The 1,136,152-nt window shown below is 44.1% G+C and overlaps 57 protein-coding genes, 9 long non-coding RNA genes and 6 pseudogenes across 150 annotated transcripts; 49 read left to right on the forward strand and 23 right to left on the reverse strand.

The window, feature by feature from the left end:
- Positions 1-8,737: 8,737 nt before the first annotated feature.
- LOC148115732 (uncharacterized) lies at positions 8,738-9,668 on the forward strand. The gene is made up of 3 exons (XR_015731728.1): positions 8,738-8,796; positions 9,086-9,134; positions 9,606-9,668. It is a non-coding gene; the product is annotated as an uncharacterized LOC148115732 (long non-coding RNA).
- A 7,078-nt stretch (positions 9,669-16,746) lies between these two features.
- LOC148115733 (uncharacterized) lies at positions 16,747-19,356 on the reverse strand. Its single transcript, XR_015731727.1, has 2 exons — positions 18,603-19,356; positions 16,747-17,540 (listed from the first exon to the last, which is right to left on the reverse strand). It is a non-coding gene; the product is annotated as an uncharacterized LOC148115733 (long non-coding RNA).
- A 1,206-nt stretch (positions 19,357-20,562) lies between these two features.
- On the reverse strand, positions 20,563-31,986 carry LOC148115734 (uncharacterized). Of its 2 annotated transcripts, XM_087884120.1 has the most exons (6): positions 31,685-31,986; positions 22,953-23,015; positions 22,593-22,655; positions 22,360-22,422; positions 21,994-22,048; positions 20,563-21,695 (listed from the first exon to the last, which is right to left on the reverse strand). In XM_087884120.1, exons 1-6 carry the CDS (start codon positions 31,704-31,706, stop codon positions 21,629-21,631), a joined length of 333 nt encoding a protein of 110 aa, XP_087740246.1. In that variant the 5' UTR covers positions 31,707-31,986; the 3' UTR covers positions 20,563-21,628. The 2 variants fall into 2 exon arrangements, with proteins under 2 accessions (XP_087740246.1, XP_087740245.1); XM_087884119.1 differs by lacking the exon at positions 31,685-31,986 and having other exon boundaries at positions 22,953-23,594.
- On the forward strand, positions 24,521-43,265 carry LOC148115735 (uncharacterized). Its single transcript, XR_015731719.1, has 4 exons — positions 24,521-24,605; positions 38,772-38,834; positions 41,077-41,252; positions 42,451-43,265. It is a non-coding gene; the product is annotated as an uncharacterized LOC148115735 (long non-coding RNA).
- A 3,303-nt stretch (positions 43,266-46,568) lies between these two features.
- Positions 46,569-52,174, reverse strand: LOC117657499 (uncharacterized). 3 transcript variants are annotated; one of them, XM_087884123.1, is made up of 6 exons: positions 50,323-52,174; positions 49,353-49,415; positions 49,001-49,063; positions 48,830-48,885; positions 48,453-48,507; positions 46,569-48,121 (listed from the first exon to the last, which is right to left on the reverse strand). In XM_087884123.1, the coding sequence occupies exons 1-6, from the start codon at positions 50,349-50,351 to the stop codon at positions 48,055-48,057; spliced, it is 333 nt and encodes a 110-aa protein (XP_087740249.1). In that variant the 5' UTR covers positions 50,352-52,174; the 3' UTR covers positions 46,569-48,054. The 3 variants fall into 3 exon arrangements, with proteins under 3 accessions (XP_087740249.1, XP_087740247.1, XP_087740248.1); XM_087884121.1 differs by having other exon boundaries at positions 49,353-50,128; positions 50,323-50,363; XM_087884122.1 differs by lacking the exon at positions 50,323-52,174 and having other exon boundaries at positions 49,353-50,286.
- On the forward strand, positions 50,433-74,102 carry LOC132712319 (uncharacterized). The gene is made up of 3 exons (XM_060693352.2): positions 50,433-50,527; positions 69,995-72,579; positions 72,910-74,102. The coding sequence occupies exons 1-2, from the start codon at positions 50,433-50,435 to the stop codon at positions 71,088-71,090; spliced, it is 1,191 nt and encodes a 396-aa protein (XP_060549335.2). The 3' UTR covers positions 71,091-72,579; positions 72,910-74,102.
- A 17,854-nt stretch (positions 74,103-91,956) lies between these two features.
- Positions 91,957-160,004, forward strand: LOC148115736 (uncharacterized). Of its 4 annotated transcripts, none has more exons than XR_015731716.1 (7): positions 91,957-93,170; positions 147,935-147,997; positions 148,287-148,335; positions 148,884-148,945; positions 151,546-151,632; positions 155,824-155,897; positions 156,046-156,225. XR_015731716.1 is itself a non-coding variant. In XM_087884104.1 (7 exons), the coding sequence occupies exons 1-7, from the start codon at positions 148,211-148,213 to the stop codon at positions 159,860-159,862; spliced, it is 798 nt and encodes a 265-aa protein (XP_087740230.1). In that variant the 5' UTR covers positions 148,072-148,210; the 3' UTR covers positions 159,863-160,004. The 4 variants fall into 4 exon arrangements, 2 of the variants coding, with proteins under 2 accessions (XP_087740230.1, XP_087740231.1); XM_087884104.1 differs by lacking the exons at positions 91,957-93,170; positions 147,935-147,997 and adding exons at positions 157,178-157,264; positions 159,710-160,004 and having other exon boundaries at positions 148,072-148,335; positions 156,046-156,255; XM_087884105.1 differs by lacking the exons at positions 91,957-93,170; positions 147,935-147,997 and adding exons at positions 157,178-157,264; positions 157,697-158,728 and having other exon boundaries at positions 148,072-148,335; positions 156,046-156,255.
- A 31,394-nt stretch (positions 160,005-191,398) lies between these two features.
- On the forward strand, positions 191,399-196,508 carry LOC117660266 (uncharacterized). Its single transcript, XR_009621525.2, has 3 exons — positions 191,399-193,387; positions 196,012-196,074; positions 196,231-196,508. It is a non-coding gene; the product is annotated as an uncharacterized LOC117660266 (long non-coding RNA).
- A 17,318-nt stretch (positions 196,509-213,826) lies between these two features.
- On the forward strand, positions 213,827-214,615 carry LOC148115737 (uncharacterized). Its single transcript, XR_015731730.1, has 3 exons — positions 213,827-213,911; positions 214,055-214,117; positions 214,289-214,615. It is a non-coding gene; the product is annotated as an uncharacterized LOC148115737 (long non-coding RNA).
- A 327-nt stretch (positions 214,616-214,942) lies between these two features.
- LOC132710798 (uncharacterized) lies at positions 214,943-215,462 on the forward strand. The gene is made up of 3 exons (XR_015731729.1): positions 214,943-215,027; positions 215,169-215,231; positions 215,398-215,462. It is a non-coding gene; the product is annotated as an uncharacterized LOC132710798 (long non-coding RNA).
- An 870-nt stretch (positions 215,463-216,332) lies between these two features.
- LOC148115738 (uncharacterized) lies at positions 216,333-217,546 on the forward strand. Its single transcript, XR_015731731.1, has 3 exons — positions 216,333-216,396; positions 216,924-216,971; positions 217,303-217,546. It is a non-coding gene; the product is annotated as an uncharacterized LOC148115738 (long non-coding RNA).
- An 8,227-nt stretch (positions 217,547-225,773) lies between these two features.
- LOC148115739 (uncharacterized) lies at positions 225,774-234,984 on the reverse strand. Its single transcript, XR_015731723.1, has 3 exons — positions 232,456-234,984; positions 227,805-228,714; positions 225,774-227,095 (listed from the first exon to the last, which is right to left on the reverse strand). It is a non-coding gene; the product is annotated as an uncharacterized LOC148115739 (long non-coding RNA).
- Positions 234,985-271,879: 36,895 nt separating this feature from the next.
- LOC132710806 (uncharacterized) lies at positions 271,880-279,104 on the reverse strand. Its single transcript, XM_087884124.1, has 2 exons — positions 278,412-279,104; positions 271,880-277,665 (listed from the first exon to the last, which is right to left on the reverse strand). The coding sequence occupies exons 1-2, from the start codon at positions 278,775-278,777 to the stop codon at positions 277,531-277,533; spliced, it is 501 nt and encodes a 166-aa protein (XP_087740250.1). The 5' UTR covers positions 278,778-279,104; the 3' UTR covers positions 271,880-277,530.
- A 6,723-nt stretch (positions 279,105-285,827) lies between these two features.
- LOC117657147 (uncharacterized) lies at positions 285,828-302,501 on the reverse strand. Of its 5 annotated transcripts, XM_087884002.1 has the most exons (5): positions 301,622-302,501; positions 300,869-300,982; positions 298,148-298,274; positions 296,281-297,235; positions 285,828-286,899 (listed from the first exon to the last, which is right to left on the reverse strand). In XM_087884002.1, the coding sequence occupies exons 1-5, from the start codon at positions 302,126-302,128 to the stop codon at positions 285,969-285,971; spliced, it is 2,634 nt and encodes an 877-aa protein (XP_087740128.1). In that variant the 5' UTR covers positions 302,129-302,501; the 3' UTR covers positions 285,828-285,968. The 5 variants fall into 5 exon arrangements, with proteins under 5 accessions (XP_087740128.1, XP_087740127.1, XP_087740126.1 ...); XM_087884001.1 differs by lacking the exons at positions 296,281-297,235; positions 298,148-298,274; positions 300,869-300,982; positions 301,622-302,501 and adding exons at positions 287,696-287,822; positions 288,630-288,737; positions 289,232-289,904 and having other exon boundaries at positions 285,828-287,314; XM_087884000.1 differs by lacking the exons at positions 296,281-297,235; positions 298,148-298,274; positions 300,869-300,982; positions 301,622-302,501 and adding exons at positions 287,696-287,822; positions 288,630-288,737; positions 289,232-289,904 and having other exon boundaries at positions 285,828-287,317.
- A 137-nt stretch (positions 302,502-302,638) lies between these two features.
- LOC148115740 (zinc finger and SCAN domain-containing protein 9-like) lies at positions 302,639-305,574 on the reverse strand. The gene has a single exon (XM_087884130.1). It carries the CDS (start codon positions 305,243-305,245, stop codon positions 304,835-304,837), a length of 411 nt encoding a protein of 136 aa, XP_087740256.1. The 5' UTR covers positions 305,246-305,574; the 3' UTR covers positions 302,639-304,834.
- A 5,729-nt stretch (positions 305,575-311,303) lies between these two features.
- On the reverse strand, positions 311,304-356,634 carry LOC117656481 (uncharacterized). The gene is made up of 11 exons (XM_087885232.1): positions 356,085-356,634; positions 355,369-355,482; positions 328,191-328,317; positions 326,794-327,806; positions 325,114-325,242; positions 324,466-324,646; positions 316,084-316,187; positions 315,211-315,750; positions 314,348-314,461; positions 313,434-313,560; positions 311,304-313,058 (listed from the first exon to the last, which is right to left on the reverse strand). The coding sequence occupies exons 1-11, from the start codon at positions 356,424-356,426 to the stop codon at positions 311,746-311,748; spliced, it is 4,104 nt and encodes a 1,367-aa protein (XP_087741358.1). The 5' UTR covers positions 356,427-356,634; the 3' UTR covers positions 311,304-311,745.
- Positions 352,461-354,435, reverse strand: LOC148115741 (zinc finger protein 605-like). The gene is given in 2 exon segments (XM_087884092.1): positions 352,461-353,782; positions 354,172-354,435. Coding segments are annotated over 2 exon segments (1,125 nt in total). The 5' UTR covers positions 354,329-354,435; the 3' UTR covers positions 352,461-352,814.
- A 2,674-nt stretch (positions 356,635-359,308) lies between the features above and the next one.
- On the reverse strand, positions 359,309-366,981 carry LOC117658946 (neurotrophin receptor-interacting factor homolog). 2 transcript variants are annotated; one of them, XM_034407061.3, is made up of 4 exons: positions 366,359-366,981; positions 362,518-362,631; positions 361,015-361,141; positions 359,309-360,686 (listed from the first exon to the last, which is right to left on the reverse strand). In XM_034407061.3, exons 1-4 carry the CDS (start codon positions 366,653-366,655, stop codon positions 360,241-360,243), a joined length of 984 nt encoding a protein of 327 aa, XP_034262952.1. In that variant the 5' UTR covers positions 366,656-366,981; the 3' UTR covers positions 359,309-360,240. The 2 variants fall into 2 exon arrangements, with proteins under 2 accessions (XP_034262952.1, XP_034260536.1); XM_034404645.3 differs by lacking the exon at positions 362,518-362,631 and having other exon boundaries at positions 366,359-366,931.
- Positions 366,982-370,994: 4,013 nt separating this feature from the next.
- Positions 370,995-392,516, forward strand: LOC117657645 (uncharacterized). Its single transcript, XM_034405767.3, has 4 exons — positions 370,995-371,245; positions 374,202-374,310; positions 376,942-377,948; positions 390,637-392,516. The coding sequence occupies exons 1-4, from the start codon at positions 371,183-371,185 to the stop codon at positions 391,960-391,962; spliced, it is 2,505 nt and encodes an 834-aa protein (XP_034261658.2). The 5' UTR covers positions 370,995-371,182; the 3' UTR covers positions 391,963-392,516.
- An 11,862-nt stretch (positions 392,517-404,378) lies between these two features.
- Positions 404,379-468,870, forward strand: LOC117657716 (uncharacterized). Its single transcript, XM_087884133.1, has 4 exons — positions 404,379-404,456; positions 411,445-412,998; positions 420,893-424,242; positions 468,297-468,870. Exons 2-3 carry the CDS (start codon positions 411,920-411,922, stop codon positions 422,196-422,198), a joined length of 2,385 nt encoding a protein of 794 aa, XP_087740259.1. The 5' UTR covers positions 404,379-404,456; positions 411,445-411,919; the 3' UTR covers positions 422,199-424,242; positions 468,297-468,870.
- Positions 404,455-407,944, forward strand: LOC117660344 (uncharacterized). The gene has a single exon (XM_087883983.1). It carries the CDS (start codon positions 404,689-404,691, stop codon positions 407,113-407,115), a length of 2,427 nt encoding a protein of 808 aa, XP_087740109.1. The 5' UTR covers positions 404,455-404,688; the 3' UTR covers positions 407,116-407,944.
- On the forward strand, positions 426,067-435,343 carry LOC117659784 (uncharacterized). The gene is made up of 2 exons (XM_087884022.1): positions 426,067-426,303; positions 430,605-435,343. The coding sequence occupies exon 2, from the start codon at positions 430,915-430,917 to the stop codon at positions 432,832-432,834; it is 1,920 nt and encodes a 639-aa protein (XP_087740148.1). The 5' UTR covers positions 426,067-426,303; positions 430,605-430,914; the 3' UTR covers positions 432,835-435,343.
- Positions 438,056-445,942, forward strand: LOC117660032 (uncharacterized). 3 transcript variants are annotated; one of them, XM_087884099.1, is made up of 3 exons: positions 438,056-438,631; positions 439,380-439,522; positions 441,383-445,942. In XM_087884099.1, exon 3 carries the CDS (start codon positions 441,850-441,852, stop codon positions 442,891-442,893), a length of 1,044 nt encoding a protein of 347 aa, XP_087740225.1. In that variant the 5' UTR covers positions 438,056-438,631; positions 439,380-439,522; positions 441,383-441,849; the 3' UTR covers positions 442,894-445,942. The 3 variants fall into 3 exon arrangements, with proteins under 3 accessions (XP_087740225.1, XP_087740227.1, XP_087740226.1); XM_087884101.1 differs by having other exon boundaries at positions 438,448-438,631; positions 441,378-445,942; XM_087884100.1 differs by lacking the exon at positions 438,056-438,631 and adding an exon at positions 438,646-438,842.
- Positions 447,160-456,853, forward strand: LOC148115742 (uncharacterized). The gene is made up of 2 exons (XM_087884032.1): positions 447,160-447,272; positions 450,595-456,853. Exon 2 carries the CDS (start codon positions 450,905-450,907, stop codon positions 452,699-452,701), a length of 1,797 nt encoding a protein of 598 aa, XP_087740158.1. The 5' UTR covers positions 447,160-447,272; positions 450,595-450,904; the 3' UTR covers positions 452,702-456,853.
- Positions 459,912-468,870, forward strand: LOC132710799 (uncharacterized). Of its 3 annotated transcripts, none has more exons than XM_087884062.1 (3): positions 459,913-460,129; positions 460,580-460,722; positions 463,914-468,870. In XM_087884062.1, the coding sequence occupies exon 3, from the start codon at positions 464,394-464,396 to the stop codon at positions 465,765-465,767; it is 1,374 nt and encodes a 457-aa protein (XP_087740188.1). In that variant the 5' UTR covers positions 459,913-460,129; positions 460,580-460,722; positions 463,914-464,393; the 3' UTR covers positions 465,768-468,870. The 3 variants fall into 3 exon arrangements, with proteins under 3 accessions (XP_087740187.1, XP_087740188.1, XP_087740189.1); XM_087884063.1 differs by having other exon boundaries at positions 459,913-460,107; XM_087884061.1 differs by having other exon boundaries at positions 459,912-460,722.
- A 6,702-nt stretch (positions 468,871-475,572) lies between these two features.
- Positions 475,573-483,979, forward strand: LOC117658475 (uncharacterized). Its single transcript, XM_060688250.2, has 2 exons — positions 475,573-476,131; positions 480,958-483,979. The coding sequence occupies exon 2, from the start codon at positions 481,437-481,439 to the stop codon at positions 483,216-483,218; it is 1,782 nt and encodes a 593-aa protein (XP_060544233.2). The 5' UTR covers positions 475,573-476,131; positions 480,958-481,436; the 3' UTR covers positions 483,219-483,979.
- A 2,708-nt stretch (positions 483,980-486,687) lies between these two features.
- On the forward strand, positions 486,688-503,140 carry LOC148115743 (uncharacterized). Its single transcript, XM_087884131.1, has 5 exons — positions 486,688-486,810; positions 489,578-491,123; positions 494,466-494,486; positions 498,011-500,156; positions 502,955-503,140. The coding sequence occupies exons 2-4, from the start codon at positions 489,851-489,853 to the stop codon at positions 499,666-499,668; spliced, it is 2,952 nt and encodes a 983-aa protein (XP_087740257.1). The 5' UTR covers positions 486,688-486,810; positions 489,578-489,850; the 3' UTR covers positions 499,669-500,156; positions 502,955-503,140.
- Positions 501,929-513,836, forward strand: LOC117663184 (uncharacterized). 2 transcript variants are annotated; one of them, XM_087884086.1, is made up of 2 exons: positions 501,929-501,995; positions 510,865-513,836. In XM_087884086.1, the coding sequence occupies exon 2, from the start codon at positions 511,650-511,652 to the stop codon at positions 512,862-512,864; it is 1,215 nt and encodes a 404-aa protein (XP_087740212.1). In that variant the 5' UTR covers positions 501,929-501,995; positions 510,865-511,649; the 3' UTR covers positions 512,865-513,836. The 2 variants fall into 2 exon arrangements, with proteins under 2 accessions (XP_087740212.1, XP_034269020.3); XM_034413129.3 differs by lacking the exon at positions 501,929-501,995 and adding an exon at positions 509,630-509,770.
- Positions 503,292-506,668, forward strand: LOC117663207 (uncharacterized). Its single transcript, XM_087884065.1, has 2 exons — positions 503,292-503,774; positions 503,944-506,668. The coding sequence occupies exons 1-2, from the start codon at positions 503,504-503,506 to the stop codon at positions 505,299-505,301; spliced, it is 1,629 nt and encodes a 542-aa protein (XP_087740191.1). The 5' UTR covers positions 503,292-503,503; the 3' UTR covers positions 505,302-506,668.
- Positions 513,837-521,305: 7,469 nt separating the features above from the next.
- Positions 521,306-525,424, forward strand: LOC148115744 (uncharacterized). Of its 2 annotated transcripts, none has more exons than XM_087884044.1 (2): positions 521,306-521,518; positions 523,175-525,424. In XM_087884044.1, the coding sequence occupies exon 2, from the start codon at positions 523,466-523,468 to the stop codon at positions 525,032-525,034; it is 1,569 nt and encodes a 522-aa protein (XP_087740170.1). In that variant the 5' UTR covers positions 521,306-521,518; positions 523,175-523,465; the 3' UTR covers positions 525,035-525,424. The 2 variants fall into 2 exon arrangements, with proteins under 2 accessions (XP_087740170.1, XP_087740169.1); XM_087884043.1 differs by having other exon boundaries at positions 521,306-521,465.
- A 2,965-nt stretch (positions 525,425-528,389) lies between these two features.
- LOC132710823 (uncharacterized) lies at positions 528,390-532,380 on the forward strand (annotated as a pseudogene). The gene is made up of 2 exons (XR_015731709.1): positions 528,390-528,490; positions 529,222-532,380. The product of XR_015731709.1 is annotated as an uncharacterized LOC132710823 (transcript).
- Positions 532,381-534,392: 2,012 nt separating this feature from the next.
- On the forward strand, positions 534,393-541,584 carry LOC148115745 (uncharacterized; annotated as a pseudogene). Its single transcript, XR_015731714.1, has 2 exons — positions 534,393-534,662; positions 539,280-541,584. The product of XR_015731714.1 is annotated as an uncharacterized LOC148115745 (transcript).
- Positions 541,585-543,667: 2,083 nt separating this feature from the next.
- LOC117663187 (uncharacterized) lies at positions 543,668-565,863 on the forward strand. The gene is given in 5 exon segments (XM_087885233.1): positions 543,668-543,809; positions 544,489-545,981; positions 555,788-556,726; positions 556,728-556,975; positions 563,532-565,863. Coding segments are annotated over 4 exon segments (3,261 nt in total). The 5' UTR covers positions 543,668-543,809; positions 544,489-545,099; the 3' UTR covers positions 564,724-565,863.
- LOC148115746 (uncharacterized) lies at positions 551,843-644,457 on the forward strand. Of its 4 annotated transcripts, none has more exons than XM_087884050.1 (2): positions 551,843-551,871; positions 639,874-644,457. In XM_087884050.1, exon 2 carries the CDS (start codon positions 640,361-640,363, stop codon positions 641,918-641,920), a length of 1,560 nt encoding a protein of 519 aa, XP_087740176.1. In that variant the 5' UTR covers positions 551,843-551,871; positions 639,874-640,360; the 3' UTR covers positions 641,921-644,457. The 4 variants fall into 4 exon arrangements, with proteins under 4 accessions (XP_087740176.1, XP_087740175.1, XP_087740174.1 ...); XM_087884049.1 differs by having other exon boundaries at positions 551,846-551,871; positions 639,871-644,457; XM_087884048.1 differs by lacking the exon at positions 551,843-551,871 and adding an exon at positions 637,417-637,555.
- Positions 551,848-683,185, forward strand: LOC117663204 (uncharacterized). 2 transcript variants are annotated; one of them, XM_087884071.1, is made up of 2 exons: positions 551,848-551,871; positions 679,358-683,185. In XM_087884071.1, the coding sequence occupies exon 2, from the start codon at positions 680,221-680,223 to the stop codon at positions 681,526-681,528; it is 1,308 nt and encodes a 435-aa protein (XP_087740197.1). In that variant the 5' UTR covers positions 551,848-551,871; positions 679,358-680,220; the 3' UTR covers positions 681,529-683,185. The 2 variants fall into 2 exon arrangements, with proteins under 2 accessions (XP_087740197.1, XP_060544154.2); XM_060688171.2 differs by lacking the exon at positions 551,848-551,871 and adding an exon at positions 678,449-678,675.
- On the reverse strand, positions 579,726-593,887 carry LOC132708989 (uncharacterized; annotated as a pseudogene). The gene is made up of 3 exons (XR_015731722.1): positions 593,483-593,887; positions 588,124-590,215; positions 579,726-581,981 (listed from the first exon to the last, which is right to left on the reverse strand). The product of XR_015731722.1 is annotated as an uncharacterized LOC132708989 (transcript).
- On the reverse strand, positions 597,216-600,995 carry LOC132708961 (uncharacterized). Its single transcript, XM_087884129.1, has 3 exons — positions 600,753-600,995; positions 600,509-600,663; positions 597,216-599,543 (listed from the first exon to the last, which is right to left on the reverse strand). Exon 3 carries the CDS (start codon positions 598,943-598,945, stop codon positions 598,481-598,483), a length of 465 nt encoding a protein of 154 aa, XP_087740255.1. The 5' UTR covers positions 598,946-599,543; positions 600,509-600,663; positions 600,753-600,995; the 3' UTR covers positions 597,216-598,480.
- On the reverse strand, positions 602,741-610,718 carry LOC117663189 (uncharacterized). Of its 2 annotated transcripts, none has more exons than XM_060688216.2 (2): positions 609,652-610,718; positions 602,741-604,962 (listed from the first exon to the last, which is right to left on the reverse strand). In XM_060688216.2, exon 2 carries the CDS (start codon positions 604,094-604,096, stop codon positions 603,065-603,067), a length of 1,032 nt encoding a protein of 343 aa, XP_060544199.1. In that variant the 5' UTR covers positions 604,097-604,962; positions 609,652-610,718; the 3' UTR covers positions 602,741-603,064. The 2 variants fall into 2 exon arrangements, with proteins under 2 accessions (XP_060544199.1, XP_060544200.1); XM_060688217.2 differs by lacking the exon at positions 609,652-610,718 and adding an exon at positions 605,637-606,631.
- On the reverse strand, positions 611,939-615,919 carry LOC132710811 (uncharacterized; annotated as a pseudogene). Its single transcript, XR_015731710.1, has 2 exons — positions 615,818-615,919; positions 611,939-615,085 (listed from the first exon to the last, which is right to left on the reverse strand). The product of XR_015731710.1 is annotated as an uncharacterized LOC132710811 (transcript).
- On the reverse strand, positions 618,308-636,803 carry LOC117663208 (uncharacterized). 6 transcript variants are annotated; one of them, XM_060688105.2, is made up of 3 exons: positions 636,698-636,803; positions 625,390-625,634; positions 618,308-621,112 (listed from the first exon to the last, which is right to left on the reverse strand). In XM_060688105.2, exon 3 carries the CDS (start codon positions 620,819-620,821, stop codon positions 619,253-619,255), a length of 1,569 nt encoding a protein of 522 aa, XP_060544088.2. In that variant the 5' UTR covers positions 620,822-621,112; positions 625,390-625,634; positions 636,698-636,803; the 3' UTR covers positions 618,308-619,252. The 6 variants fall into 6 exon arrangements, with proteins under 6 accessions (XP_060544088.2, XP_087740167.1, XP_087740168.1 ...); XM_087884041.1 differs by having other exon boundaries at positions 625,390-625,787; positions 636,698-636,772; XM_087884042.1 differs by lacking the exon at positions 625,390-625,634 and having other exon boundaries at positions 636,698-636,788.
- On the reverse strand, positions 629,796-636,836 carry LOC148115747 (uncharacterized). 2 transcript variants are annotated; one of them, XM_087884046.1, is made up of 2 exons: positions 636,698-636,836; positions 629,796-634,379 (listed from the first exon to the last, which is right to left on the reverse strand). In XM_087884046.1, the coding sequence occupies exon 2, from the start codon at positions 633,890-633,892 to the stop codon at positions 632,333-632,335; it is 1,560 nt and encodes a 519-aa protein (XP_087740172.1). In that variant the 5' UTR covers positions 633,893-634,379; positions 636,698-636,836; the 3' UTR covers positions 629,796-632,332. The 2 variants fall into 2 exon arrangements, with proteins under 2 accessions (XP_087740172.1, XP_087740171.1); XM_087884045.1 differs by having other exon boundaries at positions 629,796-634,382; positions 636,698-636,814.
- On the forward strand, positions 637,454-650,219 carry LOC117663172 (uncharacterized). Of its 2 annotated transcripts, none has more exons than XM_087884091.1 (2): positions 637,454-637,555; positions 648,380-650,219. In XM_087884091.1, exon 2 carries the CDS (start codon positions 648,777-648,779, stop codon positions 649,899-649,901), a length of 1,125 nt encoding a protein of 374 aa, XP_087740217.1. In that variant the 5' UTR covers positions 637,454-637,555; positions 648,380-648,776; the 3' UTR covers positions 649,902-650,219. The 2 variants fall into 2 exon arrangements, with proteins under 2 accessions (XP_087740217.1, XP_060543987.2); XM_060688004.2 differs by having other exon boundaries at positions 637,481-637,555; positions 648,245-650,219.
- On the forward strand, positions 655,431-674,079 carry LOC117663203 (uncharacterized). The gene is made up of 4 exons (XM_087885234.1): positions 655,431-655,728; positions 656,407-658,713; positions 669,140-669,332; positions 670,462-674,079. Exons 2-4 carry the CDS (start codon positions 656,993-656,995, stop codon positions 672,622-672,624), a joined length of 4,077 nt encoding a protein of 1,358 aa, XP_087741360.1. The 5' UTR covers positions 655,431-655,728; positions 656,407-656,992; the 3' UTR covers positions 672,625-674,079.
- Positions 678,613-747,950, forward strand: LOC148115748 (uncharacterized). 2 transcript variants are annotated; one of them, XM_087884073.1, is made up of 2 exons: positions 678,613-678,675; positions 745,964-747,950. In XM_087884073.1, exon 2 carries the CDS (start codon positions 746,510-746,512, stop codon positions 747,779-747,781), a length of 1,272 nt encoding a protein of 423 aa, XP_087740199.1. In that variant the 5' UTR covers positions 678,613-678,675; positions 745,964-746,509; the 3' UTR covers positions 747,782-747,950. The 2 variants fall into 2 exon arrangements, with proteins under 2 accessions (XP_087740199.1, XP_087740198.1); XM_087884072.1 differs by lacking the exon at positions 678,613-678,675 and adding an exon at positions 745,196-745,402.
- LOC117663174 (uncharacterized) lies at positions 687,705-699,341 on the forward strand. The gene is made up of 6 exons (XM_087885235.1): positions 687,705-687,855; positions 689,858-690,048; positions 690,313-690,409; positions 690,491-690,584; positions 690,696-691,372; positions 695,677-699,341. Exons 1-6 carry the CDS (start codon positions 687,705-687,707, stop codon positions 697,320-697,322), a joined length of 2,856 nt encoding a protein of 951 aa, XP_087741361.1. The 3' UTR covers positions 697,323-699,341.
- On the forward strand, positions 702,607-706,470 carry LOC117663210 (uncharacterized). The gene is made up of 2 exons (XM_060688091.2): positions 702,607-702,712; positions 703,439-706,470. Exon 2 carries the CDS (start codon positions 703,918-703,920, stop codon positions 705,556-705,558), a length of 1,641 nt encoding a protein of 546 aa, XP_060544074.1. The 5' UTR covers positions 702,607-702,712; positions 703,439-703,917; the 3' UTR covers positions 705,559-706,470.
- LOC132710814 (uncharacterized) lies at positions 702,646-717,390 on the forward strand. Of its 8 annotated transcripts, XM_060688114.2 has the most exons (4): positions 702,646-702,712; positions 712,320-712,402; positions 713,931-713,989; positions 714,909-717,390. In XM_060688114.2, the coding sequence occupies exon 4, from the start codon at positions 715,653-715,655 to the stop codon at positions 717,150-717,152; it is 1,500 nt and encodes a 499-aa protein (XP_060544097.1). In that variant the 5' UTR covers positions 702,646-702,712; positions 712,320-712,402; positions 713,931-713,989; positions 714,909-715,652; the 3' UTR covers positions 717,153-717,390. The 8 variants fall into 8 exon arrangements, with proteins under 8 accessions (XP_060544097.1, XP_087740181.1, XP_087740182.1 ...); XM_087884055.1 differs by lacking the exon at positions 713,931-713,989; XM_060688110.2 differs by lacking the exons at positions 702,646-702,712; positions 713,931-713,989 and adding an exon at positions 704,278-704,296.
- On the forward strand, positions 712,945-725,492 carry LOC117663188 (uncharacterized). Of its 4 annotated transcripts, XM_087884087.1 has the most exons (3): positions 712,945-713,000; positions 720,557-720,639; positions 723,468-725,492. In XM_087884087.1, exon 3 carries the CDS (start codon positions 724,091-724,093, stop codon positions 725,252-725,254), a length of 1,164 nt encoding a protein of 387 aa, XP_087740213.1. In that variant the 5' UTR covers positions 712,945-713,000; positions 720,557-720,639; positions 723,468-724,090; the 3' UTR covers positions 725,255-725,492. The 4 variants fall into 4 exon arrangements, with proteins under 4 accessions (XP_087740213.1, XP_060544252.2, XP_087740214.1 ...); XM_060688269.2 differs by lacking the exons at positions 712,945-713,000; positions 720,557-720,639 and adding an exon at positions 721,568-722,605; XM_087884088.1 differs by lacking the exons at positions 712,945-713,000; positions 720,557-720,639 and adding an exon at positions 721,568-722,326.
- On the reverse strand, positions 728,291-730,438 carry LOC117663205 (uncharacterized). Its single transcript, XR_004590650.3, has 2 exons — positions 730,249-730,438; positions 728,291-728,520 (listed from the first exon to the last, which is right to left on the reverse strand). It is a non-coding gene; the product is annotated as an uncharacterized LOC117663205 (long non-coding RNA).
- On the forward strand, positions 731,598-735,457 carry LOC148115749 (uncharacterized). Its single transcript, XM_087883993.1, has 2 exons — positions 731,598-731,701; positions 732,424-735,457. The coding sequence occupies exon 2, from the start codon at positions 733,020-733,022 to the stop codon at positions 735,282-735,284; it is 2,265 nt and encodes a 754-aa protein (XP_087740119.1). The 5' UTR covers positions 731,598-731,701; positions 732,424-733,019; the 3' UTR covers positions 735,285-735,457.
- On the forward strand, positions 731,635-740,813 carry LOC117663195 (uncharacterized). 2 transcript variants are annotated; one of them, XM_087884117.1, is made up of 2 exons: positions 731,635-731,701; positions 739,550-740,813. In XM_087884117.1, the coding sequence occupies exon 2, from the start codon at positions 739,863-739,865 to the stop codon at positions 740,436-740,438; it is 576 nt and encodes a 191-aa protein (XP_087740243.1). In that variant the 5' UTR covers positions 731,635-731,701; positions 739,550-739,862; the 3' UTR covers positions 740,439-740,813. The 2 variants fall into 2 exon arrangements, with proteins under 2 accessions (XP_087740243.1, XP_087740242.1); XM_087884116.1 differs by lacking the exon at positions 731,635-731,701 and adding an exon at positions 736,550-739,090.
- Positions 731,644-850,571, forward strand: LOC148115750 (uncharacterized). Of its 5 annotated transcripts, none has more exons than XM_087884081.1 (2): positions 731,644-731,701; positions 847,864-850,571. In XM_087884081.1, exon 2 carries the CDS (start codon positions 848,485-848,487, stop codon positions 849,730-849,732), a length of 1,248 nt encoding a protein of 415 aa, XP_087740207.1. In that variant the 5' UTR covers positions 731,644-731,701; positions 847,864-848,484; the 3' UTR covers positions 849,733-850,571. The 5 variants fall into 5 exon arrangements, with proteins under 5 accessions (XP_087740207.1, XP_087740209.1, XP_087740206.1 ...); XM_087884083.1 differs by lacking the exon at positions 731,644-731,701 and adding an exon at positions 804,493-804,829; XM_087884080.1 differs by lacking the exon at positions 731,644-731,701 and adding an exon at positions 832,474-832,502.
- On the forward strand, positions 750,989-763,523 carry LOC148115751 (uncharacterized; annotated as a pseudogene). Its single transcript, XR_015731721.1, has 3 exons — positions 750,989-751,345; positions 752,013-753,842; positions 761,775-763,523. The product of XR_015731721.1 is annotated as an uncharacterized LOC148115751 (transcript).
- Positions 765,597-779,865, forward strand: LOC148115752 (uncharacterized). The gene is made up of 3 exons (XM_087884135.1): positions 765,597-765,667; positions 768,024-769,740; positions 778,304-779,865. Exons 2-3 carry the CDS (start codon positions 768,620-768,622, stop codon positions 779,412-779,414), a joined length of 2,232 nt encoding a protein of 743 aa, XP_087740261.1. The 5' UTR covers positions 765,597-765,667; positions 768,024-768,619; the 3' UTR covers positions 779,415-779,865.
- Positions 782,869-864,698, forward strand: LOC132708949 (uncharacterized). 4 transcript variants are annotated; one of them, XM_087884040.1, is made up of 2 exons: positions 782,869-782,898; positions 861,147-864,698. In XM_087884040.1, the coding sequence occupies exon 2, from the start codon at positions 861,569-861,571 to the stop codon at positions 863,228-863,230; it is 1,662 nt and encodes a 553-aa protein (XP_087740166.1). In that variant the 5' UTR covers positions 782,869-782,898; positions 861,147-861,568; the 3' UTR covers positions 863,231-864,698. The 4 variants fall into 4 exon arrangements, with proteins under 4 accessions (XP_087740166.1, XP_087740165.1, XP_087740164.1 ...); XM_087884039.1 differs by lacking the exon at positions 782,869-782,898 and adding an exon at positions 816,257-817,125; XM_087884038.1 differs by lacking the exon at positions 782,869-782,898 and adding an exon at positions 832,479-832,502.
- Positions 782,878-814,127, forward strand: LOC117663212 (uncharacterized). Of its 5 annotated transcripts, XM_087884074.1 has the most exons (3): positions 799,422-799,535; positions 799,700-799,754; positions 801,270-803,524. In XM_087884074.1, the coding sequence occupies exon 3, from the start codon at positions 801,777-801,779 to the stop codon at positions 803,025-803,027; it is 1,251 nt and encodes a 416-aa protein (XP_087740200.1). In that variant the 5' UTR covers positions 799,422-799,535; positions 799,700-799,754; positions 801,270-801,776; the 3' UTR covers positions 803,028-803,524. The 5 variants fall into 5 exon arrangements, with proteins under 5 accessions (XP_087740201.1, XP_087740202.1, XP_087740200.1 ...); XM_087884075.1 differs by lacking the exons at positions 799,422-799,535; positions 799,700-799,754 and adding an exon at positions 782,878-782,898; XM_087884076.1 differs by lacking the exons at positions 799,422-799,535; positions 799,700-799,754 and adding an exon at positions 799,378-799,399.
- LOC117663178 (uncharacterized) lies at positions 792,101-796,052 on the forward strand (annotated as a pseudogene). Its single transcript, XR_015731711.1, has 2 exons — positions 792,101-792,338; positions 793,456-796,052. The product of XR_015731711.1 is annotated as an uncharacterized LOC117663178 (transcript).
- Positions 832,305-836,393, forward strand: LOC117663213 (uncharacterized). Of its 2 annotated transcripts, none has more exons than XM_087884069.1 (2): positions 832,305-832,502; positions 833,235-836,393. In XM_087884069.1, exon 2 carries the CDS (start codon positions 834,072-834,074, stop codon positions 835,380-835,382), a length of 1,311 nt encoding a protein of 436 aa, XP_087740195.1. In that variant the 5' UTR covers positions 832,305-832,502; positions 833,235-834,071; the 3' UTR covers positions 835,383-836,393. The 2 variants fall into 2 exon arrangements, with proteins under 2 accessions (XP_087740195.1, XP_087740196.1); XM_087884070.1 differs by having other exon boundaries at positions 832,461-832,682.
- Positions 832,475-858,167, forward strand: LOC117663175 (uncharacterized). Of its 4 annotated transcripts, none has more exons than XM_087884036.1 (2): positions 832,475-832,502; positions 855,461-858,167. In XM_087884036.1, the coding sequence occupies exon 2, from the start codon at positions 856,088-856,090 to the stop codon at positions 857,753-857,755; it is 1,668 nt and encodes a 555-aa protein (XP_087740162.1). In that variant the 5' UTR covers positions 832,475-832,502; positions 855,461-856,087; the 3' UTR covers positions 857,756-858,167. The 4 variants fall into 4 exon arrangements, with proteins under 4 accessions (XP_087740162.1, XP_034269000.2, XP_034269001.2 ...); XM_034413109.3 differs by lacking the exon at positions 832,475-832,502 and adding an exon at positions 854,520-854,634; XM_034413110.3 differs by lacking the exon at positions 832,475-832,502 and adding an exon at positions 854,620-854,724.
- A 1,251-nt stretch (positions 864,699-865,949) lies between the features above and the next one.
- Positions 865,950-879,372, forward strand: LOC132708951 (uncharacterized). The gene is made up of 3 exons (XM_087885236.1): positions 865,950-866,316; positions 867,021-868,911; positions 877,884-879,372. The coding sequence occupies exons 2-3, from the start codon at positions 867,455-867,457 to the stop codon at positions 879,370-879,372; spliced, it is 2,946 nt and encodes a 981-aa protein (XP_087741362.1). The 5' UTR covers positions 865,950-866,316; positions 867,021-867,454.
- Positions 875,641-884,564, forward strand: LOC117663168 (uncharacterized). Of its 3 annotated transcripts, none has more exons than XM_087884057.1 (2): positions 875,641-875,709; positions 881,997-884,564. In XM_087884057.1, the coding sequence occupies exon 2, from the start codon at positions 882,435-882,437 to the stop codon at positions 883,920-883,922; it is 1,488 nt and encodes a 495-aa protein (XP_087740183.1). In that variant the 5' UTR covers positions 875,641-875,709; positions 881,997-882,434; the 3' UTR covers positions 883,923-884,564. The 3 variants fall into 3 exon arrangements, with proteins under 3 accessions (XP_087740183.1, XP_034268979.2, XP_034268980.2); XM_034413088.2 differs by lacking the exon at positions 875,641-875,709 and adding an exon at positions 880,982-881,165; XM_034413089.3 differs by lacking the exon at positions 875,641-875,709 and adding an exon at positions 881,077-881,255.
- A 9,561-nt stretch (positions 884,565-894,125) lies between these two features.
- Positions 894,126-902,411, forward strand: LOC132710819 (uncharacterized). Of its 2 annotated transcripts, none has more exons than XM_060688148.2 (2): positions 894,126-894,845; positions 895,455-902,411. In XM_060688148.2, the coding sequence occupies exon 2, from the start codon at positions 895,779-895,781 to the stop codon at positions 897,099-897,101; it is 1,323 nt and encodes a 440-aa protein (XP_060544131.2). In that variant the 5' UTR covers positions 894,126-894,845; positions 895,455-895,778; the 3' UTR covers positions 897,102-902,411. The 2 variants fall into 2 exon arrangements, with proteins under 2 accessions (XP_060544131.2, XP_060544138.2); XM_060688155.2 differs by having other exon boundaries at positions 894,817-895,121.
- On the forward strand, positions 894,784-922,294 carry LOC117663198 (uncharacterized). 3 transcript variants are annotated; one of them, XM_087884021.1, is made up of 3 exons: positions 904,285-904,482; positions 905,867-908,216; positions 920,302-922,294. In XM_087884021.1, the coding sequence occupies exons 2-3, from the start codon at positions 906,310-906,312 to the stop codon at positions 921,566-921,568; spliced, it is 3,174 nt and encodes a 1,057-aa protein (XP_087740147.1). In that variant the 5' UTR covers positions 904,285-904,482; positions 905,867-906,309; the 3' UTR covers positions 921,569-922,294. The 3 variants fall into 3 exon arrangements, with proteins under 3 accessions (XP_087740146.1, XP_087740147.1, XP_087740145.1); XM_087884020.1 differs by lacking the exons at positions 904,285-904,482; positions 920,302-922,294 and adding an exon at positions 894,784-894,845 and having other exon boundaries at positions 905,867-913,917; XM_087884019.1 differs by lacking the exons at positions 904,285-904,482; positions 920,302-922,294 and adding an exon at positions 904,725-904,797 and having other exon boundaries at positions 905,867-913,917.
- A 3,042-nt stretch (positions 922,295-925,336) lies between these two features.
- Positions 925,337-930,409, forward strand: LOC117663182 (uncharacterized). Its single transcript, XM_060688078.2, has 2 exons — positions 925,337-925,574; positions 926,598-930,409. The coding sequence occupies exon 2, from the start codon at positions 927,378-927,380 to the stop codon at positions 929,076-929,078; it is 1,701 nt and encodes a 566-aa protein (XP_060544061.2). The 5' UTR covers positions 925,337-925,574; positions 926,598-927,377; the 3' UTR covers positions 929,079-930,409.
- Positions 930,410-936,232: 5,823 nt separating this feature from the next.
- Positions 936,233-941,285, forward strand: LOC132708958 (uncharacterized). Its single transcript, XM_060688067.2, has 2 exons — positions 936,233-936,408; positions 938,448-941,285. Exon 2 carries the CDS (start codon positions 938,663-938,665, stop codon positions 940,385-940,387), a length of 1,725 nt encoding a protein of 574 aa, XP_060544050.2. The 5' UTR covers positions 936,233-936,408; positions 938,448-938,662; the 3' UTR covers positions 940,388-941,285.
- A 4,254-nt stretch (positions 941,286-945,539) lies between these two features.
- Positions 945,540-949,152, forward strand: LOC117663180 (uncharacterized). The gene is made up of 2 exons (XM_034413120.3): positions 945,540-945,713; positions 946,668-949,152. The coding sequence occupies exon 2, from the start codon at positions 947,302-947,304 to the stop codon at positions 948,772-948,774; it is 1,473 nt and encodes a 490-aa protein (XP_034269011.2). The 5' UTR covers positions 945,540-945,713; positions 946,668-947,301; the 3' UTR covers positions 948,775-949,152.
- A 52,801-nt stretch (positions 949,153-1,001,953) lies between these two features.
- Positions 1,001,954-1,017,603, reverse strand: LOC117663194 (uncharacterized). 3 transcript variants are annotated; one of them, XR_004590647.3, is made up of 5 exons: positions 1,017,289-1,017,603; positions 1,013,332-1,013,414; positions 1,011,763-1,012,143; positions 1,010,257-1,010,736; positions 1,001,954-1,003,860 (listed from the first exon to the last, which is right to left on the reverse strand). XR_004590647.3 is itself a non-coding variant. In XM_087884115.1 (4 exons), the coding sequence occupies exons 3-4, from the start codon at positions 1,012,081-1,012,083 to the stop codon at positions 1,010,308-1,010,310; spliced, it is 750 nt and encodes a 249-aa protein (XP_087740241.1). In that variant the 5' UTR covers positions 1,012,084-1,012,143; positions 1,013,332-1,013,414; positions 1,017,289-1,017,603; the 3' UTR covers positions 1,004,966-1,010,307. The 3 variants fall into 3 exon arrangements, 1 of the variants encoding a protein (XP_087740241.1); XM_087884115.1 differs by lacking the exon at positions 1,001,954-1,003,860 and having other exon boundaries at positions 1,004,966-1,010,736; XR_015731717.1 differs by lacking the exons at positions 1,013,332-1,013,414; positions 1,017,289-1,017,603 and having other exon boundaries at positions 1,011,763-1,012,217.
- An 826-nt stretch (positions 1,017,604-1,018,429) lies between these two features.
- Positions 1,018,430-1,026,861, reverse strand: LOC132710802 (uncharacterized). Of its 5 annotated transcripts, none has more exons than XR_015731712.1 (4): positions 1,026,292-1,026,861; positions 1,023,540-1,024,028; positions 1,020,717-1,021,685; positions 1,018,430-1,018,466 (listed from the first exon to the last, which is right to left on the reverse strand). XR_015731712.1 is itself a non-coding variant. In XM_087884094.1 (4 exons), exons 1-3 carry the CDS (start codon positions 1,026,811-1,026,813, stop codon positions 1,021,599-1,021,601), a joined length of 1,098 nt encoding a protein of 365 aa, XP_087740220.1. In that variant the 5' UTR covers positions 1,026,814-1,026,845; the 3' UTR covers positions 1,018,531-1,021,131; positions 1,021,560-1,021,598. The 5 variants fall into 5 exon arrangements, 3 of the variants coding, with proteins under 3 accessions (XP_087740220.1, XP_087740221.1, XP_087740219.1); XR_015731713.1 differs by lacking the exon at positions 1,018,430-1,018,466 and having other exon boundaries at positions 1,018,531-1,021,131; positions 1,021,560-1,021,685; positions 1,023,650-1,024,028; positions 1,026,292-1,026,845; XM_087884094.1 differs by lacking the exon at positions 1,018,430-1,018,466 and having other exon boundaries at positions 1,018,531-1,021,131; positions 1,021,560-1,021,685; positions 1,026,292-1,026,845.
- Positions 1,026,862-1,065,550: 38,689 nt separating this feature from the next.
- LOC117663170 (uncharacterized) lies at positions 1,065,551-1,085,855 on the reverse strand. 3 transcript variants are annotated; one of them, XM_034413092.3, is made up of 4 exons: positions 1,083,505-1,085,855; positions 1,071,756-1,072,501; positions 1,068,982-1,069,108; positions 1,065,551-1,066,787 (listed from the first exon to the last, which is right to left on the reverse strand). In XM_034413092.3, exons 2-4 carry the CDS (start codon positions 1,072,473-1,072,475, stop codon positions 1,065,688-1,065,690), a joined length of 1,947 nt encoding a protein of 648 aa, XP_034268983.2. In that variant the 5' UTR covers positions 1,072,476-1,072,501; positions 1,083,505-1,085,855; the 3' UTR covers positions 1,065,551-1,065,687. The 3 variants fall into 3 exon arrangements, with proteins under 3 accessions (XP_034268983.2, XP_060544037.2, XP_060544038.2); XM_060688054.2 differs by lacking the exon at positions 1,083,505-1,085,855 and adding an exon at positions 1,075,932-1,076,405; XM_060688055.2 differs by lacking the exon at positions 1,083,505-1,085,855 and adding an exon at positions 1,075,932-1,076,315 and having other exon boundaries at positions 1,068,994-1,069,108.
- On the reverse strand, positions 1,080,819-1,093,708 carry LOC117663191 (uncharacterized). Of its 4 annotated transcripts, none has more exons than XM_060688043.2 (5): positions 1,093,536-1,093,707; positions 1,092,523-1,092,664; positions 1,090,646-1,091,422; positions 1,089,590-1,089,719; positions 1,080,819-1,087,239 (listed from the first exon to the last, which is right to left on the reverse strand). In XM_060688043.2, the coding sequence occupies exons 3-5, from the start codon at positions 1,091,396-1,091,398 to the stop codon at positions 1,085,876-1,085,878; spliced, it is 2,247 nt and encodes a 748-aa protein (XP_060544026.2). In that variant the 5' UTR covers positions 1,091,399-1,091,422; positions 1,092,523-1,092,664; positions 1,093,536-1,093,707; the 3' UTR covers positions 1,080,819-1,085,875. The 4 variants fall into 4 exon arrangements, with proteins under 4 accessions (XP_060544026.2, XP_060544020.2, XP_087740121.1 ...); XM_060688037.2 differs by having other exon boundaries at positions 1,093,484-1,093,707; XM_087883995.1 differs by having other exon boundaries at positions 1,091,345-1,091,422; positions 1,093,484-1,093,704.
- Positions 1,093,709-1,102,881: 9,173 nt separating this feature from the next.
- LOC117663201 (uncharacterized) lies at positions 1,102,882-1,116,587 on the reverse strand. 4 transcript variants are annotated; one of them, XM_034413155.3, is made up of 4 exons: positions 1,116,429-1,116,587; positions 1,111,058-1,111,756; positions 1,107,846-1,107,975; positions 1,102,882-1,106,226 (listed from the first exon to the last, which is right to left on the reverse strand). In XM_034413155.3, the coding sequence occupies exons 1-4, from the start codon at positions 1,116,579-1,116,581 to the stop codon at positions 1,104,920-1,104,922; spliced, it is 2,289 nt and encodes a 762-aa protein (XP_034269046.3). In that variant the 5' UTR covers positions 1,116,582-1,116,587; the 3' UTR covers positions 1,102,882-1,104,919. The 4 variants fall into 4 exon arrangements, with proteins under 4 accessions (XP_034269046.3, XP_060544298.2, XP_060544301.2 ...); XM_060688315.2 differs by lacking the exon at positions 1,116,429-1,116,587 and adding an exon at positions 1,116,005-1,116,314; XM_060688318.2 differs by lacking the exon at positions 1,116,429-1,116,587 and adding an exon at positions 1,114,581-1,114,774.
- A 2,140-nt stretch (positions 1,116,588-1,118,727) lies between these two features.
- On the reverse strand, positions 1,118,728-1,131,716 carry LOC117663166 (uncharacterized). 4 transcript variants are annotated; one of them, XM_087884010.1, is made up of 6 exons: positions 1,131,558-1,131,715; positions 1,129,483-1,129,557; positions 1,128,070-1,128,981; positions 1,123,680-1,123,806; positions 1,121,580-1,122,755; positions 1,118,819-1,119,050 (listed from the first exon to the last, which is right to left on the reverse strand). In XM_087884010.1, exons 3-5 carry the CDS (start codon positions 1,128,817-1,128,819, stop codon positions 1,121,581-1,121,583), a joined length of 2,052 nt encoding a protein of 683 aa, XP_087740136.1. In that variant the 5' UTR covers positions 1,128,820-1,128,981; positions 1,129,483-1,129,557; positions 1,131,558-1,131,715; the 3' UTR covers positions 1,118,819-1,119,050; position 1,121,580. The 4 variants fall into 4 exon arrangements, with proteins under 4 accessions (XP_034268968.2, XP_087740136.1, XP_087740135.1 ...); XM_087884009.1 differs by lacking the exon at positions 1,129,483-1,129,557 and adding an exon at positions 1,130,359-1,130,499 and having other exon boundaries at positions 1,131,558-1,131,709; XM_034413077.3 differs by lacking the exon at positions 1,129,483-1,129,557 and having other exon boundaries at positions 1,118,728-1,119,050; positions 1,131,558-1,131,716.
- Between the last annotated feature and the right edge of the window lie 4,436 nt (positions 1,131,717-1,136,152).

Genomic DNA, 1,136,152 nt, shown 5'->3' on the forward strand with positions numbered 1-1,136,152 from the left:
TTTGAGACAGTTGTGTGCTGGGATTTTTGAGTAAAAAGAATAAAATCATATTTCCTGTATCAAAGGTTTCTGTGCTTTTGTCTCCTGGGTGTAGAATTGTAGGACGGGGTGGGGGGAAATTTCCTGGATGAAGAAACCATGTGGTTTTGCTGTCTTCTGGAGTCGGCTGTGGTTTACTGGACACGGAGTACAGGTAGTCCTCAACTTATGACCACAACTGAGCCCAGAATTTATGTTTCTAAGTGAGAAATTGGTTAAGTGAGTTTTGCCCCATTTTATGACTTTTCTTACCACATTCGTTAAGTGAATCACTGCACTTGTTCCATTGGTAACACGGTTGTTAAGTGAATCTGGCTTCCCTGTTGACTTTGCCTGTCAGAAGGTCGTAAATCACATGACCCCGGGATACCACAACCGTCATAAATATGAGTCTCTTCTCAAGCATCCGAATGTAAATCCTGTGACCGTGGGGATGCTGCAATGGTCTTTGGGGTCCAAGCTTCCTTTAGCCAGGATTTCCCCCCACACACCCCCGTCCACTGGAGGAGCCTGAAAAGTTTAGCCTTGCGACAAACTCTCTCCACTTGGAGTTCAGACTTGTGTGCGTGTGCCACAAAATAGTTCTCACCCCCTTCGATTCCACCTTCTTTGACTTTCCATTGTCCGCAGTGCTGAAAACTTGACTTCTCGGCTTTCCCACCCTCGTCCCTCCCCTCTTCCTCCGGTTCCCTCTCCAGAAAGAGCTCCTTCCCTCCACCTCCTCCCCTCGCTCGGCTCCACCCGCCACACTTTGCCCGCAGTTGATCCCACCTGTGACGGGGAAGAGAAGGGCGAGCGCGGAAGAAACCCCGTCTCTGCAGTTGTTATATTGGTAACACGGTTGTTAAGTGAATCCCAGCTCATTCGCTGCAATCACTTTCCAGTCGCGTAATTCAGCGGGAGGCTGCCGTAGGGAGACCCGTTTGGAGGGATCTGGGGGGGGCGTATCCCACCTAATTCGGCTGCGTTTTTTCCCTTTCCAAAACACCTCCAAGCAAGCAGGGCAGGGGGCACCGCAGCAGCTGAGCCCGTCCCCTCCCCACAGTAAGAAAGAGGCATTTGGGGAAATCAGGAGCTTTGCCACTGAGCCTGATGTCACCAGAGGCCTTCCCGGCATGGCTAGTATGTCTCCAACCAGCCAGCCAGGCCTGCCATCCCCGCCCCAGGCCTCCCCCCACCGCAGCCCTCCTCCTTCCTGAGACCATACAAAAGGTGGTTTTGTATGTTTCTGGAGTCGGCTGAGGTTTCCTGGACACGGAGTACAGGTAGTCCTCAACTTATGACAACAACGGAGCCCAAAATTTATGTTTCTCTTTTTTTTGAGTTTTTTTTTCACATGAACATATCTCAAATGTAGTTTTTTATCTGACATATTTTCTTTTACCTTTCATACTAATACAATCTTCATCCTAAACAATTTATGTATGTGCAACATAAATTCTTGACAACCATCCTTCTTCTCCCTCTCCTCTCTTTCCTTTCCCTCCCTTCTTCCATCTACTCTTCTACTTTCTTCTTTCCTCCTCCTCCTTCCTTTCCCCCACGCCTCTGTCTAGCTGCCTTCTCCTCTCCCAGCCGATGTCAATTAGGATCTAAGGACCATTGAAAGGAATTTCATTAGGCAACTTAGCCCAGAGTGAGGCTTGCCATGAGCCAGCGGGGGGGGGGGGTTTGTTGGCACGCTCCGTGTATTTAGTATTTGCTCAGATTTAGCTCCCGCGGCTTTCCCTGGTCTTGAAAAGGTTTCTGCCCTGAGTCACCGTTTCCTCACGACGGACGTGCCCAAGAAACGAGGAGAGAGATGTGCCTGGAAAGCGCCGCCGCAATGACCCAAAGCAGGAATGCGCCTCACGGTGTCACAAAAAGTGTGACATGATTCAGCCCCTCAGACTGAGGCGGCAAAGGGAAGGCGGGGCAGGTCGGCGTGAGAAACGTTTGTCCGCCTAGTTGGGCGCTTCGAGGCTGGGACTTCGGCGGAGAAGGAGCCATGCAGCGCGGTGAGGCTCAGATGGGGCGCAGGGGGCAGAGAAGGGGGGAGGAGGAGGGCAGCGGGAGCCTCGGGGGGCCAAAGACAGGTTGGGGGGGGGCTGCGATCTGCCTACCATCAGTCACAGAAGGGGGGGAGCGGCGCCTGAGCGGATCCTTTCATTGAGAGATTGTCCAGTTTTATGTTTTATGCACTTTCAGCTCTTTACGTGTAACTTATAGGTCGTGGCTGAGAGGCGGTGGAGCTAAATTCCACGCAAACAAATGAAGTGTATTTTTAACAGATCAACAGAGTTGGAAGGGACCCTAGAGGTCATCTAGTCCCCCCCACCCCCCGCGCCTAAGCAGGAGACCCTGCACCATTTCTGACAGGTGGGCGTCCCATCTTTTCTTGAAAGTCTCCAGTGGTGAAGCTCCCACAACCTCCGAAGGCAACTTCTGTTCCGTTGCTTGATTGTTCTCACTGTCAGAAAGGTCCCCCTTCCTTCCAGGTTGAAGCTCTCCTTGATCAGTTTCCATCCATTATTCCTTGTCTGGCCCTCAGGTGCTTTGGAAGATAGCTTGACCCCCTCCTCTCTGTGGCAGCCCCTCAAGTATTGGGACACAGCTATCATGTCTCCCCTGGTCCTTCTCTTCACTAGACCAGCCATGCAACCGTTCTTCTTCGTATGTTTTAGTCTCCAGTCCCCTAATCACTGTGGTTGCTCTCCTCTGCACTTTTTCCAGAGTCTCAACATCTTTTTTAACCCTCTGTTAATGCAATTTAGGATTGCACCGGCTTTTTTTTGCTGCCGCTGCTGACTCATATTTAGTTGGTTGTAAAAAACTCGTGCTGGCTGTTAGTTATTACTTTATTCGTTTCTAGGTGTTGGCAGATCTGTTTTTTTTTTATTATCTTTTCCAGGATCTTCCCAGATATTGAGGGCTGATTGGTCTGTAGTTATCTGGGTCTGTTTTTTTTTCCTTTTTTGAAGATGGGAACCATCAGCTTTTTTCCAGTCCTCTGGTAGTTCCCGGGCATTCCAGGACTTTTGAAAGATGGGTACAGTGGTTCTGAGATGACATCTGCCAGCTCCTCTAGAATTCTGGGATGTAATCCGTCAGGTTCTGGTGATTTGCATTCATCCAGGTCAGACAGGGGTTCTCTTACTCTTTTTTTTTTTTTGCTTATTTTAACTTTTATTTCCAGTCTGTTTTTTACAGTTATGTTTCTGGTAGGTTGGGCTATGGTTCCTTTTTGCATGAAGACCGATGCAAAGAATGAGCTGAGCAGCCCTGCTTTCTCTCTGTTGCTCGTTACTTCCTTGCCATCTTCTCTCTTTACTGGACCAACTGTTTCCTTGATTTTTTTTCTTGTTATTTGTATGTTGGAAGAAACTTTTTTTTCTTATCTTTGACTTTTGTGGCAAGTCTGTTCATTCTGAGCCTTTGCTTTCCTGACTTGGTCTTTGCAGATTCTGGCTATCTGCTGATCTTCTGCCTTAGTTATGTGTCCTCCTTTCCATTTTTTGTACTTGTCCTTTTTGTCTTTCAATTTGTCAGAGAGATCTTTGTGCAGCCATGCTGGTTTCTTCTTGGATTTCTTGTTTTTCTTTCTCAGCGATATTGTGGTGGTCTGGGCTTTTATGATCATATTTTTCAGAGTTTCTCAAGATTCTTGAGATGTTTTCCCCTTTAGGATATTCATCCGAGGAATTTTTGCCAAGTTCTCTCTGAGTTTATTAAAATCAGCTCCTTTAAAATCTAAGACTCTGGTATCATTGTGTTCTATTGCTTGTGTTTGCATTGAGTTGAATTCTAGTATGACATGGTCACTCTCACCCAAGATTCCTGCAGTTTCAATTCCCTCTATTACTTCTGTTTGTAAGTATTTATTTATAAGTATTACAATAAGTATTAAGTCCAGAATGGCTCTCCCTCTAGTTCCTTCCTCTACCTTTTGGACAACAAAGTTGTCAGCTAGGTTGGTTAGGAACCTATTTGATTTCTCATTGGTGCAGAATTAGTTTTCCAATGGTTATCAGGGTAATTGAAGTCCCCCTTCACTATTGTTTCCTACATATGTTTGTAAGTTGGTTGGCAAAAGGACATCTATTTTTTCTGCTTGATCGGGTGGCCTATAGTATTCACCTATGGCCATGTCATTCTTTTTGTCTTTTATGTTGACCCATATGCATTCTAGGAGGTTTTCATCTTTGCTTTCATGCAATTCTGTAGCAATATAGTGGTCCTTTACATACAGTGCAACTCCACCTCCTCTTTTAAGGGGTCTAGTTTTTTTAAAGAGTTTGTATCCTTCTATCAGAATGTCCCAGTCGTGGGTTTCGTCCCACCAACTTTCTGTTATTCCAACTATGTCGTATCTAACTTTGTGCATTAAGTTCACCCTGTTTGTTCCCCAGACTTTGTGCATTTTGTATATAGGCACTTGAGATCTTCATGCCTGACTCTGGGTATGCTTCCTATGTCTCCTATTTGGTGTTTGAGTTTGTCTTCCTTCCCATCCCTCCTTACTTCGTTGTTTGCCTTGCTTTCTAGGAGTCTTTGACTGGAATTACGTCCTGGAGATCCTAAAGACTGGTCACCCTCCCCTCTCAATTTTAACTTAAAGCCCTCCTGATAAGTTGAGCCAGTCGTTTTCCAAAGACATTCTTCCCTGTCTTTGTGAGGTGCAACCCATCCCTTGCCAAAAGCCCATCTTGGAGGTGGAACAGACCATGGTCCAGGAATCCAAAGTTTTTTGGGCGACACCAATTCTTTAGCCAGTGGTTCATTTCTAGAATTCTTTGTTCTCTTAGCAGATGTTGTCCTTTCATTGGCAGTACAGGTGAAAAAAACCACTTGTGCACCTAAGTCCTTGACTTTCTTGCCTAGCTGCTCATAATCACTCAATACTGTTGTCAAGTCCTTTTTTCTGTCATTGGTCCCTACATCAGTGGTGGGTTCCTCCCGGTTCGGTCCGGTTCTGCCAAGCCAGTAGCGGTGATGATATGACGTCACCGAACCGGTTCTCCCCCCCGCCCCCGCACCCCCCCACCCACGTTATTCTTACCTTTTATTTGGTCCCACCCCCAATCTATTGCTGCCTCCTGAGTCCCAGCTGATGACTAGAGGGAAAAAAACTGTTTAAACTCTTGCTGGGGGGCTTCAAAGGGCCGTCCTACAGCTGATCAGTGTTAAAAGCAAACAAATGAGTTGGGTCCTAAGTGCAAGGACCTTCCAGACTCTGGAATGACTCTGACCAGCTAGCCACGCCCACCTAGTCACATGACCTCCAAGCCACACCCACAAAATAAGCCACGCCCATAGAACCGGTAGTAAAAAAATTTAGAACCCACCCCTGCCCTACATGTAGTAGTAGAAAGGACTAGTAGTCTGTGGGTTTTATTATTTTGGTTAGTTTCTCAGCCACATCTTTGATATTAGCTCCAGAGAGACAACATACCTCGCTGGATTGACTGTCTGTCTACAGATGGCAGGTTCTGTTCCCTTGAGAATTGAATCTCCTATCACCAGCACTCGCCTTTTTTTCCCTAGGGAGGTTTGGAGTGTTTTTCTCTCTGTCACAGTATGCTTGGTGGTGCTACTTTTTAAGGGACATTTGATGGTGCTTCTTTTCTGTTTCTGCATGTCAGAATGGTCAAACAAGTGGCAACTCCAAATCTCAACCAACAAATGCTCTGTCTTACACATTGGCAAAAAAAATCAGAACACAAAATACAAGCTGGGCGGATAGGACCTCGTAGACGACACTCACTCTGTCAAGGACCTTGGGGTACTCATCTCTAATGATCTAAGTGCCAGAGCCCACTGCAACTACATTGCCAAAAAGGCATGAAGAGTTATTAACCTAATCTTGCATAGCTTCTTCTCTGCTAATATTGTACTACTAACTAGAGTATACAAAACATTTGCTAGACCAATTCTCGAATACAGCTCATCTGTCTGGAACCCGCACTGCATATCGGATATTAATACAACTGAGAGGGTCCAGAGATATTTCACGAGAAGAGTCCTCCACTCCTCTGTTCAGAGGAGGAACAGAATATCTTATGCCACCAGACTCAAACTTTTGGGCTTAGACAACTTAGAACTCAGACAACTTCGGTCTGACCTAAGTGTAGTACATAAAATTACCTGCTACAATGTCCTATCTGTCAATGACTACTTCAGCTTCAACCACAACAACACACAAGCACACAATAGGTACAAACTTAAGGTAAACCGCTCCAAACTCAGTTGCAGAAAATACAACTTCAGCAACAGAGTGGTCAATGCCTGGAATGCACTACCTGACTCTGTGGTTTCTTCCCCAAACCCCCAAAACTTCTAACCTTAGACTGTCTGCTGTTCACCTCACCCAGTGGTGAAATCTGAACCGGTTTACTACCAGTTTGTTGGCCGCACACGCACACTGTGTGCCAAACATGCATTGCATGCACAGTGCACACCAAACGCGAGCCAAAAGGAGGCTTGGGAAGGTACGTAGAAAGTGCAGGGGAGAGTGTGATCAGCTCTGCCATGCAATAATGGGAACCTTTTTAAAAATCTTTTAAAACCATTTTTTTACTACCAGTTCGGGTGAATAGGTAGTAAAAAAATGCTCAAAAAAAAAAAGGGTTCCGAGGACCATGTGGCACAGCTGTGATTGTTGGAGCCTTTTTTCTTACTTTTAAAAAGTATTTTATAACTACCTATTTGCCGGAATCGGTAATAAAAAAATGCCTAAAAAGTTTTTTTAAAAAAAGTTCCGATCATCAGCTGAGCGATGCGCGATCATCTGAACTTTTTTTTTTTTTTACTTTTTAAAGCGCTTTAAACTACCAGTTCTGGAGAACCGGTAGTAAAAAAATGCTTTAAAAAGTTTTTTTAAAAAAGTTCCGATGGTCGCGCGTTCCTGAGCTGATCATCGGAACTTTTTTGTTACATTTTTTACTACCGGTTCAGCGAACTGGAAGCATTTCACCCCTGACCTCACCCCATTCCTAAGAGGTCTGTAAGGGGCGTGCATAAGGGCACCAACCGTCCCTGTCCTAATGTCCCCTTTTATTTGTAAACGTCTCATGTATTCACAATCATGTTTATATATTTCATGTATTCACAATCATGTTTATATATTTCATGTATTCACAATCATGTTTATATATTTCATGTATTCACAATCATGTTCATACTTTTATCTGTAATCTTACATATGCTTAACAAATAAATAAAGCTGGGATCTCATTGGACGAGTCAGAATCTAGTGAAAGTTCCCAAAGGAAGTCGAGCTTAGAAACGAGAATGCAGTTCCAGCTGTGACCAGCAGAGGACCTTAAGACAACACCCTGATTTGGGGTCAACTGGATAATTCTCCCTCCGTTCCTTGTTGCAGGACCCAGGAGACTCGAGCTGTCCCTGCTTCTGTCTCTCCAACCAGGAGCCCCCGGATTAGGAGGTCAGTGGGACTCCTTGGGCCTTTCCCTGCCGCCTGCCTCCATCTTGGCTCCCTGGGCATTTGAAGTGGGGGATGGGAGGGAGGCCCTCCCTCTGAAGAAGGAGTTGGGGGAGAGGGGAGAGTTTGGATTATGGTTTCAGGGGGGTCCTCCCATCATTCCCACTTTTAGTCCAAAACCACCATCCTTTCTTTACTTGCTTTCAACTACTTTCTTTATCACACAGAAGTAAAAGGGAATCTCTTGAAAAATATTGAGACAACTTGATGTGTGTGTGTTTGTGTGACAGAGAGAGAGGGAGGGAGGGAGGGAGGGAGGCAGAGTATTCATTTCAAGTCAATTCTCAGTGGCTAACACACTGAGCCTGTCGATCAGCAATTAGGCGGTATCCCTAGTACAGGTCTCCTGCGTGAGTAGGGGTTGGACTAGATGACCTCCACGGTCCCTTCCAACTCTCTTACTGTTATTCCCCTTGCAGGTCAAAATGAAGCCCGGAGAGGATTGTACTTGAACATACAACTGGGCCTTTCTCTAGTCTCAGGTCAGCCTCTGCCATTCCTGTATCTGTGGTTTTCTTTGTTTCTTGTTGCATTAACATCCTTTGCCTTTTCTCCCAGGCATCTTTCCTGGGAAGCTGTCAATAGCAACCTTGTGAGAGAAACCAGCTGGAGACGGAAGGCCCCAAATTCTCCCAGGGGCCCTGGGTCATGTAGGGCTTGGACCCAGGTTGCCCCAATCCAAGCGCTCTCCTTCCTCCCTTGGCTCCCTCAAGGGCTTCCCAGAAGATCCTGCAAGAGAGCCTCCAATTCCCTCCACAAACTCTCTGCCTTTTCCACAAAATTTCACATTTCACATATTGACTGTTCACCTCCCCTTCATACAAAATATGCTGGTAAACAACAACAACAAATGAGTAAAAGACACTCTTGGCAATGAATGGCTTCCGGCTTCCAGGAAAACCTTTGGAGAAAAGGCTGCCCCTGAAAGGGAGGAGCTGCCCCCCCCCCCCCGTGAAGGTAGCTGAGCCCTGCCCTCCCCCACCAGGACCCATCCCGACCTGTCCGGCCGCAGAATCCTAGAGGAGGGTTTTCAGGCCCCCAAATCTGGTTTCCCCTGAGAGTCCCAATCCAGATCAAAGCTTCCTGGATAAAGACTTGTGCAGCCTCTACGTGAGAAAGCCAGAAGCCCAACAGGGTCAGATCTTTTGCCAGCCAGTGGGACCCCTTCAGAAGAGAGAGAAGTCTTTGAAGGGGCTTCTTTGTTGTTCTTCTAGATCAGGATGGATTCCGAAGTGCAGCCCATCTTCAAATCCAGGCTGGGAATCCTGGGATCAGAGGTGAGTGTGGGAGAGAAGTGGGAATCTTGCCCTGCAGAGGAATTGTTGGCAGCATGAATGTGGGGGGGGAGACTTAGTGGCAGCTCCTCCTCCTTGCATGGAAGCCCCCTTGGATCTTGGGATCAGGGGGAGCCACAGATCCGGAGGATTCAAAGAGAGCTCTGGGGAACTGCTGGGTCACGGGGAAAAATTCACAATCCCCATTGAGGGAAGACATTTTGTGTGGCAGCTTTGCTCAGACTCTGGGGGGTTCAGCTCTCTCAAGTGTCTCATGGCTGTTTCTTCACAGGTCCAGGGGGAGCTTTGCTTCCTTGGAACTTCCATTTTCTCTGGGAAAGGTAAGCAGATTTTGGGAGCTATTCCTAGGTTGGTTTGAGAATCAGTCAGGATTTACGTAAACCTCACTCCTTTCTCTAATACTTCAATGTGCGATTCTTTGAAAATCCCATTCCCCATTTTAACCAACTGTCTGGTCTGGACAGCTGAGGAATGAGGACTCCATTCACACTTCACTGCATGGGGGGAAAGGGTCTGCCCCAAATCCTAGTTTTGGGAATTCGCCCTCCCTGAATAGGACCCCAGCTCACCCCCCCTCCCCTAATTCTCAGTTTTTCATTCCTGGAAGACCCCATGCTGGTGTCTGCCAATTCATAGAGCATTTCGTGGGTAAAAAGCACAAAATTAAATATTCCAAGCACTGATGTTCCCTCCGATCAATTCCCATTATGAATTGGAAGGATATTCCCATATCCAGTATTTAAATCCAGTTTTTCTCAATGCCTCCAAGTGTCTCATATTTATCATTTCAGGTCAGGGCGGATCCAGAGACGCAGCATATTTTATTCTGCTCTTAGGCTGTTCAGCAATTGGTGGTAAGTTCCAGGAAGTGGCCCTTTCCAGCCTTGAGATACCTCTGTTTGAAGGGAAAGGGCAGAATTATCTCTCATTGTCCATCCATTCGTCCATAATAATTGGAATATTTTTAATTAATGAAGGGGATTGTAATAACTGGAATATTTTCAAATGCATTCTAACTAAATAAGAAAAGAAAATTGAAATGATATTGGATTATCAATGAATTAGATACAATTAACTGGTTTTTATAAAAATGTTGAAGTGTATTATTTGGAACAGTTGATAAAGAAAATTTTTTGGAGACTGGAATAAGAGATTCTAAAAAAATAATTAGGAATTGTACTATGTTGTATGAGTTTAAATGTAGGGGTACTGGAGTAAGATTGATATTTAATTGATTTTTCATTGAATATGTTTCATTAATGAAATTATGATAAATGGATTACTTTTAAAATAAGAGATAAGAATATAATATAATAGTAATAATGAATTATCTAAGTCAATATGAAATGACAAAATGTAGGGATATTTAAGACTTGAAAATAAGACCCAGAAATAAGACGTTTAATACATAAAATTGCAGTAGTTAGAACCTTTGGTTTAAGATATATAGTTAATTGGTTTCTACGAATACGCTGAGTTGTATTATTGGGAATAGTTGATAAAAGAATTATTGGTGATTAGAAGAAGAGAATTTAAGGAAATAATTGGGGATTGTACTATGTTATGTGAATCTAAATTTAGGGGTTCAAATTTTAAAGAGGGAAAAGAAAAATTGAGCTATAATAGGATGAGAAGTCAAGATGAAGGGCAATATTGGTTTCTTAAAATTAAAGAGAATAAATGTAAAGAGAAAAATTGAACATATAAAATTATGTTAAAGATGAACAAAAGTCTGTACAAACTTAAGACCAGGCCAATATTCTGTTCAGAAAAGATGTATGTTTGTTTGTGTGTTTTTTTTAAAAAAAAAACTTTACAAAAAAAGAAAACAGGCAGAAACCGGACAGATTTTCTTTTAATTTTGGGGACTGGCTGTATCCAGAAAAGTTATGAACAATATTTGCAGTTAAATCTCATCAAGGATGTTTTCCTGTTGGAGTTCAAGATGTGCCTCACGCTGCTTTCTCCTTTTCTTCCCTCCGAAGGAGAATTCCAGGAGGCCTCCAGGTATCTTCTGCCTTCCAAGGAAGATTCCCCAATTTTGCTGGTAAGTCCTTTCGACCCACAAAGATTGGCCCTCAGTTGATTCTCTTCCACAGGATTCCAGGATTTAGGGAGAATGAGATCAAGATTCCCAACAGCCACATATTTCTCTCTGCTCTTCCAGCTACTCATAAATGGCCTAGTTGGACAAATAGCCATGAGGACCGAGCGTTGAACAAATCCAAAGCATCTTTTGTAGTTTTCATGGGGAATTCATCCCAGGCCCAGCTCTATACATCACTCAGAACCTACCATATATGCCACAGAAGAGGACCTGGGGACATAAAAGGACACCACCTCCTCCTTCTAATTAAACCTCTCTCACATTGAATTCTAGGGAATCTCCCACGTCTGCATGGCCGGATCCAGCTGGTGGCTAACTAGGTTTCTTCAGGATCTCCTGGACCAACATTAGAAGAAAGGACAACATCTCTTTTATCAGCAGGGACTCTGCGAAAGGAAAGGCATATTAATACTTTCCTGTATGAAAAATTTCATATACTCAGGAAGTTTACCTTTTTACTCTGATGGGTTGATAACCCCCAAAATTAACCCCCCAGAGTTCTTCAGGGCTATTTGAATTTGCACTTTTATCATTCAAAGCACTTTAAGATGGAGTCCCCTTTTATTCTGCGATTGGAAATACTTTGCACCTGAAAATTGGGATTCTTTTGATAAGTCATTTTTGCTAGAAACTTATCTGATCTCATGGATTCCACCCATAGAAAATATGAATTGAATCATGTATTTATTTTTATACTGAGATTTCCTTTTAATTGAAATATGAATATTAAAGTATTTTGATAGAGATAAAAAGAGTAAGCATAAAATATCACAAATCCAGGTGAAAGCCATATTCAGTATAAAGCCATATATTTCTTGAATGGGAAGAATAAATAAATGGATTTGTATTTGCTTTTTTTTTTAATTGCAGGAAACTTGTAAAAAATAACAAAAAATAAATTTGGGGTTATTATGGGATATCAGAGCTCTTTCAAGGAACAATGTTCAGTAATTGTTCAATTAAAAACCTAAAAAAACCTGCATGACTGTTTTTGATATAGAAAATGTTTACCTGGAGATAAATCTGGGTGTAGAATTCGGGGATAGGATGTGGGGGGAGAGTCCTGGAGGAAGAAACCATGAGGTTTTGCAATCTTCTGGAATCGGCTGTGGTTTACTGGACACGGAGTAAAGGCAGTCCTCAACATGACCACAATTGAGCCCAAATTTATGTTTCTAAGTGAGAAATTTGTTAAGAGAGTTTTGCCCCATTTTATGACTTTTCTTGCCACATTTCTTAAGTGAATTGCTGCAGTGGTTAGATTGGTAACACGGTTGTTAAGTGAATCTGGCTTCCCCATTGACTTTGCTTGTCAGAAGGTCGTAAAAGGTGACCCTGGGATACCACAACAGTCATAAATATGAGTCTATTCTCAAGCATCTGAATGTAAATCCTGTGACCATGGGGATGCTGCAATGGTCATAAGCGTGGAAAATGGTCATAAGTCATTTCAGGGCCGTTATAACTTGGAACGGTCACTAACTGAGCTCTTGTGTGGGCTGAAGAGGGCTGGGGTCTTTGGGGCCCACAAACACCTGTCCACTGGAGGAGTTCTTCAGCCAGAGAGCGAAGAGCCTGAAAAGTTTAGCCTTGTGCTGGACAAACTCCCTCCGCCAAGAGCAGCAGTTTTGCTCTCCCAGAGGCTGGCTGGAAAAGGCCACTCTGGATACCCAGGCAGCCCTCAGGAACCAGTCGGGCGGCAAAGGCTTGAGGCCTTCCCTGCTGGCTTCCTGGCTTCGTCCTTGGCCTTCAGGGGAACCAGCAGGAAAGTTTGCCTCTCGCGATCCCATGGTTGTGGGGCGATTGGCAATAGGTGGTACGTGCGGATGGGTTGCCAAGCATCCCGATTGCAATCCTGTGTTCGTGAGGGGGCTGCACAGCCATCACTTTGAGGACCTGTTGTAAGTCTCTTCCTTCTGCACCATCATATTTTTGTTGGTCATTGAGTGGTCGTTAAGTGAGGACCATCTGTACATTCAATTGAATTATCTACTGTGCTGAAACTGAGAAAAGTCCCAAAGAGGCGCTTATATTCAGATTGTGATTTGACAATGCATTGTCCTGTATTGTGTTGCTTTCTGGGATGTTTGTGTTCACTACAGCCAAAAATTGCCAGGAGGGCGAAGGGCTTTACGTATTTGAGCTGGTGAGAACTTTGGGACGTCTTATTTCTGTAGGGAGCCTTCTATGTGTTCAATGTCTAACAGTTATAAAATGACTCTTTAATGAGATCATTATTTGTTATTACTGGGTCACCTTCTCGGTTTTTCTCCACCCTTTTCTTTTTCCTTTCCTTTCTCAGTTTACATGCCAGCCGTCTTCCTCGTTCGTTTCCAAATTCAAAATACCTCCGTTTCACATGGTTCACTTTAGTTTCTATTGCTCAAAGTCACGTGACCAAAATTGGGATGCTTGGCAATTGGGTTGCATTTATCACGGCTGCAGTGTCCCTGGGTCATGTGATCACATTTTGGGCCCTTCTGACAAGCAAAGTCAAGGGGGAAGCCAGATTTACTTAAGAACCACATTGTGACCTTAACAACTGGGGCAAGAAAGGTCGTAAAATGGGGTAAAACGTAACAACTGTCTCAGCAGCAGAAAGCTTGGGCTTGATTATGGTCATAAATCAAGGAGCTACCTGTGTGCCAACTAGATTCAATGCTGAGCAGCTTGAAATGTTTCAGAATGGACTGAATTTAGAATTGAGAGCCAGAATAAGGAGCATCTCAGTTATAGGCAGGATTCAGAAACAACCTTTGTTGTAAATTGTGATGGTGTCATCCCATTTTTCTGCACTGCCAACCTGAAGCCTTGAATCAGTGACCTTGTCTGACCCTCAGCATGACCACTCTAGGATTTGTTTGGGTTTTTTAAAGTGTATTTGGTTCAATAGCAAAAGCCACCACTTCCTTTTTATTGAGCTTCTGTTTTGTCTTGGAATTGGGGACTAGAGAGAAGTCATCTTGTTCTGCTCTGAAGGTCAAACCAGATTGCTCTTAATTACAGAAGATGCTAGCTCCCCCTGCTGGACAGATAAGGAATCTGCAGACGTTTATAGTAGTTTAAGAAGCTTCCATTGCTTCCAATGGACAAACGGTGAAAGCCTTGGATAGAAGCATGTGATTAGTTTCCCAAGTGTGGAATTACACTGAGACTGTGAGTAACATACAATAGGTAGCCTAGCCTGGGGAATACCATCCCACAGGAGATTACGTGTGTGATGAAGGTCAGCTGTACATCCTTTGGAATAACAGTAACACTATTGGCAATATGAAGTCTGCACAAATCTACCAATTTAGAGAAACTGCTGAACAATCTCAGATTCCAGAGACAAGACATTATATGAGTATGAAACTGGGATATTGCATCCAGTTTTGGTCACCACGATATAAAAAGGATGTGGAGAGTCCAGAAAAAGGGCAGAGAAGAGCAACCAAGATGATTAGGGGACTAGAAGAGGCAAAACTGTTTGAAGAACAGTTGCAGGAATTGGATATGTCTAGTCTGATGAAAAGAAGGACCAGGGGAGACAGGATAGCAGTGTTCCAATATCAAAGGGGTTGCCACAAAGAAGAGGAAGTCCAGCTATTCTCCAAAGTGCCAGAAGGCAGGACAAGAAGCAACGGATGGAAACGTATCAAGGAGAAAAGCAACCTAGAACTAAGGAGATCAATGGAGCGAATTGCCTTCAGAAGCTGTGGGTGTTCCATCGCTGGAAGTTTTTGAGCAGTTCTGAAAAGTTTTTGGACAGCCAAAAAGGTATCAGGTCTCCCACTTGAGCAGGGGGTTGGACTAGATGATCTCCAAGGTCCTTTCCAACTCTGTTATTCTGAATTTAGAGAAATTGTAGAAGGGCCATTTCAGCTGTAACAGAGAGCTTTAGCGATCCTGTGGCTCCCTCTGTTGGATCTAGATGGAACCCTGCAGCTTCGGTTCTGAGATCGACTTCCCTCCACTGTAAGGACTTCCTTCTGTGGACTGTACTCAGAGGATGGGCAAAAGGGGAAGATGGGCATTTGGGGTGCAGGAGGGGTTTATCATCAACTACTCTCGTGTTTTGATGAGAGAGGCATGATGGAGAGGGCCACGTCAAGGCTCTGATGGGTAACCTGCAGCCCTTTTTGTGTGTGGGGAGGCTGGACTGAACTCTGGTTACAAGATTTGCTCCATGTGCTGGATCTCAAATCACAAAGGCAACGCTGGCTGAGAGTTATGGGACCTCAATTTCAGGTGTATTTCAAAGACAGCCCAAGGTTTGGAAGGCAGGCACGGAAATGCAGGGAATCCTCATTTAGTGACCACAATTGGGATCAGCAACTGGGTTGTTAAATGAAGAGGTCGCCAAATAAAACTGCTGCTGTGCTTATCATCTTACTCCGCTGCATTACAGTCTTGCAAGGATCCGTCGGTCTAGTTACTTTCCCATTACAGCCCTAACTGCAAACGGTTGCTAAACAAGGCAGTTGCTAAATGAGGACCACTTGTAGTTCAGACAGGAATTTTCAATAGAGGGGAGACCCTAGAAACGCACAAGGCGTGGAAAGAGCTTCACTGGGAAAGGATAACTGAATTCTCAGGAAAGGATCCACTTTTGCAGGGGGTGGACTGAATAATAAATCAGTGGAAAGTCAGACTTGTCCTAGTGGGATCCACACAGGGAGAAATGAGAAAAGGCTTCCCTGGGAATAATAAACTCTCCTCTCAGAAAAAAAGGCACACGGGAAAACCACTTGCAGCCCTGGAATTGGGATCTCGGAAACACTTGGATTCCTCCGCTTCCTTCAGTGGCGCTGGCCGCAGCTTTCGCAGGCGCTGCAGAGGACGGCGGGGAAGTTCCGGGATCAGCTAAGAGCTGGAGCAGCCGCCGCGGCAAATCCCTGCCCCCCCCCCCCCACCGGGCCGGTCTCTCTGACAAATCAGCCTGGAGGAAGAGGAACGCTGCCAAGGAAGCTCTATAGTGCGAGGGCACTATAAGCTCCGAAATATTCGCATAGTCTTTCTTATCTCTGCCAAATAATTTGGAGCCAATGGGGAAGCTTCGATAATAGACCACCTCCTACCAACTACAGAGGATTCAGGGGTTTGATTGAGGGTTTGGCATCACTCAACGCTCAATCGGCAGAGGTTGACTTTGCAAGCTTTGACTTGGGCACAGAAAGAACCATGGAGCGTGGTAAGCCTGGAGAAGGAGGGCAGAGCGAGGCTCTGGGTGCCCAAATAGGTTAGAGGGGCTCCAATGTTCGGTGGGAGGGGGGAGGGCAGTCAGGGAAGGGGAGGGGAATCTTCGGAGGGGGAAGCATCCCCTGAGTGGATCCTTTTTATGGATATACTACACTTTTAGACAGTTTTAATAATACATCGCCCAGAGTCCCTCTGTAAATGGAGGGGTGGGCTATCTAACTTATATAAGGCAAATCAAGTAAATTTAAGGGGCGGGATCCACTGCGTCAAAAAACCCACCGGCGGGGTACAGTCCCACTGTGACTGAGGGGCGGCCTATCTAACTTCCACAAAGAATAAATTTACGGGGTCCCTACTATATCATATGTGGTGGACTTGTATGAAAGCAAAAGACTATTGGAAGAAAATACATATCTGGTTGGAAAAGATTATTAAACAAAGTATAGATTTGAAACGAAAAGTATTTCTGTTGGGCATAATGCCGGAGGCTTATGATAAAGGGACCACATATTTAGTTTTGCCTATATTGACAGCAGCAAGGGTTATATTTGCAAAATACCAGATGAGGATGAGGATGTAATTCGGAAAATCTTAGATTGTGCTGAGATGAACAGACTAACTTTAAAAATAAAAGAAGATATTACTTGATATGGAATACATTTTATGAGGGGTTAGAGATAAGAGATAGAAATTAGATGAAGGAAGATTATGGATATATAAATTAAATACAAAGATGGTTGATAATTATAAATATACTTGACAAAAGTATAAATAAGCTAATAGAAAAGGAAATTTAGCTAAAACTGTTTGGAATTATCATCATCATCATCATCATCATCATCAGTATATGTGTAAATACTTTTGATTGCTTTTCTTTTTTTGTTCTTCTTTTGTTAACTGGAATTCTCAGCGGCTTCGAGGCCGCCCTGCCGCTTGTTCCAGCTGGTTTAGGGCGGGGCGATTTTTAAAGTCTCGGCAGAGGAAGTTTAGTTACTTCCTTTGGCTTAGTGTCAACTTTTAGTTGCAAGGCTGACTCAGGCTTCCCTCCTTCCGAGGTGGGTAAAGTGAGGAGCCAGATTGTTGGGGGAAGAGGCTGACTCTGGCAACCGCTTAGCGAGGGCTGTGAAGCGGTATCGAAGTCGAAGTCCTGTTGCTATTGCTCCGTGGTCTCCCAGCCTCCTCGCTTCTCTCCTTTTCCTTCACTGCTCTCGCCACTTTCCCCGCAGTTGCTTCCAGAAGGGAAGGGGGAGCGCAGAAGAAAGTGCCCGCTTCTTAGCCGTCTGAGTTAGGGAACGAGGGGGCCGGGAGGGGAGGATCGCACCTTTCCCACCAGATACTCCCCGGTGCCGCGCTAGCCCAGGCGGCCACCAGTTGCAATAGCGACGATGCTGCCGAGCAAGGAAGCCTCGGTCTGCCCATTTCTGCCAATCAGCCCTTCCTGCACAGAGTGAGAAAAAGGGACCATTTGCTCCCAAATTTGTGAAGACCAGCTGTGACCAGCACAGGCCGGTGAGTAATTCTGCCTCTGTTCCTTGTTGCAGGAGCCAGGAGACTGGAGGTGTCCCTGCTTCTGTCTCTCCAACCAGGACCCCCCACCCCCACCCCGGATTCGGAGGTCAGTGTCCTGAGGCCTTTCCCTGCTGCCTGCCTGCCTCCCTCGGGGTTTGAAGCTGGAGGCGGGAGGAGGAAAACCTCCTGGGAGATGGCAAGGAAGCCCTCCTGCTGAAGAGGGAGCTGGGGGAGAAGGAAAAATTTGGATTATGGTTTAAAGGGCGGCTCCTCCAGTCATTCCCACATTTACTCCAAAACCACCATCCTTTCTTTCCTTGCTTTCAACTACTTTCTTTATCATGCAGAAGTAAAAGGGAACCTTTTGAAAAATGCCCCTTGATAACTCTGTGTGCATGTGTGAATGAGTGAGTGAGTGAGTGAGTGAGTGAGACAGACAGACAGAAAGAGGGAGGGAGAGGGAGCGAATGAATGAATGAATTCTTTTGAAGTCAATTCTCCCCTTGCAGGTCAAAATGAAGCCCAGAGAGGATGGTATTTGAACACACAACTGGGCCTCTCTCTAGTCTCAGGTCAGCCTCTGCCATTCCTGTATTTGTGGTTTTCTTGTTTCTTGTTGCCTTAATATCCTTTGCCTTTTCTCCCAGGCATCTTTCCTGGGAAGTTGTCAATAAGGAATTGGTTGCCACATTAAGGGGGGAGGGCTTCATGGCAGCTCCTTCTCCTTGCATAGAAGCCCCCTTGGATTTTGGGATTAATTAAAAGGAGGAAAGAGAGGAAGAGGCAGTGGTGGGATTCAGCCAGTTCGCACCACTTCGGGAGAACCGGTTGTTAACTTTCTGAGCAGTTTGGCAAACTGGCTGTTGGAAGAAATCATTAGGGCAGAGAACCGGTTGTTAAATTACTTGAATCCCACCACTGGGAAGAGGGCAAGGAAGGGTCCCCCCCCTCCGCGCACCCCGCTTTGCCTTCAGCCCTAATTCTTTCCTACCTGTGAGACTTCTGGGCCTTGGAGTCCAGAGGCTCCCGCTGCCCCTCTTTCTGCCCCGGGCGAGAGCAGCGGGAGCGGACGGCCCCCCATCCCGAGCGGCGCCGCATCCCCACCTGCAGACTCGCCGTTGTTCATGGCTCCTTCTCTTCTCCGCGCAACTCAGGACCCTCAGCGGCTTAAATTGGTGGCCGGAGCTCCGCCTCGGGCTGCGATTCCTTCGTCACGCCTCCTTCCTCTCTCACGGCTCCTCCTCCGGGACCGCCACCAAGGCTCCGCCGCCTCCAGCCCTTCGCCCAGGGCTGTCAAACCCCCCATGGGAAGCGGCGACTGAGTGGCCCCCGGGGCCTCTGCCGGCGCAAATGGAGCTTGGGAGGGGGGCGCTCGGGGGGGGGGCAGAGGGAGGGCGAGCAAAACCAAAGAAGAAAAAGGAGAGAGGTTTCTTTGCATCCAAGAAGGGCCAGGAAAGGAGAAAAGGGGAGGAGGAAAGGCAAATTAAAAGAAGGAAGGAGAGGAAGAGAGCAGGGCAGGGTTGCCCCCCCCCGCACCCGTCTTTGCCTTCCGCCCTCATTCCTTCCTACCTCTGAGCCTTCTGGGCCTTGGAGTCCATGGGGCGCAAAGGGGCCGGAGGGCCTCCACCCTCACTCCCCAAAGCGCCCGCAGCTCCGTTTCTCCTGGTCCCGCGCGGCGGATGAGGAAGTGCAAAAAGCCCCAGAAGGGAGCGGCATCTGCCCGCCGAGTTTCCTCTACGCGGCGGAGCCTTTGGCTTCTGCTTCTGCTTCTGCTCCTGCTCCGGGTGGGTTGCCCTCTGGGCAGCCCTGCCAGCCCGTCCACGGGAGCCCTGAAGCGGTGCGAGGAGAGAAGCGGGGGCGGCCCAGAACACCCGTTGCCTCTACTCCTAACTTACTCCATGGCTACCGCTCCTCCTCCTCCAACGCCCTCCGATTCCCGCCACCGCTGTGGCCCTGGGGGACAAGGCCAGGCTCTGGGTGCCCAAGAGGGGAGTGGAGCCGCCGCTTGAGTTCCCTTCTCCGTCCTCCGGCTCCGATACTGTGAACGGTGCAAGCGTAGAACGGGACCGCTGCATAGACCCCCTCCAGACACACACACGAGATTGGCGCTGCTATGATCTTTCTGGTAAATAAGCTCCGATTGCGACTCCCTCGCTGGTTGTTTTGCGTTGAGACGAGACTCTCCCTTGCATTGGGCCGTTCCGTCGTTTGGACTCTGAGCGGGAAGATCCGAGGCTTTTTCGGCTGCCAAGCGTCAAATGATGGATGAAAGCGACGTTTCCATTGCGGCTGTTCTTGTTCCTTCCCACCGACAATATAGACCAAATCTTCTTGACTGCAAGTTCCGCCTTTTTTTCTTTACAAACAGTCCCTGAGAAAAGGCGTCTTGGAAACAGGCGTTGGGATGCGGGCGATGGGACCTGGGAATGACGGGGGGGGGAGGGCGGGGAAGAGCCGCAGCCTCAGGGAAGAGATACCTTGGTCACCCCGAGAGGACTTTGGGGGGTGCAAGGAAAGCGTTTCCGAAAGAACTCCCTTGTTTCCCAGGGAGGAAAAGGTGAGAAAGATTCTGTATTGTCATCTTACAGTGAGAGATGGAGCTCCTATTCATTCTCCCGTTTGTTGTCTGGACCGCCTTGAAGGGCTCTCCAATGTCTCCTCCGATCAGGATTCCCAGACCAGGGATGGAGCCTGCCTAGCCTGAATCCAAGGGGGCTTCTGGACCCACCCACAGCCTTTGCCAAACACACACACACACACACACACACACACACACACACACGTATGTGTCCACACACACCTTATTCGGAGGACCCCAATTCTGTGATTATTTAGAAATGTTAGTTCCTGCTATTAAGGGTGAACTTAAGAAAGACAAATTAACACACACTTTCATGGACAGAACGTGGCTCAATGACTGCAGATTTTCTCCATCGGGATCTTTTATTTTTTTTTAATATTTAATTGAAGAACTGCTGAAAATTAGTTCCCCCAAAGAGTCTGCCCCATACAATCTGCCCCATGATAATCCTGAGTCTGTCATTTGATATTTTAAAAAGTTTCCTACAGTTACAAAGAAGCAGATACAAATTTCTTTATTATCATATTCTACAAATTTAATCAAATACGAATATGAATTTATTATATTTTGTAGTCAATGTTTTTCTTCGTATACTTCAACTGTCATACATTCATATTTGAAGTAAAAGGAAAACTCAAGTTGAAAATATACTCAATTAGAATTTCCTGCGGATGGAAGCCCTGAGCTCAGTTAAATTCTAAGCAACTCAACTGACTTAGAAAAAGAGTCCCATAGCAAAATCAAAGCCGAGGGGACTCCAGTTTTAAATGCTCTGGACTTTTACAGTGCAAATTCAGGCAGCCCTCCAGGTCAGGGTTGTCCCCAAGGTGCTTTTTTCAAGAGGCAACTGGACTTTTCTTGCTTTTCCTGGAAGACTTTTCTTGCTTCTCATCCAAGAGGTCCCCTCAGTAACATGGTTGTTCAGTGAATCTGCCTCCCGCATTTCCTTGGCACCTGGGAACCCCAGGGTGCCCCAACCTTCATAAATTTGAGTCCATTTTCAAGCATCTGAATTTTCATCAGGAGATCCTGAGGATCCTGCAACTTCTGTAAGTTGTAATTCCCTTTTTTCAGTGCCATTGAAACTTTGAATGGTCACTAAGGCTGTCATTGACTTAGTCCTTATTCAAGGACGACCTGTATATGAAGCTTCTCAGAGAGGAAAGTATGAAAGTGGCCAGCCTTTTGCTGAGTCTCTGCTGATAAAGACTCTTTGTTCTTTGTTCTGTGGAGTGTCCGGGAGAGTCCTGAAGAAACCTCCTCAGGCACCAGCTGGATCTGGGCATGCAGACCTGTGAGATTCTCCAGCACAAGCCAGAAGGACGGTGTGTGTGTGTGTGTGTGTGTGTGTGTGTGTGTGTGTGTGTGTGTAGACAGAGGGGTGGACGATGGTGGATCATTCTGCTGCAAACAGACATCAGGGCCACTTCCTGGAACTACCTTAACCGACAAGCGGTGAACAGTTCAAGAGCAGAATAAAATATGCTGCCTCTCTGGATCCACCTGAAAAAACAAATAGGAGACAAATATAAGACAAATTGGGGACATAAAGAACACTTTGGATTTAAATTGTCACCATCTCTTGATATGGGAATATCTTTAGAATTTGTTCAGAAGGAATATCGGCTCTTGGATTGGATCATTTTGTAAATTTTCCCTCTGAAATCTTATATCAGTTGGCACAGGGCAGCATTGGGTACTCCCAAACTCAAAATTGAGGAGGGGAGGATGCTGAGCTCTGGGTCCTAGACATGGGATACCCAGGGAATCCCAGCATTGACCAATTCTCAGATTTGCTTACCACTGCCTAAGAAAGAGAACACGGAAGTTCCAAGGAAGCAAAGCTCCCTCTTGACCTGTGAAGAAACAGACAGGAGACAGTTTTGACAGCTGAACCCCAAAGAGTTTCAGGAAATCTGCCCCACAAAGTACCTTTCAAGAGCCAATAAACTCCCAAGACTCACTGTACCCAGATCTCTTTGGGAATCCTCTGCATTGTTCCCTTGGCAATGGAAGATACTTTCCTTTTCCAGAGGATCCCAGGGGGCTTCTGTACAAGGAGAAGGAGCTGCCACCGAAAACCTCCCCCACACCCGCCTTTCACGCTGCAGGCAATTCCTCTGCAGGGGTGGCTGTCAGAGCAGGATCCCCGCTTCTTTTCTCTCACCTCCCACCGGAGGATTCTCAGGCTGGATCTGAAGACTGATAGCACACTTGAATCCATCCAGACCTGCAAGAGCAACAGAGGTCAAATTCAGACTCTTGGTCGCCATCAGGGCTCTTTGGGGAGGGAGGGTTTGGGACATTCGGTCCCCATCGAGTTTCCCTCTCAGGGTTCTTACTCAGGGCCTCCCAGGAAAGGTGGGTGCCCAGAGAAATGCAAGGAAGGCAGAGCCTCACCTGAGACTACAGAAAGGCCCAGTTGCGCCTTCAGACACAATCCTCTCTGGGCTTCGTTTGGACCTGCAAGGGGACAATTGACCAGAGATGAAAACACAGACAGATACAGACAGACACACAGACACACAAAATGAAGATGCCTCAACATTTGTCAAGAGCTTAACTTTGACCTCTTTATGCTAAAATAGGTGAAGGCAGGAAAAGAAAGGAAGGGGCTTTGAGGCCCCCTTTGCCGCCAAGGAGTCTCCCTCCCTCTCCCAGGCAGTTCTTCCCCTCCCACGTCCCCCTTCAGCCCCTGAGGGGGCCAAGAGAGCCAGAGGTGAAAGGCCCAAGGAGATTCCAGCCCCTCCACAAACTGACCTCTGAATCTGAGGGGCCATAGTTGTAGGGCCAGAGGGAGGGACACCTCCAGGCTCCTTCGTCCTGCAAAAAGGCAAGTAAGAGTCAGAGTTACATCATTGATCCCAGAGGAAGATTCATTCATAATCCCAGGGGTCCCGCAGGAAAGTTTATCTGAGGGCTGATCCTCCTCTCCCTTTCTTTCAAGGGGTCTCCGTCTCAGATGGGGGGAAGAGCTGAAGCGAGGAAGGTGTAAAGGAGGGGATCCAGATAGTTCCCACTGGCCTGCTACTTCCCGAGTTCCCATCAGTGGCCGAAGGGAGGTCTAGGATCCCACTTTCCCAGCTGGTTTTCTTGGATAGCAAGTCAGGCCATCGCTGGACTGTGTATGTGTTTGGAAGGGGGGGGATTGTGGGGGGAGAGTTTTCTATCGGATTGGAAAGGAAGGAAGGTACAAAAACGTATCGTTTTCGCTGGCAGAGGGAGGGCTAGCAAAAACAAAGAAAAAAGCAAAGAAAGAACAAAAAGGAGAAAGGTTTCTTGGCATTTGAGCATCCAAGAAGGGCCAGAAAAGGAGAAAAGGGGATGAGAAAAGAAAAATTAAAAGAAGGAAAGAGAGGAAGAGAGCAAGGAAGGGTTGCCCCCCCAGGCGCCCCCCTTTGCCTGCAGCCCTCATTCCTTCCTATTTCTGCGACTTCTGGGCCTTGGAGTCCATGGGGCGCAAAGGGGCCGGAGGGCCTCCACCCTGACTCAGTCCCGTTTCTCCTGGTCCAGAGGGGCAGAGGAGGAAGTGCAAACACGGAAAGTCCCGAAACAAAACTGCATCTTTCGCGCTGAGTTTCCTGTACGCGGCACAGCCTTTGCCTTCCGCTTCTGCTTTTGCTCCTGGACGGTCGCCCTCAGGGCAGCCCTGCCAGCTCGTCCACGGGAGCCCTGAAGCGGTGCGAGGAGACAAGCGGGACCGGCCCAGAATATACGGTAGGGCAATTCATCAGCTAGTCGAAGCAATGAGGATTTTGGGGAACTTCCCCTTATATCCCTCGCACTTTATATCCTTACTGTGTATTTGGTACAAGGATCGTCGCCTTCTACTGGTTGTGGGGGGTGGGTGGGTGGAGAGTTTTCTATCGGATTGGAAAGGAAGGAAGGTGCAAAAACGTATCGTTTTCGCTGGCAGAGGGAGGGCGAGCAAAAACAAAGAAAAAAGCAAAGAAAAAGCAAAAAGGAGAAATGTTTCTTTGCATCTGAGCATCCAAGAAGGGCCAGAAAAGGAGAAAAGGGGAGGAGGAAAGGCAAATTAAAAGAAGGAAAGAGAGGAAGAGAGCAAGGAAGGGTTGCCCCCCCCGCGCCCCCCCTTTGCCTGCAGCCCTCATTCCTTCCTACTTCTGCGACTTCTGGGCCTTGGAGTCCATGGGGCGCAAAGGGGCCGGAGGGCCTCCACCCTGACTCAGTTCCGTTTCTCCTCGTCCCGAGCGGCAGAGGAGGAAGTGCAAAAACGGGAAGTCCCGAAACAAAACTGCATCTGCGCGCTGAGTTTCCTCTACGCGGCGGAGCCTTTGCCTTCCGCTTCTGCTTTTGCTCCTGGACGGTCGCCCTCAGGGCAGCGCTGCCAGCCCGTCCACGGGAGCCCTGAAGCGGTGCGAGGAGACAAGCGGGACCGGCCCAGAATATACGGTAGGGGTAGGGCAATTCACCAGCTAGGGCTGCCGTTACCGTCCAGGATTTTCGCCGTCTAGTGGTTGGGGGGGGGGAGAGTTTTCAATCGGGTGGAAAGGAACGAAGGGTATCATTCCTGTTTATCCTTACCGTCCAGGATTTTCGCCGTCTAGTGGTTGGGCGGGGGGGGGGGGAGTTCTCGCCGTCTAGTGGTTGGGCGGGGGGGGGGGAGTTTTCAATCGGGTGGAAAGGAACGAAGGGTATCATTCCTGTTTATCCTTACCGTCCAGGATTTTCGCCGTCTAGTGGTTGGGCGGGGGGGGGGGAGAGTTATCTGTCGGGTGGAAAGGAACGAAGGGTATCATTCCTGTTTATCCTTACCGTCCAGGATTTTCGCCGTCTAGTGGTTGGGCGGGGGGGGGGGGAGAGTTTTCAATCGGGTGGAAAGGAACGAAGGGTATCATTCCTGTTTATCCTTACCGTCCAGGATTTTCGCCGTCTAGTGGTTGGGCGGGGGGGGGGGGGAGAGTTTTCAATCGGGTGGAAAGGAACGAAGGGTATCATTCCTGTTTATCCTTACCGTCCAGGATTTTCGCCGTCTAGTGGTTGGGCGGGGGGGGGGGGAGAGTTATCTGTCGGGTGGAAAGGAACGAAGGGTATCATTCCTGTTTATTGTTACCGTCCAGGATTTTCGCCCTCTAGTGGTTGGGCGGGGGGGGGAGAGTTATCTGTCGGGTGGAAAGGAACGAAGGGTATCATTCCTGTTTATTGTTACCGTCCAGGATTTTCGCCGTCTAGTGGTTGGGGGGGGGGAGAGTTTTCAATCGGGTGGAAAGGAACGAAGGGTATCATTCCTGTTTATCCTTACCGTCCAGGATTTTCGCCGTCTAGTGGTTGGGCGGGGGGGGGGGGAGTTCTCGCCGTCTAGTGGTTGGGCGGGGGGGGGGGAGTTTTCAATCGGGTGGAAAGGAACGAAGGGTATCATTCCTGTTTATCCTTACCGTCCAGGATTTTCGCCGTCTAGTGGTTGGGCGGGGGGGGGGGAGAGTTATCTGTCGGGTGGAAAGGAACGAAGGGTATCATTCCTGTTTATCCTTACCGTCCAGGATTTTCGCCGTCTAGTGGTTGGGCGGGGGGGGGGGGAGAGTTTTCAATCGGGTGGAAAGGAACGAAGGGTATCATTCCTGTTTATCCTTACCGTCCAGGATTTTCGCCGTCTAGTGGTTGGGCGGGGGGGGGGGGGAGAGTTTTCAATCGGGTGGAAAGGAACGAAGGGTATCATTCCTGTTTATCCTTACCGTCCAGGATTTTCGCCGTCTAGTGGTTGGGCGGGGGGGGGGGGAGAGTTATCTGTCGGGTGGAAAGGAACGAAGGGTATCATTCCTGTTTATTGTTACCGTCCAGGATTTTCGCCCTCTAGTGGTTGGGCGGGGGGGGGAGAGTTATCTGTCGGGTGGAAAGGAACGAAGGGTATCATTCCTGTTTATCCTTACCGTCCAGGATTTTCGCCGTCTAGTGGTTGGGCGGGGGGGAGAGTTTTCTGTCGGGTGGAAAGGAACGAAGGGTATCATTCCTGTTTATCCTTACCGTCCAGGATTTTCGCCGTCTAGTGGTTGGGCGGGGGGGGGGAGAGTTATCTGTCGGGTGGAAAGGAACGAAGGGTATCATTCCTGTTTATTGTTACCGTCCAGGATTTTCGCCGTCTAGTGGTTGGGCGGGGGGGGAGAGTTATCTGTCGGGTGGAAAGGAACGAAGGGTATCATTCCTGTTTATCCTTACCGTCCAGGATTTTCGCCGTCTAGTGGTTGGGCGGGGGGGGAGAGTTATCTGTCGGGTGGAAAGGAACGAAGGGTATCATTCCTGTTTATCCTTACCGTCCAGGATTTTCGCCGTCTAGTGGTTGGGCGGGGGGGGGGGAGAGTTTTCGCCGTCTAGTGGTTGGGCGGGGGGGGAGAGTTTTCTGTCGGGTGGAAAGGAACGAAGGGTATCATTCCTGTTTATCCTTACCGTCCAGGATTTTCGCCGTCTAGTGGTTGGGCGGGGGGGGGGGAGAGTTTTCGCCGTCTAGTGGTTGGGCAGGGGGGGGTAGAGTTTTCAATCGGGTGGAAAGGAACGAAGGGTATCATTCCTGTTTATCCTTACCGTCCAGGATTTTCGCCGTCTAGTGGTTGGGCGGGGGGGGGGGGAGAGTTTTCAATCGGGTGGAAAGGAACGAAGGGTATCATTCCTGTTTATCCTTACCGTCCAGGATTTTCGCCGTCTAGTGGTTGGGCGGGGGGGGGGGGAGAGTTTTCAATCGGGTGGAAAGGAACGAAGGGTATCATTCCTGTTTATCCTTACCGTCCAGGATTTTCGCCGTCTAGTGGTTGGGCGGGGGGGGGGGGAGAGTTTTCAATCGGGTGGAAAGGAACGAAGGGTATCATTCCTGTTTATCCTTACCGTCCAGGATTTTCGCCGTCTAGTGGTTGGGCGGGGGGGGGGAGAGTTTTCAATTGGGTGGTAAGGAACGAAGGGTATCATTCCTGTTTATCCTTACCGTCCAGGATTTTCGCCATCTAGTGGTTGGGCGGGGGGGGGGAGAGAGTTTTCTGTCGGGTGGAAAGGGGGGGGGAGAGTTTTCTGTCGGGTGGAAAGGAACAAAGGGTATCATTCCTGTTTATCCTTACCGTCCAGGATTTTCGCCGTCTAGTGGTTGGGCGGGGGGGGGAGAGTTTTCTGTCGGGTGGAAAGGAACGAAGGGTATCATTCCTGTTTATCCTTACCGTCCAGGATTTTCGCCGTCTAGTGGTTGGGCGGGGGGGGGGGGAGAGTTTTCTGTCGGGTGGAAAGGAACGAAGGGTATCATTCCTGTTTATCCTTACCGTCCAGGATTTTCGCCGTCTAGTGGTTGGGCGGGGGGGGGAGAGTTTTCGCCGTCTAGTGGTTGGGCGGGGGGGGAGAGTTTTCAATCGGGTGGAAAGGAACGAAGGGTATCATTCCTGTTTATCCTTACCGTCCAGGATTTTCGCCGTCTAGTGGTTGGGCAGGGGGGGGAGAGTTTTCGCCGTCTAGTGGTTGGGCGGGGGGGGGGACAGTTTTCTGTTGGGTGGAAAGGAACGAAGGGTATCATTCCTGTTTATCCTTACCGTCCAGGATTTTCGCCGTCTAGTGGTTGGGCGGGGGGGGGGAGAGTTTTCAATCGGGTGGAAAGGAACGAAGGGTATCATTCCTGTTTATCCTTACCGTCCAGGATTTTCGCCGTCTAGTGGTTGGGCGGGGGGGGGAGAGTTTTCAATCGGGTGGAAAGGAACGAAGGGTATCATTCCTGTTTATCCTTACCGTCCAGGATTTTCGCCGTCTAGTGGTTGAGCGGGGGGGGGGAGAGTTTTCAATCGGGTGGAAAGGAACGAAGGGTATCATTCCTGTTTATCCTTACCGTCCAGGATTTTCGCCGTCTAGTGGTTGGGCGGGGGGGGGGAGAGTTTTCAATCGGGTGGAAAGGAACGAAGGGTATCATTCCTGTTTATCCTTACCGTCCAGGATTTTCGCCGTCTAGTGGTTGAGCGGGGGGGGGGAGAGTTTTCAATCGGGTGGAAAGGAACGAAGGGTATCATTCCTGTTTATCCTTACCGTCCAGGATTTTCGCCGTCTAGTGGTTGGGCGGGGGGGGGGAGAGTTTTCTGTCGGGTGGAAAGGAACGAAGGGTATCATTCCTGTTTATCCTTACCGTCCAGGATTTTCGCCGTCTAGTGGTTGGGCGGGGGGGGGAGAGTTTTCAATCGGGTGGAAAGGAACGAAGGGTATCATTCCTGTTTATCCTTACCGTCCAGGATTTTCGCCGTCTAGTGGTTGGGCGGGGGGGGGGGAGAGTTTTCAATCGGGTGGAAAGGAACGAAGGGTATCATTCCTGTTTATCCTTACCGTCCAGGATTTTCGCCGTCTAGTGGTTGGGCGGGGGGGGGGAGAGTTTTCTGTCGGGTGGAAAGGAACGAAGGGTATCATTCCTGTTTATCCTTACCGTCCAGGATTTTCGCCATCTAGTGGTTGTGGGGAGGGGGGAGAGTTTTCTGTCGGGTGGAAAGGAACGAAGGGTATCATTCCTGTTTATCCTTACCGTCCAGGATTTTCGCCGTCTAGTGGTTGGGCGGGGGGGGGGGAGAGTTTTCAATCGGGTGGAAAGGAACGAAGGGTATCATTCCTGTTTATCCTTACCGTCCAGGATTTTCGCCGTCTAGTGGTTGGGCAGGGGGGGGAGAGTTTTCGCCGTCTAGTGGTTGGGCGGGGGGGGGAGAGTTTTCAATCGGGTGGAAAGGAACGAAGGGTATCATTCCTGTTTATCCTTACCGTCCAGGATTTTCGCCGTCTAGTGGTTGGGCGGGGGGGGGGAGAGTTTTCAATCGGGTGGAAAGGAACGAAGGGTATCATTCCTGTTTATCCTTACCGTCCAGGATTTTCGCCGTCTAGTGGTTGGGCGGGGGGGGGGGAGAGTTTTCAATCGGGTGGAAAGGAACGAAGGGTATCATTCCTGTTTATCCTTACCGTCCAGGATTTTCGCCGTCTAGTGGTTGGGCGGGGGGGGGAGAGTTTTCAATCGGGTGGAAAGGAACGAAGGGTATCATTCCTGTTTATCCTTACCGTCCAGGATTTTCGCCGTCTAGTGGTTGGGCGGGGGGGGGGAGAGTTTTCAATCGGGTGGAAAGGAACGAAGGGTATCATTCCTGTTTATCCTTACCGTCCAGGATTTTCGCCGTCTAGTGGTTGAGCGGGGGGGGGAGAGTTTTCAATCGGGTGGAAAGGAACGAAGGGTATCATTCCTGTTTATCCTTACCGTCCAGGATTTTCGCCGTCTAGTGGTTGGGCGGGGGGGGGAGAGTTTTCTGTCGGGTGGAAAGGAACGAAGGGTATCATTCCTGTTTATCCTTACCGTCCAGGATTTTCGCCGTCTAGTGGTTGGGCGGGGGGGGGGGAGAGTTTTCAATCGGGTGGAAAGGAACGAAGGGTATCATTCCTGTTTATCCTTACCGTCCAGGATTTTCGCCGTCTAGTGGTTGGGCGGGGGGGGGAGAGTTTTCTGTCGGGTGGAAAGGAACGAAGGGTATCATTCCTGTTTATCCTTACCGTCCAGGATTTTCGCCGTCTAGTGGTTGGGCGGGGGGGGGAGAGTTTTCAATCGGGTGGAAAGGAACGAAGGGTATCATTCCTGTTTATCGTTACCGTCCAGGATTTTCGCCGTCTAGTGGTTGGGCGGGGGGGGGAGAGTTTTCAATCGGGTGGAAAGGAACGAAGGGTATCATTCCTGTTTATCCTTACCGTCCAGGATTTTCGCCGTCTAGTGGTTGGGCGGGGGGGGGAGAGTTTTCTGTCGGGTGGAAAGGAACGAAGGGTATCATTCCTGTTTATCCTTACCGTCCAGGATTTTCGCCGTCTAGTGGTTGGGCGGGGGGGGGGGGAGAGTTTTCAATCGGGTGGAAAGGAACGAAGGGTATCATTCCTGTTTATCCTTACCGTCCAGGATTTTCGCCGTCTAGTGGTTGGGCGGGGGGGGGGGGGGAGAGTTTTCTGTCGGGTGGAAAGGAACGAAGGGTATCATTCCTGTTTATCCTTACCGTCCAGGATTTTCGCCGTCTAGTGGTTGTGGGGAGGGGGGAGAGTTTTCTGTCGGGTGGAAAGGAACGAAGGGTATCATTCCTGTTTATCCTTACCGTCCAGGATTTTCGCCGTCTAGTGGTTGGGCGGGGGGGGGAGAGTTTTCAATCGGGTGGAAAGGAACGAAGGGTATCATTCCTGTTTATCCTTACCGTCCAGGATTTTCGCCGTCTAGTGGTTGGGCGGGGGGGGGAGAGTTTTCTGTCGGGTGGAAAGGAACGAAGGGTATCATTCCTGTTTATCCTTACCGTCCAGGATTTTCGCCGTCTAGTGGTTGTGGGGAGGGGGGAGAGTTTTCTGTCGGGTGGAAAGGAACGAAGGGTATCATTCCTGTTTATCCTTACCGTCCAGGATTTTCGCCGTCTAGTGGTTGGGCAGGGGGGGGTAGAGTTTTCAATCGGGTGGAAAGGAACGAAGGGTATCATTCCTGTTTATCCTTACCGTCCAGGATTTTCGCCGTCTAGTGGTTGGGCGGGGGGGGGAGAGTTTTCTGTCGGGTGGAAAGGAACGAAGGGTATCATTCCTGTTTATCCTTACCGTCCAGGATTTTCGCCGTCTAGTGGTTGTGGGGAGGGGGGAGAGTTTTCTGTCGGGTGGAAAGGAACGAAGGGTATCATTCCTGTTTATCCTTACCGTCCAGGATTTTCGCCGTCTAGTGGTTGGGCAGGGGGGGGGGAGAGTTTTCAATCGGGTGGAAAGGAACGAAGGGTATCATTCCTGTTTATCCTTACCGTCCAGGATTTTCGCCGTCTAGTGGTTGGGCGGGGGGGGGAGAGTTTTCTGTCGGGTGGAAAGGAACGAAGGGTATCATTCCTGTTTATCCTTACCGTCCAGGATTTTCGCCGTCTAGTGGTTGTGGGGAGGGGGGAGAGTTATCTGTCGGGTGGAAAGGAACGAAGGGTATCATTCCTGTTTATCCTTACCGTCCAGGATTTTCGCCGTCTAGTGGTTGTGGGGAGGGGGGAGAGTTTTCTGTCGGGTGGAAAGGAACGAAGGGTATCATTCCTGTTTATCCTTACCGTCCAGGATTTTCGCCGTCTAGTGGTTGGGCGGGGGGGGGGGGAGAGTTTTCAATCGGGTGGAAAGGAACGAAGGGTATCATTCCTGTTTATCCTTACCGTCCAGGATTTTCGCCGTCTAGTGGTTGTGGGGAGGGGGGAGAGTTTTCTATCGGGTGGAAAGGAACGAAGGGTATCGTTCCCATTTATCGTTACCGTCCTGGATTTTCGCCGTCTAGTGCGGGGGGGAGAGTTTTCTATCGGGTTGGAAAGGAACGAAGGGTATCGTTCTCATTTATCGTTACCGTCCTGGATTTTCGCCGTCTAGTGGGGGGGGGAGAGTTTTCTATCGGGTTGGAAAGGAACGAAGATACAAAAATGTATCGTTCTTTTCGTGTGTATCACACGAAGAAACCCCGGGCGAGAGCGGCGGGAGTGGACAGCCCCCCATCCTGATCGGCGACGCATCCCTACCTGCAAACCCGCCGTTGTTCATGTCTCCTTCTCTTCTCCGCGCAACTCACGACCCTCAGCAGCTTAAATTGGTGGCCGGAGCTCCGCCTCGGGGCTGCGATTCCTTAGTCACACCTCCTTCCTCTCTCACGGCTCCTCCTCCGGGACCGCCACCAAGGCTCCATACCATTATTTCGTATATATCCTTACCATGTATTTCTCACATAGAACTTCGCCATCTAGTGGTTGTGGGGGTAATTTTTTCTCACGGTTTGGAAACTAAGGACGGTGATAAAACGTACCATTATTTCGTATATATCCTTACCGTGTATTTCTCACATGGAACTTCGCCATCTAGTGGTTGTGGGGGGAATATTTTCTCACAGTTTGGAAACTAAGGACGGTGAAAAAACGTACCATTATTTCGTATATATCCTTACCGTGCATTTCTCACATAGACCTTCGCCATCTAGTGGTTGTGGGGGTAATTTTTTCTCACGGTTTGGAAACTAAGGACGGTGATAAAACGTACCATTATTTCGTATATATCCTTACCCTGTATTTCTCACATAGAAGTTCGCCATCTAGTGGTTGTGGGGGGAATATTTTCTCACGGTTTGGAAACTAAGGACGGTGATAAAACGTACCATTATGTCGTATATATCCTTACCGTGTATTTCTCACAGACAACTTCGCCATCTAGTGGTTGTGGGGTGAATTTTTTCTCACGGTTTGGAAACTAAGGACGGTGATAAAACTTACCATTATTTTGTATATATCCTTACCGTGCATTTCTCACATAGACCTTCGCCATCTAGTGGTTGTGGGGGGAATTTTTTCTCACGGTTTGGAAACTAAGGACGGTGAAAAAACGTACCATTATTTCGTATATATCCTTACCGTGCATTTCTCACATAGACCTTCGCCATCTAGTGGTTGTGGGGGGAATTTTTTCTCACGGTTTGGAAACTAAGGACGGTGAAAAAACGTACCATTATTTCGTATATATCCTTACCGTGCATTTCTCACATAGACCTTCGCCAGCTAGTGGTTGTGGGGGTAATTTTTTCTCACGGTTTGGAAACTAAGGACGGTGATAAAACGTACCATTATTTCGTATATATCCTTACCGTGTATTTCTCACATGGAACTTCGCCATCTAGTGGTTGTGGGGGGAATATTTTCTCACAGTTTGGAAACTAAGGACGGTGAAAAAACGTACCATTATTTCGTATATATCCTTACCGTGCATTTCTCACATAGACCTTCGCCAGCTAGTGGTTGTGGGGGTAATTTTTTCTCACGGTTTGGAAACTAAGGACGGTGATAAAACGTACCATTATTTCGTATATATCCTTACCGTGCATTTCTCACATAGAACTTCGCCATCTAGTGGTTGTGGGGGGAATTTTTTCTCACGGTTTGGAAACTAAGGACGGTGAAAAAACGTACCATTATTTCGTATATATCCTTACCGTGCATTTCTCACATAGACCTTCGCCATCTAGTTAGTGGTTGTGGGGGTAATTTTTTCTCACGGTTTGGAAACTAAGGACGGTGATAAAACGTACCATTATTTCGTATATATCCTTACCGTGTATTTCTCACATAGAACTTCGCCATCTAGTGGTTGTGGGGGGAATTTTTTCTCACGGTTTGGAAACTAAGGACGGTGAAAAAACGTACCATTATTTCGTATATATCCTTACCGTGTATTTCTCACATAGAACTTCGCCATCTAGTGGTTGTGGGGGGAATTTTTTCTCACGGTTTGGAAACTAAGGACGGTGAAAAAACGTACCATTATTTCGTATATATCCTTACCGTGCATTTCTCACATAGACCTTCGCCATCTAGTTAGTGGTTGTGGGGGGAATTTTTTCTCACGGTTTGGAAACTAAGGACGGTGATAAAACGTACCATTATTTCGTATATATCCTTACCGTGTATTTCTCACATAGAACTTCGCCATCTAGTGGTTGTGGGGGGAATTTTTTCTCACGGTTTGGAAACTAAGGACGGTGAAAAAACGTACCATTATTTCGTATATATCCTTACCGTGTATTTCTCACATAGAACTTCGCCATCTAGTGGTTGTGGGGGGAATTTTTTCTCACGGTTTGGAAACTAAGGACGGTGAAAAAACGTACCATTATTTCGTATATATCCTTACCGTGTATTTCTCACATAGAACTTCGCCATCTAGTGGTTGTGGGGGGAATTTTTTCTCACGGTTTGGAAACTAAGGACGGTGAAAAAACGTACCATTATTTCGTATATATCCTTACCGTGTATTTCTCACATAGAACTTCGCCATCTAGTGGTTGTGGGGGGAATTTTTTCTCACGGTTTGGAAACTAAGGACGGTGAAAAAACGTACCATTATTTCGTATATATCCTTACCGTGCATTTCTCACATAGACCTTCGCCATCTAGTTAGTGGTTGTGGGGGGAATTTTTTCTCACGGTTTGGAAACTAAGGACGGTGATAAAACGTACCATTATTTCGTATATATCCTTACCGTGTATTTCTCACATAGAACTTCGCCATCTAGTGGTTGTGGGGGGAATTTTTTCTCACGGTTTGGAAACTAAGGACGGTGAAAAAACGTACCATTATTTCGTATATATCCTTACCGTGCATTTCTCACATAGACCTTCGCCAGCTAGTGGTTGTGGGGGTAATTTTTTCTCACGGTTTGGAAACTAAGGACGGTGATAAAACGTACCATTATTTCGTATATATCCTTACCGTGTATTTCTCACATAGAACTTCGCCATCTAGTGGTTGTGGGGGGAATTTTTTCTCACGGTTTGGAAACTAAGGACGGTGAAAAAACGTACCATTATTTCGTATATATCCTTACCGTGTATTTCTCACATAGAACTTCGCCATCTAGTGGTTGTGGGGGGAATTTTTTCTCACGGTTTGGAAACTAAGGACGGTGAAAAAACGTACCATTATTTCGTATATATCCTTACCGTGTATTTCTCACATAGAACTTCGCCATCTAGTGGTTGTGGGGGGAATTTTTTCTCACGGTTTGGAAACTAAGGACGGTGAAAAAACATACCATTATTTCGTATATATCCTTACCGTGCATTTCTCACATAGAACTTCGCCATCTAGTGGTTGTGGGGGGAATTTTTTCTCACGGTTTGGAAACTAAGGACGGTGAAAAAACGTACCATTATTTCGTATATATCCTTACCGTGTATTTCTCACATAGAACTTCGCCATCTAGTGGTTGTGGGGGGAATTTTTTCTCACGGTTTGGAAACTAAGGACGGTGAAAAAACGTACCATTATTTCGTATATATCCTTACCGTGTATTTCTCACATAGAACTTCGCCATCTAGTGGTTGTGGGGGGAATTTTTTCTCACGGTTTGGAAACTAAGGACGGTGAAAAAACATACCATTATTTCGTATATATCCTTACCGTGTATTTCTCACATAGAACTTCGCCATCTAGTGGTTGTGGGGGGAATATTTTCTCACAGTTTGGAAACTAAGGACGGTGAAAAAACATACCATTATTTCGTATATATCCTTACCGTGCATTTCTCACATAGAACTTCGCCATCTAGTGGTTGTGGGGGGAATTTTTTCTCACGGTTTGGAAACTAAGGACAGTGAAAAAACGTACCATTATTTCGTATATATCCTTACCGTGTATTTCTCACATGGAACTTCGCCATCTAGTGGTTGTTGGGGAGAAATTTTTCTCACGGTTTGGAAAGTAACTCCGGTGAAAAAAACGTACCATTATTTTCGCCAGTCTTTGGGTGCCGAAGACGCGCTCTGCCTGTGTCTTGCGAGTGGAGTGGAGCTGCCGCTTGAGTTCTCTTCTCCGTCCTCAGACTCCGATCATGTGAACGGTGCAAGCATAGAACGGGAAGTGGCCTAAGCAGCACATGCGATGCAGAGACACCCCACAGACACACACGAGACTGGCGCTGCTATGATCCTTCTGGTAAATAAGGCTCCGATTCCGACTCCGTCGCTGGTTGTTTTGTGTTGAGGCGATAGTGCCGCTCCAGACTCTCCCTTGCAAGGGGCCGTTCCCTCCTTTGGTCTCCCAGCGAGAAGATCCGAGGCTTTTCGGCTGCCAATCCTTTACTAATAGATGAAAGCGACGTTTCCATTGTGTCTGATGTTGTTCTTTCTCACTGACAATAGACCAAATCTTCTTGACTGCAAGTCTGGCGTGTTTCTCAGTCCCTGAGAAAAGGCGTGTAGGAAACAGGCGTTGGGATGCGGGCGATGGGACCTGGGAATGACGGGGGGGCAGGGCGGGGAAGAGCCGCAGCCTCAGGGAAGAGACATTAATTGCTGCTGTTAACAGTGAACTTAAGAAAGACAAATTAACACACACTTTCATGGACAGAACGTGGCTCAAATGACTGCAGATTTTCTCCATCGGGATCTTTTAATTTTTTTTTAATATTTAATTGAAGAACTGCTGAAAGTTTGTTTCCCCAAAGAGTCTGCCCCATACAATCTGCCCCATGATAATCCCGAGTCTGTGATTTGATATTTTAAAAAGTTCCCTACAGTTACAAAGAAGCAAATACAAATTTCTTTATTATCATATTCTACAAATTTAATCAAATATGAATATGAATTTATTATATTTTGTAGTCAATGTTTTTCTTCGGATGCTTCAACTGTCATACATTCATATTTGAAGTAAAAGGAAATCTCAAGATAAAAATATACTCAATTAGTATTTCCTGCGGATGGAAGCCCTGAGCTCAGTTAAATCCTAAGCAACTCAACTGACTTAGAAAAAGAATCCCATAGCAAAATCAAAGCCGAGGGGACTCCAGTTTTAAATGCTCTGGACTTTTACAGTGCAAATTCAGGCAGCCATCCAGGTGAGGGTTGTCCCCAAGGTGCTTTTTTCAAGAGGCAACTGGACTTTTATAGCTTTTCCTGGAAGACCTTTCACTTCTCACCGTTAACAGCAGCAACTAACGTTTCTAAATAATCACAGAATTGGGGTCCTCCGAATCAGGTGTGTGTGGTCAGATACGTGTGTGTCTGTGTGTGTGTGTGTTTCGCAAAGGCTGTCGGTGGGTCCAGAAGCCCCCTTGGATTCAGGCTAGGCAGGCTCCATCCCTGTTCTGGGAATCCTGATCCGAGGAGACATTGGAGAGCCCTTCAAGGCGGTCCAGACAACAAACGGGAGAATGAATAGGAGCTCCATCTCTCACTGTAAGATGACAATACAGAATCTTTCTCCCTCCTCACCTTTTCCTCTCTGGGAGACAAGGGAGTTCTTTCGGAAACGCTTTCCTTGCACCCCCCAAAGTCCTCTCGGGGTGACCAAGGTATCTCTTCCCTGAGGCTGCGGCTCTTCCCCGCCCCGCCCCCCCCCCGTCATTCCCAGGTCCCATCGCCCGCATCCCAACGCCTGTTTCCTAGACGCCTTTTCTCAGGGACTGTTTGTAAAGAAAAACAGGCCAGACTTGCAGTCAAGAAGATTTGGTCTATATTGTCGGTGGGAAGGAACAAGAACAGCCGCAATGGAAACGTCGCTTTCATCCATCATTTGACACTTGGCAGCCGAAAAGCCTCGGATCTTCTCGTTGGGAGTCCAAAGGAGGGATCGGCCCCTTGCAAGGGAGAGGCACGAGCTGCAGTATCGTCTCAACAGAAAACAACCAGCGACCGAGTCGCAATCGGAGCTTTATTTACGAGGAGGATCGTAGCAGCGCCAGTCTCGTGTGTGTGTCTGGAGGGGGTCTATGCAGCGCATGTGGTGCTTAGGCCACTTCCCCTTCTACGCTTGCACCGTTCACAGTGTCGGAGCCGGAGGACGGAGAAGAGAACTGAAGCGGCGGCTCCACTCCCCTCGGAAGACAGAGACCCGCAGAGCGCGTCTTGGGCACCCAGAGCCTGGCCTTGTCCCCCAGGGCCACAGCGGTGGCGGGAATCGGAGGGCGTTGGAGGAGGAGGAGCGGTAGCCATGGAGTAAGTTAGGAGTAGAGGCAACGGGTGTTCTGGGCCGCCCCCGCTTCTCTCCTCGCACCGCTTCAGGGCTCCCGTGGACGGGCTGGCAGGGCTGCCCAGAGGGCGACCCACCCGGAGCAGAAGCAGAAGCCAAAGGCTCCGCCGCGTAGAGGAAACTCGGCGCGCAGATGCCGCTCCCTTCTGGGGCTTTTTGCACTTCCTCATCCGCCGCGCGGGACAAGGAGAAACGGAGCTGCGGGCGCTTTGGGGAGTGAGGGTGGAGGCCCTCCGGCCCCTTTGCGCCCCATGGACTCCAAGGCCCAGAAGGCTCAGAGGTAGGAAGGAATGAGGGCGGAAGGCAAAGACGGGTGCGGGGGGGGGCAACCCTGCCCTGCTCTCTTCCTCTCTTTCCTTCTCTTAATTTTTCTTTCCTCCTCCCCTTTTCTCCTTTCCTGGCCCTTCTTGGCTGCTCAGATGCAAAGAAACCTTTCTCCTTTTTCTTCTTTCTTTGCTTTTTGCTTTGGTTTTGCTCGCCCTCCCTCTGCCCCCCCCGAGCGCCCCCCTCCCAAGCTCCATTTGCGCCGGCAGAGGCCCCGGGGGCCACTCAGTCGCCGCTTCCCATGGGGGCCCCGCGGGCCTTTGGTTTCACAGCCCTGGGCGAAGGGCTGGAGGCGGCGGAGCCTTGGTGGCGGTCCCGGAGGAGGAGCCGTGAGAGAGAAAGGAGGCGTGAGGCCACCAATTTAAGCCGCTGAGGGTCCTGAGTTGCGCGGAGAAGAGAAGAGATGAACAACGGCGAGTCTGCAGGTGGGGATGCGGCGCCGCTCGGGATGGGGGGCCGTCCGCTCCCGCCGCTCTCGCCCGGGGCAGAAAGAGGGGCAGCGGGAGCCTCCGGACAGGTCGGAGGGGCTCCGAGGGGCTCCTTTCCTCGATGCAGCCTCCTTTCCCTCCTCCCCAAGCATCAGATGTGGCCATCTGATGCTTGGACTATTGCAGTGGGCTCTCCTTGGGCCCACCCTTGAAGACTGTTCAGAAGCTAAACTGGTGCAGAATGCGGTGTTTGGAGTCCCTCGTGTAGCCCATGTTGCACTGCTGTTCAGTGAGTGCTGATGGCGACCAACTCTCTGAAGGGGCTTCTTTGTTGTTCTTCTAGATCAGGATGGATTCCGAAGTGCAGCCCATCTTCAAATCCAGGCTGGGAATCCTGGGATCAGAGGTGAGTGTGGGAGAGAAGTGGGAATCTTGCCCTGCAGAGGAATTGTTGGCAGCATGAATTGGGGTGGGGCAGTGGTGGGATTCAATTTTTTTAACAACCGGTTCTGTGGGCGTCGCTTAGTTGGGGGTGTGGCTATGTGGTCATGTGACTGGGTGGGCGTGGCTAGCCGGTCATGTGACCAGTGGGCGTGGCTATCTGCATAGGGACTACAGAGGGCTGAAAAAAATCATTTCTGACTGGTCCTCACACTTTTGACCGGTCCTCGCACTTATGACCATCCTCACATTTATGCCCGTTGCGGCATTCTTAACAACCGTGTCACTCATTTCACAACTGCTTCTCTTCACCATGGTGACAAGATAGGGCAAAAACGTAAAATGTGAGGACAGTCGTAAGTTCGAGGACTGGTCAAAAGTGTGAGGACCAGTCAAAAATAACTTTTTCAGCCCTCTGAGTAGTCCATATGCACAAAAGGATACAGCAATAGAGAGGGATGAAGGAAAGGAAGGGAAATTAGAGTAGGAGTGAGGGTAAGAGAGGGAGGAAGAGAGGAGGAGAAGGAGAAAGGAAGAGGAAGTAGGGAGGAGAAGAAGAGGGGGAGGAAGAGAAAGTAAGAAGGAAAGAAAAGAGAGGTGGTAGGTTTGAGGAGAAAGATTGCTGTACAATAAAAAAGATGAAAGGGAAGAAAGCCAACCCCAAACAAATATAAAGATATTAAGATAAAGAATGAATTGTTAAACTTTAAAGAATAAAAGAGAACAAATATGAATAAATAACAATAATTAGAAACACACATACAAACATACAATGTATTTTCTTTGAACAGAGTATTTGGCCGGTTCACAAATTTAAACAGTGTTTAGTCATTTCAATTAAATTTACAATTTCTATATTTCCTTTTTGCCATATTTATTCCTCATCTATTTTTGTAAAAAACCAATATTACCCTTCATCCTCATCTCTAATCTTAATCAAATTCAATTTTTCCCTTCTATTCTATATTATACCCCTTCCCATTGTCATCTATTTTTATATCCATCCTCACATTGGTTAATTATGTAATACAGTTGTTTAATACAAATTCAACATTTTAATATAAATCAATTAGTTATATAACTATCTTTTTCGTATATTAATCAATATGAACATGAATATTCCAATTATTTCCATGCAATCCAATTTCTTACAAATCAATTAATTATATTTACCAATAATAATAAACCAAATAATTTCCCCCATATATTCCTCCAAACCACAACTTAACCATTTCTGCTTTCAACACAATATGCAATTAATAGTATCTCAATTATTACAATTCCCTAGTTAAATAGAGCTTTTTTTCTTTTGTGTTTTAAAATCTTGAACTCTCCTCTTTTCCCCTAAATTTCCCATTGTTTGCACCTACCTCTTTTGGTGAGGAAAAAGAAAAAGAAATCTCTCTCTGCCTCATTTTGCCACCTTGCAACAACAGCAAAGCCAACAGCCTGCTTTACTTTCTGTTTCGTTTTTCAGCATAGCTAGGGGGAAAAAAATCAGCACTCTTTGCAAGCAAGCAGCAGAGCCCTGAGCAAAACAGCTGAGAGCAAATCAGCTGAGAGTCGGGAGCCGATCTAAGCAAGGGCTAATTAGCCTATGCTGAAGCTCCGCGGGCCAATAAAATTACAAAAAAACACCGAACCCTTTGTTAAATTGGTGGTTCGCCCACCCCTCGCCCACCACTATTTATTGGCAATAAATAGTGGTGCGGAGGGGAGGGGCGAACCACCAATTTAACAAAGGGTTCGGCCGAACCCTCTAGAACCGGCAGAATCCCACCACTGTGGGGGGGTTAACTTAGTGCCACCTCCTTCTCCTTTCATGGAAGCCCCCTTGGATCTTGGGATCAGGGGGAGCCACAGGTCCAGAGGATTCAAAGAGAGCTCTGGGGAACAGTTGGGTCCCGGGGGAAAATTCACAATCCCCATTGAGGGAGGATGTTTTGTGGGGCAGCTTTGCTCAAACTCTGGGGGGTTCAGCTCTCTCAAGTATCTCATGGCTATTTCTTCACAGGCCCAGGGGGAGCTTTGCTTCCTTGGAACTTCCATTTTCTCTGGAAAAGGTAAGCAGATTTTAGGAGATATTCCTGGGTTGGTTTGAGAATCAGTCAGGATTTAAGTAAACCTCACTCCTTTCTGTCGTAGTCAAAGTGCGATCCAGTATTTAAATCCAATTTTTCTCAAGTGTCTCATTTTTATCGTTTCAGGACAAGGCGGCTCCAGAGACACAGCATACCGTATTTTATTCTGCTCTTAGGCTGCTCAGCAATTGGAGTTCAAGATGTGACTCACGCTGCTTTCTCCTTTTGTTGCCTCTGAAGCAGAATTCCAGGAGGTCTCCAGGTATTTTCTGCCTTCCAAGGAAGATTCCCCAACTTTTCTGGTAAGTCCTTTGGACCCACAAAGATTGGGCCTCAGTTCATTCTCTTCCACAGGATTCCAGGATTTAGGGAGAATGAGATCAAGATTCCCAACAGCCTGAATTGGTTAAAGATTGTATGATTAAATGGGCACAGAGTTTTGCAGAACCAGTGATGTTGGAAACATGGGAGAAAATATGGGTTCAGAATGTTAAATTTACACAATCGCAGAATTTGAGGGAAAATTTTTATAAAATGTTTTACAGATGGCATTTAGATCCCAAGAAATTGTCATGTATGTACCCTAATGTTCAGCCAAAATGTTGGAGATGTGATTGTTTAGATGCTACATATTACCATGTTTGGTGGAATTGTAAGAAAGTTAAGGCTTTTTGGATAAAAATATGGTGGGTTATGCAGAATGTTTTGAAGAAAAAAATTCAATTTTCTCCACAATTGTTTTTATTGGGTATAGTAAAGGGTTTTACATTGGATGAAACTAAGTTGATATTGTATATGATAACAGCAGCGAGATTATTGATAGGTAAATACTGGAAAAATGAAGCTTTACCCACTATTGAAGAATGGACTTTGAAGATGGCCAGTTTTGCCGAGATGGCGAAGATTTCAGCATATTTAAAAGATTGCTCACAAGAGACTTATGAATGGGAATGGAAAAAATGGATAGATTATGTGCAGAACAAATATCAAATTAGGAAGTATCAAATAGCTTTTCATTGAAAGTATTATATAAAAATAGAAATGTATGAATTTTGTGAAGATAAAAAATTATAAGGGGGTTTGAGGGGTTCAAGTTTTATAAAAAGGGGATTTTGATGGGATTATACTCTGTGGAAGTCAGGGGGGGAGGATTAGGGGGGTTTGGGGGGGTTAGGGTGGGGAGTGTGGGGTGGGTTGGGGGGAAAAAAATGGGGTGAAAATGTAATTGTAAAACTTTTGCAATAAAAAAAAAAGATTCCCAACAGCCACATATTTCTCTCTGCTCTTCCAGCTACTCATAAATGGCCTAGTTGGACAAATAGCCGTGAAGACTGAGTGTTGAACAAATCCAAAGCATCTTTTGTAGCTTTCATGGGGAATTCATCCCAGGCCCAGGTCTATACCTCACTCAGAACCTACTATATATTGCAAAGAGCAGGACCTGGGACACAAAAGGACAGCACCTCCTTCTAATTAAACCTCTCCCACATTGAATTCTAGGGAATCTCACACTTCTGTGTGCCCAGATTCAGCTGGTGGCTAACTAGGTTTCTTCAGGATCTCCTGGACCAACATTAGAAGAAAGGACAACAGCTCCTGCTCTTTTATCGGCAGGGACTTTGCGAAAGGAAGGCCACATTAATACTTTTCTCTCTGAAAAACATCATATACTCAAGAAGTTCAGCTGCCTTTTCACTCTGATGGGTTTATACCCCCAAAATTTAACCCCCCCCCTGAGTTCTACAGGGCTATTCGAATTTGCACTCTTATCATTCAAAGCACTTTAAGCTGGAGTCCCCTTTTATTCTGCGATTGGAAATACTTTGCGTCTGAAAATTGGGGTTCTTTTTATACGTCATTTTTGCTGGAAATTTAACTGACCTCAGGGATTCCACCCATAGAAAATATGAATTGAATCACGTATTTATTTTTATACTCAGATTTCTTTTACTTGAAATATGAATATTAAAGTATTTTGATAGAGATAAAAAGAGTAAGCATAAAATATCACAAATCCAGGTGAAAACCATATTCACTATAAAGCCGGATATTTCTTGAATGGGAAGAATAAATAAATAAATTTGTAGTTGCTTTTTTTTAAGTATAGGAAACTTGTACAAAATAACAAAAAATAGATTTGGAATTAGGATGGGATATCAGAGCTCTTTCAAGGAACAAATTTTTAGTCATTGTTCCATTAAAACCTACAAAAACTGAATAACTGTTTTTGATATACAAAATACTTACCTGGAGATGTATTTGAGACCAGGTGTGAGTAAAAAAGAATAAAATCATACTTCTTGTACCAAAGTTTGCTCTGCTTTTGTCTCCTGGGTGTAGAATTTGGGGGAGTGTTGTGGATGAAGAAACCACATGGTTTTGCAATCTTCTGGAGTCAGCTGTGGTTTACTAGATATGGAGTACAGGTAGTCCTCAAGGCAGGTGGGGTCCTGGATCTCTCCCTGGAGGCCTCAGGAACATGCAGATCCCGTCCCTGGGAAAGTCCTTTTCCCACTTGCCTTTCAGGGACTTTCACCTTCTGGGATCAACCCTGATTTGGACCAGTTAACAGGGCAGCCTGCTATTTTGCTACAGGCATCTATTAATTGCATCAGCTTTGGATCAGCCTCAGAGCCTCAGCGTCTTCTCCTCAGCCCTCCCCTGTAAGAGAGCTCCTTCGCTGTGTAGGCTGATCCCATGGTTGTGGGGCGATTGGCAATAGGTAGTAAGTGCGGATGGCTTGCCAAGCATCCCGATTGCAATCCCGTGCACAGCCATCACTTTGAGGACCTGTTGTAAGTCTCTTCCTCGTATTTTTGTTGCTGAAGGAGTGGTCGTTAAGTGAGGACCACCTGTATATTCATCTGAATTATCTACTGTGCTGAAACTGAGAAACGTCCCAAAGAGGTGCTTATATTCAGATTGTGATTTGACAATGTATTGTCCTGTATAGTGTTGCTTTCTGGGATGTTTGTGCCCATTACAGCCAAAAATTGCCAGGAGGGAAAAGAGCTTTCCGTCTTTGAGCTGATGAGAGCTTTGAGACGTCTTATTTCTGTAGGGAGCCTTCTATGTGTTCAACGTCTAAAAGTTAGAAAAATGACTCTTTGATGAGATCATTATTTGTTATTGCTGGATCATCTTCTTGCTTTTTCTCCATCCTTTTCTTTTTCCTTTCCTTTCTCAGTTTACATGCCAGCCGCCTTCCTGGTTTATTTGCAAATTCAAAATGCCTCCCTTCCACATGGGTCAGTTTAGATTCTATTGCTCAGACTGTTAACAGAGAGAGTTGCTGGTGTAGCAATTTATCTTGTGGTAGAATTTTAGAATCCATTTGTGTTTTTTGCAATTCCATCTCTGTATTTCTAAAGTGATCCAAGAACTTTAGCATCTTTTCTTCAGTTTTCTTCTTTCTAAATAGTTGCATTGAATAAAATAATCCAATTTTTTTTCTTCCTCCAGGAGTTTACAAATACTAAATTGTCCATCATATTTAAAAATTCTTCTGTAATTTACCCTGCCGGGTTTAATCACCATCAAACAGTAGGTTTCTTTTCTAGATAACTAATGAGGAATATTCTGGCCTTTGGATCCCTCTGGTGGTCAAACAGGAAACTATTCCCAAAGTCAGTAATTTCAGACTTCCTGATTCCGACTTCATCCATTCCCCTCCTTGCCTTTGGGCAATCAGGGAGCCTCCTTAATTTAAAGTTATAAAGATTTAAAAAGCATCCTACGGGCCGGCCGTAAAAAAACTTCTTTAAAGCTGTTAGGGTAAGAGTACAAAGTTAAGTGGCAAAGAAGTAGAAGGCATGTTTAATTCTCCCTTATCAAAGTATTGAGAAATAGCTGACTCTTCCAGGGCCAATTTCCTTCTTGTTTGCCCTGCCCCCTGCTGGAGACTCACCCGATCTGCTTCTTTGCTCTGCTCCAAAGCTTTCCTGCAAGTCGCAGACTCCAGAGACGTCCATGGGGGCTGATTTTGAAGCTTTTCCCTTCCCCAGATGCATTTTCCCCCCCAGGCTTAGAAACTGGCTAAGCCTACTAGCCAGTGGAGAATCCGGTCTCCATCTTCTGGAGGTCCATTCAAACAGCCAGGAGGGAAACTACCTTGATTACTTTCCATCCCTTAATTCTTGTCCCCCTTCAGGTGCTTTGGAGAATAGGCTGTCCCCCTCTTCTTTATGGCAGCCCCTCAGCTATCATGTGGCTGCTAGTCCTTCTCTTTGTCAGACTAGACACAGCCAATTCCTGCAACCGTTTTAGTCCCCGGAACCTCTTGGTTGCTCTTCTCTGCACTCTTTCCAGAGTCTCAACGTCTTTGTTGCATTGGGGACCAAAACTGGATCCAGTATTCTAGACAGTGGTGGGATTCAGCCGGTTCGCACCACTTCGGGAGAACCGGTTGTTAACTTTCTGAGCAGTTTGGCAAAGTGGTTGTTGGAAGAAATCATTAGGGCAGAGAACCGGTTGGTAAATTACTTGAATCCCACCACTGATTCTAGGCGTGGTCTTTCTTGGTAAGACCAAGTAGTACAAAGAGTACAAAGCAGTACTAACACTACAGGCGATCTTGCAACTGTTGCTACAGCCCACTGGCTTTTTTGGCAGCTATAATGCACTGCTGGCTCCTATTTAAGTGATTGTCCACTAGGACTCCAAGCTCCTTTCACGGTTACTCCAGTTGAGCCAGGCACCACCTATTCTAGACCTGTGCATTGGTTTTTTTCTTGCCCGAGTGTAAAACTTGACTTTTCTCATCAAAGAATTGCATTTTGCTGCATAGGCCCCAGGGATCGACTCTGTCAAGATCCTTCTGAATCTTGAGTGGGTCTAAAGTGCTGGCTAAAGTGGTTGGTGTCCTTTGCAAATTTGATGAGTGCCTCTTCAATCCCCTCATCTCCGACACTCCTTCTGGGGTCTCTGCTGCTGCCAGGAGGCCGAGGGGCCCCAGGAGCTTTGCAGCTGCCTGCACCAGCTGTGCTCTCATCAGTGGCTGCGGCTGGAGCATCTGCTGTCCCTGCTGCCCTGGGGGTTGGGAAAAGATCAGGTGAGGAGGGGATCTCATCCTGGGAGCTGGGGGTGGAAGGATCAGGGATCTTGTAATGTGTGTGAGAAATCACATCAATCCAGAACATCTCTGGATCTCCTAATATTTGGAGAACTGATCTCATCTGGAGGCAAATGTTTCTGTTTGCCCTTGGGGAGAATTCCCTGGGAGGAAAGATAAATTCCATCCTGTTTCAATCTCCCTGAGGGATGTAAGAGGGTCCAGAGTTTGAGGGACCAGACAGGATTGCTTGTCCAACCTCCCTTTCCTCTAGTCCAGGGATGAATTAAGGGCATTTTTCCCTTTCAGCTGATATTATTCATGCTCTTCGTCCTCAGTGACAATAGAGCAAAACCTGATTTTACAGGCTTACATCTCTCTGTTTTTCTTTGCAAACAGTCTCTGAGAAAAGGCATCTAGGAAACGGGTGTTGGGATGGAGCTGTGGTACCTGGGAATTATCTTGGGAGGCAGGGAAGAGCTGCAGACTGGACAACCTTCAGGAAAATGGGGTGTGTGATGCATGGAAAGGTTCTGACCTGGATTCCTGAGACAATAAAAACACACGCTTAGTCCCACAAACCCTCTTTTTATTTCAACGGCTGTGAATTATGTCCATTCACAGCCCATAATGAGTCACAAATAGTTTGTTAAGCGTCCGACAGAAGCCTGCTACAGTCCTTCGGGATAAGGCTGATAAGCACCCACCTTCATCTCCCTTGACCCGCTGCCAAAGACCTAACTGGCAATAAGCGGTGCAAGGCCACACGGAGCACAGAGACAAAAACGGAGCTTCAAAATGTAAACCGACCAGAATGAACAACGTTGCTTCCTGCAAAGGCTCACGTGCCTTTGCTCCTCTTTTATGTCTGATGGGGCGGGCCAATCATCTCCAAGCCCTATTCACGAGTTGTCCATTTTTTCTTAACTGTTCTTGCCTTCTGGCAACTCTGCGCATGCGCGCACTGGGAACAGGCACTGCCTCGCTGATGTCAGAGTCTGGAAGCTCCGGAGGCAGCACATACCACCCAGATGGCCCTGGCCCCCTCTCTGCCTCAGATGCAGAGCCCTTGTCCGAGCCTTCCCCAGACTCCAGGATTGCCCCATGTTCCTCCCCAACCTCCTCACTGTCCGACTCTGCTACCAGGTCCACAGGCCGCCTGCGGATCACAACAGGAAAGTGCTTCAGAAAGAATTCTCTAGCTTCCCAGAGAGTAAAAGGAGAAGGCGCGACAAATACTTTCACAGTTGCAAGATTCTGTATTGTAACCTTACATTGAGAGATAGAGCTAGTACTAATTTTTATGTTTGTAGTCTGGACTACCTTGAAGGGCTGAGCAATGTCTCCTCCAATCAGGATTCCCAGACCAGGGATGTACAGACCTAGCCTGAATCCAAAGGGGCTTCTGTCCCCAACAACAGCCTTTCTCGAACACACACACACACACACACACACACACACACACACACAAATGTCTGTGTCCACATCTCATTTGTTGGACCCTAGTTTTGTGATCATTTAGAAATCTTAGTTGGAGCTGTTCCCAGTGAACGTAATAAGGACAAATACACCCACTTGTCACAAAAGGGCATCTTGTAATCCCAGGGTGCCACAACCGTCATAAATTCGAGTCCATTTTCAAGCATCTGAATTTTCATCAGGAGATCCTGAGGATCCTGCAACTGCTGTAAGTCGTAATTCCCTTTCTTCAGTGCCATTGAAACTTTGAATGGTCACTAAGGCAGTCATTGACTTAGTCCTTATTCAAGGACGACCTGTGTATGAAACTTCTCAGAGAGGAAAGTATGAAGGTGGCCGGCCTTTTGCTGAGTCTCTGCTGATAAAGACGTTGCTCTTTGTTCCTTGGAGTGTCCGGGAGAGTCCTGAAGAAACCTCCTCAGGCACCAGCTGGATCTGGGCATGCAGACCTGTGAGATTCTCCAGCACGAGCCAGAAGGACGGGGTGGATGCGTGGGTGGGTGGATAGATAGACGGAGGGGTGGGCGATGGTGGATCATTCTGCTGCAAACAGATATCAGGGCCACTTCCTGGAACTACCTTAACCACCAAGCGGTGAACAGTTCAAGAGCAGAATAAAATATGCTGCCTCTCTGGATCCACCTGAAAAAACAAATAGGAGACTAATATAAGACAAATTGGAGACATAAAGAACACATTGGATTAAAAATGTCCCCATCTCTTGATATGGGAATATCCTTAGAATTTGTTCAGAAGGAATATCAGCTCTTGGATTGGATCGTTTTGTAAATTTTCCCTCTGAAATCTCATTTCAGTTGGCACAGGGCAGCATTGGGTACTCCCGAACTCAAAATTGATTAGGAGAAGAGGATGCTGAGCTCTGGGTCCTAGAGATGGGATGCCCAGGGAATCCCAGCATTGACCAATTCTCACTGGAACCCACATATATCCCCCAAAACTCAGATTTCCTTACCATGGCCAGAGAAAGAGAACACGGAAGTTCCAAGGAAGCAAAGCTCCCTCTTGATCTGTGAAGGAACAGACAGGAGACAGTTTTGACAGCTGAACCCCAGAGAGTTTCAGCAAAGCTGCCCTACAAAGAACCTTTCTAGAGCCAATAGACTCCAAAGACTCGCTGTACCCGCTGTATCTCTTTGGGAATCCCCTGCATTGTTCCCTTGGCAATGGATGATACTTTCTGTCACCCCCTTTTCCCAGGATCCCAGGGGGCTTCTGTAAAAGGAGAAGGAGCTGCCACCGAGACCCTCCCCCACATCCGCCTTTCATGATGCAGGCAATTCCTCTGCAGGGCTGGCTGTCAGAGCAGGATCCCCGCTTCTTTCCTCTCACCTCCCACTGGAGGATTCTCAGTCTGGATCTGGTCCCACACTTGAATCCATCCGGACCTGAAAGAGCAACAGAGGTCAAATTCAAACTATTGGTCGCCATCGGGGCTCTTTTGGGGGGGGGGAGTTGAGACATTCGGTCCCCATCCAGTTTCCCTCCCAGGCAGAGCCTCACCTGAGACTAGAGAAAGGCCCAGTTCCACCTTCAGACACAATCCTCTCTGGGCTTTGTTTTGACCTGCAAGGGGACAATTGACCAGAGATGAAAACACAGACAGATACAGACAGACACACAGACTGAAGATGCCTCAACATTTGTCAAGAGCTTTTCTTTGACCTCTTTATGCTAAAATAGGTGAAGGCAGGTAAAGGAAGAAAAGGGCTTTGGGGCTCCCTTGGCAGCCAAGGAGTCTCCCTCCCTCTCCCAGGCGGTTCTTCCCCTCCCACGACCCCCTTCAGCCCCTGAGGGGGCCAAGAGAGGCAGAGGCGAAAGGCCCAAGGAGATTCCAGCCCCTCCACAAACTGACCTCTGAATCTGGGGGCCCCTGGTCGGAGGGCCGGAGGGAGGGACACCTCCAGGCTCCTTCGTCCTGCAAAAAGGCAGGTAAGTCAGAGTTACACCGGTGATCCCAGAGGAAGAGTCATCCAAAATCCCAGGGGTCCCGCAGGACACGTTTATCTGAGGGCTAATACTCCTCTCCCTTTCTTTCAAGGGTCTCCGTCTCAGATGGGGGGAAGAGCTGAAGCGAGGAAGGTGGAAAGGAGGGGATCCAGCCGGTTCCCACTGGCCCGCTTCTTCCCGAGATCCCATCAGTAGCCGAAGGGAGCTCTAGGATCGCGCCTCCCCAGTTGGTTTCCTTGGATGGCAAGACAGGCCATCGCTGGACTGTGTGTGTGTTTATGTTTGGAAGGCGGGGAAGTGTGGTGGCATTTTCCCGAATTTGGGGAAGTTGGAGGAGGAGGAGGGAGGAGGGGTTTAGGGGCTCCCTGCCCCACGGCTGGTGGCAGCTCCTTCCGCAGGTGGGTTTTGACGGAGTGGATCCCGCCGCTTACATTTCATTTTCTTCCTGGAATTTAGACACTCCGCATGGAGAGACTCTGGGCGGTGTATCATTTCAAGAGGAAAACCCAAAGCCGAGGAAAAGGAGGCTGCATGGAGGAAAGGAGCCCCTCGGAGCCCTCCGACCTGTCCAGAGGCTCCCGCTGCTCCTCTTTCTGCCCCGGGCGAGACTGCCTCTGCCAGCCAAAATGGAGCTTGGGAGGGGGGCGCTCGGGGGGGCGGTTTTCGCTGGCAGAGGGAGGGCTAGCAAAAAGAAACAAAAAAGCAAACAAAAATCAAAAAGGAGAAATGTTTCTTTGCATTTGAGCAGCCAAAAAGGGCCAGGAAAGGAGAAAAGGGGAGGAGGAAAGACAAATTAAGAGAAGGAAAGAGAGGAAGAGAGCAAGGAAGGGTTGCCCCCCCTCCCCGCTTTCCCTTCAGCCCTCATTCCTTCCTACCTCGGAGACTTCGGGGCCTTGGAGTCCATGGGGCGCAAAGGGGCCGGAGGGCCTCGAGCCTGACTTGCAAAAGCGCCCGCAGCTCCGTTTCTCCTGGTCCTCCGCGGCAGATGAGGAAGTGCAAAAACGGGAAGCCCCAAAACAGAACTGCTGAGTTTCCACTACGCGGCACAGCCTTTGGCTCCCGCTTCTGCTTCTGCTCCAGGTGGGTCGCCCTCTGGGCAGCCCTGCCAGCCCGTTCACGGGAGCCCTGAAGCGGTGCGAGGCGAGAAGCGAGGGCAGCCCAGAACACTCGTTGCCTCTACTCCTAACTTACTCCACGGCTACCGCTCCTCCTCCTCCAACGCCCTCCGATTCCCGCCACCGCTGTGGCCCTGGGGGACAAGGCCAGGCTCTGGGTGCCCAAGACGCGCTCGGCGGGTCTCTGTCTTCCGAGGGGAGTGGAGCCGCCGCTTCAGTTCTCTTCTCCGTCCTCCGACTCCGATACTGTGAAGGGCGCAAGCGTAGAACGGGAGCGCTGCATAGACCCCCTCCAGACACACACACGAGATTGGCGCTGCTAGGATCCGTTCTGGTCAATAAGGCTCCGATTGCGACTCGGTCGCTGGTTGTTTTGTGTTGAGAGGATACTGCCGCTCGTGACTCTCCCTTGCAAGAGGCCGTCCCCTCCTTTGGACTACTAGGGAGAGGATCCGAGGTTTTTCGGCTGCCAAGCCTCTAATGATGGATGAAAGCGACGTTTCCATTGGGGCTGATCTTTTTCGTTCTCACTGACAATAGACCAAAATCTTCTTGACTGCAAGACTCGCCTGTTTTTCTTTACAAACAGTCCCTGAGAAAAGGCGTCTAGGAAACAGGCGTTGGGATGCGGGCGATGGGACCTGGGAATGACCGGGGGGGGGGAGGGCGGGGAAGAGCCGCAGCCTCAGGGAAGAGATACCTTGGTCACCCCGAGAGGACTTTGTGGGGGGGGGGAGTGCAAGGAAAGCGTTTCCGAAAGAACTCCCTTGTTTCCCAGAGAGGAAGAGGTGAGGAGGGAGAAAGATTCTGTATTGTCATTTTACAGTGAGAGATGGAGCTCCTATTCATTCTCCCGTTTGTTGTCTGGACCACCTTGAAGGGCTCTCCAATGTCTCCTCCGATCAGGATTCCCAGACCAGGGATGGAGCCCACCTAGCCTGAATCCAAGGGGGCTTCTGTACCCAGCGACATCCTTTGCCAAACACACAGACACACATGTATCTGACCACACACACCTGATTCGGAGGACCCCAATTCTGTGATTATTTAGAAACGTTAGTTGTTGCTGTTAATGGTGAACTTAAGAAAGATAATTAACACACATTTTCATGGACAGAAGTAGCTCAATGACTACAGATTTTCTCCATCGGGATCTTTTTCTTTTTTTTTTAGTATTTCATTAAACAACTGCTGAAAATTTGTTCCCCCAAAGAGTCTGCCCCATACAATCTGCCCCATGATAATCCTGAGTATGTGATTTGATATTTTAAAAAGTTTCCTACAGTTACAAAGGAGTAAATACAAATTTATTCATTCATCATATTCTACAAATATAATCAAATACGAATATGAATTTATTATATTTTGTAGTCAATTTTTTCTTTGTATGTTTCAACTCTCATACATTCATATTTGAAGTAAAAGGAAATCTCAATATGAAAATATACTCAATTAGAATTTCCTGCGGATGGAAGCCCTGAGGTCAGTTAAATTCTCAGCAACTCAACTGACTTATAAAAAGAATCCCATTTTTCAGGTGAAAAGAATTTCCAATAGCAAAATCAAAGCCGAGGACACTCCAGTTTTAAATGCTCTGGACTTTTACTGTGCAAAATCATGGCTCATTTTGGGAGGCAATAAAAACCCATCGTTACCGTGAATTTCTGAAATGGATTTTCGCCGTCTGGTGGTTGTCGGGGGGAGAGTTTACTATCGGGTTGGGCAGGAACGGAAGTACAAAAACGCTTTTCGTGTATCGTTACCGTGAATTTCTGAAATGGATTTTCGCCGTCTGGTGGTTGTCGGGGGGAGAGTTTTCTATGGGGTTGGGCAGGAACGAAACTACAAAAACGCTTTTTGTGTATCGTTACCGTGAATTTCTGAAATGGATTTTCGCCGTCTGGTGGTTGTCGGGGGGAGAGTTTTCTATGGGGTTGGGCAGGAACGGAACTACAAAAACGCTTTTCGTGTACCGTTACCGTGAATTTCTGAAATGGATTTTCGCCGTCTGGTGGTTGTGGGGGGGGGGGAGAGTTTTCTATGGGGTTGGGCAGGAACGGAAGTACAAAAACGCTTTTTGTGTATCGTTACCGTGAATTTCTGAAATGGATTTTCGCCGTCTGGTGGTTGTCGGGGGGGGGGGGAGAGTTTTCTATGGGGTTGGGCAGGAACGGAACTACAAAAACGCTTTTTGTGTATCGTTACCGTGAATTTCTGAAATGGATTTTCGCCGTCTGGTGGTTGTTGGGGGAGAGTTTTCTATCGGGTTGGGCAGGAACGGAACTACAAAAACGCTTTTTGTGTATCGTTACCGTGAATTTCTGAAATGGATTTTCGCCGTCTGGTGGTTGTCGGGGGGAAAGTTTTCTATCGGGTTGGGCAGGAACGAAACTACAAAAACGCTTTTTGTGTATAGTTACCGTGAATTTATGAAATGGATTTTCGCCGTCTGGTGGTTGTCGGGGGGAGAGTTTTCTATCGGGTTGGGCAGGAACGGAACTACAAAAACGCTTTTTGTGTATCGTTACCGTGAATTTCTGAAATGGATTTTCGCCGTCTGGTGGTTGTCGGGGGGAGAGTTTTCTATCGGGTTGGGCAGGAACGGAACTACAAAAACGCTTTTCGTGTATCGTTACCGTGAATTTCTGAAATGGATTTTCGCCGTCTGGTGGTTGTCGGGGGGGAGAGTTTTCTATGGGGTTGGGCAGGAACGAAACTACAAAAACGCTTTTCGTGTATCGTTACCGTGAATTTATGAAATGGATTTTCGCCGTCTGGTGGTTGTCGGGGGGGAGAGTTTTCTATGGGGTTGGGCAGGAACGGAACTACAAAAACGCTTTTCGTGTATCGTTACCGTGAATTTCTGAAATGGATTTTCGCCGTCTGGTGGTTGTCGGGGGGGAGAGTTTTCTATGGGGTTGGGCAGGAACGAAACTACAAAAACGCTTTTCGTGTATCGTTACCGTGAATTTATGAAATGGATTTTCGCCGTCTGGTGGTTGTCGGGGGGGAGAGTTTTCTATGGGGTTGGGCAGGAACGGAACTACAAAAACGCTTTTCGTGTATCGTTACCGTGAATTTATGAAATGGATTTTCGCCGTCTGGTGGTTGTCGGGGGGGAGAGTTTTCTATCGGGTTGGGCAGGAACGGAAGTACAAAAACGCTTTTTGTGTATCGTTACCGTGAATTTATGAAATGGATTTTCGCCGTCTGGTGGTTGTCGGGGGGAGAGTTTTCTATCGGGTTGGGCAGGAACGGAAGTACAAAAACGCTTTTTGTGTATCGTTACCGTGAATTTATGAAATGGATTTTCGCCGTCTGGTGGTTGTCGGGGGGAGAGTTTTCTATCGGGTTGGGCAGGAACGGAAGTACAAAAACGCTTTTCGTGTATCGTTACCGTGAATTTATGAAATGGATTTTCGCCGTCTGGTGGTTGTCGGGGGGGAGAGTTTTCTATGGGGTTGGGCAGGAACGGAAGTACAAAAACGCTTTTTGTGTATCGTTACCGTGAATTTATGAAATGGATTTTCGCCGTCTGGTGGTTGTCGGGGGGAGAGTTTTCTATCGGGTTGGGCAGGAACGGAACTACAAAAACGCTTTTTGTGTATCGTTACCGTGAATTTCTGAAATGGATTTTTGCCGTCTGGTGGTTGTCGGGGGGAGAGTTTTCTATCGGGTTGGGCAGGAACGGAAGTACAAAAACGCTTTTTGTGTATCGTTACCGTGAATTTCTGAAATGGATTTTCGCCGTCTGGTGGTTGTCGGGGGGAGAGTTTTCTATCGGGTTGGACAGGAACGGAACTACAAAAACGCTTTTTGTGTATCGTTACCGTGAATTTCTGAAATGGATTTTCGCCGTCTGGTGGTTGTCGGGGGGGAGAGTTTTCTATGGGGTTGGGCAGGAACGGAACTACAAAAACGCTTTTTGTGTATAGTTACCGTGAATTTATGAAATGGATTTTCGCCGTCTGGTGGTTGTCGGGGGGAGAGTTTTCTATCGGGTTGGGCAGGAACGGAAGTACAAAAACGCTTTTTGTGTATCGTTACCGTGAATTTATGAAATGGATTTTCGCCGTCTGGTGGTTGTCGGGGGGAGAGTTTTCTATCGGGTTGGGCAGGAACGGAACTACAAAAACGCTTTTTGTGTATCGTTACCGTGAATTTCTGAAATGGATTTTTGCCGTCTGGTGGTTGTCGGGGGGAGAGTTTTCTATCGGGTTGGGCAGGAACGGAAGTACAAAAACGCTTTTTGTGTATCGTTACCGTGAATTTCTGAAATGGATTTTCGCCGTCTGGTGGTTGTCGGGGGGAGAGTTTTCTATCGGGTTGGACAGGAACGGAAGTACAAAAACGCTTTTTGTGTATCGTTACCGTGAATTTCTGAAATGGATTTTCGCCGTCTGGTGGTTGTCGGGGGGGGGAGAGTTTTCTATGGGGTTGGGCAGGAACGGAACTACAAAAACGCTTTTCGTGTATCGTTACCGTGAATTTCTGAAATGGATTTTCGCCGTCTGGTGGTTGTCGGGGGGAGAGTTTTCTATGGGGTTGGGCAGGAACGAAACTACAAAAACGCTTTTTGTGTATCGTTACCGTGAATTTCTGAAATGGATTTTCGCCGTCTGGTGGTTGTCGGGGGGGAGAGTTTTCTATGGGGTTGGGCAGGAACGGAACTACAAAAACGCTTTTCGTGTACCGTTACCGTGAATTTCTGAAATGGATTTTCGCCGTCTGGTGGTTGTCGGGGGGAGAGTTTTCTATCGGGTTGGGCAGGAACGGAACTACAAAAACGCTTTTTGTGTATCGTTACCGTGAATTTCTGAAATGGATTTTCGCCGTCTGGTGGTTGTCGGGGGGAGAGTTTTCTATCGGGTTGGGCAGGAACGGAACTACAAAAACGCTTTTTGTGTATCGTTACCGTGAATTTATGAAATGGATTTTCGCCGTCTGGTGGTTGTCGGGGGGGAGAGTTTTCTATGGGGTTGGGCAGGAACGGAACTACAAAAACGCTTTTCGTGTATCGTTACCGTGAATTTCTGAAATGGATTTTCGCCGTCTGGTGGTTGTCGGGGGGGAGAGTTTTCTATCGGGTTGGGCAGGAACGGAAGTACAAAAACGCTTTTTGTGTATCGTTACCGTGAATTTATGAAATGGATTTTCGCCGTCTGGTGGTTGTCGGGGGGAGAGTTTTCTATCGGGTTGGGCAGGAACGGAACTACAAAAACGCTTTTTGTGTATCGTTACCGTGAATTTCTGAAATGGATTTTTGCCGTCTGGTGGTTGTCGGGGGGGAGAGTTTTCTATCGGGTTGGGCAGGAACGGAAGTACAAAAACGCTTTTTGTGTATCGTTACCGTGAATTTCTGAAATGGATTTTCGCCGTCTGGTGGTTGTCGGGGGGAGAGTTTTCTATCGGGTTGGGCAGGAACGGAAGTACAAAAACGCTTTTCGTGTATCGTTACCGTGAATTTCTGAAATGGATTTTCGCCGTCTGGTGGTTGTCGGGGGGAGAGTTTTCTATGGGGTTGGGCAGGAACGAAACTACAAAAACGCTTTTTGTGTATCGTTACCGTGAATTTCTGAAATGGATTTTCGCCGTCTGGTGGTTGTCGGGGGGGAGAGTTTTCTATGGGGTTGGGCAGGAACGGAACTACAAAAACGCTTTTCGTGTACCGTTACCGTGAATTTCTGAAATGGATTTTCGCCGTCTGGTGGTTGTCGGGGGGAGAGTTTACTATCGGGTTGGGCAGGAACGGAACTACAAAAACGCTTTTCGTGTATCGTTACCGTGAATTTCTGAAATGGATTTTCGCCGTCTGGTGGTTGTCGGGGGGAGAGTTTTCTATCGGGTTGGGCAGGAACGGAAGTACAAAAACGCTTTTCGTGTATCGTTACCGTGAATTTCTGAAATGGATTTTCGCAGTCTGGTGGTTGTCGGGGGGGAGAGTTTTCTATGGGGTTGGGCAGGAACGAAACTACAAAAACGCTTTTTGTGTATCGTTACCGTGAATTTCTGAAATGGATTTTCGCCGTCTGGTGGTTGTCGGGGGGGAGAGTTTTCTATGGGGTTGGGCAGGAACGGAACTACAAAAACGCTTTTCGTGTACCGTTACCGTGAATTTCTGAAATGGATTTTCGCCGTCTGGTGGTTGTCGGGGGGGGGGGGGAGAGTTTTCTATGGGGTTGGGCAGGAACGGAAGTACAAAAACGCTTTTCGTGTATCCTTACCGTGAATTTCTGAAATGGATTTTCGCCGTCTGGTGGTTGTCGGGGGGAGAGTTTTCTATCGGGTTGGGCAGGAACGGAAGTACAAAAACGCTTTTCGTGTATCGTTACCGTGAATTTCTGAAATGGATTTTCGCCGTCTGGTGGTTGTCGGGGGGAGAGTTTTCTATGGGGTTGGGCAGGAACGAAACTACAAAAACGCTTTTTGTGTATCGTTACCGTGAATTTCTGAAATGGATTTTCGCCGTCTGGTGGTTGTCGGGGGGAGAGTTTTCTATGGGGTTGGGCAGGAACGGAACTACAAAAACGCTTTTCGTGTACCGTTACCGTGAATTTCTGAAATGGATTTTCGCCGTCTGGTGGTTGTCGGGGGGAGAGTTTTCTATGGGGTTGGGCAGGAACGGAAGTACAAAAACGCTTTTCGTGTATCCTTACCGTGAATTTCTGAAATGGATTTTCGCCGTCTGGTGGTTGTCGGGGGGAGAGTTTACTATCGGGTTGGGCAGGAACGGAACTACAAAAACGCTTTTCGTGTATCCTTACCGTGAATTTCTGAAATGGATTTTCGCCGTCTGGTGGTTGTCGGGGGGAGAGTTTTCTATCGGGTTGGGCAGGAACGGAAGTACAAAAACGCTTTTCGTGTATCGTTACCGTGAATTTCTGAAATGGATTTTCGCCGTCTGGTGGTTGTCGGGGGGAGAGTTTTCTATGGGGTTGGGCAGGAACGGAAGTACAAAAACGCTTTTCGTGTATCGTTACCGTGAATTTCTGAAATGGATTTTCGCCGTCTGGTGGTTGTCGGGGGGAGAGTTTTCTATGGGGTTGGGCAGGAACGAAACTACAAAAACGCTTTTTGTGTATCGTTACCGTGAATTTCTGAAATGGATTTTCGCCGTCTGGTGGTTGTCGGGGGGGGGGGGGAGAGTTTTCTATGGGGTTGGGCAGGAACGGAAGTACAAAAACGCTTTTCGTGTATCGTTACCGTGAATTTCTGAAATGGATTTTCGCCGTCTGGTGGTTGTCGGGGGGGGGGGGGAGAGTTTTCTATCGGGTTGGACAGGAACGGAAGTACAAAAACGCTTTTCGTGTATCGTTACCGTGAATTTCTGAAATGGATTTTCGCCGTCTGGTGGTTGTCGGGGGGAGAGTTTTCTATCGGGTTGGACAGGAACGGAAGTACAAAAACGCTTTTCGTGTATCGTTACCGTGAATTTCTGAAATGGATTTTCGCCGTCTGGTGGTTGTCGGGGGGAGAGTTTTCTATCGGGTTGGACAGGAACGGAACTACAAAAACGCTTTTCGTGTATCGTTACCGTGAATTTCTGAAAGGGATTTTCGCCGTCTGGTGGTTGTCGGGGGGAGAGTTTTCTATCGGGTTGGACAGGAACGGAAGTACAAAAACGCTTTTCGTGTATCGTTACCGTGAATTTCTGAAAGGGATTTTCGCCGTCTGGTGGTTGTCGGGGGGAGAGTTTTCTATCGGGTTGGACAGGAACGGAAGTACAAAAACGCTTTTTGTGTATCGTTACCGTGAATTTCTGAAAGGGATTTTCGCCGTCTGGTGGTTGTCGGGGGGAGAGTTTTCTATCGGGTTGGACAGGAACGGAAGTACAAAAACGCTTTTCGTGTATCGTTACCGTGAATTTCTGAAAGGGATTTTCGCCGTCTGGTGGTTGTCGGGGGGAGAGTTTTCTATGGGGTTGGGCAGGAACGGAAGTACAAAAACGCTTTTCGTGTATCGTTACCGTGAATTTCTGAAATGGATTTTCGCCGTCTGGTGGTTGTCGGGGGGAGAGTTTTCTATGGGGTTGGGCAGGAACGAAACTACAAAAACGCTTTTCGTGTACCGTTACCGTGAATTTCTGAAATGGATTTTCGCCGTCTGGTGGTTGTCGGGGGGAGAGTTTTCTATGGGGTTGGGCAGGAACGGAAGTACAAAAACGCTTTTCGTGTACCGTTACCGTGAATTTCTGAAAGGGATTTTCGCCGTCTGGTGGTTGTCGGGGGGAGAGTTTTCTATGGGGTTGGGCAGGAACGGAAGTACAAAAACGCTTTTCGTGTATCGTTACCGTGAATTTCTGAAATGGATTTTCGCCGTCTGGTGGTTGTCGGGGGGAGAGTTTTCTATGGGGTTGGGCAGGAACGAAACTACAAAAACGCTTTTCGTGTATCGTTACCGTGAATTTCTGAAATGGATTTTCGCCGTCTGGTGGTTGTCGGGGGGGGGGAGAGTTTTCTATGGGGTTGGGCAGGAACGGAAGTACAAAAACGCTTTTCGTGTATCGTTACCGTGAATTTCTGAAATGGATTTTCGCCGTCTGGTGGTTGTCGGGGGGAGAGTTTTCTATGGGGTTGGGCAGGAACGAAACTACAAAAACGCTTTTTGTGTATCGTTACCGTGAATTTCTGAAATGGATTTTCGCCGTCTGGTGGTTGTCGGGGGGAGAGTTTTCTATGGGGTTGGGCAGGAACGGAACTACAAAAACGCTTTTCGTGTACCGTTACCGTGAATTTCTGAAATGGATTTTCGCCGTCTGGTGGTTGTCGGGGGGGAGAGTTTTCTATGGGGTTGGGCAGGAACGAAACTACAAAAACGCTTTTTGTGTATCGTTACCGTGAATTTCTGAAATGGATTTTCGCCGTCTGGTGGTTGTCGGGGGGAGAGTTTTCTATGGGGTTGGGCAGGAACGGAAGTACAAAAACGCTTTTCGTGTATCGTTACCGTGAATTTCTGAAATGGATTTTCGCCGTCTGGTGGTTGTCGGGGGGAGAGTTTTCTATCGGGTTGGACAGGAACGGAAGTACAAAAACGCTTTTCGTGTATCGTTACCGTGAATTTCTGAAATGGATTTTCGCCGTCTGGTGGTTGTCGGGGGGAGAGTTTTCTATCGGGTTGGACAGGAACGGAACTACAAAAACGCTTTTCGTGTATCGTTACCGTGAATTTCTGAAAGGGATTTTCGCCGTCTGGTGGTTGTCGGGGGGAGAGTTTTCTATCGGGTTGGACAGGAACGGAACTACAAAAACGCTTTTCGTGTATCGTTACCGTGAATTTCTGAAATGGATTTTCGCCGTCTGGTGGTTGTCGGGGGGAGAGTTTTCTATCGGGTTGGACAGGAACGGAAGTACAAAAACGCTTTTCGTGTATCGTTACCGTGAATTTCTGAAATGGATTTTTGCCGTCTGGTGGTTGTCGGGGAGAGAGTTTTCTATCGGGTTGGACAGGAACGGAAGTACAAAAACGCTTTTCGTGTATCGTTACCGTGAATTTCTGAAATGGATTTTCGCCGTCTGGTGGTTGTCGGGGAGAGAGTTTTCTATCGGGTTGGACAGGAACGGAAGTACAAAAACGCTTTTCGTGTATCGTTACCGTGAATTTCTGAAATGGATTTTCGCCGTCTGGTGGTTGTCGGGGGGGGGGGGGAGAGTTTTCTATGGGGTTGGGCAGGAACGGAAGTACAAAAACGCTTTTCGTGTATCGTTACCGTGAATTTCTGAAATGGATTTTCGCCGTCTGGTGGTTGTCGGGGGGAGAGTTTTCTATGGGGTTGGGCAGGAACGAAACTACAAAAACGCTTTTTGTGTATCGTTACCGTGAATTTCTGAAATGGATTTTCGCCGTCTGGTGGTTGTCGGGGGGAGAGTTTTCTATGGGGTTGGGCAGGAACGGAACTACAAAAACGCTTTTCGTGTACCGTTACCGTGAATTTCTGAAATGGATTTTCGCCGTCTGGTGGTTGTCGGGGGGGGGGGGAAGAGTTTTCTATGGGGTTGGGCAGGAACGGAAGTACAAAAACGCTTTTCGTGTATCGTTACCGTGAATTTCTGAAATGGATTTTCGCCGTCTGGTGGTTGTCGGGGGGAGAGTTTTCTATCGGGTTGGACAGGAACGGAAGTACAAAAACGCTTTTCGTGTATCGTTACCGTGAATTTCTGAAATGGATTTTCGCCGTCTGGTGGTTGTCGGGGGGAGAGTTTTCTATCGGGTTGGACAGGAACGGAACTACAAAAACGCTTTTCGTGTATCGTTACCGTGAATTTCTGAAAGGGATTTTCGCCGTCTGGTGGTTGTCGGGGGGAGAGTTTTCTATCGGGTTGGACAGGAACGGAACTACAAAAACGCTTTTCGTGTATCGTTACCGTGAATTTCTGAAATGGATTTTCGCCGTCTGGTGGTTGTCGGGGGGAGAGTTTTCTATCGGGTTGGACAGGAACGGAAGTACAAAAACGCTTTTCGTGTATCGTTACCGTGAATTTCTGAAAGGGATTTTCGCCGTCTGGTGGTTGTCGGGGGGAGAGTTTTCTATCGGGTTGGACAGGAACGGAAGTACAAAAACGCTTTTCGTGTATCGTTACCGTGAATTTCTGAAAGGGATTTTCGCCGTCTGGTGGTTGTCGGGGGGGAGAGTTTTCTATCGGGTTGGACAGGAACGGAAGTACAAAAACGCTTTTTGTGTATCGTTACCGTGAATTTCTGAAAGGGATTTTCGCCGTCTGGTGGTTGTCGGGGGGAGAGTTTTCTATCGGGTTGGACAGGAACGGAAGTACAAAAACGCTTTTCGTGTATCGTTACCGTGAATTTCTGAAATGGATTTTCGCCGTCTGGTGGTTGTCGGGGGGAGAGTTTTCTATCGGGTTGGACAGGAACGGAACTACAAAAACGCTTTTCGTGTATCGTTACCGTGAATTTCTGAAAGGGATTTTCGCCGTCTGGTGGTTGTCGGGGGGAGAGTTTTCTATCGGGTTGGACAGGAACGGAACTACAAAAACGCTTTTCGTGTATCGTTACCGTGAATTTCTGAAATGGATTTTCGCCGTCTGGTGGTTGTCGGGGGGAGAGTTTTCTATCGGGTTGGACAGGAACGGAAGTACAAAAACGCTTTTCGTGTATCGTTACCGTGAATTTCTGAAAGGGATTTTCGCCGTCTGGTGGTTGTCGGGGGGAGAGTTTTCTATCGGGTTGGACAGGAACGGAAGTACAAAAACGCTTTTCGTGTATCGTTACCGTGAATTTCTGAAAGGGATTTTCGCCGTCTGGTGGTTGTCGGGGGGGAGAGTTTTCTATCGGGTTGGACAGGAACGGAAGTACAAAAACGCTTTTTGTGTATCGTTACCGTGAATTTCTGAAAGGGATTTTCGCCGTCTGGTGGTTGTCGGGGGGAGAGTTTTCTATCGGGTTGGACAGGAACGGAAGTACAAAAACGCTTTTTGTGTATCGTTACCGTGAATTTCTGAAATGGATTTTCGCCGTCTGGTGGTTGTCGGGGGGAGAGTTTTCTATGGGGTTGGGCAGGAACGGAACTACAAAAACGCTTTTCGTGTACCGTTACCGTGAATTTCTGAAATGGATTTTCGCCGTCTGGTGGTTGTCGGGGGGGAGAGTTTTCTATGGGGTTGGGCAGGAACGAAACTACAAAAACGCTTTTTGTGTATCGTTACCGTGAATTTCTGAAATGGATTTTCGCCGTCTGGTGGTTGTCGGGGGGAGAGTTTTCTATGGGGTTGGGCAGGAACGGAAGTACAAAAACGCTTTTCGTGTATCGTTACCGTGAATTTCTGAAATGGATTTTCGCCGTCTGGTGGTTGTCGGGGGGAGAGTTTTCTATCGGGTTGGACAGGAACGGAAGTACAAAAACGCTTTTCGTGTATCGTTACCGTGAATTTCTGAAATGGATTTTCGCCGTCTGGTGGTTGTCGGGGGGAGAGTTTTCTATCGGGTTGGACAGGAACGGAACTACAAAAACGCTTTTCGTGTATCGTTACCGTGAATTTCTGAAAGGGATTTTCGCCGTCTGGTGGTTGTCGGGGGGAGAGTTTTCTATCGGGTTGGACAGGAACGGAACTACAAAAACGCTTTTCGTGTATCGTTACCGTGAATTTCTGAAATGGATTTTCGCCGTCTGGTGGTTGTCGGGGGGAGAGTTTTCTATCGGGTTGGACAGGAACGGAAGTACAAAAACGCTTTTCGTGTATCGTTACCGTGAATTTCTGAAATGGATTTTTGCCGTCTGGTGGTTGTCGGGGAGAGAGTTTTCTATCGGGTTGGACAGGAACGGAAGTACAAAAACGCTTTTCGTGTATCGTTACCGTGAATTTCTGAAATGGATTTTCGCCGTCTGGTGGTTGTCGGGGAGAGAGTTTTCTATCGGGTTGGACAGGAACGGAAGTACAAAAACGCTTTTCGTGTATCGTTACCGTGAATTTCTGAAATGGATTTTCGCCGTCTGGTGGTTGTCGGGGGGGGGGGGGAGAGTTTTCTATGGGGTTGGGCAGGAACGGAAGTACAAAAACGCTTTTCGTGTATCGTTACCGTGAATTTCTGAAATGGATTTTCGCCGTCTGGTGGTTGTCGGGGGGAGAGTTTTCTATGGGGTTGGGCAGGAACGAAACTACAAAAACGCTTTTTGTGTATCGTTACCGTGAATTTCTGAAATGGATTTTCGCCGTCTGGTGGTTGTCGGGGGGAGAGTTTTCTATGGGGTTGGGCAGGAACGGAACTACAAAAACGCTTTTCGTGTACCGTTACCGTGAATTTCTGAAATGGATTTTCGCCGTCTGGTGGTTGTCGGGGGGGGGGGGAAGAGTTTTCTATGGGGTTGGGCAGGAACGGAAGTACAAAAACGCTTTTCGTGTATCGTTACCGTGAATTTCTGAAATGGATTTTCGCCGTCTGGTGGTTGTCGGGGGGAGAGTTTTCTATCGGGTTGGACAGGAACGGAAGTACAAAAACGCTTTTCGTGTATCGTTACCGTGAATTTCTGAAATGGATTTTCGCCGTCTGGTGGTTGTCGGGGGGAGAGTTTTCTATCGGGTTGGACAGGAACGGAACTACAAAAACGCTTTTCGTGTATCGTTACCGTGAATTTCTGAAAGGGATTTTCGCCGTCTGGTGGTTGTCGGGGGGAGAGTTTTCTATCGGGTTGGACAGGAACGGAACTACAAAAACGCTTTTCGTGTATCGTTACCGTGAATTTCTGAAATGGATTTTCGCCGTCTGGTGGTTGTCGGGGGGAGAGTTTTCTATCGGGTTGGACAGGAACGGAAGTACAAAAACGCTTTTCGTGTATCGTTACCGTGAATTTCTGAAAGGGATTTTCGCCGTCTGGTGGTTGTCGGGGGGAGAGTTTTCTATCGGGTTGGACAGGAACGGAAGTACAAAAACGCTTTTCGTGTATCGTTACCGTGAATTTCTGAAAGGGATTTTCGCCGTCTGGTGGTTGTCGGGGGGGAGAGTTTTCTATCGGGTTGGACAGGAACGGAAGTACAAAAACGCTTTTTGTGTATCGTTACCGTGAATTTCTGAAAGGGATTTTCGCCGTCTGGTGGTTGTCGGGGGGAGAGTTTTCTATCGGGTTGGACAGGAACGGAAGTACAAAAACGCTTTTCGTGTATCGTTACCGTGAATTTCTGAAATGGATTTTCGCCGTCTGGTGGTTGTCGGGGGGAGAGTTTTCTATCGGGTTGGACAGGAACGGAACTACAAAAACGCTTTTCGTGTATCGTTACCGTGAATTTCTGAAAGGGATTTTCGCCGTCTGGTGGTTGTCGGGGGGAGAGTTTTCTATCGGGTTGGACAGGAACGGAACTACAAAAACGCTTTTCGTGTATCGTTACCGTGAATTTCTGAAATGGATTTTCGCCGTCTGGTGGTTGTCGGGGGGAGAGTTTTCTATCGGGTTGGACAGGAACGGAAGTACAAAAACGCTTTTCGTGTATCGTTACCGTGAATTTCTGAAAGGGATTTTCGCCGTCTGGTGGTTGTCGGGGGGAGAGTTTTCTATCGGGTTGGACAGGAACGGAAGTACAAAAACGCTTTTCGTGTATCGTTACCGTGAATTTCTGAAAGGGATTTTCGCCGTCTGGTGGTTGTCGGGGGGGAGAGTTTTCTATCGGGTTGGACAGGAACGGAAGTACAAAAACGCTTTTTGTGTATCGTTACCGTGAATTTCTGAAAGGGATTTTCGCCGTCTGGTGGTTGTCGGGGGGAGAGTTTTCTATCGGGTTGGACAGGAACGGAAGTACAAAAACGCTTTTTGTGTATCGTTACCGTGAATTTCTGAAATGGATTTTCGCCGTCTGGTGGTTGTCGGGGGGAGAGTTTTCTATGGGGTTGGGCAGGAACGGAACTACAAAAACGCTTTTCGTGTACCGTTACCGTGAATTTCTGAAATGGATTTTCGCCGTCTGGTGGTTGTCGGGGGGGGGGGGGAAGAGTTTTCTATGGGGTTGGGCAGGAACGGAAGTACAAAAACGCTTTTCGTGTATCGTTACCGTGAATTTCTGAAATGGATTTTCGCCGTCTGGTGGTTGTCGGGGGGAGAGTTTTCTATCGGGTTGGACAGGAACGGAAGTACAAAAACGCTTTTCGTGTATCGTTACCGTGAATTTCTGAAATGGATTTTCGCCGTCTGGTGGTTGTCGGGGGGAGAGTTTTCTATCGGGTTGGACAGGAACGGAACTACAAAAACGCTTTTCGTGTATCGTTACCGTGAATTTCTGAAAGGGATTTTCGCCGTCTGGTGGTTGTCGGGGGGAGAGTTTTCTATCGGGTTGGACAGGAACGGAACTACAAAAACGCTTTTCGTGTATCGTTACCGTGAATTTCTGAAAGGGATTTTCGCCGTCTGGTGGTTGTCGGGGGGAGAGTTTTCTATCGGGTTGGACAGGAACGGAAGTACAAAAACGCTTTTCGTGTATCGTTACCGTGAATTTCTGAAAGGGATTTTCGCCGTCTGGTGGTTGTCGGGGGGAGAGTTTTCTATCGGGTTGGACAGGAACGGAAGTACAAAAACGCTTTTCGTGTATCGTTACCGTGAATTTCTGAAAGGGATTTTCGCCGTCTGGTGGTTGTCGGGGGGGAGAGTTTTCTATCGGGTTGGACAGGAACGGAAGTACAAAAACGCTTTTTGTGTATCGTTACCGTGAATTTCTGAAAGGGATTTTCGCCGTCTGGTGGTTGTCGGGGGGAGAGTTTTCTATCGGGTTGGACAGGAACGGAAGTACAAAAACGCTTTTCGTGTATCGTTACCGTGAATTTCTGAAAGGGATTTTCGCCGTCTGGTGGTTGTCGGGGGGAGAGTTTTCTATCGGGTTGGACAGGAACGGAAGTACAAAAACGCTTTTCGTGTATCGTTACCGTGAATTTCTGAAAGGGATTTTCGCCGTCTGGTGGTTGTCGGGGGGAGAGTTTTCTATCGGGTTGGACAGGAACGGAAGTACAAAAACGCTTTTCGTGTATCGTTACCGTGAATTTCTGAAAGGGATTTTCGCCGTCTGGTGGTTGTCGGGGGGAGAGTTTTCTATCGGGTTGGACAGGAACGGAAGTACAAAAACGCTTTTCGTGTATCGTTACCGTGAATTTCTGAAATGGATTTTCGCCGTCTGGTGGTTGTCGGGGGGAGAGTTTTCTATCGGGTTGGACAGGAACGGAAGTACAAAAACGCTTTTCGTGTATCGTTATCGTGAATTTCTGAAATGGATTTTCGCCGTCTGGTGGTTGTCGGGGGGAGAGTTTTCTATCGGGTTGGACAGGAACGGAAGTACAAAAACGCTTTTCGTGTATCGTTACCGTGAATTTCTGAAATGGATTTTCGCCGTCTGGTGGTTGTCGGGGGGAGAGTTTTCTATCGGGTTGGACAGGAACGGAAGTACAAAAACGCTTTTCGTGTATCGTTACCGTGAATTTCTGAAAGGGATTTTCGCCGTCTGGTGGTTGTCGGGGGGAGAGTTTTCTATCGGGTTGGACAGGAACGGAAGTACAAAAACGCTTTTCGTGTATCGTTACCGTGAATTTCTGAAATGGATTTTCGCCGTCTGGTGGTTGTCGGGGGGAGAGTTTTCTATCGGGTTGGACAGGAACGGAAGTACAAAAACGCTTTTCGTGTATCGTTACCGTGAATTTCTGAAATGGATTTTCGCCGTCTGGTGGTTGTCGGGGGGAGAGTTTTCTATCGGGTTGGACAGGAACGGAAGTACAAAAACGCTTTTTGTGTATCGTTACCGTGAATTTCTGAAAGGGATTTTCGCCGTCTGGTGGTTGTCGGGGGGAGAGTTTTCTATCGGGTTGGACAGGAACGGAAGTACAAAAACGCTTTTCGTGTATCGTTACCGTGAATTTCTGAAAGGGATTTTCGCCGTCTGGTGGTTGTCGGGGGGAGAGTTTTCTATCGGGTTGGACAGGAACGGAAGTACAAAAACGCTTTTCGTGTATCGTTACCGTGAATTTCTGAAATGGATTTTCGCCGTCTGGTGGTTGTCGGGGGGAGAGTTTTCTATCGGGTTGGACAGGAACGGAAGTACAAAAACGCTTTTTGTGTATCGTTACCGTGAATTTCTGAAAGGGATTTTCGCCGTCTGGTGGTTGTCGGGGGGAGAGTTTTCTATCGGGTTGGACAGGAACGGAAGTACAAAAACGCTTTTCGTGTATCGTTACCGTGAATTTCTGAAATGGATTTTCGCCGTCTGGTGGTTGTCGGGGGGAGAGTTTTCTATCGGGTTGGACAGGAACGGAAGTACAAAAACGCTTTTCGTGTATCGTTACCGTGAATTTCTGAAAGGGATTTTCGCCGTCTGGTGGTTGTCGGGGGGAGAGTTTTCTATCGGGTTGGACAGGAACAGAAGTACAAAAACGCTTTTCGTGTATCGTTACCGTGAATTTCTGAAAGGGATTTTCGCCGTCTGGTGGTTGTCGGGGGGAGAGTTTTCTATCGGGTTGGACAGGAACGGAAGTACAAAAACGCTTTTCGTGTATCGTTACCGTGAATTTCTGAAATGGATTTTCGCCGTCTGGTGGTTGTCGGGGGGAGAGTTTTCTATCGGGTTGGACAGGAACGGAAGTACAAAAACGCTTTTCGTGTATCGTTACCGTGAATTTCTGAAATGGATTTTCGCCGTCTGGTGGTTGTCGGGGGGAGAGTTTTCTATCGGGTTGGACAGGAACGGAAGTACAAAAACGCTTTTCGTGTATCGTTACCGTGAATTTCTGAAAGGGATTTTCGCCGTCTGGTGGTTGTCGGGGGGAGAGTTTTCTATCGGGTTGGACAGGAACGGAAGTACAAAAACGCTTTTTGTGTATCGTTACCGTGAATTTCTGAAATGGATTTTCGCCGTCTGGTGGTTGTCGGGGGGGGGGAGAGTTTTCTATCGGGTTGGACAGGAACGGAAGTACAAAAACGCTTTTCGTGTATCGTTACCGTGAATTTCTGAAATGGATTTTCGCCGTCTGGTGGTTGTCGGGGGGAGAGTTTTCTATCGGGTTGGACAGGAACGGAAGTACAAAAACGCTTTTCGTGTATCGTTTTCGTGAATTTCTGAAATGGACTTTCGCCGTCTGGTGGTTGTCGGGGAGAGAGTTTTCTATCGGGTTGGACAGGAACGGAAGTACAAAAACGCTTTTCGTGTATCGTTACCGTGAATTTCTGAAATGGATTTTCGCCGTCTGGTGGTTGTCGGGGAGAGAGTTTTCTATCGGGTTGGACAGGAACGGAAGTACAAAAACGCTTTTCGTGTATCGTTATCGTGAATTTCTGAAATGGATTTTCGCCGTCTGGTGGTTGTCGGGGGGAGAGTTTTCTATCGGGTTGGACAGGAACGGAAGTACAAAAACGCTTTTCGTGTATCGTTACCGTGAATTTCTGAAATGGATTTTCGCCGTCTGGTGGTTGTCGGGGAGAGAGTTTTCTATCGGGTTGGACAGGAACGGAAGTACAAAAACGCTTTTCGTGTATCGTTACCGTGAATTTCTGAAATGGATTTTCGCCGTCTGGTGGTTGTCGGGGGGAGAGTTTTCTATCGGGTTGGACAGGAACGGAAGTACAAAAACGCTTTTCGTGTATCGTTACCGTGAATTTCTGAAATGGATTTTCGCCGTCTGGTGGTTGTCGGGGGGAGAGTTTTCTATCGGGTTGGACAGGAACGGAAGTACAAAAACGCTTTTCGTGTATCGTTACCGTGAATTTCTGAAATGGATTTTCGCCGTCTGGTGGTTGTCGGGGGGAGAGTTTTCTATCGGGTTGGACAGGAACGGAAGTACAAAAACGCTTTTCGTGTATCGTTACCGTGAATTTCTGAAATGGATTTTCGCCGTCTGGTGGTTGTCGGGGGGAGAGTTTTCTATCGGGTTGGACAGGAACGGAAGTACAAAAACGCTTTTCGTGTATCGTTACCGTGAATTTCTGAAAGGGATTTTCGCCGTCTGGTGGTTGTCGGGGGGAGAGTTTTCTATCGGGTTGGACAGGAACGGAAGTACAAAAACGCTTTTCGTGTATCGTTACCGTGAATTTCTGAAATGGATTTTCGCCGTCTGGTGGTTGTCGGGGGGAGAGTTTTCTATCGGGTTGGACAGGAACGGAAGTACAAAAACGCTTTTTGTGTATCGTTACCGTGAATTTCTGAAAGGGATTTTCGCCGTCTGGTGGTTGTCGGGGGGAGAGTTTTCTATCGGGTTGGACAGGAACGGAAGTACAAAAACGCTTTTCGTGTATCGTTACCGTGAATTTCTGAAATGGATTTTCGCCGTCTGGTGGTTGTCGGGGGGAGAGTTTTCTATCGGGTTGGACAGGAACGGAAGTACAAAAACGCTTTTCGTGTATCGTTACCGTGAATTTCTGAAAGGGATTTTCGCCGTCTGGTGGTTGTCGGGGGGAGAGTTTTCTATCGGGTTGGACAGGAACAGAAGTACAAAAACGCTTTTCGTGTATCGTTACCGTGAATTTCTGAAAGGGATTTTCGCCGTCTGGTGGTTGTCGGGGGGAGAGTTTTCTATCGGGTTGGACAGGAACGGAAGTACAAAAACGCTTTTCGTGTATCGTTACCGTGAATTTCTGAAATGGATTTTCGCCGTCTGGTGGTTGTCGGGGGGAGAGTTTTCTATCGGGTTGGACAGGAACGGAAGTACAAAAACGCTTTTCGTGTATCGTTACCGTGAATTTCTGAAATGGATTTTCGCCGTCTGGTGGTTGTCGGGGGGAGAGTTTTCTATCGGGTTGGACAGGAACGGAAGTACAAAAACGCTTTTCGTGTATCGTTACCGTGAATTTCTGAAAGGGATTTTCGCCGTCTGGTGGTTGTCGGGGGGAGAGTTTTCTATCGGGTTGGACAGGAACGGAAGTACAAAAACGCTTTTTGTGTATCGTTACCGTGAATTTCTGAAATGGATTTTCGCCGTCTGGTGGTTGTCGGGGGGGGGGAGAGTTTTCTATCGGGTTGGACAGGAACGGAAGTACAAAAACGCTTTTCGTGTATCGTTACCGTGAATTTCTGAAATGGATTTTCGCCGTCTGGTGGTTGTCGGGGGGAGAGTTTTCTATCGGGTTGGACAGGAACGGAAGTACAAAAACGCTTTTCGTGTATCGTTTTCGTGAATTTCTGAAATGGACTTTCGCCGTCTGGTGGTTGTCGGGGAGAGAGTTTTCTATCGGGTTGGACAGGAACGGAAGTACAAAAACGCTTTTCGTGTATCGTTACCGTGAATTTCTGAAATGGATTTTCGCCGTCTGGTGGTTGTCGGGGAGAGAGTTTTCTATCGGGTTGGACAGGAACGGAAGTACAAAAACGCTTTTCGTGTATCGTTATCGTGAATTTCTGAAATGGATTTTCGCCGTCTGGTGGTTGTCGGGGGGAGAGTTTTCTATCGGGTTGGACAGGAACGGAAGTACAAAAACGCTTTTCGTGTATCGTTACCGTGAATTTCTGAAATGGATTTTCGCCGTCTGGTGGTTGTCGGGGAGAGAGTTTTCTATCGGGTTGGACAGGAACGGAAGTACAAAAACGCTTTTCGTGTATCGTTACCGTGAATTTCTGAAATGGATTTTCGCCGTCTGGTGGTTGTCGGGGGGAGAGTTTTCTATCGGGTTGGACAGGAACGGAAGTACAAAAACGCTTTTCGTGTATCGTTACCGTGAATTTCTGAAATGGATTTTCGCCGTCTGGTGGTTGTCGGGGGGAGAGTTTTCTATCGGGTTGGACAGGAACGGAAGTACAAAAACGCTTTTCGTGTATCGTTACCGTGAATTTCTGAAATGGATTTTCGCCGTCTGGTGGTTGTCGGGGGGAGAGTTTTCTATCGGGTTGGACAGGAACGGAAGTACAAAAACGCTTTTCGTGTATCGTTACCGTGAATTTCTGAAATGGATTTTCGCCGTCTGGTGGTTGTCGGGGGGAGAGTTTTCTATCGGGTTGGACAGGAACGGAAGTACAAAAACGCTTTTCGTGTATCGTTACCGTGAATTTCTGAAATGGACTTTCGCCGTCTGGTGGTTGTCGGGGGGGGGGGGAGTTTTCTATCGGGTTGGACAGGAAAGACGGTGAAAAAACGTATGGTTATTTTCGTGTGTATCACACGAAGACACATGAAACCCCGGGCGAGAGCGGCGGGAGTGGACCGCCCCTCCCCCCTCCCGAGCGGGGCCGCATCCCCAGCTGCAGACTCCCCGTTGTTCATGTCTTCTCTTCTCCGCGCAACTCACGACCCTCACCGGCTTAAATTGGTGGCCGGAGCTCCGCCTCGGGCTGCGATTCCTTCGTCACGCCTCCTTCCTCTCTCACGGCTCCTCCTCCGGGACAGCGACCAAGGCTCCGCCGACTCCAATCCTTCGCCCAGGGCTGTCAAACTGAAGACCCGCGGGGGCCCCCATGTGAAACGGCGAATGAGCGGCCCCCGAGGCCTCTGCCGGCGCAAATGGAGCTTGGGAGGGTGGCACTCGGAGAGGCCGTTTTCTCTGGCAGAGGGAGGGCGAGCAAAAACAAAGCAAAAAGCAAAGAAAAAGCAAAAAGGAGAAATATTTCTTTGCATTTGAGCATCCAAGAAGGGCCAGGAAAGGAGAAAAGGGGAGGAGGAAAGAAAAATTAAAAGAAGGAAAGAGAGGAAGAGAGCAAGGAAGAGTTGCCCCCCCACGCGCCCCCCTTTGCCTTCAGCCTCAGTCCTTCCTACTTCTGCGACTTCTGCGCCTTGGAGTCCATGGGGCGCAAAGGGGACGGTGGTCCCCCACCCTGACTTGCAAAAGCGCCCTCAGCTCCGTTTCTCCTGGTCCCGAGCGGCAGAGGAGGAAGGGAAAAAACGGGAAGTCCCAGAAGAGAAGGGCATCTACGCGGCACAGCCTTTGGCTTCAGCTTCTGCTTTTGCTCCGGGATGGTCGCCCTCTGGGCAGCTCTGCCAGCCCGTCCACGGGAGCCCTGAAGCGGTGCGAGGAGAGAAGCAGGAGCGGCCCAGAATATACTGTAGGGCAGTTCACCAGATAGGGCTGCCCAGACGGTAGTAATGAGGATTTTGGGAACTTCTGCTTATATCCCTCGCAATGTATATCCTTACCGTGTATGTCTCACATGGAACTTCGCCGTCTAGCGGTTGGGGGGGGAGGGTTTTCTATGGTGTGCAAAATAACGAACCAGACAAACGTACAGATATTTAAGAATATATCCTTGCCGTGTGTTTTTCACATCGGTCGTCGCCTCTAGTAGTTGCTCTCTTCCCGGCGTGCAGGAGATCTGCGGTTGGGCCACCGCATGGGATAACTGGCCAAATACCCCGGTTTCCTGGTCCGACGACAATCAATGGGCCACATATACGGGTATCATATATACGCTCTAATCATCCGTTAAGATCCCATCGTTACTTTGCAAAGAGATCTGGGTACAGGGAGTCTTGGGAGTCTATTGGCTCTTGAAAGGTTCTTTGTAGGGCAGCTTTGCTGGAACTCTCTGGGGTTCAGCTGTCAAAACTGTCTCCTGTCTGTTCCTTCACAGATCAAGAGGGAGCTTTGCTTCCTTGGAACTTCCGTGTTCTCTTTCTCTGGCCATGGTTAGCAAATCTGACTTTGGGGGATATATGTGGGTTCCAGTGAGAATTGGTCAATGCTGGGATTCCCTGGGTATCCCATCTCTAGGACCCAGAGCTCAGCATCCTCTCCTCCTCCTCAATTTTGAGTTTGGGAGTACCCAATGCTGCCCTGTGCCAACTGATATGAGATTTCAGAGGGAAAATTGACAAAACGATCCAATCCAAGAGCCGATATTCCTTCTGAACAAATTCTAAGGATATTCCCACATCAAGAGATGGGAACATTTTAAATCCAATGTGTTCTTTATGTCTCCAATTTGTCTTATGTTTGTCTCCTATTTGTTGTTTCAGGTGGATCCAGAGAGGCAGCATATTTTATTCTGCTCTTGAACTGCTCACCGCTTGGTGGTTAAGGTAGTTCCAGGAAGTGGCCCTCTCCAGCCTTGATGTCTGTTTGCAGCAGAATGATCCACCATCGCCCACCCCTCCGTCTCTCCACCCCGTCCTTCTGGCTTCTCACAGGTCTTCATGCCCAGATCCAGCTGGTGCCTGAGGAGGTTTCTTCAGGACTCTCCCGGACCCTCCACGGAACAAAGAGCAAAGAGTCTTTATCAGCAGAGACTCAGCAAAAGGCCGGCCACCTTCATACTTTCCTCTCTGAGCAGTTTCATATACAGGTCGTCCTTGAATAAGGACTAAGTCAATGACTGCCTTAGTGACCATTCAAAGTTTCAATGGCACTGAAAAAAGGGAATTACGACTTACAGCAGTTGCAGGGTCCTCGTGGTCTCCTGATGAAAATTCAGATGCTTGAAAATGGACTCAAATTTATGACGGTTGGGGCACCCTGTGGTTTCCAGGAGCCAAGGAAATGCGGGAGGCAGATTCACTGAACAACCATGTTACTGAGGGGACCTCTTGGATGAGAAGCAAGAAAAGCCCAGTTGCCTCTTGAAAAAGCACCTTTGGGACAACCCTCACCTGGAGGGCTGGGAGTCTCTGGAGACACTGAACCATGTTCCTATCCTGACAACGGCAGTGATTCACTTAACAACCGTGGCAAGAAAGAGTAAAACTCATTTAGCAACAAAATTTTGGGCTCAGTTTTGGTCATACGTGGAGGACTACTTGGACACAAGAAATTGACATGCATTTACTCCAATGGGTTTTTATAGCCTCCCAAAATGAGCCATGCAGCGATGCTCAGGGCTGCCTGATTTTGCACTGTAAAAGTCCAGAGCATTTATAACTGGAGTCCCCTCGGCTTTGATTTTGCTACTGGAAATTCTTTTCACCTGAAAAATGGGATTCTTTTTATAAGTCAGTTGAGTTGCTTAGGATTTAACTGAGCTCAGGGCTTCCATCCGCAGGAAATACTAATTGAGTATATTTTCATATTGAGATTTCCTTTTACTTCAAATATGAATGTATGACAATTGAAGTATACGAAGAAAGACATTGACTACAAAATATAATAAATTCATATTCATATTTGATTATACTTGTAGAATATGATGAATGAATAAATTTGTATTTACTCCTTTGTAACTGTAGGAAACTTGTTAGAATATCAAACGAGGGACTCAGGATTATCATGGGGCAGATTGTATGGGGCAGACTCTTTGGGGGAACAAATTTTCAGCAATAGTTCAATTAAATATTTTTAAAAAATTAATAGATCCCGATGGAGAAAATCTGCAGTCATTGAGCCACGTTCTGTCCATGAACATGTGTGTTAATTATCTTTCTTAAGTTCACCATTAACAGCAGCAACTAACGTTTCTAAATAATCACAGAACTGGGGTCCTCCGAATCAGGTGTGTGTGGTCAGATACATGTGTGTCTGTGTTTGGGAAAGGCTGTGGGTGGGTCCAGAAGCCCCCTTGGATTCAGGCTAGGCAGGCTCCATCCCTGGTCTGGGAATCCTGATCGGAGGAGACATTGGAGAGCCCTTCAAGGCGGTCCAGACAGCATCAGGAGAATGAATAGGAGCTCCATCTCTCACTGTAAGATGACAATACAGAATCTTGCAAGCATTTCTCCTTCCTCACCTTTTCCTATCTGGGAAACAAGGGAGTTCTTTTGGAAACTCTTTCCTTGCACTGCCCCCCCCCACAAAGTCCTCTCGGGGTGACCAAGGTATCTCTTCCCTGAGGCTGCGGATCTTCCCCGTCTGGGAATCCTGATCCGAGGAGACATTGGAGAGCCCTTCAAGGCGGTCCAGACAACAAACGGGAGAATGAATAGGAGCTCCATCTCTCACTGTAAGATGACAATACAGAATCTTTCTCCCTCCTCACCTCTTCCTCTCTGGGAAACAAGGGAGTTCCTTCGGAAACGCTTTCCTTGCACCCCCCCCCCAAAAGTCCTCTGGGGTGACCAAGGTATCTCTTCCCTGAGGCTGCGGCTCTTTCCCGCCTCCCATGGTCCCATCGCCTGCGCAGAGCGTGTCTTCAGCACCCAAAGACTGGTGTTGCCCCCCTTTTTCCCCAGGGCCACAGCGGTGGCGGGAATCGGCGAGCACATGCTGAGCCCGTAAACAACGCCAATGCCACTATTCTAATTTTCAAGGGCATTCGTCTCAGGTCCAGGGCTGTATCCCACTCACACCCTAATATGTATGCCAAAGAGGACATATGACACCTGGGACAAACAAGAAAGAAAGAAGAAAGAAGAAAAAGAAAGAAAGAAAGAAAGAAAGAAAGAAAGAAAGAAAGAAAGAAAGAAAGAAAGAAAGAAAGAAAGAAAGAAAGAAAGGTGTATTTGCTTCTTTATAACCGTTGGAAACTTGTTAAAATATCAAAGAAGGATTCTCATGGGGCAGATTATATCAGAGCTGATATATTATATTGCCAGTGAGAATGGAAAAATATCAGCTCTGTCTGTGTTTTTCTGTCATTTCAAGTCAATTCTCATCTTGCAGGTCAAAATGAACAAATCCAAAGCATCTTTTGTAGTTTTCATGGGGAGTTCATCCCAGGCCCAGCTCTATACATCACTCAGAACCTAACCTATATGCCAAAGAGGAGGACCTGGGACACAAAAGGACACCACCTAATTAAACCTCTCCCATATTGAATTCTAGGGAATCTCACACTTCGGTGTGCCCAGATTCAGCTGGTGGCTAACTAGGTTTCTTCAGGATCTCCTGGACCAACATTAGAAGAAAAGACAACAGCTCCTGCTCTTTTATCAGCAGGGACTCTGCGAAAGGAAGCCCACGTTAATACTTTCCTCTATGAAAAATATCATATACTCAAGAAGTTCAGCTGCCTTTTCATTCTGATGGGTTTATACCCCCAAAATTAACCCCCTCCCCCCGAGTTCTATAGGGCTATTTGAATTTGCACTCTTATCATTCAAAGCACTTTAAGCTGGAGTCCCCTTTTATTCTGCGATTGGAAATACTTTTTGTCTGAAAATTGGGGTTCTTTTTATACGTCATTTTTGCTAGAAATTTATCTGATCTCATGGATTCCACCCATAGAAAATATGAATTGAATCATGTATTTATTTTTATACTCAGATTTCTTTTACTTGAAATATGAATATTAAAGTATTTTGATAGAGATAAAAAGAGTAAGCATAAAATATCACAAATCCAGGTGAAAACCATATTCACTATAAAGCCGGATATTTCTTGAATGGGAAGAATAAATAAATGAATTTGTAGTTGCTTTTTTTAAAGTGTAGGAAACTTGTACAAAATAACAAAAAATAGATTCAGGATTAAGATGGGATATCAGAGCTCTTTCAAAGAACAAATATTCAGTCATTATTCCATTAAAAACCTAAATAAACCTTCATGACTGTTTTTGATATACAAAATACTTACCTGGAGATGTATTTGAGACCAGGTGTGAGTAAAAAAGAATAAAGTTATATTTCTTGTACCAAAGTTTGCCCTGCCTTGGTCTACTGGGTGTAGAATTGGGGGCTGGGGTTGGGGGAATGTCGTGGATGAAGAAACCACGTGGTTTTGCAATCTTCTGGAGTCGGCTGTGGTTTACCGGATACGGAGTACAGGTAGAACTCAAGGCAGGTGAGGTCCTGGATCTCTCCCTGGAGGCCTCAGGAACATGCAGATCCTGTCCCTGGGAAGGTCCTTTTCCCACTTGCCTTTCAGGGACTTTCACCTTCTGGGATCAACCCTGATTTGGACCAGTTAACAGGGCAGCCTGCTATTTTGTTACAGGTGTCTATTAATTGCATCAGCTTTGGATCAGCCTCAGAGCCTCAGGGTCTTCTCCTCAGCCCTCCCCTCTCCGGAGAGAAAAGGCTCAAGGTTTTGAGTCTCTCTCTAAAAGCCCAGATTCAGGGCCTTTAACTCTGTGTGTGTGTGTGTGTGAGAGAGAGAGAGAGAGAGAGAGAGCTCCTTCACTCTGCAGGCTGAAGAGGGCTGGGGTCTCTGGAGTCCAAGCTTCCTTCAGCCAGCCCAGACCACCATTTGCCCCCACAAACACTTGTCCACTGGAGGAGTTTTTCAGCCAGAGAGCGAAGAGCTGCCTGCCTGAAAAGTTGAGCCTTGTGTGGGACAAACTCTCTCTGCAAAGAGCAGCAGTTTTGCTCTCCCAGGGGCTGGCTGGAAAAGGCCACTCTGGATTTTGGGGTGGGCTTTTTCCAGGCAGCCCTCAGGAACCAGTCAGGCAGCAAAGGCTTGAGGCCTTCCCTGCTGGCTTCCTGGCTTCACCCTTGGCCTTCAGGGGAACCAGCAGGAAAGTTTGCCTCTTGTGATCCCATAGTTGTAGGGTGATTGGCAATAGGTGGTAAGTGCGGATGGGTTGCCAAGCATCCCGATTGCAATCCCGTGCACAGCCATCACTTTGTGGACTTGTTGTAATTCTCTTCCTCGTATTTTTGTTGCTGAAGGAGTGGTCGTTAAGCGAGGACCACCTGTATATTCATCTGAATTACTGTATGTACTGTGCTGAAACTGAGAAAAGTACCAAAGAGGCGCTTATATTCAGATTGTGATTTAACAATGCATTGTCCTGTATAGTGTTGCTTTCTGGGATGTTTGTGCCCATTACAGCCAAAAATTGCCAGGAGGGAACAGAGCTTTCCGTCTTTGAGCTGATGAGAGCTTTGGGGCGTCTTATTTCTGTAGGGAGCCTTCTATGTGTTCAACGTCTAAAAGTTATAAAAATGACTCTTTGATGAGATCATTATTTGTTATTACTGGGTCACCTTCTCGGTTTTTCTCCACCCTTTTCTTTTTCCTTTCCCTTCTCAGTTTACATGCCAGCCACCTTCCTGGTTTATTTGCAAATTCAAAATGCCTCCCTTCCACATGGGTCAGTTTAGTTTCTATTGCTCAGGTTGTTAACAGAGAGAGTTGCTGGTGTAGCAATTTATCTTGTGGTAGAATTTTAGACTCCATTTGTGTTTTTTGCAATTCCATCTCTGTATTTCTAAATTGATCCAAGAACTTTTGCATCTTTTCTTCCGTTTTCTTCTTTCTAAATAGTTGCATTGAATAAAATCATCCATTTTTTTTTCTTCCTCCAGGAGTTTACCAATACTAAATTGTCCATCATATTTAAAAATTCTTCTGTAATTTACCCTGCCGGGTTTAATCACCATCAAACAGTAGGTTTCTTTTCTAGATAACTAATGAGGAATATTCTGGTCTTTGGATCCCTCTGGTGGTCAAACAGGAAACTATTCCCAAAGTCAGTAATTTCAGACTTCCTGATTCCGACTTCATCCATTCCCCTCCTTGCCTTTGGGCAATCAGGGAGCCTCCTTAATTTAAAGTTATAAAGATTTAAAAAGCATCCTACGGGCCGGCCGTAAAAAAACTTCTTTAAAGCTGTTAAGGTAAGAGTACAAAGTTAAGTGGCAAAGAAGTAGAAGGCATGTTTAATTCTCCCTTATCAAAGTATTGAGAAATAGCTGACTCTTCCAGGGCCAATTTCCTTCTTGTTTGCCCTGCCCCCTGCTGGAGACTCACCTGATCTGCTTCTTTGCTCTGCTCCAAAGCTTTCCTGCAAGTCCCAGACTCCAGAGACGTCCATGGGGGCTGATTTTGAAGCTTTTCCCTTCCCCAGATGCATTTTTTTTTTCCCCAGGCTTAGAAACTGGCTAAGCCTACTAGCCAGTGGAGAATCCGGTCTCCATCTTCTGGAGGTCCATTCAAACAGCCAGGGGGGAAACTACCTTGATTAGTTTCCATCCCTTAATTCTTGTCCCCCTTCAGGTGCTTTGGAGAATAGGCTGTCCCCCTCTTCTTTATGGCAGCCCCTCAGCTATCATGTGGCTGCTAGTCCTTCTCTTTGTCAGACTAGACACAGCCAATTCCTGCAACCGTTTTAGTCCCCGGAACCTCTTGGTTGCTCTTCTCTGCACTCTTTCTAGAGTCTCAACGTCTTTGTTGCATTGGGGACCAAAACTGGATCCAGTATTCTAGGCAGTGGTGGGATTCAGCCGCTTCGCACCACTTCGGGAGAACCGGTTGTTAACTTTCTGAGCAGTTTGGCAAACTGGTTGTTGGAAGAAATCATTAGGGCAGAGAACCGGTTGTGAAATTACTTGAATCCCACCACCAGGGCTGGATTTAGATGAAAAGAGGCCCTAGATGAAAGGGCCACTTATGAGGCCCTTTCACCTATAGTGAAAGTGTAATTTTAATTTTGCTAACAATTTGAATGTAGGGAATGTAGGCCCCTCTTGATCTTGAGGCCCTAGGCTGAAGCCTAGTTAGCCTATAGGAAAATCCGGCCCTGCCCACCACTGATTCTAGGTGTGGTCTTTCTTGGTAAGACCAAGTAGTACAAAGGGTACAAAGCAGTACTAACACTACAGGTGATCTTGCAACTGTTGCTACAGCCCACTGGCTTTTTTGGCAGCTATAATCACCTTTGGAATCACCTCCCCCTGGGGCTCCGGTTGGCCCCCCGACCTTCGCACCTTCCGCCGCGAATTAAAGACGTGGTTGTTTACATCACCCAGCCTGGACTGAGAGGGTTTTTAGAGTTTGGGGGTTTTAATATAACTCATATGTGTACATTATGTATTTTATAATTTTAACTGATTGTTTTATTGTTGTGAGCTGCCCTGAGTCTTTGGAGATAGGGCGGCATATAAATTTTATTAATAAATAAATAAATAAATAAATATAATGCACTGCTGTCTCCTATTTAAGTGATTGTCCACTAGGACTCCAAGCCCCTTCAAGGTTACTCCAGTTGAGCCAGGCACCACCTATTCTAGACCTGTGCATTTGTTTTTTTCTTGCCCGAGTGTAAAACTTGACTTTTCTCATCAAAGAATTGCATTTTGCTGCATAGGCCCCAGGGATCGACTCTGTCAAGATCCTTCTGAATCTTGAGTGGGTCTAAAGTGCTGGCTAAAGTGGTTGGTGTCCTTTGCAAATTTGATGAGTGCCTCTTCAATCCCCTCATCTCCGACACTCCTTCTGGGGTCTCTGCTGCTGCCAGGAGGCCGAGGGGCCCCAGGAGCTTTGCAGCTGCCTGCACCAGCTGTGCTCTCATCAGTGGCTGCGGCTGGAGCATCTGCTGTCCCTGCTGCCCTGGGGGTTGGGAAAAGATCAGGTGAGGAGGGGATCTCATCCTGGGAGCTGGGGGTGGAAGGATCAGGGATCTTGTAATGTGTGTGAGAAATCACATCAATCCAGAACATCTCTGGATCTCCTAATATTTGGAGAACTGATCTCATCTGGAGGCAAATGTTTCTGTTTGCCCTTGGGGAGAATTCCCTGGGAGGAAAGATAAATTCCATCCTGTTTCAATCTCCCTGAGGGATGTAAGAGGGTCCAGAGTTTGAGGGACCAGACAGGATTGCTTGTCCAACCTCCCTTTCCTCTAGTCCAGGGATGAATTAAGGGCATTTTTCCCTTTCAGCTGATATTATTCATGCTCTTCGTCCTCAGTGACAATAGAGCAAAACCTGATTTTACAGGCTTACATCTCTCTGTTTTTCTTTGCAAACAGTCTCTGAGAAAAGGCATCTAGGAAACGGGTGTTGGGATGGAGCTGTGGTACCTGGGAATTATCTTGGGAGGCAGGGAAGAGCTGCAGACTGGACAACCTTCAGGAAAATGGGGTGTGTGATGCATGGAAAGGTTCTGACCTGGATTCCTGAGACAATAAAAACACACGCTTAGTCCCACAAACCCTCTTTTTATTTCAACGGCTGTGAATTATGTCCATTCACAGCCCATAATGAGTCACAAATAGTTTGTTAAGCATCCAACAGAAGCCTGCTACAGTCCTTCGGGATAAGGCTGATAAGCACCCACCTTCATCTCCCTTGACCCGCTGCCAAAGACCTAATTGGCAATTAGTGGTGCAAGGCCACATGGAGCACAAAGACAAAAACGGAGCTTCAAAATGTAAACCGACCAGAATGAACAACGTTGCTTCCTGCAAAGGCTCACGTGCCTTTGCTCCTCTTTTATGTCTGATGGGGCGGGCCAATCATCTCCAAGCCCTATTCACGAGTTGTCCATTTTTTCTTAACTGTTCTTGCCTTCTGGCAACTCTGTGCATGTGCGCACTGGGAACAGGCGCTGCCTCGCTGATGTCCGACTCTGGAGGCTCCGGAGGCAGCACATACCACCCAGATGGCCCTGGCCCCCTCTCTGCCTCCGATGCAGAGCCCTCGTCTGAGCCATTGCTGTTCGGAGTTAAATAAAGTGTTTCCAGTTACATTGTGTTGAGTCCTTCCTTCAATCGCCCATGATTTAACATTGGCGACAAAGGTGGGATCTGAAGGAACAGGACGGCACATCGATCTCCAAGCAATCATCAGCCACCCATCCGATCCACCGTATAACACCGGTCAGATCATCAGGTACCGTGATGTCTGCAATCACACCACCCGCTCCATTCAACCCAACCGGGGAAGATTGGGAAGCCTACATGGAGCTATATGTTCATGGAGGCAAACGATCTGTTGAGTTTGTCAGAGCAGAGGAAGAGGGCCCTTTTTCTCACCCATTGCAGCCCGGCAGTGTTTAAGATGGCAAAGGCACTCGCCGCCCCAGCCGACCTGAAGACAATGACCTGGACAACGCTGCAGGAGATACTCAAGGCACACTACGCACCACAGGCATCATCCCTGGTAAGAAGGCATGAGTTTTACCGGAGGGACCAAAGAGAGGGAGAGTCGATCAGTGCATTCGTGGCGACCTTGCAAGAAATAGCCGCCGCATGCGACTTCCTAAACTTGGAAGAGGCCATGAGGGACCGTCTAGTGCTGGGACTGAGAGACCTCACGTTACAGAGTAGGTTGCTGGCCCGGCCTCAAATCACATTCAAGGAGGCCTTGGAAGAAGCATCCGCAACCGAGGCATCCCAGAAATCGGTGGCGGCTATGAAGAAGATGAAAAGCGGACCGCCAGTAAAGGAGGAGGCGGCCGTGCACTACGAAAGGGCAGAATCGGATTCGGAGGACGAGGACGAGGAGGATGAAATCCATCACCTTCGGGCCGATCGTAAGGAGAGACAACAAGGGAAGAGAGAGGCCTGGTGCTCGGGATGCAAAGGAAACCACCCAAGAGCCGAATGCAGATTCCGGGATGCTATTTGCCAAAGATGCAAGAAGAAAGGGCACATAGCGAGGGTTTGCAGGGCATCCCAGCCAGCCTCCAGAAGGACCAGACACACACCCCCGTTCACCAACGAACAGCAGAAAGTCCCAGACCAGCAGGAAGAGACAACCGTTTGGGTGAGGACAAAGAAACGATGACCATCGGGCAGATCGCGGTGAGACCCATCAGACCATCGTGATCGGCCATGCCAGTGCAGGGAAAGTGAACAAGATGGTGGCGACAGTCTTGATCGAGGGGAGACCCTGCAAGATAGAGGTGGACTCAGGATCCAGCCTATCGATGGTGTCCTGGACGACGATCAAGAAGCTGCTGCCACACATCACAGCCCACAACCTCAAATGACAGCGCCTCACGCTCATCGACTACCAAGGGAACCGAATTCCTGTGGTAGGCATCGGCAAGTTCAATGTCACCTACAAGACATTCAAAGCCACGCTACCCCTCATGATAGTGGACAGAGACAGACCCAGCCTGCTGGGCATGGAGTGGTTCGAGTCACTGGGGCTAGCCATCACCGGCATCGATCACATCGGAAACAACGCCTGGGAGGAAGACCTGATGAGGGAGTTCACGGAAGTGTTTAACGGTGAGCTAGGCAAGTACAAAGGGTCCCCAATCACAGGTAGCCCCAAAAATAGATGAACAAATAGATAAGCTCTTCGCGCAGGGAGTCTTAGAGCCAATAGACCACACGAGATGGGAAACCCCCATCGTGACACCCATTAAGCCTGATGGGTCAGTACGCTTGTGCGGAGACTATAAAAGTACATTGAATAAGGCGCTCCAACAAAGCGCATACCCCGTGCCAATAGTACAACACCTCTTGCATTTCCTGGGGAGGGGAAGAATCTTCGCAAAGTTGGACCTAGCACAAGCATACCAACAGCTGCCCATAGATGAAGCCACCGCGGAAGCACAAACTATCGTTACGCACAGGGGGGCGTTTAAATGTAAGAGACTGCAATTCGGGGTGAGTGTAGCGCCCGGGCTATTCCAAAGTCTAATGGAACAGCTCCTGCAAGGAATTGATGGGGTCGTCCCTTACTTCGACGATGTCCTGATATCAGCAAGGGACACGACCCAACTGGAGCAGCGACTGAGGGAGGTGTTGACAAGGTTCCAGAAAGTGGGACTCAAAGTTAAAAGGGACAAGTGCCAGCTAGCGGAGACCCAGGTTGAGTTTCTGGGATACTTGATAGACGAGTTGGGGATTAGACCCACCCCGGGAAAGCTGAGAGCGATCAAAGAAGCACCCACCCCCAAAAATAAAACCGAACTGCAGGCATTTTTGGGGTTGCTTAACTTTTATAATATCTTCCTGTCGCAGAAAGTCACCACTGCTGAACCACTTCACCGGCTGCTGGACAGAAAGGCGGAATGGAGATGGGGGGAGCGAGAAAGGAAAGCGTTCGAAGACATAAAGAACCTCTTAACTTCGGACAGAATTTTGGTGCAATACAGCGGGACATTACCAATAAGACTAACATGCGATGCATCCCCTTTCGGCATCGGAGCTGTATTGAGCCATAAAATGCCAAATGGAACAGAAGCCCCCATCGCGTTCTTCTCCTGAACTCTGTCGAAACCCGAACGGAACTATAGCCAATTGGACAAAGAAGCGCTAGCCGCAGTAGCTGGAATAAAAAGGTTCCATGAGTATCTCTACGGTCGGAATTTCGAACTAATAACCGACCACAAGCCGCTGTTAGGCATTATAGCGGGGGACAAACCAACACCCCCGTTTTGTCTCCCAGAATGCTTAGATGGGTGGAATTCCTAGCGGCCTACAATTACACACTGCGCCATCACCCTGGGAAATCAATCGACCATGCAGACGGCCTCAGTAGGTGCCCACTTCCAGAAACGGAGGAGGATCCAATGCCAGCGATGACCACGCTGCTAATAGAGACAGATATATTGCCTGACCAACAAGTTAGGAGTAAGCTACAAGCTGAACCTAACAGAGACGATGGAGGAAGCCCGAATATCTGCAGCCGACATCGTAAGGGCCACCTCGAAGGACAAAATGTTGGCGCGAATTTTAAATTGGATTTGGAAGGGGTGGCCGGAAGAAAAGGACATAAGCCCAGAATTCCATACAGACGGAGGCAAAGTGAACTGTCAGGACTAAGGGGGTGCGTGCTGTGGGGAGATAGAGTCGTTGTTCCAAACACATTAAGACAACATACACTCAAATTACTCCACGAAGGGCACCCGGGGATCATGAGGATGAAAGCCCTCGCCAGGAGCTACGTGTGGTGGCCAGGAATGGATAAAGAAATTGAAACATGGGTGTCCTCCTGCGCGAACTGCCAAGAGTCTAGGGCAGCTCCGAACTCAGCCCCCATCCATGATTGGGAGAACCCGGGAACACCATGGGCCAGATTACATATCAACTTTGCAGGGCCATGCAAAGGGAACACGTTTGTCAGACCTCCGCTGCGGGTCGGCAGTCGAAGGAAAAGAAAACGCTACCAGCAGCTTCGAAATGCTTCAATGTTTATTCCCTCGAACAGCCCCATCATCGGCAAGTGAACACAGGCGAAACACATGCAAAGTCGGCGTTGGGAGCGGCTGCCTCCCAACGCCTTTTAAATCCTCGCGCCTGCCCGCCAACACCCTTCCGGGTACAGTCTCCTCAGTGCCTGCGTAGAAAGGCCCCTCTTGCGGCACGGCGCTGCGACGGACGGGCGGGGCATCGAGAACCTGGATAGCCTATTCCCGGCTGCTGGGTGACCGCCCGCCTAATGGAACAAACACCCCCCTCCACCGTGTGAGCTTCAGATCCGAACCGCCACCTCCCCCCATCTTCTCGGTGATGGAAGCTGAGCGCCAGGAGTCTCGGTCGGGAGGGATCACTGTCGCCGCTATAGCTGGCGGTGTCGAGAGGATCTCGACAACGTTCCTAGTCATCATGGACGCATATTCGAAGTGGCTCGAAGTAGTGCTCATGACGACGACCACGGCAGACGCAGTGATTAAAGTTTTGAGACGTTTATTCGCCACACACGGAATCCCCGATCTCATAGTTTCCGATAACGGGCCACCATTTACGTCAAACGTGTTTGAGATGTTCCTCACTGACCAAGGAATAAGGCACGCGTTATCCGCCCCGAAAAAAACATTGACGAACGGTCTTGCAGAACGGATGGTGAGATCTACGAAGGAGACACTGACGAGACTGGGCCCAGGGGACATTCAGGCCAAATTGGATAAACTATTGGCCATACAGCACATTACGCCAAGTGCCACAACCCACCGAAGCCCAACGGAATTACTAATGGGCTGTAAATTGAGATCCCCTCTGGACAGGCTGCACCCGCAGTACAGCACGGAGAAGCCAACCGACTCCACGAGCAGAATCCGAGAGTTCCAACCTGGGGACAGCATATACACAAAAAACCTGAGCGGAAACCCACTCTGGGTTCCAGCAACGATAACCCAGGTGACGGGACCCCTGTCCTACTGGGTCCAAACAACAGACGGCCAGCACTGGAAAAGGCACATAGACCAGATCAGGGGAAGATTGATGAGGGCCGAGAGTGAACCCCAACACAACAGCCAGGGGGAAGGAAAAGACAAACAAGTAGCAGCAGAGCAGGCCAGTCCACAAACGCCAGGACTGGGGACGCCAAACACCAGCCCAGAAGAAAACAACAGCAAGCACGTACCTGAGACCCCGGAGGAGGAGACGAGCGCCGAAGGGAACCAGAGAGGACAGCTGAGTGAAGCGGGAGAAGGAGGCGAATCCAGGCCGGAAACCGAGTTCGAGAGAGTTCTGGAGCCCACACAAAGAGAGCAGCGGACCTCAACCACTCACTCCAAAGACACCGGGACGACTGAACTGCGCAGGTCCAGTCGAGCCTCCAAGCGACCCACCTACTTACGCGACTACGTAGCCTAGGAGACACCGGACCGGTGGACACTGAACTAGGGGGGAGGAGTGTTGAATATCAAGTGACAGTTTAAATAAGCCAATCAGGAATTAGTCTTGAGAGCGGGAAATTTAGAGGCACGTCAGTGGCTGAAGCCGCGGACAGCTCCACACTATATAAAGGGCTGCCGGGACTAGAGTAGCCATTGCTGTTCGGAGTTAAATAAAGTGTTTCCAGTTACATTGTGTCGAGTCCTTCCTTCAATCGCCCACGATTTAACAAGTTGGTTATTCTAACCAACTACTGTTTGTTTGGTAAGAAGATATCTGTAACTTCGGACTGATTTAAGTGGCAAAGACTTGGATTTGTTTAAAGACTATGAGATTGTTTTTTCCACTATAAAATAAGCTTTTGATAAACCAGTTTGTATATCTCTTATTCATCACTCTCAGCAACGTTTCTCTGTGCACCTACTCTGCTGGTTGGTAACACAACAACAATATCTTTAATATTGGTTATGGGCCCAGAGCCAACCAGAACTAACTAGGATTGTTAAGAGCTACACTGAGAGTTAATGTGAATAGTACAAACTGTGTTTGTGATAAACAATCCAAGTGAAGATGGCACTTGAACAAGCAGCCATGATAACCTGGCTGGATGGAACAAACTATGTATCCTGGTCTACAAAATGTAATCTACTTTTGCATAGAGAAGGACTGTGGGATATAGTTAATAATCCACTGGATGTAACAGCATGGAATCCTGCTGATGAGGAAGATGCGAAGAAAATAGCCAAGTTTAACAGAGACAATGAACGAGCTCTTTGCATTACTGGACTAACACTGGACGACCAGCAGCTTGTCCATATTCATGGCAAAGAGTCTGCTGCTAGGTGTAGGACCCAGTTGAAGAGACTATATGTTCGTGATTCTGTGGGTGCTCATAAGCGAAGGTTGGAGACAGGACAGTAGTTTGCTAGAACAGCTGGGTCCAGAGAGGGCTTCTTGAGGAGGGGCCTCACCACCGCCTCTTTCAAGGCGGAAGGCAAGAAACCCTCACTCAGAGAAGCGTTTATAATCCTCTGGAGCCAGCCTCGTGTAACCTCTCGGGAAGCCAGTACCAACCAGGAGGGACACGGGTCCAATAAACATGTGGTCGCGTTCAACTTCCCCAGTAACCTGTCCACGTCTTCAGGGGTCACAGGGTCAAACTCATCCCAAATAATATCCTCAAGACCCGCCTCCATCACTCCGTCTGAACCTACCCAGTCAGAGTCCAAGCCTTCCAGAATTTGAGCGATTTTATTGTGCAGATATTGTGCAAAATCCTCAGCTCAACCATATAAGGGGTCTTCCCGTGCTCCCAGGTGGAGGAGGGAGCGAGTCACCCTAAACAAGGCGGCTGGGCGATTATCTGCCGATGCAATAATAAAATAGTAATAGGAAAAATAGTGATATTTTGCCGCTGCTATCGCCACTAAGTAGGTCTTAATATAGGACCTCACCAGTGTTCGGTCAGATTCGGAACGACTGGCTCTCCAACTACTCTCCAGGCGTCTTTTCCGGCGCTTCATTTCCCTCAGCTCCTCGGAAAACCAAGGAGCCAGGCAACTTCGACGCCGAGTCAGAGGCCGCAAAGGCACAACCCGATCCAAAGCACCAGCAGCCATCCTATCCCAGGTTGCCGCCAGGTCTTCAATCGAGTTGTGAGCTAGAATCTCAGGAAATGGCCCGAGCTCCATCTGGAATCTATCAGGATCCATCAAGCACCTGGGACGGAACCACTTAATCGGTTCCACCTCCCTGCAGTGGGGTGTAGCGAACAGAAAGTCAAGCCTAAGGAGAGAATAGTCTGACCATGACAAGGGTTCGATGACTATATCCCCTATATCTAGGCCATTCAACCACTGGTCAGATACAAAAACCAAGTCCAGAGTGTGTCCCCCCATGCGAGTAGGGCCATGAACTAACTAGTTCAGGTCCATGGCCATCATGGAAGCCAAGAACTCCCGAGCTACCTCAGACGTTTCACCGATGGATGGCAGGTTGAAATCTCCCATGACCAGAAGCCTAGGAGTCTCAACCACCACCCTGGCTATTACGTTGAGGAGCTCAGGCAGGGCTGCTGCTACGTGGCAGGGAGCCAGGTATGTAATCAGCAGGCCCATCTGTAACCCATGACCCCATTTCACGAGGAGGGACTCACATCCAGCTGTCTGAGGAACAGTGGCTTCCCTAGGATCAAGACTCTCCTTTATAATAACCGCCACCCCTCCACCCCTACCCTGTGCCCTTGGCTGATGGAATGCGCGGAAACCTGGTGGGCACATCTCTACGAGTGGGACCCCCCCCTTCATGGCCCAACCAGGTTTCTGTAATAGCCACCAGGTCCACTTTCCCCTCCTGAATTAGTTCACAAATGAGGGGGGCTTTGTTAGCTGCGGACCTGACGTTGCATAACATCAGCCTAAAGCTCGGGCCCTGAGATTCTGAGCAACCCAGGGAACGAGAAGAGCCTTGGGGGTCAGAGCGTGCCACCGCTTGAAGACAGTGGGTGCATACCCCCCTAACATGATGTGGCCCCCTGCTCCCACAATATCTGCCCCTCCCAACCACGACCTTGATGGAGGAACCCCTTTCCATACAAGTATTTAGCCCCTCCATTCCCAGCTCCGCACATCCTATGGTATAACTCTGTGCCGGATCTGGTCTCCTCTTTAAAAAATCCTCTTCTAACCCCTCCCTCTGTGGGTTGTCCCCCAAATCCACATGACCCACCCCACTCCCACTTACCCCCCTTTTAGAAATTTTTAAAATTTTGGATAGGAAATTAGATAAAAAGACCCTCAACCCCTTCTTTGCAACATGCCACCTCTCGGGATTCCAAAATCCGTCATCAAGGTAGGCCCTCGATAGTGTGGAGGGCCAGGTCTGCGAGAGGGGGGAGTCTCGCAGAGCAAGAAGCTCAGCCGCTGAGTACATCCAGTGACCAGGGGTGATCTTAGAATGGCCAAGAAGATGACATAAGTTCTGAGGTCCTGGAGAGAAGGAAGATGTAGATCAAGATGTTGGTAGAGTAAACTCTATTGTCCTTTCATAATAGTAGGAGTCTTATGTTATTTAAGAACACCAAGGAAATAATGTCCAAGGCCATCCTCTTAAAAAGGCTGGCTAGAGTATAACTGGCCATGGAATCTGATGTGCCAATCTTTCTGGTGGTGAATAGAGCAATGTACCGACTCCTGCAATATCTGTATCCTAGCTGTTAACTCTCCATCCGACTGAAAGAGTTGATGGAGTATAGAAGAATAAGAAGAATAAGAATAATTTTATTTCTATACCGCCCTTCTCCCGAAGGATTCGGGGCGGTGTACAGCCTATTAAAAGCACAAGACAAACATCAATTAAAATAATTTAAAATTATTAAATAATTCGGGCCGGTCTATAGGATCCTGTTGGTGGTGATGTTATGAGAAGATGAGATGGATTAGCAATGGAATACAAGGAAGATGTAATTTGCGGCGGGATAATCAGTTAGATGGTCAGTGATCGATGACTCTTCTAAGACCAGACCAGGGGTGTGTGTGTGATATGAGGCGGCTGGGATTACAATTCCATAATCGTCCACTCGCCGTTACAAGTTTTCAGGGTCGGGTTTTTTTTTATTCCCCCCCCCCAACTTTAACTAGTCTTTATATGGATCACAGGTCGTTATGGGAACCGCCCCTTCAAGTAAAACCAAGTATCCCATGACAGTCCGGGAGGTTCAGTGAAGGTAAATTTGTGGGAATGCAGTGGCCATAGTACATGTATAGACCAGTTTAGCTGGTTGGACACGTGTATGGAGCTTAGCACCGAAATAACCTGACTATGAAAAGTGGGTTCAATTGGATGATCTCTGAAGGGCCCTATTCGTTCTCTCTTTGTTCATAACATAGGCTGTGCCTGCATAGCAGAGACATCTCCTTGTAGAACATTCCTGAGGCTTGAGGTAATCTGATACCGGGAAGATGGGCCTCCTGGCTAGCAGCAAATATGATAACATGGCAGAGTTAAGTTTTGTTTTTACATTAGGTATCGCTTTCCTAGAATTCACGTGATTTACTGTAATATGGTAGGATGTGAAAGTTATGTCCAGATATGGAGAAAATCCTTTGTATCACGGATGTAATATGAGAATGTATAGCTGTAATCGTGCCTTCTGATACGCCCATACCCTTGCTTAATAAAAGCGAGGTCTGGAGTCAGCTCGAGGCTCTCTCATCCCGAGAAACACCTGTCCTTGTGCTTTCTCTAATCTGGACTACTCATGAGGAGCCCACCAGGATGAATGCAACAAAATTAAAGACAGATAGAAAGATCTAGCAGCATCTATCCAGGGCTGCCAAGGCTGCTACTGGATTTCAAAATGTTTCCCAATGGCCAGCACAGGACGCCTCCATCTCCACCACCGCTGCTGTTGCCCTGAGCGCCGCAATGGAGGCCATGGAGGCTCCAAATGTGCCAGGAGACCCCCAGCACCTTGAAAAGGACCCCCCCGCCACCGATGCAGTCCCCGCCATCGCCGCAGCACCGGCAGCAACCCAGCCACAGCCCACAGGAGAAAAGACAGCAGTCCGCCACAATCCGGGTGCCGCTGCTGCCCCGAATCTCGCCGCCGTTGGCCTCCTCACCTTCGTGACACAGGAGAAATACCGGTATAGAAAAAATGCCGGCCCCGTCCCAGCCATGGCACTGTGGAGAGTGGAAAAGCTCTCAGCTGACCGGCGGGAAGCTTAGACAGCCGGGTTGGGGGCGAGGACGATCCATCCAGCCCCCGAAGACCTTAGATGGCCCGAAATCACCCCCATCGGTATCGGGGCTCAGGGAAGCGGCGCCATCTTGGTCACGTGCATCGCGATTATTTTAAGAATTTTAAGAATTATTATGTTAAGAATGCCACAACGGGCATAAATGTGAGGATGGTCAAAAGTGTGAGGACCGGTCAGAAATCACTTTTTTCAGCCCTCTGGGTAGTCCCTATGTGCATAGGGACCACTCAGAGGGCTGAAAAAGTTATTTTTGACCGGTCCTCGTACTTTTGACCAGTCCTGGAACTTACGACTGTCCTCATATTTTATGTTTTGCCCCCTATCTTGTCACCCTGATGAAGAGAAGTAGTGGTGAAATGACTGACATGGTTTTTAAGAATGCCGCAATGGGCATAAATGTGAGGATGGTCATAAGTGTGAGGAGCGGTCAAAAGTGTGAGGACCGGTCAGAAATGACTTTTTTCAGCCCTCTGGGTAGTCCCTATGTGCGTATGGACTACTCAGAGGTCTGGAAAAGTGATTTTTGACTGGTTGTCACACTTTTGACCAGTCCTTGAACTTACGACTGTCCTCACATTTTACGTTTTGCGCTCTATCTTGTCACCCTGATGAAGAGAAGTAGTGGTGAAATGACTGACACGGTTGTTAAGAATGCCGCAACAGGCATAAATGTGAGGATGGTCATAAGTGTGAGGAGCAGTCAAAAGTGCGAGGACCGGTCAGAAATGACTTTTTTCAGCCCTCTGGGTAGGCCCTATGTGCATATGGACTACTCAGAGGGCTGAAAAAGTTATTTTTGACCGGTCCTCGCACTTTTGACCAGTCCTGGAACTTACGACTGTCCTCACATTTTATGTTTTGCCCCCTATCTTGTCACCCTGATGAAGAGAAGTACTGGTGAAATGACTGACATGGTTTTTAAGAATGCCGCAACGGGCATAAATGTGAGGATGGTCATAAGTGTGAGGAGCGGTCAGAAATGACTTTTTTCAGCCCTCTGGGTAGTCCCTATGTGCATATGGACTACTCAGAGGGCTGAAAAAGTTATTTTTGACCGGTCCTCGCACTTTTGACCAGTCCTTGAACTTACGACTGTCCTCACATTTTACGTTTTGCGCTCTATCTTGTCACCCTGATGAAGAGAAGTAGTGGTGAAATGACTGACACGGTTGTTAAGAATGCCGCAACCTCGAGGGATCCCACAGCTCCATTTTTTTCCCAAAGTTTCCTTCCAATTTCCTGGTTTTGACGGCTTTCGTTCTGCCTCGCAGAAGCACATCTGGGCGGGAGGATTAGGAGCGCACAGGAAATGCAAAAACGGGAAGCCCCAAACGGAACTGCTGAGTTTTCTCTACGTGGCGCAGCCTTTGGCTCCCGCTTCTGTTTCTGCTCCGGGTGGGTCGCCCTCTGGGCAGCCCTGCCAGCCCGTCCACGGGAGCCCTGAAGCGGTGCGAGGAGAGAAGCGGGGGCGGCCCAGAACACCCGTTGCCTCTACTCCTAACTTACTCCACGGCTACCGCTACTCCTCTTCCAACTCCGCCCCGGGCCTTTCTGCGTTTTTTCTGTGTGGGGCGGACCGGCCGGGCCGCTGCTGCCTTCGCTGCGTCCCAACGCCGACGGAGGAAAGTCTAGAAAGAGGCGCCCCGGGTGCAGCACACAGCCGAAAGACCGCCGCTCCCTCCCGCCACCCGCCCTTCCCCCTCCGACGGAAGGAGGCACAGACCCCAACCCCACGGCGCGCGGACCGGGCGCCGGACCGGGAGACCGGGGCATTTGGCGAGTTTTCCCGCGCGACGGCCCACCCGGAGATCTCCTGCACGCCGGGAAGAGAGCAGGCTGGCGTGGGAGACGGGGGGGGGGCTCTGTCCAGCCTCTCCCTGGGAAGGATGCGCCCAAGGATTCCCGCCATCGCTGTGGCCCTGGGGGAAAAGGGGGACAAGGCCAGGCTTTGGGTGCCCAAGAGGCGCTCTGCGTGTCTGTGTCTTCCGAGTGGCCTGGAGCCGTCGCTTGAGTTCTCTTCTCCGTCCTCCGGCTCCGACACTGTGAACGGTGCAAGCGTAGAAGGGGAAGCGGCCTCAGCGCCACATGCGCTGCTGAATAGACACCCTCCAGACACACACTCGAGACTGGCGCTGCTACGATTCGTTCTGGCAAATAAGGCTCCGATTGCGACTCCCTCGGTGGTTGTTTTGTGTTGAGAGGATACTGCCGCTCCTGACCCTCCCTTGCAAGGAGCCGATCCCTCCTTTGGACTCCCAGCGGGAAGATCCGAGGCTTTTCGGCTGCCAAGCCTCTAATGATGGATGGAAGCTCACCAGGCTCAAGGTTGACTCAGCCTTCCATCCTTTCTAAGGTAGGTAAAATGAGGACCCAGATTGTGGGGGCAATAAGCTGACTTTGTATAAATATACAAAAGTATGAAGGCTATTGCTTAACGCATTGTAAGCCGCCCTGAGTCTCCGGAGAAGGGCGGCATATAAATCAATTTTTTTTAAAAAAAGCGAGGTTTCCATTGGGGCTGATGTTGTTCCTTCTCACAGACAATATAATATACCAGCTCTGATATAATCTGCCCCATGAGACTCCTTCTTCGGGGCGTGGCCGGCATCCGGAGATAGGGTGTGGATTCTGGAGCTCCTAGCCGATTTTGGGGATCCCTAGGGATTATAGCTGTCTTGTGGAGACAGGGAAGAAAGAAGACGCTGGCTGGCATGGATAGGGAATGAGCAAGTTCCCTGAAGTGCCGGTTGGGGAAGGAAGGCAGCCATTAAGGAGCTGTCAGAAAGAGGGAATGTCAGATTAAATTAAATTAATTGAATGGAGTATTGTTCCAGGCATGTGATCAGCCAACTCACAGGTAAAGGCAAAAACTTTTAACAGCTTGAAATAAATCCCAGCGGAAATTGGTGGCTAATTAGCACTGGGGAACTTAAGCGGAGAGAGAGAAAAATGGAACTTTAAAATCAAACCTAAAGCCCTAAAAGGAATCTTCCACCTCGATTTATAATTGGATTTGGTTCTTGTGGATTATAAAATGGAGGTTTTGTTGGCAGAAGACTAGTGAATTGGAGAAAGACATTTGTTGGCGGAAAGAACATGAGAGAGAGACTGGGAGTGCATATTTGTGCAGCTGAAGCAAAGTTAAAGAGACAAAGTCTAAACTCTGCTGGCTCAAGTAAATATTTGAAGTGGACTTTTTTTTTTAAAAAAAGAGACATTATATGGACTTTGAAACCTGAAGTATAAGAACAAGCTTAAACTCCTAGCCTTTTAAAATTGAAAATATGGAGAATTGGGAGGATGAATATGAGACACTAAGGGAGATGTTTCAAAAAATAAGGGAGGCATTTAAGGGAAATAAAGAAGCAGAAGATTGGTTAGATGGCCAAAAAAAAAAAGAAAGAGAAAAGATGAATGAGAAGCAAGAGAAACAAGGAGGTAATATTGAAAAGGAAATAATTGAAAAAAGATAAAGATTATTACACTGAGTTCAACAGTGATAGAATAAAAATGGATAAGGCAAAATACATCTCAAATATGAAGAGAAGAGAAATAAATGGGGAAAGATTGAGAATGAAAAGCAATAGAGTTAAAATTAAAAGAAAAATGCTGAAAAGGAGAGATAAGATAAGGAAAAAGAAGGTAAAGAAATGGGAGAAATTTGTCAATAAAGAGAAGGATGCTAGTTGTAGAAATTGTATGTGAAAATGCTGTTAAATGAAAAATAGAACAATGTATCTACCAACCAAAAGAACACACACCTTTAAAAAACTTCAAAAATTAGATACAGACATTATCATTTTACAAGAAGTACATATTAAAAAACAACACAAACAATTATTAGAAAACAGAAAACTTGGATCACTATTTACCTCACTATCAGAACAAAAAAAAAGAGGCATTGCAATATACACTAAAAATCATATTCAGGCAAAACAAATTTACACAGACGGAGATGGTAGGATATTAATGGTCAATATTAAGACGGAGGCCCGAAACATGCTACTAGTATCAATATATGCCCCAAACGGGAACCAAAAAGAATACTTCAAAAAGCTACACGACAAAATTAAAGAATTAGACTACGAACACATATGTATAATAGGGGACTATAATGCAATTGTAGATATGGACTATGACTACCAAAGTAACAAAAAAAACAAATCTAAGAAAAAGACACTACCGGATACTTTCAAGGACATGACTCAAGAGTTACAACTGAAAGATGCCTGGAGAGAATTGAATAAAACCAAAAAACAGTATACATATTATTCAAATCCCCATCAGTCTTGGTCCAGACTAGACATGGCCTGGATGACGGCAGAACTAAGAGAAAGCATAAAAGAAATTGAAATCACACCGAACATATGGGCAGACCACAGTCCTATAACAATAGTCTGGAAAGGCCGGTCAAAAAGAGGAAGATGGATGATGGATAGAGAAATTATCAAAGATAAAGAATACATAGAGATGATAAAGAAAGAGATGGAGATATTTTTTCAAATAAACAAAAAGGAACATACATCATTACAAATTCTATGGGATGCCACAAAAGCATATATAAGAGGATTAACAATTTCATTCAAGGTGAAGAAAAACAGAGAGAAACAGCAAAGAAGGAATAACCTAATGACTGAGCTCGGAAAACAAGAAGTAGAATTACAGAACAGACCAGATGGGAAAGAGATTAAGGAAAAAATAAACCATATCAAACATGAAATAAACTTAATAACAACAACAGAAATAGCTAGAAAGATTAGAATGGCAAAGCAAAACCAATTTGAATTCGCTAATAAAACAGGACGTTGGTTGGCATATAAACTAAAGAAAGAAAAGGAGAAAAGACTAATACACCAACTACAAGACGAACAAGGGCAACTACAGCATATGAATGAGGCAAAAAAGCGAATTGTAAGAAATTTCTATCAGGAATTATATACGCAGGAAGAAATCCAATTGGAGAAAGTAAAAGAATATATAAACAAAGCCAATATCCAAGAAATAAAAGAAACTCAAAGAGAAATCTTGAACAGACCAATATCGATGTTAGAATTAATTGAAGCGAAGAAGAAGCAGAACAACAATAAAACACCAGGCCCAGATGGCATCCCGGCAGAATTCTACAAAATCGAGAATCAGCCAATGGATGACATTCTATTACAAGTCCTGAACGAAGCGATTTTAGAAGCTAAAATTCCCAAATCATGGGTAGAGACAATCATTACACTGATACCTAAAGAAGACTCAGACCTAACTCAAACCAAAAACTACAGACCCATATCACTTCTAAACGCAGACTATAAATTATTTACATCGATCATGGCTCAGAGAATGAAGAGAATAATTGTGAATTATATCCATCCAGACCAAAATGGTTTTATTCCAAATAGGCAAATCAACAAAAACACAAGAACAATAATTAATATACTGGAATACTATGAACAAAAATCAGATGAAAAGATGGCCTTACTCTTCCTCGACGCACAGAAAGCCTTCGACAACCTTAACTGGGGGTTCTTAACATTGCAACTAGAAAAAATGGGAGCTGGCGAGAAATTCCTTAATATGATTAAAACAATATACTCAGATCAAATTGCAAGAATATGGATAAATGGAGAGACAACAGACCAATTTAAAATATCCAAAGGAGTGAGACAAGGATGTCCCCTCTCTCCCATACTATATATACTAGCACTGGAGCCCCTATTGAACGAAATTAGGAATGATAATGAAATAAAAGGATTAAGAACAAAAAACCAGGAATATAAACTTCAAGCATTCGCGGATGACGTAGTATTTATATTAGAGCAACCGAAACAATCAGGACTGAATTTATTAAGGAAGCTAGAACAATATGGCGAAGTGGCAGGTTTGAAAATTAATAGACAAAAAACTAAATTACTAACCAAAAATTTGACAAAACCCCAGGAGGAAGAGCTGGAAGAGGCACTAGGAATACAAACAACAACTAAAATAAAATACTTAGGAATTTGGCTCACCAATAAAGTATCATCATTAAAAGAAGATAACTACATCAAATTGGTTAAACAGATACAGAAGGACTTAGAGGCATGGAGTAAATTAAAACTATCATTATTAGGCAAAATTGCGTCAATTAAAATGACTATTCTACCAAAAATGTTATATTTATTTAGAACAATACCGATAAATCCGGGGAAAACATATTTTAAAGACCTTGACAAAATGATATCCAAATATATATGGCAGGGGAAGAGAGCCAGGATTAAACTGAAACACTTGCAAGATACCAAAGAAAGAGGCGGCCTGGGATTACCAGATTGGCAAACCTATTACATTGCAACAGCCCTAACCTGGATTAAGGATTGGATGACACTCAAAGATAAACGAATATTAGCTCTAGAAGGATTCGATCTGTTCAAAGGTTGGCACGCATTCCTATGGGAGGAAAAGCCCAGACAGCATGAACACTTTAGGAGACACTACATTAGAGGAGCACTGGCAAAAATTTGGATTGAAATAAGAAGGAAACATTACGATAAAATTCCAAGATGGATATCAACCATGGAAGCACAAATCTACCCGAATACAATGGATATGAATAAAATGAAGACCTACGACGAATTGCTGAATACAGAGGGAGATATAAAAACAACAGAGGAACTGAGACAACAGGGCACGGACATTGATTGGTGGACGTATTTACAGATAAAATCAAGATATAAAAGTGATATGAAAAAATTTGGAATCCAAAAAGAAAGAAATGAATTAGACAAAATTATAATGCAATCAGATGACAAATTAATAACTAAAATATACAACTATTTGCTTAAATACAAACTGGAAGAAGAAGTGGTGAAGGAAAATATGATTATTTGGGCTAAAAATTTTGGATATAATATTAATCTAGAAAAATGGGAAAAAATGTGGAAAGTCAATACTAAACTGACAATGTCCGTGCCCTACAAGGAAAATACATACAAGATGTTTTACAGATGGCATCTCCCCCCTGCACGGCTGGCAAAGATGTTCCCCAACACCAATCAAAATTGCTGGAAATGTAAAACACAGAAGGGGACTTACTACCACATGTGGTGGTCATGTCCAAAAGTTAAAAAATTTTGGAAAACAATTCAAAGCCAATTAGAAGAAATCACCACCCAAAAAGTACCCCTTAGACCGGAAACATACTTATTAGGAATACTCACAAAAGATTATAAAAAAGAGATACAATACTTAATTATACACATCCTAACCGCTGCCAGAATCGCTTTTGCACAGATGTGGAAATTGGAAAATACGCCAACACAGGAAAAAGTAATACAAAAAACAATGGAATGTGCGGAAATGGATAAACTGACCAAAGAAATTCAGGGAAAAGAAGACTCAGACTATTATCTAATTTGGCAAAAATGGTACAACTGGTTAGAAAAAAAGGACACGAATTAAGGAAATACCATCCAACTATATCCAAATACAGAAACAAAATGAAATACCGTTATATAAATATTGATATATGATGAAGTATAATATGTACAGATATATTGATATACAATTACCGAAGTATCTCCACTTCAAAGCTCAAGTCTCAGGACTTGATTTCATTGTATAGTTAGTTTATGTATAGTTTGTTTAAATGTTTGTGTTTGTCTGTGTATGTTGGACTATAATAAAAATTTAAAAAAAAAAAAAAAAAAAAAAAAAAAAAAAAAAGAAAAATAGAACAATGTAATGTGAAAGAAAGAATATTGATAGAAGCACTAAAAGGAGAGAATAAATTATAATATAAGAATTAATTGAAATTAAGTTGGAAAATGGAAATTAAATGTAAAATCGAATGAAATTGAAATGCAAAAAATGATTTAAATAATATACGTAAGAAGTAATATATGTAAGAAGTAAAGTAGAAAAATATATTGTTAAAAGTTAAAAGTCTTGTTTGAGTAAAGATTTAAAAGAAAAAATGGAATAAGATGAAATATACTGCTGATAATTAAAAAGAAGAAGGGAAATTTCAAGAAATATACTTGATAAATGAAAGAAAGACCAGGGTTGCCTGGACTCCATAGTGGAAAATATAAAATTGAAAACGAATACAGTAACAGAGAGGGATGAAGGAAGGAGAAGAGAGATGGAAGAGAGAAGGAAGGAGAGAGAGGGAAGGAAGAGAAGGGAGGAAGGAAGGGAAGGGAAATTAGAGTAGGAGTGAGGGTAAGAGAGGGAGGAAGAGAGGAGGAGAAGGAGAAAGAAAGGGGAAGTAGGGAGGAGAAGAAGAGGAGGGGAAGAGAAAGTACGAAGGAAAGAAAAGAGAGGTGGTAGGTTTGAGGAGAAAAATTGCTGTACAATAAAAAAGATGAAAAATATAAAGATATTAAGATAAAGAATGAATTGTTTAAAGAATAAAAGAGAACAAATATGAATAAATAGCAATAATTAGAATTTAAGGGCAAATGAAGATGTTGTTTATGTAAGCAAGCATAGAAATATTGAGACAAGATAAAAAAAGTGGGGGGAGATTTTGGCAAAAACTGTAATTGAGTAAAATATATTTGAATTTGATTAATTGTATAAGATAAGATATGGCCAATGCTCTGTTCAAAACAGATGTGGGTAAATGTGTGTGGGGGAGCAATAAAACTTGTTTTACAAAAAAAAGATAATCCTTCTTCGATATTTTAACAAGTTTCCAGAAGCAAATACACGTTTGTTTGTTTGTTTGTTTGTTTGTGAGTCCCAGGTGTCATATGTCCTCTTTGGCATACATGTTAGGGTGTGAGTGGGGTACAGCCCTGGACCTGAGGCGAATTCCCTTAAAATTACAAAAGTGGCATCGGCCTTGGTGTTTACGGGCTTAGGATGCGCCGGCCGATTCCTGCCCCCGCTGTGGCCCTGGGGGACAAGGCCAGGCTTTGGGTGCCCAAGAGGCGCTCTGCGTGTCTGTGTCTTCCGAGGGGAGTGGAGCCGTCGCTTGAGTTCTCTTCTCCGTCCTCCGGCTCCGACATTGTGAACGGTGCAAGCGTAGAAGGGGAAGTGGCCTAAGCGCCACATGCGCTGCTGCATGGACCCCCTCCAGACACACACTCGAGACTGGCGCTGCTACGATCCTCCTCGTAAATAAAGCTCCGATTGCGACTCGGTCGCTGGTTGTTTTGTGTTGAGGCGAGAGTGCCGCTCCTCTCCCTTGCAAGGGGCCGTTCCCTCCTTTGGACTCCCAGCGAGAAGATCCGAGGCTTTTCGGCTGCCAATCCTTTACTAATAGATGAAAGCGACCTTTCCATTGCGGCTGATGTTGTTCCTTCTCACTGACAATAGACCAAATCTTCTTGACTGCAAGTCCCGCCTTTTTTTCTTTACAAACAGTCCCTGAGAAAAGGCGTCTAGGAAAAGGCGATGGGATGCGGGCGATGGGACCTGGGAATGACGGGGGGGGAGGGCGGGGAAGAGGCGCAGCCTCAGGGAAGAGATACCTTGCTCACCCCAGAGGACTTTGGGTGTGTGTGTGTGTGTGCAAGGAAAGCGTTTCCGAAGGAACTCCCTTGTTTCCCAGAGAGGAAAAGGTGAGGAGGGAGAAAGATTCTGTATTGTCATCTTACAGTGAGAGATGGAGCTCCTATTCATTCTCCTGATGCTGTCTGGACCGCCTTGAAGGGCTCTCCAATGTCTCCTCCGATCAGGATTCCCAGACCAGGGATGGGGCACGCCTAGCCTGAAGCCAAGGGGGCTTCTGGACCCACCGACAGCCTTTCCCAAACACAGACACACAGAGGCGTATATTTCCACACACATCTCATTCGGTGCACCCCCGTTCTGTGATTATTTACAGACCTTAGTTGATGCTGTTAACGGTGAACTTAAGAAAGACAAATTCACACACTTTTTCACGAAGAGAACGTGGCTCAATGACTGCAGATTTTCTCCATCGGGATCCTTTCATTTTTTCATATTTTATTGAACAAGTGCTGGAAATTGGGTTTTCCAAACAGCTCTGATACAATCTGCCCCATGATAATACTGAGTTCCTTCTTCGACATTTGAACCAGTTTCCTACAGTTAGAAAGAAGCAAATACACATTTATTTATTTATTTATTCTTCACGTTCTACAAATATAATTTGGTGCCTTTGACAGCGAAAAATGGCGCTTGGGAGGGTCCTGCGGGGGAGGGGGGTTGCGCTGACAGAGGCCTAGCAGAAACAAAGAAAACAGCAAACAAAAAACAGAAAGGATAAATTTAAAAAGGGGGAAGAGGGCAAGGAAGGGTTGCCCCCCCCGCGCCCCCCTTTGCCTTCAGCCCTAATTCCTTCTGGGCCTTGGAGTCCATGGGGCGCAAAGGGGCCGTAGGGCCTCCACCCTGACTTTCAAAAGCGCCCTCAGCTCCTTGTTTCTCCTTGTCCCACGCGGCAGATGAGGAAGTGCAAAAACGGGAAGCCCCAAAACGGAACTGCTGAGTTTTCTCTACGTGGCGCAGCCTTTGGCTCCCTCTTCTGCTTTTGCTCCGGGTGGGTCGCCCTCTGGGCAGCCCTGCCAGCCCGTCCACGGGAGCCCTGAAGCGGTGCGAGGAGAGAAGCGGGGGCGGCCCAGAACACCCGTTGCCTCTACTCCTAATTTACTCCACGGCTACCGCTACTCCTCTTCCAACTCCGCCCCGGGCCTTTCTGCGTTTTTTCTGTGTAGGGCGGACCGGCCGGGCCGCTGCTGCCTTCGCTGCGTCCCAACGCCGACGGAGGAAAGTCTAGAAAGAGGCGCCCCGGGTGCAGCACACAGCCGAAAGACCGCCGCTCCCTCCCGCCACCCGCCCTTCCCCCTCCGACGGAAGGAGGCGCAGACCCCAACCCCACGGCGCGCGGACCGGGCGCCGGACCGGGAGACCGGGGCATTTGGCGAGTTTCCCGGAAATCTCCTGCACGCCGGGAAGAGAGCAGGCTGGCGTGGGAGACGGGGGGGGGGCTCTGTCCAGCCTCTCCCTGGGAAGGATGCGCCCAAGGATTCCCGCCATCGCTGTGGCCCTGGGGGAAAAGGGGGACAAGGCCAGGCTTTGGGTGCCCAAGAGGCGCTCTGCGTGTCTGTGTCTTCCGAGGGGAGTGGAGCCGTCGCTTGAGTTCTCTTCTCCGTCCTCCGGCTCCGACCCTGTGAACGGTGCAAGCGTAGAAGGGGAAGTGGCCTAAGCGCCACATGCGCTGCTGCATAGACACCCTCCAGACACACACTCGAGACTGGCGCTGGTACGATTCGTTCTGGCAAATAAGGCTCCGATTGCGACTCCCTCGGTGGTTGTTTTGTGTTGAGAGGATACTGCCGCTCCTGACCCTCCCTTGCAAGGAGCCGATCCCTCCTTTGGACTCCCAGCGGGAAGATCCGAGGCTTTTCGGCTGCCAAGCGTCTACCGGTGTATGAAAGCGACCTTTCCATTGCGGCTGATGTTTTTCGTTCTCACTGACAATAGACCAAATCTTCTTGACTGCAAGTTCCGCCTGTTTTTCTTTACAAACAGTCCCTGAGAAAAGGCGTCTAGGAAACAGGCGTTGGGATGCGGGCGATGGGACCTGGGAATGACGGGGGGGGAGGGCGGGGAAGAGCCGCAGCCTCAGGGAAGAGATACCTTACTCACCCCGAGAGGACTTTGGGGGCTGCAAGGAAAGCGTTTCCGAAGGAACTCCCTTGTTTCCCATGGAGGAAAAGGTGAGGAGGGAGAAAGATTCTGTATTGTCATCTTACAGTGAGAGATGGAGCTCCTATTCATTCTCCTGATGCTGTCTGGACCGCCTTGAAGGGCTCTCCAATGTCTCCTCCGATCAGGATTCCCAGACCAGGGATGGAGCCTGCCTAGCCTGAAGCCAAGGGGGCTTTTGGACCCACCGAGAGCCTTTCCCAAACACAGACACACAGAGGCGTATATTTCCACACACATCTCATTCGGTGCACCCCCGTTCTGTGATTATTTACAGACCTTAGTTGATGCTGTTAACGGTGAACTTAAGAAAGACAAATTCACACACTTTTTCACGAAGAGAACGTGGCTCAATGACTGCAGATTTTCTCCATCGGGATCCTTTCATTTTTTCATATTTTATTGAACAAGTGCTGGAAATTGGGTTTTCCAAATAGCTCTGATACAATCTGTCCCATGATAATCTGGAATCCCTTCTTCGATATTTTAACAAGTTTAACTTTTTTAAAATAAGTTTATTTATTTAACAGTTATAAAGAAACATATACAAATTTATTCATTTATTCTTCACATTCTACAAAAGTATTGGATATGAATATGAATTTTTGATATTTTATCTTGCCACGGCTGTTAAGTGGATCACTGCCATTGTCATGTTAGGAACATGCTGAGTCTCTGCTGATAAAGACGTTGCTCTTTGTTCCGTGGAATGTCCGGCAGAGTCCTGAAGAAACCTAGTTAGCCACCAGCTGGATCTGGGCATGCAGACCTGTGAGATTCCCTGGAATTCAATGTGGGAGAGGCTTAATTAGAAGGGGAGGGCTTTCGCTGGAGGTCCCAGGAGTGATTTGTCCTCTTTCGTGTTGTGAGTGGGGGTGCAGCCCTGGACCAGAGACCAATTCCCCACGAAAGGTACAAAAGTGGCTTTGCAGTTGCTCAACACTAAGTCCTCACGGCTGTTCGGCTGTTCCTCCATCACCAGGCAATTGATGAAAGAGCGAGAGAAATAGGTGACCATTGGGGGACCTTGATTTCATTCTCCCTGAATCCTTCCATCATGGGAAGGGAAGCACCTGAGGGCCAGTCTTTGCGGTCAAAGGGACTTACCAGCAAAGTTGGGCCATCTTCTATGGAAGGCAAAAGATACCGGGAGGCCTCCTGGAATTCTCCTTCGGAGGCAGGAAAAGGAGAAAGCAGCGTGAGGCGCATCTTAAACTCCAAAGGGAAAACGATCACCATTCATTTAACAGCGAATATTATTCATATGTTTTTTGAATGCAGAGAAATGAGAAATCTGACTGGCTTCTGTGTGTTTTCATTGTGAACCGAGATGTTACCCGGCCTCGCCCAAGCTCAGCCAGCTGGTGGTGAGATCTATATCAAGGCTGAAAAGGCCACTTCCTGGAACTTACCACCAAGCGGTGAACAGCCGAAGAACATAATAAAATATGCTGCCTCTTTGGATCCATCTTGTCCTGAAACAATAAAGAGTTGGAGACACTCGGAGACATCGAGAAGAAACTGGATTTAAAATGCCCCCGTCTCTCGATGTGGGAATATCCTCCAAATCCATAACGGAAATGGATTGGAGGGAATATCAGGGCTTGGGATATGTCACTTTGTACTTTTTAAGTATGAAATCTTATATGAATCGGCACAAACAGCATTGGGTACTCCGTGACTGAGGACCGGGAGAAGATGCTGAGCTGTGGGTTCTATTGGGGGGGGGGGTTTCCTGGTGGTGGGGACTCCCAAGGCAGGATCTGGGAGGGAATCTGGGACAGATCCCTTTCCAACCCTAAGGTGAGGCACATGGGCTGCCTTTCCTCAACTCCTCCCTGGTTCCTCAGCTGCCCAGATCAGAGATGGGCAGTTCAGGATGGAGGTCTACACTTCCAAAGAGTCGCACATCGAGTAGACCCATTGAAAGGAGTCAGGTTTACCTGAAACCTTACTGATTCTCACGCCAACCCACCTACATCTCCCAAACTCAAATTTGCTTACCCTTGCCAGAGAACATGGGAATTCCGAGGAAGCAAAGATCCCCCTTGACCTGTGAAGAAAGAGCGGTGAGACAGCTGAGCTCCCCCCCCCCCCACGACTTTGAGCAACGCTGCCCCACAAAGCATCTTTCCTTGACAGCCAATATCCTGCAAAGACTCACTGTAACCAGATCTCTTTTGGAATCCCCTTGATCCTTCCCTTGGATGATAAAGCGCTTTTTCGGTATTTTCAGGCACTCTTGGCACCCCCTGATCCCAGGGGGCTTCTGCATAAGAAGAAGGAGCTGCTACCGAGACCCTTCCCCACGCACGCGGTTCAGGCTGCAGGCAATTTCTCTGCAGGGGTGGCTGTCAGAGGACGATCCCCGCTTCTCTTTCGCACTCACCTCCCACCCGATAAATCTCAGGCTGGATCTGAAGACAGGCCGCACACTGGAATCCACCGAGAGCTGGAAGCAGCAGAGGTCAATTTCAGACAGTTGGTCGCCATCGGGGCTCTTTGGGGGGGGATTTGGGCATTCGGTCCCCATCCAGTTTCCCTGTCGGGGTCCTTACTCAGGGCCTCCCAGGAACAGTGGGTGCCCGGAGAAATCCAAGGACGGCAGAGCCTCACCTGAGACTACGGAAAGGCCCAGTTGCACCTTCAGAGACAACCCTCTCGGGGCTTCGTTTGCACCTGCAAGGGGAGAATTGACCCGAGATGAAAACACACACAGATACAGACACCCGAACAGACGCACGCACACATCACGACGGTCCACGCCCCCCTTCAAACCCCGAGGGAGAGAGCCAAGGAGTCCTGGTCCTCCCCAAACTGACCTCTGAATCTGGCGGGCCCTAGTGGGAGAGCCAGAAGGAGGCTCGCCTCCAGTCCCCTGGGTCCTGCAACAAGGAACAGCGGAAGGATTATTAGACAATTGATCCCAGAGGAAGATTCATCCAAGATGCCAGTCTGGGTCCCTCCGCACAGGTTTAGCTGTGGGCCGATCCTCCTCTCCCTTTCAAAAGGATCGCGATCTCAGATGGGGGAAGAGCTGCAGCGAGGAAGGTGGAAAGGAGGGAATCCAGCTGGTTCCCACTAGCCGGCTTCTTCCAAGGCTAAAGCTTCAGTGGCCGGAGGGAGGTCCAGGATCACGCTTTCCCCAGCTGGATTTCTCGGAAGCCCCCTTAGGGCGGCTGGGCATGTCGTGGCATCGCTCGAGCGTGTGTGGGGGGAATGAGGTGGCATTTTCCCCTTTTTGAGGAAGATGGAGGAGCGGAGGGGGTGTTAGGCGCGCCAAGCACCAGGACTCCTGGCAGCTCCTTCCTCAGGTGGTTTTTGACAGAGTGGATCCCGCCGCTTTACACTTTATTTTTCTTCGTGGAATTTGGATACCCGGCACCCGAGTCACCGAGACACTCTGGGCCAGAGGTGAATGCTACCGGTTCGGACAAGATCGCCCGATCCGGTAGCGATGGAGGCGGGTGGAGAACCGGTAGCAGAAATCCCTGCCCCCCCCCATTGCCCAGCTGAGCTGCCCAATCATCAAAGGCTTTTTTTAAAAAAAAAATTTTAAAAGCATTTTTTCTACAACCTCTTTGGCCGAAAAAATGTTTTTAAAAGTTAAAAAAAAAAAGTTGGCCACTCCGACTCAGTCACATTATCCCCCACCAAGCCACGCCCACAGAACCGGTACTAACAAATTTTACATTTCACCACTGCTCTGGGCGATGTGTAGTTTAAAGAGGAAAACCGAAAGCCCTGTAAAACTGGGATGCATGGAGAAAAGGATCCCTTCGGGGCTCCTCCTCCCCTCTTCCTGAGTGCCCGCAGGCACGTCGGAGGCCCTCCGACCTGTTTTCGGAGCCCAGCGGCTCCCGCTGCCCCACCGCCCTTTCTGCCCCGGGCGAGAGCGGCGGGAGAGGACGGCCCTGCAATCCCGAGCGGCGCCTCCTTCCCTCCCCTCGCATCTCCGCTTCGGAACTCACCGTTCTGCATGTCGTCTTCTTCTCCGCGCGAATCCACAGCAAATGCTCAAGGATCTCGCAGCCACGACCCGCACCGGCTTATATAGGTGCCCGGAGGCTCCGCCCGACCCGGCTTGCGATTCGGTTCTCACGCCTCCTTCCTCTGTCTAACGGCTCCACCTCCGGTACTTCGATGAAGGCTCCTCCGACTCCAGCCCTTGGAGCAGGGCTGCCAAGCTCAAGGACCGCGGGGCAGCCATGGAACCGGCCAATGACTGGCCCGCGGTGCCTCTGCCAACGAAAATGGAGCTTGGGACGGTCCAGCTTGGGGGGGGGGGCGTTTTCGCTGGCAAAAAGCAAACGGAGAAATGTCGCTTCCTTAGAGCTCCCGCAGTAAGACCCGGACATTTTTTTTCGGCTGCCAAAAATAAACTTCGACAACAGCCTGGCTTAAAATCTGGAACTAATGGAACGTCCTGCTACTTTAATTTAACACACCTCAGAGTTTCCATCCACAGGAAATACTAATTGAATAATGTATTGAGATTTCCTTTTATCTAAAATATGAATGTATGACAGTTGAAATATACGAGGAAAAACTTTGACGAGAAAATATAATAAATTCATATTCATGTTTGATTATATTTGCAGAATATGATGAATAAAAAATTTTGTATTTGCTTCTTTGTAACAAGGAAACTTTAAAACATCAAATAACAGACTCAGGATTCTCATGGGGCAGATTGTATCAGAGCAGATTGTGATTTTAAGGGACGATTGGAGCGTATATATCATCCCCGTCTGTGCGCGCGACGGTGGCTCGGAGAGGGTGGGGGAGGGGGGAGTTTTTCCTCCCGTTTCAAAGTAACGTTGTGATTTTAAGGGACGATTGGAGCGTATATTTCATCCCCGTCTGTGCCCGTCTGTGCGCGCGACGGTGGCTCCGACAGGGTGGGGGAGGGGGGAGTTTTTCCTCCCGTTTCAAAGTAACGTTGTGATTTTAAGGGACGATTGGAGCGTATATTTCATCCCCGTCTGTGCCCGTCTGTGCGCGCGACGGTGGCTCGGAGAGGGTGGGGGAGGGGGGAGTTTTTCCTCCCGTTTCAAAGTAACGTTGTGATTTTAAGGGACGATTGGAGCGTATATTTCATCCCCGTCTGTGCCCGTCTGTGCGCGCGACGGTGGCTCGGACAGGGTGGGGGAGGGGGGAGTTTTTCCTCCCGTTTCAAAGTAACGTTGTGATTTTAAGGGACGATTGGAGCGTATATATCATCCCCGTCTGTGCCCGTCTGTGCGCGCGACGGTGGCTCGGACAGGGTGGGGGAGGGGGGAGTTTTTCCTCCCGTTTCAAAGTAACGTTGTGATTTTAAGGGACGATTGGAGCGTATATTTCATCCCCGTCTGTGCCCGTCTGTGCGCGCGACGGTGGCTCGGACAGGGTGGGGGAGGGGGGAGTTTTTCCTCCCGTTTCAAAGTAACGTTGTGATTTTAAGGGACGATTGGAGCGTATATATCATCCCCGTCTGTGCCCGTCTGTGCGCGCGACGGTGGCTCCGACAGGGTGGGGGAGGGGGGAGTTTTTCCTCCCGTTTCAAAGTAACGTTGTGATTTTAAGGGACGATTGGAGCGTATATATCATCCCCGTCTGTGCCCGTCTGTGCGCGCGACGGTGGCTCGGACAGGGTGGGGGAGGGGGGAGTTTTTCCTCCCGTTATAAAGTAACGTTGTGATTTTAAGGGACGATTGGAGCGTATATATCATCCCCGTCTGTGCCCGTCTGTGCGCGCGACGGTGGCTCGGAGAGGGTGGGGGAGGGGGGAGTTTTTCCTCCCGTTTCAAAGTAACGTTGTGATTTTAAGGGACGATTGGAGCGTATATATCATCCCCGTCTGTGCCCGTCTGTGCGCGCGACGGTGGCTCGGACAGGGTGGGGGAGGGGGGAGTTTTTCCTCCCGTTATAAAGTAACGTTGTGATTTTAAGGGACGATTGGAGCGTATATTTCATCCCCGTCTGTGCCCGTCTGTGCGCGCGACGGTGGCTCGGAGAGGGTGGGGGAGGGGGGAGTTTTTCCTCCCGTTTCAAAGTAACGTTGTGATTTTAAGGGACGATTGGAGCGTATATATCATCCCCGTCTGTGCCCGTCTGTGCGCGCGACGGTGGCTCGGACAGGGTGGGGGAGGGGGGAGTTTTTCCTCCCGTTTCAAAGTAACGTTGTGATTTTAAGGGACGATTGGAGCGTATATTTCATCCCCGTCTGTGCCCGTCTGTGCGCGCGACGGTGGCTCGGACAGGGTGGGGGAGGGGGGAGTTTTTCCTCCCGTTTCAAAGTAACGTTGTGATTTTAAGGGACGATTGGAGCGTATATATCATCCCCGTCTGTGCCCGTCTGTGCGCGCGACGGTGGCTCGGACAGGGTGGGGGAGGGGGGAGTTTTTCCTCCCGTTATAAAGTAACGTTGTGATTTTAAGGGACGATTGGAGCCTATATATCATCCCCGTCTGTGCCCGTCTGTGCGCGCGACGGTGGCTCCGACAGGGTGGGGGAGGGGGGAGTTTTTCCTCCCGTTATAAAGTAACGTTGTGATTTTAAGGGACGATTGGAGCGTATATATCATCCCCGTCTGTGCCCGTCTGTGCCCGCGACGGTGGCTCGGACAGGGAGGGGGAGGGGGGAGTTTTTCCTCCCGTTATAAAGTAACGTTGTGATTTTAAGGGACGATTGGAGCGTATATATCATCCCCGTCTGTGCCCGTCTGTGCGCGCGACGGTGGCTCGGACAGGGTGGGGGAGGGGGGAGTTTTTCCTCCCGTTTCAAAGTAACGTTGTGATTTTAAGGGACGATTGGAGCGTATATATCATCCCCGTCTGTGCCCGTCTGTGCGCGCGACGGTGGCTCGGAGAGGGTGGGGGAGGGGGGAGTTTTTCCTCCCGTTATAAAGTAACGTTGTGATTTTAAGGGACGATTGGAGCGTATATATCATCCCCGTCTGTGCCCGTCTGTGCGCGCGACGGTGGCTCGGACAGGGTGGGGGAGGGGGGAGTTTTTCCTCCCGTTTCAAAGTAACGTTGTGATTTTAAGGGACGATTGGAGCGTATATATCATTCCCGTCTGTGCCCGTCTGTGCGCGCGACGGTGGCTCGGACAGGGTGGGGGAGGGGGGAGTTTTTCCTCCCGTTATAAAGTAACGTTGTGATTTTAAGGGACGATTGGAGCGTATATATCATCCCCGTCTGTGCCCGTCTGTGCGCGCGACGGTGGCTCGGAGAGGGTGGGGGAGGGGGGAGTTTTTCCTCCCGTTATAAAGTAACGTTGTGATTTTAAGGGACGATTGGAGCCTATATATCATCCCCGTCTGTGCCCGTCTGTGCGCGCGACGGTGGCTCGGACAGGGTGGGGGAGGGGGGAGTTTTTCCTCCCGTTTCAAAGTAACGTTGTGATTTTAAGGGACGATTGGAGCGTATATATCATCCCCGTCTGTGCCCGTCTGTGCGCGCGACGGTGGCTCGGAGAGGGTGGGGGAGGGGGGAGTTTTTCCTCCCGTTATAAAGTAACGTTGTGATTTTAAGGGACGATTGGAGCGTATATATCATCCCCGTCTGTGCCCGTCTGTGCGCGCGACGGTGGCTCGGACAGGGTGGGGGAGGGGGGAGTTTTTCCTCCCGTTTCAAAGTAACGTTGTGATTTTAAGGGACGATTGGAGCGTATATATCATTCCCGTCTGTGCCCGTCTGTGCGCGCGACGGTGGCTCGGACAGGGTGGGGGAGGGGGGAGTTTTTCCTCCCGTTATAAAGTAACGTTGTGATTTTAAGGGACGATTGGAGCGTATATATCATCCCCGTCTGTGCCCGTCTGTGCGCGCGACGGTGGCTCGGAGAGGGTGGGGGAGGGGGGAGTTTTTCCTCCCGTTTCAAAGTAACGTTGTGATTTTAAGGGACGATTGGAGCGTATATATCATCCCCGTCTGTGCCCGTCTGTGCGCGCGACGGTGGCTCGGACAGGGTGGGGGAGGGGGGAGTTTTTCCTCCCGTTATAAAGTAACGTTGTGATTTTAAGGGACGATTAGAGCGTATATATCATCGCCGTCTGTGCCCGTCTGTGCGCGCGACGGTGGCTCGGACAGGGTGGGGGAGGGGGGAGTTTTTCCTCCCGTTTCAAAGTAACGTTGTGATTTTAAGGGACGATTGGAGCGTATATATCATCCCCGTCTGTGCCCGTCTGTGCGCGCGACGGTGGCTCGGAGAGGGTGGGGGAGGGGGGAGTTTTTCCTCCCGTTATAAAGTAACGTTGTGATTTTAAGGGACGATTGGAGCGTATATATCATCCCCGTCTGTGCCCGTCTGTGCGCGCGACGGTGGCTCGGACAGGGTGGGGGAGGGGGGAGTTTTTCCTCCCGTTTCAAAGTAACGTTGTGATTTTAAGGGACGATTGGAGCGTATATATCATCCCCGTCTGTGCCCGTCTGTGCGCGCGACGGTGGCTCGGAGAGGGTGGGGGAGGGGGGAGTTTTTCCTCCCGTTATAAAGTAACGTTGTGATTTTAAGGGACGATTGGAGCTTATATATCATCCCCGTCTGTGCCCGTCTGTGCGCGCGACGGTGGCTCGGACAGGGTGGGGGAGGGGGGAGTTTTTCCTCCCGTTTCAAAGTAACGTTGTGATTTTAAGGGACGATTGGAGCGTATATATCATTCCCGTCTGTGCCCGTCTGTGCGCGCGACGGTGGCTCGGACAGGGTGGGGGAGGGGGGAGTTTTTCCTCCCGTTATAAAGTAACGTTGTGATTTTAAGGGACGATTGGAGCGTATATATCATCCCCGTCTGTGCCCGTCTGTGCGCGCGACGGTGGCTCGGACAGGGTGGGGGAGGGGGGAGTTTTTCCTCCCGTTATAAAGTAACGTTGTGATTTTAAGGGACGATTGGAGCGTATATATCATCGCCGTCTGTGCCCGTCTGTGCGCGCGACGGTGGCTCGGACAGGGTGGGGGAGGGGGGAGTTTTTCCTCCCGTTATAAAGTAACGTTGTGATTTTAAGGGACGATTGGAGCGTATATATCATCCCCGTCTGTGCCCGTCTGTGCGCGCGACGGTGGCTCGGAGAGGGTGGGGGAGGGGGGAGTTTTTCCTCCCGTTATAAAGTAACGTTGTCATTTTAAGGGACGATTGGAGCGTATATATCATCCCCGTCTGTGCCCGTCTGTGCGCGCGACGGTGGCTCGGAGAGGGTGGGGGAGGGGGGAGTTTTTCCTCCCGTTTCAAAGTAACGTTGTGATTTTAAGGGACGATTGGAGCGTATATTTCATCCCCGTCTGTGCCCGTCTGTGCGCGCGACGGTGGCTCCGACAGGGTGGGGGAGGGGGGAGTTTTTCCTCCCGTTTCAAAGTAACGTTGTGATTTTAAGGGACGATTGGAGCGTATATTTCATCCCCGTCTGTGCCCGTCTGTGCGCGCGACGGTGGCTCCGACAGGGTGGGGGAGGGGGGAGTTTTTCCTCCCGTTTCAAAGTAACGTTGTCATTTTAAGGGACGATTGGAGCGTATATATCATCCCCGTCTGTGCCCGTCTGTGCGCGCGACGGTGGCTCGGAGAGGGTGGGGGAGGGGGGAGTTTTTCCTCCCGTTTCAAAGTAACGTTGTGATTTTAAGGGACGATTGGAGCGTATATATCATCGCCGTCTGTGCGCGCGACGGTGGCTCGGACAGGGTGGGGGAGGGGGGAGTTTTTCCTCCCGTTTCAAAGTAACGTTGTGATTTTAAGGGACGATTGGAGCGTATATTTCATCCCCGTCTGTGCCCGTCTGTGCGCGCGACGGTGGCTCCGACAGGGTGGGGGAGGGGGGAGTTTTTCCTCCCGTTTCAAAGTAACGTTGTGATTTTAAGGGACGATTGGAGCGTATATATCATCCCCGTCTGTGCCCGTCTGTGCGCGCGACGGTGGCTCGGAGAGGGTGGGGGAGGGGGGAGTTTTTCCTCCCGTTATAAAGTAACGTTGTCATTTTAAGGGACGATTGGAGCGTATATATCATCCCCGTCTGTGCCCGTCTGTGCGCGCGACGGTGGCTCGGAGAGGGTGGGGGAGGGGGGAGTTTTTCCTCCCGTTTCAAAGTAACGTTGTGATTTTAAGGGACGATTGGAGCGTATATTTCATCCCCGTCTGTGCCCGTCTGTGCGCGCGACGGTGGCTCCGACAGGGTGGGGGAGGGGGGAGTTTTTCCTCCCGTTTCAAAGTAACGTTGTGATTTTAAGGGACGATTGGAGCGTATATTTCATCCCCGTCTGTGCCCGTCTGTGCGCGCGACGGTGGCTCCGACAGGGTGGGGGAGGGGGGAGTTTTTCCTCCCGTTTCAAAGTAACGTTGTGATTTTAAGGGACGATTGGAGCGTATATATCATCCCCGTCTGTGCCCGTCTGTGCGCGCGACGGTGGCTCGGACAGGGTGGGGGAGGGGGGAGTTTTTCCTCCCGTTATAAAGTAACGTTGTGATTTTAAGGGACGATTGGAGCGTATATATCATCCCCGTCTGTGCCCGTCTGTGCGCGCGACGGTGGCTCGGACAGGGTGGGGGAGGGGGGAGTTTTTCCTCCCGTTATAAAGTAACGTTGTGATTTTAAGGGACGATTGGAGCCTATATATCATCGCCGTCTGTGCCCGTCTGTGCGCGCGACGGTGGCTCGGACAGGGTGGGGGAGGGGGGAGTTTTTCCTCCCGTTATAAAGTAACGTTGTGATTTTAAGGGACGATTGGAGCGTATATATCATCCCCGTCTGTGCCCGTCTGTGCGCGCGACGGTGGCTCGGAGAGGGTGGGGGAGGGGGGAGTTTTTCCTCCCGTTATAAAGTAACGTTGTCATTTTAAGGGACGATTGGAGCGTATATATCATCCCCGTCTGTGCCCGTCTGTGCGCGCGACGGTGGCTCGGAGAGGGTGGGGGAGGGGGGAGTTTTTCCTCCCGTTTCAAAGTAACGTTGTGATTTTAAGGGACGATTGGAGCGTATATATCATCGCCGTCTGTGCGCGCGACGGTGGCTCGGACAGGGTGGGGGAGGGGGGAGTTTTTCCTCCCGTTTCAAAGTAACGTTGTGATTTTAAGGGACGATTGGAGCGTATATATCATCCCCGTCTGTGCCCGTCTGTGCGCGCGACGGTGGCTCGGAGAGGGTGGGGGAGGGGGGAGTTTTTCCTCCCGTTATAAAGTAACGTTGTCATTTTAAGGGACGATTGGAGCGTATATATCATCCCCGTCTGTGCCCGTCTGTGCGCGCGACGGTGGCTCGGAGAGGGTGGGGGAGGGGGGAGTTTTTCCTCCCGTTTCAAAGTAACGTTGTGATTTTAAGGGACGATTGGAGCGTATATTTCATCCCCGTCTGTGCCCGTCTGTGCGCGCGACGGTGGCTCCGACAGGGTGGGGGAGGGGGGAGTTTTTCCTCCCGTTTCAAAGTAACGTTGTGATTTTAAGGGACGATTGGAGCGTATATATCATCCCCGTCTGTGCCCGTCTGTGCGCGCGACGGTGGCTCGGAGAGGGTGGGGGAGGGGGGAGTTTTTCCTCCCGTTATAAAGTAACGTTGTCATTTTAAGGGACGATTGGAGCGTATATATCATCCCCGTCTGTGCCCGTCTGTGCGCGCGACGGTGGCTCGGAGAGGGTGGGGGAGGGGGGAGTTTTTCCTCCCGTTTCAAAGTAACGTTGTGATTTTAAGGGACGATTGGAGCGTATATTTCATCCCCGTCTGTGCCCGTCTGTGCGCGCGACGGTGGCTCCGACAGGGTGGGGGAGGGGGGAGTTTTTCCTCCCGTTTCAAAGTAACGTTGTGATTTTAAGGGACGATTGGAGCGTATATTTCATCCCCGTCTGTGCCCGTCTGTGCGCGCGACGGTGGCTCGGAGAGGGTGGGGGAGGGGGGAGTTTTTCCTCCCGTTATAAAGTAACGTTGTGATTTTAAGGGACGATTGGAGCGTATATATCATCCCCGTCTGTGCCCGTCTGTGCGCGCGACGGTGGCTCGGACAGGGTGGGGGAGGGGGGAGTTTTTCCTCCCGTTATAAAGTAACGTTGTGATTTTAAGGGACGATTGGAGCGTATATATCATCCCCGTCTGTGCCCGTCTGTGCGCGCGACGGTGGCTCGGAGAGGGTGGGGGAGGGGGGAGTTTTTCCTCCCGTTATAAAGTAACGTTGTCATTTTAAGGGACGATTGGAGCGTATATATCATCCCCGTCTGTGCCCGTCTGTGCGCGCGACGGTGGCTCGGAGAGGGTGGGGGAGGGGGGAGTTTTTCCTCCCGTTTCAAAGTAACGTTGTGATTTTAAGGGACGATTGGAGCGTATATTTCATCCCCGTCTGTGCCCGTCTGTGCGCGCGACGGTGGCTCGGAGAGGGTGGGGGAGGGGGGAGTTTTTCCTCCCGTTATAAAGTAACGTTGTGATTTTAAGGGACGATTGGAGCGTATATATCATCCCCGTCTGTGCCCGTCTGTGCGCGCGACGGTGGCTCGGACAGGGTGGGGGAGGGGGGAGTTTTTCCTCCCGTTATAAAGTAACGTTGTGATTTTAAGGGACGATTGGAGCGTATATATCATCCCCGTCTGTGCCCGTCTGTGCGCGCGACGGTGGCTCGGAGAGGGTGGGGGAGGGGGGAGTTTTTCCTCCCGTTATAAAGTAACGTTGTCATTTTAAGGGACGATTGGAGCGTATATATCATCCCCGTCTGTGCCCGTCTGTGCGCGCGACGGTGGCTCGGAGAGGGTGGGGGAGGGGGGAGTTTTTCCTCCCGTTTCAAAGTAACGTTGTGATTTTAAGGGACGATTGGAGCGTATATATCATCGCCGTCTGTGCCCGTCTGTGCGCGCGACGGTGGCTCGGAGAGGGTGGGGGAGGGGGGAGTTTTTCCTCCCGTTTCAAAGTAACGTTGTGATTTTAAGGGACGATTGGAGCGTATATATCATCCCCGTCTGTGCCCGTCTGTGCGCGCGACGGTGGCTCGGACAGGGTGGGGGAGGGGGGAGTTTTTCCTCCCGTTTCAAAGTAACGTTGTGATTTTAAGGGACGATTGGAGCGTATATATCATCGCCGTCTGTGCCCGTCTGTGCGCGCGACGGTGGCTCGGAGAGGGTGGGGGAGGGGGGAGTTTTTCCTCCCGTTATAAAGTAACGTTGTGATTTTAAGGGACGATTGGAGCGTATATATCATCCCCGTCTGTGCCCGTCTGTGCGCGCGACGGTGGCTCGGACAGGGTGGGGGAGGGGGGAGTTTTTCCTCCCGTTTCAAAGTAACGTTGTGATTTTAAGGGACGATTGGAGCGTATATATCATCGCCGTCTGTGCCCGTCTGTGCGCGCGACGGTGGCTCGGACAGGGTGGGGGAGGGGGGAGTTTTTCCTCCCGTTATAAAGTAACGTTGTGATTTTAAGGGACGATTGGAGCGTATATATCATCGCCGTCTGTGCCCGTCTGTGCGCGCGACGGTGGCTCGGACAGGGTGGGGGAGGGGGGAGTTTTTCCTCCCGTTTCAAAGTAACGTTGTGATTTTAAGGGACGATTGGAGCGTATATATCATCCCCGTCTGTGCCCGTCTGTGCGCGCGACGGTGGCTCGGACAGGGTGGGGGAGGGGGGAGTTTTTCCTCCCGTTTCAAAGTAACGTTGTGATTTTAAGGGACGATTGGAGCGTATATATCATCGCCGTCTGTGCCCGTCTGTGCGCGCGACGGTGGCTCGGACAGGGTGGGGGAGGGGGGAGTTTTTCCTCCCGTTATAAAGTAACGTTGTGATTTTAAGGGACGATTGGAGCGTATATATCATCGCCGTCTGTGCCCGTCTGTGCGCGCGACGGTGGCTCGGACAGGGTGGGGGAGGGGGGAGTTTTTCCTCCCGTTTCAAAGTAACGTTGTGATTTTAAGGGACGATTGGAGCCTATATATCATCCCCGTCTGTGCCCGTCTGTGCGCGCGACGGTGGCTCGGACAGGGTGGGGGAGGGGGGAGTTTTTCCTCCCGTTTCAAAGTAACGTTGTGATTTTAAGGGACGATTGGAGCGTATATATCATCCCCGTCTGTGCCCGTCTGTGCGCGCGACGGTGGCTCGGACAGGGTGGGGGAGGGGGGAGTTTTTCCTCCCGTTTCAAAGTAACGTTGTGATTTTAAGGGACGATTGGAGCGTATATATCATTCCCGTCTGTGCCCGTCTGTGCGCGCGACGGTGGCTCGGACAGGGTGGGGGAGGGGGGAGTTTTTCCTCCCGTTATAAAGTAACGTTGTGATTTTAAGGGACGATTGGAGCGTATATATCATCCCCGTCTGTGCCCGTCTGTGCGCGCGACGGTGGCTCGGACAGGGTGGGGGAGGGGGGAGTTTTTCCTCCCGTTATAAAGTAACGTTGTGATTTTAAGGGACGATTGGAGCGTATATATCATCCCCGTCTGTGCCCGTCTGTGCGCGCGACGGTGGCTCGGACAGGGAGGGGGAGGGGGGAGTTTTTCCTCCCGTTATAAAGTAACGTTGTGATTTTAAGGGACGATTGGAGCGTATATATCATCCCCGTCTGTGCCCGTCTGTGCGCGCGACGGTGGCTCGGAGAGGGTGGGGGAGGGGGGAGTTTTTCCTTCCGTTATAAAGTAACGTTGTGATTTTAAGGGACGATTGGAGCGTATATATCATCCCCGTCTGTGCCCGTCTGTGCGCGCGACGGTGGCTCGGACAGGGAGGGGGAGGGGGGAGTTTTTCCTCCCGTTATAAAGTAACGTTGTGATTTTAAGGGACGATTGGAGCGTATATATCATCCCCGTCTGTGCCCGTCTGTGCGCGCGACGGTGGCTCGGACAGGGTGGGGGAGGGGGGAGTTTTTCCTCCCGTTATAAAGTAACGTTGTGATTTTAAGGGACGATTGGAGCGTATATATCATCCCCGTCTGTGCCCGTCTGTGCGCGCGACGGTGGCTCGGACAGGGAGGGGGAGGGGGGAGTTTTTCCTCCCGTTATAAAGTAACGTTGTGATTTTAAGGGACGATTGGAGCGTATATATCATCCCCGTCTGTGCCCGTCTGTGCGCGCGACGGTGGCTCGGACAGGGAGGGGGAGGGGGGAGTTTTTCCTCCCGTTATAAAGTAACGTTGTGATTTTAAGGGACGATTGGAGCGTATATATCATCCCCGTCTGTGCCCGTCTGTGCGCGCGACGGTGGCTCGGACAGGGTGGGGGAGGGGGGAGTTTTTCCTCCCGTTTCAAAGTAACGTTGTGATTTTAAGGGACGATTGGAGCGTATATATCATCCCCGTCTGTGCCCGTCTGTGCGCGCGACGGTGGCTCGGACAGGGAGGGGGAGGGGGCAGTTTTTCCTCCCGTTATAAAGTAACGTTGTGATTTTAAGGGACGATTGGAGCCTATATATCATCCCCGTCTGTGCGCGCGACGGTGGCTCGGACAGGGTGGGGGAGGGGGGAGTTTTTCCTCCCGTTATAAAGTAACGTTGTGATTTTAAGGGACGATTGGAGCGTATATATCATCCCCGTCTGTGCCCGTCTGTGCGCGCGACGGTGGCTCGGAGAGGGTGGGGGAGGGGGGAGTTTTTCCTCCCGTTTCAAAGTAACGTTGTGATTTTAAGGGACGATTGGAGCGTATATATCATCCCCGTCTGTGCCCGTCTGTGCGCGCGACGGTGGCTCGGACAGGGAGGGGGAGGGGGCAGTTTTTCCTCCCGTTATAAAGTAACGTTGTGATTTTAAGGGACGATTGGAGCCTATATATCATCCCCGTCTGTGCGCGCGACGGTGGCTCGGAGAGGGTGGGGGAGGGGGGAGTTTTTCCTCCCGTTATAAAGTAACGTTGTGATTTTAAGGGACGATTGGAGCGTATATATCATCCCCGTCTGTGCCCGTCTGTGCGCGCGACGGTGGCTCGGACAGGGTGGGGGAGGGGGGAGTTTTTCCTCCCGTTATAAAGTAACGTTGTGATTTTAAGGGACGATTGGAGCGTATATATCATCCCCGTCTGTGCCCGTCTGTGCGCGCGACGGTGGCTCGGAGAGCGTGGGGGAGGGGGGAGTTTTTCCTCCAGTTATAAAGTAACGTTGTGATTTTAAGGGACGATTGGAGCGTATATATCATCCCCGTCTGTGCCCGTCTGTGCGCGCGACGGTGGCTCGGACAGGGTGGGGGAGGGGGGAGTTTTTCCTCCCGTTATAAAGTAACGTTGTGATTTTAAGGGACGATTGGAGCGTATATATCATCCCCGTCTGTGCCCGTCTGTGCGCGCGACGGTGGCTCGGACAGGGTGGGGGAGGGGGGAGTTTTTCCTCCCGTTTCAAAGTAACGTTGTGATTTTAAGGGACGATTGGAGCGTATATATCATCCCCGTCTGTGCCCGTCTGTGCGCGCGACGGTGGCTCGGACAGGGTGGGGGAGGGGGGAGTTTTTCCTCCCGTTATAAAGTAACGTTGTGATTTTAAGGGACGATTGGAGCGTATATATCATCCCCGTCTGTGCCCGTCTGTGCGCGCGACGGTGGCTCGGACAGGGTGGGGGAGGGGGGAGTTTTTCCTCCCGTTTCAAAGTAACGTTGTGATTTTAAGGGACGATTGGAGCCTATATATCATCCCCGTCTGTGCCCGTCTGTGCGCGCGACGGTGGCTCGGACAGGGTGGGGGAGGGGGGAGTTTTTCCTCCCGTTTCAAAGTAACGTTGTGATTTTAAGGGACGATTGGAGCGTATATATCATCGCCGTCTGTGCCCGTCTGTGCGCGCGACGGTGGCTCGGACAGGGTGGGGGAGGGGGGAGTTTTTCCTCCCGTTATAAAGTAACGTTGTGATTTTAAGGGACGATTGGAGCGTATATATCATCCCCGTCTGTGCCCGTCTGTGCGCGCGACGGTGGCTCGGAGAGGGTGGGGGAGGGGGGAGTTTTTCCTCCCGTTATAAAGTAACGTTGTGATTTTAAGGGACGATTGGAGCGTATATATCATCCCCGTCTGTGCCCGTCTGTGCGCGCGACGGTGGCTCGGAGAGGGTGGGGGAGGGGGGAGTTTTTCCTCCGGTTTCAAAGTAACGTTGTGATTTTAAGGGACGATTGGAGCGTATATATCATCCCCGTCTGTGCGCGCGACGGTGGCTCGGACAGGGTGGGGGAGGGGGGAGTTTTTCCTCCCGTTTCAAAGTAACGTTGTGATTTTAAGGGACGATTGGAGCGTATATATCATCCCCGTCTGTGCCCGTCTGTGCGCGCGACGGTGGCTCGGAGAGGGTGGGGGAGGGGGGAGTTTTTCCTCCAGTTATAAAGTAACGTTGTGATTTTAAGGGACGATTGGAGCGTATATATCATCCCCGTCTGTGCCCGTCTGTGCGCGCGACGGTGGCTCGGACAGGGTGGGGGAGGGGGGAGTTTTTCCTCCCGTTATAAAGTAACGTTGTGATTTTAAGGGACGATTGGAGCGTATATATCATCCCCGTCTGTGCCCGTCTGTGCGCGCGACGGTGGCTCGGACAGGGTGGGGGAGGGGGGAGTTTTTCCTCCCGTTATAAAGTAACGTTGTGATTTTAAGGGACGATTGGAGCGTATATATCATCCCCGTCTGTGCCCGTCTGTGCGCGCGACGGTGGCTCGGACAGGGTGGGGGAGGGGGGAGTTTTTCCTCCCGTTTCAAAGTAACGTTGTGATTTTAAGGGACGATTGGAGCGTATATATCATCCCCGTCTGTGCCCGTCTGTGCGCGCGACGGTGGCTCGGACAGGGTGGGGGAGGGGGGAGTTTTTCCTCCCGTTATAAAGTAACGTTGTGATTTTAAGGGACGATTGGAGCGTATATATCATCCCCGTCTGTGCCCGTCTGTGCGCGCGACGGTGGCTCGGACAGGGTGGGGGAGGGGGGAGTTTTTCCTCCCGTTTCAAAGTAACGTTGTGATTTTAAGGGACGATTGGAGCGTATATATCATCCCCGTCTGTGCCCGTCTGTGCGCGCGACGGTGGCTCGGACAGGGTGGGGGAGGGGGGAGTTTTTCCTCCCGTTATAAAGTAACGTTGTGATTTTAAGGGACGATTAGAGCGTATATATCATCGCCGTCTGTGCCCGTCTGTGCGCGCGACGGTGGCTCGGACAGGGTGGGGGAGGGGGGAGTTTTTCCTCCCGTTATAAAGTAACGTTGTGATTTTAAGGGACGATTGGAGCGTATATATCATCCCCGTCTGTGCCCGTCTGTGCGCGCGACGGTGGCTCGGAGAGGGTGGGGGAGGGGGGAGTTTTTCCTCCCGTTATAAAGTAACGTTGTGATTTTAAGGGACGATTGGAGCGTATATATCATCCCGGTCTGTGCGCGCGACGGTGGCTCCGACAGGGTGGGGGAGGGGGGAGTTTTTCCTCCGGTTTCAAAGTAACGTTGTGATTTTAAGGGACGATTGGAGCGTATATATCATCCCCGTCTGTGCGCGCGACGGTGGCTCGGACAGGGTGGGGGAGGGGGGAGTTTTTCCTCCCGTTTCAAAGTAACGTTGTGATTTTAAGGGACGATTGGAGCGTATATATCATCCCCGTCTGTGCCCGTCTGTGCGCGCGACGGTGGCTCGGACAGGGAGGGGGAGGGGGGAGTTTTTCCTCCCGTTTCAAAGTAACGTTGTGATTTTAAGGGACGATTGGAGCGTATATATCATCCCCGTCTGTGCCCGTCTGTGCGCGCGACGGTGGCTCGGACAGGGAGGGGGAGGGGGGAGTTTTTCCTCCCGTTATAAAGTAACGTTGTGATTTTAAGGGACGATTGGAGCGTATATATCATCCCCGTCTGTGCCCGTCTGTGCGCGCGACGGTGGCTCGGACAGCGTGGGGGAGGGGGGAGTTTTTCCTCCCGTTTCAAAGTAACGTTGTGATTTTAAGGGACGATTGGAGCGTATATATCATATCGTCTGTGTGCGCAACGGTGGCTCGGAAACGGTGCGGGAGGGGAGAGGTTGTTCTCCGGTTTCAAAGTAACGTGGTGATTTTAAAGGACGATTGGATCTTATATATCATATCGTCTGTGTGCGCAACGGTGGCTCGGAAACGGTGCGGGAGGGGAGAGGTTGTTCTCCGGTTTCAAAGTAACGTGGTGATTTTAAAGGACGATTGGATCATATATATCATATCGTCTGTGTCCGCAACGGTGGCTCGGAAACGGTGCGGGAGGGGAGAGGTTGTTCTCCGGTTTCAAAGTAACATTGTGATTTTAAAGGACGATTGGATCGTATATATCATATCGTCTGTGTGCGCAACGGTGGCTCGGAAATGGTGCGGGAGGGGAGAGGTTGTTCTCCGGTTTGAAAGTAACATTGTGATTTTAAAGGACGATTGGATCATATATATCATATCGTCTGTGTGCGCAACGGTGGCTCGGAAACGGTGCGGGAGGGGAGAGGTTGTTCTCCGGTTTCAAAGTAACGTGGTGATTTTAAAGGACGATTGGATCGTATATATCATACCGGTCTGTGCGCGCGACGGTGGCTCGGACAGGGTGGGGGAGGGGGGAGTTTTTCCTCCCGTTTCAAAGTAACGTTGTGATTTTAAGGGACGATTGGAGCGTATATATCATCCCCGTCTGTGCCCGTCTGTGCGCGCGACGGTGGCTCGGACAGGGTGGGGGAGGGGGGAGTTTTTCCTCCCGTTATAAAGTAACGTTGTGATTTTAAGGGACGATTGGAGCGTATATATCATCCCCGTCTGTGCCCGTCTGTGCGCGCGACGGTGGCTCGGACAGGGTGGGGGAGGGGGGAGTTTTTCCTCCCGTTTCAAAGTAACGTTGTGATTTTAAGGGACGATTGGAGCCTATATATCATCCCCGTCTGTGCCCGTCTGTGCGCGCGACGGTGGCTCGGACAGGGTGGGGGAGGGGGGAGTTTTTCCTCCCGTTTCAAAGTAACGTTGTGATTTTAAGGGACGATTGGAGCGTATATATCATCGCCGTCTGTGCCCGTCTGTGCGCGCGGCGGTGGCTCGGACAGGGTGGGGGAGGGGGGAGTTTTTCCTCCCGTTATAAAGTAACGTTGTGATTTTAAGGGACGATTGGAGCGTATATATCATCCCCGTCTGTGCCCGTCTGTGCGCGCGACGGTGGCTCGGAGAGGGTGGGGGAGGGGGGAGTTTTTCCTCCCGTTATAAAGTAACGTTGTGATTTTAAGGGACGATTGGAGCGTATATATCATCCCCGTCTGTGCCCGTCTGTGCGCGCGACGGTGGCTCGGAGAGGGTGGGGGAGGGGGGAGTTTTTCCTCCGGTTTCAAAGTAACGTTGTGATTTTAAGGGACGATTGGAGCGTATATATCATCCCCGTCTGTGCGCGCGACGGTGGCTCGGACAGGGTGGGGGAGGGGGGAGTTTTTCCTCCCGTTTCAAAGTAACGTTGTGATTTTAAGGGACGATTGGAGCGTATATATCATCCCCGTCTGTGCCCGTCTGTGCGCGCGACGGTGGCTCGGAGAGGGTGGGGGAGGGGGGAGTTTTTCCTCCAGTTATAAAGTAACGTTGTGATTTTAAGGGACGATTGGAGCGTATATATCATCCCCGTCTGTGCCCGTCTGTGCGCGCGACGGTGGCTCGGACAGGGTGGGGGAGGGGGGAGTTTTTCCTCCCGTTATAAAGTAACGTTGTGATTTTAAGGGACGATTGGAGCGTATATATCATCCCCGTCTGTGCCCGTCTGTGCGCGCGACGGTGGCTCGGACAGGGTGGGGGAGGGGGGAGTTTTTCCTCCCGTTATAAAGTAACGTTGTGATTTTAAGGGACGATTGGAGCGTATATATCATCCCCGTCTGTGCCCGTCTGTGCGCGCGACGGTGGCTCGGACAGGGTGGGGGAGGGGGGAGTTTTTCCTCCCGTTTCAAAGTAACGTTGTGATTTTAAGGGACGATTGGAGCGTATATATCATCCCCGTCTGTGCCCGTCTGTGCGCGCGACGGTGGCTCGGAGAGGGTGGGGGAGGGGGGAGTTTTTCCTCCAGTTATAAAGTAACGTTGTGATTTTAAGGGACGATTGGAGCGTATATATCATCCCCGTCTGTGCCCGTCTGTGCGCGCGACGGTGGCTCGGACAGGGTGGGGGAGGGGGGAGTTTTTCCTCCCGTTATAAAGTAACGTTGTGATTTTAAGGGACGATTGGAGCGTATATATCATCCCCGTCTGTGCCCGTCTGTGCGCGCGACGGTGGCTCGGACAGGGTGGGGGAGGGGGGAGTTTTTCCTCCCGTTTCAAAGTAACGTTGTGATTTTAAGGGACGATTGGAGCGTATATATCATCCCCGTCTGTGCCCGTCTGTGCGCGCGACGGTGGCTCGGACAGGGTGGGGGAGGGGGGAGTTTTTCCTCCCGTTATAAAGTAACGTTGTGATTTTAAGGGACGATTGGAGCGTATATATCATCGCCGTCTGTGCCCGTCTGTGCGCGCGACGGTGGCTCGGACAGGGTGGGGGAGGGGGGAGTTTTTCCTCCCGTTATAAAGTAACGTTGTGATTTTAAGGGACGATTGGAGCGTATATATCATCCCCGTCTGTGCCCGTCTGTGCGCGCGACGGTGGCTCGGAGAGGGTGGGGGAGGGGGGAGTTTTTCCTCCCGTTATAAAGTAACGTTGTGATTTTAAGGGACGATTGGAGCGTATATATCATCCCGGTCTGTGCGCGCGACGGTGGCTCCGACAGGGTGGGGGAGGGGGGAGTTTTTCCTCCGGTTTCAAAGTAACGTTGTGATTTTAAGGGACGATTGGAGCGTATATATCATCCCCGTCTGTGCGCGCGACGGTGGCTCGGACAGGGTGGGGGAGGGGGGAGTTTTTCCTCCCGTTTCAAAGTAACGTTGTGATTTTAAGGGACGATTGGAGCGTATATATCATCCCCGTCTGTGCCCGTCTGTGCGCGCGACGGTGGCTCGGACAGGGAGGGGGAGGGGGGAGTTTTTCCTCCCGTTTCAAAGTAACGTTGTGATTTTAAGGGACGATTGGAGCGTATATATCATCCCCGTCTGTGCCCGTCTGTGCGCGCGACGGTGGCTCGGACAGGGAGGGGGAGGGGGGAGTTTTTCCTCCCGTTATAAAGTAACGTTGTGATTTTAAGGGACGATTGGAGCGTATATATCATCCCCGTCTGTGCCCGTCTGTGCGCGCGACGGTGGCTCGGACAGCGTGGGGGAGGGGGGAGTTTTTCCTCCCGTTTCAAAGTAACGTTGTGATTTTAAGGGACGATTGGAGCGTATATATCATATCGTCTGTGTGCGCAACGGTGGCTCGGAAACGGTGCGGGAGGGGAGAGGTTGTTCTCCGGTTTCAAAGTAACGTGGTGATTTTAAAGGACGATTGGATCTTATATATCATATCGTCTGTGTGCGCAACGGTGGCTCGGAAACGGTGCGGGAGGGGAGAGGTTGTTCTCCGGTTTCAAAGTAACGTGGTGATTTTAAAGGACGATTGGATCATATATATCATATCGTCTGTGTCCGCAACGGTGGCTCGGAAACGGTGCGGGAGGGGAGAGGTTGTTCTCCGGTTTCAAAGTAACATTGTGATTTTAAAGGACGATTGGATCGTATATATCATATCGTCTGTGTGCGCAACGGTGGCTCGGAAATGGTGCGGGAGGGGAGAGGTTGTTCTCCGGTTTGAAAGTAACATTGTGATTTTAAAGGACGATTGGATCATATATATCATATCGTCTGTGTGCGCAACGGTGGCTCGGAAACGGTGCGGGAGGGGAGAGGTTGTTCTCCGGTTTCAAAGTAACGTGGTGATTTTAAAGGACGATTGGATCGTATATATCATACCGGTCTGTGTGCGCAACGGTGGCTCGGAAACGGTGTGGGAGGAGAGAGGTTGTTCTCCGGTTTCAAAGTAACGTGGTGATTTTAAAGGACGATTGGATCATATATATCATATCGTCTGTGTGCGCAACGGTGGCTCGGAAACGGTGCGGGAGGGGAGAGGTTGTTCTCCGGTTTCAAAGTAACGTGGTGATTTTAAAGGACGATTGGATCGTATATATCATACCGGTCTGTGTGCGCAACGGTGGCTCGGAAACGGTGCGGGAGGGGAGAGGTTGTTCTCCGGTTTCAAAGTAACATTGTGATTTTAAAGGACGATTGGATCATATATATCATACCGGTCTGTGTGCTCGGAAACGGTGCGGGAGGGGAGAGGTTGTTCTCCGGTTTCAAAGTAACGTGGTGATTTTAAAGGACGATTGGATCATATATATCATATCGTCTGTGTGCGCAACGGTGGCTCGGAAACGGTGCGGGAGGGGAGAGGTTGTTCTCCGGTTTCAAAGTAACGTGGTGATTTTAAAGGACGATTGGATCGTATATATCATACCGGTCTGTGTGCGCAACGGTGGCTCGGAAACGGTGCGGGAGGGGAGAGGTTGTTCTCCGGTTTCAAAGTAACATTGTGATTTTAAAGGACGATTGGATCATATATATCATACCGGTCTGTGTGCTCGGAAACGGTGCGGGAGGGGAGAGGTTGTTCTCCGGTTTCAAAGTAACGTGGTGATTTTAAAGGACGATTGGATCGTATATATCAAACCGGTCTGTGTGCGCAACAGTGGCTCGGAAACGGTGCGGGAGGGGAGAGGTTGTTCTCCGGTTTCAAAGTAACGTGGTGATTTTAAAGGACGATTGGCTCGTATACATCATATCGTCTGTGTGCGCAACGGTGGCTCGGAAACGGTGCGGGAGGGGAGAGGTTGTTCTCCGGTTTCAAAGTAACGTGGTGATTTTATAGGACGATTGGATCGTATATATCATATCGTCTGTGTGCGCAACGGTGGCTCGGAAACGGTGCGGGAGGGGAGAGGTTGTTCTCCGGTTTCAAAGTAACGTGGTGATTTTAAAGGACGATTGGATCGTATATATCAAACCGGTCTGTGTGCGCAACAGTGGCTCGGAAACGGTGCGGGAGGGGAGAGGTTGTTCTCCGGTTTCAAAGTAACGTGGTGATTTTAAAGGACGATTGGATCGTATACATCATATCGTCTGTGTGCGCAACGGTGGCTCGGAAACGGTGCGGGAGGGGAGAGGTTGTTCTCCGGTTTCAAAGTAACGTGGTGATTTTATAGGACGATTGGATCATATATATCATATCGTCTGTGTGCGCAACGGTGGCTCGGAAACGGTGCGGGAGGGGAGAGGTTGTTCTCCGGTTTCAAAGTAACGTGGTGATTTTAAAGGACGATTGGATCGTATATATCATACCGGTCTGTGTGCTCGGAAACGGTGCGGGAGGGGAGAGGTTGTTCTCTGGTTTCAAAGTAACGTGGTGATTTTAAAGGACGATTGGATCATATATATCATATCGTCTGTGTGCGCAACGGTGGCTCGGAAACGGTGCGGGAGGGGAGAGGTTGTTCTCCGGTTTCAAAGTAACATTGTGATTTTAAAGGACGATTGGATCGTATATATCATATCGTCTGTGTGCGCAACGGTGGCTCGGAAACGGTGCGGGAGGGGAGAGGTTGTTCTCCGGTTTCAAAGTAACATTGTGATTTTAAAGGACGATTGGATCGTATACATCATATCGTCTGTGTGCGCAACGGTGGCTCGGAAACGGTGCGGGAGGGGAGAGGTGGTTCTCCGGTTTCAAAGTAACATTGTGATTTTAAAGGACGATTGGATCGTATATATCATATCGTCTGTGTGCGCAATGGTGGCTCGGAAACGGTGCGGGAGGGGAGAGGTTGTTCTCCGGTTTGAAAGTAACATTGTGATTTTAAAGGACGATTGGATCATATATATCATATCGTCTGTGTGCGCAACGGTGGCTCGGAAACGGTGCGGGAGGGGAGAGGTTGTTCTCCGGTTTCAAAGTAACGTGGTGATTTTAAAGGACGATTGGATCGTATATATCATATCGTCTGTGTGCGCAACGGTGGCTCGGAAACGGTGCGGGAGGGGAGAGGTTGTTCTCCGGTTTCAAAGTAACATTGTGATTTTAAAGGACGATTGGATCATATATATCATACCGGTCTGTGTGCTCGGAAACGGTGCGGGATGGGAGAGGTTGTTCTCCGGTTTCAAAGTAACGTGGTGATTTTAAAGGACGATTGGATCGTATATATCAAACCGGTCTGTGTGCGCAACAGTGGCTCGGAAACGGTGCGGGAGGGGAGAGGTTGTTCTCCGGTTTCAAAGTAACGTGGTGATTTTAAAGGACGATTGGATCGTATATATCATACGGGTCTGTGTGCTCGGAAACGGTGCGGGAGGGGAGAGGTTGTTCTCCGGTTTCAAAGTAACGTGGTGATTTTAAAGGACGATTGGATCGTATATATCATACGGGTCTGTGTGCTCGGAAACGGTGCGGGAGGGGAGAGGTTGTTCTCCGGTTTCAAAGTAACGTGGTGATTTTAAAGGACGATTGGATCGTATATATCAAACCGGTCTGTGTGAGCAACAGTGGCTCGGAAACGGTGCGGGAGGGGAGAGGTTGTTCTCCGGTTTCAAAGTAACGTGGTGATTTTAAAGGACGATTGGATCGTATACATCATATCGTCTGTGTGCGCAACGGTGGCTCGGAAACGGTGCGGGAGGGGAGAGGTTGTTCTCCGGTTTCAAAGTAACGTGGTGATTTTATAGGACGATTGGATCATATATATCATATCGTCTGTGTGCGCAACGGTGGCTCGGAAACGGTGCGGGAGGGGAGAGGTTGTTCTCCGGTTTCAAAGTAACGTGATGATTTTAAAGGACGATTGGATCGTATATATCATATCGTCTGTGTGCGCAACGGTGGCTCGGAAACGGTGCGGGAGGGGAGAGGTTGTTCTCCGGTTTCAAAGTAACGTGGTGATTTTAAAGGACGATTTGATCGTATATATCATACCGGTCTGTGTGCGCAACGGTGGCTCGGAAACGGTGCGGGAGGGGAGAGGTTGTTCTCCGGTTTCAAAGTAACGTGGTGATTTTAAAGGACGATTGGATCGTATATATCATATCGTCTGTGTGCGCAACGGTGGCTCGGAAACGGTGCGGGAGGGGAGAGGTTGTTCTCCGGTTTCAAAGTAACGTGGTGATTTTAAAGGACGATTGGATCATATATATCATACCGGTCTGTGTGCTCGGAAACGGTGCGGGAGGGGAGAGGTTGTTCTCCGGTTTCAAAGTAACGTGGTGATTTTAAAGGACGATTGGATCGTATATATCATATCGTCTGTGTGCGCAACGGTGGCTCGGAAACGGTGCGGGAGGGGAGAGGTTGTTCTCCGGTTTCAAAGTAACATTGTGATTTTAAAGGACGATTGGATCATATATATCATACCGGTCTGTGTGCTCGGAAACGGTGCGGGAGGGGAGAGGTTGTTCTCCGGTTTCAAAGTAACGTGGTGATTTTAAAGGACGATTGGATCGTATATATCAAACCGGTCTGTGTGCGCAACAGTGGCTCGGAAACGGTGCGGGAGGGGAGAGGTTGTTCTCCGGTTTCAAAGTAACGTGGTGATTTTAAAGGACGATTGGCTCGTATACATCATATCGTCTGTGTGCGCAACGGTGGCTCGGAAACGGTGCGGGAGGGGAGAGGTTGTTCTCCGGTTTCAAAGTAACGTGGTGATTTTATAGGACGATTGGATCATATATATCATATCGTCTGTGTGCGCAACGGTGGCTCGGAAACGGTGCGGGAGGGGAGAGGTTGTTCTCCGGTTTCAAAGTAACGTGGTGATTTTAAAGGACGATTGGATCGTATATATCAAACCGGTCTGTGTGCGCAACAGTGGCTCGGAAACGGTGCGGGAGGGGAGAGGTTGTTCTCCGGTTTCAAAGTAACGTGGTGATTTTAAAGGACGATTGGATCGTATACATCATATCGTCTGTGTGCGCAACGGTGGCTCGGAAACGGTGCGGGAGGGGAGAGGTTGTTCTCCGGTTTCAAAGTAACGTGGTGATTTTATAGGACGATTGGATCATATATATCATATCGTCTGTGTGCGCAACGGTGGCTCGGAAACGGTGCGGGAGGGGAGAGGTTGTTCTCCGGTTTCAAAGTAACGTGGTGATTTTAAAGGACGATTGGATCGTATATATCATACCGGTCTGTGTGCTCGGAAACGGTGCGGGAGGGGAGAGGTTGTTCTCCGGTTTCAAAGTAACGTGGTGATTTTAAAGGACGATTGGATCATATATATCATATCGTCTGTGTGCGCAACGGTGGCTCGGAAACGGTGCGGGAGGGGAGAGGTTGTTCTCCGGTTTCAAAGTAACGTGGTGATTTTAAAGGACGATTGGATCATATATATCATATCGTCTGTGTGCGCAACGGTGGCTCGGAAACGGTGCGGGAGGGGAGAGGTTGTTCTCCGGTTTCAAAGTAACGTGGTGATTTTAAAGGACGATTGGATCGTATATATCATATCGTCTGTGTGCGCAACGGTGGCTCGGAAACGGTGCGGGAGGGGAGAGGTTGTTCTCCGGTTTCAAAGTAACGTGGTGATTTTAAAGGACGATTGGATCATATATATCATATCGTCTGTGTGCGCAACGGTGGCTCGGAAACGGTGCGGGAGGGGAGAGGTTGTTCTCCGGTTTCAAAGTAACATTGTGATTTTAAAGGACGATTGGATCGTATATATCATATCGTCTGTGTGCGCAACGGTGGCTCGAAACGGTGCGGGAGGGGAGAGGTTGTTCTCCGGTTTCAAAGTAACATTGTGATTTTAAAGGACGATTGGATCATATATATCATATCGTCTGTGTGCGCAACGGTGGCTCGGAAACGGTGCGGGAGGGGAGAGGTTGTTCTCCGGTTTCAAAGTAACATTGTGATTTTAAAGGACGATTGGATCGTATATATCATATCGTCTGTGTGCGCAACGGTGGCTCGGAAACGGTGCGGGAGGGGAGAGGTTGTTCTCCGGTTTCAAAGTAACGTGGTGATTTTATAGGACGATTGGATCATATATATCATATCGTCTGTGTGCGCAACGGTGGCTCGGAAACGGTGCGGGAGGGGAGAGGTTGTTCTCCGGTTTCAAAGTAACATTGTGATTTTAAAGGACGATTGGATCGTATACATCATATCGTCTGTGTGCGCAACGGTGGCTCGGAAACGGTGCGGGAGGGGAGAGGTTGTTCTCCGGTTTCAAAGTAACGTGGTGATTTTATAGGACGATTGGATCATATATATCATATCGTCTGTGTGCGCAACGGTGGCTCGGAAACGGTGCGGGAGGGGAGAGGTTGTTCTCCGGTTTCAAAGTAACGTGGTGATTTTAAAGGACGATTGGATCGTATGCGGGAGGGGAGAGGTTGTTCTCCGGTTTCAAAGTAACGTGGTGATTTTAAAGGACGATTGGATCATATATATCATATCGTCTGTGTGCGCAACGGTGGCTCGGAAACGGTGCGGGAGGGGAGAGGTTGTTCTCCGGTTTCAAAGTAACGTGGTGATTTTAAAGGACGATTGGATCGTATATATCATACCGGTCTGTGTGCTCGGAAACGGTGCGGGAGGGGAGAGGTTGTTCTCCGGTTTCAAAGTAACGTGGTGATTTTAAAGGACGATTGGATCATATATATCATATCGTCTGTGTGCGCAACGGTGGCTCGGAAACGGTGCGGGAGGGGAGAGGTTGTTCTCCGGTTTCAAAGTAACATTGTGATTTTAAAGGACGATTGGATCGTATACATCATATCGTCTGTGTGCGCAACGGTGGCTCGGAAACGGTGCGGGAGGGGAGAGGTGGTTCTCCGGTTTCAAAGTAACATTGTGATTTTAAAGGACGATTGGATCGTATATATCATATCGTCTGTGTGCGCAATGGTGGCTCGGAAACGGTGCGGGAGGGGAGAGGTTGTTCTCCGGTTTGAAAGTAACATTGTGATTTTAAAGGACGATTGGATCATATATATCATATCGTCTGTGTGCGCAACGGTGGCTCGGAAACGGTGCGGGAGGGGAGAGGTTGTTCTCCGGTTTCAAAGTAACGTGGTGATTTTAAAGGACGATTGGATCGTATATATCATATCGTCTGTGTGCGCAACGGTGGCTCGGAAACGGTGCGGGAGGGGAGAGGTTGTTCTCCGGTTTCAAAGTAACATTGTGATTTTAAAGGACGATTGGATCATATATATCATACCGGTCTGTGTGCTCGGAAACGGTGCGGGATGGGAGAGGTTGTTCTCCGGTTTCAAAGTAACGTGGTGATTTTAAAGGACGATTGGATCGTATATATCAAACCGGTCTGTGTGCGCAACAGTGGCTCGGAAACGGTGCGGGAGGGGAGAGGTTGTTCTCCGGTTTCAAAGTAACGTGGTGATTTTAAAGGACGATTGGATCGTATATATCATACGGGTCTGTGTGCTCGGAAACGGTGCGGGAGGGGAGAGGTTGTTCTCCGGTTTCAAAGTAACGTGGTGATTTTAAAGGACGATTGGATCGTATATATCATACGGGTCTGTGTGCTCGGAAACGGTGCGGGAGGGGAGAGGTTGTTCTCCGGTTTCAAAGTAACGTGGTGATTTTAAAGGACGATTGGATCGTATATATCAAACCGGTCTTTGTGAGCAACAGTGGCTCGGAAACGGTGCGGGAGGGGAGAGGTTGTTCTCCGGTTTCAAAGTAACGTGGTGATTTTAAAGGACGATTGGATCGTATACATCATATCGTCTGTGTGCGCAACGGTGGCTCGGAAACGGTGCGGGAGGGGAGAGGTTGTTCTCCGGTTTCAAAGTAACGTGGTGATTTTATAGGACGATTGGATCATATATATCATATCGTCTGTGTGCGCAACGGTGGCTCGGAAACGGTGCGGGAGGGGAGAGGTTGTTCTCCGGTTTCAAAGTAACGTGATGATTTTAAAGGACGATTGGATCGTATATATCATATCGTCTGTGTGCGCAACGGTGGCTCGGAAACGGTGCGGGAGGGGAGAGGTTGTTCTCCGGTTTCAAAGTAACGTGGTGATTTTAAAGGACGATTGGATCGTATATATCATACCGGTCTGTGTGCGCAACGGTGGCTCGGAAACGGTGCGGGAGGGGAGAGGTTGTTCTCCGGTTTCAAAGTAACGTGGTGATTTTAAAGGACGATTGGATCGTATATATCATATCGTCTGTGTGCGCAACGGTGGCTCGGAAACGGTGCGGGAGGGGAGAGGTTGTTCTCCGGTTTCAAAGTAACGTGGTGATTTTAAAGGACGATTGGATCATATATATCATACCGGTCTGTGTGCTCGGAAACGGTGCGGGAGGGGAGAGGTTGTTCTCCGGTTTCAAAGTAACGTGGTGATTTTAAAGGACGATTGGATCGTATATATCATATCGTCTGTGTGCTCGGAAACGGTGCGGGAGGGGAGAGGTTGTTCTCCGGTTTCAAAGTAACGTGGTGATTTTAAAGGACGATTGGATCGTATATATCATATCGTCTGTGTGCGCAACGGTGGCTCGGAAACGGTGCGGGAGGGGAGAGGTTGTTCTCCGGTTTCAAAGTAACGTGGTGATTTTAAAGGACGATTGGATCGTATATATCATATCGTCTGTGTGCGCAACGGTGGCTCGGAAACGGTGCGGGAGGGGAGAGGTTGTTCTCCGGTTTCAAAGTAACATTGTGATTTTAAAGGACGATTGGATCATATATATCATACCGGTCTGTGTGCTCGGAAACGGTGCGGGAGGGGAGAGGTTGTTCTCCGGTTTCAAAGTAACGTGGTGATTTTAAAGGACGATTGGATCGTATATATCAAACCGGTCTGTGTGCGCAACAGTGGCTCGGAAACGGTGCGGGAGGGGAGAGGTTGTTCTCCGGTTTCAAAGTAACGTGGTGATTTTAAAGGACGATTGGCTCGTATACATCATATCGTCTGTGTGCGCAACGGTGGCTCGGAAACGGTGCGGGAGGGGAGAGGTTGTTCTCCGGTTTCAAAGTAACGTGGTGATTTTATAGGACGATTGGATCATATATATCATATCGTCTGTGTGCGCAACGGTGGCTCGGAAACGGTGCGGGAGGGGAGAGGTTGTTCTCCGGTTTCAAAGTAACGTGGTGATTTTAAAGGACGATTGGATCGTATATATCAAACCGGTCTGTGTGCGCAACAGTGGCTCGGAAACGGTGCGGGAGGGGAGAGGTTGTTCTCCGGTTTCAAAGTAACGTGGTGATTTTAAAGGACGATTGGATCGTATACATCATATCGTCTGTGTGCGCAACGGTGGCTCGGAAACGGTGCGGGAGGGGAGAGGTTGTTCTCCGGTTTCAAAGTAACGTGGTGATTTTATAGGACGATTGGATCATATATATCATATCGTCTGTGTGCGCAACGGTGGCTCGGAAACGGTGCGGGAGGGGAGAGGTTGTTCTCCGGTTTCAAAGTAACGTGGTGATTTTAAAGGACGATTGGATCGTATATATCATACCGGTCTGTGTGCTCGGAAACGGTGCGGGAGGGGAGAGGTTGTTCTCCGGTTTCAAAGTAACGTGGTGATTTTAAAGGACGATTGGATCATATATATCATATCGTCTGTGTGCGCAACGGTGGCTCGGAAACGGTGCGGGAGGGGAGAGGTTGTTCTCCGGTTTCAAAGTAACGTGGTGATTTTAAAGGACGATTGGATCATATATATCATATCGTCTGTGTGCGCAACGGTGGCTCGGAAACGGTGCGGGAGGGGAGAGGTTGTTCTCCGGTTTCAAAGTAACGTGGTGATTTTAAAGGACGATTGGATCGTATATATCATATCGTCTGTGTGCGCAACGGTGGCTCGGAAACGGTGCGGGAGGGGAGAGGTTGTTCTCCGGTTTCAAAGTAACGTGGTGATTTTAAAGGACGATTGGATCATATATATCATATCGTCTGTGTGCGCAACGGTGGCTCGGAAACGGTGCGGGAGGGGAGAGGTTGTTCTCCGGTTTCAAAGTAACATTGTGATTTTAAAGGACGATTGGATCGTATATATCATATCGTCTGTGTGCGCAACGGTGGCTCGAAACGGTGCGGGAGGGGAGAGGTTGTTCTCCGGTTTCAAAGTAACATTGTGATTTTAAAGGACGATTGGATCATATATATCATATCGTCTGTGTGCGCAACGGTGGCTCGGAAACGGTGCGGGAGGGGAGAGGTTGTTCTCCGGTTTCAAAGTAACGTGGTGATTTTATAGGACGATTGGATCATATATATCATATCGTCTGTGTGCGCAACGGTGGCTCGGAAACGGTGCGGGAGGGGAGAGGTTGTTCTCCGGTTTCAAAGTAACGTGGTGATTTTAAAGGACGATTGGATCGTATGCGGGAGGGGAGAGGTTGTTCTCCGGTTTCAAAGTAACGTGGTGATTTTAAAGGACGATTGGATCATATATATCATATCGTCTGTGTGCGCAACGGTGGCTCGGAAACGGTGCGGGAGGGGAGAGGTTGTTCTCCGGTTTCAAAGTAACGTGGTGATTTTAAAGGACGATTGGATCGTATATATCATACCGGTCTGTGTGCTCGGAAACGGTGCGGGAGGGGAGAGGTTGTTCTCCGGTTTCAAAGTAACGTGGTGATTTTAAAGGACGATTGGATCATATATATCATATCGTCTGTGTGCGCAACGGTGGCTCGGAAACGGTGCGGGAGGGGAGAGGTTGTTCTCCGGTTTCAAAGTAACATTGTGATTTTAAAGGACGATTGGATCGTATACATCATATCGTCTGTGTGCGCAACGGTGGCTCGGAAACGGTGCGGGAGGGGAGAGGTGGTTCTCCGGTTTCAAAGTAACATTGTGATTTTAAAGGACGATTGGATCGTATATATCATATCGTCTGTGTGCGCAATGGTGGCTCGGAAACGGTGCGGGAGGGGAGAGGTTGTTCTCCGGTTTGAAAGTAACATTGTGATTTTAAAGGACGATTGGATCATATATATCATATCGTCTGTGTGCGCAACGGTGGCTCGGAAACGGTGCGGGAGGGGAGAGGTTGTTCTCCGGTTTCAAAGTAACGTGGTGATTTTAAAGGACGATTGGATCGTATATATCATATCGTCTGTGTGCGCAACGGTGGCTCGGAAACGGTGCGGGAGGGGAGAGGTTGTTCTCCGGTTTCAAAGTAACATTGTGATTTTAAAGGACGATTGGATCATATATATCATACCGGTCTGTGTGCTCGGAAACGGTGCGGGATGGGAGAGGTTGTTCTCCGGTTTCAAAGTAACGTGGTGATTTTAAAGGACGATTGGATCGTATATATCAAACCGGTCTGTGTGCGCAACAGTGGCTCGGAAACGGTGCGGGAGGGGAGAGGTTGTTCTCCGGTTTCAAAGTAACGTGGTGATTTTAAAGGACGATTGGATCGTATATATCATACGGGTCTGTGTGCTCGGAAACGGTGCGGGAGGGGAGAGGTTGTTCTCCGGTTTCAAAGTAACGTGGTGATTTTAAAGGACGATTGGATCGTATATATCATACGGGTCTGTGTGCTCGGAAACGGTGCGGGAGGGGAGAGGTTGTTCTCCGGTTTCAAAGTAACGTGGTGATTTTAAAGGACGATTGGATCGTATATATCAAACCGGTCTGTGTGAGCAACAGTGGCTCGGAAACGGTGCGGGAGGGGAGAGGTTGTTCTCCGGTTTCAAAGTAACGTGGTGATTTTAAAGGACGATTGGATCGTATACATCATATCGTCTGTGTGCGCAACGGTGGCTCGGAAACGGTGCGGGAGGGGAGAGGTTGTTCTCCGGTTTCAAAGTAACGTGGTGATTTTATAGGACGATTGGATCATATATATCATATCGTCTGTGTGCGCAACGGTGGCTCGGAAACGGTGCGGGAGGGGAGAGGTTGTTCTCCGGTTTCAAAGTAACGTGATGATTTTAAAGGACGATTGGATCGTATATATCATATCGTCTGTGTGCGCAACGGTGGCTCGGAAACGGTGCGGGAGGGGAGAGGTTGTTCTCCGGTTTCAAAGTAACGTGGTGATTTTAAAGGACGATTGGATCGTATATATCATACCGGTCTGTGTGCGCAACGGTGGCTCGGAAACGGTGCGGGAGGGGAGAGGTTGTTCTCCGGTTTCAAAGTAACGTGGTGATTTTAAAGGACGATTGGATCGTATATATCATATCGTCTGTGTGCGCAACGGTGGCTCGGAAACGGTGCGGGAGGGGAGAGGTTGTTCTCCGGTTTCAAAGTAACGTGGTGATTTTAAAGGACGATTGGATCATATATATCATACCGGTCTGTGTGCTCGGAAACGGTGCGGGAGGGGAGAGGTTGTTCTCCGGTTTCAAAGTAACGTGGTGATTTTAAAGGACGATTGGATCGTATATATCATATCGTCTGTGTGCGCAACGGTGGCTCGGAAACGGTGCGGGAGGGGAGAGGTTGTTCTCCGGTTTCAAAGTAACATTGTGATTTTAAAGGACGATTGGATCATATATATCATACCGGTCTGTGTGCTCGGAAACGGTGCGGGAGGGGAGAGGTTGTTCTCCGGTTTCAAAGTAACGTGGTGATTTTAAAGGACGATTGGATCGTATATATCAAACCGGTCTGTGTGCGCAACAGTGGCTCGGAAACGGTGCGGGAGGGGAGAGGTTGTTCTCCGGTTTCAAAGTAACATTGTGATTTTAAAGGACGATTGGCTCGTATACATCATATCGTCTGTGTGCGCAACGGTGGCTCGGAAACGGTGCGGGAGGGGAGAGGTTGTTCTCCGGTTTCAAAGTAACGTGGTGATTTTATAGGACGATTGGATCATATATATCATATCGTCTGTGTGCGCAACGGTGGCTCGGAAACGGTGCGGGAGGGGAGAGGTTGTTCTCCGGTTTCAAAGTAACGTGGTGATTTTAAAGGACGATTGGATCGTATATATCAAACCGGTCTGTGTGCGCAACAGTGGCTCGGAAACGGTGCGGGAGGGGAGAGGTTGTTCTCCGGTTTCAAAGTAACGTGGTGATTTTAAAGGACGATTGGATCGTATACATCATATCGTCTGTGTGCGCAACGGTGGCTCGGAAACGGTGCGGGAGGGGAGAGGTTGTTCTCCGGTTTCAAAGTAACGTGGTGATTTTATAGGACGATTGGATCATATATATCATATCGTCTGTGTGCGCAACGGTGGCTCGGAAACGGTGCGGGAGGGGAGAGGTTGTTCTCCGGTTTCAAAGTAACGTGGTGATTTTAAAGGACGATTGGATCGTATATATCATACCGGTCTGTGTGCTCGGAAACGGTGCGGGAGGGGAGAGGTTGTTCTCCGGTTTCAAAGTAACGTGGTGATTTTAAAGGACGATTGGATCATATATATCATATCGTCTGTGTGCGCAACGGTGGCTCGGAAACGGTGCGGGAGGGGAGAGGTTGTTCTCCGGTTTCAAAGTAACGTGGTGATTTTAAAGGACGATTGGATCATATATATCATATCGTCTGTGTGCGCAACGGTGGCTCGGAAACGGTGCGGGAGGGGAGAGGTTGTTCTCCGGTTTCAAAGTAACGTGGTGATTTTAAAGGACGATTGGATCGTATATATCATATCGTCTGTGTGCGCAACGGTGGCTCGGAAACGGTGCGGGAGGGGAGAGGTTGTTCTCCGGTTTCAAAGTAACGTGGTGATTTTAAAGGACGATTGGATCATATATATCATATCGTCTGTGTGCGCAACGGTGGCTCGGAAACGGTGCGGGAGGGGAGAGGTTGTTCTCCGGTTTCAAAGTAACATTGTGATTTTAAAGGACGATTGGATCGTATATATCATATCGTCTGTGTGCGCAACGGTGGCTCGAAACGGTGCGGGAGGGGAGAGGTTGTTCTCCGGTTTCAAAGTAACATTGTGATTTTAAAGGACGATTGGATCATATATATCATATCGTCTGTGTGCGCAACGGTGGCTCGGAAACGGTGCGGGAGGGGAGAGGTTGTTCTCCGGTTTCAAAGTAACATTGTGATTTTAAAGGACGATTGGATCGTATATATCATATCGTCTGTGTGCGCAACGGTGGCTCGGAAACGGTGCGGGAGGGGAGAGGTTGTTCTCCGGTTTCAAAGTAACGTGGTGATTTTATAGGACGATTGGATCATATATATCATATCGTCTGTGTGCGCAACGGTGGCTCGGAAACGGTGCGGGAGGGGAGAGGTTGTTCTCCGGTTTCAAAGTAACATTGTGATTTTAAAGGACGATTGGATCGTATACATCATATCGTCTGTGTGCGCAACGGTGGCTCGGAAACGGTGCGGGAGGGGAGAGGTTGTTCTCCGGTTTCAAAGTAACGTGGTGATTTTATAGGACGATTGGATCATATATATCATATCGTCTGTGTGCGCAACGGTGGCTCGGAAACGGTGCGGGAGGGGAGAGGTTGTTCTCCGGTTTCAAAGTAACGTGGTGATTTTAAAGGACGATTGGATCGTATGCGGGAGGGGAGAGGTTGTTCTCCGGTTTCAAAGTAACGTGGTGATTTTAAAGGACGATTGGATCATATATATCATATCGTCTGTGTGCGCAACGGTGGCTCGGAAACGGTGCGGGAGGGGAGAGGTTGTTCTCCGGTTTCAAAGTAACGTGGTGATTTTAAAGGACGATTGGATCGTATATATCATACCGGTCTGTGTGCTCGGAAACGGTGCGGGAGGGGAGAGGTTGTTCTCCGGTTTCAAAGTAACGTGGTGATTTTAAAGGACGATTGGATCGTATACATCATATCGTCTGTGTGCGCAACGGTGGCTCGGAAACGGTGCGGGAGGGGAGAGGTGGTTCTCCGGTTTCAAAGTAACATTGTGATTTTAAAGGACGATTGGATCGTATATATCATATCGTCTGTGTGCGCAATGGTGGCTCGGAAACAGTGCGGGAGGGGAGAGGTTGTTCTCCGGTTTGAAAGTAACATTGTGATTTTAAAGGACGATTGGATCATATATATCATATCGTCTGTGTGCGCAACGGTGGCTCGGAAACGGTGCGGGAGGGGAGAGGTTGTTCTCCGGTTTCAAAGTAACGTGGTGATTTTAAAGGACGATTGGATCGTATATATCATATCGTCTGTGTGCGCAACGGTGGCTCGGAAACGGTGCGGGAGGGGAGAGGTTGTTCTCCGGTTTCAAAGTAACATAGTGATTTTAAAGGACGATTGGATCATATATATCATACCGGTCTGTGTGCTCGGAAACGGTGCGGGATGGGAGAGGTTGTTCTCCGGTTTCAAAGTAACGTGGTGATTTTAAAGGACGATTGGATCGTATATATCAAACCGGTCTGTGTGCGCAACAGTGGCTCGGAAACGGTGCGGGAGGGGAGAGGTTGTTCTCCGGTTTCAAAGTAACGTGGTGATTTTAAAGGACGATTGGATCGTATATATCATACGGGTCTGTGTGCTCGGAAACGGTGCGGGAGGGGAGAGGTTGTTCTCCGGTTTCAAAGTAACGTGGTGATTTTAAAGGACGATTGGATCGTATATATCAAACCGGTCTGTGTGAGCAACAGTGGCTCGGAAACGGTGCGGGAGGGGAGAGGTTGTTCTCCGGTTTCAAAGTAACGTGGTGATTTTAAACGACGATTGGATCGTATACATCATATCGTCTGTGTGCGCAACGGTGGCTCGGAAACGGTGCGGGAGGGGAGAGGTTGTTCTCCGGTTTCAAAGTAACGTGGTGATTTTATAGGACGATTGGATCATATATATCATATCGTCTGTGTGCGCAACGGTGGCTCGGAAACGGTGCGGGAGGGGAGAGGTTGTTCTCCGGTTTCAAAGTAACGTGATGATTTTAAAGGACGATTGGATCGTATATATCATATCGTCTGTGTGCGCAACGGTGGCTCGGAAACGGTGCGGGAGGGGAGAGGTTGTTCTCCGGTTTCAAAGTAACGTGGTGATTTTAAAGGACGATTGGATCGTATATATCATACCGGTCTGTGTGCGCAACGGTGGCTCGGAAACGGTGCGGGAGGGGAGAGGTTGTTCTCCGGTTTCAAAGTAACGTGGTGATTTTAAAGGACGATTGGATCGTATATATCATATCGTCTGTGTGCGCAACGGTGGCTCGGAAACGGTGCGGGAGGGGAGAGGTTGTTCACCGGTTTCAAAGTAACGTGGTGATTTTAAAGGACGATTGGATCATATATATCATACCGGTCTGTGTGCTCGGAAACGGTGCGGGAGGGGAGAGGTTGTTCTCCGGTTTCAAAGTAACGTGGTGATTTTAAAGGACGATTGGATCGTATATATCATATCGTCTGTGTGCGCAACGGTGGCTCGGAAACGGTGCGGGAGGGGAGAGGTTGTTCTCCGGTTTCAAAGTAACATTGTGATTTTAAAGGACGATTGGATCATATATATCATACCGGTCTGTGTGCTCGGAAACGGTGCGGGAGAGGAGAGGTTGTTCTCCGGTTTCAAAGTAACGTGGTGATTTTAAAGGACGATTGGATCGTATATATCAAACCGGTCTGTGTGCGCAACAGTGGCTCGGAAACGGTGCGGGAGGGGAGAGGTTGTTCTCCGGTTTCAAAGTAACGTGGTGATTTTAAAGGACGATTGGCTCGTATACATCATATCGTCTGTGTGCGCAACGGTGGCTCGGAAACGGTGCGGGAGGGGAGAGGTTGTTCTCCGGTTTCAAAGTAACGTGGTGATTTTATAGGACGATTGGATCATATATATCATATCGTCTGTGTGCGCAACGGTGGCTCGGAAACGGTGCGGGAGGGGAGAGGTTGTTCTCCGGTTTCAAAGTAACGTGGTGATTTTAAAGGACGATTGGATCGTATATATCAAACCGGTCTGTGTGCGCAACAGTGGCTCGGAAACGGTGCGGGAGGGGAGAGGTTGTTCTCCGGTTTCAAAGTAACGTGGTGATTTTAAAGGACGATTGGATCGTATACATCATATCGTCTGTGTGCGCAACGGTGGCTCGGAAACGGTGCGGGAGGGGAGAGGTTGTTCTCCGGTTTCAAAGTAACGTGGTGATTTTATAGGACGATTGGATCATATATATCATATCGTCTGTGTGCGCAACGGTGGCTCGGAAACGGTGCGGGAGGGGAGAGGTTGTTCTCCGGTTTCAAAGTAACGTGGTGATTTTAAAGGACGATTGGATCGTATATATCATACCGGTCTGTGTGCTCGGAAACGGTGCGGGAGGGGAGAGGTTGTTCTCCGGTTTCAAAGTAACGTGGTGATTTTAAAGGACGATTGGATCATATATATCATATCGTCTGTGTGCGCAACGGTGGCTCGGAAACGGTGCGGGAGGGGAGAGGTTGTTCTCCGGTTTCAAAGTAACGTGGTGATTTTAAAGGACGATTGGATCATATATATCATATCGTCTGTGTGCGCAACGGTGGCTCGGAAACGGTGCGGGAGGGGAGAGGTTGTTCTCCGGTTTCAAAGTAACGTGGTGATTTTAAAGGACGATTGGATCGTATATATCATATCGTCTGTGTGCGCAACGGTGGCTCGGAAACGGTGCGGGAGGGGAGAGGTTGTTCTCCGGTTTCAAAGTAACGTGGTGATTTTAAAGGACGATTGGATCATATATATCATATCGTCTGTGTGCGCAACGGTGGCTCGGAAACGGTGCGGGAGGGGAGAGGTTGTTCTCCGGTTTCAAAGTAACATTGTGATTTTAAAGGACGATTGGATCGTATATATCATATCGTCTGTGTGCGCAACGGTGGCTCGAAACGGTGCGGGAGGGGAGAGGTTGTTCTCCGGTTTCAAAGTAACATTGTGATTTTAAAGGACGATTGGATCATATATATCATATCGTCTGTGTGCGCAACGGTGGCTCGGAAACGGTGCGGGAGGGGAGAGGTTGTTCTCCGGTTTCAAAGTAACATTGTGATTTTAAAGGACGATTGGATCGTATATATCATATCGTCTGTGTGCGCAACGGTGGCTCGGAAACGGTGCGGGAGGGGAGAGGTTGTTCTCCGGTTTCAAAGTAACGTGGTGATTTTATAGGACGATTGGATCATATATATCATATCGTCTGTGTGCGCAACGGTGGCTCGGAAACGGTGCGGGAGGGGAGAGGTTGTTCTCCGGTTTCAAAGTAACATTGTGATTTTAAAGGACGATTGGATCGTATACATCATATCGTCTGTGTGCGCAACGGTGGCTCGGAAACGGTGCGGGAGGGGAGAGGTTGTTCTCCGGTTTCAAAGTAACGTGGTGATTTTATAGGACGATTGGATCATATATATCATATCGTCTGTGTGCGCAACGGTGGCTCGGAAACGGTGCGGGAGGGGAGAGGTTGTTCTCCGGTTTCAAAGTAACGTGGTGATTTTAAAGGACGATTGGATCGTATGCGGGAGGGGAGAGGTTGTTCTCCGGTTTCAAAGTAACGTGGTGATTTTAAAGGACGATTGGATCATATATATCATATCGTCTGTGTGCGCAACGGTGGCTCGGAAACGGTGCGGGAGGGGAGAGGTTGTTCTCCGGTTTCAAAGTAACGTGGTGATTTTAAAGGACGATTGGATCGTATATATCATATCGGTCTGTGTGCTCGGAAACGGTGCGGGAGGGGAGAGGTTGTTCTCCGGTTTCAAAGTAACGTGGTGATTTTAAAGGACGATTGGATCATATATATCATATCGTCTGTGTGCGCAACGGTGGCTCGGAAACGGTGCGGGAGGGGAGAGGTTGTTCTCCGGTTTCAAAGTAACATTGTGATTTTAAAGGACGATTGGATCATATATATCATATCGTCTGTGTGCGCAACGGTGGCTCGGAAACGGTGCGGGAGGGGAGAGGTTGTTCTCCGGTTTCAAAGTAACGTGGTGATTTTATAGGACGATTGGATCATATATATCATATCGTCTGTGTGCGCAACGGTGGCTCGGAAACGGTGCGGGAGGGGAGAGGTTGTTCTCCGGTTTCAAAGTAACGTGGTGATTTTAAAGGACGATTGGATCATATATATCATATCGTCTGTGTGCGCAACGGTGGCTCGGAAACGGTGCGGGAGGGGAGAGGTTGTTCTCCGGTTTCAAAGTAACGTGGTGATTTTAAAGGACGATTGGATCGTATACATCATATCGTCTGTGTGCGCAACGGTGGCTCGGAAACGGTGCGGGAGGGGAGAGGTTGTTCTCCGGTTTCAAAGTAACGTGGTGATTTTATAGGACGATTGGATCATATATATCATATCGTCTGTGTGCGCAACGGTGGCTCGGAAACGGTGCGGGAGGGGAGAGGTTGTTCTCCGGTTTCAAAGTAACGTGGTGATTTTAAAGGACGATTGGATCATATATATCATATCGTCTGTGTGCGCAACGGTGGCTCGGAAACGGTGCGGGAGGGGAGAGGTTGTTCTCCGGTTTCAAAGTAACGTGGTGATTTTAAAGGACGATTGGATCGTATACATCATATCGTCTGTGTGCGCAACGGTGGCTCGGAAACGGTGCGGGAGGGGAGAGGTTGTTCTCCGGTTTCAAAGTAACGTGGTGATTTTAAAGGACGATCTGCTGGTGTATATATCATTGCCGTCTATGTGCCCGAAGGCTCGGGGGAGAATTTTCTTACGCTTTTCAAAGTACGCGGCGTGATCTTAATTTGATTTGATCATATATAGCATTCCTGTCTGTGTGGTCGATTAATTGTCGTCCAAGGAGTTTGGCTGAACTCGCGAGAAAGTTTTTTCTAAAATGTGTATTCCTGAACCGAAAAGTGAAGAAGATAATGCTGCTGGAAAGGTCTCGGGGCTCAAAGCGTCCCACCGCAAAGGCAACAGGAGCCTGGCTGCTTCCCTTCCCCACCGTCTCTTTATTGAGAGGGGTGGCAGGTGGGGCAGGGGAGAAACAGAGGGTTCTCGCCCGCCCCACCTGCCACCCCCTAATTGCATCCTAAAGGGGGCGGGTGGCTAAGCAACGGGCAGGAGCCCTGTCATGGGGGGGGGACGTCTCGCTCCATGCGTCTCACTTCTCCCCCGCCCCACCTGCCAGAAACGAGTCTTTGTGAGACTCTTTCCATCACACCGCCCCCACTCTCCAAGGCTTGTGCTGTTACATGGAGGAACTGCAGCACAGCCGCGAAGTTCGACATACTGGCACAGCCGCCAGCAGCAGGACGCCAGCTGTGCAAGTATGATGAAGCTGGTGGCGGTGCTGCAGTTCGTGCATGTAACGGCAGAAGCCTTGCGGAAGGCATGAGGAAGCAGCGGAGAAGTCAGCGCAGCGGCCAAGGCTAAGAATGGGGGGGGGGAGGCGATGGCAGCAAAGGGACATCCAGTCCCACGCTTGCCGCCTCCTGCAGCCCCAGAAGAGTAAGACCCCCAATAATTAGGCCAAGCCCTTATTTGGGGGGTCAAAAGAAAATAAGACCATTTCTTATTTTCGGGGAAACACGGTACCATACCCATATGTGGCCGATTGATTGTCGTCCTCTAGGGGTGGGGTGGGGGGAGAGTTTTCTATCGTTTGCGAAGTAACGAGGTGATCTTAACGGATGATTTGATCGTATAGCATAGCCGAATATGTGGCCCATTTCAGTCAACAAAATTTGGTCTATTGTCAGCGAGAAGGAAGAACATCAGCCTCAATGGAAACGTCGCTTTCATCCATCATTCGACACTTGGGAGCCGAAAAGCCTCGGATCTTCGCGCTGGGCGTCCAAGGAGGGAACGGCCCCTTGCAGAGGAGAGGAGTGGCAGTAGCGTCCCAACACAACACGCCCAGCAAGGAGTCGGAGGAGCAGCCTTCTTTCCGGGAATTGATCCTAGCAGCTCCAATCCCGTGTGTGTCTGTGTGGTGTACGCAGCAGCAGGCACCGCTGTGTAGTGGCTGCTTATCCTACTTCCTCTTCTACGCTTACGCAGTCCACAGCATCAGAGCGGGAGAACAGTAGAGTATAAGCTCTACTGTTCCTTTTGTTCTCCGCTTTCTCTTTAAACAGAGATTTATCAAGGCTGAAATGGCCATTTCCTGGAACTTACCACCAATTGCTAAGCAGCCTAAGATCAGAATTAAATATGCTGCGGCTCTGGATCCACCTTGTCCTGACAACGATAAATATGAGATATTCGGAAGTATCGAAGAAAATTGGATTTAAAATTCACCCATCTCTGAATATGGGGATATCCTTCAAATTCATGACTGAAGTAGATTGGAAGGAATATCAGTACTTGGAATATTTAATGTTGTGCTTTTTATCCTTGAAATTAATACATCGGAACATTGGTTCCTCTGGAACGGAAAAACTGAGAATTAGGAGAGGATGATGAGCTGTGGGTCCTATTCAGGGGGACCTGGAGGGGGCATTCCCAAAAGAAGAATTTGGGGCAGACTCTCCCCCCCCACAGTGAGTCACTAATAATATTAATATTGGATATTAATCCCTAATAACTCATCCCTCATTCTTCAGCTATCCAGACCAGACATGTACAATTAGTTAAAATGGCGGTTTGGGTTTTCGTAGTATTGCACATTGAGTAGATCCACAGAATGGAGTAAGGTTTATCTGAATCCTGAACTGATTCTCACTCCAACCCAGAAATATCAAACTCAAATTTGCTTACCCTTGCCAGAGAAAATGGAAGTTCCCAGCAAGCAAAGATCCCCGTTAAATCTCTCCCCCCCCCCCCGTTTGAGCAAAGCTGCCCCACAAAGCTTTTCCTCAATGGAAATAACAACATTTGCTTGTTTGTGGAATATCTAGCATTCCTTTGGTATTTGGTATGAGCCACGGTGGCACAGTGGTTAGAGTGCACTACTGCAGGCTACTTCTGCTGACTGCCAGCTGACTGCAATTTGGCAGTTCAAGTTTCACCAGATTCAAGGTTGACTCAGCCTTCCATTCTTCTGGGGTGGGAAAAAGGAGGACCCAGATTGTTGGGGGGCAATAGGCTGACTCTGTAAACCGCTTAGAGAGGGTTGTAAAGCAGTGTGAAGCGGTATATAAGTCTAAGTGCTATTGCTATTTACTGGCTCCCTGGGTCCCAAGGGGCTTCTGGGATAGCCACAAAATACACACAACTCCCTCCTCACATCTTTAATGCTGCAAGCAATTCCTCTGCAGGGGTACATCTCAGAGAAAATCACCACCTCTCTCCTGCACTCACCTCTGATCCCAAGATTCTGAAGATGGGTTGCACCTTGGAATCCATCCTGAGCTACAAGAGCAACAAAGAAGCCACTTCAGACAGTTGATCAGCATCAACATTCATGGAACAGCTGTGTCACATGAACCACTTGAGGAGCCCCAAGAATCAGCTGTGCCACCACAGCATTCTGCACCAGTTGAAGCTTCCAAATAGCCTTCAAGGGTAGGCCCATGTAGAATGCATTGCAATAGTCAAAATGTGAGCTGACCAGGGCTTGAGTAACAAAATCTTCACTTGTTCTGCATGCACGTACAGGTTGGGTTCAAATAAAGACAGCAGAGAGAGAAAAGATTATACTAAGAATTTGTTCCCTTCTATTTTTTTTTATCCCATTCTGCCTTGTAACTCTGTGTTCTTGGCAGTGGGAGGGGGGCTCTTCTGAAGGGGCCTTACTGGCTGGTAAAAGATCTGACCCTGTTGGGCTTTCTCTCTTTCTCTGTGCGGGGGGGGAGGGGGGCTGCCCAGAGGTATAGATTTTAACTCGTTTGTACTTGAACATACAACTGGGCCTTTCTCTAGTCTCAGGTCAGCCTCTGCCATTCCCGTATTTGTGGTTTTCTTTGTTTCTCTCCTTGCATTAACATCCGTTGCCTTTTCTCCCAGGAATCTTTCCTGGGAAGTTGTCAATAACAACCTTGGGAGGGAAACCAGCTGGAGACGGAAGGCCCCAATTTCGCTCTCCTCCCTCCTTTTGACTCCCTCAATGGCTTCTCAGAAGATCCTGCAAGAGACCCTGAAATTCTCTCCCCAACTCCCTGCCTTTTACATATTGAATGTTCACCCCCCCCCATAGAAAATATGTCAGAAAACAACAACAACAACAAAAAAGCAGAAGACACTTGTGGCAATGAATGGCTTCTGGCTTCCTTAAACTCACTTTTTTTGAGGGATCTTCCAGGAAAACCTCTGGAGAGAAGATGGAGTTTGGATGCCCCTGAAAGGGGGGGCTGCCCCTCCCCTCGTGAAGATAGCTGAGCCCTGCCCTCCCCCACCAAGACCCATCCCGACCTGTCCGGCCGCAGAATCCCAGAGGAGGCTTTTCAGGCCCCCAAATCTGGTTTCCCCCGAGAGTCCCAATCCAGATCAAAGCTTCCGGGATAAAGACTTGTGCAGCCTCTACGTGAGAAAGCCATAAGCCCAACAGGGGCAGATCTTTTGCCAGCCGGTGGGACCCCTTCAGAAGAGACCCTCCCCCTGCCCAGAACACAGGGTTACAACTCAGAAAGGGGTGAAGATAAAAAGGCCACAAATTCTCAGTATATTCTCTGTACATTGACTTCATTTGAACACCTCCTGTGTATCTGGGGCTAAACAAACAGGCATAAAAAGTGAAAATGTGGGGTCATCTGATGCTTGGACTATTGCAGTGGACTGTCCCTGGACCCACCCTTGAAGACTATTCAGAAGCTACAACTGATGCAGGATGTGATGTTTGGAGTCCCTAATTTAGCCCATATTGCACAGCTGTTCCATGAGTGCTGATGGAGACCAACTCTCTGAAGGGGCTTCTTTGTTGTTCTTCTAGATCAGGATGGATTCCAAAGTGCAGCCCATCTTCAAATCCAGGCTGGGAATCCTGGGATCAGAGGTGAGTGTGGGAGAGAAGTGGGAATCTTGCCCTGCAGAGGAATTGTTGGCAGCATGAATTGGGGGGGGGTGAATTAGTGACAGCTCCTTCTCCTTGCATGGAAGCCCCCTTGGATCTTGGGATCAGGGGGAGCCACAGGTCCAGAGGATTCCAAGAGAGTTCTGGGGAACCACTGGGTCACAGGGGAAAATTCACTATCCCCATTGAGGGAAGATGTTTTGTGGGGCAGCTTTGCTCAGACTCTGGGGGGTTCAGCTCTCTCAAGTGTCTCATGACTGTTTCTTCACAGGTCCAGGGGCAGCTTTGCTTCCTTGGAACTTCCATTTTCTCTGGGAAAGGTAAGCAGATTTTGGGAGATATTCCTGGGTTGGTTTGAGAATCAGTCAAGATTAGTAAACCTCACTCCTTTCTGTCATAGTCAAAGTGCGATCCAGTATTTAAATCCAATTTTTCTCAATGCCTCCAAGTGTCTCATTTTTATTGTTTCAAGACAAGGCGGATCCAGAGAGGCAGCATATTTTATTCTGCTCTTTGGCTGCTCAGCAATTGGTGGTAAGTTCCAGGAAGTGGCCATTTCAGCCTTGATAAGTCTCTTTGGAGAGAAAGGGCAGAATTATCTCTCATTGTCCATCCATCCATCAACCTCATCCTTCTGGGTAGTTGTAGGGGCAACAGGAGGTCCCTGGGGTCAGCTTTATGGTCCTGAGTCCAGATTGTCCTTCACAATGAAAACAGGCAGAAGCCGGATACAGTTTTTTAATTTTGAGGACTGATTGTATCCAGAAAAGATATGAACAATATTTGCAGTTAAACCGCATCAAGGATGTTTTCCTGTTGGAGTTCAAGATGCGCCTCACGCTGCTTTCTCCTTTTCTTGCCTCCGAAGGAGAATTCCAGGAGGCCTCCAGGTATCTTCTGCCTTCCAAGGAAGATTCCCCAACTTTTCTGGTAAGTCCTTTCGACCCACAAAGATTGGCCCTCAGTTGATTCTCTTCCACAGGATTCCAAGATTTAAGGAGAATGAGATCAAGATTCCCAACAGCCACATATTTCTCTCTGCTCTTCCGGCTATTCATAAATGGCCTACTTGGACAAATAGCCATGAGGACTGAGTGTTGAACAAATCCAAAGCATCTTTTGTAGTTTTCATGGGGAATTCATCCCAGGCCCAGCTCTGTACATCACTCAGAACCTAACATACAGTATTTTTCAGAGTATAAGATGCACTGGTTGCATTGGAGTGATGGCCATATTTACAAATCAAAACTAGATTCAAAAAAGATAAGGAACAATTTGGCATAAACAGGAAACCATTGGAATTAGATAAATTAATATTAGGATCAGAAAGAAAAATGATTACAAATATATATAATTACCTATTAGGATACAAATTGGAAGAAGAAACAGTAAAGGAAATGATGATAAGTTGGGCTAGGAATTTCGGACATAACATAGAATTGGATAAATGGGAAAAATTGTGGGAGAAAAATTATAAATTGACCGTGGCAGTATCATACAAAAAAAACAGTTATAAAATGTTTTATAGGTGGCATTTAGCACCAGCAAGACTGGCAAAAATGTACCCCAAATTATCACCCAAATGTTGGAGATGTGGTCACAAACTAGGGACATACTACCACATGTGGTGGATGTGTCCTCAGGTGAGGAAATTTTGGTATAAAATTAAAAGGTGGTTGGAAGAGATTACACTCCAAAAGATAGATTTTAAACCAGAGATGTTCCTCCTAGGAATGTTTGATAGAAAAATGGAAAAAAGTCTCTATTATATTATATTGCATATTCTAATGGCGGCCAGAATTACTCTAGTGCATATATACTCTAGCGACCAATACACCATCGGAAGAAACAATAATAAATAAAATCCTCGAATGCACTGAAATGGATAAATTAACAACGGAGATCGAAGAAAGAGAAGACTCAGATTATTATAAAGTGTGGAATAGGTTTTAGACATGGTTGGAAAACAGAAATCAAATTAAGAAATAAGAATATAAAGTGAAATTTGATATTAACATACTGGATATAAATGTAAATAATGATCCTGCTAACAAAACAGTTAATTATGAATATTTAAAAATAAAGAGAAGGAGCGGGAGGATAAAAGCTAAGAGTAAAGAGAAAAGTTGATGCAGAAAGTTGTAAAATTGTATATATCTGTTGTTAGTATTGTATTTTAAAGTCTGATGTGCGTGTGTTTTTGTTTTTTGTATTTATTTATTTATTTATTTATTTATTTATTTATTTATTTATTTATTTATTTATTTATTTATTTATTTATTTATTTATTTATTTATTGGTTCGATTTATATGCCGCCCTTCTCCGGAGACTCAGTTTTTGTCTCTTGATTTCTTTTGCTATTGTGTATTTGGTTTTAAAATGTAAAATACTCAATAAAAAATATTTTTAATCTTTTTTAAAAAAAGATGCACTTTTTCCCCCTAAAAGAGGGTGGATTTTGGGTCCGTTTTATACTCCGAATGTAGCCCCACCCACCCACCGGCCCCCACCCTTTGGCCTCTGCCTCCCAGCAATTTACCTCCTTGCAGCAAGCAACAAACAGCAAAACAGCCCATTTCAGCTTCAGCACAGCCTGATTAGCACAAGCAGTTGATTCTGAGTTGGATCGGTCTCCCGACCCTCAGCTGTTTCAGGCTGCAGGGATTGCCATTGCCTATTGTCACGCAGGACTGCGCTGCTTGCTGCAAGCAGGCAAATTGCTGGGAGGCAGATTTTTTTTTTTCTTGTGCTGAAAATGAAATTAAAGCAGGCTGTTTGCTGCAATGAGGCAAACTGGGAGGCAGAGGCAGTTATTGTGAGTGTTTTATGAGTCTTATTTTCTTCTTTGTGTGTTGAATTCATCCTGGCGGGCTCCTCATGTATGGTCCAGATTAGAGAAGACACAAGGACAGGTGTTTCTCGGGATGAGAGAGCCGCAAACAAAAGGCTACAATCTCTTTTATTAGTTACCCAAATACAGCGTCATCAGAAGGCGTTATTATGGCTACACATCTCATATTACATACAAGAGATAGGAAAGCAATGGTAAAGATGCAAAGCAAAACCCAACTCTGGCTGCTTGGTACCAGATACTACCAGGCGAGAGGCCCATCTCTGTTATCTGATTCTCAGGAATGTGTTTACAAAGAGATAGGAGATGTGTCTGCTTTGCTTCTCAGGAATGTTTATACAAGGAGATATCTTTGCTTTTGCAGGCACAGCCTATGTTAAGAACAAAGAGAGAATGAATAGGGCCCTTCAGAGAGTATCCATATGAACCCGCTTTTCATAGTTTGATTATTTCGATGCTAAGCTCCATACAAGTGTCCAACCAGTTAAACTGGTCTATACATGTACTATGGCCACTGCATTCCCACATTTGTGTCCTTTTGTTGTAAAATATCTGTCTAGAATCAACAATTACCTGGAATTTAAAAAGCATTTCTCTAACTTAATGTTACAGGATCCATGGATCAGGCCCAATAACGGACATGAGTCAACCATTTAAATAAGTTTCTTTTATTTTCAGGTTCATCAATACATCACAAGCAGCATCTGGAGGTCTGGGGGCGATGGAGAGGGCGACTACCTTATATACCTGGGGGCGGAGACTCAGGTAAGGAGTGGTCTGTGGAGGAGGTTGGCCAAGCGTGCATTAGTGTTAACCCCCGCATTGCTGTGTCCCTAGTGAGCCCTGACATGGGTAAGGCATTTATGTGTGACAAATCCCCCTCTAAATGCCTGACCTGTGGTTGTGGGTCCGGTTGTTTATTTGATGCCCAAGGGCGAATATTAAGTTTGGATACCAGGTATGAGTGTTGTTTGCCTTGTAGTGGTTTTGTTAATATGTCTGCAGTCTGTTCTTCTGTGTCGCAATGCATGGCCTTTATGAATCCGATTTTGGAGAGCTGTCTCACATGTTTGTATTTTATGTCAATGTGCCTGGATCTCTGTCCCACCGCATTGGCCATGGAAATTTCTATGGCGGCCTTGTTGTCTTCGTAGATGGTTATGGGGTACGTTGGTTCGCACCAGATGCTGGCGAGCAGGTCGTCGAACCAGGTGAGATTGTTGGCAGCCTTGGATAGGCATATGTATTCCGCCTCAGTGGTTGATGTGGCTACCAAGTTTTGCTTACCTGTGTACCAATGCACTGGACTATTGTTCAGGTAGAATATGTACCCTGATGTGCTTTTCCGGCTCTTGGTGTCCCCGGCCCAGTCGGCATCAGCATAGCAGGAGAGGACGAGTTCTTTGGACGGTTCTGGTTCCAGAAATAGACATGCGTTGGCACTGTGCTTTAGGTACCTCAATACCCTTTTTACAGCATCCCAATGGTACATGGTGGGTTTGCCCACGTGCCTGAACAGTAGGTTAACTGATAGTGCGATATCTGGTCTAGTCCAGTTGGCGATGTACAAGAGAGAGCCTATGACTGACCTATATAGGGTGTTGTCTTTGAATTCGGGTGACTCGCCATGCATATTTTTTAGGAAGTCCGGCTGCATGGGCAACTCACACCCCTTGGCATCTGCCATGTTGCATTTGTGCAGTATTTCGTCTATCTTCTCCTTCTGGGACAGTTGAAAACCTTTGGGGGTTTTGCTGATTTGTACACCTAGGTATCTGTTTATTTTTCCTAGGTATTTTAAGGTGAAATGCTCACTCAGTTTGCTGGTGAAAGTGTTGCGATTCCCCTCGTGTTTACTGATGTAAAGTATGTCATCCACGTAGACTAGAATGTATTCTGGTGAATCTTCCTCTCTCCTGGTGAAGAAGCAGTTGTCGGCTATGGTTGCTGTAAATCCCATTGATTTCAAGACCTCGACCAAGCATTCATACCAGCGTTTGCCGGATTGTTTCAGTCCATATAGGCTCTTATTGAGTAGCCAGGTGTCCCCCCTGTTGGTCTCTTTGCTTTGTGGTGCTCTAACGTATATTTCTTTGTCCAGTTTGGCGTGCAAGTAGGCCGTCTGCACGTCGAATTGATGTACCTCTAGTCCTAGCACGGAAGTGATAACCAGGGCACTCTTAACACTCTCAGTTCTTACGGTTGGGGAGTAAGTGTCGGTGTAATCCTCTGGAAACCTTTGGGCAAACCCCTGCGCGACTAGCCTGGCCTTGTACAGATTTTGGCCACCTTCTAGGTTCTTGATTTTGAAAATCCACCTGGTTCCTATCGTGTTTTTGCCCTTTGGAACCTCAGCTGGGGTGTAAACCTCTAGCTCCCTCAGGCTATTCATTTCTTTGGCCATGGCCGATTCCCACTTCGACCTCTCCTTGTGTGGCAGTCTCAATACTTCTTCATAGGAGTTGGGTGTGATATGGTTTGTGTGTATATGCATTACATAATCATTTAACCTTTTGGGCAATTGGTTTCTGGTCGATCTGACTGGCCTATCTGTCGTTTGTTCGGTGTCATGTAAGTACCTGGCCTCCTTTTGTGTCAATGAGTCTACATTTATCTTGGGATGATTCCCTTTCCATTCCTCGACCTTGATGCCTTGGCGTTTGGGTTTGGGCTCTTTCCTTTCCTGCCTGCCTGTTGGTTCGAGTTTGTCTTGCACCTGCTCGTCTATTCTAGCCTCCTGCCTGGTGGATACCTCGTTGAGGTGTATTCTGGACCAGTTAGCTTGCTCATGGAACACTGCTGTCCTAGAGACCACAAATCTGTCATTACTGTCCACAAATCTGAACCCCTTGGTACCTGGCTCGTACCCCATAAATCTTAACCTCCTGGATACTTTGTCCCCCTTCCTGCACAGCTGTTTGGGTATGTGCACATCTGCAGTTACGCCGAATACTTGCAGATGTGCTATCTGTGGTTTTTTATTGTACATGAGTTCGTATGGTGTCTTATCTATTACACTGGACCAGGTTCTGTTTAGTGTGTAGTTTGAGTAAACTAAGGCCTCAGACCAAAAATGTTGACCAATTCCCGCGTCCTCTAATGCGCATCTGATCATGGTCTGCAGTGTGGAATTCCGTCGTTCTACGACACCGTTCTGGAAGGCCGAGAACGGAGACGACGTAAAGTGAAGCACGCCTTTGGATCTGAGCCAATGAGAGAAATCCTTTGACAAAAATTCGGACCCTCTATCTGTCATGATTTGTTTGATTTGGGTGTTGTTTTGAGTCTCTACCCTTTTGTAGAACTCTTTGAATTTTTGGAAAGCCTTGTCCTTTTGTCTTAATGTATAGACAAAGCCATACCGACTATAATCGTCTACTATGGTGAGGAAGTATCTTTTCTTGTACTTGATGGATGGCCTTAGGGGCCCCACCAGATCCATGTGAACTAAATTGAAAACTTGGTTAGTGGCTCGCGAGGACTTCTTAGGTCTGGGTTTGACCTTTAACTTAGAACATTTGCACACTGAGCACTCAAGGTAATTTTCACAACTCTTTATTTTGATGCCCTCAGTACAGTTGGTCATTTTTTGGACCACGGGGAAACTGGCGTGCCCTAATCTCCAGTGTAGTAGGTGAGCACAATCATCGTGCATGAGTCTGCCTATCGATGGTTTTCCCTGAGTGTGTTTGGTTGCATGTGTTTCCTGTGTTGTATTTTCCTCGTTCTCTGTCTCTCTCTCACTCGCATGTTCTCCCTCAGTTTCGTCTTGGTTAGTGTTTCCAGTGGGTTCTGAGCTGGTGTATATGCTGGGGGTGTTACTCTTATAGAATGTTAAGTAAAGTAGCCCTTGTCTGACTGTCACTCTCCCTACGTTCTCTCTACCCTTACTTACGTTGGCTTTCCCTTCTGCGAAAGTTACCTTAATCCCTGAGTCTTCGCTGAGCTTCAATGCGGCCAATATGTTGTGGGGTATCTCCGGGACCAGTAGTACCCCCTCTATCTTCCCTATACCTGGCAGTGTAACTACACCCCTCCCTGTTACCTTAACCTCACTTTGGTTTGTGACTTGATTGAAAAATTCTCCTCTGTGAATGAGGAGAGCAACTGTCGGTTACAGGTCGTGTGGTTGGAGGCCCCAGAGTCCAGAAGCCACGAGTTGGCCTCTCTATTCTGGCATGCTATGTGGGTATGCTCCCCTATCCCATATAGGGACCGTGTTCTGCTGTCGCGGGAACTATCTCTGTTCCCCCTCCTGTCTCTGGGATTGGGTGAATCCCTGCGCCTGTACCTCTCTTCAGAAGTGTGTCTCTCTGACTGTCTGAGTCTGTGTTCTGGTCTGCTTCTCTCTCTGTAGCTCTTGGGGCAGTCTCTCTTGAGGTGTCCCCTTGACCCACAGCTATAGCACTCTGTTGCGCCATGTTGTCTGTCTTGGAAGGCTACTTTCTTTACGTGTTTATGTTCCCTGGAGGAGTCACGGCGGCTCCTTTTCAAATTGTCTTCAGCTATCAATTTGTTAGACAGCTTCTCAATAGACAGGAGGCCTAGACTAACAGTATCTAAGTGTGTTAAGAAACTGTCCCATGAGTGGTCTAAAGAGTTAATTATTACACTCTTCATGATCTGATCTGATATGACCTCCCCCCTAAGGTGTAGTTCTGCCCTGATGGCATTCAGGGACACCAGATGCTCACTTATGGGGGTCCCTGGCTTAACTCTGGCAGAGAAGAAATCTTTGGAAATCTGAGTGGTGGTTGCCACACTTTCACTGTAAAATAACCCAAACATTTTTTGTATGATTTCCGACACGGTGAGATGGTGGCCAATGCTATGGTAAATGGTGGGAGATATGCTAGAAATCAAAAGGTAAAAGGCCCTATGATGCATACAGTCCAACTCTAAAGTCCATGGTCTCTCTGGGGGGTCATTAATAAAATGTGATATGTTTTCTTTTAGGAACACCACCTGAAGCTGTTGTGACCACTCTAGGATGTTGCCCCCATCCATTCTCAGCTTTGGAAAGTCACTTGGTAAGTTCCCAGCATTATTTGTAAAATTACTTACTGCAGGCTGCTGTCCATGGTTCTTTATGTGCCTATAACAGCAGTACGGCATGGGAACGCTTGCTGGCAGTTTAAAAATCCCTCTCTGCGATTTTTTTCTTTTTTCTTCCTCTAGACGAAACAGCGCATGCGCAAAGTCCATTTCAGCTCTGCCATCGTCGTGGAAGGACCTGTTCATCGCAGCTCCGGCGTAGAGGTCTCTATCGGTTGGGTAGGCCTCGGCTTCGGTCTTGGGGGTCCAGGGGTGCTCCGGATGGTGTCGTCTTGCAGCGGCCTCGTCGAAGCGAAGATCCTGATGGCTTTGGAGTCCCGGCGACGAATGCAGGTAGCTGCCCCAATCCCTGCGTTCTGGGGTTCGCGGCCTGGGTGATCGGGGGCGCGGCATCCTTGGGATGTGCAGGGGGGTTGTTGCACTGGTGTGGGTATCTATGACCCTCGGGTGGGCGTTCCGGTGCCCCTCTCCCCGCCTTCCCTTTCGCTTGTGCCCCTCCAGTTCCTCTTTCATGATTTTGAGGCCTGGGCCGAAGGCGGCGGCAAGGGTCTTCATGGCCTTGTCGACTTGCCGCTCAGTCAGAGTGTATCCGAGGTCCGGGTCGGACTCTGCCCCCTCACCCTGGTCGCTTTCCTCATCGCTTAGGGTCGGGCATTTTTCGCGCGCCGGCCATTTTGAATTTTGGCTTCCGATTGGTCGGAAGTTGGCCATCTTGTCCGACCACGTGGTCAAAGATGGCCGCCATTTCAAATTTTGAGTGGGGCTGTGGGGCTCGGTGACTGTTGTGGGGTCGTTTTGGGGCAATCCACTCACCGAGTCCAGTTCTTCGAGCTCCAGATCTAAGTCGTCCTCGCTCTTCGCCCCCTCGTGGTCCATTATGAAGCTTCACAGGTCTGCGAGGAGGTCCTTGTCATTGGCCTGCTCCTTTAGTAGCCGTAGGACATCACGTCGTAGGCTTTCTTCCTCCCGGCCATCAGAGTCTGCTATTCCTCCTTTCTTGATCTCCCCTCTTTCTTCCGTTGCAGTGGCTTTGGGGTCGATCGTGGTTTCTGCCTTCCCTGGCGATCCCGCTGGGTTGCCATCTCGTTGCTTCGGTGGCATTGCCATTTTGTAGACAGCGATGTGTCCTCGTTGTGTGTCCAGATGTTATTGGGCCATTAAACCATCCTCTGCTACCATTTTGTTACAGGATCCATGGATCAGGCCCAATAACGGACATGAGTCAACCATTTAAATAAGTTTCTTTTATTTTCAGGTTCATCAATACATCACAAGCAGCATCTGGAGGTCTGGGGGCGATGAAGAGGGCGACTACCTTATATACCTGGGGGCGGAGACTCAGGTAAGGAGTGGTCTGTGGAGGAGGTTGGCCAAGCGTGCATTAGTGTTAACCCCCGCATTGCTGTGTCCCTAGTGAGCCCTGACATGGGTAAGGCATTTATGTGTGACACTTAATTAAAATGTGACCTGAAGGAAAATAAAGAGAGGGGGGGAAGCTTTACATCTAACAGATTGCATGCTGAATAACTTACTGATTCTGATCACAATACCAATCTATGCAAAGAAAAAAACTTAAAACAGTTAAAATTTCATATTATTTCCGATATCCATGCACTAGTATATCTTGTTTCCTCCCTAAATTAAATTATAAATAAATAAAATAAAAAAGGTAGGTGCGTCTTATAGTCCGAAAATATATGACAAAGAGGAGGACCCGGGGACACAAAAGGACATCACCTCCTTCTAATTAAACCTCTCCCACATTGAATTCTAGGGAATCTCACACATCTGCGTGCCCAGATCCAGCTGCTGGCTAACTAGGTTTCTTCATTATCCACTGGACCAACATTAGAAGAAAGGCCAAGAGTTCCTGCTCTTCTATCAGCAGGGACTCTGCGAAAGGAAAGTTACATTAATAGTTTCCTCTATGAAAAATTTCATATCCTCAGGAAGTTCAGCTGCCTTTTCACTCTGATGGGTTTATACCCCCCAAGATTAACCCCCCAGAGTTCTTCAGGGCTATTTGAATTTGCACTCTTATCATTCAAAGCACTTTAAACTGGAGTCCCCTTTTATTCTGCGATTGGAAATACTTTGCATCTGAAAATTGGGGTTCTTTTTATAAATCATTTTTGCTGGAAACGTAACTGACCTCAGGGATTCCATCTATAGAAAATATGAATTGAATCATGTATTTATTTTTATACTGAGATTCCTTTTACTTGAAATATGAATATTAAAGTATTTTGATAGAGATAAAAAGAGTAAGCATAAAATATCACAAATCTAGGTGAAAGCCATATTCAGTATAAAGCCATATATTTCTTGAATGGGAAGAATAAATAAATGAATTTATATTTGCTTTTTTAAAAAAAACTATAGGAAACTTGTACGTAATAACAAAAAATAGATTTGGGATTAGGATGGGATATCACAGCTCTTTCAAGGAACAAATGTTCAGTAATTTTTTTTTTTTTAATTTGATTTATATGCCGCCCTTCTCCGGAGACTCAGGGCGGCTTACAGTGCGTTAAGCAATAGCCTTCATACTTTTGTATATTTATACAAAGTCAGTTTATTGCCCCCACAAACTGGGTCCTCATTTAACCTACCTTAGAAAGGATGGAAGGCTGAGTCAACCTTGAGCCTTGGAGAGATTCGAACCAGCAGTAATTGCAGGCAGCTGTGTTAATAACAGGGTGCTTTAAACCACTATAGTACCAAGGCTCTTTTAATTGTTCCATTAAAAAGCTATAAAAAACCTGCATGACTGGTTTTTTTTTTATTAAAAAGTTTTACAAAGAAAAATCCCCCCCAATATTCCCCCCACCCTTCTTCCCTTCCCACCACCCCCACCATCCTTCCCATCCTACCCTCCCCTCTAGACTTCCCAGAGCAAAATACAGGGTATTTCAATTAACAATCATAAGCTAAATTAACCTAACTATTCTTAAACTACCAAATCCCCCCCTGAAACCTTAACTCCACTATGGATAACATAATACTTCTAAAGTTTAACATTCATTCATAAGCTATTTGATATTTTCTTGTCTGATACTTATTTTGAATATAATCAATCCATCTTCTCCATTCCGATATATATCTTTCTTGTGTATAGTCCTTCAAATACGCTGAAATTTTCACCATTTCTGCTAAATTCGCTACTTTCAATGTCCATTCTTCAATAGTAGGCAAAGAGTCCTTCTTCCAGTATTGCGCTACCAATAGTGCAATACCATCAGCCTAGCTGCTGATATTAAGTTCAAAATCAGTTTAGTCTCTAATGCTGTACAATCCATAGTTATATCCAATAAAAACAATTGAGGAGTAAATTTCAACCTTTTTTTCAGGATGTTCTGCATCACCCACCAAATTTTTATCCAAAATGCCTTGATTTTCTTACAAGTCCACCATATGTGATAATAAGTTGCATCATCACATTCACATCTCCAACATTTAGCTTGCAAATTCGGGTACATACATGATAATTTTTTAGGCTCTAAGTGCCATCTATAAAACATTTTATAAAAATTTTCTCTCAGGTTTTGTGCTTGCGTAAATTTAACATTTCTAACCCAAATCTTTTCCCATGTTTCTAGCATCACTGGTTCCTGAAAGTTTTGTGCCCATTTTATCATACAATCCTTAACCAATTCCGTTTTTGAATCTATTTCCAGTAATGCGTTATACAACCTTTTAATATGCATTTGACTTTGATCTCTAATCTGTTTTACCAGGTTTTCCTCATTTTGCATAACACCAATTTTTTGATCTTCCCTCCATCTAGCTTGAAGCTGATCATACTGAAACCAAGTATAGATTATCCCTTCTTCTTTCAATACATTTAAAGATTTCAATAGCAGTTTACCCTTTCCATAAAAAGAAGTTCTTTATAAGTAATCACCTCCTATTTTTGTTCTATACTTATATTTTCTATTGATGTCTGGGGACTGTTTTTGATATACAAAATGTTTACTTGGAGATGTATTTGAGACAATTGTGTGCTGGGATTTTGGAGTGAAAAAGAATAAAATCACACTTCCTGTATCAAAGATTTCTGTGCTTTTGTCTCCTGGGTGTAGAATTGGGGGATGGGGTGGGGGGAGAGTCCTGGATGAAGAAACCATGTGGTTTTGCTTTTTTTTGGAGTCGGCTGTGGTTTACTGGACACGGAGTACAGGTAGTCCTCAACATATGACCACAATTGAGCCCAGAATTTATCTGAGAAATTTGTTAAGTGAGTTTTGCCCCATTTTATGACTTTTCTTGCCACATTTGTTAAGTGAATCACTGCACTTGTTACATTGGTAACACGGTTGTTAAGTGAATCAGGCTTCCTGGTTGACTTTGCCTGTCAGAAGATAGTAAAAGGTGATCACATGACCCTGGGATTCTGCAACCGTCATAAATATGAGTCATTTCTCAAGCATCCGAATATAAATCAGGTGACCATGGGGATGCTGCAATGGCCATAAGTGTGGAAAGTGGTCATAAGTCACATTTCAGTGCCGTTGTAACTTGGAACGGTCACTAACTGAACTCTTGTAAGTTGAGGATTACCTGCACAGTGGCCTGAAATCTGACTGGCAAGAGCTGGAGGCTCCTCCCAGCCGAAAACTGAGCTGAGGCAGATAGGTTTGAGGGCGAAAGAAGGTACTGAAACAAGAATAGAAATATTAAGATTTGATTTAAAAATATAGAAAAAGAATACTTTGGCAGAAATTGTAACTAAGTAAAATATATTTTAATATGACAAGTTGGATATGAAATGATATGATATGGTCAATACTCTGTTTCATAAAATATGTGGGTGTGTTTATTTTTATTCAGGGGAATAAAAAAATAAAATAAAACTTGATTTTAAAAAACCCAACCTTTTCTGTAATTTACCCTGCCCTTTCTTTTCTAGATAACTAATGAGGAATATTCTGGCCTTTGGATCCCTCTGGTGGTCAAACAGGAAACTATTCCCAAAGTCAGTAATTTCAGACTTCCTGATTCCGACTTCATCCATTCCCCTCCTTGCCTTTGGGCCATCAGGGAGCCTCCTTAATTTAAAGTTATAAAGATTTAAAAAGCATCCTACGGGCCGGCCGTAAAAAACTTCTTTAAAGCTGTTAAGGTAAGAGTACAAAGTTTAGTGGCAAAGAAGTAGAAGGCATGTTTCATTCTCCCTTATCAAAGTATTGAGAAATAGCTGACTCTTCCAGGGCCAATTTCCTTCTTGTTTGCCCTGCCCCCTGCTGGAGACTCACCTGATCTGCTTCTTTGCTCTGCTCCAAAGCTTTCCTGCAAGTCGCAGACTCCAGAGACGTCCATGGGGGCTGATTTTGAAGCTTTCCCCTTCCCCAGATGCATTTTTTTTTCAGGCTGAGAAACTGGCTAAGCCTACTAGCCAGTGGAGAATCCGGTCTCCATCTTCTGGAGGTCCATTCAAACAGCCAGGGGGGAAACTACCTTGATTAGTTTCCATCCCTTAATTCTTGTCCCCCTTCAGGTGCTTTGGAGAAGAGGCTGTCCCCCTCTTTTTTAGTTCAGCCCCTCAGCTATCATGTGGCTGCTAGTCCTTCTCTTTGTCAGACTAGACACAGCCAATTCCTGCAACCGTTTTAGTCCCCGGAACCTCTTGGTTGCTCTTCTCTGCACTCTTTCCAGAGTCTCAACGTCTTTGTTGCATTGGTGACCAAAACTGGATCCAGTATTCTAGGCAGTGGTGGGATTCAGCCGGTTCGCACCACTTCGGGAGAACCGGTTGTTAATTTTCTGAGCAGTTTGGCAAACTGGTTGTTGGAAGAAATCATTAGGGCAGAGAACCGGTTGTTAAATTACGTGAATCCCACCACTGATTCTAGGGGTGGTCTTTCTTGCTAAGACCAAGTAGTACAAAGGGTACAAAGCAGTACTAACACTACAGGCGATCTTGCAACTGTTGCTACAGCCCACTGGCTTTTTTGGCAGCTATAATGCACTGCTGGCTCCTATTTAAGAATTTTAACTGATTGTTTTATTGTTGTGAGCTGCCCTGAGTCTTTGGAGATAGGGCGGCATATAAATTTTATTAATAAATAAATAAATAAATAAATATAATGCACTGCTGTCTCCTATTTAAGTGATTGTCCACTAGGACTCCAAGCTCCTTTCACGGTTACTCCAGTTGAGCCAGGCACCACCTATTCTAGACCTGTGCGTTTGTTTTTTTCTTGCCCGAGTGTAAAACTTGACTTTTCTCATCAAAGAATTGCATTTTGCTGCATAGGCCCCAGGGATCGACTCTGTCAAGATCCTTCTGAATCTTGAGTGGGTCTAAAGTGCTGGCTAAAGTGGTTGGTGTCCTTTGCAAATTTGATGAGTGCCTCTTCAATCCCCTCATCTCCGACACTCCTTCTGGGATCTCTGCTGCTGCCAGGAGGCCGAGGGGCCCCAGGAGCTTTGCAGCTGCCTGCACCAGCTGTGCTCTCATCAGTGGCTGCGGCTGGAGCATCTGCTGTCCCTGCTGCCCCGGGGGTTGGGAAAAGATGAGGTGAGGAGGGGGTCTTATCCTGGGAGCTGGGGGTGGAAGGATCAGGGATCTTGTAATGTCTGTGAGAAATCACATCAATCCAGAACATGTCTGGATCTCCTAATACTTGGAGAACTGATCTCATCTGGAAGCAAATGTTTCTGTTTGCCCTTGGGGAGAATTCCCTGGGAGGAAAGATAAATTCCAGCCTGTTCAAATCTCCCACCTCCCTGAGGGATGTAAGAGGGTCCAGAGTTTAAGGGACCAGACAGGATTGCTTGTCCAACCTCCCTTTGCTCAAGTCCAGGGATGAATTAAGGGCGTTTTTCCCTTTCAGCTGATATTATTCATGCTCTTCGTCCTCAGTGACAATAGAGCAAAACCTGATTTTACAGGCTTACATCTCTCTGTTTTTCTTTGCAAACAGTCTCTGAGAAAAGGCATCTAGAAAACGGGTGTTGGGATGGAGCTGTGGTACCTGGGAATTATCTTGGGAGGCAGGGAAGAGCTGCAGACTGGACAACCTTCAGGAAAAAGGAGTGTGTGATGCATGGAAAGGTTCTGACCTGGATTCCTGAGACAATAAAAACACACGCTTAGTCCCACAAACCCTCTTTTTATTTCAACGGCTGTGAATTATGTCCATTCACAGCCCATAATGAGTCACAAATAGTTTGTTAAGCGTCCGACAGAAGTCTCACAGTCCTTCGGGATAAGGCTGATAAGCACCCACCTCGATCTCCCTTGACCCGCTGCCAAAGACCTAATTGGCAATAAGCGATGCAAGGCCACACGGAGCACAGAGACAAAAACGGAGCTTCAAAATGTAAACCGACCAGAATGAACAACGTTGCTTCCTGCAAAGGCTCACGTGCCTTTATTCCTCTTTTATGTCTGATGGGGCAGGCCAATCATCTCCAAGCCCTATTCACGAGTTGTCCATTTTTTCTTAACTGTTCTTGCCTTCTGGCAACTCTGCGCATGTGCGCACTGGGAACAGGCGCTGCCTCGCTGATGTCCAAGTCTGGAGGCTCTGGAGGCAGCACATACCACCCAGATGGCCCTGGCCCCCTCTCTGCCTCAGATGCAGAGCCCTCGTCCGAGCCTTCCCCAGACTCCAGGACTGCCCCATGTTCCTCCCCAACCTCCTCACTGTCCGACTCTGCTACCAGCTCCACAGGCCGCCTGCGGACCACAACAGGAGAGTGTTTCAGAAAGAATTCTCTAGCTTCCCAGAGAGTAAAAGGAGACGGTGTGACAAATACTTTCAGAGTTGCAAGATTCTGTATTGTAACCTTACATTGAGAGATTGAGCTAGTACTAATTTTTATGTTTGTTGTCTGGACTACCTTGAAGGGCTGACCAATGTCTCCTCCAATCAGGATTCCCAGACCAGGGATGTACAGACCTAGCCTGAATCCAAAGGGGCTTCTGTCCCCAACAACAGCCTTTCTCAAACACACACACACACACAAATGTCTGTGTCCACATCTCATTTGTTGGACCCTAGTTTTGTGATTATTTAGAAATCTTAGTTGGAGCTGTTCACAGTGAATGTAATAAGGACAAATACACCCACTTCTTTTTCTTGAACACAACATGGCTCACTGACTATAGATTTGCTCCATCAGAATCTTTCTCTTTTAATTTTTAAATTCTTAATTGAACAACTGCTGAAAATTTGTTCCTCCAAAGAGTTCTGATGCAAAAAGTCTCCTACAGTTACAAAGAAGGAAATACAAATTTATTTATTCATCATATTATACAAATATAATCAATATGAATATAAATATGAATTTATTATATTTTGTAGTCAAAGTTTTTCTTCGTATACTTCAGCTGTCATACATTCATATTTCAAGTAAAAGGAAATCTCAATATGAAAATATACAATATTCGATTAGTATTTCCTACGGATGGAAGCCCTGAGGTCACTTAAATTCTCAGCAACTCAACTGACTTATAAAAAGAATCCCATTTTTCAGGTGAAAAGTATTTCCAATAGCAAAATCAAAGCCAAGGGGACTCCAGTTTTAAATGCTCTGGACTTTTACAGTGCAAAATCAGGCAGCCCTGAGCATTTTGGGAGGCTATAAAAACCCATCGGAGTAAAAAGGCAGGTCAATTTCTTGTGTACAAATAGTCCTCCACATATGACCACAATTGAACCCAAAAATTTGTTGCTAAATGAGTTTTGCTCTTTCTTGCCACGGTTGTAAAGTGAATCACTATCGGTGTCCTGTTAGGAACATGGTTCAGTGTCTCCAGAGACTCCCAGCCATCCAGGTGAGGGTTGTCCCAAAGGTGCTTTTTCAAGAGGCACCTGGGCTTTTCTTGCTTCTCATCCAAGAGGTCCCCTCAGTAACACGGTTGTTCAGTGAATCTGGCTCCCGCATTTCCTTGGCTCCTGGTAACCCCAGGGTGCCCCAACCGTCATAAATTCGAGTCCATTTTCAAGCATCTGAATGTTCACCAGGAGACCACGAGGACCCTGCAACTGCTGTAAGTCGTAATTCCCTTTCTTCAGTGCCATTGAAACTTTGAATGGTCACTAAGGCAGCCGTTGACTTAGTCCTTATTCAAGGACGACCTGTATATGAAGAGAGGAAAGTATGAAGGTGGCCGGCCTTTTGCTGAGTCTCTGCTGATAAAGACTCTTTGCTCTTTGTTCCGTGGAGGGTCTGGGAGAGTCCTGAAGAAACCTCCTCAGGCACCAGCTGGATCTGGGCATGCAGGCCTGTGAGATTCTCCAGCAGGAGCCAGAAGGACGGGGTGGACGCGTGGGTGGGTGGATAGATAGACGGAGGGGTGGGCGATGGTGGATCATTCTGCTGCAAACAGACATCAGGGCCACTTCCTGGAACTACCGTAACCACCAAGCGGTGAACAGTTCAAGAGCAGAATAAAATATGCTGCCTCTCTGGATCCACCTGAAAAAAACAAATAGAAGACCAATGTAAGACAAATTGGAGACATAAAAAACACTTTGGATTTAAAAATGTTCCCATCTCTTGATGTGGGAATATCCTTAGAATTTGTTCAGAAGGAATATCGGCTCTTGGATTGGATCCTTTTGTAAATTTTCCCTCTGAAATCTTATATCAGTTGGCACAGGGCAGCATTGGGTTCTCCCGAACTCAACACTGAGGATGAGAAGAAGATGCTGAGCTCTGGGTCCTATTCAGGGGGCCCTGGAGGGGGAAGTCCTAGGGCCGTGATGGCGAACCTATGGCACAGGTGCCACAGGTGGCACACGGAGCCATATCAGTGGGCATATGAGCGTTGCCGTAGCTCAGCTCCAACATGCATGTGTGCGCCGGCCAGCTGATTTTTGGGCCTTTCGGTCCCACCGGAAGTTGGGAAATGGGCTGCTTCCTGCCTCCAGAGGGCCTCCCGGGGGGGGGAGGCCGTTTTCGCCCTCCTCAGGCTCCTAGAAAGCCTCTGGAGCCTGGGGAGGTTGAAAAACAGGCCTACCAGGCCCACCGGGCCATCACATGCTAAAAGCGGGGGGCAGGGGGGCATCCGCACACATGCGCAGTGGCGGGGCGCATTGTGTTATGGGTGTGGGCACACACGTGGGTGACTTCCCCGTGCTCCCCCTGCTTTTGGCACATGAGGGCAAAAAGGTTAGCCATCTCTGTCCTAGGGAATCCAAGCATTGAGTGAGGCAAATGGGCTGCCACTGATAAGCTTGCTCCTCATTCCTCAGCTGTCCAGATCAGAGATGGGCAGTTCAAGATGGAGGGTTACATTTCAAAAGAGTCACACATTAAGTAGATAGCAATAGCACTTAGACTGATATACGGATTCATTGTGCTTTTACAGCCCTCTCTAAGCGGTTTACAGAGTCAGCCTATTGGTCCCAACAATCTGGCTCCTCATTTTACCCACCTCAGAAGGATGGAAGGCTGAGTCAACCTTGAGCCTGTGAGAATTGAACTGCTGACAGTCAGCATAAGTAGCCTGCAGCACTGCCTTCTAAGCACTGTGCCACCGCAGTGGTTAGAAGGGAATCAGGTTTGAAATGTTTACCTGAATCCTGACTAATTCTCACTGGAACCCACATATATCCCCCAAACTCAAATTTGCTTACCATTGCCAGAGAAAGAGAAAATGGAAGTTCCAAGGAAGCAAAGATCCCTCTTGATCTGTGAAGAAACAGACATGGGACAGTTTTGACAGCTGAACCCCAAAGAGTTTCAGCAAAGCTGCCCCACAAAGTAGCTTTCAACAGTCAATATACTCCAAAGACTCTCCCTATATATTGATTGTTTACTAGTATGTTTTGATTGCTTATTTGCACCCTATGATTATCACTAAGTGTTCTACCTTATGATTCCTGAGGAATGTATCTCGTCTTTATGTATACTGAAAGCATATGCACCAAAGACAAATTCCTTATGCGTGCAATCACAATTGCCAATAAAGAATTCTATTCTATTCTACATCGATCCCTTGGCTATTAATTATCTAGTGCTCATTCCATATTTTCTGGCACCCCCTTTTCCCAGGATCCCAGGGGGCTTCTGCGCAAGGAGAAGGAGCTGCCACCAAGACCCTCCCCCACACCCGCCTTTCATGCTGCAGGCAATTCCTCTGCAGGGGTGGCAGGCAGAGCACGATCCCCTCTTCCCTCTCGCACTCAGGCAGAGCACGATCCCCTCTTCCCTCTCACACTCACCTCCGACCAGAGGATTCTCAGGCTGGATCTGTAGAGGGGTCCCAGACTGTAATCCATCCTGAGCTGCAAGAGCAACAGAGGTCAAATTCAGACTGTTGGTCGCCATCGGGGCTCTTTGGGGGAGGGGCGTGATTTGGGGCATTCGGTCCCCATCCAGTTTCCCTCCCAGGGTTCTTACTCAGGGCCTCCCAGGAACGGTGGGTGCCCAGAGAAACGCAAGGATGGCAGAGCCTCACCTGAGACTAGAGAAAGGTCCAGTTCCACCTTCAGACACAAACCTCTCTGGGCTTCCTTTGGACCTGCAAGGGGACAATTGACCAGAGATGAAAACAGAGACACACAGACACACAGACACACAGACTGAAGATGCCTCAACATTTGTCAAGAGCTTTTCTTTGACCTCTTCATGCTAAAATAGGTGAAGGCAGGTAAAGAAAGGAAGGGGCTTTGGGGCTAAATGTGGGAATGTGCTGGGGGAGCCCCCCCAAATTATAATCCCATCACTCTCCCTCCCCGAGCTCCCTTTGCAGCCAAGGAGTCTCCCTCCCTCTCCCAGGCGGTTCTTCCCCTCCCACGACCCCCTTCAGCCCCTGAGGGGCCCAAGAGAGCCAGAGGCGAAAGGCCCAAGGAGATTCCAGCCCCTCCACAAACTGACCTCTGAATCTGTGGGGCCCTGGTCGGAGGGCCAGAAGGAGGGACACCTCCAGGCTCCTTGGTCCTGCAACAAGGAAAGTAAGAGTAAGAGTTACACCTTTGATCCCAGAGGAAGATTTATCCAAAATCCCAGATGTGGTGGCATTTTCCGGAATTAGGGGAAGATGGAGGGTTTAGGTGCTCCCTGCCCCACGGCTGGTGGCAGCTCCTTCCGCAGGTGGGTTTTGACGGAGTGGATCCCGCCTCTTACATTTCATGTTCCTCGTGGAATTTAGATTCTCCGCACCGAGAGACTCTGGGCGGTGTATAATTTCAAGAGAAACAGCTACATCGGTCTCAAAGTACGAGACATCATCAGAAGGATCCAAAGCCGTATAAAAGGAGGCTGCATCGAGAAAAGGTCCCTCTCCATCTCCCTGACTGCCCGCAGGCCCCTCGGAGCCCCTCTGGCCTGTCTTGGGCGGCCAGAGGCTCCCGCTGCCCCCCTTTCCGCCCTGGGCGAGAGCAGCGGGAGAGGAGCGGCGTCCCCTCCCCTCTTCTGGATCCGCATCTCCCCGCCTCACTCACTGTTGTTCATGGCTCCTTCTCCACGGAACACAAGCCGCCGAATAGCCAGCAGACGCCCAGGTGTCTCTCATCCACGAGAGGTAGCGGCTTATATAGCCGAGGACGGGCACCGGCACATCGCTGACACATAACGCCTCAGGTTCCCAGGCTACGGCCGACGGTGCACCCCTGACACGTAATGCCTTAGGTTCCCGGGCGACGGGCGACGGTGCACCACGGCCAGGGAGCAGCTGAAAGAGCTGGCCTAGGCTCAAGCTCCACCTCAAGGGCGCTTCCGCATATGCCCCTCCCACCCCCCAAAAACCCATAGCCTCCTTCCCGGCTACCCCGCTCCGGACTGCTTACCCGACCCGGAAAAATTGGGGAACGTTTAGGATAGTCACGGGGGGGGAGGGGCGGGATGGGACCACAACCCCGTGAGCGGATTCTTTCCTTGAGTAGATTCTTTTCTTCATATACTGTATTCGGGTTTTTTATTTTGAAGATTTTATTACACCCCGCCCTCTGTGACTCAAAGGCGGGGCATCTAAATCCGTCAAAAAAAGTGAGATTAAGGAGGCGATTCGCTGCCAAGAGTGTCTTTTCCTTTTTTGTTGCTGTTGTTTAGCAGCACTATTTTCTATGACATTCAACATGTAAAATGTGAAATTTTGGAAGGTCCCTTCCAGCTCTAGTGATCTCTCGCTGGAGGCTTCAGGAACCTACAGATCCCTCACCTGGGAAGAGGGACACAAGGTCCTTTCCCCACTGGCCTTTCAGGGACCACTTTCTACCACCTGTATTTTGTGGGAGGCTGGGGACGCAGCTGCAAAGCCAGTGGGATCCCTGTCGGCTGTAAGGGGAGAGGGCCGATCAGGTGCCATGAATGATGGACATTGAAGGACAGGAGAGACCAGGCTCCCTACCAAGATCAAAGCAGTGCGAGCCAGGCTGTTCCCCAGGACTCTGTATGGGAGGGAAAGTGGGACTTGGAAGGAGAAGAGCCAACAAGGACTTTGGAGGCAGCACAAAAGCTTCCTGTGTCCTTTTCTTTGCAGGACATGCCAACCTCCACAGGATACTTGCCGCCTCATCTCGTGGGAGGCAGGCAGGCAGGGAGCATGTGCAGAGAGCAGGTGGAGACTCTCTTAGGCAGTAAATGTACAAAGAGAACATTTTAAATCCTTGTTATACTTCGGCTTCCTAGCTGAGCCTTTTTTATCCCCTCAAAGGAGCTGTCCTAAAGCTTCCTGGAATTCTCGCATGTCCAGCAGGAGCCCCGGATTAGATTTCCAGTCAACGTAAACGAGGCTCTCGCTGCTCAAAGATTTTGCCTCCATTCTGTACAGGTGGTCCTCAGCCTATGACCACAATTGAGCCTGAAATTGATGTTGCTAAGGGAAAAATTTGTTAAATGAGTTTTGCCCCGTTTTATGGCTTTTCTTGCCACATTTGTTAAGTGAATCACTGCAGTTGTTAAATTAATAACACGGTTGTTAAGTGAATCTGGTTTTCCCCTTGACTTTGCTTGTGTTGTGGCCCCTCAGCGGCCTGTGCAGCTAGTAGCTGATTCCGACAGCAGGGAGGCTGGTGTGGTGCTGCAATGAAAGGTGTTTTCAATGGAAGGATCTCTGTGGGCCTAGTCGCAGGAAGGGAAGACAGCGAGGGAAATCAAACCCCAACACATCTTTTCTAGGGAAAAAAAAGGCACCTACAGTATTTACTGTATTTTTCGGTGTATAAGATGCACCTTTTTACCCTCAAAAAGGGGGTGAAAATCTGGGTGCGTCTTATACGCCGAATGTAGCCCCGCCCACCCACCGGCCCCCACCCTTCGGCTATTTTCGGGCAGTTCCAGGCGGCGGGGATCTGGGTCGGGGCCGGCAGCTTCGGGGAACAAGGCGGGTGCCACGATTTGCGGCTGGTGCCCCTCTGGCCGCCCAGCGGCAGCTCAGGGCAGACAATGTTCCCGATGACGTCACTCCCCAGCAATGTGAGGAGCGGCCGCCGCGGCTGCCTAAACCCGCTCCGCGCCCAGGAGCCAAGCCGAGAGGAACGGGAGCTCCTAAAGTAAAAGGCCCCTCCTTTCCAGCCACCGCTGCCCGGATTCCCCCAATGCAATTCTCAGAGGCCTGCAATGTGCAGCGGGGGGAACTGGGAACCGTTTTGGATTCGGGGTGGGGATTGCAGCGCTTTTCTTCCCATTGCACATTGCAGAGCCCCGCAACAGTTCTGTGATTACTCAGAGACCTTAGTCGGTGCTGTTAAGGGTGAACTTAAGAAAGACAAATTCACACACTTTTTCACGAAGAGAACGTGGCTCAGTGACTGCAGATTTTCTCCATCGGGATCCGTTAATTTTTTCATATTTTATTGAACAAGTACCGGAAATTGGGTTTTCCAAACAGCTCTGATACAATCTGCCCCTTGATAGTACCGAGTCCCTTTTTCGATATTTGAACCAGTTTCCTACAGTTAGAAAGAAGCAAATACACATTTATTTATTTATTTATTTATTTATTTATTTATTCTTCACGTCCTACAAATATAATTTGGTGCCTCTGCCAGCGAAAAACGGCACTTGGGAGGGTCGTGCTGGGGGGGGGGGTTGCGATGGCAGAGGGAGGGCGAGCAAAACCAAAGCAAAAAGCAAAGAAAGAACAAAAAGGAGAAATGCTTCTTTGCATTTGAGCAGCCAAGAAGGGCCAGAAAAGGAGAAAAGGGGAGGAGGAAAGGCAAATTAAAAGAAGGAAAGAGAGGAAGGGAGCAAGGAAGGGTTGCCCCCCCCACCCGCTCCGCTTTGCCTTCAGCCCTCATTCTTTCCTAGCCCTGAGACTGCGGGGCCTTGGAGTCCATGGGGCACAAAGGGGCCGGAGGGCCTCCACCCGGACTCGCAAAAGCGCCCGCAGCTCCGTTTCTCCTTGTCCGGCGCGTCAGATGAGGAAGTGCAAACACGGAAAGCCCCAGAAGAGAACTGCTGAGTTTCCTCTACGCGGCACACCCTTCGGTCGACCTCTGGGCAGCCCTGCCAGCCAGTCCACGGGAGCCGTGAAGCGGTGCGAGGAGGGAAGCGGGGGCGGCCCAGAACACCCGTTGCCTCTACTTACTCCACGGCCACCGCTACTCCTCCTCCAACTCCGCCCGGGCCTTTCTGGGTTTTTTCTGTGGGGGGCGGACCGGCCGGGCCGCTGCTGCCTTCGCTGCTTCCCGACGCCGAGGGAGGAAAGTCTAGAACGAGGCGCCCCGGGTGCAGCACACAGCCGAAAGACCGCCGCTCCCTCCCGCCACCCGCCCTTCCCCCTCCGACGGAACAAGGCGCAGGCCCCAACCCTTCGGACCGGGAGACCGGGGCATTTGGCGAGTTATCCCACCCGGAGACCTTCTGCGCGCCGGTATAAGAGCAGGCTGGCGTGGGAGACGGGGGGGGCTCTGTCCAGCCTCTCCCTGGCAAGGATGCGCCCGCCGATTCCCGCCCCCGCTGTGGCCCTGGGGGACAAGGCCATCTTTGGGTGCCCAAGAGGCGCTCTGCGTGTCTGTGTCTTCCGAGGGGAGGGGACCCTTCGCTTCAGTTCTCCTCTCCGTCCTCCGGCTCCGATATACTGTGAACGGTGCAAGCGTAGAAGGGGAAGCGGCCTCAGCGCCACATGCGCTGCATAGACCCCCTCCAGACACACCCTCGAGACTGGCGCTGCTACGATCCTTCTGGTAAATAAGGCTCCGATTGCGACTCCCTCGCTGGTTGTTTTGCGTGGAGACGAGACTCTCCCTTGCATTGGGCCGCTCCGTCGTTTGGACTCCCAGCGAGAAGATCCGAGGCTCTTCGGCTGATGGATGAAAGCGACGTTTCCATTGCGGCTGATGTTTTCCGTTCTCACTGACAATATATCAGCCCCAGGATAATCCTCCTTCGAGGGGGAATGGATTTTTAAGGGTTTTTAATACTTAATATTGATTTTGTCTGTTTTTATTGTTGTGAGCGGCCCTGAGTCCTTTTCGGAGAGAGGGCGGCATATAAACTTGATGAACAAGAATAAGAATCCGGAAGCGGCGCAGCATGACTGGCTGGGAAAATGCCGGGCTCCGAGGAGCTTGGAAAAAACCAGCCAGAGGAACCGAGGTGGGGGGGGGAGGGGGGGCGTCTTCGGACCGAAACTGTCCTGTAGGGACAGTGAAGAAGGAGAGGCAGCTCAGTGTCTAAAGAGGGACAGGTAAGTCCCTTGGGTAGCCCGAGAAACTCTCCGGGGGTGGGGTGGGGGGCCATCAGGGTGAATCGCCGTGAAGCTGGAGCCTCTGGAGCAAGCCATGTGCAGGAGGGAAGACTAGGACAGAGTGTTGCTGTTGGGTGAGGGATTGGCCAACCCATAGACAATAACATGAAAATTCTAAATATTTGAAACGACTAAAATTACCCCGCGTGGAAATAGCGGCAAAAGAGCGGCAGGGGGAGATGGCGGATGGAGAGAGAAAGTGGGAATGACAAGCGCGCCATCGAAGAACCGGACGAAAGGATTCAAAGTGATTGATAAATGGAAATGGAAATTTGGAACTTGGATTTAATGTGGATTGGATTACAAACTGATTGGTAGTGTATACAGGTGACAGAAGAACTGGAAAAGTGGCTTTTTCTCTTTTTGGACCTGGTTAAAAACGGATGTGGATCACAAATAAAATGGGGATTTGTTAATTAGCTGAGTGGAACTGTGGATTAGAGAGAGAAATCTGCAGGAGAACGAACAACCCCGGCGGAGAAAAGCTTAGAAAGAGGCGCCCCGGGTGCAGCACACAGCCGAAAGACCGCCGCTCCCTCCCGCCACACGGCCTTGCCGGTGCCCCCCCCTCCTCCGACGGAAGAAGGACAGGCCGCAACCCCTCGGACCGAGAGACCGGGGCATTTGGCGAGTTATCGCGGGCGGCGGCCCACCCAGAGATCTTCTGCACCCCGGTAAGGCCGCCGTGGGAGACGGGGGCCCCTGCCCAGCCTCTCCCAGGCAAGTGTGCGCCCTCGGATTCCCGCCACCGCTGTGGCCCGGGGGGCAAAGGGGGGCAACGCCAGTCTTTGGGTACATTTGGCCCATGGACCGTCGCCTTCTAGTGGTCGCGGGGAGAAGGGTTTTCTAGGGTCTGCAAAGGAAGGAACCAGGCAAAGGTACCGTTAAGGTCCCGCGCGTCAGATGAGGAAGTGCAAACACGAGAAGGGCATCTGCGCGCTGACTTTCCTCTACGCGGCACCCCCTTTGGCTTCGGCGTCGGCTTCGGCTTTTGTTTCTGCTCCGGGTGGGTCGGCCTCTGGGCAGCCCTGCCAGCCCGTCCACGGGAGGGAAGAGGGAGCGGCCCAGAACACCCGTTGCCTCTACTCCTAACTTACTCCACGGCTACCGCTACTCCTCCTCCGACTCCGCCCGGGCCTTTCTGGGGTTTTTGGGTGTGGGGCGGAAAAACGACGCTCGCTCCCGCCACACGCCCTTGCCGGTGCCCCCCCTCCCACTCCGACGGAAGAAGGCACGGGCCGAAACCCCTCGGCGTCCGGACTGCCCGACGGACCGGGAGACCGGGGCATTTGGCGAGTAATCCCGCGCGACGGCCCATGTTGCGTTCATCCTAGCGGGCTCCTCGTGAGAGGTTCAGATTAGAGAAAGCACAAGGACAGGTGTTTCTCGGGAGGAGAGAGCCCAGAGCTGACTCCGTCACCCTCTTTTATTAAGCAAGGGTATTGGGAGTATCAGAAGGCATGATTACAGCTATACATTCTCATATTACATCCGTGATACAAAGGATTTTCTCCATATGTGGACATAACTTTCACATCCTACCATATTACAGTAAATCACGTGAATTCTAGGAAAGCGATACTTAAGGTGAAACAAAACTTAACTCTGGCTATGTTATCATATTTGCTGCCAGTTGCTGCCAGCCAAGGGGCCCATCCTCCCAGTATCAGTTTACCTCAAGCCTCAGGAATGTTCTACAAGGAGATGTCTCTGCCTTTGCAAATACAGTCTATGTTCTGAACAAAGAGAGAACGAATAGGGCCCTTCAGTGAGTATCCATATGAACCCGCTTTTTCTACTCAGATTATTTCGGTGCCAAGCTCCATATAGTGTCCAACCAGTTAGACTGGTCTATACATGTACTATGGCCACCTGATTGCCACAGGCCCACCCGGAGATCTTCTGCACGCCGGTACGAGAACAGGCTGGCGTGGGAGACGGGGGCCCCTGTCCAGCCTCCCCCTGCGGGGAGAAGGGTTTTCCATGGTTTGCAAAGTAACGAACCAGACAAACGTACAGATATTTAAACATATATCCTTACTGTGGGTCGTCGCCTCTAGTAGTTGCTCTCTTCCCGGTGTGCAGGAGATCTGCGGGTCGGCTGCCGCGGGGGATAACTGGCCAAATGCCCCGGTTTCCTGGTCCGACAACAATCAATGGGCCACATATACGGGTATCATATATACGCTCTAATCATCCGTTAAGATCCCATCGTTACTTTGCAAAGAGCTCTGGGTACAGGGAGTCTTTGGAGTCTATTGGCTCTTGAAAGGTTCTTTGTAGGGCAGCTTTGCTGAAACTCTTTGGGGTTCAGCTGTCAAAACTGTCCCATGTCTGTTTCTTCACAGATCAAGAGGGAGCTTTGCTTCCTTGGAACTTCCGTGTTCTCTTTCTTAGGCAGTGGTAAGCAAATCTGAGTTTGGGGGATATATGTGGGTTCCATATTTATTTATTTATTTATTTATTTATTTATTTATTTATTTATTTATTTATTTATTCCTTCTGAACAGCGCCGGAAAAGACGCCTGGAGAGCGGTTGGAGGGCCAGTCTCGCTGAATCTGATCGAACACTGGTAAGGTCGCATATTAAGACCTACCTAGTGGCGATAAAGACGGCAAAGTCTAACTACTTTTCCGCCTCTATTGCGTCATCAGGGAATCGTCCGGCCGCCCTGTTTAGGATGACCCGCGCCCTGCTCCATCTGGGAGTGCGGGAGGATCCCTTAGAAGGCAGGGCGGAGGATTTCGGACAATACCTGTATGACAAAATCGCTCAGATCCGGGGGGATTTGGACTCTGACTGGGTAGATCAGGGCAGGGTGACGAGGAACAGTCTTGAGAATGTTATCTGGGAGGAGTTTGATGCTGTGACTCCCGATGATGTGGACAGGATTTTGGGGAGACTTAGTGCGGCCACATGTTTACTGGACCCGTGTCCCTCCTGGTTGGTACTGGCTTCCCGGGAGGTTACACGAGGCTGGCTCCAGGGCGTCATTAATGCTTCGTTGAGTGAGGGTCACTTCCCCGCTGCCCTGAAAGAGGCGGTGGTGAGGCCTCTCCTCAAGAAGCCGTCCCTGGACCCAGCAATATTGGCTAACTATCGTCCTGTCTCCAACCTTCGCTTCATTGCGAAGGTTGTTGAGAGTGTGGTCGCGCAACAGTTTCCACAATTCCTGGAGGAAACATCCTATCTAGATCCGTTCCAGTCGGGTTTCAGGTCTGGGCACAGCACGGAAACGGCATTGGTCGCGTTGGCGGATGATCTCTGGAGGGCTCGGGACAGGGGTTACTCCTCTGTTCTGGTCCTATTAGATCTCTCAGCGGCTTTTGATACCATCGACCATGGTATCATGCTGCACCGGCTGGAAGAGTTGGGGGTGGGAGGCACCGTGTTGCGGTGGTTCTCCTCCTTTCTCTCCGACCGGTCGCAGTTTGTGTTGGCAGGGGGGCAGAGGTCGACCTCGAGGCCTCTCATTTGTGGAGTGCCGCAGGGATCGGTCCTCTCGCCCCTTCTGTTCAACATTTATGTGAAGCCGCTGGGCGAGATCATCCGTGGCTTTGGGGTGAGATACCACCAGTACGCTGATGACACCCAGCTGTACATTTCCACCCCAGGCCACCCCAACGATGCCCTTGAAGTGATGTCCCAGTGCCTGGAGGCTGTGCGGATCTGGATGGGGAGGAACAGGCTCAGGCTCAACCCTTCCAAGACTGAGTGGCTGTGGCTCCCGGCATCCCGATATAGTCAGTTGACTCCATCACTGACTATTGGGGGCGAGTCTTTGGCCCCCACTGAAAGGGCTCGCAATCTGGGAGTCCTCCTGGATAGGCAGCTGTCTTTGGAGGAACATCTGACGGCTGTTACCAGGGGGACCTTTTATCAGGTTCGCCTGATTCGCCAGTTGCGGCCCTTTCTTGATCGGGATTCCTTGTGCACAGTCACTCACGCCCTCGTCACCTCTCGCCTTGACTACTGCAACGCTCTCTACATGGGGCTCCCCTTGAAGAGCACCCGGAGGCTCCAGCTGGTCCAGAATGCAGCAGCGCGGGTAGTGATGGGAGCAACATGGCGCTCCCATGTAACACCGCTCCTGCGCGAGCTGCACTGGCTCCCGGTGGTCTTCCGGGTGCGCTTCAAGGTGTTGGTTATCACCTTTAAAGCGCTCCATGGCATAGGGCCTAGTTATCTCCGAGACCGCCTGCTGCTACCGACGACCTCCCACCGACCCGTGCGCTCCCACAGAGAGGGCCTCCTCAGGGTGCCATCAGCCAAACAATGTAGGCTGGTGGCCCCCAGGGGGAGGGCCTTCTCTGTGGGGGCTCCTACCCTCTGGAATCAGTTGCCCCCGGAGATAAGAAGAATCCAGGACCTCAATGCCTTCCGTCGTTCCCTGAAAACCCATCTTTTTCAACAAGCCGGGTTGGCCTAAGAAGAAATTTTTAAAATTTTAAAATTTTTAAATTCTTTTAATTAGTCTGTGATTCTTAACTTTCGGGCCAAAATTTATATATATTTTTAAATGTTTTAATATTTGTATCCTATGTTTTTTATCTTGGCTGTACACCGCCCTGAGTCCTCAGGGAGAAGGGCGGTATATAAATTGGAAATTAAATTAAATTAAATTAAATTAAAATTCTAAGGATATTCCCATATCAAGAGATGGGGACAATTTAAATCCAAAGTGTTCTTTATGTCTCCAATTTGTCTTATATTTGTCTCCTATTTGTTGTTTCAGGTGGATCCAGAGAGGCAGCATATTTTATTCTGCTCTTGGGCTTGGTGGTTAAGGTAGTTCCAGGAAGTGGCCCTCTCCAGCCTTGAGGTTTGTTTGCAGCAGAATGATCCACCATCGCCCACCCCTCCGTCTATCCACCCACCCGTCCACCCCGTCCTTCTGGCTTCTCACAGGTCTGCATGCCCAGATCCAGCTGGTGCCTAAGGAGGTTTCTTCAGGACTCTCCCAGACACTCCACAGAACAAAGAGCAAAGTCTTTATCAGCAGAGACTCAGCAAAAGGCCGGCCATCTTCATACTTTCCTCCCTGAGAAGTTTCATATACAGGTCGTCCTTGAATAAGGACTAAGTCAACGGCTGCCTTAGTGACCATTCAAAGTTTCAATGGCACTGAAAAAGGTGAATTATGACTTACAGCAGTTGCAGGATCCTCACGGTCTCCTGATGAAAATTCAGGTGCTTGAAAATGGACAAATATTTATGACATTTGGGGCACCCTGGGGTTACCAGGAGCCAAGGAAATGCGGGAGCGAGATTCACTGGACCACCATGTTACTGAGGGGACCTCTTGGATGAGAAGCAAGAAAAGTCCAGTTGCCTCTTGAAAAAAGCACCTTTGGGACAACCCTCACCTGGATGGCTGGGAATCTCTAGATGTCGGACCATCTGCCTAACTTGAGAACTGCAGTGATTCACTTTACAACTGTGGCAAAAAAGAGCAAAACTCATTTAGCCACAAAATGTTGGGCTCAGTTGTGGTCATACGTGGAGGACTACTTGGACACAAGAAATTGACCTGCCTTTTTATTCCGATGGGTTTTTATAGCCACCCAAAATGAGCCATGCAGCCATTCTCAGGGCTGCCTGATTTTGCACTGTAAAAGTCCAGAGCATTTATAACTGGAGTCCCCTTGGCTTTGATTTTGCTATTGGAAATTCTTTGCACCTGAAAAATGGGATTCTTTTTATAAGTCAGTTGAGTTGCTGAGAATTTAACTGACCTCAGGGCTTCCATCCGCAGGAAATACTCATTGAGTATATTTTCATATTGAGATTTCCTTTTACTTGAAATATGAATGTATGACAGTTGAAGTATACGAAGAAAAACATTGACTACAAAATATAATAAATTCATATTTATATTTATATTGATTATATTTGTATAATATGATGAATAAATAAATTTGTATTTCCTTCTTTGTAACTGTAGGAGACTTTTTGCATCAGAACTCTTTGGAGGAACAAATTTTCAGCAGTTGTTCAATTAAGAATTTAAAAATTAAAAGAGAAAGATTCTGATGGAGCAAATCTATAGTCAGTGAGCCATGTTGTGTTCAAGAAAAAGAAGTGGGTGTATTTGTCCTTATTACATTCACTGTGAACAGCTCCAACTAAGATTTCTAAATGATCACAAAACTAGGGTCCAACAAATGAGATGTGGACACAGACATTTGTGTGTGTGTGTGTGTGTGTGTGTGTGTGTGTGTGTGTGTGTGTGTTTGAGAAAGGCTGTTGTTGGGGACAGAAGCCCCTTTGGATTCAGGCTAGGTCTGTACATCCCTGGTCTGGGAATCCTGATTGGAGGAGACATTGGTCAGCCCTTCAAGGTAGTCCAGACTACAAACATAACAATTAGTACTAGCTCTATCTCTCAATGTAAGGTTACAATACAGAATCTTGCAACTCTGAAAGTATTTGTCACGCCTTCTCCTTTTACTCTCTGGGAAACTAGATAATTGTTTCTGAAACACTTTCCTGTTGAGGTCCGCAGGCAGCCTGTGGAGCTGGTAGCAAAGTCGGACAGTGAGGAGGTTGGGGAGGAACATGGGGCAGTCCTGGATTCTGGGGAAGGCTCAGACGAGGGCTCTGCATCGGAGGCAGAGAGGGGGCCAGGGCCATCTGGGTGGTATGTGCTGCCTCCGGAGCCTCCAGAGTCGGACATCAGCGAGGCAGCGCCTGTTCCCAGTGCGCGCATGCGCAGAGTTGCCAGAAGGCAAGAACAGTTAAGAAAAAATGGACAACTTGTGAATAGGGCTTGGAGATCCATCAGACATAAAAGAGGAGCAAAGGCACGTGAGCCTTTGCAGGAAGCAACGTTGTTCATTCTGGTCAGTTTACATTTTGAAGCTCCGTTTTTGTCTCTGTGCTCCGTGTGGCCTTGCACCACTAGTTGCCAGTTAGGTCTTTGGCAGCGGGTCAAGGGAGATGAAGGTGGGTGCTTATCAGCCTTATCCCGAAGGACTGTGGCAGGCTTCTGCCGGACGCTTAACAAACTATTTGTGACTCATTAACGGGCTGTGAATGGACATAATTCACAGCCGTTGAAATAAAAAGAGGGTTTGTGGGACTAAGCATGTGTTTTTATTGTCTCAAGAATCCAGGTCAGAACCTTTCCATGCATCACACACCCCTTTTTCCTGAAGGTTGTCCAGTCTGCAGCTCTTCCCTGCCTCCCAAGATAATTCCCGGGTACCACTGCTCCATCCCAACACCCGTTTCCTAGATGCCTTTTCTCAGAGACTGTTTGCAAAGAAAAACAGAGATGTAAGCCTGTAAAATCAGGTTTTGCTCTATTGTCACTGAGGACGAAGAGCATGAATAATATCAGCTGAAAGGGAAAAATGCCCTTAATTCATCCCTGGACTAGAGCAAAGGGAGGTTGGACAAGCAATCCTGTCTGGTCCCTTAAACTCTGGACCCTCTTAGATCCCTCAGGGAGGTGGGAGATTTGAACAGGGTGGAATTTATCTTTCCTCCCAGGGAATTCTCCCCAAGGGCAAACAGAAACATTTGCTTCCAGATGAGATCAGTTCTCCAAATATTAGGAGATCCAGACATGTTCTGGATTGATGTGATTTCTCACAGACATTACAAGATCCGTGATCCTTCCACCCCCAGCTCCCAGGATGAGACCCCCTCCTCACCTGATCTTTTCCCAACCCCCGGGGCAGCAGGGGCAGCAGATGCTCCAGCCGCAGCCACTGATGTCACAGCTGGTGCAGGCAGCTGCAAAGCTCCTGGGGAAGGGAAAAGCTTCAAAATAAGCCCCATGGACGCCTCTGGAGTCTGGGACTTGCAGGAAAGCTTTGGAGCAGAGCAAAGAAGCAGATCGGGTGAGTCTCCAGCAGGGGGCAGGGCAAACAAGAAGGAAATTGGCCCTGGAAGAGTCAGCTATTTCTAAATACTTTGATAAGGGAGAATTAAACATGCCTTCTACTTCTTTGCCACTTAACTTTGTACTCTTACCTTAACAGCTTTAAAGAAGTTTTTTACGGCCGGCCCGTAGGATGCTTTTTAAATCTTTATAACTTTAAATTAAGGAGGCTCCCTGATTGCCCAAAGGCAAGGAGGGGAATGGATGAAGTCGGAATCAGGAAGTCTGAAATTACTGACTTTGGGAATAGTTTCCTGTTTGACCACCAGAGGGATCCAAAGGCCAGAATATTCCTCATTAGTTATCTAGAAAAGAAACCTACTGTTTGATGGTGATTAAACCCTGCAGGGTAAATTACAGAAGAATTTTTAAATATGATGGACAATTTAGTATTGGTAAACTCCTGGAGGAAGAAAAATTGGATTATATTATTCAATGCAACTATTTAGAAAGAAGAAAACGGAAGAAAAGATGCAAAAGTTCTTGGATCAATTTAGAAATACAGAGATGGAATTGCAAAAAACACAAATGGATTCTAAAATTCTACCACAAGATAAATTGCTACATCAGCAACTCTCTCTGTTAACAGCCCGAGCAATAGAAACTAAAGTGAACCATGTGGAAGGGAGGCATTTTGAATTTGCAAATAAACCAGGAAGGCGGCTGGCATGTAAACTGAGAAAGGAAAGGAAAAAGAAAAGGATGGAGAAAAAGCAAGAAGATGATCCAGCAATAACAAATAATGATCTCATCAGAGTCTGTCGGAATGCGGTGGCCATAGTACATGTATAGACCAGTCTAACTGGTTGGACACTGTATGGAGCTTAGCACCGAAATAATCTGACTATGAAAAGCGGGTTCATATGGATACTCTCTGAAGGGCCCTATTTTGTTCTCTCTTTGTTTATAACATAGACTGTATTTGTAAAGATAGAGACATCTTCTTGTGCTACATTCCTGAGAAGTGAAGTGATCAGGAGATGGGCCTCTCGCCTGCTAGTAACTGGCACCAAATAACCAGAGTTAAGTTTTGTTTTACCTTTAGTATCGCTTTCCTAGAATTCACGTAATTTACTGTAATTGGTAAGAATGTGAAACTTATATGGATGCTTTTCTATTTCTTGTATGTAATATGAGATGTGTAGCCATAATAACGCCTTCTGATGACGCTGTATTTTGATAACTAATAAAAGAGGGTGACGGAGTCAGCTCTGGGCTCTCTCATCCCGAGAAACACCTGTCCTTGTGTCTTCTCTAATCTGGACCATACATGAGGAGCCCGCCAGGATGAATGCAACAAGAGTCATTTTTATAACTGTTAGACATTGAACACATAGAAGACTCCCTACAGAAATAAGACACCCCAAAGTTCTTATCAGCTCAAAGACGGAAAGCTCTGTTCCCTCCTGGCAATTTTTGGCTGTAATGGGCACAAACACCCCAGAAAGCAACACTATACAGGACAATACATTGTCAAATCACAATCTGAATATAAGCGCCTCTTTGGGACTTTTCTCAGTTTCAGCACAGTAGATAATTTCATCGAATGTACAGGTGGTCCTCACTTAACAACCACTCAATGACCAACAAAAATATGATGGTGCCGAAGGAAGAGACTTACAACAGGTCCCCAAAGTGATGGCTGTGCAGCCCCCTCACAAACACAGGATTGCAATCGGGATGCTTGGCAACCCAGCCGCACTTACCACCTATTGCCAATCGCCCCACAACCATGGGATCGCGAGAGGCAAACTTTCCTGCTGGTTCCCCTGAAGGCCAAGGATGAAGCCAGCAAGCCAGCAGGGAAGGCCTCAAGCCTTTGCCGCCCGACTGGTTCCTGAGGGCTGCCTGGGTATCCAGAGTGGCCTTTTCCAGCCAGCCTCTGGGAGAGCAAAACTGCTGCTCTTGGCGGAGGGAGTTTGTCCAGCACAAGGCTAAACTTTTCAGGCTCTTCGCTTTCTGGCTGAAGAACTCCTCCAGTGGACAGGGGTTTGTGGGGGGAAATCCTGGCTAAAGGAAGCTTGGACCCCAAAGACCCCAGCCCTCTTCAGCCTATACAAGAGCTCAGTTAGTGACCGTTCCAATTTACAACGGCACTGAAATGTGACTTATTATCATTTTCCACGCTTATGACCATTGCAGCATCCCCATGGTCACAGGATTTACATTCGGATGCTTGAGAAAAGACTCATTATTTATGACGGTTGTGGTATCCCAGGGTCATGTGATTTACGACCTTCTGACAGGCAAAGTCTACAGGTGGAACAAGTGCAGCGATTCACTTAACGAATGTGGCAAGAAAAGTCATAAAATGGGGCAAAACTCACTTAACAAATTTCTCACTTAGAAACATAAATTCTGGGCTCAATTGTGGTCATAAGTTGAGGACTACCTGTACTCCATGTCCAGTAAACCACAGCCGACTCCAAAAGAAAGCAAAACCACACGGTTTCTTCATCCAGGAAATTTCCCCCCACCCCATCCCCCAATTCTACACCCAGGAGACAAAAGCAATGCAAACTTTGATACAGGAAGTATGATTTTATTCTTTTTACTCAAAAATCCCAGCACACAACTGTCTCAAATACATCTCCAGATAAACATTTTGTATATCAAAAACAGTCATGCAGCTTTTTATAGCTTTTTAATGGAACAATTACTGAACATTTGTTCCTTGAAAGAGCTCTGATATCCCATTCTAATCCCAAATCTATTTTTTGTTATTACGTACAAGTTTCCTATTGTTTAAAAAAACAAGCAAGTACAAATTCATTTATTTATTCTTCCCATTCAAGAAATATCCAGCTTTATACTGAATATGGCTTTCACCTGGATTTGTGATATTTTATGCTTACTCTTTTTATCTCTATCAAAATACTTTAATATTCATATTTCAAGTAAAAGAAATCTCATCATAAAAATAAATACATGATTCAATTCATATTTTCTATAGATGGAATCCCTGAGGTCAGTTACGTTTCCAGCAAAAATGATTTATAAGAAGAACCCCAATTTTCAGATGCAAAGTATTTCCAATTGCAGAATAAAAGGGGACTCCAGCTTAAAGTGCTTTGAAGGATAAGAGTGCAAATTCAAATAGCCCTGAAGAACTCTGTGGGTGGGGAGTATAAACCCATCAGAGTGAAAAGGCAGCTGAACCTCCTGAGGATATGAAATTTTTCATAGAGGAAACTATTAACATGACTTTCCTTTCGCAGAATCCCTGCTGATAAAAGAGCAGGAACTCTTGGCCTTTCCTCTAATGTTGGTCCAGTTGATAATGAAGAAACCTAGTTAGCCAGCAGCTGGATCCGGGCACGCAGATGTGTGAGATTCCCTAGAATTCAATGTGGGAAAAGTTTAATTAGAAGGAGGTGATGTCCTTTTGTATTCCCAGGTCCTCCTCTTTGGCATATACAGTATTTCTCGGACTATAAGACGCACCTACCTTTTTTAGGGAGGAAACAAGATATAGGCGAGTGCATGGATATCGGTAATAATCTGAAATTTTACCAGTTTGGAACTGTTTTAAGTTTTTTTCTTTGCATAGATTGGTATTGTGATCAGAATCAGTAAGTTATTCAGCATGCAATCTGTTAGATGTAAAGCTTCCCCCCCCTCTTTATTTTCCTTCAGGTCACATTTTAATTAAGTTAGTAAATGCTTTTAAATTCCAGCTAATTGTTGATTCTAGACAGATATTTTACAACAAAAAGATACAAAGAAGAAAATAAGACTCATAAAATGCTCACAATAACTGCCTCTGCCTCCCAGTTTGCCTCGTGGCAGCAACCAGCCTGCTTTAGTTTCATTTTCGTTTACAGCACAAGAAAAAAAAATCTGCTCCCAGCAATTTGCCTGCTTGCAGCAAGCAGTGCAGGCCTGTGTGGCAATAGGCAATGGCAATCCCTGCAGCCTGAAACAGCTGAGGATTGGGAGACCGATCCAACTCATAATCAACTGCTTGTGCTAATCAGGCTGTGCTGAAGCTGAAATGGGCTGTTTTGCTGTTTATTGCTTGCTGCAAGGAGGTAAATTGCTGGGAGGCAGAGGCCAAAGGGTGGGGGCCAGCAGGTGGGTGGGGCTACATTCGGAGTATAAGACGCATCCAAATTTTCACCCTCTTTTAGGGGGGGAAAAGTGCATCCTTTTAAAAAAAAAATTTAAAATAATTTTTATTGAGTATTTTACATTTTAAAACCAAATACACAATAGCAAAAGAAGTCAAGAGACAAAACAAAAAACAAAAACACACGCACATCAGACGTTAAAATACAATACTAACAACAGATATATACAATTTTACAACTTTCTGCATCGACTTTTGTCTTTACTCTTAGCTTTTATCCTCCCGCTCCTTCTCTTGGCTGGACTATTGTAATGCTCTCTACATGGGGCTCCCCTTGAAGAGCACTCGGAGGCTCCAACTGGTCCAGAATGCGGCCGCGCGGGTGGTTATGGGCGCAACCCGTTGTGCCCATGTGACACCCCTCCTGCGCGAGCTGCACTGGCTCCCAGTGGTCTTCCGGGTGCGATTCAAGGTGTTGGTTACCACCTTTAAAGCGCTCCATGGCATAGGACCCGGGTACCTTCAAGACCGACTTCTGCCACCAATAGCCTCCCACCAGCCAGTTCGCTCCCACAGAGAGGGTCTCCTCAGGGTGCCATCGGCCAAGTTATGTCGGCTGGCGACACCCAGGGGGAGGGCCTTCTCTGTGGGAGCCCCAGCCCTGTGGAATGAACTGCCCCCGGAAATACTTAAGATCTCCGACCTCCGGTATTTCACTGCGCACTCAAGACCCTGTTCCGCCAGGCCGGGCTAGCAACATAACAATTTTAAATTGGGTGTTTTAAATTTTTGGGGTTTTAATTGAGCCAAATTTATTGAATAATTTTAAATTATTTTAATAGATGTTTGTCTTGTGTTTTTAAATAGGCTGTACACGGCCCTGAGTCCTTCAGGAGAAGGGCAGTATAGAAATAAAATTATTCTATTCTATTCTATTCTTTATTTTTAAATATTCATAATTAACTGTTTTGTTAGCAGGATCATTATTTACATTTATATCCAGTATGTTAATATCAAATTTCACTTTATATTCTTATTTCTTAACTTGATTTCTGTTTTCCAACCATGTCTAAAACCTATTCCACACTTTATAATAATCCGAGTCTTCTCTTTCTTCGATCTCCGTCGTTAATTTATCCATTTCAGTGCATTCGAGGATTTTCTTTATTATTGCTTCTTCCGATGGTGTATTGGTCGCTAGAGTATATATGCACTAGAGTAATTCCGGCCGCTGTTAGAATATGCAATATAATATAATAGAGACTTTTTTCCATTTTTCTATCAGTCATTCCTAGGAGGAACATCTCTGGTTTAAAATCTATCTTTTGGAGTGTAATCTCTTCCAACCACCTTTTAATTTTATACCAAAATTTCCTCACCTGAGGGCACATCCACCACATGTGGTAGTATGTCCCTAGTTTGTGACCGCATCTCCAACATTTGGGTGATAATTTGGGGTACATTTTTGCCAGTCTCGCTGGTGCTAAATGCCACCTATAAAACATTTTATAACTGTTTTTTTTGTATGATACTGCCACGGTCAATTTATAATTTTTCACCCACAATTTTTCCCATTTATCCAATTCTATGTTATGTCCGAAATTCCTAGCCCAATTTATCATCGTTTCATTTACTGTTTCTTCTTCCAATTTGTATCCTAATAGGTAATTATAGATTTTTTTACCCAATCCTAATATTAATTTATCTAATTCCAATGGTTTCCTGTTTATGCCAAATTGTTCCTTATGTTTTTTAAATCTAGTTTTGATTTGTAAATATGGCCACAACTCCAATGCAATCAGTGCATCTTATACTCTGAAAAATACTATGTGTTAGGTTCTGAGGGATGTATAGAACTGGGCCTGGGATGAATTCCCCATGAAAACTACAAAAGATGCTTTGGATTTGTTCAACACTCAGTCTTCATGGCTATTTGTCCAATTAGGCCATTTATGAGTAGCCGGAAGAGCAGAGAGAAATATGTGGCTGTTGGGAATCTTGATCTCATTCTCCCTAAATCCTGGAATCCTGTGGAAGAGAATCAACTGAGGCCCAATCTTTGTGGGTCAAAAGGACTTACCAGCAAAGTTGGGGAATCTTCCTTGGAGGGCAGAAGATACCTGGAGGCCTCCTGGAATTCTCCTTCGGAGGCAAGAAAAGGAGAAAGCAGCGTGAGGCACATCTTGAACTCCAACAGGAAAACATCCTTGATGCGGTTTAACTGCAAATATTGTTCATATCTTTTCTGGATACAATCAGTCCTCAAAATTAAAAAACTCTATCTGGCTTCTGCCTGTTTTCCTTGTGAAGGACAATCTGGACTCAGGCCCACAAAGCTGACCCCAGGGACCTCCTGTTGCCCCTACAACTACCCAGAAGGATGAGGTGGAGGGATGGATGGACAATGAGAGATAATTCTGCCCTTTCTCTCCAAAGAGACTTATCAAGGCTGAAATGGCCGCTTCCTGGAACTTACCACCAATTGCTGAGCAGACTAAGAGCAGAATAAAATATGCTGCCTCTCTGGATCCGCCTTGTCCTGAAACGATAAAAATGAGACACTTGGAGGCATTGAGAAAAATTGGATTTAAATACTGGATCGCACTTTGACTACTACAGAAAGGAGGTTTACTTAAATCCTGACTGATTCTCAAACCAACCCAGGAATATCTCCCAAAATTTCCTTACCTTTGCTAGAGAAAATGGAAGTTCCAAGGAAGCAAAGCTCCCCCTGGACCTGTGAAGAAACATCCAAGTGACAGCTGAACCCTCCAGAGTTTGAGCAAAGCTGCCCCACAAAACATCTTCCCTCAATGGGGATAGTGAATTTTTCCCTGGGACTCAACTGTTCCCCAGAGCTCTCTTGGAATCCTCTGGACCTGTGGCTCCCCCTGATCTCAAGATCCAAGGGGGTTTCCATGGAAGGAGAAGGAGCTCCCACAAAGCCCCCCCCCCATTCATGCTGCAAACAATTCCTCTGCAGGGCAAGATTCCCACTTCTCTCCCACACTCACCTCTGATCCCAGGATTCCCCCACAGGATTTGAAGATGGGCTGCACTTTGGAATCCATCTTGATCTAGAAGAACAACAAAGAAGCTCCTTCGGAGAGTTGGTCGCCATCAACACTCACTGAACAGCTGTGCAACATGGGCCACACGAGGGACTCCAAACACTGCATTCTGCACCTGTTTAGCTTCTGAATAGTCTTCAAGGGTGGGCCCAAGGAGAGCCCAGTGCAATAGTCCAAGCATCAGATGACCCCACATTTTCCCTTTTTATGCCTGTTTAGCCTCAAATACATAGGTGGTGTTCAAATGAAGTCAATATACAGAGAATATACTGAGAATTTGTGGCCTTTTTACTCTTCACCCCTTTCTGAGTTGTAACCCTGTGTTCTGGGCAGGGGGAGAGTCTCTTCTGAAGGGGTCCCACCGGCTGGCAAAAGATCTGACCCTGTTGGGCTTCTGGCTTTCTCAAGTAGAGGCTGCACAAGTCTTTATCCAGGAAGCTGTGATCTGGATTGGGACTCTCAGGGGAAACCAGATTTGGGGGCCTGAAAAGCCTCCTCTGGGATTCTGTGGCTGGAGGGGTTGGGATGGGTCCTGGTGGGGGAGGGCAGGGCTCAGCTACCTTCGCGGGGGGGGGGGGGCAGCTCCTCCCTTTCAGGGGCAGCCAAACTCCATCTTCTCTCCAAAGGTTTTCCTGGAAGATCCTCAAAAAAAGTGAGTTTAAGGAGGCCATTCATTGCCAAGAGTGTCTTCTGCTTTTTGTTGGTTGTTGTTGTTGTTTTCTGGCATATTTTCTATGAAGGGCAGGTGAACATTCAATATGTAAAATGTGAAATTTTGTGGAAAAGGCAGGAAGTTTGTGGAGGGAATTGGAGGCTCTCTTGCAGGATCTTCTGGGAAGCCCTTGAGGGAGCCAAGGGAGGAAGGAGAGCGCTTGGATTGGGGCCTTCAGTCTCCAGCTGGTTTCTCTCCCAAGGTTGTTATTGACAACTTCCCAGGAAAGATGCCTGGGAGAAAAGGCAAAGGATGTTAATGCAAGGAGAAGCAAAGAAAACCACCAATACAGGAATGGCAGAGGCTGAGCTGAGACTAGAGAAAGGCCCAGTTGTATCTTCAAGTACAAACCTCTCTGGGCTTCATTTTGACCTGCAAGGGGAGAATTGACTTGAAATGACAGAAAAACACACACACACCCTCCCACAAACACAAACATATCAAGTTGCCTCAATTCCCTTTTACTTCTGTGTGATAAAGAAAGCAGTTGAAAGCAAGTAAAGAAAGGATGTTCCTTTTGGATGGAATGGGACTTTTAGGCTCTGATTTTTCATTCTCCTCCTCCGGCGATTCCCCACCCCACTTATCTCCCCAGCTGGCACTTATCTCCTCCAGTCATTTTCTGTAGGGAATGGGCCACCGGACTCTTCTTCGACTCTTCGTCCCAGACCCTTAGACAGGGCCCATTCGCAGAAAGAGGGTTCCTCCTGGGTGTTCCGCCCTCTGTGACAATTAGCCCCCAACCAATTGGCTGGAGGGGGTGTCATAGAAATCCAGCCAAAGGAGAGAGGTGTAAAAGAATTTGCCAAAATGCCTGCCTTCCTTCCTTCCTTCCTCTCCCCCCCCCACCAATACAGGGAGGAAAGTTGTTTTACTCGGAAGTAAGTCTCACTAAATTCAATGCTAGGATTTAAATCCAGTGCAAGAAGAGAGGTGTAAAAGAATTTGCCAAAATGCCTTCCTTCCTTCCTTCCTTCCTTCCTTCCTTCCTTCCTTCCTTCCTTCCTTCCTTCCTTCCTTCTTTCCTTCCTTCCTTCCTTCCTCTCTCTCTCTCTCTCTCCCCCTCCCCAACCAATACAGGGACACTGTTACTGAGTGGGATTTTGACTGCCCCTGAAAGGGAGGAGCTGCCCCGTGAAGGTAGCTGAGCCCAGCCCTCCCCCACCAGGATCATCCCAACCAGCCTGACCACAGAATCCTAGAGGAGGCTTTTTAGAGCCCCAAATGGGGTTTCTCTTCAGAGTTACAATCTATACCCCTGTGCAGCCCCCCCCCCAAAGAGAAAGAGAGAAAGCCCAACAGGGTCAGATCTTTTACCAGCCAGTAAGGCCCCTTCAGAAGAGCCCCCCCTCCCACTGCCAAGAACACAGAGTTACAACGCAGAATGGGATAAAAAAATAGAAGGGAACAAATTCTTAGTATATTCCCATTGAGGGAAGATGCTTTGTGGGGCAGCTTTGCTCAAACAGGGGGGGGGGGAGGGATTTAACGGGGATCTTTGCTTGCTGGGAACTTCCATTTTCTCTGGCAAGGGTAAGCAAATTTGAGTTTGATATTTCTGGGTTGGAGTGAGAATCAGTTCAGGATTCAGATAAACCTTACTCCATTCTGTGGATCTACTCAATGTGCAATACTATGAAAACCCAAACCTCCATTTCAACTAACTGTACATGTCTGATCTGGACAGCTGAAGAATGAGGGATGAGTTATTAGGGATTCATATCCAATATTAATATTAGTTATTAGTGACTCACTGTGGGGGCGGGGAGAGTCTGCCCCAAATTCTTCTCTTGGGAATGCCCCCTCCAGGTCCTCCTGAATAGGACCCACAGCTCATCCTCCTCTCCTAATTCTCAGTTTTTCAGTTCCAGAGGAACCAATGTTCCAATGTATTAATTTCAAGGGTAAAAAGCACAACATTAAATATTCCAAGTACTGATATTCCTTCCAATCTACTTCAGTTATGAATTTGAAGGATATCCCCATATTCAGAGATGGGTGAATTTTAAATCCAATTTTCCTCAAAAATTCCGAATATCTCATATTTATCGTTGTCAGGACAAGGTGGATCCAGAGCCGCAGCATATTTTATTCTGATTTTAGGCTGTTCAGCAATTGGTGGTAAATTCCAGGAAATGGCTATTTCAGCCTTGATAAATCTCTGTTTGAAGAGAAAGCGGAGAATTATCTCTTATTGTCCATCCATCCATCCATCCACCTCATCCTTCTGAGCAGTTGTATTGGCAACAGGAGGTCCCTGGGGTCAGCCTTATGGGCCTGAGTCCAGATGCCAGACATATTTTTTTTTTAAATTTTGAGGACTGATTGTATCCAGAAAAGATATGAACAATATTTGTAGTCAAATTGCATCATGGATCTTTTCCCTTTGAAGTTCAAAATGTGCCTCATGCTGCTTTCTCCTTTTCTTGCATCTGAAGGAGAATTCCAAGAGGCCTCCAGATATCTTCTGCCTTTCAAGGAAGATTCCCCAAGTTTGCTGGTAAGTCCTTTTGACCCACAAAGATTGTCTCTCAGTTGATTCTCTTCCACAGGATTCCAGGATTTAGGAAGCATGATATCAAGATTCCCAACAGCCACATATTTCTCCTCTCATATTTGAGCTAATTATGACATTATATGCAATGCAAAATGGAGTGTGTATTGTTTCTAAAGTGCTTAGCATAAAATGGATGCCATTAGAAGAATGATAAGCCGTTTTTTAAAAAATACGTAACAGCACGAGCTAAATGTCAAACCACAGGCCTCACCAACATCGGTGCCGGCTGAAACTGCAAGCAGAGAACAAAAGGAACAGAAGAGTTTATGCAAAGTAGCAATTGGTTAAAACTGTGACGCATTAAGGGAAATGGGGCTGCAAGAGGGAGGAGGGAGGTAAATTGAGCGCTTCAACAGGATGCTGTGCTAAAAATAAAGTTTTTTCAGAGAAACAAGCGAAATGTTTTAAAGAGGAAAAGGCGAGGCCGGAAATGAGTCTGTGTAAGGAGGAAAAAAGCTGATTTATGCTTTGTTCTGGGTCCACTCTTGTTGCCCCAGGATTTGCAAGCGACGTTTCCATTTCGGCTGACGTTTTGCAAGCTGTTGCTTGTTCACCCGGAGCTCTCCCTGCTTCGGCAGGCCCGGTAAGAGAGCAGGCTGCCACGGGGGGGGGGGGGCTGGATGCGTGTGTCCCTGGCCAGCCTCTCCCTAGGAAGGATGCGCCCGCCGATTCCTGCCACTGCTGTCGCCCGGGGGGGAGAAGGGAGGCAACGCGAGTCTTTGGGCCCCGAAGACTCGCTCTGGGTGTGTTCGGAATGGAAACGGCCCAAGGGTAGACCCGTCGCTTGAGTTCTCCCCTCGGTCCTCCCGCTCTGATGCGTAAGCGTGGAAGAGGAAGTAGGCTAAGCAGCCACTACACAGCGGTGCCTGCTGCTGCCTACACCACACAGACACACCCGGGATTGGGGCTGCTAGGATCGATTCCCGGAAAGAAGGCTGCTCCTCCGACTCCTCGCTGGGCGTTTTGTGTTGGGACGCTACTGCCACTCCTCTCCTCTGCAAGGGGCCGTTCCCTCCTTTGGACGCCCAGCGCGAAGATCCGAGGCTTTTCGTCTCCCAAGTGTCGAATGATGGATGAAAGCGACGTTTCCACTGAGGCTGATGTTGTTCCTTCTCACTGACAAGAGACCAAATCTTGTTGACTGAAAGCCTGACGTCCTTACTTTGCAAACCGATAGAAAACCCTCCCAGCCCCACCCTAGAGGACGACGATCAATAGGCCGGATTGACGGGTAGGATAACGGTACATGAGATACCTTGGTCACCCCAGAGGACTTTTGGGGGGGGGGTGCAAGGAAAGCGTTTCCGAAAGAACTCCCTTGTTTCCCAGAGAGGAAAAGGTGAGGAGGGAGAAAGATTCTGTATTGTCATCTTACAGTGAGAGATGGAGCTCCTATTCATTCCCCCGTTTGTTGTCTGGACCGCCTTGAAGGGCTCTCCAATGTCTCCTCGGATGAGGATTCCCAGACCAGGGATGGGGCACGCCTAGCCTGAAGCCAAGGGGGCTTCTGTACCCACCGACATCCTTTGCCAAACACACAGACACACATGTATGTGTCCACACACACCTGATTCGGAGGACCCCAATTCTGTGATTATTTAGAAACGTTAATTGCTGCTGTTAACGGTGAATTTAAGAAAGACAAATTAACGCACTTTTTCATGGACACAACGAGGCTCAATGACTGCAGATTTTCTCCATTGGGATCTTTTAATTTTTTAAATATTTCATTGAACAACTGCGGAAAATTTGTTCCCTCAAAAGAGCTCTGATACACTCTGCCCCATGATAATCCTGAGTCTGTTAATTGATATTTTAAAAAGTTTCCTACAGTTACAAAGAAGCCGATACAAATTTATTTATTGGTCAGATTCTACAAATATAATCAAATACGAATATGAATTTACTATATTTTGTGGCCAATGTTTTTCCTCGTATGCTTCAACTGTCATACATTCATATTTCAAGTAAAAGGAAATCTCAGTGTAAAAATATACATTATTCGATTAGTATTTTCTAGGGATGGAAGGTCAGTTAGATTAAAGTAGCAGGACGTTCCATTGGTTCGAGATTTTAAGCAAGGCTGTTATCAAAGTTTATTCTTGGCAGCCGAAAAAAAAAGCTCGGGTCTTACTGCGGGAGATCAAAGGAAGCGACATTTCTCCGTTTGCTTTTGCTTTTATTTTCCTATCTCTCTGCCAGCGAAAAGCCGCCCCCCCCCCCGCACGACCGTCCCAAGCTCCATTTCGCTGGCAGGGGCACCGCGGGCCAGTCACTGGCCGTATCCATGGCTGCCCCGCGGTCCTTGAGTTTGACAGCCCTGGTCCAAAGGGTGGAGTCGGAGGAGCCTTCGTCGAGGTACCGGAGGTGGAGTCGTGACGACGGAATCGCAGCCGGTGGCGGGAGGAGCCTCCGGGCACCTATTTAAGCCGGTGCGGATCGTGGCTGCGAGACACTTGAGCGTTTGCTGTGGATTCGGAGGTTTCGGCCGCGCGGAGAAGAAGAAGACATGCAGAACGGTGAGTCGGCCGTCCTCTCCCGCCGCTCTGGCCCGGGGCAGAAGGGGCGGTGGGGCAGCGGGAGCCGCTGGGGCTCCGACGTGCCTGCGGGCACTCAGGGAGAGGGGAGGGGGCGCCTCGGAGCGGCCCCCCAAGGGATCCTTTTCTCCATGCATCCCAGTTTTACGCGGCTTTCGGTTTTCGGCAGGCCTGGGGCCGTTGATCACGCTCTTGTGATCTGGCGAGATCCGGCCATGAATGGCGCGGATGAGTTTTTAATGTTTTTTAAATTTTCAATGTCTTTTTATAATGATTTTTTAAAAATGTATTCTGAGCCGCCCTGAGTCTTCCTAGAGGGGCGGCATATAAATTGAATTAATTAAACTAAATGAATTAAATTTCCTCTTTAAATTACACACCGCCCAGAGTGTCTCGGTGATTCGGGTGCGGGGTATCCAAATTCCAGGAAGAAAAATAAAGCGTAAAGCGGCGGGATCCACTCCGTCAAAAACCACCTGCGGAAGGAGCTGCCAGGAGCGCCTAACACCCCCTCCGCTCCTCCATCTCCCTCAAATAGGGGAAAATGCCACCTCATTCCCCCCACACCCACTCCAGCGATGCCACGACATGCCCAGCTGGCCTAAGGGGGCTTCCGAGAAATCCAGCTGGGGAAAGCGTGATCCTGGACCTCCCTCCGGCCACTGAGGCTTTAGCCATGGAAGAACCAGCTGGATTCCCTCCTTTCCACCTTCCTCGCTGCAGCTCTTCCCCCATCTGAGATCGCCATCCCTTGAAAGGGAGAGGAGGATCGGCCCACAGCTAAACTTGTGCGGAGGGACCCAGACTGGCATCTTGGATGACCAGGGCCCCCCAGATTCGGAGGTCAAGTTTGGGGAGGACCAGGACTCCTTGGGTCCCTCCCTCGGGGTTTGAAGGGAGGCGTGGACCGTCGTGTCTGTATCTGTGTGTGTTTTCATCTCTAGTAAAAGGCGAAAGATTTATACGATCTGAAGAGAAACCAAAGTATGAAAAGTCACTGGGGACTTCAAAAAAAAAATGGGGTGGCCATACTGATGTCTAAAAGAACTGGATTTACTATGGAGAATACAAAAAAAGATGGGCATGATAGATTTATTATGATTAAAGGTCAAATTGAAAGTACAGCATATAGGTTGGTTAATGTTTATGCCCCAAATGTGAGACATAGATAATTTTTTTTAGAATTGTTTAAAGTAATAGAAGAATTTAAAGAAGGACATGTCATCTTAGGTGGAGATTTTAATATGGTTATGAATAATAGATTGGACAGGACCAATCCCACAAGTGCTGAAAGGAGGAATAATATCACCATTTTAAATAAATTAATAAAAGAAAAAGATTATTGTGGATGGATGGCATTTTCTTAAAGGTGGGGAGCCCGGTTTCACATACTATTCCCCAACTTATAAATCTTATTCTAGAATTGATTATGTTTTCGTTTCTAGGGATATGGCAACTAAGTTGAGTAGAATGGAAGTGGGAGTAATCTTGGAAAAGTTCCCAGGGAATTTGAAGAATAAAGTGAATAAAATTTTAAAAGAGAAAAATAAAATGAAACTAAAGGAATGGTTAGGAGGAATGAGGACGCCTGGGGAATTGGAAGAGGTTTTAGGAGGAAAACGGTTGTCTTGGTTAAATTACAGCCAAGTGGAACATTGGACTAAAAACTGGATAAGAGAAAATGGAGAGTGTAGAGAGTTAACGAGGTTCGAGGAATTAATTGAAAAAAATGAAACTGTAAAGGAAGAAAATAAAGAGATAAAAGGCTTAATGAGTGGAATTTATAAAATATTGTTGGAGGAAGAGGAGAGGGAAAATTTAGGAAAGATGGTATGGGAAACCGATTTGAAGATACAAATTGGGCAACAGAGTTGGGAAAGAATTTGGCAACAAAGAGTGTTGAGAAATATGTCAGTAAGAATAAAAGAGAATTATTATAAAATGGTATGGAGGTGGTACTTAACTCCGGTTAGATTAAGCAATATGAATCAGCGCTATTCAGATAACTGTTGGAGAGGTTGTGGGGGAAAAGGAACATATTTACATATGTGGTGGGATTGTAAATTTGTGTAAAAATTGTGGAAGATGGTGTTTAAGGAGATGGAAGAAATTGTAGGAATAAAGGTAGAAGAGGCACCAAAGGTAGCATTACTCTAATTGGAAGATATAAAGTGTAAAAAAAGAAACTAAAGAGTTGATAATAAATTTGTTGACCGCAGCAAGGTTAATGATTTCTAGGAACTGGAAGACACGAGGTGATTATTGTTTGGAAGAACGGGATAAGGAAGTATGGGATATTGCCATAAATGATAAACTGACATGTAATATTAAAGTAAAGAGGGGCACAATGAAAGTGAATGAATTCAATGGAATCTGGGAATAGTTCCTAATATATGTGTTTTCTGGAGGAAGGGGGACACCACCACCGGAAGAAGCTTTAAGATTTTGGAAGCAGGAATGATCCCCCGAGGGGTGGGGGAGCACGTGTTAATTGTTTGTATTGTGTATATTGGTATATATTATATATTATGATTCATGTATGAATAAAATTCTAAAAATAAAATTTAAAAAAATGTTTTCATCTCGGATCAATTGTCCCTTCGCAGGTGCAAAGGAAGCCCCGAGAGGGTTGTATCTGAAGGTGCAACTGGGCCTTTCTCTAGTCTCAGGTGAGGCTCTGCCATCCTTGCGTTTTGTCAGGGACCTGGGAGGTCCTCAGGAAGGACCCTGGGAGGGAAACTGGATGGGGAGCAAATGCCCCAGCACCGACACCCCGAGCCCCGATGGTGACCAACCGTCTGAATTGATCTCTGCTGCTTTTCCAGCTCAGGATGGATTCCAGTGTGAGGCCTGTCTTCAGATCCAGTCTGAGAATCCTGGGATCGGAGATGACTGTGGAAGAGAAGCGGGGATCGTCCTCTGACAGCCACCTCGGCAGAGGAATTGCCTGCAGCCTGAACCGCGTGTGTGGGGGAGGGTCTCGGTGGCAGCTCCTTCTTCTTATGCAGAAGCCCCCTGGGATCAGGGGGTGCCAAGAGTGCCTGAAAATACAGAAAAAGCGCTTTATCATCCAAGGGAACGATCAAGGGGATTCCAAAAGAGATCTGGTTACAGTGAGTCTTTGCAGGATATCGGCTGTCAAGGAAAGATGCTTTGTGGGGCAGCGTTGCTCAAAGTGGGGGGGGAGCTCAGCTGTCACAACTGTCTCACCGCTCCTTCTTCACAGGTCAAGGGGGATCTTTGCTTCCTCGGAATTCTCATGTTGTCTGGCAAGGGAAAGCAAATTTGAGTTTGGGAGATGTAGGCAGGCTGGCGTGAGAATCGGTCAGGTTTCAGGTAAACCTGACTCCTTCCAGTGGGTCTACTCGATATGCGACTCTTTGGAAGTGTAGACCTCCATCCTGAACTGTCCATCTCTGATCTGGGCAGCTGAGGAATGAGGGGGGAGTTGAGGAAAGGCAGCCCATGTGCCTCACCGTAGGGTTGGAAAGGGATCTGTCCCAGATTCCCTCCCAGATCCTGCCTTGGGAGTCCCCTCACCAGGAAACCCCCCCCCCCAATAGGACCCACAGCTCAGTGTCTTCTCCAGGTCCCCAGTCGCGGAATACCCAATGCTGTTTGTGCCGATTCATATAAGATTTCATACTTAAAAAGTACAAAATGACATACCACAAGCCCTGATATTCCCTCCAATCTGAGCTGGGGTGAGGGCGCACATGCCCACAGAGAGGGCTCTGAGAGGGGGGGACGGCTCACGAGCCCAAAGAGAGGGCTCTGAGAGGGCGGGACGGCGCACGTGCCCACAGAGAGGGCTCTGAGAGGGGGGGACGGCTCACGTGCCCACAGAGAGGGCTCTGAGAGGGGGTGTCGGCGCACGTGCCCACAGAGAGGGCTCTGAGAGGGGGTGTCGGCGCACGTGCCCACAGAGAGGGCTCTGAGAGGGGGGGACGGCTCACGTGCCCACAGAGAGGGCTCTGAGAGGGGGTGTCGGCGCACGTGCCCACAGAGAGGGCTCTGTGAGGGGGTGTCGGCGCACGTGCCCACAGAGAGGGCTCTGAGAGGGGGGGACGGCTCACGTGCCCACAGAGAGGGCTCTGAGGGGGGGGGACGGCTCACGTGCCCACAGAGAGGGCTCTGAGGGGGGGGTCGGCGCACGTGCCCACAGAGGGGGCTCTGAGGGGGGGCGGCGCATGTGCCCACAGAGAGGGCTCTGAGAGGGGGGGCGGCTCACGTGCCCACAGAGAGGGCTCTGAGAGGGGGGGCGGCGCACATGCCCACAGAGAGGGCTCTGAGAGGGGGGGCGGCTCACGTGCCCAAAGAGAGGGCTCTGAGAGGGCGGGACGGCGCACGTGCCCACAGAGAGGGCTCTGAGAGGGGGGGTCGGCGCACATGCCCACAGAGAGGGCTCTGAGAGGGGGGGACGGCTCACGTGCCCACAGAGAGGGCTCTGAGAGGGGGGGTCGGCGCACATGCCCACAGAGAGGGCTCTGAGAGGGGGGGACGGCTCACGTGCCCACAGAGAGGGCTCTGAGAGGGGGGGTCGGCGCACATGCCCACAGAGAGGGCTCTGAGAGGGCGGGACGGCGCACGTGCCCACAGAGAGGGCTCTGAGAGGGGGGGTCGGCGCACGTGCCCACAGAGAGGGCTCTGAGAGGGGGGGACGGCTCACGTGCCCAAAGAGAGGGCTCTGAGAGGGGGGGTCGGCTCACGTGCCCAAAGAGAGGGCTCTGAGAGGGGGGTCGGCGCACGTGCCCAAAGAGAGGGCTCTGAGAGGGGGGGTCAGCACACATGACCACAGAGAGGGCTCTGAGAGGGGGGGACGGCTCACGTGCCCACAGAGAGGGCTCTGAGAGGGGGGGTCGGCGCACGTGCCCACAGAGAGGGCTCTGAGAGGGGGGGTCGGCGCACGTGCCCAAAGAGAGGGCTCTGAGAGGGGGGGTCGGCGCACGTGCCCAAAGAGAGGGCTCTGAGAGGGGGGTCGGCGCACGTGCCCAAAGAGAGGGCTCTGAGAGGGGGGGTCGGCGCACGTGCCCAAAGAGAGGGCTCTGAGAGGGGGGGTCGGCGCACATGACCACAGAGAGGGCTCTGAGAGGGGGGGACGGCTCACGTGCCCAAAGAGAGGGCTCTGAGAGGGGGGGTCGGCGCACGTGCCCAAAGAGAGGGCTCTGAGAGGGGGGTCGGCGCACGTGCCCAAAGAGAGGGCTCTGAGAGGGGGGTCGGCGCACGTGCCCAAAGAGAGGGCTCTGAGAGGGGGGGTCGGCGCACATGACCACAGAGAGGGCTCTGAGAGGGGGGGACGGCTCACGTGCCCAAAGAGAGGGCTCTGAGAGGGGGGGTCGGCGCACATGACCACAGAGAGGGCTCTGAGAGGGGGGGACGGCGCACGTGCCCACAGAGAGGGCTCTGAGAGGGGGGGTCGGCACACATGACCACAGAGACGGCTCTGAGAGGGGGGGTCGGCGCACGTGCCCACAGAGAGGGCTCTGAGAGGGGGGGTCGGCGCACGTGCCCAAGGAGAGGGCTCTGAGAGGGGGGGTCGGCGCACGTGCCCAAAGAGAGGGCTCTGAGAGGGGGGTCGGCGCACGTGCCCAAAGAGAGGGCTCTGAGAGGGGGGGTCGGCGCACATGACCACAGAGAGGGCTCTGAGAGGGGGGGACGGCGCACGTGCCCACAGAGAGGGCTCTGAGAGGGAGGGACGGCTCACGTGCCCACAGAGGGCTCTGAGAGGGGGGGACGGCTCACGTGCCCACAGAGGGGGCTCTGAGGGGGGGGCGGCTCACGTGCCCACAGAGAGGGCTCTGAGAGGGGGGGGCGGCGCACGTGCCCACAGAGAGGGCTCTGTGAGGGGGGGTCGGCGCACGTGCCCACAGAGGGGGCTGTGAGGGGGGGGCGGCTCACGTGCCCACAGAGGGGGCTCTGAGAGGGGGGCAGCTCACGTGCCCACAGAGAGGGCTCTGAGAGGGGGGTCGGCGCACGTGCCCACAGAGAGGGCTCTGAGGGGGGGGCTGCGCACGTGCCCAAAGAGAGGGCTCTGAGAGGGGGGGTCGGCGCACGTGCCCACAGAGAGGGTTCTGAGAGGGGGGACGGCTGACGTGCCCACAGAGGGGGCTCTGAGGGAGGGGGGCTCACATGCCCACAGAGAGGGCTCTGAGGGGGGGGCAGCGCACGTGCCCAAAGAGAGGGCTCTGAGAGGGGGGCGGCTCACGTGCCCACAGAGAGGGCTCTGAGGGGGGGTGTCGGCGCACGTGCCCAAAGAGAGGGCTCTGAGAGGGGGGACGGCTCACGTGCCCACAGAGGGGGCTCTGAGGGAGGGGGGCTCACATGCCCACAGAGAGGGCTCTGAGGGGGGGGCAGCGCACGTGCCCAAAGAGAGGGCTCTGAGAGGGGGGGACGGCTCACGTGCCCAAAGAGAGGGCTCTGAGAGGGGGGTCGGCGCACGTGCCCAAAGAGAGGGCTCTGAGAGGGGGGGTCGGCGCACATGACCACAGAGAGGGCTCTGAGAGGGGGGGACGGCTCACGTGCCCACAGAGAGGGCTCTGAGAGGGGGGGTCGGCGCACGTGCCCACAGAGAGGGCTCTGAGAGGGGGGGTCGGCGCACGTGGCCAAAGAGAGGGCTCTGAGAGGGGGGGTCGGCGCACGTGCCCAAAGAGAGGGCTCTGAGAGGGGGGTCGGCGCACGTGCCCAAAGAGAGGGCTCTGAGAGGGGGGGTCGGCGCACATGACCACAGAGAGGGCTCTGAGAGGGGGGGACGGCTCACGTGCCCAAAGAGAGGGCTCTGAGAGGGGGGGTCGGCGCACATGACCACAGAGAGGGCTCTGAGAGGGGGGGACGGCGCACGTGCCCACAGAGAGGGCTCTGAGAGGGGGGGTCGGCGCACATGACCACAGAGAGGGCTCTGAGAGGGGGGGACGGCGCACGTGCCCAAAGAGAGGGCTCTGAGAGGGGGGGTCGGCGCACATGACCACAGAGAGGGCTCTGAGAGGGGGGGACGGCTCACGTGCCCACAGAGAGGGCTCTGAGAGGGGGGGTCAGCGCACGTGCCCACAGAGAGGGCTCTGAGAGGGGGGGTCGGCGCACGTGGCCAAAGAGAGGGCTCTGAGAGGGGGGGTCGGCGCACGTGCCCAAAGAGAGGGCTCTGAGAGGGGGGTCGGTGCACGTGCCCAAAGAGAGGGCTCTGAGAGGGGGGGTCGGCGCACATGACCACAGAGAGGGCTCTGAGAGGGGGGGGACAGCGCACGTGCCCACAGAGAGGGCTCTGAGAGGGAGGGACGGCTCACGTGCCCACAGAGGGCTCTGAGAGGGGGGGACGGCTCACGTGCCCACAGAGGGGGCTCTGAGGGGGGGGCGGCTCACGTGCCCACAGAGAGGGCTCTGAGAGGGGGGGGCGGCGCACGTGCCCACAGAGAGGGCTCTGTGAGGGGGGGTCGGCGCACGTGCCCACAGAGGGGGCTGTGAGGGGGGGCGGCTCACGTGCCCACAGAGGGGGCTCTGAGAGGGGGGCGGCTCACGTGCCCACAGAGAGGGCTCTGAGAGGGGGGTCGGCGCACGTGCCCACAGAGAGGGCTCTGAGGGGGGGGCTGCGCACGTGCCCAAAGAGAGGGCTCTGAGAGGGGGGGTCGGCGCACGTGCCCACAGAGAGGGTTCTGAGAGGGGGGACGGCTCACGTGCCCACAGAGGGGGCTCTGAGGGAGGGGGGCTCACATGCCCACAGAGAGGGCTCTGAGGGGGGGGCAGTGCACGTGCCCAAAGAGAGGGCTCTGAGAGGGGGGCGGCTCACGTGCCCACAGAGAGGGCTCTGAGAGGGGGTGTCGGCGCACGTGCCCACAGAGAGGGCTCTGTGAGAGGGGGTCGGTGCACGTGCCCACAGAGAGGGCTCTGAGGGGGGGCAGCGCACGTGCCCCAAGAGAGGGCTCTGAGAGGGGGGGACGGCTCACGTGCCCACAGAGAGGGCTCTGTGAGGGGGGGTCGGCGCACGTGCCCACAGAGAGGGCTCTGAGAGGGGGGGTCGGCGCACGTGCCCACAGAGAGGGCTCTGAGAGGGGGGGACGGCTCAAGTGCCCACAGAGAGGGCTCTGAGGGGGGGACGGCTCACGTGCCCACAGAGAGGGCTCTGAGTGGGGGGACGGCTCACGTGCCCACAGAGAGGGCTCTGAGAGGGGGGGCGGCGCACGTGCCCACAGAGAGGGCTCTGAGAGGGGGGGACGGCTCACGTGCCCACAGAGAGGGCTCTGAGAGGGGGGGACGGCTCACGTGCCCGCAGAGAGTACTCTGAGGGGGGGGCAGCTCACGTGCCCGCAGAGAGGGCTCTGAGGGGGGGCTGCTCACGTGCCCACAGAGAGGGCTCTGGGGGGGGGCGGCTCACGTGCCCACAGAGAGGGCTCTGAGAGGCGGGGACGGCTCACGTGCCCACAGAGAGGGCTCTGAGGGGGGGCGGCGCACGTGCCCAAAGAGAGGGCTCTGAGGGGGGGGCAGCTCACGTGCCCACAGAGAGGGCTCTGAGAGGGGGGGTCGGCGCACGTGCCCACAGAGAGGGCTCTGGGGGGGGCGGCTCACGTGCCCACAGAGACGGCTCTGAGTGGGGGTCGGCGCACGTGCCCACAGAGAGGGCTCTGAGAGGGGGGGTCGGCGCATGTGCCCACAGCAGCGAGTCCCCGAGTCGCCGTCGCCGAGCACATAGACGGGTATGGTTCATACAGCAGCAAGTCATCCTTTAACACCACTCTGGGTATTTTGAAAACCGTGAGAAAACTTTCCTCCGAGTCGGCGTCGCCGAGCACATAGACGGGTATTGTTCATACAGCAGTGAGTTGTCCTTTAACACCACTCTCGGTATTTGGAAAACCGTGAGAAAACTCTCCTCCGAGTCGCCGATCGCCGAGCACATAGACGGGTACTGTTCATACAGCAGTGACTCATCCTTTAACACCACTCTGGGTATTTTGAAAACCGTGAGAAAACTCTCCCCCGAGTCGCCGAGCACATAGACGGGTATTGTTCATACAGCAGTGAGTCATCCTTTAACACCACTCTGGGTATTTTGAAAACTGTGAGAAAACTCTCCTCCGAGTCGCCGATCGCCGAGCACATAGACGGGTACTGTTCATACAGCAGTGACTCATCCTTTAACACCACTCTGGGTATTTTGAAAACCGTGAGAAAACTCTCCCCCGAGTCGCCGAGCACATAGACGGGTATTGTTCATACAGCAGTGAGTCATCCTTTAACACCACTCTGGGTATTTTGAAAACCGTGAGGAAACTCTCCTCCGAGTCGCCGTCGCCGAGCACATAGACGGGTGTTGTTCATACAGCAGTGACTCATCCTTTAACACCACTCTGGGTATTTTGAAAACAGTGAGAAAACTCTCCCCCGAGTCGCCGTCGCTGAGCACATAGACGGGTATTGTTCATACAGCAGTGAGTCGTCCTTTAACACCACTCTGGGTATTTTGAAAACCGTGAGAAAACTCTCCACCGAGTCGCCGTCGCCGAGCACATAGATGGGTATTGTTCATACAGCAGTGACTCATCCTTTAACACCACTCTGGGTATTTTGAAAACCGTGAGAAAACTGTTCCCCGAGTCGCTGTCACCGAACCGAGCACATAGACGGGTATGGTTCATACAGCAGTAAAACCGTGGGAAAACTCTCCACCGAGTCGCCGTCGCCGAGCACATAGACGGGTATTGTTCATACAGCAGTGACTCATCCTTTAACACCATTCTGGGTATTTTGAAAACCGTGAGAAAACTGTTCCCCGAGTCGCTGTCACCGAACCGAGCACATAGACGGGTATGGTTCATACAGCAGTAAAACCGTGGGAAAACTCTCCACCGAGTCGCCGTCGCCGAGCACATAGACGGGTATTGTTCATACAGCAGTGACTCATCCTTTAACACCACTCTGGGTATTTTGAAAACCGTGAGAAAACTGTTCCCCGAGTCGCTTTCACCGAACCGAGCACATAGACGGGTATGGTTCATACAGCAGTAAAACCGTGGGAAAACTCTCCACCGAGTCGCCGTCGCCGAGCACATAGACGGGTATGGTTCATACAGCAGTGACTCATCCTTTAACACCATTCTGGGTATTTTGAAAACCGTGAGAAAACTCTCCTCCGAGTCGCGGTCGCCGAGCACATAGACGGGTATTGTTCATACAGCAGTGAGTTGTCCTTTAACACCACTCTCGGTATTTGGAAAACCGTGAGAAAACTCTCCCCCGAGTCTCCGTTGCCGAGCACATAGACGGGTATTGTTCATACAGCAGTGACTCATCCTTTAACACCACTCTGGGTATTTTGAAAACCGTGAGAAAACTCTCCCCCGAGTCGCCGAGCACATAGACGGGTATTGTTCATACAGCAGTGAGTCATCCTTTAACACCACTCTGGGTATTTTGAAAACCGTGAGAAAACTCTCCCCCGAGTCGCCGAGCACATAGACGGGTATTGTTCATACAGCAGTGAGTCATCCTTTAACACCACTCTGGGTATTTTGAAAACCGTGAGGAAACTCTCCTCCGAGTCGCCGTCGCCGAGCACATAGACGGGTATTGTTCATACAGCAGTGACTCATCCTTTAACACCACTCTGGGTATTTTGAAAACCGTGAGAAAACTCTCCCCCGAGTCGCCGAGCACATAGACGGGTATTGTTCATACAGCAGTGAGTCATCCTTTAACACCACTCTGGGTATTTTGAAAACCGTGAGGAAACTCTCCTCCGAGTCGCCGTCGCCGAGCACATAGACGGGTATTGTTCATACAGCAGTGACTCATCCTTTAACACCACTCTGGGTATTTTGAAAACCGTGAGAAAACTGTTCCCCGAGTCGCTGTCACCGAACCGAGCACATAGACGGGTATGGTTCATACAGCAGTAAAACCGTGGGAAAACTCTCCTCCGAGTCGCCGTCGCCGAGCACATAGACGGGTATTGTTCATACAGCAGTGACTCATCCTTTAACACCACTCTGGGTATTTTGAAAACCGTGAGAAAACTGTTCCCCGAGTCGCTGTCACCGAACCGAGCACATAGACGGGTATGGTTCATACAGCAGTAAAACCGTGGGAAAACTCTCCACCGAGTCGCCGTCGCCGAGCACATAGACGGGTATGGTTCATACAGCAGTGACTCATCCTTTAACACCATTCTGGGTATTTTGAAAACCGTGAGAAAACTGTTCCCCGAGTCGCTGTCACCGAACCGAGCACATAGACGGGTATGGTTCATACAGCAGTAAAACCGTGGGAAAACTCTCCACCGAGTCGCCGTCGCCGAGCACATAGACGGGTATTGTTCATTGAGCAGTGACTCATCCTTTAACACCACTCTGGGTATTTTGAAAACCGTGAGAAAACTGTTCCCCGAGTCGCTTTCACCGAACCGAGCACATAGACGGGTATGGTTCATACAGCAGTAAAACCGTGGGAAAACTCTCCACCGAGTCGCCGTCGCCGAGCACATAGACGGGTATGGTTCATACAGCAGTGACTCATCCTTTAACACCATTCTGGGTATTTTGAAAACCGTGAGAAAACTCTCCTCCGAGTCGCGGTCGCCGAGCACATAGACGGGTATTGTTCATACAGCAGTGAGTTGTCCTTTAATACCACTCTCGGTATTTGGAAAACCGTGAGAAAACTCTCCCCCGAGTCTCCGTTGCCGAGCACATAGACGGGTATTGTTCATACAGCAGTGACTCATCCTTTAACACCACTCTGGGTATTTTGAAAACCGTGAGCAAACTGTTCCCCGAGTCGCTGTCACCGAACCGAGCACATAGACGGGTATGGTTCATACAGCAGTAAAACCGTGGGAAAACTCTCCACCGAGTCGCCGATCGCCGAGCACATAGACGGGTATTGTTCATACAGCAGTGAGTCATCCTTTAACACCATTCTGGGTATTTTGAAAACAGTGAGAAAACTCTCCTCCGAGTCGCCGATCGCCGAGCACATAGACGGGTATTGTTCATACAGCAGTGAGTCATCCTTTAACACCACTCTGGGTATTTTGAAAACCGTGAGAAAACTCTCCTCCAAGTTGCCATCGTCGAGCACATAGATGGGTATTGTTCATACAGCAGTGAGTCATCCTTTAACACCACTCTGGGTATTTTGAAAACCGTGAGAAAACTCTCCTCCAAGTTGCCGATCACTGAGCACATAGATGGGTATTGTTCATACAGCAGTGAGTCATCCTTTAACACCACTCTGGGTATTTTGAAAACAGTGAGAAAACTCTCCTCCGAGTCGCCGATCACTGAGCACATAGACGGGTATTGTTCATACAGCAGGGAGTCGTCCTTTAACACCACTCTGGGTATTTTGAAAACCGTGAGAAAACTCTCCTCCAAGTTGCCGATCACTGAGCACATAGATGGGTATTGTTCATACAGCAGTGAGTCATCCTTTAACACCACTCTGGGTATTTTGAAAACCGTGAGAAAACTCTCCTCCAAGTCGCCAATCACTGAGCACATAGATGGGTATTGTTCATACAGCAGTGAGTCATCCTTTAACACCACTCTGGGTATTTTGAAAACAGTGAGAAAACTCTCCTCCGAGTCGCCGATCACTGGGCACATAGACGGGTATTGTTCATACAGCAGTGAGTCTTCCTTTAACACCACTCTGGGTATTTTGAAAACCGTGAGAAAACTCTCCCCCGAGTCGCCGTCGCCGAGCACATAGATGGGTATTGTTCATACAGCAGTGACTCATCCTTTAACACCACTCTGGGTATTTTGAAAACCGTGAGAAAACTGTTCCCCGAGTCGCTGTCACCGAACCGAGCACATAGACGGGTATGGTTCATACAGCAGCGAGTCATCCTTTAACACCATTCTGGGTATTTTGAAAACCGTGAGAAAACTCTCCTCCGAGTCGCCGATCGCCGAGCACATTGACGGGTATTGTTCATACAGCAGTGAGTCATCCTTAAACACCATTCTGGGTATTTTGAAAACAGTGAGAAAACTCTCCTCCGAGTCGCCGATCGCCGAGCACATAGACGGGTATTGTTCATACAGCAGTGAGTCATCCTTTAACACCACTCTGGGTATTTTGAAAACCATGAGAAAACTCTCCTCCAAGTTGCCATCGTCGAGCACATATATGGGTATTGTTCATACAGCAGTGAGTCATCCTTTAACACCACTCTGGGTATTTTGAAAACCGTGAGAAAACTCTCCTCCAAGTTGCCGATCACTGAGCACATAGACGGGTATTGTTCATACAGCAGTGAGTCATCCTTTAACACCACTCTGGGTATTTTGAAAACCGTGAGAAAACTCTCCTCCGAGTCGCCGATCGCCGAGCACATAGACGGGTATTGTTCATACAGCAGTGAGTCATCCTTTAACACCACTCTGGGTATTTTGAAAACAGTGAGAAAACTCTCCTCCGAGTCGCCGATCGCCGAGCACATAGACGGGTATTGTTCATACAGCAGTGAGTCATCCTTTAACACCACTCTGGGTATTTTGAAAACCGTGAGAAAACTCTCCTCCAAGTTGCCATCGTCGAGCACATAGATGGGTATTGTTCATACAGCAGTGAGTCATCCTTTAACACCACTCTGGGTATTTTGAAAACCGTGAGAAAACTCTCCTCCAAGTTGCCGATCACTGAGCACATAGACGGGTATTGTTCATACAGCAGTGAGTCATCCTTTAACACCACTCTGGGTATTTTGAAAACAGTGAGAAAACTCTCCTCCGAGTCGCCGATCACCGAGCACATAGACGGGTATTGTTCATACAGCAGTGAGTCATCCTTTAACACCATTCTGGGTATTTTGAAAACAGTGAGAAAACTCTCCTCCGAGTCGCCGATCGCCGAGCACATAGACGGGTATTGTTCATACAGCAGTGAGTCATCCTTTAACACCACTCTGGGTATTTTGAAAACCGTGAGAAAACTCTCCTCCAAGTTGCCATCGTCGAGCACATAGATGGGTATTGTTCATACAGCAGTAAGTCATCCTTTAACACCACTCTGGGTATTTTGAAAACCGTGAGAAAACTCTCCTCCAAGTTGCCGATCACTGAGCACATAGATGGGTATTGTTCATACAGCAGTGAGTCATCCTTTAACACCACTCTGGGTATTTTGAAAACAGTGAGAAAACTCTCCTCCGAGTCGCCGATCACTGAGCACATAGACGGGTATTGTTCATACAGCAGTGAGTCGTCCTTTAACACCACTCTGGGTATTTTGAAAACCGTGAGAAAACTCTCCTCCAAGTTGCCGATCACTGAGCACATAGATGGGTATTGTTCATACAGCAGTGAGTCATCCTTTAACACCACTCTGGGTATTTTGAAAACCGTGAGAAAACTCTCCTCCAAGTCGCCGATCACTGAGCACATAGATGGGTATTGTTCATACAGCAGTGAGTCATCCTTTAACACCACTCTGGGTATTTTGAAAACAGTGAGAAAACTCTCCTCCGAGTCGCCGATCACTGAGCACATAGACGGGTATTGTTCATACAGCAGTGAGTCATCCTTTAACACCACTCTGGGTATTTTGAAAACCGTGAGAAAACTCTCCCCCGAGTCGCCGATCACTGAGCACATAGATGGGTATTGTTCATACAGCAGTGAGTCATCCTTTAACACCACTCTGGGTATTTTGAAAACCGTGAGAAAACTTTCCCCCGAGTCGCCGTCGCCGAGCACATAGATGGGTATTGTTCATACAGCAGTGAGTCATCCTTTAACACCACTCTGGGTATTTTGAAAACCGTGAGAAAACTCTCCCCCGAGTCGCCGATCACTGAGCACATAGATGGGTATTGTTCATACAGCAGTGACTCATCCTTTAACACCACTCTGGGTATTTTGAAAACCGTGAGAAAACTGTTCCCCGAGTCGCTGTCACCGAACCGAGCACATAGACGGGTATGGTTCATACAGCAGCGAGTCATCCTTTAACACCATTCTGGGTATTTTGAAAACCGTGAGAAAACTCTCCTCCGAGTCGCCGATCGCTGAGCACATTGACGGGTATTGTTCATACAGCAGTGAGTCATCCTTAAACACCATTCTGGGTATTTTGAAAACCGTGAGAAAACTCTCCTCCGAGTCGCCGATCGCCGAGCACATAGACGGGTATTGTTCATACAGCAGTGAGTCATCCTTTAACACCACTCTGGGTATTTTGAAAACCGTGAGAAAACTCTCCTCCAAGTTGCCATCGTCGAGCACATAGACGGGTATTGTTCATACAGCAGTGAGTCATCCTTTAACACCATTCTGGGTATTTTGAAAACCGTGAGAAAACTCTCCTCCAAGTTGCCGATCACTGAGCACATAGACGGGTATTGTTCATAGAGCAGTGAGTCATCCTTTAACACCACTCTGGGTATTTTGAAAACCGTGAGAAAACTCTCCTCCAAGTTGCCGATCACTGAGCACATAGATGGGTATTGTTCATACAGCAGTGAGTCATCCTTTAACACCACTCTGAGTATTTTGAAAACAGTGAGAAAACTCTCCTCCGAGTTGCCGATCACTGAGCACATAGACGGGTATTGTTCATACAGCAGTGAGTCGTCCTTTAACACCATTCTGGTATTTTGAAAACAGTGAGAAAACTCTCCTCCGAGTCGCCGATCACTGAGCACATAGATGGGTATTGTTCATACAGCAGTGAGTCATCCTTTAACACCACTCTGGGTATTTTGAAAACCATGAGAAAACTCTCCTCCGAGTCGCCGATCGCCGAGCACATAGACGGGTATGGTTCATACAGCAGTGACTCATCCTTTAACATCATTCTGGGTATTTTGAAAACCGTGAGAAAACTCTCCTCCAAGTTGCCATCGTCGAGCACATAGATGGGTATTGTTCATACAGCAGTGAGTCATCCTTTAACACCACTCTGGGTATTTTGAAAACCATGAGAAAACTCTCCTCCAAGTCGCCGATCGCCGAGCACATAGATGCGTATGGTTCATTCAGCAGTGACTCATCCTTTAACACCATTCTGGGTATTTTGAAAACCGTGAGAAAACTCTCCTCCAAGTTGCCATCGTCGAGCACATAGACGGGTATTGTTCATACAGCAGTGAGTCGTCCTTTAACACCACTCTGGGTATTTTGAAAACCGTGAGAAAACTCTCCTCCAAGTTGCCATCGTCGAGCACATAGATGGGTATTGTTCATACAGCAGTGAGTCATCCTTTAACACCACTCTGGGTATTTTGAAAACCGTGAGAAAACTCTCCTCCAAGTTGCCGATCACTGAGCACATAGACGGGTATTGTTCATACAGCAGTGAGTCATCCTTTAACACCACTCTGGGTATTTTGAAAACCGTGAGAAAACTCTCCCCTGAGTCGCCGTTGCCGAGCACATAGACAGGTATTGTTCATACAGCAGTGAGTCATCCTTTAACACCACTCTGGGTATTTTGAAAACAGTGAGAAAACTCTCCTCCGAGTCGCCGATCACTGAGCACATAGACGGGTATTGTTCATACAGCAGTGAGTCATCCTTTAACACCACTCTGGGTATTTTGAAAACCGTGAGAAAACTCTCCCCTGAGTCGCCGTTGCCGAGCACATAGACAGGTATTGTTCATACAGCAGTGAGTCATCCTTTAACACCACTCTGGGTATTTTGAAAACAGTGAGAAAACTCTCCTCCGAGTCGCCGATCACTGAGCACATAGACGGGTATTGTTCATACAGCAGTGAGTCATCCTTTAACACCACTCTGGGTATTTTGAAAACCGTGAGAAAACTCTCCTCCGAGTCGCCGATCACTGAGCACATAGATGGGTATTGTTCATACAGCAGTGAGTCATCCTTTAACACCATTCTGGGTATTTTGAAAACCGTGAGAAAACTCTCCTCCAAGTTGCCGATCACTGAGCACATAGACGGGTATTGTTCATAGAGCAGTGAGTCATCCTTTAACACCACTCTGGGTATTTTGAAAACCTTGAGAAAACTCTCCTCCAAGTTGCTGATCACTGAGCACATAGACGGGTATTGTTCATACAGCAGTGAGTCATCCTTTAACACCACTCTGGGTATTTTGAAAACCGTGAGAAAACTCTCCTCCAAGTTGCCGATCACTGAGCACATAGATGGGTATTGTTCATACAGCAGTGAGTCATCCTTTAACACCACTCTGGGTATTTTGAAAACAGTGAGAAAACTCTCCTCCGAGTCGCCGATCACTGAGCACATAGGCGGATATTGTTCATACAGCATTGAGTCGTCCTTTAACACCACTCTGGGTATTTTGAAAACCGTGAGAAAACTCTCCTCCAAGTTGCCGATCACTGAGCACATAGATGGGTATTGTTCATAGAGCAGTGAGTCATCCTTTATCACCACTCTGGGTATTTTGAAAACCGTGAGAAAACTCTCCTCCAAGTCGCCGATCACTGAGCACATAGATGGGTATTGTTCATACAGCAGTGAGTCATCCTTTAACACCAATCTGGGTATTTTGAAAACAGTGAGAAAACTCTCCTCCGAGTCGCCGATCACTGAGCACATAGACGGGTATTGTTCATACAGCAGTGAGTCTTCCTTTAACACCACTCTGGGTATTTTGAAAACCGTGAGAAAACTCTCCCCCGAGTCGCCGTCGCCGAGCACATAGATGGGTATTGTTCATACAGCAGTGACTCATCCTTTAACACCACTCTGGGTATTTTGAAAACCGTGAGAAAACTGTTCCCCGAGTCGCTGTCACCGAACCGAGCACATAGACGGGTATGGTTCATACAGCAGCGAGTCATCCTTTAACACCATTCTGGGTATTTTGAAAACCGTGAGAAAACTCTCCTCCGAGTCGCCGATCGCCGAGCACATTGACGGGTATTGTTCATACAGCAGTGAGTCATCCTTAAACACCATTCTGGGTATTTTGAAAACCGTGAGAATACTCTCCTCCGAGTCGCCGATCGCCGAGCACATAGACGGGTATTGTTCATACAGCAGTGAGTCATCCTTTAACACCACTCTGGGTATTTTGAAAACCGTGAGAAAACTCTCCTCCAAGTTGCCATCGTCGAGCACATAGATGGGTATTGTTCATACAGCAGTGAGTCATCCTTTAACACCATTCTGGGTATTTTGAAAACCGTGAGAAAACTCTCCTCCAAGTTGCCGATCACTGAGCACATAGATGGGTATTGTTCATACAGCAGTGAGTCGTCCTTTAACACCACTCTGGGTATTTTGTAAACCGTGAGAAAACTCTCCTCCGAGTCGCCGATCACTGAGCACATAGACGGGTATTGTTCATACAGCAGTGAGTCGTCCTTAAACACCACTCTGGGTATTTTGAAAACCGTGAGAAAACTCTCCTCCGAGTCGCCGATCACTGAGCACATAGACGGGTATTGTTCATACAGCAGTGAGTCGTCCTTTAACACCATTCTGGGTATTTTGAAAACAGTGAGAAAACTCTCCTCCGAGTCGCCGAGTACCTGTGCACATAGACGGGTATGGTTCACACAGCAATGAGTCGCCCTTTAACACCACTCTGGGTATTTGAAAACCGTGAGAAAACTCTCCCCTGAGTCGCCGAGTACCTGTGCACATAGACGGGTATGGTTCACACAGCAATGAGTCGCCCTTTAACACCACTCTTGGTATTTTGAAAACCGTGATGATCATTGTATAGACTGATACACTGATCCTCATGAAAACCTTGAAAACCTTAAGAAAAATCTCCCCGCAGTGGGAGGCGGAGCCTCTGGACCCCTATTTAAGCAGGTGCGGATCGTGGCTACGAGACACTTGAGCTTTTGATGTGGATTCGGATATTTCGGTTGCTCGGATTAGAAGAAGACATGGAAAACGGTGAGTCGGCAGGCGGAGATGCGGCACGAGTTGAGGGAAGGAGGCGCTGGTCGGGATCGCAGGGAGAGGGGAGGGGCAGCTTCTGAGCGGCGCCTCCAAGGGATGCTTTTCTCGATGCATCCCAGTTTTACACGGCTTTTGGTTTTCCTCTTTAAATTGCACACCACCTAGAGCAGTGGTGCAATGTAAAATTTGTTAGTACCGGTTCTGTGGGCGTGGCTTGGTGGGGGATAATATGACTGAGTGGGCGTGGCCAAATTTTATTTTTTTAACTTTTAAAACCATTTTTTCGGCCAAAGAGGTTGTAGAAGAAATGCTTTTAAAATTTTTTTAAAAAGCCTCTGATGATTGTGAGGCACAGCTGGGCAATGGGGGGGGCAGGGATTTTTGCTACCGGTTCTCCACCCGCCTCCATTGCTATCGGATCCGGCGATCTGGTCCGAACCGGTAGCATTTCACCCTGGCCCAGAGTGTCTCGGGGATTTGGGTGCAGGGTATCCAAATTCCAGGAAGAAAAATAAAGTGTAAAGTGGCGGGATCCACTCAGTTGGGATTCAATTTTTTTTAACAACCGGTTCTGTGGGCGTGGCTTATTTGAGTGGGCATGGCTTGGAGGTCATGTGACTGGGGTGGGCGTGGCTAGCTGATCATGTGACCGGGTGGGTGTGGCTATGTGTATAGGGACTACTCAGAGAGCTGAAAAAAGTCATTTCTGACCGGTCCTCGCACTTTTGACTAGACCTCACACTTATGACTATTCTCACATTTATACCCGTTGCAGCATTCTTAACAACCATGTCACTCATTTCACAACTGCTTCTCTTCACCATGGTTACAAGATAGGGCAAAAAACATAAAATGTGAGGACAGTCGTAAGTGCAAGGACTGGTCAAAAGGGCGAGGACTGGTCAAAAATAACTTTTTCAGCCCTCTGAGTAGTCCATATCCAGATAGGGACTACCCAGAGGGCTTAAAAAAGTGATTTCTGACAGGTACTCGCGCTTTTGACCATTCCGCCCAGAGTCCTTGGAGAGTGGGCGGCATAGAAATATGACTAATAATAATAATAATAATAATAATAATAATAATAATAATAATAATAATAATAATAATAATAATACTTAACTACTTAAAAATCCCACCACTGGATCCACTCCGTCAAAAACCACCTGCGGAAGGAGCTGCCAGGAGCGCCTAACACCCTCTCCGCTCCTCCATCTTCCTCAAATAGGGGAAAATGCCACCGCATTCCCCCCCCCCCCCACACACACACACTCCAGCGATGCCACAACATCCCCAGCCGGCCTAAGGGGGCTTCCGAGAAATCCAGCTGGGGAAAGCGTGATCCTGGACCTCCCTCCGGCCACTGAAGCTTTAGCCTTGGAAGAAGCCGGCTAGTGGGAACCAGCTGGATTCCCTCATTTCCACCTTCCTCGCTGCAGCTCTTCCCCATCTGAGATCGCGATCCTTTTGAAAGGGAGAGGAGGATCGGCCCACAGCTAAATCTGTGCGGAGGGACCCAGACTGGCATCTTGGATGAATCTTCCTCTGGGATCAATTGTCTAATAATCCTTTCGCTGTTCCTTGTTGCAGGACCCAGGAGACTGGAGGCGAGCCTCCTTCTGGCTCTCCTTCTGACTCTCCCTCTCCTAGGGCCCCCCAGATTCGAAGGTCAGTTTGGGGAGGACCCGGACTCCTTGGCTCCCTCCCTCGGGGTTTGAAGGGGGGCGTGGACCGTCGTGATGTGTGCGTGCGTCTGTTCGGGTGTCTGTATCTGTGTGTGTTTTCATCTCGGGTCAATTGAACCCTTGCAGGTGCAAACGAAGCCCCGAGAGGGTTGGATCTGAAGGTGGAACTGGGCCTTTCCCTAATCTCAGGTGAGGCTCTGCCGTCCTTGCGTTTCTCCGGGCACCCACCGTTCCTGGGAGGCCCTGAGTTAGGACCCTGGGAGGGAAACTGGATGGGGATTGAATGCCCAAATCTCCCCCCCCCCAAAAAAGCCCCAATGGCGACCAACTGTCTGAAATTTATCTCTGCTGCTCTTCCAGCTCAGGGTGGATTCCAGTGTGAGGCCCGTTTTCAGATCCAGCCTGATATTCCTCCGGTTGGAGGTGAGTGCGAAAGAGAAGCGGGGGATCGTCCTCTGACAGCCACCCCTGCAGAGGAATTGCCTGCAGCATGAACGGGGTGTGTTGGGGAGGGTCTCGGTACAGAAGCCCCCTGGGATCAGGGGGTGCCGAGAGTGCCTGGAAATACAATGCCGACTGGCGGCCCCCAGGGGGAGAGCCTTCTCTGTGGGGGCACCTACTATCTGGAACGAGCTCCCCCCAGAGATACGGAGGATCCCGGATCTGCGCACCTTCCGCCGCGCTTTAAAGACCTTTCTATTTCACCAGGCGGGCCTGGCCTAATTTTCTCCCTTTTATAAAAGATGTTTAATTTTTAAATATCTGTTAGTATTTTATACATTCAATTTTAAATTGGTTTTAAAAGTTTGGGGTTTTAAATTTGTCAGGGCCAAAATTATTTAATTTGATTTTATCCTACTTTTAAATTTTGTATGTATGTGTTTTATTGTTTGGCTGTGCACCGCCCTGAGTCCTTCCGGAGTAGGGCGGTATAGAAATCAAATAAATCAAATAAATAAATAAAATATATCTTCCTCTGGGATCAATTGTCTAATAATCCTTCCGCTGTTCCTTGTTGCAGGACCCAGGAGACTGGAGGCGAGCCTCCTTCTGGCTCTCCTTCTGACTCTCCCTCTCCTAGGGCCCCCCAGATTCGAAGGTCAGTTTGGGGAGGACCAGGACTCCTTGGCTCCCTCCCTCGGGGTTTGAAGGGGGGCGTGGACCGTCGTGATGCATGCGTGCGTGTTTGGGTGTCTGTATCTGTGTGTGTTTTCATCTCGGGTCAATTGTCCCTTTGCAGGTGCAAACGAAGCCCCGAGAGGGTTGGATCTGAAGGTGCAACTGGGCCTTTCTCTAGTCTCAGGTGAGGCTCTGCCGTCCTTGCGTTTCTCCGGGCACCCACCGTTCCTGGGAGGCCCTGAGTTAGGACCCTGGGAGGGAAACTGAATGGGGATCGAATGCCCAAATTCCCCCGCAAAGAGCCCCAATGCCGACCAACTGTCTGAAATTGACCTCTGTTGCTCTTGCAGCTCCAGATGGATTCAAATGTGCGACCAGTCTTCAGTTCCAGACTGAGAATCCTCCGGTCGGAGGTGAGTGCGAAAGAGAAGCGGGGATCGTCCTTGACAGCCACCCCTGCAGAGGAATTGCCTGCAGCCTGAACCGCGTGTGTGGGGGAGGGTCTCGGTGGCAGCTCCTTCTTCTTATGCAGAAGCCCCCTGGCATCAGGGGGTGCCAAGAGTGCCTGAAAATACGGAAAGAGCGCTAGATCATCCAAGGGAACGACCAAGGGGATTCCAAAAGAGATCTGGTTACAGTGCGTCTTTGCAGGATATTGGCTGTCAAGGAAAGATGCTTTGCTCAAAGTCAGGGGGTGGGGAGCTCAGCTGTCACAACTGACTCACCACTCTTTCTTCACAGGTCAAGGGGGATCTTTGCTTCCTTGGAACTTCCACGTTCTCTGGCAAGGGTAAGCAAATTTGAGTTTGGGAGATGTAGGTGGGTTGGCGTGAGAATCGGTCAGGTTTCAGGTAAACCTGACTCCTTTCAATGGGTCTACTCGATGTGCGACTCTTTGGAAGTGTAGACCTCCATCCTGAACTGCCCATCTCTGATCTGGGCAGCTGAGGAACCAGGGAGGAGTTGAGGAAAGGCAGCCCATGTGCCTCACCATAGGGTTGGAAAGGGATCTGTCCCAGAGTCCCTCCCAGATCCTGCCTTGGGAGTCCCCACCACCAGGAAACCCCCCCCCCCAATAGAACCCACAGCTCAGCATCTTCTCCCGGTCCTCAGTCACGGAGTACCCGACTTAAAAAGTACAAAGTGACATATCCCAAGCCCTGATATTCCCTCCAATCCATTTCCGTTATGGATTTGGAGGATATTCCCACATCGAGAGACGGGGGCATTTTAAATCCAGTGTCTTTTCGATGTCTCCGAATGTCTCCAACTCTTTATTGTTTCAGGACAAGACAGATCCAGAGAGGCAGCATATTTTATTATGCTCTTCGGCTGTTCACCGCTTGGTGGTAAGTCCCAGGAAGTGGCCTTTTCAGCCTTGATATAGATCTCACCACCAGCTGGCTGAGCTGTGAGGATGGTGCCTGCGCCCATAGAGTGGGCTCTGCCATAGGTTCACCATTTCGGTTCACAATGAAAACACACAGAAGCCAGTCAAATTTCTCATTTTTCTGAATTAAAAGAGCCTTGGTAGTACAGTGGTTTAAAGCACCCTGTTATTAACACAGCTGCCTGCAATTACTGCAGGTTCGAATCTTACTAGGCTCAAGGTTGACTCAGCCTTCCATCCTTTCTAAGGTAGGTGAAATGAGGACCCAGTTTGTGGGGGCAATAAGCTGACTTTGTATAAATATACAAAAGGATGAAGGCTATTGCTTAACGCATTGTAAGCCGCCCTGAGTCTCCGGAGAAGGGCGGCATATAAATCAAATTATATATATATGAATAATATTCGCTGTTAAATGAATGGTGATCGTTTTCCCTTTGGAGTTTAAGATGCGCCTCACACTGCTTTCTCCTTTTCTTGCCTCCGAAGGAGAATTCCAGGAGGCCTCCAGGTATCTTTTGCCTTCCATAGAAGATGGTAAGTCCCTTTGACCGCAAAGACTGGCCCTCAGATGCTTCCCTTCCCTTCCCATAATGGAAGGATTCAAGGAGAATGAAATCAAGGTCCCCCAATGGTCACCTATTTCTCTCGCTCTTTCATCAATTGCCTGGTGATGGAGGAACAGCAGAACAGCCGTGAGGACCTAATGTTGAGCAACTGCAAAGCCACTTTTGTACCTTTCGTGGGGAGTTGGTCTCTGGTCCAGGGCTATATCCCCACTCACAACACGAAAGAGGACAAATGACTCCTGGGACCTCCAGCGAAAGCCCTCCCCTTCTAAGTAAGCCTCTCCCACATTGAATTCCAGGGAATTTCACAGATCTGCATGCCCAGATCCAGCTGGTGGCTAACTTGGTTTCTTCAGGACTCTGCCGGACACTCCAGACTATCAACGAATTCGATCATGTTCCGGACATAACAACGGCAGTGATTCACTTAACAGCCCTGAGGAGAAAAAATATTTATATATTTTTATATTTTTTAATATTTATATTAAGCTGGCCTGGCGTCATAAGAATCTGGATGGGGTATTTTAACTTTTGGGTTTTTAACTGTGGGACCAAAATATTTAATTTGTTTTTAAATTGTTTTTAAGTTTTGTATTTCATGTTTTTTTATTATGGCTCTACACCGCCCTGAGTCCTTCGTGAGAAGGGCGGTATAAAAAAATCAATCAATTAATCAATAAATAAATATTCAATACATTTGCAGTATAAATGAAAAAATTTGTATTTGCTTCTTTATAACTGTAGGAAACTTGTTAAAATATCGAAGTTTATTATGAGACAGATTATATCAGAGCTGTTTGGAAAACCAATTTCCAGCACTTGTTCAATGAAATATTAAAAAATTAAAAGATCCCATGGAGAAAATCTGCAGTCATTGAGCCACGTTCTGTCCATGAAAATGTGTGTTAATTTGTCTTAGTTCACCGTTAACAGCACCAACTAAGGTTTCTAAATGATCACAGAACTGGGGTCCAATGAGATGTGTGTGGACACATGCGTGTGTGTGTGTGTGTGTGTGTTTGGGAAAGGCTGTTGGTGGGTACAGAAGCCCCCTTGGATTCAGGCTAGGCAGGCTCCATCCCTGGTCTGGGAATCCTGATCGGAGGAGACATTGGAGAGCCCTTCAAGGCGGTCCAGACAACAAACGGGCGAATGAATAGGAGCTCCATCTCTCACTGTAAGGATCCCGTATACGGGACGGCAGTTCACCAGATAGGGTTGCCCAGGGGGTAGTAGTAGAAGCAACGAGAATTCTGGGGAACTGCTACTTCTATCCTCGCACCGCTTCACGGATCCCGTATCCCGGACGGCAGTTCACTAGATATGGATGCCCAGAGGGTGACGGAGCTGTAGTAGTAGAAGGAATGTGGAGGATGGCAGAATTTGAGGCACATCCCCCCCCCCCGCCCCTCTGGTGGGTAAAATGAACTTTCACTCGTAAACTCTTCCTTCATTCCAGAATTATCCAGATCGGAGATGTGGAGTTGGTTAAAAATTGGGGTGGGGTGGGGTGTTTGTTCAAAAGAATCCCAGGTTGCGCAGATCCACAGAAAGGAGTGAGGTTTACCTGATTCCTGATTGATTCTCGCTAAAAGCCCGAAATCTCCCCCAAACTCCAATTGCCTTACCATTGCCAGAGAAAATTGACCTTCCGAGCAAGCAAAGATTCCCCTCCCCCACTGATCCGTGAAGAAACAGGCGGGAGATGTTTGTGACAGCTGAAACTCTCCCCCGCACCCCCACCCCCCACCTCCGAGTTTGAGCAAAGCTGCTTCCACCAAGCATCGCGCGGTGTCAGACACTCGCACTGGGACGTCCAGAGGTGAGCCCAGCCCCACTGCCCGTGGCAGCTGCTTCTTTTTTGGACGGACCGGTCCAAAATCTACTGTATTTCCTTTGTGGAATTTAGCTACCATACTTAGTTAATCAGTCGCGGCGGGTCAGCGGGTGTTGTGCAATCTTTCAACTCTAAACCCGAATAAAAAAAGGACGCTACATCCATAAGGGACACATCAGGGGCCGCTCCCACCCAGCCACCCACCCCACCCCCCCGTTTCCGTGAGTGCCCCTCTAAAGTAGCAGGACGTTCCATTGGCTCGAGATTTCATAGACTCCGATTTTAAGCAAGGCTGTTGTAGAAGTTTATTCTTGGCAGCCGAAAAAAAAAGCCTAGGGTCTTACTTGGGAGTCCAAAGGAAGCGATATTTCCCCTTTTGCTTTTAATTTGTTTTGCTAGCCCTCTGCCAGCGAAAAGCCCCCCCCCCCACCCCCGCACGACCGTCCCAAGCTCCATTTCCGCTGGCAGAGGCACCGCGGGCCAGTCACTGGCCGTTTCCATGGCTGCCCCGCGGTCCTTGAGTTTGACAGCCCCGGTCCGAGGGCTGGAGTCGGAGGAGCCTTCGTGGCGGTCCCGGAAGACCCATCTGACTCAATCCACCCTCCAACAGTGGGTGTCAATCACTGTGGGCCAGATTGAGCATTGGAGAGCAAAGGCCTGCCGGATGACCGGTGATGGACCCACAAGGAAGAGAAGGGTAAAGGAACCCCTCCACTTACTGCATGTCCACCATTGAGCCTCGAATCTCCGCTGCAAGAGAGAGACAGCTGTTCAGTGAGCTTTCACCCACTTTACGGCTCATCTTGCCACTATTGTTAAGTGGATCGTTGTTTAAGTCAGTCAGACCATGGTTAAGCGAAGCTGGCTCCCCCAGTGACTTTGCTGGTCAGACGGTTGCAAAAAGGAGATCACGTTATGTGACCCCAGGACGACGGCAACTGACCGTCATAAATGCGAGTCAGTTGCTACGCATCCAACTGTAAATCACGTGACCATTGGGATACTGCAATGGCTATGAGCGTGAAAGATGGTCAACAGTGGCACTGCAACTTTGAACGGTCGCTATATGATACGGTCCTAAGTTGAGGACTACCTGTATTGTTTTCTAATTTGACTGCAATCTTTGACTTACCACCATCATGGCCAGCCGTCACCAATGTCTTATGTCCGTACCTCTGATGGCAGGTGGGGGGGGGGAATAGCAGCCCAACTGCAGGATCAGGTGCGGGATGGGGAGAGAGCAGAATATCAGTTTATTTTATTATTTTCTTCATCTGAAAAGGGGGATTGTTTTTTCTCCCCACCCCTCAATGTTCCCAATTCGTCTGTATATCTTTTTTTTTTAAATTTGATTTATATGCCGCCCTTCTCCGGAGACTCAGGGCGGCTTACAATGCGCTAAGCAATAGCCTTCATTCTTTTTGTATATTTTTACAAAGTCAGCTTATTGCCCCACAAACTGGGTCCTCAATTTACCTACCTTAGAAAGGATGGAAGGCTGAGTCAACCTTGAGCCTTGGCGGGATTCGAACCTGCAGTAATGGCAGGCAGCTGTTCTTAATAACAGGGTGCTTTAGACCACTGTACTACCAAGGCCCTTGATCTCAAGATATGCAAATCGAGGTGAATTTGGATACTCCGCACAGGAGTCACCGAGACACTCTGGGCGGTGTGTAGTTTAAAGAGGAAAACCGAATGCTGTGTAAAACTGGGGTGCATGGAGAAAAGCATCCCTTGGGGGGCCGCTCCGAGGCGCCCCCTCCCCTCTCCCCGAGCCCCTCCGACCTGTCTTCGGCCCCCAGCGGCTCCCGCTGCCCCACCGCCCTTTCTGCCCCGGCGAGAGCGGGGGGAGAGGACGGCCCTGCAATCCCGAGCGCCGCCTCCTGCCCTCCCCTCGCGCCGCATCTCCGCCTGCCGACGCACCCAGGGTCTCGCAGCCCCGATCCGCACCGGCTGAAATAGGTGCCCGGAGGCTCCGCTTATTCCGTCCTGACGCCTCCTTCCTCTGCCTAACGGCTCCACCTCCGGTACCGCGATGAAGGCTCCTCCGACTCCAGCCCTTGCACCAGGCCTGCCAAACTCAAGGTCCGCGGGGCAGCCATGGAAACTGTGTTGAACACAGATTACAAAATTTTTAGTACTATAATTGTGGAAAGGTTGAGATTAATATTAAATGGACCAAAATGGTTTTCTACCTACAAGGCAAATGAGGAACAATATAAGAAAGGTGTTAAATGTCTTAGAGTACTATGAAGCACATCCTGAAAAACAGGTGGCACTAATATTTTTAGACGCCCAGAAAGTACTGGATAATCTTAATTGGCAGTTTTTGTTCCAACAGATCAAAGATATGAGATTTGGAGGGAAGTTCGAGAAAACAATAAAGGCGATATAAACGACACAAAAAGTTCGAGTGATAATTAATGGGGATAACACAGAGAAATTTGAAATAAACAAAGGAGTAAGACAATGTCACCTCTGCTTTTCATCTTGACATTAGAAGTGCTGCTAACCCAAATTAGATACAATGGAGAGATAAAAGGATTTAAAAAAGAAGAATATAAGATACAGGCATTTCCAGATGACCTAGTGTTCTTCACAGAAGAGCTGCTAGAGACCGGAAACACCTTAATGAATGAAATAGAAAAATTTGGGACTGTGGCAGGACTGAAAATTAATAGAGAAAAGACTAAAATGTTAGTAAAAAATTTAACTGAATATATAATATAAAGGAAGTGTGTTATTACAATTGGTTTTGGACATAAAAATGATAGCTTTTTAAGAGTTATCGAGGTAAAAATGATAGCTTTTTAAGAGTTATCAAGGTATCAAAATGGCTAATTAAAAATTTGAGGGATACTTTGCTGAAGGGCTTGAAATTTATATTTTGAGAAATGACATAATGCCTTATTGATGTATTAAGAGATTTTTAAAATGTTTAATATAAGATTATAGTATTTTAAGAAGGTATATGAGATAAAATGTTTAAAGTTTTAAAATGTTTAATTTTATGAAGGATTAAAGAGGATAAATGTCTAATTTAGAACTTTATTAGGGAGCAATGTTGATTGAGGAAGAAGGACTGGAAAAAATATAGAAATGGTTAAGGTTTTGAAATGTATATTTTGAGAAATGAATTAAGAAGGTCTTATTGATGCATTAAGAGGTTTTTAAAATGTTTAATATAAGATTATATTATTTTAAAAGGTATAGGTGATAAAATGTTTAAAATTTTAAAATGTTTAATTAAGAATTTTTAATGCTGAATAGTTAGAAATTGATAATTGGTTTATGAAGGAATAAAGAGGATAAATGTTTAATTTAGAATCTTATTATGTTGAAAAAGAAAGGTGTTTGAGGGATGAAAATGAAATTTATCAGTGTTTGTTAATGCTTGTAATATTGTTAAAGTTATTGGATTACATACCAAGAAAAAGGTTTTTATATTCAGGAAGAAAGAATTTAACCCAATTGATTTTGAGAATTTACAAAAGGGAGGTTGATGAATTTGCAAAAGAGGAGTTAAAGAGTGTGAGGGAGTTTTAAACTTTGTAGTAGGTTAGTATATTTTAGCTTTTGCTTGTTAAATGTTATACCCTGTTTTTGCTCTGGGAAGTCGGGGGTGGGTGGGGAGGGGGGGAGGGTTGGGTTGGGATAAAATTGTTGAATAGATAATATCAAGATATGATAAATATTGGAGGAGTAAGAGGAAAAAAGAAGTATTCAGATGATACACTGATTGATTGATTATATATTGTATGTATGCTTGTTTATAAAATAAAAACTTTTCAATAAAAAAAATAATTGAAAAAGAAAAGAAAGAATTAGAAAATGATTTGGGATTGCAAATTGAGAAAAAAATATTAAATATTTAGGAATTTGGCTCACTCTAAGGTGTTTTTCAATAAAAGACGATAATTATAAAAAACTGATACAACAAATGGAAAAAGATTTAGAGGTTTGGGAAAAATTACAGTTATCACTACTAGGAAGGATAGCAGTGATTAAAATGAGCATATTGCCAAAATTATTATATCTTTTCCAGGCAGTCCCTATAAAATTGGAAAGGAGATTCTTTGAGGAATTAAATAAAACAATTAATAAATTTATTTGGCTGGGTATGAAAGCATGGATAAATATGAAAATGTTACAAGATAGTAGAAGCAGAGGTGGCTTTGGACTCCCAAAATGGGAACTTTATTATCAAGCTGCGGGGCTATTATGGATCAGAGACCAGATAAATTTAGACAATAAAAGGGTTTTAACGATTGAAGGACATGACCTACAGGCAGGTTGGCATGCCTTCCTATGGGATAAACATAATAAAGCACACTCATATTTCTACTGACATCAAATAAGAGAAGCATTGATATGGACATGGGGAACGGTTAAAAGGAAACATTATATGATAAAAAAAAGATGATAAGATATAAAGAACTATTAGATAGCCAGGGGAAGCTTAAATCAAATGAAGAATTAAAAGAACAGGGTATAATTATAGACTGCTGGCCATATCGACAGACACAGTCGAGATATAGAAAAGACATGGAAGAATATGGAATTCAAGGGGTACCACAACAATTGGATAGAATATTGACAGGCAAGGAAGAAAACTTTATAACAAAAGCATATAAATATCTATTAGAGGTAGAAATGGAAGAAGAAATAGTGAAAGGTCCAGTAATAGCATGGGCACAAGATTTAGGCTGTAATATAAATTTAGAGGAATGGGAAAAATTATGGAACAAAAACTGTAAATTAACATTGTCGACCACATATAAAGAAAATCAGTACAAAATGTTTTATAGGTGGCATTTAACACTGATGAGATTGGCTAAAATGTACACAAATATGAAATCGGACTGCTGGAAGTGTAAATATAAGGACGGAACATTTTATCACATGTGGTGGCAATGCCCCAAAGCAAAGAAATATTGGGAACAGATAAGGAGATGGTTACAGGAGATAACAGGAGACCAAATTGAATTTAAACCTGAATTATTATTAGGAATAATTAATCAAAAGATAAAGAAGCAACTCCAACATATCATTTTACATATAGTAACAGCAGCACGAATTGTTTATGCCCAATGTTGGAAAATATATCAGCCAATGAGAGGATTACACATAAGATATTAGAATGTGCCCAGATGTATAAACTCACCTTAGAAATAAAAGGCAAGAAAGAAACAGAATTTTATGAGGTTTGAGAACAAGTGGTATAAGTGGTTAGAACAGAGAAACAGAAATGTATAGAAATAAATGTAGATAACTGTAAGAGACACATGACTTAGTACTGTTACAAAACGCTTATTGTTATGTAAATTGGGAAAATGGAAAATATTTTTTTTTAAAAAGAAAGAAAACCCTTCCCCCCACCCCTAGAGGACGATGATCAATCGGCCGCTGTTTCTTGTCCCCCCCACCTCCCCAACTTGGCTTCAGCCCCAATTCTTTCCTACCTCTGAGAATTCTGAGGGTTGGAGTCCATGGGTCGCAAAGGGGCCGGAGGTCTTCCAATCTGACTTTCCAAAAGTGCCGGCAGCTCCGTTTCTCCTTGTCCCGCGCGGCAGGTCAGGAAGTGCACAACGGAAAGTGCCCCAAAAAGAACCGCATCTGCTCGCTGACGTTTCCTCTGCGCGGCAGAGCCTTTTGCAACTGCTTTTGCTCCAGGTTCGTCGCCCTCTGGGCAGCCCCACCTGGGGAACGGCCAGCCCGTCCAGGGGAGCCGTGAAGCGGTGCGAGGATGGAAGCGGAAGGGATCCAGAATCCCCGTTGCCTCTACTCCTTACTCCACGGCTACCGCTACTCCTCCTCCGACTCCAACCCCGGTCGAGCACCCCGGAGCTCTCCCTGCTTCTGCACGCCGGTAAGAGAGCAGGCTGCCATGGGGGACGGGGGTGTCCCTATCCAGCCTCTCCCTGGGAAGGATGCGCCCGCCGATTCCTGCCACTGCTGTCGCCCGGGGGGAGAAGGAATGCAACGCCAATCTTTGGGCGCCGAAGACTCGCTCTGTGTCCGTCCATCCGCCCGACCCCCGAGTGGCCCCGTCGCTTGAGTTCTCCTCTCGGTCCTCCCGCTCTGATACTGTGAACTGCGTAGGCGTAGAACAGGAAACGGCGTAAGTACTACTACTGCACCCACCCAACACAGACACACACGTGATTGGGGCTGCTACGATCGCTTCCCGGGAAGAAGGCTGCTCCTCTACGACTTTGAACTCCCAGCGGGAAGATCCGAGGCTTTTTCGGCTGCTAAGTGTCAAATGATGGATGAAAGCGACGTTTCCATTGGGGCTGATGTTGTTCCTTCCCTCTGACAATCGACCGAATCTTCTTGACTGAAAGTCTGGCGTGTTTCTCAGTCCCTGAGAAAAGGCGTCTAGGAAACAGGCGTTGGGATGCGGGCGATGGGACCTGGGAATGACCGAGGGGGGGGGGAGGGCGGGGAAGAGCCGCAGCCTCAGGAAAGAGATACCTTGCTCACCCCAGAGGACTTTGGGTGTGTGTGTGTGTGTGTGTGTGCAAGGAAAGCGTTTCCGAAAGAACTCCCTTGTTTCCCAGGGAGGAAAAGGTGAGGAGGGAGAAAGATTCTGTATTGTCATCTTACAGTGAGAGATGGAGCTTCTATTCATTCTCCCGTTTGTTGTCTGGACCGCCTTGAAGGGCTCTCCAATGTCTCCTCGGATCAGGCTTCCCAGACCAGGGATGGAGCCTGCCTAGCCTGAATCCAAGGGGGCTTCTGTACCCACCGACAGCCTTTCCCAAACACAGACACACACAGATACACATGTATGTGTCCACACACACCTGATTCGGAGGACCCCAATTCTGTGATTATTTAGAAAGGTTAGTTCCTGCTGTTAATGGTGAACTTAAGAAAGACAAATTAATGCACTTTTTCATGGACAGAACGTGGCTCAATGACTGCAGATTTTCTCCATTGGGATCTTTTATTTATTTTTTAATATTTAATTGAAGAACTGCTGAAAATTAGTTCCCCCAAAGAGCTCTCATACAATCTGCCTCATGATAATCCTGAGTCTGTTATTTGATATTTTAAAAAGTTTCCTACAGTTAGAAATATAAATTTATTCATCATATTCTACAAATATAATCAAATATGAATATGAATTTATTATATTTTGTAGTCAATGTTTTCCTTATTTCAAGTGAAAGGAAACCTCAATGTAAAAATACATTGAAAAATACATTATTCAATTAGTATTTCCTATGGATGGAAGCCCTCAGGTCAGTTAAATTCTCAGCAACTCAACTGACTTATAAAAAAAAAATACCATTTTTCAGGTGAAAAGTATTTCTAATAGCAAAATCAAAGCCAAGGGGACTCCAGTTTTAAATGCTCTGGACTTTTACAATGCAAAATCAGGCAGCCCTGAGCATCCCTGTATGGCTCATTTTGGGAGGGTATAAACACATTGGAGTAAAAAGGCATGTACATTTCCTGTGTAGAAGTAGTCCTCCACGTATGATCACAATTGAGCCCAAAAATTTAGTTGCTAAATGAGTTTTGCTTTCTTGCCACGGTTGTAAAGTGAATCACTATCGGTGTCATGTTAGGAACATGGTTCAGTGTCTACAAAGATTCCCAGCCATCCAGGTGAGGGTTGTCCCAAAGGTGCTTTTTTCAAGAGGCAACTGGGCTTTTCTTGCTTTTCCTGGAAGACGTTTCACTTCTCATCCAAGAGGTCCCCTCAGTAACACGGTTGTTCAGTGAATCTGGCTCCCGCATTTCCCTGGCTCCTGGTCGCCCCAGGGTGCCACAACCGTCATAAATTTGGGTCCATTTTCAAGCATCTGAATTTTCATTAGGAGACCGTGAGGATCCTGCAACTACTGTAAGTCGTAATTCCCTTTTTTCAGTGCCATTGAAATTTTGAATGGTCACTAAGGCAGTCATTGACTTAGTCTTTATTCAAGGACGACCTGTATATGAAGAGAGGAAAGTAGGAGCGTGGCCGGCCTTTTGCTGAGTCTCTTCTGATAAAGACGTTGCTCTTTGTTCCGTGGAGTGTCCGGGAGAGTCCTGAAGAAACCTCCTTAGGCACCAGCTGGATCTGGGCATGCAGACCTGTGAGAAGCCAGAAGGAGGGGGTGGACGGGTGGCTGGATAGTCGGAGGGGTGGGCGATGGTGGATCATTCTGCTGCAAACAGACCTCAAGGCTGGAGAGGGCCACTTCCTGGAACCACCAAGCCCAAGAGCAGAATAAAATATGCTGCCTCTCTGGATCCACCTGAAACAACAAATAGGAGACAAATATAAGACAAATTGGAGACATAAAGAACACTTTGGATTTAAAATGTTCCCATCTCTTGATATGGGAATATTCTTAGAATTTGTTCAGAAGGAATATCTGTTCTTGGATTGGATTGTTTTGTAAATTTTCCCTCTGAAATCTTATATCAGTTGGCACACGGCAGCATTGGGTACTCCTGAACTCAAAATTGAGAATGAGGAGAGGATGCTGAGCTCTGGGTCCTATTCAGGGGGTCCTGGAGGGGGGATTCCCAGGGAATCCAAGCATTGAATGAGGCAAATGGGCTGCCACTCATAAGCTTGCTCCTCATTCCTCAGCTGTCCAGATCAGAGATGGGCAGTTCAAGATGGAGGGTTACATATTAAGTAGATAGCAATAGCACTTAGACTTATATACTGCTTCATTGTGCTTTTACAGCCCTCTCTAAGCGGTTTACAGAGTCAGCCTATTGGCCCCAACAATCTGGCTCCTCATTTTACCTACCTCAGAAGGATGGAAGGCTGAGTCAACCTTGAGTCAGTGAGAATTGAACTGCTGACAGTCAGCATAAGTAGCCTGCAGCACTGCCTTCTAAGCACTCTGCCACCGCAGTGGTTAGAAGGGAATCAGGTTTGAAATGTTTACCTGAATCCTGACTAATTCTCACTGGAACCCACATATATCCCCCAAACTCAAATTTGCTTACCATGGCCAGAGAAAGAGAAAATGGAAGTTCCAAGGAAGCAAAGCTCCCTCTTGACCTGTGAAGAAACAGACATGAGACAGTTTTGACAGCTGAACCCCAAAGAGTGGATCATCTGATGACAAGTAAGCTCTGTCACCAAAAAAGGTCCTTCCATACTCTATACATTTATATGGTCTCTCTCTTGTATGCATCTTTTGGTGACAAGTAAGGTTTCTACTTTTAACAAAGCTCTTTCCACATTCCATGCATTTAAACAGATTATTCCGTGTGTGAATTCCCTTTCGTGAGAATTGAGATTTCCTTTCTGAGTAAAGCTCTTTCCAACTCCAAGCATTTGTACGGTTTATCCCCTGTATGGATCTCTTATGACAGTTCAGATATCCTTTCCGAGTAAAGCTCTTTCCACATTCCAGAGATTTATGTGGATCCACCAGTGTAGATCGTCTGGTGGAGATTAAGTTTACTCTTGCTACCAAAACTCTTTTCACACCTGAAGCACAGTTCATCTATCTGCTCCGACTGGAATCCCTGCCAGATTTTGCAGCGTTATGTGGTTTGTGTTTCTTACACAATTTCTTAGGTAAAGTAAGGGCAAAATCATTTTTGACATATTTTCCATACTGTCTAGACCTATACAGTTTTCCTTTAGTCTGGCTTCTGCCATATTAATGTAAATCAAATTGATTTTTCTCTTTTTTTCCATATTTTTCCTTTTCTTTCCTTCTGGGTCTTGCTGGGACAGGAAGCTAGTGATTCCAATAGGAAGAGAAGGGGATGACTCATTCTGAGTGGATCTCTCTTGCCTTTTTGTGTCCCCCTGATGCCCAAACATCACCTCTACTTAACATTTTCCTGTTTCGAGTGGTTTCAACCTAGTCTTCTTGTCATTCTTCCTTCAGCCCATCATCAACTTGAAAAAAAAAGAAAATAAATTTGGTTAGCATACAGAATGGTGAAGGACATATAGTCACCCCCACTCAAAAACATGCTAATCGACACAAAATCTTTGGGACACGATGAAGGCCTATGCAAGAGGTTTAATAATGGACTATACAAGGAAGAGGAACTTGAAGAAAAGGCAAACATACAAAATATTGGAAGATGATTATAAGAGATTTGAAAAAGAACTCCAGAAATGTCCACATAAAAAAGATGTTAAAGTGAAAATGGATACTATAAAGCATAAAATGGACTTACTGGAGAAAGAAGAATTAGCCCAAAAAATTAGAAGCACCAAGCAAAACTATTTTGAGAATGCGAACAAACCAGGAAGATGGTTAGCATATAAACTGAAAAAAGAAAGAAAATCAAGAAAAATAACACAATTAATTGATGATCAAGGGCTAAGTAAATTTGGAAATAAAGAGATGGGAAAGATAATACAGGAATATTATAGACAACTTTATGAGAGAGAAAAGATAGAGGAGGAAAATGTGACAAGATATCTACAAAAAGCAAACTTGCCTCGAATTCCCAAAGATATTGAGGAGATGTTAGAGGGAAATATAACGATGATGGAGTTAATAGAAGCAATTAAGAAACAAAAGAATGGAAAGGCACCAGGGCCAGATGGCTTGCCTGCAGAATATTATACGACATTACAAGAATCTTTAAGTCTCCCATTATAAGAAGTTATGAATGAAGTGATGATGAAGAAGAAAATACCCAAGTCATGGACTGAGGCATATATTACCCTGATCCATAAAGAAGATACTGACCCACAACAAATCAAAAACTATAGACCTATATCCCTGCTGAATTCAGATTACAAAATTTTTGCTTCAATATTGGCAGAAAGACTTAAAAGATATTTAAATAATTTCAAAGACTCAGATCAAAATGGATTTCTTCCAAAAAGACAGATTAGAGATAATATTAGAATAATTTTGGATACTTTGGAATACTAGAAGCTCATCCTGAAAAACAGATGGCTTTGATATTTTTAGACGCACAAAAAGCCTTTGATAACGTGAACTGGCGATTTATGTTGCTTCAAATGGAACAGATAGGCTTCAGCAGAAAATTTATACAGGCAATAGAAGCTATATATCACAAGCAAATGGCAAAAGTAATGATAAATGGAGAATTGACTGATTTAATCGAGATAGAAAAAGGTACTAGACAAGGATGTCTACTGTCCCCACTGTTGTTTATATTGACATTAGAAGTCTTAAATAGAAATATTAGGGAAGAAAAAGATATAAAAGGTATGGGAATTCGAAGAGAAGAATACAAATTGCAAGTATTTGCCGATGACTTGGTATTTATTATTGAAGAACCACTAACATCAATAAATGAATTGTTAGAGAATATTGGAGAATTTGGGAAAGTAGCTGGTTTGAAAATTAATAAAGATAAAACCAAGATTTTGACTAAAAATATGTTGACAAAGCAAAAAGATGGACTGATGGAGATGTCCAAGATGCAAGTTACAAATAAGGTCAAATATTTGGGGATATATTTGACAGCGAGATGCAGTACACTTAAAGAAAATAATTATAATAAACTTAAGCAACAAATAGGGACAGACTTGGTAAAATGGGGAAATTTGCAGCTTTCCTTGATTGGTAGGATATCAACTATTAAGATGAATATTATTTTTTTATTTTTTATTTGATTTATATGCCGCCCTTCTCTGGAGACTCAGGGCGGCTTACAATGCGTTAAGTAATAGCCTTCATACTTTTGTATATTTATACAAAGTCAGCTTATTGCCCCCACAAATTGGGTCCTCATTTTACCTACCTTAGAAAGGATGGAAGGCTGAGTCAACCTTGAGCCTGGTGAGATTCAAACTTACAGTAATTGCAGACAGCTGGTGTTAATCACAATGCTTTTTAGTCTGCTGAGCCACCAGGCCCTTGGTGCCTAGACTTTTATATTTATTTCAGACAATTCCAATTAAATTGGGGAAAGATTTCTTTGAAGACTTGAATAAAATGGTGTTGAAATATATTTGGCAGGGAAAGAAGGCGAGGATAAAATTAAAGTTGTTACAAGATGCTAGAATGAGGGGAGGCTTTGATTTACCTAATTGGGAACTTTACTACCAAGCAACAAGCCTGATGTGGATTAAAGAATGGATAACTTTGAGAAATATTAGATTATTGAATTTAGAAGGACATGATTTGTTGATGGGTGGCATGCTTTTTTATGATATAAAGGAACAAAAATACAGGGGTATTTTAGAAGACACTACATACGTGAGGCTCTGTTATTGAATTGGGAGATGATTAAAAAACAACATTATTTGAAAATTCCAGTCTGGGTATCTACAATTGAAGCATTTTCATATCCTGTAGTATTCAGAAGGGAACAAATTGTTAGATATAGTGAATTAATGAATGAAAAGGGTGAACTTAAAACAAAGCAAGAATTAGAAGAACAAGGATTTAAGATGGATTGGTTTTCTTATTGGCAAATATGTTCTAGATATGAAGATTTTAAACAAGAAGGTTTTTACAATGTCATGACTAATTTAGATAAGATTTTAATGGATTCTGATGACTGTGATTAAAAATTATATAGATACTTCTTAGAGGTAAAATTGGAAGAAGAGCAAGTTAAAGAGTCAATGATAGCATGGGGGAAAAACTTTGGTCATGGTATTGATTTAGAGAAATGGCACAAATTGTGGTCACAGAATTATAAAATGACAATGTCTACAGCATATAAGGAGAATTTGTATAAGATGTTTTACAGATGGCATCTACCCCTGACAAGGATAGCCAGAATGTTCAAGAACAAATCGGAGAAATGTTGGAAATGTCATCAGATTCCAGGATCATATTACCATATGTGGTGGACATGTGTAGAAGCTGAGAGATATTGGACTAAAATACACACGTGGTTGGAAAAAATGATAAAGAAACACATTGACTTTAAACCAGAGATATTTTTATTGGGGATTTTACCAGAAACATAATAGAGAATTGCAATATCTAATTGTGAATGTTTTAACAGTGGCTAGAATTGTATTTGCTAAAAATTGGAAAGGAGAGAAGTTATCTACTGATGATGAGGTTATTAAGAAAATTATGGAATGTGCTGACATTTGAAATTAGAGAACAGGAAGATAAACAATATTATTTGATATGGGATTTGTTTTACCAATGGATTGACAATAAATCATGGAGATGAATTATGAACTATGAGGTTGATATAAAGATAAAATATGTGAAGTTTTTTTATATATAAGAGACATAAGCTACTGTTATAAAATGGTATTTTAGAAATGGAATTATGCACAAGAGAATATTATCTGCTCGACACAGTCTGTAATTGTTGGAATGATGATGGTTTTATTTTTTGGTTTTTGTTTTAAAATAATTTTTTTTTCAAAAAAAACCCAAACATGCTAATCTGCATTCCAGATTTGGCACCACCCACACTCAGCTAGGATGTGATGATTGCTAACTGTTATTTAGTAGATTCTGATGGTATACAAATAATTTTTCAGCCAGGAAACATATTAAAGCTTAGGTGTTGATCGGTCAATCTGCCCAATCACTTCCATGAAGCTTTTAGACATTTCCCAAATCAATGGTATTTCTGCCACTGCCTTATAGAGATGCCACTAAGTACAAACTCCTTCCCTGTTCACCTCCCACTGAAAAAAATGAAGGGAACCCAGAGCAAAACCTAGCCTTACCCAGGGCAGCCATATCCGTGGAAAACTCCCGGATGACTTCCATGCACAAGGCCTTCTGGACAGAATCCAGCAGCATCCATTCCTCCTCCTGAAGTCCACAGCCACTTCCTCAAAGGGACCAGATCCCTAGAAAGAGAAAGAAAAATTTCTTCAGAAGGCAAACCAGGAAAGTCTTCTAAGTCTTCTCTCTGACTACAGAAAACAGGTTTGTGATGGACAGATGGACATTTTCTAGCAGGGCAGATTTATGTCTGCATGTCTACAGAATCCTTGGGGCTGAGAAGCTGTAGCTGCAGAAATCATAGCTTAGGTGCATCCAGGTTGTAGAATGATAACACAGCCATCATTGAAGAGCTTCCCACTGGGCCAGAATAACCTAACAAGGAAGTTTCAGGGAGCAGAATTCCCTAGGCTCATCTGCTTTGTTGACCAAGTTCCTGAGAAAACAGGACACATCCACTGGGAAATTCTTTCCTGAGCTATTTCAAATGTTGGCAATGAGCCTGGAAATCCCAAGTCACTTGACCAACACTTATTGTTGCAGCAACTTAGTATTGATTTAGGCGTTTGCCCTTCCTATAATACATTTTTAAGTGGATATGCAAGCATACATAAAGTATTTTTATTCATTTTATTTATACTTGTATCATGTTTAGAAACTACCAATATCCTTCATAGAATTCCTGTATGATTTTTTTTAATCTTGATTTTTTAATCCGATTCCTATTATTAGAAATCAAGGCTTTCATTTATAAACTAGTTTTCAACAGTCCTCAAAAATTTTTAATATATATTATTGTTGCAGCCACTTAGTGTTGACTTAGAGGTTTGTCCCTCATATTTTTAATCTTATTCCTGCTGTTTCAATTTTCTGGTTTCAATTCTATGTATTTTTCAGCACTCTTCTGAAAAGTATTAAATAATATTTTAAAAATGTAGAAATATTAAGATATTTCAACAAATAAATTACTTTTCGTAATACAAGGTTGTCAGCATCTCATTTGCATCTCCAGAACAATCTTGACTCAGCAAGACCTTTTTGGAGGACACCGTGTTCAAGTGCACAGACTTAACATTTGGTGTTAAAAGCAGCTCATGATTTGGAGCTGGAACTCTACTGCACTCAGAAGAAACGTACATTTGCTTTCTCTTACTATTGTGGTATTATAGGGCTTATATAAAGGAGGCTCTGTACTACAGGCAATTCACATAGTACAAATGCTTATTTTTATTTGGCTAGAAATTAGGTAACAGAACATCAAAATGTAAAGGGCCACATGTGGATAACATGGGGAGGATAAGGAGAAAGAGAAATATCAATTTAATAGCTGAGCAAACTGTTTCAAGGAACCGGTGGTCTGTAATTGCATTACTCCTTTTGTCTTTCTCTTATCTTTCTTCTTCGAATACTAGTGATGATGTGTACTTAATCTTCAATCTACTAGGTAGGAAGCCTAGTGATCACTGTAATGATACACAAAGTGTCCTTTCTTGATTGTCTCTGCAGAAACTTAGTTTCTTCTATTGTGTACATTATTTTGTACAGGACTATTCTATCTACAAGGGTTGCTCTACTTAGAACCAAAAAGCAGAAGACTTGAGGTAACTATTGCTTAAGTAGGAGAAGCTGTTCCTGGCACCCTTTAAAAAGACTCTGATGTGTCCTCCAAAAACAACTGCTGGACTCTACCATTTTGCAAAGTTTTTGGTAAGTTCTCCCCTTTGCAGGACTGAGTTCTATATTATAAGAGAGAGAGAGTTGGACTAGGAGTTCTGGCCGAGGGGCTTGGGAAGTTGAAACAGGCTTGAATTTATCCTTCATCCCAGGGAATTCTCTCCAAGAAGAAACAGAAGCATTTGCCTCCAGAAGAAATCCGTTCTCCAAATATTAAGAGATCCAGACACGTTCTTAATCTCTGTGAATTCTTGCAGACAGATGGATCCCTGAATCTGTCCTGTAAGAAAAGCAATAATAGCTAAATGTTGCTTTTGCAGGTATTATACATTTTTAGGGACCATTACTAAGAAATGAATTTTGGGCTGAGGGAATAAAATTGTTACAAGTAAATGATTAACATTGTGTTCCCATGGCAGGGCAAGGGTTAACACCATCCACCCCACCTAGCCCTTCCCTTGACCCCTCCTTACCTTGACTCCGCCTCCCAGGTATATAAATCTCTGTCCAGGAGTCCCGGGGCAATCCAGATGTTCACCTGCAAGAGATAAGTAATATGTAAATAAATGCTTTTGATTCAACCTTAACTTGTATTGGAATTATTGGGCTGGATCCTTGGAAACACTTAACAAAAATGCTGTTGAAATCTATTTTAGGGTGTGCCTACATTGCTAGCCACCCGCTCTTGCAAGAAGGTATTGTACAATAAACTGCTTGTTGCTTCACTTAATGACTCTGTGCAATTTCTGACTGGTGAGTCATATCTTCCCTCCCCAGGAGTTGCCAGGATGAGACCCTCCCCTCCCCACCTGCTGCCCCTTTGGCGGCTCTTCCCTCTGGGCTTGGCTGAGCAGGAAGCCTTCGGCCAGGGCCTGTCAGGAATAAATGCCTTGCCTCTGACCCAAGGCTAGAGGCAGGGGGGCTGGACAAGCCAGCCCCCAAGGTCCACCCTAACCCAATAACCCCTCCTTACCCTAGCCACGCCCAGGGGGTACTTAAGGGTCAGCCATGCGGTCCTGCTCCAGTTCCAGACTTGTACCTGCAATGATAAGATGCTTAATTAATAAACAATATCTGATTTAAAGAATACCTGCTTATGGAGTTATTGGGCACGATCCTTGAACACATTTAACAATATGGTAGCAGAGGATGGTTTGATAGCCCACCCTAATACTCCACAACATGCAAAGGACCACGACAGACAGGGTGAATACCAGAGCATTCACCAAGAAGATGGCAGAACGACCTGCCCAACCCGAAACCACGCAAGGAGAGGCACCAGAGACGAGCGGCCTACTCCACCACCCAAGCACCCCGGCTAGAAGCGACAAGGGGTGGAAGAAGCACGAGACCTCAAAAGAAGAAAAACACGACATAAAGATAAAACTTCTAGAGCTGATAGATTCGTCACAAAGCAACACCGACCTCATCGCGGAACTCCGAAGCCTGGTCAAAGGCTGCGAAGCAGCGAGTGAGGAAGATGAAGACGAATCCGACTACAGCGACGAAGATGCGGTAAGGGAGGACTTCCCCCACCAAAAACCCACCGAAAAGGCCGAAGGAGACTTCGCGCCCTTTTTACGGTGGCCATCTTGGGAGGCGGCGTCATCAAAAATGGCCGACCACCCACCAATGGATTCCCAAGATTTAAATCTCATGGCGGGAATCGGGGCCTACCCCAAAGTAGCCGACCAAAACCACTACAAAAAATACAAAAAACAAGAAAGCCCAAAGCCAAAACCTACAGGCTCGCCTACCGAGCCCGAAGTCAACCAAGCCATCGAACTAATCACCGCGGCCCTGGGGGATAAAATGAAACTACCGAACACGCACCCCGGTGCTAGGCCAAAACGCAAAGGGGACCCTAGCGCGAAGAGGGCTGACACTGGCACCCACCCTGGGGAACTGACCGCTTCCGCATGGACCCAGGGCCACCCAGAGCTCCCATGGAGCCTCCCCTTAAAAACGGGACACCGAAGGCGATGGGACTACTCACCGGACCGACGACTGGGACCAGATCCATGGCCCACGGGGCCATCCGCAGGCAGGGGACGTCCATCGGCGGGCAGGGGACTCGGCCCGACACCCGGAGGCGACACCCACACAAGGCCGGGCCACCCGGGACCATTCGCGGCCCCAACAAGATTTCCGACATCCACCGATGATCCTCACCGCTTCCCGAGGCTCCAGACGACGATCCGCGACGATCCCGAGCAAGTGAGGCCGACCAAGAAGGAACCGGAGGCCCATCCGGAAGGTTGGGGCCTTCACCCGGGAGCTGCAGGGACGAGCTCCTCACTCCACGGCGGCTGGGGAGAAATGAACCTCACGCATGCGCAATGCATCCCTGTAAGAGAAACGAAACAAGACATAGAGCTACACCGACGCAAGCACATAGAGACAAGTCAGTTCAGACTTGACACAGTCGTTCCTCTGCCTTATTGTGAGTATCCTTATGTGAGGAACCATGGACAGCGACATAATGTAAGTAATTTAACTTACAATTCAGGGACTTTGCCAAGTGACTTTCCAAAACTAAGACTAGATGGGGAGAATTTCCTGGACTGGAACCAGCAACTCCAGGTCACCCTGCTAAAGGAAGATCTATTATCCCTAGTCATAGACCCCCCAGAAAAACCCTGGACTTTTGAATTAGATTGCATCCACCATAAAGCATACTGCATTGTCATTGCCAGCATTACCCCCAGTATTTACCCCAGCATTAACCACCACTTGACTGCTCTGGAGGTAATACAAAGGATGCACAAACTATTCTACTGTCAAAGCGTAGCTAGCACCACCAGGTTATCCAGGGAATTCTATGCCACCAAACATAAAGCAGGGACCCCAATGAGCGAGCACCTATTGTCACTAAACACCAACAGAGCTCAGCTGACACAAAGGGGGGAGGTCATAAGTGAGAGGACCATGATAAGCATCATTGTAAATTCTTTAGACCCCAGTTGGGACACATTTATCACTCAGATAGACAACCTAGGGTCAGGGAAACTCTCACTGGAACTACTAACAAGTAAACTAATAGCTGAAGACAGTATCAGGAAAGACCGTTTACTAAGCCGCAGAGAGCAAAGGCCCAGCAGAAAGGCCGAGCCACAGGGCAAGAACTACAGTACCATAGAGTGCTACTTGTGCGGGTCAAGGAACCATTACAAAAGGGACTGTCCCAGAAACACAGGGGACAGGGACAGGTCACATAGAAGGGACAGACCAGAACAAAGGGCAAGGCACACTAGTGGACGCTCGCCAGAAGACAGACACAGGCGTAGGGATTCCCCTAGCCCAGGGACAGGAGAAACCACAGGGATAGTTCCAGGGAAAGCCAGACCGGATCACTGTATGGCATAGGAGATCAAGAGCGACACATAGGCCAGGACAGGGAGGAAAGCACATGGCTGTTGGACTCAGGGGCCACAAACCATACCACTTATGACCGTAACTTACTAACCTCATTCACAGATGAAAGTTTTATTATAAAAGTGGCTAACCAGAACAATGTGCAAGTAACAGGCAAAGGCAACGCATACGTGCCAGGGATAGGAGTAGTGCAAGGAGTACTATTAGTACCTAATATACCCTATAACATTCTTGCCACCCTAAAACTAAGCAAGAATAACAATGTTGAGGTGACATTCAAGGAAGGAAAGGCACAGGTAACTAGAGGGGGCAAAAGAATAGGGAAAGTAGTAATCAGTGGGGAACTGCCATTCTTCCAACCAGTCAGGGACAAGCAGCCAGAGGTAAACAATCACCAGAAGGTCAAACCCGACAACCCAGACCACACAAGTGGAGAAGTAGAGGGAGTTAGTCACGCACACACCACCGATGACACAAGTAAACAGGGGACTCCCAGGGGAGGAAAGCCAGCAATAGGTAAGCCAATGCATGACAACTGTGCCCACCTGCTACACAGAAGACTAGGACACATTAGTTTCCCTGTGGTGCAGAAAATGATGGAATGCTCTGAAGGTGTAAAAATAAAGGATTGTGAGAACTATCTCGAGTGTTCTATTTGTAAGAGCTCTAAATTAAAAACCAAACCTAGGCCCAAAAAGTCAGTACGCACAAGCAATTCTATATTCCAACTCATACATATGGATCTAGTGGGACCACTAAGACCCTCCATCAAATATAGGAAGAGGTACTTCCTGACCATAGTGGATGATTTCAGCCGCTACGGCTTCGTATACACGCTAAAACACAAGAGCGAAGTATTCCAAAAATTTAAGGAATTCTACGCAAGGGTGGAGACACAACATGACACCAAGATCAGGCAAATAATGACAGACCGGGGGTCTGAATTTTTATCAAGCGACTTCTCACAATGGCTAAAGACACGCGGGATAGTCCACTACACGACTTCTCCATTTTCCGCCTTTCAAAATGGCGTGGCAGAACGAAAAAACGGGACACTGCAGACCATGATGAAGTGCGCACTAGAGGATGCCGGCCTAGGGCAGCATTTCTGGTCAGAAGCACTCATTTATTCGAACTACACTTATGGTTATGGACCAGCGTACTAAACAAAACTCCATACGAGTTAATGTACCAAAGGAAACCACAGGTGTCACACTTACACATATTCGGGGTCACAGCAGATGTGCACATCCCCAAACAATTGAGACATAAGGGAGACAGGGTATCCAGAAGACTGAGGTTCATGGGGTATGAACCAGAGACGAAGGGATATAGGTTCATAGACAGCAATAACAACTTTGTGATATCACGAACAGCTGTCTTTCACGAAAACGCCAACTGGTCCAAGATACACCTCAACGAGGTGTCCCTTAGCAAGGACGGACCAGGGGATGACCAAAGGGGGATAAAGCACCAAACAGGAAAGGGTACAGGGCAGGAAAAGAGCAAACCCAAGAGACAGGAAATACCTGTGAAGGGGTGGAAAGAAAACCACCCACACATCAAAGTGGACTCACTCACAGAGAAAGAAGCTAGGTACATGCACGACACAGAGACACCCCCCGACAGGCCAATCAGGGCAAACAGGGGTAAAAAGCCAGAAAGGTTAGGAGACTATGTGTTATCCCTCCACACTAACCAACTAACCCCCAATACATACGAGGACGTACTGAAGTTACCAGATGAGGAAAGTGGGAACAAGCCATGGAGAGGGAAATGGACAGTCTGAGGGAACTAAACGTATACACTCCCTCCAAAGTCCCAACAGGGAAAATGGACGTTGGCCTTACCTGATACGTCCGTTCTCTCGTAGTAAGGAACGTCTGTCAGACTGGGGTATGGACTCCACTATGCAGCATATGACCGAGTCTGCGAATTTAAATAACTCCGCCCTCTCCTGGTTGAGCCCCAGTGTTTCGGCGAGGGCGCTGACGCAGACTGTAGTGTCTTCCTGGAAAATATAAAGAAGAGGTAAAAAGGACACCACCCACCCCACCAGGAACAGGGCACACCAGAAGGGTGGGGCTGACAGACGTTCCTTACTACGAGAGAACGGACGTATCAGGTAAGGCCAACGTCCATTCTCCTCAGTGTAAGGAACGTCTGTCAGACTGGGGACATACCAAAGCAGAATGTCCACTGGGAGGGAAGAAAAGGAGCCCTGTTACCTCATGCCGAGTGAACAGCCTGGAGGACTCTCCGCCCGAAGGCTGCATCAGCGGAAGCAAATGAATCCACCTGATAGTGGCGGATAAAGGGAGAGATGCTCGTCCAGGCGGCTGCTCTGCATACTTCCTCCAGCGTAGCTTGGGTAGCCCATGCGGCAGAGGTGGCCGCACTCCTGGTGGAGTGGGCAGTGATGCGGTGAGGAACAGGCAAAGACTGTCTTTGGTAGGCTGTAGAAATAGTAGCACGGATCCAACGCCCCAGCATAGGGGCCGATGCCTTGGTACCAATAGACGAGGGTTGGTAAGAGACAAATAAGGCTTCTGTCTTCCGAAAGGAGGCCGTACGTCTCAGGTATATCTTAAGGGCGCGACGTACGTCGAGCATATGCCAAGCTCGTTCCAAGTGGTGTTGAGGGGAAGGACAGAAGTTGGGTAAGACCAACTCCTGTGAGCGGTGAAAGGGAGAATTTATTTTAGGTATGAAGGAAGGGTCCAGCCGGAGGACGACCTTGTCGTGGTGGAAAATGCAGAGGTCCCTTCGAGACGAGAGAGCCGCCAGCTCCGAAATGCGGCGCGCTGACGTGATTGCGACCAAGAAGGAGACCTTGAAGGACAAGAAACGGAGCGAGACGTCTCGAAGAGGTTCGAAGGGGGAGGAAGTGAGAGCTGAGAGGACCTTGTTCAAGTCCCAAGTAGGGAATCGATGAACGGGAGGAGGTCTCAAATTTGTGGGTCCCCGCAGAAATTGTTGAAAGACGGGATGTCATGAGATCGAAGAGGACGAGCCGCAAGTCAAAACTGTAGAAATGGCGGCGGCCTGCCTCCTGAGGGTATTTGGAGATAGACCTGCGTCAAATCCTTCCAGGAGAAAGCATAAAACGTCCAGAATGGAGGCGGAAAGAGGGTGGATGTGAGAGCGCTGACACCAGGAGGCAAACGAGGCCCAGGTAGAGTTGTAGATCCTATTAGTTGATGGCCTGCGGGAGGCTAGGATGATGTCAATCACAGAGGTGGGAACCCCGGCCTCTGCTAAGAGGAACCGCTCAGCCTCCACGCGGTTAAGTGGAACCAAGTCGGATCTGGGTGTTGAAGAGACCCCTGGATTAGGACAATCTGGTCGTCCGGAATGGACCAAGGACAAGCGACAGATAGGGAGAGTAAGTCCGAGTACCAGTGTCTCCGGGGCCAGCGGGGCGCGAGGACAATGATCTCCGCCCGTTCTTGGAGAACCTTCCTGAGTACTCTGGAGATCAACGGGAAAGGAGGAAAGGCATATAAGAGGCCGGAAGGCCAAGAGCTGCGGAGAGCGTCCATGGCTTCTGCCCCAGAATCCCAGTACCTTGAGAAGTATCTCGGGACTTGGTGGTTGGTCTGCGAAGCGAAGAGGTCCACTTCGGGGGTTCCGAAGCACCTCGTGATCTCTGTGAAGAGACAAGGAGGGAGGCTCCACTCCGAGTTGTCCAGGCAACCTCTGCTCAGGGCGTCTGCTTGCGCATTCTCCTCCCCCGAAATGTGGTTTGCGCGGAGGGAGCGAAGGTGAGATTCCGCCCAGAGACCGAGAAGGAGAGCCTCATCCATGAGAGCCCGAGAATGAGTACCCCCTAGTCTATTAACGTGAGCCTTAGCTGTAACGTTGTCCGTAAGGACAAGGACATCACGAGATTCAATAAAGTCCCGAAAATGGAGCAAGGCCAGACGAATAGCTCTCAGTTCTAGGAGATTAATAGGAAGGAGCTGTTCAGATTGGGACCACTGACCTTGAGTGAGGCGATGCTCCAGGTGAGCCCCCCAGCCCTGGAGGCTTGCGTCCGTGGTGACTATCAGGCGTGTTGGTTCCCTGAAGAAGCAAGCTCCTGACAAGGCCGAGGACGTCCACCACCGGAGGGAAGAGATGACTGGAGGTGTTAGGTTTACTCTGAGGAGAGAAGCACTAGATTGATTCTGTTGGTGAGGGAGCAGGAACCATTGTAATTCCCTACTGTGGAGACGGCCCACGGCACTATGTCATATGCAGAGACCATCTTGCCCAAGAGACAAGATAGACTGAGTAGAGACGTGGATTGGTCAGCAATACAGCGTAGAGCGAGGGAACGTAGGCTGTCCTGGCGTTCCGATGAGAGGGAGACTGTACACGCTACCGAATTGATGACCGCCCCCAAATGTTGGATAGAGGTGGATGGGACTAGGTGACTTTTGGCCCAGTTTATAGAGAAACCGTGTGATTGGAGAATTTGGATGGAGGTATTCAAATCTTTTTGGGCTTCCTCGAAGGAGGAGGATTGAACCAGAATATCATCGAGGTAAAACTGGATTCTTATGGGGGAGGAGCGGATGTATGCCACCAGAGCAGCCATGATCTTAGAGAATACTCTGGGAGCAGAGGAAAGGCCGAAGGGGAGAGCAGAATATTGATAGTGACGTCCCCGGTAATGAAACCGAAGATATTTACGGAAATCCGGGTGTATGGGGACGTGGAGGTAAGCCTCCGTTAAGTCTATGGAAGACAGGAAGTCCCCTGGGCGGATGGTTTCTAAAATAGTATGGAGAGTGTGCATCTTAAACCTACGATACACTAGGTAACGGTTAAGGGCCTTCAAATCGAGAATGGCCCTCCACCCCCTGGAAGACTTGCGAACAATAAACAAACGAGAGTAAAACCCCAGGCCACGCTGGTCGGGCGGAACCCTTTGGATGGCCTTGATATCAATTAAATGGGAGATGGCCTGAGAAACGAGAGATCTCCTCGTCCTGTCCCTGGAGACAGGGCAAGAAATAAAACGGGGGGGGTAGGGAGGAGAACTCTAGAGAGAGACCCACCTGGACCGTGCGAATGACCCAAGAGTCAGATGTCGAAGAAGCCCATTGAGTGGCAAAAAGGGCCAACCGACCACCAATAGGCGTCTCCGAGACACCCTCACTTGGATCGTCGGAAAGATCTGCCCCGCCTCCTCGAAAGGGACGTTTCTGGAAGGACCTATTGCCCTGTCTAACCTGTGAGTCCTGGTGAGGCTGGGTTTGAAAGGAGCGTTGAAAACGAGGCTGGTAGGCGCCGGAGTCTTGAGCACGAAAGGACTGAGGACGGTTGTAGGGAGAGAAACGAGGATTGGAACGACGGGAAACAGATGGAAGGATCTTGCGGTGATCTCTGGTTTCCACTAGGAGAGGTTCCAGAGGGGGACCGAAGAGAGAAGAGGAGGAGTAGGGTGAAGACGCGAGTTGCCACTTGCTCTTGGCGTCCGCCTGCCATTGGCGGAGCCACAAAAGCCGACGCGAAGTTACCGTAGAGCCGATAGACTTGGCTGAGAACCGTGCAGAGTTCAATGTGGCGTCTGCGGAGTACTCTAGTGCGGCGACTATTTTGTTTAAATCCTGGTGCGTACGAGTGTCAGACGGTGGAAGCCTGTCCTGTAATTGTTTTAACCAGAGCAGAGAGGCTCGGTTAAAGAAGGAAGCAGCGGTAGCTGTTTTGACCGCCCACGCTGCTGATTGATGGGCCTTGATGAGGGTCTTCTCAGCCCGTCTGTCCTCGGGCCGAAGAGACTCCTCCGGGGAGCTAGGAAGCCGGGATGGAGAGGCCAAGGCTGCAATGGGGCCGTCCACTGGAGGAACCTGCAAAAGGTCAGAAAGAGCAGGAGCAGTCTGGTATAACTGTTTGTCCAGGCCATTAGGTGCCGGGGCTGAACCGGGCAAGGCCCATTGACGTTGAACAACGTCTGTGAAAAGTTTGGGTGCTGGGATGAGCTCCGGTTCAACGGTTGGTTCAGTAAACATGGATGAAGCCGGGTCGGCGGAATCCCAGTCTGGTTACCGCCAGGGCCTTGAACAATAGAGACCGAAACAATTGGGGCCTGAATAGGCCAACGAAGGCGGGCTGGTCCGGAGCTAGGCCCTCGTCGTCGGAGAGGGTTAGCTCCCTGGAATCTTCCTCATCTGACAGGGAACCCTGGACAGAGGGATCAGGAGAAGTCTGGAGGACTTCAGTGGCTCCCGAGTGGACTAGGCGAGATTGTGATCTAGCCATGGAGGCCGGAGAAGGGAAGAGGCCCTGTTGTAACCCCTGAGAGAGGCCCTGTTGGATGGCCCTGGCAATGATGGCTTCCAAGGCAGCATGGGGTTCTGGTTGAGAAAAACTGCCTGCGAGAGTCTGAGAAGTTCCTGATCCTGATGATGGGTCAGAGGGGCCTGGTTCCCTGTCCCCTAGCTGAGCAGGAGTAGGGGCATCCGGGGGCTCTGGGAGGGTTTGAAAAACCTGATCAGCCTCAGATGGAGTAGGTCCTCGAGATGAAGGGCGATCAGGGGAAAGCTCTCTATCAGAACGGTCCCTGGGCTGAATGGAAGGCCTGGATGGGAGGTTTGCTGACGAGCCAGGCAAAATGGAAGCGTGCTGTTGAGCCCTAAGAGCCACCTTCTCTAGGGCTCTGTGCCGACGAAGTTCCTCCCTGGTGGGTTTAATAGCCTGGCCTGAAGAGGATGCCGATCCCTTGGAGGGCGCTTTGCCTCTGCGCCCCTGCTTGCTGGTCCCCTCCCCCGGATCACTGGAGTGACGATGACGGGACCGGGAGGCTGAGGAGCGCTGATTGATGGCGTCTGCCATCTTAAAAAGGGGCCGATAAGTGCCTGACGGGGCGCTAGTAGAAATGAAATCGCCCACTTATCTGTAGCTGGAGCTCCTCCGATGCTAGGGCAGCCGGCGATTCAGAGGCCAGGTGGCTGGTGAAGAGCTGAAGGTTCCGTTGGCGCTGCTGAGGAGCCGCTAGCCGAGGGCTGTCAAGGCGGCTGGAAAATGGCGCCGATTGAAAAAGCCCGCCAAAAAGATCGCGCCGACCAAGCTGCTAGGCAAACGCCGTTACAATGCAGCCGAGCGTCTCCCGATGGTAAAGGGGAGACGGAGGGGGAGACTTAGAGCTCACACCCCTCAGGGGCTGTCGGCCCGCAGCCCCCAGCTGCTGCGGCGGCTGCCGGCGGTCTCGAGTAAGGACCCTTCGCGCCGCCGATAGTAGAAGAGTAAAAAAGAGAAAAAAAAAATGTCCAATTGAAAAAGTGCTGAGTATAAGATGAAAAGAGTGAAAATTCAGCGAAAATGCCAAAAAACAGACTGGATCCAGGAGACACGACTGTCCAGCATAGGACCGAGTCGAAACACTGGGGCTCAACCAGGAGAGGGCGGAGTTATTTAAATTCGCAGACTCGGTCATATGCTGCATAGTGGAGTCCATACCCCAGTCTGACAGACGTTCCTTACACTGAGGAGAACGGCCATAGGCACCAGGTGGGTCTACAAAATCAAAACACTAGAGGGAAACAAAGCACTCTACAAGGCTAGGCTGGTGGCACAGGGGTTCGCCCAAAAATACCCTGATGATTACACGGAAACGTACTCCCCCACAGTCAGGGCTGAAAGCGTAAAATGTGCGCTGGTTATTGCATCACTACTTGGGTTAGAAGTACATCAATTCGACGTGCAAACCGCTTATCTGCACGCCGAGCTCGATAAAGAGATATATGTGAGAGCGCCACCTAGCCAAAACACCAGGAAGGGAGAAACCTGGATCCTAAACCGGAGCCTGTATGGACTCAAACAGTCAGGGAAACGTTGGTACGAGTGCCTGTCCAAGACATTGAAGTCTATGGGATTCTCAGCCACCTCGGCCGACAACTGCTTCTTCACCAAGAAGTCAGACAGTTCCCTCGAGTATGTTTTAATATACGTGGACGATATATTGTATATCGGTGACAAGTCTAGCAAATGTAATGACTTCGCCAATGAGCTAGGAAAACATTTTACACTAAAGATACTGGGTAAGGTAGATAAATATTTGGGGGTACAAATCACAAGAACAGACAGAGGTTTCCAACTGTCACAGAAGGACAAGATTTTGGAACTTATACATAAGTGCAACATGACAAACGCCAAGGGGTGTGAAACGCCAATGCAACCGGACTTCTTGAAGGACATGTATAATGAGGCTGAGGCGTTCAAGGACAACACATTATAGAGATCCACCATAGGCTCCCTATTATACATTGCGAACTGGACCAGACCAGACATCGCACTGCCAGTCAACTTACTGTCACGACATGTAGGTAAGCCCACTGTGTACCACTGGGAAGCCATCAAGAGGGTACTGAGGTACCTAAAACAGAGTTCAGATACTTGCCTATCACTAGAACCCAAGAACACCACAACACCCACACTCACGTGCTATGCAGATGCTGACTGGGCTGGGGATGTGAAATGCAGAAAGAGTACTTCAGGTTACGTATTCTTTTTAAACAACAGCCCAGTACATTGGTACACAGGTAAGCAGGATCTGGTAGCCACATCAACAACAGAGGCCGAATATATTTGTTTGTCCAAGGCCGCCAACAACCTGGTCTGGTTTGATGACCTGCTATCAGACATATGGGCCGAACTGAACTATCCTATTATCATGCACGAGGACAATAAAGCCGCCATGGAAATATCTAAGGCTGAAGCAGTGGGTCAAAGATCGAGACATATCGATATAAAATACAAACACGTTAGACAGTTCGCAAGCATAGGGTTCATAAGAGTTGTACATTGTGATACAGAAGAACAAACAGCGGACATTCTAACCAAACCATTGCAAAATAAGCAGCACACGTACCTAACATCAAAATTAGGTGTCCTCCTGAAAAAGACACCTCAGGTATGCACCACACAAGGACACCTCGGCCAGGCATTTAGAGGGGGTTTTGTCAGGAATAAATGCCTTGCCTCTGACCCAGGGCTAGAGGCAGGGGGGCTGGACAAGCCAGCCCCCAAGGTCCACCCTAACCCAATAACCCCTCCTTACCTTAGCCACGCCCAGGGGGTACTTAAGGTTCAGCTATGCGGTCCTGCTCCAGTTCCAGACTTGTACCTGCAATGATAAGATGCTTAATTAATAAACAATATCTGATTTAAAGAATACCTGCTTATGGAGTTATTGGGCACGATCCTTGAACACATTTAACAGGGCCACCGCCTGGGAACAGCTCTCGGCCCCGCACTCCCTCACCCAGCTCGCCATCTCCGCGGGCAGCAGGGCCAGCAGCTGCTCCAGCACCACCAGGTCCAGCATCTCCGCTTTGCTGCTCCTTTCCAGCCGCAGCCACTGACGGCACAGCCGGTGCAGGTGGCTGCAAAGCTCCCGGGGCCCCTCGGCCTCCTGGCGGCAGCCATCGAGAGCGCGGAAGCGGCAGCTGTGGATCTCTGGGCTGAGGGCGCCCTCGGGGAGGCCTTTCGGGCGGCTCCTTTCCCCGGAGCCCCCTCCATTCCCCTCATGAAGGGCGGCAGGGACTTCGGCTGCCTCCGTATCCGGAGACTTCTGGGTCTCCATCGGCTTTCCTGCTCGAGGATAGACAAAAGAAGCCCAAGAAGAGTTACCCTCCCACCACCACCATGTCCCCTAATATCCCGGTTTCCAGGAGGGGCAGAAATGGGGCTCGGTTGACTCGGGGCTTCGGCGCCTGAGGAGAGCAACCGCCAATCGCTCCCGCCACAATTTCCCGCCCGCTCCCGAGTCCCTGTCTCCTCACCAAGGAGCCCCCGATGATAGACACGGGCTTGATAGACTGGACCTTCCATTTCCGGCCTGCAGAGGGAGCTTGGCGGCAACTCTTCGTAGCCAGAGCCAGAGCTGCAGCTGAAAAGCGCGCTGCACAAGCCGAGGCTGCATCTGCGATGCGTAGGAAGTGCGAAGAAGGTCGGGGAGCCTCCGCTGAAAGACGGGGACTCTGGTTCAGGACGGACGGACGGATGGTGGTGGGGGGGAGGCCTAAGCATCGGAAGGCGTCTGGTGGCATCTTTTCCTTTAAAAAAAAAAAAAAAGAGCTTCGTGGGTGCCGCTCCTTCGTCACACGCGTAGGGAGGCTAGATGATACAGGACTTAAATCGGGGAGGGGGGAAGGCAGGCTGGATTTGGGGCTACAAACGGAGGAAAGCCTCGCCCTCTTTCTCGCCTTTGAAGTTCGCAGGAGTGGCTGGATCCGTGGCTCCCTTAGGTCAGAAGGTTCTTCTCCCTATTCCCTTCCTGGACACCGGTCTTACAAACAGCGCATGTTCGCATATGAACTAGCCGAAACAACTTGAAAGCAGCAAAGAAGTTTATTCACGTATTTGCAAACACGGGTGCACAGAAAGTGGACACGGAACAAAGCATTCAGAAGCTTTTATCCCCTTACACAAGGTCATTTTCCCCTCCTGTTTTTGACACAGCATCCTGCTCAATTCTTCTAAAAGCCTCCCACCTTTGGTCAAAGAATTTTAACAAGTTCACCAACTCCTTCCTTGCTAGCATAAGCTCTGTTGTTATGTTTGCACTTCCTCTGCTTGTGGTTTCAGCTGGCATTCAGGCTATAGGCTTGTGGTTCTTAGCTGTTAGCTGCTATATGCAAGTAATTTTGAAACAGCTTATAATTGTTCCATTTGACATATCAAGCATTTACCTTTTTAGAAACAACACCAACTCCATTTTCTTATACAAAATAGTAATACATGATAATGATCATCTTTTAAATGAGCATTTTCCTTATATTGAACACCAGGCTTCCTTCCATTCATAATGTACGACTATCCTTGTTGCTGGTATCCTTAAGATTTATATTGACTGTTTCCTAATATGATTTGATTGCTTATTTGTTCCCTATGACTGTCATTAAGTGTTGTACCTCATGATTCCTGAGGAATGTATCTAATGCACCAAGACAAATTCCTTGTGTGTCCAATCACACTTGGCCAATAAAGAATTCTATTCTAGTCTAATGTTTTTCCGCCTCTCTTTTTGCTTTCTCTGCATAAAATATCCTCTTTATGCATAAGTTCCTGGAAGAAAGCTGTCCGGATTTGGGAAGGGTCTGGTGATCTAAAAATAAAGCTCTAATCCTGCTACTCTCCCAAAATCCCTAAGTATCTGTAATAGCTTTGGACCTGATTCTGATGGATCCTCCAGTAGGAAAACTAGTTCATCCGCATATGCCTGAACTTTCACCTCCTTGTGCCTAACCCTCATTCCTCTTATTTTTGTATTCCTCCTAACCTCCCTAAGCAATGTTTCTAGTGTTAGCACAAATAATAGCGGAGAGAGTGGACAACCCTGCCGTGTATCCCTACCAATCCAAATCTTCTCTGTTTCTTCCCCATTGATTAATACTTTTGCTATCTGTTCACAGTAGATTGCTTACACTGCTCCCATGAACCTCTCACTGAAATCCATATATTTCATTTGGGAAATCATGAAGTCCCAGCTCACTCTGTCGAACACCTTTTGGGCGTTGACAAAAATCAAAGATAACTGTTTATCCGGACAATTTTCATAATACTCTAAAATGTTCATCACCATTCTCATATTATCGTGTAGCTGTTGGTTGGGCAGGAATCCATTCTGATCTGGGTGAATAAGTCGATTAAGAAAACATCCAAGTCTCGCGCCTAGAACGAACGTTGTCTTACCTGAACGTTCCTTTTCGGAGTGCTGCGACCACTGTCCATAGCTGGGAGGTTCATTCAGTTCTTGTCACTAACTGAGTGAGAGCTGATCAAACTCTCCCTGCTGAGGCACGCCTCCAATCCCATCATGCTTCAGTCTATCACGAAGGCACAGCAAGGCAGAACCATGAAATCCAGCGTTGAAACAACGAGGAACAAGGAAATCCTCAGGATGAAACAAACAGTCTGCAAGAAGCAAAGGTTACCAGAACAAAGAACAGGGGAGGGAAATGGACAGTGGTCGCAGCACTCCGAAAAGGAACGTTCAGGTAAGACAACGTTCGTTTTCCAGAGTGCTGCTCCCACTGTCCATAGCTGGGACATACCCAAGCTGTAATAATTAGGGTGGGAGACTGGGAGCCCCCGTACCCTTGTCACAAACAACACTTTGCAGGACACGCCGGCCGAAGGATGCATCCGACGATGCGTAGGAGTCTATCCTATAGTGGCGAATAAATTGCGACACTGAGGACCACGTGGCAGCTCGGCAGATGTCCTCCACTGATGCCTGGGTTGCCCATGCAGCAGAAGTGGCCGTGCTGCGAGTAGAGTGTGGCAACACCCGACCAGGTAATGGTTTCGCCGCAAGTTCGTATGCCAAGGAAATACACGCTCGGAGCCACCTGCCAACCGTGGTCGCAGACACCTTTTGGCCCAAGGATGCTGGGTGGAAAGAAACCAACAGTGCTTCCGTTTTACGAAAGGTTGCAGTCCTGTGAATGTATATACGAAGGGCTCTCTTCACATCGAGTTTGTGCCAGCGTTTCTCAGTGGAATTACGCGGGGACGGACAAAAGTCCGGTAAGGTAAGTTCTTGCGCCCTGTGGAACAGGGAGTTCACCTTTGGGACGAATGTGGGATCAAGTCTCAGCACCACTATACTGTCCCTAAAGATGCAAAGGTCGTCCCGAGTTGATAAGGCCGAAAGCTCAGAAACCCGTCGAGCAGAGGTGATGGCTAGGAGGAATGCCACCTTCAGAGACAAGTGTTTCAAGGAAGTCAAAGCTAAAGGCTCAAAGGGGGGCGACGTCAGAGCTTGTAGGACAAGATGAAGGTCCCAGGTGGGGTACCGATGCACCTGAGGTGGACACAAGTTCGTAGCGCCGTGAAGGAAGCCCTTTATAAGCAGATGATGAGAGAGAGAGTCATAGGGCGGACACTTTAGGACGGTGGAAAGAGCCGCTGTCTGGCGACATAAGGTCGCAGGAGCCAGGCCTTTCTTAAGCCCCGCCTGCAGAAAGCCTAGGACTTCCTTCACATCGGCAGAGGTCGGGTCAACATGATTTGCAGCACCCCAGGTACAGAAGGCCTTCCAGGAAGCCTCATAAATGCGGCACGTGGAGGGACGTCTAGCCGCCTGTATCGTTTCCACGACATCGTCTGGCAGCTGCGCCTTTTTCAGGATGATGCGTTCAAACGCCAAGCGGCCAGGTGGAGCCATTGGGGCTCCGGATGACAAACGGCCCCTTGGCAAAGCGACAGTTGGTCCGGTGGAATTATCCAAGGCGGTTCCACGGAGAGAGCGACGAGGTCTGCATACCAGGCCCGCCGTGGCCAGTTGGGAGCCACTAGGATCAGATCCGCCTTCTCTAGCAGCAGCTTCCTGACGACCCGGTAAAGGAGAGGGATGGGAGGGAAGGCGTATAGAAGACCTTTTGGCCACCGACAGGTGAGAGCGTCGCGGTCCTCGGCCAATGGGTCCGGATACCGGGACACAAAGCGAGGCAGATGAGCATTCCTCCGAGAAGCAAACAGGTCGATTATCGGTGTCCCGAACCGACGACAGATCTCGCTGAATAGGCGCGGGTGGAGTTGCCACTCCGCCGGGTCGATTTGTTCCCGGCTGAGCCAGTCCGCTCGTACATTGTCCACTCCCGATATGTGGTCCGCCTTTATGGACAATAGGTGACGCTCTGCCCAGCTGAAGAGATGTTCCGCTTCGAACATCAGCGACCTGGACCTTGTGCCCCCTTCTTTGTTGATGTGTGCTTTGGCCGCTGTATTGTCCGTGAGGACCAGGACATGATGGTCCTTCACCAGACTTTGGAAGTGCTGGAGGGCCAGCCGTACCGCTCGTAGCTCGAGAAGGTTTATGCTGCAGAGGGATTCTGTAGGGGACCAAAGGCCCTGAGCCACCATGGTGCCGAGGTGCGCTCCCCAGCCCTTCAGGCTGGCGTCTGATGTTAAGGTGAGTCTCTCCATTTCCAGGAAGTTGCAGCCCTGGAACAGAGCTGGAGACGTCCACCAGGACAGGGACAAACAAACCTGTGGAGGGAGGAACACCTGGTGATTCGAGCATGATCGACCCGACCTCTGGAAGGGGAGGAGGAACCACTGCAGTGCCCGGGGGTGTCTGTGTGCCCACGGAACGATATTGTAGCAGGACACCATTTTCCCGAGCAGCTGCGCCAGCAGAATCAGAGGGACCTTCTCGAGTGAGCGGACTCGGAGAACTAGATCATAAATATTTTGAGCTCTGTCCGGAGAGAGGAAGACCTGCCCTCCGACCGAGTCTATGATCGCTCCCAGGTGAATCAGCCTCGAGGTCGGGACCAGATGGCTCTTCTCTAGGTTTATTGAAAATCCATGGCGGCGGAAGGTGTCCAGGACGAGGCTCCTGTCCCGTGCTGCTTGATCGAGGGATGATGACAGGATCAGGACATCGTCCAAGTAGCACATCACTCGCACTGGATAATGACGGAGTGTCGCAGCGACGACCGCCACCAGCTTCGTGAAAGTGCGAGGAGCTGAGGACAGGCCGAACGGCATCGCCCGATACTGGAAATGTCTTCCATCGTATTGGAATCTCAGAAACTGCCTGTGGTTGGGGTGTACCGGGACATGCAAGTAGGCCTCCCGGAGGTCCACTGATTGGAGTAGATCCCCTCGACGCACTCCCAGCAAAATTGAGCGAAGCGAGTGCATCTTGAACCTGCGGTACAAGACCGACAGGTTCAGCCATTTTAAGTTCAGGATGCCCCGCCAACCTCCCAAACTTTTGGGGACCAGAAAAAAGGTCGAATAAAACCCCGATCCCAGTTGGGAAGAAGGAACAGGCTCTATCGCCTTGATGCGAAGTAGATGGTCGATTTCCATCAACATTAGTGTGTGACGGGACGACGAGGCTGGGACTGGGCAGGGAACATAACGACTCGGCGGAGCCCCCACAAATTCGATGGAGAGACCGGAAGAAATTGTACGCAAAATCCAAAGGTCCTTTGTTGAACGGGCCCACTGATGATGAAAATGGCGGAGTCGTCCTCCGATGGAGCCCGTCAGAGGCGAGTCATTTTCCTCTGCGAGGTTGTCGGAAGTTAGACCCACGAAAGGGACGCTTAGACTGTTGTTGAAACCTGCCACGTTCCCGAAATGAGTCTCTTCCCTGAGGACGGTCGGACCCGGAGTAATAGGGTCTATGAAAGGATGATCCGCTGGCGCCAGAGAAGGAGCGAAAGGACTGGCACTGGTTATATGGGGTGTACCTCCTCTCTGCACGACGGAACGAAGTCAGGAGGACCTTACGCTTATCCCGATCCTCCACCAAGATCGGTTCCAACGCCGGTCCGAACAGATTAGGCGACTTGTAGGCGGCCGACGCTAAACGCCACTTGGACTTGAGGTCTGTTTTCCAGTGGCGGAGCCAGAATAAACGTCTGGAGGAGACCGTGGACACTAGGGCTCTGGAGGCGAACTTCACCGAATTCAAGGAAGCGTCCGCCGAATATTCAGTGGCTGCCACTATCTTATTTATGTCCTGATGTAACCTGGTCTCCTCCGGAGGCAAGCGTTGTTGGAGTTGCTTTAGCCAGATAAGAGTGGCTCTATTGAAGAAGGAGGTTGCGGTCGCAGTTTTGATTGCCCAGGCGACCGCCTGGTGAGAACGACGAAAGGCTAATTCGGCTTTGCGATCCTCAGATCTCAGGCCGTCTAAGGAGTCAGCCGAAATCACGGAGTTGGATGCCAAAGCAGCCACCGGTGGGTCTACAGTTGGAAGCGCCAAGAGGTCGTCAAGTTCTGGGGCTGCACAATACAGTTTCCTGTCTAGGGTGCTGGGAGATGTCAAAGATCCAGGCTGTCCCCATGGGGACTGCAGATCATCCAAGAATAGACGAGGGCACGGGATGACGTCCTTGTCTGGCTTAGCTGAATGGAATAAGGCATCGTGAGGGCCCGTGGAAGATGAGGCGGCCGACGAATCCATGGCCTGAGAGCCTAGATTGGTTGTCATACAAGCCTTGTGTAGCAAGGATTTAAACATGGAGGGGCGGAACAACCCCGTAAAGGCAGGTGTGTCCGGAATTAACCCTTCATCGTCGGAAAATTCGATGTCCTCAGGGCAATCATCTCCCTGATCCGAATCAGGCCGAGGGGCCGAGGACGGGTGTGTTGAGACCCGTGAGGACGTGGCTTGATGTTGTTGTTGGGCAGATTGCAGCACCGAAGAAGGCAAGGGAGGCTGAGCTGCCTGATTGAATCCTGCTGCTAAGAACGAGGAGAATGCCGACGAAAGGAAGGCTTGGAAATCCAGCGGGGGTGCCTGAACCACCCCTTCAGAGTCTCGAAGGCCAGCCGCCGTTGGGGTGAATGTGGCCTCCAGCCGGGCACGCCCAGGAATCTGCGGAGTAGGTAGGCCCCCAACGGACACATCTGGTAAGGATTGTGACACCCCTTTTGATAAGCGTAATTGTTGAGACGTCTGGGCCGAACGATGACAGTCGCGATCCGGAGAAGACGCCAGGGAGCCAGAGGATGAGGAAATGCCGGCCACTGATGCGGGGGCGGCCAGGTCAGGGGCACATGAATCAAGACCCACTTCTGCAACAGCCGCCCGACGGGCCTTGTCCCACTGCTTTTCCAAGGCGTTATGGCGGCGCTGGGCATCTCGGTCTAGGCCCTTAGTCAATTTTGACTTGTGGGATCTGTGGCTTGAAGACTCAGACCTCGATTTTGAGGATTTTTTAGCCCTCTTAGGTTGTCTGCGCTCAGGACTCTGCTCTGGCTCCATATCGGAGGACAATGCGGGGTCTGCCATGGCAACTGGAAAGCTATTAGGCTGAACAAAGCAACTGATGCACTCAGTATTTTTTTTTTGTTTGTTTTTTGAATTAAATCCTCGAATCCAGACCTTCGTAGCCCCAGGCAGATCAATTAAGCCAGGAAGGCTAACCAAATTAGGTCCAAGAGGTTTATAGCCGACACAGTTCGGGAGCGTCTAACAGGCCCAACAGCGAACGGTGTAAAAGGGCGTGCTTTCAATCAGGCCAAAATGGCGCCCGCGACTCAAAATGGCGCCCGCCGCGGTTTCGCGCCAAAGGCAGCCGACTTTTCCTTCAGACCTCGGGCAGGCTGGCGATGGAAGGGGTTGATGAAGTGCCGGGATTTACAGCGGAGAGCGCACCTGCAATGTGACGCTGCTCCGGACCCGGTCCAGCCACTTGACAGGCGAGGCGGCAAGCCTGCGCGCCTACAAAAGCCCCCAATGCGCGTAGAATCAGCTTAAACGTTGCGGGGAGCGCACAAGGAGGTGACACAGCCCCGAAGCCGCTGATGACCGGAGAGGAGCAGTGGCGGTAGCGGCAGTCCTGCACACGCAGACCACGCTCGCGGCTAATAATTGAAGCCGGATCCGCCCCGAAGAGTCGGAATCCGGCGGCTGCGAATCCACAAAGCGTGGGCAGCCCGGGCGAGCCAGACACGCCACACACTACAGCAGCAAAAAAACAGCAGACAAACACAATCCAGAAGCACGAAAGGAGGTAATCAAAAATAACCAAAAAAACCTAACGCGAAGGGGAAGAGCAGGGAGAGAGGAAGAAAGAATAATAAAGAGAAAATGGCAAAATATTCACCACAGCTCTCGATTCACTTCAGTTCTTGACAGTAACTGAGTGATAGACTGAAGCATGATGGGATTGGAGGTGTGCCTCAGCAGGGAGAGTTTGATCAGCTCTCACTCAGTTAGTGACAAGAACTGAATGAACCTCCCAGCTATGGACAGTGGGAGCAGCACTCTGGAAAAGTGCCGTAAATATTTTATAGTCCAAATTAAGCAATGAAATCGATCTGTAGTTTTCAATAAGTGTCAAATCAATGCCTTCCTTCGGTAGAATAGATATATAGGCCTCTGACCAAGATGCCGGTATTTGGGAATCTTTCATCACCCGGTTAAATAGTTCCACCATGTGCTTACCCAGCACCTCAAAACCCATCTTGTATACTTCTACAGGTAATCCATCCATCCCTGGTGTCTTCCCATTCGCTTGTTTCCCCATAATCAATTCTACCTCACCCTCAATAATTTCTGCGTTAAGCAATTGTTTCATGTCCTAGTGATTTTTGGCAAGTCTGTGCTCTCCAAATATGTCCAAATGTCTTGCTCCCCTTCTTCACCCCTTTTATAAAGCTGAGTAAAAAATTCTTGCACCACCCTTCTCTTACCTTCCATATTAACATGCAACCAACCTTCCACCCTGATCCTTTAACTCCTCTATTCTTCTATTTTCTCTCTCCTTTCTTAAACGATAGGCTAACCACCTCCCTGGCTTGTTGGCATTCTCAAAGTGATTTTGCTTTGCCCATTTTATTTTATTGGCTAGTTCTTCCTGATCCAACAGTCTAATTTGATGTTGACAGAAATTCCTCTCTTCTATCCAATTTCCAGTTTCCTGACCCCTTTGCATTGCCTCTTCAGCTTTTATTAATTAACGAGGAAAAAACGAAAATATTAATTAAGAACATGATGCAGCAGCAGAGATGCCAGTTGGAGGGACTCCTGGGGATGCAGATAACTAATAAAATAAAATACTTGGGAATTTGGTTGACACCAAGGTGTTCTTCGGTAAAAGAGGATAATTATGTTCCCCTTTATAATCAGACAGTCAGAGATTTGGAGTAGTGGAAAAATTTACAACTATCACTTATGGGAAGGATAGCTGCCATCAAAATGTACATCCTCCCCAAATGGTTGTTTTTGTTCCAAACTGCCCCAGTAAGTCTGGATAGGGAATTCTTCAACTCCTTGAACAGAGTTATTTCTAAATTTATTTGGCAAAGTAAAAAAAATCAAGGATTAAGTTTAGGATGATGCAGGAACCTAGACATAGAGGAGGATTTGGACTCCCAAATTGGGAGCTTTACCATCAGGCAGCCATTCTGATATGGGTGAAGGACTGGATCGCCCTGAAAAGGAGGCGGCTATTGGCGGCAGAAGGTCATGGCCTTCAACACGGTTGGCACCACTTTTTATGGCTAGGACAGTCAACCTGACTGAGGTATTTTCGGAATCATTATTTACATAAGACCCTAGGGCAGTGGTTCTCAACCTTCCTAATGCCGCGACCCTTTAATACAGTTCCTCATGTTGTGGTGACCCCCAACCAGGGGTGGGTTCTAAAATTTTTTACTACCGGTTCTGTGGGTGTGGCTTTGATGTCATGTGACTGGGTGGGCATGGCTAGCTGGTCATGTGACCGGGTGGCCATGATTATGTGTATAGGGACTACACAGAGGGCTGAAAAAAGTCATTTCTGACAGGTCCTCGCACTTTTGACTGGTCCTCACACTTATGACCATCCTCACATTTATGCCTGTGCAGCATTCTTAACAACCATGTCACTCATTTCACAATTGCTTCTCTTCACCATGGTGACAAGATAGGGAGAAAAACATAAAATGTGAGGACAGCCGTAAGTTCGAGGATTGGTCAAAAGTGCGAGGACCAGTCAAAAATAACTTTTTCAGCCCTCTGAGTAGTCCATATGCACAAAAGGACTACCCAGAGGGCTGAAAAAAGTGATTTCTGACAGGTCCTTGCACTTTTGACCGGTCCTCGTACTTATGACTGATCATCATTTATGCCCATTGTAGCATTCTTAACAACCATGTCACTCATTTCACAACTGCTTCTTTTCACCATGGTGACAAGATAGGGAGAAAACGTAAAATGTGAGGACAGTCGTAAGTTCGAGGACTGGTCAAAAGTGCGAGGACCAGGCAAAAATAACTTTTTCAGCCCTCTGAGTAGTCCATATGCACAAAAGGACTACCCAGAGGGCTGAAAAAAGTGATTTCTTACAGGTCCTCGCAAATCAAAGATTTCTGAGACCAATGGTGAATACTTAAATTTCAGTAGTCACCAATCCCAGTCTTAAAATGAGTTTAGAATTAGTGGGAGTCACTGATAACAATGAACTAACTAGCTACTGATAATGAGTCCAGTCCTGCCTTTCTTTTCCTTCTGTCCAAGTTTTGCAAGTACTTTTTCCAGGTATATGTTTTATTCCAAAGTATACAAACCATTATTGTTAGGGAAAAAAATAAGTCTTCCAAGCAATTTAAAGAGACACTGTCAGAATGACTCTGCTCTCAGCCACCCTTGTGGCTCCTTGAAAAACATCCCCCCCCCACATATGTAAATGAAAAGAATAAATTTAAAAATCCTAGCCTTTTAAAATTGAAAATATGGAGAATTGGGAGGATGAATTTGAGACACTAAGGGAGATGTTTCAAAAAGTAAGAGAGGCATTTAAGGGAATTAAAGAAGCAGAGAATTGGTTAGCTTGCAAAAAAAGAAAGAGAAAAGATGAATGAGAAGCAAGAGAAACAAGGAGATAATATTGAAAAGGAAATAATTGAAAAAAAAAGATAAAGATGATTACACTGGGTTCAATAGAAAAAATGGAATAAGATGAAATATATTGCTAATAATTAAAAAGATGAGGGGAAATTTTGAGAAATATACTTGATAAATGAAAGGAAGACTGGGGTTGCCTGGACTCCATAGTGGAAAATATAAAATTAAAAATGAATACAGCAATAGAGAGGGATGAAGGAAGGGGAAGAGAGATAGAAGAGGGAAGGAAGAGAAGGGAGGAAGGAAGGGAAGGGAAATTAGAGTAAGAGTAAGGGTAAGAGAGGGAGGAAGAGAAGAGGAGAAGGAGAAAGGAAGAGGAAGTAGGGAGGAGAAGAAGAGGGGGAGGAAGAGAAAGTAAGAAGGAAAGAAAAGAGAGAGGTGGTAGGTTTGAGGAGAAAGATTGCTGTACAATAAAAAAGATGAAAGGGAAGAAAGGCAACCCCAAACAAATATAAAGATATTAAGATAAAGAATGAATTGTTAAACTTTAAAGAATAAAAGAGAACAAATATGAATAAATAGCAATAATTAGAAACACACGTACAAACATACAATGTATTTTCTTTGAACAGAGTATTTGGCTGGTTCACAAATTTAAACAGTGTTTAGTCATTTCAATTAAATTTACAATTTCTATATTTCCTTTTTGCCATATTTATTCCTCATCTATTTTTTTAAAAAACCAATATTACCCTTCATCCTCATCTCTAATCTTAATCAAATTCAATTTTTCCCTTCTATTCTATATTATACCCCTTCCCATTGTCATCTATTTTTAAATCGATCCTCACATTGGTTAATTATGTAATATTACATAATTGTTGTAATTGTTTAATTACAGTTGTTTAATACAAGTTCAACATTTTAATATAAATCAATTAGTTATATAACTATCTTCTTTGTATATTAATCAATATGAACATGAATATTCCAATTATTTTCATGCAATCCAATTTCTTACAAATCAATTAATTATATTTACCAATAATAATAAACCAGGCCGCCGCCAGACGATCCCTTCGGATCGCCGCCCCGTTGCCTGTAAAGAGCCGCCTTTACAACTGAAAGGCGGCTCGAAAAAACTCCATTTCCATGTGGAAATGGAGATAGAGCCGGCGGGGGCAGGTAGAGCTCTCTGCATAGCCCCAAAAGTTTTTTTTTTACTTTTGGGGACGAAGCAGACGAAGCTCCCTATTTCCCCCGCCGCTGCTCCGGGCTTTGGGAGACCTCTGCCCATGCAGAGCTAGGCGACAAGAACAAGCCTACAAAAATTAACAGAACAATTAAAAAGGATATGAGCTGGACCTGTGACCCTGAATCGCAAGTATTTTATTCATTTTACAACAGCTATTGAAGAAGGAAAGGGAAAAGGAAAAAAAGAATTTTTAAAAATGGCGACTGCCGAGGCTTGAGAAGGGGCTGAAAGGGAGAGTCCTTCCGTTTCCCATTAAGATACAAAGTAGTGGAATAAATACTTCTGGCTACACTTAAGATAAAGCTCTATTTTTGTGTTTTTCTCTTCCTGAAGATCTGATATTGATCTTGGTTGGAAAGAAGTCCTTTTTTTCTTCTTTGCCTCTCTTTTTTTTTTTTTTTTTTAAAATAGTTTGTGTGGAAATATGGCATTAAAGCTTGCAAAGCCGGACAAACAAGCTGTGGGGGGGGGGATTCCCCCATTAATAAATTACGTGAACAAGTTTTAAAGCTCCAGTCTCAGAAAACTGATTTTAATATAATTGAATTTCTTTTGGAGGAGATTGTAAGAAGGGATGAGATTGCGAATCAGAACTTTGAAAAATTTAAGCAGGAAATTAAAGAATAAGTGCAATTAAAGTTTGATACTCTGGACCGAAAGATTATAAAAATGGCTAATGGCTTTTCAGAATTTATGATCAAGTTGGATGCAAATACTAACTTATTAGAGTCTAAAGTGGAAGAAATTGAGGACAATTTGGACAATAGAATACAAAAAATTGAAAATGATTTGACAAACACTCAAGACAATAGCTCAGAAGAAAAACCTAAAATGGAGGCTGATCAAAAGACTTGTAATGCAGAAAACATGCAACAACGGATTGAAAGAGAAGTTTTAATGATGCAATATAATTTTACTGAATATGCGATTAGACTGAGAGGATTGCAGGAAAATACCAGAGTTGATTTAAGGAAAATATCTTCTGAAATTCTGGCTGGGATCTTAAAGGTCCAACCTGAGAAAGTATTTTGTAGGATCGATAGAGTTTATAGAATAAACTCCTGGATTGCAAAGCAAAGGCAATTGCCTAGAGATGTGGTGATTTATTTTACAGATAAAGAAATTAGAAATAATATTGTGCAAAATTCCTTCAACTCTACTTTGCAATTGTTTGGAAGAAAGATTTGGATTTACAAAGAGCTCCCGCCCAAGATGTTATTGGAAAGGAAGAAATTTGGTTTTCTGGTGACTGAGCTAAAAAAAAGAAATATTTTATTCAGGTGGGATGCCCCAGTTGGTATAATATTGAGATATCAAGGAGAAAGATACCAACTAAATACTGTTGAAAAAGCGGAAGAATTTTATCAAAAAATTTTGAAAATGAACTTAACATCTTTAGGCACAATACAGGATAAGCAGAAGGAGTTGGAAATAAAGGGAAAACATCGAATTACAGAGGCTGTGGTGGACAAATTGCCTTTGGATTCTTTAGACACCTCAGCTGGATTATCTACAAATATGAGAGAAGTGGCATCGGACTCTAACGTGATGATTCAGCAAGTCACAGACAAGTATGGAGCAAAAAAGAAATATGAGACACAAAAACAAAACCAACAAGATCAAGTTATAAAGCAGAATGAAAACCGATCAGTTGATATACAACTTGTAGAAAGGAAACTAGGATGGAGATCAAACCCACAAAAAGAAAAGAAAAAAAGAAATAGGTCTCACAAAAATAAAAACTTCTAAATTAAGCAACAGTGAAGCCAGTTATTTTTTTAAAAAATGAATGAATATATGAAAAGATAGTTGAGGCGAAGTATTGGTTAATATTATCCTGAGGAGAGTGACAGACCTCTGCAATGCCGTAATTTTAGGATGTGAAAAGAGCCTTAAATTGTTGAATTGGAATTATCTATTTTGGGTTTCTTTTTTTTATTGATAAATATATTATATTCATCTTGAGCTATAAGGCAAGAGAGCTATGCTGGGGCATGCAGAAGATCTGGTTGTTACCCAATATGATGATGGGAATTAATAATCCTGATGAAAGCCACAATTACAACTATATGGAATATAATTATAATGTCACTCGGGTGGTTGTTTTTTTTCTTTTATATACATATGAGGATATTCATTACTGATGGGGGCAGATGATGACGGAGGATTTTGAACAAACTGTTGCACCAGGATGCTATGTTACCCTAATATGGATGATGGACTCAACAATCCAGTGGAAAGATATCAAAGAAGATATTATATGGATTATAAATTTAAAGTCATTGATTTTTTCTGTATAACGGAATATATTTTTTTTAGTAGGGCGGGCAGTGGCTTAAAGATATTAAGAAATGTTGTGCATGGCAATTTTGTAGGAAAGTGGGTGGAAATAGGTTAGTTTACTGATTGTTTAGTTTAAGAAAAGGGATGTTTAAGTGATATATTTAGGGGAGTGGAGAAAATGGATAGAGTTGAATAAATGTTAAATTAGGATTTATGGGGAAGGCTGCTTTGAAATGTTATATTAATATACACAAAAGATTAAATGTTAAAGTAGGATTTATTATATAGTTTTAAAGTGGAAGGTTGTTTTGAAATGTTGTAATAATATACAGATAAAAGTATGGGGGGAGGAGAAAAAGGGCAGATTATTGCTAAATTGGGAGTTATAATATTATGTTAAATTAGAAGTTTTCATACAATGTTATAGTTGAATGTTTTTTTGAAATGTATGGTAAAAGGGGGAAGTAATAATATTAATAATATTATTAGTAAGTAAGGGTCAGTATTTAGAGGAGGGAGTAAGGGGATGGTAAAATATTATATAATCTGTTATGAATTAGGTTTTTGTTGTGAAGAAGTCTCAGGGGGGGATGGGTGGTGAGGGGGGGTTAGGGAGGAGGGGGGGAGAAAATGGGGGAAAAATTTGTATTTGAAAACTTTTTCAATAAAAAAAAATAATAATAAACCAAATAATTTTCCCGATATTCTTCCAAACCACAACTTAACCATTTCTGCTTTCAACACAATATACAATTAATAGTATCTCAATTATTACAATTCCCTAGTTAAATAGAGCTTTTTTTCTTTTGTGTTTTAAAATCTTGAACTCTCCTCTTTTGCCCTAAATTTCCCATTGTTTGCACCTACCTTTTTTGGTGAGGAAAAAGAAAATAAATCTTCCTCTCCCTAATTTTCCAACTTAACAGCCAAAGCTTGCTTTACTTCCAGTTTCGTTTTCAGCTTGATTTGCATAAGGAGAAAAAAAAATCTGCTCCAGCAATTTAGCTCTTTGCAGCAAGCTGCAGAGCCCTGCGCAAAACAGCTGAGAGCAAATCAGCTGAGAGTCGGGCGGCAGATCTAATCAACGGGCTAATTAGCCTATGCTGAAGCTGAAAGGATTTGTTTTTTCTTGCTGTTTGCTTGCAAGGAGGTAACAGGCCAAAGGGTGGGGGCCACCCTCCTTGCCACTTAGCACCCCCGTCGCCCCCTTTTGCCTCTAGCGCCCCCCTGGCCTCTTACCGCCCCCTAAGGCATGGTACTGCCCACTTTGGGAACCACTGGCTTAACTACTTAAGTACTTAACAACCGGTTCTACCGAAGTAGAATCCCACCACTGGGTCTACCCATTTATTTTTGCAGACACCGGTCTACTCATTTGTTTTCTTTTAACACTGATCAGCTGTAGGGCAGCCATTTGAAGCCCCGCGGCAAGAGTTTAAACAGTTTTTTTTCCCTCTACCCATCAGCTGGGACTCAGGAGGCAGCAATAAATTGGGGGTGGGGCCAAATAAAAGTTAAGAATAATGCGGGGGGTGGGTGGGGCCCCAGAACCTGTTTTCCGATGGTCTTGGGCGACCCCTGGAAAGGGTCATTCGACCCCCAAAGGGGTCATGACCAATAGGTTGAGAACCACTGCCCTAGGGGATACCTGGGAAAGACTTAGGAGAAAGTTGTATCTGAAGATACCATGTTGGATTTCGACTCAGGAGGCCCTGGTATACCCAACATTATATAAAGGAGAGAAGGTTTTGACCTATGAAGACATTTTGGATATTCAGGGCAGACTGAAGACATGGGAACAACTGAGGTTGGAGGGGTGTAATATAGACTGGTGGGCCTACACCCAAATACACTCATGGTGGAAGAAAGATCAGGAGAGTGAAGGGATATATCATGGGAAACAAGAATTGGATAAAATATTATTAGGTAATGACAGGAAAGTTTTATCGAGATGCTATTCTTACCTATTATCATTGAAAGCGGGGGAGGAAGTCATTAAAGACTCCATGATTGCCTGGGGGCGAAATATGGGTTATTCATTGGATTTTCAAAAATGGGAGGAGATTTGGCTTAAAAATTTAAAATTAACTATGGCATCCTCTTATAAAGAGAATATTTATAAGATGGTTTATAAATGGCACCTACTTCCAGCAAGATTAGCTAAAATGTTCCCTGGGACATCCCCACAGTGCTGGAAATGTGGGCATAGCAATGGAACCTACTTTCACCAATGGTGGACATGTCCTCTGGCAGCTAAATATTGGATGAAAATACGACAATGGTTGCTTGAAATTACACACTGTAGAATGGAACTGAAACCGGAAACCTTTTTGTTGGGGGTTAGACCCAAAAATATTGGATTGACTAAATGGTATCTGATGCTGCACATAATCACTGCAGGGAGACTGGCATTCGCACAAGAATGGAAGAATGAGGACTTACCAACGGACTCAAAAATAATTTATAAAATCATGGAATGTGCGGAGTCCAACAGACTTACAAAACTGATCAAGGGTAAAAGAGACTCAGATTTTTATAGTAGCTGGAACATGTGGTATGATTGGATACAGAAACGATGGGAGAGAGACAAAGGATAATGTTGGATTATAAGTATAGATGATGGTATAATTATGGTAATCAATAAGTATTGGAAAGGTAAATTTGTATATAGGAATCTGTAAATAGTTTCTATTTTTACTTTCTGATTATTGGTGTATATATAAATGGATATTTTGGTGATGTTATACCATGATAGAAAAACTATTATACATTTGTTTTTGTTTTTTTTTTGAACTATAATAAAAAAAAAAAAAAAGCTCTATAAAAGTGATAAATATTGGAATACATGGCAGTGATACTGCAAGGATTTTTGTTCATTTGCTTAAATTGTGCTCTGTGCGAAATGGGGTTGAGGGGTACCCCGGACCGTGAACCAGCTCATGAGTAAACACACTGAGACTGAAATGATTCTGACAGAGGCGTCTTGTGTAAAAATATAATTTACTTTAAAACATTTAAAAAGCACTATGTCTTTAAGAAAACACATTAAAAACAAAGTCTTATCTGGGTATGTGAAACAAGGCTATCTCCCTAGATCCCTCTCCACAATACCAAAGCAGTTCACAAAAGAATAAAGCTAGCATGAAGGTAAGCAGCTTCGGCGTCGATACATCATCAAGGCCATCATAGTGGGAGCAGCACGAGCTTCACAGCTGAAAGTCACCTGAAGTAAAAACAGTTCAAAAAGCAAACATTGCTTGAAGCTTGTGGGAGGAAGAAGGTCCAGCAACAGCAGTCCCGATGATAGCTTGCGTGCTACAAAACAGCAAAAGGCAAGCATCCGTGGGAGTCTCTCTGTAGCAGCGTCTGGAGTCCTTATCTGCATTCTTCTCCCATCTGCGGCATTGCAACAAGCTTCCTGCAGGAGCTGTGCATTTAGGCCTAGGTCAGACTAGGCCCGGGTAGCAAGCAAAAGGTCCTTGCTTATATAGGGAGTCAACCTGCAATTAACTAGGGCGGGGAAGGCTTGCAGGTAATTGCCAACAGCAGATGGCTTGATTAAAACCATACTGTTTGTGAGTAGGCAGATGGCCACAGCAATCCTGGAAACACTCGTGACAATCCCCTTCTCTGCGGCTATTTGACTGGTTAACAAACATACATTCTACATTGGGTACATATATACATCAATGGTAAGTACATTCACATAGCCATCGACATTTTCCCCAGAAGATAGAGGTGTTGGTCACGGGGCAGCGGTTTGGTAAACACGTCCGCTACCTGTTCCTTGGTTTCACAATACACAGTCTTAATGAAACCTGTTTTCACCAATTGCCTCACATGTTTGTTTTGTATATCAATATGGCGCGATCTCTGGCCTACAGCATCGGCTTCCGATATGTTAATGGCAGCCATGTTATCCTCATAAACTTTTATAGGTTGCATGGGCTGCCTCCATAAGCTTACCAGAAGATCATCAAACCAAACTAGGTTATTGGAAGCTTTGGACAAACTCACATACTCAGCTTCCGCTGTGGAGGTTGCAATTAACTTCTGCTTCCCAGAGTACCAATACACGGGGCTACTATTTAGGTATACAATGTACCCCGAGGTACTTTTTCTAGATCTAACATCCCCTGCCCAATCGGCATCCGAAAAACAACTCAATCTTAATTCTCTAGTTGCTTCTGGTTCCAATAACAATGAATAGTTCACAGTACCTTTTAAATATCTCAGGAGTCGTTTGATTCCGCTCCAATGGTACTGTGTGGGATGTTCAGAATGTCTAGATAACACATTTACACTTAGACTGATGTCCGGTCTAGTCCAATTTGCAATGTACAACAACGACCCAATCACGGACTTGTAAAGGGTCTTATCCTCAAACTCCGTGCTCTCAGTGTACATATTCTTAAGGAAGTCTGTTGCCATAGGGGTATCACATGGCTTCGCCTCTACCATGCTACACTTTTTAAGCAATTCCTGAATCTTATCTTCCTGAGAGAGCCGAAACCCCTTCTCGGTTTTTACGAATTGCACCCCTAAAAATTTGCTAATGTGACCTAATGGTTTTAGGGCGAAACTCTTACTTAGGTCCTCAGAGAACTTCTTAAGCCTGTTCTCTGATCTACAAATATATAGTATGTCATCAACGTACAACAGTACTGTTTCCCTAATGCCCTGATCTTCCTTGACAAAAACACACTCGTCAGCCGACGATGGTAAAAAGCCCATCTCTCTCAGGCTTTTTGTGAGACACTCGTACCATCGCTTACCAGATTGTTTTAAGCCATATAGGCTCTTGTTCAACAACCACACATCGTCTTCCCGATGGCTTACTCCCTGAGGAATCCTCACGTACAGCTCTTTGTCTAACTGGGCGTGCAGGTACGCGGTCTGAATATCGAACTGATATACATGTTCGCCTCGCATGGTAGCGATGGTGAGAGCTGTTCTCACGCTCTCAGGGCGCACCGTGGGCGAGAAGGTGTCCTCATAATCGTCAGGGAATCTCTGCGAAAATCCCTGCGCCACTAGTCTTGCCTTATAGATAAAGCCCCCACCTTCAATGGGCTTTTGCTTGAAAAGCCACCTGGTGCCGATCACCCTCTTGTCCTTGGGCAATCTTGTTGGCATGAATACATCGAGCCTTCTCAGGCTGTCTAATTCTGTATCCATGGCGGCCAGCCACTTCTGTCGTTCATGGTCAGGTAAGGCCAACACATCCTCATATCTCTGAGGGGTGGCCAAAACCTGGTCGACTGAGGTAACAAAGTTGTCGTACCTCTTAGGCTTATTGCCCCTGGTAACCCTAACTGGTCTGCCTTTAGGGGAGTCACTTACATCAGAGTCGTCCGATGAGTCATCTACCTCGTGACTATCACTATGCGTCTCAGAAGCTGGGCGCCTATCCTTCCTGGCTACCCCCATCTTGCGCTTCAATACCCCTTTCAAGGGTGCCTGGGATGCACGCTTCCCAGAACCAGATGTATACCTATCCTCGGGTAGGTTTTCCGATACATCCTCCGATTGCCTATGACGACTACGGGAAGGGTTCCGAGTAAGAATCTCATTGGCATGGATTTTACTCCAGTTGGCCCCTTCGTGAAAAGTGGCAGACCTTGATATCATTAATTTCCCGTTAGGGTAGGCAAACCTAAATGCCTTGGAGCCCTGCTCATAACCAACAAATCTCAGTTTAACAGAGATTGGGTCTCCCTTTCTCCTGAGCTCCTTCGGGACATGAACATGGGCCATCACCCCGAAAACGTGGAGGTGTGCCAAGCTAGGCTTATGGCCGTATAGCACCTCGTATGGGGTCTTCTGCACTACACTAGACCACACTCGGTTCAAGGTGTAATTCGCGTATCTAATTGCTTCTACCCAGTACGCGAAGTCTAGTCCGGAATCCTGTAGGGCGCACCGCATCATAGTTTGTAATACATCGCTGCGCTGTTCTGCAACGCCATTTAGAAACTTAGAGTAAGGCGCGGTGCGTAAGTGGACTATACCCTTACTCCTTAACCAGCCGGAGAACTGCCTAGAATTAAATTCAGTCCCCCTGTCGGTTAAGATCTTCTTAACTCTGACCTGGTGCTGGTTCTGGACTAAGTTACAAAATTCCTTAAACTTAGTCAACGTTTCACTCTTGGACATTAGGGGGAAAACGAATCCAAATCTGCTATGGTCGTCTACTATGGTAAGAAAGTACCGTCTCTTACCCACGGAAGGTGCGAATGGACCCACCAAATCCATGTAGACGAGCTGAAACGGGTGTTCAGAGTACCTCTGAGACTTCTCGGGCGCAGATTTCGCCTTCAACTTTGCACTCCTACAAATTGAACAGTCTAGGAATGTGTTACAGTCATTGATCTTGGTTCCCCTTGAGTGTTCGGTTACCTTCTTTACTGTAGGAAAACTCACGTGACCTAATCTATGATGCATCAAGTGAGCACATTCATTATGCAGCGGCTCACCTGTAGCAATTGCATTAGCATTTTCAGGTTTCCTACTATCTGACTCTAAGTTAAAATTTAAAAACTTTTTATTAACTTTACATTTGTCTTTACAAGGCTTCCTCTGGTGAAAGTCCTGATCCTCATCACCTAGTTCTAACTGTGATTCATTGTTACTACCAATTGAGATAACATAATTGCTATCACTGCAGGACTCAGCATTCGTATTGGGGGAATAATAAGGCAAGCCACCTATCTTCAAAACCTCCCCAATCACACATTTGTTGTTTTTGATCACAGCTGTTCCTCCTGAGAACAGAATCTCCACTCTAGGGTTCTCGCATATTCTCATCAGGCTTAGCAGATTATGATCTATCTCTGGTACATACAATGCTCCGTGAATCTTCCCTATCCCAGGGATATAAACATCTCCAATGCCAACAACATTCACCTTTTTACCGTTTGCAACTTTGACCATGGATTGATGCCTTCTCATATTAGCAAACAACCTTCGGTCACTGACAACATGATTACTGGCTCCACTGTCCATTAACCATAGTTGCTCTCGCTGTTTCCTTGTAAGCTCTGACTCAGTAGTTTCCACTATACCTACAGAGCTATCATTAAACCTGGGATTGTTCCCTCTGTTGCCTCCATTTGGCTTTTTACCCCTTCTGTGGTTAGGAACATCTATACTTGGCTTTCTACCGGGAGGCAATGGCCTCCTTTTACATTTATTATCAGAAGGTGCCTTTGAACATGCCCTAGCATTCAAAGTCTGTGGGCAATCCCTTCTATAATGTTCTCTTGAACCACAATTGAAGCATTCTCCGATAGTATATGCTCTATCTGTACTATCGGGCCTTCTTAAAGGTTTTTCCTTTTTGTGAAAAGCCGCCCTGCATTTTCGCAAGTTATCTTCAGCAATCAGTCTGCCAGATAACACTTCTAAAGATAAGTTATTACAACTAACATTATCTAATTGCGATATAAAATTATCCCAGCTGGGGTCAAGGGAATTGAGTATAACAGTAATGAGGGTTTGTTCAGACACTGTTTCCCCCCTCAGCATCAATTCCTGCCTTAAACTGTTTAACTCACATAAGTGTTCATTAATATCTACTCCCGCCTTCAACTTTGCGGAATAGAACTCCCTATAAACTCTGTTTGTAACATGGGAGCTTTTTGAACAAAATAGCTTATGTAGTTTCACCCAAACTTCTGTTACGGTCAGGTTACTAGGTATACTGGGATATAGTGCAGGGTTAATGGACATCAATAAAATAGAAAAGGCCTTATGGTGTAAAATATCAACTTCTAAGGACCATGGTCTAGGTGGGGGTTTTAACAGCAACGATAAAACATTTTCTTTCATTAAAATTACTTGAATGCTTTTAACCCATTCCTTAAAATTTCCTCCACCCACACTTAAACTTTTAAAATTAGGAGGAAGGACCTGTACATTATTAAACATGGAAATGGACATTAATTGATGTTCAAAATGTGGTCCGTCCTGGAACGGGCAATAAGGCATTGGAATGGAAGCACACAACACAGTGTCTTCCATCTGGCATTCTGACGATCGTTCCTCCCCAATGGGAGGGATTAAAACTTCACGTTGTGCGGATGCAAAACTCATCCTGGCTTGATCACAAAAACTCGAGGGTCCTCTCTGGTGTACATCTCTAGGAATTTTTGGGCGCGCTCCCAAATTCCTATCTTCAGTTGAGGTAGCCTCCGGAACCGTCCTGGATGTCGATGTCGTCACGGATGGATATATCCCACTCGTGGCGTGCGCTGAATTAGTCGCAGACATCAGGGGGGCTTTGGGATGCGCAGCTCCTATTTGTTGAGCCGATGGTGCCTGCAAACCATCGCCTAAAATGGTTGCCAAAGTCTCTATCACACTTGCAACCTTACGCTCAACATGAGAGTCTCTTAAACTTTTAGCAGAAGTCACTGATGTCATCAAGGGAGCTAAAGTCTTTATAGCCTGATCTATGATGGCTTCAACAGCAGGTGGCGCAATGTCAATTTGGCCATGCTGGTTTAACAAAGAAGCAGGAACATTTGAATCAGGCAGTCTGTTATCCCCCATTACCCACTTATGGTCTGAGGTGGGGGTTTTAGGAAAAGATTGAAAGTCTCTTACCGATCCGGTGTTTTGTAGGACTTTGATCTTCTTTCCTTTCACGGCTGAATTCTTTAATAATTCACTAGAATCAGCAGTCGGGTTCTGACTTACAGTGGGCAAACCTAAAAACTGAAGGATTGCCTTCCTAAACTCATCATCCACCTCTGTATTTGTTTTCAAGACCTGAAGTGGCGTTCTTCCAGTCTCTACTCCTTTTGGTGATGATGGTTTATTCACTATCTTAGGCCCTTCAGGAGTTGAGGCCTCTGCTCCAAAACTTATAGCTCCACTATTCTCTAAATCAATTAGAGTTTGGGGTTTTTCAGCCAAAACATTTTTGGCCTGAGCCCCAGACAGTCCAGTTTGTGACTTCATACTTTGTGCTGCTGCTGCTGCCCTAGTCAACATCTATTCAACTGCAGACATTCAGTCTAGCGCGTTACCACATGAGCGTAAGTTCGTTAAACCATCCTCTGCTACCAACTGTGACGAAATGGGGTTGAGGGGTACCCCGGACCGTGAACCAGCTCATGAGTAAACACACTGAGACTGAAATGATTCTGACAGAGGCGTCTTGTGTAAAAATATAATTTACTTTAAAACATTTAAAAAGCACTATGTCTTTAAGAAAACACATTAAAAACAAAGTCTTATCTGGGTATGTGAAACAAGGCTATCTCCCTAGATCCCTCTCCACAATACCAAAGCAGTTCACAAAAGAATAAAGCTAGCATGAAGGTAAGCAGCTTCGGCGTCGATACATCATCAAGGCCATCATAGTGGGAGCAGCACGAGCTTCACAGCTGAAAGTCACCTGAAGTAAAAACAGTTCAAAAAGCAAACATTGCTTGAAGCTTGTGGGAGGAAGAAGGTCCAGCAACAGCAGTCCCGATGATAGCTTGCGTGCTACAAAACAGCAAAAGGCAAGCATCCGTGGGAGTCTCTCTGTAGCGGCGTCTGGAGTCCTTATCTGCATTCTTCTCCCATCTGCGGCGTTGCAACAAGCTTCCTGCAGGAGCTGTGCATTTAGGCCTAGGTCAGACTAGGCCCGGGTAGCAAGCAAAAGGTCCTTGCTTATATAGGGAGTCAACCTGCAATTAACTAGGGCGGGGAAGGCTTGCAGGTAATTGCCAACAGCAGATGGCTTGATTAAAACCATACTGTTTGTGAGTAGGCAGATGGCCACAGCAATCCTGGAAACACTCGTGACATGCTCCATCAACTATACAGTTCTAGGCCAGTGGTGAAATGTAAAATTTGTTACTACCGGTTCTGTGAGTGTGGTTTGATGGGGGTTAATGTGACTGGGTGGGTGTGGCCAACTTTTTTTTTTTACTTTTAAAAGCATTTTTTAAAATGCTTTTAAAAGGCTCTGACGATCCCAGCTGAGTTGCCTCATCAGAGGCTTTTTTTCTTTTAAAAGCAAAAAAAAAAAAAAAGTTCCGAACCACCCGCCGCCATCACTACTGGATTGGGCGATCCAGTCCGAACCGGGAACATTTCACCTCTGTTCTAGGCCTTTTGTCCAACTGTGATTTTCATAGTGTGAATTACTCCCAAAATTATGTATTGGCTAGGATATTATGTTGGAATTGCTTGAGGGTTGGATCAGTCCTTGCCTAACAACCAGAAAAATTGTAGTTCATTGTCTCTGCTGAAAGGTCCGGATCAGGAGACCGCCAGAACAGCAGTATTCCCCCCTCCCCATGGTATGGCTTTCTCAACCAGCTCTCCATCAGTGGGGAGGTGTCTGGGTTGGCAAGGGTGAGTGAAGTCCCCTGAGGTATCCCTCCTCTGCAGCCTCTTTTTTTTTCTTTCTTATATTTTTCTTTGTGATTCAGAAAAGTTATTTCTTCAAAATAAGAAATTGGGACTAAATGAATTAATGATTGAATCCCATTTCTATAGAAATGGCAGAATGATGGAAACTGAGAAAACGAAACTTTGAAGATGAAACTTTAAAAAAAAAAGCCTATTGTGTTCTTAAAAGATAAAACGAAACTTAAGATTGCTTTAAAAAGTTTGCTGTGTTCTTGAAAGCTAGTCTGCAGTGCCAACTAGTGGCAGAAGGGAAAAGATTTTGACTTGGAAGAAACTCTGACTATAGTTGATCTTGACATTTCGGTAGACTGATAAAGAAAACAGAGAGAAGACTGGATTTTGAACTTTCCTTTTGGGTTTTAATCTTTTATTATTATTATTATTCACTGACTAATGATTGCTTTGAAGTTCCATGTTTAGATTTTTGCTGGCATTCGCACAAGAATGGAAGAATGAAGACTTACCAACGGACTCAAAAATAATTTATAAAATCATGGAATGTGCGGAGTCCAACAGACTTACAAAACTGATCAAGGGTAAAAGAGACTCAGATTTTTATAGTAGCTGGAACATGTGGTATGATTGGATACAGAAACGATGGGAGAGAGACAAAGGATAATGTTGGATTATAAGTATAGATGATGGTATAATTATGGTAATCAATAAGTATTGGAAAGGTAAATTTGTATATAGGAATCTGTAAATAGTTTCTATTTTTACTTTCTGATTATTGGTGTATATATAAATGGATATTTTGGTGATGTTATACCGTGATAGAAAAACTATTATACATTTGTTTTTTGTTTTTCTTGAACTATAATAAAAAAAATAACAAAAAATAAAGCTCTATAAAAGTGATAAATATTGGAATACATGGCAGTGATACTGCAAGGATTTTTGTTCATTTGCTTAAATTGTGCTCCATCAACTATACAGTTCTAGGCCAGTGGTGAAATGTAAAATTTGTTACTACCGGTTCTGTGAGTGTGGTTTGATGGGGGTTAATGTGACTGGGTGGGCGTGGCCAACTTTTTTTTTTTACTTTTAAAAGCATTTTTTAAAATGCTTTTAAAAGGCTCTGACGATCCCAGCTGAGTTGCCTCATCAGAGGCTTTTTTTTTTTAAAGCAAAAAAAAAAAAAAAGTTCCGAACCACCCGCCGCCATCACTACTGGATTGGGCGATCCAGTCCGAACCGGGAACATTTCACCTCTGTTCTAGGCCTTTTGTCCAACTGTGATTTTTATAGTGTGAATTACTCCCAAAATTATGTATTGGCTAGGATGTTATGTTGGAATTGCTTGAGGGTTGGGTCAGTCCTTGCCTAACAACCAGCAAAATTGTAGTTCATTGTCTCTGCTGAAAGGTCCGGATCAGGAGACCGCCAAAAGAGCAGTATCCCCCCCCCATGGTGTGGCTTTCTCGACCAGCTCTCCATCAGTGGGGAGGTGTCTGGGTTGGCAAGGGTGAGTGAAGTCCCCTGAGGTATCCCTCCTCTGCAGCCTCTTTTTTTTTCTTTCTTATATTTTTCTTTGTGATTCAGAAAAGTTATTTCTTCAAAATAAGAAATTGGGACTAAATGAATTAATGATTGAATCCCATTTCTATAGAAATGGCAGAATGATGGAAACTGAGAAAACGAAACTTTGAAGATGAAACTTTAAAAAAAAAAGCCTATTGTGTTCTTAAAAGATAAAACGAAACTTAAGATTGCTTTAAAAAGTTTGCTGTGTTCTTGAAAGCTAGTCTGCAGTGCCAACTAGTGGCAGAAGGGAAAAGATTTTGACTTGGAAGAAACTGACTACAGTTGATCTTGACATTTCGGTAGACTGATAAAGAAAACAGAGAGAAGACTGGATTTTGAACTTTCCTTTTGGGTTTTAATCTTTTATTATTATTATTATTATTCATTGACTAATGATTGCTTTGAAGTTCCGTGTTTAGATTTTTGCTGGTGGATGAAAGGAACTCTATTTTGTGTTTTGTGTCTTTTATTTTTACTTATTTTTTTAGGGCCTTTTTTTAAATGCCTTTTTTAAAAAAACAAAAACAAAACTAGATTGACAAGAAATCGGATTAAGACTACAAGAGTCAGAAGAAAATTTTTCCTTAGATGCGCAAAAAGCTTTGGATAATGTGAATTGGCGATTTATGCTGCTTGAAATGGAACAGATGGGCTTTGGCAGAAAATTTATTCAGGCAATAGAAACTATATACCACAAACAAACGGCAAAAGTAATGATAAACAGAGAATTGACTGATTCTATGGAGATAGAAAAAGGTACCAGACAAGGATGCCCACTGTCCCCACTGTTGTTTATATTGACATTAGAAGTCTTAAATAGAAATATTAGAGAAGAAAAAGATATAAAAGGAATGAAAATTCAAAAAGAAGAATACAAATTGCAAGCATTTGCTGATGACCTGGTCTTTATTATTGAAGAACTATTAACATCAATAAATACACTGATAGAGAATATTGGAGAGTTCGGGAAAGTAGCTGGTTTGAAAATTAATAAAGATAAAATGAAGATTTTGACTAAAAATATGTTGACAAAGCAAAAAGATGAACTGAGGGAGATGTCCAAGATGCAAGTTACAAATAAGGTCAAATATTTGGGGATATATTTGACAGCAAGGTGTAGTTCACTTAAAGAAAATAACTATAATAAACTTAAGCAACAGATGGGGGCAGACTTGGCAAAATGGGAAAATTTGCAGCTTTCCTTGATTGGTAGGATATCAACTATCAAGATGAATATTTTGCCTAGAATTTTATATTTGTTCCAGACAATTCCAATTAGATTGGGGAAAGACTTTTTTGAAGATTTGAATAAAATGGTGTTAAAATATATTTGACAGGGAAAGAAGGCAAGAATAAAATTAAAGTTACTACAAGATGCTAGAACGCGGGGAGGCTTTGGTTTACCTAATTGGGAACTTTATTATCAAGTAACAAGCCTGATGTGGATTAAAGAATGGATAACTTTAAAAAATATTAGATTATTGAATCTAGAAGGACATGATTTGTTGATGGGGTGGCATGCTTTTTTATGGTATAAAGGAACAAAAATACAGGGGTATTTTAGAAGACACTACATACATGAAGCTCTGTTATTGAATTGGGAGATGATTAAAAAACAACATTATTTGAAAATTCCAGTCTGGGTATCTACAATTGAAGCATTTTCATATTCAGCAGTATTCAGAAGGGAACAAATTATTAGATATAGTGAATTAATGGATGAAAGGGGTGAACTTAAAACAAAGCAAGAATTAGAAGAACAAGGTTTCAAGATGGATTGGTTTTCTTACTGGCAAATACGTTCTAGATATGAAGAAGATTCTAAACAAGAAGGTTTTTATAATGTCCTGACTAATTTAGATAAGATTTTAATGGGTTCTGATGACTATGTGATTAAAAAATTATATAGATACTTGTTAGAGGTAAAATTGGAAGAAGAGCAAGTTAAAGAGTCAATGATAGCATGGGGGAAAAACTTTGGTCATGGTATTGATTTAGAGAAATGGCAAAAATTGTGGTCGCAGAATTATAAAATGACAATGTCTACAGCATATAAGGAGAATTTGTATAAGATGTTTTACAGGTGGCAGCTACCCCTGATAAGGATAACCAGAATGTTCAAGAATAAATAGGAGAAATGTTGGAAGTGTCATCAGACTCCAGGATCATATTACCATATGTGGTGGACATGTGTAGAAGCTAAAAGATATTGGACTAAGATACACATGTCGTTGGAAAAAATGACAAAGAAACATATTGACTTTAAACCAGAGATATTTTTATTGGGGATTTTACCAGAAACATATAATAGAGAATTGCAATATTTAATTGTGAACGTTTTAACAGCGATTAGAATCGTATTTGCTAAAAATTGGAAAGGAGAGAAGCTACCTACTGATGATGAGATTATTAAGAAAATTATGGAATGTGCTGAAATGAGTAAATTGACATTTAAAATTAGAGAACAGGAAGATAAACAATATTATTTGATATGGGATTTGTTTTATCAATGGATAGATAACAAATCATGGAATTGAAGTATGAAATATACTCATGTAAAGAAAAAATATCTTGTTCATGTAAAGAAAAAAAATCTGATGGTTTTTTTTCTATAAAAGATATAAATTTCCGTTATAAATTGGTATTCTAGAAATGGATTTATGCACAAGAAAATATGAACCGTTCAACTTACTGTCTGTAATTGTTTGGAATGATGATGGTTTTATGTTTTGTTTTTGTTTTAAAATAAAAAAAAATTCAAAAAAGAAGAAGAAAATTTATCCTTTTTGGTTGTTTGGATTTGTATTTTTATCTTTTACTTTTGGCAATTGAATTTTCTCTCTCTCTTTTTTTCCCCTCTGTGTTGGGATATTTGGAAATTTGATTTTTGAGGGAGGTGGTTGTTTGGAATTTTTGTTTTTTAATTTTTTTATCTTATCTTTCATTTTTATTATTATTATTCTTTTTTTTTTACCAATCCAACCATTGGGGAGGATTAGGTACCTGGATTATAAATATGAAGAAATTTATATCTCATCCACACCCAACAGCAAGTCCCTCATCGACAGAAACACAGAAAACTTTGGAGATGATGGAATTAAGAAATTTTATACAATCGCTTCATGATGACTTAAAATAGGAAATAAAAGAAATGAAATTAAAATGGGAAAAATGAAGAGAGAATCCAGAAAGTAGAAGAAAAAGCGGAAATGACAGAAAAGAAAGTTGAGAAATTAGAAGAAAAATTGGCACCAACTGAAAAGTCAATTACCCTGTTGGAGATGGAACGTTCTGAGTTTTACTTAAGACTCCAAAATATAGAGGAAGAAAAAGGAGAAAATTTACCTGAGATGATTGCTGAGATACTATCAGAAATTTTGGGACAATCCAAGAAAAAAATCTTAAACGAGATTGATGAAGCCTTCAGAGTATACACAAGATATGCAATGAGGAACAAACTATCAAGAGAAGTACATGTAAGATTTACGAAGAAGGCAGTGAAACAGATATTACAAGCTGCAAGAAATATAGCACAGAAACACAAAGATGAAATTGCGGTATTAAGATAAATACCTAGAAGAGTTAGAGAATTGAGGAGAGAATATCAGTTTCTAACCAAGTTCCTAATATTCAAAGGAGTGAATTTTAGATGGTTAAAAGCGGAAGGAATTTTGGTGACATGGCAAGAACAAAGACATAGACTTGACTCCATTGAAAAAGCAAAACTATTTAATTAACAATTTTGTGGACCACTAGAAGATGATTTGGGATCAATAGGAAAGACAAAGCAAAAAGATAGAGAAAGATAAAGTTGAAAAAATAGTGGAAAGAAGAGCCCTAAAAGAAGGAGCGCAATCTAAAGATCCAATGGAACAAAGAGAGACAAGGGCGATGAAGTCAAAATCTAGTAACAAGTAAAACATGAAAGAAAAAATTAAAGCAAAAACACCTGAAAGAAAATCCTATTGTTTGAATTCATGGGATTCATTTCTAACTAGTTTTCAGCACTCTTCTGAAAAATATTAAGTATTAAACTCTTTCCACCAAACAAATTTTCTAATAATGTCTAATTTTCTAATTGTCTAATACAATGAAGCCTAGAAATTTTCTCTTGTTTGCAACTCAAGAACAATCTTGAACGCTGAGTGTGATTCAGCAGGACATGGGGGGGTGGGGGGTGGGAGAACTGGGTTCAAATGGACACAGATTCAGCATTTGATGGTAAAAGCTCCATGAACGGATGGAGTTTGTACTTCACTATTCTCAGAAGAAATCTGCACCTACCTGGCAAAGAGGCTCAAATTGGATCCCGCTGAAAAGCAGCTCCTCAGAAGGGCTGGATGGATCTCCTCTTTCCAGGACCTCTGTGGAGATCTCCCCCATGAACAGTTCCTGCACCTGACAGAAGAATCTGGTTTATGATCCAGTTTCAGAGAACCAGAACCATATTAGTTTGCTTGCCTTACTTTTTGCCTCTGTACCTGTATTTCCCCAACCTAATTCAAAGTAAAAGAACTTGGGGACTCTGCTCTCTATGTAGCTGCTATTTCTGGATAAATGCTGGTCATTGTAGATAGATATTGGACATAAGGAGCCCTGTTGCAATAACTAACGCAACTGCTATGAAAATCACAACTACTCCTGTAATAAAGAACTGTTAAGGGAGACGCTATCGTTTCATTAATTCTAGAAAACAATATTCTGTGAAGTGACTGGAAAACCCTAGAGGTTACAACTTAACATTTTAGGTAATAACGTCAGAAATATAGGAGTGATTGAGAATTAATCGTTTGAATATCATCAGCTGAACTGGAAAAAGTGCCCCAATTAATTCCTTCACTAGAGGAAAGATAAAGAGATGTTGGAGAAGAAATTGAGGCCACTTCCTCAAATTCAGGACCCTCTTCTATCCCTCAGGAGCGTGGGTGGTTGAAAGAGGGTTGAATTCTCTTTTCTCTCAGAATTATCTCCAAGAGGAAACAAGTTTTTCAAGGAACAAAAAGATTCCGAGAAGAAATTAGTTCCCCAAATACTGGCAGTCAGCAGGCTAATTCTGCACCTGATCCTGACCGGGTCAAGACTGACAGCCTTCAATCTGCCATTGCTACCATCGGTTCATTGGAGGCGTTGAAAGATCTCCTCACCTGCTGCCCCTTTGGCGGCCCTTCCCTCTGGGCTTGGCTGAGCAGGAAGCCTTCGGCCAGGGCCACCGCCTGGGAGCAGCTCTCGGCCCCGCACTCCCTCACCCAGCTCGCCATCTCCGCGGGCAGCAGGGCCAGCGGGGCTCGGTTGACTCGGGGCTTCGGCGCCTGAGGAGAGCAACCGCCAATCGTTCCCGCCACAATTTCCCGCGCAACGCAAACGATAGATACGGGCTTAGATAGATACGGGATAGATACTGATCTTTCATTGCCGGCCAGCCGGCTGTTCTTGGTGGGGGAGTGGGGGGGGGAGGAGAGCTGTGGCTTTAAAGGCACGTGGCAAAAGCGGTGGCCGGAGGGGCCCCGCATGCAAAGGACCCTGATTATCTCGGCGTCGCCCCTCCAAACCAAGCGGTTGCAGTTGCCTAGGTCCTGGTTCCTTGCAGGGAACTCGGGGAGGCTGTTGGGAAAATAGGGACTGTGTCCGGCTGCTGAGGATGGGGGCTAAGCATCGGAAGGCGTCTTTTGCAATTAACACATTTCTTGAAAAAGCAAAGAGTTTGGTGACTGCGGCTCCCTTCCTCAGAAGAATGGAATGGAATGGAATGGAATGGAATGGAATGGAATGGAATAGAATAGAATAGAATAGAATAGAATAGAATAGAATAGAATAGAATAGAATAGAATAGAATAGAATAGAATAGAATTCTTTATTGGCCAAGTGTGATTGGACACACAAGGAATTTTCTTTGATGTTATATGCTCTCAATGTACATAAGGAAAATAAAATACATTCATCAAGAATAAAAAGATACAACACTTAGTGATAGTCAAGGTTACTAATAAGCTATCAAATCGTACTAGGAAACAAAGAAAAACAATATAAATTGAAAGATACAAGCAACACGGTTATAGTAATAAGTGGGAAGAGTTAGATACTAGTAAGGAAGAAAAGAATGATAGTAATACAGTCTTAGTAAATTATTTGAGTGTGGGAATTAGTTGTTAAGCAGTGATGGCATTTGGGGAAAAAACTGTCTAGTTGTTTTTGTGTGCAGTGCCCTCTAGCGTCTTTTTGAGGGTAGAAGTTGAAACAATTTATGTCCAGGATGTGAGGGGTCTGTAGATATTTTCACAGCCCTCTTTTTGACTTGTGCAGTGTACAGATCCTCAATGGGAGGCAGGTTGGAAGCATAGAGCGGTATTGAAATCGGGAAGAGGGATTGGAAGCAGGGTGGATTTGGGTTTGTGCAAAGGAGGGAAGACTTGAACACAAGAGACTTAGGGTCTTAGATAAAATGTTACTTAAGCGGTCACTCGAGACTCTCCAAGGCAGTGTTAACTATGGGCAGTTCTCAAAAGTAGCAATTTCTATATATTTTATGCAGGAATTATACTTTCCTTCTTTAACTTTTGAGTTTATAGTTTAGAAACATGCATCACTTTTAACATCCAAAGCTCTTCAAAAATCAGATTATTGTTTTTATACAAACACACATTTGTGATCTTCTTATACCTGGTTTTAACATATTTTATTTTTTGCCGCCTACTCATGTGCTTGACAAAGATGGCTACAAACACTAAATAATTCATAAATTATAAGTAATGCAGGTACCTCACTATTTCACCAATTCTTGGGGATCCCCAGTCCAGGAACCATCTCAGAGATGAACTGTCTTTTAGGTCCTGCCAGATATAACTTTTTAAAAAATAGGACACTCAGTCTTCTACTTCTGCTGGACTTTATGAAGCTGGCAGACGTAAACAGAAACAAGGGGTCCCTTGAAATAACCTGGCCCCAATGCGATGAAGAGCTTTAAAGGTCAAAGTGAGAGCCTTGAATGGGACTCGGAAGCAAACTGGCAACCCATTCAGCTATCAATGTAGAGATATAATGTGTGTTATTTGAGGGGTACATGTGACTGCCCACAATGTCATCTTTTGTCTCAACAGAAATTTTGGCTACTCTTCAAGGGCAGCCTCATTTATTTATAAAATGTATTGGCTGCCCATCTTACCGTGAGGTAAAAATCCATTACAGTAGTCCAATCAGGAAGTAAGGGCATGTGTGACCATGAGCAGGAACAATTGGTGCACAACATGAAGCTGTACAAAGATCCTCCTAGCCACAACTTCTACCTGTTCTTTGGGCAGAAATTGTGAGTCTAGGACTGCCAGGTTGGACACCAAGATTTACAGAGTAAATGTGGCTATTTTTGAAAGGAAAGAGTATCTGTACGGTTTCTCACCTATGTCAGTTTATTTCTTTTCTTTTATTTATTTTATCGGACTTATATGCCGCCCTTTCTCCACAAGGACTCAGGGCGGCTCACAACAATAAGCAGCAACAAGTCCAGATTAAAATCCAAACAATAAAAGAAACTAAAATTCCCATTAAAACCCCATTCAGTCCAGGCCAGCCTGGCGAAACCACCATGTTTTAAGGTCACGGCAGAAAGAGCGAAGGTCAGGGGCCACCTGAAGCTCCAAGGGGAGCTGATTCCAGAGGGTAGGTGCGCCTACAGAGAAGGCTCACTCTCTAGGGGCCGTCAGCCAGCACTGCTTGGCCGACGGGACCCCAAGTAGGCCCTCTCTGTGTGAGCGCACCGGGCGATGGGGAGCTGTTGCTGGCCACAGATGATCCGCCAAATGCCCCGGGCCTAAGCCATGTAGGGCTTTATAGGTAATCACCAACACTTTGAACCTCACCCGGAGGGCAACCGGTAGCCAATGCAGGTCATGCAGGAGAGATGTGACATGGCAGCATCGGGACACTCCCATCACTACCTGCGCGGCTGCATTCTGCACCAGCTGAAGCCTCCGGTTTTCAAGGGCAGCCCCATGTGGAGAAGTTGTTTGGTTGCAAATAAAATAGTTCTTTCCACAATTTACATCATCTTTAGTCGCTGTCTGTATGAAACCTTTCATGAGAATTGGCACAATTCCTCAGAATGAAACACTTTATAAATTCTGTTCACTGGGACACTTGCATTGGAATTCCTGGTGGTTTACTATCCCATTTCTAACCATTTCAGACCTTGCTTATCTAGATAAAGTTGGTCAGGTGCCAGAAAGTACCCAATCCCATTTTAGCCTCACCTGATGTTATAAGGACCCATTTGGTGGGCCACTCCATCCACAATCTTCCATGCTTAATTCTAGTACTTTGGATCCCTCCTTTGGCTTCTTGCTTTCTCAGAATGGAAGCACTTACAGGCATAGCTCATGTTAATGTGCTTAGTTGAGCAAATTCATCCATTCATTCGTTCATTCATTCATTCATTCATTCATTCATTCATTCATTCATTCATTCAATTTATATGCTGCCCCTCTCCGAAGACCCAGGGCGGCTCACAATACACTCAAAAAATCACTATAAAAACACTTAAAAATTAAAAACATTAAAGACATTAAAACCCATTCACACCATTCATGGCCAGATCTCATCAGATCGCAAAGCGAGATCAACGGCCCCAGGCCTGCGGGAAAAGCCAGGTCTTCACCACTTTTCGGAAGGCCAATAGGGTGGGGATGGTCCAGACCTCAGGAGGTAACTGGTTCCAGCCGGCATTGTTTAGCTGACGGGATTGGTGCTATTCTTCTAAGAGTATTTGCCCATTACCAATAAAGTATTTTTTAATGAAGGTATGTTACATTGTTGTTTTTTTTACACACAATGCTATTGCACATTGAATAGACCTACAGTATACTGTAACTTTTATATGCACTGGAAAATGGAAACATTTATGACTGCATTTATGACCTCTTCATCTCTGCCCTTTTGGGTAACCTGCTCAGCGGCAGTTCTCGGTGGTGGTGGCAGGAACACTTCAGAGGCCTGGCCCTTGAACAGTCTGAACCTGCTGCCCAGGCCTCTACTTCAGTACTAGTGGAGTCAGCACCACTACTGAGGAATCCAGTCAAGCACCCGAATGCCACAGCACAAACCCCCAGCCACCTCATGCTCCACAAGTGCTGCCATGCCCAACTGACCTTCACCATGTTCTCCCACTCTTAACCAGGCAGGTCCAGCCTTCCAGGAGGCAGCTGCCGGTTGTGTCAGACCCTCTTTCAGATGCTGCTCACAGCCTTCTCCAAATTGCACCAGCCACTCTCCAAGAAGTACACCCCGTTCCCATGTGGAAAGAATCTTTGGAAAGATTCTGAGGCCTTCCAAGGCATCGCAAAACTGGGGGCGCTTGCTATTCTCCAAATGGTGCTGTAAAAGAGAGTGCAATGGAGAATGGAAGGCGCACACAGGAAGTGGTTTTGCCCAGTGGGAAAGAGCTGAGGTTGTCTCAGGGAATCATGTGTAGGAGAAGCTGAGGGAAACTCCAGTGCTCTCTCAGCATTATCCCTTTGCAAAAAATCCTAGGCAGGGGTTGGGCTGGCTTTGTGATGGGGAAAAAAAGGTGGGAGGAGGAGTCTGAAAGGCAGATTTCAGGGTTTTTTTTCCCCAGCCCTATACATCCAGGAACATGATGCAAAGAGGCATTTGGTGCACTCTAGCCCAGTGTTTCTCAACTTTGGCAACTTTAAGGGGTGTGGACTTCAAATCCCAGGATTCCCCAGCCAGCATGGCAGTTGAAGTCCCACACCTCTTAAAGTTCCCAAGATTAAGAAACACTGCTTTAGCCTGATTAAGTGGAAAACCAGCCTCCTATAGCCCAGGAGCGTGACACAAAGGGGCATTTAAGCACAGTCTAGTTTAGTCCGCTAAAGCTGCTTTTATTTCCACACACAAAGCCAACCACAATATGGCCCAGCTGGCAGGGTAGGCACATTTCAACAGAATCAGGAGCAACAAATATGGCAGCAGGTGGGGAAGCAGAGCATGGATCTTGGGAGTGCCGGTTAGCAAATCTGGAGTAGAGCAGCAGTATGTTAAAGATACTGGGCCAGAAATCAGGAGACCGGGAGTTCTAGTCCTGTCTTAAGCATAGTGGCCTTGAGCCAATCATACCCTCTCAGTCCTAGGAAGCAGGCAATGGCAAACCTCTTCCAAAATCTTGCAAAGAAAACTGCAGGGTACAGGCCAGGCCAGGCCGTCATTTGGACTTCACAATGACTTGAAGACACAGACGGAAAGAAAAATTCAGACATTTCTTGATGTTCTCTGAGTTTAGGGGAATTGGTACCCAAGCACAGAATGTCTTTTCTGCAGCCATTTTACCGGCTGTTTCACCTTGCATTAAAGGAAGGCAGCACAAAAGTTGCTGCACAGGTATTCCCCGACTTACAACAGTTCATTTCATGACTGTTTGAACTTACAATAGCAGTGAAAAAAGTGGCTTATGACTGTTTTTCACACTTATGACCATTGCAGCATCCCCAAGGTCACGTGATCAAAATTCAAATGCTTGGCAATTGATTTATATTTATGATGGTTGCAGTGTCCCAGGGTCATGTGATCACTTTTTGTGACCTGATAAGCAAAGTCAGTGGGGAAGCCAGATTTGCTTAGCAACCGTGTTACTACTGACACGGTTACTAACAACTGCAACGATTCACTTAACAACTGTGGCAAGAAAGGTTGTGAAATGGGGCAAACTCATTTATCAACTGTCTCGCTTAGCAACATAAATTTGGCACTTAATTGTGGTCTTAAGTTGAGGACTGCCTGGATCCGGTCTGTGTGAAATTTGAATTTAATGGGGCCCCTCAGTTAGAAGCTACTTAGGCAGTATCCAGGGATTACATGAAGGAAGCCGTGCAGGATCATCTTAAGATCAGAGAACTCCAAAAAAGGTGCTTGTGACAGACCTGAGCTACCATTATCCCTAGAGATCCTTTCCATCTCCTTTCTCTTCCAATCTGAATCCCTGACCCAATTTAATCCTGCTTTTATTATTTTTATAAATAACTCAACATAGCAACTGTATCTAATACTCTTTCCTTCTATTTTCCCCACAATAACCACCCTGTGAAGGTGAATTGGGTTAACCGAATGACTGATCCAACATCACCCAGTCGGCTTTCATTGCTAAATTGAGATCAGAACTCACAATCTCTACGTTGCTAGTCGAGTGTCTTAATCAGTAGACCAAACTGGCCTCTAGTATTTTTTTTTTCTCCTACTGTCAACAGCCCAGACGCTTTTAAGAAATCATGGAACAAATTCATTTATACCACTGGAAAACTGGAAAATCAGTGGGAATGTGAGGTTTTGGTCAATGTATGTTAGGTTTACAAAAAACATGCAGTTTGGAGTTACGTAGGCCTTTACATATACCTAACACAGCAGCCCTAGGCAGATCCTCTCTGAAGAAATTCCTAAAAACTTACAGGAATTTCATTCCATGAAGATGAAAAAAAAATTAAAAATTTCTTTTTCCACTCACTTCTTTCTTTAGCTATGCAGTGTGACTTTTCTTCTTGTTCCACCTCTCTTGGCTGCCACATCACATCCAACCTGACTAATCTGATTTCATTTTTTTTTCTTTTTTCTTTCTTCTTTCTTTCTTTCTTTCTTTCTTTCTTTCTTTCTTTCTTTCTTTCTTTCTTTCTTTCTTTCTCTCCCTCCCTCTCTCTCTACCTTCGCCACCCATCTTACCATAAGGTAACTCTGGGTGGCTCACAGACATAAAAATACATCTACATTAAATCCTGAATAAATTAAAACCAAAGATTAAAGTCAAGGACACATTGGGAGCAGTGGGTGGGTTGCCCCCGGTTCGTACCAGTTCTATAGAACTGGTAGTAAAACTGGCAGGAGGCTCCGCCCACCAACCCCGACGACATCAAAACACTTCTGCACATGCGCTTGCACGCAGCCCCATTGCAGACCGGTAGTAAAGGTAAGTAGAACCCATCCCTGATTGGGAGGTGGGGGCAAAATGGGGTCTGTTGTTACTTGATCAATCTCCTCCACTGTGCTGTTCCCCCATTAGGCCCCCAGGACAACTGACAGAGCCAGCTCTTTAGGATCTTATGAAAGGAGGATTGGGGCTAACCACACATTGAGCAGGGAGAGGGGGGGGTAAGATGTTCGAGAAAGCAGGACCAACAGCATAGGAGGCCCTCCTCCTGGACCCTACCAGTCAGAATAATCAGGCTGGCGGGACTCACAGCATGCCTCCTCTGCTGGCCCGAATGGGGCAGATCAATCCCAGTGGGGTGAGATGGTACCTCAAGGTAACCTGGATCCACACCATGAAGGGCTTTAAAGATGATCACCAATGCCTTAAATTATACCCTGAAGCACACTGGCAACTAATATAACTCACGGAACAACAGTGTTACAGAGGCCATTTTGGGGGTTCCCAAAACTATCCAGGCCATTGCACTCTGCACCACTTGTAGCTCCAAATGCTCCTCGACGGTACCCCATGAGTGCATTACGATAGCCCAACCGTGAGATGACTAGGGATTGAACCACTGAGGGATCACATGCCCAGCACTAAAACAATACCAAGATAACCAACTTTCAAAGAGATTCTATGTGCCCCATATCTGAGAATATGTGCAGAAAGTGTTAGATGAGTGAGACAATAGTGCATTTTCATTAACTCGCCCATTCTCTTTTACTGTCTCTATGGTGACCCTCCTGAATGGGTCATCCTATGAAAAATTAGCCCACTGATCCATCTTCAGTTCTTTCCCTCCTACATGGATCCTTTGGTGATGAGAAGCGCTTGTCATGTCATAAAAGCTCTTTCCACATTCCATGCATTTGTAAGGTCTCTCCCCTCTGTGGATCCTTTCATGAGAAATGAGATATCCTTTCCGAGTAAAGCCCTTTCCACATTCCATGCATTTATATGGTCTCTCCCCTCTGTGGATTCTTTCATGACAATTAAGTTGTCCTTTCTGGATAAAGCTCTTTCCACACTCCATGCATTGATATGGCCTCTCACCGGTGTGGATCCGTTCATGAGCAATGAGATATCCTTTCTGAGTAAAGCTCTTTCCACATTCCAGGCATTTATACAGTCTTTCCCCTGTATGGATCTTTTGGTGGCGAGTAACTTCTTTCTTCTTGGAAAAGCCCTTTCCACACTCCGTGCATTTATATGGTCTCTCCCCTGTGTGGATCCTTTCATGAGAAATGAGATATCCTTTCCGAGTAAAGCCCTTTCCACATTCCATGCATTTATATGGTCTTTCCCCTCTGTGGATTTTTTCATGACAATTAAGTTGTCCTTTCTGGATAAAGCTCTTTCCACACTCCATGCATTGATATGGCCTCTCACCGGTGTGAATCCTTTCATGAGAAATAAGTGGTCCTTTCTGAGTAAAGCTCTTTCCACATTCCAGGCATTTATACGGTTTTTCCCCTGTATGGATCCTTTGGTGGCGAGTAACTTCTTTCTTCTCGGAAAAGCCCTTTCCACACTCCGTGCATTTATATGGTTTTTCCCCTGTGTGGATCTTGTTATGAGAATTAAGATGCCCTTTCTGGGTAAAGCTTTTTCCACACTCCATGCATTTATGTGGTCTCTCCCCAGTGTGGATCCTTTGGTGGAGAATAAGTTTACTCTTGCTAATGAATCTCTTTCCACACTCCATGCATAGTTTCATCTCTCTGCTCCGACTGGAATCTCTCCCGGATTTTACAAAGGTATGTGGTTTGCTTTTGCTGTATAGTTCCTTTAGTAAAGGAAGAGAGAAAGAATGACTGACATATTTTTCATACATTTCATACATTTTCCCTTCGGCCTGGTTTGTCTCACATTCATGTAAATCCAATTGATTTTTTTCTTTTTCCCCATATTTTTCCTTTTTCTTTTCTTCCAGGTCTTGCTGGGACAGGAAGCTAGGGATTCCAACAGGAACAGAAGTGGATGACTTTTCCCCTCCATTCTCCATTCTTATGTCCTCTTCATGGGCAAGTGTCACTTCTTCAACTTCACACTTCTCTGTCTTTAACCTTCCTTGCTTGCTATTCTCATTTTCCAGCCCATCATCTCCTTGGAAAAAAGAAAAGAAATATTTCAGTTACAATTAGAATGGTGAAAGGGGGGGGGGGGTCTCCCCCATTCTAGGTTTGGTGGCAGCTATGTGTCTAGCTAGGATGTGAAGGCTGCAAACTGTTATCTAGGATATCCTGATGGTATATAAAGAATTTTTAGGCCAAGACATATATGAAGGTTTTGGTGCTGATTGGTCAATCCGTTCAGCCACTGCCATGGAGCATCTAGGACATTTTCAGAGTCTATGGTGAGTATTTCTGACAAGGCCTTAAGGAGGGACAATCACCTTAAGCATCTGAGTGTAAATAGCTAGTCATCCTCCACTGAAAAAAACCTCCCCCAATGAATGGAAGCCAGAGCAAAGCATGGCCTTACCCAGAGCAGCCATATCGTTCAAATTTTCCCACATGACTTCTCTGCACAAGGTCTTCTGACCAGAATCTAGCAGCTCCCACTCCTCCAGCGTGAAGTCCACAGTCACCTCCTCAAATGGACCAGATCCCTGAAAGAGAAAGAAAATGTTCCTTGGCAGACATTACCAGGAAAGACTTGCAAGTTTTCTCTCTTACCGCACAAAATGGGAACAGAAGTTCAAAGGAACTCAATGACATTTTCGTACCGGAAACAGATTTACGACTGCATCTCCACATAGTCTTTGGGACTGGGAATATGTAGTTCCACAAATCATGGCTTAGGTGCATCCAGGCTGAATGGCAACACAGCCACCATTGCAGAGCTTCGCACTGGGCCAGAATAACCCAGCAAGGAGGTTTCGGAGAGCAAACTCTCGTAGGCTAGCAAACTCCTAAGTAAATATGACACACCCACTAGAAATTTTTCTTAACCTGTTTTAAAATGTTGGCAATGAGCCTAGAAATCCCAAGTAATTTAGCTAACATATAAATATGACATATTAAACTCTTTCCATCAAACATCAAAATGAGGGCCCAGTTTGTGGGGGCAATAAGCGGACTTTGTATAAATATACAAAAGTATGAAGGCTATTGCTTAACGCATTGTAAGCCGCCCTGAGTCTCCGGAGAAGGGCGGCATATAAATCATTTTTTTTTAAAAAAAAAAACAAATTTTCTAATAATTTCTAATTTTCAAATTGTCTAATACAATGAAGCCTACAAATTTTCTCTTGTTTGCAACTCAAAAACAATCTTGAATGCTGTGTGTGGCTCAGCAGGACATTCTGGGGGGACAATGAGTCCAAATGGTTACAAATTCAGCATTTGATGGTAAAAACAGATCATGAACGGATGGAGTTTGTATTCCACTGCTCTCAGAAGAAACCTGCACTTACCTGGCAAAGAGGCCCCAGTTGGATACTCCTAAAAAGCAGCTCCTGAGAAGGGGTGGATGGATCTCTTCTTTCCTGGGCCTCTGTGGAGATCTCCCCCATAAACGGCTCCTGCAACTGACAGAAGAGTCTGGTTTATGATCCACTTTCAGGGAACCAGAACCGTATTAGTTTGCTTCCCTTACTTTTTCTCTCTGTACCTGTATTTCCCCAACCTAATTCGAAATAAGAGAACTTGGGGACTCTGCTCTCTATGGGGCTGGTATTTCTGGGTAAATGCTGGTCATTGTGGATAGATATTGGATGTAAGGAGCCCTGTTGCGATAACTAAAGGAACTGCTATGAAAATCACAAGTATTCAGGGAGACACTACTGTTTCATTAACTTTAGAAAACAATATTCTGTGAAATGACTGAAAAAAGCCCCTACAGGTTAGATAAAAACAAAGAGATTCCCAGAAGAAATTAGTTCCCCAAATACTGGCAGTCAGCAGGCTAATTCTGCACCTGATCCTGACCGGCTCAAGACTGACAGCCTTCAATCTGCCATTGCTACCATCGGTTCATTGGAGGCGTTGAAAGATTCCCCGATTCTCCCCTCCTCACCTGCTGCCCCTTTGGCGGCCCTTCCCTCTGGGCTTGGCTGAGCAGGAAGCCTTCGGCCAGGGCCACCGCCTGGGAACAGCTCTCGGCCCCGCACTCCCTCACCCAGCTCGCCATCTCCGCGGGCAGCAGGGCCAGCAGCTGCTCCAGCACCACCAGGTCCAGCATCTCCCCTTTGCTGCTCCTTTCCGGCCGCAGCCACTGACGGCACAGCCGGTGCAGGCGGCTGCAAAGCTCCCGGGGCCCCTCGGCCTCCTGGCGGCGGCCATCGAGAGCGCGGAAGCGGCGGCGGCGGATCTCTGGGCTGAGGGCGCCCTCCATCCCTGGGGACCCCGTGCCTGAACGCCTCTCCTGCTCGAGGGGAGCCGAGACAAGCCCCAGGCGGTCCGAGGTGGCCCAGCAGCCCCTCCGCCCGCTTTGCAGGAGGGGAGAAACGGGGCTGGGCTGCTTCGGACCTTCCGCGCCTGGGAAGGGCAGCTGCAAATCGCTCCTGCCTTGGAGAGTCTCCATCAACGAGTGCCCCTTCCTAGAGAGGCAGAGCCGCTACAGGCGCACCTCCGTTCCTCCCGCTGGCTAGAGAGCTTTTCCCTGGGGAACTCCACCCCCCCAACCCCCCCTCAATCTTCTCGGCTCGGAGTGATGACAACGGTCTTCTGCGCATGCTCGTTCCCTGCCCAAATGACGTTGGAAAGCTGCTCAGAGCCCAGGCCTGGCCTAGCCTTTTGATGCGGGGGAGGGGGGAGGGGGGGAAGGCGAGAGAAGGTGTGGTGGGTAGGGAGGGAGGGTTGATGTTTGCTTCTGGGCACCTGGGATTTATTTTATTTTATTTTATTTTATTTAGTCAAGCATGTATTGGATAACAGATATAAGTATGAACATGATTATGAATACATTTCTCTTGCTCTGTGCCCGAATCTTCTTGGAAATGCAAATGCGTTCCTGGGACAGATGGAAGAAGTTGGGGGGGGGGATGGGGAGAGACTTGATGGAGGGTTCTGGAAATGACAACAATGGCAAGAGGAGTCCTAAACTAAATCATCATCATCTTTTAAGGACCCCATAATCTCTTCCAGGGTGGAGTCTGGACATAATGGAGCTACAGTTTTAACTGACTGGATGCCCTTCCTGGCACCAATGCAGAGTTTTGTTCAGCAGACATATTCTTACTGAGCCCAGAGAGAGAAAGATCTGCCTCTACCTAGGATCAAACTCAGTCTCCTGATTGTGAGGCAAGAGCTCTACCTCTAGGCTACCCTACTAAGTAAGGGAATAAAAAGTCTCTGGAGTTGTTTAGGCCCGTTTGGTAGCCTCTCTGTTGCCTTAATAGCTGGGTGGCCACTTTTCTGTGGGGGCATCTTCTTTAGAGTGTTGAGTCTGCCCTTTTTTTTTACTTCATGCATATAAGACCTAGACCAGGGGTGGGCAATTGTGGCTCTTTTACAACCTGTGGACTTCAACTCCCAGAATTCCTGAGACAGCCAAGCTTGGTTATAAAAGAGCCACAATTGCCAACCCCTGACCTAGACCAACAGTCCCCAACCTTTGCGGCTTGGCGTGTATTTGTGTGTCTATGCGTGCAGCTCCACTCACTGCAAAAGAGAAGAGAAGGCCTAAACGTGATCGCTCCCTTGAAGCAATTTCATCCATTTGCAAAAGCTGCTGGTGCGGAGAAGGAAAGCCTTTCGGGGCAAAGTCTCGGGCTCCTTCAGACTCACCGAGGCTGCCCAATGCTCCAAAAGCAGATCGGGTGTCCTGCGGAGATACCTTCAGTGAGTCAGCGAAGTTGAGCAGGGTGAGCTTGTCACCACAAGCCTGTTTCTCTCTAGGTTCTCCATTTTGGAAGCATCGGAGAACAGGGGACCTGAGGCCCGGTCTGGGAACAGCTTTTGGCTCCGCATTCCCTCACCCATCTCCGGGGGCAGCAGGGCCAGCAGCAGGCTAGCAGCTCCTGCACCACTAGATCCAGCATTTCGCCTTTTCCAGCGGCAGCCACTGATCAAATAACCAGTGCAGGTGCCTGCAAACCTCATGGGGGAGGGGGGGAGGGTTGGCAGCAATAGCACCCATAGAAACGCCGGCGTTGAATCTCTGGGCTGAGGACGCCCACCATCCCTGGAGATCTCTAGGCCTCCATTGGGTCTCCTGTTCGAGGATGGCCAAAAGAAGCCCAAGGCAATCCGAACTGCTTCCCCAGCTCCTCCACACCCCTTTCTCCAGTTTGGAGGAGGAGAGAAATGGCTGTCTGCTTCCTCGGGCCTTCTGCACCTCAGGAAAAGCAATGGCAATTTTTCCCAGCCAATTTCCTGTGCGCTCCTGGGCTCACATGCCTCGTTGAGGAGTTCAAACTATAGATATGTGCTTCTTAGAAGGACCTTGCTTTTCTCACCGACCGCATCTTCCAACTGAGAAGCCACGATAATAGTTTTTTTTTTTCTGGCTGGCCAGCACTGCCACAATCATATAAAATATTCTACCTAGAGCTCTTCTCATTTGGTGAATGGAAACGAATCATTGGAAGCACACCCCGCTCCAGCGTGAGTGGCGTGCACATCCCCACTGGTGCTAATGTTGCCCCAAGTGTGGGGGTGCTGGGGTAACTGTGTCTTGGGGCACTGGGGACACAGCAAGTGTCGCCCAGATGCTACCATCACCATGAGTATCATGCGGGCACTAGCATCACTACAAGCGTTGCGTGGGCACTGGCCTTGTTTGCTCACGTACCTGTTTGCGGACACGCATGTGTACATGATGACTGCCCCTTTTGGCAACTCTGGATTAGAGAACAAATGAAAGTATACAATATCATCAAGAAAGGAAAAGAACTGAAATGGAAATGGGCTGGTCGCGTAGCAAGAAGAACCAATGGCAGGTGGACCAAGGCAGTTATTGAATGGATCCCACTTGATAAAAAACATCCATGAAAGAGATTTAAAACAAGGTGGAGTGATAACATCAGCAAGTATTGTGGGCCCAATTTGCAATTGGATAAATGGCAGAAATTGTGGGATAGGAATTATAAATTAATCATGTCAACCACATATAAAGAGAATTTGTATGAGATGTTTTACAGATGGCATTTACCACCAGCGAGGTTGGCAAAGATGTTTAAATATAAATCAGCTAAATGTTGGAAGTGTCATCAACTACCTGGATCTTACTATCATATGTGGTGGACATGTGAAGAAGCAAAGAAGTACTGGGGAAAAATTAAGACTTGGTTGGAAGAGATGATACAACGTATTGAGTTGAAACCAGAAATATTTCTGTTAGGACTTTTATTGGAAAGCTATAATAAAGAGAGTGTATATTTAATTATGCATGTATTAACTGGAGCTAGAAAAGTGGAGATTCCTATTGAAGAGAAGATGATAAGGAAAATATTAGAATGTGCAGAAATTAATAAATTAACATTAGCAATTAAATAGAGCAAACTGAATATTATATAATAGAGGAAGTATTTTATCAATGGTTAGAGAATAAAAATAGTTTGGAAATGAAAGAGACAAAAAATAAGTAGAAAATATATTAAGAGAGAGTTATAAATAAGATGAACATTGTTAGTATATATATGAAGAGAATAATGATATTTGATGTTAATATGGTATTAAAGCAGCGTGTCGCCTGTCACGGACTGGATGTGTGACCTGACCTCAGATGACAATCGGGTATGGGGGACCATCAGGAAGGTTGCATAGAAGGCAGGCAAGCACGGCAGGACTGTGGGGAACTGAGTAGACTGCTAGCTCCCTTCCCTATGGCCAGGCAGCCCTAACATGCTTGCCTGCCTCCCACGCAGCCATCCCGGTGGTTCCCATGGCCAGGCCCACTTGCCTGCCTTTGTAAATTGGCCACGGGGACACCAGGAAGGCCATGTGGAAGGCAGGCAAGCATGTCGGGGCCACCCAGCTGCGGGCTGTGGGGAAGGGAGGATGGGAGGCTTTTGCAAGTATGTCTGGCCATGGGGACTGTCGGGAAGGTCGCGTGGAAGACAGGGAAGCATGGCAGTGCTGTGGGCAAGGGAGTAGGGGAGGCAGGCTGGAATGGTGTGGGGGGGGGGACAGTGGCAGCTAGCTAGGCTGCGACTCGCAGGCTTACCTGGCAGGCAGATCAGGACCGCTCAGTTGGGGCACAGCGCTTCAGGCAGGCAAGCTACAAGCGAGGACCCACACAGTAGAAGTGAGGAGTGATTGGGCGGGGTGGGACGGAGCAAGCAGGGAGGGCATGGCCAGCCAACAGCCAGCAACAGGTTGGAGACCCAGGCAAATTTACTGATACCGGTTCATCCGAACCAGTGTGAACCAGTATAAACCCACCACTGGTCTGTAGTCATTTAGGCAGTTAATTACTGTTTTCTTCAGGATTGGGACAATAGTGGCTGTTTCCAAGCATGATAGAACATTGGCCATTTGCAGGGAGATGTTAAATATCCTTGTCAGGATCCCTACTAATTGGTCGGCACAGGTCTTTACCACTATCCCCAGCACTCCATCTGGACCTGCAGCTTTGCTGGGATTCACAGCCTTCAATACAGCCCCCACTTGGGGTTTGTATAAGGTGCGGGGCTGGGAATCAGAAGGCTGGTGGGCAGAGGCTCCGGGGTCTGGTCTTTTCACCTCGTAGTGGACGAGGTCCAAGCTCAATGGAGGAAATACATCAAGGTAATTAACACCTGGGCAATTAGTCATTAGATACACAGCTGAAATAGTGATCTGGACTCAAGCAGAAGAAGACCGACTGAAAGAGCCACTCTTCAGCCTCCTGCAAATATGAAAGCCACCTTCACACATTCAGCAATACCACAGGGGGAGTTTCTTCTGCCATTCTTCCAGTGCCCCACTCTATCCGTCTCCTTCTGGGGATGAGGATATCTTTTGAATGGTGGTTGTCCAGACTGTGACTCTTCCCCGTCTCCCAAAGTCATTTCCACACCCCTATCTGTGTTCCATAGAAGTCTTTTCTCACTGATGGTAAAGAAGAGAAACAGCCTGTTCTGTCCTTGTTCTGACCCAGACTTAGAAGAACCAGGAAACAGACTCCTTGTATGGAAAAACCCCTTTATTTAGTTACTGGGAATTCATGGCATTCACACACAGAAAAGTCCAGGAAATAATCCTTCCAAGGGTTAACTGAAATACAGATCTTATTCGCTCCTTGGATAAATGCCAGGCCGGGAACTGCTAGCCACAAAGCTTAAATTAAACTCTCTTAAACAGACATGAATCCCAATAAACAAATCTTCTGAAGGAAATACAAACAGTTATCTCCTACGATACCCTTCCCCTTTTGCTTCTATTTATTCCCGAGCCAGGGAGGGGCCATCCAGCGTCCCAATGTGCCTTTCTTTCTGAGTCGGCCCATGGTCAATTGTTCTCCTCTCCTGACAGCTCTGCACATATGCACATCTGGAACAGGTCCCAGCTATTCCTCTTCCCTGCTTATCTCTGACTCTGAAGGTAGCTGGGGAATGTTTATTTCTTATTTTGATTTCTTATTTTGATTGTCGTTATTTTAACTGGGTTTTAATCATTTTGATCTTTTATTATTGTATGTTTTTAACTTGTGTTCACCGCCCCGAGTCCTTAGGGAGAAGGGCGGCATATAAATTTTTGGTTGGTAAGTAAGTAAGTAAGTAAGTAAGTAGGTAAGTAAGTAAGTAAGTAAGTAAGTAAGTAAGTAAGTAAGTAAATAAATAAATAAATAAATAAATAAATAAATAAATAAATGTTGGATGCCCCTGGCTCTATCTCTGCTTCCTATGCAGAGCCTCCATCAGAGCCTTCCCCAGACTCCAGGACTAAGTTCCTCCTCAACCACCTCATTGTCCGAGTCTGCCGCCAGCTCTGCTGGCAGCTGGCGCACAACAGTCCCCACTGCACGTTAGTCTGTGTGCAACTTAACAGACAGCTCAACCCACCTATCCTCCAATAAAATAGATGGTGGGTGTAGATCTGAATGCTTTATTGGAGAATAGGGTATGGCGAAGCTCAGGGAAATAAGAATACATATAGTGGAAATCAAATATAAAATAGACAATATTAAGCTACTGCTGAACATAACAATAAATATAAGCAGTTTGAATCTCACCAGCCATGCCGTGTGTGTGGGATGTGAGTTTGTTCTTCGATGACGACGTGCCAAAGATTAAAATGGCTCCTTCTGCCATCTCCAAATGCCAAAGGAAATGGAGTTTGGCTTCCCAGCATGCATTGCTATATTATCAATGAGCATGAATACTTTGAAGAATATCAGCTAAAAAGGAAAAAGGGTCTCAAATTTCTGCACTAGAGAAAAGAAAGGGTGGGTAGAGAAACCCTTAATCTTGGGAATTTCTTACATCCTCAGAGATGTGGGAGATGAACATAGGTTTGAATTTAATGAATTATCTCAGCAAGGAAACAAGCATTTTCCTCAAGTACAGCATCATCTTATGATAAGTGAGGTCACTGATCCCCCATCAGCAATTTTCAAATTCCAGTGCTTCTACTTTTTCTCCTGTGTAGCTACATCAAAGATAAATAAGATTCCAATACAAACCAAAGATCTTTGCACATTCCATGAATTAATAAGCTTCCTACCACGTCTGGATCCTTGGATGATGATTAAGTTGACTCTTGAGAATAAACTTCAATCCATGGATTTCATTTATTTTTCCTGTGTGGATCCTTTGATGAGAAGTAAGCGCACTCAGTGATGGTGGTTCCACTTCTCATTCATTTCCAATTTTCTCTTGTGCAGATGCCACTGTAACAATCAAAGGTGCTGTAGTCATTAAAGCTCTTTTCACACTTCGTGTTTGGCACTTTAGAAGAAAAAAACTGGCAGAGCCCAGTGGCTCCCCAGTGTGTATCCTTTCATGACGATTATGTTTTTCTTTCTGAGTAAAGATCTTTCAACACTCCTTGCATTTATGTGGTTTGTTTCCAGTGTGTATCCTTTCATGAAGATTAAGATTTCCTTTTCGTGTATATGTCTTTCCGCATTCCACACATTTATATGGTCCCTCCCCTGTGTGGATTCTTTCATGACGATTAAGTTGTCCTTTCCAGGTAAACGTCTTTCCGCATTTCATGCATTTATATGGTCCCTCCCCTGTGTGTATAGTTTCATGACGATTAAGATGTCCCTTCTGTGTAAAGGATGTTCCACATTCCATGCATTTATATGGTCTCTCCCCTGTGTGGATTCTGTTATGACGATTAAGTTGTCCTTTCCAGGTAAACGTCTTTCCACATTTCATGCATTTATATGGTCTCTTCCCTGTGTGGATTATTTGGTGGCAAATAAGACGAACATTGGTAATAAAACTCTTTCCACATTCTGTGCATTTATGTGGTCTCTCCCCAGTGTGGATCCTTTTGTGATGATTAAGATGTCCCTTACGGGTAAATGTCTTTCCACATTTGAGGCATTTATGTGGTTTCTCTCCAGTGTGTATCCTTTCATGAAGATTAAGATGTTCTTTTCTTGTACAGGTCTTTCCACATGTCATACATTTATATGGTTTCTCCCCTGTGTGGACCTTGTTATGAGAATTAAGATGCCCTTTCTGGATAAAGCTTTTTCCACACTCCATACATTTATGTGGTCTCTCCCCAGTGTGGATCCTTTGATGTAGAATAAGTGTATTCTTGCTAATGAATATCTTTCCACACTCCATGCATAGTTTCATCTCTCCGCTCAAACTGGAATCCTGCCCAGATTTTACAAAAGTATGTGATTTGCTTTTGCTGTATTCTTCATACATTTCCCCTTCAGTCTGGTTTATGCCACATTCATGTAAATCCAATTGATTTTTCTCTTTTTTCCCATATTTTTCCTTTTTCTTTTCTTCCAGGTCTTGCTGGGACAGGAAGCTAGGGATTCCAACAGGAACAGAAGTGGATGACTTCTCCCCGCCATTCTCCATTCTTATGTCTTGTTCATGGCCAAGTATCACTTCTTCAACTTCACACTTCTCTGTCTTTAATCTTGCTTGCCTGCTATTCTCATTTTCCAGCCCATCATCTCCTTGGAAAAAAAAAAAGAAATATTTATGTTACAATTAGAAATTAACCATTCTAATCAAAATCAAAATCACATGTTCTAAGTTTGGCACCAACTATGTGTGTAGCTAGAATGTGAAGGCTGCAAATTGTTATATAGGAAATCCTGATGATATACAAGGAATTTTTCGGCCAAGAAATATATGAAGGCTTTGGGGCTGATTGGTTAATCTATTCAGCCATGGTGCATGTGGGACATTTTCCGAGTCTAAGGTGATTATTTCTGCCAAGGCCTTTTTTTTTTAATTGAAAAGTTTTATAGGAAATACAAACATTTTCTCCCGCCCCACCCTTCCCCCCTCAACCCCTCCCACCCCCCTGCCTCCCATCTCTCCTTCCCCCCACCCCCTCCCTAGACTTCCCAGAACAAGCACAGGGTATAACATTCACAAACATAAAGCTAAATGTTAAAAAGCTAAAATATGCTAATAAATTATTGCATTCATATTCTCCCTAAGTCTTTAACTCCTTATAACTCAAAAAACTATAAACATTAACTACTTAAAAATATTTCATTCATAAGCTATATGAATCTTCTTGTTCGGATACTTTTTTTGTATATAGTCAATCCATCTTCTCCATTCCGATATGTATCTTTCATTTGAATGGTCTTTAAGGTATGATGAAATTTTCGCCATCTCTGCCAAATGCACAACTTTTAGTGTCCATTTCTCAATGGTGGGTGGATCTTCCTTCTTCCAGTACTGTGCCACCAGTAACCTGGCAGCTGTTATTAAATTCAAAACCAATTTTGAATTTCTACCAAGGCCTTAAGGAGGGACAATCACCTTAAGCATCTGAGTGTAAATAGCTAATCATCCCCAACTGAAAAAAACCTCCCCCAATGAATGGAAGCCAGAGCAAAGCATGGCCTTACCCAGAGCAGTGATATTCTTCAAATTTTCCCACATGACTTCTCTGCATAAGGTTTTCTGACCAGAATCTAGCAGCTCCCACTCCTCCAGCGTGAAGTCCACAGTCACCTCCTCAAACGGATCAGATCCCTGAAAGAGAAAGAAAATGTTCCTTGGCAGACATTACCAGGAAAGACTTGCAAGTTTTCTCTCTTACCGCACAAAATGGGAACAGAAGTTTGCAAGGAACTAAATGGACGTTTTCTTACCGGAAACAGACTTAGGACTGCATCTCCACATAGTCTTTGGGGCTGGGAATTTGTAGTTCCACAAATCATGGCTTAGGTGCATCCAGGCTGAATGGCAACACAGCCACCATTGCAGAGCTTCCCACTGGGCCAGAATAATCCAGCAAGGAGGTTTCGGGGAGCAGAGTCCCCTAGGCTAGCAAACTCCTAAGTAAATATGACACACCCACTAAAATTGTTTCTTAACCTATTTTAAAATGTTGGCAATGAGCCTAGAAATTCCCAAGTCGCTTAGCTAACAGTCTTAGAGTTGCAGCTATTTAACGTACACTTAGGGTTTTATCTTCATGGGATTCATGCAGTTTTTAATCTTATTCCTATCCTTTAAATTCTTGGTCTTAATTTCTAACTAGTTTTCAGCACTCTTCTGAAAAATATGACGTATTAAACCCTTTCCACCGAACAAATTTTCTAATAATTTCTAATGTTCAAATTGTCTAATACAATGAAGTCTACAAATTTTCTTATGTTTGCAACTCAAGAACAATCTTGAACGCTGAGTGTGGTTCAGCAGGACATTCTGGGGGGACATTGAGTTCAAATGGACACAGATTCAGCATTTTTTTTTTATTTGATTTTTATTATAAAAAATAGTGATATACTCAGTACATTTTCGGTTCAGTGGTGCAAATACATACATACATATATATATATGTTTATGTAAGTTTTCACAGGTATGTATGTGTGTATAGTTAATATTTCGGGTTTCTTCCCGTGTAATTGTGGATATATCCCTAAAAGGGAAGAAGCGACGTTTCGGCAGAATCCCATCTGCCATCATCAGGCTTATGTCAGCAGTCATTTTGCACTAACTGACGTTGGTATTTCAAAGCTGGTGCTGGTATTCTGGGATGGCTCCACCTTTTCATTCTGATTGGTTGGGAGTCCCAGTATGTGTTTATTGGCTTGGCTTCGGGTGTATGGCCAATAAACACATACTGGGACTCCCAACCAATCAGAATGAAAAGAGATATCCTCCCTGTAAAGGTGCAATGGATATCTGAGGATATCTGAGAAGTGGGTGTGGCTCACCGATGACGCCTTAAAAGGCAGAAATAGCTATCTGAGTCTCCCAGAGAGCAACACAGAGTTGCAGTTTGTCAGCAGAAAAAAGGCCCAGAAACTTGTGAATGAGATTTCACAGAACCAGGGCTGTAGAACAACTTAGTTTACGTAGGTAAAACCTGGCTAGAAAGAATATGCATATATATATATATATATATATATATATATATATATATATATATATATATATATATATATATATATATATATATATACACACACGTTTTTTTTACTTGTCTTTTGTTTGATATTGTTTCTTAAAGTTAAGTTTAATTTTAAAACAATTAAGGATAATAGTGCTCCAATCTCTAAACATACATGTAATATTGTTCATTTCTCTATGATCTTTGCTGATTAATTAATACTTAGTCCCTATACTCTATTTCCTTCTTTATTTCTTTTCTTCATCCATTCATACCACATGACCCACGCGCTATAAAATTCTGAATCTTCTCTGTCATTAATTTCTAAAGTCAATTTGTTCATTTCGGCGCACTCCAGTATTTTCCCAATAACATGTTCTTGAGGTGGTATTTGTTTTTCTTTCCAATACTGGGCAAAGGAAATTCTAGCGGCTGTCAGTATATGTATAATTAAGTACTTTTTCTTTTTTGCATATTCAATTTTCAGGATTCCCAGGAGAAAAGCTTTTGGTTCGAAATCAAAATTTTCTTTTATTATTTCCCTAATCCACATCCATATCATCCTCCAGAATTTTTGTGCCTGATTACAAGTCCACCAGCAGTGATAGAAAGTACCCTGCTGATGATCACATTTCCAACATTTAGGGCTCGAATTGGGGTAGATCTTCGCTATCCTGGCTGGGGCCATGTGCCATCTATAAAACAGCTTGTATTGATTTTCCTTGTAAACTGTCGCCTTTGTCATTTTAAGATTATTAGTCCATATTGAATCCCATTCGTTCAGATTTATATTCTGTCCGATATTTTTGGCCCATGCTAACATCGGTTCTTTAACTACTTCCTCTGCCATATTGTACTCCAATAAATAATTATATAATTTGGCTAGTATTTTGTCATCTGTACCCATCCATATCTTGTCAAATCCATTTATGCTCATATCTATATGCCAAATTCCTCATCTTTTTTATATCGGGATTTAATTTGATTATATGGCCACCAGTCTATAGAAGTACCTTGTTCCATCAATTCTTCCCTTGTTTTGAGATTCCCTCCCCCATCTAATAACTCATTGTATCTAACCGTTTTACCCATTTCTAGACATTTGGATATATTATAGCCTCCATGGTGGAGATGGTCCAAATGGACAGATTCAGCATTTCATGATAAAAGCAGATCGTGAACAGATGAAGTTTGTACTTCACTGTTCTCAGAAGAAACCTGCTCTTACCTGGCGAGGAGGCCCCAGTTGGATCCTCCTGAAAAGCAGCTCCTGAGAAGGGCTGGATGGATATCCACTTTCCTGGACCTCTGTGGAGATCTCACCCATAAACGGCTCCTGCAACTGACAGAAGAGTCTGGTTTATGATCCACTTTCAGAGAACCATAACCGTATTAGTTTGCTTCCCTTACTTTTTCTCTCTGTACCTGTATTTCCCCAACCTAATTCGAAATAAGAGAACTTGGGGACTCTGGTCTCTATGTAGCTGCTATTTCTGGGTAAATGCTGGTCATTGTAGATAGATATTGGATGTAAGGAGCCCTGTTGCAATAACTAACAGAACTGCTATGAAAATCACAACTACTCCTGAAATGTTAAGGAAGACACTACTGTTTCATTAACTTTAGAAAACAATATTCTGTGAAATGACTGAACATTTTAGGTAATAAAGTCAGAACTATGGGAGTGATTGAGAATTAATCATTTGAATATCATCAGCTGAACTGGAAAAAGTGTCCCAATTAATTCCTGCACTAGAGGAAAGAAAAAGAGATGTTGGAGAAGAAATTGTCTCTCAGAATTATCTCCCAAGAGGAAACAAGCATTTCAAGGAACAAAAAGATTCCCAGAAGAAATTAGTTCCCCAAATACTGGCAGTCAGCAGGCTAATTCTGCACCTGATCCTGACCGGCTCAAGACTGACAGCCTTCAATCTGCCATTGCTACCATCAGTTCATTGGAGGCGTTGAAAGATCTCCTCACCTGCTGCCCCTTTGGCGGCCCTTCCCTCTGGGCTTGGCTGAGCAGGAAGCCTTCGGCCAGGGCCACCGCCTGGGAGCAGCTCTCGGCCCCGCACTCCCTCACCCAGCTCGCCATCTCCGCGGGCAGCAGGGCCAGCAGCTGCTCCAGCACCACCAGGTCCAGCATCTCCCCTTTGCTGCTCCTTTCCGGCCGCAGCCACTGACGGCACAGCCGGTGCAGGCGGCTGCAAAGCTCCCGGGGCCCCTCGGCCTCCTGGCGGCAGCCATCGAGAGCGCGGAAGCGGCGGCGGCGGATCTCTGGGCTGAGGGCGCCCTCCATCCCTGGGGACCCCGGGCCTGAACGCCTCTCCTGCTCGAGGGGAGCCGAGACAAGCCCCAGGCGGTCCGAGGTGGCCCAGCAGCCCCTCCGCCCGCTTTGCAGGAGGGGAGAAATGGGGCTGGGCTGCTTCGGACCTTCCGCGCCTGGGAAGGGCAGCTGCAAATCGCTCCTGCCTTGGAGAGTCTCCATCAACGAGTGCCCTTTCCTAGAGTGGCACAACGCTACAGGCGCTCTTCCTTTCCTCCCGCTGACTAGAGCTTTTCCCTGGAAACTCCACCCCCCCCATAATCTTCTCCGCTCAGAGTGATAACGGACTTCTGCGCGTGCTCGTTCCCTGGCCAATGACGTTGGAAAGCTGCTCAGAGCCCACGGCTGGGCTAGCCTTTGGATGGGAGGTGGGAGGGGGGTGAGAAGGTGAAGGGGAGAGAAGGTGTGGTGGGTAGGAAGGGTTGATGTTTGCTTCTGGGCACCTGAGATTTATTTATTTTATTTTATTTTATTCGACAAGCATGTATTGGATAACAGATATAAGTATAAACATGATTATGAATACATTTCTCTTGCTCTGTGCCCGAATCTTCTTGGAAATGCAAATGCGTTCCTGGGACAGATGGACGAAGTTGGGGGGGGGAAGTGAAGAGGCTTGAATGGAGGTTTCTGGAAATGAAAAAAATGGCAAGAGAAGTCTTAAGACAGATGTCAAGTCAATGTATCCATTTATTACTAAGTCATCTTCTTTTAAGGACCCCATAATCCCTTCCAGGGTGGAGTCTGGGTACCTGAATGGAGCTAGAGTTTTTACTGACCGGATGCCCTTCCTGACGCCAATGTAGAGTTTTGTTCAGCAGATATATTCTTATTGTGCCCAGAAAGTTCTGCCTCTACCTAGGATCGAACTCGGTCTTCTGATTGTGAAACAAGAGCTCTACCTCTAGGCTACCCTACTAAGTAAGAAAATAAAAAGTCTCCAGGGTTCTTCAGGCCAGTTTTGTGGCCTCTGTTGTCTTAATCGCTGGGTGGCCACTTCTTTATGTGGGTATCTTCTTTAGAGTGTTGAGTCTACTTCATCCATAGAAGACTTAGACCAAACAGAAAAATAAAACAGACTCGGATATAATAGAACTAGATGAAGTAAAATGTATGAAGTATACGAATTTCACAGTAACGTGTTATGTAAATGGTCAGTCTTGCAAAAAAAAATTTATTTGTATTTTTATATTTATGTTTTTGTTTTGTGTTTTTTGTTCTTGTTTTTCTTTTTTTAATGTTTGAAAATTAATAAAATACTTTTTAAAAAAAAAAAGACGACTTAGACCAGCAGTCGCCAACTGTAGCGGCTTGGCGTGTATGTGTGTCCATGCACACAGCTCCACTCATGGCAAAGGAGAAGAGAAGCCTTTGGAAGTCTCAGCCCCCTTCAGGCTTCTCCGCTCCCAAAATATTTGGCAAAGTGACAGAAGACCGAAGTGATGCGTAATCGCTCCCTTGAAGCGATTTCGTCCATTTGCAAAAGCTTCGGGTGCAGAGAAGCCTTTGGGGGCGCCGTCTTGGACTCCTTCAGAATCACTGAGGCTGCCCAATGCTCCAAAAGCGGATCGGGTGTCCTGTTCAGGCAGCTTCAGTGAGTCAGTGAAGCTGAGCAGGGCGTGTTTGTCACCACAACCTGTTTCTCTCTAACAGCTCCATTTTTGGGGCATTGGGGAACAGGGGACTTGAATCCCGGTCTGGGAACAGCTCTTGGCTACAAATTCCCTCACCCATCTCTGGGGGCAGCAGCACCAACAGCAGCTCCTGCACCACTAGATCCAGCATCTCGCCTTTGCTGCTCTTTTCTGGTAGCAGCCACTGATTAAATAACTAGTGCAGGTGGCTGCAAATCTCATGGGTGTGGGGGGGGGAGGGCTGGCAGCAATAGCATCTGTAGAAACGCCGGCATTGAATTTCTGGGCTGAGGCCGGCCACCATCCCTGGAGATCTCTAGGCCTTCATTGGGTCTCCTGCTCGAGGATGGCCATAAGAAGCCCAAGGCAATCCAAACTGCTTCCCCAGCTCCTCCACACCCCCTTCTCCAGTTTGGAGGAGTGGAGAAATGGCTGTCTGCTTCCTTGGGCCTTCTGCACCTCAGGAAAAGGAGCAGCAACTTTTCTCTGCCAATTTCCTGTGTCTCCTGGGCTCGCATGCCTCATTGAGGAGTTCAAATTATAGATATGTGCTTCCTAGAAGGAGTTTGCTTTTCCCACCGTGTCTTCCAACTGAGAAGCCACGATAATAGTTTTTTTTTTCTGGCTGGCCAGCACTGCCACAATAATATAAAATATTCTACCTAGAGTTCTTCTCATTTGGTGAATGGAAACGAATCATTGGAAGCACACCTTCAAGATAGAAAGACCTACCAAGCGGTTCCCTGTTGGCCAGCAGGCCATGCGAATGGCTGATCAGTGCACGCATGTGAGTCCGGATTTAATTTATTTTTCCTGTGTGGATCCTTTGATGAGAAGTAAGTACACTCAGTGATGGTGGTTCCATTTCTCATGCATTTCCAATTTTCTTTTGTGCGGTTGCCACTGTAACAATCAAAGGTGCCACACTTGGTGCTCGGCACTTTAGAAGAAAAAAACTGGCAGAGCCCAGTGGCTCCCCAGTGTGTATCCTTTCATGACGATTAAGATGTCCCTTCCATGTAAAGGACGTTCCACATTCCATGCATTTATAGGGTTGTTCCCCTGTGTAGATTCTTTCATGACGATTAAGTTGTCCTTTCCAGGTAAACGTCTTTCCACATTTCATGCATTTATATGGTCTCTCCCCTTTACTGGCAGTCAGCAGGCTAATTCTGCACCTGATCCTGACCGGCTCAAGATTGACAGCCTTCAATCTGCCATTGCTATCATCAGTTCATTGGAGGCATTGAAAGATCCCCGATTCTCCCCTCCTCACCTGCTGCCCCTTTGGCAGCTCTTCCCTCTGGGCTTGGCTGAGCAGGAAGCCTTCGGCCAGGGCCACCGCCTGGGAACAGCTCTCGGCCCCGCACTCCCTCACCCAGCTCCCCAGCTCCGCGGGCAGCAGGGCCAGCAGCTGCTCCAGCACCACCAGATCCAGCATCTCCCCTTTGCTGCTCCTTTCCGGCCGCAGCCACTGACGGCACAGCCGGTGCAGGCGGCTGCAAAGCTCCCGGGGCCCCTCGGCCTCCTGGCGGCAGCCATCGAGAGCACGGAAGCGGCGGCGGTGGATCTCTGGGCTGAGGGCGCCCTCGGGGCTGGCCTTTCGGGCGGCTCCTTTCCCCGGAGCCCCCTCCGTTCCCCTCATGAAGGGCGGCAGGGACTTTGGCTGCCTCCGTACCCGGAGACTTCTGGGTCTCCATCGGCTTTCCTGCTCGAGGATAGACAAAAGAAGCCCAAGAAGAGTTGCCCTCCCACCACCACCATGTCCCCTAATATCCCGGTTTCCAGGAGGGGCAGAAACGGGGCTCCGTTGACTCGCGGCTTCGGCGCCTGAGGAGAGCAACCGTCAATCGTTCCCGCCACAATTTCCCGCGCAGCGAAAACGATAGATACGGGCTTGCTAGAGTGGATCTTTCATTCCCGGCCAGCCGGCTATTCAGCGCTGATGCTCTTCTTGGCGGGGGAGTTGTGGGGTGGGGGGGGGCCCTGATTATCTCGGCGTCGCTCCTCCAAACCAAGCGGTTGCGGTTTCCTTGCAGGGAACTTGGGAAGGCTGTTGGGAAAATAGGGACTGTGTCCGGCTGCTGAGGATGGGGGCTAAGCATCGGAAGGCGTCTTTTGCAATTAACACATTTCCTGAAAAAGCAAAGAGTTTGGTGACTGCGGCTCCTTTCCTCAGAAGAATAGAATAGAATAGAATAGAATAGAATAGAATAGAATAGAATAGAATAGAATAGAATAGAATAGAATTCTTTATTGGCCAAGTGTGATTGGACACACAAGGAATTTTCTTTGGTGTTATATGTTCTCAATGTACATAAGGAGAACAAAATACATTCATCAAGAATAAAAAATACAACACTTAGTGATAGTCAAGGTTAATAATAAGCTATCAAATTGTACTAGGAAACAAAAACAATATAAATTGAAAGATGCAAGCAACATGGTTATAGTAATAAGTGGGAAGAGATAGATACTAGTAAGGAAGAGAAGAATAATAGTAATAGTCTTAGTAAATTATTTGACAGTGTGGGAATTGTTAAGCAGTGATGGCATTGAGGGGGGGGAAACTCTCCTTGTGTCTAGTTGTTTTTGTGTGCAGTACCCTATAGTGTCTGTAAGGTCCCAAAATATACTTGAGTGACCAGAATGCCAAAGAGAGAGACAAAAAAAAAAAAATCTGCAAAAAAAAAGTAGATTTTATTTATGGCCAAAATCAAAATACTGGGTGGGACTATATCCAGAACATACAGATGCAATGCATGCAAGGAGATAGCCACACCTTGGAGAAGGTATGGTGTCCTTTTATACCCTCAGAGACATCAGGTTAGTACCCAATTCTGGCCTCCTAGTTTAGGTTTGTGTATTACTTGTTGCCCTGCAAAGGAATAGAATCCTCCCAATTAGTGTTATCTTTTCCTTGAGCATTCCTTTGTTCTCCCAATTGCTCATTTGGCCCCCTGGTTCTGCAAGGAAGGAGCTTATACAGATCAAAGGTGTAAGTTAGAGTTGAAGTGTAAATTATCCCTGCAGATGATGTTCTAACTGAGATATGTACCATGCTCTTAGATGGCACAAGAAAAACAGAAAGAAGATTGATATGGGTTCAGATCAAATGCCAGGAACATATGTTTGACAAATACCAGATACATTTAGAGAGGCCTAATAACAGAATTTGTTTGTTACAGGAGATACAAATATAAAGACATACAAATACAAAGGCATATATGTATTACAGGAACCTAATGGTTACAGAATCTAGTATACCAGCATATCATATTCTAGTATTATTTATTATATCCTTATTATTGTTTCCCTTCACGTCTTTTTGAGGGTAGAAGTTGAAACAATTTATGTCCAGGATGTGAGGGGTCTGTAGATATTTTCACAGCCCTCTTTTTGACTTGTGCAGTATACAGATCCTCAATGGAACAGGGGTGGGTTCTACTTACCTTTACTACCGGTTCGCAATAGGGCCGCTTACTTTGTGCTGGGAAAAAAAAACACCTGAAATCTGCTGAAGGTAAACAATAATAAGGATATAATAAATAATACTAGAATATGATATACTGGTATACTATATTCTGTAACCATTAGGTTCCTGTAATACATATATGCCTTTGTATTTGTATCACATATATTATGCCTTTATATTTGTATCTCCTGTAACAAACATATTCTGTTATGTATCTGTAATGTATCTGGTATTTGTCAAACATATGTCCCTGCCATTTGACCTAAACCCATATAAATCTTCTCCCTGTTTTTTCTTGTGCCATCTAAGAGCATGGTACGTATCTCCAAGGGATAATTTACACCTCAGCCCTAATTTATGTTTGATCTGGATAAACTGGGTCTTCCACAGCCAGGGGCTAAGTGGCCAATTAAGTAAACAAAGAAATGCTTAAGATGACTAATTGGGAAGTTTCTATTCCCCCTTGCAGGGCAACAAGGAATACACAAACCTAAATTAGGAGGCCAGAATTGGGTACTAAGCTGACATCTCTGAGGGTATAAAAGGACGCCATACCTTCCCCAAGGTGTGGCTATCTCCTCGCATGCATTGTATCTGTATGTTCTGGATATAGTTCCACTCAGTATTTTGTTTTTGGCCATAAAATCTGGTTTTTTTGCAAGCCTCGTCTTGAGTCTCTCTCTTTGGCATTCTGGTGACTCAAGTGTATTTTGGGACCTTACACTGCCTTCTAGACTCCCCCTCCCACCTTTTTTCTCCCATGGCAAAGTGTTCTGCCCCAGTTACAGACCCCAAAGAACGCAGCACACACAAAGTCCGTTCAAACCTTAGTTTACTAAATAAATCAGTCTTTTACAACAAGGGCTGTTAATTAACTGCATTAACAGCTGCCAAGAATTCAAAAAATAATAACTGAAAGCTTACTGTGGTTGGCAGAATGCCCAGAAGCAATATGCAGGAAGCTGATAAGATAAGCAAGACAAGACATGAAGGTATGTGAACGAAAGGCATTCCTCTTTAAATAGGCTAAGGGAGTGGCCAATTAGCCCCAAGCTTTACTCTTGAGGAGACCTCCTCCCGAGGAGCCACTCCTGCCTTTTGGTAGCTCTGCGCGCCCATGCATCAAGAAGAGGCTCCTCCTCTTCATCCTCTTCACTTAAGGGAGCTTCTGGAGGTTCTGAAGGCCCTGGCTGAATCCCCGCCTCTGGCACCACATCTTCTCCAGCCTCCTCATTGTCTGACTCGAGTGCCAGCTGCACAGGCTGCTGGCGCAGCACCACACCAGCCTCCTCGCTGTCAGAATCAGCTATTAGTTGCACAGGCCGCTGACGGGCCACAAAAGCTATAGAAATGATTTCATTCAGAAACGAGGCATCCTCTCCTCTGCCTCAGAAATAACAAAATAACTAATAAATTGAATCAGCTACTAGCTGCACAGGCCGCTGATGGGCCACAACACAAAGCCAGCCCAACCCCTGCCCAGGATTTTTTGCAAAGGGGTAATGCTGGAAGCGCTTTCACCCAGTGAGAGAGCACTGGGGCTTCCCTCAGCTTCTCCTACACCTGGTTCCCTGAGACAACCTCAGCTCTTTCCCACTGGGCAAAACCACTTCCTGTGTGCGCCTTCCATTCTCCATTGCACTCTCTTTTACAGCACCATTTGGAGAATAGCAAGCGCCCCCAGTTTTGCGATGCCTTGGAAGGCCTCAGAATCTTTCCAAAGATTCTTTCCACATGGGAACGGGGTGTACTTCTTGGAGAGTGGCTGGTGCAATTTGGAGAAGGCTGTGAGCAGCATCTGAAAGAGGGTCTGACACAACCGGCAGCTGCCTCCTGGAAGGCTGGACCTGCCTGGTTAAGTGTGGGAGAACATGGTGAAGGTCAGTTGGGCATGGCAGCACTTGTGGAGCATGAGGTGGCTGGGGGTTTGTGCTGTGGCATTCGGGTGCTTGACTGGATTCCTCAGTAGTGGTGCTGACTCCACTAGTACTGAAGTAGAGGCCTGGGCAGCAGGTTCAGACTGTTCAAGGGCCGGCCTCTGAAGTGTTCCTGCCACCACTACCTCACCTGGCTGAGGAACTCTGGGAGCTTTGCTGGCTGAGGAACTCTGGGAGTTGAAGTCCACAAGTCTAAAAGTTGCCAAGGTTGGAGACTTCTGCCCTAGACCACTTTAGGAGCAAAGTGGTGGGTTTTGCTGGCATTTAAGGAGGAAAGGAAAGGAGGGAGGAAGAGAGAGAGAGAGAAAGAGAAAGAAAGAAAAAGAAAGAGGGAGGGAGGGAGGGAGGGAAAGAGAGGGAGAAAGAAAGAAAGAGAAAGAAAGAAAAGAGGAAGGACCACAAACCCTGGCACTAGACGTGGCTTCAGAAGACGCTTTGAAACAGGATAGCAATCTGGGGCTGGAAGGGACCTTGGAGCCATCTAGTCTAACCCCCTGTTCCAGCAGGAAACCTTATATCATCTAGATTGTTTTGGTGCCTCCAACAGAGAGGAAAATTGCCAGAAAGGAAAAGGAGTTTACTAGGACAAGGCTGCCATGCAGAGGAAGGCAGAGATAGTCCTTGATTTAATACCACAATTGAGCCCAAAATTTTGGTTGCTAAACAAGAGCGTTGTTAAGTGAGTTTCACCACATTTTACTCAATCCATGACTTCTCCTGGCTCTAACAGGCATGTGCAAGCTAGGTAGGGAAGAATATCTGAAGGTGTGTGTAATGTTCTAAATGTATAGAAGTTATAGTTAAATGTGTGGCAGAAAGTGGATTCTGGGTGTGTTTTTCCAAATGTAGTGAGTGAGGTTGAATGTGTATAGTTTTAAAAGAGCTCTCTGTGTGTGTACATACACATACAGTATATATAGTAGATAATGTATCTTTTTGTGTGCCTATATACTCTATACTATGTAATATGTATGCACACATATGGCATATGTACATAGGATTAAATAGTATATTTTGGATGTTCAGTAGTAGTAAATAAATAGACAGGGAAACTGTATCTCGTTGAGGCCTCTGAGGTAAGGAGAGGCCAGGCACCCTAACCTTAACCCTTGATGTGAGTGATGTCGAGTTGGCCACGCCCAGTCACGCCCACCAAACCACACCCAGGGGTGTGACCACCAAACCACACCGTCACAACACCAAACCACATCCACCCAGTCACATGACCACCAAGCCACGCCCACCAAACAAGCTATGCCCATAGAACCGGTAGTAAAAAAAATTGGAACCCACCCCTGGGCTAGTGGGAAATGCAGCATGCCTCCTCTGCTGGCTCGAGTGGGGCAGATAAATCCCAGTGGGGTGAGACGGTACCAATGTAGCTCACGGAACAATAGTGTTACAGAGGCCATTTTGGGGGTTCCCAAAACTGCTCAGGCCATCGCACTCTGCACCACTTGTAGCCTCTGAATGCTCCTCGAGGGTACCCCATGTAGAGTGCATTATGATAGCCCAACTGTGAGATGACTAGGGACTGAACCACTGAGGGATCACATGCCCAGCACTAAAACAATACCAAGATAACCAACTTTCAAAGAGATTCTATGTGCCCCATATCTGAGAATATGTGCGGAAAGTGTTAGATGAGTGAGACAATAGTGCATTTTCACTAACTCGCCCATTCTCTTTTACGTCTCTATGGTGACTCTCCTGAATGGGTCATCCTATGAAAAATTAGCCCATTGATCCATCTTCAGTTCTTTCCACATTTGAGTGCTTCTACCTTTTCTTGTTGCTTGGATGGTAAATACGATTCAGGCTCAAGATAAACATCTTTGCATATTCTGTGCATTAATAAGCTGCCTGGCATGTCTGGATCCTTTGGTTATTTTATTTTAGAGTATTGGCCAAACTATTTAATAATTTTAAATTGTTTTTAACTTTTATATTGTTGGTTTTTTATCTTGGCTGTACACCGCCCTGAGTCCTTCGGGAGAAGGGCGGTATAAAAAATTTAAATAAAAAAAAATCAATAAGTTGGCTCTTACAAATAAAGATCAGTCTATAGATTTGTACAGCTTTTCCTGTGTGCATCCTTTTATGAGAGGGGAGCACCTACACTAAGTCAAGCTTGATCCACTTTCCATGCATTTTTAGTTTTCCTGTCTGCATACAATCTGACAACTAAAGGTGCTGTAGTCATTAAGATTTCTTCACACTCAAGGCATCTATATGTTCCCTCCTGCTGTTCTGCCCCAGCTATGGACCCCAAAGAACGCAGCACACACAAAGTCCGTACAAACCTTAGTTTACTAATTAAGGACAACTAATGAGCTTTTGTAGTAGTTGTTCGAACACAAATACAGTTTAAATCAGTCTTTTCTGAACAAGAGCTGTTAATTTAACTTCATTAACATCTGACAATAATCCAAAGAATAATAACTCAATTCTGAGGCACAATATTTCAGATAACTGTAATCTTACTCTGGTTGGCAGAATGCCCAGAAGCAATTTGCAGGAAAACTGACATGAGAGAAGCAAGAGCCGATCAAAAGTTTCTGGAATCAAGACACGAAGGAATATGAACATATGAACGAAGTTGTTTCCTGCAAATTGCATCAGTCATCATCCTTCCTTAAATAGGCTAGGGGAGTGCCCAATTAGCCCCAAGCCTTACTCTTGAGAAGACCTCCTCCTGAGGAGCCACTCCTGCCTTTTAACAGCTCTACGCGATCATGCATCGAGAAGAGGCTCCTCCTCTCCTTCCTCTTCACTTATGGGAGCTTCTGGAGGTTCTGAAGGCCTTGGCTGAATCCCCACCTTTGGCACCACATCTTCTTCAGCCTCCTCATTGTCTGACTCGGGTGCCAGCTGCACAGGCTGCTGGTGAATCACACCACCAGCCTCCTCATTGTCGGAATCAGCTACCAGCTGCACAGGCTGCTGGCGGGCCACAACACCTGTGTGAATCCTTTGGTGACGAGTAGCACTTGTCATGTCATAAAAGCCCTTTCCACATTCCATGCATTTGTAAGGACTGTCCCCTGTGTGGATCCTTTCATGAGAAATGAGATATACTTTCCGAGTAAAGCCCTTTCCACATTCCATGCATTTATATGGTCTCTCCCCTTTGTGGATACTTTCATGACGATTAAGTTGTCCTTTCTGAATAAAGCTCTTTCCACACTCCATGCATTTATGTGGTCTCTCCCCGGTGTGGATCCTTTGATGGAGAATAAGTGCACTGTTGTTAATGAATCTCTTTCCACACTCCATGCATTGATATGGCCTCTCACCGGTGTGGATCCGTTCATGAGCAATGAGATATCCTTTCTGAGTAAAGCTCTTTCCACATTCCAGGCATTTATACAGTCTTTCCCCTGTATGGATCATTTGGTGGCGAGTAAATTCTTTCTCCTCGGAAAAGCCCTTTCCACACTCTGTGCATTTATATGGTCCCTCCCCAGTGTGTATCCTTTCATGAAAATTAAGATGTCCTTTTCGTGTATAGGCCTTTCCACATTTCATACATTTATATGGTCTCTCCCCTGTGTGGATCTTGTTATGAGAATTAAGATGCCCTTTCTGGGTAAAGCTTTTTCCACACTCCATGCATTTATGTGGTCTCTCCCCAGTGTGGATCCTTTGGTGGAGAATAAGTGCACTCCAGTTAATGAATCTCTTTCCACACTCCATGCATAGTTTCATCTCTCTGCTTCGACTGGAATCTCTCCCAGAATTTACAAAGGTATGTGGTTTGCTTTTGCTGTATTTTTCACACATTTTCCCTTCAGTCTGGTTTATGCCACATTCATGTAAATCAATTTGATTTTTCTCTTTTTTCCCATATTTTTTCTCTTTCTTTCCTTCCAGATCTTGCTGGGACAGGAAGCTGGGGATTCCAACAGCAACAGAAGTGGATGACTTCTCCCCTCCATTCTCCATTCTTGTGTCCTCTTCGTAGCCAATTATCACTTCTTCAACTTCACACTTCTCTATCTTTAACGTTCCTTGCTTGCTATTCTCATTTTCCAGTCCATCATCTCCTTGGAAAAAAGAAAATAAATATTTCTGTTAAAATTAGAATGGTGAAAAAGTGGGGGGTCTCCCCTGTTCAAGGTTTGGTGGCAGCTATGTGTCTAGCTAGGATGTGAAGGCTGCAAACTGTTATCTAGGACATGCTGATGGTATATAAAGAATTTTTAGGCCAAGAAATATATGAAGGTTTTGGTGCTGATTGGTCAATACGTTCAGCCACTGCCATGGAGCAACTAGGACATTTTCAGAGTCTATGGTGAGTATTTCTGACAAGGCCTTAAGGAGGGACAATCACCTTAAGCATCTGAGTGTAAATAGCTAGTCATCCTCCACTGAAAAAAACCACCCCAATGAATGGAAGCCAGAGCAAAGCATGGCCTTACCCAGAGCAGCCATATCGTTCAAATTTTCCCACATGACTTCTCTGCACAAGGTCTTCTGACCAGAATCTAGCAGCTCCCACTCCTCCAGCGTGAAGTCCACAGTCACCTCCTCAAATGGACCAGATCCCTGAAAAAGAAAGAAAATGTTCCTTGGCAGACATTACCAGGAAAGACTTGCAAGTTTTCTCTCTTACCGCACAAAATGGGAACAGAAGTTCAAAGGAACTCAATGACATTTTCGTACCGGAAACAGATTTAGGACTGCATCTCCACATAGTCTTTGGGGCTGGGAATCTGTAGTTCCACAAATCATGGCTTAGGTGCATCCAGGCTGAATGGCAACACAGCCATCATTGCAGAGCTTCCCACTGGGCCAGAATAACCCAGCAAAGAGGTTTCAGGGAGCAGAGTCCCCTAGGCTAGCAAACTCCTAAGTAAATATGACACACCCACTAGAAATTTTTCTTAACCTATTTTAAAATGTTAGCAATGAGCCTAGAAATCCCCAAGTAACTTAGCTAACAGTCTTACTATTGCAGCTATTTAACATTCACTTAGGGCTTTATCCTCAAGGGATTCATGTGGTTTTTAATCTCATTCCTATTCTTTAAATTCATGGGCTTCATTTCTAATGAGTTTTCAGCACTCTTCTGAAAAATGTTAAGTATTAAAGTCTTTCCAGCAAACAAATTTTCTAACAATTTCTAATTTTCAGATTGTCTAATACAATGAAGCCTACAAATTTTCTCCTGTTTGCAACTCAGGAACAATCTTGAACGCTGAGTGTGATTCTGCAGGACATTCTAGGGGGACACTGAGTTCAAATAGACACAGATTCAGCATTTCATGGTAAAAGCAGATCATGAACGGATGGAGTTTGTATTCCACTGCTCTCAGAAGAAACCTGCCCTTACCTGGCAAGGAGGCCCCAGTTGGATCCTCCTGAAAAGCAGCTCCTGAGAAGGGGTGGATGGATCTCTTCCTTCCTGGGCCTCTGTGGAGATCTCACCCATAAACGGCTCCTGCAACTGACAGAAGAGTCTGGTTTATGATCCACTTTCAGGGAACCAGAACCGTATTAGTTTGCTTCCCTTACTTTTTCTCTCTGTACCTGTATTTCCCCAACCTAATTCGAAATAAGAGAACTTGGGGACTCTGGTCTCTATGTAGCTGCTCTTTCTGGGTAAATGCTGGTCATTGTAGATAGATATTGGATGTAAGGAGCCCTGTTGCGATAACTAAAGGAACTGCTATGAAAATCACAAGGACTCCCATAATGAAGAACTGTTCAGGGAGACACTACTGTTTCATTAACTTTAGAAAACAATATTCTGTGAAAGGATTGAAAAACACCCCTAAAGTTTATAGTCTAACATTTTAGGTAATAAAGTCAGAACTATGGGAGTGACTGAGAATTAATCATTTGAATATCATCAGCTGTACTGGAAAAAGTGTCCCAATTAATTCCTGCACTAGAGCAAAGATAAAGAGATGTTGGAGAAGAAATTGAGGCCACTTCCTCAAATTCAGGACCCTCTTCTATCCCTCAGGAGCGTGGGTGCTTGAAAGAGGGTTGAATTCTCTTTTCTCTCAGAATTATCTCCAAGAGGAAACAAGCATTTCAAGAAACAAAAAGATTCCCAGAAGAAATTGGTTCCCCAAATACTGGCAGTCAGCAGGCTAATTCTGCACCTGATCCTGACCGGCTCAAGACTGACAGCCTTCAATCTGCCATTGCTACCATCGGTTCATTGGAGGCGTTGAAAGATCTCCTCACCTGCTGCCCCTTTGGCGGCCCTTCCCTCTGGGCTTGGCTGAGCAGGAAGCCTTCGGCCAGGGCCACCGCCTGGGAGCAGCTCTCGGCCCCGCACTCCCTCACCCAGCTCGCCATCTCCGCGGGCAGCAGGGCCAGCAGCTGCTCCAGCACCACCAGGTCCAGCATCTCCCCTTTGCTGCTCCTTTCCGGCCGCAGCCACTGACGGCACAGCCGGTGCAGGCGGCTGCAAAGCTCCCGGGGCCCCTCGGCCTCCTGGCGGCGGCCATCGAGAGCGCGGAAGCGGCGGCGGCGGATCTCTGGGCTGAGGGCGCCCTCCATCCCTGGGGACCCCGGGCCTGAAGGCGTCTCCTGCTCGAGGGGAGCCGAGACAAGCCCCAGGCGGTCCGAGGTGGCCCAGCAGCCCCTCCGCCCGCTTTCCAGGAGGGGAGAAATGGGGCTGGGCTGCTTCGGACCTTCCGCGCCTGGGAAGGGCAGCTGCAAATCGCTCCTGGCTTGGAGAGTCGCCATCAACGAGAGCCCCTTCCTAGAGCGGCAGAGCCGCTACAGGCGCCCCTCCGTTCCTCCCGCTGGCTAGAGAGCTTTTCCCTGGGGAACTCCACCCACCCTCATTCCCTTCCGCTCGGAGGGTGATGATAACAGTCTTCTGCGCATGCTCGTTCCCTGCCCAATGATGTTGGAAAGCTGCTCAGATCCCAGGCCCGGGCTAGCCTTTTGAGTGGGGGGAGAAGGGGGAAATAGAAAGTGTGGTGGGTAGGGAGGGAGCGTTGATGTTTGCTTCTGGACACCTGGGATTTATTTTTTTTATTTTTTTTAATTTATTTCGTCAAGCATGTATTAGATAACAGATATAAGTATGAACATGATTATGAGTACATTTCTCTTGCTCTGTGCCCGAATCTTCTTGGAAATGCGGATGCGTTCCTGGGACAGATGGAAGGAGTTGGGGGTGGGAGGTGGGAGAGACTTGATGGAGGTTTCTGGAAATGAAAAAAAGGGCAAGAGGAGTCCTAAGACAGATGTCAAGTCAATGTATCCATTTATTACTAAGTCATCATCTTCTTTTAAGGACCCCATAATCATTTCTAGGGTGGAGTCTGGGCACTTGAATGGATCTAGTAGAATGTTTATTGGCCGGATGCTCTTTCTACTCACATAGCTTCAGGTGGCTGCAAAGCTCGTGGGCTGGGGTGGGGGGAGGTGCTGGCAGCAATAGCACCCGCAGAAACGTTGGTGTTGAATTTCTGGGCTGAGGGCGCCCTCCATCCTTGGAGATCTCTAGGCCTCCATTGGATGGCCAAAAGAAGCCCAAGGCAATCTGAGGTGCTTCCCCAGCTCCTCCATACCCCCTTCTCCAATTTGGAGGAGTGGAGAAATGGCTGTCTGCTTCCTCGGGCCTTCTCTTCCTGGGGAAAAGCAATGGGAGCACTGTCCCAATCATAAAGTATTCTACCTAGAGCTCTTCTTATATGGTGAATAGAAACAAATCATTGGAAGCACACCTTCAAGATAGAACGACCTGCACATGGAGTAGAGTAGGGGTACCCAACCTGTGGGCTGCAGCCCACTACCAGGCAGTTCCCTGTTGGCCAACAGGCCATGTGAATGGCTGGTCAGTGCACGCATGTGAGTATGTGCACACACCCCACTGGTGCTAGTGTTGCCATGAGTGTGGGGGCGCTGGGATCACTGTGTCTTGGGGCACTGGGGACGGAGCAAGTGTCGCCTGGGTGCTACCATATGGTTATCATGCAGGCTCTAGCATCACTACAAGCGTTGTGCGGCGCTGGCCTTGTTTGCTCGTGTGCCTCTTTGCGCACGCACATGTTCTGCCAACCCAGAAAATTTGGGCAACTCTGGATTAGAGAACAAACGAAAGTATACAATTTCATCCATAGGGAAGAAAAGAATTTAAATGGAAAAGGGCAGGTTGCATAGCAAGAAGAACCGATGGCAGGTGGACCGAGGCAGTTATAGAATGGATCCCACTTGATAAAAAGCATCCATGAAAGAGATCTAAAACAAAATGGAGTGATGACATCAGCAAGTATTGTGGGCCCAAAGAAATCTCAGGACTGCATTGGTTGGAAACATGTGGAAGAGGCCTTCGTTTTGTAGTGGATAGACGATGGATAACATAATGATGCCGAGGGTAAAGAAACCAAAGCATTTCCAGAAGTAAGTCAGACTGTAGAGACAAACCAGGGGGAATTGGGAGTAGCGGAAGCAAGCATAGCTATTGTTCTGCCCCAGCTAGGGACCCCAAAGGCGGCAGCACACACTAAACCAGTTTTTTACAACAATGGCTGTTAATTAACTGCATTAACAGCAGCCAAGAATTCAAAGAATAATACTCAAAGCTTACTGTGGTTGGCAGAATGCCCAGAAGCAATATGCAGGAAGCTGATAAGATAAACAAGTCAAGACATGAAGGTATGTGAAGGAAAGGCTTTCCTCCTTAAATAGGCTAAGGGAGTGGCCAATTAGCCCCAAGCCTTACTCTCGAGGAGACCTCCTCCTGAGGAGCCACTTCTGCCTTTTGGCAGCTCTACATGCTCATGAATTGAAAAGAGGCTCCTCCTCTTCATCCTCTTCACTTAAGGGAGCTTCTGGAGGTTCTGAAGGCCCTGGCTGAATCCCTGCCTCTGGCACATCTTCTCCAACTCCTCATTGTCTGACTCGAGTGCCAGCTGCACAGGCTGCTGGCGCAGCACCACACCAGCCTCCTCGCTGTCGGAATCAGCTACTAGCTGCACAGGCCGCTGACGGGCCACAAAAGCTATAGAAATGATTTCATTCAGAAACGAAGCATCCTCACCTCTGCCTCAGAAATAACAAAACCCTCTAACTAATAAATTGAAAAACTGAAACAATAACTGAGCATGTAGAAAAACATACACGCACACACAGAATAAAGTTGCCTGCACTGAAGCATCTTCAGAAAAAGAGCACAAGTATTAAAAGATACCAGTACTGTAGTATCAAATATAGAGACAGGCTCACTTCAAGAAACAAACCAATTGAGGTACAGCACAGCTGCAGTGATAGCTAAATATCTAGGATGGAAAATCAACAAAGAAGAAAAAATGTCAAACAGTTCGCTACCAAAATAGAAGTTCAGACTGGAAAATAAGATCAGCAAGCTGAGATCCGATGCAATGAAGTGAGAACATGAAAAACAAGATGCTGAAGAATAAGAAGACTACAAAATACCTAATGAAGAAATACCATAGAAGCAAGAAAGAACAAGGAAGAACTGGAAACAAAACAGAAAATAACAGCTAGTGGCAGGCAGGAGTTTCCTATTTTGATCCCAAAAAACCCCCTCCCTGCCGTTGCCTCTGAACCTTTGGCTGCACTGCTCTAAAAGTGTTTTTTAAAGCCAAAGGGCTCTGGAAATTTTTTTTCCTAAAATGCTGAAGCCCTGCAAGGTTTTTAAAAGCCCCATAACTATAAAAAATCCATGCAGAGGCTCAGCACTTTAGGAAAAAAAACCTTGCAGAGCCCTATGGCTCTGTACCTTGGCATTCTTTAAACTGACAAGATCAAGCACATTGAAGTGGAAGGTTAGAAGTGAATACATCAAGAGTGAAAAAGATCTTAAAGTTCAAGCTCAATGGAGGAAATACATCAAGGCATTTAAAACCTGGGCAATTAAAGTCTTTCCATACACAGCTGAAATAGTGGACTGGACTCAAGCAGAAGAGGACCGACTGAAAGAGCCACTCCTCAGCCTCCTCCAGATACGAAGGCCACATCTTCCTTCACACATTCAGCGATACCACAGGGGGAGTTTCTTCTGCCATTCTTCCAGTGCCCCACTCTGTCCGTCTCCTTCTGGGGATGAGGATATCTTTTGAATGATGGTTGTCCAGACTGTGACTCTTCCCCGTCTCCCAGAGTCATTTCCACATCCCTATCCGTGTTCCATAGAAGTCTTTTCTCACTGATGGTAAAGAAGAGAAACAGAACCTGTTCTGTCCCCACTGCACGTTAGTCTGTGTGCAGCTCGACAGGCAGCTCAACCCACCTAGCTTCCAATAAAACGGTCCGTGTATGTAGATCTGAATGCTTTATTGGGAGACCAGGGTATGGTGAAAGTGAGGGAAGTAGAAATACATATAGTGAGAATCAAATATAAGATAGTACCATTTCCCCCAAAATAAGACATCCCCTAATAAGCCCAATTGGGCTTTTGAGCGCATGGCAATAAGGCCAAACGCTTATTTCAGGGTTCAAAAAAATATAACACAGGGTCTTATTTTCGGGGAAACACGGTATTAAGTTACTGCTGAACGTAACAAGGATATGAGAACAGGATATGGTGAAGCTGAAGGAAATAGGAACACATATAGTGAAAATCAAATATAAGATAGACTGCTGTCTGCTGAACATAACAAATAATAAATATAAGCAGTTTGAATTTCATCAGCAATGTTGTGTGTGGCATGTGAGTTTGCTCTTGGATGACCATGTGCGATAGGTTAAAATGGCTCCTTCTGCCTTCTCCAAATGCCAAGGGAAATGGAGTTTGGTTTCCCAGCATGCACTTGGTTTGAGAGCGAGCTGATGGGTAAATGGGCAGTCAGCTTCAGACAATATAGTTGGGGCATATTTGTCTCTCCGGCCACTAGGTGGCGATAGAGAGCAACAACTATATAAAGTTGCTGTATTTTTCGGAGTATAAGACATACCTAGGTTTTAGAGGAGGAAAACAAGGAAAAAAATATTCTGAACCAAATGGTGTAATAATATATTTCATAAAATATAGCAGAATAATTTTTATAACCAAGCATAATTTTAACAACCATGTAAAGTCAACAGCGGTATTAAGAACCATCATGACTGTCATTAACAAATGAGGAGAGACTTTAAGGTTCAAGCATTCCTCTAATTTTATTTATTTATTTATTTATTATTTAAATTTCTATACCGCCCTTCTCCAAAATAGGACTCAGAGCGGTGAACAGCCAAAGTAAAAAACAATACATACAAAATTTAAAAGCAGTTTAAAATAATTAAATATTTTGGCCGTAAATTAAAACAACCCAATTTAAAATCAATTGAAAATTAACTCAAGCCAGCCCAGCTAGTTGAAATAAATGGGTTTTCAGGGCCCGACGAAAAATCCGGAGGTCTGTTATTGTACGTATCTCTGGGGGGAGGTTGTTCCAGAGGGTGGGCGCCGCCACAGAGAAGGCTCTCCCCCTGGGAGTCATCAGCCGACATTGTCTGGCGGACGGCACCCTGAGGAAGCCCACTCTGTGTGAGCGTACTGGCCGGTGGGAGGCTATTGGTGGCAGAAGGCGGTCTCGTAACTACCCCGGCCCTAAGCCATGGAGCGCTTTAAAGGTGGTCACCCACCCAAAGAACCCAAAGAATTCATCATCATCGCTGGTGTCAGAATTTAGGAAGCTCAGTTGCTCACAATCACTGACATCACTTTCTTCACTACCTTCATAAATGATATCATCTTCAGTTCCATATAAGGCATTGCTAATGCCACATTTTTTGAATGATCGTGTAACAATTTCGTCCTTCACTGAGTTCCATTATGTTTTTACCCATTCACAAACCTGAGTGACAGTGGGCCTCCTCATTCGTCCAGTGGGTGTCAGATGATGATTACCAGCAGCCATCCATTTGTTCTACTCTTCTCGCATGTACACTTTGAATGGTTTGTTGATGGAAACGTCAAGAGGTTGCAACAGGGTGGTAAGAGCCCCAGGAGTTACAGCTAGATGAGTCTTCACTTCTTTGAATCTTTTCTTTGTGGTTTCACTAATATGTGCTCTAAACTGGTTGAGCACTAACAAAGGAGGTTTTTTCGGAAGCCCTCCCAGACGTTGGGACCACACTTTTTCAATCCATACTTTCATTCCATGTTCGTCCATCCATCCTTTCTCATGGACATGCACAACACCTCTTGGAATCACTTCTTTTGGGAAGGTTTTCCTTTTGAATATTAACATTGGTGGCAATTTGGTGCCATCTGCACAGCAGAACAACACAACCGTGTAATGTATTTTCTCATCTCCTGAGGTATTCACGGTTATGCTTTTGGCACCTTATTGGATGGCACATCAAAGGTTAGCGGAACTTCATCCATATTCCCAATCTGGCCAATTTCAAAATTATTTTTCTTCCTGGACTATCACAAAAGTATGAAAAGACAGAATCTTAAGATTCATACCCTTTTGGCATTTTTTGCGTAATTCTAGTTTTGGTGCGCATAGCAGGGCCATCTCTCCTCATAAATCTGAAGTACCACGATGGTGATCCAATAAAATCCCGAATGCCTTTCTGTGCAGCAATTTGGCTTCATATATCAATTTTTTTGTGGAAACTGCAAAGCTACTGTTCCGGTGACGTGTGATGCAGTCTTTCATATCCTCCTCTAACTGTGGCCACTTTGCAAGAAGCCTACAAAAGTTGTGCTTGCTTTTATCCTTTATTTTTTGCAGCTGATCCACCTGTTTTGACTTTCTTATCATTTTTTCAGTTTTAGGTGGTCCAAAATGTTTCCCTGCTGCTCTGTTTCCATATTCCTCAGCATATTTCACGACTTCCAGCTTGAAATAGATTTTATATGCTTGCCAAACGATGCTTTGACATCGTTGTACTGGTATGTAGCGTCTTTTTCTTTTTCTGCAAGAAAGAACAGTAATGTGTCCTTTATAGCAATACAGAACACTGTAGCTGAAACCATGTTCATACATTCATACACAAGATACTGGTATACCGTATACAGTACCAGTACATGCCACAGTAGCTCATCACGCCCCTGCCCTAAACTTAGCAAGCTGAGAATATTAGGACATTGGTGATTCTTTTCCTCCCAAAAAAAAAAAAATCTAGCCATGTTATTTTTACAAACACAAACAGGCACTAACCCTAACCGTAACGTTTAACCCCAGCCCCTAACCCTTAACCCTAACCAAGTGGTGGGAGACTGCCAGTTCTAGGAGATTTGGCCGAACCGTTTGTTAAATTGTTGGCTCGCCCCGACCCTTGCCCTGCTCCTCTGCACCACTATTTATTGGCCTCGGCCCTTGCAGCACACAAACTGTTTGTTAAATTGATGGGTCGCCCGCCCCTCGCCCCATCCCGCCAACCACTATTTACTGGTGTCGCTCGCAGTGTTGCACAGCTTGCCTGCAGTTATTCTTTGGCTCCTCGACCATGTGGCCCAGCCTGCTTTCCTAACTTTGCCCGCAGTGGCCTCCCACTCTGTTCCCGAACACCAACATCAGACTGCCCCCAACTGCTCCAGCAGCACAACAGGCAAGTACAGCCGAGTGCTGCCCTCGGGGAAGCGGGGCTGGGAAAGGTGGTCGACCTGCGCCCGCATGGCTGCCAGCCGCAGCCTACCCCCATCCGAGCACCTTGCTAGTGGCTGGCGGCTGCGTGGCTGGCGAGGTGTTTGGATGGGGTGGCCAGCAGCTGTGAGCCGCTGGCTACTTCATCCATGCGCCTTGCTAGCCACGCAGCTGCCAGGCACTAGCGAGGTGCTTGGATGGGGATAGGCTGCGGTCAGCGACTGCGTGGCTAGTGAGGCGCTTGGATTGGGTGGCCAGCAAGGTGCTTGGATTGGGTAGCCAGCAGCTGGCGGCCGCTGGATACCCCATCCAAACGTCTCGGCCTGCTGCCAACCCAGCAGGACTGTCCTGCGGCCGCCTCCCACCCGCGCGGTGCCAGCCTACCCTACGTCATCCAGTCGCTGGGAGAGACACGCAACTTTTCTCCGCCCCGGAACTGGTTGCCCAGGCTGCATCCGATGCTCTGCATTGTAATGGGCTCCAGGAGGAGGAGGGGCGCCGTCTGTCCCATTGCGAAGCTCAGTAAGAGCCACCAGAGCCGGCTGCAGGCGCAGCCAGGCGAGCACACGTGCAGTGGGACGCAGGCTTAAGATGCCGCCTCCAGGCCGACGGCGACCCGATGGTGCGGTTGGTGCGCTGCTGCCGCCACTGTCACCCGGGCAGGAGAGGAGAAAGAGAGATGAAGAGAAAGAGAGATGAAGGAGAGAAGTGGGGGTGAGAAAGAGAGATGGAGAGAAAGAGGGGTGAGAAAGAGAGATGGAGAGAAAGAGGGGTGAGAAAGAGAGATGAAAGAGAAAGGGGAGTGAGAAAGAGAGATGGAGAGAAAGATGAAAGATAAAAAGAGGGGGGAGAAAGAGATGGAGAGAAAGAGAGATGGAGAGAAAGAGGGGGAGAGAAAGAGAGATGAAGGAGAGAAAGAGAGAGGGGAGAAAGAGACGAAGGAGAGAAAGAGGGGGGAGAAAGATGGAGAGAAAGAGAAATGAAGGAGAGAAAGAGGGGGGAGAAAGAGAGATGGAGAGAAAGAGAGATGAAGGAGAGAGAAAGGGAGAAAGAGAGATGGAGAGAAAGAGAGAAAGAGAGAAAGAGAGGGAGGGAGAAAGAAAGAGATGAGAGAGATGAAAGTGACACACAGAGATACCAGTTTAAAAGAAAATACTGGGAGCCACAAAACCTGAGTGAGAGTAAGTGATATGGAGTTGGCAATGCCCACCCAGGTTTAAGGTTGTGTTTAAGTGTTTGCATGTGTTTAAGGTTGAGTGTTTAAATTTCCAGAGCCCTGACCTACCCCATCCGATCGCTTCACCCTGCAGCCAGCCCTGTAGGCCTGCGCCCGCCTCCCACCTGGGCAGCAGCAGCCTACCTACCCCAGTTGTATCACCTTGCCCGAACGCCTGTCTCGGACTGCCTCGACCGCTCCAGCAGGTCATTTTTATTTTATTAATTTCATTAAGAATGCTGCAATGGGCATAAATGATGACCGGTCTAAAGTGCAAGGACTGTCAGAAATCACTTTTTCAGCCCTCTGGGTAGTCCCTATGTGCATATGGACTACTCAGAGGGCTGAAAAAGTTATTTTGACCGGTCCTCGCACTTTTGACCAGTCCTCGCACTTACGACTGTCCTCACATTTTACGTTTTGCGCCCTATCTTGTCATCATGGTGAAGAGAAGTAGTTGTGAAATGAGTGACACAGTTGTTAAGAATGCTGCAACGGGCATAAATGTGAGGATGGTCATAAATGCGAGGACCAGTCAAAAGTGCGAGGACCAGTCAGAAATGACTTTTTTCAGCCCTCTGAATAGTCCCTATGCACATAGCCACACCCACCCGGTCACATGAACAGCTAGCCATGCCCACAGAACCGGTTGTTAAAAAAATTGAATTCCACCACTGCCCTAATCTTTGCCCACCCTCTCCTGTGCTGGAAGCCAAGCCATACCTCTCTCTGATGCGGTCTGGTGGCGATGGGGCGGCAGGTCCACCAGTAGGTCAGGTGGCAGGTCCGCCGGTGGCAATTGGGTGGCAGGTCCTGTGGTGAGTTGGCAGGTCTGGTAGTGTGGCAGGGCGTCCTCGGCTAATGGTGATTGGGTGACAGATCTGGCAGTGATGAGATGGCAAATCTGGTGGCAGATCAGGCGGTGGCGATGGGGTGGCACGTCCAGTGGCAGGTCAGGGAGCAGGTCCGGTGGTGTGGCAGAGTGTCCTCGGCTAATAGCGATCGGGCAGCAGCAATGGGGCAGCAGGTCAGGTGGCAGTTCAGGCGGCGATGGGACAGCAGGTCAGGCAGCAGATCTGCCCTGTAGAAAATCAATGTCCAGTCATTTGCTCTGATCAAAGATGCTTTTCTTGCTCTTGCAGATAGCTTTATTTTTTATACAGTTTTTACAGGCAGACAAAAAGGCAGGCAAGCAACAGCGTCCTAATTGGTAGAAACTATTCACCCCCCTCTCAAGATGCTATCCTCTGAAGGCAAGGTGAGAAAATGCAGATCAAAGCCAAAATGAGATCATACAAGCAGGCAAGATCCACAGTGCATGAGCTTAGGCAGTGTGCTGCTCTCAGCCTGGCACTGTGACCTTTGACCTACCTCTACACCGCCGGTGACAATGGGACAGCAGGTCCGGCGGTGAAGCGGCAGCTCCCGCAGTGTGGCAGGGTGTCCTTGGCTAACAGCGATAGGGCGCCAGCGTCTGTGGCTAACGGTGATCAGGCAGGTCTGGCAGCGAAACAGCAGGTCCAGCAGTGTGGCAGGGTGTTCTTGGCTAATGGCGATGGGGCGTTGTCGTCCTCAGCTAATGGTGATCAGACAGCAGCGATGGGATGGCACGTCTGGCGGCGATGGGGCGGCGGCGGTTGGGCGGCAGGTCTAGCAGTGATGGGGCAGCAGCGATCTGGCAGCAGGTCAGGCGGCAGGTCTGGCAGCAGGTCTTGTCAGAATATTCATGAACTGGGATAGACATGGCAACAGGTCAGCCATTGGGGACTGGCTGGAATAGGACAAGGTAACAAGGTCAGCCAATGTATAAGCATAGCAACTAAGTCAGCCAATGAGGGCTGTTTGGGAGCTGAAACAGCTTGGAGCCTGGGCGTGGCTTAGGCTTAGGTTAACTGCCCTGTATGGAGGAGGTTCCCTTTGTCTGTATTAAATTTTGTGCTGAGAACTAAACAAGTCTGGTCTTATCTGCCTCTCTGAACTGAACTGAACCTGATCTCTCCTCTCTACCACGTTGGAAGAATCAGCCATTGGTATTGTATATTTATCTTCATGTGTTATATTGTATATAAAGAGAAGTTAATGAATCCTGCTGCATCAGTTACCTGTGTGTGCTTTCTGGATTTGATTTTCTGCAACAAACTCTGACAAGGCAGCAGGTCTGGCACTATGGCAGGGCGTCCTTGGCTAACAACTCGACTGGTGGAATCAGCCAATTCTCCAAAATTTAATTAACAGTTCATCCAAACAGTCTGAATCCCACCTCTCTGATTGGCAGTTGGATCAGCCTCCTAGAATACCGCCAATCAGCTGCCTGTTGCTCCCATTGCCGCCGCCTCCCCAACTCCCTCCCCCCTCCCCCAAGTATGGCTGATGCAACATTCGGAGTATAAGATGCACCCAGATTTTCACTCTCTTTTTGGGGGGGGAAAAGTGTGTCTTATACTCCGAAAAATACAGTATATGTTGTATGACAGAGCCATATAAGCCATATAAGACTTTAATAACATCTGAAGAATTTCAGTTAAAATGGCAAAAGGGCCTCAAAATTCTGCACTAGGAAAAAGAAAAGGTGGGTAGAGAAACCCTTAATTTTGGGAGTTTCTTATATCCTCAGAGAGGTGGGAGATGAACATAGGTTTGAATTTCATGAATTATCTCAGAGAGGAAATGGAAGCATTTTCCTCAAGAAGTACAGCATCATCCTATGATAACTAAAGTCACTGATCCCCCATCAGCAATTTTCAAATTCCAGTGCTTCTACTTTTTCTCTTGTGTAGCTACATGGAAGGTAAATAAGATTCCAATACAAACCAAAGATCTTTCCACATTCCATGAATTAACAAACTTCCTGCCATGTCTGGATCCTAGGATGATGATTAAGTTGACTGTTGAGAATAAACCTCAATCCATGGATTTCATTTATTTTTCCTGTGTCGATCCTTTGATGAGAAGTAAGTACACTCAGTGATGTCCAATTTTCTCTTGTGTGAATGCCACTGTAACAATCAAAGGTGCTGTAGTCATTAAAGCTCTTTTCACACTTGGTGCTCAGCACTTTAGAAGAAAAAAACTGCCAGAGCCCAGTGGCTCCCCAGTGTGTATCCTTTCATGACGATTAAGATTTCCTTTTCGTGTAAAGGTCTTTCCACATTCCATGCATTTATATGGTTTCTCTCCAGTATGTATCCTTTCATGAAGATTAAGATGTCCTTTTCGTGTATAAGTCTTTCCGCATTCCATGCATTTATATGGTCTCTCCCCTGTGTGGATTCTTTCGTGACAATTAAGTTGTCCTTTCCTTGTAAAGGTCTTTCCACATTTCATGCATTTATGTGGTCTCTCCCCTATGTGCTTCATTTGGTGGCAGATAAGACAAGCATTGGTAATGAAACTCTTTCCACATTCCATGCATTTATGTGGTCTCTCCCCAGTGTGGATTCTTTCGTGATAATTAAGATTTCCTTTCCGGGTAAAGGTCTTTCCACATTTGAGACATTTATATGGTTTCTCTCCAGTGTGGATTCTTTCGTGACGATTAAGATGTCCTTTTCGTCTATAGGTCGTTCCACATTCTATGCATTTATATGGTCTCTCTCCAGTGTGTATCTGTTCATGAAGACTAAGATGTCCCTTCTGTGTAAAGGTCATTCCACATTCCAGGCATTTATGTGGTCTCTCCCCAGTGTGGATCCTTTGGTGGAGAAAAAGTTTACTCTTGCTAATGAATCTCTTTCCACACTCCATGCATAGTTTCATGGAGAAAGAATGACTGATAGATTTTTCATACATTTTCCCTTCAGTCTGGTTTATGACACATTCATGTAAATCAAATTGACTTTTTTCTTTTTCCCCATATTTTTCCTTTTTCTTTCCTTCCAGGTCTTGCTGGGACAGGAAGCTAGGGATTCCAACAGGAACAGAAGTGGACTTCTCCCCTCCATTCTCTGAGTGCTTCCTCTCTCGTCTTCTTGTGTCCTCGTGGCTAAATATCACTTCTTCAGCTTCACACTTCTCTGTCTTTAACCTTCCTTGCTTGCTATTCTCATATTCCAGCCCATCATCTACTTGGAAAAAAGAAAAAAATATTTCTGTTACAATTAGAATGGTGAAGAGGGGGTGTCTCCCCCTCAAAATCATATGTTCTAGGTTTGGCACCAGCTATGTGTCTAGCTACGATGTAAAGGCTGCAAATTGTTATCTAGGACATCCTGATGGTATATAAAGAATTTTTAGGCCAAGACATATATGAAGGCTTTGGTGCTAATTGGTCAATCTGTTCAGCCACTGCCATGGAGCATCTAGGACATTTTCAGAGTCTAAGGTGAGTATTTTGCCAAGGCCTTAAGGAGGGACAATCACCTTAAGCATCTGAGTGTAAATAGCTAGTCATCCTCCACTGGAAAAAACCTCCCCCAATGAATGGAATCCAGAGCAAAGCATGGCCTTACCCAGAGCAGCCATATTGTTCAAATTTTCCCACATGACTTCTCTGCACAATGTCTTCTGACCAGAATCTAGCAGCTCCCACTCCTCCAGCGTGAAGTCCACAGTCACCTCCTCAAATGGACCAGATCCCTGAAAGAGAAAGAAAATGTTCCTTGGCAGACATTACCAGGAAAGACTTGCAAGTTTTCTCTCTTACCGCACAAAATGGGAACAGAAGTTCAAAGGAACTCAATGACATTTTCGTACCGGAAACAGATTTACGACTGCATCTCTACATAGTCTTTGGGGCTGGGAATCTGTAGTTCCACAAATCATGGCTTAGGTGCATCCAGGCTGAATGGCAACACAGCCATCATTGCAGAGCTTCCCACTGGGCCAGAATAACCCAGCAAAGAGGTTTCGGGGAGCAGAGTCCCCTAGGCTAGCAAACTCCTAAGTAAATATGACACACCCACTAGAAATTTTTCTTAACCTATTTTAAAATGTTAGCAATGAGCCTAGAAATCCCCAAGTAACTTAGCTAACAGTCTTACTATTGCAGCTATTTAACATTCACTTAGGGCTTTATCCTCAAGGGATTCATGTGGTTTTTAATCTCATTCCTATTCTTTAAATTCATGGGCTTCATTTCTAACTAGTTTTCAGCACTCTTCTGAAAAATGTTAAGTATTAAAGTCTTTCCAGCAAACAAATTTTCTAACAATTTCTAATTTTCAGATTGTCTAATACAATGAAGCCTACAAATTTTCTCTTGTTTGCAACTCAAGAACAATCTTGAACGCTGAGTGTGGTTCAGCAGGACATTCTAGGGGGACACTGAGTTCAAATGGTCACAGATTCAGCATTTGATGGTAAAAGCAGATCATGAACAGATGAAGTTTGTACTCCACTGCTCTCAGAAGAAACCTGCACTTACCTGGCAAGGAGGTCCCAGTTGGATCCTCCTGAAAAGCAACTCCTGAGAAGGGCTGGATGGATATCCACTTTCCTGGACCTCTGTGGAGATCTCAGCCATAAACGGCTCCTGCAACTGACAGAAGAGTCTGGTTTTATGATTCATGTTCAGTTTGCTTGCCTTACTTTTTGCCTCTGTACCTGTATTTTTCCAACCCAAGTCAGAGAACTCTCCTCTCTATGGGGCTGGTATTTCTGGGTAAATGCTGGTCATTGTGGATAGATATTGGATGTAAGGAGCCCTGTTGCAATAACTAACAGAACTGCTATGAAAATCACAAGTATTCAGGGAGACACTACTGTTTCATTAACTTTAGAAAACAATATTCTGTGAAATGACTGAAAAAAGCCCCTACAGGTTAGATAAAAACAAAGAGATTCCCAGAAGAAATTAGTTCCCCAAATACTGGCAGTCAGCAGGCTAATTCTGCACCTGATCCTGACCGGCTCAAGACTGACAGCCTTCAATCTGCCATTGCTACCATCGGTTCATTGGAGGCGTTGAAAGATTCCCCGATTCTCCCCTCCTCACCTGCTGCCCCTTTGGCGGCCCTTCCCTCTGGGCTTGGCTGAGCAGGAAGCCTTCGGCCAGGGCCACCGCCTGGGAACAGCTCTCGGCCCCGCACTCCCTCACCCAGCTCGCCATCTCCGCGGGCAGCAGGGCCAGCAGCTGCTCCAGCACCACCAGGTCCAGCATCTCCCCTTTGCTGCTCCTTTCCGGCCGCAGCCACTGACGGCACAGCCGGTGCAGGCGGCTGCAAAGCTCCCGGGGCCCCTCGGCCTCCTGGCGGCAGCCATCGAGAGCACGGAAGCGGCGGCGGTGGATCTCTGGGCTGAGGGCGCCCTCCATCCCTGGAGACCCCGGGCCTGAAGGCGTCTCCTGCTCGAGGGGAGCCGAGACAAGCCCCAGGCGGTCCGAGGTGGCCCAGCAGCCCCTCCGCCCGCTTTCCAGGAGGGGAGAAATGGGGCTGGGCTGCTTCGGACCTTCTGCGCCTGGGAAGGGCAGCTGCAAATCGCTCCTAGCTTGGAGTCTCCATCAACGAGAGCCCCTTCCTAGAGCGGCAGAGCCGCTACAGGCGCACCTCCGTTCCTCCCGCTGGCTAGAGAGCTTTTCCCTGGGAAACTCCACCCCCCCACAATCTTCTCCGTTCAGTGATAACGGACTTCTGCGCATGCTCCTTCCCCGCCCAATGATGTTGGAAAGCTGCTCAGATCCCAGGCCCGGGCTAGCCTTTTGAGTGGGGGGGAAGGGGGGGGGAACAGAAGGTGTAGTGGGTAAGGAGGGAGGGTTGATGTTTGCTTCTGGGCACCTTGGATTTTTTTTAAATTTATTTTAATTGATTTCGTCAAGCATGTATTAGATAACAGATATCAATATAAACCTGATTATGAATACATTTCTCTTGCTCTGTGCCCGAATCTTCTTGGAAATGCGGATGTGTTCCTGGGACAGATGGAAGAAGTGGGGGGGGGGGGGGGGAGAGACTTGATGCAGGGTTCTGGAAATGACAATGTTATGGAATGAAGGGACGAAACAATATTCCTGGTCAGAGACAATTTATTTGCAAAGGTTCAGTGCATTTTTGATTCTCTCAAAACTGAACAATGGATGTTCTGATTCCACGGTTTTTATACATTTCTAAGACAAAGGATTCAATGATCTCATACACTTTCCCTATATGGTCACATAAATTTGTTAATTACATTATACTTTACCATCCGTTTTCCCATATATGGTTAATCATTGCTTTCTAGTTTACAACTTTTCCTTAACTGCTCTCAGTTGCTAATGGGAGAGTTACTACTGTCCTTGGGTAAATTTATTGGATTAAGTAACTCTTTGTAACATATAGGTCTTTATATCATTCACAGTGAGGTCACCCAGATGTTTTTCCATATGGCAGTCCTTTCCGTGACATCTAGGTCTCAGAAGATATATTACCACTTAAAGGGGTTTAACTGTTTGTTAATGTAATTTCCAACAAGCACTTTCCTCTTATAATAATGTGAATAGAGAGGGTCTCTCAGAGTTCATGTATCTGACTCTGTATGATTCCTATTTTATCTACATTATTCTTTATTTGCTATATTTACCTCAACAACAATGGTAAGAGGAGTCCTAAAACAGATGTCAAGTCAATGTATCCATTTATTACTAAGTCATCATCTTCTTTTAAGGACCCCATAATCCCTTCCAGGGTGGAGTCTGGGCACCTGAATGGAGCTAGAGTTTTAACTGACTGGATGCCCTTCCTGGAACTAATGCGGAGTTTTGTTCAGCAGACATATTCTTATTGAGCCCAGAGAGAGAAAGATCTGCCTCTACCTATGATTGAACTCAGTCTCCTGATTGTGAGGCTAGAGCTCTACCTCTAGGCCACCCTACTAAGTAAGGGAGTAAAAAGTCTCTGGGGTTCTTCAGGCCAGTTTGGTGGCCACTCTGTTGCCTTAATCGCTGGGTGGCCACTTCTCTATAGGGGCATCTTCTTTGGAGTGTTGAGTCTGCCTTTTTTTTTTTTTTTTACTTCATTCATAGAAGTCCTAAAACAGCAGTCCCCAACCTTTGCGGCTTGGCATGTGTGTGTGTGTCCATGCGTGTAGCTCCACTCATGGCAAAGGAGAAGAGAAGCCTTTGGAAGTCTCAGCCCTCTTCAGGCTTCTCTGCTCCCAAAATCTTTGGTAAAGGGACAGAAGACCCGAAGTGATGCATAATCGCTCCCTTGAAGCGATTTCATCTGTTTGCAAAAGCTTCAGGTGTGGAGAAGGGAAGCCTTTGGGGGCGCAGTCTCGGGCTACTTCAGACTCACTGAGGCTGCCCAACGCACCAAAAGTGGATCGGATATCCTGCGCAGACACCTTCAGTGAGTCAGCGAAGCTGAGCAGGGTGAGCTTGTCACCACAGCCTGTTTCTCTCTAGGTTCTCCATTTTTGGACATGATCAGAAAGCTGACATCAGATGCAAGTGAGAACAGATGAAAAACAAGACGCTGAAGAATAAGGAGACTACAGAATGCCTAATGAAGAAATACCACATAGAAGCAAGGAAGATCAAGGAAGAACTGAAAACAAAACAGAAAATAACAGCTTCAGTGGCAGGCGGGAGTTTCCTATTTTGACCCCCCAAAAGCCCCACCCTGCCGTTGTCTCTGAGCCTTTCGCTGCACCCCTCTAAAAGGTTTTTTTTTAAATAAATCAAAATTAATAACTAAAAATCTTACATAGAAACAGGAAAAAGTTTTGGAAATCAATATGCAAATTCAAGTAACCAAGAAAATAAAGTATTTAGGGATCTGGCTAACGGCAAGAGGCTCCTCAATCAAAGAGGATAATTATGATAAAATAGTAATACAGATTAAGAAAGATTTGGACAATTGGAGAAATTTACAGATATCATTACTGGGAAGGATCGCCACCATAAAAATGAATATTTTGTCAAAACTGTTATTCCTATTTCAGGTCATACCAATAAAACTGGAAAAAAAGTTCTTTGAAACACTAAACAAAATAATAGCCAAATTTCTATGGCAGGGAAAGCGACCAAGAATTAAACTTTTTTTTTTTTATTTGATTTATATACCGCCCTTCTCCGGAGACTCAGGGCGGCTTACAATGCATTAAGCAATAGCCTTCATACTTTTGTATATTTTATACAAAGTCAGCTTATTGCCCCCACAAACTGGGTCCTCATTTCACCTACCTTAGAAAGGATGGAAGGCTGAGTCAACCTTGAGCCTTGGATAGATTCGAACCAGCAGAAATTGCAGGCAGCTGTGTTAATAACAGGGTGCGTATACCACTGTACTATCAAGGCTCTTAAACTCTTAAACTTAAACTCTTACAGGACACAAAGGAGAGTGGGAGTAGCACTCCCAGAATGGGAACTGTATTATCAAGCTGCGGGTATAAGTTGGCTAAAAGAATGGATAGAATTAAGGGACAAAAGAATATTAGCAATAGAAGGGCATGATTTACAAGTGGGATGGCACGCATTCCTTTGGGATGGAAAATATAAAACACATGATTATTTCAAAAGACATATTTTAAGAAATGGTTGCTACAAATTTGGTTGAAAATTAAAAAATTAAAAAACACTAAAGAAGAAATTTTTAAATCTTTTAATTGGTAACGAGTTTTAATTGGGCCAAATTTATATATCTTTTAATTGTTTTTAATATTTGTACTGCATGTTTTTTTAATTTTGGCTGTACACCACCCTGAGTCCTCAGGGAGAAGGGCGGTATAGAAATTTAAAATAAATAAATAAATAAATAAAAATAAATAAAGTAAGAGAACTTGGGGACTCTGTTCCCTATGTGGCTGCTATTTCTGGGTAAATGCTGGTCATTTTAGAGAGATATTGGACTTAAAGAGCCCTGTTGCAATAACCAGGTTTTATTAATCCGGGTTCTGACGGCGAGCTAATGTCGTCTTGCTATGCCCAGGAGTAGGGCGTTCTCTGTGGGTGCTCCCACCCTCTGGAATGAATTACCTACCGAGCTCCGGACGGCTCCTGATCTCCGCTCCTTCCGTCGGGTCCTGAAGACTTGGCTGTTCAAACAAATAGGCTGACTCTGATTCCGGGTTTTATTATTTACTATTAATTAGTTATTTGGTTTAAAATGGGATTTTATTGTACTTGTTTCTTAACTGCGTTTGCCGCTCTGAGTCCTTCGGGAGAATGGCGGCATATAAATGCATGTAATAAAATAAATAATAATAAATAAATAACCAACAGAACTGCTATGAAAATCACAAGTATTCCCATAATGAAGAACTGTTAAGGGAGACACTACTGTTTCATTTAATTTAGAAAACAATATTCTGTGAAAGGACTGGAAAAAACCCTAAAGGTCACAACCTAACATTTTAGGTAATAAAGTCAGAACTATGGGAGTGATTGAGAATTAATCATTTGAATATCATCAGCTGAACTGGAAAAAGTGCCCCAATTAATTCCTGCACTAGAGGAAAGAAAAAGAGATGTTGGAAAAGAAATTGAGGCCACTTCCTCAAATACAGGACCCTCTTCTATCCCTCAGGAGCGTGGGTGGTTGAAAGAGGGTTGAATTCTCCTTTCTCTCAGAATTATCTCCAAGAGGAAACAAGCATTTCAAGAAACAAAAAGATTCCAAGAAGAAATTAGTTCTCCAAACACTGGCAGTCAGCAAGGTAATTCTGCACTTGATCCTTACCGGCTCAAGATTGACAGCCTTCAATCTGCCAAGTCTTCGGCCAGGGCCACCGCCTGGGAACAGCTCTCAGCTCCGCACTCCCTCACCCAGCTCGCCATCTCCGGGGGCAGCAGGGCCAGCAGCTGCTCCAGCACCACCAGGTCCAGCATCTCCTCTTTGCTGCTCCTTTCCGGCCGCAGCCACTGACGGCACAGCCGGCGTAGGCGGCTGCAAAGCTCCCGGGGCCCCTCGGCCTCCATCGCGTCTCCTGCTCGTGAGCAGCCAAAAGAAGCCCAAGGCAGTCGGAAATGTTCTCCCGGGCCCTCTCCGCACTCCCTTCTCCGCTTTCCAGGAGGGGAAAAATGGGTGTCGAGCCTTCTGCGCCTGAGGAGAGCAACGGACAACCGTTCCCGCCAATTTCATGCGCGCTCCTGGCCTCACGTGCCTCACCAAGGATTCCGAACGATAGATACGTGATTCCTAGAGGGAACCTAGAAGAAAGAAAACGAAAGCGGACTTTCCTCTTACGGCCTACAGGGATCTCTGGGCCGCTGCTCTTCTCCCCGGGGGGGGGGGGGTGATGCGGGCAAAGGGAAGGCCAAGACCGATGATCTCGGCGTCCTCCCCCCCTTAATCAGGCGCTCCCTAGGTCTTGCGCCGTGGAGGAAAGTCGGGGAACCTCAGCTGAAAGATGGGGCTCTTCTTCGTCTCTAGGTCCAGCGCAGGACGAACGGATAGAGGGGCCAAAAGTGGGCTTGAAATCGGGGAGGAGGAGGCAAGTTGGATCTGGGGCTGCGAACGAGGGGGAGCCTTCCCCTCTGCCTCGCCCCTGAAGTTCGCAGTATGGCTGGAGCAGACAGCTTCCTTTCCCATACTCCTTTCCTGGACACGGGACTTTCTGTTTCTCCCGGTGGTTCGTTTGCCGGGTTGCTAGAGCAAAAGTGGGCCTAGAGGTCTGAGGGTTTCAGTTTAATGGAGCTGGCGTCTTTGAGAAGGGCTATTGTTGGGTACAGAAGTCATCTTGGATACAGGCTTGGGAACCTGCATTCCTGGTCTAGGAGTCCTGACTGGAGGACAGCCCTTCGAGGTAGTCCAGAGAAGATGCACAAGAATGAATACTAGTGCTAGCTCCACGATGAGGCCACAATACAAAATTCTGAAACTCTGAAAGTATTTCTCCTCTCCTTTTCCTCTCTGGAAAATTAGGGAGAGTTTCCTCTAATTCTTGCAATGCCCCCTCACCCTCCCAATCTCCTTGTGGGGACTAAGATATCTTTTAATCAGGAGTGAAATCCAGAAGGTTCTGACAAGTACTGGAGAAGCGGTAACAGAAATTTTAAGCAATTCGGAGAACCGGTAGCGGAAACTGGCTGGCCCCAGAGTGGGGTGGGAATGGAGATTTTGCAATATCCTTCCCTTGCTAAGTCCACCAAGCCACGACCACCAAGCCATGACCACAGAACCGGTAGTAAAAAAAAATAAGATTTCACCACTGCTTTTAGTGGTTGTCCAGTCTGCGACTCTCTCCCAATCATTCCCACATACCATTACCCCATCTCAGAAGTCTTTTCTAATTCTTTATTTGTAGAGAAGAGAAACAAAAACATAAGACTTTAAAATAAAATTTGCTATATTGTCAATGAGAATGAATAGTTTGAATAATATCAGCTGAAATGACAACTAAAGGTGCTGTAATCATTAATGTTTTTGTTCTCCATACTCAATACATTTGTAGGTGGATCTCTGTGGATCCTTTGGTGGCCAGTGATGCCTCTCGGGTCCAGCCACATACTCTGTAGGCTACTTCTAGAAGCTTTTCTGTTGTATCAGAGGAGGTGCCATCCACCTTTTGCAGATTGCGCATCATGTCCAGAGCACTTTGGCCAATAAAGAACATATTCACCGAACAGTGATTCTCCGAGGCTTCCGGATTCAAGTCACTGTACTTCCGAAAGGCCTGATAACGGCACTCAAGGAAGTCATTTGGGCTTCTGTGCCAGCTGATAGATATCTTCCCCAAGTTCTTCTGTTTTGGAGCGGCAGTTTGCAAGGCAGTGACACTGAGATCTTGAAATGCCTTTAAGTATTCATAATCTCGGCTGTCATACCTATTGATAGACCACTTAGTACGGTTTCCAGAAAAAGGGGCCTTTCTTTCCTCAGCAAGTTTCCTTGTGGCAGTTACTACTAAACATCTTTCTTCAGACATAAGGAAAACATGTAACATGGCCTGCAGGTCTGCCCAATTGGGGTTGTATGAATAATGGAGAAGACCAGATCAGCCTATTTATGTGGGGCTGCTGTGTAGGAACCAAGCCAGTCCTTCCATGCATAGAGATCTGAAGTGGAAAAGGCAGTATAAATTAAGACCTTCTGGGCATCCCCCCTTCCAATAGCACCATGTTTGGTAAGGGGATATACTCCCTTATAAGATGGGGTGGGGCTGAGGGAGTGGAAGGCTTAAGCCCCAGAGGGTGACATAGCCACTATCCTTTAACATCCTTTTAGTTCCTTGTAAAGTCCAAAAAAAGTGCATAATCAGCTTGCTGATCTTTGTCCATGCCCCTTTGGGCATAGTTCTCCCATGGTGAAAGTATATAAAAGGCACTCACGTCATACTAGCATTTGCAACCTGTTGAGCAGGAGTACAGGATTGCCTCCCCTTGCTATCTAAGCACCCCCAGACATGGGTTAGGTGTCGCTGAAGCAACCATTCCACCTAGCCCTGGTAAACAGTGGGATATAATTTAGGGGAGACACTCTTACATCAAATAGATTAACACACATTAAGAGAGAAATAGAAAAATGATATTCCTTATCTTGTCATCAGCCCTCCAGAGTAGAAAAGGAATTAAAATAGAGGCAAACAATAAAAGCCCTGGTCCTCCAAAATTTAAGACTTGGGGAGAATCAAGAAGGGAAGAACCTCCAGGAAATCCCAGAGTGCGCTTGGTGCGTCTCCCTACCTGGGCTTCCCAAAACAAATCACTTCTCTGGGCTGACTCACCAAAAATGTTTTGCTGGTTTCAGATGTGGTTAGGTATAAAGAAAGTCAGAGTCCAAGTATTTACCTCAATAAGCTTTTATTCAGCTGAATAAAGATGGACCTCCCTTAACAAGGGAGAACCCTGATTAAGTTTGACACTCATATTTCTATGTTTGCTACATTGACCACTTTTCCACCCAGAAGCACTGGCACACTCCAACCAGACAAGCTGGCACACACTATAGAAGATAAAGAAGTACAGAAATAGCCATCCACTACCCTTGGAAGTCCTCCAAAGACACTGGATGTCATCTCAGGGACTTGGGTGTTTCCTGAGGAACCTACCATGACCTTGAACACCTGCAGTGGGCCTGGTCACATTGGCACATATACTCCAAGACTTTCAATAGAAACATTAGATTCGGGGCGTGGCCAGCATCACAGCAGTATGGTGTGGATTCCAGAGCCCCAGGAGAACACCAATATCCCAGCTGATTTTGGGGATCCCCAGGGATCATAGGTGTCCTGTAGGGACATCAAAGAACGGAGGCAGAGGCTGGCACAGATAGGGAAAGGCAAGTTCCCTGAAGTGCCAGCATTAGTCTTTGACCCAGTGGTGAGGGAAGGCAGCCATCGGAGCTGTCAAAAGCCGGGGAGGCTACAAACAAGAAGAGGAAGAAAAGTGAGGTGATCATCTGGGTGAGAGAGTGAAGTCTTGGAAACAAGGTTTCTTTAATTTTTTTTTCCTCCTGAACTTTTAAAAGTATCTAAATTAAAGAGAATTGGCAAAGAGGAGAGTGGAGGGAGTGGAATAAAGCTACCTCCCCACTTCCGGAATAGCAGTGAAGAAGTGGAAGCCATTAATAAGGACAAATTAGTAAAAGTGGAGAAAGTAATTTAACAAATATAACAACTTGGAAGCAGATTGGGAAAAGAGGCTTCTCTGGCTAATGAACTGTATTTTGAAAATTTGAAGTTTTTGCAACTGGGAGTTTAATGTTGAAAGATGAAAAGTAAATTGATCTTTTAAAACTATTTTAAGTGTGTCTGCAGTGCCATCTAGTGGTGATAGAAGAAATTAAAGAGAATAAAGGAGATTAGAATGGAATGACCTTGGACAGTGTTTTGGAAACTGGCAAGAAGATTTTAATGAGAAGTAGTCTTGTGACTTTGTAACAGAAGGGGAAAGACAAAGAAGAAGAAAAAAGAATGAAAGCTGTTTTTCTTTTTTCCCTTCACTTGATGGATTTATAAATTTTGGAAGGTTTTGGAAAAGTGATACTTCGGAATTTCTTCTTTTGTTTTCCCTTTTGTTTCTTTTCTCTCTTTTTTGTTTGTAGAAGCATCTTAAAATTAAGAGATTTAAATTTTTTATCATTGGCATGGTTTTTGTTTTTTCTACTTTTTAACTCTTTTGGGGAGATTATAAATATTTTTGCCACCTTTTTATTGCAGGCTGGATATTTTAGCAAGTACTTGAGCTTTGAATCTTCATTTTTGTTCTGAGTTGGGATTTTTTTATCCTCTCTTTTTCTTCTTCTTCTTCTTTTCTTCTTGCCTTTTTGGGGCATTTTGATTGCTTTTTATTTTTTATTTTTTTTGGTGTTGTTTTTCCGGATACAGTTTTTTATCTCTTTTTTTCCTTCTTTTCTGTCTTATTTGGAGTATGGATTAAACATATATGGATTAGGGTAGCAAGAACCTGAAGAGTTTGATTGGGCAGTTTGAATTTGAAGAAATCGAATATTTGGATTATAAATTGGGCAGTAAGATTTGAAAAAACAAGATGAAGAAAATAACACATCTATCATCACCATCAATATCTGCAGCATCTGGTACTACAGGACAAAAAACAGAACCCACACCACAGCAAGAGAAAGTTAACACAGAATTTAAAAATATGCTACAGACTATATATGAAGATCTTAAGACAAGATTAGATAAGGTAGATGGGAGAATGGAAAAAATGGAAGGAGAACTGAAAGAAGTTAAAGAGATGATAGGGAAAAATGAACGATTGCAGAAAATGGAAGAAAAAACAGAAGCAACAGAGAAAAAAGTTGAAGAGATGGACTGTAGACTTACAATTACTGATAAAAATCAGGAAAATCCATTATAATTCTGGAAATGGATAAAGCTGACTATTATCTAAGATTTCAAATTATTGAAGAAGAGAAAATTTGGCAGAGAAAATTGCAGAGATATTAGCAGAAGCAATGGAAGAAAGTAAGGAAGGGATATTAAGTAGGATCAATGAAATATAGAGTGCACACAAGATATGCGATGAGAAACAAACTGCCTAGAGAAATTCATGTTAGATTTACAAAGAAAACACAGAGAACAGAGATACTGCAACTGATGAGAAATACAACAATAAAGCACAAAGAAAGAGAGGTAGTGGCACTGAAACAAATTCCAAGAAGAGTTAAGAGATCTGAGAAAAGAATATCAATTTCTCACAAAATGTTTGATAAAGAGGGGAATAAATTTTAGATGGTTAATTCCAGAAGGAATACTGATGAACTGGCAAGAACAAAGATACAGATTAGACTCAATAGAGAAAGCGGAGTTATTTTATAAATAACATATAGAAGTCCAAGAGGAGGAAAGATTGAGAGATGAAAGTGGGGATGGATGACAGGACGAGAAGAAAGAACAGCCAAAAGAGACAAGAGAACAAAAAGAGAGCGTTGAATGAAGGAGCAAGGGCGAAAGAAGTTAAAGAACAAAGGGAGATAAGAATGACTAGATCAACAAAGCAAATAAATAAATAAGAAATGGAAGAAGTTAAAATAATATCTTTGAATATAAATGGACTGAATTCGGCAATAAAAAGAAGACAAATATTTAATAAATTAGAGAAGTTAAAATTAGAAATTATATGTCTACAAGAAGTTCATATCAGAAAACAACAAAAAGCTTTTGGAGTGAACAAAACTAGGGACATTGTATACAACATTGGCTTGTCAAAGTAAAAGGAGTAGTATTTTACATTAAACGGACAATCCAATCCAAACAAATATTTGAGGATGAGGAAGAGTATTAATGGTAGAAATTGTAATGAACTATAAAAAATATTACTTGTGGGTATATACACTCCAAATGAAAATCAAGAAGAGTTTTATGCAAAATTACATAGGAAAATACTAGAATATGAATATGAAGAAATTTGCATAATTGGAGATTTTAATGCGATTGTTGATAATGAGCTAGACTATAAATCTACAAAAGTGAATAAAAAATCAAGAAAGACACTTCCGAAAACATTCCACACAATGATAGATGAACTAAGCATACAGGATGCTTGGAGAAAAAGAAATTTAAAGGAAAAATAATATACATTTTATTCAAATAGGCATATGTCATGGTCAAGAATAGATATGATGTGGATGTCAACAGATTTAATATCTAAGATAGATAAGATTGATATAGAAGCAAATATATGGGCAGATCACAATCCAATAATGATGATATGGAAAGGTCAAAGAAAAAGAATGAGGTGGACATTAAATCAAAGTTTATTAAATGAGAAAGACTTTATACAATATATGGGGAAAGAATGGACTTCTTTGTTTAAAGAAAATAGAAAAGAAGATACATCATTGCAAAATGTATGGGATACTAGCAAAGCACATATAAGGGGTTTGGCAATGACATATGCAGAAAAAAGGAATAAACAGAATAAACAAGCTCAAAAAAAATTGGAGGAGGAATATAAGAAGTTGAAGAAAGAATTGCAAAAAGATTCACAAGACAAAAAGATCAAAAATCTAATGGATTTGAAAAAACATAAATTGAATTTAATAAAAAATGAAGACCTGGCAAGAAAAATAAAATCATCAAAGCAAAACTTTTTTGAAAATGCAAATAAACCAGGAAGATGGCTAGCATATAAAATGAAGAAGGAAAAAGAAGGGAAATTGATAAGCCAATTATTAGATCAAGAGGGAAAGATACACTATCAAAATGAGGAAAAGAAAAAAATAAATGAGGAATATTATAAGAAACTATATCAACAAGAACAGACACCAGAAGGAAAAATAGAACAATATTTGGAAAAAGCAAAGATCCCCAAAAAAGCATTAGAAGAAAGAATATCAATGATGGAATTGATGGAGGAAATTAAAAAGCAGAAGAATGGAAAAACCCCAGGACCAGATGGGTTACCAGTAGAATTATATAAAAAGTTGCAGGATGTACTAAGTAATACACTGCTACAAGTATTTAATGATTTACTAAAGAAGCCAAGGTTCTGAACTCATGGATGGAGGCGTATATAACTCTTATACTAAAAGAAAAAACAGATTTACAACCAATAAAGAATTATAGACCAAGTTCACTATTAAATGCAGACTAAGATATCTGCATCAATTATGGCGGAAAGATTGAAGAGGTTGTTAAATGAATTTATACATCTAGATCAAAATGGTTTTCTGCCTAAAAGACAAATTAGAGACAATATAAGAATTATATTAGATACATTGGAATATTATGAGGCACATCCAAAGAAACAAATGTCACTGTTATTTTTAGATACGCAGAAAGCATTTGATAATGTGAATTGGCAATTCATGACTATACAACTACAAAAGATGGACTTTGGTGATAGATTTATTAACATGATTAAGACTATATATAAAGACCAATCGGCAAAAGTAATAATAAATGGTGAAACGACAGAGAAAATAGATATAAGAAAAAGAACTAGACAAGGGTGTCCGCCATTATTCATTTTGACCCTAGAAATTTTAAAAGAAGAATAAGACAAGACAAAGAAATAAAAGGGATGAGAATTAAAAAAGAAGAATATAAGCTACAACCATTTGCGGATGATCTAGTATTCTTTATGAAAGAACCAATAGAAACAAGCCCAAAGTTAATTGAGCAAATAGAGGAATATGGAGAAGTAGCTGGATTGAAAATAATGATCACAAAAATGATAGTTAAAAATATGAGGGAAAAACAAAAGAACCAATTAACGGAGAAACTAGATATCCAAATAGTGAAGAAAGTGAAATATTTGGGCATCCAACTAACTTCAAAATGTATCACCGTGAAGGAAGATAATTATTATAAACTGAGAAATCAGATTGAAACAGAAATTTACAATTATCCTTAATGGGAAGAATAGCATTAATTAAAATGAATGCATTGCCAAGACTGTTGTTTCTCTTTCAAGCAATTCCGATAAAGCTGGAGAAGAAATATTTTGAGAGTTTGAATAAAATGATGTGGAAATATATATGGCAAGGGAAAAAAAGCAAGAATATATCTTAAATTGCTACAAGATTCTAGAATTAGAGGAGGATTTGGTCTACCAAATTGGGAATTGTATCACCAAGCGGTGATGCTAACTTGGATTAAAGAATGGATTTTATTGAGAAATACAAGGCTATTGACTTTGGAAGGATATTGTTAAATCGTGGGCGATTGAAGGAAGACTCGACACAATGTAACTGTAACTCTTTTATTTAACTCCAGAAACAGCAATGGCTATTCCAGCCCGGGCAGCCCTTTATATAGGTAGGAGCTGTCCACGGCTACAGCCACTGACGTGCCTCCAAATTTCCCGCTCTCAGGACTAATTCCTGATTGGCTTATTTAAACTGTTACTTGATATCTAACACTCCTCCCCCCTAGTTCAGTGTCCGCCAGTCCGGGGTCTCCTAGGCTACGTAGTCGCGTAAGTAGGCGGGTCGTTTGGAGGTTCGACTGGACCTGCGCAGTTCAGTTGTCCCGGTGCCTTCGGGTTGAGAGGTTGAGGTCCGCTGCTCTCTCTGTGTGGGCTCCGGAACTCTCTCGAACTCGGTTTCCGGCGTGGATTCGCCTCCTTCTCCCGCTTTACTTGGCTGTCCCCTCCAGCTCTTTTCGGCGCCTGTCACCTCCTCCGTGGTCTCAGGTACGTGCTCACTGTTATCTTCTTCTGGGCTGGTGTTTGGCATGTCCAGACCTGGCGTTTGTGTATTGGCCCGCTCTGCCACTGCTTGCTTGTCTTTTCCTTCCCCCTGGTTGTTGTGCTGGGGTTCACTCTCAACTCTCGTTAATCTTCCTCTGAGCTGGTTGATGTGCCTTTTCCAATGCTGGCCGTCTGTTGTTTGGACCCGGTAGGACAGGGGCCCCGTCACCTGGGTTATTGTTGCTGGTACCCAGAGTGGGTTTCCGCTCAGGTTTTTTGTGTATACTCTGTCCCCTGGCTGGAAGTCCCGGATTCTGCTCATGGAGTCAGTTGGCTTCTCTGTGCTGTACTGCGGGTGCAGTCTGTCCAGAGGGGATCTCAGCTTACAGCTCATTAATAATTCTGCTGGACTTCGGTGGGTCGTGGCGCTTGGTGTAATGTGCTGGATGGCCAATAGTTTATCTAATTTGGCCTGAATGTCCCCTGGGCCTAGTCTCATGAGCGTCTCCTTTGTAGATCTCACCATCCGTTCCGCAAGACCGTTCGTCGATGGTTTTTGCGGGGCGGATAACGCATGCCTTATTCCTTAGTCAGCGAGGAACATCTCGAAGGCGTTTGATGTGAATGGTGGTCCATTGTCAGAAACTATGAGGTCGGGAATTCCATGTATGGCGAATAGACATCTCAATACTTTAATCACTGCGTCTGCTGTGGTCGTTGTCATGAGTACTACTTCGAGCCACTTCGAATACGCGTCCAAGATGACTAGGAACGTATTCCCTTTGCAAGGCCCTGCGAAGTCGATGTGCAATCTGGCCCATGGTGTTCCCGGGTTTTCCCAGTCGTGGACGGGGGCTGAGTTCGGTGCCGCCCTAGACTCTTGGCAATTCACGCAGGAGGACACCCACGTCTCGATTTCTTTGTCCATCCCGGGCCACCACACGTAGCTTCTGGCCAGAGCTTTCATCCTCACGATCCCTGGGTGCCCGTCGTGGAGTAATCTGAGTGTCTGTTGTCTTAATGTGTTTGGAACAACGACTCTATCCCCCCACAACACCCCCCCCCCCTTAGTCCTGACAGTTTATTTTGCCTCCGTTTGTATGGCAGGAACTCTGGGCTTATGTCTTTTTCTTCCGGCCACCCCTTCCAGATCCAATTTAAAATTCGCGCCAGTATTTTGTCCTTCGAGGTGGCCCTTGCGATGTCGGCTGCAGATATTCGGGCTTCCTCCATTGTCTCGATTAGCAGCGTGGTCATCGCTGGCGCTGGATCCTCCCCCGTTTCTGGAAGTGGGCACCTACTGAGGGCGTTCTGCATGGTCGATTGATTTCCCCGGGTGGTGGAGCAGTGTGTAATCGTAGGCCGCCAGGAATTCCACCCATCTTAGCATTCTGGGCGAAAAATGGGGGGTGTTGGTTTGTCCCCTGCTATGATGCCTAACAGTGGCTTGTGGTCGGTTATTAGTTCGAAGCTCCGACCGTAGAGATACTCATGGAACCTTTTTATTCCGGCTACTGCGGCTAGCGCCTCTTTGTCCAATTGGCTATAGTTCCGTTCGGGTTTTGACAAAGTCCGGGAGAAAAATGCGATGGGGGCCTCTGTTCCGTTTGGCATCTTGTGGCTCAATACAGCTCCGATGCCGAAAGGGGATGCATCGCAAGTTAGTCTTATTGGTAATGTTCCGCTGTATTGCACCAAAATTCTGTCCGAAGTTAAGAGGTTCGTTATGTCTTCGAACGCTTTCCTCTCTCGCTCCCCCCATCTCCATTCTGCCTTCCTGTCCAGCAGCCGGTGAAGTGGTTCAGCAGTGGTAGCTTTCTGCGGCAGGAAGATATTATAAAAGTTAAGCAACCCCCAAAACGCCTGCAGTTCGGTTTTATTTTTTGGGGTGGGTGCTTCCTTGATTGCTCTCAGCTTTCCGGGGATGGGTCTAATTCCCGACTCATCTATCAAGTATCCCAGGAACTCGACCTGAGTCTCTGCTAGTTGGCATTTGTCCCTTTTAACTTTGAGCCCCACTTTCTGGAACCTTGTCAACACCTCCCTCAGTCGCTGCTTCAATTGAGCCGTGTCCCTTGCTGATATTAACACATCGTAGAAATATGAGACGACTCCTTCGATTCCCTGTAGGAGCCGCTCCATCAGGCTTTGGAATAGCCCGGGCACTACGCTCACCCCGAATTGCAGTCTCTTACATTTGAATGCACCCCTGTGTGTAATGATGGTTTGTGCTTCCGCGGTGGCTTCATCTACAGGCAGTTGTTGGTATGCTTGTGCTAAGTCCAATTTTGCGAAGATTCTTCCCCTCCCCAGGGAATGCAAGAGGTGTTGGACTACTGGTATGGGGTATGCACTTTGTTGGAGCGCCTTATTTAATGTACTTTTATAGTCTCCGCACAAGCGTACTGACCCGTCAGGTTTAATCGGTGTCATGATGGGGGTTTCCCATCTCGCGTGGTCTATCGGCTCTAAGACTCCCTGCGCGACCAGTTTATCTATTTGTTCGTCTATTTTTGGCCGTAGCGCAAAAGGGACTCTCCGGGGTTTGATTCGGATTGGGGCTACCTGGTGATCTAAATTGAATGAGATTGAGGACCCTTTGTACTTGCCTAGCTCGTTGTTAAACACCTCTGCGAACTCCCTCATCAGGTCCTCCTCCCAGGTGTCGTTTCCGATGTGGTCGACGCCGGTGATGGCTAGCCCCAGTGGCTCAAACCACTCCATGCCCAGCAGGCTGGGCCTGTCTCTGTCCATAATCGTGAGGGGTAGTGTGGCTTTGAATGTCTTATAGGCGACGTTGAACTTGCCAATGCCTACCACAGGGATCCGGTTCCCTTGGTAGTCGATGAGCGTGAGGCGCTGTCGTTTGAGGTCACGGGCTGTGATGTGTGGCAGGAGCTTCTTGATTGTTGTCCAGGATACCATCAATAGGCTGGATCCTGAGTCCACCTCCATTTTGCAGGGTCTCCCCTCGATCAAGACTGTCGCCGCCATCTTATTTGGTCTTCCCGCGCTGGCATGGCCGATCACGATGGTTTGATGGGTTTCGCCTTGATCCGCCCGGTGGTCATCGTTTCTTTGTCCTTGCCCAAACGGTTGTCTCTTCCCACTTGTCTGGAACTTTCTGTTGTTCGTTGGCGATCGGGGGGGTCTGGTCCTCCTGGAGGCTGGCTGAGATGCCCTGCAGACCCTCGCTATGTGCCCTTTCTTTTCGCATCTTTGGCAGATAGCATCCCGGAATCTGCATTCGGCTCTCGGGTGGTTCCCTTCGCATCCCGAGCACCAGGCCTCTCTCTTCCCCTGTTGTCTCTCTTTACGATCGGCTCGAAGGTGATGGACTTCATCCTCCTTGTCCTCTTCCTCCGAACCCGATTCCGCTCTTTCATAGTGCACGGCCGCCTCCTCCTTTACGGGTGGCCCACTTTTCATTTTCTTCATAGCCGCCGCCGATTTCTGGGATGCTTCGGTTGCGGATGCTTCTTCCAAGGCCTCCTTGAATGTAATTTGAGGCCGGGCCAGCAACCTACTCTGTAGCGTGAGGTTCCTCAGTCCCAGTACTAGACGGTCCCTCATGGCCTCTTCTAGGTTCAGGAAATCACACGTGGCAGCTATTTCTCGCAAGGTCGCCACGAATGCACTGATCATCTCTCCCTCTCTTTGGTCCCTCCGGTAAAACTCATGTCTTCTTACCAGGGATGATGCTTGCGGTGCGTAGTGTGCCTTGAGTATTTCCTGCAGCGTTGTCCAGGTCATGGTCTTCAGATCGGCTGGGGTGGCAAGTGCCATTTTAAACACTGCCGGGCCACAATGGGTGAGAAAAAGGGCTCTCTTCCTCTGTTCTGATAAACTCAGCAGATCGTTCGCCTCCATGAACTTATAGAATCGCTCCATGTAGGCTTCCCAATCTTCTCTGGTTGGGTTGAACGGAGCGGGCGGTGTGATTGCAGACATCACGATAGCCGATGATCTGACCGGTGTTATACGGTGGATCGGATGGGTGGCTGATGATTGCTTGGAGATTGATGTGCAGTCTTGTTCCTTCTGATCCCATCTTCGTCGCCAATGTTAAATTGTGGGCGATTGAAGGAAGACTCGACACAATGTAACTGTAACTCTTTTATTTAACTCCAGAAACAGCAATGGCTATTCCAGCCCGGGCAGCCCTTTATATAGATAGGAGCTGTCCGCGGCTACAGCCACTGACGTGCCTCCAAATTTCCCGCTCTCAGGACTAATTCCTGATTGGCTTATTTAAACTGTTACTTGATATCTAACAGATATGATTTACAACTAGGTTGGCATGCTTTCTTATGGTATGGAAAAAATCGAATACATGGATGCTTTCAGAGACATTGCATAAGGAATGGTTTATTAGCAGTATGGGAGAGAGTAAAAGAAAAACATTGTATGGAAATACCAATGTGGCTTTCAACAATAGAAGCGTTGACACATCCAAATATGGTTAACATGGATACGATTATAAGATATAAAGACATCTTGACAGAGAAGGGAGAACTAAAACAGAAGCAAGATTTAGAAAAACAAGGGATTGAGATTGATTGGTATACATGGTTGCAGATACAATCAAGATATGATAAAGATTTGAAGCAATATGGTTTTAATTTGGGGGAATCAGAGTTGGACCAGATAATGACTGGAAAGGATGAAAAAATGATTAAAAGACTGTACAATTATTTGTTGCAAATTAGATTAGAAGATGAAGAAGTTAGAGACAATGATAACAAGGGCGAAAAACTTTGCTTATGCAGTAGAATTAGAAAAATGGCAACAACTATGGGAAAGGAATAATAAATTGACAATGGCGACTGCATTTAAAGAAAATTTATATAAAATATTTTACAGATGGCATATGCCACCAGAAAGATTAGCAAAGATGGTTAAAGATAAATCAGCCAAATGTTGGAAATGTTCACATTTGCCGGAATCATATTATCATATGTGGTGGTCATATATAGAAGCAAAAAATTATTGGTCTAGAATACAGACATGGTTGGAGGAAATGTTATACAAACCTATAGAATTAAAATCTTGTGATAAATAAGGTCACTGATCCACCACCAGCAATTTCCAACTTTCAGTGCTTATACCTTTTCTCCTGTGTAACTACATGGATGGTAAATAAGATTCTAGTACAAATCAAAGATTGTTGCATGTTCTATAAGCTTCCTGTCATTTCTGAATCCTTGGATGATGGTGAGGTTTATTAACAGAGTTGGAAGGGACCTTATAGGTCATCTAGTCCAGTGGTCACCAACCGGTGGTCCATGGACCACTGGTGGTCCGTGAGAAAATTTTGGTGGTCCGCGGAGAAATTTTCGTATTTTTGCATTTTTGCAGGTGGTGCAATATGGAAAAAGGAGTGCAGCCATCGCCGTCCAGAATGAATGGTGCTGTTGTGATGGTGGGGGAGGGGGCGGCACAAGTGGGAAGAAATGGCGTTTGTGATGGCTGGAAGCTGCGGGAGCGAAGCACTACTTTCATTTGCACGACAACAGCATTCCGCCTCGGTATATTTGCGCCAACCAGTGGCGCAAGGCAGCCCTCATCTCCTGCCGCCTGGAACTCGGAGTGGTAAATGGTGACTGGTCCGGGGAGCAGCCGGATTTTGCTCTCCATTGCAGATGCCAGATCAGCTCCCTGCAAGCTCTTGTCTCTCGAGGAGCCTGACTAAAGTTTCCCGCACCACTTCAGGGAGTGCTCCTCAAGAGATGAGAGCTTGCAGGGGGCCTATCTGGCATCCGCAATGGAAAGCAAAATCCGGCTGCTCCCTGGACCAGACACTGTTTACTGCGCTGACTCCCAAGCGGCTGGAAACAAGGGCTGCCTTGCGTCGCAAATATACCAAGGTGGAATCCTGATGCTTACACTTACAGCAGAGTGTACAGCAGACACTTACAGCAGAGAAGCTGGATTTTGCTCTCCATTGCAGACACCAGTTCGGCCCCCTGCAAGCTCTCATCTCTTGAGGAGCCCGACCAAAGTTTCCAGCGCCGATTCAGGGACCGCTACTCGAGAACTTGCAGGGGGCCGATCTGGCGTCCGCAATGGAGAGCAAAATCTGGCTGCTCCCTGGACCAGTCACCATTTACCGCTCTGAGTCCCAAGCGGCAGGAAACAAGGGCTGCCTTGTGCCATCGGCTGGCACAAATATACCAAGGCGAATGTTCATACCGCACAATTTCAAATAGTGCTTCGCTCCCACACTTCTTCCAGCCCTTGAATGAGAATGAGAGAGAGATTTGGGGGAGAGAGTGAGAGAAAGAGGGGGGAGAGAGAGAAGGGAGAGAGAGGGGGAGAAAGAGAAAGAGTGGGAGAGAGAGAATGAGAGAGATAGTGGGGGAGAGAGAGAAAGGGGGAGAGAAAGAGAATGAGAAAGTGGGAGAGAAAGAGAATGAGGGAGAGAGAGAGAAAGAGAATGAGAGAGGGGGAAAGAGAAAGAGGGGGAGAAAGAATGAGAAAGAGAGGGGGAAAGAGAATGAGAGAGAGTGGGGGAGAGAGAAAGGGGGGAAAGAAAATGAGAGGGGGAGAGAAAAAGAAAAAGAGTGGAAGAGAGAATGAGAGAGGAGGGAGGGAGAAAGAATGAGAGAGAGAAAGAGAGGGGGAATGAGAGAAAGAGAATGAGAGGAAGAGAGAGGAAGAGGGGAATGAGAAAAAGAATGAGAGAGATAGTGGGGGAGAGAGAAAGGGGGAAGAGAAAGTGGGAGAGAGAATGAGAGAAAGAATGAGAGAGAGTGGGGGAGAGAGAAAGAGAATGAGAGGGAATGAGAGAGAAAAAGAGAAGAGTGGAAGAGAGGAAGAGAGGGGGAATGAGAGAGAAAGTGAGAGAGAAAGGGGGAGAGGCAATGAGACAGATAGTGGGGGGAGAGAGAAAGAGTGGGAGAGAGAGTGGGGGAGAAAGGGGAGAAAGAATGAGAAAGAGTGGAAGAGAAAGAGAAAGAATGAGAAAGGGGGAGAGAGAAAGAGAATGAGAGAGAGAATGAGAGAGTGGGGGAGAGAGAAAGAGGGGGAATGAGAGAAAGAAGGGGAGAGATAAAGAGAGAATGAGAGGGAAAGTGGGAGAGAGAAAGGGGGAATGAGAGAAAGAGGGGGAGAGAGAAAGAGGGGGAGAGAGAATGAGAGAGATAGTGGGGGAGAGAGAGAAAAGGGGGAGAGAGAAAGAATGAGAGTGGGAGAGAGAGAAAGAGGGGGTAGAGAGAATGAGAGAGATAGTGGGGGAGAAAGGGGGTAGAGAGAAAGAAAGTGGGAGAGAGAAAAAGAGAATGAGAAAGGGGGAGAGAGACAATGAGAGAGAAAGAATGAGAGAGAGAATGGGGGAGAAAGAGAAAGAATGAGGGGAGAGAGAGAATGAGAGAGAGTGGGAGAGAGAAAGAGAGGGGGAATGAGAGAGAAAGAGAATGAGAGAGGGGGAATGAGAAAGAATGAAAGAGTGGGAGAGAGAAAGAGATGGGGAAAAAGAAAGAGAGAATGAGAGAGGGGGGGAGAGAAAAAGAGAATGAGAGAGAAACAGTGGGAGAGAGAGAGAGAGAGAGAGAGAGAGAGGAGGGAGAGTGCCTGAAGGACCCCATCCCGTCACTGGGAGTCCAGGTGCTTCAGCAAGCAGCGCGCTGATTCGTATTAGTGGTCCGCAAAATTTAAAATTATGAACTTGGTGTCCCTGAAGTCCAAAAAGTTGGGGACCCTTGATCTAGTCCAACCAACCGCCTAACCATTTCTGACAAATGGCAGCCCAATCTTTTCTTGAAAGTCTCAAGTGATGAAGTTCCCACATCTTCCGAAGGCAATTTTTTTTTTTTTTAATTTGATTTATATGCTGCCCTTCTCCGGAGACTCAGGGCGGCTTACAGTGTATTAAGCAATAGCCTTCATACTTTTATATATTTATACAAAGTCGGCTTATTGCTCCCACAAACTGGGTCCTCATTTCACCTACCTTAGAAAGGATGGAAGGCTGAGTCAACCTTGAGCCTTGGAGAGATTCGAACCAGCAGTAATTGCAGGCAGCTGTGTTAATAACAGGGTGCTTAGACCACTGTACTATCAAGGCAATTGATTGACTGTCAGAAAGTTCCTCCTTATTTCCAGGTTGAATCTCTCCTTGATCAGTTTCCATCCATTATTCCTTGTCTGGCCCTCAGGTGTTTTGAAAAATAACTTGACCCCTTCCTCTCTGTGGCAGCCCCTCAAGTACTGGAACACTGCTATCATGTCTGCCCTGGTCCTTCTCTTCACTAGACTAGCCATGCCTAGTTCCTGTAACTGTTCATGTGTTTTAGTCTCCAGTCCCCTAATCATCCTGGTTGCTCTCCTCTGCACTTTTTCTAGTCTCTCAACATATTTTTTATAGTCTGGTGACCAAAACTGGATGCAGTACTCTAGGTGTGGTCTTACTAAGACTTTAGAGTGGTATTAATACCTCACTTGATCTTGATTGTATCCCTCTATTAATGCAATTTAGGATTATATTGGCTTTTTTGGCTGCCGCTGCACACTCCTGGCTCATATTTAGTTGCTTGTCCACTAAGACTCCTAGATCCCTCTCACAGTCACTGCTATTAAGCCTGATTTCACCCAGTTTATATGTGTACTTTTGGTTTTTCGTACCTAAGTATAGGACTTTACTTTTCTCTATATTGAATTTCATTTTGTTAGATAGAGCCAGTGTTCAAGTCTGTCAAGATCCATCTGGATCTTAAGCCTATCTCCTAGGGTGTTAGCTATTCCTGACCGCTTTGTATCATCTGAAAATTTGGTAAATTCTCCTTCTATTCCCTCATCTAAGTCATTTATGAAAATATTGAGGAGTACTGGGCCAAAGATGGAACCTTGTAGTACCCCACTGCTTACTTCTCTCCGTGTAGATTTGGACCCATTAAGGACTACTCTTTGAGTATGGTTTGTCAGCCAGTTACAAATCTAACTGATGATGAAGCTATCTGCAATGTATTAAGTCTGCTGAAGTAGGAAGTAACATTCTGTTCGTTGATTGGTTAAGTCACCTGACAGCTGACACAAGAGCTGTCAGGCAGAGTTCCAAGCAGTTTCAGTTATAGCTGTGGCAGTTAGCCCAGCTGTTGTTAATAAACGGTTTATTACATGATCTTCGCATTGTCCATCTTCCTTGATCCAGCCAATACATTTCACTATCTATCCCACTTTTTTCTAGTTTATGAAGAAGTAGGTTGTGGTCTACTTTGTCAAATGTCTTGCTTTATTGTTGAGAATAAAGCTGAATCTATGGATTTCATTTATTTTTCCTGTGTGGATACTTTTATGAGAAGTAAGCACGCTCAATGGTTGTCCCACTTCTCATGCATTTTTAATTTTCTCCTGTGGGGATGCCTCTGTGACAACTACAGATGCTATAGTCATTAAAGCTCTTTTCATACTTGATGCACTTACATTGCTTTGCCTGTGTCAATCTTTTTATGATAAGTAAAAAAATTTCTCTTTCCTCACTCCAGGCACATACATTATTTATGCCGTGTAATTCCTTTGATGGTGATTAAGAAGAGTCTTCCTGCTGAACCTCTTACCACATTCCGTGAATTTATACGTTCTCTCCCCAGTGTGGAACATTTCATGACAATTAACTTTCTTTCTAAGTAAAGCTCTTTCCACACTCCATTCATTTATATGGTTTTTCCTCAGTGTGGATTCTTTTATGACGATTAAGATTTCCTTTTCTTGAACAGGTCTTTCCACATTCCATGCATTTATATGGTTTCTCTCCAGTGTGTATCCGTTCATGAAGACTAAGATGTCCCTTCTGTGTAAAGGTATTTCCACATTCCATGCATTTATATGGTCTCTCCCCTGTGTGGATTTTTTCATGACAATTAAGATGTTCTTTCCGGGTAAAGGTCTTTCCACATTTGAGGCACTTATGTGGTTTCTCTCCAGTGTGGATTCTTTCATGATGATTAAGATGTCCCTTCCGTGTAAAGGTCCTGTCACATTCCATGCATTTATATGGTCGCTCCCCGGTGTGGATTCTTTCATGACGATTTAGATGTGCCTTCCGTGTAAAGGTCATTCCACATTTCATGCATTTGTATGGTCTCTCCCCTGTGTGGTTCCTTTGGTGGTAAATAAGATGAACGTTGTTAATGTCCGTACATTTATGTGGTCTCTCCCCAGTGTGGATCCTTTGGTGGAGAATAAGTGTACTCTTGTTAATGAATCTCTTTCCACACTCCATGCATAGTTTCATCTCTCTGCTCTGACTGGAATCCCTCCCAGATTTTACAAAGGTATGTGGTTTGCTTTTGCTGTATTTTTCATACATTTTCCCTTCAGTCTGGTTTATGCCATATTCATGTAAATCAAATTGATTTTTCTCTTTTTTCTCATGTTTTTCCTTTTGCATTCCTTCCAGGCCTTGCTGGGGCAGGAAGCTAGGGATTCCAACAGGAACAGAAGTGGATGACATCTCCCCTCCATTTTCTGAGTGCCTCCTGTCTTGTCTTCTTGTGTCCTCTTCGTGGCCAAATATCACTTCTTCAACTTCACACTTCTCTGTCTTTAACCTTTCTTGCTTGCTATTCTCATATTCCAGCCCATCATCTCCTTGGAAAAAAGAAAAGAAATATTTCTGTTACAATTAGAATGGTGAAGGGGTGTGTGTCTCCCTCTCAAAATCATATGTTCTAGGTTTGGCACTAGCTATGTGTCTAGCTAGGATGTGAAGGCTGCAAACTGTTATCTAAGATATCCTGATGGTATACAAAGAATTTTTCAGCCAAGAAATATATTAAGGCTTTGGTGCTGATTGGGTCAATCTGTTCAGCCACTGCCATGGAGCATCTAGGACATTTTCAGAGTCTATGGTGAGTATTTCTGACAAGGCCTTAAGGAGGGATGATCACCTTAAGCATCTGAGTGTAAATAGCTAGTCATCCTCCACTGAAAAAAAACCTCCCCCAATGAATGGAAGCCAGAGCAAAGCTTGGCCTTACCCAGAGCAGCCATATTGTTCAAATTTTCCCACATGACTTCTCTGCACAAGGTCTTCTGACCAGAATCTAGCAGCTCCCACTCCTCCAGCGTGAAGTCCACAGTCACCTCCTCAAATGGATCAGATCCCTGATAAAGAAAATGTTCCTTGGCAGACATTACCAGGAAAGACTTGCAAGTTTTCTCTCTTACCGCACAAAATGGAATCAGAAGTTCACAAGGAACTCAACTGACATTTTCTTACTGGAAACAGATTTATGCCTGTATCTCCATGTTGTCTTTGGGGCTGGGAAGCCATAGCTCCACAAATCATGGCTTAGATGCATCCCGGCTATGGAATAGCAATACAGCCACCATTGCAGTGTTTCCCACTGGGCCTGAATAACCCAACAAGGAGGTTTCAGGGAGCAGAGTCCCCTAGGCTAGCAAACTCCTAAGTAAAAATAACACACCCACTAGAAATTTTTCCTAACCTATTTTAAAATGTTGGCAATGAGCCTAGAAATCCCAAGTCACTTGGCCAACAATCTTACTGTTGCAGCTATTTAGCATTCACTTAGGGCTTTATTCTCAAGGGATTCATGTGGTTTTTAATCTTATTCCTATTTGTTAAATTCATGGGCTTCATTTCTAACTAGTTTTCAGCACTCTTCTGAAAAATATGACCTATTAAACTCTTTCCAGCAAACAAATTTTCTAACAATTTCTAATTTTCAGATTGTCTAATACAATGAAGCCTACAAATTTTCTCTTGTTTGCAACTCAGGAACAATCTTGAACACTGAGTGTGATTCCGCAGGACATTCGGGGGGGGGGGCGGGCATTGAGTTCAAATGGACACAGATTCAGCATTTGATGGTAAAAGCAGATCATGAAGAGATGGAGTTTGTACTCCATTGCTCTCAGAAGAAACCTGCACTTACCTGAAGACGCTTTTATTTCATCAAGCGGGCCTCGCCTAAATTTTCTCCCTTTTAAATGAAAATTTTAAATTTTTAAATTTAAATTTTTAATTGTATTTTAAAATTATGGGTATTTTAAATTATGGGTATAAATTCAGCCAAATTTATTTAATTTATTTTATTCGATTTTAAATTTTGTATATTTATGTGTTTTATTTCATGGCTGTACACCGCCCTGAGTCCTTCGGGAGTAGGGCGGTATAGAAATTCAATAAATAATAATAATAATAATAATACCTGGCAAGGAGGCCCCAGTTGGATCCTCCTAAAAAGCAACTCCTGAGAATGGCTGGATGGATCTCCTCTTTCCTGAACCTCTGTGGAGATCTCCCCCATGAACGGCTCCTGCACCTGACAGAAGAGTCTGGTTTATAATCCACTTTCAGAGAACCATAAACATATTAGTTTGCTTGCCTTACTTTTTGCCTCTGTACCTGTATTTCCCCAACCTAATTCAAAGTTAGAGGACTTGGGGACTCTGCTCTCTATGTGGCTGCTATTTCTGGGTAAATGCTGGTCATTTTAGATAGGTATTGGACTTAAAAATCTCTGTTGAAATAACTAACAAAACTGCTATGAAAATCCCAAGTACCCACATAATGAAGAACTGTTCAGGGAGACACTACTGTTTCATTAAGTTTAGAAGACAATATTGTGTGAAATGACTGAAAAAAACCCTACAGGTTAGAGAATTCTCTGAGAATTATCTCCAAAAGGAAACAAGCATTTCAAGAAACAAAAAGATTCCAAGAAGAAATTAGTTCTCCAAATACTGGATCTTTCAATGCCTGCAATGAACTGATGTAATGGCAGTCAGCAGGCTAATTCTGCACTTGATCCTGACCGGCTCAAGATTGACAGCCTTCAATCTGCCATTACATCAGTTCATTGCTGGCATTGAAAGATCCCCGATTCTCCCCTCCTCTGCCCATTGAGCTGCCTCCCCTCCTCACCTGCTGCCCCTTTGGCGGCCCTTCCCTCTGGGCTTGGCTGAGCAGGAAGCCTTCGGCCAGGGCCACCGCCTGGGAACAGCTCTCGGCCCCGCACTCCCTCACCCAGCTCGCCATCTCCGCGGGCAGCAGGGCCAGCAGCTGCTCCAGCACCACCAGGTCCAGCATCTCCCTTTTGCTGCTCCTTTCCGGCCGCAGCCACTGACGGCACAGCCGGTGCAGGCGGCTGCAAAGCTCCCGGGGCCCCTCGGCCTCCTGGCGGCAGCCATCGAGAGCGCGGAAGCGGCGGCGGCGGATCTCTGGGCTGAGGGCGCCCTCCATCCCTGGAGATTTCTCGGCCTCCATCGCGTCTCCTGCTCGTGAGCAGCCAAAAGAAGCCCAAGGCAGTCGGAAATGTTCTCCCGGGCCCTCTCCGCACTCCCTTCTCCGCTTTCCAGGAGGGGAGAAATGGGTGTCGAGCCTTCTGCGCCTGAGGAGAGCAACGGACAACCGTTCCCGCCAATTTGTTGCGCGCTCCTGGCCTCATGTGCCTCACCAAGGATTCCGAACGATAGATACGTGATTCCTAGAGGGAACCTAGGAGAAAGAAAACCAAAGCGGGCTTTCCTCTCCGGAGAAAGTAGAGCGGTTGGTGAAAAGCTCGCGCCTGCAGCCGTTGCTTTAGAGCGGCGGTACATTAAAAGGGGGGGGGGGAAGAGCGATGGTTCTCGCTGTCGCCATGCTAAATTAGACCCCTGTCCTCTGCCTTGCAGGAAAAATCAGGGAGGCTGAACTCAGAGATGGGGATTTTGCTTCGTCTCTGAGTCCAGCTCTGGATGGGTCCTCCTAAACATCGGAAGGCGTCTGGTAGCCCCTTTCCCAACTGTTTCCTTAAAAGCCAAGAGCTTCGTGAGTGAAGCTCCCTTCCCGACTCTTTGTTTTCTCATCGTAAAAATTATATCTTCCCGAGAGTTTTATTTGCCAGATGGCAAGAGCAGAAGGAAGGTTAGATGACTGAGGATCTCAGCTTAAGGCGGCATGCACCAATCCCTTTGCTTTTTCGCGTCTCTGTTTAAACGCTGAGCCTTGGAAGTAGTGAAAAACCAGGTGAAGGACAGATTATCTTCTTGGAGAAAATCTTACTTTATGTGGTCACTAAGAGTCAACACTGATTTGATAGCCCATAATCTATCAAAAGTCACTTGTGGAATGAGCCACTTTCCACAGTGCTGAAAACTTCGCGGGCAACTTTAGTTACTGCCTATTCCCACCGATCCTTCCTTCCCGTCTTGTATTTGCTGCCCTGCTGTTGCTCTACAGCTTCACTTCCAAAATGGACCACTGCTGCCCCCGCCCCACGCTCAGCCCTGCCCTCTAAACTTTCCTCCCAGCTGATTTGAGTGGTGATTGGGAAGCAAACCTGAGAATGGGGAAGCCACTCCATCTCCTGCCCATCTCTTAACTGTTTGAACTAGGCAGCAAGGGCACTGGGTGATGTGAAGGCTGTCCAGAGTGCAAGACATCCATATGGGAGTCTCGCACTGAGTTTTCCACCCGATTCTCATTCCACCTGGCTCTTGCCAGTGAAGTCAAAGTGAAACATAAGCGACAACCAGGTTGCAGGAGCAAGACCCCGGTTTAGCCCATCCGGAAGTAGGGTGGCCTTGTCCTGTGTCCAGACACCTTTTGCCTTTGAGGGATTGCTGCCTCCCCATCATCTGAGAAGAGGACCAGCCTTGAAAGAGCCACTCCTCAGCCTTCTCCAAATACAGAAAGGCCACCATATTTTCCTTTGTACATTCAGCAATCCCAGAACTCCCCATGGGAGAGGGGGGCATCCAAGGAAATCAGCAGGGCAATGTATGATTCTGGACTCAGAAAAAATGCCCCTCCTGCCATTGATGGTTTCCCCTGGCAAGAAGCCAGCTAGTGGGCACCAGCTAGATCTCTCCTTTCCACCTTCCTTGCTGAAGTTCTTCCTTCCCAGTCTGAGATCTAAACGCCTGGAAAGGCAGAGGAGGAACAGTCATGCAAGTAAACTAGTCCGGAGGGACCTCTGGGACCCACCAAAATAGTGGATTTTGGATCACACTTCCCAGTTGTTGGATTCAAAATTTTTTACTACCGGTTCTGTGGGCGTGGCTTGGTGGACATGGCAGGTGAAGGATACTGTAAAATCTCCATTCCCACCCCACTCCAGGGGAAGGTTACTGTAAAATCTCCATTCCCTCCTGATCAGCTGGGACTCAGGAGGCAGAGAATAGATGGGGGCAGGGCCAGTCAGAGGTGGTATTTACTGGTTCTCCGAACTACTCAAAATTTCCGCTATCGGTTCTCCAGAACTGGTCAGAACCTGCTGAATAACACGTCTGACTCTTTCTCTGGAATCACCTGGGCAATTCTTACTCTGTTCCTTGTTGCAGGACCAAGCAAACTGGTGGGGTCTGTGCTTCTAGACAAGTTTTATATCTCTCTGTCTTTCTTTCTGGGTATATCTTTGAGAAGGGCTATGGTTGGGTACAGAAGCTGTCTTGGATACAGGGTTGAGGTCCGCATTCCAGATCTGACAATCCTGACTGCAAGATCCATTTGTCAGGCCTTCAAGCTAGTCCAGATAAGAAGGTCAAGAATGAATAGTAGGCTCTATCTCTATTGTGAGACCACAATATAAAATCCAGCAACTCTGAAAGTATTTCTCCCCTCCCCTCCTTTTACTCTCTGGAAAACTAGGGTGAGTTTCTTCTATCATTGTTCCAATGCTCTTTACCCTTAGTCTCCTTCAGGGGACTAGGACCGTGTTGCCAAACCTATGGCATGTGTGCTACAGGTGGCATGCAGAGCTCTCTCTGCGGGCACGCAAGCTGTTCCCCCATGCCCAGTTCTGCCACGCATGTGCTTGCGCCTCCCACCAGCCAGTTGGTTTTTGGGTCTCTTCTGCGCATGCATGGGGGGGCTGGGTGCATGTGGGAGATGCATGCGCGCATGCATGAGTGGGGGGTTGTGTGTGTGGGGGTCATGTGCGCATGCACGGGGCATGCGGGGGGGTCGCACACACATTGCATTATGGGTGCGCGTGTGCTTTTGGCTCTCAGCGCCAAAAAGGTTAGCCATCACTGGACTAAGATATCTTTTACATTCTGCTTGTTCAGTCTGTGACTCTTCCCAAATCATTCCCACATACTATTACCCCATCCCTATCCGAGTTCCATGGAAGTCTTTTCCCATTGTTTGATAAGAAGAGAAACAGAGACATACAAAAGTCTTTAATAATAAGGTTTGCTATATTATCATATATTGCATGATTATTTTGAAGAATATCAGCTGAAATGGAAAAAGTGTCTCAACTAACTTTTGCAATAGAGGAAAGCAAGGGTGGATAGAGAAAGAATTGTGGCCAATCTCTGGAGCTTCTTACACCCCTCAGGGAGATGGGAGGTTAACATAGGCTTGAATTTAATGAATTATCTCAGAGAGGAAACAGAAGCATTTGCCTCAAGAAGAAAAGCATCATCCTATGATAAGTAAGGTCACTGATCCACCATCAGCGATTTCCAAATTCCAATGCTTATACGTTTTCTCCTGTGTAGCTACATGGATGGTAAATAAGATTCCAGTACAAACTGAAGAACTTTGCACATTCCATGAATTAATAAACTTCCTGCCATGTCGGGATCCTTAGATGATGATGAAGTTGACCTCAATCCATGGATTTATTTTTCCTGTGTGGATCATTTTATGTGAAGTAAGCACCCTCAGTGAAGGTGGTCCCACTTCTGAAGCATTTCTAATTTTCCCCTGTGGGGATACCTCTGTGACAATTCAAGGTGTTATAGTCATTAAAGCTCTTTTTGCACTTGGTGCATTTATCTGTTGTGTGGATCTTTTTATGAGAAGTAAATCTTCCTTTGCAAAGAAAGATCTTTCCTCATTCCAGGCACTTAGGTAATTTATGTCAGCAGTCCCCAACCTTTTTTCTCCCCACAGACCGGCAGTAGGTGGGAAGGGATGGGTTTTGCAAATGTAACCTAATCCCCTGCAATATGCAAACGAAGCTTCATATGCTTGCCTGCCACTTGCATGGCACGGTTCTCAATGGGCAGCGGACTGGTCCATGGTCCAGGGCTTGGGTGGCTCCTTTGGTGGTAATTAGGAGGAGTCTTCCTACTGAACCACATTCCACTCATTTATACGATCTCTCTGTTATGACCCAGGTGGTCAAGGCAAGGCAGGCCCCTAGAGCAAGGGTGTCAAACTGGTGGTCCACAGGCAGGTTATTAAGATCACTTTCACTGCTGAAATTCTTTCCACTCTGCTTACCAAGTTCCCTCTTCCTGCTCAGACTGGAATCCCCCCCAGATTTAACAGAGGTATGTAATTTGCATTTCCTGTTCAGTTTATTTGGTGAAGTAGGAGCGAAGGAGTTATTCTCCATAGTGTCTATAGCCGTGCAGTTTTTCTTTAGTCTGGTTTCTGCCGTATCTATGTAATTCAAATTCATGTTGTCTTTTTTTCTATATTTCCCTTTTCTCTTTTCTTTCTGATCTTGCTGGGACAGGAAGCCACGAACAACAACAGGAAGAGAAGTGGACGATTTCTCTCCTCCATTCTCATTCACAGACACATCAGCTGTTTGGGGGAAAAAAGAAAATTAACATTCTGATTAGAATTTAGAAGGGTAAAAGGGGGGAGGGTGTCTCCCCCTTCAAAAACATGCCAATCTGCATTGCAGGTTTGGTACAATCCACTTGTCTAACCAGGATGTTATATATGCAAATTCTTATCTGGGAGACTCTGATGGGCTTCAAGGAGTTTTTCAGCCAAGAAACATATTTAGGCTTTGGTGTTGATCAGTCAATCTGCTCAGCCACTTCCATGGAGCATCTAGGATATTTCCCAAATCTATGGTGAGTATTTCTGCCATGGCCTTATAGAGAAATGAACAGCCTGGCCTTACCCAGAGCAGCCAAATTCCTAGAAAACTCCTGCATGACTTCCCAGCACAAGATCTTCTGGTCAAGTTCTAGCAGCCTCCACTCCTCCTTCGTGAAATCCACAGTCACCTCTTCAAAGGCATCAGAGCTCTAGAAAGAGAAAAAAAAGTGTTCTTTAGCAGACAATCACAGGAAACACTTGAAAGTTTTCTCTCTTCCTGCACACAACATAAAACAAGACATTTGAAATAGACCAAATGGACATCTACTTTCAGGACAGATTCATGTCTTCCTGCCCAAAATAGTCCTTGGGGCTGGGAAGCTATAGCTGCACAAATCACGGCTTAGGTCCGTGATGGCAAACCTATGGCACGCAGAGCTCTCTCTGTGGGCACACGTGCTGTTGCCAGCTGCTCTTCCGGGTTCCATTGCGCACATGCATAATGGTTAGCTGGTCCGGCACGCATGCATGCGGTGGCCAGCTGCTCTTCCGGGTTCGTGCTGGCACTCATGCGCACGCCACAACCTGGAAGAGAGCAGCTGGCCGGTGTGCATGCATCGGCTGTCCAGTGCACATGTGCGTGATGGAACCCGGAAGAGCAGCTGGCCACCACACGCATGTGCACTGGCCAGCTGCTCTCTTCCGGGTTCTGGTGCTCGCACGCACTCCAGTTTCAGCACTCAGCGCCGAAAAGGTTAACCATCACTGGCTTAGGTGCTTCACAAGCCACCCTTGGGGAGCTTCCCACTGGAATAACGGGCTGGAATAACTCAGCAAGGAGGTTTTGGGCAGAAAATCCCCTAGACCAGGGATGTCAAACTCACGGCCCGCAGACCAAATGCGTCACGTGCTGACCCCCCCCACCCCCGCTTTAGGGAAGGGGGAAAAAGTCCCGATACATAACATGACGACGTGATGAAGTGAGTTTGACACCCCTGTCCTAGACTCACTTGCCCCGCTGTCCAAATTCCTGAGAAAACAGGACATAGCCACTAGGAATTTCTTTTCTAACCCATTTCAAAATATTGGTAATGTCCTCAAAATCCCAAGTCACTTGGCAAAAAGTCTTATTGTCACAGCCATTTAGTGTTGACTTACTGGTTTATCCTTCATGTGCTTTATTTTTGCCGGTGTATGTACAGTCACTTTACAAGGGAGATGGGTGGCATAAAATTTAATAAAATAAATAAATGAACAATACTTCTCAAGTATGTTTAATCCCATTGTTATTGTTTCAATTCATGACTTTTATTTCTGTCTTATTCGGACACTCTTCTGAATAGCATTAAGAAATATTAAACTCTTCCTACAAATAAATTACATTTCTAATACAAGATTCTCTGCCTGTGAATTGTCTCTTGTTTGCATCTCCAGAACAATTTTGAAAGTCAAATGTGTGACTCCTCAGGATATTCTGGGGGGACCCTCTTTTCAAATGCACACAGACTCAGCATTTGGTGTTAAAAGCAGCTCATGAATGGATGGAGCTGAAACTCCACTGCTCTCAGAAGAAACCTGCACTTACCTGGCAAAGTGGCCCAAATTGGATCCTCCTGAAAAACAGGCCTTGAATAGAGCTGGATCCATCTCCTCTTCCCTGAAGCTCAGCTGAAATCTCCTCTGGGAATGGCTCCCGCACCTGAAGAACAGCTTGGTTCATGATCCATTTTCAGCTGATGGTATCTGTCAACCCTGAAGCTGATCTGACTGAAGCCATTTTGAAGCTTCAGTGTTGCTGAAGTGGAGCTGAGAGATAGGGATGGGGGAATAGAGATAGTTGGGGTGTTGTAGCCAAAACAAAATACTTTCTTCTGGGAACCAAGGACATTCCCATATGTGGCCAGAGAGAGAGGAGGAGTGGAGTTACCAGGCAACCGCACAGCACCTTGATTGGACCATGTGACTGATTGTTTGGGAAAGGGGGAAAACTTTTACTTTTAATTAGATGAAAACCGCAGGAACTTTCAGAGTTGGTTTATATCCAATAAAACTATTCTTTGAGGAGTTCTACCTGCCTTAGAGTTTTGCTTGCTATGGATGTATTACTTGGAACCCTAACAGTATCAATGTTAGTATGCATTCCTTACCTCTTGCTTCCCTAACCCAAATTCAGAGAGAATTCAGGAACTCTGCTCTGTATATGACTTATATTTCTGAGTAAGTGATGAACAGAGGAGAGTGAGAACAGCAAGCTGTGTTTTTATGTACATAAAATGTAAGGGTGTGTTAGTTTTTTTCTTACTATTGCGGTATTATAGAGCTTATTAAATGTGGCTCTGAACAAGAGACAATTCACACAATCCAGATGCTTCTCATATCTAGTTTTAGATCACAACAGATCACAACATAAACACTGATTATTATGAGGCATGTGGATAACACCATGAAGGATACAGAGGTGTAAAGGAAGAGAAAGGTCAATTTAGGAAACAGAAGCATTTGCTTCAAGAAAAAAATAGTTCTTCAAATATGAGGAATTTCAGAAAAGGCTGTAGAGTGATATTTTTAAATCTCTTTGACTTCTTGCAGATGGGACTAGATCCCCGATTTCCCAATTTGAGCAGCATTTGCCTCAAGAAGAAATTAGTTCTCCAAATGAGAGGAATTCTTGAAAAGGCTGCACAGACATATTCTTAATCTCTTTGATTTCTTGGAGACATGGATAAATCCTTGGTGCTCTCTGAACTTGCTTGTTTTCCTGCAGATGTTTCATTAACCAAACTAGGTAACATAATCAATGCTAGTAAGGAATGGGGCTTACTCTCAGTTTATAGACTTAGACTTAGAATAACTTTATAGTCACTTTGAATGTACACTAATCAGCATCCATTAACATGAAATTTTGGTGCATACAGCTCTCAAAGGGTCACCACCTCCAATATACACTACATAAACATGAAAAAATAAATAAATACAAAATTATGCATGTACTCACATATATGATATGACACAGAGAAACAACACAGTCTAGTTCGGATGTATACATGTACATGGGGAGAAAAACGAATCCTGTGAATTTACCAAATGGCTGGCATAAGGAACAAAGCTGTTACAGAATCTGGTAGTCCTGCTAGAAATACTTTGAAACCTCCTCCCAGAGGGGAGCAACAGAAACAGACTGTGAAATGTGTGTGTGGGGTCCCTAACAATGCTTTGAGCTCTGAGCACATAGTGCTCCTATAATCTTCCTATAATCTTCTCGGCTGTCCTCACCACTCTCTGTATGGACTTTCTATGTGAGGCACTGTTGCCACCAAACCAAATAGGGATGCAGTTTGTTAAAACTCTCTCAACCCTGTCTCTGTAAAAAGTGGCCAGGACAGAAGGAGAAAGATGTGCTCTCCTCATCCAATGCAGGAAATTCAGATGCTGGTGGCTTGCCATTTCAGTGTTGGTGGGGGTGGTCTAAATTACAGGGACACCTATGGGATCACCACTTTCAGAACTTATAGCGAAGGTCATCATGCAACGTCTTGTAGCCAAAGCACTTCCACAAATACAACTGAAAATATGGATCATATATGTAGCCGACACCTTCACCATAATAAAAAGGACCAATTAGAGAACATCCATAGAACCATCAATAACATTTTTAAAGGAATCCAGTTTACCAGAGAAGAAGAAAACAACAACTCGCTACCCATCCTGGACATCCTGATCAGCAGAGGTCATAGTGGCAAACTAAAAATGCGACTGTACAGAAGAACCACCCATACTAACCAGTGCTTCACTTCCAAACAACCCAACCTCCCACAAAAGAAGCTGTGTAAGAACTTTATTTAAATAAGTCCAAACTCACTGCAGCAACCCCAAACAGCAGAAAAAGGAAATGGAGCATCTATACAAGATATTCCAACAAAGTGGATATCCATGAAACATTATCAAAAAGTCCCTGACCACTCAACCCAATACAGCACAACTAACACAAACTCTAAAAAGAATTACACTGCCATACATCAAGAATATCTCAGAAACCACCCACAGAGTACTACAACCACATGGAATCAGCATAGCACACAAGCCAACTAAAGCCGTTCAAAACATCCTAAGCAAACCAAAAGACCCAACAACTCCAGAAGAAAAAAAAAAATAGGAGTCATCTACAACGCACAATGTAAGGACTGCAACCACCAGTATGGAGGACAAACAGGCAGAAGACTGGCAGAACGCATCCACGAACACCAATTAACAGTCAGAAGACATGATGAAAATTCTTTAATTTCACAACATACAGACAGATTTAACCATAATTTCAATTGGGAAAAATGTGACTATCCTAGACCTGTCCAAAAACGCCAGAGGATTTCTAGAAGCCTGGCACTCTGACAAATTAGCCATCAGCAGACACATAGACACTAATAACATCTATAGACTGTGCAAAAGAGACAATCGACCAGCCCAAAAGGGAACAAAATGACCCAAGCACCTCTCCATCAGCAATCAGCACCCAGATCAGCATAAGATTAACTCCAAAGTTAACATCAAACCAACAATCGAGAAGTAAACAATACCCCATCAAGAAACTGCCAAAGAGCTAACAGTAAACAGCCCAACCAAAGAATCTTTAAGCCCACCCCCAGGAATCCTGAGAGGACAAGCCACCAGAATATAAACTGACAGCAAACCTCACTCCTTACTAGCACTGAGGATTTTACCTAATTTAGTAATGAAACTTCTACAAGAAAACAAGCAAGCTCATGATGTGCTGGCTGCTAAAACAAAGCAAGGTTACATTTGAAAGGAGACCAGAAACCCTGTGATTGTGCTGGCAAGAACAAAGAATGCTTGTTCACAGAGAATATGCACAAGTAACACTTGTAGCAATTCTAGGTGGCTAGAGGACTGATAACAGTAACAAAGAGTTAGACATCCTGCATAGCTGAGCTAAAAGTTAGGAATAGGGATGACCTGCAGCAAATAAAATGTGTATTAGATAACTCCTGGAGCATTCATTAGCTAAGGATTAGGAATAGGGCCGGCTAGAGACCAATAGAACCAATTGTCAGATCATTACTAAAATGTTTATTAGATGATATCTCTTTTTATCCCTCCTTCTGCTTTAGTGAAAACGTATAAAGCTTTCTTAATCTTTTATTCTTGGTTCTTGGCATTTTGGCCTGGACTCTTTTTCCTTAGAGCACTCCAATAAAAAGGCAATCAAAATCTGCACCTCGTGTCTGGCGTCCTTCATTGGCTTCGGCACCAGGCTCAGACCCGAATTGGGGACAACACTCAGAGACCCCAAGGACACCCCGCCTCCCCATGTCATCCCCGAGCTACAAATATTCTCCTTTATTGGCACATGGATAGATCTTTGATCCTCCCCTCCATCCTCAGCTCCCAGGATGAGCAGCACCCTTCCTCACCTGCCCCTTTCCGAACTCTTCCCTCTGGGCTTGGCTGAGCAGGAAGCCTTCGGCCAGGGCCACCGCCTGGGAGCAGCTCTCGGCCCCGCACTCCCTCACCCAGCTCGCCATCTCCGCGGGCAGCAGGGCCAGCAGCTGCTCCAGCACCACCAGGTCCAGCATCTCCCCTTTGCTGCTCCTTTCCGGCCGCAGCCACTGACGGCACAGCCGGTGCAGGCGGCTGCAAAGCTCCCGGGGCCCCTCGGCCTCCTGGCGGCAGCGATCGCCAGGAGCCTCTGGGACGAGGGTGCTCTCCATCCCTGGAGATCTCCTGGATTCCCAGGCAATCCGAGGGGGCTCCCATCAGCCTCTCTGCACCCCCTTCCTCCGCTTTCCAGGTGGAGAGAAATGGGCGTCCGCTGCTTCGGGGCTCCTGCGCCCAAGAAGAGAAACTGCGAATCGTTTCCGCCACAATTTCCCTTCGCGCTCCCGGCTCCGAGCGCTGCAATGAATGAATGAATGAATGAACCCGAATGATAGATACGCGCCGTCCTAGAGTGGCCCTGTGGTAGCAAGAGAACGAAAGGGGAAAGGAGCCCCGAACGATAGATATGCGCCGTCTAGAATGGCCCTGTGGTAGCAAGAGAACGAAAGGGGAAAGGAGCCCCGAACGATAGATACGCGCCGTCTAGAGTGGCCCTGGTAGCCAGAGAACGAAAGGGGAACCTGCCTCTTCCGGCCTGCCGGGAGGTTTTGTGCCGCTGTTCTTCTTTCCAGAGTTTGGAGCGGAGGTGTGGGGGGGGGGGGAGCTTCGGAGAAAGGTCCGCGGCGGAAACGGAGGCTGGGACGGCGTTGCGTGCAAAAGGCAGGGAAAGGACCGATGGCCTCGGAGTGGCCCCTCTAAATCAGGCGCTTCCCACCTCCCTGGGTCCTCCCTGCGCCGTGCAGGGAAGTCGGGGAGCCCCTCGGATTGTCAAAGATGGGGATTTTTTTCCCATTTACGTCGGTGAACCCAGGTGAAGATGAAAGGAAAGGCGCCCGGTAGCACTTTTGCCATTTATAACACATTTCCTCACCTCGCAAAACTCGCAAGATTCGTTTCTCTCGCCAGGTACTTGTGTATAACATCCGAACTAGACTGTGTTGTTTCTCCGTGTCATATATGTGGGTACATGCATAATTTTGTATTTGTCTGTCTGTCTGTTCATCCATCCATCCATCCTATCTATCCATCCTACCTACCTACCTACCTACCTATTTATCTATCTATACCTCTCTCTCCATTTCTATCTATCTATCTATCTATCTATCTATCTATCTATCTATCTATCTATCTATCTATCTATCTATCATCTATCTACCATTTCTACCTATCTATTTCTACGTATTTCTACCTACCTACCTACATCTATCTTCCTATCTTATTTATCGTATATATGTATCATCTATCCATCCATCCATCCATCCTATCTATCTATCCATCCTATCTATCTATCCATTCTATCTATTATCTATCTATCCATCCATCCATCCATCCATCCATCCATCCATCCATCCATCCATCCTATCTATCTACCTTGTTTTCCCCAAAATAAGACATCCCCTGATAATAAGCCCAATCAGGCTTTTGAGTGCATGGCAATAATGCCAAGCGCTTATTTCAGGGTTAAAAAAAAAAATAAGACAGGGTCTTATTTTCAGGGAAACACGGTATCTGTCTGTCTGTCTGTCTGTCTATCTATCTATCTATCTATCTATCTATCTATCTATCTATCTATCTATCTATCTTGCCATGTTTATGTAGTGTATATTGGAGGGGGAGACCCTTTTGAGAGCTGTATGCAACAAAATTTCATTTTAATGTATGCCGATTAGGGCACAATCAAAGTGACAAAGTTATTCTAAGTCTTAAGTCTACAGAACAAGAGGTTTGTGAGTGCATAGAGCGGCTAGACTGATGGGGGATTGAAATCGGGGAGGGGGGTATTGGAGGGGAAGGCAGATTGGATTTGGGGGGGCTGAAAAACAGAAGGGAAGACTTGCGCCTCTGCCTCGCCCTTGAAGTTCACAGGAGTGGCTGGACCGGTGACTTTCCTTGTATCAGCAGGTGCCTCTTCTCCCAAAGGTGCTTTTTCGAGAGGCAATTGGACTGGTTTTTCTTTGAAGATGTTTCAATTCTCATCCAAGAAGCTTCTTCAGCTCTGATTGGATGGTGGGGAATGGAAGAATTTATCCTCCTTGCAGACAGCTGGACATTTGCATTCTTTTAGCAAGTTGTTAAGGTCACCTGAAGATTTATCTGTGTCATCAGGGTCACCTGAGTGGTGCAAATCGGTGTGGAGCCTTCTTGGAACTGTTGAAAGGACTGATGTGTGTAGATGATGGTATTGTAGCCCTGCCCCTCTGTCAATTGAACAGCCCTCTCTCAACAGAGGGGAAGGGATACGACATCATCTATCTCCAGTCTACAACACAGTCCTTTCAACAGTTCCAAGAAGGCGCCACACCAATCTGCGCCACTCAGGTGACCCTAAGACACAGATAAATCTTCAGGTGACCTTAATGGCTCACAAATTTAAACATTTGCTGTAGGAGGGCTTTACCGTGCTGGTCAAGTATTATAGGTATTGTGGCTCTTCCAATGGGCTTTGGGTGTGGGCTTGCTATGAAAAGGGAAGCCCCCTGCTAAATTATGTATTTGCAATGTTATTATTCTTCTGGCATGGATTTTAATTTGTTTTTATTATTTCAGAGAGAATGTTTTTTTTTTAATTGAAAAAGTTTTACAATTACATTTTTTCCCCATTCCCCCCCCACCCTCCCTAACCTCCCTAACCCCCCCCTAACCCCCCCTTCCCCCCCGGACTTCCACAGAATATAATCCAAATCAAAATCCCCTTTTTATAAAACTTGAACCCCTCCACACCCAATATATTTTTTCATCTTGACAAATATTTCTATCTTTATATAATACTTTCAGTTAAAAGCTATCTGATACTTCCTAGTTTGATATTTGTTCTGCACATAATCTATCCACTTTTTCCACTCCCATTCATAAGTCTCTTGTGAGCGATCTTTTAAATATGCTGAAATCTTCGCCATCTCTGCAAAGCTGGCCATCTTCAATGTCCATTCCTCAATAGTGGGGATAACTTCATTTTTCCAATATTGACCTATCAGTAATCTCGCTGCAGTTATCATATACAATATCAACTTTGTTTCACCCAATGTAAAACCCTTGGCTATACCCAATAAAAACAATTGTGGAGAAAACTGAATTTTTTTCTTCAAAACATTCTGCATAACCCACCAAATTTTTATCCAAAAAGCCTTCACTTTCTTACAAGTCCACCACACATGATAATATGTAGCATCTAAGCAATTACATCTCCAACATTTTGGTTGAACATTAGGGTACATACATGACAATTTCTTAGGATCTAAATGCCATCTATAAAACATTTTATAAAAATTTTCCCTCAAATTCTGCAACTGTGTAAATTTAACATTCTGAACCCAAATTTTTTCCCATGTTTCCAACATCACTGGTTCTGCAAAATTTTGTGCCCACTTAATCATACAATCTTTAACCAATTCAGTTTCTGAATCCCTTTCTAACAAAACATTATAAAGCCTTTTAATATGCATTGGACCTTTCTCTTTTATATGTCTAACCAATTCTTCCTCATGTAACATAATACCAGTTTTTTGGTCCTCTTTCCATCTCAGTTGAAGTTGATTATACTGTAACCAAGTTAGATTAATCCCTTCATCCAACAATGTTTCTAATGTCTTCAGTTGCCATCTGCCCGCATCTGTAAAAAGAACTTCTTTATATAAACCCCCCCCGAGTGACATTATATTTGTATTCCACATAATATGACCAAGATCCAGCCATAGCGGTATTTTGTAATCCCATTTGAATCGGTGCTTCTTCCAAACTCTCATCAAGGAGTCTCTAAGTATATGGCTTTATTTCAGAGAGAATGTTTTAATGGTCCTATTGCAATGTTGTTTGTGATCCACTTTGTGAATTAGAGCAGAGGTCTTCAAACTTGGCAGCTTTAAGACTTGTGGACTTCAACTCCCAGAATTCTCCAGCCAGCATAGTTTGAAGTCCACAAGTCTTAAAGCTGCAAAGTTTGAAGACCTCTGAATTAGAGCAACAGGCAACTTCTAAAATAAATAAGCTCCTGGAAGAAAGCTCTGTTTGTGTGCATGCTAAAATAATTAATTAATTAAATAAATAAATATTGGAATACATGGCATTGGTAATTTCCCATTGATTTATTTGTCTGTTTGTTTGTTTAAATTGGGCTTCTTCAACTGTAGAATTCTAGGCCTTTTTTCCATCTGTGGTTGTCAGGGTATGAATAACTCCCAAGATTATATACTAATATTGGCTGGGAAGTTATGTTGCAGTAATTCCCAATTTGCTTTGTTTGACTTTCCTTTAGAGAAGCACGTGAACGCAAACAGCGAATCATGTCTCTGTAACTTGGTCAACAGGTCATGGTTAAAATGAGCTTTTTCTGTGAATTGTAAACCCTGTTTCATCTGGAAGAGCGTGCTTTTATAAATTATTTTCCAGACAAGGAGTAGAGGAAACAATGCAGGATGGCGTTAGAAGCCATGTGGAAAGAAAACCAGTGGCAGAAGGAAGACAAAGGAAGTGGCTCCATTGGAAGGCTTCTGACTGGAGCAAATCCAGAAGAATCTGAGAAGGAATCAGAGGTGCGGCTGGAGCAAAGGGGTGAAAGTCATTGGCGGGAGTTCCTGGAAGCCAGTCAGAGCCTGAATGGAAACAGCCCCAGCGGCCTCAGCTTCAATCAGAGGAAGCTTTTAATGTCCTGCAGAGCTCACTCCAGGGGTGAAATGCTCCTGGTTCGGACCGGGTTGCCTGATCCGGTAGCAATGGCGGCGGGTGGTTCGGAAAACCGGTAGCAAAAATCTCTGCGCCCCCCCCCATGCCCAGCTGAGCCGCACAATCATCAGAGGCTTTTTTTTTAACTTTTAAAAGCATTTTTTCTACAACCTCTTCAGCTGAAAAAATGCTTTTAAAAGTTTTTTAAAAAGCCTCTGATGATCGCACGGTTCAGCTGGGATCTTCAGAGGCTTTTAAAAGGATTTTTTCTACAACCTCTTAAGGTTGTAGAAAAAATCCTTTTAAAAGCATCTGACAATCCCAGCTGGGTTGCCTGATTGTCAGAGGCTTTTAAAAGCATTTTTTTTTCTGCAACCTCTTAAGGTTGTAGAAAAAATACTTTTAAAAGTAAAAAAAAAAAAAAAAAGTTGCCCCCGCCCACCCAGTCACATTAACCCCCCCCCAAGCCATGCCCACAGAACTGGTAATAACAAATTTTACATTTCACCACTGGCTCACTCTCAAGGGAGGCCAGAGCCAGGCAGGGGCTGAGTGAAAAGATGGTGTCCCAAAGCTTGCTGGATCTCAGGGGAAACCCTCCAGAGCTTGGAGTCTTCTGTGGGAATGAAGGAGGGGGCTTTGTATAAGGAAGAGGGACCGGATTGGAAGAGGAAGTATTGCCATTCTTGGGAATTCTGGTGCCAGAATGACAAGGGACCTCAAAAGGTAATTGGGTAAAACATGTTTTCGGCAGATTCCAACAGCAGCAGGAAATACAAGACGTAGATCAGGAGGGCAGGTCAGTGAATGGCCTTCCTAAGGTGCAGGTAGTCCTCAACAACAGTTCATTTAGTGACCGTTCAGAGTTACAACAGCACTAAACAGTGACTTATAGCCATTTTTCATATTTAACGACCATTGCAGCATCCCCGATCACATGATCAAAATTCAGATGCAGGCAACTGACTCGTATTTATGATGGTTGTAGTGTCCTAGGGTTGTGTGATTCCCTTTTACGACAAGCAAAGTCAATAGGGAAGCCTCACGTTAAGATTCACTTAACGACCATGTTACTAACTTGACAACTGCAGAGATTCTCTTAACAACTGTGGCAAGAAAGGTCGTAAAATGGGGCAAAATTCATTTATCAACTGTCTGGCTTAGCGAAAGAAACATTGGGCTCAGTTGTGGTTGTAAGTTGAGGACTACATGTATTATTGGGGTAGTAATTCCCCTGTTTGTTATTTTCCTGATAATGTTGGGATTGATGGAAGTCCACAGCCTGGAGGAGGACACAAGTTGCCCATCCCAATTCTAGATTCTGGTACAGGCCACTTGGTCCTCATACTGTTGTGGCCCGTCAGTGGCCTGTGCAGCTAGTAGCTGATTCCGACAGTGAGGAGGCTGGTGTGGTGCTGCGCCAGCAGCCTGTGCAGCTGGCACTCAAGTCGGACAATGAGGAGGTTGGAGAAGATGTGGTGCCAGAGGCAGGGATTCAGCCAGGGCCTTCAGAACCTCCAGAAGCTCCCTTAAGTGAAGAGGACGAAGAGGAGGAGCCTCTTCGCAATGCACAGGCGCGCAGAGCTGCCAAAAGGCAGGAGTGGCTCCTCAGGAGGAGGTCTCCTCGGGAGTAAGGGCTAATTTGGTCCTTTTGGGGCCCCTTAGGCCCCTTAGTTTGGGGCTAATTGGCCACTCCCTTAGGCTATTTAAGGAAGGACGACTGAGGCAATTTGCAGGGAACAACTTCATTCACTCTCCTTTGTGTCTTGATCTTGGTTCTCTTATCAGTTTCCTGCAAATTGCTTCTGGGCTTTCTGCCAACCATAGTAAGATTACGATTATTTATTCTTTGGATTCTTGTAGGCTGTTAAGAAAGTTAATTAACAGCCTTTGTTTGAAAAAGACTGATTTAATTTAGTAAACTAAGGTTTGTACAGACTTTGTGTGTGCTGCGTTCTTTGGGGTCCGTAGCTGGGGCAGAACACGTACTGAAGTCTTTTTCATGGAGAAGCCAGATTGGGCTTCCCAGATGGGATGCCCAAGAATGGGGAGCAGGAATAAATGCACCTGGGAACATGATACAAATCTCTCCCATGGGGCCATTTTGAAGGAACTACTCAACCTACGACCACAATTGAGCCCAAAATTTCTGTTGCTAAGTAAGACGGCTGTTACATGAGTTTTTCCCCTTTTATGACCTTTCTTGCCACAGTTGAATCACTGCCGCTGTTAAGCAACAGGGTTGTTAAGTGAATCTGGTTTCCCTGTTGACTTCGCTTGTCAGACGGTCACAAACCGTGATCTCCTGACACTGGGACACACTGAAACCGTCATAAATACATGCCCAATTGCCAAGCATCCGAATTTTGATCACGAGACCACAGGGATGCTGCTACGGTCATAAGTGTGAAAAATGGTCATCGGCCATTTTTTTTCAGGGCTGTTGGAACTTCGAACTGTTACTAAATGAATGGTTGTAAGTCAAGGCTTACCTGTAACTACCAAAGGATGGTATGAATGTCTGACAGAAATATTGGATGATACCACTCAAATTCCGTCTATCTTCATTCAACAATGTTTTGCTTCAGGCCCATGATATGCTGTGTTGAATTCGTGTAGGGCTTGGCATTATGTAGCTGTAAACATGACAAAGACAGACAGTTCAGTTAAGTATTTAAGGCACCAGGCTGGAATTTGGGAGATTGTGAGTTCTAGTCTTGCCATTGGCATGAAGCCAACTGGGCCTCTCAGCCCAAGGAAGAAGAAAGCCGGGGCAAACCCCTTCTAAAGTCTTGCTAAAAAAAACTGCAAGGGCTTAATCTGGCAGTTGCCTGGAGTCAACACATGCACATGCAAAAGCTTGACAAAAATTATTTCCTTTTCATAAATCATGCATGATTAATTATGAGAGCATTGTATTAAAGAATGCTGTCACTGTATGATTTGAACTGGGGACTTGGTATAGTTATGTGTATTTTGCTTTCATATTTATTTTTATAGCAAGTCCAGGTACTTTTCTCCAACTTGGAAAAGGATGCGGGAGAATCAAAGAAGATGCAGCCACCTGGCAAAACTCATCAAGAAGGAAACAGAAAGACCGCCGTTTCCAGTAAGTCTTCTTGGATTTCTCGTGTTATCTTAATGTAAAATTAGGACAGCTGCAGGAAGGGATAGAGGTAAAGAAACCCAATGAGTTTTTTAAACACATCATACAGGTAGTCCTCAATTTACGACCGAAATTTACACTGCTGAAACATTTGTTCAGTGAACATTTTACAATTTTTCTTGCCGCTGTTGGTTAAGTGAATCATTGCCATTGTTAATTCAGTAACGTGGTTGTTAAGTGAATCGGGCTTCCCCATTGACAGAAGGTCGCAGAAGGGGATCGCATGACCCTGGGACACTGCAACCATAAATCAATATGAACCAGTTGCCAAGTGTCTGAATTGTGATCACGTGACTACAAGGATGTTGCGATGGTTGTAAGTGTGAAAAACGGTCGTAAGTCGCTTTTTTCAGTGCTGTTGTAACTTTGAACAGTCATTAAATGAATTGTTGTAAATTGAGCACTACCTGTAATTCTTACCTAATAAGGTATTTGTAACTTGCCTCAATTTTACACGTAACAGAAAATAAGCATTCTATTTTCTCCTTTTACCAGGCCTGCAGTGGCACCATTACAATGTGGCTAGGTGGGTATGCATTATGGGGGATGGAACATGAGTTAGCTGGGATCTTGTATTTTGTAACTGATCAGTAGGAGAAGAAGTGGTGGGGGTGGCAGCAACAACTTACAGGACCAATCTGTAACCTTCTTTGTTGCTTCCCCATTGACTTTCTTTGTGGGAAACCAGCAGGGAAGGTCCCAAATGATGATCACATGACTACCAGACTCTATAACATTTGTGAACTGGTTGCCAAGTGCCTGGATTACAATCACGTGAACCCGAGCTTGCTAGGATAGCTGGAACATCAGTTATCAGTTATTACGGACTTTCTATCTGAGGCAGCAGTGCCTCAGACAGAAAGTCCATACAGAGAGTGGTAAGGACAGCCGAGAAGATTATAGGAAACTCGCTTCCTATCATTGAGGATACGTCTTATAAACGCTATGTGCTTAGCACTCAAAGCATTGTTAGAAACCCCACACACCCACTTCATGGTCTGTTTCTGTTGCTCCCCTCTGGGAGGAGGTTTCGAAATGTTTCTAGCAGGACTATCAGATTCTGTAACAGTTTTGCTCCCTATGCCATCGGTCTGGTAAACTTGCAAGGTTCATTTTTCTCGCCATGTACATGTATACATCCAAATTTGGCTGTGTGTTTCTCTGTGTCATATAATATATGTGGGTATATGCATAATATTTATTTAATTATTTTATCATGTTTATGTAGTGTATATTGGAGGTGGTGACACTTTGAGAGCTGTATGCAATGAAATTTGCCAATTAGCGTACATTCAAAGTGACAATAAAATTATTCTAAGTTCCCTCGTTCAGTGCCATTGTAATTTTGAACAGCCAGAACATATGTGGTCATTAACTACCTGTATGAGTGCCCTCTTCTACTTTATTTTAAGGTTAGGCAATGTTTTCTCCCACTGTTAACAAAAGATCAATTACAGGTAATCCTCGACTTACAACAGTTTACTCAGTGCTTCTTCAAAGTTACAAGCAGCACTGAAAAAAGTGATTTATGACCGTTTTTCACAGTTACGACCTTTGTAGCATCCCCCTGGTCACGTGATCAAAATTCGGACCCTTGGCAACTGGTTCATATTTATGATGGTTGCATAACAGTGTCCCTGGGTCATGGGATCCCCTTTTGCGACCTCCTGACCAGCTGATCTGTCCCCATCCACACACACACACAAACACAGCCAGCCGAGGGTTAAGGAAACACTTTGGCACACACCAACTTATCTCCAACTTGGCAGCGATTTACACACCGTCTGCCAAGTGCGTTTATTTCCACAAAACAGAAAGATAAGATACTTAGCGTACAAAAAGTCCAAGCAGAATAATATTTCTCTCAGCAGTTCCGGACGAGGCTTTAGTGACTATCCAAGGTTAGTTTTGTTCGTCACAGGGATCACTGGCCACCACCCTCTATTATATAGTCTCTGTGGTCACTGGTCCAGTGACTCAGTTCTAATCCCTAGCACGCCTCCTGAGCTGCTGCAATCGTTTATCACGCCTTCGGAGGCGTGCGTCCAGGAATGATGTTTCTCCTCCACTCTCATCCGAGCCACCTGTCTCCCTGCTAATCTCCTCTCCCTCGGCCGGCACCTGAGACAGTGCCAGAGGGGAGGGGCCTGGAGAGGGAGGCCTGGCTGACTCCTCTTCCTCATGCTCGGAGCTTTCTTCCTCCGATGGGACAGGCTCAGAGGGCGGGGCCACAACACCAGCAAAGTCAATGGGGAAGACGGATTCACTTAACAACCTTGTTACAAGCTTAACAACTACAATGATTCACTTAACATCTGTGGCCAGAAAGGTCGTAACATGGAGCCAAACTCACTTAACAAATGTCTCACTTAACAACAGAAATGTTGGGCTCAAGTGTGGTCATAAGTCAAGGACCACCAGTACAGTTGTGGGCAATATTAAATTAAACATCTCGATCAATTATAATGTTAGTATAATAAAAGCAGTTCTGATCAAAACAGGGAAAAGTTTCCCTATTTTCTTTTTTTTTTTTTTTAATAATGCTATCCCTCCCCCCCCCCCTCTACAAATCAGGTATCGGACAAGGGAAGGCAACATTGGCAAGAAGTAATGAGTTGAAGAGTTTGGGTCATTTGGAACTCCATGAAGCTCTACAGGAGAAAGCCCAAATTAATTGTTTTCGATTTCATGAGAAGGAAGAGACACCTGGACATCGGCAGAGAGGCAAAGCTAATTTGGACTGTAAATTAAGCCTGGTAGGAAAGCAGTCCCTATTTTGGGAGGAAGGAAACAGTGGTTTGGATGAAAACGCCATTCAGCAGGGGATTAGGCAGATCTTTGATCTCCTTGAGAATCCCAGAAGGCCAGTGATGCCGAAGCCCCACAGATGCTCCTATTGTGGGAAAAACACAAGCTGCAGATCGCAGCTGATTATGCACGAGAGGATCCACACTGGAGAAAAACCATACAGGTGCTCCGAGTGTGGCAAAAGCTTTGGTCGAAACAGCTCTCTGGTGGTTCACCGAAGGACCCACACGGGAGAAAAGCCATACAAGTGCTCTGAGTGTGGGAAGGTCTTTCGCTGCAGCTCCAACCTTTTTATCCATAAGAGGACCCACACCGGAGAGAAACCCTATCAGTGCTGTCGGTGCGGCAAAAGGTTTGGCGAGCACACCACCCTCGTGATTCATAAGAGGACTCACACGGGAGAGAAACCGTTTGAATGTCTGGAATGCGGGAAAAGCTTCAATACTAGTTCAAATCTTACGAGTCATGTGAAGTTGCACACAGGAGAGAAACCCCACAAATGTTTGCAGTGTGGGAAAAGTTTCAGTCGGAATTCCAACCTGGTGATACACCAGAGGACTCACACGGGAGAGAAACCGTACGAGTGTCCCGATTGTGGGAAAGGTTTCACAACTAGCTCAAATCTAATAAGTCATGTCAGTTTACACACGGGCGAGAAGCCGTTCAGATGCCCAAACTGTAGTCAGCGTTTCAGCCACAACTCCACTCTTATTAAACACAAGAGGACTCATACAGGAGAAAAGACCATCAGCATTCTGATTGCAAGAAAAACTTGATGATCTCTCTGGGGAACTTCCAAGAGTTCACCAGGATGCAAACCATTGTTTGTTTCCAGCTTGCCTGGGTTACTTTCAGCCAAAGAGACAACTTTATTAAACACAAGAGACTCAACCAGAAGAAATGCTGAGTGCAAAAATCAATGAATCAATAAGTGAAAATTAGGATTTCAACAAGAATTGATTGAAAGTAAAGTAAGAATCTGAAAATAACAATGCAGAATAAAGATATTCCTAAGGCATCAAAACTATTCTTATTTAATCCAATTTAATATATTATAGAAAGATACAGTAGATGTCCTGGTGGCACAGTGGTTAGAATGCAGTATTGCAGGCTAACTCTGCCCACCGTCTGGAATTTGATCTCGACAGGCTCAAGGTTGACTTAGCCATCTTTCCAAGGTTTGTAAAATGACCCAGATTGTTGGGGGCAATATGCTGACATTATAAACTACCCAGAGAGTGCTGTAAATCACTATGGGGTGGTATATACTGTGTTTTCCCAAAAGTAAGACCGGGTCTTATATTAATTTTTGCTCAAAAAGACGCATTAGGGCTTATTTTCTGTTTAGGTCTTATTTGGGGGAAAATACGGTACTAAATGCATCCATTTGGCTGACAACCTTAACTGGGGCTTATTTGGGAGGTAGGGCTTATATTACGAGCATCCTGAAAAATCATGCTAGGACTTATTTTCCGGTTGGGTCTTATTTTCGGGGAAACAGGGTAAATCTAAGTGCTTTGCTATACACAGAAGGAACAAGTGATAAGTTTGTTCTAGTTGCAGCCAAAGCTATAAGCAGGGATTGTGACTAATTAAATGCAACAGAAACTTTTGGGGAGGAAATACAACATAATCAGTTGGAGAGCTGTGAGCGATCTCCAAATCATCCAGTCCAGGGGTCTCCAAACTTGGCAACTTAAAGACTTGTGTACTTCAACTCCCAGGATTCCCCAGCATGGGTGACTGAGGAATTCTGGGCATTGAAGTCCACAAGTCTTAAGGTTGCCATGTTTGGAGACCCCTGATCTAAACTAAAGGGGGTTCTTTCAAGGCAGAAAGGATACTGCTTCAGTAGTTTTGTTCAGAACATGAAAAAAATACAGAGCGTGAATTTGGAGCGGCTGATCTGCTGAAAAACAGCAAGATTGTGGGAATGATAGAATGTGTTGTGAACATGACAGGAACTGAGTGCAAACGATGCTTGTTTTGGACAGAAGCCATTGAAATTCAAGAAATGAGTAACAAAAGTCTAGAGTTAGCCCTCTTTCACCAACCGTTTGAAGTTAAGGTTGCTGAATGAGGAGATTTATGGCCATTGCTCATACTTGTGACTGTTAGAGCATCCCATTGTCACATGATAGCAATTTGTAGTTTTCACTGCCTGCTTCCGACAAGCAGAATCAGTGGAATAGTAAGCGGGAAATGTAAGTCAGTCATGGGCTATCATACTTAACACCTGGTGGTGATTCGCTTAACAAACATGCCTTCAACTGAGGTGAATCACAAGTTGGTGTGCTCACGTGAGATTTCACCATACAACTGCATTGCTTACTGATGGAATTGTTGGTTGCCGTTGTGGATGGTGACCAAGGACTTCCTGTATTATATTTGCAATATAGTTGTGGGATTTTTTTTTTTGCCAAGAAAGTAGCACAACAATAAAGAGAAATGGCCAAAATATTTTCAGCAGCCATCCAACTTTATTCCAATCCTACTTTATTTTTATACCATTTTTATTAGTTCTACTTCAATTTACCCACTCTAAAGTCATCCTTTAGATTATTTATACATTAAATGAAATGTGTATAGCCTCCCCACCACTCAGTTTACCAAAAGCAATGGTAGGCAGTATATAACCATCAGATTGAAAATCACAAACATATAAATGACATCTATAAATATGTAAAAATTTATATTAAGAAATAAGTAATATAAAAACAACTATATAACCTCCTAGGCTAGAGATGGCGAACCTTTTCGGCTCTGAGTACCCAAACTGGAACTCATTGGCTTCCAGCCTGCAAACTAGTGACCTCCAAGTGTTTTGCCCAAGCAGCCTAGGAATTCTCAAGGCTGAAATCTTAGTAAATCTGGAAACTGGGAAGGCGGCTCTAGTGAGCAGGGAGCATAATAGACAGAGAGGAGGATAGTGTCTGCTATCTAAGTGTCATTGGAAACAACGTGGGAGACACTTCCAAGTTTTGTCCCATATTATTCTATTAATAATATGAAGATGACAGGCTGTTAATTATTTAGGGCTGCGCCCCAAAACAAGAACTTCATGAACTTTTAGGAGCCAGGAAGCACCCAGCTAATCTGATGAAGCTAGAGCTCGGACGATCTAGCTATTGCTGACGCTCTATGGTTAGGCCATAAGCGCGCCTGGATAGTGGCAAATAAGAGTAGAAAGCTCCTGTAGCTGAACAGAAAGGAATTGAGACCATAGAGTCGCGGATGGTTAGAGAGACTATGGCAAGGCGAAGCGCCGAGGAACCTCGTCTTCCGGCCTCCTAACGGGGGGGGGGAGCGGTGGCGGCTGGGCTTTCTCCCGGGTCGAAGCGGCCGCTGGAAGGTGAGTGGAGGGCAGGTGGGCGGAGAGGCCGGGAGCAAGTCGGGCTCTTCGGTTCGCTCCACGTTGTAGCAGCAGATCAACAACTACGCGGAAATACGTCTCCTCCTGCACATCCCCCCCCCACCCGCCCAATTTTATCCCCCCGCCCAGAGCTTCACCTTCCAAGTTGCCTGCAAGTTTCTGTTGCTGGGGAGATTCCAACCACACCGTCGCTGTAGGGTCGATTCCGGGTGTTTTTTATGATCCTCTTGTTCTGCTTGCAAGGGAGGAAGTTCACGGGCAACACCGGCGCTTCAAAGCTTGCAGAGGCTTCGCCGTCTCAGGATCAGAATAGAGCTGGAAGGGACCCTGGAGGTCTTCTAGTCCAGCCCCGGACTCTCAAGCAGGAGATCCTATAATACCATTTCAGGCAAGTGACTGTCCAGCCTCTCCTTTATAAACCTCCAGCGATGAAACACCCACAACTTCTTTTTTTAAAGAAATAAATTATATTATACAATTTTCTTCTTTTTTCCATTACAATTTCATCTTTGCAACCGCTCTGTACCGGTATATATCCACAGTTTTTTACACATTTATATGCTAATATATATACATTATATATTTATCATTTCTAACTATTTTTTTACCTCTTACATTTTTGTTACATTTTACCATAATATACTAATATATATATATTATTTATTTATTTATTTATTGGTTCGATTTATATGCCGCCCTTTTCCGGAGACTCAGGGTGGCTTACAATGCGTTAAGCAATAGCCTTCTTACTTTTGTATATACCTGCTTAGTAGGGCTTTCGCCCCCCCCAAGCGGTGTTCTTTTTTATACAAAGTCAGCTTATTGCCCCCACAAACCTGGTTCTCATTTTACCTACCTCGAAAGGATGGAAGGCTGAGTCAACCTTGAGCCTGGTGAGATTTGAACTTGCAGTAATTGCAGGCAGCTGGTGTTACTTAACAGTGCTTTAGTCTGCTATACCACCAAGGCTCTTCTATAATAAATCTATAATAAATAGTCTTCTACCTATACTTATTTCTCATTTCTAATTCTTTCAATCTTAATTTTCTAATCTCTGCATCTACTATCTAACCATTTGTACCATACATCCCAAATTACACAGTATTCTGTTTCACCTTTGTCCTTAATTTCCATTGTCAGCCTGTCCATCTCAGCACAAGCTAGTATCTTCTTTATTATCATTTACTCAGAGGGTATATTTACATTTTTCCAACTTTGAGCATATACAATTCTGGCTGCCGTTATATTAAATATTGGGTTGTTTTATTATATTTCCCTGTTAATATACCTAGTAGGAACAATTCCGGCTTTAATTCTATTTGCTGTTTTAGCATTTCCTCTAGCCACTGTTTTATCCTTATCCAATATTTTTGTGCCAGTGGGCATGTCCACCACATGTGGTTATATGTTCCCAATGTTTGTTTACATTTCCAGCATTCCGATGATCTATGTGGGAACATTTTTGCTAATCTTGCTGGTGGTGGGTGCCATCTGTAGAACATTTTATAAATATTTTCTCTATGTTGCCGATATTGTTAATTTGTAATTTTTCCCCATAATTTTCTCCAATTATCCAATTCTATAGTATAACCGAAAATTTTTGCCCATGTTATCATTGTTTCCTTTACCGTTTCTTCCTCCATTTTAAACCTCAATAAGTAATTGTACAGTTTTTTTATCAACTTTTCATCTCTCCCCTGTAGTATTCTATCCAATTCTTGTGCCTTCCTTATAGAATCAATAGTTTTCCTGGAAAACTTTTCCGCATCTTTCTTATATCTCATCTGAATTTGCATAAAGGGCCACCAATCCAACTCAATTCCTTGATTTTTTAATTCCTGTTTTGTTTTTAACTTTATTTTTTTAAAAAAAATCTGTATTAATTATTTACAAATAAAAAAACATATGTAATTATCAAACAGATATGAGTTATATATAGATACACAACACAACACATAAAGACAGCCACATATAAGGACTAACCGGGGGTCGTATTGATCCCCCAGATACCTATTCATAGTTACATCCTGGTAAATCTTTTTGTTCAGAGAACATTGATTATTTTAAATAACAAACGCTATCTGATTATGACTAAGTATATATGTAATACTATATTGTTTACTCTAAGATTGTCCTCTTCTTTAGCCATATATACCAGCATTCCCAGTTACTGTAGTATATGGATTCTTTTTTCTCTCTTAGGATATACGTTAATTTGTCCAATTCGGCACAATTCAATATCTTATTTATTATAAGTTGATCTGATGGTGTATTTGCGTTTTTCCATTGCTGGGCAAGTGCCATTCTCGCTGCTGTTGTAATATGGATGAATAGGTGCCAATCTTGCTTGCCCACGTCTTTTAATTTGATTCCGAGTAAGTAAGAATCTGGAATTAGGGGGAAACTTGCACCTGTTATCTTGTTCAACCATTTTTGAATCTTTTCCCAATATTATGTGCTTCATAATGTTCTAGAACAGTGATGGCTAATCTTTTTGCCGTCGTGTGCCAAAAGTGGAAGAACACGGGGGGGTCACACACATGCGTGCCCACATCCATAATTCAATGAGCCCCAGCCCCGCACATGCACATGGTACCCCTCCCCGTGCTCCCCCCACTTTTGGCATGTGATAGCACGGTGGACCTGGTAGGCCTGTTTTTCACTTTCCACAAGCTCCAGAGGCATTCTAGGAACCTGGGGAGGGCGAAAACCACCTTCCCCACCCTCTGGAGGCCCTCTGGAGGCTGGAAACAGCTCATTTCCTGACTTCGGTGGGACCAGAAAGCCTTAAAATCAGATGGCCAGCACGCGCATGCACACGAGCTGAGCTAGGACAATACTCGCGTGCCCACAGATATGGCTCCACGTGCCACCTGTGGCACACGTGCCATAGGTTCGCCATCACGGTTCTAGAACATTCATAATGATTCTCATATTGTTTCTCAACTGTCTTTTTGGTAGAAAGCCATGTATAATTTCATTTAATATTCTTTTAAATCTTTCTGAAATTATAGAGGCAAATATTTTGTAATCCACATTTAATAATGGTATTGGCCTATAATTTTTTATCTGTTGGTGATCTGTGTCCTCTTTGAGATTTATGTGATTTATGCTTCTGACCAAGATTTATGTAATTTGACCTCTATTAGTGCTTCATTATATGTTTATGTTTATGTTTATGTTTATGTTTATGTTTATTGGACTTCTATACCACCCTTTTCCCGGAGGACTCAGGGGGGTGTACAGCCATATTAAAACACATAAATTTACAAAATTTAAAACAATTTAAAATCGAATATATAAAAATTTGGCCCACAGATTAAAACAAACATACACCCATTATAAAATTCATATTAGGCCTTTTGTTGGAACAAAAGGGTCTTCAGGACGCAGAGAAAGGTACGCAGGTCGGGGATGAGATGAACCTCTAGGGGCAGCTCATTCCAGAGGGCTGGTGCCCCCACAGAGAAGGCTCTCCCCCTGGGTGTCGCCAGTCGGCATTGTTTGGCTGACGGCACCCTGAGGAGCCCCTCTCTGGGGGAGCGTATTGGCCGGTGGGAGGCTATTGCTGGCAGAAGGTGGTTTCGTATATACTCCGGTCCTAAGCCATGGAGCGCTTTAAAGGTGGTGACCAACACCTTGAATCGCACCCGGAAGACCACCGGGAGCCAGTATATACCTCCAACAATAAGGTTTCCAGCGGTTCTTGTATGATTTTGTATAGTTCTGCAGAGAGTCCATCTGGACCGGGGGTTTTGTTATTTTTTTGTTTCTTAATTACTTCGGTTATTATTGTTATTATAACAATAACATTATTGTTATTCTTTTATTTAACATCATTCTCATTGTATCAGATATTTTAGTTAGGCCCACTTTTTCTAAATATTGTTTGGTAATGTCTTCTGATATGTTTTCTTGGTTATATAGATTCCTAAAGAATTCCTGAATTATATTCTTTTTATCTTATATTCTGGTGATGGAGGATTCCTTTCTAGTCCTGCAATGGGTGTATAATTTTTTTCACTTTTTCCTTTTTTAGTTTATAACAGGGTGGATTTGATTTAAATCAAGTTGATTTAAATCACGATTTAAATCATGATTTAAATCACTAGTAAAAAGGCTTGATTTAAATCAACTCGATTTAAATCATAATTTTTAAAGAGCAACTGCCATCTCTGTCCCTCAGTGGCTTTCCTGTGACCTGCTGTTGACTCACCGAGAGTCCCAATATTGCAGAATATACAGCCTCATGCTACATAAGTAAGTTCCATTTCATGCTGAATAAACTAAATTATTAATGTATCTTAAATAGAAACTATCTTTAGATAGATTTTTTACTCCAAAAGCATTTTATTAAAATGAATTTGATAAAAATAAAAAATCCTATTTAAATAAAAAAATCCGATTTAAATCAAAAAATCTGATTTTTTTTTATTTTTTTAAAAAAATCATTGATTTTTATCCACCCTGGTTTATAAGCTAACCATCTCCCCAGCTTATTTTCACATTAAAAAAAAAATATTTCACCATTTTGACTTTTTGTGCCATTTCCTCTTGTAACATTAAATTTAATTTGTGCTTTATAAGGTCCCTTTTATCTTTTCTTTTTTTGGGGGGTGTTCTTTCTGTAGGTCTAATTCCAATTTTTTTAAGTTCATCCTGTAATATATTTTGCTGTTGTTTCTTTTTCTTATTTCTCCTTGCCATGTAGGATATTGTTAATCCTCGAATGTATGCTTTTGCCGTATCCCACATGTTTTGCAATGATGTTTCTTCTTTATTTTTCTTGAAAAATAGTTTCATTTCATTTTCCACCATTTGTATATACTCCTTATCTTTTAGAATGTTTTGATTCATTGTCCATCTCTGCCTCTTCTTCTGTCCTCTCCATATCACTTTTATCAGATTGTGGTCTTCCCATGTATTTGTTGCTATATCTACCTCTTGGGTGTCCCTTCTCATCCATACCATGTCTATCCTTGACCATGATTGGTGTGTATTTGAGTAGAATGTGTATTGATTGTTCTTTAAATTTACCATATTTTTCAGAGTATAAGACACACCTTTTTCCCCCCTAAAAGGGGGTGAAAATTTAGGTGCGTCTTATACACCGAATGTAGCCCCGCCCACCCACTGGCCTCTGCCTCCCAGCAGTTTACCCTCCTTGCAGCATGCAGCCAGAAGAAACAGCTCGTTTCAGCTTCAGCACAGCCTAATTAGCACAAGTTGATTGGATCGCCCTCCCGACTCTCAGCTGTTTTGCTCTCAGCTGTTTGCCCGGGCTTCTGCTGCTTGCTACAAGGAGGTAAATTGCTGGGCGCAGATTTTTTTTTTCTTGTGTTAATCAAGCTACGCTGAAAACGAAAATGAAAGTAAAGCAGGCTATCGACCATGGTATCATGCTGCGCCGGCTGGAGGGGTTGGGAATGGGAGGCACCGTGCTACGGTGGCTCTCCTCCTATCTCTCCGACCGGTCGCAGTCCGTGTTGGCTGGGGGGCAGAGGTCGACCTCGAGGCACCTTGTTTGTGGGGTGCCGCAAGGGTCGGTCCTCTGGCCTCTCCTGTTCAACATTTATGTGAAGCCGCTGGGTGAGATCATCCATGGATTTGGGGTGCGGTGCCATCTGTACACTGATGACACTCAGCTGTACATCTCCACCCCAGACCACCCCAATGATGCCCTTGAAGTGATGTCCCGGTGCCTGGAGGCCGTGCGGGTCTGGATGGGGAGGAACAGGCTCCGACTCAACCCCTCCAAGACTGAGTAGCTATGGCTGCCGGCGTCCTGATATAGCCAGCTGGTGCCATCGCTGGCTATTGGGGGCGAGTCATTGGTCCCCACGGAGAGGGCTCGTAACTTGGGCGTCCTCCTGGATGCACGGCTGTCTTTAGGAGAGCATATGACGGCCATGGCCAGAGGGGCTTTTTATCAGGTTCGTCTGATACGCCAGTTGTGTCCCTTTCTGGATCGGGACTCCTTATGCACGGTCACTCGCCCTCGTCACCTCTTGCCTGGACTACTGCAATGCTCTCTACATGGGGCTCCTCTTGAGGAGCACCCGGAGGCTCCAACTGGTCCAGAATGCAGCCGCATGGATAATTATGGGGGCGACATGGTGCTCCCATGTAACACCTCTCCTGCGTGAGCTGCACTGGCTTCCGATGGTCTTCCGGGTGCACTTCAAGGTATTGGTTCTCATCTTTAAAGCGCTCCATGGCTTAGGGCCCGGGTATTTACGAGACCACCTTCTGCCACCGATAACCTCCCACCGGCCAATGCGCTTCCACAGAGAGGGTCTCCTCAGGGTGCCGTCGGTCAAGCAATGTCGACTGATGACCCCCAGGGGGAGAGCCTTCTCTGTGGGGGCACCCGCCCTCTGGAACGAGCTACCCCCAGGAATACAATGTGATCCCGGACCTCCGTACTTTCTGCCGAGCTTTGAAGACTTTCTTATTTCAGCAAGCCGGGCTGGCTTAAAATTTTAATTGGGTTATTTTATGGGTAAAGGGTTTTAAAATTGGGGAAGCCAAACTGATTTAATTCTGTTTTAACTTATTTTAATTTTTATATTGTATGTATTTTAATCTTGGCTGTTCACCACCCTGAGTCCTTCGGGAGAAGGGAGGTATACAAATTTAATTAATAAATAAAATAAATAAATAAATAAATTTTGGAACCTCAGGAAAAACACTGCCCTTTCCATTTCTAAAAAAACAATTGCCTCTTCCAGCTCCCTATTGGCCAGGGTGAATATTTGTTCCACGATTTCCATCTTGTTTTCTGTTTGTTCTGCTTTTATTTCTACCGTTTGTATTCTCTGTTGGTTTTTGGTTATTGTTCATTGGATCTTCCCTATTTTGTCGTCCATCTTTCGGATCTCCCCCTTCACCTCTCCCATCTCATTATTTATCTCATGATTTCTCGATATCGTCTCCTGTGTCTTTGCCATGGTTTCCTGTATCGTCAGTAACATTGTCTGCAGACTTTGCATATTCTGCATCGAACTTGATTTCTCCACGCCGAGCATACTGTCTATTGAGGGTTGACCTGACGGAGACAGTGCTGCTGATGCTGAGGTCAATGATGCTTTCTTCCCTATTTTTGTAATCATTGCTGTACTTGTCATCTTCAAAAATCTAACAGTATTTTTCCACAATAGCACACAGTAATTACTAATTCCCTTTGGGGTCTCCTCACTTTCTCTGCTATGGTTGTTCCGTACTTCTTGTTATATTATTCTATAATGCTGTTATAATGATATTTGTATGTATTAATTCAAATTCAAATCTTTATTGTCAGTGCACAACATATGTAAAATGAGATTGGTTTTCTTTCTACAAGGGGAACTCTGTTCTTGCAAAGGTGCCATGACTTTAACTCTTGAAGCTCCTCGCCGGAAGTGTTTTCTTGGATGGCATGAGTCCCTGCCTCTGTGGTGGGCTTTCACCGCAGCCCTTGGACCTGGAACTCTGATTGGGAGCACTTGGCGCATCTCTCTCTTGCATCGCCTATCGAGGAAACGGACCTCCATCCCAGACCGCCGTGCCTGCCAAGCGGGCCCTTCGTCCCCACGCAGGCTGCAAGCCGCTGGGGGGCTGCATGGAGATGCGTGAGGGGGGCTCTTCTTTTCTTGCGAAGCCGCACTACGTGGACCAGCCATCGGGATGGACATCCCACCCAGGGTTTTCTGCTCAGGAGTGTGCCAACTTTCCTTGCCCATTGAAGCGTTCCTCCCTTCCCCTTCCGTTGGGCTGATGGGAACTGGTCAAGGTTCCAGATGATCCTAAAAGAAAGACGCTGGGTCCTTGAAATCGGGCCTGCGCATGGCGGAGGCAGCCAAAGGGGAGAGCAATCTGACACATACCCACTCACCCGTCTCCACGCAGCCCCCAGTGATGGGAGTTGTGGAAATAGGTGGCTGTAGTTTCCTTTCAAACCTGCAGTAAAACAAGTTCAGGTGATCTGCCAGTTATTGATTTCCTTCAGCCTGGGAAGGAGGTTTGCTGTAACCGGTGATATTTTTACGAGTTTTCCACATGTTTGCTGGTTCATTTCTTGAGAACTGATTCTTTAGCTTTTCAAAGTAGCTTCTTTTTGCTGCACTTATCTCCCTTGTTGTTCTGGCCTGATTGTACAGCATTTTATCACCTTTTCTGTAGGCTTCCTCTTTGGAATGACGTAGCTACTTAAGTTTAGCTCTGTTGCTTTCCTAGCCATTGTGACCAGGGAAACACGCTGTAAAAGAAAACTTTATTGGAAGTTCAAGAAGTTTGTTTGATGGGCCCCATTTGGGCATTATCACTTAGGGGTGTACTCACTTTTGTTGCCAGCGATTTAGACATTAATGGCTGTGTATTGCATTATTTTGAAGGGACAGCGCATTTACATTGTTATACAACTGTATACTCACTACTTTACATTTTAACCAAGTGTCGTTTTTGTAGACAGAAAATATACATGGATTTTCTACATACATACATATGGTACACATAGATGGAGGGATGTGTTTCTGTCTATTTTGTGAATATATGTGTATCTTTCTTCCTATCCTCAATATTTCCAGGTATCTATATGATTATAATAATTTGCAATGCTGACAATCTGTGATTTCCACGAGTCAACAATAGAATTTCATGATTGTGTGAAGATTTGAACTTAGTCTTTTATGTGTCATAGTGAATGGCAGTGGCTAATCTACTGTATTTTCTGGCATATAAGACAACTGGGCGTATAAGATGACCCCCGACTTTTCCTGTTAAAATATAGGGTTTGGGCTATACTCACCGTATAAGACTACCCCTCTTCCAACGCACACCAAATAAAAATTAAAAAACATCAACTGGCTCACCCACAATGTAAAAGCAGCTGTGCTAGACCCAAAATGGCCCCTGCAACAAGCAGGAACCTCACACAGCCACAAAAAGCCCAAAAAAACAACTTTCACACTTTACACACACAAAATTCCACATACAGCTTTGTGAGATTTTGTGTGTTTGTGTAGTTAGAGTGAAACACTACAGAAACATACTAAATCTCAGAAAACTGCACAAATATTATTTTATTTTATTTTATTTTATTTTTATTTTTATATGAAAGCTAAATGTAAAACTTCCTAAACTTTAAATGGCTAGGTCTAAAAAAGAACAACTAAAAAAACCCCCAATTAACTATTTTTTTTAAAGCTCCCAAAGGGGAAAAAAACTTACCCAATAGAACAGGGGTCTCCAACCTTGGCAACTTTAAGACTTGTAGACTTCAACTCCCAGAATTCCTCAGCCAGCTTTGCTTTGCTGGCTGAGGAATTCTGGGAGTTGAAGTCCATAACTCCCTGCCTGCTTAATTGCAGGCAGGGAGGTGCTTACTGATGGAATGGATTCAGGCAAGGGAAGCAAGGCAAGCGTTGCGACTAGCAGCTGAGGTAAGCAAGCTGGAGGGGGAAAACTTTTTTCCTTTGACATGGCTCTGGCAATCCCAGCTGAGTTGCCTGATTAGCAGGCAATCAGCTGGGATCGCCAGAGCCATTTAAGGCTCGTCAGAGCCTTTTGGGCTGGTCTGCCTGGTTACAGGAGAATGACACCCGGCATATAAGACGACCCCCAACTTTTGAGAAGATTTTCATGTGTTAAAAAGTCGTCATATATGCTGGAAAATACGGTACTTTTTTTCTTGTTTTCACATCTTGCAACCATATTATAAAGAGTAATTAAGGTATGTCTTTTATGTGAATCTTATAGGCAAAGGGAATGCCAAGAGGAGCCTTCTGGACAGCAGAGAATAAGAAGGAGCTTTAAAAAGGAAAGCGAATCCGGAACATCTGGTAAACAATGTCTTTTCCCTTTCCTCCAGAATACCACAAAACACTTCTCCTTCCCCAGCCATTAAAAGACAAGAGAGAAAAAAAATAGGAAAAGAGTTTTGCGCCAATAAACAATTATTATATGTGGAACTCAAGAAAACATTATATGAAAAATAAAGGTGGAACATTTCCAGATTCAGAAAAAGAGGAAATATCTAGAAGTCTGTGGGGAGGAAGCACTCATTCCAGACAATAATGCAGGGTCACCCTGTGAGGAAACAAACAGCTTGAACCATTCCAGAAGAGATCACAAATATTTTTGAGCACCTCAAGAATCTAAGAGTATCAGTGGTGGAAAAGTTCCACAGATATGCATATAGTAGGAAAAACACAGATTGCAAAGTAGAGCTGATTATGCATCAGAGGATCCACACGGGTGAAAAACCATACAAATGCCCTGAATGTGGCAAAGTCTTTCGCTACACTTCCCAACTTATTGAGCATAAAAGAACCCATACTGGAGAAAAGCCCTACCAGTGCTCACAGTGTGCCAAACAGTTTAGTAAGCATGCTAACCTGGTGAGACATAAGAAGACTCACACTGGGGAGAAACCTTTTGATTGTCCTAATTGTGGGAAAAGTTTCACTCAGAATTCTGACCTGGTAAAACACCAGAGGATTCACACAGGAGAGAAACCATATGAGTGTCCACATTGTGGGAAAAGTTTCAGTTACAACTCTTACTTGATGATACACAAGAGGACACACACTGGAGAGAAACCATATAAGTGTCCAGAGTGTGGGAAAAGTTTCACTCGGAATTCCAACCTGGTGATGCACCAGAGTACTCACGCTGGGGAGAAGCAATATGAGTGTTTGGATTGTGGGAAAAGTTTCAGTCGGAATTCTAGCTTTGTGAAACACCAGAGAACTCACACAGGAGAGAAACAATATGAGTGTTCGGATTGTGGGAAAAGTTTCAGTCGGAATTCTAGCTTTGTGAAACACCAGAGAACTCACACAGGAGAGAAACAATATGAGTGTTCGGATTGTGGGAAAAGTTTCAGTCGGAATTCTAGCTTTGTGAAACACCAGAGAACTCACACAGGAGAGAAACCATATGAGTGTCTATACTGTGGGAAAGCTTTCCGTTGGAATTTTTATCTAGTGATACACCAGAGGACTCACACAGGAGAGAAACCATATGAGTGTCCAGTTTGTGGGAAAAGTTTCAATCAACATTGTAACCTTGTGCAACACCAAAGTACTCACACAGGAGAAAAGCCGTATGAGTGTCCAGATTGTGGGAAAGTGTTCAGTTGGAATTCTGACCTGGTGAAACACCAGAGGACTCACACAGGAGACAAACCTTATGAGTGTCCAGATTGTGGGAAAAGCTTTAGTCGTAATTCCTACTTGTTTATACACCAGAGAACTCACACTGGGGAGAAACCGTATGAGTGTCCAGATTGTGGAAAAAGTTTCAGTAATAAATCTAACCTTCTGAAACACCAGAGGACTCACACAGGAGAGAAACCATATGAGTGTCCAGATTGTGGGAAAGCTTTCAGTTGGAATTCTGACCTGGTGAGACACCAGAGGATTCACACAGGATGAATTCCTGGATTGTGGGAAAAGTTTCAGTTGGACTTCCTACCTGATGGAATAATAGGGAACAAATGTTCCAACTGTCAGAAAGCTTTCGCAACTAGGTCTAATTAATAAGTCATGTCTGTTTACACACAGATCAGAAGCCATTCAGATGCCCAAACTGTGGTCAGTGTTTCGGTCACAATTCTACTATTATTAAAGAAAAAAGGACTCATACAGGAGAAAAACCATCACCATTCTGATTGGAAGGAAAGCTTGATGGGATCTTACAAAACTTTCAAGAGTTCGCAAGGATATACATTGCTTGTTTTCAGCTTGCTGGATTATTTTCTGCCAAAAATCCAAGTTTATTTACACATGAGAGATTCAACTGGAAGAAATGCTCAGACACAAGAGGATTTGCTTGCAAAAATCAGTGAATTAGGAGTTGAACAAGAGTTTTCTGAACGCATAGTAAGAAACTAAATATAATTATGTATAATTAGAATATTCCTAAAGCATCAAACCGTTCTTATTGTATCCAGTTTGATATATTAAATAAAAGGAGTCCTGGAGGCGTAGTGGTTAGAATGTACTATTGCAGAGACGGTAACCATTCCAAGATACTGGTAGTCCTTGAGTTACAACCATTCATTTAATGACCATTCAAAGTTACAACGTCACTGAAAAAAGTGAGTTATGACCCTTTTTCATACTTAGGACCATTGCAGCATCAACATTCAGATGCTTGGCAACTGATGGTTGCAATGTCCTGGGGTCATGGAATCCCCTTTTGTGACCTTCCGGCAAGCCAAATCAATGGGGAAGTCAGATTCACTTAACAGCTGTGTTACTAATTTAACAGCTGCAGTGATTCCGTTAACAAATATGGCAAGAAAGGTTGTAAAAGGGGCAAAACTCACTTAACAACTGTCTCGCTTAGCAACAGAAATTTTGGGCTGTGTCGAGGATTCTTGAATTTTATTTCTCATCTCATAGCACAGCTCAGTTGAGAAATTTAACTATTTTAATGTCTTGCCTGATTCTTTTTAATCAAACATGTCTTAATATTGAACATGAGGGAGGGGATCTGAGTTGGGAGGTCCAAGCTCTTGTTCTGACCCAGCCTTCACAGAAACAAGATACAGACTCTTTGCAAAGAAAACCCCCTCTTTCAGGGGTGAAATGCTCCCGGTTCGGAGCAGCTCAGGCGAGTAGGTAGCGATGGCGGCGGGCAGTTCAGAGAACCGATAGCAAAAATCCCTGCCCCCGCCCCCCCATGCCCAGCTGAGCTGGGCGATCATCAGAGGCTTTTTTTCTTTTAAATGGCTCTGACAATCCAAGCTTTGATGATCCCAGCTGAGTTGCCTGATCGGCAGAGAGTTTTTTAAAAACTCGCTGATGATCAGGCAACTCAGCTGGAATCGTCAGAGCCTTTTGAAAGCATTTTTTTACATGGTTTTACATGTAAAAAATGGTTTTAAAAGTTTTTTAAAAATTGGCCACGCCCACCCAGTCCCATTACCCTCCACTAAGCCACGCCCACAGAACTGGTCATAACAAATGTTATATTTCACCACTGCCCTCTTTATTTACCTCTTGCGAGTTAATTGCATTCACGCACCGAAAGTCCAGGCAAGAATCCTGCAAGGAGTTAACTGCAGCAATAGACCTTATCAGTTCATTACGAGAGCTCCCAGCCAAACAGTTGTTTCCTACAACCACCACTCCCCTTTTCTTCTATTTATTCCCCAGCCAGGGTGGGGCCATTCAGCATCCCACATTTGCTTTGTTTCCCTAGTAGACTCTTTGTCCTTTGTTGTTCACCTCTTTTATCTGCTCTGCGCATACATGCATCTGGAACAGGCCCCAGCTGTTCTTCCTCCTCATTCATGTCTGACTGTAAAGGCAGCTGCCTCTCCAGTGGCTGGGAAATGCTGGATGGCCCTGTCTCTGTCTCTGTCTCTGTCTCCGACGCTGAGCATCCATCAGTGCCTTCCCCAGACTCCAGAACTGGCCAAAGTTCTTCCCAAACCTCCTCATTCCCAGGTCCTAAGCTCCATGGCTTAGGACCTGGATATTTACAAGACTGCCTTCTGCCACCGAGAGCCTCCCACCGGCCAGTATGCTCCCACAGAGGGGGGCTCCTTGGGGTGCCGTCGGCCAAACAATGTCAACTGGCGGCCCCCAGGGGGAGAGCTTTCTCTGTGGGAGCACCTGCCCTCTGGAACGAGCTCCCCCTGGAGATACGGATGATTCCGGATTTATGTACTTTCCGCTGGGCCCTCAAAACTTTTTTATTTCAACAGGCCAGGCTGGCCTAACTCTCCAATTGTTTAATTTTAATTTTAATTTTAAATGGGGTATTTTAATTGTTGGGCCAAATTGTTTAATATATTTTTAAATTGTTTTTAAACTTTGTATGCTATGTTTTTTACTTTTGGCTGTTTACCGTCCTGAGTCCTTCGGGAGAAGGGCGGCATATAAATTTAAATATAAATAAATAAAATAAATAAATTGTCCGAGTCTTCCTCCAGCTCCTCTGGCAGCTGGTGGGACAGAACAGCTGTTTCTGAGCTTCCTTGCCTCTGCAAATGGAGATGTACGCATATGTGCACGCTTGCCTTCCACTTGTGTGGCCCGATGGTTTGGGACGTCTATCCTAGGATCAGAATTTTGACCCCCATTGTGGTAGTAAGTCGAAGATTACCTGTATTATATACACTAAAGATTCAACTGTAACTGCAATGGAGAAATGGTTGGTGAAGATGATGGAATTTTCAGAGACAACTATATTGATTTCCTCAAATCAGAGAAAAGACATTCTCTACATTCATTACTGATTGGAAGTTTGTCAGAGATTTGCATGAAAGAAAAAAAAATGAAGTTATCATTAACAGTTGTGATTATAAAAAGAACAAACCAGGTAATAGAAAAGAGGGGTTTTTTGTAACCATAGAGTAAGAAGTAATTTTGTATTTCTAATTATAATTGCTGTAAAGGAGATTGGAAATAACTTCTCTTTATTTCTATCTTTTTCTTTTTACACTTTTAATTTCTTTTTTTCTTCTATTTGGTGTATTTGTGTTAGTTTTTAATCTTCTGTTTAAAATTATTAATATAAATTAAAGAATCCAGTGTAAGAGTCAAAGACACTGAATGGAAACCATGAGTTCCAGCGTTAGATTAAGCAGGAAGGTGGCTGCGAGGTGCTATGAAATCCCAATTTGAGATGCCGATTCAGAGGCTTAAAATATGTCCATGCAGATCGGTTGGCTGGCAAAGGGAGTTTAAAATGAGAAAACAGCCTCTTTCTTGGCTCAGGATGCCAACCAGGGACTGCTTTGTATGCTGTCTTGAGTTCCTGAATAAAAAGGGAATCAATAAAATGTATTCATTTTAATTTATTAAATGTATATGCCTCCTATCTGATTATTACAATGTCATAAATAGCAGTATAAAACTATAAGGTTAAAAAGATCAAAAATGGAGCGCATATGTTGAGGTTATTTTATTCCAAATCCTCCATACAACAGCTCAGAGCCAATTGCTGAAATGGCCACTATCACCGTCCGTACCTTATTAGATCTGCATTGAAAATGGAAGTTTAGGGTGTCCCTCTAAAAAGGTCAGCCTGGTGATTAGTCGGCCATGTGCTTTGGTAGGAATGTCAGGGTTCCAAGCCCTGGTGGCGCAGCAGACTAAAGCACTGTTATTAACATCAGCTGCCTGCAATTACTGCAAGTTCAAATCTTACCAGGCTCAAGGTTGACTCAGCCTTCCATCCTTTCTAAGGTAGGTAAAATGAGGACCCGGATTGTGGGGGCAATAAGCTGACTTTGTATAAATATACAAAAGTATGAAGACTATTGCTTAACGCATTGTAAGCCACCCTGAGTCTCCGGAGAAGGGCGGCATATAAATCAAATTAAAAAAAACAAAAAAACATACCCATATCAAACAAAACTCTGAGGCAGGCAATTTCCTCAAAGAATAGGTTTATTGGATATATCATATTGGCACAGGCTGGTGAAAACCGACTCAAAATATTCCCGCAGTTTTCACCTAAATAAAAGTAAACATTTGTCACTTTCTCAAAACAATCAGTCACATTATCCAATCAGGATACTGTCAAGTTGCTAGGTGACTCCAGTCCCCTACTGAGCACCTGCAGGAATGTCCTCGGTTCCCACGAGAAAGTATTTTGCTTTTTAGAATAGAATTCTTTATTGGCCAAGTGTGACTGGACACACAAGGAATTTGTCTTGGTGCATACGCTCTCAGTGTACATAAAAGAAAAGATACATTTGTCAAAAATCATAAGGTACAACACTTAATGATAGTCACAGGGAAACAGTCAATATAAATCTTAAGGATACCAGCAACAAGGTTACAGTCATATAGTCATAAGTGGGAGGGGATGGGTGATAGGAATGATGAGAAGATTAATAGTAATGCAGACTTAGTAAATAGTTTGACAGTGTTGAGGGAATTATTTGTTTAGCAGAGTGATGGCGTTCGGGAAAAAACTGTTCTTGTGTCTAGTTGTTCTGGTGTGCAGTGCCCTACAGCGTCGTTTTGAGGGTAGTAGTTGAAACAGTTTATGTCCAGGATGTGAGGGGTCTGTAAACACTACAAAAAACACTACAAAAAAACAAACAAACTACAACACCCCAACTATCTCTATTCCCTCCTTTCTATCCCTCTTCTCCGGTGTGTCACCACTGAAGTCTCAAAATGGCCTCAATCAGGCCAGCTTCACGATTGACGGGGATATTCTACTTTTGCTTTTTGATTTCACTTGATATACATTTCCACTCCACATTCCTTCCTGGACATACTAAGTTGCCATGCAAAGCCATTCCCTCGGCCTTAGTTCTTTCCCTAAATATTTATCAGTTCTCCTATTTCTGGCTATTGCTTGCTCTCGTGTTTCATCATTTTGGATATGGATGGTGTCATTTCATTAACTTAAACATAAGACTGCAGTTATGACTTTTCTGTTAGAAGATACAGATACATAAGCTCTACTCGGCCCCACCAGTCTCTTGATCTCATCCCGTTCTTGAACGTCTCTCCATATTTGTACTGTTAAAATACATCAGTTTGATTCAGAATATAATCTGCATTCTATGTTCCAAAGCTGCTTTTTCAGGAGGCAACTGGACTTTGTTTTTTCATTTGAAGATGTTTCACTTCTCATCCAAAAAGCTTCTTCAGCTCTGTAAGAATAGTGGGGAATGGAAGGATTTATATTCCTTGCAGACAGTTGGTCATTTGCATCCTTTTATATCTATATAATATAAATATAAATCTTTCCATTCCCCACTTATCTTAGTGTTACTGCAGTCATTCGCTTAAGAAACATGGGAAGAAAAGTCATAAAATGATGGAATACTCACTTAAACTAATTTTTCACTTAGCAACATAAATTTTGGGCTCAGTCAAGGTCCTAAGTCAAGGACTACCTGTATGCAGGTGACTAGGGCATGATTGACTGTAACCAGGGTCTGCAGATCCAGGAACAGCCACAACTGGCTCTCAAGTGAATCAGTAATAAAAATGTTAGGATGTAGAGAGTTTTTTATCTCCAGTGACAGCCAAACCCTGCTAAAATGCAGGAATCTTTAGATCAGCTTCCAGCCTGCAAACTAGTGACCTCCAAGTATTTTGCCCAAGCAGCCTGGGAATTCTCAAGGCTGAAATCTTAGTAATTCTAGAAATTGGGAAGGCTGCTCTAGTGAGCAGGGAGCATAATAGACAGAGAGGATGATAGTATCTTCTATTAGGAACCAGCAAGCACCCAGCTAATCTGTTGAAGCTAGGGCTCGGACGATCTAGCTATTGCTGACGCTCTATGGTTAGGCCATAAGCGCGCCTGCAAATAAGAGTAGAAAGCGCCTGTAGCTGAACAGAAAGGAATTGAGACCATAGAGTCGCGGATGGCTAGAGAGACTGGAAAGGCGATGCGCCGAGGAACCTCGTCTTCCGGCCTCCCAACGGAGGGGGGGAGCGGTGGCGGCTGGGCTTTCTCCCGGGTCGAAGCGGCGGCTGGAAGGTGAGTGGAGGGCAGGTGGGCGGAGAGGCCGGGAGCAAGTCGGGCTCTTCGGTTCGCTCCACGTTGTAGCAGCAGATCAACAACTACGCGGAAATACGTCTCCTCCTGCACATCCCCCCCCCACCCGCCCAATTTTATCCCCCCGCCCAGAGCTTCACCTTCTAAGTTGCCTGCAAGTTTCTGTTGCTGGGGAGATTCCAACCACACCGTCGCTGTAGGGTCGATTCCGGGTGTTTTTTATGATCCTCTTGTTCTGCTTGCAAGGGAGGAAGTTCACGGGCAACACCGGCGCTTCAAATCTTGCAGAGGCTTCGCCGTCTCAGGATCGGAATAGAGCTGGAAGGGACCCTGGAGGTCTTCTAGTCCAGCCCCGGACTCTCAAGCAGGAGATCCTATAATACCATTTCAGGCAAGTGACTGTCCAGCCTCTCCTTAAAAAACCTCCAGCGATGAAACACCCACAACTTCTGGAGGCAAAGCTGTTCCACTGGCTAATTGTCTTCAGTGTTAGGAAGCTTCTCCTTAATTCCAGGTTGTTTCTCTCATTGGTTAGTTTCCATCCAGTGTTTCTTGTCCTGCCTTCTGGTGCTTTGGAGAATAAGTTTCCCCCTTCTTTGTGGCATCCTCTGAAATACAGGAATACTGCTGTCATGTTACTCCTAGTCCTTTTTTCCCTCTAGACTAGCCATAGCCACATCCTCCAACCGTTTTTCATGTTTTAGCCTCCAAAAGAAAGTTGCTCCTCTCTGCACTTTTTCCCCAAGTGTCAACATCTGTTATGTAATGTGATGATCAAAACTGGATGCAGTATTCCAGGTGTAGTCTTATGAAGGCTTTATAATTTGGTACTAATACTTCACGTGATTTTGATTCTATGCCTCTGTTTATACAGCCAAGGATTGTATTAGCTTTTTTGGCTGCTGCCTCACACACTGCTGCCTCATGTTTAAGTGATCGTCCACTAAGACTCCAAGGTCCCTCTCACAGTTACTGTTTTGGAGCCAGGTTTCACCTAATCTGTATTTGTACCTTTGGTTTTTTCTGCCCAGATGTAAAGCTTTGTTGTTCTCTTCATTAAATTTCATTTTGTTGGATAGGGCCCATTGTTCAAGTCTGTCAAGATCTTTTTGCATCCTGAGCTTGTCTTCTGGGGTGCTGGCTGTTCCTGCCAGTTTAGTGTCACCTGCAAATTTGATGAGTTTTCCTTCTATTCCCTCATCTAAGTTATTTGGGAAGATATTGAAGAGTACCGGGCCTAAGACAGAACCTTGTCGTACCCCTCTGCTTACTTCCCTCCATGTGGATGTACCATTAAGGACTACTCGTTGAGTACTGTTGGTCAGCCAGTTGCAAATTCATCTGGTGGTGATGCTGTGTCCCCCACATTTTTCTAGCTTAGCAAGAAGTAGGTTGTGGTCTTTGCGTACTTTGTCGCTGGTCTCCTAATTTAATCACTTTATCAAAGAATGAAATAAGATTGGTTTGGTATGATCTGTTTTTAACAAACCCATGTTGGCTATAGTTATAACTTTAGTTGTTTCTACCCTGTTTCCCTGAAAAGACATCCTCTGATAATAAGCCCAATCGGGCTTTTGAACGCATGTGCTAAAATAAGCCCTCCCTAAAAAAATCAGCCCTCCCTGAAAATATTTAAACACATGCGCAGCCAGTCCCCGCCATTTCCTCTGGTTAAGTTTAGGAAAACAGAGCTGGAAATCAGGTAAGACAGCAAGAAGAGCTCCATCTTGCTCCTTGCACCCCAAAATAATAAGACCTCCCTGAAAATAAGGCCAAGTGCTTATTTCAGGATTCAAAAAAAATATAAGACAGGATCTTGTTTTCGGGGAAAGATGTTCACAGATTTGTTTTTTTTTTATTATTTTTTCCAGTATCTTTCCAGGTATTGATGTTAGACTGATTGGTCTGTTGTTTTCTGGGTCTGTTTTTTCCCCATTTTTGAAGATGGGAACCACACCAGCTCCTTTCCAATCCTCTGGTAGATCCCCAGTGCTCCAAGATTTTATAAAGGTATGATACAATGGTTCTGTCATGCCCCTATCGGAGTCTGACTCTGAGATGGAAGAGGAACAGCTGACAGAGAGCGAGAGAGTGGCTCCGTTGGCTGTGGAGGAAACTGGGGAAGGGCAAAGTCAGGCTGGGCAGAGCAGGGGAGAGTTAGAACAAGGGAGAAAGGGTTCTGATGAAGACCAAAGCCCACCCCCTCCTCATCTTAGGGCATGTAGGGAAGAACAGAGAAGAGAGCAATGTGGGTTGCATGGCTTACGAGGGAGGAAAGGGCCCCGATCCCCTTCACAAGATACACCTGGAGCTGGAATTTAAAAGGAGAGGCAAATGGGAGGGGCAGTTGTCAGGAACAAACACTGAGTGCATGTTCCTGTTCACTGCTTTATCTGAATGGTTTAATTTACAGCCGTGCTTCTTCAATTCTGGAATTCCTTATCTTGCTTGCCCTGCCAGATTAATCACCTTAACTTGCCCTGTTGGATTTGTGATTGGACGTTTTGTCTGCTTACAGGTTTGTGGAAGGGTTTTTCCCCAGACTGGAGAGTAAAGGGATGTTGGGGGCAAAGTTTGGAGCTAATAAAGGGACTTGTACTTATTTTTTGGCAGTGTTGCCTTTGTGCCACACCCCGGGTCATCACAGGTTCTGAGCTAACATCTGCCAGCTTTTTCAAAACATTGGGATGTAATCCATCAGGTGATTTATATTGATCGAAGTCAGACAGGGGTTCTCTTACCATTTTCTTACTTATTTTAATTTTTATTTCAAGCCTGTCTTTTACAGTTATATTTTTGGTAAGTTGGGCAAACGCAAAGAATGCTGCTCTGCTTTCTCTCTACTGTCTGTTAGTTTCTTGCTATCTTCACTCTTTAGTGAACCAAGTGTTTCCTTGACTTTTTTTTTGTTATTTATATGTTGAAAGAAACATATTTTTATTCTTTGACTTTTGTTGCAAGTCTTTGTTCATTCTGAGCCTTTCTTTCCTGAGTTTCTCTTTGCAGATTCGGGCTATCTGCTATTCTGTCTTAATTATGTGTCCCGTTTTCCATTCCTTGTACTTATGTTTTTTGTCTTTCAGTTTATTAGAGAGATCTTTATGCAGTCGTTCTGGTTTCTTCTTGGATTCCTTGTTTTTCTTTTTAGTGGTATTTTGTTGGACTGGGCTGATCATATTTTTCAGCATTTCCCTTTTTTCTTGAGTTGTTTTCCCCTTCAGGATTTTTATGCATGAAATTTGTCAAACAACGTTGTCAACTAAGTTGGTTAGGAATCTGTTTGATCTCCCACTTGCTGCTGAATTTGTCTCCCTATTGATATCAGGGTAGTTACCTCCCATTATTACAGTGGTATGTTTCCTATATATAATTGTTAATTGATTAGCAAAGAGTCCATCTATTTTGTCTGCTTGGTTGTGTGGCCTATAGTATATTCCTATACCAATGTCATTTTTCTTTCCTTTTATATTGGCCCATATGGATTCTAGGAGGTTTTCATCCTTGATTTTGTGTATTTCTGTAGAGATGTAGTGATCTTTTATATATAATGCAACTCCACCTCCTCTTTTGTTAGATCTGTTTCTCTTGAATAGTTTATATCCCTCTATCAGGACATTTCAGTCATGAGTTTCATATCAGTAAGTTTCAGTAATATCAACTATATCATATCTGCCTATACAGTATATCACAGAAGTGAGTACACCTCCTCAGATTTTGTAAATATTTAAGTATATCTTTTCATGTGACAACACTGAAGAAATGACACTTGGCTACAATGTAAAATAGTGCGTATAAAGCTTGTATAACAGTGTAAATGTGCTGTTCCCTCAAAATAACGAAACACACAGCCATTAATGTCTAAGCCACTGGCAAGAAAAGTGAGTACACCCTTAAGTGATAATGTCCAAATGGGGCCCAAAGTGTCAGTATTTTGAGTGGCCACCATTATTTTCCAGCACTGCCTTAGCCCTCTTGGGCATAGAGTTCACCAGAGCCTCACAGGTTACCACTGGAGTGCTTTTCCACTCCTCCATGATGACGTTACAGAGCTGGTGGATGTTAGAGACGTTGCACACCTCCACCTTCCGTTTCAGGATGCCCCACAGATGCTCAATAGGTTTAGGTCTGGAGACATGCTTGGCCAGTCCATCACCTTTAGCCTCAGCTTTTTTAGCAAGGCAGTGATCGCTTTGGAGGTGTGTGTGGGGTCGTTATCATGTTGGAATACTGCCCTGCCCGTGTTGTGCCCCGTACGTGGCCTGTGCAGCTAGTAGCTGATTCCAACAATGAGGAGGCTGGTGTGGTGCTGCGCCAGCAGCCTGTGCAGCTGGCACTCGAGTTGGACAATGAGGAGGCTGGAGAAGATGTGGTGCCAGAGGTGGGGATTCAGCCAGAGCCTTCAGAACCTCCAGAAGCTCCCTTAAGTAAAGAGGACGAAGAGGAGGAGCCTCTTCTTGATGCACGGGCGCGCAGAGCTGCCAAAAGGCAGGAGTGGCTCCTCAGGAGGAGGTCTCCTCGAGAGTAAGGCTTGGGCTAATTGGCCACTCCCTTAGCCTATTTAAGAAGGAATGCCGACTGAAGTAATTTGCAGGGAACAACTTCGTTCACATACCTTCCTGTCTTGTCTTGCTTATCTTATCAGCTTCCTGCAAATTGCTTCTGGGCTTTCTGCCAACCATAGTAAGCTTTCAGTATTATTCTTTGAATTCTTGGCAACAGTTAATTAACAGCCATTGTTGTAAAAAAACTAGTTTATTTAGTAAATTAAGGTTTTAACGGACTTTGTGTGTGCTGCGTTCTTTGGGGTCCGTAGCTGGGGCAGAACAGTCCGGTCCAGTCTCCGAATGGAGGTAATCATGCTCTGCTTCAGTATGTCACAGTACATGTGTTCCCTCAATGGATTGTACATTCCTCAGTGCCGGCAGCACTCATGCAGCCCCGGACCATGACATTCCCACCAACATGTTTGGCTGTAGGCAAGACACATTTGTCTTTGTACTCCTCACCTGGTTGCTGCCACACACGCTTGACACCATCTGAACCAAATACGTTTATCTTGGTCTCAGCAGACCACAGGACATGGTTCCAGAAATCCATGTCCTTAGTCAGTTTGTCTACAGCAAACTGTTTCCAGGGTTTTTTGTGCATCATCTTTAGAAGAGACTTCCCTCCAGGACAACAGGCCTGCACACCAATTTGATGCAGCATGTGGCGTATGGCCTGAACACTGATAGGCTGACCCCCCCCCCTTCAACCTCTGCAGCAATGCTGGCAGCACTCATACGTCTACTTTCCAAATCCAACCTCTGGATATGACACTGAGCACGGGCACTCAGATTCCTTGTTCGACCATGGTGAGGCCTGTTCTGAGTGGAACCTGTCCTTTTAAACCGCTTTATGGTCTTGGCACCGTGCTGCAGCTCAGTTTCAGGGTCTTGGCAATCTTCTTATAGCCTAGGCCATATTTATGTACAGCAACAATTTGTTTTTTTAGATCCTCAAAGAGTTCATTGCCATGTTGACCTCTCAGTGACCAGAATGAGAGGGGGAGGGATAACACCAAATTTAACACACCTGTTCTCCCTTCACACGTGAGACCTTGTAACTTAATTGATCACATGACACTAGGGAGGGAAAACGGATATTTGGGGCCCATTTGGACATTATCACTTAGAGGTGTACTCACTTTTGTTGACAGCGGTTTAGACATTAATTGCTTTGGGTTGCGTTATTTTGAGGAGACGGCATATATACACTGTTATACAAACTGTATAGTCACTATTTTACATTGTAACCAAGTGTCATTTCTTCAGCTTTGTCACATGAAAAGATATACTTAAATATTTACAAAATGTAAGGGGGTGTACTCACTTCTGTGATATACTGTGTGTACTAATACTTCAAATTCACCCTGTTTATTCCCTAAGCTTTTAGCGTTAGTGTATGGGGCGTTTCTTCCGTTAATGCTCACATACTATACCTATTTCATTTTGTAGAAAGAAAATACACATGGATTTTCTACATACATACATATGGTACACACAGATGGAGCGGTGTGTTTCTGTCTATTTTGCGAACATATGTGTATCTGTATTCCCATCCTTTGTATTTCCAGGTATCTATATGATTATAATAATTTGCATTGCTGACAGTTTGTGGTTTGCGCGAGTCAACATTAAAATTTCATGATTGTGTGAAGATTTGAACTTAGTCTTTTATGTGTCATAATGAATGGCAGTGGTTAATTTACAGTTTGGCATGTTTGCTTTTTCAGTGTTATGTATGTTTTTTTTCTTGTTTTCACATCTTGCAACCATATTGTAAAGAGTAATTAAAGTATTTCTTTTATGTGAATCTTCTAGGCAAAGGAAATGCCAACAAGAGCCTTCTGGACGGCAGAGAATCAGAAGCAGCTTTAAAAAGGAAAGCAAATCTGGAACATCTGGTAAACAACGTCTTTTCCCTTTCCTCCAGAATACCACAAAACTCTTCTCCTTCCCCAGCCAGTAAGAGACAAGAGAGAAAAAAATAGGAAAAGTGTTTTGCGCCAATGAACAATTATTATATGTGGAACTCAAGGAAACATTATATGAAAAATAAAGGTGGAACATTTCCAGATTCAGAAAAAGAGGAAATATCTAGAAGTCTGTGGGGAGGAAGCCTCATTCCAGACAATAATGCAGGCCTCACACTGTGAGGAAACAAACAGCTTGAACGATTCAAGAAGAGATCACAAATCAGTGGTGGAAATGTTCCACACATATGTATATTGTGAGAAAAGCACAGATTGCAAATCAGAGCCAATTATGCATCAGACGATACACACTGGTGAAAAACCATACAAATGCCCCGAATGTGGCAAAGTCTTTCGCTACACTTCCCAACTCATTCAGCATAAAAGAACCCATACTGGAGAAAAGCCCTACCAGTGCCCACAGTGTCCCAAAAAGTTTAGTAAGCATGCCAACCTGGTGATACACCAGAGGACACACAGCGGAGAGAAACCATATGAGTGTTCAGATTGTGGGAAATGTTTCAGTAAAAATTACAACCTGGTGATACACCAAAGAACTCACACAGGAGAGAAACCATATGAGTGTTCGGATTGTGGGAAAAGTTTCAGTAATAAATCTAACCTTCTGAAACACCAGAGGACTCACACAGGCGAGCAACCATATGAGTGTCCAGATTGTGGGAAAAGTTTCAAAAATAATTCTAACCTTGTGATACACCAGAGAACTCACACCGGAGAGAAACCATATGAGTGTTCGGACTGTGGGAAAAGTTTCAAAAATAATTCTAACCTTGTGATACACCAGAGAACTCACACAGGAGAGAAACCATATGAGTGTTTGGATTGTGCAAAAAGTTTCAGTCAGAACTCTAAACTTGTGATACACCAGAGAACTCACACCGGAGAGAAACCATATGAGTGTTTGGATTGTGGGAAAAGTTTCAAAAATAATTCTAACCTTGTGATACACCGGAGGAGTCACACAGGAGAGAAACCATATGAGTGTCTATACTGTGGGAAAAGTTTCAGTCAGAACTCTTACCTGGTGATACACCAGAGGACACACACGGGCGAGAAACCATATGAGTGTTTGGATTGTGGGAAACGTTTCAGTCAGAACTCTTACCTGGTGATACACCAGAGGACTCACACAGGTGAGAAACCATATGAGTGTCCAGATTGTGGGAAAAGTTTCCAGAAGAATTCCAATCTGGTCATACACCAGAAGACTCACACAGGAGAGAAACCATATGAGTGTCCAGATTGTGGGAAAGGTTTCAGTTGCAATTTTTACATGGTGAGACACCAGAGAACTCACACAGGAGAGAAACCATATGAATGTCCAGTTTGTGGGAAAAGTTTCAATCAAAATGGTAACCTTGTGCAACACCAAAGTACTCACACAGGAGAGAAACCATATGAGTGTGCAGATTGTGGGAAAGCTTTCAGTTGGAATTCTGACTTGGTGAAACACCAAAGGACTCACACAGGAGAGAAACCATATGAGTGTCCAGATTGTGGGAAAAGCTTTAGTCTTAATTCCTACTTGGTAATACACCAGAGAACTCACACTGGGGAGAAACCATATGAGTGTCCAGATTGTGGGAAAAGTTTCAGTAATAATTCTAACCTCCTGAAACACCAGAGGACTCACACAGGAGAGAAACCATATGAGTGTCCAGATTGTGGGAAAAGCTTTAGTCATAATTCCTACTTGGTTATACACCAGAGGACTCACACAGGAGAGAAACCATATGAGTGTCCAGATTGTGGGAAAAGTTTCAGTCAGAAATGTAGCCTGGTGATACACCAGAGGACTCACACGGGCAAGAAACCATATCGGTGTCCAGATTGTGGGAAACGTTTTCAGCAGAATTCTAGCCTGGTGATACACCAGAGGACTCACACGGGTGAGAAACCATATGAGTGTCCGGATTGTGGGAAAAGTTTCCAGCAGAATTCCAATCTGGTCATACACCAGAGGACTCACACAGGAGAGAAACCATATGAGTGTCCAGATTGTGGGAAAGCTTTCAGTTGCAATTTTTACCTGGTGAGACACCAGAGAACTCACACAGGAGAGAAACCCTATGAGTGTTCAATTTGTGGGAAAAGTTTCAGTTGGAATTCTGACCTGGTGAGACACCAGAGGACTCACACAGAAGAGAAACCATATGTATGTACAGATTGTGGGAAAAGCTTTAGTCATAATTGCTACTTGGTTATACACCAGAGAACTCACACTGGGGAGAAACCATATGAGTGTCTATATTGTGGGAAAAGTTTCAGTCAGAAATCTGGATTGGTGATACACCAGAGGACTCACACGGGCAAGAAACCATATGAGTGTCCAGATTGTGGGAAAAGTTTCAGTAATTATTCTAACCTTCTGAAACACCAGAGGACTCACACAGGGGAGAAACCATATGAGTGTCTATACTGTGGGAAAAGGTTCAGTCAGAGCTCTAGCCTGGTAATACACCAGAGGACTCACACGGGCAAGAAACCATATGAGTGTCCGGATTGTGGGAAAAGTTTCCAGCAGAATTCCAATCTGGTCATACACCAGAGGACTCACACGGGACAGTAACTCTATGAGTGTCCAAACTGTGCGAAAATTTTTAGTCAACATTCCAACCTACTGATACTGCAGAGGACTCACAAAGGAGAGAAACCATATGAGTGTCCAGATTGTCAGGAAAGTTTCAGTTGGAATTCCCACCTGGTGGAATAATAGGAAACTGACATAAAAGAAGAGCCCTTTGAATGTCCCAATTGTGGGAAAGCTTTCACAAGTAGGTCTAAACTAATAAATCATGTCAGTTTACAAACAGATCAAAAGCCATTCAGATTCCCAAACTGTGGTCAGTCTTTCAGTATAAACTCTAGTATTATTAAAGACAAGAGGACTCATACAGGAGGAAAACCATCAGCTTTCTGATTGCAAGGAAAGCTTGATGGGACCTTAGAAAACTTTCAAGATTTCACAAGGATAAAGGTAATGTTTCCCCTCGCACATATGTGCTAGTCGTTCCCAACTCTAGGGGGCAGTGCTCATCTCCGTTTCAAAGCTGAAGAGGCAGCGCTGTCCGAAGACGTCTTGGTGGTCATGTGGCCGGCATGACTAAACGCCAAAGGTGCACGGAATGGAATGCAAGGATATACATTGCTTGTTTTCAGCTTGCTGGGTTACTTTCAGCCACAGCCAAGTTTATTTAGACATGAGAGACTCAACCAGAAGAAATTCTCAGACACAAGAGGAGTTGCTTGGAAAAATAAATGAATTAGGAGTTGAACAAGAGTTTTCTGAACGCATAGTAAAAAACTAAATATAACTGTATAATTAAAATATTCCTAAGGCATCAAACCATTCTTATTGTATCCAATTTGATATATTAAATAAAGATAGGAGTCCTGGAGGCATAGTGGTTAGAATGTACTATTGCAGAGACAGTAACCATTCCAAGATACTGGTAGTCCTTGACTTACGACCATTCATTTAGTGAACAATCAAAGTTACAACATCATTGAAAAAAGTGAGTTATGACCCTTTTTCATACTTAGGACCATTGCAGCATCAACATTCAGATGCTTGGCAACTGATGGTTGCAATGTCCTGGGGTCATGGGATCCCCTTTTGTGACCTTCTGACAAGCCAAATCAATGGGGAAGCCAGATTCACTTAACAACTGTGTTACTAATTTAACAGCTGCAGTGATTCAGTTAACAAATGTGGCAAGAAAGGTTGTAAAATGGGACAAAATTCACTTAACAACTGTTTCACTTAGCAACAGAAATTTTGGGCTCAGTCATGGTCATAAATCAACGAGTACTTGTATGCAGGTGACCAGGGCATAATTGACCGTAACTAGGTTCTGCAGATCCAGGAACAACAAAATTGGCTCTCAAGTGAATCAGTAATAAAAATGTTAAAATGCAGGAATCTTTAGATCAGCTTCCAGCCTGCAAACTAGTGACCACCAAGTGTTTTACCCAAGCAGCCTGGGAATTCTCAAGGCTGAAATCTTAGTAATTCTGGAAATTGGGAAGGCTGCTCTAGTGAGCAGGGAGCATAATAGACAGAGGGGATGATAGTATCTTCTATTAAGAACCAGCAAGCACCCAGCTAATCTGTTGAAGCTAGAGCTCGCATGATCTAGCTATTGCTGACGCTCTATGGTTAGGCCATAAGCGCGCCTGGATAGTGGCAAATAGAGTAGAAAGCGCCTGTAGCTGAAAGGAATTGAGACCATAGAGTCGCGGATGGCTAGAGAGACTATGGAAAGGCGATGCGCCGAGGAACCTCGTCTTCCGGCCTCCCAGCGGAGGGGAGCGGCGGCGGCTGGGCTTTCTCCCGGGTCGAAGCGGCCGCTGGAAGGTGAGTGGAGGGCAGGTGGGCGGAGAGGCCGGGAGCAAGTCGGGCTCTTCGGTTCGCTCCACGTTGTAGTAGCAGATCAACAACTACGCGGAAATACGTCTCCTCCTGCACATCCCCCCCCCACCCGCCCAATTTTATCCCCCCGCCCAGAGCTTCACCACCTAAGTTGCCTGCAAGTTTCTGTTGCTGGGGAGATTCCAACCACACCGTCGCTTTAGGGTCGATTCCGGGTGTTCTTTATGATCCTCTTGTTCTGCTTGCAAGGGAGGAAGTTCACGGGCAACACCGGCGCTTCAAATCTTGCAGAGGCTTCGCCGTCTCAGGATCGGAATAGAGCTGGAAGGGACCCTGGAGGTCTTCTAGTCCAGCCCCGGACTCTCAAGCAGGAGAGCCTATAATACCATTTCAGGCAAGTGACTGTCCAGCCTCTCCTTAAAAAACCTCCAGCGATGAAACACCCACAACTTCTGGAGGCAAAGCTGTTCCACTGGCTAATTGTCCTCACTGTTAGGAAGCTTCTCCTTAATTCCAGGTTGTTTCTCTCATTGGTTAGTTTCCATCCAGTGTTTCTTGTCCTGCCTTCTGGTGCTTTGGAGAATAAGTTTCCCCCTTCTTTGTGACAGCCTCTGAAATACAGGAATACTGCTGTCATGTTACTCCTAGTCCTTTTTTCCCTCTAGACTAGCCATAGCCACATCCTCCAACCGTTTTTCATGTTTTAGCCTCCAAAAGAAAGTTGCTCCTCTCTGCACTTTTTCCCCAAGTGTCAACATCTTTTATGTAATGTGATGATCAAAACTGGATGCAGTATTCCAGGTGTAGTCTTATGAAGGCTTTATAATTTGGTACTAATACTTCACGTGATTTTGATTCTATGCCTCTGTTTATACAGCCAAGGATTGTATTAGCTTTTTTGGCTGCTGCCTCACACACTGCTGCCTCATGTTTAAGTGATCGTCCACTAAGACTCCAAGGTCCCTCTCACAGTTACTATTTTGGAGCCAGGTTTCACCTAATCTGTACTTGTACCTTTTTTTCTTGGGTCTGTTTTTTCCCCCTTTTTTGGAGATGGGCCTCACATCAGTTCCCTTTCAATCGTCTGGTAGTTCCCTAGTGCTGCAAGATTTTTTAAAGATATGATACAATGGTTCTGAGATAACATCTGCTAGCTTTTTCAGAACTCTGGGATATAATCCATCAGGTAATTTATATTCAGCAATGTCAAACAGGGGTTCTCTTACCTTTTTCTCATTTCAATTTTTATTTCTAGGCTGTCTTTTTACAGTTATATTTATGGTAGGTTGGGCAATAGGTTTTTTGTGCATCATTTTTAGAAGAGACTTCCCTCCAGGACAACAGGCCTGCAGACCAATTTGATGCAGCATGTGGCGTATGGTCTGAGCACTGATAGGCTGATCCCCCACTCCTTCAACCTCTGCAGCAATGCTGGCAGCACTCATATGTCTACTTCCCAAATCCAACCTCTGGATATGACACTGAGCACGGGCACTCAGATTCTTTGGTTGACGATGGTGAGGCCAATTCTAAGTGGAACCTGTCCTGTTAAACCACTGTATGGTCTTGGCCACCGTGCTGTAGCTCAGTTTCAGGGTCTTGGCAATCTTCTTATAGCCTAGGCCATCTTTATGTAGAGCAACAATTTGTTTTTTTAGATCCTCAGAGAGTTCATTGTCATGAGGTACCATGTTGACCTTCCAGTGACCAGAATGAGAGAGTGAGAGAGGGATAACACCAAATTTAACACACCTGTTCTCCCTTCACACCTGAGAAATTGTAACACTAATGGGTCACATGACACCAGGGAGGGAAAATGGCTATTTGGGCCCCATTTGGACATTATTACTTAGAGGTGCACCCAGTTTTGTTGCCAGTGGTTTACGCATTGCTTTGTGTTGCGTTATTGTGAGAGAATAGCACATTTCCACTGTTATACAAGCTGTATAGTCACTATTTTACATTGTAACCAAGTGTCATTTCTTCACATGAAAAGATATACTTAAATATTTACAAAATGTGAGGGGGTGTACTCACTTCTGTGATATACTGTGTGTACTAATACTTCAAGTTCACCCTGTTTGTTCCCTAAGGTATCAACGTTAGTGTATGGGCATTTCTTCCATTAATGCTCACATACTATTCCTATTTCATTTTGTAGACAGAAAATACACATGGATTTTCTACATACATACATATGGTACACACAGATGGAGGGGTGTGTTTCTGTCTATTTTGCGAATATATGTGTATCTGTGTTCCTATCCTTTGTATTTCCAGGTATCTATATGATTATAATAATTTGCATTGCTGACAATTTGTGGTTTGCGTGAGTCAACATTAAAATTTCATGATTGTGAGAAGATTTGAACTTAGTCTTTTATGTGCCATAATGAATGGCAGCGGTTAATTTGCAGTTTGGCATCTTTGCTTTTTCATTGTTATGTATGCTTTTTTCTTGTTTTCACATCTTGCAACCGTATTATAAAGAGTAATTAAAGTATCTCTTTTATGTGAATCTTATAGGCAAAGGGAATGCCAAGAAGAGCCTTTTGGACCGCAGAAAATCAGAAGCAGCTTTAAAAAGGAAAGTGAATCCGGAATATCTGGTAAACAACGTCTTTTCCCTTTCCTCCAGAATACCACAAAACTCTTCTCTTTCCCCAGCCAGTAAGAGACAAGAGAGAAAAAAATAGGAAAAGAGTTTTGCGCCAATAAACAATTATTATATGTGGAACTCAAGAAAACATTATATGAAAAATAAAGGTGGAACACTTTCAGATTCAGAAAAAGAGGAAATATCTATAAGTCTGTGAGGAGGAAGAGCTCATTCCAGACAATAATGCAGGGTCACCCTGTGAGGAAACAAACAGCTTGAACCATTCCAGAAGAGATCACAAATATTTTTGACCACATCAAGAATCTAAGGCTATCAGTGGTGGAAAAGCTCCATAGATATGCATATAGTGGGAAAAACACAGATTGCAAAGTAGAGCTGATTATGCATCAAAGGATCCACACAGGTGAAAAACCATACAGATGCTCTGAATGTGGCAAAGTCTTTCGCTACACTTCTCAACTTATTGAGCATAAAATAACCCATACTGGAGAAAAGCCCTACCAGTGCCCAGAGTGCAACAAAAAGTTTAGTAAGCATGCCAACTTGGTGAGACATCAGAGGACACACACTGGAGAGAAACCATTTGAGTGTCCCGATTGTGGGAAAAGTTTCAGTCAGATCTCTTACCTGGTGATACACCAGAGGACACACACAGGAGAGAAAGCATATGAGTGCCCAGATTGTGGGAAATGTTTCAGTAACAATTCCAACCTGGTGATACACCAGAGAACTCACACAGGAGAGAAACCATATGAGTGTCCGGATTGTGGGAAAAGTTTCAATCAGAACTCTTATCTGGTGATACACCAGAGAACTCACACGGGCGAGAAACCATATGAGTGTCCGGATTGTGAGAAAAGTTTCAAAAATAATTATAACCTAGTGAGACACCAGAGGACTCACACTGGGGAGAAACCCTTTGATTGTCCTGATTGTGGAAAAAGTTTCAGTCAGAATTCTGACCTGGTGATACACCAGAGGACTCACACGGGTGAGAAACCATATGAGTGTCCGGATTGTGGAAAAAGTTTCAAAATTAATTCCAAACTGGTGATACACCAGAGGACTCACACAGGAGAGAAACCATATGTGTGTCTATACTGTGGGAAAAGTTTCAGTCTAAACTCTTACTTGGTGATACACAAGAGGACACACACTGGAGAGAAACCATATGAGTGTCCAGTTTGTGGGAAAAGTTTCAATCAACATTGTAACCTTGTGCAACACCAAAGTACTCACACAGGAGAGAAGCCATATGAGTGTGCAGATTGTGGGAAAGCGTTCAGTTGGAATTCTGACCTGGCGAGACACCAGAGGACTCACACAGGAGAGAAGCCATATGAGTGTCCAGATTGTGGGAAAACCTTTAGTCGTAATTCCTACTTGGTTATACACCAGAGAACTCACACTGGGGAAAAACCGTATGAGTGTATAGATTGTGGGAAAAGTTTCAGTAATAAGTCTAATCTTCTTAAACACCAGAGGACTCACACAGGAGAGAAACCATATGAGCGCCCAGAGTGTCAGGAAAGTTTCAGTTGGAATCCCCACCTGGTGGAATAATAAGAAACTGACACAAAAGAGGAGCCCTTTGAATCTCCCAATTGTGGGAAAGCTTTCACAAGTAGGTCTAATCTAATAAATCATGTCAGTTTACACACAGATCAAAAGCCATTCAGATGCCCAGTCACAATTCTACTATTATTAAAGACAAGAGTACTCATACAGGAGAAAAACCATCAACTTTCTGATTGGAAGGAAAGCTTGATGGGATCTTAGAAAACTTTTAAGAGTTCACAAAGATAAAGGTAAAGGTTCCCCTCGCACGTATGTGATAGGCATTCCCAACTCTAGGGGGTGGTGCTCATCTCTGTTTCAAAGCTGAAGAGCCAGCGCTGTCCGAAGACGTCCCTATGGTCATGTGGCCGGCATGAGTAAACGGCAGATGCGCACGGAACGGAATGCAAGGATATACATTGCTTGTTTTCAGTTTGCTGGATTATTTTCAGCCAAAATCCAAGTTTATTTAGACATGAGAGACTGAACGAGAAGAAATGCTCAGACACGATATTTGCTTACAAAAATCAATGAATTAGTAAATGAGAATTAGGATTTCAACAAGAGTTTTCTGAAAGCATAGAAAGAAACTAAATATAACTATGTATAATTAGAATTTTCCTAAGGCATCAAACCATTCTTATTGTATCCAATTTGATATATTACAGAAAGATAGGAGTCCTGGAGGCATAATGGTTAGAATGTACTATTGCAGAGACAGTAACCATTCCAAGATACTGGTAGTCCTTGAGTTACAACCATTCATTTAATGACCATTCAAAGTTACAACGTCACTGAAAAAAGTGAGTTATGACCCTTTTTCATACTTAGGACCATTGCAGTATCAACATTCAGATGCTTGGCAACTGATGGTTGCAATGTCCTGGGGTTATGGGATCCCCTTTTGTGACCTTCTGACAAGCCAAATCAATGGGGAAGCCAGATTCACTTAACAACTGTTACTAATTTAACAGCTGCAGTGATTCACTTAACAAATGTGACAAGAAAGGTCATAAAATGGGACAAAACTCACTTAACTAATTAACTATTTGCTGTAATTAATTGATGAACTTAGTTACTTGGAACTCTGAGATGGATGGCATACAAATTTAATTGCTGCAGCCAGCAACAATCTCCAATCGCCCGGTGCGTTCCCACAGACACAGCCTCCTTAGGGTGTCGGCTGGCGACCCCCAGGGGGAGAGCTTTCTCTGTGGGCGCACCCACCCTTTGGAACCAACTTCCTTTGGATGGCCCCTGACCTTCGCTCGTTTCGCCGTGATTTGAAGACCTGGTTATTTCGTAGCCTGAACTGATGAGGGGGGGGGTTCTTAATAGTTTTTAAATTGATTTTAAATTGTTTAATTCGGACTTTTTAATTTAATAGTGTATTAATGTTATTGTGTATTTTACTGTTGTGAGCCGCCCTGAGTCCATTGGAGATAGGGCAGCATATAAATCACATTAAACTTAAACTTAATAAGTAAATAAATGTGAATATACTTAGAATGCAGACGGACAAATGCACAGTAAGTATTATTTTGTGGTTCTTTGGTTGTTTGAAAATATATGATAGGTTTTAATGCCTTCATTTCATGTAAAATATAAATAATATACAGATGTGGATACTTTTTAATGACCGTGTTTTAAATATTTCTAGAAATGTCTTCCTCAAAGAAAAGTCTAAATAATGTTGGTTGTCTGTTCCACTACAGTTTAATTCTTGTTCTCCAGGGTTTTCTTACCTGCAGGTGAAATATTTCAAATGGTGCGCTGGAACTCTCACCTCACAATCAGGAGGCTGTGAGTTCTAGCCTAGGTAGAGGCAGATATTTATCTCTGTACACAATGGGACTATATCTGCTGCAAACTCTGCATTGGTGACAGGAAGGGCATCTGGCCAGTAAACACTCAGCTCCATTCAGTTGCCCTGACTCCACCCCGCAAGGAATACACTGCAAGGTCATTAAATGACAGAGAAACAGATAAAGGAATTCCGGGTTAATTGACAGATTTGGGATCTCTAATAACTGCACGCCCTGCATTTTGGGGAACAGACTGGAATTTGCCCAATAGCCAAGTTGGTTGGTATTAGGGAATTATACAGCTGGTATCCATATTAAGACAGAGACACTGACGGTAGTTTTATATAAATTATTTAATATCTATATTTAAAACAAACAAGATAGACACATCGCTACATCCTGAGGTAAATCAGGTAAATCTCAAAACAGCATACAGAGCACACAGAAGAAAAAGGCGGGAAAAAAGGGAAAGGCCCCCTTTACACCCAGCAACCAATCATAATGTAGACTGCCTCATGCGGGAGCCCACACTCTTCAACCAATCAACTATCACTGGGTGTTCTGGTCTACTGTTCAATTCACAGTTCCAGCTTTTAAATTAAATATCTGAAGAGCTGGTCTCCAAACAGGCTTGAACTGTTGGCATGAAATGTCGCTTAGAGAGTTTCTGTTTAGAATTCTATCTAGCCAATCTTGCTTCTTTCAACATCTTCCCCTCAGGACACCAAAACAACTAGACACAAAGATAGTTTCTTCCCTCATGCTATCACTCTACTAAACAGCCAACTCCTACACTACTGTCTTCAGTGGTGGGTTTCAAAAATTTTTACTACTGGTTCGGGGTGTGTGGCTTAGTGGGCATGGCATGGGAAGTATACTGTAAAATCTCCATTCCCTCCCCAATCCAGGGGAAGGTTACTGGAAAATCCCCATTTCCTCCTGATCAGCTGGGACTCAGGAGGCAGAGAATAGATGGGGGCGGGGCCAGTCAGAATTTTTACTACTGGTTCTCCGAACTACTCAAACTTTCCGCTACCGGTTCTCCAGAACTGGTCAGAATCTGCTGAAACCCACCTCTGACTGTCTTCTGCCCAAAGGCTTTATGGCTATTATCCTTGTCTTTTTATCCTTCTCATGTTTCCTACTACCTTTTCCTATCAGTATATTATGTGATCAATTATTGTATCTTATGATTTATGATTGCCTTATGATGTATGACTATCACTTTGTATGTACACTGAAAGCATATGCACCGGAGACCATTTTCTTGTGTGCAAAGCATACTTGGCCAATAAAGAATTGTATTCTATTCTTTCCAATTTTTGATTGTTTTTTTTCAAATTCCATGTCTGACTACAAGCACTGAATTGCTCCAAGTCTCTCTGCCTTCATTTTTACACCTTTCGTTTTCCATAAAGATTTATCCAATGGCTTGCTGAAATCCAAGTATTCCATCCGCACAACATTTTGCTGATCTGGTAATTTAATTGCTTCAATCAAAAAAAGGCAATGAGGTTTGTTTGGCAAAACCTGTTTCTAACAAACCCATACTGGCTTCTACTAATCACCTTGCTTGTTTATAGGTGTTCACACATTCTCTGCTTGATTATATTTTATCCAGGATTTTTCCAGATATTGATGTCAAAATGATTGGCCTATAATTTCCTAGATCATTTCCCCCATTTTTGTAGTTTGGAATCACATCAGTTCTTTTCCAATACTCTGGTATTTCTCCTGTCTTACATAAATTTTCAAAGATTGCATTCCGTGGTTCCAAAATTATATCTAGAATTCTAGGCAATGCTGCAATGCAATGCAATGTATCTATTTTTGACGGTTGCAGTGTCCCAAGGTCATGTGTTCATCTTTTGTGATCTTCTGACAAGCAAAGTCAATGGGGACAACAGATTCACTTAGCTTAATTAGTGTTACTAACTTATCAACTGCAGTCATTTGTTTAAGAATTACGGGAAGAAAAGTCTTAAAATTGTGGAATACTTACTTAAACTAATTTTTCACATAGCAACATAAATGTTGGGCTCAGTCAAGGTCATAAGTCAAGGTCATAAGTCAAGGACTACCTGTATGCAGGTAACTAGGGCATGATTGACTGTAACCAGGGTCTGCAGATCCAGGAACAGCCACAACTGGATCTCAAGTGAATCATTAATAAAAATGTTAGGATGTAGAGTTTTTTATCTCCAGTGACAGGCAAACCCTGCTAAAATGCAGGAATCTTTAGATCAGCTTCCAGCCTGCAAACTAGTGACCTCCAGGTGTTTTGCCCAAGCAGCCTGGGAATTCTCAAGGCTGAAATCTTAGTAAGTCTGGAAATTGGGAAGGCTGCTCTAGTAAGCAGGGAGCATAATAGACAGAGGGGATGATAGTATCTTCTATTAAGAGCCAGCAAGCACCCAGCTAATCTGTTGAAGCTAGAGCTCGGACGATCTCGCTATTGCTGGCTAGATGGCGCTCTATGGTTAGGCCATAAGCGCGCCTGGATAGTGGCAAATAAGAGTAGAAAGCGCCTGTAGGTGAACTGAAAGGAATTGAGACCATAGAGTCGCGGATGGCTAGAGAGACTATGGAAAGGCGATGCGCCGAGGAACCTCGTCTTCCGGCCTCCCAACGGAGGGGAGCGGTGGCGGCTGGGCTTTCTCCCGGGTCGAAGCGGCCGCTGGAAGGTGAGTGGAGGGCAGGTGGGCGGAGAGGCCGGGAGCAAGTCGGGCTCTTCGGTTCGCTCCACGTTGTAGCAGCAGATCAACAACTACGCGGAAATACGTCTCCTCCTGCACATCCCCCCCCCACCCGCCCAATTTTATCCCCCCGCCCAGAGCTTCACCTTCCAAGTTGCCTGCAAGTTTCTGTTGCTGGGGAGATTCCAACCACACCGTCGCTGTAGGGTCGATTCCGGGTGTTCTTTATGATCCTCTTGTTCTGCTTGCAAGGGAGGAAGTTCACGGGCAACACCGGCGCTTCAAATCTTGCAGAGGCTTCGCCGTCTCAGGATCAGAATAGAGCTGGAAGGGACCCTGGAGGTCTTCTAGTCCAGCCCCGGACTCTCAAGCAGGAGAGCCTATAATACCATTTCAGGCAAGTGACTGTCCAGCCTCTCCTTTATAAACCTCCAGTGATGAAACACCCACAACTTCTGGAGGCAAGTGTGTTCACATTTCCAGCCTTCTGGTTGTTAACCTATGTGCAGCCCACCTCTGGATAGGGCCCATTGTTCAAGTCTGTCAAGATATTTTTGGATCCTGAGCTTGTCTTCTGGGGTGCTGGCTGTTCCTGCCAGTTTAGTGTCACCTGCAAATTTGATGAATTTTCCTTCTATTCCCTCATCTAAGTTATTTGGGAAGATATTGAAGAGTACTGGGCCTAAGACAGAACCTTGTCGTACCCCTCTGCTTACTTCCCTCCATGTAGATTTAGTACCATTAAGGACTACTGGTTGAGTAGTTTGTCAGCCAGTTACAAATTCATCTGGTGGTGATGCTGTGTCCCCCACATTTTTCTAGTTTAGCAAGAAGTAGGTTGTAGTCTACATTGTCACTGGTCTCCTAATTTAGTCAAAGAATGAAATAAGATTGGTTTAGCATGTTTTTAACAAACCCATGCTGGCTACTAGTAATAACTTTATTTATTTCTAGATGTTCACAGACCTGTTTTTTGATTATTTTGTGAATGATACAATGGTTCTGAGATAACATCTGCCATCTTTTTCAGAACACTGGGATGTAATCCATCAGGTGATTTATATTGATCAATGTCAGAAGGGGGTTCTCTTACCATTTTCTTACTTATTTTAATTTTTATTTCGAGTCTGTCTTTTACAGTTATATTTTTGGTAAGTTGGGCAATAGTTTCATTTTGCGTGAAGACTTAAGCAAAGAATGCTGCTCTGCTTTCTCTGTACTGCCTGTTACTTTCTTGCTATTTTTACTCTTTAGTGAACCAAATGTTTCCTTGACTTTTTTTTTGTTATTTATACATTGAAAGAAACTTATTTTTATTGTCTTTGGCTTTTGTTGCAAATCTTTGTTCATTGTGAGCCTTTTTTTTCGTGAGTTCATCTTTGCAAATTCTGGCTCTCTGCTGATATTCTGCCTTAGTTATGTATCCCACTTTCCATTCCTTGTACTTACCTTTTTTGTCTTTCAGTTTATCAGAGAGATCTTTATGCAATCATGCTGGTTCCTTCTTGGATTTCTTGTTTTTCTTTTTTAGTGGTATTGTGTTGGACTGGGCTGATCATATTTTTCAGTGTATCCCTTTTTTCTTGAGTTGTTTTCCTCTTCAGGATTTTATCCATGAAATTTTGTCTCTCTGAGTTTGTTAAAATCAGCTCTTCTAAAGTTTAAGACACTGATTGGATTATATCCTATTGCTTGTGTTTGCATTGTATTGAATTCCAGTATGACGTGGTCACTTTCACCCAAGGTTCCAGCACCTTTAACTCCTTCTATCACTTCTTCTCTATTAATAAGAATTAGGTCCAGTATAGTTTTTCCTCTAGTTCCCTCCTCTACCCTTTGGATGACAAAGTTGTCAGCTAAGTTGGTTAGGAATCTGCTCGATCTCCCACTTGCTGCTGAGTTTGTCTCCCAGTTGGTATCAGGGTAGTTAAAGTCTCCTGTTACTACTGTGGTATGTTTCCTACATACAATTGTTAATTGACTAGCAAAGAGTTCGTCTATTTCTTCCGCTTGGTTGCTTGGCCTGTAGTATATTTCTATAACAATGTCATTTTTCTTTCCTTTTATATTGGCCCATATGGATTCTAGGAGGTTTTCATCCTTGGTATTGTGTATTTCTGTAGAGATGTAGTGAACTTTTATATATAATGCAACTCCACCTCCTCTTTTGTTAGGTTTGTTTCTCTTGAATAGTTTGTATCCCTCTATCAGGACATTCCAGACATGAGTTTCATCCCACCAAGTTTCAATAATGGCAACTATATCATATCTGCCTTCATGTACTAATACTTCAAGTTCCCCCTGTTTGTTCCCTAAACTTTCAGCATTGGGCGTTCCTTCTGTTAATGTTCACATACTGTACCGATTTCATTTTGTAGACAGAAAATACACATGGATTGTCTACATACATACATATGGTACACCCAGATAGAGGGGTGTGTTTCTGTACTTTTTTTTGAGCATATGTGTACCCGTGTCCCTATCATCAGTATTTCCAGTCCTGACAATCTGTGATTTGCATGAGTTAACAATAGAATTGTCGTGAATATTTGAATTTTTATGTGTTATAGTGAATGGCAGTGGTTAATCTAGCAGTTTGGCCATGTTTGCTTTTTCATTGTTATGCATGCTTTTTTCTTGTTTTCACATCTTGCAACCGTATTATAAAGAGTAATTAAAGTATCTCTTTTATGTGAATCTTATAGGCAAAGGAAATGCCAAGAAGAGCCTTCTGGACGACAGAGAATCAGAAGCAGCTTTAAAAAGGAAAGTGAATCTGGAACATCTGGTACAAGTCTTTTCCCTTTCCTCCAGAATACCAGAAAACTCTTCTCCTTCCCCAGCCATTAAAAGACAAGAGAGAGAAAAATAGGAAAAGAGTTTTGCGCCATTAAACAATTATTATATGCGGAACTCAAGGAAACATTATATGAAAAATAAAGGTGGAACATTTCCTGATTCAGAAAAAGAGGAAATATCTAGAAGTCTGTGGGGAGGAAGCGCTCATCCCAGACAATAATGCAGTTCTCACCCTGTGAGGAAACAAACAGCTTGAACCATCCAAGAACAGATCACAAATCAGTGGCAGAAAAGCTCCACAGATATGTATATTGTGAGAAAAGCACAGATTGCAAATCAGAGCCGATTATGCATCAGAGGATCCACACTGGTGAAAAACCATACGAATATCCCAAATGTGGCAAAGTCTTTCGCTACACTCCCCAACTTATTCAGCATCAAAGAACCCATAATGGAGAAAAGCCCTACCAGTGTTCACAGTGTCCCAAAAAGTTTAGTAAGCATGCCAACCTGGTGATACACCAGAGGACACACAGCGGAGAGAAACCATATGAGTGTTCAGATTGTGGGAAATATTTCAGTAAGAATTCCAACCTGGTGATACACCATAGGACTCACACAGGAGAGAAACCATATGAGTGTGTATACTGTGGGAAAAGTTTCAGTCAGAACTCTTACCTGGTGATACACCAAAGAACTCACACAGGCGAGAAACCATATGAGTGTTCGGATTGTGGGAAAAGTTTCAATAATAACTCTAACCTTGTGAAACACCAGAGGACTCACACTGGTGAGAAACCATATGAATGTCCAGTTTGTGGGAAAAGTTTCAGTTGGAATTCTGACCTAGTGAGACACCAGAGAACTCACACAGAAGAGAAACCATATGAATGTCCAGTTTGTGGGAAAAGTTTCAATCATAATTGTAGCCTTTTGCAACACCAAAGTACTCACACAGGAGAGAAACCGTATGAGTGTGCAGATTGTGGGAAAGCTTTCAGTTGGAATTCTGACCTAGTGAAACACCAGAGGTCTCACACAGGAGAGAAACCATATATATGTACAGATTGTGGGAAAAGCTTTAGTCATAATTCCTACTTGATTATACACCAGAGAACTCACACTGGGGAGAAACCGCATGAGTGTCCAGATTGTGAGAAAAGTTTCAGTAATAATTCTAATCTTCTGAAACACCAGAGGACACACACAGGAGAGAAACCATATGAGTGTCTATACTGTGGGAAAAGTTTCAGTCAGAACTGTAGCCTGGTGATACACCAGAGAACTCACACAGGCGAAAAACCGTATGAGTGTCTGGATTGTGGGAAAAGTTTCAAAATTAATTCCAAACTGGTGATACACCAGAGGACTCACACAGGAGAGAAACCATATGTGTGTCTATACTGTGGGAAAAGTTTCAATCTAAACTCTTATTTGGTGATACACAAGAGGACACACACCGGAGAGAAACCATATAAGTGTCCAGTTTGTGGGAAAAATTTCAATCAACATTGTAACCTTGTGCAACACCAAAGTACTCACACAGGAGAGAAGCCATATGAGTGTGCAGATTGTGGGAAAGCGTTCAGTTGGAATTCTGACCTGGTGAAACACCAGAGGACTCACACAGGAGAGAAACCATATGAGTGTCCAGATTGTGGGAAAACCTTTAGTCGTAATTCCTACTTGGTTATACACCAGAGAACTCACACTGGGGAGAAACCATATGAGTGTACAGATTGTGGGAAAAGTTTCAGTAATAAGTCTAATCTTCTTAAACACCAGAGGATTCACACAGGATGAGTTCCTGGATTGTGGGAAAATTTCAGTTGGAATTCCCACCTGATGGAATAATACGAAACTGACACAAAAGAGGAGCCCTTTGAATGTCCCAATTGTCAGAAAGCTTTCACAAGTAGGTCTAATCTAATAAATCATGTCAGTTTACACACAGATCAAAAGCCATTCAGATGCCCAGTCACAATTCTACTATTATTAAAGACAAGAGTACTCATACAGGAGAAAAACCATCAGCTTTCTGATTGGAAGGAAAGCTTGATGGGATCTTAGAAAACTTTTAAGAGTTCACAAAGATAAAGGTAAAGGTTCCCCTCGCACATATGTGCTAGGCATTCCCAACTCTAGGGGGAGGTGCTCATCACTGTTTCAAAGCCGAAGAACTAGCGTTGTCCGAAGACGTCTCTGTGGTCATGTGGCCGGCAAGAGTAAACGCCAAAGGGGCACAGAACGGAATGCAAGGATATACATTGTTTGTTTTCAGTTTGCTGGAAAGTTTTCAGCCAAAGATCCAAGTTTATTTAGACATGAGAGACTCAACCAGAAGAAATGCTCCGACACAAGAGGATTTGCTTGCAAAATTCAATGAATTAGTAAATGAGAATTAGGATTTCAACAAGAGTTTTCTGAAAGCATAGAAAGAAAATAAATATAACTATGTATAATTAGAATTTTCCTAAGGCATCAAACCATTCTTATTGTATCCAATTTGAGATATTAAATAAAGATAGGAGTCCTGGAGGCGCAGTGGTTAGAATGTAGTATAGCAAAGGCAGTAACTGTGCCAAGTTACTGGTAGTCCTTGAGTTACAACCACTCATTTAATGAACATTCAAAGTTATAACGTCACTAAAAAAATGAGTTATGACCCTTTTTCATACTTAGGACCATTGCAGCATCAACATTCAGATGCTTGGCAACTGATGGTTGCAATGTCCTGGGGTCACGGAATCCCCTTTTGTGACCTTCCAGCAAGCCAAATCAATGGGGAAGCCAGATTCACTTAACAACTGTGTTACTAGTTTAACAGCTGCAGCGATTTAGTTGACAAATGTGGCAAGAAAGGTCATAAAATGGGACAAAACTCACTTAACAACTGACTCGTTTAGCAACAGAAATTTTGGGCTCAATTGCGGTTGTAAATTGAAGACTACCTGTAATAAGAACAGTTACCCCGTGCCCCGCCTGGATACTAATATTCTGTAGTAATATTTCTAATGATACATTATTTCATGAAAGTCATTAATTTTGTCATGATAGGCTCTTAATTGCCCCTCAGCCTGGATTATTTGCTGTAGTTAATTAATGAACTTATTTACTTGGGACTGTGAGATGGATGGCATACAAATTTAATAAGGAAATAAATGTGAATATAGGATGCCGATGGAGAAATGCACAGTAAGTATTATTTTGTGGTTCTTTGGTGGTTTGAAAATATATAATAGGTTTTAATGCCTTCATTTCATGTAAAATATAAATAATATACAGATGTGGATAATTTTTAATGACCGTGTTTTAAATATTTCTAGAAATGTCTTCCTCAAAGAAAAGTCTAAATAATGTTGGTTATCTGTTCCGCTGCAGTATAATTCTTGTTCTCCAGGGTTTTTTTACCTGCAGTTGAAATATTTCAAATGGTGCGATGGAACTCTCACCTCACAATCAGGAGGCTGTGACTTTGATCCTAGGTAGAGGCAGATATTTCTCTCTGTACACAATGGGAATATATCTGCTGCAAACTCTGCATTGGTGACAGGAAGGGCATCTGCTCAGTAAACACTCAGCTCCATTCAGTTGCCCTGACTCCACCCCGGAACAGATAAATTACAAGGTCATTAAACGACAGAGAAGATGATAAAAGAATTCTGGGTTAATTGACAGATTTGAGATCGCTAATAACTGCAAGCCCTGCATTTTGGGGAACAGACTGGACTCTGCCCAATAGCCAGGTTGGTTGGTATTAAGAAATTATACAGCTGGTATCCATATTAAGACAGAGACACTGACGGTAGTTTTATATAAATTATTTAATATCTATAGAGCAAACAAGGTAGGCACATCACCAATCATAATGTAGACAGCCTCATGCAGGATCCCACACTCTTCAACCAATCAACTCTCACTGGGTGTTCTGGTCCACTATGCACTTTACTGTTCCAGCTTTTAAATTAAATATCTGAAGAGCTGGTCTCCAAACAGGCTTGAACTGTTGGCATGAAATGTCGCTTAGAGAGTTTCTGTTTAGAATTCTATCTAGCCAATCTTGCTTCTTTCAACATCTTCCCCTCAGGACACCAAAACAACTAGACATTAAGATAGTTTCTTCCCTCATGCTATCACTCTACTAAACAGCCAACTCCAACACCACTGTCTTCTGTCCATAGATATTTACCCATCTGTTAGGCTGTATTGCTATTATCCTCCTCATCTTATCCTTCTCATGTTTCCTACTACCTTTTCCTCTCAGTATATTATGTGATCAATTATTGTATCTTATGATTTATGATTGCCTTATGATGTATGACTATCATTTTGTATATACACTGAAAACGTATGCACCGGAGATCATTTCCGTGTGTGCAAAGCACACTTGGCCAATAAAGAATTGTATTGTATTCTTTCCAATTTTTGATTATTTTTTTTCAAATTCCATGTCTGACTACAAGCACTGAATTGCTCCAAGTCTCTCTGCCTTCATTTTTACACCTTTCATTTTCCATAAAGATTTATCCAATGGTTTGCTGAAATCCAAGTATTCCATCTGCACAGCATTTTGCTGATCTGGTAATTTAATTGCTTCAATCAAAAAAAGGCAATGAGGTTTGTTTGGCAAAACCTGTTTCTAACAAACCCATACTGGCTTCTACTAATCACCTTGCATGTTTGTATGTGTTCACACATTCTCTGCTTGATTATATTTTTTCCAGGATTTTTCCAGATATTGATGTCAAAATGATTGGCCTATAATTTCCTAGATCATTTCCCCACTTTTTGTAGTTTGGAATTGCATCAGTTCTTTTCCAATACTCTGGTATTTCTCCTGTCTTACATAAACTGAAAATCAAAGATTACATTCCGTGGTTCCAAAATTATATCTAGAATTCTAGGCAATGCTGCAATGCAATGCAATGCAATGTATCTATTTTTGACAGTTGCACTGTCCCAGGGTCATGTGCTCATCTTTTGTGATCTTCTGACAAGCAAAGTCAATGGGGACGACAGATTCACTTAGCTTAATTAGTGTTACTAACTTATCAACTGCAGTCATTTTTTTAAGAAATATGGGAAGAAAAGTCTTAAAATTGTGGAATACTCACTTAAACTAATCTCTCACATAGGAACATAAATGTTGGGCTCAGTCAAGGTCATAAGTCAAGGACTACCTGTATGCAGGTAACTAGGGCATGATTGACTGTAACCAGGGTCTGCAGATCCAGGAACAGCCACAACTAGATCTCAAGTGAATCATTAATAAAAATGTTAGGATGTAGAGTTTTTTATCTCCAGTGACAGGCAAATCCTGCTAAAATGCAGGAATCTTTAGATCAGTTTCCAGCCTGCAAACTAGTGACCTCCAGGTGTTTTGCCCAAGCAGCCTAGGAATTCTCAAGGCTGAAATTTTATTAAGTCTGGAAATTGGGAAGGCGGCTCTAGTGTGCAGGGAGCATAATAGACAGAGAGGAGGATAGTGTCTGCTATCTAAATGTCATTGGAAACAACGTGGGAGACGCTTCCAAGTTTTGTCCCATATTATTCTATTAATAATATGAAGATGACAGGCTGTTAATTATTTAGGGCTGCGCCCCAAAACAAGAACTTCATGAACTTTTAGGAGCCAGGAAGCACCCAGCTAATCTGATGAAGCTAGAGCTCGGACGATCTAGCTATTGCTGACGCTCTATGGTTAGGCCATAAGCGCGCCTGGATAGTGGCAAATAAGAGTAGAAAGCTCCTGTAGCTGAACAGAAAGGAATTGAGACCATAGAGTCGCGGATGGTTAGAGAGACTATGGCAAGGCGAAGCGCCGAGGAACCTCGTCTTCCGGCCTCCTAACGGGGGGGGGGAGCGGTGGCGGCTGGGCTTTCTCCCGGGTCGAAGCGGCGGCTGGAAGGTGAGTGGAGGGCAGGTGGGCGGAGAGGCCGGGAGCAAGTCGGGCTCTTCGGTTCGCTCCACGTTGTAGCAGCAGATCAACAACTACGCGGAAATACGTCTCCTCCTGCATATCCCCCCCCCCACCCGCCCAATTTTATCCCCCCGCCCAGAGCTTCACCTTCCAAGTTGCCTGCAAGTTTCTGTTGCTGGGGAGATTCCAACCACACCGTCGCTGTAGGGTCGATTCCGGGTGTTCTTTATGATCCTCTTGTTCTGCTTGCAAGGGAGGAAGTTCACGGGCAACACCGGCGCTTCAAATCTTGCAGAGGCTTCGCCGTCTCAGGATCAGAATAGAGCTGGAAGGGACCCTGGAGGTCTTCTAGTCCAGCCTCTCCTTTATAAACCTCCAGGGATGAAACACCCACAACTTCTGGAGGCAATTGTGTTCACATTTCCAGCGTTCTGGTTGTTAACGTATGTGCAGCCCACCTCTGGATAGGGCCCATTGTTCAATTCTCTCAAGATCTTTTTGGATCCTGAGCTTGTCTTCTGGGGCGCTGGGTGTTCCTGCCAGTTTAGTGTCACCTGCAAATTTGTTGAGTTCTCCTTCTATTCCCTCATCTACTGTATTTTTCGGTATATAAGACGCACCTTTTTACCCCCCAAAAAGGGGTGAAAATCGGAGTGCGTCTTATACGCCGAATGCAGCCCCGCCCACCTGTCAGCCCCCACCCTTCGGCCATTTTCGGGCTTTAAAGCACTTTCAGGCGGCAGGGAACCGAAGGGAACAGGCGCCTGCCTGTTGTGGGCTGGCAAAGGTCTTCAGGTTAAGCCCCAATGCAGACCGGCCCCTGGCCCCACCCCCTCCAGTGCTCAGCTGGGCTTTGCTGCGGCACAGGCAGGCTCCCTGGGTGCCTTCAGGTAACGCAGAGCTCATCTTCGGCCTTGGAGCCGCGGTCTCAGCAGCTCGAGCAAGCCGAGGAGCCAGCCGGATCAAGGATCCAGGGGAGGACAGCTCCTGGGCCCTGCTGGGACACTCCTTTCCCGGCAGCGGCACCCCACGAGGCCCCGAGCGGAGCCACCACGCCCCACCTCGCCTTGAAGGAGCGCTGCCTGCCCGCTGCAGCCAGAGCGGAGCGCCCAGCATGCCTAAGGCGGCCTGGACTGAGAGCCCCAGGTAGGGCAGGGCAGAGGATGGCCTCCAATCCGGGCACGCGTCGCCCAGCGCTGCCACTCCTGAAGAGGTCCGCAGCTTGGTTCAGTGCTGCCCGCCCGGCCCAGGGGAGCCCGCGCGGCGGGGCACTCGTCTTCCTGGTGGGCGGCAGGAGGGCCGGCCAGCCGGCGGGGAGAGCTGCCTGAGGTCGGGCCAGATCTGCTCAGTGCCTCTGTCGCTGTGAAGGACCCACCGAGTGGGGGTCCCGGCTTCTTGGGGGCGGCTGTGCAGGCGTGGAGCCGGGCGAGGGATTGATTGACACAAGAGCCGCGAGTCCCCTCCCTCGAGGACCAGAGATGCCCCCCCTCGGTGCCTGGGATGGGGCAGCAGGGCCCAGGAACTTCTCCGTAAAGTTCCCGCTAAACTGTCTGCAAAAGTCCCCGAGACTTTCGGGCTTGGCGGCTGAACTGGTCTGGCCTGCGAGATGTTCTTTCGATCCCCCCCCCCCACAGACTGTCCCAAAGAGGGTTGTTCCTCAGGCTGTGCTCTTTTCCTCCACCCAGAGCATGTGAGGGGTCTCTTTGGGGGAAAGTGAGTAGTCCCTGCACCTCTCGCTTGCAGGAGGAGGAGGAGGATGGCGCCACCTTAAATGCTGGTAGGCAGAGGTAGAATACTTTTTTCCTTGTTTTCCTTCCCCAAAATTAAGGTGCGTCTTACACTCCGGTGCGTCTTATACACCGAAAAATACAATAAGTTATTTGTGAAGATATTGAAAAGTACTGGGCCTAAGACAGAACCTTGTCGTACCCCACTGCTTACTTCCCTCCATGTGGATGTAGTACCATTAAGGATTACTTGTTGAGTACAGTTTGTCAGCCAGCTACAAATTCATCTGGTGGTGATGATGGCTATCCCACATTTTTCTAGTTTACCAAGAAGTAGTCTGTAGTCTACTTTGTTGCTGGTCTCCTAATTTAGTCACTTTATCAAAGAATGAAATAAGATTGGTTTGGCATGATATGTTTTAAACAAACCCATGCTGGCTACTAGTTATAACTTTATTTATTTCTAGATGTTCACAGACCTGTTTTTTTATTATTTTTTTCCAGTATCTTTCCAGGTATTGGTGTTAGATTGATTGGTCGGTAGTTTCCTGGGTCTGTTTTTTCCCTTTTTTGCAAATGGGAACAACATTAGCTCTTTTCCAATCCTCTGGTATCCCCCCCCAAAAAATAGGCGACCAAAGCATCGCCTTCCTGCTCTATGCAGATGACGCTGTGATCCTCTCCTGGACACCAGTAGGCCTTAAAAGAGCCTTGCGAGCCCTTCTCCAGTACTGTAATTACAATAAACTGGACCTAAAAAAGGCCAAACTGTATTCATGGTATCTAAATGGCCACAAAATAGAGCAGGTAACCACCTTCAAATACCTGTGGATGGTCATTCGGGCTAAAGGTTCAAGAAAAGCACATGGAGAATATGCAGCTGCCTTGGGCCAAAGATCAGCAAGCTCCATTCTTAATTTTTTCCACACAAAGGGAGGATACTATGTCCCTGCTGCTATTAAGCTTTTTGTGGCCAGGTCACTAGCTTAGATCAATTCCCCAGATGACACCTTGTGTCTCAAATGCACTTTTGTGCCTGGAGACAGGATTGATAAAAGTTGAAGCAAGAATCTGTATAGCGTCCTTAAATCTCTGGCTAAAGCTTAACTTCTTTCCACAACGTCTTGCTCCGTTAATCCTCCAAGACAAATTCTCTTCATCATGGATCAAGGCTGTCGAGTCCAACCTTGCCAAATTAGGCTTCTCCCCAGCTTTAATACTCAAGATGGACTATTATCTAACAAGACAAACCTTGCGACAAAGAGGACATTGAGTGGCAGGTGGATTTGGGGAAAGCTCTGCTGTTTCTGGCTCCAGATGCGATTAGGTGTGTTGTTGCTCCTGCCAGCTATCTTAGTCAATTGGAATGAGCAATAGTGGTATTGTGTTGGACTGGGCTGATCATATTTTTCAGTGTATCCCTTTTTTCTTGAGTTGTTTTCCCCTTCAGGATTTTTATCCATGAAATTTTGTCTCTCTGAGTTTGTTAAAATCAGCTCTTCTAAAGTTTAAGACACTGATTGGATTATATTCTATTGCTTGTGTTTGCATTGTATTGAATTCCAGTATGACGTGGTCACTTTCACCCAAGGTTCCAGCACCTTCAACTCCTTCTATCACTTCTTCTCTATTAATAAGAATTAGGTCCAGGATAGTTTTTCCTCTAGTTCCCTCCTCTACCCTTTGGATGACAAAGTTGTCAGCTAAATTGGTTAGGAATCTGCTCGATCTCCCACTTGCTGCTGAGTTTGTCTCCCAGTTGGTATCAGGGTAGTTAAAGTCTCCTGTTACTACTGTGGTATGTTTCCTACATACAATTGTTAATTGACTAGCAAAGAGTTCGTCTATTTCTTCCGCTTGGTTGCTTGGCCTGTAGTATATTTCTATAACAATGTCATTTTTCTTTCCTTTTATATTGGCCCATATGGATTCTAGGAGGTTTTCATCCTTGGTATTGTGTATTTCTGTAGAGATGTAGTGAACTTTTATATATAATGCAACTCCACCTCCTCTTTTGTTAGGTTTGTTTCTCTTGAATAGTTTGTATCCCTCTATCAGGACATTCCAGACATGAGTTTCATCCCACCAAATTTCAATAATGGCAACTATATCATATCTGCCTTCATGTACTAATACTTCAAGTTCCCCCTGTTTGTTCCCTAAACTTTCAGCATTAGTGTATGGGCGTTCCTTCTGTTAATGCTCACATACTGTACCGATTTCATTTTGTAGACAGAAAATACACATGGATTGTCTACAAACATACATACATATGGTACACACAGATAGAGGGGTGTGTTTCTCTATTTTTTTTTAACATATGTGTATCCGTGTTCCTATCATCAGTATTTCCAGTCCTGACAATCTGTGATTTGCATGAGTTAACAATAGAATTGTCGTGAATATTTGAACTTTTATGTGTTATAGTGAATGGCAGTGGTTAATCTAGCAGTTTGGCCATGTTTGCTTTTTCATTGTTATGTATGCTTTTTTCTTGTTTTCACATCTTGCAACCGTATTATAAAGAGTAATTAAAGTATCTCTTTTATGTGAATCTTATAGGCAAAGGAAATGCCAAGAAGAGCCTTCTGGACGACAGAGAATCAGAAGCAGCTTTAAAAAGGAAAGCGAATCTAGAACATCAGGTACAAGTCTTTTCCCTTTCCTCCAGAATACCAGAAAACTCTTCTTCCCCAGCCATTAAAAGACAAGAGAGAGAAAAATAGGAAAAGAGTTTTGAGCCATTAAACAATTATTATATGCGGAACTCAAGGAAACATTATATGAAAAATAAAGGTGGAACATTTCCTGATTCAGAAAAAGAGGAAATATCTAGAAGTCTGTGGGGAGGAAGCGCTCATTCCAGACAATAATGCAGTTCTCACCCTGTGAGGAAACAAACAGCTTGAACCATCCAAGAACAGATCACAAATCAGTGGCAGAAAAGCTCCACAGATATGTATATTGTGAGAAAAGCACAGATTGCAAATCAGAGCCGATTATGCATCAGAGGATCCACACTGGTGAAAAACCATACGAATATCCCAAATGTGGCAAAGTCTTTTGCTACACTCCCCAACTTATTCAGCATCAAAGAACCCATAATGGAGAAAAGCCCTACCAGTGTTCACAGTGTCCCAAAAAGTTTAGTAAGCATGCCAACCTGGTGATACACCAGAGGACACACAGCGGAGGGAAACCATATGAGTGTTCGGATTGTTGGAAAAGTTTTAATAATAATTCTAACCTTGTGAAACAGCACAGGACTCACACAGCAGAGAAACCGTATGAGTGTGTATACTGTGGGAAAAGTTTCAGTCAGAACTCTTACCTGGTGATACACCAAAGGACTCACACGGGCGAGAAACCATATGAGTGTTCGGATTGTGGGAAAAGTTTCAATAATAACTCTAACTTTGTGAAACACCAAAGGACTCACACAGGGGAGAAACCATATGAGTGTTCAGATTGTGGGAAATATTTCAGTAAGAATTCCAATCTGGTGATACACCAGAGGACTCACACTGGGGAGAAACCGTATGAGTGTCCAGATTGTGGGAAAAGTTTCAATAATTATTCTAACTTTGTGAAACACCAGAGAACTCACACAGGAGAGAAACCATATGAGTGTCTATACTGTGGGAAAACTTTCAGTAGGAATTCCAACCTGGTGATACACCAGAGGACTCACACAGGTGAGAAACCATATGAGTGTCCAGATTGTGGGAAAAATTTCAGTCAGAACTCTTATCTGGTGATACACCAGAGGACTCACACGGGCGAGCAACCATATGAGTGTCCGGATTGTGGGAAAAGTTTCCAGCAGAGTTCCAATCTGGTCATACATCAGAGGACTCACACAGGAGAGAAACCATGTGAGTGTCCAGAGTGTGGGAAAGCTTTTAGTTGGAATTCTGACCTAGTGAGACACCAGAGGATCCACACAGGAGAGAAACCATATGAGTGTCCAGTTTGTGGGAAAAGTTTCAGTTGGAATTCTGACCTAGTGAGACATCAGCGAACTCACACAGAAGAGAAACCATATGAATGTCCAGTTTGTGGGAAAAGTTTCAATCATAATTGTAACCTTTTGCAACACCAAAGTACTCACACAGGAGAGAAACCGTATGAGTGTGCAGATTGTGGGAAAGCTTTCAGTTGGAATTCTGACCTGGTGAAACACCAGAGGACTCACACAGGAGAGAAACCATATGTATGTACAGATTGTGGGAAAAGCTTTAGTCATAATTCCTACTTGATTATACACCAGAGAACTCACACTGGGGAGAAACCGTATGAGTGTCCAGATTGTGAGAAAAGTTTCAGTAATAATTCTAACCTTCTGAAACACCAGAGGACTCACACAGGAGAGAAACCATATGAGTGTCTATACTGTGGGAAAAGTTTCAGTCAGAACTGTAGCCTGGTGATACACCAGAGGACTCACACAGGCGAGAAACCATATGAGTGTCCGGATTGTGGGAAAAGTTTCCAGCAGAATTCCAATCTGGTCATGCACCAGAGGACTCACACAGGACAGAAACTGTATGAGTGTCCAGACTGTGGGAAAAGTTTTAGTCGAAATTCCAACCTGGTGATACACCAGAGGACTCACACAGGCGAGAAACCATTTGAGTGTCCAGATTGTCAGAAATGTTTCAGTCGTAATTCTGCCCTAGTGTCGCACATGGGGACTCACACAGGAGAGAAACCATATGAGTGTCCAAATTTTGGGAAAGCGTTCAGTTGGAATTCTGACCTAGTGAGACACCAGAGGATTCACACAGGATGAGTTACTGGATTGTGGGAAAAGTTTCAGTTGGAATTCCCACCTCGTGGAATAATAGGGAACTGACACAGAAGAGGAGCCCTTCGAATGTCCCAATTGTGTGAAAGCCAAGTTTATTTAGACATGAGAGACTCAACCAGAAGAAATGTTCAGACACAAGAGGATTTGCTTTCAAAAATCAATGAATCAGTAAATGAGAATTAGGATTTCAATAAGAGTTTTCTGAAAGCGTAATAAGAAAGTAAATATAACTATGTATAATAAGAATATTCCTAAGGCCTCAAAACGATTCTTCTTGTATCCATTTTGATAGAAGGCCTGGAGGCGTAGTGCTTAGAATGTAGTATTGCAAAGGCAATAACCATTTCAAGATATTGGTAATTCTTGACTTACAATCATTCAATTAGTGACCATTCAAAGTTACAACATTACTGGAAAAAGTGACTTATGACTCTTTTTCGTACTTAGGACCATTGCAGCGTCAACATTCAGATCCTTGGCTGCAATGATTGCAATGTCCTGGGGTCATGGGATCCCCTTTTGTGACCTTCTGACAAGCCAAATCAATGGGGAAGCCAGATTCATTTAATAAGTGTGTTACTAATTTAATTGCAGTGATTCTCTTAACAACTGTGGCAAGAAAGGTTGTAAAATGGGGCAAAACTCACTTAACACCTGTCTCGCTTAGTAACATAAATGTTGGGCTTAATTGTGGTTGTAAGTTTCTGCAGTATTCTGCAGTAATGTTTCTAAAGCTACATTATTTCATGAGAGCCATTCATTTTTCCATGATAGGCTTCAGTTGCCTCAGACTGAACTGTTTGCTACAGTTAATTCATGAATTTAGCGACATGGCATGTGAGTTAGTGAGATGGATGACATACTAATTTAATTAGTAAATAAATGTGAATATACTTAGGATGCAGACAGACAGATGCACATTAAGTATTATTTTGTGGTTCTTTGGTTGTTCGACTATATTATACAGTAGGCTTCAATGCCTTCATTTCATGTAAAATATAAATAAATAATAATATATGGAAATGGGTGCTTTTTAATGAGCATATTTTAAATATTTCTAGAAATTTCCACAAAGAAAGGTCTAAATAATGTTGTCTGTTCCACTACAGTATAATTTTTAAGTGTTCTGCAGGGTTTTCTCACCTACACGTGAAATATTTCAATTGGTTTGTTTTGCATTTGCTCATCTTCCAGATTCCTTGAACTTTGTATAGTTTATTTTCTGGAACAATTTGAGTCATATATCGTACTTCTTTTTTTCATTCCCCGCTAACACTTTTGTCTCTTTTTGAGAGAGAAAGGTAAGTCCTACTTGCTAAAATATGGACCCGCCATTCAGAATTGAATCTCCTTCATGTAAGTCAAATCACACCATCCTGGTTCTCGATTCTGTATAATGTACCTCCTTCAAGTCATAGAAATAAAAGATCTCTATCTGGCTTTCCAAAGTGAGAATGGGTTTTCCTGTGAAATATGAAAAAAGATGAAAGAATTCCAGGTGAGTTGTGCGGTGGAGCTCTCACTTCACCATCAGGAGCTGTGAGTTCGATCCTAGGTAGATATTTCTTTCTTCTGTCCAAATGAGACTATATCTGCGGCAAACTCTGCATTGGTGACAAGAAGGGCATCTGCTCAGTAAACAGTCAGCTCCATTCAGTTTTCCTGACTCCCCATCTCAAGGTACCCATTACGGGGTCATTAAACAACAAAGAAGAAGATAAAATAATTCCGGGTCAATTGATAGATTTGGGAGCTCTAATAACTGCAAGCCCTGCATTTTGGGAAACAGAGACTGGAGTCTGCCCAATAGCCGGGTTGGTTGGTATCAGGGAATTATGCAGCTGGTGTCCAAATTAAGACAGAGATGCTGACAGTAGTTTTATATAAATCTAGTTAGTATCTATATTTAGAGCAAACGAGGTAGGGACATCACTACATCCTGAGGTAAATCGTCAGGTAATCTCAGAACAGCATACAGAGCACACAGAAGAAAAAGGCGGGAAAAAAGGGAAAGGCCCCTTTACACCCAGCAACCAATCATAATGTAGACAGCCTCATGCAAGATCCCACACTCTTCAACCAATCAACTGTCACTGGGTGTTCTGGTCTACTGTGCACTTCAATAAACTGGTTATTCCATTTCAACATCTTCCCCTCAGGTTGCCAAAACAACTAGACAAAAATAGAGTTTCTTCCCCCGTGCCACCATTCTACTAAACAGCCAACTCCAACACCACTGCCTTCTGCCAAAAGATATTTACCCATGTGGTAGGCTGTATGGTATTATTCTCCTCCTCTTCTTATCCTCAAGTTTCCTACTACTTCTCCTACCAGTATATTATGTGATCAATTATTGTATCTTATGATTTATGATTGCCTTACGATGTATGACTATCACTTTGTATGTACACTGAAGCGTGTGCAGCAGAGACCATTTCCTTGTGTGCCCAAAGCACATTTTGCCAATAAAGAATTGTATTCTATTCTTTCCAATTTTTGATTACTGAATTGCTCTGAGTCTCTCTGCCTCCATTTTTACACCTTTCGTTTTCCATAAAGATTTGTCCAATGACTTGCTGAAATCCAAGTATACCATCTGCACAGCACTTGCTGATCTGGTAATTTAATTGCTTCAATCAAAAAAAGGCAATGAGGTTTGTTTGGCAAAACCTGTTTCTAACAAACCCATGCTGGCTTCTAGTAATCACCTTGCTTGTTTCTGGTGCTCACACATTCTCTGCTTGATTATATTTTTTCCAGGATTTTTCCAGATATTGATGTCAAAAGGATTGGCCTATGCTAATGCTAATGCTAATGCTAATACTAATACTAATAATATACTATGACTTTCATTGTGTTATACCCTATACCCGTGATTGTGAACCTATGGTATGCATGCCAGAAGTGGCACACAGAGCCATGTCGCCAAGCACGAGTGGCATTGCCCATTCGTTTTCCGGATTTCCAGGGCACGTATGTGCACCAGCCAGCTAGTCTGCTGGTTACTGGTGCACATACGCGTGCGATGATCAGCTGGCCTTAATGTCTTAACGTTGGGGGGCACTGGCCATGCTGTCGTCACCCGCATGCAGCCCAAGCACATCCATCCCTTGCCAGCCAGGAGCTCTGCGGCCAGTCGCTCTCCTGCGCCCGGCTGCCTGCCTGCCTGCATTGTCCCCGCCACTGCCACTGCGAGGAAAGACCCCAAAGCTGTGCTGCCTGGGATCCATGTGGGCTGCTGCAGGGAGAGGCCAGGTATGGCTGGCTGGATGCTGCCTGGAGCACGAGGCTTGCAGGAGCCGCAACCACTGCCTCTTAGCCGGTGCAAACAGCCTGCTGCCACTGCCTGCCACCGCCCTCTCTCTCCCACCAGCTGCTCCAGCCACTACCAGGGAAGTGGCAGCATGAGAACCACCGCCAGGGCGAGGGGGTGACGGCAACGATGGGCGGTTTGGGGCTTTCCTGCCTCCCCACCCGAGCGGGCTTCTGGTGCAGCCTCAGGCCTCCAGGGGGAGGGATTGAAGCCCCGGCCCGCTACTCCTGGCGCTGCCATCCCCACACCCCCGGCAACAGTGGTTCTCATGCTGCCGCTACCCTGGCAGCACCAGAAGCAGCTGGCGGGGTAGAGAGGGCGGCGGCAGGCTGTGGCGGCAGGCTGTTCGCGCTGGCTAAGAGATAGAGGCTGCTCCTGCAGCAGCCAGGAGAAGGAGAAGCTGCGGGCAGGGAGGCGAGCTGGCCCAGGAGGACTGGAGGCTCCTCACACATGGAGACCCACTGGCGGGGGAACAGTCATGTAAGTAAGTAGTAAGAGGTGTGCCGGCCAGGAAGCAGTCATGTTCTCTGGTGGAAGAAGGTTGCACCAACCTTTGCTGGCACGAACGGCCTGCCCGCCTCGCACTCCAGGCAGCATCCAGCATGGCTGGCTGGAGCGTGAGGCAGGCAGGCCGTTCGCGCCAGTAAAGGTTGGTGCAACCCTCTCCCGCCAGGGAGCATGACCGCTTCCTGGCCGGCACGGCTCTTACCACTTACTGTGACCGCTTCTCTGCCAGTGGGTCTCCATGCGTGAGGAGCTGCGGTCTCCTCCGGTCCTTCTCGGATATCTCGCCTCCCTGCCAGTGGCTTCTTCTCCTGGCTGCTCCAGGAGCAGCCTCTGTCTCTTAGCTAGTGCAAACGGCCTGCTGCCACAGCCTGCCACCGCCCTCTCTGCCCCGCCAGCTGCTCCTGGTGCTGCCGGGGAAGCAGCAGCATGAGAACCGCTGTTGCCAGGGGTGAAGGGGTGGCGGTGGCAGGAGCAGCAAGCCAGGGCTTCCCTCCCTCCCTCCCCCCAGAGGCCTGGGGCTATGCCAGAAGCCCGCTCAGGTGGGGAGACATGGAAGCCAAGCCCGGCCCGGCCTGCCCATCCTTACCACAATTGCCCCTTGCCCCCGATCAATCTGCTCCTTTCAGAAATTTGCTTTTCTTCCAACGCCAAGACTTGGATCCAGAAGACTGCAGACTGCCTCTGAGCACATATAGAGTAGAAGACTCCGCTACACTTCAGGGCTGTATGCAGAAAAAGTCACCCCAAGGCTAGGGCTGAGTGACAGGAAGATGCTGCTGCTGGCTCCGGACCTGGCAGCCCAGACTCATCCCAAGCTTTACAAGCCGCTGTGGTAACTACACAGCCTCGCCAACACACCAGAAAGGCCATCGCATAGACACAGCAAGAATCGGTTGCCCTGCCTCAGAAACAGCCCTGCCTCAGAATAACGACTTTCTAGGTCCAAAATAGGGAAGGGGGGGCGGAGCGCATGTGCAGGGGCACGCATATGCAATGTGAGGCACATGCACGGGGGAAAGCAGGGGGTCGTGTGCGCATGTGCAGGTGGGGGGGTTCGCATTGGATTATGGGTGCTGGCACGCACACACTTCTGGCATTCAATGAGAAAAAGGTTTGCCATCACTGCCCTATATTATACCCTATGACTATCATTCAGTGTTGTACCTTATGATTCTTGATGAATATATCTTGTCCTTTTATGTACACTGAGAGCATATGGACCAAAGACAAATTCCATTCTGCTCTGCTCTGCTCTAGATAGGAAGATAGTATTTTCTACCTAGATCTGGTTTAGAAGCAATGTGGGTGGGCACTTCAAGGTTTTGTCTCATATTTCATTATTCTATTAATAGGATGAAGCTGGAAATGATTTAGGGCTGCAGATTTGCCAATCGAAAAACTGGCTGGAAGAATCTTCACCCGGCCCCACAGGAGGTGCACTTTCTCCGTCCTTGTTTGCAGGTCGTTCCCCACAAGGGCCCCTTCCTTTGGTTTAGTTGCTCCAGGGGGGAGGAGTGCACTCCTGGGGCACCTGAAAGAAAAGGCGTGGGATAGATGGCCATAGAGAAAAGCTATCGACGTGCTCGGGGGGAGTCGGATACGACTTGATGGCACAGAAGGAAGCGCGGAACCCATGAAAACATCTTGCAAACGCTTCAGAGTGGAAATGGAACGAGCGTGTTTTTCAGCCTTATGTCACTAGATGGCGCTCTACAGAGAAGCAATACTCGTGCCTAGAAAGCAGTGAATACATTACAGAAGTGCCATTGCTACTTTACTGGGGGGGGGGGGGGGTAAGAGGCTTGAGCTGGAAGGCGTTGAAACGATAGAACAGTGCATTGCTAGAGCGGATGTGGAGGAGAGGAGGGGAAGGGCAGAGGGGCTTCCTCTTCCAACTGACCCACGGGAGGATAATGGAGCCTCTTGCTCTGCTTGGAGGGTGGAAGCGGCTCCTGGGAGGTGAGTGGAGGGAAGGTCGGAGGAGAAGCCGGGAGCAAGTGGGGCCCTTTGGGTTCCTCCACGGCGTATGAAGCGGAGGAAGCAACGAGGCTGAAACACTTGGCTGCTGCTGCTGCTGCTGCTTCGTGTTCTTTCTCTCCCCAAATGTTTTCATCCTTTTGCTGCATGATTTCAAATTGGTGGCTGTGATTTTTCCAATGGGGGTAAATTGGTAAATTTAAAGAAATCTTTATATATATTTCATATTTTTTAACCACGCATCTCCCTCACCTTCACGTAACACTTGATTCCTTTTATGGCATGTTGATTCTTTTTATGGACATGTTGTTTTCCTGGTGATTCACCAGAGAACTCACACAGGACTCTCGTGCAAGTGGAAGTGCATGCATATATGCACGCTTGCCAGCCACTTGTGCAGCCCGGTATTTGGGGACCCCTGTCCTAGGTTAAAAATTTTGATCCCTATTGTCTAAGATTAACTGTATTATGTACACCGAGGATTCAACTTTAACAACAATAGAAGAATGGTTGGTGAAGATGATGGAATTTTCTGAGACAACTATATTGATTTCCTCAATTGGAGAAAAGACATTCTCTACATTCATTACTGATTGGAAGTTTGTTAGAGATTTGCATGAAAGAGAAAAAAAATTGAAGTTATCATTTACAGTTGTGATTATAAAAAAAACCGCAGGTAATAGAGTAAGAAGTAAGTTTGTATTTCTAATTATAATTACTTCTTTGCCAGGTATCATTGGACAGGCTGAAATAAGCAGGGAAAGGCAGTACTTCAACTCAATTCCATGCCAATAAGGGCTTTCAAAGGCAAAATCAGCACCTTGAACTGGAGCCACAAGCAAACTGGCAACCAAGGCAGTTTTCGGAGCAGAGGTAAGACTATGACATGTGCTGCTTCAGAAACACACACAGCTTATCTGGCCACTGCATGCTCTACCACCTAAAACTCAAGGGCAGCTCATGCAGAGTTTATTGAAGTCATCCAATATGCAGGTAACTAGGGCATGATTGTTCATAGCCAGGGTCTGCAGTTTCAGGAACAGCCACAACTGGCTCTCAAGTGAATCAGTAATAAAGATTTTAGGATGTAGACAGTTTTTGATTTCCAGTGACAGCCAAACCCTGTTAAAATGCAGGAATCTTTAGATCAGCTTCCAGCCTGCAAACTAGTGACCTCCAAGTATTTTGCCCAAGCAGCCTAGGAATTCTCAAGGCTGAAATAGAAATTGGGAAGGCTGCTCTAGTGAGCAGAGAGCATAATAGACAAGAGAGTATCTCCTATCTAAATGTCATTGGAAACAATGTGGGAGACACTTTCAAGTTTTGTCCCGTATTATTGTATTAATAAGATGAAGATGGCAGGCTGTTAATCATTTAGGGCTGTGCCCCAAAACAAGAACTTCATGAACTTTTAGGAGCCAGGAAGCACCCAGCTAAACTGATGAAGCTAGAGCTGGGACGACCTAGCTATTGCTGGCTCGATGGCGCTCTATGGTTAGGCCATAAATGCGCCTGGATAGTTGCAAATACAGTAGCAAGCGCCTGTAGCTGAACTGAAAGGAATTGAGACCATAGAGTCGGGGATTGCTAGGGAGAATATGGAAAGGCAAAGCACTGAGAAACCTTGTCTTCCAGCTTCCTAATGGATGATAGCGATGGCTGTTGTACTTTTTCCTGGGTCCGTCTGCTGCTCTTCCAAACCTGACTCTGTCTGCAGCCAAACATTGGCCAATTTTCTTCCAGCGCTCGTTCAGGGAATCCCGGGAGTGGCAGCATATTGCATGCTTTTCACTCCAAGCAGCCCAGACTGGAAAACGCATGGCTGGGGTGGAACAGCGATCCTTCATAACAAGCTCCTAACTGTTGCTGCTGCCACAAGCCCAGCTCTGGCTGCTGGCATGCGATTGTGAGGGCAAGCTTTTCTAAGGTGGGTCATAGAGGAAACAGAGATGAGTTTGCTGGAGTACTGGACTTCCACCACTTGTGCGAGGAACCCAGGTTTGCAGCAACAGTTTGGAACTTGTTAAGAAGGATCGCTCCTACACAGCACACACGCACACATCTCACAGCACCGGGACCTTCTGTAAGGAGGTGGCAGGAGGGGGGGCATCATAAAGGGACAGGCTGCAGCAGCTGCTTTCCAGGCAGCTCTGCTGCGAAGGGAGGCAGAAAAGTTTGGGCGAGTTGTCTCCTCCTTCTCGGCCTTAAATGTACACACAGAGCAAACAGACACACATCTCATGGCACCAGAGGGACTCACCCACGTGCCATCTCCTCGCAGAAGGTCCCAACGTCATGAGGTATGTGTGTGTTTGCTCTGTGTGTACGTTTGAGGCCGAGAAGGAGGAGATAACTTGGCCAAACTTTCCTGCCTCCCTTCGCAGCAAAGCTGCTTGGAAGGCAGCCACCGCACCCTATTCCTTTATGATCCCCCTTCCCCTCCCCCCTCGCCCCCCCAGCCACCTGGTTACAGTATATAGAGCGCTGGAATGTATGATCATAAAAATTTGCAGTGCTAAAAATCTGTGATTTGCATGAGTGAACAATAGAATTGTTGTGAATATTTGAACTTGGTCTTTTATGTGTCATAATGAATGGCAGTGGTTAATCTAGCATTTTCACATGTTTCCTTTTTCATTGTTATGTATGATTATTTTTCTTGTTTTCACATCTTGCAACCATATTATAAAGAGTAATTAAAATATCTCTTTTATGTGAATCTTATGAGCAAAGGAAATGCCAAGAGGAGCCTTCTGGATGGCAAAGAATCAGAAGCAGCTTTAAAAAGGAAAGCGAATCTGAAACATCTGGTAAACGTCTTTTCCCTTTCCTCCAGAATACCACAAAACCCTTCTCTTTCCTCAGCCAGTAAGAGACAAGAGAGAAAAAAAATAGGAAGAGTTTTACACTGATAAACAATTATTGTATGTGGAACTCAAGGAATCAGTATATAAAAAAATAAACGTGGAACATTTCCAGATTCAGAAAAAGAGGAAATATCTAGAAGTCTGTGAGGAGGAAGCACTCATTCCAGACAATAATGCAGGCCTTACCCTGTGAGAAAACAAACAGCTTGAACCATTCAAGAAGAGATCACAAATATTTTTGACCTCCTCAAGAATCTAAGAGTATCAGTGGCCGAAAAGCTCCACAGATATGCATATGGCGGGAAAAACACAGATTGCAAATCAGAGCTGATTATGCATCACACTGGTGAAAAACCATACAAATGCTCTGAATGTGGCAAAGTCTTTCGCTACACTTCCCAACTTACTGAGCATAAAATAACCCATACTGAAGAAAAGCCCTACGAGTCCCCACAGTTTAGCAAAAAGTTTAGTAAGCATGCCAACCTGCTGATACACAAGAGGACACACACCGGAGAGAAACCATATGAATGTTCGGATTGTGGGAAATGTTTCAGTAAGAATTCCAACCTGGTGATACACCAAAGGACTCACACAGGAGAAAAACCATATGAGTGTCCAGATTGTGGGAAAAGCTTTAGTCATAATTCCTACTTGGTTATACACCAGAGAACTCACACTGGGGAGAAACCATATGAGTGTCCAGATTGTGGGAAAAGTTTCAATAATAATTCTAACCTTGTGAGACACCAGAGGACTCATACAGGAGAGAAACCATATGAGTGTCTCTACTGTGGGAAAAGCTTCAGTCAGAACTCTTGCCTGGTGATCCACCAGAGGACTCATACAGGCGAGAAACCATATAAGTGTCCAGATTGTGGGAAATGTTTCCAACAGAATTCCAACCTGGTCATACATCAGAGGACTCACACAGGAGAGAAACCATATGAATGTTCGGATTGTGGGAAATGTTTCAGTAAGAATTCCAACTTGGTGATACATCAAAGCACTCACACAGGAGAGAAACCATATGTGTGTCTATACTGTGGGAAAAGTTTCAGTCTCAACTCTTACTTGGTGATACACAAGAGGACACACACCGGAGAGAAACTATATGAGTGTCCAGTTTGTGGGAAAAGTTTCAATCAACATTGTAACCTTGTGCAACACCAAAGTACTCACACAGGAGAGAAGCCATATGAGTGTCCAGATTGTGGGAAAGCGTTCAGTTCGAATTCTGACCTGGCGAGACACCAGAGGACTCACACAGGAGAGAAACCGTATGAGTGTCCAGATTGTGGGAAAACCTTTAGTCGTAATTCCTACTTGGTTATACACCAGAGAACTCACACTGGGGAGAAACCTGTATTGTTGTAGAAAATGAGAGTCTGAAACACATTCCTGGGTCAGACAGATCCATTTATTTGCGCAAAGTTTCAGTGCTTTGTTTGATTCTTGCAAACTGAACAAAGAATGATTATGATTTCACGATTTAAATATGTTTTCAAGACAAAGAGTTCTATGAGCCTTTCCGGCTTCCATATATGGTTACATTAAAAATACATTACACTTACATTACACTTTACTAATTATCAAACCATTACCTACTATTTAATAAAATTATTTTGGCTACACATTTTTACTACTCCATCATTTACTCATAATAAAACTATTACAACTTTTACTAACCCATCACTTTATGTTTTACAACTGTCCTTTAAGTGCTGTAATGTTTAAATGCAGAAATTATGGCTATACTTTAAACAGTAAGTAACCTGTCTCCCATGTATATCCGTCCAGATGTTCACATTTGATTCTATTAAGAAGATGTATAGAATCAGTGGGTTTGACACAGGACCATAGGTCAAGTAATTATGGGGACATCCAGGAACTAATTGCTCAGTTTCTTCTCTTTATCCAAGTCAGTCATTCACTAGAACCCTACTTTTAGCTTTCCTGATGAATGGCAGCTGAAGATATATTTACCAATAATGGAGTCTAGCTGCCTTTAGCCAGCACGTATACTTATGTGAATAGATAAGTTCACTCAAAGTTTATTCAGAGTTCATAGGATTTGATCTGACTTTATATACCTGACTTGGAATGATTATTTCTTTTATTCACCTTTTATTTACCTCAGTATGAGTGTACAGATTGTGGGAAAAGTTTCAATAATAAGTCTAATCTTCTTAAACACCAGATGATTCACACAGGAGAGAAACCATATTAATGTCCAAATTGTGGGAAAGCGTTCATTTCTGACCTGGTGAGGCACCAGAGGATTCACACAGGATGAGTTACTGGATTGTGGGAAAAGTTTCAGTTGGAACTTCCACCTGGTGGAATAATAGGGAACTACAAAAGAGGAGCCCTTTGAATGTCCCAATTGTGGGAAAGCTTTCACAAGTAGGTTTAATCTAATAAATTATGTCAGTTTACACACAGATCAAAAGCCATTCAGATGCCCAGTACTCATAAAGGAGAAAAACCATCAGCCAAGTTTATTTAGACATGAGAGACTCAACCAGAAGAAATGCTCAGACACAAGACGATTTGCTTGCAAAAATCAATGAATTAGTAAATGAGAATTAGAATTTCAACAAGAGTTTTCTGAAAGCAAAGAAAGAAACTAAATATAACTATATATAATTAGAATTTTCCTAAGGCATCAAACCATTCTTATTATATCCAATTTGATATATTACAGAAAGATAGGAGTCCTTGAGGCATAGTGGTTAGAATGTACTATTGCAGAGACAGTAACCATTCCAAGATAGTTACAACCATTCATTTAGTGAGCATTCAAAGTTACATTACTGAAAAAAGTGAGTTATTACCCTTTTTCGTACTTAGGACCATTGCAGCATCAACATTCAGATGCTTGGCAACTGATGGTTGCAATGTCCTGGGGTCATGGGATCCCCTTTTGTGATCTTCTGACAAGCGAAATCAATGGGGAAGCCAGATTTACTTAACAACTGTGTTACTAATTTAACAGCTGCAGTGATTCAGTTATCAAATGTGGCAAGAAAGGTTATATATATTTTTTACTACCGGTGCTGTGGGTGTGGCTTAGTGGGCGTGGCTTGGTGAACCCGGCATGGGAAGTATACTGTAATATCTCCATTCCCACCCCACTCCAGGGGAAGATTACTGAAAAATCCCCATTTCCTCCCGATCAGCTGGGACTCAGGAGGCAGAGAATGGATGGGGGTGGGGCCAGTCAGAATTTTTAGTACCGGTTCTCCGAACTACTCAAACTTTCCGCTACCGGTTCTCTAGAACTGGTCAGAATCTGCTGAAACCCACCTCTGTCTGTCCTCTGCCCAAAGGTTTTATGTCTATTATCCTTGTTTTCTTATCCTTCTCATGTTTCCTACTACTTTTTCCTATCAGTATATTATGTGATCAATTATTGTATCTTATGACTTATGATTGCCTTATGATGTATGACTATCAATTTTATTATCAATTATCAATACACTGAAAGCGTATGCACCGGAGACCATTTCCTTATGTGCAAAGCACACTTGGCCAATAAAGAATTGTATTCTATTCTTTCCAATTTTTGATTATTTTTTTTTTCAAATTCCATGTCTGACTACAAGCACTGAATTGCTCAGAGTCCCTCTGTCTTCATTTTCACTTTTCATTTTCCATAAAGATTTGTCCAATGGCTTGCTGAAATCCAAGTATACCATCTGCAGAGCATTTTGCTGCTCTGGTAATTTAATTGCTTAAATCAAAAAAAGGCAATGACGTTTCTTTGGCAAAACCTGTTTCTAACTGAAGGGAAACAATAATAAGGATATAATAAATAATACTAGAATATGATATACTGGTATACTAGATTCTGTAACCATTAGGTTCCTGTAATACATATATGCCTTTGTATTTGTATCACATATATTATGCCTTTATATTTGTATCTCCTGTAACAAACATATTCTGTTATTAGACCTCTGTAATGTATCTGGTATTTGTCAAATGTATGTCCCTGCCATTTGACCTGAACTCATATCAATCTTCTTTCTGTGCTATCTAAAAGCATGGTACCTATCTCAGTTGAAACTACAGCCATCAAGAAAGGGATAATTTACACCTCAGCCCTAATTTATGTTTGATCTGGATAAACTCCTGTCTTCCAGAGCCAGGGAGCTAAGTGGCCAATTGAGTAAACAAAGAAATGCTTAAGATAAAACTAATTGGGAAGTTTCTATTCCCCCTTGCAGGGCAACAAGGAATTCACAAACCTAAATTAGGAGGCCAGAATTGGGTACTAAGCTGACTTCTCTGAGGGTATAAAAGGACACCATACCTTCCCCAAGGTGTGGCTATCTCCTCACATGCATTGTATCTGTATGTTCTGGATATAGTTCCACCCAGTATTTTGTTTTTGGCCATAAATAAAATCTGCTTTTTGCAAGCCTCGTCTTGAGTCTCTCTTTGGCATTCTGGTGACTCAAGTATATTTTGGGACCTTACATAACAAACCCATGCTGGCTTCTAGTAATCACCTTGTTTGTTTATAGGTGCTCACACATTCTCTGCTTGATTATATTTTATCCAGGATTTTTCCAGATATTGATGTCAAAATGATTGGCCTATAATTTCCTACATCATTTCCCCCGTTTTTGTAGTTTGGAATCACATCAGTTCTTTTCCAATACTCTGGTATTTCTCCTACATATTTTTCTTACATAAACTTTCAAAGATTACATTCCGTGGTTCCAAAATTATATCATCTAGAATTCTAGGCAATGCTGCAATGCAATGCAATGCAATGTATCTATTTATGATGGTTGCACTGTCCCAGGGTCATGTGCTCATCTTTTGTGATCTTCTGACAAGCGAAGTCAATGGGGACAACAGATTCACTTAGCTTTATTAGAGTTACTGACTTATCAACTGCAGTCATTTTTTTAAGAAATATGGGAAGAAAAGTCTTAAAATTGTGGAATACTCACTTAAACTAATCTCTCACATAGCAACATAAATGTTGGGCTCAGTCATGGTCCTAAGTCAAGGACTACCTATATGCAGGTAACTAGGGCATGATTGACTGTAACCAGGGTCTGCAGATGCAGGAACAGCCACAACTGGATCTCAAGTGAATCATTAATAAAAATGTTAGGATGTAGAGTGTTTTTTATCTCTAGTGACAGGCAAACCCTGCTAAAATGCAGGAATCTTTAGATCAGCTTCCAGCCTGCAAACTAGTGACCTCCAGGTGTTTTGCCCAAGCAGCCTGGGAATTCTCAAGGCTGAAATCTTAGTAAATCTGGAAATTGGGAAGGCTGCTCTAGTGTGCAGGGAGCATAATAGACAGAGAGGAGGATAGTGTCTGCTATCTAAATGTCATTGGAAACAACGTGGGAGACACTTCCAAGTTTTGTCCCATATTATTCTATTAATAATATGAAGATGACAGGCTGTTAATTATTTAGGGCTGCGCCCCAAAACAAGAACTTCATGAACTTTTAGGAGCCAGGAAGCACCCAGCTAATCTGATGAAGCTAGAGCTCGGACGATCTAGCTATTGCTGACGCTCTATGGTTAGGCCATAAGCGCGCCTGCAAATAAGAGTAGAAAGCGCCTGTAGCTGAACAGAAAGGAACTGAGACCATAGAGTCGCGGGTGGCTAGAGAGACTATGGAAAGGCGAAGCGCGGAGGAACCTCGTCTTCCGGCCTCCCAACGGGGGGGGGGGAGCGGTGGCGGCTGGGCTTTCTCCCGGGTCGAAGCGGCGGCTGGAAGGTGAGTGGAGGGCAGGTGGGCGGAGAGGCCGGGAGCAAGTCGGGCTCTTCGGTTCGCTCCACGTTGTAGCAGCAGATCAACAACTACGCGGAAATACGTCTCCTCCTGCATATCCCCCCCCCCACCCGCCCAATTTTATCCCCCCGCCCAGAGCTTCACCTTCTAAGTTGCCTGCAAGTTTCTGTTGCTGGGGAGATTCCAACCACACCGTCGCTGTAGGGTCGATTCCGGGTGTTCTTTATGAGCCTGTTGTTCTGCTTGCAAGGGAGGAAGTTCACGGGCAACACCGGCGCTTCAAATCTTGCAGAGGCTTCGCCGTCTCAGGATCAGAATAGAGCTGGAAGGGACCTTGGAGGTCTTCTAGTCCAGCCTCTCCTTTATAAACCTCCAGGGATGAAACACCCACAACTTCTGGAGGCAATTGTGTTCACATTTCCAGCGTTCTGGTTGTTAACGTATGTGCAGCCCACCTCTGGATAGGGCCCATTGTTCAATTCTCTCAAGATCTTTTTGGATCCTGAGCTTGTCTTCTGGGGCGCTGGGTGTTCCTGCCAGTTTAGTGTCACCTGCAAATTTGTTGAGTTCTCCTTCTATTCCCTCATCTAAGTTATTTGGGAAGATATTGAAGAGTACTGGGCCTAAGACAGAACCTTGCTTACTTCCCTCCATGTAGATGTAGTACCATTAAGGACTACTGGTTGAGTAGTTTGTAAGCCAGTTACAAATTCATCTGGTGGTGATGCTGTGTCCCCCACATTTTTCTAGCTTAGCAAGAAGTAGGTTGTAGTCTATTTTGTCGCTGGTCTCCTAATTTAGTCACTTTATCAAAAAGAGCCTTGATAGTACAGTGGTCTAAGCACCCTGTTATTAACACAGCTGCCTGCAATTTCTGCTGGTTCGAATCTCTCCAAGGTTCAAGGTTGACTCAGCCTTCCATCCTTTCTAAGGTAGGTGCAATGAGGACCCAGTTTGTGGGGGCAATAAGCTGACTTTGTATAAATATACAAAAGTATGAAGGCTATTGCTTAACGCATTGTAAGCTGCCCTGAGTCTCCGGAGAAGGGCGGCATATAAATCAAATTTTAAAAAAAATGAAATTAGATTGGTTTGGCATGATATGTTTTAAAAAACCCATGCTGGCTACTAGTTATAACTTTATTTATTTCTAGATGTTCACAGACCTGTTTCTTGATTATTTTTTTCCAGTATCTTTCCATGTATTGATGTTAGATTGATTGGTCTGTAGTTTCCTGGGTCTGTTTTTTCCCTTTTTTGCAAATGGGAACAACATTAGCTCTTTTCCAATCCTCTGGTATCCCCCCCAAAAAAATAGGCGACCAAAGCATCGCCTTCCTGCTCTATGCAGATGACGCTGTGATCCTCTCCTGGACACCAGTAGGCCTTAAAAGAGCCTTGCGAGCCCTTCTCCAGTACTGTAATTACAATAAACTGGACATAAAAAAGGCCAAACTGTATTCATGGTATCTAAATGGCCACAAAATAGAGCAGGTAACCACCTTCAAATACCTGTGGATGGTCATTCGGGCCAAAGGTTCAAGAAAAGCACATGGAGAATATGCAGCTGCCTTGGGCCAAAGATCAGCGAGCGCCATTCTTAATTTTTTCCACACAAAGGGAGGATACTGTGTCCCTGCTGCTATTAAGCTTTTTGTGGCCAGGTCACTAGCTTTATATTTTACATCATTAGAAATAGTTCAGTCCAAATTCATTAGATGAATTCCCCAGATGACACCATGTGTCTCAAATGCACTTTTGCGCCTGGAGACAGGATTGATAAAAGTTGAAGCAAGAATCTGTATAGCGTCCTTAAATCTCTGGCTAAAGCTTAACTTCTTTCCACAACGTCTTGCTCCGTTAATCCTCCAAGACAAATTCTCTTCATCATGGATCAAGGCTGTCGAGTCCAACCTTGCCAAATTAGGCTTCTCCCCAGCTTTAATACTCAAGATGGACTATTATCTAACAAGACAAACCTTGCGACAAAGAGGACATTGAGTGGCAGGTGGATTTGGGGAAAGCTCTGCTGTTTCTGGCTCCAGATGCGATTAGGTGTGTTGTTGCTCCTGCCAGCTATCTTAGTCAATTGGAATGAGCAATAGTGGTATTGTGTTGGACTGGGCTGATCATATTTTTCAGTGTATCCCTTTTTTCTTGAGTTGTTTTCCCCTTCAGGATTTTTATCCATGAAATTTTGTCTCTCTGAGTTTGTTAAAATCAGCTCTTCTAAAGTTTAAGACACTGATTGGATTATATTCTATTGCTTGTGTTTGCATTGTATTGAATTCCAGTATGACGTGGTCACTTTCACCCAAGGTTCCAGCACCTTCAACTCCTTCTATCACTTCTTCTCTATTAATAAGAATTAGGTCCAGTATAGTTTTTCCTCTAGTTCCCTCCTCTACCCTTTGGATGACAAAGTTGTCAGCTAAGTTGGTTAGGAATCTGCTCGATCTCCCACTTGCTGCTGAGTTTGTCTCCCAGTTGGTATCAGGGTAGTTAAAGTCTCCTGTTACTACTGTGGTATGTTTCCTACATACAATTGTTAATTGACTAGCAAAGAGTTCGTCTATTTCTTCCGCTTGGTTGCTTGGCCTGTAGTATATTTCTATAACAATGTCATTTTTCTTTCCTTTTATATTGGCCCATATGGATTCTAGGAGGTTTTCATCCTTGGTATTGTGTATTTCTGTAGAGATGTAGTGAACTTTTATATATAATGCAACTCCACCTCCTCTTTTGTTAGGTTTGTTTCTCTTGAATAGTTTGTATCCCTCTATCAGGACATTCCAGACATGAGTTTCATCCCACCAAATTTCAATAATGGCAACTATATCATATCTGCCTTCATGTACTAATACTTCAAGTTCCCCCTGTTTGTTCCCTAAACTTTCAGCATTAGTGTATGGGCGTTCCTTCTGTTAATGCTCACATACTCTACCGATTTCATTTTGTAGACAGAAAATACACATGGATTGTCTACAAACATACATACATATGGTACACACAGATAGAGGGGTGTGTTTCTCTATTTTTTTTTAACATATGTGTACCCGTGTTCCTATCCTCAGTATTTCCAGGTACTTTGCAGTCCTGACAATCTGTGATTTGCATGAGTTAACAATAGAATTGTCGTGAATATTTGAACTTAGTCTTTTATGTGTTATAGTGAATGGCAGTGGTTAATCTGGCAGTTTGGCCATGTTTGCTTTTTCATTGTTATGTATGCTTTTTTCTTGTTTTCACATCTTTCAACCGTATTATAAAGAGTAATTAAAGTATCTCTTTTATGTGAATCTTATAGGCAAAGGGAATGCCAAGAAGAACCTTCTGGATGACAGAGAAACAGAAGCAGCTTTAAAAAGGAAAGCAAATCTGGAACATCTGGTACAAGTCTTTTCCCTTTCCTCCAGAATACCAGAAAACTCTTCTTCCCCAGCCATTAAAAGACAAGAGAGAGAAAAATAGGAAAAGAGTTTTGAGCCATTAAACAATTATTATATGCGGAACTCAAGGAAAGATTAAATGAAAAATAAAGGTGGAACATTTCCTGATTCAGAAAAAGAGGAAATATCTAGAAGTCTGTGGGGAGGAAGCGCTCATCCCAGACAATAATGCAGGCCTCATCCTGTGAGGAAACAAACAGCTTGAACCATCCAAGAACAGATCACAAATCAGTGGCAGAAAAACTCCACAGATATGTATATTGTGAGAAAAGCACAGATTGCAAATCAGAGCTGATTATGCATCAGAGGATCCACACTGGTGAAAAACCATACAAATGCCCCGAATGTGGCAAAGTCTTTTGCTACACTTCCCAATTTATTCAGCATAAAAGACTCCATACTGGAGAAAAGCCCTATCAGTGTTCACAGTGTCCCAAAAAGTTTAGTAAGCATGCCAACCTGTTGATACACCAGAGGACACACAGTGGAGAGAAACCATATGAGTGTTCGGATTGTTGGAAAAGTTTTAATAATAATTCTAACCTTGTGAAACAGCACAAGACTCATACAGGAGAGAAACCATATGAGTGTTCGGATTGTGGGAAATATTTCAGTAAGAATTCCAACCAGAGGACTCACACAGGAGAGAAACCATATGAGTGTCCAGAGTGTGGGAAAGCTTTCAGTTGGAATTCTGACCTAGTGAGACACCAGAGGATCCACACAGGAGAGAAACCATATGAGTGTCCAGTTTGTGGGAAAAGTTTCAGTTGGAATTCTGACCTAGTGAGACACCAGAGAACTCACACAGAAGAGAAACCATATGAATGTCCAGTTTGTGGGAAAAGTTTCAATCGTAATTGTAACCTTTTGCAACACCAAAGTACTCACACAGGAGAGAAACCGTATGAGTGTCCAGATTGTGGGAAAAAATTCAGTAATAATTCTAATCTTCTGAAACACCAGAGGACTCACACAGGAGAGAAACCATATGAGTGTCAATACTGTGGGAAAAGTTTCAGTCAGAACTGTAGCCTGGTGATACACCAGAGGACTCACACAGGCGAGAAACCGTATGAGTGTCCGGATTGTGGGAAAAGTTTCCAGCATAATTCCAATCTGGTCATACACCAGAGGACTCACACGGGAGAGAAACTGTATGAGTGTCCAGACTGTGGGAAAAGTTTTAGTCGAAATTCCAGCCTGGTGATTCACCAGAGGACTCACATGTGCGAGAAACCATATGAGTGTCCGGATTGTGGGAAAAGCTTCCAGCAAAATTCCAATCTGGTGATACACCAGAAGACTCACACAGGAGAGAAACCATATGAGTGTCCAGAGTGTTGGAAAGCTTTCAGTTGGAATTCTGACCTAGTGAGACACCAGAGGATCCACACAGGAGAGAAACCATATGAGTGTCCAGTTTGTGGGAAAAGTTTCAGTTGGAATTCTGACCTAGTGAGACACCAGAGAACTCACACAGGAGAGAAACCATATGAATGTCCAGTTTGTGGGAAAAGTTTCAACCATAATTGTAACCTTTTGCAACACCAGAGAACTCACACTGGGGAGAAACCGTATGAGTGTCCAGATTGTGAGAAAAGTTTCAGTAGTAATTCTAACCTTCTGAAACACCAGAGGACTCACACAGGCGAGAAACCGCATGAGTGTCTGGATTGTGGGAAAAGTTTCCAGCAGAATTCCAGTCTGCCGCCCAAACCCACGATCCCCTTCCCGATTCCAAACATGGGGTGTGTGCAGAGACAAAAAAAAGTGTACCGTGTTTCAGGCGGCGGATCTGGCCAGGAGGAAAGAGAAGAGTCTGCTGAGAAGGGGGACGGGGGCGCACGGCTCTGCAATGTGCAGAAAAACACTTTTAGGCGTCAGCGCTACAATCTCCTCCCCGAATCCAAAGCACTTCCCAGTTCCCCGCTGCACATTGCAGGGGAACTAGCCGCCACCTGAAGCGCGACTCTTGAGGTTTGCATTTTGGAATCCGGGGAGCGATGGCTGGAAAGGAGGAACGTTTCCCTTTAGGGGCTCCCATTCAGTTTGGCTTGGCTCCTGGGCGCAGAGAGGGTTAGGCAGCGGCGGCGGTGGCTCCTCACATTGTTGGGGAGTGAAGTCAGCACGGCCAGAGGGGTGACCAGCCGCAAATCGTGGCACCCGCCTTGTTCCCCAAAGCTGCTGGGCAGATTCCTCCCCACACACACTGTCCCGAAGAGGGAGGGTTGTTCCTCAGGCTGTGCTCTGTCCCTCCCCCCAGAGCATGCTAGGGGTCTCTGGGGGAAAGCGAGTAGTCCCTGCACCTCTCGCTTGCAGGAGGAAGAGGAGGGCGGCGCCACCTTAAATGCTGGTAGGCAGAAGTAAAATACTTTTTTCCTTGGTTTCCTCCCCCAAAATTAAGGTGCGTCTTATACTCCACTGCGTTTTATACACCGAAAAATACGGTATATGCTACCCTTCTCCCATAGGACTCGGGGCGGCTCACAACAATAAAACAACCCGACAATAGATAAAAATTAAATAATATTAAAAACCAATTAAAATCCCCAAATCCCCAAGTTAAAATCCACGGCAGATCAGGGAAGTTGCTGAAAGAGCCATGTCTTTAGGTTGGCGCAGAAGGTGCGGAAGTCGGGGGCTACCAGGGCCCGGTGGGCAACCCATTCCAGAAGGTCGGTGCAACCACAGAGAACGCCCTCATCCTGGGGACCTCCAGCCGACACTGTCTGAACAAGGGGACCCGGAGGAGGGCAGCCCTATGTGAGCGCACTGGGCGGTGGGAGGCCGGTAGCAGGTGATCCTGCAAATTCCCCGGGCCCATGCCATGAAGGGCTTTATAGGTGAGTACCAGCACCTTGAAGCTGATCCGTAGGACCACCGGCAACCAGTGCAGCTTGCGCAATAGTGATGTTATATGGGAGTAGCAGGACGAACCAGTAACTACTCGCGCAGCCGCATTCTGGACCAGTTGGAGCCTCCGGGTGCACCCCAAGGGCAGCCCCATGTAGAGGGCATTGCAGTAATCCAACCGAGAGATAATGAGAGCATTAGTGATCGTACGGAGGGTGTCCCTGTCTAGAAAAGGGCGTAACTGGTGCACCAGGCGAACCTGTGCAAATGACCCTCTTGTCACAGCCGTTAGATGGTCCACTAAAGACAGCCGTGAATCAAGGAGGACGCAAGATTACGAACCCTTTCCGAGGGAGCAAGACACTCCCCTCCCATCAACAGTGATGGGGGAGCTACAGCAAGGGACGCCGGTATCCACAGCCACTCTGTCTTGGAGGGATTGAGCTTGAGCCTGTTCCTACCCATCCAGACCCATACCTCCTCCAGGCACTTAGACATCACGGAAAGGGCATCGCTGGGTTGGTCCGGGGTGGAGATGTAAAGTTGGGTATCATTAGCGTACTGATGATACCGCACCCCGAAACCACGAATGATCTCACCCAGCAGCTTCATATAGATGTTAAAGAGCAGGGGGGAGAGAACCGACCCCTGCAGTACCCCACAAGTGCGGGGCCTCGGAGAGGATCTCTGACCCCCTGCCCAAACAAATTGCATACGGCCCGAGAGGTAGGAGGAGAACCACTATAAAACAGTGCCCCCACCCCCAACTCCCCAAGACGTCGCAGTAAGATACCATGGTCGATGGTATCAAAAGCCGCTGAGAGGTCAAGTAGCACCAGGATGGAGGAATAACCCATCCTGGGCCCGCCACAGATCATTCATCAAGGCGACCAATGCCGTTTCCGTGCTGTGTCCACACCTGAAGCCTGATTGGATAATCAGTCTCCTCCAGGAATTGCAGAAGCTAGTACGCCACCACAGACAGAACAACCTTCATTATAAAACGAAGGTTGGAGACAGGATGAAAGTTGTTCAGGGAGGCCGGATCCAGGGCAGGCTTCTTGAGGAGGGGACGAACCACCGCCTCCTCGAGTAAGGCGGGGAAGACCCCATCTCTCAATGAAGCGTTGATAATCGCCCGGATCCAGTCTCCAGTCACCTCCCTGGTTGCCGCAACAAGCCAGGAGGGACAAGGGTCCAGTAAACATGTGGAGGCCCCCAGTCTACCCACAATCCTGTCCGCTTCCTCCATAGAAACAGGATCAAAGTCAACCCAGCTGTTACCTCCAAGATCTGCTCCCATCCCCTCGTTGGATCCTGCCGACGGGAAGGGGATTGTATCCATTTTGATAGGAGTCCTGGAGGCGTAGTGGTTAGAATGTAGTATTGCAAAGGCAATAACCATTTCAAGATATTGGTAATTCTTGACTTACAATCATTCAATTAGTGACCATTCAAAGTTACAACATTACTGAAAAAAGTGACTTATGACTCTTTTTCGTACTTAGGACCATTGCAGCGTCAACATTCAGATCCTTGGCTGCAATGATTGCAATGTCCTGGGGTCATGGGATCCCCTTTTGTGACTTTCTGACAAGCCAAATCAATGGGGAAGCCAGATTCATTTAATAAGTGTGTTACTAATTTAATTGCAGTGATTCTCTTAACAACTGTGGCAAGAAAGGTTGTAAAATGGGGCAAAACTCACTTAACACCTGTCTCGCTTAGTAACATAAATGTTGGGCTTAATTGTGGTTGTAAGTTTCTGCAGTAATCTGCAGTAATGTTTCTAAAGCTACATTATTTCATGAGAGCCATTCATTTCGTCATGATAGGTTTCAGTTGCCCCTCAGATTGAACTGTTTGCTATAGTTAATTCATGAATTTGGCAACTTGGCATGTGAGTTAGTGAGATGGATGACATACTAATTTAATAAGTAAATAAATGTGAATATACTTAGGATGCAGACAGACAGATGCACATTAAATATTATTTTGTGGTTCTTTGGTTGTTCGACAATATATAATACAGTAGGCTTTAATATCTTCATTTCATGTAAAATATAAATAAATAATAATATATAGAAATGGGTGCTTTTTAATGAGCATGTTTTAAATATTTCTAGAAATTTCCACAATGAAAGGTCTAAATAATGTTATCTGTTCCACTGCAGTATAATTTTTAAGTGTTCTGCAGGGTTTTCTCACCTACACGTGAAATATTTCAATTGGTTTGTTTTGCATTTGCTCATCTTCCAGATTCCTTGAACTTTATATAGTTTATTTTCTGAAACAATTTGAGTCATACATCGTACTTCTTTTTTTCATTCCCCGCTAACACTTTTGTCAAAAGAGAGAGAGAAAGGTAAGTCCTATTCGCTAAAATATGGACCCGCAGTTCAGAATTGAAACTTCTTTGTGTAAGTCAAATAGTGTGCTTCTCAAATCACACCATCCTGGTCCTCGGTTCTGTATAATATACCTCCTTCAAGTCATAGAAATAAAAGATCTCTATCTGGCTTTCCAAAGTGAGAATGGGTTTTCCTGTGAAATATGAAAAAAGATGAAAGAATTCCAGGTGAGTGGTGCGGTGGAGCTCTCACCTCACCATCAGGAGGCTGTGACTTCGATCCCAGGTAGATATTTCTTTCTTGTGTCCAAATGAGACTATATCTGCTACAAACTCTGCATTGGTGACAGGAAGGGCATCCGGCCAGAACAGCAAATCTCAGAACAGCATACAGAGCACACAGAAGAAAAAGGCGGGAAAAAAGGGAAAGGCCCCCTTTACACTCAGCAACCAATCATAAGGTAGACTGCCTCATGCAGGAGCCCACACGCTTCAACCAATCAACTGTCACTGGGTGTTCTGGTCTACTGTGCACTTCAATAAACTGGTTATTCCATTTCAACATCTTCCCCTCAGGTTGCCAAAACAACTAGACAAAAATATAGTTTCTTCCCCTGTGCCACCACTCTACTAAACAGCCAACTCCAACACCACTGCCTTCTGCCAAAATATATTTACCCATGTGGTAGGCTGTATGGTATTATTATCATCCTCTTCTTATCCTCAAGTTTCCTACTACCTTCTCCTACCAGTATATTATGTGATCAATTATTTTATCTTATGATTTATGATTCCCTTACGATGTATGACTATCACTTTGTATGTACACTGAAGCATATGCAGCAGAGACCATTTCCTTGTGTGTCCAAAGCACACTTGGCCAATAAAGAATTGTATTTTATTCTTTCCAATTTTTGATTACTGAATTGCTCTGAGTCTCTCCGCCTTCATTTTCAGCTTTCATTTTCCATAAAGATTTGTCCAATGGCTTGCTGAAATCCAAGTATACCATCTGCACAGCACTTGCTGATCTGGTAATTTAATTGCTTCAATCAAAAAAAGGCAATGAGGTTTGTTTGGCAAAACCTGTTTCTAACAAACCCATGCTGGCTTCTAGTAATCACCTTGCTTGTTTATAGGTGCTCAAACATTCTCTGCTTGATTATATTTTTTCCAGGATTTTTCCAGATATTGATGTCAAACTGATTGGCCTATAATTTCCTAGATCATTTCCCCAGTTTTTGTAGTTTGGAATCGCATCAGTTCTTTTCCAGTACTCTGGTATTTCTCCTGTTTTACATAAACTTTCAAAGATTACATTCCATGGTTCCAAGATTATATTGTCTAGAATTCTAGGCAATGCTACAAAATAATACTATACTATATACTATACTAATACTATTACTAATACTAAAACTAATAATATACTATGACTATCATTGTGTTATACCCTATACCCATGATGGTGAACCTATGGTACGCGTGGCAGCAGTGGCACACAGAGCCATGTCACCCGGCACGTGTGGCATTGCCCATTCCTCTTCCGGGTTTCCAGGGCACACATCTGCACCAGCCAGCTAATCTGGTTACTGGTGCACATGCGTGTGTGATGATCAGCTGGCCTTAACGTCTTAGTGTGCGGGTGCACCGGCCATGCTGTCGTCACCTGCATGCAGCCCAAGCACATCCATCGTTGGCCAGCTAGGAGCTCTGCGGCCAGTCACACCCCTGCACCTGGCTGTCTGCCTGCCTGCCTCGTCCCTGCCACTGCGAGGAAAGACTCCAAAGCTGTGCTGCCTGGGATCCACGTTTGCTGCTGCAGGGGAAGCTGGGTATGGCTGGCTGGACACCTCTGGAGCGCGAGGCTGGCAGGAGGAGCCACCGCTGCCTCTTAGCTGGCGCAAACAGCCTGCTGGCACAGCCTGCCGCCACCCTCTCTCCCCCAGCAGCTGCTCCTGCCACTGCCAGGGAAGTGGCAGCGCGAGAACCACCGCCGGGGCAAGGGGGTGGCGGCAAGGATGGGCAGTCCTGGGCTTCCCTGTCTCCCCACTCAAGCAGGCTTCTGGTGCAGCCTCAGGACTCCCGGGGGAGGCTTTGAAGCCCCGGCCCGCTGCTCCTGGCGCTGCCACCCCCACACCCCCGGCAACAGTGGTTCTCATGCTGCCGCTTCCCCGGCAGCACCAGAAGCAGCTGGCAGGGCAGAGAGGGCGGTGATAGGCTGTAGCGGCAGGCCGTTCACACTGGCTAAGAGACAGAGGCTGCTCCTGCAGCAGCCAGGAGAAGGAGAAGCTGCGGGCAGGGAGGCGAGCTGGCCCAGGAGGACTGGAGGCTCCTCACACATGGAGACCCACTGGCGGGGAAGTGGTCATTTAAGTAAGCAGTAAGAGGCGTGCCGGCCAGGAAGCAGTCATGTTCTCTGGTGGGAGAACGTTGCGCCAAACTTTGCTGGCGTGAACAGCCTGCCCGCCTCGCACTCCAGGCAGGATCTGGCATAGCTGGACGCTGTCTGGAGCGTGAGGCAGGCAGGCCATTCGCACAAGTAAAGGTTGGTGCAACTCTCTCCCGCCAGGGAGCATGACCGCTTTCTGGCCAGCACGGCTCTTACCACTTTCTGTGACCGCTTCTCTGCCAGTGGGTCTCCATGAATGAGGAGTTGCGCTCTCCTCTGGTCCTCCTGAGGCAGCTCGCCTCCCTGCCAGCGGCTTCTTTTCCTGTCTGGTCCAAGAGCAGCCTCTGTCTCTTAGCCAGTGCAAACAGCCTGCTGCCACAGCCTGTCACTGCCCTCTCTGCCCCACCCACTGCCCCTGGTGCTTCCAAGGAAGCGGCAGCACAAGAATCGCTGTTGCCGGGGGGGCGAGGGGGTGGCGGGTGGCAGGAGCAGCAGGCCGGGGCTTCCCTACCTCCCTCCCCCCAGAGGCCTGGGGCTATGCTGGAAGCCCGCTCGGGTAGGGGGACAGGGAAGCTCGGCCCACCCATCCTTACCGCAGCTGCCACCTTGCCCCCAATCTGCTCCTTTCAGAAATTTCCTTTTCTTCCAATGCCAAGACTTGGATCCAGAGGACTGCAGACTGCCTCTGAACACATGTAGAGTAGAAGACTCCGCTACACTTAAGGGCTGAATGCAGAAAAAGTCACCCCAAGGCAAGGGCTGAGTGACAGGAAGAAGCTGCTGCTGGCTCCCACAGGCTCATCCCAAGCTTTACAACCTGCTGTGGTAACTACACAGCCTCGCCAGCTCACCAGAAAGGCCACCGCATACAGACACAGCAAGATGTTTTATGTACACTGAGAGGATATGGACCAAAGACAAATTCCTTGTGAGTCCTATCACACTTGGCCAATAAAGAATTCTGTTCTGCTCTGCTCTGCTCTGCTCTGCTCTAGATAGGAAGATACTATCTTCTACATAGATCTGGTTTAGAAGCAATGTGGGTGGGCATTTCAAGGTTTTGTCTTATATTTCATTATTCTATTAATAGGATGAAGCTGGAAATGATTTAGGGCTGCAGATTTGCCAATCGAAAAACTGGCTGGAAGAATCTTCACCCGGCCCTACAGGAGGTGCACTTTCTCGGTCCCTGTTTGCAGGTCGTTCCCCACAAGGGCACCTTCCTTTGGTTTAGTTGCTGCTTATTGCAAACGAAGCTTCGGGCTCAGCTCCAGGGGGGAGGAGTGCACTCCTGGGGCACCTGAAAGAAAAGGCGTGGGATAGATGGCCATAGAGAAAAGCTATCGACGTGCTCGGGGGGAGTCGGATACGACTTGATGGCACAGAAGGAAGCGCGGAACCCATGAAAACATCTTGCAAACGAAATGGAACGAGCGTGTTTTTCAGCCTTATGTCACTAGATGGCGCTCTACAGAGAAGCAATACTCGTGCCTAGAAAGCAAGTGAATACATTACAGAAGTGCCATTGCTAGTCTAATGGGCGGTGGGGGTGGGGGTGGGGGTGGGGGGGTAAGAGGCTTGAGCTGGAAGGCGTTGAAACGATAGAACAGTGGATTGCTAGAGCGGATGTGGAGGAGAGGAGGCGAAGGGCAGAGGGGCTTCCTCTTCCAGCTGACCCACGGGAGGTTGATGGCGTCGGCGGAGCCTCTTGTGTTGCTTGGAGAAATCTTTATATATATTTCATATTTTTTAACCACGCATCTCCCTCACCTTCACGTAACACTTGATTCCTTTTATGGCATGTTGATTCTTTTTATGGACATGTTGTTTTCCTGGTGATTCACCAGAGAACTCACACAGGACTCTCGTGCAAGTGGAAGTGCATGCATATATGCACGCTTGCCAGCCACTTGTGCAGCCCGGTGTTTGGGGACTCCTGTCCTAGGTTAAAAGTTTTGACCCCTATTGTCTAAGATTAACTGTATTATGTACACCGAGGATTCAACTTTAACAACAATAGAAGAATGGTTGGTGAAGATGATGGAATTTTCTGAGAGAACTATATTGATTTCCTCAATTGGAGAAAAGACATTCTCTACATTCATTACTGATTGGAAGTTTGTTAGAGATTTGCATGAAACAGAAAAAAAAATTGAAGTTATCATTTACAGTTGTGATTATAAAAAAAACCCAGGTAATAGAGTAAGAAGTAAGTTTGTATTTCTAATTATAATTACTTCTTTGCCAGGTATCATTGGACAGGCTGAAATAAGCAGGGAAAGGCAGTACTTCAACTCAATTCCATGCCAATAAGGGTTTTCAAAGGCAAAATCAGCACCTTGAACTGGAGCCGCAAGCAAACTGGCAACCAAGGCAGTTTTCGGAGCAGAGGTAAGACTATGACATGTGCTGCTTCAGAAACACACACAGCTTATCTGGCCACTGCATGCTCTCCCACCTAAAACTCAAGGGCAGCTCATGCAGAGTTTATTGAAGTCATCCAATATGCTGGTAACTAGGGCATGATTGTTCATAGCCAGGGTCTGCAGTTTCAGGAACAGCCACAACTGGCTCTCAAGTGAATCAGTAATAAAAATGTTAGGATGTAGACAGTTTTTTATTTCCAGTGACAGCCAAATCTTGCTAAATTGCAGAAATCTTTATATCAGCTTCCAGCCTGCAAACTAGTGACCTCCAAGTATTTTGCCCAAGCAGCCTGAGAGTATCTCCTATCTAAATGTCATTGGAAACAACGTGGGAGACACTTTCAAGTTTTGTCCCGTATTATTGTATTAATAAGATGAAAATGGCAGGCTGTTAATCATTTAGGGCTGTGCCCCAAAACAAGAATTTCACGAACTTTTAGGAGCCAGAAAGCACCCAGCTAATCTGATGAAGCAGAGCTAGGACGATCTAGCTATTGCTGGCTCGATGGCGCTCTATGGTTAGGCCATAAATGCGCCTGGATAATTGCAAACACAGTAGCAAGTGCCTGTAGCTGAACTGAAAGGAATTGAGACCATAGAGTCACGGATTGCTAGAGAGAATATGGAAAGGCAAAGCACTGAGAAACCTCGTCTTCCAGCTTCCTAATGGAGGATAGCGAGGCTGTTGTACTTTTTCCTGGGTCCGTCTGCTGCTCTTCCAAACCTGACTCTGTCTGCAGCCAAACATTGGCCAATTTTCTTCCAGCGCTCGTTCAGGGAATCCCGGGAGTGGCAGCATATTGCATGCTTTTCACTCCAAGCAGTCCAGACTGGAAGACGCATGGCTGGGGTGGAACAGCGGTCCTTCATAACAAGCTCCTAACTGTTGCTGCTGCTGCAAGCCCAGCTCTGGCTGCTGGCATGTGATTGTGAGGGCAAGCTTTTCTAAGGTGGGTCATAGAGGAAACAGAGATGAGTTCGCCGGAGTACTGGACTTCCACCACTTGTGCGAGGAACCCAGGTTTGCAGCAACAGTTTGGAACTTGTTAAGAAGGATCGCTCCTACACAGCACACACGCACACATCTTACAGACCTTCTGTAAGGAGGTGGCAGGAGGAGGGACATGATAAAGGGACAGGCTGCAGCGGCTGCTTTCCAAGCAGCTTTGCTGCGAAGGGAGGCAGAAAAGTTTGGCCAACTTGTCTCCTCCTTCTCGGCCTTAAATGTACACACAGAGCAAACAGACACACATCTCATGGCACCAGAGGGACTCACCCACGTGCCATCTCCTTGCAGAAGGTCCCAGCGTCATGAGGCATGTGTGTGTTTGCTTTGTGTGTATGTTTGAGGCCTAGAAGGAGGAGATGACTTGGCCAAACCTTCCTGCTACCCTTTGCAGCAATCTGCTTGGAAAGCAACCACCGCAGCCTGTTCCTTTATGTTCCCCCCACACCCCAGCTACCTGGTTTCAGCTTACGGAGTGCTGGAAGAAAGGGAGTCCGATTGTGAGGGTAGGCTTTTCAAGGCTGGTTGTAGAGGGAAACAGAGTTTGGGGGCTGTGCACATGGAACTCTGGGGGAATCAGTGCCTGGAGTGAGAGGGGAGCTGACTAGGTGGGGAAGGAGTACCGGACTTTGCTGGTGCAGGGAACCCAGGCTTACAGCAACACTTAGGAGCTTGTTAAGAAGGACTGCTCCTCCACCCCAGCCACGTGTTTTCAAGTACGGGCTTCTTGGAGTGAAAAGTATGCAATATGCTGCAGCTCCCGAGATTCCCTGAACAAGCGCTGGAAGAAAATTGGCCAATATTTAGCTGCAGTCAGAGCTGGGCTTGGAAGAACAGCAGGCGGACTTCAGGGCAAACAATCTACTCCTCAAGCTCCCAATGCCTGAACTGGCAAGCTGGAAGAGAGATCTGCCTTAGTGCTAGTAAGTAGCCAAGTAGGCTTTTTGCTTCCCCCCGCCCCCCCCATCCCAATCCAGTGCGGCGCAGACAGCCCAATGGAAGCGGAAAACAGGAGGTTTCCATTGGCCCTTCTCCTTTTTCCCGCCTAGCCTCCTTTTGCTAGCATTTGGCAGACAGGCTTGGGAGGCAGTCATGATCTTTAGATGAGCTTTTATTTTGTCAGCCGAATGGCGGCCGGGGGTGATGGTGGTGGTACGTAGGAAGTAACCCTGTCTCTGCAGCATCGGTCATGTGACTGAGTGGGTGAAGCCCACTCAAGGTCACACCAGGGTGCTTCCCCACCTTGCCGTGAATGACATCGATTTGGCTACACCCACTCAGTCACATTACCCCCACCAAGCCACTCCCAAAGAACCGGTAGTAAAAAAATTTAAATCCCACCACTGACTATTGTGGTATGTTTTCTATGTACATTTGTTAATTGATTAGCAAAGAGTTCAACTATTTCTTCTGCTTGATTTGGTGGCCTTTAGTATATTCCTATAGCAATGTCATTTTTCTTTCCTTTTATATTGACCCATATGGATTCTAGGAGGTTTTCATCTTGGTTTTGCATATTTCTGTAGAGATGTAGTGATCTTTCATATATAATGCAACTCCACCTCCTCTTTTGTTAGGTTTGTTTCTCTTGAATAGTTTGTATCCCTCTATCAGGACATTCCAAACATGAGTTTCATCCCATCAAGTTTCAATAATGGCAACTATATCATATCTGCCTTCATGTACTAATACTTCAAGTTCCCCCTGTTTGTTCCCTAAACTTTCAGCATCAGTGTATGGGCGTTCCTTCTGTTAATGCTCACATAGTGTACCTATTTCATTTTGTACACAGAAAATACACATGTATTTTCTACATACATACATATGGTACACACAGATAGAGAGTGTGTTTCTGTATTTTGGTGAATACATGTCTATCTGTGTTCCTATTCTCAGTATTTCCAGGTATCTTATATGATCATAAATATTTGCAGTGCTAAAAATCTATGATTTACACTAGTCAGCAATAGAATTTCATGATTGTGTGTATGTTTAAAGTTAGTCTTTTATGTGCCATAATAAATGGCAGTAGTTAATCTAGTATTTTGGCTTGTTTCCTTTTTCATTGTTACGTATGCTTATTTTTCTTGTTTTCTTGCAACCATAATATAAAGAATAATTAAAGTATCTCTTTTATGTGAATCTTATAGGCAAAGGGAATGCCAAAAAGAGGCTTCTGGACGATAGAGAATAAGAAGCAGCTTTAAGAAGGAAAGTGAATCTGGAACATCTGGTAAACAACGTCTTTTCCCTTTCCTCCAGAATACAAGAAAACTCTTCTCTTTCCCCAGCCAGTAAGAGACAAGAGAAAAAAAATAGGAAAAGTTTTGCACTGATAAACTATTATTGTATGTGGAACTCAAGGAATCAATACATAAAAAAATAAATGTGGAACATTTCCAGATTCAGAAAAAGAGGAAATATCTAGAAGTCTGTGGGGAGGAAGCACTCATTCCAGACAATAATGCAGGCCTCACCCTGTGAGGAAACAAACAGCTTGTAGACAAGATATTTGTGAAGAGTTCACAAATATTTTTGACCTCCTCAAGAATCTAAGACTATCAGTGGCGGAAAAGCTCCACAGATATGCATATGGAGGGAAAAGCACAGATTGCAAATCAGAGCTGATTATGCATCACACTGGTGAAAAACCATACAAATGCTCTGAATGTGGCAAAGTCTTTCGCTACACTTCCCAACTTATTGAGCATAAAATAACCCATACTGGAGAAAAGCCCTACCAGTGCCCACAGTGTAGCAAAAAGTTTAGTAAGCATTCTAACCTGCTGATACACAAGAGGACACACACCGGAGAGAAACCATATGAGTGTTCGGATTGTGGGAAAAGTTTCCAGCAGAATTCCAACCTGGTGATACACCAAAGGACTCACACAGGAGAGAAACCATATGAGTGTCCAGATTGTGGGAAAAGCTTTAGTCATAATTCCTACTTGGTTATACACCAGAGAACTCACACTGGGGAGAAACCATATGAGTGTCCAGATTGTGGGAAAAGTTTCAGTCAGAATTCTAACCTTGTGAAACACCAGAGGACTCACACAGGAGAGAAACCATATGAATGTTCAGATTGTGGGAAATGTTTCAGTTGGAATTCTGACCTAGTGAGTCACCAGAGGATCCACACAGGAGAGAAACCATATGAATGTCCAGTTTGTGGGAAAAGTTTCCAGCAGAATTCCAATCTGGTCGTACACCAGAGAACTCACACAGGGGAGAAACCGTATGAGTGTCCAGATTGTGGAAAAAGTTTCATTAATAATTCTAACCTCCTGAAACACCAGAGAACTCACACAGGAGAGAAACCATATGAGTGTCTATACTGTGGGAAAAGTTTCAGTCAGACCTGTAGCCTGGTGATACACCAGAGGACTCACACAGGGGAGAAACCGTATGAGTGTCTGGATTGTGGGAAAAGTTTCAAAATTAATTCCAAACTGGTTATACACCAGAAGACTCACACAGGAGCAAAACCATATGTGTGTCTATACTGTGGGAAAAGTTTCAGTCTAAACTCTTACTTGGTGATACACAAGAGGACTCACACCGGAGAGAAACCCTATGAGTGTCCGGATTGTGGGAAAAGTTTCAGTATGAATTCCTACCTGGTGATACACCAAAGGACTCACACAGGAGAGAAACCATATGAGTGTCCAGATTGTGGGAAAGCGTTCAGTTCGAATTCTGACTTGGCGAGACACCAGAGGACTCACACAGGAGAGAAACCATATGAGTGTCCAGATTGTGGAAAAACCTTTAGTCGTAATTCCTACTTGGTTCTACACCAGAGAACTCACACTGGGGAGAAACCATATGAGTGTCCAGATTGTGGGAAAACCTTTAGTCGTAATTCCTACTTGGTTAAACACCAGAGAACTCACACTGGGGAGAAACCATATGAGTGTCCAGATTGTGGGAAAAGTTTCAATAATAATTCTAACCTTGTGAGACACCAGAGGATTCACACAGGTGAGAAACCATATTAATGTCCAGATTGTGGGAAACGTTTCCAGCAGAATTCCAATCTGGTCGTACACCAGAGGACTCACACAGAGAAACCATATGAATGTTCAGATTGTGGGAAATGTTTCAGTAAGAATTCCAACTTGGTGATACACCAAAGCACAGGAGAGAAACCATATGTGTGTCTATACTGTGGGAAAAGTTTCAGTCTCAACTCTTACTTGGTGATACACAAGAGGACACACACCGCAGAGAAACTATATGAGTGTCCAGTTTGTGGGAAAAGTTTCAATCAACATTGTAACCTTGTGCAACACCAAAGTACTCACACAGGAGAGAAGCCATATGAGTGTCCAGATTGTGGGAAAGCGTTCAGTTCGAATTCTGACCTGGCGAGACACCAGAGGACTCACACAGGAGAGAAACCGTATGAGTGTCCAGATTGTGGGAAAACCTTTAGTCGTAATTCCTACTTGGTTATACACCAGAGAACTCACACTGGGGAGAAACCTGTATGAGTGTACAGATTATGGGAAATGTTTCAGTAATAAGTCTAATCTTCTTAAACACCAGAGGATTCACACAGGAGAGAAACCATATTAATGTCCAAATTGTGGGAAAGCGTTCATTTCTGACCTGGTGAGATACCAGAGGATTCACACAGGATGAGTTACTGGATTGTGGGAAAAGTTTGAGTTGGAACTTCCACCTGGTGGAATAATAGGGTACTACAAAAGAGGAGCCCTTTGAATGTCCCAATTGTGGGAAAGCTTTCACAAGTAGGTCTAATCTAATAAATCATGTCAGTTTACACACAGATCAAAAGCCATTCAGATGCCCAGTAGTCATAAAGGAGAAAAACCATCAGCTTTCTGATTGGAAGGAAAGCTTGATGGGATCTTAGAAAACCTTTAAGAGTTCACAAAGATAAAGGTTCCCTTGCACATATGTGCTAGTCATTCCCAACTCTAGGGGGTGGTGCTCATCTCTGTTTTTAAGTCGAAGAGCCAGCGCTGCCTGAAGATGTCTCCGAGATCATGTGGTCGGCATGAGTAAACTGCAAGGGCGGACAGAACGGAATGCAAGGGTATACATTGCTTGTTTTCAGTTTGCTGGATTATTTTCAGTCCAAGATCCAAGTTTATTTAGACATGAGAGACTCAACCAGAAGAAATGCTCAGACACAAGACGATTTGCTTGCAAAATTCAATGAATTAGTAAATGAGAATTAGGATTTCAACAAGAGTTTTCTGAAAGCAAAGAAAGAAACTGAATATAACTATATATAATTAGAATTTTCCTAAGGCATCAAACCATTCTTATTGTATCCAATTTGATATATTACAGAAAGGTAGGAGTCCTGGAGGCGTAGAGGTTAGAATGTAGTATAGCAGAGACAGAAACCATTCCAAGATAGTTACAACCATTCATTTAGTGACCATTCAAAGTTACAACATCACTGAAAAAAGTGACTTATGACTCTTTTTCGTACTTAGGACCATTGCAGCATCAACATTCAGATGCTTGGCAACTGATGGTTGCAATGTCCTGGGGTCATGGGATCCCCTTTTGTGACCTTCTGACAAGCCAAATCAATGGGGAAGCCAGATTCACTTAACAACTGTGTTACTAATTTAACAGCTGCAGTGATTCAGTTATCAAATGTGGCAAGAAAGGTCATAAAATGGGATAAAACTCACTTAACAACAGTCTCGCTTAGCAACAGAAATTTTGGGCTCAATTGTGGTTATTAGTTGAAGACTACCTGTAATAAGAACACTTGCCTTGCCCGGCCTGGATACTAATATTCTGCACTAATATTTCTAAAGATACATTATTTCATGAGAGTCATTAATTTTGTCATTATAGACCCTAATTGCCTCTCAGCCAGGACTATTTGCTGTAGTTAATTGATGAACTTAGTTACTTCGGACTGTGAGATGGATGGCATACAAATTTAATAAGTAAATAAATGTGAATATACTTATGCACAAATGCATATTAAATATTATTTACAATATTCATTAAATTTTGAAATGTCTTCATTTCATGTAAAATATAAATAATATACAGATGTGGATACTTTTTAATGACCGTGTTTTAAATATTTCTAGAAATGTCTTCCTCAAAGAAAAGTCTAAATAATGTTGGTTGTCACAATCAGGAGGCTTTGAGTTCGATCCTAGGTAGAGGCAGATATTTCTCTCTGTACACAATGGGACTATATCTGCTGCAAACTCTGCATTGGTGACAGGAAGGGCATCTGCTCAGTAAACACTCAGCTCCATTCAGTTGCCTTGACTCCACCCCGGAACAGATACATTACAAGGTCATTAAATGACAGAGAAATAGATAAAAGAATTCCGGGTTAATTGACAGATTTGAGATTGCTAATAACTGCAAGCCCTGCATTTTGGGGAACAGACTGGACTCTGCCCAATAGCCAAGTTGGTTGGTATTAGGGAATTATACAGCTGGTATCCATATTAAGACAGAGACACTGACGGTAGTTTTATATAAATTATTTAATATCTGTATTTAGAGCAAACAAGGTAGGCACATCACTACATCCTGAGGTAAATCGTCAAGTAAATCTCAGAACAGCATACAGAGCACACAGAAGAAAAAGGCGGGGAAAAAAGGGAAAGGCCCCCTTTACACCCAGCAACCAATCATAATGTAGACTGCCTCATGCGGGAGCCCACACTCTTCAACCAATCAACTGTCACTGGGTGTTCTGGTCCATTATGCACTTTAATAAACTGGTTATTCCATTTCAACATCTTCCCCTCAGGTTGCCAAAACAACTAGACAAAAATATGGTTTCTTCCCCTGTGCCACCACTCTACTAAACAGCCAACTCCAACACCACTGCCTTCTGCCAAAATATATTTACCCATGTGGTAGGCTGTATGGTATTATTCTCTTCTTCTTATCCTCAAGTTTCCTACTACCTTCTCCTACCAGTATATTATGTGATCAATTATTGTATCTTATGATTTATAATTGCCTTACAATGTATGACTATCACTTTATATGTACACTGAAGCGTGTGCAGCAGAGACCATTTCCTTGTGTGTCCAAAGCACACTTGGCCAATAAAGAATTGTATTTTATTCTTTCCAATTTTTGATTACTGAATTGCTCTGAATCTCTCCGCCTTCATTTTCACCTTTCATTTTCCATAAAGATTTGTCCAATGGCTTGCTGAAATCCAAGTATACCATCTGCACAGCACTTGCTGATATGGTAATTTAATTGCTTAAATCAAAAAAGGGTAATGAGGTTTGTTTGGCAAAACCTGTTTCTAACAAACCCATGCTGGCTTCTAGTAATCACCTTGCTTGTTTATAGGTGCTCAAACATTCTCTGCTTGATTATATTTTTTCCAGGATTTTTCCAGATATTGATGTCAAATTGATTGGCATATAATTTCCTACATCATTTCCCCACTTTTTGTAGTTTGGAATTGCATCAGTTCTTTTCCAATATTCTGGTATTTCTCCTGTTTTACATAAACTTTCAAAGATTACATTCCATGGTTCCAAGATTATATTGTCTAGAATTCTAGGCAATGCTACAAAACAATACAGTACAGTACAGTACTGTACTGTGCTATACTATATACTATAGTAATACTAATACTAATATTAGTACTAATCCTAAAACTAATAATATACTATGACTATCATTGTGTTATACCCTATACCCATGATCGTGAACCTATGGTACGCGTGCCAGAAGTGGCACACAGAGCCATGTCACCCGGCACACGTTGCGTTGTCCATTCCTCTTCCGGGTTTCCAGGGCACGTATGTGCACCAGTCAGCTAGTCTGCTGGTTACTGGTGCACATGCGCGTGCGATGATCAGCTGGCCTTAACGTCTTAGCCTGTGGGTGCACCGGCCATGCTGTTGTCACCCCCATGCAGCCCAAGCATATCCATCCCTTGCCAGCTAGGAGCACTGCGGCCAGTCGCACCCCTGCACCCAGTTGCCTGTCTGCCTACCTTGTCCCCGCCACTCCCACTGCAAGGAAAGACTCCAAAGCTGCGCTGCCTGGGATCCACGTGGGCTGCTGCAGGGGAAGGCCGGCTATGGCTGGCTAGATGCCTCTGGAGCGCGAGGCTAGCAGGAGGAGCCACCACTGCTTCTTAGCCGGTGCAAACGGCCTGCTGCCACAACCTGCCGCCGCCCTCTCTCCCCCACCAGCTGCTCATGCCACTGTCAGGGAAGTGGCAGCGCGAGAACCACCGCCGGGGGCGAGGGGGTGGCGGCAAAGATGGGTGGTCCAGGGCTTCCCTGTCCCCCAACCCGAGTGGGCTTCAGGGGCAGCCTCAGGACTCCAGGGGAAGGCATTGAAGCCCCAGCCTGCTGCTCCTGGCGCTGCCACCCCATCGTCCCTGGCAATATGGCTGGACGCTGTCTGAAGCGTGAGGCAGGCAGGCTGTTCGTGCCAGTAAAGTGCCAGGGAGCATGACCGCTTCCTGGCCAGCACGGCTCTTACCACTTTCTGTGACCGCTTTTCTGCCAGTGGGCCTCCATGAGTGAGGAACTGCGCTCTCCTCCAGTCCTCCTGGGGCAGCTCGCCTCCCTGCCAGTGGCTTCCCCTGGCTGCTCTAGGAGCAGCCTCTGTCTCTTAGCCAGTGCAAACGGCCTGCCGCCACAGCCTGCCATTGCCCTCTCTGCCCCGCCATCTGCCCCTGGTGCTGCCAGGGAAGCGGCAGCACGAGAACCCCTGTTGCCGGGGGCGAAGGGGTGGCGGTGGCAGGAGCAGCAGGCCAGGGCTTCCCTACCTCCCTCCCCCCAGAGGCCTGGGTCTATGCCAGAAGCCCACTCGGGTAGGGAGACAGGGAAGCTCGGCCCACCCATCCTTACCGCAGCTGCCCCCTTGCCCCCGATCAATCTGCTCCTTTCAGAAATTTCCTTTTCTTCCAACGCCAAGACTTGGATCCAGAAGACTGCAGACTGCCTCTGAGCACATGTAGAGTAGAAGACTCTGCTACACTTCAGGGCTGAATGCAGAAAAAGTCACCCCAAGGCAAGGGCTGAGTGACAGGAAGATGCTGCTGCTGGCTCCGGACCTGGCAGCCCAGACTCATCCCAAGCTTTACAAGCCGCTGTGGCAACCGCGCAGCCTCGCCAGCTCACCAGAAAGCCCGCCACGTACAGACACAGCAAGAATTGGTTGCCCTGCCTCGGAAACAGCCCTGCCTCAGAATAACAACTTTCCAGGCTCAAAATAGGGCACCCGGGGCCTCCCGGAGTGCATGTGCAGGTGGGGGGGTTCGCATTGGATTATGGGTGCTGGCACGCACACACTTCTGGCACTCAATGAGAAAAAGGTTTGCCATCACTGCCCTATATTATACCCTATGACTATCATTCAGTGTTGTACCTTATGATTCTTGATGAATATATCTTGTCCTTTTATGTACACTGAGAGCATATGGACCAAAGACAAATTCCATTCTGCTCTGCTTTGCTCTAGATAGGAAGATACTATCTTCTACCTAGATCTGGTTTAGAAGCAATGTGGGTGGGCACTTCAAGGTTTTGTCTCATATTTCATTATTCTATTAATAGTGTAGGAAGTTAGCACCTACCCCTTTCCTGGAAGAGTGAAATATTTTAGGAAATATGAAAAAGGCAGAAATATGAGAAGCATATTTTACAGACAAAGCAGCTCCCACCTTCCTGTCCCCCACCCTTTGTCAATGGGCCATTAAGGCCTGGGCCAGTCTACTCTACATAACAAAGATCTACCTCCTTCAGGCAGAGCCATAGTAGGAATTGCGAAAGATAGGATTAGCCCTCTACACAATAGCAGTAGAAACTCACCACATGTGACCTGGGAAGATTGCATCAGCCAGCAAGACCCCCACCCCCTGGGAGTCTGACAACCAATCAGGATACTCTTTCGTGGCCCCAAGAAATGCAGAGCCAGAGAGAGCATAAAAACCCGAGGATTTACTGTATCTCCCCTTTTCTGTTCAGGAACTCAAGCCATGTGATCCTGTCCACCATTAAACCATCTTTCCAAGCAGTCTCCATGTTTCCAGTGTCTGTTTCCCCACTTGGAGCAGAACCCAGAAGGATGTTTCTTCCAACAATTGGCGAGCCAGCGGGACTCCAAGCTAACCTAACCAATGGACCAGGCCCAGGTAAGCCTCCCTTGCTAGCAGCAGACCCATTGAGTCTGTGGGCATGTTTTCATGGACCTTGGCCATTTGGAACTAGGTTTTAAAGGGGTTTTGAGTTTGAGCTCAAAGGCTGCTTGGAAAGAAGGTGAGTACCTCTAAATTTTAATTTAAAGCATGGGAAAAAAGTATGGGAAATGTGTGTATGCCTGCATGTGTGTGAGTGAAGGCCCTTCTCCCAAGTACAGCTGGATCTTGCTTCCTCTGTGCATTTCCTAGCCGCAGAAAGACTAACAGTCTGGAGAGCATGGGGGTTTTGCCAGAGCACAGGACCTTCTGTTAGGGAAGGAGGAAGTGTGTGTGTGGGATTCCACCTGGAAAACAGTCTGATTTCACCTCTTTGAGTGACCTCTAGCCGCCCCTCTGCCTACTGCTAGCTCCACCGAGCCATGACCAGTAGGATAGAGAAAGCGGGGGGGGGGGTCACCAAATGTGGAACTTTGTGTTTAAAAGGAATGGAAGCCAAGCGAAAGCCAAGCGTGTGAAAAGGGGGGAATTAATAAATTGTGAAAGGGAAACCCGGTTTTGTCCAGCCCAGACACGGGGCGAGCGTGTGTGTGTGTGTAAGAGGAGGTGCCCACACCTGGCTGCAGGGGTCAGCAGGTCCTCGCGGATCCCCTTTTTGGATCCGAAAAGTTGTGGTGATTCCCTGGAGGAAGGGGCCCATACTTCGCAAGGGAATCGAAGTCCTTCCCAGAGCTTTTTCCTCTGAAAACTGAGAGCGTGCCACCCGGCTAAGTCGAAGTGATCCTTCCGGAGAAAAGGAAAGGGTCATGGGTAGCGATAGTTCACGGGTGGCGGGGACCCCAGTAGATGAAGTGCTCGCGGCCTGGGACGCCAGGCGGGTGCCCATATTGAGGGGCATGGATAAAAGGAAATTAGGAAAATTGTGTCAAAAATGGGCTTTGCTAAGAGATAACACCGGGAGACAAATTTGGCTAAATAAAGGTACTTAAAAGAAAAGGGAAATATATAAATAGGAATGTTGGGTTTTTTGTTTGTTTGTTTTGTTTGTTTGTTTTGTTTGTTTGTTTGTCTCTGTCTTCTATGCAACCACGTGGTATGTTTAAGATTTGTGCCTTCCCTAATTTAACTGAGATTTATGTGGGAATGATCAGTGTGTGTGAAATCTCAGAGTTCTGTTTTCTTCTCTTTGTCTTCCTTGTTTTATGTGTGTGTGTCTTAAGTCTTTGTGCACCCTCGAGGTAATTGTAACTGTAAAATGTATCTGATCTCTAGAGACAAGAATTTTAAATTGTTAGGAAAAAAAAAGTTGAAACAATGAAAAATGGGAGAGAGAGAAAAAAGAAAGAAAGAGCCTTTGCCCTGTGTTTGTCTGGCCAACAAACACAGATTAAAGAGAGCATTTCATTTCATTTCTGTTTTTTTTCTCCTCCTCTCTCTGTATCTTAAAGTAACAACTCAAGTTTATGAGGAAACGTTTTAAGTTCATTTACAAGAAAAAAAAGTCAGTCTTGCATTTACTGTATGTGTTTAAATGGGTTTTACCTGTTCATCTCTTTCCTGAAGCATGTGAATCCAGTTCTTTTTTCTTATCTGTTGTGTCTCCATTTTGATGAAACTGCATTATCTGTTTAGTAACTGCAATATTGTTGTGTTGTTTCTTTTCAAACTCTGCCTGCAAGCTATCTACCCCCCCATCTCTAATCCTGTTACAATGCCTTTCCTGGGAAGATTACCCACAAAGGGGGGAGGGGACCCTGTTCTCATGTCTTTCAGCCCTGCACAAAGGACTCTGCAACCTGTGGAAGCAGAGCACATGGATCCAGATGCTGCCTCCAAAGGAGACCTTCCATCAGTTTGAACCAGAAATTGGGTTTGAATCCAGCCTCCACTGAAAGTCAGCACATCAACCAGAGTGGAGCAGACCTTTCCAAGCCTGACTGACCAGCCTTACCACCAAGCATGCTACCCAGCAGACGTGAAAGAAAAGACCCTGAGATGTACAAGTAAAGACCAAAAGACTCTTTTCAATTCCCAGAAGACAGCTGGAAAGACTATGGGGGGAAGGTGGAAATTCATTGTAAGGTTTTCTTTCTTGTCTCATTTATATTGTAATCAGTTTATTGTAAGAATTGTATTTGAGAGTGATTGCCACAGCAAGTTATGTACACTCTAGATTTCTGTCTGGTGGAGAGGAGAAATATCTCCAAAATGTTTGTATTGCCTATATTGTAAAAGTAGCTGCATGCACATGCACACACAGAGACACACCATTCAGAATTAGACTGAAACTATTTCCTTCACTTACCTCCACACAAAGCTTCTCCTAGGTTGATTTTTGCTCTGTGGCACTAAAAGCCCAAGGAGTCTTATCTCCCTACTAATTCGATGGGGAAGGAAGCAATCCCCCCTCAGGCAATTCCCTCACTTGAAGAGATAGCAGAAAAGTGATCTCCAAAACCCAAACCCTGACTGTGACTTACAAATGATGCTGCCCAGTTGCCCAGTAAAGGAAGATATATTGCACTGGTGGTCTCATGAATAGAAATCTCAGGGCTCATTATGTGTAACACCAAAAAAAAAAAAAAAAAAAGGAATGGATATTGTACACTGGCTAACCTCAATTTGGACTCACAAATCCTGGATGCAATAAAGAGCTAGGGCAGGTTCAGTAATCAACCCATGAAATGGGCAGCCTGAAATTTAAAGGAAAATCATGGCTGTGAAAAATTTTGGGACATGTGTTTGCTTGAAACCTGACTGGAAGTTCACAGAAAGTAATATCTGAAGTCTGAAATTAATTGGCATGGAAAATTGGATACTGTAAAATTCTTACCAGAAATTTTTTCCTGGCTGCTAGACCTTCATGGTTGAAAGCTTTTGGAAGCCACTGAAGGAATCCTTTTCTGTTGCCTCTATCAATGCCTCCCCTTTGCATTAGAAAAATTAAAAGCACCCATTAAGGCTCCCTGATTTGATCAATTTTAATCTTTTGCCAAGAACTTGTTTCAAAACTCACGTTCTGAAAAAAAAAAAAAAGAGTAGGGATTGTAGGAAGTTAGCACCTACCCCTTTCCTGGAAGAGTGAAATATTTTAGGAAATATGAAAAAGGCAGAAATATGAGAAGCATATTTTACAGACAAAGCAGCTCCCACCTTCCTGTCCCCCACCCTTTGTCAATGGGCCATTAAGGCCTGGGCCAGTCTACTCTACATAACAAAGATCTACCTCCTTCAGGCAGAGCCATAGTAGGAATTGCGAAAGATAGGATTAGCCCTCTACACAATAGCAGTAGAAACTCACCACATGTGACCTGGGAAGATTGCATCAGCCAGCAAGACCCCCACCCCCTGGGAGTCTGACAACCAATCAGGATACTCTTTCGTGGCCCCAAGAAATGCAGAGCCAGAGAGAGCATAAAAACCCGAGGATTTACTGTATCTCCCCTTTTCTGTTCAGGAACTCAAGCCATGTGATCCTGTCCACCATTAAACCATCTTTCCAAGCAGTCTCCATGTTTCCAGTGTCTGTTTCCCCACTTGGAGCAGAACCCAGAAGGATATTTCTTCCAACAATAGGATGAAGCTGGAAATGATTTAGGGCTGCAGATTTGCCAATCGAAAAACTGGCTGGAAAAATCTTCACCCGGCCCCACAGGAGGTGCACTTTCTCAGTCCCTGTTTGCAGGTCGTTCCCCACAAGGGCACCTTCCTTTGGTTTAGTTGCTGCTTATTGCAAACGAAGCTTCGGGCTCAGCTCCAGGGGGGAGGAGTGCACTCCTGGGGCACCTGAAAGAAAAGGCGTGGGATAGATGGCCATAGAGAAAAGCTATCGACGTGCTCGGGGGGAGTCAGATACGACTTGATGGCACAGAAGGAAGCGCGGAACCCATGAAAACATCTTGCAAACGCTTCAGAGTGGAAATGGAACGAGCGTGTTTTTCAGCCTTATGTCACTAGATGGCGCTCTACAGAGAAGCAATACTCGTGCCTAGAAAGCAGTGAATACATTACAGTTGTGCCATTGCTACTTTACTGGGGGGGGGGGGGTAAGAGGCTTGAGCTGGAAGGCGTTGAAACGATAGAACAGTGGATTGCTAGAGCGGATGTGGAGGAGAGGAGGCGAAGGGCAGAGGGGCTTCCTCTTCCAGCTGACCCTCGGGAGGATAATGGCGGCGGCGGAGCCTCTTGTGCTGCTTGGAGGGTGGAAGCGGCTCCTGGGAGGTGAGTGGAGGGAAGGTCGGAGGAGAAGCCGGGAGCAAGTCGGGCCCTTTGGGTTCCTCCACGGGGTATGAAGCGGAGGAAGCAACGAGGCTGAAACACTTGGCTGCTGCTGCTGCTGCTGCTTCATGTTCTTTCTCTCCCCAAATGTTTTCATCCTTTTGCTGCATGATTTCAAATTGGTGGCTGTGATTTTTCCAATGGGGGTAAATTGGTAAATTTAAAGAAATCTTTATATATATTTCATATTTTTTAACCACGCATCTCCCTCACCTTCACGTAACACTTGATTCCTTTTATGGCATGTTGATTCATTTTATGGACATGTTGTTTTCCTGGTGATTCACCAGAGAACTCACACAGAAGAAAAACCATTTGAGTGTCCGGAGTGTGGGAAAGATTTCAGTGCTCAGTCTAGCCTCATAACTCCTGTAAGGTTACACACAGGGGAGAAACCATTCAAATGCCCAGATTGCGGACAGTGTTTCACTGACGTGTGTAGTGGATTCTTGAATTTCATTTCTCATCTCATTGCAAGGTCAACTGAGAAATTTAACTATTTTAATGTCTTGCCTGATTCTTTTTAATCAAATATGTCTTACTTAATATTGAACATGAGGGAGGGGATCTGAGTTGGGAGGTCCAAGCTCTTTCTTAGCTTCCTTGCCTCTCGTGCAAGTGGAAGTGCATGCATATATTTATTTTATTTATTTATTTTTAAATTTGTATACCGCCCTTCTCCCTGAGGACTCAGGGCGGTGAACAGCCAAGTAAAAGCATAAACTACAAACATTAAAATACAATTAAAAAGATATATATAAACTTGGCCCCATGATTAAAAACAATAACAAACAATTAAAAACATTTTAAAAAGTGTTAGGCCAGCCCAGCTTGCTGGAAAAAGAAGGTTTTAAGGGCACGGCGGAAGGCACCGAGGTCTTGGATTCTCTTTATCTCTGGGGGCAGCTGATTCCAGAGGGTAGGTGCCCCCACAGAGAAGGCCCTCCCCCTGGGGGTAACCAGCCTACATTGTTTGGCTGATGGCACCCCGAGGAGGCCCTCTCTGTGGGAGCGCACAGGTCGATGGGAGGCCGTCGGTAGCAGCAGGCAGTCTCGAAGATAACTAGGTCCTATGCCATTGAGCGCTTTAAAGGTGATAACCAACACCTTGAAGCGCACCCGGAAGACCACTGGGAGCCAGTGCAGCTCACGCAGGAGAGGTGTTGTATGGGAGCGCCATGCGGCTCCCGTGACTACCTGCGCGGCCGCATTCTGGACCAGTTGGAGCCTCCGGGTGCTCTTCAAGGGGAGCCCCATGTAGAGAGCGTTGCAGTAGTCCAGGCGAGAAGTGACGAGGGCATGAGTGACTGTGCACAGGGAATCCCGATCAAGAAAGGGCCGCAACTGGCGAATCAGGCGAACCTGACAGAAGGTCCCCCTGGCTACAGCCATCAGATGTTCCTCCAAGGACAGCTGCGTATCTAGGAGGACTCCCAGATTACACGCCCTCTCCGTGGGGGCCAATGATTCACCCCCAATAGTCAGTGATGGCACCAACTGACTATATTGGGACATCGGAAACCACAGCCACTCAGTCTTGGATGGGTTGAGCCTGAGCCTATTCCTCCCCATCCAGATCCGCACGGCCTCCAGGCACTGGGACATCACTTCAAGGGCATCGTTGGGGTGGTCTGGGGTGGAGATGTACAGCTGGGTGTCATCAGCGTACTGGTGGTACTTCACCCCGAAACCACAGATGATCTCGCCCAGCAGCTTCACACAAATGTTGAACAGGAGGGGTGAGAGGACCAACTCTTGTGGCACCCCGCATATGAGGGGCCTCGGGGTCAACGTCTGCCCCTCTGTCAACACAGACTGCAACAGGTCAGAGAGAAAGGAGGAGAACCACTGCAACACAGTGCCTCCCACCCCTAACTCTTCCAACTGGTGCAGCATGATACCATGGTCGATGGTATCAAAAGCCGCTGAGAGATCTAACAGGACCAGGACAGAGGAGCACACCCTGTCCCGAGCCCTCCAGAGATCATCTACCAACGTGACCAATGCCGTTTCCGTGCTGTACCCGGGCCTGAAGCCCGACTGGAACGGATCCAGATACGTTGTTTCATCCAGGTGCTGGGGGAACTGTTGCACAACCACACTCTCAACAACCTTCGCCACAAAGCGAAGGTTGGAGACCGGACGATATTTTACCAACATTGCCGGGTCCAGGGAAGGCTTCTTGAGGAGAGGCCTCACCACCGCCTCTTTCAAGGCGGCGGGAAAGTCACCCTCACCCAACGAAGCATTTTTTAAAAAAATTTTTTAATTTGATTTATATGCCGCCCTTCTCCGGAGACTCAGGGCGGCTTACAATGTGCTAAACTAAGTATAATCCCCTGGAGCCAGCCTCGCGTCACTTCCCAGGAAGCCAGCACTAACCAGGAAGGACACGGGTCCAATAAATAAGTGGTCGCGTTCAGTCTGCCCAGAATCCTGTCCACGTCCTCAAACTCATCCCAGATAACATTCTCAAGACCTGACCCAGTCCCTTCCCCTAAGACTACCCAGTCGGAGTCCAGATCTTCCCGAATCTGAGTGATTTTGTCATACAGATACTGAACAAAATCCTCAGCTCTACCCTCCAAGGGGTCCTCCCGCGCTTCCTGGTGGAGCAGGGAGCGGGTCACTCTAAAGAGGGCGGCCAGGCGGTTATCTGATGATGCAATAAGAGCAGCAAAATAACTACATTTCGCTGCTTTTATTGCCACTAGGTAATTCCTAATATGGGATCTTACTAGTGTCTGGTCAGATTCAGAAAGACTGGCCCTCCATCTACTCTCTAGGCGTCTTTTCTGGCGCTTCAACTCCCTCAGCTCCTCGGTGAACCAAGGAGCCAATTGAGATCGGCGCCGGGTCAGAGGCCGCAAAGGCACGACTCGATCCAGAGCTCCAGCGGCCGCCCTATCCCAGGCGGCCACTAGGTCTCCAGTCGAGGCGTGTGTCAGAGCCTCAGGACAGGCCCAATGAATCTGTCAGGTTCCATCAGGCGCCTGGGACGGAACCATCTCACTGGCTCCGCCTCCCTACGGCGGGGTGCAGCGGTTCGAAGGTCAAGACGAAGGAGAGAGTGATCTGACCATGACAAGGGCTCGGTAACTATATCCCCTATCTCAAGATCACTCAACCACTGTCCAGAGACAAAAACCAGATCCAGCGTGTTTCCCCCCGTGTGGGTAGGGCCATGAATAAACTGGGTCAGGTCCATACCTGTCATGGAAGCCATGAACTCCCGAGCCACCTCAGACGTCTCACCCACGGACGGCAGGTTGAAATCCCCCATGACCATATGCCTGGGGGTGTCAACGTTGAGTAGCTCGGGCAGGGCTGCTGCCACGTGGCAGGGAGCCAGGTACGTGATCAGCCAACCCATCTGAACACCATGACCCCATTTCACAAGGAGGGATTCACAGCCGGCCGTCTGAGGAACAGTGGCTTCCCTCGGTCTCAGACCTTCTTTAATGATAACTGCTACCTCCCCCGCCCCTCCCCTGTGACCTCGGCTGATGGAATGCTTGGAAACCTGGGGGGCACATTTCAACGAGGGGAACCCCCCCTCCTGGCCCAACCAGGTCTCCGTAATACCTGCCAGGTCCGCACCCCCCTCCTGAACAAGATCACAAATGAGGGGGCTTTGTTTACTACGCACCTGGCATTGCACAGCATCAGCCCGGGTCCTGAGAGTCTATGTAACCTGGGGGGCGAGTGGAGCCCTGGGGGCCGGAGTACGCCACCGCTCGTAGACAGCGAGTGCGCACTCCCCTAACACGATATGGCCCCCTGCTCCCGCCATATCTACCCCTCCCACCTACAGTATTGATCTTCAGAGCACTATCCGGACGAGCTCTAACCCCCCCCTCGACCCCGGGTCCTCCATCCCCCACGCCGTGCTTCACGGCCAGACCCGACCCTCCCCCTTGTGGGTTATCCCCCATACCCACACCCAAGTTCCAATCTGACCCTCCCCCTCCCTGGGACCCCTTAAAAGTTTGACTAAAAATTTCAATAGAAAACCCCTCAATCCCCTAGTTTTCACATGCCATCTCTCTGGGTCCCAAAACCCGTCCTTGAGGTGGGTCCTCGATAGTGAGGAGGGCCACATCTGCAAGAGGGGGGAATCTCGCAGCGCAAGAAGATCTAGGAGGTTTTCATCCTTGGTTTTGCGTAATTCTGTAGCGATGTAGTGATCTTTTATATATAATGCAACTCCACCTCCTCTTTTGTTAAGTCTGTTTCTCTTGAATAGTTTGTATCCCTCTATCAGGACATTCCAGTCATGAGTTTCATCCCACCAAGTTTCAGTAATGGCAACTATATCATATCTGCCTTCATGTACTAATACTTCAAATTCACCCTGTTTGTTTCCTAAACATTCAGCTGTATAGGCGTTCCTTCTGTTAATGCTCACATACTGTACCTATTTCATTTTGTAGACAGAAAATATACATGTATTTTCTACATATATACATATGGTACACACAGAGGGATGTGTTTCTGTATTTTGGTGAATACATGTGTATCCGTGTTCCTATTCTCAGTATTTCCAGGTAACTTATATGATCATAAAAATTTGCAGTGCTAAAAATTTGTGATTTGCACTAGTCAGCAATAGAATTTCATGATTGTGCCATAATGAATGGCAGTGGTTAATCTAGTATTTTGGCATGTTTCTTTTTTCATTGTTATGTATGCTTATTTTTCTTGTTTTCACATCTTGCAACCATATTATAAAGAGTAATTAAAGTATCTCTTTTATGTGAATCTTATAGGCAAAGGGAATGCCAAAAAGAGGCTTCTGGATGATAGAGAATAAGAAGCAGCTTTAAGAAGGAAAGTGAATCTGGAACATCTGGTAAACAACGTCTTTTCCCTTTCCTCCAGAATACAAGAAAACTCTTCTCTTTCCCCAGCCAGAGAAAAGAGAAAAAAAATAGGAAGTGTTTTGCACTGATAAACAATTATTGTATGTGGAACTCAAGGAATCAATACATAAAAAAATAAATGTGGAACATTTCCAGATTCAGAAAAAGAGGAAATATCTAGAAGTCTGTGGGGAGGAAGCACTCATTCCAGACAAGAATGCAGGCCTCACCCTGTGAGGAAACAAACAGCTTGAAGACAAGATATTTGTGAAGAGGAGTTCACAAATATTTTTGACCTCCTCAAGAATCTAAGACTATCAGTGGCGGAAAAGCTCCACAGATATGCATATGGCGGGAAAAGCACAGATTGCAAATCAGAGCTGATTATGCATCACACTGGTGAAAAACCATACAAATGCTCTGAATGCGGCAAAGTCTTTCGCTACACTTCCCAACTTATTGAGCATAAAATAACCCATACTGGAGAAAAGCCCTACCAGTGCCCACAGTGTAGCAAAAAGTTTAGTAAGCATGCCAACCTGCTGATACACAAGAGGACACACACTGGAGAGAAACCATTTGAGTGTCCAGAGTGCGGGAAAAGTTTCAGTCAGAATTCCAACCTGGTGATACACCAGAGAACTCACACGGGTGAGAAACCATATGAGTGTTCGGATTGTGGGAAAAGTTTCCAGCAGAATTCCAACCTGGTGATACACCAGAGAACTCACACAGGAGAGAAACCATATGAATGTTCAGATTGTGGGAAATGTTTCAGTAAGAATTCCAACCTGGTGATACACCAAAGGACTCACACAGGAGAGAAACCATATGAGTGTCCAGATTGTGGGAAAAGCTTTAGTCATAATTCCTACTTGGTTATACACCAGAGAACTCACACTGGGGAGAAACCATATGAGTGTCCAGATTGTGGGAAAAGTTTCAATAATAATTCTAACCTTGTGAAACACCAGAGGACTCACACAGGAGAGAAACCATATGAGTGTCTATACTGTGGGAAAAGCTTCCGTCAGAACTCTTGCCTGGTGATCCACCAGAGGACTCACACAGGCGAGAAACCATATGAGTGTCCAGATTGTGGGAAACGTTTCCAGCAGAATTCCAACCTGGTCATACACCAGAGGACTCACACAGGAGAGAAACCATATGAATGTTCAGATTGTGGGAAATGTTTCAGTAAGAATTCCAACTTGGTGATACACCAAAGAACTCACACAGGAGAGAAACCATATGAATGTTCGGATTGTGGGAAATGTTTCAGTAAGAATTCCAACCTTGTTATACACCAGAGGACTCACGCAGGAGAGAAACCATATGAGTGCCCAGATTGTGGGAAAAGTTTCAGTCATAATTCCGACTTTGTGAAACACCAGACAATTCATACAGGAGAGAAACTGTATCAGTGTCCAAATTGTGGGAAAACATTCACTCGGAATTCCAAGCTGGTGATACACCAGAGAACTCACACAGGAGAAAAACCATATCAGTGTCCAGATTGTGGGAAAAGTTTCAGTCAGAATGCCCATCTGGTGATACACCAGAGAACTCACACAGGAGAGAAACCGTATAAGTGTCCAGATTGTGATAAATGTTTCCAGCAGAATTCCAACCTGGTGGTACACCAGAAGACTCACACAGGACAGAAACCATATGAGTGTCCAGACTGTGGGAAAAGTTTCAGTCGAAATTCCAACCTGGTGATACACCAGAGGACTCACACAGGAGAGAAACCATATGAATGTCCACATTGTCAGAAACATTTCAGTCTTAAATCTGCCCTGGTAACACACATGAGAACCCACACAGGAGAGAAACCCTATGAGTGTCCAAATTGTGGGAAATGTTTCAGTCAGAATTCTACCCTAATCATGCACCAGAGGACTCACACCGGAGAGAAACCATACAAGTGTCCAGTTTGTTGGAAAAGTTTCAGATATAATTCCAGCCTTGTGCAACACCAGAGGACTCACACAGGAGAGAAACCATATGAATGTCCAGTTTGTGGGAAAAGTTTTAATCATAATTGTAACCTTGTGAAACATCAAAGTACTCACACAGGAGAGAAACCATATGAGTGTCCAGATTGTGGTAAAGCTTTCAGTTGGAATTCTGACCTGGTGAGACACCAGAGGATTCACACAGGATGAGTTACTGGATTGTCCTGGAGGCACAGTGGTTAGAATGTACTATTGGAAAGGCAATAACTATTCCAAGATACTGGTAGTCCTTGTCTTACAACCATTCATTCAGTGATCATTCAAAGTTACAACATCACTGAAAAAAGTGACTTATGACCCTTTTTCATACTTAACAGTAGGACCATTGCAGCATCAACATTCAGATGCTTGGCAACTGATGGTTGCAATGTCCTGGGGTCATGGGATCCCCTTTTGCGATCTTCTGACAAGCGAAATCAATGGGGAAGCCAGATTCACTTAACAGTGTTACTAATTTAACAGCTGCAGTGATTCAGTTAACAAATATGGCAAGAAAGGTTATAAAATGGGACAAAACTCACTTAACAACTGTCTCGCTTAGCAACAGAAATTTTGGGCTCAATTGTGGTTGTAAGTTGAAGACTACCTGTAATAAGAACACTTGCCTTGCCCGGCCTGGATACTAATATTCTGCAGTAATATTTCTAAAGATACATTATTTCATGAGAGTCATTAATTTTGTCATGATAGGCTCTAATTGCCCCTCAGCCTGGACTATTTGCTGTAGTTAATTGATGAACTTAGTTACTTCAGACTGTGAGATGGATGGCATACAAATTTAATAACTAAATAAATGTGAATATACTTAGGATGCATATAAAGTATTATTTTGTGGTGGTTTGAAAATATATAATAAGTTTTAATGCCTTCATTTCATGTAAAATATAAATAATATACAGATGTGGATACTTTTTAATGACTTATGTTTTAAAGATTTCTAGAAACGTCTTTCTCAAAGAAAAGTCTAAATAATATTGGTTGTCTGTTCCGCTGCAGTATAATTCTTGTTCTCCAGGGTTTTGATTTATTTTGCATTTGCTCATCTTCCAGATTTCTTGAACTTTGCATATCTTATTTTCTGGAACAATTTAGTCATACATCATACTTTTTTTTTTCATTAACTGTTTTTTTTTCATAACACTTTTGTCAAAAGAGAGAGAAGGGTAAATCCTACTTGCTCATTATGGACCCGCAGTTCAGAATTGAATCTCCTTAGTGTAAGTCAAATCGTGTGCTTCTCAAATCACACCATCCTGGTTCTTGGTTTTGTATAATGTACCTCCTTCAAGTCATGGAAGTAAAATATCTCTTATCTGGCTTTCCAAAATGAGAATGGGTTATCCTGTGAAATATGAAAAAAGATAAAAGAATTCCAGGTGACTGGTGCGGTGGAGCTCTCACCTCACAATCAGGAGGCTGTGACTTTGATCCTAGGTAGAGGCAGATATTTCTCTCTGTACACAATGGGACTATATCTGCTGCAAACTCTGCATTGGTGACAGGAAAGGCATCTGGCCAGTAAACACTCAGCTCCATTCAGTTGCCCAGACTCCACCCCGCAAGGGATACATTACGGGGTCATTAAACGACAGAGAAGATGATAAAAGAATTCTGGGTTAATTGACAGATTTGGGATCTCTAATAACTGCAAGCCCTGCATTTTGGGGAACAGACTGGAATCTGCCCAATAGCCAGGTTGGTTGGTATTAGGGAATTATGCAGCTGGTATCCAAATTAAGACAGAGACACTGACGGTAGTTTTATATAAATTATTTAATATCTATAGAGCAAACAAGGTAGACACATCGCTACATCCTGAGGTAAATCGTTAGGTAAATCTCAGAACAGCATACAGAGCACACAGAAGAAAAAGGCGGGAAAAAAGGGAAAGGCCCCCTTTACACCCAGCAACCAATCATAATGTAGACTGCCTCATGCGGGAGCCCACACTCTTCAACCAATCAACTATCACTGGGTGTTCTGGTCTACTGTTCAATTCACAGTTCCAGCTTTTAAATATCTGAAGAGCTGGTCTCCAAACAGGCTTGAACTGTTGGCATGAAATGTCGCTTAGAGAGTTTCTGTTTAGAATTCTATCTAGCCAATCTTGCTTCTTTCAACATCTTCCCCTCAGGACACCAAAACAACTAGACACAAAGATACTTTCTTCCCTCATGCTATCACTCTACTAAAAGGGGCTCCAACACCACTCCCTTCTGCTCACAGATATTTACCCATTGGTTAAGCTGTATTGCTATTATCCTCCTCCTCATCTTATCCTCCTCATGTTTCCTACTACATTTTCCTATCAGTATATTATGTGATCAATTTTTTTATCTTATGATTTATGATTGCCTTATGATGAATGACTATCAATTTGTATGTACACTGAAAGCGTATGTACTAGAGACCATTTCCTTGTGTGTCCAAAGCTCACTTGGCCAATATAGAACTGTATTCTATTCTTTCCAATTTTTGATTTTTTTTTTCAAATTCCATGTCTGACTACAAGCACTGAATTGCTTTCAATCTCTCTGCCTTCATTTTTACACCTTTCATTTTCCATAAAGATTTGTCTAATGGCTTGGTGAAATACAAGATCTGCACAGCGTTTGCTGATCTGGTAATTTAATTGCTTAAATAAAAAAAAAGCAATAAGGTTTGTTTGGCAAAACCTGTTTCTAACAAACCCATGCTGGCTTCTAGTAGTCACCTTGCTTGTTTATAGGTGCTCAAATATTCTCTGCTTGATTATATTTTGTCCAAGTTTTTCCTGATATTGATGTCAAACTGATTGGCCTATAATTTCCTAGATCATTTCCCCAGTTTTTGTAGTTTGGAATCGCATCAGTTCTTTTCCAATACTCTGGTATTTCTCCTGTTTTACATAAACTTTCAAAGATTACATTCCATGGTTCCAAAATTATATCATCTAGAATTCTAGGCAATACTACAAAACAATACAATACAATACAATACAAATACTTATACTTTACTTATACTATACTAATACCATACTATACTAATAATATAGTATAGATAGGAAGATAGTATTTTCTACCTAGATCTGGTTTAGAAGCAATGTGGGTGGGCACTTCAAAGTTTTTGTCTCATATTTCATTATTCTATTAATAGGATGAAGCTGGAAATGATTTAGGGCTGCAGATTTGCCAATCGAAAAACTGGCTGGAAGAATCTTCACCCGGCCCCACAGGAGGTGCACTTTCTCGGTCCCTGTTTGCAGGTCGTTCCCCACAAGGGCACCTTCCTTTGGTTTAGTTGCTCCAGGGGGGAGGAGTGCACTCCTGGGGCACCTGAAAGAAAAGGCGTGGGATAGATGCCCATAGAGAAAAGCTATCGACGTGCTCGGGGGGAGTCGGATACGACTTGATGGCACAGAAGGAAGCGCGGAACCCATGAAAACATCTTGCAAACGAAATGGAACGAGCGTGTTTTTCAGCCTTATGTCACTAGATGGCGCTCTACAGAGAAGCAATACTCGTGCCTAGAAAGCAGTGAATACATTACAGTAGTGCCATTGCTAGTCTAGTGGGAGGTGGGGGTGGGGGTGGGGGGGTAAGAGGCTTGAGCTGGAAGGCGTTGAAACGATAGAACAGTGGATTGCTAGAGCGGATGTGGAGGAGAGGAGGGGAAGGGCAGAGGGGCTTCCTCTTCCAGCTGACCCACGGGAGGATAATGGAGCCTCTTGCTCTGCTTGGAGGGTGGAAGCGGCTCCTGGGAGGTGAGTGGAGGGAAGGTCGGAGGAGAAGCCGGGGGGAAGTCGGGCCCTTTGGGTTCCTCCACGGGGTATGAAGCGGAGGAAGCAACGAGGCTGCTGCTGCTTCATGTTCTTTCTCTCCCCAAATGTTTTCATCCTTTTGCTGCATGATTTCAAATTGGTGGCTGTGATTTTTCCAATGGGGGTAAATTGGTAAATTTAAAGAAATCTTTATATATATTTCATATTTTTTAACCACGCATCTCCCTCACCTTCACGTAACACTTGATTCCTTTTATGGCATGTTGATTCATTTTATGGACATGTTGTTTTCCTGACAAGCAAGGAGTTTCATGAACTCCTTGCTTGCCAGTGTTTTAAATCTGCAGAGATGTTGGATACCATTTCGTCTGTTAACGACCGCACCTTTTTAAAAATTAGATCAAAAAATCTGAGGGAATCTATTTCTGGGACTTGTTGTACAGAGGAATGCACATACATTTTCTTCATACATGAATTCATAGATGTGTAAATTTCTGTGTGCACATACGTATATGGTATAATCTTCAGCATTTTCAGGTAAATTTTATAATCAATTTACAATGCTAAATGATTTGCCTAAGCCAAACATTTGATTTTTTTTTTTTTATTTGATTTATATGCCGCCCTTCTCCGGAGACTCAGGGTGGCTTACAATGCGTTAAGCAATAGCCTTTATACTTTTGTATATTAATACAAAGTCAGCTTATTGCCCCCACAAACTGGGTCTTCATTTAACCTACCTTAGAAAGGATGGAAGGCTGAGTCAACCTTGAGCCTTTCATTGAATTTCATTGTATCTATGAATGGATATTTGAACTTGGATCTTGCTAGTTTTCTGTATGCCAAATGTGTTGTAATTAATGTTATAGATTAAACTAGTATTTTTTTATATATTTTGTTTTATTTATATAACATTCAATTTTCATCAAACTGCATATTCTGGATATAATTATTTATATTTATACATCATTATATTTAGTCATATTTATAATATAATAACATAATTTAATAACCGTAATACTTAACATTTAACATCTTTAACGACTCTTCTCTATACCATTTCCTCCCTTTATATCTCCTCCTTTCTAACTTCTGTTTCTGTTATCTAGCCATTGATGAAATGCGTCCCATATCAAAAAATATTCAGTTTCTTCTTAATCCTTAATAACAAATGTTAATCTATTCATTTCTGCATAGTCTAATATTTTTTTAATTACATTCTCCTCAGAGGGGATCTCATCACTTTTCCATTGTTGCGCAAATACAATTCTAGTTGCCGTTAGTATATGCAGAATCAAATGTGCAAACTTTTTTCTAGTAGAATGCCTAACAAATATATCTCTGGTTTCAGGTCTATATGTAGTTTTATTTATTTATTTTATTTATTTATTTTTCAAATTTATATACCTCCCTTCTCCCGAAGGACTCAAGGTGGTGTACAGCCAAAATAAAAACATAAATACAAACATTAAAACCAATTTAAAAATATATATATATGTTTAGCCCCAAAATTAAAAGAACAAATAACAAAACTATTGAAAACATTTTTAAAAAAGTGTTAAGCCAGCCCGGCTTGCTGAAAAAGAAAGGTCTTCAGGGCATGGCAGAAGGCACCGAGGTCTTGAATTTTTCGCATCTCTGGGGGCAGTTGATTCCAGGGGGCAGGTGCCTCCACAGAGAAGGCCCTCCCCCTGGGGGCCACCAGTCTACATTGTTTGGCCGATGGCACCCTGAAGAGGCCCTCTCTGTGGGAGCGTACTGACCGGTGGGAGGCTATTGGTGGTAGCAGGCGGTCCCGTAAATAACCAGGTCCTAAGCCATGGAGCGCTTTAAAGGTGATAACCAGAACCTTGAAGCGCACTCGGAAGACCACCGGGAGCCAGTGCAGCTCGCGCAGGAGAGGTGTTACATGGGAACTCCACGTCGCTCCCATAACCACCCGCGCGGCCGAATTCTGCGCCAGTTGGAGCCTCCGAGTGCACCTCGAGGGGAGCCCCATGTAGAGAGCGTTGCAATAGTCCAGACGAGAGGTAACGAGGGCATGAGTGACTGTGCGTAGGGAGTCCCGATCTAGAAAGGGACGCAACTGGCAGATCAGGCGAACCTGATGAAAAATCCTCCCGGTCACGGCCGTCAAATGCTCATCTAAAGACAGCCGTGAATCCAGGAGGACGCCCAAGTTGCGAGCCCTATCCGTGGGGGCCAATGATTCACCCCCAATAGTCAGCGATGGCACCAGCTGACTATATCGGGATGCCGGAAACCACAGCCACTCAGTCTTGGATGGGTTGAGCCTGAGCCTGTTCCTCCCCATCCAGATCCGCACAGCCTCCAGGCACCGGGACATCACTTCAAGGGCATCATTGGGGTGGCCCGGGGTGGAGATGTACAGCTGGGTATCGTCAGCGTACTGGTGGTACTTCACCTTGAAGCCACGGATGATCTCACCCAGTGGCTTCACATAGATGTTGAACAAAAGGGGCGAGAGAACCGACTCCTGAGGCACCCCACATATGAGGCGTCTCGAGGTCAACCTCTGCCCCCCTGCCAACACAAACTGCGACCGGTCCGAGAGAAAGGAGAACCACCGTAACACGTTGCCCCCCATCCACAACTCTTCCTACCAGCGCAGCATGTTTTTTCCAGCCATGTGTGTATTTTAGTCCAATATATTGGTTACTAAACTAGCATTTTTATATGCTTGCTTTTTCATGGTAATATATACAGGTTTTTTTTTCTGTTTTCACAGGTTCTGCAGCTATTTTTTTAAACCACAATGAAACTAATCCATTAATATGAATCGTGTAGACAGAGGATGTCAAGAAGAGCACCCTGGATTCAAGAGGAGTTTGAATCAAAGCAGCACCAGTTAGAGATTAGAAATATTTTTTACCTCCTGAAGAATCCAAGATTATCAGTGTTGGAAAAACCCGACAGTCTATCTGTTGTGTGGGGAAATACAGATTGCTGATCACAGGTGATTTATGCAAGAGAGGATCCATACCACAAAAAAAAAGCAAAAATGCTTGGAATGTGGCAAACGCTTTACTCAGAACAACTTCCTCATGGAAGCACCCCTACTGGAGAGGAATTCTACCAGTGCTCCCAATGTGGCAAAAGGTTTAGTACACACACCAGTCTGGTGAGACATAAGAAGACTCATACTGGGGAGAAACCCTTTCATTGTCCTGATTGTGGGAAATGTTTCACTCACAATTCTGACCTGGTGATACACCAGAGGACTCACACAGGAGAGAAACCATATGTGTGTCTCGAGTGTGGGAAACGCTTCAGTAAGAATTTCAATCTGGCGATACACCAGAGGATTCATACAGGAGATAAACCATTTGAGTGTCTGTATTGTGGGAAAAACTTCAGTCAGAATGCCAACCTGGTAATACACCAGAGGACTCACACAGGAGAGAAACCATATGAGTGTCTGTATTGTGGGAAAAGTTTCAGTCAGAATGCCAACCTTGTGATGCACCAAAGGACTCACACAGGAGAGAAACCATTTGAGTGTCCAGATTGTGGGAAAAGTTTCCAACAGAATTCCAAGCTGGTGATACACCAGAGGACACACACAGGTGAGAAACCATATGAATGTCTGGATTGTGGGAAAAGTTTCAAGGAAAATTCCACCCTACTGTTACACCAGAGGACTCACACAGGAGAAAAACCATATGAGTGTCCAGATTGTGGAAAAGCTTTTAGTAGGAATTCCAACCTGCTAATCCATCAGAAGGCTCATACCGGAGATAAACCATATGAGTGTCCAGATTGTGGGAAAGGTTTCAATTGGAATTCAGATCTAGTGATACACCAGAGGATCCATACAGGAGAAAAACCGTATGAGTGCCTGGATTGTGGGAAAAGTTTCAGTCGGAATTCCCACCTGGTGGAACACCAGAGAACTCACACAGGAGAAAAACCATACGAGTGTCCTGATTGTGGGAAAGGTTTCTATCGTAATTCTAATCTTGTGGTACACCAGAGAACTCACACCGGGGACAAACCATACCAGTGTCTAGAGTGTGGTAAGAGTTTCCATTGGAATTCTGCCCTGGTGATTCACCAGAGAACTCACACAGGAGAAAAACCATTTGAGTGTCTGGAGTGTGGGAAAAGTTTCATTCGGAATTCCGATTTGGTAATACATTGGAGGACTCACACCGGGGAGAAACCATATGAGTGTCCGGATTGTGGGAAAGATTTCAGTACTCAGTCTAGCCTCATAAATCATGTAAGGTTACACACAGGGGAGAAACCATTCAAATGTCCAGATTGCGGACAGTGTTTCACACAAAATTCCTCCTTTATCACACACAAGAAATTCCACACGAGACAAAATTTGACGTGTTTAGAGGATTCTTGAATTTCATTTCTCATCTTATTGCAAGCTCATCTGAGGAATTAACTATTTTATTGTCTTGCCTCATTCTTTTTAATTAAATATATCTTAATATTGAACATGAGGGGATCTGAGTTGGGAGGTCCAAGCACTTTCTGAGCTTCCTTGCCTCTTGTGCAACTGGAGATGCACAAATATGTGCATAATTGCCTGCCATTTGTGCGGTCCAGTGTTTGGGGACCCCTGTCCTAGTATCAAAATTTCGATTCCCATTGTGGTAAATTGAAGATTACCTACTATTATATACACCAAAGATTCAGATTTAACAGCAGTGGAGGAATGGTTGGTGAAGATAATGGAATTTTCTGAGACAACTATATTGATTTCCTCAATCAAAGAAAAGACAGTCTGTATGTTCATTACTGATTGGAAGTTTGTTAGACATCTGTGTTAATAAAAAAAACGAAATCATGTACAGTTGTGATTATAAAAAAACCAACCAGGTAATAGAAAAGAGAGTTTTTGTAACAAGTAATTTTGTATTTCTAATATCACTGTAAAGGAAGTAATTCCTTTAAACAAAATATAATTACTGTAAAGGAAGTAACTTCTCTCTATTTCTCTTTTTTACACTTTTAATTTCTTTTTTCTTCTCTTTGCTGTAGTCGATCGTGTTTTTAATCATCTGTTTAAAATTATTAATATAAATTACATTAAAAAATCCAGTGCAAGAGTCAAAAACACTGAATGGAAGCCATGAGTTCCAGTGTTAGATTAAGCAGGAACGTGGCTGCCAGGTGCTATGAAATCCCAATTTGAGATGCCAATTCAGAGGTTGAAAATATCCCCGTGCAGATCGGTTGGCTGGCAAAGGGAGTTTAAAATGAGAAAACAGCCTCTTTCTTGGCTCAGGATGCCAGCCAGGAACTGCTTTCTATGTCGTCTTGAGTTTCTGAATAAAAAGGGAATCAATAAAATGTATTAATTTTAATTTATTAAATGTATATGCCTCCTATCTGATTAGTACAATGTCATAAGTAGCAGTATAAAACTATAAGGTTAAAAAGATCAAAAAATTGGTCGCATATGTTGGGTTTATTTTATTCCAGATTCCTCCATGCTACAGAGCTCAGAGCCAATCGCTGAAATGGCCACTATCACCGTCCGTACTTTAGATCTGCATTGAAAATGGAAGTTTAAGGTGTCCCTTTAAAAAGTCAGCCTGGTGATTAAGTGGCTTTGGTGGGATATTCTACTTTTGCCTTTTGATTTCACTTGATAGACATTTCCACTCCACATTCCTTCTTGGACATACTAAATTGCCATGCAAAGCCATTCCCCCCGCCTTAGTTCTTTCCCTCAATATTTATCAGTCTCCTATTTCTGGCTATTGCTTGCTCTTGTGTCTCATCCATTTGGATATGGACGGTGTCATTTCATTAACACAAACTGCAGTCATGACTTTTCTGTTAGAAGATACAGATACATAAGCCCTACTCGGCCCCACCACTCTCTTGATCTCATCCTGTTCTTGAACGTCTCTCCATATTTATACAGTTAAAATACATCAGTTCGATTCAGAATGTACTCTGCATTCTATGTGTTTCCTTTTGTAATTAAATGAAAAGCTTTCTCCCTCCCCCCACTTTTCCCCGTAAGTCGAGAGGAAAGTGTAAAATTAAAATTGGGGAAAGTAAAAGCTGCAAATAGGGATCACAGTAGGGGTAAAGAAACACAATAGGGATTTAATCCATTATTATTGTTAACTGATAAGGTATTTGTTATCTGACCCTGATTTCCCCTTCCAATTCCACCCCCCAATTCAAATCCAACTTTATTTATTTGCAACCCTCCTTTATTCTCCTTCAATTTAGCCATTCTAAAGTCCTCCTCAAAAACTTACATTTTTATTATTTATTTATAAATGAAATTTCTATACTCCCAGCCTGTCCCCAAAAGCAATATTGGGCGATGTATAACAATGAGATTAAAAACCACAGCCATATCAACGACATACATAAAAATCTATGCTAAGAAATAAGTAACTATACAACTCCCCCAGGCAATGAAATGGATGGAAACAGCCAGCTCAGCAATGGAACCATCTGAGAATATCTCATATCTTAAGAGCCCCAGGCCTGAGGATGAAGCCATGTCTTGAGAGCCTTCCAGAAGCTCAAAAAGGGTGGAATTAATCTCATTTCAGGGGAGATGATATTCCATAAGGTGGGGGCCACAGCAGAGAAGGCACGTTTCCTCGGACCCACCAAATGGAGATCCCCAGCTGATGGTCCCTGCTGCATGTCTTCTTTGCCAGGTATCATTGGACAGGCTGAAATAAGCAGGGAAAGGTGGTACGTCAGCTCAGGCCCATGCCAGGAAGGGCTTTCAAAGGCAAAACCAGCACCTCGAACCGGATCCGCAAGCAAACTGGCAACCAAGGGAGCTCACAGAGCAGAGGCATGACATGTGCTGCTTCAGAAACACACATAGCTTATCCAGCCATTGCATTCTCTACCAGCTAAAACTTTTGGATGCTCTTCAAGGGCAGCTCATGCAAAGGTTATCAACGTCATCCAATACAGGTAGTCCCTGACTTATAAAAGTTCATTTAGTGGCCATTTGAAGTTAGAACAGCACTGAAAAAAGTGGCTTATGATCATTTTTCACACTTATGACAGTATCACCATGCTGATGGTCATGTGATTTACATTTGGATGCTTGACCACTGGTTCGTGTTTATGACGGTTGCAGTGTCCCAGGGTCATACGATCATCTTTTGTGATCTTCTGACAAGCAAAGTCAATGGGGACGACAGATTCACTTAGCAACCGTGTTACTAACTTATCAACTGCAGTGATTCGCTTAACAAATATGGCAAGAAAAGTCGTAAAAATGGGGCAAAACTCATCTAACACAAATTTCTCACTTAGCAACATATATTTTGGGCTCAGTCGTGGTTGTAAATCCAGGACTACCTGTATGCAAGTAACTAGGGCATGATTGACCGTAACCAGGGCCTGCAGATCCAGGAACAGCCACAACTGTCTCTGAAGTAAATCAGTAATAAAAATGTTAGGATGTAGAGAGTTTTTGATCTCCAGTGACAGCCAAACCCTCCCAAAGTGCTGGAATCTTTAGATCAGCTTCCAATCTGTGAAGTAATGGTTTTTGTTTTTTTGTTTTTTTAATTTGATTTATATGCCGCCCTTCTCCGAAGACTCAGGGCGGCTTACAATGCGTTAAGCAATAGCCTTCATCCTTTTGTATATTTATACAAAGTCAGCTTATTGCCCCCACAAACTGGGTCCTCATTTCACCTACCTTAGAAAGGATGGAAGGCTGAGTCAACCTTGAGCCTTGGCGAGATTCGAACCCTGCAGTAATTGCAGGCAGCTGGTCTTAATAAGCTTAAGCTTAATAAGCTTAATAACAGGGTGCCTTAAACCCCAGTACTACCAAGGCTCTGGTCTCCAAGTGTTTTGCCCAAGCAGCCTGGGAATTCTCAAGGCTGAAAGTAATGTGGAAATTGGGAAGGCTGCACTCCCCAATAATACAATAATACCAATAATTATTGGTACAAGGAAGACCAATAATACATGATAGTATCTCCTATTTAGATGAAGTTGGAAACAACGTGGGTAGACAATACCAGGTTTTGTCCCGCAGTATTCTAGGAATAGATGGCAGGCTGTCAATCATTTAGGGGCTGCGGATAAAAAACAAGAACTTCGTGAACTTTTTAGGACCCAGCCAGCACCCGGCTAATCTTATGCAGCTAGAGATAGGATGATCTGGCCATGGGTCGCTAGATGGCGCTCTATGATTAGGCAACAAAGCACGCCTGGAGAGTCGCAAATACAGTAGCAAAGCGCCTGTAGCCGAACTGAAAGGAATTGAGACCACAGAGTCGTGGATTGCTAGAGGGAATTAGGAGGAGAGAAGCACAGGGAAGCCTGTTTTCCCACCTGCTTGAAGTGGCGAAGCGGCTCCTGGAAGGTGAGTCGGAGGAGAAGCCGGGAGCAAGTCGGGCTCGTTTTATCCAGCAGTAGGTAAACTTACTGCAATACATTTTGGAGACAGAGCCCTGCAGTTGGTAGATTCCAACCACTCTTTGAGTCTCTGCCTAACTTAAACTCTTTTATTTTGAGTGATGATGATTTTATTTCCTGGATGGGAAGCCAAACATCTCAGATGAAGCATCTTTGGTCCAGTGGCTACGATTTAATCTTTTTATAGATACTTTTGGTTGGATGATTTGAGTTTTTATTGGCATATTAGACTTACATACCGCTTCACAGTGCTTTTACAGCCCTCTCTAAACAGTTTACAGAGTCAGCCTATGGCCCCCAACAATCTGGGTCCTCATTTTACTGACCTTGAATGAATGGAAGTGTGTTGGAAGAAACATCCTTCTAGGTTCTGCTCCAAGTGGGGAAAACAGACACTGGAAACATGGAGACTGCTTGGAAAGATGGTTTAATGGTGGACAGGATCACATGGCTTGAGTTCCTGAACAGAAAAGGGGTGATACAGTAAATCTTCGGGTTTTTATGCTCTCTCTGGCTCTGCATTTCTTGGGGCCACGAAAGAGTATCCTGATTGGTTGTCAGACTCCCAGGGGGTGGGGGTCTTGCTGGCTGATGCAATCTTCCCAGGTGCCATGTGGTGAGCCTTGTCTAGATGGGTCCCATTGTGTTAGTTTCTGTTGCTATTGTGTTGCAAATGTCCTTTGACAAAGGATTGGGTTTCTGCCTCTGTCCCATTAACAAACGGTGGGGGGCAGGAAGGTGGGAGCTGCTTCTCCCAGGGAACATGCTTCTCCCAGGGAAATATAATATTCTGCCTTTTTCATATTTCCTAAAATATTTCACTCTTCCAGGAGAGGGGTGGGTGCTAACTTCCTACAAGTGTAAGGTCCCAAAATGTACTTGAGTCACCAGAATGCCAAAGAGAGAGAGAGACTCAAGACAAGGCTTGCAAAAAAGAAGCAGATTTTATTTTTATTTTATTTATTTAATTTGTATACCGCCCTTCTCCAAGAGGACTCAGGGCGGTGAACAGCCACGGTAAAAACACAACATATAAAATTTAAAAACAATTTAAAAAACATTAAATACTTTTGGCCATCAATTTAAAATAACCCAATTAAAACCAATTATAAATTTAAAACCGTAAGGATGGGGTCAAGCCAGCCCGGCTAGATGGAATAGATGTGTTTTCAGGGCCCGACGAAAAGTCCGGAGGTCTGGTATCGTGCGTATCTCTGGGGGTAGGTTGTTCCAGAGGGCAGGTGCCGCCACAGAGAAGGCTCTCCCCCTGGGGGTTGCCAGCCGACATTGTCTGGCCGACAGCACCCTGAGGAGGCCCTCTCTGTGCGAGCGAACTGGCCGGTGGGAGGCTATTGGCTATTTAGGGCCAAAAACAAAATACTAAATGAAGCTATATCCACAACATACAGATACAATGCATGTGAGGAATAGCCACACCTTGGGAAAGGTATGGCACGTTTTATACCTTCAAAGGAATAAGGTTAGTACCCAATTCTGGCCCCTCTGGCACATGCTTTCCTTGTAGCCCTGCATTGGCTGTGCAGCAAGGAACAGGGGAGTGGGGGGGGCTGAGTGCTTAACATCAGAAGGGCTGGGTGCTTAGCAACAAAGGTATTTGCCTGGTGTAATCCTGGCAAACTATGTCATATTCTGTTCCATGCACCGAGGTGTACAAAAAAACAAGTTAGATCACTGGCAATTCTGATTCTTAGCAAAGCAATTCTTACAGAAGCAAAACAGCAAGTCAAACCAATTCTACTGACTCTACTATTATTTATCTCCCTACAGAAGGCTGAGCCAGTCAAATAATTCCTGGTACTGAGCAGTGATAACCTTTAATACTTCATTCTAACCACTACTCCCCCACAGCCTAAAACCGTTCCTTTAAATCTTGCCTTGGGCACCATTTCCTTTGTTAATGCCCACATATTCTTTGTACCTATTTCTGAAACTTTTTGCAGACAGAAAATACATATTTTCTACATGCGTACATACATACATAGGGGCACATTTCTGTATTTCTTTGAGCATATATGTTTCTCTGTATAATCCATTCTCAGTATTTCCCGGTATATGTGATGATAACAATTTGAAATGCTAACATTTTGAAATTCACCCGAGTCACCAAGAAAATTTTACGATTGTGAGAACATTCGAACTTGGATCTTGCTATGTGTCATGATGAATGTTAGCGGTTAATGTGTTACTCTAATTTTGGCATGTTTGTTTTTTCATTGTAATATATGCTTTTTTTTCTTGTTTCCACATCTTGTGCAACCATTTTATAAATAGTAATTAAAATCATCCTTTTATGTCAATCTTATAGACAAAGAGAATGCCAAGAAGAGCCTTCTGGACAGCAAAGAATGAGAAGCAGTACTAAGAAGGAAAGCAAATCCTTTCCTGCAGAAAACCACAAAACTTCTTCCCCCCCCCCAGCAAGTGAGCAACAAGTGAGGAAAAAAAATAGGAAAAGAGTTTTGAGCTGGGAAAAAAATATTTTATGTGGAACTCAAGGAAACATTAAATGAAAAGGTAAAGGGGGAACATTTTCAAATCCACAAAAAAGGGGAAAATATTTAGAAGTCCGTGGGGAGGAATCAGTCATTTCAGACAGTAATGCAGGCCTCACCCTATGAGGAAGAAAACAGCTTGAATCAAAGTACCATCCAAGAAGGGATCACAAATATTTTTTACCTCCTCAAGAACCCAGGCATATCAGAGGTGGAAAACCTCCACAGATGTGCATATTGTGGGAAAAGCGCCGATTGCAAATCAGAGCTGATTATGCATCAGAGGACCCACACTGGTGAAAAACCATACAAATGCTCTGAATGTAGCAAAGCCTTTCCCTACAAGTCCCAACTTCTTGAGCATAAGAGAACCCATACTGGAGAAAAGCCCTACCAGTGCCCACAGTGTGAGAAAAAGTTTAGTAAGCATGCCACCCTGGTGATACACAAGAGGACACACACAGGAGAGAAACCATTTGAGTGTCCAGAGTGCGGGAAAGGTTTCAGTCGGAATTCCAACCTGGTGATACACCAGAGAACTCACACTGGGGAGAAACCATATGTGTGTCAAGATTGTGGGAAAAGTTTTAGTCAAACTTCTGACCTGGTGATACACCAGAAGACGCATACAGGAGAGAAATTGTATGTGTGTTCACATTGTGGGAAAAAATTCATTCGAAATTCTGACCTAGTAATACACCAGAGGATTCACACTGGAGAGAAACCATATAAGTGTCCAGATTGTGGAAAAAGCTTTAGTCGGCATTCCCACCTAGTAATACACCAGAGGACCCACACTGGAGAGAAACCATATGAGTGTCCAGATTGTGGGAAAAGCTTTAGTCGGCATTCCCACCTAGTGATACACCAGAGGACTCACACAGGAGAGAAACCATATGAGTGTCTGTATTGTAAGAAAAGTTTCAGTCAGAACTCTTACCTGGTAATACACCAGAGGAAACACACAGGAGAGAAACCATATGAATGTCCAGATTGTGAGAAAAGTTTCAGTGGGAATTCCAACCTTGTGAGGCACCAAAGGACTCACACAGGAGAGAAACCATTTGAGTGTCCAGATTGTGGGAAAAGTTTCCAGCAGAATTCCAAGCTGGTGATACACCAGAGGACACACACAGGCGAGAAACACTATGAATGTCTGGATTGTGGGAAAAGTTTCAAGAAAAGTTCCACCCTACTGTTACACCAGAGGACTCACACGGGAGAAAAACCATATGAGTGTCCAGATTGTGGAAAACCTTTTAGTAGGAATTCCAACCTGCTGATCCATCAGAATGCTCATACTGGAGATAAACCATATGAGTGCCCAGATTGTGGGAAAGGTTTCAATTGGAATTCAGATCTGGTGATACACCAGAGGATTCATACGGGAGAAAAACCGTATGAGTGCCTGGATTGTGGGAAAAGTTTCAGTCGGAATTCCAACCTGGTGGAACACCAGAGAATTCACACAGGAGAAAAACCATACGAGTGTCCTGATTGTGGGAAAGGTTTCTATCGTAATTCTAAACTTATGGTACACCAGAAAACCCACACCGGGGACAAACCATACCAGTGTCTAGAGTGTGGTAAGAGTTTCCATTGGAATTCTGCCCTGGTGATTCACCAGAGAACTCACACAGGAGAAAAACCATTTGAGTGTCTGGAGTGTGGGAAAAGTTTCATTCGGAATTCTGAGTTGGTGATACACTGGAGGACTCACACCGGGGAGAAACCATATGAGTGTCCGGATTGTGGGAAAGATTTCAGTACTCAGTCTAGCCTCATAAATCATGTAAGGTTACACACAGGGGAGAAACCATTCAAATGTCCAGATTGCGGACAGTGTTTCACACAAAATTCCTCCTTTCTCACACACAGGAAATTCCACATAAAACAACATTTGACGTGTGTAGAGGATTCTTGATTTTCATTTCTAATCTGTCATTGCAAGCTCATCTGAGGAATTAACTATTTTAATGGTCTTGCCTTATTCCTTTTGATCAAATATGTCTTAATATTGAACATGAGGGGATCTGAATTGGGAGGTCCAAGCACTTTCTGAGCTTCCTTGCCTCTTGTGCAACTGGAGATGCACGCATATGTGCACAATTGCCTTCTACTTGTACAACCCGGTGTTTGGGGACCCCTGTCCTAGGATCAAAATTTTGATCCTCATTGTGGTAGTAAGTCGAAGAGTACCTGTATTATATACACCAAAGATTCAGATGTAACCGCAATGGAGGAATGGTTGGTGAAGATGATGGAATGTTCTGAGACAACTATATTGATTTCCTCAATCAAAGAAAAGACTGACTGTACATTCATTACTGATTGGAAGTTTGTCAGAGATTTGTGTGAAAGAAAAAAAAATGAAGTCATCATTTACAGTTGTGATTATAAAAAACAAACCAGGTAATAGAAAAGAGAGTTTTTGTAACAGAAGTAATTTTGTATTTCTAATATTATTGTAAAGGAAGTAATTCCTTTGAACGAAGTATAATTACTGTAAAGGAAGTAACTTCTCTCTATTTCTTTTTCTTTTTTACACTTTTAATTTCTTTTTTCTTCTCTTTTCTGTAGTCGATCGTGTTTTTAATCATCTGTTTAAAATTATTAATATAAATTATATTAAAAAAATCCAGTGCAAGGGTCAAAAACACTGAATGGAAACCATGAGTTCCAGTGTTAGATTAAGCAGGAAGATGGCTGCCAGGTGCTATGAAATCCCAATTTGAGATGCCAATTCAGAGGTTGAAAATATCCCCGTGCAGATCGGTTGGCTGGCAAAGGGAGTTTAAAATGAGAAAACAGCCTCTTTCTTGGCTCAAGATGCCAGCCAGGAACTGCTTTCTATGTCGTCTTGAGTTTCTGAATAAAAAGGGAATAAAATGTATTAATTTTAATTTATTAAATGTATATGCCTCCTATCTGATTACTACAATGTCATAAGTAGCAATATAAAACTATAAGGTTAAAAAGATCCAAAAATTGGCCGCATATGTTGGGTTTATTTTATTCCAGATTCCTCCATGCTACAGAGCTCAGAGCCAATCGCTGAAATGGCCACTATCACCGTCCGTACTTTAGATCTGCATTGAAAATGGAAGTTAAGGGTGTCCCTTTAAAAAGTCAACCTGGTGATTAAGTGGCTTTGGTGGGATATTCTACTTTTGCCTTTTGATTTCACTTGATAGACATTTCCACTCCACATTCCTTCTTGGACATACTAAATTGCCATGCAAAGCCATTCCCCCCGCCTTAGTTCTTTCCCTCAATATTTATCAGTCTCCTATTTCTGGCTATTGCTTGCTCTCGTGTCTCATCCATTTGGATATGGACGGTGTCATTTCATTAACACAAACTGCAGTCATGACTTTTCTGTTAGAAGATACAGATACATAAGCCCTACTCGGCCCCACTACTCTCTTGATCTCATCCTGTTCTTGAACGTCTCTCCATATTTATACAGTTAAAATACATCAGTTCGATTCAGAATATACTCTGCATTCTATGTGTTTCCTTTTGTAATTAACTGAAAAGCTTTCTCCCTCCGCCCCACTTTTCCCCGTAAGTCGAGAGGAAAGTGTAAAATTAAAATTGGGGAAAATAAAAGCTGCAAATAGGGATCACAGTAGGGGTAAAGAAACACAATAGGGATTTAACCCATTATTAACTGATAATTGTTATCTGATCCTGATTTCCCCTTCCATTTCCACCCTCCAATTCAAATCCAACTTTATTTGTAACCCACACATATGTGTGTCAGGATTGTGGGACTTCAGGCACTTAGTTTGACCGCCTGTTTCTGCAACCTTAAACACTCAAAGAGCCATTTGGACCTGTTTCCCACAGAAAACAAAACACGGGGATCTCTCATCTCTCTCTCTCATCTCTGTCTCTCTCTCATCTCTGTTTCTCTCTCCCCCCCCCTTTGTCTGTCTGTCTGTCTCATCTCTCTGGATTTCTCTGAGGAATGGACTTCAGGCCAGAATCCATTTTTAAGATGGCGCTCCACAAATAAGCGGCACTGGAGCGTAGAAAGCAGTGAATACAGTACAGCGGCTATTCTAGGGAAGGGGCAGAGGCTGAGATTGAATGGGTTGGAACGATAGAGTAATGCATTGCTAGAGAAGATGTGGAGGAGAGGAGGCGAAGGGCAGAGGGACTTCCTCTTCCGGCTGACCCATGGGAGCATGATGGCGTCGGCGGAGCCTCTTCTGCTGCTTGGAGGGTGGAAGAGGCTCCTGGGAGGTGAGTGGAGGGAAGGTCGGAGGAGAAGCCGGGAGGAAGTCGGGCCCTTTGGGTTCCTCCACGGAGTATGAAGCAAAGAAAGAAAAGAGGCTGAAGCATGGCGGCTGCTGCTGCTTCATATTCTTTCTCTCCCCAGATTTTATTCCTCTGAGGCTGCACTACTTAAAACTGCTGCCTGTGGTTTTACCAATGGGAGATTTGGGGGATTTAAAAAAAATCTTTATATTGATTTGTTTCATATTCCTTAACCTTACATCTCCCTCAGTCTCCACATAACTCTTGAGTTCCTTCTGATTTTATTGACCCGTTTTATTGACCTGTCAAATGTGGAGTTTCTTTTTTTTTTTTAATTTGATTTATATGCCGCCCTTCTCCGGAGACTCAGGGCGGCTTACAATGTGCTCAACAATAGCCTTCATCCTTTTGTATATTTATACAAAGTCAGTTTATTGTCCTCACAACTGGGTCCTCAATTTACCTACCTTAGAAAGGATGGGCAAAACAGATGTTTTAAATCGTGCATAGGATTTGGGCATCATTTCATCCGTTAGTGTCCCACTTTTCTAAAATGAGATCAAAGAATTTGAGCGAATACCCTTCTGGGATATTTTGCAGACTGAAATAAACGTAAGAGTTTTTTACATACACAAATTCATAGATGTGTATTTTATGTGTGCATATATCTTCAGTATTTTCAGAAATTTTTTATAATAATTTACAATGCTAATAATTTACACAATGCGAAAAGAAACCTTAATGATTGAATATGATATTTGAAGTTAGATTTTTTTATGTGCCAAATGAACCATAATTATTACAGGTTAAAGTACCATTTTGAAACTTCTCCATGGTAATATATGTGGGGCTTTTTTTTTTTTTTTTTTTTTGCTGTTTCCTCATGTTCTGCAGCCAGTTTTCCTAACAATAATGATACTAACTCATTAATATATATATTACAGACAAAGAAGTTGCTAAGAAGAGGACTGTGAATAACAGAGAATGAGAAGCAGCGTTAAAACAAAAACAAAAAACCAACCAAAATCTTTTCTGCTTCCTCCAGAAAGTATAAAAACTCTTCTCTTTCCTCAGGAGATGAGAAACAAGGGAAAGAATAACAAGAATAAAGTTTTTAGCTGGAAACAATAGAGTATGTGGAACCCAAGGAAAGATTACATGAAAAGTCAAAGGGGATAATTTCCAAATTCAGAAAAAGTGGAAATAGTGGGAAGGAAAAGTTCCCTTGGATAGCCAAAATGGAATGTCATTAATGAAAACCTTTGAGAAAGGAAAGAGCGACTTAATCCAAAGTACCTGCAGGTAAGAGCTCAGAAATATTTTTGGTCTCAAGTATGCAAGAATATAAATGTTAGAAAATCACACAGTGGGCCTATTGTTGAAAAAAACAACAGTGCAGATCACAGCTAATTATGCAAGAGAGGATCCACAACAATGAAAATCCACACAAATGCTCATAGAGCGGCAAAGGTTTTACTCAGAACAGCTCCCACATGGAAACACTCACACTGGAGAGTAGGCCTACCAGTGATCCCAATGTGGCAAAAGCTTTAGCACTCCACACCACTCTGGTAAGACACAAGAGAACTCGCACTGGGCAGAAACTCTTTGAATGTCCTGATTGTGAAAAAAGTTTCACTCGGAATTCCCATCTGGTGATACACCAGAGGACCCACACTGGAGAGAAACCATATGAGTGTCCTGATTGTGGGAAAACTTATACTTGGAAGGCTGATCTGATGAAGCATCAGAGGACTCACACGGGTGAGAAATTGTATGAGTGTCCACATTGTGCAAAAGGTTTTAGTCAGACTTCCAAACTACTGATACATCAGAGAACTCACAGGAGAGAAACCATATGAGTGTCTGTATTGTGGGAAGAGTTTCAAGCAGAATTCCAACCTAGTGATACACCAGAGGACTCACATGGGAGATAAACCATATGAGTGTCAGGATTGTGGGAAAAGTTTCACTCAAAATGCCAACCTAGTGATACACCACAGGACTCACACAGGAGAGAAACCATATAAATGTCTGGATTGTGGGAAATGTTTCAAGCAGAATTTCAAATTGGTGATACATCAGAGAACTCACACAGGAGAGAAACCATATGAGTGCCCAGATTGTGGGAAGAGTTTCAAGCAGAATACCAGCCTGCTGATACACCAGTGGACTCACACAAGAGAGAAACCGTATCAGTGTCCAGATTGTGGAAAAGGTTTCAGTTGGAATTCTGAACTGGTAATACATCAGAGGATTCACACAGGAGAAAAACCGTATGAGTGCCTGGATTGTGGGAAAAGTTTCAGTAGAAATTCCTACCTGGTGGAACACCAGAGAATTCACACAGGAGAAAAACCATATAAGTGTCCTGATTGTGGGAAAGGTTTCTCTTGGAATTCTAACCTGGTGGTACACCAGAGAACTCACACAGGTAAAAAACCATATCAATGTCTGGATTGTGGTAAAAGTTTCAATTGGAATTCTGCCCTGGTTATACACCAGAGGACTCACACAGGAGAAAAACCATATGAATGTCTGGAATGTGGCAAATGTTTCATTCGGAATTCCGATTTGGTTATACACCAGAAGACTCACTCAGGAGAGAAACCATATGAGTGTCCGGATTGTGGGAAAAGTTTCAGTAAGAATTTCAATCTGGTGGTACACCAGAGCACTCACACAGGAGATAAACCATATGAGTGTCCGGACTGTGGGAAGCGTTTTAGTCAGCATTCCAACCTGGTGATACACCAGAGAACTCACACAGGAGAGAAACCATATGAGTGTCCGGATTGTGGGAAGAGTTTCAAGCAGAATGCCAACCTTCTGATACATCAAAAGATTCACACAGGAGAAAAACCATATGAGTGTCTTGAGTGTGGGAAAAGTTTCAGTAGGAATTTCAGTCTGGTGATCCACCAGAGAACTCATACAGGAGAGAAACCATATAAGTGTCCTGATTGTGGGAAAGGTTTCTGTCGGAATTCTCACCTGGTGGTACACCAGAGAACTCATACAGGCAACAAACCATATCAGTGTCTGGATTGTGGTAAAAGTTTCCATTGGAATTCTGCCCTTGTGATACACCAGAGAACTCACACCGGAGAAAAACCATATGAGTGTCTGGAGTGTGGGAAAAAATTTGTTCAGAATTCCAAGCTGGTGATACACCAGAGGACTCACACAGGAGCGAGACCATATGAATGTCCGGATTGTGGGAAAGATTTCAGTATCAGGTCTAGCCTTATAAATCATGTAAGGTTACACATAGGGGAGAAACCATTTTAATGCTTAGATTACTGACGGTGTTTCACACAAAACTCCTCTCTTATCGTACAGAAGATATTCCACAAGGAGTAATTTGATGTATCTAGAGGAATCTTCAATATCATTTCTGTTCTCTCATTGCAAGCTCAGCTGAGAAATTAACTATTTTGATTTCTCAGTTGATTCTTTTTAATCAAATATGTCTTATTATTAAACATGAAGGAGGAGATCTGTGTTGGGAGATCCAAGCCCTTTCTGAGCTTCCTTTCTTTGGCCCAGTGCAGTTGTTCCCTTCCACGCAGGGTAGACAGGTGAAGTCCTATGGTTGGCTGGCGAAAGAAATCTGCCCAACAACGAAATTCCCTTTTGCACATAGAGGGGAACTGCCTGCCCTCTTTTGGCAGGTAACATTTTCACTCTGTTTGCTTGATGAGTTACATGGTCTGTTAGTGATCGCGACTTGGAGGGGGCAGGATTCCGGTTGTTGAGAGAGACAATTATATGAGTATATTGCTTTATGACCACAATGACGTAGGACCAACATTTCTGCCCTGATTGTTGTCATAAGTCAATGATCACCTGTATTCTATGCACCAAAGTGGAAAGTCTCAACTTTAACCGCAATGGAGGAATGGTTGTCGAGGATGATGGCATTTGTTGAGATGAATAATTGACTTCCTCAGTCAGAGAAAAGACATTTTCTACATCCCTTGCTGATTGAAAGCCCTTTAGAGGCTTTTGTGAAACAGAAAAAATAAAGTTATGACTTATAGTTTTGATTATTAAAAACCAGGTAATTGTAAAAAAAAAGATATTTTTATAACCATCGAGTAAGATATAATTTTGTATTTCTAATTACATTCACTGTAAAGGAAATTGGAAGTAGCTTTACTTTATTAATTCTTGTTAATATTATCTTCTGTTTAAAATAATAATTAAGGCAAAGGTTGCCCCTGACCACTTGTATCCAGCTCTAGGGAGTGGTACTCATCTCTTGTTTCTTACCTGAGAGAGCCAGTGTTGTCTGAAGACACTTCTGTGGTCATGTTTGTTACTAATAAAAATAATGTTTATTATTTATAATAAACATTATATAATGTTTACTATTATTATATAAAAAACAGGAAAAAAAGACAAGAATCAAGGACCCTGAATGAAAAGCCACAAGTTCCAGTTCAGTGTTAGGTTAGGCAGGAAAGTGGCTGCCAGAAGCTGCTGGATGCTAATTTAAAATGCCAACTGAGAGGCAGAAAGTATTTCTGTGCAGGTAGGTTGGCTGGTCTGCGGATTTAAAATGAGAAAAGATCCTGTTTCTTTGCCCAAGATGTAACCCAGGAAGTGCTTTGTATGCCATCTTGAGTTTCTGAATAAAAAGGAAATAAAATTTATTTGTTTTCTTAAATTTATATGCTTCCTATCTCACTATCAGAGGAGGCATGATGGTCAGCAATTAAATATGCTGAGGACGTCCGCAGGAATATTGACAATCTGGGTTAGAAACCCACATGCCACACAACAGGGTGAGCTACTGTTTCTTTCTGCAAGTCCTGCACACCTAGCAGTTCGAAAGCATGCAATTTTTTTTAGGTCATTTAATGACCCTGTAATCCTTTGCGGGGTGGAGTCTGGGCAACTGAATAGAGCTGAGTGTTTACTGGTTGGATCCACTTCCTGTCTCCAATGCAGAATTTTGCAGCAGACCTAGATTTAAACTGGGTCTAACTCAGGGGTCTCCAAACTTGGCGACTTTAAGACTTTTGGATTTCACCTCCCAGAGGCTGGCTGGGGAGATACATTCTCATTGTGCCAGAGAGAGATATTATCAGCCTCAACCTAGGATTGAACTCACAGCCTCCTGATGATGAGAGCTCTAGGCCACCACAACACTCCTTGAAAGTATGCAAATGTGAGTAGATAAAGAAGTACCACTTTGGTGGAATGGTAACAGCATTCTGTTTAGAGCCACATGAACTGGCTCTCTCAACTAAAACAAGTAAGCACCGCCTCCTAGAATCGACTGGACAGAGGAAACCTTTACAAGGAAAAAGGCCTGCCAAATTTTATGTGAAATAGTTCCCATAAAATAGTTTATGGGAAAGAGTTCCCATTGGGCTGGAGCTGCAGTAGAAAAGGTTTATTTCCAAGCTCCTATCGGCAAAATGTAAAGGAATGGACAAGGAGCATGCCCTCCCATCTCAACCAGTAGAAGAGGTAGATTTAGAAATAATAAAGGAGAACAATGACAGGTGCCCTAGTGACACAGTCTTAGAATGCAGAATTGCCAGCTGACTGTGCCCACACACTGCAATTTGATCCTGACGGGGCTCGAGGTTGAAAGCCTTCCATCCTGAGATCTGTAAAAGGACCCAGATTGTCGGGGGAAATATGCTGATTCTGTAAAAAAAGACTGCTATAAAGCGTTCTGTGGTGGTATATGTATCTAAATGCTATTGCTATAATAAATACAGTAGCTTTAAAGGGGATGACCAGTAACTTGAATTGTACTTGTAAAGAAAACAATCCAGTGCAGCTCTCATCACAAACATGTTGCAAAGGCAATCTAGGGACTCATTACTGTGTGTGCTGTTGCGTTCTGCACCATTTGAATTTTCTGAGTGGTCCAGTGCAGTGATCCAAATAGGAGGTGACCCATGTGGAAGGCCTCCTGGTCCAGAAAAGGGTACAACTGGCACAGTAGATCAGAGGTCACCAACCGGTGGACCGTTGGTAATCCGTGGGAAACTTTTGGTGGTCCGCAGCACACCCGGGTGGAGGAGCTGCTCCGGGATGACCAATGGCCAGTCCTGTGACTAGAGCTCTGGAATATGGGACTGGCTAGGCAGCTCATGGTGGGGCTGAAAATCTCCGCCGTAGGTGGACGTACTTGCAACTTTGCAGTTGGTGCAACACGCAAGGAGTAGTGCAGCCCTCGCTGGCTGGAACGAGGTAATGGTGCAAGGTGGGCTTGGTGACGCAGGTGGGCCGAAGCAATGGGTGGCGGAAATCTGTGGCTCTTTCGTCCCCCTGCTGTGGCTTCCTGTCTGCTGAACCCACGGGTGGCTGGCCCACATCTTGTCCTCCCCTCCCCGCTACTCCTTGCCCAGCCTGAGAAGGAAGGGAAGGGTGGGGGATGGAGATTCGCTCCATATTTCAGAGCGGGAGCAACGATTCATCTCTTGCTGGGTCTCTCAGGCGTTTCTTCCGGCCCTTGTTGGTGCTCTGCAAACCTCAGTGTCTTTGGGAGACATGCAACTTCCTCTCAGCTGTGAGACACTGGCCTGGCCCGGCCGTTTCTGTCTGCCACTGCTGTTGGCGCCTCCATGGCCTGCCTGCTGCTCTTGCAGCTCAGTTAAATTTAGCGTGCTTCACAATGGGGGAGACAGTGTCCCCTTCTCCTCCTGGAGCCCAATACAATGCAGAGCATCAGGGTCGGGCAAGTGTCTCGGGACGGAGAGCAGGTCGTGTGTCTCCCCAAGCACCGAGGTGCATCCAGCACCAACAAAGACCAAAGAACCGCCCGCGAGACCCAGAGAGTGCCGGAGAATCAGAATGACAGAGAGAGAGAGATGAGAGAAAGAAAGAAAGAGATGGGAGAGACAGACAGAGAGAGGGGAGAGAGAGAAAGATATGAGAGAGAAGGGGAGGGAAAGAGTGATGAAAGAGATGAGAGAGACAAAAAGATGAGAGAGACGGGAGAGAGATATGAGAGAGAGAGAGAGAAGGGGGAGGGAGAGAGAAAGATTAGAGTGAGTGAGAAAGAGTGATGAGAGACAAAAAGGGATGAGAGACAGACAGAAAAAGAGATGAGAGAGAGATGGAAGCAATGTGGATGGGCACTTCAGGTTTTTTGTCCCTTATTTCCTTCTTTTATTAATGGGATGAAGCTGGCAATTGTTTAGGCCAGTCTCTCGTTTCCTATTTGCACATCATTCCCCCAAGGGTGCTTTTCTTTGGTTTAGTTCCCGCTTCTTCCAAAGGATGCTTGCAGCTCAGCTCCAGGGACAATGGATGCCCTCTTGGGGGACCTGAAAGAAAAGGTTTGGGGATGGAGCTTCAGGGAGAAAAGCTACCGATGAGCTCGATGGGAATCAAATAGGAATTGATGGCACTTAAGGAAGCACGGAATCCATGAGAACATCTTCAAACGCCTTAGAGTAGAACGAGCATGTTATTCCGCCTTATGACGCTAGATGGCGATCTACAGAGAAGCAATATTGGAGACTAGAAAGCAGGTACTTTGCAACTGCAGCATAGCTATTCAAGGAAATGGAGAGAGGCTGAGCTTGAACGAGTTGAAACGATAGAGTATTGGCTTGCTAGAGAGGATCGCCAACGTCCAATTACGGATATGGCACAAGAAGAAAAAAAGAGGATGTCGACGAGGGGAGGCGAAGGTCAGAGGAACTTCCTCTTCCGGGTCGCCCACGGGAGGATAATGGCGTCGGCGGAGTCTCTTATGTTGCTTGGAGGGTGGCAGCGGCTCCTGGGAGGTGAGTGAAGGGAAGGTCGGAGGAGAAGCCGGGAGCAACTCGGGCCCTTTGCTTTCTTTCCTCCACGGCGTATGAAGTAGAGGAAGAAAAGAGGCTGAAGCATGGATACTGCTGCTGTTGTATATTCTTTCCCTTCCCAAATTTTATTCCTCTGTGGCTGCACTACTTAAAGCTGCTGCCTGTGGTTTTACCAATGGGAGATTTGGGGAAATTTTATTTTATTTTATTTTATTTTATATCAAATTTATATACCGCCCTTCTCCCTGATGACTCAGGGCGGTGTACAGCCAAAATAAAAACATAAACTACAAACATTAAAGTACAATTAAAAAGATATATATATATATATATATTTGGCCCCATAATTAAAAGCAATGACAAAACAATTAAAAACATTTTAAAAAAGTGTTAGGCCAGCCCAGCTTGCTGAAAAAAGAAAGTTTTGAGTGCACGGTGGAAGGCACCAAGGTCTTGGATTCCCCTTATCTCTGGGGGCAGCTGGTTCCAGAGGGTAGGTTCCACCACAGAGAAGGCCCGCCCCCTGGGGGTCACCAGCCTACATTGTTTGGCTGAAGGCACCCCAAGGAGGCCCTCTCTGTGGGAGCGCACAGGTCAATCTCCCTCAGTCTCCACATAACTCTTAATTCCTTCTGATTTTATTGACCCGTTTTATTGACCTATCAAATGTGGAGTTTCATGGGCAAAACAGATGTTTTAAATCTTGCATGGGATTTGGGCATCATTTCATCCGTTAGTGTCCCACCTTTCTAAAATGAGATCAAAGAATGTGAGCGAATATCCTTCTGGGACATTTTGCAGACTGAAATAAACAATAAACAGGAATATTTTATAACAATTTTCAATGCTAATATGATTTACATGGTGCAAAAAGAAAAGGATTGAGTGGAGGTTTGAACTTAGATTTTTTTAATGTGCCAAATGAACCATAATTATTACAGGTTAAAGTACCATTTTGATACTTTTCCATTGTAATATATGTGGGGCTTTTTTTGGGGGGGGGGTGTTTTCTCATGTTTCTGCAGCCATTTCTTTTTAACAATAATGATACTAACTCATTCATATGGATCTTACAGACAAAGAAGATTCTAAGAAGAGGACTGTAAATAACAGAGAATGAGAAGCAGCGTTAAAACAAAAACAAAAAATCAACCAAAATCTTTTCCACTTCCTCCAGAAAGTATAAAAACTCTTCTCTTTCCTCAGGAGATGAGAAACAAGGGAAAAAATAACAAGAACAAAGTTTTGAGCTGGAAACAATGGAGTATGTGGAACTCAAAGAAAGATTACATGAAAAGTCAAAGGGGATAATTTCCAAATTCAGAAAAAGTAGAAATAACGAAGCCTGTGGGAAGGAAAACTTCCCTTGGATAGCCGAAATGGAATGGCATTAATGAAAGCCTTTGTAAGGGCTTTCAAAGTACCTGCAGGTAAGAGCTCAGAAATATTTTTGGCTTCCTCAATTATGCAAGAATATCAGTGTTAGAAAAACACAGAGTGGGCCTATTGTCAAAAAAACAACAGATTGCAGATCACAGCTAATTATGCAAGAGAGGGTCCACACCAATGAAAATCCACACAAATGCTCATAGAGGGGCAAAAGTTTTACTCAGAACAGCTCCCACATGGAAACACTCACACCGGGGAGTGGGCCTACCAGTGATCCCAATGTGGCAAAAGCTTTAGGATGCCACCCTACTCTAGTGAGACACAAGAAAACTCACATTGGAGTGAAACCCTTTGAATGTCCTGATTAAGTTTCACTGTGAATTCCCACCTAGTGATACACCAGAGGATTCAAGCTGAAGAGACACCATATGAGTGTCCTGATTGTAGGACTTATACTTTGAAGTCTGATCAGATGAAGCATCAGAGGACTCGCACGGGAGAGAGATTGTATGAGTGTCCACATTGTACAAAAAGTTTTAGTCAGACTTCCAAACTGGTGATACACCAGAGAACACACACAGGAGAGAAACCATATGAGTGTCTGGAGTGTGGGAAAAAATTCATTCAGAATTCCAAGCTGTTGAGACACCAGAAGACTCATATGGGAGAGAAACCATATGAGTGTCTTTATTGTGGGAAAAGTTTCACTCAGAATGCCAGCCTAGTGATACACCAGAGGACTCACACAGGGGAGAAACCATATGAGTGTCACGATTGTGGGAAAAGCTTCACTCAGAATTCCAACCTGATGATACACCAGAAGATTCACACAGGAGAGAAACCGTATGAGTGCCTGGATTGTGGGAAAAGTTTCAGTCGAAATTCCCACCTTGTGGAACACCAGAGAACTCACACAGGAGAGAAACCATATAAGTGTCCTGATTGTGGGAAAGGTTTCTTTTGGAATTCTAAGCTGGTGGTACACCAGAGAACTCACACAGGAGAAAAACCATATGAGTGTCTGGAGTGTGGGAAAAGTTTCAATTGGAATTCTGCTCTGGTGAAACACCAGAGGACTCACACAGGAGAAAAACCATATGAGTGTCTGGAGTGTGGGAAAAGTTTCACTCAGAATTACGACTTGGTTATACACCAGAGGACACACTCAGGAGTGAAGCCATATGAGTGTCCGGATTGTGGGAAAAGTTTCAGTAAGAATTTCAATCTGGTGGTACACCAGAGCACTCACACAGGAGAGAAACCATATGAGTGTCTGGACTGTGGGAAACATTTCAGTCGAAATTCCCACCTGGTGGAACACCAAAGAACTCACACAGGAGAGAAACCATATAAGTGTCTGGATTGTGGAAAGAGTTTCAAGCAGAATTCCAACCTTCTGATACACCAGAAGACTCATACAGGAGAGAAACCATATAAGTGTCCTGATTGTGGGAAATGTTTCTGTCGGAATTCTTACCTGGTGTTACACCAGAGAACTCATACAGGCATCAAACCATATGAGTGCCTGGATTGTGGGAAACGTTTCACTCAGAGTTCCAACCTGCTGATACACCAGAGAATTCACGCCAGAAAAAAACCATATGAGTGTCTGGAGTGTGGTAAAAAATTCATTCAGAATTCCAAGCTGGTGATACACCAGAGGACTCACACAGGAGCAAGACCGTAATGAATGTCTGGATTGTGGGAAAGATTTCAGTAATATTCTACCCTTATAAATCATGTAAGGTTACACATAGGGGAGAAACCATTTTAATGCCTAGATTTGCTAACAGTGTTTCGGACAAAATTCCTCTGATCGTACAGAAGATATTCCATAAGGTGTAATTTGATGTATGTAGAGATATCTTGAATATCATTTCTGATCTCTCATTGCAAGCTCAGCTGAGAAATTTACCATTATAATTTCTCAGCTGATTCTTTTTAATCAAACATGTCTTTGTTTTTAAACATGGTAAATATGGTGGGCCAGCGAAAGAAACCTGCCCAGCAACAAAATTCAGCTAAGCAACAAAGTTGAGCACTGCCTCCTAGAATTGGAGATGACAGACAGAGGAAACCTTTAGGAGGAAAAAGGCCTGTCAAATTTTATGGGAAAGAGTGTTCCCATAGGGATGGAGCTACAGTAAAAAAGACTTCCTACCTCCTATCATCAAAATGTAAAGGAATGGACAAGGAGCATGCCTACCTACCCCCATCTCAACCAGTAGAACAAGTAGATGCAAAAATAATAAAGGTGGGAAAATAATGTCAGATGCCCTATTGACACAGTGCTTAGAATGCAGTATTGCCAGCTGACTCTGCCCACAGCCTGTCATTTGATCCTGACGGGGGTTGAGGTTGACAGCTTCCATCCTTCTGAGATCTGTAAAATGAGGACCCAGATTGTTGGGGGAAATATGCTGACTGTAAAGGGAGACTGCTGTAAAATATTCTGTGGTGGTATATGTGTCTATATGTTACTGCTATAATAAGTAGGTTTAAAGGGGATGACCAGTAATTTGAATTGTACCCTGTAAAGAAATCAATCCAGTGCAGCTCTCATCACAAACATGTTACACAGGCAATCTAAGGACTCTCATTACTGTGTGCACATTATGTGAATTTTCATAATGAGTTTATAAAAAGTGACATTACATGACCACATCATTTTTTTTTATTGAAAAAGTTTTACAAATACAAATTTTTCCCCCCTTCCCCCCCCTTTCCCCCCTAGCCCTCCCTTACCCTCCCCTCCCCCCATGGCTTCCCCAGGATGAAATCCAAATCCAAGTCATATTATATAATACTTAACCGCCCATCTACTCTACCCCGTGTGTGATAAACATATCTTCCTAACATTCTAGTATACTATCCCCTGTAAACTATACATTTCTACACAACATTCAACTAAAAATTATCTGGTACTTCCTAGTTTAGTATTTATTCTACACATAATCTATCCATGTCCTCCACTCCCTTACATAAATCTCTTGTGTCCGTTCTTTTATATATGCTGATAACTTCACCATTTCTGCGAAACCGGCCACCTTCAGAGTCCATTCTTCAATAATAAACATAACATCCCTTTTCCAGTATTGAACAATCAGTAACCTAGCCTATCACCATATACTATATCAATTTTGTTTCTCCCACTTTCCCGCAGGTCTGCCATATATAATAATTTATAAAATCTAAACAATCACATCAAGTCCTTCTTCCAACAGTGTATTTAGTGTCTTTAGTTGTCATCTGCCCCCATCATTGAAGAATACTTTTATATATAACACCCCCCCCCGAGTGACTTTATATTTATATTCCATATGATATCTTCTGTAAAGTCTTTCATCTAGATTATTAGTTCCATTGAACATGTTAGGGTAACAACCAGATCACCTGCAAGTGCCCTTGTTCCGTAGTCCTCTTGCCTCATAATTATTCCCTCCAACGTACACATAATCCATCTTTCTTAAAATCTATAATAGAAAGTTCCAATTCACTCAATTACAGGCCTTCTCCACCTCTTAGAACACCAGCACTGCAGGGATCTGTTTATTCTTCTCAAGATAGTCAATAAATCTATAATTTGCCTCACATTGTCTTTCATATATCTACCTTCTATAAATCCTGCTTAAACATAAATCCATTCTTGGATAACTGGCATTGATCTGTTGGCTAATAACTTTACAAAAATTTTTAATCCATATTCAAAAGAAATATTGGGCTAAAATTTTCTAGTTTTATGGAACCTGCTTCTTTTCTTGCCTTGTGCTGGTTTAAACCTCTGCTGTTGTTCTTTTTCTGGAATTTGCATGCTATTCAAGTTATATGCTGATCTTTAACTTTGTAGGACATCAGATCAAGATCCAAAGCCACTTCTCTTGTATTTTTAGGTGATCCACCTGTAGCCTTTAAAGGATGATCCGAAAATGGGTCATCCAAAAAGCCCCCTGTAGTTCCTTGTATTTCCATTGGCTCCATCTCCATCTGCTTCCACTGGGCTTCAATCTCTTGTTCAATTTGCTTTTTTTTTATCTCCCTCCTGTATTCCTGACGCTGAAAATATACATGGAGATGTTGGGCCAATTTGAAAAACATTGCGATAAAATTCTTCCGCTTTTTCAACAGTGTTTAATCGGTATCTTTCTCCTTGATACGTCAATCTTATGCCAACTGGAACATCCCATTTGTATGGAATTTCTTGTTTCTTTAGTTCAGTCACCAAAAATCCAAAATCTTTTCTGTCTTTTAACATCTTAGGCGGCAGCTCTTTATAAATCCCAATCTGCTTTCCCTCCACATGTAAGGTAGAAACAAAATACTTTTGCAAGATGTCACTTCTTATTCTTTTATCTGTAAAGTATATCACTACATCTCTGGGCAACTGCCTTCGTCTTGCTGCCCAAGAATTCACTCTGTAAATCTTGTCAATTTTGGACAAAACCTCTTCAGGACTAACCTTTAACATCACAGCCAAAGCATCAGCACAAATCCTTCTCAAATCTCTGTTATTTTCCTTTATCCCCCTCAGTCTTACAGCAAATTCCATAAATTTAAATTGCATCATTGTCACTTCATTTTCAATCCTTTGCATTTTATTATCCACATTATAGATCTTATAATCAGCTTCCTTCATTTTAGACTCTACTTCTAAATTGATTTCTTCCATTTTTTTATCAATTTGGACAATTACTTCTGAGAAGCCAGTCAGGACTGTCAAAAAATCTCGCTTCATCTTATCATACCTTTCTTGAACCACTTCCTTAGTTTCCTGTTGGAATTTCTCAAACTTCTGGTCCATAAGCACATCTTGTCTCATCAGAGCCGCAATAATAAATTCCTTCAAGTCTTTAAAATCAGTGCTTAAAAACTGCTCTTGTGACTTATGAATAGGGGAACCCCCACATACAGCTTTGTTATCTGGCTTTGAAGCCACTCTGCCACACAAACTCTTTTTTAAAAAGGAAGTCTTCTCTCCCTTCTCACCAGCACAAAATCCTCTCAGAATAAATCAAGTCTCTAAGGGAGATAGAACATAAAGACAGTTTAGAAAAAAAAAAAAAAACTTTTTCCCTTCTCTTCTAACCAGCGCTGTTATTTTGGATACTTTGTAGCATACTGAGACAATCAGGCAAGTCCACTTTCGCTTTTAGCTTTTTTTTCTTTTCAAGCAGCTAAAGTCGGACGCCATTTTAAACTTTCACTCTTTCTTCACTCTTTCTTCATTCTTAAATTCAATCACAGGGCTATTATATATACTTGCAGTTTTGAATTCCAGATCCAGATTTCACCCTGTTTATTTTAATAAATCCTTTGACTTTTGCTGGTTATGTTGGTCGTGTCGTCTAGCTCTGCTACATGCAGAGTTCCCCCGGAGCCACGGCGAGCTGGATAGGGAGCCTCATTCTGTTTCCTCCCCAGAAGCAAAAAAAAAAAACAATCTGGGGATTTCACAGGGAGCTCTACCTGCTCTCGCCGGCTCTTCTCACATTTCCTTAAAGAAACGGAGTTTTTCGAGCCGCCTTTCAGCTGTGGAGGCGGCTCTTTACGGGCGGTGGGGCTGGCGGTCTTGAAAGACGATGACGGCGGCGCCAACAGGAAGCCTCATGACCACATCATTTAATGAGGGCAATTCCAGCAATACCTGATTATTACAATGTCATAAGTAGCAGTATAAAACTATAAGGTTAAAAAGATCAAAAAATTGGCCGCATATGTTGGGTTTATTTTATTCCAGATTCTTCCATGCAACAGAGCTCAGAGCCAATCGCTGAAATGGCCGCTATCACCGTCTGTACTTTAGATCTGCATTGAAAATGGAAGTTTAAGGTGTCCCTTTAAAAAGTCAGCCTGGTGATCAGGGTGGATTTGATTTAAATTGAGTCGATTTAAATCATGATTTAAATCACTAGTAAAAAGACTTGATTTAAATCAACTCGATTTAAATCATAATTTTTAAAGAGCAACTGTCATCTCTGCTACTCCTTTGACCCGCTGTTGACTCACTGATAGTCCCAGTGTTGCAGAATATATAGCCTTGTGCTACATAACTAAGCTCCATTTCATGCTGAATAAACTAAATTATTTATGTATCTTAAATAGAAAACTATCTTACGATAGAATTTTACCCCAAAAGTTTTTCATTAAAATAAATTCAATAAAAATAAAAATAAAAAAATCTGATTTAAATAAAAAAAATCCGATTTTTTTTTATTTTTTTTAAAAAATCATTGATTTTTATCCACCCTGCTGGTGATTAACTGACTTTGGTGGGATATTCTACTTTTGCCTTTTGATTTCCCTTGATAGACATTTCCACTCCACATTCCTTCTTGGACATACTAAATTGCCATGCAAAGCCATTCCCCCCGCCTTAGTTCTTTCCCTCAATATTTATCAGTCTCCTATTTCTGGCTATTGCTTGCTCTCGTGTCTCATCCATTTGGATATGGACGGTGTCATTTCATTAACTTAAACTGCAGTCATGACTTTTCTGTTAGAGGAGCCTTGCTAGTACAGTGGTCTAAAGCACCCTGTTATTAAGACCAGCTGCCTGCAATTACTGAAGGTTCAAATCTCACCAGGCTCAAGATTGACTCAGCCTTCCATCCTTTCTAAGGTAGGTAAATTGAGGGCCCAGTTGTTGGGGAAATAAGCTGACTTCGTATAAATATATAAAAGGATGAAGGCTATTGCTTACCACATGGTAAGCCGCCTGAGTCTCCGGAGAAGGGCGGCATATAAATCAAATTAAAAAAAAAAAAGATACAGATACATAAGCCCTACTCGGCCCCACCAGTCTCTTGATCTCATCCTGTTCTTGAACGTCTCTCCATATTTATACAGTTAAAATACATCAGTTCGATTCAGAATATACTCGGCATTCTATGTGTTTCCTTTTGTAATTAAGAATAATAAGAATAAGAATAATTTTATTTATATACCGCCCTTCTCCTGAAGGACTCAGGGCGGTGTACAGCCTATTAAAAACACAAGACAACATCAGTTAAAATAGTTTAAAATTATTAAATGAATTCGGCTCAATTTAAAACTCCAGGAATTTAAAACCCAATTTAGTATTGTTATATTGATAGCCCAGCCTGACGGAACAACAGGGTCTTGAGTGCACAACGAAATACCCGGAGGTTGGAGATCTTACGCCTTTCCAGGGGCAGTTCATTCTACAGGGCTGGGGCACCCACAGAGAACGCCCTCCCCCTGGGTATCGCCAGCCGACATAACTTGGCCGATGGCACCCTGAGGAGACCCTCTTTGTGGGAGCGAACTGGCCGGTGGGAGGCTATTGGTGGCAGAAGTCGGTCTCGAAGGTACCCGGGTCCCATGCCATGGAGCGCTTTAAAGGTGGTGACCAACACCTTGAATCGCACCTGGAAGACCACTGGGAACCAGTGCAGCTCGCGCAGGAGGGGTGTCGTGGGCACAATGAGTTGCGTCCATAATCACCCGCGCGGCCGCATTCTGGACCAGAATTAAATAAAAAGCTTTCTCCCTCCCCACAATTTTCCCCGTAAATCGAGAGGAAAGTGTAAAATTAAAATTGGGGAAAGTAAAAGCTGCAAATAGGGAACACAGTAGGGGTAAAGAAACACAATAGGGATTTAACCCATTATTGTTAACTGATAAGGTATTTGTTATCTGACCCTGATTTCCTCTTCCATTTCCACACACCCCCAATTCAAATCCCACTTTATTTATTTGTAACCCTCCTTTATTCTCCTTCAGTTTGGCCATTCTAAAGTCGTCCTCAAAAACTTACATTTTTATTATTTATTTATAAATGAAATTTCTATACTCCCAGCCTGCCCCCAAAAGCAATATTGGGCGATGTATAACAATGAGATTAAAAAACCACAGCCATATCAACGACATACATAAAAATCTATGCTAAGAAATAAGTAACTCTACAACTCCCCCAGGCAATAAAATGGATGGAAACAGCCACCTCAGCTATGGAACCATCTGAGCATATCTCATATTTTAAGAGCCCCAGACCTGAGGATGAAGACGGGTCTTGAGAGCCTTCCAGAAGCTCAGAAAGGGTGGAATTAATCTCATTTCAGGGGAGAGGATATTCCATAAGGTGGGGGCCACAGCAGAGAAGGAACGTTTCCTCGGACCCACCAAATGGAGATCCCCAGCTGATGGTCCCTGCCGCATGTCTTCTTTGCCAGGTATCATTGGACAGGCTGAAATAAGCAGGGAAAGGTGGTACTTCAGCTCAGGCCCATGCCAGGAAGGGCTTTCAAAGGCAAAACCAGCACCTCGAACCGGATCCACAAGCAAACTGGCAACCAAGGGAGCTCACAGAGCAGAGGTATGACATGTGCTGCTTCAGAAACACACAAAGCTTATCCAGCCATTGCATTCTCTACCAGCTAAAACTTTTGGATGCTCTTCAAGGGCAGCCTGGTGGTGCAGTGGACTAAACTACTTTAAAGTAGTATTTAGCTGCCAGCTGCTTGCAATTACTGCGAGTTCAATTCTCACCAGGCTCAAGGTTGACTCAGCCTTCCATCCTTCCAAGGTAGGTAAAATGAGGACCCAGTTTGTGGGGACAATAAGCTGACTTAGTATAAAATAGAACACCGCTTGGGGGGGCCAAAAGCCCTACTAAGCAGGTATATACAAAAGTATGAAGGCTATTGCTTAAAAGCATTTTAAGCCGCCCTGAGTCTCCGGAGAAGGACAGCATATAAATCAAATAAATAAAGTTTATTGACGTCATCCAATATAGGTAGTCCTTGACTTATAAAAGTTAATTTAGTGGCCATTTGAAGTTAGAACAGCACTGAAAAAAGTGGCTTATGATCATTTTTCACACTTATGACTGTATCACCACGCTGATGGTCATGTGATTTATTTTTATTTATTTATTTATTTATTATTGAATTTCTATACCACCCTTCTCCCTGAGGACTCAGGGCGGTGTACAGCCAGAATCAAAAAACATGCAGGACAAATATTAAAAAACAATTAAAAGATATATAAATTTGGCCCAGTTAAAACTCACTACCAATTAAAACATTTAAAACATTTAAAAATTTATTCTTAAGCCAGCCCGGCTTGCTTGAAAAAATGGGTTTTAAGGGCACGACGGAAGGCACTGAGGTCCTGGATTCTCCTTATCTCTGGGGGGAGCTGATTCCAGAGGGTAGGTGCCCCCACAGAGAAGGCCCTCCCCCTGGGGGTCACCAGCCTACACTGTTTGGCTGATGGCACCCCGAGGAGGCCCTCTCTGTGGGAGCGCACGGGTCGATGGGAGGTCTTCGGTAGCAGCAGGTTTACATTTGGATGCTTGACCACTGGTTCGTGTTTATGATGGTTGCAGTGTCCCAAGGTCATATGATCATCTCTTGTGATCTTCTGACAAGCAAAGTCAATGGGGACGACAGATTCACTTAGCAACCGTGTTACTAACTTATCAACTGCAGGGATTCACTTAACAAATATGGTAAGAAAAGTCGTAAAATGGGGCAAAACTCATCTAACACAAATTTCTCACTTAGCAACATACATTTTGGGCTCAATCGTGGTTGTAAATCCAGGACTACCTGTATGCAAGTAACTAGGGCATGATTGACCGTAACCAGGGCCTGCAGATCCAGGAACAGCCACAACTGTCTCTGAAGTAAATCAGTAATAAAAATGTTAGGATGTAGAGAGTTTTTGATCTCCAGTGACAGCCAAACCCTGTCAAAGTGCTGGAATCTTTAGATCAGCTTCCAATCTGCCAATTAATGGTCTCCAAGTGTTTTGCTCAAGCAGCCTGGGAATTCTCAAGGCTGAAAGTAATGTGGAAATTGGGAAGGCTGCACTCCCCAATAATACAATAATACCAATAATTATTGGTACAAGGAATACCAATAATACATGATAGTATCTCCTATTTAGATGAAGTTGGAAACAACGTGGGTAGACAATACCAGGTTTTGTCCCGCAGTATTCTAGGAATAGATGGCAGGCTGTCAATCATTTAGGGGCTGCGGATAAAAAACAAGAACTTCGTGAACTTTTTAGGACTCAGCCAGCACCCGGCTAATCTTAGGAAGCTAGAGATAGGATGATCTGGCCATGGGACGCTAGATGGCGCTCTATGATTAGGCAACAAAGCACGCCTGGAGAGTCGCAAATACAGTAGCAAAGCGCCTGTAGCCGAACTGAAAGGAATTGAGACCACAGAGTCGTGGATTGCTAGAGGGAATTAGGAGGAGAGAAGCACAGGGAAGCCTGTTTTCCCACCTGCTTGAAGTGGCGAAGCGGCTCCTGGAAGGTGAGTCGGAGGAGAATCCGGGAGCAAGTCGGGCTCGTTTTATTCAGCAGTAGGTAAACTTACTGCAATACATTTTGGAGACAGAGCCCTGCAGTTGGTAGATTCCAACGACTCTTTGAGTCTCTGCCTAACTTAAACTCTTTTATTTTGAGTGATGATGATTTTATTACCTGGATGGGAAGCCAAACATCTCAGATGAAGCATCTTTGGTCCAGTGGCTACGATTTAATCTTTTTATAGATACTTTTGGTTGGATGATTTGAGTTTTTATTGGCATATTAGACTTACATACCGCTTCACAGTGCTTTTACAGCCCTCTCTAAACAGTTTACAGAGTCAGCCTATGGCCCCCAACAATCTGGGTCCACATTTTACTGACCTTGAATGAATGGAAGTGTAAGATCCCAAAATGTACTTGAGTCACCAGAATGCCAAAGAGAGAGAGACTCAAGACAAGGCTTGCAAAAAAGAAGCAGATTTTATTAAGGGCCAAAAACAAAATACTGAATGAAGCTATATCCAGAACATACAGATATAATGCATGTGAGGAATAGCCACACCTTGGGAAAGGTATGGCACGTTTTATACCTTCAAAGGAATAAAGTTAGTACCCAATTCTGGCCTCTCTGGCCCATGCTTTCCTTGTAGCCCTGCATTGGCTCTGCAGCATGGAACAGGGGGAGCTGAGTGCTTAGCAACAGAAGGGTTGGGTGCTTAGCAAGAGAGGTATTTGCCCGGTGTAATTTTTTTTAAAATTTTATTTATATGCCGCCCTTCTCTGAAGACTCAGAGCGGCTTACAATGCATTAAGCAATAGCCTTCATACTTTTGTATATTTATACAAAGTCAGCTTATTGCCCCCACAAACTGGGTCCTCATTTTACCTACCTTAGAAAGGATGGAAGGCTGAGTCAACCTTGAGCCTGGTGAGATTCGAATTTACAGTAATTGCAGACAGCTGGTGTTAATCACAATGCTTTTAGTCTGCTGAGCCACCAGGCCCTTTTTAATCCTGCCAAACTATGACATATTCCGTTCCAGGCACCGAGATGTACAAAAAAACAAGTTAGATCACTGGCAATTCCGATTCTTAGCAAAGCAATTCTTACAGAAGCAAAACAGCAAGTCAAACCAATTCTACTGAGACTACTATTATTATGTCTCTACAGAAGGCTGAGCTAGTCAAATAATTCCTGGCACTGAGCAGTGATAGCCTTTAATACTTCATTCTAACCACTGCTCCCCCACAGCCTAAAACCGTTGCTTTAAATCTTGCCTTGGGCACCATTTCCTTTGTTAATGCCCACATATTCTTTGTACCTATTTCTGAAACTTTTTGCAGACAGAAAATACACACATATTTTCTACATGCGTACGTACATACATGCATAGGGGCATATTTCTGTATTTCTTTGAGCATATATGTTTCTCTGTATAATCCATTCTCAGTATTTCCCGGTATATATGATGATAACAATTTGAAATGCTAACATTTTGAAATTCACCCGAGTCACCAAGAAAATTTCACAATTGTGAGAATATTTGAACTTGGATCTTGCTATGTGTCATGATGAATGTTAGCGGTTAATGTGTTACTCTAATTTTGGCATGTTTGTTTTTTCATTGTAATATACGCTTTTTTTTTCTTGTTTCCACATCTTGTACTTATAAATAGTAATTAAAATAACCCTTTTATGTCAATCTTATAGACAAAGAGAATGCCAAGAAGAGCCTTCTAGACTGCAGAGAATGAGAAGCAGTACTCAGAAGGAAAGCAAATCCTTTCCTGCAGAAAGCCACAAAACTTCTTCTTCCCCAGCAAGTGAGCAACAAGTGAGGAAAAAAAAATAGGAAAAGAGTTTTGAGCTGGAAAAAAAATATTTTATGTGGAACTCAAGGAAACATTAAATGAAAAGGTAAAGGGGGAACATTTTCAAATCCACAAAAAAAGGGAAAATATCTAGAAGTCTGTGGGGTGGAATCAGTCATTTCAGACAGTAATGCAGGCCCCACCCTTTGAGGAAGAAAACAGCTTGAATCAAAGTATCATCCAAGAAGGGATCACAAATATTTTTTACCTCCTCAAGAACCCAGGCATATCAGAGGTGGAAAACCTCCACAGATGTGCATATTGTGGGAAAAGCGCCGATTGCAAATCAGAGCTGATTATGCATCAGAGGACCCACACTGGTGAAAAACCATACAAATGCTCTGAATGTAGCAAAGCCTTTCCCTACAAGTCCCAACTTCTTGAGCATAAGAGAACCCATACTGGAGAAAAGCCCTACCAGTGCCCACAGTGTGACAAAAAGTTTAGTAAGCATGCCACCCTGGTGATACACAAGAGGACACACACCGGAGAGAAACCATTTGAGTGTCCAGAGTGCGGGAAAAGTTTCAGTCAGAATTCCAACCTGGTGATACACCAGAGGACTCACACTGGGGAGAAACCATATGTGTGTCAGGATTGTGGGAAAAGTTTCCGTCAAAATTCCAACCTGGTGATACACCAGAGGACTCACACAGGAGAGAAACCATATGTGTGTCAAGATTGTGGGAAAAGTTTTATTCGAACTTCTGACCTGGTGATACACCAGAAGACTCATACAGGAGAGAAATTGTATGTGTGTTCACATTGTGGGAAAAAATTCATTCGAAATTCTGACCTAGTAACACACCAGAGGACTCACACTGGAGAGAAACCATATAAGTGTCCAGATTGTGGGAAAAGCTTTAGTCAGCATTCCCACCTAGTGATACACCAGAGGACTCACACAGGAGAGAAACCATATGAGTGTCTGGAGTGTGGAAAAAGTTTCAGTCGGAATACTGACCTGGTGATACACCAGAGGATTCACACTGGGGAGAAACCGTATGAATGTCCAGATTGTGGGAAAAATTTTACTCGAAATTCTGACTTGGTGATACACCAGAGGACTCACACAGGAGAGAAACCATATGAGTGTCTGTATTGTGAGAAAAGTTTCAGTCAGAATTCTTACCTGGTGATACACCAGAGGATACACACAGGAGAGAAACCGTATGAATGTCCAGATTGTGAGAAAAGTTTCAGTCGGAATTCCAACTTGATTATACACCGGAGAAGGACTCACACGGGCAGCATACAGTATGAGTGTCCAGATTGTGGGAAAAGTTTGAGTCGGAATTCCAATCTGATGATACATCAGAGGACTCACACTGGAGAGAAACCATATGATTGTCCAGAGTGTGGGAAAAGCTTTAATACTAGATCAAATCTGACCAGCCACATGAAGTTGCACACAGGAGAAAAACCTTATGAGTGTCCAGACTGTGGGAAAAGTTTTAGTTGGAAGTGTGACTTGCTGATTCATCAGAGGATTCACACAGGGGAGAAACCATATGAATGTCCAGATTGCGGAAAAGGATTCAGTACTAGGTCTAGCCTTATAAATCATGTAGGTTTACATACAGGGGAGAAACCATTCAAATGTCCAGAATGTGAACGATGCTTCTCACAAAATTCTTCCCTTGTTGCACATAAGAAAATCCATTTGGTGCAGAAAGTGATGGGTGTAGAGAAGAACTAAATGTCATTTTTAATCTCCATTTTGAAATGTTTCTGAGAAATTAGTTAATGTCTTACTTAATGCTTTTTAGTTGTCATGTATTAGACATGATGGAAGAGAGAAATAATTGGAAAATTTTATTTTGATTTTATTATACTTATTTTATTATAAATTAATGCATATATCTGGCTATATGAGGATTTATAGAATGTCAGGGAACCACGCAGCCGGTGTCCAAATGACGTCATAGACACACAGACTTGTAATTTTATGTAAATAAATATATTTTACATCTAATTTACAGCAAACAAGAGACTCAGGCAAACAGGAACATCATGAGTTAAATCACAGAGCACACAGAAGAAAAAAAAGGGGGGGAATGGAAGTTCCTTCATACCCACAGCAACCAATCACAGCGCAGATTGCCTCAAACAGAAGCCAGCACTCTAACCAAACAATTATAATTGTGTGTTCTGGCTCATTGTATAACCCCACTGTTCCAGCTACTAAGTTTAAATAACAAGATATTTAATAGAAATTGTGCAATTGCTGCAAAAATGGCTTTAGGGGTGTTTTTTACTTTGTGATCAGAAATGATCATTGAACTGCAAAGTTTCAGCCGCCTTCAACCTGAGTGACCACAAAATTTCAAGCTCCATAAATCCCCAGCTAACAGAAAATAACGGAATCATAGGAGGTGGACAGAGGAGATGTTTGCTGCCAAGGAGTTACATTGGGGGAGTTAGCTGTGGGATGAGTGGCATATTCATTTGATAAAGAAATGCATTGTGCCTCAAGCAACTTGCAGATGGGCAGCTTAACAGGACCAGTTTTTGATTCATCTCTGTTGCCTTTGATTTATTTAAAACATTTACATAGCCATCTGTGTTAAGAAAACTTTGGCCAGCTCCCTGTCAAAAATTAAGACAAAAACCATACTATTAAAATCATACGCATAAAAACAAAAACCTGGTGCCAAATCCAGCTTCTGATGTGCAGTCGCCTCTTCTTATCCCAGTGCTTGGTGGGTGGGTGGGTAGGAGTTAGGTTTTGGTGATGTTTTTACAGAACACGAAAGGCCTGCCCAATGTCAGGGAGAAGAGGGTTTATAGGGAGGGGCTGCAATGGGAAAGGCAGACTTCCGAGCTCCCATCAAATGACAATATTTAAAGAAAGGGACTAGGAGTACGCCTATCATATCTGACATGTTAGGACAGTCAGATGGAAAAGTAAGGTAGGTAGTAGATAAGTGAGTGAGCGGGCAAGACAGTTTTAAAGGTGATGAGCAGCATTTTGAATTGTCCCTGGAAAAAACTGAATCCAGTGTAGCTTGCATAATAAAAAACGTTACATGGGCAACGTAGGTCCCCCCCATTACTCTGTGTGTTGCTGTATTCTGGAATAGTTGAAGTTCCTGAGTGGTGTAGGCCAGGGGTCACCAACCTTCGGACCTCAGGAACCACTAAATTCATAATTTTAAATCCCGTGGACCACTAATACGAATCCAGTGTGCCGCTCACTGAAGCGCCTGGACTCCCAGTGACGGGATGGGGTCCTTCAGGCAGTTAGTTTGACCGCCTGTTTCTGCAACCTTAAACACTCAAAGAGCCATTTGGACCTGTTTCCCACAGAAAACAAAACATGGGGATCTCTCATCTCTCTCCCCTCTCTCTCTCTGTCTCTCTCTCATCTCTGTTTCTCTCTCCCCCTCCCCCTTTGTCTGTCTGTCTGTCTCATCTCTCTGGATTTCTCTGAGGAATGGATTTCAGGCCAGAATCCATTTTTAAGAAGGTTTTCTTCTGGTCAGCTGAGGAGATACAGTTCTCAAACAGGAATGTGTATAACAATTACTTGATAGAAAGAAGGAAGGAAGGATTCAAACTGCTAAACTGCTGACCTTTTGATCGACAAGCTCAGTGTCTTAGCCACTGAGCCACCGCATCCCTCTGCACATGCATATTACTATCCTTTTCACAACGCTTTCAAGGATTTCTTTGAAAACTATTAGTTTTGTTTATCAAATATAGTTAGCTTCTTTCCGAACTCCCTTTCTCCAGGCCCTGGTATGTACTGGTAATCCTCGATTTGCAACAATTTATTGTTTTCAACTGCACTGAAAAAAGTGATTTATGACCATTTTTCACACGACCATTGCAGCCTCCCCATGATCATATGATCAAAATTTAGACTGTTGGCAATTACCTCATAGTTATGATGGTTACAGTGTTCTGAAGTCATGGGATCTCCTTTTGCAACCTTCTGACAAGTCAACGGGGAACCCAGATTCACTTAACAACTGCATGACTAACTTAACACCAGCAGTGATTGGCTTAACAACTCTGGCCAGAAAGGTGGTAAAATGGAGCAAAAGTCACTTAATAAATATCTCATTTAATAAATGTTTCACTAAACAGCAGAAATTTTGGGCTCAGTTGTGGTTGTAAGCCGAGGGCTACCTATATGTGTCTCACTTACTTTGACCTAATGGAGATTTCTGTGCTAAGCACATGGCATTTAGCAGGCTTAAAAGTTCCTCCTACAAGAACAAAGCTAGCTTGTGGGGAATCTTAGCTTCAAGATCCTACCTAGGATTGAGGCTAGATCTCTTGGAGCCTCTGGCCTGCTGGTGATTCCATCGTAACATTTTGGGATGTAGAGAGGTTTTGAGGGTGAGCTAAGCCAACTACATAGAACTCTTTAGATCAGCCTTCAATAAACTAGCGCCCTCCAAATGTTTTATCCAAGCTGACTGGGAATATTCAGTGCAGGAATCTTAACTCCTCTGGAAATTGGGAAGGCTGCTCAGAGGAATTCTGCCCTCTAGTGAGATTTAGGCCCTGCAAGAATGCAGATGGAAAAATAATATCTCCTGTCTAGATAGGTTTGGAAGCAATGTGGGTGGGCACTTCAATGTTTTGTCCTGTATCATTCTTCTATTAATGGGATGAAGCTGGCAATTGTTTAGGCTAGTCTCTCGTTTCCTATTTGCACATCATTCCCCCAAGGGTGCTTTTCTTTGGTTTAGTTCCCGCTTCTTCCAAACGATGCTTGCACTCAGCTCCAGGGGCCATGACTGCCCTCTTGGGAGACCTGAAAGAAAAAGCGTGGGATAGATGGCCATGGACAAAAACTACCACCGAGCTCGGTGGAAGTCGAATAGGGCTTGATGACACAGAAGAAAGCAAAATTCAATGAACGGGCGAGCGTGATTTTCGATCTTATGTCACTAGATGGCGCTCCACAAATAAGCGGCACTGGAGCGTAGAAAGCAGTGAATACAGTACAGCGGCGGCCGAGATATTCTAGGGAAGGGGCAGAGGCTGAGATTGAACGGTTGGAACGATAGAGTAATGCATTGCTAGAGAAGACGTGGAGGAGAGGAGGCGAAAGGCAGAGGAACATCCTCTTCCGGCTTACCCACAATGGCGTCGGGGGAGCCTGTTGTGCTGCCTGGAGGGTGGAAGCGGCTCCTGGGAGGTGAGTGGAGGGAAGGTCGGAGGAGAAGCCGGGGGAAAGTCGGGCCCTTTGGGTTCCTCCACGGGGTATGAAGCAGAGAAAGAAAAGAGGCTGAAGCATGGCGGCTGCTGCTGCTGCATATTCTTTCCCTCCCCAAATTTTATTCCTCTGAGGCTGCACTACTTAAAACTGCTGCCTGTGGTTTTACCAATGGGAGATTTGGGGAATTTAAAAAAATCTTTATATTGATTTGTTTCATATTCCTTAACCTTACATCTCCCTCAGTCTCCACATAACTCTTGAATTCCTTCTGATTTTATTGACCCGTTTTATTGACCTGTCAAATGTGGACTTTCATGGGCAAAACATAAGTTTTAAATCTTGCATGGGATTTGGGCATCATTTCATCCGTTAGTGTCCCACCTTTCTAAAATGAGATCAAATCATTTGAGCGAATACACTTCTGGGACATTTTGCAGACTGAAATAAACAATAAACAGGAATATTTTATAACAATTTTCAATGCTAATATGATTTACACAGTGCAAAAAGAAAAGGATTGAGTGGAGTTTTGAACTTAGATTTTTTAATGTGCCAAATGAACCATAATTATTACAGGTTAAAGTACCATTTTGATACTTTTCCATGGTAATAAATGTGGGGCTTTTTTTTTTTTTTGGTGTTTCCTCATGTTTCTGCAGCCATTTCTTTTTAACAATAATGATACTAACTCATTCATATGGATCTTACAGATAAAGAAGATTCTAAGAAGAGGACTGTAAATAACAGAGAATGAGAAGCAGCGTTAAAACAAAAACAAAAAATCAACCAAAATCTTTTCCACTTCCTCCAGAAAGTATAAAAACTCTTCTCTTTCCTCAGAAGACGAGAAACAAGGGAAAGAATAACAAGAACAAAGTTTTGAGCTGGAAACAATGGAGTATGTGGAACTCAAAGAAAGATTACATGAAAAGTCAAAGGGGATAATTTCTAAATTCAGAAAAAGTGGAAATAACGAAGCCTGTGGGAAGGAAAACTTCCCTTGGATAGCCGAAATGGAATGGCATTAATGAAAGCCTTTGTAAGGGCTTTCAAAGTACCTGCAGGTAAGAGCTCAGAAATATATTTGGCCGCCTCAGTTATGCAAGAATATCAGTGTTAGAAAAACACACAGTGGGCCTATTGTCAAAAAAACAACAGATTGTAGATCACAGCTAATTATGCAAGAGAGGGTCCACACCAATGAAAATCCATACAAATGCTCATAGAGGGGCAAAAGTTTTACTCAGAACAGCTCCCACATGGAAATACTCACACCGGGAGTAGGCCTACCAGTGATCCCAATGTGGCAAAAGCTTTAGGATGCCACCACACTCTGGTGAGACACAAGAAAACTCATATTGGAGTGAAACCCTTTGAATGTCCTGATTAAGTTTCACTGTGAATTCCCACCTAGTGATACACCAGAGGATTCAAGCTGGAGAGAAACCATATGAGTGTCCTTATTGTAAGACTTAAATTTGAAGTCTGATCAGATGAAGCATCAGAGGACTCGCACGGGAGAGAGATTGTATGAGTGTCCACATTGTACAAAAAGTTTTAGTCAGACTTCCAAACTGGTGATACACCAGAGAACTCACACAGGAGTGAAACCATATGAGTGTCTGGAGTGTGGGAAAAAATTCATTCAGAATTCCAAGCTGTTGAGACACCAGAGGACTCATATGGGAGAGAAACCATATGAGTGTCTTTATTGTGGGAAAAGTTTCACTCGGAATGCCACCCTAGTGATACACCAGAGGACTCACGCAGGGGAGAAACCATATGAGTGTCACGATTGTGGGAAAAGCTTCACTCAGAATTCCAACCTGATGATACACCAGAGGATTCACACAGGAGAGAAACCGTATGAGTGCCTGGATTGTGGGAAAAGTTTCAGTCGAAATTCCCACCTTGTGGAACACCAGAGAACTCACACAGGAGAGAAACCATATAAATGTCCTGATTGTGGGAAAGGTTTCTTTTGGAATTCTAAGCTGGTGGTACACCAGAGAACTCACACAGGAAAAAAACCATATGAGTGTCTGGAGTGTGGGAAAAGTTTCAATTGGAATTCCGCTCTGGTGAAACACCAGAGGACTCACACAGGAGAAAAACCATATGAATGTCCAGATTGTGAGAAAAGTTTCACTCAGAATGCCAGCCTAGTGATACACCAGAGGATTCACACAGGAGAGAAACCGTACAAGTGCCTGGATTGTGGGAAAAGCTTCACTCAGAATTCCAACCTGATGATACACCAGAGGGTTCACACAGGAGAGAAACCGTATGAGTGCCTGGATTGTGGGAAAAGTTTCAGTCGAAATTCCCACCTTGTGGAACACCAGAGAACTCACACAGGAGAGAAACCATATAAATGTCCTGATTGTGGGAAAGGTTTCTTTTGGAATTCTAAGCTGGCGGTACACCTTAGGACTCACACAGGAGAAAAACCATATGAGTGTCTGGAGTGTGGGAAAAGTTTCACTCAGAATTACGACTTGGTTATACACCAGAGGACACACTCAGGAGAGAAACCATATGAGTGTCCGGATTGTGGGAAAAGTTTCAGTAAGAATTTCAATCTGGTGTTACACCAGAGCACTCACACAGGAGAGAAACCATATGATTGTCTGGACTGTGGGAAACATTTCAGTCGAAATTCCCACCTGGTGGAACACCAAAGAACTCACATGAGAGAAACCATATAAGTGTCTGGATTGTGGAAAGAGTTTCAAGCAGAATTCCAACCTTCTGATACACCAGAAGACTCATACAGGAGAGAAACCATATAAGTGTCCTGATTGTGGGGAAAGTTTCTGTCGGAATTCTTACCTGGTGTTACACCAGAGAACTCATACAGGCATCAAACCATATGAGTGCCTGGATTGTGGGAAATGTTTCACTCAGAGTTCCAACCTGGTGATACACCAGAGAATTCATGCCAGAAAAAAACCATATGCGTGTCTGGAGTGTGATAAAAAATTCATTCAGAATTCCAAGCTGGTGATACACCAGAGGACTCACACAGGAGCGAGACCGTAATGAATATCTGGATTGTGGGAAAGATTTCAGTAATATGTCTACCCTTATAAATCATGTAAGGTTACACATAGGGGAGAAACCATTTTAATCCCTAGATTGCTAACAGTGTTTCAGACAAAATTCCTCTCTTATCATACAGAAGATATTCCACACGGTGTAATTTGATGTATGTAGAGATATCTTGAATATCATTTCTGATCTCTCACTGCAAGCTCAGCTGAGAAATTAACCATTTTAATTTCTCAGCTGATTCTTTTTAATCAAACATGTCTTTGTGTTAAACATGGTAAATATGGTGGGCCGGCGAAAGAAACCTGCCCAGCAACAAAATTCAGCTAAGCAGCAGAGTTGAGCACTGCCTCCTAGAATTGGAGATGACAGACAGAGGAAACCTGTAGGAGGAAAAAGGCCTGCCAAATTTTATGGGAAAGAGTGTTCCCATAGGGATGGAGCTACAGTAAAAAAGGCTGATTTCCTAGCTCCTATCATCAAAATTTAAAGGAATGGACAAGGATCATGCCTACCTACCCCCATCTCAACCAATAGAACAAGTAGATGCAAAAATAATAAAGGTGGGAGAATAATGTCAGGTGCCCTATTGACACAGTGCTTAGAATGCAGTATTGCCAGGCTGACTCTGCCCACAGCCTGTCATTTGATCCTGACGGGGGTTGAGGTTGACAGCTTCCATCCTTCTGAGATCTGTAAAATGAGGACCCAGATTGTTGGGGGAAATATGCTGACTGTAAAGGGAGACTGCTGTAAAATATTCTGTGGTGGTATCTGTGTCTATATGTTACTGCTATAATAAACAGGTTTAAAGGGGATGACCAGTAATTTGAATTGTACCTGTAAAGAAATCAATCTAGTGCAGCTCTCATCACAAACATGTTACACAGGCAATCTAAGGACTCTCATTACTGTGTGCACATTATGTGAATTTTCATAATGAGCTTATAAAAAGTGACCACATCATTTAATGAGGGCAATTCCAGCAGTTCCACTTGTTATTATAACTCCAGGACCACGTGGGTCATTAAGTGAGTATTTCATGTGACTCTGATGTGGGAAGAGGTAGGAGTCCCAGTCAAGCAGGTCAGCAGCTGAGAGCTATGGGCAATGGGTGGTTTCCAGGCCTGCTCCTTTCTGGGCCTGGAAGAAGAATTGGGAGCCAAGTGCTAAAGCCCAGGACTCTAGAACAGCTTTCTACAAGCTAGCGCTCTCCAAAGATTTTGCCCAAGCTGCCTGGGAATATTCAGTGGTGGAATCTTAACTCCTGGAAATTAGGAAGGCTGCTCAGAGGAATTCTGCCCTCTAGTGAGATTTAGGCCCTGCAAGAATGCAGATGGAAAAATAATATCTCTTGCATAGATGTGTTTGGAAACAAGTGGGTTTTTTTGTCCCTTATTTCCTTTTATTAATGGGATGAAGCTGGCAATCTTCATTTAAGGCTACACATACACACAAGACCTTTATCAATTTTTATGATGCAGTACCTGGCTAATCTTGTGAAAGTTAAGTATGGTCAGGTTTTGCTCTTCTTTTTTTTTAATGATTTTTTATTACAGACTTTGCTCTTCAAGCTTCCCTCAGTTACAAATATAATTTTGGGGAGTTATCCTGCACCCCTAAGGGGAAGAACTGGCTGGAAGACTCCACTGATCTCCAAGGGAGGTGAGCTTTCTTGTTGCCTGATGGCACATTGTGTTCTCCCCACGGATTGCTTTCCCTTGTTTACTTCCTGCAAAAGAAGCTCCTGGCTCAGTTGCAGTAGCGATGTGGGCATCCCTGCGAGACCCCAAAGGACAGGCTAGGGCTAGATCATCCTAGAGAAAAAAACTTATGGATGTGATGGCTAAGAGTGGAAAACATTAAAAAAAAAAGAAAAAAAACACCTTAGAAACTCCTGATGTGCGTATTTTCAGCCTCACGTCACTAGGGGGAGCTCTAACAACACGAGCGTCTGGCAATCCGTCAATATAATAGCGGTATCCTTGGTGGCTGAGATCCGACATTCAACTGGAGGGGGCGCAGCTGAGGTGAAAGGCGTTAAAACCAGCGAGTATTGAGGAGAGGAGAAGAGCAGAGGAACTTCCTCTTCCGGCTCCTCCATGGAGTCGTGGAGAGCGGAAGTCCTGCTCTTCCCAGGGTGGAAGCAGCAGCAGCTGGAAGGCGAGCTGTAGGCAGATGGGAGGAGAAGCCTGGAGCAAGTGGGGCTCTTTGGTTTCCTCCAAGGGGTAGATGCAGAGGAAGCAACGAGGCTGAAACTTGGCTGCTGCTGCTGCTTCTGCATATTCTTTCTCTCCCCAAATGTTTTTATCTTTTTGCTGCATCATTTTAAATTGCTGCCTTTGTTTTTTTTTTTTTTTGCTTGGAAATGGGAGAGACTATAATTGCAAGGGGACATATGAAGAAGACTTGCAGATTTGGGAATGGTTTAGTCTAGACCAGTGTTTCTCAACCTTGGTAGCTTGAAGATGGGTGGACTTCAACTCCCAGAATCCCCCAGACAGCAGCGCTGGGAGTTGAAGTCCACCATCTTCAAGCTTCCAAGGTTGAGAAACACTGGTCTAGACCAGTGGTGGGTTCCTCCCGGTTCGCGAGAGCCGGTAGCGGTGACAATATGACGTCACCGAACCGGTTCTCTGTCTTCGGGAGCTGGGCCCTCCCGCCCGCCCCAGCATTATGCCGACCTTAAATTTCTTCTTTTTTCGCCCAGCTGAGAGGTGCGGCAGAGCGGATTGCCGCACCTCAGCTGGCAGATTCGCAATGCGCCTGCGCAAAGCACAAGTTCAGCACGCAGGCAAGCAAACCGAGCATGCGCATGGCAATCGCGCACAAAGTGTGCGACCGAAGAGGTGATCACGCATGAAGCGTGCGCACAAAGAGAACCAGTAGTAAAGCTGGTTAGAACCCACCCCTGGTCTAGATTTAGAGAAAAGAAGGACTAGGGAGGACATGATAGCAGTATTCGAGTATTTGAGAGGCTGTCACAAAGAAGAGGGGGTCAATTTATTTTCCAAACCTCCTGCAGGCAGGACGAAAAACAATGGATGGAAACTAATCAAGGAGAGAAGCAACGTGGAATTAAGGAAGAAACTTCCTAACGGTGAGGACAATAAGCCAGTGGAACATCTAGAAATTCCATCTAGAAGTTGTGGGTGCTTCATCACTGGAGGTTTTTAAGAAGAGACAGGACAGTCACTTGTCTGAAATGGTATAGGCTGGTCTCTTACTTGAGCAGGGGGTTGAGCCAGAAGTACAAAGACCCTTTGACATCTGGGAGATTTAAAAAATCCGTATTTTTCATAACTCTCATCTCTCTCTCTCTCTCTCTCTCTCTCTCTCTCTCTCTCTCTCCCTCTCCCTCTCCCTCTCCCTCTCCCTCTCCCTCTCCCTCTCCCTCTCTCTCTCTCTCTCTCTCTCTCTCTCTCTGTCTGTCTTCACGTAATACTTTATTCCTTGACATGTTGTTTTCCTGGTAGGTGAGGAGTTTCATGAGCAAGGTAGATGCTTTAAATATTAAATAGAGCCTGGTGGCACAGCAGACTAATAGCCTGTTATTAACATTCAGCTGCCTGCAATTACTGCAAGTTCGAATCTCCTGTTTCAAAGCCGAAGAAGAGCCGGCGCTGTCCGAAGACGTCTCCGTGGTCCTGCGGCCGGCATGACTCAATGCCAAAGGCGCACAAAACACTATTTACCTTCCTACCCAATATATGATTACGAAAATATCAAAATTGTAGTTTAACCTCTAACATTATGATTCATTTGGCAGATAGAAGACTAGCAAGATTGTAGTTCAAATACTGACTTAATTATAAAATTCTCCCTTTGGTTTGGATATATATCACACATATATGGACACATAGGCCCACAGAAATACAAAGCCATAAATTTATGTATATAGAAAATGTATCGGTGTTTCAGTGTGTAAAGTATCCCAGAAGTGCATTATTTAATTTTAGAAAGGTAGGGACAGTAAGTGCTGAAATGGTGCCCAAATCCTAATGCAAGATTTAAAGCATCCATTTTGCCCATGACACACTTTACTTGCCAGGAAAACAACATGTCAATAAAGTCATAAGGAGTCAAGTATTATGTGAAGACCGAGAGAGATGGGCGGTTATGAAATATGACAAAGATTTTTTAAATCTCCCAAATCTGAGATTCAGAATAGAGCTGGAAGGGTCCTTGTAGGTCTTCTAGCCCAATGCCCTGCTCAAGCAAAGAGCCTGTAGTACAGTGGACTAAGCACTGTTATTAACATCTGCTGCTTGCAATTACTGCAAGTTCAAATCTCACCAGGCTCAAGGTTGACTCAGCCTTCCATCCTTTCTAAGGGGGGTAAATTGAGGACCCAGTTTGTGGGGGCAATAAGCTGACTTTGTATAAAAATATACAAAAGTATGAAGGCTATTGCTTAATGCACTGTAAGCCACCCTGAGTCTCCAGAGAAGGGCGGCATATAAATCAAATAAATATATATATATATTGCATAGGATTTGGGCACCATTTTTTCTGTTAGTGTCCCCATCTTTCTAAAATTAGATTTAAAAAAAATTGAGAAAATGCACTTCTGGCATGTTTCGCCGACTGAAATACACACAGATTTTCTACATGCATAATTCATATGTGTGTATTTCTCTGTGTATATGCGTGCATGTATCAATCAGATTACAGCCGGAAGGGATTTTGGAGGTTGTCTACTCCAACCCCCTGGTGAAGCAGGAAACCCTTTACCATTTCAGATAGGAGGCTGGCCAGTTTTTTCTTAAAAACCTCCAGGAATGAAGCACCCACAACTTCTAGATGGAATATGTTCCACTGGTAAATTGTCCTCCCTGTTAGGAAGCGTCTCCTTAATTCCAGATTACTTCTCTCCCTGATTAGTTTCCATACATGGTTTCTTGCCTTGCCTTCTGGATGCTTTGAAAATAAGTTGATTCCCTCTTCATTGTGGCAGCTCCTCAAATACTGGAATACTGCTATCATGTCCCTCCTAGTCCTTCTTTTCTCTAGGCTGGCCATACCCAATTCCTTCAACCATTCTTCATATATTTTAGTCTCCAGCCTCTTAATCATCTTAGTTGCTCTTCTTTGCATTTGCATCCTTTTAGAGCATGGTGTCAAACTCGCAGCATCACGTTGCTGTCACGTGATGTTTCATGATGTTTTTCCCCTTTGGGGAGCTGGGGTGGGAGGTTTATCTATGACCTCAGGGTTACCTGGGTAGTGCAAATGGATGAGTAGCCTTGGAACTGCTGAAATGACTGTTGTAGACTGGAGATAGATGATGTCATATCCCTCCCCCTCTGTTGAGAGAGGGCTGTTCAATTTTGAGGCCTCGAAAGAGGAATTCAGCAGGTCCAAGAAGGCTCCACACCCATTTCTACTACCCAGGTGACTGAAGACACAGATAAACCTCCAAGTGGCCTCACCAACTCTCCAGCTGTCTGCAAGGAATATAAATCGTTCCATTCCCCACCATCCAGTCAGAGCTGAATAAGCTTGGAGGAGAAGTGAAATGTCTTCAAAGAAAAACAAGAAAGTCCAGTTGCCTCCTTAAAAAGCACTTTTGGGACAACCGTGATCTGGATGACTGAGAATCTCCATAGATAATTGGTCTCCAGTTTTCCGGGTCTGGGTTTTTTTTTTTATTATTATTTTTTGAAGATGGTAACCACATCAGCTCTTTTCCGATCCTCTAGTACAGTGATGGCTAACCTTTTTGCTATTGCATGCCAAAAGGGGGGGGATATGGGGGGGGGTCACGCATGTGTGTGCGCACACCCATAATTCAGTGCCCCCCCACGCATGCATCCGCGACCCCCCTCCCGCTCTCTCCCTGCTTTTGGCACGCAATGGCAAAAAGATTACTGGTGGGCCTGGTGGGCTCGTTTTTTCCCCTTCCCAGGCTCCAGAGGCTTTCTTGGAGCCTGGGGAGGGCAAAAATGTCCTCCCCCACCCTCCCGGAGGCTCTCTAGAGTCCAGAAATGGCTGTTTCCCAACTTCCAGTGGGCCCGGAAGGCCCGAAAATCAGCTGGCCAGCACACGCATGCACGCTGGAGCCCAGTCAGGGCAAAGCTCGCATCCCCACAGATATGGCTCCGCGGGCCACAGATTCGCCATCACGGCTCTAGTAATTCCCCAGTGCTCCAGGATGTTTTAAAGATATGGTACAATGGTTGTGAAATAACATCTATCAGTTCCTTCAGAACTCTGGGAAGTGATTTATATTCATCAAGATCAATCAGATAGGTGTCCTCTTTTTCTTGCTTATTTTAATTTTTATTTCTTATCTGTCTTTTACGGTTATGTTTTTGGTAGGTTGGGCTATAGTTTCATTTTGATGAAGATTGATGCAAAGATAAGAGTTAAGCATCTCTGCTTTCTCTCTACTGCCTGTTACAGTAACAGAGTTGGAAGGGACCTTGGAGGTCATTGCAACTATCGCCATCTGCTAGTATTTTATCTGAATCGCACCGACCCAGAGCAGAAAGGCGGAGAGATGTAGTGATCTTTTATATATAATGCAACTCCACCTTCTCTTTTGTTAGAGGAGGTCGAGTTTCTGTTTCTTTTGAATAGTTTGTATCCCTCTATCAGGACATTCCAGTCATGAGTTTCATCCCACCAAGTTTCAGTAATGGCAATTATATCATATCTGCCTTCATGTACTAATACTTCAAGTTCACCCTGTTTGTTCCCTAAACTTTTAGCGTTGGTGTATGGGCATTTGAGTCCTTTATGGGTCTTGGATATGTTTCTTATATCTCTTACTTTGTAACTGGGATTTACATCCTTTCCATCAGTCTCAATCAACTTCATTATGTTTTTCTTCTTTTTATTTCTTTCTCTTTACTCCCTATGTGATTGGTTATTTAGTGGTTTTTGCTTGGAATTACGTTCTAAAGGTCGTGAAGATTGGCTCTCCCTCCCCCTCAATTTCAGTTTAAAGCCCTTCTGAAAAGATGAGCCAGTCATTTTCCAAATATATTCTTTCCAGTTCTTGTGAAGGTTCACTCCATCCCTTGCCAGTAGCCCTTCATGTAAGTAATGCAAATCATGGTCTAGGAAGCCGAAGTCCTGTTGACAACACCAGTTTTTAAGCCAGTAGTTCATTTCTAAAACCATTTGCGGGAGCATCATTGGATGTTGGCCTTTTGTTGGAAGTATAGATGAAAACACCTCTTATGCTCCTACTTCTTTAACTTTCTTTCCTAGGTATTCGTCATCTCTTGTTTTCAGATTCATTGTTGTGTCATTGCTCCCCACATGTAGGAGAAGAAAGGGATAGTAAACCACAGGGTTATTTTAGTGATATACCGTTTCCCCCAAAATAAGACATCCCCTGATAATAAGCCCAATCAGGCTTTTGAGCACATGGCAATAGGGCCAAGTGCTTATTTCAGGGTTCAAAAAAATAATAAGACCAGGGTCTTATTTTCGAAGAAACACGGTAGAGTAGTAGAGATGTAGAATAAAAGAGAGAGATATGTGTGGTCTATTCAAGTTAAAAAGAATTTTATGATTCAGTCAATATTTCAACATGAATCCTGCTATTCTTCTATATGCCAAATGAATCATAGTTAATGTTAGAGCTTAAACTAGAATTTTGATGCTTCATGGTAATATTTGGGGATGTTTTTTTGCTGCTTCCACATATCATGCAGCCATCTTCTTATACAATAATGAAACTAATCCATTACTATGAATCTTACAGACAAAAAGAAAGCCAAGAACAGCAATCTGGAGAACAGAAAATGAGAAGCAGCCTTAAAATGCAAAACAAACCATCAATCAAGATCTTTTCTACTTTCTTCAGGCAGTGTAAAAACTGCTCTTATCAGATGACAAACAAGGGAGAGAATAACGAGCAGTTTTGAGCTGGAATAAACAGAGAATATGGAACTCAAGGAAATATTACATGGGACGTGAAAGGGGATAATTTCCAAATAAAAAGTAGGAAGTACCTGGAAGTCAGTGGGAAGGAAAAGGCCCAGATGGCCAAAATGGGCAGGCATCAATTAAAGCCTTTGAAGAAGGAAAGAGCGGCATAAATCAAAGAACCTCCAGGTAAGAGATCAGAAATATTGTTGGCCGCCTCAAGAATCCAAGAATATTAGTGTTGGAAAAACCCTACAGACAGCTTATTGTTTGTAAATCACAACTGATTATGGGAAGAGGATCCACCCAACGAAAATCCATACAAATGTTTGGCGTATAGCAAAAGCTTTAATCAGAACAGCTTTCTCATGATTCGTGGAATGATTTCTACAAAAGAGAAGCTCTACCAGTGCTCCCAATCTGTTAAGTTGAAACACGAGATGACGACCATGGGGAAAAAAACCACATGAGTGTCCAGATTGTGGGAAAGGTTTCAAGCAGAATTCTAAACTGGTGCTCCATCAGAGGACTCACACAGGAGAGAAACCATTTGAGTGTCTGTATTGTGGCAAAGGTTTCAGTCAGAATTACAACCTGGTGATACACCAGAGGACCCACACAGGAGAAAAACCATATGAATGTCTGAATTGTGGCAAAGGTTTCAGTCACAGTTCCTCCCTGGTGAAACACCAGAGGACTCACATGGTAGAGAAATTGTATGAGTGTTCAGAAACGTTTGAGTTGCAATACCCATCTGATGGTACATCAGAGCATTCTCACAGAAGAAAAAACCTATGAGTGCCTGGATTGTGGGAAAAGTTTCAGTTGCAATTCCTACCTGGTAGAACACCAGAAGAGTCACATGGGAGAGAAACCATATAAGTGTCCAGATTGTGAGAAAAGTTTCCAGCATAATTCCAAGCTGGTGATACACCAGAGGACTCACATGAAAGAGAAACCATATAAGTGTGAGGATTGTGGGGAAAGTTTCAGTCAGAATTCTTTCCTGGTGAAACACCATAGGACTCATACAGGAAAGAAACCATTTGTATGTCTGGATTGTGGCAAAAGTTTCAGTCAGAATTACTACCTGGTTATACACAAGAGGACTCACACAGGAGAGAAACCACATAAGTGTCCAGATTGTGGAAAACGTTTCAATTGGAATTCCGAGCTTGTGGTACATCAGAGAACACACACAGGAGAGAAACCATATAAGTGTCCTGATTGCGGAAAAGGTTTCAATCGAAATTCTAACCTGGTGGTACATCAGAGAACTCACACGGGGGACAAACAGTACCAGTGCCAAATTGTTGTAAAAGTTTCACTCAGAATTCCTACTTGGTGAAACACCAGAGAATTCACACAGGAGAAAAACGATATGAGTGTCTCTTTTGTGAGAAAAGTTTTATTCAGAATTCCGACTTGGAGATACATCAGAGGACTCACACAGGAGAAAAAACACATCAGTGTCCGTTTTGCTGGAAAAGTTTCCTTCGTAAGTCCGGGTTGGTGATACACCAGAGGAGTCACACAGGAGAAAAACCATATGAGTGTCCTGACTGTGGAAAAGGTTTCATAAGGAATTCCAGTTTAGTGATACACCAGAGAACTCACACAGGAGAGAAACCGTATGAGTGTCCAGTTTGTGGGAAAGATTTTGGGACCAGGTCTAGCCTTATAAATCATGTAAGGTTACACACAGGGGAGAAACCATTCAAGTGCCCAGATTGTGGAAAGTGTTTCACACAGAATTCAAATTTTTTCATACACAAAAAATCACACACAAGCCAAAATTTGATGCATTAATTTCTTGCTTGATTCTTTTTAGTCAAATGTGTCGTAGTATCAAAATATGAGGGGGGGAGATGTGAGCTTTCTTTCTCTGGCCCAGTGCTGCAGTTTCCTTTCATGGAGTCGAGGTGCTGGGCCAGGGAAAGCAAGCTTAGATCTGTATTAGTTATATTTGCCGCCTTGAGGTATTTGTACATATCATAAAGGGGGATATAAATATGTATAAGTATGTATGATTTATTTTAAAAATGTATATCGCAGCCCAATTCCTGTTGACTTTGGGCAGCTTGCAGCAATAAAACCCTACTACAGAAATCAATAAACCCTACATATTGCAAATGGCAAAATACAAAGCCTCCACATTTAACATGTACTTGTCCTGCAAGTACAGGTAATGCTCGAGTTACAAATGTAATGGAGCCTCACCATTCTATTTGTAACTTCATTCGTAGGAGTGAATCTTGTACGTTGAAGTTTTGTCTGCTTGTAAATGGGGCGTTTGGAAACTGAGTGATTCGCTCCATTTTCAATTGCCCCATTTGCACACAAATGAAGCTTCTAATCTCCATCAGGTCTCTAGGTGAAAAGTGTCCCGGTGGTGGCGGAAAGGAGATGGTGGATGGAGAAGCAGGAGACAGGCACCGTAAACGCTTTTTGTGTGGAGAATAAAAGTTTCTGGGGTCCGTGAACTCACAAGAGTTCAGGCACCCAGTTTCTGCAAAAGAGGATGGGGGTGCCAGAACTCTTGTGATATTACAGCACTGAGAGTGGAGAGGAGAGTTCTTTTGACTCTCCTCTCCCTCAAAGGCAAAGAAACCTTTGAGGCAGAGTGGAGCCAGATCTTGTTAGTCTGGCGTGGCAGGATGGGAAAGGGAAGCAGTTGTGGGGAGAGGGGGGTGGGAAATAGGTGTGAATGTTGCACACCCTCTGCAGTCTTCATAAGGCAGTCTTCAACTGCTGTGGCGCTGCAACATTCGTAATTTCGGGACTTGATCGTAAACACTAGGGGGCATTTATCTCGTAACTTCGAATGGGCGCTAAATGAATGAATGCTCGTAAATTGGGGATTACCTGTATAGGACACTTTTAGCAAGGTTGATGGAATTTTGATGGTCAGGGAGCTCCAAAAAAGTCCACGACTGCCTGTATATAATTAGATATGTTAAAAAGGAGGAGCAAAAGGCTTGAGCCACGAGACATCCCAAATTGAAGAGGCCAAGACTCAGGCCCTCTTTTACCAATACCCACTGGAACCAGCCACGGAGGCAGAAGTAGAACCACAGTAATAAAGTGCCTCCCATTTCCTGTCTCCAAAGCTGGTCCAGAAGGATATCCTGGTTGATGTACTGAAACCTGATGGGAGGTCTATGAGGGATATAATGGTTGTAGTCCCATCTATCTCAAACCCTCCAAAAGTCCATGATAATTGCAACCAATACCGTTTTGGTGATGTGCCCTGGCCTGAACCCAGACTGAGAAGGGCCCAGGTGTTTTTCTCCTCCTGCACAGCCCTTTCTCCAGGTGGCAAAGTCAGAGCTGGAAGCAGAGGGTGAATTGAAGTCCCAGGCTGCCAACCTTTCATTGCCCTCTTCAGCTGCACTTATAAAAGATCTTAATCTGCAGCAATGCCTTGAATTCCTCTGCCAGGAAAACCTCTCATGATTTTATTATGCATTACAAACGGCTGTTGAAGGTGTAAAGCGCGGGGATGGGGTGGGGAATTACGCTTCCAGCCCTCTCTTGAGCTTGGAAAAGAAATATGGGTAGTTCTCAATTTGCGACAGGAATTGGTGCCAGAATTTCCATTGCTAAGCAGGGGTGCAGCACCAATAAGAAATACCGAGCTTGTTAGCTGAACATGGAAGTAAATGAAAATAAAATCACAGGGGCGAGGGGTCAAGCTTCGTTCTTACAGCTTCACTAAGTTACAGAGGCAGGTTTTTGAGAAGTTATCCTGCTTCCCTCCAGAGGAAAAACTGTCTGGAACCAAGGGGGGAGGACTTTCCCCTCCTCCTATTTGCAGCCCCACCCCACCCCCTCCAAAGGGCGCTTTCCTTTGGTTTAGTGGCCGTTCCTTGCAAACGAAGCTTCGGGCTCAACTCCAGGGACAATGAATACCCACTTGGGGGACCTGAAAGAAAAGGTTTGGGGTGGAGCCTCAGGGAGAAAAGCTACCGATGAGCTCGATGAGAGTCGAATACGACTTGATGGCACACAAGGAAGAACAGAATCCATGAGAATATCTTCAAGCGCCTTAGGGTAGATAGAACGAGCGTGGTCTTCGGCCTTCCGTCGCCAGAGGGCGCCCTACTCGCGTCCAGGAATAAACTACGGTACAGCGGCGGCAGAGGTATTCTAGGGAAGGAGCAGAGGCTGGGCTGGAACGGGTTGATAACGATAGAGTATTGTATTCCTAGAGAGTTCATTGATTCGCCCTGGGGCCGTATTCCTAGAGTGGATGTGGAGGAGAGGAGGCGAAGGACAGAGGAACTTCCTCTTCCGGCTCACCCAAGGATAATGGCGTCGGCGGAGCCTCTTGTGCTGCTTGGAGGGTGGAAGCGGCTGCTGGGAGGTGAGTGGAGGGAAGGTCGGAGGAGAAGCCCGGAGGAAGTCGGGCTCTTTGGGTTCCTCCACGGGGTATGAAGCAGAGGAAGCAACGAGGTTGAAACATGGGGGCTGCTGCTGCTGTATATTCTTCCCCTCCCCAAATTTTATTCCTCTGGGGATTTAAAATCTGCTGCCTGTGATTTTCTGCTGGGAGGTGGGAGATTTAAAGAAATATTTATATGTTTTTTTTTATAGTTTTTAAGCGCCCATCAGTTTCATGGGCAATGCGGATGCTTTAAATCTTGCATAGCATTTGGGCATCATTTCATCTATTATTGTCTCCACCTTTGTAAATTTAAATAAAAAGTTTGAGTGGATGCACTTTTGGGACATTTTGCACACTTGATACATATACATTGCCTACATACATAAATTCATAGGTTTTTATCTCTGTGCAGAGAGGCGTGCATATTTGTGTGATCTATCCAAGCCAAAAAGAGAATATTGTAATTGATTCGATATTTGAGCTTGGATCTTGCTAGCCTTCTATATGCCAAATGAATCATAATTAATGTTAGAGCTTAAACTACGATTTTAGTCTTTTTTTTCCATGTTAATATATGTGGGTGCTTTTCCTGTTTCACATGTTCTGCAGCCATTTTTTAGACAATAATGAAACTAACTCATTCATATGAATCTTACAGACAAAGAGGATGGTAAGGAGATTACTGTGGAAAACAGAAACTGAGAAGCAGCATTAAAAAGGAAAACAAGCCATCAAACAAAAATTTTTCCCTTCCTCTGGAAAGTGAAAACCTCTTTTCATTCCTCAGCAGATGAGAGACAAGGGAGAGAATAACAAGAACAACCTTTTGAGCTGGAAAAAATAGACTTTATGAAAGCATTAAATGAGAAGGCAAGGAGGATAATTTCCAAGTAAAGAAAAAGTGGGAAATTCCTGGAAGTCAGTGGAAAGGAAAAGGTCCCTTGGATAGCCAGATTGGGCAGGCATTATTTGAATTCTTTGAGGAAGGAAAGAATGGCTTGAATCAAAGAACCTCCAAGTAAGAGATCAGAAATATTTTTGGCTTCCACAAAAATCTAATAATATGAATGTTGGAAAAACAACACAGACCGCATAATGTGGGCTGAAAACATATTGTAGATCACAGCTGACTATGCATAAGAGGATCCACCAAATGAAAAGCCATAGGAATGTTTGGAATGCAACAAAAGCTTTACTCCGAAAAGCTTCCTCATGATTGATGGAAGAACCCTATTGGAGAGAATCTCTACCAGTGGCAAAAGGATTACAATGCGCATACATGTAAGACAAAAGAGGACTTGCACTGGCGAGAAACAGTTTGAATGTTCTGATTGTGGGAAATGTTTCACATGGAATTCTGAGCTGCTGATACACCAGAGGACTCACACGGGAGAGAAACCATATGAGTGTCCAGATTGTGGGAAAAGTTTCAGTCAGAATTCCAATCTGGTGAGACATCGGAAGACTCACACAGGAGAAAAACCATATGAGTGTCCAGATTGTGGGAAAAGTTTCTGTCAGATTTCCTACCTGGTGAAACATCAGAGAACTCACACAGGAGAGAAACCATATGAGTGTCTATATTGTGGGAAAAGTTTCAGTCAGAATTCCCACCTGGTGGAACACCAGAGGACTCACACAGGAGAAAAACCATATGAGTGCCTGGATTGTGGGAAAAGTTTCAGATGGAATTTCCACCTGGTGGAACACCAGAGGACTCACACGGGAGAGAAACCGTATAAATGTTTAGATTGTGGGAAAAGTTTCGGTCGGAAGTCTCACCTGGTGGTACATCAGAGAACTCATACCGGAGACAAACGGTATCACTGTCCAGATTGTGGGAAAAGTTTCGCTCGGAATTCCCACCTGCTGATGCACCAGAGAACTCACACAGGAGAAAAACCATATCGGTGTCCAGATTGTGGGAAAAGTTTCAGTCAAAATTCCTACCTGGTGAGACACCAGAGGACTCACACAGGAGAAAAACCGTATAAGTGTCTTGAATGTGGGAAAAATTTCAGTTGGAATTCCAATTTGGTGATACACCGGAGGACTCATACAGGAGAGAAACCGTATGAATGTCCGGATTGTGGGAAAGATTTCAGTACTAGGTCTAGCCTTATAAATCATGTAAGGTTACACATAGGGGAGTAATCATTCAAATAACCAGACGACAGACTGTGTTTCGCACAACATTCTTCCCTTATTACACACAAGAAATTCCATCTGAGGCAAAATTTAATGTGTGTAGAGGAATCTTGAATTTTGTTTCTTTTCTCTCATTGGATGCCCAGCTGAACAATTAACTATTTAATTTTTTTGCATGATTCTTTTAGTAAAACATGTCTTAGTATCAAACATGAGAGTGGAATAGAATAGAATAACAGAGTTGGAAGGGACCTTGTATGCCGTCTAATCCAACCCACTGCTCAAGCATGTTATCCTATACCCATGATGGCGAACCTATGACAAGTGTGCCAGAGGAGGCACGCAGAACCCTCTCTGTGGGCACGCAGGCCATTGCTCCAGTTCAGCTCCGCTGTATATGCACACACATCTCCCACCAGCCAGCTGGTCTTTGGGTCTCTGCCATGCATACGCGAGGGGCGGGCAAGGAGGCAGTGTACGCACGCTCAGGAGAGGCATATTCAGGGCTACGCACACATGGGCGGGTGTTGGGACGCATGGGCGGGGGCTGCACATGCATTGCATTTTGGGGGTTCAGGCAGGCACACGCGCTTTGGGTACTCGGTCCGAAAAAGTTTAGCCATCACTGTCCTATACCATTTCTGACAAGTAGCAGTCACATCTCTCCTTGAAAGCCTCCAGTGATGAAGCACTCACAACTTCTGAAGGTGAGTTGTTCCGTTGGTTGATTGTTATCACTGTCTCAGAATGTCTCCTTATTTCTAGGTTGAATCTCTCCTTGATCAGTTTCCATCCATTGTTCCTTGTCTGCCCTTCGGGTGCTTTGGAAAATAGACTGTCCCCCTCTCTTTATGACAATCCCTCAAATATTGGAAGACTGTTATGTCACCCCTTCTTCTTCTATTCACTAGACTGGCCATGTCTAATGCTCTTCTAACCATTCTTCATATGTTTTAGCCGGGAGGCCTCTAATCTGATTTGAACTTCCTTTTTCTTTCTTTGTTCTTCGTTTCTCTTTCTTTTCTCTAATCTTATCTGATCTTCCTTTCTCTGGCCCAGTGCGGTCGTTCCTTATCACGGAATCAAGGAGAACTGCTATGCTGGGCCAGAGTAAAGGAGCTTGCATCTCTATTATGTATGTTTGCCGCCTTGAGTTATTTCTACATATAATAAAGGATATAAGCATGTATGTATGTATGCATGTATTTTTACTTAGCATGAAAATATGTATGGCAGCCCCACTCATAATGACTCCACATGGTTTACAGCAATAAAACTAATACAGAAACCAATAATCCCAATATATTTCAAATGGCAAAATGCAAATCCTATATATTTAACATTTACTTGCCCTGCAAAGAGAAGGCACTTCTAACAAGGTTGATGGCATTCGGATGGTCATTCGGATTCCAAAAATGTGATTCAATTTATAAGTTAACCAGGCCTCCTGGCCTTATTAATTATATTCATGTCAGGTGCCATTCTTGCCCAAATCTGGTTATCTTTCTCCTTGCAAGGAGGTAAATTGGAGAAGTTCACCGCAGGATTAGCAGCATATCAATTTGATAATTAAAGAAATGCATAGATCTTCAGAGCCTCAAGCAACCTGCAGATGGGCAGCCTCAGTAGCGCCATTTTCCAGATTAATCTTTTTCCTTTGATTTATTTAAAATATTTATGTAGCCATCCATGTTATAACAAACTCTGGCCAGCTCCCAATCAGTAATTAACTTAAAAACCATATTAAAACTAAATGCATAAAAACAAAAACCTGGCTCTCAATCAAGCTTCTGATGCACAGGCATCTCTTCTTAATCCCAGTGCTTAGGGGGAAAGCTAGATCTTCTTTCCTTTACGGAAGACTAGGGGGATAAAGGCCTTCCAAATGCCAGGGGGAAGAGTGTCTGATAGGGCAGGAGCTGCAACGGAAAAGACTCACTTCCTAGCTCCTATCAGATGGTAATATTTAAGGCAAGGGGCTAGGAATGTGCCCACCCTATCTGACCTGGTAGAACAGGCAGATGGGGAAAAAAAGGTGGGAAACTAGTGACATATGTGCCCTGGTGGCTCAGTGGTTAGAATGCAATATTGCTGGCTGACTCTTCCCACTGCCTGGAGTTCGATCCTGATAGGGCTCGAGGTTGACTCAGCCTTCCATCCTTCTGAGACTGGTAAAATGAGGACCCAGATTGTTGGGGACAATATTCTGACACTATATATCGAGAGAGCTATAAAGCACTGTGTGGTGGTATATAGGTCTAAGTGCTATTGCTATAGTTATAATAAAGAAATAGCTTTAAAGGTGATGACCATCTTCAATTGCACCTTAAAAAACGAATCCAGTGCAGCTCCCGTGACAAGTATGTTACATGGGCAACTTAGGGGCCCCCATTATTGTGTGCGCTGCTGCGTTCTGGACCAATTGAAGTTTCTAGTTGGCCCATTGGTCCAGTGCGGTAAGCCAAAACTAGGTGAACAAGGCATTAATGACCTGTGTGCAAGGCCTCTTAACTGTCTGAAGTTTGATCACATGACAATGGGCATGCTGCAATGTGAAAAATGGCCATGTCAATTTTCAATGCCCTTGTAACTTCAAATGGTCACTGACTGAAATGTTGTAAATCAAGGACGACCTGTACATAATTGGGTATCTCAGGATGGATGGCCTCCCCGAGCAGTTTCATGTAGATGTTGAAAAGCAGCAGCCAAAGGCTTGAGACCCGGGACACCCCAATTTCAGGGGCCAGGACTCTGTTCCTCTTCTACATGATGATGTTCGTCCATTGTGTTCGAAGAGGACCTTGACATCTAACGGTTGTGGGCTGTCCACGGTTTGTCTGCAGGTGGCTGGTAAGGCCTATACGGGCACGGGATGTTCTGCCACATGTTGGGCAGATATGTGTGAGCACCATTGTTGCAGCATTTGCAGCTCTGGCTTTGCGGAGTGCTCGGTCCCCTTGTGCTTTGGATGTTCCTCTGTCTTTAAATGTCTGGCAGTGGATCAACGTCCGCCATGTCAATCAGTCTTGTACCAGGGTTTCCCAGGAGATGATGTCGATATCCAGGGACTTGAGGGAGGCTTTCAACCTGTCTTTCTATCACTTCCTTTGTCCCCCGTGTGATCACTTACCTTGAGACACCTCACCATAGAGGAGCTGTTTAGGGATGCGATGGCCTGGCATCCTTGCATCCTGCCCAGTATGTCTGGGCTTTCATATCAGCAAGGTGTGAACTGATGGCAGGCCTGCTCTGGAGAGGACTTCTGTGTCTGGCACCTTGTCCTGCCACCAGATTCTCATAAGTCTGCAGAGGCAGGTCGTGTGGAAGTGGTTCAATTGCCTAGCATGCCTCCTGTATACAGTCCAAGTCTCACTGGCATGCATCAGGTGTCCCCTTCTACACACACCAACTGAAAGTAGAAACAGAATCACCATAATTCTAGTTCAGCAGATCAGCGGATCAAATCTCACCGGCTCAAGGTTGACTCAGCCTTCCATCCTTCCGAGGTGGGTAAAATGAGGACCCAGATTGTTGGGGGCAAAATGCTATTTAGTATATTCTGTCTTTGGTGTAAGACGCCCAGAGTCCTCGGAGAGTGGCGGCATAGAAATAATAATAATAATAATAATAATAATAATAATAATAATAATAATAATAGCCTCCCATTTCCTGTACCCAAAGCCGGTCCAGAAGGATAGCATGGTCGATGGTGTTGAAATCTGAACTAGGAAAGACATAATGATTGTGCCCCATCTATCCCAAGCCCTCCAAAAGTCCATGAGAATTGCAACCAGTGCTGTTTTGGTGATATGTCCTGGCCTGACCCCAGACTAAGAAGGGCCCAGGTGGCTTTCTCCTGCACAGTCCTTTCTCCAGGTGGCAAAGTCAGAGCTGCAAAGTGAGTGAGGGTGAGTTGAAGTTCCAGGCTGCCAACCTTTCATTGCCCTCTTCAGCTGCACTTACAGAAGATCTTAATCTGCAGCAATGCCTTGAACTGCTCTGCCAGGAAAACCCCTTATGATTTTATTATGCATTACAAACTGCTGTTCAAGGTATCAAGCCAGCCAGGATGCCAACTGTCCAGAAGGGGGAAAATAACTTCCTGAGCTTGTAAAAAAAAAAAAAAAGGGGGGGGGGGAGGTATTTCTTGCATTGTGACAAGAATTGGTGCCAGGATTTCCATTGCTATACAATGTGGTCATAAAAAGGGACATGTGACCAGATTGCTTAGTGAGGGCAATCCTGGCAGTTCCAGTTGTAATTGTGCCAGGCAAGTAGGCCAACAGGTGAGTTGCGAGCAAGTGGGAGGTCTCAAGGCCTGCTCCTTTCTGGGTCTTGGAAAGGAATTGAGAGCCAATGACCTAAGTGCAGGACACTTTAGATCAGCTTCCAACAAACTAGTGACCTCCCCATGTTTTTCGCAAGCTGCCTGAGAATATTCAATGCTGGAATCTCCTCTGGAAATTGAGAAGGCTACTCAGAGGAATTCTGCCTTCTAGTGAGATTTAGGCCCTGCAAGAATGCATATGGAAAATTTTTATCAATACCCACTGGAACCAGCCATGAAGGCAGAAGTAGCACCACCACGATAAAGTGCCTCCCATTTCCTATTCCCAAAGCCAGTCCAGGATATTAACAGATTAACAGAGTTGGAAGGGACCTTATAGGTCATCTAGTCCAACCCCCCGCTCAAGCAGGAGACCCTACACCATTTCTGACAAATAGCAGTCCAAACTTTTCTTGAAAGTCTCAAGTGATGAAGCTCCCACAACTTCCAAAGGCAAAGCTGTTCCATTGGTTGATTGTTCTCACTGTCAGAAAGTTCCTCCTCATTTCTAGGTTGAATCTTTCTTTAGTCAGTTTCCATCCATTATTCCTTGTCTGTCCCTCAGGTACTTTGAAAAATAGCTTGACCCCTTCCTTTCTGTGGCAGCCCCTCAAATACTAGAACACTGCTATCATGTCTCCCCAGTCCTTCTCTTCACTAGATGAACCTGATGAGAGGTCTATGAGAGCAAAAATGGTAGTACCCCGTCTATCCCAAGCCCTCCAAAAGTCCGCAAGAATTGCAACCAATGTAATTGGTGATGTGCCCCAGCCTGAACCCAGAGTGAAAATGGCCCAGGTGTCTTTTCCTGCACAGCCTTTTCTCTGGGTGGCAAAATCAGGGCTGCAAGCAGAGAGTTAGTTTAATTTCCAGGCTGCCAACCTTTCAGCTGCACTTACAAGAGATCTTAATCTGCAGCAATGCATTGAACACCTCTGCCAGGTAAAGTTCTCTTGATATCGATCGCTTACAAAGCTATCCATACCGCTTGAAGGCACATCAGGAAGCAGGGAATCCAGTAAAACCTCTTGCAAACCTCTTAGGGTTGAAGTAGTAGAACGAACACGTTCTTCAGCCTTATGGCGCTAGATGGCGCTCTACAAAGAAGCAACACTCGCGCCTAGGCAGCAGGTAGGGTACAGGGGCAACAGAGCTACTCTAGGAAAGCGGGAGAGGCTGGGCTGGAACGAGACGAAACGATAGAGTGTTACTCTTCCCAAAGGATTTATAACGGAACTGGCTTGTCTACAAGGAGTATAAATAAACCCTTCCATTCCCCACTATCCAGTCAGAGCTGAAGAAGCTTCTGGGATGAGGAGCGAAACGTCTTTAAAGGAAAAGCAGAAAATCCAGTTGCCTCCTGAAAAAGCACCTTTGGGACGACCGTGACCTGGATGACTGAGAATCTCCAGAGGGGAGATAAGAGTATCGGATTGCTAGAGGGGATGTGGAGGAGAGGAGGCGAGGGGCAGAGGGGACTTCCTCTTCCGGCTGACCCACGGGGAGGAAAATGGCGTCGCTGGTTCCTCTTGTGCTGTTTCAAGGGGTGGAAGCGGCTCCTGGGAGGTGAGTGGAGGGAAGGTCGGAGGAGAAGCCGGGAGCAACTCGGGTCTTTTGGGTGCCTCCACGGCGGGGAAGCAGCGAAGGGACAAGGATGAAAGATGCGGGCTGTGCTGCATATTCTTTCCCTTCCTAAAGTTTTAAAGTTTGATGGCTGTGATTTTCTGCTGGGAGATTTAAAAAATAATATGTATTTTTCATATTTCCTAACCGCCCATCTCCCTCAGCCTTCACCTCACACCTCATTCCTTGTGATGTTATTGACATGTTTGCTGTCCTGGCAAGTGAGGAGTTTCATGGGCAAAAACGGATTTTTTAAATCTTGCCTAGGATTTGGTCCCCACATTTCATCTGTTCCCCGCCTTTTTCAACTAAGATCAAAACGTTGGAACCAGGGTGGATTTGATTTAAATCGAGTTGATTTAAATCACAGATCATAATTTAAATCACTAGTAAAAAGGCTTGATTTAAATCAACTCGATTTAAATCATAATTTTTAAAGAGCAACTGTCATCTCTGCTACTCCTTTGACCCACTGTTGACTCACCGATAGTCCCAGTGTTGCAGAATATACAGCCTCATGCTACATAACTAAGCTCCATTTCATGCTGAATAAACTAAATTATTTATGTATCTTAAATAGAAAACTATCTTACGATAGATTTTTACCCCAAAAGTTTTTTATTAAAATAAATTTGATAAAAATCAAAAAAATCCGATTTAAATAAAAAAAATCCTATTTTAATCAAAAAATACATTTTTTAAATTTTTTTTTAAAAAAAATCATTGATTTTTATCCACCCTGGTTGGAATGAATAGAATTCTGGGACATTTTGCACACTGAAGCGCATATAGGTTGTCAACATATATAAATTCATGGGTGTGTATTTCTGTGTTCCTATGTTTTGAGTAACAGAAGAACAGAGTTGGAAGGGACCTTGGAGGTCTTCTAGTCCAACCCCCTGCTCAGGCAGAAAACCTATATCATTTCAGACAAATGGTTATGCAATTTCTTCTTTAAAACTTCCAGTATTTGGAGCATTCACAACTTCTGGAGGCAAGGTGTTCCACTGATCAATTGTTCTCACTGTCAGGAAATTTCTCCTTAGTTCTAGGTTGCTTCTCTCCTTGATTAGTTTCCGTTCAGTTTCTTGTTCTGCCCTCAGGTGCTTTGGAGAATAGCTTGACTCCCTCTTTGTGGCAGCCCCTGAGATATTGGAACACTGCTATCATGTTTCCCCTAGTCCTTTTCAGTAAACTACTGTGTTTCCCTGAAAATAAAACCTTGTCTTATTTTCTTTTTAACCCTGAAATAAGCGTTTGGCCTTATTGCCATGCACTCAAAAGCCCGATTAAAGCCTTATTATCAGGGGATGTCTTATTTTGGGGGAAACAGGGTAGACAGAGACAGTTCCTGCAACTGTTCTTCATATGTTTTAGCCTTCAGTCTCTAAACCTCTTTCTTGCTCTTCTCTGCACTCTTTCTAGAGTCTCCACATGTTTTCTACATCGTGGGGACCAAAGCTGGATGCAGTACTCCAAGTGTCATTTTACCAAGGCATTATAAAATGATACTAACACTTCACATGACCTTGATACTACCCCTCTGTTAATGCAGCCTAGGACTGTCCACTAGTTTTGATAAGAATGCAATAAGATATGTCTGGCATGCAGGGTGGATAAAAATCAATGATTTTTTTAAAAAAATCAAAAAAATCGGATTTTTTTGATTTTTATTGAATTTATTTTAATAAAAAACTTTTGGGGTAAAAATCTATTGTTAGATAGTTCTCTAAGATACATAAATAATTTAGTTTATTAGCATGAAATGGAGCTTAGTTATGTAGCACAAGGCTGTATATTCTGCAACACTGGGACTATCGGTGAGTCAACAGTGGGTCAAAAGAGTAATAGAGATGACAGATGCTCTTTAAAAATTATGATTTAAATCGAGTTGATTTAAATCAAGTTTTTTTACTAGTGATTTAAATCACGATTTAAATCAAATCCACCCTGCTGGCATGATCTGTTTTTGACAAACCCATGTTGGTTTTTGGTTATAACTGTTTCCCTCTAGGTGTTCGCTGTTTGTTGCTTATCTTTTCCAGAATCTTCCCAGGTTTTGACAAACAAACAAAAAAGCAGATTAGGAACAAAAGTTAAAATAGGCAAGAAAATGGTAAGTGAACACCTGACCACCCCTGACAAGTTCAGATTGCCAGGACCAGATGGATTACACCCCAAGGTTCTGAGGGAAGTGGCAGATGTGATCTCAGAACCACTGAACTATATCTTTCAAAGATGCTGGAGCACTGGGGAACTACCAGAGGACTGGAAAAGAGCTGATGTAGTTCCCATCTTCAAAAAAGGGAAAAAAATGGACCCAAGAAACTACAGACCTATTGGTCTGACCTCAAAACCTTTTCTGGAAAAGATAAGCAACAAACTCCCCCCCCAAAGCGGTGTTGTTCTATACAAAGCTGGCTTATTGCCCCCACAATCCAGGTCCTCAAATTACCTACCTCGAAAGGATGGAAGGCTGAGTCAACCTTGAGCCTGGTGAGATTTGAACTCGCACTAATTGCAGGCAGCTGGCAGCTAAGTGCTAGCACTTAACAGCACTTAGTCCGCTGCACCACAGAGGATTAGTTTCCATCCATTGCTTCTTGTCCTGCCCTCAGGTGCTTTGGAGAATAGTTTGACTCCCTCTTCTTTGTGGCAGCCCCTGAGATATTGGAACACTGCTATCATGTTTCCCCTAGTCTTTATTTTCAGTAAACTTACATATCTGCTCTATTTCTATAGAGATGTAGCTATTTCTTATATATATTGCAACTCCACCTCTTCTTATATTTGGCCTGTTTCTTTTAAATAATTTAAATCCTTCTAGCTGTATATTTGTGCGTATATGACTGATTTACCCAAGCCAAAAAGGGAATCTTATGTTTGAGTTGATATTTCAATTTCATCTTGCTAGTTGTCTCTATGTCAATCAGTCAGAATATAGTTGGAATGGACCGTGTAGATCTTCTATCTAGTACAACTCCCTGCCTCAAGCAGGAGACACTACCATTTCAGACAGGTGGCTGTTTAGTCATGCCAAATGAATCATAATGTTAGAGGTTAAACTAGAATTTTGGAGTTTGTTTTTTCATCGTAATACATGGGGGGAGTGTTGTTGCTTTCACATGTCCTGCAGACATTTTTTGAAGCAATAATGAAATTAACCCATTCATATGAATCTTACAGACAAAGAGAATGCCAGGAAGAGCACTCTGGACAAAAGAGAATGAGAAACAGCATTAAAATGTAAAACAAACCATCAATCAGAATCTTTTCCACCACCTCCAAAAAGTGTAAAAACTCTTCCTCTTCCTCAGCAGATGAGAGACAAAGTAGAGAATTACAAGGACAGAGTTTTCACTTGGAAAAAGTGGAAAACAACTGGAAGTCAGTAAGAAGGAAAAGGTCCCTTGGATAGCCAAAATGGGTAGGCATTAGTGAAAGCACTTGAGGAAAGAAAGAGTGGCTTGAATCAAAGAACCTCCAAGTAAGAGATCAGAAATATTTTTGCCTCCTCAAGAATCCAAGAATATTAGTGTTGAAAAAACCCCACACATGGCTTTTTGTAGGAAAAACACAGATTGCAGATCACAGCTGATTATGCACGAGAGGATCCATCCAGTGAAAAATGATACAAATGTTTGGAGTGCAGCAAAAACTTTACTCAAAACACCTCTCTCATGATTCGTTGAATGACCTATACAAGAGAGAAACTCTACCAGTGCTTCCAATACGATTAAAAGATTGAGCATGAACAGTCATCTGATGAGACACAAGAGGACGCACACTGGGGAGACACACTTTGAATGTGCTGATTGTGGGAACAGTTCCACATGGAATTCTAAATTGGTAACACACCAGAGGACTCGTGGGAGAGAAACCATATAAGTGTTCTGACTGTGGAAAAAGTTTCAGTTGGATTTCTCACATGATGATACACTGCAGGACTCACACAGGAGAGAAACCATATGAATGTCCAGATTATGACAAAAGTTTCAACCAGAATTCCTACCTGGTTGATCATCAAAGAACTCACACAGGAGAGAAACCATATAAGTGTCCAGATTGTGGGAAAGGTTTCTCTCGGAATTCCAGCCTGGGGGTACACAAGAGGATTCACACAGGAGAGAAACTATATAAGTGTCTGGATTGTGGGAGATGTTTTAGACAGAATTCCAAGCTAGTGATACACCAGAGGACTCACACAGGAGACAAACCATACAAGTATCTGGATTGTGAGAAAAGTTTTAGTCTCAATTACAACCTGGTGGTTCATCAGAGGACTCATACAGGAGAGAAACCATATGAGTGTTTGGATTGTGGAAAAAGTTTCAGTTGGAATTCCCACCTGGTGGAACATCAAAGGACTTACACGGGCGAGAAACCATATAAATGTAGTGATTGTGGGAAAAGTTTCAGACATAATTGCAACCTGATGAAACACCAGAAGACACATACAGGAGAAAATCCATATGAGTGTTTGGATTGTGGGAAAAGATTCAGTTGTAATTTCCATCTCATGATACGCCAGAAGACTCACAGAGGAGAGAGACTATATGAGTATCTGGATCGTGGGAAAAGTTTCAGTCAGAATTCCAACTTAATGATACACGAGAGAACTCATACAGGAGAAAAACCATGTAGGTGTCCAGATTGTGGGAGAAGTTTCAGTCAAAATTTCCACCTGCTTGATCATCAGAGGACTCACACAGGAGAGAAGCCATATAAGTGTTGTGATTGTGGGAAAAGTTTCAGTCAGAATTCCAACTTGTTGATTGATACACCAGAAAATTCACATGGGAGAGAAATCATATCAATGTCCAGATTGTGGGGAAAGTTTCAGCCAGAGTTCCAACTTGGCGAAACACCAGAGGACACATACAGGAGAGAAACCATATGAGTGTTTGGATTGTGGGAAAAGTTTCAGTCGGAATTCCAACCTGGTGATTCACCAGAGGACTCATACAGGAGAGAAACCATATGAGTGTTTGGATTGTGGGAAAAGTTTCAGTCGGAATTGCAACCTGGTGAAACATCGGAGGACTCACACAGGAGAGAAACCATATGAGTGTCTTGAATGTGGGAAACGTTTCAGTCAGAATTTCCATTTGGGTGATACACCAGAGGACTCATACAGGAGAGAAACCATATGAATGTCCGGATTGTGGGAAAGATTCCCATACTAAGTCTAGCCTTATAAATCATGTAAGGTTACACATAGGGAAGTAACCATTCAAATATCCAGATTGCAGGCAAAAATAGTTTTGCACAAAATTTCTCCCTTATCACTCACAAGAAATTGCACTTGAGTCAAAATTTGATGTGTGTAGAGAAATCTTGAATTTGATTTCTTGTCTCTAGTTTGAAAGCCAGCTGGGCAATTTACCATTTAATTTCTTGCATGATTCTTTTTAGTGAAATATGTTTTAGTATCAAACAGGAGGAATAGAACAGAACAGAATAGAATAATAGAATCGGTATTAGGTATGTTGGCCGCCTTGAGTTGTTTCTACATGTAATAATGGAGGATATAAATATATATATCCCTCTCTATGTATTTTTGTTCAGTAAAAAAAGTATATGGCAGCCTAACTCATATGTCTCCACATGGTTTACAGCAATAAAACCTTAATACAGAAATCAATCAACCCCATATATTTCAAATGGCAAAATGCAAAGCCTCCACATTGAAAATGTAGTCCTACAAATACAGAGCACTTCTAATAAAGTTGATGGCATTTTGATGATCTGGGAATCCTGAAAAGGTGATTCTTGCTTTTGTTCAATTTTGAACTTAACCAGGCCTCCTGGCCTTACTAATTATGTTCATGTCAGGTGCCATTTTCCATTGTGATGCTTAGGCAATTCAAGCGTGGGTTTTCTCTCATCTGCTTGCTAGGGACTAAGTGTAGTATTTCTTTAAATCTGTTGTGACCACGCCTCCTTTGTTCTGCTGAGCTTCAGTTGTTTCACTCAGTCTAGCAATAGGGACGTGTGTTAAACTGCTCTTGCAGTTAGTGTAGTTAATTAGGATTTTTTTGTGTTTTAAAAATTTTTTAACTTGAGAGTTTGTTTTTGTTAGGAGGGAGCAGAAGAGGATTTATTTATTTCAGGAGCCAGTTGCGGCTGCAGCTGGTTTTCCTTGTGCTGCAGAGTGGGCAGATCGGCTCTGGCGCTCCAGGTCGACTGCCCACGAGGTGGATTTACTTGCAGCGTGCGGGTTATTGCCCTTTGGGAGGGCAAGCCCATCGGGCTATTTTAGCTTGATAGTGCTGCCGGCGGTTGAGCTGGTTGCCTAGTCTGCTGGCATAACCGCCTCCGCCATTGCTCCCATGTAAAGGCGGCTTCAGAGTTACCGCTCAGCAGCACCGAGGCAGGCTCTGTGGAATTCAACCTCGCGGCATTTTTTCTGAGCGGTTTTAGTTCCAGCGCCTTAGAAAGCAGCGTTTGGTGGATGGTAAGGGAGACTGGAACCGCCGGGACAGATGAAGAATTGCGAGCCGGCTGGGTGAGCAGAGATTTGAATCTCCCGCCTATTTGCCTTGGCGGGCTGCTTAGCAAGGCAGCAAATTGGGGGTGGTAACTCCTCCCAAAGCCTAAATTGTTTTTTTTTTTTCGGAAGTGAGTGGGGGTGCTGGGAGGAAATTGATCCTAGCTTCTACTTTCGTTTCTGGAGGAGCTGCTTGGAATTGGACTTGGTCGATGGCATTGAAACCTAATCAGAGGTCTATGAGGTACACAGTGATTTTACCAGAAATGGAATCCAGCAGGTTCTGACAGGTTCTGGAGAACCGGTAGTGGAAATTTTGAGCAGTTCGAAGAACCAGTAGTGGACATTTTGAGTAGTTTGGAGAACTGGTAAATACCACCTCTGGCTGACCCCAGAGTAGGGTGGGAATGAGGATTTTGCAGTATCCTTCCCCTGCCATGCCCACCAAGCCATGCCCACAGAACTGGTAGTAAAAAAATTTGGATTTCACCCCGTCTATCTGAAGCCCTCCAGAAGTCTGAGAATTACAACCAATGGCATTTTGGTGTGTAGGAAGTCAGCAACCAACAACCAACCCCACCCCTCCAAGGAATGAAATATTTGGGGAATATTAGACAAAATATTACCATTTCCCCCAAAATAAGACATCCCCTGATAATAAGCCCAATCAGGCTTTTGAGCCGGTTATAAGTAGAGACGCAACATTAATCATAATAGTAATCATAATAGACATATCAGTATTAATCACAAAATAGTAATACAATTAGTTTGTCCATCTTATAAAATTTTCAAGAAAATTTATCTTTTTAGTCTTTTTAGATTCTAACCTCTGTTCTATGTTCTGTGTTTGTTTTGGTAAAACAAATCTCATGTTAAAAAGTATTCTGTTTCTTTTTTTCTTTTATTTTAAGTGTTAATTTATCCATCTCAGTACATTCTAGTACTTTTTATAACACTTTCATCTATTGGAATCTCTTCATTTTTCCATTGTTGTGCAAACACAATTCTTGCTCCCATTAATACATTTAAAATTAAGTATGTTTTCTCTTTATTATACTGTTCTGGTATATATCCAACAAAACTATTTCTGGTTTCAAATCTATATGTTGCTTTATCATTTTTTCTAACCAAGTATGTATTTTAGTCCAATATTTTTTTGCCTTTGAGCATGTCCACCACATATATGAACCTGGTATCTGATTACATTTCTAACATTTAGCTGATAAGTTTTCATACATCTTTGCTAATCTCGCAGGTGGTAAATGCCACTTATAAAACATTTTGTATAAATTTTCCTTTGACATAATTAACGTAGAAATTGAAGAGGCCAGCTTTTAGAAATGCAGATTTAGTAATCCATTCAGAAAGACTGGGTCAGACAGGAAACTCCAAATTAGCAATTAGACAAGCCAAAAAGGTTGAGAGCAGCGTTGAAATCCTCTGAAGCCTGCTACTGGTTCTTTGAGTCTGCTACCGAGTGTGCGCTTTGCGCAAATGCGCACCTGAGGCACGCCCGCACAGCACTAAAAAAGGAATATTTTGAAGCCAAGTCCACAAAGATAAGTAGAACAGGGAGGGGGAATCCGCTGTACCACACGATTTAGATTAGCTAGAGAGCAGGAAATCCGACGATTCTAGCTAATATAAATCGTGCGTCACAGCTGATCATCGCCCAGCTGATCGTCGGAAATACCAGTTCAGCTGAACCCGTAGCATTTTTTACTACCGGTTCACCTGAACCAGTCTGAACCGGTAGCATTTCACCCCTGGTTGAGAGGATTAGCTCAGACAAGCACCGAGGATTTGCAGTTCCCCTTTTGCCTATAGAGCCAGCCATGACCCCATAGGAATCTGATGACAGCTGTTAGAATATTGAAAGACATGTTCTTGCACAGGAATAGGAAGCTCAAATACAAAGCCCAAAGAAGGTATCGAAACCCACCTACTCTCAACTCCATTTTGTCAGCTGTCCCAGAACTCCTGTTAAGTTGTGTTCATCATCAAACTTTCTTTCCAATCAGTCTCCATTTTATTTTATTCCCAGCTTGGACCTGAACCACATGGATTTTTCTTCTAACAGGTGATGTGCCCCAGCCTGAACCCAGACTGAGAAGGGCCCAGGTTTCTTTCCTCCTGCATAGCCCTTTCTCCGGATGTCAAAGTCAGCGCTGCAATCAGAGGGTGAGTTGTACTGCCAAGCTGCCAACCTTTCATTGCTCTCTTCCGTTGGAAAACTCAATTTAAAAAAAAAAAAATCTGTCTCCAGATAGAGACAGAATGAGCGTATTTTCAGGCTCACGTCACTAGGTGGAGCTGTAACACAACTGCAGCACCTTGAACACTTTTGCTGAGTTGCGACATCCAACAGAAGAGGACGCAGGGGAGGTGAAAGGAGTTAAAACCAGGGAGTATTGCTAGAAAGCATGTGGAGATGATACAGGCAGAGGAACTTCCTTTTCTGGCTCACCCATAGGAGGATGGAGGCATGGGATGGGGGTGTGCCAGTCCTGTTCTTCCCAGGGTTGAAGCAGCATCTGGAAGGTGAATTGAGCATAGGTTGGAGGAGAAGCCAGGAGCAAATCGGGTTCTTTGGTTTCCTCCAAGGAGTAAAAGCAGCGAAGGAACAAAGCTGAAACTTGTCAGCTGCTGCGTGTCCTTTCTCTCCCCAAATGTTATTACAGTTACACTGTATAACTTAAATGTGCTGCTTGTAATTTTCTGCTGGGAAATGTGAGAGACTAAAATTGAAAGGCCTGGTGACTAAAACATATGAAGAACGGTTGCAGGATTTGGGTATGGCTAAGTCTAGAGAAAAGAAGGACTAGGGAGCACCTGATAGCAGTATTCCAGTTTTTGAGAAAGTGCCACAAAAAGAAGGGTGACAGTTTATTTTCAAACCACCAGAAGGCAAGACAAGAAGCAATGGGTGGGAACCAATCAGTATTCCAGTATTTGAGAGTCTGCCACAAAGAAGAGTGGGGGGTAAACTCATTTTCCAAAGCATTAGAGGGCAGGACAAGAAACAATGGGTGGAAATTAATCAAGGAGGGAAGCAACCTGGAATTGAGGAACTTCCTAACAGTGAGGACAATTAACCAGTGAAACAGCTTTGCCTTAAGATCTTGTGGGTGCTTCATCACTGGAGGTTTTTAAGAATAGACTGGACAGCCACCTGTTTGAAAAGGTATAGGGCAGTGATGGTTAAACTTTTTCCCATTGCGTGCCAGGAGGGGAGGGGCGGGGGAGGTTTGTGCATGCGCGTGCCCACACCCATAATTCTATGCGTCCCACCCTGTGCATGTGCACGCAACCCCTCCTCCCCCCCGCTCCTGGCATGCTTTTCTTTCTCACTTGGCTCCAGATCCTCTCTATGTATCTGGGGAGGGCGAAAACAGCCTTCCCCACCCCTCAGAGGCCTGAAACTGCCCATTTCCCAACTCCCGGTTGGACAGGAAGTAACATTTTTTGCTGTCCCCAGCCTCCAGAGACTCCTAGAGAGGCTCTGGAGGCTGGGGACAGCAAAAAACATCACTTCCTGTCCAACCGGGAGGTGGGAAATGGGCTATTTCAGGCCTCCAGAGGGCCTCCGAGGGGGTGAGGAAGGCTGTTTTTGCCCTCCCCAGATGCATAGACAGGATCTGGAGCCAGGTGAGAAAGAAAAACGGGCCTTCCCCACCCCACCCCCACAGGCCCTCCAGAGGCAGGAAACAGTCCGTTTCCCTATTTCTGGTGGGCCCAGAAGGCCTGAAAACAAGCTAGCCGGCGCACACATGCGCGCCAGAGCTGAGCTGGCGTACCCACAGATATGGCTACAGGTGCCACCTATGGCACGCGTGCCATAGGTTTGCCATCATGGGTATAGAGTTTTTTGCTTGAGTAGAGCGTTGGGCTAGAAGACCCACAAGGACCCTTCTAGCTCTATTCTGAATATAAGACATAGGAGATTTAAAAAATCTTAATTTTTTTATATTGCATATCTGCCCATCTCCCTCAGTCTCTTGATTCCTTGACATATTATTGTCATGTTGTTTTCCTGGCAAGTGAGGAGTTGCATAGGTAAAATGGATGATTTAAATCTTGCATAGGATTTGGGCACCATTTCGTCTGTTAGCGCCCCCACATTTCTAAATTTAGATAAAAAAATTTGAATGCACTTCTAGGACGTTTTGCATACTAAAATGCAGATAGATTTTCTACATAAATGATTTTTTTTTTATTTAGGCATGCATATATGTGTGATTTTACCCAAGCCAAAAAAAGAATTTTGTGATTGAGTTGATATTTGAACTAGGATCTGGTAGTCTTCAACATGCCAAATGAATCATAATTAATGTTAGAGCTGAAACTAGAACATTGATGTTTTTTCTTTCATGGTACTATATGGGGGTTGGGGTTTTTTGATGCTTTCACATGTCCTACAGCAAATTTTTAAATAAGAATGAAACTAATCCATTAATATTAATCTTACAGACAAGGAGGATGCCAAGAAGAGCACTCTGGACAACAGACAATGAGAAGCAGCCTTAAAATGCAAAAGAAGCCATCAATCAACATTTTTTTCCATTTCCTCCAGAATGTGTAAAAACTCTTCTTCTTCCTCAGAAGATGAGAGACAAGGGAGAGAATAACAAGAACAAAATTTTGAGCTGGAAAAAATACGTGTATGTGGAACTAAAGCAAACATTACCTAAGAGGTCAAGGGGGATAATATTGAAATTAAAAAACAGTGCAAATAACTGGAAGTCAGTGGGAAGGAAAAGGTTCCTTGGACAGCCAAAATGGACAGGTATTAATGAAAATCTTTGATGAAGGAAAGAATGGCATGAAGCAAAGAACCTCCAAGAGATCAGAAATATTGTTGGCCTCTTCAAGAGTCCAAGAATATCAGTGTGGGAAAAACCTCACAGACTGCCTATTGTGGAAAAACACGGCTGACTATGGATGAGAGGATCCACCCAATGAAAACCCATACAAATACTTGGAGTACGGCAAAAGCTTTACTCAAAAAATCTTCCTCATGATTCATGGAAAGACCCATACTTGAGACAAACCCTACCAGTGCTCCCAATGTGGCAAAAGATTTAGCATGCAATCTGGTGAAACACAAGAAAACTCACACTAGGGAGAAACCCTTCGAATGTCTGGATTGTGGGAAAAGTTTCACACGGAATTCTGACCTGGTGATACACCAGAGGACTCACACGGGAGAGAAACCATATGAGTGTCCAGATTGTGGGAAAAGTTTCAGTCAGAATTCCCACTTGGTGGCACATCAGAGGATTCACACAGGAGAAAAACCATATGAATGTCCAGTTTGTGGAAAAAGTTTCTCTCAGAATTCCCCCCTGGTGGATCATCAGAGGACTCACACAGGAGAGAAACCATATAAGTGTCCAGATTGTGGGAAAGGTTTCACTCACAATTCTAGCCTGGTGGTACACAAGAGGATTCACACAGGAGAGAAACTATATAACTGTCCGGATAGTGAGAGACATTTTAGTCAGAATTCCAAGCTAGTGATACACCAGAGGACTCACACAAGAGAGAAACTATACAAATGTTCGGATTGTGAGAAAAGTTTCACTGGCAATTCCAACCTGGTGATTCACCAGAGGACTCATATGGGAGAGAAACCATTTGAGTGTTTGGATTGTGGGAAAAGTTTCAGTCGGAATTACCACCTGGTAGAACATCAGAGGACTCACACAGGAGAGAAACCATATGAGTGTCCAGATTGTGGGAAAAGTTTCAGTCAGAATTCCAATCTGGTGAGACATCGAAGGACTCACACAGTAGAAAAACCATATGAGTGTTCTGATTGTGGGAAAAGTTTCCAGGATAATTCCAACCTGGTGAAACATCAGAGGACTCATACAGGAAAGAAACCATATGAGTGTCCAGAATGTGGGAAAAGTTTCAGTCAGAATTCCAACCTGGTGATTCACCAGAGGACTCATACAGGAGAGAGACCATATGAGTGTTTGGATTGTGGGAAAAGTTTCAGTCAGAATTCCAGCCTGGTGATTCACCAGAGGACTCATACAGGAGAGAAACCATATGAGTGTTTGGATTGTGGGAAAAGTTTCAGTCGGAATTGCAACCTGGTGGAACATCGGAGGACTCACACAGGAGAGAAACCATATGAGTGTCTTGAATGTGGGAAAAGTTTTAGTCAGAATTCCCATTTGGTGATACATTGGAGGACTCATACAGGAGAGAAACCATATGAGTGTCCGGATTGTGGGAAAGATTTCAGTACTAGGTCTAGCCTTATAAATCATGTGAGGTTACACATAGGGGAGTAACCCTTCAACTACCCAGATTTCAGACAATTATTGTTTTGCACAACATTGCTCCCTTATCACACACAAGAAATTCCACTTGAGGCAAAACTTGATGTGTGTAGAGGAATCTTGAATTTTGTTTCTTGTGTCTCATTTGTTACCCAGCTGAGCAATTTACCATTTAATTTCTTGCATGATTCTTTTTAGTTAAAATCCGCCCTGTAGCACTGTATGGCACTGAATGTTGGGCAGCAACAACAAGGGACCGAAAGCTATCTCCATGCCATGGAAATGTGAACGCTTCGTTGGATATCGGGCATCTCCCTTCTTGACCACATCACAAACGACAACATTTTGTTGTGGCACCAATTATAGAGAAGGTGAGAGAAGGCTGACTCTGCTGGTATGGACATGTCCAGAGAGCAGCACCTTCCATCATGGCCAAGACTTCCTACGAAGTAGAAGTCAATGGTTGGTGACCTCACAGGCATCCAAAACAGAGATGGCAAGATACCATCAACAAAGATATGCAAGCCATTAGCCTGTGCCTTGGAGACACAGCTGACCGTGCAAAATGGTATTCAGTAATGTGAAAAGTGGACTCTGCACCTGCGGGAATACGCTAGAAAGAAGATTCTTTTTACTGAAACATGTCTTGGTATCAAACATGAGGAATAGAATAGAATAGAATAACAGAATAGAACAGAATAGAATGATCTGTATTAATTATATTTGCCACCTTGAGTTATTTCTACATATAATAAAGGGGGATATAAATATATATGGATTTTTCTACAGGAACAAAATGTATCTGGCAACCCCACTCATATGACTCCATATGGTTTACAGCAATAAAACCCTATTACAGAAACCAATGAATCCCATATGTAGCAGGTGGCAAAATGCAAAGCCTCTGCATATACAAATACAGATCACTTCTAGTAAAGTTGATGGCAATTTGATGATCTCGGAATCCCGAAATGGTGATTCTTGCTTTTGTTCAGTTTTGAACTTAACCAGGCCTCCTGTCCTTACTAATTATGTTCATTGTCAGGTGCCATTCTTGCTCAAAACTGGTTATCTTTCTCCTTGCAAGAAGTCAAATTGGAGTAGTCAACCTCAGGATTAGCGGCATATAAATTTAATAAATATAAACAAAAACCTGGTTCCAAATCAAGTTTCTGGTGTAGAGGCAACTCTTTTTATCCCAGGACTTAGGGTCCTTATTTTACAGAGGACCAGGAGGATAAAGGCTTGTCAAACTTTATGGGGAAGTCGTGTTTCATAGGGGAGAGTCTGCAACACGAAAGAGACACTTCCCAGCTCCTATCAGATTTATTTTATTTTATTTATTTTATTTTTCAATTTATATACCGCCCTTCTCCCTGAGGGCTCAGGGCGGTGCACAGCCAGAATTAAAAACATGAAATACAAATATTAAAAACAATTAAAATCTATATAAATTTGGCCCAAAATTTAAAAAAACCACAAACCAATTAAACATTTAAAAATTTTAAAAAATTTCTTCCTAAACCAGCCCGGCTTGCTGGAAAAAGTGGGTTTTAAGGGCACGGCGGAAGATGGTAATATTTACCAGAAGGGGCTAGCAACATGTCCACCCTGTCTGACCTGGTAGAATAGATAGATACAAAAATAATAAAGGTGGAACAATGATGACAGCTGTCTTGGTGGTCTAGGGATTAAAGGCCAGTATTGCTGGCTGACTCTGCCCACAGCCTGGAATTCAATCCTGATGGCGCTTGAGGTTGAGTCAGTCTTCCATCCTTCTGAGGTTAGTAAAATGAGGACCCAGATTGTTGGGACAATATGCTGACACTATACACCGAGAGTGGTATAAAGCACTGTGGGTTGGTATATAATTAAGTGCTATTAAGAAATAGCTTAAAAGGTGATGACCAGCATCTTCACTTGTACTTTAAAAGAAACGAATCTAGTGCAGCTCCACTACAAAGATGTTACATGGGCAACCTAGGGACACCATTACTGTGTGCACTACTGCATTCTGGACCAGTTGCAGTTTCTGGATGGTCCAGGGCAGTAATCCGTACAGGAGGTGACCAAAGCAAGAAGGACCGACTGTGCAAAACCTTCCCAGTCCAGAAAAGGGCATAATTGGCTGACCAGATGAATCTCTGCAAGGTCCCTTCCCCCAGTCACAATTTCTTCAAGCAGGAGCCATAATTCCAGGAAGACCCCCAGGTTCTGCGCCTGTTCAGTCCCCAAAGGGGATCACATAACCCCAGGACATATCACAAATAAGACTCTAATTGCCCCATTTCTGAATTTTGATCATCTTGACAAAGGGTGTTACTGCAATGGTGAGAAAAAGACTTCTACTCACACTGGAACCGGCCATGGAGGCAGAAGTAGAAGCACTGTAATAAAGTGCCTCCTATTTCCAGTCCTGAAAAGCTGGTCGATGGTATTGAAACCTGATGGGAGGTCTAGGAGGGACATAATGGTTGCATCCGGTCTATTTCGAACCCTCCAAAAGTCCATTAGAATTGCAACAGATGCCATTTTGGTGATGTTCCCTGGCCTGAACTGTCATAGTTTATTGCAAAATCAAATCCAAAAAGCACACACAGGTAAATTGATTCAGCAGGATTCATTAACTTCTTTATATACATAATAACACATGAAGTAAATTTACAATAACAACAGCAGATTCTTCCAATGTGGTAGAGAGTTACAGGCAGAGGAGAGAACTGTTCTTGGTTTCAATTCAGCAGAGCAGATAAGCCCAGACTTGTTTGGTTCTCAGCACAGATCCAGATCTGCAGAGCCACGCCCAGGCTCCTTCCAGTTTCAATTTCCAAGTCAGCTCCCATTGGCTGATCTGTTGCCATGCATATTCATTGGCTGACCTTGTTACTACATCTTATTCTAGCCAGCCCCAATGGCTGACATGTTGCCATGTCTATCTCAGTTCATGAATATTCTGACATGAGCCCAGACTGAGAAGGGCCCAGGTGCCTTTCTCCTTCACAGCCCTTTGGCCAGGTGGCAAAGTCAGAGCTGCAAGCAGAGGGTGAATTGAAGTCCCAGGCTGCCAGCTTTTCATTGCCTTCTTCAGCTGCACTTACAAAAGATGTTAATCTGCAGAAATGCCTTGAACTCCTCTGCCAGGAAAACCCTTCATGATTTTCTTATGCATAAGAAACTGCTGTTGAAGGTATCAAGATGGTCATGATGCCAAGTGTCCAGAAGTGGGGAAATGACTCTTCCAGCCCTCTCCTCAGCTGGTAAAAGAAATATGGGTATTTCTTGGGTTGTGACAGCAATTGGTGCCAGAATTTCCATTGCTCTGCAATGAGGTTATAAAATATGACACCATGTGACTACATTGCTTAGTGAGGGCAATCCTGGCAGTTCCAGTTGCCATGGCTATTCTAGCACCCTGTGGGTCATTAAGTGAGGACCTCTTGTGACTTGGATAAGGGAAGAGGTAGGAGTCCCAGGCACGATGAGGACATCCCTGCAAGACCCCAAAGTCTCTCGACTGGGGCTAGATCGTCCTGGAGAAAAGTTATGGATGTGATGGTTAAGAGTGGAAAATGGCACTTCATTAGAAAAATCTTAAAAGCATCAGATAGGGACGGAATGAGCGTATTTTCAGTCTTATGTCACTAGATAGCGCTCTAACACCACAAGAGGCCTGGAAAATCATAGCGGTATTGGTGGTGGCTGACAGCCGATATCCAACAGGCGTGATAGAGTTAAAACAAGGGAATATTGCTAGAAAGAATTTCGACTAGAGGATAGGAGCAGACGATGGAGCCAGCAGTCATGCTCTTCACAGGGTCGAAGCAGCAGCTAGAAGGTGAGTTGAGGGCAGGTCAGGAAAAAAAACCGGGAGCAAGACTTTGGCTTCCTCCACGGTGTAAAAGCAGAGAAGGAACTAGGCTGTTACATATTCCTTCCCACCCCAGATTTTATTCCACCGTTGCTGTAGGCTTTAAAACTGATGCCTGCAATTTTTTGCTGCTGGAAGATTTAAAAAGTCTTCAAGCTAAGATTGATTCCTTGGGATTTTATGGACATGGTATTTTCTTGGCACCATGAATATGGGACTGGAATGAATGAATGGATGGAATCAATGAGCTGGAATGGACCTTGGAGGTCTTCTAGTCCAGCCCCCTGTTCAAATAGGAGAACCTATACCATTTCAGGTAAGTAAATGTCCACTCATCTTAAAAAACCTCCAGTGATGGAGCTCCCACGATTTCTGAAGGCAAAGCTGTTCTATTGTTTAATTGTCCTCACAGTAAGGAAGTTTCTCCATAATTCCAGATTGCTTCTCTTTTTGATCAGTTTCCAACCATTGTTTCTTGTCCTGCCCTCTGGTGCTTTGGAGAATAATTTGACCCCCTCTTCTTTGTGGCAGCCCCTCAAGAACTGGAATACTGCTATCATGTCCCCCTAGTCCTTTTTTTCTCTAGACTGGTCTTTTCTGGGATTTTACTTTCTTTTACTTCCATGTTTAGCTCCTATTGGAGCCTCATCAATGTATTAACCAGGTTGAACCGTTCTTAAACCAGCATTTTTGTAAAAAAAAATAGCTGTTAAGGATCTTATGTGAGGTTCAGTTGTGTAGGGAGTCCTCCCTTACCATTTCTTCCCTGAGCCTTCAAAATTACTATGGCACTGTAAAAGCAGACATACACCTGGTCCACCAATTTGTGGCCATGGTGGCACTTCTTCAGTGGCTGCACTTCAGCCCTTCCTGTGGTTCTGAAGGTCCAGGAAAAGGAGTTGCATCAATTTGGGTGCTGCCACAGGTGCACATTTATGATCCCGTTTGTGACCTTCCCAGCTATCTTCTGACAAGGGGATACTGGCAAGAAGTTGCCAGACACAGTCATGTGAAAGTACCTTTAACAACCCACAGTGATTAGGTTAACAACCGCAGAGGAGAAGATATAGCAGTGATGGCTAACCTTTTTGGTTGCCAAAAGTGGGGGGGGGGACACACGCACATGTGCCCACACCCATAATTCTATACACACACCCCTCATGCCCCCCCTGCTTTTGGCACGTGATGACACAGTAGGACCAGTAGGACCATTTTTTGCTCTCCCCAGGCTCCAGAGCCTTTCTAGGAGCCTGGGGAGGGCAAAAATAGCCTTCTCCACCCTTCCTTGAGGCCTTCTGGAGGCTGGAAACAGCGTGTTTCCTGACTTCTCATGGGCCCAGAAGGTCCGAAAATCAACTGGCCAGCGCACTCATGCTTGCCAGAGCTGAGCTCGTGTGCCCACCAATATGGCTCCACGTGCCACCTGTGGCACCCGTGCCATAGGTTCGCCATTACGGAGATGTCATGTTGCACTGTCATGCGACATGATTAATGAATGGGCTACTTAGGCGACACAGATGCCAGTCCCAATTGCGATCAGTAAGTGAGGACTACTTCAATGGGTATGTCACAAGAGAGGTTTTGGGCAGTATTTTCTGTCCTTATTGTGAGCTGAAGACTTCCATGGGCAAAACTGGTGCTTCAAATCTTGCGGGGGCTTTCGGCATCATTTCATCAGTTAAAGCCCACATCTCTAAAAGTAGCTCAAAAGGTTTGACTGTAACCATTTTGGGACATTTTTCAGACTAAAATATATGTGGATTTTCTCTCTATATATACACCTTTGTAGGTGTGTATATTTGTATTTCTCTCTGTGTATATATCTGAATATAATCTTATCCCCCAAACTTCCAGATATATAGTGGATATAGAATGTCTACACACCCCTTGTAAAATGCCAGGTTTGCGGGATGTAACAAAATCAGACCTCAGAATTTTTTCCAACTTTCAAATAACTTATTAGATGTAGAATTCAATTGAAACACAAACTGAAATCTTTTACTGGGAAGAAATGACAATAGAAACTTACAACAACATGGTTTCACACCCTTAAACTAATACTTTCTTGAAGCACATTTTGGTTTTCTAACAGTATGCAAGCTTTTTGGGGAAGAGCCTATCAGCATGGCACATCCAGCCTTGGGAATCTTTGCCCACTCTTCCTTGCAAAATGCTCCAAATATTTTAGTTTATGAGGGTCACAATGGCTCTAGTCAGGCCATTCCAAAACTTTGATCATCTTCTGGTTAAGCCATTGTTTTATTGACTTGGAAGTATGTTCTAGGTCAGGGGTATCATACTCCCGGCCCTTGGGCCGAATGCGTCACGTACTGACCACGCCCATCCCCGGTTTAGCAAATGGGGGAAAAGTTGTGCTACTTCACGTAACGACTTGAGTTTGACACCCCTGATCTAACTTATTGAAAGGTGGAATTATTCTTCATCTTCAGGATTCTGGCAGAGACTTGAAGGTTTTCTCCCAAAATTGACTGATATTTAGAACTGTTCATAATTCCCTCCATCTTGACTCAGTGGTGAAATCCAATTTTTTTTACTACCGGTTCTGTGGGTGTGGCTTGGTGGGCATGACTTGGTGGGTGTGGCAGGGGAAGGATACTGCAAAATCTCCATTCCCACCCACTCCAGGGGAAGGATATTGCAAAATCTCCATTCCCACCCCATTCTGGGGCCAGTCAGAGGTGGTATTTGCCGGTTCTCCGAACTACTCAAAATTTCCGCTACCGGTTCTCCAGAACCTGTCAGAACCTGCTGGATTTCACCCCTGCCTTGACTGAAGCTCAAGTTAGAGGTGAAGAAAAGCAGCCTCAAAGCATAAGGCTCCTACCACCATCCTTCAGTAGAGCCACAAGAACTCGTTCATCAAACTGTAGGATTTAAAGAAGTTTTGACCTCCCCTAAAACCACTGCTAAAAAAAGGACAGGAATTCTTAGACCAGCTTTCTGCAAATTGGTTTCCTCTAAGTGTCTTGCTCGAACTGCTTGGGAATAAATGAGGCTGAAAGATAATAATGCCCGGGAATTGGGGAGGCTGCTCTGAGCAATTCTACTGCCTAGGAAGATTTAGATTCCCCGATGAAACAGACAGGAAGATCATATCTACCTCCTATCTAGAGGTGGCTCAGAGGCACTTCAGAGTTGCTCCAGTATTTCATTATTCTATTAATAGCATGAAGCTGGCCACCATTTAGGGCCACACAGAAACAAAAACTTCATGAACTTTTAGGGTGCAGCACTTGCCTAAACCTGTGAACCTAAGTAGGGTCAAGCTTCATTCTTACAGCTTCGATCTTTTGCCAAAGCAGGTTTCAAGGAGTTATCTTGCACTCAGTGGTGGGTTGCCCCTGGTTAGCACCAGTTCTATAGAACCGGTAGTAAAACCGGCGGGAGGCTCCGCCCACCGACCCCGATGTCACCAAAATGCTTCTGAGCATGCGCAGAAGAGCGTGCGCACCCCACTGCGAACCGGTAGTAAAGCTAAGTAGTAGTAAAGGTTACTATCTGTTTGCAGCGGGGCCGCACGCTTTGCCTCTCATGCGCGCTCTCTTCTGCTGCGCATGTGCAGAAGCGTTTTGATAACGTCGGGGTCGGTGAGCGGAGCCTCCCGCCAGTTTTACTACCAGTTCTATAGAACCGGTGCGAACCGGGGGGGGCAACCCACCACCAGAACCCACCTCTGCTTGCACACTTTATGTGAGAAAAATAGGAATTATTCCTGTAAAAGCATAACCTGAGTTACGCCATTTTGAAATCATGTTAAGGTTTTGTTTTACCTTGTATAACCTGATTATATAAATTAGCTGACATTTAAGAACATGAGAAAGGAAATGTGTAATTCCTGTTTTTGAGAAGATGTTTGTCTTGCAGGAAATATGTTCTTGGGTTAACTTGCCCTTATTAATTAAAGGAAGTACGCAATTGATGTTTTTGAGGGGTATTTCTGTTGGGAATTGGGGAATTTCCAGGGTGGAATTATGTACTGCATATGTTATATAAGATGTTATGTAAGATCTGGAACTGATTCCCAAGGTACTTTATTGACGTGTATTCTGAATGTCCTGAAGACTATAAAAACTTGTGTAAATTGTTTTATTTTCGTCTTTCTCTACTTTAGAGAGAAAGGCCCTTTGCAAAGAATAAACTTTGTTCCAGGATTATTTTGGTCTTTGTCCAAAAGAGACAAAGACCAAAATAATCCTGGAACAAAGTTGCAAAGGGCCTTTCTCTCTAAAGTAGAGAAAGACGAAAATAAAACAATTTACACAAGTTTTTATAGTCTTCAGGACATTCAGAATACACGTCAATAAAGTACCTTGGGAATCAGTTCCAGATCTTACATAACATCTTATATAACATATGCAGTACATAATTCCACCCTGGAAATTCCCCAATTCCCAACAGAAATACCCCTCAAAAACATCAATTGTGTACTTCCTTTAATTAATAAGGGCAAGTTAACCCAAGAACATATTTCCTGCAAGACAAACATCTTCTCAAAAACAGGAATTACACATTTCCTTTCTCATGTTCTTAAATGTCAGCTAATTTATATAATCAGGTTATACAAGGTAAAACAAAACCTTAACATGATTTCAAAATGGCGTAACTCAGGTTATGCTTTTACAGGAATAATTCCTATTTTTCTCACATAAAGTGTGCAAGCAGAGGTGGGTTCTGGTGGTGGGTTGCCCCCCCGGTTCGCACCGGTTCTATAGAACTGGTAGTAAAACTGGCGGGAGGCTCCGCTCACCGACCCCGACGTTATCAAAACGCTTCTGCACATGCGCAGCAGAAGAGAGCGCGCATGAGAGGCAAAGCGTGCGGCCCCGCTGCAAACAGATAGTAACCTTTACTACTACTTAGTTTTACTACCGGTTCGCAGTGGGGTGCGCACGCTCTTCTGCGCATGCTCAGAAGCATTTTGGTGACATCGGGGTCGGTGGGCGGAGCCTCCCGCCGGTTTTACTACCGGTTCTATAGAACTGGTGCTAACCAGGGGCAACCCACCACTGAGTGCAAGATAACTCCTTGAAACCTGCTTTGGCAAAAGATCGAAGCTGTAAGAATGAAGCTTGACCCTACTTAGGTTCACAGGTTTAGGCAAGTGCTGCACCCTAAAAGTTCATGAAGTTTTTGTTTCTGTGTGGCCCTAAATGGTGGCCAGCTTCATGCTATTAATAGAATAATGAAATACTGGAGCAACTCTGAAGTGCCTCTGAGCCACCTCTAGATAGGAGGTAGATATGATCTTCCTGTCTGTTTCATCGGGGAATCTAAATCTTCCTAGGCAGTAGAATTGCTCAGAGCAGCCTCCCCAATTCCCAGCATTATTATCTTTCAGCCTCATTTATTCCCAAGCAGTTCGAGCAAGACACTTAGAGGAAACCAATTTGCAGAAAGCTGGTCTAAGAATTTCTGTCCTTTTTTAAGCAGTGGTTTTAGGGGAGGTCAAAACTTCTTTAAATCCTACAATTTGATGAACGAGTTCTTGTGGATCTACTGAAGGATGGTGGTGGGAGCCTTATGCTTTGAGGCTGCTTTTCTTCACCTCTAACTTGAGCTTCAGTCAAGGCAGGGGTGAAATCCAGCAGGTTCTGACAGGTTCTGGAGAACCGGTAGCGGAAATTTTGAGTAGTTCGGAGAACCGGCAAATACCACCTCTGGCTGGCCCCAGAGTGGGGTGGGAATGGAGATTTTGCAATTTCCTTCCCCTGGAGTGGGTGGGAATGGAGATTTTGCAGTATCCTTCCCCTCCCATACCCACCAAGCCATGCCCACCAAGCCACACCCACAGAACCGGTAGTAAAAAAAATTGGATTTCACCACTGAGTCAAGGTGGAGGGAATTATGAACAGTTCTAAATATCAGTCAATTTTGGGAGAAAACCTTCAAGTTTCTGCCAGAATCCTGAAGATGAAGAATAATTCCACCTTTCAATAAGTTAGATCAGGGGTGTCAAACTCAAGTCGTTACGTGAAGTATCACAACTTTTCCCTCATTTGCTAAACCGGGGATGGGCTTGGCCAGTACGTGATGCATTCGGCCCAAGGGCCGGGAGTATGATACCCCTGACCTAGAACATACTTCCAAGTCAATAAAACAATGGCTTAACCAGAAGATAACCAGAAGTTTTGGAATGGCCCGACTAGAGCCTGGACAAGTGGGGTGACCCTCACAAATTGAAATATTTGGAGCATTTTGCAAGGAAGAGTGGGCAAAGATTCCCAAGGCTGGATGTGCCATGCTGATAGGCTCTTCCCCCAAAAGCAGACAACAACCGGTTCTCTGCCCTAATGATTTCTTCCAACAACCAGTTTGCCAAACTGCTCAGAAAGTTAACAACCGGTTCTCCCGAAGTGGTGCGAACTGGCTGAATCCCACCACTGGTTTAAGGGTGTGTGTCATTATGAAACCATGTTGTTGTAAGTTTCTATTGTCATTTCTTCCCAGTAAAAGATTTCAGTTTGTATTTCAACTGAATTGTACATCTAATAAGTTATTTGAAAGTTGGAAAAAATTCTGAGGTCTGATTTTGTTACATCCCGCAAACCTGGCATTTTACAAGGGGTGTGTAGACATTCTATATCCACTATATATCTGGAAATTTGGGGGATAAGATTATATTCAGATATATACACAGAGAGAAATACAAATATACATACCTACAAAGGTGTATATATAGAGAGAGAAAATCCACATATATTTTAGTCTGAAAAATGTCCCAAAATGGTTACAGTCAAACCTTTTGAGCTACTTTTAGAGATGTGGGCTTTAATTGATGAAATGATGCCGAAAGCCCCCACAAGATTTGAAGCACCAGTTTTGCCCATGGAAGTCTTCAGCTCACAATAAAGACAGAAAATACTGCCCAAAACCTCTCTTGTGACATACCCATTGAAGTAGTCCTCACTTACTGACCGCAATTGGGACTGGCATCTGTGTCACCTAAGTAGCCCATTCATTAATCATGTCGCATGACAGTGCAACATGACATCTCCATAATGGCGAACCTATGGCACGGGTGCTACAGGTGGCACGTGGAGCCATATTGGTGGGCACACGAGCTCAGCTCTGGCAAGCATGAGTGCGCTGGCCAGTTGATTTTCGGACCTTCTGGGCCCATGAGAAGTCAGGAAACACGCTGTTTCCAGCCTCCGGAGGGCCTCAAGGAAGGGTGGAGAAGGCTATTTTTGCCCTCCCCAGGCTCCTAGAAAGGCTCTGGAGCCTGGGGAGAGCAAAAAATGGTCCTACTGGGCCTACTGTGTCATCACGTGCCAAAAGCAGGGGGGGCATGAGGGGTGTGTGTATAGAATTATGGGTGTGGGCACATGTGCGTGTGTCCCCCCCCACTTTTGGCAACCAAAAAGGTTAGCCATCACTGCTATATCTTCTCCTCTGCGGTTGTTAACCTAATCACTGTGGGTTGTTAAAGGTACTTTCACATGATTGTGTCTGGCGACTTCTTGCCAGTATCCCCTTGTCAGAAGATAGCTGGGAAGGTCACAAACGGGATCATAAATGTGCACCTGTGGCAGCACCCAAATTGATGCAACTCCTTTTCCTGGACCTTCAGAACCACAGGAAGGGCTGAAGTGCAGTCACTGAAGAAGTGCCACCATGGCCACAAATCGGTGGACCAGGTGTATGTCTGCTTTTACAGTGCCATAGTAATTTTGAAGGCTCAGGGAAGAAATGGTAAGGGAGGACTCCCTACACAACTGAACCTCACAAAAGATCCTTAACAGCTATTTTTTTTAAAAAAAAATGCTGTCTTAAGAACGGTTCAACCTGGTTAATACATTGATGAGGCTCCGATAGGAGCTAAACATGGAAGTAAAAGAAAGTAAAATCCCAGAAAAGACCAGTCTAGAGAAAAAAAGGACTGGGGGGACATGATAGCAGTATTCCAGTTCTTGAGGGGCTGCCACAAAGAAGAGGGGGTCAAATTATTCTCCAAAGCACCAGTTGGAAACTGATCAAAAAGAGAAGCAATCTGGAATTATGGAGAAACTTCCTTACTGTGAGGACAATTAAACAATAGAACAGCTTTGCCTTCAGAAATCGTGGGAGCTCCATCTCTGGAGGTTTTTAAGATGAGTGGACATTTACTTACCTGAAATGGTATAGGTTCTCCTATTTGAACAGGGGGCTGGACTAGAAGACCTCCAAGGTCCAGTCCAGCTCATTGATTCCATTCATTCATTCATTCCAGTCCCATATTCATGGTGCCAAGAAAATACCATGTCCATAAAATCCCAAGGAATCAATCTTAGCTTGAAGACTTTTTAAATCTTCCAGCAGCAAAAAATTGCAGGCATCAGTTTTAAAGCCTACAGCAACGGTGGAATAAAATCTGGGGTGGGAAGGAATATGTAACAGCCTAGTTCCTTCTCTGCTTTTACACCGTGGAGGAAGCCAAAGTCTTGCTCCCGGTTTTTTTTCCTGACCTGCCCTCAACTCACCTTCTAGCTGCTGCTTCGACCCTGTGAAGAGCATGACTGCTGGCTCCATCGTCTGCTCCTATCCTCTAGTCGAAATTCTTTCTAGCAATATTCCCTTGTTTTAACTCTATCACGCCTGTTGGATATCGGCTGTCAGCCACCACCAATACCGCTATGATTTTCCAGGCCTCTTGTGGTGTTAGAGCGCTATCTAGTGACATAAGACTGAAAATACGCTCATTCCGTCCCTATCTGATGCTTTTAAGATTTTTCTAATGAAGTGCCATTTTTCCACTCTTAACCATCACATCCATAACTTTTCTCCAGGACGATCTAGCCCCAGTCGAGAGACTTTGGGGTCTTGCAGGGACGTCCTCATCGTGCCTGGGACTCCTACCTCTTCCCTTATCCAAGTCACATGAGGTCCTCACTTAATGACCCACAGGGTGCTAGAATAGCCATGGCAACTGGAACTGCCAGGATTGCCCTCACTAAGCAATGTAGTCACATGGTGTCATATTTTATAACCTCATTGCAGAGCAATGGAAATTCTGGCACCAATTGCTGTCACAACCCAAGAAATACCCATATTTCTTTTACAAGCTGAGGAGAGGGCTGGAAGAGTCATTTCCCCACTTCTGGACACTTGGCATCATGACCATCTTGATACCTTCAACAGCAGTTTCTTATGCATAAGAAAATCATGAAGGGTTTTCCTGGCACAGGAGTTCAAGGCATTACTGCAGATTAACATCGTTTGTAAGTGCAGCTGAAGAAGGCAATGAAAAGCTGGCAGCCTGGGACTTCAATTCACCCTCTGCTTGCAGCTCTGACTTTGCCACCTGGAGAATGGGCTGTGAAGGAGAAAGGCACCTGGGCCCTTCTCAGTCTGGGTTCATGTCAGAATATTCATGAACTGGGATAGACATGTTAACAGGTCAGCCATTGGGGCTGGCTAGAATAAGACATAGTAACAAGGTCAGCCAATGAATAAGCATGGCAACAGATCAGCCAATGGGAGCTGACTTGGAAACTGAAACTGGAAGGAGCCTGGGCGTGGCTCTGCAAATCTGGATCTGTGCTGAGAACCAAACAAGTCTGGGCTTATCTGCTCTGCTGAATTGAAACCAAGAACTGGTCTCTCCTCTGCCTGTAACTCTCTACCACATTGGAAGAATCTGCTGTTGTTATTGTAAATTTACTTCATGTGTTATTATGTATATAAAGAAATTAATGAATCCTGCTGAATCAATTTACCTGTGTGTGCTTTTTGGATTTGATTTTGCAATAAACTATGACAGTTCAGGCCAGGGAACATCACCAAAATGGCATCTGTTGCAATTCTAATGGACTTTTGGAGGGTTTGAGATAGACGGGATGCAACCTTTATGTCCCTCCTAGACCTCCCAGCAGGTTTCAATACCATCGACCAGCTTTTCAGGACTGGAAATAGGAGGCACTTTATTACAGTGCTTCTACTTCTGCCTCCATGGCTGATTCTAGTGTGGGTAGAAGTCTTTTTCTCACCATTGCAGTAACACCCTTTGTCAGATGATCAAAATTCAGAAATGGGGCAATTGAGTCTTATTTGTGATATGTCCTGGGGTTATGTGATCCGCTTTGGGGACTGAACAGGCGCAGAACTTGGGGGTCTTCCTGGAATTATGGCTCCTGCTTGAAGAAATTGTGACCGGGGGAAGGGACCTTGCAGAGATTCATCTGGTCAGCCAATTATGCCCTTTTCTGGACCGGGAAGGTTTTGCACAGTCGGTCCTTCTTGCTTTGGTCACCTCCTGTACGGATTACTGCCCTGGACCATCCAGAAACTGCAACTGGTCCAGAATGCAGTAGTGCACACAGTAATGGTGTCCCTAGGTTGCCCATGTAACATCTTTGTAGTGGAGCTGCACTAGATTCGTTTCTTTTAAAGTACAAGTGAAGATGCTGGTCATCACCTTTTAAGCTATTTCTTAATAGCACTTAATTATATACCAACCCACAGTGCTTTATACCACTCTCGGTGTATAGTGTCAGCATATTGTCCCAACAATCTGGGTCCTCATTTTACTAACCTCAGAAGGATGGAAGACTGACTCAACCTCAAGCGCCATCAGGATTGAATTCCAGGCTGTGGGCAGAGTCAGCCAGCAATACTGGCCTTTAATCCCTAGACCACCAAGACAGCCGTCATCATTGTTCCACCTTTATTATTTTTGTATCTATCTATTCTACCAGGTCAGACAGGGTGGACATGTTGCTAGCCCCTTCTGGTAAATATTACCATCTTCCGCCGTGCCCTTAAAACCCACTTTTTCCAGCAAGCCGGGCTGGCTTAGGAAGAAATTTTTTAAAATTTTTAAATGTTTAATTGGTTTGTGGTTTTTTTAAATTTTGGGCCAAATTTATATAGATTTTAATTGTTTTTAATATTTGTATTTCATGTTTTTAATTCTGGCTGTGCACCGCCCTGAGTCCTCAGGGAGAAGGGCGGTATATAAATTGAAAAATAAAATAAATAAAATAAAATAAATCTGATAGGAGCTGGGAAGTGTCTCTTTCGCGTTGCAGACTCTCCCCTATGAAACACGACTTCCCCACAAAGTTTGACAAGCCTTTATCCTCCTGGTCCTCTGTAAAATAAGGACCCTAAGTCCTGGGATAAGAAGAGTTGCCTCTACACCAGAAACTTGATTTGGAACCAGGTTTTTGTTTATATTTATTAAATTTATATGCCGCTAATCCTGAGGTTGACTACTCCAATTTGACTTCTTGCAAGGAGAAAGATAACCAGTTTTGAGCAAGAATGGCACCTGACAATGAACATAATTAGTAAGGACAGGAGGCCTGGTTAAGTTCAAAACTGAACAAAAGCAAGAATCACCATTTCGGGATTCCGAGATCATCAAATTGCCATCAACTTTACTAGAAGTGATCTGTATTGTAAATGCAGAGGCTTTGCATTTTGCCACCTGCTACATATGGGATTCATTGGTTTCTGTAATAGGGTTTTATTGCTGTAAACCATATGGAGTCATATGAGTGGGGTTGCCAGATACATTTTGTTCCTGTAGAAAAATCCATATATATTTATATCCCCCTTTATTATATGTAGAAATAACTCAAGGTGGCAAATATAACTAATACAGATCATTCTATTCTGTTATTCTATTCTATTCTACATGTTTGATACCAAGACATGTTTCAGTAAAAAGAATCTTCTTTCTAGCGTATTCCCGCAGGTGCAGAGTCCACTTTTCACATTACTGAATACCATTTTGCACGGTCAGCTGTGTCTCCAAGGCACAGGCTAATGGCTTGCATATCTTTGTTGATGGTATCTTGCCATCTGTTTTGGATGCCTGTGAGGTCACCAACCATTGACTTCTACTTCGTAGGAAGTCTTGGCCATGATGGAAGGTGCTGCTCTCTGGACATGTCCATACCAGCAGAGTCAGCCTTCTCTCACCTTCTCTATAATTGGTGCCACAACAAAATGTTGTCGTTTGTGATGTGGTCAAGAAGGGAGATGCCCGATATCCAACGAAGCGTTCACATTTCCATGGCATGGAGATAACTTTCGGTCCCTTGTTGTTGCTGCCCAACATTCAGTGCCATACAGTGCTACAGGGCGGATTTTAACTAAAAACAATCATGCAAGAAATTAAATGGTAAATTGCTCAGCTGGGTAACAAATGAGACACAAGAAACAAAATTCAAGATTCCTCTACACACATCAAGTTTTGCCTCAAGTGGAATTTCTTGTGTGTGATAAGGGAGCAATGTTGTGCAAAACAATAATTGTCTGAAATCTGGGTAGTTGAAGGGTTACTCCCCTATGTGTAACCTCACATGATTTATAAGGCTAGACCTAGTACTGAAATCTTTCCCACAATCCGGACACTCATATGGTTTCTCTCCTGTATGAGTCCTCCAATGTATCACCAAATGGGAATTCTGACTAAAACTTTTCCCACATTCAAGACACTCATATGGTTTCTCTCCTGTGTGAGTCCTCCGATGTTCCACCAGGTTGCAATTCCGACTGAAACTTTTCCCACAATCCAAACACTCATATGGTTTCTCTCCTGTATGAGTCCTCTGGTGAATCACCAGGTTGGAATTCTGACTGAAACTTTTCCCACAATCTGGACATTCATATGGTTTCTCTCCTGTGTGAGTCCTCTGATGTTTCACCAGGTTGGAATTATCCTGGAAACTTTTCCCACAATCAGAACACTCATATGGTTTTTCTACTGTGTGAGTCCTTCGATGTCTCACCAGATTGGAATTCTGACTGAAACTTTTCCCACAATCTGGACACTCATATGGTTTCTCTCCTGTGTGAGTCCTCTGATGTTCTACCAGGTGGTAATTCCGACTGAAACTTTTCCCACAATCCAAACACTCAAATGGTTTCTCTCCCGTATGAGTCCTCTGGTGAATCACCAGGTTGGAATTGCCAGTGAAACTTTTCTCACAATCCGAACATTTGTATAGTTTCTCTCTTGTGTGAGTCCTCTGGTGTATCACTAGCTTGGAATTCTGACTAAAATGTCTCTCACTATCCGGACAGTTATATAGTTTCTCTCCTGTGTGAATCCTCTTGTGTACCACCAGGCTAGAATTGTGAGTGAAACCTTTCCCACAATCTGGACACTTATATGGTTTCTCTCCTGTGTGAGTCCTCTGATGATCCACCAGGGGGGAATTCTGAGAGAAACTTTTTCCACAAACTGGACATTCATATGGTTTTTCTCCTGTGTGAATCCTCTGATGTGCCACCAAGTGGGAATTCTGACTGAAACTTTTCCCACAATCTGGACACTCATATGGTTTCTCTCCCGTGTGAGTCCTCTGGTGTATCACCAGGTCAGAATTCCGTGTGAAACTTTTCCCACAATCCAGACATTCGAAGGGTTTCTCCCTAGTGTGAGTTTTCTTGTGTTTCACCAGATTGCATGCTAAATCTTTTGCCACATTGGGAGCACTGGTAGGGTTTGTCTCAAGTATGGGTCTTTCCATGAATCATGAGGAAGATTTTTTGAGTAAAGCTTTTGCCGTACTCCAAGTATTTGTATGGGTTTTCATTGGGTGGATCCTCTCATCCATAGTCAGCCATGAGGTTTTTCCCACACTGATATTCTTGGACTCTTGAAGAGGCCAACAATATTTCTGATCTCTTGGAGGTTCTTTGCTTCATGCCATTCTTTCCTTCATCAAAGATTTTCATTAATACCTGTCCATTTTGGCTGTCCAAGGAACCTTTTCCTTCCCACTGACTTCCAGTTATTTGCACTGTTTTTTAATTTCAATATTATCCCCCTTGACCTCTTAGGTAATGTTTGCTTTAGTTCCACATACACATATTTTTTCCAGCTCAAAATTTTGTTCTTGTTATTCTCTCCCTTGTCTCTCATCTTCTGAGGAAGAAGAAGAGTTTTTACACATTCTGGAGGAAATGGAAAAAAATGTTGATTGATGGCTTCTTTTGCATTTTAAGGCTGCTTCTCATTGTCTGTTGTCCAGAGTGCTCTTCTTGGCATCCTCCTTGTCTGTAAGATTAATATTAATGGATTAGTTTCATTCTTATTTAAAAATTTGCTGTAGGACATGTGAAAGCATCAAAAAACCCCAACCCCCATATAGTACCATGAAAGAAAAAACATCAATGTTCTAGTTTCAGCTCTAACATTAATTATGATTCATTTGGCATGTTGAAGACTACCAGATCCTAGTTCAAATATCAACTCAATCACAAAATTCTTTTTTTGGCTTGGGTAAAATCACACATATATGCATGCCTAAATAAAAAAAAAATCATTTATGTAGAAAATCTATCTGCATTTTAGTATGCAAAACGTCCTAGAAGTGCATTCAAATTTTTTTATCTAAATTTAGAAATGTGGGGGCGCTAACAGACGAAATGGTGCCCAAATCCTATGCAAGATTTAAATCATCCATTTTACCTATGCAACTCCTCACTTGCCAGGAAAACAACATGACAATAATATGTCAAGGAATCAAGAGATTGAGGGAGATGGGCAGATATGCAATATAAAAAAATTAAGATTTTTTAAATCTCCTATGTCTTATATTCAGAATAGAACTAGAAGGGTCCTTGTGGGTCTTCTAGCCCAATGCTCTACTCAAGCAAAAAACTCTATACCCATGATGGCAAACCTATGGCACGCGTGCCATAGGTGGCACCTGTAGCCATATCTGTGGGTACGCCAGCTCAGCTCTGGCGCGCATGTGTGCGCCGGCTAGCTTGTTTTCAGGCCTTCTGGGCCCACCAGAAATAGGGAAACGGGCTGTTTCCTGCCTCTGGAGGGCCTGGGGGGGTGGGGAAGGCCCGTTTTTCTTTCTCACCTGGCTCCAGATCCTGTCTATGCATCTGGGGAGGGCAAAAACAGCCTTCCTCACCCCCTCGGAGGCCCTCTGGAGGCCTGAAATAGCCCATTTCCCACCTCCCGGTTGGACAGGAAGTGATGTTTTTTGCTGTCCCCAGCCTCCAGAGCCTCTCTAGGAGTCTCTGGAGGCTGGGGACAGCAAAAAAAGTTACTTCCTGTCCAACCGGGAGTTGGGAAATGGGCCGTTTCAGGCCTCTGAGGGGTGGGGAAGGCTATTTTCGGCCTCCCCAGATACATAGAGAGGATCTGGAGCCAAGTGAGAAAGAAAAGCATGCCAGGAGCGGGGGGGAGGAGGGGTTGTGCGCACATGCACAGGGTGGGACGCATAGAATTATGGGTGTGGGCATGCGCATGCACGAACCTCCCCCGCCCCTCCCCTCCTGGCACGCAATGGGAAAAAGTTTAGCCATCACTGCCCTATACCTTTTCAAACAGGTGGCTGTCTAGTCTATTCTTAAAAACCTCCAGTGATGAAGCACCCACAAGATCTTAAGGCAAAGCTGTTTCACTGGTTAATTGTCCTCACTGTTAGGAAGTTCCTCAATTCCAGGTTGCTTCCCTCCTTGATTAGTTTCCACCCATTGTTTCTTGTCCTGCCCTCTAATGCTTTGGAAATGAGTTTACCCCCCACTCTTCTTTGTGGCAGACTCTCAAATACTGGAATACTGATTGGTTCCCACCCATTGCTTCTTGTCTTGCCTTCTGGTGGTTTGAAAATAGACTGCCCCCCTTCTTTTTGTGGCACTTTCTCAAAAACTGGAATACTGCTATCAGGTGCTCCCTAGTCCTTCTTTTCTCTAGACTTAGCCATACCCAAATCCTGCAACTGTTCTTCATATGTTTTAGTCACCAGGCCTTTCAATTTTAGTCTCTCACATTTCCCAGCAGAAAATTACAAGCAGCACATTTAAGTTATACAGTGTAACTGTAATAACATTTGGGGAGAGAAAGAACATGCAGCAGCTGACAAGTTTCAGCTTTGTTCCTTCGCTGCTTTTACTCCTTGGCGGAAACCAAAGAACCCGATTTGCTCCTGGCTTCTCCTCCAACCTATGCTCAATTCACCTTCCAGATGCTGCTTCAACCCTGGGAAGAACAGGACTGGCACACCCCCACCCCACGCCTCCATCCTCCTATGGGTGAGCCAGAAAAGGAAGTTCCTCTGCCTGTATCATCTCCACATGCTTTCTAGCAATACTCCCTGGTTTTAACTCCTTTCACCTCCCCTGCGCCCTCTTCTGTTGGATGTCGCAACTCAGCAAAAGTGTTCAAGGTGCTGCAGTTGTGTTACAGCTCCACCTAGTGACGTGAGCCTGAAAATACGCTCATTCTGTCTATCTGGAGACAGAATTTTTTTTTTTTTAATTGAGTTTTCCAACGGAAGAGAGCAATGAAAGGTTGGCAGCTTGGCAGTACAACTCACCTTCTGATTGCAGCGCTGACTTTGACATCCGGAGAAAGGGCTGTGTAGGAGGAAAGAAACCTGGGCCCTTCTCAGTCTGGGTTCAGGCTGGGGCACATCACCTGTTAGAAGAAAAATCCATGTGGTTCAGGTCCAAGCTGGGAATAAAATAAAATGGAGTCTGATTGGAAAGAAAGTTTGATGATGAACACAATTTAACGAGTTCTGGGACAGCTGACAAAATGGAGTTGAGAGTAGGTGGGTTTCGATACCTTCTTTGGGCTTTGTATTTGAGCTTCCTATTCCTGTGCAAGAACATGTCTTTCAATATTCTAACGGCTGTCATCAGATTCCTATGGGGTCATGGCTGGCTCTATAGGCAAAAGGGGAACTGCAAATCCTCGGTGCTTGTCTGAGCTAATCCTCTCAACCAGGGGTGAAATGCTACCGGTTCAGACTGGTTCAGGTGAACCGGTAGTAAAAAATGCTACGGGTTCAGCTGAACTGGTATTTCCGACGATCAGCTGGGCGATGATCAGCTGTGACGCACGATTTATATTAGCTAGAATCGTCGGATTTCCTGCTCTCTAGCTAATCTAAATCGCGTGGTACAGCGGATTCCCCCCCCCATTCTACTTACCTTTGCGGACTTGGCTTCAAAATATTCCTTTTTTAGTGCTGTGCGGGCGTGCCTCAGGTGCGCATTTGCGCAAAGCGCACACTCGGTAGCAGACTCAAAGAACCAGTAGCAGGCTTCAGAGGATTTCAACGCTGCTCTCAACCTTTTTGGCTTGTCTAATTGCTAATTTGGAGTTTCCTGTCTGACCCAGTCTTTCTGAATGGATTACCAAATCTGCATTTCTAAAAGCTGGCCTCTTCGATTTCTACGTTAATTATGTCAAAGGAAAATTTATACAAAATGTTTTATAAGTGGCATTTACCACCTGCGAGATTAGCAAAGATGTATGAAAACTTATCAGCTAAATGTTAGAAATGTAATCAGATACCAGGTTCATATATGTGGTGGACATGCTCAAAGGCAAAAAAATATTGGACTAAAATACATACTTGGTTAGAAAAAATGATAAAGCAACATATAGATTTGAAACCAGAAATAGTTTTTTGGATATATACCAGAACAGTATAATAAAGAGAAAACATACTTAATTTTAAATGTATTAATGGGAGCAAAAATTGTGTTTGCACAACAATGGAAAAATGAAGAGATTCCAATAGATGAAAGTGTTATAAAAAGTACTAGAATGTACTGAGATGGATAAATTAAGACTTAAAATAAAAGAAAAAAAGAAACAGAATACTTTTTAACATGAGATTTGTTTTACCAAAACAAACATAGAACATAGAACAGAGGTTAGAATCTAAAAAGACTAAAAAGATAAATTTTCTTGAAAATTTTATAAGATGGACAAACTAATTGTATTACTATTTTGTGATTAATACTGATATGTCTATTATGATTACTATTATGATTAATGTTGTGTCTCTACTTATAACTGGCTCAAAAGCCTGATTGGGCTTATTATCAGGGGATGTCTTATTTTGGGGGAAACGGTAATATTTTGTCTCTTTTAATATTCCCCAAATATTTCATTCCTTGGAGGGGTGGGGTTGGTTGTTGACTTCCTACACACCAAAATGCCATTGGTTGTAATTCTCAGACTTCTGGAGGGCTTCAGATAGATGGGGGGAAATCCAAATTTTTTTACTACCAGTTCTGTGGGCATGGCTTGGTGGGCATGGCAGGGGAAGGATACTGCAAAATCCTCATTCCCACCCTACTCTGGGGTCAGCCAGAGGTGGTATTTGCCACTTCTCCAAACTACTCAAAATTTCCACTACTGGTTCTTCGAACTGCTCAAAATTTCCACTACCGGCTCTCCAGAACCTGTCAGAACCTGCTGGATTCCATTCCTGGTAAAATCACTGTGTACCTCATAGACCTCTGATTAGGTTTCAATGCCATCGACCAAGTCCAATTCCAAGCAGCTCCTCCAGAAACGAAAGTAGAAGCTAGGATCAATTTCCTCCCAGCACCCCCACTCACTTCCGGAAAAAAAACAACAATTTAGGCTTTGGGAGGAGTTACTACCCCCAATTTGCTGCCTTGCTAAGCAGCCCGCCAAGGCAAATGGGCGGGAGATTCAAATCTCTGCTCACCCAGCCGGCTCGCAATTCTTCATCTGTCCCCGCGGTTCCAGTCTCCCTCACCATCCACCAAACACTGCTTTCTAAGGCGCTGGAACTAAAACCGCTCAGAAAAAATGCCGCGAGGTTGAATTCCACAGAGCCTGCCCACTCTGCAGCACAAGGAAAACCAGCTGCAGCCGCAACTGGCTCCTGAAATAAATAAATCCTCTTCTGCTCCCTCCTAACAAAAACAAACTCTCATGTTAAAAAATTTTTAAAACACAAAAAAATCCTAATTAACTACACTAACTGCAAGAACAGTTTAACACACGTCCCTATTGCTAGACTGAGCAAAACAACTGAAGCTCAGCAGAACAAAGGAGGCGTGGTCACAACAGATTTAAAGAAATACTACACTTAGTCCCTAGCAAGCAGATGAGAGAAAACCCACGCTTGAATTGCCTAAGCATCACAATGGAAAATGGCACCTGACATGAACATAATTAGTAAGGCCAGGAGGCCTGGTTAAATTCAAAATTGAACAAAAGCAAGAATCACTTTTTCAGGATTCCCAGATCATCAAAATGCCATCAACTTTATTAGAAGTGCTCTGTATTTGTAGGACTACATTTTCAATGTGGAGGCTTTGCATTTTGCCATTTGAAATATATGGGGTTGATTGATTTCTGTATTAAGGTTTTATTGCTGTAAACCATGTGGAGACATATGAGTTAGCCTGCCATATACTTTTTTTACTGAACAAAAATACATAGAGAGGGATATATATATTTATATCCCCCATTATTACATATAGAAACAACTCAAGGCGGCCAACATACCTAATACAGATTCTATTATTCTATTCTGTTCTGTTCTGTTCTATTCCTCGTGTTTGATACTAAAACATATTTCACTAAAAAGAATCATGCAAGAAATTAAATGGTAAATTGCCCAGCTGGCTTTCAAACGAGAGACAAGAAATCAAATTCAAGATTTCTCTACACACATCAAATTTTGACTCAAGTGCAATTTCTTGTGAGTGATAAGGGAGAAATTTTGTGCAAAACTATTTTTGCCTGCAATCTGGATATTTGAATGGTTACTTCCCTATGTGTAACCTTACATGATTTATAAGGCTAGACTTAGTATGGAAATCTTTCCCACAATCCGGACATTCATATGGTTTCTCTCCTGTATGAGTCCTCTGGTGTATCACCAAATGGAAATTCTGACTGAAACGTTTCCCACATTCAAGACACTCATATGGTTTCTCTCCTCTGTGAGTCCTCCGATGTTTCACCAGGTTGCAATTCCGACTGAAACTTTTCCCACAATCCAAACACTCATATGGTTTCTCTCCTGTATGAGTCCTCTGGTGAATCACCAGGTTGGAATTCCGACTGAAACTTTTCCCACAATCCAAACACTCATATGGTTTCTCTCCTGTATGAGTCCTCTGGTGTTTCGCTAAGTTGGAACTCTGGCTGAAACTTTCCCCACAATCTGGACATTGATATGGTTTCTCTCCCATGTGAGTTTTCTGGTGTATCAATCAACAAGTTGGAATTCTGACTGAAACTTTTCCCACAATAAAGACACTCATATGGTTTCTCTCCCGTGTGAGTTCTCTGCTTGGAATTCCAAGTGAAACATTTCCCACAATCACAACACTTATATGGCTTCTCTCCTGTGTGAGTCCTCTGATGATCAAGCAGGTGGGAATTTTGACTGAAACTTCTCCCACAATCTGGACACCTACATGGTTTTTCTCCTGTATGAGTTCTCTCGTGTATCATTAGGTTGGAATTCTGACCGAAACTTTTCCCACGATCCAGATACTCATATAGTCTCTCTCCTCTGTGAGTCTTCTGATGTATCATGAGATGGAAATTACAACTGAATCTTTTCCCACAATCCAAACACTCATATGGATTTTCTCCTGTATGTGTCTTCTGGTGTTTCATCAGGTTGCAATTATGTCTGAAACTTTTCCCACAATCACTACATTTATATGGTTTCTCGCCCATGTGAGTCCTTTGATGTTCCACCAGGTGGGAATTCCGACTGAAACTTTTTCCACAATCCAAACACTCATATGGTTTCTCTCCCATATGAGTCCTCTGGTGAACCACCAGGTTGTAATTGAGACTAAAACTTTTCTCACAATCCAGATACTTGTATGGTTTGTCTCCTGTGTGAGTCCTCTGGTGTATCACTAGCTTGGAATTCTGTCTAAAACATCTCCCACAATCCAGACACTTATATAGTTTCTCTCCTGTGTGAATCCTCTTGTGTACCCCCAGGCTGGAATTCCGAGAGAAACCTTTCCCACAATCTGGACACTTATATGGTTTCTCTCCTGTGTGAGTTCTTTGATGATCAACCAGGTAGGAATTCTGGTTGCAACTTTTGTCATAATCTGGACATTCATATGGTTTCTCTCCTGTGTGAGTCCTGCAGTGTATCCTCATGTGAGAAATCCAACTGAAACTTTTTCCACAGTCAGAACACTTATATGGTTTCTCTCCCACATGAGTCCTCTGGTGTGTTACCAGTTCAGAATTCCGTGTGGAACTGTTCCCACAATCAGCACATTCAAAGTGTGTCTCCCCAGTGTGCGTCCTCTTGTGTCTCATCAGATGACTGTTCATGCTCAATCTTTTAATCGTATTGGAAGCACTGGTAGAGTTTCTCTCTTGTATAGGTCATTCAACGAATCATGAGAGAGGTGTTTTGAGTAAAGTTTTTGCTGCACTCCAAACATTTGTATCATTTTTCACTGGATGGATCCTCTCGTGCATAATCAGCTGTGATCTGCAATCTGTGTTTTTCCCACAAAAAGCCATGTGTGGGGTTTTCTCAACACTAATATTCTTGGATTCTTGAGGAGGCAAAAATATTTCTGATCTCTTACTTGGAGGTTCTTTGATTCAAGCCACTCTTTCTTTCCTCAAGTGCTTTCACTAATGCCTACCCATTTTGGCTATCCAAGGGACCTTTTCCTTCTTACTGACTTCCAGTTATTTTCCACTTTTTCCAAGTGAAAACTCTGTCCTTGTAATTCTCTTCTCTTTGTCTCTCATCTGCTGAGGAAGAAGAAGAGTTTTTACACTTTTTGGAGGTGGTGGAAAAGATTCTGATTGATGGTTTGTTTTACATTTTAATGCTGTTTCTCATTCTCTTTTGTCCAAAGTGCTCTTCCTGGCATTCTCTTTGTCTGTAAGATTCATATGAATGGGTTAATTTCATTATTGCTTAAAAAAATGTCTGCAAGACATGTGAAAGCAACAACACTCGCCCCATGTATTACGATGAAAAAACAAATTCCAAAATTCTAGTTTAACCTCCAACATTATGATTCATTTGGCATGACTAAACAGCCACCTGTCTGAAATGGTAGTGTCTCCTGCTTGAGGCAGGGAGTTGTACTAGATAGAAGATCTACATGGTCCGTTCCAACTATATTCTGACTGATTGACATAGAGACAACTAGCAAGATTGAAATTGAAATATCAACTCAAACATAAGATTCCCTTTTTGGCTTAGGTAAATCAGTCATATACGCACAAATATACAGCTAGAAGATTTAAATTATTTAAAAGAAACAGACCAAATATAAGAAGAGGTGGAGTTGCAATATATATAAGAAATAGCTACATCTCTATAGAAATAGAGCAGATATGTAAGTTTACTGAAAATAAGGACTAGGGGAAACATGATAGCAGTGTTCCAATATCTCAGGGGCTGCCACAAAGAAGAGGGAGTCAAACTATTCTCCAAAGCACCTGAGGGCAGGACAAGAAGCAATGGATGGAAACTAATCCTCTGTGGTGCAGCGGACTAAGTGCTGTTAAGTGCTAGCACTTAGCTGCCAGCTGCCTGCAATTAGTGCGAGTTCAAATCTCACCAGGCTCAAGGTTGACTCAGCCTTCCATCCTTTCGAGGTAGGTAATTTGAGGACCTGGATTGTGGGGGCATTAAGCCAGCTTTATATAGAACAACACCGCTTTGGGGGGGGAGTTTGTTGCTTATCTTTTCCAGAAAAGGTTTTGAGGTCAGACCAATAGGTCTGTAGTTTCCTGGGTCCATTTTTTTCCCTTTTTTGAAGATGGGAACTACATCAGCTCTTTTCCAGTCCTCTGGTAGTTCCCCAGTGCTCCAGCATCTTTGAAAGATATAGTTCAGTGGTTCTGAGATCACATCTGCCACTTCCCTCAGAACCTTGGGGTGTAATCCATCTGGTCCTGGCAATCTGAACTTGTCAGGGGTGGTCAGGTGTTCACTTACCATTTTCTTGCCTATTTTAACTTTTGTTCCTAATCTGCTTTTTTGTTTGTTTGTCAAAACCTGGGAAGATTCTGGAAAAGATAAGCAACAAACAGCGAACACCTAGAGGGAAACAGTTATAACCAAAAACCAACATGGGTTTGTCAAAAACAGATCATGCCAGCAGGGTGGATTTGATTTAAATCGTGATTTAAATCACTAGTAAAAAAACTTGATTTAAATCAACTCGATTTAAATCATAATTTTTAAAGAGCATCTGTCATCTCTATTACTCTTTTGACCCACTGTTGACTCACCGATAGTCCCAGTGTTGCAGAATATACAGCCTTGTGCTACATAACTAAGCTCCATTTCATGCTGAATAAACTAAATCATTTATGTATCTTAGAGAACTATCTAACGATAGATTTTTACCCCAAAAGTTTTTTATTAAAATAAATTCAATAAAAATAAAAAAAATCCGATTTAAATCAAAAAAATCCGATTTTTTTGATTTTTTTAAAAAAATCATTGATTTTTATCCACCCTGCATGCCAGACATATCTTATTGCATTCTTATCAAAACTAGTGGACAGTCCTAGGCTGCATTAACAGAGGGGTAGTATCAAGGTCATGTGAAGTGTTAGTATCATTTTATAATGCCTTGGTAAAATGACACTTGGAGTACTGCATCCAGCTTTGGTCCCCACGATGTAGAAAACATGTGGAGACTCTAGAAAGAGTGCAGAGAAGAGCAAGAAAGAGGTTTAGAGACTGAAGGCTAAAACATATGAAGAACAGTTGCAGGAACTGTCTCTGTCTACCCTGTTTCCCCCAAAATAAGACATCCCCTGATAATAAGGCTTTAATCGGGCTTTTGAGTGCATGGCAATAAGGCCAAACGCTTATTTCAGGGTTAAAAAGAAAATAAGACAAGGTTTTATTTTCAGGGAAACACAGTAGTTTACTGAAAAGAAGGACTAGGGGAAACATGATAGCAGTGTTCCAATATCTCAGGGGCTGCCACAAAGAGGGAGTCAAGCTATTCTCCAAAGCACCTGAGGGCAGAACAAGAAACTGAACGGAAACTAATCAAGGAGAGAAGCAACCTAGAACTAAGGAGAAATTTCCTGACAGTGAGAACAATTGATCAGTGGAACACCTTGCCTCCAGAAGTTGTGAATGCTCCAAATACTGGAAGTTTTAAAGAAGAAATTGCATAACCATTTGTCTGAAATGATATAGGTTTTCTGCCTGAGCAGGGGGTTGGACTAGAAGACCTCCAAGGTCCCTTCCAACTCTGTTCTTCTGTTACTCAAAACATAGGAACACAGAAATACACACCCATGAATTTATATACGTTGACAATTTATATGCGCTTCAGTGTGCAAAATGTCCCAGAATTCTATTCATTCCAACCAGGGTGGATAAAAATCAATGATTTTTTTAAAAAAAATTTAAAAAAATGTATTTTTTTGATTAAAATAGGATTTTTTTGATTTAAATCGGATTTTTTTGATTTTTATCGAATTTATTTTAATAAAAAACTTTTGGGGTAAAAATCTATCGTAAGATAGTTTTCTATTTAAGATACATAAATAATTTAGTTTATTCAGCATGAAATGGAGCTTAGTTATGTAGCCTGAGGCTGTATATTCTGCAACACTGGGACTATCGGTGAGTCAACAGCGGGTCAAAGGAGTAGCAGAGATGACAGTTGCTCTTTAAAAATTATGATTTAAATCGAGTTGATTTAAATCAAGCCTTTTTACTAGTGATTTAAATTATGATCTGTGATTTAAATCAACTCGATTTAAATCAAATCCACCCTGGTTCCAACGTTTTGATCTTAGTTGAAAAAGGCGGGGAACAGATGAAATGCGGGGACCAAATCCTAGGCAAGATTTAAAAAATCCGTTTTTGCCCATGAAACTCCTCACTTGCCAGGACAGCAAACATGTCAATAACATCACAAGGAATGAGGTGTGAGGTGAAGGCTGAGGGAGATGGGCGGTTAGGAAATATGAAAAATACATATTATTTTTTAAATCTCCCAGCAGAAAATCACAGCCATCAAACTTTAAAACTTTAGGAAGGGAAAGAATATGCAGCACAGCCCGCATCTTTCATCCTTGTCCCTTCGCTGCTTCCCCGCCGTGGAGGCACCCAAAAGACCCGAGTTGCTCCCGGCTTCTCCTCCGACCTTCCCTCCACTCACCTCCCAGGAGCCGCTTCCACCCCTTGAAACAGCACAAGAGGAACCAGCGACGCCATTTTCCTCCCCGTGGGTCAGCCGGAAGAGGACGTCCCCTCTGCCCCTCGCCTCCTCTCCTCCACATCCCCTCTAGCAATCCGATACTCTTATCTCCCCTCTGGAGATTCTCAGTCATCCAGGTCACGGTCGTCCCAAAGGTGCTTTTTCAGGAGGCAACTGGATTTTCTGCTTTTCCTTTAAAGACGTTTCGCTCCTCATCCCAGAAGCTTCTTCAGCTCTGACTGGATAGTGGGGAATGGAAGGGTTTATTTATACTCCTTGTAGACAAGCCAGTTCCGTTATAAATCCTTTGGGAAGAGTAACACTCTATCGTTTCGTCTCGTTCCAGCCCAGCCTCTCCCGCTTTCCTAGAGTAGCTCTGTTGCCCCTGTACCCTACCTGCTGCCTAGGCGCGAGTGTTGCTTCTTTGTAGAGCGCCATCTAGCGCCATAACGCTGAAGAACGTGTTCGTTCTACTACTTCAACCCTAAGAGGTTTGCAAGAGGTTTTACTGGATTCCCTGCTTCCTGATGTGCCTTCAAGTGGTATGGATAGCTTTGTAAGCGATCGATATCAAGAGAACTTTACCTGGCAGAGGTGTTCAATGCATTGCTGCAGATTAAGATCTCTTGTAAGTGCAGTTGAAGAGGCTAATGAAATGGAACTGCCAGGATTACCCTCACTAAGCAATCTGGTCACATCACTTTTTATGACCACATTGTATAGCAGTGGAAATCCTGACACCAATTCCTGTCACAATGCAAGAAATATCCCCCTTTTTTTTACAAGCTCAGGAGGGGGCTGGAAGAGTAATCCGCCCCCCCGACAGTTGGCATCCTGGCAAGCTTTATACCTTGAACAGCAGTTTGTAATGCATAATAAAATCATAAGGGGTTTTCCTGGCAGAGCAGTTCAAGGCATTGCTGCAGATTAAGATCTTCTCTAAGTGCAGCTGAAGAGGGCAATGAAAGGTTGGCAGCCTGGAACTTCAATTCACCCTCACTCACCTTGCAGCTCTGACTTTGCCACCTGGAGAAAGGACTGTGCAGGAGAAAGCCACCTGGGCCCTTCTTAGCCTGGGGTCAGGCCAGGACATATCACCAAAACAGCACTGGTTGCAATTCTCATGGACTTTTGGAGGGCTTGGGATAGATGGGGCACAACCATTATGTCTTTCCTAGTTCAGATTTCAACACCATCGACCATGCTATCCTTCTGGACCGGCTTTGGGTACAGGAAATGGGAGGCAATTTATTATGGTGATTCTATTTCTATGTTCAGTTGGCGTGTGTAGAAGAGGACACCTGATGTATGCCAGTGAGACTTGGACCGTATACAGAAGGCATGCTAGGCAATTTATTTATTGGTCTAATTTATATGCCGCCCTTCTCCGGAGACTCAGGGTGGCTTACAATGGGTTAAGCAATAGCCTTCATACTTTCGTATATACCTGCTTAGTAGGGCTTTCGGGCCCCCCAGCGGTGTCCTTTTTTATACAAAGTCAGCTTATTGCCCCCACAATCTGGGTCCTCATTTTACCTACCTCGGAAGGATGGAAGGCTGAGTCAACCTTGAGCCTGGTGAGATTTGAACTTGCAGTAATTGCAGGCAGCTGGTGCTACTTTAACAGTACTTAGTCAGCTGCACCACCCATGGCTCTTGAACCACTTCCACACAACCTGCCTCTGCAGACTTATGAGAATCTGGTGGCAGGACAAGGTGTCAGACACAGAAGTCCTCTCCAGAGCAGGCCTGCCATCAGTTCACACCTTGCTGATATGAAAGCCCAGACATACTGGGCAGGATGCAAGGATGCCAGGCCATCGCATCCCTAAACAGCTCCTCTACGGTGAGGTGTCTCAAGGTAAGTGATCACACGGGGACAAAGGAAGCGATAGAAAGACAGGTTGAAAGCCTCCTTCAAGTCCCTGGATATCGACATCACCTCCTGGGAAACCCTGGTACAAGACTGATTGACATGGCAGACGTTGATCCACTGCCAGACATTTAAAGACAGAGAAAGATCCACAGCACAAGAGGAGCGAGCACTCTGCAAAGCCAGAGCTGCAAATGCTGCAACAATGGTGCCCACACATATCTGCCCAACATGTGGCAGAACATCCCGTGCCCGTATAGGCCTTACCAGCCACCTGTAGACAAACCGTGGACAGCCCACAACCGTTAGATGTCAAGGTCCTCTTCGAACACGATGGACAAACATCATCATGTAGAAGAGGAACAGAGTTCTGGCCCCCTGAAATTGGGGTGTCCCGGGTCTCAAGCCTGTGGCTGCTGCTTTTCAACATCTACATGAAACTGCTCGGGGAGGCCATCCATCCTGAGATACCCAATTATGTACAGGTCGTCCTTGATTTACAACATTTCAGTCAGCGACCATTTGAAGTTACAAGGGCATTGAAAATTGACATGGCCATTTTTCACATTGCAGCATGCCCATGGTCATGTGATCAAACTTCAGACAGTTAAGAGGCCTTGCACACAGGTCATTAATGCCTTGTTCACCTAGTTTTGGCTTACCGCACTGGACCAATGGGCCAACTAGAAACTTCAACTGGTCCAGAACGCAGCAGCGCACACAATAATGGGGGCCCCTAAGTTGCCCATGTAACATACTTGTCACGGGAGCTGCACTGGATTCGTTTTTTAAGGTGCAATTGAAGATGGTCATCACCTTTAAAGCTATTTCTTTATTATAGCTATAGCAATAGCACTTAGACCTATATACCACTGCACAGTGCTTTATAGCTCTCTCGATATATAGTGTCAGAATATTGTCCCCAACAATCTGGGTCCTCATTTTACCAGTCTCAGAAGGATGGAAGGCTGAGTCAACCTCGAGCCCTATCAGGATCGAACTCCAGGCAGTGGGAAGAGTCAGCCAGCAATATTGCATTCTAACCACTGAGCCACCAGGGCACATATGTCACTAGTTTCCCACCTTTTTTTCCCCATCTACCTGTTCTACCAGGTCAGATAGGGTGGGCACATTCCTAGCCCCTTGCCTTAAATATTACCATCTGATAGGAGCTAGGAAGTGAGTCTTTTCCGTTGCAGCTCCTGCCCTATCAGACACTCTTCCCCCTGGCATTTGGAAGGCCTTTATCCTCCTAGTCTTCCGTAAAGGAAAGAAGATCTAGCTTTCCCTCTGAGCACTGGGATTAAGAAGAGATGCCTGTGCATCAGAAGCTTGATTGGGACCCAGGTTTTTGTTTTTATGCATTTAGTTTTAATATGGTTTTTAAGTTAATTACTGATTGGGAGCTGGCCAGTTTGTTATAACATGGATGGCTACATAAATATTTTAAATAAATCAAAGGAAAAAGATTAATCTGGAAAATGGCGCTACTGAGGCTGCCCATCTGCAGGTTGCTTGAGGCTCTGAAGATCTATGCATTTCTTTAATTATCAAATTGATATGCTGCTAATCCTGCGGTGAACTTCTCCAATTTAACTCCTTGCAAGGAGAAAGATAACCAGATTTGGGCAAGAATGGCACCTGACATGAATATAATTAATAAGGCCAGGAGCCCTGGTTAACTTATAAATTGAATCACATTTTTGGAATCCGAATGACCATCCGAATGCCATCAACCTTGTTAGAAGTGCCTTCTCTTTGCAGGGCAAGTAAATGTTAAAAATATAGGATTTGCATTTTGCCATTTGAAATATATTGGGATTATTGATTTCTGTATTAGTTTTATTGCTGTAAACCATGTGGAGTCATTATGAGTGGGGCTGCCATACATATTTTCATGCTAAGTAAAAATACATGCATACATACATACATGCTTATATCCTTTATTATATGTAGAAATAACTCAAGGCGGTAAACATACGTAACAAGAGATGTAAGCTCCTTTACTCTGGCCCAGCATAGCAGTTCCCCTTGATTCCGTGATAAGGAACGACCACACTGGGCCAGAGAAAGGAAGGTCAGATAAGGTTAGAGAAAAGAAAGAGAAACGAAGAACAAAGAATGAAAAAGGAAGTTCAAATCAGATTAGAGGCCTCCTGGCTAAAACATACGAAGAACGGTTAGAAGAACTGGGCATGGCCAGTCTAGTGAAGAGAAGAACCAGGGGTGACACAACAGTCTTCCAATATTTGAGGGATTGTCATAAAGAGAGGGGGACAGTCTATTTTCCAAAGCACCCAAAGGGCAGACAAGGAACAATGGATGGAAACTGATCAAGGAGAGATTCAACCTAGAAATAAGGAGACATTCTGAGACAGTGATAACAACCAACCAACCGAACAACTCACCTTCAGAAGTTGTGAGTGCTTCATCACTGGAGGCTTTCAAGGAGAGATGTGACTGCTACTCGTCAGAAATGGTATAGGACAGTGATGGCTAAACTTTTTCGGACCGAGTACCCAAAGCGCGTGTGCGCGCCTGAACCCCCAAAATGCAATGCATGTGCAGCCTCCCCATGCGTCCCAACACCCGCCCATGCGTGCGCCTCTCCTGAGCGTGCATGCACTGCCTCCTTGCCCGCCCCTCGCGTATGCACGGCAGAGACCCAAAGACCAGTGGGAGGCGCGCGTGCATGTACAGCAGAGCTGAACTGGGGCAACAGCCTGCATGCCCCCAGAGAAGGCTCCGCGTGCCTCCTCTGGCACATTTGTCATAGGTTCGCCATCACAGGTATAGGATAACATGCTTGAGCAATGGGTTGGACTAGATGGCATAGAAGGTCCCTTCCAACTCTGTTATTCTATTCTATTCCACTCTCATGTTTGATACTAAGACATGTTTTACTAAAAGGAATCATGCAAAAAAATTAAATAGTTAATTGTTCAGCTGAGCTTCCAATGAGAGAAAAGAAACAAAATTCAAGATTCCTCTACACACATTAAATTTTGCCTCAGATGGAATTTCTTGTGTGTGATAAGGGAATAATTTTGTGCGAAACACTGTCTGTAATCTGGTTATTTGAATGATTACTCCCCTATGTGTAACCTTACATGATTTATAAGGCTAGACCTAGTACTGAAATCTTTCCCACAATCCGGACATTCATACGGTTTCTCTCCTGTATGAGTCCTCCGGTGTATCACCAAATTGGAATTCCAACTGAAATTTTTCCCACATTCAAGACACTTATACGGTTTTTCTCCTGTGTGAGTCCTCTGGTGTCTCACCAGGTAGGAATTCTGACTGAAACTTTTCCCACAATCCGGACACTGATATGGTTTTTCTCCTGTGTGAGTTTTCCGGTGCATCAGCAGGTGGGAATTCCGAGCGAAACTTTTCCCACAATCTGGACACTCATATGGTTTCTCTCCCGTGTGAGTCCTCTGGTGTATCACCAGCTCAGAATTCCAGGTGAAACATTTCCCACAATCAGAACATTCAAACTGTTTCTCGCCAGTGCAAGTCCTCTTTTGTCTTACATGTATGCGCATTGTAATCCTTTTGCCACTGGTAGAGATTCTCTACCATCAATCATGAGGAAGCTTTTCGGAGTAAAGCTTTTGTTGCATTCCAAACATTCCTATGGTTTTTCATTTGGTGGATCCTCTTATGCATAGTCAGCTGTGATCTACAATATGTTTTCAGCCCACATTAAGCTGTCTGTGTTGTTTTTCCAACATTCATATTATTAGATTTTTGTGGAAGCCAAAAATATTTCTGATCTCTTACTTGGAGGTTCTTTGATTCAAGCCATTCTTTCCTTCCTCAAAGAATTCAAATAATGCCTGCCCAATCTGGCTATCCAAGGGACCTTTTCCTTTCCACTGACTTCCAGGAATTTCCCACTTTTTCTTTACTTGGAAATTATCCTCCCTGCCTTCTCATTTAATGCTTTCATAAAGTCTATTTTTTCCAGCTCAAAAGGTTGTTCTTGTTATTCTCTCCCTTGTCTCTCATCTGCTGAGGAATGAAAAGAGGTTTTCACTTTCCAGAGGAAGGGAAAAATTTTTGTTTGATGGCTTGTTTTCCTTTTTAATGCTGCTTCTCAGTTTCTGTTTTCCACAGTAATCTCCTTACCATCCTCTTTGTCTGTAAGATTCATATGAATGAGTTAGTTTCATTATTGTCTAAAAAATGGCTGCAGAACATGTGAAACAGGAAAAGCACCCACAAATATTAACATGGAAAAACAAAGACTAAAATCGTAGTTTAAGCTCTAACATTAATTATGATTCATTTGGCATATAGAAGGCTAGCAAGATCCAAGCTCAAATATCGAATCAATTACAATATTCTCTTTTTGGCTTGGATAGATCACACAAATATGCACGCCTCTCTGCACAGAGATAAAAACCTATGAATTTATGTATGTAGGCAATGTATATGTATCAATGTGCAAAATGTCCCAAAAGTGCATCCACTCAAACTTTTTATTTAAATTTACAAAGGTGGAGACAATAATAGATGAAATGGTGCCCAAATGCTATGCAAGATTTAAAGCATCCGCATTGCCCATGAAACTGATGGGCGCTTAAAAACTATAAAAAACATATAAATATTTCTTTAAATAGCCTTTAAAATAGCTATCCAGGAGCCTGGATAGCTCAACAGACTAAAAGCCTGTTATTAACATTCAGCTGTCTGCAATTATTGCAAGTTCGAATCTTGCCAAGGCTCAAGGTTGACTCAGCCTTCCATCCTTTCTAAGGTAGGTCAAATGAGGACCCAGTTTGTGGGGGCAATAAGCTGACTTTGTATAAATATACAAAAGTATGAAGGCTATTGCTTAACGCATTGTAAGCTGCCCTGAGTCTCCGGAGAAGGGCGGCATATAAATCTAATTTAAAAAAAATAATAAAAAAATCTCCCACCTCCCAGCAGAAAATCACAGGCAGATTTTAAATCCCCAGAGGAATAAAATTTGGGGAGGGGAAGAATATACAGCAGCAGCCCCCATGTTTCAACCTCGTTGCTTCCTCTGCTTCATACCCCGTGGAGGAACCCAAAGAGCCCGACTTCCTCCGGGCTTCTCCTCCGACCTTCCCTCCACTCACCTCCCAGCAGCCGCTTCCACCCTCCAAGCAGCACAAGAGGCTCCGCCGACGCCATTATCCTTGGGTGAGCCGGAAGAGGAAGTTCCTCTGACCTTCGCCTCCTCTCCTCCACATCCCCTCTAGGAATACGGCCCCAGGGCGAATCAATGAACTCTCTAGGAATACAATACTCTATCGTTATCAACCCGTTCCAGCCCAGCCTCTGCTCCTTCCCTAGAATACCTCTGCCGCCGCTGTACCGTACCTTATTCCTGGACGCGAGTAGGGCGCCCTCTGGCGACGAAAGGCCGAAGACCACGCTCGTTCTATCTACCCTAAGGCGCTTGAAGATATTCTCATGGATTCTGTTCTTCCTTGTGTGCCATCAAGTCCTATTCGACTCCCACCGAGCTCATCGGTAGCTTTTCTCCCTGAGGCTCCATCCCAAAACCTTTTCTTTCAGGTCCCCCAAGTGGATATTCATTGTCCCTGGAGTTGAGCCCGAAGCTTCGTTTGCAAAGAACGGCCACTAAACCAAAGGAAAGCGCCCTTTGGAGTGGGTGGGGTGGGGCTGCAAATAGGAAGGGGGGAAAGTCCTCCCCCCTTGGTTCCAGACAGTTTTTCCTCTGGAGGGAAGCAGGATAACTTCTCAAAAACCTGCCTCTGTAACTTAGTGAAGCTGTAAGAACGAAGCTTGACCCCTCGCCCCTGTGATTTTATTTTCATTTACTTCCATGTTCAGCTAACAAGCTCGGTATTTCTTATTGGTGCTGCACCCCTGCTTAGCAATGGAAATTCTGGCACCAATTCCTGTCGCAAATTGAGAACTACCCATATTTCTTTTCCAAGCTCAAGAGAGGGCTGGAAGCGTAATTCCCCACCCCATCCCCGCGCTTTACACCTTCAACAGCCGTTTGTAATGCATAATAAAATCATGAGAGGTTTTCCTGGCAGAGGAATTCAAGGCATTGCTGCAGATTAAGATCTTTTATAAGTGCAGCTGAAGAGGGCAATGAAAGGTTGGCAGCCTGGGACTTCAATTCACCCTCTGCTTCCAGCTCTGACTTTGCCACCTGGAGAAAGGGCTGTGCAGGAGGAGAAAAACACCTGGGCCCTTCTCAGTCTGGGTTCAGGCCAGGGCACATCACCAAAACGGTATTGGTTGCAATTATCATGGACTTTTGGAGGGTTTGAGATAGATGGGACTACAACCATTATATCCCTCATAGACCTCCCATCAGGTTTCAGTACATCAACCAGGATATCCTTCTGGACCAGCTTTGGAGACAGGAAATGGGAGGCACTTTATTACTGTGGTTCTACTTCTGCCTCCGTGGCTGGTTCCAGTGGGTATTGGTAAAAGAGGGCCTGAGTCTTGGCCTCTTCAATTTGGGATGTCTCGTGGCTCAAGCCTTTTGCTCCTCCTTTTTAACATATCTAATTATATACAGGCAGTCGTGGACTTTTTTGGAGCTCCCTGACCATCAAAATTCCATCAACCTTGCTAAAAGTGTCCTATACAGGTAATCCCCAATTTACGAGCATTCATTCATTTAGCGCCCATTCGAAGTTACGAGATAAATGCCCCCTAGTGTTTACGATCAAGTCCCGAAATTACGAATGTTGCAGCGCCACAGCAGTTGTTCGGCCTTATGAAGACTGCAGAGGGTGTGCAACATTCACACCTATTTCCCACCCCCCTCTCCCCACAACTGCTTCCCTTTCCCATCCTGCCACGCCAGACTAACAAGATCTGGCTCCACTCTGCCTCAAAGGTTTCTTTGCCTTTGAGGGAGAGGAGAGTCAAAAGAACTCTCCTCTCCACTCTCAGTGCTGTAATATCACAAGAGTTCTGGCACCCCCATCCTCTTTTGCAGAAACTGGGTGCCTGAACTCTTGTGAGTTCACGGACCCCAGAAACTTTTATTCTCCACACAAAAAGCGTTTACGGTGCCTGTCTCCTGCTTCTCCATCCGCCATCTCCTTTCCGCCACCACCGGGACACTTTTCACCTAGAGACCTGATGGAGATTAGAAGCTTCATTTGTGTGCAAATGGGGCAATTGAAAATGGAGCGAATCACTCAGTTTCCAAACGCCCCATTTACAAGCAGACAAAACTTCAACGTACAAGATTCACTCCTACGAATGAAGTTACAAATAGAATGGTGAGGCTCCATTACATTTGTAACTCGAGCATTACCTGTACTTGCAGGACAAGTACATGTTAAATGTGGAGGCTTTGTATTTTGCCATTTGCAATATGTAGGGTTTATTGATTTCTGTAGTAGGGTTTTATTGCTGCAAGCTGCCCAAAGTCAACAGGAATTGGGCTGCGATATACATTTTTAAAATAAATCATACATACTTATACATATTTATATCCCCCTTTATGATATGTACAAATACCTCAAGGCGGCAAATATAACTAATACAGATCTAAGCTTGCTTTCCCTGGCCCAGCACCTCGACTCCATGAAAGGAAACTGCAGCACTGAACCAGAGAAAGAAAGCTCACATCTCCCCCCCTCATATTTTGATACTACGACACATTTGACTAAAAAGAATCAAGCAAGAAATTAATGCATCAAATTTTGGCTTGTGTGTGATTTTTTGTGTATGAAAAAATTTGAATTCTGTGTGAAACACTTTCCACAATCTGGGCACTTGAATGGTTTCTCCCCTGTGTGTAACCTTACATGATTTATAAGGCTAGACCTGGTCCCAAAATCTTTCCCACAAACTGGACACTCATACGGTTTCTCTCCTGTGTGAGTTCTCTGGTATATCACTAAACTGGAATTCCTTATGAAACCTTTTCCACAGTCAGGACACTCATATGGTTTTTCTCCTGTGTGACTCCTCTGGTGTATCACCAACCCGGACTTACGAAGGAAACTTTTCCAGCAAAACGGACACTGATGTGTTTTTTCTCCTGTGTGAATTCTCTGGTGTTTCACCAAGTAGGAATTCTGAGTGAAACTTTTACAACAATCTGGGCACTGGTACTGTTTGTCCCCCGTGTGAGTTCTCTGATGTACCACCAGGTTAGAATTTCGATTGAAACCTTTTCCGCAATCAGGACACTTATATGGTTTCTCTCCTGTGTGTGTTCTCTGATGTACCACAAGCTCGGAATTCCAATTGAAACGTTTTCCACAATCTGGACACTTATGTGGTTTCTCTCCTGTGTGAGTCCTCTTGTGTATAACCAGGTAGTAATTCTGACTGAAACTTTTGCCACAATCCAGACATACAAATGGTTTCTTTCCTGTATGAGTCCTATGGTGTTTCACCAGGAAAGAATTCTGACTGAAACTTTCCCCACAATCCTCACACTTATATGGTTTCTCTTTCATGTGAGTCCTCTGGTGTATCACCAGCTTGGAATTATGCTGGAAACTTTTCTCACAATCTGGACACTTATATGGTTTCTCTCCCATGTGACTCTTCTGGTGTTCTACCAGGTAGGAATTGCAACTGAAACTTTTCCCACAATCCAGGCACTCATAGGTTTTTTCTTCTGTGAGAATGCTCTGATGTACCATCAGATGGGTATTGCAACTCAAACGTTTCTCACAATCTGAACACTCATACAATTTCTCTACCATGTGAGTCCTCTGGTGTTTCACCAGGGAGGAACTGTGACTGAAACCTTTGCCACAATTCAGACATTCATATGGTTTTTCTCCTGTGTGGGTCCTCTGGTGTATCACCAGGTTGTAATTCTGACTGAAACCTTTGCCACAATACAGACACTCAAATGGTTTCTCTCCTGTGTGAGTCCTCTGGTGGAGCACCAGTTTAGAATTCTGCTTGAAACCTTTCCCACAATCTGGACACTCATGTGGTTTTTTTCCCCATGGTCGTCATCTCGTGTTTCAACTTAACAGATTGGGAGCACTGGTAGAGCTTCTCTTTTGTAGAAATCATTCCACGAATCATGAGAAAGCTGTTCTGATTAAAGCTTTTGCTATACGCCAAACATTTGTATGGATTTTCGTTGGGTGGATCCTCTTCCCATAATCAGTTGTGATTTACAAACAATAAGCTGTCTGTAGGGTTTTTCCAACACTAATATTCTTGGATTCTTGAGGCGGCCAACAATATTTCTGATCTCTTACCTGGAGGTTCTTTGATTTATGCCGCTCTTTCCTTCTTCAAAGGCTTTAATTGATGCCTGCCCATTTTGGCCATCTGGGCCTTTTCCTTCCCACTGACTTCCAGGTACTTCCTACTTTTTATTTGGAAATTATCCCCTTTCACGTCCCATGTAATATTTCCTTGAGTTCCATATTCTCTGTTTATTCCAGCTCAAAACTGCTCGTTATTCTCTCCCTTGTTTGTCATCTGATAAGAGCAGTTTTTACACTGCCTGAAGAAAGTAGAAAAGATCTTGATTGATGGTTTGCTTTGCATTTTAAGGCTGCTTCTCATTTTCTGTTCTCCAGATTGCTGTTCTTGGCTTTCTTTTTGTCTGTAAGATTCATATTAATGGATTAGTTTCATTATTGTATAAGAAGATGGCTGCATGATATGTGGAAGCAGCAAAAAAACATCCCCAAATATTACCATGAAGCATCAAAATTCTAGTTTAAGCTCTAACATTAACTATGATTCATTTGGCATATAGAAGAATAGCAGGATTCATGTTGAAATATTGACTGAATCATAAAATTCTTTTTAACTTGAATAGACCACACATATCTCTCTCTTTTATTCTACATCTCTACTACTCTACCGTGTTTCTTCGAAAATAAGACCCTGGTCTTATTATTTTTTTGAACCCTGAAATAAGCACTTGGCCCTATTGCCATGTGCTCAAAAGCCTGATTGGGCTTATTATCAGGGGATGTCTTATTTTGGGGGAAACGGTATATCACTAAAATAACCCTGTGGTTTACTATCCCTTTCTTCTCCTACATGTGGGGAGCAATGACACAACAATGAATCTGAAAACAAGAGATGACGAATACCTAGGAAAGAAAGTTAAAGAAGTAGGAGCATAAGAGGTGTTTTCATCTATACTTCCAACAAAAGGCCAACATCCAATGATGCTCCCGCAAATGGTTTTAGAAATGAACTACTGGCTTAAAAACTGGTGTTGTCAACAGGACTACGGCTTCCTAGACCATGATTTGCATTACTTACATGAAGGGCTACTGGCAAGGGATGGAGTGAACCTTCACAAGAACTGGAAAGAATATATTTGGAAAATGACTGGCTCATCTTTTCAGAAGGGCTTTAAACTGAAATTGAGGGGGAGGGAGAGCCAATCTTCACGACCTTTAGAACGTAATTCCAAGCAAAAACCACTAAATAACCAATCACATAGGGAGTAAAGAGAAAGAAATAAAAAGAAGAAAAACATAATGAAGTTGATTGAGACTGATGGAAAGGATGTAAATCCCAGTTACAAAGTAAGAGATATAAGAAACATATCCAAGACCCATAAAGGACTCAAATGCCCATACACCAACGCTAAAAGTTTAGGGAACAAACAGGGTGAACTTGAAGTATTAGTACATGAAGGCAGATATGATATAATTGCCATTACTGAAACTTGGTGGGATGAAACTCATGACTGGAATGTCCTGATAGAGGGATACAAACTATTCAAAAGAAACAGAAACTCGACCTCCTCTAACAAAAGAGAAGGTGGAGTTGCATTATATATAAAAGATCACTACATCTCTCCACCTTTCTGCTCTGGGTCGGTGCGATTCAGATAAAATACTAGCAGATGGCGATAGTTGCAATGACCTCCAAGGTCCCTTCCAACTCTGTTACTGTAACAGGCAGTAGAGAGAAAGCAGAGATGCTTAACTCTTATCTTTGCATCAATCTTCATCAAAATGAAACTATAGCCCAACCTACCAAAAACATAACCGTAAAAGACAGATAAGAAATAAAAATTAAAATAAGCAAGAAAAAGAGGACACCTATCTGATTGATCTTGATGAATATAAATCACTTCCCAGAGTTCTGAAGGAACTGATAGATGTTATTTCACAACCATTGTACCATATCTTTAAAACATCCTGGAGCACTGGGGAATTACTAGAGCCGTGATGGCGAATCTGTGGCCCGCGGAGCCATATCTGTGGGGATGCGAGCTTTGCCCTGACTGGGCTCCAGCGTGCATGCGTGTGCTGGCCAGCTGATTTTCGGGCCTTCCGGGCCCACTGGAAGTTGGGAAACAGCCATTTCTGGACTCTAGAGAGCCTCCAGGAGGGTGGGGGAGGACATTTTTGCCCTCCCCAGGCTCCAAGAAAGCCTCTGGAGCCTGGGAAGGGGAAAAAACGAGCCCACCAGGCCCACCAGTAATCTTTTTGCCATTGCGTGCCAAAAGCAGGGAGAGAGCGGGAGGGGGGTCGCGGATGCATGCGTGGGGGGGCACTGAATTATGGGTGTGCGCACACACATGCGTGACCCCCCCCCATATCCCCCCCCTTTTGGCATGCAATAGCAAAAAGGTTAGCCATCACTGTACTAGAGGATCGGAAAAGAGCTGATGTGGTTACCATCTTCAAAAAATAATAATAAAAAAAAAAACCCAGACCCGGAAAACTGGAGACCAATTATCTATGGAGATTCTCAGTCATCCAGATCACGGTTGTCCCAAAAGTGCTTTTTAAGGAGGCAACTGGACTTTCTTGTTTTTCTTTGAAGACATTTCACTTCTCCTCCAAGCTTATTCAGCTCTGACTGGATGGTGGGGAATGGAACGATTTATATTCCTTGCAGACAGCTGGAGAGTTGGTGAGGCCACTTGGAGGTTTATCTGTGTCTTCAGTCACCTGGGTAGTAGAAATGGGTGTGGAGCCTTCTTGGACCTGCTGAATTCCTCTTTCGAGGCCTCAAAATTGAACAGCCCTCTCTCAACAGAGGGGGAGGGATATGACATCATCTATCTCCAGTCTACAACAGTCATTTCAGCAGTTCCAAGGCTACTCATCCATTTGCACTACCCAGGTAACCCTGAGGTCATAGATAAACCTCCCACCCCAGCTCCCCAAAGGGGAAAAACATCATGAAACATCACGTGACAGCAACGTGATGCTGCGAGTTTGACACCATGCTCTAAAAGGATGCAAATGCAAAGAAGAGCAACTAAGATGATTAAGAGGCTGGAGACTAAAATATATGAAGAATGGTTGAAGGAATTGGGTATGGCCAGCCTAGAGAAAAGAAGGACTAGGAGGGACATGATAGCAGTATTCCAGTATTTGAGGAGCTGCCACAATGAAGAGGGAATCAACTTATTTTCAAAGCATCCAGAAGGCAAGGCAAGAAACCATGTATGGAAACTAATCAGGGAGAGAAGTAATCTGGAATTAAGGAGACGCTTCCTAACAGGGAGGACAATTTACCAGTGGAACATATTCCATCTAGAAGTTGTGGGTGCTTCATTCCTGGAGGTTTTTAAGAAAAAACTGGCCAGCCTCCTATCTGAAATGGTAAAGGGTTTCCTGCTTCACCAGGGGGTTGGAGTAGACAACCTCCAAAATCCCTTCCGGCTGTAATCTGATTGATACATGCACGCATATACACAGAGAAATACACACATATGAATTATGCATGTAGAAAATCTGTGTGTATTTCAGTCGGCGAAACATGCCAGAAGTGCATTTTCTCAATTTTTTTTAAATCTAATTTTAGAAAGATGGGGACACTAACAGAAAAAATGGTGCCCAAATCCTATGCAATATATATATATATTTATTTGATTTATATGCCGCCCTTCTCTGGAGACTCAGGGTGGCTTACAGTGCATTAAGCAATAGCCTTCATACTTTTGTATATTTTTATACAAAGTCAGCTTATTGCCCCCACAAACTGGGTCCTCAATTTACCTCCCTTAGAAAGGATGGAAGGCTGAGTCAACCTTGAGCCTGGTGAGATTTGAACTTGCAGTAATTGCAAGCAGCAGATGTTAATAACAGTGCTTAGTCCACTGTACTACAGGCTCTTTGCTTGAGCAGGGCATTGGGCTAGAAGACCTACAAGGACCCTTCCAGCTCTATTCTGAATCTCAGATTTGGGAGATTTAAAAAATCTTTATTTGTCATATTTCATAACCGCCCATCTCTCTCGGTCTTCACATAATACTTGACTCCTTATGACTTTATTGACATGTTGTTTTCCTGGCAAGTAAAGTGTGTCATGGGCAAAATGGATGCTTTAAATCTTGCATTAGGATTTGGGCACCATTTCAGCACTTACTGTCCCTACCTTTCTAAAATTAAATAATGCACTTCTGGGATACTTTACACACTGAAACACCGATACATTTTCTATATACATAAATTTATGGCTTTGTATTTCTGTGGGCCTATGTGTCCATATATGTGTGATATATATCCAAACCAAAGGGAGAATTTTATAATTAAGTCAGTATTTGAACTACAATCTTGCTAGTCTTCTATCTGCCAAATGAATCATAATGTTAGAGGTTAAACTACAATTTTGATATTTTCGTAATCATATATTGGGTAGGAAGGTAAATAGTGTTTTGTGCGCCTTTGGCATTGAGTCATGCCGGCCGCAGGACCACGGAGACGTCTTCGGACAGCGCCGGCTCTTCTTCGGCTTTGAAACAGGAGATTCGAACTTGCAGTAATTGCAGGCAGCTGAATGTTAATAACAGGCTATTAGTCTGCTGTGCCACCAGGCTCTATTTAATATTTAAAGCATCTACCTTGCTCATGAAACTCCTCACCTACCAGGAAAACAACATGTCAAGGAATAAAGTATTACGTGAAGACAGACACAGAGAGAGAGAGAGAGAGAGAGAGAGAGAGAGAGAGAGAGAGAGAGGGAGAGGGAGAGGGAGAGGGAGAGGGAGAGGGAGAGGGAGAGGGAGAGGGAGAGGAGAGAGAGAGAGAGAGAGAGAGAGAGAGAGAGAGAGAGAGAGAGAGAGAGAGAGAGAGAGAGAGAGAGAGAGAGAGAGAGAGAGATGAGAGTTATGAAAAATACGGATTTTTTAAATCTCCCAGATGTCAAAGGGTCTTTGTACTTCTGGCTCAACCCCCTGCTCAAGTAAGAGACCCTATACCATTTCAGACAAGTGACTGTCCTGTCTCTTCTTAAAAACCTCCAGTGATGAAGCACCCACAACTTCTAGATGGAATTTCTAGATGTTCCCCTGGCTTATTGTCCTCACCGTTAGGAAGTTTCTTCCTTAATTCCACGTTGCTTCTCTCCTTGATTAGTTTCCATCCATTGTTTTTCGTCCTGTCTGCAGGAGGTTTGGAAAATAAATTGACCCCCTCTTCTTTGTGACAGCCTCTCAAATACTCGAATACTGCTATCATGTCCTCCCTAGTCCTTCTTTTCTCTAAATCTAGACCAGGGGTGGGTTCTAACCAGCTTTACTACTGGTTCTCTTTGTGCGCACGCTTCATGCGTGATCACCTCTTCGGTCGCACACTTTGTGCGCGATTGCCATGCGCATGCTCGGTTTGCTTGCCTGCGTGCCGAACTTGTGCTTTGCGCAGGCGCATTGCGAATCTGCCAGCTGAGGTGCGGCAATCCGCTCTGCCGCACCTCTCAGCTGGGCGAAAAAAGAAGAAATTTAAGGTCGGCATAATGCTGGGGCGGGCGGGAGGGCCCAGCTCCCGAAGACAGAGAACCGGTTCGGTGACGTCATATTGTCACCGCTACCGGCTCTCGCGAACCGGGAGGAACCCACCACTGGTCTAGACCAGTGTTTCTCAACCTTGGAAGCTTGAAGATGGTGGACTTCAACTCCCAGCGCTGCTGTCTGGGGGATTCTGGGAGTTGAAGTCCACCCATCTTCAAGCTACCAAGGTTGAGAAACACTGGTCTAGACTAAACCATTCCCAAATCTGCAAGTCTTCTTCATATGTCCCCTTTCAATTATAGTCTCTCCCATTTCCAAGCAAAAAAAAAATAAAAAAATATCAAAGGCAGCAATTTAAAATGATGCAGCAAAAAGATAAAAACATTTGGGGAGAGAAAGAATATGCAGAAGCAGCAGCAGCAGCCAAGTTTCAGCCTCGTTGCTTCCTCTGCATCTACCCCTTGGAGGAAACCAAAGAGCCCCACTTGCTCCAGGCTTCTCCTCCCATCTGCCTACAGCTCGCCTTCCAGCTGCTGCTGCTTCCACCCTGGGAAGAGCAGGACTTCCGCTCTCCACGACTCCATGGAGGAGCCGGAAGAGGAAGTTCCTCTGCTCTTCTCCTCTCCTCAATACTCGCTGGTTTTAACGCCTTTCACCTCAGCTGCGCCCCCTCCAGTTGAATGTCGGATCTCAGCCACCAAGGATACCGCTATTATATTGACGGATTGCCAGACGCTCGTGTTGTTAGAGCTCCCCCTAGTGACGTGAGGCTGAAAATACGCACATCAGGAGTTTCTAAGGTGTTTTTTTTCTTTTTTTTTAATGTTTTCCACTCTTAGCCATCACATCCATAAGTTTTTTTCTCTAGGATGATCTAGCCCTAGCCTGTCCTTTGGGGTCTCGCAGGGATGCCCACATCGCTACTGCAACTGAGCCAGGAGCTTCTTTTGCAGGAAGTAAACAAGGGAAAGCAATCCGTGGGGAGAACACAATGTGCCATCAGGCAACAAGAAAGCGCACCTCCCTTGGAGATCAGTGGAGTCTTCCTGCCAGTTCTTCCCTTTAGGGGTGCAGGATAACTCCCCAAAATTATATTTGTAACTGAGGGAAGCTTGAAGAGCAAAGTCTGTGATAAAAAATCATAAAAAAAAAAAAGATCAACGCCTGACCATACTTACTTTCACAAGATTAGCCAGGTGCTGCATCATAAAAATTGATAAAGGTCTTGTGTGTATGTGTAGCCTTAAATGAAGATTGCCAGCTTCATCCCATTAATAAAAGGAAATAAGGGACAAAAAAACCCCACTTGTTTCCAAACACATCTATGCAAGAGATATTATTTTTCCATCTGCATTCTTGCAGGGCCTAAATCTCACTAGAGGGCAGAATTCCTCTGAGCAGCCTTCCTAATTTCCAGGAGTTAAGATTCCACCACTGAATATTCCCAGGCAGCTTGGGCAAAATCTTTGGAGAGCGCTAGCTTGTAGAAAGCTGTTCTAGAGTCCTGGGCTTTAGCACTTGGCTCCCAATTCTTCTTCCAGGCCCAGAAAGGAGCAGGCCTGGAAACCACCCACTTGCCCATAGCTCTCAGCTGCTGACCTGCTTGACTGGGACTCCTACCTCTTCCCACATCAGAGTCACATGAAATACTCACTTAATGACCCACGTGGTCCTGGAGTTATAATAACAAGTGGAACTGCTGGAATTGCCCTCATTAAATGATGTGGTCACTTTTTATAAGCTCATTATGAAAATTCACATAATGTGCACACAGTAATGAGAGTCCTTAGATTGCCTGTGTAACATGTTTGTGATGAGAGCTGCACTGGATTGATTTCTTTACAGGTACAATTCAAATTACTGGTCATCCCCTTTAAACCTATTTATTATAGCAGTAACATATAGAGACATATACCACCACAGAATATTTTACAGCAGTCTCCCTTTACAGTCAGCATATTTCCCCCAACAATCTGGGTCCTCATTTTACAGATCCCAGAAGGATCAACCTCAACCCCCGTCAGGATCAAATGACAGGCTGTGGGCAGAGTCAGCCTGGCAATACTGCATTCTAAGCACTGTGTCAATAGGGCACCTGACATTATTCTCCCACCTTTATTATTTTTGCATCTACTTGTTCTATTGGTTGAGATGGGGGTAGGTAGGCATGATCCTTGTCCATTCCTTTACATTTTGATGATAGGAGGTAGGAAGTCAGCCTTTTTTACTGCAGCTCCATCCCTATGGGAACACTCTTTCCCATAAAATTTGGCAGGCCTTTTTCCTCCTAAAGGTTTCCTCTGTCTGTCATCTCCAATTCTAGGAGGCAGTGCTCATCTCTGTTGCTTAGCTGAATTTTGTTGCTGGGCAGGTTTCTTTCGCTGGCCCACCATATTTACCATGTTTAACACAAAGACATGTTTGATTAAAAAGAATCAGCTGAGAAATTAAAATGGTTAATTTCTCAGCTGAGCTTGCATTGAGAGATCAGAAATGATATTCAAGATATCTCTACATACATCAAATTACACCGTGTGGAATATCTTCTGTATGATAAGAGAGGAATTTTGTCTGAAACACTGTTAGCAATCTAGGCATTAAAATGGTTTCTCCCCTATGTGTAACCTTACATGATTTATAAGGGTAGACATATTACTGAAATCATTCCCACAATCCAGATATTCATTACGGTCTCGATCCTGTGTGAGTCTTCTGGTGTATCACCAGCTTGGAATTCTGAATGAATTTTTTATCACACTCCAGACACTCATATGGTTTTTTGGCATGAATTCCCTGGTGTATCACCAGGTTGGAACTCTGAGTGAAACATTTCCCACAATCCAGGCACTCATATGGTTTGATGCCTGTATGAGTTCTCTGGTGTAACACCAGGTAAGAATTCCGACAGAAACTTTCCCCACAATCAGGACACTTATATGGTTTCTCTCCTGTATGTGTCTTCTGGTGTATCAGAAGGTTGGAATTCTGCTTGAAACTCTTTCCACAATCCAGACACTTATATGGTTTCTCTCATGTGAGTTCTTTGGTGTTCCACCAGGTGGGAATTTCGACTGAAATGTTTCCCACAGTCCAGACAATCATATGGTTTCTCTCCTGTGTGAGTGCTCTGGTGTAACACCAGATTGAAATTCTTACTGAAACTTTTCCCACAATCCGGACACTCATATGGCTTCTCTCCTGAGTGTGTCCTCTGGTGTATAACCAAGTCGTAATTCTGAGTGAAACTTTTCCCACACTCCAGACACTCATATGGTTTTTCTCCTGTGTGAGTCCTAAGGTGTACCGCCAGCTTAGAATTCCAAAAGAAACCTTTCCCACAATCAGGACATTTATATGGTTTCTCTCCTGTGTGAGTTCTCTGGTGTTCCACAAGGTGGGAATTTCGACTGAAACTTTTCCCACAATCCAGGCACTCATACGGTTTCTCTCCTGTGTGAACCCTCTGGTGTATCATCAGGTTGGAATTCTGAGTGAAGCTTTTCCCACAATCCAGGCACTTGTACGGTTTCTCTCCTGTGTGAATCCTCTGGTGTATCACTAGGCTGGCATTCTGAGTGAAACTTTTCTCACAATCTGGACATTCATATGGTTTTTCTCCTGTGTGAGTCCTCTGGTGTTTCACCAGAGCGGAATTCCAATTGAAACTTTTCCCACACTCCAGACACTCATATGGTTTTTTTCCTGTGTGAGTTCTCTGGTGTACCACCAGCTTAGAATTCCAAAAGAAACCTTTCCCACAATCAGGACATTTATATGGTTTCTCTCCTGTGTGAGTTCTCTGGTGTTCCACAAGGTGGGAATTTCGACTGAAACTTTTCCCACAATCCAGGCACTCATACGGTTTCTCTCCTGTGTGAATCCTCTGGTGTATCATCAGGTTGGAATTCTGAGTGAAGCTTTTCCCACAATCGTGACACTCATATGGTTTCTCCCCTGTGTGAGTCCTCTGGTGTATCACTAGTGTGGCATTCCGAGTGAAACTTTTCGCACAATAAAGACACTCATATGGTTTCTCTCCCATATGAGTCCTCTGGTGTCTCAACAGCTTGGAATTCTGAATGAATTTTTTCCCACACTCCAGACACTCATATGGTTTCACTCCTGTGTGAGTTCTCTGGTGTATCACCAGTTTGGAAGTCTGACTAAAACCTTTTGTACAATGTGGACACTCATACAATCTCTCTCCCGTGCGAGTCCTCTGATGCTTCATCAGATCAGACTTCAAATATAAGTCCTACAATAAGGACACTCATATGGTTTCTCTTCAGCTTGAATCCTCTGGTGTATCACTAGGTGGGAATTCACAGTGAAACTTAATCAGGACATTCAAAGGGTTTCACTCCAATGTGAGTTTTCTTGTGTCTCACCAGAGTGGGGTGGCATCCTAAAGCTTTTGCCACATTGGGATCACTGGTAGGCCTACTCCCGGTGTGAGTATTTCCATGTGGGAGCTGTTCTGAGTAAAACTTTTGCCCCTCTATGAGCATTTGTATGGATTTTCATTGGTGTGGACCCTCTCTTGCATAATTAGCTGTGATCTACAATCTGTTGTTTTTTTGACAATAGGCCCACTGTGTGTTTTTCTAACACTGATATTCTTGCATAACTGAGGCGGCCAAATATATTTCTGAGCTCTTACCTGCAGGTACTTTGAAAGCCCTTACAAAGGCTTTCATTAATGCCATTCCATTTCGGCTATCCAAGGGAAGTTTTCCTTCCCACAGGCTTCGTTATTTCCACTTTTTCTGAATTTAGAAATTATCCCCTTTGACTTTTCATGTAATCTTTCTTTGAGTTCCACATACTCCATTGTTTCCAGCTCAAAACTTTGTTCTTGTTATTCTTTCCCTTGTTTCTCGTCTTCTGAGGAAAGAGAAGAGTTTTTATACTTTCTGGAGGAAGTGGAAAAGATTTTGGTTGATTTTTTGTTTTTGTTTTAACGCTGCTTCTCATTCTCTGTTATTTACAGTCCTCTTCTTAGAATCTTCTTTATCTGTAAGATCCATATGAATGAGTTAGTATCATTATTGTTAAAAAGAAATGGCTGCAGAAACATGAGGAAACACCAAAAAAAAAAAAAAAGCCCCACATTTATTACCATGGAAAAGTATCAAAATGGTACTTTAACCTGTAATAATTATGGTTCATTTGGCACATTAAAAAATCTAAGTTCAAAACTCCACTCAATCCTTTTCTTTTTGCACTGTGTAAATCATATTAGCATTGAAAATTGTTATAAAATATTCCTGTTTATTGTTTATTTCAGTCTGCAAAATGTCCCAGAAGTGTATTCGCTCAAATGATTTGATCTCATTTTAGAAAGGTGGGACACTAACGGATGAAATGATGCCCAAATCCCATGCAAGATTTAAAACTTATGTTTTGCCCATGAAAGTCCACATTTGACAGGTCAATAAAACGGGTCAATAAAATCAGAAGGAATTCAAGAGTTATGTGGAGACTGAGGGAGATGTAAGGTTAAGGAATATGAAACAAATCAATATAAAGATTTTTTTAAATCCCCCAAATCTCCCATTGGTAAAACCACAGGCAGCAGTTTTAAGTAGTGCAGCCTCAGAGGAATAAAATTTGGGGAGGGAAAGAATATGAAGCAGCAGCAGCCGCCATGCTTCAGCCTCTTTTCTTTCTCTGCTTCATACCCCGTGGAGGAACCCAAAGGGCCCGACTTTCCCCCGGCTTCTCCTCCGACCTTCCCTCCACTCACCTCCCAGGAGCCGCTTCCACCCTCCAGGCAGCACAAGAGGCTCCGCCGACGCCATTGTGGGTAAGCCGGAAGAGGAAGTTCCCTCTGCCCTTCGCCTCCTCTCCTCCACGTCTTCTCTACAATGCATTACTCTATCGTTCCAACCCGTTCAATCTCAGCCTCTGCCCCTTCCCTAGAATAGCCGCTGTACTGTATTCACTGCTTTCTACGCTCCAGTGCCGCTTATTTGTGGAGCGCCATCTAGTGACATAAGATCGAAAATCACGCTCGCCCGTTCATTGAATTTTGCTTTCTTCTGTGTCATCAAGCCCTATTCGACTTCCACCGAGCTCGGTGGTAGTTTTTGTCCATGGCCATCTATCCCACGCTTTTTCTTTCAGGTCTCCCAAGAGGGCAGTCATGGCCCCTGGAGCTGAGTGCAAGCATCGTTTGGAAGAAGCGGGAACTAAACCAAAGAAAAGCACCCTTGGGGGAATGATGTGCAAATAGGAAATGAGAGACTGGCGTAAACAATTGCCAGCTTCATCTCATTAATAGAAGAATGATACAGGACAAAACATTGAAGTGCCCACCCACATTGCTTCCAAACCTATCTAGACAGGAGATATTATTTTTCCATCTGCATTCTTGCAGGGCCTAAATCTCACTAGAGGGCAGAATTCCTCTGAGCAGCCTTCCCAATTTCCAGAGGAGTTAAGATTCCTGCACTGAATATTCCCAGTCAGCTTGGATAAAACATTTGGAAGGCGCTAGTTTATTGAAGGCTGATCTAAAGAGTTCTATGTAGTTGGTTTAGCTCACCCTCAAAACCTCTCTACATCCCAAAATGTTACGATGGAATCACCAGCAGGCCAGAGGCTCCAAGAGATCTAGCCTCAATCCTAGGTAGGATCTTGAAGCTAAGATTCCCCACAAGCTAGCTTTGTTCTTGTAGGAGGAACTTTTAAGCCTGCTAAATGCCATGTGCTTAGCACAGAAATCTCCATTAGGTCAAAGTAAGTGAGACACATATAGGTAGCCCTCGGCTTACAACCACAACTGAGCCCAAAATTTCTGCTGTTTAGTGAAACATTTATTAAATGAGATATTTATTAAGTGACTTTTGCTCCATTTTACCACCTTTCTGGCCAGAGTTGTTAAGCCAATCACTGCTGGTGTTAAGTTAGTCATGCAGTTGTTAAGTGAATCTGGGTTCCCCGTTGACTTGTCAGAAGGTTGCAAAAGGAGATCCCATGACTTCAGAACACTGTAACCATCATAACTATGAGGTAATTGCCAACAGTCTAAATTTTGATCATATGATCATGGGGAGGCTGCAATGGTCGTGTGAAAAATGGTCATAAATCACTTTTTTCAGTGCCGTTAAAAACAATAAATTGTTGCAAATCGAGGATTACCAGTACATACCAGGGCCTGGAGAAAGGGAGTTCGGAAAGAAGCTAACTATATTTGATAAACAAAACTAATAGTTTTCAAAGAAATCCTTGAAAGCGTTGTGAAAAGGATAGTAATATGCATGTGCAGAGGGATGCGGTGGCTCAGTGGCTAAGACACTGAGCTTGTCGATCAAAAGGTCAGCAGTTTAGCAGTTTGAATCCTTCCTTCCTTCTTTCTATCAAGTAATTGTTATACACATTCCTGTTTGAGAACTGTATCTCCTCAGCTGACCAGAAGAAAACCTTCTTAAAAATGGATTCTGGCCTGAAATCCATTCCTCAGAGAAATCCAGAGAGATGAGACAGACAGACAGACAAAGGGGGAGGGGGAGAGAGAAACAGAGATGAGAGAGAGACAGAGAGAGAGAGGGGAGAGAGATGAGAGATCCCCATGTTTTGTTTTCTGTGGGAAACAGGTCCAAATGGCTCTTTGAGTGTTTAAGGTTGCAGAAACAGGCGGTCAAACTAACTGCCTGAAGGACCCCATCCCGTCACTGGGAGTCCAGGCGCTTCAGTGAGCGGCACACTGGATTCGTATTAGTGGTCCATGGGATTTAAAATTATGAATTTAGTGGTTCCTGAGGTCCGAAGGTTGGTGACCCCTGGCCTACACCACTCAGGAACTTCAACTATTCCAGAATACAGCAACACACAGAGTAATGTGGGGGACCTACGTTGCCCATGTAACGTTTTTTATTATGCAAGCTACACTGGATTCAGTTTTTTCCAGGGACAATTCAAAATGCTGCTCATCACCTTTAAAACTGTCTTGCCCGCTCACTCACTTATCTATCTACTACCTACCTACCTTACTTTTCCATCTGACTGTCCTAACATGTCAGATATGATAGGCGTACTCCTAGTCCCTTTCTTTAAATATTGTCATTTGATGGGAGCTCGGAAGTCTGCCTTTCTCATTGCAGCCCCTTCCTATATACCCTCTTCTCCCTGACATTGGGCAGGCCTTTAGTGTTCTATAAAAACGTCATCAAACCCTAACTCCCACCCACCCACAAAGCACTGGGATAAGAAGAGGCGACTGCACATCAGAAGCTGGATTTGGCACCAGGTTTTTGTTTTTATGCGTATGATTTTAATAGTATGGTTTTTGTCTTAATTTTTGACAGGGAGCTGGCCAAAGTTTTCTTAACACAGATGGCTATGTAAATGTTTTAAATAAATCAAAAGCAACAGAGATGAATCAAAAGCTGGTCCTGTTAAACTGCCCATCTGCAAGTTGCTTGAGGCACAATGCATTTCTTTATCAAATGAATATGCCACTCGTCCCACAGCTAACTCCCCCAATGTAACTCCTCTGTCCACCTCCTATGATTCCGTTATTTTCTGTTAGCTGGGGATTTATGGAGCTTGAAATTTTGTGGTCACTCAGGTTGAAGGCGGCTGAAACTTTGCAGTTCAATGATCATTTCTGATCACAAAGCAAAAAACACCCCTAAAGCCATTTTTGCAGCAATTGCACAATTTCTGTTAAATATCTTGTTATTTAAACTTAGTAGCTGGAACAGTGGGGTTGTACAATGAGCCAGAACACACAATTATAATTGATTGGTTAGAGTGCTGGCTTCTGTTTGAGGCAATCTGTGCTGTGATTGGTTGCTGTGGGTATGAAGGAACTTCCCTTCCCCCCCTTTTTTTTCTTCTGTGTGCTCTGTGATTTAACTCATGATGTTCCTGTTTGCCTGAGTCTCTTGTTTGCTGTAAATTAGATGTAAAATATATTTATTTACATAAAATTACAAGTCTGTGTGTCTATGACGTCATTTGGACACCAGCTGCGTGGTTCCCTGACATTCTATAAATCCTCATATAGCCAGATATATGCATTAATTTATAATAAAATAAGTATAATAAAATCAAAATAAAATTTTCCAATTATTTCTCTCTTCCATCATGTCTAATACATGACAACTAAAAAGCATCAAGTAAGACATTAACTAATTTCTCAGAAACATTTCAAAATGGAAATTAAAAATGACATTTAGTTCTTCTCTACACCCATCACTTTCTGCACCAAATGGATTTTCTTATGTGCAACAAGGGAAGAATTTTGTGAGAAGCATCGTTCACATTCTGGACATTTGAATGGTTTCTCCCCTGTATGTAAACCTACATGATTTATAAGGCTAGACCTAGTACTGAATCCTTTTCCGCAATCTGGACATTCATACGGTTTCTCCCCTGTGTGAATCCTCTGATGAATCAGCAAGTCACACTTCCAACTAAAACTTTTCCCACAGTCTGGACACTCATAAGGTTTTTCTCCTGTGTGCAACTTCATGTGGCTGGTCAGATTTGATCTAGTATTAAAGCTTTTCCCACACTCTGGACAATCATATGGTTTCTCTCCAGTGTGAGTCCTCTGATGTATCATCAGATTGGAATTCCGACTCAAACTTTTCCCACAATCTGGACACTCATACTGTATGCCGCCCGTGTGAGTCCTTCTCCGGTGTATAATCAAGTTGGAATTCCGACTGAAACTTTTCTCACAATCTGGACATTCATACGGTTTCTCTCCTGTGTGTATCCTCTGGTGTATCACCAGGTAAGAATTCTGACTGAAACTTTTCTCACAATACAGACACTCATATGGTTTCTCTCCTGTGTGAGTCCTCTGGTGTATCACCAAGTCAGAATTTCGAGTAAAATTTTTCCCACAATCTGGACATTCATACGGTTTCTCCCCAGTGTGAATCCTCCGGTGTATCACCAGGTCAGTATTCCGACTGAAACTTTTTCCACACTCCAGACACTCATATGGTTTCTCTCCTGTGTGAGTCCTCTGGTGTATCACTAGGTGGGAATGCTGACTAAAGCTTTTCCCACAATCTGGACACTTATATGGTTTCTCTCCAGTGTGAGTCCTCTGGTGTGTTACTAGGTCAGAATTTCGAATGAATTTTTTCCCACAATGTGAACACACATACAATTTCTCTCCTGTATGAGTCTTCTGGTGTATCACCAGGTCAGAAGTTCGAATAAAACTTTTCCCACAATCTTGACACACATATGGTTTCTCTCCTGTGTGAGTCCTCTGGTGTATCAACAGGTTGGAATTTTGACGGAAACTTTTCCCACAATCCTGACACACATATGGTTTCTCCCCAGTGTGAGTCCTCTGGTGTATCACCAGGTTGGAATTCTGACTGAAACTTTTCCCGCACTCTGGACACTCAAATGGTTTCTCTCCGGTGTGTGTCCTCTTGTGTATCACCAGGGTGGCATGCTTACTAAACTTTTTGTCACACTGTGGGCACTGGTAGGGCTTTTCTCCAGTATGGGTTCTCTTATGCTCAAGAAGTTGGGACTTGTAGGGAAAGGCTTTGCTACATTCAGAGCATTTGTATGGTTTTTCACCAGTGTGGGTCCTCTGATGCATAATCAGCTCTGATTTGCAATCGGCGCTTTTCCCACAATATGCACATCTGTGGAGGTTTTCCACCTCTGATATGCCTGGGTTCTTGAGGAGGTAAAAAATATTTGTGATCCCTTCTTGGATGGTACTTTGATTTAAGCTGTTTTCTTCCTCATAGGGTGGGGCCTGCATTACTGTCTGAAATGACTGATTCCACCCCACAGACTTCTAGATATTTTCCCTTTTTTTGTGGATTTGAAAATGTTCCCCCTTTACCTTTTCATTTAATGTTTCCTTGAGTTCCAGATAAAATATTTTTTTCCAGCTCAAAACTCTTTTCCTATTTTTTTTTTCCTCACTTGTTGCTCACTTGCTGGGGAAGAAGAAGTTTTGTGGCTTTCTGCAGGAAAGGATTTGCTTTCCTTCTGAGTACTGCTTCTCATTCTCTGCTGTCTAGAAGGCTCTTCTTGGCATTCTCTTTGTCTATAAGATTGACATAAAAGGGTTATTTTAATTACTATTTATAAAATGGTTGCACAAGATGTGGAAACAAGAAAAAAAAAGCATATATTACAATGAAAAATTAAAGTAACACATTAACTGCTAACATTCATCATGACACATAGTAAGATCCAAGTTCAAATATTCTCACAATTGTGAAATTTTCTTGGTGACTCGGGTGAATTTCAAAATGTTAGCATTTCAAATTGTTATTATCATATATACCGGGAAATACTGAGAATGGATTATACAGAGAAACATATATGCTCAAAGAAATACAGAAATGCGCCCCTATGCATGTATGTACGTACGCATGTAGAAAATATGTGTGTATTTTCTGTCTGCAAAAACTTTCAGAAATAGGTACAAAGAATATGTGGGCATTAACAAAGGAAATGGTGCCCAAGGCAAGATTTAAAGCAACGGTTTTAGGCTGTGGGGGAGCAGTGGTTAGAATGAAGTATTAAAGGCTATCACTGCTCAGTGCCAGGAATTATTTGACTAGCTCAGCCTTCTGTAGAGACATAATAATAGTAGTCTCAGTAGAATTGGTTTGACTTGCTGTTTTGCTTCTGTAAGAATTGCTTTGCTAAGAATCGGAATTGCCAGTGATCTAACTTGTTTTTTTGTACATCTCGGTGCCTGGAACGGAATATGTCATAGTTTGGCAGGATTAAAAAGGGCCTGGTGGCTCAGCAGACTAAAAGCATTGTGATTAACACCAGCTGTCTGCAATTACTGTAAATTCGAATCTCACCAGGCTCAAGGTTGACTCAGCCTTCCATCCTTTCTAAGGTAGGTAAAATGAGGACCCAGTTTGTGGGGGCAATAGACTTTGTATAAATATACAAGAGTATGAAGGCTATTGCTTAATGCATTGTAAGCCGCTCTGAGTCTCCAGAGAAGGGCGGCATATAAATCAAATTAAAAAAAAAAATTACACCGGGCAAATACCTCTGTTGCTAAGCACCCAACCCTTCTGTTGCTAAGCACTCAGCTCCCCCTGTTCCATGCTGCACAGCCAATGCAGGGCTACAAGGAAAGCATGGGCCAGAGAGGCCAGAATTGGGTACTAACCTTATACCTTTGAAGGTATAAAACGTGCCATACCTTTCCCAAGGTGTGGCTATTCCTCACATGCATTATATTTGTATGTTCTGGATATAACTTCATCCAGTATTTTGTTTTTGGCCCTTAATAAAATCTGCTTCTTTTTTGCAAGCCTTGTCTTGAGTCTCTCTCTCTTTGGCATTCTGGTGACTCAAGTACATTTTGAGACCTTACACTTCCATTCATTCAAGGTCAGTAAAATGAGGACCCAGATTGTTGGGGGCCATAGGCTGACTCTGTAAACCGCTTAGAGAGGGTTGTAAAAACACTGTGAAGCGGTATGTAAGTCTAATATGCCAATCAAAACTCAAATCATCCAACCAAAATTATCTATAAAAAGATTAAATCGTAGCCACTGGACCAAAGATGCTTCATCTGAGATGTTTGGCTTCCCATCCAAGAAATAAAATCATCATCACTCAAAATAAAAGAGTTTAAGTTAGGTAGAGTCTCAAAGAGTGGTTGGAATCTACCAACTGCAGGGCTCTGTCTCCAAAATGTATTGCAGTAAGTTTACCTACTGCTGGATAAAACGAGCCCGACTTGCTCCCGGCTTCTCCTCCGACTCACCTTCCAGGAGCCGCTTCGCCACTTCAAGCAGGTGGGAAAACAGGCTTCCCTGTGCTTCTCTCCTCCTAATTCCCTCTAGCAATCCACGACTCTGTGGTCTCAATTCCTTTCAGTTCGGCTACAGGCGCTTTGCTACTGTATTTGCGACTCTCCAGGCGTGCTTTGTTGCCTAATCATAGAGCGCCATCTAGCGACCCATGGCCAGATCATCCTATCTCTAGCTGCATAAGATTAGCCGGGTGCTGGCTGGGTCCTAAAAAGTTCACGAAGTTCTTGTGTTTTATCCGCAACCCCTAAATGATTGACAGCCTGCCATCTATTCCTAGAATACTGCGGGACAAAACCTGGTATTGTCTACCCACGTTGTTTCCAACTTCATCTAAATAGGAGATACTATCATGTATTATTGGTATTCTTTGTACCAATAATTATTGATATTATTGTATTATTGGGGAGTGCAAATCTCGCTAGATTTCCCATTTTCCACATTACTTTCAGCCCTGAGAATTCCCAGGCTGCTTGGGCAAAACACCTGGGGACTATTACTTGGCAGATTGGAAGCTGATCTAAAGATTCCAGCACTTTGGGAGGGTTTGGCTGTCACTGGAGATCAAAAACTCTCTACATCCTAACATTTTTATTACTGATTTACTTCAGAGACAGTTGGGGCTGTTCCTGGATCTGCAGGCCCTGGTTACGGTCAATCATGCCCTAGTTACTTGCATACAGGTAGTCCTGGATTTACAACCACGACTGACCCTAAAATATATGTTGCTAAGTGAGAAATTTGTGTTAGATGAGTTTTGCCCCATTTTACCACTTTTCTTGCCATATTTGTTAAGCGAATCACTGCAGTTGATAAGTTAGTAACACGGTTGCTAAGTGAATCTGTCGTCCCCATTGACTTTGCTTATCAGAAGATCACAAAAGATGATCGTATGACCCTGGGACACTGCAACCATCATAAACACGAACCAGTCGTCAAGCATCCAAATGTAAACCTGCTGCTACCGACGACCTCCCATCGACCCGTGCGCTCCCACAGAGAGGGCCTCCTTGGGGTGCCATCAGCCAAACAGTGTAGGCTGGTGACCCCCAGGGGGAGGGCCTTCTCTGTGGGGGCACCTACCCTCTGGAATCAGCTCCCCCCAGAGATAAGGAGAATCCAGGACCTCAGTGCCTTCCGTCGTGCCCTTAAAACCCATTTTTTCAAGCAAGCCGGGCTGGCTTAAGAAGAAATTTTTAAATGTTTTTAATAATAATAATAATAATAATAATAATAATAATAATAATAATAATAATAATAATAATAATAATAATAATAATAATAATAATAATAATAATAAATTATTATTATTATTATTATTATTATTATTATTATTATTATTATTATTATTATTATTATTATTATTATTATTATTATTATTTTATTTCTATACCGCCCTTCTCCCGAAGGACTCAGGGTGGTGTACAGCCTATTTAAAAACACAGACAAAACAACAATATAAAATTTAAAATAATTAAATAAAGTGGCTCAGATTTAAAACCCCAATAAATTTAAATACCCCAATTTAAAACTATTGTGTTGATAGTCTGGCCTGGCGGAACAACAGGGTCTTCAATGCGCAGCAAAACACCCGGAGGTCAGAGATCTTACGAATTTCCGGGGGCAGTTCGTTCCACAGGGCTGGGGCTCCCACAGAGAAGGCCCTCCCCCTGGGCGTCGCCAGCCGACATAACTTGACTGATGGCACCCTGAGGAGACCCTCTCTGTGGGAACGGACTGGTCGGTGGGAGGCTATTGGTGGCAGAAGACGGTCTCGGAGGTACCCGGGTCCTATGCCATGGAGCGCTTTAAAGGTGGTGACCAACACCTTGAATCGCACCCGGAAGACCACTGGGAGCCAGTGCAGCTCGCGCAGGAGGGTTGTCACATGGGCACAACGGGTTGCGCCCATAACCACCCGCGCGGCCGCATTCTGGACCAGTTGGAGCCTCCGAGTGCTCTTCAAGGGGAGCCCCATGTAGAGAGCATTACAATAGTCCAACCGGGAAGTAACAAGGGCATGAGTGACCGTGCGCAGGGCATCCCGATCCAGAAAGGGCTGCAACGTTTTAAATGTTTTAATTGGTAGTAAGTTTTAATTGGGCCAAATTTATATATCTTTTAATTGTTTTTTAATATTTGTCCTGCATGTTTTTTGATTCTGGCTGTACACCGCCCTGAGTCCTCAGGGAGAAGGGCGGTATAGAAATTCAATAATAAATAAATAAATAAATAAAAATAAATCACATGACCATCAGTGTGGTAGTCATAAGTGTGAAAAATGATCATAAGCCACTTTTTTCAGTGCTGTTCTAACTTCAAATGGCCACTAAATTAACTTTTATAAGTTAAGGACTACCTATATTGGATGACGTCAATAAACTTTATTTATTTATTTATTTGATTTATATGCTGTCCTTCTCCGGAGACTCAGGGCGGCTTAAAATGCTTTTAAGCAATAGCCTTCATACTTTTGTATATTTATACAAAGTCTGCTTATTGCCCCAACAAACTGGGTCCTCAATTTACCCACCTTAGAAAGGATGGAAGGCTGAGTCGACCTTGAGCCTGGTGAGAATTGAGCTCGCAGTAATTGCAGGCAGCTGGATGTTAAATGCTGCCTTAGGAGGCATTAGCCTCCTACGCCACTCTTCCAGGTATTCTTTATTTAGAAATTATTCTGCTTGACTTCTCATGTAATGTTTCCTTGAGTTCCACATATTCTATTTTTTTCCAGCTCAAAACTTTCTTCTTTTTACTCTCTCCCTTGTCTTTCATCTGTTGAGGAAAGAGAAGAATTTTTAAACTTTCTGGAGGAAATGGGAAAAAATGTTGATTGATGGCTTGTTTTGCATTTTTTTAAATTTGATTTAATTAATGATGCTTCTCATTCTCTGTTGTCCAGCGTGCTCTTCTTGCCATCCTCTTTGTCTGTAAGATTGATATTAATGGGTTAGTTTCATTATTGTTTAAAAAATGGATGCAGGACATGTGAAAGCAGCAAAAAAAACCCCACCCCAATATATGATTATGAAAATATCAAAATTGTAGTTTAACCTCTAATATTATGATTCATTTGGCAGATAGAAGACTAGCAAGATTGTAGTTCAAATATTGACTTAATTATAAAATTCTCCCTTTGGTTTGGATATATATATCACACATGTATGGACACATAGGCCCACAGAAATACAAAGCCATAAATTTATGTATATAGAAAATTTATCAGTGTTTCAGTGTGTAAAGTATCCCAGAAGTGCATTATTTAATTTTAGAAAGGTAGGGATAGTAAGTGCTGAAATGGTGCCCAAATCCTAATGCAAGATTTAAAGCATCCATTTTGCCCAAGACACACTTTACTTGCCAGGAAAACAACATGTCAATAAAGTCATAAGGAATCAAGTATTATATGAAGACTGAGAGAGAGATGGGCGGTTATGAAATATGACAAATAAAGATTTTTTAAATCTCCCAAATCTGAGATTCAGAATAGAACTGGAAGGGTCCTTATAGGTCTTCTAGCCCAATGCCCGGCTCAAGCAAAGAGCCTGTAGTACAGTGGACTAAGCACTGTTATTAACATCTGCTGCTTGCAATTACTGCAAGTTCAAATCTCACCAGGCTCAAGGCTGACTCAGCCTTCCATCCTTTCAAAGGTAGGTGAAATGAGGACTCAGATTGAGAGGCCAATAAGCTGACTTTGTATAAATATACAATAGTATGAAGGCTATTGCTTAACGCATTGTAAGCCGCCCTGAGTCTCCGGAGAAGGGCGGCATATAAATTAAAGCAAAAAAAAAAAGCAAGAGACCCTATACCATTTCAGACAAGTAGCTGTCCAAGTCTTTCTTTAAAAGCCTCCCATGATGAAGCACCCACAATTTCTGAAGGCAAGCTCTTCCTCTGCTTAGTTGTCCTTACTCTCAAGGAAGTTTCTCCTCAATTCTAGGTTGCTTCTCTCCTTGATTAGTTTCCCTCCATTGCTTGATTTTCCAGTTTCAGGAGGGTGCGCTGAATCCACAAAGGGCGGTAAATTGCTGCAGCGCTACCATCAAACAGATCAGCCGAGGCATTGGGGCAGGGTGATGGTGCCTCCACACCGTGGCCCCTGTATGATCCAACCTGCTGTCCAACATCATCCTCCAGTACTGCTCACCCTACATTCTTTCCTTCCGTCGCGAGCTGAAGACGTGGCTCATCCGCCAATTAAACTGATCCGTTTGGGGGTACACTGGTATAATTTTAAATCATTTTTAATTGGGTTACTGATTTTAATTTGGTATTTGTATTGAAGTTGTCATTTTGTAAGCCGCCTTGAGTCCCTAGGGAGAAAGGCGGCATATAAATCGCAATAAATAAATAAATAAATAAATTTGTGGCACAGCTGGAGGATGATGTTGGACGGCAGGCACTATGGCGCGGGACCACCCCTGCCCCACCCCATGCCTTGCCTAATTCGTTCGGTGGTACCGCTGCAGCAATTTGCCGCCCTGAGTGGATTCAGTGCACCCACCTGAAACTGTCTGCAGAAAAATTAACGCCGTCTCATCCAGTTGGCCTTTGGGCACAGCAGTGGAAAGAGCCTTGGAGCCTCGAGTGGGTTTCTTGCCTTTTTTCCACTGCAGGAGTAAAGTGAACAAGCCTGGACGGGCAAAGCTAGAGAAGTGGCATAGGGGCTATGGTGTGGCGCCAACCCCACCCTGCCTCCTGCCTCGCCTGATCTGTTGGGTGGTAGTGCTGCACAACCTCATCAACAAGATTGCCAAAAGAGACACCGAGAAGAAGGAGGGGAAGGAGAAGGAGGGATATAAGAATAGGAAAGATGACAAGGAAAAGGGAAAAAGCGAGGCCAAGAAAAAGAAGAGAAGGAGAAGAAGTGGTATTAGTAACCAGGTTTTCTATTTGTAAATTAAAAGCATTAAGACCTGTGCCCGCCACCTCCTGTGCTGCCCACCCCGACGGCTGACAGTGGGGGTGAGGTGACAGCGGTACAGCAGCGGCAGGAATACCAGCCATTACTGCAACAACCAGCAGTGGAACAGGAGCAGCGGCAGAAGGCGCCTCGCTGGCCGCCGTTCCCAGGTGAGACAGGGAAGGGGCTGCTTCAGTCACTGTCCTGTCAATCAGGACTCTGCAAGTCTCACTGCCCCAACAGTATGCTTGGTCACCCATCCGGACAGGGTCCATGCAGAGATGGGCGGCCTTCTGGGGCCCGAGGGGAGATGCGGCTGCAGGAATGATGGGAAGTGTCCAGCAGGAGCCAGCAGTCTCCTTTCTTGCAGGGAAGGCAGGGCAAGGCCGGCCGACACTTCACAGGGCAGCCTGCCTGTTTTCCCCGCTCTGTACTCCACCCGTCCACAATCCAATGACATCCCAATTCAAGTAGTCCTCACTTAGTGACTGCAATTGGGACTGGCATCTGTGTCACTAAGACGCCTGATCATTAAGCATGGTGTCACATGACAGTGCCAACCTGTATCTGCTCCTTTGCCACTGTTTAACCTAATCACTGACTGTGGGTTGTTAAAGGCAATTTCACATGACTGTGAGCAGCGACGTCTTGTCAGCATCCCCTGGTCAGAAGATAGCTGGGAAGGTCACAAACAGGATCATAAATGTGCACCTGTGGTAGATGGGTACAACTCCTCTTCCTGCGCCTTCAGAACCACAGTAAGTGTTGAAGTGCAGTCACTGATAAAATACCACCATGGCCACAAATTTGTAGACCAGGTGTATGTCTGCTTTTATAGGTAAAGGTAAAGGTTCCCCTCGCACATATGTGCTAATCGTTCCCGACTCTAGGGGGCGATGCTCATCTCCGTTTCAAAGCCGAAGAGCCAGTGCTGTCCGAAGACATCTTTGTGGTCATGTGGCTGGAATGACTAAATGCCAAAGGCGTATGGAACGCTGTTACCTTCCCACCAAAGTTGGTCCCTATTTTTCTACTTGCATTTTTTACGTGCTTTCGAGCTGCTAAGTTTGCAGAAGCTGGGACAAGTAACTGGAGCTCGCCCCTGTACGCGGCACTAGGGATTCGAACCGCTGAACTGCCGACCTTTCTACCGACAAGCTCAGCGTCTTAGCCACTGAGCCACCGCGTCCCTGATTTTATAGTGCCATAGTAACTCTGAAGACTCAAGGAAGAAATGGAAGCGAGGACTGCCTACACAAGTGAACCTCACAAAAGGTCCTCAACAGCTTTTTTTTTTTTTAAATTGCTGCCTTAAGCATAGTTAAATCTGGTTAATACATTGATGAGGCTACACTAGAAAATACCATGTTTGTTAGCTAAACATGGAAGTGGCACCCCCCACATGCCTCCATCCTCCTATAGGTGAGCTGGAAATTCCTCTGCCCGTAATCTCTCCTACCAGGGTAGATTTGATTTAAACCAGGGGTCTCCAACCTTAGCAACTTTAAGACTTGTAGACTTCAACTCCCAGAATTCCTCAGCCAGCAAAGCTAATCACTAGTAAAAAGGCTTTACTTAAATCATCTGGATTTAAATAATAATTTTTAAAGAGTAACTGTCATCTCTGTCCCACAGTAGCTTCTCCTCTGATGCGCTGTTGACTCACTGACAGTCCCATTCACTTTAATAGGATGGCTGGTGATGCGGCAGTGACACAACAAGGTGAGAGACATGGCGGGAAGCAGGTGAGTGGATGCCCGCTAACAGACGCTGCCATGATGGATCTGAAATGACAGGTGCTCTTTAAATGTAAGGACTCATTCTTGCTGGTAGTTAGAATCTTTAATATTATTACTTGCAAACAAAATGAAGGCTTCCTGTTTAGCTTGCAGAGCTTGGATTCATTGAGTTTACCAAAGGTGTAAATATTGTAGAATATACAGCCTCATGCTACATAACTAAACTCCATTTCATGCTGAATAAACTAAATTAATGTCTCTTAAAAAGAAAACTCTCTTTAGACAGAGTTTTACTTCAAAAGCATTTTATTAAAATACATTTGATAAAAATATAAAAAATCCAATTTAAAATTTAAAAATCCTATTTTTTTTTTAATTTAAAAAAAACATGGATTTTTATCCGCCCTGTCTCCTCCACATCCTTTCTAGCAACTTTCTAGCGATTTTAACTCCTTCACTCCCCTCGGATGTCACATCTCAGCCACCACTAAGACAGTTTTCCAGGCCTGGGGATGCATGGAGACTATTCCAGCCAGTTCTTCCTGTTGTGGGAAAACAACTACCCCAAAACTACCTCTGCAACTGAGAGAAGCTTGAAGAGTGAAGCTTGATCCTAATTAGCTTCATAAGATTACCAGCTGCTGCATCAGTTTTAAATGTTTGCTAACATCATCCCATTAATAAAAGAATAAAATAAAAAATATGGGACAAAACGTTGAATTTTCCCCAACCCCCCATTGCTTCCAAGCACATCTAGATGGGAGATATTATTTTTCCATCTGCATTCTTGCAGATATCTAAATCTCACTAGAGGGCACAATTGCTCTGAGAAGCCAGTCTCCAGAGGAGTCAAGATTCCAGCATTGAATATTCCCAGGCAGCTTGGGCAAAAGATTTGGAGGGTGCTAGCTGGTAGAAAGCTGATCTAAAGAGTCCTGGGCTTTAATATTTGGCTCACAATTCCTCTCCCAGGCCCAGAAAGGAGCAGGCCTGGAGACCATCCACTTGCCCGTAACTCTCAGCTGCTGGCCTGGGACTCCTACCTCTTCCCACATCCAAATCAAATGAGGTCCTCACTTAATGACCCACGGGGTCCTGGAATTGCAACAGCAACTGGAACTGCCAAAATTGCCCCCACGAAACAATGTGGTCATGTGATGTCATTTTTTATAACCACATTGAATAACAATGGAAATTCTGGCACCAATTGCTGTCACAACCCGAGAACTACCCATATTTCTTTTATAAACTGGCTTTATACCTCCAACAGCTGTTTCTTATGCATAAGAAAATCATGAGAGGTTTTCCTGGCAGAGGAGTTCAAGGTTTTGCTGAAGATTAAGGTCTTTTGTATGTGCAGCTGAAGAGGGCAATGAAAGGTTGGCAGTTCAAGTCACCCTCTGCTTCCAGCTCTGACTTTGCCACCTGGAGAAAGGGCTATGAAGGAGAAAGGCACCTGGGCCCTTCTCAGTCTGGCTTCAGATTGGTGCACAACACCAAAATGCCATTGGTTGCAATTCTCATGGACTTTTGGAGGGGTTGCAATAGACGGGATGCAACCATTATGTCCCTTCTAGACCTCCCATCAGGTTTCAATACCATCGAACAGGATATCCTTCTGGACCAGCTTTTCAGGACTGGAAATGGGAGGCATTTTATTACAGTGGTTCTATTTCTGCCTCCATGGCTGGTTCCAGTGTGGGTAGAAAGGGACAAGTCTTAGCCCTGAAATTCGGGATGCCCCAGGGCTCAAGCCTTTTGCTGTTGCTTTTTCATATCTACATGGAACTGCCGGGGAGGCCATCCACCTTATACCGAATTATGTACAGGTAATCTGGCACTTATAAGATTTCATTTAGTGACCATGTGATGGCTAAGTATTGGGGACAAAATTGGGATATTCAAAGAAATGAGTGGTATAACGAAATCTGGAGTATGGCAACAAATTATAAATTAACAAGAGAAATTAAATTTTAAAAAGGATAATTAAAGTAAACTATTATAATGAAATATGGGGGTGGAAGGCAAAGGGAATAAACCTACTCAAGAATATATGTTGTTTTGGAGTGGATAAGGGCACAATTGAAATATATTATATATCTTTTAGTTGTTATAGAAGAAATATAAGGAAAAAAATGTTCTCCGGGGTGTGTGTGCACTGTAATATTTGTATTTTTTTCCTTTATTTTTTGTATTTAGAGTTACAGTGGAACCTCTGGTCACAACCATAATTTGTTCCATAAGTTTGGTCTCAACCCAATCTGGTTGTGACCCGAACCTAACCAAAATTAATGAAGCGGCCACACGTGGGGCACTGTTGTTTGTAAACAAAAGGATATTTGACCAGAGGTTCTATGGTATATGTATTATGTTTGTATTATTTGTATGCAAAATAAAAAAGTCTTAGCCCTGAAATTTGGGATGCCCTTAGACTTAAGCCTGTTCCTGTGGCTTTTTCACATCTACATGGAACGGCTGGGGAGGCTATCCAGCCGATGATACCGAATTATGTAGAGGTAGTCTGGGATTTATAACATTTCATTTAGCGACCATTTGAAGTTACAACAGCACTGGAAAAAAATGACCATTTTTATCATAACCATTGCAGCATCCCCATTGTCACATGTTTAAAATTCAGAAATTCCATTCTATTCCAAAAAGAATCATAAGAGAAATTAAATGGTAAATTGCTCAGCTGGGATTCAAATGAGAGACACGTTTCTTCTACACACATCAAATTTTGACTCAAGTGCAATTTCTTGCTTGTGATAAAGGAGGAATTTTGTGCAAAACAATTTTCGTCGACAATCTGGGTATTTGAATGGTTACTCCCCTATGTGTAATCTTACATGATTTATAAGGCTAGACCTAGTACTGAAATCTTTCCCACAATCCGGACACTCATAGGGTTTCTCTCCTGTGTGAGTCCTCCAGTGTATCACCAAATGGGAATTCTGATTGAAACATTTCCCACATTCAAGACACTCATATGGTTTTTCTCCTGTGTGAGTCCTATGATGTTCCACTAGGTGGGAATTCTGACTGAAACATTTCCTACAATCTGGACACTCATATGGTTTCTCTCCTGTATGAGTCCTCTGATGAATCACCAGGTTGGAATTATCCTGGAAACTTTTCCCACAATCCAAACACTCATATGGTTTATCTCCTGTGTGAGTCCTCCGATGTCTCACCAGGTGGGAATTCCGACTGAAACTTTTCCCACAATCTGGACACTCATATGGTTTCTCTCCTGTATGAGTCCTCTGGTGAATCACCAGGTTGAAATTATCCTGGAAACTTTTCCCACAATCCGAACACTTATATGGTTTTTCTACAGTGTGAGTCATCCGATGTCTCACCAGGAGGGTATTCTGACTGAAACTTTTCCCACAATCTGGACACTCATATGGTTTCTCTCCCATATGAGTCCTCTGGTGAATCAACAGGTTGGAATTATCCTGGAAACTTTTCCCACAATCCGAACACTTATATGGTTTTTCTACTGTATGAATCCTCTGATGTCTCACCACGTGGGAATTCTGACTGAAACTTTTCCCACAATCTGGACACTTGTATGGTCTCTCTCCTGTATGAGTCCTCTGGTGAATCACCAAGTTGGAATTCTGACTGAAACTTTTCCCACATTCTGGACACTCATATGGTTTCTCTCCTGTATGAGTCCTCTGGTGAATTACCAGGTTGGAATTATCTTGGAAACTTTTCCCACAATACGAACACTCATATGGTTTTTCTACAGTATGTGTCCTCCGATGTCTCACCAGGTGGGAAATCTGACTGAATCTTTTCCCACATTCTGGACACTCATATGGTTTCTCTCCCGTATGAGTCCTCTGGTGAATCACCAGGTTGGAATTGAGACTGAAACTTTTCTCACAATCTGGACACTTGTATGGTTTCTCTCCTGTGTGAGTCCTATGGTGTACCACCAGGCTTGAATTCTGAGAGAAACTTTTCCCACAATCACAGCACTTATATGGTTTCTTTCCTGAATGAGTCCTCTGATGAATCACCAGGTGGGAATTCTGACTGAAACTTTTCCCACAATCTGGACACTCAAATGGTTTCTCTCCCGTGTGAGTCCTCTGGTGAATCACCAGGTTGGAATTCTGACTGAAACCTTTCCCACATTCTGGACACTCATATGGTTTCTTTCCTGAATGAGTCCTCTGATGAACCCCTAGGTGGGAATTTTGACTGAATCTTTTCCCACAATCTGAACATTTATATGATTTTTCTCCTGTGTGAGTCCTTTTGTGTATCACCAGGTCAGAATTCCTAGTGAAACTTTTCGCACAAGACGGACATTCAAAGAGTTTGTCCCCAGTGTGAGTCCTCTTGTGTCTCACCAGATTGGTCTGCATGCTAAATCTTTTGCCACATTGAGAGCACTGGTTGAGCTTCTCTTCAGTATGGGTGCTTCCATGAATCACGAGGAAGGTTTTTTGAGTAAAGCTTTCGTCACACTCCAAGTATTTGTATGGGTTTTCACCTCTCGTCCATAATCAACTGTGATCTGCAATCTGTTTTTTTTCCACAATAGGCAGACTGTGGCGAGTTTTCCCACACTGATATTCTTGGACTCTTGAGGAGGCCAAAAATATTTCTGATATTACTTGGAGGTTTTTGATTCAAGCCAGCCTTTCCTTCGTGAAAGACATTCATTGATACCTGTCCATTTTGGCTGTCCAAGGTACCTTTTCGTTTCCACTGACTTCCAGTTATTTCCACTTTTTCTTTATTTGGATCTTATCCCCCTTGACTTCTTAGGTAATGTTTGCTTCAGTTCCATATACTCTATTTTTTCCAGCTCAAAATTTTGGTCTTGTTATTTTCTCCCTTGTCTCTCATCTGCTGAGGAAGGAGAAGAGTTTTTAAACTTACTGCCCTCCCCTCAGAAGCTTCATTTCGGCCTGCAATGTGCCAGGAACAACCGATGGAGGACTGAATGGAGCTCCGGAGGGGCTGCTTCACCCCTCAGAAGCTGCATTTTGGCTGGCAACGTGCAGGACGAATGTTGCAGAGCCTTTGCAGTTGTTCATAAGGGCAAACATAAGTGGTGCTGCAAGAGTCGTAGTTTTGGGACTTGTTCGTAAACGCTAGGTGGCCCTTATTACGTAGCTTTGCAAGTTCGCTAGGGGAACACTCGTAACCTGGAGACTACCAGTACAGGTAATCATCCACTTATAACAGTTCTTTCAAAAGAACTTGAAGTTATAACAGCACTGAAAAAGTACCTTATAACCAATTTTTTTGACACCTACGGGTCTTGCAGCATCCCTGTGGTCATGTATTGAAAATTCAATCGCTTGGCAATTGACTCATATTTATGACTAATATTTACCATATTTTTCAGAATATAGAACACACTTTTTTCTCCCCTGAAAGTGGGTGAAAATTGTGGTGCATTTTATACAGTGAATGTTGCTGAAGCCCCGCCCACCATTCGGCCCCCACCCTTTGGCCATTTTCGGCCTCCGCACGTCGCGTTTTTGGCTTCCACACGCTCCATTTTAGACCCATTCCAGGCTCTGGGAACCACCACAGCACATTGCTGCCGATCGCTGCCTTCGCGCATCACATTTTCAGCCTCCGTGGGTCGCATTTTCAGCCTCCGCATGCCCCATTTTTGGCCTCCCCGCTGCCTGGAACCGGCCAAAAACCCAACACTCAGAGGTGGCAATTGGCGGTGATGTGCTGTGGCAATCCCCACAGCCTGGAAGAGGTCTAGAACGGAGCACGTGGAGGTTGAAGACGCAATGTGCAGAGGTGGCTGTGCTGATCTCCGCAGCGTGGAACAGCTGAATCAGGCTGCAATAACGTGCTGAAGTTGATCAGCCTGTTTGCTGTAAGGATGCTAGCCAGATGAATACCAATGTATGCTGGTAGGCAGAGACAGAATTTTTTTTTCTTGTTTTCCTGCCCAAAAACTAATGTGCGTCTTATAATCCGGAGCATTTTATACTCCAAAAAATACGGTATATTATACCCCTGTGCCCTGGGGTAACATGACCCCCTTTCGCAACCTTCTGACAAGCAAAGTCAATAGGGAAGCCAGATTCACTTCAACAGTTTGGTTAACTACTGCAGTGATTCATTTAACAAGTATGCCAGGAAAGGCCATAAAATGGGGCAAACTGACTTAATATATGTTTCAGTTAGCAACAGAAATTTTGGGCTCGGTTGTGATCATAAATTGAGGATTAACTAGAATGAAATACAGAACAAATCCTTGAAGTGCCCACCCATGTTGCTTCCGAACACATCTACTGTGCTTCCCTGAAAACGAGACCCATCCAGAAAATAAGCCTTAGCTAAAGTGTCCTGTGTTGATGGCTCTCAAATCACCCTCAAAACCTCTCTACATCCCACCATTTTATGACTGATTTCTTTTGGCTCCAAAGGATTTAGGACACGGAAGCCCCAGCAGGCCAGAGGCGCCAAGGGATCTAGCTTCACTCCTGCTCATCAGGGCCATGTGTAAGATTTTAAGTCTGCTAAATGCCATGTGTTTCTGTATTTTCCTTAGCACGGAAATCTCCATTAAGTCAAAGTGAGTGAGACACAGCAAGGTCTAGAAAAAGGGAGCTGGAAAAGAAGCTGCCTGTATTTGGTAAACTAAACTAAGACACTTTGGGAGCCTTGTAAAAAGAATGGTAGTAAATCACACATATATACATGCCTATTCACACAGAAATACACAACTAAGAATTTGTTCATGTGAACCATCATGCAAAATGCCCCAGAAGTGCATTCACTCAAGTTTTTTTGATCCAGTTTTGGAAAGGTGGGGGACACTAACAGATGAAATGATGCCCAAATCCTATGCAAGATTGAATGCAGCCGTTTTGCCCATGAAACTCCTCCCTTGCCAGGAAAACATCATCTCAACAACATCACAAGGAATGAAAGTGTTACGTGCAGGGCGAGGGAGAGAGGCGGTTAAAAAATATGATTTTTTTAAAAAAAATCTCCCAAAACTCCCAGCAGAAAATCACAGGCAGCTGTTTCAAACCATAGAGCATAACAGCATTTGGGGGAGAGAAAGAATATGCAGCAGCAGCCCCCATGTTTCAGCTTTGTCCCTTCGCTGCTTCTACCTACAACATGGAGGAACCCAAAGGGCCCGACTTCCTCCCGGCTTCTCCTCCGACCTTCCCTCCACTCACCTCCCAAGAGCCGCTTCCACCCTCCAAGCGGCACAAGAGGCTCCGCCGACGCCATTATCCTCCCCGTGGGTCAACCGGAAGAGGAAGTCCCTCTGCCCTTCGCCTCATCTCCTCCACATCCCCTCTAGCAATCCAATACTTTATCGTTTCCATTCATTCCAGCTCAGCCTCTAGATCCCACCCGCAGTAGACTATCCATGCCACTACTATGGTACTGTATTCGCTGCTGTCTTAGGCGCGAGAGTCGCTTCTTTGAAGTGCGCCATCTAGCGACATAAGGTTGAAAATCACGCTCGTTCTATTTCTACTCTAAAGCAAAATGTTTTCATTGATTTCCGTGCTTCCTTCGCTGCCATCCAGTCGCATCCGACTCGTATTCAGCACATGGATAGTTTTTGTGCAGGACAAACTATCCGAAACCTTTTCTTTCAGGTCTCCCAAGAGGGCACCCACTGTCCCAGTTGCTCCACCTAAACCCAAGGAAAGCGTCCAAGGCGACTGGATGGCAGAAAAGGAAGCACGGAAATCAATGAAAACATTTTGCTTTAGAGTAGAAATAGAACGAGCGTGATTTTCAACCTTATGTCGCTAGATGGCGCACTTCAAAGAAGCGACTCTCGCGCCTAAGACAGCAGCGAATACAGTACCATAGTAGTGGCATGGATAGTCTACTGCGGGTGGGATCTAGAGGCTGAGCTGGAATGAATGGAAACGATAAAGTATTGGATTGCTAGAGGGGATGTGGAGGAGATGAGGCGAAGGGCAGAGGGACTTCCTCTTCCGGTTGACCCACGGGGAGGATAATGGCGTCGGCGGAGCCTCTTGTGCCGCTTGGAGGGTGGAAGCGGCTCTTGGGAGGTGAGTGGAGGGAAGGTCGGAGGAGAAGCCGGGAGGAAGTCGGGCCCTTTGGGTTCCTCCATGTTGTAGGTAGAAGCAGCGAAGGGACAAAGCTGAAACATGGGGGCTGCTGCTGCATATTCTTTCTCTCCCCCAAATGCTGTTATGCTCTATGGTTTGAAACAGCTGCCTGTGATTTTCTGCTGGGAGTTTTGGGAGATTTTTTTTAAAAAAATCATATTTTTTAACCGCCTCTCTCCCTCGCCCTGCACGTAACACTTTCATTCCTTGTGATGTTGTTGAGATGATGTTTTCCTGGCAAGGGAGGAGTTTCATGGGCAAAACGGCTGCATTCAATCTTGCATAGGATTTGGGCATCATTTCATCTGTTAGTGTCCCCCACCTTTCCAAAACTGGATCAAAAAAACTTGAGTGAATGCACTTCTGGGGCATTTTGCATGATGGTTCACATGAACAAATTCTTAGTTGTGTATTTCTGTGTGAATAGGCATGTATATATGTGTGATTTACTACCATTCTTTTTACAAGGCTCCCAAAGTGTCTTAGTTTAGTTTACCAAATACAGGCAGCTTCTTTTCCAGCTCCCTTTTTCTAGACCTTGCTGTGTCTCACTCACTTTGACTTAATGGAGATTTCCGTGCTAAGGAAAATACAGAAACACATGGCATTTAGCAGACTTAAAATCTTACACATGGCCCTGATGAGCAGGAGTGAAGCTAGATCCCTTGGCGCCTCTGGCCTGCTGGGGCTTCCGTGTCCTAAATCCTTTGGAGCCAAAGGAAATCAGTCATAAAATGGTGGGATGTAGAGAGGTTTTGAGGGTGATTTGAGAGCCATCAACACAGGACACTTTAGCTAAGGCTTATTTTCTGGATGGGTCTCGTTTTCAGGGAAGCACAGTAGATGTGTTCGGAAGCAACATGGGTGGGCACTTCAAGGATTTGTTCTGTATTTCATTCTAGTTAATCCTCAATTTATGATCACAACCGAGCCCAAAATTTCTGTTGCTAACTGAAACATATATTAAGTCAGTTTCCCCCATTTTATGGCCTTTCCTGGCATACTTGTTAAATGAATCACTGCAGTAGTTAACCAAACTGTTGAAGTGAATCTGGCTTCCCTATTGACTTTGCTTGTCAGAAGGTTGCGAAAGGGGGTCATGTTACCCCAGGGCACAGGGGTATAATATACCGTATTTTTTGGAGTATAAAATGCTCCGGATTATAAGACGCACATTAGTTTTTGGGCAGGAAAACAAGAAAAAAAAATTCTGTCTCTGCCTTCCAGCATACATTGGTATTCATCTGGCTAGCATCCTTACAGCAAACAGGCTGATCAACTTCAGCACGTTATTGCAGCCTGATTCAGCTGTTCCACGCTGCGGAGATCAGCACAGCCACCTCTGCACATTGCGTCTTCAACCTCCACGTGCTCCGTTCTAGACCTCTTCCAGGCTGTGGGGATTGCCACAGCACATCACCGCCAATTGCCACCTCTGAGTGTTGGGTTTTTGGCCGGTTCCAGGCAGCGGGGAGGCCAAAAATGGGGCATGCGGAGGCTGAAAATGCGACCCACGGAGGCTGAAAATGTGATGCGCGAAGGCAGCGATCGGCAGCAATGTGCTGTGGTGGTTCCCAGAGCCTGGAATGGGTCTAAAATGGAGCGTGTGGAAGCCAAAAACGCGACGTGCGGAGGCCGAAAATGGCCAAAGGGTGGGGGCCGAATGGTGGGCGGGGCTTCAGCAACATTCACTGTATAAAATGCACCACAATTTTCACCCACTTTCAGGGGAGAAAAAAGTGTGTTCTATATTCTGAAAAATATGGTAAATATTAGTCATAAATATGAGTCAATTGCCAAGCGATTGAATTTTCAATACATGACCACAGGGATGCTGCAAGACCCGTAGGTGTCAAAAAAATTGGTTATAAGGTACTTTTTCAGTGCTGTTATAACTTCAAGTTCTTTTGAAAGAACTGTTATAAGTGGATGATTACCTGTACTGGTAGTCTCCAGGTTACGAGTGTTCCCCTAGCGAACTTGCAAAGCTACGTAATAAGGGCCACCTAGCGTTTACGAACAAGTCCCAAAACTACGACTCTTGCAGCACCACTTATGTTTGCCCTTATGAACAACTGCAAAGGCTCTGCAACATTCGTCCTGCACGTTGCCAGCCAAAATGCAGCTTCTGAGGGGTGAAGCAGCCCCTCCGGAGCTCCATTCAGTCCTCCATCGGTTGTTCCTGGCACATTGCAGGCCGAAATGAAGCTTCTGAGGGGAGGGCAGTAAGTTTAAAAACTCTTCTCCTTCCTCAGCAGATGAGAGACAAGGGAGAAAATAACAAGACCAAAATTTTGAGCTGGAAAAAATAGAGTATATGGAACTGAAGCAAACATTACCTAAGAAGTCAAGGGGGATAAGATCCAAATAAAGAAAAAGTGGAAATAACTGGAAGTCAGTGGAAACGAAAAGGTACCTTGGACAGCCAAAATGGACAGGTATCAATGAATGTCTTTCACGAAGGAAAGGCTGGCTTGAATCAAAAACCTCCAAGTAATATCAGAAATATTTTTGGCCTCCTCAAGAGTCCAAGAATATCAGTGTGGGAAAACTCGCCACAGTCTGCCTATTGTGGAAAAAAAACAGATTGCAGATCACAGTTGATTATGGACGAGAGGTGAAAACCCATACAAATACTTGGAGTGTGACGAAAGCTTTACTCAAAAAACCTTCCTCGTGATTCATGGAAGCACCCATACTGAAGAGAAGCTCAACCAGTGCTCTCAATGTGGCAAAAGATTTAGCATGCAGACCAATCTGGTGAGACACAAGAGGACTCACACTGGGGACAAACTCTTTGAATGTCCGTCTTGTGCGAAAAGTTTCACTAGGAATTCTGACCTGGTGATACACAAAAGGACTCACACAGGAGAAAAATCATATAAATGTTCAGATTGTGGGAAAAGATTCAGTCAAAATTCCCACCTAGGGGTTCATCAGAGGACTCATTCAGGAAAGAAACCATATGAGTGTCCAGAATGTGGGAAAGGTTTCAGTCAGAATTCCAACCTGGTGATTCACCAGAGGACTCACACGGGAGAGAAACCATTTGAGTGTCCAGATTGTGGGAAAAGTTTCAGTCAGAATTCCCACCTGGTGATTCATCAGAGGACTCATTCAGGAAAGAAACCATATAAGTGCTGTGATTGTGGGAAAAGTTTCTCTCAGAATTCAAGCCTGGTGGTACACCATAGGACTCACACAGGAGAGAAACCATACAAGTGTCCAGATTGTGAGAAAAGTTTCAGTCTCAATTCCAACCTGGTGATTCACCAGAGGACTCATACGGGAGAGAAACCATATGAGTGTCCAGAATGTGGGAAAAGATTCAGTCAGATTTCCCACCTGGTGAGACATCGGAGGACACATACTGTAGAAAAACCATATGAGTGTTCGTATTGTGGGAAAAGTTTCCAAGATAATTCCAACCTGGTAATTCACCAGAGGACTCATACAGGAGAGAAACCATATGAGTGTCCAGAATGTGGGAAAAGTTTCAGTCAGAATTCCAACTTGGTGATTCACCAGAGGACTCATACAGGAGAGAGACCATACAAGTGTCCAGATTGTGGGAAAAGTTTCAGTCAGAATTCCCACGTGGTGAGACATCAGAGGATTCATACAGTAGAAAAACCATATAAGTGTTCGGATTGTGGGAAAAGTTTCCAGGATAATTCCAACCTGTTGATTCACCAGAGGACTCATATGGGAGAGAAACCATATGAGTGTCCAGATTGTGGGAAAAGTTTCAGTCAGAATACCCTCCTGGTGAGACATCGGATGACTCACACTGTAGAAAAACCATATAAGTGTTCGGATTGTGGGAAAAGTTTCCAGGATAATTTCAACCTGGTGATTCACCAGAGGACTCATACAGGAGAGAAACCATATGAGTGTCCAGATTGTGGGAAAAGTTTCAGTCGGAATTCCCACCTGGTGAGACATCGGAGGACTCACACAGGAGATAAACCATATGAGTGTTTGGATTGTGGGAAAAGTTTCCAGGATAATTCCAACCTGGTGATTCATCAGAGGACTCATACAGGAGAGAAACCATATGAGTGTCCAGATTGTGGGAAAAGTTTCCAGGATAATTTCAACCTGGTGATTCACCAGAGGACTCATACAGGAGAAAAACCATATGAGTGTCTTGAATGTGGGAAATGTTTCAATCAGAATTCCCATTTGGTGATACACTGGAGGACTCACACAGGAGAGAAACCCTATGAGTGTCCGGATTGTGGGAAAGATTTCAGTACTAGGTCTAGCCTTATAAATCATGTAAGATTACACATAGGGGAGTAACCATTCAAATACCCAGATTGTCGACGAAAATTGTTTTGCACAAAATTCCTCCTTTATCACAAGCAAGAAATTGCACTTGAGTCAAAATTTGATGTGTGTAGAAGAAACGTGTCTCTCATTTGAATCCCAGCTGAGCAATTTACCATTTAATTTCTCTTATGATTCTTTTTGGAATAGAATGGAATTTCTGAATTTTAAACATGTGACAATGGGGATGCTGCAATGGTTATGATAAAAATGGTCATTTTTTTCCAGTGCTGTTGTAACTTCAAATGGTCGCTAAATGAAATGTTATAAATCCCAGACTACCTCTACATAATTCGGTATCATCGGCTGGATAGCCTCCCCAGCCGTTCCATGTAGATGTGAAAAAGCCACAGGAACAGGCTTAAGTCTAAGGGCATCCCAAATTTCAGGGCTAAGACTTTTTTATTTTGCATACAAATAATACAAACATAATACATATACCATAGAACCTCTGGTCAAATATCCTTTTGTTTACAAACAACAGTGCCCCACGTGTGGCCGCTTCATTAATTTTGGTTAGGTTCGGGTCACAACCAGATTGGGTTGAGACCAAACTTATGGAACAAATTATGGTTGTGACCAGAGGTTCCACTGTAACTCTAAATACAAAAAATAAAGGAAAAAAATACAAATATTACAGTGCACACACACCCCGGAGAACATTTTTTTCCTTATATTTCTTCTATAACAACTAAAAGATATATAATATATTTCAATTGTGCCCTTATCCACTCCAAAACAACATATATTCTTGAGTAGGTTTATTCCCTTTGCCTTCCACCCCCATATTTCATTATAATAGTTTACTTTAATTATCCTTTTTAAAATTTAATTTCTCTTGTTAATTTATAATTTGTTGCCATACTCCAGATTTCGTTATACCACTCATTTCTTTGAATATCCCAATTTTGTCCCCAATACTTAGCCATCACATGGTCACTAAATGAAATCTTATAAGTGCCAGATTACCTGTACATAATTCGGTATAAGGTGGATGGCCTCCCCGGCAGTTCCATGTAGATATGAAAAAGCAACAGCAAAAGGCTTGAGCCCTGGGGCATCCCGAATTTCAGGGCTAAGACTTGTCCCTTTCTACCCACACTGGAACCAGCCATGGAGGCAGAAATAGAACCACTGTAATAAAATGCCTCCCATTTCCAGTCCTGAAAAGCTGGTCCAGAAGGATATCCTGTTCGATGGTATTGAAACCTGATGGGAGGTCTAGAAGGGACATAATGGTTGCATCCCGTCTATTGCAACCCCTCCAAAAGTCCATGAGAATTGCAACCAATGGCATTTTGGTGTTGTGCACCAATCTGAAGCCAGACTGAGAAGGGCCCAGGTGCCTTTCTCCTTCATAGCCCTTTCTCCAGGTGGCAAAGTCAGAGCTGGAAGCAGAGGGTGACTTGAACTGCCAACCTTTCATTGCCCTCTTCAGCTGCACATACAAAAGACCTTAATCTTCAGCAAAACCTTGAACTCCTCTGCCAGGAAAACCTCTCATGATTTTCTTATGCATAAGAAACAGCTGTTGGAGGTATAAAGCCAGTTTATAAAAGAAATATGGGTAGTTCTCGGGTTGTGACAGCAATTGGTGCCAGAATTTCCATTGTTATTCAATGTGGTTATAAAAAATGACATCACATGACCACATTGTTTCGTGGGGGCAATTTTGGCAGTTCCAGTTGCTGTTGCAATTCCAGGACCCCGTGGGTCATTAAGTGAGGACCTCATTTGATTTGGATGTGGGAAGAGGTAGGAGTCCCAGGCCAGCAGCTGAGAGTTACGGGCAAGTGGATGGTCTCCAGGCCTGCTCCTTTCTGGGCCTGGGAGAGGAATTGTGAGCCAAATATTAAAGCCCAGGACTCTTTAGATCAGCTTTCTACCAGCTAGCACCCTCCAAATCTTTTGCCCAAGCTGCCTGGGAATATTCAATGCTGGAATCTTGACTCCTCTGGAGACTGGCTTCTCAGAGCAATTGTGCCCTCTAGTGAGATTTAGATATCTGCAAGAATGCAGATGGAAAAATAATATCTCCCATCTAGATGTGCTTGGAAGCAATGGGGGGTTGGGGAAAATTCAACGTTTTGTCCCATATTTTTTATTTTATTCTTTTATTAATGGGATGATGTTAGCAAACATTTAAAACTGATGCAGCAGCTGGTAATCTTATGAAGCTAATTAGGATCAAGCTTCACTCTTCAAGCTTCTCTCAGTTGCAGAGGTAGTTTTGGGGTAGTTGTTTTCCCACAACAGGAAGAACTGGCTGGAATAGTCTCCATGCATCCCCAGGCCTGGAAAACTGTCTTAGTGGTGGCTGAGATGTGACATCCGAGGGGAGTGAAGGAGTTAAAATCGCTAGAAAGTTGCTAGAAAGGATGTGGAGGAGACAGGGCGGATAAAAATCCATGTTTTTTTTAAATTAAAAAAAAAATAGGATTTTTAAATTTTAAATTGGATTTTTTATATTTTTATCAAATGTATTTTAATAAAATGCTTTTGAAGTAAAACTCTGTCTAAAGAGAGTTTTCTTTTTAAGAGACATTAATTTAGTTTATTCAGCATGAAATGGAGTTTAGTTATGTAGCATGAGGCTGTATATTCTACAATATTTACACCTTTGGTAAACTCAATGAATCCAAGCTCTGCAAGCTAAACAGGAAGCCTTCATTTTGTTTGCAAGTAATAATATTAAAGATTCTAACTACCAGCAAGAATGAGTCCTTACATTTAAAGAGCACCTGTCATTTCAGATCCATCATGGCAGCGTCTGTTAGCGGGCATCCACTCACCTGCTTCCCGCCATGTCTCTCACCTTGTTGTGTCACTGCCGCATCACCAGCCATCCTATTAAAGTGAATGGGACTGTCAGTGAGTCAACAGCGCATCAGAGGAGAAGCTACTGTGGGACAGAGATGACAGTTACTCTTTAAAAATTATTATTTAAATCCAGATGATTTAAGTAAAGCCTTTTTACTAGTGATTAGCTTTGCTGGCTGAGGAATTCTGGGAGTTGAAGTCTACAAGTCTTAAAGTTGCTAAGGTTGGAGACCCCTGGTTTAAATCAAATCTACCCTGGTAGGAGAGATTACGGGCAGAGGAATTTCCAGCTCACCTATAGGAGGATGGAGGCATGTGGGGGGTGCCACTTCCATGTTTAGCTAACAAACATGGTATTTTCTAGTGTAGCCTCATCAATGTATTAACCAGATTTAACTATGCTTAAGGCAGCAATTTAAAAAAAAAAAAAGCTGTTGAGGACCTTTTGTGAGGTTCACTTGTGTAGGCAGTCCTCGCTTCCATTTCTTCCTTGAGTCTTCAGAGTTACTATGGCACTATAAAATCAGGGACGCGGTGGCTCAGTGGCTAAGACGCTGAGCTTGTCGGTAGAAAGGTCGGCAGTTCAGCGGTTCGAATCCCTAGTGCCGCGTACAGGGGCGAGCTCCAGTTACTTGTCCCAGCTTCTGCAAACTTAGCAGCTCGAAAGCACGTAAAAAATGCAAGTAGAAAAATAGGGACCAACTTTGGTGGGAAGGTAACAGCGTTCCATACGCCTTTGGCATTTAGTCATTCCAGCCACATGACCATAAAGATGTCTTCGGACAGCACTGGCTCTTCGGCTTTGAAACGGAGATGAGCATCACCCCCTAGAGTCGGGAACGATTAGCACATATGTGCGAGGGGAACCTTTACCTTTACCTATAAAAGCAGACATACACCTGATCTACAAATTTGTGGCCATGGTGGTATTTTATCAGTGACTGCACTTCAACACTTACTGTGGTTCTGAAGGCGCAGGAAGAGGAGTTGTACCCATTCTACCACAGGTGCACATTTATGATCCTGTTTGTGACCTTCCCAGCTATCTTCTGACCAGGGGATGCTGACAAGACGTCGCTGCTCACAGTCATGTGAAATTGCCTTTAACAACCCACAGTCAGTGATTAGGTTAAACAACGGCAAAGGAGCAGATATAGGTTGGCACTGTCATGTGACACCATGCTTAATGATCAGGCGTCTTAGTGACACAGATGCCAGTCCCAATTGCAGTCACTAAGTGAGGACTACTTGAATTGGAATGTCATTGGATTGTGGACAGGTGGAGTACAGAGCGGGGAAAACAGGCAGGCTGCCCTGTGAAATGTCGGCCGGCCTTGCCCTGCCTTCCCTGCAAGAAAGGAGACTGCTGGCTCCTGCCGGACACTTCCCATCATTCCTGCAGCCGCATCTCCCCTCGGGCCCCAGAAGGCCGCCCATCTCTGCATGGACCCTGTCCGGATGGGTGACCAAGCATACTGTTGGGGCAGTGAGACTTGCAGAGTCCTGATTGACAGGACAGTGACTGAAGCAGCCCCTTCCCTGTCTCACCTGGGAACGGCGGCCAGCGAGGCGCCTTCTGCCGCTGCTCCTGTTCCACTGCTGGTTGTTGCAGTAATGGCTGGTATTCCTGCCGCTGCTGTACCGCTGTCACCTCACCCCCACTGTCAGCCGTGGGGGTGGGTAGCACAGGAGGTGGCGGGCACAGGTCTTAATGCTTTTAATTTACAAATAGAAAACCTGGTTACTAATACCACTTCTTCTCCTTCTCTTCTTTTTCTTGGCCTCGCTTTTTCCCTTTTCCTTGCCATCTTTCCTATCCTTATATCCCTCCTTCCCCTTCCCTTCCTTCTTCTCGGTGTCTCTTTTGGCAATCTTGTTGATGAGGTTGTGCAGCACTACCACCCAACAGATCAGGCGAGGCAGGAGGCAGGGTGGGGTTGGCGCCACACCATAGCCCCTATGCCACTTCTCTAGCTTTGCCCGTCCAGGCTTCTTCACTTTACTCCTGCAGTGGAAAAAAGGCAAGAAACCCACTCGAGGCTCCAAGGCTCTTTCCATTGCTGTGCCCAAAGGCCAACTGGATGAGACGGCGTTAATTTTTCTGCAGACAGTTTCAGGTGGGTGCACTGAATCCACTCAGGGCGGCAAATTGCTGCAGCGGTACCACCGAACGAATTAGGCAAGGCATGGGGTGGGGCAGGGGTGGCGCCGCACCATAGTGCCTGCCGTCCAACATCGTCCTCCAGCTGTGCCACAAATGTAGGGTGAGCAGCACTGGAGGATGATGTTGGACAGCAGGTTGGATCATACAGGGGCCACGGTGTGGAGGCACCATCACCCTGCCCCAATGCCTCGGCTGATCTGTTTGATGGTAGCGCTGCAGCAATTTACCGCCCTTTGTGGATTCAGCGCACCCTCCTGAAACTGGAAAATCAAGCAATGGAGGGAAACTAATCAAGGAGAGAAGCAACCTAGAATTGAGGAGAAACTTCCTTGAGAGTAAGGACAACTAAGCAGAGGAAGAGCTTGCCTTCAGAAATTGTGGGTGCTTCATCATGGGAGGCTTTTAAAGAAAGACTTGGACAGCTACTTGTCTAAAATGGTATAGGGTGTCTTGCTTTTTTTTTTTGCTTTAATTTATATGCCGCCCTTCTCCGGAGACTCAGGGCGGCTTACAATGCGTTAAGCAATAGCCTTCATACTTTTGTATATTTTTTATACAAAGTCAGCTTATTGCCCCCACAATCTGGGTCCTCATTTCACCTACCTTTGAAAGGATGGAAGGCTGAGTCAACCTTGAGCCTGGTGAGATTTGAACTTGCAATAATTGCAAGCAGCAGATGTTAATAACAGTGCTTAGTCTACTGTACTACAGGCTCTTTTCTTGAGCAGGGCATTGGGCTAGAAGACCTATAAGGACCCTTCCAGCTCTATTCTGAATCTCAGATTTGGGAGATTTAAAAAATCTTTATTTGTCATATTTCATATCCACCCATCTCTCTCAGTCTTCACATAATACTTGATTCATTATGACTTTATTGACATGTTGTTTTCCTGGCAAGTAAAGTGTGTCTTGGGCAAAATGGATGCTTTAAATCTTGCATTAGGATTTGGGCACCATTTCAGCACTTAATGTCCCTATCTTTCTAAAATTAAATAATGCACTTCTGGGATACTTTACACACTGAAACACCGATAAATTTTCTATATACATAAATTTATGGCTTTGTATTTCTGTGGGCCTATGTGTCCATATGTGTGTGATATATACTGTATCTAAACCAAAGGGAGAATTTTATAATTAAGTCAATAATTGAACTACAATCTTGCCAAATGAATCATAATGTTAGAGGTTAAACTACAATTTTGATATTTTCGTAATCATATATTGGGGTGTTTTTTTTTTGCTGCTTTCACATGTCCTGCATCCATTTTTTAAACAATAATGAAACTAACCCATTAATATGAATCTTACAGACAAAGAGGATGGCAAGAAGAGCACGCTGGACAACAGAGAATGAGAAGCATCATTAAAATGCAAAACAAGCCATCAATCAACATTTTTTCCCATTTCCTCCAGAAAGTTTAAAAATTCTTCTCTTTCCTCAACAGATGAAAGACAAGGGAGAGAGTAAAAACGAGAAAGTTTTGAGCTGGAAAAAATAGAATACGTGGAACTCAAGGAAACATTATATGAGAAGTCAAGGAGAATAATTTCTAAATAAAGAAAAGTGAGTGGGAAGAAATATGTTCCGTGGATAGCCAAAACTGCCAGGCCTTTGATGAAGGAAAGAGTGAACCAAACAACCACCAGGTAAGAGATCAAAAATATTTTAGCCTCTTTAAGAATTCAAGAATATCAATGTTGGAAAAAACCCACCACAGACTGCCTATTGTGGGAAAAACACAGATTACAGATCACAACTGATATGCATGTGGAGATCCAGCCAGGCAAAGGCTATACAAATGTTTGGAGAGAGACAAAAGCTTTACTTGGAACAGCTCCCTCATGATTCATGGAAGGAGCCATACCGGAGAGAAGCTCTATCATTGCTTCCATTGTGACAAAAGATTTAGCATGCAAACCAATTTGGTGAGACAGAAGAGGACTCACACTAGGGAGGAACTGTTTGAATGTCCTGACTGTGGGAAAAGTTTCACTCAGAATTCTGACCAGGTGATACACCAGAGGAGTCACATGATAGAGAAACCATATGAATGTCCGGATAGTGGGAAAAGCTTCAAGCAGAATTCCCACCTTGTGGAACATCAGAGGACTCACACAGGAAAGAAACCATATGAGTGCCCAGATTGTGGGAAAAGTTTCCAGCAGAATTCCAAGCTGGTGATACACAAGAGAACTCACACAGGAGAGAAACCGTACAAGTGCCCAGATTGTGGGAAAGGTTTCAGTTGCAATTCCGACCTGGTGAAACATCAGAGGACTCACACAGGAGAGAAACCATATGAGTGTCTCTATTGTGGGAAAAGTTTCAGTCAGAAATCCAACCTGGTGATACATCAGAAAAACCACACAGGAGAGAAACCATATGAATGTCCAGATTGTGGGAAATGTTTCCCACATAACTCCAAGCTGGTGATACACCAGAGAACTCACACAGGAGAGAAACCATATCAGTGTCCGGATTGTGACAAAAGTTTCAAGCAGAATTCCAAGTTGGTGGTACACCAGAGGATACACACAGGAGAAAAACCATATGAATGTCTGGATTGTGGGAAAAGTTTCAGTCAAACATCCAACCTGGTTGTACATCAGATGACTCACACAGGAGAGAAACCGTATGAGTGTCAGTATTGTGGGAAAAGTTTCAGTCAGAAATCTAACCTGGTGATTCACCACAAAAACCACACAGGAGAGAAACCATATCAGTGTCCAGACTGTGGGAAACGTTTCCAGCATAATTCTAGGCTGGTAGTACACCACAGGACCCACACTGGAGAAAAACCTTATCAGTGTCCGGATTGTGGAAAATGTTTCCAGGAGAATTCCAAGCTGGTGGTACACCAGAGGACTCACACAGGAGAAAAACCGTATGAGTGTCCGGATTGTGGGAAGGATTTCAGTACTAGGTCTAGCCTTATAAATCATGTAAGGATACACATAGGGGAGTAAGCATTCCAATTCCCAGATTGCAGACAAAGATAGTTTTCCACAAAATTGCTCCCTTATCACACACAAGAAATTATTGCACTTGTGGCAAAATTTGAAGTGTGTAGAGGAATCCTGAATTTGGTTTCTTGTCTCATTGGAAACCCAGCTGAGGAATTTACCATTTAATTTTTTGCATGATTCTTTTTAATGAAACATGTTTTATTATAGTTGTAATGTAGAGTAGAACACAGAGTAGAGCAGAGCAGAATACATGGATTTGTATTAGGTATGTTTGTTGCCTTGACATATTTCTACATATAATAAAGGGGAATATAAATATGTATGTATTTATGTATTTTTATTCAGTAACAAAATCAGCCTAACTTGTATGACTCCACATGGTATATAGCAATAAAACTTTAATACAGAAACCAAAAACCCTATATATTGCAAACGGCAAAATGCAAAGGCTCCACATTTAACATGTATTTGTCCTGCAAATACAGGGCAGTTCTACCAAGGTTGATGGCATTTGGATGGTCTGGGAATGCCAAAAAGGGGATTCTTGCTTTTGTTCAATTATGTTCATGCCTGGTGCCATTCTGCCTCAAAAGTGGTTATCTTTCACCTTGCAAGGAGTTAAATTGGAGAAATTCACCACAGGATTAGCGGCATATAAATTCAATAAATATAAACAAACACCTGGTTCCGAAACAAGCTTCTGACGTGCAGTCCTCTCCTATCCCTGTGCTTAGGGGGAAAGCTAGTTTTTCTTTATGGAAAACCAGGAGGATAAAAGCCTGCCAAACTTCAGGGTGAAGAGTGTTTCATAGGGCAGGGTCCGCAATGCAAAAGGCTCGCTTCCTAGCTCTTATCAGATGGCAATATTTAAGGCAAGGGACTAAGAACGTGCCCACTCTATCTGACCTGGAAGGACAGATAGATGCAAAAATAAAGATGGAACAATAATGACAGGTGCCCTGGTGCCATAGTTATTACAATGCGGTATTGCCAGCTGATTCTGCCCACAGCCTGGAGATCAATCCTGATGTGGCTTGAGGTTTTTATTTATTTTTATTTTTATTTTATTTCAAATTTATATACCGCACCTTCTCCCAAGGGACTCAGGCCGGTGTACAGCCAGATAAAAACATACAATATAAACATTAAGAACAATTAAAAGAATATATATTAATTTGGCCCCAGTTTAAAATGACAAACCAATTTAAAATTTAAAATTTAAAAATATGTTAAGCCAGCCCGGCTTGATGAAAAAAGAAAGTTTTAAGGGCACGGCGGAAGGCACCAAGGTCTTGGATTTTCCTTATCTCAGGGGGCAGCTGTTTCCATAGGGTAGGTGCCCCCACAGAGAAGGCCCTCCCCCTGGGGGTCACCAGCCTACATTGTTTGGCTGATGGCACCCCGAGGAGGCCCTCTCTGTGGAAGCGCACGGGTCAATGGGAGGTTGTCGGTAGCAGCAGGCAGTCTCGAAGATAACTAGGTCCTATGCCATGGAGCGCTTTAAAGGTGGTAACCAACACCTTGAAGCACACCCGGAAGACCACTGGGAGCCAGTGCAGCTCGTGCAGGAGCGGTGTTATGTGGGAGCGCCATGCAGCTCCGTAATTACCCGCGCAGCCGCATTCTGGACCAGTTGGAGCCTCCGGGTGCTCTTCAAGGGGAGCCCCATGTAGAGAGTGTTGCAGTAGTCCAGGCGAGAGGTGACGAGGGCATGAGTGACTGTGCACATGGAATCCCGATCAAGAAAGGGTCGCAACTGGCGAATCAGGCGAACCTGACAAAAGGTCCTCCTGGTTACAGCCGTCAGATGTTCCTCCAAGGACAGCTGTATATCCAGGAGGACTCCCAGATTGTGCGCCCTCTCTGAGGGGGCCAAAGACTCGCCCCCAATAGTCAGCGATGGAGTCAGGTTGACTCTGCCTGAAGGATGCCTTCCATCCTTCTGCGATCGGTAAAATGAGGACTCAGATTGTTGGGGACAATATGCTGACACTGTAAGCCAAGAGTGCTATAAAGCACTGTGAGGTGATATATATGCCTAAGTGCTATTGCTGTAATAAAAAAAAAATGCTTTAAAGGTGATGACCTTGAATTGCACCTTAAAAGAAATGAATCCAGTGCAGCTCACACTACAAAGATGTTACATGGGCTACCTAGAGGCCTCCATTACTGTGTGCGCTGCTGTTTTCTGTACCAGTTGAAGTTTCTGGGTGGTCAGTGTAGTTTGAGCAAGAGTAATCCGTGTGCAAGGCCTCCCGATCCAGGAAAGAGCACAATTGCCTCACCTGATTAATCTGTGCAAAGCCCCTCCCCCAGCCATGATCTCAAGCAGGATCTGTGAGTCTAGGAGGACCCCCAGGTTATGCACCAGCTCACTCGATAAAGTTGATCACATGACTCATGATTTTTATTATGCAAACTGCTGTTGGGAGGTATCCAGCCAACCAGGATGCCAACGGTCCAGAAGGGGAAGAAATGACCCTTCCAGCCCTCTCCTGGGCTTGGAAAAAAAATATGGGTAGTTCTCAGGTTGTCACAGCAATTGGCACCAGAATATCCATTCCTAAGGGTTAGTTCTTCAATAGGAAATACCATGCTACTTAGGTAAACATGGAAGTAAAAAAAAAAAAAATCCCAGAAGAGACAAAATGCCGAGCTTCACTTTTACAGCTTCGCTAAGTTGTAAGGCAAGTTTCCCTTGGTTTAGTTTTTCCATAATTAGCTCTGGCTGAGTTGCAGTGACGATAAGGGTGTTCCTTCGAGATCCCAAAAAACAGACCAGGGCTAGATTGTCAGAGAAAAGTTATGGACGTGGTTGCTAAGAGTGGAAAATGGCACTTCATTAAAAAATCTGAGAAATGTCAGATAGTTGGAAGGTGAGTTGTGAGGGCTGGTCGGAGGAGAAGCCCCAAGAAAATAAGGCTGCCTGATTTCTTTCTTCCACGGTGTAGAAGCAGCGAAGGAACAAGGCTGAAACATGTTGGCTGCTGCAGCATATTCTTTCTCTTCCCAAATTTATTATATTTATCAGAATCAGGATCTTGGAGGTCCTCTAGTCCAGCCCCCTGCTCAAGCCGGAGATCCTGTACCATTTCAGATGAGTGGATGTCCAGTTTCTTCTTAAAAACCTCCAGTGATGAAACACCCACAATGTCTGGAGGCAAGCTGTTCCATTGTCCTTATTGTTAGGAAGTGTCTCTTCAATTCCAGGTTGCTTCTCTCCTTGATTAGTTTCCATCCATTGTTTCTTGTCCTGCCATCTGTTTCTTTGGAAAATAAATTGACCCACTCTTCTTTGTGGCAGCCTCTCAAACATTGTTATCAGAATACTGCTATCATGTCCCCCCTGGTCCTTTTCTCTAGCCTAGCCAAACCCAAATCCTGCAACCATTCTTCATATGTTTTTAGTCCCCAGCCCTTTAATCATCTTCGTTGACCTTCTCTGCACTTTTTCCAATGTCTCAACATCTTTTTTGTAATGTAACCAAAACTGAATGCAGGCGTAGTCTTACCAAGGTTTTAAAAAGCGGTACTAATACTTCACTTGATTTTGATTCTATGCCTGTTTATACAACCTTTTTTTGCTGATGCTGCACACTGCTGACTTATGTTTCAGTGATTGTCCACCAAGACTCCAAAGTCTTTCTCACAGTTACTGTTTTGGAGCCAGGTTTCACCTAATCTGTACTTGTACCTTTGGTTTTTTCTGCCCAGGTGTAAAACTTTGCTTTTTTCCACATTAAATTTCATTTTGTTGGATAGGACCCATTGTTCAAGTCTGTCAAGATCTTTTTGGATCCTGAGCTTGTCTTCTGGGGTGTTGGCTGTTCCTTCCAGTTTAGTGTCATCTGCAAATTTGATGAGTTCTCCTTCTATTCCCTCACCTAAGTCATTTTTGAAGATATTGAAGAATACTGGGCCTAAGACAGAACCTTGTGGTATCCCACTGCTTACTTCCCTCCATGTAGATGTAGTACCATTAAGGACTACTCGTTGAGTACAGTTTGTCAGCCAGCTACAAATTCATCTGGTGGTGATGCTGGCTATCCCACATTTTTCTAGTTTACCAAGAAGTAGATTGTGGTCTACTTTGTCAAATGCCTTACTGAAATCTAAGTATAGTATGTCCACAGCATTTCGCTGGTGTACTAACTTAGTGACTTTATCAAAGAATGAAATAAAATTGGTTTGGCATGATCTGCTTTTAAAAAACCAATGCTGGCTACTAGTTATAACTTTATTTGTTTCTAGATGTTCACACGTCTGTTTTTTAATTATTTTTTTCCAGTATCTTTCCAGATAGTGATGTTAGGCTGATTGGTCTGTAGTTTCCTGTGTATCTCCCCCCCCCTTTTTTTTTTGAAGATGGGAACTACACCAGCTCTTTTCCAATCTGCTGGTAGTTCCCCAGTGTGCCAAGATTTTTCAAGGATACGATACAATGGTTCTGAAATAACATTTGTCAGCTATTCAGAACTCTGGGATGTAGTCAATCAGGTCCCGGTGATTTACATTCATCAAGGTCAAACCTCTTCCCCGTAATTCTCTGCTGGGAGATGGGGAGACTAAAATTTAAAGATAATAAGACAAAAACATGAAGAAGGGTTGCAGAATTTGGGTACGGCTAGTCTAGAGAAAAGAAGGACTGGGGTGACATTTTAACAGCGTTCCAATATTTGAGGGGCTGCAAAGAGGTGGAGCTCAATTTATTTTCCAAAGCACCAAAAGGCACCACAAGGAACAGTGGATGGAAACTAATCAAGGAGAAAAGCAACCTGCAATTAAGGAGAAACTACTAATAGAGAGAACAATTAACCAGTGGAACAACTTGCCTTCAGAAGTTGGGTGTGGGTGCTCCATCACTGGAGGTTTTTAAGAAAAGACAGAACAGCCACTTGCCTGAAATGGAAGGGGGTCTCTTGCTTAAGCAGGGGGTTTGGCTAAAAGACCTATAAAGACCCTTCCAGCTCTATTCTGAATTTGAGATTTGGGAGATTTAAAGTCTTTATTTTTCATATTTCTGAACTGCCCAGTTCCCTCAGTCTTCAGGTAACACTTGATTCCTTGTGACTTTATTGACATGTTTTCCTGGCAAGTGAGGAGTTTCATTGGGGGTGGGGGTGGGGGGATCCCAGGAGAGACATGGGGTGAAGCTTCATTTTTACAGCTTCGTTAAGTTGCAGAGGCACGTTTCCAGGAGTTATCCTGTACCCCCTGCTCCCGCCCGACGAAAAAGAGCCTGGAACAGAAGGAAGGTACGCTTTCTCCTTTCCAATCTGCACATCATTTCTCTCTCCTCCCCCTCCACCCGCTTTCCAAAAGAGAACTTTGCTTTGGTTTATTTCCCGTTCCCGGCAAACGAAGCTTCGGGCGCAGCTCCAGGGGCAATGGATGCCCTCTTGGGGGACCTGAAAGAAAAGATTTGGGGATGTAGCCTCAGGGAGAAAAGCTACCGATGAGCTCCTTGGAAGTCAAATAGGACTTGATGGCACTTAAGGAAGCACGGAATCCATGAGAACATCTTCAAACGCCTTAGGGTAGAAAAAGCATGTCCTTCCGCCTTGTGTCGCTAGATGGCGCGCTACAGAGAAACAACACTCCCGTCTACAAAGCAAGTACCGTGCAATGGCGGCAGAGCTATTCTAGGGAAGGGGAAGAGGCTGGGCTGGAACGAGTTGAAACGATAGAGTATTAGATAGCCAGAGAGAATATGGAGGAGACAAGGTGAAGGGCAGAGGATCTTCCTCTTCCGGCTCATCCACCGGAGGATCATGGTGTCGGCGGAGCCTCTTGTGCTGTTTCAAGGGGTCGAAGAGGCTCCTGGGAGGTGAGTGGAGGGAAGGTCGGAGGAGAAGCCGGGAGCAAGTCGGGCCCTTTGGGTTCCTCCACGGCCTGGAACAGAGCAAGCAACGAGGCTGAAACGTAGCGGCTGCTGCTGCATATTCCTTCCCTCCCCAAATTTTGTTATCCTTATGCCGCACGACTTAAAACTGCTGCCTGTGATTTTCTGCTGGGAGATTTAGGACACTTTCTTTAGTTTTCATATTTCTTAATCGCTCAGTTCCCTCATCCTTTTACGTAACACTTGATTCCTCGTGATAATATTGACATGTTGTTTTGATGGAAAGTGAGAGGAGTTTCATGGGCAAAAGAGATGGTTTACACCTTGCATAGGATTTGGGCACCATTTCATCCATTATTGTCTGCGTCTTTCTAAACTTAGATAAAACTTGAGCAAATGCACTTTGGGAACATTTTGCACACTAAAACAAATATACTTGCATTGTCTACAAACATAAATTCATAGGTCTTTATTTCTGCATGAATATGCATGCATATTTGTGTGATCTATCCAAGCCAAAAAGAGAATTATGTGAGATTGAACTACAATTTTTGTGTTTGTTTTTTTTTCATGCAAATGTATGGGGTATTTTTGCTGCTTTCTCATGTACTGCGCTAGTATTAAACAATCATGAAACTTAATTCATTAATATATATCTTACAGATAAAGAGGATGCCAAGAAGGGCAATCTGGGCCACAGAGAATGAGAAGAAGCATTAAAATGTTAAACAAGCCATCAATCAAAATCTTTTCTACCTTCTCCGCAAATTGTAAAGACTCTCTTTCTTCCTCAGCAGATGAGAGACAAGGGAGAGAATAAAAAGAAAAAAGTTTTCACCTGGAAAAAAATTCAGTATCTACAACTCAAGAAAACATTACATGAAAAGTCAAGGAGGATAATTTCCAAATAAAAAGAAGGAGATACCAGGAGGTCAGTGGGAACAAAAAATATCCCTCCAAGTAAGAAATCACAAATATTTTTGGCCTCCTCAAGAATCCAAAAATATCAGTGTTGTAAAGACCCCACAGACTGCCTATTCTAAGAAAAACACAGATTGCTGATCACAGCTCACTATGCATGAGGGGATCCACCCAGTGAAAAATGAAACAAATGTTTGCAGTGTAGCAAAAGTTGAGGGTTATTCTGGAACGCTGACACTTTACTCAGAAAAGTTTCCTCATAATTCATGGCATGATCCATACATGAGAGAAAATCTAGCAGTACTTCCAATGCGACGAAAAATTAAGCATGACCACCAATCTGCTAAGATACAAGAGGATTTACACAGATGAGACACACTTTGAATGTCCTAATTGTGGGAAAAGTTTCACACACAACTCTGATCTGGTGATACACCAGAGGACTCACACGCAGGAGAAACCATATATGTGTTCCGACTGTGGAAAAAGTTTCAATTGGATTTGTCGCCTGAAGATACACCAGAGGACTCACAAAGGAGAAAATCCATATCAGTGCCAAGATTGTGGGAAAGATTTCAGTCGGAAATCTGACCTGGTGAAACATCAGAGGACTCACACAGGAGAGAAACCATGTAAATGTTGTGACTGTGGCGAAAGTTTCAGTCATAATTCCTACCTGGTGAAACACCAGAGGACTCATACGGGAGAGAAACCGTATGAGTGTTCAGATTGTGGGAAAGATTTGAGTTGTAATTCCGACCTGGTGAAACATCAGAGGACTGACACAGGAGAGAAACCATATAAATGTCATTATTGTGGGAAAAGTTTCAGTCAGAATTCCTACTTGGTAAAACACCAGAGGACTCACACGCAAGAGAAACCCTATGAGTGTTCAGATTGTAGGAAAGGTTTCAGTTGCAATTCCGCCCTGTTGAAACATCAGAGGACTCACACAGGAGAGAAACCATATGAGTGTCTGCAGTGTGGGAAAAGGTTCATTCAAAATTCCAACCTTGTGCGACATCACAGGACTCACACAGGAGAGAAACCATATAAGTGTCCAAATTGTAAGAAAAGTTTCAGTCAGAATTGTGACCTAGTGATACACCAGGGGACTCACATACAAGAGAAACCCTATGAGTGTTCAGATTGTAGGAAATGTTTCAGTTGCAATTCTGCCCTGTTGAAACATCGGAGAACTCACACAGGAGAGAAACCATATAAATGTCATTGTGGGAAAAGTTTCGGTCAGAATTCCGCCTTGGTGAAACACCAGAGGATTCACACAGGAGAGAAACCATATAAATGTCAGGATTGTGGGAAATGTTTTGGTCAGAATTGTTACCTGTTGATACACCAGAGAACTCACACAGGGAACAAACAGTATCAGTGTGTGGATTGTGGTAAAAGTTTCACTCGGAATTCTAACCTGGTAATACACCAGAGGACGCATGGAGCAGAAAAATTATATGAGTGTCTATTTTGTGGGAAAAGTTTCAATCAGACTGCCAACCTGCTGCAACACCAGAACACTCACACCGGAGAAAAACCATATGAGTGCCTGGATTGTGGGAAAAGGTTCAGTTGGAATTTCCATCTAGTGATACACCAGAAAACTCACACAGATGTAAAACTGTATGAGTGTCCACAATGTGGGAAAAGTTTCAATTGCAAGTCTGAACTGGTGAAGCACCAAAAGACTCATCAAGGAGAGAGACTGTATGAGTGTCCAGCTTGTGGGAAAAGTTTCCTTCGGAATTCTAAGCTGTTGACACACCTGAGAACTCACACAGGGGAGAAACCCTTTGAATGTCCTGATTGTGGGAAAAGTTTCAGTCAGAAAGCTAACCTAGTGGTACACCAGGGAACTCACACAGGAGAAAAACCCTATCAGTGTCCAGATTGTGGGAAATGTTTCCAGCATAATTCCAAGCTAGTGGTACACCAGAGGAGTCACACAGGAGAAAAACCATATGAGTGTCCAGATTGTGGGAAGGATTTCAGTACTAGGTCTAGCCTTATAAATCATGTAAGGATACACATAGGGGAGTAAGCATTCCAGTTCCCAGATTGCAGACAAATATTGTTTTGGACAACATTGCTCCCTTGTCACACACAAGAAATTGCACTTGAGGCAAAATTTGAAGTGTGTAGAGGAATCTTGAATTTGGTTAATTATCTCTCATTGGAAACCCAGCTGAGCAATTTACCTTTTAATTTCTTGTATGATTCTTTTTAGTGAAAATTAGGATAGGATAGGATAGGATAGGATAGTGTAGGGATCCATATTAGGCAATGTTTGCTGTCCTCACTTATTTCTACATATAATAAAAAAAGGATACAAATATGTAGATATTCGTGTATTTTTATTCAGTTACAAAATGTATATGTAGCCTAACTTGACAAATGTATCTTGTCTTTTTATGTACACTGAGAGCATATGCTCTCAGACAAATTCCTTGTGTGTCCAATCACACTTGGCCAATAAAGAATTCTATCCTGTCCTGTCCTGTCCTATCCTATCTCATATGATTCCACACGATTTACAGCAATAAAACTTTCATAGAGAAACTAATAAACCCCATATAGTGCAAATGGCAAAATGCAAAGGCTCCACATTTAAAATGCACTTGCCCTGCAAGGTTGGTGGCATTTGGGAATGCCAAAAAGATTCTTGCTTTTGTTCAACTATGCTCATGACTGGTGCCATTCATCCTCAAAAGTGGTTATGTTTCACCTTGCAAGGAGTTAAAATGAAGAAATTCACCACAGGTGAATTCATAAATTATAAATTCAATAAATATAAACAAAACACCTGCTTCCAAATCAAGCTTCTGATGTGGAGTCCTCTCTTCTTATCCCAGTACTTAGGTGGAAAGGTAGTTCTTTACCAGGAGGATAAAAGCCTGCCAAACTTCAGGGTGAAGAGTGTTTCATAGGGCAGGGTCTGCAACGGAAAAGGCTCACTTCCTAGCTCACATCAGATGGCAATATTTAAGGCAAGGGACTAAGAGTGTGCCCACCCTATCTGACCTGGTAGAACAGATGGATGCAAAAACAATAAAGGCGGAGCAATAATGACAGGTGCCCTGGTGGCTCAGTGGGTAGAATGCGGTATTGCCAGCTGTTTCTGCTCAGCCTGGAATTCAACCCTGAGGGGGTTTGAAGTTGACTCCGCCTTCCATCCTTCTTAGATTGTTAAAATGAGGACCCAGATTGTTGGGGAAATATGCTGACACTGTAAACTGAGAGTGGTATGAAGCACTGTCTGGTGGTATATAATTCTAAGTGCTATTGCTATAATAAATGATTATATTTAAATCATAACTAACATTTTCAATTGCACCTTAAAGAAATGAATCCAGTTCAGCTTGCATCACAAAGATGTTACATGGACAACACAGTACTGGACAACCCATTACTGTGTCCACTGCTGCGTTGTGGACTAGTTGAAGTTTTTTGGTGGGCCGGTGCAGTGATTGAAACAGGTGGTGACCAAGGCATGAGTGACCCATTTGTAAGGCCTCCCAGTCCAGGAAAGGTCACAATTGGTGCAATAGATGAATCTGTGCAAAGCCCCACCTCCTGTCACACTCTCAAGCAGGAGACATGAGTCCAGGAGGACCCCCAGATTGTGCACCAGGTCAGTCGCCAAAGGTGATCACATGACCCCAAGACACTGCAACTATCACAAATATGAAGTCAATTGCAAAGCCTCTGAATGTTAACCATGTGACAATGGTGATGCTGTAATGGTTGTAAGGGTGAAAAATGGTCATAAGTCACTTCTTTCAGTGCTGTTGTAACTTCAAATGATCCCTAAATGAAATGTTCTAAGTCCAGGTCTACCTGTACATAGTTGGGTGTCATAGTATGGATGGCCTCCCCTAGTGATTTCATGTAAATGTTAAAAAGGAGCTGCAAAAGGTTTGATCCCAGGGGCACCCCAAATGGCAGGGGCCAAGATCGGCCTCAGTTCTCCTACCCATCCTGACTGGAACCGGGCATGGATGGAAAAGTAGAACCATAGTAACAAAGTGCTTCCCAGTCCCAGTCCCCAAAGCCGATGCAGGAGATTCAGGTGGTATTCAGCAGGTTCTGACCAGTTCTGAAGAACCAGTAGCGGAAATTTTGAGTAGTTCGGAGGACCAGTAAATACCACCTCTGACTGGCCCCACCCCCATCTATTTTCTGCCTTCCAAGTCCCAGCTGATTGGAAGTGGGGATTTTGCAGTAACCTTCCCCTGGAGTTGGGTGGGAATGGAGATTTTACTGTATCCTTCCCCTGTCATGCCCACGAAGCTGCTCCCACAGAACTAGTAGTAAAAAATTTTTAATCCAACCACTGCGGAGAATATCATGGTCAATGGTATTGAAATCTAATGAGAGGTCTAGGAGAGACATAATGGTTGCATCCCGTCTATCGCAAACCCTCAAAAAGTCCATGAGAATTGCAATCAATGGCGTTTTAGTGATCTGCCCCAACCTGAGAAGGACCCAGATGCCTTTCTCCTTCATAGCCCAGGTGGCAAAGTCAGAGGATGAAGTTGAAGTCTCGGGCTGCCAACCTTTCATTGCCCTCTTAACTGCACTTAGAAAAGATCTCAATCTGCAGCAATTCCTTGAACTCCTCTGCTAGGAAAGCCTCTCATCATATCCTTATGCATAGGAAACTGCTGTTGGAGGTAGTGTATATTGCCTGCCAGGATACCAACTGTCCAGATGGGGGGAAATGACTCTTTCAGACCTATCCTGAGCTTGGAAAAAAAATATGGGCAATTCTCAGCTTGCAACAGCAATAGGCATCAGAATTTCCATTGTTAGGTAGGGATGGGACACCAAAAGGAAATACCATGCTTGTTAACTAAACATGGAAGTAAAAGAAAATAAAATCCCAGAAGAGACAAAGGGGCCAGTTTCACTTTTACAGCTTCACTAGGTTGCAAGGCAAGTTTCCCTTGGATTAGTTTTTGCAAAAGAAGCTCCTGGCTGAGTTGCAGTGACGATAAGGACGTTCCTTCGAGACCCCAAAAAACAGACTAGGGCTAGGTGGTGTTAGAGAAGTTATGGATGTGGTTGCGAAGAGTGGAAAATGGCACGTCATTAAAAAAACACCTTAGAAATGCCAGATAGTTGAAAGATGAGCAGCAGGTGGAAGATGAGTTGTGAGGGCAGGTCGGAGGAGAAGCCTGGAGGTTTTAGTAGGTCAATTTTGTTTCCTCCACTGAAGAGAAACAGTGAAGGAACAAGGCTGAACTATGTAGTCTGCTGCTGCATATTCCTTCTCTTCCCAAATGTTATTTCATTTATGTTGCATAATTTTAAACTTCTACCTGTAATTCTGCTGGGAGATGGGAGAGACCAAAATCTAAAGGGTTACAAGACAAAAACATAATTGTTGCTTAGTTTAGATATGGCTACTCTAGAGAAAAGACGACTAGGTGGGACATGAAAGCAGTATTCCAGTATTTGAGGGGCTGCCATAAAGAGAAGAGGGTCAGTTTATTTTCCAAACCACCAGAAGACGAGACAAGAAGCTGTTGGTGGGAAAGAAATCAAGGAGAGAAGGATCCTGGAATTAAGGAGAAACTTCTAATAGAGAGAACAATTATCCAGAGGAAGGGCTTCCCTTCAGACGTTGTGGGTGCTTCATCACTTTTTAAGAAGAAACAGCCACTTGGCTGAAATGGTAGGGGGTCTCTTGCTTTAGCAGGGGGTCGGGTTAGAAGACCTATAGAGACCTTTCCACTCTATTCTGAATTTGAGATTTGGGAGATTTAAAAAGAAAAAACTTTATTTTTCATACTGATTAAGGGCCCATTTCCTTCAGTCTTCTTGATTCCTTGTGACTTTATTGACATGTTGTTTTCCTGGCAAGTGAGGAATTTCATGGGCAAAAAAAAAAAAAAAAAAATCCCAGCAGAGACATGGGGTGAAGCTTCATATTTACAGCTTTGTTAAGTTGCAGAGGCAGGTTTCGAGGAGTTATCTTGCCCCCCCCACACCCCTACGAGGAAAAAGTGCCTTGATGCAAGGGCATCCTTTCTCCTTTCCAATTTGTACGTCATTCCCCCACCCCACCCCATAGACACATGGAAAGGCAACTTTCCTTTGGTTTAGTTGCCGTTTCTGACAAACTGCTGGTTCGAATCTCGCCAAGGCTCAAGGTTGACTCAGCCTTCCATCCTTTCTAAGGTAGGTGAAATGAGGACCCAGTTTGTGGGGGCAATAAGCTGACTTTGTATAAATATACAAAAGTATGAAGGCTGTTGCTTAACGCATTGTAAGCCGCCCTGAGTCTCCGGAGAAGGGCGGCATTGTCAGATGTAAATGCCTTATTCTCCAATGTGTAAATAATGTATATATGGAACATCAGAGGTTAACTTATTCTTTGGACTTTAATGTATTCATAACTTACCACTCCCATTCCTAGCTCCACCCCTTGTATATATAAGGAGCCACCCTCACCATTCTCGTCGCTTCTACCTTGAATATTCAGTGAATATAGAATGCCTATCATAATTAAAAAGAAATATATTTAAAGCTTTAACTTCTATTATCTTTATTGAGTCTGATCCTGAAAATATTGCAACAAGCTGGTAGCAGAGGATGGTTAATTGACTCAATAAGTAATTAAAAATGTCCAAGAAAGATAGGCCCAACACCAGGGCCTACAGCAAAGAAATAGAAACTGATCAAGAGATGATCAACGAATCCACCAATGCGATTTCGAGAGAATCCGAAGAATACACCACTGAAGAAGAAGAACTAATGAGTGAAAATAATGACCAGAAAGAAATCGAAATAGAAAATAACGAACTCAGGTCAGAGATATTAAAGATACTAAAAAGCCAAAAGAATGATGAAAGTCTCATCGCGGACCTCCAGGAGATGCTGAAGAACAGCGGAGCAGCGAGAGAGAAAAACGTCATTAAAGAAAAACCCAAAGATCAAAAAATCGTAAGTGAGATGACTACTGAGAAAATAGTTGTTAAAAAGAAAAGATGTGATCCCGCGCGAAATTTTGAATGGCAGCCATCTTGGTTTCAACGAACTTCAAAAGAGAATGGAGCAGAGCCAATCAAAACGCTCAGTTCAAAATTTCTGGCGCGAAAAACACTATCAGACGAAGAAAGTGAGAAAGAAGTCTCAAACTCTTCAGATGATCCAAAATCAGAAAGTGAAGACGATTTAACAAAATCTCAAGTAAAATCAGCAATGAAAACGCTTTTTGCTGCTTTTGGGCCAAGACTGAAAATTACCAAGACATCTACGAAGAAGCAAGAAATCAAACCGGCGACTCAAGACCTGCACGCTCCCATCCTGACTTCGAAAGCGACGACGCTCGAGCCCAGAGAGCCATGCCGATTTCGCCCTACACCACAGACAAAATCGAATACCAACGCACACAAAAAGAAGAAAAGAACCGTCACCACCACCAGAACCCCAAAAACCGAGCCAGAGACCGACTCATCTGAGGAGGAGCGGATCGAGAGAGCTGAAAGGGAGAGAACCTTCCACGACGCCACCAAAGAAGAAATGAGCAACGCGCATGTGCGAAACTACGTAGACGACCCAGAAGGACTTGAACTGGCCAGAGAACCGCGCAGACTCATTGCAAGCATCCCAATGCCGTTCTGTAATTTCCTGCACTTGAGAGATCACGGACTGCCCCAGGTTGTAAGTAATGGACAGAATAATGTAGGTAACTTACCCAGTGACTTCCCAAAACTTAGAATTGATGGCATTAATTTACAAGAGTGGTATCAACAGCTTCAGGTTATTTTCATGAAAGAAAATTTACTATTCTTTATAACTAGCCCTCCAAGAAGACCTTGGACTTTAAAAATAGATTGTTTACATCATAGAGCATTTTTCATAATAATATCTAGCGTGTCTCCTGCAATGTATCATAGCATCAAACCAAACCTAACTGTATCAGAAATAATTCAATGCATGTTTAATCTATTTCACAGCGATAGCGTAGCTACAACCACAAGAATGTCTAAGGATTTCTTTTCCTCTAGAGTAAAACCAGGGGTTTCTATAAGTGAGCATTTGATAAATCTAAACAAAATAAGAGCTGAGCTACAATTGAGGGGGGAAGTGATTTCAGATCAAACAATGAAAAGTGTTATTATCAATTCACTTGATCCATCATGGGATAGCTTTATGTCACACTTAGATACCATTAATTTGGGATATTTATCCATAGAAAGTCTATCTAACAAATTGATAGCAGAAGACAATTCAAGAAAAAATCGATCCAGTAACCAAACAGACCACAAACCTTTTAGGAAAGTAGTCTTTCAAGATAAACATAATGAGGCCTTTAGATGCTACAATTGTGGATCCAGGGAACATAGTAGAAGAGACTGCCCCAAAGTCTCAAGAGAGAGACATAGGCCAGAATATAGGAGCAAATATAATTACAGACAATCTTCCACAGATAGACACGAATATAGAAGCCCACCAAATTACAAAGAAGGTAGAGGGGGTAGAGAAAATTCAAAAGAGAGGAAATCTGGGTCACTGAATGGGCTAAATAAACAAGACAGCACCAGAACACAGCAGGATGAGAATAACAATTGGCTTATTGATTCTGGTGCAACAAATCACACCACCAACAACAAAAGTATATTATCTTCATTTATAGAAGATAAGTTTGTGATAAAGGTAGCTAATCAAGAAAAGGTTCAAGTACTAGGCAAAGGAAATGTGACCTTGCCTGGTCTAGGGAAAATAGAGGGGGTATTATTAATCCCAGAAATACCTCACAACATACTAAGTGCCATAAAATTAAGCAGAGAATCTGATATCAATATAGTTTTCTCAAAGGGGAAAGCAACTATAGAAAAGAACAAAACAAATGTAGGTACTGTAATGATAAAAGGAGGTCTACCCTATCTGATAACTAAAGAAAGATGTTTACATAACATTGATTCAAATATGGAAGATTGTATTGAAGCAGATGATGAAAATGTCAGTAACAGTGACAATGATGAGTGTAGAATAACTCATGATCACAAAAATACATACAAGGAAAAGAAACCAAAAATAGGTAAACCAATTCATGATGAGTGTGCTCACATCTTACACAGGAAGTTAGGACATGCAAGCTTTCCTGTAGTACAAAAAATGACTGAACACGCAGAAGGTGTCAAAATAAAAAATTGTGAAAATTATTTGGAATGCTCAGTATGTAAGTCCACCAAACTAAAAACCAGTCCCAGACCAAAAAAATCTAACAGATCAACTAACAATATTTTTGATTTGGTACATATGGACTTAGTTGGTCCATTAAGTCCCTCAATTACCTATAGAAAACGTTACTTCCTAACTATAGTGGATGACTACAGCCGATATGGTTTTGTTTACACATTAAAGCACAAGGATGAAACATTTCAGAAATTTAAGGAATTCTACAAACGTATAGAAACACAACATAATATCAGAATAAAGCAAATTATGACAGATAGGGGATGTGAGTTCATGTCTAAAGAATTCTCCCAATGGTTAAAGGATAGAGGAATGTTACATTTCACGTCCAATCCTTTTTCTGCATTTCAAAATGGAGTTGCAGAGAGGAAAAATTCCACACTACAAACCATGATTAGGTGCACATTAGAGGATGCTGGTTTAGGCAAACAATTTTGGTCAGAGGCATTACATTATTCGAATTACACTCAAAATAGAACCTGGTCCAGTATTGTGAATAAGACACCATATGAGGTGATGTACAATAGAAAACCCAAATTATCACACATGCACATATTTGGAGTCACTGCAGACGTACACATACCTAAACAATTGAGGAGAAAGGGAGAAAACGTATCCAGGAGATTAAGATTCATGGGATACGAAACTGGAACCAAAGGGTACAGATTTATTGATAGTAATAACAAATTTATAGTATCCAGAACAGCTGTGTTCCATGAACAGGCCAATTGGTCAAAATTGCACCTTAATGAAATATTTCCTAATAAATGTAAAGATACGATATCTTGCGAGGAAGGAACAACAGAAAATCAAAATATTAACAAAAGTAAGAACAAAACCAAAACTTGGACTAATAGTCAGCATAAAATAAAGACAGACACATTAACAAAAAAGGAAGCTAGATATTTGCATGATAACCATAGCAAGCCTGAAAGAACTATTAGAAACAATAGAAACCAAATACCAAATAAATACAAAGATTACATAATGCATATGAATGGAGAACAAATAACACCTAATACATATGAAGAAGTATTGAAACTTCCACATGAAGAAAGAGAAAAATGGGAACTAGCTATGGAAAAAGAGATGGAAAGTTTACAAGGATTAAATGTATTCACACCTGCGATCGCACCTAAGGATAAAACAATTATAGGTACCAGGTGGATTTATAAAATTAAGAACTTAGAAGGAGGCAATACCTTATACAAGGCTAGACTAGTTGCACAAGGCTATGCACAAAAATACCCAGAAGACTATACTGATACATATTCACCCACAGTGAGAACTGAGAGTGTCAAAACAGCCCTTGTAGTAGCATCTGCACTCAATCTGGACGTATTCCAATATGACATACAGACCGCATACTTACATGCAAAATTAGATAAGGAAATATATGTAAGAGCACCACACAGTCAATACACTAATAAGAACGAAATTTGGTTATTAAATAAGAGTCTGTACGGATTAAAGCAATCCGGCAAAAGATGGTACGATTGCTTGGTAAAAGTACTTAAGACCATGGATTTCAACGCCACCACTGCTGATAACTGTTTCTTTGTAAAAAAGAGTAATGATCATATTGAATTTGTATTAATTTACGTGGACGATATTTTATACATTGGAAAGCATAAAGAGAGCAGGGAAATCTTTGTAAATAAGTTAAATGAACACTTCTCACTGAAATCTCTGGGTAAAGTGAATAAATACCTTGGTGTGCAAATTAACAAAACTAAAAGGGGATTCAAACTTACACAGAAAGATAAAATCATCGAACTCCTAAACAAATGTAACTTAAATAATGCTAAAACCTGTGACACCCCTATGCAAACTGATTTTCTTAGAAACACTGATGAATCTTCCCCTGAGTTTAAAGACAACACATTTTACAGATCAGTTATAGGTTCACTCCTTTATATATCTAATTGGACTAGGCCAGATATTGCATTACCTCTCAATCTATTGTCAAGATATGTTAGTAAACCAACCTTGTATCATTGGGAAGCTGTCAAAAGAATTCTAAGATATCTGAAGGGTACATTAGATTTTTGTTTAATGTTGGAACCCAATAATGACAGAGAACCAAAAATTACTTGTTATGCTGATGCAGATTGGGCTGGTGATACATCATGCAGAAAGAGTACTTCTGGTTATGTTTTTCTATTGAATGATTGTCCAGTTTACTGGTATACTGGTAAACAAGAACTAGTAGCCACTTCTACTACAGAAGCGGAATATGTTTGTTTGTCCAAAGCTGCAAATAACCTTGTATGGTTCAATGATCTGATCACTGATGTTTGGAAGAAACCCACCTTACCATTTATTATGCATGAAGACAATAAAGCGGCCATTGAAATATCCAGATCCGATGCAATTGGACAAAGGTCCAGGCATATTGATATAAAGTTTAAGCATGTGAGACAACTGTCTCAAGACGGATTCATTAAAGCAATACATTGCGATACTTCTGAACAATTAGCTGACATATTAACAAAACCCTTACCTTCTAAACAACACAAATATTTAACTTCTAAATTATATGTATTATATTGTCCTGAATCAGAATGTAATTGGTGTTGTGTAACGAACCGGCATTTAGAGGGGGATTTGTCAGATGTAAATGCCTTATTCTCCAATGTGTAAATAATGTATATATGGAACATCAGAGGTTAACTTATTCTTTGGACTTTAATGTATTCATAACTTACCACTCCCATTCCTAGCTCCACCCCTTGTATATATAAGGAGCCACCCTCACCATTCTCGTCGCTTCTACCTTGAATATTCAGTGAATATAGAATGCCTATCATAATTAAAAAGAAATATATTTAAAGCTTTAACTTCTATTATCTTTATTGAGTCTGATCCTGAAAATATTGCAACAGGCATATAAATCAAATTAAAAAAAAACAAAAAACGAAACGTCAGGCTCACAGACAAGGAGTTCCCTCTTGGGGGACCTGAAAGAAAAGGTTTGGGGATGGAGCCTCAGGGAGAAAAGCTATCGATGAGCTCCTTGGAAGTCAAATAGGACTTGATGGCACTTAAGGAAGCACGGAATCAATGAGAACATCTTCAAACGCCTTAGGGTAGAACGAGCATGTCCTTCCGCCTTGTGTCGCTAGATGGCGCCAGACAGGCAAGACTCCCGTCTACGAAGCAAGTACGGCGCAACGGCGGCAGAGCTATTCTAGGGAAGGGGGAGAGGCTGGGCTGGAACGAGTTGAAACGATAGAGCATTGTATTGCTAGAGAAGATGTGGAGGCGACAAGCAGAAGAACTTCCTCTTCCGGCTGGCCCACGGGGAGGAAGATGGCGTCGCTGGTTCCTCTTGTGCTGTTTCAAGGGGTGGAAGAGGCTCCTGGGAGGTGAGTGGAGGGAAGGTCGGAGGAGAAGCCCGGAGCAAGTCGGGCCCTTTGGGTTCCTCCACGGCGGAGGAAGCAACGAGGGTGAAACGTAGCGGCTGCTGCTGCATATTCCTTCCCTCCCCAAATTTTGTTAATATTACTTTATTTAATTCTTCAAAGAATTTCCTTCCTAATTTTATCGGTTTTATCGATTCCTTGTGATATTATTGACATGTTGTTTTGATGGAAAGTGAGGAGTTTCATGGGCAAAAGAGATATTTTACACCTTGCATAGGATTTGGGCACCATTTCATCCCTTAGTGCCTGCGTCTTTCTAAACTTAGATAAAACTTGAGCAAATGCACTTTGGGAACATTTTGCACACTGAAATAAATATACGTACATTGTCTACAAACATAAATTCATAGGTCTTTATTTCTGCATGAATGTGCGTGTGTATTTGTGTGATCTATCCAAGCCAAAAAGAGAATTTTATAATATTAAACTAAAATTTTGGTGTTTGTTTTTTTTATGCAAATGTATGGGGCATTTTTGCTGCTTTCTCATGTATTGCACTAATTTTTAAACAATAATGAAACTTAATGGATTAATATATATTTTACAGATAAAGAAGATGCCAAGAAGAGCACTTTGGACAACAGAGAATGAGAAGCAGCATTAAAATGTAAAACAAGTCATCAATCAAAATCTTTTCCACCCCCTCTGCAAATTGTAAAAACTCCTCCTTCCTCAGCAGATGAAAGACAAAGGAGAGAATTAAATCAAGAATTTTTTCACCTGGAAATAAATACAGTATCTGGAATTCAAGAAAATATTACATGAAAAGTCAAGGAGGATAATTTCCAAATAAGGAAAAAGAGAGAAATACCTGGAAGTCAGTATAAAAGTATCCCCTGGATAGCCAAAATGGACAGGCATTAATTAAAGCCTTTGAGGAAGGAAATAATGGCTTGAATCAAAGAACCTCCAAGTAAGGGATCCCAAATATTTTTGCTTCCTCAAGAATCCAAGAATATCAGTGTTGTGAAAAACCCACAGACTGCCTATTGTGAAAAAACACAGCTTGCTGATCACAGCTGATTATGCAGAAAAGGATCCACCCACTGAAAAATGATACAAATATTTAGAGTGTGGCCAATGCTTTATTTGAAAAACTTCCTCATGATTCATTGAATGACCCAAACTGGAGGGAAACTATCAGTGCTTCTAGTGTGATAAAAGATTAACCATGAACACCAATGTGGTGAGACACAAGAGGACTCAGACTGGGGACACAAACTTTGAATGCCCTGTTTGTGGGAAAATTTTCACACGGAATTCTGATCTGGTGATACACCAGATGTCTCACAGGGCAGAGAAACCATATAAATGTTCCGAATGTGGAAAAAGTTTCAATTGGATCTGTCGTCTGAAGATACACCGGGGGACTCACAAAGGAGAAAATAAATATCAGTGCCAAGATTGTGGAAAAGGTTTCAATTGGAATTCTCTCCTGGTGGAACATCAGAGGATTCACACAGGAGAAAAACCCTATGAGTGTCCTGATTGTGGGAAAGATTTCAGTCGGAAATCTGACCTGGTGAAACATCAAAGGACTCACACAGGAGAGAAACCATACAAATGTCATGACTGCGGGGAAAGTTTCAGTCAGAATTCCTACTTGGTGAAACACCAGAGGACTCATACAGGAGAGAAACTGTATGAGTGTTCAGATTGTGGGAAAGATTTCAATTGCAATTCCGCCCTAGTGAAACATCAGAGGACTCACACAGGAGAGAAACCATATAACTGTCCTGATTGTGGGAAAAGTTTCACTCATAATTCCTACCTGGTGAAACACCAGAGGACTCACACAGGAGAGAAACCATATAACTGTCCTGATTGTGGGAAAAGTTTCACTTACAATTCCTACCTGGTGAAACACCAGAGGAGTCACACGCAAGAGAAATCATATGAGTGTTCAGATTGTGGAAAAGCTTACAAGTGCAATTCTTATCTAGTAACACACCAAAAGATTCACACAGGTGAAAAATCTTATGAGTGTCTGCAGTGTGGGAAAAGTTTCATTCAAAATTCCAACCTTGTGCGACATCACAGGATTCACACTGGAGAGAAACCATATAAGTGTCCAGATTGTGGGAAAAGTTTCACTCAGAAATGTGACCTGGTAATACACCAGAGGATTCATACGGAAGAGAAAGGGTATGAGTGTTCAGATTGTGGGAAAGGATTCAGTTGCAGTTCCAACCTAGTGATACATCAGAGGACTCACATAGGAGAGAAACCATATAAATGTGATTGTGGGAAATGTTTCAGTCAGAATTCCTACCTGGTGAAACACCAAAGGATTCACACAGGAGAGAAACCATATAAATGTCATGATTGTGGGAAAAGTTTCAGTCAGAATTCCTACCTAATGAAACACCAGAAAACTCACATGGCTGAGAAACTCTATGAATGTTCAGAGTGTGGGAAAAGTTTCAGTCAGAATTCCTACCTGGTGAAACACCAGAGGACTCACACAGGAGAGAAACCATATAAGTGTACTGATTGTGGGGAAAGTTTCCATCAGAATTCTCACCTGATGGTACACGAGGCTATTCACACCGAGGACAAACGGTATCAGTGTGTGGATTGTGGTAAAAGTTTCCCTCGGAATTCTGATCTGGTGATACATCAAAGGACTCACGGAGGAGAAAAATTATACGAGTGTCTGTTTTGTGGGAAAAGTTTCAGTCAGACTGCCAACCTGGTGCAACATCAGAATACTCACACAGGAGAAAAACCATATGAGTGCCTGGATTGTGGGAAAAGATTCAGTTGGAATTTCCACCTGGTGATACACCAGAAGACTCACACAGGAGAGAAACTGTACGAATGTCCAGAATGTCAGGAAAGTTTCAGTATTAAATCTGAATTGGTGAAGCATCAAAAGACTCATAAAGAAGAGAAACTGTACAAGTGTCCTGATTGTGGGAAATGCTTCCCTCGGAATTCCAAGCTGTTAAGACACCAGAGAACTCACACGGGAGAGAAACCATATGAGTGTCTGTATTGTGGAAAAACTTTCAGTCAGAATTCTAACCGGCTGATGCACCAGAAAACTCACACAGGAGAAAAACCATATCGGTGTCCAGATTGTGGGAAAAGTTTCAATCAGAATTCCTACTTGGTGAAACACCAGAGGATTCACAGTGGAGAAAAACCGTATAAGTGTCTTGAATGTGGGAAAACTTTCAGTCGGAATTCCCATTTGGTGATACACTGGAGGACTCACACAGGAGAGAAACCATATGAATGTCCGGATTGTGGGAAAGATTTCAGAACTAGAACTAGCCTTATAAATCATGTAAGGTTACATATAGGGGAGTAAACTTGCTAATGCCCACATTGTGGACAGTGTTTCGCACAAAGTTCCTCCCTTATTACACAAAATTTGCTTTGTGTTGAGTAATATTGAATCTCATTTCTTGTCTCTTATTGTAAGCCCAGCTGAACATTTCATTACTTGTTCTTTTTAGTGAAACTTGTCTTAGTATCAAAAATGAGTGAGGAATAGCATAGAATACAATAATAAAGTTGGAGGGGATTTTGTCCCTATTCCAACCCAGCAGTGGATTGGTCATCTAATCCATCCCATTGCTCCAGGGGGAGACCCTATACCATTTATGACACTTGATTGAGTCTCTTCTTGAAAGCTTCCAGTGATGAAGCATCCACAACTACTGAAGGCAAGCTGTTCCATTGGTTGATTGTTCTCACTGTAGAAAATTTCTCCTTATTTCTAGTTTGAATCTTTCCTTGATCAGTTTTTATCCATTCTTCCATGTCTGGCTTTGGATGTTTTGGAAATAGTTCCCGCCTGGACTATTGTAATGCTCTCTACATGGGGCTCCCCTTGAGGAACACCCGGAGGCTCCAACTGGTCCAGAATGCGACCGCGCAGGTGGTTATGGGAGCGTCATGGCGCTCTCATGTAACACCTCTCCTGCGCGAGCTGCACTGGCTCCCGGTGGTTCTCCGGGTGCGATTCAAGGTATTGGTTACCACCTTCAGAGCGCTCCATGGCTTAGGACCTGGGTACTTACAAGACCGCCTGCTGCTACAAATAGCCTCCCACCGGACAATTCGCTCCCACAGAGAGGGGCTCTTCCGGGTGCCATCGGCCAAGCAATGTCGGGTGGCGACCCCCAGGAGGACAGCCTTCTCTGTGGGGGCTCCTGCCCTCTGGAACGAATTGCCCCCCGAGATACAGAGGATTCCCAACTTACGTACCTTCCGCCGGGCCCTCAAGATGCTTTTATTTCAACAAGCCGGCCTGGCCTAATTTTAATTTTTTTAATCGTTAATTCTTAATTTTAAATGTCTAAATTGGGTAGCTTTATTTTAATTAGATATGGGCCAAACTATTTAATATTTTTAAACTGTTTTTAAATTTTATATTTGTGTGTTTTATGTTGGCTGTACACCGCCCTGAGTCCCTTCGGGAGAAGGGCAGTATATAAATTAATTAATTAATTAATTAATTCAATAAATAAATAAATAAATAAATAAATAAATAAATAAATAAATAAAAATAGGTTGCTCTCCCCCCCCCCCCATTGACAGCCCCTCACATATTGGAAGACTGCTATCATGTCACTGCTGGTCCTTCTCTTCACTAGAGTAGCCATGGCCACTTCTTGTAACCATTCTTCATATGTTTTAGCCTGCAGGTCTCTAATCTGGGAACTCCTTTGGTGGGAGAGAGAAAGTGAGTTTGGATCTGTAGGAAGTATGTTTGCTGCCTTGAGTTATTTCTGTATATAATAAACAGGGATATAAACTATGCATGTATGTAATTTTACTTAGTAAGAAAATGTATATAGTAGCCCAACTTATATGACTCCACACGGTTTACAGCAATAAAACCTTAATAGAGAAACCAGTAAATCCCATATATAGAAAATGGCAAAATGCAAAGCCTCCACATTTAAAATACACTTGCCCTGCAAGTACAGGGCACTTCTAGCAAGGTTGATGGCAATTTGATGGTCTGAGAATCCCAAAAAGGTGATTCTTCCTTTTGTTCAATTTATATGTTAAAAAGGCCTCTTGGCCTTACTAATTACGTTCGTGTGAGTTGCCACTCTTGCTCAAAATTGGTTATTTTTCACCTCGCAAAGAGTTAAATTGAAGAAGTTCACTTTAGGATTAGAGACATAAAAATTTAATAAAAACAAACACCTGGTTCCTAATCAGGCTTCTGATGCAGGGCCTGCAATGGAAACGACTCACTATCCAGTAGGAATATTTAAGGGAAGGAGCGTGCCCACCCTATCTGACCTGGTAGAACAGATAGATGCAAAAATAATAAAGGTGGGACAGTAATGACAGGTGTTCTGGGGACTCAGTGGTTACAATGCAGTATTATTGCTGGCTGACTCTGCCCACAGCCTGGAGTTCGATCCTGACGGGGCTCAAGGTTGACTCAGCCTTCCATCCTTTTGAGATCTGTAAAATGAGGACAGGATTGTTGGAGACCATATTCTGACACTAAACCGAGAGTGGGGTTTCGTGGTGTGTTATATAATTATAAGTGCTATGAAAGAAATAGCTTTAAAGGTTATGACCAGCATGTTGAATTGCACATTAAGTGAATCCAGTGGAGCTCGCACCACAAAGATGCCACATGGGCAACCGAGGGCCCCCAATTACTGTGTGCGCTGCTGCTTTCTCTACCAGTTGAAGTTTCTGGATGGCCCAGGCTAGTAATCCAAATAGGTGACCAAGTTATGAGTGAACCATATGCAAGGCCTCCCTTTCCACTAAAGGGCACATTTGGTGCAATAGATAAATCTCTGCAAAGCTCCTTCCCTGGTCACGATCTCAAGTAGGAGCCGTGAGTCCAGAGGACCCCAGTGTCAAGGTTCCAAGTAATACATCCCGTGGCTGCGGCTGTTCACTTGGGTGTTGAGGGGTAGATAAGGCTCTGCACAATTCCCCCGCTTGCCCCGTTGGCTCCTGTTGCTTCTCCAGTTTCTTCATCTTCCCTGAGTCTTTTCCGCTGCCCAGGTAGACCAGGTAAGCAGCCGGAGCTCAAGACCCCAGACAGCAGCTCCAGATCTGGAGCTTTAAGGGTTTGGGAGTCAGTTTAATGTCAGGGTTCCAAGTAATACATCCTATTCAATAAGAACTCTGAGGCAGGCAAGTTCCTCAAAGAACATTTTATTAGGACATATAAAATTGGTATATTCCTAGTGTAAAACTGGCTCTAAATTGGTGCTGGTTTTTCCCCCCAATTAAAAGTAAAATTTCATCACTTCCCCCAGAGTCTCAGTCACATGATCCAATCAGCATACAACCCAGTTGCTAGATGATCTCAGTCTCCAACCTGCAGACGCCTGCACGAATGTCCTTGATTTCCAGGGGAAAGAATTTTATTTAGGCTACAACACCCCAGCTAATCTCTACCCCCCTCCCCCGGCCCCTTCACTCCAGTCTCTGTCAGCCCTGAAGCAGTGAGAAAAGAACCTTCCCTAAAAACTACAAAAAAGAAAATGGCCAGAGTTCAGCCAACAACTTGTACCTATGACTATCATTAAGTGTTGTACCTTATGATTCTTGATGATGTACACTGAGAGCATATGCACCAAGACAAATTCCTTGTGTGTCCAATCACACTTGGCCAATAAAGAATTCTATTCTATTCAGGGTTGACATCCAGGTTGTGCAGCAGCTCAGTCACAAAAGGTGATCACATGACCCCGGGACACTGCACCTGCCACAAATATAAGTCAATTGCCAACCTTCTGAATTTAGATTATGTAACAATGGTTGTGTGAAAATTGGTCAAAAGTCACTTCTTTCAGTGCTATTGTAACCTCAAATGATCGCTAAATGAAATGTTATTAGTCCAGGACTACATGTACATAATTGGGTATCAGGATGGATAGCCACCCCTAGTGATTTTATGATTAAAAAGAGCAAAAGGCTTGATCCCCAGGGCACCCCAAATTCCAGGGGCCAAGAGACTGCCTCTCTTCTACACACACTGACTAGAAGTGGGCATGGAGATAGAAGTACAACTGCCATAATAAAAGTACCTCCCATTTCCAGTCCCTAAAACCAGTCCAGAAAGATATCATGTTCATTGTTATTGAAACCTGATGAGAGGTCTAGGAGGGACATAATAGTTGTAGCCCGTCTATTCCAAGCCCTCCAGAAATCCATGAGAATCGCAACCAATATACCCCGCCTTGAACCAAGACCAAGAAGGGCCCAGTTGTCTTTCTCCTGCACAGCCTTTTCTCCTGGTGGCAAAGTCAGAGCTGGAAGCAGAGGATAAGGTGAAGTCCCAGGCTGCCAACCTTTAATTGCCCTCTTCAGATACACTACAAAATATCTTAATCTTAGCAATGACTTGAATTCCTCTGCTAGGAAAACCTTTAATCATTTCCTTATGCATAGGAAACTGCTGTTGGAGGTATATAGCCTGCCAGGATGCCAACTATCCAGATGGGGGGAAATGACTCTTTCAGACCTATCCTGAGCTTGGGAAAGCAGTATGGGCAAGTCTCAGTTCTCACAACTAGAGTACTGTATCCAGTTTTGGTCACACTATAAAATAGATGTTGAGACTCGTGCAGAGGAGAGCAACCAGGATTATTAGGGAACTGGAGACTAAAACATATGAAGAACGCTTACATGAACTGGGCATGGCTAGTCTAGTGAAGAGAAGGACAGAGAGGAGACATGATAGCAGTCTTCCAATATTTGAGGGGCTGCTACAGAGAGGAGGGGGTCAAGCTGTTTTCCAAAGCACCTGAAGGCCAGACAAGGAATGATGGAAACTGACCGAGGAGAGATTCAACCTAGAAATGAGGAACTTTCTGACAGTGAGAACAGTGAGTAGGTCAATTTTGTTTCCTCCACTGAAGAGAAACAGTGAAGGAACAAGGCTGAACTATGTAGTCTGCTGCTGCATATTCCTTCTCTTTCCAAATGTTATTACATTTATATTGCATAATTTTAAACTTCTACCTGTAATTCTGCTGCGAGATGGGAGAGACCAAAATCTAAAGGGTATGAGACAAAAACATGAAGAAAGGTTACGGAATATTGGTATGGCTTCTCTAGAAAAAAGGACCAGGGAGGACATGAAAGCAGTATTCCAGTATTTGAGGGGCTGCCATAAAGAGAAGAGGGTCAGTTTATTTTCCAAACCACCAGAAGATGAAACAAGAAGCAATTGTTGGGAAAGAAATCAAGGAGAGAAGGATTCTGGAATTAAGGAGAAACTTCTAATAGAGAGAACAATTAAATCAGTGGAACAGCTTGAATTCAGAAGTTGTGGGTGATTCATCATTGGGGTTTTTTAAGAAGAATCGGGACAGCCACTTGTCTAAAATGATAGGGGGTCTCTTACTTGAGCAGGGGATTGGGCTAAAAGAGCTATAAAGACCCTTCCGGCTCTTAATCTGAATTTTGAGATTTGGGAGATTATTTTTTCATATTGCCTTTATTTTTCATATTGCCTAACCGCCCATCTCCCTCAGTCTTTTTGATTCCTTGTGACTTTATTGACATGTTTTCCTGGCAAGTGAGGAATTTCATGGGCAAAAAAAACAACAACCACTCAACAGAGACAAGGGGTCAAGCTTCATTCTTACAGCTTTGTTAAGTTTCAGAGGCAAGTGTCGAGCAGTTATCCTGGGCCCCACCCACGAGGAAAAAGTGCCTGGATCCAAGGGCATCCTTTCTCCTTTCCAATTTGCACGTCATTCCCCCCCCCCTTTAATATACAGATGGAAAGGAAACTTTCTTTTGGTTTAGTTGCCGTTTCTGGCAAACGAAGCTTCGGTCGCAACTCCAGGGACAATGGACACCCTTTGGGGGGGGGGCTGAAATAAAAGGTTTTTTTGGGGGGTGGGGTAGATCTTCAGGGAGAAAAGCTATCGATGAGCTCGGTGGGAGTCAAATAGGAAGGAACCAATGAGATCATCTTCACCTTAGTCCAGGAGTGGGCAACTGTGGCCCTTTTACAACCTGTGGACTTCAACTCCCAGAATTCCTGAGACAGCCAAGCTGGCTCAGGAATTCTGAGAGTTGAAGTCCACAGGTCATAAAGGGGCCATATTTGCCCACCCCTGCATTAGGGTAGAACGAGCATGTTCTTCCGCCTTGTGTCGCTAGATGGCGCGCTACAAAGAAGCAACACTTCCGCTAAGAAAGTAGGTATGCTGCAGCGACGGCCGAACTATTCTAGGGAACTGTGAGAGGCTTGGCTGGAACGAATTGAAACGATAGAGTATTGAGTTGCCAGAGAGGATGTGGAGAAGAGGCGAAGGGCAGAGTAACTTCGTCTTCCGGGTCACCCACGGGAGGATGATGGCGTCGGCGGAGCCTCTTGTGCTGCTTGGAGGGTGGAAGAGGCTCCTGGGAGGTGAGTGGAGGGAAGGTCGGAGGAGAAGCCGGAGGAGAAGTCGGGCCCTTTGGGTTCCTCCATGTTGTAGGTAGAAACAGCGAAAGGACAAATCTGAAACATGGGGGCTGCTGCTGCTGCATATTCTTTCTCTCCCCAAATGCTGTTATCCTTATGCTCTATGGTTTGAAACAACTGCCTGTGATTTTCTGCTGGGAGATTTAGGACACTTTCTTTAGTTTTCATATTTCTTAATAGCCCAGTTCCCTCATCCTTCACGTAACACTTGATTCCTTGTGATATTTTTGACAAGTTGTTTTGATGGAAAGTGAGGAGTTTCATGGGCAAAAGAGGTGTTTTACACCTTGCATAGGATTTGGGCACCATTTCATCCATTATTGTCTGCATCTTTCTAAATTTAGATAAAATTTTGAGTGAATGCACCTTGGGAACATTTTGCACACTGAAATAAATATACTTACATTGTCTACAAACATAAATTCATGAGTCTTTATGTCTTCATGAATATGCATGCATACTTATGTGATTCATCTAAACCAAAAAGAGAATTTTATTAGATTAAACTACAATTTTGATATTTGTTTTTTCATGTAAATGTATGGGGTATTTTTGCTGCTTTCTCATGTATTGTACTAATGTTTAAACAATAATGAAACTTAATTCATTAATATGTATCTTACAGATAAAGAGGATGCCAAGAAGAGCACTTTGGACAACAGAGAATGAGAAGCAGTATTACAATGTAAAACAAGCCATCAATCAAAATCTTTCCCACTTCCTCTGCAAATGGTAAAAACTCACCTCTTTCCTCAGCAGATGAGAGAGAAGGGAGAGAATAAAATCAAGAATTTTTTTACTTGGAAATAAATACAGGATCTGGAACTCAAGAAAATATTACATGAAAAGTCAAGGAGGATAATTTCCAAATAAGGAAAAAGAGGGAAATACCTGGAAATCTGTGGGAAGAAAAATGTCACTTGGATAGCCAAAATGGGCAGGCATTAATTAAAGCCTTTGGTAAAGGAAATAATGGCTAGGAGCCTTGGTAGTACAGTGGACTAAAGCACACTGTTATTAACACCTGCTTCTTGCAGTTACTGCAAGTTCAAATCTCACCAGGCTCAGGGTTGACTCAGCCTTCCATCCTTTCAAAGGTAGGTAAAATGAGGACCCAGATTGTGGGGGCAATAAGCTGAGTTTGTATAAAACATACAAAAGTATGAAGGCTATTGCTTAATGCATTGTAGGCCGCCCTGAGTCTCCGGAGAAGGGCGGCATATAAATTAAAGCCAAAAAAAAAAAAAAAAGAATCAAAGAACCTCCAAGTAAGGGATCACAAATATTTTTTGCCTCTTCAAGAATCCAAAAATATCAGTTTTGGAAAAAACCCTGATTATGCATGAGAAGATCCATCCAGTGAAAAATGATATAAACGTTTAGAGTGTGGCAAAAGCCTTTACTCAGAAAAGCTTCCTCAAGATTCATTGAATGACCCATATCGGAGAGAAAATCTATTAGTGCTGCCCATACAACAAAATATTAAACATGAACACCAATGTGGTGAGACAGAAGAGGACTCAGACTGGGGAGACAAACTTTGAATGCCCTGATTGTGGGGAAAGATTCACACAGAATTATGATCTGATGATACACCAGAGGACTCACATGCAAGAGAAACCATATAAGTGTTCCGACTGTGGAAAACGTTTCATTTGGATTTGTCACATGAAGATACACCAGATGACTCACAAAGGAGAAAATCTATATCAGTGCCAAGATTGTGGGAAAGGTTTTACTTGCAATTCTCTCCTGGTAGAACATCAGAGGACTCACACAAGAGAGAGACCATATAAGTGTCCTGATTGTGGGAAAGATTTCTCTCGGAAATTTAATCTGGTGAAGCATCAGAGGACTCACACAGGAGAGAGACCATATGAGTGTCCTGATTGTGGGAAAGATTTCCCTCAGAAATTTAACCTGGTGAAACATCAGAGGACTCACACAGGAGAGAGACCATATGAGTGTCCTGATTGTGGGAAAGATTTCCCTCAGAAATTTAACCTGGTGAATCATCAGAGGACTCACACAAAAGAGAAACCATATAAATGTCCTGATTGTGGGAAAAGTTTCAGTCACAATTCCTACCTGGTGAAACACCAAATGACTCACACAGGAGAGAAACCATATAAATGTCATGATTGTGGCAAAAGTTTCAGTCAGAATTCCTACCTGGTGAAACACATGAAAACTCACATGGCAGAGAAACAGTATGAGTGTCCAGAGTGTGGGAAATGTTTCAATCAGAATTCCTACTTAGTGATACACCAGAAGACACACACAGGAGAGAAACTGTACGAATGTCCAGAATGTCAGGAAAGTTTCACTATTAAATCTGAATTGGTGAAGCACCAGAAGACTCATAGAGGAGAGAGACTGTATGAGTGTCCTGATTGTGGGAAATGCTTCCCTCGGAATTCCAAGCTGTTAAGACACCAGAGAACTCACACGGGAGAGAAACCATATGAGTGTCTGTATTGTGGGAAAACTTTCAGTCAGAATTGCAACCGAGTTATACACCAGAAAACTCACACAGGAGAAAAACCATATCAGTGTCCAGATTGTGGGAAAAGTTTCAATCAGAATTCCTACTTGGTGAAACACCAGAGGATTCACACTGGAGAAAAACCGTATAAGTGTCTTGAATGTGGGAAAAGTTTCAGTCGGAATTCCCATTTGATGATACACTTGAGGAGTCACACAGGAGAGAAACCGTATGAATGTCCGGATTGTGGGAAAGATTTCCGTTATATGTCTACCCTTATAAATCATGTAAGGTTACACATAGGGGAGTAACCATTCAAATGCCCAGATTGTGGGCAGTGTTCCTCCCACACAAAGTTCCTCCCTTATCACACAAGAAATTCCAAGTGAGGCAAAATTTGATTTTCATTTCTTGTCTCTCATTGGAAGCCCCGTTGAACAATAATTACTTGTATGTTTCTTTTTAGTGAAATTTGTCTTCGTATCAAAAATGAGTGAGGACTAGACTAGACTAGACTAGACTAAATAGAATAGAATAGAATAGAATAGAATAGAATAGAATAGAATAGAATAGAATAGAATAGAATAGAATAGAATAGAATAGAATAATAAAGTTGGAAGGGGCTTTGTCATCTATATGCCTGTGATGGCTAACCTATGGCACGTGTGCCACAGCTGGCACGCAGAGCCCTCTCTGCGGGCATGCAAGCCATCACGCAACTCAGCTCAACCATGCATACGTGCACGCCTCCCACCGGCCAGCTGATTTTTGAGATGTGCAGGGGGCGGGGCGCATGGGGGAGACACGCACGCAATTGTTGAGGTGACGTGCCCATGCGGGGGGGGTGTTGCACGTCCTCCCACGCCCCGTTTTTGTTCTCAGGAGGCTGCAGGGAGGCCTACTAGGCCCAAAACAGGGCGCAGGGGAGAGCGGTGTGCCCCCCCACGGCCCATCTTTGGTCTCGGGAGGCTGTAGGGAGGCCCACTAGGCCCAAAATGGGGGGCGGGTGGTGGGAGAAGTGTGGGGGGGTCACGTGTGCATGGGCGAGGGGGCACGGGAGGGTCATGCCCGCATGTGCAGGGGGAGTGTGGGGGCGTGTGTGCATTGCCTTATGGGTGCTGGCACACGTGCGTGCTGTCGACAAAAAGATTAGCCATCGCTGCCCTATACCATTTCTGACACGTGGCAGTCGAGTCTCTTCTTGAAAACATCCGGTGATGTAGCAACCATAACTACTGAAGGCAAGCTCTTCCATTGGAAAATAGGTTGTTCCTCTCCTGTCTGTGACAGCCCCTCACATATTGGAAGACTTCTAGCATGTCACCACTGGTCCTTCTCTTCACTAGACTAAACATTCCCAGTTCTTGCAACTATTCTTCATATGTTTTAGCTGAGCTTCATTTCTCTGGTCCAGTGTGGTTGAGGAGTACTCCTTTGCTGGGCGAGCGAAAGCGAGTATGGATCTCTAGAAATTATGTTTGCTAGATTAGCAAAAATATTTCCCAGTGCTTCAGCAATATGTTGGAAGTGTGGAAAGGAGATTGGCACCTTCTTTCATATGTGGTGGTCTTGCCCCGAGACAAAAAAGTTTTGGACAAAAATACGAAATTGGCTCTAGAAATTATGTTTGCTGCCTTGAGTTATTTCTATATATAATAAAGGGGGATATAAACTATATCATATATATATATATAAAATAAATGTATGTATTTTTACTTACTAAGAAAATGTATATAGCAGCCTAACTCGTATGATTCCACATGATTTACAGCAATAAAACCTTAATAGAGAAACCAGTAAATCCTCATATATAGCAAATGGCAAAATGCAAAGCCTCCCCATTTAAAATATACTTGCCCTGCAAATACAGGGCACTTCTAGCAAGGTTGATGGCAATTTGATTATCTGAAGATTCCAAAAAGGTGACTCTTGCTTTTGTTCAATTTATAAATTTACTTACCTTACTAATTACGTTTGTGCCTGGTGCCATTCTTGCTCAGAACTGGTTATTTTTTTCACCTCACTGGGGTTAAATTGGAGAAGTTCACCTCAGGATTAGCGGCATTTAAATTTAATAAGTAAAAACAGCTGGCTCCAAATCAAGCTTCTGATGCAGTGTCTGCAATGGAAATGACTCACTATCCAATAGGAATATTTAAAGGAAGAGGCTAGCAGCGTGCTCACCCTATCTGACCTGGTAAAAGAGATAGATGCAAAAATAATAAAGGTGGGACAATAATGACAGGTGCCCTGGTGACTTAGTGGTTACAATGCAGTATTGCTGGCTGATTCTGCCCACAGCCTGGAGTTTGATCCTGACGGGCCTCAAGGTTTGCTCAGCCTTCCGTCCTTCAGTGATTGATAAAATGAGCCAAATTGTTGGGGCCAATAAACTGAAAGTGCTATAAAACACTGTGGGGTGGTAGCCAGAGTTTCTTAACCTTGGAAACTTTCAGATGCATGGACTTCAACTCCCAGAATTCCCCAGCCAACCGTGCTAGCTGGGGAATTCTGGGAGTTGAAGTCCATACATCTGAAAGTTGCCAGGGTTGAGAAACTCTGTTCTAAGCGCTATTTCTATAATAAATAACTTTAAAGTCGATGACCAACATCTTCAGTTGCACTTGTAGAGAAATGAATCCAGCGGATCTCGCACAACCAAGCTGATAGATGGGCAATCTAGGGACCCCCATTACTGTGTGTGCTGCTGCTGCTACTGCGTTCTGGACCAGTTGAAGTTTCTGGGTGGGCAGGGATCCACAGGAGGTGAGCAAGGCACGAGTGTCACATGTACAAGGCCTCCCTCTTGTCAAGCATCTCAATTTTGAACAAATGACCATGGGCATGTTGCAGTGGTCTTTGAGTGTGAAAAATGGTCATGTCATTTTTGTCAATGCTGTTGTAACTTCAAATGGTCACTAAACAATGTGTTGTAAATTGAGCGCTAGCCTGTACCTAATTGGAACATCACAGGATGGATGACCTCCCCTAGCAGTTTCATGTAGATGTTAAACCACGTTGCTTGCTGAGGACGAGCTGGACAGTTCCAGTTGACATTGCAACTCTAGGACCCTGTGGGTCTTTAAAGTGAGGACCTCTTGTGATTGTTGTGTGGGAAGAGGTAGGAGTTCCAGGCCAGCAGGCGAGAGCTATGGGGATGTGGGTGGTCTCCTTTCTGAGGCTGGGAGAGGAATTGAGAGGCGACTGCTTAAACCAGGACTCTTTAAATCAGCTTTCTTCAAACTAGCACCCTCCAAATGTTTTTCCGCAAGCTGCCTGAGAATATTCAATGCTGGAATCTTAACTCCTCTGGAAATTGGGAAGGTTGCTCAGAGGAATTCTGCCCTCTAGTGCAGAAGGAAAAATAATATCTCCTGTCTAGATGTATTTGGAAGCAATGTAGGTGGGAACTTCAAGATTTTGTCCTTTATTTCATTTTATTAATGGGATGAAGCTGGCAATTGTTTAAGGCTGCACATACAAACAAGACCTTTATCAACTTTTATGATGCAGCACCTGGCTACTCTTATGAAAGTAAGTAGGGTGAAGCTACACTCTTCAGGCTTCCCTCACTTGCAAAGATAGTTTCAGGGAGTTATCCTGCACCCCCAAGAGAGAGAACTGGCTGGAAGAGTCTTCACTGATCCTCAAGGGAGGTGCCCATTCTTGTTGCCCAATGGTACATTGTGCTCCCCCCCCAACAGATGCTTTTCCTCAGTTTAGCTCTTAATAATAACAGTAACAGAGTTGGGAGGGACCTTGGAGGTCATCTAGTCCAGGGGTCACCAACCTTTTGGACCTCAGGGACCACTAAATTCATAATTTCAAATCCCACGGACCACTAATATGATCTGCCTAATGACTGGCTGGGTGGGCGTGGTGAGATGATCATGTGACTGGATGGGGATAGTCAACTTGATGTTACGTTGAGGGGTGCCTTGCTGGCCTCTACTTGCCCCTCCTCGCCTCCCCACCTGGGCTTCTTAGGGCCCCAACAGGAAGCAGTTGTTGGAGCTAAGCAGCCACCACGAAAAAAAAGTTGGCAAAATAGCTCAGTTCAAATTGGATCTGACTTTAGAAGGAGGCTCAGTAGAAGCACCTCACTGAGGACTATGAGCATAGGCTTTCCAAGCAGAGGGAAGACCTGCGGGAGTGCAAGACCAGGTGTCGGCGCCTGGAGGCTCAGCGGGCTAGCCAGTTCCAGGCCATGATGCAGTCCCACTGGAACAAGGCCCTCCAGCTCTTCGCCACCAGAGGCACTTCTCTCCAGCCTTCATCCAAAGCCCCACACCAGGAGGCTGAAGTAGACCCCAAGTCGGAATTTCTTCCCCCCTCTGACCACACAAGACCCCAAAGGGGTGAGACTCTATGCAGCAACACAAATGTTCATTGCATGTATTCAGCCCAGAGGGTGTAGTTTGAGGACCCCTGATTTAGTGCAATATAAAAAATGCAAATAATTTTTCTGTGGATCACCAAAATTTGCTTGTGGACCACCAGTGGTCCACGGCAGTGGTGGGTTGCCTCTGGTTCGTACCGGTTCTATAGAACCGGTAGTAAAACCAGCGGGAGGCTCCGCCCACCGACCCTGATGTCATCAGAATGCTTCTGCGCATGCACAGAAGAGCGCGCACGCGGCCCCATTGCAAACCGGTAGTAAAGGTAAGTAGAACCCACCCCTGGTCCATGGACCACCAGTTGGTGACCGCTGATCTAGTCCATGGACCACTGGTGGTCCGTGAGGAAATTTTGGTGGTCCACAGAAAAATTATTTGCATTTTTATATTGCACTAAATACAGTGGTGGGTTGCTCCCGGTTTGCACCAGTTCGCAAGAACCCGGTAGTAAAAATTTGTAGTAGTTCGGAGAACCGGTAATAACATTGGCTGGCCACGTCCTCAAACCGGTCACCGCTCGCTTACCCCACCCACCTCATCAGGCTTTTTTTTTAAAAAAAACTTTTAAAAGCATTTTTTCTACCACCTCTTCGGCCGAAAAAATGCTTTTAAAAGTTTTAAAAAAAGGCTCTGATGATCTTGCGGCTCAGCTGGGATCGTCAGAGGCATCTAAAAGCATTTTTTTTCTGCAACCTCTTAAGGTTGTAGAAAAGATGCTTTTAAAAGTAAAAAAAAAAGTTGGCCGCGCCCACCCAGTCACATTACCCCCTCACCAAGCCACGCCCACAAAATAAACCACACCCACAAACCCAGTAGTAAAAAAATTTAGAACCTACCCCCTGATTAAATACTATTGATGTTTTAAAAAATCCATATTAGTGGTTCGTGGGATTTAAAATTATGAATTTAGTGGTCCCTGAGGTCGGAAAGGTTGGTGACCCCTGATCTAGTCCAACCCCCTGCTCACGCAGGAGACCTATACTAGGGATTTGAACCGCTTTCCTTTCTGATCGACAAGCTCAGTGTCTTAGCCACTGAGCCACCTAGCCAGGCCAAATCTTTCAAATGAAGCTCCTGGCTCAGCTGGAGCAACAATCAGAGCGTCCCTTACGAGACCCGATAGGACAGACTAGGGCTAGAGATGGTCCCGGAAAAAAGTTATGGATATGATGGCTAAGAGTTGGAAAACGGCATTTCATTAAAAAAAGAAAAGAGCCAAGGTGGCGCAGTGGTTAGAGTGCAGTACTGCAGCTACTTCAGCTGACTGCTAGTTCAGCAGATCAAATCACACCAGCCAGGGGTGGGTTCTAAATTTTTTTACTACCAGTTCTGTGGGTGTGGCTTATTTTGTGGGTGTGGCTTGGAGGTCATGTGTCTAGGTGGGCATGGCTAGCTGGTCAGAGTCATTTCTGAAAGGTCCTCGCACTTACGACCAGTCCTCGTACTTACGACCTGACTAATTTGTTTGCTTTTAACACTGATCAGCTGTAGGACAGCCCTTTGAAGCACCTCAGCAAGAGTTTAAACAGTTTTTTTCCTCTAGTCATCAGCTGGGACTCAGGAGGCAGCAATAGATTGGGGGTGGGACCAAATAAAAGGTAAGAATAACGTGGGGGGGCGGTGAGAACCGGTTCGGTGACGTCATATCATCACCGCTACCGGCTTGGCTGAACCGACCGGAGGAACCCACCACTGACACCAGCTCAAGGTTGACTCAGCCTTCCATCCTTCCGAGGTGGGTAAAATGAGGACCCAGATTATTGGAGGCAATATGCTATTTAGTATACTGTCTTTGGTGTAAGCCGCCCAGAGTCCTTGGAGAGTGGGAGGCATAGATAATAATGACAAAGAAAAGAAAAGAAAAGAAAAGAAAAGAAAAGAAAAGAAAAGAAAAGAAAAGAAAAGAAAAGAAAAGAAAAGAAAAGAAAAAAGTCTTCGAAACGCCAGCCACAAAATAAGCGTATTTTCAGTCTCACGCCACTAGGAGGAGCTCTAACACAACGCCAGGGCCTTAGAATACCGTCAATATAATCTGCATCGCTAGTGGCTTTGTTGGGATATCCAAACGGAGGGAGAGCAGCAGAGGTGACATGGAGTTAAAACCATCGAGTATTGCCAGAAAGGATGTCAAGGAGAGAATACGGGCAAAGGAACTTCCTCTTCCGGCTCATCTATGGATGAGGATGGAGGCCAGAAAGGTGGCAGTCCTGCTCTTCCCAGGGTGGAAGCAGCAGCTGGAAGGTGAGTGGAAGGCAGGTCGGAGGAGAAACCGGGAGCAAGTCGGGCTCTTTGGTTTCCTCCACGGCCTGGAAGCAGTGAAGCAACTGGGCTGAAATATGTCGGTTACTACTGAATATTCTTTCTCTCCCCAAGTGCTGTTACAGTGATCCTGCATGATTTAAAACTTCTGCCTGTAATTTCCTTCTGGCAGATGGGAGAGACTAAAATTAAAAGGTCTGGAGAGTAAAACATATGAAGGAGAGTTGCAGGATTTGAGTATGACCAGTCTTGAGAAAAGAAGGTCTAGTGGGGACATGATAGCGGTATTCCAGTATTTGAGGGGCTGCCACAAAGAGGAGGGGATCAATTTATTAGCCAAAGCACCAGAACACACGACAAGAAGCAATGGAGGGAAACCAATCAAGGAGAGAAGCAACCTGGAATTGAGGAGACACTTCCTACCAGGGTGGATTTGATTTAAATCGACTTGATTTAAATCATGATTTAAATCACTAGTAAAAAGGCTTGATTTAAATCAACTCGATTTAAATCATAATTTCTAAAGAGCAACTGTCATCTCTGCTACTCCTTTGACCCACTCACCGATAGTCCCAGTGTTGCAGAATATACAGCCTCATGCTACATAACTAAGCTCCATTTCATGCTGAATAAACTAAATTATTTATGTATCTTAAATAGAAAACTATCTTACGATAGATTTTTACCCCAAAAGTTTTTTGTTAAAATAAATCCAATTTAAATAAAAAAAATCCAATTTAAATCAAAAAAATCTGTTTTTTTTAATTTTTTTTTTAAAAACCATTGATTTTTATCCACCCTGCTTCCTACCAGTGAGGACAATTAACCAGTGGAATAGCTTTGCCTTCAGAAGTTGTGGGTGCTTCATCAAAGGAAGTTTTTAAGAAAAGACTGGACAGCAACTTGTCTGAAATAGTATAGAGTCTCCTGTTTGAGCAGGGAGTTGGGCTAAAAGACTTATTCTAATTGATAAACACATGCATGTGTACACAGAAATACATCCATTCTTAGGTGTCTATTTCTGTATATGTGTATATATGTGTGATCTATCCAAGCCAGAAAGATAATTTTGATTGAAACAATATTTGAACTTTAATTTTGCTAGTCTTCTATATTCCAATTGAATCATAATGTTAGAGGTGAAACTAGAATATTGTTCTTTTCATGGTAATATATGAGAGGGTTTTTTTGCTGCTTTCACATGTCCTGCAGCCATTTTTTAAACAATAAAGAAACTAATCCATTAATATGAATCTTACAGATAAAGAGGATGCCATGAAGAACACTCTGGACAGCAGAGAATGAGAAGCAGCATTAAAATGCAAAACAAACCATCAGTCAAAATCTTTTCCAATTCCTCCAGAAAGTGTAAAAACTCTTCTCCTTCCTCATCAGGTGAGAGACAAGGGAGAGAATAACAAGAACAAAGTTTTGACCTGGAAAAAATACGTGCAACTCAAGGAAACATTACGTGATAACTCCAGGGGGATAATATCAAAATAAAAAATTGCAAATAACTAGAAGTGAATGGGAAGGAAAAGCACCCTTGGATAGCCAAAATGGGCAGGTATAAATTAATGATGAAGGAAAGAGTGACTTAAAGCAAAGAACCACCAAATAAGAGCTCAGAAACATTTTTGGCCTGCTCAAGAATTTGAAAAGGCCCACAGACTGCCTAATCTGGGAGAAATAGAAGTTGTAGATAACAGGTGATTATGCATGAGATGAACCACCCATGAAAAGTGATACAAATGTTTGGATTGTGGCAAAAACTTTACTGGAGAGATATTCTACCAGTGCTCAGAATTTGGCAAAAGATTTAGCAAGCACACTAATATGGTAAGACACAAGAGGACTCACACAGAAAAGAAACTATATGAGTGCCCAGATTGTGGGAAAAGTTTCAGTTGGAATTCCCACCTGGTGGAACATAGGAGGACTCACACAGGAGAGAAACCATATGAGTGTCCTGATTGTGGGAAAGATTTTTCGTGGAAATGTGACCTGGTGAAACATCAGAGGATTCACACAGGAGAGAAACCATATAAATGTCGTGATTGTGGGGAAAGTTTTAGTCAGAATTCCTACCTGGTGAAACACCAGAGGACACACACAGGAGAAAAACCCTATGAGTGTCAAGATTGTGGGAAAGATTTCACCTGCAATTATGACCTGGTTAAACATCAGAGGACTCACACAGGAGAGAAACCATATAAGTGTCCAGATTGTGGGAAAAGTTACAGTCAGAAATCTTACCTGGTGATACACCAGAGAACTCACACAGGAGAGAAACCGTATGAGTGCCTAGGTTGTGGGAAAGGTTTCAGTTGCAATTCCGACCTGGTGAAACATCAGAGGACTCACACAGGAGAGAGACCATATAAATGTAATGATTGTGGGAAAAGTTTCAGTCAGAATTCCTACTTGGTAAAACACCAGAGGTCTCACACAGGAGTGAAACAGTATGAGTGTTCAGATTGTACGAAAAGTTACAGTTGTAATTCCGATCTGGTGAAACATCGGAGGACTCACACAGGCGAGAAACCATATAAATGTGATTGTGGGAAAAGTTTCAGTCAGAATTCCTACCTGGTGAAACACCAGAGGTCTCACACAGGAGAGAAACCATATAAGTGTGCAGATTGTGGGAAAATTTTCCATCGGAATTCTCACCTGGTGGTACACCAGAGAATTCACACGGGGGACAAACAGTATCAGTGTCTGGATTGTGGGAAAAGTTTCATTCGAAATTCCAACTTGCTTATTCACCAGAAGACTCACAGGAAAGAGAAACCATATGAATGTCCTGATTGTGGGAAAAGTTTCAGTCAGACTTCCAACCTGAGGCAACACCAGAATACTCACAGAGGGGAAAAACCGTATGAGTGCCTGGATTGTGGGAAAAGATTTAGTTGGAATTTCCACCTGGTGATACACCAGAAGAGTCACACAGGAGAGAAACTGTACAAGTGTCCAGAATGTCAGGGAAGTTTCAGTTGCAAATCTGAATTGGTGAAGCATCAGAGGACTCACAGAGGGGAGAGACTCTATGAGTGTTTGGATTGTGGGAAATGCTTCCCTCGAAATTCCAAGCTGGTGAGACATCAGAGAACTCACACTGGAGAGAAACCATATGAGTGTCTGTATTGTGGGAAAAGTTTCAGTCAAAATTCCAACCTTGTGATACATGAAAGAACTCATACAGGAGAGAAACCATATCGGTGTCCAGATTGTGGGGAAAGGTTTAGTCAGAATTCCTATCTGATGAAACACCAGAGGACTCACACAGGAGAAAAACCATATGAGTGTCTGGAGTGTGGGAAGAGTTTCATTCAAAATTCCTACTTGGTGATACACCAGAGGGCTCACACAGGAGAAAAACCTTATGAATGTCTCGAATGTGGGAAAACTTTCAGTCGGAATTCCAATTTGGTGACACACTGGAGGACTCACACAGGAGAGAAACCTTATGAATGTCCGGATTGTGGGAAAGATTTCAGTAGTAGGTCTAGCCTTATAAATCATGTAAGGTTACACATAGGGGAGTAACCCTTCAACTACCCAGATTTCAGACAGTTTTTTGCACAAGATTCCTCTCTTTATCACACACAAGAAATTCCACATGAGGCAAAATTTGATGTGTATAAATGAACCTTGTATTTCGTTGCTTGACTCTGATTAACTGTTTAATTTCTTGCATGATTCTTTTTAGTTGAAACATGTCTTAGTATCAAATATCAGTGAGGAATACAATAAAATAACAAAGTTGGAAGGAACTTTGCATGCAGCAGACTCAATACCATTTCTGACAAATCGCTGTCCAGTCTCTTCTTTAAAAGCTTCCGGTGATGGAGCACCCACAACTCCTGAAGGCAAGCTCTTCCATTGGTTGATTTTTGTCACTGTCAGAAAATTTCTCATGATTTCTAGCTTGAATCTCTCCTTGATAAGTTTCCATCCATTGTTCCTTGTCTGCCCTTTTTTTGCTTTGGAAAATAGGTTATTCCCTTGTCTGTGACAGCCTTTCAAATGTTGGAACAGTGCTATCATTTTTCCACTGGTCCTTCTCTTCACTAGACTAACCTTTCCCAGTTCTTGTAACCGTTCGTCATATGTTTTAGCCTGCAGGCCTCTTAATCTGACCTGCGCTTCCTTTCTCTGGCCCAGTATGGTACTCCCCTTTTATGGAGTCAGGAACTGCTTTTCTGGGTGAGAGAAAATGAGCGTGGATCTGAATTAGGTATTTTTGCCGCCTTGAGTTTTTTCTCTATAAAATAAAGGGGTATATAAACATGTATGCATGTATTTTTATTTAGCAAAAAAAAAACATGGCAGCCCAACTCACATTATTTTTAGCAATTAAATCTTAATACGAAAACCAATTTTTGTGTCTTTTAATGACCCTGTAATCCCTTATTAATATGGAAATCAATAAACCCCGTATATTGCAAATGGCAAAATGCAAAGCCTCCACATTTAACATGTACTTGCCCTGTAAATATAGGGCACCTCTAGCATGGTTGATGGCATTTGGACGATCAGGGTGAATCTTGCTTTTGATTCTTGCTTTTGTTCAAATTAGAAGTTAACCAGGCCTCCTTGGCCTTACTAATTACATTCATGCCCAGTGCCATTCCTTCTGGTGAAAGACGGGTAGACTTTCTCCTTGCAAGGAATTACATTTGAGAAGTTATCTGCAGGATTAACATCATATAAATTTGGTAATTAAAGAAATGCATTGAACTTCAGTGCCTCAAGCAACTTGCAGATGGGCAGCCTCAGTGGGGCCATTTTTCAGATTCATTACTTTTTCCTCTGATTTATTTAAACTACACTGCCAACCATGTTATGACAAACTCTGGCCAGCTCCCAATCAGTAATTAAAGACCACATTAAAACCAAATGCATAAAAACAAAAACCTGGTTCCAAATCAAGCTTCTGATGAGCAGGCATCTCTTCTTATCCCAGTGCTTAGGGGAAGAGCTAGAGCTTCCTTCTTTTCGGAAGACTAGGAGGCTAAAAGCCTGCCAAACATCACGGGGAGAGTGTTTCGCAGGACAGGGTCTGCAACAGAAAAGACTCACTTCCTAGCTCCTATCCAATAGCAATATTTAAGGGAAGAGGCTAGGAGTGTGCCCACCCTATCTGATCTGTAGAACAGATGGAAATATGCAAGTATAATAAATGTGGGGCAATAATGACAGGCACCCTGTTGGCTCAGTGGTTAGAATGTGGTATTGCCATCTGACTCTTCCCATAGCCTGGAATGCAATCCTGACAGGACTCGAGGTTGACTCAGCCTTTCGTCCTTCTGAGATTCCTAAAATGAGGACCCAGATTGTTGGGGACAATAAACCCAAAAGTGCTATAAATCACTGTGGGTGGTATAGTAATTCTATGCTCTATTGCTATGATAAAGAAATAACTTTAAAGGTGACGAGCAGCATGTTGAATTGTACCTTAAAGAAACGAATCCAGGGCAGCTCACACCACAAAAATGTTACATGGGCAACCCAGGATCCCCCATTAGTGTGTGTCCTGCTGTGTTCTGGACAAGTTGAGGTTTCTGAGTGGTCCAGTGCACTAATCTCCCCATATTGGAGAAAAGCTCTACCAGTTCTTGCACACTAATGGGATGAGTCACAAGGGGGCTTACATTGGGAGAAACTCTGAATGTCCTAATTGTGGGAAATGTTTCTACAGGACTCACACTGGAAAGAAACCATATGAGTGTCTATTTTGTGGGAAAGTTTCAGTTGGAATTCCCACCTTGTGGAACATTAGGGAACTCAAAGAGGAGAGAAACTACTGTATAGGAGTGTCCTAATTGTGGGAAAGATTTGTCTTGGAAATCTGACCTGTTAAAATACCAGAGGACTCGCATAGGAGAGAAACCATATGAGTGCTCAGATTATGGAAAAAGTTTCAAGGGGAATTCTGATCTGGTGATACATCAAAGGACTAACACAGGTGAAAAAACATACAAGTGTCTACAATATGGGGGAAAAAAATCATTCAAAATTCCCACCTTGTGAGACATCACAGGACTCACACAGGAGAGAAACCATATTGCAAAAGCTTTTGGGTAGAAATGGAACTAGCGTGTTTTAAAGCCTTATGTCACTAGATGGCGCTCAAGAAAGAAGAAACACTCCAGACTAGAAAGCTGTGAATACAGTACAGTAGTGGCATTGCTACTGGCAGTCCACTGGAGGGGTAGAGCCTGAGGTGGAACGAGTTGAAACGATAGAGTTTTGGATTGCTAGGGGGGAATTTTGCAGTAGGGCAGAGGAACTTCCTCTTCCGGGTCACCCACGAGAGGAAGATGGCGTCGCTGGTTCCTCTTGTGCTGTTTCAAGGGGTCGAAGAGGCTCCTGGGAGGTGAGTGGAGGGAAGGTCGGAGGAGAAGCCGGGAGCAAGTCGGGCCCTTTGGGTGCCTCCACGGCCTGGAAGCGAGAGCAAGCAACGAGGCTGAAGCATGTGGGCTGCTGCTGTATATTCTTTCTCTTCCAAAATTTTATTACCCTTATGCCGCATGATTTCCTACTGGGAGATGGCAGATTTGGGGCATTTAAAAGTCTTTATTTCATATTTCTTAACCGCCTATCTCCCTCGGTAACACTTCATTCCTTGTGATATTTTTTTCCTATCAGTTTCATAGGCAAAACGGGTGCTTTAAATCTTGCATAGGGTTTGGGCACCATCTCATCTGTTAGTGTCCCCCACCTTTCTAAAATTTAGATCAAACAAACTCAGTGAATCCACTTTCTGAAACATTTTGAAGTCTGACATAATTTTCTAAATAGATAAATTTATAGGTGTGTATTTATGTGTGCATAGATATTCTTCAGTGTTTTCAGGTAATTTTAATAACAGTTTGAAATGATAATTTCTGATTTACCTAAGGCCATACGAGAATTTCATGATTTGAAATATGAGTGGATAGTTGAACTTGGATTTTACTACACTTCTGTGTGCTTAATGAATCATAAAGAATGTTAGAGCTTAAACCAGCATATTGATATCTTTGCTTTTCCTAGTAATATATGGAAATATTTTTTTTGTTATTTTCACAGGTTCTGCAGCCATTTTTAAAAGAATGAAACTAATCCATTAATATGAATCTTAGAGACAAGGGGGATGCCAAGAAGAGTCATCTGAACAAAAGAGAATGAGAAGCAGCATTAGAATGCAAAACAAACCATCACTCAAAATATTTTCCACTTTTTCCAGAATGTGTTAAAATTCTTCTCTTTCCTCAGCAGTTGGAAGGAGACAATGGAGAGAATAACAGAAACAGTTTTCAGGTGGAACTGATTATGTGGAACTTCATGAAAATTTTGCATGAAAAGGTAAAAAGATATAATTACCAAATTCAGAAAAAGTGGGAAATACCTGGACATCAGTGGGAAGGAAAAGGTCCCTTAGATAGCCAAAGGGATTAATGAAAGCCGTTGAGGAAGGAAAGAGTGTCTTGAATCAAAGTACCACCAGATAAGGGATGAGAAATATTTTTCACCCCCTCATGAATCCAAGAATATCAGTTTTGCAAAATCCCCAGACTTGCCTATTGTGGTGCAAACACAGATTGCAGATCACAGTTAATTTATTCACAGGAGGATCCATCCCGTAAAAAACGTAACAAATGCCTAGAGACAGCTAAAAGCTTGACTCAGAATAAGACTCCTATGACTCATGGAATGGCCGATGCAGGAGGATGCAAAAGATTTAGCATGCACGCCAGTCTGGTTAGACATGAGGACATGGGAAGAAAATGTATCAGTGTGCAGGTTGTGGAAAAGGTTTCAAGGGGAATTCTGACCTGGTGATACATCAAAGGATTCACACAGGTGAAAAACCATATGAGTGTCTGCAGTGTGGGAAAAGGTTCATTCAAAATTTCCACCTTGTGCGACATCACAGGACTCACACAGGAGAGAAACCATATAAGTGTTCAAATTGTGGGAAAAGTTTCAGTCAGAATTCTGACCTGGTGATACATCAGAGGACTCACATGCAAGGGAAACCGTATGAGTGTTCAGATTGTGGGAAAGGTTTCAGTTGCAATTCTGACATGGTGAAACATCAGAGAACGCACACAGCAGAGAAACCATATAAATGTCATTGTGGGAAAAGTTTCAGTCAGAATTCCTACCTGATGAAACACCAGAAGACTCACACAGGAGAGAAACCATATGACTGCCAAGATTGTGGGAAAAGTTTCAGTTGGAATTCTCTCCTGGTAGAACATCACAGAACTCACACAGGTGAGAAACCATATGAGTGTCCAGATTGTGGGAAAGATTTCTCTCGGAAATCTGACCTGGTGAAACACCAGAGGACTCACACAGGAGAGAAACCATATGAGTGTTCAGATTGTGGAAAAGGTTTCAAGGGGAATTCTGACCTGGTGATACACCAAAGGATTCACACAGGTGAAAAACCGTATGTGTGTCTGCAGTGTGGGAAAAGATTCATTCAAAATTTCCATCTTGTGCGACATCACAGAATTCACACAGGAGACAAACCATATAAGTGTCCAAACTGTGGGAAAAGTTTCAGTCAGAATTCTGACCTGGTGATACATCAGAGGACTCACACGCAAGAGAAGCCGTATGAGTGTTCAGATTGTGGGAAAGGTTTCAGTTGCAATTCTGACATGGTGAAACATCAGAGAACTCACACAGCAGAGAAACCATATAAATGTCATTGTGGGAAAAGTTTCAGTCAGAATTCCTACCTGATGAAACACCAGAGGACTCACACAGGAGAGAAACCATATAAATGTCATGATTGTGGAAAAAGTTTTAGTCAGAATTCCTCCCTGGTGAAACACCAGAGGACTCACACCGAAGAGAGAGCGTACGAGTGTCCAGAATGTGGGGAATGTTTCAGATGCAAGTCTCAACTAGTGAAGCACCAGAAGACTCACAGAGCAGAGAGATTGTATGAGTGTCCAGATTGTGGGAGAAGTTTCACTCAAAATTCCAAGCTGTTGAGACACCAGAGAACTCACACAGGAGAGAAACCACATGAGTGTCTGCATTGTGGGAAAAGGTTCAGTCAGAATTCCAACCTGGTGATACACCAGAAAACTCACACTGGAGAAAAACCATATCAGTGTCCAGATTGTGGCAAAAGTTTCAGTCAGAATTCCTACCTGATGATACACCAGAAAACTCACACTGGAGAAAAACCATATCAGTGTCCAGATTGTGGGAAAAAATTCTGCCATAATTCCTACTTGGTGAAACACGAGAGGATTCACACTGTAAAGAAACCATATGAGTGTCTTGAATGTGGGAAACGTTTTACTTGGAATTCCCATTTAGTGATACACCAGAGGACTCACACAGGAGAGAAACCGTATGAATGTCCAGATTGTGGGAAAGATTTCAGTAGTAGGTCTAACCTTATAAATCATGTAAGGGTACACATAGGGGAGTAACCATTCAAATAGCTAGATTGCAGGCAGTGTTTCACACAAAGTTCCTCCCTTATCACACAAGAAATTCCACATGAGGCAACATTTTATGTGTGTAGACTAATCTTGAATTTTGTTGTCTCATTGGAAACCTAGCTGAACAATTAAACATTTAATTACTTGCCTGATTCTCTTTAGGAAACATCTTAGTATCAAACTTGAGGGAGGAATAGAATAGAATAACAAAGTTGGAAGAGACTTTGTATGTCATCTAGTCGAACTGCCTGCTCAAAATCACTGCAGGATTAGCGGCATATTAAGTTAATAAATATAAGCAAACATCTGGTTCAAAATGAAGTTTCTGATGAGCAGGCATCTCTTCTTATCCCAGTACTTAGGGAAACAGCTAGATTTTCTTTGCTTTAGAGAAGACTAGGAGGATAAAGACCTCCAAAGTTCAGGGGAAAAGTTTTTCATAGGGCAGGATCTGCAATGGAAAAGACTCACTTCGTAGTTCCTGTCAGATGGTGTGGGGGATGGCAATCGTGCTGTTCCTAGGGCTGAAACAGTAGCTAGAAGGTGGGTTGAGGTCAGGTCAGAGAAGAAATCGGGAGCAAGTAGAGCTGCCTGGCTTCCTCCACAGTGTAAAAGCAGAGAAGGAGCTAGGCTGCTTCTATATTCTATATTCCTTCCCACCCCAGATTTTATTCCACCTGTGCTGACTTTAAAACTGGTACTTACAATTTTCTACATTGGAAAAAGTCTCCTTTAGCTTATGATGGATTCCTTGGGATTTTATGGACATGTTTTCTTGGCAACAATATGGGACAGATATGTTACTGGTCTCTCCCTCTCCCCCCCTTCCTCTGTCTCTTTCCTCATCCTCTATTTAGCTAGCTAACCCTGTTCTTTTGCACAGATGTGAGCAATGTGGAAGGAAAACATTGGTCTGGATTTCTCCAAGGAATGGACTTAAGGCCAGGATCTGTTTTTAAGAAGAGTTTTCTTCTGACTGACGGGACTCAATTTCCAAACAGGAATGTATATGACTTAATAGAAAGAAGGAGGGAAGGCATAAATGACCTGTTTTCCCCCAAATTTCTTGTTTATTGCTGATTTTTCTATGGTTTTTGTGTGTTTTGATCATTAAAATTTTAATTTAAAAAATAAGTGTCAGGCAGAAACACTTATGTGTGCACATGCATGCTACCATTCTTTTTAAAACACTTTCAAACATTTCTTTGAAAAGTATATTAGTGTTGATTACCAAATACAGTAGACAGGCCCTTTTTCTAGGCTCTGCTGTGTGCATGTCTCACTCACTTTGACTTTGATTTCTGTGCTAAGGAAATTACACATGTACATGTCATTTAGCAGACTTAAAATCTTAGACAGAGCCCTGGCTGGGACTGATGATAGTTCCCTTGGAGACTTTTGCCTGCTGGTGCCCCTTGGGAGCCACAGGAAATCAATAATAAAGTGATTATTTAGAAAGGTTTTGACAATGACTGAAAGTTGACTAACAGATTAACACATTAACAGAGTTGGAACGGACCTTATAGGTCATCTAGCCCAACCCACTGCTCAAGGAGGAGACCCTACACCGTTTCTTGACACGTGGTCGAGTCTCTTCTTGAAAGCCTCCAGTGATGAAGCACCCACAACTACTGAAGACAGGCTGTTTCATTGGTTAATTGTTCTCACTGTCAGAAAATTTCTCATTTCTAGTTTGAATCTTTCCTTGATCGGTGTCTGTCCATTCTTCCTTGTCTGGCCTTCAGGTGCCTTGGAAAATAGATTGACCTCCATCCTCTCTCTGGCAGCCCTTCAAATATTGGACGACTGCTATCATGTCACCACTGGTCCTTCTCTTCACTAGATTAGCCATACCCAGTTCTTGTAACCGTCCCTTATATATTTTAGCCTGCAGGCCTCTTAATCTGATCTGAGTTTCCTTTCTCTGGCCCCGTGTCATCGTTCCCTTTCACAAAGTTGACGGGAAATGCTTTGCTTGGTGAGAGAAAGTAAACATTGATCAGTTAAGTATGTTTGTCGCCTTGAGTTATTTCTATATCTAATAAAGGGGAATATAAACATGTCTGTATGCATTTTTACTTAGTAGGAAAATGTATATGGCAGGCCAACTCATTTGACTCCACATGGTTTACAGCAATACAACTTTAATACAGAAACCAATAAACCCCATATATAGCAAATAGCAAATAACAAAGCCTCATAGAGTATGTACTTGCCCTGCCTATACAGGGCACTTCTAACCAGGTTGATACAAATTAGATGGTCTGGGAATCCCCAAAAGAAGATTCTTGCTTTTGTTCAATTTAGAAATTAACCAGGACTCCTGGCCTTACTAATTACCTTCGCGCCTGGTGCCGTTTGGTATTTTTTACCTTGCAAGGAGTTAAATTGGAGAAGTTCACAGCAGGATTAATGGCATATAAATTTAATAAATATAAACAAACAACTGGTTCCAAAACAAGCTTCTGATGTACAGGCATCTAATCTTATCCCAGTGCTTAGGGTGAGCAGCTAGATCTTCCTTGCTTTATGGAAGACCAGAAGGATAAAGTCCTGCCAAACTTCAGGGGAAAGAGTGTTTCAGAGGAATGGTCTGCCAGAGAAAAGACTCACTATCCAGTATGAAAATTTAAGTGAAGCGGCTACGAGCATGTTCACCCTATCTGACCTTGTAAAAGAAATGGATGCAAAAATATTAAAAGTGGGACAATAATGACAGGTGCCCTGTTGACTCACTGGTTAGAATATACTATTGCCAGCTCACTCTTCTCACAGCCTGGAGTTCGATCCTGATAGGGCTCGACGACTCAGCCCTCAGTCCTTCAGAGATTGGTAAAATGAGGATCCAGATTATTAGTGACAATATTCTAACTAAACCGAGAGTGCTATAAGGAACTGTGGGGTGGTATATAGGTAGTACATAGGTCTGACTGCTTTTGTTGTAACAAATAACTTTAAAGGGGATTACCTTGAATTGTACCTGTAAATGAATGAATCCAGTGCAGCTTGCATCACAAGATGTTACATAGGCAACCTAGGGGCCTCCATTACTGTGTGCGCTGCTGCGTTCTGGAACAGTTGACGTTTCTGGGTGGTCCAATGCAGTGATCCAAAAAGGAGGGTGACCAAGACATGAGTGACCTGTGTGCAAGGAAAGGGCACAATTGGTGCACAAGATCAATCTGCAAAGCCCCTCCCCCGTCACAATCTCAAGCAGTAGCCATCAGTCCAGGAGGACCCCCAGATTGTGCACCAGGCCAGTTTTACGGACGTGTGGTTTTCTTGGCACCAATATGGGACTGAACTGCCACTGGTCTCTTCTGCGATTTTACTTTCTTTTGTTTCCATGTTTAGCTAACAAACACATTTTTTTCTTATTGGAGCCCCATCAGTATATTAGCTAGGTTCATCTGTAGTTAAACCACTATTTTATAAAAAATGCCATTGAGGATGTTAGAAATTATGTTTTATTCTATAGAAATGGTACCAGGAGATTGTCATATAGCCATACAGCTTGGTAGCAGAGTATTGTAAGGTTCAATTGTATAGGCAGTCTTCATTATTTGTTCCCTAAGCCTTCCAAGTTACTATGGCACTGTAAAGACAGACATACACCTAAGCCCACAGATTTGTGGACATCGTGGCACTTCTTCAGTGATCGCATTTCAGCACTTCCTGTGGTTTTGAAGGTGCAGGAAAAGGAGTTGCACCAATTCTGGTGCTGCCAATCAATCCACATTTATGATCCCGTTTGTGACCTTCCCAGCTAACCTCTGACAAGGGGATGCTATCAAGAAGCTTCCAGTCACAATCGCATGAAAGTGCCTTTAACAACCCACAGTGATTTAAGATCTGCGGAGGAGTAGATCATGTAAATTGGCACTGTCATGTGATATCATGCTTAATGATCAGGCATCTTAGTGACAGAGATGCCAATCTGAAATATCACCAGTAAGTGAGGACTACTTCAACGGGGATGTCACCAGAGAGGTTGTGGACAGTATTTTCTGCCTTTATTTGCAACTGATGATGTCCATGGGAAAACTTGGTCCAAATCTTGCTGAGGTTAAACGCATCATTTCGTCAGTTAAAGGCCCCACATCTCAAAAAGTAATGAGGAAGGTTGGACTGTAACAATCTTGGGATATTTTTCAGGCTAAAATACAAATTGATTTCTACATACATACATTTGTAGGTGTGTGCATTTGTATTTCTTTAGATGCATATATCTGCACCTGTATTATTTTGTCCCCAATATTTCCAGATACGCATTGGATATAGAACATCTACACACTCCTTGTAAAACGCCAGGTTTTTAGATGTAAAACAAATTAGACCAATATATAATTCAATTGAAATTCAAAATGAAATCTTTCCTGGGGAAGAAATGACAATAAAAAAACTTACAACAACAGTTTCACAAAGATGTGCACCCTTAAAAGCTAATACTTTCTAGAAGCACTTTTTGATTTTTATCACAGCATGCAGGGCAGGAATCTTTAGACCAGCTTTCTACAAACTGGCTTCCTCCAAGTGTTTTGCTCAAGCTGCTTGGGAATAAATAAGGCTGAAAGGTAATAAGGCTGGGAATTGTGAAGGGGCGTGCATAAGAGCACCAGCGTGCCTACCGTCCCTGTCCTAATGTCCCTTTAATAGTATTCATTTTATATATTCAATTCACGCTAATATATATTATCTAATAGGTACTCGACAAAAATAAATAAATAAAATATAAATAAATAAAGGCCGCACTGAGCAATTCTGCCTTCTAGCAGGATTTAGACTCCACAACAATAGAGAGGAAGATTACATCTACCCCCTATCTAAATGGGGTACAGAGGCAATGCCAGTGAGTGCTCCCCGATTGCTCCCCTGTTCCATTCGTCTGTTAATGGGATGTAGCTAACAACCATTTAGGGCAGAGGTCTTCAAACATGGCAGCTTTCAGACTTGTGGACTTCAACTCCCAGAATTCTCCAGCATAGCTGGCTGGAGAATTCTGGGAGTTAAAAGAGTCCACAAGTCCTAAAGCTGCCAAGTTTGAAGACCTCTGATTTAGGGCCACACAGAAAAAAAGAACTTCATGAACTTTTAGGGGACTTTTCGCACTTGGCTAAACCTGTGAACCTAAGTGGGGTCAAGCCTCAATCTTACAGCGACACTCGTGCCTAGAAAGCAGCGAATACAGTACAGTAGCTGCATTGCTAGTCTACTGGGGAGGCGGAGATGAAACAGGTGGAAATGATAGAGTATTGGATTCCTAGAGTGGATGTGGAGGAGGGCAGAGGACCTTCCTCTTCCGGGTCACCCACGGGGAGGAAGATGGCGTCGCTGGTTCCTCTTGTGCTGTTTCAAGGGGTCGAAGAAGCTCCTGGGAGGTGAGTGGAGGGAAGGTCGGAGGAGAAGCCGGGAGCAAGTCGGGCCCTTTGGGCTCCTCCACGGCCTGGAAGCAGAGCAAGCAACGAGGGTGAAGCATGTGGGCTGCTGCTGCATATTCTTCCTCCCCCCAAATTTTATTATCCTTTTGCTGCATAGTTTAAAATTGCTGCCTGTGATTTTCTCCTGGAAGATTTAAAAAGTCTTTATTTCATATTTCCATCTCCCTCGCCCTTCGCCTAACACTTCATTCCTTGGGATGTTATTGACATGTTGTTTTCTTGGGAAGGGAGGAGTCTCATGGATGATTTAAAACGGATGCTTTAAATCTTGCATAGGATTTGGGCACCATCTCATCGGTTAGTGTCCCCCACCTTTCTAAAATTTAGATCAAACAAACTCAGTGAATCCACTTTCGGAAACTTTTTGAAGACTGACATAATTTTCTACATAGATAAATTTATAGGTGTGTATTTATGTGTGCACAGATAAACCCCAGTGTTTTCAGGTAATTTTAATAACAGTTTGCAATGATAATAATTTCTGATTTACCTAAGCCAACAAGAATTTCATGATTTGAAATATGACTGGATATTTGAACTTGGATTTTGCTACACTTCTATGAGCCTAATGAATCATAAAGAACATTAGAGGTTAAACCAGCATATTGATATCTTTGCTTTTCCTAGTAATGTATGGATTTTTTATTTTTTTTGCTATTTTCACAGGTTCTGTAGCCATTTTTAAAACAATGAAGCTAATCCGTTAATATGAATCTTATAGAAAGGAGATCAGAAGTATTTCTCGCCCCCTCATGAATCCAAGAATATCAGTGTTTGAAAAATGCCAAAGACAAGCTATTGTGGGAAAAACACAGATTGCAGATGACAGTTCATTTATTCACAAGAGGATCCATCCCGTAAAAAATGTAACAAATGCCTAGAGACAGGTAAAAGCTTTACTCAGAATAGGACTCCCATGACTTGTGGATTGGCCAAGGCAGGAAGAGCAGCTCTACCAGTGTTCTCAATGTGGCAAAAGTTTTAGCATACACACCAATCTCGTGAAACACAAGGATTCATACTGGGGAGATAATGTATCAGTGTGCAGATTGTGGAAAAGGTTTCAAGGTGAATTCTGACCTGGTGATACACCAAAGGATTCACACAGGTGAAAAACTGTATGAGACTCTGCAGTGTGGGAAAAGATGCATTCAAAATTCCCACCTTGTGCGACATCACAGGACTCACATAGAGAGAAACCATGTAAGTGTCCAAACTCTGGGAAAAGTTTCAGTCAGAAGTATGACATAGTGATACACCAGAGGACTCACACGCAAGAGAAACCGTATGAGTGTTCTGATTGTGGGAAAGATTTCAGTTGCAATTCTGACATGGTGAAACATCAGAGAACTCACACAGCAGAGAAACCATATAAATGTCATTGTGGGAAAAGTTTCAGTCAGAATTCCTACCTGATGAAACACCAGAAGAGTCACACAGGAGAGAAACCATATGACTGCCAAGATTGTGGGAAAAGTTTCAGTTGGAAATCTCTCCTGGTAGAACATCACCGAACTCACACAGGTGAGAAACCGTATGAGTGTCCTGATTGTGGGAAAGATTTCTCTCGGAAATCTGACCTGGTGAAACACCAGAGGACTCACACAGGAGAGAAACCATATGAGTGTTCAGATTGTGGAAAAGGTTTCAAGGGGAATTCTAACCTGGTGATACACCAAAGGATTCACACAGGTGAAAAACCGTATGCATGTCTGCAGTGTGGGAAAAGATTCATTCAAAATTTCCACCTTGTGCGACATCACAGGATTCACACAGGAGAGAAACCATATAAGTGTCCAAACTGTGGGAAAGGTTTCAGTTGCAATCCTGACATGGTGAAACATCAGAGAACTCACACAGCAGAGAAACCATATAAATGTCATTGTGGGAAAAGTTTCAGTCAGAATTCCTACCTGATGAAACACCAGAGGACTCACACAGGAGAGAAACCATATAAATGTCATTGTGGGGAAAGTTTCAGTCAGAATTCCTACCTGATGAAACATCAGAGGACTCACACAGGAGAAAAACCATATCAGTGTTCAGATTGTGGTGAAAAATTCTGCCATAATTCCTACTTGGTAAAACACCAGAGGACTCACACTGTAGAGAAACTATATGAGTGTCTTGAATGTGGGAAACGTTTTTCTTGGAATTCCCATTTGGTGATACACCAGAGGACTCACACAGGAGAGAAACCACATGAGTGTCTGTATTGTGGGAAAAGGTTCAGTCAGAATTCCTACTTGATGAAACACCAGAAAACTCACACTGGAGAAAAACCATATCAGTGTTCAGATTGTGGGAAAAAATTCTGCCATAATTCCTACCTGGTAAAACACCAGAGGACTCACACTGCAGAGAAACCATATGAGTGTCTTGAATGTGGGAAAAGTTTTACTTGGAATTCTCATTTGGTGATACACCAGAGGACTCACACAGGAGAGAAACCACATGAGTGTCTGCATTGTGGGAAAAGGTTCAGTCAGAATTCCAACCTGGTGATACACCAGAAAACTCACACTGGAGTAAAACCATATCAGTGTTCAGATTGTGGGAAAAAATTCTACCATAACTCCTGCCTGGTAAAACACCAGAGGACTCACATTGTAGAGAAACCATATGAGTGTCTTGAATGTGGGAAACATTTTACTTGGAATTCCCATTTGGTGATACACCAGAGGACTCACACAGGAGAGAAACCGTATGAATGTCCGGATTGTGGGAAAGATTTCAGTAGTAGGTCTAGCCTTATAAATCATGTAAAGGTACATATAGGGGAGTAACCATTCAAATAGCTAGATTGCAGGCAGTGTTTCACACAAAGTTCCTCCGTTATCACACAAGAAATTCCACATGAGGCAACATTTCATATGTGTAGACTAATCTTGAATTTTGTTTGTTGTCTCATTGGAAATCCAGCTGAACAATTAAACATTTAATTACTTGCCTGATTCTCTTTAGGAAACATCTTAGTATCAAACACGAGGGAGGAATAGAATAGAATAGAATAACAAAGTTGAAAGAGACTTTGTATGTCATCTAGTCAAACCGCATGCTCAAAATCACTGCAGGATTAGCGGCATATTAAGTTAATAAATATAAGCAAACATCTGGTTCAAAATGAAGTTTCTGATGAGCATGTATCTCTTCTTATCCCAGTACTTAGGGAAACAGCTAGATCTTTTTTGCTTTAGAGAAGACTAGGAGGATAAAGACCTCCAAAGTTCAGGGGAAAAGTTTTTCATAGGGCAGGATCTGCAACGGAAAAGACTCACTTCCTAGCTCCTGTCAGATGGTGTGGGGGATGGCTGTCCTGCTCTTCCCAGGGCCGAAACAGTAGCTAGAAGGTGGGTTGAAATCAGGTCAGAGAAAAAATTGGGAGCAAGTAGAGCTGCCTGGCTTCCTCCACATTGTAAAAGCAGAGAAGGAGCTAGGCTGCTTCTATATTCTATATTCCTTCCCACCTCAGATTTTATTCCACCTGCGCTGACTTTAAAACTGGTACTTACAATTTTCTACGTTGGAAAAAGTCTCCTTTAGCTTATGATGGATTCCTTGGGATTTTATGGACATGTTTTCTTGGCAACAATATGGGACAGATCTGTTACTGGTCTCTATTGGGATTTTACTTTATTTCCATGTTTAGCTAACAAGCAGTGTATTTCTACATATAATAAAGGCAGGATATAAATATTTATGCACGTAGGTACTGTATTTTTAATTTATTAAAAAAAAATTATATGGTAGCCCAACTGAAGGTGACTCCAGGCAGTTACAGTAATAAAACCTTAATATTGAATATTGCAAATGGCAAAATGCAGAGCCATATACAGAAACCAATAAACCCCATATGTGCAATCAATCAGAATAGAGCAGGAAGGCCCTTTGGAGGTCTTCTAGTCCAACCCTCTGTTCAGGTAGACCATTTCAGACAAGTGGCTGTCCAGTCTCTTCTTAAAAACCTGCAGTGATGGAGTACCCACAACTTCTGAAGGCAAGCTGTTCCACTGGTTAATTATTCTCACTTTTAGGAAGTTTCTCCTTAATTCCAGGTTGCTTCTCTCCTTGATTTGTTTCCATCCATTGTTTCTTGTCCTGTCCTCTGGCACTTTGGAAAATAAGTGGGGCCCCTCCTCTTTGTTGCCACCTCTAAAATACTGAAATACTGCTATAATGTCTCCCTTAGTCCTTTTCTCTAGCCAAACCAAAATTCTGCAACCTTTCTTCATATGTTTACTCTCTAGGCCTTTAATCATCTTACTTGCTCTTTGCATTTTTCCCCAAAGTCTCAACATCTTTTTTGTAATGTGGTAACAAAAACTGGATGCAATGTTCTTTTTTTAAAAAAAATTTTTTATTAAATAAACATTAAAACAATGGACACAGTGCGACCATCCTGGCTTTGTCATTTCCATACATATTTTAACATAACTACAGATACAATTCCCACTCATTGTACATTGTTACTTTGGTATTATAAACATATCCCTTATCCTCATTTGAATATTTGTCTAAGTATTGTCCAATTTCAGTTCTATGAATCCTAAATATTTTCTGTTTTGACTCCTTTTCCTCGTTTCCAACCATTGATACATTGTGTTCCAAATTTTATAATACTCTGTCTCACCTTTATTTTTAAGTTCTAGTGTTAGTCTGTCCATTTCTGCACAAGCCATTATTTTCTTTATTGTATCTTCAGAGGGAGTATCCTTATTTTTCCAATTTTGCGCATACACTAATCTTGCTGCTGTTATGACATGCAGCATTAAATATATCACTTCTTTACTATATTTCTTTTATAATTCCTAATAGGAATAGTTCTTGTTTCAAATCTATATTTTGGTCTAGAATCTCTTCCAACCATGTCTTTATCAGATGCCAAATTCCTTGGCTTTCGTACATGGCCACCACATATGATAAAATGATCCTAACAGTGAGTTACATTTCCAACACTGCGGTGATAAATTCTTGTTCATTTTTGCTAACCTTGTAGGTGGAATATGCCACCTATAAAACATTTTGTATAGGTTTTCTTTGTACACAAAGATGCAATATTCCACGTGTGGCCTTACCAAGGCTTCATAAATTGGTACTAATACTTCACATGATTTTGATTCTACGCCTCTGTATATACAACCAAGGATTGTATCAGCTATTTTGGCTGCCGATGCATACTGCAAAATGCAAAGCCACCACATTTAACATGTATTTGCTCTGCAAGTACTGTATGGGGCACTTCTACAAAATGGTCACTAAGTTACCATTTTTGTAAGTCAAGGACTACCTGTACATAGTTGGGTATCAGGATGGATGGCCCCTGCTAGCAGTTTCACGTACATGTTGAAAAGAAGCTGCGAATCCTTGAGCCCCAGGGTAACCCACATTGGGGGGGAGGAGAGACCCTTAGGATGCAGCTGCTCTTCTGCTATCCACACTGACTTCAATTAGTCATAGAAGTAGAAGTAGAACCACCACAATAACATGCCTCTTATTTTCAGTCCCCAAAGCTTGTCCGGAAGGATATCATGGTCAATGGTATTGAAACCTGATGAGAGGTGTTGGAGGGACAAAATGGTTGTACATCGTCTAACCCAAACCCTCCAAACGTCCACGAGAATTGCAACCAATGCCATTTTGGTGATGTGACCCGGCCTGAAGCCAGACTGAGAAGGGCCCAGGTGTCTTTCCTGCTGCACAGCCCTTTCTCCAGGTGGCAAAGTCAGAGCTGCAAGCAGAGGGTGAATTGAAGTCCAAGGCTGCCATCCTTTCATTGCCCTCTTCAGCTGCACTTACAAAAGATCTTAATCTGCAGCAAAGCCTTGAACTCGGCTCGACTGAGGAGCTGGTGGCCGCCTGGGATAGGGCGGCCGCTGGAGCTTTGGATCGGGTCGTGCCTTTGCGGCCTCTGACCCGGCGTCGATCTCGCCTGGCTCCTTGGTTCACCGAGGAGCTGAGGGAGATGAAGCGCCGGAAAAGACGCCTGGAGAGTGGTTGGAGGGCCAGCCATTCTGAATCTGACCGAACACTGGTAAGGTCTCATATTAGGACCTACCTGGTGGCGATAAAAGTGGCGAAGTATAACTATTTTGCCACTCTTATTGCGTCATCAGATAATTGCCCGGCTGCCCTGTTTAGGGTGACCCGCTCCCTGCTCCACCAGGAAGCGCGGGAGGACCCCTTGGAGGGTAGAGCCGAGGATTTTGTACAGTATCTGTATGACAAAATCGCTCAGATTCGGGAACATCTGGACTCTGACTGGATAGATTCAGCGGGGAGGACAGAGGCAGGTCTTGTGAGTATTATCTGGGAAGAGTTTGATTCTGTGACGCCCGAAGACGTGGACAGGATACTGGGCAGACTGAGCGCAGCCACATGTTTACTGGACCCGTGTCCCTCCTGGTTGATGCTGGCCTCTCGGGAGGTTACACGAGGCTGGCTCCAGGGGATTATAAATGCTTCCTTGAGTGAGGGTGTCTTCCCTGCCGCCTTGAAAGAGGCGGTGGTGAGGCCTCTCCTCAAGAAACCTTCCCTGGACCCGGCAGTGTTGGCAAATTATCGTCCAGTCTCCAACCTTCGCTTCATTGCGAAGGTTGTTGAGAGTGTGGTAGCGCGACAGCTCCCCCAGTACCTGGATGAATCGTCGTATCTGGATCCGTTCCAGTCGGGCTTCAGGCCTGGGTACAGCACGGAAACGGCATTGGTCGCGTTGGTTGATGATCTCTGGAGGGCTCGGGACAGGGGTTGTTCCTCTGTCCTGGTCCTATTAGACCTCTCAGCGGCTTTTGATACCATCGACCATGGTATCATGCTGCACCGGCTAGAGGAGTTAGGGGTGGGGGGCACCGTCCTACGGTGGTTCTCCTCCTTTCTCTCTGACCGGTCGCAGTCTGTGTTGACAGGGGGGCAGAGGTCGACCCCGAGGCCCCTTGTATGTGGGGTGCCACAAGGGTCGGTCCTCTCGCCCCTTCTGTTCAACATTTATGTGAAGCCGCTGGGTGAGATCATCCGTGGTTTCGGGGTGAAGTACCACCAGTACGCTGACGATACTCAGCTGTACATCTCCACCCCGGACCACCCCAATGATGCCCTTGAAGTGATGTCCCGGTGCCTGGAGGCCGTGCGGATCTGGATGGGGAGAAACAGACTCAGGCTCAACCCATCCAAGACCGAGTGGCTGTGGTTTCCGACATCCCGATATAGTCAGTTGGCGCCATCACTGACTATTGGGGCCGAGTCATTGCCCCCCACGGAGAGGGCTCGCAACTTGGGTGTCCTCCTGGACTCACGGCTGTCTTTAGAAGAGCATATGACGGCCGTGGCCAGGGGGACTTTTTATCAGGTCCGCCTGATTCGCCAGTTGCGTCCCTTTCTGGATCGGGACTCGTTAAAAACGGTCACTCATGCTCTTGTCACTTCCCGCTTGGACTACTGCAATGCTCTCTACATGGGGCTCCCCTTGAGGAGCACCCGGAGGCTCCAGCTGGTCCAGAATGCGGCCGCGCGGGTGGTTATGGGAGCGACGTGGCGCTCCCATGTGACCCCCCTCCTGCGCGAGCTGCACTGGCTCCCGGTGGTCTTCCGGGTGCGCTTCAAGGTTTTGGTTACCACCTTTAGAGCGCTCCATGGCATCGGACCGGGGTATCTACGAGACCGCCTTCTGCTACCAATAGCCTCTCACCGACCAGTACGCTCCCATAGAGAGGGGCTCCTCAGGGTGCCGTCGGCCAAACAGTGTCGACTGGCGGCCCCCAGGGGGAGAGCCTTCTCTGTGGGGGCACCTACCATCTGGAACGAGCTCCCCCCAGAGATACGGAAGATCCCGGACCTGCGCACGTTTCGCCGTGCTCTCAAAACTTTTCTATTTCAACAAGCTGGCCTGGCCTAACTCCCCTCTTTTAAATTCTTAAATTTTAAATTTTTTAATTCGTGATTTTATAAATTGGGTGTTTTAATCTGTGTTTCGGCCGAAATATTTAATAATTTTAAGGGATTTTTAATATTTGTATTGTCTGTATTTTATCTTGGCTGTTCACCGCCCTGAGTCCTTCGGGAGTAGGGCGGTATAGAAATTTGATTAATAAATAATAAATAAATAAATAAACTCCTCTGCCAGGAAAACCTCTCATGATTTTCTTATGCATAAGAAACAACTGTTGGAGGTATAAAGTGGGCCAGGATTCCAATTGCCCAGTAGGGAGAAATGACTCTTTCAGGCCTCTCCTGAGCTTGGAAAAGAAATATGGGTAGTTCTGGGGTTGCGGCAACAATTTGCACCGTAATCTCTATTGTTGATGTTACGTGACATCAAATTATACAACGACCACATTATTTAGTGATGGGAATCCTGGCCATCCCTGTTGCCATGGTTATTCCAGCACCCTGTGGATCATTAAGTGAGGACCTCATGTGATTTGGATGTGGGAAGAGGTAAGAGTCCGAGGCCAGCAGGTGAGTTACGGGAAAGTGGGTGATCTCCAGGACTTCTCCTTTCTGGGTCTGGGAGGGGAAGTACACCCAAATGCTTCTCATATAAGATCTTCTATCTCAAGTTTCCTACTTTCTGTATGATCTATGTCTACTCTATACTTTCAAACGGCTTCTGTCACTATACCTCCTTTTTCTATTCCTAACCTCTACATTTCTCTAATCCTAATCTCCATATGTACCTAGTATTAAACCCCCCACCCCAAAAAAAAACTGTTAAGTGATCTGGCTTACCCATTGATTTTGCTTGTCAGAAGGTCATGACCCCAGGACACTGCAACCGTCATAAATATGAGTTAATTTGCAAGCGACTGAATTTTGATTAAAGGACCAAGGGGATGCTGCAACAGTCATAAGTCTGAAAACCAGTTACATGAGTTTGTTTGTTTTGTTTGTTTTATTAAATTTATATACCGCCCTACTCCCGAAGGACTCAGGGCAGTGAACAGGTACAGAATAAAATACATAAATACAATAGTTAGAAACATAATTAAAACCAAATTAAATAATTTAGCCCAAGACAATTAAAAATCCCAATAATTTAAAACAAATTAAAATTCCAATTTAAAAATTTAAAAGAAAGGGGAGAAAATTAGGCCAGGCTGGCTTGCTGGAATAGGAGGGTTTTAAGAGCACGTCGGAAAGTGTGTAGATCCGGGATCCTCCGTATCTCCAGGGGGAGCTCATTCCAGATACTGGGTGCCCCCACAGAGAAGGCCCTCCACCTGGGGGCCGCCAGTCGACACTGCTTGGCTGACGGCACCCGGAGAAGCCCCTCTCTATGAGAGCGTACCGGCCGGTGGGAGGCTGTTTGTGGTAGTAGGCGGTCCCGTAAATAACCAGGTCCTAAGCCATGGAGCGCTCTCAAGGGGGTAACCAAAACCTTGAAGCGCACCCGGAAGACCACCGGGATCCAGTGCAGCTCGCGCAGGAGAGGTGTCACATGGGAGCGCCATGTTGCTTCCATAATCACCCGCGACTTTTTTCAGTGCTATTGTAACTTCAAACAGTCCCTAAATAAACTGTTGTAAATCAAGGACTACCTGTATTCTATTAATAGGATGAAGCTGGCAATTGTATAAAGCTGCACATACAGGACCTTTATCAACTTTTATGATACAGCACATGGCTCATCTTGTGAAGGTAAGTAGGGTCAGGCTTCTCTCCTCAGGCTTTCCTCTGTCACCAAAATTGTTTTGGGGCGTTATCTTGCACCCCCAAGAGGGAGAACTGGCTGGGAGACTCTCCACTGGTCCCCAAGGGAGGTGCGCTTCCTTGTTGCCTGATGGCACATTGGGTTCCCTCCATGGATGCTTTCTCTTGGTTTAGCTCTTGGAGATGAAGCACCTGGCTCAGTTGCAGTGACGATGTGGGCGTCCCTAGGAGACCCAACAGGACAGACTAGGGCTAGATGGTCCAGGATAAAAGTGATCCATGTGGTCGCTAAGAGTGGAAAAACGGCCCTTCATTACAAAAAAAATAATAATCTTAGAAACACCAGAGACAGAAGGAGCGTATTTTCAGCCTCACGTCACTAGGTGGCGCTCTGAAGACGACTCCAGTGCCTAGAAAACGGAGAGCGGCTGAGTTGAAAGGCATTGAAACCATCGAGTATTGCTAGAAAAGATGTCGAGGGGAGGAGAAGGGCAGAGGAACTTCCTCTTCCGGTTCATCCGTGGGAGGATGGAGGCCTGGAGGGGGGCGGTCCTGTTCTTCCAAGGGCCGAAGCAGTAGCTGGGAGGTGAGCGGAGGGAAGGTCGGAGGAGAAGCCGGGAGCAAGTCGGGCCTTTTCGGTTCTTCCACGGCCTGGAAGCAGCGAAGGGAGAAGGCTGAAAGTTGTCGGCTGCTGCTGCTGCTGCTGCTGTATATTCTTTCTCTCCCCAAATGTTCTGACACTTATGCTGCACGGTTTTAAAATGCTGCCTGTAATTTTTTTCTGGGAAATGGGAGAGACTAAAACTGAAAGGCACTGGTGAAATCCAATTTTTTTTTACTACAGGTTCTGTGGGCGTGGCTTGGTGGGCGTGGCAGGGGAAGGATACTGCAAAATCCCCATTTCCACCCCACTCCTGGGAGAAGGATATTGCAAAATCACCATTCCCACCCCACTCTAGGGGGAAGGATACTGCAAAATCCCCATTCCCTCCCCACTCCTGGGAGAAGGATATTGCAAAATCACCATTCCCACCCCACTCTAGGGGGAAGGATACTGCAAAATCCCCATTCCCTCCCCACTCCTACGGGAAGGATACTGCAAAATCTCCATTCCTTCCCCACTCTGGAGCCAGCCAGAGGTGGTATTTGCCAGTTCTCCAAACTGCTCAAAATTTCTGCTACCGGTTCTCCAGAACATGTCAGAATCTGTTGGATTTCACCCCTGCTGGTGACGAAAACATATGAAGGAGGGTTGCAGGATTTGGGCATGGCTTAGTCTAGGGGGGACCTGATAGCAGTATTTCAGTATTTGAGAGATTGCCACAAAAAGAAGGGGGGCAGTTTATTTTCAAAGCGCCAGAAGGCAAGACAAGAAGCAATGGGTGGAAACCAACTTACAAGCAAGGAGAAATAGTGAGAACAATTAATCAGTGGAACAGCTTTGCCTTCAGAAGTTGTGGGTGCTTCATCACAGGCCTGGGGACCAGTGGTGAAATCCAATTTTTTTTTACTACAGGTTCTGTGGGCGTGGCTTGGTGGGCGTGGCAGGGGAAGGATACTGCGAAATCCAGCTGGGTACGGAGCTCTCCTCTTTGTGCAGGCATGTGCGTATGCAGATGATGTACACTTGTATGCGCAGAAGCCATAGGCATGCGCAGATGATGCAACTGCACAGGCAGCACACAGGTGGAGCCACGCGAAAGCCACATGCATGCGCAGATGGTGCAATTGCACTCAGTGCATGGGGAGCCACGCAAAAGTCATGCACATGTGCATATGGTGTGGCTGTGCGTACAGGGCACGGGGAGAGCTGAGCCTAAGTGAAGCACGTACCTGTTTGGCACTCAGTGAGTAAAAGGTTCGCAACTACTGGTATATAAGGTCTCTTGCTTGAGAAAGGGGTGGGCTAGATGACCTACAAGGAGGCTTCCAGTTCTGAATTTGAGATTTAGGAGATTTTTTTTTTTAATTTTTTTTTATATATTTCATATCCGCCCATCTCACTCACACTTCATTTAACACTTCATTCATTGCAATTTTATTGGCATGTTGCTTTCCTGGCAAGTGAACAGTGTCATGGGCAAAATGGACGATTTAAATCTTGCCTAAGATTTAGGAACCATTTCATCTCTTAGTGTCTCCACCTTTCTAAAATTAGATTCAAAGAATGAGAAAATGCACTTCTGGGATATTTTGAACGCTTAAAATACGTATTTTCTACATGCATAAATTTCTTACATGTATTTTTGTGTGCATTTGTGTGCGTATATGTGTGATCTCTCCAACACAAAAAAAAGAATTTTACAAGCAAGTTTACAATTTGAACTTGAATTTCATTAGTCTTTTATCTGCAAAGTGAATCATAATTAGAGGTTAAACTAGAATATTGATGTTTTAATGGCAATATAGGGGGTTTTCTGTTTGCTGCTTTGACATGTCCTGCAGCCATTTTTTAAACAATAGTAAAACTAACGCAGTAATTTGAATCTTACAGACAAAGAGGATGCCAAGAAGAACACTCTGGACAACAAAGAAAGAGAAGCAGCATTAAAATGCAAAACAAACCCATCTATCAAAATCTTTTCCACTTCTTCATAAAAGTGTAAAAACACTTTTCATTCTTCAGGAGATCAGAGACAAGGGAGAGAATAACAACAACAAAGTTTTGAGCTGGACAAAATAGGGTATGTGGAACTCAAAGAAACATTACAACGTGTGGAAGTGAAGGAAACAAGAACCGTGGTGGTTCAGTGGTTAGAGGGCAGTACTGCAGGCTACTTCGGCTGACTGCCGGTGGCCTGCAATTTGTCAGTTCAAATCTCACCAGGCTCAAAGTTGACTCAGCCTTTTATCCTTTCAAGGTGGGAAAAATGAGGACCCAGATTGTTGGGGGCAATATGCTGACTCTGTAAACTGCTTAAAGAGGGCTGTAAAGCACTGTGAAGTGGTATATAAGTCTAAATGCTATTGCTATTGCTATTACATGAGACGTCAAGGGGGATAATTTCCAAATCTTAGAGAAAAAGTTGGAAATACCTGGAAATCAGTGAGAATAAAAAATATTCCTTGGTAGCCAAAATTGGCAGGCATAAATTAAAGCCTTTGAGGAAGGAAAATGGCTTGAATCAAAGTACCTGGTGGTAATAGCTTTACGCAGAAAAGCTTCCTTGTGATTCGTGGAATAACCCATACTAGAGACAAGTTCTTCTAGTGCTCCCAATGTGTCAAAAGATTTACAATGCACACCAATCTGGTGAGACAAAAGAGGACTCACAATGGAGAGAAAAACTTTGAATGTCCTGATTGTGGGAAAAGTTTCACTAGGAATTCTCACCTGGTGATACACCAGAGGACTCACACAGGAGAGAAACCTTATAACTGTTGTGATTGTGGGAAAAGTTTCTCTCGGAATTACAACCTGGTGCTACACCAGAGGACTCACACAGAAGAAAAACCATATCAGTGTCCAAATTGTGGGAAAAGGTTCAGTCAGAATTCGTACCTGGTGAAACACCAGAAGACTCACACAGGAGAGAAACCCTTTGAATGTCCTGACTGTGGGAAAAGTTTCAGAGAGAATTCTTACCTGGTGAAACACCAGAGGACCCACACAGTAGAAAACCGATATGAGTGTCTGGTTTGTGAGAAAACTTTCAAGCAGAATTCTCACCTGGTAATACACCAAAGAACTCACATGGGAGAGAAACCATATAAATGTCGTGATTGTGGGAAAGGTTTTTCTCGGAATTTCAACCTGGTGATACACCAGAGAACTCACACAGGAGAAAAACCATATGAGTGTCTGTTTTGTGGGAAAAGTTTTATTCGAAATTCGTACCTATTGAATCACCAGAGGACTAACACAGAAGAAAACCCATATGAGTGTCTGGAATGTAGGAAAAGTTTCATTCGAAAGTGTGACTTGGTGATACACCAGAAGACTCACACACGAGCAAAATTATATGAGTGTCCAGATTGTGGGAAAAGTTTCACCCGGAATTCTAAGCTGGTGATACACCAGAGAACTCACACGGGAGAGAAACCATATGACTGTCTATATTGTGGGAAAAGTTTCAGTCAGAATTCCAACCTGATGATACACCAGAGAGCTCACACAGGAGAAAAACCATATCAGTGTTCTGATTGTGGGGAAAGTTTCAGTCAGAATTCCTATCTAGTGAAACACCAGAGGATTCACACAGGAGAAAAACCATATGAGTGTATGGAATGTGGGAAAAGTTTCATTCAAAATTTGGACTTTGTGATACACCAGAGGACTCATACAGGAGAAAAACCGTATGAGTGTCTGTTTTGTGGGAAATGTTTCATTCGGAATTCCTACCTGATGAAACATCAGAGAACTCACACAGGAGGAAAACCATATCAATGTTCAGATTGTGGGGAAAGCTTCAGTCACAATTCCTACCTGATGAAACACCAGATAATTCACACAGGAGAAAAACCATATGAGTGTGTTGAGTGTGGAAAAAGTTTTGTAAGGAATTCCAGTTTGGTGATACACTGGAGGACTCACACAGGAGAGAAACCGTATGAATGTCCGGATTGTGGGAAAGATTTCAGTAGTAGGTCTAGTCTTCTAAATCATGTAAGGTTACACATAGGGGAGAAACCATTCAAATGCCCAGATTGCGGAAAGTCTTTCACAGGGAATTCCTCACTTATCAAACACAAGAAATTCCACACGAGGCAAAATTTGATGTGTGTAGAGAACTCTTGAACTTTGTTTCTCATCTCTCATTGGAAGGCCAGTTGAGATAATTATTTAATTTCTTTCCTTATTCTTTTTAGTCAAACGTGTCTTAGTATTAAACATGAGTTACAAGATCTGAACTTCCTTTCTGTGTCCCAGTGCGATTGTTCCCTTTCACGGAGTACAGATGTAAAGGAGCTTACATCTCCATTAGGTATGCTTGTTGCCTTGAGTTATTTCTACATATAATAAAAGGGGATATAAATATGTTTTTAATGCATTTTTATTCATTAAGAAAATGTATATGGCAATCTAACTCAAGGTGAAAGACAAAAAATGTGATACGTCACAATCCAGCCCGTGACGTGATCAAGTTTGACACCCATTTTTTACAGTAATAAAACCTTAATGCAGAAACAAATAAACCCCATATATTGCAAGTAGCAAAACGGCACATTTAACATGTTCTTACGTGCAAATACAGGGCACTTCTAGCAAGGTTGATTGAATGTTGATGTTAGGGATACCCAAAAAGGTGATTCTTGCTTCTGTGCAAATTGGAAGTCAACCAGCCTCCTGGCCTTACTAATTACATTCGTGCCCAGTGCCATTCCTTCTCCAAACTGGTAGTCTTTCTCCTTGCAAGGAGAGAAGTTAACCACAGGATTAGCAGCAAATAAATTTGATAATAAAAGAAATGCATCAAACTTCAGTGCCTCAAGGATGTTGCAGATGGGCAGCCTCACTGGGGCCGTATTTTGGATTCATTTCTTTTTCTTCTTGACGTATTTAAAATATATATGTAGCCACCCATGTAATAACAAACTTTGGCCGGCTCCCAATCGATTATTGACTCAAAAACCATATTAAAACCAAATGCATAAGAAGAAAAATCTGGTGAAAATTCAGTATTCTGATGTGTAATCCTCTCTTTTTATCCCAGGGGAAGAGCTAGAGCTTCCTTGCTTTAGAGAAGACCAGGAGGATAAAAGCCTGCCAAACTTCAGGGGGAAGAGTGTTTCATAGGGCAGGGTCTGCAACGGAAGAGGCTCACTTCCTAGCTTCTATCACCTGGCAATATTTAAGGGAAGGGTTTAGGAGCGTCCCCACTATCTGACCTAGTAGGACAGATGGGTGCAGAAGTAATAAAGGTGGGACAATAGTGACAGGTGCCCTGTTGGCTCAGTGGTTAAAATGCAGTATTGTTGGCTGACTGCCCACAGCCTGGAGTTCTGTTCTGTCCCCGTCCCACACACGCACCCAACCAGACAGCCGAGGGTTAAATAAACTCTTCAAACACTCAACGTCAGTGATAAGGAACTTGGCAGCAACTCCGTAGCTGCCTGCCAAGAACTTTTACTCCGATAACACAGACAAAAATACACACAGTTTGAATAGTCCAGTTTGTAATTAAATCCACAGCAAATAGGCGTTGTGTCCAAAGGTGCAAAGTGACTCGCCAGAGATTTAGCTTTGTCCGTCACAGAGTCCGAATGGCCACCACACTCCCTTTTATAGCCTGTGTGGGGTGGTCCAGTGACTCATCTTAATCTCTGGCACGCCTCCTTTTCTGCTGCGCACGCTTGTCTCTCCGACGCTGGCGTGAGTCCAACCACAATGTTTCTTCGTCACTATCCGACGGCTCGGAAACACCTGGCTCCTGGCCAATCTCCTTCGGGAGACACCTGAGGCATTGCCAGAGACGAGGGTCCTGGAGAGGGAGGCCTGGCCATCTCCTCTCCTTCATGTTCGGAGCCTTCTTCCTCCGATAAGATAGGCTCGGAGGATGGAGCCACAACAAGTTCAATGCTGACTAGGCTCCAGGTTGACTCAGCTTTCCATCCTTCTGAGATCGGTAAAATGAGGACTCAGATTGTTGGGGTCAATATGCTGACACTATAAACTGAGTGGTATAAAGCACTTTGTGGTGGTATATAATTCTAACGGCTGTTGCTATAATAAACAAATACTGTTAAACATGATGACCTTCAATTTCACCTGTGTGGGAACGAATTCAGTGCAGCTCACAACCCAAAGATGTTAACATGGGCAACCTAGGGGCCTCCTACTGTGTGCACTGCTGCGTTCTGCACCAGTTGAAGTTTCTAGTGGTCCAGTGCAGGGATTCAAACAGGTGACCAAGGCATCAGTGACTCGTGTGCAAGGCCTCCCTGGTCCAGGAAAGGGCACAATTGGTGCAATAGATGAATCTGCAAAGCGCCTCCCCCAGCCATGATATTCTCAAGCAAGAGCCATGATACCGGAGAACCTCTAGGTTGTGCATCAGCTCAGTCTACAAAGGTGATCATATGACCCCAGGACATGGAATCTGTCACACATATGACTTAATTGCCAAGTGTCTGAATTTTGATCATGTGACAATGACGATGCTGTGATGGTTGTAAGCGTGAAAAATGGTCATGAGTCACTATTTTGAGTGCTGTTGTAACTTCAAATGCATAGAAGAGAATAACAGAGTTGGAAGGGACCTTGGAGGTTTTCAAGTCCAACCTCCTGCTTAGACAAATGGTTGTCCAATCTCTTCTTAAAACCTTCCAGTGTTGGGGCATTCACAGCTTCTGGAGGCAAGTTGTTCCAGTGATTAATTGTTCTAATTGTCAGGAAATTTCTCCTTAGTTCTAGGTTGCTTCTCTCCTTGATTAGTTTCCATCCGTTGTTTCTTGTCCTGCCCTCAGGTGCTTTGGAGAATAGCTTGACTCCCATTTCTTTGTGGCAAATTCTGAGATATCAGAACACTGCTATCATGTCACCCCTAGTCAGGGTGAAATGTAAAATTTCTTACTACCGGTTCCGTGGGCGTGGCTTGGTGGGGGTAATGTGACTGGGTGGACATGGCCAACTTTTTTTTTTTAACTTTTAAAACCCTTTTTTCTACTCTTCAGCCGAAGAGGTTATAGAAAAAATGCTGTTAAAACCTTCTGAAGGGGCCAGCTGAGCCGCATTATCATCAGAGGCTTTTTTTTTTACTTTTAAAAGCATTTTTTTTGCCGAAGAGGTTGCAGAAAAACATGCGTTGAAAAGCCTCTGACGATCCCATTTGAGCTGTGCGATCATCAGAGGCTTTTTTTTAACTTTTAAAAGCATTTTTTCGTCGGAAGAGGTTGTAGAAAAAATGCTTTTAAAAGTTTTTTTTAAAAAGCCTCTGATGATTGTGCGGCTCAGCTGGGCATGGTGGGAGGGGGGCCACAGGGATTTTTGCTACCGGTTCTCTGAATCACCCACCACCATCGCTACCAGATCGGGCGATCCGCTCCGAACCGGGAGCATTTCACCCCTGACGACAGGAATGCTACAACAGTCGTAGGTCTGAAAACTGGTTATATAAGTCACTTTTTTCTGTGCTGTTGTAACTTCAAACAGTCCCTAAATAAACTGTTGTAAATCAAGGACTACCTGTATTCTATTAATAGGATGAAGCTGGTAATTGTATAAAGCTGCACATACAGGACCTTTATCAACTTCTATGATACAGCACATGGCTCATCTTGTGAAGGTAAGTAGGGTCAGGCTTCACTCTTCAGGCTTTCCTCTGTCGCCAAGATTGTTTTGGGGAGTTATCTTGTACCCCCAAGAGGGAGAACTGGCTGGGAGACTCTCCACTGGTCCCCAAGGGAGGTGCGCTTTCTTGTTGCCTGATGGCACATTGTGTTCCCTTCATGGATGCTTTCTCTCGGTTTAGCTCTTGGAGATGAAGCGCCTGGCTCAGTTGCAGTGACGATGTGGGCGTCCCTAGGAGACCCAACAGGACAGACTAGGGCTAGATGGTCCAGGATAAAAGTTATGCATGTGGTCCAGGGGTGAAATGCTCCTGGTTCAGACCGGATCACCCGATCCGGTAGCAATGGAGGCGGGTGGTTCGGAGAACTGGTAGCAAAAATCCCTGCCCCCATTGCCCAGCTGAGCCATGCAATCCTCAGAAGCTTTTTTTTAATTTTTAAAAGCATTTTTTCTACAACCTTTGGCCGAAAGAATGCTTTTAAAAGTAAAAAACAAGCCCCTGATGATCACGCGGCTTAGATGGGATCATCAGATGCTTTTAAAAGCATTTTTTCTACAACCTCTTAGGCCGAAGAGGTTATAGAAAAAATGTTTTTAAAAGGAAAAAAAGCCTCTGCCAATCAGGCAAGTCAGCTGGAATCCAGCTGGGATTGTCAGAGGCTTTAAAAGCATTTTTTTTTACAACCTCTTCAGCCAAGAGGTTGAAGAAAAAATGGTTTTAAAAGTAAAAAAAAAAAAGTTGGCCATGCCCACCAGTCACATTACCCCACCACCACCAAGCCACGCCCACAGAACCGGTAGTAACAAATTTTACATTTCACCACCGATGTGGTCGCTAAGAGTGGAAAAACAGCCCTTCATTACAAAAAAAAATAATAATCTTAGAAACACCAGGGACAGAAGGAGCGTATTTTCAGCCTCACGTCACTAGGTGGCGCTCTAAAGACGACTCCAGCGCCTAGAAAACGGAGAGCGGCTGAGTTGAAAGGCATTGAAACCATCGAGTATTGCTAGAAAAGATGTCGAGGGGAGGAGAAGGGCAGAGGAACTTCCTCTTCCGGTTCATCCATGGGAGGATGGAGGCCTGGAGGGTGGCAGTTCTGTTCTTCCAAGGGCCGAAGCAGCAGCTGAAATTGAAAGGCCTGGGGACCAGTGGTGAAATCCAATTTTTTTTACTACCGGCTCTGTTCGTGTGGCTTGGTGGGCGTGGCAGGGGAAGGATATTACAAAATCCCCATTCCCTCCCCATTCTTGGGGGAAGGATATTGCAAAATCCCCATTCCCTCCCTACTGTAGGGGGAAGGATATTGCAAAATCCCCATTCCCTCCCCACTCTTGGGGGAAGGATATTGCAAAATCTCCATTCCCACCCCACTCTGGAGCCAGCCAGAAGTGGTATTTGCCGGTTCTCCAAACTGCTCAAAATTTCTGCTACCGGTTCTCCAGAACATGTCAGAACCTGTTGGATTTCACCCCTGCTGGGGACGAAAACATATGAAGGAGGGTTGCAGGATTTGGGCATGGCTTAGTCTAGGAGGGACCTGATAGCAGTATTTCAGTATTTGAGAGATTGCCACAAAAAGAAGGGGGGCAGTTCATTTTCAAAGCACCAGAAGGCAAGACAAGAAGCAATGGGTGGAAACCAATCATGTTCAAAACCAACTTACAAGCAAGGAGAAATAGTGAGAACAATTAATCAGTGGAACAACTTTGCCTTCAGAAGTTGTGGGTGCTTTATCAAAGGAAGTTTTTAAGAAAAGACTGGGCAGCCACTTGTCTGAAATGGTATATAGCCGTGATGGCGAACCAATGGCACGCATCCCTGAGGTGGCACACAGAGCCATCTTTCCGAGCACGCGAGCTGTCGGCCAACTCACCTGCAGCTGCTGTGCATGCCCGCTCGGCCCAGCTGGTGTTCGGGCCTCCGGTGCGCATGTGCACAATTCCGGAGACCCAGCTGGGTACGGAGCTCTCCTGTTTGTGCATGCGCGCATGAGTACCTGCGCGTAGCATGTGCATGTGCAGATGATGTTCACGTGTGTGCATTGCGTGCGCAGAAGCCATAGGCATGCGCAGATGGTGCAACTGCACAGGCAACGCACGGGTGGAGCGTGAAAGCCACACGCATGCGGAGATGGTGCAATTGCACGCACAGTACATATGCAGATGGTGGTTGCGCGTACAGGGCACGGGGGGAGCTGCGTGTAAGCGACGTATGTACCGGTTTGGCATTCAGTGAGTAAGAGGTTCGCCACCACTGGTATATAAGCTCTCTTGCTTGAGACGGGGGTGGGCTAGATGACCTACAAGGAGGCTTCCAGTTCTGAATTTGAGATTTAGGAGATTTTTTTTTAAAAAATTTTTTATATATTTCATTTCCGCCCATCTCACTCACACTTCATATAACACTTTATTCATTGCAATTTTATTGACATGTTGCTTTCCTGGCAAGTGAACAGTGTCATGGGCAAAATTTAAATCCTGCCTAAGATTTAGGAATCATTTCATTCACTTCTGGGATATTTTGAACTCTTAAATACGTATTTTCTACATGCATAAATTTCTTACATGTATTTCTGTGTGCATTTGTGTGCGTATATGTGTGATCTCTCCAACCCAAAAAAAGAATTTTTCAATCGAGTTTACAATTTGAACTTGAATCTCATTAGTCTTCTATCTGCAAAGTGAATCATAATTAGAGGTTAAACTAGAATATTGATGTTTTCATGGCAATATAGGGGGTTTTCTGTTTGCTGCTATGACATGTCCTGCAGCCATTTTTTAAACAATAGTGAAACTAACGCATTAATTTGAATCTTACAGACAAAGAAGATGCCAAGAAGAACACTCTGGACAACAAAGAATGAGAAGCAGCATTAAAATGCAAAACAAACCCATCTATCAAAATCTTTTCCACTTCTTCATGAAAGTGTAAAAACGCTTCTCATTCCTCAGGAGATCAGAGACAAGGGAGAGAATAACAAGAACAAAGTTTTGAGCTGGACAAAATAGGGTATGTGGAACTCAAAGAAACATTACAACGTGTGGAACTGAAGGAAACAAGAACCGTGGTGGTTCAGTGGTTAGAGGGCAGCACTGCAAGCTACTTCTGCTGACTGCCGGCGGCCTGCATTTTGGCAGTTCAAATCTCAAGGAAAGTGGCTTGAATCAAATTACCTTCAAGTAATAGATCAGAAATATTTTTGACCTCCTTTAGAGTCCAAATATATCAGTGTTGGAAAAACTGCACAGACTGCGTATTATGAGAAAACCACAGATTGCAGGTCACAGCTGCTTATGCACGAGAGAATCCATCCTGTGAAAAGCTATAGAAATGTTTGGAGTGTGGTAACAGCTTTACTCAGGAAAGCTTCCTTGTGATTCGTGGAATGACCCACACTAGAGACAAGCTCTACTAGTGCTCCCAATGTGTCAAAAGATTTACAATGCACAGCAATCTGGTGAGACAAAAGAGGACTCACAATGGAGAGAAAAACTTTGAATGTCCTGATTGTGGGAAAAGTTTCACTAGGAATTCTCACCTGGTAATACACCGGAGGACTCACACAGGAGAGAAACCTTATAACTGTTGTGATTGTGGGAAAAGTTTCTCTCGGAATTACAACCTGGTGCTACACCAGAGGACTCACACAGAAGAAAAACCATATCAGTGTCCAAATTGTGGGAAAAGGTTCAGTCAGAATTCCTACCTGGTGAAACACCAGAAGACTCGCACAGGAGAGAAACCCTTTGAATGTCCTGACTGTGGGAAAAGTTTCATTCGAAAGTGTGACTTGGTGATACACCAGAAGACTCACACAGGAGCAAAATTATATGAGTGTCCAGATTGTGGGAAAAGTTTCACTCGGAATTCCAAGCTGGTGATACACCAGAGAACTCACACGGGAGAGAAACCATATGACTGTCTATATTGTGGGAAAAGTTTCAGTCAGAATTCCAACCTGATGATACACCAGAGAGCTCACACAGGAGAAAAACCATATCACTGTTCTGATTGTGGGGAAAGTTTCAGTCAGAATTCCTATCTAGTGAAACACCAGAGGATTCACACAGGAGAGAAACCATATGAGTGCCCAGATTGTGGGAAAAGTTTCAGTCGGAATTCCAACCTTGTGGTGCATCAGAGGACTCATACAGGAGAAAAACCATATGAGTGTCTGTTTTGTGGGAAATGTTTCATTCGGAATTCCTACCTGATGAAACATCAGAGAACTCACACAGGAGAAAAACCATATCAATGTTCGGATTGTGGGGAAAGATTCAGTCAGAATTCCTACCTGATGAAACACCAGATAATTCACACAGGAGAAAAACCATATGAGTGTGTTGAATGTGGAAAAAGTTTCGTAAGGAATTCCAGTTTGGTGATACACTGGAGGACTCACACAGGAGAGAAACCGTATGAATGTCCGGAATGTGGGAAAGATTTCAGTAGTAGGTCTAGTCTTCTAAATCATGTAAGGTTACACATAGGGGAGAAACCATTCAAATGCCCAGATTGCGGAAAGTCTTTCACAGGGAATTCCTCACTTATCAAACACAAGAAATTCCACACGAGGCAAAATTTGATGTGTGTAGAGAACTCTTGAACTTTGTTTCTCGTCTCTCATTGGAAGGCCAACTGAGATAATTATTTAATTTCTTTCCTTATTCTTTTTAGTCAAACGTGTCTTAGTATTAAACATGAGTTACGAGATCTGAACTTCCTTTCTCTGTCCCAGTGCAATTGTTCCCTTTCACGGAGTACAGATGTAAAGGAGCTTACATCTCTATTAGGTATGCTTGTTGCCTTTTGTTATTTCTACATATAATAAAAGGGGATATAAATATGTTTTTAATGCATTTTTATTCATTAAGAAAATGTATATGGCAATCCAACTCAAGTTGAAAGACAAAAAATGTGATACGTCACAATCCAGCCCGTGACGTGATCAAGTTTGATACCCATTTTTTACAGTAATAAAACCTTAATGCAGAAACAAATAAACCCCATATATTTCAAGTAGCAAAACGGCACATTTAACACGTTCTTACGTGCAAATACAGGGCACTTCTAGCAAGGTTGATTGAATGTTGATGTTAGGGATACCCAAAAAGGTGATTCTTGCTTCTGTGCAAATTGGAAGTCAACCAGCCTCTTGGCCTTACTAATTACATTCGTGCCTGGTGGTATTCCTTCTCCAAACTGGTAGTCTTTCTCCTTGCAAGGAGAGAAGTTAACCACAGGATTAGCGGCAAATAAATTTGATAATAAAAGAAATGCATCAAACTTCAGTGCCTCAAGGATGTTGCAGATGGGCAGCCTCACTGGGGCCGTATTTTGGATTCATTTCTTTTTCTTCTTGACGTATTTAAAATATATATGTAGCCACCCATGTAATAACAAACTCTGGCCGGCTTCCAATCGATTATTGACTCAAAAACCATATTAAAACCAAATGCATAAGAAGAAAAATCTGGTGAAAATTCAGTATTCTGATGTGTAATCCTCTCTTTTTATCCCAGGGGAAGAGCTAGAGCTTCCTTGCTTTAGAGAAGACCAGGAGGATAAAGGCCTGCCAAACTTCAGGGGGAAGAGTGTTTCATAGGGCAGGGTCTGCAACGGAAAAGGCTCACTTCCTAGCCTCTTTCACATGGCAATATTTAAGGGAAGGGTTTAGGAGTGTCCCCACCCTATGAGACCTAGTAGGACAGATGGGTGCAAAAGTAATAAAGGTGGGACAATAGTGACAGGTGCCCTGTTGGCTCAGTGCTTAAAATGCAGTATTGCTGGCTGACTCTGCCCACAGCCTGGAGTTCAATGCTGACTAGGCTCCAGGTTGACTCAGCTTTCCATCCTTCTGAGATCGGTAAAATGAGGACCCAGATTGTTGGGGGCAATATGCTGACACTATAAACCGAGTGGTATAAAGCACTTTGTGGTGGTATATAATTCTAACGGCTGTTGCTATAATAAACAAATACTGTTAAACATGATGACCTTCAATTTCACCTGTGTGGGAACGAATTCAGTGCAGCTCACAACACAAAGATGTTAACATGGGCAACCTAGGGGCTTCCATTACTGTGTGCGCTGCTGCATTCTGCACCAGTTGAAGTTTCTAGTGGTCCAGTGCAGGGATTCACACAGAAGGTGACCAAGGCATCAGTGACTCGTGTGCAAGGCCTCCCTGGTCCAGGAAAGGGCACAATTGGTGCAATAGATGAATCTGCAAAGCGCCTCCCCCAGCCATGATTTTCTCATGCAAGTAGAGGAGAACCCCCAGGTTGTGCACCAGCTCCGTCTACAAAGATTATCACATGACCCCAGGACACGGAATCTGTCACACATCTGTCACTTAATTGCCAAGTGTCTGAATTTTGATCATGTGACAATGGCGATGCTGTGATGGTTGTAAGTGTGAAAAATGGTCATGAGTCACTATTTTGAGTGCTGTTGTAACTTCAAATGAATAGAAGAGAATAACAGAGTTGGAAGGGACCTTGGAGGTTTTCAAGTCCAACCCCCTGCTTAGACAAATGGTTGTTCAATCTCTTATTAAAACCTTCCAGTGTTGGGGCATTCACAGCTTCTGGAGGCAAGTTGTTCCAGTGATTAATTGTTCTAATTGTCAGGAAATTTCTCCTTAGTTCTAGGTTGCTTCTCTCCTTGATTAGTTTCCATCCGTTGTTTCTTGTCCTGCCCTCAGGTGCTTTTGAGAATAGTTTGACTCCCTCTTCTTTGTGGCAAATTCTGAGATATCAGAACACTGCTATCATGTCACCCCTAGTAATTCTTTTCATTAAACTAGACATTCCCAATTCCAGCAACCGTTCTTTATATGTTTAAATGGTTGTTACATGAAATGTTATATGAAATGTCTACTTGTACATAATTGGGTGTCATAGTATGGCTGGCCTCCCTTAGTGGTTTCATGTAGATGTTAAAAAGGAACAGCAAAAGACTTGAGCCTCAGGGCACCCCAAACTGCAGGGACCAACACTTTGCCTCTCTTCTACTACTCACACTGCCTAGAACCGCCACGGAGACAGAAGTAGAACCACCGTAAGAAAGTGCCTTCCATTTCTAGTCCCCAAAGCCAGTCCAGAAGGATATCCTGCTTGAAGTATTGAAACCTGATGAGAGGCCTATGAGGGACACAATACCCCTTTTATCTCAAACCCTCCAAAAGTCCATGACAATTGTAACCAATGCTGTTTTGGCGATGTGCCCTGGCTTGAACCCACTCTGAGAAGGGCCCAGGTGTTTTTCTCCTCCTGCACAACCCTTTCTCCAGGTGGCAAAGTCAGAGTTGCAGGCAGAGGGTGAGTTATAGTTGCCAACCTTTCATTGCCCTCTTCAGATGCACTTATAAAAGATCTTAATCTGCAGCAATGCCTTGAACTGCTCTGCCACGAAAACCCCTCATGATTTTATTATGCATTACAAACTGCTGTTGGAGGTATAAAGCGAGTAAGGATTCCAACTGTCCAGAAGAGGGAAATTACTCTACCAACCCTCTGTTGCACTTGTAAAAAAATATGGGTAGTTCTTTCTTTCTTTCTTTCTTTATTGCGATTTATATGCCGCCCTTCTCCCTAGGGACTTCTTGGGTTGTGACAGCAATTGACACTAGAATTTACACTGCTTATAATGTAAATTTATAAGGTTATAAAAAGTGACACATGACCGCATTGCTTGGTAAGGGCAATCCTGGCACTTCCAGTTGCCATTGCAATTCCAGGAACCCGTTAGTCATTAAGTGAGGACCTCATGTGATTTTGATGTGTGAAGAGGTAGGTGTCCCAGGCAAGTAGGTCAACAGGTGAGAGTTATAGGCCAACGGGTGGTTTCCTGGCCTGCTCCTTTCTGTGCCTGGGAGAGGAATTGAGACACAATGACTAAAGCCCAGGACTCTTTAGATCACCTTTCAACAAACTAGCGCCCTCCAAATGGTTTTCACAAGCTGCCTAGGAAAACCACTTCATGGTTTTGTCCCATATTTCATTCTTCTATTAGTGGGATGAAGCTGCAATCATATAAAGCTTCACATACAAAAAAAAAACCTTTATCAACTTTTATGATGCAGCACCTGGCTAATCTTGTGAAGGTAAGTAGGATGAAGCATCACTCTTCAAGCTTCCCTCAGTTGTAAAGGTAGTTTTGGAAAGTTACCATCAGGTAGATGGTGAGTTTAGAACAGGTCCGAGGAGAAGTCGTTAGCAAGTAGGACTATTTGGTTCACTCTATGGTGTAAAAGCAGAGAATCAACTAGGCTGAACATTGTCGGCTGCTATGTATTCCTTCCCACCCAAGATTTTATTACACCGGTTCTGTAGTTCTTAAAACTAAAGTCCATAATGTTCTGCTGGTTGGAAGATTTTAAACATCTTGAACTTAAGAGTGATTCCTTGGGATTTTACAGACATGTTGTTTTCTCGGCAACATTATGGGACTGATCTGCCACTGCTCTCTTTCTAAACCTACAGTATGTTTGTAACAAGATCTGTTTTTTCCTATTAGAGCCCTGCCGGTATATTAGCCAGGTTCATCTGGGGTTAACCCACAATTTTATAAAAAATATCATTAGGGATGTTAGAAATTCTGTATTATTATATAAAAATGGTAGCAGAGGATTGTCATAAAACCATACAGATTGGTAGCAAAGGATCCTTTATAGGGTTCAGTTTTATAGGCAGCCCTCACCATTTGCTCCCTGAGCCCTCAAAATTACTATGGCAGTATGGTAAAGCCTCTCCCTCCCCCAAAGAATGAAATATTTTGGGAAATATTTAAAAAGCAGAATATTATATTTCTGCAAAGGAAAAGTGGAGAAACATGCTCTTAAAGGCAGAAAGCAGACTCAATCTTTCTTAATAGCCCCTAGAAGACATTTTGTGTCCATTAAGAAAGACTGGGCCAGCCTATTCAAAAACAAAAAACTTTCACCTCCAGCGATGAGATTAAAAATTTACATTCTCCTCCACACAAATTCTAAGAACAGGACATGACCATTTAGGACATCATAAGATTAATTTACTACCATTTAGCTCCGTACATTGCACAATTTCCTAAAGGGCATTTCAGACATTCCACGACCCCACCCCATCCCACCCCAGCAGCATTTCAGGACATGTATAAAACCCTGACATTCATCTAGTTAATTGGTCAACTGAACCAGAACCACAAGCTCTGGTGGTTCTGTTCATCAATAAATGGACCTTCTTTCCAATCAGCCCCCCAGCCTCTACATTGTTTCCAGCGTCTTTCTCCCAGCATGGAACTGAACCAGATGGATTTCCCTTCCAACAGCACTGTAAAAGCAGGTATAACAACCGGTCCATAGATTTGTGGTCATGGTGGCACTTCATCAGTGACCACTCTTCAGCACTTCCTGTGGTTCTGAAGGTGCTGGAAAAGGAGTTCAACCAATTTGAGTGCTGCCAAGGGTGCACATTTATGGTCCCATTTCTGACCTTCCTAACTAGCTTCTGACAAGGGGATGCTGGCAAGAAGCTGCAATCAGTCACGTGGGCACGCCACTGGACTAAACCTGTGAATCTAAGTACAGTCAAACTTCACTCTTACAGTTTCAATCTTTACCGAAGCAGATGGTTTAGTTGCAGCAAGAGGGACTGTAGGAAGTTAGCACCCACCCCTTTCCTAGAAGAATGAAATATTTTAGGAAATATTAAAAAGGCAGAATATTATATTTCCCTGGTTGAGAAATGGAGAAACATGTTTTAAAGACAAAGCAGCTCCCACCTTCCTGCCTCCCTCCCTTTTGTCAATGAGCCAGAGGCAGAAACCCAATCCTTTGTCAAAGGACCATCATCTGCAACACAATAGGACTCATCTAGCAACAGAAACTCCCCACATGTCACCAGGGGAAGATTACATCAGCCAGTAAGGCTAGCTAAGACACCCACCCCCTGGAAGTCTGACAACCAATCGGGATACTCTTTCGGGGCCCCAGGAAGTTCAAAGCCAGAGAGAGCATAAAACCAAGGGACTCGCAGCATCTCTGAAGGCGGTCTTGTGGGACCGCCTTCTGCCGCCAATAGCCTCCTACCGGCCAGTATGCTCCCACAGAGAGGGACTCCTCAGGGTGCCGTCAACTAGGCAATGTCAGCTGGCGACCCCCAGGGGGAGGGCCTTCTCTGTGGCAGCACCTGCCCTCTGGAACGATTTGCCCCCGGAGATACGGAGGATATCAGATCTCTGGGCTTTTCGCCATGCCCTAAAAACTTTTCTTTTCCATCAAGCAGGGCTGGCGTGAACCACCACCCCCCTTTTTTTTTGAGATATTAGATTTTTAATTGTCTAATGGGTTTTAGTTGTGAGGTTCTTAAATTTTCGGCCAAAGTGTATAATTCTTTTAAATTTTTAAATTTTGTATTGAAATGTTTTTTACTTGGCTGTGCACCGCCCTGAGTCCAGTAGGAGAAGGGCGGTATACAAATTTAAATAAAATAAATAAATAAATCTCTGCCCTTTTCTGTTTAGGAACTCAAACCATGTGATCCTGTCCACCATTAAACCATCTTTCCAAGCAGTCTCCATTTTTCCAGTGTCTTTTCCCCCACTTGGAGCTGAACCCAGAAGGTTATTTCTTCCTACAGAACAATGAGTGCACTCTTGGGAGACCTGAAAGAAAAGGTATAGGATACATTGTCATGGACGAAAACTATTCCTGTCCTCGAATAAGACTTGATGGCACAGAAGGAACCACGGAATCCATAAAAACCTCTTGCAAATGCTTTACAGTAGAGCTAGAAGGAGCGTGTTTTTCAGCCTTATGTCACTAGATGGCGCTCAGGAAAGAAGAAACACTCGAGACTAGAAAGCAGTGAATACAGTACAGTAGTGGCATTGGTAGTCTACGGGGGGTGGGGCTAGAGGAGGCGATGGAACGAGTTGAAGATAGAGGATTGGATTGCTAGAGAGGACTTTGGAGAAGGGTAGAGAAACTTCCTTTTCCGGTTGAACCACTGGAGGAGGATGGCGTCGGCGGAGCCTCTTGTGCTGCTTGGAGGGTCGGAGCGGCTCCTGGGAGGTGAGTGGAGGGAAGGTCGGAGGAGAAGCCGGGAGAAAGTTTGGGTTCCTCCACGGCTTGGAAGCGGAGAAAGCAACGAGGCAGAATCACGAGGGCTGCTGCTGCATATTCTTTCTCTCCCCAAATGTTGCTATCCTTTTGCTGCATGATTTAAAATTGCTGCTTGTGTTTTTACCAATGGGAGATTTGGGAGATTTAAAAAGTCTTTATTTCATATTTCTTATCTCCCTCGGTCTTCGTGTAACACTTGATTCCTTGTGATGTTATTGACCTGTTGCTTTCCTGGCAAGCGAGGAGTTTCATGGGCAAAACAGATGCTTTAAATCTTGCATAGGATTTGGCCACCATCTCATCTCTTGGAGTCCCCACTTTTCTTAAATTAGATCAAACAAATTGAGTGAATCCACATCTGACACATTTTGAAGAATGAAGTACACATAGTTTTTGTACATAGATAAATTTATAGGTGCGTATTTATACGTGTATCTGTAGAAACCTCAGTATTTTCAGGTATTTTTATAACACTTTGCAGTGATGATAATTTGTGATCTACCCAAGCAAACAAGAGAATTTCAAGAGTGGATATTTTATCTTGGATTTTGCTAGGCACATTTCTATGTGCCTAATAAATCATAATGAATGTTAATGGTTAAACAAGCATTTTGATATTTTTGCTTTTTCACAGTAATATATGGATGGGGTTTTTTTTGCTTTTTCCCCAGATTCTGCAGCCACTTTTTAAACAATAATGAAACTAATCCATTAATATGAATCTTAGAGACAAAAAGGAGGCAGTCTACAAAACAGAGAATGAGAAGAAGCATTAAAGTGCAAAACAAACTATCAATCAAAATCTTTCCCACTTCTTCCAGAAAGTGTTAAAACGCTTCTCTTTCCTCAGTAGATGGAGGGAGACAAAGGAGAGAATAACAGGAACAGGGTTTTCAAGTAGAAGAAATAGATTTTATGGAACTGAAGAAAATATTGCATGAAAAAGTAAAAAGATATATTACCAAATTCAGAAAAAGTGAGAAATAGAAAAGATCCCTTGGACAACCAAAGGCATTAATGGAAGCCATTGAAGAAGGAAAAAGTGTCTTGAATCAAAGCACCACCAAATAAGGGATCAGAAGTATTTTTTGCCCCCTCATGAATCCAAGAATATCAGTGTTGGAAAAACCCCACAGACTGCCTATTTTGGGGAAAAACAGATAGCAGATCACAGTTAATTTATGACAGGAGGATCCATCCTGTGAAAACCCTAACAAATGCTTAGAGATTGGTAAAAGGTTTACTCAGCATAGGACTCCCATGACTCATGGAACAGCCGATGCAGGAGGAGCTGTTCTACCAGTGTTCCCAATGTGGCAAAGGATTTAGGATGCACACCAATCTGATGACGACTCACACTGGGGAGAAAATCTTCGAATGTCCTGATTGTGTGAAAAGTTTCACTTGGAATTCTGACCTGGTTATACACCTGAGAGAGAAACCATATGAGTGTCCTGATTGTGGAAAAAGGTTCACTTGGAATTCTGATGTGGTGATACACCAGAGAACGCACATGCAAGAGAAACCGTATGAGTGTCTATTTTGTGGGAAAGGTTTCAGTTGGAATTCCCACCTTGTGGAACATCAGAGGACTCACACAGGAGAGAAACCATATGAGTGTCCTGATTGTGGGAAAGATTTTTCTTGGAAATCTGACTTGGTGAAACACCAGAGGATTCACATGGGAGAGAAACCGTACGAGTGTTCAGATTGTGGAAAAGGTTTCAAGTCTAATTCTCATCTGGTGATACACCAAAGGATTCACACAGGTGAAAAACCATATGAGTGTCTGCAGTGTGGAAAAAGTTTCATTCAAAATTCCCTCCTTTTGCGCCATCAAAGAACACACACAGGAGAGAAACCATATAAATGTCCAGATTGTGGGAAAAGTTTCAGTCAGAGTTTTGACATGGTGTTGCACCAGAGGACTCATAAGCAAGAGAAACCGTATGAGTGTTCAGATTGTGGGAAAGGTTTCAAGTCTAATTCTCATCTGGTGATACACCAGAGGACTCACACAGGAGAGAAACCATATAAATGTCATTGTGGGAAAAGTTTCAGTCAGAATTCCTACCTGGTAAAACACCAGAGGACCCACATTGTGGAGAAACAATATAAATGTTCTGATTGTGGGAAAAGTTTCAGTCAGAATTCCTACCTGGTGAAACACCAGAGGACTCACACGGGAGAGAAACTCTATGTGTGTTCAGATTGTGGAAAAGGTTTCAAGTCTAATTCTGATCTGATGATACACCAAAGGGTTCACACCGGTGAAAAACCATATAAATGTCATTGTGGGAAAGGTTTCAGTTGCAAGTCTGAGCTAGTGAGACACAAGAGGACTCACACTGGAGAGAAACCGTATGAGTGTCCAGAGTGTGGGAAAGATTTCTCTTGGAAATCTGACCTGGTGAGACACCAGAGGATTCACACGGGAGAGAAACCATATGAGTGTTCAGATTGTGGAAAAGGTTTCAAGGGGAATTCTGATCTGGTGATACACCAAAGGATTCACACAGGTGAAAAACCATATAAATGTCATTGTGGGAAAGGTTTCAGGTGCAAGTCTGACCTGGTGAAACACCAGAGGACTCACACTGGAGAGAAACCGTATGAGTGTCCAGAGTGTGGGAAAGATTTCTCTTGGAAATCTGACCTGGTGAAACACCAGAGGACTCACACGGGAGAGAAACCATATGAGTGTTCAGATTGTGGAAAATGTTTCAACTCTAATTCTCATCTGGTGATACACCAAAGGATTCACACAGGTGAAAAACTGTTTGAGTGTCACCAGTGTGGGAAACGTTTCATTCAAAATGCCTTCCTTTTGCGACATTACAGGACTCACACAGGAGAGAAACCATATAAATGTCCAGATTGTGGAAAAGGTTTTAGTCAGAATTCTAACATGATAATACACCAGAGGACTCACATAGGAGAGAAACTGTATGAATGTCTGCAGTGTGAGAAAAAATTTAGTAAGAATTCCTATCTGGTGGAACACCAGAGGACTCACACTGGAAATAAAATGTATGAGTGTCTTGAATGTGGGAAAAGTTTCACTTGGTATTCCAAGCTGTTGAGACACCAGAGAACTCACACGGGAGAGAAACCATATGAGTGTCTGTATTGTGGGAAACGTTTTAATCAGAATTCCCATCTGGTGATACACCAGAAAAGTCACACAGGAGTAAAACCATATCAGTGTCCAGACTGTGGGAAAAGGTTCAGTCAGAATTTCTATCTGGTGATACACCAGAAAACTCACACAGGAGACAAACCATATCAGTGTCCAGACTGTGGGAAAAGTTTCTGTTATAGTTCCTACTTGGTGAAACACCAGAGGACTCACACAGGAGAAAAACCATATGAATGTCTTGAATGTGGGAAAAGTTTTACTTGGAATTCCAGTTTGGTGATACACTGCAGGACTCACACAGGAGAGAAACCGTATGAATGTCCAGATTGTGGGAAAGATTTTCGTTATAGGACTAGCCTTATAAATCATGTAAGGTTACATATAGGGGAGTAACCATTCAAATAGCTAGATTGCTACTTTGTTTCACACAAAGTTCCTCCCTTATCACACACAAGGAATTTCACACGAGGCAACATTTGATGTGTGTAGAGAGGAATCTTGATTTTCGTTTGTTGTCTCTCATTGGAAACCCAGCTGAACAATTAAACATTTAATTACTTGCATGATTCTCTTTAGTGAAACTTGTCTTAGTATCAAACATGAGGGATATGTGAGATGAGATGAGATGGAAGGGACTTTGTCGTCTAGTCCAGTGTTCACCAACCAGTGGTCCCCAGACCTCTGATGGTCCATGGCGCACCCGGGTGGAGGAGCTGCTCCGGGATGAGCAATGGCCAGTCCTGTGACTAGAGCTCTGGAATATGGGACTGGCCAGGCATGGTGGGGCTGTAAATCTCCACTGTAGAGGGAGGTTCGTGCAACTTGCAACTTTGCAGCGCAGCTCTTGCCGGCCAGAATGAGGTGCAGGGGGGCCGAAGCAATGGGTAGCAGGAACCCCGGGCTGTTTCTTCCCCCTGCTGTAGCTTCCTGTCATCTGAACCCACCAGTGGCTGTCCCCACCCCTTGCCCTCCCTTCCCTTTGCGAGTCCTCGCCTGGCAAGGGAAGGGCAGGGGATGGAGATTCGCTCCATATTCCAGAACAGGAGCGAAGCTTTGGATCTTGCAACCATTTCTTCCGGCCCTTGTTGGTGCTCCGCACACCTCAGTCTCTCAGGGAGATGCTTGACTTCCTCTCAGCCCCAAGACACTGGCTGGCCCATGAGATTAGAGAGAGAGAGAATCAGAGAAAGAAAGAAAGAGAATGAGAAAGTGGGAGAGAGAAAAGGGGAGAGAGATGAGGGAGAAAGGGGGAAGAGAGATGAGGGGGGAGAGAATGAAAGAGAATGAGAGAATCAGAATGAGAGAGAGACAATGAAAGAGAAAGAATGAGAGAAAGAGACAGGGAATCTGAGAGAATGAGGGGAGAGAGAGAAAGAGGAGGGAGAGTGCCTGAAGGACCCCATCCCGTCACTGGGAGTCCAGGCATTTCAAGCAGCGCATTGGATTCATATTAGTGGTCCGCGGGATTTAAAATTATGAACATGGTGGTCCCTGAGGTCCAAAAGGTCGGGGACCTCTGACCTAGTCCAACCCCCTACTCAAGCAGCAGACCCTATGCCAGGTGTGTCAAACTGGATTTCTTCAAAGGCTGGATCAGCATTGTGGTTCTCTGAGGGGCGGGGAGCTGGGGGGGGAGACAGGACGGACTCATCCAGCAGACCCTATACTATTTCTGACAAGTGGCAATTGAGTCTGTTCTTGAAAGCCTCCAGTGATGAAGCAGCCACAACTACTTAAGGCAAGCTGTTCCATTGGTTGATTGTTCTCACTAGAAAATTTCTCCTTGTTTCTCCTTTGAATCTTTCCCTGATCAGTTTCCATGCATTATTCCTTGTCTGGCCTCCGAGTGGTTTGGAAAACAGGTTGCTCCCCTCCTCTCTGTGACAGTGCCTCAAATATTGGAAGATTGCTATCGTGTCACCACTAGTCCTTCTCTTCACTAGTCTAGCCATGCCTAGTTCTTGCAACTGTTCTTCATATGTTTTAGCTTGCAGGCCTCTAATCTGATCTGAGCTTCCTTTCCCTGGCCCAGTTTGGTAGTTCACTTTTACGGAGTTGAGGGGAGCTGCTTTGCTGTGCGAGAGAAAGCTAGTGTGGATCTGTAGAAAGTATGTTTGCCATGTTGAGTTCTTTCTATATACAGTATAATAAAGGTGTCAGGTTCTGAGCCTCCAGCACCAGGAAACAGCAAGCAGCAGAGTTTGTTTGCTGCGTTAAATGTAGGCTTGGACACTCATCATAAAGTGACTGTGATCAAACTCAGCATTAACTGCTGCTGCTTTTCCACTGCTTTAAACCCCCGTGTGCACCCGCCCTGTCCCGTGGCTTCCAGATGGTGCGAAAAGCCGAGAGGTTTTGGCCGCGCCTAATCTTTCTGCTGGCCTGCCTGCTTTCAAGCCACCTTCTCAGTAGACTGGTGCCCTGAACCTCCAGCTAACCAGCGCTCCAGCTGATCAGCACCAATTCTCCAGCTGATCGTTGGCCCAGTTCCTCCACTGCCTGCTGCCTCCCACACCATGTAAGTCCACATTAACCTGGCTTCCACCTTCCTCTTCCCCCAATTGGCAAGCACCCCCAAATGGCAACCCCGAAACGGCTCGCCGGACACTCACCATTTTAGGATTTAACAGGTGGCTCCCCTCTACCATGCAGACGGTATCTGGAAGGTAAACAAGGACCACATTTAGCTTCACATTTATATCCCCACTGGCTTTTGAGGGTGCTCCCGGTGGAACCATCTCACTAACCGTGCAGCCCTTACATCGCGACTCCTCACGCAGGATGCCTCCTACAGGGGATATTCCTTCCAGTGTACCAGGTATTGCAGGACCCTATATATGCGGGAATCCAGGATGTGCAAAACCTCATACTGAACCTCCCCCCCCCAATGGGGTCGGTTTGGCTATGGTGGACGCTGTACATCCAAGGTCTCCACAAAACGGCGATATAAACATGTATGTATGTATGTATGTATTTTTACTTAGTAAGAAAACGTATGTGGCAGGCCAACTCATATCTCCACAAGGTCTACAGCAATACAATATTAAACCCGATATATAGAAAATGGCAACATTCAAAGTCTCCACATTTAAAAATGTACTTGCCCTGCAAATACAGGACACTTCTAGAAGGGTTAGTGGCAATTTGATGGTCTGGGAATCCCAAAAAGGTGATTCTTGTTTTTCTTCAATTTATAAGTTAACCAGGCCTCTTGGCCTTACCAATTATGTTAGTGCCTGTTGCCATTCATGCGCAAAACTGGTTATCTTTCTCCTTGGAAGGAGTTAAACTGGAGACGTTCACTGCAGAATTAGTGGCATCTAAATTTAATACATGTCATTCCATGTCAAGTGGCCTCATTTCAGTAAACTGCCCTGCTCAACCTGGCAGTTCCAGTTCCATTGCAATTCCAGGAGTCCGTGGGTCATTAATTGAGGACCTGATTTTGATATGGGAAGAAGTAGGAGTCCCAGGCATGGTATGGGCAAGTGGGTGGTCTCCAGGCCTGCTCCTTTCTGGGCCTAGGAGAGGAATTGAGAGCCAACTGCTAAAGCTCAAGACTCCTTAGATCCGCTTTCAACAAACTAGCACCTTCCAAATGTTTTTCACAAGCTGCCTGGGAAACCACAAGACTTTTATCAGCTATTACGATGCAGCACCTGGCTAATCTTGTGAAGGTAAGTAGGGTGAAGCATCACTCTTCAAGCTTCCCTTGGTTGTAAAGGTTGTTTTGGAAAGTTACCATTAGGTGCATGGTGAGTTTAAGACAGGTCCGGTGGAGAAGCTGGGAGCAAGTAGGGCAGTTTTATTCTCTCCACACTGTAAAAACTATTCCTGTGTTCTGTGGGAGTCAAATTCGACTTGATGGCACAGAAGGAAGCACAGAATTAATGTAAGCATTTTGCAAACGCTTTAGAGTGGAAATAGAAGGAGCGTATTTTTCAGCCTTATGACACTAGATGGCGCTCTACCAACCAGCGACACTCGTGCCTAGAAAGCAGTGAATACAGTACAGTAGTGGCATTGCTGCTCTACTGGGGAGCTGAACGAGTTGAAATGATAGAGAATTGTACTGCTAGAGAGGATGTAAAGAAGAGGAGAAGGACAGAAGAACTTCCTCTTCCGGTTCACTCACGGGAGGTTGATGGCGTCGACGGAGCCTCTTGTGCGGCTTGGAGGGTGGAAGCGGCTCCTGGGAGGTGAGTGGAGGGAAGGTCGGAGGAGAAGCCCGGAGGAAGTGGGGCCATTTCGGTTCCTCCACGGGGTATGAAGCTGAGGAAGCAACGAGGGTGAAACATGGCAGCTGCTGCTTCATATTGTTTCCCTCCCCAAATTTTATTCCTCTGGGGCTGCGGGACTTAAAACTGCTGTAACAAAACTGATAGACGTGAAGGAGGTCTGAATGCTTTGAATACTTTCTGGGTGCACTCTGTGTGTGTTTTACTCAAGCCGAAAGGAGAATTTTGTGATTGAGTTGATATTTGGATCTGCTAGTCTTCTACATGCCAAATGAGTCATAATTAACGTTAGAGATTAAACTAGAATTTTGATGTTTGTTTTTTCATGATAACATATGGGGTATTTTTGCTGCTTTTGCATGTCCTGAAGGCATTTTTTAAACAATAATGAAACTTAACTCATTAATATGAATCTTACAGACAAAGAGGATGCCAAGAAGAGCACTCTGGACAACCGACAATGATTAAAATGCATTAAATGCATTACAATGTAAAACAAACCTGTCAAAGAAATCAATCAATATCTTCCACTTCCACTTCCAGAAAGTGTAAAAACTTCTTCCTCAGCTGATGAGACAAAGGAGAAAATTATGAGCTGAACCATCCGGTGAAAAGCCGTACAGATGTTTGGATTGCAGCAGAAGCATTACTCAGAACAGGTCTCTCGTGATTTGTGGAAGGACCCATACTGAAGAGAAACTACTAGTGCTCCCATTGTGACACACGTTTTAGCATGCACACCAATCTGGCGATACAAAAGAGGACTCACACAGGAGAGAAATTATATGAGTGTCCAGCTTGTGGGAAAAGTTTCAGTCAGAATTCCCACCTGGTGGAACACCAGATGACTCACACAGGAGAGAAGCCATATGAGTGCCTGCATTGTGGGAAAAGTTTTAGTCGGAATTCCTTCCTGGTGGAACACCAGAGGACTCACACAGGAGAGAAACCATATGAGTGCCCAGATTGTGAGAAAAGGTTCAGTCAGAATTCCCACCTCGTGAGACACCGAAGGACTCACACAGGAGAAAAACCATATGAGTGTCCTGAATGTGGAAAAAAGTTCAGTCGGAATTTTGGCTTTGTGATACATTGGAGGACTCACACTGGGGAGAAACCATATGAGTGTCCAGATTGTGGGAAAGATTTCAGTGTCAGATCGAACCTTATAAATCATGTAAGATTACACACAGGAGAGAAACCATTCAAATGCCCAGATTGTAGGAAGTGTTTCACACAAAATTCTTCTCTTACCGCACACAAGAAATTCCATATGAAGCAAAATTTGATGTCTGAAGACAAATCTTGAATTTTGTTTCGCTTCTCTCTTTGGAAGCCCAGTTGAAAAATTAACCATTTAATTTCTTGCCTTAATTGTTTTAGTCAAACATGTCTTACTATCAAACATGAGGGAGGAGAACTGAGTGTCCTTTCTCTGGTGGTGTGTGGTTGTTTCCTTTCACAGTGTCGAGAGGAATTGCATTCTGGGCCAGAGAAAAGGCGCTCAGATCTCTATATGTTTGCCATCTTGAGTTGTTTCTAAATAAAGGCAGAATATAGATATGTATGTATGTATTGTTATTTATTAAGAAATTGTGTATGGCAACCCAACCCAATGTGATTCCAGATCGCTTATTGCAATACAACCTTAATACAGAAACCAATAAACCCCATATATAGAAAATGGCAAAATTCAAAGTCTCTGTCTTTAAAATGTACTTGTCCTAAAGTACAGGACACTTCTAGAAGGGTTAGTGGCAATTTGATGGTCTGGGAATCCCAAAAAGGTGATTCTTGCTTTTGTTCAATTTATAAATTAACCAGGCCTCTTGGCCTTACTAATTATGTTCATGCCTGTCATCATTCTTGCTCAAAACTGGTTATCTTTCTCCTTAAATTGGAGAAGTTCACCACAGGATTAGCGGCATCTAAATTTAATATATATAAACAAAACACCTGGTTCCTAATAAAGCTTCTGATGTGCAGGCATCTCGTGTTATCCAAATGCTTAGCTATATGTTCCTTTCAGAAGACTAGGAGGATAAAGGCCTGCTAATACACAGGGAAGTGTGCTTCCTACGGAAGTTCTGCAACGAAAAAAACTGACTTCCTAGCTCCTATCCAATAGCAATTTTTAAGGGAAGGGGCTAGGAGAGTGCCCATCCTAGCTGACTTGTAGAACAGATGCATGCAAAAATAAGGAAGGTGGGACAATAATGTCAGGTACCATATTGGCTCTGGTTAGAATGCAGTATTGCCAGCTGACTCTGACCACAGGGTGGAATTCGATCGTGATGGGGCTCAAATTGACTCAGCTTTTCATCTTTCTGAGATTGGTAAAACAAGGATCCAGATTACTGGGGACAATATGCTGACACCAGAACGAGAGTAGTGAAAAACACAGTTGGTTAATATATATTTGTTAGGTGCTATTGCTGTAATGAAGAAATTGCTTTAAAGGTGATGATTTTGAATTGCACCTGTTAAGGAATAAATCCAGTGCAGCTTGCACCACAAATACCTTACATTGGCTAACTAGGGGCCTCCATTACTGTGTGTGCTGCTGTGTTCTGCACCCGTTGAAGTTTCTGGGTAGTCCAGTGCAGTGACCTAAGCAAATGGTGACCAAATCATGAGTGACCCTTGTGCAAGGCCTCCCTAATCCAGGAAAGGGCACAAGTGGCGCACCAGATGAATCTCTGCAAACCCCTCCCCCAGCCATCTTCTCAAGCAGGAGCTATGAGTCCAAGAAGAGCCCCAGGTTGTGCACTAGCTCAGTTGACAAGGGATCACATGAGTCCAGGACAAACAACACCTTTATCAGCTTTTATGATGCAGCACCTGGCTAATCTTGTGAAGGTAAGTAGGGTCAAGCTTCCCTCTTCAAGCTTCCCTTGGTTGTAAAGGTAGTTTTGGAAAGTTACCATCAGGTGGATGGTGAGTTTAAGACAGGTCTAGTGGAGAAGCTAGGAGCAAGAAGATCTGTTTGGTTTACTCGACGGTGTAAAAGAGAATCAACTAGACTAAAAGTTGTCGGCTGCTACATATTCCTTCCCACCTTCCCGTATTTTATTGCACCAGTGCTGCAGTCCTTAAAACTGATGCCCACAATTTTCCTCCGGTTGGAAGATTTAAAAAGTCCTTCAAATTAAAATTGGGCCTGGTGGCTCAGCAGACTGATAGCATTGTGATTACCAGCTGTCTGCAATTACTGTAAGTTCAAATCTCACCAGGCTCAAGGTTGACTCAGCCTTCCATCCTTTCTAAGGTAGGTAAATTGAGGACCCAGTTTGTGGGGGCAATAAGCTGACTTTGTATAAATATACAAAAGTATGAAGGCTATTGCTTAACGCATTGTAAGCCGCCCTGAGTCTCCGGAGAAGGGCGGCATATAAATCAATTTTTTTAAAAAAAATTGATTCCTTTGGATTTTATTGTTTTGGCAACATTTTGGGACTGATCTGCTACTGGTCTCTTCTGGGATTTTACTTCTATTTCCATGTTTAGCTAACAAACAGCTAACAATTTTTTTCTACTGGAGCCCCATCAGTCAGGTTCATCTGTGGTTAACCCACTATTTTATAAGAAATAACACTGAGGATGTTAGAAATTCTGTTTTATTATGTAGAAATGGTAGCAGAGGATTGTCATATAGCCATACAGTTTGGTAGCAGAGGAACTATTGTAAGATTCAGTTGTATAGGAAGTCCTCATTATTTATTCCCTTAGCCTTCCAAGTTACTATGGCACTGTGCAGACAGACATACACCAAAGCCCACAGATTTGTGGGCATCGTGGCACTTCTTCAGTGACTGCATTTCAGTAGTTCCTGTAGTTCTGAAGGTGCAGGAAAAGGAGTTGCACCAATTCGGGTGCTGCCAATCAGTCCACATTTATGATCCTATTTGTAATGTTCCCAGCTAACTTTTGACAAGGGGATGCCAGCAAGTCGCCAATCACGATCACGTGAAATTGCCTTTAACAACCCACACTGATTTGTTTAAGATCTGCAGAGGAGCAGATGTAAATTGACATCTTTAATAATCTGGCTTTGTAATGACACATTCCTCTCCCAAATATGGTCAGTAAGTGAGGGCAATTTGAATGGGGATGTCACCAGAGGGCTTGTCTACAGTATTTTCTGTCTTTGTTTGCAGCTGAGGATGTCGATGGGGAAAATTATGGGTTCAAATCTTGCTGAGGTTTGAGACATCATTCCATCAGTTAAATGCCCCACATCTCAAAAAAATAATGCAGAAGGTTGGACCGTAACAATTTTGGGACATTTTTCAGGCTAAAATACAAATGGATTTTCTACATATATACATTTGTAAGTGTTGAAATCTTTCCCGGTTTGCTGCCCATGCATGCGCGGTGTGTTCCAAACACACGCTTCATACGGAAAAAGGCTTGAGAAAGTAAGTAGAACAATGAGGGGGGGAACAACTGTACTGTGTGATTTATATTCACTAGAAAGCAGGATTTCCTGCTTTCTAGCGATTTTAAATCACACGGCACAGCTGATCATCGGAAATACCAGTTCGGAGGACCAATAGGGTTTTTTTTACTATCAATTTGCTTATCTGGTAGTCTTTATCACTACTGGTTCACCCGAACCGGTGTGAACCGGTAGGATTTCACAGCTGATTTGTAGGTATGTGTGTTTGTATTTCTCTAGATGCATATATGTGCACCTGTATAATCTTATCCCCAACATTTCCAGATATACATTGGATATAGAATATCTGCTTTTCTGCCTGGAAAAGCAATTTACTATTAAATAATGGGATATAAATTTAGAAATAAAAAGTTTAGTGGAGTATCTAGAATAAGTAATAAATGTTTGCCAGTAATATCTGGTAGAAGAGATAGGAAAATGGTTATAGTAAAGAACTGTAATAAGAAAGAAGGGAGAAAAATGCATCTTGAGCTTGTGTCAAATGTCCACCATGGCCATGCCCATCATGGCCACACCCACTCCTGTGCACACACACACACACACACACGCAGACACCAGCCCTTTGAGGTCAAAAACAACCCTGATGAGTCCCTCAATGAAATCCAGTTTGACACCCCTGTCCCAGAAGAATGAAATATTTTGAGGAATATTAAAAAGGGCAGATTGTTATATATCCCCAAAGGGAGAAATGGAGAAACATCTTGATGGTTTTTTTATGTGCCTCTAGTTGAGGCGATTGCTAGTTGAGTTCTGTCTCCCTGCCTTAATGGGTTAATCCTGTCTCGGGACCTTTTGTCTCTTCTATCCTGGGGGTTAATCCTGTCAGAGGCAGGAAAAGGGGAGTTCTTGGTTTTGCCTTGGTGAGTTAATTTTTAGCTTGATTCTTTTGGGGTGTACTTCCCACATTGGGAATAAATAAGGCTGAAAGGTAATAATAAGTCTGGGAATTGCAAAGGCCGCACTGAGCAATTCTGCCTTCTAGCAGGATTTAGACTCTATAATAATACAGACTGAAAGATCACATCTACCCCCTATCTAGATGGGGTTCAGAGGAAATGCCAGTGAGTGCTTCCCAATTGCTCCCCTGTTCCATTCGACTGTTAATAGGATGTATCTGACAACCATTTAGGACCACATAGAAAGAACTTCATGAATGTTTAGGGCGCAGAACTTGGCTAAATCTGTGAAGCTAAGTAGGATCAACCGTCACTCTTACAGTTTCAATTATTTGCAGAGGCAGATTTCGAGGACTTATCTTGCCCCCCACAAGACCAAAAACTGGCTGAAACAAAAGGGAGGTGCACTTTCTGGTTGGCTGTCTGTACCTCATTTTGCCACTAGGACTCTTTCCTTTGGTTTAGTTGCAGCAATAGAGACAGTGAGACCTGAATGTGAAAACTTTTAGGATAGATTATCATGGACAACAGCTATTTCTGTGCTCTGGGGGGGGGGTCGAATATGACTTGATGGCACAGAAGAAACCACAGAATTAATGAACATATTTTGCAAACGCTTTAGAGTAGAAATAGAAGGAGCGTGTTTTTCAGCCTTATGTCACTAGATGGCGCGCTAGCAATGAACGACACTCGTGCCTAGAAAGCAGTGAATACAGTAGTGGCATTGCTGGTCTACTGGGGAGGTAAACGCTGAGTTGAACGAGTTGAAACGATAGAGAATTGTATTGCTAGAGAGGATGTAACGGAGAGGAGAAGGAGGACAGAAGAACTTCCTCTTCCGGCTGACCCACGGGAGGAGGAAGATGGCGTCGGCGGAGCCTCTTGTGCTGCTTGGAGGGTGGAAGCGGCTCCTGGGAGGTGAGTGGAGGGAAGGTCGGAGGAGAAGCCCGGAGGAAGTCGGGCCCTTTGGGTTCCTCCACGGCGTATGAAGCAGAGGAAACAACGAGGCTGAAACATGTTGGCTTTTGCTGCATATTCTTTCTCTTCCCAAATGTTATTATCCTTTTCCTCCGTCATTTAAAATTGCTGCCTGTGATTTTTTGCTGGGAGATTTAAAAAGTCTTTATTTCATGTTTCCGTCATCTTCGCCCTTCATCTAACACTTCATTCCCTGTGATATTATTGACGTTGCTTTCTACAGCCATAAATTTATACGTGTGTATTTATACGTGTATCAGTATATACCTCAGTGTTTTCAGGTAATTTTAATAACAGTTTGCAATGATAATAATTTGTGATTTACCCAAGCCAACAATAGAATTTTATGATTTGAAATATGAGTGGAAATTTGAACTTGGATTTTGATATTCTTCTATGTGCCTAATAAATCATAATGAATATTAAAGATTAAACTACCATTTTGATATGTTTGCTTTTTCATAGTAATATATGGATGCTTTTTTTTTTGTTTTTCCCCAGGTTATGCAGCCATTTTTAAAACAATAATGAAACTAATCCATTAATATGAATCTTACAAAGAAGATGCCAAGAAGAGCATTCTGGACAATCGAGAATGAGAAGCAGCATTAAAATGCAAAACAAACCATCAATCAAAATCTTTTCCACTTCCTCCAGAAAATGTTAAAATTTGTCTTTCCTCAGCAAATGGAAGGAGACAAGGGAGAGAATAACAGAGTTTTAATTAGCAAATTCAGAAAAATTGTGAAATAACTGGACATCAGTGGTAAGGAAATGGTCCCTTGGATAGCCAAAGGCATTAATGAAAGCCACTAAGGAAGAAAAGAGTGTTTGAATCAAAGCATCCACTACATAAGGAATCCGAAATATTTTTGTTCTCCTCGTGAGTCCAAGAATATCAGTGTTGGAAAACCAACACCAACTGCCTATTGTAGATAAAACACATTGCATATCACAGCTGATTATACAGAAATAGATCCATCCCTCGAAAACCCATACAAATGTTTGGAGTGTGGGAAAAGCTTTACTCAGAATAGGACTCCCATAATGCAGGAGGAGCAGCTCCACCAGTGTTCCCAATGTGGCAAAATATTTAGCAGGCACACCAGTCTGGTGACACACAAGAGGACTCACACTGCACAGAAACGCTTTGAATGTCTTGATTGTCTGAAAAGCTTCACTCGGAATTCTGACCTAGTGAGGCACCAGAGAACTCACACGGGAGAGAAACCATATGTGTGTTTGTATTGCGGGAAAAGTTTCAGTCAGAATTCCAACTTGGTGGTACACCAGAGAACTCACACGGGAGAGAAACCGAATCAGTCTTCAGATTGTGGAAAGGACTTCAATTGCAATTCTGATCCGGTGATACACCAAAGGATTCACACAGGTGAAAAGACATATGAGTGTTTGCAGTGTGGGAAAAGTTTCAATCAAAATTCCAACCTTGTGCGACATCAGAGGATCCACACAGGAGAGAAACCATTTAAGTGTCAAGATTGTGGGAAAGGTTTCGGTTGGAATTCTTTTCTCATGGAACATCAGAGGACTCACACAGGAGAGAAACCATATGAGTGTCCTGATTGTGGGAAAGTTTTCTCTCGGAAATCTAGCCTGGTGAAACATCAGAAATCTCACATGGGCGAGAAACCATATGAGTGTCTGTTTTGTGGGAAAGGTTTCATTTGGAATTCTCTGCTGGTGGAACATCAGAGGACTCACACAGGAGAGAAACCATTTGAGTGTCCAGATTGTGAGAAAAGTTTCGCTCGGAAATCTGAGATGGTAACACACCAGAGGACACACACGGAAGAGAAACCGTATGAGTGTTCAGATTGTGGAAAATGTTTCAAATGTAATTCTGATCTGGTGATACACCAAAGGATTCACAGAGGTGAAAAACCGTATGAGTGTCTGCAGTGTGGGAAAAGTTTCGTTCAAAATGCCCTCCTTGTACGACATCAGAGGACTCACACAGGTGAGAAACCGTATAAGTGTTCAGACTGTGGGAAAGGTTTTAGTTGCAATTCCGACCTGGTGAAACATCAAAGGACTCACACTCAAGAGAAACCATATAAATGTCATTGTGGGAAAAGTTTCAATCAGAATTCCAGTCTGGTGATGCATCAGAAAACTCACACAGGAGAAAAACCATATCTGTGTCCAAATTGTGGGACAAGGTTCAATCGGAATGCTGACTTGGTGAAACACTGGAGGACTCACACAGGAGAAAAAACGTATGAGTGTCCAGATTGTGGGAAAGATTTCAGTACTACCTCTAGCCTTATAAATCATGTAATGTTACACATAGGGGAGTAACCATTCAAATGGCCAGGCTGCAGACTTTGTTTCACACAATTCTTCTCCCTCATCATGCACAAGAAATTCCACAAGAGGCAAAATTTGATGCGTCTACAGGAATCTTTAATTTGGTTTTTTGACTTTCATTGATAACCCAGCTGAACAATTAAACATTTATTTTTTTTAATTTTTTTATTTGATTTATATGCTGCCCTTCTCCGAAGACTCAGGGCGGCTTACAATGTGCTCAGCAATAGCCTTCATCCTTTTGTATAGTTATACAAAGTCAGCTTATTGCCCCCACAAACTGGGTCCTCATTTCACCTACCTTAGAAAGGATGGAAGGCTGAGTCAACCTTGAGCCTTGGCGAGATTCGAACCCTGCAGTAATTGCAGGCAGCTGGTCTTAATAACCAGCTTAATAACAGGGTGCCTTAAACCCCTGTACTACCAAGGCTCTTTAATTACTTGCATGGTTCTTTTTAGTGAAACTTGTCTTAGTGTAAAACATGAGTAGAGAGTTATTGATAGAATAAAAATTATGAGAATAGAACAGAATAAGAATTATGAATAGAATAGACAGTATGTCATCTAATCCAACCCCCTACTCATGCAGTAGACCCTATACCCGTGATGGCGAACAGAGGTTGCACACAGAACCATCTCTGGGCACGCGCACCAGCCAGCTGGTCTTTGAGCGCGCTGGCAAACTGGTCTTAGGGTTTACAGTGCTCCCGCGTGTAGCAAGACCAGCTGGCCGGTGCGCATCCTGGAAACCCAAAGACTAGCTGGCTGGCGTGCTCATGCACTCCAGCCAGCTGGTTTTCGGATTTCTGGCGCTCCGGCGCACTCAAATGCACACATGTACATGTGTTCCAGGTTGGGCACTCTGTTTCGGAAAGGTCTCCATCACTGCCCAATACTATTTTTGACAAGTGGGAATCGAATCTCTTCTTCAATACCTCCATGATGAAACAACCAGAACTACAGAATGCAAGTTGTTCCATTGATTGATAGTTCTCACTGTCAGAAAATGTCTCTTTATTTCTACTTTGAATCTCTCCTTGATCACTTTCCATCCATTGTTCCTTGTCTGGCTTTTGGATCCTTTGGAAAATAGGGTGCTCCCCTCCTATCTGTGGCAGCCCCTCACATATTGGAAAACCACTAGTCATTCTCTTCACTAGACTAGCCATGCCCAGTTCCTGTAATAATTCATGTTTTAGCCTGCAGGCCTCTAATGTGATCTGAGCTTCCTTTCTCTGGCCCAGTTCGGTAGTTCACTTTTATGGAGTTGAGGGGAACTGCTTTGCTTGGTGAGTGAAAGCCAGTGTGGATCTATATTAAGTATATTTGCCACCTTGAGTTATTTCTATATATAATACAGGGGGATATAAACTTATATTTATGTATATATTTTTACTTAGTAAGAAAATGTACAGTATTTTGCTGCCCAACTCCTATGACTCCACAAGGTTTACAGCAATAAAACCTTAATACAAAAACCAATAAACCTCCACTGATTGAAAGTAGAAATAGAACCACTGTAATAAAGTGCCTCCCATTTCTAGTCCCCTGAAATGGTCCAGAAGGATATGCTGGTCAATGATATTGAAATCTGATCAGAGGTATAGGAAAGACATAATGGTTGCACCCCTTCTATCTCAAACCGTCCATGAGAATTGCAACCAAAGCTGTTTCGGTGATGTGTCCCGGCCTGAACCCAGACTGAGGAGGTCCCAGGTGTCTTTCTCTTGCACAGCCCTTTCTCCAAGTGACAAAAGTCAGAGCTGGAAGCAGAGGGTGAGTTGAAGTCCTAGGCTGCCAACCTTTCATTGCCCTCTTCAGCTGCACTTACAAAAGATGTTAATCTGCAGAAATGCTGTGAACTCCTCTGCCAGGAAAACCTCCATGATTTTATTATGCGTTACAAACTGCTGTTGAAGTTATAAAGCCAGTCAGGATGCCAACTATCCAGAAGGGGGGAAATTACTTTTCCTGCGCTTGGGGGGAAAAATGGTATTTCTCAGGTTGTGACAGCAATTGGCGCCAGAAATTCCATTGCTATGCAATGAGATTATAAAAAGTGACATCATATGATCACATTGCTTAGTGAGGGCCATGCTGGCACATCCAGTGGCCATTGCAATTCCAGGACCCCGTGGGTCATTAAGTGAGGAGCACATGTGATTTTGACGTGGGAAGAGGTAGGAGTCTCAGGCCAGCAGGTGAGAGTTACGAGCAAGTGGGTGATCTCTAGGCCTGCTCCTTTCTGGGCCTGGGAGAGCAATTGAGAGCCAACGCCTAAAGCGCAGGACTCTTTATATCAGCTTTCTATAAACGAGCACCCTCCAAATGTTTTTCATAAGCTGCCTGGGAAACCACTTCATGGTTGTGTCCTTTTTCATTTCATTTGTTTATAAATGGGATGAAGCTGGCAATTGTTTAAAGCTGCACATACAAACAAGACCTTTATCTTTTATGATGCAGCACCTGACTAATCTTGTGAAGCTAAGTATGGTGAAGCATCACTCTTCAAGCTTCCCTAAGTTGCAAAGGTAGTTTTGGAGAGTTAGCATCAGATGGATAATAAGTTTAGGACAGATCGGAGGAGAAGCCGGGACCAAGTAGGGCTGTTTTGTTCGCTCCACACTGTAAAAACTATTCCTGTGCTCTGTAGGATACGACTTGAGTTGATGGCACAGAAGGAGGCACAGAATCAATGAATTTATTTATTTAGCGTATGGTTGGTCACACACAGTATTAAAACACTTCATTTTTACAGGTTAAAAACAAAACAATAAAAAAGCAGTAAGAAAACCTAAAAGGAAAACAGAAATAACAGAATCAATGAAAACATATTGCAAACGCCTTAGGGCCATGATGGCGAACCTATGGCACATGTATACATATATAAGTATGGCACATACATATCTGTGGCATTGCCCTAGCTCAGCTCCCGCGCGGGCCGGCCACATGATTTTTGGGCCACCGGAAGTCGGGAAACGTGCCATTTCCGGCCTCTGGAGGACCTCCTGGGGGTGGGGAAGGCTGTTTTCACCCTCCCCAGGCTCCAAGAAAGCCTCAGGAGCCTGGGGAGAGAAAAAAACAGGCCTACTTGGCCCACCGTGCCATCGTGTGCCAAAAGTGGGGGGAGCCACGCACATGCACGGGGGGGGGGTGTCATTGAATTATGGGTGTGGGCATGCGCATGTGGGACCCCCCCCCCCGCTTTTGGCATGTGACAGCAAAAAGATTAACCATCACTGCCTTAGGGTAAAGATAGGACGAGCGTGTTTTTCAGCCTTATGTCGCTAGATGGCGGTCTACAAATGAACGACACTCGTGCCTGGAAAGAAGTGAATACAGCAGAGTAGTGGGTGGCATTCCTAGTCTACTGGAGGGGGTAGAGGGGGAGATGGAACAAGTTGAAACGATAGAACAGTGGATTGCTAGAGCGGATGTGGAGGAGACGAGCCGAAGGGCAGAGGAATTTCCTGTTCCGGCTGACCCACGGGAGGAGGATGAAGGTTTCAGCGGAGCCTCTTGGGCTGCTTGGAGGGTGGAAGCGGCTCCTGGGAGGTGAGTGGAGGGAAGGTCGGAGGGGAAGCCGGGAGCAAGTCGGGCCCTTTGGAAAGGCAGCGAAGTGAATGAAACATGCGGGCTTTTACTGCATATTCTTTCTCTTCCCAAATTTTATTCCTGGGGTTGCACTATTTAGAATTGCTGCCTGTGATTTTCTGCTGGTAAGATTTGGGATATTTAAAAAGCATTTTTTTTCATATTTTTATCAGCTTCGGTCTTCCCGTAACACTTCATTCCTTGTGATTTTATTGACATGTTGTTTTCCTGGCAAGCGAGGAGTTTCATGGGCAAAACGGATGCTTTAAAATTTGCATAGGATTTGGGCACCATCTCATCTGTTAGTGTCCCTACCTTTCTAAAATTAGATCAAGCAAATTGAAGGAATCCACTTCTGAAGCATTTTTAGGAGTGAAATAAAAAAAATTCTATATACATACATGTATAGGTTTGTATGTGTGCATACATGTGTATCTGTATAAACCTCAGTATTTTCAGGTATTTTTTAAAATTTGAAATATGAGTGGCTATCTGAACTTGGATTTTTCTAGTCTTCTATGTGCCTAATGAATCATAATGAATGTTAGAGATTAAATCAGCATTTTGATATTTTTGCTTTTTGATGGTAATATATGGATTTTTTTTTTTTTTTTTGCTGTTCTCCCAGGTTCTGCACCCATTTTATAAACAATAATGAAACTAATCCATTGATAGGAATCTTACAAAGTGGATGTCAAGAAGAGCTCTGGATAACTGAGAATGAGGAGCAGCATTAAAATGCAAAACAAACTATCAATCAAAATATTTTCCTCTTCATCCAGAAAGTGTTAAAATTTGTCTTTCCTCAGAAGATGGAGACAAGCACGAGAATAACAGGAACAGAGTTTTCAGGTGGAAAAATAGATTATGTGGAACTGAAGAAACTATTGCATGAAAAAGTAAAAAGATATAATTATCAAATTCAGAAAACGTGGGAATAGTTGGATATCAGTGGAAAGAAAAAGGTCCCTTGTATAGCCAAAGGCGTTAATGAAAGCTGTTGAGGAAGGAAAGAGTGTTTTGAATCAAAGCATCCACCACATATGGGATCAAAAATATTTTTGGTCCCCTCATGAATCTAAGAATATCAGTGTTTGAAAAACCTCAACAGCTGCCTATTTTGGGAAAAACACAGATTGCAGATCGCAGCTTAAAAACCCATACAAATGTTTGGATTGTGGCAAAAACTTTACTCAGAACGGGATTCCTATGATTTATGGAACAGCCAATGCAGGAGGAACAGCTCTACCAGTGCTCCCAATGTGACAAAGGTTTAACAGGCAAACGAATTTAGTGTCACAAGGAGGCTGACAGTGGAGAAAACCTCTTTGAATGTCCTGATGTGTGAAAAGATTTACTTGGAATTCTGACCTGGTTATACACCAGACAGAAACCATATGAGTGCCCGTATTGTGACAAAATGTTTAATCAGAATTCTGCAGTGGGGATACACAAGAGATCTCATACAGAAGAAAAATCATATGCGTGTCTAGATTGTGGGAAAAAATTCAGTCAGAATTCGAAGCTGGTGAAACATCAGAGGACTCACACAGGAGAGAAACCATATGAATGTCTCTATTGTGGGAAAAGTTTCAGTCAGAATTGGAACCTGTTGGTACACCAGAGGATTCACACAGGAGAAAAACCATTTGAGTGTTTGGATTGTGGGAAAAGTTTCAATCACAAATCCCACCTGGTGAAACACCAGACGACACACACAGGAGAGAAATTCTTTTGTTCAGATTGTGGGAAAGGTTTTAGTTGCAATTCCGACCTGATGGTACACCAGAGGACTCACACAGGAGAAAAACCGTATGAGTGCCCGGATTGTGGGAAAAGTTTCAGTCGGAATTTCCACCTTGTGGAACACCAAAGGACTCACACAGGAGAGAAACCATATAAATGCCCAGATTGTGGGAAAAGTTTCAAGCGTAATTGCAAGCTGGTGATACACCAGAGGACTCACACCGGAGAAAAACCATACAAGTGTCAGAATTGTGGGAAGAGTTTCAACCAAAATGCAAAGCTGGTGATACACCAGAGGACTCATACCGGAGAAAAACCATTTGAGTGTCTGGATTGTGGGAAAAGTTTCAGTGAGAATTATTACCTGATGATTCACCAACGGAATCACACGGGACAGAAACCACACAAGTGTCCAGATTGTGGGAAAAGTTTCAATTGGAATTCCGAACTTGTGGTGCACCAGAGAATTCACACAGGAGAGAAACCATATAAGTGTCCTGATTGCGGGAAAGGTTTCTATCGAAACTCTGACTTGGTGACACACGAGAGGACACATACAGGAGAAAAACCATTTGAATGTCCAGATTGCAGAAAAAGGTTCAGTCACAGTTCCAGCCTGGTGATACACAAGAGGACACATACAGGAGAAAAACCGTATGAGTGTCCAGATTGCGGAAAAGATTTCAGTTGTAGGTCTAGCCTTATAAATCATGTAAGGTTACACATAGGGGAGTAACCATTCAAATGCCCAGATTGTGGACAGTGTTTTGCACAAAATTCCTCCCTTATCACAGAAGAAATTCCACATGAGTATAAATTTGATCTGTTTAGAGGAATCTTGAATTATGTTTCTTGTCTCATACCGAAAGTCCAGCTGAGAAATGGATAATTTCATTTCTTGTGCGATTCTTTTTAGTTAAGTATATCTTATTATTAAACAAAAGGGAGGAGATCTGAGCTTCCTTAGTTTGGTGCAATGCGGTCCTGCAGGTTCTTTCCTGGTGTCTCAAAGCCTGGTAGGCTGGTGGCAGTTCGATATGCCTGTTGATGGAATTGTTATTGGAGAATCAGGCTTCTTTTAGTAGGCGTCCTCCTTTAGTCCTATCATGGGCAGTAATAATAAATGTATGTATGTATTTTTACTTAGCATGTATATGGCAGCCAAACGTATGATGACTCCACATGGTTAAAAGTAATAAAACCTTAATACAGAAACTAATCAACCCCATCTATATAGCAAATGACAAAATTCAAAGCCTCCGCATTTAATATGTTCTTGCTCTCAAAATACAGGGCACATCTAGGAAGGTTGATGACATTTGGCTGGTCGAGGCATCCCAAAAAGATGATTCTTGCTTTTGTTCAATTTAGAAGTTAACGAGACATTAGTAACCATGTTCATTTCTTCTGCTATTCTTCCTCAAAATTGATAATAATTCTCCTTGTGAGGAGTTAAATTAAATAAAAGGAGTTAAATTGCAGTAGTTAACCTTCTCAGGATTAGGAAGAGCCGTGGTAGCGCAGTGATTAGAGTGCTGTACTGCAGGTTATTTCTGCTGACTATCAGCTGCCTGCAATTTGGCAGTTCAAATCTCACCAGGCTCAAGGTTGACTCAGTCTTCCATCCTTCCGAGATGGGTAAAATGAGAACCTAAATTGTTGTGGGCAAAATGATTAGAGAGGGCTGTAAAGCAATATATATGTCTAAGTGCTATTGCTATTAGCAGCCTATAAATTTGATAAATGTATAGACCTTCATTTGCCTCAAGCAACTTGCAGAAGGGTAGCCTCAGTGGATTCATTTGTTCATTTGTTCATTTCTTTTTCCTCTGATTTATTTAAAATATTTAAGTAGCCACCCATGTTATAACAATCTCTGGCAGGCTCCCAATAAATAATTAACTTTAAAATGTATTAAAACCAAATGCATAAAAAGAAAAACCTGGTGTCAGTTCACCACCTGATGTGCAGTCCTCTCTTCTCCCAGTCCTGAGGGGAAAAGCTAGTTGTTCTTTGTTTTATGGAAGAACGGGACGATAAAGACCTGCCCAACTTCAGAGGGAAGAGTATTTCAGAGGGAATGTTTGACCAGAGTTAAGGCCCTGAGTGTGCCTGTCCTACCTGACCTGGAAGAACAGATAGATGGCAAAAATAAAGGTGGGGAAATAATGACAGGTGCCCTGTTGGCTCAGTGGTTAGAATGCGACATTGCCGGCCTCTGTCCACAGCCGGGAATTCAATCCTGATGGTCCTCTAGGTTCTGTCATTCTGAGATCTGTAAAATGAGGACCCAGATTGTTGGAGACAATATGCTGACACCAAACTGAGAGTGATAACAAAACACAGTGGGGTGGTATATATGTCTGATCGCTATTGCTGCAATAAATACTGTTAAAGGTGATAACCTTGAATTGCACCTTAAAGAACTGAATCCAGTGCGGTTTCCACCACAAAGATGTGACATGGACCACCTGGGGGCTTCCATTACTGTGTGTGCTGCTACATTCTGGACCAGTTGAAGTGTTCTAGTGGTCTAGTGCAGAGAGTCAAACGAGGTGACCAAGGGAAGAGTGACCCCCTGTACAAGGTATCCAAGTGCAGGAAAGGGCACAATTGGCACACAAGATGAATCTGTTGAAAACCCCTCCCCCAGCCTATACCCACCCCGAGCAGGACTTGTGAGTCCAGGAGGACCTCCAGCTCAGTCGCCAAAGTGGAACACATGACCCCAGAACACTGCAACTGTCATAAAGACTAGTCAATTGGCCAGAGTCTGAATTTTCATTATGTTAGAATGCTGCAGTGGCCTTTAAGTGTGAAAAATGGTCATGCCACTTTTTTCAATAACCTTGTAACTTCAAATGGTCACTAAATGAAGTAAATCAAAGACAACTTGTACATAATTGGGTATCACAGGATGGATGGCCTCCCCTAGTAGTTCCATGTAGGTATTGAACTAGGTTGCTTACTGAGGGTAATCCTGGCAATTCCAGCTGCAAGATTGCAGAGGGAAAAATAATATCTCCTATCTAGATCGGTTTGGAAGCAACATTGATGGCCACTTCAAGGTTTCGTCCCCTATTTCATTCTTGCATTAAAGGGATATGAAACTGGCAAATATAGTTTTGGGGAGTTTCTCTCCACCCCCAAGATGAAGAATGGCTGGAATAGTCTTCACTGATCCACCAGGGAGGTGCTTTTTGTCACTGCCTGATGGCGCATTGTGTTCCCCCCACCGATCCTTTCACTTGGTTTAGTTCCCGCAAAAGAAACTCGTGGCTCAGTTGGAGTGAGGATGAGGGCCTCCCTACCAGACCCCAAAGGACAGACTAGCGCTAGAGGCTTCCGTTCAACAGCTGAACTATTACAGCTTCACTCATTTGCCAAGGGAGGTTTCGAGGAGTTCTCCTGCACACACACATCCCAGGCTAAAATCTGGCTGGAACAATCTTCAGCAGCCCCCAAGGGAGGTTCCCTTTCAGGTTGGCTGTTATACGTCATTCCGCCCCCGCCCTTGGACGCTTTCCTTTGGTTTAGTTCAGTGGGTCTCAACCTTCCTAATGCCGCGACCCTTTAATACAGTTCCTCATGTTGTGGTGACCCCCAACCATAAAATTATTCCTAAAACCATTGAAAATATGTGTTTTCGGATGGTCTTAGGCGACCCCTATGAAAGGGTCGTTCGACCCCCAAAGGGGTCCCGACCCACAGGTTGAGAACCACTGGTTTAGTTGGAGGAAGAGGGAAAATGAGTGAACTCTTGGGAGAAAAGGTGTAGCATAGATTGTCATGGGCAAAAGCTGTGCTCGGTGGGGGTTGAATACACAGAAGGAACCACGGAATCCATGAAAGCCTCTTGCAAACGTTTTAGGGTTAGAGATAGAACGAGGGTGATCTTCAATTTTATGTCGCTAGATGGCGCTGTACAAAGAAGCACCAGAGAGCAGAGAGTAAGAGTACAGCAGCGGCTTCGCTACTGTTGACATTATACCTGAGGGAGAGAAGGCGAGCTAGAACCAATTGAAACGATAGATATTAGATTACTAGAGTGGACGTGGAGGGACTTCCTCTTACGGCTCACCCAGTGGCGGATAATGGCGTCGGCGGAGCCTCTTGTGCCGCTTGGAGGGTGGAAGAGGCTCCTGGGAGGTGAGTGGAGGGAAGGTCGGAGGAGAAGCCGGGAGCAAGTCGGGCCCTTTGGGTTCCTCCACGGCCTGGAAGCAGCGAAGGGACAAGAATGAAACATCTGGGCTGCTGCTGCATTTTCTTTCTCTCCCCAAATGTTTTCATCCTTTTGCTGCATGATCTAAAGTTGCTGCCTGTGATTTTCTGCTGGGAGATTTAAATAAATCTTGATATATTTTTTCCTTTTTCTTAACCATCCACCTCCCTCACCTTCACCTAACACTTCATTCCTTGTGATGTTATTGAGATGTTGCTTTCCTGCCAACCGAGGAGTTTCATGGGCAAAAGAGATGCTTTCAATCTTGCACAGGATTTGGACACCATTTCATCTATTCATCTCCCCACTTTTCTAAAATCAGATCAAAAAAATTTGACTCAATGCACTTCTGGGGCATTTTGCTGACTAAAATACACATAATTGTTTACATAAAGAAATTCGGAGTGTATTTCTCTGTGAAAAGGAACACAGGTTCGGTGCATTCAGACAGCATTCAGACCCCTTTCACTTCTGTCAATTTTGTTAAGCTTGCAGCCTGATTTTACACTTGTTGAAATTCATTTTTTCTCATTCATCTACATCAATAATGACAAAGTGAAAAGAGAACTTTAGAAATGTCTGTAAATTTATTAAAAACCAAAATCCCTCAAATACCATATTGACATTCAGACCCTTAACTCCATACTTTGTTGAAGCACCTTTGGCAGCAATTACAGTCTCAAGTCTTTTGGGGTATGACATGAGAAGTTTTGCGCACTTGGATTGGGGCATTTTCTGCCATTCTTCCTTGCAAGTCATCTCAAGGCCAGTCAAGTTGGATGGCAACCTTATGTGGACAGCCATTTTCAGGTCCCTTCAGAGACATTCAATAATGTCCTAGTGGCGCAGCAGACTAAAGCACTGTTATTAACATCAGCTGACTGCAATTACTGCAAGTTCAAATCTCACCAGGCTCAAGGTTGACTCAGCCTTCCATCCTTTCTAAGGTAGGTAAAATGAGGACCCAGATTGTGGGGGCAATAAGCTGACTTTGTATAAAATATACAAAAGTATGAAGGCTATTGTTTAATGCATTGTAAGGCGCCCTGAGTCTCCGGAGAAGGGCGGCATATAAATCAAATTAAAAAAAAAAAGGTTCAAATCAGGTCTCTGGCTGGGCCACTCTAGGACATTCACAGAGTTGTCCCTAAACTATTCCTGTGTTGTCTTGGCTGTGTGCTTAGGGTTGTTGTCAAGTTGGAAAGTGAATCTTCAGCCTAGTCTGAGGTCCTGAGCACTGTGGAACAGGTTTTCATTGAGGAAATCCCTGATGAATCCCTCCATTCATCTTTCCCTCAACCCTGACCAGTCTCTCCATCCCTGTTGCTGAAAACACCCCCACAGTGTGATTCTGCCACCACCATGCTTCACTCTTCGGATGTCATTGGGCAGGTGACGAGCGGTGCCTGGTTTTCTCCAGACCATTTACCATAGAATTGAGGCCAAACAGTTCAATCTTGGTTTCATCAGACCAGAAAATCTTGTTCCTCACAGTCTGAGAATCCTTCAGGTGCTTTTTTGCAAACTCCAAGCGTGTTTTCATGTGTTTTGCATTGAGGAGAGGCTTCCGCCCAGCCACTCTGTCATAAAACCCAGATCAATGGAGGGCTGCAGTGATGATTGCCCTTCTGGAACTTTCTCCCATCTCCACACAGGATCTTTGGATCTCAGCCAGAGCCAAGACAACACAGGAGTGTCTTAGGGACAACTCTGTGAATGTCCTAGAGTGGCCTAACCCGAGCCCTGACTTGAACCCTATTAAACATTTCCAGAAGGACCTGAAAATGGCTATTCACCTAAGGTTGCCATCCAACCTGACTGAGTTTGAGAGGACTTGCAAGGAAGAATGGGAGAAAATCCCCCAATCTAGATCCGTTTATCTAGATCCGTTCCAGTTGGGCTTCAGACCTGGGTACAGCATGGAAATGGCATTGGTCGCGTTGGTTGATGATCTCTGGAGGGCTCGGGACAGGGGTTGTTCCTCTGTCCTGGTCCTATTAGACCTCTCAGCGGCTTTTGATACCATCGATGATGGTATCGTGCTGCTCCGGTTGGAAGAGTTGGGGGTGGAGGGCACCGTGTTGAGGTGGTTCTCCTCCTTTCTCTCTGACCGGTCGCAGTCTGTGTTGGCAGGGAGGCAGAGGTCAACCCCGAGGCGCCTTGTGTGCAGGGTGCCACAAGGGTCGGTCATCTCGCCCCTTCTGTTCAACATTTATGTGAAGCCGCTGGGTGAGATCATCCGTGGTTTCGGGGTGAAGTACCACCAGTACGCTGATGACACTCAGCTGTACATCTCCACCCCGGGCCATCCCAATGATGCCCTTGAAGTGATGTCCCAGTGCCTGGAGGCCGTGCGGAACTGGATGGGGAGAAACAGACTCAGGCTCAACCCATCCAAGACCGAGTGGCTGTGGTTTCCGGGGTCCCAATATAGCCAGTTGGTGCCATCACTGACTATTGGGGGTGAATCTCTGCCCTCCACAGAGAGGGCTCACAATCTGGGCGTCCTCCTGCATGCACGGCTGTCTTTAGAAGAGCATATGATGGCCGTGACCGGGGGGGGGGGTTTATCAGGTTTGCCTGATCCGCCAGTTGCGACCTTTTCTGGATCGGGACGCCTTGCGCACGGTCACTCATGCCCTTGTCACCTCCCGGCTGGACTACTGTAATGCTCTCTACATGTGGCTCCCCTTGAAGAGCACTCGGAGGCTCCAACTGGTCCAGAATGCGGCCGTGCGGGTGGTTATGGGAGCGACATGGCGCTCCCATATAATATGTCCTGCGCGAGCTGCACTGGCTCCCGGTGGTCTTCCGGGTGCGCTTCAAGGTATTGGTTACCACCTTTAGAGCGCTCCATGGCTTAGGACCTGGGTACCTACGAGACCGCCTTCTGCCACCGGTAGCCTCTCACCAACCAGTACGCTCCCACAGAGAGGGGCTCCTCCGGGTGCCGTCGGTCAAACAGTGTCAACTGGCGGCTCCCGGGGGAGAGCCTTCTCTGTGGGGGCACCTGCCCTTTGGAACAAGCTCCCCCCGGAGATACCGAGGATCCCAGATTTGCGCACTTTCCGCCATGCCCTCAAGACTTTTTTATTCCAACAAGCTGGGCTGGCCTAACTCTTTTTAATTGCTTAATTTTAATTTGCTTTTTAAAAAGGGGGTGTTTTAATTAGTATGGGCCAAATTTGTTTAATATGTTTTAAATTGTTTCTTAAATTTTATATTGTTTGTGTTTTATCTTTGGCTGTTCACCGCCCTGAGTCCTTTGGGAGAAGGGGGTATATAAATCCAAATAAACCTAAAACCAATCCAGGTGTGCAAAGCTTCTCATGTCATACCCAAAAAATCCTCCAGGCTGTAATAACTGCCAAAGTTGCTTCAACAAAATACTGAGTGAAGGGTCTGAATGCCAAATGATATTTCAGTTTTTTCTTTTTAATAAATTTACAGACATTTGTAAAATTCTGTTTTGACTTTATCATTATGAGAGTAGATTAATGACAAAAAATGAATTTTAACAACTGTTAGAATCGGGCTGCAGCATTACAAAATTGATAGAAGTGAAGGGAATAGGAATACTTTCTGAGTGCACTGTATGTGTGATTTACTCAAGCCAAAAGGAGAATTTTGAGATTGTGCTGATATTTGGATCTAGCCTTCTTCATGCCACATGTATCATAATTAATGTTATACGTTAAACTAGCATTTTGATGTTTGTTTTTCATTGTAATATATAGAGTATTTCTGCTGCTTTCACATATCATGTAGCCATTTTTAAACAATAATGAAACTAACCCATTAATATTAATCTTACAGACAAAGAGGATGCCAAAAAGAGCACTCTGGACAACAGAGAATGAGAAACAGCATTAAAGTGTAAAACAAACAATCCAAATCTTCCACTTCCTCCAGAAAGTATAAAAACTTTTCTCCTTCCTCAGCTGGTGGGGAGACAGTGGAGAGAATTATGAGAACAAAGCCTTCAGCTGGAAAAAAAGACTACCTGGAACTCAAGGAAACATTACATGAGAAGTCAAGGAGGATAATTTCTAAATGAAGAACACCTGGAAGTCATTGGGAAGAAAACGTTTTTGTGGCTAGCCAAAACTGGCAGGCATTAATGAAAGCCTTTGAGGAATGAAAGAGTAGGTTGAATCAAAGAACCACCAGGTAAGAAATCCGAAATAGTGCTGACCTCCTCAAGAATCTAACAATTATCAGTGTTGGAAAATCCCCATAGACTGCATATTTTGGGAAAAACATAGATGGCAAATCACATGTGATTTTCACCCTGTGAAAAGCCCAAGCTTTACTCAGAATAGGTCTCTCGTGATTCGTGGAAGGACCCATACCGAAGAGAAACTGTACCAGTGCTCCCGTTGTGAGAAAAGATTTAGCATGCAAACCAATCAGGTGATACAGAAGAGGACTCATACTGGGGAGAAACCATATGAGTGTCTGGATTGTGGGAAAGGTTTCAGTCAGAATTCCGACCTGGTGACACACAAGAGGACTCACACAGCAGAGAAATCTTATGAGTGTCTGTATTGTGGGAAAAGTTTCAATCAGAATTCGAACCTGGTGATACACCAGAGAACTCACACTGGAGAAAAACCATATGAGTGCCCAGATTGTGGGAAAAGTTTCCGTCGGAATTTCGCCCTTATGGAACACCAGAGGACTCATACAGGAGAGAAACCATATGAATGCCAAGATTGTGGGAAAAGTTTCAAACGTAATTCCCATCTGGGGAGACACAAGAGGTCTCACACGGGTGAGAAACCATATGAGTGTCTGGATTGTGGGAAAAGTTTCAAGAGTAATTCCCATCTGGAGACACACAAAAGGATTCACACTGGAGAGAAACCATATGAGTGTCCAGATTGTGGGAAAATGTTCAGTCGGACTTCCCACCTGGAGAGACACAAGAGGACTCACACAGGAGAGAAACCATATAAATGTCCTGATTGCGGGAAGGATTTCCATCAAACTTCAAACTTGGTGATACATCAGAGAACTCACACAGGAGAAAAACCATTTGAGTGTCCGGATTGTGGGAAAAGGTTCAATCAGAATTGTCATCTGATGTTACACCAGAGATCTCACACAGGAGACAAACCATTTGAGTGTCTCTATTGTGGGAAAAGGTTCAGTCAGAATTCCAACCTTGTGATGCACCAAAGGACTCACACAGGAGAAAAACCATATGAGTGCCTCTATTGCGGGAAAAGTTTTTGTCGGAATTCCCAACTTGTGGAACATCAGAGGACTCACACAGGAGAGAAACCATATGAGTGTCCGGATTGTGGGAAAAGTTTCTGTAGGAATTCCCAGCTGGTGGAACACCAGATGACTCACACAGGAGAGAAACCATATAAATGTCCTGATTGCGGGAAAGATTTCCATCGAAATTCCGACTTGGTGAAACACAAGAGGATTCACACAGGAGAAAAACCGTATGAGTGTCCTGATTGCGGGAAAAGTTTCCATCGAAATTCTGACTTGGTGATACACGAGAGGACACATACAAGAGAAAAACCATTTGAATGTCCGGATTGCAGGAAAAGGTTCAGTCACAGTTCCACACTGGTGATACACAAGAGGACTCACACAGGAGAAAAACCGTACGAGTGTCCGGATTGTGGGAAAGATTTCAGTTGTAGGTCTAACCTTATAAATCATGTAAGGTTACATATAGGAGAGTAACCCTTCAAATGCCCAGATTGTGGACATTGTTTTGCACAAAATTCCTCCCTTATGACAAGAAATTCTACATCAGAAAAAATTGATCTGTTTAGAGAAATTTGATTTCTTTAGAGGAATCTTGAATTTCGTTTCTTCTCTCTTACTGAAAGCCCAGCTAAGAAATTGATAACTTAATTTTTTGCAGGGATGCTTCTTAGACAAGCATGTCTTACTAAACGAGGGATGAGATCTGAGCTTCCTTAGTTTGGCCCAGTGCGGTCATTCCCTTTCACGGAGCCAAGTGGAACTGCCATTGCTGGGCCAGAGAAAGCGAGTTTGGATCTCTATTAAGTATGTTTCATGCCTTGAATTATTTCCACATATAATACAGGGGGATATAAACTTGTATGTATGCATTTTTACTTAGCATCTTATGCCATGTCGTGACTCCACATGGTTTACAGTAATAAAACCTTAATACAGAAACTAATGAACCCCATATATATTTCAAATGGCAAAATGCAAACGTTCCACATTTAACATGTTGCCCTGCAAATACAGAGCACGTTTAGGAAGTTTGACGGCATTCGGATGGTCTAGGAATCCCAAAAAACATGATTCTTGCTTTGTTCAATTTAGATGTTATTGAGGCCTCCAGGCCTTACTAATTATGTTCATTTCTTGTGCTATTCTTCCTCAAAACATTTCATTTCATTTCATTTTATTAAATTTGTATACCGCCCTACTCCCGAAGGACTCAGGGCGGTGAACAGCCATAAAATAAAACATATAAATACAAAATTTAAAATAGAGATAAAACAAAACATGTAATCTTTCTCCTTGTAAGGAGTTAAATTGGGGAAGTTAACCTCCTCAGGATTAGCAGCCTATAAATTGATAAACAAATACAGTATATAGACCTTCATTTGCCTCAATTAACTTGCAGATGGGTAGCCTCAGCGGATTCATTTGTTCATTCATTCATTTCTTCCTCTGATTTATTTAAAATATTTAAGTAGCCACCCATGTTATAACAATCTCAGGCTGGCTCCAATAAATAATTAACTTTAAAACTGTATTAAAACCAAATGCAAAAAAGAAAAACCTGGTGTCAATTCACCACCTAATGTGCAGTCCTCTCTTCTCCCAGTGCTGAGGGGAAATGGTAGTTCTTCTTTGTTTTATGGAAGAACAGGACGATAAAGAGCTGCCGAACTTCAGGGGGAAGAGTATTTCAGAGGGAATGTTTGCCAAGAGTTAAGGCTCTCTTCCTAGATGGCCCTGAGTGTGCCTGTCCTAACTGACCTGGAAGAACAGATAGATGGCAAAAATAAAGGTGGGGAAATAATGACAGGTGCCCTGTTAGCTCAGTGGTTAGAAGGCGACATTGCGGGCTGACTCTGTCCACAGCCGGGAATTCAATCCTGACGGTCCTCTAGGTTGACTCAGCATTCTCTCATTCTGAGATCTGTAAAATGAGGACCCAGATTGTTGGAGACAATATGCTGACACTAAACTGAGAGTGACACAAAACACAGTGGGGTGGTATATATGTCTGATCGCTATTGCTGCAATAAATACTGTTAAAGGTGATAACCTTGAATTGCACCTTAAAGAACTGAATCCAGTGCGGTTTCCACCACAAAGATGTGACATGGACCACCTGGGGGCTTCCATTACTGTGTGTGCTGCTACATTCTGGACCAGTTGAAGTGTTCTAGTGGTCTAGTGCAGAGAGTCAAACAAGGTGACCAAGGGAAGAGTTGTTGAGGGTAAAGCTTGCCCTCTGCAGAGGAGTGCAACGGACCAGACAGCGTTGCTTACAAAAACACAGATACTCTCAGACTCTGAACATTGTTAGAAAAATAAATAGTCTTTACTTGTTATAAAACAAACAAACTTGGCTTCTCAAAACAAAGATAACACGTCTTCATATAATCATGGTTCAATACAAAACAAAGTTTGCTTACAATTCCAGTTCCGTAACACCGACACAGTATCTTTCAGCAGTTCAACCTTCTAATATCAGGAGTAGGAGTGAATGAACTTCCTGCCTTCTTTTATGCGTAGCACAATTAATCAATTAGTCATCTTGTAGCAGTTAAAGTTACAGAACATAGTTTTCTATATATTATCTACCCAACCGTAGGAAGTGTTCTAGTGGTCCAGTGCAGAGATTCAAACGAGGTGACCAAGGAAAGAGTGACCCCCTGTACAAGGCATCCAGGTGCAGGAAAGGGCACAATTGGCACACAAGATGAATTTGTTGAAAGCCCTTCCCCCAGCCAGTATTCAATCCTCTCGGTGGGGGTTGAATACACAGAAGGAACCAGGGAATCCATGAAAGCCTCTTGCAAACGTTTTAGGGTTAGGGATAGAACGAGGATGATCTTCAACCTTATGGTGCTAGATGGCACTGTAGAAAGAAGTAATGGAGCAGAGAGTACAGCGACTTCCGGAGGGAGGGAAGCCGAGCTAGAACGAATTGAAATGATAGAGTATTAGATTGCTAGAGTGGATGTGAAGAAAAGGAGATCAGAGGGACTTCCACTTCCGGCTCACCCAGTGGCGGATAATAGCCTCGGCGGTGCTTCCTGTGCTGCTTGGAGGGTGGAAGAGGCTCCTGGGAGGTGAGTGGAGGGAAGGTCGGAGGAGAAGCCGGGAGCAAGTCGGGCCCTTTGGGTTCCTCCACGGCCTGGAAGCAGCGAAGGGACAAGAATGAAACATATCGGCTCCTGTTGCATTTTCTTTCTCCCCCCAAATGTTTTCATCCTTTTGCTGCATGATTTAAAGTTGCTGCCTGTGATTTTCTGCTGGGAGACTTAAAGAAACCTTGATATATTTTTTCGTATTTCTTAACCATCCACCTCCCTCACCTTCACCTAACACTTCATTCCTTGTGATGTTATTGAGATGTTGTTTTCCTGCCAACCGAGGAGTTTCATGGGCAAAAGAGATGCTTTCAATCTTGCACAGGATTTGGACACCATTTCATCTATTCATCTCCCCACCTTTCTAAAATCAGATCAAAAAAATTTGACTCAATGCACTTCTGGGGCATTTTGCTGACTGAAATACACATAATTGTTTACATAAAGAAATTCGGAGTGTATTTCTCTGTGAAAAGGAACACAGGTTCGGTGCATTCAGACAGTATTCAGACCCCTTTCACTTCTGTCAATTTTGTTAAGCTTGCAGCCTGATTTTACACTTGTTGAAATTCATTTTTTCTCATTCATCTACATCAATAATGACAAAGTGAAAAGAGAACTTTAGAAATGTCTGTAAATTTATTAACAACAACAAAAACTGAAATACCATATTGACATTCAGACCTTTAACTCAGTACTTTGTTGAAGCACCTTTGGCAGCAATTATAGTCTTAAGTCTTTTCGGGTATGACATGAGAAGCTTTGCGCACTTGGATTGGGGGATTTTCTGCCATTCTTCCTTGCAAGTCTTTATCTTTATTCAGATTTCTATACCACCCTTCTCCTTTCGGACTCAGGGTGGTGAACAGCCAGAAATAAAACTTTTTATATACAAAAGTTAAAATAAATTTAAAATAATTAAATAAATTTGCCCATTAATTTAAAACATTCCAATTAAAAGCCATATCAAAATTGATAAAACCAATCATAAAATCAGGACAGCCTGGCTAACTGAAAAAAATAGGTTTTGAGGGCCCGAAGAAGTCCTCTCAACGTCAGTCAGGTTGGATGGCAGACAACGGTGGGCAGCCGTTTTCAGGTCTCTCCAGAGACATTCAACAGGGTTCAAGTCAGGGCTCTGGCTGGGCCACGCTAGGACATTCACAGAGTTCTCCCTCAGCCACTCCTGTGTTGTTTTGGCTGTGTGCTTAGGATTGTTGTCAAGTTGGAGAGTGAATCTTCGGCCCAGCCTGAGGTCCTGTGCAACTGTGCAACAGGTGTTCATTGAGGAAATCCCTGATGAATCCTCCATCCATCTTTCCCTCAACCCTGACCAGTCTCTCCATCCCTATTGCTGAAAAAACCCCACAGCATGATTCTGCCACCACCATGCTTCACTCTTGGGATGTCATTGGGCAGGTGATGAGCGGTACCTGGTATTCTCCAGATGTAACATTTACCATAGAATTGAGGCCAAACAGTTCAATTTGGTTTTATCAGACCAGAAAATCTTGTTCCTTACAGTCTGAGAGTCCTTCAGGTGCTTTTTCGCAAACTCCAAGCATGATTTCATGTGTTTTGCACTGAGAAGAGGCTTTCGCCGAGCCACTCTGCCATAAAGCCCAGATTGATGGCGAGCTGCAGTTATGATTGTCCTTCTGGAACTTTCTCCCATCTCCACACAGGATCTCTGGAGCCCAGCCAAACCTTAGGGACAACTCTGTGAATGTCCTAGAGTGGCCTATCCCGAGCCCTGACTTGAACCATATTGAACATTTCTGGAGAGACCTGAAAATGGCTATCCACCTAAGGTTGCCATCCAACCTGACTGAGTTTGAGAGGACTTGCAAGGAAGAATGGCAGAAAATCCCCCAATCCAGGTGTGCAAAGTTTCTCATGTCATACCCAAAAAAACCTTGAGGCTGTAATAGCTGCCAAAGGTGCTTTTTCTTTTTAATAAATTTACAGACATTTCTACAATTCTGTTTTGACTTTGTCATTATGAGAGTAGATTAATGAGGAAAAAATGAATTTTAACAACTGTAGAATAAGGCTGCAGCATTACAAAACTGATAGAAGTGAAGGGAATAGGAATACTTTCGGAGTGCACTGTATGTGTGATTTACTCAAGCCAAAAGGAGAATTTTGAGATTGAGTTGATATTTGGATCAGCTAGCCTTCTACATGCCACATGAATCATAATTAATGTTATAGGTTAAACTAGCATTTTGACGTTTGTTTTTTCATGGTAATATATGGGGTATTTCTGCTGCTTTCACATATGTAGCCATTTCTAAAGAATAATGAAACTAATTCATTAATATTAATTTTACAGACAAAGAGGGTGCCAAAAAGAGCACTCTGAACAACAGAGAATGAGAAACAGCATTAAAGTGTAAAACAAACAATCCAAATCTTCCACTTCCTCCAGAAAGTATAAAAACTTTTCTCCTTCCTCAGCTGGTGGGGAGACAGTGGAGAGAATTATGAGAACAAAGCCTTCAGCTGGAAAAAAAGACTACCTGGAACTCAAGGAAACATTACATGAGAAGTCAAGGAGGATAATTTCTAAATGAAGAACACCTGGAAGTCATTGGGAAGAAAACGTTTTCGTGGATAGCCAAAACTGGCAGGCATTAATGAAAGCCTTGAAGGAATGAAAGAGTAGGTTGAATCAAAGAACCACCAGGTAAGAGATCCAAAATAGTGCTGATCGCCTCAAGAATATAAGAATATCGGTGTTGGAAAATCCCCACAGACCTATTTTGGGAAAAACATAGATTGCAGATCACATGTGATTGATGCATCACATGTGATTTTCACCCTGTGGAAAGCCAAAGCTTTATTCAGAATAGGCCTCTCGTGATTTGTGGAAGGACCCATACCGAAGAGAAACTGTACCAGTGCTCCCATTGTGAGAAAAGATTTAGCATGCAAGCCAATCAGGTGATACACGAGAGGACTCATACTGGGGAAAAACCATATGAGTGTCTAGATTGTGGGAAAGGTTTCAGTCAGAATTTCGACCTGGTGACACACAAGAGGACTCACACAGGAGAGAAATCTTATGAGTGTCCGGATTGTGGGAAAAGTTTCAGTCAGAATTCCAGCCTTGTGATGCACCAAAGGACTCATACAGGAGAAAAACCGTATGAGTGCCCAGATTGTGGGAAAAGTTTCCGTCGGAATTTTGCCCTTCTGGAACACCAGAGGACTCATACAGGAGAGAAACCATATGAGTGCCCAGATTGTGGGAAACGTTTCAAGCGTAATTCCCATCTGGGAAGACACAAGAGGTCTCACACGGGTGAGAAATCATATGAGTGTCTGGATTGTGGGAAAAGTTTCACGCATAATTTCCTTCTGGAGAGACACAAGAGGACTCATACTGGAGAGAAACCATATGAGTGTCCAGATTGTGGGAAAAGGTTCAGTCGGACTTTCCACCTGGAGAGACACAAGAGGACTCACACAGGAGAGAAACCATATGAGTGTCCAGATTGTGGGAAAATGTTCAGTCGGACTTCCCACCTGGAGATACACAAGAGGACTCACACAGGAGAGAAACCATATAAATGTCCTGATTGCGGGAAGGATTTCCATCAAACTTCGAACTTGGTGATACACAAGAGAACTCACACAGGAGAAAAACCATTTGAGTGTCCGGATTGTGGGAAAAGGTTCATTCGGAATTCTCATCTGATGCTACACCAGAGATCTCACACAGGAGAAAAACCATTTGAGTGTCTGTATTGTGGGAAAAGGTTCAGTCAGAATTCCAGCCTTGTGATGCACCAAAGGATTCACACAGGAGAAAAACCATATGAGTGCCTCTATTGTGGGAAAAGTTTTTCTCGGAATTCCCAACTTTTGGAACACCAGAGGATTCACACAGGAGAGAAACCATATGAGTGTCCTGATTGTGGGAAACGTTTCTGTAGGAATTACCACCTGGTGGAACACAAGAGGACACATACAGGAGAAAAACCGTATGAGTGTCCGGATTGCGGAAAAGATTTCAGTTGTAGGTCTAGCCTTATAAATCATGTAAGGTTACACATAGGGGAGTAACCATTCAAATGCCCAGATTGTGGACAGTGTTTCGCACAAAATTCCTCCCTTATCACAGAAGAAATTCCACATGAGTATAAATTTGATCTGTTTAGAGGAATCTTGAATTTTGTTTCTTGTCTCATAATGAAAGTCCAGCTGAGAATTGGATAATTTCATTTCTTGTATGATTCTTTTTAGTTAAGCATGTCTTATTATTAAACACAAGGGAGGAGATCTGAGCTTCCTTAGTTTGGTGCAATGCGGTCGTTCCCTTCCATGGAGCCAAGGGGAACTGCCATTTCTGGGTCAGAGAAAGTGAGTTTGTTTCTCTATTAGGTATGTTTGTTGCCTTGAGTTATATCCTCATATAATACTGGGGGATATAAACATGTATGTATAGAAAGAAGCATACAGTCTGCGAACTCCAGAAGTTAAAATTTTAAAATAATTAAAACAAATTATTCTACTAAGCTTTCGTCAGCCATCTGCTGACATCGTCAGAGTATTAAACTACCATTACAGAGATCTCTGCCTTTATATGCCATTAATCAATTTGGCCATTGCGCGTGCGTAATAGGCCCTTCCAGCTGTCTCCCACTTGTAATTAGCTGTGGTGTTTTTGCTGTCGTTATGCTGGATGATGGAGGCTTAATTCCTACTGTTTCCTCCCTCCTATCCTGCTTATCAGTGGGGGATGATATTAGCCTGTCAACCATCGCAATTTGCTGTCTTGTCCGTGACCTTGTGGTCGGCCCAGTTCGTTTCTCATTAATCCTATCTGTTACAGTTTGAGACAGCCCTGCCGGGTTGCTCTGTGTTTGGTCAGGACTGACTATGCCTTCACAGACTGAGTCTGCATGCTCAGAGGTGTGTGTGTGTGTGTGTGTGTGTGTGTGCCATTGTTCTCTGCTCCCTGATGGAAAGCCGTCTCTGCTCATCCTGCAGGTTCTTTCCTGGTGTCTCAAAGCCTGGTAGGCTGGTGGCAGTTCGATATGCCTGAGGATGGAATTGTTACTGGAGAATCAGCCTTCTTTTAGTAGGCGTCCTCCTTTAGTCCTATCATGGGCAGTTAATAATAAATGTATGTATGTATTTTTACTTAGCATGTATATGGCAGCCAAACGTATGATGACTCCACATGGTTAAAAGTAATAAAACCTTAATACAGAAACTAAATCAACCCCATTTATATAGCAAATGACAAAATTGAAAGCCTCCGCATTTAATATATTCTTGCTTTCAAAATACAGGGCACGTCTAGGAATGTTGATGACATTTGGATGGTCGAGGCATCCCAAAAAGATGATTCTTGCTTTTGTTCAATTTAGAAGTTAACGAGGCCTCCAGACATTAGTAAATATGTTCATTTCTTCTGCTATTCTTCCTCAAAATTGGTAATAATTCTCCTTGCGAGGAGTTAAATTAAATAAAAGGAGTTAAATTGCAGTAGTTAACCTTCTCAGGATTAGGAAGAGCCGTGGTAGCGCAGTGATTAGAGTGCTGTACTGCAGGTTATTTCTGACTATCGGCTGCCTGCAATTTGGCAGTTCAAATCTCACCAGGCTCAAGGTTGACTCAGTCTTCCATCCTTCCGAGGTGGGTAAAATTAGGACCCAAATTGTTGGGGGCAAAATGATTAGAGAGGGCTGTAAAGCAATATATATGTCTAAGTGCTATTTCTATTAGCAGCCTATAAATTTGATAAATGCATAGACCTTCATTTGCCTCAAGCAACTTGCAGATGGGTAGCCTCAGCAGATTCATTTGTTCATTCATTCATTTCTTCTTCCTCTGATTTATTTAAAATATTTAAGTTATAACAATCTCTGGCTGACTCCCAATAAATAATTAACTTTAAAACTGTATTAAAACCAAATGCATAAAAAGAAAAACCGGGTATCAATTCACCACCTGATGTGCAGTCCTCTCTTCTTCTCCCAGTGCTGAGGGGAAAAGATAGTTCTTCTTTGTTTTATGGAAGACCAGGAGGATAAAGACCTGCCCAACTTCAGGGGGAAGAGTATTTCAGAGGGAATGTTTGGCAAGATTCAAGGCTCTCTTCCTAGATGGCCCTGAGTGTGCCTGTCCTAACTGACCTGGAAGAACAGATACAGGTGAAACTCGAAATATTAGAATATCATGCAAATGTTCATTTATTTTGGTAATGCAACTTAAAAGGTGAAACTAATATATGAGATAGACTCATTACATACAAAGAGAAATAGTTCAAGCCTTGATTTGTCATAATTTTGATGATTATGGCTTACAGCTCATGAAAACCCCAAATTCACAATCTCAGAAAATTAGAATATTACATGAAATCAATAAAACAAGGATTGTACATAGAACAATATTGGACCTCTGAAAAGTATAAGCATGCATATGTACTCAGTACTTGGTTTGGGCCCCTTTTGCATCAATTACTGCCTCAATGCAGCGTGGCATGGATGCTTTCAGCCTGTGGCACTGCTGAGGTGTTATGGAAGACCAGGATAGCGGCCTTCAGCTCCTCTGCATTGTTCGGTCTCATGTCTCTCATCTTTCTCTTGGCAATGCCCCATAGATTCTCTATGGGGTTCAGGTCAGGCAAGTTTGCTGGCCAATCAAGCACAGTAATCCCATGGCCATTGAAGCAGGTTTTGGTACTTTTGGCAGTGTGGGCAGAGGCCAAGTCCTGCTGGAAAATGAAGTCAGCATCCCCATAAAGCTCGTCTGCGGAAGGAAGTATAAAGTGCTCCAAAATCTCCTGGTAGATGGCTGCATTGACCCTGGACTTAATGAAGCACAGTGGACCAACACTAGCAGATGACATGGCTCCCCAAATCAACACAGACCCTGGAAACTTCACACTGGACTTCAAGAATCTTGCAGTGTGTGCCTCTCCATTCTTTCTCCAGACTCTGGGTCCTTGGTTTCTAAATGAGATGCAAAAGTTGCTCTTATCAGAAAAGAGGACTTTGAACCACTGAGCAACAGACCAGTTCTTTTTTTCTTTAGCCCAGGTAAGACGCTTCTGACGTTTTGTTGTTCAGGAGCGGCTTGACTAGAGGAATACGACATTTGAAGCCCACGTCCAGGATCCGACTATGTGTGGTGGGTCTTGATGCACTGACTCCAGCCTTAGTCCACTCCTTGTGAAAGTCCCCAACACTTTTGAATGGCCTTTTCCTGACAATCCTCTCCAGGCTGCGGTCATCCCTGCTGCTTGTGCACCTTTATCTTTCACACTTTTCCCTTCCACATAACTTTCTATTAATGTACTTTGATACAGCACTTTGGGAACATCCAACTTCTTTTGCAATTACCTTTTGAGGCTTTCCCTCCTTATGGAGGGTGTCAATGATGGTTTTCTGCACAACTGTCAGGTCAGCAGTCTTTCCCATGATTGAGATTCCTACTGAATCAGACTGAGAGACCATTTAAAGGCTCAGGAACCCTTTGCAGGTGTTATGGCTTACTTAGCTGATGAGAGTGAGACACTTTGAGCCTAGAATATTGAACCTTTTCACAATATTCTAATTTTCTGAGATTGTGAATTTGGGGTTTTCATGAGCTATAAGCCATAATCATCAAAATTATGATAAATCAAGGCTTGAACTATCTCGCTTTGCATGTAATGAGCCTATCTCATATATTAGTTTCACCTTTTAAGTTGCATTACCAAAATAAATGAACTTTTGCATGATATTATAATTTTTTGAGTTTCACCTGTAGATGGCAAAAATAAAGGTGGGGAAATAATGACAGGTGCCCTGTTGGCTCAGTGGTTAGAATGCGACATTGCCGGCTGACTCTGTCCACAGCCTGGAATTCGATCCTGGCGGTCCTCTAGGTTGACTCAGCCTTCTGTCATTCTGAGATCTGTAAAATGAGCACCCAGATTGTTGGAGACAATATGCTGACACTAAACTGAGAGTGATGCAAAACACAATTGGGTGGTATACTGTATATGTCTGATCACTACTGCTATAATAAATACTGTTAAAGGTGATAACCTTGAATTGCACCTTAAACAACTGAATCCAGTGCGGGTGTGAATCCAGTGGTCACTAAATGAAGTAAATCAAGGACAACTTGTACATAATTGGGTATCACAGGATGGATGGCCTCCCCTAGTAGTTCCATGTAGGTATTGAACTAGGTTGCTTACTGAGGGTAATATTCTGGCAATTCCAGCTGCAAGATTGCAGAGGGAAAAATAATATCTCCTATCTAGATCGGTTTGGAAGCAACATTGATGGCCACTTCAAGGTTCCGTCCCCTATTTCATTCTTGTATTAAAGGGATATGAAGCTGGGAAATATAGTTTTGGGGAGTTTCTCTCCACCCCCAAGATGAAGAATGGCTGAAATAGTCTTCACTGATCCACAAGGGAGGTGCACTTTGTCCCTGCCTGATGGAGCATTGTGTGTCCCCCAACTATGCTTTCTCTTGGTTTAGTTCCTGCAAAAGAAGCTCCTAGCTCAGTTGGAGTGAGGATGAGGGCCTCCCTACCAGACCCCAAAGGACAGACTAGGGCTAGAGGCTTCCATTCAACAGCTGAACTATTACAGCTTCACTCATTTGCCAAGGGAGGTTTCGAGGAGTTCTCCTGCACACACACATCCCAGGCTAAAATCTGGCTGGAACAATCTTCAGCAGCCCCCAAGGGAGGTTCCCTTTCAGGTTGGCTGTTATACGTCATTCCCCTCACCCCCGGCCTTTGGACCCTTTCCTTTGGTTTAGTTGGAGCAAGCGGGAAAATGAGTGAACTCTTGGGAGAAAAGGTTTAGCATAGATTGTCATGGACGAAAACTATTCCTGTGCTATGTGGAGGTTGAATACAAAGAAGGAACCACGGAATCCATGAAAGCCTCTTGCAAACGTTTTAGGGTTAGAGATAGAACGAGGCTGATCTTCAACCTTATGTCGCTAGATGGCGCTATAGAAAGAAATAACGGAGTAGAGAGTAAGAGTACAGCAGCGGCTTCGCTACTGTTGAAATACCGGAGGGAGAGAAGGCGAGCTAGAACCAATTGAAACGATAGAGTATTAGATTGCTAGAGTGGACGTGGAGGAAAGGAGATCAGAGGGACTTCCTCTTCCGCCTAACCCAGTGGCGGATAATGGCGTCGGAGGAGCCTCTTGTGCCGCTTGGAGGGTGGAAGAGGCTCCTGGGAGGTGAGTGGAGGGAAGGTCGGAGGAGAAGCCGGGAGCAAGTCGGGCCCTTTGGGTTCCTCCACGGCCTGGAAGCAGCGAAGGGACAAGAATGAAACATATCGGCTCCTGTTGCATTTTCTTTCTCTCCCCAAATGTTTTCATCCTTTTGCTGCATGATCTAAAGTTGCTGCCTGTGATTTTCTGCTGGGAGATTTAAATAAATCTTGATATATTTTTTCGTGTTTCTTAACCACCCACCTCCCTCACCTTCACCTTTCATTCCTTGTGATGTTATTGAGATGTTGCTTTCCTGCCAACCGAGGAGTTTCATGGGCGAAAGAGATGCTTTCAATCTTGCACAGGATTTGGACACCATTTCATCTATTCATCTCCCCACCTTTCTAAAATCAGATCAAAAAATTTGACTCAATGAACTTCTGGGGCATTTTGCTGACTGAAATACACATAACTGTTTACATAAAGAAATTCGGAGTGTATTTCTCTGTGAAAAGGAACATAGGTTCGGTGCATTCAGACAGTATTCAGACCCCTTTCACTTCTGTCAATTTTATTAAGCTTGCAGCCTGATTTTACACTTGTTGAAATTCATTTTTTCTCATTCATCTACATCAATAATGACAAAGTGAAAACAGAAGTTTAGAAATGTCTGTAAATTTATTAACAACAAAAAAACCTGAAATACCCTACTGACATTCAGACCCTTAACTCCATACTTTGTTGAAGCACCTTTGGCAGCAATTAAAGTCTTAAGTCTTTTTGGGTATGACATGAGAAGGTTTGCGCACTTGGATTGGGGGATTTTCTGCCATTCTTCCTTGCAAATCCTCTCAAGCTCAGTTAGGTTGGATGGCAACCTTATGTGGACAGCCATTTTCAGGTCCCTTCAGAGACATTCAATAAGGTTCAAATCAGGTCTCTGGCTGGGCCATTCTAGGACATTCACAGAGTTGTCCTGTTAGGATATGGTTTGAGCCTAACTAGTTGTCCAGGCAATATATGTGTACTGTAACTTTAATCTATAAATGTATTATGTGACTGTAATGCTGAGTCATGCTGTAATTAGATAATGACTGGTTGTGAGAGTATTTAAGCAAGGTATTGTAACATATTCAGTTGCTATGATATGCTGCCATGATGATGAAGCTGCTATGATAAGCTACCATTGAGAGGAGTTGATATCTGCTAATCATCGTTTGATGGATCTGCAACCATCGTGGTTTGTGAACCAGAGTGAGTTTGTTATTCTAACCAACTACTGTTTATTGGGTAAGAAGATTCTGTAACTACTGGACTGATTTACTGGCAAAGACTTGGAATTTGTTTAAAGACTATGAGACTGTTTTTCTACTATAAAGTAAGCTTTTGATAAACCAGTTTGCATAACTCTTATTCATCGCTCTCAGCAATGTTTCCTTGTGCATTTACTCTGCTGGTTGGTAACACAACAACAATATCCTTAACACCACTAAACCACTCCTGTGTTGTCTTGGCTGTGTGCTTAGGATTGTTGTCAAGTTGGAAAGAGAATCTTCAGCCTAGTCTGAGGTCCTGAGCACTGTGGAACAGTTTTTCACTGAGGAAATCCCTGATGAATCCCTCCATTCATCTTTCCCTCAACCCTGACCAGTCTCTCCATCCCTGTTGCTGAAAAAAACCCCACAGCATGATTCTGCCACCACCATGCTTCACTCTTGGGATGTCATTGGGCAGGTGATGAGCGGTACCTGGTATTCTCCAGATGTAACATTTACCATAGAATTGAGGCCAAACAGTTCAATCTTGGTTTCATCAGACCGGAAAATCGTGTTCCTTACAGTCTGAGAGTCCTTCAGGTGCTTTTTCGCAAACTCCAAGCGTATTTTCATGTGTTTTGCATTGAGGAGAGGCTTCCGCCCAGCCACTCTGTCATAAAACCCAGATCAATGGAGGGCTGCAGTGATGATTGCCCTTCTGGAACTTTTTCCCATCTCCACACAGGATCTTTGGATCTCAGCCAGAGCCAAGACAACACAGGAGTGTCTTAGGGACAACTCTGTGAATGTCCTAGAGTGGCCTAACCCAAGCCCTGACTTGAACCATATTGAACATTTCCAGAAGGACCTGAAAATGGCTATCCACCTAAGGTTGCCATCCAACCTGACTGAGTTTGAGAGGACTTGCAAGGAAGAATGGCAGAAAATCCCCCAATCCAGGTGTGCAAAGCTTCTCATGTCATACCCAAAAAATCCTCCAGGCTGTAATAACTGCCAAAGTTGCTTCAACAAAATACTGAGTGAAGGGTCTGAATGCCAAATGATATTTCAGTTTTTTCTTTTTAATAAATTTACAGACATTTGTAAAATTCTGTTTTGACTTTGTCATTATGAGAGTAGATTAATGACAAAAAATGAATTTTAACAACTGTTAGAATCGGGCTGCAGCATTACAAAACTGATAGAAGTGAAGGGAATAGGAATACTTTCGGAGTACACTGTATGTGTGATTTACTCAAGCCAAAAGGAGAATTTTGAGATTTGTTGATATTTGGATCTAGCCTTCTACATGCCACATGAATCGTAATTAATGTTATACATTAAGCTAGCATTTTGATGTTTGTTTTTCATTGTAATATATGGAGTATTTCTGCTGCTTTCACATATCATGTAGCCATTTCTAAAGAATAATGAAACTAACCCATTAATATTAATCTTACAGACAAAGAGGATGCCAAAAAGAGCATTCTGGACAACCGAGAATGAGAAACAGCATTACAGTGTAAAAACCATTAATCCAAATTTTCCACTTCCTCCAGAAAGTTTAAAAACGTTTCTCCTTATTAGCTGGTGGGGAGACAATGGAGAGAATTATGAGAACAAAGCTTTCAGCTGGAAAAAAAGACTATATGGAACTCAAGGAAACATTACATGAGAAGTCAAGGAGGATAATTTCTAAATAAAAAACACCTGGAAGTCATTGGGAAGAAAACGTTTTCGTGGATAGCCAAAACTGGCAGGCATTAATGAAAGCCTTGAAGGAATGAAAGAGTAGGTTGAATCAAAGAACCACCAGGTAAGAAATCCGAAATTGTGCTGATCGCCTCAAGAATCTAACTATCAGTGTTGGAAAATCCCCACAGACTGCCTATTTTGGGAGAAACATAGATTGCAGATCACATGTGATTGATGCATCACGTGTGATTTTCACCCTGTGAAAAGCCAAAGCTTTATTCAGAATAGGTCTCTCGTGATTCGTGGAAGGACCCATACCGAAGAGAAACTGTACCAGTGCTCCCATTGTGAGAAAAGATTTAGCATGCAAACCAATCAGGTGATACACAAGAGGACTCATACTGGGGAGAAACCATATGAGTGTCTGGATTGTGGGAAAGGTTTCAGTCAGAATTCCGATCTGGTGACACAAGAGGACTCACACTGGAGAAAAACCGTATGAGTGCCCAGATTGTGTGAAAAGTTTCCGTCGGAATTTCGCCCTTATGGAACATCAGAGGACTCATACAGGAGACAAACCATATGAATGCCAAGATTGTGGGAAAAGTTTCAAATGTAATTCCTCTCTGAGGAGACACAAGAGGTCTCATACGGGTGAGAAACCATATGAGTGTCTGGATTGTGGGAAAAGTTTCAAGCGTAATTCCCATCTGGAGAGACACAAGAGGACTCACACAGGAGAGAAACCATATGAGTGTCCAGATTGTGGGAAAACGTTCAGTCAGACTTCCCACCTGGACAGACACAAGAGAACTCACACAGGAGAGAAACCGTATAAATGTCCTGATTGCGGGAAGGACTTCCATCAAACTTCAAACTTGGTGATACACAAGAGAACTCACACAGGAGAAAAACCATTTGAGTGTCCGGATTGTGGGAAAAGGTTCAATCAGAATTCTCACCTGATGTTACACCAGAGATCTCACACAGGAGATAAACCATTTGAGTGTCCCTATTGTGGGAAAAGGTTCAGTCAGAATTCCAACCTTGTGATGCACCAAAGGATTCACACAGGAGAAAAACCATATGAGTGCCTCTATTGCGGGAAAAGTTTTTGTCGGAATTCCCAATTTGTGGAACATCAGAGGATTCACACAGGAGAGAAACCATATGAGTGTCCTGATTGTGGGAAAAGTTTCTGTCGGAATTCCCAGCTGGTGGAACACCAGATGACTCACACAGGAGAGAAACCATATAAATGTCCTGATTGCGGGAAAGATTTCCATCGAAATTCCGACTTGGTGCAACACAAGAGGACTCACACAGGAGAAAAACCGTATGAGTGTCCTGATTGCGGGAAAAGTTTCCATCGAAATTCTAACTTGGTGATACACAAGAGGACACATACAGGAGAAAAACCATTTGAATGTCCGGATTGCAGGAAAAGGTTCAGTCACAGTTCCACATTGGTGATACACCAGAGGACTCACACAGGAGAAAAACCGTATGAGTGTCCAGATTGTGGGAAAGATTTCAGTTGTAGGTCTAAACTTATAAATCATGTAAGGTTACATATAGGAGAGTAACCCTTAAAATGCCCAGATTGTGGACAGTGTTTTGCACAAAATTCCTCCCTTATGACAAGAAATTCTGCATCAGAAAAAATTGATCTGTTTAGAGGAATCTTGAATTTCGTTTCTTGTCTGTTACTGAAAGCCCAGCTAAGAAATTGATTACCTAATTTCTTGCAGGGATTCTTCATAGTCAAGTATATCTTATTACTAAACAAGTGAGATGAGATCTGAGCTTCCTTAGTTTGGCCCAGTGCGGTCATTTCCTTTCACGGAGCCAAGGGGAACTGCCATTGCTGGGCCAGAGATAGCGAGTTTGGATCTCTATTAGGTATGTTTCATGCCTTGAATTATTTCCACATATAATACAAGGGGATATAAACTTGTATGTATGTATTTTTACTTAGCATCTTATGCCATGCCGTGATTCCACATGGTTTACAGTAATAAAACCTTAATACAGAAACTAATGAACCCCATATATATTTCAAATGGCAAAATGCAAACATTCCACATTTAACGTTGCCCTGGAAATACAGGGCACGTCTAGGAAGGTTGGTGCCATTCGGATGGTCTAGGAATCCCAAAAAACATGATTCTTGCTTTGTTCAATTTAGATGTTATTGAGGCCTCTAGGCTTTACTAATTATGCTCATTTCTTGTGCTATTCTTCCTCAAAACATGTAATCTTTCTCCTTGCAAGGAGTTTAATTGGGGAAGTTAACCTCAGGATTAGCAGCCTATAAATTGATAAACAAATACAGTATATAGACCTTCATTTGCCTCAATTAACTTGCAGATGGTAGCCTCAGCTGATTCATTCGTTCATTTCTTCCTCTGATTTATTTAAAATATTTAAGTAGCCACCAATGTTATAACAATCTCTGGCTGGCTCCCAATCAATAATTAACATTAAGGCTGTATTAAAACTAAATGCTTAAAACAAAAACCTGGTTTCAATTCACATTCTGATGTACAGTCCTCTCATTCTCCCAGTGCTGAGGGGAAAAGCTAGTTTTCTTTGCTTTATGGAAGACCAGGATGATAAACACTTGCCAAACTTCAGGGGGAAGAATGTCTCATAGGGCAGGAGCTGCAACAGACAAGGCTCTCTTCCTAGCTCCTATCAGATGGCAATATTTAAGGCAAGGGGCCCTGAGTGTGCCTGTCCTATCTGACCTGAAAAATGCAAAAATAAATGTGAGAAAATAATGTCAGGTGCCCTGTTGGCTCATTGGTTATTTCCACATATACTATCCACATATACTATACTATCAAGAGCCTTGATAGTACAGTGGTTTAGTGCACCCTGTCATTAACACAGCTGCCTGCAATTTCTGCTGGTTCAAATCTCTCCAAGGCTCAAGGTTGACTCAGCCTTCCATCCTTTCTAAGGTAGGTGAAATGAGGACCCAGTTTGTGGGGGCAATAAGCTGACTTTGTATAAAATATACAAAAGAATGAAGGCTATTGCTTAACGCATTGTAAGCCGCCCTGAGTCTCCGGAGAAGGGCAGCATATAAATCAAATTTTAAAAAAAAAATAAAATGGTTAGAATGCAGTATTGCCAGGTGACTGCCCACAGCCTAGAATCTAATCCTGACAGTCCTCTAGGTTGACTTACCCTTCTATCATTTTGAGATCGGTAAAATGAGGACCCAGATTGTTGGGGACAATATGCTGAAACCTAGTTTACAATATGCTGTAAACTGAGAGTGATACAAAACACAGTGCGGTGGTATACAGTATATGTCCGATCGCTATTGCTGTAATAAATACTCTTAAAGGTGATAAACCTGAATTCCACCTTAAAGAACTGAATCCAGTGCAGTTTGCACCACAAAGATGTTACATGGCCCACCTAGGGCCGACATTACTGTTTGTGCTGCTACATTCTGGACCAGTTGACATTTCTAGTGGTTGAGTGCAGGGATTCAAACAGGAGGTGACCAAGGCAAGAGTGACCCTCTATGCAAGTATCCCGGTCTAGGAAAGTGCACAATTGGCACACAAGATGAATCTGTTGAAAGCCCCTCCCCCAACCATACCCTCCCCAAGCAGGACTTGTGAGTCCAGGAGGACCTCCAGCTCAGTCACCTAAGGGGATCACATGATCCCAGAACACTGCAACGGTCACAAAGACTAGTCAATTGCCCAGAGTATGTTACAATGCTACAGTAGCCATTAAGTGTGAAAACTGGACATTCCATTTTTTCAATAACCTTGTAACTTCAAATGGTCACTAAGTGAAGTAAATCAAGGACAACTTGTACATAATTGGATATCCCAGGATGGATGGCCTCCCCTAACAGTTTCACGTAGGTGTTAAACCAGGTTGTTTACTGAGGGTAATCCCGGCAGTTCCAGCTGCAAGAATGCAAAGGGAAAAATAATAACTCCTATCTAGATGGGTTTGGAAGTAATGTGGGTGGGCACTTCAAGGTTTTGTCCCCTATTTCAATCTATTAAAGGGATATGAAACTAGCAATCGTTTAAAGATGAGCATACAAACAAGACCTTTATCAACTTTTATGATGCAGTATTTTATGATGCCTAATCTTGTGAAGGTAAGTAGGATCAAGCTTCACTCTTCAAGCTTTCCTCAGTTGCAAATGTAGTTTTGGGGAGTTATCCTGCACCCTCAAGAGAAAGAACTGGGTCGGATTCTCTCCAGTGATCCAGAAGGGAGGTGCCCCTTGTTCCTGCCTGATGGCGCATTGTGTTCACCCCAGGGATGCTTTCCCTTGGTTTAGTTCCTGCAAAAGAAGCTGGTTCAGTTGCAGTGAGGATGAGGGCATCCCTACCAGACCCCAAAGGACAGACTAGGGCTAGAGGCTTCCATTCAACAGCTGAACTATTACAGCTTCAACCATTTGCCAAGGCAGGTTTTGAGGAATTATCCTGCAGCTCCACCACCCCAGGCTAAAAACTGGGTGGAACAATCTTCAGCAGCCCCCAAGGGAGGTTCACTTTCAGGTTGGCTTTTACACATCATTCCGCCCCCGCCCTTGGACCCTTTCCTTTGGTTTAGTTGGAGGAAAAGGGCCAGTGAGTGAACTCTTGGGAGACCTGAAAGAAAAGGTTTAGCATAGACTGTCATGGACGAAAGCTATTCCTGTGCTCGGTGGGAGTCAAATAAAACTTGAGTGCAGAGAAGGAACCAGGAATCCATGAAAGCCTCTTGCAAACGCTTCTGGGTAAAGATACAACGAGGGTGATTTTCAACCTTATGTCGCTAGATGGCGCTCTACAAAGAAGTAATATTCGCGCCTTAGAAAGAAGTGAATAGAGTACAGCAGCGGCTTCGCTACTATTGAGATTATACCGGAGGGAGAGAAGTCGAGGGTGAACGAATTGAAACGATAGAGTATTTGATTGCTAGAGTGGACGTGGAGGAAAGGAGATCAGAGGGACTTCCTCTTCTGGCTCACCCAGTGGCGGATAATGGCGTTGGCGGAGCTTCCTGTGCCGCTTGGAGGGTGGAAGAGGCTCCTGGGAGGTGAGTGGAGGGAAGGTCGGAGCTGAAGCCGGGAGCAAGTCGGGCCCTTTGGGTTCCTCCACGGCCTGGAAGCAGCGAAGGGACAAGAATGAAACATCTAGGCTGCTGCTGCATTTTCTTTCTCTCCCCAAATGTTTTTATACTTTTGCTGAAGGATTTAAAACTGCTGCCTGTGATTTTATGCTGGGCGATATAAAGAAATCTTGATATATTTTTAAGTATTTCTGAGCCACCCACCTCCCTCACCTTCTACGAATCACTTCATTCCTTCTGATTTTATTGACATGTTTTCCCACTATATATCCAGATCAATGGACTTCCATTGTCAAACAATACCAAGATGCCAAACTAAGCATAATGTTAGAGATCAAACTAGAATTTTGATGTTTGTTTTTTTCATGATAACATATGGGGTATTTCTGCTTCGTTCACATATCATGCAGTCATTTTTAAGCAATAATGAAACTAACTCATTAATATGAATGCTTTTTTCCCAGGTTCTGCAGCCATTTTTTAAACTACACTGCTCAAAAAAATAAAGGGAACACTTAAACAACACAATGTAACTGCAAGTCAATCACGCTTCTGTGAAATCAAACTGTCCACTTAGGTAGCAACACTGATTGACAATTTCACATGCTGTTGTGCAAATGGAATAGACAACAGGTGGAAAGCATAGGCAGTTAGCAAGACATCCCCAATAAAGGAGTGGTTCTGCAGGTGGTGACCACAGACCACTTCTCAGTTCCTATGCTTTCTGGCTGATGGTTTGGTCACTTTTGAATGCTGGCAGTGCTGTCACTCTAGTGGTAGCATGAGACTGAGTCTACAACCTACACAAGTGGCTCAGGTAGTGCAGCTCATCCAGGATGGCACATCAATGCGAGCTGTGGCAAGACGGTTTGCTGTGTCTGTCAGCGTAGTGTCCAGAGCATGGAGGCGCTACCAGGAGACAGGCCAGTACATCAGGAGACGTGGAGGAGGCCGTAGGAGGGCAACAACCCAGCATCAGGACCACTACCTCCGCCTTTGTGCAAGGAGGGACAGGAGGAGCACTGCCAGAGCCCTGCAAAATGACCTCCAGTGGGCCACAAATGTGTATGTGTCTGCTCAAACGGTCAGAAACAGACTCCGTGAGGGTGGTATGAGGGCCCGACGTCCACAGGTGGGGGTTGTGCTTCCAGCCCAACACCGTGCAGGACGTTTGGCATTTGCCAGAGAACACCAAGATTGGCAACTTCGCCACTGGCGCCATGTGCTCTTCACAGATGTAAGGAGGTTCACACTGAGTACATATGACAGACGTGACAGGATCTGGAGACGCCGTGGAGAATGTTCTGCTGCCTGCAACATCCTCCAGCATGACTGGTTTGGCAGTGGGTCAGTAATGGTGTGGGGTGGCATTTCTTTGGGGGGCCGCACAGCCCTCCATGTGCTTGCCAGAGGTAGCCTGACTGCCATTAGGTACCGAGATGAGATCCTCAGACCCCTTGTGAGACCATATGCTGGTGCGGTTGGTCCTGGGTTCCTCCTAATGCACGACAATGCTAGACCTCATGTGGCTGGAGTGTGTCAGCAGTTCCTGCAAGACGAAGGCATTGATGCTATGGACTGGCCCACCCGTTCCCCAGACCTGAATCCAATTGAGCACATCTGGGACATCATGTCTCGCTCCATCCACCAACGCCACGTTGCACCACAGACTGTCCAGGAGTTGGGGGATGCTTTAGTCCAGGTGTGGGAGGAGATCCCTCAGGAGACCATCCGCCACCTCATCAGGAGCATGCCCAGGCGTTGTAGGGAGATCATACAGGCACGTGGAGGACACACACACTACTGAGCCTCATTTTGACTTGTTTTAAGGACATTACATCAAAGTTGGAACAGCCTGTAGTGTTTTTTTCCACTTTAATTTTGAGTGTTACTCCAAATCCAGACCTCCATGGGTTGATAAATTTGATTTCCATTGATAATTGTTGCGTGATTTTGTTGTCAGCACATTCAACTATGTAATGAACAAAGTACACTGCTCAAAAAAATAAAGGGAACACTTAAAACAACACAATGTAACTCCAAGTCAATCACACTTCTGTGAAATCAAACTGTCCACTTAGGTAGCAACACTGATTGACAATTTCACATGCTGTTGTGCAAATGGAATAGACAACAGGTGGAAAGCATAGGCAGTTAGCAAGACTTCCCCAATAAAGGAGTAGTTCTGCAAATGGTAACCACAGACTACTTCTCAGTTCCTATGCTTTCTGGCTGATGGTTTGGTCACTTTTGAATGCTGGTGGTGCTGTCACTCTAGTGGTAACATGAGACTGAGTCTACAACCCACACAAGTGGCTCAGGTAGTGCAGCTCATCCAGCATGGCACATCAATGCGAGCTGTGGCAAGAAGGTTTGCTGTGTCTGTCAGCGTAGTGTCCAGAGCATGGAGGTGCTACCAGGAGACAGGCCAGTACATCAGGAGACATGGAGGAGGCCGTAGGAGGGCAACAACCCAGCATCAGGACCTCTACCTCCGCCTTTGTGCAAGGAGGGACAGGAGGAGCACTGCCAGAGCCCTGCAAAATGACCTCCAGTGGGCCACAAATGTGTATGTGTCTGCTCAAATGGTCAGAAACAGACTCCATGAGGGTGGTATGAAGGCCCGACGTCCACAGGTGGGGGTTGTGCTTCCAGCCCAACACCGTGCAGGACGTTTGGCATTTGCCAGACAACACCAAGATTGGCAACTTCACCACTGCGCCCTGTGCTCTTCACAGATGAAAGCAGGTTCACACTGAGCACATGCGACAGACGTGACAGGGTCTGGAGATGCCGTGGAGAACGTTCTGCTGCCTGCAACATCCTCCAGCATGACCGGTTTGGCAGTGGGTCAGTAATGGTGTGGGGTGGCCTTTCTTTGGGGGGCCGCACAGCCCTCCATGTGCTTGCCAGAGGTAGCCTGACTGCCATTAGGTACCGAGATGAGATCCTCAGACCCCTTGTGAGACCATATGCTGGTGCGGTTGGTCCTGGGTTCCTCCTAATGCACGACAATGCTAGACCTCATGTGGCTGGAGTGCGTCAGCAGTTTCTGCAAGACGAAGGCATTGATGCTATGGACTGGCCCACCCGTTCCCCAGACCTGAATCCAATTGAGCACATCTGGGACATCATGTCTCGCTCCATCCACCAACGCCACGTTGCACCACAGACTGTCCAGGAGTTGGGGGATGCTTTAGTCCAGGTGTGGGAGGAGATCCCTCAGGAGACCATCCGCCACCTCATCAGGAGCATGCCCAGGCGTTGTAGGGAGGTCATACAGGCACGTGGAGGCCACACACACTACTGAGCCTCATTTTGACTTGTTTTAAGGACATTACATCAAAGTTGGATCAACCTGTAGTGTTTTTTCCACTTTAATTTTGAGTGTAACTCCACATCCAGACCTCCATGGATTGATAAATTTGATTTCCATTGATAATTGTTGTGTGATTTTTTTTGTCAGCACATTCAACTATGTAATGAACAAAGTACTGTATAATAAAATGAATCCATCAATCCACTAATCTTATAGACCAAGAGGATGCCAAGAAGAGCACTCTGGACAACAGAGAATGAGAAACCACTTTAAAATGTAAAACAAACCCTCAATCAAAATCTTCCACTTCCTTCAGGAAGTGTAAATATACTTGTCCTTCCTCAGCTAATGAGAGACAGTGGAGAGAAATATGAGAGCAAAGCTTTCAGCTGCAAAAAAATAAGAGTGTTTTTTTATTATTCTTTTTATTTTTATTATTCATATTTCTATGCCGCCCACTCTCCGAGGACTCTGGGCAGCTTACACCAAAGACAGTATACTAAATAGCATATTGCCCTCAACAATCTGGGTCCTCATTTTACCCACCTCGGAAGGATGGAAGGCTGAGTCAACCTTGAGTCGGTGAGATTTGATCCGCTGATCTGCTGAACTAGCAGTCAGCTGAAGTAGCTGCAGTACTGCACTCTAACCACTGCGCCACCTCGGCTCAGTGGATTCTTCTTTGGGTTTGGAACCCAAAGAAACATTACAAGAGAAGTAAAGGAAGATAATATCTCAGTAAAGAACACCTAGAAGTCAGTGGAAATAGAAAGGTTACATGGATAGGCAAAACTGGCAGGAATTAATGAAAGCCTTTGTAGAAGGAAAGAGTAGCTTGAATCAAAGAACCACCAACTAAGAGATCAGAAACATTGCTGGCCTCCTCAAGAATCCAAGAATATTGGTATTGGAAAATCCCCACCAATTGCCTATATTGGGAAAAAAACAGATTGCAGATCACATCGGATTGATGCATAAGCCGAACCACCCCATGAAAACCATACAAATGTTTGGAGTGTGTCAGAAGCTTTATTCAGAACAGGTCTCTCATGATTCGTAAAAGGACCCATACCAAAGAGAAACTCTAACAGTGCTCCCATTGTGACAAAATATTTAGCATGCATACCAATCTGGTAATACACACTGGGGAGAAACCATATGTGTGTCTGGATTGTGGGAAAACATTCAGTCAGAATTCCAACCTAGTGACACACCAGAGGACTCACACAGGAGAAAAACCATATGAGCATCCGGATTGTGGGAGAAGTTTCTGTCGGAATTCCCAGCTGCTGGAACACCAGATGACTCACACAGGAGAGAAACCATATGAGTATCAGGATTGTGGGAAAAGTTTCAGTGAGAATTATTATCTGGTGATACACCAGAGGAATCACATAGGAGAGAAACCGCATATGTGTGGAGATTGTGGGAAAAGTTTCAATTGGAATTCTGAACTTGTGGTGCACCAGACGATTCACACAGGAGAAAAACCATATAAGTGTCCTGATTGCGGGAAAGGTTTTCATCGAAATTCTGACTTGGTGAAACACAGGAGGAGTCATACAGGAGAAAAATCATTTCAGTGACTGGTTTGTGGGAAAAGGTTCAGGCACAGTTCCACCCTGGTAATACACAAGTGGCCTCACACAGGAGAAAAACCATACGAGTGTCCGGATTGTGGGAAAGATTTCAGTTGTAGGTCTAGCCTTGTAAATCATGTAAGGGTACACATAGGAGAGTAACCATTCAAATGCCCAGATTGCGAACAATGTTTTGCACAAAATTCCTCCCTTATGACAGAAGAAATTCTACATCAGGAAAAAATGGATCTCTTTAGAGAAATCTTGAATTTTGTTTCCTGTCTCTTACTGAAAGCCCAGCTAAGAAATTGATAACTTAATTTTTTATAGGGATTCTTCTTAGTCAAGCATGTCTTATTAAACATGAGGTATGAGATCTGAGCTTCCTTAATTTGGCCCAGTGCAATCATAACCTTCCACGGAGTCAAGGGGAACTTCTGGGCCAGAGAAAGTGAGTTTTGATCTCTATTAGGTACGTTTCATGCCTCGAGTTATTTCTGCATATAATACAGGGGGATATAAACTTGCATGTATGTATTTTTACTTATCATGTATATGGCAGCTGAACGTATGATGACTCCACATGGTTTACAGCAATAAAACCTTAATACAGAAATTAATCAACCCCATATGGCAAAATGCAAATATTCCACATTTAACATGTACTTACCCTGCAAATACAGGGCACGTCTAGGCATTCCGATGGTCTAGGAATCCCAAAAATATGATTCTTTCTTTTGTTCAATTGAGAAGTTAACAAGGCCTCCAGAAATTATTAATTATGTTCATTTCTTCTGCAATTCTTCCTCAAAACTGGTAATCTTTCTCCCTGTGAGGAGTTACATTAAATAAAAGGAGTTAAATTGGAGAAGTAAACCACCTCAGGATTAGCAGACTATAAATTTGATAAACAAATGTATAGACCTTCATTTACCTCAAGCAACTTGCAGAGGGATAGCCTTAATGGATTCATTCATTTCTTCTTCCTATGATATATTTAAAATATTTAAGCAGCCACCCATGTTATAACAATTTCTGGCTGGTTCCCAATCAATAATTAATTTTAAAAGTATATTAAAACCAAATGGATAAAAACAAAAATTTCAACTGGTTTCAATTCACCTTCTGATTTGCAGTTCTCTCTTCTTTTCCCAGTGCTGAGGGGAAAAGCTAGTTGTTCTTTGCTTTATAGAAGACCAGGAGGATAGAGACCTGCCAAACGTCAGGGGGAAGAATGTCTCATAGGGCAGGAGCTGCAACAGACAAGACACACTTCCTAGCCCCTATCATATGGCAATATTTAAGGCAAGAGGCCCTGAGTGTGCCTGTCCTATCTGACCTTGAAGAACACATAGATGCAAAGATAAAGGTGGGAAAATAATGACCGGTGCCCTGTTGGCTCAGTGGTTAGAATGCGGCATTGCCAACTGACTCTGCCCACAGCCTAGAATCTAATCCTGACAGTCCTCTAGGTTGACTCATCCTTCTGTCATTCTGAGATCGGTAAAATGAGGATCCAGATTGTTGGGGAAAATATGCTGACAGTAAACTGATAGTGTACAAAGCACAGTGTAGTGGTATATAAGTGGTATATATCAGTGGTGGGTTCCAACCGGTGTTACTACCGGTTCTCTTCGTGCATGTGCCTTGCGCGTGATTGCTGTGCGCAGGCTTGCTTCACTTGCACGCGTGCCAAACTTGCACTCCATGCAAGCGCATTAGGTTTCTGGACAGCTGAGGTGCGGCAATCCACTCTATCGTGCCTATCAGCTGGGCTAAAAACCAAGAAATAAAGGTAGGAATAAAGCGGGGGTGGGCGGGAGGGCCCAGCTCCCAGTCACAGAGAACTGGTTTGGTAATGTCACATCATCACCGCTACCGGCTCGGCGAAACCGGGAGCAACCCACCACTGGTATATATGTCTGATCACTTTTGCTATAATAAATAGCTTTAAAGATGATGAGCTTGAATTCCACTTTAAAAAAAACCTGTGTAGTTCGCACCACAAAGATCTTACATAGGCAACCTAGGGGCCTCCATTACTGTGTGCGCCTGCTGCGTTCTGGACCAGTTGAAGTTTCTAGCAGGAATTCAAACAGGAGGTGACCAACAGCAAGAGTGACCACCTGTGTAAGGCATCCAAGTGCAGGAAAGGGCACAATAATTGGCGCATGAGATGAATCTGTTGAAAGCCCTTCCCCCAGCCATGCCCTCCCCAAGCAGGAGTCCAAAAGGAACCCCAGGTTGTGCAACCAGCTCAGTTGCCACAGGTGATCACATGACCCCAGAATGCTGCAACTGTCAAAAAGATAATTGTCCAGACTCTGAATGTTTACCATGTGACAATGCTCTACTGGCCTTTAAGTGTGAAAAATGGTCATGTCACTTTTTTCAATAACCTTGTAACTTCAAATGGTCACTAAATGAAGTAAATCAAGGACAACTTGTACATTTTATTTATTTATTTATTTATTTATTTTCCAATTTATATACTGCCCTTCTCCCTGAGGACTCAGGGCGGTGTACAGCCGAATAAAAACATAAATTACAAACATTAAAATAGTATTAAAAGAATATATATAAATTTGGCCCCGTAATTTAAGAACAATAACAAACCCATTTAAAACATTTAAAAAATTAAGAAAAAAGTTAAGCCAGCCCGGCTTGCTGAAAAAAGAAGGTTTTACAGGCACGGTGGAAGGCACCGTACATAATTGGATATGGCTTTGTCCCCTATTTCATTCTTCTATTAAAGGGATATGAAGCTGGCAATCATTTAAGGCTGAACATACAAACAAGACCTTTATCAACTTTTGTGATGCAGCATCTGCCTAATCTTGTGAAGATAAGTAGGGTCAAGCTTCACTCTTCAAGCTTTCCTCAGTTGCAAATATAGTTTTGGGGAGGTATCCCGCACCCTCAATAGAGAGAACTGGGTCGGATTCTCTCCAGTGATCCAGAAGGGAGGTGCCCCTTGTTCCTGCCTGATGGCGCATTGTGTTCACCCCAGGGATGCTTTCCCTTGGTTTAGTTCCTGCAAAAGAAGCTCCTGGCTCAGTTGCAGTGAGGATGAGGGCCTCCCTACCAGACCCCAAAGGACAGATTAGGGCTAGAGGCTTCCACTCAACAGCTTAACTATAACAGCTCCAACCATTTGCCAAGGCAGATTTCAAGGAGTTCTCCTGCACACACACATCTCAGGCTAAAAACTGGCTAGGATAAATTGTCATGGACAAAAGCTATTCCTGTGCTCAGTGGGAGTCGAATAGGACACAATACAATAAATAAATAAATAAATCGAGAGAGTCCAGAGATATTTTATGAGAAGAGTCCTCCATTCCTCTAACCGCAATAAAATACCTTATGCCACCAGACTCCAAATTTTGGGCTTAGACAATTTAGAACTACGCCGACTTCAGTGTGACCTAAGCATAGTACATAAAATTATCTGCCACAATTTCTTCCTGTCAATGACTACTTCAACCACAACAATACACACACAAATAATAGATACAAACTCAAGGTAAACTGCTCCAAACTCGATTGCAGAAAATATGACTTCAGTAACAGAGTGGTCAATGCCTGGAATGCACTACCTGACTTTGTAGTTGTAAGAGCCTTGGTGGTGCAGCGGACTAAAGTGCTGTTAAATAGCACTTAGCTTCCAGCTGCCTGCAATTATTGCGAGTTCAAATCCCACCAGGCTCAAGGTTGACTCAGCCTTCCATCCTTCCGAGGTAGGTAAATTGAGGACCCGGATTGTGAGGGTAATAAGCTGACTTTGTATAAAAAGAACACTGCTTAGGAGGGGTCAAAAGCCCTAATAAGCAGGTATATACAAAAAGTATGAAGGCTATTGCTATAATGCATTGTAAGTCGCTCTGAGTCTCTGGAGAAGGGCAGCATATAAATTGAACTAATAAATAAATAGTTTCTTCCCCAAGCCCCCAAAACTTTAACCTTAAGCTGTCTACTGTTGACCTCACCCCATTTCTAAGATGTCTGTAAGGGGCGTGCATAAGTGCATCAGCGTGCTTACCATCCCTGTCCTAATATTCCTTTTTACTCTTATTCTCTTCGTGTATTCAAATTGTGTATACTTTTACCTGTTAGGTTATATATGCTTGACAAATAAAACTTATGATTATGATGGATGGCACAGAAGGAACCACGGAACCCACGAAAGCCTCTTGCAAACGCTTCTGGGTAAAGATAGAACGAGGGTGATTTTCAACCTTATGTCGCTAGATGGCGCTCTACAAAGAAGCAACACTCGCCCCCAGTAAGCAGAGAGTAAGAGTACAGCAGCGGCATCGCTACTATTGACATTATACCGGAGGGAGAGAGGCCGAGCTTGAACGAATTGAAACGATAGAGTATTAGTTTGCTAGAGTGGACGTGGAGGAAAGGAGATCAGAGGGACTTCCTCTTCCGCCTAACCCAGTGGCGGATAATGGCGTCGGCGGAGCTTCCTGTGCCGCTTGGAGGGTGGAAGAGGCTCCTGGCAGGTGAGTGGAGGGAAGGTCGGAGGAGAAGCCGGGAGGAAGTCGGGCCCTTTGGGTTCCTCCACGGCCTGGAAGCAGTGAAGGGACAGGAATGAAACATCTGGGCTGCTGCTGCATCATATTCTATATTCTTTCTCTCCCCAAATGTTTTTATCCTTTTGCTGCAGGGTTTAAAGTTGCTGCCTGTGATTTTCTGCTGGCAGATTTTAAAAAAATCTTCATATATTTTTTCACTTCATTCCTTGTGATTTTATTGACATGTTGTTTTCCTTTGAAGCGAGGAGTCTCCTGGGCAAAAGGGATGCTTTTAAATCTTGGGTGGCGCTAACCCCCATAAGGGTCTCTGGAGTCCGGGGGTCTCCTGGCCCTCTTCGTATGGCTAGCAGCCCTGGTCACATGATGGGGTGATGGTCATCAGAGGTGGGTTCTAAAAATTTTTTATTTGTTCAACTTATTTATTTGTTCAACTTGTATGCCGCCTTTCTCCGAAGGCTCAAGGCGACTTACAATGCATTTAAAAACCATATATAAAACATTAAAAGTTAAACCATTAAAAACAATTAAAACCCATTCACACTAACTGTCTCACCCAGCACAGCCACACTGCTCCTTGATTTTGCCCTTCCTTTCCCTTTCCAAGCTGTCATAGCTTCAGTTCAGCCTTAATGGCCGTCTATTCTCCTGCCAGTTTTAAGGGGTTTTTCCTGGATCTAACAAGAGATTGCACTTCTCATGATCTATGGGATCTTCGTCAACCCCCCTGGGGTTGACTTTGGCCCTTTAAGGTCTCTAGACAGGGCGAAATCGGATGGGTATGATGAGCTCCGTTTCCCCGATCCACTCTGCTGTGACGTCAGCTTCCTTCTCTGAATACGTTGAATACTTTCTGAATGCACTGTGTGTGTGATTTACTCAAGCCAAAAGGAGAATTTTGTGATTGAGTTGATATTTGGATCTGCTAACCTTCTAGATGCCAAACTAATCATAATGTTAGAGATCAAACTAGAATTTTGAAGTTTGTTTTCTCATGATAACATATGGGGTATTTCTGCTGCTTTCACATATCATGTAGCCATTTTTAAACAATAATGAAACTAACTCATTAATATTAATCTTACAGACAAAGAGAATGCCAAAAAGAGCACTCTGGACAACAGAGAATGAGAAAGAGTTTTAAAATGTAAAACAAACCATCAATCAAAATCTTCCACTTCCTCCACAAAGTTTAAAAATGTTTCTCCTTCTTAGCTGATGGGGAGACAATGGAGAGAATTATAAGAACAAAGCTTTCAGTTGGAAAAAAAGAGTATCTGGAATTCAAGGAAACTTTACATGAGAAGTCAAAGAGAATAATTTCTAAATAAAGAACACCTGGAAGTCAGAGGAAAGAAAAAGGTTCTGTGGATAGCCAAAACTTGCAGACATTAATGAAAGTCTTTGTGGAAGGAAAGAGTAGCTTGAATCAAAGAACCATCAAGTAAGAGATCAGAAATAGTGCTGACCTCCTCAAGAATCCAAGAATAGTACTGTTGGAAAATCCCCACCGACTGCCTATTGTGGGAAAACACAGATTCCCGATCACATGTGTTTGATGCATAATTTGAACCATCCCGTAATAAGCCATACAAATGTTTGGGGTGCATCAGAAGCTTTACTCAGAACAGGTCTCGTGATTCGTGAAAGGAGCCATACCGAAGAGAAACTCTACCAGTGCTCCCATTGTGACAAAAGATTTAGCATGCACATCAATCTGGCACAAGATTACCAGATACACAAGAGGACTCACCCTGGGGAGAAACCATATGAGTGTATCGTGAGAAAAGTTACATTAATAAGTCTTACCTATTGAAACAGCAGAGAAGTCACACAGGAGAAAAACCATATGAGTGTTTGGATTGTGGGAGAAGTTTCTGTAGGAATTTCCAGCTGGTGGAACACTAGATGACTCACACAAGAGAGAAACCACATAAATGTCCTAATTATGGAAAAGATTTTCATCAAAATTCCGACTTCGTGAAACACCAGAGGACTCACACAGGAGAGAAACCATATGACTGTCCAGATTGTAGGAAAAGGTTCAGTCGGAATTCCGACCTAGTGACACACAAGAGGACTCACACAGGGGAGAAACCTTATGAATGTCTCTATTGTGGGAAAAGTTTCAGTCAGAATTCAAACCTGGTGATACACCAAAGGACTCATACAGGAGAGAAACCGTATAGATGTCCTGATTGCGGGAAGGATTTCCATCAAACTTCCAACTTAGTGAAACACCAGAGGACTCACACAGGAGAAAAACCATATGAGTGTCCAGATTGTGGGAAAAGGTTCAGTCAAAATTCTCATCTGATGTTACACCAGAGATCTCACACAGGAGACAAACCATTTGAGTGTACCTATTGTGGGAAAAGATTCAGTCAGAATTCCAACTTAGTGACACACCAGAGGATTCACACAGGAGAAAAACCGTATGAGTGCCTGGATTGTGGGAAAAGTTTCTGTCGGAATTCCCAGTTGGTGGAACACCAGAGGATTCACACAGGAGAGAAACCATATGAGTGTCCGGACTGTGGGAAAAGTTTCTGTCGGAATTCCCAGCTGGTGGAACACCAGATCACTCACACAGGAGAGAAACCATATAAATGTTCTGATTGCGGGAAAGATTTCCATCGAAATTCTGACTTGGTGAAACACAAGAGGACTCACACAGGAGAAAAACCTTACGAGTGTCCGGATTGTGGGAAAGATTTCAGTTGTAGGTCTAGCCTTATAAATCATGTAAGGTTACACATAGGGGAGTAACCATTCAAATGCCCAGATTGTGGACAGCGTTTTGCACAAAATTCCTCCCTTATGGCAGAAGAAATTCTACATCAGGAAAAAATTGATTTGTTTAGAGGAATCTTGAATTTCTTTTCTTGTCTCTTACTGAAAGCCCATCTTAGAAATTGATAATTTAATTTCTTGCCTGATTCTTTTTAGTTAAGCATGCCTTATTATTAAACATGTGGGAGGAGATCTGAGCTTCCTTAGTTTGGTCCAGTGCGGTCATTCCCTTTCATGGAGCCAAAGGGAACTGCTATTGCTGGGCCAGAGAAAGCGAATTTTGATCTCTATTAGGTATGTTTTATGCCTTGAGCTATTTCTACATATAATACAGGGGGATATAAACTTGTATTTATTTATTTATTTTATTTTATTTCTATACCGCCCTTCTCCTGTGGACTCAGGGCAGTGTACAGCCGAGATAAAACATAGCATATAAAATTTAAAAACAGTTTAAAAAACAAATAATTTCAGCCCAAAATTTAAAACAACCCAATTAAGTATGTATTTATGTATTTTTACTTAGCATCTTATGCCATGTCGTGACTCCACATGGTTTATAGTAATAAAATATTAATATAGAAACTAATCAACCCCATATATATTTCAAATGGCAAAATGCAACCGTTCCACGTTTAACATGTTGTTGCCCTGCAAATACAGGGCACATTTAGGAAGGTTGATGGCATTCGGATGGTCTAGGAATCCCAAAAACATGATTTTTGCTTTTGTTCAATTTAGATGTTAACGAGGCCTCCAGACATTATTAATTATGTTCATTTGTTGTGCTATTCTTCCTCAACACTTGTAATCTTTCTCCCTGTGAGGAGTTACATTAAATAAAAGGAGTTAAATCAGCGAAGTAAACCTCCTCAGGATTAACAGCCTATAAATTTGATAAACTCATTCATTCCTTCATTCATTTCCTCTGATTTATTTAAAATATTTAAGTAGCCACCCATGTTATAACAATCTCTGGCTGGCTCCCAATCAATAATTAAGACTGTTTTAAAACCAAATGCATAAAAGCAAAAACATGGTTTCAATTCACCTGATGTGCAGTCCTCTCTTCTTCTCCCAGTGCTTAGGGCTGTGATGGCGAACCTATGGCACGCGTGCCACAGATGGCACACGGAGCCATAGTGGTGGGCACACGAGCATTGCCCTAGCTCAGTTCCAGCATGCATGCACATGTTGGCCAGCTGATTTTTTGGACCTTCTGGGCCCACTGGAATTTGGCAAATGGGCTGTTTCCAGCCTCCAGGGGTGGTGGGGAAGGCTGTTTTCACCCTCCCCAGGCTCCTAGAAAGCCTCTGGAGCCTGGGGAGGGCGAAAAATGAGCCTACCGGGCCCACCGGGTCATCACATGCCAAAAGTGGGGGGGACCATGGGGGGGTCATGCACATATGCATGGGGGGGCAGGGCGCATAGAATTATGGGTGTGGGGACACACGTGCGCGACCACCCCGCACTCCCCCTGCTTTTGGCATACGATGGCAAAAAGGTTAGCCATCACTGGCTTAGGGGAAATGCTAGTTCTTTGCTTTATGGAAGACCAGGATGATAAAGACTTGCCAAACATCATGGGGGAGAATGTCTCATGGGGCAGGAGCTGCAACAGACAAGCCTCTCTTCCTACCTCCTATCAGATGGCAACATTTAAGGCAAGGGGCTAGGAACATGCCCATCCTATCTGACCTGGAAGAACAGATAGATGCAAAAATAAAGGTGAGAAAGTAATGACAGGTGCCTGTTGGCTCATTGGTTAGAATGCAGTATTGCCAGGTGACTCTGCCCACAGCCTGGAATCCAATCCTGACAGGCCTCGAGCTTGACTCAGCCTTCCGTCATACTGAGATTGGTAAAATGAGGACCCAGATTGTTGGGGACAATATGCTGACACTGTAAACCGAGAGTGATACAAAACACAGTGCAGTGGTATACAGTAGATGTCTGATCGCTATTGCTGTAATAAATACTGTTAAAGGTGATAACCTTGAATTGCACCTTAAACCAACTGAATCCAGTGCGGTTTGCACCACAAAGATGTTACATGGGATACCTGGGGGCTTCCATTACTGTGTGTACTGCTACATTCTGGACCAGTTGAAGTTTTCTAGTGGTCCCGTGTAGAGATTCAAACGAGGTGACCAAGGGAAGAGTGACCCCCTGTACAAGGCATCCAGGTGCAGGAAAGGGCACAATTGGCACACAAGATGAATCTGTTGAAAGCCCCTCCCCCAGCTATACCCACCCCGAGCAGGACTTGTGAGTCCAGGAGGACCTCCAACTCAGTCGCCAAAGTGGATCACATGACACTGCAACGGTCAGAAAGACTAGTCAATTGTCCAGAGCCTGAATTTTCATCATGTTACAATACTGCAGTGGCCTTTAAGTGTGAAAAATGGTCATGCCACTTTTTTCAATAACCTTGTAACTTCAAATGGTCACTAAATGAAGTAAATCGATGACTACTTGTACATAATTGGATATGGCAGGACGGATGGCCTCCCCTAGCAGTTCCATGTAGGGGTTAAACCACGTTGCTTACTGAGGGTAATCCTGGCAGTAAGAATGCAGAGGGAAAAATAATATCTCCTATCTAGATGGGTTTGGAAGCAACGTTGGTGGCCACTTCAAGGTTTTGTCCTGTATTTTGTTCTTCTATTAATGGAGTATGAAGCTGGCAATTGTTTAAGGCTGCAGATACAAACAAGACCCTTATCAACCTTTATGATGCAGCACCTGGTAATCTTGTGAAGGTAAGTAAGGTTAACCATCACTCTTCAAGCTTCCCTCAGTCGCAAATATTGTTTAGAATAGAATAGAATTTTTTATTGGCCAAGTGTGATTGGACACACAAGGAATTTGTCTTGGTGCACACGCTCTCAGTGTACATAAAATAAAAATACGTTCATCAAGAATCATAAGGTACAACACTTAATGATAATCATAGGGTACAAATAAGCAGTTCAAGGGGTTTGGTTTTGGGCAGTTATCCTGCATCCCCAAGAGACAACTGGCTGAAATAATCTTCACTGATCCACAAGGGAGGTGCACTTTGTCCCTGCCTGATGGAGCATTGTGTCCCCACCCCAACTATGCTTTCTCTTGGTTTAGTTCCTGCAAAAGAAGCTCCTAGCTCAGTTGGAGTGAGGATGAGGGCCTCCCTACCAGACCCCAAAGGACAGACTAGGGCTAGAGGCTTCCATTCAACAGCTGAACTATTACAGCTTCAACCATTTGTCAAGGCAGGTTTCGAGGAATTCTGCATACAGACATCACAGGCTAAAAACTGACTACAACAATCTTCAGCAGCCGTTGGCTGTTACAGTATATGTCATCCCACCCCCCCTTGGACCTTTCCTTTGGTTTAGTTGGAGGAAGAGGGACAGTGAGTGAACTCTTGGGAGACCTGAAAGAAAAGGTTTAGCATAGATTGTCATGGACGAAAACTATTCCTGTGCTCAGTGGTAAAGTGAATAATGTGAATAATATAATAATGGGAATGGTATAATGTCAACGATATGAACACTGGAGGACCCTCTATTCACATTATTATAAAGAAATGTGCTTGTTCAGAGACTACACTGTCAGCTAAATTCCATTCTTGGCAACATATATCTTTTAAGGGGCCTATCTGTCAAAGATGCAAGGACCATGTATAATATATATCTTCCGAGGAAGATATCTGTCAAGGATGCAGAGACATCCATCTGAAACAAAAAGTTACTTATTAATCCAAGGCCAGCCATGGATCTATGCATCAGTGATTACAGAAGAGGAGGACGTTTAGCTACAATTATCTCATGTACTATAAATTAAGGCAGGAATTTGGTAATTAAAAAGTATCAATTATCATGTAACAGATGTATATTAACCATATATGGAAAACTGATGTGCCAGCAGAATCCTTTGTCTTGGATATGTATAAAAGCAGTTATATCAGGGCTCTTTCCTTGTTCAGAATTGCAGATACAAATCTGGTTCTGAAACCGCGCAATAAAACTGTCTCTGGCTGACCAAGGAATGTTGTTTGGTCCCATCATTCCACAACAGTGGGGGGTCGAACGCACAGAAGGAACCACTTGCGAACGCTTCAGGGTAAAGATAGTATCAGGGTGATTTTTAACTTTATGTCGCTAGATGGCGCTCTACAAAGAAGCAACACTCACGCCTTAGAAAGCAGTGAACAGAGTACAGCAGCGGCATCGCTACTACTGACATTATACCAAAGGGTGAGAAGCCGAGCTAGAATGAATTGAAATGATAGAGTATTAGATTGCTAGAGTGGAGGAGAAGAGAGGCTTATCCACGTGATGGCGTCGGGGGAGCCTCTTGTGCTACTTGGAGAGTGAAAGAGGCTCCTGGCAGGTGAGTGGAGGGAAGGTCGGAGGAGAAGCCGGGAGCAAGTCGGGCCCTTTGGTTCCTCCTCGGCCTGGAAGCAGCGAAGGGACAAGAATGCTACATCTGGGCTGCTGCTGCTGCATCATATTCTATATTCTTTCTCTCTCCAAATTTTATTCCTTGGGTTGCAGGATTTAAAGTTGCTGCCTGTGATTTCACCGCTGGGAGATTTGGGACATATAAAAGGTATTTCCTCCCCCCCATATTTCTTATCTCCCTCGGGCTTCCCGTAACGCTTAATTCCTTATGATGTTATTGATCTGTTGCTTTTCTGGCAAGCGAGGAATTTCGTGGGCAAAACGGATGCTTTAAAACTTGCATAGGACTTGGGCACCATCTCATCTGTTAGTGTCCCCCACCTTTCTAAAATTAGATCAAACAAGTTGAGTAAATCCACTCCTGAAACATTTTTAGGAGTGAAATAAAAAAAATCTATATACATACATTTATAGATTTGTATGAATGCATATGCGTGTATCTGTATAAAACTCAGTATTTTCAGGTATTTTTTATAACAACAGAATTAGAATTAGAATTTTTTATTGGCCAAGAGTGATTGGACACACAAGGAGTTTGTCTTGGTGCATATGCTCTCAGTGTACATAAAAGAAAAGACACGTTCATCAAGAATCATAAGGTACAACACTTAATGATAGTCATAGGGTACAAATAAGCAATCCGGAAACAATATCAATATAAATTGTAAGGATACAAGCAACAAAACAGTCATACAGTCATAAGTGGAAGGAGATGGGTGGTGGGAACGATGAGAAGATTAATAGTAATGCAGACTTAGTAAATAGTTTGACAGTGTTGAGGGAAGTATTTGTTTAGCAGAGTGATGGCATTCGGGGAAAAATGTTCTTGTGTCTAGTTGTTCTGGTGTGCAGTGCTCTATAGCGTTGTTTTGAGGGTTGGAGTTGAAACAGTTTATGTCCAGGATGTGAGGGATCTGTAAATATTTTCACAGCCCTCTTTTTGACTCATGCAGTATACAGGTCATTAATGGAAGGCAGGTTGGTAGCCATTGTTTTTTCTGCAGTTCTAATTATCCTCTGAAGTCTGTGTCTGTCTTGTTGGGTTGCAGAGCAGTTATAGAGGTGTAGATGACAGACTCAATAATTCCTCTGTAGAACATTCCAATCAGTGCAGTCAAGGCAGGCCTGTAGCTTTAACTTTGCCTCCTCCAGCCAGGTCTTCACTGATTTAATTGTTGGTTTACTGGTTTTAAGTCTTTGCCTGTAAGCTGGTACAAGGTGAATCATGCAATGATCAGAGTGTCGCACAGCTGCTCATAGTAAGGACCGATAAGCATCTTTTAATGTTGTGCAGCAGTGGTCTAAATTATTCTTGCCTCTAGTGGGACAATTGACATGCTGAAAGTATTTTAGTAGCTCTTTTCTTAAGTTTGCCTTGTTTAGATCTCCCAAAATAATGGCCAGTGAATCAGGGTATTTGGCTTCAACCTCCATAATTTGGTCAGCTAGAGTTTGCAATTATAATAATTTCTGGTTAACCCAAGCCAACAAGAGACTTTCATGATTTGAAATATGAGTGGATTTTTCAACTCTGATTTTTCTAGTCTTCTATGTGCCTAATAATGAAATAATGAAATTATTAATGAAAGTTATAGGTTAAACTAGCATTTTGATATCTTTCCTTTTTCGTAGTAATATATGGATTTTTTTGCTGTTTCCCCAGGATCTGCAGCCATTTTTTAAACAATAATGAAACTAGTCCATTAATAGGAATCTTACAGACAAAGTGGATGTCAAGAAGAGCTGTCTGGGCATATAACTACTACATAACGAATCAGAAATATTTTTGGCCCCCTCATGAATCTAAGAATATCAGTGTTGGAAAAACCTCAACCACTGCCTATTTTGGAAAAAACACAAATTGCAGATCACAGATGCACAAGAGGATCCATTCCCAAAAACCCATACAAATGTTTGGATTGTGGCAAAAGCTTTACTCAGAACAGGATTCCTAAGATTTATGGAACGGCCAATGCAGGAGGAACATCTCTACCAGTGCTCCCAATTAATAGAATTAACAGAAAAGATTTAGCATGTAAACGAATTTGGCGAGGCACAAGGAGACTGACAGTGGAGAAAACCTCTTTGAATGTCCAGATTGTGTGAAAAGTTTTACATGGAATTCTGACCTGGTTATACTCCAGACAGAGAAACCAGATGAGATGAGATTATGAACAAAATGTTTAACAAAATGTTAAATCAGAATCCTACACTGAGTATAGCCAAGATAACTCACACAGGAGAGAAACTGTATGAGTGTCTGGATTGTGGGGAAAAATTTAGTCAGAATTCAAAGCTGGTGAAACATCAGAGGACTCACACGGGAAAGAAACCATATGAATGTCTGTATTGTGGGAAAAGTTTCAGTAAGAATTGGAACCTGTTGGTACACCAGAGGATTCACACGGGAGAAAAACCATATGAGTGTCTGGATTGTGGGAAAAGTTTCAATCACAAATCCCACCTGGTGAAACACCAGACGATGCACACAGGAGAGAAACTCTATTGTTCAGATTGTGGGAAAGGTTTTAGTTGCAATTCTGACCTGATGGTACACCTGAGGACTCACACAGGAGAAAAACCATATGAGTGTCCAGAATGTGGGAAACGTTTCAGTCGGAATTCCAACCTTGTGGAACACCAGAGGACTCACACAGGAGAGAAACCATATCAGTGTCCAGATTGTGGGGAAAGTTTCAAGCGTAATTCCAAGCTGGTGATACACCAGAGGACACACACAGGAGAAAAACCATATGAGTGTCCAGAATGTGGGAAAAGTTTCAGTCGGAATTCTAACCTTGTGGAACACCAGAGGACTCACACAGGAGAAAAACCATACGAGTGTCCAGATTGTGGGAAAAGTTTCAAGCGTAATTCCAAGTTGGTGATACACCAGAGGACTCACACAGGAGAGAAACCATATAAGTGTCCGGATTGTGGGGAATGTTTCAATCAAAATTCCAAGCTGGTAAAACATAAGAAGACTCACACTGGAGAAAAACCATTTGAGTGTCTAGATTGTGGGAAAAGTTTCAGTGAGAATTACTACCTGGTGATTCACCAGAGGATTCACACAGGAGAGAAACCATATCAGTGTTTTGATTGCGGGAAAGGTTTCCATCGAAATTCCGACTTGGTGATACACAAGAGGACTCACACAGGAGAAAAGCCATTTGAGTGTCCGGATTGTAAGAAAAGTTTCAGTCTGAATTCCAACCTTGTGGTGCATCAGAGGATTCACACAGGAGAGAAACCGTATAAGTGTCCTGATTGCGGGAAAGGTTTCTATCAAAATTCCGATTTGATGAAACACAAGAGGACTCACACAGGAGAAAAACCGTATGAGTGTCCAGATTGTGGGAAAGATTTCAGATATAGGTCTAGCCTTATAAATCATGTAAGGGTGCACATAGGGGAGTAACTATTCAATTGCCCAGTTTGTGGAAAATGTTTCACACAAAACTCCTTCCTTATCACAGAAGAAATTCCACATGAGGAAAAAATTGATTTGTTTACAGGAATCTTGAATTTTGTTTCTTGTCTCTTACTGAAAGCCCAGCTGAGAAATTGATAATTTAATTTCTTGTGTGATTCTTTTCAGTGAAGCATGTCTTATTATTAAACATGAGAGAGGAGATCTGAGCTTCCTTAGTTTGGCCCAGTTTCATATTATATTATATTTATATTTATATTATATTTATATTAGTTTGGCCCCTTTCACTGAGCCAAGGGGAACTGCCATTGCTGGGCCAGAGAAAGTGAGTTTGTTTCTCCATTAGGTATATTAGTTGCCTTGAGTTCTTTCTACATATAATATAGGGGGATATAAACATGTATGTATTTTTACTTGACATCTTTCTTTTTTGTATAAGTGTTTATTTTATTTTATAGTGTATAAAAATTCCACCTTCAATTGAACAGTGTGTTGTCTGGGTACAAATCATTTTACGAAGTAATATTCAAAATGTATACAATAATATTCATCACATTTATATCAATATATATTAATACCGATCATAGTCATACTATTTGTTTAACGAATTTAACCCGTTTTCCTTGTATCACTGATTGTTTCATATATTTCCCTGTTTCTAGCTCCTTCTTAGCCCATACTATCATTGTCTCTTTTACTTGTTCATCTTCCATCTTCATACTTAAAAATAGCTATATATTTTCTTTATTAATTTTTCATCTGTCCGTGTTAATATCTGATCTAATTCTGTTAATTCTCTACTTCAACCATACATTTTAACATCCTTTTCAACCTGTGGTTGGAATACAGTATTGCAGGCTGACAGCCCACAGCATGGAATCCGGTCCCGATATGCCTCTAAGTTGACTCAGCCATCCGTCATTTTGAGATCGGTAAAATGCGGACCCAGATGGTTGGGGACAATATGCTGATGCTGTAAACTGAGAGTGTACAAAGCACAGTGTAGTGGTATATAAGTGGTATATATGTCTGATTGCTATTGCTATAATAAATAGCTTCTATGAGCTTGTATTGCACCTTAAATGAATCCTGTGTAGCTCGCACCACAAAGATGCAAGACATAGGCAACCCAGGGGCCTCCATTACTGTGTGCACTGCTGCATTCAGTTGATGTCTCTAGTGGTTCAGTGCAGGGATTCAAACAAGGTGACCAAGGCAAGAGTATCAAGAGCCTTGATAGTACAGTGGTTTAGTGCACCCTGTCATTAACACAGCTGCCTGCAATTTCTGCTGGTTCAAATCTCTCCAAGGCTCAAGGTTGACTCAGCCTTCCATCCTTTCTAAGGTAGGTGAAATGAGGACCCAGTTTGTGGGGGCAATAAGCTGATTTTGTATAAAATATACAAAAGAATGAAGGCTATTGCTTAACGCATTGTAAGCCGCCCTGAGTCTCCGGAGAAGGGCGGCATATAAATCAAATTTAAAAAAAAACAAAAAACCCCTTGTGCAATGCATCCCGGTTCAGGATAGGGCACAATTGGTGCCCGAAATGTATTATCTACGTCGATAGATGGCGCTGTACATAGAATCCCTCAGAAAGCAGAGAATAGAGTACAGCAGCGGAAAAAGAGACGCCGAGCTAGAACCAATTGAAACTATAGAGTATTAGATTGGTAGAGTGGATGTGGACGAAAGGAGGTTCACAAGGTTCTTCCTCTTCCGGCTCACCCAGGGGATGGCGTCGGCGGAGCCTCTTGTGCTGCTTGGAGGGTGGAAGCGGCTCCTGGGAGGTGAGTGGAGGGAAGGTCGGAGGAGAAGCCGGAGGAGAAGTTGGGCCCTTTGCTTTCTTTCCTCCACTTTGTATGAAGCAGAGGAAGCAACGAGGCTGAAACTTGGCAGCTGCTGCTGCTGCTGCATGTTCTTTCTCTTCCCAAATGTTTTTATCCTTTTGCTGCATGATCTAAAGTTGCTGCCTGTGATTTTCTGCTGGGAGATTTAAATAAATCTTGATATATTTTTTCATGTTTCTTAACCACCCACCTCCCTCACCTTCACCTTTCATTCCTTGTGATGTTATTGAGATGTTGCTTTCCTGGCAAGCGAGGAGTTTCATGGACTAAAGGGATGCTTTCAATCTTGCACAGGATTTGGACACCATTTCATCTATTAATGTCCGCATGTCTCTAATATTAGATTAAAAAAATTTGAGTCAATGCACTTCTGGGGCATTTTGCAGACTGAAATACACATAACTGTTTCCATAAATAAATTCTTAGGAGTGTATTTCTGTGTAAATAGGAACACATATTCAGAAAGTATTCAGACCCCTTTCATGTCTGTCAATTTTGTTATGTTGCAGCCTGATTTTACACTTGTTGAAATTCATTTTTTCTCATTCATCTACATCAATAATGACAAAGTGAAAACAGAATTTTAGAAATGTCTGTAAATTTATTAAAAACAAAAAAACCTGAAATTAGTGACATAAATATTCAGACTCGTCACTCAGTACTTTGTTGAAGCTTCTTTGGCAGCAATTAGAGCCTCAAGTCTTTTTGGCTCTGAGATGATAAGCTTTGCGCACCTGGACTGGGGTGTTTTCTACAATTCTTGCTTGCAAGTCCTCCCAAGCTCAGTCCGGTTGGATAGCAACCATCGGTGGGCAGCCATTTTCAGATCCCTTCAGAGACGTTTAATAGGGTTCAAGTCAGGGTCTGGCTGGGCCACTCTAGGACATTCACAGAGTTGTCCCTAAGCCACTCCTGTGTTGTCTTGGCTGTGTGCTTAGGATTGTTATCAAGGTCCTGAGCACTATGGAACAGGGTTTCATTGAGGAAATCCCTGTACTTTATTCCGTTCATCTTTCCCTCAACCCTGACCAGTCTCTCCATCCCTGTTGCTGAAAAAAACCCCACAGCGTGATTCTGCAACCACTTTGCTTCACTCTTGGGATGACATTGGGCAGGTGATAAGCGGTGCCTGGTTTTCTCCAGACCATTTACCATAGAATTGAGGCTAAACAGTTCAATCTTGGTTTCATCAGGCCAGAAAATCTTGTTCCTCACAGTCTGAGAATCCTTCAGGTGCTTTTTTGCAAACTCCAAGCGGGTTTTCGTGTGTTCTGCACTGAGGAGAGGCTTCCGCCCAGCCACTCTGCCATAAACCCCAGATCGGTGGAGGGCTGCAGTGATGATTCTTTTGGAATTTTCTCCCATCTCCACACAGGATCTCTGGAGCTCAGCCAGAGCCAAGACAACACAGGAGTGTCTTAGGGACAACTCTGTGAATGTCCTAGAGTGGCCTAGAGCGAGCCCTCATTTCAACCCTATTGAACATTTCCGGAGGGACCTGAAAATGGCTGTCCACCTAAGGTTACCATCCAACCTGACTGAGTTTGAGAGGACTTGCAAGGAAGAATGGCAGAAAATCCCCCAATCCAGGTGTGCAAAGCTTCTTATGTCATACCAAAAAAACCCTTGAGGCTTTGTAGAAGCACCTTGTTGAAAGGTGCTTCAACAAAGTACTGAGGGAAGGATCTGAATGCCAATGTGAAATTTCAGTTTTTTCTTTTTAATAAATTTACAGACATTTCTAAAATTCTGTTTTTACTTTGTCATTATGGGAATAGATTAATGAGAAAAAATGAATTTTAACAACTGTAGAATCGGGCTGCAGCATAACAAAACGGATAGAAGTGAAGGGAATCAGAATACTTTGAGTACTTTCTGAGTGCACTGTATGTGTGATTAACTCAAGCCAAAAGGAGAATTTTGAGATTGAGTTGATATTTGGATCTGCTAGCCTTCTACATGCCAAATGAATCGTAATAAATGTTATAGGTTAAACTCGCATTTTTATGTTTGTTTTTTCATGGTAATATATGGGGTATTTCTGCTGCTTTCGCATATCATGTAGCCATTTTTAAAGAATAATGAAACTAACCGATTAATATTAATCTTACAGATAAACACGATGCCAAAAAGAGCACTGTGGACAACAGATAATGAGAAGCAGCATTAAAATGCAAAAGAAGCCATCAGTCAAAATCTTCCACTTTCTCCAGAAAGTGTAAAAACTTCTCCTTCAGCTTATGAGAGATGATATAGAGAATTATAAGAGCAAAGCTTTCAGCTGGGAAAAAATAAGAGTGCCCGGAGCTCAAGGAAACATTACATGAGAAATTAAGGAGGATAATTTCTAAATAAAGAAGTCAGTGGGAAGAAAAAGGTTTCGTGGATAGCCAAAACTGACAGACATTAACGAAAGCCTTTGCGGAAGGAAAGAGTAGGTTGAATCAAAGAACCACCAGGTAAGAGTACAGAAACATTATTGGCCTCCTCAAGAATCCAAGAATATTAGTGTTGGAAAATCCCCACAGACTGCCTATTGTGGGAAAAACACAGATCCCAGATCACATGTGTTTGATGCATAAGTCGAGCCACCGCGTGAAAAGCCATACAAATGTTTGTTTGGGGTGCGTCAGAAGCTTTACTCAGAAAAGGTCTCTCGTGATTCGTGGAAGGACCCATACTGAAGTGATACTGTACCGATGCTCCCATTGTGTGTTCTGCCCCAGCTACGGACCCCAAAGAACGCAGCGCACACAAACTCTATACAAATCTTATTTTACTCAAATAACTTAGTCTTTATCAACCAAAGGCTGTTAATAGGTCTTAACAGCCTACCAGAATTCTAAGATAAGGTAATCACAGTCTTACTAGAGTTGGCAGAAAGCCCAGAAACAATTTTGCAGAGAATCCAGACACGAAGGAGATTGAACTAAAGTTGTTCCCTACAGTTTGCTGCAAGCGGCATTCCTCCCTAAATAGGCTTAGCCAATTAGCCCCAAGCCTTACTCTTGAAGAGACCTCCTGAGGAGCCACTCCTGCCTTTTGGCAGCTCTGCGCGCCCATGCATTGAGAAGAGGCTCCTCCTCTTCATCCTCTTCACTTAAAGGAGCTTCTGGAGGTTCTGAAGGCCCTGGCTGAATCCCTGCCTCTGGCACCACATCTTCTCCAGCCTCCTCACTGTCCGACTCGAGCGCCAGCTGCGCAGGCTGCTGGCGCAGCACCACACCAGTCTCCTCGTCGGAATCAGCTACAATCTATACAGGCCATTGACAGGCCACAACATTGTGACAAAATATTTAGCATGGAAACCAATCTGGTGATACACCAGAGGACTCACACAGGAGAAAAACCATATGAGTGTCCAGATTGTGGGAAAAGTTTCCAGCAGAATTCTAAGCTGGTGATACACCAGAGAACTCACACAGGAGAGAAACCATACGAGTGTCTGGTTTGTGGGAAAAGTTTCAAGGAGAACTCCAAGCTGGTGCTACACCAGAGGTGTCACAGAGGAGAGAAACCATATGAGTGTCCGGATTGTGGGAAAAGGTTCAGTCAGAATTCCGACCTGGTGACACACAAGAGGACTCACACAGGAGAGAAACCTTATGAGTGTCTGTATTGTGGGAAAAGTTTCAGTCAGAATTCGAACCTGGTGATACACCAGAGAACTCACACTGGAGAAAAACCATATGAGTGTCTTGATTGTGGGAAAAGTTTCAATCACAAATCCCACCTGGTGAAACACCAGACGATGCACACAGGAGAAAAACTGTATTGTTCACATTGTGGGAAAGGTTTTACTTGCAATTCTGACCTGGTGGTACACCAGAGGACTCACACAGGAGAAAAACCGTATGAGTGCCCAGATTGTGGGAAAAGTTTCTGTCGCAATTCCGCCCTTATTGAACACCAGAGGACTCACACAGGAGAAAAACCATATGAGTGCCCAGATTGTGGGAAACGTTTCAAGCGTAATTCCCATCTGGGGAGACACAAGAGGACTCACACGGGAGATAAACCATATGAGTGTCTGGATTGTGAGAAAAGTTTCAAGCGTAATTCCCATCTGGAGAGACACAAGAGGACTCACACGGGAGAGAAACCATATGAGTGTCCAGATTGTGGGAAAACATTCAATCAGAGTTCCCATCTGGTGATACACAAGAGGACTCACACAGGAGAAAAACCATATGAGTGTCCGGATTGTGGGAAAGATTTCAGTAGTAGGTCTAACCTTATAAATCATGTAAGGTTACACATAGGAGAGTAACCATTCAAAATTCCCAATTTGTGGAAAATGTTTCGCACAAAATTCCTCCCTTATCAGAGAAGAAATTCCACATGAGGAAAAATATTATCTGTTTAGAGGAATTTGGAGTTTTGTTCCTTGTCTCTTAGTGAAAGCCCAACTGAGATATTGATAATTTAATTTGTTGCATGATTCTTTTAGTCAATCATGTCTTATTATTAAACATGAGTAAGAAGTTCTGACCATCCTTTCTCCGGCTCACTGCGGACGTTCCCTTTCACGGAGTCAAGAGGGTCTGCCGTGGTGGGCCAGAGAAAGAGAATTTGGATCTCTGTTAGGTATGTTTGTTGTCTTGAGTTATTTCTATATATAATACAGGGGTATATAAACACTGTATGTATTTTAATTAGCATAAAAATGTATATGGCAGCCCAACTCATGGTGACTACACACTGTTTCAGCAATAAAATCTTAATTCAGAAACCAGTAAACTCCATATATATATAGCAAATGACAAAATGCAAAGCCTCCACATTTAACATGCTCTTTCCCTCCAAATACAGGGCACGTCTAGCAAGGCTGATGGCATTTGGATGGTCTGAGAATCCCAAAAAACCAAACTTTTGCTTTTGTTCAATTTAGAAGTTAACCAGGCTTCCTGGCCTTACTAATTATGTTGATGTGTTGTGCTATTCTTGCTGAAAACTGATAATCTTTCTCCTTGAAAAGAATTATGTTAGAGAAATTAACCTCAGGATTAGGGGAATATAAATTTGATAATTGAATAAATGCATAGACCTTCAAAGCCTCAAGCAACTTGGAGATGGGCACCTTCAGTGGGGCCATTTTTCAGATTCATTTCTTTTTCCTCTGATTTATTTAAAATAGTTATGTAGCCATCCATGTTATAACAAACTCTGGTCGACTCCCAATCAATAGTTAACTTAAAAACCATATTAAAACCAAATGCATAAACACCAAACATTTTATTTCAATGCAAGCTTCTGATATGCAGTCCTCTCATCTTATTAACCCAGTGCTTAGTGGAAAAGCTAGATCTTTTTTGCTTTAGAGACGACCAGGAAGATAAAGGCCTAACAAATTTCAGGGGAAAGAGTGTTTCACAGGACAGGGTTTGCAACGGAAAAGGCTCACTTCCCAACTCCTATCATATGGCAATATTGAAGGGAAGGGGCTAGGAGCGTGCCCATCCTATCTGACCTGGTAGAAAAGATGGATTCAAAACTAATAAAGGTAGGAAAATAGTGACAGGAGCCCTAGTCGCTCAGTGGTTAGAATATGGTATTCCACAGCCTGGAATTCGATCCTGATGGGGCTGGCGGTTGACTCAGCCTTTCGTCCTTTTGAGGTTGGTAAAATGAGCCAAATTGGGGACAATAAACCGAAAGTGCTGTAAAGCACTGTGGATAGTATATCATTCTAAGCGCTATTGCTATAATAAAGAAATAACTTTAAAGTTGATGACCAGCATCTTCAGTTGCAGTTGTAGAAAAATGAATCCAGTAGAGCTCACACAACTAAGGTGTTACATGGGAAATCTAGGAACTCCCATTACTATGTGCGCTGCTGCATTCTGGACCAGTTGAACTTTCTGGGTGCATTCCTGTGCAATGATCCAAACAGGATGAGACCAAGGCACGAGTAACCCATGTACAAGGCCTCCCAAATGCCAAGCATCTCCATTTTGAACATATGACCATAGGTATGCTGCAATGGTCTTTAAGGGTGAAAAATGGTCATGTCACTTTTTTCAATGCTGTTGTAACTTCAAATGGTCACTAAGTGAAGTAAATCGAGCACTTCCTGTACTTTGTTGCATACCACAGGATAGATGGCCACAAGGTGAAATCTACTTACCTTTCCTACAGGTTCGGAAGCGTGTAAGCGTGTCACGTGCGTGCTTGGACCCTCTGCACATGCGCAAAGCCGAGGGTCAAAAGCAGGTTACTTCCTGGTTCAAACCAGGAAGTAATGACGTCTGGGCGGGTGGGCAGATCCTTGTGCTGCTGCCACCGGTTCTCTGAACCATGTGCCACCGCCGCGACCAGTTCAGCTGAAGTGGTAGCATTTCATCCCTGGATAGCCTCCCCTAGCGGTTTCATGGGGATATTAAATCACCTTGCTTAGTGAGGGCAAACCTGGCATCAATGAAAACATCTTGCAAGCATTTTAGGGTGAAAATAGAAGGAGCGTGTTTTTCAACCTTATGTCACTAGATGGCGCTCTAGAAATGAGCGACACTCGTGCCTAAAAAGCTGTAAACACAATACAGTAGCGGCATTGCTCGTCTACTGGAGGGATAGAGGCGGAGATGAAACAAGTTGAAATGATAGAGGATTGGACTTGCTAGAGAGGATGTGGAGACGAAGGGCAGAGGAACTGCCGGCTCAGCCACAGGAGCATGTTGGAGCCTCTTGTGCGGCTTGGAGGGTGGAAGCGGCTCCTGGGAGGTGAGTGGAGGGAAGGTCAGAGGATAATTGTTTGTAAAAATTATAATAATTTCTGTTTAACCCAAGCCAGCAAGAGACTTTCATGATTTGAAATATGAGTGGATTTTTCAACTTGGATTTTTCTAGTCTTCTATGTGCCTAATAATGAAATAATGAACAAAATTATTAATGAAAGTTACAGGTTAAGCTAGCATTTTGATATCTTTCCTTTTTCATAGTAATAAGTGGATTTTTTTGCTGTTTTCACAGGATTTGCAGCCGTTTTTTAAACAACAGTGAAACTAATCCATTAATAGGAAACTTAAAGACAAAGTGGATGTCAAGAAGAGCCGCCTGAACAACCGAGAATGAGAAGCAGCATTAAAATGCAAAACAAAGCATCAATCAAAACCTTTTCCACTTCTTCCAGAAAGTGTTAACACTCTTCTTTTTCCTCAGCAAATGGAGGGAGAAAAGGGAGAGAATTACAGGAAAAGAATTTTCAGGTGGAAAAAATAAATAATGTGGAACTCAAGAAAATATTGCATGAAAAAGTAAAAAGATATAATTATCAAATTCAGAAAACGTGGGAAATAGCTGGACATCAGTGGAAAGGAAAAGGTCCCTTGGATAACCAAAGGCATTTATCAAAGCCGTTGAGGAAGGAAAGAGTGTCTTGAATCAAAGTATCCACCACATAACGGATCAGAAAATTTTTGGCCCCCTCATGAATCTAAGAATATCTGTGTTGGAAAAACCTTACCAACTGCCTATTTTGGGAAAAACGCAAATTGCAGATCACAGATGCACAAGAGGATCCATTCCTAAAAACCCATACAAATGTTTGGATTTTGGCAAAAGCTTTACTCAGAACAGGATTCCTAAGATTTATGGAATGTCCAATGAAGGGGGAACATCTCTACCAGTGCTTCCAATGTGACAAAAGATTTACATAAATGAATTTGGTGTGGCACAAGACTGACAGTGAAGAAAACCTCTTTGAATGTCCAGATTGTGTGAAAAGTTTTACTTGGAATGCTGACCTGGCTATACTCCAGACAGAGAAACCAGATGAGATGAGATTATGAACAAAATGTTAAATCAGAAGTCTACCGTGAGTATACCCAAGAGAACTCACACAGGAGAGAAACAGTATGAGTGTCTGGATTGTGGGAAAAAATTTAGTCAGAATTCGAAGCTGGTGAAACATCAGAGGACTCACACGGGAGAGAAACCATATGAATGTCTGTATTGTGGGGAAAGTTTCAGTCAGAATTCAAACCTGGTGATGCACCAGAGAACTCACACTGGGGAGAAACCATATGAGTGTCTGTATTGTGGGAAAGGTTTCAGTCGGAATTCCTCCCTTATGGAACACCAGAGGACTCACACAGGAGAGAAACCTTATGAGTGCCCGGATTGTGGGAAAAGTTTCAAGGGTAATTCCAAACTGGTAAAACACAAGAAGGCTCACAGTGGAGAGAAACCATTTGAATGTCTGGATTGTGAGAAAAGTTTCAGTGAGAATTACTGCCTGGTGATTCACCAGAGGATTCACACAGGAGAGAAACCATATCAGTGTCCTGATTGTGGGAAAGGTTTCCATCGAAATTCCAGCTTGGTGATACACAAGAGGACTCACACAGGAGAGAAACCATATGAGTGTCCAGATTGTGGGAAAAGTTTCAGTCAGAATTCGAGCCTGGTGATTCACCAGAGAACTCACACTGGGGAGAAACCATATAAGTGTCCTGATTGCGGGAAAGGTTTCTATCAAAATTCTGACTTGATGAAACACAAGAGGATGCACACAGGAGAAAAACCGTATGAGTGTCCAGATTGTGGGAAAGATTTCAGATATAGGTCTAGCCTTATAAATCATGTAAGGGTGCACATAGGGGAGTAAACATTCAAATGCCCACTTTGTGGAAAATGTTTCATAGAAAATTCCTCCCTTATCACAGAAGAAATTCCACGAGGATAAATTTGATTTGTTTAGAGGAATCTTGAATTTTGTTTATCTCTTACTGAAAGCCCAGCTGAGAAATTGATAATTTAATTTCTTTTGCAATTCTTTTTAATGAAGTATGACTTATTATTAAGCATGAATGAGATCTAAGCTTCCTTAGTTTGGCCCAGTGTCATCAATCCCTTTCACTGAGCCAAGGGGAGCTGCCATTGCTCGGCCAAAGAAAGCAAGTTTGTTTCTCTATTAGGTATATTAGTTGCTTTGAGTTACTTCTACATATAATATAGGGGGATATAAACATGTATGTATTTTTAACCTGCTCATCCTTTTCAACCTGTGGTTAGAATACAGCATTGCTGGCTGACTGCCCACAGCATGGGATCCCATCCTGACATGCCTCGAGGTTGACTCAGCCCTCCGTCATTCTGAGATCGGTAAAATGAGGACCCAGATGGTTGGGGACAATACACTGACACTGTAAACCAAGAGTGTACAAACCACAGTGTAGTAGTATATAAGTGGTATATATGTCTGATTGCTATAGATATAATAAATAGCTTTAAAGGTGAAGATCTTGAATTGCACCTTAAATGAATCCTGTGTAGCTTGCGCCCGAAAGATGTTACATAGGCAACCTAGGGGCCTCCGTTACTGTGTGCGCTGCTGTGTGCTGGACCATTTGAAGTCTTCTAGTGGTCCAGTGCAGAGATTGAAACGAGGTGACCAAGGGAAGAGTGACCCCCTGTGCAATGCATCCCGGTCCAGGAAAGGGCACAATTGGTGCACGCGATGAATCTGTTGAAAGCCCCTCCCCCAGTCATTGCAGCCTCAAGCAGGAATTGTTTGCCCAGGAGAATCCCAAAGTTGTGAACTTGCGCAGTCACGAAAGGGGGATCACATGACCCCAGGACTGCAACTCACAAAGATAAGTCAATTGCCCAGAGTTTGAATTTTCATCATGTGACAATGCTTCAATGGCCCTTAAGTATGAAAAATAGTCATGTCTCTTTTTTTCAATGACGTTGTAAGTGGACATGGTCACTAAATGTAGTAAATTGAGGACTACCTGTACATAATTGGATATGATAGGATGGATGGCTTCCCCTAGCAGTTCCATGTAGGTAACAGCTACATGGAACTGCTAGGGGAGGCCATCCATCCTGCCAACCAGGTTGCTTACTGAGGGCAGTTCCAGCCGCAAGAATGCAGAGGGAAAAATATTATCTCCTATCTAGATGTGTTTGGAAGCAATGTGGGTAGGCACTTCAAGGTTTTGTCCCCTATCATTCTTCTATTAAAGGGATATGAAGCTGGCAATCGTTTAAGGCTGAACAAACAAACAAGACCTTTATCAACTTTTATGATGCAGCACCTGGCTAATCTTGTGAAGCTAAGTAAGGTCTAGCTTAAGGTGACCAGACGTCCCGCTTTTGGCGGGACAGTCCCGATTTTTAGCAATTTGTCCCGTGTCCCGCGGTGCTTTAAAAAAGTCCCGATTTTTCATTCTGCCTCCTGAGTCCCGGCTGCCTCCTGAGTCCCAGCTGATGGCTAGAGAGAAAAAAACTTTTTAAACTCTTGCCGCGGGGCTTCAAAGGGCTGCCCTACAGCTGATCAGTGTTAAAAGAAAACAAATGAGTAGACCGATGCCTGCAAAAATAGAAAAAACAGCCCCTTATAGCTTCCGCATAGGAAGTTGCACATTGATTAGCTCGGCTTCCCCACTCTCAGCTGATTTCCTCTCAGCTGTTTTGCGCCCGGCTCTGTTCTGTTGCTAGCTGCAAAGAGTTCCTGGAGCCTTTTTTTCCCATAGCTATGCTGAAAAAGCGAAACCGAATGTAAAGCAGAGTCTTTGCTGCAACGTGACAAAATGAGGCAGAGAGTGATTTCTTTTTCTTTTTCCTCACCAAAAAAGGTAGGTGCAAAACTGCAAACAATGGGAAATTTAGGGCAAAAGAGGAGAGTTCAAGATTTTAAAACACAAAAGAAAAAAAGCTCTATTTAACTAGGGAATTGTAATAATTGAGATACTATTAATTGTATATTGTGTTGAAAGCAGAAATGGTTAAGTTGTGGTTTGGAGGAATATATGGGGGAAATTATTTGGTTTATTATTATTGGTAAATATAATTAATTGATTTGTAAGAAATTGGATTGCATGGAAATAATTGGAATATTCATGTTCATATTGATTAATATACAAAAAGATAGTTATATAACTAATTGATTTATATTAAAATGTTGAATTTGTATTAACTGTATTACATAATTACATAATTAACCAATGTGAGGATGGATATAAAAATAGATGACAATGGGAAGGGGTATAATATAGAATAGAAGGGAAAAATTGAATTTGATTAAGATTAGAGATGAGGATGAAGGGTAATATTGTTTTTTTAAAAAAATAGATGAGGAATAAATATGGCAAAAAGGAAATATAGATATTGTAAATTTAATTGAAATGACTAAACACTGTTTAAATTTGTGAACCTGCCAAATATTCTGTTCAAAGAAAATACATTGTATGTTTGTATGTGTGTTTCTAATTATTGCTATTTATTGCTATTTGTTCTCTTTTATTGTTTAAAGTTTAACAATTCATTCTTTATATTAATATCTTTATATTTGTTTGGGGTTGGCTTTCTTCCCTTTCATCTTTTTTATTGTACAGCAATCTTTCTCCTCAAACCTACCACCTCTCTCTTTTCTTTCCTTCTTACTTTCTCTTCCTCCCCCTCTTCTTCTCCTCCCTATTTCCTCTTCCTTTCTCCTTCTCCTCCTCTCTTCCTCCCTCTCTTACCCTCACTCCTACTCTAATTTCCCTTCCCTTCCTTCATCCCTCTCTATTGCTGTATCCTTTTGTGCATATGGACTACTCAGAGGGCTGAAAAAGTTATTTTTGACTGGTCCTCGCACTTTTGACCAGTCCTTGAACTTACGACTGTCCTCACATTTTACATTTTTGCCCTATCTTGTCATCATGGTGAAGAGAAGCAGTTGTGAAATGAGTGAAATGGTTAAGAATGCTGCACGGGCATAAATGTGAGGATGGTCATAAGTGTGAGGACCAGTCAAAAGTGCGAGGACCTGTCAGAAATGACTTTTTTCAGCCCTCTGGTTAGTCCTTTTGTGCATATGGACTACTGAGGGCTGAAAAAGTTATTTTTGACTGGTCCTTGCACTTTTGACCTCTTGGGAGACCTGAAAGAAAAGATTTAGCATAGACTGTCATGGACGAAAGCTATTCCTGTGCTCGGTGGGAGTCGAATACACAGAAGGAACCACGGAATCCATGAAAGCCTCACGCAAACCTTTTAGGGTTAGAGATAGGACGAGGGTGATTTTCAAGCTTATGTCGCTAGATGGCGCTGTACATAGAATCCCTCAGAAAGCAGAGAATAGAGTACAGCAGCGGAAAAAGGGAGACGGAGCTAGAACCTATTGAAACCATAGAGTATTAGATTGCTAGAGAGGACGTGGAGGAAAGGAAGATAGTGGGTTTTCATTTTCCGGCTGACCTAGAGGAGGGTGATGGAGCTGCTTGGAGGGTGGAAGCGGCTCCTGGGAGGTGAGTGGAGGGAAGGTCGGAGGAGAAGCCGGGAGCAAGTCGGGCCTTTGCTTTCTTTCCTCCACGGCGTATGAAGCAGAGGAAGCAACGAGGCTGAAACACTTGTCTGCTGCTGCTGCATGTTCTTTCTCTCCCCAAATATTTTTATCCTTTTGCTGCATGATCTAAAGTTGCTGCCTGTGATTTTCTGCTGGGAGATTTAAATAAATCTTGATATATTTTTTTCATGTTTCTTAACCACCCACCTCCCTCACCTTCACCTTTCATTCCTTGTGATGTTATTGAGATGTTGCTTTCCTGGCAAGCGAGGAGTTTCATGGACTAAAGGGATGCTTTCAATCTTGCACAGGATTTGGACACCATTTCATCTATTAATGTCCGCATGTCTCTAATATTAGATCAAAAAAATTTGAGTCAATGCACTTCTGGGACATTTTGCAGACTGAAATACACATAACTATTTACATAAATAAATTCTTAGGAGTGTATTTCTGTGTGAATAGGAACACATATTCAGAAAGTATTCAGACCCCTTTCATGTCTGTCAATTTTGTTATGTTGCAGCCTGATTTTACACTTGTTGAAATTCATTTTTTCTCATTCATCTACATCAATAATGACAAAGTGAAAACAATTTTTAAAAATGTCTGTAAATTTATTAAAAAGAGCCTTGAATAGTACAGTGGTCTAGAGGACCCTGTTATTAACACAGCTGCCTGCAATTACTGCAGGGTTCGAATCTCGCCGAGGCTCAAGGTTGACTCAGCCTGCCATCCTTTCTAAGGTAGGTAAATTGAGGACCCAGTTGTGGGGGCAATAAGCTGACTTTGTATAAATATACAAAAGTATGAAGGCTATTGCTTAGCGCATTGTTAGTGCATTGTAAGCCGCCCTGAGTCTCCGGAGAAGGGCGGCATATAAATCAAATTAAAAAAAAAAACCTGAAATTATTGACATAAATATTCAGACTCTTCACTCAGTACTTTGTTGAAGCTTCTTTGGCAGCGATTAGAGCCTCAAGTCTTTTTGGCTCTGAGATGATAAGCTTTGCGCACCTGGACTGGGGTGTTTTCTACAATTCTTGCTTGCAAGTCCTCCCAAGCTCAGTCAGGTTGGATAGCAACCATCGGTGGGCAGCCATTTTCAGATCCCTTCAGAGACGTTTAATAGGGTTCAAGTCAGGGTCTGGCTGGGCCACTCTAGGATATTCACAGAGTTGTCCCTAAGCCACTCCTGTGTTGTCTTGGCTGTGTGCTTAGGATTGTTGTCAAGGTCCTGAGCATTGTGGAACAGAGTTTCACTGAGGAAATCCCTGTACTTTATTCCGTTCATCTTTCCCTCAACCCTGACCAGTCTCTCCATCCCTGTTGCTGAAAAAAAACCCCACTGCGTGATTCTGCAACCACCTTGCTTCACTCTTGGGATGACATTGGGCAGGTGATGAGCGGTGCCTGGTTTTCTCCAGACCATTTACCATAGAATTGAGGCTAAACAGTTCAATCTTGGTTTCATCAGACCAGAAAATCTTGTTCCTCACAGTCTGAGAATTCTTCAGGTCTTTTTTGCAAACTCCAAGCGGGTTTTCGTGTGTTTTGCACTGAGGAGAGGCTTCCACCCAGCCACTCTGCCATAAACCCCAGATCGGTGGAGGGCTGCAGTGATGATTCTTTTGGAATTTTCTCCCATCTCCACACAGGATCTCTGGAGCTCAGCCAGAGCCAAGACAACACAGGAGTGTCTTAGGGACAACTCTGTGAATGTCCTAGAGTGGCCTAGAGCGAGCCCTCATTTCAACCCTATTGAACATTTCCGGAGGGACCTGAAAATGGCTGTCCACCTAAGGTTACCATCCAACCTGACTGAGTTTGAGAGGACTTGCAAGGAAGAATGGCAGAAAATCCCCCAATCCAGGTGTGCAAAGCTTCTTATGTCATACCAAAAAAACCCTTGAGGCTTTGTAGAAGCACCTTGTTGAAAGGTGCTTCAACAAAGTACTGAGGGAAGGATCTGAATGCCAATGTGAAATTTCAGTTTTTTCTTTTTAATAAATTTACAGACATTTCTAAAATTCTGTTTTTACTTTGTCATTATGGGAATAGATTAATGAGAAAAAATGAATTTTAACAACTGTAGAATCGGGCTGCAGCATAACAAAACGGATAGAAGTGAAGGGAATCAGAATACTTTGAGTACTTTCTGAGTGCACTGTATGTGTGATTAACTCAAGCCAAAAGGAGAATTTTGAGATTGAGTTGATATTTGGATCTGCTAGCTTTCTACATGCCAAATGAATCATAATTAATGGGGTTGGCGGTTGACTCAGCCTTCCGTCCTTCTGAGGTTGGTAAAATGAGGCAAATTGTTGGGGACAATAAACCGAAAGTGCTGTAAAGCACTGTGGACAGTATATAATTCTAAGCGCTATTGCTATAATAAAGAAATAACTTTAAATTTGATGACCAGCATCTTCAGTTGCAGTTGTAGAGAAATGAATCCAGCGGAGTTCACACAACCAACGTGTTACATGGGAAATCCAGGGACTCCCATTACTATGTGCGCTGCTGCATTCTGGACCAGTTGAAATTTCTGGGTGGTCCTGTGCAATGATCCAAACAGGATGAGACCAAGGCATGAGTAACCCATGTACAAGGCCTCCCAAATGCCAATCATCTCCATTTTGAGCATATGACCATAGGCATGCTGCAGTGGTCTTTAAGGGTGAAAAATGGTCATGTCACTTTTTTCAATGCTGTTGTAACTTCAAATGGTCACTAAGTGAAATAAATCAAGCACTAACTGTACCTTGTTGCATATCGAAGGATGGATGGCCACAGGGATGAAATCTACTTACCTTCTCTACAGGTTCGGAAGCATGTACATGCATCATGTGTGTGCTTGGACCCTCTGCACAAGAGACTTTCATGATTTGAAATATGAGTGGATTTTTCAACTTGGATTTTTCTAGTCTTCTATGTGCCTAATAATGGAATAATGAACAAAATTATTAATGAAAGTTACAGGTTAAGCTAGCATTTTGATATCTTTCCTTTTTCATAGTAATATGTGGATTTTTTTGCTGTTTTCACAGGATCTGCAGCTGTTTTTTAAACAATAATGAAACTAATCCATTAATAGGAAACTTAAAGACAAAGTGGATGTCAAGAAGAGCCGTCTGAACAACCGAGAATGAGAAGCAGCATTAAAATACAAAAAAAGCATCAATCAAAACCTTTTCCACTTCTTCCAGAAAGTGTTAACACTCTTCTTTTTCCTCAGAAGATGGAGGGAGACAAGGGAGAGAATTACAGGAAAAGAATTTTCAGGTGGAAAAAATAAATTATGTGGAACTCAAGAAAATATTGCATGAAAAAGTAAAAAGATATAATTATCAAATTCAGAAAACGTGGGAAATAGCTGGACATCAGTGGAAAGGAAAAGGTCCCTTGGATAGCCAAAGGCATTTATCAAAGCCGTTGAGGAAGGAAAGAGTGTCTTGAATCAAAGTATCCACCACATAATGGATCAGAAAATTTTTGGCCTCCTCATGAATCTAAGAATATCAGTGTTGGAAAAACCTTACCAACTGCCTATTTTGGGAAAAACGCAAATTGCAGATCACAGATGCACAAGAGGATCCATTCCCTGAAAACCCATTCAAATGTTTGGATTATGGCAAAAGCTTTACTCAAAACGGGATTCCTAAGATTTATGGAATGTCCAATGAAGGGGGAACATCTCTACCAGTGCTTCCAATGTGACAAAAGATTTAGCATGTAAATGAATTTGGCGAGGCACAAGACTGACAGTGGAGAAAACCTTTTTGAATGTCCTGATTGTGTGAAAAGTTTTACTTGGAATTCTGACCTGGCTATACTCCAGACAGAGAAACCAGATGAGATGAGATTATGAACAAAATGTTCAGTCAGAATTCTACAGTGAGAACTCACACAGGAGAGAAACAGTATGAGTGTCTGTATTGTGGGAAAAGTTTCAGTAAGAATTGGAACCTGTTGGTACATGAGAGGATTCACACAGGAGAAAAACCATATGAGTGTCTTGATTGTGGGAAAAATTTCAATCACAAATCCCACCTGGTAAAACACCAGACGACGCACACAGGAGAGAGACTCTATTGTTCACATTGTGGGAAAGGTTTTAGTTGCAATTCTGACCTGGTGGTACACCAGAGGACTCACACAGGAGAAAAACCGTATGAGTGCCCAGATTGTGGGAAAGGTTTCAGTCGCAATTTCGACCTTATTGAACACCAGAGGACTCACACAGGAGAAAAACCATATGAGTGCCCAGATTGTGGGAAACGTTTCAAGCGTAATTCCCACCTGGGGAGACACAAGAGGACTCACATGGAAGAGAAACCATATGAGTGTCCAGATTGTGGGAAAAGTTTCAAGCGTAATTCCCATCTGGAGAGACACAAGAGGACTCACACGGGAGAGAAACCATATGAGTGTCCAGATTGTGGGAAAACGTTCAGTCAGAGTTCCCATCTGGAGAGACACAAGAGGACTCACACAGGAGAAAAACCATATGAGTGTCCGGATTGTGGGAAAGATTTCAGTAGTAGGTCTAGCCTTATAAATCATGTAAGGGTGCACATAGGGGAATAACCATTCAAATTCCCAGTTTGTGGAAAATGTTTCGCACAAAATTCCTCCCTTATCGTAGAAGAAATTGTACATGAGTAAAAGTTTGATCTGTTTAAGGGAATTTGGAGTTTTGTTTCTTGTCTCTTAGTGAAAGCCCAACTGAAATATTTATAATTTAATTCGTTGAATGATTCTTTTTAGTCAACCATGTCTTATTATTAAATATGGGGAAGAAGATCTGACCATCCTTTCTCCGGCCCAGTGCAGACGTTCCCTTTCATGGAGTCAAGAGGGTCTGCTGTGGTGGGCCAGAGAAAGCGAATTTGGATCTCTATTAGGTATGTTTGTTGTCTTGATTATTTATACAGATAATACAGGGGGATATAATCACTGTAAGTATCTATTTTAATTAGCATAAAAATGTACATGGCAGCCCAACTCATGGTGACTCCACACAGATTCAGCAATAAAATCTTAATTCAGAAACCAGTAAACTCCATATATATAGCAAATGACAAAATGCAAAGCCTCCACATTTAACATGCTCTTTCCCTCCAAATACAGGGCACGTCTAGCAAGGCTGATGGCATTTGGATGGTCTGAGAATCCCAAAAAACCAAACTTTTGCTTTTGTTCAATTTAGAAGTTAACCAGGCTTCCTGGCCTTACTAATTATGTTGATGTGTTGTGCTATTCTTGCTGAAAACTGATAATCTTCCTCCCTGAAAAGAATTATGTTAGAGAAATTAACCTCAGGATTAGGGGAATATAAATTTGATAATTGAATAAATGCATAGACCTTCAAAGCCTCAAGCAACTTGGAGATGGGCACCTTCAGTGGGGCCATTTTTCAGATTCATTTCTTTTTCCTCTGATTTATTTAAAATAGTTATGTAGCCATCCATGTTATAACAAACTCTGGTCGACTCCCAATCAATAGTTAACTTAAAAACCATATTAAAACCAAATGCATTAACACCAAACATTTTATTTCAATGCAAGCTTCTGATATGCAGTCCTCTCATCTTATTAACCCAGTGCTTAGTGGAAAAGCTAGATCTTTTTTGCTTTAGAGACGACCAGGAAGATAAAGGCCTAACAAATTTCAGGGGAAAGAGTGTTTCACAGGACAGGGTTTGCAACGGAAAAGGCTCACTTCCCAACTCCTATCATATGGCAATATTGAAGGGAAGGGGCTAGGAGCGTGCCCATCCTATCTGACCTGGTAGAAAAGATGGATTCAAAACTAATAAAGGTAGGAAAATAGTGACAGGAGCCCTAGTCGCTCAGTGGTTAGAATATGGTATTCCACAGCCTGGAATTCGATCCTGATGGGGCTGGCGGTTGACTCAGCCTTCTGTCCTTCTGAGGTTGGTAAAATGAGCCAAATTGGGGACAATAAACTGAAAGTGCTGTAAAGCACTGTGGATAGTATATAATTGTAAGCGCTATTGCTATAATAAAAAAATAACTTTAAAGTTGATGAGCAGCATCTTCAGTTGCAGTTGTAGAGAAATGAATCCAGCGGAGCTCACACAACCAAGGTGTTACATGGGAAATCCAGGGACTCCCATTACTATGTGCGCTGCTGCATTCTGGACCAGTTGAAATTTCTGGGTGCATTCCTGTGCAATGATCCAAACAGGATGAGACCAAGGCATGAGTAACCCATGTACAAGGCCTCCCAAATGCCAAGCATCTCCATTTTGAGCATATGACCATAGGTATGCTGCAATGGTCTTTAAGGGTGAAAAATGGTCATGTCACTTTTTTCAGTGCTGTTGTAACTTCAAATGGTCACTAAGTGAAGTAAATCGAGCACTTCCTGTACTTTGCATACCACAGGATGGATGGCCAGAGAGGTGAAATCTACTTACCTTTCCTACAGGTTCAGAAGCATGTGTACACATGTCACGTGCGTGCTTGGACCCTCTGCACATGCGCAAAGCCTTCTATGCATGTGCCGAGGGTCAAAAGCAGGTTGGTTCCTGGTTCAAACCAGGAAGTAATGACGTCTGGGCGGGTGGGCAGATCCTTGCACTGCTGCCATCGGTTCCCTGAACCATGTGCCACCGCCGCGACCAGTTCGGCTGAAGTTGTTCTGTTCATGGAACAAAGGCTAAAGAAGGGAGGCGAGGCAGGATAAACACTTCACAACATGTTTATTGGCTAACAATAACAGCTAACAGTGACTCGCCCTGATTAGCTAACTACCTTAGAGCGAGCAAGGTTTTGAGGCACGGACAGCTCTTTTATACTTCAGCTGTCAGAGGCTGGGCCAATCAGGAGCTGCCAATTTCCCGCCCGCTGCCTGCCGGCGTTTAGACCAATTGGCTGCTCTCTTGGCCGCTCGTGCTTGCCGTCCGGACGTAACAGAAGTGGTAGCATTTCACCCCTGGATAGCCTCCCCTAGCGGTTTCATGGGGATGTTAAATCACCTTGCTTAGTGAGGGCAAACCTGGCATCAATGAAAACATCCTGCAAGCGTTTTAGGGTGAAAATAGAAGGAGCGTGTTTTTCAACCTTATGTCACTAGATGGCGCTCTAGAAATGAGCGACACTCGTGCCTAAAAAGCTGTAAACACAATAGAGGAGCGGCATTGCTCGTCTACTGGAGGGATAGAGGCGGAGATGAAACAAGTTGAAACAATAGAGGATTGGACTTGCTAGAGAGGATGTGGAGACGAAGGGCAGAGGAACTGCCAGCTCAGCCACAGGAGCATGTTGGAGCCTCTTGTGCGGCTTCCACCTGGAGGGTGAGTGGAGGGAAAGTCGGAGGAGAAGCCGGGAGCAAGTCAGGCCCTTTGGGTGCCTCCACGAGGTAGAGGCAGCGAAGGGACAAGAAGGAAACATGCTGTTTCCTAGCAAGCGAGGAGTTTCATGGGCAAAACGGATGCTTTAAAATTTGCACAGGATTTGGGCACCATCTCCTCTGTTAGTGTCCCCACCTTTCTAAAATTAGATCAAACAAATTGAGTAAATCCACTCCTGAACCATTTTTAAGAGTGGAATACAAAAAGAAAAAAAACCTAAATTCATATATTTATAGATTTCTATGAGTGCATATGCATGTATCTGTATAAAACTCAGTATTTTCAGGGTTTTTTTTTCTGACAACAGTTTATAATAATTTATATTATAAATTGTTTATAATATAATTGTTTATGTATAATTGTTTGTAACAATTATAATAATTTCTGTTTAACCCAAGCCAACAAGAGACTTTCATGATTTGCAATATGAGTGGATTTTTCAACTTGGATTTTTCTAGTCTTCTATGTGCCTAATAATGAAATAATGAACAAAATTATTAATGAAAGTTACAGGTTAAGCTGGCATTTTGATATCTTTCCTTTTTCATAGTAATATGTGGATTTTTTTTGCTGTTTTCACAGGATCTGCAGCCGTTTTTTAAACAATAATGAAACTAATCCATTAATAGGAAACTTAAAGACAAAGTGGATGTCAAGAAGAGCCCCCTGAACAACCGAGAATGAGAAGCAGCATTAAAATGCAAAACAAAGCATCAATCAAAACCTTTTCCACTTCTTCCAGAAAGTGTTAACACTCTTCTTTTTCCTCAGCAGATGGAGGGAGAAAAGGGAGAGAATTACAGGAAAAGAATTTTCAGGTGGAAAAAATAAATTATGTGGAACTCAAGAAAATATTGCATGAAAAAGTAAAAAGATATAATTATCAAATTCAGAAAACGTGGGAAATAGCTGGACATCAGTGGAAAGGAAAAGGTCCCTTGGATAGCCAAAGGCATTAATGAAAGCCGTTGAGGAAGGAAAGAGTGTCTTGAATCAAAGCATCCACCACATAACGGATCAGAAATATTTTTGACTCCCTCATAAATCTAAGAATATCAGTGTTGGAAACACCTCACTGATTGCCTATTTTGGGAAAAACACAAATTGCAGATCACAGATGCACAAGAGGATCCATTCCTAAAAATCCATACAAATGTTTGGATTTTGGCAAAAGCTTTACTCAGAACAGGATTCCTAAGATTTATGGAACGGCCAATGCAGGAGGAACATCTCTACCAGTGCTCCCAATGTGACAAAAATTTAGCATGTAAACAAATTTGGTGAGGCACAAGGAGACTGACAGTGGAGAAAACCTCTTTGAATGTCCAGATTGTATGAAAAGTTTTACTTGGAATTCTGACCTGGTTATACTCCAGACAGAGAAACCATATGAGATGAGATGTGACTATGAACAAAATGTTAAATCAGAATTCTACTGTGAGTATACCCAAGAGAACTCACACAGGAGAGAAACAGTATGAGTGTCTGGATTGTGGGAAAAAATTTAGTCAGAATTCGCAGCTGGTGAAACATCAGAGGACTCACACGGGAGAGAAACCATATGAATGTCTGTATTGTGGGAAAAGTTTCAGAAAGAATTGGAACCTGTTGGTACACCAGAGGATTCACACAGGAGAAAAACCATATGAGTGTCCGGATTGTGAGAAAAGTTTTAATCACAAATCCCACCTGGTGAAACACCAGACGACGCACACAGGAGAGAGACTGTATTGTTCAGATTGTGGGAAAAGTTTTAGTTGCAATTCTGACCTGATGGTACACCTGAGGATTCACACAGGAGAAAAACCGTATGAGTGCCCGGAATGTGGAAAAAGTTTCAGTCGGAATTCCAACCTTCTGGTGCATCAGAGGACTCACACAGGAGAGAAACCATATCAGTGTCCAGATTGTGGGAAAAGTTTCAAGCGTAATTCCAAGCTGGTGATACACCAGAGGACTCACACAGGAGAGAAACCATATAAGTGTCCAGATTGTGGGAAAAGGTTCACTCAAAATTCCAAGCTGGTAAAACACAAGAAAACACACACTGGAGAAAAACCATTTGAGTGTCGGGATTGTGGACAAAGTTTCAGTGAGAATTACTACCTGGTGATTCACCAGAGGATTCACACAGGAGAGAAACCATATCAGTGTCCTGATTGCGGGAAAGGTTTCCATCGAAATTCCGACTTGATGATACACAAGAGGACTCACACTGGAGAAAAACCATTTGAGTGTCCAGATTGTAAGAAACGTTTCAGTCTGAATTCCAACCTGGTGGTGCATCAGAGGATTCACACAGGAGAGAAACCATATAAGTGTCCTGATTGCGGGAAAGGTTTCTATCAAAATTCCGACTTGATGAAACACAAGAGGATTCATACAGGAGAAAAACCGTATGAGTGTCCAGATTGTGGGAAAGATTTCAGATATAGGTCTAGCCTTATAAATCATGTAAGGGTGCACATAGGGGAGTAACCATTCAAATGCCCTGTTTGTGGAAAATGTTTCACATAAAATTCCTCCCTTATGACAGAATAAATTCCACATGTTGAAAAAATGATCTGTTTAGAGGAATCTTGAATATTTGTCTCTTTTCTCTTACTGAAAGCCCAGCTGAGAAATTGATGATTTAATTTCTTGTGTGATTCTTTTTAGTGAAGCATGTCTTATTACTAAATATGAGGGAGGAGATCTGAGCTTCCTTAGTTTGGCCCAGTGCCATCATTCCCTTTCACTGAGCCAAGGGGAACTGCCATTGCTGGGCCAGAGAAAGTGAGTTTGTTTCTCCATTAGGTATGTTAGTTGCCTTGAGTTATTTCTCCATATAATATAGGGGGATATAAACATGTATGTATTTTTACTTGGCATCTTTCTTTTTTGTATAAGTATTTATTTTATTTTATAGTATATAAAAATTCCACCTTTAATTGAACAGTGTATTGTCTAGGTACAAATCATTTTATGAAGTAATACTCAAAATGTTTACAACAATATTCATTACATTTATATCAATATATATTAATACCAATAATAGTCTATTTATTTAACCAATTTAACCCATTTTCCTTGTATCACTGATCCTTTCATATATTTCCCTGTTTCTGCTCCTGTTTTTGTGCGCTAGCCATTGATAAAATAAGTCCAAAGTCAAGAAATATTCCATTTCTTTCTTTCCCTTATTTGTAAGTGTTAGCTTGTCTGTTTCTGCACATTCTAATATTTTTCTAATCACGTCTTCATCTTTTGGGATCTCTTTACTTTTCCACCGTTGTGCAAATACTACTCTCGCTGTCGTTAATACATGTAAAATCAGATATACATTCCCTTTATCATACTTACCTGGTAAAATGCCCAACAAAAATGTCTCTGATTTCAAGTCTATATGTTGTTTTATCATTTTTTCCAACCATGTATGTACCGTATTTTTCAGAGTATAAGACGCACCTTTTCCCCCCCTAAAAGGGGGTAAAAATTTAGGTGCATTTTATACACCAAATGTAGCCCCGCCCACCCACTGGCCCCTATCCTTTGGCCTGTGTCTCACAGCAGTTACCTCCTTGCAAGCAAACAGCAAGAAAAAACAGCTCCTTTCACCTTCAGCACAGCTTAATTAGCACAAGTTGATTAGAGCGGCCTCCTGACTCCTAGCTGATTTGCTCTCAGCTGTTTTGTTCAGAGCTCTGCTGCTTGCTCCAAAGAGGTAAATTGCTGGAGCAGATTTTTTTTTCCCTTGTGCTAATCAAGCTATGCTGAAAACGAAAATGAAAGTAAAGCAGGCTGTTTGCTGTAATGGGGCAAAATGAGGCATAGGGAGATTTCTTTTTCTTCTTTTTCCTCACTAAAAATGGTAGGTGCAAACAATGGGAAATTTAGGGCAAAAGAGGAGAGTTCAAGATTTTAAAACAAAAGAAAAAAAGAAAAAAAGGCAAAAATAAAAATGGGAAGGGAGAAAAAGAAATGAAAGAGAAAGATGTTATACATATTTAGAATTGAAATATGAATAGTAAGAAATGGAAATCATGATTGTAAAAATGAAATGAATAATAATTGAAATATTTGTCTTTGTATTTTTGAAATCTAGATAATGATAAGTTTTTATTTTTTTATTTTAGAAATATGAATATGTATAAACTGTAACAATTGAAATACCTTTAATGGTATATGGTGGTGAAAGTAAAAAGGATTAAGTTGTAGCTTGGATAACAGAACATTTTAAAATTTAATTAGGGAAATTGTAACAATTGAAATATTTTTCATTATACATGGTGATGAAAGTAGAAATGATTAAGTTGTGATTTGGAGGATTATATGGGCAAAACTATTTGGGTTAGGAGAGTTTAAGATGTGAAAATGAGCAACATAAGGGGAAAGCTCTAGGGATTTATAATAATTGAGATACTATTAATTGTATTTTGTGTTGAAACAAATGGTTAAGTTGTGGTTTGGAGGAATATATGGGGGAAATTATTTGGTTTATTATTATTGGTAAATATACAGCAATTAATTGATTTGTAAGAAATTGGATTGCATGGAAATAATTGGAATATTCATGTTCATATTGATATACAAAAAAAAGATAGTTATATAACATCGACATATTAAAATGTTGAATTTGTATTAAACAATTGTAATATTACATAATTAACCAATGTGAGGATGGATGCCATCTGGAACGAGCTCCCCCCGGAGATACGGAGGATCCCGGATTTGCGCACTTTCTGCCATGCCCTCAAAACATTCTTATTCCAGCAGGCTGGTCTGGCCTAACCTCCCTTTTAATTGCTTTTAAATTTGTTTTATAAATTGGGGTGTTTTAAATTTGTTCTGGGCCAAAATATTTAATGTATTTTTAAATGGTTTTTTAACGTTTGTACTATGTGTATTTTATCTTTTGGCTGCTCACCACCCTGAATCCTTCAGGAGTAGGGCAGTATATAAATTAAATTAAATTAAATTAAATTAAATTAAATTAAATTAAATTAAATTAAATTAAATTAAATAAAATTAAATAAATAAATAAATAAATAAATAAATAAATAAATAACAATGGGAAGGGGTATAATATAGAATAGAAGGGAAAAATTGAATTTGATTAAGATTAGAGATGAGGATGAAGGGTAATATTGGTTTTTTAAAAAAATAGATGAGGAATAAATATGGCAAAAAAGAAATATAGAAATTGTAAATTTAATTGAAATGACTAAACACTGTTTAAATTTGTGAACCGGCCAAATACTCTGTTCAAAGAAAATACATTGTATGTTTGTATGTGTGTTTGTCTAAAAATAAAAAAAAACTTTTTATAAAAAAAAAAAAAGGTAGGTGCGTCTTATACTCCGAAAAATACGGTATTTTAGTCCAATCTTTTTTTGCTTTTTGACATGTCCACCAAATATGCTAGTATGAACCAGGTATCTGAAGACATTTCCAACATTTTGCAGATTTATTCTTAAACATCTTTACTATACTTGAGGGCAGAAAATGCCATCTATAAAACCTTTTATAAAGATTTTCTGTGCATGCAGTAGACATTGTTAATTTATAGTTTCTATTCCATAATTTCTGCCATTGGTTGAGTGGCCAATTCATAGCCCATACTATCATTGTCTCTTTTACTTGTTCATCTTCATCTTCAATTTAACAAATAGTTATATATTTTTTTTAATTTTTCATCTGTCTGTGTTAATATTTCATCTAATTCTGTTAATTCTTTACTTAAACCATACGTTTTAACATCCTTTTCATATCTAGATTCTATCTGCACATATGACCACCATGTTATCTCAATCCCTTGATCATTCATTTCCTGTTTAGTTTTAACTTCCCCTTCTTAATTTAAAATACTTTTATATCTGGTAACATTCTCTATGTCTACATTTGGATAAATCAATGCCTCCACTGTTGAAAGCCAGATCGGTATTTTCAAATAGTGTTGTTCTTTAATTTTATCCCAAACTAATAATAGTACATTCCTTAACATAGTGTCTTTGGAAATAGCTATGTATTTTGTTTTTTCCGTACGATAAAAGGGCATGCCAACCTATTTCAAAAGCATGTCCCTCCAATTTCAGTAGTCTTTTATTCCTCAAACCTATCCATTCTTTCACCCAAGTAAGTACAGAAGCCTGATAATACAATCCCCAATCTGGTAGGCCAAAACCACCCCTACTTTTAGAATCTTGCAACATTTTCAAATTTATCCTTGCTTTTTTTCCCTTGCCAGATATAATTTAATATTGTTTTCTTTATTTGTTTAAAATATTTTTCCAGCTTTATTGGTATTGTTTGAAATAAATAATTTGGCAAAATATTCATTTTTATAGTGACTACTCTTCCCATCAATGATAATTGTAAATTTTTCCATTTCTCTAAATCCGTTTTAATTTGTTGCTCCAATTTATAATAGTTATCTTCTTTAATTGTTATGCATCTTGTTGTTAATTGAATTAAGTATTTAACTTTGACTATACCTATTTTCCTCCTTAGTTCTTTTTTCTGAGTGTCTGTGACATTTTTAACTATTGTTTTAGGTTTTTCTTTATTTATTTTCAGTCCTGCTACTTCACCATATTCTTCTATTTTCCTAATTAGGTTAAGCCCATTTTCTTGTGGGTCTTCCAGGATAAAAACCAAGTCATCTACAAATGCCTGTAATTTATACTGTTCCTTTTTCATGTCCATACCTTGAATTTCTTTATCTTGCCTAATATTTCTATTTAACACTTCCAATGTCAATATAAATAGTAAAGGAGATAATGGGCATCCTTGTCTTGTGCCTTTCTTTATATTAAAATTCTCTGTTGTATCTCCATTTACAATCACCTTTGCCGTTTGTTTATGGTTTGTTGCCTTTATCATGTTCATAAATCTCACATTGTGGGGGGCACATTATGTTCTCTCCACAGATGCTTTTCCTTGGTTTAGTTCAGGGGTCTGCAACCTTAAGCACTCAAAGAGCCATTTGGACCCATTTCTCACAGAAAACAAAACACCGGGAGCCACAAAACCTGGGTGGGTGTGGCCAACTCGATGTCACTCACTTCCACCAGTCACATGACACCCCTCCCAGCTACACTTACCCAGCCAGTCATTAGGGCAGAACCAGTTGTTAAAAAACACCGGGAACCACAAAACCCTTTTGACCTATCTCTCCTTCCCCTCGCTTCCCTCTCTCTATGTCTCTCTCTCTCTCCTCCTCTCTCTGTATCTGCCCTGGCCGCTTCTCCATCCCATGCCGTCTCCCTTACCTTCTCAGGCCAGGCTAGAGTGACTGGGAGGGGAGAACGAGGGGTGGGGCCAGCCACTGTGGGGTCACCTGACAGGGAGCCACAGCAGAGGGCCCAAAGAGCCGCATGTGGCTCCGGAGCCGCAGGTTGCTGACCCCTGGTTTAGTTCATGTAAAAAAAAGTCCTGGCTGAGTTGCCCTTCCACACACCCGACGTAAATCTGGGTGGAACAATCTTCACCAGCCCCCAAGGGAGGTTCACTTTCAGGTTGCCTGTTATACTCGTCTCCCCCTTCCTTTGGTTTAGTTGTAGAAAGAGGGACAGCGAGTGAACTCTTGGGAGACCTGAAAGAAAAGGTTTAGCATAGATTATCATGGACGGAAACTATTCCTGTGCTCGGTGGGAGTCAAAGGCACAGAAGGAACCACGGAATCCATGAAAGCCTCTTGCAAACGCTTTAGGGTAGACAAGAGATAGGACGAGTGTGATTTTTCAACCTTATGTCGCTAGATGGCGCTGTACAAACGAGCGACACTCATACCTAGAAAGCAGAGAATAGAATACAGCGCTGGCGCTGCTAGTCTAGAGACGGATAGAGGCGGAGATGGAACGAGTTGAAACGATAGAGTATTGTATTTCTAGAGAGGATTTTGGGCTCATCCAAGGGAGGGGGATGGCGTCGGAGGAGCCCCTTGTGCCGCTTGGAGGGTGGAAGCGGCTCCTGGGAGGTGAGTGGAGGGAAGGTCGGAGGAGAAGCCTTTTGGGTTCCTACAGGGCCTGGAAGCAGCGAAGGGACAAGAATGAAACATGAGGGCTGCTCCTGTATATTCTTTCTCTCCCCAAATGTTTTTATCCTTTTGCTGCAGGATTTCAAGTTCCTGCCTGTGATTTTGCCGCTGGGAGATTTGGTACATTTAAAAAGTATTCCCCCCCCCCACCCCATATTTATTATCTCCCTCGGGCTTCCCCTAACACTTGATCCCTTGTGATGTTATTGACGTGTTGCTTTCCTGGCAAAGGAGGAGTTTCATGGGCAAAACGGATGCTTTAAAACTTGCACAGGACTTGGGAACCATCTCATCTGTTAGTGTCCCCCACCTTTCTAAAATTAGATCAAACAAGTTGAGTAAATCTACTCCTGAAACAGTTTTAAGAGTGAGATTAAAAAAAAATTAAATTCATATATTTATAGATTTGTATGAGTGCATATGCGTGTATCTGTATAAAACTCAATATTTTCAGGTATTTTTTTATAACAGTTTGCAATTATAATAATTTCTGATTAACCCAAGCCAACAAAAGATTTTCATGATTTGAAATATCAGTGGATTTTTCAACTTGGATTTTTCTAGTGTTCTATGTGCCTAATGAATCATAATGAAAGTTATAGGTTAAGCTAGCATTTTGATATCTTTCCTTTTTCATAGTAATATGTTGAATTTTTTTTGCTGTTTTCCCAGGATCTGCAGCCATTTTTTAAACAATAATGAAACTAAAACATTAATAGGAATCTTAAAGACAAAGTGGATGTCAAGAAGAGCCCTCTGGACAACCGAGAATGAGAAGCAGCATTAAAATACAAAACAAAGCATCAATCAAAATCTTTCCCACTTCTTCCAGAAAGTGTTAAAACTATTCTCTTTGCTCAGCAGATGGAGGGAGACAAGGGAGAATAACAGAAGCAGGCTTTTCAAGTGGAAAAAATAGATTATGTGGAACTGAAGAAAATACTGCATGAAAAAGTAAAAAGATATAATTACCAAATTCAGAAAACGTGGGGAATAGCTGGACATCAGTGGAAAGGAAAAGGTCCCTTGGATAGCCAAAGGCATTAATGAAAGCCGTTGAGGAAGGAAAGAGTGCCTTGAATTAAAGCATCCACCACCTAATGGATCAGAAATATTTTTGGCCCCCTCATGAATCTAAGAATATCAGTGTTGGAAAAACCTCACTGACTGCCTATTTTGGGAAAAACAGATTGCAGATCACAGCTGATTTTGCACAAGAGGATCCATTCCCCGACAACCCATAAAAATGTTTGGAGTGTGGCAAAAGCTTTACTCAGAACAGGATTCCTATGATTTATGGAACAGCCAATGCAGGATGAACAGCTCTACCAATACTCCCAAAGTGACAAAAGATTTAGCAGATAAACAAATTTGGTGAGGCAAAAGGAGACTGACAGTGGAGAAAACCTCTTTGAATATCCGGATTGTGTGAAAAGTTTTACTTGGAATTCTGACCTGGTTATACTCCAGACAGAGAAACCATTTGAGATGAGATGAGATTATGACAAAATGTTCAGTCAGAATTCTACAGTGAGTATACCCAAGATAACTCACACGGGAGAGAAACAGTATGAGTGTCTGGATTGTGGGAAAAAATTTAGTCAGATTTTGCAGCTGGTGAAACATCAGAAGACTCACATGGGAGCGACACCATATGAATGTCTGTATTGTGGGAAAAGTTTCAGTAAGAATTCGAACCTGGTGGTACACCAGAGGATTCACACGGGAGAAAAACCATATGAGTGTCTGGATTGTGGGAAAAGTTTCAATCACAAATCCCATCTGGTGAAACACCAGACGATGCATACAGGAGAGAGACTCTATTGTTCAGATTGTGGGAAAGGTTTTAGTTGCAATTCCGACCTGGTGGTACACCAGAGGACTCACACAGGAGAAAAACCGTATGAGTGTCCAGATTGTGGGAAAAGTTTCAGTCGGAATTTCTCCCTTATGGAACACCAGAGGACTCACACAGGAGAGAAACCGTATGAGTGTCCAGATTGTGAGAAAAGTTTCAGTCGGAATTTCTCCCTTATGAAACACCAGAGGATTCACACGGGAGAAAAACCATATGAGTGTCTGGATTGTGGGAAAAGTTTCAATCACAAATCCCACCTGGTGAAACACCGGACGATGCACACAGGAGAGAGACTCTATTGTTCAGATTGTGGGAAAGGTTTTAGTTGCAATTCCGACCTGGTGGTACACCAGAGGACTCACACAGGAGAAAAACCGTATGAGTGTCCAGATTGTGGGAAAAGTTTCAGTCGGAATTCCTCCCTTATGGAACACCAGAGGACTCACACAGGAGAAAAACCGTATGAGTGTCCAGATTGTGGGAAAAGTTTCAGTCGGAATTCCTCCCTTATGGAACACCAAAGGACTCACACAGGAGAGAAACCATATCAGTGTCCAGATTGTGGGAAACTTTTCAAGCGTAATTCCAAGCTGGTGATACACCAGAGGGCTCACACGGGAGAGAAACCATATGAATGTCTGGATTGTGGGAAAAGTTTCAGTGAGAATTACTACCTGGTGATTCACCAGAGGAATCACACGGGAGAGAAACCGCATAAGTGTCCAGATTGTGGGAAAAGTTTCAATTGGAATTCTGAACTTGTGGTACACCAGAGGATTCACACAGGAGAGAAACCATATAAGTGTCCTGATTGCGGGAAAGGTTTCTATCAAAATTCCGATTTGATGAAACACAAGAGGACTCACACAGGAGAAAAACCGTATGAGTGTCCAGACTGTGGGAAAGATTTCAGATGTAGGTCTACCCTTATAAATCATGTAAGGGTGCACATAGGGGAGTAACCATTCAAATGCCCAGTTTGTGGAAAATGTTTCACACAAAATTCCTTCCTTATGACAGAAGAAATTCCACATGAAGAAACGTTTGATCTGTTTAGAGGAATCTTGAATTTTGTTTCTTGTCTCTTACTGAAAGCCCAGCTGAGAAATTGATAATTTAATTTCTTGTGTGATTCTTTTTAGTGAAGCATGTCTTATTATTAAATATGAGGGAGGAGATCTGAGCTTCCTTAGTTTGGCCCAGTGCCATCGTTCCCTTTCACTGAGCCAAGAGGAACGGCCATTGCTGGGCCAGAGAAAGTGAGTTTGTGTCTCCATTAGGTATGTTAGTTGCCTTGAGTTATTTCTACATAAAATATAGGGCGATATAAACATGTATGTATTTTTACTTGGCATCTTTCTTTTTTGTATAAGTGTTTATTTTATTTTATAGTATATAAAAATTCCACCTTTAATTGAACAGTGTATTGTCTGGGTACAAATCATTTTACGAAGTAATATTCAAAATGTTTACAATGATATTCATCGCATTTATATCAATATAAATTAATACCAATCATAGTCATACTATTTGTTTAACCAATTTAACCCATTTTCCTTGTATCACTGATCCTTTCATATATTTCCATGTTTCTAGCTCCTGTTTTTGTGAGCTAGCCATTGATAAAATAAGTCCAAAGTCAAGAAATATTCCATTTCTTTCTTTCCCTTATTTGTAAGTGTTAGCTTGTCCGTTTCTGCACATTCTAATATTTTTCTAATCACATCTTCATCTTTTGGGATCTCTTTACTTTTCCAGCATTGTGCAAATACTACTCTCGCTGCCGTTAATATATCTAAAATCAGATATACATTCCCCTTATTATACTTAAGTGATAAAATGCCCAACAAAAATGTCTCTGATTTCAAGTCTATATGTTGTTTTATCATTTTTTTTCCAGCCATGTATGTATTTTAGTCCAATCTTTTTTGGCTTTTTGACATGTCCACCAAATATGATACTTTTCAACTTCATTTCTTCATTGCTTGTGTCACTCTTTTTAGTCAACCATGTCTTATTATTAAACATGAGGGAGGAGATCTGAGCTTCCTTAGTTTGGCTCAGTGCCGTCATTCCTTTTCATGGACTGAAGGAGAACTGCCATTGCTGGTGCCGAGAAAGCGAGTTTGGAATTCTATTAGGTACATTTGCAGCCTTGAGTAATTTCTACATATAATACAGGGGAATACAAACATGTACCGTATTTCACACAAAAAAAAGACTTGGTCAAATTTGGGTGGGGGGCCCCCTCCAAAATAAGCACAAGGGCTTATTTTTGAGGAAACACCATTTCTCATTTAAAGTGGTCTCATTAAGTAATTAAGTGGAAAGTAGTTTGGGGAAGGGAGGAGCAGATCGGCAAAACCTTCGCGCCGAGAATGAAAGTTTCTGGGTCCCTGACTCTCTGCAAAAGAGGATGGGTGCCTGAATCTGCACAATATAGCACCCAGGAACATCCATTCTCAGCATGAAAAGCATTTCCAAGCCAAATCTCTCCTTTCCTCAGAGGCAAAGAAACAGAGAAACGAAGAGAGGAGACAGATGTTTGCAAGGTAAGTGAGTCCTTCTGGCAGGAAGGGAGGGAGAAGCATGTGGTATCTAAATGGGTCAGGGAGACCTTGTGGGCCTGTTCTATCACTAGACTCCCCATTGCCTTCCTCACCCTGAGATGCCTCATGTGCACATTGGTATTCTTGAATTGTGAGCTCTTAGGAAAGTATTTATTTATTTATTTATTTATTTATTTATTTATTGGTTCGATTTATATGCCGCCCTTCTCTGGAGACTCAGGTCGCCTTACAATGCATTAAGCAATAGCTTTCATACTTTTGTATATACCTCCTTAGTAGGGCTTTCGCCCCCCCCCCAAGCAGTGTTCTTTTTTATACAAAGTCATCTTATTGCCCCCACAATCCGGGTCCTCATTTTACCTACCTCGGAAGGATGGAAGGCTTAATCAACCTTGAACTTGGTGAGATTTGAACTCACAGTAATTGCAGGCAGCTGGCAGCTAAGTGCTACTTAACAGCACTTTAGTCCGCTGCACCACCAAGGCTCTCTACTGTATCCCCTCTGTGTGTGTTCCAAACAGCTATTTCTAGTGGGGAAAACGAAACAAAGCAAGTGGGGGGGAAATTATTTTCCTTTGCTATATTTACAGTCTGAACTAGACCATGGCAGGGTCCCTACAGGAGAGCCCTTTTATGGATTATGGATTATGGATTAGTAGAAAAGCAACTAACTTACATCTGTCCTTAATCGCTAAAGCTGTTGCACATAAAAAACAGAGGAGCTCTGATCAACTATCAGAGCCATCATTTTAACAGTTTTGCTGTACTACATAGTCTGCAGATGCCCTCATGAAATGTAAGCATGGGATAACCGGAGCCTGGTTTGGTCTCAGTCATATAAGTGGCCACAAACTACTAGCAAAAGTGGCACTTGATCACAAGGCAAAGAATGTTTCCCCTTTTCAATTGAGCATCTAAGAAGGGATAGGAAAGACAAAAAGACAGAAAGAGGGGAAGAGAGCAAGGAAGGAAAAAGAAAGAAAGGGGAAGGAAAGGAAGGAAGGAAGGAGAACAAGAGAAACCATATGAATGTTCGGATTGTGGGAAACATTTCAGTCAGAATTCTCACCTGGTGGAACCCCAGATGACTCACACAGGAGAAAAACAATATGAGTGTCTGGATTGTGGGAAAGGTTTTCTGCATAATTCCAAGCTGGTGATACACCAGAAGACTCACACAGGAGAAAAACCAGATGAGTGTCCAGATGAGAAGCCAAGATGAGAAATCAATAATTTCATTTCTTGCGTGATTCTTTATAGTCAACCATGTCTTATTATTAAACATGAGGGAGGAGATCTGAGCTTCCTTAGTTTGGCCCAGTGCCATCATTCCTTTTCACAGGGACTGAAGGGGAACTGCCGTTGCTGGGCCAGAGAAAGCAAGTTTGGATCTCTATTAGGGACATTTACCGCCTTGAGTAATTTCTACATATAATAGAGGGGGATATAAACATGTACCGTGTTTCACCAAAAATAAGACCCAGTCTTATTTTTAAATAAACACCATTTCAGAGTGATCAGCCCACCTGGGGGCCCTGCCCTGTTGCGCATATAACAGGCGGTAAGTACATGGGGACTGATGGTATCTGGCAGCAGCTGCAGCCCGCTGGTCCCTTGGTTGGCACATGGGCTGCCAAGCCTATGCAGTGCAGGTGAGTTGATTCCCCCTCCAAGCAGCAGATAGATGCAGAAGTGCGGGGTGGAAGGCATGTGATCGGGACGCACCACATGGGCTGCAGGCAAAGTGAGAGACACAAAAATGAGCCACTTGTGGCTGTCTACCCACTCCAGCCCACTGACTTTCGGCTTTCCACGTGTCGCGTCCACATGCCTCCCGCCCCCCTCTGCCTCTGCCTCCATCTGTTGCCGTTGCTGCATGTAAAGAGCCTCCCTTGGCCAACTGACTCTTGGCTTTCCCACAGCCCATGCAGTGCGTCCAGATCACTGGCCTCTCCCCTGCTCTGCCTCCACCTGCTGCTTGGAGAGGGAATCAACTCACTTGTGCTGTGTGAGCTGTGGCTACTGCGGGACACAGTTGGCCCCTGCATGCTAGCGGTCTCCAGGCCTTACTAATTACCGTATTTCTTGGAGAATAAAACACACCTTTTTACCCCCCAAAAGAGGGTGAAAATCTGGGTGCGTCTTATACTCCGAATGTAGCATCAGGCATACCTGGGGGGAGGGGGAAGGGAGTTGGTGCGATGGCGGGAACGGTGACACTGATGACAACTCTGGCAACAGACAGCTGATTGGCGGTATTCTGGGATCCAACCGCCAATCAGAAAAGTGAAGAGCAAATGGTTCTGGGAACCGTTTGCTATAAACTGAGACGCTGACTGAGTTCCCGCCTGAGCTGCCCCTCAGCTGTAGAAACCATTTGAGCCACCGCTGCCTGCCTGGAGAAGCCGCTGCCGAAGCCACTGCCATCCACTCCCACAACACTGCCACTCACCTTTAGGAGCCGAAGCCACGCCCCCCACAATGCCGTTTGCCTTAAGCAGCCGAAGCTGCACACCCCTCCCCACCCCCCACCGCCGCTTGCCTTCAGGAGAACGTCCCAAAGCCGCTTGCTTGAAGAAGCTTCTGTCTGACAGGTTAGTATTAAAGCAGTCAGCTTGTGGACTTTAACTCTCAGAATTCTGAGAGTTAAAGTCCACAAGTCTTAAAGCTGTCAAGTTTGAAGACCCCTGGGTTAGGGGTTAAGGTTAGCATCTGTTTATAACGGGTTAGGGTTAAGGTTAGGGTTAGTACTTGTTTGTATAGGGCAGTGATGGCTAACCTTTTTGCTGTCGCGTGCCAAAAGGGGAAGTGTGGGTGGTCATGGGCGCGTGTGCCCACATCCATAATTCAATGCGCTCTGCCCTCCCGTGCATGTGCATGTGACCTCCCCCCACGCTCCCCCCTGCTTTTGGCACACAATGGCACGGTGGGCCCAGTAGGCCCGTTTTCGGCCCTCCCCAGGCTCCAGAGGCTTTCTTGGAGCCTGGGGAGGGCAAAAACGGCCTTCCCCACCCCACCGGAGGCCCTCCAGAGGCCAGAAACAGCCCGTTTCCCGACTTCCAGTGGGACAAGGCCCAAAAATCAGCTGGCCGGCGCACTTGCGCACTGGAGCTGAGCTAGGGCAACACTCGTGTGCCCACCGATATAGCTCCATGTGCCACCTGTGGCACGCATGCCATAGGTTCACCATCATGGGTATAGGGTTAGGGTTAGGGAGGAAACAAATCACCTATGTCCTAAAATTCTTAGCTTGCTATTGTTACTGTAGTTTAGGGCGGGGGGGGGCATCATGAGCTACCCTAGTGTGTGCATATGAATGAGCATGGTTTCAGCTACAGTCCTCTGCATTGTTATAAAGGGCACAATATTGTTCTTTCTTGCAGAAAAATGTCAAAGCCAAGAAGGCAAGCATACAAAAATCCCTTTCAAGCTGGAAGTCGTGAAATATGCTCAGGAGCATGGAAACAGAACAGCAGAGAAACATTTTGGGCCATCTCCAACTGAAAAAATGATAAAGAGAGTGGAGGAAACAGGTGGAACAGCTGCAAAAGGTAAAGGATAAAAGGAAGCACAACTTTCGTGGGGTTCCTGCAAAGTGGCCACAGTTAGAGGAGGACATGAGAGACTGGATCACAGGTCACCAGAACAGTGGCTTCGCAGTCACCACAAAAGTGATGATGTATGAAGCCAAATGCATTGCTACACAGAAAGGCATTCAGGATTTTACTGGATCACCATCGTGGTGTTTCAGATTTATGAGGCGAGATGGCCTTTCCATGCGCACCAAAACTAGAATGACGCAAAGAATGCCAAAAGAGTATGAATCTAAGATTCTGTCTTTTCATACTTTTGTGATAGACTCCAGGAAGAAAAATAATTTTGAAATTGGCCAGATTGGGAATATGGATGAAGTTCCACTAACCATCCAATAATAATAATAATAATAATAATAATAATAATAATAATAATAATAATAATAATAATAATAATAATAATAATGTGCCATCCAATAAGACTGTTGATATGAAAGGTGCCAAAAGCATAACCGTGAAAACCTCAGGAGATGAGAAAATACATTACACGGTTGTGTTGTTCTGCTGTGCAGACGGCACCAAATTGCCACCAATGTTAATATTCAAAAGAAAAACCTTGCCAAAGGAAGGGATTCCAAGAGGTGTTGTTATGCATGTCCATGAGAAAGGATGGATGGACGAACATGGAATGAAAGTATGGATTGAAAAAGTGTGGTCCAAACGTCTGGGAGGGCTTCTGAAAAAACCTCTTTTGTTAGTGCTTGACCAGTTTAGAGCACATATTAGTGAAACCACAAAGAAAAGATTCAAAGAAGTGAAGACTCATCTAGCTGTAATTCCTGGGGGTCTTACAAGCCAGTTGCAACCTCTTGACGTTTCCATCAACAAACCATTCAATGTGTATATGCGAGAAGAGTGGAACAAATGGATGGCTGCTGGTAATCATCATCTGACACCCACTGGACTAATGAGGAGGCCCACTGTCACTCAAGTTTGTGAATGGGTGAAAACATCATGGAACTCAGTGAAGGGCAAAATTGTTACAGTCCTTCAAAAAATGTGGCCTTAGCAATGCCTTAGATGGAACTGAAGATGATATCATTTATGAAGGTAGCGAAGAAAATGATTGTGAGCAACTGAGTTTCCTAAACTCTGATACCAGTGACGATGATGAATTCTTGAGGTTTCTAGAAAATTAGAGAAATGCTTGAACCTTAAAGTCTCTCCTCATTTGTTCATTATAGTGATGATGGTTCTTATACCGCCCTTGACTTTACATGGTTGTAAAAAGTGTACATGGTTATAAAAAGTATACATGGTTATAATAAGTATACATGGTTGTGAAAATTATTCTGCTATACTGGTATTTTATTAAATAATATATTACTACACAATTTGGTTCAGAATACTTTTTTCCTTGTTTTCCTCCCCAAAAAGTAAGGTGCGTCTTATACTCCAGTGGTTCTTATACTCCGAAAAATACGGTACATTCATTTTGTGTGCTATTCTTCCTCAAAACTGGTAATCTTTCTACTTGCAATGAGTTAAATTGGAGAAGTTAACCTCCTCAGAATTAGCAGCCTATAAATTTGATAAATAAATACATAGACCTTCATTTGCCTCAAGCAACTTGCAGGTGGGTAGCCTCAGCAATTTATTTATTTATTTATTTATTCATTCATTCATTCATTCATTTCTTCTTCCTCTGATTTGTTTAACATATTTCTGTAGCCACCCATGTTATAACAAACTGGCCGATTTCCAATCAATAATTAACTTTTAAGACTATTAAAACGAAATGCATAAACACAAAAACCTGGTTTCAATTCACCACCTGATGTGCAGTCCTTTCTTCTTCTCCCAGTGCTGAGGGGAAAAGCTAGTTGTCCTTTGCTTTATGGAAGACCAGGAGGATAAAAATCTGCCAAACTTCAGGGAGAAGAATGTCTCATGGGGCAGGAGCTGCAACAGACAAGGCTCTCTTCCTACCTCCTATCAGATGGCAACATTTAAGGCAAGGGGCTAGGAACATGCCCATCCTATCTGACCTGGAAGAACAGATAGATGCAAAAATAAAAGTGAGAAAGTAATGACAGGTGCCTGTTGGGTCATTGGTTAGAATGCAGTATTGCCAGCTGACTCTGCTACAGCCTGGAATCCAATCCTGACAGGCCTCGAGCTTGACTCAGCCTTCCATCATTCTGAGATCGGTAAAATAAGGACCCAGATTGTTGGGGACAATATGCTGACACTGTAAACAGAGAGTGTACAAAGCACAGTGTAGTGGTATATAAGTGGTTTATATGTCTGATTCCTATTGATATAATAAATAGCTTTAAAGACGAAGAGCTTGAATTGCACCTTAAAGAAATCCTGTGTAGCTCTCACCACAAAGATTTTACATAGGAAACCTAGGGGCCTCTATTACTGTGTGCGCTGCTGCGTTCTGGACCATTTGAAGTCTTCTAGTGGTCCAGTGCAGAGATTCAAAGAAGGTGATCAAGGGAAGAGTGACCCCTGTGCAAGACATCCCGGTCCACAAAAGGGCACAATTGGTGAATGAGATGTATCTGTTGAAAGCCCCTCCCCCAGCCATGGCAGCCTCAAGCAGGAATTGTGAGTCTAGGAGATTCCAGTCCACTTGCTCAGTCATCAAAGGGGATCACATGACCCCAGGACACTGCAGCTCACAAAGATAAATCAATTGCCCAGAGTCTGAATTTTCATCATGTTAGAATGCTGCAGTGGCCTTTAAGTGTGAAAAATAGTCATATCACTTTTTTCAATAACCTTGTAACTGGAAATGGTCACTAAATGAAGTAAATCAAGGACAACTTGTACATAATTGGATAGCACAGGATGAATGGCTTCCCCTAGCAGTTCCATGTAGGTGTTAAACCAGGTTGCTTACTGAGGGTAATCCTGGCAGATATGAAGCTGGCAATTGTTTAAGGCTGCAGATACAAACAAGACAGTGGTGGGTTCCTCCTGGTTTGGTCCGGTTCGGCCGAGCCGGTAGCGGTGACGATATGATGTCACCAAACCGGTTCTCCCCCCCCTGCCCTCCCACCCACCCACCCACATTATTCTTACCTTTTATTTGGTCCCACCCCCAATCTATTGCTGCCTCCTGAGTCCCAGCTGAGGACTAGAGGGAAAAAACCTGTTTAAACTCTTGCCGCGGGGCTTCAAAGGGCCGTCCTACAGCTGATCAGTGTTAAAAGCAAACAAATGAGTCGGGTCGTAAGTGCGAGGACCTTCCAGAAATGACTCTGACCAGCTAGCCACGCCCACCTAGTCACATGACGTCCAAGCCACACCCACAAAATAAGCCACGCCCACAGAACCGGTAGTAAAAAAATTTAGAACCCACCCCTGAAACAAGACCTTTATCAACTTTTATGATGCAGCACCTGGCTAATCTTGTGAAGCTAAGTAGGGTCAAGCTTCACTCTTCAAGCTTCCCTCAGTCGCAAATATAGTTTTGGGGAGTTATCCTGCACCCTCAACAGAAAGAACTGGCTAGTATAGTCTCCACTGATCCATAAGGGAGGTGCGCTTTGTCCTTGCCTGATGACGCATTGTGTTCACCCCACAGATGCTTTCCCTTGGTTTAGTTCCTGCAAAAGAAGCTCCTGGCTCAGTTGCAGTGAGGATGAGGGCCTCCCTACCAGACCCCAAAGGACAGACTAGGGCTAGAGGTTTCCATTCAACAGCTTAACTATAACAGCTTCAACCATTTGGCAAGGCAGGTTTAGATGAGTTCTCCTGCAGCTCCACCACCCCAGGCTAAAAACTGGGTGGAACAATCTTCAGCAGCCCCCAAGGGAGGTTCCCTTTCAGGTTGGCTGTTATACTTCATTCCCCCACCTCCCCTTGGATGCTTTCCTTCTGTTTAGTTGGAGGAAGACGGAAAATGAGGGAACTCTTGGGAGACCTGAAAGAAAAGGTTTAGCATAGATTGTCATATAGAATAGAAAGCTATTCCTGTGCTCGGTGGGAGTCGAATACGACTTGACGGCACAGAAGGAAGCACGGAATCCATGAAACTTCTTGCAAACACTTTAGGGTTAGAGCAGGGGCCTCCAACCTTGGCAACCTTTAAGCCTGGGGGACTTCAACTCCCAGCTTTGCAATTCTGGCAGGGGAATTCTGGGAGTTGAAGTCCGCCAGGCTTAAAGGTTGCCAAGGTTGGAGGCCCCTGGGTTAGAGATAGGACGAGGGTAATTTTCAACCTTATGTCGCTAGATGTCGCTCTACAAAGAATTCCCCCAGAAAGCAGAGAATACAGTATAGCAGCGGAAAGAGAGGCCGAGCTAGAACCAATTGAAACCATAGAGTATTAGATTGCTAGAGAGGAGGAGGAAGAGAGAGGAAGTTCATCTTCCGGGTCACCCACGGGAGAATGAAGGCGTCGGCGGAGACTCTTGTGCTTTTTGAAGGGTCGGAGCGGTTCCTGGGAGGTGAGTGGAGGGAAGGTCGGGGGAGAAGCCGGGAGCAAGTGGGGCCATTTTGGTTCCTCCTCGGCCTGGAAGCAGCAGTGAAGGGATAAGAATGAAACATATCGGCTCCTGTTGCATTTTCTTTCTCTCCCCAAATGTTTTCATCCTTTTGCTGCATGATCTAAAGTTGCTGCCTGTGATTTTCTGCTGGAAGATTTAAAGAAATCTTGATATACTGTACTACGAATATTTCATTCATTCAGATCTAGGATGTCTTATTTTTGTGTTCCCTTTATTTTTTTGAGCAGTGTATTTTTTCATATTTCTTAACCACCCATCTCCCTCACCTTCACCTATCACTTCATTCCTCGTGATGTTATTGAGATGTTGCCTTCTTGGCAAGCGAGGAGTTTCATGGGCAAAACAGATGCTTTCAATCTTGCACAGGATTTGGACACCATTTCATCTATCTATCTATCTATCTATCTATCTATCTATCTATCTATCTATCTATCTATCTATCTATCTATCTATCCATCCATCCATCCATCCATCCATCCATCCATCCATCCATCCATCTATCTATCTATCTATCTATCTATCTATCTATCTATTGGTTCGATTTATATGCCGCCCTTCTCCGGAGACTCAGGGCGGCTTACAATGCGTTAAGCAATAGCCTTCATACTTTTGTATATACCTGCTTAGTAGGGCTTTCGGCCTCCCCTAAGCGGTGTTCTTTTTTATACAAAGTCAGCTTATTGCCCCCACAATCTGGGTCCTCATTTTACCTACCTCGGAAGGATGGAAAGCTGAGTCAACCTTGAGCCTGGTGAGATTCGAACTTGCAGTAATTGCAGGCAGCTGGTGTTACTTAACAGCACTTTAGTCTGCTGCGCCACCAAGGCTCTTGGCTATTAATGTCCGCACGTCTCTAATATTAGATCAAAAAATTTGAGTCAATGCACTTCTGGGGCATTTTGCAGACTGAAATACACATAACTGTTTACATAAATAAATTCTTAGGAGTGTATTTCTGTGTGAATAGGAAGACATATTCAGACCCCTTTCACATCTGTCAATTTTGTTACGCTTGCAGTCTGATTTTACACTTGTTGAAATTCATTTTTTCTCATTCATCTACATCAATAATGACAAAGTGAAAACAGAAACACTGTTTTCACAGAAAACAGAATTTTAGAAATGTCTGTAAATTTATTAAAATCAAAAAACCCTGAAATACCACATTGGCCTATGTATTCAAATCCTTCACTCAGTACTTTGTTGAAGCACTTTTGGCAGCTATTACAAGTCTTTGGGGTATGACATGAGAAGACACCTGGATTGGGGAATTTTCTGCCATTCTTCCTTGCAAGTCCTCTCAAGCTCAATCCAATTGGATGGCCACCATCGGTGGACAGCCAATTTCAGGTCCCTTCAGAGACATTCAGGTCCCTTCAGAGATGTTGAAGAGTATTGGGCCTAACACAGAGCATTGGGTTACCCCACTGCATACTTCCCTCCATGTAGATGCAGTTCCATTGACGACTACACATTGAGTATGGTTAGTCAGTCAGTTACAAATCTATCTAGTGGTGATGCTGTCTAACCCACATTTTTCTATTTTATCAAGTAGTAGGTTATGGTCTACTTTAACAAATGCCTTACTGAAGTCCAAGTAGATTATATTGACAGCATTCCTGTGGTCCACTAATTTTATCACTTTGTCAAAGAATGCCATAAGATTAGTCTGGCATGATCTTTTTTTAACAACCCATGTTGGCTTTTGGTTATTACTTTGTTTGCTTTTAGGTGTTCGCTAATTCATTGCTTGATTATCTTTTCCGAATCTTCCCTGGTATTGAGGTCAGGCTGATAGTTCTTTAGTTTCCTGGATCTATTTTTTCCTTTTTTTTGAAGATGGGAACTACATCAGCTCTTGTCCAGTCTTATGTCAGTTCCTCGGTGCTCCAGGATCTTTGAAAGATATACTGTAGTTCAGTGGTTCTGAGATCTCATCTGCCAGTTCCTTCAGAACCTTCTGGTCCTGGTGATTTGAACTCATCTAGGGTAGACAGGTACTCACTTACCATTTTCTTCCCTATTTTAACTTGTCTTCATAATCTGTCTTTTGTGGTGCTGTTTTTCCCTTTGTGTAAAGACAGATGCAAAAAACGAGTTAAAAAATTCTGCTTTCTCCCTGTTGTTTGTCACCTTCTTGCCACTTTCTCCCAGCAATGGACCAATTGTTTTCTTGACTTTTTTCTTGTTTCTAACATGTTGGAAGAAGCTTTTTGTTTTTTACTTTTGTCAATGAGCAAGCCTTTATTCATTGTGAGCCTTAGCTTGCCTCACTTCATTTTTGCAGGCTCAGGCTATTTGCTGGTATTCTGCCTTAGTTATTTGCCCCGCTTTCCACTTTTTATACTTATCCTTTTTGTTTTTCAATTTGTCAGAGAGTTCTTTATGCAGCCATGCTGGTTTCTTTTAAGAGCTGTTATTTTTCTTTTTAATTGGTATTGTGCTAGACTGGGCTTTTATAATCTCACTATTAGTGGAATTTATGACATAAAAATGAATTTTGATAATTGTAGAATCGATCAACAGCATAACAAAACTGATAGAAGTGAACAGGATCGGAATACTTTGAATACTATGAATACACACACATACTATGTGTGATTTACTCAAGCTGAAAGGATAATTTTGTGATTCGCTTGATAATTGGATTGCTAGCCCGTTACATGCCAAATGAATCATAATTAAGGGCAGAGATTAAACTAGAATTTTGGTGTTTGTTTTTTCATGGTAATATATGGGATATCACTGCTGCTTTCGCATATCATGCAGCCATTTTAAAACAATAATGAAACTAACCCATTAATATTAATCTTACAGACAAAGTGGATGCCAAAAAGAGCACTCTGGACAACAGACAATGAGAAACAGCCTTAAAATGCAAAAGAAGCCATCAATCAAAATCTTCCACTTCCTCCAAAAAGTGTAAAAACTTTTCTCCTTCTCCAGCTGATTAGAGACAATGGAGAGAATTATGAAAGTAAAGCTTTCAGCTGGAAAGAAAGAATATTTGGAACGCAAGGAAGCATTACATGACAAGTCAAGGAGGATAATTTCTAAATAAAGAACACCTGGAAGTCAGTGGGAAGAAAAAGGTTCCATGGATAGCCAAAACTGGCAGCTATTAACGAAAGCCTTTGTGGAAGGAAAGAGTAGCATGAATCAAAAAACCACCAGGTAAGGGATCAGAAACATTGTTGGTCTCCTCAAGAATCCAAGAATATCAGTGTTGGAAAATCCCCACAGACTACCTAGTTTGGGAAAAACACAGATTGCAGATCACATCTGATTGATGCATAAATTGAACCACCCGTGAAAAGTCATACAAATGTTTGGCGTACAACAGAAAGCTTTACTCAGAAAAGGTTTCTCGTGACTCGTGGAAGGACCCATACCGAAGAGAAACTCTACTAGTGCTCCCATTGTGACAAAAGATTTAGCATGGACACCAATCTGGCGATACACCAGAGGACTCCCACAGGAGAGAAACCATATGAGTGTCTGGATTGTGGGAAAAGTTTTCTGCATAATTCAAAACTGGTGATACACCAGAGGACTCACACAGGAGAGAAACCATATGAGTGTCCAGATTGTGGGAAAATGTTCAGTCAGAATTCCTACCTGGTGAGACACCGGAGGACTCACACAGGAGAGAAACCATATGAGTGTCCGGATTGTGGGAAAAGTTTCAGTCGGAATTCCCACCTGGTGGAACACCAGATGACTCACACGGGAGAGAAACCATATGAGTGTCCGGATTGTGGGAAACGTTTCCAGCAGAATTCCAAGCTGGTGGTACACCAGAGGACTCACACGGGAGAGAAACCATATGAGTGTCCGGACTGTGGGAAAAGTTTCAAGGAGAATTCCAAGCTTGTGATACATCAGAGGAGTCACACAGGAGAGAAACCATTTGAATGTCCGGATTGTGGGAAAAGATTCACTCAGAATTCCTACCTGGTGATACACCAGAGAATTCATACTGGAGAGATACCATATGAGTGTCTGGATTGTGGGAAATTTTTTAGTAGGAATTCCAAACTGCTCATGCACCAAAGGACTCACAAGGGAGAGAAACCATTTGAATGTCCTGATTGTGGAAAAGGTTTCAATTGCAATTCTGACCTGGTGGTACACCAGAGGATTCACACAGGAGAAAAACCGTATGAGTGTTTGGAGTGTGGGAAAAGTTTCATTCAAAATTCCCACCTTGTGGAACACCGCAAGACTCACACAGGAGAAAAACCATATAAGTGTCCAATTTGTGGGAAAGGTTTCTATCGGAATTCTCATGTGTTAGTACACCAGAGGTCTCATACGGGAGAGAAACCATTTGAGTGTCTATTTTGTGGGAAACGTTTCAGTCAGAATTCCTATCTGGTTAAACACCAGAGAATTCACACAGGAGAAAAACCATATGAGTGTCCTGAATGTGAGAAAAAGTTCAGTCGGAATTCCGACTTGATGATACACTGGAGGACTCACACAGGGGAGAAACCGTATGAGTGTCCAGATTGTGGGAAAGCTTTCAGTATCAGGTCTAGCCTTATAAATCATGTAAGGTTACACACAGGGGAGAAACCATTCAAGTGTCCAGATTGTGGGAAGTGTTTCACACAAAATTCCTCTCTTATCACACACAAGAAATTCCATAAGAAGCAAAATTTGATGTGTGTAGAGGAATCTTGAATTTGGTTTCTCTTCTCTCTTTGGAAGCCCAGTTGATAAATTAACCATTTAATTTCTTGCTTTATTCTTTTTAGTCAAACATGTCTTAGTATCAAACATGAGGGAGGAGATCTGAGTTACCTTTCTCTGGAGTTGTGTGGGTGTTCCTTTTCACAGCATTGAGGGGTATTGCCATGCTGGGGCACAGAAAAGGCTCTTAGATCTTATTAGGTACATTTGACATCTTGAGTTATTTCTATATATAATAAAGGCAGGATTTAGATATGTATGCATGTATGTATTAAGAAATTGTGTATGGCTGTTGTGGCCCGCCCGAGGTCTACGGAGCTGGCAGCAGAGTCAGACAGTGAGGAAGTTGGGGAGGAACATGGGCCAATCCTGGGGGCTGGGGAAAGCTTAGGTGAGGACTCTGCGTAGGAGGAAGAGAGGGAGCTAAGACAGCAGTGAGTCAGAAGAAGAGTTAGAGCCTGTTCCTAGTGTGCACATGCGCAGAGCTGCTAGGGAGAAGAACTAAGAAAGCAGGGTCGACTTGGGAGTAAAGCATACCTGGGAGGTTATTGGCGCCTCCCATAGGAAACAAAAGAGGAGCGAATGGGGAGGGGGCTTTTGCAGGAAAGAATTCGGTCGGTCGTTGGAAAAGTGGAAAGTTCTGTTCGTGACTCTAAGAGGCTCTGTGCCACATTTTGCCTTTCCTGCGGTTGGAAATTAGTTATCTGGCAGCTTTCCAATTGAGATCAGGCGTGTTGATAGATATGCCTCTGAAAGACTGTATGCAAAGCCGTGCTGATTGTGAATGAACGTAATTCACAGTCGTGTAAATAAAAGGGGTTTTACCGGGACTAAGACTCTGCTTCTTGCTGTTTAAGGAAGCCTAGGTCAGAACAATGGCAGCCCAACCCAATCTAACTCCAGATGACTTACAGCAATAAAACCTTAGTACAGAAACCAATAAACCACATATATAGCAAATAGCAAAATACAAAGCCTCCACATTTGGCATACTCCCCCACACCATTCCATTCCCCACCATCCAGTCAAAGCTGAAGAAGCTTCTTGAATGAGAAACGAAACGTCTCCAAAGAAGAAACAGTCCAGTTGCCTCTTGAAAAAGCACTTTGGAACAACCATGACTTGGATGCATGAGAATCTCCATAGACTTTTAACTATCTTTCCATCTTTCTCTATTCTGAACCTCTATATTTCTCTAATCCTAACCTCCCTATGTACCTAGTGCTATACTCTTTCCCTCTCTCTCTCCCCATCCTCTAGTTAGTAGCTACCTCCATCCATTTCCTATAACGTTCTATGTGTCTTATCTTTCCTCTCTATCTGCTCCAGCAATAGCAATCGTACTTAGACTTATATAATGCTTCACAGTGTTTACAGCCCTCTCTAAGCAGTTTACAGAGTTAGCCTATTGCCCCCAACACTCTGGGTCCTCATTTTACCCACCTCGGATGGATGGAAGGCTGAGTCAACCTTGAGCCTGGTGAAATACCAGAGAATTTCCCTGTTCTTCTACACAGATGTGAGCAATGTGGAAGGGAAATGTTGGCTTGGATTTCTCTGAGGAATGGACTTCAGGCCAGGATCCATTTCAAAGAAGGGGTTTCTTCTGGTTAGCTGAGGGAACACAATTCCCAAACAGGAATGTGTATAAGAATTATTTGATAGAAAAAAGGAGGGAAGTCATAACTGTGAGGTATTTTTCCCAATTTCTTGTTTATTGCTTATATCCTATTGTTTTTGTGTGTTTTGAATATTAAATTTCTAATTTAAAAAATGTGTGTCAAGCAGAAACATTTTTGCGTGTTCGTGCATCCTGCCATTCTTTTTACAATGCTTTCAAACGTGTCTTTGAAAAGTGTATTAATTTTGTTTAGCAAATATAGACAGCCCCTTCCTGAGCTCCCTTTTTCTAGGCCTTGCTGTGTAGGTGTCTCACTCACTTTGACTTAATGGAGATTCCTGTGCTAAGGAAATTACAGAAACACATGGCAATTTGCAGACTTAAAATCCTGGACACAGCCCTGGCCAGGAATGAAGTTAGCCTGGAGCCTCTGGCTTGCTGATGCTTTCATCTCCTAAATCCTTGGGAGCCAAAGGAAATGAGTCATAAAATTTTGCTATGTGGAGAGGTTTGGAGGGCGACTGAGAGCCAACGACTAAAGCACAGGATGCTTTAGATCAGCTTTCTATAAACTAGCACCCGCCAAATTTTTCCCCAAAGCTGCCTACATTCAATGCTGGAATCTTAATTCCTCTGGAAATTAGGAAAGCTTCTCAGAGGAATTCTGCGTTCTAGTGAGATTTACTAGCAAGAATGCAGATGGAAAAATAATATTTCCTGTCTAGGTGTTTTTGGAAGCGATGTGGGTGGCCCCTTCAAGGTTTTGTCCCGTATTTTGTTCTATTAATGGGATGAAGCTGGCAATCATTTTAAGGCTGCATATACAAACGACCTTTACCAACTTTTATGATGCAGCATCTGGCTAATCTTGTGAAGGTAAGTAGGGTCTAGCTTCACTCTTCAAGATTCTCTCAGTTGCAAAGGTAGTTTGTGGGAGTTATCCTGCACCCCCAAGATGAAGAACTGGCTGGAATAGTATTCAGTGATCCACAAGGGAGGTGCGCTTTCTTGTCTGATGGCACATTGTGTTCCCCCATGGATTCTTTCCCTTGGTTTAGTTCCTGTAAAAGAAGCTCCTGGCTCAGTTACAGTGACAATAAGGGCATCCCTACTAGACTCCAGATTAGGGCTTGATCGTCCTGGAGAAAAGTTATGGGTGTAGTGGTTGAAAGTGGAAAACGGCACTTCATTAAAAAATCTTAAAAACATCAGATAGAAATACTGAGCCTATTTTCAGCCTTACGTCACTAGGTAGAGCTCTATAATAACACGTGACTAGAAAATCGCCAATCTAATATCCTGTTTTCCCCAAAATAAAACATCCCAATAATAAGACCAATTGGGCTTTTGAGCGGGTGGCAATAAGGCCAAGAACTTATTTCAGGGTTCAAAAAAATATAAGACAGGGTCTTATTTTTGGGGAAACATGGTAGCAGCACCACCCTGCCTGAACTCAAGACTGAGAAGGTCCCAGGTGTCTTTCCTCCTGCACAGCGCTTTCTCCGGGTGGCAAAGTCAGAGCTGGAAGCAGAGGGTGAGTTGAAGACCCAGGCTGCCAAACTTTCATTGCCCTCTTCAGCTGAACTTATAAGCGATCTTAATCTGCAGCAATGCCTTGAACTGCCCTGCCAGGAAAACCTCCCATGATTTTCTTATGCATTACAAACTGCTTGTTGAAGGCATAAAGCCGGCCAGGATGCTAACAGTTCAGAAGGGAGGGGAATGACTCTCCCACCCCTCTCTTGACCTTGGAAAAGGAATATGGGTGGTTCTCAGGTTGCAACACCAATTGGCCCTGGAATATCCATTGCTAAGCACCAATAAGAAATACCAAGCTTGATAATTAAATTGGGAGGGAAGAGAAAATATAATCCCAAAAGAGACAAGCTACAGTCTTAACAGGTTTGCTACTTTGCAGAAGCAAAGTTTTCAGGAATTATCCTGCACACTCCTCACCCCTCAGGAAAAAGTGGCTGGAACCAAGGGAGGTGCACTTTCTCTTTTCCTATTTGCACGTCATTTCTAGAACTCCCACCCAAAAAAGGTCGCTTTCCTTTGATTTTGTTGCCCCTTCTCGCAGACGAAGCTTCGGGTTCAGCTCCAGGGACAATGAATACTAGGGTTGCCAGGTCTGCTTCCAAAAAATAGTGGACAAGCGGGGGGGGGAAGGGGGTGTTAAGTAGTACAAAAATAAAAAAAAAAATTACAATTCGTTGTTGGTAATCCATGCAAAAGTAGCTTCCCAGTCTTTGGTGTATTTGCACACTCCTCTCTTTCGTTTTAAAGAATTTGAAATCTCGCCACTGTCACTCTCATCACTCGACGCCATTTTAGGTCAGTCGACACAAGCTACAATACATTTTAAAAATGAGAACTGTACATAATTTTATAATATATTTTTATTTTAATCTCATTAATTTTTTCGGAGAATCGAGTTCAATGGATATTCAATCTTTGTCTCATTCTAACTTATGAAAAAAAAAAGACAAAACGCGATTCTCCTATCCTTATTCTCTTAGACTGTACAGCAGTGGTTCTCAACCTTCCTAATGCCACGACCCTTTAATACAGTTCCTCATGTTGTGGTGACCCCCAACCATAAAATTATTCCTAAAATCATTGAAAATATGTGTTTTCCGATGGTCTTAGGCGACCCCTGTGAAAGGTCGTTCGACCCCCAAAGGGGTCCCAACCCACAGGTTGAGAACCACTGCTGTACAGCTTTAGATTATGTACCATTTCATCATAAAGCTTTTGAATAAAAAAAATGTCCACTATTTTGTGAAAAAAAATAGTGAACATAATGTGAAAAAAGCGGACTGTCCGTTCAAAGAGTGGACACCTGGCAAGGGTAATGAATACCCTCTTGGGGGACCTGAAAGAAAAGGTTTGGGGTGGAGCCTCAGGGAGAAAAGCTACCGATGAGCTCGATGGGAATCAAATAGGACTTGATGGCACACAAGGAAGCACGGAATCCATGAGAACATCTTCAAACGCCTTAACGAGCATGTCCTTCCGCCTTATGTCGCTAGATGGCGCGCTACAAGGAAAACAAAGCTCGGTACAGCGACGGCTGAGCTATTCTAGGGAAGGCGGAGAGGCTGAGATTGAACGGGTTGAAATCATAGAGTAGTAGATTGCTAGAGCGGATGTACACAGAGACGAGGAAGCGAAGGGCAGAGGGACTTCCTCTTCCGGTTCAGGCAAGGGAGGATAATGGCGTCGGCGGATCCTTTTGTGCTGTTTCAAGGGGTCGAAGAGGCTCCTGGGAGGTGAGTGGAGGGAAGGTCGGAGGAGAAGCCGGGAGCAAGTCGGGCCCTTTGGGTTCCTCCACGGTGTATGAAGCAGAGGAAGCAACGAGGGTGAATCCTATTGGCTGCTGCTGCATATTCTTTCTTTTCCCAAATTTTATTCTGCTGGGAGATTTAAAAATAATACATTTATTTCATATTTCTCAAACACCCATCTTAAGTGTCAGTTTTCACGTTGATTTCTTCTGATTTTATTGGCATGTGGTTTTCCTGGCAAGCGAGGAGCTTCATGGGCCAAACGGAGGCTTTAGATCTTGAATAGGAATTAGGAGACACTAATTTCATCTATTAGTGACTCCTCCCCCCCCTTTCTAACCCAGATAAAACAATTTGAACGAATGCACTTTGGGACAATTTCCACACCGAGATACGCATACATTGTCTACATATATTCATAGGTGTGTGTTTCTGTGCTCATATGCCTGCATACATGAGTGTATTTATCCAAATCAAAAATTTAAGTGTAATATTATACCATATATCTGCCTGAGGAGGAAGCTGGACTAGAAGACCTCCAAGGTTCCTTTCAACTCTACTCTGATTGATTGACTGATTGATTGAAAAAGAGAATTTTATAATGGTGTCGATATTTGAACTTGGATCTTGTTAGGCTTCTCTATGCCAAATCAATCATAATTAATATTAGAGATTAAAATAGAATTTTAGTGTTTGTTTATTCATGCTAATATATGAGATGGGGATGATTTTTTTGTTTTTGCTGCTTTCACATGTGCTGCAGGCATTTTTAAACAATAATGAAACTAACCCATTTATATTAATCTTACAGAGAGAGAGAGGATGCGAAGAAGAGCACTCTGGACAACAGAGAATGAGAAGCAGCATTAAAGTGCAAAATAAGCCATCATTCAAAATATTTTCCAATTCACCTGGAAATCTTCCTCAGCAGATGAGAGAAGAGGGAAAGAATAACAAGAACAAAGTTTCAAGCTGGAAAAAATAAAGGAAATGGAAATGGAAAAAACATTAAATGAGAAATCAAGGAGGATAATATTTAAATAAAGAAAAAGTGAGGAACAACCTGAACTCAGTAGGAAGGAAAAGGTTCCATGTAAAGCCAAAACTGGCAGGAAATAATTAAAGCCTTTAAGGAAGGAAAAAATGGCTTGAACCAAACAACTACCAGGCAGGAGATCAGAAATGTTTTTCCCCGCCTCAGGAATCCAAAAGTATCAGTGTTGGAAAATCCCCACAGGCTGCCTATTTTGGAAAAAACAAACATAAATATTGCAGATCATATCTGATTGATGCATAAGTCGAACCATCCTGTGAAAAGCCATATAAATGTTTGGAGTGCTACGGAAGCTCTACTCAGAACAGGTATCTCATCATTTGTGGAAGGACCCATACCGAAGAGAAACTCTACCAGCACTCCCCCTCTGAGAAAAGATTTAGCATGCACACCAATCTGCTGATACACAAAAGCACTGACACTGGGGAGAAACCATATGAGTGTTTGGATTGTGGGAAACGTTTTCTGCATAATTCCAAGCTGGTGATACACCAGAGAATTCACACTGGAGAGAAACCATATGACTGTCCAGATTGTGGGAAAAGGTTCAGTCAGAATTCAAACCTGGTGATACACCGGAGGACTCACACTGGAGAAAAACCATATGAGTGTCCTGATTGTGGGAAAAGTTTCCAGCAGAATTCTAAGCTTGTGATACACCAGAGGACTCACACGGGAGACAAACCATATAAGTGTCCAGATTGTGGGAAAGGTTTCAATTGGAATTCCGAGTTGGAAGTACACCAGAGGACTCACACTGGAGAAAAACCATATGAGTGTCCGAATTGTGGGAAAAGTTTCAGTCGGAATTCCCACCTGGTAGAACACCAGAGGACTCACACAGGAGAGAAACCATATGAGTGTCCCGATTGTGGGAAAAGGTTCCAGCAGAATTCCAAGTTGGTGATACACCAGAGGACTCACACGGGAGAGAAGCCATATGAGTGTCCTGATTGTGGGAAAAGTTTCAAGCAGAATTCCAAACTGGTGATACACCAGAGGACTCACACAGGAGAGAAACCATATGAGTGTCCGGATTGTGGGAAAAGTTTCACTCAGAATGCCAACCTGGTGATACACCAGAGGACTCACACTGGAGAGATACCATATGAGTGTCTGGATTGTGGGAAACTTTTTAGTAGGAATTCCAAACTGCTCATGCACCAGAGGACTCACACGGGAGAGAAACCATTTGAATGTCCTGATTGTGGAAAAGGTTTCAATTGGAATTCTGATCTGGTGATACACCAGAGGATTCACACAGGAGAAAAGCCGTATGAGTGTCTGGAGTGTGGGAAAACTTTCATTCGAAATTCCCACCTTGTGCAACACCGCAGGACTCACACAGGAGAAAAACCATATAAGTGTCCAGATTGTGGAAAAGGTTTTTATCGGAATTCCCACCTGGTAGTGCACCAGAGATCTCACACAGGGGACAAACCATATCAGTGTCTGGATTGTGGGAAAAGTTTCAATTGGAATTCTACCCTAGTGATACACCAGAGGACTCATACAGGAGAAAAACCATATGAGTGTCTCGAGTGTGGGAAAAGTTTCATTCGAAATTCTGACTTGGTGATACACCAGAGGATTCACACAGGAGAGAAACTCTATGACTGTTTGGATTGTGGAAAAAGTTTCAGTCAGAATTCTCATCTGATGTTACACCAGAGGTCTCACACGGGAGAGAAACCATATGAGTGTCTATTTTGTGGGAAAGGTTTCAGTCAAAATTCCTATCTGGTTAAACACCAGAGAATTCACACAGGTGAAAAACCATATGAGTGTCCTGAATGTGGGAAAAGTTTCATTCGGAATTCCGGCTTGGTGATACACTGGAGGACTCACACTGGGGAGAAACCTTATGAGTGTCCAGATTGTGGGAAAGATTTCAGTATCAGGTCTAGCCTTATAAATCATGTAAGGTTACACACAGGGGAGAAACCATTCAAGTGCCCAGATTGTGGGCAGTGTTTTACACAAAATTCCTCTCTTACCGCACACAAGAAATTCCATATGAAGCAAAATTTGATGTGTGTAGAGGAATCTTGAATTTGGTTTCTCTTCTCTCTTTGGAAGCCCAGTTGATAAATTAACCATTTAATTTCTTGCTTTATTCTTTTTAGTCAAACATGTCTTAGTATCAAACATGAGGGAGGAGATCTGAGCTATTTTTCTCTGGTGGTGTGTGGTTGTTCCCTTTCATAGTGTCGACGGGAATTGCCATGCTGGGCCAGAGAAAAGGCGCTTAGTTCTTATTAGGTATATTTGTCAACTTGAGTTAATTCTACATATAATAAAGGCGGGATATAGATATGTATATATGTATGTATATATGTATTTTTATTTATGAAGAAATTATGTATGGCAGCCCAACTCAACGTGACTCCAGACTGCTTATAACAATAAAACCTTAATACAGAAACCAATAAACCCCATATATAGCAAATAGCAAAATACAAAACCTAGAGATTTGACATTTGACATACTCCCTCATCATTGCATTCCCCACCATTGTTCCCCAGCAGACTGAAAAGGGCCCAGGTGTCTTCCTCCTACACAGCCCTTTCACTGGGTGGCAAAGTCAGAACTGCAAGCAGAGAGTGAGTTGTAGTCCCAAGCTGCCAATCTTTCATTGCCCTCTTCAGCTGCAATTAGAAAAGATCTGAATCTGCAGCAATGCCTTGAACTGCCCTGCCAGGAAAACCTCTCATGATTTTATTATGCATAGAAAACTGCTGTTGAGGGTATATAGCCTGCCAGGATGGCAAATGTCCAGAAGGGGGGAAATCGTTCTTCCAGCCCTCTCCTGATATGGAAAAGAAATTTATTTATTTATTTATTTTTATATGCCGCCCTTCTCCGGAGACTCAGGGCGGCTTACAATGCGTTAAGCAATAGCCTTCATACTTTTGTATATTTTATACAAAGTCAGCTTATTGCCCCCACAAACTGGGTCCTCAATTTACCCACCTTAGAAAGGATGGAAGGCTGAGTCGACCTTGAGCCTGGTGAGAATTGAACTTGCAGTAATTGCAGGCTGCTGGATGTTAAATGCTGCCTTAGTAGGAGGCATTAGCCTCCTATGCCACTCAGGCTCCACCAATATGGGTGGTAGTCAGTTTGTAACAGCCGTTAGTGCTAGAACTACTTTATCAGGAGGCAACTGGACTTTCTGGCTTTTCTTTGAAGATGTTTCGCTTCTCATCCAAGAAGCTTCTTCAGCTCTGACTGGATGGTGGGGGATGGAAGGAGTCCTAGTCCTTGCAGACAGCTTGCCATTTGCATTCTTTCAGAGAGTCTTTAAGGCCGCCTGGAGGTTTATCTGTGTCCTCAGGGTAACGTGAGTAGTGGAAATAGGTGTGGAGCCTTCGTGACTGCAGGATGGTTTCGGTCCTGTGTTCCTTCACTGTTGGAGGTGAATCTCTGTTGTCCGCACCTCAAATTGAAGCGAAATGCTTCCTTTAATTTTTCTGGAAAGCCATTGATAACGACCTGGCTGACTGAGAATCCCCATAGACAATTGGTGCCAGACTTTCCGTTGCTAAGAAGGGATGGGGCACCAATAGGATAGACCATGCTGGTTAGCTGAACAAGGAAAGTAAAATAAACTAAATTCACAGAAGAGATAAGGGGTCAAGCTTCAGTCTTACAGGTTCTCTAAGTTGCAGAGGCAGGTTTTGAGGAGTTATCCGACACCCCCCAAGAAGAAAAGCTATCGGAAAACAAGGTGGGATGCACTCTGAATTTTCCTATGTGCACTTCATTTCTATCCCCCCACCTACCCCCAAAAGGGAGCCTTTGGTTTAGTTGCCGCTTCTGGCAAACGAAGTTCGGGCTCAGCTCCAGGTACAATGGGGGATGTGAAAGAAAAGTTTGGGGGTGGATCCTCAGGGAGAAAAGTTATCGATGAGCTCCTTGGGAGGGTCTCCTGCTTGGGCAGGGGGTTGGACTCGATGACCTGCAAGGTCCCTTCCAACTCTGTTAAATAGGACTTGATGGCACTTAAAGAAGCACGGAATCAATGAGAACATCTTCAAACGCCTTAGGGTAGAACAAGCATGTCCTTCCGCTTTATGTCGCTAGATGGCGATCTACAGAGAAGCAATATTGGCGCCTAGAAAGCAGGGACTGTATAGCTGCAGCATAGTTATTCAAGGGAAGGGAGACAGGCTGAGATTCAACGAGTTGAAACGATAGAGAACTATTTTGCTAGAGAGGATATGGAAGGGAGGAGGCGAAGGGCAGAGGAACTTCCTCTTCCGGGTCACCTACGGGAGGATAATGGCGTCGGCGGAGCCTCTTGTGCTGCTTGGAGGGTGGAAGCGGCTGCTGGGAGGTGAGTGGAGGGAAGGTCGGAGGAGAAGCCGGGAGCAACTCGGGCCCTTTGGGTTCCTCCACGGGGTATGAAGCAGAGGAAGCAACGAGGGTGAAACATGCAGGCTGCTGCTGCATATTCTTCCCTTTCCTAAATTTTATTCCTCTGCACGATTTAAAACTTCTGCCTGTGGTTTTCTCCTCGGAGATGGCAGATATGGGAGATTTAAAGAAATCTTAATATATTTTTCACATTTCTTAACCGCCCAGTTCCCTCATCCTACACCTAACACTTGATTCCTTGTGATTTTATTGAAATGTTGCTATTTATGGGCAAAACAGAGGCTTTAAATCTTGCATAGGATTTGGGCATCATTTCATCTGTTAGTGTCCCCACTTTTCTAAATTTAGATCAACCAAATAGACTCAATGCACTTCTGGGACATTTTGCAAACTGAAATACACATATATTGTCTACATACATAAATTGATAGGTTAGTATTTATGTGCTCATGTGCGTGCATGTATGACTGATTTACCCGAGCGGAAAAGAGGGTCTTATGATTGAGTCCATATTTGAGCTTGGATCTTGCTAGTCATCTATGTCCCAAATGAATCATAATTAATTTTAGAGATGAAACCAGAATTTTGGTATTTCTTTATTCATGAATACACACTGTGTTTTCTTGCTGCTTTCACATGTTCCGCAGCCATTTTTAAAACAACAATAAGATGAATAATCCATTAAAATGAACGCACAATTTAAAACTGCTGCCTGATTTGGGACATTTAAAGAAATCTTTTATATATTTTTCATAATTGGTAACCGATCATCTCCTTCAGCCTTCACATAACACTTGATTTCTGTTATTGACATGTTTTTTTCCTGGCAAGCAAGGAGTTTCATGGGCAAAATGGGTGCTTATGATAGAGTTGATATTTGAACTTGGATCTTGCTAGTTTTCTATATGCTAAATCAATCATAAGTAATATTAGAGTCTAAAATAGAATTTTGATGTTTATTTTTTCGTGCTAATATATGGAGTGTTTTTTTGCTGCTTTCATATGTCTTGCAGCCATTTTTTTAATGAATAGTGAAACTAACCCATTTATATGAATCTTACAGAGAGAGAGGATGCCAAGAAGACCACTATGGACAACAGAGAATGAGAAGCAGCATTAAAATACAAAATAAACCATCAATAAAAATCTTTTTTGATTCCTCTACAAAGTGGAAAAGCTCTTCTTCCTCGGCAGATGAGAAACAAGGGAAAGAAAAACAAGAAAAAAGTTTTGAACTGGAAAAATTAGAATATATGGAACTGAGGAAAACATTACATGAAAAGTCAAGGAGGATAATTTCTAAATAAAGAAAAAATACTTGGAAATGAGTGGGAAGAAATATGTTCTGTGGTTAACCAAAACTGGCCGGCCTTTTATGGAAGGAAAGAGTGGCTTGAACCAAACAAACACCAGGTAAGAGACCAGAAATATTTTTCACCTCAAGAATCCAAGAATATCAGTTAGAAAAACTCAACGGACTGCCTAATGTGGGACAAACATAGATTGCAGATCACAGCTGATTATGCAGGACAGGATACACCCAATGAAAAGCCATACAAATGTTTGGAGTGTGGCAAAAGCTTTACTCGGAAAAGCTTCCTTGTGATTCATGGAAGGACCCATACTGGAGAGAAGCTCTATCAGTGCTCCCAATGTGGCAAAAGATTTAGCATGCATTGCAATCTGGTGAGACACCAGAGGACTCATACCGGGGAGAAACCCTTTGAATGTCCTGATTGTGGGAAAAGTTTCAGTCAGAATTCCAATCTGGAGATACACCAGAGGACTCACACAGGAGAGAAACCATATGAGTGTGCAGACTGTGGGAAATGTTTCAGACAGAATTCCAATCTGGTGAGACATCGGAGGACTCACACAGGAGAAAAACCATATGAATGTTTGGATTGTGGGAAATGTTTCCAAGATAATTCCAACCTGATGAATCATAGGAGGACTCACACAGGTGAAAAGCCCTATGAGTGTCTGTATTGTGGGAAAAGTTTCAGGCAGAATTCCCATCTGGTGGAACATCAGAGAATTCACACAGGAGAAAAACCATATGAGTGCCTAGATTGTGGGAAAAGATTTAGATGGAATTCTCACCTGGTGGTGCATCAGAGAACTCACACAGGGAACAAACAGTATCAGTGTCTGGATTGTGGCAAACGTTTCAAGCAGAATTCCAACTTGGTGATTCACCAGAGGACTCATACGGGAGAGAAACCCTATGAGTGTCTGGATTGTGGAAAAAGTTTCAAGCATAATTCCAACTTGGTGATTCACCAGAGGACTCACACAGGACTGAAACCGTATGAGTGTTCAGAATGTGAGAAAGGTTTCAGTTGTAAGTCTGAACTGGTGAAGCACCAGAAGACTCACACTGGAGAGAAACCATACGAGTGTCTGTATTGTGGGAAAAGTTTCAGTCAGAATTCCAATTTGGTGATACACCAGAGAACACACACAGGAGAAAAGCCATATCAGTGTCTGGATTGTGGGAAAGGATTCAGTCAGAATTCCCACCTGGTTATACACCAGAGGACTCACACAGGAGAAAAACCATATGAGTGTTCAAAATGTGGGAAAGGTTTCAGTTGCAAGTCTGACCTGGGGAAGCACTGGACGACTCATACGGGAGAGAAACCATATGATTGTCTGTATTGTGGAAAAAGATTTAGCATGCATTCCAATCTGGTGAAACACAAGAGGACTCACACAGGGGAGAAACTCTTTGAATGTCCTGTTTGTGGGAAAAGTTTCAGTCAGAATTCCCACCTGGTGGAACACCAGACGACACATACAGGAGAGAAACCGTATAAATGTAGTGATTGTGGGAAAAGTTTCAGTTTGAATTCCTACCTGGTGAGACACCGGAGGACCCACACAGGAGAAAAACCATATCAATGTCCAGATTGTGGGAAAGGTTTCAGTCAAAATTCCTACTTGGTGAGACACCGGAAAACTCACACAGGAGAAAAACCATATGAGTGTTTTGAATGTGGGAAAACTTTCAATCGGAATTCCCATTTGATGAGACACTGGAGGACTCACACAGGAGAGAAACCTTACGAATGTCCTGATTGTGGGAAAGATTTCAGTTATAGGTCTAGCCTTATAAAGCATGTAAGGTTACACATAGGGGAGTAACCATTCAAACGCCCAGATTGCAGACAGGGTTTCACACAAAGTTCACACTCGTAACTCTAAGGCAAGCTGTTCCATTGGTTAATTGTTCTGACTGTCTTAACATTTTCCTTATTTCTAGTTTGAATCTTTCCTTGATCAGTGTGCACCCACACTGCCTTTGGGTGCTTTGCAAAATTGTTTCCTCCTCCCTTTGTGACAGCCTCTCAAATATTGAAAGACTGCTTTCATGTCACACCTGGTTCTTGTCTGCACTAGACTAGCCATGCCCAATTCTTGTAACTGTTCTTCATACGTTTTAGCCTACGAGCCTTTGATCTCGGCTTCCTTTCTTCTACCTTTTTCTTTCCTTTCTCTTATCCCATCTGAGCTTCCTTTTTCTTTCTTCTACCTTTTTCTTTCCTTTCTCTTTCTCATCTGATATTCCTTTTTTTTGGCCCAGTGCAGTAGGTTCCTTTCACAGAGTCGAGGGATCTGCGATTGCTGGGCCAGAGAAAGCGAGTTTCGAGCTCTATTAGATATGCTTGACTTAATTCTACTTATTTCTGTAGAACATGTAAAATGTATGTATGTATGTATATACTACAATAGTATAGGGCCGTGATGGCGAACCTATGGCACACGTGCCACAGGTGGCACGCGGAGCCATATTAGTGGGCATGCCAGCTCAGCTCTGGGGCGCATGCGTGTGCCGGCCAGCTGATTTTTGGGCCTTCTGGGCCCACCAGAAGTAGGGAAACAGGCTGTTTCCTGCCTCTGGGGGGCGGGGTGGGGAAGGCCCGTTTTTCTTTCTTACCTGGCTCCAGATTCTCTCTGTGTATCTGGGAACGGCGAAAACAGCCTTTCCCACTCCCTTGGAGGCCCTACGGAGGCTCAAAGGGCCCATTTCCCCACTCCCGGTGGGACAGGAAGTGATGTTTTTTCCTGTCCCCAGCCTCCAGAGACTCCTACGGACTCCTAGAGAGGCTCCTACAGACTCCTAGAGAGGTTCTGGAGGCTGGGGACAGCAAAAAATGTCACTTCCTGTCCCACCGGGAGTTGGGAAATGAGCCTTTTCAGCCTCCGTAGGGCCTCCAAGGGAGTGGGAAAGGCTGTTTTCGCCGTTCCCAGATACATGGAGAGGATCTGGAACCAGGCAAGAAAGAAAAACGGGCCTACCAGGCCATCATGTGCCAGGAGCGGGGGGGGAGGGGGTTGCACACACATGCGCGTGGGCACGTGCATGCATGACCCTCCCCCGCCCCCCCTCTCCTGGCACGTGATGGCAAAAAGGTTAGCCATCACTGGTATAGAGTCTCCTGCTTGAGCAGAAGGTTGGACTAGACCTCCACAATCCCTTCCAACTCTGTTATTCTGTTCTGTTTTTACTTAGCCTGAAAATGTATATGGCAGCCCAAGTAATGTTGATTCCAGACAGTTTACAGCAATAAAACCTTGATACAAAACCCAATAAACACCATATATTGCAAAATGCGAAACATCCATAATTAACATGTACTAATTTGATAATTAAATATGTAGAATGTTTCAAGCAAGTTGCACAAGGACAGCCAAAGTGCAGCTATTTTTGGGATTCATCTTTTTTTCCCTCTGATTTATTTAAAATATTTATGTAACCATGTTATAACAAACACTGGCCGGTTCCAATCAATAATTGACTTAAAATTGTATAAAAGCCAAATACGTATAACCAAAACCCAGATACCAAATCAAGCTTCTGATGTGCAGGCATCTCTTATCCCAGTGCTTAGGGGAACAGCTAGATCTTGTTTTACGGAAGACTAGGAGGATAAAGGCCTGCCAAACTTCAGGGGGAAGAGTTTCATAGGGAAGAGTTTGCAATGGAAAAGGCTCACTTCTTAGCTCCTATCACATGGCAATATTTAAAGGAAGGGGCTAGGAGCGTGGCCACCCTACCTGACCTAGTAGGAGAGATGGATGCAAGAAAAATAAAGGTGGGACAGTAGTGATAGGTGCCCTGTGGGCTCAGTAGTTAGAATGCAATATTGCTGGCTGACTGCCCACAGCCTGGACTTCAATCCTGACGGGGATCAAGATAGTCTGACTCTTCCATTCTTCTGAGATCGGTAAAATGGGGACCCATATTTTTGGGGACAATATTCTGACACTAAACTAAGAATGCTCTACAGCACTATGGGTGGTATATAATAAGTGCTATTGTTATAATAATGAAATAACTGTAAATGTGATGACCAGCATCTTCAATTGCATCTTAAAGAAAAGAATCCAGTGCAGCTCACACAACAAAGATGTTACATGAGCAATCTAGGGACTCCCATTACTGTGTGGGCTGTTGTATTCTGGATCAGTTGAAGTTTCTGGGGGACTCAGGGTAGAAATCCAAACGGGAGGTGACCAAGGAATGAGTGGCCCATGTGCAAGGCCTCCAGGTCCAGGAAAGGTAACGATGCACCAGATGAATCTGCAAAACCACTTCTCAGCCATGGCCTCCTCATGCAGGAGGTGTGAGTGCAGGAGGACCCCCAGTTTGTTCATCAGCTCAAGTCACAAAAGGCAATCTCATGACCCCAGGACGCTGCATTTTCTCTTTTCCCATTTCCACAACATTTCTAGCCCCCCCACCCATCCCCAAAGGGCGCTTTCCTTTGATTAAGTTGCCGCTTCTGGCAAAAGAAGCTTCGGGCGCAGCTCCAGGGACAATGGATGCCCTCTTGGGGGACCTGGAATAAAAGGTTTTGGGATGGAGCCTCAGGGAGAAAATCTATCGATGAGCTCGATGGGAGTCAAATAGGAATTGATGGTATTTAAGGAAGCACTGAATCAATGCTTGGTCTTCTGCGTTATGTCGCTAGAGGGCGCGCTACAGGAAAGCAACCCTGGCGCGTAAAATGCAGGTAAGTGTGCAAGGGCGACAGAGCTATTCTAGGAAAGTCAGAGAGGCTGGGCTGCAACGAGTTGAAACGGTAGGACTATTGAATTCCTAGAGAGGATGTGGAGGAGAGGAGGCGAAGGGCAGAGGAAGTTCCTCTTCCGGCTCACCCGCGGGAGGAGGATAGTGTCGGCGGACCGTCTTGTGCTGTTTCGACAGTCGAAGCGGCTCCTGGGAGGTGAGTGGAGGGCACTTAACGAAGCACGGAATGAATGAGAACATCTTCAAACGCCTTAGGGAAGAACTAGCGTGTTCTTCCTCTTTATGTCGCTAGATGGCGAAACAACACTCGACACAGCGGCGGCTGAGCTATTCTACGGAAGGGGGAGAGGCTGAGATGGAATGGGTTGAAATGATAGAGTAGTAGATTCCTAGACAGGAAGTGGAGATGAGTAGGGCAGAGGAGCTTCCGGGTCACCGACGGGAGAATAATGGCGTCGGCGGAGCCTCTTGAGCTACTTGGAGGGTGGAAGCGGATCCTGGGAGGTGAGTGGAGGGAAGGTCGGAGGAGAAGCCGGGAGGAAGTCGGGCCCTTTGGGTTCCTCCACTGAAGCTGGGGAAGCTTCAGATTTAAAACTGCTGCCTGTGATTTTCTGGACTAGAAGACCTCCAAGGTCCCTTTCAACTCTACTCTGATTGATTGATTGACTGATTGATTGAAAAAGAGAATTTTATAATGGTGTCGATATTTGAACTTGGATCTTGTTAGGCTTCTCTATGCCAAATCAATCATAATTAATATTAGAGATTAAAATAGAATTTTAGTGTTTGTTTTTTCATGCTAATATATGAGATGGGGATTTATTTATTTTTTTGCTGCTTTCACATGTGCTGCAGCCATTTTTAAACAATAATGAAACTAACCCATTTATATTCTTACAGAGAGAGAGAGGATGCGAAAAAGCACTCTGGACAACAGAGAATGAGAAGCAGCATTAAAGTGTAAAATAAGCCATCATTCAAAATATTTTCCAATTCACCTGGAAATCTTCCTCAGCAGATGAGAGAAGAAGGAAAGAATAACAAGAACAAAGTTTTGAGCTGGAAAAAAATAGAGCACACGGAACTGAAAAAAACATTAAATGAAAAATCAGGGAGGATAATATTTAAATAAATAAAAAAATGAGGAACAACGTGAACTCAGTAGAAAGAAAAAGGTTCAATGTAAAGCCAAAATTGGCAGCCATTAATGAAAGCCTTTCAGGAAGGAAAGAGTGGCTTGAACCAAACAATCACCAGGCAAGAGGTCAGAAATATTTTTCACCACCTCAGGAATCGAAGCATATCAGTGTTGAAAAAACCCCAGAGACTGCGTCATGTGGGAAAAACACAGATTGCAGATCGCATCTGATTCTGCACAACAGGATCCACCCAGTGAAAAGCCATACAAATGTTTGGAGTGCGGCAAAAGCTTTTCTCAGAAAAGCTTCCTCATGATTCATAGAAGGACCCATACTGGAGAGAAGCTCTACCAGTGCTCCCAATGTGACAAAAGATTTAGCATTCATTCCAATCTGCTGAGACACAAGAGGACTCACACTGAGGAGAAACTATTTGAATGTCTTGTTTGTGGGCAAAGTTTCAGTCTGAAGTGCAACCTGGTGATACACCAGAGAATTCACACAGGAGAAACACCGTATGAGTGCCCGGATTGTGGGAAAACATTCCGTTGGAATTCCAACCTGGTGGAACACCACAGGACACACACAGGAGAGAAACTGTATAAATGTAGCGAGTGTGGAAAAAGTTTCAAGCAGAGTTCTAAGCTTGTGATACACCAGAGAAGTCACACAGGAGTAAAACCATTTCAATGTCTGGATTGTGGGAAAAGTTTCAGTCAAAGTTCCCATCTTGTTGGACACCAGATGACACACACAGGAGAGAAACTGTATAAATGTTCTGTTTGTGGGAAAAGTTTCATTCGGAATTCCCACCTGGTGATACACCAGAGAACTCACACAGGAGAAAAACCATATGAGTGCCTGGATTGTGGGAAACATTTCAGTCAGAGTTCCTGCCTAGTGAAACACCAGAGGACTCACACTGGGGAGAAACTCTTTGAATGTCTGGTTTGTGGGGAAAGTTTCAGTCAAAATTCCCACCTGGTGGAACATCAGACGACACACTCAGGAGAGAAACCGTATAAATGTTCTGTTTGTGGGAAATGTTTCAGTCAGAGTTCCTACCTAGTGAAACACCAGAGAACTCATACAGGAGAAAAACCATATCAGTGTCTGGATTGTGGGAAACGTTTCATTCAGAGTTCCTGCTTAGTGAAACACAAGTGGACTCACACAGGAGAAAAACCGTATGAGTGCCTGGATTGTGGGAAAAGATTCCGTTGGAATTCCAACCTGGTGGAACACTACAGGACACACACAGGAGAGAAACCGTATAAATGTAGTGAGTGTGGAAAAGGTTTCAAGCAGAGTTCTAAGCTTGTGATACACCAGAGAACTCACACAGGAATAAAACCATTTCAGTGTCTAGATTGTGGGAAAAGTTTCAGTCAGAATTCCAATCTGATGATACACCAGAGAACTCACACTGGAGAAAAACCGTATCAGTGTCTGGATTGTGGGAAAAGTTTCCAGCAGAATTCGAAGCTTGTGATACACCAGAGGACTCACACAGGAGAGAAACCATATGAGTGCCTAGATTGTGGGAAAAGGTTCAGTCAGAATTCGAACCTGGTGATACACCGAAGGAGTCACACTGGAGAGAAACCGTATAAGTGTCCAGATTGTGGGAGAGGTTTCAATTGGAATTCCGAGTTGAAAGTACACCAGAGCAGGGGTCACCTATTTTTCGGACCTCAAGGACCACTAAATTGATAATTTTAAATCCCGTGGACCACTAATATGAATCCAACGCACTGCTCGCTGAAGTGCCTGGACTCCCAGTGATGGGAGGGGTCCTTCAGGCACTTAGCTTGTCTGCCTGTTTCTGCAACTATAAATACTCAAAATAGTCATTTGACCCATTTACCAAAGAAAACAAAACAGGAGCCACAAAATCTGGCTGGGCATGGCCAGCTCGATTCCCACCCTGTTAGATGACACCCCCCCTCCCCCAGCCATGCCTATCCAGGTTTTGTGGGTCCTGATGTTTTCTTTTCTAATGGAAATAGGTGTCTCTCTCTCTCTCTCTCATCTCTCTTTGTCTGTCTCTCTCTGTGTTTCACTCTCTTTGTCTCTCTCTCTCTCTGTGTCTCTCATTCTGATTCTCCAGCGCTCTCTCGGTCTTGCGGGTGCTTCTTCGACCTTTGTTGGTGCTGGAAGCATCTCAGTCGCTTGGGGAGATGCATGACCTGCACTCTGCCCTTAGACGCTTGCCTGACCTGGCTGCGTCTGATGCTCCGTGTCGTAGTGGGCTCCAGGAGGAGGCGGGGTCACCATCTCCCCCATTCTGAAGCGTGCTACATTTAACTGTGCTGCTCAAGGTGCTGCAAGAGCAGTGGGCAGGCCATGGAGGTGCCAAGAGCAGTGAAAGAAATGGCCTCGCTGGGCCAGTGTCTCGGGGCAGAGAGGAAGCCACGTGTCTCCCCAAGCGACCAAGTGTTTGCAGCACCAAAAAGGGCCGGAAGGAGCACCTGCAAGACCCAGCAAAAGATGAAGCAACTACAGGGGCGCTTTGCTGCTGCTCTGGAATATTGAGCGAGTCTCCATTCACCGCCGTCACCCTTACCTTCTCAGGCCAGGCAAAGAGTGACTGGGAAGGAAGAGCGAGGGGCAGGACCAGCAACGGGTGGGTTCAGCCAACAGGGGGCTACAGTAGGAGGATGAAAAAGCTACGGGTTGCTTTGACCTGCCTGTGCCACCGCCTCTCCCTTGCCGTAACAGCACCTTTATCTCATTCCAGCTGGCTAGGGCTGCACTACTCCTTTCATGTTGCACCACCTGCAAAGTTGCAAGTTGCATGTACCTCCCTCTACGGCAGAGATTTCCAGCCCCACCACGAGCTGCCTGGCCAGTCCCATATTCCAGAGCTTTAGTCACAGGACTGGCCCATTGGTCATCCTGAAGCAGCTCCTCCACCAAGGTGCGCTGCGGACCACCAAAATTTTCTCGCGGACCACCAGTTGGTAAACTCTGCACCAGAGGACACAAAGGAAAAAAATCATGAGTGTCCAGATTGTGGGAAACATTTTAGTCAGAATCCCAGCCTGGTAGAACACCAGAGGAGTCACACAGCTGAGAACCGATATGAGTGCCTGGATTGTGGGAAGACTTCCCAGCAGAATTCCAAACTGGTGTTACACCAGAGGACTCACACACGAGAGAAACCATATGAGTCTTTTCCCCCCCCAAGTTTTTTATTTTTTTATTTTTTACAAACATATCAGTGTGTGAACAGTGTGGTACCTGAGTATCATATATTTCATGCAAGAAAATTAGTATTAGTCATATTTGTTTCATTTAACAAGCTTATATAATACTGGTAATAATGCACATCTTTATATTATAATCTTTCATTGTTTAGTTATTCAATATTTCAATATGTTATTTTTATACCAATCACCCTATCTTAATTATCATAGTTTTTAATATGAATAAAATATCAATCATATTTGTTACATTTAACAAACATATATTTCTAATAATACCCTCATTTATATAAGTTAAGATCTTTAATTATTTGCTTATTCTACTTATAAACCTTCATTTTTTAATTATTCAATGTTTCAATGTTATTTTTATATCATCTGCATATATGTTTTAATACAAATAAAATATTGTTAATCATATTTATTACATTTAACAAACCTACCCACATTTGTATTGAATTATAATTTAATAACACCATCCTTCAAGTTTTAATTTCCCCTCTTATTGCTTCTCCTTGTTACATAAAAAATTATTTATTTTATTTTATTTATTTTATTGAATTTCTATACCGCCCTACTCCCAAAGGACTCAGAGCGGTGCACAGCCATAAAATAAAACACATAGATATACAAAATTTAAAATCGAATAAAATGAATTAAATAAATTTGGCTGAATTAGTACCCATAATTTAAGATACCCATATTTTAAAATACATTAAAAATTTAAAAATTTAAAATTTACACTTAAAAGGGAGAAGATTTAGGCGAGGCCAGATTGATGAAATAAAAACGTCTTCAACTCGCGGCGGAAGGTGCGCAGATCCGGAATCCTCCGTATCTCTGGGGGGAGCTCATTCCAGATCGTCGGTGCCCCCACAGAGAAGGCTCTCCCCCTAGGGGCCGACAGCCGACATTGTTTGGCCGACGGCACCTGGAGGAGCCCCTCTCTGTGGGAGCGTACTGGTGGGTGGGAGGCTGTTAATGGTAGTAGGCGGTCCCGTAAGTAACCAGGTCCTAAGCCATGGAGCGCTTTAAAGGTGGTAACCAGAACCTTGAAGCGCACCCGGAAGACCACCGGGAGCCAGTGCAGCTCGCGCAGGAGAGGTGTTACATGGGAGCTCCATGTTGCTCCCATAACCACCCGCGCGGCCGCACTCTGCGCCAGTTGGAGCCTCCGGGTGCACCTCAAGGGGAGCCCCATGTAGAGAGCGTTACAATAGTCCAGACGAGAGGTGACAAGGGCATGAGTGACTGTGCGTAACGAGTCCCGATCTAGAAAGGGACGCAACTGGCGAATCAGGCGAACCTGATGAAAAATCCTCCCGGTCACGGCCGTCAAGTGCTCTTCTAAAGACAGCCGTCAGTCCAGGAGGACGCCCAAGTTACGAGCCCTTTCCGTGGGGGCCAATGATTCGCCCCCAATAGCCAGCGATGGCGCCAGCTGACTATATCGGGACGTCGGAAACCACAGCCACTCGGTCTTGGATGGGTTGAGCCTGAGCCCGTTTCTCCCCATCCAGATCCGTACGGCCTCCAGGCACTGGGACATCACTTCAAGGGCATCGTTGGGGTGGTCCGGGGTGGAGATGTACAGCTGGGTGTCGTCAGCGTACAGATGGTACTTCACCCCGAAAGCACGGATGATCTCGCCCAGCGGCTTTACATAAATGTTGAACAGAAGGGGCGAGAGAACCGATCCCTGCAGCACCCCACATATAAGGGGCCTCGGGGTCAATCTCTGCCCCCCTGTCAACACAGACTGCGACCGGTCAGAGAGAAAGGAGGAGAACCACCATAACACGGTGCCTCCCACCCCCACCCCTTCCAGCCGGTGCAGCATGATACCATGGTCGATGGTATCAAAAGCCGCTGAGAGGTCTAACAGGACCAGGACAGAGGAACAGCCCCTGTCCCGAGCCCTCCAGAGATCATCAACCAACGCGACCAATGCCGTTTCCGTGCTGTACCCAGGCCTGAAGCCTGACTGGAACGGATCTAGATACGACGCTTCATCCAGGTACTGGGGTAGCTGTCGCGCAACCACACTCTCAACAACCTTCGCAACGAAGCAAAGGTTGGAGACTGGACGATAATTAGCCAATACTGCCGGGTCCAGGGAAGGCTTCTTGAGGAGAGGCCTTACCACCGCCTCTTTCAAGGCGGCGGGAAAGACACCCTCACCCAACGAAGCATTTATAATCCCCTGGAGTCAGCCTCGCGTCACCTCCCGGGAAGCCAGCACTAACCAGGAGGGACACGGGTCCAACAAACATGTGGTCGCGTTCAATCTACCCAGAATCCTGTCCACGTCATCTGGGGTCACAGGATCAAACTCATCCCAGATAACAGTCTCAAGACCTGTCTCCGTTACCCTCGCTGGATCTATCCCGTCAGAGTCCAGACCTGCCCGAATCTGAGTGATTTTGTCATACAGATAAAATATGTTTTTTATTAATCCCCTTTCTCTAAATCCCATCCCTCTAATTTTCTTTTGTTTTTGTTTTGTTATGCCACTACTATATTAAACATATTCCCTTTTCTAACCATCATCTCTTATCTGCCTTAAAGCTTTGTTTGTTCTTTTCTTGTCTCCCATATTCCTCTCTTGGATCTTTATTTCTATCTGTTTCCACGTCTTGCCTACTCATTTTAAATTTTCCTCCCTTTTCTATCCTAATCCATCGTCTAGTTTTCAAAATACCTACTCTTACCCCTCTTTCTCCCATTAAAATCTTCCAGTTTCCCCGGTTTCTTTTTTAATTTCCTTAGAGTACTCTCCCCTTGGCTTATGTCATTGCTTTTATTATTTCTTCTTTTTTTCTTATTGCATTTATTTTGTCTGTCACCTTTTTCCATCTCCTCTTTCAGTTGGCTCCTCCTCTTCCTGGGCATCTTGAGCACTCACTGTCTCTTGTATTATAGTTCCCAGCATTTCATTTATACTCTCCATTTTTTCCATAATTATTTTGTAATTGACATAATTACAAAGTCCTTTGTACTTCGAATTGCCGACGCCACCTCTTCCCAAATTCCACTCCATTCTTCTTGCTGAAGCATCTCATTGAATTTTATTGAACCCCTTTTTTGTCCAATAATCCAAAGACCATATGTTCACACCTACAAACACTTCTCAAAAGGCTCAGTGTTCTTATTTCTTTATATCCCAAGCTTAATTTGCCTGTTCATCTGGAGAGCTCCTTAAATCTTCCAGCCCCTCCTTAAATCCCTCTATAAATCCACTTATATTGTAATCTTCAGGGGCAATATTTTTCTTTCATATCACATTTAAATCTCCAGTAAACATGAAATTTTGGGAATGTGTTTTTCCTCCTTTTGTCAGCAGGTGGTACTCTAATTAAATTTCAATATTAAGCTGTTTTTCCAATTTTCCGCAATGTAAAGACTGTCAATTTTTGAGATTGTGATCTCTCCTCTGACCTCACAGAGTGCCCCTCCTCAGCTTCACCGCCCATACAGGGCGGCTTTTGCTCCTTTGGGAGCCCACAAACAGGAGAAAACCAGCACAGGAACGGAGGTGACCGTTCTCTGTGACGAGTTGTTTGGAGGCTCCACCACACTCTCCCATGTGACTGTCTTAAATGTGGGGAAAGTTTCAATCTGAATTCCCTTTTGAATTCCCTTTTAACTCAAATGTGAGTTAAATGCCAAGTGTCCCTATTTTGATTACGTAACCATGGGGACGCTGCAATGGTGGTAAATGTGAAAAACGGTCATAAGTCACCTTTTCAATGCTGTTCTAACTTCAAATGGTCACTAAATAAAACCAAGACTACCTGTACATAATTGGGTATCACTATGGATGGCTTCTCCTAGCGGTTTCAGGTAGATGTTAACAAGCAAACAGCGAAAGGCTTGAGCCCTGAGGCACCGCAAATTGCAGGGGTCAAGATTTGGCCCTTCTACCCACACAGACCGCAACCAGGCATAGAGGTAGAAGTAGAATGGCCGTAATAAAGCTCCTCCCATTTCCTGTCTCCAAAGCCTCTCCAGGAGGATATGGTCATTGTTATTGAAACCTGATGGGAGGTCTGGGAGAGATATAATGACTGTACCCCTTTTATCTCAAACCCTCCAATAGTCCATGAGAATTGTAACCAATGCTGTTTTGGTGATCTGCCCTGGCCTGAACTCAGACTGAGAAGGGCCCAGGTGTCTTTCCTCCTGCACAGCCTTTTCTCTGGGTGGCAAAGTCAGAGCTGGAAGCAGAGGGTGAGTTGAAGTCCCAGGCTGCCAACCTTTCATTGCCCTCTTCAGCTGAATTTATGAGCCATCTTAATCTGCAGCAATGCCTTGAACTGCCCTGCCAGGAAAACCTCCCATGATTTTCTTATGTGTTACAAATTGCTTGTTGAAGGCATAAAGCCGGCCAGGATGCTAACTGTTCAGAAGGGAGGGGAATGGCTCTCCCAGCCCTCTCTTGAGCTTGGAAAAGGAACATGGGTGGTTCTCAGGTTGCAACACCAACTGGCCCTGGAATATCCATTGCTAAGCAAAGATGGGGCACCAATAAGAAATAGCGGGCTTCATAACTAAATTGGCAAGTAAGAGAAAATAAAATCCCAGAAGAGACAAGTTTTCAAGAGTTATCCTGCACGCTCCCCACCAACACCCCCTCCAGAGGAAAAAGTGGCTGGAACCAAGGGAGGTGCACTTTCTCTTTTCCCATTTTGCATGGCCCAAAAGGACGCTTTGCTTTGCTTTAGTTGCCGCTTCTCGCAAAAGAAGCTTCGGCCGCAGCTCCAGGGACAATGGATGCCCTCTTGGGGGACCTGGAAGAAAAGGTTAAAAAGAAAAGTCTAGATGATCTATAAGGTCCCTTCCAACTCTGTTAATCTGTTACCAAGTTAAAACAGTACTGAAAAAAAGTTAAACTTCTGTACCACTTTATATAAAGGTTTGGGATGGAGCCTCAGGGAGATGAGCTCGATGGGAGTCAAATAGGACTTGATGGCACTTAAGGAAGCAGGGAATCAATGCTTGTTCGTCCACCTTATGTCGCTAGATGGCGCGCTACAGAGAAACAACACTCGGTACCGCGGCCACTGATTTCTTCTAGCGAAGAGGGAGAGGCTGAGATTGAACGGGTAGAAACATTAGAGTACTGGATTGCTAGAGCGGATGTAGAGAGAGACGAGGAGGCGAAGGGCAGAGGAACTTCCGGCTGACCCACGGGAGGAAAATGGCGTCGGCGGAGATTCTTGTGCTGCTTGGAGGGTGGAAGAGGTGAATGGAGGGAAGGTGGGAGGAGAAGCCGGGAGCATGTCGGGCCGTTTCGCTTCCTCCACGGAGTATGAAGCAGAGGAAGCAAAGAGGGTGAATCCTGTTGGCTGCTGCTGCTTCATATTCTTTCCTTTCCCAAATTTTATTCCTCTGCGGCTGCACGATTTAAAACCGCTGCCTGTGATTTTCTGCTGGGAGATTTAAAAATAATATTTATTTTTTGTATATATTTATATATATCGAATTTATATTTCACTTAAACACTTAATCTCTCTCCCTGGCTCAAGCTGATGAAGAGAGGAGAACTTGTGGCTCAGAAGGTTAATACAACTGCCCAACATGCAGGCAGCCCAAGTTCGAATCCAAGTAAGGGTATGGCTACCTGATGAGAGCTAAATAGCTTGAAACAGATCTATACTAGTCTCCCTTTATTGTTTTATCAGCGAAATATAAATTTGGTATAAAATGGTTTGTCGTGAATGCGACTGCTTGAGGGCTCCTGGATTGGAGCTGAAAGGCAAAAGGGATGCAGTATGCTCCCTCCCACATGCTGGGGTAGACCAGGTGTCTCGATAGAAAAACACTTAATTTCATATTTCTTAAACTCCCATCTTAAGTATCAGCTTTCACGTTGATTTCTTCTGATTTTAATGGCATGTGGTTTTCCTGGAAAGTGAGGAGCTTCATGGGCGAAACGGAGGCTTTAGATCTTGAATAGGAATTAGGAGACACTAATTTCATCTATTAGTGTCATTCCCCCCCCTTTCTAAACACAGAGTAAACAATTTGAGCGAATGCACTTTGGGACATTTTGGACACCGAGATACGCATACATTGTCTACATACATTCATAGATGTGTATTTCTGTGCTCATATGCCTGTATACATGAGTTTATTTACCCAAGCCAAAAATTTACGTGTAATATTATACCATACATCTGCCTGAGGAGGGAGCTGGACTAGAAAACCTCCAAGGTCCCTTTCAACTCTATTCTGATTGACTGATTCTTTGAAAAAATAGAATTTTCTGATGGCGTCAATATTTGAACTTGGATCCTGTTAGGCTTCTGTATACCAAATTAATCATAATTAATATTAGAGGTTAAAATAGAATTTTAGTGTTTGTTTCTTCATGCCAATATATGGGATGGAGATTTTTTTTTGCTGTTTTCACATGTGCTGCAGCCATTTTTAAACAATAATGAAACTAACCCATTTATATTAATCTTACAGAGAGTGAGGATGCCAAGAAGAGCACTCTAGACAACAGAGAATGAGAAACAGCATTAATGTGCAAAATAAGCCATCATTCAAAATATTTTCCAATTCCTCTGGAAAGTTTAAAAACTCTTCTTCCTCAGCAGATGAGAGACGAAGGAAAGACTAACAAGAGCAACATTTTGAGCTGAAAAAAAATAGAGCACACGGAACTGAAAAAAAAAAAAAGAGAAATCAAGGAGGATTATATTTAAATAAATAAAAAAGAAAGGAACAACTTGAAGTCAGAAGAAAAAGATTCAATGTAGAGGCAAAATTGGAAGCCATTAATTAAAGCTTTTGAAGAAGGAAAGAGTGGCTTGAACCAAACAACCAGCAGGCAAGAGATCAGAAATATTTTTCACCGCCTCAGGAATCCAAGTATATCAGTATTGGAAAACCCCCACAGACTGCTTAATGTGGGAAAAACCCAGATTGCAGTTCACATCTGATTCTGCACAGCAGGATCTTTGTGGGAAAAGTTTCAGTCAAAATTCCCACCTGGTGGAACACCAAATGACACACATAGGAGACAAACCGTACAAATGTCCTCTTTGTGGAAAAAGTTTCAGTCTGAATTCCAACCTGGTGATACACCAGAGAACTCACACAGGAGAAACATCGTACGAGTACCTGGATTGTGGGAAAAGTTTCATTCAGAGTTCCGACTTAGTGAAGCACCAGAGGACTCACAAAGGAGAAAAACCATATGAGTGCCCGGATTGTGGGAAAAGTTTCCGTTGGAATTCCCAACTGGTGGAACACCACAGGACACATACAGGAGAGAAGCCGTATCAGTGCCTGGATTGTGGTAAATGTTTCAGTCAGAGTTCCTGCCTACTGAAACACCAGAGAACTCACACTGGGGAGAAACTCTTTGAATGTCCTGTTTGTGGGGAAAGTTTCAGTCAAAATTACAGCCTGGTGGAACATCAGACGATACATACAGGAGAGAAACCGTATAAATGTTCTGTTTGTGGGAAATGTTTCAGTCAGAGTTCCTACCTAGTGAAACACCAGAGAACTCACACAGGAGAAAAACCTTATCAGTGCCTGGATTGTGGGAAACGTTTCATTCAGAGTTCCTCCTTAGTGAAACATAAGTGGACTCACACAGGAGAAAAACCGTATGAGTGCCTGGATTGTGGGAAAAGATTCCGTTGGAATTCCAATCTGGTGGAACATCACAGGACACACACAGGAGAGAAACCGTATAAATGTAGTGTTTGTGGAAAAGGTTTCAAGCAGAGTTCTAAGCTTGTGATACACCAGAGGACTCACACAGGAGTAAAACCATTTCAATGTCCGGATTGTGGAAAAAGTTTCAGTCAGAATTCCAATCTGATGATACACCAGAGAACTCACACTGGAGAAAAACCGTATCAGTGTCTGGATTGTGGGAAAAGTTTCCAGCAGAATTCGAAGCTAGTGATACACCAGAGGATTCACACAGGAGAGAAACCATATAAGTGTCCAGATTGTGGGAAAGGTTTCAATTGGAATTCCAAGTTGGAAGTACACCGGAAGACCCACACTGGAGAAAAACCATATGAGTGCCTGGATTGTGGGAAAAGTTTCCAGCAGAATTCTAAGCTGGTGATACACCAGATGACTCACACGGGAGAGACACCATATGAGTGTCCAGATTGTGGGAAAAGGTTTAGTCATAATTCGGATCTGGTGATACACCAGAGGACTCACACTGGAGAAAAACCATATGAGTGCCCGGATTGTGGGAAAAGTTTCCAGCAGAATTCTAAGCTTGTGATACACCAGAGGGCTCACACTGGAGAGAAACCGTATGAGTGTCCAGATTGTGGGAAAGATTTCAGTATCAGGTCCAGCCTTATAAATCATATAAGGGTACACACAGGGGAGAAACCATATGAGTGTCCAGTTTGTGGGAAAGATTTCAATATCAAGTCTACCCTTATAAATCATGTAAGGTTACACACAGGGGAGAAACCATATGAGTGTCCAGATTGTGGGAAAGATTTCAGTATCAGGTCTAGCCTTATCAATCATGTAAGGTTACACACAGGAGAGAAACCATTCAAGTGTCCAGATTGTGGGAAAGATTTCAGTAGTAGGTCTAGCCTCATAAATCATGTAAGGTTACACACAGGGGAGAAACCATTCGAATGTCCAGATTGTGGGAGAGATTTCAGTAGTAAGTCTAGCCTCATAAATCATGTAAAGTTACACACAGGGGAGAAACCATTCAAGTGCCCAGACTGTGGAAAAGGTTTCAGTACTAGGTCTAGCCTTACAAATCACGTAAGGTTGCACACGGGTGAGAAACCATTCAAGTGTCCAGATTGTGGGAAGTGTTTCACACAAAATTCCTCTCTTATGAGACACAAGAAATTCCATATGAAGCAAAATTTGATGCCTGTAGAGGAATCTTGAATTTCATTTCTCTTCTCTCTCTGAAAGCCGAGTTGAGAAATTAACCATTTAATTTCTTGCCTTATTCTTTTTAGTCTAAATGTCTTGGTATCAAACATGAAGGAGGAGATCTGAGCTTTCTTACCTGGTAAGACACTAGAGGACTCACAAGGGAGCAAAATTTTATGAATGTCCCGATTGTAGGAAAGTTCACATCACTTTTTAAGGCAAACTCTTCCATTGGTTGATTGTTCTGACTGTCTTAAAGTTCTTATTTGTACTTTGAATCTTTCCTTGATCAGTGTGCACCAGGGTGGATTTGATTTAAATCAAGTCGATTTAAACCACGATTTAAATCAAGTTGATTTAAACCACGATTTAAATCATGATTTAAATCACTAGTAAGGTTGTGCAGCTGTCATCTCTGTCCCGCAGCAGCTCCTCCTCTGACCAGCTGTTGACTCACCGACAATCCCAATATTGTAGAATATACAGCCTCATGCTACATAACTAAGCTTCATTTTATGGTGAATAAACTAAATTATGAATGTATCTTAAATAGAAAACTATCTTTAGATATATTTTTACTCCAAAACCATTTTATTGAAATAAATTTGATAAAAAGAAAATCTGATTTTTATTTTTTAAATCAATTTTTATCCAATCTAGGGGCTCCCATTACCGTGTAGACTGTTGCGTTCTGGACCAGTTGAAGTTTCTGGGGGACCCAGGGTAGTAATCCAAACGGAGGTGATTAAGGAATGAGTGACCCACTGTACAGTCCGGGAAAGGGAACAATTGGTGCACCAGATGAATCTGTGCAAAGCCTCTTCCCAGCCATGGCCTCCTCAAGCAGGAGGCATGAATGCAGGAGGACCCCCAGTTTGTGTGAGTTCTAGGAGGGACATAATGACTGTACCCCTTCTATCTCAAACCCTCCAACAGTCCATGAGAATTGTAAACAATGCCGTTTAGGTGATATGCCCCAGCTGAACTCAGACTGAGAAGGGCCCAGTGTATTTTCTCCTGCACAGCGCTTTCTCCAGGTGGCAAAGTCAGAGCTGGAAGCAGAGGGTGAGTTGAAGTCCAAGGCTGCCAACCTTTCATTGCCCTCTTAAAATGAACATAAAAATTATCTTAATCTGCAGCAATGCCTTGAACTGCCCTGCCAGGAAAACCTCTCATGATTTTCTTATGCATTGCAAACTGCGCTTGAAGGCATAAAATGCCAGGATGCTAAGGGTTCAGAGAGGAGATGCACTTTCTCTTTTCCCGTTTGCAGGTCATTTCTAGCACACACACACACACAAAAGGATGCTTTCCTTTGGTTTAGTTGCTGCTTCTGGCAAACGAAGCTTCGGGCTCAGCTCCAGGGACAAGGAGTGCCCTCGAGGGGACCTGAAAGAAAAGATTTTGGATGGAGCCTCAGGGAGAAAAGGTATCGGTGTGAGAGTCAAATAGGATTTAATGGCACATAAGGAAGCACGGAATCAATGAGAACATCTTCAAGCGCCTTAGGGTAGAACAAGCATGTCCTTCCGCCTTAAATCGCTAGATGGCGCGCTACTGGGAAACAAAGCTCAGTACAGCGGGGACCAAGCTTTTCTAGGGAAGGTGAAGAGGCTGAGATTGAAAAGGTTGAAACATTAGAGTAGCGGATTGCTAGAGCGGATGGAGAGAGAGAGAGAGAGAGAGAGAGAGAGACGAGGAGGCGAAGGGCAGAGGGACTTCCTCTTCCGGCTCAGGCAAGGGAGGAAGATGGCGTCGGCGGATCCTTTTGTGCTGTTTCAAGGGGTCGAAGCGGCTCCTGGGAGGTGAGTGGAGGGAAGGTCGGAGGAGAAGCCGGGAGCAAGTCGGGCCCTTTCGGTTCCTCCACGGTGTATGAAGCAGAGGAAGCAACGAGGGTGAATCGTGTTGGCTGCTGCTGCATATTTTTCCCCTTCCCAAATTTTATTCCTCTGGGGCTGCTTGATTTAAAACTGCTGCCTGTGATTTTAACAATGGGAGATTTAAACATAATATTTATTTTTTATATATATTTATTTCATACTTCTTAAGCATCAGCTTTCACGTACCTGTTGATTTCTTCTGATTTTATTGGCATGTGGTTTTCCTGGAAAGCGAGGAGCTTCATGGGCAAAACGGAGGCTTTAGATCTTCAATAGGAGTTGGGCTCCATTTCATCTATTAGTCTCCCCTCCTCCCCCCCGTTTTTTTTTTTTAACCTAAGATGAAACAATTTGAGCGAATGGACATTTTGCATACATTGTCTACATACATTCATAGATGTGTATTTCTGTGCTCATATGCCTGTATACATGAGTTTATACCATACATCTGCCTGAGGAGGGAGCTGGACTAGAAAACCTCCAAGGTCCCTTTCAACTGTATTCTGATTGAGTGATTCATTGAAAAATAGAATTTTATGATGGCATCGATATTTGAACTTGGATCCTCTTAGGTTTCTGTATGCCAAATCAATCATAATTAATATTAGAGGTTAAAAACAGAATTTTATTGTTTTTTCATGCTAATATATGGGATGGGTGTTTTTTTTTTTTTTTTTTTTTTTTTTGCTGCTTTCACATGTGCTGCAGCTATTTTTAAACAATAATGAAAGTAACCCATTTATATTAATCTTACAGAGAGTGAGGATGCCAAGAAGAGCACTCTGGACAACAGAGAATGAGAAGCAGCATTAAAGTGCAGAATAAGCCATCATTCAAAATATTTTCCAATCCCTCTGGAAAGTTTGAAAACTCTTCTTCCTCAGCAGATGAAAGACAGGGGAAAGAATAAGAAGAACAACGTTTTGAACTGGAAAAAATAGAGCACATGGAACTGAAAAAAAAACATTAAATGAGAAATCAAGGAGGGTTATATTTAAATAAAAAGTGAACAACTTGAAGTCAGTAGGAAGAAAAAGGTTCAATGTAAAGCCAAAATTGGCAGCCATTAATTAAAGCTTTTGAGGAAGGAAAGAGTGACGAACCAAACAACCAGCAGGCAAGAGATCAGAAATATTTTTCACTGCCTCAGGAATCCAAGCATATCAGTGTTGGAAAACCCCCGCAGACCTCATAATGTGGGAAAAACCCAGATTGCAGATCACATCTGATTCTGCACAACAGGATCTTTGTGGGAAAAGTTTCAGTCAAAATTCCCACGTGATGGAACACCAGATGACACACATAGGAGACAAACCGTACAAATGTCCTGTTTGTGGGAAAGGTTTCAGTCTGAATTCCGACCTAGTGAAACACCAGAGGACTCACACAGGAGAAAAACCTTATCAGTGCCTGACTTGTGGGGAAAGTTTCCGTTGGAATTCACACCTGGTAGAACACCACAGGACACACACAGAAGAGAAGCCGTATAAATGTAGTGATTGTGGAAAAGATTTCAAGCAGAGTTCTAAGCTTGTGATACACCAGAGAACTCACACAGGAGTAAAACCATTTCAGTGTCTGGATTGTGGAAAAAGTTTTAGTCGGAATTCCAACCTGATGATACATCAGAAAACTCACACTGGAGAAAAACCGTATCAGTGTCTGGATTGTGGGAAAAGCTTCCAGCAGAATTCTAAGCTTGTGATACACCAGAGGACTCACACTGGAGAAAAACCATATGAGTGTCCAGATTGTGGGAAAGGTTTCAACTGGAATTCCGAGTTGGAAGTACACCAGAGGACTCATACTGGGGAAAAACCATATGAGTGTCCAGATTGTGGGAAAGGTTTCAATTGGATTTCTTGGTTGGAAGTGCACCAGAGGACTCACACTGGAGAAAAACCATATGAGTGTTTGGAGTGTGGGAAAAGGTTTAGTCATAATTCGAACCTGGTGATACACTGGAGGATTCATACTGGAGAAAGACCATATGAGTGCCCTGATTGTGGGAAAAGTTTCCAGCAGAATTCTAAGCTTGTGATACACCAGAGGACTCACACAGGAGAGAAACCATATAAGTGTCCAGATTGTGGGAAAGGTTTCAGTTGCAATTCTGACCTGGTGGTACACCAGAAGATTCACACAGGAGAAAAACCGTATGAGTGTTTGGAGTGTGGGAAAAGTTTCATTCAAAATTCCCACCTTTTGGAACACCGCAAGACTCACACAGGAGAAAAACCATATAAGTGTCCAATTTGTGGGAAAGGTTTCTATCGGAATTCTCACATGATAGTACACCAGAGGTCTCATACGGGAGAGAAACCATTTGAGTGTCTATTTTGTGGGAAAGGTTTCATTCAGAATTCCTATCTGGTTAAACACCAGAGAATTCACACAGGAGAAAAACCATATGAGTGTCCTGAATGTGAGAAAAAGTTCAGTCGGAATTCTGACTTGGTGATACACTGGCGGACTCACACAGGGGAGAAACCGTATGAGTGTCCAGATTGTGGGAAAGCTTTCAGTGTCAGGTCTAGCCTTATAAATCATGTAAGGTTACACACAGGGGAGAAACCATTCAAGTGTCCAGATTGTGGGAAGTGTTTCACACAAAATTCCTCTCTCATTGCACACAAGAAATTCCATATGAAGCAAAATTTGATGTGTGTAGAGGAAACTTGAATTTGGTTTCTCTTCTCTCTTTGGAAGCCCAGTTGATAAATTAACCATTTAATTTCTTGTTTTATTCTTTTTAGTCAAACATGTCTTAGTATCAAACATGAGGGAGGAAATCTGAGTTACCTTTCTCTGGAGTTGTGTGGGTGTTCCTTTTCACAGCATTGAGGGGAATTGCCATGCTGGGGCACAGAAAAGGCTCTTAGATCTTATTAGGTACATTTGCCATCTTGAGTTATTTCTAAGACAGCAGTGAGTCAGAAGAAGAGTTAGAGCCTGTTCCTAGTGTGCACATGCGCAGAGCTGCTAGGGAGAAGAACTAAGAAAGCAGGGTCGACTTGGGAGTAAAGCATACCTGGGAGGTTATTGGCGCCTCCCATAGGAAACATTAGAGCAGCGAATGGGGAGGGGGCTTTTGCAGGAAAGAATTCGGTCGGTCCTTGGAAAAGTGGAAAGTTCTGTTCGGGACTCTAAGAGGCTCTGTGCCACATTTTGCCTTTCCTGCGGTTGGAAATTAGTTATCTGGCAGCTTTCCAATTGAGATCAGGCATGTTGATAGATATGCCTCTGAAAGACTGTATGCAAAGCCGTGCTGATTGTGAATGAACGTAATTCACAGTCGTGTAAATAAAAGGGGTTTTACCGGGACTAAGACTCTGCTTCTTGCTGTTTAAGGAAGCCTAGGTCAGAACAGTGGCAGCCCAACCCAATGTAACTCCAGATGACTTACAGCAATAAAACCTTAGTACAGAAACCAATAAACCACATATATAGCAAATAGCAAAATACAAAGCCTCCACATTTGGCATACTCCCACACCATTCCATTCCCCACCATCCAGTCAAAGCTGAAGGAGCTTCTTGAATGAGAAGCGAAACGTCTCCAAAGAAGAAACAGTCCAGTTGCCTCTTGAAAAAGCACTTTGGAACAACCATGACTTGGATGCATGAGAATCTCCATAGACTTTTAACTATCTTTCCATCTTTCTCTATTCTGAACCTCTACATTTCTCTAATCCTAACCTCCATATGTACCTAGTGCTATACTCCCTCCCTCTCTCTCTCCCCATCCTCTAGTTAGTAGCTACCTCCATCCATTTCCTATAACGTTCTATGTGTCTTATCTTTCCTCTCTATCTGCTCCAGCAATAGCAATCGTACTTAAGACTTATATAATGCTTCACAGTGTTTACAGCCCTCTCTAAGCAGTTTACAGAGTTAGCCTATTGCCCCCAACAATCTGGGTCCTCATTTTACTCACCTCGGATGGATGGAAGGCTGAGTCAACCTTGAGCCTGGTGAAATACCAGAGAATTTCCCTGTTCTTCTACACAGATGTGAGCAATGTGGAAGGGAAATGTTGGCTTGGATTTCTCTGAGGAATGGACTTCAGGCCAGGATCCATTTTAAAGAAGGGGTTTCTTCTGGTTAGCTGAGGGAACACAATTCCCAAACAGGAATGTGTATAAGAATTATTTGATAGAAAAAAGGAGGGAAGTCATAACCAGGGTGGATTTGATTTAAATCGAGTTGATTTAAATCACAATTTAAATCATGATTTAAATCACTAGTAAAAAGGCTTGATTTAAATCAACTCGATTTAAATCATAATTTTTAAAGAGCAGCTGTCATCTCTGCTACTCCTTTGACCCACTGTTGACTCACCGATAGTCCGTGTTGCAGAATATGCTGAATAAACTAAATTATTTATGTATCTTAAATAGAAAACTATCATACGATATTTTTACTCCAAAAGATTTTTATTAAAATAAATTTGATAAAAATAAAAAAAAATCCGATTTAAATCAAAAAAATCCGATTTAAATAAAAAAAAACTGATTTTTTTTTTAAATCATTGATTTTTATCCACCCTGGTCATAACTGTGAGGTATTTTTCCCAATTTCTTGTTTATTGCTTAAATCCTATTGTTTTTGTGTGTTTTGAATATTAAATTTCTAATTTAAAAAATACGTGTCAAGCAGAAACATTTTTGTGTGTTCGTGCATGCTGCCATTCTTTTTACAATGCTTTCAAACGTGTCTTTAAAAAGTGTATTAGTTTTGTTTAGCAAATACAGACAGCCCCTCTGAGCTCCCTTTTTCTAGGCCCTGCTGGGAAGGTGTCTCACTCACTTTGACTTAATGGAGATTCCTGTGCTAAGGAAATTACAGAAACACATGGTAATTTGCAGACTTAAAATCCTGGACACAGCCCTGGCCAGAAATGAAGTTAGCCTGAAGCCTCTGGCTTGCTGGTGCTTCCATCTCCTAAATCCTTGGGAGCCAAAGGAAATCAGTCATAAAATTTTGCTATGTGGAGAGGTTTGGAGGGCGACTGAGAGCCAATGACTAAAGCACAGGATGCTTTAGATCAGCTTTCTACAAACTAGTGCCCACCAAATTTTTTCCCCAAAGCTGCCTAAGTACATTCGATGCTGGAATCTTAATTCCTCTGGAAATTAGGAAGGCTTCTCAGAGGAATTTTGCATTCTAGTGAGATTTACTAGCAAGAATGCAGATGGAAAAATAATATTTCCTGTCTAGTGTTTTTGGAAGCAATGTGGGTGGGCCCTTCAAGGTTTTGTCCCGTATTTTGTTCTATTTATGGGATGAAGCTGGCAATCATTTTAAGGCTGCACATACAAACGACCTTTACCAACTTTTATGATGCAGCATCTGGCTAATCTTGTGAAGGTAAGTAGGGTCTAGCTTCACTCTTCAAGTTTCTCTCAGTTGCAAAGGTAGTTTGGGGGAGTTATCTTGCACCCCCAAGATTTATTTATTTATTTATTTATTTTTAAATTTGTATACCGCCCTTCTCCCTGAGGACTCGGCGGTGAACAGCCAAGTAAAAACATAAACTACAAACATTAAAATACAATTAAAAAGATATATATAAATTTGGCTCCTTGATTAAAACAATAACCGACAATTAAAAACATTTTAAAAAGTGTTAGGCCAGCCCGGCTTGTTGGAAAAAGAAGGTTTTAAGGGCACAGCGGAAGGCACCGAGGTCTTGGATTCTCCTTATCTCTGGGGGCAGCTGATTCCAGAGGGTAGGTGCCCCCACAGAGAAGGCCCATATGAGTGTTCAGAATGTGGGAAAGGTTTCAGTTGCAAGTCTGACTTAGGGAAGCACTGGAAGACTCACACGGGAGAGAAACCATATGAGTGTCTGTATTGTGGAAAAAGATTTAGCATGCATTACAATCTGTTAAAATACAAGAGGACTCGCACATGAGAGAAACTCTTTGAATATACTGTTTTTGGGAAAAGTTTTAGAATTCCCACCTGGCGGAACACATACAGGAGAGAAACCATATAAATGCCCTTTCTGTGAGAAAAGTTTCAGTCTGAATTCCTACCTGATGAGACTCCAGAGGACTCACACAGGAAAAAAACATTATGAATGTCCCAACTGTGGGAAAGATTTCAGTTATAGGTCTAGCCTTATTACGCATGTAAGGTTACATATAGGGGAGTAATCATTCAAATGCCTAGATTGCAGAGTTTTCATATAAAGTTCACACAACTTTTTAAGGCAAGCTGTTCCATTGGTTGATTGTTCTGACTGTCTTAAATTTCTCCTTATTTCTAGTTTGAATCTTTCCTTGATCAGTGTGCACCAGGGTGAATTTGATTTAAATCAAGTCAATTTAAACCACGGTTTAAATGACGGTTTAAATCACTAGTAAAAAGGCTTGATTTAAATAAACTCGATTTAAATCATATTTTTTTTAAAAAAAATTAAAAATAATCTTTATTCAATCTTTTTTAGTTTTAAAATCATATTTCCGCTTTTACAGCTTTCAGTTATTGCATTCTAATTACATATTTTCCATTTACGGCCTATTGTTTTATACATTTATGTAATTTTTTTTGTATTTATACATCTAAATACATAAAACCAATTGTTCAACTTTAGTATACGTTTTATAAATTGTTTATATATTAAATATACTTATATATACTTAATCTCTTTAACCTTTAACATCCTTTATCATATTCATAAATATATACAGTTTTCACTTTAACATGATTTCTATGTATATTCTATACATTAATTTTACATCTAGTTTCTAGCCATTTATACCACATGTTCCAGATTTTATAACACTCTGTTTCCTCTCTCTTTTAACATAATGGTTAATTCATCCATTTCTGCACAGTCCAGTACCTTTTTAATTATCATTGTGTTTGATGGCATGTTTTCCTGTTTCTAGTTCTGGGCAAATGTAATTCTGGCTGCTGTTATGATGTGGAGTATGATGTATTGAGTCTTTTTACTTATATTTCCTTTTATGATACCCAGTAAGAAGAGTTCTGGTTTCATCTCAATTTTTGTTCTGTAATTTCTTCTAACCATTTTTTAATTTTCATCCAATACCTCTTAGCTTTCAGGCATGTCCACCACAGGTGATAGAATGTCCCTTGTTCATAATAACATCTCCAACAGTTTGCTAGTTTATTGGGGAACATTTTCACCAGCCTTGCCGGAGGTAGATGCCAACGATAAAACATTTTGTACATGTTTTCCTTATAAGATGCAGACATCGTTAATTTATAATTTTTCTCCCATAATTTTTCCCAATGTTCCAATTAGATGTTATATCCAAAATTTTTGGCCCAGATTATCATCGTCTCTTTTACTGTTTCCTCCTCCATTTTAAATTTTAAAAAACAGTTGTAAGTTTTGGTTATCATTTTTTCCTCTGTCCCTAATAATATTTTATCCAATTTTTGTTGTTCTCTTTGGGAGCCAAAATTTTCTAAATCTTTTTTATACCTTGTCTGAATTTGTAAATATTTTTTTTCATTTTCATTTTCATTTTTATTTAATTTATATACCACCCTATGCACGAAGGACTCAGGGTGGTGAACAGCCACAGATAAAACACATAAATACAAAATTTAAAAACAAAGTAAAACCAAATTAAACAATTTGGCCCAAGACAGATTTAAAACACCCCAATAATTTAAAACACATTAAAATTTACATTTTAAAAAGGGAAAAGATTAGGCCAGGCCAGCCTGATGAAATAAAAAGGTTTTAAGAGTGTGGCGGAAGGTGCGCAGATCCGGGATCCTCCGTATCTCCGCGGGGAGCTCATTCCAGATAGTAGGTGCCCCCACAGAGAAGGCTCTCCCCCTGGGGGCCACCAGTCGACATTGTTTGGCCGACAGCACCCGGAGGAGCCCCTCTCTATGAGAGTGTACCGGCCGGTGGGAGGCTATTGGTGGCAGCAGGCGATCCCGTAGGTAACCAGGTCCTAAGCTATGGAGCGCTCTAAATGTGGTAACCAAAACCTTGAAGTGCACCCGGAAGACCACCGGAAGCCAGTGCAGCTCGCATAGGAGAGGTGTTACATGGGAACACCATGTCACTCCCATAACCACCCGCGCGGCTGCACTCTGCGCCAGTTGGAGCTTCCGGGTGCTCCTCAAGGGGAGCCCCATGTAGAGAGCGTTGCAATAGTCCAGGCGGGAAGTGACGAGACCATGAGTGACCGTGAGTAAAGAGTCCCGATCCAGAAAGGGACGCAACTGGCAAATCAGGCGAACCTGATGAAAAATCCTCCTGGTCACGGCCGTCAAATGCTCTTCTAAAGACAGCCGTGAATCCAGGAGGACGCCCAAGTCCTCCTGGACTAGTAGACCACTGTACTACCAAAGAAGAGCCTTGGTAGTACAGTGGTCTAAGGCACCCTGTTATTAAGCTGGTTATTAAGACCAGCTGCCTGCAATTACTGCAGGTTCGAATCTCGCCAAGGCTCAAGGTTGACTCAGCCTTCCATCCTTTCTAAGGTAGGTAAATTGAGGACCCAGTTGTGGGGGCAATAAGCTGACTTTGTATAAATATACAAAAAGAATGAAGGCTATTGCTTAGCGCATTGTAAGCCGCCCTGAGTCTCCGGAGAAGGGCAGCATATAAATCAAATTTAAAAAAAAAAAAAAGTTGTGAGCCCTCTCCATGGGGGCCAATGATTCGTCCCCAATAGTCAGTGATGGCGCCAACTGACTATATTGGGACGTCGGAAACCACAGCCACTCGGTCTTGGATGGCTTGAGCCTGAGCCTGTTTCTCCCCATCCAGATCCGCAAGGCCTCCAGGCACCAGGACATAACTTCAAGGGCATCGGGGTGGTCCGGGGTGGAGACGTACAGCTGAGTGTCGTCAGCGTACTGGTGGTACTTCACCCTGAAACCACAGATGATCTCGCCCAGTGGCTTTACATAAATGTTGAACAAAAGGGGCGAGAGGACCGACCCTTGTGGCACCCCACATGAGGGGCCTCAGGGTCGACCTCTGCCCCCCTGCCAACACAGACTGCAACTGGTCGGAGAGAAGGGAGGAGAACCACTGCAACACAGTGCCCCCCACCCCTAACTCTTCCAACCGGTGCAGCATGATACCATGGTCGATGGTATCAAAAGCCGCTGAGAGATCTAATAGGACTAGGACAGAGGAGCAACCCGAGCCCTTCAGAGATCATCAACCAACGCGACCAATGCCATTTCCGTGCTGTACCCAGGCCTGAAGCCTGACTGGAATGGATCCAGATACGTCGTTTCATCCAGGTGCTGGGGGTGCTGTCGCACAACCACACTCTCAACAACCTTCGCCACAAAGCAAAGGTTGGAGACCGGACGATAATTTGCTAACACTGCCGGGTCCAGGGAAGGCTTCTTGAGGAGAGGCCTCACCACCGCCTCTTTCAAGGTGGCGGGGAAGTCACTCTCACCCAATGAAGCATTTATAATCCCCTGGAGTCAGCCTCGCGTCACCTCCCGGGAAGCCAGCACTAACCAGGAGGGACACGGGTCCAACAAACATGCGGTTGCATTCAGTCTGCCCAGAATCATGTCCACGTCATCAGGAGTCACAGGATCAAACTCATCCCAGATAACATTCTCAAGACCTGCCTCAGTCATCCCCCCTGAAACTATCCAGTCGGAGTCCAGGTCTTCCCGAATCTGAGTGATTTTGTCATACAGATACTGTACAAAGTCCTCAGCTCTACCCTCCAAGGGGTCCTCCCGCGCTCCCTGGTGAAGCAGGGAGCGGGTCACCCTAAACAGGGCGGCTGGGCAGTTCTCTGATGACACAATAAGAGCAGCAAAATAATTATTGCCACTAGGTAATTCTTAATATGAGATCTTACCAGTGTCCGATCGGATTCAGAAAGATTGGCCCTCCAACTGCTCTCTAGGCATCTTTTCCCGTGCTTCATCTGGCGTGTGCCAGAGCCTCAGGGAATGGCCCAAGCTCCATCTGGAACCTATCAGGCTCCATCTGGTGCCTGGGGCGGAACCATCTTACCGGCTCCGCCTCCCTGCGGCGGGGTGCAGCGGTTCGAAGGTCAAGGCGAAGGAGCGATCCGACCATGACAAGGGCTCGGTGACTATATCCCCTATCTCAAGATCACTCAACCACTGTCCAGAGACAAAAACCAGGTCCAGCGAGTTTTCCCCTGTGTGGGTAGGGCCATGAATTAACTGGGTCAGGTCCATAGCTGTCATGGAAGCCATGAACTCCCGAGCCACCTCAGACATCTCACCCACAGGTTGAAATCCCCCATGACCATAAATCTAGGGGTGTCAACCGCCACCGCGGCGATGACGTGGCAGGGAGCCAGATATGTGATCAGCAAACCCATCTGTACCCCATTACCCCACTTCACAAGGAGGGACTCACAGCCGGCCGTCTGAGAAACAGTGGCCTCCCTCAGTCTAAGACCTTCTTTAATAATAACTGCTACCCCCCCGCCCCTCCCCTGTGCCCTCGGCTGATGAAATGCATGGAAACCTGGTGGGCACATTTCAACGAGGGGAACCCCCCTCCTGTCCCAACCAGGTCTCCGTAATACCTGCCAGGTCCGCTCCCCCCTCCTGAACAATATCACAAATGAGGAGGGCTTTATTTACTACAGACCTGGCATTGCACAACATCAGCCGAAGGCCCGGGCCCTGAGGGTATGTGCAACCTGGGGAACGAGCGGAGTCTTGGGGGCCGGAGTGCACCACCGCTCGTAGCCGCCAATCTATTTCTATTCCTTTAAATTTTAGGTTTTGGTTAGATTTAAGTTTTCCTTGCCCATCCAATAACTTTTTGTATGTCACTACCTTATTCCAGTCTAATACATTGGGGTAAATCATTGCTTCCATGGTTGGTAGCCACCTTGGAACTTTTGTGTAATAATTTCTCTTGATTTTCCCCCACACGTCTAACAAGGCCTCTCTTACCTGATGTCTCTGAAATTACGTATGATATTTATTTTTTCTCTCCCAGGTGAATGTGTGCCAGCCAAGCTGTAGGTCATGGCCTTCTATTGTTATTACCCTTTTATTTTTAAGAGTTATCCAATCCTTAAGCCATGTTACGGCTGCCACTTGATGGTAAAGTTCCCAATCTGGGAGTCCAAATCCTCTCTTATTTCTACTATCCTGTAAGAGTTTAAGTTTTATTCAGGCTTTCTTCCCTAACCAAATAAATTTTAAGATTGTTTTATTTAGTTCTACAAAATATTTTTTCCGAAGTTTTATTGGTATTGTTTGAAATAGAAATAAGATTTTAGGTAAAATATTCATTTTTATTGTCACAATTCTTCCGATTAATGATAATTGTAATTTTGCCTAATTTTCCAAATCCTTTTGTATTTGTTGTATAACAAATTTGGTATAATTACCCTCTTTTATAGAAGAACATTTTGCTGTCAGCCAAATTCCAAGATATTTCACTTTCTTTACTATTTGGATTCCCAATTTCGCCTCCAGTTTCTCATAATTTTTAAAGAGCAACCCACAGGAGCTCCTCCTCTGACCTGCTGTTGACTCACCGACAGTCCCAATATTACAGAACATACAGTCTTACGCTATATATAAGTAAGCTCCATTTCATGCTGAATAAACTAAATTATTAATTTATCTTAAATAGAAAACTATCTTTAGATAGAGTTTTACTCCAAAAGCATTTTATTAAAATGCAGCACACTTCTATCAAGGTTGATGGCATTTGGATCGTCTGGGAATTCCAAAAAGGTGATTCTTCCTTTTGTTCAAGTTAGAAGTTAACCGGGCCTCCTGTCCTTACTATCTACATTCATGCTCGGTGCTATTCCTTCTACAAACTGGCAATTTTCTCCTTGAAAGGAGTTAAATTGGAGAAGTTAACCACAGGATTAGCAGCAAATAAATTTGATAATTAAATGTGTAGAATGCCTCAAGCAATTTGCACAAGGACAGCCAAAGTGTGGCCATTTTGGGGATTCATCTTTTTTTCCTCTGATTGATTTAAAGTATTTATGTAGCCATCCATGTTATGGTATGGCCGGTTCCCAATCAATAATTAACTTTAGAACAGATAACAAATCAAGCTTCTGATGTGCAGGCATCTCTTATCCCAGTGCTTAGGGGAACAGCTAGATCTTCCTTGTTTTACAGAAGACCAGGAGGATAAAGATCTGCCAAACTTCAGGTGGAGGAGTTTCATAGGGAAGAGTCTGCAATGGAAAAGGCTCACTTCTTAGCTCCTGTCACATGGCAATATTTAAAGGAAGGGGCTAGGAGCGTGGCCACCCTACCTGACCTAGTAGGAGAGATGGATGCAAGAAAAATAAAGGTGGGACAGGTGCCCTGTTGTCTCAATGGTTAAAATGCAATATTGCAGCCTGGAGTTCAGTCATAGTGAGGCTCGAGGCTGACTCAGTCTTCCATCGTTCTGGGATCGGTACAATAAGGATCCATATGTTTGGGGACAATATTCTGACACTAAACCGAGAGTGCTCTAAAGCACTGTGGGTGGTATATACTTCTAAGTGCTATTGTTATAATAACAAAATAACTGTAAATGTGATAACCAGCATCTTCAATTGCACCTTAAAAGAAAATCCAGTGCAGCTCACACAACAAAGATGTTACATGAGCAATCTAGGGACTCCCATTACTGTGTGGGCTGTTGCGTTCTGGACCAGTTGATGTTTCTGGGGGACCAATCCAAAGAGGAGGTGACCAAGGAATGAGTGACCCATGTGCAAGGCCTCCCGGTCCGGGAAAGGGAACAATTGGTGCACCAGATGAATCTGTGCAAAGCCCCTTCCCAGCCATGGCCTCCTCAAGCAGGAGGACTCCCAGTTTGTCCAGCTTAAGTCACAATAGGTGATCACACGACCTCACTGCAATTGTCACAAGTGTGAGTTGAATGCCAAGTGTACCTATTTCAATTACGTCACCACAGGGATGCTGCAATGGTGGTAAATCTAAAAAACAGTCATAAATCACCTTTTCAATGCTGTTCTAGCTTGGAAAAGGAATATGGGTGGTTCTCAGGTTGCAACACCAATCGGCCTCCCCCGGAATATCCATTGCTAAGCAAGGATGGGGCACCAATAAGAAATACCGGGCTTGATAACTAAATTGGGAAGTAAGAGAAAATGAAATCCCAGAAGAGACAAGCTACAGTCTTAACAGGTTTGCTACTTTGCAGAAGTGAAGTTTTCAGGAGTTATCCTGCACATTCCCTACCCCCACCCCCTCCAGAGGAAAAAGTGGCTGGAACCAAGGGAGGTGCACTTTCTCTTTTCCTATTTCCACGTCATTTCCAGCCTTTAAGGGGGACCTTAAAGAAAAGGTTAAAAAGAAAACATCTTCAAACGCCTTAAGGTAGAACAAGCATGTTTTTCCGCCTTGTGTCGCTAGATGGCGCGCTATAGAGAAACAATACTCGGTACCGCGGTCACTGATTTCTTCTAGGGAAGAGGGAGAGGCTGAGATTGAACGGGTAGAAACATTAGAGTACTGGATTGCTAGAGCGGATGTAGAGAGAGAGACGAGGAGGCGAAGGGCAGAGGAACTTCCGGCTGACCCACGGGGAGGATAATGGCGTCGGCGGAGCTTCCTGTGCTGCTTGGAGGGTGGAAGCGGCTCCTGGGAGGTGAGTGGAGGGAAGGTCGGAGGAGAAGCCGGGAGCAAGTCGGGCCTTTGCTTTCTTTCCTCCACGGCGTATGAAGCAGAGGAAGCAACGAGGGTGAATCCTGTTGGCTGCCGCTGCATATTCTTTCCTTTCCCAAATTTTATTCCTCTGGGGCTGCATAGGAGTTGGGCTCCATTTCATCTATTAGACTCCCCCCCCTTTTTTTAACCTAAGATCAAACAATTTGAGCATTTTGAGAATGGACATTTTGCAGAGATTGTCTACATACATTCATAGGTGTGTATTTCTGTGCTCATATCCCTGCATACATGAGGGATAAGTGTATTATATATGGTATAATATTTAAGTGTAATATTATACCATATATCTGCTTGAGGAGGGAGCTGGACTAGAAGACATAGATGGCATCGATATTTGAACTTGGATCTTGCTAAGCTTCTCTATGCCAAATCAATCATAAATAATATTAAAGCTTAAAACAGAATTTTATTGTTTTTTCATGCAAATATATGGGTTTGGGTTTTTTTTTTGTTTTTTGTTTTGCTGCTTTCACATGTCCTGCAGCCATTTTTAAACAATAATGAAACTAACCCATTTATAATCTTACAGAGAGAGAGGATGCCAAGAAGAGCATTCTGGACAACAGAGAATGAGAAGCATGCAAAATAAGCCATCATTCAAAATATTTTCCAATTCCTCTGGAAATCTTCTTCCTCAGTAGATGAGAGACGAAGGAAATAATAACAAGAACAAAGTTTTGAGCTGGAAAAAATAGAGCACATGGAACTGAAAAAAAACATTGAGAAATCAAGGAAGATAATATTTCAATAAAGAAAAAATGAGAAACAACTTGAAGTCATTAGGAAGAAATATTTTTCGCCACCTCAAGAATCCAAGCATATCTGTGTTGGAAAAAGCCCTGCAGACTTCCTAATGTTGGAAAAACACAAATTACAGATCACATCTGATTCTGCACAACAGGATCCATTCAGTGAAAAGCCATACAAAAGTTTGGAGTGCGGCAAAAGCTTTTCTCAGGAAACCTTCCCCATGATCCATGGAAGAACCCATACTGGAGAGAAGCTCTACCAGTGCTCCCAATGTGGCAAAAGATTTAGCATTCATTCCAACACTGGGGAGAAACTCTTTGAATGTCCTCTTTGTGGGCAAAGTTTCAGTCAAAATTCCCACCTGGTGGAACACCAGACACACACAGGTGAGAAACCGTATAAATCTCCTGTTTGTGAGAAAAGTTTCATTCAGAATTCCCACCTGGTGATAAACCAGAGGACTTACACAGGTGGAAAACCATATCAGTGCCTGGCTTGTGGGAAAAGTTTCCGTTGGAATTCCCACCTGGTGGAACACCACAGGACACACACAGGAGAGAAACCGTATAAATGTAGTGATTGTGGAAAAGGTTTCAATCAGAGTTCTAAACTTGTGATACACCAGAGAACTCACACAGGAGTAAAACCATTTCAATGTCCGGATTGTGGGAAAAGTTTCAGTCAGAATTCCAACCTGATGATACATCAGAAAATTCATACTGGAGAAAAACCGTATCAGTGTCTGTATTGTGGGAAAAGTTTCCAGCAGAATTCTAAGCTTGTGATACACCAGAGGACTCACACTGGAGAAAAACCATATGAGTGTCCAGATTGTGGGAAAGGTTTCAACTGGAATTCTGAGTTGGAAGTACACCAGAGGACTCATACTGGGGAAAAACCATATGAGTGTCCAGATTGTGGGAAAAGTTTCAAGCAGAATTCTAAGCTTGTGAGGCACCAGAGGACTCACATGGAAGAAAAACCATATGAGTGTCTAGATTGTGGGAAAAGGTTCAGTCATAATTCGGACGTGGTGATACACCAGAGGACTCACACTGGAGAAAAACCGTATGAGTGCCCAGATTGTGGGAAAAGTTTTCAGCAGAATTCCTATCTGATTAAACACCAGAGAATTCACACAGGAGAGAAACCATATAAGTGTCCAGATTGTGGGAAAGGTTTCAAGTGGAATTCTGAGTTGCAAATACACCAGAGAACTCACACAGGGGAGAAACCATATGAGTGTCCAGTTTGTGGGAAAGATTTCAGTAGTAGGTCTAGCCTTATAAATCATGTAAGGTTACACACAGGGGAGAAACCATTCAAGTGTCCAGATTGTGGGAAGTGTTTCACACAAAATTCCTCTCTTATCGCACACAAGAAATCCCACATGAAGCAAAATTTGATGTGTGTAGAGGTATCTTGAATTTCATTTCTGTTCTCTCTTTTGAAGGCCAGTTCAGAAATTAACCATTTAATTTCTTGCCTTATTCTTTTTAGTCAAACATGTCTTGGTGTCAAAACATGAGGGAGGAGATCTGAGCTTCCTTCCTCTAGAGTTGTGTGGTTGTTCCTTTTCACAGCCTTGCGGGGAATTGCCATGCTGGACCACAGAAAAGGCTCTTAGATCTTTATTAGGTATGTTTGTCACCTTGAGTTATTTCTACAACTAATTAAGGTGGGATATAGATATGTATGCCCAACGCAATGTGACTCCAGATGGCTTACAGCAATAAAATACAGAAACCAATCAACCCCATAGATAGCAAATAGCAAAAAGCCTTGAGATTTGACATACTCCCACACCATTGCATTCCCCATCAGATTGAAAAGGGCCCAGGTGTCTTCCTCCTGCAGGGCTCTTTCTCCGGGTGGCAAAGTCAGCTGCAAGCAGAAGGTGAGTTGTAATCCCAAACTGCCAACCTTTCATTGCCCTCTTCAGCTGCAATTAGAAAAGATATGAATCTGCAGCAATTTCTCAAATTCCTCTGCCAGGAAAACCTCTCATGATTTTATTATGCATAGAAAACTGCTGAAGGTATAAAGCCTGCCAGTATAGCAACTGTCCAGTAGGAGTTCTCCTGCCATGGAAAAGAATGTGGGTGGTTCTCGGGTTGCAACAGCAATTAGTGCTAGTGCTGTCAACCCTGAAGCCATTTTGGAAAATCTTCAGGGCTGCTGCAGCAAGGCTGATTGGAGCTGTGGGAATGGGAGGTGGGAATAGGGATAGCTGGGATCTGTAGCAAAAATAAAGTCCATTCGCCTGGGAACCAAGGACATTCTCACCAGGGTCTGAGGAGGGATGGATCGAAACCAGCTGGAGTTGGGATTGTGACCTGGTTGGACCATGTGATGGACATGTGGACTGGGGAGAAGAACTTTGATTTTTAATTTGGGTGGGGAAAACCTCGGGACCTTTAGAGTCAGGTTTTCATCAGATGTGCCAATATGACATGCCTAATAAATCTGGATTTTGGAGGGCGGAGTTTGCCAAAATGGACGAAGGACGCTGAATTTCTGCCTCCTTTCAGGCCATTGCACAGAATGGATTAAAAATATATAACAACCATCTAAAGATTATGAAATCTAATAGATTATGAAACGTGAGAATATTATGAAACATGAGTTATTTTCCTTTTCTCTTGATGATTGGACTGTATTTGACTTGGAATTGGACATTTTTCAGAGGACTTTTAGCTCCGACTTAATTTAAGAGTCTTGAGAGGCCTTTGAAGGAGGAAGAGGAAGGGCCCTATGATTGAAGACTGAGAAAGAACTTGGAAAGAGTTTAAAGGAGTACAGCTGAGAAGATAATAGCTGATTTATGAGTGTATAGTGTGAAGGCCCTTTACTCCCTTTCAGTTGAATTGTCGAGGCCTGGAGAAGGTGGAAGAACTAAATACTTTTAAGACAGAGCCTTGATAAGATATATGTAATAAAGTTAACTTGCCATTGGATTTATTTAGTTGTATTAAGTTGCATTTATGGAGATAAGTTGATAAGGAGGAAGACAGTGACGTTTATGGACTATAGACTGTAAAACTTAAAAGGTCAAGAGGTGTTTTTGGATGGTCAGATGTGAAAACGCAGCAAAAGTGGGGAAAGTGGCAAAGACCCAAAGTAGGCCTTAGACCTTCAGAGTTATGTCTGATTCAAGTGGAAAAAGCCTTAGAAATGAAAGTGAGGAAAAAAATCACCTGAGAAATCACTTACTCAATCAGATAAATTTGATGTTCTCTTACAAGAGTTAAGAGAAATGAAGAAAAACATGAGGATTTGAAGGAAATAAATGATAAAATGGATAGTATGGATGTAAGAATAATACATTTGGTGAAAGAAAGTCAGGATTTGATTCAAAATATTACAGAAGTGAGAACACGATAGGGTGTTAAAAAGCCAGATGAGTATGATGCATCAGGTGGAAAAGGATTTGATCAAGATACGGGACCGTCAGCGCCGCTCAAATTTATGGATGCGTGGATATCCAAAGAAAAGTGAAGAAAACGAAGCAAAGTTGATCCAAGAAATATTGGACTGGGCTACCTTGATCCTCCCAGATGTCCCCTTTACAAGATACAATATTGATGTAATACATAGAGTTGGCCCAAAAGGGTTGGGTAGAAAATTGCTGAGAGACATTGTGATAAGATTCTGTTCTTATGCAAAAACAGAGCAATTGTTGCGTAAATTGCAAAATATGGCATTGATAATGTTTGGGAGTCATCAGATACAAGTTTTTCCAGATTTAAGTAGTGAGACTTTACAACGGAGGAGAGAGATGCATCAAGTTTGTCAATTACTGAAGAAAAATAATATTAATTGCAGCTGGGGTTATCCAATTTTTTGAGATTTCCATATGGTGGAAGATTTCATAAAGTTGAAACAAAGGAGGAGGCGATGGAGAAATTAAGGGAGCTCGGAAACATCAATAAAGAAGAGTTCATGGAGCAAATCCAGAAAATGAATGAGATGTCGAAATTCTCAAGAAGGGAGATGGAGAAGAAGAAAGAAGATCTACGGGAGAAAGGGAGGCTGGATGAAGCAACAGGAGTTACAAGTTCGCTGTAGAGATAGTATATAAATATTTGTAATAGTTATATTAAGGGATATGTGTTACAATATATGTGTGGGTGTTGAAATAGGGTAAAGATGATTAAGGGAGGTGAAGTGGGTGACCAAAGTCCATGGCTCCTTCTCTCCCCAGGAGACCTTATGCAGTGGAGAGGAGGAAGATCTCCTGAAGAAGGGAAGGGGGATATTATATATGTTTATGGGTGGATAAGAGGTTATTTACATTTTGGGGTAATATGTATACTGTGTAGTTTTAGTTTTGTAAGATTTATGTTAGAGCACACATGGAGACCAAAGGGAATATGTAATATGAGGAATAGATAGGGAAATAGTTGAAGGTAGCTACATGGAATGTACATGGCTTGAGGGAAAAATACAAACGAGCAAGAATTGAAAAATCAATTAACAGAGAAAATAGATACTGTATTTTTACAAGAGAAACATCAAAAGAAAGAAGGGGTGAATGAACTTAAGTTATACTGGGCTAATGTATATGAAAAGGCATTTGGTACATCAAAAGCAAGAGGGATAGCAATAATTGTAGCTAAAAGATGGGAATTTATGATAAAAACCATAAAATGGGAAGATTTCTTATAATTCAAGGCTTGATTTATGGACAAAAGGTTACCTTAGCTAACTTGTATGCACCTAATATAAATCAAAGAGAGTTTTATAATAGGTTATATAAAGAAATAGAAGAAATCAAAGGTTATGTGATAATGGCAGGTGATTATAATATGGATATGGATAGCAGAAAGGACAAATCCAATCCATCAAAAGCGGAAATAAAGTATAATAATACAGATTTAAGAAAATTTATTAATGGAAATAAACTGAAAGATGTTTGGAGAGGATTACATGGTAATCATAAAATTTATAAATAAAAGACAAAACTTTTACAAGAATAGATTATATATTTGTAACACCGGAAATATTATCTAAAATAGTGAGAGCAGAGAGAAAAATAATTAAAATATCTGATCGTGCAATGGTAACTATGGATATGGAAATAGATTGTGATTATAAACAGGCAAGTAGATGGAGAATGGATTTGAGGATTTTAAAAAATAAAGAGATTTTAGAAAAAATGGAAAGAGAATTAAAAGAAATATGGACTATAAATTAAGAGGGAGGTAGTAATACAGGTGTAATATGGGATGCAATGAAAGTAGTGCGAGGCTTAGGGATAAAATACTCATAATATAAAAAAAGAAATATATAAAATGGAGGAGGAAATTAGGGAATTTGTATATATAGTCTATAAATATGTGTAAATATATAAATATATATAGAGAGAGAGAAAGTAAATATATAGAATAGTGGGACGCGGTGGCTCAGTGAGTAAGACTCTGAGCTTGTCAATCAGAAAGGTCGGCAGTTTGATGGTTCGAATCCCTAGTGCCGCGTAACGGGGTGAGCTCCCATTACTTGTCCCAGCTTCTGCCAACCTAGCAATTTGAAAGCATGTAAAAATGCAAGTAGAAAAATAGGGACCACCTTTGGTGGGAAGGTAATAGCGTTCCATGCGCCTTTGGCGTTGAGTCATGCCGACCACATGACCACGGAGACATCTTCGGACAGCACTGGCTCTTTGGGTTTGAAACACAGATGAGCACCACCCCCTAGAGTCGGGAATGACTAGCACATATGTGCGAGGGGAACCTTTACTATGTAGAAAGTAGAGAGAATAGGATTATGTTAGAACTATTAGCTAAAAGAAGAGAGTTGCAAAACATTGAGATAGAACAGGTTCAAAGAAATAGAATATATTTAAATAGGGAATTTTATGAAAACAGTAATAAAAATTCTAGGATTCTGGCTAGAGCCACACAAACTAAAAAGGCAAAAGGCCTGATTGGAGTAATAAAGAATGATAAGGGGGAAAGATGTAATATGATGAGAGAAAAATTGTTGATATTTCAGAAGTTCTTTAAAAAGCTATATAAGGGAAATGATATACATGTGAATGAAAGTCTGGCATATATAAAAAAGAATTTAAATTGTAAAATTCAAGAATATGATAATGGAATCACAAATGGAAGAAAAGGAAATAGTGGAAGTTATTAATAAATTGAAACTAGGTAAGGCACCAGGGTTAGATGGATTAGGCGTAGAATACTATCAAAATTTTAAAGGGCTATTGGTTCTGAAGATCAAGATAATGTTTAATAAAATAATGGAAGGGGAAAATATTCCATGTTCCTGGAAGCAATCCTTGATAATACTTAATTTTTTGTTTTGGGTGATCCCAATTAAATTTTTGGATCGAGAATTAAAGCAAATACAGAGGTGCTAGAGGTGTATTGTAATGGGGGAAAAAACTGTCCTTGTGTCTAGTTGTTCTGGTGTGCAGTGCTCTATATAGTGTCATTTTGAGGGTAGGAGTTGAAACGGTGTCAAGTTTATATCCAGGATGTGAGGGGTCTGTAAATATTTTCACAGCCCTCTTTTTGACTCGTTCAATATACAGGTCCTCAATGGAAGGCAGGTTGGTAGTAATTGTTTTTTCTGCAGTTCTGCAGGGAATAGATTGTACATCTTTTAAATGTTATAGACAAAGAAATATAAAGGGAAAAATAGTCTCCAGGGGGTGGGGGGTACAAAGTAATATTCTATCTGTATTTGTATTTTAAAAATTTAAAATAAATCTGGATTTTGAGGAGCAGCTTGGCCTCGGAGTTTTGATTGCATTGGGTCCATTACTTGGAACCCTGACAAGAGCTGCTTTATCAGGAGGCAACTGGACTTTTTTTGGTTTTTCTTTGAAGATGTTTCGCTTCTCATCCAAGAAGCTTCTTCAGCTCTGACTGGATTGTGGGGGATGGAAGGATTCATAGTCCTTGCAGACAGCTTGCCATTTGCATTCTTTTGGAGAGTCTTTGAGGCCACCTGGAGGTTTATCTGTGTCCTCAGGGTCACGTGAGTAGTGGAAATAGGTGTGGAGCCTTTGTGGCCGCAGGATGGTTTCGGTCCTGTCTTCCCTCACTGTTCAAGACAGGCGCAGGCTGTTGGAGGTGAGTCTGTGCTGTCCGCACCTCAAATTGAAGCGAAATGCTTCCTTTTAATTTTTCTGGAAAGCCATTGATATCATGACTGGGTGACTGAGAATCCCCATAGACAATTGGTGCCCGACTTTCCGTTGCTAAGAAGGGATGGAGCACCAATAGGATATACCAAGGGGCTGCAACTTTAAACACCCAAAGAGCCATTTGGACTTGTTTGTCACGGAAAAGAAAACACCGGGAGCCACAAAACCTCAGTGGGCGTGGCCAAATTGACATCACTCACTTTTACCAGTCACATGACCCCCTAGCCATGCCTACCCAGCTGGTCATTAGGGCAGAGAACCAATTGTTAAAAAACAACGGGAACCACAAAACCCTTTTGACATCTCTCCCCACCCTCCCTCTGTATCTCTCTGTCTCTGCCCCGGACGCTTCTCCATCCCCTGCTGTCACCCTTACCTTCTCAGGCCAGGTGAGTGACTGGGAGGGGAGGGCAAAGGGTGGGGCCAGCCAGTGGTGGGATCATCCAACAGGGAGCCACAGCAGAGGGCCCAAAGAGCCGCATGCGGCTCCGGAGCCGCAGGTTGCAGACACCTGGGATATACCATGCTGGTTAGCTGAACAAGGAAAGTAAAATAAACTAAAATTACAGAAGAGAGAAGGGGTCAAGCTTCAGTCTTACAGCTTCTCTAAATTGCAGAGGCAGGTTTTGAGGAGTTTTGCTGTGCACAAACACACACACATTACACACCCCAAGAAGAAAAGCTATTGGAAACCAATGCGGGGTGCACTCTGTCTTTTCTTATTTCCAAGTCATTTCTAGCCCCCCCATCCTCCCCCAAAAGGGCGCTTTCCTTTGGTTTTGTCAGGGCATTGATTAATCCCATGTTTGGCTCTGGAACAAATCACCCTGGTTAATTAGAGGATGGATCGTGGCTCCTCCTTGTTGCAGTATTCTGAAAAGAAACGCGAAGAAAAGTTTCTAATAAAACTCATTTATTTGTTATAAAGAAACACCTCACTAACTAAGAAAGATAATTGCTACATTTTGAAAATAATTCGGGCCAGTTGCTTTCCAGCAACCGGCACCGTGGCAAGAGAACAAAGGAAAAAGAATGTGTGAAAGGAATGTGGGTGGATGGACATGCGTAGTAGCTTTTGATAACAATTCTTGGCAAGGTACGGAAAGTCTGATAGTCCAGAAATCATTGGCTCAGCTGGTAAATAAAATAACGCAGTGACAGGTTTAGTTGCTGGCAAAGGAAGCTTCGGGCGCAGCTCCAGGGACAATGGATGCCTTCTTGGGGGACCTGGAATAAAAGGTTTTGGGGTGGAGCCTCAGGGAGAAAATCTATCGATGAGCTCGATAGGAGTCAAATAATAGGACTTGATGGCATATAATGAAGCACGGAATCAATGAGAACATGTTCAAACGCCTTAGGCTACAACGAGCGTGTCCTTCCGCTTTATGTCGCTAGATGGCGCGCTACAGAGAAGCAACCCTCGCGCCTAAAATGCAGTTAGGGTGCAACGGTGACAGAGCTATTCTAGTAACGTCAGAGAGGCAGGGCTGCAACGAGTTGAAACGATAGAGTATTGGATTCCTGGAGAGGATGTGAAGGAGATGAGACGAAGGGCAGAGGAACTTCCTCTTCCGGCTCAGCCACGGGAGGAGGATAGCGTCGGCGGAGCCTCTTGTTCTGTTTCGACAGGCGAAGCGGCTCCTGAGAGGTGAGTGGAGGGCACTTAAGGAAGTACAGAATCCATGAGAACATCTTCAAACGCCTTAGGGTAGAACGAGCATGTTCTTCCGCCTCATGTCGCTAGATGGCGCGCTACAGGGAAACAACACTCGGTACAGCGGCGACTGAGCTGTTCTAGGGAAGGGGGAGAGGCTGAGACTGAATGGGTTGAAACGATAGTGTAGTAGATTGCTAGAGAAGAGGAGGCGAAGGGCAGACGAACTTCCTCTTCCGGTTCAGCCATGGGAGGAGAATGTCGGCGGAGCCTATTGTGCTGCTGGCGGGTGGAAGCGGCTCCTGGGAGGTGAGCGGAGGGAAGGTCGGAAGAGAAGCCGGGAGCAAGTCGGGCCCTTTGCTTTCTTTCCTCCACGGCGTATGAAGCAGAGGAAGAAAAGAGACTGAAGCATGGCGGCTGCTGCTGTTGTATATTCTTTCCCTTCCCAAATTTTATTCCTCTGTGGCTGCACGATTTAAAACTGCCTGTGATTTTACTAATGGGAGATTTAAAAATAATATTTTTATATATTTATATATAAATAAATATATTCGAGGGTGTTTGTATATAGGTCTTTGGTTATTCGAGTTTTCTCCCGCGTAAAATTGGAGGTGTCTTGGCGACGTTTTGACGAAGTCTCATTCGTCATGACTCCACACCAGCCTGAAGATGACGAATGAGCCAAGACACCTCCAATTTTACGCGGGAGAAAACCCCAATAACCAAAGACCTACATATATATACATATACATACATACATACATACATACATACATATATATATATATGTTTCATATTTCTTAAACACCAGCTTTCACGTTGATTTCTTCTGATTTTATTGGCATGTTGTTTTCCTGGCAAGCAAGGAGCTTCATGTGCCAAACGGAGGCTGTAGATCTTGAATAGAAATTAAGAGACACTAATTTCATCTATTAGTGTCTCCACTTTCTAAATTAAAATCAAACAATTAGAGCGAAGGCACTTTGGGACATTTTGCAGAGATTTTATACATACATAGGTGTGTATTTCTGTGCTCATATGACTGCATACGTGAGTGTATTTACCCAATCCAAAAATTTAAGTGTAATATACCATACACCTGCTTGAGAAGGGAGCTGGACTAGAAGACCTCCAAGGTCTCTTTCAACTATTCTGATTGAATGAAAAAGAGAATTTTATGATGATGTCGATATTTGAACTTGGCTCTTGTTAGGCTTCTGTATGCCAAATTATAATTAATATTAGAAGTTAAAATAGAATTTTAGTGTTTGCTTTTTCATGCTAATATATGGGATGGGGATTTTTTTTATGCTGCTTTCACGTGCTGCAGCCATTTTTAAACAATAATGAAACTAACCCATTTATATTAATCTTACAGAGAGTGAGGATGCCAAGAAGAGCACTCTGGACAACAGAGAATGAGAAGCGGCATTAAAGTGCAGAATAAGCCATTCAAAATATTTTCGAATTACTCTGGAAAGTTTAAAAACTCTTCTTCCTCAGCAGATGAGAGACGGGGGAAAGAATAAGAAGAACAAAGTTTTGAGCTGGAAAAAATAAAGGACATGGAAATGAAAAAAACATTAAATGAGAAATCAAGGAGAATTATATTTAAATAAATAAAAAAGTGAGGAACAACTTGAAGTCAGTAAGAAGGAAAAGGTTCAATGTAGAGCCAAAATTGGCAGGCATTTGTCAAAGCCTTTGAGGAAGGAAAGAGTGGCTTCAACCAACCAACCAACAGGCAAGAGGTCAGAATTATTTTTCGCCATCTACGGAATCCAAGCATATCAGTGTTGGAAAAACCCTGCAGACTGCGTAATGTGGGAAAAAAATAGATTGCAGATAGCATCTGATTCTGGACAACAGGATCCATCCAGTGAAAAGCCATACAAATGTTTGGAGTGTGGTAAAACCTTTTCTCGGAAAAGCTTCCTCATGATTCATGGAAGAACCCATACTGGAGAGAAGCTCTACCAGTGCTTCCAATGTGGCAAAAGATTTAGCATTCATTCAAATCTGGTGAGACATAAGAGGACTCACACCGGAGAAAAACCATATGAGTGCCTGGATTGTGGGAAAAGTTTCCGTTGGAGTTCCAACCTGGTGGTACACCACAGGACACACACAGGAGAGAAACCATATATATGTTCTGTTTGTGGGAAAAGTTTCATTCGGAATTCCCACCTGGTGATACACCAGAGAACTCACACGGGAGAAAAACCATTTCAGTGTCCAGATTGCGGGAAAAGTTTCCGTGACAATTCTCACCTGGTGGAACACCAGATAACACACACAGGAGAAAAACCATTTAAATGTCCTGTTTGTGGGAAACGTTTCATTCGGAATTCCCACCTGGTGATACACCAGAGAACTCACACAGGAGAAAAACCATATCAGTGCCTGGATTGTGGGAAATGTTTCAGTCAGAGTTCCTACCTAGTGAAACACAAGAGGACTCACACTGGAGAGAAACTTTTTGAATGTCCTGTTTGTGGGAAAAGTTTCAGTCAAAACTCCCGCCTGGTGGAACACCAGACAACACACACAGGAGAGAAACCATATAAATGTCCTGTTTGTGGGAAAGGTTTCAGTCTGAATTCCAACTTGCTGATACACCAGAGGACTCACACAGGAGAAAAACCGTACGAGTGCCTGGATTGTGGGAAACGTTTCATTCAGAGTTCCTGCCTAGTGAAACACCAGAGGACTCACACTGGAGAAAAACCATATGAGTGCCTGGATTGTGGGAAAAGTTTCCGTTTGAATTCTCAGCTGGTGGAACACTACAGGACACATACAGGAGAGAAACCGCATAAATGTCCTGTTTGTGGGAAAAGCTTCATTCGGAATTCCCACCTGGTGATACACCAGAGGACTCACACAGGAGAAAAACCATTTCAATGTTCGGATTGTGGAAAAAGTTTCCGTGAAAATTCCCACCTGGTGGAACACCAGACAACACACACAGGAGAGAAACCATATAAATGCCCTGTTTGTGGGAAAAGTTTCATTCGAAATTCCCACCTGGTGATACACCAGAGAAATCACACAGGAGAAAAACCATTTCAATGTCCGGATTGTGGGAAAAGTTTCCGTTGGAATTCTAATCTGGTGGTACACCACAGGACACACACAGGAGAAAAACCATATAAATGTAGTGATTGTGGAAAAAGTTTCAACCAGAGTTCTAAGCTTGTGAGGCACCAGAGAACTCACACAGGAGTAAAACCATTTCAATGTCCGGATTGTGGAAAAAGTTTCAGTCAGAATTCCAACCTGATGATACACCAGAGAACTCACACTAGAGAAAAACTGTTTCAGTGTCTGGATTGTGGGAAAAGTTTCCAGCAGAATTCTAAGCTTGTGACACATCAGAGGACTCACACTGGAGAAAAACCATATGAGTGCCCAGATTGCGGGAAAAGTTTTCAGCAGAATTCTAAGCTTGTGATACACCAGAGGACTCACACAGGAGAGAAACCATATAAGTGTACAGATTGTGGGAAAGGTTTCAATTGGAATTCCGAATTGGAAGTACACCAGAGGACTCACACAGGAGAAAAACCATTTGAGTGTCCAGATTGTGGGAAAGATTTCAGTATCAGATCTAGCCTTATAAATCATGTAAGGTTACACACAGGGGAGAAACCATTCAAGTGTCCAGATTGTGGGAAGTGTTTCACACAAAATTCCTCTCTTATCGCACACAAGAAATTTCATATGAAGCAAAATTTGATATGTGTAGAGGAATCTTGAATTTCATTTCTATTCTCTTTTGAAGGCCAGTTTCGACATTAACCATCTAATTTCTTGCCTTATTCTTTTTAGTCAACCATGTCTTGGTATCAAACATGAGGGAGGAGATCTGAGCTTCCTTTCTCTGGAGTTGTGTGGTTGTTCCTTTTCACAGCCTTGAGGGGAATTGCCCTGCTAAGCCACAGAAAGGGCTCTTAGATCTCTATTAGGTATATTTGTCACCTTGAGTTATTTCTACATCTAATTAAGGTGGGATATACATATCTATATATATAAAAGCGATAGATATCTAGATATATTTAAAAGCGAAAACCAGGCACGCCGTAATCACGAAATCTCCAGAACTGTAAAGCCTACAAACTTGAAATTTGCCATGTATGTTCCTCCTGGCTTCTAGGTGGTCACTAAGAAAGGATTTTTCGAAATCACCATCAGAGTATTAGTGTTTCCTGTATTATTAACACACTCTGATGCTAAGGAGTTCTACTCCTCTTCCCCACCTTAAAAGAAATCTCTTCCAAATGCAAAACTCAAGCAGATTAGAGGAGTTTCACTTTCAGTTTTATTTTCACACAGCAAGCAGTGTTACTACAGAACAGTTGAGCTAAGCCACGCCCAGCCTCCTTCCTTTCTCCTTGCTCACACAGCAAATACTGTTTGAGGTTCCAAACCCCCCTCAACTCTTACACACTGACAGGATGCTAGCCAGATGAATACCGATGGATGGTGCGCGCTGGGACATTCTACTCATCCTCTCCCTCTGTTCCAATTGCCAGTTGCATTATTTTCACACACTCTGATGCTACAGAGTTACACATTCTACATTAAATTTCAGTTTATCAAGCCCGAGCACATATTTTCGTAGTGAAGCACACATCCAGCTAGTGGAGAATATTTATTTGCTTGAGTCTAAAAGCGGAGCTAAAAGATTTTTAAGAGTGAGCCTAGTATATGTATGTATGTGTTGTTGTTATTTGCGAAGTCGTGTCTCTCCCATTGCAACCCCATGGACAACGTTCCTCCAGGCCTCCACTATCCCCTGGAGTCCATTTAAGCTCACACCTACTGTTTCAGTGACTCCATCCAGCCACCTCATTCTGTCATCCCCTTCTTCTTTTGCCCTCAATCTTTCCCAGCATTAGGTTCTTCTCCAGTGAGACCTTCTCATTAGGTGGCCAAAGTATTTGAGTTTCATCTTCAGGATGTGGCCTTCTAAAGAGCAGTCAGGGTTGATCTCTAGGACTGACCGGTTTGATCGCCTTGCAGTCCAAGGGACTCACAGGAGTCTTCTCCAGCACCATAGTTCAAAGGCCTCAATTCTTTGGCGCTTAGCCTTCCATATGATCCAACTTTCACAGCCATACATTGCAACTGGGAAAACCATAGCCTTGACTATACTCACTTTTGTTGGCAGGGTGATGTTTCTGCTTTTTAGAATGCTGTCTAGATTTGCCATTGCTTTCCTCCCCAGGAGCATCCATCTTTTAATTTCTTGGCTGCAGTCCCCATCTGCAGTGATCTTGGCGCCTAGGAAAATAAAATCTGTCACTACCTCCATTTCTTCCCCATCTATTTGCCAGGAATTGAGAAGGCTGGATGCCATGATCTTAGTTTTCTTAATGTTGAATTTTAGGCCAACTTTTGCACTCCTCCTTCACCTGCATCAAGAGGCTCTTTAGTTCCTCTTCACTTTCTGCCATTAGAGTGGTATCATCTGCATATCTGAGGTTGATATTTTTCCCTGCAATCTTAATTCCAATTTTTGATTCATCTAGTCCCGCTTTTCTCATGATGTGCTCTGCATATAAGTTAAATATGCAGGATGACATACATCCTTGCTTGACTCCTTTCCCAATTTTGAACCTATCAGTCGTTCCGTATTCAGTTCTCACTGTTGCTTCTTGACCAGTATATAGGTTTCTCAAGAGACAAATAAGATGGTCTGGTACTCCCATCTCTTTAAGAATTTGTCACAATTTGTTGTGATCCACACAATCAAAGGCTTTAGCATAGTCAATGAAGCAGAAGTAGATGTTTTTCTGGAACTCCCTAGCTTTCTCCATGATCCAGCGTATATTGGCAATTTGATCTCTAGTTCCTCTGCCTCTTCGAAATCTGGCCTATACTTCTAGTTGTTCTCAATCCACATACTGCTGGAGCCTAGGTTGTAGGATTTTAAGCATAACTTTACTAGCATGTGAAATGAGTGCAAGGGTGCGATAGTTTGAACATTCTTTGGCATTGCCTTTCTTTGGAATTGGAATGTAAACTGAGCTTTTCCAATCCTGTGGCCACTGTTGAGTTTTCCAAATTTGCTGGCAAATTGAGTGTAGCACTTTTACTGCATGGTCTTTTAAGATTTTGAATAGCTCAGCTGGAATACTGTCACCTTCACTAGCTTTGTTGTTGCTCAGATTTCCTAAGACCCATTTGACTTCACATTCTAGGATGTCTGGCTCGAGGTCAGTGACCATCCCATTGTGGTTATCAGGGATGTTGAACTTGTTCTTTTATAGTTCTCTGCAATTTTGCCACCTCTCCTTAATCTCTTCTGCCTCTGGTAGGTCCTTGCCATTTTGGTCCTTTATCATGCCCATCTTTGCGTGAAACATTCACTTCATATCTCCAATTTTCTTGAAGAGATCTCTGGTCCTCCCTATTCTATTTCTTTGCACTGTTCATTTAAGAAGGCATTCTTATCTCTTCTAGCTATTCTCTGGAATTCTGCATTCAGTTAGGTGTATCTTTCTCTCTTGCCTTTTGCTTCCCTTCTTTCCTCAACTACTTGCAAAGCTTCCTCAGAAAGTCATTTGGCTTTCTTGTGTTTTTTTTCCTTTGGGATGGTTTTAATTGCTACCTGTCAGGTTTCGATGCTATCTCAAAATAAATGAACTTCCAAACTGCCGATCTTTAAGGAAATTTTCTCTTTATTTGAGCACAGCAATCTGATCCTGACTCTTTTCGCGGTCAGTACTGACCTTTGCCCCCCAATCCCTCCCTTTCCGATCCCCAATTCTCTGCTTCTCATTGGCTATCTTCCAAGTCACTCTCCTGATTTCTTTTCCTGTCAGTTCACAGGAATGTCTCTCCCCTCCCCATCTCCGAGGAGACCGAATCTTCAAAGGGATTTAGCAGGCAAAAGTTCAGGCTTCTCCTCCCTTTTCTATGTCAGTTCTGAGACGCTGACACTACCTCTTGTACAATGTTGCGAACCTCTGTTCATAGTTCTTCAGGCACTCTGTCTATCAGATCTAATTCCTTAAATCTATTTGTCACCTCTACTGTATATTCCTCAGGGATATGATTTAGTTCATACCTGAGTGGCCTAGTGCTTTCCCCTACTTTCTTCAATTTAAGCCTAAATTTTGCAACGTGAAGCTCATGATCTGAGCCACAGTCAGCTCCTGGTCTTGTTTTTACTGACTGTATAGAGCTTCTCCATCTTTGGTTGCAGAGCACATGTGAATCCAGTTTTTTCTTTCTCATCTTTTGTGTCTCCATTTTGTTGAAACTGCATTATCTGTTTAGTAACTGCAATACATGTGTTGTTGTTTCTTTTCAAACTACCTGCAAGTTATCTACCCACCCCCACTCTATCTCTCCATTTCTTATTTCCCTACAATGCCTTTCCTCACCCTGAAAAGAGGGGAGGGGACCCTGTTCTCATGTCTTTCAGCCCTGCACAGATGATTCTATAACCTGTTGAAGCAGAGCACATGGATCCAGATGCTTCCTCCAGAGGAGACCTCCCATCCATTTGAGCCAGGAATTGGGTTGGGATGCAGCCCTCCACTAGAAAGTCATCACAGCAACCAGAGTGGAGCAGGCCTGATTGACCAGCCTTACCACCAAGCATGCCACCCAGCAGACATGAAAGAGCTTTGGTAGTACAGTGGTCTAAAGCACCCTGTTATTAAGACCAGCTGCCTGCAATTACTGCAGGTTCGAATCTCGCCAGGCTCAAGGTTGACTCAGCCTTCCATCCTTTCTAAGGTAGGTAAATTGAGGACCCAGTTGTGGGGGCAATAAGATGACTTTGTATAAATATACAAAAGGATGAAGACTATTTCTTAGCACATTGTAAGCTGCCCTGAGTCTCCGAGAAGGGCGGCATATAAATCAAATTTAAAACAAAAAGAAAGAAAGAAAGCACCCCGAGATGGACCAGTAAAGACCAAAAGACTCCTTTCTATCCCCAGAAGACAGCTGGAAAGATTATGGGGGAGGGTGGAAATTCATTGTAAGGTTTGCTTTCTTATCTCATTTGTATTGTAATCAGTTTAAATGTACATTTTAATGTAAGGATTGTATTTGAGAGTGATTGGCACAGCAAGTTCTGAACGCCTTAGATTTCTGTCTGGTGGGAGGGAAATTTGTCCAAAATGTCTGTATAGCCTGTATTTTAGAAGTAGCCGCATATACACAGAGACACACCATTCAGAATTAGACTGAAGCTATCCCTTTCACTTACCTTCACACAAAGCTGCTCCTAGGTTGATTTTTGCTCTGGCACTAAAGCCCGAGCAATCACTCCCTGCTATTTCCATGGAGGAGGGGCAAGTCCTGTCAGGCAATTCCCTCACTTGAAGAGAGAGAAGAGAACTCCAAAACCCAAGCTCTGACTGTGACAAATGATGCTGCCTAGTAAAGCAGGATACGTTGCACTGGTGGTCTCATGAGTAGGAGTCCCAGGGCTCATTGTGTGTAATTCTAAAAATACTAAATAGCCTGGATTGCACACTGGTTAACCTCAATTTGGACTCGCCAATCCTGGATGCACTAAAGTTAAGGCAGGTTTAGTAACCATCCCTTGGAAATGGGCAGCCTGCAATTTAAAGGAAACCCATGGCTGTGAAGAATTTTGGGACATGTGCTTCCTTGAAACCTATCCGGAAGCTCAACAGAAAGTGATATTTGACATCTGAAATTAATTGGCATAGAAAATTGGATAATGTACCTTTCTTACCAGAACTTTTCTCCTGGCTGCTAGACCTTCATGGTTGAAAGCTTTTGGGAGCCACTGAAGGAATCCTTTTCTGTTGCCTCTATCAATACCTTCTCCTTTGCATTAGAACAAGTAAAAGCACCCATCAAGTCTCCCTGATCTGATCAATTTTTAATCTTTTGCCAAAAACCTGTGTCCCACCCACATATTTTGGCAAAGGGGGGGGGGATTGTAGGAAGTTAGCACCCACCCCTCTCCTAGAAAAATGAAATATACTAGGAAATATTAAAAAGGCAGAATATTATACCTTCCTGGATGAGAAAAGGAAAAACATGCTCTTGGAAAGCGGCCCCTACGTTTGTTAATAGCCCTAGAAAGACAAAAGACATTTTATCTACAACACAAAAGATCTTCAGCTCCTGGGTGATGGGATTAAGACATGGACATAATAGGATTAGCCCTCTACCCATCTCACCACATGGCACTTGGGAAGTTTACATCACCGAGCAAGGCTCAACCAAGCCTGGGACATAGACAGTCTACAAAGTTAACTTAAGACCCCTGCCCCCAGGATCTGACAGCCAATGGGATACATTTCTTGTGCAGGAACAGGAAACTTTAAGGCAGGGCCCAAGAGAGTATAAATCTATCTCCACTCCCTATGCCTTTTTCTCCAAGACCTCAAACCATGTGATCCTATTCATCAATAAACCTTTCCAAGCAACTACCATGAATCCAGTGTCTTTTTCCCCACTTGGAACTGAACCCAGAAGGATATTAATTCCAAAACTACCTGTACATAATTGAGTATCATTGTAAGGCTTCTAGCAGTTTCATCAGTGGTGGGTTGCTACCAGTTTGCCCCAGATTGGGCGAACTGGTAGTGGCGGCGGCGGGAGGCTGCCCACTCACCCAGAGGTCTCTGTACATCGCATGTGCGCACCCACGAGCAAACCGGTAGCTACTGAAATTGAATCCTACTACTGGGTTTCATGTAGATGTTTACAAACAGGAGTGAAAGGCTTGAGCCCTGAGGCACCCCAAATTGCAGGGGTGAAGATTTGGCCCTTCTACCCACACAGACTGGAACCAAGCATAGAGGTGGAAGTAGAATGACCGTAATAAAGCTCCCATTTCCTGTCTCCAAAGCCTCTCCAGGAGGATATGGTCATTGTTATTGAAACCTGATGGGAGGTCTAGGAGGGATTTAATCACTGTACCCCTTTTATCTCAAACCCTCCAACAGTCCATGAGAATTGTAACCAATTCCATTTTGGTGATGTGCCCTGGCCTGAACTCAGACAGAGAAGGGCCCAGTGTATTTTCTCCTGCGCAGCCCTTTCTCCAGGTGGCAAAGTCAGAGCTGGAAGCAGAGGGTGAGTTGAAGTCCCAGGCTGCCAAAATTTCATTGCCCTCTTCAGATGCATTTAGAAGAGATGTTAATCTGCAGTAATGCCTTGAACTGCCCTGCCAGTAAAATCTCATGATTTTCTTAAGCATAAGAAACAGCTGTTGAAGGCATAAAGCCGGCCAGGATGCTAACTGTTTGGAAGGGAGGGGAATGACTCTCCCAGCCCTCTCTTGAGCTTGGAAAAGGAACATGGGTGGTTCTCAGGTTGCAACACCAACTGGCCCTGGAATATCCATTGCTAAGCAAAATGGGGCACCAATAAGAAATAGCGGGCTTCATAACTAAATTGGGAAGTAAGAGAAAATAAAATCTCAGAAGAGACAAGTTTTCAAGAGTTATCCTGCACGCTCCCCACCAACACCCCCTCCAGAGGAAAAAGTGGCTGGAACCAAGGGAGGTGCACTTTCTCTTTTCCCATTTTGCATGACCCAAAAGGACGCTTTGCTTTGCTTTAGTTGCCGCTTCTTGCAAAAGAAGCTTCGGGCTCAGCTCCAGGGACAATGGATGCCCCCTTGGGGGACCTGGAAGAAAAGGTTTGGGATTGGAGCCTCAGGGAAATGAGCTCGGTGGGAGTCAAATAGGACTTGATGGCATTTAAAGAAGCACGGAATCAATGAGAACATCTTGAAGCGCATTAAGGTAGAACTAGCATGTTTTTCCGCCTGGTGTCGCTAGATGGCGGGGTACAGAGAAACAACACTTGGTACCACGGTCACTGATTTCTTCTAGGGAAGGGGGAGAGGCCGAAATTGAACGGGTAGAAACATTAGAGTACTGGATTGCTAGAGCGGATGTAGAGAGAGACGAGGAGGCGAAGGGCAGAGGAACTTCCGGCTGACCCACAGGAGCAAGTTGGTGTCAGCGGAGCCTCTTGTGCTGCTTGGAGGGTGGAAGAGGCTCCTGGGAGGTGAGTGGAGGGAAGGTGGGAGGAGAAGCCGAGAGCAAGTGGGGCCCTTTGGGTTCCTCCACGGAGTATGAAGCAGAGGAAGAAACGAGGGTGAATCCTGTTGGCTGCTGCTGCATATTCTTTCCCAAATTTTATTCCTCTGTGGCTGCACGATTTATATATATATAAATATATAAATATATATATTGACTCAGCCTTCCATCCTTTCTAAAGTAGGTAAATTGAGGACCCAGATTGTGGGGGCAATAAACTGACTTTGTATAAATATACAAAAGTATGAAGGCTATTGCTTAACGCATTGTAAGCCGCCCTGAGTTTCCGGAGAACGGCGGCATATAAATCAAAATTTAAAAAAAAAAATTATATATTTTCCTCCCACCTAGCAGGAAGAGCTTGCTGGCTGCTAGAAAAGAAAAAAGCCCAGAATCTAATGGATGTGATTCTACTGAGCTGGGGCTGCAGAAAAACCTTGGTTACGTAGGGAAAACCTGGCTAGAGGAAAAACATATATATCATATTTCTTAAACACCAGCTTTCACGTTGATTTCTTCTGATTTTATTGGCATGTGGTTTTCCTGGCAAGCGAGGAGCTTCATGTGCCAAACGGAGGCTGTAGATCTTGAATAGAAATTTGGAGACACTAATTTCATCTATTAGTGTCCCCTCCCCTTTCTAAACTAAGATCAAACAATTAGAGTGAAGGTACTTTGGGACATTTTCCAGAGATTTTATACATACATAGGTGTGTATTTCTGTGCTCATATGCCTGCATACATGAGTGTATTTTCCCAATCCCAACATTTAAGTGTAATATACCATACACCTGCTTGAGAAGGGAGCTGGACTAGAAGACCTCTAAGGTCCCTTTAAACACTATTTTGATTGACTGATTGATTGAAAAGTAGAATTTTATAATGGTGTCGATATTTGAACTTGGATCCTGTCCGGCTTCTGTATGCCAAATCATAATTAATATTAGAGGTTAAAATAGAATTTTAGTTTTTTCATGCTAATATATGAGATGGGAATTTTTTTTTTTTTTTTTTTGCTGCTTTCACATGTCCTGCAGCAGGGTGGATTTGTAATTTTGTAATTTAAATTGTGATTTAAATCAGTTTGATTTAAATCACGATTTAAATCAAGATTTAAATCACTAGTCAATAAGGCTTGATTTAAATCATAGTTTTCTACATAAAGACTAATTCTTGCTCGTGTAACTTTAATATGCAAGTAGATGAAGATTTTTAGAATAACAACTTTCATATTAGTTTTTTTATCCCCAGTATAATAGGTTAATCATTCATATTTGGACAACTTTTCTGTTGTACTTAGGAAGGAGAAAAATAATCATTACCTTAATAATAACAATTTAAATAGATTTATTCAACTGAAACAATAACATTACAGCATATGTTATTTGCTTAAACAAACATCCATGTTTGTTAACTAATTTGGCTAAACAAAATATATACATTTTAAGAAACTTAGACTGTCAGCCCAGCCTACACATGAAAAGCTTAAATACTGTCCTCTGTAGCTCACTCGTCATCTTCATCTTCTTCTTTGTTCATAATCTGGAAAAGAAAAACAAGCTTTCCTGCTTTATCGGGTCCCAAACGATTTCTCAATTTAGAATGAATGAGTCCAAAGGAAGAGAACATTCTTTCAATGCCTGCAGAAGAAGCTACTGCTGTTAAAAATGAAATCATTACTTGAACAGTCTCTAAATCCAAGTGCTTAAGTGACTTCTACCAGTTCACTGGTGTGACTTTCTTTAAAATATCTTCAGCAAACATATATTTCTTGAATGGTTCCCCCTTAGCTTTGAAGTTTATTATAGTTGGCATTACAGATGGATGATTGCTGGATACCCATGTCATAGCTAACTCCTCTTCCTCAGCACTTAAGTTTTGACCCTGATACTGGATATTGACAATATTTGCCAAAAAATGATCGGGAGACAGTACTTGTCCCATTCGTTTTTTTAATGCTTGTAATTTAATTCTGTCCATGTGTTTTTAAGTGTTCACTCAGTTCCTTCCAAATTTCAACAGCATCAGCAATAAAACAGCTATTTTTCTGTATTTTGTTTAAAGCTTCAGAGATGGGTTTCAGGATGCTCAGCATATGTTCAACATTTCTCTTAAGACCAATGTTGAGGATTTTGGCCGTGACATCTATTTTATCTCGATTTTCTTCACAAACTGTCATCAGAATAGGCCAGTTCTTGATATACTGCTCAAAACAGTCCACCATAGAGTTCCATCTAACATCTTGTGGGAGCGTTAGCTTGGTTCCACCCATCCTTTTCAGAGCTGCTGCAGCAAAATGATTGTTACGGAAGTATTTAGCAATTTCAACAACATTAGTCTTTATTTCTGGAACACTTAAGTCTTTGGCTAAGAGGTGCAGCAAATGAGCACAGCAACCATATGTTATTAGCTTTGTATTCCCTTCCTGCTCTTCTAAATTTCTTCTCATCTTGGATACATTTGCAGCATTGTCTGTGACCAAACTGCGTACTAGACATTTGAATTTTTGTTCACATGTTATTATAGCTTTTACTGCCACTTCTTGTAGGTATTCTGCTGTGTGTGCATTTCCTGACGTATCAATTGTTTGTGCAAGGAAGACTTTCCCTTCTTCTGTTGTTATACAAGCACATACAATAGGATCATTGTGGACATTACTCCACCCATCAATACTTAGGTTAACAATTCTACCCTCCAGAGCTGTTGCACATTGCTCCATTTCTCTGACATATACTTTATCCAGCAGTTTCCCTGCAACATCTGCTCTGCTGGGTGGACTGTATCCTGGTCTCAGTGACTGAACCATATTAATGAAATGTGGGTTCTCAGTCAAATGGAAAGAAGAGTTCATTGCATAAACAAACTGGGCAATTTTTTCATCAATTAACTCTTTTTCTAATCTGCTAGTTTTTATCACAAACTTATCTATGGTGGTTCCAGGAGGGAAGGGTTTTTTCTTTCTTTTAGGTGATAGTGATATGTGGCTGTGGGTGTCTGATGATGATGATGCTAATGAAGCACTATCCTGGATGGATAACTCTGAAATTGTAGAACAGGAGGATGGTGATCTTGAAGGTGGATAGTTTCCAGAATCCATGAATTCCCCTAAACAAGAAAGTCAATGCTGTTATTTTATTGTTTATACAATTTCTGTTTATTGTACACAGCACTGCCCCAAAAGGAATATTTGCTTTTCTTCATAACTGTACCAAATGACAGTAACATGCAGTAATAATAAGAAATATAATTTTGCTCAAACATGACAGTCCAAGGCAGTCTTTAGAAATATGATTCAATAAAAATGTTTACCAACCTGAAGATCCTGCCTGTTCAAATGTGTTTCTTTGGTCATCTTCATCACAGCACTTCTCATGATGTTGCCTCATTCGGGCCACCAGGCCTTGCATTTCTTTGTTGCAGTGTTTGCAGTTTGCACGCATGCCTGCCTTACCGATAGGTAAAGGAACTTCATTAAAATATTGCCAAACTGGGTCTCTTTTACGGCCTGCTGCCATTATAGGTTTTTTCCTCCAAGGAAAGAATGTGATAAACCTCAGGTCATACACACAAAAAGATCCAAAGACTTGTCTGTCTGTAGCTGTGCAGTATTGTGCTCAGAAAGTTTCACTTTCGTTTTGTACTGCTTGTCTGCTTGCCCCTTCCTCCTCACACTTAGTTTCACTTTCTTCTTGTGCAGATCTATTCCACTCCAAACAATCAGAAAAATATTGTTTCTATTCTATTCACTGAACTTCTTGAAACTTAGCACTGAAGGGGTTGATTCTGTATTCATAGGTTTGTAGAACAATAGGATTAAGGTCTTTTTCTCAACTCTGTTCATGTTATAACATTTTTGCTGTGAAGAAGAGGCATGTGATCTCTGCTGAGTCAAATTCAGTTTTGAGAACTGCAAAAGTAAACCAAGCATCTGTGATAATATCTTGTAGGCAGAGAAACTGCCCAATAATCTTACAAAAACCTCTGGAAGAGCATGACATTGTGAATGGATTAATGGAATTTATTTACCAAAAAAATTAAACATATACAGCCTTATTCTACATAATTAAAAAACTAATCTTTATTTCATGATGGAATAACCTTTGAATGGTAATATATTTTCCTCAAAAAGCATTTTATTTAAAAAAATCCGATTTAAATAAAAAAAAATCTGATTTTTTTGATTTTTTAAAAAATCATTGATTTTTATCCACCCTGTCCTGCAGCCATTTTTAAACAATAATGAAACTAACCCATTTATATTAATCTTACAGAGAGTGAGAATGCCAAGAGCACTCTGGACAACAGAGAATGAGAAGCAGCATTAAAGTGCAGAATAAGCCATCATTCAAAATATTTTCCAATTCCCCTGGAAATCTTCCTCAGCAGATGAGAGACGAGGGAAAGAATAACAAGAATGAAATTTTGAGCTCGAAAAAATAGAGCACATGGAACTGAAAAAAACATTAAATGAGACATCAAGGAGGATAACATTTAAATAAAGAAAAAGTGAGGAACAACGTGAACTCAGTAGAAAGAAAAAGGTTCCATGTACAGCCAAAATTGGCAGCCATTAATGAAAGCCTTTAAGGAAGGAAAGAGTGGCTTGAGCCAAACAACCAGAAGGCAAGAGGTCAGAAATATTTTTCTCCACCTCAAGAATCCAAGCATATCAGTATTGGAAAAACCCCGCAGACTGCGTAATGTGGGAAAAACAGAGATTGCAGATCACATCTGATTCTGCACAACAGGATCCACCCAGTGAAAAGCCATACAAATGTTTGGAATGCGGCAAAAGCTTTTCTCGGAAAAGCTTCCTCGTGATTCATGGAAGGACCCATACTGGAGAGAAGCTCTACCAGTGCTCCCAATGTGGCAAAAGATTTAGCATTCATTCCAATCTGGTGAGACACCAGAGAACTCACACTGGAGAGAAACTCTTTGAATGTCCTGTTTGTGGGAAAAGTTTCAGTCAAAATTCCCACCTGCTGGAACACCAAACAACACACACAGGAGAGAAACCATATAAATGTCCTGTTTGTGGGAAAAGTTTCAGTCTAAATTCCAACCTAGTTATACACCAGAGAACTCACACAGGAGAAAAACCATATCAGTGCCTGGATTGTGGAAAACGTTTCAGTCAGAGTTCCTACCTAGTGAAACACCAGAGGACTCACACAGGAGAAAAACCGTATGAATGCCTGGATTGTGGGAAAAGTTTCAGGCAGAATTCCCAGCTGGTGGAACACCACAGGACACACACAGGAGAGAAACCGTATAAATGTAGTGAGTGTGGGAAAAGTTTCAGTCTGAATTCCTGCCTGGTGATACACCAGAGAACTCACACAGGAGTAAAACCATTTCAATGTCCGGATTGTGGGAAAAGTTTCAGTCAGAATTCCAACCTGATGATACACCACAGAACTCACACTGGAGAAAAACCGTATCAGTGTCTGGATTGCGGGAAAAGTTTCAGTCAGAATTCCCACCTGGTGAAACACCAGAGGACTCACACTGGAGAAAAACCGTATGAGTGCCTGGATTGTGGGAAAAGTTTCAGTTGGAATGCCAACCTAGTGGAACACCACAGGACACACACGGGAGAGAAACCATATAAATGTAGTGATTGTGGGAAAAGTTTCAGTCAGAATTCCTGCCTGGTGATACACAAGAGGATTCACACAGGAGAAAAACCATATGAGTGTTCAGAATGTGGGAAAGGTTTCAGTTGCAAGTCTGAACTAGGGAAGCACCAGAAGACTCACACGGGAGAGAAACCATATGAGTGTCTGTATTGTGGGAAAACTTTCAGTAAGAATTCCAATTTGGTGATCCACCAGAGGACTCACACAGGAGAAAAACCACATCAGTGTCCAGATTGTGGAAAAGGTTTCAGGCAGAATTCCCATCTAGTGGAACACCAGAGGACTCACACAGGAGAGAAACCCTATGAATGTCCGGATTGTGGGAAAGATTTCAGTACTAGGTCTAGCCTTATAAATCATGTAAGGTTACACATAGGGGAGTAATCATTCAAACTGGTAGATTGCAGACAGGTTGCACACAAAGTTCACACTCATAAATTTTTAAGGGAAGCTGTTCCATTGGTTGATTGTTCTGACTCTTAAAATTTCTCCTTATTTGTAGTTTGAATCTCTCTTTGATCAATGCCATTGTTTCATCTCTGGCCTTCGGGTGCTTTGGAAAATAGTTTGCCCCCCTTCCACTTTGTGACAGCCTCTCAAATATTGGAAGACTGCTATAATGTGACATCTGGTTCTTGTCTTCACTAGACTAGCCGTGCTCACTTCATTTAACTGTTCTTCATATGTTTTAGCCTGCAAGCTTCTAATTTTATTTTGGCTTTCTCTTTCTTTTCTCTAATCTCATTTGAGCTTCTTTGGCCCATTGCAGTAGGTCCTTTTCACGGAGTCAAGGGGAACTACCATTGCTGGGCCAGAGAAAGTGAGTTTGAAGCTCTAATTGGTATGTTTGTTGCCTTGAGTTATTTCTACGTATAATACAGGGCGATATAAACATGTATGTTTGTATGTATATACCACAATAGTTTAGTGTCTCTTGCCTGAACAGGGGGTTGGACTAAAAGACCTCCAAGGTCCCTTCCAATTTTTATTCTGTTCTGTATTTTTACTTTGCATGAAAATGTATATGGCTGCCCAACTAATGGTGACTCTGCACGGTTTACAGTAATAAAACCTTAATACAAAAACCAATAAATGCCATATATTGCAAAATTGCAAAGTCCCCACAGTTAACATGTACTTGCCCTGCAAGTACAGGGCATGTCTATCAAGGTTGATGGCAATTTGATGGTCTGGGAATTCCAAAAAGATGATTCTTGCTTTTAGTCAAATTGGAAATTAATCAGGCTTCCTGGCCTTACTAATTATGTTGCTGCCTGATGCCATTCTTGCTCAAAACTTGTAATCTTTCTCTCTGCAAAGATGTCCCAAAAGTACTTTTCAAGAGTGAAACTGGAGAAGTTAACCATAGGAATAGCGGTGTTAAGGATATTGTTGTTGTGTTACCAACCAGCAGAGTGTAGAGCACAGAGAAACGTTGCTGAGAGCAGTGAATAAGAGATGTGCAAACTGGTTTATCAAAAGTTTACTTTATAGCGAAAAAACAATCTTGTAGTCTTTTAAATCAATCCAAGTCTTTGCCAGTTAAATCAGTCCAGTGATACAAAAACTCTTCTTACCACACAAACAGTAGTTGGTTAGAATAACAAGTTCACTCTGGTTCACAAACCACGATGGTAGCAGATCCATCCAACGATGATAGCATAATGGTAGCAACTCCACACACTATGGTAGCACATCATCAACTGAATACGTTACAGTACGTTTCTTAAATACGTTTACAACTAGTGATTATCTAATTACAGCATGACTCAGCATTACAATGAATCAGCAGTAAAACTTTAAAGTCACACAATACATATTCATATTAAAGTCACAGAACACATATATTGCCTGGACAACTTGTTAGGCTCAAACCATATCCTAACAAGCGGCATATAAATTTGATAATTAAAAGAAATGGATAGAACATCAGTGCCTCAAGCATCTTGCACATGGGCAGCTTAAGCTGGGCCATTTTAGGATTCATCTCTTTTTCCTCTGATTTATTTAAAATATTTATATAGCCATCCATGTTATAACAAATTGTGGCCTGCTTCACATCAGTAATTAACTTAAAAACTGTATTAAAACCAAATGCATTTAAACCATAACCAGGTACAAAATCAAGCTTCTGATCTGCAGCTGATTTTTCTTATCCCAATGCTCTGAGGAAAAGCTACTTCTTTGCTTTACGGAAGACTAGGAGGATATAGGCCTGCCAAACTTCAGGGGGAAGATTGTCTTGTCGGCCAAGGTCTGCAATGGACAAGGCTCTCTTCCTAGCTCCTTATCAGATGGCAGTATTTAAGGTAAGTGGCTAGGAGCTTGCCCACCTTATCTGACCTGGAAGAACAGATAGATGCAAAACTAAAGCTACGAGAATAATGACAGGTGGTCTGTTGGCTCAGTGCTTAGGCTGTGGTATTGCTGGCTGACTCTGCCTGCAGCTTGGAAGTCAATCCTGACGGAACTCAAGGAAGACTCCTTCCAAGATCAGTAAAATGAGGACCAAGATGGTTGGAAAATATGGTGACACTGTAAACTGCTTTAGTGCTATAAAACACTGGAATGGTATATAATTCGAAGTGCTGTTGCTATTTCTATAATAAACAAATACCGTTAAATGTGATGGCCAGCATTTTCAGTTGCACCTTAAAAAAAACGGATCCAGTGCAGCTTGCACAACAAAGATGTTGCACAGGCAATCTAGGGACTCCACTTAACTGTATGCACTTCTGGGTTCTGGAACAGTTGAAGTTTGGGGAGAGGGTGGTAATCCAAACAGGAGGTGACCAAAGGAGGAGTGCCCCACTGCAACGCCTCCCAGTCCAGGAAAGGGAACAATTGGTGCAATAGATGAGTCTGTGCAAAACATCTCCCACAGCCATGATCTCAAGCAGGAGCGGTGAGTCCAGGCAGGGGCCCAGGTTGTGCACCAGCTCAAGTCACAAAAGGGGATCACATGACCCCAGGACCCTGCAACTGTCACAAATATGAGTCAAGAAGAGCCTGTAATACAGTGGACTAAAGCACTGTTATTAACATCTGCTGCTTGCAATTACTGCAAGTTCAAATCTCACCAGGCTCAAGGTTGACTCAGCCTTCCATCCTTTCAAAGGTAGGTGAAATGAGGACCCAGATTGTGGGGGCAATAAGCTGACTTTGTATAAATATACAAAAGTATGAAGGCTACTGCTTAACGCACTGTAAGCCGCCCTGAGTCTCCAGAGAATGGCGGCATATAAATTAAAGGAAAAAAAATTGCCAAGTGTCCCTATTTTGATTGCGTGACCATGGCGATGCTGCAATGGTGGCAAGTATGAAAAATGGTCAGAAGTCAGCAATTGCTGCCAAACTTTCCATTGCTAAGCAGGGATGGGGCACCAATAGGAAATCCGGTGCTTGTTAGCTAAACATGGAAATAAAAGAAAATCCCAGCAGAGACAAGGGATCAAGCTTCATTCTTACAGTTTCGTTAAGTGGCAGAGGCACGTTTTGAAGAGTTATCCTGCATACACACACACACACACACACACCCAAGAGGAATAACTGGAACTAACGGAGGTGCACTTTCTCCCTATTTACACATCATTTCCAGCCCCCTCCCCCTCCTAAAGGGCGCTTTCTTTTGATTTTGTTGCCACTTCTCACAGACGAAGCTTCGGGCGCAGCTCCAGGGACAATGGATGCCCTCTTGGGGGACCTGAAAGAAAAGGTTTTGGGATGGAGCCTCAGGGAGAAAAGCTACCGATGAGCTCGGTGGGAATCAAATAGGACTTGATGGCACTTAAGGAAGTACAGACTCAATGAGAGTAAGAGTAAGAGAGTAAGAGCCTTGATAGTACAGTGCTTTAGTGCACCCTGTTATTAACACAGCTGCCTGCAATTTCTGCTGGTTCGAATCTCTCCAAGGCTCAAGGTTGACTCAGCCTTCCATCCTTTCTAAGGTAGGTGAAATGAGAACCCAGTTTGTGGGGGCAATAAGCTGACTTTGTATAAAATATACAAAAGAATGAAGGCTTAATGCATTGTAAGCCACCCTGAGTCTCCGGAGAAGGGCGGCATATAAATCAAATTTAAAAAAAAAAAAAAATGAGAACATCCTCAAACGTCTTAGGGTAGGACGAGCATGTTCTTCTGCCTTATGTCGCTAGATGGCGCGCTACTGGGAAACAATACCCGGTACAGCGGCGACCGAGCTTTTCTAGGGAAGGGGCAGAGGCTGAGATTGAACGGGTTGAAGTAATAGAGTATCGGATTGCTAGAGAGGATGTGGAGGAGAGGAGGCGAAGGGCAGAGGGAACTTCCTCTTCCGGCTGACCCACGGGAGGAAAATGGCGTCGCTGGTTCCTCTTGTGCTGTTTCAAGGGGTCGAAGCGGCTCCTGGGAGGTGAGCGGAGGGAAAGTCGGAGGAGAAGCCGGGAGGAAGTCGGGCCTTTGGCTTTCTTTCCTCCACGGCGTATGAAGCAGAGGAAGCAACGAGCGTGACTCGTGTTGGCTGCTGCATATTCTTTTTCTCCCCAAATGTAATTCCTCTGAGGCTGCAGAATTTAAAACTGCTGCCTTCGATTTTCTGCTGGGAGATTTAAAGAAATCTTTATAAATGTTTTCATATTTCTAAACCGCCCATCTCCCTCACCCTTCACGTAACGCTTGATTCCGTGTGATTTTATTGACATGTTTTATTCCTGGCAAGTGAGGAGTTTTATGGACAAAAGAGACGTTTTAAATTTTGCATAGGATTTTGTCATCTGTTAATGGCCCCAGATTTCTAAACTTAGATCAAACAGATGAGCAAATGCACTTCTGAGGCATTTTGCACATGAAGATGCACATAGATTGTCTAATGTTGCCAGGTGTCCACTATTTGAGCGGACAGTCCGCTTTTTTCACATTATGTTCACTATTTTTTTTTCACAAAATAGTGGACATTTTTTCTATTCAAAAGCTTTATGATGAAATTAAAATGTAATTTAATATTTTACATATTATTATAATATATTTGATGTTTTGAATTTTAAGTAAAGTTTTGAAGTGATTATTTTAATACATGTTAAAATGTTTGTAAGAAAATATATAATTTAATTGTAAATTTTTATTTTTTTTTTACTACTTAACACCCCCACCCCCACCCCCGCTTGTCCGCTATTTTTTGGAAGCAGACCTGGCAACCCTAAGATTGTCTACATACATAAATTTGTAGGTTTGTATTTCTGTGTCCCTTCCAGCTCTTTTCTGATTGATTGATTGATTGATTGAAAAAGAGAATCTTATGATCAAGTCAATATTTGAACTTGGATCTTGCTAATTTTCTATATGCCAAATGCATCATAATTAATATTAGATGTGAAACTGGAATTTTGGTGTTTGTTTTTTCATGCTAATGTATGGAGATTTTTTGCTTCTTTCACAGGTCCTGCAGCCATTTTTTAAACAATGAAACTAGCCCATTACTGTGAATCTTACAGACAAAGAGGATGCCAAGAAGAGCACGCTGGGCAACAGAGAATGAGAAGCAGCATTAAAATCCAAAATGAACCATCAGTCAAAATCTTTTTTCAATTCCTCTTGAAAGGGTAAAAAGTCTTCTTCCTCCGCAAATGGAAGAAAAGGGGGAGAATAACAATAACAAAGTTTTCAGTTGGGAAAAATAGAGTATATGGAGCTTAGGAAGACATTCAAGGAGGAAAATATTCAAATAAAGAAAAAGTGGGAAGTACCTGAAAGTCAGTGGGAAGAAAAAGGTCCAGATGGCCAAAATGGGCATGTATTAATGAAAGCATTTATGGAAGGAAAGAGTGGCTTGAATAAAAGAACCTCCAAGTAAGAGATCAGAAATATATTTGGCCTTCTCAAGAATCCAAGAATATCAGTGTTGGAAAACCCCCAGAGACTGCCTATTGTGAGAAAAACAGATTGCAGATCACGGCTGATTATACATAACAGGATCCACCCAGTGAAAAACGATTCAAATGTTTAGAGTGCGGCAAAAGCTTTACTCGGAAAAGCTTCCTCATAATTCATGGAAGGACTGATACCGAACAGAAACTCTACCAGTGCTTCCAAGGCAACAAAAGATTAAGCATGAACACCAATGTGAGAAACAAGAGGACTCACACTGGGGAGAAACTCTTTTGAGTGTCCTGATTGTGGGAAAAGTTTATCTCGGAATTCTGACCTGGTGATACATCAGATGACTCACATGGGAGAGAGACCATATGAATGTCCGGATTGTGGGAAAAGCTTCAAGGAGAATTCCAAGCTTGTGATACATCGGAGGATTCACACAGGAGAAAAACCATATGATTGTTCAGATTGTGGGAAAAGTTTCAATTGGAATTCTGAGTTGGAAATACACCAGAGGACTCACACGGGGGAGAAACCATATGAGTGTCCTGATTGTGGGAAAGGTTTCTCTCGGAATTCCGACTTGGTGAAACATCAGAGGACTCACACTGGAGAGAAACCATATAAATGTTGTGATTGTGGGAAAAGTTTCAGTCATAATTCGTATCTGGTGAAACACCAGAGGACTCACAAGGGAGATAAACAGTTTGAGTGTTCAGATTGTGGAAAAGGATTCAATTGGAATTCAGAACTGGTTATACACCAGAGGATTCACACAGGAGAAAAACCATATAAGTGTCTGGAGTGTGGTAAACGTTTCATTCAAAATTCCCACCTGATTATACACCAGAGGACTCACACAGGAGAGAAACCATATAAGTGTCCAGATTGTGGGAAACATTTCACTAGGAATTCTGACATGGTGATACACCAGAGGACCCACACAGGAGAGAAACCATATAAGTGTGCAGATTGTGGGAAACATTTCACTCGGAATTCTGACATGGTGAAACATCAGAAAACACATACAGAAGAGAAAGCATATAAATGTTGTGATTGTGGAAAAAGTTTCAGTCAGAATTCCTACCTGGTGAAACACCAGAGGACTCACACGAGAGAGAAACCATATAAGTGTGCAGATTGTGAGGAAAGCTTCCATCGGAATTCTCATCTGGTGGTACACCAGAGAACTCACACAGGGGACAAAGTGTATCAATGTCCGGATTGTGGTAAAGGTTTCACTCGGAATTCTAACCTGGTGATGCACCAATTGACTCATACAGGAGAAAAATTATATGAGTGTCTATTTTGTGGGAAAAGTTTCTTTCGGAATTCGAACTTGGTGATTCACCAGAGGACTCACACGGGAGAGAAACCATATGAATGTCCTGATTGTGGGAAAAGTTTCAGTCAGACTTCCAACCTGGTGAAACACCAGAGAACTCACACAGGAGGAAAACCCTATGAGTGCCTTGATTGTGGGAAAAGATTCAGTTGGAATTTGCACCTTGTGACACACCAGAAAACTCACACAGGAGAGAAACTGTTTGAGTGTCCAGAGTGTGGGAAAAATTTCAGTTACAAGTCTGAACTGATAAAACACCAAAAAACTCACAGAGAAAAGAGACTGTATGAGTGTGTGGATTGTGGGAAATGTTTCACTCAGAATTCCAAGCTGGTGATTCACCAGAAAATTCATACTAGAGCGAAACCCTATAAGTGTCCGGATTGTGAGAAATGTTTCAGTCAGAGTTACTACTTGGTGAAACACCAGAGGATTCACACAGGTGAAAAAACGTATCAGTGTCCAGATTGTGGGAAAGGTTTCAGTCAGAATTCCTACCTGGTGAAACACCAGAGGACTCACACAGGAGAAAAACCATATGAGTGTCTCGAATGTGGGAAAAGTTTTAGCTGGAATTCCAATTTGGTGATACATCAGAGGACTCACACAGGAGAGAAACCATTTGAGTGTCCAGATTGTGGAAAAGATTTCAGTAATAGATTTAGCCTTCTAAATCATGTAAGGTTACACATAGGAGAATAACCACCGCCCTGAGTCCTTCAGGAGTAGGGCAGTATAGAAATCAAATCAAATAAATAAAATAAATAAATAAACCATTTATATACCCAGATTGTAGACAGCGTTTTGCTCAAAAGTCCTCTCTTATCACACAAGAGATTTCACTTGAAGCAAAATTTGATGTGCGTAGAGGAATCTTGAATTTCATTTCTTGTCTCTTATGGAAGCGCAGCTGAGCAATTAACCATGTAATTTTTTGCATGATTCTTTTTAGTGAAACATGTCTTAGATAGTTCCCTTTCATGGAGTTGAGGGGAACTGCCATGCTGGGCCAGAGAAAGCAAGGTTGGATCTCTATTAATTTGCCACCTTTAGTTATTTCTACATATAATAAAGGGGGATATAAATATGTTTGTATGCATTTTTACTTAATTTGAAAATCCATTTGGCAGCTAAAGTCATGGTTATTCCACATAGTTTACAGCAATAAAGCCTTAGTACAGAAACCAATAAACTCCATATATTGCAAATGGCAAAATGCAAAGCCTCCGCATTTAACATGTACTTATTTATTTTATTTATTTATTGGCTCAATTTATATGCCGCCCTTCTCCGGAGACTCAGGGTGGCTTACAATGCGTTAAGCACTAGCCTTCATACTTTTGTATATACCTGCTTAGTAGGGCTTTCGGGGCCCCCTAAGCGGTGTTCCTTTTTATACAAAGTCAGCTTATTGCCCACACAATCCGGGTCCTCATTTTACCTACCTCGGAAGGATGGAAGGCTGAGTCAACCTTGAGCCTGGTGAGATTTGAACTTGTAGTAATTGCAGACAGCTGGTGTTACTTAACAGCACTTTAATCTGCTGCGCCACCAAGGCTTTTGTTAAATGCATACTGGCTGCAAAGTATCCCAATCCCAATCATGTGATAACTGCATTGGCTGCAAGTTTGAGTACCAGTCATAAACCTACTTTTTCAGTGCTGGTATAACTTTGAACAGTAACTTAACTAGGCATTCGGTAAATGAGGATTACTTGTATATTTGCAGTATACTAACTGGCTTTAATAATGGAAACTGCCCAGAGGCATTTACTGTCACTGCGTTCTTGTATTTACCAGCTGAGCTCATTATTTCTGGACTGTCAGACTTTCCGTAGCTTGCCAAGAATTGTTATCAGTAAGCAAAACTGCGCATGTCCACCCACATTCCTTCACATTCTCTTTCCTTTGTTCTCCTACCAGAGAGGTCCGCCTGGGAAATAGCCGGCACGAACTATTTCAAAATGTAACTTTTAGATTGGTGAGACTTGATATGACCCAAAGGGCTAATCAATAAATAAAAATTGAATTGAATTGATTAGTGAGATGTTTTATTATTTTCTTTATAACAAATAAATGAGTTTTCTTAGAAGATATGTTCTTCGGGTTTGTTTTCTTAAAGTATACTCGCAGGGAAAGGTCTCGATCCATCTCCTCTAATCAGGGTGATTATCCCAAAAGCAGAATGGGATTAATCAACGCCCTGACATTTACTATGAGATGTGTGGCAAATAAATAAATAAACAAATATCAATCTACTATTGTTTCTGAAAGATTAATAATCACATCCATTGATGGAGTTGCAGTTTAGGCTATCACAAATATATATATAAGCATGGCAGCCTATATTTTAAAAAATACAAGCTACCCACAAATATTTTCACATCACAAAAGCTGATCTTTCTAACCAGAAATGCACTGATCAGAGTAAACATTCCTCTACTCTTTTGGTTTTATTCAACTAGCCAAGAGAAATGTTCTTTAATATTTTGTGTAAGTTTGACTCAAGAAGAATATTGCTTTCTATGATTTAGGAAGTTTTTCTCATGACCAACATTTCAGTTACTGCTCCCCATTCCTATATTATTTCTTTTGAGAAGGGGAAAGAATTTTCACTTGATCAAATCTGAGATAATCCTGGTACAGAATGGGATTCTAGTTTATCAATAGATATTAATCTGTTATCAGTTATTCTCTCTCAACTATCATAGAATTAAAGTATACATATATTTTTTGTCTCATTACAATATAACCATTAAAAGGTACATTATGCTTTAACACAAGAATTTTACATATAAGGTAGTGCTAAATGTATTAAAATCATGCTTTCCATCCATACTTATCCTGCAAATACAGGGCCCTTCTAGCAAAGTTGGAATTGGGATGCTCTGGGAATTCCAAAAAGGGGGTTCTTGCTTTTGTTTAATTTAGAAGATAACCAAGGTACCTGGCCTTACTAATTTTGTTCATTTCTTGTGCCATTCTTCCTCAAAACTGGTAATCTTTCTCCTTGCGAGGAGTTAAATTATAGAATTTAATCTCAGGAGTAGCAACAATATAAATTTGATAATTAAGGAAATGTATAGACCTTCAGTGCCTTGTAGATGGGCTGCGTCAGCGGGGCCGTTTTTTGGATTCATCTGTTTTTCCTCTAATTTATTTAAAATATTTATGTAGCCATTCATGTTATAACAAACTCAGGGCCACTCCCAATCAGTAATTAACTTAAAACCCATATTAAAATCAAATGCATATAAACAAACGCCTGGCTCTAAATCAAGTTTCTGGTGGGCAGGCGCCTTTTCTTATCCCAATGCTTAATGGAAAAGCTACATCTTCCATGCTTTATGGAAGACTAGGAGGATATAGGCCTGCCAAACTTCAGGGGAAAGAGTGTCTCATAAGGCAGGAGCTGCAACGGAAAAGGCTCACTTCCTAGCTCCTGTTTGATGGCAATATTTAAGAGAAGTGGCTAGAAGTGTTCCCATCCTATCTGACCTGGAAGAACACAAATGGATGCAAAAATAATAAACATGGGAGAATAGTGACAGATATCCTGGTGGCTCGGTGGTTAGAATGCAGTATTATTGGCTGACTCTACCCAGAGCCTGAAATCTGATCCTGACTGGGCTCTAGGTTAGCTCAGCCTTCCATCTTTTTGAGATTGGTAAAATGAGGACCAACTTTTTGGGGACCAAATGAGGACCAACTTTTTTGGGGACAATATGTTGACACTATAAACCAGGGGTGTCAAACTCAATTTCATTGAGGGCCACGTGAGCATTATGGTTGCCCTCAAAGGACCAGTTGTATGTAACACAATGGCCAGTGTACGTGGCTGGGGAGAAGTGACTGACTAGTCATGGCCTGGTTGCCGCAACTGGTTGGGTGTGGCTGTGTGGCATGGCCGGTGCTGACTCAGGACAATCGGGTCGGGACGGAACAAATGGCTCTGCCTAACTTGATGTGGGGACAATTCGATGTCTCACAAGCTCCTCACCTCCCCAAACTGCTGGCAGCCAAGTGTACGTACAAGCACAGAGCATCTTCTAATTTTGGAGGATTTTATCCACAGAGGCAGGAGAGTGCCTTCTCCCCAAGCCCAGGCATGATTGACAGTTTGCAAGCTCAGAAATGGATAAAAATCTCCAAGCTTGGAATGGTGTGTGTGTGTGTTTATGTGGGTGCAGAGCATGCCAAAGGAGATGTTCTTTCCCCGATCCTAGACATCGTTGGCATTTCCCTGTCCTGTACCCCTTCCCAGCAAAGCAGGAGGCGGAGGACGATGCTGCTGTGCATGGACGCGCAGATGAGAAAGTTTGCAGGAAGCAGTTTCCTCCGAGATCAACTTTTGCCTTGACAGATCTCTGAAGAGCAAGAGGAGGAGGCAGGGTAGCAGCACTCCCTGGTCCTGCATGAGGGAGGCTGGCCATTCTCGAAAGGGAATCCCCATTTCCAATCATTTGTGGTAAGGATGCTGGCTTGTAGAGGCATCCTTCACTCACGTAGCGATCTGTCAAGGCAGAAGTTGGACTCAGAGGAATCTGCTTCCTGCAAACTTTCTCCTCCATGCTTCCACATGCAGCAGTGTCATTTTCCGCCTCTTGTGGGGTGCCAGGCCAGGATGGGAGGGGGGATCTGGAGGTCTCCAGTGGAGGAAGGTGAGACCATGGTGAGTGCCAAAGCTTCATCCACCAGAGGAGCCTCACCGTCCCTCTCAGGCGATGCGGAGGACCCCCGGATGGCGGTGTGGGCTGACTCCAGGACACTGCAACTGTCACAAATATAAGTCAATTGCCAAGCACTCCTATTTGATCACGTGACCATGGGCACGCCGCAATGGTGGTGTGAAAAATGGTCAGTCACTTTTTTCAATGTCGTCGTAACCTCAGATGGTCACTAAAGTGTTGTAAAGGATTACTCGTACATAATTGGGTATTAAAGGAAATAAGGATTCTCCTAGCAGTTTCATGTAGATGTTAAAATGCAGTAACGAAAGGCTTGAGCCCCAGGGCACCCCAAATTGCAGGGGCCAAGACCCCTCTTCTACACACACGGACTGGAACCAGGCAGTCAGCCGTTCCCCAAAAATGGTCTAGAACAGGGGTGTCAAATTCAAGGCCCGGGGGCCAGATGCAGCCTGCGGGGTGCTTAGTTCTGGCTCGCAGGGCCTCACTGGAACAGGGAAGGACTGGCCCACGGTGCCTCTGCTAGCAAAAATGGAGCTTGGGAGGACAATGCGCGGCTCTCCCGAGCTCTGTTTTTGGCAGCGACGGCCTCCTGCAACTCTCTGCCAGCGAAAACAGAGCTCATTTTTCACTGGGAGAGCACTCGGGCCACCACAGGTGCCTCTGACATGAATGACATCGAGCTAGCCATGCCCACCCTGGCCATTCTTACCTCCCCCCCAGGTCAAACACACCCTGATGTGGCCCTCAATGAAATCGAGTTTGACACCTCTCATCTAGAAGGATATTATGGTCAATGATATTGAAACCAGATGAGGGGTTTATGAGGGCAAAAATTGTTCTACTCCAAACCCAAAAATCCATGAGAATTGCAACCGATGGCATTTTGGTGATGACCCCTGCCTGAACCCAGATTGAAAAGGTCCCAGGTGCCTTTCTCCTGCACAGCCTTTTCTCCGGGTCGCAAAGTCAGAGTTGCAAGCAGAGGGTGAGTTGAAATCCTAGGCTGCCAACTTTTTATTGCCCTCTTCAGCTGAACATATAAAAAATCTTAATCTGCAGCAGTGCCTTGAACTCCTCTGCCAGGGAAACCTCTCGTGATTTTCTTATGCACTACAAACTGCTGTTGAAGGTATAAAGCCGGCCAGGTTGCCAACTCTCCAGAAGGGGGGGAAATGACTTCCATTCTGCTCCTGATATTGGAAAAGAAATATGAACGGCTCTAAAGTTGGGGCTGCAATTGGTGCCAAACTTTCCATTGCTATGTAGAAAGTTAGCACCCACCCCTCTCCTAGAAAAATGAAATATTTTGAGAAATATTAAGAAGGAAGAATAGTATATTTCCTTAAAGGAGAAACATGCTCTTGGAAAGCAGCCCCCACCTTTCTATATAACCCCAGCAGGACTGGGCCAGTTTATCTACAAAACAAAAGATCTTCAGCTTCAGAGTGACGGGATTAGCCCTCACTCAAGACCCAAACCAGGAAAGCCATTAAGACACAATAGGAATTGCCCAACACCGTTTCAGAACGCAAGCCTCCTCATTACATCATCTCAGAGAGTCAAGCAAACTTAACTCAGGAAAGTTACAAACTTAGCTATGACCCCTGGATACCCCATGGCAGTTTGACAGCAACCAATAGAATACATGCTGTTACCACAGGATCAATGACAATGACAATAAAGTTTATTTATTTGATCAGGAAGCTCAAGTTCAAAGACCGGAATGGGTATAAATCAATGGTGGGTTCCTCCTGGTTCCGCCCGGTTCCGCCGAGCCGGTAGTGGTGACGATATGATGTCACCGAACCTGTTCTCTTTGTTCGGGAGCTGGGCCCTCCCGCCCCCCCGTTATTCTTACCTTTTATTTGGCCCCGCCCCCAATCTATTCGCTGCCTCCCGAGTCCCAGCTGATGGCTAGAAGGAAAAAAAAACTCTTGCCGTGGGGCTTCAAAGGGCTGCCCTACAGCTGATCAGTGTTAAAAGGCAGTGTGGTGGTAGACCGGGATGCTGGAAAAATAAATGAGCCTTGGTAGTACAGTGATCTAAAGCACCCTGTTATTAACACAGCTGCCTGCAATTACTGCAGGTTCGAATCTTACCAGGCTCAAGGTTGACTCAGCCTTCCACCCTTTCTAAAGTAGGTTAAATGAGGACCTAGTTTGTGGGGGCAATAAGCAGACTTCGTATAAATATACAAAAGTATGAAGGCTATTGCTTAATACATTGTAAGCCGCCCTGAGTCTCCGGAGAAGGGCGGCATATAAATCAAATTAAAAAAAAAATGGGTAGACCAGGATGCTCCAAGAACAAATGGGTAGACTGCTACAGCTCTGCAAGCAGTTAAACACCTGGTAGACCAGTATCGCTGCTAAATCCTAAATAATTGTCACATGACCATCAAGCCACGCCCACAAAATAAGCAACACCCACAGAACCGGTAGTAAAAAAATTTAGAACCCACCCCTGGTATAAATAACCCCCACTCTCCACTCCATGTGATTAGCTGCCCAGGATCTCAAACCCATGTGGTCCTGTTCACCAATAAACCTTCTTTCCAATCAACCTCCATGTTTCCGGAGTCTTTCTCCCCACTTGGAACTGAATCAGATGGATTTTTCTTCCAACACTAAGCAGGGATGGGGCACCAATAGGAAATACGGTGCTTGTTAGCTAAACATGGAAGTAAAAGAAAAGAAAATCCCAGCAGAGACAAGGGGTCAAGCTTCAGTCTTACACCTTCAGTTAAATTGCAGAGGCACGTTTCGAGGGGTTATCCTGCATGCACCCACACTCCAAGAGGAAAACCTGGGACTAAGGAAGGTGCACTTCCTTCCTTCCTATTTGCACATCATTTTCATCCCCAAAGGGAGCTTTTCGGTGGTTTAGTTGCCGCTTCTAGCAAAAGAAGCTTCGGGGTCCACTCCAGGGACAAGGAGTGCCCTCTTAGGAGACCTGAAAGAAAAGGTTTGGGGATGGATCCTCAGGGAGAAAAGCTATTGACGAGCTTGATAGAAGTCAAATAGGACTAGATGGCACATAAAGGAATCAATGAAAACATCTTCAAACACCTTAGAGTAGAACGAGGATGTTCTTCCGCTTTACGTCGCTAGATGGCGATCTACAGAGAAGCAATATAAAGCAGGGACTGTATAGCTGCAGCTTAGCTATTCAAGGGAAGGGAGACAGGCTGAGATTGAACGAGTTGAAACGATAGAGAACTATTTTGCTAGAGAGGATATGGAGGAGAGGAGGTGAAGGGCAGAGGAACTTCTGGCTCAGGGAGGGGGATGGCGTCGGCGGAGCCTCTTGTGCTGCTTGGAGGGTGGAAGCGGCTCCTGGGAGGTGAGTGGAGGGAAAGTCGGAGGAGAAGCCGGGAGCAAGTCGGGCCCTTTGGGTTCCTCCACGGCCTGGAAGCAGAGCAAGCCAAGAGGCTGAAACGTGTTGGCTCCTGCTGCATGTTCTTTCTCTCCCCGAATTGTTTCTTATCCTTAGGCTGCATGATTTAAAATTGCTGCCTGTGATTTTCTGCTGGCAGATTTGGGAGATTTAAAAATTATTTATTTATGTTTCATATTTCTTAACCGCCCAAATCGCTCCGCTTTCACGCAACACTTGATTATTTTATTGATATGTTGATTTCCTGGCAAGGGAGGAGTTTCATGGGCAAAACAGAGGCTTTAAATCTTGCATAGGATTTGGGCATCATTTCATCTGTTAGTGTCCCCACCTTTCTAAAATTATATCAACCAAATTGAGTCAATGCACTTCTGGGACATTTTGCACTTGAAGATACACACATATTGTCTGCATAAATAAATTCTTAGGAGTGCATATGTGTGTCAATAGGCAGGTGTATACAGTGCACCCAGACAGTATTCAGTATTCTTTTGGGGCTGTGTGATTTAAAACTGCTGCCTGTGATTTTGTGCTGGCAATTTGGGACATTTAAAGAAATCTTTATATATATGTTTCATATTTCTTAACCGCTAATTTCCCTCACCCTTCATGAAACACTTCATGAAGTGTAGGAGCCTTGGTGGCACAACGGACTAAAGTGCTGTTAAGTAGCACTTAGCTGCCAGCTGCCTGCAATTACTGCAAGTTCAAATCTCACCAGGCTCAGGGTTGACTCAGCCTTCCATCCTTCCAGGTAGGTAAAATGAGGACCCGGATTGTGGGGGCAATAAGCTGACTTTGTATAAAAAGAACACCGCTTTGGGGGGCGGGGGCAAAAGCCCTACTAAGCAGGTATATACAAAAGTATGAAGGCTATTGCTTAACACATTGTAAGCCTCCCTGAGTCTCCGGAGAAGGGCGGCATATAAATCGAACCAATAAACAATAATAATAATAAACACTTGATTCCTTGTGATTTTATTGACATGTTGCTTTCCTGGCAAGTGAGGAATTTTATGGGCAAAATGGATGTTTTACATTTTGCATAGGATTTAGGCACATTTTATCTGTTACTGCCCAGATTTCTCAAATTAGATCAAAAGATTTGAGCAAATGCAGTTCTGGAACATTTTGCACACTGAAATACACATATATTGTCTACATACATAAATCAATAGGTTTGTATTTATGTGCTCACATGCGTGCATGTAGGAGTGATTTACCCGAGCCAAAAAGATAATCTTATGATTGAGTTGATATTTGATCTTGGATCTTGCTAGTCGTCTATGTCCCAAATGAATCATAATTAATTTTAGAGGTGAAACCCCTAAAACCTCTAAGTATGAGCAAATGCACTTCTGGGGCATTTTTTTTTTTATTTGATTTATATGCCGCCCTTCTCCGAAGACTCAGGGCGGCTTACAATGTGCTCAGCAATAGCCTTCATCCTTTTGTATATTTATACAAAGTCAGCTTATTGCCCCCACAACTGGGTCCTCAATTTACCTACCTTAGAAAGGATGGAAGGCTGAGTCAACCTTGAGCCTTGGTGAGATTCGAACCCTGCAGTAATTGCAGGCAGCTGGTCTTAATAACCAGCTTAATAACAGGGTGCCTTAAACCCCTGTACTACCAAGTATCTTCATTTTGTACATGAAGATACACATAGATTGTCTACATGCATAAATTTGTACGTGTGGATTTCTGTGTGCCTGTGCATGCGTCCATGCGAGATTACCCTGTAATGATATACCCTGCTCCTGCTTGAATAGGGGGCTGGACTAGAAGACCTCCTAGGACCCTTCAAGCTCTATTCTGATTGATTGATTGAAAAAGAGAATCTTATGATCAAGTCAATATTTGAACTTAGATCTTAATAATTTTCTATATGCCAAATGAATCATAATTAATATTAGATGTTAAACTAGAATTTTGGTGTTTGTTTTTTCATGCTAATATATGGAGATTTTTTGCTTCTTTCACAGGTCCTGCAACCATTTTTTAAACAATGAAATTAGCCCATTACTGTGAATCTTACAGACAAAGAGGATGCCAAGAAGAGCACGCTGAACAACAAAGAATGAGAAGCAGCATTAAAATCCAAAATGAACCATCAGTCAGAAAAGCTTCCTCATAATTCATGGAAGGACCCATACCGAAGTGAAACTACCAGTGCTTCCAATACAAGAAAAGATTAAGCATGAACACCAATGTGGTGAGACACAAGAGGACTCATACTGGGGAGAAACTCTTCGAATGTCCTGATTGTGGGAAAAGCTGCTCTCAAAATTCTGACCTGGTGATACATCAGAGGACTCACATGGGAGAGAGACCATATGAGTGTCCGGATTGTGGGAAAAGCTTCAAGGAGAATTTCAAGCTTGTGATACATCGGAGGATTCACACAGGAGAAAAACCATATGAATGCCCAGATTGTGGGAAAGGTTTCAATTGGAATTCCGAGTTGGAAGTACACCAGAGGACTCACACAGGAGAAAAACCATATGAGTGTCCTGATTGTGGGAAAGGTTTCTCTCGGAATTCTAATCTGGTGAAACATCAGAGGACTCACACAGGAGAGAAACCATATGAATGTCATTGTGGGAAAAGTTTCAGTCATAATTCGTATCTGGTGAGACACCAGAGGACTCACACGGGAGAGAAACCATTTGAGTGTTCAGATTGTGGAAAAGGATTCAATATGAATTCTGAGCTGGTGATACACCAGAGGATTCACACAGGAGAAAAACCATATAAGTGTCTGGAGTGTGGTAAATGTTTCATTCAAACTTCCCACCTGATTATACACCAGAGGACTCACACAGGAGAGAAACCATATGAGTGTCCATATTGTGGGAAACGTTTCACTCGGAATTCTGACATGGTGATACACCAGAGGACCCACACGGGAGAGAAACCATATAAGTGTGCAGATTGTGGGAAACATTTCACTCGGAATTCTGACATGGTGAAACATCAGAAAACACATACAGAAGAGAAAGCATATAAATGTTGTGATTGTGGAAAAAGTTTCAGTCAGAATTCCTACCTGGTGAAACACCAGAGGACTCACATGGGAGAGAAACCATATAAGTGTGCAGATTGTGAGGAAAGTTTCCATCGGAATTCTCACCTGGCAGTACACCAGAGAACTCACACGGGGGACAAACTGTATCAATGCCCGGATTGTGGGAAAAGTTTCACTCGGAATTCTAACCTGGTGATGCACCAGTTGACTCACACAGGAGAAAAATTATATGAGTGTCTGTTCTGTGGGAAAAGTTTCTTTCGGAATGACAACTTGGTGATTCATCAGAGGACTCACACAGGAGAGAAACCATATGAGTGTCCTGATTGTGGGAAAAGTTTCACTCAGGCCTCCCACCTGGTGAGACACCAGAAAACTCACACAGGAAAAAAACCCTATGAGTGCCTTGATTGTGGGAAAAGATTCAGTTGGAATTTCCACCTGGTGATACACCAGAAGACACACACAGGAGAAAAACTGTGTGAGTGGCCCGAGTGTGGCAAAAAATTCAGTTGCAAGTCTGAACTGGTGAAACACCAGAAAACTCACAAAGAAAAGAGACTGTATGAGTGTCTGGATTGTGGGAAAAGTTTTCTGCATAATTCCAAGATGGTGATACACCAGAGGACTCACACCGGAGAGAAACCATATGAGTGTCTTGACTGTGGGAAATGTTTCTTTCGGAATTACGACTTGGTGATACACCGAAGGACTCACACAGGAGAGAAACCATATGAGTGTCCAGACTGTGGGAAATGTTTCTGTCGGAATTATGACTTGGTGATACACCGAAGGACTCACACAGGAGAGAAACCATATGAGTGTCCAGACTGTGGGAAAGATTTCAGTACTAGGACTAGCCTTCTAAATCATGTAAAGTTACACATAGGAGAATAACAATTTATATACCCAGATTGTGGGCAGTGTTTGCTCATAATTCCTTTCTTATCATACAAGAGATTTCACTTGAGGCAAAATTTGATGTGTGTAGAGGAATCTTGAATTTCATTTCTTGTCTCTTATGGAAACGCAGCTGAGCAATTAACCATGTAATTTTTTGCATGATTCTTTTTAGTGAAACATGTCTTCGTATCAAACATCGGGGAGGAATAGAATAGAATAACAAAATTGGAAGGAACTTTATAGGTCATCTAGTCCAAACCAAGCAGGGAACCCTATAACATTTCTGACACATTGCAGTCCAGTCTCCTCTTCAAGGGGCTCCAGTGATGAAGCACTCGCTACTTCTGAAGGCGAGCTGTTCCATTGGTTGATTCTTCTCACTGTCAGAAAACGTCTCCTTATTTCTAGTTTGAATCTCTCCTTGATCAGTTTCCGTCCATTGTTCCTTGTCTGGCCTTCGGGTGCTCTGGAAAAAAGGTTGTCCCTCTCCTCTTTGTGACCTCTCCAATATTGGAGGACTGCTTTCATGCCACACCTGATTCTTGTCTTCCCTAGACTAGCCATGCCCAGTTCCTGTAACTGTTCTTCATGTTTTTTAGCCTGCAGGCCTCTAATCTGAGCATCCTTTCTCTGTCCCACTGAGATAGTTCCCTTTCATGGAGTCGAGGGGAACTGCCATGCTGGGCCAAAGAAAACGAGGTTGGATCTCTATTAATTTGCCACCTTTAGTTATTTCTACATATAATAAAGGGGGATATAAATGTGTTTGTATGCATTTTTACTTAATTTGAAAATCCATTTGGCAGCTAAAATCATGGTTATTCCACATGGTTTACAGCAATAAAGCCTTAATACAGAAACCAATAAACTCCATATATTGCAAATGGCAAAATGCAAATCGTCTGCATTTAACATGTATTTATCCTGCAAATACAGGGCCCTTCTAGCAAAGTTGGGATTGGGATGGTCTGGGAATTCCAAAAAGGTGATTCTTGCTTTAGTTTAATTTAGAAGTTAACCAAGGTTCCCGGTTTTACTAATTATGTTCATTTCTTGTGCCATTCTTCCTCAAAACTGGTAATCTTTCCCCTTGCAAGGAGTTAAATTAGAGAATTTAATCTCTGGAGTAGCAACAATATAAATTTGATAATTAAGGAAATGCATAGACCTTCAGTGCCCTGTAGATGGGCTGCTTCAGTGAGGCCGTTTTTTGGATTCCTCTGAGTTATTTAAAATATTTATGTAGCTATCCATGTTATAACAAACTCAGGCCCGCTCCCAATCAATAATTAACTTAAAACCCATATTAAAACCAAATGCATATAAACAAACACCTGGTTCCAAATCAAGCTTCTAGTGGGCAGGCGCCTTTTCTTATTCCAGTGCGTAGTGGAAAAGCTACATCTTCCATGCTTTATGGAAGACTAGGAGGATATAGGCCTGCCGAACTTCAGGGGGAAGAGTGTCTCAGGGCAGGAGCTGCAACAGAAAAGGCTCACTTCCTAGCTCCTATCCAATAGCAATATTTAAGGGGCTAGGAGTGTGCCCATCCTATCTGACCTGGTAGAACAGATGGACGCAAAAATAATAAAGGTGGGGCAATAATGACAGATGCCCTGGTGGCTCAGTGGTGAGAATGCAGTATTGCCGGCTGACTCTGCCCACAGCCTAGAATCCGATCCTGATGGGGTTCGAGGTTGACTCAGCCTTCCATCCTTCTGAGATCGGTACAATGAGAAAACAAAGATTGTAGGGGCTATATGTTGACACTATAAATCAGGGATGTCAAACTCAATTTCATTGAGGGCCACATGAGCATTATGGTTGCCCTCAAAGGGCCAGTTGCATGTAAGACTATGACGACTCACAGTGGCCAGGTGATCATGGCTGGGGAGATGCGGCTGGGTGGTCACAGCTCGGTTGCGGGTCACAGCCAGGTAGCCAGGTGGGTGTTTCTTTCTGCAAGCTCACTGGGCGTGGCTGAGTCCAGACAGCTGGGTCGGGATTGAATAAATTGCACCCAAACTGCTGGCAGCTAAGTGTGCGTGCACACACACCACTTTCTAAGTATGGGGAGTTTTATCCACAGAGGAAGGAGGGAACCTTCTCCCCAAGCCCAGGCATGATTGGCAGTTTGCAAGCTCAGATGTGGATAAAAGTCTCCAAGCTTGGAATGTGATGTGTGTGTGTGCATGGCAGAGCATGCCAAAGGAGATGATGTTCTCCCAATCCTAGACATCGCTGGCATTTCCCTGTCCTGTGCCCTCTCCCAGCAAAGCAGGAGGCGGAGGAGGACGACGTGGCTGCGTGTGGAAGCGCAGAGGAGAAAATTTGCGGGAAGCAGTTTCCTCCGAGATCTGCCTTGACAGATCACTGGAGAGCAAGAGGAGGAGGCAGGGTAACAGCGCTCCCTGGTCCTGCATGAGGGAGGCTGGCCCTTCTCAAAAGGAAATCCCCATTTCCAATCGTGTTGTAAGGATGCAGGCTTGTTGAGGCAGCTTTCACTTACACAGCTACCTGTTCTCCAGAGATCTGTCAAGGCAGAAGTTGGACTCTGAGGAAACTGCTTTCTGCAAGCTTTCTCCTCCGCGCTTCCACATGCAGCAGTGTCATCCTCCGTCTCTTGTGGGGGTCCAGGCCAGGATGGGAGGGGGGACCCGGAGGTCTCCAGTGGAGGAAGACGAGAGCATGGCAAACACCAAAGCCTGGTCCACAGAGGAGCCTCACCGTCCCTCTCAGGCCATGCGGAGGACCCCTGGATGGTGGCACGGGCTGACCCCAGGACAACTGTCAAGAAATATAAGTCAATTGCCAAGCATCCCTATTTTGATCACATGGCCATGGGGGTGTTGCAATGGTGGTGTGAAAAATGGTCATAAATCACTTTTTTCAATGCCGTTGTAACTTCAGATGGTCACTAAATAAAGTGTCATATATAGAGGATTACCCATACATAATTGGACATCATAGGATAGAAGGCTTCTAGCAGTTTCTTGTAGATTTTAAAATGCAGTAACAAAAGGCTTGAGCCCCAGGGCACCCCAAATTGCAGGGATCGAAGCTCGGCCCCTCTTCTAACCACACGGATCAGGCAGTCAGCCAGTTCCCAAAGACAGTCTAGAAGGATATCGTGGTCAATGACATTGAAACCTGATAAGAGGTTTATGAGGGCAAAAATTGTTCTGCCCCATCTATCCCAAGCCTTCCAGAAGTCCATGAGAATTGCAACCAATGCCATTATGGTGATGTGCCCGGGCCTGAACCCAGAGTGAAAATGGCCCAGGTGTTTTTCTCCTCCTGCACAGCCCTTTCTCCAGGTGGCAAAGTCAGAGCTGGAAGCAGAGGGTGAGTTATAGTTCCAGGCTACCAGCCTTTCATGGCCCTCTTCAACTGCACTTACAAAAGACCTTAATCTGCAGCAATGCCTTGAACTCCTCTGCCAGGAAAACCCTTCATGATTTTCTTATGCATAACAAATGCTGTTGAAGATATAATGTCAACTGTCCAGAAGAGGGGAAATGACTCTTCCAGCCCTCTCTTGAGTTTGTAAAAGAAATATGGATGCTTCTCTGGTTGCGACAGGAATTGGTGCCCGGATTTCCAGTACTATCCAATGGGGTTATAAAAATTCACATCATGTGACCACTTTGCTTAGTGAGGGAAATCCTGGCAGTTCCAGTTTTCATTACAACTCCAGGATCTTGTGGGTCATTAAGTGAGGACCTCATGTGACTGTGATGTGGGAAGAGGTAGGAATCCCAGGCAAGCAAACCAGCAGGTGAGAGTTACAGAAAGGTGGGTAACCTCCTTCTTTTGGAGCTGGGAGAGAAATCTGCCTAAAAAGCCCCAGCAGGATTTCTCTCTAGAGTTCCCACTCTCTCCTGGGTTCTTCCATTCCGCTCCTGAGGTTGAAAAAGAAATATAGACGGCTCTAAGATGAGGACAGCAATTGGTGCCAAATTTTCCATTGCTAAGAAGGGATGGGACACCAATAGGAAATACTGTGCTTGTTAGCTAAACATAGAAGTAAAAGTAAATAATATCCCAGCAGAGACAAGGGGTCAAGTTTCAGACTTACTGCTTCAGTTAAGTTGCAGAGACACGTTTCGAGGGGTTATCCTGCACACACACACGCCCCAAGAGGAAAACCTGGGACTAAGGAAGGTACACTTTCCTCTTCCTATTTGCACATCATTTCTACCCCATCCCCAAAGGGTGTTTTCCTGTAATTTAGCTGCCGCCTCTTACCAAAGAAGCTTCAGGCTCCAGGGACAAGGAGTCTCCCATTGGGAGACTTGAAAGAAAAGGTTTGGGATGGAGCCTCAGGGAGAAAAGCTATCGAAGAGCTTGCTGGCAGTTGAATAGAATAGAATAGAATAGAATAGAATAGAATAGAATAGAATAGAATAGAATAGAATTTTTTATTGGCCAAATGTGATTGGACACACAAGGAATTTGTCTTAGTGCATACGCTTTCAGTGTACATAAAAGAAAAGATACGTTCGTCAAGAATCATAAGGTACAACACTTACTGATTGTCATAAGGAGCAAATAAGCAATCAAATCATACTAGGAAACAGTCAATATAAATCGTAAGGATACCAGCAACAAGGTTACAGTCATACAGTCATAAGTGGGAGGAAATGGGTGATAGGAACGATGAGAAGATTAATAGTAGTGCAGACTTAACTAGTTTGACAGTGTTGAGGGAAATATTTGTTTAGCAGAGTGATGGGATTCAGGGAAAAACCGTTCTTGGGTCTAGTTGTTCTGGTGTGCAGTGCTCTTTAGCGTCGTTTTGAGGGTAGGAGATGAGACAGTTTATGTCCAGGATGTGAGGGATCTGTAAATATTTTCACAGCCCTCTTTTTGACTCCTGCAATATACAGGTCCTTAATGGAAGGCAGGTTGGTAGTAATTGTTTTTTTCTGCAGTTCTAATTATCCTCTGAAGTCTCTGTCTGTCTTGTTGGGTTGCAGAGTTATAGAGGTGCAGATGACAGGACTTGATGGCACATAAGGAATCAATGAAAACATCGTCAAACACCTTAGGGTAGAACGAGCATGTTCTTCCGCCTTATGTCGCTAGATGGCGATCTACAGAGAAGCAATATAAAGCAGGAACTGTATAGCTGCAGCTTAGCTATTCAAGGGAAGGGAGACAGGCTGAGATTGAAGGAGTTGAAACGATAGAGAACTATTTTGCTAGAGAGGATATGGAGGAGAGGAGGTGAAGGGCAGAGGAACTTCCGGCACAGGGAGGAAGATGGCGTCGGCGGAGCCTCTTGTGCTGCTTGGAGGGTGGAAGCGGCTCCTGGGAGGTGAGTGGAGGGAAGGTCGGAGGAGAAGCCGGAGGAGAAGTCGGGCCCTTTGGGTTCCTCCACGGCCTGGAAGCAGAGCAAGCCAAGAGGCTGAAACGTGTTGGCTCCTGCTGCATGTTCTTTCTCTCCCCGAATTGTTTCTATCCTTAGGCTGCATGATTTAAAATTGCTGCCTGTGATTTTCTGCTGGCAGATTTGAGAGATTTAAAAAATATTTATTTATGTTTCATGTTTCTTAACCACCCAAATCGCTCCGCTTTCACGCAACACTTGATTATTTTATTGATATGTTGATTTCCTGGCAAGCGAGGAGTTTCGTGGGCAAAACAGAGGCTTTAAATCTTGCATAGGATTTGGGCATCATTTCATCTGTGTCCCCACCTTTCTAAAATTATATCAACCAAATTGAGTCAATGCACTTCTGGGACATTTTGCACTTGAAGATACACACAGATATCTACATAAATAAATATTTCTGTGCTCATATGCGTGCATATAAGAGTGATTTACCCAAGCCAAAACGACAATCTTATGATTCAGTCGATATTTGAATTTGGGTCTTGCTAGTCTTCTATATGCCAAATACATCATAATTAATGTTAGAAGTTAAACTAGAAAGGCGAAAATGCACCTCCCTCAGTTCCAAGATAGTTTTTCCTCTGGGGGTGGGGTGTAGGGGAACTCTTCGAAACTTTCCTCTGCAATTTAGCAAAGCTGTTAAAACTGAAGCTTGACCTCTTTTCTCTGGGATTTTATTTTCATAAATTTATTTATATAAATCCATAGTCTTCTATATGCGAAATGAATGATAATTAATGTTAGAGGTTGAATTAGAATTTTGGTGTTTATTTATGGTATATGGGGATTTATTTTTATTGTTTTTGCTGCTTTCACATGTTCTCCAACCATTCTTTAAACAATAATGAAACTAACCTTTAAATATGAATCTTACAGAAAAAGAGGATGCCAAGAAGAGCACTCTGGATAACAGAATGAGAAGCTGCATTAAAATGCAAAACAAACCATCAATCAAAATATTTTACATTTCCTCCAGAAAGTATAAAAAACACTTCTCCTGCCTCAGCAGAGAGACAAAGGGGAGAATAACAAGGCATTGAGCTGGAAAATAGAATATGTAGAACATAAAAAGTCAAGGGCGATAATTTACACATTCAGAAAAAGTAGGAAATTGCCAGAAGTCGGTGGGAAGGAAAAGGTCCCTTGGATGGCCAAAACTGGCAGGCATTAACAAAAGCCTTTGTGGAAGGAAAGAGTGACTTGAATCAAACAAACACCAGGTAAGCGAACAGAAACATTGTTGACCTCAAGAATCCAAGAATAGCAGTGTTGCAAAACCCCCACAGACTGCCTAATTGTGGGGAAAACAGAGATTACAGATCACATCTGATTTATGCATAAGTCAATCCACCCAGTGAAAAGCCATACAAATGTTTGGAGTGCGGCAAAAGCTTTACTGAGAACAGGTTGCTCATGATCATGGAAGGACTCCTACCGAAGAGAAATTCTACCAGTGTGCCCCATGTGGCAAAAAAAAATTAGCAGGTAAACCAATCTGGTGAGAGACAAGATGACTCACACAGGAGAGGGACCATATGAGTGTCTGTATTGTGGGAAAAGTTTCAATCAGAAATCTGACCTGGTGATACATCAGAAAAACCACACAGGAGAGAAACCATATGAATGTCCAGATTGTGGGAAAAGTTTTCAGCATAATTCGAAACTAGTGATACACCAGAGGACTCACACGGGAGAGAAACCATATGAGTGTCTGTATTGTGGGAAACGTTTCAGTCAGAATTGCAACTTGGTGAAACACCAGAGAACTCATACAGGAGAAAAACCTTTTGAGTGTGTGGATTGTGGGAAAAGTTTCAAACAGAATTCCAACCGGCTTGTACACCAGAGAACTCACGCAGGAGAGAAACCCTTTGAATGTTCTGATTGTGGGAAAAGTTTCAGTTATAATTCCAACCTTCTGAAACATCAGAGGACTCACACTGGAGATAAACCATATGAATGTCCAGATTGCAACAAAGATTTCAATTGGAACTCCGACTTGGTGAAGCACCAGAAGACTCACACGGGAGAAAAACCATATGAGTGCCTGGATTGTAGGAAAAGTTTCAGTCGGAATTCCCACCTGGTGGAACACCAGAGAATTCACACAGGAGAGAAACCATATGAGTGTCCTGATTGTGGGAAAGGTTTCTCTCGGAATTCCTATCTAGTGGTACACCAGAGAAATCATACAGGAGAGAAAATGTATGAGTGTCAAGTGTGTGGGAAAAGTTTCAGTTGGAAGTCTGAACTGGTGAAGCACCAGAAGACTCACAAAGGGGAGAAACCATTTCAGTGTCTGGATTGTGGTAAAAGTTTCAATTGGAATTCTGCTCTGATGATACACCAGAGGACTCACACAGGTGAAAAACCGTATGAGTGTCTTGAGTGTGGGAAAAGTTTCATTCGAAATTCCGACTTGATGATACACCAGAGGATTCACACAGGAGAGAAACTGTATGAGTGTCCGGATTGTGGAAAAAGTTTCAGTCAGAATTCTCACCTGGTTATACACCAGAGGACTCACACGGGAGAGAAACCATATGACTGTATGTATTGTGGGAAAAGTTTCAGCCATAATTCCAACCGGATGAAACATCAGAGGACTCATACAGGAGAAAAACCATATGAATGTCTCGAGTGTGGGAAAAGTTTCAGTCAGAATTCGTACCTGGTGAAGCACCAGAGAATTCACACAGGAGATAAACGATATGAGTGTCTCGAGTGTGGGAAATGTTTCTATCGGAATTACGACTTGGTGATACACTGGAGGACTCACACAGGAGAAAAACCATATGAGTGTCCAGATTGTGGGAAAGATTTCAGTATTAGGTCTAATCTTATAAATCATGTTAGGTTACACACAGGGGAGAAACCATTCAAATGCCCAGATTGTGAACAGTGTTTCACACGGAATTCCTCTCTTATCGCACATAAGAAATTCCACCTGAGGGAAAATTTGATATGTGTAGAGGAATCTTGAGCTTCATTTCTCATTTCTTATTGGAAGCCCAGATGAGAAATTACTAATTTAATTTCTTGCATGATTCTTTTTAGTCAAACGTGTCTTAGTATCAAACATGAAGGAGATCTGAGCTTCCTTTCTCTGGCCCAGTGCGGCAGTTCCCTTTCATGGAGTTGAGGGGAACTGCTGTGCTGAGCCAAAAAAAGTGAGTCTGTATTAGGTGTATTTGTCATCTTGAATTATTTCTACATATAAAGGGGCATATAAACATGTTTGCATGTATTTATTTTTATTAAGAAAATCTATATAGCAGCCCAACTCATCTGACTTGACACAGTTTACAGCAATACAATAAAATCTTAATACAGAAACCAATAAACCCCATATATTACAAAATGCAAAGGCTCCGCATTTAACATTTACTTGCCCTGCAAATACAGGGCCCTTCTAACAACGTTGATGGCATTTTTATAGTCAGGGAGTCCCAAGAAGGTTATTCTTGCTTTTGTTCAATTTTGAAGTCAACCAGGCCGCCTGGCCTTACTAACTACATTCATGCCTGGTGCCGTTCTTGGCCAAAACTGGTTATCTTTCTCCTTGCAAGGAGTTAAACTGGAGAAGTTAACCGCATGATTAGTGTCTCAGAGGGCATGATTTACAGTGCAGTAATTGGTGGAGTAAATGAATCTCTGCAAAAGCCTCTCCCAGTCTCAAGCAGGAGCCATGAGTCCAGGAGAACACCCAGGTTCTGCACCAATTCAGTCGAGCAAGCTGATCACATGGCCCCAGGGCACTGCAACCGTCGCAAATATAAATTTCCAAGTGTCTGAATTTTGTTCATGTGACCATGGAGATGCTGCAATGTATCATTGTAAATGTGAAAAATGTTCATAAGTCACTTTTCAGTGCTGCTGTAACTTTGAATGGTCACTAAATGAAATGTAAGTCAAGGACTACCTGAATATAAATGGGGTATCATAGGATGGGTGGCCTCTACACTTTGTGTAGATGTTAAAAAGGAGCCCCAGGCACCCCAAATTGCTGGGGCCTCTCTTCTCCTACCAACATCTACTGGTACCGGACATGGAGGTTGAAGTAGAACCACCATAATACAGTGCCTCTCACTTCTAGTCCCCAAAGCCGGTCCAGAAGGATATCATGGTCAATTGTATTAAAACCTGATGAGATATCTAGGAGGGCCACTACATGAAATGTTGTAAGTCATGGAATGCATTGGGTTGAATTTGTCTGTTACGACAGAGACTCAGGATTTTCTTACAGATAACAAACTGCTGTTGCCAAGTATAAAGCCGGCCAGGATGCCAACTGTCCAGAAGAGGGGGGGGGGGGAAATTACTCTTTCTGCCTTCTGAGCTTGCAGAAGAAATATCGGTAATTCTCGGGTTGCAACAGCAATTGGCCTCAGAATTCCCATTGCTAAGCAATGGTTCCATACAATGTGATGTCCTGTGACCGTATTGCTTAGTGAGGGCTGTGCTGGCAATTCTAGTTGCCGTTACAACTCCAGGACCTTGTGGGTCATTAAGTGAGGACCTCATGGGCAGTGGTGGGATTCAGCCAGTTCGCACCACTTTGGGAGAACCGGTTGTTAACTTTCTGAGCAGTTTGGCAAACTGGTTGTTGGTAGAAATCATTAGGGCAGAGAACCGGTTGTTAAATTACTTGAATCCCACCACTGCTCACGAAGACTGTGATGTGGGAAGAGGTAGGAATCTCAGGCAAGCAGACCAGCATATGAGAGCTACAGTCGGGTGATTACTTGGCAGCCTCCTTTCTGGGGCTGGGAGAGAAATTGCCCCAAAGATCTCCAGAAGACTTTCTGACTAGGATTCCCACTCACCGTCTCCTGGGTTCCTAGCCTGAGGCCTTATTCCCCAAACAGCAAAATGGCTTGCATATAAGATTGTCTATCACAGTTGTCCTTTTTCTATAGGGCAGGAGTCAGCAACCTGCGGCTGGAGCCTCGTGGCTCTTTCACCCCTCTGCTGCGGCTCCCTGTCTCTCAAAATATGTGTCACAACCACCAATGTGCGACACCCGCCGGCACACAGTTTGTTGAGCTTTTCAACCCCTGATAGGCCAACCATGGATAAATCCAAGAAAAGAAAAGTTTCAGAAGAAAACTTGAACGCTTAATTCAACTACATATGCTAGTTTTGTGGCCGCTCAAGAAATAGTCAGGCACGGGAAAGGTTTTGGCAAGAGGTGAAATTCAAAATTTTCCCCTACCGGCTCTGTGGGCGTGGCTTGGGAAGGATATTGCAAAATCTCCATTCCCACCCCACTCTTGGGCCAACCAGAAGTGGTATTGGCCGATTCTCCATATTACTCAAAATTTCCGCTACCGATTCTCCAGAACCTGTTAGAAACTGCTGGATTTCACCCCTGGTTTTGTGGCTCCTGGTGTTTTCTGTGGGAAACGGGTCCAAATGGATCCTTGAGTGTTTAAGGCTGCAGACCCCTGCTATAAGGTCTATAGAACAAGGAATCACCAAGTAGATCCAGCTGCCTCTGTAGGAAGTTAGCACCCACCCCTCTCCTAGAAAAATGAAATATTCTAGGAAATACTAAAAAGGCAGAATATTATATTTTCCCTAAAGGAGAAATATATTTCTAAAAACAAACTCAGAGCCTCAGCTCCCTGCCCCACCCCACCCGCAGCAGATATTTTGGTGCCAACCTATCTACAAGACAGGCTGGGCCAGCTTATCTACAAAACAAAAGACATGGCCCTCAGGATATGATAGGATTAGCCCTCACTCTAGATCCAAACCAGGACAAAGCCATTAAGCCATAATAGAAATTGCCCAAAGCCCCTTCATTACATCATCACCCAACAAGATTCAACCAAGCCTGGAATTCAAGACAATCTACAGAGTTACCCCTCCATGGCCCCATGGAAGTCTGACAACCAATCAGGATACATTTCTTGCCACAGGAACAGGAAGCAAGTTGAAAGCCCAACAGAGGGTATAAATCTCGCTCCCTCTCTCACCCATGTGCTCTTTTTGCTCAGGACCTCAAAACCATGTGGTCCTGTCCACCATTAAACCATCTTTCCAAGCAGTCTCCATGTTTCCAGTATCTGTCTTCCCACTTGGAACTGAACCCAGAGGGTCATTTCTTCCAATACCTCTTTCAAAAACCATATTTGGATCACAGAAATCGGGGCAAGTCGAGATCCCAGTTTTTGTGTGTGTTTCTTTTTTGTTGTGTTTGCCAAAACAAGAATCCTCTTTTGGAACCGCACCTGATAAGCAAAGGTGACCCGCACTGCACGAGTGGAATGGAAACAGAGATCACGCAGCTGCCCCACTTCCTTTCCTTTCCTTTCCTTTCCTTTCCTTTCCTTTCCTTTCCTTTCCTTTCCTTTCTTCCTTCCTTCCTTCCTTCCTTCCTTCCTTCCTTCTTTCTTTCTTTCTTTCTTTCTTTCTTTCTTTCTTTCTTTCTTTCTTTCTTTCCTTCCTTCCTTCCTTCCTTCCTTCCTTCCTACCTTCCCCCCTCTGATTTCACCTTCCTTTCCTCCTTCTGATTTCTCCCTCCCTTCCATCCATACGACCTCGGGAACAGCCACCGCCTTTTTTCCGCAATCCTGCTTGCTCTGATCAGCCTTTCCCACGCTCCTCCCTTCCAGATGGCGCTGCAGCCCCGCCGTATATCTGTCCTCTTGGAGTCCGCTCTAGGAGGCATAGCTCTATGGCTTTAACGCTATTATGCTTCACCCGGGCAATCCAGTTCTCAAGGATGGAATTACTGTACATCTTTACAGAGTAACAAGAGTTGGAAGAGACCTTGAAGGTCTTCTGGTCCAGGCGTCACCAACCTTTCAGGGACCACTAAATTCATAATTTTAAATCCAGCAGACCACTAATATGATCTGCCTAATGACCTGGTGGTTGAGTGTGGCTAGGTGGTTATGCGACTGGGTGGGCGTGGCCAATTTGATGTCACTCACGTCGAGGGGGGCCTCGAAAGCCTCTACTCGCCCCACCCCTCCCAGCCACTCCTCGCCTCCCCACCCGGGCTCCTTAGGGCCCCAACAGGAAGCAGTTGCTGGAGCTGAGCAGCCACCACGAGAAAGAGTTGGCAAAAAAGCTCAGTTCAAATTGGATCTGAGGGAAGACCTGCCGGAGTGCAAGGCGAGGTATAGGTTCCTGGAGGCTCAGCGGGCTGAGATGGTCAGCCAGTTTCAGGCCATGATGCAGTCTCACTGGAACAAGGTCCTCCGGCTCTTCGCCACCAGCAGCACTTCCCTCCAGTCTTTGCCCAAAGCCCCGCACCAGGAGGCCAAAGTAGACCCCAAGTTGGAATTACTGCCCCCCTCTGACCCATACAAAAAGACCCAGAAGGAGAAGACTCTGCAGCAACACAAATGTTCATTGCATGTATCTGTAGTTTGAGGACCCCTGATTTAGTGCAATACAAAAAATGCAAATAATTTTTCTGCAGACCATCAAAATTTTCTCACGGACCATCAGTGGTCCACGGACCACCCGTTGGTGACCACTGCTCTATACCATTTCTAACAAGTGGCTGTCTAGTCTTTTCTTGAAAGCTTCCAATGATGAAGCTCCCACAACTTCTGAAGGAAAGCTGTCCCATTGGTTTATTGTTCTCACTGTCAGAAAGTTTCTCCTTGTTTCTAGATTGAATATCTCCTCAATCAGTTTCCATCCATTGTTCCTTGTCTGACCTTCAGGTGTAACAACCCTTGAAATATTGGAATTGCTATGTCATCCCTGGTCCTTCTCTTCACTAGACTAGCCATGCCCAGTTCTTACAACTGTTCTTCATGTTTTAGCCTCAGGCTCCTAATCATCTTTGTTGCTCGTCTCTGCACTCTTTCTAGAGTTTCAACTTTTATATTGTGGCGACCAAAACTGGATGCAGTGTTCTAGGTGTGGTCTTACTAAGGCTTTATAGAGTGGCATTAGTACCTCACTTGATCTTGATAGAATCCCTCTGTTAATGCAATTTGGCTTTTTTGGCTGCTGCCACAGTGTTGTGTGTGACGGCAGCCAAAATCTTAAGTTTGGGAGTTTTGTTTCAGGAGGGTTGTTATAGCACATATGTGTGAGGGGAACCTTTATCTTTACCTTTAGTAAGGTGACCAGACGTCCCGCTTTTGGCGGGACAGTCCCGCTTTTGAGCAATTTGTCCCGCGTCCTGCGGCGTTTCAAAAAAGTCCCGATTTTTCTTGAGCCCCAGCTGATGGCTAGAAGAAGAAAAAACTGTTTAAACTCTTGCCCGGGGCTTCAAAGGGCCGCCCTACAGGCAATCAGTGTAAAGCAGTTTTTTTTCCCCCTAGCTAAGCTTCAGAAACGAAACCGAAACCAGGGTCTTTGGTGCAGCGTGACAAAATGAGGCAGAGAGAGATTTATTTTTATTTTTATTTTTCCTCCCCAAAAAAGGTAGGTGAAAAACTGCAAACAATGGGAAATTTAGGAGGAGAGTTCAAGATTTTAAAACACAAAGGGAAAAAAGCTGTATTTAACTAGGGAATTGTAATAATTGAGATACTATTAATTGTATATTTTGTTGAAAGCAGAAATGGTTAAGTTGTGGTTCGGAGGAATATATGGGAGAAATTATTTGGTTTATTATTATTGGTAAATATAATTAATTGATTTGTAAGAAATTGGATTGCATGGAAATAATTGGAATATTCATGTTCATATTGATTAATATACAAAAAAGATAGTTTTATAACTAATTGATTTATATTAAAATGTTGAATTTGTATTAAACAACTGTATTACATAATTACATAATTAAACAATGTGAGGATGGATATAAAAATAGATGACAATGGGAAGGGGTATAATATAGAATAGAAGGGAAAAATTGAATTTGATTAAGATTAGAGATGAGGATGAAGGGTAATATTGGTTTTTTTAAAAAATAGATGAGGAATAAATATGGCAAAAAGGAAATATAGAAATTGTAAATTTAATTGAAATGACTAAACGCTGTTTAAATTTGTGAACCAGCCAAATATTCTGTTCAAAGAAAATACATTGTATGTTTGTATGTGTGTTTCTAATTATTGCTATTTATTCATATTTGTTCTCTTTTATTCTTTAAAGTTTAACAATTCATTCTTTATCTTAATATCTTTATATTTGCTTGGGGTTGCCTTTCTTCCCTTTCATCTTTTTTATTGTACAGCAATCTTTCTCCTCAAACCTACCACCTCTCTCTTTTCTTTCCTTCTTACTTTCTCTTCCCCCCACCCTCTTTTTCTCCTCCCTACTTCCTCTTTCTTTCTCCTTCTCCTCCTCTCTTCCTCCCTCTCTTACCCTCACTCCTACTCTAATTTCCATTCCTTCATCCCTCTCTATTGCTGTAATCCTTTAATGCATATGGACTACTCAGAGGGCTGAAAAAGTTATTTTTGACTGGTCCTCACACTTTTGACCAGTCCTCGAACTTATGACTGTCCTCACATTTTACATTTTTGCCCTATCTTGTCATCATGGTGAAGAGAAGCAGTTGTGAAATGAGTGACATGGTTGTTAAGAATGCTGCATGGGCATAAATGTGAGGATGGTCATAAGTGTGAGGACCAGTCAAAAGTGCGAGGACCTGTCAGAAATGACTTTTTTCAGCTCTCTGGTTAGTCCTTTTGTGCATATGGACTACTCAGAGGGCTGAAAAAGTTATTTTTGACTGGTCCTCACACTTTTGACCAGTCCTCGAACTTACGACTGTCCTCACATTTTACATTTTTGCCCTATCTTGTCACCATGTTGAAGAGAAGCAGTTGTGAAATGAGTGACATGGTTGTTAAGAATGCTGCACGGGCATAAATGTGAGGATGGTCATAAGTGTGAGGACCAGTCAAAAGTGCGAGGACCTGTCAGAAATGACTTTTTTCAGCCCTCTGGTTAGTCCTTTTGTGCATATGGACTACTCAGAGGGCTGAAAAAGTTATTTTTGACTGGTCCTCACACTTTTGACCAGTCCTCGAACTTACGACTGTCCTCACATTTTACATTTTTGCCCTATCTTGTCACCTTGTTGAAGAGAAGCAGTTGTGAAATGAGTGACATGGTTGTTAAGAATGCTGCACGGGCATAAATGTGAGGATGGTCATAAGTGTGAGGACCAGTCAAAAGTGCGAGGACCTGTCAGAAATGACTTTTTTCAGCCCTCTGGTTAGTCCTTTTGTGCATATGGACTACTCAGAGGGCTGAAAAAGTTATTTTTGACTGGTCCTCACACTTTTGACCAGTCCTCGAACTTACGACTGTCCTCACATTTTACATTTTTGCCCTATCTTGTCACCTTGTTGAAGAGAAGCAGTTGTGAAATGAGTGACATGGTTGTTAAGAATGCTGCACGGGCATAAATGTGAGGATGGTCATAAGTGTGAGGACCAGTCAAAAGTGTGAGGACCTGTCAGAAATGACTTTTCAGACCTCTGAGTAGTCCCTATACACATAGCCATGGCCACCCGGTCACATGACCAGGTAGCCACGCCCACCCAGTCACATGGCCTCCAAGCCACGCCCACACAATAAGCCACGCCCACAATGGTGTCCTTCTTACCAATGTTAAAATCTGTTCACCTTACCCTATAGACATAGCCATGGCCACCCGGTCACATGACCAGCTAGCCACGCCCACCCAGTCACATGATCAGCTAGCCACGCCCACAAAATAAGCCACGCCCACAATGTCCCTCTTTACCAATGTTAAAATCTGGTCACCTTACCTTTAGCCAATACTCAGAGACACCTAGCTGCTCAGAACTTGCCAAATTCACCTTTGTTTCTTTACTGCAAAGTTAAGTCTGCCTTGTCCCAAAGCTGCTTTTTCATAAGACAACTGGACTTTGTTTTTCCTTGAAGATGTTTTGCTTCTCATCCAAAAAGCTTCTTCAGCTCAGTTCTTCAGAACTGAAGCTTTTGGATGAGAAGTGAAATGTCTTCAAGGAAAAACAAAGAAAGTCCAGTTGCCTCTTGAAAAAGGATCTCTGGGACAGCCGTGAATTGGATGACTGAAAATTTCCATAGACAGTAAGTCCACCTTGTTTTCTTGACAATAAAAATGGAAGCAAAGCTGCTCTGAGCTGTGGTGGCACAGTGGTTAGAATGCAGTACTACAGGCTACTTCTGCTGACTGCCGGCTGCCAGCAGTTTGGCAGGTTCAAGTCTCACCAGCTCATGGTTGACTCAGCCTTCTATCCTTCCGAGGTTGGTAAAATGAGGACTCAGATTGTTGGGGGCAATAGGCTGACTATATAAACCATTTAGAAAGGGCTGTAAAGCATGGTGAAGTGGTATATAAGTCTGTGCTATTGCTATTACTATCGGTTCCCTCCATAATGCTCTTCTAAAGGGTTTCTTTGTGGTCTCCCATCCCAGTACTAAGCGATAACAATATGGTTAGCTTCTGAACCCAGCCAAAATCAACCTGAGAATTAGCAAATTGAGTCATCCAGTGGGGACCCAGAGGGTTGTGCCAGGAAGAAAATGAATGTGGAGGAAGAGAACGAAAGTGTGCATTTCACAATCAGCAAAAACAATTTTATTTCTATACATTCTTTTTCCTGCAAATAAGTGCAAAAATATTTTCCCAGCAGTACATCATAGTTCTGGGTCGGCTACCAACATTTTTAGACATTTAGCAAGTTTTGCTCTTAAAACAAGCCCTTGGTTTCATTTTAGAAACTTTTCTGATTATTAGGATTACTTATTTTTTTTCCATGGAAAACAAGGCCGTCCATAGTGAAAAAAAGACAAGACGGCAGGCAGAACAGTGCAGTTCATGTCCTACCTGGTTTGTAGCGGCATCACCTATTTTGTTAAGACTTTTCCTGTGGGTCAAGACCAGCCCTGACAGCAGCAAGGATCTTGGGGGGGAAGGAATAATGTTTTTAAAAAGTCTAATCAGGAGGAATAGAAATATGACAAAAGTCCGGTCTCAGTTCACCTCTCATTTTGCCTGCAAAAGCAAGGCTGTCTGGGGAATTCTGGGAATTGAAGTCCACACATCTTACATTTGCCAAGGTTGAGAACCACCGATAATTGTTTTCATTTGAATTCTTTTCTTGCCGACCGGTAATTTTTTTTTTTTTTGAGAAGAGCAGCCATACAAATTATGTAAACATAAAATATCACCAAAGAAAATTATTATTACATTACATTTGTATGTCATTTGTATGTCACCTGACTCTCAATGGCTCTGGATGGTATTTTAACCACAAAGATTAATGTTATCTAATCCCAGGAGAGAGAATCAAGCAGGTCTCGATAAAACTGTGAGGGTGAGGAATGAGTGTGGGCCTATGAGGGCAATTCTAGAAAGAAAATCCCCCTTTGGCCGTCTGAATATTTCCTATTGAATAGATTTTGCTGTGTTAGATTGCAGCTCCTCTCTCAAAATCCATACATCCCTTACGGAGATCTATTTTATCCCTCCTGATCTGTTTTATTTATTCGTTTATTAGTATCCCATCTTTATTATGTTTACAAATAACTCAAGGTGACAAACATATCTAATACACCTTCCTCCTCCTATTTTCCCCACAATAACAACAACCCTGTGAGGTGAGTTACACTGAGAGGGACTGACTGGCCCAAGATCATCCAGCTGGCTTTCATGGCTAAAATGGGACTACAACTCAGTCTCCTGTACCAAGATTTGAGAAAAGTGCCATTTCTAACCTGCCTGCTATCCTAAAGGTCGAACAAAGTACTTCAGTGTGAAACAAGCGCTTCTTTATAACACTTTAATGTGTCAATATTTTTAAAAGCCATCATCCTTGTTCCTTGTGCTTCCTTTCTGCTGTCTGATGTTTCACCCCAACGCTAGCATGATTTTCACTATCTCTGAGACTGCATGGTAGACCCAAACACCAACCCTGTCCTCCAGGACGTCGCTGCTGAATGGATTTTCCTATGTTTACGAAGCATGGAAGAATTACAGAATCTTTCTCTCCGACTGAGCCTTTATGGTTTCTCTCAGGGATGAATCCACTGGCGGGCCACCATTTCCTAACGGATGTTTTCCCGCCATGGAAGAACTTTACGGGGCTTCTTGAGCGTGTATGTGCACTATGCTTCCTGAGATGTGAGCTAGAAAGAAAGTCTTTTCACGTTGAGGGCACCCCTGTGGCCTCTCCTGTGTGGGCTCTTGTGTAGATCACAAGCTGTGACTGAAGATGTGCATTCTGTCTAAGCACTGATATGACTTCTGTATGCATCATATTTCATCAGCCATCCTCTCTCACTGAAGCTTTTGCCAAGATCTAAATACTTGTAAAGTTTCTCACCCTTGTGTATTTAAGGTGGCAGCTGATCCAGAAACGTGGGAGCATTCATACGGCTTCTCTCCTTCGCTCATGTTTGATGAGGGCATCTCACCCAATGAAACTTTTGCTGCAGTTGAGAGCATTTATGTGGCTTTTTCCCTCCTCAGGACTTGACCAGAACGCCCTTTTTCCCCCGAAAAGTTTTTTTCCACATTCAGTGCATCTGTACAACTTCTCTCACGCACGTAACTTCTCATGTTTAATCAGAGTTGATTTTGCGTTGAAACTTTCCCTGCAGTTTGAATGTTTACGCTGCTTCCTTTTTGGTTTGGATGATCTTCGGGAGGTTTGCTTTAAAACCAAAACTTTTTCCGCGCTCTGAGCAAACATGATTTTTTTTTCCTTGTTGAGGGTTTTTCTGTGGAATAAATGGGGTTCGCTGTTAACATTCTCAAAGAGTATATATTTACGCAGTAATCCTTTACTTGCACATTTGAACACTGATAGTTGCACACCATCTCTGGCACCTCTTAATTCCAGACTTAGTGCCCCGCTGAAAATTGGCTTCGTTTAAACTTCGATCGCCATCTTCAGGCAGGAAAGTTTCACTGGCTTTCTTTGCTGTGTGCCTTTGTGTTCCTGGTGGATCTACTGGCTTTCCTTAATCCTGGAACCCCAGAGAAATGATCGTTTGACTCCTTTTAATGGAATCTTCCAAAATCTATTTCTTCAGATCTTCCCACCTGGAAGGTCTTCTCCTTATGAGTTGTTCCATAGCCATCATATTCTGAGAGAAACAGAAAAGTATTTATGTCACATTGTCCCCCAACAATGAATTTCATTTAAAAAAAATATGTCTGGTATAAATTCCTTAATGGTGCTGATGGATCTCTTTAAGCAGCTAGTCTTCTCTCTTCCATTTGACTTTGTCTCTAAAAGACCAGCTCGTCTTCTCCCTCCTGTTTGACTTAGGAAATCCCTAATTCAAACAGAATAAGAGAGTTGGAAGGGTCCTTGGAGGTCTTCTAGTCCAACCCCCTGCTCAAGCAGGAGACCCCATATCATTTCAGACAAGTGGCTGTCCATTCTCTCAAGCATCCTCATTTGATGGTTTTCAGCATCTATTTCAAGACCTCGGCTTGGGAGACCTGCTCATCAAGAAGTCTTTTTTTTTTGAAGCTGGCAGATTTCACATATCACTAAGCAGCCACTGATTTACTTAAAACATTCTTTTAAAACATTCGTTTAATGGGCTCATTCACCAACATTTTAAATACCATGGTCACCTGTTCCATGCAATATTCTAAGCCAATGGTTCTCAACCATGTCTTCACCACGCCCCGCCTTTAAATACCTTTTGTAGCCATGGATCATAGGGCATGGTGAAGAAATGGTTGAGAACCACTGTCTTAGAATATTGCATGGACCAGGTGACCAATGGTACTTAAAATGTTCAACATAACATTTATTCGAGCCTTTGCAGACCCCCTGTGATGACCACAGGTTGAAAAACCACTGTTCTAAGCTAATCAAACCACCTTACAACTATGTTCAGCTTCCCTAGATGGCCACACGTCAGTTCCCAGAATCCTTCATTCCTGATCTGTGCAATACGATAGATAGCAATGGGCCAGAAGGGTGGAAGGCTCCACTTTCTTATGCCCAAGCAGAAACTAGATAGCTGTGTTGGCGGTGGCTGAATGTCGATTTCCACCCAGAGCAAAGAGTTTGGTGGGCCATAAGATGAGAAGGACTGCACAACCAACTTGTTCTACAATTTGTTGACACTTCCCGGGGTTTTCAAAAAGAGAGGAGAAAACCAGCTTGGGTGAAAGTACTCCATAATTGCAATGACTGACAGTCTACATCAGGGGTGTCAAACTCGTGGCCTGTGAGCCGGATGCGTCATGTGCTGGCCACGCCCACACCCGGTTTAGCAAAGGGAAAAAAAAGTCACAATACGTCACGTGATGACAATGTGACGACAACGTGACACTTTGAGTTTGACACTCCTGGTCTACATCCTTACGTAGTGAGTTGGTCTCCTCTTCATTCTCTTGCTTTATCTCCAGGGAACGCTTCACCTTCACAATCTCCAAGGCCTCTTCCTCCAATTTGGGAGATATTAGTATCGTATAATGCTGGGATTGGGATGCCTGAAAACAGAAAAAAGGGAAAGTTGATTCAATTCAAAGAAGTCCTGCATCAGGCTTCCTCTCTGGTCCCTCCAAGTTGAATAAGATTCAAGCCCTATTGGAAGAGATAAGATCCAACTTGGAGATCAATCAATCAATCAATCAGTCAATCAATCAATCAGAATAGAGCTGGAAGGGACCTTAGAGGTCTTCTAGTCCAACCCCCTGCTCAAACAGTAGACCCTATATTACAACTGGCTGTCCAGTCTCTTCTTAATGCACAAAATTCCTTTTCTAGACCATTTCTGAAGTCTGAATCCCCAAATCAAATCACATGCTCAGAATCGGAGCAGGTGCAACTTGTATGCCCTTAATGAAGATATTTCTTTTTCCTCCACACCTAATACGTTGAAGGAAGGGAAGCAGCTTCTGGCAGCTCTGTCCAGATGTTTGGCAGCTCCAGATTCTTTGGGGCCACAATTCTGAAACAAAAGGAGGATGAACTGGGGCCCAAATACACACACATAAATCCAGTCCAGCACAAGGGTTAGGGGCATGTGAGTGGCAGGTGCATGTGTGCGCACACAGCTCCATTGGTACGAGCGGCAGGCACATGCACTCTCGTGGGAAGCTTCATTCACATGAGCAGAATGGAGCTCCGCACATGAACCCAAGCTCCCTCCACTCGAGCGCCCTCCGCTTGCGCGAGTGAAGCTCCGTGCACGAGCGCAAGCCCACTGCTCACATGAGTGGACCTTTGCGCGTGTTTACCCATCACTTGTGCAACCCAGTTTCAAACAGACTGCGGCCCGGTAGTGGGCCACAGCCCGGGGATTGGGGACCCCGTTGCAGTCTGTTAGCATCTGGATTCCCACACTAAGTATAGCTTGCAAGGCGCTCACAGCTCTGACTGTCTATCACATGAGGTCTGCTATCACATGAGGTCCTCTCTTAATGTCTGCTGTCACATGAGGTCCTCTCTTAATGTCCAGTGTGATCTCTCAGTTACAATGGCATGGAAGTCTGTTGGGATTGCAATTGCTAAGCAATGTGGTTATGTCAGATCATATTTCACAGCCACGTTGTTTAGCAATGGAAACTCCAGCCCCAGTTGTGTTCTATTTTGAGGATTCCCTGTATTATATAAGTCAAAAAGGAGCCTGGATAGCTCAGCAGACTAATGCATTGTAATTTAACTCCAGCTGTCTGCAATTAGTAAGTTTTGAGGACCCAGTTTGTGGGGGCAATAAGCTGACTTTGTAAAAATATAGAAAAAGTATGAAGGCTATTGCTTAACGCATTGTAAGCCGCCCTGAGTCTCCAGAGAAGGGCGGCATATAAAATCAATTTTTTTAAAAAATAAAAAATTAAGGAATGATTATATTGCATTACCAAAATATTTTTTTAAAAAAACAGTGCAGGTAGTCCTCATTTAGAAACCGGAAACAGGACTGAACTCAGTCATTAATATAAGCGGACGTTAACTGAAACCACAATTGTGATTATGATCTCATGGGTAGTTCTCCTTTAATGACTACCTTCTTTAGCAACCCTTTGCAGTTATTAGGGTGAAGAAAAAGTAACTTTTCAATCAATCCTTGCATTTATGATCTTCACAGATCTGTAAAGCAAAGGAAAGCTAAAGCAGGATCATACGCACAATACCCTATACTTCATATTTTCTTCACTTTATAAAAATGTGACAGTTGTAAATGGGAGGATTGGTCATAGGGTCACTTTTTCACCGACGCCATTTACTAACTGGTTACTAAAAAAAAAAAAGCAGTCGCTAAACGAAAGCCACCTGTTCCCAATGGGTTTTGAAATGACAGTACCTGTAAGCATCAGATTGGATATAAATCCTTGAAAATATTCATAGTTGTCTGTGTTTTCAGGAACATCGGATCCACTGGCGTAACTAGTTGATGGCTGAGGATCCTCCTGGTTTTGTGTTCCTGTAGACGGGAAGGGTAAAAGGAAGGGAACTGGAGTTTGGGGTGGAATAACTTTCTTCAGCAATCCGCTCTGTTTGTTTTCTTTATCATTCTTTTCTTTCTTTTTTCCTTCATATATTTCACGGTAACATTTTAAGATTTCACACATTTCCCAGTGTACCCTTCTAAAACGTTCCACATCTGGATCCATGCTCTCTAATTCAGATAAAATTTTGTTCACGCTCGAGAAAACACTAGCCAATCTTCTCAGGCTGAAGGTTTTGGGCCGCACCTCTACAACTTTCCTTTCTTCTTTCCTTTCCTCTTTCCTTTCTTCTTTCTCCACCTCTTCTTCCACGATCTTTTGGGCTTCCAGTTCTTCCTTCAGTTCAATTAAATCTTCGTTGGAAAGCTCCCCTTCTGAATAAGCCACCAAATTTCTCACGTCTTCGGCGTCGACCTCTAAATCAAGGAATCTCGTGAGCGTCAAAATTTTCCGATTTATTTCGTCCAGATTTGGGATTCGGTGAAATAGCTCAAAATTGTTTGTGAGAGCAACAAAACGTTTTAAACACTTTCTCCAAAACTCTTGCATACTTTTCCCACTCACATCTTGCCAGGCGATTGCAATATTTTCGATACAATGGAGGATATTATAGTTTTTCCAAAATTCACGCACTATTACTCTATCATATTCCATTGCGGCTAAGGCTTTGGCAAACACTGCGTGCAAATAGTACATCTTGAATGCCGAGATCATCCCCATTCCCACAGGCTGTAGGAGAGCTGAGGTGTTTTGGGGTAGATAAACTACCTTTACATCGGGGTGGAGACTGTCAGGATGTGGAGGATGTCCAGGTGCTTTATCTAGGAGAAGGAGAATTTTAAAAGGAATCCCCTTTTGTTCACAATATTCCTTTACTTGGGGTATGAAACAATTCGTAAACCAATCCTCAAAAAGGACGGGCGTCATCCAGGCCTTCCAATCAAACCGGTAATAAACAGGTAGTGTGTCATTGCTTATGTTTTCAAACATACAGGCATGATCTGATTTAAGGATCAGAAATGGAGTCAGCTTGAATCCGGCGACATTTCCACCCAATAGTAAGGTTACTCTGTCTTTAAATGCTTTACACCCAGGCATTGCTTGGGCTTCTCTGTGTATGTAGGTCCGCTCTGGCATTCTTTTCCAATACAACCCAGTTTCGTCCACTCTGAATATCTGTTCAGCGAAATAGTTCCCTTCTGCTATGATCCCATCAAGTTCGTTCAGGAAGTGTTTGGCAGCTTCTTCGTCGGCCCTCACGGCGTCACCTGACGGGTGCGTTTTCTGGTAATGAAATCTTTGCTGGAATCGCATAAACCAGCCATGGCTGGCCGTGAATATTTCGGTGCACTCCTCGCCCGTCTGTTCCTTCAGCATTGAGAAAATGCTGCGCGCCTTATTCTGAATGAGGAGAAGGCTCACTGGCAGCCTCTTTTGTATCCGATCTTCGATCCAGAGGATGAGGAGTTTTTCCATTTCGTGGATGAGGCCTTTTCGCTGCCTTGTTATACTTGTGTTCATGCCCGCTGCTCCTTTTAGCGCCTCTCTGATCCTCGCTTTATCCTTCAAAATGGTGGAGATGGTGGAGTGGGCCAGGCCTACCTCTCGCGCTATTTTAGTCACCTTCTTCCCGGCCTCGTACGCTTTGATGATCTTCATCTTCAAATTGAGATCGATGGCTTTCCTTTGCTTCTTGCTACTCACTTCAGCTGAACCAGGCTGCTTTCTCTTGGAAGGTATCTTGGTATGGGATATAAACGCACATAAAAAAAAATAAGTGAAAATAAGAGCAGGATATATATTGGATACTAACTGTACAGGTAAGTCCTCTGCTTACAACCATAAACGAGGCCAAAATTCCTGTTGCTAAGCGAGGCAGTTAAGTGAGTTTTGCCCATTTTACAACCTTTCTTTCCACAGCTGTTAAGCGAGTCACTGCAGTTCTTAAGTTAATAACATGACTGTTAAAGTGATAGCAATAGCACTTAGACTTATATACCGCTTCGTAGTGCTTTTATAGCCCTCTCTAAGCAGTTTACACAGTCAGCATACTGCCCGCAACAATCTGGGTCCTCATTTTACCAACCTCGGAAGGATGGAAGGCTGAGTCAACCTTGAGCCTGGTGAGATTTGAACTGCCAAATTGCAGGCAGCCGGCAGTCAGCAGAAGTAGCCTGCAGTACTGCACTCTGACCACTGTGCCACCACAGCTCTTCTGTTCTAGCTTCCCCATTGACTTTTCTTGTCAGAAGGTCGCAAAAGGGGATCACATGACCCCATGCAGCTGTCATAAATATGAACTAATTGCCAAGCATCTGAATTTTGATCACATCACCAGGGTGATTCTGTAACAAAACAGCAGAGCCTGGTGGCACAGTGGACTAAGTGCTGTTAAAGTAGCACTTAAGTTGCCAGCTGCCTGCAATTATTGCAAGTTCAAATCTCACCAGGCTCAAGGTTGACTCAGCCTTCCATCCTTTCGAGGTAGATAAAATGAGGACCCGGATTGTGGGGGCAATAAGCTGACTTTGTATAAAAAAAAAACACCGCTTGGGGGAGCCGAAAGCCCTACTAAGCAGGTATATACAAAAGTATGAAGGCTATTGCTTAATGCATTATAAGCCGCCCTGAGTCTCCGGAGAAGGGCGGCATATAAATCTAACTAATAAATAAATAAATAATAAATAAATTTTAAGTGTGACTTTTTTCAGTGCCCTTGTAACTTCGAATGAAGACTATACAAATGGTTGTAAGTTGAGGACTACCTGTAGTAGTGAAGATGTAATTGACAAGAGATGCTCTTGCACATTTGGATAGAAAATGATTTTTAAAAAATTAGGGTCATTCACAAGTACATACACTCTCAAAATGGCTTTGTCCCAAGGAGACAGATTAAAAACAATATGAGAACAATCATAAATGTCCTCGAATACTATGAGCGAAGAATTGATAAACAGGTAGCTTTGATTTTTTTAGACACACACAAGGCCTTCGACAATTTGAATTGGAACTTTCTTGTATTACAATTAGAGGCCATGGAATTCGGCGATAAATTTCTAAAAATGATTAGGAAAGTATACTCATCCCAAATAGCAAGAATTACAATTAATGGGGACATGACAGAAAAATTGGATATACAAAAAGGCGTACGGCAAGGATGTCCATTATCCCCTTTATTGTTCATAATAAAGTAAGATCGAATCTCGCCAGGCTCAAGGTTGACTCAGCCTTCCATCCTTTCTAAGGTAGGTAAATTGAGGACCCAGTTTGTGGGGGCAATAAGATGACTTTGTATAAATATACAAAAGGATGAAGGCTATTGCTTAGCGCATTGTAAGCCGCCCTGAGTCTCCGGAGAAGGGCGGCATATAAATCAAATTTTTTAAAAATTAATAATAATACCATTGGAAGTCCTATTAAACGAAATACGGAAGGAAGAAGAAATAAAGGGCTTGAGGATATGGAAAGAGGAATATAAATTGCAAGCCTGCGCTGACGACGTCGTGTTCATAGTGGAACAACCGGAAATAACAGGGACTAAGCTATTAGCAAAGATAGAAGAATATGGTAGAGTGGCGGGGCTTAAAATTAATAGGCAAAAAATGAAAGTCTTAACAAAAAACTTGACAAAGATACAGGAGGCACAATTAGAGGAAGAATTAGGAATACAAACTGTAAAGAAAGTAAAATACCTAGGAATCTGGCTTACCGCAAAAGCAACAACGATTAGATAAGATAATTATATTAAATTGATGAAACAAATTAAAAACGATCTGGAAACATGGAATAAATTGCAACTATCATTTTTAGGTAAAATAGCGTCAGCAAAAATGAATATACTACCTAGATTGCTTTACCTCTTTCAAGTGATACCGATCGGCCCAGGAAAGAACTTTTTTAAGGAGCTCAATAAAATAATAGCGAAATATATTTGGCAAGGAAGGAAGGCCAGAATAAAAATAAAATGCTTACAGGATGCCCGCGAAAAGGGAGGCCTTGGTTTACCGGACTGGGAGCTATACTATAAGGCAGCATCGCTTAATTGGATAAGAGAATGGATAGAATTAAAAAATAAGAGAATACTATATCTGGAGGGATTTGATTTGAACCAAGGCTGGCACGCTTTTTTGTGGGAGGGCGCCAACAAGGAACAAAGATACTTCCAACAGCATATTATTAGAGGCTCACTGTATAAAACCTGGCAAGAAATTAGAAAGCAACATTATACTAAAATCCCAAGATGGTTATCGACCATGGAAGCATCGATCTACCCAAATGTAATGGACATAGAAAAAACGAGGAGCTATCAAGAATTACTGAGCGAAGAAGGGAATTTATATACGAGGCAGGAACTCAAAAACCGAGGTATAGACATTGACTGGTGGCCATATCTCCAAATGGAATCAAGATACAAAGCAGATTGGGCAAAATTCAGATTTCGAAATGAACCAAATGAATTAGATAAGATATTAAAAAGTACGGATGAGAAAATGATAACCAAAATTTACAATTACCTAATAAAATACAAATTAGAGGAGGAGACTGTGAAAGAGAATATAATAACTTGGGCAAGAAACATTGGATATACTATTGAATTGGATAAGTGGGATAAATTATGGAAAGAAAATGATAAGATGACAATGTCTATACCTTACAAAGAAAACCTTTATAAGATGTTCTACAGATGGCACCTACCACCGGCACATTTAGCTAAAATGTTCCCAAATGTGTCACCAATGTGTTGGAAATGCAAGTCACAGAAGAGGTCATACTACCATCTCTGGTGGTCATGCAGAAAGGCGCAACACTACTGGCAATAAATCAAGAAAATGATTGAAGAAATACCGAAACAGAAAGTTGAAATGAGACCGGATTTTTTTCTACTTGGAATAATTACCCCACAATTTACTAAGGAAATAAAATATCTCACTATACATATCGTAACAGCGGCATGCATACTCTATGCTCAAAATTGGAAATCTGAACAACTGCCAACAGAAGACAAACTAGTTGCCAAAATAACAGAATGTGCAGAAATGGACAGACTTACAAAGCAATTATAAGAGAAAGATGATTCTGAATACTATTTAGTTTGGCAGAGATGGTATTCCTGGTTAGAGGGAAAGATAAATATAGGAAAATAATGTAGCCTGAATGTCTAAGCAGGAGCCACAGGTAGCTAAGCAAGGGGTAGATTACAATTGATTTGTGTATAACTATGTAAATAAATGAATATGTAAAATAGATATGTATAGATATGTATAGATAAAAACAGGTGGAACAGGAAAATAACCCACCGATGCAACAAATTTATGTGTTTTTTTTTATGTTGGTTTGTTTTTCGTATTGTTTTATTGTATTTATGTTTGTTTGTATTTTACTGTTGTTTTTCTTTTTTAAACTATTAAAAAATTTTTTAAAAAAATTAGGGTTGTATTTGCGAACAGTCACTAACTGAGGTGGTTGATAAATGAGTGGCTGTACCTCATTCTGGGCAATTTGGTTCAGCCAGTTTGGTCTAATCATGGTAAAGGCGCCAGGAAACTACGAGTTCTAGTCCTGCGTTAGGCATAAAAAGTTAGCCAGGTGACTTTGGGCCGACCACTCTCTCTCAGCCCAAATCACCTTTGCAGGATTGTTGTGGAGAAAATAGGAGGAAAAAGGAGCATTAGCTATATTTGCCAGCTTAAGTTGTTTATAAAAATAAAAAGGTGGCATAAAGATAAATAAAAATTTACTTCAAAGGCAACGAATCACTTCCTTGCTTGCAAAACTTTGGCTGGCTTCTCATAATGCAAGTCTAACCCCAGTTACACAAGCCACAATAAATCCACTTCTCCTTTTGTGGCTACATCTGTTAATGACCGTTCTCAAGGAGAGTGGTAATAAATGGTGGGGAATTTTGTTTTTCTGACCAATGTGCATACATGACCACATTTCTGCATCTGACAAGAAGACATGCCGGGCTTAGTAACGTTCTGCATGAGGGAATTTTATATGAGACAGCAGCATAGCAATGTTCTCTCTCTCTCTCTCTCCCTCCCTCCCTCCCTCTCTCGCCCCTAATGGGCTTTAAAGGTAAAAACCAGCACCTTGAATTGGATCCAGAAGCAAACTGGAAATCAATGCAGCTTCTGGAGCAAAGGTATAATGTGTGGCAGATTCGATACCAACTGAAGCTTCTGGATAGTCTTTCAGGGCAAACCCGGTGGTGGAATTCAAATTTTTTTTACTACAGGTTCTGTGGGCGTGGCTTGGTGGGCATGGTGTGGCTTGGTGGACGTGCCAGGGGAAGGATACTGCAAAATCTCCATTCCCACCCCACTCCTGGGGGAAGGGTATTGCAAAATCTCCATTCCCACCCCATTCTGGGGTCAGCCAGAGGTGGTATTTGCCGGTTCTCCAAACTACTCAAAATTTCCGCTACCGGTTCTCCAGAACCTGTCAGAACCTGCTGAATAGCACCCCATGGGCAAGCCCCATGTAGACTGCATTACAGTAGTGCAACTGGGAGGTGACCAGAGCATGAGTGGCCATGAACAGAGCCTCCAAATGTAGGAAGGGGTTCACAACACAAAGATGGGCAAATACCCTCCTTAGCCATGATTGCCACCTGCTCTTCGAATAGTCATTAGTCCATCCCATCCCCAATCTCAGGTGCCAATCCAGAAGGATACCATGACTGACAGTATCGAAGGCTACTAAAAAGCAAAATAAGGTTGGATGCACAACCGCCATCCTGCTCCTGTCAGAGATCATTCAAAAGCACAACCAATATTCTTTCGGCCCCCATATCCAGGCATGAATCCTGACTGAAAGGGATCCCGATAACTCTGCACTGATCTGGAGTTCCCAAGCTGCTGTTAAAAATCCAGACTTCCACAAGATGAGATGTTTAATCTGCTACAGGGGTGGGGAACTATGGTGTGGCTCTTTTATGACTCGTGGACTTCAACTCCCAGAATTCCTGAGCCAGCCATGTGAGTGGAGTAAAGATGGTGAGAACATCTGAAATATTTGGGGGGGACACACACCATTAGATCAGGATTAGAAAGGGTTGACCCCAGAAAAGCCCCTACAACGAGAGGTGAAATGCTCCCGGTTCGGACCGGATCGCCCGATCCGGTAGCGATAGCGGCAGGTGGTTCGGAGAACCGGTAGCAAAAATCCCTGCCCCCCCGCCCAGCTGAGCCGCACGATCATCAGAGGCTTTTTTTTTTTTACTTTTAAAAGCATTTTTTCGTCGAAAGAGGTTGTAGAAAAAATGCTTTTAAAAGTAAAAAAAAAAAGCCTCTGATGATCGCGCAGCTCAGCTGGGATCGTCAGAGGCTTTTCAAAGCATTTTTTTCTGCAACCTCTTGGCCGAAGGGGTGGTAAAAAAAATGCTTTGAAAAGTCTCTGACGATCCCAGCTGAGTTGCCTGATCAGCAGAGAGGCATTTTTTAAAAAACCTCTCTGACGATCCCAGCTGAGTTGCCTGATCGGCAGAGGCTTTTCAAAGCATTAGAAAAAATGCTTTGAAAAGTTTTTTTTTTTTTAAAAAAAGTTGGCCACACCCACCCAGTCACATTACCCCCATCACCACCAAGCCACGCCCACAGAACCGGTAGTAACAAATTTTACATTTCACCCCTGCCTACAACTATGCTTTTGGCTGAAGCAATTGACATTAGGTCAGCCAAAACAGGTTTATATTCTAAAACAAAGGTCAAGGTTGCTTTTATTTTTTTTTTCCTGATCATAGAATACTCAATGAAACCGAACACTCCCCTCTGCCTTTCTAGTTTTTTTTCTTTTTCTTTTAAAGACCCTGTAATTCTCTTGCATGGGGGTGGGGGGAGGTCGGGGTGCCTTTCCTGATATTTACAACAGATATTTTCTCTTTGCACCCAGAGAGAGAAATAACTGTCACTACGGGTAGTTCCCGACTTACGACCACAATGGAGCCCAAAACTTCTTTTGCTAAGGGAGACAATTGTTAAGTGAGTTTTCCCTCATTTTACATCTTTTCTTGCCACGGTTGTTAAGTGACTCACTGCAGTTGTGAAGTTAGTAACAATTGCTGTTAAGTGAAGCTGGCTTCCCCCTTTAAATTTGTCAGAAGGTTGCAAAAGGGGAATCACATGACCCCAGGACTGTCAGAAATATGAGTCATCTGCCAAGTGTCTGCATTTTGATCACATGGCCTGGCCTGGCCTGGCCTAAATCTTCTCCCCTTTTTAAATGTAAATTTTAATTTGTTTTTAAATTATGGGGTATTTTAAATTTGTTCAACCAAATTATTTAATTCGTTTTTATTCTATTTTAAATTTTTGTATTTATGTGTTTTATCCTGTGGCTGTTCACCGCCCTGAGTCCTTCGGGAGTAGGGCGGTATAGAAATTTAATAAAATAAATAAATTAATAATAATAATAATAATAATAATAATAATAATAATAATAATAATAATAATAATAATAATAATAAAATAAACATGACTATGGGGATGCTGCAATCGTTTTAAGTGGAAAATGCTCATAAGTCACTTTTTTCAGTGTCGTCGTAATGCCGAACGGACACTAAATGAATTGTAAGTTGAGGACTACCTGTACTTAGGATCAAACTCACAGCTTCTTGATTACCAGGCAAGAGCTCCATCTCTAGGACACTACGCCGTTCACCCTCTGCCTTTCTATAATCCTCTGAATCTACTCCAGAAAACATTCTGCTCTGGGCCATTCTCTTCATTGCCATACACCAGGGGTGTCAAACTAAAGGCCCGCAAGCTGAATCTGGCCCACGAGGTGCGTAATTTGGCCCATGAGGCCAGCCTGGACATGGTGTCTTTGGCAGCCAAAACAGGGTGTGTGGGGCTGCATGAGCCCCCACCCGCACCCCATTTTCGGCCTGGATGGTTTCCTGCAGCACTCTGCTGGCCAAAACAGGGCACGGGGGGCCATACAGGCCCCCCCATGCTCCATTTTGGCTGCTAGGGTGCTGCAGGAGGCGTCCGTCCCATCTCCCTCCCTTCCCCCCGCTCCGGCCGGCCCGCAGAGGAGAACTACAATGCTGATCCGGCCCTCAAAGAAATCCAGTTTGCCATAGACAAACAGGAAGCCTCACAGTCTCCTTAGCAGAACCCCCTGGGTTTTATGCTGTGAGGCTACTGGTAGTATGCGACTTACAACGATAATTGGGAGCAGAATTTCTGTCGCTAAGCAAGGCAGTCATTAGGCAAAATCACAGGACCTTATTGCTCAGCTACATCAGTTCCAGTAGACCCAGTTGCGGTCATTTAGACTAGGCCAGCGACATTGTTAGGCGAAGACTCACTTCCTCCTCACTGCTCTCCTGCGCTCACCTGCAACTTCCCCAACCCACCTATCTCCCTCCATCTCTCCCCTTTTTGGTTGTTCTGCACTTTACTGTCTATCCTTGCTGCCATTGACCTTCGCTGTCTTCTTCCTCCTCCTTCTGCTGGTCTGGGATCAAGGTGCTGGGTGAGGGTGCAGCCCTGGAATGTACATGGTGACAGGACACTGGAGCCTTGTGTGCTGAAGGGAGCTTGCCAGGCCCAGCCAGGGAGAAGGCAGCGGGACACGGGAGGCATGTTGCTCTCCATTATCAGGCGAGGCAGGAGAGCAAGTTGGAGGCCATGTAGGAAGTATGTTTCAGGTGGCAGCAGAATAAGAGGAAAATGGCCTTCTGGAAGCGCAGCATGCATTCAGCAGCTGGAAGCTCTCCTGGAAAACTGGCCCGTGAGGGGCACAGCAGAACCCCGAGCCGGCAGAGCCCTCTTCTTACTCTTGAGCCAGCCTTCCTCCTGCAAAGTCTTGCAAAGGACCAGCATGTGCTGAGGCTCACATTCTCCAGAGGCATTCTGGTGTGTGCTGGTCAGCACATCAGAGGTGGATTTCAGCAGGTTCTGACCAGTTCTGGAGAACCGGTAGTGGAAATTTTGAGTAGTTCGGAGAACCAGTAGTAAAAATTCTGACTGGCCCCGCCCCCATCTATTCTCTGCCTCCCGAGTCCCAGCTGATCGGGAGGAAACGGAGATTTTGCAGTATCCTTCCCCTGGAGTGGGAAGGGAATGGAGATTTTGCAGTAGCCTTCCCCTGCCATGCCCACCAAGCCACGCCCATCAAGCCATGCCACGCCCACCAAGCCACGCCCCACAGAACTGGTAGTAAAAAAATTGAACCCCACCCCTGCAGCACATGTTAGAAGCTGCTGGCTGTTTAAGAGGCTTCGCCAGAGGAAAGCTGGACTGAAAGTGAAAAGATAGCTGAGAAAGGGGCAGGCTTTGCCTCACTGGGCTAATCTCCACCCTTCGCAATAGCACTTAAGTTGATTTCCCAGGAGCACTTGCAACACAAACGGCAGAATATATGTTGCAGATTTGGTAAGTCCGTATCCCTCTACTTCCTCCTGGCACCTTCATCCAGGGACCTGCTTGCCAGGATTTTTGCCTCGCCATCCTGCTGCCTTTATCCTGGCCTGGCAAGCTCCCTTTGGCAGATGAAGCTCCACTGCCCTGCTGTGCTTAAGAGAGGCAATCCAGGCTTGCACCCACACCCAGAGACCGGATCCTGGAGCACTAGCAGGAAGAAGATGGCAAAGATCAATTGTGGGGCAGTGGTGGCAGCGGGGCAACAAAAGTATGTGGCAGAGTGCAGGATAATAAATAAATAAATACCCAAAAGGGCAGAAACGAGAGACAAGATACACGGGTGGATGGAGTTGAAATGCCCACCTGGTTGTAAGCGTGGGCAGGCTGCCAAGCCCTGAAATTTGGATTGTGTGATGACAGGGGGGGCTTAACTTCATGGACAGTTGTAACTCTTTATTTTTTTTCAGCCCTCTTGCAACTGGATGACGGGTCACTGAATGAATGGTCATCAGTCAAGGAATATCTCTATTAGGCCAATTATCATCTTTTCACAGGCAACCAACATTGAAATATAAACTGACCTCTGCTACTATAGCTGGCTAATAACCCACTTCACAATATTTCACCCTCCATGTTGCCCACCCCATTCCTCCCCCTTTTTCGGTCTTTGGGGATTGGATACCTCCTGGTGCTGCTTAGCATCCTGTGGACTGAAGTGCTTGAGTTGCAGGGGCCACTGTCTCCCCAGGTCAACTTCTTCCAGAGATTCTTCCACCTTCACTTTCATGCAGAAATCCAACTTCTCCCTGTCCATCCAAGCTTTCCCACTGATGTTCGGATCCCTTTGGAGCACAGATTCCCCTCTGGCTTCCCCAGAATTCTCCTCTGGTGGATTTTCCTTAATTCTCCCCCAGGGGACCTGGAAACCTCTGGCATCGTCGTCCAACGGAGGCAGAGCTGCGGGAAGCGCTGCCACCCTTTTCAAGAATTCCTGCCATTGAAAATCCCAGCGTTGGTGGATTTCCTCCTGTGACTCCATCTTAATGTGGGATGGGCCAGCCCCGGTCAAAGAGTCCCCGATGGTCCTGACTTGGACAATGAAAGGGTCTCTTCCCCCATTCTCCGTTCTCTCTTCTTCTTTGATTACCACAAGCCTCTGTTCCTCCATCATTGTTCCTCCCTGCAGTTCCAGGAGAGAAAAGGAAAGGGAGAAGGAAATAATAAGGAGGGCCACACAATGTGCCAGGAACAAAAGGAACTTTTTTCTACATCTGTAATATGCATGACTTCTTTAAAATGTGCAAGATATACTCTCACTGGAATAAAGATAATTTCCCTGCCTGAATAAATGAATGAATTCCATGCCTGAGCTCAGTTGAAGCCACGGGTACTGGTGCTTCAATTCTCCCAGTCTGTTCCAGTGTCCCTCACAATTTCTCTCTCCAAGTTTGGGGTCTTTACTTACAAAATTCTGTGAACCTGGAATAAGCTCCCTTGGTCTCTAGGGAAAACTGGCCTTTCAAAGGGCTATAAAAACCTCTATATTTGATTAGCGATTTACTTTAGGGCCTGCTCATTCCACCCTTCGCTTGTTTAGTTGCGAGTGAACAGCCAAGCTAATTTATTTTCTACAGAGATCGATAGGGATACACAGATAGTCCTCTCTTAGCAACCACAGTTCAGGCTGGAAACTCAGTTGCTAAGCAGCGTGGTCGCTAAGCAGAAAATCACCGCCCGTGAAAAGAGTTTATGATGTCACTTCCCCTTCAATTGTTAAGCAAAGTGGCATGGTTGCTAAGCAGAAAATCATGTGACAGCTCCTTCTGATTTTACTGCCAGCTTCTCTATTGACTCTGTGTGTCGCAAGCCAATTGTGAAGGGAAGGAATGACGAACATGTGACTCCAAGCACACTGCAACAGTCATAAATGTGGGAATGGGTCACAAAGCACTTCTTTTTTCATTGCAACAAGCTCAAATGGCTGCCGGCAGAAGTCATTAACCCCCCACCCCCCCACCCAGCCCCAGACTTTTGATTGGCCCCAACCCAATCATTTATGCCTGGGGATCTTGACAATAGTGTGGAGTTCTTATCGGGCTGTATTGAGATGCTCCAGAGTGAATTCTGCTGCTGGCTGACTGCGATTTTATGTTGTTTAAATTCATTTACAGGTAAGTCCTCAACTTACGACCAGTTTCTTTGTGCCCTTACAATGGACCTTTGCGACCTCCATTTGAAGCTCCACATCTGCTCACTCCCCATAGTCACATGATCAGCCCACCATTTACAGCATCCCGCAGTCACATGATTGTGATTTATGCTTTTTTGCCGGAAACCGACATTTACTTCTGGTTTCCAGCAAAAAAACCCACCACCCATTACAGACAATAGATTCCCTTAACGAGTGTTGGAAAAAAAAGGTTGAAAATCAGATGCAGCAACCCGCTTAACAACCAGCATGACATATGACCATAATTCCGGGGTCAATTGCAGTCATACAGTGAGCGCTACCTGTAGGGATACTTTTTACATATTTGCATATTGTTTATTTTTATTTATTATTAAACGTCTAGGCCGCCCATGTTGCTGAGGCGGCTCTAGATATAATTATTTAATTAATTATTATTTTTACTTTTTTGAGAGCCACCAGAGTTGATTAGATGAGATCAGGGCCCCTACAAATCAAAATATTTAATAATCGCATCATTTATCAGAAGAGTGATCATGTGAGAGTCGCCACACAGGTCGCAAAAGATGATTAGAAATATCTTTTTCAAAATGGTTGCTGCACGAATCGGTTGGTAAACGAGGTATAGCGATAGATAGATAGATGATAGATAGATAGATAGATGATAGATAGATAGATAGATAGATAGATAGATAGATAGATAGATAGATAGATAGATAGAAATAGGTAGGTAGGTAGGTAGGTAGATATATGGAGAGAGAGAGATGGATGGATAGGTAGATAGATCGAGAGAGATGGAGAGAGATGGATAGGTAGATAGATGTAGAGATAGATAGATAGATAGATAGATAGATAGATAGATAGATAGATAGATAGATAGATAGAGATAGGTAGGTAGGTAGGTAGGTACGTACGTAGGTAGGTAGATGGAGAGAGAGATGGAGAGAGAGAGAGAGAGGTGGATGGATAGATAGATAGATAGATAGATGATAGATAGATAGATAGATGATAGATAGATAGATAGATAGATAGATAAAAAGATAGATAGATAGATAGAAAGATTATCTTTGATGGAAAATTTTATCCAACAGTCACACTCTCAAGCTCAAACATTTCAAACAAAGCTATGAAAATAAAACTCTTAGCAAATTGACACATACCATATCGATACAATAATTGATTTAATTCATTTGGGGCGGTGGGGGGGAGGGGAAGGTCTCCCCCAACACTCCGACAGGATATTACCCCGTTGCAAAAAATTGCAACTGTCCCAAACTGGATTGGTGAAAACGGGCAAGAGACAAGACAAGACAATCGTCAGAAGTCCCCAGCCGCCTCATTCAAAAGCCACAACCGGCTCAAAATAACCAGGGAGACGGGATGAGGATCCGAGGTCTCAGATCCAGGAGGGAATTTCCCCCTTCGACACCCCCAAAATTAAGTGCTAAAGTGCCTCTTGAGCTGCACCTGCAGGGCAAAGGGTTTAGCCCCTGAGCTGCCATGCAGGAGTGAATGGGAGCCGAAGCAAGGGGGGAAAAAAGGGGATCCCCGCGGCTGCTCCAGCGGCTCCCCGATCCACCCTACCTTCTTCCCCGGGAAGCCCCGCGCCTGTCTTGTTTTTCCTTCCTTCCTTCCTTCCAGGCAGCCACCCCTCTGCCCGCGGGAAGAGCCGCCGCCTCTCCTCTCAGCCGGCGCTCCCTCCTCGCCCAGATCTGCCGGCCACACGCCTCCCTTCCAGCTGAGGCTGCAGCCTCGCCGCCCATCCGTGTCCTCTCCGGACGGGAAGGGGGCAAAGACCAGCGGGCACCTCCTCGGCTCTGCCTCTTTGGCGGGCGGAGCTTTGCGGCTTTAACTCTTTCGCGCTTCTCCACCGGGCAGTGGAGTGAGGCTCCCGAGGAGATGGCTTCATTTTGCACCGGCAGCTCTGTGGACTGGTTCTTGGAGAAGTCCATAAATAGGTAAAGGTGGACCGTATGGACCTTCAGCAGCCAGGCATCTCTGGATGTTTCTGGAGAGGGGGAGCGGTGGGACATTCACAGCCGATGGATGTGATGCCTAGATGCTCGATGTTCTTTTAATAGATTAACAGAGTTGGAAGGGACCTTGCAGGTCATCTAGTCCAACCCCTTGCTCAAGCAGGAGACCCTACATCTGCCTCTGCCTAGGATCGAACTCACAATCTCCTGATTGTGAGGCAAGAGCTTCACCTCTAGGCCACCGGGTATATTCAGAGAGGCCTAGCTGCTGAAGGTCCATAGAGTCCATCTTATTTATTTCTTTATTTTATTGGTTTGATTTATATGCTGCCCTTCTCCGGAGACTCAGGGTGGCTTACAATGCGTTAAGCAATAGCCTTCATACTTTTGTATATACCTGCTTAGTAGGGCTTTCGCCCCCCCCTAAGCGGTGTTCTTTTTTTATACAAAGTCAGCTTATTGCCCCCACAATCCGGGTCCTCATTTTACCTCAGAAGGATGGAAGGCTGAGTCAACCTTGAGCCTGGTGAAATTTGAACTCGCAGTAATTGCAGGCAGCTGGCAGCTAAGTGCTACTTTAACAGCACTTTAGTCCGCTGCTCCACCAAGGCTCCCTATCTATTATCTATTTATGGACTTCTCCATGAACCAGTCAGAATCGGAATAGAGCTGGAAGGGACCTCGGAGGTCTTCTAGTCCAGCCCCTTGCTCAAGCAGGAGCTCCTATACCATTTCAGACAAGTGACTGTCCAGTCTGTCTAGTATCTGTCCAGACTGTCCAGTCTCTTCTTAAAAACCACCAGTGATGAATCAGAATAGAGCCGGAAGGGACCTCGGAGGTCTTCTAGTCCAGCCCCCTGCTCAAGCAAAGTTCCTATACCAGTGATGAAATCCAAATGTTTTTACTACCGGTTCTGTGGGCATGACTGGGTGGGCGTGGTGTGGTTTGGTGGGCGTGGCTTGGTGGGCATGGCAGAGGAAGGATACTGCAAAATCTCCATTCCCACCCCACTTGGGGGCCAGCCAGAGGTGGTATTTGCCAGTTCTCCAAAGTACTCAAAATTTCCGCTACCGGTTCTCCAGAACCTGTCAGAACCTGCTGGATTTCACCCCTGTCCTATACCATTTCAGACAAGTGACTGTCCAGGCTGTCCGGTGACTGTCCAGACCAGTGTTTCTCAACCTTGGAAGCTTGAAGATGGGTGGACTTCAACTCCCAGAATCCCCCAACCAGCGCTGCTGGCTGGGGGATTCTGGGAGTTGAAGTCCACTCATCTTCAAGCTACGAAGGTTGAGAAACACTGGTCCAGACTGTCCAGTATCTGTCCAGACTGTCCAGTCTCTTCTTAAAAAACCTCCAATGATGAATCAGAATAGAGCCGGTAGGGATCTCGGAAGTCTTCTAGTCCAGCCCCAGCCTATTCCATTTCGGACTGTCCAGAATCAGGCACTAATTCGGATTATTTCAGGGTAGTGGGTTTTTTTCAAAGATGGGCTGCGGGAAAACTGTCTCGCCAAAGACCCGTTAGGGAGAAAGCACCTTCTTCCTGGGTACCTTCGAAACCGTCTTCTACCACCAGTAGCCTCCCACCGGCCAGTCCGTTCCCACAGAGAGGGTCTCCTCAGGGTGCCATTGGCCAAATTATGTCGGCTGGTGACACCCAGGGGAAGGGCCTTCTCTGTGGGAGCCCCTGCCCTTTGGAATGAACTGCCCCCAGAAATGCGTAAGATCTCCGACCTCTGTATATTTCTCTGTGCCCTCAAAACCTTGCTGTTGTTCCGCCAGGCCGGGCTATCAATGTAAAGATTTTAATTGGTTTTAAATGTGGGATTTTAAATTGGGGGGTTTTATAATTGAGCCAATTATTTAATAATTGTAATTATTTTTAAATTTTGTTTGTCTTTGTGCTTTTAATTAGGCTGTACACCGCTCTGAGTCCTTCGGGAGAAGGGCGGTATAGAAATAAAATGATTATTATTACTATTATTACTATTATTATTATTATTATTATTATTATTATTATTATTATTATTATTATTATTATTATTATTATTATTATTATTATTATTCCTTGAGGACAGGCTCAGTCCAAGGAGTTTGCAGTATGACCCGCATCTCAAATGCCTCCGGACGCTCCTCATCTCTTTTCACAAATGGGGTCATAAATGAGGCAGGCGAAAGGAACCTGTCAAATTTAACTTTTGTTTGTATACTACAAAGTAAGTCCACCTTGTATTGTGTGTAGGGTCTCCTGCTTGAGCAGGGGGTTGGACTAGAAGGCCTCCAAGATCCCTTTCCAGCCCCATTCCAAAGGGGCTTTTTTTTCCAAATGGCAACTAGACTTTCTTGTTTTTCTTTGAAGATGTTTCGCTTCTCGTCCAAGAAGCTTCTTCAACTCTGACTGGATGGTGGGGAATGGAAGGAACCATCCAGTCAGAGCTGAAGAAGCTTCTTGGATGAGAAGCGAAACATCTTCAAAGAAAAACAAGTTGCCTCTTGAAAAAGGGCACCTTTGGGTCAACCATGACCTGGATGAGTGAGAATCTCCATAGACACTTCCAGCTGATTTATTTATTTATTTTTGACAATACAAAGGAAGAGAAGTTGTTATTGGCTTCCCCTATGATGGATTCTTCTAAAGGGTTTCTTGGTGGTCTCCCATCCCAATATTAAGCCTAATCACTATGGTTATCTTCTCAATCCAGCCAAAATGAGCTTGAGCTTTCTTCTGCAAGGAGTTTGCAGATTGAGGCATTCAGAAGGGATCTGGAGGATAGTGCCAGGAAATAACCAAATTGGAACTAGAGGGAAGAGAATTAAAGTGTGCATTTCTCGACTAGCACTAACAATAATTTTATTTTTATACCTTCTTTTTCCTACAAACTCAGTGCAGCAAAAAACCCCAAAATATTTTCCCAGCAAATAATCCCCCCCTACCCCCTATTCATGGTCCCAGGTCCATTTCCAACATTTTAATATTTAACAAGTTTGCTCTTAAAACAAACCCTTGGATTCATTATAGACACTCTTAAAGTTTATTAGGACTTTTTCCATCGAAGGCAGGGATGTCTTGTAAGGTAAGGAGCCTTGGTGGAGCAGTGGACTAAAGCGCTGTTAAATAGCACTTAGCTGCCAGCTGCCTGCAATTACTGCAAGTTCAAATCTCACCAGGCTCAAGGTTGACTCAGCCTTCCAGCCTTCCGAGATAGGTAAAATGAGGATCTGGATTGTGGGGGCAATAAGCTGACTTTGTATAAAAAAGAACACCGCTTACGGGGGGCCGAAAGCCCTACTAAGCAGGTATATACAAAAGTATGAAGGCTATTGGTTAACGCATTGTAAGCCGCCCTGAGTCTCCAGAGAAGGGCGGCATATAAATAGAACCAATAAATGAATGAATGAATGAATGAATGAATGAATGAATGAATGAATGTCCACAGAGTATGATCAACAAAGTCAAGATGGCAAGCACAGCAGTGAAGTCAAAGTCCTGCCTATGACTTTGTAGGTCCATTGTATCTTATTTGTTCAAACTCTTCCTGTCAATCAAGACCACCCTAAAAGTTGCAAGGATCTTGTGGATAAGCAAATCCAATTTTTAAGAATCTAATCAGGCAGAAGGGAAGTGTGATGAAAATTCAGTCTCGGTTCACCTCTCATTTTGCCTGCACAAGCAAATTCTGAGGAATTCTGGGAGTTGAAGTCTACACATGTTCAACTTGCCAGGATTAAGAAATAGTGATGTACTTTGTCAATTTAAACTGCTTTTAGATTTTTTTTTCTTGTCATCCGGAGTTCTTTTTATGGGAAGAGCAATCATAAAAATACCTAAAAAATAAAATACCAGCAAATAAAGAGCATTGTTACTTATTAAATTTGTATGTCATTTGTATGCCACCTGACTCTCAATGACTCTGGATGATTATTTTAACCACAGGATTATCTAATCACAGGAGAGATAATCAAGGCCTTGGTAAAACTGTGAGGGTGAGGAATGTGTGTGTACCTATGAGGGCAATTCTAGAAAAAAATCCTCTTTTCTTTGCTACCCAAATGTTCCCTACTGAATAGGTTTTACTGTAATGTGTCAGGTTGCAGCTCCTCTTCCAAAACCTCTATGGAGGCCAAATACACAGCTCAAAAAAATAAAGGGAACACAAGCAGAAGACATCCGAGATCTGAATGAATGAAATAGCCTTATTAAATACTTTGTTCGTTACATAGAGTAGTTTTGTGTTCCCTTTAGTTGTTTGAGCAGTGTATAAACTACTGTATGTAAAAAACAAAGTATTTAATAAGGCTATTTCATTCATTCAGATCTCGGATATCTTCTGCTTGTGTTCCCTTTATTTTTTTGAGCAGTGTATATTCAGGAAGGTGCCACACAGCCCAGAGCAGTGGTGAAATCCTCCGTGGGTTGCTGCCGGTTCGCTGCCTGCGCATGCACAGTGCACACCAAATGCACGCTTTGCATGAAAAAAGGAGGCTTAAGAAGCTAAGTAGAACAGCGAGGGGGGGAACAGCTGTGCCACACAATTTAGATTCGCTAGAAAGCAGGATTAGCACAGATGATTATCGGAAATACAGGTTTGGACTTTTTTTAACTACCGGTTCACTGGAACCGGTAGCTTTTACTACTACCGGTTTGCCCGAACCGGTGCAAACTGATAGCATTTCACCCCTGGCCCAGAGCAATGTCCCTTACAGATATCAACCCACTGATCTATTCAGTTCTGCCCATCCCAGCTGACAATAGCTACCAAGATTGCAGAAAAGGGTCATTTCTAATCTGCCTGCGATCCCAGGGCTTGAACAAAGAACTTCAATGCGAAACAAGTCCGTTTTAAAAACATTTTAATGTGTCCTTATTTTTAAAAACCACCAAATGCCCCTTTGTGTTCGACTCTCAATTGTCTACTAATATCGTCTTTCTGAAACTGCATGTTACGTCATTCTGAACAGCAACCCTGGCTGTCTAGGATGTTCTTCACAGATAGATTTTCGTGTGTTTATGAAACATGGAAAAACTACAGAAACTTTTCCACGCACTGAGCATTTGTGTGATTGTATGAACCTGTTAAGTGGATCACCAAGTTGGATTCATGCGACTTCTCTTCTGTTATGGGCCCTCTCATGTTTGATGACAGTTTCTTGACCAATGCAGCTTTTGCCACAGTCAGAGAGCGTTTATCTGGCTTTTCTCTTCTGTATATGCTCAGGAGGTTGACTAGAATCCCCTTTTCCCTCAGAAGCGTTTCCATGTTCACTGCATTTGTATGGCTTTTCTCCTACATGGGATTTCTTATGTTTAATCAGATTTTGCACTGCTGCAATTTGAACATTTATGACTTCTCTACTGTGTGGATTCGTGTGGGCTTCATAAGCTTTTTTCTTCCAAGCAAAATTCCCCACGCTCTGAGCAAATGTAGTTTTCTCTTGCTGTGGGAGTGTGCTCCCCTGTTGAATAAAAGAAGATTTGCTGTGAATTTTCTCACAGGGATATTTATTCAGGTTATCCTTTGGTTGCACATGTGGAGTATCTGGAACATGGATGGTTGCACAACATTGCTGGCTCCTCTTTAATTCCGGCCTTTTTCCCCAAACTGAAAATTGGCTTCATTTATGTTTTGATCACCTTCGTCAGACAGGAAAGAACTGGCTTTTCTTTCATGAGTGCCTTTGTGCTCCCACTGGATTTATTGGCTTTCCTATAATCTCGGACCCCAGAAAAATAATCTTTTGACTCATTCCTAATGCTTGCAAATGTCAATTTCTTCAGATCTTCCCACTTTATCTTCCCATACGGTCTTCTTCTTGTGTATCTGTCATATGTCATATTCTGAGAGAAACAGAAAAGCGTTTATGTCTAATTGTCCCCAACAATAAATTCCATTTCAAACAATTTCTGCTATGGTGGGTTACCTCACATGTCTAGTCTTCTCCCGTTTGACCTAAGAAATCCCAAATTCAAGCATCCTCATTTGATGCCTTGCCACTGTCTATCTGAAGCCTCTGGTTTGGGAATACCCCATCACCAAGAAGACTCTTCTAGGACTAAGCCTGTTTTACTCAGAACATGTTCTTAATTGTCTTCTTTATTACTGGTAAACCCAATGAATGGTCTCACCCATTAACGTTATATAAATCATCATTACTGAGTCCATGCAACATTCCAAGCCAATCTTAATCACATTACAGCTAAGCTCAGCCTTCCCTAGATGGACATACTTAATTCCCAGAATCCTTCATTCCTGATCAATCTGTGCAATAAGACAGATAAAGCAGTGGACCAGAAGGTGGGAAATTCCCCTTTGTTATGACCAAGCAGAAATTAAATAGTTATGTGGGGGAGTGACTAAATTTAGATTCCTACCCTGACTAATATTTTGGATTTCCTGGCCTCCTCTGAATGTAGGCTTTGATCGTCTGTATCATGACTAAGTTACAAATCTAATCATGGCAAAAATCTATCTACTTATGTAGTCACTAATACTCAACATTGATGGCTCATAGCAGGGGTGAAATTCACTTACCTTTCCCTACCGGCTCGCAAATGTGAGCATGTGCGCCTTCTCCACACATGCGCAGAGCCTTCTGTGCATGTCCAGAGGGTCAAAAACGGGACGTGATGATGTCCAGGCGGGTGGGCGGAGCCTCCTGCCACCGGCGCTACCGGATCACACAATCCGGATAGATCCAGCTGAATTTCACCCCTGGCTCATAGTCTATAAAATTGTAGGTAGTCTTCGACTTACAATCACAATTGGTTCACCTGACAGACACTAGGAACATGGGGGCAGCTAGTCCAGTATTACATGCTCAGAGCCATGGTGTCTTAGATTTTTGTTCTCTTAGCTGGCCTCCTCCACCAGGTGACTGGCAGACAGCAGTGCATTAACCCCACCTTGAAGGTAAGTAACGCAGCCTGAGGGTGTCACCATACATCTGCTCAAGCCAGGATTCTGAATCTCATTAAGGAAGTCTACCTCATCCTGGTTTGACTCACTCTGCTAAACAAATAGTTCCCTCAACAGTGTCAAAACTATTCACTAACGCTGCATTACTATTAGTCTCCTTACCGTTCCTATCACCAATCTCCTCCCACTTATGACTACATGACTGTAACTTTGTTGCTTATATCCTTACGATTTATATTGATATTGATTGTTTCCTGATTGCTTATTTGTACCCTATGACTATCATTAAGTATTGTACCTTATTGTACCTTGACGAATATCTTGTCTTTTTATGTACACTAAGAGCATATGCACCAAAGACAAATTCCTTGTGTGTCCAATCACACTTGGCCAATAAAGAATTCTATTCTATGGTATTCCATTACATACATTTTGGCTGGTAAAACCCCCAGTGATTTAGAGAAAGCTTTTTTGCTTAAAGGTCATAATTGCTTAAGGGTCATAATTGGTGGGATTCCAGAGGCCATTCTTTGCTTGAATATGTCATGCGGGAGAATTCACAATTATGTTTGGAAGAGTTAATAGTAAAAAGAGCCACAGTGGTTAGAATGCAGTACTACTGGCTACATCTGCTAACTGCCGGCTGCAGTTTGAATCTCACCAGGTTCAAGGTTGACTCAGCCTTCCGTTCTTTCGAGGTGGGTAAAATGAAGACCCAGATTGTTGGGGAATATACTGACTGTAATCTGCTTAGAGAGGGCTGTAAAGCACTGTAAAGCGGTGTATAAGTCTAAGTTCTAGTGCTATTGCTCAACTGGGACAGGTTTTTAGGTTTTCCAGCAGGTCTTTTCCTATTCACTGCAACCTAATCTTTTCAACCAACAATTTTAGGAATCCAAAATTCTGCAATGGAAACTGAGAACATCTCTTTCCTCAGCTTGCTGGACCATCTGATGTCAAGGACCGCCCAACCAACTAGTTATGCAAGATGCTGGCACTTCCCTGGTTTCCAAAAGGGAAGCAAAGGATCCCATTAGCTCAAAGCACTCCAGAAATGTTTGCAATGATTGACACTTTGCATCCTTACCTGGTGAATTGGCCTCTCCATCAATCTCTTGCTTTATGTCCAGGGGAATCTTTACTTTCCGTATCTCAAAGGTCTCTTCTTCCAATTTGGGAGATTTTTGTACTGTATCCTTTGGGGCTCCTGGGGGAGTGGGGAAGGAAAGTTTATTCAATTTTAAGAATCCCTGCACCAGGCATGCTCTCATTCCCTCAGTGATTCATAGCACTCAAAATGTATTGGGGGAGATGGATCAATTCTCAATAATTAACGCACAAAACTTATTTTTGGGAGCCAATTCTGAAGTCTGAATTGCCAAATCAAATCTCATGCTAAGTCAGACTGAGAGTAGATGCAATTTGCCTGTCCCTAATTAAAATATTTTTCTTCCTCCACACCTAATAACATTAAATAAATATAGAAGTAGCTTCAGGGAGCTCTATCCAAATGGTTGGCAACTCCAGATTCTTTGGGGCTACAATTCTGAACTGAGAGGTAGCTGGGGCCTCAAAGTAGATTTAAAAAAATGGGCTGCAACGCTGAAGCACAGTGATGGAGACTCTTCCCTACTGAAACATCTCTAGGATAGAATAGAGCTGGATGGGACCTTGGAGGTCTTCTAGTCCAGCCCCCTGCTCAAGCAGGAGACCCTATACCATTTCAAACAAGTGACTGTCCAGTCTCTTTTTAAAAACCTCCAGTGATGAAGCACCCACAACTTCTGAAGGAAAACTGTTCCACTTGGTTGATTGTTCCCCCTGTTAGGAAGTTGCTCCTTAATTCCAGGTTGCTTCTCTCCTTGATGAGTTTCCATCCATTGTTTCTTGTTTTGCCCTCTGGTGCTTTGGAAAATAAATTGACCCCCTCCTCTTTATGGCAGCCTCTCAAATATTGGAATATTCTCCTGGCTGTAGGACTCCCAAGGCCCAAATTCTGAACAGCTGCCTCATATAAAACCTTTGTGGTTTACTGAGTACTCCCACTCCTTATTCTGTTCCAAGGACCAAGTCATTAAGCAAAATGGTCACTGGGTGAGAATCATAGCAGCTTAGCCATGCCAGTTAACTGTGCTTGCAATTTTAATTCAGCCTTTCGTGTTCAATTTTTGATATCCTTTCTGAAGAGGACGTTTTTAACAACACTTCGCTTAACATCTAAATTTTATATACAAAATTTTATATATTTGATATATAAATTAAATTTTATGCATTCTGCTTCCAAGATCTCTTTAATGCATACATATCTTTATACGAGACCGCCTTCTGCCACCGATAGCCTCCCACCGGCCAATACGCTCCCACAGAGAGGGGCTCCTCAGGGTGCCGTCGGCCAAACAATGTCGACTGGCGACACCCGGGGGAGAGCCTTCTCTGTGAGGGCACCAGCCCTCTGGAATGAGCTGCCCCTAGAGGTTCGTACAATCCCCGACCTGAGTACCTTTCGCCGCGCCCTGAAGACCCTTCTGTTCCAACAAGCTGGCCTGGCCTAATATGAATTTTATAATGGGTGTATGTTAGCTTTTAATTTGTGGGCCAAACTTTTATATATTCGATTTTAAATTGTTTTTAAATTTTGTAAATTTATATGTGTTTTAATATGGCTGTACACCGCCCTGAGTCCTTCGGGAGAAGGGCGGTATAGAAGTCCAATAAACATAAACATAAACATCTTTGAGATTAAAATACAGGTAGTCCTCAGTTTACAACCAAAATGGAGCCCAGAATTTCTGTTGTTAAATGAGACATTCGTTGTGAGTTTTGCCCCATTTTACGAACTTCCTTGCCACAGTTGTTAAGTGAATCACTGCAGTTAAGTTAGAAACGTGGTTGTTAAGTGAACCTGGCTTCCCAATTAATTTTGCTTGTCAGAAGGTCGCAAAAGGGGATCACATGACCTTGGGTCACTGCAACGGTCATAAATCTGAATCAGCTGCCAAGCATCTGAATTTTGATCATATAATCATGGGGATGTTGAAACGGTCATAGCTGCGAAAAATGGTCCTGTCACTTTTTTCAGTGCCACTGTAACTTCAAATGGTCACTAAACAAACTGTTGTAAGTTGAGGACTACCTGTACACTACAATAATTGATTATCTTTTTAAATCTTTGATTATCATTCTATTTAAAATGCTGGAATATTTTTAAAGCTTTTGTTTCATTCTATATGCAGATTTACTAATAATCTAACTAGAAACAAAAAGGTTAAACAGAAGATCAATGAGTATAAACATTTGGTTTAAGGGGAGTCCTCGCATAGCGGCAACTCAAAGTCGCCCTTCAAACTTATGACGGTGCTGAATGAGGGGGGATTTACAACTCTACTCAAAAGTTCCAGGTGCCACAGTGTTTGTGCAGTCAGGAGTTCGTGATCTGCACAGATTATGACAATCCAGGGAGCAGCTATCATGTGAATGCCATGTACAACTTTACCCAAGGGCTTCCTGTAAGCAAAGCCAGTGAGGAAGTTGGCAGGAAATTTCACAAGCCTTTCCTGTAAGCTGCTCCTGCCAATCTTCTTCTGAGGAACCCCACTACAGCTAGTCCTCGACTTACAACAGTTCATTTAGTGACCGTTCAAAGTCACAACGGCACTGAAAAAAGGGACCTCGGGCCATTTTTTTTTCATGCGTCGCAGCATCCCCCGTGATCAAAATTTAGACACTTGGCAACTGACCCATACAGGTAGTCCTCGACTTATGACCACAATAGAGCCCAAAGTTTCTGTTGTTAAGTGAGATGTTTGTTAAGTGAGTTTTACCCCATTTTATGACCTTTCTTCCCTCGGTTGTTAAGTGAATCACTGCCGTGGATTATGTTAGTAACCTGGTTGTTGTGAATTGGATTCCCCCGTGGACTTTTCTTGTCAGAAGGTCGCAAAAGGGGATCACATGACCCTGGGGACATAGTAACGGTCATAAATATGAACCAGTTGCCAAACATCTGAATTTTGATCACCTGACCATGGGGATGCTGCAAAGGCTGTAACTGTGAAAAATGGTCATAAGTCGTTTTTTTCAGTGCCATTGTAACTCGTAACCGGTCACGAAACAAACTGTTGTAAGTCGAGGACTACCTGTATTTATGACGATTGCAGTGTCCTGTGGTCATGTGATCAACTTTTGTGACCTTCTGACATGGAAAGTCAACGAGGAAGCCAGGTTAACAACAGTTACTAACTTAACAACTGCAATGATTCACTTAACAACTGGGGCAAGAAAGGCCATAAAACGGGGCGAAACTCACTTAACAAGCTAAATTTTGGGCTCCACTGTAGTCATAAGTTGAGGACTACCTGTATAGAGTAAAGCAGACCAGGGTTCCGGTACTCCATTGCGCCTCCCCACCAGCCTCTGCTCTATAGAGACCCGCCTCAGTCTGCCCACTTCATAGCGGCCATCGCCATCCTACCCGCTAAGCCGGGGGTGTCAAACTTGATTTCATTGAGGGCTGCATCAGGGTTGTTTGACCTCGGGGGGGAGGGGGAGGGATGTAGTGTGGCCAGAGTGGGCATGGCCAACTCGACATCACTTGTGTCGGGGGCATCTTTGGGAGCTCAAGCGCTCTGCCAGCGAAAACGAGCTCCCGAGCTCCATTTCCGGCTGCAACGGCCTCCTGCAACCTTCTGCCAGGGAAAATGGAGCCCTGGAGGGCCGCACGCAGCCTTCACGAGCTCCGTTTTCAGCTGCGATGGCCTCCATTTTCGCTGGCAGAGGTACCGCAGGCCTGTCCTTTGCTGTTTCCAGGGCGGCCCTGTGGGCCAGATCTAAGCACCCCGTGAGTTTGACACCCCTGCTGCTCTTCTAAGCGATGGCGCAGTGGTCAGAATGCAGTACTGCAGGCTACTTCTGCTGACTGCCGGCTGCTTGCAATTTGGCAGTTCAAATTTCACCAGGCTCAATGTTGACCCAGCCTTCCATCCTTCCGAGGTGGGTAAAATGAGGACCCAGATTGTTGGGGGCAATGTGCTGACTCTGTAAACTGCTTAGAGAGGGCTGGAAAGCACTGTGAAGCGGTATATAAGTGCTATTGCTATTCTATAGTGCTCGCTCAAGACCCCCCCTCACCTGCCTCTGGCCCCTGCCAACCTGCCCTTGCTCACCAGCATCCACCTATGGCATCCACCTACCCACCTGCAGGTCTCACGGTCTGGTCTGGTTGCCTACGACTCCATTCACATGAAATCCTCTCTGAATGACCCACACAGTGTCTTGGTTACAATGGCACCGGTGTTGCCAGGATTGCCATCGCAAGTGATGTGGTTACGTGACATTTTACAAGAGCATCACTCAGTGATGGAAATGACGTTCCCAGTTGCCGTTTTCACTGGAGGACTACATGTATTTTTATGTTTTTTTAATTTGATTTATATGCCGCCCTTCTCCGGAGACTCAGGGCGGCTTACAATGCGTTAAGCAATAGCCTCCATACTTTTGTATATTTATACAAAGTCAGCTTATTGCCCCCACAAACTGGGTCCTCAATTTACCTACCTTAGAAAGGATGGAAGGCTGAGTCAACCTTGAGCCTTGGAGAGATTCGAACCAGCAGTAAATTGCAGGCAGCTGTGTTAATAACAGGGTGCGTAGACCACTGTACTATCAAGGTTCTACGTTAAGTGCAAGATTAGGGGTAATAATATTGGCATTACCCACATTTTTTAAAAATGCAAGTAGACTATAATTGGGTCAGTGATGCCGCAAGTGTGGCTATAGCAATAGCAATAAGCACTTACCGCTTCAAAGTCCTTTTATAGCCCTCTCTAAGCAGTTTACAGAGTCAGCATATTGCTCCCAACAATCTGGGTACATTTTACTGACCTCAGAAGGAGGGAAGGCTGAATCAACCTTGAGCCTGGTGAGATTCGAACTGCTGAACTGCTGGCAGCCGGCAGTCAGCAGAAGTAGCCTGCAGTACTGCATTCGAACCACTGCGCCACCATTGGTTATGATCTTACAGGAGAGATAGTCCTACAACCACAATTGAGGCCAAAATATTTGTGGCCAAGTGAGACATTTGTTAAGTGAATTTTGCCCCATTGTACGACCTTTCTTGCCGCAGATGTTAAGTGAATCACTGCAGTGGTTAAATTAGTAATCCAGTTGTTAAGTGAATCTGGCTTTCCCGCTGACTTTGCTTGTCAGAAGGTCACAAAAGGGGATCACGTGACCCTAGGACACTGCAACCATCATAAATGTGAATCAGTTCTCAAGCATCTGAATTTTGATCACGTGACCATGGGGGGGACTGCTGCAATGGCCGTAAGTGTGAAAAATGGTCATAAGTCAATTTTTTCAGTGCCTTTGTAACTTCAAACAATCCCTAAACAAACGGTTATAAGTCAAGGACCACCTGTAGTCCTTGTTTTGTGGCAACTTCGTTTAGCAACCATTCGCACTATTATGCTAATGAAAAAGTAATCTTATTTTATAAGTAAATCCTTGTACTTATGCCCTTTGCAGTTCTGTGAAGCAAAGAAAAGCTGCAGTAGGATGGTAAGCACAGTACTTATCCTAAAGATTTCCTTTGCTTTACAGATCCATGAAGATCATTAATACAAGATTTGGTGGTAAAACTATTTTTTCATCATCTTTGTAACTGCGATTATTAAATGAGGCAGTTGGTAAATGAAGACCACCACAGGAACAAATAGGATTTTACAGTACCTGCGTACATAAAATTGGATATAAATCCTTGAAAATATTCATAGTTTTCTGCGTTTTCAGGATGAGCGAATCGGCTGGCATAGCTGGTTGACGGCTGTGGATCCTCCTGGTGTTGTATTCCTGTAGACGGGATGGGCGAAAGGAAGGGAAGTGGAGCTGGAGAAGGAGTAACTTCCTTCCGGAAGTCCCTCTGTTTGGTTTCTTTACTATTCCTTTCTTTCTTTTTCCCTTCATATATTTCACGGTAACATTTTAAGATTTCACTCATTTCCCAATGTACCTTACTAAAACGTTCTACGTCTGGATCCATACGTTTCAATTCTGATAAAACTTTGTTAACACCCGAAAAAACACCAGCCAATCTTTTCAGACTGAACGTTTTGGGCTGAATTTCGACAACTTTCTCTTTTTCTTTTTCTTTTTCTACTTTTTCTTTTTCTACTTTTTCTTTTTCTACTTTTTCTTTCTCTACCTCTTCTTCCACCACCTTTTGGGCTTCCAGTTCTTCTTTCAGTTCAATTAACTCTTCGTTCGAAAGCTCTCCCTCCGCATAAGCTATCCATTTTTTTACCTCTTTAGCATCGACCTCTAAATCAAGGAAATTTGCGAGTGTCAAAATTTTCTTATTTATTTCGTCCACATTTTGGTTTTGGTCAAATCCTACCGAATTATTGACAAGGAGAGGAAAACATTTCAAGCACTTTCTCCAAAACCCTTGCATGCATTTCACATTAACGTCCTGCCAAGCTGCTACAATGTTTTCGATACAATGCAGAATATTGTAGCTTTTCCAAAACTCGCTCAGTGTTAGCTTTTCGTCGTCCACTGCGGCGAAGGCGTTGGCAAACACTGCATGCAAATAGTAGGCCTTGAATGCTGAGATAGCTCCCTGGCCCACCGGCTGTACGAGAGTGGTGGTATTTTGGGGTAGATAAACTACCTTTATATTAGGGTGGAGACTGTCGAGATGCAGGGGGTGTCCAGGTGCTTTGTCTAGGAGCAGCAGAATTTTAAACGTTATTCCCTCTTGCCAACAATATTCCTTTACTTGAGGTATGAAACAATTCGTAAACCAATCCTCAAAGAGGACATGCGTCATCCAGGCCTTACAATCAAACCGGTAATAAACGGGCAGTGTGTCCTTGCTTATGTTTTCGAACATACAGGCGTGATCTGATTTGAGGATCAGGAATGGCGTCAGCTTGAATCCGGCGACGTTTCCACCCAATAGTAAGGTTACTCTATCCTTAAATGCTTTGCACCCAGGCATTGCTTGGGCTTCTCTGTGTATGTAGGTCCGCTCTGGCATTCTTTTCCAATACAATCCAGTTTCGTCCACTCTGAATATCTGTTCAGCGAAATAGTTCCCTTCTGCTACAACATTATCAAGTTCATCCGGAAAGTGTTTGCCAGCTTCTTTGTCAGCTTTACCTAATCTTTGTGTTTTCTGGTAATGAAATCTTAGCTGGAATCGCATAAACCAGCCACGGCTGGCCGTGAATGTTTCGGTGCATTCCTCGCCTGCTCGTTCTTTCAGCGTCGAGAAAATGCTGCGTGCTTTATTCTGAATGAGGAAAAGGCTCACTGGAAGCCTCTTCTGTATCTGATCTTCGATCCAGAGGATGAGGAGTTTTTCCATTTCGTGGACAAGGTGTTTTTGTTTCCTTATTATGCTCGTGGTCATTCCCGATGATCCTTTCGTGGCCTCTTTGATCCGTTCCTTGTCCTTCAAAATGGCGGAGATGGTGGAGTGGGCCAGGCCTTCCTCTTGAGCTATATTAGTCACTTTCTTCCCAGCCTCGTAGGCTTTTATGATCTTCATCTTCAAATTGAGGCTGATGACTTTCCTTTGCTTCTTTTTACTTCCTTCGGTTGTACCGGAGCTCTTTCTCTTTGAAGACATCTTGGCATGGGATATAAATGCACAGAAACAATTAAATAAACAAAGTAACATTAAGATCAGGTTAATATACGTAATAACGAACACGTGATTAAGAGACAGGTGCCTCAAAAGGCCTCAATAGATGCATTGGTTGCAAAATGAATTTTCAGATGCAGAAATTTGATCCCATAAAGTTATATTTTTATACTGCTTATTACTGACGTGTTTGCAAACAGTTCCTCACCTAGCTAGCAGCCAGATGAAGAGCCACTATATTGTGGCCTGTGAAACTGGAGTTAGTTGTGAGAAGTCAGTCAAAGATTTATAAGCAAGGAGGACCCTTTGCAAATAGAACAGTAATAAACAAAAACTAATAATTTTACCACCGGTGTATGCAAGTTTCTGTGCCTGACGACATACACTGGAGTGAGAGTAATGCTGGCATTGCTGCATGAGAAAAGTTTATCTGAATGAAATGGGAGCTACCAGAGATCTTCGCAGCATCTCTTAATCACATGTTTGTTTAGCAACCATTTCGCTTCCTATTTAAGAGAGCGATTGCAGTTACTGAACAGGAAAGGATGTTTGCGTAACTCATTAAACCCAATCATTTGAAGCATATTATGGCTGAATGCGATGACTTTCTTTGTGGAAGTTGCCAGACAAAGGTGGGGTTCCTACAACATGGTCGGAGGAGGAGGAGGAGGAGGAGGAGGAGACCAAAAATGTTTCTAGCAATCCATCAATGAAGTGACAGAAGTAACAGAATAGCAGAGTTGGAAGGGAGATTATCCAATCTCTTCTTAAAAACCTCCCGTGTTGGTGCATCCACCACCTCTGGAGGCAGTGAATTAGTCAACAGCTGACAAAGTGAAGCTCTGGGTGCAGATATGGGAAATATAACAAAAACACAGCTTGGCTAAAGGAGTTGGATGAGGTGGATAAAACTAAAAAAGAAGCTGAAATGAAAGAACTTTTAATAACAGCAGTAATGGTAGAGAAAAGGCAAGGAAGATCAAGAATTGGTCAGCACCAGATGAGGATGAACTGCATGAGGTTTTGGTTTAAACATGTGACTGGCCTATACCCACTCCTTGTTAAACAATTTAACAACAAACTGCAAAGCTGTAAATTGAAGATGGGTTAATATCTGGTAAAACCTACCTAATAATAAAAGATCCAATAAAAAGGGCAGCACCAGGCAACTACAGGCCAATTATCTGTTTACCAACAACTGTCAAATTGCTAACTGGTACGATAGCTGATGCAGTCCACAGCATCTCCCGTGTTTCCCCGAAAATAAGACCCGGTCTTATATTTTTTTGAACCCTGAAATAAGCACTTGGCCTTATTGCCATGCGCTCAAAAGCCCAATTGGGCTTATTATCAAGGGATGTCTTATTTTGGGGGAAACAGGGTAGTTGAAAACAAACTCTTTCCATCTGAGCAGAAAGGAAACCACCCAAACAGGAAAGGAACAAAACGTCAGATCCTAATTGACAAGATGATTCTGGAAAACTGCAAGAGAAGGAAGATCATCTTGAATGTTGACGGGTTGATTCCAAGGAGGCATTTGACTCCTGTCACATGATTGGATATTCAAGTGCCTAGAAATAACAGGAGTCAGTACAAACATCAGAAGCTTTGTGCAAAGATCAACGGCACAATGGAAGACACATTTGCTGGTCAGTGGTGATAAACTGGGACAGGTTAATATCAAGAAAGGAATCTTTCAAGGAGACTTACTATCACCCTCGGTTTCTCCTTTCAATGCAGTGTTTCTCTCTTTCAATGCAGTGTTTCTCATTGCATTGATTCCTCTGTCAAGAATACTCTGAACAACAATACTTTGTCAAGAATACTGAATAAGTCAGGCCATGCCTATCAAACATCAAAAATATCTGCCAGGCTATCCCAACAAGAGTCTAGATGAAGAAGATCACTACAAATAGCAATAGCACTTAGACTTATATACCACTTTACAGTGCTTTTACAGCCCTCTCTAAGTGGTTTACAGAGTCAGCATCTTACCCCCAACAATTTGGGTCCTCATTTTACCCACCTCGGAAGGATGGAAGGATGAGTCAACCTTGAACCTGGTATCCAAATACCTGGATATCCTTCAAGCTCACAACATCCAACACAATGAAGTCAAGCAGAAGGTTAGAAATGGACACATCACTAAAGTGAAGAAGTACCATCAAGGCAATTACCACCTGGGTAATTCCAGTCATTAGATACACAGCTGGAATACCGGACTGGACTCAAGCTGAAGTAAAAGCCGTGGATAGGAAGATCAGAAAAATAAGGACAATGAATCATGACCTTCATCCACGCAGCAATGTTGACATTATCAAGGATCATAGGTGGCCATGGAATGTTGCAAGTAGACCAGACACTTGAAGAAGAAGAAAGGGTATTGGAAGAATACCTGAAGAACACTGAAGAAGATGTACTGAAGCCGGCAAGCCCTGAAGGCTTATTGATTACCGGACAGATCAAACTCACTTATAAGAAAGACCAAATGAAGAAGGGAAAAGAGGCCGGTACATAAAAAATTAGCAAAGCAAATAACAGTAGATCTGATAATGGCTAAGATATGGAAAGTTGAACAAAGAAACAGAGGGGCTAATTCTGGCATCACAAAACCAAGCCTTAAGAACAAATGCATGGAAAGCCAAAACTGAGAAAACAGTAACAGAAAAGCAAAACTGAAGAAACCGTGGACTACCTAATAGCTGCTACAAGAAGATAGCATTGACTTAAAACAACAGCATGGCAAAGTAGCAAGTAATAATAGGTGCTATGGGTGCAATGCCAAAACAACTGGAACACCACTTAAAACACCATTAGCACTGACAAAATTCCCATCGATTGTAGAAGGCAACTTTACTTGGAACAGCTTATATCCCGCAGTTTTATCCCATAGTTTTAGTACCTGGAATACCAAACTACATGTTTATCCCAGGTCCTTGGAAGGTCTCGACAGGTGGACAAAAATGCCAGATCCAGTCTAAACAGCTGATTATGTGATCAATCACATACTAATTTATTAAATTTATAAGCCACCTAAGTCCCAGTGATTCAGGACGGTTATGGTAATCAAGAGTTCCCAAGCTGGAATTCTTAAAATTCTAGCCTTTGCCAAACTGGCACATTTTAATTTACTGCAGGGTGAGGAAAATGAGAACATCTGGAAAGCACAGGTTGAGGAATATGCTTTGGATTGCTAAGGGAGAGCTTTTAGTTAAAGGCTTCTGCAGGAAAGTCTTTATTTGAAGCAATTGACAAAGGCTATAAACACCCTTCTATCCTTACCCAAGGGCCTGGAGGCCTGGCTGTGCCAATTGGCCTGGGGAGATGGCTACTAGATTGACAGCAAACCCCACTCTCTCCCTCTGCATTCTCTGCTTCCCCTTGTCCATCTTTTAATCTCATATTACTGTGTTTTCATGGTTTATTTCGTTGTTTGTTTTATTGTTATTTTGCTACTGTTATGTTTACACTTCATCTTTCTGTTTTTACTGTTGTAAGCCATCTAGAGTAGCAAATGAGACAACGAATAAATTTAACAAATAAATAGGTCATCCAAAACAGTTTTATACTCTAATAGCAAAGATAAAGTTGCATTTATTTATTTTTTGTTCTCAGGCAATACTACCAAATGGGAACATCTGAAAACCCCACCATCCTTCTTTGTCATCCTATGGATCCATTCCAAAATCATCTGCTACATAATATTCTCCTTTGGGCAATTGTCCAATTCCCATAGATGAATAGAACCCTCCACAATCTCCTTAAAAAACAATCCCAGTATTTTATGCTCTGAGACTATTATCCTAATCACCTTGTTTTCATACAGGATCTTGAAACCAAAACTGACACACAGACTCTGAATTCTGCTACTTCAGAGGGCTAGGAACACATTTCACAGGTTAGTAATTTGGATGGCTTTTTGCAACCCCCACATATTTCTCACCTACCCCCGTCCCACCTTTCCCTCTTTTTCAGCCTTTGAGAATTGGATACCTCCTGGTGCTGCTCAGCATCCTGAGGACCGAACTGCCTGAGCTGCAGGGGCCACTGGCTCCCGAGGTCAACTTCCTTCAAAGTCTCTTTCACCTTCACCTTCATGCAGAAATCCAGCTTTTCCCTGCCCGTCCAAGCTTTTGCACTGATGTTCGGATCTCTTTGGAGCACGGATTCCCCTCTGGACCACCCAGAAATCTCTTGCTGCGGATTCTCCTTGTCTCTCCCCGTGGAGGCCTGCGATTCTGTGGCATTTTCCTCCAAGGGAGGCAGTGTTGCGGGAAGCACTGCCACACTTTTCAGGAATTTCTGCAAATGGAAGTCCCAGCATTGGTGGATTTCCTCCTGGGACTGCAGATTAATATAGGATGGGCCGTTGCTGGTCAAGCAGTCCCCCGTGGTCTTGACCTGAACAATGAGAGGGTCTCTACCCTCATTCTCAGTTCCTGCTTCTTTGGGTACCACAACCCTCTGTTCCGCCATCGTTGTTCCTTCCTGCAGTTCCAGGAGGAAAAAGGGAAGGAAGAAGGAAATATTAATGAGGGCCACACAATGTGCCAGGAATAAAAGGATCTTCTTCTATGTCTCTAACATTCATCACTTCCTTTAAAACTTGCAAAATATTTTCTCATTAGAATAACGATTCCCTGCTGGTATGTATAAATAAATAACATGGAGCCTAGGCTCAGTTGAAGCCATGGAGGCTGGTGCTTCAATTATCCCAGTCCTCCTCTAATGTCACTTGGCTTTTCTCTTTCCCCACAGTCCTCCTCTGGCCTCCCTTGCTCAGGTTTGGGCTCTGCAAGTTTTTTATATCCTCTGAGCCTAAAATAAACTCTTTTTTTTTCTCCTCTGGGGAAAACTGGCCTTTCAAAGGGGTATAAACACCCCTTTCTTTGATCAGCAGTTTTAGCTTAACGCCTGGCCATCCCATCCTATTCTCGCTTAGCTGCAAGTGAACGGCCCAGTTAAATTATTTCATGCTGAGAAAGATATACTGTCGATATGCAAGGAGTCCTTGCTTAGCAACCACAGTTCGGCCTGGAAACTCAGTTGCTAAGCATCGGGGGGGGGGGGGGACTAAGCAGGAAAAAAAAAAACCCAACCACATGACCTTGACAGAGTTATGATGTCACTTCCTTTCAATTGTTAAAGAGAAGTGGCAGGTTGCTAAGCGCAAGATCACATTTGACTGCCAGCTTGTTGCTGGCTGGTTTGAGAAAGACAGAAGGGGCCATTATATGATTGTGGGATGCCAAGTGATAACATCTCGTAAATGCGAGGATTAGGGACAAAAATGCAAGACGGGTCACAAAACTGGTTTGCCGTGGTCCTAACTTTGAATGGGGGCTGCCCCCAGGCGTTTTATCTCCAAACCCTTCTACCCAGACCTTCAATTGGTCCTGACTCTCTCTGGGCATTTAGGAAAGTCTTGAATCCTTTGGTCTTCCACCCTTCCCTGGAGGTCGGGCATAGATGGGGGCTGTCTGGCACATTCTGCAGCCGGCCGTAATTTTTTTTTTTTTGGTTTTGTTTTTAAAACAATTATGGATGGACAAATCGAACCAAGAAATAAATTAAATAAATGAAACGGAGGGGCTGCAAATCGAATATATTTAATAGCAAATATGTGCCCGAGGGAATGCTGCAAAGATGGTATAAACGACAAGAGGGATGGTGGTTTTTTTTTCTTTCCAGAATGGTCACTGCATGAGGCAGTCAGTAAAGGAGGCACGACGTGGGAAACTCTGCCCAAGAGTCAGGCCCTAAATAAAAATCTGGCAAATTGATATATTTGTCAGGGATTGAATGATTGTTTTAATCAATGGGGAAGGGGGGGGGGAAGGGACACCTCTAGGACAACAAAGGTCCCCGTGGCTTGTCTCAGCCACCAACCAACACAGGGCTGCTGCCGCTGCTGCTGCCACTCCGGCATCCCCCCAAACTGCCCCGAAGGCAGCTCCCCAAATTGGATTGGTGAAAAGGGTCAGAGACAAGACAAGACAATCGCCAGAAGACTAGAACTGCCTCGTTCAAAAGCCACAACCGGATCAAAGCAACCAGGCAGACGGGATAAGAAGCCGAGATCTCAGATCCAGGAGGGATTTCCCCCCTCGCCGCCGCCCCCCCCCCTGAAAATAAGTGCAAAAATGCCTCTTGAACCGCACCTGCAGGGCAAAGCCTCTGGGCTACCATGCACGTGTGTGTGTGTGTGTGTGTGTGTGTTGGGGGAGGGGGTAGACAAAACAAAACGAGATCCCCACCTCCGGCTGCTCCAGCGGCTCCCGGATCCAGAGGGGGCCCTACCTTCTTCCCCGGGAATCCCCGAGCCCGCCTGTTTTTCCTTCCTTCCAAGAAGCTACCCTCTGCCGCGGGAAGAGCCGCCCCTCTCCTCGCGGCCTGCGCTCCTCCTCGCCCGGATCTGCCGGCCACACGCCTCCCTCCCTTTCCCGATGGGGCTGCAGCCTCGCCGCCCATCTCCGGACGGGAGGGGGGAGAGGCCAGGGCGTCTCATGGAGGCGGAGCTCAGGTTGCCTTTGCACAGGTTAAACTGGGGATCATCCATCGCTTGCTAGCGACAGAGAGACGGCTGGCTCCTGAAGGGCCCTGTCCTACCTACCTGACATCCTGCCTATTTAAGGACCGACTCATCATCATCATCAATCATCATCATCATCATCATCATCATCATCATCATCATCATAGCCATTGTCTATCCAATGCATCATGGCATAGGTGCTCTCAATTCCTAGCAAATACATGGGGAAGAAATGGAGGTAGTGACAGATTTTTATTTTCTTGGGCGCCAAGATCACTGCAGATGGGGACTGCAGCCAAGAAATTAAAAGACTTTTGTTCCTGGGGAGGAAAGCAATGGCAAATCTAGACAGCATTCTAAAAAGCAGAGACATCACCCTGCCAACAAAAGTGCGTATAGTCAAGGCTATGGTTTTCCCGGTTGCAATGTATGGCTGTGAAAGTTGGACCATAAGGAAGGCTGAGCGCCAAAGAATTGAGGCCTTTGAACTGTGGTGCTGGAGAAGACTCCTGCGAGTTCCTTGGATCAGGGGTGAAATGCTTCCAGTTTGGACCGGATCGCCTGATCAAGTAGCGATGGCGGGGAGTGGTTCAGAGAACTAGTAGCAAAAATCCCTGCCCCTCCCCATGCTCAGCTGAACCGCACAATCATCAGAGGCTGTTTTTTTAAGTTTTAAAAGCATTTTTTCCTGCAACCTCTTCGGCCAAAAAAATGCTTTTAAAAGTAAAAAAAAAAAAGTTGGTCACACCCACCCAGTCTCATTACCCCCCCCACCAAGCCACGCCCACAGAACCGATAGTAATAAATTTTACATTTCACCACTGCCTTGGACTGCAAGGCGATCAAACCGGTCAGTCCTAGAGGAGATCAACCCTGACTGCTCTTTACAAGGCCAGATCCTGAAGATGAAACTCAAATACTTTGGCCACCTAATGAGAAGGAAGGACTCACTGGAGAAGAGCCTAATGCTGGGAAAGATTGAGGGCAAAAGAAGGAGGGGACGGCAGAGAATGAGGTGTCACTGAAGCAGTCGAAGTGAGCTGAAATGGATGGTAGAGGACAGAAAGGCCTGGAGGAATGTTGTCCATGGGGTTGCAATGGGTCGGACACAACTTCACGACTAACAACAACAACATCCAATGCAGGATGAAGGCTTCTTCCTGAGCTTTCTTTTGCAAATTGAGCCAGCAATATTTGCTGATGTTGTTGGTCCATCATGTATTAGGTCTCTTTTGTGGATGCTTTTTCCTTGAGGGCAGACTACAGGTAGTCCTCCACATACGACCACAATTGAGGCCAACATTTATGTTGTTAAGTGAGAAATTTGTGAAGTGAGCTTTGCCCCATTTTATGACTTTTCTTGCCCTGTTTGTTAAGTGAATCACTGAAGTTGTTAAATGAGTAACACGGTTGTTAAGTGAAACTGGCTTTCCCATTCTCTTTGCTTGTCAGAAGGTCACAAAAGAGGATCACATGACCCTGGGACACTGCAACTGTCATAAATATAAACCAGTTGTCAAGCATCCAAATGTAAATCACGTGATCATGGGGATGCTGCCATTATCATTAGTGTAAAAAATGGTCATAAGTCACTTTTTTCAGTAACTTCAGTTACTAAATGAACTAGGGTTTTTTTGTTTTTTTGTTTTTTAATTTGATTTATATGCCGCTCTTCTCCGGAGACTCAGGGCAGCTTACAATGCGTTAAGCATAAATGAACTGTTGTAAATCGAGGACTACCTATACTCCAAGAAATTGTCAAATTCACTTTTCAGGGTTTACCACAATGTACAGGTAGTCTTCAGCTTACGACCACTATTCAGTCCAAAATGTATGTTGCTAAGTGAGACAATTGTTAAGTGAGGTTTGCCCCATTTTACGACCTTTCTTGACATGGTTGTTAAGTGAGTGCAGTTGTTGAATGAGTAACATGGTTGTTAAGTGCCTTTCTAAATATCCTCCTTTAGGCCGCTGTCTGATTACCTTATAAACAAATAGAGTAGAATTCTTCACAATCTCCAGGTTTTAGTAATTACGAGAACCTTAGTATCTTTTTTTAAAAAATATTTTTTTTTATTTTGAATACAAATAATACAAACATAATATATATATATAAATACAAATACAAAAAAAAAATCCTAGTATCTATACGGTATATTTTTCACAGGGACTGATTCCTGCAACTGTACAGCTGGTTAGCAACTAGTTACAGTTAGTTGCAACACTTTTCACAGGCTAGTACCATAATGTTTGTGGCTTTTTCCAATGCCTTCATGTTGTCTCCCACCTCCTTTCCTCCTTTTTCAGTTGTGGGGCTGGATACCTCCTGGTGCTTCTCGACATCCTCGGAGTCGAATTGCCTGAGATGCAAAAGCCCTTGGCTGGCTCTCCAGATAATTGTCATCTGTCCCACTTATCTTACTAAAGCAAGATTCCTGCGCTATTTCTTTCCAAAACTATACTTTACTGCAAGTTAAAATAGTTACAGAAGTAGCAAAATAGAATCTGGCATCTTAACTTAACAGAATCTTAACTTTTTTTTCCCCATGGCCATCCCCACTTTATCAGTCACTGTCCAATTAGCAGTCTCTCGGTTGTTTGGTTAACCGACCTCGGGTTCACGCCTACTCCTTCTTCATATTCTTTTGTTGGCTTAGATTGGTGCACTCACTTTCAGTTGGCACGGCTTAGCTCCTCCCTCCCCCCCCCCGTTACAGATGTCAGGCTGGCAAGATGCATTGGGAAGCTGGCAAAATGGCAGCCATGGCATCAACTTCCTCTAGAGCAGTGTTGGGATTCAGCCAGTTCGCACCAGTTCGGGAGAACAGGTTGTTAACTTTCTGAACAGTTTGGTGAACTGGTTGTTGGAAGAGATCATTAGGGCAGAGAACTGGTTGTTAAATTATTTGAATCCCACCACTGCTCTAGAGTCTATTTCCATTTTCACTTTCATGCAGAAATCCAGCGTTTCCCTGCCCGTCAAAACTTTTCCACTGATGTTTGGATTTCTTTGGAGCACGGATTTCCCTCTGGCCTCTCTAGAACTCTCCTCTTGTAATTCCTCCTTGCCTTCTCCCCTAGGAGACCTAGAAACCTTTGGCATTGTCCTCCAGTAGAGGCAGTGCAGCAGGAAGCCCTGCCACCCTTTTCAGGTTGATGGATTTTCTCCATGACTCCATTTTAATGTGGGATGGACCATCTCCAGGAAAATAGTCCCTGATGGTTCTGACTTCAATGAGGAGGTTTCTTTCCTCATTCTCAGTTCCTTCTTCTTTTTTTTTTTTTTTTGATTACCAGAAATTTCTCTTCCTCCAAAAATAAGAGAAGATAAAAGATAAGAGATGACAAGACAAGACAAGACAAGACAAAAGAGAAGAAGAGAAGAGAAGAGAAGAGAAGAGAAGAGAAGAGAAGAGAAGAGAAGAGAAGAGGTTAACAGATTAGCAGAGTTGGAAGGGACCTTGTAGGTCATCTAGTCTAACCCCCTGCCCAAGCAGGAGACCCTACTCCATTTCTGATAAATGGCAGTCCAATCTCTTTTTGAAAGCCTCCAGTGATGAAGCTCCCACAACTTCCAAAGGCAAGCTGTTCCATTGGTTGATTGTTCTCGCTGTCATAAAATTTCTCCTTATTTCTAAGTTGAATCTCTCCTTGATCAGTTTCTGTCCATTATTCCTAGTCTGGCCTTCAAGTGCCTTGGAAAATAGCTTGACCCCTTCCTCTCTGTGGCAGCCCCTCAAATACTAGAACACTGCTATCATGTCTCCCCTAGTCCTAGATAAGATATAAGATGACCTTTATTGTCATTTTTTTCCATGTGGGCACACTGGCCCACATTAAAAATGAAATTCTGTTGCCTGCTGTCAAAAGTGTATACAACGTACATATAGACATACTCTATACATATGTATGTATGCACCTATATCCTAACATATATGTATAAATATTAATCACTGTCCATCTTGAATGCATAGCAGAAAGAGGAAGCTGGTGTATGGAACAAAACTGTGACTGAATCTGGATATTCTGCTTCAGATACCACAGAGCCTCCTCCCAGAAAAGTGTAACAAAGTTGATCCTCCCTGCAATTCCAGAAAGAAAAAGAAAGAATTAATGGGGCCACACAATATGGAAGGAATAGAAAGACTCCCTTCTGAATTTCTAGTATTCATTCTTTGCAAAGTCTCTTTGCAAGATATTGTCTTGGAATAAAAACAGTGATGGGATTCAGCCAGTTCTCACCACTTTGGGAGAACCGGTTGTTAACTTTCTGAGCAGTTTGGCAAACTGATTGTTGGAAGAAATCATTAGGGCAGAGAACCGGTTGTTAAATTACTTGAATCCCACCACTGAATAAAGATATTTATTTATTTATTTATTTATTTATTTATTTATTTATTTATTTATTTATTTATTTATTTATTTATTTATTTATTTATTCAATTTGTATACCGCCCCTCTCCAAAGACTCAGGGCAGCTCACAATGCATTTAAAATCATTATAAAAAACATTTAAAAATTAAAAACATTAAAACTCATTCACACCATTCATGGCTGGATCTCGCCTGATCGCAAGAGCAAGATCAACGGCCCCAGACCTGCTGGAAAAGCCAGGTCTTCACCGCTTTTCGGAAGGCTAATAGGGTGGGGATGGTCCGGACCTCAGGAGGTAACTGGTTTCAGAGAGCTGGGGCAGTCACAGAGAAGGCCCTCCCCTGCGGGCCCGCCAGCTGACATTGTTTAGCTGACGGGACCCGGTGGAGACCAACTCTGTGGGATCTTACCGGTCGTTGGGAGTTATGCGGTAGAAGGCGGTCTCGAAGATACCCTGGCCCTGAGCCATGTAGGGCTTTAAAGGTAATAACCAACACCTTGAATAGGTGTTAGTTCCCTGCAGGTATGTAGAATAGAATAGAATAGAATAGAATAGAATAGAATAGAATAGAATAGAATAGAATAGAATAGAATAGAATAGAATAGAATAGAATAGAATAGAATAGAATAGAATAGAATAGAATAGAATAGAATTCTTTATTGGCCAAATGTGACTGGACACACAAGGAATTTGTCTTGGTGCATACACTCTCAGTGTACATAAAAGAAAAGATACATTCATCAAGAATCATAAGGTACAACACTTAATGATGATGTATGTATATCTGAATAAATACGGGGAGCCTTAACTCAGTTAAAGCCATGAATGCTAGTGCTTTAATTCTCCCAGTGTCCTTCCAGTGTCCCTCGGCCTTTCTCTCTCCCCACAATCCTGGAGGCTTCCCCCACCCCCACCCCCTTGCTCAAGGTTGGGCTCTGCTCAAGTTTGGGGCCTTTAATGTACAAAGTGCTGTGAACCTGGAATGTGCTCCTTTTGTCCCTCGAGAAATCTGACCTCTCATAAGGTCATAAAAATCTCTTTCTTCCATTGGTGATTCAGGGCCTGGTCATTCCTCTGCTTAGCTGACAGTTTCAAGTGAAGACCCTATTTCGTACAGGGAATGATAATAAGATAGAAAGATTGTATGGGTAGTCCTCGAGTGACAGCCACAATTGAGCCCAAAATTTATGTTTGATAAACGGTGGGATTCAAATTTTTTTACTACCAGTTTGGTGGGTGTGGCTTGGTGGGCGTGGCATGGCTTGGTAGGCATGGCTTGGGCGTGGCAGGGGAAGGATACTGTAAAATCTCCATTCCCACCCCACTCCAGGAGAAGGTTACTGCAAAATCCCCATTTCTTCCCGATCAGCTGGGACTCGGGAGGCAGAGAATAGATGGGGGCGGGGCCAGTCAGAGGTGGTATTTACCGGTTTTCCAAACTACTCAAAATTTACGCTACTGGTTCTCCAGAACTGGTCAGAACCTGCTGAATACCACTTCTGGAGACATTTGTTAAGTGAATTTGCCCCATTTTACGACCTTTCTTGCCATGGTTGTTAAGTGACTCATTGCATTTGTTAAGTTAGTAACACGGTTGTTAAGTGAATCTGGATTCCTCATCGACTTCGCTTCTCAGAAGGTCGCAAAAGCTGATCACCTGACCCCAGGGCACAGCAACGGTCATAAATATGAACCAGCTGTCAAGCATCTGAATTGTGAGCATGAGGATGCCTGCAATGGTTGTAACTGTGGAAAAACTGACTTCCACAGTTTTATAAGCTGACTTTGTATAAATATACAAAAGTATGAAGGCTATTGCTTAATGCATTGTAAGCCGCCCTGAGTCTCTGGAGAAGGGCGGCATATAAATCAAATTTTTAAAAAAAACGGTCGTAAGTCACTTTTTTCAGTGCCATTGTAACTTTAAATGGTCAATAAATGAACCGTTGTTAGTCAAAGACTACCTGTATAAGGGTAGTCCTAGCCAGAGTTAAAAATTTCAAACATATCTATTAAATAAAACACTAGCAAATTGACATATTTTGCCAAGATAGAATAAACCAGATAACTCTGTGACCCACTGGGTCGCCCTTTGAGAGAAAGGCAGTACCGTCAGGCATGACAGTGAGAGTATATTTTGGCCATTGCACCAATCTCAGGAGAAAAATCACAGTACACCTTGTAATTCGTGCATTTTGTTTTGTTTTTCCTGTTCAGACCATGTCCTTAAAAAAATAATAATCAGAAACTGGGCCAGTATGCGCTAGGCAGAAAAATCACAAAACTGTGACAGAGTTAGGACTTCACTTCCCCTTGGTTGCAAAGAGGAAAATCACATAATTGTCACACTTTTATTGCCACCTTCTCCAATGGCCATATTGGGGACAATTAGATGACTGTAGGGTGCTGTGACGGTCATAAATTCAAGCATTTACCACAGGCTTTTTTTTTTCTGGTTTGGGGACAATGACGTGACTGTGGGGTGCTGTGACAGTCATAAATGCAAGCATTTACCACAAGCTGTTCCCCCCCCCCACTGTTACAATTTTGAATGGCCCCTGCCCAAGGTATTATTTCCCCCACCCCCCTTCAATTGGCCCTGACTTTTTTGACCATTATGAAGGTGCTGAATCCCCAGCTTTGTCACCCTGCCTGGGAATCTAGCAATGGTGGGGAGATCTTACAGGGGCTGTATTGAGGATTATGTTGCTGAATGTGATTTTATTTTTAATTGACTATGGATAGTTTTTGTATGTCTGTATCTTGGTTGAGGCTGAGAATTGAGGCCTTTGAACTATGGTGCTTGAGAAGACTCCTATGAGTCCCTTGGACTGCAAGGCGATCAAACCAGTCAGTCCTAGAGGAGATCAACCCTGACTTGCTCTTTAGAAGGCCAGATCCTGAAGATGAAACTCAAATTCTTTGGCCAGCTAATGAGAAGGAAGGACTCACTGGAGAAGAGCCTAATGCTGGGAAAGATTGAGGGCAAAAGAAGAAGGGGACGGCAGAGAATGAGGTGGCTGGATGGAGTCACTGAAGCAGTAGGCATGAGTTTAAATGGACTCCAGAGGATGGTAGAGGACAGGAAGGCCTGGAGGAACATTGTCCATGGGGTCACGATGGGTCGGACACGACTTCGCAACTAACAACAGCAATCTTGGTTTTTACCTGTTTTTGGTTTTTACCATTTTAGCGCTGTCCAAAGTTGCTTTGATGTGGTCCATGTTTGACAAAGTAGACAACCTTGGTAAGATAGAAAAAGATGGGATAGGCAGCATCGCCACCAGATGGATTTGTAACTGGCTGAGAAACCATACTCAACAAGTAGTCCTTAATGGTACTACATCTACATGGAGGGAAGTAAGCAGTGGGGTAACACAAGATTCTGTCTTAGGCCCAGTACTCTTCAATATCTTCATAAATGCCTTAGATGATGGAATAGAAGGGGAACTCAGCAAATTTGAAGATGACACTAAGCTGGCAGGAATAGCCAACACTCCAGAAGACAAACTCAGGATTCAAAAAGATATTGACAGACTTGAAAAATAAGCCCTATCCAACCAAATGAAATTTAAAATGGAAAAAAGCAAGGTTTTAGACCTGGGCAGGAAAAATCTAAATACAGATTAGGATAAATCTGGCTCAAAACAGTAAATGTGAGAGGGACCTTGGAGTCCTAGTGGATGATCACTGAAATACGAGCCAGTAGTGTGCGGCAGCAACCAAAAAAGCTAATACAATCCTTGGTTGTATAAACAGAGGCATAGAATCAAAATCACTTGAAGTATTAGTGCCGCTTTATAAAGCCTCAGTAAGACCACTTCTGGAATACTGCATCCAGATGTTGAGCAACTAAGTTGATTAAAGGCCTGGAGACTAAAACATATGAACAACGGTTGTAGGATTTGGTTTTGGCTAGTCTAGAGAAAAGAAGGACTAGGGGGGACATGATAGCAGTATTCCAGTATTTGAGGGGCTGCCACAGTGGTGAAATGTAAAATTTGTTACTACCAGTTCTGTGGGCGTGGCTTGGTGGTGGGGGTAATATGACTGAGTGGGCGTGGCCAGCTTTTTTTTTTTTTACTTTTACTTTTAAAACCATTTTTTCTACAACCTCTTCAGCTGAAGAGGTTGTAAAAAAAATGCTTTTAAAGCCTCTGACAATCCCAGCTGACTTGCCTGATCGGCAGAGGATTTCTTTTTTTGTTTTTTTTAAAGCCTCTGACGATCCCTCCCAGATAAGTAAGGGTCAAACTAGTTGGGGAAGATGGGACCAAAAGACACTTCCCTACTTCACCAGAGAAGCTAGTTAGAAAAGGAGATTGGGGGATAATATCATTACAACTGAAGTATCTCAGGTTATAGTTATAAATGGTCTCCCCGTTTTCACTTATCTGAAATATTTAAAAATGGATAAAATGACTTAATGCAGAGGTGGGCAACTATGGCCCTTTTATGACTTGTGGACTTCAATTCCCAGAATTCCTGAGCTAACATGGCTGGCTCAAGAATTCTGAGAGTTGAAGTCCACAAGTCATAAAAGGGCCATAGTTGCCCACCCCTGACTTAATGTATGGAGAAAGTAAGTTTGGTCTAGTGATGAAGGCACGAGTCAGGTATCCAGGAGACAGTCAGTTCTAGTCCACCTTAGTCAGGACAGTCAGCTGGGTAACTTTGGGCCTGTCACTCCCTCTCTCACCCTACCCCACCATATAGGTAGTCCTCAACTTACAACAGTTCATTTAGTGACCACTCAAAGTTACAACGGCATTGAAAAAAATGACCTATGACCGTTTTCACAGTTACTTTTGCAGCATCCCCATGATCATTGTGATCAAAATCCAGATGCTTGGCTACTGGTTCATACTTATGACGGTTGCAGCGTCCGAGGGTCATGTGATCCCCTTTTGCGACCTTCTGACAAGCCAAGTCAATGGGGAAGCCAGATTCACTTAACCGGGTTACTAACTAATCAACTGCAGTGATTCACTTAACAACTGTGGCAAGAAATGTTGTAAAATGGGGCAAACCTTACTTAACAAATTTCTCACTTAACAACATAAAATTTGGGTTCAATTATGGTTGTAAATCGAGGACTACCTGTACTGGGCTGTTGTTCTGGAGAAAATAGAAAGAGGACGGATTATTGTGTGTGTTTATTCCCCTGAGTTGTTGGGACATAAATAAATAAAAAGAAGAGGGAAGCTTTGCTTCTACAAAAACTTCTGCAGCCATGCCTTTATTGAAGCAATTGACAAATAGACCTCTCTACCTCACTCAAAATATTTTATATTCTTATATTTATATAAGGCCAGGATTGCCTTCTTTATTCATTTTTCCTTCATCAGACAATACTAACCTAAACAGAATATCTGAAAATTTTAACATTCTACTCTACCTTTCTAAATATTCTCCTTTGGGCAGCTGTCTGATCACCACAGACAACTCCCTCACAATTTCCTTGAGAGAATCCCAGCATCTTATATTGTGAGACTACAAGTAGTTCCTGATTTAGACCAGTTTGTTTAGAGACCATTCAAAGTTACAATGGCACTGAAAAATGTGACTTATGACCATTTTTCACATTTATGACCGCTGCAACATCTCCATAGTCACATGGTTTACATTCAAATACTTGGCAACTGGTTCATATTTATGACAGTGGCAGTATCTGGGGGTCATGTAATCCCCCTTTGCAGCCTTCTGACAAGCAGAGTCAGTGGGGAAGCCAGATTCACTTAACAACCATGTTACTAATTTTAACTGCAGTGATTCACTTAACAAACATGGTAAGAAAAATCATAAAATGAGGGAAAACTCACTTAACAAACTTCTCACTTAGCTTAACATACATTTTGGGCTCAATTGTGGTCGTAAGTTGAGGACTACCTGTATTATGTTAATTGAAATACTTTTCAGAGGGACCAAAACTGGAACACAAATTATGACTCTTGCCAATGGTGTGGCCAGTAACTAGTGACCGCTACTTGTAACACTTTTCACAGGCTAGTAATTTTTGTGGCTTTTTGCAACACCCTCATATTCTACCCTTCACAAAAATACAGTTTCCTCCCTTTTTCAGCCTTTGAGGGTTGGTGGATACCTCCTGATGCTCCTCAGCATCCTTAAGGCCAAACTGCCCAAGGTACTAGAGTCATTGGCTCTCGAGATCAACCATCTCCAGAGGCTCTTCCATCTTCACCTTCACACAGTAATCCAGCTTTTCCCTGCCCGTCCAGGCTTTCCCACTGATGTTTGGATCACATTGGAGCACAGCCTTCCTTCTGGCCTCCTCAGAGCTGTCCTTCTGAGGTTCCTCTTTGACTCTCCCCAAGGGGAACTGGAAGTCCTTGGCATCTTCCTCCAATGGACGAGCTGCTGCCACATTTTTCAGGAATTCCTGCCATTGAGAGTTCGAATATTGGTGCATTTCTTCCTCCGACTCCAGCTTAACATGGGATGGATTGGTCAAATAGTCCCTGATAGTCCAGACTTGGACAATGAGAGGTTCTTGCCAACAATTCTCACTTCCCTCTTCTTCTTTGGGAACCACAAGCTTCTCTTCCACCATAGTTGCTCCTCCCTGCAATTCCAAGAGGGAAAAAGAAAAGGAAGAAGAAAATAGTAATGAGGACCACACAATGTGGAAAAATATCTCTTCTGCATCTCTAATATTCATCATAGGTAGTTCTTCACTTATGATCAGTCCCTCAATTAACATCCAAAGTTACAATGGAGCTCCTTGGAGGTATTTATGATATGGATTCAAAGTTCCAATGGCCATCCACTGCATGTTCATATAATTTTACCTCAGGTGCTTGGCAAATGGGCCACATTTACATGTTTTATGAGAGATTGCTGAAAACCAGCATTATCTGCTGGTTTTTTTGGCAAAACTGGCCCACAGCATACCATCGGTTCAGTTAATCACCACAAAAAGGTCATGAAATCAGGTCGGACGCATGAGTGTCCTGATTTATTACTGTTCTGAGGTACAACAGTCGTAACTTGAGGAGTTGCCAAGTGCTGGAGAAATCGGGAAATTCAGACAATGCAATAAAGATTTATTGTAAGCTTAAGCTTTCTACAAGAATCTGAGCTACTAATGGTCAAGAGAAATTAGTGGGAATTAAGAAAGGCATTCAAGGTCGGCTGGCCTTAGATCTCTTGCGGGCACGCAGGGACTCATAACTGATGACACGTCCCTCGAGCCCAGCCTGTAGTCGTCTCCTACAGGACTAACTGTACTTCAAGATTTGCAAAATATTCTCTCTTTAGAATAAAGATAATTCCGTGCTGGAATGAATGAAGGAATGAAGGAATGAATGGGGAGCTGAGGTCAATTGAAGCCATGGGTGTGGCTGCTCCAAGCCCTCCAAGCCCCAAGGCCTACTTGTATATCAGCCTCTGAAAAGCATCGGAAAATGCTGCCCGATGATCACATAGCCGAGTCGAATATTTCAAACAAATATATTAAATAAAAGCCTAGCAAATTGTTATATTTGATAGAACGAACTTCACAATCCTGTGACCCATAGTGTCATCATTTGAGAGAAAGGTAGTGCAGTCAGACATCACATTAAGAGCCTCCTTGGACCACCGCACTAACCTTAGCAGAAATATTAAGTCGTGTCAGTCGTGCATTTTGCTGTGTTGTTCTTTCTCTGTTGAGGTCTTGTTGTTGAAGGTGGGCGTTGCGGTGTTCAGCAACTCTAGCACTAATTGTTCTATGCCACATATTCTCAAGTTGATCTTCCTTTTCCTTCTCTCTCTCTGCTTGCCTCCTTATTCTGTGCCTTTCTCTGTCTTTCTGGAGACGTGCAGCCCTTTCCTCCTCTGTTTCTTGTTCTCTCCTCCTCCTTGCCGTATCCCGACGGCGCTTGTGGTCATCTCTTGTCCATGACGTTCGTCCTTTCTTTCCACGAGGCATAATGAGGCTGACAATTTTTTTTACCACAAGGTTGGATGGTCCTGTAATTATCTACGAAGACTATCAATCGTAAACAGGAAAATAATTGTAGTGGCAAATGAACTTAAATTGTAAATCAACATTTACTTATCTAAACGGATAAACAGAATGACACTGGCAGGCAAATGAGCAGTGGAAACAAGAAGTGATATAATGCACAATTTGATCAAATTAATCAATAATATTTATTTGATCACTGACTAAAAAAATTTAAAAGAACAAAACCAGAGTGAAGCAAATACAAGATAGTCTTTGACATGCGACAGTTCGCTTAGTGACCGTTTGAAGTTACAACAGCACTGAAAAAAGAGACTTATGACCATTTTTCACACTTATGACCGTTGTAGCATGCCCATGGTCATGTGATTTACATTCCGATGCTTGACAACTGACTCACATTAATGACGATTGCAGTGTCCCAGAGTCACCTTTTGCGACCTTCTGACAAGCACAGTCAATGGGGAAACCAGATTCACTTAACAATCGTGTTACTAATTTAATAACTGCAGTGATTCACTTAACAAATATGGCAATAAAAGTCACAAATCTCACTTAAGAAATTTCTGACTTAGCAACATAAATGTTGGGCTCTGTTGCAAGTTGAGATACAATAATATACTAACAATCAGCAGAATAAGTGACACAGAACCAATTCACATTGAATTCTGTTAACTTTTATCTACTGCCAATTTGCTTTGACCCTTAGTAGTTCAGATTTTCGTAGACTGCATCAGCATGCATAAACTTATAGTCATTTGAACCACCTTGCTTTCTGATTTATTGCACCTGACAGTAACAATGTGTTCGTTAAGATATATGAAATGAAAAGTAATATTTAAAACAGAAGTAATCACGTCTTTAACCAAGTATGCCTTTGCAGCAATACAAAATTTAGCACACGTAATAAGTGATTTTAGATCTTGGAGACGGTTTGGATAATATTTATCTGGCCTCCCAGGGAATTTATCTATTGGTGCAAAATGTAGATTGACTTAATGTTTCTATAAATTTTAGAGTGTAATAACATGTGTGAACTGGTTTAATTTCTTCATCAGCACATGGGCAAATACTAAAAGCTACAAGGATTTTACTATACCTGCCTTAAAGAAATACCGATGGAAGAATTTAAATTTAGCTTTAGAGATTGTGATTCTCATTTTAAGGAAAGTTATATTTAGCAAATAAGTCTCCATTTATCTAAATTCTAACCTGTTAGGGGAGCCTGTAAATTCCAATCTGGAAGTCCTTATGTCTTATTCTTTGAGTAACAATTTGCTTAGCTTGGTTGTAACCTAATGATATTGGAAATAGTAGAGAGAACTTGTATGAAGCCAGCTTATACTCTTCCAACTTTTTAAATTTTTAAACATATAATTTTAATTGCAATTACCATATTATAACATACAAATGAAAGCAACCGATAATAGGGAAATGGGGAAGGAAAATAAGGAAGGAAAGAGGAGGGTAAGGGGAAAGAAGAAGAAAACAAAGCACTAACTTCCAACGTAGAATAAAAATAATAAAATACAACCTGAATTTTTTTACTTTTACATACTTAGTATTTACTAGCTGTTTCTATTACAACAAATGTATCTAATCAGTAAATCCCAAAGTCAGAATTTAAGTATTTTTTCTCCTAAAGCACAACATCTGGAAGCAGTTACCAAGTAGATACAAAATATACTCTTTTCTTTAATTAAAGCAGTTAATTTAGCCATGTCTGCTAACTCCATCAATTTCTCTACCCATTGTTCTATTGCCCATTTCTAGGGTGAGAAAAAGATATCTGTTAGAACTGGAGGGGTCAGTCCAACTGGGAAGTTATCATCATCTTCCAGGCCCTAAATTGAATCGAAAGCATTCCTGTTTCAAGTCTTAACTTGGCATTTGATCTCCACTGGGGTGCAGCTAGAATTTATTGCAGGATTTTTATTTACACTGTTTCCTGTGGCTCCTTTTTCAAATAGACTTCAGTTTTTGTCCCTCCCCATAATTTGAGGCCAATGTTTTGGCTCCACAAAGTTTTACAGCTGCAGGGGCTAATTGTCCTCCGCTAGTATAAAAGAAACGCTTGATGGTATTCATCAAGATAAGGGTTAAATTGGGGGGTTTTTTTGTTTGTTTTTTTTTTGCCCTGAGCCAAACAGTGCTCCTAGAGAGTAGAAGGGCACAAATTACAGCAGGTCGATGGAATTAAAATATTTTGAGGTGGTTTTTCACTTGAAAAATATGTGGAACGCACACCAGAACCGCATGGTGCACTCATGGTTGCTATTCACTTACTTTCCCTACCGGTTCACAAATGTGAGCATGTGGAAGCGTCCACGCACGAGCCCGGCCTTCCATGCATACGATTTGCTGGCATGCACGCCCTCTGCGCATGCACCCGGCCTCAAAAACATGCCTAAATAGGATGGCATAGAGTCGGGGCGGGTGGGCAGGCCCACCCACGATTTCCGCTACCGGTTCGGGTGAATCGGTCCGAACCGGCTGAATACCCCCTCTGGGTGCACTGATTGGTCTAACTTGGGAGTACAAACAGACCAACCAATAATCTCAATGAGAGTTTGAATAGTATACTAGACAAGCCAAGATTCATTGGGTCATCTTTTCAGAGATATGAACAACAGTCATTTGTTGAGATGGGTGGCTGTAGAAATAAACAAAAACGAAAACAAATAGTCCTCGACTTACAACCATAATTGAGCCCAAAATTTATGTTGTTATCTTTACATTTGTAAAATGAATTTTGCCCCATTTTATGACCTTTCTTGCCACAGTTGATAAGTGAATCATTGCAGTTGTAAAGTTAGTAACACGATTGTTAAGTGAATTTGGCTTCCAACATTGACTTTGCTTGTCGGAAGGTCACAAAAGGAGATCACATGACCTCCGGGAAACTGCAACAGTCGTAAATATGAATCAGTTGCCAAGCATCCAAATTTTTGACCAAGTGACAGTAGGATGCTGCAACATATTAAGTGTGAAAAATGGTCATTAAGTCACTTTTTTCTGTGCTGTTGTACCTTTGAATGGTCACTAAATGAACTGTTGTAAGTCAAGGACTACCTGTAAATAAATTTACTTATCTATCATTCACGTATCCTTGCATATCATCCCAACCATTAAACATAGAAACACAAGAAAACTGGTGGCAGGCAAAAAAAAATTAGTGGTCCATCAACTCTGCCTTCTGAATTTTTGTTTTCTTTTTACAATAATTAATTTATTAATTAATTTTAATTATTTTTTATTTTATTTTTAAATTTTTTTATTGATAATGGACATGTGTTTATCCCAAGCACATTTAAACTCTGTTACTGATGATTGATCCACTACCTCCACTGGAAATTGGTTTCAAGCTTCCGTTACTTTTTCTGTGAGGTAATGTGAACATTACTTTTGAACTTCCCTCCTGTCAGTTTGAGGTTAACAGAATTAACAGAATAACAGAGTTGGAAGGGACCTTGGAAGTCTTCTAACCCAACCCATTGCTCAAGCAGGAAACCCTATACCAGTGATGACTAACCTTTTTGCCGTCGTGTGCCAAAAGTGGGGGGAGCACAGGGGGGTCACGCATGCGCGTGCCCACACCCATAATTCAATGCATGCGTGACATCCCCCCCACTCCCGCCGCTTTTGGCATGGTGGGCCCGGTAGGCCCGTTTTTCACCCTCCCGAGGCTCCAAAGGCTTTATTTGAGCCTGGGGAGGGCAAAAACAGCCTTCCCCATCCCCCTGGAGGCCCTTCGGAGGTTGGAAACAGCCCGTTTCCCGACTTCCGGTGGGACCGGAAGGCCCAAAAATCAGCTGGCCGGCATGGACATGCATGCTGGAGCTGAGCTAGAGTAATGCTCGCGTGCCCACGCGTGCCATAGGTTTGCCATCACGGCCCTATACCATTTCAAACAAACGGTACTATTTTACCGTTACAAGTGGCTGTCCAGTTTCTACTTAAAAACCTTCAGTCTTGGAGTAACCATAACTTCTGAAGGTAAGTTGTTTCCCTGGTTAATTATTCTCACAGTTAGGAAAATTCTCCCGAGTTCTACTTTGGTTTTCTCCTTGATTAGTATCCATCCATTGCTTCTTGTCCTGCCTTCAAGGTGCTTTGGAGAATAGCTGGACCCCCCTCTTCTTTGCGGCAACCCCTTAGGTATTGGCATATTGCTGTCATGTCACCCCTAGTCCTTCTTTTTATTATACTAGACATGCCCAATTCCTGCAACTGATCCTCGTATGCTTAGCCTTCAGTCCAGGGGTGGGTTCTACTTACCTTTACTACCGGTTCGCAACTTCTGCGCATGCGCAGATTGCTGATGACGACATCCGGGATGGTGGGTGGGGCCTCCCGCCGGTTTTACTACCGGTTCTTGCGAACCAGTCCAAACCGGGGACAATCCACCACTGCTTCAGCCCCTTAATCACCTTTTTTATGCCCATGTTCTTGATTTTTGCTTAATATTACAAATACAGCCGTCTAGAACCTTATTCACACCTTTAAATAAATTTAAAAGTTTCAATCATGCCACCTCTTTCCCTCCTGGCAATACATATTCAGTTCCTCCAATCTCTTCTGATACGTTTTGTCCTTCAGACCTTACACCATTTTCGTTGCCCTTCTCTGGATTCACTCATCTCACAAACCCACTTGCATACCCGTGCACCCTCCCTGACCATTGCCACCTTCCCTTGCATCCTTATACCCACTCACAATCCCATGCACCCTTCCCAATCCAGGTGGTATTTCACATGCAACTTCCCCACACTGTTGTACATTTTCCCCGACCTTTGCTGCCCTCCTTTGCACCCTCGCACCCAAGCTCGTACACCTGTATGCTCTCCAACCAGGGGTAAAATTCAGCAGGTTCTCACAGGTTCTGGAGAACCTGTAGCGGAAATTTTTAGTAGTTCGGAGAACCGGCAAATACCACCTCTGGCTGGCCCAGAGTGGGATGGGAATGGAGATTTTGCAATATCCTTCCCTCAGGAGTGGGGAGGGAATGAAGGTTTTGCAATATCCTTCCCCTGCCATGCCCACCAAGCCACACCCACAGAACCGGTAGTAAAAAAATTAATTTCACCACTGTCCCCAGCCCACCTGGCATCTCCCCTACACTGGCACATATCCCCTCAGTCTCTCCCTCACCTGAAAGCAGCGGCTTACCTACCTAGGGCTTCCAATTTTTTATAGCTTCCGAATAAAAATTGAACTAGTAATACAACTGGAGCCTGCAGGTTTGGGGCCTTAACAAACAAGGTCCTGTGAGCACAGAATGAGCTTTTTGTCTCTGAGGAAATCTAGCCTCTCAAAAGGATATAAAATCCATTTTTTGAGCCTGGAAACCAGTTTGTTAAAGCATCACAGTCGCTAAGCAGTAAACTCACATGACCGTGACAGTTATGATGTCACTTTTCCTGGTTGCTAAGCACAGGATCACGTGGCTTTACTGAGCAAAGCCCAGGCTGCATTTGCACAGGTTAAGCGTGGGAGTTTTTGTTTCTGGAGGGATATGAGTGTGTGTTATGAGAAATCCATCCCTACCAGCTGATATCCAGAGATGCCTGGCTGCTGAAGGTGTCAGGTGCGAAAGACACAGGAAGTCAAATGAATCAAATTAAACTGATTTATTGCTAGTGCCTGTGCACAGGAGTATTTTTAACTAATGGTTAGGACACGCTAGGAGTTACATAAGGGTCAACAGAATTCAAGGATGGTTGGACACTTAGTTTGCTTGTGGCTACATAGTGATTCTAAGTTGATTCCCTCTTTTAACTCCGCCCCCAGATTCTGCCACTCTTTCCCCTACATATAGGCCAGCCTACTTATTTATGGATCAACTTTTACAAAAACCCGTCAATTTTTGTTTGTTTACTACAAGATAAGTCTACCTTGCTTCCTTGACAATAGAAAGGAAGGTAAATGGTTACTGGTTTCCCTGGTTTGATTCTTCTAAAGGGTTTCCCAGTGGTCTCTCATCCCAATTCTAAACCAATGGTTAGCTTCTCAATCCAGCCAAAATCCGCCTGAGCTTTCATCTTTTTTTTTTTTTTTAAATTTGATTTATATGCCACCCTTCTCCGGAGACTCAGGACGGCTTACAATGCGCTAAGCAATAGCCTTCATCCTTTTGTATATTTATACAAAGTCAGCTTATTGCCCCCACAATCTGGGTCCTCATTTCACCTACCTTAGAAAGGATGGAAGGCTGAGTCAACCTTGAGCCTGGCGAGATTCAAACCTGCAGTAATTGCAGGCAGCTGGTCTTAATAACAGGGTGCTTTAGACCACTGTACTACCAAGGCATCTGGTGAACATTTGCAGATTGAGGCTTAATAAGGGATCTGGAGGATTGTTTGAGGAAGAAAAAAGAACGGAACTGAGGGGGGAAGAGAATGAGAGTGTGCATTTCTTGAACAGCAGTAACGATAATTTTATTTCTACAATGTACATTCTTTTTCCTATAAACTCAATGCAGCAAAACAGTAAAATATATTTCCAGCACTACATTGTGGTTATAGGTCTGTTTCCAACATTTTTACAAGTTTAACAAGTTTTGCTCTTAGAACAAACCTTAGTTTCATTTTAGAAACTTTTAAGCATATTAGGACTGCTAACTTTTTTCACGGAAAACAGGGTGTAGTCAAAAAAAGTCACAACCATACAATCTCATCTAATCACAGGACGGATAATGTGTAGTAGGAGCAGGCCTCAATAAAATGGTGATGGAGAGGAATGGGTGTGGGCCTATAGCAATAGCAATTAGACTTATATACCGCCCCATGGCACTTTTCAGCACTTTCTGACCGGTTTACAAGGTCAGCATATTTCTCCCAATATGGAGAAACTGGGTCATTTTACCAACCTCAGAAGGATGGAAGGCTGAGTCAACCCTGAGCCTGTCAGGAATGAACTCCAGACTGTGGACAGAGTTAGCCTGCAATACTGCATGCTAACTACTACATCACCAGAGCTCAAATGCCTATGAGGGCACTTTTAGAAAAAAAAAATCGCTTTTTGCCACCCAAAGTTTTCCTACTGAATAAGTTTTGCTGTTAGGCTGCAGTTCCTCTCCCAAATCCTCTACAGAGGACAAATATATTCAGGAATGCACCACAAACGTATTCAGGAAGGTTGTGCCTGATATTACACAGAGTAACATCTCTTATAGATATTGATCCCCTGATCTATTTAGTCGTGTCCGTCTCAACTAGTCCTCGAGTTACAACTGTTCCTTTAGTGACTGTTCAGTTATAATGGCCCTGAAAAAAGTGATTTATGCCCATTTTTCACACTTATGACCGTTGCAGAGTCCCCTTGGTCATATGATTAAAATTCAGATGCTTGGCAACTGGTTCATATTTATGACGGTTGCAGTGTCCCAGGATCAGGTGATCACGCTTTTGTGACCTTCTGAAAAGGTCAATGGGGAAGCCAGATTCACTTAATAACAATGTTACTAACTGAACCACTGTAATGATTCACTTAACAAGAAAGGTCGTAAAATGGGGGAAAACTCACTTAACAAATGTTTCACTTAGCAACATAAATTTTGGGCTCAGTTGTGGTCATAAGTCGAGGCCTACCTCTACCAAAATTTCAGAAAAAGGTCATTTCTAACCTGCCTGCGATCCGAGAGATTGAACAAAGAATTCCAGTGTGAAACAAGTACTTCTTTATAACACTGTAATGTGTCAATATTTTAAAAAGCTACCAGCAAGAGCCTTGATAGTACAGTGGTTTAATGCACCCTGTTATTAACACAGCTGCCTGCAATTTCTGCTGGTTCGAATCTCTCCAAGGCTCAAGGTTGACTCAGCCTTCCATCCTTTCTAAGGTAGGTAAATTGAGGACCCAGTTTGTGGGGGCAATAAGCTGACTTTGTATAAAATATACAAAAGAATGAAGGCTATTGCTTAACGCATTGTAAGTCGCCCTGAGTCTCCGGAGAAGGGCGGCATATAAATCAAATTAAAAAAACAAACAAACATCCTTTGTGCCGCCTGCTGTTTCACTCCAGTGCTAGTATCATCCCTGGATATTTTCCACAATCTCTAAGACTGCGTGTTAGGTCTGAACACCAATCCTGCCCTCTAAAGATGTCCCTCCTGGGTGGATTTTCAGGGGTTTATGAAACATGGAAGAAATACAGAATCTTTTTTATACAAGGAGCAGCCGTGTTGTTTCTCTTTGGTATGAATCCGCTCGTGGACCACCAAGTTGGATTTCTTACTGATGCTTTTCCCACAGCTTGAGCACTTATGGGATTTCTAGCTTGGGTGGTGTATAGTATGCTTCCTAAGATGTGTGCTAGACACAAAGCTTTTCCAACACCTCAGGATATGGAATCTCTCTGGTATGGCCCACATATGGATCATGAGTTTTGACCTCTAACTAAAAGTCTGCCCGCAGTGTAAGCACTGATGCAACTTTTCACCTGTGTGTCCTTTTGTGTGTTTTCAACTAGAAACTGGTTCAAAAGCTTTGCCCACACTTGGAGCACTTGGTAAGATTTTTGCACTCATGTGGATCCTCTCATGTTTCACCAGTAACATTCCCCCACTGAAGCTTTCCAAACACTTGTTGTTTCTCACCTGTGTCTGTCCTTTTAAGAAGTTAAGGGGGCAGCTGATCCAGAAACTTGTCTCAAACTTGAGGATTCATTACAGCTTCTCTCCTGTATGGATCCTGTTGTGTTGGATGAGGGCATCCTGCCCAATAAACATTTTCTGCTGCTGGAACATTTATGTGGCTTTTCTCCCATATGAATCCTCAGGTGTTTGACCAGAACCTCCTTTTCCACAAAAGCTCTTCCACATTCGGTGCATTTTTAGAACTTCTCTCCTGTGCAGGACTTCTTATGTTTAATCAAATTTTGCATTGAAACCTTTGTGGCTTTTATATGACTTCTGTGCTTCTATGGATCTTCTTCATGAGGTTTGTTTTCCAACTGAAACATCCCATGTTCTGAGCAGCTATATATATATATATTCTTGAGGGAATGCTCCCCTGTTGCATAATGGAGGGCTATTAATTTTATAAAAGTGTAAGCATTTGTTCAGCTTATGCTTTAACATCGACATGTAGAGTATTTTGGAACACTGATGGCTGCACACCATCTCCGGCTCCTCTTAATTTTGATCTTTTTCCCCACACTGAAAATTGACTTCATTTTAGTTTTGATCGCATTCTTCAGGCAGGAAAGATTTGTTGGCTTTATTTCCTGAGTACCTGTGTGCTCCTGTTGGATTTATGGCTTTCTTTAAAATCCCAGAAAATAAGAAAAATAATTTATTGACTCTTTTCATTGGAATATTCCAAACATCTGCTTCTTCAGATCTTCCCACAAGATGCTGGCACTTCCCTGGGTTTCAAAAAGAGAGAACTATCTTGGCTCAAACACTCCATGAATGTTTGCAATGATTTTGAATCCTCACCTAGTGAGTCGGCCTCCCCATCATTCTCTTGATTTATCTTCAGGGAAGTTTCACCTTCACAATCTCAAAGGCCTCTTCCTCTAATTTGGGAGATTTTAGCTTCGTATCCTCCAGGGTTTGGGGTGCCTGAAAAAGCAAAAGCAAATTTGATTCAACTCAAAGAAGTCCTGCAGAAAACACCCACCAGGCATGCTTTCTATTCCCTCCAAGATGAATAACGCTGAAACCAATTTGGGCGAGATAGAACCCAAAAAATCTTCCGTGTTTTAAAATGGATAGACAGTCTTAATAGTATGGAACAAAGTAAGTCAGGGTCTGAACCAGGGGTGAAATCCAGCAGGTTCTGACAGGTTCTGGAGAACCGGTAGTGGAAATTTTGAGCAGTTCGGAGAACCAGTAGTGGAAATTTTGAGTAGTTCAGAGAACCGACAAATGCCACCTCTGGCTGGCCCCAGAGTGGGATGGCAATGGAAATTTTACAGTATCCTTCCCCTGCCACGCCCACCAAGCCATGCCCAAAGAACTGGTGGTAAAAAAATTTGGATTTCACCACTGGTCTGAACCACAGTTGTGCACTGGGGATGATTGTGGACTGCTGTGAAAAATATCAGAAGATACTTCTTTATATCATTTTTCTTTCTATTTTTCTTCAAAAATGTTTCATTTATCACATTTTTTCTTTTACTTCTTTTTCCTTTTTATTCCTCACTTTCTATCAGATTTTTTCTTCTAATCTAAAAGTTTTAATAAAAATTCTATTAAAAATACCAAACATTTCCTGGCTCTAATAATCACTAGGAGCAAATCCTGCGCAGCTGCCTCCTACAAGCCTTTTTTGGTCTGCTGATTATAACCAATGTCTATGGAGATTCTCAGTCATCCAGGCCATGGTTATTTATTTATTTATTTATTTATTTATTTATTTATTTATTTATTTATTTATTTATTTATTTATTTAAATTTGTATACCACCCTTCTCCTAGTGGACTCAGGGCGGTGCACAGCCAGGTAAAAAACTTCCAATACAAAATTTAAAAATTTAAAAGAATTATACCCTTTGGCCCAAATGGTTGTCCCAAATGTCCTTTTTCTTCAAGAGGCAACTGGACTTTCTAGTTTTTCTTTGAAGACGTTTTGCTTCTCATCCAAGAAGCTTGGCTGTCTTCAAAGAAAAACCAGAAAGTCCAGCTGCCTCTTGAAAAAGGACCTTTGGGATTATAACCAATCCTCGTTCTATTCAAGGATCATATCATTAAGTGAAATGATTAGTAGATGAATATCATGGTAGTTGACATGACTGCAACTATGCTTGCAACTTTACTTCAGCCTTCCAGACTAAATTTCTATTATCCTCCCTGAAGTAGATATTTTTAACAACATTTTGTACATTCTATTGCAAAGATGTCATTAAGTCTAATGCATTTTTCTGTTAAAAATAAATTTAAATAAATTATTACTTTTTAAATCTTTGGATATCATTTTTAGAATTTGTAACATAGGAATATTTTAAAGCCTTGGTTTAATACCATGTGTGGTTGGGTACAGTATTTGCAAGTAGTGTAAATAGGGGGAAAAAAAGATTGAATAGAAATTCAATGTATGAAAATTTGGTTTACAAGTATTGCTGTCCTCACATTACAGCACTCATTCAGCAATTTTTCAAAGTTACGATGGCACTGAACAAAGGGGACAAAGAGAAATTCCAGTTCCAAACACCTTCCTAACCTGAGAATTTGTTGTTTTATATAAGTACAAAATTAGGCAGAGTAATATTATACTACTACTTGAAATGAAAGAGTATAGATAGACCACAATTGGGGCTGGCAATAAGGTCAGCGAAACAGTGACTGTAGTTTGCATTTAGCAACCATTCGCAGTTACGACAATTATGAAAAAGTATCTTTATAATAATTCCTTACCATCTCTCCCCAACCCCCCACCCACATTTTCCTCCTTTTAAAGCTTTTGGGGGCTGAATACCTCCTCAGCATCCTGAAGGATGAACTGCCTGAGGTGTAGGGCCCCCTGGCTCTCCAGATCAACTTCCTCTTCCACTTTCACCTTCATGCAGAAATCCAGCTTTTCCCTACCCATCCAAGCTTTCCCACTGATGTTCGGGTCTCTTTGGGGTACAGCCTCCCCTCTGGTCTTCCCAGAGCTCTTCTCCTGCAGATCCTCCTTGACTCTCTCCAAGGAGGCCAGGAAATCTTTGTCATCTTCTTCCAAAAGAGATGGTGCTGCGGGAAACCTTGCTGCTCTTTTCAAGAGTTCCTGCCTTTGAGAGTCCCAGCACTGGTGTATTTCATCCTCTGACTCCATCTTAAGGTGCGATGGGCCATCCTCAGTCAAAAAGTCCCTGATGGTCCTGACTTGGACAATGAAAGGACCTCTTCTCCCGTTGTCAGTTCCCTCTTTTTCTTTGCATACCACCACACCCTTCTGTTCCTCCGTAGTTGCGTCTCCCTGCAGCTACAGAAAGGAAAAACAAGTAGTAATAACGATAATGCAACATAAAAGGAATCAAAAGACCTTTTTCTGTATTTATAGCATTCATCTTTAAGATTTGCAAAATATTCTTTTCTTACGATTAAGACAATTTGCTGCTGTTAAGATTCTTAGATGATGCTTTGGTAGCTCCATAATATAACTGGAATAGAATAATAAATTAAGAGTTGAAGCCACAGGTTCTTTGGGCCTCCCAGTCCCTTTCTGGTGTCTCTTGGTTTTTCTGTGTCCTCACAATCCTCAGAGCCACTCTTGTTCAGGGTTTTGGCCTTTACGTACAAGGTCCTCTGAGCCTAGAATGAGCTCCCTTGTCTCTGGGAAATTCTGACCTTTCAAAGGGGTATAAAAAACTCTTTATTTGATTAGTGATTCAGTTTAGGGCAGTGGTGAAATCAAAAATTTTTTACTACCAGTTCTGTGGGCGTGACTTGGTGGGCGTGGCTTGGTGGGCATGGCAGGGGAAGGATACTACAAAATCTCCATTCCCACCCCACTCCAGGGGAAGGATACTGCAAAATCCCCATTCCCTCCCCACTCCTGAGGGAAGGATATTGCAAAATCTCCATTCCCATCCCACTCTGGGGCCAGCCAGAGGTGGTATTTGCCAGTTTTCCAAACTGCTCAAAATTTCTGCTACCGGTTCTCCAGAACCTGTCAGAACCTGCTGGATTTCACCCCTGGTTTAGGGCCTGGTCATTCCGCCCTACTCTTATTTAGATGGCAGTTGCATCTAAATTATTAAATCAAATTATTTTCTGTAGAGATAGATATACAAGTAGTCCTTGCTTAGCAACCACAATTGGGATTGAAAAATGTTGCTAGGCACTAAATGAAAAATCACATGACCATGTTAAGAATTATGTCATTTCCCCTTCAATCATTAACTGAAGTGGCATGGATGCTAAAACAGAATATCACATGCCCACAAGTTACAATTTTACTGCTAGTTTCTCCATTGACTGCATGTCACAAGCTGGTTGGTAAGAGGACAAATGATCATTATGTGAGCGCAGAACGCTGCAACGGTCATAAATGTGAGAATTAAGTCGCAAAGCCAGTTATTTTTCCAGTCATAACTTTTTGTGGTTATCTTCCATTGTCTCCCTTGGCCTTTCGAAGGCCCTGAAGACATGGCTTCCCATCAGGTCTAGATCTGGCAATGGTGTGGAGCTCTTAAAGGGGCTATATTGACCTACTGTAGAGTGAATTATATTTCTGAATGTGATTTTAAAAAAAAATTGATTATAGACAGTTTCCATGTTTTCATACTGCTTTTTAACTTGTTTGTTATTGTTTCTACCTGTACTGAGCTGCCCAGTTTCTTAGATGAGACCTATAAATCAAGTAATCATCATTATCATCAGGGGTGAAATGCTCCTGGTTCGGACCGGATCGCCCGATCTGGTAATGATGGAGGCAGGTGGTTCGGAGAACCCGTAGCAAAAATCCCTGCCACGCCACGCCCCCCCCCCATGTCCAGCTGAGCCACACAATCATCAGAGCCTTTTTTTTTACTTTTAAAAGCATTTTTTCTATAACCTCTTCGGCCGAAAAAATGTTTTTAAAAGTAAAAAAAAAAGCCTCTGATGATTGTGCAACTCAGCTTGGATTGTCAGAGGCATTTAAAAGAAAAAAAACCCTTTTTTTCTTTTAAATGCCTCTGACGATCCCAGCTGAGTTTTTTAAAAAGCCTCTGCCAATCAGGCAACTCAGCTGGGATCGTCAGAGCCTTTTGAAACCATTTTTTTACAACCTCTTTGCTGAAAAGGTTGTAGAAAAAATGGTTTTAAAAGTAAAAAAATAAATAAATTGGCCACGCCCACCCAGTCACAATACCTCCCCCCCAAGCCACACCCACAGAACTGGTAGTAACAAATTTTAGATTTCACCACTGATCATCATCATCGCAATGATGTGACTGAGGGATGGTGGAAAGGCCATAGATGCAAGCTTTGGTCACAAAGTTATGAGTCATTGCATGAGGCAGTTGGTAAGCAAGGTCTACGTGTATATCATCCTCTGATGAAAAATGCTGCCCAGCACTCTCACACACCCAAGGTCAAATATTTTCAGACAAATCTATTAAATTAAACTCCAGCAAACGGATGTATTTGATAGTGACAGAATAAACCAGACAGCCCTGTGACTCATCGTTGGGGCCATCCTTTGAAAGAAAGGTAGTTAGTCAGGCACCACAATGAGGCCAGATTTTGGTCATCGCACCAACCTCGGAAGAAATATTACACCATACGGGTCGTGCGTTTTGCTTTGTTCTTTCTCTGAGGAGGCTTTGTTGTCGAAGGCAGGCGTCCTGTTCTGCAACTCTTGCACTAATTTCTCTTTGCCAAATATTCTCAAGTTGATCTTCCCTTTCCTTCTCTCTCTCTGCTTGCCTCCTCATTCTGTGCCTTTCTCTGTCTTTCTGGAGACGGGCAGCCTTATCCTCCTCTGTTTCTTTGAACCTTCTTCTCTTGGTTCTTTCTCTCTGATCCTGGAGGCGGACATGCCTCTCCTCCTCTGTCTCTTTCTTTCTCCTCCTTCTCTGCCTTTCCTTGTCATTCTGAAGCCGCACATGCCTCTCCTCCTCTGTCTCTTTTTCCCTCTTTTTCTTTGTCCTGAGTCTCTGATCCTGGAGTCGAGCTGCTCTAGCCTCATCCGATTCTTGTTCTCGCCTCCGCCTTGCTGCGTCCTGACGACATTTGTGGTCACCTCTTGACCATGACTTTCGTCTTCTCTTTCCACGTGGCATAATTTGGCTGACAGTATTTTTTTTTATCGCAATGCTGGACGGTGCTGTCATCACCTAAGGAGATTATATATTATAAATAGAAAAATTGTACAGGTAGTCCTCAATTTACGATCCGAACTGAGCCCCAAATTCCTGCTGCTAAGTGAGACAGTTGTTAAGTGAGTTTTGCCCCGTTTTGCAACATTTCTTGCCACAGTTGTTAAGTGAATCTCTGAAGTTGTTAAGATACTAACACAGTTTTAAGTGAATCTGGCTTCCCCATTGACTTTGCTTGTCAAAAGGTCGCAAAAGGGGATCACACTGCAGTCGTCATAAATATGTGTCAGTTGCCAAGCGTCTGAATTTTGATCACATGACCATGGGGATGCTGCAACTATCGTGTGAAAAACAGTCACAAGTCACTTTTTTCAGTGCCATTATAACTTTAAAAAGTCACTAAATGAACTGTTGTAAGTTGAGGACTATCTGTATCAGCAAACAAAATTCAGTAATAAGTCAATATTTACCTACCTAAACAAATAAACCGAATGAGCACAGGCAGGCCAAAAAGCAGAGAGTGACTTCTGACTTCCTGCCAGCTTCCCCACTGACTTTGGTTGTGGGAAACTGGCAGAGAGATTAGAATAGAGCTGGAAGGGACCTTGGAGGTCTTCTAGTCCAGCCCCCTTCTCAAGTAGGAGAACCTATACTATTTCAGGTAAGTGACTGTCCAGTCTCTTCTTAAAAACTTCCAGTGATGGAGCGCCCACAATTTCTGAAGGCAAGCTGTTCCACTGGTTAATTGTCCTCACTGATAGGAAGTTTCTCCTTAATTCCAGGTTGCTTCTCTCTTTGATTAGTTTCCAACCATTGTTACTTGTCCTGCCCACTAGTGCTTTGTAGAATAATTTGACTCCCTCTTCTTTCCATACTGACCCCCTCAAATACTAGAATACTACTATCATGTCGTGTGACTGGGGGAGATACTATTATGGCCATAATTTTGTGAATAAAACTGATCTGAACATCCTGGAAATTTCAATTTCACAGAAATAATTAGTCCTGGATTTTTAATGCATTTTTTAAGTTAGCGGTGCCTTGATTCAAAAATTGTCGTGGCATAATGCACCATTTTGAATGGTTGCTGCCCCAGGCATTATCCCTCCTAAATCTTCAATTGACCTTGTGTTTAGGAAACCCCTGTTTTGCCACCCTGCCAGGTGACTTGTTGGTAGTGGCAGGGTGCTCTTAAAAGAGTTTGTTTTGAGGATTCTGATGCTGATTGTGATGTTTTTAGTTTTTAAATTGATTGTGCATAGTTTCTATATGTTGGTTACTTTTTAACTTGTTTTTAAATTTTTTTTTACTTCTTAAGAGCTGCTTAGATGAGACGGGAGGCCCTACAAATCAAATATACAATGATAACAATATTAACATGAGGTTGAAGGATGCTGCAAAGAATGCAAATGTTAAAAAAAGTTTGTATTTTGGATTTTCACTTGCTTTTTATTGTCGATAAACCTTTTGAGAGCTGACCAGACTTGTTTGGATGAGATGGGAACCCTTACACTTTGAATATATACTGTTTTCCCCCCATCCTCTGATGGAAAATTCCGCCCAATAATCACATTCTTGGGAGTCAAATATACTGCTCAAAAAATTAAAGGGAACAGGAGCAGAAGACATCCGAGATCTGAATGAATGAAATAGCCTTACTAAATACTTTGTTCTTTACATACAGTAGTTTATACACTGCTCAAACAACTAAAGGGAACACAAAACTACTCTATGTAACGAACAAAGTATTTAATACGGCTATTTCATTCATTCAGATCTCGGATGTCTTCTGCTCGTGTTCCCTTTATTTTTTTGAGCAGTGTATATCAAACAAATCTTTTAAATAAAGGCCTAGCAAATTACCGTTTGATAGTGATAGCATCATTGCTATAATTAATTTCGGGGGCCTCCACCACGCTCTGGTATCTTACTAGGTTGCACCGAATGCAACTCCCCAAAACTAAGCTAGCTGAAAACCGGCAGCGACAAAGCGATCGCGATTACTTCAGGCTGCCCCATTCAAAAGCCACCACCGGATCAAAGTAATCAGGTACACGGAGTAAAAGTTCGAGATCCCCAGATCCCAAACATCCAAACAAAAACCAAGTGCAAAAGTGCTTCTTGAACTGCACCTGCAAAGGGAGCAACCTCTGGGCTGCCGTGCACGTGGAGGCGGAAGGCAAAACAAAAAGGGGAACCCACCTTCTTCCCCAGGAAGCCCCGCGCCGCCCTGCCTGCTTTCCTTTCAGGCAGCGACCCTCCGCCGTGGGAACGGCCGCCGCCTCTCCTCGCACGCGGCGCTCTTCTTTGCTCGCCTCCCTTCCAGATGGAGCTGCAGCCCATCCGGACGCGAGGGGGAAGAGCCCAGGGCACCTGTAGGAGGCGGAGCTCAGGCTGCATTTGCACAGGTTAAGCGGGGAAGTCAGGTTTCTGGAAAAGCGTGATAGCTGGTTCAGAAATCCATTACAGATACTCCTCGATTTACGACCAAAACTGAGCCCAAATTTTCCGTTGAAACATTAAGTGAGTTGTGCCCCCTTTTATTACCTTTCTTGCCACAGTTGTTAAAGTTAGTAACCTGGTTGTAAGATGCTGATCAGGTCACAAAAGGTGATCACAAGACCTTCAGACACTCCAACCTCATATGAACCTAGCTGTCAAGCTTCTGAATTTTGGTCACATGATCATGGGGTCTGAAAAAATCGATCATGTCACTTTTTTCAGTGTGTTATAACTTTGAACTGTTGTATGTCGAGGTCTACCTGTACTCACTACCAGCCGATATTTAGTGATGGCTGGCTGCTCGAGACTCATATGAGCCATACTTAAGCAAGTTCTCCCAGGACTTGTCAAATTCACTTTTGAGTGTAATGTTTACTACAGCATTAAGTCGTCTTGCTTTCTTGATAACACGAAGAAAGAGAAGTTTCTATAAGCTTCTTCTGTGATGCCTGTTCTAAAAGGTTTCGCGGTGGTCATTCAATACTTAGCCAAGCCCCGGGGGAAAAAAAGGAACAGAACAGAGAAGAAAAAGAATGAAAGTGTGTATTTCTCTATCAGCAGTAATGGTTATTCTATTTCCTGTAGATTCTTTTTTCTGTAGACTTAGTGCAGCAAAACAACAAAATATCAAATTCCTGCCTGGTTTGTAGCACTTCTTATTTGTTAAGATTTATTATTTGCTTATTGATTTAAATGCATTGTTAAATTTCTCACCAGCCAGTCATTGTTATGACAAGCCATACAATTTAAACATAAAGTATCACCAAATAAAATTATTTTGATTTCTGAGAGAGAGAGAGAGAGGGAGAGAGAGAGAGGGAGGGAGGGAGAAGGAGAGATCCCTGCTGCCTGACATTCAATAGCACAGGCTGTATTTTAATCACAAGTTTAATTAATAAAATTACAAACGATAAATGTGTAGGCTCAAGATAAAATTGGATGGATGAAAATGGGTGTGAGCCTGAGGGTAGATCTAGAAATTTCCTCTTTTTGCAATTCAAATATTCCCTGCTTAGATTTTATTATGTTAGGATGCAGGTCCTCTCCCAAAACTTCTATGGAAACCAAATATATTCGGGAAAGTGCCACATGGCACAAAGCAGCATCCCTTTCAGATATCGACCTGCTGATCTATTCAGTTCTACCTGTCCCAGGTGAAAGCAGCTACCAAGATCATTTTTAACTTGCCTGATAACTCAGAATTTGAACAAAGAACTTCAATTCAAAACAAGCACTTCTTTAAAACATTTTAATGTATCAATGTATTTAAAAGCCAATGCCCTTGTGCATGATTCTTGGTCATCTGCTGTTTCACTCGAGTGCTAGTTTCATTTCCATAATCGCCGAGTCTGTAGGTTAGATCTGAACACCAACCCTGCCCTCGAGTATGTCCCTCCTGGATGGATTTTTATGTGTTTATGACACAGAAAAGAACCACGGGATCTTTTTAATACGCTGAGCATTTGTGTGTTTTTCTCTGGTACAAATCTACTTGTGAGCAGGGTGGATTTGATTTAAATCGAGTTGATTTAAATCACAATTTAAATCATGATTTAAATCACTAGTAAAAAGGCTTGATTTAAATCAACTCGATTTAAATCATAATTTTTAAAGAGCAACTGTCATCTCTGCTACTCCTTTGACCCACTGTTGACTCACCGATAGTCCCAGTGTTGCAGAATATACAGCCTCATGCTACATAACTAAGCTCCATTTCATGCTGAATAAACTAAATTATTTATGTATCTTAAATAGAAAACTATCTTACGATAGATTTTTACCCCAAAAGTTTTTTATTAAAATTAATTCGATAAAAATAAAAAAAAATCCAATTTAAATAAAAAAAATCTGATTTTTTTTTTATTTTTTTTAAAAAATCATTGATTTTTATCCACCCTGCTTGTGAGTCACCAAGTTGGATTTGGCATTCATATTGCTTCTCTTCTGTATTGTTCTCTTGTGTTTGATAAGGGCATTTCAGCCAATGCAGTATTTGGTAGCATTTATGTGGCTTTTCACCTGTTTGGTATTTGACTAGAATCCCCACCCCCAAAAAAGCTTTTCCATATTCAGTGCATTCATATGGCTTTCCTCCTGTATGGGACTTCTCATATTTAATCAGAGTGGATTTTACATTGAAATATTTGTTGCAGTCTGAACATTTATATGGCTTCTCTGCTGTGTGGATCCTCTCGTTCTTTGTGAGGTTTGTGTTCTAACCAAAACTTCCTATACTCTGAGGAAATATATATTTCTTTTGCTGAGGGAGTGTTCCTCTTTGAATAACAGGATGGGAGTTGTGGGGGTATCTGCAACACTGATGATTGCACACCATCTCAGGCTCCTCTTAATGCCGGCCTTTTTCCCAAACGGAGAATTGGTTCCATTTAAGTTTTGATCATCATCTTCAAACAGAAAGGCCTCACTGGCTTTCTTTCCTGAGTGCCTTTATGCTCCTGCTGGATTTATTGGCTTTCCAGACTCCAGAAAATAATCTTTTGACTCATTCCAAACTCTTGCAAATGTCTATTACTTCAGAGTTTCCAACCTGGAAGGTCTTCTCCTTATGTATTTGTCAAATGTCATATTCTGAGAGAAACAGAAAAGCATTTATATCATTGCCAATAATAAATTCCATTTCAAACAACTTCTGCTATAAATTTTAGTGTTGGTGGGTCTTCTCACAGTCTTCCTTCTCCTGTTTGACCTAAGAAATCCCAAATTCAAGCATCCTCATTTGATGGCTTTCCAGCATTACCTATAGACTTACTGTTTGGGAGAACATCTTCATCAAGAAAACTCTCTTCTAGCATCCCAGAAATGTTTGCAATCATTGACAGTCTGCAGCCTTACCTAGTGAGTTGGCCTCCCCATCATTCTCTTGCTTTATCTCCAGGGAAGCTTTGCCTTCTGAACATCCCAGGCCTCTTTCTCTAATTTGGGAGATGTTAGCATCATATCCTTCAGAATCTGGGATGTCTGAAGACAAAAAAAAAAGTCAGTTCTGAAGTCTGGATACCCAAATCAAACAATATGCTAAGTCAAAATTTGAGTAAGTGCAATTTGCATACCTCTAATAAATAGATCTTATTTCCTCCACATCTAATATGTTGAAGAAATGGCAGGTCTGTCCGTATAGTTGGCAGCTCCAGATACTTTTGGGCCACAATTCTATACTGAGATGCAGATGAACTGGCACCGAAGTACAGAAAACTATTGCCTGCAACTCTGAAGCATAGTGACCAAAAGACTCTTCACTACTTCACCAGAGATGCTGGTTAGAAAAGTGGGCTTTGTGAGACTCTAACCAGAATAAAATTATCACAGCTGAATGTCTCCTAGCTATACACAAGGAGCAAATCCTTTGCAACTTCCTCATTACCTTTTAAATCTTTGCATATCATTCAGATAATTTAAAACTTAGGAACTTTTTATTAAAGCTTTAGTTTAATAATGTACAGGTAATCCTCAGTATATGAGCATAATAGAGCCTGCACGTTATGGTTGCAGTCAGTAGGTGAAGCGTCTCACCTAACGACCCCAATTCCCTGCTTTAAACAAAGAAGCATTCAATGAACATCTGGGTCATTAAGTGAAGCGTGGGTGCCGTGAGGATGGGGGAGCCACTTGGAATCCTAGCCCAAGCCCAAGCCCAGGCTCTCCCAATGCCTTCCCCAATCCCGAGACACCCCATTCTCCATTCCCGTCACCTTGGGTCCTAACTGGCTTATTTTCACTCCTTTTTTTTTGCAAAATATTTTTTTTAATCAAAATATCAAATCAATGTGTGAACAGTGTGGCACCTGGGTGTCATGCATTCTAATACAAATAAAGCTAATCAAGTTAATCATAATCCTTACATTCAATCCGCTTATATATTTCTAATAATAATGAATACTTATATTAATTCATAGTCTATCATGATTCAATTATTCCACATTTTCAATTGAAAATTGAAAAAAATTGAAAATGCAGTTTATCATGATTCAATTATTCCACATTTTCTCTTATTACTTTCATTTTGTAATATAAAAAGTCTATACTAATATTCCCCCCTTTCTTATTTCTATCACTTATCCTAGCTTTTGATCATATCACCCTTTAATAAAAAAAGCTTTTCCTTTCTTTCTTGTCTAACTTCTATTCATGTCACCTACTTAAAAGAGGAAAAGGGCGCAGAAAGCGAGAGAAAGAAAAAAGTAACTCATAACAAGAAAAAGAGCATCTATCTATCATCTCTTGCCCATTTCCATACTTTCTTTACTATGCTTTGCAAGAAAAATAGGAAAGAAGGAGAGTAAATGAAAACAACAATATAATAATAAAAAGAATATCACCTATCTCCTATTCCACTCCTACCGGGTCTTCCCAGGCCTTAAAGGCCCGATTCCCACCCCACCCCAGGCCAAACACCCTTCTTTCTCCTCAGTTACCTAACCTTTTGAAGAGCTCCGCAGTCTCCCAGAGCCCTAGAATGACCTGCTTGTTTGTGTGGCTGCATGGTGCCATTTCGAAAGCGACCTCCATTTCACCCTGCCTACAAAATGGCCGCCACGTTCAAGTCGGGCTTTGCGGCCCAAGTGCAAACAGCTTCATTTTGCTGCTTTAACAAGGCTTGCTCATTGCTGCGGAAACTTTCTGCAGCATTGAGAAGCTTCTGAAGCACTATGCCGACCTCCCGAAGGCAGCAAAATGAAGCAGTGTTGTCTGGTGGCCACCATTTTGTCTCCACCCATAAACAAGTGGGGACAAAATGGCAGCTGCATTTGGTCACTACCATGCAGCCCCAGGAACAAACTGCTTCCCTTTGCTGCCTTAACAAGACCTGCCCAGTGCTGCAAGTGCTTTTTCCAGCATTCAGAAGCTTCTTCAAGCCTGTGCAGCAAAATGAAGTGGTTTGTCTGGCGGCTGCCATTTTATTCCCACCCATAAACAAGTGGGGACAAAATGGCAGCTGCATTTGGTCACTACCATGCAGCCCCGGGAACAAACTGCTTCCCTTTGCTGCCTTAACAAGACCTGCCCAGTGCTGCAAGTGCTTTTTCCAGCATTCAGAAGCTTCTTCAAGCCCGTGCAGCAAAATGAAGCGGTTTGTCTGGCGGCTGCCATTTTATTCCCACCCAGAAACAAGTGGGGACAAAATGGCAGCCACATTCCAGTCACCATCAGGCAGCCCCGGGAACATACTGCTTCCCTTTGCTGTCTTCACAAGGTCTGCTCAGTGCTGAGGGTGCTTTCTGCGGCATTTAGTGTCAGATGTAAATGCCTTATTCTCCAATGTGTAAATAATGTATATATGGAACATCAGAGGTTAACTTATTCTTTGGACTTTAATGTATTCATAACTTACCACTCCCATTCCTAGCTCCACCCCTTGTATATATAAGGAGCCACCCTCACCATTCTCGTTGCTTCTACCTTGAATATTCAGTGAATATAGAATGCCTATCATAATTAAAAAGAAATATATTTAAAGCTCTAACTCCTATTATCTTTATTGAGTCTGATCCTGAAAATATTGCAACAAGCTGGTAGCAGAGGATGGTTAATTGACTCAATAAGTAATTAAAAATGTCCAAGAAAGATAGGCCCAACACCAGGGCCTACAGCAAAGAAATAGAAACTGATCAAGAGATGATCAACGAATCCACCAATGCGATTTCGAGAGAATCCGAAGAATACACCACTGAAGAAGAAGAACTAATGAGTGAAAATAATGACCAGAAAGAAATCGAAATAGAAAATAACGAACTCAGGTCAGAGATATTAAAGATACTAAAAAGCCAAAAAAATGATGAAAGTCTCATCGCGGACCTCCAGGAGATGCTGAAGAACAGCGGAGCAGCGAGAGAGAAAAACGTCATTAAAGAAAAACCCAAAGATCAAAAAACCGTAAGTGAGATGACTACTGAGAAAATAGTTGTTAAAAAGAAAAGATGTGATCCCGCGCGAAATTTTGAATGGCAGCCATCTTGGTTTCAACGAACTTCAAAAGAGAATGGAGCAGAGCCAATCAAAACGCTCAGTTCAAAATTTCTGGCGCGAAAAACACTATCAGACGAAGAAAGTGAGAAAGAAGTCTCAAACTCTTCAGATGATCCAAAATCAGAAAGTGAAGACGATTTAACAAAATCTCAAGTAAAATCAGCAATGAAAACGCTCTTTGCTGCTTTTGGGCCAAGACTGAAAATTACCAAGACATCTACGAAGAAGCAAGAAATCAAACCGGCGACTCAAGACCTGCACGCTCCCATCCTGACTTCGAAAGCGACGACGCCCGAGCCCAGAGAGCCATGCCGATTTCGCCCTACACCACAGACAAGATCGAATACCAACGCACACAAAAAGAAGAAAAGAACCGTCGCCACCACCAGAACCCCAAAAACCGAGCCAGAGACCGACTCATCTGAGGAGGAGCGGATCGAGAGAGCTGAAAGGGAGAGAACCTTCCACGACGCCACCAAAGAAGAAATGAGCAACGCGCATGTGCGAAACTACGTAGACGACCCAGAAGGACTTGAACTGGCCAGAGAACCGCGCAGACTCATTGCAAGCATCCCAATGCCGTTCTGTAATTTCCTGCACTTGAGAGATCACGGACTGCCCCAGGTTGTAAGTAATGGACAGAATAATGTAGGTAACTTACCCAGTGACTTCCCAAAACTTAGAATTGATGGCATTAATTTACAAGAGTGGTATCAACAGCTTCAGGTTATTTTCATGAAAGAAAATTTACTATTCTTTATAACTAGCCCTCCAAGAAGACCTTGGACTTTAAAAATAGATTGTTTACATCATAGAGCATTTTTCATAATAATATCTAGCGTGTCTCCTGCAATGTATCATAGCATCAAACCAAACCTAACTGTATCAGAAATAATTCAATGCATGTTTAATCTATTTCACAGCGATAGCGTAGCTACAACCACAAGAATGTCTAAGGATTTCTTTTCCTCTAGAGTAAAACCAGGGGTTTCTATAAGTGAGCATTTGATAAATCTAAACAAAATAAGAGCTGAGCTACAATTGAGGGGGGAAGTGATTTCAGATCAAACAATGAAAAGTGTTATTATCAATTCACTTGATCCATCATGGGATAGCTTTATGTCACACTTAGATACCATTAATTTGGGATATTTATCCATAGAAAGTCTATCTAACAAATTGATAGCAGAAGACAATTCAAGAAAAAATCGATCCAGTAACCAAACAGACCACAAACCTTTTAGGAAAGTAGTCTTTCAAGATAAACATAATGAGGCCTTTAGATGCTACAATTGTGGATCCAGGGAACATAGTAGAAGAGACTGCCCCAAAGTCTCAAGAGAGAGACATAGACCAGAATATAGGAGCAAATATAATTACAGACAATCTTCCACAGATAGACACAAATATAGAAGTCCACCTAATTACAAAGAAGGTAGAAGGGGTAGAGAAAATTCAAAAGAGAGGAAATCTGGGTCACTGAATGGGCTAAATAAACAAGACAGCACCAGAACACAGCAGGATGAGAATAACAATTGGCTTATTGATTCTGGTGCAACAAATCACACCACCAACAACAAAAGTATATTATCTTCATTTATAGAAGATAAGTTTGTGATAAAGGTAGCTAATCAAGAAAAGGTTCAAGTACTAGGCAAAGGAAATGTGACCTTGCCTGGTCTAGGGAAAATAGAGGGGGTATTATTAATCCCAGAAATACCTCACAACATACTAAGTGCCATAAAATTAAGCAGAGAATCTGATATCAATATAGTTTTCTCAAAGGGGAAAGCAACTATAGAAAAGAACAAAACAAATGTAGGTACTGTAATGATAAAAGGAGGTCTACCCTATCTGATAACTAAAGAAAGATGTTTACATAACATTGATTCAAATATGGAAGATTGTATTGAAGCAGATGATGAAAATGTCAGTAACAGTGACAATGATGAGTGTAGAATAACTCATGATCACAAAAATACATACAAGGAAAAAAAACCAAAAATAGGTAAACCAATTCATGATGAGTGTGCTCACATCTTACACAGGAAGTTAGGACATGCAAGCTTTCCTGTAGTACAAAAAATGACTGAACACGCAGAAGGTGTCAAAATAAAAAATTGTGAAAATTATTTGGAATGCTCAGTATGTAAATCCACCAAACTAAAAACCAGTCCCAGACCAAAAAAATCTAACAGATCAACTAACAATATTTTTGATTTGGTACATATGGACTTAGTTGGTCCATTAAGTCCCTCAATTACCTATAGAAAACGTTACTTTCTAACAATAGTGGATGACTACAGCCGATATGGTTTTGTTTACACATTAAAGCACAAGGATGAAACATTTCAGAAATTTAAGGAATTCTACAAACGTATAGAAACACAACATAATATCAGAATAAAGCAAATTATGACAGATAGGGGATGTGAATTCATGTCTAAAGAATTCTCCCAATGGTTAAAGGATAGAGGAATGTTACATTTCACGTCCAATCCTTTTTCTGCATTTCAAAATGGAGTTGCAGAGAGGAAAAATTCCACACTACAAACCATGATTAGATGCACATTAGAGGATGCTGGTTTAGGCAAACAATTTTGGTCAGAGGCATTACATTATTCGAATTACACTCAAAATAGAACCTGGTCCAGTATTGTGAATAAGACACCATATGAGGTGATGTACAATAGAAAACCCAAATTATCACACATGCACATATTTGGAGTCACTGCAGACGTACACATACCTAAACAATTGAGGAGAAAGGGAGAAAACGTATCCAGGAGATTAAGATTCATGGGATACGAAACTGGAACCAAAGGGTACAGATTTATTGATAGTAATAACAAATTTATAGTATCCAGAACAGCTGTGTTCCATGAACAGGCCAATTGGTCAAAATTGCACCTTAATGAAATATTTCCTAATAAATGTAAAGATACGATATCTTGCGAGGAAGGAACAACAGAAAATCAAAATATTAACAAAAGTAAGAACAAAACCAAAACTTGGACTAATAGTCAGCATAAAATAAAGACAGACACATTAACAAAAAAGGAAGCTAGATATTTGCATGATAACCATAGCAAGCCTGAAAGAACTATTAGAAACAATAGAAACCAAATACCAAATAAATACAAAGATTACATAATGCATATGAATGGAGAACAAATAACACCTAATACATATGAAGAAGTATTGAAACTTCCACGTGAAGAAAGAGAAAAATGGGAACTAGCTATGGAAAAAGAGATGGAAAGTTTACAAGGATTAAATGTATTCACACCTGCGATCGCACCTAAGGATAAAACAATTATAGGTACCAGGTGGATTTATAAAATTAAGAACTTAGAAGGAGGCAATACCTTATACAAGGCTAGACTAGTTGCACAAGGCTATGCACAAAAATATCCAGAAGACTATACTGATACATATTCACCCACAGTGAGAACAGAGAGTGTCAAAACAGCCCTTGTAGTAGCATCTGCACTCAATCTGGACGTATTCCAATATGACATACAGACCGCATACTTACATGCAAAATTAGATAAGGAAATATATGTAAGAGCACCACACAGTCAATACACTAATAAGAACGAAATTTGGTTATTAAATAAGAGTCTGTACGGATTAAAGCAATCCGGCAAAAGATGGTACGATTGCTTGGTAAAAGTACTTAAGACCATGGATTTCAACGCCACCACTGCTGATAACTGTTTCTTTGTAAAAAAGAGTAATGATCATATTGAATTTGTATTAATTTACGTGGACGATATTTTATACATTGGAAAGCATAAAGAGAGCAGGGAAATCTTTGTAAATAAGTTAAATGAACACTTCTCACTGAAATCTCTGGGTAAAGTGAATAAATACCTTGGTGTGCAAATTAACAAAACTAAAAGGGGATTCAAACTTACACAGAAAGATAAAATCATCGAACTCCTAAACAAATGTAACTTAAATAATGCCAAAACCTGTGACACCCCTATGCAAACTGATTTTCTTAGAAACACTGATGAATCTTCCCCTGAGTTTAAAGACAACACATTTTACAGATCAGTTATAGGTTCACTCCTTTATATATCTAATTGGACTAGGCCAGATATTGCATTACCTCTCAATCTATTGTCAAGATATGTTAGTAAACCAACCTTGTATCATTGGGAAGCTGTCAAAAGAATTCTAAGATATCTGAAGGGTACATTAGATTTTTGTTTAATGTTGGAACCCAATAATGACAGAGAACCAAAAATTACTTGTTATGCTGATGCAGATTGGGCTGGTGATACATCATGCAGAAAGAGTACTTCTGGTTATGTTTTTCTATTGAATGATTGTCCAGTTTACTGGTATACTGGTAAACAAGAACTAGTAGCCACTTCTACTACAGAAGCGGAATATGTTTGTTTGTCCAAGGCTGCAAATAACCTTGTATGGTTCAATGATCTGATCACTGATGTTTGGAAGAAACCCACTTTACCATTTATTATGCATGAAGACAATAAAGCGGCCATTGAAATATCCAGATCCGATGCAATTGGACAAAGGTCCAGGCATATTGATATAAAGTTTAAGCATGTGAGACAATTGTCTCAAGACGGATTCATTAAAGCAATACATTGCGATACTTCTGAACAATTAGCTGACATATTAACAAAACCCTTACCTTCTAAACAACACAAATATTTAACTTCTAAATTATATGTATTATATTGTCCTGAATCAGAATGTAATTGGTGTTGTGTAACGAACCGGCATTTAGAGGGGGATTTGTCAGATGTAAATGCCTTATTCTCCAATGTGTAAATAATGTATATATGGAACATCAGAGGTTAACTTATTCTTTGGACTTTAATGTATTCATAACTTACCACTCCCATTCCTAGCTCCACCCCTTGTATATATAAGGAGCCACCCTCACCATTCTCGTTGCTTCTACCTTGAATATTCAGTGAATATAGAATGCCTATCATAATTAAAAAGAAATATATTTAAAGCTCTAACTCCTATTATCTTTATTGAGTCTGATCCTGAAAATATTGCAACATTTAGAATCTTCTTCAAGCCCATGCAGCAAAATGCAGCATTTTGTCTGGCAGCTGCCATTTTGTCCTTGGCTGCCAGCGGGCAGGACAAAAATGGCAGCCACATTTGGATCATCATTGCATAGTCTACAGACATATGGCCTGCCTTTCTTCCCCAACATGAGGTCTTGGAAAGCTTCAGAAGGGAAATGTCGGGCATGGTGTGTGTATGGTGTGGAGGCCCAAGTGCTGCAGGGTCCCAGTAGGGTGGGAATGGGGAGAGGCAAAGGAGGCGCTGCACCATCCCCGTGGTGGGTTATAAGGTCGAACAACCGCAGGACTGCTGCGGTTGTTGCAATTTTGAAATGTTTAGCTTTTGGGGATGGGGTCTGTCATAATTTTGAACAGTAGCTAAATGGCCCGTCATACCTTTGGTCCATTTCCGGGACTGCCTTCTGCCGCCGATAGCCTCCCACCGACCAGTACGCTCCCACAGAGAGGGACTCCTCAGGGTGCCGTCAGCCAGGCAATGTCGGCTGGCGACCCCCAGGGGGAGGGCCTTCTCTGTGGCAGCTCCTGCCCTCTGGAACGATTTGCCCCGGGAGATACGAAGGATATCGAATCTCCGGGTCTTTCGCCGTGCCCTAAAAACTTTTCTTTTCCATCAAGCAGGGCTGGCGTGAACCCCCCCCCTTTTTTTTTAGTTTTTTAAATTGTCAATGGGTTTTAGTTTGAATGTTTTAAATTTTGGGCCAAAGTTATATAATTCTTTTAAAATTTTAAATTTGTATTGGTATGTGTTTTAGTTCTGGCTGTGCACCGCCCTGAGTCCACTAGGAGAAGGGCGGGATACAAATTGAATAAATAAATAAATACCTCAATCAGTCAATCAGAATAGAGCTGGAAGGGAACTTGGAGGTCTTCTAGTCCAGCCCCTTGCTCAAGCAGGAGACCTGGTCTATGCCAATTCAAGGACTATCTTTATGCAGATTCCCCCTCTCCCAAAAGTTATGTTTTCATTATGTTATAGGCTGGGATCTTGAGTGGATGCTATGGAATGTGGGCGGAATAGAAAGAAAAAAAAGCTAAAGGGAAACTCAAGTGTATGAAATCTTCACTCATGTGAAGTCACTCGTGACTATTCAAGTTACAATGGTGCTAAACGAGGACTCATAAGCTTCCTCAGAGTTCCAAGTGTTGCAGTATCCTCCTCACCATCGTGTGATTACTATCTATACAAATTATGATCTTGCAGGGAGCTGTGGTCCTGTTACCGCCATTTTGACCTACCCACTTCACATAACCAACATTAGTGTGGAAGGTTGTAAGGAAGGTCCCCCCTAATTTCCTCCAACTTCTTTTTCTTCCAAGAAGCCCACTAGAGAGTATAGGATCCTGGTTGTCATACTCCATAGGGCCTCCCTACCTAGAACCTACTTCAAGGTCCCAGCCTACAACATGATGAAAACATAACTTTATAATCAATCCTTGCATTTACGACCTTTGCATCTCTACAAAGCAAAATAAGCTGAAGTAGTATCTCTGCTTCAGACTTCCTTTGCTTTACAAATCTGTGAAGGTCTGTACGAATCTGTGATTAGTTGTAAGGTTACTTTTACCTCGCTTCTGTTAACTGCAGTTGTGAAATGAAAACTACCTGTGCAAAATGAGAATTTACAATTACAGTACCTCTAAACATCAAATTGGATACACAACCTTTGAAAGATTCATGTTTTTTTGTGTTTTCAAGAACGTCAGATCTGCTGGCATAGCTGGTTGATGGCTGAGGATTGTTCGGGTGTTTTATTCCTGTGGATGGGAAGGGCAAGAGGGAGGGAAGTTTGGTTTCTTTATCTTTGTTTTCCTTCTTTTTTCTTTCATATATTTCATGGTAACATTTTAAGATTTCACACATTTCCCAATGTATCTTTCTAAAATGTTCTTCATCTGGATCCATACTTTCTAAGTCTGATAACATTTTTTTAACTCCTGAGAAAATACCAGCCAATCTTTTCTCAGTGAATGTTTTCAATTTAACTTCTACAACTTGTACTTTTTCTCGTTCTCTTTCTGCTGCTTCTTCCCTAACCTTTTGTGCTTCCAGTTCTTTTTTCAGTTCAATTAAATCTTGGTTTGAAAGGTCTCCCTCAGTGTAAGCTATCAAAGTTTTCAGATCTTCGGCCTCCACCTCTAAATCAAGGGATTTTGTGAGTATCAAAATGTTCTTATTTATTTCATCCAAATTTTGTTTATGGCTAAATCCTTCAACATTATTTGCAAAAGCAGCATAACCTTTTAAACACTTTTTCCAAAATTCTTGCATGCTTTTCACACTAAAATCTTCCCATGCTGCTACAATGTTTTCGATAACAATGCAGGATATTATAGCTTTTCCAAAACGTGTGCAATGATATTTTGTCATTTTCCGTTGTGGCTAAGGCTTTAGCAAACACTGCTTGCAAATAGTATGCCCTGAATAGCAATATAGCTCTCTGGCACATTGGCTGCAGGAGAGTGATGTTTTGGGGTAGATGAACTACCCTTACATCAGGGTGGAGACTATCGAGATGCAGGGCATGTCCAGGTACTTTGTCCAGAAGCAGGAGAATTTTAAAAGGAATCTCCTTTTGCCCACAATATTCCTTTACCTGAGGTATGAAACAATTTGTAAACCAATCCTCAAAGAGGACGTGTGTCATCCAGGTCTCACAATCAAATCGGTAATAAACAGGCAGTGTGTCCTTGTTTATTTTTTGAATCATACTGGTATGATCTGATTTGAGGATAACAAATGGCGTCAGCTTGAATCCGGCAACGTTTCCCCCCAATAGCAAGGTTACTCTATCCTTAAATGCTTTACAACCAGGCATTGCTTCAGCCTCTTTGTGTACAAACGTCTGCTCCAGCATTCTTTTCCAGTATAACCCAGTTTCATCCACTCTGAATAGCTGATCAGCGGAATAATTTCCTTCTGCTACAACATCATCAAGTTCATCCAGAAAATGTTTAGCAGTTCGTTTTTCAGCCCGTAAAGCTTCACGTGATGGTAATATCTGATAATGAAATCTTTGCTGAAATCGCACAAACCAGCTATGGCTAGCAGTGAATGTTTCAGTGCATTCTTTCCCTGCTTGTTCCTTCAGTGTTGTGAAAATGCTGCGTGCCTTAGTCTGAATGAGAAGAAAGCTAACGGGAAGCCTCTTTTGTATCCGATCTTTGATCCAAAGTATCAGGAGTGGTTCCATTTCAGGGATGAGGCATTTTTGTATTATTGTTATATTTGTGTTCAGTCCTATTGCTCCTTTCAATGCCCCTCTGATCCTTTCTCTGTCCTTCACAGTAGCACAAATGGTGGAACAAGCCAGACCTTCTTCTTTCGCTATTTTATGCATCTTCTTCCCGGCTTCATATGCTTTGATGATCTTCATCTTCAAATTGAGATCAATGGTTTTCCTGTGCCTCTTTCTCCTTGTCTCAGTTGGACTGGGGTTCTTTCTCTTTGAAGACATCTTTATATGGGATATAAATACATGTAAACAAGTAAATAAGCAAGTGAAAGTAAGAGCAGATGACATGCAATACTAACTATAATATGAACATGTTACTGAGAAATGTGTAAAAATCAAAAATGCACTCATTGGTTACATAATTAATTTTTTATTACTGTTGTATTTGCAAACAGTCATTAAGCGAGGTAGTTACTGAATGAGGAATAGCTGCCCCTCATTCTGGGCTCTTTATTGCAGAGATAGCAGATCACTTCCTTGCTTACAAACCTTTGACTGGATTCTCAGGACATCAGCCTAATCCTAGTTTCATGGGCCACAACACAGAGACTCCTTGGTTAGCTGTTACCTTGGTTAGCAACAATTTGCAAATACAACAGTAATGGGAAAAAAATATTTTCCTGACAAATGCATGTACTTAACAACCAAATTTATCTGGCTGAAAATAACACACATTAGCATAACACTGGCATTGCTGCAAGAAAGAACTTTTATCTGAATGGAATGGCAGCTACCAGAAATCTTTGCAGCCTCCATATTTCTCTCTCTTTCCCCCCCCCCCATTTTACTTCCAATTTAAAGAATAGATTGTGGATGTTAAGCAAGGAAGCATGGTACTGTACTGGTGTTTATATAATTTACTAAGACAAGACATTTCTACCATATTATGGACGAATGTGACGATTTTCTCCATGCTAGTTGTAAGATAAAGATGAAGGTCCTGCAATATGTTTAGTCACAAAGTATCCAATCCCTACATATCAATAATACAGGTGGTCCTCGACTTAACAACAGTTCACTTAGTGACCGTTCAAACTTACAACGGCACTGAAAAAAGTGACTTATGCCCGTTTTTCACACTTAGGACCATTGCAGCATCCCCGTGATCACATGATTTATATTTGGATGCTTGACAATGTGACTCATATTTATGACCGTGAGCAAGTAGGCGGCAATATAAATTTCCCAAATAAATAAATAAATAATGTTGATTGAAATATTTTTCACCAAAACTGAAACAATCTATGGCACCTGTGTAGCTGGCCAGTAACATTTTGATGGCTGTTTGCAACCCTTCCCTCATACTGCCTCCCAAACCACTTTCCACTCCCACTTTTCAGTTTTGGGGGGCTGGATTACCTCCTGGGGCTCCTCAGCATCCTGGGAGCTGAGGGGCAGGGGTGCCTGGCTCTCCAGATTGGCTTCTTCCTGAGTCTCTTCCACCTTCACCTTCACGAAGGAATCCACCTTTTCCCTGCCCGTCCAGAGTTTCCCACTGACATTTGGATCCCCCTGGAGCATAGATTCTCTGCCTTCCCCAGAACTCTCCTGCTGTGGATCCTCTTTGTCTCTTCCCAAGGAGGCCTGGGAGTCTGTGCCATTTTTTTCCAAGGGAGGTGGTGGTATGGGGAGCCCTACCACACTTTTCAAGAATTCCTGCCATTGAGAGTTCCAGCATTGGTGCATTTCGTCCTTTGATTCAGAATTAGGATGGGATGGTCTGTCCTGGGTCAAAACGTCCCCAAGGGTCCTCACTTGGACAATGAGAGGGTTTCTTCTCTCACTCTCAGTGCCCTCTTCTTCTTCCTCTTCTTCTTTGGGTACCACAAGCTGCTGTTCCTCCATAGTTGTTGCTCTCTGCAGTTCCAAGAGGGAAAAGGAAAGGAAGAAAGTATTAATTAGGGCTACATGGTATAAAAGGAATAAAAAGATCCTCTCCCATGTCTCTGATATTCATCATTTCTCCAAGGTTTGTAAAATATTCTCACTGGAATAAAGACAATTCTCAGCTATGGGATTTTTAGTAGTAGCTCTGTCATACAAGTCAAATAAATAAAGACTTACCGTATTTTTCAGAGTATAAGATGCACCTTTTTCTCCCAAAAAAGAGGGTGAAAATCTGGGTGCGACTTATACTCCGAATGTAGCCCCGCCCAGCTTCTCAAACAGAGGTTTCAGAGGCTGGAAAAAAGCATCAGAAACGAAGCTTCAGAAAAGAAGCCCCCAAACAGAGCTTTTTTTCTGAAGCTGTTTTGGAGGCTTTCAGAGGCAGAAAAAAAAGTTTTTTCTGAAATGGAGTTTCAGAAGTTTCAGAGGCAGAAAAAAAAGAAAAAAAGCAAGGTACAGAGCTCACAACCAAGGAACATGTTGCTAAAATTCATCTCTGGGAACAGCTGATTGGGAGTATTCTGGGAGGCCGATCCACCTGCCGATCAGCTTTTGTCTTATTTTCCTCCCCAAAAACTAAAGTGCGTCTTATACTCCGGTGCATCTTATACTCTGAAAAATACAATAAGTGAAGAAACTGGAGCCCAACTTCCATCAAAGTTATGTGAGCTGCTGCTCCAAGCCTCCCAATTAGTGTCCCTCAGCCCTTCTCTTTCCCCACAGTTCTCGGGACTTCCCAGGGTTGGGGCCTGTAACTTTGGGGCCTTTACAGATACTACTCAAGATACGACCGTAATAGAGCCTGCCCATTGTGGTTGCAGGTCATGGTTGTCGTCAGGTGAAGTGCCTCCCCCATTAACAACACCCCCCATTCCTGCTGTCCCCAATGAATCCTTAAATGAAAGAGCGCCTTGGGATGGGGAAGGCCTTGGGAGACCTGCCATGGCCCTTCCAAGGTCTCCCCAACTTCCCGAGATGCCCCATGCTCTGCTTCCCATCCATGGTGTCTCCATAGGCTCTTTCTCACTTCCACCAGGCCTTAAGCCGGATTCCCACCCCACCTGGCCAAGCACCCACCTCACCTCCTCACTACCTTTTGAAGAGCTCTGAGGCACCACAATGACTTCCTTCTTTTCGTGGCCGCATGGTGCAATTCCAGAAACAGCCGCCGTTTTATCCCGACCACAAAACGGCGGATGCATTCAAATCACTGTCATGTGGCCTTGGGAACAAGCGGCTTTCTTTGGCTGCCTTAAGATAGTCCGCACAGTGCTGTGGAAACTGCAGAGGCTTTGTGCAACATTCAGAAATGTCTGCAGCGCTGTGCACGCTTTGCCAAGACAGCCAGACAAAAGCAGTCTTGTCAGGTGGTGGCCATTTTGCCCCTGCCCACAAGTCAGTGGGACCAAATGGGGCCATAATCAGGTTGCCGCTGCACAGCCCAGGTACATGTGGCCTGCCCTCCCTTCTCCAACATGCATTCTTTTGAGCTTCAAAAGATAAGTGCAATGGGTGATGGACATGTCGGGAGTAAGCCAAAGCTCTGTGAGTCCTGGCAGGGTGGTATGGAGGGGGAGAATGGCAGGGGGCACTGTAATGTCCTTGTGGGTATCGTAAGAGTGAATGACTGCAGGAGCGCTGCAGCTGTCATAACCTTAAAATAGGGTTGTATATAATCTGTTACATATCTGTCATAACTTTGGATATTCATTAAGTGACCTGTCATATCTCAAGGAGTATTTGTACAAGGTCCTATGAACCTGGAATGAGCTTCCTTGGTCTCCGGGGAAAACTGGCTTCTCATAGAGGCATAAAACTCTTTTCCTTTGCTCAATAATTTAATTTGGGGCCTCTTGTTTAGGTAACAGTTGCAAGTGAAGTTTTGTTAATTTTATAATGAGAACTATATAGATATGCAGGTAGTCCTCGCTTAGCAACCACCATTTGGACTGGGAACTCAGTTGTTAAGTATCACGGTCACTAAGCAGCAATTTACAACTGTGAGAATTACAAAATTACTTCCCCTTCAATTAAGGGAAGACGCATGGTTGCTAAGCAGAATGTCGCATGACCGCATCATCAGGGGTGGGTTTCACTTACCTTTGCTACCGATTTGCTCACGCACGTGCACTTCTGCGCATGTGCAGATCGTATTTGATGACATCCGGGCGGGTAGGCAAAGCCTCCCGCCGCCACTACCAATTCGCCCAAACCGGGGTGAATCGGTAGCAACCCACCACTGCGCAACATATGATTTTACTGCCAGCTGCTCCATTAACTCTGCTTGCCACAGCTTTAAAGAGGACAAGTCGTGATCATATGACTGTCGCTGTAAATGTGAGAATTGATCAGAAAAGTGTTTCCCCTCACCCCCACGGTCCTAACTTGCAATGGTCACTGCACAAGGCATTAATGGCCAGACCTCATTTTGGACTTTAGGAAGGCCCTGTAGAACTGGCTCTGCCACCCTGCCTGGGAGTCTGGCATTGGTGGGAAGGTCTTACAGGGGCTGTATTGAGAATTCTGCTGCTGATTCCAATTTTATTTATTTACTTTTTAAACAACTATTTTTATTTGTTGAGGGCTGCCCAGAGTTGTTTAGATGAGATTGAAGGGGCAGGAGGCACTACAAACCACATATATAATAAGAGCGACAAACTGTAATAATGATACTAACGGAGATCACGTGACTGAGGGTTGAGACAAAGGTTATAAATAATTAAAAATGTATTATTTCAGAACGACCGTGAGGCAGTTGGTAAGCAAGGTCTACCTGTGAGTAGAGTAGAGTAGAGTAGAGTAGAGTAGAGTAGAGTAGAGTAGAGTAGAGTAGAGTAACAGAATTGTAAGGGACCTTGTAGGTCATCTAGTCCAACCCCCTGCACAAGCATCCTCTGCTGGAAAACATTTTCCAACACTCCCATCCTCCAAAATCAACTACATCCAACAGATCTATTAAATAAAACTCTAATAAAATATTATCTTTGATAGCGATAGAATAAGCCATGTAATTAATTCGGAAGGGGGGGGGAAGGCTCTGCAACACTACAAAGCTCCCCCATCGCTCCTCTCTGTCATCAACCAACCGGGCCTGCCGTCCCACTCCGGCATCTTCTCACCACATTGCCGGCAAAGCTACTCCCACAACTTAGGTGGGTGAAAACGGGCAAGCGGCAAAGGCAGCCGCCGAGAAGCTTTTCGCAGCCTGATTCAAAAGCCTCAATCGGATTCCCAGTAATCCGGGATAAAAAATCCCGGGATCCCAGATCCGAGCCAAACGGAGACGGTGTTTTTTTTTTTCCCCCTCCCCCAAACAAACAAAAAACAAGTGCAAAAGTGCTTCTCGACCTGCCCCTGCGGAGCAAAGGGCTCAGCTTCTGGGCTGCCCTGCGCGAGTTGGAGGCGGGCGAGTATTATTATTTTATTATTATTATTTATTAATTTATATACCGTATAGGGATATAGAGTATAGGGAAGAGGGGACCCCCGCGGCTGATCCAGCGGCTCCCCGACCAGAAGGGGAACCGACCTTCTTTCCGCCGCGTTTTCTTACCACGCCACCCTCTGCGGGAAGAGCCGCCGCCGCCGCCTCTCCCACCCGGCGCTGTTCCTCGCTCCGACCCGCCTCCCTTTCAGGCTGGGACTGCAGCCTGGCGGCCCCTCACCCCCAATCCCGACTGGAAGAGGGGAGAGCAAGGACGCCTCTTGGGAGGCGGAGCTCAGGCTGCTTTTGCACAGGCTAAGCTTTTGTTGGGGGCTTTTGTATCTGGAGGGGCGCGATCGCGTGTTCGGGAGAAATAATAATAATAATAATAATAATAATAATAATAATAATAATAATAATAATAATAATAATAATAATAATAATAATAATAATAATAATTATTATTATTTTATTTCTATACCGCCCTTCTCCCCAAGGACTCAGGGCGGTGTACAGCCTATTTAAAAACACAGAAACAAAGCCCATGGCTTTGCTATTTTGGCTGGCCGATATTCAAGAGATGCCTGGGGTTGCCGAAGATCCATCGGGGCCATGCTGGCTACTTTTAAGGACCGACTTTATCGAAAACCTGTCAAATGCACTTTTGGGTTTGTTTGCTTGCTGGTTTATAATGTGTGTCTATATTTTTCTTGACTGTACACCGCCTTGAGTCCTACGGGAGAAAGGCGGTATAGAAATATAATTAATTAATTAATTAATAATGCTGTGTACTGCTTTGATCCAGAGAGCACTACCACCTTGCAAAATAACCCAAACGTGGAAAGAAAAAAAAAAAAACAGTAGGTAAAGCCATCACACAGCTAACCCACAGCTGTATGATGGCAGTTGTACTTCTGTTGTGAATTTCTGCAAGGCGGTTTGTGTGGCTTTCCCAAGAGTAGATATGCCTGGAGCCTGAGAAGAAAAAATAACGGAAAAACCAAAAACAGAAGCTAAGAAATGTGTTTAACCTGCAGAAGCCGGGAAGTTGAGAAGTGATTTTATTATTGACAACTCCAGTGACTTTTTCATTAAAATTGAATTACTGAAAGTCATGCGTATATTTCTTCCCGCAATCTCGCCCTACTTATGATCATTAAAGGGGATAGGTCATTCATGCATTCATTTTCATTTGTTCATTCAACTAAGACAACTTATCTCAAAATATTTTAGATTTTTAGAATTTTAGAATGAATAAAAACAAGGCAAAAACAGCACAGTGAAATAATGACCATGATCCAAGCCAAGATACAAATCCAACCAACAGTATTAATGTAACCACAATTTGGGCTTAGCCAGAATCGGGGATCCAGGCTCAGTAACAAAAGGACTTCAAGGTTTTATGGAGAGCCAGCAGGGCTGGGGCCAGTCTGATCATCCAGAGGGATGGTATTCCAGAAAAGGGTCTCCAACCTTGGCAACTTTAAGACTTGTGAGCTGGCTGAGGAATTTTGGGAGTTGAAGTCCACAAATCTTAAAGTTGCCAAGATTGGAGACCCCTATTCCAGAAGGTGGGCACCAGGACAAAAGCAGTTCTCTGCCAGAAGCATCTCCCTAATAAATGCAACCTGGAGCAGCCTCTCCTGCCAGATGTAACAAGAGGTTCCTGCATGAAACTTGGCCTCAAGCCAACCAAGGTGGCTTGCCTGGCTCCAAATCTTGTTATTAAACTGCATGATGTTAGTCACAACACAAAAATGCCTCGACCCAAGGATTTATAAAATTCTGAAAGGTGAAGCAGAGAAAGTCAGTGATGCAAATTAACTTCCGAACATCTGCTTATGACTCCAGCTTTTTACTACAAAACCCCTAAGGGTATTTAGTTTGGTGTGCAAGATCCCTTGTTAAGAGCTTGATGATTAAGGGGACTTTTGATACATGAACTGGGATGGGGAAGGAGATGGGGGAAAAGGAATTACATCATTGCACAAAAAATACTGTGATTGTTGTATTTGGGGAATCATCCTTTTCTTGCAGGATTCATGTGGAAATTCAGACCATTTTTGGAGAAATACTCTGTGCACAACATGGTAGCATAGACTAAAATGGACTTAGCAATGGGAGATTCAGCTACTTGTAACTGAGGAGACAAAGGTAGATGGAAACTTTGGAGACAAAGGTAGATGTATTTATTTGTCTATTTTCAGGGGATGGGGACCACCGTGAGTCCCTGGGAGGTAAACAAATTTTAAGAACAAAATAGAATGGAAGAACATTTAGGAACATGATTTCTACAATTGAAATAATACTCTATGCTACCACCTATAGGCATTTCCTTTCACAAGATTGGAAAACTCAGCCTTCCTTCCATGCCTCTTGATTTTCCTTTTCACACTTTGGATGTTTCCACCATTACCCCATCCAACATGTTCAGAAGACGCTTCCATGCCTACATCATCCTGTCGATCTCATTTTTAACTAGATTGTGTTTCTCAACCTTGGCAATTTGAAGCCGTGTGGATTTCAATTCCAGAACTCCCCAGTCAGCCTTGCCAAGTTTGAGAAACATTGATCACTGGAGTCCTTTCTGAGGATGCTTTCTGAGCTTCGCGATTTGTTTGCAGGTATTTCATTACCAACTAGATCAATGATGGTTAACCTTTTTGGTGCCGAGTACACAAAGCATGACCGTTTTAGCTTCCAGGTTGGTGCAGGCGGCTTTCCAGGCCCAAAATGGGGCATGGGTGTGTGTGTCCCATTTTGGGCCTGGAAAGCTGCCTGCACCAACCTGCAAGCCAAAACGGGGCACGGGGGAGCCTTGTGCAGCCCCCCACAATCTAGCGCATGAAGCCCTCCGCGCATGTGGCCCATACCCTGTTTTGGCTTCCAGGTTGGTGCAGGCTGCTTTCAGGCCCAAAATGAGGCATGGGGGTGTGTGTGCCCCATTTTGGGCCTGGAAAACTGCCTGCACCAACCTGGAAGCCAAAACGGGGCACGGGGGAGCCTTGTGTAGCCCCCCATGATCCAGCGCATGAGGCCCTCCGCGCATGTGGCCCGTACCGTTTTGGCTTCCAGGTTGGTGCAGGCAGCTTTCCAGGCCCAAAATGGGGCATGGTGTGTGTGTGTCCCATTTTGGGCCTGGAAAGCCTCCTGCACCAACCTGGAAGCCAAAATGGGGCACGGGGGAACCTTGTGCAGCCCCCCACAATCCATTTTGGGCCTGGAAAGCCACTTACACCAACATGCACCCCCCCTGTGCATGTGCCGCACCCCCCGACGCATGCAGGGCAGAGACCTGAAGACCAGCTGGCCGGCAGGAGGTGCACATGCGGTGGAGCTGGGCTGGGGCAATGGCTGGCATTCCCACAGAGGGCTCTGTATGCCACCGGTGACACGCGTGCCATAGGTTCGCCATCACAGAACTAGATAATATCATCAATGTGAAGCAGGATGGGGTTTGCTCCCAGTTTACATACAGTAGCTTGTCTGAGTTATGATTTTCTCCTTGGTAGAATACCTAGTTGGGTAATACATCTGCAAACCATCAGCCTCAGAGGGCACCAAGAGCTACACAGTTCAAGCCTGAGCTACAGATATTCTCATCTACTGAAACACTGATCTGGGTTATTGAACATCATTTTTCATTTTAACTCTGGTCCTATTGCCCAATGTCACTATTACGAGAAGGGCACCCATATAAATTGTTCAAATAAACAAATGCAAAACAAGTGACTTCCAAAGTCTCGGAGTGGTAAACTTATTATAGGATTGATTGATTTTATTTAATTTGATTAAGGTAGTAATCACAGGAGTGGTAAGTACAGCAGGCCTTGGTGAAATCTGAAGGTGGAAGAATGGGTATAGGCCTATGGCGGAATTTCAGGAACCGTTTTTGCCACCCAAATATTCTTCACTAAATAGGTTCCACTGTACTGTGTTAGGCTGCAGCTCCTTTCCTAAAATCTCCAGACGCCAAAATGTATTCAACAAGGAGCCACACCCCACACAGCAATAGCCCTTACAGATAATCTATAGTTTTCTAATCTCAGCTGAAAAATCTTTTCTGAGATTTCAGGAAAAGGGTCATTTCTAACCGGCCTGCAATCCCAGATTCCCCAAGAACTTCAGTGTGAAACGAGGACTTCTTTAAAACATTTTAATGTATCAATATGTTTAAAAGCCACCAATGCCCCCTTGTCCTTGACTCTTAGCTGTCTGCTGTTTTACTCCATTGCTAATGTCATTATCACTACCTCTGAGACTGCATTTTAGACCTGAACACCAATTCTGCCCCTCTAGGATGTTCCCCCTGGGTGGATTTTCATGTGTTTATGAAACATGGAAGAACTCTGATATGAATCTGTTCGTGGATTACCAAGTTGGGATTTTCTACTAATGCTTTTCGCATAGTAGGAGCATTTATGCAGCTTCTTGGCAATTTATACTATATACTAAGCTTCCTGAGATGTGAGCTAGAAACAAAGCTCTTCCCACACTCGGGCACCTGTACAGTCTTTCTACTGGGTTGACCCTCACGGGAATCATTATCAGTGCCTGTAGTCTAAGCACGGATATGGCGTCTGGCCAGTGTGGGTGTCCTTTTGTGTATTTTCAACTGGGAGCTGGTCCGAAAGCTTTTGCCACATTCGGAGCACTTGTAAGGCTTTCGCCCGTGTGGGTCCTCTTGCGTTTCACCGGCGATGCTCTCTCATCGAAGCTTTCCAAACACTGGTGCGGTTTCTCACCCGTGTGCATCCTTTTACGGAGCTTTAGGTGGCAATTGATCCGGAAGCTTCTCCCACGCTTGAAGCATTCAGACAGCTTCCCTCCTGTAATAGATCCTCTTGTCTCTGATGAGGGCATCTGACCAATGAAGCTTTTGCTGTAGTCTGGATATTTATATGGCTTCTTTGCTGTGTGGATCCTGTTGTTCTTCATGAGGTTTGTTATTCAACCAAATTTTCCCATATTGTGAGCAAATATACATTTTGAGGAAGTACTCCCCTCTTGAATGACGGGAGGCTTGCTGTTAATTTTCTAACAGTGTAAATATTTATGCAGTTTATCCTTGCACATGTGGAATAGCTGGAACACTGTGGGTTGCACACCATCTCTGGCTCCTCTGAATTCCAAATTATTTATTTATTTTGCCACACTGGAAATTGGTTCTTGTAACTGTTGATCATCATCTTCAGGCTTCACTGGCTTTCTTTCCTAAATGCCTTTGTGCTCCCGGTGGATTTATTCACTTTTCTTTAACCCCAGAACCCCAGAAATACAAGCTTTTGATTCCCTCCAAACTCTTGCAAATGTCTATTCCTTCAGATCTTCCCACCTGGAAAGTCTTCTCTTTAATATCTGTTCAAATTCTGAGAGAAAGAGAAAAACATATTTATGTAGCTTTTCTCCCAACAATGTATTCAAACAACTTCTGCTGTGAGTTCTAATGTTCCTGGGTCTCCTCATATACCTCCTCTTTCCTCCTCCAATTGACCTTGTCTCTAAAAGACCACCTCATCTTCCCCTCCTGCTTGGTCTAAGAAATCCTAATTTCAATCATGCTCATTTGATGGTTTTCAACACTATTTGAAGACCCCAGCTTGGAAGGACCTCAACATCAAGAAGACTCTCTTCTAGGGCAAGAGTGAATAGTTCACATGTCACTAAGCCACCAACGTTTTTTAAAAATTAAACAGAATGAATGGGCTCACTCACTAACAGTTTAACTACCATCGTAGCTTGCAACATTTTAGTTTGGGAGGACCTCATTATTAATAAAATCCTCTTTTAGCACTAAGCCACTAATTTACTGTAATATATTTCTTATTAAACACCGGTGGGCTTACTCACTAACAATGTACAGCCATGATGGCTGGGTACATGCAACAATATAAGCCAATCAAATTAGGTTATAATTAACCTCAGCCTTACCTTGATGGCCACGCTTCAATTCCCAGAATCTTTCATTCTGGGCAAAAGGACAGATAAAACAATGGGCCAGAATGGTGGGAGGCTCCTCTTCTTTTATGATCAGGCAAAAACTAGATAGCTGTGGGGGGCAGGGTGGATTTGATTTAAATCGAGTTGATTTAAATCATGATTTAAATCACTAGTAAAAAGGCTTGATTTAAATCAACTCTATTTAAATAATTTTTAAAGAGCAACTGTCATCTCTGCTACTCCTTTGACCCACTGTTGACTCACCGATAGTCCCAGTGTTGCAGAATATACAGCCTCGTGCTACATAACTAAGCTCCATTTCATGCTGAATAAACTAAATTATTTATGTATCTTAAATAGAAAACTATCTTACGATAGATTTTTACCCCAAAAGTTTTTTATTAAAATAAATTCGATAAAAATCAAAAAAATCCGATTTAAATCAAAAAAATCTGATTTTTTTGATTTTTTTAAAAAAATCATTGATTTTTATCCACCCTGGTGGGGGGTGAGGTGATTGAATTTGGATTCCCACAGTATGCAATTTTTTTGTATTTCCGGGCCTCCTCCAAATGTAAGAATCTATCATGTCTACCAAGAGGTTATAGATCTTGTCACAGAGAAAATCTATGTGGCTGCTAATAGTCAACATTGAGTTGATGGCATATAATCGAGTGATGGGTCCACCTGACAGAAGATGGGAACTTGGGGGGCAGCTATTCCAATATGATACATTTAACTGGCAGCAAGTCTCAGTGGCTCAGACGCTGAGCTTGTCAATCGAAAGGTTGGCAGTTCAGCAGTTCGAATACCTAATGCCGCGTAACGGGATGAGCTCCTGTTACTAGTCCCAGCTTCTACCAACCTAGCAGTTCGACAGCACATTAAAAATGCAAGTGGAAAAATAGGACCACCTTTGGTGGGAAGGTAACAGCATTCCATGCGCCTTTGGCGTTTAGTCATGCCAGCCACATGACCACGGAGACGTCTTCGGACAGCGCTGGCTCTTGGGCTTTGAAACGGAGATGAGCACCACCCCCTAGAGTCGGGAACGACTAGCACATATGTGCGAGGGGAACCTTTACCTTTAAGTCTCTAGCAGTCTTGCTTTTCTAGAAGTCAGGTCTTTCCCATCCTGTGCAACCTGACTCTTTCACCCGAAGATTCTAGGAATCAAAAATTCTACGATGGAAACTGGGACCTTCTTCCTCTCCAGGAAATGGCATTTGGCTTGGTGAACCATCAGATATGAAAGACTGCATAATCAATTTGTCCTGCAACATGGGTTTTGAAGCCCTTTCCTTGGGCTTCATAAAGAGAGCACCTTGGCTCAAAGCACCCCATCAATGTTTCCAATGATTGACTAATCTGCATCCTTACCTAATTAGTTGGCTTCCCCGTCACTCTCTTGCTTTATATCCATGGGAATCTTCACCTTTACAATCTCAAAGGCCTCTTCTTCCTGTTTCGGAGATTTTAGCATCTTATTCTTTGGGATGACTGAAAAAAAAAAGGAAAGAAAAAGAAAACTTGATTCAACAAAAGCAAGTCCTGCACGAGTTATGCACTAGGCTTAAATGAGTAACCCTCAAACCAGCTGGGAAGAGGGGACACAATTTGGAGATTTAATGCACAAAAGTTACTTTTCCAGAGTCAATTTTGAAGTATGTATTTGCCAATAGATCACATACTAAATCAGAATTAGAGAACGAGTCGTTCTTGACTTACAACTGGTCATTTTATGTAAAGCACTTCAGGCCACAGTAAAATGTTGTGGGGCCCTCTTGGCAATCGGTTTGGGCATTTGGGCTGCTTGGTAATGGGCTCATCATCGTGACTGGTTGCAGCATCTTGCAGTCACATGACTATAATCTGACATGTTTCCCCCCCAGTTTTGCTGGGTTTTGACAAAAGATTCCCACTCAGAAAAAGCAGTTCACTTAACAACCTTGCCATTTGCTGAAGGACTGTGTGATTTGCTTTAATGACCACTACAAAAAAAGTTTTTTTTTAAAAAACCCACATTTTGTCCGGTCATGTGAATGCCTCAACTCACAACTCCTACAACTTAGAACAAGATGGTTGTAAATTAGATGGTTCCAATTGGGGAAGTACTTATAGATGCAACCTGAATGCCCCTAATAAAAATACTTTTATTTCCTCTACAGCTAACATGACAAAGGAAAGGAAGTAGCCTCAGTCAGCTCTGTCAAGGTGGTTAGCAGCACTAAATTCTTTTGGGCCACCATTTTGTAATGAGATGTAGATGAAATGGCACACAAGTGCAGAAAACAATTGACTGCAACTCTATAGCATAACAACCAACTCCAACAGAGATCCTAGTATGAAAAGGGGACATTGTGCAATTTAAAAAAGGTTAAATGGAAACTAAGTGCATGAAAAGTTGATATATTATGTTAAGTACAAAATTTTAGATTGTGTTGAGAGCCAGTTTGGTTTACAGATAGTGCTCCTCTTAAAAAGGCACCAGGTGTCACAACTGCACTGCTCGACAACAGCAATTCTGGCAGTCCAGCTTGCCGATGTTAAGTAAGGAGCTCACGTGACCGCAACTTCCAACTTCCTACCAGCTTCCCCATTGACTTTGCTGGTGGGAAGCTGGTAGAAAGTGTAATCACATAGCTGTGGGAACACTACAATCACCAGAACTCCAAGGACAAGTCTTAAGTCCCTTCTTTCAATACCACCCCAAGTTAGAATAGTCACTAACTAGTTTTAATATAAGGACCACTGTAGTATTTAAGGCCCTGGCTAAAAAAACCCAAGAGAATCTGAATTCTAGTTCTACCCTAGGGATTAAACAACAAATGTTGTCAAGAAAATGCAAGGACCAAACCCAGAATGAAGAGTCCTTGATGGGTCTCTGAGCTTGGTTATTTTTCCTGCAGACATTTCATTGCCCAAACCAGGTAACATCATCAGTGGACTAATAACAACCAAGTAACAAACCAAGCTCAGAGAGCACCAAGGACCCCTTAGTTCAACCCTGAGCTACGAATATTCTCTTTTATTGGTGCCAGTCCAAATTAACAAAGACTTGAAGACACCAAAAAAAGTTGTTACCCAGATGTAAAAAAGATGTGGAGACTCTAGAAAGAGTACAGAGAAGAGCAACGAAGATGATTAGGGGACTGGAGGCTAAAACATATGAAGAACGGTTGCAGGAACTGGGTATGTCTAGTTTAATGAAAAGAAGGACTAGGGGAGACATGATAGCAGTTGTTCCAATATCTCAGGGGCTGCCAGAAAGAAGAGGGAGTCAAACTATTCTTCAAAGCACCTGAGGGTAGGACAAGAAGCAATGGGTGGAAACTAATCAAGGAGAGAAGCAACTTAGAATTAAGGAGAAATTTCCTGATAGTTAGAACAATTAATAATTGAACAACTTGCCTGCAGAAGTTGTGAATGCTCCAACACTGGAAATTTTTAAGATGATGTTGGATAACCATTTGTCTGAAGTGGTGTAGGGTTTCCTGCCTGGGCAGGGGGTTGGACTAGAAGACCTCCAAGGTCCCTTCCAACTCTGTTATTCTATTCTAAATAATAATAATAATTAAAAAAAAGAGAGTACAAAATCAGATTTTAAAATTACAATACCTGTAAACATCAAATCGGATACATATCTTTTGAAACTTCCATGGTTTTCGGAGTTTTCAGGAACATCAGATCCCCTGGCATAACTAGTTGATGGCTGAGGATCATCTGGATGTTCTATTACTGTCGATCGGAAGGGTAAGAGGGAAGGAACTGGAACTGGGGAAGAAATAACTTTCTTCAGGGACCCACTATGTCTGCTTTCCACGCTTTCTTTCCTTTTTTCTTCATATATTTCCCGATAACACTTTAAAATTTCACGCATTTCCCAGTGTACCCGTCTAAAACGTTCCACATCTGGATCCATACTTTCTAATTCTGATAAAATTTTGTTAACACCTGAGAAAACACTAGCCAATCTTCTCAGACTGAAGGTTTTGGGCTGAACTTCTACAACTTTTTTCACTTCTTCTTTTCGGACTTCTTTACGGTCTTCTTTTTTTTCTTCTTTTTCGACTTCTTCTTCCACCACCTTCTGTTCTTCCAGTTCTTCTTTCAATTCAATCAAATCTTCGTTGGAAAGCTCTCCCTCAGTGTAAGTTATCAAACTTTTCACGTCTTCGGCGTCCACCTCTAAATCGAGGGATTTTGTGAGCATCAAAATGTTCTTATTTATTTCATCTAAATGTTGGTGCTGGTCAAATTCGTCCAAATTATCTGCAAGAGCGGCAAAACATTTTAAGCACTTTTTCCAAATCCCTTGCATGCATTTCACGCTAACATCCTGCCATGCCGCTACAATGTTTTCAATACAATCCAGGATATTGTAGCTTTTCCAAAACTCGCTCAGTGTTATACTCTCATGTTCCATGGTGGCTAAGGCTTTGGCAAACACTTCATGCAAATAGTAGGCCTTGAATGCTGAGATAGCTCCCTGGCTCATAGGCTGTAGGAGCACAGAAGTGTTTTGGGGTAGATAAACTACCTTTATATCAGGATGAAGACTGTCGAGATCTGGGGGATGTCCAGGTGCTTTGCTTATGAGCAGAAGGATTCTAAACGGAATTCCCTTTTGCCAACAATATTCCTTTACTTGGGGTATGAAACAATTCATAAACCAATCATCAAAGAGAAGGGGCGTTAACCAGGCCTTAGGATCGGATCGGTAATAAATGGGCAGTGCGATTTTGCTAATGTTTTTAAACATACAGGAGTGATCGGATTTGAAGATTACAAATGGCTTCAGCTTGAATCCGGCAACATTTCCACCCAATAGTATAGTTACTCTATCTTTGAATGCTTTGCACCCAGGCATTGCTTGGGCCTCTTTATGTATGTAAGTTCGCTCCGGCATTCTTTTCCAGAACAAATCAGTTTCGTCCACGCTGAATATCTGGGCGGGAAAATAGTTCCCTTCTGCTATGATCCCATCAAGTTCGTTCAGAAAATGTTTGGCAGCTTCTTCGTCAACAGTGGCAGTTTCCCCTAACACGTATGTTTTCTGGTAATGAAACCTTTGCTGGAATCGCATAAACCAGCCACGGCTGGCCGTGAACATTTCGGTGCACTCCTCGCCTGCTCGTTCTTTCAGCGTTGAGAAAATGCTGCGCGCCTTATTCTGAATGAGGGGGAAGCTCATTGGAAGCCTCTTTTGTATCTGATCTTCGATCCAGAGGATGAGGAGTTTTTCCATTTCGTGGATGAGGCCTTTTCGCTGCCTTGTTATACTTACGTTCATTCCCGATGATCCTTTTATGGCCTCTCTGATCCTTTCCTTGTCTTTCAAAATGGCGGAGATGGTAGAATGGGCCAGGCCTTCTTCTCGAGCTATATTAGTCACTTTCTTCCCATCTGCATATGCTTTGATGATCTTCATCTTCAAATTGAGACTGATGACTTTCCTTTGCTTCTTTCTTATTCCTTCTGGTGTATTGGCGTTCTTTCTCTTTGCAGGTAGCTTGGTATGGGATATAAAGATATAAACATGTGTGACTGAGAGAGAGAGAGTTAAGATGTGAAGTTGTAAATGCCCATAATGGTCACAAAATTAATTTGATATTACAGATAGTCCTCAACTTACAAACACAACAGAGTCCTACATTTCTGCTGCTGAGACATTTGTTATGTGAATTTTGCCCCAATTTACAACCCTTCTTGTTACAATTGTTAAGTGGATCGCTCCAATTGGTAAATTAGTAACACGGCTATTAAGCGAATCTGGCTTTCCAATTGACTTTGCTTATCAGAAGGTCATAAAATGTGATCCTAGGACATTGCAACTGTCATAAATATGAGTCAGTTGTAAAGCATTTGAATTTTGATCACATGATCATAGGGATGCTGCAATAGTTGTATGTAAAGCAGTCACAAGTCTCTTTCAGTGCGGTTCTAACTGCGAACGGTCATTAAATGAACTGCTGTAAGTCGAGGACTATCTCTACTATCATATTTCTGAGTGGTCATTAACCAAAGTAGTTGTTAAACAGGGTGTGGCTGCACCTCATTCTGGGCAATTTCTTGCAAAACGTCTTCATATACAAACTTTTGGCTGGCTTTTTATAAAATAAGCCTAACCCTGAATTCACATGCCAAAATACAGCCACTTATTTAGCTGCTACCTCAGTAAGCAACTGTTCACAAATAGATAGTCCTTTACTTACCTCTTTGACTTTTATTGTTTTATCAATGTATAAAATACAAAGAAAAACAAAAATAAAACAAAACAAAAATTAAGGGAAGGAAAAAGAAAGTGAGAAAGAAAATATGAGGCAGTCCTCAACTGAGGCCAAAATTTCTGTTGTTAAGTGAGATATTTCTTGAGTTTTGCCCCATTTTATGACCTTTCTTGACACAGTTAAGTGAATCGCTTAAGCAGTTAAGATAGTAACACGGTTGTTAAGTTTCTCCATTGACTTTGCTGATCAGGTGGTTACAAAAGGTGATCGCACGACCCCCAACAGTCATAAATATGAATTTATGACCATTGGGTGTGTGTGTGTCATCCATTAATGGATTCACTTAACAACCGTCAGGTCATGATTCATATTTATGACCATTGCCCAAATATGAATTTATGACACTGCAACGGTCATAAATATGAATCATGATCTGTATTTGGATCATGTGATCATGGGGACACCGCAACGGTTGTTTTTAAGTACGAAAAACGGTCACCAGTCGCTTTTTTAAAAGTGCCATTTTAACTTAGCAAACAGTTGTAAGTTGAGGACTACTTGTATAGTACAGTAATAAAACAATGGAAAGCTTCATTTTCCCACCAACACACACAGTCCAACCAAAACCGAAACCCAAACTCTGAACTCTGCTACTACAACTGACTACTAACACATTTCACGGGTTAATCATTTTCCTGGCCTTTTGTACCACTTTTGTATTCTCCCTTCCTCCTTCCTCCCTCCTCCCACCACCCCTGCTCTTTTCAGCCTTTAGGGACTGGATTCTCACCTGGGCCCTCTCAACATTCTGGGGGCAGAACTGCTTGAGGTGCAGGGGCCACTGTCTCTCCATCCCCATCTTCTCCAGCGTCTCTTTCATCTTCCTGCAGGAATCCAGCTTTTTTCTGCCTATCCAGGCTTTCCCGCGGACGGTGGGATCTCGTGTGGCTTCTCCGGAGCTCCCCTCTCGCGCCTCTTCTTTGACTTTCCCCAAGGAGGCCTGGAAATCTCGGACATCTTCCTCCGAGGGAGGCGAAGACGGGCCCGGAGACAGCCACGCCACGCTTTTCAAGAATTCGTGCCATTCAGAGTCCCAATATCGGTGGGTTTCCTCCTCGGATTCGGTCTTGATGTGGGGCAGGCTGCCCCTGTTCAAAAAATCCTCGATGGTCTTCACTTGGACCACGATGGGCTCCCCTTCCTCTCTCTCTGTTCCTCCTCCTCCTCCTTCTTCTTCCTCCTCCTCCTCCTCATCTTCTTCTTCCACCACCTCCTCCTCGTGCACCACAAGTTCCTGTTCCTCCATAGTTGTTGTTCTCCTCCCTTGGCAGTTCCAGGAGAGGGAAAAGAAAAGGAAGAGGAAGAAGGAAACATATACATATATATATTTTACAGAGAGTCATGGAGGCCACCCGATGTTGGGAAGGAAGGAAGGAAGGAAGGAAGGAAGGAAGGAAGGAAGGAAAGAAAAAGACCCCTTTTTCTACCTCTTTAATGGGACTTAAAAGACTCTCTTAAAGAGTTGCAAAATTAAGTCCCTCGTCGGAAATAAAGCCAGATTTCCCTCCGACGGGATTCTTAGGCTTAGGTTGCTTTAAGGGGACTCCTTAACCCAAGTTGAATAAAGCAAGTCCAGAAACGGGTCGAGTTCCGAGCCGTGTCGAAGAAGCCACGTGGGGCCGGCCGATCCCGGGTCTCTCTCCAGCGTCCCCGGAGGCCTTTCTTTCTCCCCACGATCCCTCCAACCAGCCACCCACCCACCCGGAGGCCTCCCTTGCGGAGGATCCGGGGCCTTTCCCCGGGCGAAGAAGAGGCCCTTTCCATACAAAGTCCCGGCCAAGATCGCCACCGGAGCTCCTCTTCTTTTGTTCTTTTCTTTTTCTTTCTTTTTTTTTTTTAAGGGACAAATGGCCTTCCCAAAGGTGGAATGGAGGAGAAAAAGCCTTCCTTTCTTTTCTCGACCGATTGATTTGACTTTTACGGCCTGCTCGGTTCCACCCCAGCGGGGTTTTTTAAACCGCCGGTTGCATGCCCACCCAAAAGCCCGGTTGAAATGACTTTTTCTCGAGATTGGGGGGTGGGGGGTGGGGTGGAAACAGCGATCTATACGATCAGGAGGCTGCGCCGCCCGCGAACATTTGTCCACCGCTTCCGCATTACTTTTTTTTTTTTTTTTTTTTGGAAAACTAGATTTGCAATAACTGGGGGCGGGGAGGATTCTTTCATTTGCTTTTTGCATTATTTGCTTTCCCATTATTATTATTATTATTGCTGCCCTGGCCCGTCGTAGTCGTAGTAGTAGTAGTAGTAGTATGATCGCTTGCTTTTTGCCATGCGCCTACCTACCTTTTTCCCCCCGATCGGGCTGCAGCCTCGCGGGCGATCCGCGTTCTTTTTCGGAACGGGAGGGGGTGCGTGGGGGGGGGGGCGTGTGGGGAAAGAGAGGCCGAGCGGGCGTCTCTCTTCGGCGAGGCCTCTCTAGACCGCGCGACGCTCTATGGCTTTAACTGTTTCGCCGGCATTTGGCGCGCGCGCGCGCGCGCTTTCGGGCCGCGCGCAAGGAAGGGCCTTCGAGGCTGTTGCGCTGGTTTAAAAAAAAAAATTAAAGGAGTTAAAAGAAGTGGCTGGGCGGGGGGAGGGGGGGTTTGTCGTCGCGTGGTGGGAGGAGGGGGAGGGGGGTGCGCGCGGTGGGAACTCGGCCCGTTTCGCAGATCCAGGACAGGAGGAGGGATATAGAATGAATCAACCGAGCGAGCGAAGTGGGGGGAGGGGGGTGGACGGGGGGGGGTTTAACTTCTAAGGAACAGGAAACGGGCTGATCGTTTTTAGATTAACGTTGCGAGGGGGGAGGTAAAGCGGGAGGGGGGGAGGAGAACGACATAATTTCCATGGGTATAATATCAAATATGTATTTTGTTCAAATTAAAATTTCCAAGATCTCCCTACTGCTGCATGTGGGAGTGAAGATTTCACACAATATTGGAGTAGGATAGAATAGAATAGAATAGCAATAAGAGTAAGAGAGTAGTATAGAATATAGAATAGCTAGGATAGAAGTAGAAATAGAACGGGATTCTTTTATTGGTCAAGTGTGATTGGAAACGCAAGGAATGTGTGTAATGAACTCAAAACCAACTTTCTGGATTTGCAAAACACAGTCTTACATACTAGGTTGCTTGGTTAGAATGAATCTGGTTTCCCCATTGATTTTGCTTGTCAGGTCACAAAAGGGGGATCATATGACTGGGACATTGCAATCTCATGTGAGTCAGCCAGCAAGCATCCAAATGTAAATAATGTGACCATGGGGATGCTGCAAGGGTCATAAGTGTGGAAAATTATAAGTCACTTTTTTTTCAGTGCCTTTGAAATTGAATGGTCACTAAATGAACTCTTGTAAGTTGAGGACTACCCATACATGTGATGCTCCCTCTGGTTTAGGAAAGAAATCTCTCAATTCTTTTTCTGTCTCAGCTTCTGAAAACAGGTTGAGCGCCAGATCAGGAGCAGGCAAACTCTGGGCCTGTTTTGAAATCTTGTAGGTGTTCTCCCAAAATGGCTGCCAGGATGGGCCTGGCTAGATGCACTCCCAACGTGCTATTCAAAGCTCGGCATGGCTGATGGGAACTGCAATCTAGCACCACCTTCAAGGGCAGTTTAAGGAAGTGCATTGTATAGACCAGTATTTCTCAAACTTGGCAATTTGATGTGTGGACTTCAGCTCCCAGAGTTCCCCAGCTAGTATGGAAATTGGCAGCTAAAGTCTCCACATCTTCAAGTTGCGTAGTTAGAAAACACTAATGTAGATTAATGATTTCCACCTTTGATAACTATTAGAAGTGTAGATTCCAGATCCCCCCAAATTCCCAACAATTGTCTAGATTAGCTGTGGAAATGTAACCTTCTGGATCAGATAAATAAATCTAACATGAATTTATTTCTATGTATCCACTCAACCTTTTTTGTGGGATAGAAATACGTTTTAAAAATAATAAATCAGGGGCCTAGCCCAGCATTCTATATATATCATGCAGTGGCCAATCTGGAAACTCATCAGCATGAACAGAGGGACTATAAATCATTCCTCTTGGGGTTCCCCAACAACTGGTGTTTAAAAGAGGCAGAGAGAGAAAATAGAAAATAGCAAAGAGCCACCAAGCAGACACTGATAGCTAGACCCAGCCCCCTCCCCTCCACCCCATTTGTGCAGCGGGCTTTAAAGCTGCCTGCACTACTGATGGATATTTTGCATCTAATGGCAGAAAATCCCGGTTAATGATGTATTCTTAAAGTCATCCTTTCTCAGAATGAGTCAAAGGTAGACCAAAAAAAGACAACATACAGAGTGGGATCAATAAAAACACACCTTGGAGGAGAGAGAAGAGCAAAAATGTAAGATGCACAAGCTGGACCAATCTCTTTTTGTGTTTTTGTTTTTTTTAAAAAGGAGCCTTTATTTTAATCCTCACAGTGCACTAAAAATACTCAAGGAGGTCTCCACCTACTATAAAGGGGAGAACGAGGGTGATCATTCTTAGGTCTACTCATGGACACACCTATACAGTGTGCACCTTTTTATGTTTTTTAAGATCAGAGCTGGAAACGAAACTTTTGGGGCACTCGGAGCACTCGTACGGCTTCTCCCCTGTGTGAGTGCGCTGGTGCGTGATCAGGTTGGCTTTGACGCTGAAGCTCTTCCCACAGTAGGGGCAGCTGTACGGCTTCTCCCCGGTGTGCCTCCGCTGGTGCTGAACCAGGTGCGCCAGCTGGCTGAAGTTGTTGCCGCAGTACGAACAGTTGTACGGCTTCTCACCCGTGTGCACCCGCTTGTGGGTCAGCAGCCGAGAGTTCGTCACGAAGCGCTTCCCACACTCCAAGCAGGGGTACGGCTTCTCCCCCGTGTGGGATTTCTTGTGGATGTTGAGGTTGCCTTTCTGGCTAAAACTCTTGCCACATTCAAAGCACTGGTGCGGTTTTCCTCCCGGATCAGTTTTGTCAAGACTCGGAAAAGGAGATTCCCAGGAGAGCCTCTTCCGGCAGGCGGTGCCTTTGGCCGGCTTTTCTCCCTTCGGCAGCGCTCCCAAGTGAGCAGAGCTGGGCTGAGGCAAACGTCTGCTCTCAGGGCTTTTCCTCTTAGCCTTACACTTGCAGACCATCTCTTGGTTTTCGGGTCCTTCTTCGTCCCGTCTTAGGGCGGCGCTACGCTTGGGCAAGTCACTCTCACGCAGCCAGCCTTTCGATGGCTGCTCTCCAGCACCGGCTTTCTCCTGTGTCCCTGAGCTTGACTTTTTAGACAACCGTTCCTCACAAGGGCTGCATCGCTGCACTTTCTCAGTCTGTACCTTCCGATTCTTAAAGAAACCCACGCTTGGACAGAGGCCATTTTCAGCCACGGCCTTGGTTGTCGTCTTCTTCTTCTTCTTCTGATTGACGGGTGCCTCTTGACAGCTCCTCTCACTTTCACCCAAACAGCGAGCCTGTTTTAAACTTTTCCCTGGATAGTGCACCTGGTGGCTCCTATGAATCTCTTCTGACTCAGGATTAGATATCAACTTTCCTGTGATTTTTTCTAAGGGGATGCCCCATTCCATTGGCTCTGATATTCCCAGCAGAAGAGTGTTTTGCTTCTGGTTGTCCTGTGCAGACTCCTTAGGTTCTGAAAAAAGCAAGCAAACGACCCATGAAAAACCATGAAGGGGTCATTCTTTGGTTAGATGTTCAAACTGAACTTGCTGGACAGGTCAAAGGGTCTTCTTCACCCTAAACTAAGCTGTAACAGATGGAAAACCCCTGACCAGCTGGTCTATCTAACCTTCTGATTATGAGGCGCAAATGACATGGGTTTTGTAATTTGTTAACTAACACAGTTACTTTGTATTTTAATTTGATTTATTTTCTCTCTTTTAAAATGATGTTCAGGTTTATTAGCTTTTAACATTCCTAAACTGATAAAACAAGGTGGAGACTAGCTCCAGATAAGAAAAAGTTTGTTAGTACAAATCTGGTTTTTCTCTTTCATGAACTCCAAACCTTTTTCCTTACAATTTACACCCCTTCTGACTTAATGAACACGTGTGATATTATAGGATGCAAATATGTAACATGTTTGACTACATGTAACTGATTTCCTATGCAAAGGGGAGGTTACTTTTACCCTGTCCAATCAGCTTTCCTCTTGCATTTTATTAATTATAAAAAGGAGTGAAACATGGGTCTCAAGGTTCTCTCTCTCCTTTTTCATAGAGAGATCCCAGGGTACCCTAATAAACTGTTTTTACATGATTTTCCAATCAGTTGCTTCTTGGAAAGGTAAACTGAGGGAAAACCTAGGCCCAGATTTGGTTTTCAGTTCTCAAGACTGACTCCTACCAAACCTGGAACTAAAAATATAGCAGAATATTCTTAATATTCACAGTAAGCCCCACAATCTACTTTACTAAAAGTCTTCCAACTCCTAAAAGGATTCTGTAAGATAGAAAATTCAGTCTTTGGAAGCTGAACTGCAAAAAGGTTGCCTAGTCAAAATTTAAATTATAATTTATGCATTGCAATGAATGCATTTTTCACTTTTTAGCTCAGTGAAGTAACTTACTAGAGAGTTAAGTTTTTAAAATTTTAATAATTTTAAAAATATGTGAATCCCACCTCACCCTTTTTTATGTTAGGGGAAAATGTGATTTATTTATTAAACATCTCTTCTTCCTAGCATATTCCCGCAAGTGCAGGGTCTGTTTTTTATTTATTAAACATGATGGCCTAAAATGCATATCAAAATGTCATATTGCTATAAGCTCTTTTTGTATGTTATGCTAAAGTAGTATGTTACTAACATTTTTCTAATATTTGTTCCAATGTTTTTATATGAACTGGTTATTGTTTCCACAATTGGGGCTGTGTTTACTGTAATCTTTCCCAATCTCAGCCATTTTTAGATGTGTGAATTCCCAGAATTCCCCAACCAGCATTGTTAACTGAGGTATTCTGGGAGTTGAAGTCCACACAGCTTAAAATGGCTGAGGTTGGAAGACACTGCTCTATCATTTCAGCCACCCAGAATTTCCAAGGCTTTACATTTCCAATTTCCCCCACAATGTTCTACAATTTTCCCACAACTTTATTCCCCATAACTTTAAAACACAAATTGTTTTACTTTTCCTGTTCACTACTTGTAATCTATCTGGTTAAGAATTTTCCTGCTGAATATTTTGAGATCGGTAGAGAGTATAGCTGCAAATGTTAAATGCCCTCCCAAGACAGGCGATATCTTTCTTATGCAGGTTATTTTTTTGTTCTGAAAATTTTCTTCTTTCTCTACTCCATTGTATGCATCTAGCATGCTGGCTATTTAACCTAGGAATTTCCCATCAAGGCATCTGAGGGGCAGGAGGCTAGGGAAGATGGTAAATAGGAGCATATATTGTGGGAGATGCCATGAGGTCTCTTGAAGAAAAGTAATATCCTTTTCTTCATATATTTGTGTGCACACACAGCAACTCCAGTATCAAAAAGCCCTGAGCCCTTTCTGCCAGGGGAAAGAAACCCAGTTTGTTAGTGTGTGTAATTCCAAAGAAGAAAGAAATAGTATCTGTGTCCCATTGGTTTCCTTTGAATTATTTCATCAGAACAGATCAGACTAGTCGTCTCCACATGTCCAAAGGCTGATTGGCTCTAAATATTGATCTTCACTACTGAATAAAAGAGATCAACAACTGCACAAAAACTGAACAGGCGTTATTACCCACAAATTATAGTGGCAAATTCTGGATTTTAATTTAAGGTTTATGCAGGTCAGTCCTCCCTGTGTCTTTCTTGGGCCTGGTTTCGTGTAGAAGATGTTGATGAACACAGACCTTCAGTCCTACCCAAGATGGCTTCATCTTCCTCCTCATCTATGGAGATACAGCTTTCCACAGTATCTGAGGGACCACGTTCAGATGTGGGGGAATTCACCAATTCCTCCTCTAGAAGTCCAGTCACCTGAAGAAAAAAGACACCAAATGTGCCTGATTAGCCAAGATATAGGCAGAAGGCTTTGATATGGTCAGCAGCCTTAAAGAAATTTGCTTGGAAGAAGAGAATCAAGGATCCTTCTTCAGATTTTTATAATGAAAAAAAAAAAAAAAGGTGGAAGATCATATAACTCAGTCTTCCCCTATGTATCTCCAAATTCCTTTAGTCCAGGGGTCTCCAAACTTGGCAGCTTTAAGACTTGTGGACTTCAACTCCCAGAATTCCCTAGCCAGCTATGCTGGCTGGGGAACTCTGGGAGTTGAAGTCCACAAATCTTATAGCTGCCATGTTTGGAGACCCCTGCTTTAGTTCAATGGACCAAACATCCATTATCACAGCCAGGCCTGTTTCCCAACTCATCAGAAAATTGCCTGAGGGAAATACTTTTTTTTTTTTGGTCATTCAGTTTTCTACAGGAAGTCCTCAATTTATGACCATAATGACTTTAGTTGCTAAGCAATGCAGTCATTAAATGAATTGTGTCAATTTTTATGACTTTTCTTGCTATATTTGTTAAGTTCAGTGTATCTGGCTTTCCCCATTGACTTTACTTGTCAGAAGCCTGGGCAGGTCACAAATGGCTACCTCGTAACCCAGGGATGTCATAAATTTCTGCTAGTTGCCAAAAGCCTCATTTTTGATCATGTGACCACAGGAACACTGCAATGGTTGTAAGTCACCCAGAGTCACTTGGTTGCATTGGGCAGCTATAGAAATTGAACGAACGAATGAAGTCATATTTTTCACCACCAACAAAACATACCTTTGAACAGTGGCTAAACAAATGATTTTAAGTCAAGGACGGTCTGTACTTTACTTTCCAAAATAACATTCAATAGCTACTATGCCACATCAAGCCTCACATCTACTATTTCTACATGTGCCTTTTTGGCATCTGCTTTTGTATTGAACGACTGATCCCAACTTGTTCCTGTTTTGACTGTTCATTGATTGTATGTCAGCCTGCATTTTTGCTTTCTTTCAAGCTTGCTGCCAGCTGCCATGGAAACAGTGTGTGTGTGTGGGGAGCACTGGGTATCTGGGATGAGAAACATGCAGGAAATAGAAGTGAAATTTCTGAGAAGCTGTGAGAAGGCCTGGTCTCAGGGAAGTCAGCTTGAGTTGTCTAATAATTTTCAAGGCCAACTGTCCAGGCTTTGGAGTGCAGGAATGGTGCACCTGGACCAGAGACTTTCCCAAAACATTTTTCTGACTGATGATTGAACTCTGGTTGCCTGACCGGAGTGTGTGTGTGTGTCTGGGGTTGGCTTTAGCTTATTGCTTTGCGCAAATTTTCTTTAGATCTTGCCTGAACTTTGCTGTATTGAGTTCGTTCCTAGTAAAAGTACCTTTTCTCTAATCTATGGAGTCAAAGGGTTTTCTTTTCTAGGGATTGTAGAAGAGGCAGCCCTGATATTGTAGCTGAGGGACATCTAAATCAAAACAAACAGATAAATAATTGCTTTATGCTCCTTGAAGTGCCCTAAAAATGCAGGTAAATCCAGTCCTCAATGCTTTGTTGTTTTCTGTTGGCGCAGCCCAGATTTATATGCAGTTAATTTAAAAAAAAGAGGCATGAGAAGACATATTGCAGAGATGTACGATCCTGGCCTACCTATGTCATCCTGCAAATGGTATAAATCAGGGGTCCCCAACCCCTGGCCTTTGTACTGGCACCAGTCCGCAGCATGCCAGAAACCAGGCCACACAAACAAGCGAAGCCCCATCCATGGGATGCAGGCAGCACATGAAACCATGCCCCCTCCACGAAAAGACCTCTCACCATGGAACTGGTCCCTGGTGCTAAAGAGGTTGGGGGCCGCTGATATACACCACTACAGATGTCATAATAAATAAATAAATTCAATAAATTCAATAAATAAATAAATAAATAAATTTAACATAAATTTAAGTGAATGCAACAGACTGCACAGGGGAAATAACTGCACAGAAATGTGTTTGGTTGTCTCTTAATCCCACTAAATGGAGGTTCATTACATCAACATTTTGCCATGCATCATCCCAAAGGCTTCTTTTCTTTAGATTAAACGTACCCAGTTCTCTTATCCTCTCCTTGGTGTTTCACCTTGATCAACCTCACCGGATGCTTTTCTCTGAACACATTCCAGTTTCTTTGGATGAACTTTCAGGAATAGTCTTGGTAGCTGGGTTCACACAATTTACTTAAAGTATGCTGCATTCATACAACTACTGTTATTTGAGCCTAAACTGAATTCAGAGACTGGGCTAATAAAAAAAAAATCTCAGACAGAGCATGTTGTGTATTGTGCACACCCATAAGGGATCTCCTCCATGCAAAATAGATTGAAACTACTGTATTAATTCACATGATTTGGAAATAATACTACTACTGTTTGCAACCTCAAACTCTATTTGGCTTTTTCATAGCAGACAATGGACATCCACATTTAGAAATTAAGGGCCACAAGAATTGGCAAAATTTGAGCCACATTTGGTTGCTAAATGATATACCCTAGTGAGAATACCTGGCTATATTTTGTAGACTTCCAAGAAGGCCACATTTTGAAGTCCCATCTCAAAATTGTGACATTGGAAGAGCCTGTTTTAGGCTGTTTTTGAACCATGCTCTTACCTTTTGTTTACAAGACTCCGTTTCTTGCAACCGAAGGAGGAACTTTTCTGCTAGGGCCAAGGCCTGAGAACATGTAGCCGGACCACTTTTACAGACCCAGATCTGCATCTCTAGTGGCAAGATGGTCAGGAACTGCTCCAGGATCACCAGATCCACAATTTGTTCCTTGGTGCGCCTCTCCGGCAGAAGCCACTGGCGACAAAGCTCCTGGAGTTCGTTCAAGACCGCTCGAGGGCCCTCGATTTCCTGGTAGCAGAAATGCCTGAAATGTTGGCGTTTTATCTCCAAGCTGTCAGGGTCAACTTCAGTCAAGGTCTGCTCTTTCAAAGGCCCCGATCTTGTCAAGTTCTCAGGGGCTTTCTGTGGTTCCCTGCTGATGCCCTGCACGATGGGCCTCCCCATTGGACGCCCTTCCTTGGACAACTGGTTGGGCTGTTTCATCATCCGATAGGAAGCCTTGAACGCCATCATGTCCTCCTCAGAGACCGACTCAAACAACCTTGATGGTCTCCAAACAGAATAAAGAGAAGGCACCATCGCCAATCCTTTCTGCTGTTGAGTTTTCTGGCTCTCTTGCAGGCCTATGTCCAGTCCCTGTTTGTTTTGCAGTAGAGCTGCCCCTGTCAGGATGTTTTTTGCAGTTTCCCCACGGAGAATACGAGAGTTTCTTTCCCCTTGGTTTGCGAAGGGCTTTGGCCCCCACAGGTGACACGATGCCATCTTAGTTGCTGGCTGGACAATCTGAACTGGAAAAAGAAAATTGCCTAATGATGAATGCAGTTTGATGTCTACTGTACATTTCAACCCTATGTTGTACTTGAATGTGGCTTTTAAAATAAATACTTTAGGGAGCAGCTAATGTCAGGCAGATTGACCTCAAAGGCTCTAGTTTTATCCTCAGGCTATAAGTAAGATTAGGAATATGAGAAGCCGAATCTTCTCTATGGGATCTTATGAGAATTGTGAGAAGACTGTGGGAATGCAACTCACTGCTCTCTCTTTGCATAAGCAAGCAAGAGTGACAAGTTCGTGGCCAGTTGAGAAAAAGGCAAAATTCCATAGGAATCCTGAATGCTAAATATTTGTTTTAATATGAATGTGTCAGATTCTTTTTTCCTTCTCTTCTGGGACAATTTTCATTATTCTGCTAAATAGCTTTCTCTGTAGGCGCACCCACCCTTTGGAATCAACTCCCTCTGGAGCTCCGGGTAGCCCCCGACCTTCGCTCCTTCTGCCGTGGGCTGAAAATGTGGCTATTTCATCTAGCCACCCTAGACTAATGGGGTTTTTAATACAACTTAATGGGGTTTTATTGGATTTTTGTCAATTTTATCATGGACTTTGTTTTTAACAGTTTGTTTGTTTTGTATATTATTGTGAGCCGGCTTGAGTCCTGTGGAGATAGGGCGGCATATAAGTCCAATTAAATAAATAGAAGGAAAACATCAGTGCATAAAATTGATTGGATTCTGGTCTTTAATTCTAAGATTACAGTTGCATAATATGCCCAATCAACTCAGTTACTATGTCAGAGAAAACAGCTGCCACTGTGAACTAGCACTAAACTGTCAGACAACCCATTCAAACCAGGGCACTTTTACACATACACATTCCTCCTAGAAAGTACACCGGACGGCATATCTTCTGCCTTCTTTTTATTGCAGTCCTGGATCCTACAGGGGGCCTGATTGTCGTCAGTACATTGCAGACAAAACTGGGGAAAATGTACCAGTCCTATTTCTTTCATCCCATTTTCCTCTGCTCCATTTCCATGGAGTTTGTGTTTGTGGAAAAAAAGGAAAAGAGAGAGGAAGGTCCTACATTACAGTGGTTCTGATTTTTGCAGGGCCATTCCAGGTCAATCTCTGCATTGGCAGCAGGAGGAAGAAATTAATCCTCTGTTAATGCTCTTGTCCCAATTTGCTTGGCCTAACTAGCAGGTTGACTGGCTGGTGTTTAGTGCAACCACCTCGAATCCCAGAGCTGTTTGGAGCTAAAACTGAATCCATCATCATACCCTACTACAGTAGATTTTATGGCACAGGTTACCTGAGGCACAGCTGCAAGAAACACAGTCTTACTATAAACAATGGATGGGCCTTGAGGATTTAGTAAAAATGGAAATAGATCTTTGAATAAAAGATCTTGGGAGAACTCAGGAAACCCCCCCCCCCTTTATCCCTCATCACTATATAATCAGTGTAGCCTGGGGTGGATAAAAAGTAGATTAGGATCTATTATTCCACTATTGGATGGGTTTGAATAGATCAGCAGGGGTCTCCAATTGCTACTTAAGGAGCAAACACCAGGCCAGTTAATCCAAATTCTGAGGATACCTTTATTGTAGAGATGGAGAATCAGCAAAGCTCTGAAGTTATTCAGGGAAACTCCCAGCAAACCTGACCATTGTGAGGGATTCTGAATGTTGTAGGACATTAATATCTGCAAGGTGGCCATTTCTGTTTTATTAGGCCAACTGAAACTTTTTAAAATACTTTGCAACTTTCCAAGATTATTGGGCAACATAATTTTAAAAACCCAGAAAAAAAGGATGAGAGGAAAAAACAAGGCTTGTGTTTAAAACATGCATGTGCCCTTTTCCTGACTGTTTCATCAAAACAATTGCCAAAAAAGGGTCATTTTTTCCATTTTAAAATGAATTTTGGATCTGTCATTGTTACAACAGGGTAAGCATTGATTTGGGATCAGGAATATTTTTTTTTATATCAGTTTGGCTGCAGGCACTTCAGCTGTTTTGTTTCTTAAAGGTCTGGAGATGCTTATGAAAAATAAAATAGTTGTGCCAGTCCTTTAGAAAACTATTAAAAGCAATCTAGGGAAGCTCCAAAAGTTGGAGAAAACTAACCGGATAGGTTGTGGATTAAAAACTAGGCTCCTGATACTTTTCATTATTGAATTTAATTAATCTCTTTTATTTTGAATGTTACACTGGATGCAGGTGTACAATTCATTTTATTTTGATCCAGTGTACGTTTTGAATAAAGTGATGCCTTCCAAGTTTAAATGGGTATGTATGAGACCGCCTTCTGCCACCGATAGCCTCCCCCTGCCAATATGCTCCCAGAGAGAGGGACTCCTCAGGGTGCCGTCGGCCAAATGGCGACACCCAGGGGGAGAGCCTTCTCTGTGGGGGCACCTGCCCTCTGGAATGAACTGCCCCCCCCCCGGAGATCTGCATGATCCCCGACTTACGTACCTTTCGCCGTGCCCTTAAGACTCTTTTGTTCCAACAGGCTGGGCTGGCTTAGAAAATGAATTTTAATTGGGTGTCCGTAGTTTTTAACATAAGGGCCAAATTTTATATATTTTAAATTGTTTTTAAATTTTATGGGTAGATGTTTGTTTTAATATGGCTGTACACCGCCCTGAGTCCTTCGGGAGAAGGGCAGCATAGAAATTTAATTAATAATAATAAAATAATAATAACAACAACAATAATAAAATAATAACAATAACAATAACAATAACAACAACAACAATAATAAACATAATAAAAAAAACTAAGGCTGATTTAGCAATATTCCGGGATAGCAGTTTTTGAATGGGTTTATAATACCTCCCCCGTGATTTATAATACCTTTCCGGTGCATTTTAATGTTTGGTTCATCATTTCCAACTCCTTAATAGCTAAATCATCCGTTTAACCAAACTCGGATTACTGAGCAGATGGGAAACTTGGTTGTTTTATATCGTTCAACCTGAAATCATTACCGACCTTAGCAAAACTTACTTCTGGATAAGCAAGGGCAGGATTGAACCTAAGTTCCCCCCCCCCCTTCCGTAAGTGCGATCTTATTTCCAGATCAAGGATCCCGGATCATAAGTTTCTTACTTTCTCCCTGGAGGAGGGAGGGAAGGGAGGGGGGGGCGGCTTTAAAATCACACGGGGAGAAAAAATCGATCCTGCTCCGAAAAAAAAAAAGCACATCGTCACAAATCATACACTCGGGAGTTCTTCTAGCTATGGGGAGGCTGCTGCGCGCGAGGAGGTTTGCAAGCAATTGCTGCGAGCAATTCTGCAGCAAAAGCGCGGAATGCCTGCTGGAGCGGCTGGCCGGACTACAACTCCTATGGTGCCCAGCCAAGACCCCCCCTCTTTCCCCCCCTCCCAGGAACCCTTCCCAGCCCGGGCTTCCCTTCCTGGCCGGCGCTCACCTTCCCTTTGCAGCCTTTGCATCGCGCCCCTCCGCCGCTGCATCCCAACTTTCAGGAATCGGTGACCCTCTCCATGGCACCCGGGATGGAGAAGCATACAAAGGGCAGTTTCCCACCGAGGGAGGAAGGAGCCGAAGCCAGGACAGGAAGGAGGAGGAGGAGGAGGAGGAGGCGGCGGAGACGACGACCCTTCCCACCCATTTCCACCTTCCCCCCCCTCCTCCCGCCACAAATCTGGACCTTTCTAGGCAGGAGAGCTCGGTTCCTTTAACCTTTTGCGAAAAGGGACCGGCGCAGGCGCGGGAGCGCGCGGGCGTCAGGGGCGGCCGGGCAAAGCCCTGCGGGGGAGAGGGGGCGCGCGGGGGTGCGTGGGTGAGGGGGAGATGTCCGCGCGGGCGAGTTGTAACGGCTGGCACGTTGCCCGGGTTTTGGCGGACGCGCGAAGGGGGGGGCGCGGCCGAGTTTGCGTGGAAACCGCCGTGGCTCTGTCTGGGCACGTGGTGGAAGGAGGTTGGGGGGAGTGAGTCTCGTTAATCCCGGTGGAGGAACATTGCCCATAACTCGGCGTTTGCATTAACAGGTGTTCCTCGGTTTACGACCACACATTTCGGCTTACGACCACCAAACTTTCTGTGTTCCTAAGCAAGGCGGTTGTTAAGCAAGCCTTGCCCCATTTTACGACCTTGTCTTGCCACAGTCGTTTGGCGAAACGCTGCAGTGGCGAAGTTAATTAGCGCAATTGTTAAGTGAATCTGGCTTCCCCACTGAGGTTGCTTGCTGAGAAGCAGTGGTAGTATTGAGCTGGTTCTACCCGGTTTGGGCAAATGGGTAGTAGCAGCAGGTGGAGGCTCCGCCCACCCACCTCCGGATGTCATCACAGACACTCTGCACATGTGCAGAAGGCTCTGCGCATGCAGAGCCTTCTGCATGCGCAGAGCCTTCTGCGCTCATACGCTCATACAAATGTGGCTCATACGCTCACATTTGCGAACCAGTAGCGAAGGTAAGTGAATACCACTACTGGTCAGAGGGTCACAAATCATAAAAGGTCACAATACTGGTTGTCCTTTACTTGCAACCACAACCGAGACCAACGTTTCTGTTGCTAAGCGAGGCAATTGTTAAATGAATTTTGCCCCGTTTTCTTGCCACAATTGCTAAGTGAATCACCGCAGTTGTTAAGTTAGTAGCACGGTTGTTACGTCAATGGGTTTCCTCCATTGACTTTGTTTGTCAGAAGGTCGCAAAAGGGGATCATGTGGCCCCGGGGACACCACAACTGTCATAAATATGAACCAGTTGTCAAGCCTCCGAATTTTGATCACATGACCATGGGGAATGCTGCAACGGTCATAAGTTTGAAAAATGGTCATAAGTCAGTTTTTTTCAGTGCAGTTGTAACTTTGGTCACTAAATGAACTGAAGAGGGCTACCTGTACTGCTTTTGATAGATTGGACTATTTTTTCCTTTTGTGTATAGTTTTGAAATCTGTAAAGGAATGAATTAAGTGATTCGGCTTTTTCCTTGCTACCCATCACTTGCCTGCAATCTTCTCCCATTAGTGGACTGATTGTTCCTTTACTTCATTTTTTTAATATGTTGAAAGAAACATTTTTAAAAAATTATTTCTGATTTCTTTTTTTGCAAGTCTTCGTTCATTCTGAGCCTTAGCTTTCCTGACTTCATCTTTGCAGATTCGGACTGTAGGTTGATATTCTGCCTTAGTGTCCCTCTTTCCACTTTTTATATTTGTCCTTTTTGTTTGTCATAAACTTCTTTATGCAGCCATACTGGAATCTCTTATTTTTCTATTTCAGTAGTAGTCTCCTAGATTGAACTTTCTATAATCTCATTTTTGCAGAATTTTCTAAGCTTTTTGAGTTGTTTTTCCCTCAAAGATTTCCACTCGTGGAATCCTTCCCAAGCTCTATCAACATTTTTTGAAATAAGCTCTCTTAAAGTCTAAGAAAGTAGTTTGACTTTGTTCTATTGCTTGTGCCTCACACTATGTTGAAATCCAATATGACACCGTTATTCTTTCCCAATGATCTGGTAACTTTAACCCCCTTCTATGGTTTCATCTCTGGTAGTAAGAACTAAGATCAGTATAGCTGATTTTGTAATTTGCTTCTCTACCTTTTGTGAAGTAAAATATCTACATAGAAGGAAGGAAGCAGTGGGGTACCACAAGGTTCTGACTTAGGTCTAGTACTCTTCAATATTTTCATAAGTGACTGAGATGAGGGAATAGAAGGGGAACTCACCAAATATGCAGATGACACTAAGCTGGCAGGAATAGACAACACCCCAGAAGACAAGTTCAGCATCCCAAAAGATGTTGACAGTCTTGAACAGTGGGCCCCATCCAACAAAATGAAATTTTAAGGTGGAGAAAAGCAAGGTTTACACCTAGGCAGGAAAAACCAAGGATACAAGTATAGTTTCGGCAACATCTGGCTCAAAAACAGTAACTGTGAGAGGGACCTTGGAGTCCTAGTGGACAATCACTTAAATGTGAGCCAGCAGTGTGCGGCAGCAGCCAAAAAAGCAAACACAATCTTTGGTTGTATAAACAGAGGCATAGAATCAAAATCACGTGAAGTATTAGTACCGCTTTATAAAGCCTTGGTTGGATCACACCTGGAATACTGCATCCAGTTTTCGTCACATCATTACAAAAAAGATGTTGATATGATTAAGGGCCTGTAGACAAAAACATGAAGACTAGCTGCAGGAATTGTGTATGTCTAGTCTAGTGAAAAGAAGGACTAGTGGGGACATGATAGCAGTATTCCAATATTTGAGGGGCTGCCACAAAGAAGAGGGGGTTGACCTATTTTCCAAAGCACCAGAAGGCAAAACAATAATCAGAAGATAGAAACTAATCAAGGAGAGAAACAATCTACAACTAAGGAGAAAATTCCTAACAGTGAGAACAATCAACGAGTGGAAGAGTTTGCCTTCAGAAACTTTGGGTATTTCATAACTGGAGGATTTTAACAGACTGGCCAGCCCCCTGTCTGGAATGGTGTAGGGTCTCCTGTTTGAGTAGGGGTTTGGGCTAGAAGACCTCCAAAGTCTCTTCCAACTCTAGTATTCTGTATTCTGTATTAGGACCAGTATAGGTAACCCTGCAGTCTGCTTCTCTACTTTTTGGGAGACAAAGTTGTTTGCTATATTCGTCATCAGGAACCTGTTTGATCTTCCACTAGGTGCAGAGTTTGTCTCCCAGTGGATGTCAGGATAGTTAAAGTCTTCTGTTACTATTGCCTTATATCTTATCTATCCATCTTTCTTATCTATCCATCTTCGCTGACTCATTGGCAAAACGTTTGTCTATTTGTTCTGTTTGGTTTAGTGCTGTAGTACACACTTATGGTGATGTCATTTCCAGTGTTGTTGGGAACCGTATCAGCTCTGTTTTAGTCCTCTGCTATTTCCTCTGTGCTACGTGAGCTTTGAAAGATTACATTCAGTGTCTCTGAAATGATATCTGCTAGCTTTTTCAAGACCCCGAGATGTAACCATCAGGTCAAGGTGATTTGTATTCATCCAGGGTAGATAGGTATTCCCTTACCAATTCCTTCCCTGTTTTGACAGGAAGGAAGGAAACCCCTAACATATCAAAAGCAGCACTAGTCGTAAAACTACCTGTAGTGTAACTTTATTATTTTTGGCTTTGTTACTAGTTTTAACTCATTCTGGGTTTTAGCTTTCCTGACTCCCCACTTGCAGGTTCGGGCTGGCAAAATATGCTGCAAAATAATTTGCAAGTGTTTATGGGCTACTGTAATGCTCTCTACATGGGGCTCCCCTTGAGGAGCACCCAGAGGCTCCAACTGGTGCAGAATGTGGCCGCGCGGGGGATTATGGGAGCGAGGGGGCGCTCCCATGTGACACCTCTCCTGCATGAGCTGCATTGGCTTCCAGTGGTCTTCCGGGTGCGCTTCAAGATGTTGGTTACCACCTTTAAAGCGCTCCATGGCATAGGACCTGGGTATTTGTGGGACCGCCTTCTGCCGCCGATAGCCTCCCACCGACCAGTACGCTCCCACAGAGAGGGACTCCTCAGGGTGCCGTCAGCCAGGCAATGTCGGCTGGTGACCCCCAGGGGGAGGGCCTTCTCTGTGGCAGCTCCTGCCCTCTGGAACGATTTGCCCCCGGAGATACGAAGGATATCGGATCTCCGGGCCTTTCGCTGTGTCCTAAAAACTTTTCCATCAAGCAGGGCTGGTGTGAAACCCCCCCCCTTTTTTTTTTTTTTAGCTTTTTAAATTGTCAATGGGTTTTAGTTTGAATGTTTTAAATTTTGGACCAAAGTCATGTAATTCTTTTAAAAATTTTAAATTTTGTATTGGTATGTGTTTTAGTTCTGGCTGTGCACCGCTCTAGGAGAAGGACAGTATACAAATTGAATAAAATTAATGAATAAATAAATAAAATAAATGTCCCCTTAAGCAGCCATTTTATGAGAGGGACTGCCTCATTTCAAATGGGCATCCACATCCATTATGTAACTTCATCTTTTCAAATGTAGCTATTTGAGATCTCTTGCCTTAAAATACTTCCTTTATCCAATGACAGCTGTGTTGTAATTCCAATTAAATTATTCAAATCTTTCCTCTATGGTAGCAGAAAATAACTCCTTTCTTTTCAGATACTCAAAAGTTCTTGCATATCCTTAATATTATCTTTGCAGGTGAAATGTACCCAGCTCCTTGCATTTAGGAAACAGGACTCTAAGCAGCCCTAGAACTTTTCTCTGATATGCTAAATGTTCTGCATGCAGGGATTTTGAATTGTATTTAGCCTCCAATTCTCCCAATTTATAGATTATTCAGGTTTTATGTCTTTGTTTAGTCAAAGAATTCCAGCAACAACAAAAATTAAAAGGGCATTATTTAATAAGTACATCACAAAACATGTTGTATTTTCTTTTTCCATATTAAGAAAGTCACAAATTTCAAGAGACATAATACACTATAAAAAAGAACAGTCAGGAAATATGGAAGAAAATGGCTTCAAGAGGAAGAAAAGGGAGTGCCAGTATTTAAAGTGGTCCAAATGTAAAAGAAGAAAAAAAGCTGGCATACCCATTAGGAAAACTGGCCAAAAGTGTATCCAAAGAGAGACAAATAATGGAACATGAAATATTTGCGAAGATTTCATTTAGAATCTACAACTAATACATGTACAGAACTGTGTTAGCAATTCTCAGCCCACAAATCTTGACCCAAAGGGAATACATGTATATTAAAAAAACTGTATGAAAGGGCATGCCAGGTATGATTATGGAGGATTTTTGTTTTCAGCACAAAATACATTTTTGCTATACTGCAGATGGTGGCATTGAAGATTAAACAAGCATCCCAAAGCTACATATAAAGGTTTTAGACCAATGTTTCTCAACTGTCGCAGTTTTAAGATGTATGGACTTCAACCCCCAGAATTCCCCAGCCAGTCTTGCTAAGGTTGAAAAACACAGAGCCCTTGGTGATTTCTGAAGGTGGTAGTTTGCTTGCAGATGTTTCATTACCCCACTAGGTAACATCATCCCTGCGAAGTAGGGTGGAGCTTGTTCAGTTTACAAACAGAAGCTTTGCTCTGCTAGTGTTGGTGGGGGTGTAGTTTTGTCTGTGGTAGAAACCAATGAAGTAACCTAGTTGGGTAATGAAATGTCTGCATGAAAACCACCAAACTTAAAGAGCACTAAGGACTCCACCACTGAATCCTGAGCTACAGATACTCTCTTCTATTGAAACTGATTTGGATTATTGATTTAATGTTTTCATTTTTACTCTGTCCGTTGCTGGCCAGGGAATTCTAGGAAAGGAAGTCCACACCTTTTCATTTATCCATTATCAAATATTCCAGTATTTGAGAGGTTTGCCACTCATGCCCTCGTCACCTCCCGCCTGGACTATTGTAATGCTCTCTACATGGGGCTCCCCTTGAGGAGCACCCGGAGGCTCCAACTGGCGCAGTGCGGCTGCGCGGGTGGTAATGGGAGCGACATGGCGCTCCCATGTAACACCTCTCCTGCGCGAGCTGCACTGGCTCCCGGTGGCCTTCCGGGTGCGCTTCAAGGTTTTGGTTACCACCTTTAAAGCGCTCCATGGCTTAGGACCTGGTTATTTACGGGACCGCCTACTACCACCAATAGCCTCCCACCGGCCAGTACGCTCTCATAGAGAGGGACTCCTCCGGGTGCCGTCAGCCAAACAGTGCCGACTGGCGGCCCCTAGGGGGAGAGCCTTCTCTGTGGGGGCACCTACCATCTGGAATGAGCTCCCCCCCCCGGAGATACGGAGGATCCCGGATCTGCGCTCCTTCCGCTGTGCTGTGAAGACCTTTTTATTCCATCAGGCGGGCTTGGCCTAATTTCTTCCCTTTTTAAATATGCAAATTTTAATCTGTTTTTAAATTATTGGGGTGTTTTAATCTGTCTGGGCCAAAATGATTTAATTTGATTTTATCTGGTTTTTAAATTTTTTGTATTTATGTATTTTATTGTTGGCTGTTCACCGCCCTGAGTCCTTCGGGAGTAGGGCGGTATACAAATCAAATAAACCTAAACCTAAAGAAGTGAGGGCAATTAACCATGGAATGGCTTTGCTTTCAGAAGTTGTGGGTGCTTCCATCACTGGAGGCTTTTAAGAAGAGACTAGACAGTCACTTTCTGAAATGGTATATATAGGATCTCCTGCTTGAGCAGGGGGTGGGAGTAGACCCCCAAGGTCCCATCCAGCTCTATTCTGATTGAAATATCCCAATATAGCTGTGAAACTGAAACAATTTACCCAGCTGAAATCCACTGTTCAAATTTTTCTATGCAGGATTCATTCTCCAGAATCTCATTTTGAAGCCTAGGTGAGTTTTCTGATCCCAGTGAAGCAGAGATAGGAAGAAAGGTTTAAAATCCAGCCTTGAAATTCATTGATAATGAATCCCCTTGAAATATAGATTTGCCCCCTCATGGAAAAAAAAAATATTTACAGGACATGGTCCTGTAAACGGTCCATCTTTTAAGACGAGCCAGGTGTTTAAACCAGTGGCTATGCTGGCTAAGTTATTATGAGAATTGGTGTCCACTATATCTGCAGAACTATCAGAGCTGCCATCTTTCAATCAACTCTATGCTTCGCTAGATGTCAGTCTGCCATATCTTATGGGTGGAGGGAATTTGGCGGGGAGGTAAAGAGGAACCTGAAAGGAAGACATGGGAAATAGTCGTGCAGTCCTTGGGAATGGAATGCAGCACCTATCCATCTAACCAAACACAACAGGCACTGTTACCAAAACAACTTCTCTGAATGTAAATTGGTAAGGGGGGGATGGGCCAGGGAAGGGAAAATTAACTTGGGGATTTTATTATTTATTTATTAGTCCAATTTATATGCCACCCTTCTCCGTAGACTCAGGGCGGCTTACAATGCATTATAGCAATAGCCTGCATACTTTTTTGTATATACCTGCTTATTAGGGCTTTCGCCCGCCCCCCCCCCGCCAAGCGGTGTTGTTTTATACAAAGTTGGCTTATTGCCCCCACAATCCTGGTCTCAATTTACCTACCTCGAAAGGATGGAAGGCTGAGTCAACCTTGAGCCTGGTGAGATTCGAACTTGCACTAATTGCAGGCAGCTGGCAGTTAAGTGCTAGCACTTAACAGCACTTTAGTCCACTGCACCACCGAGGCTCTGTGGCAGTCAAACTCTTAGTTCTGGCTTTGTAATCAGCTGGCTTTTAGTATGTTGGAAGAACTATCCTTCTGGGTTCAGTTCCAAGTAGGGAAAAAGATACTGGAAACATGGAGACTGCTTGGAAAGACAGTTTAATGGTGGACAGGATCACGTGGTTTGAGTTCCTGAGCAGAAAAGGGCAGAGATGCTGAGAGTCCCTGGGTTTTATACCCTCTCTGGCTTTGAACTTCCTGGGGCACAGGAAGAGTATCCTAATTGGCTGTCGGACTCCCAAGGGGTGGGGGGCTTAGCTAGCTCTGCTGGCTGATGTAATTTCCCCAGGTGCCACGTGGGGAATTTCTGTTGCTAGATGGGTTCTATTGTATTGCAGATGATGGCCCATTGACAAAAGTGGGGGAGGGGAGGCAGGAAGGTGGGAGCTGCTTTGTCTTTAAAACATGTTTCTCCATTTCTCATCCAGGGAAATATATTCTGCCTTTTTAATACTTCCTAAAATATTTCATTCTTCTAGGAGAGGGGTGGGTGCTAACTTCCTACAAGTAAAAGTACCTTTTTCACTACAAATGGAGCCGAGAGTGTTTCTTTCATAAGAGACCAAGTTTGGGGCCCAAATCTGACAAGAACTCTGGATTAGGGAAGGTGGCTTTAAACCCTCTTTTATGGCTTGCGGTTCTTTGTAGCACTCATTTTTACTGCATTGGGGTGGGGGGTGGGGGGGAAGCCTGCAGGAAAAGAGAGAAGATTTGCAGAGCAAGGAACAGATGGTAGAAAACAGTTTCAAACCTGCCTTCCCATGCCCCCAAGGCTTTTTAAATTTCTTTCTGATTGTGGTTCCCTTTCCAGGCTGTCAGCACCATCATCCCGCCACTGTTTTTTCTCAGATTTTATTTTTTTTTAACCAGTAAAAGAGCAGAAGATGGAGAGAAAAAAACAAGGCAGGAGATTTTTAAAAAATCCATGGTTGTTTTCCTTTAGGAAAAATTGCCTTGGGGGTGGGTGGGAGAAACCTAATTGGCAAGTAAGAATCGCATGAACAACTTTCTCAGCTTCTTCTGAAGGGCACCCCTAGATGCTTTTGGAAAAGGCAATCGAATGGACTTTGCTTTTCCTTGAAGACTTTTCCCTTCCCATCCAAGAAGCTTCTTCATCAGGTTTTCCATGAAGAAGCTTCTTAGATGAGAAGCGAAACAGTCTTCAAGGAAAAACAAGGAAGTCCAGTTGCCTTTTGAAAAAGCACCTTTGGGACAACCATGACCTGCTGGATGACTAAGAATCTCCATAGACACTTCTGAAAGGCAGCTAATCTCCCGCATCTGGGCATCTCCAGTTTACTTGTGGATACCAAGAAGACCATTTCTAAAGAAATGGATGGGAAAGAAGAGTTTTAACCCCTCCCCCCATTTATTCTCCCCTCCCAAAAATATCAGGAGAAAGTCAGCAAGCTAGGAGGAAGAATATCATAGCAGATAAGAGTTTCAGTAGACCCAACCCACATTTTCTCCCAAGTGCGAAATGAGTTACCAAATAAAATACTGCAAAGAGGTAATCCCTGGTTAGGAGACCTACTAACCATGACACTTCATTGTCTCCAGGACCTGCTTTATACAGGTAGTCCTCCACTTACAACAGTTCATTTGGTGACCTTATGTAGCTACAATGGCACCTAAAAGTGATCTATGACTGTTTTTAATCCTTGCGGTTGCAGCATCCCCATGATCAAAATTCAGACAACTGGCAACTGACACCATGGTGGTGCAGTGGTTAGAAAGGCTAATTGTAGGCTAATTCTGTTGACTGCCGACTGCCAGCAATTCGGCAGTTCTAGTCTCACTTTGCTCAAGGCTGACTCAGCCTTCCATCCTTCCGAGGTTGGTAAAATGAGGAGCCAAATTGTTGGGGGCAATAGGCTGACTCTGTAAAACCTCTGAAAGAGGGCTGTAAAGCACTGTGAAGCAGGATATAAGTCTTAAGATGCTATTGCTATGATGGTTGCAGTGCCCCTGGGGTCATGTGATCACCTTTTGCGATCTTCTGACATGCAAAGTCAATGGGAAAGCCACATTCACTTAGCAACCGTGTTACTAACTGAACAACTAGTGATTCACTTAACAACTGTGGCAAGAAAGGTCATAAAATGGGGCAAAATTCACTTCTCTTGTTTAGCAACGGAAATTTTGGGCTCCATTCACAATTGTTTGTAAAGGACTACCTGTATAAGATCGAGGTCAATCAAGTATCGGATTTCAGCAAGGGTGTTGTCCCGGATCCCCTGATTCTTCAAGTGTTGGGCTATAGCCTAAAGTGGCAGGACAGGCTGCCCGCTTCCCCCGGTGAACTTTCTTGTGCTTGGTGAGATCTGAGCTCGAAATGAAACGCTTCCCGCACTCAAAGCAGGCGTAGGGCTTCTCCCCGGTGTGGGTCCTCTGGTGAGTAATCAGGGAGGATTTCCGATTGAAGCACTTGCCACAGTCCAAGCATTTGTGGGGTTTTTCCCCCGTGTGGATGATATTGTGGTTCAGAAGATTGGAGCTGGTGCTGAAGCTTTTCCCGCACTGGAAACACTGGTAAAGGTTCTCCCCGGTGTGGATCCTTTTGTGGGTGATCAGGGGCGCTTTGGCATTGAAGCTTTTCCCGCACTCGGAGCAGCTGTAGGGCTTTTCTCCTGTGTGGGTCCTCTCGTGGATGATGAGGTGAGTCCTCTGGCTGAAGCTCTGCCCACAGTAGGAGCACTTATATGGCCTCTCTCCTGTGTGGACCCTCCGGTGCATCATCAGGTTGGTCCGCGTGCCGAAACCCTTCCCGCACTCGGAGCACTCGTACGGCTTCTCCCCCGTGTGGATTCTCTTGTGCGCGATGAGCGAGGCGATCTGGTTGAAGCTCCGGCCACACTCGGAGCAGTGATACGGCTTCTCGCCCGTGTGCACCCTCTTGTGCCTCAGAAGCTGGGAGCTGTTCCCAAAACTCTTCCCGCACTCGGGACAGGCGTACGGCTTCTCCCCCGTGTGAGTCCTCTCGTGGGTTATCAAGGACGACTTCCAGTGGAAGCCTTTGCCGCAGTTGGTGCACTTGTGGGGCTTCTCCCCCGTGTGGACGATGTTGTGGTAGATCAGGTTGGAGCTGGTCGTGAAGCACTTCCCGCATTCGGAGCACACGTAGGGTTTCTCCCCCGTGTGGGTTGCTTTGTGCTTCAGGAGGGCCGCTTTGGTGCCAAAGCTCTTGCTGCACTCTGAGCACGGATAGGGTTTAGCCCTGGCCGCAGTTCCCTGGCTGGAGACTCCATTCTTGAAGGTTTTCCCACACTGGGGGCAGATATAACATTCTTCCAGGTCCATTTTCTGATTGTTAGGAAGGTCATTGACCTCACAGAGATGTCCACACTCCGTGCATTTTCTTTTGCTTTTATTTTGGACTCGGTCTTCTTTGACAACGTGTCCATCACCACCTTGGCAAAGCTTGGTTTTCTTAGGATGGTCTTTTTGAAAGCTCTGTTCTGGCTGATTTTCAGGCTTGGTCTCCTTCTCATCATGGAATGGGAGAAGTGTCTCTTTGGCCAAAGATGTTTCCTGCTCAAGGAATCCATCTTCTTTTGTCTCTGTGTCGTTGTTACCTGCAAGCATCAACAGGGACGTGAGTCACAATCCAATAGTGTGGCGTATCCATCATTCCCCAAGTTAGGGTACAACTATAATCTACGCTTCATTAAGTGAAGAAGATAAGATGCCAGTTTCAAAACTCTGTGTAATTCATCAAGTTTAGGAACACATGTTTCATTAAAGCAAAAGAAGAATTTCACCCAGTTCTGGTGCTTTCCCGTTACACATTGTCAAAAAACACTTCTTTGATTTTATCCATAGTAAAAAAAAAAAAAAGGAACAATTTTTGGCAGAAGGGAAATCTAAATTTTGGAATGTCAACTTTATCTTCTATACCTATCTTCTATATCTATGATCTAAAATCTTCTAACAAAAAGATTCTCAGATTTACAATACATGTCAGAGTAAAAATTTTAGACCATTAAAGGCACCAGTTAGAAACTGGGAGACCAATAGTTCTAGTCTCACTTTAGGCACAAAGACAGCTGGGTGACCTTGTGCCAGTCATTCTCTTTGAGACCTAGAAAGAAGGTGATTGTACACCACTTTGGAAATATTGCTAAGAAAACTATAAGAGCCAGTCCAGGCTGGTATCAAGACTGACTCAAAAGTACACGCAAACAAACATGTGAATATTTGTATCTTTGGGAGGACTACATGTAAGGCCCATTTCCAATGGTTGTGTAGGGAGTCATAGAAATGACTTTGAAATAACACAAATGATGGGAGCATAACTGGCTGGGGAATTCTGGGAACTGAAGTCCACACATCTTCAAGTTGCCAGAATTGGGAAACACTGCACTAGAGCAGGGGTCTCTAACGTTGGCAACTTTACGACTTGTGGACTCCAACTCCCAGAATTCTGGGAGTTGAAGTCCACAAGTCGTAAAGTTGCCAAGGTTGGAGACCCCTGCACTAGAGGATAAGAGGAAGGGAAAAGTCTAGCCTGTCTCAGCAAAGTTCCATAGTTTGTTTCCTGACCTGGCTTACTTTGAACTGCTGACAGGCTGTGACCATTCTTTCATCATTCTTCTGTTTCAGACAGCATGTCAAGATCCAGCCACATCGTTCACTGTTTTCCTATTATCTTGGGAAACATCTTTTTCTCATTTTCATCATGGAGAAGGACAACACCTTCTCTATGATCTGTACAGGACCAATCCTAGTCAAGTAAAGATATAAAGAACGGTTGCTGGAATTGGGTATGTCTGGTTTAATGAAAAGAAGGACAAGGGGTGACATGATAGCACTGTTCCAATATCTCAGGGGCTGCCACAAAGAAGAGGGAGTCAAGCTATTCTCCAAAGCGCCTGAGGGCAGGACAAGAAGCAATGGATGGAAACTAATCAAGGAGAGAATTAACCTAGAACTAAGGAGAAATTTTCTGACAGAACAATGAATCGGTGGAGCAACTTGTCTCCAGAAGTTGTGAATGCTCCAACACTGGAAGTTTTAAGAGGAGATTGGATAAGCATTTGTCTGAAATGAAGCACCCACAACTACTGAAGGCAAGCTGTTCCATTGGTTAATTGTCCTCACTGTCAGGAAGTTTCTCCTTAATTCCAGGTTGCTTCTCTCTATGATTAGTTTCCATCCAGTGTTTCTTGTCCTGTCCTCTGGTGCTTTGGAAAGGGCAGGACAAGAAACAATGGATGGTAACTAATTAAGAAGAGAAGCAACCTGGAATTAAGGAGAAGTTTCCTAACAGTGAGAACAATTAACTAATGGAACAGCTTGCCTTCAGAAGTTGTGGATGCTTCATCACTGGAGGCTTTCAAAAAGAGTATGGACAGCCGCTTGTCTGAAATTGCATAGGATTTCCTGCTTGAGCAGGGGACTGGACTAGAAGACCTCCCAGGTTCCTTCCAACTCTCTTATTCTGTTAAGGAGTCTAACAAAAAAAGTCATAACAAAAGGCAGTTGGAACACTATGGTTACTGTTAGGATTAGAGATATGTTGGTATATATTCCTCATTTAAATATAGCTCCAAACAAACCACCAATCACATAACCAACTGACCACACTGGCACACAAGGGCGTGCATAAGCGCACCAGCGTGCCTACCGTCCCAGTCCTAATGTTTTATTTGTATCCTTTTCATGTATTTATAATTATGTTTATACTTGTATCTGTCATAAAATACATGCTTGGCTAAATAAATAAATAAATAAATAAAATATCTAAGCTAAAGAGGACTAGGACAAGAAAATCCCACTGATGAGGTTACCTAGTCTGGTAATGAAACGTTTGGGAACAAAATGAAAAACAAGCTCAGGCAGCAAGCCGCTGCCAAAATCTAAAACCCGAGCTACAAGTATTTTCTATTATTTCATACGTTGGTGTCTTCAGAAGCTATGACCTACCCAAGAAGAAGGTTTCCTTATTACTCTTTGGCTTGCCATTGTTGGCTAGTTGCCCCTTTCCTGGATCATCAGACAGCCGCTGCTCTGAAATGGGGCTTTTAGCAGGCATGTTTCCCAAAGATTCTGGCATCTGAAAGCAAAATATCGAATGAAGATTCAAACAGGAATCTGGTCAAGATGGAGGCCAGAGCCTCCTGTGAGAAAATGTGACATTTTTCCATTTAAGCCAGTGTTTCCTAAACCTGGATAAAGTACCCCAAATTGGGTTAATAGTGGTTTTTCTTTGGGTAACCACACACAAACCCATTAGCCATCACAATGGGAACATTTAAATTTAAATTAACAACTGCAGTCATTCACTTAGCAACTGTGGCAAGAAAGGACATAAAATGAGGCAAAACTCGTTTAACAATTATCTCGCGTAGCAAGAGAAATTTTGGTCTCAATTGTAGTTGTAATTGCAAATTGCCCAGCAGTGGGGCAGATACTTCCATTCTCTAACTTAGACCTCTCTCCTCTTAGCAGGAAGTGAGTGTGGACCATAAACCCCTTTCCTTTCCTGGGTGCTTCTGGCTGCTGGGGACTGCAGCTCCCATTAATCATAGAGATAACCAGAGCATCTAAACCAGAGCAGCCACCAATCTTCTTTGGGCCAAACATCCATTTTCAGAAGCGCACAAGGGCCTCATTATAGAAAAAGGGTGGGAATAGAACAAAACCTATATGTGGCTGATGTATTCAAAATTACTTCAGATTAAAGCACAAGCATGGGCATTTCCCATGGGTTTAACAAGTTTGCTCTTCTGTTGCAACAAACATAATTGGCAACAATGCCAGGGGTGTCCTACAAAGGCCCAGGGTGGGGGAAAGCTATTCTAAAGCTCTTTATGTTATGTCAGCCCACTAATTCAATACATCTTGCTCTGTCTGGCAACAGATCTCCAAAAATCTTTCCCAATCCATTAGATAAGCCAGAATTTGAACCCAAGTGATCTCCCCATTCCCTTCCCACCCAACAAATCATATTGGAGAGCACAATCCAGTCCCCACACAAACATTATTCCAAGGAGGCCAGCAGTTTGCGCATCCTTGGTCTCTCTCTGGAGAGCTCGGCTGGCATTCCTCTGGTTGTCTTGCTAAGAAGTCCTCAGCCAGGGCCACCGCCTCCGAACAGGTCTCGGGGCTGCTTTCCTGGACCCAGCTCTGGATCTCCATGGGCAGGATGCTCACAAACTGCTCCAGAACCAGCAGCTCCAGGATCTGCTCCTTTGTAAGTTCCTCTGGTTTCAACCACTGGTGGCAGAGTTCCCAAAGTTGGCTAGCGGCCTCTCGAGGGCCTTCAGCCTGCTGGTAGCAGAACCGTCTGAACTGTTGGCGCTGCCTCTCCGAATCAAGGATGTCCTGCAGAATCTCCTCCTTCACGTTCACAGGAAAGTTCAGGTTTGCATAGGCCTTGTGGGCCTTCTCACAGAAGCCTGTCCTAGTTTGAGTAGCATATTCTTTTCTAGGCCACCGATACCCTTCCTCCACTCTTTCCAAGGAGGATGGGCTTTCTTGACTGCCAGGCCTTAATTTGGATATTCGATTCTTCCATCTTGGATAAGGAAATGGCGGGCAGGTCAACAAATTTGGCCACTGGCCTTCCCAGCCCTGCTGGAGCCCATCTGCTAGCTTCTGTTTCGGAAGTGATGGTGTTTCCTTGGCCACAAACTTCACTCTGCTCTCTACACAGGTGGCATCGCGGCTTCTTCCTACCTCTTCCAATCTCTTCTCAGGTTCTCTGGATCCTGCCCGGTCTTCTTCCTCCATTTTTTAAAAGTTTTGGTTGGCCCTCTGGGAGGAAAAATATATACACAACCAGGGTTAATAACCACAATGCAGCACAATTTCACAACCATGCTCCACCAGCCCATTAGAGTAGGTGAAGAACTTTATTTTTTCTTGTCTAAGGCAGCGGTCACCATCTGGTGGTCCATGGATCACTGGTGGTCCGCGAGAAAATTTTGGTGGTCTGCAGAAAAATTATTTGCATTTTTTATATTGCACTAAGTCAGGGGTCCTCAAACTACGATCCCTGGGCCAATGAACGCTTGTGTTACTGCAGAGAGTCTCTCCCTTTGGGGTCTTTTTGTGTGGGTTGGAGGGGGGCAGAAATTTTGACTTGGGGTCTGCTTCAGCCTCCTGGTGTGGGCCTTTGGGCGAAGGCTGGAGGGAAGTGCCACTGATGGCAAAGAGCTGGAGAGTCTTGTTCCAGTGAGACTGCATCATGGCCTGGAACTGGCTGACCATCTCAGCCGGCTGAACCTCCAGGCGCCTGTACCTTGCACTCCTGCAGGTCTTCCCTCTGCTTGGAAAGCCTATGCTCGTAGTCCTTTGTGAGGTGCTTCTGCTGAGCCTCCTTCTCAGTCAGATCCAATTTGAACTGAGTCAGCTTTTTTGCCAACTCTTTCTCGTGGTGGCTGCTCAGCTCCAGCAACTGCTTCCTGTTGGGGCCCTAAGGAGCCCGGGTGGGGAGGCGAGGAGTGGCTGGGAGGGGTGGGGCGAGTAGAGGCTTTCGAGGCCCCCCTCGACGTGAGTGACATCAAGTTGGCCACACCCACCCAGTCACATAACCACCTAGCCACACCCAACCACCCGGTCATTAGGCAGATCATATTAGTGGTCCGCCGGATTTAAAATTATGAATTTAGTGGTCCCTGAGGTCCGAAAGATTGGTGACCCCTGGTCTAAGGTAACATTTTCTCAAAATTCATTAGGAAAGTTAAGTACTAGTTGAAGGCAGAGCCCAAATTTGGGATGAGTAGGATGAGCCCAGGGCTTCCTTCTTTCTAGCTAACCCAGGAGGTGCTGGAGAAGGAGCCTGTTTTTGCTAGAGGCCTAAATGGAAGGCAAAGAAAATAAAACAAAGAATCACACAAAACTAAAAGGCATACTTGTTTAATTCTGCAGAATGGGGCTCCTATGTACTGTAGCTCCACAATTAATATCGAACCTCATGTGTGGTCTTCTTAAAGATACATTAACTCAGTTCTTCTCAGAAACTTCGGATAGGCTGAAACTGGACTTCTCTTCACTCTGCAACAGGAGACCCTTGGTGAATGTTCAGGCCTTTGTCCCAAAACAATCAAAAACTGGTGGACTACCATTCTCATCCCAAAGAGTTGGGACTACAACTCTCAGCAATAGCCATGCAGGTTGGGGATGATGGGAACTCTAACCTAGACTGCTTGCAAAGTAGCAGGTTGAAAAGGTATCGAGAGCAGCATTTCTCAATCTTGGCAATCTTAACATGTGTGGACTTCAACTCCCAGAATTCCACTGGCTGGGGGAATTCTGGGAGTTGAAGTCCATGCATTTTAAGATTGCCAAGTTAAAGAACACTGGGGTAGAGAAGAGTTAGCTGGACCAGATATCTCAGTCAGATAAAAGAAAGACAGTCTTCTACCCTTGCAGTCCTTAGCCTTAAAGGCGTATTTCCCTCTGCTGCTCTCTAGGGATTATGGGACCTGAAGTCCAATTGGAGAAACCTGGTTTGGGGAAAAGCTATGCAAAGAAATGTGCCTTCCCCCTTTCAAAAAAGGCTCCCTGTGCTTTGAAATGCTGAATGCATTGTACAACTGGTTATTAGTTGCAGCAGGATTTTGAATGTGGGTTATTTAAAAAAAAAATCTGCATTGCCATTTTTTTTAAAAGTAAAATTTCCTGCTTTTCCTGCTTCTTTCTGCTCTCTCTCACTTTGATCCTGCAGCATATTTTTTTTTTTTGCATCGTCCTATCCCAAACGAAAGGGGGAACGGATCTGGGTAGGAGGGTCTTATCAGCTTTACAGAATCTTTGTAACATCCCCCCTCCCCAGCGCCTCTTATTTTGCTTTTATGAGCTTCGCGTTCCCACCTGATCGCCCCTTTTCCCTTCAAATTCTCCACCGTCTTTTTCCTTCACTCACTTCCACAGCTGCGTTGCAGTCTTGCAAATCTGCAATATAAAATGCCAAAAAAAAAAGGGGGGGGGGTTTAAACAGCAAACAGTAGAAAGGTGGTGCTTCCTTTCAAACCAGCCATCCAGGAGGAAAGACAGGAAGAAGAATTCAGTTGCAGATTTGGAGGGAGAAAAAAAAAGAAAAGAAAATTTTCTGGCTCCATCTAGGAAGCCGAGCTCTGTCATTTTAACCCCTTCCATCTCTGAGATAAAAGAAATTGGAATGTAAGTGCCAGACTTCAGTTTAGCAGGTTGGGCTTCATTTCTTTCTGGTGAATCCCTAGCCAAAACAACCATCGGTATCTTGAGTGGGCTGAAGTCAAGTCCATCTAGCAGCCTGGTTAAATATTTCAGCGGTTGTGGCTTCCACCTGGCAGCCAGACAGGCCAGTAATCAAAGCCTTGAAAAGACCACACCTAGAATACTGCATCCAGTTTTGGTCACCCCACTGTAAAAAGAGATCCTGAGACTCTAGAAAGAGTGCGGACAAGAGCAATCAGGATGAATCGGGGACTGGAGACTAAAACGTATGAAGAACAGTGGCAGGAATTGAATATGTCCAGTCTAGTGAAGAGAAGGACCAGGGGAGACATGATAGCTGTCTTCCAATACTTGAGGGGCTGCCACAGATAGGAGGGGGTCAAGCTATTTTCCAAAGCACCTGAAGGCCAGACAAGTAATAATGAATGGAAATTGATCAAGGACAGATTCAATCTAGAAATAAGGAGAAATTTTCTGACAGTGAGAACAGTGAACCAATAGAACTTGATTTGCCTTCAGAAGTTGTGGGAGCTTCCTCACTGGAGGCTTTCAAGAAGAGACTGGATTGCCATCTGTCCGAAATAGTGTAAGATCTCCTGCTTGGGTGGGGTGGGGGGGGTTGGACTAGATGACCTCCAAGGTCCCTTCAAACTCTGTTAATCTGTTAATCTTGCTGAAGGGGGGGTATTTTTTCCGCTCACCCCTTTTTATACACATTAAACAGTGAAGGGGTCTACTTAGAGCAATGAACAGAATGGCAATGAATTAATTAGTCTCACAATGACTTCCAAATTTGCTTAGAATGTACTGCTCTGTCTCTCCATTCAGCCAAAAAGGCAGTTTCAGGTTTTATTGATTTAGTATATGGCATCTACAGAGGTCTTGCAATCACTGATATACAACCCTAATAAAGCAGGTGATGCATATAAATACAAATATAAAGTTAAATAAAACATCAGCAAATATATACAGGCAGCCCTCGACTTGCAACAATTCGTTTAGTGACGGTTCAAAGTTACAGCAGCACTGAAAAAAGTGGGTTATGACTGTTTTTCACGTTTATGACTGTTGTAGCATTCCTATGGTCACGTGATCAAAATTCGGAGTTTGGTAATTGACTCGTGTTATGACGGTTGCAGTGGCCCAAGATCAAGTGATCCCGTTCTGTGACCTGAGAAGCAAAGTCAATAGGGAAGCCGGATTCACTTAACAACCGTGTTACTAACTTAGCAACTGCAGTGCGTCACTTAGCAATAGTGGCAAGAAAGATCTATATTGCATTGTCCACATACTTTATATATCATACTGTAGAGAAAGTATCAGACAATACAATACAGTAGTGGCCAAAATTGTGGAAACGTTTTTGGAGAAAGTGTATTGTCTAAAACTAACTAATAACACCACTTTTGGGGGGGGGGAGTAGTACCATAAAATTATATATCAATGGAAAGATAATTTAATCAAGAATGTAATGCAATAACTTTTATGAAGGATTTGCTATTAGAATAGCAGTTACAATATAAAGAAGAAAAGTGAAACACGTAGAAAAAATGAGATATACAAAAATTATCACCATGTCAGTTAATACTTAGTTGGGTAACTTTTAGCATGAATTACAGCCTTACAACATTTTCCCATGGAGTGAACCAAGTCTTTTCATTCTGCAGCTGTTATAATGTGAAACCAAGATTGAGTGATTCCTTCTATTAGCTGGGTTTTATTGCTGGGTCGCTTCTGACTACCAAGTTTCTTTAGTTGGCTCCATAGATTTTCAATTGGGTTAAGGTCTGGGTTATTCCCAGGCCATTCCAGCAGTGGAATATGATTATCTTGAAATTCCAAAAAAGAAAAAGCGGTGTTATTAGCCATAAGACCTCAAAAATACACTTTTCCCAAAAGGTTTCCACAATTTTGCCCACTACTGTAGAGATAAAATATTAAGTTAAGCCTATGATAAAATCACCTTAATATGGTGCCATAGAATCACTGTAGGATAGACGTTATAATTAGTATAATTACTGATCGTATACACAAAATATAATTTTATTACATAAACTATAATTACTATAGTTGACCTCAAACTATGAGAAGCTACATTCCCATCTTTAACATAATTTGTACTGTAATACACAAAGAATGGTGGCTTAGCAAGCAGGCAAGCCATCCCAAGCACTGAAGGGAGATCTCAATTTTTGTATGGGTTTCAAACGCCTGTCCATTTATGGGCCAATGGGCGACATCAGAGATCAGCTACTAACTTCTCTGTCTGGACTGGGACCAAGAAAGCAATGATGCTTTTGACCTGGGAAGTGACAATCAACCGGATGTTCAACAATCTTTGTCCCCCAGCCTCCCAACCCTGTGGCAGCCCTTGCTATGTTTTCACTTCATCAGTTTATTCTTTAAAATTCCTCTCAACCTATTAATTCCTTAACTCCTCTGCTTTTGCAATTCAAAAGTCCTCCATTCTTTCTTTCTAATGGCCATCCATCCATTGTTGACTCTCTGTCCCCTTGTCAGGCATACTTTTAAAGTACTTTTAAATACCTCATTCAAGATATGTTAATGCCTCTTTTGACAGACCCAACTTCTCATTTTCATAAAACTAAGCGGGCACAATGGCGCTCTTATACACAGTCAAGTCCGCAGATGTTTTGCACCAATATGGCCCATCAAGAACATTTGCATTTCTCCATCAAACCCCTCCACCCACCCCCAAAGTCAGTCTTGACGCTTAGCAGGTAACATGGATAAGCCCACACATTTTTATTGGCAAAAAAAGTTGGCAAGGTTTTCAGAAGTGATCTTGCTAGGATTTTCTTCCTAATATTAAGAGAAAGTAACTGGTCCAAAGTAGTTTATTTTACTTTTAGTTTACTAAACCAAAAAAGCACTGTGCAATGGGTAACTTATTCAATCATCAGAAACCTTTAGGATCTACTGCAAATCACCCAGGAGAGTACCAAGAGAGCTGTTTCGCACAACTCTTAATTCAGAATGCAACGAACAATTACAGGTCTGGTGCCTTCACAATCAAGCAGGGACCAGTTGTGGTTTTTAAAAGGGAAAAGAGGTTCTGTTTTCCTTTGGGACAGGCCTAGGAGGTAGGCTCGAGTTTGGTTAAGACACCAGCCAGAAATTAGGAGATTGTGTTGGAATGCAATGGAATGCAAGAGAGGAGAGGAGAGGAGAGGAGAGGAGAGGAGAGGAGAGGAGAGGAGAGGAGAGAAGAGAAGAGAAGAGAAGAGAAGAGAAGAGAAGAGAAGAGAAGAGAAGAGAAGAGAAGAGAATTCTTTATTGGCTAAGTGTGATGACCAACTTTCTGGATTTGTAAAACACCATCTTACATACTAGGTGAGTTGGAAGGGACCTTGGAGGTCTTCTAGTCCAACCCCCTGCTCAGGCAGGAATCCCTATACCACTTCAGACAAATGGTTGGTTATCCAATCTCTTCTTAAAAACTTCCAGTGTTGGAGCATTCACAACTTCTGGAGGAAAGTTGTTCTATTGGTTTATTATTCTAACTGTCAGAAATTTTTTCCTTAGTTCTACATTGCTTTTCTCCTTGATTAGTTTCCATCCGTTGCTTCTTGTCCTGCCTTCAAGTGCTTTGGAGAATAGCTTGACTCCTTCTTCTTTGTGGCAATCCCTGAGATATTGGAAGACTGCTATCATGTCACCCCTAGTCCTTCTTTTCATTAAACAAGATATATCCCATTCCAGCAACTGTTCTTTAAATGTTGTAGCCTCCAGTCCCCTGTGCCAGGTCCTCTCTCAACTGTGTCCAGTTGGCATGGCTCATCTTCCAGACTTTCCTACTATCTCATATTGAAAAGGATGGGCAGATCCAAGACTTCCAGAGAGTGTCTGTGACTGAGGACCTCACCACTTGGCTTTATTCTACAGTCACGGACATCTTTCAACATCCTTCATCCTGCTGCAGCTTGAGAAGCGAGGGTCTCATGGGTGAAGCCCTGTAAACCAGGGGTCTCCAACCTTGGCAACTTTAAGACTTGTGGACTTCAACTCCCAGAGTTCCTCAGCCAGGAATTCTGGGAGTTGAAGTCCAGAAGTCTTAAAGCTGCCAAGGTTGGAGACCCCTGCTGTAAACAGTTCACATATACCCTTCACACAAAGGTCCTCTTTGCCTCTTCGGCTCTCCCAAGGGTTAAATCAACCGAGCTGAAATTTCACAGAGCGGTTATTTGAGAAGACAGCCGAAGGACTGGTTGCAACTAACAACAGCTTTTCCCTGTGCTGCAAGGAGATTGAATGTTTCACGGGGAAATTCTAACCTCTGGCCAGCTGTAATTGCAGCTATGACCAGCGTAGAACATTAGCACCCATCCATCTCCTAGAAGAATGAAATATTTTGAGAAATATTAAAAAGGCAGAATGTTATATTTCCCTGGATGAGAAATGGAGAAACATGTTTTTTTAGAGAGAGAAAGCAGCCCCCACCTTCCTTAATAGCCCTCAGCAGATGTCAGTACTTAAGAGATAAAGAGATAGATAGCTCTATTCATAAGCAAATATCCTCACCCAAGATCCAACACAAGAAAAAGCCATTAAGTCACAATAGGAATTACCCAACACCCTTTCAGAACACAAGCCCCTTCATTGCATCATCCTCAGAAACTTCAACCAAACATAGCTCAGACAAACACCCAGGGCTTGTACTTTGCCTATCGAGCCAGCTATGACCCCTACATAACCCCTATGTGGCCCCATGGTGTCTGACAGCAGCCAATAGAATACATGTTCTTGCACAGGAACAGGAAGTTCAAGTGCAAAGCCCAAAGAAGGTATAAAGCCCCCCCTCTCAACTCCATGTAGTCAGCTGCAGTAGAATCACAAATGTTTTTCTGCTTCATCAATAAATGGACCCTCTTTCCAATCAGCTTCCAGCCTCCATTTTGTCTCTAGTGCCTTTCTCCAAGCTTGGAACTGGATCAGATGGATATTTCTTCCCACACCAACGAAACTGCCGGGCTCCAAAGGCTGCGGGCGCTGCTTTTTTGTTGTGGCTGAGAAAGGTGAGCTAATACGGCAAGGAAGGTGGCTTGAAAAAAGATGAGCATCTCCAGGGAAGGGAGAAGCCACATGGGAAGACCAAATAGGCAGCAGGACAGGTGATAATGGCAAAGGATTCAGAAGCACCTTTTGACAAGGATCATCCTAACTGCATTACAGGTAGTCCTCGAAATACAACACTTCATTTAGCGACCACTTGAAGTTACAACATCACTAGAAAAAGTGATTTATGACCTGGGGACTTGTCGGAAACACGCGATTAATCCACCATAGCTATTTTACACAATTAACCCTTTTGCATTACGACTCTTTTGCATTTCAGTATTTAATGACGATGGGCCTCACAGTTTAAGGATTGATATTATAGTACAGTGAAGCCCTGGGTAACTGACAGATTGGATGCCAAATTCTGATTCTAATATAGATTTTATCTATTATTTATTACTTTATTCTAGAATTTTATCCCTCTCTCTCAGCCCAACCCACCCACTGTTATGGGGCAAAACAAGATAGCTCTGCCCACATGTATAAAAAACAAACAATAAAGGTTTTTTTTTTTTTTTATAAATTTATATACCGCCCTTCTCCCTGAGGACTCAGGGCGGTGTACAGCCAGAATTAAAAAACATAAAATACAAATATTAAAAAACAATTAAAATATATATAAATTTGGCCCAAAATTAAAAATACAAACCAATTAAAACATTTAAAATTTCTTCTTAAAACAGCCCGGCTTGCTGGAAAAAGTGGATTTTAAGGGCACGGTGGAAGGCACTGAGGTCTTGGATTCTCCTTATCTCTGGGGGCAGCTGATTCCAGAGGGTAGGTGCCCCCACAGAGAAGGCCCTCCCCCTGGGGGTCACCAGCCTACATTGTTTGGCTGATGGCACCCTGAGGACGCCCTCTCTGTGGGAGCGCACGGGACGATGGGAGGTCGTCGGTGGCAGCAGGCGGTCTCAAAGATAGCTAGGCCCGATGCCATGGAGCGCTTTAAAGGTGATAACCAGCACCTTGAAGCGCACCCGGAAGACCACTGGGAGCCAGTGCAGCTCGCACAGGAGCGGTGTTACATGGGAGCCGCGTGCTGATACCCTCATTCTATCAGCATATATACAGGTAGTCCTCGATTTACAACCAACAGTTCATTTAGTGACCGAAGTTACAATAGCACAAAAAAAAGTGACTTGAGTACTTTTCAGTTACCTTTGCAGCATCACCTCGGTCACGTGATCAAAATTCAGAAGCTTGGCAACTGACTCACATTTATGACGGTTGCAGTATTCCTGGGGTCATGTGACCCTTCCCCTTTTTGCAACCTTCTGATGAGCAAAATCAATGGGGAAGCCAGATTCGCTCTACAACCGTGTTACTAACTTGCAGCGATTCAGTTAACAACGGTGACAAGAAAGGTCGCAAAATGGGACAAAATTCACTGCACAACTCACTTAGTAGCAGAAATTTTGGGCTCAATTGCGGTCGTATGTCGAGGACTACCTGTATTTGAAAAGGAGCGCTGAGGTGTATTGAGCACCAATGGAGACAAAATGGTATAATTCTAGACAATTGGTGGGTGAAACTAACAATGGCAGCATGCCCCCTGCTGGATCTCTATTGTATTACACTGTTAAATTTTTATTTATTCCTTCAATTGCTATGGCCACCCATCTCAGCCAAGGGACTCCTTACAGTACATTTTCCTTCATCTGTCTCCTAGCAGCTCCAACCAGCGGACACAATGGTCTTCATTTTATAATTGCAACATTCATCCAGTGAGGTAGGCTGGTCAGAGCGTGAGGGACTGGGCCCAAGTCTTCCAACCTTGCGAATGGGTAAGTTGAGGATTTTAGGTTTGGTTCCTCAAATTCTAATCTTGTCCTTATTGCTAGTGGATGCTGAAGTGTTGTGTTTGAGGAATTCCCAAATGTGTTTGATTAATTGGTGAGAAATAGGATATTGGGTTAGATAATTCCTCTAGCAACTCATTTTTGTCAGCTTAATAACCTTTCAGTTCCCCCGCCATTCAGACAGAACTGAAGCTTTCTTAGATGAGAAGTGAAACGTTTTCAAGGGAAAAAAAACCAAGAAGTGCAGTTGCCTTTTGGAAAAGCACTTTTGGGGCAACTTTGCAAATTTGTTGGGAGGATGAACTAAACTATCAACTATCAGGTGTTGGTTACCACCTGTAAAGCGCTCCATGGCATTGGACCCGGGTACCTTCGAGACCGTCTTCTGCCACCAGTAGCTTCCCACCGGCCAGTCCGCTCCCACAGAGAGGGTCTCCTCAGGGTGCCATCAGCCAAACTATGTTGGCTGGCGACACCCAGGGGGAGGGCCTTCTCTGTGGGAGCCCCTGCCCTTTGGAATGAACTGCCCCCAGAAATTCGCAAAATCTCTGATCTCCGTGTATTTCGCTGTGCCCTCAAAACCATGTTGTTCCGCCAGGCTGGGCTATCAATGTAAAGATTTTAATTGGTTTTAAATTGGGTTTTTAAATTCGGGGTTTTATATTAGGCCTACTATTTAATAATTTTAATCAATTTTAAATACTGTCTGTCTTTGTGTTTTTAATTAGGCTGTACACTGCCCTGAGTCCTTCGGGAGAAGGGCGGTATAGAAATAAAATTAATAATAAATAAATAAATAAATAAATAAATAAATAAATATCAGCTATCAGGATGTGTGCGTGTGTGTCTACCAAGGAACCCTATACAGGTAGTCCTTGACTTATAACCATTTGTTTAATGACCAGTTACAAGAGCATTTGGAAACAGTGACCTATTTTTCACACTGTTGCAGTATTCCCACGGTCCTGTGATCAAAATTTGATTGCTTGGCAATTGATTCGTATTTATGACGGTGATCACCTTTTGTGACCTTCTGACAAGCAAAATCAATGGAGAAGCCAGATTCACTTCACAACCGTGTTACTAACTACAGTGATTCACTTAAGAACTGTGGCAAGAAAGGTCACAAATTAAGGCAAAATTCACTGTCTTGCTTAGCAGTGGAAATTTTGGGCCCAGTTGTGGTTCTAAATTGAGAACTACCTGTTTAATGTATTTGTGTATCCATGTATATCTGTATATGATTATTCTTTTTTTGTAACATGTTTTCTTCAAAGGGATGTGGTGGCTCATTGGCTAAGACACTGAGCTTGTCGAGTGAAAGGTCAGCAGTTCAGCGGTTTGAATCCTAGTGCCGCATAACGGGGTGAGCTCCCGTTACTTGTCCCAGCTTCTGTCAACCTAGCAGTTTGAAAGCATGTATAAAATGCAAGTAGAAAAAATAGGGACCACCTTTGGTGGGAAGGTAACAGCGTTCCGTGTGCTTTTGGCATTTAGTCATGCTGGCCATATGACCATGGAGAAGTCTTCGGACAGCGCTGGCTCTTGGGCTTTGAAACAGAGATGAGCACCACCCCCTAGAATTGGAAATGACCAGCACATGTGTGCAAGGGGACCCTTTACCTTTCATTTCTAAAAAAAAATTAAAAAAATCAGAGGGTCTTGTCTTTAAAAAAAGAAAACTTTTAGGTCCTAGTTCAGCTGTCTTTCAGGAACTAACATTTGTCCTGGAGGAAAAATAATTAACAAAATAATTTAAAACATTCTTTGCCATCTTCACGGAGGTATACACAATTATTAAAATTGTATACTTTTTGAGGAATTTTCATCTTTTCCTTGTTCCTTAAAACAGCCTTGTTAGTTCCTGCCTGGATTAGATGAGATTGATAACATGAAAGGTTTAGATGCATAATCCCTGCAGACTGAAGATGTTCAGAAGCTAAATTTTTTTGGTGCTCTGGCCACCGCTATAACATTGGGGAGGAGGGCAGGGAGGGGTGTTCACTTTTGCATTAAATTCCCAGGTCCCAGAAATGCCGTCTTGACTCTCCCATCCTGATTCAATCAGCATGTTACCTCTGAATCTCCCACTCTTAACTTCCCTTTGGCGTTCTGTGTCATGTCTTTGCATTTTCACCTTGTTGTTCCACAAAGAAATTGCTCTCACTTGCAAGCTTTATTATCTAGTATAAACAAAGAGTTCATTTTATTCAAACGCTACCATTGTATAAAAGATCCATTTTTTTTTTTACTTATAAACCTGATCATTGCATCTGTTAGCACCATACAATGGTGTAGTTTCCAGACTACAGAAAGCTGCCCAATGTTCCCATGGCATTCTAGTTTTTTGTTCAAGACCTAAACAACAAAATTTATTTGGATTCGCAAACGGACATAGGCAAGGCTAACCAAAGCAGCTACATTATATATTTCTGGTGGAATGTAGCCTGGAGTCACAGGAGGGAGTGATGCCAAGGCCCAACACTACAGGCTGTTAATTCTGAGTAGTTTGCTGGAATTGGCTATGCTTAGTTTAATGAAAAGAAGGGATAAGGGTGACATGATAACAATTTTCCAATATCTTGGTATTGCCACAAAGAAGAGGGAGTCAAGCTATTCTCCAAAGCACCTGAGGGCAGAACAAGAAACAATGAATGGAAACTAATCAAGGAGAGGAGCAACCCAGAACTAAGGAGAAATTTCCTGACAGAACAATTAACCAGTGGAACAACTTGCCTCCAGAAGTTGTGAATGCTCCAACACTGGAAGTTTTTAAGAAAAGATTGGACAACCATTTATCTGAAATGGTACATAGGGTTTCCTGCCTGAAGAGAGGGTTGGCCTAGAACAGTGTTTCCCAAACTTGGGAACTTCAAGATGTATGGACTTCAACTCCCCAAATCCCACAGCCAGCCATGCTGGATGGGGAATTCTGGGAGTTGAAGTCCACACTTCTTAAAGTTCCCAAGTTTGGGAAACACTGGCCTAGAAGATCTCCAAGGTCCCTTCCAACTCTGTTATTCTATTCTATTCTATTTTTTTTTATTGTTTTTCACCTATGGACAGAATCTTGCTAGATCAAAGCTACTACCTGCATAACTATAGATATACAGGTAGTCCTCAACGTACAATCACAATGGAGGCCAAAATTACCGTTGCTGAGCTAGACACTTGCGAAATGAATTCTGCCTCATTTTATATAAATTTTCTTGCCAGAGTTGTTAAATTAGTACCACGGTTGTAAAGTGAAATCTGACTTCCCCATTCACTTTGCTTGTCAGAAGGTCACAAAAGGAGATCACATGACCCCAGGACGTTGCAACTGTCATAAGTATGAGTCAGTTGCCAAGCAGCTGAATTTTGATCATGTGACCAGGGGGATGCTGTAACGGTCATAAGAGTGAAAAACTGTCATAAGCTGCCATTGTAATTTCGAACGATCACTAAATGAATGGTTGTAAGTTGAGGACTATCTGAACCCCTAGGGAGGGGCCGGCTTAGCCCTCTTCCTGCCTACCAGACATTCCAAGCTCCGCTGCCCTTTTTGCCATCTGGGAAGTAGCTCCTCCCTCTTGGGACTCCAGACTACATTCCACCACAATAGTATTGCTAACACATTTCGAGTGGTGCTTCCTTATTAAGGAATATTTCTCAATGGTTTCTAAATTTCCTAAGGAGCTACCAAAGCCCCCCTCAATTCCAACCCCTGAAGGAATCTAGATCCTAACTCCATTGTAAAATAAATTCTAACTAGTCACTATTCAGTGTAATAGACCGGTGGAGAGACCCAAACCTCTTGGTGGACCATTTGAGTAAAACATGAGTGTTGGAAAAAGATACCGAAGTCCTTTGATGGACTTAATAGAGCCCTGGGTGATTTCTGGGACTCCTGCAACAAAATTGGGGGCTTGGCAGAGCCCCACTGAATTTCTCTCCAAGTAAGCGTGTGCAGGAGAAGTGCAGGCTATGAGACCGCATGCTGCTGTGGCTGCTCATTCTGCTGGGGAATTTTTTAATAACATCTGGAAATGCAGCGGAAGGTTCCCAGATCAGAGGCGTATGATAGGCTGGTCATGTAGCAGATCTCTCCAGGTAGGACAGCGAGTGACACCTGTCCATGAAAGGTTTCTTCCCAGTGACGCTGACTCAATGGACCAGGACTCTACCGTAGTATAAGGCAGCTTTCCTTACGCTAGTGGCTATAAGTTTGGTTTTAACATTTTGCCCCCGTTCCAAGCAGGCATCTGGTGGCTTCTCTGGAGTGGATTCTCTTGTGCCTCCGGAGAGAAGCTTTATGACCAAAATTCTGGCCGCAGTCGGCGCAATTGTAGGGCTTTTCTCCTGTGTGAACCCGCCGGTGATTGACCAGGTTTGAGTTCGTGCTGAATTTCTGCCCACAATCCGAACACTGGTACGGCTTCTCGCCCGTGTGGACCCTCTTGTGGTTGACCAAATTGGAGCTGGTGCTGAAGCTCTTCCCGCAGTCGGCACACTCGAAGGGTTTCTCTCCCGTGTGAGTCCTCTCGTGGATGAGGAGCTTGGATCGGCTGATGAAGCTCTTCCTGCAGTAGCCGCACTTGTGGCTTTCTTCGCCCGTGGGCGCTTTCTTCCCCGCGTGCAGCCGCTCGTGCTTCCGCAGGTAAGAGCTCGAGATGAAGCTTTTCCCACACTCGGGACACTCGTACGGCTTCTCCCCGGTGTGGATGCGCCTGTGGATGATGAGATCGGCTTTCTGGTTGAAGCTTTTCCTGCATTCGGGACACTCGTATGGCTTTTCTCCGGTGTGCGTCCGAATGTGGATAACCAGCTGCGGCCTGTGAACAAAACTCTGCCCGCACTCGGAACACTTGTAGGGCTTCTCCCCGGTGTGCACCCGCTTGTGGGTGATGAGGTTGGAGCTCGAGGTGAAGCTTTTCCCACACATGGGGCACTCATAGGGCTTCTCCCCCGTGTGGGTCCTCTCGTGCACGATGAGCGAGGCCTTGTCGCTGAAGCTCCTCCCGCACTCGGGACACTGGTATGGCTTCTCTCCCGTGTGCACCCGGGTGTGTTTCATCAGGTTGCAATTTGTGCTGAAGCATTTCCCACATGCCGAGCACTTGTACGGCTTCTCGCCGGTGTGAGTCCTCTCGTGGATGATCATATGCGCACTGTTATTAGAGACCTTCCCGCAGTAGGTGCATGTGTAGAGTTTCTGCATTTTTCGGCTTGGAGGAAACTCAAAACCATGGTTCAGAATTGTCCCCCAACTGGGGGGACCTGTATTCTTTCTCTTTCCTTTCTGGCGTCCCGGCGGGAAGGTGTTTTCTCGTAAGCTTTCCTTGTGAAAAAAAGCTGGGATGCCTGATTGGTTTTCCTGATGGATTTCTTGACGAGGTTCACTTCCGGCCATCTCTTCCAGTCCACAGACCTGATATAACTTCCCATTGAGTCTTGCCAAGGACACTCCACTGATGCCTACTTGTGTGTGCCTTTCAAAGGGGAAGGCCTCCTCTTCGTTTTCATAACCTTGGTCATTGCCTGAAGGTACAAATAGGAGAATCGTGACGAAAAATGACCTTGACGGAGAAATGCAACAGCAGTTACCTAAGCAAAGGGAGCTAAAACATCTTTTAAAGTCCAGATAACATTCAAAAGCTGCTTAGACACCTCTCTAATTCGCAGGTATATAAGAGTGGGGATTATGTACAGCATAATCAGACTTGCAGGAGGCTGTTATTATAGCCAATCTCAATACATTTAGTCTTAGTCTTGCTGTGGCAATGATTTCCTAGTCTGTTCTATCTAGTGGGGCTGACATAATTTGATGTGGTGGAATGTGGTCTGGAGTCCCAGGAGGGAGGGGCTGCTGCCCACAGGCGGCAGACCTCGGAATGTCTGGTAGGCAGGAAGAGGGCTAAAATGGTCGCTCTCTAGCAGTTCACAGGTTATATCTATAGTTATGCTGATAGTTGCTTTAATCTGGCAACATTCTGTCTGTCGGTGAAAAACAATAGAGAAACTACACGGAAGTAACTCGGTGTGTCATTCTTGGTTTTGGGGCCTGACTGTTGTGACCTAGGCTTCCTGAGTCATTAAAACACACGAGTAGTCCCAAAAACCTCTTTTATTGCAACAGCTGTGAATTACGTTCATTCGCAGCTGAGTCCCAATTAGTTGCAAAAAGTCCTACGGGAGAAGTCCTTCGGGATAATCATCAACCTTTATCTCCCTTGACACTCTGCCAAAGACCTACTTGACAAAGCCACATGGATTCCAGAATCAAACAGAGATGCCGACTGGGAACAGAATTAACAATGTTGCTTTCCTGCAAAGTGCCCACATGCCTTTGCTCCTCTTTTAAGCCTTATGGGAGGGGGCAATCATCTCCAGGCCTTACTCCCGAGTCACCCCTTTTGTTTTAACTGTTCGTGCCTTCTGGCAGCTCTGCGCATGCACACACTAGGAACAGGCTCCTCTTTTATCTCTGCCTCTCTGATGTCCGACTCTGGAGTCCACGCATCACTCCCAGATGGCCCTTGCCCCATCTCTGCCTCCAATGCAGACCCCTCATCCAGGCCTTCCCCAGACTCCAGGACTGGCCCATGTTCCTCCCCAGCCTCCTCACTGTCCGACTCCGCTGCCAGCTCTGCAGGCTGCTGGCAGACCACAACACTGACATCAGGCTGTTTATTCTATAATTCTAGAATAAATATAGCTTGATAACTTAGCTAGATACTTAAGGAGGGGTGCCTTCTCTGCTGTAGCACCTGCCTTATGGAACATCCTTTCTCCCATCTTTTTTGATCATTTGGTCCCATCCTTTGCAAGGCCCTCAAGACCTGGTTATGTTACCAAGCCGGGCACCGGCGATCACAAGAAGGTGGTCACAAAAGGTGATTACATGACCCTGAGACACTGCAACCATCATAAATACATGCCAGTTTGCCCAGCACTGAATTTTGCCTATGTGACTCTGCATCCTGCTGCAATGGTCGTAATTGTGAAAAAACGGTCACAAGTCACTTTTTTCAGTGCCGTTGTAACTTCGAACAGTCACTAAACAAATGTTTTTAAGTGAAGACCTACCTCTAATTTCTTTCAAACGTTCTTTGGGGCTGGAAAGAATGAAAATGGAAGGACAAGCCCTTATCTCTTACCTAAATAACTGGCGTCTTCATCGCTCTCTTCCTCGGCCTCTGCAGAGAGATGGCTATTCACTGCTTCAGACGGAACCTGCTCTGAGTTAGAAGAATTAATAACAGTAATGTCTTCCCCCAGACAGGAAACCTGCAACAGAAACAAAGTTTTAATGCAAGCGTAATTTTCACAGGCTCCTCTGAGCTATAGTTTGTTTTGATCATGTCTGGCTGACTTTACCTCTAGAAAAGCCATGATTTACAAACCACAGAACCTACGTTCCCTAAAGACCTTGAATTAATCCAGCTGATCTTCCTAAGAATCTTATTCACTTCCAGGGGAGATCCGTCTGTAAAAAGCTTAAGAATGAATGAAACAGCAGATAGGGTAAATATAATAGCACTTAGACTTATATACCGCTTTACAGTTTTTTACAGCCCTCTCTAAGCTCATCTTGCCCCTAACAATCTGGCTCCTCATTTTACCGACCTAGGAAGGACAGAAGGCTGAATCAACCTTGAACTGGTGAGAATCGAACTGCCAAACTGCTGGCAGCCGGCAGTCAGCAGTATTAGCCTGCAATACTGCATTCTAACCACCGCGCCACCACGGCTCTTAGAATATTCCTAAAATGGAACTGAAATGTTTCAGTCTGTACTCTTACATACCCAAAGCTGAAGTCCAACCCCTTTGCATGTGCTACGATTTATATTAATAGATTAACAGAGTTGGAAGGGACATTGTAGGTCATCTAGTCCAACCCTCTGCCCAAGCAGGAGAGCCCACACCATTTCTGACAGATGGCAGTCCAATCTCTTCTTTAAAGCCTCCAGTGATGAAGCTCCTACAATTTCCGAAGGCAAGATGTTCCGTTTGGTGATTGTTCTCACTGTCATAAAATTTCTCCTTATTTCCAGGTTGATTCTCTCCTTGTTCAGCTTCCATCCATTATTCCTTCCTTTATGCATCATTGATCAATTTGGCCATTGCGCGCGTGATTGATCAATGATGATCAATTGATCAATGATTGATCAATGATGCATAAAGGCGAATATCTCTTCAATGGTAGTTTTTACACTCTGATGATGTTAGTAGAGGCTAATGAAAGCTAAGTGGATAATATATTTTAAGTTCCAGAGATCGCTATATTTCGCTGATAAAGAAATAATTTGGTAAATTTGGTATAAAATGGTTTGTCGTGAATGCGACTGCTTGAGGGCTCCTGGATTGGAGCTCAAAGGCAAAAGGGATGCAGTATGCTCCCTCCCACATGCTGGGGTAGACCAGGGGTCTTGATAGAAAAACATATATATATATATATGTGTGTGTGTGTGTGTGTGTTGTGTGTGTTTTTGTTTGCGTGTGTGTGTGTGTGTGTATGTATGTATGTACACACACACACACACACACACACAAAATATATAGTATATATTTGCTTTGTCCAAGATATTTAGGTCTATTGTGGACAATAAAGCAGCTGATCCTTCTGAACTCCAAAAACTATAATTCATACTTGGGCAGTACACCACCAGAAAATCCAGGTTATAAAGAGCTAAAGTAAAAAAACAACAACAACCAAAAAAGACTTGGGAAAGGGAAGGATTTCCCAAGCCTGCACAGTTGGGAAAGACCAAACAAGCAAGAATTTTATAGGTTTCAGTCAGGCATTCGTAAGGCTTGTCAATCTTGGCAAATATCACAGGACTTTCCCACCCTCGTTTACAGGCGGTCCTCGATTTACGACCACAATTGAGACCAAGACTCCTGTTGCTAAGCAAGACAGTCGCTATGCTCCATTTTACGACCTTTCTTGCCACAGCTGTTAAGTGAATGCCTGCACTTGTTATGTTAGTAAAGTGAATCTGGCTTCCCCATTGACTTTTCTTGTCAGAAGGGGATCGCAAAAGGGGATTGCGTGACCCCCGGGTACATGGCAATCGTCATAAACACAAGCCAGTTACCAAGTCCCCAAATTTTGATCATGTGACCATGGGGATGCTGCAATGGTCGTAAATGTGACCAACGGCCATAGATCACTTTTTTCTGTGCCATTCTAACTTCAAAGGATCTCTAAATGAACTGTTGTTAAGTGGAGGACTATCTGTATAGGAGAATCTCTTTCAGTGATTTGAAATACCGTACTTTTTGGAGTATAAGAAACACTTTTCCCCTCCCTAAAAGAGGGTGGAAATGTTGGTGCGACTTATACACCGAATACAGCCATTTTTGGCCTCCTGAAGCCCCACCCTGTGTGTCCCGTTTTTGCGAAAAACAGGCCCGTTTTTCACCAAAATAGGGCGTACAGAAGGTTTGGGAGGCCTGCAGAGTGTCCTGTGGGCTGGGGAGGGCAAAATCACCCGTTTTGGTGAAAAACGGGCCCATTTTTCACAAAAACGGGGCGCACAGAGGCTTTGGGAGGCCTGCAGAGTGCTCCAGGGGGCTGGGGAGGGCAAAAATGCCGTTTTGGCGAAAAACGGGTGAAAAACAGGCCAATTTTCACAAAAACGGGGTGCACAGAAGGTTTGGGAGGCCTGCAGAGTGCTCCAGGGGGCCAGGGAGGGCAAAAACTTTTTTTTTCTTTCTTACCACTTCGAAATCTTGGTGTATCTTATAGTCCGAAAAATACGGTACTTCTTCCCAGATTTCTCCCCAAACTAGGTAACATCATGAGTGCTGGTTAGAAGTGGGGTTTGTTCTCAATTTATATTCAATTTTATATTCTGGTGTTTTGCCCTGTCAGTGGTGATATTACCTAATTTGAGTAATGAAACATCTACAAGAGAACAAGCAAGCTCAGAGAACACCAAGGACGGGGGTGAAATGCTACCGGTTTGGACCGGTTTGGCGAAACCGGTAGCGGCAACAGCACAAGGCTCCACCCACCTACCCGGATGTCGTTACTTCCTGGTTTTAACCAGGAAGTAATCTGTTTTTGACCATAGGGTCCAGGCGCACTCACGGAGCGCGCACTTTTGAACTGGTAGGGAAGGTAAGTAGATTTCAGCCCTGACCAAGGACCCCTCGTTTCAACCCTGACCTACAAATATTCTCCTTTATTGATAACATTTGAAACGAGCCCCAGACAATTCAAGGCAATTTCCTTTTAGGCAGAAAAAGCAAGGACTAATGGTAAAGAAACAGATCTAGCAACATTCAACGCCGATTGCAGAGATTACATTGCTGTCAGTTCGATCTCTAACTGCCTTCGGGTGAGGAGGAGGGCCGTGCTTACCTTCTCTTGCAGTCCATCAGCCTGCTGCACCCTCAGAAAGTAATCTTCTGCCAGGGCCACCGTCTGGGCACAGCTCCCTGGCTTTCCCTCCTTGACCCAGCCTTGCATCTCTGGGGGCAAAATGGCCAGGAACTGCTCCAGGACTAACAGGTCCAGAATCTGCTTCTTGGTGCGTCTCTCGGGCTTCAACCACTGCCAGCAGAGTTCCTGCAGCTGGAAAAAGCTCTCCTTGGGCCCTTCGGCCTCCAGGTAGCAGAACTGCCTGAACCTCTGGCGCTTGGTATCGGAGGCAAAGGTGTCTTCCACATCCAAAATTTCTTCCTTCACTCTGACTGAGGAAATGAAGTCTCGGCAATCTTCGATGGGGCCTGGCAGAAGCCGGGTTAGGCTCTTTCTTCCTGGCCTCTGACTCAAATCAGCAGTTTCTTTAAATGAGGATCGGGAATTCTCCGCAGACCGGGCAGGACTGGGTAGCTGAGTGCACTTCTGCCCGGAACGAGAAGGTTGCATTGCCTTCAGGAAATCCTGCCGCTGGACGTCCCAAGGCTGCTGGAGATTTTCTTCTGGCTCCTGCTTAATCAACCGGGAATCTAGTCCAACCGAGAAGTCTTGGATGGCTCCCAGCTGAACGGGATGAGAATTTTTCCGTCCTCTTTGAACTTTTCGTACCGGTCCCTGATTCTCCATTTCTACCCCTGCCTGCCGGAAAAGAAATCCAATCTTCATCAGTTCAAAATAAAACACATACAGGTGGTCCTCAACTTGCAACCACAATGGAGCCCAAAATTTCCGTAGCTAAGCAGGATAGTTGTTAAAGTGAATTTTGCCCCATTTTACAATGCCATGGTTGTTAAGTGAATCACTATAGTTACAGGTTATAACAACAAGGTTGTTAAGTGAAACTGGTTTCCCCATTGACTTTGTTTGTCAGAAGGTCACAAAGGGTGATCACGCAACCCTGGGACATTACAACCGTCATAAATAAATAACCGGGATATAAATATCCCGGTTATTTACGGGACTGCCTGCTGCCACCAATAGCCTCCCACCGGCCAGTACGCTCTCATAGAGAGGGGCTCCTCCAGGTGCCGTCAGCCAAACAGTGTCGACTGGCGGCCCCTAGGGGGAGGGCCTTCTCTGTGGGAGCACCTGCTATCTGGAATGAGCTCCCCCCGGAGATACGGAGAATCTATGCACCTTTCGCCGTGCTTTCAAGACTTTCCTATTTCAACAGGCCGGCCTGGCCTAACGTCTTCTTTTCCCTTTTTAATTCAAATGATGAATTTTACATTTGTCTTAAAAACATTAGGGCTATTTAAATTGTCACAGGCCAAATTATTTAATCAGATTTTATACTGTTTTTAAATTTTGTAATTTATGTGTTTTATCTGGCTGTTCACCGCCCTGAGTCCTGCGGGAGAAGGGCGATATATAAATCTAATAAAAATAAAAATAAAAATAAAAAAATATGAGCCAATTGCCAAGCAACTGGATTTTGATCTCGTGACGGCAACGGTCGTAAGTGTGCAAAAACGGTCAAAAGTCACTTTTTTTTTAGTACGGTTGTAACAGTCACTAAATGAATGGTTGTAAGTCAAGGACTACCTGTATACACAATACCCCTCTCCCTCCCTTTCTCTCCATCACCAGAAAGGTGTATTATGTAGTGCTGAATTGGTGTAGGGAGATTCAGGTTCTAGTTCCCCCACCCACCAGAGAAGCTCTCTGAGCCAGTCCCTCTCTCTCAATACAACCTACTTCACAGAGCTGTTGTGGAGAAAAATAGGAAGGAGGATATAAGGGATATTAATGGCTTTAAGCTCCTGCATGAAAGATGGGATATAAATCAGAAGCAGGGTGGATTTGATTTAATCCAGTTGATTTAAATCACAATTTAAATCATGATTTAAATCATTAGTAAAAAGGCTTGATTTAAATCAATTCGATTTAAATCATAATTTTTAAAGAGCAACTGTCATCTCTGCTACTCCTTTGACCCACTGTTGACTCACCGATAGTCCCAGTGTTGCAGAATATACAGCCTCATGCTACATAACTAAGCGCCATTTCATGCTGAATAAACTTATTTATTTATTATTTATTTATTTATTTATTTATTTATTTATTTATTTATTTATTTATTTATTTATTTATTTATTTATTTATTTATTTATTTATTTATTATTTATTTATTTATTTATTTATTTATTTATTAATTAATTAATTAATTAATTATATTTCTATACGGCCTTTCTCCCGTAGGACTCAAGGCGGTGTACAGTCAAGAAAAATATAGATACACAAACATCATAAAATTGCTAATTAAAATTATTATTATAACATAGTTTGGCCCATTTATGTATCTTAAATAGAAAACTATCTTACAATAGATTTTTACCCCAAAAGTTTTTTATTAAAATAAATTCGATTTAAATAAAAAAAATCCGATTTAAATAAAAAAAATCCGATTTAAATTAAAAAAATCTGATTTTTTTGATTTTTTAAAAAAAATCATTGATTTTTATCCACCCTGATCAGAAGCAACTTGGAATTAAGGAGAAACTTCCTAACAGTGAGAACAATGAACCAGTGGAAGAGCTTGCCTTCAGAAGTTATGGGTTGCTTTATCACTGGAAGTTTTTGAGAAGAGACTGGACGGCCACTTCTCTGAAATGAATCAGAATCGGAATAGAGCGGGAAGGGACCTTGGAGGTCTTCTAGTCCAGCCCCCTGCTCAAACAATTTTCAAACATTTCAAACAAATAAAGTGTCCGGTGACTCACAACTTCTGAAGGCAAACTATTCCACTTGGTCGATTGCCCTCACTGTTTAGGAAGTTTCTCCTTCATTCCAGGTTGCTTCTCTCCTTGATTAGTTTCCATCCATTGTTTCTTGTCCTGCCTTCTGGTACTTCGGAAAATAAATAAGACCCCCTTCCTCTTTGTGGCAGCTTCTCAAATACTGGAATGCTATCATATCCCCTCTTGGTCCTTTTCTCTAGACAAGCGTGGAGGGGGGGGGGGAAATCTGCTTCTGCTTGAGCAATGGGGTTGGACTAGAAGACCTCCAAAGGTCCCTTCCAACTCTATCCGGATCGGAAACAAACTGAATCTGGCCAACAAAGGATGGGTTAAAGCTCACCCAAACCATTGCCCTATTCTTAATAGCTCACCAAAGAGCTTTCAAAAACCCACCCTCCTTAATCAAGGGTTCCTTCGGTCCTTCCTTCCCGCCCAATTCGTGCCCCAAAGGAAAGCCCACTAGCAAGTTTTTTTTTGGGTGTGTGTGTGTGTGTGTGTGTGTGTGTGTGTCAGCCTCGATCTTTGCAACAGGATGGGGCAGCTTTAGTAAAAGAAAGCCAAAGCCCCTCCAAGTGGGGAGAGGGAGGAACGCGTGGGCTAAAAAAGGCACGAAAGCCCCCCCCCGTTTGCAAGCGATCGCCCCCAACGCGCAATTGTTCCACACACACACACCCCGCGCTAATCGCCTCTTGCAATTTGCGCTCGGAGCACCTTCCACGCACCGGAGCTCAGCGATCCTCCGCTTTCCCCTTTCTTTCCCACGGCCGGTGCCCGACCCCCGGCACGGTGGGACAGGAAAGTGCAGCGATCCCGGGGCCGGCCGCCCCCCCTCCCTCCTCCCCCGTTTGCTCCACGTTTCCTGTCTCTCTAAGCGACGGAGCTCGCTGGCCCCTTTAACCATTGCGGCGCCGTCGGGAAGATGCGCGGCAGAAGATCTGGGGGGCCTTTTCCCCTTGGCGCGAAATCTCCTGCCTCACGGAAGGCGGGGTGGGGGCGCGGGTGGAGAGTGGGGGGGGGGTCCGAAAGGTTCCTTCTGTGTTTGTGTGTGTGTGTATAATGTGTATGTGTGTAAAGGCAACAATGTGGCCCCCTCACCTCCCCACGGACGCATCTTTGGGTGCAGGGAGTCCTCGACTTTCCGGTCGCAAAATTGAGCCCCAAATTTCTGTTGTTAAGTGAGTTTGGCCCCATTTTACCAGCTTTCTTGGCCCAGCGCCTTAGGTGGATCACTGCAGTTGATACAAGGTAGCCCTCGACTTAACAACACTTCATTTAGCGACTGTTCAAAGTTAACAAGGCCTGGGGAAAAATGGAACTTGTGACTGACAAGCAAAGTCCCTGGGGAAGCCAGATTCACTTAACATTAAGTCACATTTGTCAGTGCCGTTGTAACTTTGAGCAGTCAGTGAATGAACTGTCGTAAGTGGGGGACTTACCTGTATTTTGAACTCACTGCCGGGGCCAAAAACTCTTCGAAGCCTTGGATACCCACTTAAATCGGTGTTTTTCCAACTTGGCAAACTTCTGAGATATCCGGATTTCAACTCAGGTTGAAGTTGGAATCCACGGATCTTAATGTTGGCAAGGGTGAGAAATACAGGTAGTCCTCCATGTATGATCACAGTGGAGCCCAGAATTGAGGTTGCCAAGTGAGACATTTGTTAAGTGAGTTTTGCCCCATTTTATGACTTTTTTTGGCCACAATTTGTTAAGCAAGTCGCTGCAATTAAATTACTGTATTTTCAGACTATGAGACACACCTAAATTTAGAAGAGGAAAACAACAAAAAAAGGTTTTGGCCTGCCTTTTTTTGGGCCTTTTACAGTCTTTTTGGCCTGTTTCTGGGACTTTTTTCAGCCCATTTTCGAGGCCTTTTTCGGCCTGTTTTGGGGGCTTTTTTTCACCCGTTTTCGAGGCTTTTTTTGGCCCATTTTTCTGAAAAAAACAGTAAGTCTTGTGATGGGAGGGTCATGTCAGGTGAGGGTTTAGTGATGGATCTTGCATCAACCTTCAACCAGCCCCCAACCCCCCCAACCAGCACTTCACTTCCCAATGACTTTCACTTGATGTGACCTCCCCATCACAAGACCCTCACCTGAAGTGACCCACAATTGACCACTGACAAGACACATCACAAGAGCCTTACCTGACATAACCCTCTCATCACGAAGCCCTGATAAGCAGAAGAACATCAACCATGACATTCCCTAAATTCCACGGAAGATGTTATCCAGCCTGTTAACGAAACGTTCGGAAGGCAACCCACAAGCTCGGAGAACAAACCTTCACCCTCATCCTACATCCGAGCTACAGATATTCGTCACTATCGCAAACTCTATACCATTTCAGACAAATGGTTGTCCAGTCTCTTCTTAAAAGCCTCCAGTGATGGAACACCCATAACTTCTGGAGGCAAGTTGTTCCGCTGATTAATTGTTCTGTTAGGAATTAGTGCGTCGCCTGGAGTTTACTCATGGTTTTCTGGACAAATCAGCAGGTCTCAGGAAAGATGCTAAGCTGTGAAGAATGGATGAATACAATAAATAAAATAAAGGTTAAAATAGACTCACCTTGCCCTTTCCAGTTGTACTTTTCTGGTCTCCTGAGCGGTTGTGAGAACTCAGTATGTGCGACTCACATGGAACAGAGGACACGTGTGACTTTGCAAGTTCAGGGAGGTGTGTTAAAAGCCAGACCACACATTTCAATAGGGAAGGACACATTTTTTTGACTAGTATTAGAATAGTTTATTTGTTTAGGTCAGTGTTTCTCAATCTTGGCCACTTTTAGACATGTGGACTTCAACCCCCAGATTTAATATGATCAGGGGGAGGATAACCAGAGAATAATCATACAGTATTAACTGTTTTGAAGGTTAACTAAATGTAACTGTAAATCAGATTACGACCACAACTGAGCCCAAGATTTATGTTGCTAAGTAAAATATTTCTTAAGTGAGTTTGCCCCATTCTACGACTCCTTGCCACAGTTGTTAGTGAATCACTGTATTTGTTAAGTTAGTAACATGGTTGTTAAGTGAATCTTAACAGTTTGTGGGGGCAATAAGCTGACTTTGTATAAAACATACAAAAGAATGAAGGCTATTGCTTAACACACTGTAAGCCGCCCTGAGTCTCCGGAGAAGGGCGGCATATAAATCAAATTAAAAAAAAAAAAAAAAAAATCTGGATTCCCCATTGATTTTACTTGTCAGAAGTTTGCAAAAGTTTGCAAAAATTAGGTTGAGATAAAATGAAAGATACTGGATCCCTTATCTCGAACATACAATTAAAATTATTTCCATATTTTAATTGTTGTTGCTCTTGTTTATTGCTATTAGTACTACAATCTAATAAAACCACTTTTAGAAGAGGCCTGGAGACTAAACCATATGAAGAATGGCTGCAGGTTTTGGATTTGGCTAGTCTAAAGAAAAGAAGAATTAGGGGTGACAGGATAGCAGTATTTTAGTATTTGAGAGGCTGCCACAAAGAAGAGGGGGTCAAATTATTTTCCAAAGCACTACAAGTGCTTTGAACAAGACAAGAAATAATGGTTGGAAACTATGGTAATAAAAGAGAGAAGCAACCGAATTAAGGAGAAATTTCCTAACAGTTGGGATAATTAACCAGTGGAGCAGCTTGCCTTCAGACATTGTGCTCCATCATTGGAGGTTTTTAAGAAGAGACTAGATAGCTACTTACCTGAAATGATATAGCTTCTGCTTGAGCAGGGGGCTGGACTAGAAGACCTCCAAGGTCCCTTCCAGCTCTACTATTCTAAGAGTATTTTGCAGGTACTTTCTAGAGAGAAATGTTTTACAGCCTTGGTAATTTTGAGATGCGTGGACTCCCAGTTACTCCTAGCTGAGGAATTTCTGGGACTTGAAGTTTACACCTCTAAAATTTGTCAAGTTTAATAAGCACTGAATTTGACATAAAGCTGCTTTAAAGGTGAGAGCTAGCTGAAAAGTTGGTAAGCGTCTCTGAAAGAACATATCTCCATAAAATAATGTTCTCAATCTAGACAACCAGATGTGGAACTACAACTCCCAGAATTCTCAGCGAGATCCCACCAGCGAGAGTTGCCCAAGTTGGGAAACATTGAGATAATGAAAATAATTAAATCTACAGAGCTGGCTTTCCTAGAGAGGCCCCGCATATCAGGAAACAGGCGCTGAAATTTGTATGGATGGGTCTGTCCGGGGGTTTATTCTATGCTTTTGCACTGCGATGGCGGAAGGGGGTTTCTGGGGTGAGGGAAATTTTGGTGTGCAAGTGAGTGTTAGGGTAGTGCAATGATACAGTTTCAGGGTGAAGGATAATTAATGCATCATATAAAAAGGCCCGGAGTGGAATAATAATAAGATTGTAATAGTTTGCAATCTTGCATCTGGAAAAGATAAAAGAAACCCCCTCCACACGCTTATCCTGATCCGTGAAACACTTGTGGCTTCATGGCATGACTTGATTTCCATGTCTTTGGTTTTTGATACAAATAAAATTATCTATTAAGCAATCTTTTAAATTCTGCCTGTGTGTCGCCTTGTGTTAAGCAGGACTGGAAAGGGTCAATTTTGATCTGAATTCTCCTGGGAAAAGATAGCTGTAAAGATTTGTTTTTAAATATTTTTGGAATAATATTTTGAAGGCATCTGCCCTGATCTCTCTGTCACTTCTGAGGCATCTAATTTTAAAGGTGTTTATAGCCCTCTTTTAATTCATTTAGACATTGCTCTCTCTTTGCAGTAGCAAAATGGTAAAAATTCACCATCACCCCTCAAAATTATTTGGATGGGAAAAAGGGAGGGATAGTGAGCGTGGGATGTTTTAATTTCAGGAAGATGCAAAAACCCAAATCAAATTGATGGATGATCTCAGGATTTGTATTGCTGATGTTGTACAATTTCCTCCATATGGGAAAAAAAAAATCAAGAGTCATAAACAGAAACATACAACAGTTTACCCAACTGATTATAATTCTTAGCAAAAAAGGTTGGAAGTGTGGGACTGAGGACCAGGGCTAGGTTTTGGTGGAGAGGTAGAGAATTCATTCCTCAACTCAAGTAAAATGTGTTTTACAGCACATTTCCTCCGTATTCCCCTTTCTGACATTCTGCTGTAACATCGACACTCTGTTCCTACCGAAGAGGTAAATTGGTAAAGGTCTTCCTTCAGAATTAAATGATTGGTCTGAAAAACAAGAACGAAAAAAAAAAAAGAGAGATAATTGGTAGAAAAATGGCACTTCGGAGAGAAGGTCGCTTCTGGAGTTTCCCAATATCAATTTATATTGTTTATAATTTATACCGTTGCTCATGTGGCAAAATGCTTCTCAGTAAATCACCAAATCAGCACTTGACATGCCTTTTAACCCTGCTGCTTAGCCACAGAGTCCTCGGGTCCAGTTTCTGTCAGTAAGAGTGACTATCTATAATGGCCTTTGTGGCTCCTGATCCATAGATTCAGTCTACAGCACAACTTGGCAATACGCAACCTGAGGTCTGTGGAGATTCTCAATCATCCTGGTCATGGTTGTCCCAAAAGTGCTTTTCAAAAAGGCAACTGGACTTTCTTGTTTTTGTTTTTTTCCTTGAAACCGTTTCAAGGAAACGGTCATCCAAGAAGCGTCTGAAGAACTGAACTGAAGAAGCTTCTGGGATGAGAAGCGAAACTTTTTCAAAGAAAAACCAAGAAAGTCTAGTTGCCTTTTGGAAAAAAAGCACCTTTGGGATGATCCAACCTGAGGGTAAAACCACCGGATGTCATCCTTAGAACACCCACATTACATTACACTTGAAAAATGATTTGGAACTTTGTTATTATATATGTTGACAGCAACAAGATTATTTATTGTATGCACAAAAATAGAAGGACACTTCGATTCCTACCATGGATGAATGGTTGCAGAAGTTGATGGAGTTGGCTGAAATGACAAAATTGACTATTTTGATTAAAGAAAAGAACCTAAGTACTTTTGTTTCCACATGGAGACTGCTTCTATCTTTGTGCTTGAGGTGGAAAAGAACGAAACTTTGATTTTGGGTTTTACTGAGTAGATGGATAGATCTTTATAGAAATGGCTTGCTCATCTTAATATGAAAAAACAAAAAGTTGTGATTTGATGTTAATGCCTTATTTTACTGCAGCAGAGAGAGTTGGAAGTCAATGCTTCTTTTTCTTCCCCCCCGTATCCTTCCTCACTTCTCTTCCCCCTCCTCCCCCCCACCATTTTCCGATTTACTTTTGTATTCTGTATCTTATTATATTTTATAATTCAATAAAAATGTTAACAAAAAAAAAACAAACTTGAAAAATTGCCTATGGTTCACGTGAGCACCAACATTGGTGAGAGTTTTGCATTCCTGTATGAGATGTTGCAAAATTTCAGACAAGGATATAGTGTTCTGAGAGATCACCAGTCTGACAGACTTATCAATCTTGGGGAACTGCTGGCATGATTTCAAACTAATTTTCCCCCCTATGGCACTGAAAAGAGCACCAATGTCTATGCCTATACGGTGATTTCTATCAGACTTAAGCCCGGTTTAGACTCCTGCGTCACTATCCATCAGGGAACGTATGCGTCTGCGGTTCAGAGATGGTTGCACAGCTGTTGCATCTATAATTCTGCAAATGTTAATTAACACTCTAGCTAGGGAGCAAATGTGCCTTGCCTTCTGCTTGCCTCCCAACAGGAAGTTGGATCAACCAATCAGCATGCAAGACAGGCCATCTCCACCAACAGATAGCTGAGATTTGGGAGCTGTATGGATTGACCCATCTGCAACCTATGCTTACCCACTAATCCCTTAGCAGCATAGGTATCCACCAATGCCTACGTTCAGTTGCAGGCAAGTCTAAATCAAGCTTTAAGTGTTTCCAACTGCCAGTAGAGCTTCCAGGGGCAACTTAAGCCAGGTTGATGAAAGCAGCATTTTGTTGGAAGAAGCATTTTGTTCCCCCTTTTCAACTGGTATCAAGGCACCACTACATACCCAAAAAGGGCAGAGTCTGCCACACAAAAGAATAACAGAGTTGGAAGGGATCTTGCAGGTCTTCTCATCCAACCACTCCTGCTCAAGCAGGAGACTCGATACCATTTCAGACAATCTCTTCTTAAAAGCCTCCAGTGATGGAGCACCTACAACTTCTGAAGGCAAACTGTTTCACTCGTTGATTGTTCTTACTATCAGGAAATTTCTCCTTAGTTCTAGGTTGCTTCTCTCCTTGATTACTTTCCATCTGTTGCTTCTTGTCCTACCCTCAGGTGCTTTGGAGAATAGCTTGACTCACTCTTCTTTGTGGCAGCCCCTGAGATATTGGAACACCGTTATCATATCACCCCTAGTCCTTCTCTACATTAAATTAGACATGTCCAATTCCTGAAACCATTTTGAACTTTGGTGTTGCAGAAGACCCCGGAGATTACCATGGACAGGGAAGAAACCATATTAATGGATCATCAAACGAATCAGCCCAGGCTTTTCACTCAAGGCACAAAGGATTGGGCCTTCCTGCAACCGTCCTTGATGTTTTACCCTCCTTTCCCCTAATTATCTTTGTTGTTCTTCTCTGCACTCTCTCTAGAGTCTCAACATCTTTCAACATCAAATCACACTACTGTCACTTTTGTCATTTCAACAGTGGGAAAATCCTGTGGAGCCCCATAGAGTTCTGAATGATCTTGGCTTGACCCGCCTCTCAACCCAACAGACCTACCTCACAGGGTTGTGATGAACAGTGTGGGCACGTAAACTGCTGCAGGGGGATGCAAACCCGCTGTGGCCAGCCCTTCCGGCATGTCCTTCTGCCCATGGATTCTCTGGTGGCTAACAAGGTGAGTCCTCCGACTAAATCTCTTCTCGCAGTCGGGACAACCATACGGTCTTTCCCCCGTGTGGACCCTCTGATGGCTGATCAGGTTGGTGCTTCGGTTAAATTTCTTCCCGCAGTCCCCGCATTCGTAGGGTTTCTCCCCCGTGTGGATTTTCTGGTGCATTGTCAAGCCCGACCGACGGGAAAAGTTCTCGCCGCAATCGGAGCAGGTATACAGCTCCCCGGTCGTATGGATTCTCCGGTGCCGGAGAAGGTGCTTGTTCCGGCTGAAGCTTTCACCACACTCGGAACACTTGAACATTTTCTCGCCCATGTGGTTCTTCTGGTGCCGGATGTACGTGGACCGATCGCAGAAGCTTTTGCTGCACAGCAAGCACACGTAGGGCTTTTCACCCGTGTGGCTCCTCTTGTGAGTGACGAGATGGTGGCTTTGGTTGAAACTCTTCCCGCACTCCGTGCACTTGTAGGGTTTGTCGCCAGTGTGGAGGCGTTCGTGGCGCACCAGGCTGTATTTGTCGCAGAACTGCTTGCTGCAGGAGGCGCAGTGGTAGGGCTTCTCCCCCGTGTGCATGCGCTGATGGGAAACCAAGCTGGAACTACGGCTGAAGGTCTTCCCGCAATCCGAGCACTGGAAGGGTTTCACCCCGGCGTGGATTTTGCTGTGGTTGTTGAGGTGCGAGCTGCGGCGGAAGTGTTTCCCACACTCCGAGCATTCGTAGGGTTTCTCCTGGCCGTGGACTCGGATGTGCACGATATAGCCGGCCCTGGAAAGAAAGGCCTTCCCGCAATCGGAGCATTCAAACAGCTCCTTGCCGGTGTGGGCCTGGAGATGCTTGTTGAGGCTATGGAAGAGTTTGTCACTCGGTTGCTTCCCTTTGGGGATCGGCTGCCTGAGGATGGTTGCGTAGCGGTCTCTCCTCTGCAATGCAACAGGATCGGTCTCCGGCTCTTCTGGCTGTTCTTCGGTTGGCTTGTTCGGATTCGAGGCAGATTTTTTTAAGTCCTGGCCATTTTCTCTCCCTGCCATCATCTCCCGGTGGTCTCTTTGCTCTTCGTCAGCTGCCAAATACAATAATACCCCCGCCGATTAGTACCTCTCTCTTTAGGGTTCAGGCAGGGCAAGCAATTCCTTGGGCTGCTCAAAAATGCCAAGGAATAAGGGTCTTCAAGGGAGGGGGATTGGAAATTTTGCAGAAGAACCCATTTTTTGCTGGGGGAAGAAAAGGGGGAATCTCAGAAGGAGGCCAGTGAAGATAGAGGTAGTCCTCGATTTATGACCAATCCCTTAATGACCATTTGAAGTTACAATGGACATCCCAAAAGTTACGACCCAATTCCAAAGTTCCAATGGCTGCCCCTTTCCCCAGCAATCATGTGATCACATTTTGGGCACTCGGCAACTGGTGTTTACTTCCAGTTTTTGACAAAAATGCCCTAGAGTGAACAGTGAGCTCACTTAACGACTACTAGAAAAGAGGTCATAAAAATGAGTCCAACCAGATGTAGCCACTTTATGACTATTGTGACTTATGACCTTAATGAGTAGGGTCTATTACGGCCATACGCTGAGGATTACCTCTCTTGCCAATGGTCACCTTACTACCAAGCAGGGTGAAATATGGATAGGTGGAGCGGAATGGCTCAGATTAGCAGCACCTCATGCCACAACATTTTATTACATTAAGATAGACACATAGTGAAATATATGTTTTGTCCATTTAAATGTATCCATCTAGCAATAGCAATAGCACTTAAGACTTATAGAAGTCTAAGCTGCTGGAGAATTCTGGGAATTGAAGTCCACAAGTCTTAAAGCTGCCAAGTTTGAGGACCCCTGCACTAGTTGCAGTATGGAGGCTGATGCTGCAATGGCCGCCCCCTAGTGCTGAAATTCCGCAATGAACAAAATGGAGGGCATAAAGCTTACATGGCTGAGAGCAAAGACAGCTGGGAGTTGTAGTTCGCCAACAAAGGAACCCTTACCTGTCGTGCTGGCATTCCCATCCTCCTCTTGCTTGACCTCCCTGCTCAGCTGCCTGAGGGTAACATCCAGAGAAGTTTCTTCTGTTTCGGGGAAATTCACTCTCCCCTCTTGCTTCATCCCTGTGATCTGGAACAAAAGAGTAATTTTAATCCATAACAACGGGTAGACAAAATGGCCATCTTTTTGAGATAGATACTTCCTACACCCCCTTGGTCTCTTTGGGGGCAGGTAGGAATGTTTCCAAACAAAACAGGACAGCCCCCAACCCACCCCTTCATTATTTTCAAAGAAGATAGGAGAAGACCCAGTGAACTGAAATAACAATGGCAATTGTTATTTCAGCACATTATATTTCAATTTTGTTACGGATTTGAACTCGGGACCTTCTGAATGCAGAAAGGCGCAATAATATACACGTTTCTAAGAAAGAAAGCCTGTAATCTACAAGTAGTCCTCAATTTATGACCACAACTCAATCACAACATTGTTGCTAAGACTCTTAAATGATTTTTGCTCCATTTTACGACCTTTCTTGCCACAGTTGTTAAGTGAATAGCAATAGCACTTAGACTTATATACCGCTTCATAAGGCTTTATAGCCTTCTCTGAGCAGTTTACAAAGTCAGCCTATTGCCTTCAGCAACCGACCTCAGAAGGATGGAAGGCTGAGTCAACCTTGAGCCGGTCAGGATTGAGGGAATCGAACTGCTGGCAATTGGCAGAATTAGTCTGCAATTCTGCATTGTAGTCACTGCGTTTATTCATGGGTCCATGTTGGCAGGGAAGTATAAGTACGGGTAGTCCTCGACTTACAACAGTTCATTTAGTAACCATTCAAAGTTATAACGGCACTGAAAAAAGTGACTTCTGACTGATTTTCAGAGTTATGACCTTTGCAGCATCCCCATGATCATGTGATCAAAAATCAGATGCTTGGCAACTGGTTCATACGGTACTTATGAATGTTGCTGTGTCCCAAGATCATGCGATCCCCTTTGCTACCTTCTGACAAGCAAAGTCAATGGGGAAGCCAGATTCACTTAACAACCAGGATGCTAACTTATCAACTGCAGTGATTCACTTAACAACCAAAGCAAGAAAGGCCATAAAATGGGGCAAAACTCAATTAACAAATGTCTCACTTAACACCAGAAATTTTGGGTGTCGACAGTATTATGGTCGTAAGTCAAGGAGTACCTGTAGTTCTCAACGTACGACCCCAATTGAACCTAAAATTTCTCTTACTAACCAAGACAGTGGTTCATTGAGTTTTGCAACCTTTCTTGCCACACCTGTTAAATGAATTACTGCAGTTAAGTTAGAACATGTTTGTTAAGTGAAGTGCTTGTCAGATGGTCGCTAAATGTAATCACATGATCCTGGGATAATGCCTCCATCATAAATATCAACCCATTGCCAAGCGTCCAAATTTTGATCATGTGACCACAGGGATGCTGCAACAGTGTGAAAAATAGTCATAAGTCATTTTTTTCCGTGTCTCGCTGTAACTTCTGAACGAATGATTGTAAGTCGAGGACTACCTGTAGTTTTCTGTTGAGCACTAGGAAAAATTGCCTAATAGTAAGAAGTGCAGGTAGTCCTCAGGTTACAACCACAACCCCAGAGATAAGGAGAATCCAAGACCTTAGTGCCTTCCGCCGTGCCCTTAAAACCCACTTTTTCCAGCAAGCCGGGCTGGCTTAAGAAGAAATTTTAAATGTTTTAATTGGTTTGTATTTTTAATTTTGGGCCAAATTTATATATATTTTAATTGTTTTTAATATTTGTATTTCATGTTTTTTAATTCTGGCTGTACACCGCCCTGAGTCCTCAGGGAGAAGGGCGGTATATAAATTTAAAAATAAATAAATAAAAAAAATAAAAAATAAAAAAATTGAGCCCAAAATTGATGTCGCCACCTGAAACATTTGCCGTATTCTGGCAGCCATTTTGGATGTTCCTTTGATGTTATGTCAAGACTTGTTTCTGTGTGGTGGTTGGCTGTGTATTTTGTCGGGGTTTGGATGACATGGATCATATTATGAAATTAAATTATGTATTATATTATGTATTATGTTTTATTATATTAAGTATTATGTTCCATACATCAAAGGAACATCCGTAATGGCTGCCTTCTACTGTATATACCCCTAGGAATAAAGGATAGTGCCCAAACCCACATTTACACTCGGAAAAGAGCTATCTAAAGTCAAAGACAAAATACAGAAGGAAGGCAACAATCACACAGTATACAAAATCAATTGCAACGATTGTAACCAATTCTATGTGGGACAAACAGGAAGGCAATTGAGAACAAGGGTTCATGAACATGATCTAGCAGTTAAACGGCACCATCAAAAATCCCTGATCTCAAACCACACTGATCATAAACAATTCGATTGGGAAGGAACAAAAATCATTGGCCATGCCAGCACCCGCCACACACGTGAATTTATTGAAGCCTGGTATTTCTACCAAAGGAGCAATTGACAAACATTGATCTAGATCCAACATATGAATAGGTAAGAAACCCAACCATTCAAACGACCAGTCAACAAGAGAACCAAACAGCTGCTCAGAATTCAAATCCAGCTCCAAACGATCAAATGACCAACTGACCAAACTGTCACACAAGACATTTATAAGCTAAAGGAGAATAGGACAAGAAAATCCTGCTGATAACGTTACCTAATCTGGTAACGAAACGTCCAGAAACTTAAAAAAAAAAAAATCTTCTTTTTTTCAGTAATGTTAAAGAATTTGAAAGAATACAATGAATTTGTAAATAAAAACGGTGATCGTTCACAAAGATTACTAGGTGCAAATAGAAATACACATTATTTCTATGGCAAGGAAGATAAAGCAGGCATGGTTAAATTGATTATTTTAGTCAAAAAGAGGTACATTTGTTTTCATTTGGATATCCTTTCTGGAATTGGTGAAGAAAAAAAACATGAAACTTTTGACTTTGGTTTTGTTGATGAGAAAGATTTGATGTTATAGGAGAGGCTAGTTATATATTAATGTGTAAAAGCAAAAAGTGGTTGGAGTGTGTTCACCTTGTACTGTGCTAAGAAAAGTTGGATGTCAATGCCCCCTTTCTTTCTTTTTTCTCTTTCCCTTTGTATCTTACACTCCCTTTTCCCCACTCCCTTTCCTTCCCTTAATTTCTTATTTTTTTCTTCTCTTCTTTGTATTTGATATAATAAAAAATTTAAAAAAAATAAATTGAAAGAGTTTGGAGAGCAAACCGCTGCCAATTATCTATCTATCTATCTATCTATCTATCTATCTATCTATCTATCTATCTATCTATCTATCTATCTATCTATCTACCTACCTACCTACCTACAGTACCTACCTCTCTCTCATTTCTCTCTATTTAATTATCTATCTAATTTAGTGGCCACCCATCTGACCACAGGGTAACTCTGGGTGGCTTACAATTTTTAAAGGTAAAATTATATCAAAAACATCCTATACAAATATAAAAATACAAAATACAATCGCTAAAAGATGGAGGGGATGAGCGGGAGAGGGAAGTGGGATCCAATATTAATCCGTCAGCCCCCTCCAACATAAAGTTTGCTCTTCAGAGGCCCAAGCCAACTGGCAGACCCAGGTTTTTAGGCTCTTACAGAAGGCCAGGAGGGTTGGACTAGACCACAACTCCAAAGGGCAAGATGTTCCAGAGGGCAGGCACAAATGGCAGAGAAGGCCCTTCTCCTGAACCCTGCAAACTGGAATTCCCTGGCCGACAGGGTCCACAGCATGCTTCCTCTGCTGACACGGGTAGGGCAGGCCAATAGCAATAGCAATAGCAATAGCAATAACGCTTAGACTTATATACTGCTTCACAGTGATAGCCCCCTCTAAGCGGTTTACAAGTCAGCCTATTGCCCCCAACAATCTGGGTCCTCACTTTACCGACCTCGGAAGGATGGAAGGCGGAGTCAACCTTGAAGTAGGATGAGATGTTCCCTTAACCCAATCCCAGTGGGACGAGATGGTCCCTTAAGTTTTGCCCCATTTTATCACTTTTCCTACCACAGTTGTTAAGTGAATCACTGCAGCTGATAAATTAGTAACCCAGTTAAGTGAATCTGGCTTCCCCACTGACTTTGCTTGTCAGGATGCACGTGACCTTGGGACACAGCAACCGTCATAAGTACGAACCAGTTGCCAAGTATCTGAATTTTCTTCAAATGCTCATGGGGCTGCTTCAAAGGTCGTAACTGTGAAACATGTTTAGAAGTCACTTGGTTCAGTGCTGTTGCAACTTTGAACGGTCACAAAATGAACTGTTTGTGAGTCAAGGACTACCTGTATGCCATCCTTCACCCAGCATCCAACTTCAGTTGGGGTCCCCGAGCCAGAAGTAACCCTCACCTGCTGATCTGGCTTCTCACGCTGCCTTAGGAGGAAGCGTTCTGCCAAAGCTACCGCATGGAAGCAGCTCTCAGAATCCTGTTCCCGGATCCAGCTCAGCATCTCCAGGGGCAGGATAGCCAGGAACTGCTCTAGGATCACCAGCTCCAGCATCTCCTCCTTGGTGTGCCTCTCGGGCATCAGCCACCGGTGGCAAAGTTTCCGGAGTTGGCAGTAAGCCTCCCACGGGCCCTCGGCCTCCCTGTAGCTGAACTGCCGGAAATGCTGGCGCTGGCATTCGGAATTGACAGCTTCGGGGCCTTCGGTTTGCTCCTCGCTTCCTCCACTTGGGATCCTGAAGTCTCTGCTGTCCAGTGTAATTTTGGGGACCTTCTCTGTTTTAGCCCAGTCAGACACGGTCCCTGTTCCTTCCAAAATGGACGGGAAAGCCTTGGGGCCATGCTGCAGCATCGCCTCTGGCAGCTTGGAGAGCCCCTGGCCCAGAGGAAGAGCTGGGGATGTGTTGAGAAAGTCACACTTTTGTGCTTCCCACTGTTGTGGCTCCAGACTCTGGCCTCCGGACTCCTGTTTAATGTGTTGACGTGAGGAGCACAATCCTCCCGATATGGTCTCGGTATACACAGCCAAGTGGGCATGTCTCTCAGATTCCAGGTCCTGCTTTTCCATCTTGATTTCTGGCTTCACATCCGGGTCAGCGATGACTCTCTGAAACCCCGAGGCTGAAATCTCCACCTCCCGCTCCAAAGACATGATCTTTTTCCCTAGATGAATCTAATTCACTTCTAACCCGCCATTTCTTCCTTCAGATGCAGAGGAAAACATCCAGCATTGGGTTCCTGCTTCCCTAAGGCAACGGGGGTGGGGGGCGCGCATGTGTCCTCATGCTTCTCATCCTCCCCCAAAATCAATTCCCTAAAAAAATAAGAAATAGAAAAATTCATGAGCAGGACAGGAATACTCAAACAGGGCCTCTCCGGTGTTCTAAGTTTCAATTCCCATCATCCCCAAACAGCAGAGCTAATGGCAAGAGATCACGTGAGGTATAATCCTCAAAATCGTACAGAATAATGTGCTCCTGGTTTAGAGCTAGTGTTTGGCCTGTGTGTTTCTGGCTAACAGGGCAGAAATATGCCGCATCGGGATGAAGCCCTGAAGTCTGGCACGCCAAACACATCATGGAGCACTGATGATGTTACTTAATTGGGTGATAAAACGTCTGCAGGAAAACATCCAAGGCAAGCTCAGAGAGCACCAAGGACTCCACAGTTCAACCTCGAGTTACAGATATTTTCTTCCCCTCAAACAATTCCACATTTTTAAGGTCCCCCAGTCCTGATTCACTCTTTTCTCCTGAAAGCTATTTTTCCCTTCCTTCCCCCCCCCTCTATTGTTGGAGGATGCTTTACACTTAACTCCTAATCATCCTCTCCGCAGGTAGTCCTCGATTTACAACCGTTCATTTAGCGATCATTCGAAGTTATAATGGTCCTGAAAAAAAATATTTCCAATAATCTGATCACATGATCAAAATTCAGGCATGTTTACCCACTGGCATGTTTTTATGGTAGCTGCAGCATCCTGGGGCCACATTACCTTCCCAGCTAGATTCTGACAAGCAAAGTCAATTTTTGGGGGGGGGAGCTGGATTTGTTTACAACCATGTGATTCACTTAATAATTACACAACAGATAGTCTTTGACTTACAGCCATTTGTTTAATGACCATTCAAACTTACAACAGCATTGAAAGAAATGACTTATGGCCACATTTCACTTATTTACGACCATTTGCAGCATCCTCGTGGTCATATGATCAAAATTCGGATGCTTGGCAACTGCTATGTGTTTATGACGGTTGCAGTGTGCCGGGGGTCCCGCAATCCCCCTTTTGTGACCTTCTGACAAAGTCAACGGGTGAGCCAGATTCACTTAACAACCGTGTGACTAACTTAACAACTGCAGCGATTCACTTAACTGTGTCAGGAAAGATTGGAAAATGGCAGCAAAACTCACTTAACGACTGTCTTGCTTAGCAATGGAAATTGTGGGCGCAATTGTGGTTGTAAGTCGAGGACTACCTGTAATTATGCTGAACAATTTGTGGCAAAAAGGTTGTAAAATTGAGCACAACACACTTGGACAACCACTTTGTTTACTAACAGAAAATCAGCTTTCACTTGTGGTTTGCAACAGAATGAACATTAATGCTATCAATAGCTGGCTTCAGATTGTCACTTGCTAGCAGGGCTCCCTGGGTTAAGAGCCCACCAACTTTTCCCCCCAATCTGACCTCAGTTTGCTGGGTTGTGGTTGTGGTTCATCCCAAATGAACCATTCTCACTTGCAATGGGATAACTCGCCACCGCCAACTTGCCACGAGCCAATTCACCACAGCCAACTCGCTGCAAGACAACTTGCCACAGCCAACTTGCTGTGGGGACAATTTAACAATTCTATTTATTTAAAATAAATAAAACATTATTTTAATTTTTGCCATTCACATTTCATTCTGTCCCCTCCTTTTGCATCCTTCCTCTAATAATTCTCTTGTACTATTTCTTCGATATTACTGTAACTCTTGTCCTGCAGGGAATTGGCCGTGGCAACCACGGAGAATTGTCATAGGCCCATTCTCACTTCCCAGAGGGGGAAAATACACAAACAATGTAATTGCAACAGACATTGCAATTGCAAACCACTTAAATTAAAGAGCGTAGAGAAGAGCAACAAAGATGACTAGGAGCCTGGAGGCTAAAACCTATGAAGAACGGTCGCAGGAATTGGGTATGTCTAGTCTAGTGAAGAGAAGGACCAGGGGTGACATGATAGCAGTGGTCCAATACTTGAGAGGCTGCCACCGAGAGGGGGTGGGTTCAGGCTATTTTCCAAAGCACCTGAAGGCCACACAAGGAATAATGGATGGAAACTGATCAAGGAGAGATTCAACCTGGAAATAAGGAGAAATTTTCTGACAGTGAGAACAATCAACCCATGGAACAGCTTCCCTTTGGAAGTTGTGGGAGCTTCATCACTGGAGGCTTTCAAGAAGACACTGGACAGCCATCTTTCAGAAATGGTATAGGCAAGGTCTCCTGCTTGAGCAGGGGTTGGAGTAGATGACCTGCAAGATCCCTTCCATCTGTTCTGTTCTGTTCTGTTCTGTTCTGTTCTGTTCTGTTCTGTTCTGTTCTGTTCTGTTCTGTTCTACTCTACTCTACTCTACTCTACATCCTATCCCTATCCTTATGCTATCCTATTCGGACTTGCATTTGAATTAAAGTTGCAGTTATTTATCTGCTTAGCTTCCATTTCAATAGTTTCCCCTGCCCTGATCCTTGATTTATGCAATGAGAAGAAATTCACACCGCCACTTCGTCCATTGGCAGTCATGTGCACGCAATCAAAGGTCGTTTGGAGGGGGTGCGGCGTGTACCCCTCTTCTTTTGGCGTTTCCCATTGCTCCCGCCTCGCCCCGCCGCCTTCACTTACAGATCCCGAGTAAGGCCCGAGAGATCTTCCTTTGCAATGGGAATTCCGGTCGCGAATAAAGGCGCGCTTGTGTGGAATAAGCCCCCCTCCACCCAAAATTAATCTGCAATGTAAAGGCAGGCGAACCCGCTTGCAAATTTACCGAAGGACCGAACGGCATAAGGGCGCTGGGAAAGTGTTCCTGTTTTATTTTTCCTTTTGTTCTTTTTATGCAAGCTGCATCAGCTACTCAAACGTTAGAATGGAATGGAACTGGAATAGGAATGGAATGGAATAGAATAGAATAGAATAGAATAGAATAGAATAGAATAGAATAGAATAGAATAGAATAGAATAGAATAGAATAGAATAGAATAGAATATGGGATGGGATGGGATGGGATGGAATGGAATGGAATGGAATGGAATGGAATAGAATAGAATAGAATAGAATAGAATAGAATAGAATAGAATACAATACAATACAATACAATACAATACAATACAATACAATACAATAGAATACAATACAATAGAATGCTTTATTGTCACTTTAAATGTACACTAATCAGCATACATTAAAATAAAATTTTGTTTAGCTCTCGAAAGATAACCATTACACATATACCCACATACATACACATATGACACAGAGAAACATCACAGTCTAGTTCGGATGTATACATATACATGCCGAGTTTGCAAGATGGATGACATAAGGAACAAAGCTGTTACAGAATCTAGTAGCCCTGCTATAAATACTTTGAAACCTCCCAGAGGGGAGTAACACAAACAAAATTCACAGTTAAAATCAATGATTCCTGGGCTGGTGTGAAAATCTATGGGATTCAGTGGGAGGCTGGGCTTTTTAGGTCCCTCTTGGTGAAAGTAAAAAAGCTGTGGGGATGGGGGACAGAAATTCCTATTTTTAAAGAACTCAACTATGTAAATAAAGCTTTAAGATGTGAGGACTTCAACTCCCAGAATTCCCTTGCCAGCCATGTTGATTGGGGAATTCTGGGAGTTGAAGTCCATACTAAGTTTAAAAAACTGGTATAACGATTACAGTGGACAACGGATTGTAAAAAGTTCAGATAGATAATTGGGGGTGAGAATTGAGGAAAAATCACAAAAGAGGGATATAAATGACCCTTACTTTTATCTATTTCTCCTGTGTCAGTTTTACATTCTGCCATTTTCTTTGAGTTTAGGAGATGTATATAAACTCATGTCTGCAAGAAAATGACCAATGTCAGAGGTCACCAAGAACCACACAGAATTAAGGGGTTAATGTGAAAATCTTTTGGGGCCAAGCTCCATAAGCTTCTGAAGGCAAGCCTGACATCTCCAGCAATTTTGTTGTTGTTGTTGACTTGATTTTTTTTCCCCATTGAACAAGTCCCTGCAGTTTTCTTCACAAGACCACACCTAGAATATTGCATCCAGTTTTGGTCACCACATTATAAAAAAGAGGTTGAGACTCTAGAAAAAGTGCAGAGACAAAGGATGATTAGGGGACTGGAGACTAAAACATACAATGAACGGTTGCAGGAACTGGGCATGGCTAGTCCAGTGAAGAGAAGGACTAGAGGAGACATGATAGCTGTGTCCCAATACTTGAGGGGCTGCCACAGAGAAGAGGGGGTCAACCTATTTTCCAAAGCACCTGAAGGCCAGACAAGGAATAATGGATGGAAACTGATCAAAGGGGAGATTCAACCTAGAAATAAGAAATTTTCTGACAGTGAGAACAATCAACCAACGGATTTCTCACTTGCCTTCGGAAGTTGTGGGAGCTTCATCACTTGAGACTTTCAAGAAGAGATTGGACTGCCATTTGTCAGAAATGGTGTAAGGTCTCCTGCTTGGGTGGGGGGGGGGTTGGACTAGATGACCTACAAGGTCCCTTCCAACTCTGTTAAGATGTAATCTGTAATTTTGGAAGTGGTTTGGCAGTGGTTTGCCTTTGCTGCCTCCTCCCCAGGACTGTGAGAGACCAACTGTTGCAAAGTCTCGCAGCTGACTTTGCGCCTTAGTTGGGACTAGAACTCACAATTTCCTGGTTTCTAGCCTGGTGCCTTACACCACTACACCAAACCGGCTCTCTCCCCCAAGCATCATAGCCAGGCGTGGATTCCACTTCCCTTTACTACCGGTTTGTAGCGGGAGTGTGCATGTGCACTTGCTTCGATCGTGCATGCGCGTTTCTGCGCATGCGTGGATCACCCACGATGACATCATGGCGGGTGGGTGGAGCCTCCCACCGATTTTACTACCGGTTCTATAGAACCGGACCAAACCAGGGGCAACCCACCACTGATCATAGCAATATTAACAAAGTGGCCGGTTTCAAAGCAAGAAACGGTCCTGCTTTGATGAAGTGATGCGTGACAGAAATATATGTTTGTTTTAGATACGAGCATAGATGTCCGTAAAGGACAAAGAGTGACATGTAAATCATTCTGCATTGTGCAAAAAAACACATTATGTTCTTGGCAAACGATGCAAAGGACACAACTACTGATTCTGTCGTTTGCACAATGGGGTCATAAGGTGCAAGTTGTTTAGACAACCTTGTAAGACAACCTTTATAATAGACACTGGTCAATGTAAAATTACTTCTGCCTTATGAAAATTGGTCCACCAATTCTGTCAATGGATTAAAATCCATGTACAAAAAGTTCCTCCTTTCTGACGTGAAGGCGAGGACAAATATTGTGTTTGAAGTGTGATTGCAAATGTGACTGCAGGTAGTTCTCAAATTAACGACAGTTCACTTAGTGAGCGTTCAAAGTTACAACGGCACTGAAAAAAGTGACATGACCATTTTTCACACTTATGACCATTGCAGCATCCCCATGGTCACATGATCAAAATTCAGATGCTTGGCAACTGACTCATATTTATGACAGTTGCAAAGTCCCTGGGTCCTGTGATCCTCTTTTGCAAACTTCTGACGAGCAAAGTCAACGGGAAACCAGATTCACTTAACAACTGTGTTAGTAATTTAACAACTGCAGTGATTCACTTAATAACTGTGGCAAGAAAGGTCGTAAAATGGAGCAAAATTCACTTAACAAATTTTTCACTTAGCCTCATAATTTTTAGGCTGGGTTATGGTCGTAAGTCAAGGACTATCTGTATAAAGTATTTGAAATACCTTTTTGGGCACCCAATTATGAAATCCCTTTAATGTATTCGTCATCAAAATCTTAAAATCTTGGCTGTTATATTATTTTCTTAAAATATTACTCCTTAATGCCATCCAGGATCCTATGGCCACTGTGGTGCTGACATTTGGGGTAATTACACTTGTTCTCATATATTTATTTTCAAATTTATATAGATTTATTTATTTTCTATATATCTATTATATAGATATATTTATTTTCAAATTTATTGTGAGCCCATCTCACAAACAAGTGAATTCCCATGGGAGATTCCCATGAATGTCAAGAAATGCCAAAAAAAACCCTTCCTGATTCTCACGGCATATAGACCTAAACTGATGATGGGCTCTGTTTTCCTGGACATGTTCAAGACAGAGTCTATTGGAATTGGTAGCTATAATAAATTTGATTTAATGTATGGATGGGTAAACAAATGGATGGATAAATGCATTTCTGCTGCTTTCATTTGGACTGCCAAATTCAATAGCCTAAATTGCCACTTGTAATTTTGATTCCTCAAAGCAAACCAAGACTCACTGAACAAGCGCAGAATGCTTGGTCCTCCAATTGATGAGTGTGCCTGATCATAAACCCTACAGTCCCGATGAGGATGCATCTTTAGATATCTCCCCACATCAAGAGTGTTCCTGAGCATGGGCCGAGTGCTTAGTGCAAAGCAAATGGTTTCTCAACCTGAGGTCAGAAAAGCAACCTATGCAACATTTTCATCCATAAAATTAAAGCAGGCAGGGATATATCCGGGAATTTAAAAGAAAATTTAAAGTGGGATGAGGGGAAGCAATTAAAAGCAATTCCCCTCTTTCCTTCACCTAGTCCTAGAACAGAGGTCTTCAAACTTGGCAACTTTAAGACTAGTGGACTTCAACTCCCAGAATTCTCCAGCCAGCATAGCTTGTGGACTTCAACTCCCAGAACTCTCTAGCCAGCATAGCTTGTGGACTTCAACTCCCAGAATTCTCCAGCCAGCATAGCTTGTGGACTTCAACTCCCAGAATTCTCCAGCCAGCATAGCTTGTGGACTTCAACTCCCAGAATTCTCCAGCCAGCATAGCTTGTGGACTTCAACTCCCAGAATTCTCTAGCCAGCATAGCTTGTGGACTTCAACTCCCAGAATTCTCCAGCCAGCATAGCTTGTGGACTTCAACTCCCAGAATTCTCCAGCCAGCATAGCTTGTGGACTTCAACTCCCAGAATTCTGTAGCCAGCATAGCTTGTGGACTTCAACTCCCAGAATTCTCCAGCCAGCATAGCTTGTGGACTTCAACTCCCAGAATTCTCCAGCCAGCATAGCTTGTGGACTTCAACTCCCAGAATTCTCCAGCCAGCATAGCTTGTGGACTTCAACTCCCAGAATTCTCCAGCCAGCATAGCTTGTGGACTTCAACTCCCAGAATTCTCCAGCCAGCATAGCTTGTGGACTTCAAC

The sequence above is a fragment of the Pantherophis guttatus genome, chromosome 2 (genome assembly GCF_059756535.1).
Source record: "Pantherophis guttatus breed Tessera chromosome 2, ASM5975653v1, whole genome shotgun sequence".
NCBI lineage: Eukaryota > Metazoa > Chordata > Lepidosauria > Squamata > Colubridae > Pantherophis > Pantherophis guttatus.

What these genes read in the sequence shown, in the direction of transcription:
- LOC117663189 (XM_060688216.2), bottom strand. Translation starts at nt 604,096, where the DNA reads ATGGTAGAGAAATTGTATGAGTGTTCAGATTGTGAGAAACGTTTGAGT.
- LOC117663198 (XM_087884021.1), top strand. Translation starts at nt 906,310, where the DNA reads ATGTGGGAAAAAAATAGATTGCAGATAGCATCTGATTCTGGACAACAG. An exon ending in CACAAGAAATTTCATATGAA is followed by an intron (nt 908,217 to 920,301) that starts GCAAAATTTGAT and finishes GGATCCACCCAG; the next exon opens with TGAAAAGCCATACAAATGTT.
- LOC148115749 (XM_087883993.1), top strand. Translation starts at nt 733,020, where the DNA reads ATGGAACAGCCGATGCAGGAGGAGCTGTTCTACCAGTGTTCCCAATGT.
- LOC117663168 (XM_087884057.1), top strand. Translation starts at nt 882,435, where the DNA reads ATGTGGGAAAAACCCAGATTGCAGATCACATCTGATTCTGCACAACAG.
- LOC117663174 (XM_087885235.1), top strand. Translation starts at nt 687,705, where the DNA reads ATGGAGTTAAAACCATCGAGTATTGCCAGAAAGGATGTCAAGGAGAGA. An exon ending in GTGGAAGCAGCAGCTGGAAG is followed by an intron (nt 687,856 to 689,857) that starts GTGAGTGGAAGG and finishes ATTGTGGGAAAG; the next exon opens with ATTTTTCGTGGAAATGTGAC. An exon ending in TCACCTGCAATTATGACCTG is followed by an intron (nt 690,049 to 690,312) that starts GTTAAACATCAG and finishes GTAAAACACCAG; the next exon opens with AGGTCTCACACAGGAGTGAA.
- LOC132710802 (XM_087884093.1), bottom strand. Translation starts at nt 1,026,813, where the DNA reads ATGCCACGTGGAAAGAGAAGACGAAAGTCATGGTCAAGAGGTGACCAC. An exon ending in GGTGTAATATTTCTTCCGAG is followed by an intron (nt 1,024,029 to 1,026,291) that starts GTTGGTGCGATG and finishes TCCTTTCTGTAG; the next exon opens with CTGCAGGGAGACGCAACTAC. An exon ending in TCCTTCAGGATGCTGAGGAG is followed by an intron (nt 1,021,686 to 1,023,539) that starts GTATTCAGCCCC and finishes TTGCTTTTTCAG; the next exon opens with GCACCCCAAACCCTGGAGGA.
- LOC117657716 (XM_087884133.1), top strand. Translation starts at nt 411,920, where the DNA reads ATGCATCAAAGGATCCACACAGGTGAAAAACCATACAGATGCTCTGAA. An exon ending in GGGAAAAGTTTCAGTAATAA is followed by an intron (nt 412,999 to 420,892) that starts GTCTAATCTTCT and finishes CAAAAAGTTTAG; the next exon opens with TAAGCATGCCAACCTGGTGA.
- LOC117663208 (XM_060688105.2), bottom strand. Translation starts at nt 620,821, where the DNA reads ATGCAGGCCCCACCCTATGAGGAAGAAAACAGCTTAAATCAAAGTACC.
- LOC117663175 (XM_087884036.1), top strand. Translation starts at nt 856,088, where the DNA reads ATGCACACCAATCTGCTGATACACAAAAGCACTGACACTGGGGAGAAA.
- LOC117663170 (XM_060688054.2), bottom strand. Translation starts at nt 1,076,028, where the DNA reads ATGCTTCTCCATCCCGGGTGCCATGGAGAGGGTCACCGATTCCTGAAA. An exon ending in GCAAAGGCTGCAAAGGGAAG is followed by an intron (nt 1,072,502 to 1,075,931) that starts GTGAGCGCCGGC and finishes TTCTTTTTCCAG; the next exon opens with TTCAGATTGTCCAGCCAGCA. An exon ending in CGGAGTCTTGTAAACAAAAG is followed by an intron (nt 1,069,109 to 1,071,755) that starts GTAAGAGCATGG and finishes TTTTTTCTTCAG; the next exon opens with GTGACTGGACTTCTAGAGGA.
- LOC117663203 (XM_087885234.1), top strand. Translation starts at nt 656,993, where the DNA reads ATGACCACCAATCTGCTAAGATACAAGAGGATTTACACAGATGAGACA. An exon ending in GTAAGGATACACATAGGGGA is followed by an intron (nt 658,714 to 669,139) that starts GTAAGCATTCCA and finishes TTGCTAGAGAAG; the next exon opens with ATGTGGAGGCGACAAGCAGA. An exon ending in CGGCGGAGGAAGCAACGAGG is followed by an intron (nt 669,333 to 670,461) that starts GTGAAACGTAGC and finishes CAGTGCTTCTAG; the next exon opens with TGTGATAAAAGATTAACCAT.
- LOC117660032 (XM_087884099.1), top strand. Translation starts at nt 441,850, where the DNA reads ATGCATCACACTGGTGAAAAACCATACAAATGCTCTGAATGTGGCAAA.
- LOC148115744 (XM_087884044.1), top strand. Translation starts at nt 523,466, where the DNA reads ATGCAGGCCCCACCCTTTGAGGAAGAAAACAGCTTGAATCAAAGTATC.
- LOC132710814 (XM_060688114.2), top strand. Translation starts at nt 715,653, where the DNA reads ATGCACACCAATCTGGTGAGACAAAAGAGGACTCACAATGGAGAGAAA.
- LOC132708961 (XM_087884129.1), bottom strand. Translation starts at nt 598,945, where the DNA reads ATGCGCATACATGTAAGACAAAAGAGGACTTGCACTGGCGAGAAACAG.
- LOC148115736 (XM_087884104.1), top strand. Translation starts at nt 148,211, where the DNA reads ATGTTTTGTGGGGCAGCTTTGCTCAGACTCTGGGGGGTTCAGCTCTCT. An exon ending in TTCCATTTTCTCTGGGAAAG is followed by an intron (nt 148,336 to 148,883) that starts GTAAGCAGATTT and finishes TTGCCTCCGAAG; the next exon opens with GAGAATTCCAGGAGGCCTCC. An exon ending in ACCTGGGGGCGGAGACTCAG is followed by an intron (nt 157,265 to 159,709) that starts GTAAGGAGTGGT and finishes CCCTCCATCTAG; the next exon opens with CTTGAAGCTGATCATACTGA.
- LOC117663184 (XM_087884086.1), top strand. Translation starts at nt 511,650, where the DNA reads ATGAAGCATCAGAGGACTCGCACGGGAGAGAGATTGTATGAGTGTCCA.
- LOC148115740 (XM_087884130.1), bottom strand. Translation starts at nt 305,245, where the DNA reads ATGAGGGGAACGGAGGGGGCTCCGGGGAAAGGAGCCGCCCGAAAGGCC.
- LOC117657147 (XM_087884002.1), bottom strand. Translation starts at nt 302,128, where the DNA reads ATGGAGACTCTCCAAGGCAGGAGCGATTTGCAGCTGCCCTTCCCAGGC. An exon ending in GGCCGCCAAAGGGGCAGCAG is followed by an intron (nt 300,983 to 301,621) that starts GTGAGGAGATCT and finishes CTCTTCTGTCAG; the next exon opens with TTGCAGGAGCCGTTTATGGG. An exon ending in TGCATGAAATGCGGAAAGAC is followed by an intron (nt 286,900 to 296,280) that starts GTTTACCTGGAA and finishes GTGTGGAAAGAG; the next exon opens with ATTCATTAGCAAGAGTAAAC.
- LOC148115747 (XM_087884046.1), bottom strand. Translation starts at nt 633,892, where the DNA reads ATGCAGACCAATCTGGTGAGACACAAGAGGACTCACACTGGGGACAAA.
- LOC117663201 (XM_034413155.3), bottom strand. Translation starts at nt 1,116,581, where the DNA reads ATGTGTCCTTCCCTATTGAAATGTGTGGTCTGGCTTTTAACACACCTC. An exon ending in GTACAACTGGAAAGGGCAAG is followed by an intron (nt 1,111,757 to 1,116,428) that starts GTGAGTCTATTT and finishes CTTTTCCGGCAG; the next exon opens with GCAGGGGTAGAAATGGAGAA. An exon ending in TGAAGACGCCAGTTATTTAG is followed by an intron (nt 1,106,227 to 1,107,845) that starts GTAAGAGATAAG and finishes TTGTACCTTCAG; the next exon opens with GCAATGACCAAGGTTATGAA.
- LOC148115734 (XM_087884119.1), bottom strand. Translation starts at nt 23,238, where the DNA reads ATGGGAACTCGGGAAGTAGCAGGCCAGTGGGAACTATCTGGATCCCCT. An exon ending in GGGCCTTTCTGTAGTCTCAG is followed by an intron (nt 22,423 to 22,592) that starts GTGAGGCTCTGC and finishes TTGCTCTTGCAG; the next exon opens with GTCTGGATGGATTCAAGTGT. An exon ending in TGAGAATCCTCCGGTGGGAG is followed by an intron (nt 22,049 to 22,359) that starts GTGAGAGAAAAG and finishes GTTTCTTCACAG; the next exon opens with GTCAAGAGGGAGCTTTGCTT.
- LOC117660344 (XM_087883983.1), top strand. Translation starts at nt 404,689, where the DNA reads ATGCAGGCCTCACACTGTGAGGAAACAAACAGCTTGAACGATTCAAGA.
- LOC148115752 (XM_087884135.1), top strand. Translation starts at nt 768,620, where the DNA reads ATGCAAGCCAATCAGGTGATACACGAGAGGACTCATACTGGGGAAAAA. An exon ending in AGCCTTATAAATCATGTAAG is followed by an intron (nt 769,741 to 778,303) that starts GTTACACATAGG and finishes GTGACACAAGAG; the next exon opens with GACTCACACTGGAGAAAAAC.
- LOC132710819 (XM_060688148.2), top strand. Translation starts at nt 895,779, where the DNA reads ATGTTGGAAAAACACAAATTACAGATCACATCTGATTCTGCACAACAG.
- LOC117659784 (XM_087884022.1), top strand. Translation starts at nt 430,915, where the DNA reads ATGCAGTTCTCACCCTGTGAGGAAACAAACAGCTTGAACCATCCAAGA.
- LOC117663172 (XM_087884091.1), top strand. Translation starts at nt 648,777, where the DNA reads ATGATTCATGGAAGGAGCCATACCGGAGAGAAGCTCTATCATTGCTTC.
- LOC117663212 (XM_087884075.1), top strand. Translation starts at nt 801,777, where the DNA reads ATGAACAAAATGTTTAACAAAATGTTAAATCAGAATCCTACACTGAGT.
- LOC117658946 (XM_034407061.3), bottom strand. Translation starts at nt 366,655, where the DNA reads ATGGAGAGCACCCTCGTCCCAGAGGCTCCTGGCGATCGCTGCCGCCAG. An exon ending in AATTTGGGCCACTTTGCCAG is followed by an intron (nt 361,142 to 362,517) that starts GTAAGTGCAGGT and finishes TTCTCTTTCTAG; the next exon opens with AGCTCTGATGCCTTTGAAGA. An exon ending in TAGGAATTTGGCTGCTCTGG is followed by an intron (nt 360,687 to 361,014) that starts GTAAGGCCAGGC and finishes TCCCCCAAACAG; the next exon opens with CTGATGTGTCTGTGAATGAG.
- LOC117663204 (XM_087884071.1), top strand. Translation starts at nt 680,221, where the DNA reads ATGAACACCAATGTGGTGAGACAGAAGAGGACTCAGACTGGGGAGACA.
- LOC132708951 (XM_087885236.1), top strand. Translation starts at nt 867,455, where the DNA reads ATGTGGGAAAAACACAGATTGCAGATCGCATCTGATTCTGCACAACAG. An exon ending in GGTTTCAATTGGAATTCCGA is followed by an intron (nt 868,912 to 877,883) that starts GTTGAAAGTACA and finishes TCAAAATTACAG; the next exon opens with CCTGGTGGAACATCAGACGA.
- LOC148115742 (XM_087884032.1), top strand. Translation starts at nt 450,905, where the DNA reads ATGCAGGCCTCATCCTGTGAGGAAACAAACAGCTTGAACCATCCAAGA.
- LOC117663166 (XM_034413077.3), bottom strand. Translation starts at nt 1,128,819, where the DNA reads ATGTCTTTGGAGCGGGAGGTGGAGATTTCAGCCTCGGGGTTTCAGAGA. An exon ending in GTGAGAAGCCAGATCAGCAG is followed by an intron (nt 1,123,807 to 1,128,069) that starts GTGAGGGTTACT and finishes CTTTTGTTCCAG; the next exon opens with ATCACAGGGATGAAGCAAGA. An exon ending in TGGGAATGCCAGCACGACAG is followed by an intron (nt 1,122,756 to 1,123,679) that starts GTAAGGGTTCCT and finishes TGTATTTGGCAG; the next exon opens with CTGACGAAGAGCAAAGAGAC.
- LOC117663188 (XM_087884087.1), top strand. Translation starts at nt 724,091, where the DNA reads ATGCACAGCAATCTGGTGAGACAAAAGAGGACTCACAATGGAGAGAAA.
- LOC148115748 (XM_087884073.1), top strand. Translation starts at nt 746,510, where the DNA reads ATGCAGGAGGAGCAGCTCCACCAGTGTTCCCAATGTGGCAAAATATTT.
- LOC132710799 (XM_087884061.1), top strand. Translation starts at nt 464,394, where the DNA reads ATGCATCACACTGGTGAAAAACCATACAAATGCTCTGAATGTGGCAAA.
- LOC117663191 (XM_060688046.2), bottom strand. Translation starts at nt 1,091,398, where the DNA reads ATGGAGGAAGAAGACCGGGCAGGATCCAGAGAACCTGAGAAGAGATTG. An exon ending in GCTGGCCTCCTTGGAATAAT is followed by an intron (nt 1,089,720 to 1,090,645) that starts GTTTGTGTGGGG and finishes TTTTGCTTTCAG; the next exon opens with ATGCCAGAATCTTTGGGAAA. An exon ending in TAAGGAAACCTTCTTCTTGG is followed by an intron (nt 1,087,240 to 1,089,589) that starts GTAGGTCATAGC and finishes TGATGCTTGCAG; the next exon opens with GTAACAACGACACAGAGACA.
- LOC132708949 (XM_087884040.1), top strand. Translation starts at nt 861,569, where the DNA reads ATGTGGGACAAACATAGATTGCAGATCACAGCTGATTATGCAGGACAG.
- LOC117663195 (XM_087884117.1), top strand. Translation starts at nt 739,863, where the DNA reads ATGCACACCAATCTGGCGATACAAAAGAGGACTCACACAGGAGAGAAA.
- LOC148115746 (XM_087884050.1), top strand. Translation starts at nt 640,361, where the DNA reads ATGCAGACCAATCTGGTGAGACACAAGAGGACTCACACTGGGGACAAA.
- LOC117656481 (XM_087885232.1), bottom strand. Translation starts at nt 356,426, where the DNA reads ATGGAGGCCGAGAAATCTCCAGGGATGGAGGGCGCCCTCAGCCCAGAG. An exon ending in GAACAATATGGCTGCTCTGG is followed by an intron (nt 327,807 to 328,190) that starts GTAAGGCCATGC and finishes CTTTTTTCCAAG; the next exon opens with TAGATGATGGGCTGGAATAT. An exon ending in CCAGACCGCATCAGAGAGAG is followed by an intron (nt 316,188 to 324,465) that starts GTATGGCTTGGC and finishes TTTCATTTCCAG; the next exon opens with AAACCTCCATCAAGTCTCTC.
- LOC117663210 (XM_060688091.2), top strand. Translation starts at nt 703,918, where the DNA reads ATGCATTCAAAATTCCCACCTTGTGCGACATCACAGGACTCACATAGA.
- LOC117663180 (XM_034413120.3), top strand. Translation starts at nt 947,302, where the DNA reads ATGACTCACACAGGAGAGGGACCATATGAGTGTCTGTATTGTGGGAAA.
- LOC132712319 (XM_060693352.2), top strand. Translation starts at nt 50,433, where the DNA reads ATGAGGAAGTGCAAAAACGGGAAGCCCCAAAACAGAACTGCTGAGTTT. An exon ending in CGCTTCTGCTTCTGCTCCAG is followed by an intron (nt 50,528 to 69,994) that starts GTGGGTCGCCCT and finishes CGGGTTGGACAG; the next exon opens with GAACGGAAGTACAAAAACGC.
- LOC117663213 (XM_087884069.1), top strand. Translation starts at nt 834,072, where the DNA reads ATGTTCAGTCAGAATTCTACAGTGAGTATACCCAAGATAACTCACACG.
- LOC117663182 (XM_060688078.2), top strand. Translation starts at nt 927,378, where the DNA reads ATGACTCACATGGGAGAGAGACCATATGAATGTCCGGATTGTGGGAAA.
- LOC148115750 (XM_087884081.1), top strand. Translation starts at nt 848,485, where the DNA reads ATGGACACCAATCTGGCGATACACCAGAGGACTCCCACAGGAGAGAAA.
- LOC148115743 (XM_087884131.1), top strand. Translation starts at nt 489,851, where the DNA reads ATGCTTGGAATGTGGCAAACGCTTTACTCAGAACAACTTCCTCATGGA. An exon ending in ATGTCCAGATTGCGGACAGT is followed by an intron (nt 491,124 to 494,465) that starts GTTTCACACAAA and finishes ATACAAAGTCAG; the next exon opens with CTTATTGCCCCCACAAACTG. An exon ending in TTATTGCCCCCACAAACTGG is followed by an intron (nt 494,487 to 498,010) that starts GTCCTCATTTCA and finishes ATTGCAAATCAG; the next exon opens with AGCTGATTATGCATCAGAGG.
- LOC117657499 (XM_087884121.1), bottom strand. Translation starts at nt 49,636, where the DNA reads ATGGGATCTCGGGAAGAAGCGGGCCAGTGGGAACCGGCTGGATCCCCT. An exon ending in AGGGGCCCCCAGATTCAGAG is followed by an intron (nt 49,064 to 49,352) that starts GTCAGTTTGTGG and finishes GTCCCCTTGCAG; the next exon opens with GTCAAAACAAAGCCCAGAGA. An exon ending in TGAGAATCCTCCAGTGGGAG is followed by an intron (nt 48,508 to 48,829) that starts GTGAGAGGAAAG and finishes GTTCCTTCACAG; the next exon opens with ATCAAGAGGGAGCTTTGCTT.
- LOC117657645 (XM_034405767.3), top strand. Translation starts at nt 371,183, where the DNA reads ATGTCCTGCAGAGCTCACTCCAGGGGTGAAATGCTCCTGGTTCGGACC. An exon ending in GGACCGGGTTGCCTGATCCG is followed by an intron (nt 371,246 to 374,201) that starts GTAGCAATGGCG and finishes TTATTTTTATAG; the next exon opens with CAAGTCCAGGTACTTTTCTC. An exon ending in CAGAAAGACCGCCGTTTCCA is followed by an intron (nt 374,311 to 376,941) that starts GTAAGTCTTCTT and finishes TCTACAAATCAG; the next exon opens with GTATCGGACAAGGGAAGGCA.
- LOC117663207 (XM_087884065.1), top strand. Translation starts at nt 503,504, where the DNA reads ATGGAAACACTCACACTGGAGAGTAGGCCTACCAGTGATCCCAATGTG. An exon ending in GCATCAGAGGACTCACACGG is followed by an intron (nt 503,775 to 503,943) that starts GTGAGAAATTGT and finishes CTCACATGGGAG; the next exon opens with ATAAACCATATGAGTGTCAG.
- LOC117658475 (XM_060688250.2), top strand. Translation starts at nt 481,437, where the DNA reads ATGCATCACACTGGTGAAAAACCATACAAATGCTCTGAATGCGGCAAA.
- LOC117663194 (XM_087884115.1), bottom strand. Translation starts at nt 1,012,083, where the DNA reads ATGCCTCGTGGAAAGAAAGGACGAACGTCATGGACAAGAGATGACCAC. An exon ending in GACTTAATATTTCTGCTAAG is followed by an intron (nt 1,010,737 to 1,011,762) that starts GTTAGTGCGGTG and finishes TTGGAATTGCAG; the next exon opens with GGAGGAGCAACTATGGTGGA.
- LOC132708958 (XM_060688067.2), top strand. Translation starts at nt 938,663, where the DNA reads ATGAACACCAATGTGGTGAGACACAAGAGGACTCATACTGGGGAGAAA.
- LOC132710806 (XM_087884124.1), bottom strand. Translation starts at nt 278,777, where the DNA reads ATGCGGGGCCCCTCCGGCCACCGCTTTTGCCACGTGCCTTTAAAGCCA. An exon ending in GGCCGCCAAAGGGGCAGCAG is followed by an intron (nt 277,666 to 278,411) that starts GTGAGGAGATCT and finishes TTCTTCTGTCAG; the next exon opens with GTGCAGGAACTGTTCATGGG.